The sequence below is a fragment of the Lycorma delicatula genome, chromosome 11, assembly GCF_047948215.1.
Source record: "Lycorma delicatula isolate Av1 chromosome 11, ASM4794821v1, whole genome shotgun sequence".
Taxonomy (NCBI): Eukaryota; Metazoa; Arthropoda; class Insecta; order Hemiptera; family Fulgoridae; genus Lycorma; species Lycorma delicatula.
This window is the reverse complement of record NC_134465.1, coordinates 3,777,392-4,930,824: the sequence shown is the minus strand read 5'-3', so window position 1 is coordinate 4,930,824 and position 1,153,433 is coordinate 3,777,392. Positions and strand designations below refer to the sequence as shown.

General features: G+C 30.9%; 5 protein-coding genes, 3 long non-coding RNA genes and 1 pseudogene across 11 annotated transcripts; 2 read left to right on the top strand and 7 right to left on the bottom strand.

The window, feature by feature from the left end:
• Positions 1–1,712: 1,712 nt before the first annotated feature.
• LOC142332089 (uncharacterized) lies at positions 1,713–5,758 on the bottom strand. The gene is made up of 3 exons (XM_075378297.1): positions 5,755–5,758; positions 3,767–3,910; positions 1,713–3,646 (listed from the first exon to the last, which is right to left on the bottom strand). The coding sequence occupies exons 1-3, from the start codon at positions 5,756–5,758 to the stop codon at positions 3,417–3,419; spliced, it is 378 nt and encodes a 125-aa protein (XP_075234412.1). The 3' UTR covers positions 1,713–3,416.
• A 17,325-nt stretch (positions 5,759–23,083) lies between these two features.
• Positions 23,084–34,864, bottom strand: LOC142332525 (uncharacterized). The gene is made up of 3 exons (XR_012758315.1): positions 34,725–34,864; positions 32,478–32,717; positions 23,084–23,497 (listed from the first exon to the last, which is right to left on the bottom strand). It is a non-coding gene; the product is annotated as an uncharacterized LOC142332525 (long non-coding RNA).
• Positions 34,865–284,017: 249,153 nt separating this feature from the next.
• On the top strand, positions 284,018–314,800 carry LOC142332185 (uncharacterized). Of its 2 annotated transcripts, XR_012758207.1 has the most exons (4): positions 284,018–284,274; positions 286,816–287,102; positions 311,006–311,217; positions 314,320–314,800. It is a non-coding gene; the product is annotated as an uncharacterized LOC142332185 (long non-coding RNA). The 2 variants fall into 2 exon arrangements; XR_012758208.1 differs by lacking the exons at positions 284,018–284,274; positions 286,816–287,102 and adding an exon at positions 300,811–300,890.
• A 14,779-nt stretch (positions 314,801–329,579) lies between these two features.
• LOC142332445 (uncharacterized) lies at positions 329,580–335,004 on the bottom strand (annotated as a pseudogene).
• Positions 335,005–389,575: 54,571 nt separating this feature from the next.
• Positions 389,576–432,505, bottom strand: LOC142332086 (uncharacterized). Its single transcript, XM_075378291.1, has 6 exons — positions 432,433–432,505; positions 426,397–426,627; positions 423,814–423,933; positions 422,183–422,300; positions 418,540–418,716; positions 389,576–392,252 (listed from the first exon to the last, which is right to left on the bottom strand). The coding sequence occupies exons 2-6, from the start codon at positions 426,457–426,459 to the stop codon at positions 391,279–391,281; spliced, it is 1,452 nt and encodes a 483-aa protein (XP_075234406.1). The 5' UTR covers positions 426,460–426,627; positions 432,433–432,505; the 3' UTR covers positions 389,576–391,278.
• A 9,644-nt stretch (positions 432,506–442,149) lies between these two features.
• On the top strand, positions 442,150–500,807 carry LOC142332035 (putative cytochrome P450 49a1). 3 transcript variants are annotated; one of them, XR_012758125.1, is made up of 12 exons: positions 466,445–466,834; positions 470,661–470,908; positions 474,497–474,743; positions 478,716–478,832; positions 480,555–480,631; positions 483,248–483,452; positions 489,053–489,221; positions 491,690–491,856; positions 493,875–493,953; positions 496,222–496,428; positions 497,872–498,690; positions 498,730–500,807. XR_012758125.1 is itself a non-coding variant. In XM_075378129.1 (11 exons), the coding sequence occupies exons 2-11, from the start codon at positions 470,668–470,670 to the stop codon at positions 497,977–497,979; spliced, it is 1,617 nt and encodes a 538-aa protein (XP_075234244.1). In that variant the 5' UTR covers positions 442,150–442,280; positions 470,661–470,667; the 3' UTR covers positions 497,980–500,807. The 3 variants fall into 3 exon arrangements, 2 of the variants coding, with proteins under 2 accessions (XP_075234244.1, XP_075234243.1); XM_075378129.1 differs by lacking the exon at positions 466,445–466,834 and adding an exon at positions 442,150–442,280 and having other exon boundaries at positions 497,872–500,807; XM_075378128.1 differs by having other exon boundaries at positions 497,872–500,807.
• LOC142332036 (uncharacterized) lies at positions 463,572–502,222 on the bottom strand. Its single transcript, XR_012758126.1, has 3 exons — positions 502,098–502,222; positions 478,185–478,406; positions 463,572–466,346 (listed from the first exon to the last, which is right to left on the bottom strand). It is a non-coding gene; the product is annotated as an uncharacterized LOC142332036 (long non-coding RNA).
• Positions 502,223–544,240: 42,018 nt separating this feature from the next.
• sd (TEA domain transcription factor 1 homolog scalloped) lies at positions 544,241–1,077,798 on the bottom strand. Its single transcript, XM_075378254.1, has 10 exons — positions 1,077,116–1,077,798; positions 632,633–632,899; positions 577,259–577,389; positions 569,611–569,769; positions 557,436–557,473; positions 552,963–553,170; positions 551,973–552,035; positions 551,247–551,413; positions 548,450–548,684; positions 544,241–544,743 (listed from the first exon to the last, which is right to left on the bottom strand). The coding sequence occupies exons 1-10, from the start codon at positions 1,077,120–1,077,122 to the stop codon at positions 544,630–544,632; spliced, it is 1,389 nt and encodes a 462-aa protein (XP_075234369.1). The 5' UTR covers positions 1,077,123–1,077,798; the 3' UTR covers positions 544,241–544,629.
• A 39,437-nt stretch (positions 1,077,799–1,117,235) lies between these two features.
• Positions 1,117,236–1,138,568, bottom strand: LOC142332169 (post-GPI attachment to proteins factor 2-like). The gene is made up of 4 exons (XM_075378441.1): positions 1,138,275–1,138,568; positions 1,131,716–1,131,980; positions 1,127,212–1,127,424; positions 1,117,236–1,119,869 (listed from the first exon to the last, which is right to left on the bottom strand). Exons 1-4 carry the CDS (start codon positions 1,138,476–1,138,478, stop codon positions 1,119,673–1,119,675), a joined length of 879 nt encoding a protein of 292 aa, XP_075234556.1. The 5' UTR covers positions 1,138,479–1,138,568; the 3' UTR covers positions 1,117,236–1,119,672.
• Positions 1,138,569–1,153,433: the final 14,865 nt, after the last annotated feature.

Here is a 1,153,433-nt window from a genome sequence, read left to right as displayed (position 1 = left end):
AAATGTTCAGACCCCTGAAATTTTCCCCAAACACAATTTTTTTGGTCAGAAATTTCTCCAAAACTTTGTTACATTTTACCGACCAATTTATTGTATGTGATCAGTTATAAAAAGAGAAGTAATAGAAATACATGGGTTGCAGACATTCAATTTATTCAAATAATATAGAAATACTAGCTTGATCTTTAGTTCTTGATTTTTCATTTGGGTGTTATTTACTAAATGATTTCCAAGTTTATCGCATCTACTGTGTCAGTCACAAAGTGCACAATTTACATCTTTCTTACTTTTAAATGTCAATATAGTTAATTAATGTACAATTATGATATTTTATACTTACTATACTGTATATTGTGTATATCAATTAACACTATTAAAAGTTACGTAACTACTTTACTATTAAAAGAAAACAATACGCTTGCAGGTGGCCAACTAATGAAAACAAAGAAGCACTATTGCTTACCCAAAAGCAACTAAATGAATAGTGCAGTAGAGAGGAGACGAGACACTCACGCTTGCAAACACTGGTGACCACAATGCATCTTTTCAGAAATGTATCATCCCTTGCCTGTCGCGATTTGAGTTTATGAGTCAGTGCTCACCAGGAATGACATTGCTACCTTTGTTCTCATTATGCCTAATAGTCAGTAGGATGACTGTTTCTTCTCAAAACTTGTTAAAAGATCAATTATTCTAGTTAATAATTGTAAAATTGATGTGAATACATCAGTTGATATTTACATTGTGGTTTCTATTTTTAATGACTGGTAAAAATTTCCGTGAAATTTCCCCTGAACCACGTTCACGTGTTCGGACATATTCTGCTCCTCTGCTGTTAGGTAGTTGTAAATTTCAGATTGCAAACAATTGTCGACCTCCAACAGCCACTAATGTTAATAGTGCAGGGAAAAATATACTGTTTGATTATTAATAATAAAGTTTCACTTCTGCAAGTTGAAACAAAGAAACAGTTTTTATTGCGACATACATTATCTCCAAAGATCCAGCCACAATCACTGAATATTCCTTTAAAACAACATGCACACAAACTTGTGTTGGTGTCAACACATGTATTTGTTTCAACATTAAAAAAAAATTATTTTTGTGTAACATGTTCATAAGCAAAAATTATATTTATCTTTGTTATTACATATTTAATTACCTGAAACCAGAAATATTTCAATCAAAACATTGGCATCACTCAATATTGGTCATGTAATAAGTGATTAGATTCAGTTTTTTTTATTTCTCATTTTTCTCTGTTATGTCGTTATAATTGGGAATCAAGTCTGAAAAAGATGTAATGGAAAATTTATATATATAGTAGATACTTTTTTTACAATAGTAAAACTTTGTAATTAACTCTTTCACTACCAAATTTTTGTCGCTCATCAGAATTATTTTTTACTCTGCAGCCATGATTATTTAAGTAATTTTTATTACTTCAAATACATTTAGACCAAACATTTTTTCTTGCCAAAAAAATATGAACATGTCCACTGGAATGGACATCTGTAGTGAACGGTAGTTCACTACCGTTATTTCTATGAAATAACAAATGAACATCTTTATTTATGAAAAATGTAATTTTTACAAAATAGTTATTTATAAAATTATTATTAAAACACAACTTTTTTTCTGTCTTATGTCTATAAATACTTTAAAAGAATCTATTATCAAAAAATTATAAACAATAAACACAGTAACGCTGAGCAAATCTTACCATAATAAATGACTTACAAGTCATAATAAATGCTTAGAAATTATTATTATACTAAAAAATAAACAAACAATTACAAATTAAAAGGAATTTTTAACATAATATCAGTACATCATTATATCTATTACTTTAAATGTTCATCAAACAATTTCTGCTATTCACAAAACAAAGGTGGACTTTACATTTTGTACAGTACACATGAGTTTTCTTGGTGCACTTAATATTTTTGCATCAAGTTGCATCTTTTTTGGAATCATATTCTGGTAGGTGGTCTACTAAATCTTTCTGAACTTCAACTATTGGCCTTACTTCTACATTATGTCTTTTCAATGGGCGGAAAATTTGTTCTCTAGGAGAACTTGGTCAACCTCTTTTCCTGCAAGACCCTACTGGATTATCCATTTTTACAAGAGCTTCGCCCAAATCTAATTTAAAATCCAACAGATCAACAAATGATTTTTTTTAAGTTGTTTAGCCTGCCTATACTCTAACCAACAATTTACACAGGCTATATCAATGATATGAAAAATCATCCTTAAAGTCCCCTTATGACTCTTTTAAAATATTCTATAGATCGCAGTAAGTAGATTCAGAGTATCTACTCCTCCTCCCATTCCATAGTTATATTTTTTAACTATTTCTGGTCTAGTTACTACTAGACCAGAATATGTTAGATAAGAATATGTTAGAACATATTCTTACTCTTCTTATCCCACCTGTTTTCATCTGGTGTACCTACACCTACAAAATTGGAACCAAGAACAATTGATCGATTATCAGTCCATTTGCAAAGAACAACTTCCCATCTCTACTGGTCACTTCTTAGTGAAAACCTTTTGACTTTTTTGAGCATTCTTTATCAGACATAAACGGAGGCTTACAAAAACGATCAACTCTAACTGTACCGGCTGCAAATATTTTATTATTTTTTAAAATCTTGAATAAATTTAAAGTACTAAAGAAGTTATCAAAATAAACACAATAGTTCTCTTTTTTAAGCTGTTTTGTCAGTTCTAAAACTACAGAGGCTCCTAAACCAAATGATTTTATGTTGGTTTGATCAAATTCTGTTGTTTTGCCCTGGAATAGTATGAAGTCATGTACAATACCACTCTTCCCACACAAAACATTTTTTATCCCCCACTTCTTAGGTTTTTTCATATACTGTTTAGTAGAATGATGCCCTTTAAATGGGATTATCTGCTCATCAACACTGAGATCTAGTTCCATTTTTAATTCCTTGCATCTTTTTCTGACAAACTCAAAAATTGGCCTTACTTTAAAAAATTTGTCATCTGAGTCTTTCATTTCTAAATTGTTAACTATGTGTAGGTTTGATCTCAGTTGATAAAAGCGATTATGAGTCATTGTTTCAGAAAATATCATGACTTTTAGAGATTTTCTACAGTACATCTCTATTCTGGGAAATTTTAAACCTGACATATAAATGTGTAACCCAATCAGTGCACGAATTTCTTGAGCATTTGTGGGCTGAAATGTTATACCTTTCTAGAGGGCATACATGTTAGTTTTTTCAACCATGGATGAAATACATTCCTCAGTTATATATTTGCAAAAATAATCTACAGGAGAATCCAAATCAAAATAATTCTCCGTGTTTACAGAAAAATCACCAGTTGCAGGTGGATTGGAAGGCCTTCTTCTCCATCGGATATCTTTTTTATCCGTGGCAGAATTAATAAAAGTGGTGGATCTGACCCAGCTGATGTTGATGGCCTATCACGTAATTTTGATTTACTTGTTCCCCTGCTTGATTTTTTTCATTTAAAATAGGTGCTGATTGTACTGGAGCTACTTGCAATGATGGGAGTTCAGGCAGCACAGGTGCTGTTTGCAACAACAGCTCTTGTATTTCTGCATCATCTTGAATAGCTAATTCCTCATTTCGTGGGACAACATCAGCACCTGCAGCATAAAAAAATGTAGCTTTAGCAGGTATTCACTGAATCCATCAGTTTTAATACTGGTAGGATATTTGTTTCATGAGCCAAAACTAGGCTCAATATAAATACAAATGAAACTTACCAATTCTTGTAGGTCCCTTTGATGGCGCTTCATCTTCTATCTCATCACCATTCTCCAAACCTTCCAAATCTGAACAATTTCCATCTAATAGATTCAGAACAGATCCAACATCATCTTCGTCATATAAATCATAAAATCCATTGTCTGAAAAATAAAATAAAATACCATGTAGTTTGATTCGTACACCTAACTAAAATGTAAAATAAGAAAAGAATAGAGATAGAAAATAGTCTAAAGAAAAAGAAAGTAGTCTACTTACTGGTTACTGTATGATACTAGAAATTTATTTTTAGCTCATTATAATAAGAAGACAATAAACCTAATGCTTATTTTAGAAATTCAGCAATTCACATCTTGCTTTTACAGCCTTATAATAAAATTTCTACATATAGCACAAATTTCAGGGTTATTGTAATTTTTCAATTTATGAAAATGCTAAAAACAACTAAACTGAAGCATAAACTATCTTATGCTCAGATAAAATAACTTAATGAAAAGATGTTTACAGATTATATTATGTGAGGTTAGGAATATTTTTCCTACTATGTAGGGCTACTTGGTTATTTTATCAATGTATAAATTACCTTACATAACTTATAATAAATAATATAAATTAGAAATATTACTCACCTCTAATTAAGTAAATTTCCAAGTAAAAAATGAGATATCAGCACTTATGGTCACTGCACAAATAAGCAAAAGAACTGTAATAATAATAACCATAACCTCAAAATTACATTGCAGTAGCAATACCCTTTAACTACACTTAGGCATTTGAATGTACACCGAGTTTTTGTGTAATTTATAAATTTCAGCATGCATCCCTTCAAAAAGTAATCCATTTATAAATTAGAAAATATTATTTTAAAACTAAAAAAAATGATATTATGTTGTGAATGTGTCAGTTACTTTGGAAAATTAGAAAATTCTATGTACCTCTCAATACGTTCAGAAGAAGAAATGCACTACTTGGATTAAAAGTATAAAAAAGCCATTGATACATAAAAATCAACTGGTAAAATATCTGGGCACCGAAATGGACAAGAGGAGTGAAAGGGTTAAATTACTAATCATCTTTAAACACCAAAAATAATAAAATAACCTGTAATTACCAACCTCTTTTATATATAGAATATGTATTAAATAAAACTTTATATGATAAATATTATATTTTGGCATAATCATCACACAGCTATATAAATAAAATTTGAATTCTGTTTCATAATTTACAATGAATTGAAATTCAGAATAATAACTGTGAATGAATTAAAACTGCATAACGCCAGATTACTGTAAAATGATATCGACAGTTTGTCACATTTATGTGGTTAATTTACTATAAAATAACATTTAAAACAAACCCACGAGAGACTATGCCAGTACAATGTAAATGTTTCATCAAAAAATTATTTTGATAAGATTACTTACTATGTTTGGAGATTTTTTAATATTCTTACCTCTCAGAAAAAAATTTGCTTATAATCCCCAGAATTGAAAAAAAATTGTATGAATTATGTTTTACACAATTTTTGTAAAAATTATAGGGCTTTGAAACTGCAAGTCCAAAGAAAGGGAGAAGTAACTCGTTTTCTGGTGGCTTCCTGTAATTTACTCAATAATGCATTACTCAAATGTAAAATAATATATTCATAATAAACTAATGTAAAAAAAACTTTTGCATACATTATATTATATTTATTACATTACATTATAATTTTCCTAACTGATGATGATTAAAAGTTACAACTCAAACTTAAGTTCAGTTATTTGTCAGCCAGACTTAACATTTTATTTTGATTTGTGATCTTTTAACTAAATTCATTAAAGATCAAATTGGATAAAATTTGGAAAAAAATTGTTATCCACAAAAGTATAGTTATTTGAGATATTTAAACATACAGTGGCAAATAAACTGTTTGAGATGTTTTTTATTCTTTGAAATAAGTGAATAATTTTTTTTCTCCAGAGGAAATGATCTTGGCACTTACCCATATGAAACGCGTTCAAGTGACGAACCAGTTTGCGAAGGCCAATTGGTAGAGAGTGAAATTAAGGGTCTCTGTGGTAAGTAAAAATATTGTTTATGAAATACAATTGCAAAAAAATTTATTTTATTTTTTTCTTTATTTTTATAAAAAAAAATTGATTCCAATTCGCATTTTTCAGAAAAACCTGTAAGAAAACTAGTTTTCCTAAACTACAAGAAATTCTTTTTTAATATTTATCTGATTATAGAATAGTGACGTTAACCTTTACAATAGATTGTCTCCAATGAGATTTTCAAGGGCATTATGTTATCTATAAAAAAAATGTGACAGTAATAGTTTTCGTAATTACACCAGAGTTTGCCTATTTATTAACATTATGACACGTATATCATCTGATTCATACAAACAAGGCCACTTTAACAAAAAGCCAGTTTGTCACTTGTAAGTAAAATGTTATTAAACGTATTAATTGGTTAATTTAATCTATTAATTGATCTTATTATATTTTTTGCAAAACCAAACTTACCAATCTTTTAAATAATATAAAGTTTGTTTGATTTTATAAGCATTCAAAGTAAAAATAAATCAAATGGACAACCAACTTAGTATAGTGTCAACAAATAATGTCCAAACAAGTAGATTACTAATTCTTTCTTTTGATTAAGAATATTTATTTTAATTTTTTTATATGGGATCTTTACTGTGTTCATTATTGGCACAGCCAATGTAATGTAATGAACACCATTATTGTTAGAGAAAGCATCTATTAGTGACATTTATTCCTTTGATGATTTATGTATGTATCACAAGAAGAATTGTAATGTAAAACAAAAAAATTATATATTTTTTTTACTGATGTATTTTCACAAAAACTAGTAATTTACAGTTTAACAATAGATTTAAATATTACTGAGAAATTATTTTCCAATCACAATATCATTAATAATAAAGGCAAACAAATTTCAAACCTTATTATTCAATATAACCTTTCTTTAAATAATGTTTTCAAACACTATCCAAGAACTTCCCTCCTGGTTATAAGCCCGTATTTGAAACCAAATATTAACACATAGCAGTTAACAAGCCCTAACTTTGTTTTAAAATCTTTGCTGCCGAAAGTAATCATTCAAGAGTAACTGCCAAACTCTTACAGAATGCATTTCAAGCATTAAATGGGGATTGGTTTGCACAGAATAACTCTGGCAAATATGGAAAAATTTAGAGAGCTAGGTTGGAGACTTTCCTCCGACTAAGTCTGAGAATTTTTTATTTGTGTAGACATATAGCAATACAATGCTGATTTGTATCTCTAGAGAAAAGCTTGATACCTGAGGTCAACCTTCAATCTCTTTGAAAGTAGACTAAAGTGAAAGTTGAAAAAGAGGTAGTTAGTCAACCTTTCAACACAATTTCCTCCAGCAACAAATACAGTATATTGAAGTATTGATAATCAATCACTTACAGCTTAATAGCCTTACCAAGTTGTTTATGTCAGTTCTTCCACTGACAGTTCTTTCTTACAAGGTCTTTCTTGACTTCGTGGAGTTAAAAGTTCATTAACTCCTTCAAAAATTTGGAATTATTCAAAATATGTGAGAATGTTGATATTTCTTCTCAAGAACTAAGAGAAAACTCACTATCTTCATTTCTTTTTTTTAACACGCTGCTGTTGTGGTATCTTGGTGTATCAAATTATCAGGTACTACACAGTCAGTACACCTACTTACTGCACTTAAGATTATTGTAGGACATCCTGGCACACAGGTGCCGAGAATGACAAAGCTAGTCCAATACAGTTTCCTTCAGCTATAATCAGTTTAAAATGATATGTGCTGAGTATATTCAGCTAATTGAGATATCTGTACATCTGTAAGCCATAACAGCGTTTGTTTGGACTTTTCATTCAGAAGGCACTTTCTTATTACAAAATACAATAATAACAAGACAAATAGCTCAAACTACCTCTATTTACTTCTAATCTATTATAATTAATTTTCTTCTTTAACTTCTATATATTATAATAAATAAATACACTTAAGTGTGTTTTACATAGTGGAAAAAAATTGTAATATTTTTATTAAAATAATACAACAATGAAAATTTGGAAGCAAACTAGTAAATATTAAAGTTGTAAACGCATAAAAATTGTAAAATTATAACATATCATCATAACTTTTATTTGTCCCTTTTATTACATTCATTCCATATTTGCAGACACAGTTAACTCCTCCTTTTTTCTGCATTTTTTAATAAAATCTAAAAGTAGGCCTTTTGTGTTTGCCAGAAGAGTTCCATAATAAAATGCTTTTTTTCCAATAATTCTTTAAGAATTGGTAAATTAGTATAGAAATTCTCTCCATTCAGCAATCTTCCTTCGTCCATTAAATTAATTATGATTTTGTATACATCTTTGCTTGAATATGCAAATTTATCATAATAAATAAGAAATACTGTATAACCTGATGTTAAACATAATTTATAGCATTTTAACCCATATTTATGCAACCTAAGAGGAATATATTGAGAGAAAATAGGCCACCCCTCCAAGAGATCTTTTATCAACCTCTAGCTTCATACCAGGTTTTATTGCCTTTCCTGTCAACCAGTGCAGACCACTGATGAAACGCAGTACTAAGAGAACTATCATGGAGTGATACACTGGTGAGCTGATGATAATATCAAATGGTGTGCTGCTACCTAGCAGCGGTACACACAGTAGCATTGGTAATATTGATCAGAGCAGTACAACCACGTCCTGAAAACTACCAGCAACTTTTGTTTTGTTTTTAAAATTATATTCCATAAAATCATTATAATCTTCTGCAATCATTTTCACGGATAATCTTTGATCAGATCGTACGATTTCACGCACCCTGGTCAAGTTGACATCTGTCCGTGAGGTTGATGGTCGTCCACTGCGATCTTCATCTTCAACATTCGTTCTGCCTTCACTAAAAATTTGATGCCACCGAAAAACTTGAGCTCTTGACATAACCTCCTCTCCAAAAGCCTTCTGAAGCTTACCATAAGTTGTCGTCGCGTTTTCACCCAATTTAACGCTAAACGAAATGGCATACTGTTGCCCAATATTTTTCAGTTTCATTTCTGTAACGAGAGACAGTAACACGTGTTCACTTATTACAGCACAACTCACGACTGAGCAGTTGCATCAATGTGCCGCTTGGACTGGAAGTAGCTTATAGACCAAGGTCAAAGATGGTGTGTCTACGCAAGCTGCAGGGTTGCCACATCTTGCAAAGAAAAATCAGTCTCATTACTTTATTGTCGCACCTCGTGTATATATATATATATATATTACTGATTTTATAGTGTGTTATAGTGTTAAATACAATCAGGATTTGTTTGAGGACAAACTGCATTATGATATTATCCTTCAAACGGATTTCTAAACGGTTACAATCAAGAAAACATTCAGAATCAGGACTGTGAAACAACAGATGAACTCACACCTAAGAAAGAATCACCTTCAAGCATTTTACTTGACTTCCAGTAAGTGCGATCAGTAAAATAAACAATAAATCAATCAGGAAAGTATTCCAAATTTATAGATGAGTCATTTAGCACTGATACAAAACAACATAAAAAAAATTAATCAGATTTAATGTAAAGGCAGTAAGTTCTGAAAAATTATGCTATTTAGTTACCTAACAAAGAAAATAATCACTTTTTTCTAACTGGTATTTCTATTACTTTTTAAATGATTGTTTTATATTGGTTACTTTATATAATCTTTCTAAATAAAAAGTAGTTTACAAAATATGCAGTTTGGAAATGTAATTATTGTATTTAAAAATGTGATTGTGTTGTATTGTAAAGTCTTTATTTGTAAGAGACATCTAAAAGTAGCATAAACACCAGTTTATCAGAAACTCCAATACAACAATTTTATGGAGGAGAAACAATACTAGTTACTGGGGGTACAGGATTTTTGGGCAAAGTTGTAATAGAAAATCTTATGAGATCATGTCCAAATTTTTGTAAGATATACTTAACAGTGATACCAAAAAATGATAACGATCAAAGAGAATAACTTAATGAGCAATTTTATTATTTTGTAAGTTATTTTTTAAAATGTGTTTTAGTTATATAATTTACCTGAAAATTTACTAATTTATTGTTAATTAAGTTCTGTGAAGTGAATTTGAGTATATATGAATTATTATGTACAGGAATAATAATTTTGTATGAAGATATGCTAATTGTTTACATGAAGAATAATAGTACATATTTAGAATTAAGAATTATTAGATATGATAAAGAACTATTTTCAAATTGGGTGGAAGTTGTTATTCCATAGGACTCTGTTATATAAAACTTGATTCCAATACTGTAATATTTTATTGGTAATGTACAAGAGCTGGATCAAAAAATAAGTTATACCCTTGCCATGCTGTTGGACTGAAAGGGATATATTAATATCTTGCGGTGGAGCACTGGTTGTGTTGTTGTCTTCATGGTCCCCCAGCAGCAATTCTGTACAACACTCAGTATGTGGGTAGTGTCGTTGTCAATATGGCATGTCCTCTAGAGGTTTCATCCAGCATAGAAGTGCGTTCATTAGTTCGATTTTTTTGGGCAAAAAATTACAACTGTTGTGAAATTCATCACTAAACTGTTGAGATATACGCTGAGAATGCAATGTCATGTCCCATGGTCACAAAATGTTGCCAATGTTCAGAAACGGAAGAACAAATGTGAATGACGAACTGCATGCTGGGTGTCTTTCAACTGCAAACACGTCAGGAAACATGGAATGTGTGAATGAAATGATCTTCAGTAAACGGAACATTAAAATTAAAGAGATTGTAAGTGAACTTAACATCAGTTATGGTAGTGTGTTTGTGATTATTCACAATCAGCTAGGTTACCATAAGATGTGTGCACGATGGTGCCACATCTGTTGACCGGTAACCACAAATATCAATGTTTTATAAAGCAAATTAAAAAAACAAAAAATGCTGAACTCACATAAGGGCATTGCTTTACCAACCCACCTATAAATCGAATATCTTGACTTGAATTTTGTCATTAAATTTTTATTTCAGTTTACCTTAAGCTCTGTTTGTTTTCATTTTTTATTATTGTTGATGTGTGAACATTTGCAAAATTTGAGTGTGTTATTTTGTCAACTTCTCAGACAGTGATTTGGACCGTGAAAATTGTTGCACGATCACATTTTTTTTTGGTTATGTTCCAGCTACTTAAAAATATTTTCTTATAATTATTAAAAGTATTTTTAGATTTTGTATATTAAGATTTGTTATAGTTATTTTTATTAATAATGTTATTATTTTTCTTTGTGCAGCATTTTAAGTTTTAAATTCTCCTGTTGCATGTTCTCCCATTTGGGGCAGTCCAGCTTCCAAGAATTTAATCTTCAGCAAAAGAATGTGGATGGCTAAAAGGGGAGATGTAGAGGTCATCAGAATTATTATTTTGTTACTATTAATCTGTAGTTGCTTTGATATTCATTTGGTTTGTGTGCATGATTAAGGTTATCTCGATGTACATGGATTTGTGATTTGTATGTATGATAGATTCGCAAGTGTTCCTCTGGAGAACTTTCCAGTGTTCATTGTATGTTTGAAACTGCATCCTTTTTACAGACATAGAACATTATGTGGTTAAAGAAGTTCAGTTTATATTCCAGAGGTTTGTGTGTTCTGTTTGGCAATTGTATTTTTTATATATAACCTGATTTAAATAACCTAATTATAATATTTAAAAAAAATAGGGATTAATAAAATAGAATGTGGGGAGTAAAATTGTAAAAAAACCTATAAAAAGTTTCTAAAAGATGTTAAAAAGGTTTCACAAATATTTAAAAGTATTTAATATAATCACTCATCCTGATCATATTAGAGGTAATAAACACATAATTTCAAATATAAATAACACAAAAGTAATGATAGATTTAAATCTCTTACTCTAAAGAAAATAACGTAATACAGTCAAAAATACAATCAATGAATAAAGTTTGAATTCACAATGATTTTATTATTGAAATAGTATATATAATGACAACTCTTCAAATTCAAATTTAAATATTTATTCAAATTAAAATACCAATAACAACAGTTCCATTCTCTGTGTCAGATTATAATAGCAGCAGTATGAACTCATTTATATAAGGTACTGAGAGGATGAACAGAACTGTGTATATTTTAATTATTTAAGATATGTTTTTTAATAATAAAGTAATAGCAAGAGAGTTGCACCTTATTTGGTATCTCACCAAATATTGTTAAAATATTAAAAGTATATGGATAAAAAAATTAAACTGATTGTAAGAAAACAATCCATCACAGATCAAGCTATGGAATAGGATTCTGTAAGACTACTACATACACACCATTACTGGGTTGAAATGAATTAAAACTGTATTTTTCAAGCCTTTTTCCTTGTAAAGATCCTGGAAATTGTTCTGGTATTACAAGGGATGATAAAGAAGTAAGTTACACCCCTCTATAAAACAAATACATATTTATGAGACAATCTTGTTTTTTATTGAATAAAAAATCTACATATTTCTATCTATTTTTCGATATAATCACCAAGCTTTTTCTAAACACGTTTCATACTTTGTGACAAGTTTTTCAATTCTACTCTCATAAAAATTTCATCCAATTTCCTTCAACCATTTAAGGACTTCTTTCAGTTCATTATCATTAGATAATTGCTTCCCTCCCCAATCTCACTAGAGAGAACCAAACAGGTGGTAGTTGCAGGTTGCTAGGTCAGGGCTGTAAGGCAGATGAGGCCGCACTTCCCACTTGAATTTTTGCAGTAACTCTTGTGTTACATGAGCTGAATGAGGAGTAGCGTTGTCGTGAGGAAAACCGACTCCATCAGTCAATTTTCCGTGTCTTTAATGGCTTTACGCAATCTTTTTAAAGACTCACAGTAAGATTTGGCATTGATTGTTGTTCCTTGGGGCATAAATTTACTTTAAATAACTCCCTCAAAATCGAAAAAGACTATCGGCATAAACTTTCGAACATGTGGGGATGTTTTCATTTTTTTTGGCTGGGGTGAATTTTTGTGTCTCCATTCATGTGATGCTCAGGAGTGTAATGAAGCATCCAGCTCTCATCCCCTGTGATGATTTGTTTCAAAAATTGTGTACCAGTCCTGGAATAATGTTGAAGAAGAAGAAAGAGCAGATTCAAAACATTGATATTTGTGGTTACCGGTCAACAGATGTGGCACCATCGTGCACACATCTTATGGTAACCTAGCTGATTGTGAATAATCACAAACACACTACCATAACTGATGTTAAGTTCACTTACAATCTCTTTAATTTTAATGTTCCGTTTACTGAAGATCATTTCATTCACACATTCCATGTTTCCTGACGTGTTTGCAGTTGAAAGACACCCAGCATGCAGTTCGTCATTCACATTTGTTCTTCCGTTTCTGAACATTGGCAACATTTTGTGACCATGGGACATGACATTGCATTCTCAGCGTATATCTCAACAGTTTAGTGATGAATTTCACAACAGTTGTAATTTTTTGCCCAAAAAAATCGAACTAATGAACGCACTTCTATGCTGGATGAAACCTCTAGAGGACATGCCATATTGACGACACTACCCACATACTGAGTGTTGTACAGAATTGCTGCTGGGGGACCATGAAGACAACAACACAACCAGTGCTCCACCGCAAGATATTAATATATCCCTTTCAGTCCAACAGCATGGCAAGGGTATAACTTATTTTTTGATCCAGCTCTTGTACATTACCAATAAAATATTACAGTATTGGAATCAAGTTTTATATAACAGAGTCCTATGGAATAACAACTTCCACCCAATTTGAAAATAGTTCTTTATCATATCTAATAATTCTTAATTCTAAATATGTACTATTATTCTTCATGTAAACAATTAGCATATCTTCATACAAAATTATTATTCCTGTACATAATAATTCATATATACTCAAATTCACTTCACAGAACTTAATTAACAATAAATTAGTAAATTTTCAGGTAAATTATATAACTAAAACACATTTTAAAAAATAACTTACAAAATAATAAAATTGCTCATTAAGTTATTCTCTTTGATCGTTATCATTTTTTGGTATCACTGTTAAGTATATCTTACAAAAATTTGGACATGATCTCATAAGATTTTCTATTACAACTTTGCCCAAAAATCCTGTACCCCCAGTAACTAGTATTGTTTCTCCTCCATAAAATTGTTGTATTGGAGTTTCTGATAAACTGGTGTTTATGCTACTTTTAGATGTCTCTTACAAATAAAGACTTTACAATACAACACAATCACATTTTTAAATACAATAATTACATTTCCAAACTGCATATTTTGTAAACTACTTTTTATTTAGAAAGATTATATAAAGTAACCAATATAAAACAATCATTTAAAAAGTAATAGAAATACCAGTTAGAAAAAAGTGATTATTTTCTTTGTTAGGTAACTAAATAGCATAATTTTTCAGAACTTACTGCCTTTACATTAAATCTGATTAATTTTTTTTATGTTGTTTTGTATCAGTGCTAAATGACTCATCTATAAATTTGGAATACTTTCCTGATTGATTTATTGTTTATTTTACTGATCGCACTTACTGGAAGTCAAGTAAAATGCTTGAAGGTGATTCTTTCTTAGGTGTGAGTTCATCTGTTGTTTCACAGTCCTGATTCTGAATGTTTTCTTGATTGTAACCGTTTAGAAATCCGTTTGAAGGATAATATCATAATGCAGTTTGTCCTCAAACAAATCCTGATTGTATTTAACACTATAACACACTATAAAATCAGTAATATATATATATATATATATATATACACGAGGTGCGACAATAAAGTAATGAGACTGATTTTTCTTTGCAAGATGTGGCAACCCTGCAGCTTGCGTAGACACACCATCTTTGACCTTGGTCTATAAGCTACTTCCAGTCCAAGCGGCACATTGATGCAACTGCTCAGTCGTGAGTTGTGCTGTAATAAGTGAACACGTGTTACTGTCTCTCGTTACAGAAATGAAACTGAAAAATATTGGGCAACAGTATGCCATTTCGTTTAGCGTTAGTCGATCTAACAACGAAATGATGTAATTCTTAAAAAATATAAAAACATTACTACAACGCAAGACACAATTTAAGTTTACGTACCCAATAAAACTCTCTAATGATAAATTATCGAATAATTTATAAAAAAAAAATAATAAAATAAAATTGTAAGCAATTTTTTAAAGTATATTAGGTAAAGTAATTTTAACCTTAAAATTGTTAACAAAATATCTTTACAACTAACCTTTTAAAACCTTACATTCTCAGACAGATGCAATAGTTTTCAATACGCATAAATACTGTGCTAAAATCAAAACAAGCCAATGCTCACACGATCTCATGAAATTTTGTGGATGAAAAAGTCCCTTAAAACCCTAGCTATAAGGATATATAGCTAACGATATATAGGATATATATATATATAGATCTATCATCCCAAAATAACTGGGATGTATTTTGATAGATTACTACATAAAAATAAAATAACTGTTAAGAAAGGACTTAACAACTTCTATAAATGTTTAAAATCTCAAAATCGGTAATTTTAAACATTTATAGACTTTGTTAAGTAAAGGTGTAAAATCGTATGTGTTCTCTTTATTAACGTAATTACCTAATAATTAAATGTTGTAATTAGTTAAGCAAACTTACTTTTATTGCACCCTCCAGCCATAAATAAAGTTTATTTATTAATTTTTTTTGTATTTTGTCAAATTGAATTTCTCATTTTTAATATTAAATTTCTTTGTACCCTTGCTTACTATGTACAACGATTTAGAATTCTAAGCTTGCAAAAGTTTTGTAATTCAATCATATCTTCATAAACTGTTAATTAAATAGAGTATATTAACAAATGCTTTTGAATAGAACTTCAATTGGACTTCAGTCCAATAATAACTTCAGTTATTATTGCTGGTTTCATATTTCTTGTAATTCCGAATCATAGATACAGAGATAAATTCAAGTACTAGATAAACAATGTTTAGGGGTAGCTCCAAGATGATATTTTCTGACTAGAAGTGGTGACTAAACCAAAACACTAGCCTGGGTTTGATAGAAATCTTATTAACACAATTTGTAAAGAATTGCACATAGTTTACACCTAAGTCAAATACTACCTCCTCACAACATATAATTTCATGAGAGATATACTGACACATAATTACCACAATTTTTTAAGAAAAGATTATAACTTTACTCTTGTCTAGACTTAATGGCTTATGATTTGTAATAAACCATCTATGTATCTTACCAGTATCGTTCTGCAGCACAACAAAATAATGGTCACAGTTTACTTTTATAAGAAGTTTCAGACCATTAGCAAACAGTAAGATATTAGACTGACTATCTTTTCCAATGATATTAAATAAAAGTGCAAGAACTTGAACCTTGTGAAACCCCAGAAGTAGCCAAATAACATTTAGAAACTTCCCCAACCACCTTGCCATAGATTAGTTAGGTCAGTCTATGGAACCATATTAACATACAATCAGTGATTCTGTTCATGACCAACTGACTCAACAGTATGCTGTGCTGCAGTATGTCAAACACTTTCCTAAAATCAAAATATATAACATCAACCTAACCTCTATTCTCAATTTTGGAGGCCACAAATGAGATCATTTCATTCAGGTCTGTAACTGTAGCTCTTCAGACCATGAAACTACAGCACGAATCAATAAAATTGCATAAAATCTCATAAAAGTTTATGTAAACAACTTTTTCAAAGACTCAATTGAGCTCTGACATAGGTTTATAATTTCTTATATCATGTAAATCATCATTTTTGAAAACTAATGATACCAGTGCACTCTTCCAGATCTTTGAAAAGAACTTCAGCATCCATAAAAATAGTATTTCCTGTAAAAGGACAAACAACTTGAACTGTTCATGAATGATTTAATATATTTAAAATGTTGGCCGGCTCATCCTTTTTCATTGTTAATTGCTCTCCTTAACTTATCTTTATAGAGAAACAATTTTACTTTTCTTCTAAGACCCAAAAATTCAACAACTTCGCAAGTTGTGTAGACAACCTCAATTTCTTAATTCTCAATGGGCCACATGTTTGCTTAAATCATCTAATAATTAGATGAAAAGAAAAACATTATGGATATTTATTATTTGCTATATATTTTTACAGGTATGCAACAGGCAATTGTGGGGAAGAAAATTTCACTTACCATGCAAGCTGTCTCATTTGCACTAGAAGATGTGCACCTTCTAGAGCAAATATATATATGTTCTGATTTGGGTAATCATCTGCCACAAAATTTATTTATTATCATAAAAAGAAAATAAAAGAAATTAGGGTTGCTGAATTGGACATTGGCATTTACTTACCAGAAGGAGAAAAAAATTTAAGTACATTATAGTTTTAAAAAGTATATCTTTAAAATATAATAACCACTATATATGTGACTGATTATCATTAATATTAATAAATTAACTACAAAGTAGTTTTTTTTTTATTATGACTTACAAGCTGGATTACTCAGTGTTGAACTTCTTGAACTCTTAAAACTTAAAAAACTTTAATAAAATTTTTTTTTTTATTTTGTTTTTTAATATGTAAATATTTATATCTACATGTTCTCGGCGAACAATGAAGAAAATGATAAATCATTAAATAGCAGAATATTCTCAAAATTACTTTCAAAAAACTCTAACTTTTGGTAAATTAAAATAAATATTTTTCATAGACATCAAATAAGATTAATAACTGAATACAAAATAACAACATATATATATATATATATATATATATATATATATATATATATATATATATTTATTTAAATTACAACATTAACATAAGAAATATTCATAACATACTTATAATTCTATGTCTTTAATAACAGATGTATCAAGTAAGATAAAAAATATATCTTTAAAATTTTAATCTTTAACAATCATAGGTAACTTATACTAATTTAATAATATTAATAAATAAATTTATCAACTTACATTTGATGAACCATATAAATGAACTAATAAAATTAACATAGTATTCTTCTATGTTTACAGTAACAATATTCAACATTTAAGTCAGACTGACTTTCATTATCGGAGAGTCAATCTAACTACATACATAACTTAATTTTTTCAAAGGTCAAAATAAATAACATTACCTGTTATTTATTTTGATCCCTAGTTAATCTGATCACCTAGTGTCTTTGTTTTATATAATAGCAGATTCATCCCAACATTTTAAACGTATCTGCAAGTGATTCACATAGTGTCACAAAATTAAATTCTCTAGATATTTTATAATAAATTTTATGCATTTATAAGTCATTTAACAAAGTTTTTGTATTGCAACATAAAAAAATGTGTTTTTTGACAATATTACAGGCAATTTGTCATCAAAATAGGCTGTATTTGAAAATCCTTACCTACCAATTGATCTTTTGTCTATGCGTTAGGGGTGATGGAAGCTTAACTCCAGATTTTTAACAACCCCTCTCCCATACATTTTTGAAAAACTCAAAAAGTTTTTGAATGCGTTTTTCTCTGAATCTATGCATTTTAGAGAAAATTTTTTCAAACAAAAAATGTAGAGGACATTCTCCTCTACAATTATGTCTTTGAAGTTATGCTGTATAATTTGAAATTGAAATACTAGGTGGCGCTGAAGTTGTAAAAAACCTTGTAAACGACTAGACCAGTTACAAATTCACAACATTTGGACGTGCCCAATTCACAACATTTTCACACTTTCACAAGCTATAGCTCCAAAACGGTAAGTCATACAAGAAAATTGTTTAAATAAAAGTTGTCTGTTTTTTTGAGATTAACAACTTTTCCAAATGCAATACAGACAAAAACAATTTTTTTAAACGTAAAAACCACATTTTTTACAACTTCAGCGCCACCTAGTATTTCAATTTCAAATCATACGGCATAACTTCAAAGACATTATTTTAGGAAAGTTATAAAATGGAAACATGTATGTCAGAAATACGTAGATGTAATAATTCTGTCACACATTTATACATTTTCTTGCCTGACAATTCTTAGGTAGCCTGCAGCCTACCTTCAAACACTGCATTGCACCATTATGGTAGTATGCTGTAGCAACGAAACCTCTCTTTTCACCAGTCCAACGCTGCATGATTACTAACTTCCAAATGTGTAGAACTTCTTGGTCACCGCCTACTTCCCCCACCACAGATGCCCCCACTGTAAAGCTTTGTTCAAAGTTGTGGTTTGACTGCCCCACTGTACATATATATATATTTGAATCAACGTCATCCCAGATATCCCAAACCTCATTTTGCAGCAATTCTAATTATTGAAATTGCATTATTTTAGTTTTTTTTTGCTCTTATATGTTTAATTTATTTTTTCAACCAAAGGCTGAATGGTCAACATGCCTGCGATATTTATATTTGCAGTTTGCTTCGCACAGTTTTAATGCATTTAAGATTATTTTTTCATGTTACATATACTGGTTTCATTAAGACCAGCACACTAAGAGCGTATTGTTTCATTTTCACATTTCTTTGCAATGTGACCAAGACCACAGCAGTTATAATGCTTTTGAAAATCTAAAATCTTTATATAATTTACTCATTTTCCAGTAACATGTAACTTTATGCTATTCAGTGTTTAGTGGAATAGCAATGGATCAAGATCATTATGCATTAGTTGTTAAATTTTTATTTTTCTGACTGTTTAGCTATGGATTTTTGAATGTATGTTATGACACTTTTTGATTGGAAACTTGAGAAAATTTGTTCTTTTATTAAGATTTCTTGCATTCCTGTGTGATGCCAACTATTTTTATTTTTGGATTATTCAATTTTTCAATATGATCTTCATATTTATCTTGATATTGCCTTTCTATTTTCATTCATCATTCACTACCTGCAGATGATTTACATATAATTTGAATTTTCCATCTTTTTTCATCTTAGTAATTTTTTTTTTTTTTTTTTTTTTCTTAAACACCCCCAACATCCCCGGCCTCCGCCGTTAGGCTATGCGCAGGAATGTTGGAGTGTCGTGGCAGTCGACTGCCCCCCTGTCTTGCCTTTTCTTTGGCGTCCCATCGGGGTCCTCTCAGTTTCATCAAGATGCAGCAGCCATCCCTTCTGGACGACCACTACATCCCTCCACTTAGAGGCTACCCTTCCCGTCCCTACACTAGGTTGCCGGCTACGCATTGCGCGAAGCCGGCAAACCGCCGCGTCCCCCTCTCAGGTCCGCTTTGGGACCTGAGGGTCCCAAATGCATCATCAGAGCACCCCAACTGACCTTCATTCTTGCATATGAAGGAGCCAAAGCATCCTCTGCATCCAGGCTGCCTCCCTGGCCCTGCACGGCGACCACGATTCGCCCCCTGTATTTTATTTATTTATTTATTTTTCCTCCCTTCAGTTGCAGCCCATCACGTTGGCGTCTGAACTTATTCCTCCTTCCGCAATCCGCGGGCACGTTCGCTGTGAGTGCCCTCGTAACCGTTAGAAGGAACACAATCAATAAAATAAAATAATACCACAATCATACAATACAAGGAAAATACATAATAAATGAAAACCACTTCATGTTGTCTCTTCGGCGATGTCACCTCTAGCCGTGGCCCTCCTGCACACGGTCGAAGCGATCGTGCTTGTCATCTCGAGCCGGCCGTAGAGTACCAACCACAGTGACAATGGAGACAATGAATTCACAATACAATACAACACAAAAATAATATATATGTAGTAGAAGAAACACACAGTATACTTGCTAGGGACATTGCTGCTTACCCGCGCCTAGAAGTCTTCTCAAAGTTCTCAATATCTAATCATTGAAGAATCAAGACTAGGCTATATTCTTGCTGGATTTCTGTGTATACATAATCAATCTAATAAACCAATTTTAATATTCTTTCAAAGAAAGAATATTAAAGAACAACTTTTATGTTGATCTTATAACAGGATGTGACAATCTAGTCGTATTAAAGAAATTAAAGACAGATGGAAGCTATTTGTTACAACAGCAAGAAATTCTTTAATTTCTCTCAAATTTAATTTTGTAAAAGATCTATCAATTACAACAAATCAGCTGCCACCAGATAGATGTAAATAGGCCCAGTAGGTCTTCGAAAAAGAAACTGAATTTAGATTGTTACAGAAGTTCTAAAGGATCAGGGGATGGATATTGCATATTTGATGTTAATTTATTGAGTAAGTTTTTAAACAAATTTGTTAGTTATACATATTGTGAAAATGGCTGTGTAAACTTGATTTATTCTGATTAGAAAGGAGTCAAAGGTATTTTATTATTTTGTGATTCAGAAAAGAGTTACAACTCTCATTATCGAGAGCTTTACCTACTACCATTAAGAAAAAAAAAGAAGTGCAACACTAGTCTGCAAGTAAAGAATTATGTAAAATATTATTTTACTCAGAGTAAAATTTGAAGATACTAAACCCATGTTGATAATATTGTCACACACCCTTGATCATTTCTAACAAACGAAAATGAGGAACTCCTGAATGAAATTACTCAAACACATAGTCAAAGTGAATTGCTAATGTAATGGAACCATCTAATTAGTATAAAAATGTGACTGTGACCAGAAAAAACAAAAAAGAAAAAGATTTTTTATGCCTCCTATTTATGGAGGGGTTTGAATTATTATCAGAAAATATTGTAAAGAGACATGAAAGCGTTTATCTATTCTGAGTAAAATTTTGAGATACACGATTCATAAGGTCCATATCTCCCTGTTTAAACAATTGCGTCCAAAATAAATTGGTATCAGTGTCTCATATAAAGAAAAAATAATTTAAATTTTTATCTAAATCAGTTAATCCAGTCTGGAGATAAGGAAAAAACAGATTATGTACACAAGTACCTTAATGATTTTGGAATGCTTTAGTACTAAAACTGTATATTTAAGTTAGAGAAGGTCCATGAAATCTTTGTAGCTGTAAAAACCCTGACATGCAAAATTAGACCTGCTTAACATAGTTTTTTTAATATATATTGTGTAGCTGTACAGTATAACTACATCCTGTAAATAAGTACATATATATATATATATATATATATATAATTATTTATTTTAGGTATATAGTTATATTATACAGTTGTATATATATTTACTGATAGATAAGTTAAACTTACCATATTAACTTATCTATTTACTGTGTTTTGTTGGTTTAAATTTTTTCATATTAAATTTAATTAGCACAGTTAGTCAGTATGTTAATGAATTATTTGAACTTTCAAAAAATTATGAGTATATATATATATATATATATATAAAATTATTTAATTGAAAAACAATTACAGTTTTTTGGCAAGGCTTACAAGTAATTATCTCCTAAAACTGCCATCAACATTGCAGGAGAGTCAAATGATGAAATTATCACATTTGAACCTCCGAGACTCTATTTAATATTTATTTATATTGATGGCATAATTAGATGGGAAATTGACCCTAGTATTAAAATGACCAGTTGACATCCTATGAACACTTTTCTTTAATTGCACCATAGAACTAGAATATATATATATATATATATATATATATATATATATATATACAGCATCATGAAGATGAAACAAATATAATAGGCATAATTTAGTAAATTAATTTCAGTTTTGTTTTTGTAATTAAGTTAAAATGCAGTTGGCTTTTATCATAAAACATTTGGATCGTTTCACGTTTTAGAAAACATAAGCTTTTGTTAGAAAAGTTACTAATTGATTATCTCCTTCGTACTGCTTATGAAATGTGTGTTCAGGTTAACCCAATATTAAAAAATCTGATAAATACAGAAAAAATTATTTCTTTTTTCACACCACACCTTAGTCTACTTTTTTTTGAAAAGTTGGAAATGATTGCCTGTCAAATATGGTAATAACAGTATTATGTAGTCAATGTTGGCAATATTGAAATGAAAAATTATTCAAATCTTTCATTTTAGTAAATTTCACTTATTCAAAAAAATTCAAGTTAATTCATAAAAAAACATGCAAATGAGCTATCAGAAGAATCTCTTCTACAAAGTAAAATAAAATGTTATAAGTAGTATATTTGGTAAAATAAGCAAATAAAAGATTAATAAGTCTTTATTACAATTAGAGTATAAAAAAACACTATAGATCATGTCACTATAAGATAAATTATAAATATAAACAAATTATGAAATAAAAAATAGATATATATTAAGTTCATTTTAATTATTTAAATATAATTACATAAAATAATGTTAAGATAAATATATTAAGTATTAAAAAACATTACTACAAAATCATTCAGAAGCCGCTATTGAAAATTATTTTGATCATATATTAATTACATATGTACATGTTGGACGAGCTACAAATAAATCTTTTTTTTTTCTTTTTTTTCAATTAGTATTATTTAAATAAACTCTGTGTAAAAATATTCAGGAATTGTGTGAGATAATGATTAAGGAGGAACTGAGATTGCTTGCTATGTACTTTGATAATTAGTGTCTGAAACCTAACACAACAGAGAAAAGCTGCTTCCATTTAAGTTACAAAAATGCCAGAGTTGCTAAAGGTCTTATTTGTGGAGAAAGAACTGCGACACAAAACAAACCGAAAGTACCTCAGCATGATGCATGACAAAATCCTGACCTACAAGCAGCATACTTCCTTGCCGCGCTGTCTGGCTTTGGGTCCCAGTCAGGGTCAATATTTTTACACCCTAAAAATTAATTTCATAATTAGAGAAAAAATAACTAGATATTAATATGTTCAATTCAAATTAATACATTATTTAAGATAAGTAGATATGAATATTTGTTTTAGTAATGCGTGATGATAAAAGTTCCTTGCCGCGCTGTCTGGCCGGCGCCTGGTAACTTGCTAACGAAACGTTTTTGGACCTATGTTTGTTTATATGAACTTTTATTTTTAGCCTCTAGAATGAGTTGTCATAGTATTGCCCTATCCTCCTGAATCACTCTGTATATTGAGTTTGATTACGAATATAAACTGATTATTAGATGATATAAATAAATAAGTGACAATCTCGTTATAAGCTCCTTTGTGTATGGTTGGCTGTTATAGTAATACGTACATTCATAGTTTAAGTGAAAAGTTATTCTCTTTTATATTTTATGTAATTATAAGTTTGTCAAAACTGATAATAAATTATAATAATAAAAAAAATAAAATAGTTTAATATTAGACAACATATAACGGATGGTCTGTTGTTAAAAAAAAAAAAAAAAAAAAAAAACTGATCGTGAAAGAAACAGTTTGCGGACCAAATTTTACATGGAGTAATTTTTGATGACGCTTTGTTGTTTATAAGTAGAGGTTGTTGATGATGTATGTCGATGACGTCAGAAAAACATGATGACTGTATAAAAAAACGTTAGGAAATCTAACCAGTCTTGCACTTATTGGCGGGGAATTGTCGTAGAGTATTACTCAATACTACAGTGCCTCCACTTGTTAATGTATCCAGTTTACTTTTTAATGAGATATTATGATTAAAGAAAGTTTTATTTTTTCGTTAATATTATTACAATTTCTGAAATAAAAATTTGTAATTGCTTTATTCTTTGTTTGTACTATTCAAATTATTTATCAGGTTAAAAATGTTAGACTCGAAATTAAATTCATTTATTTTTACAAAATAAATTAATAAATTTAATAATAATAAATTAATTAATTTACAGTATTTATCTCTTAATAATGTATCAAAATAGTTCTAAATAGTAGCAAAACAATATAAAAAAAAGCAAATAAAACGAAACAAGTTAAATATTTGGTTATACTTTGGGTTATTTGACCATTAATTAACCAGAGAAGTAAAATACGTCCATCGTATATCAAATTTAACAGTACGTGATATAAGCAAAGTGGATTTCTGTGTAAAGAGAAAGTTTTTAAACATGTAATTTTACATGTTTTAAGTCTGGTAACGAGAGTGAAGCATACTAGCAAGAAAAAAATTCGTATCTGTATCGTTATTAAAAATATACTGATTCTGAGGCTCCTGGGTTCAACTCCCAAATAATTTACCATTTGTTCACCGATATCAGTTCGTGTCGTTAATTATTTATAAATCAATATAGACTTAGGAATAACACAAAAAAGCAACTAATTTTTGCTTGGAAAGGAAGCAAGATATAACATTTTAATAAATTTGTATAAATATATTTTTCAAATTTATCGGGTTTGGTAGTAGTTTTTATTTAAATTATATATATATATATATATATATATATATATATATATATATATATATATATATATATAAGGAGCGGAGCTACCAATAAAATTTTAACGAAGTTTATACAAAAAAAATTTAGAACATTCTATCAGTTTTTATTTTTGTAATTGCAAAGGTTTTGCTATAACAAATTTGAATGAGAAAAAAATAAATTTATACAGAGTAATACATTTCAATATATATAATTAACATTGTGCGCGGGTGTGTGATTATACAAATAAATAAAAAATTTAATTAATATATTATTTATAAAGAGATAATAAGGTTTACTTAAACTGAAAATTACTTCAAAATTATGTAAGACAACCGTTCGTTTCGGTTAACGTACAGACATTAATATTCTTAATAGGGAGTTGTATTCATAAAACACAGTTCTAACATTTACTGATGCTATGACAGACGCTATGTTGCCATTTAAACTGATTTTTTTCCCGCCTTGCCAGTGTACTCGCCACAGTTGGGTATCAGATAAATCGCTGCGTTGCATTTGTCTTATATCTTATTCAATTCATTTTCATAGAATAAATCTTCCAACAAGTTAACCCAGTAAGGAAATGAATAAAACAATTTTTTTATTACTTATGGTAAAATTTTTATAATTTTTTTTCTTAATTTAATAACGAATCATTATATTATCATTTTACTATTTTTTATAAAAAAATAAATATAAAAAAAATAAATAACGTATAAATTATTGCTTGTTTTAAGTACTCGAGTTACCAGAGATTTTCTTATAACAAAAAACAGAAATTAATTCTGAATCAAATTAAAAAATATAATCTGAGATTAATGTTCATTAAAACGTCGATTATTCGGACCTCCATATCTAAAACATTTTTCGACTTAAAAGCGGTGACAAATCTAAGAGATAAATAAAAATAAATATTAAAATATTGTTTGTTGAACCAAGACTCGGATTTAAGCAAGAGTGTATTTGTAACGAAGTTATTAGTTACGTAATTTCACAGCCGATGGTAAATAATGACGTAATGCGCTAGCATTTCACTTAATCAATTTTACCTTCTCAATTCATAGATTTAAAGCGTATGAAAAATACCAAATCTTGCCGGGATTAAACCCAGAACTCTCCACTGATTCTACCGCTCTTTCCGTCGTGTGTGTTTCCTCAGTTCATTCAGGAAATGTTATTCTGTTTTATATTTGCGCTAGATATAGGCCGACATTTTTTCATTATATTTTATTCATTTACTAATTATTAACTCGTAACAAAAAATAAAGCTAATTAGCCAACCCGTTAATTTAAATAGTTATCGATTCTTCGACTGTTTTGTTCACAAAAACGTTTTTCTGCAATTACACTCTCAAACTGTTCCTTCATAAAAATAAAGATTATATGAAAGTAATTTGGAAATCGTAAAAGTTTTATAGTCATTTTACTAAAAATTAATTAAACTTACAAAATTAATGATCTTCTCCACCAATAGTATTTTATGGGGACTGGTGCATATAATTTTTTAGCGTCTTAAAAAATTATTATTTATTATTTTCATTTCATTAAAATTAAAAAATAATAAACTGTACTTAAATTGTAATATTTTTTTATTGTTATAATTATCCGAGATATGATTATGCATAAATGTGCCGCAGGGTTGAACATAGAGCAACGCCCGTGCGAAGTTACGTTGGGTAACTAATTGTAGTACTAGACTGCATCTTAAGCGAAAAATAATATTACTGTCTTTTTACCTCATACCGGGCGTGGGAACACATGCACAGGTAAGGAGTATTTCAGACCTTTTTTACTTCCTTGTACGAAGTAAAGGAAGTATTGTGATCGCGAAAAATTTCGCTTTTCAGATTTCAACCAAAATATTCATTTTGACCATCCCTGAATCCATTTGACAGTTTCGGCGTGACCTCTGTACTTATGTATGTATCTCGCATTACTTAAAAACTATTAACCGTAGTATGTTGAAATTTTGGATTTAGGACTGTTGTAACATCTAGTTGTGCACTCCTCCTTTTTATTGCAATCGACTGAACCAAAAGTGTCCAAAAAAAGCCCACTATTTCTTAACTGCAGTAATAAGCCCTGATTGAGAGCTTTTCAACGATATATCATACTTATTTTCATTGGTTCCTGAGTTATAGCCAAGTAAAAGTTTAATGAAATATTTGGATTTTACAAGGAGAAGGCACATCGGTTTGAATCAGACTTCATCTCCTTTTTTTAACTTCTTTTATTTAAATATGTTGATTTATTAATTTATTAAACTCTCATTGTAAAAAAAACTTTTACTATGAATAATAATTCAGTAATAACCAAAAAGAAAAAAATATCATTAATTTTTATGAAATAAAATTACATACTTTTTCATTTAAAAAAAAAACGTGTAAATATAATTTAATTTATTAACCTGTGATTGTAAAAAAATTACAATAAATAATAATTCAATAATATGAAGAAAAAAAATCAAAAAATTCTTTATTAAAGAATTAGAGGATCGTATTTCACTTTCAAGTGAAATAAGTTTATACCAAATGAAGCAAAAAATGTGTATATGTAATTTAATAGGCATACAAGGAAGTCATGTGGTGTCCCACATCAATTTTTTTTTTTTAATTATGACAGTGAGGTAGATAAATATTTTCGTACGTAAAAAATTAACGGGATTCGGATCCAGAACCTTTTGGATATAAATCAATTTTGTGATACATTTAATCTGATAAAGTAAAATGAAGTGTACATTGTTTTGTCAACCAGAACGGTAGTAATAAAAAAAAACAAAAAAAAAACAAGAAAATTGTATCCTGTTACCATTTTAATACGTATTATGTGTTGACAGTTAGTGAAGCGTGTCAATTGATTTAATTTCTAATGCAGTAAATTTTTTGTAAAAAAATACTCTTCCCGTACATTTTTTGGATCAATGAAATCAAAAGAATGAATTCGTGATGTACAAAAAATTTCAAGTTTTAACTCTGTTGCGTAATTAAAGAATAATGGAGGGCGCGCGCGCTCACACACACACGCACACAATGTTTTATTAACTTACTCGTATGTATTGTTAAACCAGTCAGAGTGACGTTGCATCTGAATTAACGTTCTTTTTGTATAGTAAAGAATTCTGGGTTCGATTTCCGGTTAAGTTATCTTACATTATTATCAAAATTCATAACATGAAAAATTAAAAATCATAACCTAAATAAAATTGGGTGAATAGTAACTGACGTTTGTCGGCCTCCGTGGCGCGAGTGATAGTGTCTTAGCCTTTTGTCCGGAGGTCCCGGGTTCGAATCCCGGTTAGGCATGGCATTTTTACACGCTACAAAATTATCATTTCATCTCATCTTGTGAAGCAAATACATAACGGATGGCCCGAGGAAAGGAACAAATATATATATACTTTGTATGTTGTCAATACGATTAAAATAAATTTAAAAAAAATAAAGAAATGGTTATAAATATTCGTTTTATTTATTGAGAGATAATTTTACAAATTATACTGCGCGATCGTAGACAAAACTGCTCGCCGACGCGCTGTCTACTACTCCAGTTGCTATGAGACGTACAACTGTTTCAAGGTTAAACTACACAATTGCCGTCTCGAACGCGCGGCTGCATAAAGCACGTTTAACAATAATAATAATAATAATAATAATAATAATAATTTACAAATGTTTAATACTGTCTAAAGTAAAGCCATTCGGTTTATTTCTTTTTCACACCCTCCGAGATTTTTATTCTACTTTTTATTTTTTTATCATTTTTATTTTAAATACACGTATAAGCAGCATAAATTGGTATCGAAGCCGATAATATCAAACCTCATCTCTCCAGTATATAAGTTTTTTTTTGTTTTTTTAATGGTTTTATAAATAAATTTAAATGTATGGAGACCAAATTGATTCTAAACTAAGTATTTTATAAATATTAAAAATGCGATTGTGTTTTGAAATGTGATTAAAAAGAATAGTGATTAAAGTGATTAAAGAATAAGTCTTTCTTTAATAGGTAATATCAAAATAAGTATTTTTAAAACCAAGAATCGAACCCACTTACTTCCAATTACACCAATCTTTTTTCTTTCCTTTTTTAGGTTTTTTAATTAACTTAGTTATAGACAAAACCTACATTAGAAAAATTGAACTCTGTGAGAATCAAATTGAGTCTAAATTTACGTACTTATTTTTTTTTATAAGGATTATGCGTGCAATTTATAATAGAATCTTCAATTTATGGTTATTTTTTTAATGCGTAAAACTCATACAGATATTACACATATGGAGTGTTGTCCAAGCTGTAACCGAAGCCTAAAGATTAAATATAAAATTAATACAAAAAATTTAATCTTTTTTAAAAATAATTCCTAAATTCTTTTTTGAACAGAGGAAGGTTAAGAAGTGTAACGATAATAACTGAAAAATATATAACACTTCAACTCGACGAGTACAAAACCTGGCTTACTCGCAGAAATGAATTTACTATTTTAATTCAATATTTATTATATTAGGTTGGAGGTTGTGTGTGGAAGTATGGTATTGACATTTTGAAGTGAATTAAAATTTCAAGCCTGACCGGTATACGAAACCGGGATTCTTTCGGATGAAAGGGAAGATATTACTACTCTATCTCGGCGATTGGCGAGGTGATTAGTTGATACGTGCTGAAGTATTAATTACATTAACTTATAAAGTTAAAAGAATTGTAATAAAAAGAACAAAGATAGAAGATAAAAAGTATAAACTTCTATAGGATGTGATTTTTAGTGAAGATCTAACAAAATAATTAAATAATTTTTTTTTTTAATTAACAGTAACAGTACAAGTAAGTAAGTAACGGAGTAACAATACAAGGTGAAAAGATAAAGATGCTACGATTTGCTGACGATATAGTAATTCTAGCAGAGAGTAAAAAGGATTTAGAAGAAACAATGAACGGCATAGATGAAGTCCTACGCAAGAACTATCGCATGAAAATAAACAAGAACAAAACAAAAGTAATGAAATGTAGTAGAAATAACAAAGATGGACCGCTGAATGTGAAAATAGGAGGAGAAAAGATTACGGAGGTAGAAGAATTTTGTTATTTGGGAAGTAGTATTACTAAAGATGGACGAAGCAAGAGCGACATAAAATGCCGAATAGCACAAGCTAAACGAGCCTTCAGTAAGAAATATAATTTGCTTACATCAAAAATTAATTGAAATGTCAGGAAAAGATTTTTGAAAGTGTATGTTTGGAGTGTCGCTTTATATGGAAGTGAAACTTGGACGATCGGAGTATCTGAGAAGAAAAGATTAGAAGCTTTTGAAATGCGGTGCTATAGGAGATTGTTAAAAATCAGACGGGTGGATAAAGTGACAAATGAAGAGGTATTGCGGCAAATAGATGAAGAAAGAAGCGTTTGGAAAAATATAGTTAAAAGAAGAGACAGACTTATAGGCCACATACTAAGGCATCCTGGAATAGTCGCTTTAATATTGGAAGGACAGGTAGAAGGAAAAAATTGTGTAGGCAGGCAACGTTTGGAATATGTAAAACAAATTGTTAGGGATGTAGGATGTAGAGGGTATGCTGAAATGAAACGACTAGCACTAGATAGGGAATCTTGAAGAGCTGCATTAAACCAGTCAAATGACTGAAGACAAAAAAAAAGAAAGGGATTTACGACAAACATTTGGTTTATAAGTCATTACTTACGTCTTAAATACGGTAACAATATATTTCAAATTTTATAAAAATCAGATGCCATTCCATAACAACTGTATTATCATGCAATTCTAAACAGATATGAAAATAATCCCGTTATTTAAAGGCTATTCTGTGAAACGAGAATACAGATCTATGATAATTATCTTAATACATTAAAATAAGTTTAGTATTACACAAAGTGAAATGTAGAAAATTATTATTTTAACCAGCATTAATGAAAAAAAATTCTAAAATACGTTTCGCAAGCATTTATAGTGTTTCGTTTACTTTCCTTTTCTATCTTCAACGGTGTTCATTTTCCTTCGGCTGATCATATTACCGTACGGAGTAAATTAAAGTTTGGAAACGGGTTGAAACCGTAGATGGTACTTACGTATTAACGCCACAGCAGCTACAGCTTTATTTAAAAACAAAGTATTGTTTTTAAATTTTTCACCGAAATCCGGTGTAAAATGGGCCGATAAAGAGTTTAACATAGATTCAAAACAGTCTCTTTATTAATTTTAATAAATGGTTATTTATATTTATTTATTTTATAAATATAATTTAACCTACGCTCGCTTCGCTCGCTAACCTTGATTAATTTACAGGAGTGTTTTGATTATTTAAATAATAAATAATTGCAATAATTACTGAATTTATTAAATAAATACGGTGTTAATTAATCAAGGTTAGCGAGCGTAGGTTAAGTTTGGTTAAAATATAATTATAAAATAAATAACCATTTATTAAAATTAATAAAGAGACTATTCATTTTCCACCGAAATCCGATTGACTACTTTGTTTTTAAATAAAGCTGTAGCTGCGGTGGCGTTAATACGTAAGTACCCCGTGGAATACTAGGAAGTAGAAATAAATATGGATCTACGTAGTTAAAAATTTTCTACTTTATGAAACGTTTGAAATCTTTTGTCAGCCATCTTGAATCCGCCATATTGAATATATATATATATATATATATATATATATATATTTTAAACAGGAAACGATACGTGATTGTAATGTAATGTATTACGGGAAAAACAATGGCGAAAACCATTTGTCGATCAACGCTCTCGCCTTTTAATTATGAGCAATGAAATTTTGAAAAACGGAAAAATCGCGATAGAAATAAAACGAGTTAAAATTCCCCCGTAGTAACTTTTTTATTACGTTTTACCTTCAGAATTACATCCAATGACAAACATTATTCACTAACTAATTAATTAGATTCGCCTAATTAGGGTCATATTTTATTTAGGCACATTTGTTAACGATTAAAAAATAACATTAAAATCTGGAGTTAATCCTCATCACCCCTAACATATGGAAAAAACATCAATCGGTAGGTAAGGATTTTCAAATAAAAATACAAATTGACTGTACTAACTATCAGAAGAATAAAATACATATACATACACAAACATGCACGGGCGCACGCAAACTCACACAAAAATACAAACAATCAAACAAAAATCAACAATAATTTGATGTTTATAAAGGATTAGGACACACACAGAGAGAGAGAAAGAAAGAAAGAAAGAAAGAATGAAAAAGAGAGAGTGACCGAGCGAGAGAGGGGTTTTAAACAAATTATTCAATACTACTTTTTAAAATATAATACAAAAACGTAATACTTTACATTCTATATTAACTATATAATTAAAAAACGAAACATATGTGACCACTTAAAAATTAAATATATACGTATTTTAATTAAAATCCTTATGTTTTAATAATTATGTATTAGATAGAACAAATAAAATATGTAAAAAAAAATACATACCAAGATGTTAAAATAAAGAGTTAATTTTCTCTACCCAAAGACACACACATTGATGATACGTAAATTTAAACCTCGACTGGACTGTATACTGTATGTTCGTTCATCTCCGCGTACAATCGGTGATCTTCGGTTATACACGTCTTAACTTGAACAATATAGATTAATGTTACTGTTCTTGTGGTAAAGTTTATATGAATTACGTAACACACGTGCGCGCACCCTCACATATACACTCGAGATCTATTTAAAACAAAATAAATGATTAAAATAAATCTTACAATAAATTGTTAAACATAATTTAAAATTCATTTTATGCGTAAATATTTTTATTTATTAATAACAGTTAAATAGCTAAATAAAGGTTTATTAAAAACAAAAAAAAATAGATTAATATCAAAAATTAAATTAAAAAAACCATTTAGAAATCGAACCCAGGTTTTAGAAAATATACTGATATAAATTAAGCATACCACTCTTCTGATCACCGTAGCGGAGTGGTAGCCTCTCGGCATTTCATCTGGAGGTCCAAGATTCGAATTGTAATCAAAATATATTTGATTACATATAAAAAATTATTTAAAAAAAAACTTAACTAATATTTATATTAACATTAATAAAAAATAGGAGACATTATAAAACCCCTGCAAAAAGTAAAAAGTAAGAATTAAAACAAATTGAAAATTTTAAACAAAAAAATATAAAATATTAACAAATATAAAAAATAAAAGAATACCTTGTGATCTGGGGGTGTCCAAGTTAAAAATCGATCCAGAGACCTTCAGTACATTAGTCATTTGCTGTACTATCTCTACTAACTGTGTTACGATAACAGTATATTATCAAAATGAAAATGAGACACAGTTAAATATTTTGTTCAATGTTAACAGCTAATTACTATATAAGAACGAAGTAAGACAAAATCTGAACAAACATAGATTAAATTTCAAACATTACTTTTTGTTAGATTAATAAAAAATAAATCTCTCTTTGTGTGTGTGTGTGTGTGTGCGCGCTCGCGCGCGTAAAGTAGTAATCGGCTACGATAGATAAATTTAGAAATAATGAAATCATATCATTACATCCTTATGTACCACTCGTTAATCTTTTCTATAATCTATAATAATTTGTAGTTCAGCTGTTTTTCTTTAAAATAATTAGTTATTGAAGAAGTTACAATCTAATTGTGGAAAATTCTTCACATACTAATCTGGAATCCAACCCAATACCTTTGGTATATTATGTAGCAAGGAAGTACGCTTTCTGTGACACGGTCGCGGCGACATTACATTTTTATTGTTAATTATAATATTCGATTTTCTAAATTTCTGCTTTAAATTAAAATAAATGTTTAGTAAAAAAGAAAAATTATAAAAGCACGCACGCGAATGTACTTTTATATATATGTGCAATAATCACGTTTACGTGCGTGGTTATAATTAATTGAATATTAGGTAAAATTAAATAATTGACAGCCTCCTCATCATTACTCGTTTATGTACCGTTAGCCATGTTCTTTAGCTAACAGATACAAGTGAATTTAAAAAATTGCTTTCATTTATTCATTAGTCTAGTCTTTTTTTAATAAAAAAAGTAAAAAAAAATGATAAAGAAATTAGAACAAACATTTTGGCTAAATTTTTGTCGAAAAAAAATTAATAATAAATCTGACCATGTAACATAAAAACCGACCGTTTTGATCTACAGAACATATCAATGTAAATTTCAAGAAAAGTGAGAAAATATTTGTAAAGTATTTCATATGAATAACAAAGGCAATTTATCTTTCTAAAATAGATAGCTAATTTTATAATTACCAAATGCAGACACAGGCAAACGGTTTTGTTGTTAAACAGAAATCTAAATTTTTAAAACAAAAAACAGAACTTCAATAGAATATTGAAACCCGAAATAATTAATAAGTAGTGCACATTTAAATTGAAATATTACGTAAATAAAACGTTTAGTCTACAAAAGATTCAGCAAAACCCCTCTTATAGTGTATCGGTACTTACTTGAAAGCAAATTATATTAGTTACATATTTTTATAAAGTAATCTGTACTTAATTTTAATTAAAATAACAAGAATAAAAATATATTTGGCTAACCTAAAAATAATCATTTTTGCCAAAATAAAATGTCTAGTTCATTAAACTCCCAAATTCCTCCAATATGTTAACCAATATAATCACATTATTTAATTGTGTACTAATTTCTTATTACAAAATATTATAATTTGAAAGAACTTACCTCATTTACACGTAGAATTATTTTCTATACGGTTGTCAGATTCACGTAAAATATATTTAAATATACTGAATTCTCTAAATACAAATAATCAAATAAACAAAATTTGATAACGGTTTTAAAAACACAACTACGAATCGTGAAGAAAGTTATTTACTGTATCCACAACGTTAATCTTTAATAACACTTTTAATATATTAATCACTTTTAATAGATTAATATCAGAAAGAAAATGTTAGATAATATTATTATGTAAGATTTTTTTATTTTTTTACATCGCTGAATATAATGGAAACAGCTAATAATATTATAATCAATTATAATTTTTCATCAACGTAACACACATTTTGATCTACGTAGTTGTTTTGATGAATTTCGAAGCGAACCAAGGAGAGAACTCTCCCCCCTCTCTGCTCCCTCCCTCCTCTCGCAGTCACCATACGTACAAAGTAGCCGCAGTACTAATATTTTTCCTCCCTTCTATTGTTCAGAAGCCATCTTTTTTTATATTGTTAGGTTATTTTTACTTTTAATAAATTGAATCTCGTGTATTAAAAGTGATTGAATACGATGTGACTGAGGTTTCGAATTTTTTTTTAAAATATTTTTTGTCCAGATAAATTTTTTTCTTGTATGTAGTGACAGAGCTTGGGTTATTAATCCTAGGATATCATATTCGAATCCTAATCAGACTCATTAAAATTGTAAAACCACTGTTTTACAGTGTAAAATTTATTATGAAGTTTGGTCATCATTACTTTCAACGACAGTGTAATATATGTCTATAATGTGAGTTTAAACTTCAAAATCATCAGTTAAAAGTTCTGATCACTTTTAAATTGATAACGATGTTTTGAAAAAAAAAATCGGGCATCATTACTTTCAGCGAAATTGGTATGATAGGTGATAAAGGTTGTAAATTGATTTTTTTTTATGATAGCTAATGACGTTATCTTATATATATTATACATAAGAAAGGGTATATCTTATATTAAATAATGATTTCTAAAAAAAGGGCGTATCTCAAAAATGATTCACACAGACGATTTTTAACGAAATTTTGAAAGGCTTACTCGAAAGTGTGTTTTCCAACTTCCTGGAACGATAGCCGGCAGTTTCATGTGTCTAGGTCCAACCGTTCTCGACATACTAGCGCGAGTGAAATTCGCATATGTCAGTTCACCTTATGTAAATGAATGAAAGGTGGTTTTCATGCGATTTTTTAAATTTATAATTTTTTTACGACCATAACGACGCCCGATCCATAACGTCGGGCGTCGTTATGGATTATAATTTTTCATTAATATATATATTTTTTTAATTGTGGAGAATTATAATTTTTCAGTAGGGAAGAAGCGGAGCTACAATAGAATTTAAGGAAGTTTATAAAAACAAAAAAAAAAAATAGTGAATTTTATCAATTTTTTGTAGATGATTCAGAGATTAATTATGATTTAAATTAAATATAATCTGAGATAACTGTTTATTAAAACGTCGATTATTCGGACCTCCATATCTCAAATATTTTGCGACTTAAAAGCGATGACAAATCTACGAGAACTTTAACAAATCTTAAATAACTTTTTTGTTTATTTTAATTTTTAAAGTTTTATAATATAGTTTGTAAAATAATCACTGATCTTATCCATCGGCTCTCCCAGTTAACCGGACTTAATGTTTCATTTATCCGTAAAATTTACGTATAAATTATTACTTGTTTTAAGTACTCGAATTACCAGAGATTTTCTTGTAACAAAATTCAGAATTAATTCAGATTCAAATTAAATATAATCTGAGATTAATGTTTATTAAATTGTCGATTATTCGGATCTCCATATTTCAAACATTATGTGACTTAAAAGCGGTGACAAATCTGAGAGAAAAATAATTATTAAAATGCTGAAAAAAATCGCTTGTTGAACCAAGACTCAGATTTAAGCAAGTTTGTAACTATCACGCGTCTTATAAAATTGTCTTTTATAATTTTTTTTAATTTCAGAAATTAAAAAATAATAAATTGTATATTTTTTATTGTTATATTTGTCCGAGAAATGATTAGGCATAAATGAACATTGAGCAGAGCCCGTGCGAAGTTAGGTACGGTAACTAACTGTACTATACTGCATCTTAAGTGAAAAATAATAATATTTTTTCTTTTACCTCATACAGAGCGGGGGAACGCATGCGCATGCGCAAGTAAGGAGTATTTCAGACTTTTATTGAAGATAAATGAAGTTGTGTAAGTCTCGACATTTGTTATATTACACGGTTCTGGAAGCAGGTCGTGTTAAATGTAATTAAAATATTTAATATTTCCTTTTTTAAATATGAATGGAGATTCAGGCAATTCCGATTGTCATTTAGTATTTTTGTTTTATTTCACCAATACGTAACGTTAAATTTTTTTTGTTAATCGATGCGTTCCCGTAAGCTGCGAGGTAACATTTTTGAAAAAAGAATGCAACATAGTAAAATTTCTTATGTGAATGTGTTTACTTTCAATAACAAAGTTTAATATTAAACTGTCTGTGTCGGTCGGTCGATCGTTATTATGAGAAATGAAACTACAGTGTAGGACATTTTAGATAGTGTGGGTACTTTCATAATTATTTAGCTGTGGCAGTTGAGAAATTAGTTGTTGAGCGACGGAAATTGCAGTGGTGGGGAGCGACAAAGATATTACATATGTGCAGTATGGAATCCAGCGGCCATCACGGGTTGATTACACAGTTCATTGACTGCGGTAACTAATTTTATATTATTTTAATATAGCATAAAATAAGTATCATTATTTTTGTAACTATAGTTTACCTATTGTACCCATACTTATCACGTAATACATTTTATAATACAATTTGCACTCTTATTTTTACAAAATAAATTAACTAATTCGTATAGCCAAACATTTCTAACATTGTTTTCTAATTCTAATACCGGCAAAATAATACCCCAAAAATAAACCAACAGAAATGAAATGACTTATAAATTTTTCGTTATCCTGGTTATAAGTTTTACGTTAATCGACCAATAAAATAATCGAGGAAATAAAATTATTGAACAGTCTAAACGAACTGGTTAAGCAAAGTTTGTTTTATGTGTTAAAAATAATTATTTTAATGCTCTCATGTAACCCGACACAATACTTCAAAGTTAGAGAGGCTGTGGTACATTTTTCCTAATCTATTACTGTTTGTTATTAGGATTATTAGACATCTTCTCTTTGCACCATTAACCAAACATTTAAAGAAATCCTAGTTGCTATAGTTTATAGGTGTTCAGACTCAAGTATCAATTCTTCTTTATTAGTTAGTTATTTCTTCTACTTGATAAAGTATTAAATTGTTACAAATTTCAAATCAACAGCTGACATTTACTTAATATTTCTTATAAATCTATAAATAAATAAACTGTTTCATTCTTCTTACTCTTTTATAAAAGTAAATATTCAGCTAGCCTATCATATCAACTGATAATATTAGTAATTCATTTTTATTAAGGTACTGTTCAGCCTAAATTTAGAGCTCTTACTGACAACATACACACACATTAACATGTATCTTTTTTATCAATAATGTAAAATTATTTAAATGTTAACATTAAAATAACTTATCATCAACTGGACAATGTCTTTTATTGACAACAAAAAATGAACCGGAAAAGTTAATATGTAGGTTAATTACACCTAACTGAGATATTACACCGAAGCGGTTAGTTATTCAAACATATTTTGCTCCTCAAACACGGTTATTGAAGGTTCTACAATTCAATACTTAAATTCATAATTAATACCAGAGAAATGATATTGGAGTTTCAGATATATTAATCATTGGAATTGGGTTTGCAACAATTCATATTTAAATTTATCTTTATTATTATCCAAAACAATTTGTATACAAGAGGTACTTTCATTAACTTTAATTTAATTGTGGAATAAGTGAAGGTTGATACTGTAAAATTTAATATTTTTTCAGCTATTTTATCAAAGTTTTTTTTCTTATAAAGTAGAAATACTAATAAACTAGCTTAAATATAGGATCAATGCCACTTTTTTTTTGTCTTCAGTCATTTGACTGGTTTGATGCAGCTCTCCAAGATTCCCTATCTAGTGCTAGTCGTTTCATTTTGGTATACCCCCTACTATATTTTAAATTAACTCTTCTTTCTACAGTAGTAATCTATGCCTTTGTAATTGTCATTTCAGACATTGTAAAAAGACAGGAGGAAATGTTATAAGTACAGCGACTTAAAACAAACTAATAGTAACTTACTGAGACAGGCTTTCTTGCGTGACCCCACATCAAAATGAAATAAAGTGTATTGAGAATGGACCTGATACAAGGTCCTCAGATATTATTTGCAAACAAGTTTTCTTCAAATTTATTCCCGTCAAATATTCCATATATTCCTACATCTACTTCAGAATTAAAAAACACGATTCAAACAAAGTTTAAGTAGAGAATAGTTTAGAATTTAAACATTTTGTTCAAGGTAGAAAAAATTATTTATAGAGAAGATATCTAAAAATATTAAGAGATAAATTATTATGGAGATTTTAAATGTCTTATATTCATTAAGAATAAATAAAAATTAGATTTTGCTATTGAGAACCAAATTTACAAATACCTTTTTATGATGAAATATTATTTTTGAGTCCTTATATATTTACAATGTAAGGTTTTTATTGAATTTACCATTTTATTTCAATTCACATAATTTTCAATTGATTATGAAGAGCGATAGAAACATTAAAGAAATTTTTCATCTGCTTTAAAAGTTATATAAAGCACAAGTTTTGATTAACAAATATTTATGAATGTGTGACAAGTATCAATATAGGTCTGCATATTTTAGATAACAATACAGAAAAAACATTCTTTGGAAATTAACAATTTATTATAAGTTCAACAATTAATTATACAGACCGTTAAGGTTAGGAATGGATCTAAACAAGTGTAATCCTGATCTAGTAATAAAATTTATTTGATTTGAATGATAGCAAATGATTTGCTATCATTTATATACTACTATGCTAAATAATTTATTAAAATTTAAATTATCATTCATTTTATGGGTTACAGAGCAATGACCAATGAAAAGGTAAAGTAAAAGAGATGTTTACATCAATCTAAGATTTAAAATATGAAATAACTGCTGTGTTGAAGACATTGTTGCAACACAGCTTGAATTGCAATTCAATTTCAAATAATATCTGTTAGAAGTTAACGCAAACAAAGCAGTTGTTAATAATACCAACAAAACATACAAGATCTCTCAAAACAATTAGATCTCTCTTAATCACACAGAATAATTAGTGCATACTGTATGAGGACCCCGCATCTTACCCTGATCACCAATTTTACACTGAAAGTACAAACGATATGCTTTTTTAATTAAAGATGTAATATTTTTTATATTTGATTTTACGGTAAACTCACTACATACATAACAAAAGGCATTCACATAATTTAGACAATTTTGAGGCATGACAGTGCACTGTTAACAAAGTTAAGACAGCAATAAGACTGAACCAGATTAATTCATTCCTAAATCCAGAGCTTAATACAAACAACACATTCAGCTACATGATTAATTTTGTCCATGAAGGCTTACTCTTCAGTATTAGATGTGTCATAATATGTGACTGATATGATTTAATTCTTTGTCTATATTGTTTATTTATAGCTTACTAATTAAAGTTAAACAATAATAAATTAGCTAGTAAAATACAATATAGGAACTTAAAATGCTAAGTATACATTGAAAAATGAAAAAAATACTATAATTAAAATTAAATAATTTTTCAAAAATGGTGGGCGATAGAAAGATTCTGAGTTCATATTTGTTTTCAGCATTAAAATCATGTATTGCATGTTAGGAAACAAAAATTATGTTTATCAGTGTAATTTAATAAGTTGAAAAAAGTAAGAACGAAAGATGTCTACTATAATCATAACAACAACTTCCTAATTATGTAAGTAGAAAAAAGATTTAACAAAAAAATTATGTTTAAAAGGAAGTTCCATAATTCTGGAATTTTTTTTAATTAGTGAATTGATAAAATTGAAAATTAAGAGATTTTAAAGCAATTTTAAGAAACAAAATAATATATATTTGTGTAAACAGTAAATCATAATTCCTGTTTAAATCAAATTCTAACCTCACTCATGGAATTACAATATATCTTGTATTTTCATTATTCACTTTTATTTTAATGTAAAGTTATTACAGAATATTCTTTTGTTCTAAGTAAAAAACTGAAGATAAAATTTAAGAAGAAAATTTAACTCATAGTAATGTTGAAAAAGGGGTACAAATATTTATTAGAATAACTTTTGTTAGAGTACTTCATATCTCTTATTGAAGAGGAAACACATTCAAATTTAAAAATGGTTTGAAGAATGAAAACAAGAAGTTAGAATGAGAAAATATTGGGAAAAAGAAGAATAAATTGTAACTGCATGCATATCTATGCGACTAGAATGAATTTAAAAACTTTTCATTGCAATTAAAGGATAAAGGTTACAAAAAATGCTTTATTTTATCACAAAAAGTAGATGAAATGTGGAGCTTCAAAAGTTGATCATCCTCTAAAATTTTCAAATAACCTAAGCTGAGAAAATTATTCCTGACTGTTTCAAAATAAATATATTTATTATAATAATGAAGAATTATGATATATCTAGGCACAATGAATATTGTTTTCATTGTTATACGACATACACATTTATTTGTAAAATAAAGAGAGTAACATTCATTATTAAATATTAAAATAAGATATATTTAAGATAAAATATAATATCTTATATTATAAGATATATTTTGTACTTTAGTACAAAAGGGTTCAGGTTTACCAGACATATACCTCAGACTCGTTTTGTTTGCAACCTTCTAGAAAAGAAACAATTCCTAACACTATCACAGGGAACTTAAAAATAATTTAGGAAAGAGGGAATGGTAAATCAAGACAACAAATTCTTACAAGAATACAAATACAACAAATACCAGTTGACTCGGACTAGAACACGTTATGTTTGGTTATTTAGTGCACATTTATGTTGCAATAATGTAAACTTAATGTTATTAAATAAATATTTTACTCTACTTATTTCAGGAATCTGTGAATGACCTACCTAAATATATATATATATATATATAACTTATTTAACTGTACTAACTAATTTGATGGAAATAAATATCATTGTGTTTTTCTGTAATATATTAAATAATAAAATTCAAACCGACAATACAGACCAAGAGAAATAATTTGATAGGTCTACTGATTGGTTTAGTGAATAATGAAATGATGGTATTTTGTACCATGGTCCTCTACTAAAAAGTAAATAATGACAAATAGTTAATTTTCTGAATTGAACATAATATTAATGTGAGTTTTTGAACCCGTTTTACATTATTTACAGTCTTACTGTATGTAAATGATCAAAGAATATTACTAGGTAATAATAATAATAAACTATAATTGCGAATAAAAAGAGATTAAAATGTTTGTGTATAAAAAAAAGATAATGAATTCCTGTGAATCTATAGAATTTCAATTTTATCTATCTTTATTAGGTTTTGATAAGTTCCAGAATAACATCGTTTTTAGTATATTTATAACACTCATTTGACTTGTTTCCCGCGTAGATTTTTCGTAAGCAACTAGAGAATGCGTTAAATACATCAACGCACATAGTTTTATACTGTTGGCGTCCTTTCTAACGGTACCGTTTACAGCTATTCGATTTAACTATGTAGATTAATTTGGTAGTCCAAATAATCTTAGTTGACTGCTTACTAATAGAAATAATTATATAGATCTACTGATTGGTTTCTGCGAATAATGAAATACTATTTTGCGTCATGATCTACTAAAAGAAAGTAATGACTTGTTGAAATGTACGTAATGTGAATGTGTTTATGAAGTGGTTTTACATTAATTATTTACAGTTGTACTTCATTCTAATTGTGTTATCTAGGTAATATAAAACTATAAGAACTTTTAGGACGTTATGTTTATAGTTAATTTAGACCTAACTTTTTGGTGTTTATTTTATCTGAAACTTTTTTATTGTTTAATACTATATTTTGTGTTCGTGAAGAAAGTTACTTTTTATTACTAATGCTTGTTAGTTTTAATTTCCATGTTAATAATTATTTTTAATATTATTACGAGTTACTGGTTATTCCTGATGAAAAGAAGTACCAGTAATGATTTACCCATCCTAGCTATATCTATTTTATGATTTGTTTAAAATGTTAATACTTGTGCTTAAAGATGTACTTCCTCACACAAATGATTTAAATGTAAGCCTCAAAAACTTTTGTTTAGAAACCCAAATTTGTAATAATGCTATGAAATGCATAGTTCATTTATTTATTGAACAGGATGACAAAAAAACCATAAAACATTAAAATAACATAAAGTTATTAATAACTGAATTTCAGATTAATGTTATTTTTCTTCCAAGCCATTTGTCGCTAATTGGCACCTTCCTGGAATAAATAGTAATGAGGCAGTAATTAGCTACATAAGGCATTTTGGAAGAAAGAGTTTCATTAATTTGAAACTGGTAGTCAAACTTTAAACCTAATATACACTCATTAATTAAAATTAAATGTAAAAAAAGGTATTTAGAGAATTAAAACTAGAATTAAAATTTTTAAAGGAAGATAAACGTGGAAGAGGTTAGTGAATCAGTTTTTCTCCAAGGGAAGTAATTTTATTTTAATACTTTTAAAACTAATTTTAACTTTACCCTTTTACAAAACAATTCAAAATCTATTTTTTATTTGTCACTTAACATTTTGTCACTTATAAAAAATAAATTTTAATGGGGGGTATTTTACGTTAAAAATAATTTTTTTTTTCATTGCTAGAATTATTATTGCAGCGTCAAGTAAGCACTGGGTATGAATGTCTGTAAATAGTTGAGTTGATCGTTCATTGTTTTGTTTTTGTTGTTTACAAAAAATGCCTCAAGAAACCAAATAAATAGTTTAAAAACTCGTCTAGGAAGTGAAGAAAAAAGCACGTGTTAATGTAGATAAAAGTGGTTGTTTAGATTAAAGTTCAGGTGACATTTGTAGGTTACGTCAAATTTCAAGTAATGTAGTACTAATGTAGCACATTGATGTTTAATCATATTAATATGCCTACTGTTTTGGATGTTACTGCAGTTGCATATGGAAATATTTTATCTACAAAGCAAAAGCATGTCCAGGTAGGAGTAGTACCAAATCAGCAAGTGTAGTTAGATAAAACATTAAATAAAATTAAAAAAACGTTTTCTTATACACCCCAGTTATCTTTCTCACACATACACGCCCATCTGCAAAAGATATATACCTTTTTCTTACCGTAAAATTTACATGAAATAATTACAATTGATCCCACACTTCTTCCGTGACCAATAGGTAGTCTGAGTAATATGGGACAAAAAAGCAACTCTTAAAACTAAAACTAAAACTAATTCATCAGCATATGCAACACGATGACAAAGCAAAAAAAGAAAGAAACAGAGAAACAAACTAACAAGCAACTCCCTAAGACTGGTTGCCCTTATGCCCTGGAGGGACCCAGGTATCTAAGCACAGTGTAATAACATTAGGTTCGAAGTTCTTCTGAAGCACCAAGTGTTGATGCACTCTCTCACTGTGCAATAACTTCATGGTATAGGCCATGGGTAACATGTGTTACCCATGCGAGCAGCAAAAACAGAAAGACATTTACATTTACATAATTCAGGTGAAACATGATGACCATCAAGTATAACTGATTCAGATATACTTAGCATACAACAAAGATAGAAACAACGATATCCTAAAAATTAACACAGATCCTATCGTCAAACCAAGGGACATTGCGTATACCCGGCTCCTAGGTTACATCCCATTCTCTTCCTTGGTCTTCAGGAGAATGCTCCTGATGCATGGGATTACTTCTTCCCATTCTCTCTCCCCCTGGAGCATATGGGCCACCGTCGTTTCAGGCGTCAGGCCTTCCGTTCTACACCTGCGACGCACCTCAGCGCATGGTGGCTGTACTAGCTGGAATCCTTTTCTAAACTGATTTATTTTGTCTGTGTCATATTAACAAAATTATGAGGTGGTTGTGTACATATCTAATGAGCAAAGTCGAGATCCTAAATTTTCTTGAATGAATCCCACCATTGTTTTTATCTTCAGTCGCCTATCTCAGCAATTCATCAATTACCATCAAAAATATTTAAAATGAAAGTACTTGGTGCAATTTGACACCTTTATTTACTCTAAACCTTAGTGCGCTTTCCTGGGTGAATAACTACATTCACCCAGGATGAATGTCTTACATTCTGTACATCTCTAGCAAGGTTTATTATTTTCTTTGGTTTTTTATTATCTTTCATGGTTTTCCAGATATTAACATTTTCTTAAATATTTAACCAAGATTTTCCTTCCATCTTTACATTCATTAAGCCTGTGTCACATCTCCCATCAGCCAGTTCTGCCTTTCTCATCTTTTCTATAATACTTCTTAACACTTCTTTTATCTTTAAGTGTGTACCTTTTCTGATAAACTGTGTGCCACTTTTTCACTAATCTACAATCAGTATTATCTTTTTTTAAATTTATTATCTTAACTGCCATGAATTTCTGTGGCATAGTGGTAGTGTCTGCCTTTTGGCCACAGTTTTCACATGCTACAAAATTCATTACTGTTCATCATAGTAATCATCTTGTATTATTAGGCCTGGACCTGGTGGCTGTTTTTTACTGATCGAATAAAAAATTATTGTTATATCACGCTGTTTTTTTTCTAAACAAACAAAATATTTTATTGAAAACAGGATTCAGTTACAATAATCATAGTCTACAGACTTACAACTTACTTTTGTAAATTAACAGAAAAAAATGCTGAACTAATATTGTGATTTTTTTTGTTTATTAAAAACACATCTGTTGTGAAATGACTCATTCCAGTTAACAGAATACATTTATCTTGTGAACTGCTTGATTTCATGGCCAGATTTGTTTATAATATATTTAAAATTATCCTGTTTTAAAGATTAATGATTCACTGACTGACTTTTTATATTGGGGTCCTTTTTACATAGACAGCAAGGATAAGATGTAGAAAAAAGAAAGCTTTTAAAAGTGCTACCAAAGAGAGATGAGCTTGTGTATATCCCCAAAATTTGCTCAATAGCTCAAAATGGTTAAATATATTATTTTTCCCTGTCACCAGACTTTGAAGGGCATTGATTTTTTTTTATTGGAAATAAATATTTTTATATCTATTTAAATTTTGTATTTTTTGATCACTGTATGAATGATCTAAATCTAAAATAGACAACATTTTCAAAAAATTGTTGGTTTATCGTTACACTTTTATCTGCAAATGTGAATGAATATTGTCTTTTTTGGTCAAAACTTAAAAAATTTGCTTCGCTGGTGAATGAACAAAATCGTACAGTATGAAATATAGATAGTATAATTAGTGTAATCTACATATTACTCAGTTTAGTTAATTCAAACTTCTTTTCTCCTCTACCACAATCAAAATGTTTACCTGCTGAACTAAAGTTAGTGCTGATTTGCTAGTCTTCAAGAGAAAGGCATATTTTCAACTAACGAAATCAGATTTTTTTTAAACATCAGTTCATAGATTTCTGCCTTCCAATAGTAATGCCTATTAGTATTGTAATACTAATATTGTATTAGTATGCTACTGGTGTTGTAATGCCAATAATAATCAGTATTACTACTGGAAGGCAGAAGAAATCTGCTGATAATTTGTTCCTGTAGCTTACAACTAACTCCGAAGTTCCGTAAGTTTTACATTTATTTACAATTTGTTTAATTACTGTTTTAATTACTGTAATTAACCTGTTTACTGGTATCAATTCACAGTATCCCATAGAACTTGCAAATTATACATATGTAGTGTATTATACTGCAATCAAGTTTTTTATGTGCTGTATACATTTTATATGCAAATTTAAATAGAGCTGAGATAAAAAATGGTTTGTGAACAATGACTGATGGTGGTCAACTGAACCAGCAATCTTCCAATTACTAAATTAAATGTTGACCTTTACACTGATATTCCATTCTGCTTTTTTTTTGTTTGTGAAATTCTACCATACATAAATAAGTATGCCAGTCACATTTATACAGTTTCTCTTTGTGCAGATCACTCTCAAGATAGTCACTAATTGAACACCAAATTAAACTGGGCCATTGTCTGATTTCAAATCCTGTCAGAATTTATTCTACCTTTAATCATATATGTACCACGATTTTTCATGATTACAGCTTTAGTAACAGCCTTTTATATTTTAGCCTGCTTTTTAGCATTTACTTATCCTAAAAGTAGATTTTGTAACTGAAATCTATATTTTAGCTACTTAATAAAGATATGTTCAGTACATCCTCCGTTTATTACATATTTTATTTCCTGTAACTACCTAAATATATCGTTTTTGATGGTAATTTACATGGTATAAATAATTTGTAGTAATTACTAAGGACTGGTTTTATTTCTAGCATATATGTGTCCGTTCGCCTTGTACATGTACTGTATTTATTATCACAGAATAACTTTGAAAAGTATGAACAAAATAATTTTGTAATGAACAGCTATCAGTAATTCAGCAGAGTTAATTTCAAACCCAATTTGCCATTGCAATGTTAAGTATTTAGTAAACGCTTTGTCAGTAGTAAAATGTTATGATGCAGAATAATTTTTTTGTATAGTTACAAAACAAGTTTTGTTTATAGTCTTTGGTGATAAATTCAGAAATGAGTGGCTTAAAATTAATTTACAATTTTTATATTACACAGGTTTTTTTAAAATTTATTTCCACATTTGAGTAAATAAAATGAATTTAAAAAAAATTTCTTTTAAATTATCAAATGAAAGTTGTTCGTATGTTCCTGAATAGTGTAGATTAAATGATGTTCATACTTAAAATTAGGATGTGATATTATTATAGGTGAAAATGCAAAAATTGTTAAATTAGAAAAAAAATAAAAATTTTGTTTAATTTATTATTTAAATTGTTACATTTTGTTAGATTAATATCTGAAATCAAACAACTTTTCTTTTTTTTTTTAAGATTGTTTTGATTTCTGTTTAAGATTCCTTTTAACTTCCACATGGGTTTCGTTGTTTTTATGTATTTGAATGTTCTGATTTAAGGGGATTGGTTTTGTCTTATTTTTTTGTAATACTTTAAAGTATGCAATTTCAAGTGATAACTAAAAAAAAATTATTTTGCTTCAATTTTTTTCTTTAAATTTACTTTGTATGGTAAAAAGGTATTGTTACACTTATTTTTGAAAAAAGTATTTATGTCTGATAGGGAGTCCGACAAGGATGTTCCCTATCTCCGTTACTTTTTAATCTTTACATGGAACTAGCAGTTAATGATGTTAAAGAACAATTTAGATTCGGAGTAACAGTACAAGGTGAAAAGATAAAGATGCTACGATTTGCTAATGATATAGTAATTCTAGCAGAGAGTAAAAAGGATTTAGAAGAAACAATCAACAGCTTACATGAAGTCCTACGCAAGAACTATCGCATGAAAATAAACAAGAACAAAACGAAAGTAATGAAATGTAGTAGAAATAACAAAGATGGACCGCTGAATGTGAAAATAGGAGGAGAAAAGATTACGGAGGTAGAAGAATTTTGTTATTTGAGAAGTAGAATTACTAAAGATGGACAAAGCAGGAGCGATATAAAATGCCGAATAGCACAAGCGAAACGAGCCTTCAGTAAGAAATATAATTTTTTTACATCAAAAATTAATTTAAATGTCAGGAAAAGATTTTTGAAAGTATATGTTTGGAGCGTCGCTTTATATGGAAGTGAAACTTGGACGATCGGAGTATCTGAGAAGAAAAGATTAGAAGCTTTTGAAATGCGGTGCTATAGGAGAATGTTAAAAATCAGACGGGTGGGTAAAGTGACAAATGAATAGGTGTTGCGGCAAATAGATGAAGAAAGAAGCATTTGGAAAAATATAGTTAAAAGAAGAGACAGACTTATAGGCCACATACTAAGGCATCCTGGAATAGTCGCTTTAATATTGGAAGGACAGGTAGAAGGAAAAAATTGTGTAGGCAGGCCACGTTTGGAATATGTAAAACAAATTGTTAGGGATGTAGGATGTAGAGGGTATACTGAAATGAAACGACTAGCACTAGAAAGGGAATCTTGGAGAGCTGCATCAAACCAGTCAAATGACTAAAGACAAAAAAAAAACTGATAATATTGTTGAAAACATAACAAGGGTTTACGATAAAAATCTGGTTAAACCTGCATACCAGACAAATAACCATTTAATAAAACATCTAAAAAATAATACACATATTGCTTCATATGATTTACATTTGTGTGGTATTTATAAAATAAAATGCAATGATTATGACCGTATTTATATAGGTAAACACTAGATCCTTTAAAACTAGATTTGATGAACACTTTAGATATTATAAAAGTAGAAAATTGGGTTTCTCTAACATTTCTGATCATCATTAATAATACACATTCAATGTCGGATATACATACAAATTTTAGAAATACTGGAAATTAAAACATACAATATTAATATAAATAAGGTTTTTGACATTTTAAAAAAGATTATACATTTATAAATAAAAAAAATAATTTAATTTGATCAACTTACTTATAGAATATGAGGATTACACAATCATAGAATAGCTGTTGTAGATAGCAGCACTTCTATAGATATTGGTAATTCATAATATTTCAGCTGTGTACAGTTATATAACTTTGGCTAACTAGTCTACATGGATTTCTATTTATTTTATTTTATTTTTGTTATTAATTTTTACTTTTAATTTGATATTTTATTAATGATTTCATATTTTGTATATACGATTTAAAATTTTGAATATAAAAAAAAATTTAGTTTTATTTCTGTTTTGATTTAATTGGAAAAGGATCTTAGGGAACAATTTTAAATCTCACTTTTAATTTTAATGTGCAATTTGCAACGAAAGATTTGAACAATTATACAGCAACTGATGATGCAAGGTACTCGTGAAAGTGCTCTTGCTTGGATTATGGAATAAGGTAGGTGTGTTATCCTATTTTTTTATTTTATTAATTCTGTACTTGGGTTGATCGTATTAATATAAAGGATGAAAAATGTGTATTTTAGGAGTAGTATTGATGAAGGTGGGATCACAAGCTGGAAATTAAGTGTGCAGACTTGTGAAGGACTAAATCAGCCTTCTTCTGACTTAAGAACGTGCTTGCGTCACCAGACCTTTCATTGGCTTGCGTACAAGAATGCTCAGATGTTATATGTTCTCTGTTCTCTTGTATCGGGTAGAATCTTGGACACTCAATGAGGCATCTATTAAAAAGCTTGAAACCTTTGAGATGTTCGTCTTACAGGTTTCTTCTAAAAATACGTTGGTCAGACAAGGTAACAAATGTAACGATTCTAAGCGGATGAAAAACAAACAAGAGTTTGTGTGAACAATCAAATTCAAATATTGCCACACTATACAAATATTTTCAGGTATACTCCAGGTGCAATAGCTTGGAAATGCTTTAAAATCAAATAATACTTCATATGTTGTTTAAAATCTGACAAAGTTATATATGCTCAGTTCATAAACCGGGCATTTATAAACCTATGTATTATGAACACTTAATTTAACTGGTAACTCAGAGCACCAAATAACCAGTAACACTAAAATGAAGTAACTAAATATATAAAACTGCTAAGTTCTAATTACAATATTTTATTTTAAATGATTTATAATCTAATTTAGGTTTTAGTAACATTTTTAACTTTAGTTTGACTTAATCTAACATACCTAGTTTCAGAAAATAACTCAAAGACTAATTCATAAATACTTCCTAAAAATGGAAAAAAAAATTGTCTAAGGGCAAATGATACTAAATAAACAGGCAAATTTTTTCATAAATAGGCACAGCAACGCATTGCTACTTTTGGGTGGCAGTATCTGAGGGATTAACTTCACATTCATGTGAATGATGGATGCTCAAGTCTATGGTTAAGATCTTTTCTGGTAAACCCCAAACCAGATTACAAAATTAATAGGTATTCATAGATGAGTTCCAAAATCTTGTCCATATTTTCCACTATTTTACTGGTAGTTTGCTACCCTGAGTGATCACTGTCTTTAACTGATAACCTGCCAGTCTTCAAACAATAATGCCACTCAAAATACTTCATTCAACCCAAAGAATAGTTTCTAAAATTCTGAAGAAGCCTTTTTAAGTGTTGGTAATCAAATTCACTACTCACAAAAAATTTTATGCAGTATGTCATTCAAATTTATAATCCCCTCATGACTGGAACCAATACTAACACAAGGTTAAAAATCATTTGGTACTGACTGGACATGGTATTCAACATAACATTTGGCCGACTGACCGAACAGGCTTGGGAATAATAACCTTCAATATTCTGCATGACATTCAATATTCTTCATCACAAAATGCAATCGAAGCAAGTATAGTCGGAAATTTTCAAATAAAAACACATACTATTACATTATACATAACTGAGTCACTCTATATGAAGTGATCCAACCAAAATATTTTTGGCTGCTTCACAATATTTTATTTCCACATACAATAGTCCTAACCTTTGTATAGTTTCACATACAAAAAGGTTAAAAGTTCAAAACAGGTTAAAAATGAAAACTTGTTGGAGGGTAATGTACTCGTATTGTAATTAGCATCAAACCTTAGGCCACAGTACATCCATTTCTCATATATTTAAAAAAAGAAGGAAAATTACAAAGCCAAAGCTACCGTGTGATTAGCAAGTACTAGAAGCGCAATACTACATTGATCTGCTTCCAAAAGCAAGATATAAATAAAGTAAAACACTGTTACCACAAGTTAAACAATTTTTTTTCTGATGGCTCCTCAACCTAGTATAAAAACAAAAAAATTTAAAATTTGTGCTACAATTGATAGGATTTTGATATCACAGCTGGATGACATTTTTTGACTCATACCATGGAAAAGGATCATGTGATGGTATTGGAGGAACTGTAAAAAGGACTGTGACTAAAGCACGCCTTCAAAAGACTGTCAACAATCAAATTGTTACACCTTCTGAAATGTACAATTATTGCAAAGATAATATTAAAAATGTAAATTTATTTTCTGCTCTAATAAAGATGTATCAGAGACTGAAGAATACCTCAGTTCTCGTTATCAGGTTATCACAACAGTCCCAGAAACAAGAGCCTTTCACAGTTATGTTCCAACAAGTCAGAAATGTATTCTGAAAGTCCGGGCAGCCTCTGAATCAGAAACATTTACATTAGTATCAGTACACAAGGACATAGTGTTTCTGATTGCTTTATAGGTTTACCAAAGCCAAAATGTAAAAATTATGTCGCTGTGTATACGATGGCAAGTGGTGGTTAGGTGAAGTCATTGAAGTCAAAATACATGAAAATGAAGAGCAATATCAAATATACTTTCTCCATCCTCAGAATCCTGATACTTCAATAAAGAAATCATTGAGGGATAATCAAACATGGGTTCAACTGTAAAATATTTTAAAGATTCTCACACCTTCAGAGCTTTTTCTATTGACTTACTGGAAGAGGACACATTTCACCAAACATGAATGAAGACTTCATCAGTTCTAATCAATAAAAAAAAATGGCAGGATTACTAAGTTATGTTAGTTAAGTTTGTTATCAAAAAGTACAAGATTTATTCATAACTTCCATTAGCAGGAGTAAAATAATGTAAAAGTGAATTGAACTAGTTAGTGTATTTGAGATTTTTATCATTTTGTAATTATTATTTATCATTCTGTAATTGACAATTAATTATCAATTTATTCATTCTAATGGTTTAGTTGTAAAGTACATAAAAAGTACCTACTGTAAGTAAACGTTTCAGTTTTTGCCACCTATCCCACATGTGGTTTTTGAGCCCCAAAAATGAGACATTTTATAAATCTTACAATTTGGCGGCCACTTTTTTTTTAATAAAGGTAGCAGTCCATTTTTTTTATCTACTACTAGTACCAAAGAGTTAAATGATAAAAAACAGTCCTATTTCCCTATGCCCATCATTATTTATTCTGGGCTCAAAATTTGAAAAAGCAACAATTCGTAAACATAACTTCAGTAAACATTACAAGATTTAGTTATGTAACAAAATTAATTTTGGGCTAACTAAGATGAAGTTCCATATTTACTCTTTCCAAAAAGCCCTTTTTGACCTCTAAGATGTAAAATAAGAATGCTACAGCTTATGGAAAGACAAAATAGGTGTTTTTACCGGTTGCAAGTTAGAAAATAGCCCATTACTCAAGAAATTTTTTTTTAAATATTAAAAAATATTCTTTGCCACTGCTAGGTGGGTAGTTATCAAACACCAAATATCATCAAAATCAAAGATACTGATGCACTAAAATTTGTTGAATTAATTTGGAATACCCCTCCCGCGTTGGGAAGAGGAAGCCGTTAGATTTTTGCAGAAAATGGGTATTCTTCCGAAGGGACGAAAATGTGCCAAAAAACATATTATCTCTGTACTTTACTGAAGAACACATAAATTGTGTATTATAGTAATAAGCACATAAATAACGTACAACGATGGTGGAATCATTATAGGTTAGGTTCAACCATAGTGGCGCCGTTACAACACAAGTACCTTAATTACTAATACATAACGTAAAAAAAATATATTGTGGGGAAAACAGACCTTCACCATTCCCGCGTTTACATCAGTGAAAGTCAACACCTAATTATACTGTGTTTCGTCCAACAAATATTGATTCTGGCACCTTCCACCACACAACAGAATTTAAACACTCGTTAGAGTTTTGCGTTTTCCCATGCAGTCACTAAGATGTTCATAAGACAACGGTCTTATAATTGGCTTATTTGTATTTTATATCTAAAATAGTATTACCTTCTTTTAGTTGTTAATTTTCTTTTTTGTCTTCTCTGTAAACTGAAAAATGGGGTGATAGTTTGATTTTAGATCCACTGAATTTGGAAGATGAACAAGAATTATCTAAACTGGATTCAAGATTTACATCGCCACATTCACTTGCAATATCAACACTTTCACTTGTAATGTTCATCATTTTTGGCCTATCACCTTTCTTCTTTATTTAAACATATTTCATTGTCTAGATATTTTTAAAAACAACGAAATCGTAACAATAAAACACAATATCAACCTAATATAAAAAAAAACATCATTTGTTAATATTCTTGATCAAGCAAAAATACGCAAAGATGCACAGAAGAAAGAACAGAAATTTACCTATATAGAAAATTTGTCGGACTCCCTATATATATTTTAAATATACATTGTCATTTTCTGTGTGTTATTTATCGGTATTAAATATGTATAATAGTTAATTTTTGACATTTGTTTTTTGTATATATATGTACTAAACATTCATTATAAACATTATATTTGGTAATTTGTTTTATAATACCTATTTATTTATTTTATTTATTATATCCATTATACTTTGTGTAATTGATGTTCGTATAAGTATTAATTTTGTGTGACCACAGATGATTTGAATATTTATGTTTGGTGGTTTGGTACTTACGTATTACCGCCACCGCAGCTACAGCTTTATTTAAAAACAAAGTAGTCAATCAGATTTCGGTGGAAAATTGGCCGAAACAGATTCAAAACAGAATATAAATGGTTATTTATTTTATAAATATAATAACCAAACTTAACCTACGCTCGCTTCGCTCGCTAACCTTGACTAATTAACACCGTAATTTTTCGAGTATTTATTTAATAAATTCAGTAATTATTGCAATTTGATTATTTAAATAATTGTAATTACTGAATGTATTAAATAAATACTCAAAAAATTACGGTGTTAATTAGGTTAATTTTGGTTATATTTTATTTATAAAATAAATATTTATTAATTTATGTTAAACTTTATGTCGGCCCATTTTCCACCAAAATCCGATTGACTACTTTGTTTTTAAATAAAGCTGTAGCTGCGGTGGTGTTAATACGTAAGTACCGGTGGTTTTGTTGGTTGTGAGTTTCCTATGTACTGAAGTTATGAATTGATTATTTTTATTCCTATTATCTATTTCGATACAGTCATCTACGTGATTTATTCTCTTATTTTTATCAATTTCAAAAGTAAATTTCAATTCATTATGGTAAGAATTTAACTTGTTCAAAATTATTAAATGTTCATTTTATATAATGGTCTTTAGACCACACAAATATCATCAACTTACCTAGTTCAAAGTGAAATATCATGAACATAAGTAATGCTATAAACAATTTTACTTTTTGTAAAACAAATCTCAGATATGATGGCTGACAATGGAGAGCCCATTAGTAAGGTATTTTCTTGAGTATAAAATTTATCATCAAACAAAATAATTCTGTTGGCAAATATTTCTAATAACGATAATATTATCAATAAATAAAGGGTCTTCATGATTTTGTATTAATTTATTTTTTATTATGTTGATTGTTTCATTTATGGGTACGCTAGGAGTACATGTTACTTTTGTCATAACTAACGATCCTGGTGTTATCCCCAATTTTTAAATCTTTTAATTTATTTACAAGTTTGTATTCATTCTTTATGTTATATTTATAATCCAAATTCATTTTGATTCTAAGTATTTTATTTATTATTTGAGAGATGATGTAAGAAGGGGCAGTTGTGAAATTAATTAAAGGTCGCATAGGTATATCAGGTTATGTATTTTTGGTATTCCAGGTAATACTTTATATCTTTCATCAGAACTTTCATCCTTTACAGCTTCACACTTGGCTTTTTGAAATGATTCCGCTCACCTGATCTTTACTGACGTCCATGTATTTACTCTTTTTGGTGTTTAGACTTGAGCCATATTTCTCACATGTCATGAAAACTTGATATAAGAATATTTACAAATATGCTGCTCATAGTATTTATTTGTTCCTTTTTTTTAATTTTACCATTTTTTTAACAGTTCCATAAATGATTATTTTGTATTATCTCAATCATGCATCTGTTTCATCTCTCTTACTTATCTTTTCATTTAGGTGAGGTTCCTTTTATAACTCAACTTTTGTTACTTTCTATTCTTGTATCCAAGATACTGAATAAAATTTTCTGTGTACTTTTACTCTTATTTCTGAATTTCTTCAAAATTCATTTTTTTTTAAATTTTAAAATAAGTAAAGAATATCTTTAATCAGTAAGATTTTGAAAGTTGTCTGTTGTCTTAAAAATAAACATAAAAATGTAATATTCCATTTAACCAACCATAAATGTATAATATTTTATAAAAAATATTATTATTGAATGTTTTTAAAAAATAAAATTTTTAAATGTAATATTTTTTAGATAATTTTCAATATCCTTTTTGTAATCTGTGAAAATTATTTACAGGTGCTAAGCAGATGTCCTGAAACTTTTATATATCATAATACTGACGGCACATATTTTCCAAAAATACTTTCTTATTCCGTTTAGTCTCATTTCATTATTCTAGATAAAATCCCTTCTGTACTGTGAAAAGACAGGATTCTGTATATTTCATTCTAAAAATTAAATGTGAATGCTAGTTTACATGTGCTGTAGCCAACCATTTCTCCACTGATTTTAAATGGTGTACAAAATTGATTGTTTTACAACAAAACATACTGTATTAATCTGTTATATCATTTTTGTTTTGTTTTATCAGGCTATCTGTTTCAGCTCTCTATTCTGGCTCTGTTGAACTGTTAAGCACCGGATTTATCAGAGGTAACATACAGAGTTGCTTTCTTTGAAAATAGTGGAGTTCACTACTTCACTACACTGTCAGTTCCTGTAATTATGGATTTGGAAGAAAAGGTTTAACCGATAATGAGGGAAAACTCTGAAAGTGCTATTAGAAAAAAAATAATAAGCATAAGGTAAGAAGCATTATCAAATTCGGTACTCTTGTTGGTAAACGGTTTTCATACTTTTCATATTAAGATTCATATTATTTTTCTGTACTGTTAAATTTTATTTTAAATTCTAATAACATAAAACGCATGTAGTACAGAATATTGAGGTAAGACATACCTTAATCTTATCATGAAAGTAACTTTTTAGGATTCTCTATACTCAGTCAGTTGAATTCATTTAATTCAACTGCATATTAAATAAAGATATTAAAAATTAGAAGTACTAAAATAAACCATATAATAACAAAGAAATGTTAAGTAACAAAAAAAACATAAAACATATAGCGATTGAAAATGAATATGTTACTACTTTAATTAATAATATTATATTATTATAACTACCTTATAAACAATACATAACAAGACACAAAAAAGTGAAATCATATACATAAAGTGTTTATATATTAATTATATCATTGAAAACATTACTAAAACTTACAGTAAAGAAGTATTTAAACCAGCACGCAAACCTAATAACCATATAATTAGACATTTAAAAAACCCAAAATAATAATAATAAAATCAACAACTTGTGTGTAATTAATAAAATTAAATGTAAATGATTGTGATATTCATAAAGGAAAAACAAAAGATCCTTTAAAACTAATAAATTAGTTTTTTCTAATATGGCAAACCATCTGATAACAATAAACATAATATTTCCGATGTAAATACAAATTTTGAAATATTAGAAATTAATAAAAATGACATAAAATTAATTATATTAGAAAAATATTACTTATATAAATAACAAACAAAATTTCAATTTGATAAACCATCTGACAGTATTTAAAGAATACGGTCTTATAAAAACAATGAAGCAGCACTCATGTAATACATTAATATGCAATTTTCATTATAACATTATAGTACTGTAACAGACATTTCACCATTTTTAATATCTTTATTTAATATGCAGTTCAATTAAATGGATTCATCATGACTGAGGATATGGAATCCTGTAATAGTACTTTGATAATAAAATTATGGTAAAATGTTTACGTGATTTTTATATTAATAGAATTTAATTTATATTTAATTTAATATACAGAGTTTGTAAAACAAAATTCTGTATAATGTTAGTAAGAAGATAATTAACTTTCTTTGAAATTTTTCACATTTGATTAACAAATGAGAAAAATTTATCGGTTAAAAAAAAGTTTTAGAAAATTCATTATCTAGGAATTTCCACAACGGTTTTATGTTATCTTTTACATCTCCATCTGGTATCAAGTTACTTTATTCTGGATACCTTAATTATATTCAATTGGCTGCACCTTTACATAATATTCTACCAAGTAAAAACAAAATAAAAATTAGTAATAGGGGCTGAGGAGACACCGATTGGGATCGGCAAAGAGTCATAGGGGAAGACACCTGTCTTGTGATGATCCTGATTGCCATACCAACCCTCTGTTCATAGCCATGATGGGCTTTACTGGAGATTGTCTTTTAGATCCTCTTAGCTTGATAACAAAACACAGTCATCAATTCAGTCTCTGCCAGTATGCCATCGCTGGAAATACCTCAGCAGATATTTTCAACAGCTACAAGATTAGGAGAATAATTAATAGATTCGCAGAAGCACAATCCCCGCACCTTCTTCTAACACTGAAGGTTTTTGTCTACAGTTTGCCGGAGTTGAAAAATGATAGCTGGGGGTCAGCTTGGAGTTTAACATCAAAGGGGGCATTAAAAAGCTGTTTTGGTTTGCTAGCAGATGATAAAAATCCCTCCAGTGATTGGTCACAAACATATTGAACAGAAACATTATGACTTCATTGAAACTATTTTGGAGGATGAAGAGCATCCTGGCAATCATATTTTACAGTGGTCTCCATTAACTATATTTTTGTCTCTCTCTCTCTCTCTCTCTCTCTCGTACACACACGCGCGCGCACACACACACACACACACACACACACACACACACATATATTATAAAATCTTTTTAATGATATTTGGTGTGATATCAGGTTCTGACTTTTACCTGTTTGTAACAGAACGCAAGGTTAGCGAGAGTTTATTATTTCCCTACTAATTGCAGAACCTGGACAAGTATCCCTTGCTGGTGTGTCATTCTTTTATCGGGTGGGTCATTATTTATTTAGTGTGCGGTTATAGATTTTATGTATTTTATTTATGGACGGATTTTGTATTTGCGTTCTGGTCCTTTAAACCGATGAGAAATAATTGACTGGGGCTAGGTATAATTAATCGTGGGAGACTAGGTGTATATGAGCTTCGTACTCCCTGCATAATTACCTTTCATTCTGTCCTCTGGAGTCCTTTCGGTGCTAGCGCCTTTCAGCCTAACAGGAATTTGCCTTCTGGAGACCCTAGTGTTTGGAGGAAGCAATGTGTGCTCCCCTTTATTACCAGTTTGTATATAAAGTCCTAAAACTAAATACAAGTAAGATCTCATTTACAGAAATACTTTGGTCTGATTCTGCAGTTTATTAATGGTTAAACAGTTTTAGAAAATATAAAATACACAATCTTTTCGGTGTATCCCTTTGTCGGATTGAAACAAAATTTAACCCTGTGTACAAGTAAAACATATTGGGGGAATAGTATATGTTAAAACTTATTTTTTTTAAATATAAGACTAACAGTTACAACTTGTCATGAGTTTACAACATATGAGTAATGCTTAGCATAATTTTTTAACCCCGATAGTTATTTACAACCCCTGACATAGGAGTTGAAATGGTAAAAATGTGATTTGCTTGAGAATTCATAACGTCATTGGTATTGAACCTATAACAGCAAAAATAGTGTCATTAAAAGAAAAAAAAAAAAAAAAAACTTAGAATTCCTAACTTAGTTTTATGAATTCTAACAATAGATTAAAATTATACAGTTTACAGGGAACTATTTAATTTTTTTTTGTTTATAATGAAGAGGCAAGTTCATTGTTATAATTAATTTTAAAAAAAATACCTTATACCAAAAACGTTATTTGGTTCTATCATATCGTTGATGAATAAATTTTCAACATTTGGAAAAAATTATTATGTTTGTACATAGTCTAGAACAACAGATATAATTGATCTAGTTCATGAAAGCATGGAAAAAATAAATATGTGGAAAACAACAAAATAAAATTAACTGAACAGTATTTAAACACTAAAGTTCTCTCTGGATCAGAACTGCCCTACTCCATTTGTTACATCTTCCTGCTCTCGTTATGATGTTTCACATCAAAACTTTTTTTTTTTAATGTGTTCCACTTTATGTTTCAGAGGTATATATACTTACACCAGAAAACATAAAATGTGTTTACATAAAACCATAATTATGTATAACAGCCGTACATAACAAATGCGTACGAATAAATAAAAAATAAGATGCTAACAGTATTACTATTTTCCAGTGATTCCTGTACTTCTGTGCTGTGAGTCTAACTTCTGCTCAGCACCATTACTGGTAATGGCTGTCCAGGGACAGCAGCAGGTCGGTTGAGGGTCAGCCATTGTAGGGATCCTAAGTAATATCCTGATTGCAGTAGCTTAGCTTTCTATCTTGTCAACAGGGCATCTGGGGATTTTGATCCAGGTTAGGAGGTTGGATGGCTGTGTAAATTGCCAGCCCACACTGCTTTAATGGTACTGGCCCCAAGAATTATGGAATTAAAAATTAATTAATTAATTAATTTTATTTAATTATTTAATTAAAAATCGTAGGCAGTTATGATATTTTAATATAATACACATATTACTATTTTTATTCACTTAATTTATTGTATAATATTTAGAAAATTGTTTTTAAAATTCTCATTTTGCAAGGTTTACATTAATACAAAACATGAGAATTTTTATTAACGAATTTCAATAAATATTAGTTGCACATACAAGTTGGAAATTGAAGATGATAGGCCTACTGTCTCATTAGTTCAAAGTTACATTTTTAGGAATGTTCTTTATATTTCTTATTTACTGGTGTTACAGCGAAAAGATAATGTAGTTAAATTTTCATAATCGGTTATCTGGTGAGTGTCTAGATAACTTACTGTTTCCTTCCAGCCTGTCAAAGCAAATACATTGAAAGTGATACAATATAGTACATTTGTTTAAAATTCTTTTTTTATATATTAGATATTACAATAGCCCGATGCAATACCCAAACATCTGGGCTACAGCCAAAATTTTTTAAGTCTATGGCCAAAAATACAACAGAAATCACCTATTACTTTACAAAAAAAATAAAAAAAAAACATATTTCTAGTATTTTATTTGTGTTTTACATAATTTATCTGTATTGAAAATAATTTACCCTCCCACCACTCATAGGCGATTATATAAAAGCCAAATGGCACAGCAACTGATTATGCAGGGCTCTGGGGACCATCACCACAGATTCCCTGACTACCTCCTGCCAGGCAGAGCCGACTTCATCGAAGACCTGCTTACAGACCTGACAGCCCTTTTCAGGGCTACCCCACCAAACATACACTAACGGTCCTTTTTAGGGCCACCACTCCAAAAATCTGAAGAGCTCTTTTCAGGGCGACCATGACATTCTAAGGTGCCATGTGCCTTCAAAATCATTCAGCGATAATATGAAAGGTATTCTGGATGAAGGTTATTCTGGATGAATATAGCAAGATTCTTAAATTTAAACCACAACCAGTCCTACTTAAGTGTTAATTGACATAACTAGCTTTACAGTAACTCTATACTAAATGTAGGAAATTTATTAGAAACCATAATATCAGTGGAATTTAAGTAAAAGCTCTGAAAACATTTATAAATGATATATACTGGCTTCAAAAAGATTGGTTTGTCATAGTCATCAGGGTTTACCATAGTAATGTTAACCATTAACATAATGTTAACCATAAGGTAAGGTAACCTTACCTTATGTGAAGTGGTAAAAGAATGTTAAAGTAAATAAAGGTGGGTGATGACCTATTATAAACAATGCATTTTGTTAAGTATGAGGACAAAGTAAATTATAATCTAAGAAAGTTATGATCAGCACAAAAAAGAATGGAATATTTCGTCATCAATGGAACAGGGATTTGTTGATTAAGGAGGATGGATCTTAGGTTAACATATTGGATGCAGAACCGGTTAATTATGACCTTTACATGTATTTATATTTCTATAAATGACAGATATCGTTAGAAGAGGCAAAACTTTACAAGATAATCGTTTCTGTAACACATCAGTGGAAACATGAACACTGGATAATGGGAACTTGTAACGCATGAAAATTACATGCGTTAAAAAATACCGCTATAATGTGTTAATCGATGTCAGAATTATACAATTTTTAACACAGGAAAGAGTAAAGAAGAATTAAAATACTGAATTTAAAATGTCAAGAGCGCTACTCGTTAGCTACAAATACACTTAACCAAAATACATCTATAACAAAATGAAAACATATACTTAAAGGAGTTGTAGGAATCAGTATAATAGGTAGAGGGTAAAGGAAATGGATGTTTGACATATTTATAACCTAATTAATAAGTTTGAAATTGATATGGAGAAAATGAAATCCAAAAACATTCACATCGTAGAATGTGCCGGTATATTAAAGTAGGAGAAAAGGTGTTAAACTAGAGACCATACAGATGATGTCCAAGACTTCCGAAATGAGAGAGAAAATGATTGAGAGATGTAATACACAGTCGCTCATAAATCGCAAATAAATCAAATATGGCATAATAGTACATTTTATTTTGCTTCAAAAAATTAGATTTTTTTTCCATGAAGTCACAATTTACAGAAACACATTTCATCTGACCGGTGAACCAGTTTTTTCATTCTGTTAATGAAGGATTCTGGTAGGCTTTCCTTGATCCACAACCTCATTGCATTCTTCAGTTCATCACCTGAGATGAAATGAATAACCTTAATTACCCTCCTCTTTAATTACAATGAGCGAAACATGATAAGTAGGAGGTCTAAATCTAAGGTCTGTATGTGTTGTTTAAACCTGGCTTCCAAGTCCTATACTAAGCATTATGTATAAATTCTGATAAAATATAATTAATTTCAATGTGTACTTAGTATTTAACAAAGGATAGGCAGCATTTCATTGTTCTAAATGGCTACTGGCATTTTCTATGGTTGTGTCTTGCTACAAGAATAAGTTTTTCAATAGGTATATTATTATCAGTTTTTGTGGGTTTTAATTTGTTTTATTTTGAAGTTATAGTTCAAGATATTTTTATTTTGCCTATTGGTAGTAAATCCATTTTTTGGAATTCATTTTCAAGTAAATTGAAAATTTGTGTGATCCACAATCCATTGTTTTTTTATTACTTCCTTGTACAAGGTAAAGTATTATGATCGTGAAAAATTTCGGTTTCCAGATTTTAACAGAAATATTCATTTTGACCATCCCTAAATCCACTTTGACTAGTTTTGGTATGGCATCTGTACATACTTACGTATACATCTCGCATAACTCAAAAATGATTAGCCGTAGGATGGTGAAATGTTTGATTTGGGACTGCTGTAACATCTAGTTGTGCACACCTCCCCTTTTGATTGCAATCGACAGAACCAAAAGTGTCAAAAAAAGCCTTTTTCAGAAAAAGTTCTCAAAAAAGCCTTTTTGAGAAAAAGTCTTTTTCTCAACTGCAGTAATAAGCCCTCATTCAGAGCTTTTCAACAATATGTTATAAGTGGTACTTTTCACTGGTCCTATAGTTATAGCCAAATAAAATTTTAATTAATGAAATATTGGATCTTAGGGAAGGCACATCGGTTTGAATCAGACTTCATCTCCTTTTATTTTTAACTTCTTTTTTTTAATTTACATATATTTATTTATTAACCACTAAAAAAAATCTTTACGATGAATAATGATTCAATAACAACAAAAAAAAGAAAAAATATAAGTTTTTAATGAATTAAAATTTTATGTACTTTTCATTAAGTGTAATTTAATAGGCGTACAAGGAAGTGATCAGATTTTTCATTGTTATTTCTCTTCCTGTCATTTCAATCGCTTGAATTATATGATTTCTGTAATTTTTGCCTCCAGTGTTTTTAATTTCTTTGGCTCTTTGGTTTATTGCTGCTTCTAATAGTTTAATTCCTAAATCTTTAAGGTACTTCGAACGATGTTAATCACTTCCGAATTGCTACTTTGTTAAAGTATACTTTGTATTGTAAATTACTTCGTATTGTAGTTATTACTTTGTCTTGTATATTTCAAAATATTTTGAATTCACTCATTTTAGATTAGGTACTGTTGACACTACAAATGCTCACTAGTAACTGTTAACCGATAACCTAAAAACAAACTAAGTTAGGTAACTTCATAACCTAAACTCAAATTTATTTGCTTATTATCCTGGAAGAACCTAGATTTCTATAGGTTAACTAACCCCCCTGGTTGATCTAGTAGTGAAAACGTGTTTCCCAAATCAGCTGATATGAAAGTTGAGAGTTCTAGCGTTCAAGTCCTAGTAAAGGCAGTTACTTTTATACGGATTTGAATACTAGATCGTGGATAACGGTTTTCTTCAATGGTTGGGTTTCAATTAACCACACATCTCAGGAATGGTCGTCGAACTGAGACTGTACAAGACTACACTTGATTTACACACTCATACATATCATCCTCTGAAGTAATACCTGAATGATAATTCCCGGAGGCTAAACAGGTAAAAGAAAGAAACTTTACTGACCTGGATCCTTCGTGACTCAGGTAAGAAATCTTTCTCTTCAAACTGTTTATTACAAAAAATATGACATACTTTTCATCAACATATTCTTTTTATTCATTAGCTAAAAAAGAGAGGCTTTTCAAAGATGACTCTTTCACCTCATCTTTGAATTGAATCGATGACCGGCATTCAAATTTTTCAGGTTTGAGAAATGGTAGTAATTTATGGGCGTCAAATATAGCACATGTAAAAGCGCTCTGGGGTAAAAGACAAAAGATTGGGTTATAGTTTCTGTGGACTTCATTCATATAATTTACTCAAAATCAAATTCTCTACAAGTCTTGTTTTAAAGCTGAATGTGTGTTTATCACCCATTTGAAAGGGTTATTTTACACTAAACATAAGTGTTTTTTGACTCCAATCTTTTATATTTAACCTGAAATTTTATGAAAATTACTAAAAATACAACTTTGGAGCTTATTTTTTTTTCAATTTTTCAGATTGGAATTTATTTAAATCCACCAAATTGATTCCATAATTAGGGTACCAAGAATTGCAGACAGATTTAATTTTACTGAAGAAGCCAAATCAGGGGGAAATTATTCGCAAGCCGATACTCAACTATAAAGCATTTCTGATCCTCTGTTTGTATGAGCTTTCTTCTTTATTTTTACTAGTAGAAATTGTTGCAACATGTCCTGTAAGTTTGTTTACATTCTTCATAACTCCTACTTCGGACATATATATATCCTGTATTTGTGTGTGTGGCACACACACAAATACAGATTACACAAGTACTGAAGGATTTACAAAGAATGAAACAAACTTTCAGCTAAATATGAAGAAAAAAGTAAATGGTGAAAGTAAAGAAGAAAGTTCATATAAACAGAAGGTCAGAAATGCTATGTGTAGTTGATTCAGCTAGTATTGCTGATCTACTTTTCTTATGGGCAACAAGTACATGGAATCATATAATTTATACTTGCTGGATTTCAGCAGATTTTGATAAAATATTAAATTTTATAACCGAATTAAATTCAAGTTTGATAGAAGTCAACAGCATTATTATACTTTTACAACTAGAAGAATTAATTTTTTTAATTAAATTTAATTTTTTTGACAAGATTATTTTACAGAAGTATATTTTACTTTTCCAGCTATTAGCCAGAGAAACCTTATCAAAACCTCTTTCTGTAGCAAATTCTGTATTTCAGGTGCAGCAGAATACGATAAAAATGCAACAATCACAACAGAATTCATGTCATTCTTCGTTAATGGTGTCTCAACAGCAACCATCATCACAACCTTGCTCATGTCTTCCAAATCCATCAGTAACGGAGTGCATGGACTGCAGTTATGCTGCAGTGAGTTTTTGTTGTCTATTTCTGATTGTTTTTGATGATTGTTGATATATGAGTATATAAATACATGCACACAAACAATCCCTATTCTCCTGTAACTGGACAGCTCTGTGCAACTACGTCTTTACAATAAGATAACTTTGACAAAGTGCACAACACAAGAAAATATTAAATAAATAAATTTTTTCTCTTTAGGAAGATACTGATGTGACCTAATGACAAGTAGCTTTTGAATGTGATGTATTGGCTTTGATAATATTGCTATTTGTTTCTTTCCACTTCAAAAAAGAAATGAATGCGGTTGGAAAAATTAATCTATTGCAGGAATCATTAGTAAGAAAAAGTAAAATTTGCTGTTAACACGCTCAAGAAAGATTGCTATTTTCTAATATTGTCATTTTTAATATATTTAGTCCTCCAACTTAAAGTAAATTTATTCTACATACATTGTGTAGTATTCTCTAACAATTTCATTTTAAGTTAATGGATTATTTTACAACAAAAATACTTTATAACCTGTTAATGTTAATTATATGAATTGTTATAATATTACTATTAAGAATTATAGTTATTTAATTATATTTATCTGTTAATGAAGTATAAAATTTATTAATGTGATATATAGTGGATGTAATGGCATTCATTTTATTTTTCTAATTTAACATTTATTCCAAGTAGTTAGTATTAATACCGATTACTGAATGGCCAAATAGAATTTCATATTATAGTATCAGTATAATAACTGGGTTACAAATATGTGAATATTAATTTAACCACTTTATTTTAGTCTAATAATTAATTTTAAATACATTTTTTATACAATACAAATTTTTTGTTCTGTTTCATTTTCAGAATGGAAATGACTGTTTGTCCGCAAAAAAATATTGTTTAGTTTGTGGAGTTGAAGTGAAAACTGGAAATAAATTTGGAAGTTCATTTGCAAATGTAAGACTTAAAAAAATTTATCTAAGTTATATTCAAAATATCACTACCAATTTCTTTTGTCTCCACTAAATTTATTAAAATGAAGAAGAGGAATATTTTAGTACAGTAATTTCAAACAATACATTTTGAGTAAAAGGATATCAGGACTGGCAATATAACATAAGCAAGTTTAAAGAGTCAGTACAGATTAGAAAATGTATAAGAGCCTACTTACTTACACTGAAATTTTAGGATGCTGGCTGTAATACAGAGTGGAAAAAAGATTAACAGGGTTTTAAAGCTACTTAATATATCTAATCTTAACTTACAATAATAAATCACAGGTAAAATGAAAGAGTAACTCTTTAAGTTTTTTGTAAGTATTCAATGTGAGCACGTTTTATCATGCAGCCCACATATTACTACTGATAGGAGAGTTTGTTCCATACTTTAATCAGCGTGTCTGAAGTGATAAGGATCTTGTATATGTGCCTCTGCTACCTAATAAACCCATTTTTTAACCGCAGTTAACCGCATTTAAACAAACAACATACGATTAGAAAACCTTGTTCAAAAGCTAATGCACGACACAGACTGGCAATACTCAAATGTGCAGTCAATAAAAGACCTCCCCACTCTAGCTCCATTCGTACAAACATTTATCACATTATTTTACCCATCTCAACCAGTGGATGCATTTTAACAAAAATCTTCATTTAGTATAAACTACTCAGTGATGATGTTAAGTTGAATATTTGTTCAAGTTATCTTGAACTATTAAACCCGTGAATTTGATGGTGAGAATTTGTTGTGAATGTGTGATTGATATATATATATATATATATATATATATATTAAATCAAACACTTCCTATTCTCCTTATGCTAAGATGTTTTTCTTTTGGAGTTTATTGATATGACTTCAGTAGTAGCTTTAGATTGTGATATACTGACTTTGGTAATATGAATGGTGTTTGTTTCTTTTCACCCCAAAAACGATATGAATGTAGTTGAAAAAAAAATTATCGCAGTGTTTTTTATTAACAAAAAAAATGTAAAATTCACCATCACTCGCCCGAGAAAGATTTCTATAATGCTTTTGTCATTTTCAGTATTTTTATTTTTTATTCCTTAGCTTCAAATAGATTTACTGCGTATACATTGTGTAGTGTTTCGTTTTAAAACAGTAAAATGTTGTAACCTGTTATTAAATTTTGTTTTGTTAATTGGGTCCATGCTGACCGATCCAGTAGTTGGGGAAGTGTCATTCAATTGATCCCAGGCAGAGTTATGCTAATGAGGAGCATTGTACATGTCATAGAAGTAATATTATAATAAATTAAAACCCCAATATTTTTTTTTTGTTCACCAGGTATAATACAAATTATAAAATTATTTAATAACATGAACTCGTGGCCCGTGTGCACATATGTTGGTATAAGAAGAAACTTTTGTGAGAGTAATTAAAAAACCCATTCTTAATATAAAATTAATCTTAGAATTTAATGATGACATAATTCTGTGCAAATTGGCTTCTGTAAATACTTTTTTTTTGAAATTCATGGCCCAGACTTTCTGTTCATAATGCCTTCTTCTTTAGCTGTCACTTTAATTTTTAACCAGACTTTGCTCTTTGTCCTATTGCAATATTTTTTCAAAAGTATGCTAAACTAAACCTTACCAAAATAATTTTGATATTCAAATACATTGTAAAACAAAACTTACTAGAACTTTCAAATTGTTTCAAAAATAAAAACTATATTCTCTAATATTTTACTTGATAGCTAACTTTATTTAATATAACATTACCAATCATAGAGCTTAAATGTTACAATATATTATATGTTCTTGCTCTCACATACACACACACACACACACACACACACACACTCTGTGTGTGCATGTGTGTCTTACGTGTGCGTGTGTGTCTTGTGTATGTATATATATTATATATAGTTTTTATTATTCTTTTTTCAGAATTTGATCAGATTCAACTGCATCACTACCTTACAGCAAAATATGGTGGAGTCGAAATCAAGCGGGATGGCGAGGTTAGATCAGGGGGATGGCGAGGTTAAAATAAGGGGGTCAAAATAAGTGGGGTGGAAGAGGTTAAGATTAGGTCAGGGTCAAGATCAGACAGGATGGCGAGATTAGATCAGGCGGGGTGTATAGGATAAGATTAGGTGCGGGGTCAATCAGGGTCAAGGTCAGTCACTTTAATTTTTAACCAGATTTTGCTCTTTTTCCTATTGCAGTATTTTTTTCAAAAGTATGCTAAACTAAACCTTACCAAAATAATATTGATATTCAAATACATTGTAAAACAAAACTTACTAGAACTTTCTAATCGTTCCAAAAATAAAAACTATCTTCTCTAATGTCTTATTTGATAGCTAACTTTATTTAATATAACATTGCCAATCATAGAGCTTAAATGTTACAATATATTATATGTATGTGTGTCTCGTGTATATATATATATATAGTTTTTATTATTCTTTTTTCAGAATTCGATCATCAGATTCAACTGCATCACTACCTTACAGCAAAATATGGTGGAGTCAAGATCAAGCGGGATGGCGAGGCTAGATAGGCAGGTTAGATCAGTGGGATGGTGAGGTTAAAAGAAGGGGGGGGGTTCAAAATGAGCGGGGTGGAAGAAGTTAAGATTAGGTCGGGGTCAAGATCAGCCAGGGTCAGACAGGGTGGCGAGATTTGATCAGGCGGGGTTGTATAGGTTAAGATTAGGCGCGGGGTCAAGATCAGGAAGGGTCAGTCAGGGTCAAGGTCAGTCTGGGGTCAAAATAAGCAGGTTGACGAGGTTAAAGATCAGGCAGGGTCAAGATCTAGTGGGGCGGTAAGTTTAAAATCATGTGGGGTCAAAATAAGCAGGGTGGTGGGGTCAAGATCAGGCAGGATCAAAATCAGACAAAGATGACCTCTCTGGTAAAGCCAATCAGGGCTTGGAATGGAGGGGGTGGTGTGGCGATCTGGATCGTCACAAACTGGTTGTCTTCCCCTATGGGGTGAGGTTGTAAACTGATTGAACTAATAAAAGCAAAGCACACATGCCGATTTAATTTCTTTAAAGCATTTAACTTAGATGTTTATTAAGTTCAATCGAATGATTAATTATATTTATAAATCCTTTCAACAAAACTTTGTAGTTTCAAAAATTCAATCGAATTAAGTAAGAGATGTTTAGGTAACCTGAGACGTTGTATCTCCCTCTATGAATCATGAGACCTTGTCGTTGGTGAGGGGGCTTGAGTGCTCAGTGATACAGAGTAGCTGGACCGAAGGTGCAACCGTATCGGAGAGGTATCTATTGAGAGCCAGACTAAGGAATGATTCCTGAAAGAGCTCTTTAAGTAGTTTTTAGGGTGTAGGTCAGGATGACTTTGGTCATTTCAACTACATTCAATCCTCTTCAGTACTGCGCAGCTGAAAGCAATGGAAAACTACAGCTGCTTCTTTTTCCAAGAAAATGTAGCTCTCTGCATTTTTGTATAACAATGATGGAGGCGGCTTTCTCAGTAAAATATTCTGGAGGTAAACTAGTCCCCTATTCAGATCTCTGGGTGGAGATAGGCCAGATAGGCCTTGGATAAAGAGTAGTATTTAAAAAGTTCCTTAAACTTCATACGTGGATAATTTTTTCTGTTCAATTCTATTATTTAAAAAATTAGAATCTACATATATTTGCTTGCGGGGCAATAAATCCTACCAAAAAGGGTAGGCCTTTTCTTCCAAATGACAAGACCATGAGCCGGGCTGAATTTTCATGTAGTGATGTTCCAGTGGCATCGCAGTATACAGGTGTAAAGATAGAAAAGGTAGAAAAGGTGTCGATGTAATGAGTGCTGTTCATGATCCTTCAAATAAAACAACTGTGTATCAAAAACTAAAAGTTTGATTTAAGGGAAATTTTTCTGCTCTACAAGCTGTAGGCGATTACAATATTATCTTTTGTAGACAGATTTTATAGACTGAAAAACGATTACAAAGTCAGTATGAAATGTAAAAAAATGTATCCGACTATTTTTTCATTTGATTGCTGCGTCGTGAAGAACTTTATTTATAGTCATTTATTGCCCACATTCTCAATGTGGGCGCGGGCGAAAAACATTTATGAAACTGTTAATAATTATTAAATGTAATAAAAAAAATACAAAAAAAACGAAAAAAAATTACAAAAATATATTTGATTACATATAAAAAATTATTTTTTAAAAAAACTTTTATTTAACTAATATTAATATTAACGTTAATAAAAAAAGGAAACAAATTAGAACACAGCCGCCTTGAACTTTCGTTTTTGTAACTACCCCTTTGCAATGGTTGCGTGTGAAAAAAGTTTCACACATCTAGCGTACGACAAGCCCCATCTTCTTATAATTCAAGTCCGCTTTGTTCAACCTTCTTGGTTTGAAGCGGAAATAAATTTGCGACATAAGTTTTCATTTTTTGAGCTAACAATAAACAGACTTGAATTATAAGAAGATGGGGCTTGTCGTACGCTAGATGTGTGAAACTTTTTTCACACGCAACCATTGTCGCATCGACTGAATTTGAAATTTTAATTTTTAAAATTTTTTTATCCGTGTTAAGTTTTGTCTGTTAAATTTTATCTTTTGAAGTTTTGTCTCCTAAATTCGTTGTCTACCGTTTGTCATTTATTTACATTCTCTTCTGCGCCACTTATAAATTAAATTACATTAAACCTAAGTACTCTAGTTATGCTATTTATTCCTATTGCTGGACACGGAACAGCTTCTTGACTTAAATATTCATCTTCCCATTCTCTGCCTGCCACCTCTTTGATCGTCAGAATGCCGGCCGCTAGTCGATGTACTGCCCCCCACTCTCTGGGTCCCTGAAGCATAAAATCGATCGTTGTGTCTGGCGTTAATTCTTCCGTTCCACACCTCCTATTCATGTCAGTCCACCTGACGCACGCATAGAAGGTGTATTCAGTCGTGTCTTGTTCACAGTACAGACATCGAAACGACTGAGGTAAAACGCAAATTCCCCATACCCGAGAGGAACCGGGTCAGAAAGTAGTCTGCTTCTCCATGTTTTCTCCCTATCCACGCTCCTGCGGTTGCTTCGTCCCACGATACCTGTCATCGATCCAACGATCGACGTTTTGATTCTTCTTTCGGCATACCCTCGTATACTCTAGTTAATTGTCGGGCCCTTAACTCGATCAAGCCGGGGCACTTCACCGCTATCCAGATATAGATATCACTTCCACCGCTTTTCCAGATATTGTACGGTAAACCGAGATGATCCTGATGGCTGCCCTTCGCTGAAGAAAAGCCAGCATCCCCTACTTAGCACCGGTGAAATCTATTTTCGCCTTCCGGCGTACCGAAAGGGATTTTTTTTTTATCTAATCCTCTTAACTTTGAGAGTGTAACAGCAGCGGGTGCCTTTGTGTAATATGTAAAAACTGTTATTTCACGTTAAGCAGCATTTTGAAAGATATATAGATACATAATTTTTCGGACAGGATTTTAATTGTAATCTTTTAAGTAGTATTTTATAATTAAATTAGATTTTCTATCGTACCTTTAAGCGAATGAATATAGTTTTTCTAAATTTTTATTACGATCGATATAAATATTTGACGGTGGGTTTTTATAATTTCATTTAATTTTTTTCTTTTAATTTCATTCTGGCTTTTCAGAAATTATTTTTAGAAAATGGATAGGAAAAGATGCGGTGTGTTTAAAAAAAGAGATAATAGTAATTACTGTAATTTTATTAATTTCCCTTCATAACAGTTTTGATTAAATTAACAACAAAATAAATAGTTATTTTTTTTTAATTCTTCATTTCAAGATTGGCTTCAAAAAATTTTAAAAAATCAACATTTCCCTTAACGTTCAAAACCTTTTTTACATGTCTTACGGTTTTACGGTCTTACGGTACTACTACTGTCCAGTATTCTGGAAGTACTACTATCAAAATCGGTTGATCTAGAAATTTCTCTATTTTGACGATATATTGTGGCATAAATATACATTGTGCCAGTCATACTTGTCGACAGAAAACTATCATAATATGCTGTAAATTATAACAAAAGTTGATAAGTAAATTTTAATGTAAAATATAAATACATATAAGCATAATGATTTTTAAAATATATATATATATATATATATATATATATATACATATTACCTGGAAATAACATAGGACTAGAATGTTTCACCGTTACAACATACTGGCCGTTTTAATTGGTTGCGGTAACAACCAGATTGTTACTTTCTGATGTGTTTTATAATGATTTGTATGTGATATGTGTTTTATGTACTGGTCATTTTAAACATTCTCCATATTAACATATTAAAAATATAAGCATAATAAATATAATCAACCAAACTTAACCTACGCTCGCTTGACTCGCTAAACTCTACTAATTAACAATAATGTTTTGTTTATTTGAATAATAAATAATTGCAATAATTACTAAATTTATTATTTAAATATTTCAATAATATATATTATTGAATAAGATGTAAGTATATTCAATAAACTTGCGTATAAGTTTATTTTTTTTGATTATATTGTCGTAGGAGAATCCTTTTTTCAGTAGATGGATCTGAAAAAAAATATTTATAACCAGTAAAAATAATATGAAACGTGAAAATGTATGTATTTTAATCGACAAAGTTACAGTAACGATAATTGTGACCGCTATAATTTTTCGATTACATAAACTACAAGGAACTAAAATACAAAAAAACGGTGTCTATATCTTGATCATCAAATTACAAAATGTGAACCACAAAGACTAGGTTATTACACCATTTTCCAGCTAGCGTCTTTCTCCACAAAATTGGCGTTTACGTATGCGATAACTCCTCATCAGATGAAAATCTCGTTCTTCCAAGCGAAACTGTAAGGTTAGGAACAGATCTAGTGAATACGGGTAGTAGTCGACCGATTCAAAATCCAATTTGTGAATTTTAGCCACGGCGAATGTCGAAGTGTGAGCTGATGAAAAATCACTTATTTCTTCAAATGCGGTCTTTTTTTAGCAATTTCTGCCTTCAGCTTGTCAATATGCGTAATACTGTCCCGTTATTGGTTTACCTTTCTGAAGATAATCGATAAACAAAATTTTGTTACTATCCCCAAAAAAAACAGTCGCCATCACCTTCCCGGCCGACGGAACGGTCTTCGCCTTTTTCGGAGCGAATTCACCCTTTGGAGTCCACCGTTTTTACTGTCGTTTCGTCTCAGGAGTGTAGCTGTGGAACCACGTTTCATCTACAGTTCTGAGTTGAAGGAAAAAATCCGACAAAGTTTTGCCGAAACCGTTCCGGCAGAGCCTTAGAAATGTTCATTCGTTTGCGTTTTTGGCCCAAAGCGAGCAAACGCGCACATAGTTTCGCATATTCAATTCTTCAGTTAATATATGACAAAATTCGTCCTTTAGATATGCCCATACCCTCTGCTACCTCTCTAACCCCGGTCGTCCAGTACGATTTGGTGAACGTTTTAGATTGTATCAATGGTGGCTGCAGTTTTTGGGCAGAGGAAGTCATCTCCATACGCCCTTTTCAATTTTGGAAACGTTTCAACACAACGTAGCAACACAAAACTTGATTGCACAACGTTGTTCGTAATTAGCATCGCTCATTTTTTGTAACGCACAATAAAAACTCGTTTCACGAAAAGTTTGTTTTCCTCTCGCGTGGCAACAATAGACTAAAATTATTAATATATAATATAAATCGAGCGATAAAACTTTAAACAACATTTCATAGAAATGTACTGGATTCTATATTTACTTATTTAATCTAGTTTTACGCGTAATTTAATAATTCGAATATAAATCTAAATTAACGCTGTGATTGTAGAAAGATTTTATTATAAAAGTACAGAACGACATTACATACTTGCGTTTAAATTCACTAAAGAACAAACTTTGTAACATATTCTATTTAGGGCCTTGATCCATAAATTTAACATGAATAAATTAGTTTTTCGTTTCTGAAAGCGGAAGCGAACAAAAGATTTTATGAAACGATTCCATTTCAGTAAAAATCATATCGTAAATTATACAGTTTAGATTCAAAATTGAATGTCAATACATCAGAGGCTCGTTTGAAATATAACAAAATAAAAAAAATGTGATTGAGAGCACCACATCTTCCTTGTACGCCTATTAAATTACATATACATATTTTTTTTAAATGAAAAGTATATAAAATTTTATTTAATTAATAACTAATTATATTTTTTCATATTTTTTTTATTATTTATCGTACAGGTTTTTTACAATCGCAGGTTAATAATTATTAATATATCAATATATTTAATAATTATAATTAAAACAAAGTCGGATTCGAACCGATTACCTCCCTTGTAAGAGTAAATATTTCATTAATTAAAATTTTATATGCCTATAACTCTGGAACCGATGAAAGTAAGTACCACTTATGATATATCGTTGAAAAACTCTCAATGAGGGCTTATTACTGAAATTAAGAAGTCCAAAATTCACATATTTTTTTTTATTTTGGGAATTTTTTGTTACGTTTGAGATGTTACACCAGTCCTAAATCCAAAATTTCAAGATCCTACGGCTAATCGTTTTTGAGCTATGCTAGATACGTACGTTCGTACGCCAAAATTAGTCAAAATAGATTCAGGGTCGTCATAATGGATATTTCCGTTGAAATCTGAAAACCTAAATTTTTCGCGATCACAATATATCTTTTAATTTATACAAGGAAGTAAAAATCAAGGAAGTATCAGAATGGAAATTCTTGAGGCCAAATATCAGTAGAAAATTTGCTTATATATTTTTTGACAAGATTTTTAAAAAATATAGAAAAAATCTTATGATTTAGCCCGTCCAGTTATATATTTATTTCAAATTAATTCCTGCAACGCACTTGAAAAATTATGCTAATGCTCAGTTTCTCGGCAACGCCTGGCAGTCATACAACCACGTACACAGTTTTTATGACGTTATATTATGTATTATCTAAATATAAATTAATCTATATATAAAACTATTCAAGATTAACAAAAAAACCTTCAAAAATTGTTCTGCATGTTATACGTATATATTGTAATAGATTTGAGCGTTGTATTCTGCGCGTCCTAGCATTATTCTAACACTGGTAGTCGACACGATTCCGAGTATCTCCATTCTCAAAACTACTATGATAATCGGAGAAGAAATATAAAAAATCTGATGTGGGCACAACATGACTTCCTTGTACGCCTATTAAATTACATATACACATTTTTTGCTGCACTTGATTTAAACTTATTCTGAAATAAAAGTGGACAGTTACACGATTGCTGAAATTATTAATTTAACAATTTTAAATGAAATTTTAGTTTAGAGTAAAAATCCCATGGTTTCTCTTTAAATAAATTGTTTTTTCCAAATAATCCGTTAATAAAAATTGGTTATTCTACACCATAAGGTCAACAATTAATATTTGTAACCGTATAGAGTATAAGAGTTCACTAAACAGAATAGTCCAATTATTTATTTTTTTTTTTGTCTTCAGTCATTTGACTGGTTTGATGCAGCTCTCCAAGATTCCCTATATAGTGCTAGTCGTTTCTTTTCAGTATACCCTCTACATCCTACATCCCTAACAATTTGTTTTACATACTCCAAACGTGGCCTGCCTACACAAATTTTTCCTTCTACCTGTCTTTCCAATATTAAAGCGACTATTCCAGGATGCCTTATTAGTATGTGGCCTATAAGTCTGTCTCTTCTTTTAACTGTATTTTTCCAAATGCTTCTTTCTTCATCTATTTGCCGCAATACCTCTTCATTTGTCGCTTTATCCACCCATCTGATTTTTAACATTCTCCTATAGCACCGCATCTCAAAAGCTTCTAATCTTTTTTTCTCAGATACTCCGATCGTCCAAGTTTCACTTCCATATAAAGCGACGCTCCAAACATATGCTTTCAAAAATCTTCTCCTGACGTTTAAATTAATTTATGATGTAAACAAATTATATTTCTTACGGAAGGCTCGTTTAGCTTGTGCTATTCGGCATTTTATATCGCTCCTACTTCGTCCATCTTTAGTAATTCTACTTCTAGAATTTGTTATTTAGTAAATAACAAAATTCTTCTACCTCCATAATCTTTTCTCCTATTTTCACATTCAGCGGTCCATCTTTGTTATTTCTACTACATTTCATTACTTTTTTTTTCTTCTAGTTTATTTTCATGCTATATTTCTTGCGTAGGACTTCATCTATGCCATTCATTGTTTCTTCTAAATCCTTTTTAGTATCGGCTAGAATTACTATATCATCAGCAAATCGTAGCATCTTTATCTTTTCACCTTGTACTGTTACTCCGAATCTAAATTGTTCTTTAACATCATTAACCGCTAATTCCATTTAAAGATTAAAAAGTAACGGAGATAGGGAACATCCTTGTCGGACTCCCTTTCTTATTACGGCTTAGTCAATTAATATTAACTTTTATTTATACGGAAATCTTGGAAAAAGACCGGAAATCTCGTGCATATTAAAAATGTTCAACAATAACTTTAAATTGAATAAAATTCAAAAATTTTATAAGAATTTGCTAAGAAAAAAAATACAAAAACAATACAATTCTTAATTATAATTTTCATTTAATATTAAATAATCAAATGTTTCACCAAATTGATGACATATACACGCATGCAATGCCTATTAAATATTTTTTTAGTAAATCAATATTTTTAAATAAATAAAAAAAATAAAAACAACAAACCCTTTAAGATCCAAATATTTCATTAATTAAATTTTAATTTTAATTTCGATTGCAATCTAAAAGGGAGGTGCGCAACTAGATGTTACAAAAGTGTTATAAATCCATAATTTTAACATCCTACTGCTAACCGTTTTTGAGTTCAAAATGGATATCTCCGTTGAAATCTGAAGACCAAAATTTTTCGCGATTACATTACTTACCTGTACGAAGTAAAAATCGTGACAATATGTCACGCTTATATATATATATTGTATGTAAGAAATTGGCTTTAATAAAGTTTTTTTAAAATGCATCAAAGATGATCGAAATTCGTTTTTTGCAGTATCCCCCATCCACTTCCAAATTTAAAAAAAAAAATTATAGGATGAATGACCCATATATAGAAATATTTGAGCCAAATTTGAAGAAAATCTGTTTTATCAATGCTGAGATATAAGGTCAAAAGCAGTGCGACACACATAGGTACGTCGTACATATTTTGTTGAACTAGATGAACTATGAGAGGTTATAAAAATTAATTCTGAAAACTTTATAAATATTTTTTATTTATCTTAGCGATACACCGGCTTCAATGTACTCTCGTTGTATTCTTCTGCCGCCAGTCCATTTAGCCACTGATTTACAGCATATAAATAGCTGAATATTTTTTTTAAAATATATATTTATTTAAAATATTTTAACTGAAATATATTAATAGATTTTTCTTTTAATTATCTTCTAAACGTATTTATTTTTTAATTTAATAAAAATAATAATTTCGATAAATTTTGCTAAAAAAAATATATATATATATATATCTACCTTATAAGCAGCGTCTATATCAGGACTAATGAATTCAAAATACGTGAGGGGTTTTTCTGGTGCATAAGCAGGCATTATTTGACCTTCGCCGTATTTAAAGTCCTCGTAAATTTTGTTAAAACCACTGATACTGAATGTTAAAGTTATTTCATTATTTACTCTTACACAATTTAACAGATATTTAATGAATTTATTTTCACAAAAGTAAAACAAATGACAATAATTATTTGTAGTTTTAAAATAATCTCTTTTCTTGCCTCACGAGTTTACGTAAACAACATAGAATATCGAAAAATAATTAACTGTATAATTACGCGAAAATTTTCTTAAATAGAATATTATTTTTTCAAAAATCCGCAATCGCAATTTGTAGAAGGAGTATATATATGTATCGTAAGCTTATTTTTGCTGGAAACAGCAAAATTCGTTACTGTAGTAACGAATCGGCACTTTTCAGAAGTTTTGACGTCATAGTTGATTTAATATGCAAAATTTGTTTTCTTGGTAACTTAAGTTGCATTTTTTTTAATTAACCTGCTACGCTCGCATAGCAGATTAATTAATTCAATGACACAACATCCAGTACACACATCGAGTGGTTACAATTTTATTTTCTCGGCGAATAAAGATATATTAAAGAGGAAACACGGTGGATCATGTGATGAGTATCAGATATTTTTTTAAATCTTTACGTTTTAGGTCAAACTAGTTCATTTAGACAAAAAAAAAAAAATACTTTTACGCAATTTTTTTCGGTCTTATTTTTCGATATTCACCGAACTGATTTTCTTCAAATTTGACTAACATATTTCTATCTTTGGGACATTCATCCGATTATTGTTTTTTACTTACTTGTACGAAGTAAAGGAAATAATGTGATCGCCAAAAACTTCGGTTTTCAGATTTCAACGGAAATATCCATTTTTGATAATCTCTGAATCCATTTTGACTAGCTTCGGCGTGAGGTCTGTACGTACGAATATATCTCGCGTAAATCAAAAACTATTAGCAGTAGGATGTTGAAATTCTGGATTTAGGGCTGTTGTAAAATCTAGGTTGTGCACCTCCCCTTTTGATTGCAATCGACTTGGCCAAAAATGTTCAAAAAAGCCCAAATCCAAAAAAATTGGATTTTTGACTTTTTCTTAACTGCAGTAATAAGCCCTCATCGAGAGCTTTTCAACAATATTTCATTGTACAATTTTTCATTGGTTCCAGTTATGACCAAATAAAATTTTAATTAATCAAATATTTGAATCTTACAAGGGGAAGGCACATCGGTTCAAATCCGACTTCATCTTCTTTTTTTTAACTTTTTTTTAATTTAAATTACTGATTTAGTTATAATTGTTAACCTGTGATTACAAAAATATATTTGATTACATATAAAAAATTATTTTTTAATATTAATATTAACGTTAATAAAAAAAGGAAACAAATTAGAAAAACCCTCTAAAAAGTAAAAAATTATAATTAAATATAATATAAATACAAAATAAATAAATGTAATAATTTAAAAATTAAAAGTAATGAAAATATTTAGCATTTTTTATAATTTATTTAAAACAACACAACATTTATTTTTACAATTAAACTTCATTTTCATTTTCAATAACGATGCGAGGAGGCGGAAAGGTCTGCTGGAACCTCTCCAGTTAAGACTGTCTAGCTACAACTAACAATCTGGGAAAATGCATCCACTCGCTTTCTTTGTACGTGTTCTCAGATAGTTGAAGTTCATCTTCGAATTCTGCTTTGCAATCCGAGTCAAATTGAACGCATCTCGGTGTAAATTGAACCATCGAAGAATTAAAACTTGAGTTATTTTATTACAGATAAATAAAGTATATACATATACTAAACCTCATTAAACAAAAAATATATTTTAAAATACAGCAAATGTCTATAAATACTTATTCGAAAAGATTGTTATAAAAACAGCGCCACGCTTTTATTTAAATATTTTCATTACTTTTAATTTTAATATTTAATAATTATTACATTTATTTATTTTTTATTTATATAATTTATCATAAACTAGCTCTACCCGCCAGGTTTCGCTGTGGATCATTGTGGTTGCATGGATGAAAAATGAGAAACAAAACAAAGCATACGTTTCATAGAAGTTTAATTTTGCAATACTTGTGGATATACAATATTTTTTGTTTTTCCACTATGCATAGATATAAAGGCTATCTGGTTTGCCGACTCGGGAACACGCAAAATACAGTTGCCCGTGTGAGAAGCAATCCGCATCTAAATCTAAACCGCACAATTCTAAAGATTGACCTTGAGAAATGCCAATCGAATTGGGAATTGCAATCTTTTAAATTAAAATGGTGTATCGGTCGGGATTATGGATATTCGAGGAATGAGGACAACTTCACCTTTGAAAGGCCCCATTAAAATCGTTGCTTCCACTACGTTATTCATCAATTTCTTAACTGCAAGTCGCGTGTCGTTGCAGAGTTTTGGCCGATTTATATCGCTCCTACTTCGTCCATCTTTAGTAATTCTACTTCCCAAATAACAAAATTCTTCTACCTCCATAATCTTTTCTCCTCCTATTTTCACATTCAGCGGTCCATCAATGTTATTTGTACTACATTTCATTACTTTTGTTTTGTTCTTGTTTATTTTCACGCGATAGTTCTTGCGTAGGACTTCATCTATGCCGTTCGTTGTTTCTTCTAAATCCTTTTTACTCTCGGCTAAAATTACTATATCATCAGCAAATCGTAGCATCTTTATCTTTTCACCTTGTACTGTTACTCCGAATCTAAATTGTTCTTTAACATCATTAACCGCTAGTTCTATGTAAAGATTAAAAAGTAACGGAGATAGGGAACATCCTTGTCGGATTCCCTTTCTTATTACGGCTTCTTTCTTATGTTCTTCAATTGTTACTGTTGCCGTTTGGTTCCTGTACATGTTAGCAATTGTTCTTCTATCTCTGTATTTCAACCCTAATTTTTTTAAAATGCTGAACATTTTATTCCAGTCTACGTTATCGAATGCCTTTTCTAGGTCTATAAACGCCAAGTATGTCGCTTTGTTTTTCTTTAATCTTCCTTCTACTATTAATCTGAGGCCTAAAATTGTTTCCCTTGTCCCTATACTTTTCCTGAAACCAAATCGGTCTTCTCCTAACACTTCCTCCACTCTCCTCTCAATTCTTCACACAGTATATACAAACTATAATTCACCGGGTTGGTGTAGTGGTGAACGCGTCTTCCTAAATCATCTGATTTGGAAGTCGAGAGTTCCAGCGTTCAAGTCCTAGTAGTCTGTTATTTTTACACGAATTTGAATATTAGATCGTGGATACCGGTGTTCTTGGTGGTTGGGCTTCAATTAACCACACACCTCAGGAGTAGTCGAACTGTACAAGGCTACACTTCATTTACACTCGTACATATCATCCTCTGAAGCATTATCTGAAAGATAATTACCAGAGGCTAAACAGGAAAAAGAAATAAGTATACAAACTGTAATTAAACAATTCCCGGTGATAAAAGGTATAGGATAAGGCTAAGTACACTTTTGAATATAATATTCACACACCATCTTCATAGTTACCATAATACTGAAAAATAAACATACAATAAAGACTAACAATATAAGATAAAGAATTATTTTACACGTTTGTTAATTAAAATCTTCATAATTGAAATTATTTGTACATGTTAAATGACTGCAGAATATTCTTAATTTATATAATTCAGAAATTTAACACTATAAAAAGAATGTTGTTTAATTCTATTTTAATAGTCAGTAATAGTAAAAGTGGGATGGAAGCATCATAATTAGGGTGTTTCGCTGGTACAAACTCATATGGAATGCTAATAAATCCGTCCATAAAATATAATAAAACATTAAAACTTAGACCCGTCATTAAAAATAAACTCTTAAACACGCCCGATTACAGAATCATACAGCAGCAAGGGACACTCTCCGGGCTCTGCGATTCGAAGGGAGAATTGTGAACTTCCCGCTACCTTTACGTTCCATTCCATAGGGTCTAAGTATTTATTATAACTTACATAAAACTTAATTCTGCTTTCTGGTATGATAGAAGATTTGTCGTAGATTATTACAAAGAAATTGTCTGATATGATCTCTTTTCACTGTAATGACCATTGTTAAACATTAATTTCCTACTGTTAAAATACGATCTAAACTTGTTATTAGCTGTAATATCTATTTTCACAATTTTTTTTTTGGAGAATGTCACGGAAATTTATTGTTTCGAAGCAGCGATCAAAATTAAATAATAAAATTGGATTGTTAAAAGATTTCTTTTCTAGTCATTTATGTATTAATGTTGTATACAGCAGGCTTCTAGTGACATAAAATATCTCCATACATAGATACATAAACATCTTTTTAATACATTAATTTTAATTATTATAACTTGTAAAATAATTCTTCCATTTGGGTTTCGTTTTAATGCAATCATTATCCTCATTCAATTTTTTTAATATTATGGATTAAAACACATTAAGAGCTTTTAAAGGTTTAACTACTATATGAACCTGTTTACTCCTTCCTATGTATTAAACAATAATTATTGATAATAGCAATAATTTATTGATTGTTTTTGGCAGAATATTAAAAGTGCTCCTTAAATAGAAGATTCTTATCGAGGATAACACCTAGATAGAGTTCGTCTGTTCGTTAGTAGGTATTTAATTTTAGTTTGAAATATCAGGAAAATATAATTTTGACCTATTTTTAATCAGCCATCGCCTTCCTAGACCGCTTGAACGCCCCCAATTTCGAATTGCATAAACTGTATCGACACAGTATACAAACTGTAACCCACCGGGTTGGTCTAGTGGTGAATACGTCTTCCCAAATAAGCTGATTTGGAAGTCGAGAGTTCCAGCGTTCAAGTCCTAGTAAAAACAGTTACTTTTATACGGATTTGAATACTAGATCGTGGATACCTGTGTTCTTTGGAGGTTGGGTTTCAATTAACCGCACATCTCAGGAACGGTCGAAATGAGATTGTATAAGACTTCACTTCATTTACATGCATACATATCATCTTTATCCTCTGAAGTAAAACCTGAACGGTAATTTCCGGAGGCTAAACAGAAAAAAGAAAGAAAGAAAGAAAAGTAATAAAAGCGCGTACGCATTTTATTTCGTAACTGGGTTTGCGCTATCAACGTCAGCACAAGAAGTCAGACGCAAATTACCTTGTAATTATGTTTATATTGTGTATTTTATAACATGTATTATCTTTATATAAAATTGAAAATATGCCCCCTAAAATTCGTGCAACCGGAGAAGCACTTTTCAATAATTATGACCATGACTGTATCGTCTCTGCAGCTGACTGAATTTTGTCCTTGGTGAATACGCATGCGTACTCCTAGTTTTGGAGGGGGTAATTTTACGATTTACACAGCAATTTGTACTTTGATTTACAATTCTATTTCTGTAGCAGGACATATCAATATGCAGAACTTGAAAGATTTCTTGGAACGTTAAACGTTTTTATTTACCAGACTTTTATCCCCGTATTTGTATTGTTCATGCGATTTTATTTCAATTATGCGATTTTTGTTGTTTGTTATTTATACTAGAAAAAAGGGAGCCTGTACCCTGCCGTGAAAATATTACACGGTTTGTTTCATTACGCAAGATTTTGTTAAGTGTTTTTGCCAACTGTAACTACGAGTAAGTAACGTTCATGAATTTAGCCTACTAACAACAAACAGCTTGAAAATCCTAAATATTTTTAGCTGTTTCTTGAGTTCACTTTTTAACACGGCTCTTACCCCAATGTTTTCCTTTTTCATCCTCGAACACAAATATAATTTTAGATAAACTGTTCGAACGAATAAGCCGTTCGTGAAATATGAATCGTTCGTTTTATCCAGTAACATCTAAATTTCTAACGAACTTTGAACTATAGTTATATCCACGTATGAAATTTAGATAAAATTTTCATATTTTAAAACTGTTTTCATTCACCAAAATCAAATCGTTTATTCTTCAGTACAGAGTAGTTCTTAATAGTGTAAAAAACAAATATACAATTCCCAGTCTAATAGAGCATAGGGAAAAATTTCAGGTTCTCCCAGTCGTTAAAATATTCAAATTGCAATTGAAAATTCATTTACTTTGTGTTATCGTACAGCGACATGTTCTGTTTTAATTTTTTTATAATAAAAGCTGAGAAAATTTAACTGGAAGATCATATTTCATTTTATTTCAGATAGAGTATGTAGTAAATTCCTGATGTAAACTTACTGGGAGAGTATAGTAAATTCCTGATGTAATCTTACTCGGAAAGAAATAGGTTTTTTATTCAGTTAAATTTGAGGTAATAAAGAAACTAAAAATAATTATGTTAACAAAAAAGTTGTTTCTGTTTCATTTTAAGATGTATTTACAAAATTTCTTATACAACAGATCATATCTATTTCTTTTTAAGCTACACTAAAAATTGTATTTTTTTTCAAGTTAATATGTTCTCAGTATGTGTTTTTAATTGTGGTTAGTGAATGATACTAACTAACATTGGCGTAGCCAGAATGTTCTCCAAGCAGCGATGGGGGGGGGGGATAAAAGTAAGAAACGAAACAATTAATTGCAATACTGTTCAAACCTGTCTAAATCTTATTTCAGCAATAGCCTTTCAGGTTTCTGGCTATATCTTGACAAAATTTCTTTCTCAAATTTATTTTTTGGTTTTTTTACGGACATATCATTCAAATATGGAAAAGCCGATATTCCGTTATCGATTGTAACCAAGTTTTTACCCCGCGTAAGGTGCTGACGGATCTTTCGATATTGCACGTTATGTAGGACTACGCAAGAGAGATAAGTAGAGAACGTTATATGATTGGGTAGAACAAGAGATAAGTAGAGAACGTTATATGATCGGGTAGAACAATTGGGTTTATTTAACTAGCGAGCTAGTTCTATCTCCTTCAGTTCGGTATTTGGTACATATTTTCCTTTCTATTGGTTGTACTAAACATATCAAGCGTTACCGATGAGAATGCGGGCAAGTTCATCTCAGAAAAACGCTGTTCGAGAGATTTTATTAATGAATGTATGTATGCATGTACGGAATAGTTAGAAATTTTCTGCAAAACTCGCTAGCAGTCTGGGTTGGGAGATTCGCACGATGTTTCTGCTGATTTTTTACCCGCCGCATAATGAAATCTGTTCAAAGATGCTTGGCGATCGTTGCAGTCTTTGCTTTAACACATCCACTTTCAACATCTAAGGTGTTTTCTCATGATGTCTGTGATTTTTTTATGTGATTTGCACATCGAAATAAGTTCACACTTTTTAACTGAAAAGTGTTTGCCACCGGTTTAAGAGTGTCGAATATTCTGCTATGAGACAAACACTTGCAATGAATTCTGATTTTTTAGCAGCATAATACTTTGAAAAGCAGCTTTTCTCGTAGCATTGTTACCGTCTGTTGATAGTTTTTCAAGCGCTATAACGATTAGCACATAATTTTTATTGAATATGGCGAAATTTTTATTTTTTTGATACTAACGGGTTTCACAGAGCATATTCGGTGTATGTTTTCGAAGAAGAGCCGATTCTCGGAAGAATCTTTTTATTTCTTTTATTGTGGAAACCGTATTTCGTATCGCTGCTATCTATTTCATTTAAGCCGTTTACAACTAAGCACAGTTAAAGTTTAACTAGCACAGTTAAAGTATAACGCTCTCGTATACTTTTCTCGAATAATTATCTGGACACCACCATCCTTTCCTGCCATACTGGAACACCCATCGTATCCTTGTCCGACGCACGTTTTGTCCTACCTTTTTCTACAAAGTTGATAATTACAGATGCTGCCGATTTTGCATCTATGTCGGTCGACTGTACAAAACCTAGAAATTCCTCACGATCATCTTTTCTTCGTCAAAAAATCTAATCCCGATGGAAAGTTTTTCTTTCCGTGATATTTCACTGTTCTCGTCCGTCAGGATACTGTAAGCACATGCTTTCTTTACGTCAGTAGTGATTTCGTCTCTAACGAGGTCGCCACACAGGCAGATTATTTCATTTTGAATCCGTGTTGACAAGGGGGGTTTTTCTATGTGCTATTTATATAATGCGGCCACCAGCGTCAATTTTGAATTTGATTAAGTCTTCAAAAACACCTTCATGATTTTCTTTGCCCCGTAAAGGTAGGTCACGTGTACAAAAAAACATCACAGTCGAAATGATTGATGCAACAATTTTCTTGTTTGCTTCTATTTCATGCTGGTGGACAGAAATCAGATGTACATCGACGGCTATATTTTCAATAAAATAATTTTGTGCTGTGGCCGCCGATTTCTATCACTGAGATGTATGAAATTCCACGAATTCGTGCATGTCTTTATAGCGAATAATGGGCCTCGCTATGAAATGACTCAAAACATCAATCGCATTAGTCGGTGGAAACAACACACAGTAAATGCAAAAGATGCCCTTTAATTTTTTGGAGTTCGCCAGCTGAGGAGCATAATCCTCCGACCAGCTGTATTTGAATTTTATTTTTAATCGCCCAGCATCCGTAGCAAAGTTATAACTTTGATAACATGGATATCAAAATACGTTTGATTCTGTACAACATAACCAGATGGTAGCGAAGTTCCACATGATTTTTCACCAAAATTCTGTTTCGATTTTTCTTCTCCGCCGCTATCGTTGTTTCCTCTTCTGTCTCCGTAAAAGGAAATAACTACTACTACTATGCTTCCCCAAAAAATTAAAGCGATTAAGAATTTAAGATTCTGAACGGAATCTCTACTAGAAACTTCAACCTTAAAAATGTTTTTTTTTTTTTATCGTCTCCATATAATAACTTTTCACAAAATTACAGCGTTTTGAAAATCAGTAAAAATTCGTTTTTTGGTCGTGAAAAATATTCTTAACCTAAATACCGGTTTATTGGGTTTCAAAACCATCTAACATGCCATTTTTTTTTCAATTTGTACAAAAGTGTACAAGTGAATATGTAGAAAAAACACAAACAAAATGGTAGAATGGTCAAATCTAGCAGAATGTTAGCCGTGCACAGAATGAAATTAATCTGAACCGATTTGGTTTTGATTTAAAGTTAAAAATTTCTATATCAAGATTGCGTTTTGAAAACCTTAGTTTTTGTAGTAATTGAAGTTGATAACAACAAAAATTTGGATTATTATGAATTTTGAACCGTTCATTATTAGTTATCGAACTTTAATGTTTTTTATTATTTTGGATTTTTTTTCTTCAATAACAATTATAATTAAAATCAGCTCTCCTCCGGAGACATAAGTAAGTCTCCTGACAAAAGCATGTGAAAGAGGGTCATTAAAGGAACCCCCAAAATAAGAAATACACGATAAATTGTTGCAAGTAAACTTAGTCCGATATGAAATTTCAAACTCAGTCGTAAATCACAAAACAATAATTTCAGCATCACATCGTCCACAAAAACAAACATTAATAACAAAGGGTAAAAAGAAAAAAAAGAACAAAAGAAACCGCAAAAACAAAGAAATTAAATACCGTACTACTAAACCTGTCAGACTCCAGACTGTTACGCAGATCCTAATTCGAGTGCATGGACACATCCCAACCGTTGGACGTCCTTGCTGTTATCGAGTAGATTAATTGCAAAGTGGTTTGCATGATTTTCAAGTCTCTGCAGGTATTTGGCACTGCGTTGCCGCAGGGCTGTTACTGAACGATGGTATTTTTTTAATAAAACTAAACGGTACGGTAACTGTAAAATGGTATTTCATTATTTGCATTTAGCAGATGTAGCTATTTGTAAAATCAAACGTTTCAAAATTCGAAATCATCTAATTAGGAGAACTGAAAAAATAGCTGATTACAATTTTCAATCGTTACTAAAAATTATTAGAGCGGGCATATTGTTATTATTTCCTTATTTAGTATCGTATGATTTTTCTTAAAATTTCAATAATAAAGACGACATCTAAATCACTATTATTACAAACCAAAAAACAGACTTGGCGTTTCCTGAACATTTTAGGTCGCTACAAATTTCCCGCTAAATCCATCCTCGAACATTCTCTATATCTTCAAGACCTTGAACCGCCAATTCCCCACTCGTTCAGTAGAGACCGCTCCCGCCACGATTTAAACATGCTTTCTTACCGCGTTAATACTATTATAACTTATCGATATTAATGTATAATTTTTTGTTTGCCCCACCGTGGTTATTCCTGTGCTAACCACCACGGTTGTTTCTCCAAAATTAAATAATAAAATACTTATGTAATGCGATATGGTTTTTTTGCTAGTAAAGTTTTACAGACTACTCTGAGCAATAGTAATTTAAATAGCACAACGTGAACTCCTTAAAATTTACTTTTGGTTTAATCCGGTCAAGTTACATAATTTAAATTTAATCAAAGTAAATAAAGTAATCGATTTTTTAATTTATCGAATTTAATTTTAATCGAGTATAATTTAAAATTTTAAAACAAAGTTTGAACTTAATTGTTAATTTTTCTCTGAAGATCAATATATATTTGTTTTTCAAATATCATGACTTCATAATTATTTTCCCTTTATACATTTATATATACTCGTTCATATTTCACTGCCATGTATTATCCCTCTAATCTCTGTATCAATAGATGTGCTCTTCCTTTCTCCAAAAATTTAGTCCAAGACATGATAATAAACTACCTTGAGGGGTAGATTACCCGTTTTTATTAAATATTCCTTTTCTTTAACGTTAAACACTTCTACCTCGTAATCAGTTCTATTAATACAGATCTGATCTTACTCGATTATCCATCGTGAATATGCTAACGCCTGAAGACCCAGTATATTATTTGTATTGTTGCAAACCACCTGAAATTATATTTTTGACTGTTTCTTGCTGATAATTGAACAACTAGCTTAATATTTAAGGTGTACGTTGAGCGAGTCTGAACCTAATAAACCCTTTATTTTTGACTATTAATAAAAGTATTATGAAACATTCATACCGCTCTTCAATGACACACATATACTATAAATCGGTGATTATCAAACTTATTTCTTTTACCGCCCCCTTTGAAAATCAATTATTTTTCAGCGCCCCCCATTTTTTATACACCCCTAAAACTTAAAAACCACAATTTCATTACTTTAATTAATTTAGTTATATTAGTCGGTTCTGATGTTTAAACTTACATTCTAAACTAAAAATTTTTACCAGTGAGAACAAATAAAACCCAATATTTTAATCAAATTAAAAGAAACAATATAAATATGTAATCGGTTTTCGTTTATATACTAATCTAATGAGACGGGTGAATTTGATGATATTTAATAAGTTTGTTGATATCAGGTTCGATTTTACTCAAAAACAGTCGTAAGTCGCCGCGTTTGGTAACCTGCAAATGATTTCTTTTTAGTAAGCAGCGTTGTCACAGCGCTAAATCCACGTTCACACAAATATGACGATGGGAATGCTATCAAAAATCGTTCAACGATAGACCGCAATCCGGGGTACAACTGCGGAATTGACTTTTGTAGCCAAAATTGTCGGTAGCCATTTTTGTATTTGATTTTTATTTCCTCGTTCGTTGTCGGTTCTATAAGTTCTTCTTCCAACCGGGATGATATTGCTATGTTGACATTTGAAAAAGGATCTAACACCCGGTCGGTATTTCCAATTTCAAAATGTCCTGGAATCTTTCGATGAAATCACTGTGAAAATTTCCAAATGTTGGCAGTAGACGAGCAAGTCGTCGTTGTTGCAGGATACTGATAAATTGGCAAAATTATGGAACTCACGTCTGCCGATATTCTTCTTGTGTAAGAGCAGCTCGGCTACGAAAGCAGCGACGACATTTTTTGTTTTTATTAAGTTCAAGTCATCGCCTTGAAGTTGGAGATTCATATCATTAAGCGACGTATAAACGTCTGTCAGGTATGCGATATCATTCTTTGATGCGATGAGGTTTTCGCGCGATTCTGTGTCTTTGTTTTCCAAGAACTCTATGACAGAGTCAACCAGATTGTAAAAACGAGTCGGACAATTTCCTTTTGATAGCCGACGCACTTCTGTGTGAAAGATCAATCTGTTGAAATCTTCATTATTATCGACACAAAGCTGATTAAATAATCTGTCATTTAAAGAGTTGTTTCGGATTTTATTGGCCGCTCTGATGACATGTTGCAATGATTGAAATAGTCGTTCGCTTAAATTTCTAGCGACTAAATGCTGTCGATGTATAACGCAATGTACAGCAATCGCATCAGGAATTTTGTTTTTTAAGTACGATATAAATCCTTTTTGACACCCCGTCATAGCTACGAAATCTATGTTAAGTATTTTAAGTTTTTATAACATCATACAGGGTAGAAATATAAACTAATTATTCGTTATTGTGTAGCAGGTGGGTTTTAATTTTAGTGAAATTTAAAATACTACAAATTATACATCGCCCCCCTAACCCACATCAACGCCCCCCATTTTTTCTGGGCCCCTTAACGCCCCCCTCTAGGTTTCAAACGCCCCCAAGGGGGTGTTATCGCCCACTTTGAGAAAGACTGTTATAAATAAATAAAATAAACGCAGTGTATTCAGTGTTTACGTGAAGCAAATGTATTCAAAAACTGTAAGCATAATTTCGTACATTTTTTATGGAAATTATTAATTTTTTTTTATTACTATGTTAATTAAACAGGATAACCGGGTTAGGATAAATTGTTAATATAACAATGAAGTATCGAGGAGCTGCACATTAAAGTATAAGTAGGTTGTCTATCTGGAAAAAATTAACCTCTTTCACGGGAAAACTAGGATTTTTATCGGTCAACACTTTTTTGTTTTAAAAACAAAACTAAATAGTTTAAAAAGTAATTTATTAAAAGCGGTCTTCTAAAGAAGAATACTGAAAAATATTTTGTATTTATAAATAGGTATACATTTTATGCTGATTGTCACAAAATGATGTATAAATATGCTAAGTTTTATAATAGTGTAAAAACTTAATATCTCACCCAAAACATTAATGCAAATGAAGCCGATAGTCTTTCTAAACAATTTTAGATTTTGAAAGTTTCTCGCCTATAGAATTTTTACAAATTTTTTTCTCAAGGACAGACATTTCTTGTAGATCCACCTTTATAACACAAGTAACGATAAAATATAATTTTCTTTCGATACAGACGTTGAATTATGTCTTCGATACAAACGTTTAGAAGTCGTTGGTTTTTCGTCCAATTTATATTCCTTTCAAAATAGACTTTATGTATTTTTTACTTAATATTTTTAAGTATTCCTATAAATATTGGTCCCTTATCTTTTTTACCTTAAAAAATACAATAATTTAAATACCTTATATTAGCTTTTTTCGAATTGTTTATTTCTGAACCGCGTGAAAAATTAAATTTTATTTTCGAGGCTTTAATATTTTTCACTTGTTCGGTCATCATTTTCCTTAGTATTTTCTGTGTTGTTTTGTGATTCTATTGTTATTTTCTCTTCCGTTTTGAGCCATTTTTTAAATCCACGTACATATTCTTGATAATTTCCCCGTTTAATATGTCTTCTTCTCTTATCCCGATCTCTAAAAGTCTTTACTTTTAAAATTATCGAAGAAGTTGAAAATATTTCTTATCGATCTTTCTTCGTTCCTATTTTCTTTTTAATCGTGTCGATTATGTTTTCAAATTTTCTACAAATTTCCTCGTTAATTCATAAACTATTTTTAATATTTTTTTCATCGTAATCTTTCATTATTTTATAAAAATATTCTCTAGACTTCTGCGGTTATATTATATTTTTGCCGCGGAAAGAATTCGCCGTTTTATATCCGTGTTGCATTGTCTAAATTCTAAGAAATTGATTGTTCCTATAACTTCTGTTAGTTTTAAAATTATTTCCATTTTATTTGCCCGATTTTTTAAAGACATTAAATTTAGTTCTTTTTTCTGTCTTCGCTTAGATATTTAAATTATTCCACCGCTTTAAGTTTTACAAATTTGTTTCTGTTTCTCTGGGGTATTCATTTATATTTTCCGTTTTTTTCAAATGAAATCTTACGTTAAGTTATTCCAGCGATTTTCTTCAAAACTTAGTTTTGTTTTCGGGCTGTGTTTACATTACCGGCGAAGATCGCTAAATCATCTGCCAAAGAAATACGTCCGTCGACATTGCTTTGTATTTTTTTACGATTCCTGCGATTAGAAGTTTTAGGTTTTCGATTCCTTTTCGCCATTCACAAATTACTTTATCTAAAAATACAACTAAATAGAAACAGCGAGAGCTTGTCCCGTTTCGATTTTGATAGATTTTGAAATACCTCCCGTGAAATTTTCTTTTTAAATATTTTTGTTACGGCCTTTTAATTTGATTTAAAATCTTAGAATTTAGTCTTATATCTTTTAAAGTTACGGAGTTTCTGTCTATCGAGACTTAAAAGTTAAGACATCGTACTATCGACATTAAAATAAAGATTTGTTCTGAGCGACAAAAATCTGCTCTTTTCAAACCCCCTTCATATTCACAGAGTTGTAAGTCCGCAAAAGTTTTAATTCTCCTTTGAATAATTTTTCAATGATTCTTGTAATTTACTGGAAGTTGTGAAATGCTATTGTAATTATTTACCCTATTTGTCACATAACTATTAAATTTTTATTTTTTTGTAATACGTGACATTTTTTTCACTTAATTTTATTTTCTTTCTCCTCGCAGTTTGTATTTTATATTATATAGATCGTTATTGAATGACAATATTTTATTGTTACAGGTTAAAAAAAAAATGAAAAAAAATTTAAAGGAACATTTTCCCCGATCAACTTAGAAGTGGCATTATCATTAAGAATATTCACAGTACTATCTGATATTCCAAATTCAACAATTTTATTGAATTATAGTTTCTGTATTTCCTTTTTTCTTAATATATATGACGGACTAAATTACAGTTTTACATTTATTTATAATAATTTTTTTTTGAGAAAATTTATGAATCGCGAAAAAGAAATAATATATCTTATGTATTGTCGCAGAATGGCTTCGATGGCACCTCGCACTTACTAACCTTATGGTAGCCTTTAAAGGGTCGTTTTTTGCGTTGGCTCTGAGAAGAGCTGTCGGGTCCGGAAGCTGGTCTCCGGCAAAGTCGGAGAGTAGCGGCTCGCCCGTTGAAGTCAGACCGGGCTTTCCCTCGGCGGCAGTCGGGTTCCCGCTACAGCGTGACACTGATGGCTGCCAGAGCCCCGCAATGTCGGGTCGGCGTCGGTTGTCCTTCGCCGGCGCGCTACTCCCCATGCGATCCCACGCTAGACCGGCTACTGTCGCCGAGTCAGCCGGCCAGGGCGATTGAAACCCGGCGAGCTAGAGCCGGAAGGTAGCGTCCGCGCCCAGCGGCTACCTCGGCGGGCCGGCCAGGCCTACTGCTCCGGCGGGGATCTTGGCATCCCCGGGAGGTGCCACGTTGTGCGGCCAGGGAACTTCTTCTGTCTTCCTTCACCTTCTTCTACTTCTTCTTCTTGGTCTTCGACGATGAATTGAAAATTCACTGTCGTGCACGCTCTTTTATCGGAGCCTGAGAGTGGTGCGGCCGCAGCGTCGCTATTGTGGGAGAACTACGCGGTCATCCGCGCGGCGGGAGTGATGCTTGTACCAGCGCGTACATATACCGTGCTCAAGTTAACATCAGAGTTGCTACCGTTGTCGTCTGCAGATATTAAATTAGGCATATATGTGGTAACAAATAAATAAAATAATATATTTAATAACCGTTATAAAAGTGAAAATTTAACAATAAAAGTACACACACACACATACACACATGCATGTATATACATGGGTTTTTATCAACAATTTTTAATATAAACATTATTCAATTAAAGAACAGGTAAATTAATCAATAAAAATTTTACGTACTTAATACGAATTTGTAGACGTTATTGAAATTAATAGATATACAAATTTAGTAGTGCTAATAAAAAAAAGGAATGTTTAATAAATAATATTTCTAATAAATTAATAAGTAAAAAAGACTTTTCTTTTCCATTTACCGAGATGTTATGCAAGATGACCATAAAAAAGAAATTTATATTAAAATGAATGTGTGTGCGCGTGCGTGCGTATTTGCGCGTGAGTGTGCGCGCGTAATGCCAATACGAAATCGAGTACAAACTACCGTTTTTTTTTTAAATTAATAGAAAATAATATTTAATGAACTATTTAAAACTTAATATCCAAAATATTTATAAAGTACGTTTAAAATATTTATACTATTTAAGTTTTAATAAAATCTACGGAATTAATTAATTATCAAAAATATTATTAAGATTTCAAAAAGATCGCGATGTTACGTTTATAAATTTTATAAAATAATAGACTCCATTATTTTAGTCTTTAAAATTATCGAAAAGAAAAAAAATTCTGGTTTTTAATCAGAAACAGCACGTTATTAATTTTTTCTTAAATTATCGGGCGTCGATTATCAAGGTCATTAGGCGTTGTCGATTCTTAAAATAAAACTATAACTAAAAGATAATAAATTTACTGATAAAGGTGTAAAGAGCCCCTATCGGCTTGAAAGGACAACGCAAGAAGAAAATATAAAATCACAAAGATCGCACGCGTAGAAACCGATACTTAGTCCTTGATAAAAGCTCCTCGACCGCACGGGGTGTTAAAAGTCCCGTTCGGTTCAAAACAGACGTAAAAACAAAATAACTAAATAAATTTTCTCTCCGGATACAGAAACTTATATCCGGAAGAAATGCCGTCTAAAATTAAATTTAAGTACTGTAAAAGAGATCCGTTTCATAAAGAAAACACAGCAGGGCTTAATAGCACATTCTTCGTTTCTCAAAATTTTACTATCGAGGAGAGTCCTTCACGGCGTTGAATTTCGTTGTTAACTCTCTCCGAACTTTATGCCATTCACGTCTGACACAAGCAGACACGTGTTATCACAGCCGATATCACATGCAGATGAAGGAAAATATGTTATTGTATTTTTTAAGAGGTAAAAATAATTTGCTACCGCCATTGTGGAATAATGTTTTTCATTATTGCTGTAAGGCTCCGAGTTTGAATTTGGGTCAATTTTAACGGTTATCATACGCTATAAAGATATTAAATATGCATCTATGCAAGTTAATCGATAGTTTTTTTTTTTTTAATAAAATCGTAATCGTTGATCGTGATTTCGTTTTGTTTTTTGTTACCGATCATTTAATCGCTCTTCGGTTTGATATAATTCTTCTGATCTTAATTTGCGTACTCGTTCTCTAGTTTTAAAATTTTCTCTCTCTTTATATTCATCATCCTCTCTTAATCTTTTTATTCTTTCTTTGGTTTTAACATTTTCTTCCCGTTCATACTCGTCTTCTTGTCGTTTTTTGAGATATATATCTTTATGTTATCTTTCTTTTTCCTGTACGATTGTTTCTTTTTAATTTTTGATTATTCGCCAAATAATCCAATAATAAAGCTGAATATTTTAGGTCGAAATTAACATTTTTAACCGGTATACAAGAGTTCACTAAACGGAATAGTTTAATTATTATTAACTTTTATTTATACGACACACTAGAAATCTAAAGTTCTCTAGATGCTTTGCTGTTTTGCTTCAGAAGTAAAATAAAAATTTTAAAAAAAGAAACGGTTAAAGGATAGTTAATAAAGCACTTTCTGTTATTTTTGTTTTTATTGTAACAATAAAATTTTAATTCGCTATATAATTACACTTTTAATTAATTTTTTAAAATATTTTTTATAGGATGCTGGATTTAATTTTGTAACAGCTGTAGGATGCTTCTACTATTAAACAGAATCACTCATCAGCAGCATTTTCAATGCTTCCCCCGTTAGTCACTTCTGTTTTTAAAAAAAACCGATGTATAAAGTATTCTTCTAAATTTCTTTCCTAAAACACATTTAAAACGAAGTAATATACAATTTAATGAATTATATTGTTCACAATTAAGAGTTATATTTCTAGGAGAATTTTATGGGAAAATAGGTAAAATAGTCATTTGTGAAGGAACGATTCAGTAATTAACTTTTTTGATACTGACAGAACCGATACTTATAAGAAGCATCAAATACAAGTAGCAGAAAATTGAGTATTTTGCAAAATTTTCATAATTGATAACGGTAAGGTAACAAATTAGTGCACCTTATGTGAAGTAGTATCATTTATAATCCGTTTGCATTGCCTTTAATGTTATAGCTTTTTAGGAATTTTCAATCGGGTGGTTTTTTCTGATCGCTTGGAGTAAGCTTAATATTTATTTATTAATATTTATTTCTGTTTAGCCTCTGGAACCACTATAAAGTATTATTTCAGAGAATCGATGGAGATAATATGATTGAATGTAAATGAAGTATATTCTTGTATAGTCTCAGGTCGACCGGTAATAATAATAATAATAATTTTTTTTTTTTTTTTTTGAGGAGTGAGGTGGAATGCATTTACGCACTGAGTGTCGGGCTCCCGCTGATGGTATTATTCAATCACTATCAGCAGACTACCGACTAAAACCACCCCCTTTCTACCAGGACTCGACCCGGAACCGTTTAACACATTACTTCCGGTCGAGTCCTCCTATACTAGCCTGATTAGGTGCTACCTAATTTTCAGGACTATCCAGGTCGACCTTTTTGGCCCTGAGAATGTTGCCGACGAATCGGGCTACACTTTCCCAGCTACTCAGGTCACGGAGCATCATCGCAACCGCGTTGTGGGGACTCGGTGCTCCGGTATCCGCCTCTAGTGTCCCTCGATCTGCCGCCCACCGAGCACATTTGAAAAAGGTGTGCTCAGCGTCGTCCCGTACACCGGGGCGATACAGGCAGTCGGGGGACGGCGCTGCTTTCCCTATGACATGGAGGTAAGCGCGGAAATACCCGTGACCCGTTAAAAATTGGGTCGTGTAGTACTCCACTTCTCCATGCCGTCGCTCCGTCCACGGTCTGACCAGAAGGATAAGCCTTGCGGTCCATCATCCTCCGGTCTCGTGGTCCCAGGTCTCTTGCCGTGCGAGGAACGTGCGAGTGCGTTCCTCGTTGGCAACCGTCACCCGGTCTTCGCCTGCCCGTCGCCTCCTGTAGATCACCTGGCGCTCCCTTGCTAAAGTAGCAACGGGTATGACGCCGGCGACCACAAGTACTGCAGGCTCGGAGACCGTCCGATACGCGGAAGCGACTAGCAAGGCTGCGGTGCGTTGCACCTGCGCGAGCCGCTTCCGGTTTCTCGCAACTCTTAATGCCTTGGCTCACACTTCCCACCCGTATAACAGGATGGAATGCACCGTGGACACCAGCAATCGCCGTCTGCTGGCCTTCGGTCCGCCGACATTCGCCATAAGCCGGCTGAGAGCAGTTACGGCTCTCGCAGCTTTGTCGGCGGCTGTACGAAGCTGCTCGGCAAAGCTGAGTTTCTAGTCGATCATCATATCGAGGTACTTTGTGGCCGGCTTAGTTTCGACAACTTCTACCCCGACCCGCAGAGAGAGAAGGCTGTCGATACGCTTCTTTGTGAGAACCACGATCTCCGTTTTGCTGAGGGCTAGAGACAATCCATGATCGTCCAACCAGGCACCCACTCTGTGCATGGCTCGACTGAGCCTCGGTTGGGCGCGCTCCACGTCCCGGTCTGCGACAAGTAGCGCAACGTCGTCAGCGTACCCGACCGAAGCAGATTCTTTAGGCATCTCCAGCCTCAGCAAGCCATCGGAGACGGCGTTCCAAAGGTCGGGGCCGAGAATCGACCCCTGCGCCGCCCCTGACGTTATCGTAGTCCTACGCCAGCCTGCTGCGGTCTCGTAAATGAGACCGCGGTTCCTCAGGTATGCGTCTACCGTTCTGAGAAGGTATTGAGGCACATGGAATGAATGCTCCAGGACCCGAATCATTACGCTCCACCGTGCGGAGTTGAACGCGTTTTTTACGTCCGACGTAACGTTACGTCCAACACGTCGCAAAAAATTATTGCGGTCCTCTGCTCGCCGCACTGCCTCAACAACCTTCTGAATTGCGTCTAGGGTCGACCGACCCTGCCGGAAACCGTACTGGTTAGGTGACAGGCCACCTGCCTGATTCATCGCCGTAACCGGTCTTTTAACAGCTTCTCCAATACCTTCCCAGCTGTGTCAAGCATACACAACGGGCGGTAGGAGGAGGTAGGAGGACGGCGACTCTGGGTTTTGTTTTCCCTTGGGAATTAGCACAAGACGCGCGGTCTTCCACCTGGCGCTAAAAGACTCAGCCTTCAGACATGCATTATAGATATCTAGTAGAAGACGGTGGCTGCAGCGCCCCACTAGTTTGAGTACCTCGGCCGGTATACCGTCGGGACCAGAGGCTTTTTTGCTTTTCAGCGATCGTAGGACTCCTTCCAGTTCCTCCATCGAGAAGAGCGGGAAGTGGCCCATGTCGCTGAAGTCCCGCTCGGCACGGACCGAGTGGGCCGGGAACAACATCTTAACGACGTGTTCCGTTTTAGCCTCGTCTAGTGGAGCTGGTGACCGCGAAATCCCCAATCGCCGAGTTACTATCTTGTAACCTAGCCCCCAAGGGTCTGCATCCACGGTCTCCGTCAGTTCGCTCCAGCAGCGTGCCTTGCTCACGTTGATGGCTCGACGGAGCCGAACCTTTGCCGTCTTATACTCGGCTGACCTGGCGTTCGCGTCTATGCGATTCCTCGCACGTTGCGCAACTCGTCTTAGTCGAAGACACTCTCGGCGGAACCCCGCAATCTCCGGTGTCCACCAGTACACGGGTCGCTTCTGGTGCTTCGGCCCCCCCCCGTCCCCCCGTTGGTGAAGTTTTCAGGCGCTACCACCCCTGAGGAGATCTTTCTGTTGAATTTATTCTCGTCGATTTTGTTGACGTTATATCTTTTCACCAGCCGTGGGGGCCCCGGGCGCTCTCGTGTACCATCTAGGGCTCTAAATGAGATATATTGGTGGTTGCTACCGCTATAATCCTCGAGAACTCTCCAGTCCTGAACGAGCGTGACCAGCTCTTCGGAGGCGAGGGAAATATCAGGAATGGTTTCCAAATATCCTGGGCAGCGAAACGTCGTCGTGTTCCCTGTACTGAGAATCACGAGTCCAGTACGTGCCACCATGTCCAGAATGTATTTCCCTCTGGAGTTGGTATGCGCCATATCCCAGTCTACCGCCCTGGAGTTGAATTTCTCAGCTACCACCAACTCACCAGCGGCAGCGAGGATAACATCCCTTTTTTTTGCAGAGTAATAATAATAATAACTCCTGAGTTAGGTAATCCCCACGTCCGGAACACAACATCTACGTTCCACGTCCAGGGCGGCAACAGCTGTACTTATGTACAATACGCATAGCTGGCTAACTGGGTTCCGAGTAAATTCCTCGGTTTTGCTTTTTTACTTTTGACCTGTTTCTAACTTCAGGTCACCAGACGGACTGGATTTTTCGGCCACCTGTAGGACATGGACAAATAAACGATTTGGAAATGGACTCACACCATATTTAGAGCTGGTGATGTGGCGGCCAGGGTCAATGTTATTGCAGGTTTAACGGAGACCCTTCCGTTGTCCACATGCCCCCTGCGATGGCAAGCATGTAGCAATGGTGGCCATGTATGTCGGTGCATGGGAGCTCTGAAAGCTTCGTTGAGTAGGAGCCTGGAGTCAGTGCAGAGATTGCGTATTCGCTCTCTGCCAGGACATATGCCGGTTCCACCGGAGTACCGGATCGGACCTCCAAGGTTAGTAGCCCTGGAGTGGGTGTGTACCCCAGCGGCTAGCCTTGCTACAGAAGGGATAATTTCAAATGAATACACTTGAACACCAATCGTGGCAGAGGGTGCACGTAAATACCCTCGTTTAGAAACCGCCGATTCGCCACAAGCAAAGAGGAAAAAGAGTAAGGAGTCAGATAAAATCAAGAAAGATGCTGACAGAATCAGTAGAGAATTGAGAAACTTGTTGTTTGGAAACAATGTTCCCAAACCAAGATTTTTAATTAAAGGAGAATGGAAACTTCCAAAAGGTCAGTCCATTCTTAATCGCTAGAGAGATTGCTAATTGTGCTGATGGTCCCGTTAAAGAAATCCAGAAGACTTTTAATGGATTGCACGTCGAAACTATTAACGACAGTCAACGCCAGAAAGTCCAGGCATTGAAGAAAATCGGTGAATTTGCAATATCTATGTAACCGCATAGCACCCTTAACACATGCAGAGGAGTTGTTGTTTGCCGCGATCTTCTAAACTGTACAGAAGAAGAAATAGTACAGGAAATGTCGAGTCAAGGAGTGATTCAGTGTCACTAATGACCAAAGTAGTCGATGCCCCTAAAAACCTTAAAAAAAAAATAAATAATGTAATTAATAACTCTTAAATCGATTACACGTTGAGGAGTTAAATGTAATCGTATTGTATTTCTGTTTATCGCTGCCACTCTCTATGAATGCTGAATCAGTTTCCATGAAATATTTATTAAATTATTCTTACTGTGTTTATGTCACCAATGGGGATCATGATTTGAAACAAAACAAAGTAGCAGTCATTTGGTTGCAAGTTTTCCCTGTTACACGCATCAAAAACTTTATTTTGACATTTGTAGCTTACTTCTATCTTTACTACTTATTTGAACCTATGTTCCTAAATTTTATGTCAAGATCAGTGACTAGTATGATTTACAGGCAGTTAGAAATCTAAAGGCACGTATCTGTGCTTCAACAACTCTTATAAAGAATGTTTGAAATGGCTCATCTTTTGTATTCTTGCCCCTTAAACCTTCTACTTTCTGTAATGACTGTATCCAAATATATGCATTTCTTTTACATTGAACCAATTTGTATACACTATTACCTTGAATATCTTTGTACTAATTTCTATATTCCAGATGTCCAGTACCCCTTGATTTTCACAGTGTCCATATTATGAAGCCAGTAGCAAGTAATGTTCAAGATGGTATTTCTTCCTTATCTTTTTGCTTCAATCTTTTTCTTATATCATCCATAACTGTTAAAATAGCAACAAAGTTTACTATTTATAAGGTGTGGAATATTACTCTCCTGGACTAAAGTTTGTGAAATCCAAAACTATTCAGTTTGAAAAAAATATTTTCCTGTCTTTATTTTTATATCCATTTAATTATAATTTTTTTCCTAATTTTCTTTTTTTGGTCTTTTAAGAATAACATTTACTTGGGCTACAATTATAAACAGCTCCCTCACAAAAGTTAAATTATATTTTTCACAAAACTACAGATGAAATAAAAATTTTTAAATGTTGTAAATTTTGAAAATTTCATCATTTAAGTAACTGAAAATTTTGTCTGATATTAGAAGTCAGAAATTTAAATCTGCAAGTACATTGTCAGTATACAAAAGGAAAAAGGTTAGCTAAAGAACTGTTATACAGGTGTTATTTAAAGGGGCTACTACAGGACAAATTCCTTGGATGTTATAGATGTAAAGTGGATGTTATAGAACTTATTTACTTTCATTCATTTTAATGTAGCATTTTAAAACCGTTATTGTAATATATCTAAAAATACTTTGTGCAAATAAAAGCCATTAAATTATTTGTCTGTTGTTAAAACTGCTGTTTAATCTAAAAGTGCCCAATTGTTTATTTTTTAATAAATTCCGTTAGAAATACGATTTATTTGTACTGATTCATCTTTGTAAACACAACTGTTATATTTACGTTTGTATGCATAGAAGTGCACAGTGAATTTGATAAACGTTGCATTGGCACTATTTCTTTTTCAGCTTTTCAAATGAAAGGAACGTTACAACATAAAAGAGCATAGCGTTCATTATTCTATTGCTGAATAATTATATGTAAATTTATATTATAATAATAAAAGACATACATTATTTTCTTTTATTTTAATTAATTCAATGAATCAATGAAGAAAGTATTGTAATGTTCCTTAGACAGATCAGATATACATGTGAGTTAATATGATGAAGAGTAGTTAATTGAATGTAGCCCACCAGGCTGGTCTAGTAACCCACCGGGTTGGTCTAGTGGTGAACGCGTCTTCCCAAATCAGCTGATTTGGAAGCCGAGAGTTCCAGCATTCAAGTCCTAGTAAAGCCAGTTATTTTTACACGGATTTGAATACTAGATCGCGGATACCGGTGTTCTTTGGTGGTTGGGTTTCAATTAACCGCACACCTCAGGAATGGTCGAACTGAGAATGTACAAGACTACACTTCATTTACACTCGTACATATCATCCTCTGAAGTATTATCTAAACAGTAGTTACCGGAGGCTAAACAGGAAAAAAGAGAGAGGCTGGTCTAGTGGTTAACTTGTCACAAATCAGCTGATTTCAAAGTTAAGAGTGTTAAATTTAAATCCTAGTAAACTCAGTTACTTTTGTATGGATTTGAATACTAGATTGTGGATACAAGTGTTCTTTGGTGGTTGGGTTTTAATTAACCACATCTCAGGAAGGGTCGACCTAAGACTGCAAACTACACTTCATTTACATTCATATATATCATCCTGATATAAATGAATCAGGATGATATTTCCTGACTCAGGATATATATAGGTGGTTCCACTGTAATAAGGTGGAACCACCTTGCAATGGTTCCAGAGGCTAAACAGAAGAGAAAGAGAGAGTTAATTGAATCTGTGATATAAGTTGTAATCATCTACCTGTAAGGTATAAATGTAGTATGTAAAAAACACAAATGATTCTTTGATTTGAAAAATGACTTGAACTTTTCACCAAGTTAAATGATTATGTCAAGGATGTTGGAAGTTTGTCAATTATGACAAATGAACAAAATATAGCAGAATAAAGTGAATTCTTAAACATAAAAGGGATTAATTTAGTGGTTGTTTTAACCTGTTACAGCCACCACCTGGTATATGGGTATATGGTTTGATTGTGTGTCTATTAGACACAACTGTAATACAGTTACAATCAAACCAAAAAAATGGAAGTGATAGCAGATGACCTTACGCGGCCATCTGCTATCACCCATCCTCTTGGCCATCGTCCAACAGTGTCACGACCGGACTACTGACAACAAGCAACATCTTATAGGATTATCACGTGTTAATAATGTGCGGCACGTGTAACCTTATAAGATATTATTGTCGGATGACGGGGATAGGAAAATAACAGACTAAATTGCTTGGATGTATCATACATATATTTTATTGTAATCTAGTATACAATATTGTCTTATTACCCGGATCCACATAGTCCGGTTACATTAATCACTTAAAACTAATTTATATCTATTTCGTATGGACTACATACTAAACTAAAAGTGTCCTTTTCAGATCCTATCGGTGTAATTGTTGGTAGAGGTAATGTTTGTCTGTATAACGCTTCTTTAACTTTGTCGTTGTTATAGTCTGGTTTCATGTGATGTATTAGATGTAATTCTGTTGATATTCTTATGAAATATTTGAATTTCATTACTCCCGTTTCGTCTTCTACATACGGTTGTCCTAGTGTCATGCCTGGATATGTAACTCTGTTTTGGAACACACTTCCTGATCCTAGGTATTGTGTTCCTGTTATAGTATGACTTAATAATTCTGTTCCTGGTTTTATTATTTGTGTTTTTATTGTTGTTCCTGTTACTCCAGGTATTAATGTGTCCCATTTTTCTATTTTATTTGGTTTGTAACAGTAGTTATGTGTTAAAGTTGGGAAGTGTATTGTTTTTTTATACTCCTTTCTTTGTTCTATTTCTTCTTTTGTTATTATGTCTAGTGTTTCTGAATATAGTTTGTTGTCTTCTGATTTTAAATGATATGTTGGACCGACGTCTTCTTTTTTCGTTGCTTTTAGTTCTAGTGGACATCTGTCGTATGTTCCTATGACTAGGTTTTGTGATCCTTCAAATTCGTATGTTGTGTAGTTTGTAGACCCTCCTTGTAGTAGTCTTTGTCTAAGTACATTGTAGATTTCTATTTTAATTTCCCCTTTTACCCATGTAACACCCCACGCTAATTTGTTTAGTTCATTGTAAAGATTAATTGTTTGATTGTTTGCAATTTCTTTATCACACCACATAGATGTCCAGAATCCTGCGTATTGATATGGAACTGGTATTGGTCCTTGGTCTGATGTGAAGTCTAGTGTCATGCAGCGGCTGTTTTTTACGATGTTGTAGTAACTGTTTCCTCCTTTGTTCCATATATTTAGGACCTGAGCATACGAAAGAATATAATTAGTGTTTTGTTTAGTATGTCTTGTTTTGTATAGATTATATTATAATGTATGCTTACCCTTAGTGGTAGTCTGTGTCCATATCCTTCCCCTCCCGCTCCATCTCCTCCTGGTGGAATTATTAGGCTGTTGTCTGACTTAAGGTTGATTTTTAGCTCTAGAAGCTAGTTGGGACACTGGCTGCTAAATGTTTTGAGGCTCAGTAGCTGTTTGTGGCACAGGGAATGGAATGGAATGCAAAGTTGGCAGGAGTCTATTACTCCCTACTTTATCGCAGAACCTGGACAGAGTCCCTTGCTGCTGGATCATTCTAATCGGGCTTGTTTTTTTAAAAAGGTTATTTTTAATCTCGGATCTAATTTTTCAAGTTTTGTCTATTATTATTTTAGTGAATTTAATACGGATTTAATTGCATTCCAATCCGTTGTTAAACCAGCGTTATCAAACCCATTTCATGGGCCGACCGCGGAAGGCTAGGCTTATAAAGCCTGTCCTCCCGACGTAATTCCCCTTCAGACCGTCCACTGAAGTCCTTTCGGTGCTAACTCTTTAATAGGCTAGCAGGAATACGCCACAACGGGGCACTACCTGTAAGGAGGGAGCAATGCGTCTCCTTTTCCGGAGGAGTCGCAATTGCTAGGTTATTTTATCTTACTGTAAGTTGCTTACAATGGTGACACCTATTCGCGATCGCGGTTTTGGGGCGGCGATTTTCTGGAAGAAGTAAACAGTAATTATTCACTCCACGTAATCATTAACCTTCAGACACACGTGTGTCTGAGAAGGGGTTGGGGGGACCGCGTGGCCGCAGTGAAGAAACCATTTGTTTTTGTGGTGGCTGTTGGTATCTGCAACAAAAGAAGCAGAACACACACACGAAAAAAAAAAAAAAAAAAAAAAAAAAAGAATTTAATTTTTACTTTTCTTTCGACTGGCAGGATGAGACGGCACGTCGAGTCGTTCCACATCCACGTTTCTCCCGTTTCTGAAACAAGAGAAACAGAACAAAACACACGCGGAAAAAAAAACAACAAAAAAACAAAAAAAAAAAAAACCGCGTTTTTGTTTTATGCGCGACTTACCGTGTTTGACGTCTTCAAACTATATAACTCGCGAAAACTATTCACTCGCGACCCCGGAAACGCGTCTGACGCACTATTCCGTTTATGGCTCATGCGATATGGAGGCCCCTAAGCCTGGTTTGTCGATTTTCGGCTACCGCACCGCACCATCACGGTGGTTCGTCCAGTACGGCGTGAGGCCGCTTCCTTACAACTGTCGGAGTTGGGTCCTCTCGGCAGATGTCCCGAAGATGACTGTGTTCGGACACAGCCGCTCTCCCGAACAGTCTGCGCGCCTGCGCCACCCCCACCTCGGACACGGATTGAAATCTCGCATCAGATCGGAGAGTGGCGTTCCTGACGAACCACGGAGCTCCAAAGATCGTCCGCAACGCGATGTTTTGGACGGCCTCGATCTTCTTTTGAAGCGAGGAGCTCAACACTGCCCCCCATGCCGGGTAAGCATATGTTAGAATCGGCAGTACGTACAGCCGAAAAATGAGGAGCTTAGTTGCCAGTGGGTACGGGCTGGCACTGTTCAGCACTGGGTATAACGAGGCTCTGGCGGCCTTAGCCCTCCGGGTCGCATAATTTACATGTTCGCCGAAGGTAAGCCGCCTGTCCAACACCACCCCCAGGTACTTAACTGTTTTCTCAAAAGGGATTTTCTCCCCTGAGATTTCCAGCTCTCTGGTCGGTTTTCGTGTCTTGCATGTGAACATCACGGCCACCGATTTTTCACCGTTGACCCTGATCCTCCACATGTCGAGCCACGGTTCCACTAAGTCCAGCTGCCTTTGGAGCCTCCGGACCGCGTAATCCACATTTGCGGATTCGTAGAAATATGCCGTGTCGTCTGCGTAAAGGGCCGTTTTGACCCCTTCCGACAACGGCATATCGTTCACGTACAAAGTGTACAAGAACGGGGAAAGTACTGCTCCTTGGGGAACCCCAGCGGCTATTTCTCTGGTAGAGGAAATCGTTTCCCCTACGCGCACGACAAAATGTCGGTCTAGCAGATATGACCGCATCAGTCTGACATAGCGGTACGGGATCGCCGATCGCGCTAGCTTATAAAGCAGCCCGCTATGCCAAACTTTGTCAAAGGCCTTGGCCACATCCAGAAAAACGGCTGCAGTCACCCGTTTCCTGTTCAGGCCTCCGACAAGGTCGTCTATTATTTTTACCAGTTGGAGGGTGGTTGAGTGACCCTCCCTGAACCCAAATTGCTCGGGCCGCACTTCTCCCTCCATGTATCGCCTCAGTTTTTCGAGAAAAATCCTCTCGAACAACTTAGACAATACCGGTAACAGGGAGATTGGCCTATAATTCCGTGGGAAAAGTAAACTTTTCGCCTACGACGACCAAGCGGCGGGCTCTCGCCCTTTCGTACAGCAATCTGCCATTCGGATTTGTCAGAATGCTGTTCCATGACACGTGTTTGGCATTGAGGTCGCCCATGAGTATCATGGGCCCATCCCAATTTTCCAGCACGGCATCCAGATCTGCGCCGGTTACCGCGTCGTTCGGCTTGCTATAAGCCGAAACCAGTCGATACACCGTGCCCAGATGCTCCACATGCACACACGTTTGCTCCATCACGTTTGTATGAAGAACAACGCGCGTATGCATGTGGCGTCTGTGGACTAAAACCGCAGTTCCACCAGAGGTGCGAGATCCGGGTCGAACTGGCCTATCCGTCCTATATGTAAAATAGTTCCGAAGGGTCAGTTGCTTGTTTGGGTTCAAGCACGTCTCAGACAACAGTATCACGTCTATCAGTAGATCCTCGGCCAGACGGCATAGTTCCTCCGTCCGGCCTACTACTGAGTTGGCGTTCCACTGCAAGAGTCTGAGGGTGGGCCTAACCATACCTGGACAGTACAGACATGAGGCACTCTATTAAGGACTGAATACAGTCCTTGAGAGATTTTGCCTGAAGCAGGCGTGGCAAAACCATCATGATATCTGGCAGGATATCCTTCACTGTCATCTGCGACAGGAAGTCCATGCCAGTGGTCTCCAACGGGGTAGCCGGTTTCGGATTGCCGCTGGAGGTGCCTTTTGGCGCGGCCGCCCTTTTGTTGGGGCGCGGGGCCACAGGGGCCGTGGTGTTTTTAACAGCCTGCTTGGCTTTCCCAGCCGGAGCAGGCTTTGCCTTTCCCGTCGAGGAAGGCTTGGCCTTCTTCGCCGGGGCCGGCTTTGTCGCCGCCTTTTGTTTCACCACCTTCTTGGTGGTCGCCGCCGGTTTTGGCTTGGCGGGTGTTGGGGAGGGTACCTCCCCTTTTTTCACGACCGCCTTGGCCACAGGTGCCGGCACCGCCGGTTTGGGGGCTGATATTCCCCCACCGGCAACACGGGCCCAGCTGCGGCCGTCAACAGTCGCGGGCTTTTTAATACCCTTGACCCTGTTGACTTGCTTATAATAGGGGCAGCCCCGTAATTGGCCGGATGAGGCCCCTTGCAATTTACGCATGAGGCTGGTTCCTCACGCGGCTTAACGCATGTGGCTGTGTCGTGGTCCCCACCACACTTGACACATTGCTGGGCCCTCTGGCAGTAATTGGACGAGTGTCCAAATTTTTGGCATCTGTGGCACTGGGGCGGCCCCCCTCGTGACACAAATGCAGTCACTGAGACCTTGCAATAGAAAATATTGCTGAGGTCATAAATTTTCCTCGCGCTTTGGGTCCTTTTCAGGGCCACTAGGCAGGTCAGGGTTTCCCGACCGTCCCTCGTGAGGAGCTTCTTGACCGAAGTCACCTCAAAACCAAGGGAGGTCAGTTCCTCCCTTACTTCTTCCGGGGCAGCCCCATACGGGAATCCCCCGTATAACTACCTTCAGCTCCCTGTCCTTCGGGAGCTGAAAGGAGTGAAAGGCGATTCCCTTTGAGTGCAGGAAACTCTGCACCGGCCGGTAATCCGCCTCGCTGCCCAGCTGCAGCCTGATCGACAGCCCGGTGCTTTTTGCCACCAGGCGTCCCCCGATCCGCGACTTAATGTCGCGCGCTAATGCTGGCCACTCCTTCGGGCAGTCCAGCATTATTGGCGGGATTTTCTCCCGCCTGACGGTAGCAGGCTGTGATGGGGCCCCATCATCAGCCTGCGGGTTGGCGGCTGCTGCAGCCCGCTACGGGCTCCGTCTCCATAGGAGGCGTGGAGTCCCGGTTGTGGCACAGACATTCAGTCTTAAGCTTTAAGGCGACCAAATGGGGTGGTGGGGATGGTGGGGGGGGAAATGCCAATCAAACCAAATTCTCTCTTATCCAATTGGTGCAATTTGTTCCACCCTCCATTTAGTTAATTTCTCAGCTCTTTTAACTAACTCCCTTTAATATTACTTTTATTACTACTACCATAATTACAGTGCATTTGGAAAGTTGCTGTGCACTGGAATTATGGGAGTGTAATAAACAAACTTTCTTAATTATTACTTTGCATGTTTATTTCATTATTTTAAAGTAATGGATATTACAATAACTGAAATAGTTTATAAAAGGTGTTGCAAATGACCTCTTCAAACATTAATACAACGTTGCACATGCTTCAGTTTGTTTTCCTACACATTAACTAACTGATGTACTGGAATGTCTCGTATGCTGTTATTGTAGTTTTTAGTTTGTCAATTGTGTGTGTTCTGTTGCGATACACTGCTATTTTTACTGCCTCCATAGAAAGTAATATGGGGGAGTCTGACTAGGCAATTGTGCAGGCCAAAAACCCCTCAAAATGGTTTGTTTACCAATGATATTTCATAAAAAATCATTGACCTCTTAGCTGTGGCACTATCTTGTTGGGATGATTGATTTCCACTTCTGTTAACTGATTAATGAAAGTTATTAAAACAGTTCAATAATGACCACTATCAACTGTATTTTCAAAAACAATTGAACTCGCAATGCGCATTCTGTTCACATCACACCAGTCTGCAATTTTTGCGTCATATAAAGATTGTTCATGCAATTCATAAGAGGTTAGTAGTCAACCACAGTTGTATATTTTGTAATTTAATATATCCTCCCAGTTGAAACCACTCTTTCTGTAAAAAACCTAACCTTCAGTATACCTATGCAATTTTGGTCAATAAAACGTTTAAACTATTTACAATAATTTAGTCTTTTGGCATGATCTGTTGGTTTCAGTTCTTGAATACACATTACTTTGTAGGAAAAGAGTTTCACATCTTTTCTTATACCTTTATGTGTGTTAGCATGTCTGATATCTTGCTGCTTCGCTAACTTACGCATTAGCTTTGATGGACTTCCTGCCATAGCATCTGAAATATCTGTTTGTTAATTTAGGTGGTCTTCCACTTTGATCAGCATCTTCAGCAGAGCCTGTTGTTCGAAATTTTTCGATAAGAGTTTGAAATGCATTGCATTTAGAAACAGCAAGTATCTGAAAACTTTTCAGAAAAATTGCGCTTCACTAATTCAGTATACTTGTCACCTTCTTGAAAGGCATGTTCAGTGTCTTTCGTGAAAAGCGTATTCCTCTATTAAAAGAATCATTTCTTTTCTCACAACTGTTGATTCTGATAAACGAAACAACACAAAATGAAAAAAAGAATATTCAATAAATCACATCTAATGTCTTAGTTTATCACTGAGCAATACCCAATGAACCACGGGCAACCAACCTAACATAAAAAGACCAGAATGCACCACATGATTCTAAAATATAGAGTGACTTTTTGAACGCACTGTTATGATCACTATCAATAAAAGCACCTGGCAGTTCTACATATCTGATTCATTGCATTTCTCAATTTCTCTTCTGAAAATAAATAGTCAGTTTTTTATCTGTTTTCATCTCCAGCAGATTTCTAAAAAACTACCAAAGAAGTTGGAGATTTTGAAATCTCCAGCCTTCTTTTGTAGGTTTTTTACTAGCCTTATATTATTACCATTATTATTAGTATATTTTGTAGTATTTATTATCCTTCCTCCACTTTCATTACATGTTCTCAGTTGTTTCCTTTCGCTTTTTCATCCCTCCAAAGTACGTTTGGGTGCCTTACAGCACCAGTTTCTATATTATTATTCTATAACAATATTTATATTACTCTTCCATAATTTTCTCTTTCTCTTAATACAGTACTTCAATTGTACCATCTTCATATTGATTAGTTGCCATACAAACTTTTATTGAAAGCAGGTTCCTGGGTTTATTCTCATTCTGACGGCACTTTTCCTATCATTAGTAAAAACTATCCTAGTAAACTAAATTTCTTTTTTTTAGAATTATTCCTACATCACTTCTACTTTTTTACTTCCTGAATTGTAACATCATCTTCTAATAACTTCATCCTTTCTCATTTCACTTTATTTACTCCAGTTCCATTACTTCTATGTTTACGTTCATCGCTCTTTTAAAATTTTCTAACTTCTTTGTTTGCAAAAATGTTTCTACATTTAATGTACCTGTACGTATTTCCTTTCCATCTTTTTCTGACTCCCAGTTGCTGATTACGTAAACCAGGTTGATAAAACATAATATTTATAGTTATTAATTTTAATTCATTAAAATTCATTATCGCATTTAAAAGTTACACAAAAAAACATCAGGAAAAACATATCCTTATTTATAATTTGTTAAAAATTCCTTTTTGCGCTCTATAGTATATGTGATTTCTAATATTCTGGCTCTCACAAAGTGTTATTTTCTTGAAAACACTGCATAAACCACTCTAAATTCTGTTTCACATGTATTAGTGAGTATAAAAATCTTCAATAATTTAAAAAGGGAATATAATCTTTAACTTTCAGGCAAGTAATACAAAAAGTACATCGTAATATTAAATGCTATCATTGAATATTTATACTTCCTTCCTCTTCATCCACCAGTTGACCTTCATTAAATAGTTAATTCCTTTTTCCACGACCACTTTCAGTTCTCTTCAGTATCCTCTTTAAAACCTCCCTTATTTTATACCCTAGCATCCTTTATGACTTATCAGCACTGTCCTTGCCACTTAACTGCAGTTTTAATTTATTGATCAGGCAAACACTGTTCTATTCACTGATAAACAATCACTGACAAAAAACATACTAAACGATCCGTTATCAATACTTTCTTTTGGAGCTATAATTTCTTAATCTCTTCCTACATGTTCTACAAGAAAGACCTTCTTGCCATGTATCTGGATAAAAGTCATTATGGGTTATTTAATTGTTACTTGAATAATTCAAACCACCATCTGAATTGCATATGAGAGATATACTAAATCTGTTACTTTAGCAGCTCCCAAACCATGCACATGGATATCAAGAGCCTCTTAAATTTTTTGACAGGAATTGTGCACAATAGATGTATAAGTAGCATCATTCATGTTATAGTAAACCTTTTAAATATTAAGTTGCTTACGTGTACTTTTATTTTCGAATTCATTAATGCGATCTTCTTTGAATTGAATTCATTAATGCACTACGCTATTCTGTTATTATCCTGTTCCAGCATATTTACTAATACAACTGGTTTTGTTATTTTTTGTTTCCCATAACAGTTCTGAAGGACTGCGGGAGTTGTTTCTTTTCCCAGAATTTATTTATAATTCATACCGCATAGATAAATCGGTACCTATGTTGTGAGTAAATTGCAATTTACTCACAACATATATTTTATTACAATTCTTAATAGTCACAAATAAAATCAATAATTTTATTGTAATACCACATAAATGGAGGAATGAAAAAGTACTAAACTTTACCGACCAAATTCTAATTAATACGCTACTATATCTACATCAATGTTTATCGAGTGACAATGGATTAAAGAAAATTTGAAAATGTATCGACTGGTTTTTTGAAACAATAGGACACTGTGGTTCAATGTAACTACAAAACGTGATTTAAAGATCACCACAATTACGGCCTGTGAATAGCATTGGAAACTGTCGAACATATGAAAGGTTTGAAGGGAAAAAAGTTGAATTAGCATAAGTACTTATTATTTCATTATTATTTAAGGACTTATACAGTCGGCACAAGTCAACACAACAAGCAGCACCTGAATTAAACATTCCTCGTTCAATTACTCATAATGTGTTAAGGAACCTTTTAAAATTTGTTCTTTTGAAATAGTGCCACCAATCGCACAACAAGATAGGATTAATTGTAAGAATTCTGCTTGATTGTTTGATGATGACAATTATCTTAATTGAAATAACTCGATCTTATGAGGCTACTTTTCATTTACTTTTAAAGGTAAATAAAACATCAGATTCTGGGGTTCAGAAAACCCCCATTACAATGCTGAGCGCATCAGGACAGTTTGAAAATTAATGTGTGACAAGTGACATTGGTGAGAATTACTTCATTTTTCTTTTATGAACATTTACCTCGATATATCGGAAAGTTTTTCTTTTCCTCATCTACAACATTTACAACTTATATTCCAGCAATTTGGACCCTGCTACTGCCACGAGTATAACCGTTCAGTAATTAATAAGTGGTTAAACGGTCTGGTCAATTTGAAATATTATTTATTTGAATATAGCTTCAAATTTAATAATCTTAAAAATTAATAATGGTTTTTTCCAAAGTAAATAATTTTTATAAAATAAAATAAAAAATTAAAACAGCTGCAGGCTTTAGCTAAAATATTACAACAGCTTTTGAACTTTATTCGACAAATAAATTTTTGGACTGAACAAATATACATCAGGATAGACAAATGTTAAAGTTATGGGGAAAATAAAAAGGTTTTGTGTTTTTTTTTTTGAATTTTGACCATTTTCATATATAGGTGACTATATAAATAAAATAGTTTAATAAACGGTAAACTCTTTACACACAATATATTTAAATACTTTTACACAAAATATACACCGTAAATCATTACAAGCAAAACTTTTTTTGTAATGCTATTAACCATAAAGAGAAGGCTAATTAGATATTTCAGAACTTACATATGTGTGAATATTTTGATGTTGCAAACAGTACCTAAGACCAATACATTCAGGGTTTGAAGATGTAGGTTCTTTAAACTGATAACCACTGACGGTGAAGTTTAATATTTTGTATTGTAAAATATTTTTGTTTAAAAATACCTACAACTGAATAGTTTTATATATTAGAAATAAATAATTAAAGGATATTTACATAAACGTAAATTAAGTTATTAAATAAGGCACCTAAAAAAAATAATGGTCATGAGAATTAATAAAATAAATAAATACATTCTTTAAACAATCGGTGCATTTGATGTAATAATTTATGACTGCATACAACAAAGTTGTGTTTATAAAATACACACACACACTATATATATATATGTAACTAATGTGTGTTTAATTAAGGACCCTACAGTCCTAGTTTGAGATACTACAACTACAAAGTATGTTAAAGAGTCACGGGTAGATCCATAGTCAAAGATGTACTGATCAAATCCCAAAAACCAGGATACATCAACACAAGCTGATCCTCATAGTGTCCTTGGTTTGGATCTAACAGGCATCTGGCTGAACACTAGATTGAGAAGTTCTCACGTTGACCACAATACAAGCTCATTCAAAAATCTTATGCATTATTTATTTAATGTTTTGACCGCCTCAAATATATGCTTTTTTTCTAGATACTAAGGAATCGGCTGAGGACTGGTTTGGGCTTCATGAAGAATTTTCGAACTACATAAACTGAATATAAACTACTTAACCAAACGCTAAATGTAGCAGTATGTTTATTAAATACGGTTGCGAGATAAAGTTATCAAAGAAAATAGAGAGAGAAAATGAAATCAAACTAGAATTAGTACTATTAAACATTAGTCGGAAATTAAAACAGAATAAAATTTGTTCTTAATAAATAAGGGTTTAAAATATTACTTTAATACTACCATAAAATTAGATTTATGTAGTAACTTGTTATATTATTTTCTATCTCATTTAATACACGAATCTTTTCAAGACATCCTCATTCACTGTTTACAAAACATCTGATACTATTACTTTATTTATAAAAAATAAACCTCTGCGAACAGGATGGCAAGTGCAGTTGAATAATAACATAAGCAGTAGCCAGGATTTTCTCCAGGGGGAAAATATGAAAATGTTTTTTGTTAAAAAATGGTTTTATTTGAACATTTTAAAACGCCAAAAGTAATAATTGGAATGCTATTCGAAACTATCTGAATCATAACTCAGCACTACCCTATGAGAGTTCTGTGTTAATCCTGACAAAATTTCTTTCTCAAATTTATTTTTAGCTTCCAGAACACTCTTTTTATGCACACTTATCATGCAAAGACCGACAAGCCGATTTTCTGTCATTGCTGACTGTAACCAAGTTTTTGTCCTGCATAAGGTGCTGAAGGATCATTCGATAGTAAACGTTGTGCAAGTGAGATAAGTAGGGTCCATTGTACGGATGGGTAGAACAATCGGGTTTCTTTAACTACTGCAACTAATACTACCTCCTTCAGTTCGGCATTTGGCACATTTTTTCCTTTCTATTGGTTTATTCCTTTCTAAAGTAAAACTCCACCGAGGAAATCATTAGTAACAAAATAAGATCGGTCAGAATGCTGACTTTTCCGTGTCAAGTCAAGTAAATTAACGAATTTCATTCCAAAACTGTCTTCCTTACTAAACTACGTATCATAGATAAAAAAAATATATTTCGTATGTTGTTCCCGAGTGACCCACTGTCATAATAAAATCACGGTAAACAAATTGAACAGTCGCCGAGCATTACTGATACATTCAACAAAGTGTTATTTTCTATTCAAACAGTTAACATCACATTAATATAGTTATATAAAATGCGTGATTATACTGAAATGATGTGGAGTTTGTTTTTAATAAAATGATATCGCTTTTCTTTTCCTGTTTAGCCTCCGGTAACTACCGTTTAGATAATTCTTCAGATGATGATATGTGTGAGTGTAAATGAAGTGTAAGTCTTGTACATTCTCAGTTCGACAACTCCTGAGATGTGTGGTTAATTGAAACCCGACCGCCAAAGAACACCGGTATCCACGACCTAGTATTCAAATCCGTGTAAAAATAGCTGGCTTTACTAGGACTTGAACGCTGTAACTCTCGACTTCCAAATCAGCTGATTTGGGAAGACGCGTTAACCACTAGACCAACCCGGTGGGTTACTAGACCAGCTAGTAGTATAGTATATCTATATTTTTTAATATTTTTCATTTCCTGGCTATATACTTGAACTGTTTAGCTATAATAGCATACGAGTCATAACATTATTACAACTAATAATAACAGCATTTGGTGTTGCATTATACAATGCATGTGAATGTTTGATAATCTGGTTAAATGTTACTTCTCGGAGTTTTGGCAGATCACGACATTTCAAAAACAAAAAAAAAAAATCTATAATTTTAGCATTCAAAATTCTCAGAAAGATTTACATACACATGTATAAATGTTTTTTTTTTATTTTATTTGTTTTACTTTTTTTTGTTGATATCTTTAAATCGGAGGGAGGGATTTGGATGAAATTTGTGAGAATGGTTTTGTATATGGAGCATTGATGCCAATTCATTTTAGCACAGTAACTCAGGGTCGTGGAGAGATACGATCACCTTAAGTTCCGTTTCTCTAAATTTTACTCAGAGTAGAATCATTTTTATACATAAATATTCTTTACATGCATCTTCACATATTTCAATGTTCTACTTCAATTTCCTCCTACGTATTATGTATTATGCACAAAAGTGATAATTATATTTTTGTATGTTTTCTAAATTATTAAAAATATGAAAATCCACCTTACCGGCAAATTAATTGTGTCTCTCTTGATCTTTCAGTGCTTAGACCATCGTCAGGAAAATAAAATAATGTTATAAAATAAAGTCAAAAAATTAAAATGATTAAGCAGTCATGACGGTTAACTAGTATGGCAGTTGATGGCCATGGACTGCTTAATCATTTTAATTTTTTGACTTTATTTTATAACATTATTTTATTTTTCTGACGATGCTCTTAGAACTGGAAAATCTAGAAAGACACATTTAATTTGCTGGTAAGGTGGATTTTTACTTTTATAATAATTTATTAATTATATCAGCGGTAACCAAGATTCAGAAATTGTTTTTTTTTTAAATATATTGTTTAAATTATTTAACGTACTGAGAATTTCATTCAAGTAAATATGCAAATAGCATAAACAATTAAATTAAATGACTAATATTAAAAAAAAAAATTAAGAGTGCCCAGGAAAAGTAATCGATCGTTACTTTTAATTGAGAGTTAAACTAGAAAAGAGTGCTTAGTCCAAAACAGCTAAAAACTTAATTAATTGGATAATCAGTAGTATAATATGTCCAGATTCAATCGTCATGTTGACCTTTGCCCCTTTAGTCTAAGTTGAGGCAGAACCTCAACGTATGTTTTCCAAGATTATCCCCTGTTTGTAGTTAAATTTACTCGCTGAAAGAGTGGTTTTACTGCAAAATATATAGCAAAACACGGCTTTGAGATGCGTCCAAAATTACAGCAAAGAACCAACTAAGAAATTAACGATTGAATCTGGACGTGTTTTTTCACGGGTTTATTCGAATATATTAAAGAACGGTTGCTTTCAATAATGAATGTGTGTTCACGTTAAATTTACATGTTGAAACAGTTGATTTAGCGACAAACATTCGTCGTAAAACATATGCTTGAGATGCTCCATGAGGTTTTAGCTATTGTATTTTATTATATATACCGCTGATGACGTCATGGGGAATCCCGTTTCTTATAACATGACGTCAGCTGTCAATCGTTCTTTATATTGTTGATCTTTGACTCTAGAATAAAATATCGTATCGATTTATAGACTCGTATCGATTTCTATCTTACAGCCTTAATGATGGAATGGAACGGAATGAAATCGCACTTGTCCTAAATGTGACATAAGCTCATCAATGTTTATCCAGTAAACCGAATTATTTTCATCGATAAACTATTGAAAAAATTCTTTTTGTCAGTTTCGAAAACCCTAAATATAAGTATTTTTTTGAAGTAGATTCCAACCTTGCGGTTTTGATCCTAACAATTCAGCTTGATTTTTTGATAAGTGTAAGTCCCTAACCGAGTCGTTTAATTTACCTTGTGATATGAGATGCGGTATCGGAAGGTAATTCAAAATCAAAATCATTGTTATCTTCTTCAGTACTGCCTGATTCTTCATCGCCGCTTTCAAAATATACATTCACAGGTGGCTCAGGAAATTGAATAATTTCACAGCGAGGCACAGACCTAATTGCAGATTGCAATGAACGATATTTTACAGTACGTTTAGATTTTAGAAAGTAATGTTACGTAAAAAGTAGTGTTTTTTTACTTGATTTTTTTTTGTTTAAATGATTTTTTTAAATAATGAATTTTATAAATTGAAAATTTCTCAAATAAAAGAATCGGTCAAAGATGATGTATTTAACTCGATGTTAAATAATGTAGAATGTGCTGGTTGGGCTTCATTTAAAGACGTTTGCAAAACTCTTCTCGGCAAATAAAAATTCGACAATAACCACAATATTGTTAATCAACTTGTTGCTTCGTACAGAGCTGTGGGATGTAATATGTCTTTGAAAATACATTTCCTCCACTCGCATCTGGATTTTTCCCCGGTCAACCTCGGAGACGTAAGTGACGAACACAGTGAACGTTTCCACCGAGACAATTTGGTGATGAAAAGCTGCTATAAATGGAAACGGAATGCTAACATTCTAGCCGATTACTGCTGGACGTTAAACATCACAAAAAAATCCGAATGGAATCTCTGCTTTGGAATTTAAGATGCACTACGCAGAAAAAGGCGACGAGTTTCTTAATTCGATTGTTACCGGCATTGAAACGTGGATTTCATATTACGTGCCAAGGAGAAAACGACAGTCAAGCGAATGACGTCATCCTTAATCACCAACCAGACCGACAAAGGTCTGGTTCCAAATCAGCTGATTTGGAAGTCGAGAGTTCCAGCGTTCAAGTCCTAGTAAAGCCAGATATTTTTACACGGATTTGAATACTAGATCGTGGATACCAGTGTTCTTTGACGGTCGGGTTTCAATTAACCACACATCTCAGGAACGGTCGAACTGAGACTGTACAAGACTACACTTCATTTACACTCATACATATCATCCTCGTTCATCCTCTGAAGAATTATCTAAACGGTAGTTACCAGAGGCTAAACAGGAAAAGAGAGAGAGACCGACAAAGGTCAAGCCACAGACATTTGTACTAAAATGATGGCCACAGTCTTTTGGGATCGGTTTGGCATAAAAGTGATCGATTTCATGCCGCGTGGAACGCGGCATGAAATCCCAGAAGCCTACTGCGAAACTCTACATAAGTTATGGCACGCCGTTCAAAATCGGCGATGTGGGCGGCTGACCGACGGCGTCTTCCTGCTGCACGATAATGCATGTCCACATCTTGCGGGTCTGACACGTAATTTACTGAGAACATTTGGACGGGAAATTTACGATCCCACCGTAGAGTCCGGACTTACCTCCTTCTGATTACCATTCGTTTGGGAAATTGTAAGAATGTTTGAGCGGTAAGCGATTCGCGCGGGTGACGATGAACTTAAAAATGCAGTTAATCAGTGGCTAAATGGACCGGCGGCGGAAGAATACGACGACGGTATAATGAAGTTGGTGTATCGCTACGATAAATGTCTTAATGCATGCGGCGATCGTATAGAGAAGTAGTATAAGGTATTTAGTTTAAGAGAAATAATAGATATTTATAATGTTTTCAGAATACATTTTTTTGCGATGAAACGACCTTTAGAGAAAACCTCTCTTATTGTATTTGTACGTACGGGTACCCCAACCGTATCTGTATATAAAATATGAAAAATATCTACGACAACCATTTTTAATAAAAGGAAAAACATTGAACTAAATCCGATCCAATTTCTGAACTCGTTCAAAAATCATCCAATTTTTGCGAAGAAATAAGTCTAATACAACTTTTTTATTTATTTATTAATCAGTTACATAAAAATGCACACACACACACACACAACACACACACACACACACAGAGAGAGAGAGAGAGAGAGAGAGAGAGAGAATGCTATGCACAGACACATATAAACTAAAAAAAAAATTTAAGAGAAAGTATTTAGAAGTATTTGAGACATAACTCGATAGGCAAATGTTAAAAATCTTATGGACAAACAGAATCAATAATGAATGAGAATAGAACCCTCTGGAAGATTATTACAAAAATAAGAGACATACTAACTGGAAATACACTGTGACGTAGACGACCGCTGTGACGAATTAGACGTTTATAGCCGCTTACAATCGCAAATGAGAGCTTCAATAGCGGCCGGACAGGACAGAAACGAAGCAACTGACGATCTCTGCACGGCTTGGCGTGACGGGTGGCGGGATTTGTGGACGCCTTCCGGTCATCCGTATTCCGATAGTAGAGCGCCTGGGTGATCATGCACGGTCTGTACATACGGTACGGCTTAGATCCGGCCCCTGCTTGATAAGAGGGGAGGTTTGTTAGCGGGTGAGAGCCCTGCACTGCCGTTAGCCGGCCTGACGGCGGCTGGCAGACCTTTTTCCTCCCCCTACGGAAATATTACGAATAAATAAACATAAATAAGACAAAACAATAAAAATCACCGATTAAAATAAAAAATAATTATAGATCAAATTACAAAACCGAGAAGATTACACAAAAATGGAAAACCGAGCGTGCGTAATAATAAAACAAAAACCGTGTAACCGTAAGAAAAGATTCGAATTCAGTTTACATCTGCTAAAATAAAGGGTCCACCGATAGATCGACACCCGAACGATAATAATAATTAAAAGTTTTTTAAAAACCCGGAATTAACTGTTTTCCGTTGAACGCGTACATTAATATTTGTTTAATAATTTTTATTAATGCCTTCTGAATTGTGAATCGTTTTATAAATATTTGTTTTATTCGGTATCTTCATATCGTGTTTATATTTTAAATAATAAATACGGGCGTTAATGACAGCTATTATTTATTTTGTAATTTAAATTTTGATTTTTATAATTCACGTTATAATGACGCGATCGGTATGTACCGATTAAAATAAAAGATTTGATTACTTATTTTTACGTGTACTTTTATCGTACGGTGTCGACGATTATAGAGATTTAAATAGCAGTTAAAAAAAAATATAACCTCACCGCTAAAAATTATGTTGTTTAATAAATTAGGATCTGCAGAAATATTGTTCATCGTAATTTTGTACGACTCAAATCTACGATGACAGTCATCTTCATTAAGTTCTTGCACCGGACGAATTTTAAAGCGTTTAAAATTTTCACTTTTTGATGTTCGAATCGCTGAATTTAGCTAATGTTATGTTCTCGTGCTTCTATTCCAGTGGACGAATGAGGATTCTCAATAAATTCTTGCATAATTTCTAACGATTTGTTATTATTTGTTGCAGATTTAGGCCTCCCTGGTTTTCCCCTATTATTATTCTCCCTGATTCTTCGAATCTTTTGATGATTTTTAACACCGGACCTTTTGAAATAGGGTTACGACTATTAAATGTCGGATTGAACGATTCGTAAACTTCATTATACGGCCTGACTATCACCAAAACCAGTTGTGATTCTTCACCAGTTGCCAGTTGTGGTTTTCATGCGGTTGACGTGACATATCTATATATATAAAAATGAATGTATGTCTCTGTATGTCTGTCGATGAAACTTTAGAGAACGGTTGGACGCATGCCAGGGAAGGTTTCTGAGTTACTAAAATACGGGGTTTTCCGAAATTTCCCGAACTGTTCCGAATAACTCCTAAAATTACTACGGTTAGATTACGATAAAATGAGATATTTATAAAAATAAATTATAAATTATAATAAATTTTTACATTAAATTTATTAGTAAATAAATAATATTTTAAATCTGGGAATAATCGGATAATATAATTAGGTTTTGCAATAAATTCTTTATGATTATAATGAACAACGGTCGGGAAATTAAACTTGCATAAAGAATGGGATATCTAATTTTTAAATAAAATTGAGATGTTTATGAATATCTGTGACTAATGCAGTGTGGATAAAATAATATAACATGACGATGTTTTCCACCACTTCTTATTCCGTTTATTCAATTTAATATTAGTTTAAATATACTGGTACAGATGTGCATTCCCTTGTGAGATCCAAATATTTCAATAATAATATTTCAATAACCAGTCATTTGACTGGTTTGATGCAGCTCTCCAAGATTCCCTATCTAGTGCCAGTCGTTTCATTTCAGTATACCCTCTACATCCTACATCCCTAACAATTTGTTTTTTTTTTTTGTCTTCAGTCATTTGACTGGTTTGATGCAGCTCTCCAAGATTCCCTATCTAGTGCTAGTCGTTTCATTTCAGTATACCCTCTACATCCTACATCACTAACAATTTGTTTTACATATTCCAAACGTGGCCTGCCTACACAATTTTTCCCTTCTACTTGTCCTTCCAAAATTAAAGCGACTATTCCAGGATGCCTTAGTATGTGGCCTATAAGTCTGTCTCTTCTTTTAACTACATTTTTCCAAACGCTTCTTTCTTCATCTATTTGCCGCAATACCTCCTCATTTGTCACTTTATCCACCCATCTGATTTTTAACATTCTCCTATAGCACCGCATTTCAAAAGCTTCTAATCTTTTCTTCTCAGATACTCCGATCGTCCAAGTTTCACTTCCATATAAAGCGACACTCCAAACATACACTTTCAAAAATCTTTTCCTGACATTTAAATTAATTTTTGATGTAAACAAATTATATTTCTTACTGAAGGCTCGTTTCGCTTGTGCTATTCGGCATTTTATATCGCTCCCGCTTCATCCATCTTTAGTAATTCTACTTCCCAAATAACAAAATTCTTCTACCTCCGTAATCATTTCTCCTCCTATTTTCCCATTCAGCGGTCCATCTTTGTTATTTCTACTACATTTCATTATTTTTGTTTCTTCTAGTTTATTTTCATGCTATATTTCTTGCGTAGGACTTCATCTATGCCGTTCATTGTTTCTTCTAAATCCTTTTTACTCTCGGCTAGAATTACTATATCATCAGTAAATCGTAGCATCTTTATCTTTTCACCTTGTACTGTTACTCCGAATCTAAATTGTTCTTTAACATCATTAACTGCTAGTTCCATGTAAAGATTAAAAAGTAACGGAGATAGGGAACACCCTTTTCGAACTCCCTTTCTTATTACGATAAATCTATAACCGAATAAAATAAGTACCGCTTATGGTATATCGTTGAAAAGATCTCGGAGAGAGCTTATTACTGCGGTAAGAAAAAGTCCAAATTCTAATATTTTTTGGGACTTGAGCTTTTTTGGACGCTTTTGGTCCGATCAATTGCAATCAAACGGGGAGATGTACCGCTAGATGTTACAACAGTCCTAAATAAAAAATTTGAACTGCCTACGGCTAATCGTTTTTTAGTTACAAGATAAATACATAGGTTCCTACAGACGTCGCGCCGAAGCCCTCCGGGTTGGTCTACTGGTGAACGCGTCTTCCCAAATCAGCTAATTTGAGTTCCAGCGTTCAAGTCCTAGTAAAGTCAGATATTTTAACGGCGATTTGAATATTAGAGCGTGGATACCGGTGTTCTTTGGCGGTCGGGTATCAATTAACAACACATTTCGGGAACGGTCGACCTGAGACTGTATAAGACTACACTTCATTTAGACTCGTACGTATCATCCTCATTCATCCTCTGAAATATTATCTGAACGGTAATTACCGAAGGCTAAACAGGAAAAAGAAAACAAGATGTCACGCCGAAACTTGTCAAAATGGATTCGGCGATGGTGACGATGAATATTTCCGTTGAAATCTGAAAACCGAAATTTTTCGTAATCACAATACTTCCCTATTTCGTACAAGAAAATAAAAACGATGTACTTCTTTTTATCGCATCAATATTAACTTAAATTAAGCAAATAATTTATTTTTTATGTTCCGATTTTTTTTTAAATAATCATCGGTTTCCCACGGGTTATCCTGTATTTGTTACTACTTTTTTCTGGAAAAAAATTATTCGACTCTTATGAGTAGATAACACTAGTAATAATAATTACAGAATGAATAATTTTATTGGATTTTTAGGTTTAATTATGTTATCGATCTTACTTACAGTAATTGTTATTAAAATAACCGTATAAAACAAAGTCGTCAAAGAATTGCAATTTTCTCGATACTATTACTTACGTTCAATAAAATTTTAAAACCGAAATTATAAAATAAAATAGAGGAAAAAGAGCAAGGAATCAGATAAAATTAAGAGAGATGCTGACAAAATCAGTAAGGAATTGAGAAAGTCTTTGTTTGGAAACATTGCTCCCAAACCGAGATTTTTAATTATTACCAAGGAGAATGGAAACTTTCAAAACGTTAGTCCATTCTTGATCGCAAGAGAGATAACTAATTGTGCTGGTGGTCCTGTTAAGGAAATTCGTAAAGCCTTTAACGGATTACACGTTGAAACTATTAACGACAGTCAAAGTCAAAAAGTCCAGGGATTGAAGAAGATCGGTGGATTTGCGGTATCAGTGCAACCGCATAGCACCCTTAATACATCGAGAGGAGTTGTTGTTTGCCGTGATCTTCTAAACTGTACAGAAGAGGAAATGTCGATGTGATTACAGGAAATGTCGAGTCAAGGAGCGATTCAGTGTCGCAGACTAACAACGAGAAGAAACGGTGAAGTTCTTCCTTCGGCCTCTCATGTATTGACATTTAACAGGCCTACCCTTCCTGAAAAGGTGCGTGCTGGTATACATCGGCTTGATGTACGTGCGTTTATTCCGCAGCCTATGCGATGTTTCAAGTGTCAACGTTTCGGGCACACTGCAGCTAGAGATGTGAAGCGCAGGAAATCTGCATATGTGGAATGAAGATACATGAGGGTGAACCGTGTAAAGATCCTCCGCTCTGTATTAATTGTAAAGGGCACCGTAACTGCCGATCCAGGAATCGCCCGGTTTATAAATCTGAAACGGCCATTCAGGAAGTTAAAACGCTTCAGAAGGTTAGTTATCCTGAAGCGAAGAAAATTGTTAGTCAACGAACATCTCGACAATCGACCACTTATGCTGAAGCAGCTGCTGCCCCTTCTTCAACCAAAATTAACGCGGAGCACTTGCTTAATACAATGGCACCAAGCCTTGCAACAACGATAGAAAAAATCATCGATGCTAAGATCGACTCATCGCACAGAACCGTCTAAACATGAGAAGGCTCAATCCCGCATCGACATCGTCGATAAAAGAAACGTACCGGCGCAGCATAAAAAATTAGCTAAACCTGCGATCATAACACCGTCACCTGAAGTACTAAATAAAAATCTTGATTTGTCTAGAAAAGAGGAAAAGATCGCTCCGTCGTGTAGTTACAAGCCTAAGGAAATAGCGACAAGAAAATCCGAGTCTACCGAAATGGAGGTGTAAGTCGTTATCGAGAAAGCACCAGAGGTAGACGATATACAAACCGTAACAACGGGGCCTCCAAAAGCTCAAAGAACAGCTTCAGCGAGAGCATCTATTTCAGCTGGACCCAGCACCGCTGTAGAGATAGAATCCAGCTCATCAGCCGCGGAAAGCGCATCGCTTGCCAGTCTAGATTCAATAGCAACGATGTTAACAGCCCCGATGAAGCTTTCATCACCTGATGTAAGCCGGCGAACGTCATCGGCATCAGAAAGAGAAGACGATGCCATGTCCGAGACTTCAGACACACTGTCATCGGAAGTTGAGGCCGTTCGCAGAATGGAAAAACGGTGCAAGCAAGGATGGCCGAAAGGAAAGCCTAGGAAGTAATTTGTTGGATCAGAAGTTATAGGAAAATGTAAAATTTTGGACATTTTTGATACATAAAAATGTGAATTATTGAACCTTTTTTTTTTTTTTTGATGAGGGTTGGGGCTAATGACCAAAGTAGTCGATGCCCCTAAAAACTTCCAAAGAAAAAAATAAATAAATAAAATAAAATTAAGTTTTTTATTAAAATGTGTTTAATTTTAAATAAAAATTGTAAATATTATAATTATTAATAGGCGAGATTCAATCGATATATAACGTCATGAAATTAATTATTTTATTAAATAAAGTTAATGATAATAAGATTTTTAAATTCATTTCTATTATTCGGTTATTACCAGTGCATAAATAAAATAATATATATATTTTTTTTTTTTGTCTTCAGTCATTTGACTGGTTTGATGCAGCTCTCCAAGATTCCCTATCTAGTGCTAGTCGTTTCATTTCAGTATACCCTCTACATCCTACATCCCTAACAATTTGTTTTACATATTCCAAACGTGTATATATATATATATATATATATATATATATATATATATATATATATATACACCAGCCGGCCAGTCTAGCTAGAACCTGGACCTTTGGAGTTCAGGTTAGTTCAGGCGAATCTCGGAGCCAATTTACGGGCTCCTGGTGCCTTCCGGAATCTTGGACCCCCGCACAGCTTGCTTCGGTCGCCATTCCCATCTACGTAGAAGATTCCACCCTGAACTCCCGCACAAAACGTTATTCTCATCGTTATGAGAATAATACAAATAAATATAGTATTCAGGATTTTTAGGACCCTGAAAAAGAAACTAAATTACAAAGTACAGAATAATGGTAACTACGGTAACTAAAATACACACACAACTGACGATGCAAAATGCATAACCTATTTATTTTCCACGGCGGCAGAAATACAACAACGAAGTAAAAAGATTAATCTATATTTTCCTCATTAATATCTTTTTCACAACTTCACCCTCCTTGCGGATGAAAAAATAATGAATTTTTTTTTATTTCTTAACCTACAAGGGAGCCAGGGCGTCGGTCGATGGCTTAAAACTTTCCGTGGGAAAACACGAATGTATCCTTCAAATGATAAAGTAATCGGTCGGTTGATTTTCGCGTGATGCGATAACAAACGAAGAGACGTGTATATATATATATATATATATATATGTTTGTGTGTGTTAGTTCTAGAATGAACCTGATGCGTGTAAAAATTAGCTTTCAACCTACTAACATATACCCCCCTTTTGAATTTTGGAAATCGGACGATTGTTTGCAGAGGTATTATAAGAACACCCCATTGCACCTCCCAAAACAGCACCCTAGGGGCACCCCGTTTGTTACCGGTTGATGGTGATGATCGGTCTAGCCTCTCACGAGGTGCTCGTATACCTCACCACTCCAGCCTCACGGGAAAACCGTAATTGTTAAACAGAAATTTTTCAATTTATTTAATATTATTTTATTTTACGCAACATAAATTTAAGGGTATTATTTTAGTAATACGCCTCGCAGTTCACGGTCCATTAATTTAATTCTTTAAAGTTTGCGCTTCAACCCGTAAATCTCCATTTAGAGATTTTTTCGAAACGAACCAAATCTAAAAACTACTCGCTTACGTCAAGAAACGGAGGTAAAAATTCGGTTGCGATTCGTCGAGTAGTTTTTTACTTCCTTGTACGCAGTAAAGGAAGTATTGTAATCGCGAAAAATTTCGGTTTTCAGATTTCAACGGAATTATCTATTTGACCATCTCTTAATCCATTCTGACTAGTTTCGGCGTGACGTCTGTACGTACGTATGTATCTCGCATAATTCAAAAACTATTACCGGTACGATGTTGAAATTTTGGATTTAGGACTATTGTAACATCTGTTTGTGCACCTCCCCTTTTAATTGCAAACGACTAACTCAAAAGAGTCTAAAAAAACCCCAAAATGCAAAAATCCGGATTTAGGACTTTTCCTTAACCGCAGTAATAAGCCCTCATCGAGAGCTTTTCAACGATATTTCATAAACGGTATTTATTTTTATCGGTTCCAGAGTTATAGCCAAATAAAGGTTTAACGAATGAAATATTTGGATCTTACAAGGGAAGGCTCATCTGTTCGAATCAGAATTCATTTTCTTTTTTTTTAATATTAATATATTGATTTATTAATAATTATTAATCTCTGCTTGTTAAAAAATATTTACGATAAATAATAATTAAACGTTAACAATAAAAAAAAAGAAAAAAAAAGAAGTTATTACCGGAATAAAATTCTATAATGTACTTTTGAAAATCTGTATATGGAATTTAATAGGCGTTATCACATATGTGTATATGTAATAAATTCGGTGAAACATCTGATTATTTAATATTAATTAAAAATTATAATTTAGATTATTTTTGCATTTTCTAGTTTAATTTCTGTTTTATTTTATAACATTTAAGTTAACCACACGGCGACTTAAAAGTAGATCCTCACAAGAACAACATATATACTGAGGCATACGTGCCCGATCTTTCATAAACGGCAAAAAATTCTGATCGTTTAATTCATTACTCCTCTGATATCCTCGGACAATATTCTCCCTAGGTCGGAGTCGATCATCGTGTCGTTTATTTGTTTTTTGTTGCCGATCGTTTAATCGCTGTTTGGTTCGGTATAATTCTTCTGATCTTAATTTGCGTACGCGTTCTCTAGTTTCAAAAATCGTGTAACCGTCCGCTTTATTAAAGAATTGGAGTATTTTATCTCGCATTCAAATGAAATAAGTTTAAATGAAGCGCAACAAAAAATGCTTATTTGTAATTTAATCGGCGTACAAAGAAGTCAAGCGGTGTCAACATCAGAATTTTTGTTTATCTCGAACAAAGAAAAACGCGGTTCTACTTTATATAATTGTGTAGATATGTATACGAGTGTTTAAAAATAGAACTGATATTTTGTTTTGATTTTTCCTCAAAAAAAATGCCCAAATATTTTATAAAAATAATTAAAAAATTATCGATTTTTGAAACGGTATTAAGATACAGTATTTACGCGCATAAGAATAACTTTAAAGGCTTATTATCGCCTAACGTCACTGTGTTAAAATTATTATTTTTTAAATGTTTAATAAACTTTTGCGACCGATAATTTTTGAATTATTTTTATAGAAAAATTTCATAATTTTCTCTTTCTTTGGAAAAAACCAAAACAAGAAAAAGTATTTTTAATTTACTCGATTTACCCACCGGTAAAACGGAATAGCAAAAATAAATAACCAAACTGATATATATTAATTTAAAAGTTGAAATCGTTTATTTAATACAAGTATGGGAAACTTTGCGTCTTGAAATTACAAAAAATAGTAATGAGTTTTTTGTTTGCGGGGGTTGGAATGAGATCAGAAAATATTTTTTACTTACCTATGAAGTCGTAAAAACTACGTAAAAAGGGTTTGTGTCTGTCCTTCTGATAGATTGCAGCCAAAATTAAATGACTTCAATGCCCCTATACAGAAGCGGTGCAAAATTTCCCGCTAATCGATTCATCCGGTCTGGAGATATCAATAAAATTTTTAAAAAATAAACAGCCCGCCGTAAAAAATTCCAGACGGATGATGTATACTCTGTTGGAATTTTTCTATCTTAAAATTGTAATTTTTTTTTTTTGTTTTTTTTTAATCGCAAAGATCTATACAATGCCTTACGTGTAAAAATTTGACCCGATTAAGTTTATTATATAATATACAATATACTACAAATACGCGTAAGTCACGTACAAAGTAAAAAAGTAACGCTTTAATTTTATTTAGAATGTTATTTTAAAAACGGGAATATTTAAAGTTTAAAAACCATTTAAAGATTAAAAAACATAACGATAATTTATAAAAGAAATTGAAACAGCTTACACTAATAAAGAAAGAAATATTATTTTTTTAATTATTATTGACTTTTAAAAGGATCAGTATTAAAAATTTAAATAAATATTTATCTATTTAAAATTTATATTAATTTAAACAAAAATAATTGTTACTTTTTTTTTATAAAAAAATTAATATTTGTAAAATGTTACTTTAATAAGCAACTTATACGTATTACTTACCCGACGTACGATGCGTATATTTACAAATAAAAAAATGTTTTGATACGGGTTTTATCTACTATCAAACATATCGATTTTATTTTTTTACTCGTTTCTTTATTCGCACTTCAAAAAATAAACCTTTTCAGATGAAAATACCGTTCATATTTAAGGAAATATTTGAATACTTTATTTGACGTCACATATTTTCGTAAAAATATAAAAAATTTTATTAACGCTTCAAATAGATATTGAAAGATGTATTTAAACTCTTAAGTATAAATTCTAACTTAAAAAAATTTCTATTTAAATTTTTATATCCGACAAATATTTTTGTCCCGTAAACGCTACGCGATGATATCCACCGATGGCATCAAGTTTTTAGAATATTTTTTTATTGGAAAATAGTTTTACGCACTAAAAAAAAGATTTGAAGAAATATACTATATGTAATATTGTGAACCGCACGCCCTTTAATTCTCCTATATTAAATAGCGAGTTTGTCAGCAGTTTTTTTAAGGCGGTAGTGTATTTTTAATTTTTTATATTTATTTCCTTTTTTAAGAACAAGTTTTTAGATTTGACGTTAAATTGACATTTAGAAATAAAATTTGTGTAAAATATAATTCTGAGAAATCCGTGTACGCATAAACAACTTCGAATAAAGAAGTTTTGAAAAATTTGACTTTTATTCATTTAAACAAAAAACGGCAGAAAAATAGCGTATTAAAATTTTTTTTATTGTAAATTTGTCGGTATTAAAGATGTATTACAATATCGTAAACAAATAATATTAATTTGAAAAGTTAATTAATTTTTTCTTTCGGTTTATGAATTTTTAATAAAAAATGACTTTGTTTCTTAATATTTTGCAATATTGATAATAATTCTTGTTTCAAAATAATTTCGTTATATAACACAGAGTTTTTCTGTCATGTTTCGATCTGTTTTGTTTAAATAAATCAAAATAAAATTTCCTAAATTCTTTTTTATATTCAGTTGATGTTACTGCGTACATTTTCTCAGAATTTAATTCTTTACACATTTTTTTAATGGAAATTTAAAAAATACGTCAAACTAAAATAACATTTTACGCCAATTTTTTCTTGTTTGTTTTTTTTTTTTTACAGCTATTTTCTAAAATATTATTATAGATGCAGTTGTAGGAGCGAATTTATTCAATTATTTAGGAAAACATTAATTATTTATCAATTAACATAAGATCTGTTGGCTCCATTTTACCTAGATTTCGTAAGGTGTGCTCGAAAACTTAAAGTTTCCAGATTTAAGTTATATGAATTTTTTTGTTTATTTTTCGCTTTTAGAACGCGTTCTGAAATTCTTTGCGTTCCTTTGCGAGTCGAGTTCTGTATACGATCCATTAAAAGGCGAAGATTTTTGTAAATAAAATGTTTTTTTGTAAAGTTTATCCGGACCGATTTTAATATTTTCTTTTGTTTGAAACCTTTCCTCGAGTGTAATTTTTCTGGTAAATCGGAAAAGAATTTACCTAAATCCTTAACTTTTGAAATTATAAATTTTTTACCTCCTGTTATTCGATTTCCCGAAAAATTTTATCTGTTATGTAATATTAGAATCTTTTTTTTTTTTGTAAATTACAAAACGGATAAACATCGTAATATTTTTAAAAAAAATTATAAAAATTAAGGGAGACTATTTATTATTTTAAATAAAATATAATAAATATAAAATAATCGACAAATCTTGATTTAATTTAATTATATGGAACGTCTATATAAGAAATAGAGATATTAACATTTCTACAGCAATACCCACACTTACGCACACATGTACACAAGTTTACATCGCGTGATCATTACTGTCCGACGGTAGCCAATCACAGCGAAGGAAGCCACCTGTGTTTTGTTCATCGCCCGTCACTCCCTCTCCACCCCTCGGCACATTAGTCATTTTGCGTCATCCCAAAAAAATTAAATAAAAAAAGAATTACCTCTAAAATTCCTCTTAACAAAAGTCGTCTGTCAACGTATGAGCTATACAATTTTATAAATAATCGTTTTATTTTATTATTGGCTATGGAACTACCGTTTTTTTATTAAAACATTTATTACTATAAAGAAATTATTTATTAAATTTATTTTATTTATATTTACATTTTCATTTAATTTTTTTTTTATTAAACACTTCGCTTTTATCATAATCTGAATTTTTCAAAAATCGGCCTTAAAGGATTTCTAAATGTCAATTTAACGTCAAACCTAAATTGTGCATAAATCTGCAATAGTTTTATAAAAGTATATTGCGAGAACTTTTTGTGCCTGTACATTTTTGCGAGAGATTCTTATTTCGCTTAAGTACCTGTCGAACTCAAAATTATCGGTTCTTTAAATCGCATCGCTTTACGTTCAATAGAATCGTACTCGATAAGGGGACTGGACGCGGGTTTAACTTTCACCCGAGGCCTAAAGGTGTTTTAATTTTTTTTATCTAGACTAGCTTACACGGAAGTCAACTCTGAAAGAAGCGTATCCCGGTTCAATTTATACGGTCTTTCAATTTGACCACTGCCACAGTCTGTTAAGGAGATACATTTTTAATATTTCTTGTATAACGGTACGATTTCAAAATTTATTGTGTGAAATAATTTAGGACCGAAAACATTTTACTATGTTTAAAATTTGATAATTTGATAATGAAAACAAATATCGGTACACCCAGCGTTCTGAAAAAGTTTGATTTAGAATGTCAGATCCAAGGCGGACAAAATTTCAGAAAAAAACAAATAATAGTAAATTTCACACGTAACGTAGTAATTTCGTAATTACGTAGATTCACAGTTGTTTATACCTCCTAGTATTCGTGGTAATTCACGACCGCAGCTAGTGAATAGGGGGCAGGCGGCTTTGTCAACCGCCAAGGGCTGGATGGACATGCACAATTTAAAGATTTCTGTGCCCAAGACGAAGTTTATGCTTCTGATGCGTACGGACAAATTATCAAGCAGTCGTAACCCCCGCATTAAGTATAAAGGCTGTGTAATCAGCCGAGTAAGAGTTCATAAGTACCTAGGTGTTTTGTTTGATGACAAGTTGCTTTTTAGTATCCGATTAAGAAAGTTGTGGCGGACGCCGTCTCTGTGATGCACAAACTTAGAAGGATCGCTCGGAAGGATTACGGGCTGTCGGGCCGTCAAATGTACTTGGTGTACCGAGGTGTCTTTGAGAGCATGATCGCATACGCGGCGCCAATTTGGGCGCATAGGTTGGATAGAAATAGAGCACCGCTTCAAAATTTAAGGAGTGCCCGGCGCAGAGCTTTGATAGTATGCACCGGTGTTTTTAAAACAACCTCCTACAAGGCTACCACCGTATCGGGAAAAACTCTCCCGATCGATTTAGCGGTGAAAGTTCGGGCAGCAATGTGGAAGTTGCGAAGAGGTCGGGAGGCCGAGGCATTTGGGATGCGGTTTCGATCCGGGCTAGAACCGGAGCGGAACGGCGATCATAATGCACCGGATCTAAATTTCGTTCGGTTGCCCGTTTCCCGACTGCGGAAGAAGCTATGGAGCCTCGCGATGGAGGCGTGGCAGCTTGAACGGCACACCACGACTAAGGGAAGATCCTTGTATAAATTTATACAGGATCTGGGGGGATGGTACGCCTCGAATTCATTTTTAAGGGCGGCGGGTGCCCAAGTGCTCACCAACCATATGGATTTGAAGCGATATCTGTTTCGGTTTCGCCTAGCGGCTGATGAGTTGTGTGTCTGCGGGGAGGTACAGTCGAACGAGCATATGATGTTCGACTGCCCTGCTCTTAGGGGGGGGCCAGAAACCGGGCCACCCTGGAATTTAGAGGTCAGGGGGAAAACTGGCCGCTCATAAACGGGGAGTCAGTGTGGCGAGAGCCGCATTGTCGGACGTGTGGGAGTTCCTCGATGAGGTTGCGAAGTTCAACCGTCATCGCTAGAGTTTTTAATTAATCTGGGTTATACTGATTCCTATAGCGCCGCTGTGGGAAGTTTTTCCTGAGATAATGGCCGGCCACCGGCCAGATACAAGCTCCAAGCGCTTTAAATGGTGGACAGGTACTAGCCGGCATGGCGTGACAGCCTAAATTGCTGTCTTTTATTTTATTAACTTTAACGACTTTTAGTAATTAGTAAAAAGGGGTGCGCCTCCCCGATCTAGATTTAGTTTGACAAGTGAGCGGTTGGGACGCATAAGCGGGTGGTGAATAGCACCCTACTTAATCCGCTCACGTTGATAGGTAGCTCACTAGGAGCTTTTAGGTAACGAGATCGCTAAACTGTTTTAGAGGTACAGCAGCCGTATCTTGGCACTGACATTTGGTCTATGCTCTAGGGCGACCGAGTGGGGCGATGGCGGGAGAAATGCCAGTTAACCAATACCTTCTAGTATACCTAAGTTTTGAGTAACCGACTCAGTATTACAGAATAAGGTAATATTTCTGTTAGAGAAAATATTATAATTTAATAATCGTAAGTATTATTATTTAATATCGTGTTACATCCGTTGAAATTAATGTTATCGGTAAGTTACCCGTTATTTTATATTTCTAATACATCGATTTGTCACCGATTACATTTACGCTAATTTGTAATTATATTATGTTACGATAATGAGACGTGACATGTATCGGTAGCAGTACTCACAACACATCCCGTGCGATCTTTATTAAACGACTTTGCCCGGCGACAAATATACTTTTAAAGCTATAAAATGATCTTTCAATATAACTGAACAACCGTTAGTAAGACAAAAATAAATTTCAGTTCTAATCGAAATGTGTCAGTACTTCATTTAATATTATATGGCTCAGGGGGTGGAAAAAATGAGGTTTTGAAGACAAAAAATCATACCTCCCTTAATAGGCACTTTAATTCGGGCGAAAGGGATTTCTAACGAAAAATTTGTTTTGTAACTCGTAACTTACGTCTTAAATAAGGTTACAATATTTCAAATTTTATAAAAATCAGAGGCGAGTCCATAACAACTGTAACTACCGTTACGTTTATCGTGCGATTCTAACCCGGTATTAAAATAACCTCGTTATTTAAAGGCCTTTCTGTCAAACGGGAATATAGATCTATGAGAATTATGTTAATACGTTAAAATGTGTTTAGTATTACTTAAAGTGAAGCGTAGAAAAATATTATTTTAAACAGCATTAATGAAAGAAGATTGTAAAACATGCCTCATTTAAAACGATGTACATTCGCCACATTTAATCATTTTTTTTTTAAATAGTTAACGATACACGATTGCAATGCAATGTTTTACGGAAAAAAACAATGGCGGAAACGATTTCTCATAACGCCTTGTTTTTTATTTATGAGCAATGAAAGTTGGAAAAACGGAAAAATCACGATAGAAGTAAAACGAGTTAAAACCCCCGCAGTAACTTTTTTGTTACGTATACCCTTCAGAATTACATTTGATAACAAACTTTACACAGTTAGTGTTGGAATTATGGCCCCAAACTCTAATAAAAACAGCCTTCTCAATAGTTATAATACAAAATAACATAATTTCCAATACTACTACAAATTAAACGGGTAGCACAACCGAGGTATTATTATGTTTTATAAAGATTGTTAGAGTACTCGAAAATATTAATAAAATTGTTCGGGTTATAATTACGATTCTGTTCCAAAATATGTGTGGGAAAATTAGATCGTTCTTTGTGTCCTTTATACAGTCGATGTGTTCTTTAATCCTAGTCGAAAAGGATAAATCGAAAACGATTCCCCTGTAGGATGTTGACATTTTGGATTCAGGACTTTTGTAATATCTAGTTTTGCACCTCTCCTTGAAGGCTTTTCAACGATATATCATAACTAGGGTACTTGTTTTCATCGGTTCCAAAGTTACAGCCAAATAATTTTTTTTTTAATTTAAATTTATTGATTTATTACTAATTATTAACCTTCGATTCTAAAAAAAAATGCATTAAATAATAGCAATAAAAAAAACAATAAATAAATTTGTTAATGAAATATAATTTTATGTACTTTTCATTTAAAAAAAAATGTGTATATGTAATTAAATAGGCGTAAAAGGAAGTTATCTGGTGTCCACATCAGATTTTTTATACGGTAAAATATTTACAAAATTCCTCATCTTTTCAAAATTTAAAAATTTCATATTTAAACGTGAACGCATGATATTTTTGATAGCGATTAAAATGCTCTAACTCGATTCACAGTTATAAATTTAAATAATATTTTAATTAAAAGGTTCGTTTCTTTTGCGTATACAACACGGGAAAAAACTTTTTCGACATAAAACACGTCTTAAAAACTATTAAATGATTTTATTTAAATATGTTATTTTGCTTATCTAAGTTAACGTAGACGCTACCGTTTTATACATTTTTTATTATTGTTTGAAGATAAAGTTTTTTAAATTTCAAGGAATTTTTTTGTGTTGCCATAGCAACAGCTATTACTATTGTCTTCCACCTGCGGTTATTTAAAGTAATTTGTACGGTTAAACTGCTCAGTATTTCGTATAGTTTATTGTTTAATTATATATATATATATATATATATATACTGTATATTTACTTCTTTTTTTTTCTGGGGCAATAAGGATTCTAGCTTTGACAAGTGTAATTTTTCTCTTATATTTATGCTTTTTTATATACTATTCGTTTAATTGTTATTCTGCATAATAATGGCGTTTATTTGTTTCTGCTAAAATTTGTAATAACGAAAATATTATATTTCATATTTTACTTTCTGTTTTATACGGAAGACTTAAAATAATTGGACCGATATCGTTTTAAATTGCATATTATACATCCGTATGAAAGTAAAACTATAGATTTTGTGGTTTTAACCAGAAATATTTTGTCATAATTAAGAATAATAGTTTTCTAGAAGCCTCCTCTTTGTGGATGCAATTATTATTATCAGTTTTTTTTTTGTCTTCAGTCATTTGACTGGTTTGATGCAGCTCTCCAAGATTCCCTATCTAGTGCTAGTCGTTTCATTTCAGTATACCCTCTACATCCTACATCCCTAACAATTTGTTTTACATATTCCAAACGTGGCCTGCCTACACAATTTTTCCCTTCTACCTGTCCTTCCAAAATTAAAGCGACTATTCCAGGATGCCTTAGTATGTGGCCTATAAGTCTGTCTCTTCTTTTAACTATATTTTTCCAAATGCTTCTTTCTTCATCTATTTGCCGCAATACCTCCTCATTTGTCACTTTATCCACCCATCTGATTTTTAACATTCTCCTATAGCACCGCATTTCAAAAGCTTCTAACCTTTTCTTCTCAGATACTCCGATCGTCCAAGTTTCACTTCCATATAAAGCGACACTCCAAACATACACTTTCAAAAATCTTTTCCTGACATTTAAATTAATTTTTGATGTAAACAACTTATATTTCTTACTGAAGGCTCGTTTAGCTTGTGCTATTCGGCATTTTATATCGCTCCTGCTTCGTCCATCTTTAGTAATTCTACTTCCCAAATAACAAAATTCTTCTACCTCCATAATCTTTTCTCCTCCTATTTTCACATTCAGTGGTCCATCTTTGTTATTTCTACTACATTTCATTACTTTTGTTTTGTTCTTGTTTATTTTCATGCGATAGTTCTTGCGTAGGACTTCATCTATGCCGTTCATTGTTTCTTCTAAATCCTTTTTATTCTCGGCTAGAATGACTATATCATCAGCAAATCGTAGCATCTTTATCTTATCACCTTGTACTGTTACTCCGAATCTAAATTGTTCTTTAACATCATTAACTGCTAGTTCCATGTAAAGATTAAAAAGTAACGGAGATAGAGAACATCCTTGTCGGACTCCCTTTCTTATTATGGCTTCTTTCTTATGTTCTTCAATTGCTACTGTTGCTGTTTGGTTCCTGTACATGTTAGCAATTGTTCTTCTATCTCTGTATTTGAACCCTAATTTTTTTAAAATGCTGAACATTTTATTCCAGTCTACGTTATCGAATGCCTTTTCTAGGTCTATAAACGCCAAGTATGTTGGTTTTTGTGTTGCCATAGCAACAGCTATTATTATTGTCTATTATCAGTAGAATTGTTATTAGTTACAATTCTGGAGGATAGGTCGGGTTTGATAGAATAGACCTTAGTTTTTTACTGTTGATAGATTTTACACCCTTTGTAACTCGCCGAAGCTGACGCAAGAAGCTGGAACCTGTGGTGCCTTATAACAGACTGTTATGGCACGATCTGTACCACATTTTACACAACGGTGCGGGTGATTGCGTAGATTTTTGGTATAGCCAAAGCGTTGGCAACGTTTACATTAGACCGCTTCTTTTTTAAAATACGTAACTTCAAAGCTTACAATTGTAAACTTGAGAGGTTTCACGTCAAAAATTTCTTTATTATTAGATTTGGGCACCAAATCTATGAAATAAAATGGCAGGGTTCCTTCGTTTGACGATGGAGAACGTTAATAACGTCTCTAACCTCGTGGCCTAACTTGGTCAATTCAATGATTACCGATTTATCTTCCGAGTGATGCATGCCTCGCATGACCACTCTATATGCTCTTTCATGTTTCAAGTTTATATGTATTTATATTTATATGTACATTGATATTGTTTACAAGCATTTTTGACGTTATAATATTAGATATGTCAATATCAACCGGCAGAACATTTACCGTGTGGCCCGATTTCATTGTTGTCAGTGTATATTTTAATAACATTACAATTAGAAAATAATTGTTGACAGAAATTTTTTTCAATTCGGTTGTTGCATTAACGCCTGTTGCAAAAATAGCCTCAGGTTTTAATAATTCTGCACGACTACCTTCGTTGTCAGCAGTGTTTTCAAGAAGACTAAATTTATTTGATGTAGAACAGCAAAAGTAGGTACGCATTAGTCTACTAACATTTTCGTTTTGTATGCGCAATATTAGTATTGCTTGTCGGGAAGGGTTTGCACTAAAATCCGTAATATCACTTTCACTCTCTGTTCCTGAAGAGACACTCGTGTTATCGATAATGTCGTTTCTAATAAAATTACGCCGCGGTTATTGAGGGGTCCCTATCGGAACACTTCAGAAGCCCGCGTATTCTATTACCTTGTAGGTTAGGGTTTACACGAGATAGTAGGTTATTGTTTACATGCGATGATTCGTTGTCGCTAGAAATAACAGCTTGTAGTTGGTCCGTAGCAACGCTCAATAGATGGTTATGTCGCTTATTTAAAAACGACACCGAATAAATATATTCCTTCTTGAGACAGTACTAAGATAATAATAAACAATATAGTATATAGATAATATAGTCTACAATATAATACCTGGTGATATTCGGTATAAGATAAATTTTCACTAGAAATCACTATACTCGTGTGTCTTGCACAAAAACAGCTATTCCACTAAAACTGAACAACTGATTGAATATACTTTTAAAAATTGTGTATTGTTTTTCTCGCGTAGATAAATCTCGCATTAAAATAAGCTTATCCAAATTTTATCTTAATTCCTAGTAATTTTTACGTAATATCTACGACGACGATGTCATCCTTTCGAAAGTTCGAAGAAAAAGAGGAGACGTTTATACGTCGTGTGAAAAATCAAGTAAATTTTCATCGTCAGCCATTATGTTTTTCATACTTGAATTCATATTTTAATTTGTGTTTTAACCTTAAGTAAACATCATATTTTAAAATTATACTAAATAAATTTCTTTAATTAGTCATAATTTTAATCGGCTAACAATTTTTTTTATTTATTCATATTTATGTCTGGGGACTATTTAATTAACTCGTAAAATTTACGTCGGCAACAAAAAAAAAAATAAAAAACCGTATTGTTTATTAATTTAATTGTTAAAATTGTTTGTAATTTTTTGTTTGGCGTTTGTAATTCAGAAAATTCTACTCTTGTTAGTTTATTTAAAGAAAAAAAAATTGCAGTTAAAATTTTATTAACTTTAGTGGAAAAACCATTAAAAAGAAATGAAATAGAATCCTTAAATAAAATTTAGTTAAAACAGCGTATTAATAAAATTTTAGCGATATACAATAACGAAAATTCGAGAAATTAACTCTGCTATGAAGTTAAAATGATCGTACGTTTCGCACTAATTTTCCAATTTGTCTTAATTAGAAGACAGCGAAAAGGTTATTTGTATAATAAAATTGATAATTGCAGTACTACAGTTAGACTGAATTTTATTAGTACCAAATTATCAGACTATGTATGATTTTAATAAACTAATGAAATATCGAAGTGAAAAATCTCTCTAAATATTGTCATCTTTATTAGTTGTATTAAATTGTTTTAACAATAAGTAGAAACTAGCGCCCGGCTCTCAACATATGCTATTTGTTTATTTTCTTAAATAAAAGATAATAATATAAATAATATTCAAGGTTTAGTGAGTCAAAATTTACAAAATTTGAGTAGTTTCAACCCTGACTTAAGGTAACATAAGATGTAGTTGAAATGAGTTTAAATTACAATATTTTTGTCTATGTAAAACAAACTTTATTATTAATTATTCACTATTATATTTGTAACCAAAAACTCGACTGAGGACAAGGTTTTAATACTGTCTAAGCTTTGTGTAGCAGTTATTAATATCCTGTTGATGTTATAAAAATGTATACGTTACTGTTTTCTTTCATTGTCAGTCGTTAGAAAGTACACATTAGATGAACGGTTTAGTTTTAAACATTTTTACTAAAAGTCCTGGGTTAGATTCAGGACACCAAAAGGTGCAAAAAAGTTCAAACCGACTTAAGTCCTGCTTTGCTTTGTTTTCCTTCTGGACGCAATTTTGTGATTTTCAACAAAAAAAAATCACTTCTCAGGAACGGGTTAACCTACAATAATTAAATTTGAAAAATTAAATTTTTTATTCTACATAATAAAAAAATTTGAAAACATCAACTTCAAAGATTTCAAAATGGGGCCATCTTAATTTTTTATTCTTCCATATCTTTGTAATTAATTGTTTGATAAAATTTTTACTTATTACAATATTTATTAAGCATTTTATGCTGAACAAAATGACACTAAACTCGTTAAACTCCGTTGACACAAACAATCGAGTTATTGCGGACAATTAACCCGGCAGTACGTTTTTGACCCATAATGCAAGCTGATTTGTCTGTTTGTTTCCTCCAATAAATGTAATGAAAATTATTAATAATAGTAAATTAATAAAAATTATCAGCTTTGCTCTCGTGTCTAAACATTTCGTGCAGTCTAAACATTTTATTTGTTTTGCCTATGCGTTTGCGTGTGTATGTATTGAGATCGCATAAACAAAAAAACCAAACGAATAAAAGACGACAGATTTGTTAGTTGTTCATAATAATTACTTTATATTGCACGCTGCGCACTTACTAGCCCACTCACTGTCATTCTCTCTCTTTCTACACGCACTCGTGTGTCATACAACATTAGATAGAAACTTTTAACCTTGACTTTTTTTTAATATTACACTGGACAGCTGTCCACTGTAAAAGATGATACATTGTTTTTATGTTAAATAATGTATGTCTTTGATCAGTTCTCTTGCGTTTTACTTATATTTAACGGTAATGTTTGAAATTATACTAGTTTATCCTTTCCTCAGTTTTTTCTCTACAATACATATATATTTCTTAACTAATTTCAGGGGATATTTTTTTAAAATAAAAGATTAACGAGTACGTATTTCCGTTTCTTACCCTGAATCAGAAAATATAGTGTCCCTAAAGTCGCTTGACCGAGAAATACAGTATTTCAAAAACCGAAAACAATACTTGTGCTTTTAAATCGACAATAAATTATTTATAGATAGTAAAATTTATTATACATTTTTTAAAAACCGAACAAGAATTGCTCAAAATGCTCCCTTCAACGTATTTGTACAGCGGTTTTTCACGCTTGTATCAATTTTTTATACAAATGTTTGTTTCCGTTTGACGGTTTATATTCATATTCGATTATTTGTCTCGACTGTTGCAAATCTGTAGGCTTATGAGAGAAAATACTATTCTTTAAAATTACCCAAAGTTTAACGATGTAACGTCGCATGATCAGTTATACCACGTCTTCCGACCCGCACGTCAGAGTTGCTGTCAATACATTCTCTTACCGACAGATTGTAATAATAATTACAATTAATATACAATATAATATTACTATATTGAAAATTAAAAAAATATATTAAAAAATTGCCATTTGTACATAAATAATAAGAAAGTTTATATTAAATAAATATGATTGTGAATGTAAAATGTTACTATAATATCACAATTATTTAACGCGGTAAACAATTAAGTTATGTAATACTCTGTATTTATTATTTAGCATTATGGAAAAGTTAAAATAATATTTTGATACGTGTTCTCTTTTGTGTGAACGATTAGATATTCTTCGTTATTTCCGTTTTAATAAATGATATCTTTAGGCCTTCTTTTTGGCGTCCTGTAACATTTACTGGTTGCGCTACTGTGTCTTCCTTCAATTCAGCTTAAAGAGAGGTGGTCAGCAAAAAACGGGCATCTTATTTTGACGTTTCGGTTTTTGTATCTGATCTTTGCACCCAAATCATTCATCTCACAAAAGATTTTCTTTATTTTGTTCAAAATCAATTTAAATAGGATCGGTGATAGTTCATCATCGCGTCTCAACCCTTTTTTGACTAGGAAAGTTTTTCCGTAAATTTAAATTTACAGAATGCGTTTGCGGGAGCGAGTTTAATGAGTTTCAAATTTTTCTGGTCAGCTTGTATTCTCTCAAAATTTTAAAAACGTCTCTCTGTCTACAAAATCATACGCTTTTTGAAATTTTGTGAAAGATATTAAGATAGGTTTGTTTCTGGATACGTAATATTTTAGAATCGATTTCAGACTTTGTTCTGAATATGATCGTCCTTTTTTAAATCCTCCTTGACACCCTTTTATATGTGACCTATTTGGAGTTCTGATCTATTCGATAACATTTTCACAGTATTTTATGTCACCGGCAACAATGAAATACTTCTATAGTTGTTGACAGCCGTCTTACCGTCAGGTATAAATTATAAATTAATACAGCTTATTATTATTTATAATGAAACGCTTGAACAAATTGAAGTCACGGTTATAAGTTATTACTGACTATAATTTTATGTAATTTTAATTCATAATAATATCACTTTTAAAGTGATTAACACGTAATATCTGTAAAAAATTCTATTGTGTAAAAAAAAAAAAAAAAAAAGTTAAAATTTTCACAGCTTTTGTTTAATTAAATATTGCGATTGTATTGTGATATTAAATTGTATTTTAAGCTAGACAGAACAATTTTAATTACTAGTTTTTATACAAAAAAAATATTTTTTCAATATTTTATTCGTTATAGATTCTGTTACTCGCTTAATTGACATCTTTAATTATTTTTAAATTTGCCGTTACATTCGTTATTCTTTTTTAAATGTATCGTGCAGTTTGAACCTTATTATTTTAATTATGAAATTATACTCGTTTTATGTTTATTATTAAATTGTAAAATAATATTAATATAACCTTTTGTCAAGGTTATTATTATTATTATTTGTTACGCGGGCATCGACTTCTACGGTGACAAGGACTAATGAGCCCTCGTCACATTCTTTAAAATAGGAATTAAATTACCACCAGGTTCGTCATATGTAAGGGTGTAAAGGGCCCTTACATTTTATTTGAAAACACTAAAATAAATAAGACAGAATATTTAAACACAAACATTGAAAATACTTATAGGGTGTAAAGGGCCCCGATATTAAAATTTAGAAAGTAAATAAAACATAAATATAAATGGAAAAGACCGGCTTCACAATATCAAAATTTCCTTTTTTCTCCCTTATTCTATTTAAGCGTCCCCTGGGCAAGCAGAACCGCCGTTAAGCAGCACATCCAGAATGCCGTGGCAGTTGACTGCCCCTCTATAAATTGTCCTGTAGGATTTAACCCGTCGGGGTCTCCTCGCGACATAGGAAAACTTGGAATAAAAAAATTATTAAAAATTTTAATTAATTTAATTTATTGTTGTTTAAAATTATTCGTAGAATTTCTGCCGCGAAATGAATTTTATTTTGTACTCGGGAGTGATGTTAAGACATTCTATTGGACTTTCGATCGTAAACCGGCGCACAACATATACATATTGTATGTAAAACGGTAGGCTGGTATACGTTACGGATTCTACGTGTAAAAGAGAACAAAAAGTGTGCTGTGGAAAAATTTCGATCTCCTCTTTGTTTTTCCTTCTCTTCGACATTTTGTATTTATTAATGACAAATTTATGTACGAAAATCGGATTGTGAAGTCAAGAATGATATTTTTTATAAAACTTTTTAACAACATTGTATAATAAATAAAATATTTCATCGTATTAATTATTTATTTAACGGCGGATTATTTCATTTATTTTAGTATTTCACTGTATTAATGTTAATGACGACCTGTCAATTTTTATCATATTTCGTGTTTTTTCACAAAACGTTAAGCATTTTATTAGAACAAAATGAATAGTTATTATTTAAAAGTAAATATTTCATTGTATTAATATATTAATAAAAATTATGTTTTTATTTTAGTTTAAAAAGATATAAAATCAAATATAGATACTTTAAAAAAATGTTTTTTTTTTATTATTTATTTGTTTTAGATTTTTTATAAAATTTAATATTTTTAATTATATTTAAGTTATTTTTATAAGGGTACATTAATTTTTATTTGTTTATCGATGGTATTAAGTTAATCATTTTTAACTTTTTAATTAAGGGGGGCAGTTCATCTTGGCCCTTGTCCTTATCTGGCAAACTACTATTTTTTATAAGAATTTAATTTATATTAATATCGTATTCTTTTGTATATTTTCTGCATCATCAAAGGACAATTAATCTATGTTAATTCTAAACACCCGTGCAATTACAGAATATTGATAATTATCTGAAACTTATCCCGCACAACCGGATGATTCCATAACGCGTGGAATGTTTCGGGGAACATTTCATTTCTATGATTTTAAGAAATTAAATCTCTAATGATAAAGTTAGAAATGTTGGATGTAATTCGCTTCATGCTGTAAACATTTTATAGTAGCCGTGTCCGTAACATTACTTTGGTCATAATTTTTTTTATCTACTCTCCCACTCTTCTCTCTCTTTTATCCATTTGTCAAACTGGCAGTTTACCGTTAAATTCTACAATCTTGATTTTCTACTATATTTATAATCCACTAGTAACTTTGTTAAGATATTATCTTTGATTTTTCAGTAGTGTTTCTTAGAACAGTATCTCCCTCTATCAAACTAGGCAATAGAACTGTTCTCACACGACTCGATAGAATACAATAAAACAAGAATATTTAGTAGTATTTTATCTTAAATATTATATCACGTGTATGTATATTTAATAATCGAGATGAATTGTAATCAAATCTGTTTTTGATTTAATAATTATGTATTTTATGACCGCTTTGATCAAGGTTTTACCTTGACTCATCCAGAAAATTGCTCGAACAGTTCCTGTAAGTTCCTCGCCCGTTAAGTATCATATTTATTCATTCCTGACGTACTCTATATAATGTTTTATGTATTAATCAGAAATAAAATATTTATTTATTTACTTAATGTCCTGAACACAATCGGGAAAATTTCAGTGATGTACAGCGTATTTATATTTTTAAATCTTGATATTTCAGTTGCTTTTACACAATTTTACTTACGACAAGTAATCAAACATGACACGGCGATATAAAAGTGGTACCTTTAAACAAAATTGTGTTAGCTTACTAGAACAGCTGAATTGTTTCGCCTTAGAAATAATCTTGCTTCCCCTACTCCCAGGTGTATGTCCGTGCAACTGACAGGAAGGATACAAAGCCTCTTGTCGGCAGTCCTTTTGAAGATGACCGGGCTCGCAGGTGAAACAGTGGCAATTATGATCCGGCCCGGTACAATGAATTGGCCCTGTGGCCTGGCTTCCAGCAGTAAAAACAAAGGTCGTCAGATGAAGTCTCATAACCCTAAAAGCCACCCTTCAGATACAGATATGTCTATCAGCCGATAATTTATCCGCAAGAACGGGTGGTACAGCCACAGTGACCACCTGCTTTGGCACCGTAGGCCGGTCGCATGGACATAACTTTGACTCCTCTGTAATGAACTCATCCTAAGCGGTGAGTGCATCCACATCCTTAATGAGGATGTGGACCCTCCTACCGCCCTTCCCTGTCAGATGGCCTTTACACGCATGTAAATTCATCTGATGCGAGAAGTATGCAGATAATTGAGACGCGGTGCTTTTTGAGATAGGTTAGCCGGATTTGGTTTGCTTAATTAAGGCCTTGTCCAGAGCTTTAGGGCCACTGAAGATGTGCGTCACGTCTTATATTTCTGCCCCAGGTACGAATTACTTCAAAACATTTTCAATTGCCTTTGCAACTTTTCATCTCCGGTGTCAGCTAGCGTTATTGTAAACGGTTTGTTTTTTTTAATTAGGCAGAAAAATGTAGAATGCTGTTGAAAAGTATGTCGCATTTGAATTATGTCTGTAAATTTTTTCATAGTTTTTCTGCGTTTTAATATATCACAGTGTTCCAGTCGTTAAGATATGGTCCTTTTTCATGTACATTAAAAATGTTAAACTTGTTATTAATCTGCATATGTATGTTTCTATAAGACGGTTGACAAATATTAACTTTATCTTATTAGGAGAACTTTTATGTTTATTGAATTTCTTTCAAATCGTTCAAACTTCTAAAGCTGATAGTTCATGTTTTGGCTGTTTGGTTTGAATAGTTGTTAATAACAGTACCTACCATCATTTCTCATATTTTGAAAGTGTCTTTTTCAAGTTACTTTTTGAGACGGTGAGATCGACAAAACTTATTCTTTTTATTTTGTTCTACGCAGTAAAGTTTAACTTGTGCCGATCTTTTGCGCATGACTTTTCAGACTATAAGATTCGATCTGTGTAGATAGAAGAACTTTGCATCTGTTCTTAGTATAATTGAGGAATTAAAAATTTTTGAACATCGTGAATCCCACCGATCTACCTATATTAATATCTGAAAAGGAGATGTTTGTTTATGTCGTTTCATTTTTTTCAAAGTGAGGGGCACAGGGCTAAATCGGGTTCCTATTTACATCTAAATCTAACTATATAGTCATCAAACCGACTAGCTTATCTAACAGACTAGTTTTTAGTAATAACCTTTAAGCTGTTAACCCTGTTCTATGATGCTGCAGGACTCAGGTTCAACGACTACTTTTAATCGGTTCTGAATATCAAAAGAGTTAGCGGTTGGTTTCCAGCACTGAAAATATTAAAAAACTATCAGCCCAAGACCGAGTAAGAGCAGCTGTCAAGCTACAGTATCAAGTCTATAGATCGTTGAGAGATAGTGAGACTTCACAAAAACAAAATTTGGCTTAGCTTGGCTTTCTGAAATAAAGGATTCCATGTATTTTGTGAATTCTATACGTTCGAGGCCCTAAGCAAAAATCATTCTTCATTAATAGTTTAGAAAGACCCAAATGCCACTAAATCTGAAAATTTTATCAAATAAGGAACTAAACTGTAAGAAAACCAAGAAATGAAAGCGAGTCAATTTTTCGTCATCCTTACAGATAATAAAATAAATAAAAAAATGTAATAATAGTAGGCACATTTTAACGAATAACAGTAAAAAATTGAACAGCAATGTTCATAAAAATATTCAAATCCCACGTAACTTGGACGGGTCTGGCCATTTAAACCTTTGTTTACTTAAAGGTGTCCTAATTCATAGGCGATATGAAAAACTACCCGCCGGGTTGGTCTAGTGGTTAACGCGTCTTCCCAAATCAGCTGATTTGGAAGTCGAGAGTTACAGCGTTCAAGTCCTAGTAAAGCCAGTTATTTTTACACGGATTTGAATACTAGATCGTGGATACCGGTGTTCTTTGGTGGTTGGGTTTCAATTAACCACACATCTCAGGAACGGTCGAACTGAGAATGTACAAGACAACACTTCATTTGCACTCATACATATCATCCTCATTCATCCTCTGAAGTATTATCTGAACGGTAGTTACTGGAGGCTAAACAGGAAAAAGAAAGATATGAAAAATTACTTTAATCAAAAGAATTTTTAGAAATATAAAAAGTTCATCTAATTTTATCGTAATATCACCTTTTAAAAATTATTTCACCGTTTCTGTTTTAAAATAAATCTGTAGTACAGCGCTGCACAATGCAAACCTCCGCGGCTTAGCGGTATCATCGATAATTTTTATTAAAATTGTTCTAGGTTTGAATCCTGGTTCAACCAGACCGTTCCAGAGTTTTTAGATGTCCAGCGGTGCTTCAAGTGCTGCAAGTGAGGTCAGAGGGCTAAGTTCTGTAGTTATCCTGCTGTATGTGCTCATTGTGGTGACGAGGGTCACAAGCGTGACGAGTGTCAGCAAAGGTCAGAGGGTCTGACTTGTGCTAATTGCAAGCGTGTTCGGAAGGAGTTCAAGCTTTTTGAATCGGAACAGAAAAAAGAATCCTTGCGCGAGAACATCGACTTCTCTTTATTTTATTTTGTATCTTATTAAAAATAACAATTCATTCTAATCGATCGTCTAACTTGCTTGCCCCGCTCAAATTTGTTCGACCTTAAATTGAATGTAACTCAAGAACGACTCGACCTATTTTCATCAAATTTTCACACGCATAACTTCAGATACGCTACTAGAGCGTATCTAAATTTCAATAAAATTTATGGAGTCGTTTTGGAGATTTTCGAGCCACAAAATGTTATACGTAGGCCTATAAATATGTATAAATAAAATAAATAAATATATAAGGAAGCCGCAATTTAAACGAATGGTATTTTCGTACTCGTACATCAAAACGTAAAGAAAATTCACTTTCACCCCCCGCTCCCACCGAGCGACCGAACATAATACCTTATTTTTCTTCAAAAAGTCGGTAAAAGTTTAAACTTTGATTTCGAACCTTGCATAGTTTACTTGACGTATTCGCGTTGTTGTTATTATAGTTAAACTCTTACGATTAATTATTTCACACTCTCAGTTTTTTTCGTATTAGATCGTAAAGAGAAACCGATTCCGAACGAAAGCCGCCGAGTGAGGGGGGCTGATGCTCTCGACCGGTAACAGCGATCCACTTGATTATCGTCATAGACTTTATCGAGTGTAATAAGCGTTCTAAAAAAAATGTAATAGAGTTTACAAGTCAAGATTCAACGCTCTGACTGTTTAAATAAGTCATCATTCGTGTCGTTTTGCCGTTTTTCAAAAGCGATTAACGTAAGCGACCTATTGGTGTGACGTTTTGAAGAAAATTGGGAGAAACGATTACAGAAATAATAAACCGTAAATTCTCATTTACAACTATAATTTTTTACGCCGTGCAGAGCGTTTGAATGGTTAAGACGATTTTAAAAATGGATACGAACGGTTCGATAATGGTCCGCTCGCCGAGCTGCAAAAGTGAAAGAACTTGCGCGCAATAATCGCTGTTTAGACGGGCGGGAAATAACGAACGAGTATATAATTTTAATCGGATCAAGCGCTGAAATTCTCACTGAAAGATTAGGGGGAGATGATTACGCATAGAATTGCTACATAGTGCACGCCGCAGTCGATAACAAACTATAAAAAATCATCGTCTTTCGGTCAGAAGTGTTAAAAACGTGTCGACGAAGACGAAATATTTAAAAATAATATTGTAGTAGACGACAAAACCGGTTTCAACGTTACGATATCGAAAATATAGTCGTATTTGTAACGGGTAGGAAAAAGTTAGTCGACACACAAAAAAAGACGACTCGAATTCGATCGAACACCGAGGTCACGCTTAAGGATTTTTTACAATAACGATATCATTCGCTATACATTTTTTAATGCCGGTTTGCGGGCCGCCTGAAGTATAAACTGTAAGTCGACATTATACCTTGAAGTTTTAAAATACTGTGAAAACAATGTCGGCAGGAAAAGCTCCGAACTTTAGCGTTACGAGTCGCGGCGACTCGAAGCTTCCAAAATTTCCAAAATACGAACCTTCTGTTCGAATACTAATTCGACAAATTACCGTTTCGTAAAACAGCAGCGTTCCTGACTTCACAATGCGGCCGGCGTACCGTTATTTCCTCTTCGACGACAGCAACCGTATATTTACACGACGGGCTTGTGATATCACCGCGATCCAAAAATAAAATAATCTAAAGAGGTAAAAATCAACAAATCTTGCATTTTGCTTTAAAAATTCATCTCCAGAAATATAAACATCGGGTGAAAAAGTATACGGGTAAAGGGCATCGAGGTCACGAGTTCACGAGGGGTACAAGCGTTTCCGCGATACTGACATTCGGCAATTCCAAAAGGAAATCGTTTTGACAAATATTAACGCTTACGTTGAGATTTCAAGATCGAAGATTCACTCGCATTCCCCGGATTTTTTTCTAAAAAAAAGTCGCTTAATGATTTCACGATTTAAACAATTTAATGAATTCTAAAAGTTCGTCGGCGAATACTAGCGGTCAAAGGGGGTCGTTTTGGTTAGAATTATCTAGCGATGATTTCTTTATACCGATATGTTTGACTCGTTAAGGCGATTTAAATGTATATCTCGCGCACAGTTTCCGTTTGAATACGAGTTATCCTTTGTTTCCTATTAACCGGGTTCGGGTAAATTCACTATCTCCTCGCTAACAACGTAAATTATCTACCCCGAGACGTAATAATAACAACGCTATGTTGAAATTTAAAAAATCGGCGAACGTAAAATTTTATTCGGTGTTAGGTAGCAATTACACGGGATATATTTTACGTATATACGGAAAAGTCTTCATCGACACTGATTCTCTCGTAAGAAAGCCGAAACTCTTTTTACATTTTTAACAAAAACGTAATACGAAGGACAAAATTTTAACATCGGATTGCCGGTCGCTTCTTCCACTTCTAGATCGTATTTGAAATTTATTCGGCTATAAGATCGCATTTGTTTTACAAGAAAAACTCGTTTTTTAGCTCAAAAAGACGTAAAAAATAAAATGAAAATCTCTTTTTTTGTCTCTTTAATCGGTTCAGTGTTTGTAAGATAAACAATCGGTTCTGTAGAAAGTATCGAATAAAATTAGAATCTTTAATCGGTTATAAAAGTTTTTTAATTAAATTAAAAAGTTCGATAAAAAAAATTCATCGTTTATAATCTGCTAATAGAATATATAGGCCCGTTACTGATGTAGTCGTCTTTATTATTTAAGTACGGTCATCGAAACGTTGTAAATGTAAAACGAGAACGGATTGTTCCAACGATGTAGTTTCTAGTTATGACTTGTTGTCGATCTATCATCCTCTGGTTTGAACGACCGATCTAATTAAGGGACCTGGAATTTGTTACGTTAAGATCGTGCCGAAAGTACTGTAAACTATATTTTTAATCTACAGAATTTTTTGATTTACAATTTTAAAATTTAATTAGGAATTTTTGTTTCGTCTTCGAAAATAATGCGGCACAGCTACTCAAAATTACTTTAAAAAAGTGAAAATATTTTCTAAAAGAAAATAAATTTATTTTTTCGGTTACTGTGTTTATTATAAAAGATTCGTTCGCTTTCAATACAAATAGAATAATAAATATATTATACGCCCGGTTTACGATAGATTATTTTAAGTGTGAAAGTAATAAATAAAAGAATTTTAGGCGGTTCATAATACTACTGTTTTTTTTTAATTTTTTAAACCGAATTTTTTTTTTTAACGACGATTAAAATTATAGTAAAGTCTTAAGCTACAATATTTTCATGTAGCCCACTCTTACGATAAAAAAGTTTTCGGTATTTTTGATACGGTTAAGCAGGATAAAAGATAAATTATACCGTAAAATTTGGTAAGTTTTAGTAAAAAATTTTAGAATTTTCAAGGGGGCTCCACCGCAGCAAAAGATTGCTCGAGACAGTTTTTTGTAACGTATGACATCAAAACTTTTTTTTGGGAAAGAATCCTTAACGGTGAAATTAAGATAGATTTTTAACGACTTTACTGGAAAAAATGTGTCAAAATTTCAAATCGAGCTTTCTTTCCCGTATTGGCGAAACCTTTTTGAGGTTTATTCACTCGGGGTGCGCTTACAAAATAATTTCAACGGAAATTTCAAGCGAACGTAACTGGAGAGTACATTCGAAGGAATTATTTTTTCGTAATTTTAAGCCGGATTCTACTTTTAATCGCCGATACAAGAGCGTTGTATTGTTTTAGCTTTTTTCTTTCCTTTTTCCTGTTTAGCCTCCGGTAACTACCGTTTAGATAATACTTCAGAGGACGAATGAGGATGATATGTACGAGTGTAAATGAAGTGTAGTCTTGTACATTCTCAGTTCGACTGTTCCTGAGATGTGTGGTTAATTGAAACCCGACCGCCAAAGAACACCGGTATCCACGATCCGGTATTCAAATCCGTGTAAAAATAACTGGCTTTACTAGGATTTGAACGCTGGAACTCTCGGCTTTCCAAATCAGCTGATTTGGAAGACGCGTTCACCACTAGACCAACCCTGCGGGTAGGCGGGGAGGCCTGTTTGAGTATATGGACACTGCCCTGGGCTGTGTTATACTTAATTGTGGGTGCGGCCCAGGGGAAAGAAGGAAAAAAAACATTGATGCTAGTGGAAATAAATTTGTCTAGATTTTTCAAATTTCCATAGGATTTTATGGATCTTCCAAACAGTTTCAAGAATATTATACGTAAAAATATTTTGAAATCGCTTTTTAAAAACTATATTATTATTAATACCACTAATATTAGCTTCGATGTCGGAACGATTCTAATCTTACGCTTTTACCCAAAGTTATTGTTGACAGTTACGCAAGATTTTAGGTGTTATCTTTCACTTATAAGGAAGTTAAATGAGCTGTTTTAGTTTTAATTGAAAAGAGATCTGTGGGAATTAATTTAATGAAAGTTTCTGACCTTAAATTGATTGTCGATAAGACTTATAAGTCATTTTAAGACCTAAAAACAAGTACAGTTTCCCGAAGTACTACTCCCTGGCGTGATTCTCGAGGTATTGTCTGATTTATCACCGGGCGGATTCATAAAAAAAAGATACAGAAGCGAGGCCGACATCTAGTGATATCGCTTGAATCCACGATATACTTTATTTCGAAATAAAATTAGATTTTTATTTTAATTATCGGAATGTATGTAAGGAATATTTATTATTTTTTATCGTAATTTAAATTATTTAATATGCAACAGTTATTTCTTATTAATTATGAAAGTTTTGAGATGCGGCTACGGTTTAACGACATAATATAGAAAGAATTTTGTATTTTATTATTTTGCTCGATACGATTTATCTTCGAAGAGATATGTCAAATCTAAAACACGAACTATTCTAAAGAATAGACCGACAGTGTTCTTAAATCATTCGGATGAAAAAATAATTAAGAACGATAAAAATTAAGCTGTCTATCACTCGCTATTTTTTTTTTTTTTTTTTTTTTGCAGTATATGCAGTATATCATCCATTTGAGACTTATGTAAATCGTTAGTGCGGATAAAATATTCTACTATTGCGGTCAATATCACCGATTAGAACGTGTAAAGTTAAAGATGCGTATATATTTTTAATTTTATGAATCGACTTTACTAATTTAATAACTTCATTGATAGCTGAAAAAATATGATGTATTGGTAAAAACATACAGATTAAAATTTACTTACCGAAACGTTCCGTGCATCGTAAAAACAGTACATTTAAAACGCAAAGAAGAAAAACAACAAAATTCTTTTATAGGTTACATTTTGAATCGAACTAGCCCGCGGAACCCTTTATTGTTTACGTATTGCGGTCAAATACATAGTACAGAATTTACATCGACTGCACGAGATTACTTATGTAAATTTAGTTTGCATCGGCAGTATTTGAATATATAACTTGGCGATTGTATAATTCTATAAAATTACTACTTCTGTAATTAGCAAATTACATAGATAAAGGTGTACATCGCCTATTTTTGAGGGAAAAGGAACGATTTCCATTATAAGACACCAGCCTTTGTACGAAACGGTTTCAAAATACTAGTTGAATTTCTACTGAAATCGGTACAGTAGATCAATTTATTCTTCGATACAACCTTTGCCCGATCTGAATTATTAACGCGATAGTTAAACTTTTCTGTATCACTTCTGTCCGGGTTAATGAATAATTCACTTGTATGGAGAACGATTTACCCGATCCGAGACCGTAAATTCGTAGCCTAAAACTATAAATAAGCGTCGCCTAAATTTAATATTAACGCTATGAAACATTCAGCTACACGGCCGATTACTTAAACGATTAAATTAATATCCGTGTTGTAAAGTATATTTCTATCCGCTACACTGGACTACCACAGGCCAGACAATTTCATTCTGTTTGACCCGTTTTCTTTTGAAATCTCTTAAAGAAGACTTTTTTTTTTGCATTTGACTTTTTTTTGCAGTGTTTATAAAAGCGTATTTGGCTAGATTTAATTTCTGATTTTACAATTCAATTTTTTTGCACACTTTTCCCCAGGATAGTGCATTAATCATTTATTGCACTACTTCAAACAGTTTTATGGCCCGGTACAACAAATCAGTGCCGCATAGGCTTTTCTTTTAAACTATGAAACGTTCAAATTATCTGTCAGATTTAACCGGTTAAAATAGCGATAAATTTTATGCTATTTTATAATCTTGCATTTTGTCACCGGTCTATCGCAAATTTCATAGTAATCGCTTCAATTTGCAATCTACAAGTTATTCGTCAGAATTTTATGAAAAATAAAAGAAAAAATATACAATATCTAGTTACGTCGAATAAGATCGATGAATTAGTATATTGAACATGTATACGTTAAATGACGCGTTACAAAAATTTAATTAAAACAAAAATGTCGCTTCATCCAAAAATACATTTTTTTGTAAAATGTCGGAAATAGAGTTAAATCCCCAAAAAAATTACATCATTATAATAAATAACAAAGCCTAATTACATTAAGGAATTCATTTTTAAATAAGTTTCAGAATTAGTGCGGTATTTTTAATTTCGCATAATCATTGCAAACTGCGGACAACCACGTGCTGGTGCTTTTTAAATTAATTAAAAATACTTTTAAAAACTACGTATTAATGTTTTTTCTCGCATAAACAAACGTCGCATCAAATAAGCTTATCCTAATTTTATCTTAATTCCTAGTAATTTTTAAGTAATATCTACAACGACGATGTCATCCCTTCGAAAGTTTTATGATCGCGTTACCAATTTGAATATCTTTCAATTTCAGCTTAATAATAAAAAAAAAACCTGTTTGAAACTTAAACGTATTTTGAAAGTCAAATTTATGCCGATTACGAGTGTGGCTTACCCTGATGTAAATTCTTAGTTCAAGAAATGAAAATATAGAGTACTACTCTGTAAACAGTGTTAAATTTGTGTCGTCATTTCCTATAATTCTATTATCAAATTAATTTATTTTTACGTATATTATGTTACTGATACAAATTGATATTTATAGACAACGAATTAAATTTAGCAAATCACATAATTACTTTCTGAAGAAGTCGATATTAACATAGACAACAATATTAAATCTCGGTAAAGAAAGTTATAGATTTTTATTTATAAACTTTTTTTTATGACTTGCATAATAGTGAGATTGATGAGATTTGAACTGCGGTTAAGTTTCCAGGTGTCATAGTCATAAGAAAGCTACAGGTAAAATTTCGTAATGACTGGTTCAGTAGTTTTTGCAGTAATCGGGAACTAACGAAAAAAATGCCGTCAATATAATAGAACTGTGGTTAATTTTTTTTTTTATGTGTATTCTTCAACAGTAAGATAAGATGCCATTTATTTAAAATATTTTCTTGATATTTTACAACAAAGTATGTAATTATTTTTTCATAATGTGTCCGAAAAAAAAATCTGTTTATATATTATTTTACATTTACAACATTTTTGTAAATGCTTCTGGAAGCTGTATTTTTTTATAATTTTTATCTTCAAATTATATTTTATAAACATTACATTTATTACAAATATATTAGAATTAAGATTCGTTATTGATTGTTTTATCCGATCATTTTATTTATAATTTTAAGATAAATTGTATTATTAGTTAAATGTATTTTATTTGAAAAATGTATTCACGTCGGTATAAATTGAAAGTAAAATATTCAGTGGAATATAAAAATTCATATTTTAATGATGAGTACAGATTAGTTCATTTTTTATCAGCGACTGAAATAGCAAACATACAGCTCTATAATTTTAATATTATATTTATAATTAGATCATACGTACAGTGTTGCTAGATGTATTCGCCGAACTCCAGAAACCGATTCAGGACACCAAAATGTGAAAAAAAGTTTATATCGACATAAGTCCTACTTTGCTTTGTTTTCCTTGTGGACGCTATTTTGTGATTTTCAACAAAAAATTATTTCTCAGGAGCCGGTAAACCTACAGTAATTAAAATTTTATAAACGTCACCTTAAAAATTGGCGGCCATCTTAATTTTTTTATTTTTCAATATCTTTATGATTGTTTATTTGATATAATTTTTACTAACACAAAATTTATTAAGCATTTTATTTTGAAGAAAATGACACCTCGTAAAACTACGTTGACAAACAATCGAGTTTTGTTTGTCAACGTAGTTCTATTTCTTCCATTAAATATAATAAATAACAATAAATTAAGAAAAATTATTAGCTTTTAATATTTTATCCCTTCTACGTTGTGTGCTTGGAAATGTAAAAAATTTTAATAATATTTAATGAAAGACACATAAAATTATTATACTAATTCTTTACTTTAATTCTGCGCAGTCTAAACATTTTATTTGCTTTGCTATGCGTGCGCGCGCGCGTGTGTGTGTGTGTATTGAAACATATTTGACGTACACTTAGATCGCATAGACAAAAAACCAAAGTGAGATAAAAGATGAAGAGATTTGTTCGTTATTTATAATAAATCATTTATATTACAGAGCTTGCTTACTCACTTAATCCCTTTCTTTCTCTCTACACAAATATATATATATATATATATATATATATATATATATATATATGTACATGAGATATAACATCACCCTTGGCTTGATTTTTTACTGGACAGCTGTCAATTTCTCTAATATAAGAGATGATTTATGTCTTTAGTTGTCTTGCCGTGTCAGTTTGTTTTTTAACGGTAATGTTTCACCTCTAGTCTGCAGTTGCTTTAAATGTTTCTTTTCTATCTTAAATCAGTTATATTCTTTCTAATAAATAGAATAACATTTCTTTAAAGATATATTCACTTCCATTTGAATTATTAAAAAAATGAATATTATTATTTGTTTAATCTTTTCTCAATTTTTCCTTTAAAATATTTTTTTTCGGTTGCAGACCATTTCTTAATTAATAACTGGAGATGATTTCTAAAAATAAAAGATTAAAACATCATTTACGGGAAGATATTTTCTTAAATAAAAGTTTATAAATTCAATGCGTCGATGAACTTGAACGTTTAAAAATATATAGATGGGATTGCTCTCCTGTCACAGTGAGTAATATAATTTTTTTTATTTTACGAATTAATTTCAAACAATCGGTACACGGTACATAAAAAATACGTCAGATTAAAATTAAGTTTGATTCGGCTATATTTATTCCTTATAATATTTAACAGAACTATGATGAGGCATAATTATACTGGAGGTCCGACAACGATATTATTGCTGCAGTGCATTTTTGGTAAGGAATTAAATGAACTGTCGACCCTCACAATTTGCGCGCGCCCACACATTAGATCCTTAGATCCTACCTACGAGGTCGGTCGGCAAACTGTTTAGTTGATGTATTAAATAACATTATGTTTTCTGTACTTATAAACATAAAAGGATTACATAAATGTAGGTATGTAGGTTGTTTTTAGAGTCTAACGCAACGTTGTTGTATGTATCTGGCCGACAGTTTTATTTATTAGAACCTTAAATTTAATCGAGTTAATTACAAGTTTTACCGATTACTTTGTTTTATTCTTTAATGTTTTATTTCGTTTTATAAATTAAACATTCTATCGTATTAAAAACCGGCCGATCAGTCGATATAGTTCTTACCTTCTAAATCTGCTGGTCCCGTGTTTGATTCTGGGCAAAAATTTGGTTTTTTTTAAATCGTTAATTTCATTTACCTAACATTCCTTAAAATATACGTGTAGGATAGTACGAGGTCGTATTGTAAATAAAATCGGAAAAATTTGATCTGTTATTATTTAATATTAAAATTTTACCTTACAAAATTGATAAACTATCGTAATATTTTAATATATTTATTAAAATTAAAGGAGATTAATTATTATTTTTATAAAATGTAATCGATATAAAATAATCGACTAATCTTAAATTAATTTAATTATACCGGATGTGTATATAAGAAATAGGATTACTAACATTGTAACTCGTATAGCAATATTGACCGTTACAAGTGTACGGTTGTATTTGAATCGAACCATCACGTGATATAGTACTGTCCTACGGTAGCCAATCAGAGCGAAGGAAGCCATCTGGGTTTTTTCCTACCCCCTCACACCTTCACACAATCTTTTACGATGCGTCCAGCTACTAAAAAAAAAAAATTAAACGAAAAAATAATTATCTCTAAAATTACTCTTTGCAAAGTAGTCCTCTGTCAGCGTTTGACCGATACATTTTTATTATTTATCATATTTATAATTGTCGATTGAACCATTTTTTTATTTATTAAAACATTTTTTACTATAAAAAAATATTTTATTACGTTTATCCATCATTAAACATATCGTTTTAAACGTAATTCTAAATGGAGTGCATTTATACACATTATTTCTTTTAAATTACTTTTTTGTTATGATAATTAAAAATCATACAATGGCTGTCATCGATACCGCCTCTAGAATAAAACCTCTAAACAAGACGAAAATTTTCTCGAATTTTTAAGTCAGAAAAATTATTCATCAAGACCATATTTTTCAAAGATTTTGTCGTGTAATATGAGATGTAAAATTTTGCAAAATTCATATCATAACCGTTTGCCGACCTACATTTAAAATTGTTCAATATTTAAGCGTTTTGACCGTCCGTATCTCTGTGACATAACAGCACTGTAAACCAAGAAGACGAACCGTTCGCATTCGACGGTAACGGTTCAAGATAATGACCGCATAAGTGTTTTCATCCTTAGGAAATTCGGTTCAAATCTTAATTTCAGCCGAAAATTCCCGGTTTATTAAAACATATGTTGTTGCACTTAAGATATACAAATTTAGCAAATTTTTCCACGAGTATGTATCTTTATCATTCTATCGCCCCGAATATCACTTCGCTTACTGACCGTTTAATTAAGTTTGAATCCTTTCTTTTTCCTGTTTAGCCTCTGGTAATTACCGTTTAGATAATACTTCAGAGGATGAATGAGGATGATATGTATGAGTGTAAATGATGTGTAGTCTTGTACATTCTCATACCTGAGATGTGTGGTTAATTGAAACCCAACCACCACCAAAGAACACCGGTATCCACGATCTAGTATTCAAATCCGTGTAAAAATAACTGAACGCTGGAACTCTCGACTTCCAAATCAGCTGATTTGGGAAGACGCGTTCACCACTAGACCAACCCGGTGGGTCAATTAAGTTTGAAATTTGTAACACGTAACGGTATTATAATTAGTATCGACGAATCTTTACCGGAGTTACCGTTAATTATATCATCAGCAAAGATTATAAAAGATTGTAAAAAAGAAAAAGAAGAGATTATATTATACGTAGTCTATTATAATCGTTAAATATTTTTCCTTCAGCGGCCTCAATCAGCCCCTTAATAAATATCTCATGAGAATAGTCTGACTTAACTTCATTCTATTATGACAGATTTTTCGTTTGCTGCTACTTTACGTCGTATCAATTTAATAATAACCCTTGTGAAAATGAAAACGAGCTTGCTATTTATTCTGCTTTAAAAAAGCTATAAGTTAAATAAATAAAAGATAACGGTTAAAAGAGATATTTAAACTGATTTTTTGGATTGTTCTACGTACAGCTTTGGAAAATAAAAATTATTAGTTTCGATTTACATTACAATATATTTAGTAAAAGATTAAGATTTTTTTTTTTGTGTATTAAAAAGCTTACATCCTGAGAGAAAAAATTTCAACAAATTTATTTTTCTTGCTTAAGGACAGATGGAAATACGTTTAAGATTACAACTTGTTTTTATGTGTTTATATATCTATTTATCGGATATATTATCGTAACTTGATCCGAAAATAAAGTATTATTTTTAATGAAGTACTAATATTAAGAAAAAAAGGCTTTATAGTTTAAAATGGAAACAAAAGGTAGTTTAAACGGTTTTGTCATCGACGTACTAAATTAAAAAATATATATATTTTTTTCAGTTTATATATTCAGAAGCCGATTTTTTCTAAATGATTTATCGGTATTCTATTTTTTTAAATCGTACATAAGTAGATATAATATAAGTATTTTTATAAAAGAATAATTTGTTTTTAAAGTTATAAATGTTAGCTGCAGAAAAAGAAGTCGCATCTGAACTTGCATTTCTGAAGCAAGCCCTGGAAAAGCCTTGTGTAATCTTTGCCGTAATCTATATTAAAGTTAAACGCCCGGGAATTGATATTTCAAGACAAAAAAATCCTTGTCCTTCTGATTATCGTATTTCAGAAACGCATTACGATTTAAATCTTACGTCTATTACGATTTATTTTTTAAGAAAATATTCATAAATAATGAATATAATTTCCTTGACTTTTTTTTAATATAAAAACTTAATAATACGGCTCATATTTTGCGTGTCTGGATTTTTGAAAATCTTTGTGTTTTATGACCAGCAGCGGCTCGCGTATAGGCACCGTGGACTCCAGCACCACCTGTTTTCGCTTAATATTATCGATAAAATTTAGATATAACGAGTCCTTTTTTCTTAAATTCTTTCTTTATACTTGTACAATATATAATAATCCTTAAGCTTAATGTCAGTAGCCATCCCCCAGTTTATGAAAAAGATACGAAAATCTTTGTACGGAATTGTGCGCTTCACAGTTCCAGCGGCGTGGTGTTTAGCTGTTGTGCGCATGCGCACATAGGAAACTGCCAGGAAGAGAAAGCACTGTCGTTCCCGCAGAGCCCACCCTGGCGTGTCGGCGGAAGATAGTTTTTTTTACGCCACGTGTTTACGGAAACTTCCTTTTTCGTTCGCTTCTCTAATTCGATCATCCGCGGAAGGAATTCTAAAGTGTTTATTTGTCTTTTCAGTAGCGATCAGAAGACGGCGGAAAGCAAGGGCTCTTTGATCGCCAAATCAGAAGGGCTAAAGAGAAGATAATTAGTAAAAACTAATCACGTATTTGTTTCTGCGTACATAGAAATTGAAATAAACCGCCGTTGGAGTATAATGTTTTTAAGCGGACATTTTATCGCCTAATATTACTAAAAAATATTATCTGTTGACATTTTATTATTTATTCGATTAAACCGAATACGCCTTTAAGCGTAATGTGCTTAGAAACGGTGTGCCGTATTCTTGAATATAATAAAATGTAGAATTAGATTATTATCCTGCTTTCTGCTATAGATTCATTCTTATTTTCGGTTCTTTTATTTTACAGAAAACTTTAACCGCGGCCTTGAAAAGGCTAAGAAAATCAACCTCGTTAATGCTAGCTACGAACCGCTACCGTTCGTGTCTGTTTCTAACCAAACGATACGATTTCAGCGATGAAGAATTCCAGAAACCGGGTATCTCTCGATCGGATGGACCGATTTGGATGAAATCGGCACGATGATTTTTTGTACGTGACGGCGATTAATTTGTCACGATAGGTGTAGGAGGCAAGGAGATGTGGACCTTAAGGATCCCGTATCTCAAAATTTTATTCAAAGGGCAGAAATGTTTCCTAGCGAACATATTTTCCGGTATTATTCAATCCCTTATAAAGGGATAAAAATATCCTTTTTTCGGTTTCTCGCGCGGTTGGCGAAAGGACCTGTTGGTCTGCCTAAATTATATTTGAACTTTATTTCGACGAAATAGACTTTTGCGTTATCGGTCGAGAAATGTTAATCGCTGAAATTACTAATTTTTCATATTTACTTATAATTCTAACGTTACATATTTGTTAAACTGTTTACGCCGTATCTAAACAGTACATACAATGAATATTATTAAGCGACGTCATGAACTGGGTGGAGCGAAAGCACGGTAACACAGGCTACGAATTTACCCGGCTCCTGTCTGGACATAGATGTTTTCGAGAGTTGTCGCTCCTCGATCGCCCCCAGGGGACGCCTTCCGATCATACGGATTCGGATAGTAGAGTGCCTGCCTGATCACGCAGGGACTGTACATACTATATGGCTTAGATCCGGCCCCTGCATGATAGGGGGGGCAGTTTTTTAGAGGGGGAGAACCCCGCACTACCGTCAGTGCTGGCCTGACGGCGGCTGGCAGAGATTATTCCTCCCCCTACGGAAAGAGAAAAAAAATGAATATTTTAAAAATACTGGTATCAACATTTTATTTTTATTAAATTTCAACTCGACCCGTATTCTATTTTCCCATTTTTGACAGCTGTTTTTAAACGCTGTACAGAGAAGTGACAACAGTATAATAAATTAATGAAACTTATAGTAAAATCCAATATAAGTTACGTAAATTAGCGAGCGATTTAATAAATAAACCTCGAAAATGAGAAAACTATTTCACAAGAACGCAATATTTTTTTTACATTTGGTTAATATAAAAAGCATACAAATGCTGCATAATAAATATGTACAACTTTATCCTGGTTTCAAAATTGCCACAATAAACACTTAAATTACTTATATACGCTATTACTATCTCGTATCAGACATATATATATATAGGTTATCCACGTTAAAAATGTACATTTATTCCTACTGTGGAATTTTTAATCCCCATGATACTTCAAAAGGAAGTAATCGCGAATAATTTCGGTTTTCAGATTTCAACGGAAATATCCATTTTCACTTGTTTTTGCGTGACGTCTGTACATATGTATGTGCGTACGTAATTACCTCGCGTAGCTCAAATACGATTGGCCGTAAAATGTTGGAATTTTGGATTTAAAACTGTTGTAACACATCTACTTGTGCACCTCCCCTTTTGATTACAATCGGATGAACCAAAAGCGTCCAAATAAAGCCAAAATTTAAAAAAATTAGATTTTGGACTTTTTCTTAACCGAAGTAATAAGCTCTGATCGAGAGGTTTTCTACGATATATCGTAAGCGGTACTTGTTTTCATCGGTGCCAGAGTTATAGCCCCCAATAAAATTTTAATTAATGACACGCACTCGTGGGTGAGACTACACTTTGCGGGGCCCAGTTAAGGCTGAAATTAAAAATTCGATTATATATTTAATAATCTGTACATCACACGAATTTATTTTATTTGTTTTTCCGATTAACATTAACATTTAAATTACGGGTTCGTTTATTAACTTCATGTAGTTTTTAACTCTTAAGTAATTAACCGTTTAAAACAATATCTTTTTCACGTGTAAAGAAGGATATATTTTAGGTAAGAGGCCCGTATTAAAACCACGTGTTTTCGCGTCCCGCAGTTTTATGTTTTTTATTAAATATTTACTCGATTAGTATTAGGGCATAGAGTATATTTTTGTGAACATTTTCAAGTGATTTGATCACGATTCTGTGATTTATTGTAGAATTTTACGGTTTTTAATTTTAATATTTATTTTGCTCGTAGAAATTTATGTTTGGATGGTTCTTCGCCGTTGAGTGTGCGTGTGTGTGTGTGTGTGTGTGCTGCCAGGCCAGCTGCGCTTCCCTTCTCTGTTGCTATTGGTGCAGAGGGGACAGGTGATGCGCCATGCTGCTCTGCGCATCTCAGCCAATGCTATGTAGCAAGTACAAGACTAAAGAAAGATAAATTACATAAAAATAAAAAACATAGACTTTAACGTAATATCTTTTAGAATTACTACTATTCCAGGAATACGCTTGCATATGCTAAATACTAACTCCTCCTTCCCCCAAAAATACCCGGGAGCTGCTGATTACAATACAATACATAAATATGAGCCTTATAAAAATTTGATTCACTAACGTCTAAAAATCTGGATTCCTGCAACTCTTTCTTGCGTAAAGTAGTGGGTTATTTCTATATAAGATACAAGAAAAAATAATAAGTCGCATAAACGCTATTTAAAGTTTGTTAAATTTATAATTATACACCAGAATCGCAAGAAGAGTTTACGCGTCAACTATAATAAAGGAAAACAATACGGTAAATAACATTTACGCTACAAGAACGGAAGACTAAACTGAAAATATTACACTCTGCATCGAACACACATTACATTCGCAAATACAAAAATAATAAAATATAATTTTACCTTTTTTTATTATATTCCGACAATTCAGAAACAGCCGCGAACAGTAAGTTAGAATTAAATAAAGTATTTATATAACTTGAATCTTGTAAAGAGCTTAGCCCGATGATTTATCAATAACAAAAAAATTACACTGCTAACGGACGCCAGCACGAACAGAACTGGTCGGTAGACTGGTAACATCGTCCACACAGAATTATAATAATAATCTTGCGTGTGTAATCGTTGGTATGTTGTTTATTACAACGTTCATTCATTTGTTGACAAATTCTAGCCCGGTATTGCGAAATTGACAAAACTGCTGGCGACGTTGCTGTCTGCGACCTTGACCACAAACCTAATAATTTTTATTTTTTTCTTTTGCGGCACACTTGACAAAAAATACTCCATCTCCGTTTAATTAAATTTTCATTAAACATCTAAACATATTTGCAATTCTTACTTGTGTATCGCTAGATTAAATAATAAAATCTTCACAATTTATTTCTCGATCGATATTATTTCAAATGAACATAAATATTTCCATTACTTTTTGTTAGCACTAGATAGGGAATCCTGGAGAGCTGCGTCAAACCAGTCAAATGACTGAAGACAAAAAAAAAACTCGATTTTCCTTATTCTAATTTTTGTTGATACTATTCCAGTCGCATAAAATATCAGTTACATATTATTCATACAGTCGATTATCCTACTCTCTTAGCCCTACTTTTTCTAAATAAGATACATCCCATATATCGTTTATTTTTTGGATTTTTAGAACTCAAAATCGTATTTTGAAATTTTAAAAACTAACTGAGATTACTAATTTTCCCTACTCCATACCCTGATGTTAGAATATTCCTGATCTGTGCTTTTCCCCTTATCGACTTAGTATCTATTAACTCTTTCTCCTGATCGAGCGATTTTTCATCCGCGTGTTTGTTACCGATGTACTGAAGCTTCATTTCTTCAAAATTTTCTGTTACTTTTCGTTGCGGTACATCATTATGGCCGATAATGATATTTTTCTATCGATTATCGTTTCACCTTGGACGATCTGAACTTTGCCGTTCATTTTTCTATTAATTTTAATTCAAAATATCTATATACAGTACATCGCCCGTAAATTTTTAAGTATAATATAACGAATTATATGAAATCAAAGAGCGATTAAACGATCGCCAACAAAAAAACAAAGAAACGAAATGACGATCAGCTCCGACTTGGCAAGAATATTGTGCGACAATATCAGAAGAGTAATGAACTAAAAGATACAAATTTTTTGCACCTTATTAAAGATCGGGCATGCACGTCTGAGTGTATATGTTGTTCTTATGAGAGTCTATTTTTCAGTCACTCTGTAATTAACTTTAATGTAGCTAAAATTAAACAGAAATTAAAGTAGAAAATCCAAAAATAATTCGATTATAAATTATAACTTTCAATTAATATTAAATAATCAGATACTTCACCAAATCTATTAGATATACACGTTTTTAAAATTCCATAAAATTTTATTTCACTAATAACTTTTGATTTTTTTTCATATATATATATATATATATATATATATATATATATATATATATATATTATTGAATTGTAATTTACTGTATTTATTATTGTAATTTTTTTTAAATAATGGGTTAATAATTATTAAAACAATATATTTAAACTAAAAAAATGAAAGTTAAAAGAAATAAATAAAAAATTAAAATAAAAAAAACGTTATGAAGTGTGATTGGAATCGATGAGCCTTCCCTTTAAGATCCAAACATTTCATAAATTAAAATTTTATTTTAATTTCGATCGCAATCGAAAATTGTGGTCCACAATTGATGTTACAACAGCCCTAATCTAAAATTTCAACATCCTACGGCTAATCGTAGGATTCGTTATAAATAACGAACATTTTCGGGTAACCCATCTTTTTCTTTCTTTTTCCTGTTTAGCCTCCGATAACTACCGTTTAGATAATTCTTCAGAGGATGAATGAGGATGATATGTATGAGTGTAAATGAAGTGTAGTCTTGTACAGTCTCAGTTCGACCGTTCCTGAGATGCGTGGTTAATTGAAATTCAACCGCCAAAGAACACCGGTATCCACGATCTAGTATTCAAATCCGTATAAAAGTAACTGCTTTTACTAGGACTTGAACGCTGGAACTCTCGACTTCCAAATCGGCTGATTTAGGAAGACGCGTTCACCACTAGACCGATTCGGTGGGTTAGTAAACATCACTGCGTTGTGATGTTAGTGTCCAAGTCTGGTTCTTCGAACGTAAAAATTATAATTAATCTTAACGTCAAGCCTATCTAGGAAATATATTTAATGTAAATCTAGTATTATGAAAGCAAACAATACGAGGTGTATTTTCTCTTCCTTTTAGGTAATTAGTTACAAAGGAGGTAAACTCCTAACTCAAATTTTGTGTTAAGATTAACCTTCTCAGCTGTCCCTCTACCGAACCCACCGGGTTGGTCTAGTGGTGAACGCGTCTTCCCAAATCAGCTGATTTGGAAGCCGAGAGTTCCAGCGTTCAAGTCCTAGTAAAGCCTGTTATTTTTACACGGATTTGAATGCTAGATCGTGGATACCGGTGTTCTTTGGTGGTTGGGTTTCAATTAACCACACATCTCAGGAACGGTCGAACTGAGAATGTACAAGACAACACTTCATTTGCAACTCATACATATCATCCTCATTCATCCTCTGAAGAATTATCTAAACGGTAGTTACCGGAGGCTAAACAGGAAAAAGAAAGAAGAAAGCTACCCCTCTACCGAAGATTTATGACTTATTGTTAAGTCGTCATAGCTTTTGCTTTTCTTAACCGCCTATTAATAATAATCTGCCTCAAAATGTTATCGTTAATTTTTACCCTCTTCGCAGAATTTGCTGTAAAAAAAAATAATCTGACGAGTAAGGAAAATCACCTAAATGTATCGATTAAAATTTATTTCATTCCTTTTTCATCAAAATGAAAGGTTAAGACGGCTTTCGAGAAACAAATGTATGCCGTGTGCTCTTTCTTTTTCGCTCGTAAGTAACAAACATCTTGACCGTTGTACGATAAATTCTAATTTATCCTTGTATTTTTATTTAATAATATTTGTTCGACGTAAAATAACGTAGTTAAATATATGAAAGAAGCGTTCGTTTTTAGAATTTTCACTCGCTAACTAAGCGGTTCGAAACTTACGTTTATATGAACTTGTTTCTCTCATTTTTACACGGAGAACGTGTCCTAAACGCCTGTTACATTCTTTGTGAATCGTGTCATCCGCAAACTATGAACTGCGGTTACGTAAACGGCTGACTGCGGATGCCGACTCTATCGTAACTTCCGCTAAACTAAAAAACGATCGGATCTAATCGACGAGCGGCTACCTAGATGGAAGATGAAGGTTAATTCGGTTAATTCTACACGCGTTACGTTTACGATGAGGAGAGGTGACTGCCCACGAGTTCAACTTAATGGCGTTTTCGTCCGCGTGCTGACTTGTGCGTTATCTAGGACCGCATCTGGATCGCCGTCTAACGCGGAAGAGTCATGTCGGGGAGTAAACGACGAAGCGTAAGGTAAAGTTCACTAAGATGTATCCGTCGCTCGGCAGGGAATCGCGACTATCATTATATAACAAACGATCGCTGTACTCAGAGATCCTGAAACCGATTTGTATATAAGGAATCCAGCCAGAGTAACAACATCGAAGTCGAACAGCGATTTAAAACAAATTATTGAGAAATATAACAGAAGCGCCGTGGTTTGTCAAAAACAAAGAAATACACGATTATCTGGGATCGCCAGCCGTTCGAGAGGAGATTCGGCGATTTAGTACAAGATATAAATCGGGACCGAACAAACATGTGAACTGCCTCGCGGTTAACTTGCTGGATAACAGCGAGAACTTTAGGCACGTAAAGCTTTAGATCCGTAAGTTATCCGAGATTTGAGGCGAGTCAGGGACCCCAGGGTGTTGTGCGTCGCTGTTCTTCGTTCCGTTTTGCCGCTTAATTTTGTTGATTTTTTTTATTTGTTTCAATGTATCTTTGATTAGTTATTTGCGTTCGATCGATAAGATTATCGCTTGAAAATTTCTTTGATTTTACGCTCTGAACTTTGGACTTTGATCAACGCTCTTTGCGCTCATCTTCGGATGTACTTATTACTATATATTTACGCGTACTGTATAACACGCGTCTACCTACATACGTATACATGTACGGTCCTTTGAGAGAATTAAACAGAAACCCCTCTTTACATGTCTTATTTTATCTTTTTTTTAGTCCTTAGATTTACTCGTAATTACTAAACCGGATCCCGATTGTAAATTAAACACCGAGGCAAAAAAATCTTCGTGAATCATTCTGCGTATTAATGAAAACAAATATCTCTTCGGTCTCCGTAAATCGACTTAGATTTTATTATCTTTTACCGTCTGGCAGTATTACTTTGAAAATATTTCCGACTAATTTAAACGTCTGCCGATGACATTTTACGTACGTAATTACAAAATAAATAAATTTTGTTCCGAATTTAATTACCTGCGATCGTCTTAAGTCTTAATAAGAAAACTCATTAAAGATGTGGACAAACGGACCGTGTTTTCAAAAAGTTTAATAATTACATTTGTATTTGATATGTAATTCTTTAAACTCGACTAAAACTAATTAATATCTGACTTTATATTGTCGCTAAGTTAAAATTTATTCCCAAGTAAGAAATGTAATTCGATCAAATATTGTCGGTTTTCTAAATTAATATTTTGATCGCCTAACGTTTTTCATTAAAGTTCAAATAAATATAGATCAGAACCGATCGAATGTAATTTTTTTACGTTTAAATCTTTATTCGAGGAAAGTTAATTCTTTCTTAACTAATATAAGGGCTTTTTTATTTTATAGCGATTATGAGAGATTTTACTTTCTTTATTTTTTTTATGTTTTTTTAAATACGTGACTCATACCTGCGCACAGGAAACCCCTTTGCAGCCATTGTTTCTGTATTTTATGTTACAATTACGTGAATTTAAAAAAATATATATATTTTTTAATTTATTCGATTTTACTTAAAGGGATGTTTTTAATGTAAATTTACATCATCCCTATAACAATATACATTGTTTTAATTTATTTTTTTGATATCGTTCTTTAATATTTAACCGTTATACCGTAATTACGTATAACCTAATACTTGTCGTTTTATATTTAAGTAAAATTTAAAGAAAATTGTTCGGATCGTTTGATGTTGAAAAAATAAATAAATGTTAAATATAGTTTGAAATTCTGAAAGAAACTTTCTGGACTAAATATTTATAAAAAAATTCCTTCGGTGAAATAACTATTCGAAACGGCGACGTTCAACGTTTTCAATGCGCGCTTCAATAAAGAATTTTGTATCTATTCGAACAAATTCTCCAGTAGCTTAAATATTTTTTTTAATTTCTGTCGTATTCGACGTAACAGTTCGCTTATATCTATCTATTACTTCTAACTGTAACACAGGTATATAAAAAGAACGATAAACTATTTTTCCGTTCACGGAATAGCTTATTTTTTATGTATTTAAGCCTTCGATGAACAAATACTTTTTTAAAAAAAGCAGTAAGTCTTTGTATCTTGTCTGAGATCAAATAAATTTCTATATTTCTTAATATATGAATCTATAACCGATTAAAAACGTAATAAAATATGTTTTTGCTTAATTTGAAACTTAAACGATTATTACTATAATTAATTCTGCCGTATTTTATTTATTTCAAATCGTATTCAAATATTATACGTTTAATATTATGAAAAGAGACCGTTTCAGACGACTTCATAAAATATAATTTAAATGGATTATTACTTTCTAAAGTATAAGAGATTAAAGGAATATAATTTTTGCGAGTTTTAGTTATTTTTCGTGGAAAAATGTCGGATTAAAGGTGTAAACAAATTTTTACAGAATATTACAGTCGGTTCTTGAGATAAGAACCTGCAGAAAAAAAAACAAATGAATCTGTCAAATTTTAATACAAATTTCTCGGTCGTTTTAATGCTCGAAAGTATGTATATTATATTATAGGGCAGCTAAAATGTAATACACCTGGAACGTAACGGGAAAAAAATCGGATGAGGCTGTGTCGGGGTTCACGGCCGTTGGTTTAACCTAAAACGTTACAGACGTTTGATGAAGTTCCTCCGAGCTACAGACCGACCGATGGGAGAGCCACCGTCGTATTTTTTTTTAACAAAACTGAATTCTCCGATGGAAAATTTTAGTTCCTTCCTTTGACCAACTCTACAGTAAACCGGTCGGTATGTATGTCAACGAGTCGCTTTTAGTGTTTAAGATTGAAATAAAAACGAGACGTTGACTGCCTACTAAATTTAATTTTAACTTAAAACAGACACTGAGTGGTACATGATATTTATTTCGACTAACATTCGACAATTTTTTTGAACATAGGCCTGTGATATGAGAAGTAACAGCGATAAGGCATATAAAGCAGCGGTAGAGGTGCCCGCGCCGTCGGCGTCGTTCTCTGAGCGCGCCGTACCGGCTTTGCGACAATCCCGAAAAAGTCTCGCTCGCTCGGAATCGGACATTGTGGTACCTGCGCGTGTCCCATAACCTCCTCTTTCCAGCGACACGCGTAATTGATATTTCCGGCTGGCTTTTGAGCGGACTGAGGCCGACCGATTGAATTTTTATACTCTTTTACACGTTTACTTTAATCTTTTACTCGTAAATATTCTACAAAATACATTTATCGTTACTTAAATCGATCTATCTTGACAAAATCTAAACGAAAACGCCGCGCTATCACGTCTAAGTCGTGCGCTATACCGAATGGAAATGAGCAAGAGGGTCAGTTTTGGCGCATCTGCGCTGTGTCCCCTTCCCGCCCATCCGTTTCCAAGCGACGCAACTTCAAAGTTTTATCGGCGAGTTGACCGTGTAAGTTATAGAATTACACCCCGTTTACGTCTCTAAGACTAATAGTACGCCTGCCGTCTAAAACAACGTGCAGCAATTAATTCTTTAATTACGGCAAAAATGGACGCTAGTGAACGAAACTGTAGATCAAAGTACTAAAGTAAACGGGCGATAAAATTTCACGCATCAGAACCCGGATAAGCGAATGCCGAGGATGAACCTGCATCGTCGAACGATTTGTACGAGAGATAAGAAGCGCCAAAAGGATACGGATGAATCGATTCGTCGAGTCGTTAAAAAATTTTTTTAAATCCTGAATGTCGTATTCGACAACCCACGAAGCCGATAATTCTGCAGCTCAACCGCAAAACGGCCGAACCTTTATAAGATGAAATTTGAAATTATTACATACCCTGCTACTCACCGAGTTTGGACCCGTGGGATTTTCACTTCTTTCCTAATTAAAGATAGATATCAAGGTTATTCGTTTTACAACGAACGATGTACTGAAGGATCTACAGAGGTCATCGATCGATGAAACACAGCCAGGATCGATTCTTAATCGACGAAATTAACGTATTCACCGTGGAACTTACTCGACCGTTGAATTTATTCTTCGTTATGCGAGATGTATAACTGTAAGCGACGACTGCTTAAAAAAATAAATGTAAGATTTTATTGAAAAACGTAAAATGTAAGCTAGTTGCCATATTTGTTTCATTTGACTATTTGTGCAAGGCGTTTCAGACCCCCTAGTATTTTACACTACATTCTTTATTAAATATATGTCGTAAATAATTATCGTTATTGTCGGGTACTTTTGTGTAGAGAATGAAAACAAACTGTTTTATGCAAATAAATTAATTTGTTTAAATCGATGCTGAACTGATTATTATTGCATCCTAAGATGTGATTACGCGCGCTTGTTGTTTTACTAAGGTGTACAAGTACGGTCTGATTATATGGATAAAAGACGCCGATTTAATTAACTTAAATTCAGTAGCTTCATTAAAAAAAAAAACAAGCAAAAAACGAAAAACAGACTCGTTCGGTTTTTAGATTAAAAAGTATCATTTTCTGTTATTAAAAAAAAAAAAAATACGTTTTCTGTTTTATATATGAATAGATATAATATTATTATCGTTATTATTTTGATTCGTGTTGTCGGTTATATATAATATTTTACGCTAACCAAAACTAAAGATGTATTATATAATTTCTATCTCGGTTTTACGTAAATTAACAGTAGAAAATTCTAATGGCTTTTGATGAATTAATAAAAATTCTTTGAAAAATATGGAATGTTTTGATTTGTGTTAGAATAACTATTATTTACCGTTATTGTTTTTACTTCCTTGTACGAAGTAAAGGAAGTATTGCGATCGCGAAAAATTTCGGTTTTCAGATTCCAACGGAAATATCCATTTTGAGCATCCCTGAATCCATTTTGACTAGTTTTGGCGTGACGTCGTATCTACTTACGTATATATCTCGCATAATTCAAAAACGATTAGCCGTTGGATGTTGAAATTTTGGATTTAGGACCATTGCAACATCTAATTGTGTACTTCCTCTTTCGATTGCAATCGAATGAACCAAAAGCGCCCAAAAAACCCAAAATCCAAAACGATTTGGTTTTTAGACTTTTATTTTCAGGACACTAATAAGTCCTGATCGAGACCTTTTCAACGATATATTATAAGAGGTACTTTGTTTCAGCGGTTCCAGAGTTATAGCCAAATAAAATGTTAATTAATGAAATATTTGGATTAGGAGAAGGCATATCGGTTCGAATCAGACTTCATCTTTTTTTTAATTTAAATATGTCGATTTATTAATAATTATTAACCTCTCATTGTAAAACATTGATACCATAAATAATAATAATAATAATAATAATTTTTAAAAAATCAGAAGTTATTAGTGAAATAATATTTTATGTACTTTTCATTTTAATAAAATGTGTATATGTAATTTAATAGGCGTACAAGTAAGTCGTGTGGTGTCCGCATCAGATTATAATATAATATAATAATGAATATATTAATAATTTTTCATTCTTATACATTACATAGGGAAAGGATAGATGTGGTACTTACGGATAAACAAACCAAACTGTTGTAGCGTTTTAATGGCATCAGTGCCATTAAATATTATATTCTTTATATAGAAGTAATCTGACAAAGTTTGCTCAAAATCGGTCCAATAGCTCTGGAGATATAAGGTGATTTGGAGGGCGATAGCGAACACCCACAAATATCCTGAAAATTTCCATCCGGTTTTTTGGGATCGTTAGGAGTCAAAACGTCAAGATCCGGTGAAAACCGCATATACCCAATTTGGATCGTTTACAATACTTTCAGAACAATTTAGATTCGGAGTAACAGTACAAGGTGAAAAGATAAAGATGCTACGATTTGCTGATGATATAGTAATTCTAGCCGAAAGTAAAAAGGATTTAGAAGAAACAATGAACTGCGTAGATGAAGTCCTACGCAAGAACTATCGCGTGAAAATAAACAAGAACAAAACAAAAGTAATGAAATGTAGTAGAAATAACAAAGATGGAACACTGAATGTGAAAATAGGAGGAGAAAAGATTATGGAGGTAGAAGAATTTTGTTATTTGGGAAGTACAATTACTAAAGTTGGACGAAGCAGGAGCGATATAAAATGCCGAATAGCACAACCTAAACGAGCCTTCAGTAAGAAATATAATTTTTTACATCAAAAATTAATTTAAATGTCAGGAAAAGATTTTTGAAAGTGTATGTTTGGAGCGTCGCTTTATATGGAACTGAAACTTGGACGATCGGAGTATCTGAGAAGAAAAGATTAGATGCTTTTGAAATGCGGTGCTATAGGAGAATGTTAAAAATCAGATGGGCGAATAAAGTGACAAATGAAGAGGTATTGCGGCAAATAGATGAAGAAAGAAGCATTTGGAAAAATATAGTTAAAAGAAGAGACAGACTTAATAGGCCACATACTAAGGCATCCTGGAATAGTCGCTTTAATATTGGAAGGACAGGTAGAAGGAAAAAATTGTGTAGGCAGGCCACGTTTGGAATACGTAAAACAAATTGTTAGGGCTGTAGGATGTAGAGGGTATACTGAAATGAAACGACTAGCACTAGATAGGGAATCTTGGAGAGCTGCATCAAACCAGTCAAATGACTGAAGACAAAAAAAAAAACAACAATACTTTCCCTTCTACAGATACAGCGCTAGATGTGAAAATAAATAAACAAATATTTAAAGAAGATCGGGTTTAATTTTTTTTTTCAATTCAAGAATTAATTTTTTTTTAGTATCGTACAATATATTTTGTAAAAACGATAAAATATATTAATAAAAAATACGTAATTAATAATAAAAGAACAATAAATCTAAAAAGAAAAATAAATTATCTTTAAAAAGAAAATCCTTTTTTTACCTTAAAAATATACGAATCGCCAGAAAAACATAATTTAAAGGGCTAGTAACAAGTAACAGATAAGAAAATAGAAGTGAAGGTAGGAGGTGATTTTTTGTCCTTAAAATTTTTAATGATTTACGTCGAGATTAAAAATTTAAATCGAAAAAATATATGAATAAATATATTCCATTAATGGATTAAAGAAAAAATATTCCCGGACATAATATTTGTTTGCGGTGATTAATTAATTATTTATCTTATGAACTCGAAGCTTGAAGACGGGAATTCGAAACAAAAAGTTTATAGCGTGTGAAAAATTCCACGCTTGACCAAGATTCAAACCCGGGACCGTCAGATGAAAGACCGAAACGCTACCGCTTTACCGTAGAGATCGGTGAATTCATTTATCTATTTGCGTAATCACCGATATAGTGATAAATGATAGTTGTGAAATCTCAATTCTTTTACTTTTTGTCCGGTTAAAATAGGTTTGTTCATATTAAATCCGATATAAACAGTAGAATAGATAACGATCTGGACGATAGGTTTAAACTAAATCACCGGTAAATAAAGGCGCTGAAGCAAAATCGCTTTAGCTTTAATTCTGTAAGAAAGATAAAGATAAAATTAATTCTAGCGATTATTTAAGACTTAACGTTAATTAAATGTATTTTTGTTAAAAACAAAAAAAAATCCCTCGATCCTTGTTTAAGAAAATCACGTATAATAACATTTTATATTTTACAGCCGATATCGTGAAAAAAGTAAAATAAAAGTAGACATTTTTTTCTAAATTTTATTTTCATTACCGTATACGCGTATTTTATTTCTCGTATATTAAGTCGTTAAATCAGGTAACCGACAAAAAACACGTTCTCTTTTTAACTTTATAGTTCGTTCTGAAACTTAGCGATTTCGATAAATTTACTAATAACAGATTTCTCAAATTTCATTGAAATAATCGATAAAAATATCATTCAGATGCGGTCCAGAAGTTCCAACAAAACATTAGTACCTTCTTACATAGGCATACAGAGCGAGCAACTTAAACCGAACCGCTCTAAAATAAACGGTTGCGATATGTAAATTATATAAATTAAAAAATAAATTTTGTTATGAAAGAGCGGTCATCAACAGCTACAGACGTTAGCCCGGAGGATATTAGTAGTGTACGAAAAGATGCCGTGCCTGACCGGGATTTGAACCCGGGACCGCGCACCGCAAATTTCGTATTTATATCGGTCAAAATTTATATATTCATCGTATTTTTACAAAAGATGTTGTAACTGATCCGCACAGCGACGCGCTTTTGCGCTCGAATCTATTTCTTGTCGAAGTTCGTCATCGCTTCATCGATACTATGGAAATTTAATTCGTAAACTTTTACTCTTCAAATATCCTTCCCGATAAAACGCAACTAGACAAATTTGAGAACAGCGGAGACCACACCCTCTGCTAATAGTTAAGATTTGTCTATTCGAACGGTCGTTAACGCGATACCATTTCTAATTTAAATCTTACGGTAAGATCTGTATTTTATATCGCTGTTTACGAATGAATTGACACCGCATACGCGACACTAAAACTACTTTATTTAGCCGTAAACAGATACACGTACAACACGGTCGAATGTCTAGAATGCACCGACCGATTAGTGCGAGTCTCCACCACACACATACTCCCACCACTGTCACTCTAACAAACGCACGCACATGCACCTCACACAAATCACACAGCCTAACGACCGCTTTTTTATACACAAAAAGCGGTTTTTATACTCCAGTTATTAACTGGAGTATAGATTTTTAACCGGAGTATAGATTTTTTCAACCCGGCGGAAATTCTTCTCCGAATGTCGGCCACGGTTCCTCTGGAGCCTTAACGAAAGGTCATATATAGTTTTACGAGTTAAACCCGTTCCCTTTTTACGATATTTTTAACCGAATCGTGTTTACTCTTCGCCGGGATGCTGGCGATAGGAAAATTTTCCGCGAATATTTGACAAATTTCTCGAAAGGATCAAGAACGTAAATAAGTTTCCGCTACGACGATCCTTTTCTTGATGGGATAAGAGATTTTAAGGGGGAAGTTACCTTGACACGTAACAAAAATTTAAAAAAATTTTTTTTAGTGATTTTTATTCTACGGAATGCGCTCTTTTTAACCGTAATTTTTTTTTTTCCGCCGATCACAAAAAATTAAATAAAATAATTGATAAACCTGTTTCTACGGCGATTTTTGTATTTTCTCCGTGCAAAATACGAAATTCAGTAGCTTGTATCTCACGAATGAAAAACGATAGAAATATGATTATTTCCCCGTTTCATACCTCGTTTTTTATTCAATTTAGTTCGTATTTCGTTTTATAGGTTACACCGCTTTCAAGTTGATAGAACATTGCTAAAATCATGCGATATAATCTGCAGGTGCTATAGTATAATGCGATCTTTAATCTCTGTTTTCCGAAAACTAATTTCTGTTTCGTTAAAACTAAAAAAATCATAACTTTAATTGTAAATGAGATAATTGCATTTTTTTTTACAACGTACAGAAAATATTAGTGTAGATGTATGTGTATGCGTGCGATAACCCTCTTGTATATATATAATTATGAGAGGGGTTTAAAATTTTTGTTTAAAAAATTCTACGAGATGTATATTTTTGCGTATACACAAGGCACTAGACGCTTATTTTCTTTTTATTTTGATGTTTTTTCTAAGTTTTTATCTTTAGTAACAAATGAATATTGAATACGGATGAATACTACGTAAAAATAGTACAGATGAATAATTAAATACAGATAAAGCTTTCAGACTTTATATAAGAGCAGTAATAATCTTTTCTTAAGGTAAATGATTGTATTCGATTAAAAAAAATATTATCGATTACCTTGAAAAGTACGAATTTATAATTTGCCTATCTTTTCAGGTAGTCGCTGAGTTATACGCTCTAGTTCACTCGCATCTGTTGCTGTTCTAGACAGAGTAACTGAAATCTCTTATCCGTAAACTTAACGGTGTTCTGTAGGCCTTCATGAGCCTAGTCGATCTACCTTTAGCGATAAAGTCTACCAACTAGTGTACGAACTAAGATTTTTGTTGTCCGGTACAGGTTGAGAACTACAATTTTCGCATTGCAACTTGTCTTGCGGTAAATCCGCAGATATAACGTAGGATGTTATCTTGATAGTAAGAATGTTCGTAATTGTCTTTCAAGAAACAGCCTCAAAATCATCTTCATCTTTATTATCAAAGTAAAATGTAACGCATGCAATCGTGAAATAACACTGACAATGTGTTTGTTGTGTGCTTACAGATGAAATTATATTCCGTTGCCGTTCTATTTTTCTGTACATTTTTATAGTATAGATAAGAACCAAGATAAGAAGTTATCAGCGAGTGTTGTCTTATCATCGTCGATAAATTCATCGGTGAGAAGTGCAAGAGTAATTCCGTAAATGCATTCGGTAAAATTGTTGTTTGGACAGTCGTAAAATTGTTGTAAAATTGTACATTTCTCAGATGTACAAATATTCGGACAGATGTTCAAATTATTTATTATTACATAGTTTTTTTTTTCTTTTTTGTGTGCCTCCGGAAATTACCGTTCAGGTATTACTTCAGAGGATGATATGAATCCTCTGAAGTCCAGAGGATGAATGAAGTGAAGCATTGTACAGTCTCACTTCGACCGTTCCTGAAATGTGTGGTTAATCGAATCCAACCACCAAAGAACAGTCGAGTGTGGATACTCAGCCCGAGTGGACGTGTATTTCTAGCTCTGCGATTTATGCGTTTTTGGTTAGGTTTTTTGCGGCTTTTTTATCGGACAAGTAGTGAATCATTTCGAGGTAAGGATAACGGACAATCGTGTTAAATTTTGTGAATTTTGGTGACCGGACTGTGCTGTAATTACGTTTTTTTCTGTTGTAACTTTTTTCTCCATAAGAGCCAATGTTAAATTGGCCGTTGAGGTTAATGAAAATAAGTTAAGTCAATAGACAAGTAACCACTAGTTTGTGACGTCACGGCTTGTAGTAAACAACAACTTAATTATCAAGATTAATTATCGTAAGCAGGAATAATTATCGACAAAATAAGTTATACTAGTAGAATTTTTTTTTCTACTAAGTGTTTGAGTCTCTTATAAAGGGGATGTTCCTTGCCTAATAACTCCTTCCCTGACCAATATTTCCAAACTCCTCTCGGATCTATCCGACCCGAGACCAATACCTTCCATAGACCCCCTCCATCCCCCCCCCCAATTTTTTGGGAGCACTTTTGGTCGGATACATATTCGACCCCCCGTATTTTTCTAAGGACAGATTCGGGATCTTACATTTTCCGACCCCCCTCAACACCCCCCCTCGCCCCCCCGAGTGGGGTATCTACAGACTTGGAATTGAGCCGAGAGTTCAATAAAAATACTGGTGATTTTTTAATTCCTTCCCTATGGAATAGGGGATGGAATTAAGTGGTTCCGGGCCTTCTGGCCCCCCAGAGAAGAAAGGATGGAAGGCAGCAGATCTCAGAGGGACTAAACGAGTTAGAGCCGGTTCTTCCGAGGAAGAAGAGACTACCCCTACATTGTGGGATCTCACTTATAGGCCGGGCCATGCCCTTTTAACATTTAGACAAAATCTGGGCAAGTCTATGGTGACTCATCAAAAGGTCCACGAGAGGGAGCTGACGGAGATATATAAGTCTTTTCAGCATCTTAATGACGTAATGGCTAACGCGGATACTAAATCACAGGGGATACAGACCGAACACTCCAGGGCAGAAGAACTGACGAACATTCTTGAAGCCGAACTGACCGACGAACAATTAATCGATAAATTGCCTGGTCGCTGGTCCACATGGGCCATGAATAGAGTGACTTCCGTTGACCCTCAATCTGATAGCTCTGACAGATGTAATTTTGTAGACTTGAACAAGAAAATGAGACCTAGTGCTGCTAGCGGCAAATATGCTAACGCAAAACCGGGGGCAATCAGCATAGACAATACCACCATTCTAGACGAAGATAATGTTTCTACTAATTGGACTAGATACACTAGGAGACCGCGCTACCGCCGCCACTCTCCTTAGGGCGTTGAAACGAGTCGTGGTGAAAACTAGGGCTCCGGTCTTCGTGCTTCCACCGGGACCCGCGGGTACAACGATAAGGAAATTGATCATATATCTGACCAGAAAAGAGAAGGAGCTCCCGAAGATGGTCCTGCCCAGATTGGGGACTCGGTTCGGGCTCGCTCAAGATCGGCTTCAACCAGAAGGGGCACACCACCGGTAACTGATAGCAAGACTATCGTTATTAAGGCTGAGGAAAAGACTTATGCCGACCTGTTGAGAACAATGAAAAACAAAGTCGCCCAGGAAGAGGCAGGCGAGGTCCTTTCCCTCCGAAAAGGCCGAAATGAAGAATTAGAGGTGAGGATAAAAGGGGCGCAGAAGACAGGAGAACTCACCACTCTTCTGAGAGATCGGGCAGCAGAACTTCAGGTGGACCTACGTTCTAGGGGTGACAGAAGGACTGTGGTCCATATTAAGGACCTCGACGTAGACACAACCGAAAAGGAGGTGAGAGAAGCGGTTTCCAGAGTTGTCGGCGCGGGGGAGACATTCCAGGTCACCTCCCTCAGGAAAGCATATGGTGACACTAAAAACGACACCGTCATCATTGAGCTATCAATAATTGGTCCATTGTAGGACCTGTATTCGTGTAGAAGGAGAGCGCTGCTACCGTTTTTGGGGCACCGGACATGGTAGCAGAGACTGTAAGGGCCCGGACAGAACCGATCTCTGTTATAACTGCGGTGGCGCTGGACACCGTATCCGGGAATGCAGAGAGGCATCCAAATGCCTTGATTGCCGTAGCCTAAACCACCGCACCGGGGGCACTGAATGCTGAATGAAGCGCGATGCCTAAAGTCTTACTAATCGATAACCATCGAAGCCTCCTATCCCATGACTTGGTGGAGGAGACAGCTAATACTGGAGAGTACAACTTTGTTGTTGCCACCGAGCCTAGCGTATACTCTGCGGCTGGGTCTCGATGGGTGCCAGATACCGCTGGGGATGTGGCTATCAAGAAAAATATTGGAAACTGGGACTATAGCTTATATTTGAGGACTGAAGAAATCGTTGCGATAGAACTCTGTAACTATATATTGTTTGGGGTCTATATAAGCCCGAATGTGACGCTCGCGGAGTACGAAGCCAGACTACTCGGACTGCAGAGGGTGGTCATGAACGCCCCAAAGAGGACAATTGTTGTGGGTGATTTCAATTGCCGTACCGTAGCGGCTGGGGCTGGTTCCTCGAACAACAGGGGACTAGCGCTAGAAGAACTACTAGGAACTACTGGGCTTGTGTGCATCAATGATGGGTCGCCCACTTTCTACGCTCGCGGGCATTCCTCTATCCTGGATCTGGTATTGATCGACGGTAGATTTCCACCAGACATGGTGAGCATGCAGGTTTTGCAAGTCGAGACTGCAAGTGATCGTTTGGCTGTTTCTGTTGAAATCCTTGATACTGAGACTCATATTAGAAATCGGCATCTATGCTTTAGACTTTCGGAACGTCAGGTAGAGACTATTGTTCGCAAAGTTGCTACAAAATAACGGATGGCAGACCGGTCACGCCAGATACATTACAACAGATCATGATTACTGAGCTGGCCAGGCTCCCCGAAAGAGCTACCAGACATCACCCTGTCTATTGGTGGTCTTCCGATATTGCGGATCAACGCAGGGTTCTGCAATCCATGAAGAGGCGCGTACAGAGACTTCGAACGAGAACATACGGAGCTGATCGAGACCTGAACATGGCGATTACACGATACCGAGCAGCAAGAAAACAGTTAAACTTCATGATTAAGCATGCAAAAAGCCAGAAGTGGAGGGAGCTATGCACTGAACTAGATGCTGAGCCCTGGGGACGGGCGTACCAGGTAGTCATGAAGAGACTGAGAAGACGGTTGCCCGTTCTTAATAAGATAGAAGCTACACGACACATGGAAGCGCTTTTCCCGCGGGTTGATACGGGTGTCACGGAGCTAATACCTGGTGAAGGCGGCAGGTTCACCCAGGATGAAGCGGCGACTGCGGTTAAAAGACTAAAAAATAAGAAGAGTCCAGGACCCGATGGTGTGCCAGCTGGAGTCATAAAGGGTCTGATGTCCGTCATCCCGTGGGAGATGACAGATATTGCGAGTTATGGGTTCCAGCATTGCTTTTTTCCTGCTTGCTGGAAAGCGTCAAGAACTGTTTTCTTGCCCAAACAACAGTCAGTTCCAGGGGCTCTCGAATATCGGCCTTAAGTCTCATTAATAATATGGGAAAAGTCGTGGAGAGGCTCATCGCTAATAGACTAATTGAGGAGCTGGAAAAAAACAACCCCCTCCGTCAGAATCAGTTTGGCTTTAGGCGGGGTCGGTCAACTATTAACGCCATCAACAAAGTAGTTTCACGGGCTGCTGCGGTTGGAGAACCAGGCGAATCCCGCTAATGATACTCCTGGATATAAGGAACGCTTTCGGTTCAGTACCTTGGCCGGCTATATTGAGGGCACTTCAAAGAAAAAATATAAGCGAGTACATAGTGACGCAAGTAGCCGGCTATCTATCCGAGAGACGAACTGAAATCAAACGGTGGATGGTGTAGTAAGTCATCAGATCTTCGGCGGAGTCCTGCAGGGGTCTGTAGTCGGACCCCTACTTTGGAACATCTTCTATGACGAAATTTTCCGACTTCAATTCCCGCCGGGGGTGAATGTCGTAGGATACGCGGACGACATCTCGCTACTAGTGGAGGCCAGTACCTTAGATGAAGTGGAGGACAAGGGGAATATTACCTTAGAAATAGTGAATGAATGGCTCGTCAACAACAGTTTGGAGGTCTTCCAAAATGTAAGGGTATCCTCTTCACCGGTAGGAGGATACTCAGAAGATTAAATCTGCGCCTGAGAGGAGAGGCAATTGTCGAGGTGGAAAGGGCTAAATATCTAGGGATGTTACTGTATAAACACCTTAAATTCTCCAGCCATGCGGCCATGATCTGCGATAGAGTGGAAACAACAATCCGTGCCATGCGAGGTCTCTTTGCGGGACAAGGAATTCCACGTGCGTCGAAGAGGCGACTTATCACCTCGGTGATAACGTCGTCTCTGTTGTACGCCGCCCCGGTATGGGCCGATGCGGTTAATGTCCAGCGCAACAGAAGAAAACTGACTAGCAGTCATAGGCAGTCGCTTCTGGGGGTAGTTTCGGGGTACCGAACGTTATCGTATGATGCACTGTGCGTGCTTTCTTCGGTGCCCCCGATAGAATTGCAGATTAAAGGACGAAGATTAAGGGCGTCCGGTGTAGCCAAAGATGAGGCCAGTTCTATTATACGAGAACAATGGAAGGTGGCACGGGCGGATTCAGCAGTGGCCGCATGGACAAGAAGAATTATTCCGGACCTGGATGCTCGGCTAGATCGCTCTCATGGTGAATTAGATTACCACACAACGCAACTCATGTCGGGACATGGTGCGTTTGAACAATACCTGCATAGGTTTGGCAGGAGAGAGTCACCGATCTGTTGTTACTGCGATGCGGTTGACGATGCCGAACGCACTATTTTTGAGTGCAGACGATGGGAGGAACAACGTATAAATGCAGGACTGATGCATACCCGACCGGAGCAGCTCTCGGAGTGGCTCTTGGCTATGTCCGGAAACCGGAATAATTTTGCAATATTTGCAAGAACAGTTATCAGAATAAAAGAAGATGAGGCAAGACGACTGGGATACTGAGGAGTGTAGCTTATAGTAGGGCTGGGCGTACAGCCCCGTTCCTGAGGGCTCACATGCTCTGGCGTGTGCGTTCCCGTGATGGAGCGGGGATTCCTGGGGTCCGTTAGGTGTGAATGAATGAAAAGACCGAGACCCGGCCGGCGGTGTGGGTTCCCTGATACGCTTTGGCGGCTTCGGCTCCTGCGCCATCGGTTTGAGACTGGCAAAAGGAAAGACAGAGACCCGGTCTCCGGCTGGTGGGCTGGGAACGGCATGGCCGGGCCTGGTTCTTACGTCGGAGATTAGAGGCAGGCGATTAAAAGATCCGGAAAGGACACATCCCCGAGTCGAGTATACTTAATCGGATGTCCGGCAAGAACACCGGTATCCACGATCTAGTATTTAAATCCGTATAAAAGTAACTAATTGCCATTACTAGTATTTGAACGCTGGAATTCCCGACTTCCAAGTCGGCTTACTTGGGAAGACGCGTTCTTCACTAGACCGACCCGGTGAGTTTATTACTCGGTTTGATCAAATTATTTATTACGTATTCAATATTATTATTACACTATTACGCATGTAAGATTCGTTGCAAGATTACACTCGGTCGTGATTGTCTGATCTGTCTGTGATCGCAGGTTCTTGTGTAAAATTTCTAAGTAGAATATCTGCAAATAGTCGAAATGTTCAGCGTCAGTATAAAAAAAGTAATTCATTTGCGTAGACCTATTTAAAGGAATTAGTTCCTCGTACGTCTAAATTATTCTCAAAGAAAGAAACGCTTGCGATACAAGCGACGGGAAATGTATATCGTGAAAGTAATCTGTAATTTATTGTAAATTGTACGTACAGTATTTTTTAACATTTATTTTCTTAACATCTATGTTATTTTTGGAGAATTTAATAATTTAACGACTAGGAGTAGGTTTGTCGCTTAGAAGAGGTGTTTCATCGTAAAAAATAAATATCATTCTATAACAGCATACGGAATAAAAGTAAGAAATAACCGTGTTTTTTCCGTATGGAATTTGTCTTTTACGGATTAATATGTATGTCGTAATAAACAAATTTTGAAAGTATTTTATTTTTGACGTTACTAAGCCCTTTAAAACAACTAGTTTATGTTTTATTTTACTTACGACAAAATTTATCGGATTTTTCATTATACGTAAATACGAGTAGACATACAGGAATAAAATTGTACGGTAACCGATTTACATAATTTTTATGATGCTATCGTACTAAATTTGACGTTTATATTTCTGTTATTTTTTTGGCTCTTAATTATTATTCGGTTTGTTTCTTTCAATTTGAACAAAGATACTATTGTTTTTTATAAAAGCGCAACAAAATTAATTTCTAATAAAAAACAAACAAAAGGTCGATAGAAGTGGACGAAAAGGCTTTAAGTAAGTAGTTGCCGGATCGAGTGATTAGATTTAAAACCTTGTAAAAATTTAAGAAAAAATACAAATTAAGAAATTAGATTTAAAAAAGATGTTTAGAAACGTACTTTGTTTATAGGGAGAATTTATATACTGGCGGCCGAAGGAAACGGATAAACTTTAAGCTGAAAATGAAAACATTTAATTTCATTTACGTGAAATTTGGAACAAAAATACCATTTATAAATACCTTATAACCGTTACGCCTTAAAAATTATATTCTTCAAACGCCCACTTCTTTCGAGTATGCGTTCTTGAAGTCTCTGCTGAAATTTCACAGCCTTTTCTGCAAACTTTCAGTCGTAAAGTTTGCGATCTCTTCTTTAATTTACTTTAAAGTTTGTCGGTGCTTTGAGATTTGGTGTTATTAATCCTTTTCTTCAAAACTATCCGCATTAATCGGGAGTCCGTGCGGCTGTGAACGTGTTCATTTCTCAGACGAATGAGAATAATAATACTATCGATTACGTTGTATTTCTAAGGGCGATAGATGTATGCGGCAAATGTAAATCGTTAGTGACAATTTAGATAATCATTACAACCCACTGTTTTGTTACGAAAAATAAAAACTTTTTCGATCTGTCGAAGCCTTTTGATCCGCAATCCGATGTCGGAGAGCAGGTACCTAATTAATTTGTAGTTAACCGGACTATAAAACCGCGGACCGATTCGACATAAATGAAACGTTTATGAAACGTTCTGTCCATCTGCAAACGTTTCCTCGGTCCGTTGTACTGTATATTGCACTTCTGTAAAAACTTTAACGAACTAAATATTAAATCGCAGAGAAATCTAAAGCTCAGATATTTTACAAAATAAAATAATCGAGATAAAAAAACGAGTTAATTTCTGGGTTATCGGCTGAAAAAATACGTAATTACACCGGTGCTACTGTTAAACAAAATGTAACTTATGTCGATTCCATCCTGTAATTAATACGATTATTTTTCCATCGATAATTAATACGATTACAAATACGACTTTAAGCAAAGCTTAGTAATTGCGAAGTCTGAAATTTTTAAAAATATAACATTTTCGTTTATCGCGTTAGTATTGCTTGCAGTTTTCTCCATAAATATGATTACGGCACTTTAATCGTACGTTCTAAAAAATAAGCATTAAATGACCGAAAGAAGCTTTTTTAGCCGCATTATTTCTTTTATTGGATTTCCTTTGCGTTATTCTTGTTTCTTATTAATTTCTTTAAAGAATTTTACGTCGGTTGTGAAATTCAGCATGTTTCTGGAAAAACTATTTTAGTTTGATTTTTGATTTTTTAATCGGAATGTTTTTTTACAGTCGGTTGTAGTTAAGTTCGTATTTTAACTGTAATTTTTTTATCTCTAGCGTTTTATTCGCGACCGTTTATGGATTGATTATCTGGTAGTAGGACGTATGTCTCCCGGCATTCTCTGGTAACGCAAGGTCGAGTTGATTTTTTTTGAGATTACGTGCAAAGATTTCTCCGAATCGTTTAACAGCAGCTTCAGACGCGTGGGCGTCCTAGCCCACGCGATTTAGTATGTCTAACAGAACGACTTACTTCAATGAAGATTTGGTGCCAAGAGTAAATTTTACGCCTACTAAGACGCTCCCTTTACTTTCTACGAAAACTACCTTGAACTGCAGTCGATGACTTCAAACCGTGAAACCAAAACGCACAGCGAACACGTTCCATACCGGTAAGTATCTATTTTAACAACGCTGGAGACCGAATCTGGTGAGCCAAAACTTGATATGTTTTGCTATGAAATGAGGCCTCAACCGAATTTCTAAGTTATCTAAATAAACTTTTATACGCTTTTACATTTGTGAAGTTCTTTTTTAATCACCCGATAGTACTAATCGCACTCGTTAGGGGCGCTAAAATGGATTAAAAGATTTGCTATTTACCGATTTGCAAGCGTTTACAGGGTCCTAGATTACGGACTTAATATTGTACCACTCTGGTTTGAAAAATGTATTTTTTAAAGTCCATATACTAGATTGCTTTTTCAAATTTTGATATTTTTTTTATCTAACGAGAATTATTCGCAAACTTTGTTAACTTTGACAGTAAATGAATAATTTCAAGATAAATTTAGTACGATTTCAGAAAGTAAATCTAATAAGCCGATAATTTCATTACAAACAGTTTTCATTTCACGCAAATCGGTTAAAATATTTTGGAAATATTTTAATATGTCAACAATATGTTTTAAATTTAAAATACTCCGTTTACCTGCTACGTCACTTCTCTCAGAAAGAGTGTTATCAAGGCCGGGCGGCAAACCGATTTGCGTAGAAATAGACTAATTATAAAACATCCTGGACGAAATAAATTTCTCAATTTTAAATTTTATCGCGGAATTTTAAACCGATTTATCTTTTATTACTTGTTTTTTCCTGTTATTAAGTTTAATAACTTTTAATTTAGGAACAAAAATTAAAACCGTAATCTAATGTGTTTTTGTGAAAAAAATTAATTAAAATATTAAATAGATTGTAAACTAATTTAAATATATATATATATATATATATATATATATATATATAAATGACATTTGAAATTGATAGAGGACATTCCTATTTTGTTTATAGCGTGCACGGTTCGGTTAAAAAATACTGTATAAGGGAATAGGTTACAAACGCAAAAGGAAAGGATCGAGCGATTAGATCTTCAGTTTAACTGATTTATAGATATTTTTAACGTACGTGAGAAGTCGGTTGAAAATAAAAACAAGTGAATGACGGTTTTATTTTTTATATAAGCAAAATAAGAACCTTTTACATAGGCGGCCGTAAAATGTCAAAATATTTTTTATTATCGTTATGAACGATTGTATAAAAAAAATCGATATATAATATATATATATATATATTTAATAATGTCACTAATAATTTATACCGCTATTTAGAGATAGCAATTATTTTCTGGGAACCGTTTTAACACGTATGTCAAAGTACAAAATTTTCAAGAAATTAAGAAAAGAAGATAATTTTAATGTTTTTCCGTAAAGGCTCGAATACGACACGCATTTGTTTTAAAGCTACGATCGGTTTGATAAGGATGATGTCTTTTAATACTATTTTATGACTTACTAAAATCCATCGTACGTACGATGTTTGTTAACAGGTGATCGGTATTACTTAAAACGTACCGTTTCGCTTAAATTTTTAATCTGCTATTCTAGTACAAGCTGATTTTTACTTTAATCTTTTACGTTTCTGTGCGTTAACCTACCTTGTAAATTTTTTAAAACCGCAAGATTTTTTCGTTATTTCATCATCGCCTATGCTCTTTCTACGATTACCTTTTGTTATAGCTTTATTTTTTTTTTAATCGGCGAGTGTTTTTTCGTTCTTACCGAATGCTGTTCCCGGTTATCGCTCGATCGAATTTGATCTTAAAATAGTAACTTGATGCGACAAATAATTAAGTAAAATAAAAAATAAAAACCCTCGGGTCTTTCTCAAGTTTTCGAAAATAAACTCTTTACTAGTATAAATAACCGCTAATACTGTTTGGTGTACCGTTATTTATTTCACACGTAAAGTTTTTTTATTTGTAAATTTTACTCCGCCTATCGTTTAGTTTCTATTTTTATCTTGTTATGTACGTACTCCGTTTGAAGGGCACGATCGTCTTTGTAGTTTATTCGCTATTGTTGTTACGTAACTTCCTGTTGTATTTTATTGCATATCTCTGACATAATTTCATAAAAATAAAAATATCGACGGTCGTTAAAAATCATACTCGTGAAATTCTTTTCTTTCGGCTAGTTTATTTGCTCTCGTTAATCGTTATTTTCTTTGAATCGGTTTCCTTTTTTCTTAATAATCGATCCGCTGCTCGTATTTTATGATTTACATAGTAGTGAGATCGATGAGATTTAAACTGCGGTTAAGTTTCCACTTTTTTAATGACGTTCAGTAGTTTTTGCGGTTATCGGGAACAAACGAAAAAAACGTCAATATATGTAGAACCGAGGTTAATTATATTTTTTTGCAGTTATGTATATTCTTCAACAAGACAGGATTTAAATTTCTTGACGTTTATTTAAAATATTTTCACGTTATTTTACTACAAGTATGTAATTAGTTTTCCCTAATATGTCAGCATAAAAAGCGGTTTATTTGTTATATAATTTTTATCTTCAAATTATATTTTATAAGCATTACTTTTAATTTAAATATATTAGAATTAAGATTCGTTATTAATTATTTTATCCGATCATTTTATTTATAATTTTAATATAAGATTGTATAATTAGTTAATGTATTTTATTTGAAAAATATATTCACGACGGTATAAATTGAATGTAAAATATTCAGCGGAATATAAAAATTCATATTCTACTGATGAGCACAGATTAGTTCGTATTTTATCAGCGACTGAAATACAAAAAATACAGCTCTGTATAATTTTAATATTATATTTATAATTAGACCGTACGTACAGAATGTTGCGAAACGTATTCGCCAAACTCCAGAATCTGATTCAGGACACCAAAATGTGAAAAAACGTTCTGATCGACTTAAGTCCTACTTTACTTTGTTTTCCTTCTGGACGCCATTTTGTGATTTTCAAAAAAAATTATTTCTCAGGAGCCGGTAAACCTACAGTAATTAAAATTTTATAAACGTCACCTTAAAAATTGGCGGCCATCTTAATTTTTTTATTCTTCAATATTTTTGCGATTGTTTATTTGATATAATTATTACTAACACAAAATTTATTAAGCATTTTATTTTGAAGAAAATGACACCTCATTTGTAAAATTCCGTTGACAAACAATCGAGTTATAGCAGACAATTAACCCGGCAGTACGCTTTTGCTAGCTGATAATTTTTTGTCTGTTTCTATTTTCTCCATTAATTGTAATAAAAATTATTAATAACAAATAATAATATAAAAAATTAATAATAATATAAAAATTATTAGCTTTTAATATTTTATTCCTTCTACGTTGTATGCTTGGAAATGCAAAAATTTTAATAATATTTAATCAAGACTCATTTATAAAATTATTGTAATAGTTCTTTCCTTTAATTCTGCAGTCGAAACATTTTGTTTTGACTATGCGCGCGCGCGCGCGCGCGTGTGTGTGTATATGAATTGAAACATAATGGACTCACACTTATATCACAGTCACAAAAACCAAAAGAGAGAATATGAAGAGATTTGTTAGTTATTTATAATAAATCGTTTATATTACAGAGCATGCTTACTCACTTATTATCTCACTCTCTCTTTCTCTCTCTCTTTCTCTCTCTCTCTCTCTCTCTCTCTCTCTCTCTCTCTGCACGAACATATATATTTACTGGACAGCTGTCATTTGTTTTGTCTACTATAAGTGATGTTACATGCATGTTGAATGATTTATGGCTTTTAGTTCTTTTGCGGTGTCACTTTGTTTTTTAACGGTAATAGTAGTTGCTTCATTTGTTTCTTTTCTAATGTAACTTACTTAAATCAGTTATATTCTTTCTAATAAATAGAATAACATTTCTTTAAAGATATATTCACTTCCATTTGAATTATGAAAAAAATCAATATTATTATTTCTTGAATCTTTTCTTTAATTTTTTTTTCGGTTGCGGACCATTTTCTTAACTAATAACTGGAGATGATTTCTAAAAATATAAGATAAATTATCATTTTCAGTTATTACTAAATTATCAGATGTTTCACCATATCTATTACATATACACATTTTTAAAAGTACATAGAATTTTATTTCATTAATAACTTCTGATTTTTTTTTTCATATTTTTTTTTTATTGAATAATTATTTATGGTAAAATTCCTTTTACAATCACGGGTTAATAATTATTAATAAATTAATATATTTAATTAAATTTAAAAAAAACTTGTTAAAAAATGGAAAAGGAGATGATGTCTGATTCAAACCGATATGCCTTTTCCTTATAGATCCAGATACGAAACGACTAGGACTAGATAAGGGAATCTTGGAGAGCCACATAAAAGCAGTCAAATGACTTAAGGCATAAAAAAAGATACAGATAGAAAACGTTTCAAAAATATTAAACGGTTTTGATTTAACTTTTTAAAAAGCATTAACCAAATTATTATAGATTATTTATTTGAAGAAGTTTAGGAATTTGAATATAGATCAAAGAAATGAAACAATCGATTTAATACGCGCTATCAGTTAAAAAATATTTGAAATACTTTTTTATAATTTGATATAATACAAAAATCTACTTATTCATCGGCAAAACCTCACAAGATGATGCGGTATGAAAAATTTATCGTTGCAAATTTGGACGATTTTTTAAGTAATTTATTAAAAATCCTGTATTTTAATTTTCGTTTCCTTTTACAGCGAAAAAAAATATATTGCGACGTTTATGCAAAGTTTATTTTACGCTCGCTTACATAAGATCACTCGTACTTTCATGCAAAATATTTGGAAAAAGTTCCGTTCCGTGTTACTGTATAGATAATAGTTTAAATGAAAGTGAAAACCTGCAAAATCGGTGTCTTAATAAAAACTGTACCTAACGTGTAGATTCTATTACACGTATTATATAGATTAATGTATCGATTACCACACGATATATCCAGGGATAAAAGTTGAAATTCCAGGAAGCCTCCTACTTATACGCCCATTTCTCTGCAAATCAATCGTCCCTATAGAAACATCTTCCACACACACACAAACGCGCGCGCGAGTATATAAGAATCATTCAAAAACAACCAGGAGAAACCCTCTATTGAGACTTCATTTATACTTTGATTTATCCTCTACTTTATATATATAATAGCTTCCTGTTGCAGCTTCGCCCGCGCTGTATGGTTACTTACTTAAATCAGTTTCCCATGGCGTTCAATCTTTTTTATTTTGTGTTTATCAGTCAAGTAACCGGAGGAAGTGCAGTCAGTCACACGTACAGTAACGGTGGCACTGGCTGTGGTGGTTGAGCCACAGCGCCGAATACCTTCGCACTCTTCAAAAAATCGGAATTAAAAAAAAAAAACGAAAATGTTTTTTAAACATTTACCTGAAGAGTATTTGCAAGCCCAAATCTACAAAATGTCTCGTTTATTACAGTCGGGAATCGGAAAATTTACAATAATTGTTTAAAAATTTTTTACCTTTTTTCATTTCCTTTCAAGGTCGAATTTAAAAAATCTAGAAATCGGTTTATCGACGTAAAGATTACACTCGCCGAAAATCAAATTGATTTTTTCATTTGTTACCGAGAAAATAAAAAAGTTAACAGGGTTTCAAAAAAATTCAAAAATCGTTTTTAAGTCTTGAAACTCGGAATTAAATTCAAAAAATCTAGAAATTGATTTTTAGATGTTTCTAATCAATCGGTTAAAACCTAGCTTACACAGTGATAGACACTCACAGTTCACAATTAATTAGAGTATGCTTCAATCGGAAAATCTCCACTCCTAAATTTTAAATATATATAAATATATTAGCCATTTTTCGAGATGAGATATATCGAAAAACCTTTTAAGTTACACCAAGAAACATGAGTAAAAATTTAGTAGCAATAGATCGGGTAGTTCATTTGTTTATCCCGAACTAAAAACCTTGTTTCTCACTCTCTCAATCTCTCTTTCTCTCTCTCTCTCTCTCTCTCTATATATATATATATATATATATATATATATATATATAGTAAATTTTGTATGTATATATATATATATATATAGTAAATTTTGTATATATATATATATATATATATATATATATATATATATATATATATATATACATACAAAATTTACTCACAATGATGACATTTTTTTTCCTAACCAAAAAATATTCTTAAAATCATTAATTTTTTTAAAAATTATTTTACGATAAAACTGTAGATAGGAACTTGGAAATTTAAAATCCTTTTTTACCGAATGTGTTATAAGGGGACGATTTTTAATTCGACGTTTTTTTTTTATTTTGGCCACTACGGAATGCATTACAACTTTTGTTTTGCCTTATACGTAATTTTCTTTCTTTCCAGTATGTCTTTATCGTTTCTTCTTTCTTCCGACGGTTGAATTTTAATTCGAAGTTTTCTGATCTCGGATCGGAGACCTTCCCGTTTGATTTTTTCCCTAAAGATTTCCCTACACGGATATCATCTTCAGAGATCTGTTTTTCTCGCTCGGTTCGTTTTTTAATTCTTAGAACCGAGTTGATTTAACGTTTCTGTTTTTAAAAGAATTAGAATAATTTTTTTTTATCGGTCTATTTTTGCCCGTTCCTGAAAGATGCGCGTAGAACATTTTCATCTTCTGTTCTTTGTAATCGAATCTGAAAATTTTTTCGCGTATTTTATCCGTAATTTGTATTTGTATTTTTTATTACGTAATATAAAAACATTCCGGCAGAAGCTGAATTTACTCTCTCGACACAATAATGTTACCGTAAGGCGGGTAATCTGTACCGTTATAGAGAACAAAAGAACAACGTAAAAAAAAAAAATTATTACCAAAGAAAATAACGGGATAACTAAAACAGAATAGACTTAATTACATCGTCAAAATAAAAAATGCCGGTTATGTATACTAGTTTCCACCTGTGATGGAAGATCGCATAAGAAACGAATAAATAAAAAAGTATTTACCGATTGTGGTTGTTTCTCTAATTTGTTTCTTCGATTTGTTAAATCTTGCGATCGTTTTATTAATTCTTTTAGTTTATTTTTTAATTCTTGTCGATTTTTTCTGTGCATGTAATGCGAATAATACGGTATTTTATTCGGATTCAAAATAGTAATAGCTGGAAAAAAATAAAAGATATTTATTTTTAAAAAAAATTCAAAACAGGAAAACATAATTTACAAAAGAAAATTACATTTATTAACATATAACACGAGCGGTTATAAAGATTAGCTAGGAAAATTATTTACCAAAAATAAAAAAATAAATCATTATTTTTTTCATACGAGTAGATTAATACTTCGGTTATCTACATATTTTTTAGAATTATTATATGTAAGTTAAGTTAAAAACTCGACGAGTTCCGTTTTTAAAAAACCAACTTTATTTATTACAATTAGTATACATGTAATCGTAAATAATTAACTGTTTACTTCATTATGCGTACATGCTAACGCGTTAAAAAATAGTGCGATATAATATCGAACGAGTTTACGACTTTAATAAATAGAACGATGTGCGTTGTACAGATCCAGACTTAAGACTTCGATAGGACGATATGAATCGAATAGTTCAGGACAAATACTAAATTATTATTCTTACAATTAAAATAAAGAAGACAAAGGTTGCAGCTGCATTATATTCTTTCTCGCGATAGCTTTTCCTGGAAACTTGGGGTAGGCTACGCACGTGGCTTATGGAATGTAATGCATCATCTACTCTCAGGCTATTCTCAGCAATGTAGCTTATATATGTATATATATATAAAATTTTTTTTAACTAATAAAATGCACACCAGATGATTCAAAATAGTAACATTACAGTAGCATTTACCCGATCTTCATTTGCATTATCAACCGCGTAATTAAAATAATTACGGATTGAAAAATAATAAAGTTGAGTGGATAACACTCCCGTTCTAATCTTGAAAGCAGAACCTGCTGTTGCATAAATAGAAAATGACTTCTCCTATAACAAAACTGTTCCTAGAAACTTGAATAAAATACTTAACCGTTTGATAATATGATTTCGGTAGAAAAATCATATTATCAGACCGTTTTCTGTTTGTCCCTTTTCTTTTTTTCTGCTGGTATCGCTGAAAAATAAAAATAAATATCAAAAAATAACAGTAGAAAAAAATTAAAAAATACTAATGATAAATACGGGAACGGAAACAAAGAAAATGTTACGTAAAGGAGAAATAGTATTACTGTATGTACGATCTGTATTCGTTCGATACCGTTTAACATTGTATTCGCGTTATTCCGGCATGATAATATAACCTAATAAAATGCATCTTAGTAAATTTGCTTTCGGCTGTAAAACCTGTAACCGACTGAAATTCATCGGCGACTTTGTGAGGTGTACGGAGATGGAATAACGAGTGAAGGTGGAGCGAAGCAGTGGTGCATTCCGTTTAAAGATGGCCGCACCAGTGTTCACGATGAGGACCGCAGTAGTCGCCTAACCTTATGACTGATGAACTGACGATGAAAATCGGCGTCAAAATTCGTGAAAATCGCCGCATTACGATTACAAAACCCTCAGTTTCATTTCACGAAGTTTACTGCGTGAAATCGTATCGGGGAAACTTGTACGATAAGCGCCTCGATTTAAACGGCGACTATGTAGAAAAATAATGTAAGATTGTCCCTTTTCGTTTTTTTATTCGATTACGTTTTTTATTTGAAAACGTAAGTTACTTTCTGGATAGCCCTCGTATTTACGATCGCCATCGGTGGTTTTTCGGTGCTCAGTGATAAATAATACGGATAAATAATTTAAACTATCATCCGCCCTGAAAAACGGTGACCCGGTACGTACAAAATTCTAGTATCTGTTCCTACAGTCCGGTTCAATTTCTACAAATAATTAAAGAGGCGTATTAAAAATACTCGTTCCATCACGAGCGACGAACTGAAAGCTGCAGCGAGATTGTGGATCAGGAAAGATTGCCAGAATTCTTCGCTGCAGAATGAGAAAACCGGTTCACCGTTGCGTGAAATATTTTCTGTAACGGGCGAATACACAGAGAGGTAAATGTAAGGTTTTGTAGCAAATAAAATGTACTTTTATATATTATTCGTTTCACAATTTTCATCGATTTACGATCGACTATATGTTACATCCCTCGTATTAGCTAATTTAAATTTTATATATACCGCATCCGTAACTCTACCAAATCATTGTTACGCGATGCAATATCTATTTCAAAATTATCGATTTAGGAATAAAATAAAATAGGAAAAAAAATATACCTTAGAAAATAGGAACAAATCTTCATATTTTCTCGACGTTATAATATTATACAAATGCGTTATGTAGTTAATGGATTCTTTAAACGCGATTCAAATGTAGATATTCTTGGAAATACACTAAATTTACTATATACAGGGTCATTCACGGGAACCGGATGTTTTTGAAGTGGGTTGTACTCGGGCGTTTGTGGTGGGAGGGCACGTGGCTGGTGTCTGAAGTTTCCTTTGTTCATAGCATTTACATTTTAGTCGTTGAGATGGAGCCGTGGACGCTAGACCAACGCCTGTACGCGTATGACACGAAATGACGAATCCGTAACTGCTGTTCAGGGAGATTTCCGCCGTCAGTTTAATATCCATCGTAATGCAAGCGTCCCTTCTCGTAACACAATATTGCGACGGGTAAACAACCTTCGAACAAGCGGTTCAATATTGAAGAAAAAACCACCGGGTCCCCGACGAACTGCTAGCACTCCGGAGAACATCGAACGAGTAAGGGAAGCCGCTGTCAGAAGCCCACGCCGCTCTATTCAGAGGCATTCAGCAGCGCTTCAAATGAGCACAAGTACGGTAAGACGAGCGGATAGACTTATACCTGGGCGGCCTCCGTGGCGCGAGTGGTAGCGTCTCGGCCTTCCATCCGGTGGTACCGGGTTTGAATCCCGGTCAGGCATGGCAACCGATGCCTGCAGACACGCAACCGATCATTCATCTCTGCAGCAAAATCTAATGGTGGTCCCGGAGGTTAAACCAAAAAAAACAGCTACTTCTGTACGGATTCGAATGGTAGATCGTGGATACCGGTGTTCTTTGGTGATGTTTCAAATAGCGGTCGACCTGAGACTGTACAAGACTACACTTCATACATACATACATATATTCATACATATCATCCTCTGAAGTAATACTTTACGGAGGTTCCGGAGGCTAAACAAAAAAAAAAAATAATCACAATAAATTGCGATTAAGCTATCTTCTTAATAGTTAAGAAACAAAAAAAATATATATTCCAAGTTCTTGATATCGATAAAGTTGCGGTATATCTAAAAAGGTACGCGGTAAGGACATAATAATTATTTTTTATCGTAATTTTTTTCATTGTATTTTTAATCGAGACAAGTAGGTTCAAACTGTAGATTTCAGAGGTTCCCAAACTTATTTTTCTCATAGACCACTTTCAAAATTTTGCTGGTTCCGGTGGACCCACTGCAGCTACATTTCTACCATATTTCCAGTCGACGGAAAATGTGAAGATTAGATCTAACTATGAAAATTTTGTTACGTCTGAGTTCCACGAACTAACAGCTTCCGAAAAAAAAGTGAGAATCGATCGGTTAATTTTTGATCGACTGTGCTGTGAGCGGATGTCAAAAAAGTAAAGTTGGCCGATCAAAAAAAAATGCTTCCATCCAACTTTACATTTTTGACATCTACTCACAGCACAAGAAAGCAATCGATTCTCACTTATTTTATTTAGAAAACTTCCCGTTCAGAGTGGTAAAAAGCAAAAGAAAAATAGTATATTTTTTTGTGTTGCATTTATTCAAATATGTAATCATTACGCTACTAATTATTATCGTTATCATATTGCAATGTAATATAATAAAATTGTCGTAATATAATTAAAATTAAACATTAATAACGTAATGTAACTTCTACAATGACAATCACAAAATAGTTACAATTTTAATGGGAGGGATGTACTAGATTGATCGCAAAGTCAAGCCAACATTTTAGTTCTTCACTATCGAAACCAGATGAATTTTCGTGGACCCCTGCTTACGAATTGTGAACCCCCATTTTTTTGACACACATTCGTCATTGAAAGTAGCCGTTATTTAATGTATTCGAATAAAGAATATTGATTTACATACGCGACCGGTCCAAGTGTTGAAGGTGTCGCTTGTAAAGGTGAAAGATTTCCTGTGTTTTAGTGGGCTTGGCCTACTTTGGGTAGAAGACAACGGGTAATCGCTTCAGCCCTCGCTTTCCTTATTACGTCCGGCGTGAAATGCTTTTTTCTTGAGATTGGTAATGCCGTTTTGTGGGACTTGTATCTCGTATCTTGTCGCATTCGATCCTTTGTTTACGGCAAATGATGTCTATAATTATTTTATTGACTTTTTTTCAAACTACAATTTCTTCCTAAGCAAGTAGAGATAAAAAAAATTATCGTATCGGCTCCGGTTCCTCTATCGTGTTTTAAAATAAATATCTAAACTTCAATCGGGTTTAATGTAATTCTTAATTACAAAAAATTGTTCGGCTCTTCTTACGCGATGTTAGGACAAACGGATAAGAACCGGCAAGTATTACTTTAGTAAAAATCTAAAGCTATCGTGAAAAGTCCTTTCTCCTCAATGTATAAACAAATATAGCATGTTCATGATTTCTGGTAATAAAAAAAAATAAACTGTGTCTAAATATTTTGTTATTTGGATCGCTATATCTTACAAACATATCTGCTCTAGACTTTCGTCTAGTCGCTTTCCACTCTAGGGTACTTGTTGCACCGCAACACCCACTTTTGTAGAAATTATTTTTGAAATCCACCACCCGTCCATTTCTGAGCCCCTTGTTAGTTCATTATACATATAGTCTTTAAGTGGACTACAGGGTAAGATTATGCATTTTCATTCAGACGAATAACAGCCATCGAGAGCAGCCTGCACCGTTTGATTTGTTTAACATCCTTCAATTCATAATAAGATTCTGATATCGCTGCGGTCCCAAGCTCCATCAATTCTGTTTTTAGATTCTTTTGTTCCCAAAATGTTGCGACAATCGTTTTTCAGTTCAATAATATCATCTGAATCTGTACGGCTCACTTCTCTCTGATTTTCTGGCGTCATGTTGCTCATAATATTAGTATGAACATGAGATTATCATCTACCGATTTTAGTTTCATTGTACGCTTGCTCACAAAAAAATTAATTACAAAACACAGAATTACAAGTTGGAAACGACGATATCATCGTGTATTTCATCGATTGCTCCTTTACCAGCGCTAAACAGAATGAAGAAGCGTTTGAACAAGTGATTACATTATTAATTCCTGATCTGTGACTTCTGTGTTATACAAGTCGTGCAAGATGTATAAGTGATAACATATAAAGTTGATTTCTTTACGTTTATTATGACACGATATAACCGTTCGATGCGATGAACAGAGTAAAAAGACTAATTTCAGGGCTGAATATCAGATATAGTTTAGTCGGCTTCGTGCTGGTATGCAATAATTTTTGAGGGAAAGGCATCAGAAAAAAAAATATATATAAAATTAAATAATATCAAAAAGCTTTTCTTAGATAAGTTTTAAACCCTTATCCAAAGAATAGTAAAAACTTTTCGATATTTTACTTAATAAGAGAGTTATAGCGATATTTTGTTTTTTTCGAAAGGCCCTTCCCCATTTCCTGTCCCATAATCCGATTTTGGCCGTTAACGAACTAGACCGAGATTTTCTGACAAGTTATTTTTAAGAAACAATTTGAAAAATTACGGCAGTTATCGCGTTCACAAGAAATTGAAATATATATAAACTTTTGAGCTGACGGTGGTTTTGGGGTCTGAGGCTGTGAAACGCCAAGATATGTCGAAATTTTCCTGAAATCAAATCATTGTATCCATTACAATACGTAATCTTTTGAAATCTACTTAAAACATTAGATTGCTGAAAAATATACTGAAATAAACTGTTTTGTAATTCAAGGTGTTGATAATTCATTCTCTTCGAAAAATAGATATTTTTCGTTTAAAACATCGTTTTAAACTATGTGTTTCGCGACACATCGTTTAATTTCGCTCTGCTATTCAGTAACGGTGTGAGGACGAGTTTTGTAAGCGGCATTCTTAAGGTATCCCCCACAACAAAAAGTCAGGAAAGGATAAATCAGGAGACCGTGGGGGCCACAATCCCTTCGAAATCAATTGTCCACGAAAACACTGATACAAGAAAGTCGGCCATATGAGCCGTAGCTCTGTCCTGTTAAAACTACGTGTAATCTATCCGGTCTGCAGGTATAGTGCTTACAAATTGTTGCACCGTCTGTATGTAACGATCATAGTTCACGGTGCCGGAAAGAATGTCATGAAGTTTCGACTACTGATATTGTACGCGAAACTCCCATTTTTTGTCCGTGGAGGGAGACTAGTGCACTGATGTGGATTTCCGTACGCGAGATGCGTAAATTCTGTGCGTTTATAGTAGTTCCATATTGGTGGAACCGTGCCTCGTCGGATCGAAACGGATCGTCGAATTCATCCCCGTCCGAGTTATGACGTGAACCGCTGACAGAAAGCTACACCTTTACCAGTGTCTTCAGGTAACAACTCGTGAACGACAGGAATTCTGTGTGAACGCATCTTTAAACGCTTGCTCGATGCCGTGCGGGCGTTACCAAAAACGATCGGACCGGTTAGATAGACGTCGCACAGATTTCTTGGGACTAACAGAATATAAAGCTTGCACGTCGATCGACTTTTCTGATGCTACCGTTTTCGGTCGAGCGCTTTTGGCTGCGTCTATCGCATTCCCTGTCTCTTGATTCTGCCGCTTGATGGAGGAGAATGACCCTCCACTTTTCTGTGAAGGCGTTCTGGGTCTGGGCGTAACTGGCACATCTAATGTATCGGGAGGCGACGAATATATTCTGCTCCATTTTGTAACCCGTTTTACCTCGATTAAACTTGCAACAAAAGAAGAAAACATTCTTCCGTGAGATTGTGTCGCTCTTTTTGAACCGTCTGTATTTTAAATAAATCGGCGCTAAGATTTTTTAAATCGTTTGATAATTTATTAAAAACGCAAAGTAAACGTAAGGCCCTTTCTTGTAAATCAAAGTTTTGTGTCGAGCGTTAAAAAACAGTTTTATTTTCTGTTTTGGTAGAGGTGGATATCGTTATTTTTCTTTAAGAATAAGCGATCGTTCTCTTCAGCAAAGATTGCAGATTCATAAACGTAAATGCAGAGTTAAATTACCTTATTTAATCGCACGACAAATAATTTGCAGAACGTAACGAGGGCAACCCCGCTTTAAATTATAACAGATATACACATGAACTTTTTAAAAATACTTGATTCAAGTATTTTACCTGACGATTTGTAAAAGATCATCATTAACAGTAAGCCTGACATATTCGCAAGTAATTTTACCGGTTTTCTTAGTTAAATAACAATTACAACGTTAACTGTTGTGTAAATTATTACCGAAATATATCGGCTAATGAAACATTTTTGAAATCATTAATCTTAATACACGCTGCTTCTTGTTCCTCAGGTTCTTACGTATGTGTATCGATGAGAAAAATCGTATAAATAATGTAACGCTTTAATGTACCCCTTTCTGTCATTAAAAATAAAAATACGACATTATGATTTAGCGGATAGAATTCCCGTTAATGATAACAATTGTTGCCCGTAAAGAAAAACTCGTGTTTCAGTATGTGAAAAGTTCTCGTAGAAGTATCAAATTTATTTCGTTTGCATCAAAACCAAACCGTTTGTTCATGTATGAAGTATCTTATAAAACTTTACGCTTGACGATTAATAAATGTGTACTTTACTTATGTATATTGCCATTTAAAGTATATTAAACCTCTTGCGGCTTCCCCAAAAAGTTAAAACAAATTTTCAAAATGCGTAAATAGGCTGTTAGATAATTGTTTGGCGGTAATAAATATGAATCCTGTAGATTGATATTTAGAAAATTAAATATTTTTAGTTATCCTTGAGTTTATATTTATGAATGTGCATTCTTTTCCAAAAATAGTCCCTTTTTAAAAAGTAACAATATCCGTGCTATCAAATCTGATAAAGAATCCTCTTTTTCCGTTTAGTTTCTGGAACTACTGTAAGCTATTACTTCAGAGGATGATATGTATGAATGTAAATGAAGTGTAGCCTTGTACAGTTTCACATCAACTATTCCTTAGATATGCGGTTAATTGAAACCCGACCGCCAAAGAACACCGGTATCCGCAATCTATTATTCAAATCCGTATAAAAGTAACTGCCTTTACTAGGATTTGAACCTTAGAACTCTTGACTTCGAAATCAGATGATTTACTATGATAAGTTCACCGCTAGACCGACCGGTTAATGCCGATAAAGAACTTCCTTCTTTTTCTGTTTAGCCTCCAGAACCACCGTAAAATATTACTTCAGAGGATGAATGAGGATGACGTGTATAAATGTAAATGAACTAAAGTCTTTAAAGTCTCCGGTCAGTCGCTCCTGAGATCGGTGTTAATTGAAACCCGACCACCAAAGAACAACGGTATCCATGATCTCGTAATCAGATCTATAGCCGATATTAGAACCGGTTTCATTTAACTCGGCGCAATACTTTGGCTTACGGCAAAGGGCGTTATGTTTCTGTTGCGATTTTAAATAGATTACCAAATCGTTTAAAACTTCTCCCGACAATTTATTTTAAATAGAATTAAAAGATTTTGTTTTACTAAAACGTAATATTAATTCTGAAAATGAAATTCTAAATAATAATTGAAAATGTTTAAAAAACTCTGAATTTTTTGCACCTTATTCAGCTTATTATATTAATATGTACGTAAATATGCAGTAAAATAATTTTTATTATGCCTTCTAAATTTTTAGTTATTTTTTATACTTTGTATCTCCATTAAAATATCATAACATTATTTCACGTTTTTATTTTTTGCATTTAGGCCGACTACAAACCACACAAATGTCATTTCTTCCGCTTTCTTTTTCATTTCTCCCGACATTCTTTTGTTCTTTCTATATGTTTGGCATTTTTTTTTTTTGACCGTTTCACTTTGGATGTCTTTTCCTTCATCGCCATTTTAACTCAGTTTTACGTATTTTTTGTCAGATAAGCTTTCTATCTTTAGTCTCCTGTTCACGGATCCCTAAGTTCTGTAATTCTTTTTTCATCGTTGTAGGTCTCAAAGTCGCTCTTTTGTTCACAGATTTTAATGAAAATCTGTTTATTTAGTCGCTGTTCGTCCATTCTGTACACACGACCCAGGAATTTCAATCTCCGCTTTCTTATTTATAAACTTAAAATATAAATACATGTAAGCGGTTATTTTGTGACGCTAATCTGATGGTTTTACCTTGGCTTTCTACGATTCATCCGGCAAAGGCTGACACAGTTCCTTTTCTTTATACACGGAATAGTATACGAGTACCGTTTATGAAATCATCTATATAATGTGTTGTTATGAATCGATCAGGATAAAAATGTTATTTATTTATGCTTCGATTCAACAGAGGCTTATACTGTCTTTTTAACAAGATTTCTACAAAAAAAAACCCCCTTAATATTGCATAATTTCAATGCGCGTATTAAATCTTATAATTCACAATATATTACAAACAAACTGAATTATAATCTTTTTTTTTCAGATATGTTTTTTAAATAATGTAATTTAACTCATCTTAACGATTGCTTTATTACAATGTAATAATTCAAATGAGGATATTGCAGTCTGGTATGGAATTGACATATTTACACACTGGGGGAGACCTCGAAATGTTATGATGCCTGTATATCAACATCCACTATGAGGTCAGTAATATATTTGTTTTTATATTATTTACTACCGTTTTTCTTAATTTTTACATAAATATTAAAATTTCTGGTTTAATTATATTATATTTTCTGTAAAAGACCCTGAAAAAGATATTTTAATTTTTTTATACTGTTTAACATCCTATGATTATCTTTGTCATTCTTTTGTACTTCTCTTCGTTATTCTGTTTTCTATATCATTTTTCTAAAATTGTTCCCATATATATATATATATATATAATTTTGTATCCTTACAAACATGTGTTACTATCATATTGATGTACGAATTAATTTTATTCTTGACGACCGACTATTATAAATATAATAATTTTAAAAATGATTATGGATTATTTGAATTTAAATTAACATCCCTGAAAATCCCTGAAGATGGACTAACAGCTTCGAAAGTACTAAGATTTACACTTTTTAAATTGTTGGTAAGTAGAAATTTAATTTATACAAAAATAATGTTGATTAAAAAAATACTGTAGCCAACGTGATATAATGTGTTGATTTCCAGGGCCGTTCGACTGCAGTGAAGTCCTGGATTTTATAAATTTGATTTGTTTATAAAGTTAAAGCCAAATTTTCTCTTGTTAATTATAAAAATAGTGAAATTAGAAGGTCAGATCAGAATATCAAAGTAACGTATTATTTACTGTTAATAGATCGGTCGAGTGGCTGAAAACAAAATAAAACAAACTTAAGAAAAATAATAATGAAACCGATTTCAAAAGAACCAACTGATGAAAAATTGCGCTTTCTTAAATCTTTCACTTTTAACGTATAAGAAAAGTTTTAATTATTTTATTGTAACGTTTTTATAATTTTATTTTTATTTAAATTAAAAATATATCTACAAAAATTTGTTAGAAACAATCAAAAGAAGCACGAAATTGTACTTTCTGAGTTTGACATATGGTTCTGGTGTGTAAAAATCTATATTATTTTTCTATTGTATTAATTTTCTTGAATTTTGTTTGAAAATATATCCGGCAGAAAATGACAACAAAATGTACGTTAGCATGTTATTATATTATAACATTCCAGTATTAAGTAATGTTAACGATAAATCGTACAAAGCCAAAATTTTGTCTGTTATAAGAAAAAGAAATTCATTCATTATTATACGAGGGTTTTTTTTTCAAGGTCCGATCGGTCACGAAATTAAAACCACAGTGAAAAAAAAAAAAAAATTGTTTGTAACAAGTACTTACATAGTTACGCTATTTCTCTTCATAGTCACCACTCCGATTTAGACATTTGTCGTAGCGTGGTTCCAACTTTCCAATACCCTCGTCATAGAACGGAGTCGCCTGTGTTTTCAGCCGTGTTTATACGCCGGTCTGCAGCTCGATGTCTGTGCCAAAATGTTGTCCTCCTAGCCGGCGTTTCGTGTGAATTTTGCTGGATTTCAATTGAGCAGTACACTACATCTATTTAGTGTTTACTGAAGTTTGTCTTGTCTAGATGAAAGTAAATCTGCCCTGTACAATTCTGTTATAATTGAAACCGATTTAAAAACATGTTGTCTAGTAATATTTCACAAAACTATAATAAGTTTTCAATAATTTAGTATTCAAAAATGAAATATAGCTAATTTTTCTACCTCAAAATGATCTATTTTTTTTGTATGAGACTTCAAAAGGACACTAAACAGAAAATATTTTGACGTACAAAATTTAAAGTTACAACAGTCTTAACCGTAATAACGGCCATTTAATGTCTTTCACAGCTAGTTTCAAAAACTGTGTATAGTACCTCTTATGTAACTTCTCAACAGTGAAACATAGAAGAAAATTTAACAAATATTTTACTTTAAAATGATTTAATTTGAGTTATGAGACTACTATATCCTGAAGCACCCGGAGGACAACTAAAACATTTTTAGTAGAAAGGATATGGGTGGGTGATCATTTTAAAAGGTATTGAAAGACAAAAATTTGATATAAAAACTTTTGACTATAGCAAAACTAACTAACATCACTCTCATTTATTTATTTCTTTTCACAGCTAGTTTCAAAAGTAGTGTTCAGTACACAAGTAGTGAGTGGTCTTGCACCCCAAAATAGATTGTTTTGAGGTAGGAGCATTTTATAAATTTAATTTTGCTATATTTAACTATAGAAAAGCGGTTTTGTTATTTTCTTTAATACATATTTTTTTTTTTGTCTTCAGTCATTTGACTGGTTTGATGCAGCTCTCCAAGATTCCCTACCTAGTGCTAGTCGTTTCATTTCAGTATACCCCCTACATTCTACATCCCTAACAATTTGTTTTACATATTCCAAACGTGGCCTGCCTACACAATTGTTTCCTTCTACCTGTCCTTCCAATATTAAAGCGACTATTCCAGGATGCCTTAGTATGTGGCCTATAAGTCTGTCTCTTCTTTTAACTATATTTTTCCAAATGCTTCTTTCTTCATCTATTTGCCGCAACACCTCTTCATTTGTCACTTTATCCACCCGTCTGATTTTTAACATTCTCCTATAGCACCACATTTTAAAAGCTTCTAATCTTTTCTTCTCTACTCCGATTGTCCAAGTTTCACTTCCATATAAAGTGACACTCCAAACATACACTTTCAAAAATCTTTTCCTGATATTTAGATTAATTTTTGATGTAAACAAATTATATTTCTTACTGAAGGCTCGTTTCGCTTGTGCTATTCGACATTTGATATCGCTCCTGCTTTGTCCATCTTTAGTAATTCTACTTCCCAAATAACAAAATTCTTCTACCTCCATAATCTTTTCTCCTCCTATTTTCACATTCAGTGGTCCATCTTTGTTATTTCTACTACATTTCATTACTTTTGTTTTGTTCTTGTTTATTTTCATGCGATAGTTTTTGCGTAGGACTTCATCTATGCCGTTCATTGTTTCTTCTAAATCCTTTTTACTCTCGGCTAGAATTACTATATCATCAGCAAATTACTATATCAATCATCTTTATCTTTTCACCTTGTACTGTTACTCCAAATCTAAATTGTTCTTTAACATCATTAACTGCTAGTTCCATGTAAAGATTAAAAAGTAACAGAGATAGAGAACATCCTTGTCGGACTCCCTTTCTTATTACGGCTTCTTTCTTATGTTCTTCGATTATTACTGTTGCTGGTTGGTTCCTGTACATGTTAGCAATTGTTCTTCTATCTCTGTATTTGAACCCTAATTTTTTTAAAATGCTGAACATTATATTCCAGTCTACGTTATAGAATGCCTTTTCTAGGTCTATAAACGCCAAGTATGTCGGTTTGTTTTTCTTTAATCTTCCTTCTACTATTAATCTGAGGCCTAAAATTGCTCTCTTTGTCCCTATACTTTTCCTGAAACCAAATCGGTCTTCTCCTAAAACTTCTTCCACTCTCGTCTCAATTCTTCTGTATAGAATTCTAGTTAAGATTTTTGATGCATGACTAGTTAAACTAATTGTTCTGTATTCTTCACATTTATCTGCCCCTGCTTTCTTTGGTATCATGACTATAACACTTTTTTTGAAGTCTGACAGAAATTCCCATTTTTCATAAATATTACACACCAGTTCTTATAATCTATCAATCGCTTCCTCACCTGCACTGCGCAGTCATTCTACAGGTATTCTGTCTATTCCAGGAGCTTTTCTGCCATTTAAATCTTTTAATGCTCTCTTAAATTCAGATCTAAGTATTGTTTCTCCCATTTCATCCTCCTCAACTTCCTCTTCTTCCTCTATAACACCATTTTCTAATTCATTTCCTCTGTATAACTCTTCAATATATTCCACCCATCTATCGACTTTACCTTTCGTATTATATATTGGTGTACCATCTTTGTTTAACACATTATTAGATTTTAATTTATGTACCCCAAAATTTTCCTTAACTTTCCTGTATGCTCCGTCTATTTTACCAATGTTCATTTCTCTTTCCACTTCTGAACACTTTTCTTTAATCCACTCTTCTTTTGCCAGTTTGCACTTCCTGTTTATAGTATTTCTTAATTTTCGATAGTTCCTTTTACTTTCTTCATCACATCTGAAACCCAAGGTTTTCTATCAGTTCTCTTTATTCCGCCCAAGTTTGCTTCTGCTGATTTAAGAATTTCCTTTTTAACATTCTCCCATTCTTCTTCTACATTTTCTACCTTATCTTTTTTACTCAGACCTCTTGCGATGTCCTCCTCAAAAATCTTCTTTACCTCCTCTTCATCAAGCTTCTCTAAATTCTACCGATTCATCTGACACCTTTTCTTCAGGTTTTTAAACCCCAATGTACATTTCATTAACACCAAATTATGGTCGCTATCAATGTCTGCTCCAGGGTAAGTATTGCAGTCAACGAGTTGATTTCTAAATCTTTGCTTAACCATGATATAATCTATCTGATACCTTCCAGTATCGCCTGGCTTTTTCCAAGTGTATATTCTTCTATTGTGATTTTTAAATTGGGTGTTGGCAATTACTGAATTATACTTCGTGCAAAACTCTATAAGTCGGTCCCCTCTTTCATTCCTTTTGCCCAGCCCGTATTCACCCACTATATTTCCTTCCTTGCCTTTTCCAATGCTTGCATTCCAATCTCCAACTATTATTAAATTTTCATCTCCTTTTACGTGCTTAATTGCTTCAACAATCTCTTCGTATACACACTCTACCTCATTATCATCATGGGCGCTTGTAGGCATATAGACATTAACAATTGTTGTCGGTTTAGGTTTTGATTTTATCCTTATTACAATGATTCTATCGCTATGCTTTTGAAATACTCTACTCTCTTCCCTATCTTCTTGTTCATTATGAAACCTACTCCTGCCTGCCCATTATTTGAAGCTGAGTTAATTATTCTATAATCATCTGACCAAAAGTCGCCTTCCTCTTCCCACCGAACCTCACTAATTCCTACTACATCCACATTTATCCTATCCATTTCCCTTTTTAAATTTTCTAGCCTACCAACCTTTTTTAAACTTCTAACATTGCAGATAAATCAATTTCTTTTTAATTTTCTTTTAATTAATATTATTTAAAAATGAATCGACAGAATAATATTTATTTATACAAAAGAAAATCCTTCAGGCATCTTAAATAAATTGGTGGAAAGATTTTTCAAATTTTGTAAAACTTACAAGAAAGTTGTATTTCTTGTAAGCTGAAGCGTGTAGTTATAAGAAAACAGTTTTGTTGTATAGTTTGAAAGTAGAATTTTAACTGATAAATCTGTATTAAAGAAAAATATGTATTTTATTAAGCCCCTACTTATAGAAGAAGTGGGGGGGGGGGGAATTGAAAGCCACGCAGCATTCGGATAAATGAACATTAGAAGTCCGGTTAATTGCGAACCATCTAATTAAATACTTTATTATAATTAAGGGAACGCGCATTAAAAGTAATTCAATCGATATTTGAAGTTTGAAATTAAAAAAAAAATTCTTTATTCTGATAAATTTTCGCGTCTATAGTGGCAGAGTTTAGAGTTTTTAATTCAAGGATATCAGGTTCGAATCGTAATCAGACTCATTAAAAGTGGTTGTACTGATGTACAGTTCCCGTTCAACCAAATTGTAACGGACACGTTATCTACTGCGATTAAGAAAACCATTCGAGGGTCGGAGTGGATTCATCACCTTCTTTATGCGTGCGCCTTTGGCTGCGAATTGTAATAGCTCTATGTACGTTGCCCCTTTTCTTCTCCTTAGGAAAAATCGTTAGATCAGAGATTAAATTTTATTTATACTTTTAATTTAACGTTAACAAGTTTTTGTTGTAATTATAATGAAAAATCGTCCTATACTTTTTCACTTACGAAAAAACATTAAAAAATTTAATCGATATTTTAGAAAAAATCATCAAAAATTTTATCTGTAATTCTTGTAATTACAAAGTTTTAACAAAAATATACTTCGGGCGAAAGAATTAAAAAAAACCACAATAAATGTGTTTGTTCAAACAGCCTACGGTATTATGCGCGCGCGCGCGCACACACACACAAAATAAATAAAATTTATTTAACTGAAAATTATCGCTAAAATAAGTAAATAATTTTTCTTAATAGAAAGCTTAGAACTACTGAAGACGAATAAATTTCAGTATAATAAATTAAAAGTGCCACGATTTTATTGGATACTAAAAATTAATTATTTCTTAAACTTGTAAAATAAATATATTCCTATACTTACATAATTTCTTTAAAGTAAATCGTGTATTAAGGGTCGGATAATCGACTATTACACAGATATTAATTTCAAAGATACGCTGCCCATTTCGATGTAAATATTTAACTGTTATTTTGATTAAAATAGGTAAAGTATATTCTTTAACCGATTTTTATTTATTTATAGAACGCCTAGAATCACTGATGAAGAAACTTTTTACTACGTAATAGATTATAAGATACCACGACTCTATCGAATAACAGTATACTAACAATGAAATATGTAAAATAATATTATTAACATATGTACCTAATTCCATAAAAAAATAAACTAGGTATGAAGAACCCGATAATCAACTGTTCCGTAGATATTAATTTCAAGGTATATTTGTTTTGATGGAAATATTTATTTATTATTTTCATTCGATTAAATTAAATATTTTTTTATAACATAATTTTTTTTTATTGAAAGCTTGGAATCACTGAAGAGGAACATTTTTCAGTATAATATACTTGAAGCTATCGACTATATCGTAGAATCATACGGTGAAAATTAACTATTTTTGTAAAATATTATTATATATACTTAATTTTCTTAAAATTAAATTGTGTATGAAGCACCGAACAGTAAGTAGACTGTAACATTGATATTAATTTAAAAATATATTTATTTTTATATAATTATTTAATCATTATTTTGGTCGTAATAAAATTCTTAGATGTTGGCAATAACTTCAAAATTGAAAACGACACACACTTTTGGATAAGTGATTATTAGAGCAACCGGTTAATCGATAATCGTATAATTAACATTACTAATGTAATTAATTGAACCTCATATATGTAAATGAATGAAAGAAAGGTATTTTCATACGATTTTTAAAATTTGAAATTCTTTAAATATTTATAATTTTTCTCACGATCGGCTGAAGCGTACAAGCTTTTGTGTACAAGTGCAGCGCTTTGGGTTCTTAATTCAAGGATCGGGTTCAAATCCGCTAACAGTCTTGACCTAATGGATATTCCTGTAGTCGACTCATTTAATACGGATACCTACCCTTTATAATGTATCAAGGAAAATAAGGCTATTTTCCTAGATTATGATAAAGGCCGTCGGGCGTCGTTATGCATTCATTACAATCTTGCGTACCCCTTGGCTTCGAAATTTGTAGCTCTAGCTATTCACTTTTTTCTTCTTCGTAGTGGTTCAGGGAATAACTTTAATTTTAACTTATAATTTTCAATAATATATATTATTATTTTTTAATTCTAGAGAATTATATCATTTTTCATAAGAAAAGGAGATCGATCTACCAATCAAATTTTAAGGGAGAAAAAATAAATTTATACTTATATAGGAATAGTATATTTAAATTATATATATAATTTAAATTATGGGCGTGTGTGTCCGCGCACGCGAATAACACACACACACACACACACACACACACACACACACACACGAATAAACAAATTAATATATTATTTATTAATTTTAAATTAATTAACATTAAATTAATAATGAAACAAAATTATTTAAGACTACCCTTCCCGTTGGTTGATTAACAGCGTGTACTATTCTTAATAGGTAGGCTGTATTTGAAAACTCATTCATTTTACAAATGAATGTAATTGACAGGTGGCAGGTGCTATTTTGCCATTTAAACTGATCATTTCTTCCCTCCTGGGACCACTACCTTCTTAATTCGGTATCAAGGTAAATCGCTACTACGCTGCGTTTGTCTTTTTAACAGATTTGTATGGAATAGATCTTACTAAGCTAAGGACAATGTAAAAAAAAAAAATTGTAATATTTGAGGTAAAGTGTTGGTATTATTTACTTTTTTTTTTAATTTAACAACGATTCGGTTTGTAATTTTATTATTCTGTAATTTTTGTAAGTTCTGTATTTATTTCATCTTTTAACGCCCAAATTTATAATTATTATTTTTTTCTTATGTGACAGTACGGTAGATAAATATTTTGCTACGTAAAAAAATTAGCGGAATTCGAATTCAAAATTTTCCGGATATAAGTCGGGGACGTGATAGACCTAATCTGATAAAACGTAAAATGAAATTCTAATACGATAAACGTTCTTTAAACTACCCTTTTCGTACGCATTTTGGGCCGATGAAATCAAAAGGTGGATCGTTAAGTTTTGAGTGTTGTGTAATTAAAGAATAATGGAGGGTGCTCGCACACGGGAGATATACATAGTTTTTTATTTATTTAACTGTACTGTAATTTTTTATTTATGTTAACAGCGTGAGGGCGACGTTGCATGTGAAGAATCTTTATTCCGCTCTAATTCACATGTTTTTCTACTAAATCGGCACAGTATTATATATTTAGCTTCAATTATTGTAATATATATATATATATTTTTTTTAACCTCCGGATCCACCGTTAGGCATTCTTCATGTGTGAAGATGCCATGCCTGACCGGGATCCGGAGGTCCCGGGTTCGTATCCCGGTCAGGCACGGCATCTTCACACACGCTTCAAATCGTTCATTATATATTATAATAAAGATATATAATGAAACAGGCAGATAAATTATAAGGTAATATTAATTTTATTATAGTAAACGATATGAAAATAATCGCGAGAGGACGTTACTGTCGGATAAAACGTTCTGGGTTCTACTTCCGGTTTTGTATAGTTTTTATGGTACGGTGTAAAATTAATTACATTAAAAAATAAAAAACACATAATGCAAAAAAATGTGGTCTTTGTCGTCGGTACGAATAATTTAATAAAAAGATATACCGGTTGTAAATATTCGTTTAATAATGAAGCACTGTCAATAACTCTCCCCTCCACCAAAACAATCGGTGCCCTTTCAAGGTTAAACAATTTCACTGCCGCGTTCCGTTGACGCAGTAACGTAAAGCACGCTTCAACAAATAATTAAATAATAGTTTATAATACCGGGCGACATTTGAAAAGTTACCGCATTTATTATTCAACAGATATCAGTCCGATTGTATTTCTGTTTGCAGGCATGTATACCATTCTCAGGGGGAACCTTTCTAAAATGATTTTCAAAGGGGTGGAACATATTCTCTCCGCTACACTTATCCCGACTCAAAAATCTTATATGGCAATAGCAAAATTTAATTCTATTAATTTACAATAATCGACAACCCGAAAAAATAATGAATTTTGGTGAAAAGAGAATTAAAATCCGCCCGCTCCTTCATTACATTACATTATTTTTTCGGGTTGTTAATTAACGGAATTAAATGTTACCGTTGCCAAATAAGATTCTTGAGTTTGGGGTAGGTGTAGCAGAGAGGGTAGGTTTCATTCCCTTTGAAGATAACTGTAGAAAGGTTCCCCCGACAACGGTATACTTGCCGGCAAATCGAAATACGAAGAGACTGAAAGCTGTTGAATAACAAAGGTCTATTTACACGCATCGGTATCAGTTCAGTATCAGTGTTCTCCGTGGTCGATCAGTGATGCCAATTCACACACATCCGACATCATTCTTTCTTTTTTTTTCCTGTTTAGCCTCCGGTAAGATTACCGTTTAGATAATTCTTCAGAGGATGAACGGGGATGGATGTGTGAGTGTATAAATGAAGTGTAGTCTTGTACATTCTCAGTTCGACCGTTCCTGAGATGTGCGGTTAATTGAAACCCGACTGCCAAAGAACACCGGTATCCACGATCTAGTATTCAAGTCCGTGTAAAAATAACCGGCTTTACTAGGACTTGAACGCTGGAACTCTCGACTTCCAAATCAGCTGATTTGGGAAGACGCGAAACATCCGACATCTATCCGTAGTACATATTACACAGTAAGTACTGCAGTCCTAATTGGCGTCGCTGATCGATCAGGATAACATCGATACTGATGTGCGTAAATAGACCTTAAATGTAGTAACTTTTCAGATGATCATCCGGTACGTAGAGGTTTAAATGTAAAGGGAAAGATTTCTGTATGAATCAGAACATTATAATCGGTCATTAATCGCAATTAAATGTCGAAATCTGTCAACCGATTTATAAACATATACTGTTAAAAGTAATGACGTAATATGTTGATAAAAATAAATACGCATGGAAATGTTAAACGATATGCGATATCGATTGTAAATATTTCATTTCCTTTTCCCACGGCCGACCGTGAAATTGCGATTTTTACTTCCTTATACGAAGTAAAAGAAGTATTGTGATCGCCAAAATTTTTGGTTTTCAAATTTTAACAGAAATATTCATTTTGACCATCCTCGAATCCATTTTGACTAGTTCGGCGTGACGTCTGTACCGACGTAAAATATCTATCTCGCATAACTCAAAAACTATTAGCCGCAGGATCTTGAAACATCGGTTTAGGACTCTTGTAACATCTAATTTTGCACCTCCCTTTTTGATTACAATCGACTGGACCAAAAGTGTCCAAAAAAGCCCAAAATCCCCAAAAAATTAGATTTTGAGCTTTTTCTTAACTGCAGTAATCAGCCGTAATTAAGAGCTTTTCAATGATATATCTTAAACGGTACTTATTTTCACCGGTTCTAGAATTATAGCCAAATAAAATTTTAATTAATGAAATTTTTGGGTCGTTCAAGGGGAAGAGACACATCGGTTCGAATCCGACTTCATTACCTTTTTTTTAACTTAAATATATTGATATATTAATAATTATTAACCTCTGATTGTCTTTTCTAACTTTTCTAACTATTTTTAAAATTTAAATATATTGATTTATTAATAACTAGCAGATCCGGCAATGCTTCGCTATTGCTAGATTTGAGTATATATATATATATATATATATATATATATATATATATATATATATATACACACACATAGATTTAATGAACACAATTGAAAGTTTGATAAAACATTAACTAAATGAACATTACGGACTTCGCAAAAGTTAATTTTTCCCTGTTACCCTTTCTCCCTTTCCTCCTTGTCACAATTTTTCTTTCCCCATTGGGGAAAGGTAATATGCTTTCCCCATTTCCCCTTTTCATTCCCCTTTCAATTACTTTCCTTTCTCTCTTTCCCATATTTCCCCTTCCTCTTTCCTTTTTTCTCCTTTCCCGTTTCCTTTTCTCCGTTTTCTTTTTCTCCATTTCCCTTTTTAGATTTTTCCCTTTCTTCCTCTTTCTCCGCGCGTGAATCGGTCCAGTAGTTTTTTTAGTCTACAGCGGACACACATATCAGAAACATTGAAATGGAATCGTAAAATATTTAGTACAGCGCGTGTTGCTTTTACGTCCAACAGATAGCGCTGTTTTTTAAAAAAAAAACATGTTTTTACCTAAAACAAGTGTGAAATTTTAGGTATATAAAAACACGCGCGTATTCGAATGCAACGTCGTGTCAAAATTTCAAAGCGATCGGTGAAGAACTTTCGGAGTTTTAAGATTTTGAACAAACTAACATTTACATTTTTATTTATATATATTATTAATCTCCGATCGTATAAAATGCGTATATGTAATTTAGTAGGCGTACAAGGAAGTTATGCGGTGTCCGCATCAAATTTTTTTTTAAAAAGAATAATACGTACTTCAAGTCATTTCCTTTTCTTAGCCGGCCTCCTTGGCGCGAGCGGTAGCGTCTCGGCCTTTCATCCGGAGGTCCCGAGTTCGAATCCCGGTCAGACATGGCATTTTATAAATCATTCATCTCAACCTTTGAAGCGATACCTAAGGGTGGTCCCGGAGGTTAAACAAAACGAAACGAAAAAGTAATTTCCTTTTAAACATCTGTCTTACCTAAATGTAAATGTTTTTATCTTGTACACATTAAACTTTTTAAGTACGTTTGTTTTTTATTTTATTTTATACTCCCTTTAACGTATTTTTTGCTGTAAATAATAAAATAAAGAACTACGATTTGTCTATGTAAGAAAGTATTTTCGTTATTTTGAAAAACTTTGTTAACTAGGAAATTTAGTTGTTTTTTTATGTATTCTACCATTTTGGAACTTTAAAAGTTAAATTATTAATTTAACGCGTGTTTTATTATGTACATGGAACAATATTTTTTAGGTAAATGTTTATTTTTGTTTCTTCTCTTACAAATATTCATATAAAAAAGTTTAAAACCACACGCACTACGCGCATGTATATGTATATAAAATTAAATTTTATTGTTTTTTTTTTTACTTCGTAAAAACGGTATAATTAAGAAAATATCAGTTATTGACGTAACTAACTTTATCGATAAAATGGTACGCCTAAATATTAATTTATCTATCTTTACCTGGCCCCCTTGTACAACGTTTCTCGCTGTTCTTAAAATATCGCAAAACTGGGACAAAGCACAACATAACGCGACTAACAAAGACGCTTTTACAACATAACCAAACGTAAACGGAAAACAACTAACCGACTAATCTATATTTCGATTGCGGTATAGCCCAAATGCACAGCATTTTATTATTAACAGAAAGAACGGGTTTTTTCTGAGAAAAAAATTACAAACAGTGTGGAAAAAAACATTCGTTTACGGTTTCGTATAATTTTTACTAGAGTCCTGATAAACGGACGTTGGCACTAAAAGTGTTAATAAATATATTTGGCTGCCCGAGATTAAAATATAGGCTAAGAAATAAATAAATATATTTTATTACTTTATTAGTAAAATTGAGTTTTTTAATCTGTTATCGTTAATGAAATAAGTGGCAGCTTAGTCGTGCGTGATACTCGATTTGTATGCACCAGCTTAGCCTATTTGTACTACGACCTCGTAAATAAAAAATAAAAAAATACATTATAAATTCTATTTTAGTATATAAGGAAAAAACACGAATAATCAGTAAGCGAATAACATTTTAAAAACAAAAGATCCTTTTGCAAAGTGCGTTTTTAATGAAGAGAAACGTTTTCCCACGCGAGGGATTTACGTTTGTTTATATGTGACTTTTAATTTATCGGGTCGTTCGCTAACCTCATGGACTCTTCGAAACAGCTGATCATAGTACTTGGCAACTGGCTATTGTGTCACTACCTGGATTGACTGACTGACTACGTATCTGAGCTCCCGTTAAAGCCCAACAGGGCAAGGGCTGGGGGGGGGGGGGGTGGCGACGGAAAGTCACTAGGCGGGTGTTTTCCCTACGGGGTTGGGATGTACGAAGGCACAGCTTGTCTTTATACCTGTTCTGTTCGTCCCTAAATACTTACGAGCGGGTCACCGAAATCGTTGTTCGGCTTGTGTATATTACACAACGGTTAATAATTTTTTTTTGACTTCAGTCATTTGACTGGTTTGATGCAGCTCTCCAAGATTCCCTATCTAGTGCTGGTCGTTTCATTCGGTATACCCCCTACATCCTACTTCCCTAACAATTTGTTTTACATATTCCAAACGTGGCCTGCCTACAAAATTGTTTCCTTCTACCTGTCCTTCCAATATTAAAGCGACTATTCCAGGATGCCTTAGTATGTGGCCTATAAGTCTGTCTCTTCTTTTAACTATATTTTTCAAAATGCTTCTTTCTTCATCTATTTGCCACAACACCTCTTCATTTGTCACTTTATCCACCCGTCTGATTATTAACGTTCTCCTATAGCACCGCATTTCAAAAGCTTCTAATCTTTTCTTCTCAGATACTCCGATCGTCCAAGTTTCACTTCCATATAAAGCGACACTCCAAACATACACTTTCAAAAATCTTTTCCTGACATTTAAATTAATTTTTGATGTAAACAAATTATATTTCTGACTGAAGGCTCGTTTCGCTTGTGCTATTCGGCATTTTATATCGCTTCTGCTTCGTCCATCTTTAGTAATTCTACTTCCCAAATAACAAAATTCTTCTACCTCCATAATCATATTTAAACGATTCCTCATAGGTGAAATTATAAATAATGTGACGAGAGAGTAACGTTACACAAAAATCAGATTTCAAGAACATACGTCTGTACGCATCCGTTGTAAGATTTTCCAACGTCTCTAATAATCAAAATTCTAAGTATTCTCAAGGAACAGCAGCTTATATAAACTTTCCGTTGTTGACCTTTCCTCAGTTTTTTCTCGAAAAATATTGTATTTGATGTACGTCTTCTATTCCTAGTTAATTGTTGCTTGAATTGAAAAAAAAATTCCTTTTCAGATAATTTACTGTAACTAACATGTATTTTTTTAAACGACCTTGCTATTTATAAAGTATTACTAATTCCGTAATCAAACATGCCACTCACCTGTTCGTTAGGAGGGATATATGCCACTATCGCGTTGTATTTGTTCGTACAGATTCACACTTTTGTACTCCATGTAAGTTCGTATAAATTGGAATCTATCATCGCCTTGTTTGTTTCGCACTCTCGATTGTTTTTCAGAGGCCGAAAGCGATAAAATCCTTTTTGGTATTTGGGGCCTTAATACTACCGACGAATTCTCAGAACGATTGACATGGCAGTTATTAAAATAATAATTCCTATTATATTTTCTGCTAAGTTCACTATAGTTTCTGTGTTGAATACCGCTTACCTTTTCTTAGCTTTATTCTTTTATCGTTTGTCGACGCGTTTCCGAAATACTTCATTGTCAAAACTTAATTTTAAATTTCTGTTAATCTTTATATAACGTTTGAGGGGCGTCAGCGCCCCTCCTTATATTTGACGTCATGCCTTATCTTTTTCTGTTTAGCTTCCGGAACCACCGTAAGGTATTACTTCAGATGATGATATGCGTGAATGTAAATGAAGTGTAATGTTGTACAGTCTCAGGTCGACCGTTACTGAGATGTGTGGTTAATTGAAACCCAGCCACCTAAGACACCTGTATCCGCGATATAATATTGAAATCCGTATAAAAGTTACCGTCTACTAGGACTTGAACCTAAAAACTCTCGACTTCGAAATCGGCGATTTGCGATGACGAATTCACCATTAGACCAACCTGTTGCCTTATCTGGCCTTCTTCTTGTTTATTTGTAATTAATTTTTATACTTATCTTTTAATTTTATTTATCTATTTTCTGCTTTTAATAAATTGAGGTTGAAAAGGACACACGCTTGTCTGTTGATCTGTTCATTTATGATCGTTTTGTTGTTACTCTTTAATTTAAAGGTTTTTAGATATTGTAATATGTTCATTCTTCTTCCTTTAACACATTTGTGAATGTATTTTTTAAAAATCTCATGTGTTAGTTACATCTTAATTTTAATTTTCTTTCCGTTTGTCAATATATGTTACACTGCATTTAACATTTTATTTTGGATATACACCATTACTTTCTATATATCTTTTTCTTCTATTTTACTTCTAAAAATCAAAAACAAGATTTTAATTATGTAGCGCATTTAATAAAAGAAGGACATTCCCCGATGAAAATGGAAGCATCAATGAAATTAATTCACGAATTTGTGAATTCTCATTTTTTTCGTGGGAGAAAAATATAAATCTATATAGAAAAATATTAGTGCCATATTTCAACCTTTTTGGTCAACTCGTTTTAGATACAATATTGAATATCCCCCCCCCCCCCCAATATATTGATTGACTTAAAACTTTGGAATTTTTAATTCAGAATGGCAACAACTACCCTCCCTTTTTTAATTTTCTCCAAAATTTAATGGCATCTAGCCCCTTATGTAGAAACTTTTTGGGCCATTTTCGAAGAAAATGTTCGTTCAGCCGCTAAAATTACACTTAGATATTAATCAAAATACAGGCCAACAAATGTACATACATCTTTCCGAAATTTCCACGGATTTTTAAAAAACCGTTTTTTGGACTCGGGGGGTTATGAAACGTCGACATTTGCAAAAAAACCCGATATCGAAATTTTGGACCGATGAATATGTTATATACAAACTCTTTGTAGTTGTAGCCTTTACATAGAAGCAATAGAGCTGCAGTCGATAAAGTAAAGATACCGGTATTTCTAAAAATATGTTATAAAACATGGCCTAATAAAATAATAATTGAAAAAAAAAACAAGATAGTGTTTAGTGCAGAAGTATGTACACAATTTAAGTATGCAAGTGAGCATACTTCCCATGATTTACTGTAGAAACGGTATAGGCTGTTTACATTACTTTAAACAAATTGTGGTCTATATCTTATAATATTGCGTCTATAAAAACATCGGTGAGCTTGATAAACTCGCATAAGATTATTTTTTTTTTGTTTAACTTCCGGGACCACTGTTAGGTATTGCTTCACAGTATGTTATGAATGATTTGTAGCATGTGTGAAAATGCCATGCCTGACTGGGATTCGAACCCGGGACCGCCGGGTGTGTACTATTCATTAGAAACCGATTACAAAAATGGTGGCTGGGTATAGTATTCAGCCTTGAATTATCAATCTCCCACATGCAGTTAGGGTTAACAATCTCTGCCAATCTAACACCTAAAATGCATCGGATAAACAATATAAAACATTTTCTGAAATGATACAAAGATAGTGATCACAAATGACCCAGGCTAAATTAAAGTTTGATATGACGGTGTTGAAAATATGGCAAAATATAATTTTCTTGGTAAATAAGTAAATTTTGTATATTTATTCTCTTCAATTGATTAATTACTTTCATCGTGAATATTAAATGTATTTTATTTCATGAATATTATATACATTATTTGGGTAGTTAATTAGAAGTGGCTACTTAATAGTGAAGTGGCTTTCTCTTTTTGGGTTGTTAAAAGTAAATAGTTTCATAAGGTAAATAAGTTGTAGTGTTTTGAATTATTGATGTAAAGGCAGCCTTTTGATTATTGTTTATCCATTGATTATTTTGTCTGATTTTCATGCGATTATCATTCAAATGTATCAAATTCATTTTTACATCTCTTGTCATGTATGATTTCAATTTTTGCTTTTTGTTGAACCGGTTTGAAATTGTTGAATTTGATTGAGTAGCTTTACCTACAATAATGTGCTTTTTCATTCACACTTACTGGCTTTTCACTGCGACTATCAACATCATGTTTTATTATGGAATTTTCAGAATATTGATGTTTGACACCGATGAATTAATGTTCACTGAAATAATAAATTTGGGTTTTTTTCATTTTCAATATTGTATAATTTTGTTTTTTCACATTTTTAAAATTTTTTTAGGGGATGATGCCTTTTGGTTGAGCATATTCATTGGTTTCGGATTATCTTAATACATTATGATGTAAGGTAAAAGTAATACTTCATTTCTTTTGTGAATAGCAACATCTAATCTGATAAAATTCACATTCAAGTCTTTAGGAAAATTAACAATGTGTTTTGTTTTTACCATTTCCAGCAAATCCTTTTGCATTTTGCTAACAGTGAATGTGACTTTTTCATGTTTTATTCCAAATACTAGTGATATGCCACAGTCAATGTACAAGTTTATTGTTGAAATGTTGGAAACTGAACTGATCATAGAGTAAAGTTGTGGAAAATAAGTTGTGTAAAGTTGTGGCCAATAACAGTTTCTTGATCATGATCCAATCATTTTCTATTTAAAGAATCATCAGTGAAAACATTGCATTTTCCATCAAAATAACACAACATACCCGATGATGTTAGAATGTAACATTTTTAAGTAATTTCTTAGAACGGAAATTACAAGTACAACCTATCAACATGGTCATGTAATGCTAGTCTTTGAAATCTGTATGGTGTATTCATATTTGTTTCTTTTGGAACTTTGATTTGCAATATTTTACATATTGCTGGTACATTTAAAAGACTGCAATTCTTTTGTTCTTATGACTTTGAAGAGTAGCTATAAGGCATTTTGGCAGGCAGGCTCTAACAAGTTCAATGTGGAACTTGAAGAAATAATATGGCACTATATATAACATATTGATAATTATCAAAATTACCAAGCAGCACCTAAAACTAAACAATTTAAATTAGTTTTAACAAATAAAAAGATTTAAAACAAATATGCAGTGTTAATTGTAGTATAATAATAAAAAATTATGTTTGTAGGTATGTCAGTTTGACTCAAGAGTGTGGTAGATTTTTGAGCCCTATGTATTTTAAAAACATATTTATCGGTGATTCATGCAAACATGATAAACCTTCCAAGATAAAAAACTTATAACAAACAATTAGTTTAGGAAAAGTATGAAAAAAAGCACGCTATTCAATTGTTAAGAACATTTATTTAAAGTAACATTATTTTGGTATTTATTATTTTGTAATTGAATCCAAATGTAAAAAAACAAATGGTTTAGAAGAAACACGAAAATGTAAGCTACTCAATCATTAAGAGCAAAATCTATTATTTTGCTATTTTATTATTTAGTATTTAAAACAGTCTTCTTAACTTTAATCCCCTTTATTCATATTGGCCATTCACTCCAAAAGTGGAATGAATCAGGAATCATAAGAGGTGTTTAATATTTTTACTCGGTTGTTTAAACGATTATTTTGTTTACTCTTTAATTTATTTATTGTATATACAGTGAAAACAAATACAAAATGTAATAAAATGAGTAGACCTGGAAATGTAACCATTCTTTATAATGATCCTGATCTGACTTCCACTTTCAGATCACTACATTGATTGGGCACTATGGTCATGGCTTATCGCAGATTATGTATAATAGAAAATGATTTTGGAATCGAACTTACACCACCATTATAACTGGTAGTGTGGCAGCCAGGGTTGATGTGATAGCAGGTGTAAAGAGACCCTTCTCTACTCACTATACACTTTACTATGTAATGTTGAGAGTAACAAATAGTATTCAGTCTCTTTGTATATCATTTTTTTTTGGATTCAGAACAAACAATTGTTTTTTTGGGTCTTTTTTCAACTAAAAATGTTTTTTTTTTGGAAGAGGATAAAGTATTATTTTTTCTGGTAGTAAATTGGAATTGATGTGATCTATTCATATTGAGTTAAGGTTATCTAGACAAATTCTTCTGATTTTGGTTTGGTTATCATGCTTAGTAGTAATCCATAATGCAGATAGTGTGTTCAGATATTTTTTTGCTAGAATTAATGATTCATCTATTGTATTTATATTAAAATCACTGCTAATTTTTCCCCTGATTTATTTCAATTTTCAGATATTCTTCTAGTTCTTCAATAAATTCAATTATGCTTCCTGATAGTGGTCTATGTATTACTATTAAGTGATGTTTTTTTTTAACTCTTGATAATTTCAATTTCTATAGATTTTGCTTTTTATAGTTTTGGCTTTTGGATTGTATACCTTACATTCTCTTTTATAAATATTATAATTCCATTTTCTTTTTAATGTTCTCTGTTTTGATATTTTATTATATCCATTTACATTATAAACATTACTTTTACATAAATTGACTTCTGATAGACAAATTATGTATTTTTCAATTCTCATTCTTTTTAATTGCATATTTAGTGTACACCAGTTTATATTAAGCGGTTTCTGTTTAATGAGGATTATATTTAGATTAGGCTTGTATTTATTATTTGTACTGTTGTATTTTCCAATTTGTATTATACATTTTTTCATTATTATTTATTAATATTTCATGATCTTGGATTTTCAGATTCATTTTTGTTTGAGTATGTAAATAAATTTTTATAGTGATATATATACTTTTTGTCCAATGAAGAAACATCAAAACCAGTATATATAAAATTGTGACTAAGCTTGGTCCTTTCCCGGTGAGTGGGTACCACTTTTTTCAAAAAGTAACAAAGTACCCATATTTTTTTTGTTTTTTAATAACCAAATTAACCTCCAAAACATAATTTTTATTAAAATAACCCAATAGCCGTTTAGGGTCACATTCCTTCTTATTGTGATTTTTAGCTCACCACCATAAACTTTCATTACTTTGGGTATATGCATCTGTTTTTGGATCAACAAAGTTTTCACTATGATTTTCTGTATCACGTTTGTAATTAGTCAAGGTTAGCGAGCAAAAAGAGTGTAGGATAAGTTTGGTTAGATTATATTTATAATTTCTCTACAAATGCCCACTGATTTGAAAGAATTCTGCCCGTATTGCACTTTCTTTTTGAAAATGAGGACTTGCCTATATCTACTGTCATTTGTGTAAGTATATAATTCATACCTTCTAAATCTTCTATACCATCAAATGCTTTTCATAAATCTGATATGATTTTAGTACCTGGTTCAATACATGCTACAACTGTATACATTAATGTCTCCTTTGTTCTATCAGGAACAGCACACATGAAACATTTTTTTGTTTCATGATAAATTTCTCCAAAAACCCGCTATTGTGGTAACATTCAATGTCTATTGTATTTTCTTTTAGAAAACAGAGACTCATCAATACTACAATTGTTCCAGGTCCACCTAGTTTTGTAATAATTTATAGCCACATATTTCAGTAATAAATATATTAATAATTATTTAAAAAAATGTTATTTGGTTATTGTTATATAAATGTAAAAATGTTTTTATTATTTTTAAAAACAAAAAGAAAAAGGTTGTACCCACTTACTGAAAAAGGTCCTTGAGCTTTTATTTGCTTTATATAAAAATTATATTTGGATTTAGTTGGATTTGGAGTTGGTTTTACTATATGTTCTTATCAGATGTATAGTTTTGATTTCCAGAAAAATCTTTTTTGTTGATTTGTAAAGTTTTTGATGTAAGTAAATCTTTGGTTTATAGATACATATGTTTTTTGTCGATTCATTTCCATTCCTCTTTTTTGACTGAGATATGATCTATTGTTTCTCATAGTCCTGACCATTAAAAAAGGACTTTTCCTTGAAGAACTAAATGGATTCCTTCCCAAAAGAATTTTTTTTATTGATTTGTGAAGCTTTCATGCATAACAAATATTCTGTTCATCCAGTTTGTTCTCTACATCTGAATTTGTTATAATTGTTTTTCTTTAGTTATAAATTTTAATCCTTGTTTGAGTTATATATGAATTTTACTATGATATTTCCTTCTCTTTATCTTTAATTTATTTTATTGGGCATGTGTCTGTAGATTTCCTCTATGTCTTTTCCCCCAACTTGTTCATCATGTTTCTTTTCTATTTTATAAATAATTTGTTGTAGGTTTTTGTTGTTTTGCTTCTTTATATGAGGATTAGTTTTTTGTTGGTTATATTGGAATATTTTGATTCTATTTGACGTTTCTTGCATTTTTATTTCTTTCTCTTTATTTTCTTCTTCTAGTTTGGTGAATTGTTTTTTAAATTCATAGATTTCTTTTTTATTAATATTTTCGGGAAAGTTGTTCTTGTATATTAAAATTTTGTCGATAGATTTTTGTTTTGTTATTCTATTTTCCTTTTTAATTCTTTAAAGGACTGTTTGGAGTTTGTGTCATGACATTCAGTTTCTTGTTTATTAATTTTTCATTGCTGAACAATCTATTGTAACTTAGGATACACGTAAACCCTCTCGTTATGAACCAGCCGTGTTGTCAGAGGTGAAAAGAAAAAAGAGGTTTAAATTAGCACGTGTTCATAATGAGGCAAGGAGTTTGCAGAGAGCTGTTAACTAGAAGAGTTCACTCAGACCTTAGTACCTGGTGATTATGAGGGAAGGTGGTAATTTAGCGAAGATAAGCCTTTTATTATTTTTCATGAAATAAGTAGTTATGTGTTAGCTCAATAAAAAAAATCATAACTACCAAAAAAACATTAAAAAAGTAACCATTATATAAAGAAAATTACATAACGAAGCTGTTTTACTGGTTATCATGTTAGTTATGTTTTTTTGGTGAACGAAATGCTGTGACTTTTCATAAGAAGCTTAATAACCATTACTGTAAATAATTCCATTTATCATTTTCTTGCGTGTTTTCTTCACTCTTGTGTTTGAGGTTTTAGTGGAAATTCACTTGACTCTCAAATGGGAAGTTTTGCTGAGTATTTACTTACATGAGAAACTTTACAAATACATTCAATGGTTGTTTGAGTAAATTTAAAATTCTTTTGAAAGAAAATAAAAATGCATCAGACAGACTAAAAAACCATATAAAATTGAGGCTAAGGTTCAGGTACATAATCCACCAGATGAACCAGTTATGAAAGTAAATTTTCAGAACCTCCTCTAAAGAGCCTTTGATGCCATTTTCTTCTCAGGTGATCTTACTTACCAAACCAGAGAGACCATTTAAAACAACATAAGGGGTGACTGTTTCTCCTTTTTCACTTAATTTTAGACAATGAAGCAATTTTTAGGATGGAGAAGAAGATAAAGGGTTGGCCAAAAGGCAAAGTCGGAAATTAATCTCTTACATAAATAAATTGATTTGCAGTGAAGCATCAAGGATATTTGAGTCCTTGAGTTTCTATGATTGTTAAATGATCTGAACCCTATTTGTATATATCTGTAAGAAACCCATTTTCCCCAAGATGATATTTTAAATTAAGAAAGTGTAATATTCATCTGTGAGATCAACCTTCAAGTGTAAGGTTCAGAGGTCACAATCAGAATGAAGTACCCATTAGATTACTCTCTGCAACATACACTTACCAAACTTTCACTGGAAAGAGGATGACATAATGCAATTAATTGCCCAGCTTCCTCCACCCACTACCCTATTACTAATGGGTAACTAATGCACATAATGCTCTTTGGGATTAGACTGAATAAATCCCCGAGGAAGAGAGTTGGAAAGGCTCCTTATAAATACTGAAATAGTTATATTAAATAATGGCTCAGGAACTTGTTTTAATGCCAGAAATCCTGCATAGATTTATAGTTGCATCTATTGCATCAAAGTTCTCTTTCAAGGTTTTGAAAAAACCTTCACAAAAGTGACCACTTTTGGTGCAAATTCAACTGGTGCTCTAATGAAAATGAATCCCGTCTGTAAAAGATGGTTATTCAACAAGGCAGCTTGAACAAGCTTCATTGCTAACACAAACCTCCCAGAAAAAACTAGAGTTATTGAAATTGATGTCATCACAATAACTGATTTTATATTTGACTCGGCTTTAAGACTTATTTACAGAACATCTGGGAGACCCAGGAAACCACCGTGAATGGTGGAATAATGAGATTTGTGAAGTGATCAAAAAAAGAAAAAAACATACAATGCTTTCAAGAAATGTCCAACATTAAAAACTTTAGTTGCCTTTAAAAAATACAGTATTTGCAAAAAGGTGTAAGAGATTAAAAAAAATTATTGCAACAACGTGTGATCCATTAGCAGAAATATGACTGCAGCAGACATTTGAAAGAAAGTGAAGGCTTTCTGTGAGAATACATACTTTCACCCAGGCATGGCCAACATATGGCCCGTGTAATGAATTTATGCAGCCTGTGAAAAATTCTTCAATATTAGCTTTTTTTTATAAGCAATTAAATAGTGGAAAATACAGAAATTTAAAAAACTTGCCAAGAAATATTTAGTAATATTCAGCTCAAAATATATTTGTGAACAAACCTATTTTTTAATGAATCTAAATAAAAGTACAACAAATTCCATAATAAAATTTTGTTTACTCGAATCGTTTTTGTATTTAATATTTTTTAATTTTAATATTCCGTTTGGTCCATAGTAAACAGTTTTTTTTCTAATTCAGTTTGGAGGCAAAAACTGTTAGCTACACCTGCTTTAACCAAATACATTGCCTTCAATCTAAAGACATATAGCAGATTCATCAAATGAAATTGCTGAACCATTAGCCACTCAATTTGAAGAATTTAGTAAAATGGTCAATTTTGACCTATGATGATCAATTCCAGATCAGCTGGAATACGGTATTGTGAGTAAGCAATTAAACACTAAGTTGCTTTGCCTGATACTTTAGCAAAAGACTTATAATTGAAACTTCAGTGTAAATCTATGATGAAAATTTCAAAACTATGTCCCACTCTATATTTGGTTGCTTACCTTTTCTTACTTAAACATCTATCGTATTTGCATATAATTCCAAGTTAATTATGTTAATATTACAGTTTTTGCTGTCACTGCAAAACAAATAGCCTTCAATAATGTTATTAAATGTTATCTTTCTGGTAGGATTGTTTTCAAGTAATAGCCTTCTGTCAAATGCTAAAAAAAATGCAGTGCATTTTATTACAAGCTAATCATGGAAATGTTTCAAAATATTAATATCGCCTCTTGTTACAAAATCTAGGTATCTCGCATTTTCAGATTTGAATATTTACAAAACCTAACTTGAAAAAACATTTCTGAACCTTAAGATTTTACTGAATAAATATTGTTTTTGTTGCTGGACTAACAATTCACGAGAGAATTGTTATGAGCCGTACTTCTGATGATTTATCATGCAAATTTATTTTGATTGATTGTATGATGTTATATTTATTAACTCGACCAAGAATGAAAGCGAAAATTTTTATAACGATTATTAATATCAATAATGGAACTTTTGATATATGACATTTTAGATAACTAAAAATACTTTTTCTTAAATGTAATTTTAAAATGATAAAAAAATTATTTATTAATATCAAGAATGACAGATGTAATAATAATATTGGTGAACTTTCATGCGACTACAATAATAAAAATATAACTCTCATTAATAGAAGAGTATTAGTTGAAAAATAACATGTTATAATGAACTTCTTATTTAAGTTAGCTGAAAGCATACAGAAAATTCAAGGTAATCAACAAATTTTTGTGATGAAATTTTTTACGTGAGCTTTCAAACATGAAAAACTTTGAAAAATAAAATATAATAATATTATGAATAAAAAATTAGAGGTGTATCTTATGAAAATTATGTTTAATTTTGTAAATAGTACTTTGTAAATCTGAGGAAGATGTAACTGTAAAAATGTAAAATAATCTCAAATTTTAGAGAAGTGTTAAATTATATTTTAGTCATCATCGCAGATGACTGTGTACTGTCTTATCATATAATTTGCTTCAATAATTTATGAACGCTTCATTTAGTTTTGTAAAATTATAACACAAATAAAGCAATTATGATTAACTAAGACTGTGAATGGATATCCTTTCCAGATTTATTTCACCCGTCGTTCTATTTGTTTGAGAAAATTGTATTAATTTCAAGAGTTTGCAGGAAAGCAATGTTAGGCCTTTCAACTACAAATCAAAAAGTGTTTTAAGGACATCTAACAATAACAGTTCATTGTGCTGCAACTGTCAGAATAGAAAAAAATTTCTAAAAATTATACAGCTGAGCAAGCAATTTCAGTTAATGTTACTGCTATTCATGTTTATTTGCTATTCTTGAAATTTGTTATTCTTGTATTTTTACTAATGACCTCATCTGTTTGTATATATGCATTCTGCATATCTCCCAAGCATGTCTGATTTGAAGTGTTAGATATCAGCTTTTGTAATTTAAGGTGTCCCAGAGATTCGGGTACTATTTTATCTGCAGAATAATTTGGGTAAGATGATGTGATAATTTTTAATTAAAACTAAGTTTGAACACAATGAAAGTACATCCACAGATATTCTGCTTGTATTTCTCTTTTTCTTTAGTCATACAGTACTCAAAACCAAATGAAAATTCAAAGGAAATAAAAATCCAAACTCAAAGAAAATGTTGTAAACATATTGTAAACTTTACATTTATATTATTTCACTTCCCAGATTATTGTAAATATTATTATTTATCAGATTAGAAATAAGTTAAAGTCAATATAAATGTTAACTTCTGCATTACTACAAAAAAAAAAACTTGCTAATAAAAATAAGATTTAGTTAATAAACATCTGCAGCATATATTAACAGAAAGTTATTGTTGATTGATATTTTGCTTTAGATACTATTTTGGTTGTGATGGACCATAGTTTATTTACGTAGTACATAGACTCTAGCCAACTAGTTCAAACTGAGTTGTTAATTGAAACCCAACCTTCAAAATACATTTACAGTATTTGAAGATGAAATTAATGTTGAATTTGAACTTAACACACCAAAATCAATCCATTTCTTATCCTTTCCTGTTGTTTCTTGAAGCTGTTAATTTTTTAGGACCGAGGTAGAAGAATATTCATCCACAAAAATTTCATTCATGGACCACAAAAAAGTGACCTCAAAAAAACAAATTGACCTCATTTGCTGCAGGAATGGTAATATTCTGATTGTACCTCTATAGCTAGTATGAATAGCATTATCTGCTATAAAAACCAATTCCATTATCATTTTCTTGTAGATAGTAGGCGTTTGATGTGAAATGACCCTGTGAAACTAATAAATAAGTATTCTTTAAAACATTAGTTTCTTTTACACCATATGTTACAACTAGTAAAAATTTATGAATAAATCACACAAAGAACCATAAGAAGGTAAAAAGTAGTTTTTGTTTTGCATTGGTAATTAATTTTTTTGATCGGTTTGTTTAAGCAACATTATTTTGCTTGTTATATATAATAAATGCTCTATAAAAGTTTTAAATTAAGCATCATATAATTCTTTCTTCATAATGCCACAAATCAGTAATAAATTGTAAACTTTTCCATATGAGATAAAAACGTTTGTAAATTTTTGAGCTGAATATTTTTCAAGTCTGTTTAATTTTTTAAGAATGCAGCAGTAATCTACTTCATCATGATGAATGAAGTTTAACTTCGCCATCTTTCTTGACGAAATATATTTTGTTATACAATAGCATGCCTGCCAACTGAAGGAGGTATTCATCATCACAAATTTAAATATATAAATTTTTATTTTATTTTAATTAAACATTTATATATTGTAATTTTAAAAGATTTGATAATTAACAAAATACCTTTAACACTAATTATCCTAGATGGTTCATACAATACTAGTAGAGAATTTTATAATCTACATTGCAAAAAAAAAAAATGTATAAAATGGTGTTTTTAGTCATGTACGTATTCATCATTTAGATCATTATTGTTATCAAATATAAACATTCCACCTCTTAAAGAAATATATTGAACTGGTATATCATCCTCATATTTATCTAAATATTATTTAATAATGTATGCGATTAAAACTGTTAATGAAGCTTGCATTATTTTCTTCATTTTTATAACATGTAAATGTGTTGAGCTGTATGTAAAATAATCATAAATTAAGGGTACAATTATTGAACCAAAGCTTGTAATTAAACCAAAAGCAATCCATGTTATGCACCCAAATACAAAAATGAAGAATATTAATAATATGTAATTTGACTAATATATCCTGAAAAAAAACACAAAAAAAAGTTATTGAGAATCATACAATTATGTATTATTATTATTACTAATATTTTTATTATTGTTTTTTTACAAACAAATTGTCTCAACATTCACGCCCATAGGTATGCTTTAAAATACCTGTGACTGTTAAGGAGCAGCTGGTTCAACCCATATCCAATTCCCCATGTCCAGCCATCTCTGATCTCTGGGATCAGTCTGTAGGTCTATCTGCCATTTGTCGATCGATCCCATCTTTTGCCACCTTTAGAGACTTGTTAAATACTTTAATTCATATTTTTAATTTTTATCATTGCAAGAACTCTTAAAATGAGAACCAGTGATGACAAGTTACTTTTACAAAAGCGTTTATATTTCACTGAATACTACTCTACAGTGCACAGAATGTAGATTAACTGGAACTTAATCTCATAATAGTAGTATTGTATTAGTAAAAAAGTACTTTCATTTTTTTTAATAATGACTTTATCTTACAAAAAAGCTATTCAATTTTATTAAAAAAGCATAGTGATTCTTTAATCATCTGTATAAAAATCCACGTGTTATTTGTTATACATCAACCGAGGCACACTAAAGACAAATAAATCTGCCTAAATATACTACTCACTTTATTTGTAGATATTAATAACCCTTTTGATGATGTCAAATGGAATGAGATATTTAAAAATTGTGTCGGGGTATAGCTAATGAATAATATATACAATTTGTAGAAGGATAGTTGCTGTTATAATAACAAGAGAAAATTTACAAGATTTAATTTTGAAAGGAATTGGACATGAATACCTCAGCCTATGATTTTTCTTAACTTGTACATATAATTAATGAAAAAGCAAGTTTAATAAATATAGGTTAAAAATAAGGATTTAGTTAATGATATAGTTGTTCTAGTGGAAATAAAAAATTAATTAAAATAAATTCTGGTCGTATTTTAATACAAAATATAAGTAATGAAATATGACTGACATAAAGGTAGATGTTCAAAAATGTTGAAAAGAGGTGACATATCAGAATTATGAGAATTTTGTTATTTAAATGATAAAACCACAAAGGAATGGGAAAGTAAAGATGATATTAAAAACAGATTAGCACCAACTAAGAGAACCATTTATGCGGCAAATAAATCTGCTTGTACCAAATATAAATGTAGGGATCGGTCAGAAAGGAAAGAAAACTTTAAAATCATTTGTATAACAAGAAAATGATGCAGGTTCATAAAATACATGAACAAATTTAAAGAAGTTGAACTTTACCCCCTTGTAAAATGTAGTATAAGATCGATAGGTTTAACGGTAATCTTTCCAAATTTGGTTATTGAGGTTGTGTAGAGTATAATAACGGTACGGGAAAATAGACATTAGTATAAATTCACTGACTAACTACCGACTAACCTCCACCCCTGGTGATTCCACTGCCTGGGAAACCGCTAATAAAGCATTACTTCAGGAGGGGGGTAAACGCCCACACACACATTCGGTTTCCACTTGTAAACATCATCCGTACCAAACCTCTACAAGAATACCTAAAGAGAAAAACATTCAGCAAAATAGAACACCTAACAGGTACTAAGACGTACCACACCCATTTATACATTCATACAATCAAGCCGACACAAGACAAGTGCACCACAATCAAGAAGACATGGCCGCAAGATATAACTTATTCGCAAAGTACACTCAAATGTTAATTAAATTTCCATAATCTCACCCAGAGTATATAACACACACACACACACACACACACACACATACACACACACACACACACACACAAAACTCAAGTACTTACCACTTACCCACGCGACTGTCAACTATAATCATTAAAAACGTGAGCAACGCCCTCAGTTTGGGAAAATTGATAACAGTATAAAATAAAACATTAATAACTCATTCTCAGAGCAGTAGGTTTTTAGAAGTAGTATTATTTGAAAGTATAAAATTTGTTAAATGATATCACATGATGAAGAATGTTATATAAATATTTTTGAGATTAGCAGAGAAGAATAAAAACACAGAATACCATCTAGTGTAATGCCTAATAAAAAAAGATTCAGAAAAACTAACCGCTTTGCCCTTTTCTTTGCGGCTGGAATAGTTGACAAATTGTCTTTTAATAAGTATTGTCTTATTCCTCTCTTATAAAAATATTCTTTTTATAAGAATATTCTAATTATAAAAATATTCTTCCCGATTAATATCTTCAATATTAAATGGAAATATTTCTTTATCTTTTTGATCTAATGATTTCCACAAATCTTGAGTATTCTTGTTAGAAAAATCCCATTGTCTTGTAGAGAAATGCGATACTAACTGCGAAAATTTGTCAACATTCTCTGATATTTTTAGCTGCCTGAAAGTATACCAACAAAAATAAAATGAATAACATGTTTAACACAGTTTTTTTTCACTAAAAATATTCACCAAGACTGCTATAAATAAATACATGCATAAACATTTAATAAACAATAAACATTGTATTTCTGATATTAACACAAATTTAGAAGTATTAGAAATTAATAAAGATTACATAAAATGAAATATATTAGAAAAATATTACACGTATAAATACAAACAAAATTTCAATTTGATAGCCATCGACAGTATTAAATACTGCAACATATAGCAGCACGCATGAAAATTAATACGCAATTATTATTTTAGTATTTTTATTTTTATATTTTTATTACAGAATAACTTCAATCATGACTGAGGATGCAGGATCCATGAAGTACTTTAATGAAAAATTAAGGTAAGGTATGTCTTATCTCAATATACTGTACTAGGTGTTTTATTTTTAAAAAAATTAAATATAATTTTAACAATACAGCGGAATAATATGAATGTTAAAAAGAATAATTTCAGTAAAGTAAATATAGATATCGGTATTTAATTAATTTTTATTTTAGAATTGTTTCTAACTTAATGTTATAATTTAGCATTAGGAAAGTGTATGAAGATAAAAAAAATTCTAGGTACAAATTTTCTGGATTAAACACTTTGTCTACTCTGCAACTTTTTCAACTAATATCCTCATTTTCTGATTCTTTTATAAAACATTTATCGATAGAGTGTGATTAATTGAAATGTGCTAAAAGTGAAGTACATTTGTACATTTGAAAGTGAAAGTAAATGAGTGAAAGTACATTTCTACAGCACTAACAGCAGGACTTACAGCAGTAAGTGAGTAGAGTGATGTAATTACTGAAGGTCAAATATTTAGAAAGAAGTAATCTTTAAAATGTTATAGAAACTATTCAGGATAGTTGAGCAATTCTTATACTTATCCTCTCTCCTTTTCTGTTTAGCTTCTGGAACAACCGTAAGATATTACTTAAGAGGATGAATGAGGACGATGTGTATGAATGTGAATGAAGTGTAGTCTTTTGCAGTCTCAGGTAGACCGCTCCTAAGAAGTGTGGTTAATTGAAACTCAACTGCTAAAGAACACCGGTATCCATGATCTATATTCAAATCTGTATAAAAGTAACTAGGATTTGAACCTTAGAACTCTCAACTTCAAAATTAACAGATTTGCGATGATGAGTTAACCACTAGACCAGCCCGGTGGGCACTTACCCTGGGAAAATAAACGTATCTTTACCTTGATATAAATAGTCTGTATCTATTTTTAAAAGTATAGGCTTTAATTAAACTTTTAAATTATAATTTCAACTCATTTCAACCATTTTGTCCACCTCTATGATAGAGTGGTAACATTTGGCATGATTCCTTTTCTTAAGTGGATAATAGTAATACTTACAAAAGTGTAATCAAGGAATAAACTCTCGCCAGTCTTGGCTCTAGTTTCCTGTTATAAATTGTCATTAAAAACAAAAGCTTACCTTTTTTCTTTACCAAAGATTTGCGCAATTATATCTATCAGTAATTCTGGTAGATAATGAAGAAAGAACTTAAAAATGCTGAATTTAAATTTGTCCTTTACCAGAATGAGAATGGGAATTGTATAGGCAAAGATGGAAATTGACCGCAATCTTTTGCCAAGTTTACAGAAATTATTCCATGTCATTGGATTTTGTGTGCCTTAATTCGTTGGTGGATCTTTAATACTGTCCTTTTTTTGTTCTGTAACAAATTTTTTAAAAGTTTTATGGTAGCAATACAGGAAAAATAGTATAAGATTAGCTTATTTCAGTTTGAAAAATATCTCATTAGTATTACAGTAATTATATTTCCTCAGTTACAGGAAGTAGTAAACCTGCAGATTCAAACTACAGCTACAGCTACACAAATTCAACTAAGAAATATACTACAAATGGATTCTTATGCACTTTATAATGTAAACATAAACAGACTGCAGTAAACAACTGAACACCTTTTTTTCTCATATTAAATTACACTGAAGCTTAAAATTTAGTCATCTTACTTGAAAATTATTCTGAATATCCTATTTAGATTGTACAGGCAATGAAAGTGTACCTAATAGTAGATGAAGGATTAGGTAATTAAATAGTGTCTTAATTTGTTAATGGTACATATGTAAAAAATCTTAATGTAAAATATTAAAGTTTCTGTTTTTCACAAGATTTTGTCATACTGTTCTGAATTCAGTAAGAAATTCATAAGTGTATTTTTATAGCAATGTTAATGGGCTTAATGATAATATTACTCCAAGTAAAAATATTTTACTGCAAACCTTGAAGAAAATCCTTAAAAATACAGCAACATTCTAAAGTAACTTTACTCTTATCTGAGAGCATTTTTTAGGTGATTTTTTTAAAAATAAATATTTAAAGGTTTTTTTTTAATAAATATTTTTCAGTTTTTTAACATCCTATTGTGTTTTCTTTACTAAAGAGTTTCTAACCTAATATAATATGTTTAACAATCATACATTCACTCTTTCTCAGATTATATTGTCTTATATAGATTATATGAGAAGACCCAACAACAATCAATCAACAATTTTTATGTGTATACAACGATCAATTGTAATTGATAAGCACTTACTTTTGAAATGTGAGCTGCTACAAAACTGAAGGAACAGAACTTCTGGAGCATTTCTCTACGTGTAATTATTCTGATTTGGTAGGCCAGGTTGTAAGTCTTGCTAGGAACCTAGAATTGTCCTAAAGATTCAGAAGAATAGTAGTACAAAAAAGCTTTTAGGCTGAATTCTGGTTCTCTCAAATTTAATGCGAAAAACAATCGATGACTAAAACTATTTTTGTATATTGAGACTCCTTTAGAGAAGTGGTAGTTAAATTTAAAGTACATTTAACTTTATTTGTACCTTCGTTACCCATAAATTATGAACAGTGGATTTTCATTAACACAAATTGCAAAAAGAATTTCAGAAAAAGTGCACATTAGATTTGAAAATATGTACTACCTGTTTATTATAACTAATAATTAAAGGTGAAATTAACCAAAAAACAAATATAAATGTAAAAAGTACCCTATTATATATAATAACACCAACATTTCTGGGTAAAACATAAAGTTTAACTTAAAATGGTTGAACCCAAGAAAAGACTGAACGCAATTAAAACAAAGTAAATCAAGAGTATCGTGCAGAAAAAAGACTGAAAATTAGATTTCCAAACTATAGTTAAAGTAAATAAAGTTAGAGAAAATGTTAGACTTGAATAGACACAATTCAAATCTGATCTTTTGGCAAATTTTTTCCTGAGTGTACAATGAGATATTGTTATCAGCCCAAAATTACTATAGTAAATGATTACAAATTAACAATCAAAATTTACGTTATTCAGATATAAAATACCTATGCGATATTATAAATGCAAAATGAAACAAAAATAAAAACAATATAAAGATTAACATGAAATAACGAATTGCTCTACGTTAAAAGTCATAAATAGAGTTAAAAGCCTCACATTACAGTTAAAATCAAATATTTGAATCCAGATATACAGCCTTAAGAAATTGTAAGACATTAATATTTTGGATATTAACTCCTAGTTTAAACTTGGGACACAATACAGCATAACAGACATAGTCCAGAAGGATGTGAAATATTGTTAGTTGGCAGTCGCAACAAACATAGAATGGTGCATCGGTCTGATTCATGAGGTGTCCATGAGTAAATTTAGTGTGCCCTATTCACATACCTCCTCTCAACGGTTAATCCTGCATGAGGAATTCTACGATGACATAGTGTTCTTAACTGGACGAAGTTTATTGTTGATGGTAGCTTTCCATTCATTTTATCTCAAGAGAACAGGCAAGGTCATCAGAAACAATGCGATTAGTTGAAGTAGGCTACAAACTAGCCAATATTGCTGCACTATCAGCTTGCTCATTTCTTGAAATTCCAACATGTCTGGTGCTCCAGCAGAAGCTCACACTTGTGTTACGCTGTTTTATCTCAGATATGATAGAGTGAATCTCACAGACGCCAACGTGTCTGGTAGCACTAATCGCCTGCAAGCCACTCATGGAATCTGAACAGATGACTACGTGTCATATGTTTGGTTAATTATACTTAAGGCTTTATTAATAGCATACAACTCTGCGACAAAAATGCTGACTATGCTGGGAAGGCCAAACACATGAGTATGTTCTATTGCCAACCACAGAAGCACAACCAACAGAATTATCGTGTTTAGATCCATCTGTATGAACTATAGCATCAGAATTCATGCTGTTTATAATATTATAAAACTTTCTGTAAGGTAACCGGTTGCGTGTAGTTTTTATATACAAAAACTAAAACAATAATTTACAGGAGAAGGCCGCTAAAGGAGTTAATAACATTGAATAACAGTAGTACTGGAGGTATCTGAAAATCTAGAGCTAAAAAAAGTGCTGAGCTCTGTTGCCTAGCAGAGCAGCATATCTTGGCTGTTTCTGAAGAAACAGAAAGAAGTTTCTGGACATGCGCCAAGTATGATATAGAAGTAGGGATGCTGAACTCAAGAATAGATTGATGCATGAGAATCTATCAGACGAAGATGACCAAACTGTATGACTCATCATTCAATAAGCAGAGATTCAAGTTCTGTCACAGTCAATCAATTATAGTTGCATTGCTTCTTCGAGCACATCATCCACCACCCGTCATAGATATCTCAAGATGGTGGAAGGAACTTGGAAGCCTGGGAGGACAGAAATTGTGTATCAGTTAAAAAAAATGTTAATACTGGTGATGAATCTTGGATATTTGACTATGACCCTGAAACAAAATGCCACAGGAAGGAGTGGCACACTTCAAACTCACCACGTCCCAAAAAAGCAAAAATGAACAGATTAAAAATCAAAATCATGATAATTTGTTTCTTCGATAGTAATGGCATTGTCCATAAGGAGTTTTTGCCTACAGGACAGACTGTAAATCAATATGTTTACCAAGAAATTCTTGAAAGACTGCAGAAAAGAGTTGCTTGCACAAGACCAGTTGTAATTTCTTAAAAATTAAAATTGGTTCAATTTATGATTAAAAATATTTTTTTGTATTATAACTTTTATTAAAATTTAAAACTCGCCTACAATTTAAATTCCATACTGAAGCAATTATTATGTTAGCTACCACATCAACAGGAATTATATCAGCTGTAACATTAGGATCACATTCAATTATTCTTATTAATCCAGTTGAATATCCAACACAAACTCCAGAAGTACCATACAAATTATCAATCAAGCCTGGGACAGGTTCTTTACTTGAACCTGTGACTGAAAAATATAAAACAAAAACTAGTTACTAAAGTAAATTTTTTATTCAATAAACAGGTTTTATTTGTCTCTTTATTCAATTTTTTTCAATAGTTGTTCGTAGACTAATTTAAATTAAACCCAGTTCCAGAGATAAAATATTTAAGTTATGGGCCATAAAGATTATAGTTTTAATTTAAACATAAAACTCTGTTAAGCATGTCAAATGACTTCAAAAGGACTATTTATCCACTATTTAAAGGCATAATAACCCACAATTTTTTTTTTTTGTCTTCAGTCATTTGACTGGTTTGATGCAGCTCTCCAAGATTCCCTATCTAGTGCTAGTCGTTTCATTTCAGTATACCCCCTACATCCTACATCCCTAACAATTTGTTTTACATATTCCAAACGTGGCCTGCCTACACAATTGTTTCCTTCTACCTGTCCTTCCAATATTAAAGCGGCTATTCCAGGGTGCCTTAGTATGTGGCCTATAAGTCTGTCTCTTCTTTTAACTATATTTTTCCAAATGCTTCTTTCTTCATCTATTTGCGCAATACCTCTTCATTTGTCACTTTATCCACCCATCTGATTTTTAACATTCTCCTATAGCACCACATTTCAAAAGCTTCTAATCTTTTCTTCTCAGATACTCCGATCGCCCAAGTTTCACTTCCATATAAAGCGACACTTCAAACATACACTTTCAAAAATCTTTTCCTGACATTTAAATTAATTTTTGATGTAAACAAATTATATTTCTTACTGAAGGCTCATTTAGCTTGTGCTATTCGGTATTTTATATCGCTCCTGCTTCGTCCATCTTTAGTAATTCTACTTCCCAAATAACAAAATTCTTCTACCTCCATAATCTTTTCTCTTCCTATTTTCACATTCAGAACCCACAATAAAGTTATGAATTTATCTATCTCTAAATATTTTGTATATATATATATAAAACATATGGTGGCTGAAAAGCAACTTACATCCCCCTCTAATTCTTTTTATGATTGAGATAATTGGTTTCAGTTTGTATTGTTCTTACTACTTGCACCAAAGGCTTACTTCGATGAAGTTATATATCATTCTTTTTAATTTTTGGGTGGTGGGGTTAAGGAGAAACTCAAAAATTTCAAACGGGACAACGGTCATTTGATATATCATTTTAAAGAGTTTGATAATATGAGATAAATTATGTAATTAAAACTAAATTTGATTGCCCAAAATTCAGTTCCAGTTATCTGTATTATAAAAAAAACATTAGAGGGGATCTGTGTAAAGTTACTTTTCAGCCACCAGTATATATGTTTTGTTTTATCCACATTTAAAGACAAATGATAATATTCAGCCCTTGCAGCTAATGAGACAATATCAATGCTTTATTTGCAGCATCAGAAATATTATTTAAGTAAAAATTATTACTTAATATAATTTATGAGTATAAACGTATACATTACATTTATTACATATATACTTTTAACTTATTTAAATGAATATTATGAAGAACATAGCAAAGGCTTTAAAATAGTATTATTAGGAGAAAGTCATATGTCATTGATTCATAGCTAGATGGATATTATTAGGTATTTTTAATAATGCTGTTGCAATACTATGGTCCAGCCGGAATCCACATTGATATTCATGAAAGAAATTAAACGCAGATTTATACCTGTAATGGTCTAATTACACCTGCATATACTAGTTTGTCAATGGTTCATGTTCATTCTGTTATGGGTGACAGTATTCATAGCATCAGCAGGAATATTAAGAAATGTTATACTTAATGTTGTCATCATTTTTGTGATGGTTCCAAGTAGTATTGTACCCGATATAATGAACGCCACCCAGTTTTATAGATTAGTTTGTCAATTGTACTTAATTTGAACATATGATGTACGCCTATGGCAATAGTACTCGATAAAAATGTCTTACTAAAGATAAAAGTTTGTTTTAAAAAATTACTGCATTGTTATAAGATTTACAATAATTATTATTACACGGGTGTAAGTTGACCCAACTGCTGATCATCACGGCATTCTGTTATAATGATTAATTGTTTATCATCAATGGGTGGTTCATAAACTTTTTCTTCAATTTTACTTTTTTAAGTAAAATTGAAGAAAAAGTTGAGTAAGCTGTAGATATATGTACAAATGCCTGGAACAGCAAAATTAAGTATATTTATTAAATCCTTATTTATATGCACATAACACGTATAGTTTGAAATAAAATTAGATCATTGCCCATGAAAAAAACACTACTCATGATTATGAAAATTGTAATATGAAATGAATGGTAAATAAATCTTTTTTAATGTTCTCTAAATATGAGTCCTTTTTCACGTTGTTTTTTTTTTTTTTTAATAATAATTGAATAATAGAATACATTAATGTATTTATTTATACTAATTGAACTTATTCAGCCATTATAATCATCTTCTGCTTCTCAAATTCCATGCCTGACTACTCCCTGTAAGTGCTTCACTTGTTATTTATTTTTTCAGTCTCAGCTACTTTTCATTCTCTCTAAATTTCTCTTTTCTTTCTCAATGCAGTAATGACCATTTCCAAACCCTTATTAGTCTCCTATTCTTCAGCATGGTTTTATGAATCCACACTTACAAACTACATCTTCTTCAAGCTCAATTAAAATTTTACTAGTACAAATTAATTTTAATTTTAATTTCAAATCATTTAATTTTTATCTTGGATTCTCCATATTCAATTTCATAAAATTATTTCCTCATTCCTAACCTTCTCCTTTAGAGAATTAGTTTACCAGAACTCATGTCTATTGCACATTTGTTCTTTGTACTCTAAGAAACAGATTAAGTAACATATATATTTAACATTTCTACATACTTGTACTTCTTGTACATCTTCTTAGATGTCTACTTCATTCCACAAATCTGAGTAAATACATGACAAACTATTTTCACTATATTGGTAAAGCAGTTTCACGTCTAAAATTTGAAATTAAGAGATGCAAAGATGAATTTGAGTTTTTTTGTTTTACCTGTTGATATTTGTAAATCTCTTTTATGCCATTCAAATTTAAACAAATCTGAAAGTCTGATTGATGGCTTCCCTAATTAACATAAAAGTAACATTTTACAAAATTATTTGAAATTATACATACAAAGTTAAACCGGTTATGTATTTATTTCCTTTGTAGTGTGTAATGACTTATTAAAAAATGCATATATATGTCTATAATAAACACTTTTTTAACAACCATTTTTTCAAAAAAACTATTCTGTTCTTGGTCTGTGAAACAGAGTAGTGCCATAGAGTTCAGTGGAACTCTACCTCTCTCTTTACCATTAAATACATTATATCCCTTGCATCATTTTAAATTATCAAAAATTGAAAAAAAAATTATGTGATATTCAAAACACATTGTACCTTTAAGAAAGCACAGGAAACTTTATTAATGGTGTTCAAGAGGTGCAAGTCTTGATTTACTTGGCCACTGTGTGCCACTGTAGCAGTCATTTAACAGAAATTAAAATATTCCAATACTCAAACCATTCTTGTCAAAAAAAAGATTCTATATATGGGAACTAAGATAAACTCAACATTGTGATAATTTGAGTGTTATTCCTTCTCTAGGCACTTTAAATTCCAAGGTTTTTTGTAATTAACAAATTAATTAGTATTGTGGTATAGAAACTTTTCTTTTTTACTACATTTCCTTTGGCACAAGTAAATAAAAGAATTTCATCAGAGATCAGTTCTACTACTTCATGGGATCCTCTATTCACTTCAGTTTGAAAAAATATATATAAATATTGCATTATTAATGTTGCTGTAGGATCTGGTAAAAATAAGTATCAGGATTCCCCTTTATTTAAAGTATTTAATAGACGCATTCGACTATCTATTTTAATTTTTTCAGTTTAACATAATCACACAGGACTCTTGTAAAAAAAAAAAAAAAATTACTTAAATTTGCAGGTTTTTATGGTAGGAACATTATTTTTTAATTTTAATTTCTGGCTTTATATAATAATTAATATATTTACTGTTACATAATAATTATATTAACCACATAAAAAAAATAAGTAGTTAACAACATTAATAATTAATTAGAAATAATACTAATAATATGTCTATTGGTGTATATAGCATTAATATTCCGACAGAAACTATAAATTATATTGCAATCACATAGTACTTTATAGAAAGGCAAAAAATATTCATATAATTGTTGTATTGCCTTTTTTTGTAATGGAATTTTGCATAAGTAGGATTGATATTTACTGATTTTCTCATATTATTTATACTTCACATTACAGATTAACTACTATTGATGATGTTCACATAGTTTGACCTTGTAGTTCCTGGATTAGTTTTAAAATACACCTTAAATATTTAATTTTTAACTGACTTCATAAATCAAGCAGGTTCTCGGCCAAGCTCATGAGTTCTGATATTATTGGAGAAGTATTCCACAGATCACGATAAAGCTTTAGCAAATGAATGTACATTGTCAACATGCTGTATGGCAAGTAACAATTCATCTTTTTGAATCTTAGTCTCAGGCTGATCAATTCTAAAACTTACAAAAAAAAAAAAAATATTCCAAACACTTTGTTATTATATTCAATTTGTTTTATTACTTGTATTTACCACTGCATTGTGGCAGTAATATAACTATTCAAACATCTGGAAAAGGGTTGCATAACTTTTCCAGCTATACCTTTGACAGATTTTTATTTCAAATATCCTGTATGGTTTTTAAATGTTATTTACTTAATTATGAATTATTTAGATTACAATTGTAAAAAAATGAAAATGTTCATTAAAAAGTTTTGAGTCCAATTTGTCCCTTTTGATCAAAGGACTTTTTTAACCATAAGAATTATGTAACATTCAAAGTATAATTGAGAAAAAAAATAAAAAAATTAGTAAAAAATGTTTGATCTAATTGATCTCCTTGACCAAATTTTTTTTGTCATCAAAGTTACAATGTATTTAGAGTACAAGTACTTAAACAAAAAGGTTCCATTTGAATCCTTGCTGTCAGCTATCACATATGGAATCCATAACTTGAAATCCATAACTTGAAAAATGTATAAAGCATGAGAAATTACAACAAAAAAAAAATTACTCCATATTTTGGGTCCCATGGAACTTCTTTTTCAGAAAAGTTTCCATTTTGTCTACTAGATACTATATACGGTCGGATTTTCAACCCTGAAAATTAAAGTTTAAAAAGTTATTTTAAGTACAGGTCTCATTTATCCTCCTTTTTGGGGGGCTTAAAAGTTTATTTGTTAGTCCTGATTTTTTGCTAATTTTAAAACTTTTTTACAAAGAGGCTTATCAAATATTAATGTGATTTTTATATAAATTTTTAATATATAATTTTAATTTAAAATTTTATATAAAAATAAAAAAATGTTAGGAGGAGAATGAAGGAGAAACTGCGATTTTTCCTAAGGATATTTTTGTTTTAGTTTTACAAGTAGATTCCAAAAAAGTATAGCCAGTCCACAATTTTAGACACTCTGTATATATATATATATATATACAAAATATGTTAATATGTATACATAATCTTCCAAAAATTTCTATAACTTTTTTAATATTTTTTGGACTAAGGGAGTCTTAAAATGTTCACATTTGCACACACACTGACCCACAAAATTTTGGCCAATTGCTGTATTTTCTTGTTATAATCGTTTTTGTTATATAGCAAAAGCCGAAAAAGTAAAACTAAAAGAATCTAATTTTAATTTTTATTTACAATATTACCTTTAAATATTTCATTTAAATTTTTAATATTCGTGTAACCCATTTGTAGAAACGTGTTCTTCATTAATTTACCATTCTTGAATCAGCTCTAAAAGGAAAGAATTTCCCTTGAAATTCTTTATCTTTATGAGTTATCTTTTTGAGTTGAGCAAATTAGTAAATTAGTTAACAAATTCAAGCAAATTAGTAAAAATTAGCTGCTGATCAGGTTTAAGACTTGCAGATAAGGTGGGAGTATGGTGTAGACTCTTCAGAGTTGTTACATATATCATGCAATATACTTGTTAATTGTCATGAATGAATCTAACGTGAATTCTCTTATAAGAGAATTCCCACCTTTTTTATCATATTTATTTAAAACCATTTATTCTGATTAGTTTCTATAAATAATAAGATATGTAGATAAGAAAAGTAATCAAATTTATATTACAAAATGTACAGTATGTTAGTCAAATTTGCATTATATAAACACGTAAGCGTTATTATTTTACAAGGAATGGAAATGCAACACCAACTATAGTTTAACATCATAAATACTTTTAATCTATAAAAGAAAAATTTCCCTCTTGATAATTATTTCTAACATTAATTAGTTATTGCAGGAACTTGTAAAGTAAATGTGTGTGAATATACCTATAGTAACATCTAAATAATATATCTATAATACGAGGTCTGTTCAGAAAATAACTAAATATTTTTGTTTACGCACCAGTAGAGATATTTAGTGACATGTGACTGGCATCATTGTGTTCCGCATAACCTCTTCTTTAATCATATGTTCGTGGATTGTTGATATTTCATTTAATTTTCATGTTATTGTTATTTGAGTGCGTCGTAGTTCTCTCGGAGCCGTGATATAGGTATATGGTGTTTATTTTTTTTATTGTGCCATAAATTGTGAGATTCTATGATAGCAAGTGCTTGGCAAGGGGCAAAGTTGTGAAAAAATTGTCCATGTAGATGTTTTTCCCACTTCCTCTATACACAGATGCAAGTTCATTTACCACTTTCTCTCCCTGATATTTTTTTTTGTTATTTGCTTTGCCAGTGTAAATTATGCCATGCAAAGGATACTCATTTTTCAGCATCGCAAATCCATCTAATTTTGATTCCATACACAGCTAGCTTCAAAGGCATATATTGGGTAAATCCTGTGCAACCTCAAAAAGTTTAATGCTGCTCATCAATCATTAAATTCTCCATAGGCTTATACATCTGAGATTCATTTGCATTGAGCATTGTTCACAGATCACGAATTGGAGCTGCCTTAACTTGTTTTTTGCGTTGACTGCAAGTATTACTGTCATCAAATGTTATTAATTAATCTTAACTGGTCTTTGTGTTTCTACAGCAATTTTATTTTCCTAGAATTAAACAGATACTCAATAACGATGTTGACATATAAAAATAAACAAAAAGGAAACACTTTCTATTATTGAAATATAAAAAATTGGAATATAACAGTAAGAAGGTACCCGGGTGCGAAACAACATTGGTAAAGTTGGGTATGAACATAAGGGTTAAGGGTGTAAGTAGGAGGTTACAGAATTAATGGAGCAAGAAGGGATTTGAATCTCCTTCTACTAGATGATATTTTTATTTTTCTGAAAGTAAAAATTCATTTTGAGAAAGAAAATTGAATATTGTGTACATATCTGTATGTATTTTTACGCTGTCCAAAAAAGAGTGTAATGTAAACATCTGTTCCACCGTAGCAACTCGGCAGTCGAACCGATTTAGATGTCCTACTTGGAATCCTTATTTTACCGGGAGTGCATAGGTTATATATATATAATGTTTAAAAAAATTTGAAAAAAAGAGGCATTTATTTATAACAGTTATTTTATTTAATATTTTAGATATTGCAAATAATTGAAAGCAAATTTATCTTTGCAATAGATTTAAGACATAAGTATACCGCTTAGAATTCAAGCTGTTTTACAACTAATGTATCCTTTCAAATTTATCTTGTTCTTCAATGAAATTGATCGTGGTTTAAGGGACGATAGTACACAAAATTTAGTAATAATATAATAATAATTTTGTCCCCCAAAAGATTATCTTTCACGTATTTTAGTATTATCTCTGAGCAATTTAAATACTTATATCATTTTTAATACTAGCTCTTAGAGGGGTATTTTTTTTTTCATTTTTCGGCTTCTTTGCTAGAATTATTATTGCAGCTTCAAGTAAGCACTGGGTATGAATGTCTGTAAATAGTTTGAGTTGGTCGTTCGTTTGTTGTTTGGTTAATTACAATGTCTGACTAGACATTTCCTGCACTATTTCTTCTTCAGTACAGTTAAGAAGATCACGGCAAACAACAACTCCTCTAGATGAATTAAGTGTACTATGCGGTTGGACAGTAACCGCAAATTCACCGATCTTCTTCAACGCCTGGACTTTCTGGCTTTGCATGTCGTTTATAGTTTCGACATGTAATCCGTTAAACGTCTTACGGATTTCCTTGACAGGACCACCAGCACAATTTATAATCTCTCTAGCAATTAAGAATGGACTTACCTTTTGGAAGTTACCATTCTCTTTTGTAATGACCAAAAATCTTGGTTTGGGAACATTAATTTCCAAACAAAGCTTTTCTTAAATCTTTACTGATTTTATCAGCATCTTTTCTAATCTTATCACTCTCCTTACTTTTTTCCTCTTCGCTTGTGGCGAATCTGCGGTTTCTAAACGAGGGTGTTTACGTGCACCCTCTGCCACGTTAGTTGGTTCAGGAAAATTCATGAACATTGATCCCTTCTGTAGCAAGGCTAGCCGCCGGGGTACACCCCCACTCCAGGGCTACTAACCTTGGAGGTCCGATCCGGTACTCCAGTGGAACCGGCATATGTCCTGGCAGAGAGTGGATGCGCAGTCTCTGCACTGACTCCAGGCTCCTACTCACCGAAGCTTTCAGAGCTCCCATGCACCGACATACATGGGCACCATTGCTACATGCTTGCCATCGCAGGGGGCATGTGGACAACGGAAGGGTCTCCGTTACACCTGCAATAACATTGACCCTGGCCGCCACATCGCCAGCTCTAAGAGTGGTATAAATCCATTTCCAAAATCGTTTGTTATTCCATTTCCTGCAGGTAGCCAAAAATCCAGTCCGTTTAGTGACCTGAAGTTGGAACCAGGTCAAACTTAACAAAGCATAACCGAGGAATTTACTCGGAACCCCGTTAGCCAGCTATATGTGATGTACAAAGGTACAGCTGTTGCCGCCCTGGACGTGGAACATAGATGTTGTGTTCCGGACGTGGGGATTATCTACCTCAGGGCCATTTACTTCTTTTTTTGCATATAATACACAAACCATTTCAAAGCTAGACTTCTAATTTCAGTACTGTACATTTTAAATAAAGGCGAATTTGATGACTTTCAAATGTTATAAATAACAAAAAATAATACAGAAACAAGCATTGCAAATTCATTACTAACCCTCCTGAGTCCCAAATTACACGAGTAAATTTTTGGATAAAACCTAACCAACTTTTTTTAATTACTTTCTCTAGAAATTAAAAAAAAAAAACAAAGTAAAGTTGGCCGATAGTTGCCAACCACATCTAAAGAGCCTGATTTATCAACTGGAACAATTTCTGCAGATTTCAGGGTGTAAGTAAAGTTACGCATTACAAGACTACTATTGTTTATAGATAAGATAGGAATACTTGAACAGAGATTTCCTTAACACAAGCAGAACAGATCTTACGGTACCTGGTTTTTAGAGACTATATATATATATATATATATATATGTAAAGCTCATAATAACTAATAGCATTTAAAGAATGGGAGAATTAGTGATCATGATAATTCTGCATCATTCTATCATTCACAGTACCAGTGCTGCTGATAACTTTATTAGATACTACAACAAAGTATTCATTAAAAAAATATTACCATTTATACATATTTTTGATAGTTTATTTGTAATAGATATACCAATATACTGGTTTATAATTCTCCACTATCTTTTGGTAGGTAATTCCCTCATTTTTATAATATTGTTTTTTAGCTGCCATAATCCACACATCTATTTTTTTCTAATGTTGATCCCTGGCAATGCAATCTATAATTGAATTTCAAATTAACTAGAACAAAGTAGATTTGGTAAAGAACATCTAGTGGAAAAAACTTTCCTTATATGAAACTATATGCAAATCCCATGAATTTAAAAAACCATCAACCCATGAAGTTAAGTTGCAATATTTTTTTCAATATGAGATTAACTTGATTGGAATCAGGAAGAAGATCTTTCAAAATCAGACATTTTGCTTATTCCAGCTACAGACATCGAGAATGTAGAATGCTGTTTTAACCAAACCTTCTCCTTTCAGAATATGTTCCAGCCAGTTAGTTAGCTCTCTTATTTTGAATATTTTTCTGATTAAGCTTCTATTCTTGTAAGCAACTGGCTTGTTAAATCTTCATTTTCCAGTCCATCTGTTCATTTCCTCCATTCTCATCCATCTCCATTCTCCTTCTTACAGATACTCTAGCCCCTTTTTTCCCATTCCTGTAGTGTCCACGTTTCATATGCTTATGGTAGCACATACAAACATACCTAATTAAGCATCAATATTTTTTTACTTGTTCACCTGTGTTTTTTGTAGATACTCATGGCTTATTTTTTCCTAAATTCATTAGTTTTGTTTTTTTAACACTGTCACTATTCTGCAATAACGTATTCTAATTTTGCATATCATATGCTTCATATCAAAAAAAAATTGTACAATCACTGTAAACATTTTACAGTTTTCCTTTCTCCTAGATTTATTCTTTCATCTTATATAGCATTTTTGGTCATATCTTCCAACTACATAAAAAAAGGAAACGTCCTTGCTTATTTCTCTTACTAGGTTAAACTTAATTTGAGCATCCTTGATTTTAATAACCAACTCCCGATTCAGCTGCAATTCTCTAATGTTATTTATACTAGTTTTTCTATTTAACACAGTATGCTTAGTCCTTTACCTCTTACTATATACCTATTACCAATAGTTTTGATTATCCTAATCACATCTGCAGTACCTCTATTCCTTGTAAATCTATTTTGTTTTTTATAGTCGTGTGCTTCATTTTTTTTTACTCTGTGTTTCTGTTCAAGAGAAGATTAAAACTTAATCTTCTTTTACGCTTCTTGGAAATTGAATCGTGATTGTTTTAAGAAAATCTGATTACATCTCACAGTTATAAATTGCATCATGTAATTTTTTTATCTCCTGAAATCCTTTAAAACTTATTTATTTAACTTTACTTCAGCATCACTTATTTTGATGCTGATAAAACTTCCAATTTTGGTTTTGCTGCTTCTATAGAAGACCATTTGGCTTCATTCTGACTTCTTTCTGATTATCTTGACGCTCCTTTTTTGGGGTTTTGTTACAGAAAAACACTGGCGTTATTGCCCGGGATTATCTTGACAAGGGACATACAATATTCATGGACCAGTTTTACAGCTCTACAGCTGTTTTGATTTGTTATGGCAGCGACAGAGTAAAGCTGGATGTCCTATTGGAAAGAGCTGCAAAAAATAAATTTAGTAAAAAGAAACTAGTCTGTTTACACGATAAAAAAATCATCTCCTGTGTGTCAAATGGAAAAACACTAGAAATATATTAGCCTTATTTTCAGTTAACAAAGTGAAGTACATGTGCATTCTAAGGGGACACATTTTAGTTTTTGATTTCAAAAACAAAAAAACTGGATTTTTCCATTATTTATGTCAATTGCCAATGCCTTTATTTTATACTGGATGACAATCACCCTTGAGGCATAAATGTCACTTTAGAAAAAAGAACTATTTTAACTGAAATATATGTTTTTGCAACTTTATATAATGTTACTTTCAGTACATCTTCCCGTTATTACATACTTTATCTCCTGTAGTTGTTAACTAAATACATACTTTCTGATCTTATTTTACATTGTTGTAAATCATTTGCAGTAACTACTTAGGGCATTGTCATTTCTATAAGTATGTGTCCATGAGTCTTTTATATTCATACTACATTTATTATCACAAAATAATTTTGAAAAGTATGAATGAAATAATTTTGTAATAAATAAGTATCAGTCGTTCAACAGAGTTAATTTCAGACCCAATTTGTCATTGGAATGCCAAATATTTAGTAAATTCTCTGTCCGGAGTAAAATGTTATGATACAGAATAATTTTTTATATCACTACCAAACAGTTTTTTTTTTTATAACACAAATGTTTGGTGATCAATCCAAAAATGAGTGGCTTAAAATTAATGTAAAAATTTTTGTATTGTAAAAATATATTGAAAAACCTATGCAGTACAAAAATTATACATTAATTTTAAGCCACTCATTTTTGGATTGATCACCAAACACTTGTGTTATAAACAAAAAAAACTGTTTGGTAGTGATATAAAAAATTATTCTGTATCATAACATTTTACTCCGGACAGAGAATTTACTAAATATTTGACATTGCAATGACAAATTGAGTCTGAAATTAACTCTGTTGAATGACTGATATTTATTACAAAATTATTTCATTCATACTTTTAAATAAAATGAATTTAAAAAAAATTGTTTTTAAATGAATTACAAAATGATTAAAGTTGTTCAAATGTTCCCGAATTGTGTAGATGTTCATACTTAAACTAGTATATGGTATTACAGGTAATAATGTAGTTGATGTAAATTATTAAATTTTGTTAGGCCAATATCTGAAACCTAAAAATTTTCTTTTTTGCAAAATTGTTTTTATTTTCTGTTTAAGATTCCCTTCAACTCTTATTTTTATTTGGTACTTAAATTATACAAAATATTTCATTTCTGACTTGGGTGGTAATTTTTAGTTGTCTTTTGTGGAGTCCCTCTTATAATATTATGAACCGTGAAAACTTTTGTTTGCAAAACATATTTAAAATAAGTTTAAGCTGCTTAATGCAGGCTTTCGGATGGGGGAGTCAACTGAGAAAAAAAACGAGTATCTGTTAAATATTATCAAAAATATATTAAGTCGCTATAAAAAGATTGTTATATCAATATCATTTTTTCTTTCAGAAAGCCTGTAGTTTTATTATTATTGACTTTGCAGATAATTATTTTTCAGGATATTGTAACTATAAAAATGAGTTGTATTAGTTTCCCATTATCATCGTTGAACCACGAAGATCCGGTTGATGCGGAAGTAGTATTTTGAGTCAAAAATACTGTTAAGAGAAATTAGAATGAATGAATCAATACATATGAAGTAATTCAACCAAAATATTTTTGTGGCTTCATTATTTATTTTTTATTTTATTTATTTTATAAGTTATTCCCTAACATATTGCAGTCCAAAACATGTATTTTTCTATTCTTATCCCAGCCTGCTTGTGACTGGTGGCCATGCTTGTTTAGCAGCACGTACTCATTTTTGGCTGTGCAGACATTAGCATAATTTAATGTTTTTGGACTGGATTATGCCTAAACATTTCTTTTTCATTAAATTTTTCTCTTTAATTTTTGGGGTCCTTTATATTAAAACCCTTTAATTAAATCTAATAAGTAAAAATGACCAAAATTTGATATCAAATAATAATAAATTCCTTTTTTACAGTTTAAATTTGCAATGAAGGTTGTGACATATCGAATTGATTTTTTTTATTATTACATAAGCCACCATACTCATCATAGCTAGAGTAAGAACATTGATAAGTGTTCTATTTTTATTATTTTTTTAAATTCAAACTTTTAAATCTATTGAAAGTTTGAGGCTTTTTTTCTCTGGTGGGAGGCTTGGGACAAAAATCTAATTCTACCACAATAGCAAACTACAGTAAAAATTTCAATATTTGATTCTGAACAAAGTTAATGAATTTTCAAAATATGCACAAATCACATGTGCATCTATGCTATTATTAACCACTCTGAAGTTTAAATAATATTTATTTTACAAACTTAAATCGTAGAACACTTTGTAAATGTGATATTTTGTTTTTAGTACTGAGTAAGCTTTGGAATTAGTCCACAACATATCTAACTTAACTAATAAAAATGAAAAGTTAATTAATCAAATAAAAAGTACAGTTTGAAAAAATTAAACTATTTTTTAAAATTTTGAAAGGAATTAAGAATAAGTATAGCAGCTAAAGACAATGAACACTCAGCGTAGCGAACTACCAGTAAAATACTGGCAAATGTGTACAAGATTTTGGAACTCATCTGTGAATTATCTATTAATTTTGTAATTTGGTTTGGAGTTTATCAAGAAAAAATCTTAACCAAAAACTTGCATGCATCATTCACATCACTGTGAAGTTAGTCCTCAGATACTGCTACCCAAAAGCAGCAATGTGTTTATTTAAAATAAAATAATGTAATTAAAAAGTAGCGGTTTTGTTGTTTTTAGTTACTTCACCTTTGTGTTACTGGTTGTTTGGAGTTACAAGTTACCAGTTAATTTAAGTGTTTGTGACTACAAAATACCCGGTTTATGGACCGGGCTTATTCCTTTTAGTCAAGTTTTAAACAACATGTAAAGCATTATTTGATTCTAAAACATTTCCAAGCTATTCTACAGTTAGTGTTATATAATTTCAGTCGCTGTAAATTTAGATGAAATTAGGTCAAATGACCTAATTTCATCTAAACCCACCGGGTTGGTCTAGTGGTTAACGCGTCTTCCCAAATCAGCTGATTTGGAAGTCGAGAGTTACAGCGTTCAAGTCCTAGTAAAGCCAGTTATTTTTACATGGATTTGAATACTAGATCGTGGATACCGGTGTTCTTTGGTGGTCGGGTTTCAATTAACCACACATCTCAGGAACGGTCGAACTGAGAATGTACAAGACTACACTTCATTTACACTCATACATATCATCCTCATTCATCCTCTGAAGAATTATCTAAACGGTAGTTACCGGAGGCTAAACAGGAAAAAGAAAGAAAGGTCAAATGACTATTACATATCTCTTTATATGATTTTGAGAGCCTTGCAAGAAATTTTAGCTTGATGTCTAGTAAGAGTAAAGAATTTTTAAATTGTTACAAACAAATTATTAGCACATCAGATTGAGAATTTTTTGTTCTTTGAAGTCTTTAGCACTTGTAATTCATAGGCTATATGATTTTGGGGTGATGAAAACTTTCATTGCCAATAGTGAGAATTGATTCTGATAGTTTGTGATGAAGTTCTGATAAGTGAACACATTCTTAATAATAATGTAATTAAATGGATAAATCTCAGAGAGCTGCCAGCTTTTGTAAATTGCAGTCGGGCCCATATCCTTACATTCCCTTATTTGCCAATTTTGTCCGTTCTTTTGATATTGACCTCAATACCTGTCGCATTCTTCAACATATTTCCTCTTCTTACCTTGTGATTGTTTGTCGCTCTCTCATCTTGTCCAAAATACTTCCAATATTCTTTTCAGGTTAGTTCAATAAAACATACAGTAATACCCCCAAAGACCACATTAACATTACATGTAAATCTCCATTACATATGCCATCCTTTCCTCACACTTTCCCTCTGGTGCACACAATTTATATTCTGCTTTTGAATTCTTTACAACTTTTGTCCTTCAAAGAAACTGTTATGCTTTACTAGTCATCTGGTGTTTATTCAACATCCTGGTGTTTATTCGATATCCTCTGCAAATTTCTTGTCAATAAGAAAGCAGTGTTGTTTACACAAAGTAAAAATCCTAGTTTTGGACACCATTCTTATTGTTTAACAATCCTGTTTAATTTGTCTGTATTCTATCTTCTGTATTTTTCAAGCTCTAAAATTATGCCAAATGAAGCGATAAGATCCTTGTGGTTTTCCTTCAATGATCTCATCATAAACATCATTTTTTTTTGCTTTTCATGAACAGTTAAGCATTAAGACATTATCAAGACAGATAAGCATTTTGTATGTTATATATCAGTTTTATATATTATATGTTAGCTATTGTGGTAGAGATAATAATTTTAGTAGCTTACGTTCTTTTTTTTATAAAATTAATATAATTACTACTGTGTATCGGTTGCTATTTTAGACACTTATTGATGGGCTGAAAAATTTAAAAAGGATAAAAAGCTTTTCTTGAGATTATTTCTTTGTTATATATTACTAGTGTTGGTGTAAAAATATGCAAGTTTATTGAAGATGGCAAGAAATGTGCTTCGCTTTTATTCACTTGTGTAGTAAGTACTTGAGGGTACATTTCAGAGCTTTATAAACTTTACATATTATGTTTATAAAATATTAATTTCAAGTTGTTCCTTTGGCCTTATAAAAACATAAAGTAATAGCTGTGTATTTATTGTGTCAAAACTTTTCTCTTACTTTTTGGAATTTTACTTCTCTTATTAGTATGTGCAATTTCTGAGCTGTATAACTTCCGTTAAAGTATTCTACAAAATCATTAGTTAATTTACATTAAAATCTGGAATTCTATTTGTTTATATCCTAACAATTATTTGTTTGAGGAAACTGGTGTTTTGTCATTGAATTAATTATATTTTATAACTCATCTGTTTACAGCAAATTAAGCAGTTATCATTTAGTAGCATTAACAAAAATTAAATTTTCTAATGACAGTTTAGTTTCTTACATGGCTATTTTCTTTTAAGCGCAACAATAAATGTATTTGTATATAATTAAATTTCCTTCTCAATATTAATTTTCCATAATGAAGGTAATATTGCAATTAATAATATTGTTGAACGATGCATTTGGAGAAAATAATTACCTTGAATTACTAGTAAGGCCTCATTCATTTTGAGAAAATCATTGGAAAATTGTAAACTATCATTGTACTACCAACTGTGAGATATGTGATGCGATTACTTTTGCAAGTAGGACACAGAAATCCATCGATGATTATGTTGTTTTTAGGGTAATTATGTTATGAATAACATCACTGAAAGATCAGTGTCAAAAATTCCAAGAGGGTGGATATGTAAATTATTACAGGGAAACAAAACATAGAGATTGATAAATTCTTTCAAAATGTTGAACATGATGCAAAATGAACTATTTATACAAATTTTGAAAATGATTGTATTTTTTTAGGAAACGAGTGAATGTTGAAGAGTTCAAGCATCATCTTGAAAGTTGTGCACATTCATTGCAAGACCAGGTAAATGCAGTGATGGCATAAAAAAAAAAATGTATAGTTACAGTGATTTGGGGTACCTAGGGAATTTACAGACAGAATTTGTAGAACTTAGAACCATAATAGTATCAGAAGTTTGTTTTATAATGCTGAAGAAGATATGGAGTAATATTTAAAATAAAAAATGCAGGAGTCTCATTAAGGGTGTTCTTATCTATGCAAAAGCATGGATGCAAGTCATTCTAAAAATTGAACAGTTCAAATGAGATTATTTTCACCTGTTCCCTGCAGCTCAGATGTGATGTCACGGGGGACTATCATCTCTTTAGATGTGGTTGGCTAAGTATGTATGGGTAAAATTGTTTGATATATTAAATATTTCTATGTAATACAAAAAAATATTATCTGAAAAAACAACTTAAAATATCTGAAGAAAAATTTGTAAATTAAAATAAAGGATTTTTAAACTTACCTTATTTTAGATTCAGTGTCTGTAATTTAAAATGTTGGAAAATATAATCTAATTATATGCTTCTATCAAGAATTTATTTTCCATATTAGAATTATATTAGATATTACAATTTATCTTCCATATTTCTTCATATTATGTACTCATGATTTCTATTTTCAAAATTTTTAAACGTTTTTAAAACTTTTGAATGGTTGCTATTAATATTATTTTTATTATTACTTACAGTGTACAGTTTTTACTTATATTCACATAAGATACTTGAATAAAAAGTGGCTGAAGTACCTGAGTCTCCTAATCAGCAGCTCTTTGATGCATTACTTGGGGTTAGGAGGTTAGAGTATAGTATTTTCCATATGTAAACATTATTACAGGTGTGAATTCCTCGGAATTCATACAGATATTATGTTGAAGACTTTGTTTTTTATGTAATTTTTCTTTAGTCTTGCACTCACTTCATCAGAATGAACATGTGACAAAGTTTCGTTCTCAAACTCACACTGTTAATATGTACCCATAACAATGTTTATAAATCTTGTATTTGGAAGATATATTCAATATAGAACGACTTTCTATATGTATAAATTTTGTTTTTTAAAAAAAATGTTACTCGTTAAATGAAATAACTTACATAAATAAACTTTTTAAATCTTCCTATGTAATAATACAAAAAAATATTAACTTGAAATATCCGAAGAAAAATTTGTAAATCAAAATAAAGTATTATTTTAGATTCAGTGTCCAAAATGTAAAATGTTACAGAATATAATGTAATTATACACTGCTACCATCAACTGTCAGTTGCTGTGTCTTTGAATTTATTTTCTATATTTCTCCGATTGCGTACTCATGTCTTCTATTTTCAAAACTTTTGAATGGTTGTTATCAAACAAATTTTATAATGATTTTATTGTTACTTTAATTTTGAATACTTTGAATTATTATTATTATTACAGTATACAGTTTCTAATTGTATTTAAAATAAAGCATTTAAATACTTGCCCTTGATAATTTCAGCTTTGGTGTTTGATCTAGTCCAGATACTGAAAACTTTCTACTAGATCATTAAGCAAAAAATATTTTAATAACCATTTTAAATTGGTTATTTTTAATATAAAAAATGTTGACTCTGTTACATTATTGTGGATGTAGATGTAAACAATTAATCCCAAATTAACAAATTTAATTATTAAAGCTTAAAACAGAATTATTGATTTTAACTAAAAGTGTGAAATTTAGCCGATTCCAAACATATTCTTAAAAATTACCAAAATTTCAGAGAACACTGCATCAGTGACCATTGACTATCAGACATGTTCATTATACATTTTTGTTGGAAATTTAATTCTGTATTTTACAAATGAACATATTGACTCTAGATTCAATTAAATTTCTCTTGCAAGTTAACAGAAAACTTCCTTTTTCATAAACTTCATTATATATTTCTGTTTTCTTATTTATTAGCTGCTAATGATACTTTTCAAGCATAATTCCTAATATTTTTCATTTGCAAATATCCTACTACTCAATTTTTTTTTGTAACCATGCATGTTGGTCATTCTGACATCTGTCTCATGAAGGTAAGAAATTATTTTTTTTGTTTGGTCCAATAGAGATCTTGTAGAATTTATACCACCTCTGCATGTGATCATAATATTGGAATTACACTAAAGTAAACAATTTGCTCTACAGCTGAAGGAATGTAAAAGATAAGGATAACAACCCAATCATTATTTTTGTCTTGTTTCTAACATTAGAACATATCTGAATATAAAGTTAAATACCTCAATCCTTACATCACATTAAACATAGCGTATTGAAATAGAACTCATTACAAGGGACTTGCAATGTAATGAAGTCATTCCGAATAAAATATTTGATCAGTTACTGGGTACGTTCCCAGGACTTGTTTTTCAAAACACACACACATTCTTGTATAGGATGTCATTCATTACATTCATTGTTTCTTCTAAATCATTTTTACACTTGGCAAGAATTACTAAATCATCGGCAAATTGGAACATCTTTATCTTTCCACCTTGCACTGTTACTCCGGATCTAAATTGTTTCTTATGTTCTTCGATTTGTACTGTTGTAGTTTTGTTCCTGTAAATGTAGCAATTGATCTTCTATCTCTGTACTTGAACTATAAATTTTTTTAAATGTTGAACATTTTATTCCAGTCGATGTTATCAAATGCCTTTTCCAAGTCTATATGTATGTTGTTTTTTTTTTTTAATCTTCCTTCTACTATTAATCTGAGTAGTAAAATTGCTTCCCTTGTCCCTATACTGTAAATGAAACCAAATCAGTCTTCTCCTAAGACCATTTTCCTCTCAGTTTTTCTGTACAGAATTCTAGTTAAAATTTTTGATGCACGAGTAGTTAAGCTAATGGTTCTGTATTCTTCACATTTATCTGTTTCTGCTTTCTTTGATATGATGACACTAACACTCCTTTTGAAGCCTGAAACACACTTAAAATTGAAATAAAAAGACTTGTACAAAAAAGCAACATCAAGCCTAATAATGCCTACCATAACCTCAAACCTGGCATGGACTTTAATTTTCCATTATGATGTAATTAACTGATTGAACATCGATTTTTTTGCTTGTAAATTGTGAGATAGATTGATACTTCCCAGAATGCATAATATTCAGACCTGAATATCATGGACATGCACTGTTTTTTTCCCCCAAAATTACTAATTTAACTTGTAAAACCATTAAAATTTAATAGATGACAGCACTAATCCAATTTTTAAAAAATGTACTTAATTGCTCTTTGTCATTTGTCTTCTTATTTTTACTTAGAACAAATGTGAATATCTTTTTTTTTCAGGTGATAAAGGTTTTGTAAGGAAATTTTACGATTATAAGTTAGAATTTTTTTTAAACCAGTCTAAATTGCCCATACTACCATGTGCTGAGAAGCCTACGTTTCAAAGTGTTAAGAAAGTTGTTGCACTTAATTTACAAAATTACGGGACTTTATTGTTTTTAATAATTCTTGAAAAGCGTGGCATAGAGAAAAAACTTTCAGTATGATTTTAAGAAAAGAATTTCTTTCATTTCTTAGAAAATATTTATAATGTGTTAATAATAAAAAGATTCAGTTTCTGATTTTTGCAGTATCATTGATGGGTTCTAACTCTTTGTACTCAACTTTGTAAGGCACGATCCACCATGCCCCGTGTTTCTGGTACTTTTTATTGATGCAGGTTCTTTCGATTTTCTGGATTCTGTCTATCTTTGATTGTTCATTCAAGTGAAAGAGTGTTTCTGCCGCATAAGTGGCATCAGGTTTTACAACTATGTTGTAGTGTCATATTTTTGAGCTTTAGCTAGTGTGTTTCTTCTTACTTGGGTAGAGTATTCTTCATTTAGGTTGTTTGTTGTTATTTCCCCAAGGTTATTTAATTTGGGTTATTATTTTGATTTTGTTACCATTTATTTTTACATCCTTTAATCGTGTTGGTTTATGGGGCATAATTTCTGTCTTTTCGAATGATATTTTGAGGCCAGTTTTGTTTTGTTTTTTGGCCTAGTTTTACTTCTTTGTACGAAGTAAAGGAAGTATTATGATCGTGAAAAATTTTGATTTTCAGATTTCAATGGAAATATCCATTTTGATCATCTATGAATCCATTTTTACTAATTTCAACTTGACGTCTGTATGTACATATCTTGCATATCTCAAGAACGATTAGCCATAGGATGATGAAATTTTGGACTATTGTAACATGTAGTTGTGCATCTCTCCTTTTGATTGTAATAGACTGGTTCAAAAGTGTCCGATCCAAAAAAAATATGGATTTTGGATTTTTTCTTAACCGCAGCAGTAAACCCTCATTGAGAGCTTTTCAATGATATATCATAAATGGTATTATCTTCATTGGATCCAGAGTTGTAGCCAAATAAAATTTTAATTAATGAAATTTTTGGATCTTACAAGGGGAAGGCACATGGTTCGAAACTGATTTCATCTCCTTTTTTTAAATTTAAATATATTGATTTATTAATTAACCGTGATTGTAAAAAAAATAAATAAAATAAATAATTAATCAGTAATAATAAAAAAAATATGAAGAAAATCAGAAGTTATTAGTAAAATAAGAGTTTATATACTTTTAAAAATGTGTAATAGTAATTTAATAGCCATTATTACATATATGTATACATAATAGATTTGGTGTAACATCTAATTATTAATATTAATTGAAAATTATAATTTAGATTCGTATTATTTTTGGATTTTCTATTTAATTATTCTGGGATTTCTGTTTAATTTTATCTACATTAAAGTTGACTGAAAAACAGACCCTGTCAAGAAAAACATATACGCTGAGCCATACATGCCTGATCTTTAATAAATTGCAAAAAATTCGTATCTTTTAGTTCATTACTCCTCTGATATTGTCGGACAATATTCTGCCTGTCGGAGTTGATCATCATTTCATTTATTTGTTTTTTTTTTCAATCATTTAATTGCTTTTTGGTTTGATATAATGCTTATGATCTTAGTTTGTGTACATGTTCTCTAGTTTTCAAATTTTCTCTCTGTTTATATTCATCATCTTCTCTTAATGTTTTAATTCTTTCTTTGTTTGCAATATTTTCTTCTGTTTATTTTTTGGTTTTAACATTTTCTTCCTTTTTATTCTTTCTTTGGTTTTTAAATTTTCTTCCTTTTTATTTTCTTTGGTTTTTAAATTTTCTTCCTCTATATTTATCATCTCTTAATTTTTTTATTCTTCCTTTGATCTTAACATTTTCTTTCTCTTCATATTCATCTTCTTGTCATTTTTCTGAGATATATTTCTTCATGTTATCTTTTTTGTTCCTGTACGATTGTTACTTTTTCATTTTTGATTATTCACAGACTAATCCAATAATAAAAACTGAATATTTTACACTGTAAGGTCTAAATTAACATTTATAACCAGTATACAGGAGTTCACTAAACGGAATACTTTAATTATTATTAATTTTTATTTATACGACATACCAGAAATCTGAAACTTCATGAAGATGCGAATAGTACTGATCTAGTAATACAAGTAATAAAGGGACTTTAACTCTGCCCTAATATTTTACAAATTTTGTATAAATATTTGACGTTAACTAATATTTTAGCAACTGTGTAACTGTCCACTTTTATTAAGGAATAGGAGGATCGTATATCACTTTCAAATGAAATAAGTTTAAATGAAGTGCAGTAAAAATGTGTATATGTAATTAGGTATACAAGGAAGTCGTGTGGTGACCGCATCAGATTTTTACTTTTGGGGGCATTTTTTGAGCCATTCCCTCATTACTTCTTCTAGAGCACAGTTGAATTATAGTAATGAGAACTCATTGCCTTGGTGCAGTCCTGAATGTTTTGATCTGAAATGGTTCCGAGAGCTCAGCTCTGCATTTTACTTTCAACTTAGTATTTGTGATGATCAATTTTATCATGTTTATTAATTTGGTATGTAGTCCAAGGTGTCTTAGAATTTTTAGTAGGAATTCTCTGCGGACAGACATAAGCTTTCTTGAAATCTACAAACATTATCACATGTCTGTTTCTTTTCTTGTAATCCATTATTAGCTTGAGATTCATGATCTGATCTGGAAAGCTCCTCCAGGGTCTGAAATCTCCCTGGTATTCACTTAGTTCATTTTCAAGTTGAGGACCGACTGTTTCCTGCTGAGTATGATTTTTGAAACAATTTTGTATGTTGTTTCGAGGAATGAGATTCCCCTGTAATTTTTGGTGGTCGTTTTTCCCCCTTTTTTGTGTAGTGGATGGATTAGGGCTGTTGTCCAGTGTTGTGGTAGTTCTTTGATCCAAATGTTGACAAGCTGTTGATGAAGGGCAAATTTTGCTGATCTTCCTGCATGTTTCCAGATATCTACAAAAGTCTGATCTTCTCCCGCTGCTTTCTAATTCTTCATCTTACCCAATGCTTGGTAAACTTCTTTTATTGTGGTAGGGTTGATGTTTTCTGTTCACTGTTATTGTTTTCATAGATGATATTTGTATCTATATCTGAAAATAATCATATAGACTTGAAAATTCTACATTAGCCTATTAAATATTGCTACTTATAAATAAATATATTATGAATTGTGTAGAATTATATTATTTGCAATTAAGAGTGTTCCCATTGTTAATTATGAGATCTGTAAATAAAGTAATGAGACTGGTTCAGAAAAACTTTATTCACAATCCAATTATACGTTCATGGACTCTTTCACTTTCAAAATCGTTTCCGTAATAAACCATGCAACACATCAAACAGTTTTCCCACTCTTCATAGCAGTGTTGGAACTCAGAACTGGAATATCCTTCAGATATATATTTTTTAAAAATATTTTCTACCGTTCCATAATGGTGTCCTTTGAGGTGTTTTTTAAAGTCGGGAACAGGAAAAAGTCGCAGGGATTCAAGTCAGGTGAATAAGGTGATTGAGGAACTACAGGAATGTTTTTCTTTACCAAAAACTCATTAATTGAGAGTGCATTGTCATGATGCAGCATCCACTTGTCTTCAATGGCTGGTCTGACACCAGCAACTGTTTTACGGAGTCTTTCAGAATTTTCTAGGTAAACATATTGATTTACAGTCTATCCTGTAGGCAACAATCTTTATGGAAAATTTCATTACTATCGAAGAAACAAATTTGCATTGTTTTAATTTGCTCATAATTGCTTTTTTGGGACGCAGTGAATTTGAAGTATGTTACTCCTTCGTCGGTGTTTTGTTTCTAGGTCGTACTCAAATATCCAAGATACATTACCAGTAATAATATTTTTTAGAAAATCAGAATTAGTTTCAATTAGCCTTAGAAAATTGCTGTTATTTTTCTGTTCAACAGTGACGTTTTTTGGGACCAATTTTGCACAAACATTTTTCATATCCGATTCGTTTGTCAAAATTTGATAAATTGTGGTACGGTTCAAATTCAATTGTTCTGCAATCATTCTGACAGTTAATCGCCGGTCGTACCGTATCAAGTCTCTGATTCGCTTAACATTGTCGTCACTTTTTGACGTTAACGGTCTTCCAGAGCGTGGATCGACCGCAGCTGATTCCTGGCCATCTGAAAATGCTTTAAACCACCTAAAAACTGGAGCTTGTGACAAGAGCGCCATCTCCATATGCCTTTTTCAATTTTGAAAAAGTTTCAATAGCATTCTAACCGAGTTTAACACAAAACGTTGCTCATAATAAGTATCACTCATTTTTGTAACGGACAATAAAAAGTCGTTTCACGAAAAGTTTGTTTACGTCTCACGTGGCATCAATATTCTAAAAATATTAATACCTAATATAAATCAGCTGGTCATGTAATAACCATATGTTTACTAGTAACTTTAAAGTGGTTGTCAAAAAAAATTGTCTCGTTATTTTAGATCTCTTATATCTATTACATAAAGATGAAAAGGGGTTTTGTTTGTTCAGGATAGACAAAAAGCCACTTGATCAAACGCAACCAGATTTTTACCCATGTTTCTTGGCATAACTGAGAAGGTTTTTTGATGTATTTCATTTAAAAAATCTCAGAAAAACCAACTGATTGATTGCTTTCAAATTTTCAGGATACATTCGTATTACACCAGGGAAGGTTTTAAGCCACAGACCGAGGCTCTTGCTCCCTTGAACATTAATATATGTATTATTTCTTCACCCCCAAGGAGCGTGAAGTTGTAAAGTAAAGATATTCATTACGGAAAAAAAAAGATAAATTCTTTTACTTCATTGTTATGGCAAAGAAATAAGTTATGAATTTTTCGTCGTCAAAAGTGTGTGTACTTTAGTTACCTTAGCTATTGTTATTCTAACCACCGGGTCGGTCTAGTGGTTAACTCTTCATCGCAAATCAGCTGATTTGGAAGTCGACCGTTCTAACGTTCAAATTCTAGTAAAGGCAGTTACTGTTATACGGATTTGAATACTAGACCGTGGATACCGGTGTTCTTGTGTTTCAATTAACCACAATTCTCAGGAATGGTCGACCTTAGACTGTACAAGACTACACTTCAAACCCATCATCCTGTGAAGTCTTACGGTGATTCCGAAGGCTAAACAGAAAAAGAAAGGTTAAAAGCTACTGTTATTCTGTCTTTCTAGTTTCTTTTTCAGGTTTCTATATTTTTTTGTTATTTATCAGTATATAGGTCTGAATATTTGTTATTTATCAGTATTATTCTCGGATAATGAACAGTGTGCAGGTCCAGGGGAGCTTAGCCTTCTAGGTAGACGGGATTGGCGACTGAAGTTAACTCTTTGGGTGAATGGCGAGCGCTGCGGCCTTGGGAGGCCCTGACTTGAGTCGAAGTTTTGCCTTGGGGGTCCAGGTTCCCACTAGTCTTTAATAAATTACTGAATTATTTGAAAGATCTTCTCATAAATTTGTATGAATTAAATTAACCGTTTTTTATCCACAAATATTGCTGTTGTACAAACAGCAATTGTTAAAATCTAATTGAAGTATAATCAACAAAAAAAATAAAGAACCTTAATTTTCTTCATCTTAAAATAAAATAACTTTACATTAAATGCAATAATAGTTTTTCTTGAATTATTTTTATCAATATATCATAAATTGCAATATTTTATATTTATATATATTTTCATTCTTCAATTATTTTTTTAACTGTTTGCCAGTGGATTAAAGATATAACAATTTTTCCATATAAAAAGCTTAATTTGTGACTGTAGGCTTATCCTCAAAGATTCAAATATTGTATCATTTTTATTTTTGCAAGTCGCTTAATAAAATATTAATGAACAAGTTTGTTGTTAAATAAAGAATTTTTGCTCAGGAAATAGAAACTGAGAGTTTTGTACTTCAGGATTCATAATGGCATGACAAAGAAATACACCAACAATCTATAAAGAACCTCAAATGCCTTTATCAGGCATGATGGGTAAAATTGCATTTACTTGTGTAATATAAATGTTGTTATAATGATACTGCAAATTAATAATCACGGTCTGCAATTCAATGGATATAACAGAGGTAGCCAAACGTCTGAATTTATGTAGTTGTAAATTCCATTAAATTAAATAAATTATTACATGAATTTTATGCAAATCTATCATTTATTCCATTGAATGAATTATTCAATTTTTATTATTATTATTTACTGTGAAGTAAATTCATTTGATAAATTTAACTTACTTTTGCCTTGTCAATAAAGCACTTTTTTTTTTTCAATAGTAGTGGTCTATATAAGTTATTTGTAAATCTATGCCTATTGTGTATCACCTTACACTAAAAATAGTTAAATGAAAGAAAAAATTTATCGGCTGAGTTATCTGAAAAATCCAAACTGATCAAATTACTGTATTACAAAAATAAAAATCTCTTAATACAACTTTAGATAATGAAGTAAATTTCATATTGTGTGTATTTAAAATAAAATAAACATGCTAAATGGGTGACGATTGAATGGAGGAGAGTTTTAAACAATAGTGAAACTCCATACGCAACAGACTCAGAATTTAAGAACACACAGGAGGCTTCGTAAATCCTACAGAGTTGGCAGCCAATATGTAAAGTGATTAAGCTGTTTACTGTTGCAGTAAACATCAAAAAGAACTACAGATTTTTACAAGATGCAGTTTTTTTAAGGTATAAATAACTATTACTAATTATATTTATTTTTTTCATTTGTAGATGGCTTGGTTAAAAGAAGAAGGATTTTGGAGGTATCATGGTTTGGTCTGTAGTTATGGAAGACTTCAGAGGGTCTTGTGGAACAGGAAAATTCCCATTAATGAATGCAATGGGACAAGAATTAGATGGTAACACAGTAAAATTGGAATATGATGGTCCTTAGGAAACTTCTAATCCTGTTAGTGGTGGTGGTGGTGGTTATACAACTAAAGATCGTAAGTTCTTTACCAAAAATAAAATAATAAATTATACTGTATACATTCTGTATAACGATAACCAATTTTTAATTTGCTAGTTTAATTTACTTACTTAATGTAAGAATTATCTTATTGTTCCAAGCTGTATGAAATTAGTTTAACTGTGGAGTAGAATATAAATTGTTTTTTGTGAATTTTGAGTATCCAAATAACCTTTACTTTTTGCAACACGGTTAAATAATTATTAAAGAAACCATATCCTCCTCATTCTGTATGTTTAGAATTGACACATTTTTAATAACAATCTCATTATCTAATATATAAAAATAATATAATCTCTATAATCATTATGTAGAGTTATTAATGTCAGTTTATAAATATCAACTGAATTTTTTTCCACTAAATTTCTGCTCGCACATCTGTAGTTAAATAAATGATTCTTTACTGAGGATGTCCATTAGCTGCCATAACTTAATATCTGTTAGTTTGCCAGAGTGGCTGTCACAAAATTTAAATTTGAATAAGGCTTGGCATTTTTTATTCACTATAAAATTCAGATATCACTAAGAGACTGTAAGTGAGTATAAAACTGCTGTTGCGTAGAAGATGAATAAATAATCTCATCGGTTGTAAGCGACCTTACATTAAATCCAAATCGTTCATGAAAATTAGTAACGTACAAACATCTCCAAGAATGAGCATCCAACACCAGGCAGGCATACTAGGAAAAGAAAGAAATGTTTTTCCATTGTATTTTTCACTTTATCAAAAATATTGTTATAAATCAAAATGGGATTTTGATATGTAACAGACTTCAGTTGTTGAGGAATATAAAAAAAATATAAGTGATGTTTTTCATTGTCCATTAATTACAATAAATTTCCCTCATATTTTATTATTTATATGTGAAAACTTATTCACAGTAATTTTATTTATGTAGTTCAATCTCACAATATCTTTAAATTTATGTAATTATAAAGCTCCATTTGTTTTATTTCTTATAGACTTTTTTATTCCTAATCTTTTATTACTTTTCCTTCATCTTCTGGAATACAATAAATCTTCTTCATTCCCTTAACATCTCCACTTTTACAAATTATTTGAAATTGGGTGTTATTTTAAATACTGTTACTCTGTTAAAAGAAATCAACATTATTAACAGCTTCAGTTTTCCTAGTACTTGTTTCTCAATGCATTCTTTTTCCCTTGTTTGTATTTTTGAGAATATACCACTTACATTTATCTAAAGTGTCCATATCCACAGCACAGACCCAGTTAGAAATCAGATAAAGATAAAACCCATTAGACACCCCAAGGGAAGAATGGATCCAGGATCGATGAAGAGACTGAATAATTAAAAATCCAGTCCATCTATCTGTAGTGGACCACATAATAAGAAAAACAGCCCCATCAGTAGGAGTAAGCTTCTCTGTGGACACTGAGTTTCCACTTTCATTTCCTGAGAAATTATGGTACCTAGGATGGGTTCTGCGTATTAGTGATCAGCAACCTCAGCTCAAATGTGTATGCCTCAACTAATCTCTATTCTTTACGTATTAAACAGCTACCTGAAAACAAATTTAACCTTTCTTTATTAAGCAAACCAGTCTTCCATTCCTAAAATTGTACGCCCTGTGGAATTATCTGACTGCATTATAAACCATTCACCCAGACCCCCCACTGGAGGGTTAAGTGGTGGTAATCCTTTACTTGAGTGAGTAGATAATATTCCTGATATTGATTTGCGATGCTACTACCTCAGGTTCAAGTAGCTAGCTAAAAGTAGAACTCTTAATCGATTTGAACCCCTTACATGTTACTGTTTTTTTACTTTTTGAACTGATGTAAGTGCCTAATTTTAATTGTGCCTGTATCCCTAACGTAATGTAATTTTTAAGTAAATTGTATTTGTTTTGTATTTGTAATCAGTATTTATTTAAAACAAATGAAAGTGAATTTTCTATTATTTGTGATAAAAAGGTACAATAAATTTGAAATTTAAGATAATTACTTTCTATATTAGCTTTTTATATTCTTTACTGGCAGTAATGAATTACAGTTCTTTGAGCCATACTCAAACACTAATTGTATTTAAGTGTGATTATTTACTTGTTTCTTTTAATTATAATTGTAGATATTATCTTAAAAGCAACTGGATGCAACACAATCTTCTCTATGAATCTTCTAAATGTAGACATACCAAAATAACACGACAGACATTCTGCTCATGACGGCATTCTACATACCTATATAAAACACAAAAATATTCATCCTTCCAAACCGATTATTGAGATTTTCAAGACCTGTCAACACCTTCATCAACAAATACTACAAGGCCACACAGGGGGCCACATACCTTTTAGATAATTGCTGAGAGATGGATGGAGCAATGCAGTTCACAAACCTATCAGAGTATATCAATTTCCTTCAACGTTTCTATTCCCTGTTCTATAGTTGTTTAGCAACTATTATATTGTCTACCGGCCTGCTTCTTTCTCTTCATATACTTACAGAGAAAGCAAATTTCAGATCAGTTGAGTTGGACTCAACCGATCTGAACAAGAGTTGGACTGTAGTTTAAATTTTAAAAAACGTTTAGATAAAATAATTATATTTCTGCTAAATCCAAAAGCATTTTATGATCTAGGAGTAACTATTTAATTTATGTGTGAGTATTGTTATTGTAATAGGCAACTTAATGTGTGTCACAAGTCACTCACAAAATGACATATACCCGTACTCAAAAATACACCTAGTATTTCACGATGGGCTTATTAGGGATTTTCCTGTGCCTTCTTTACTTAAATGAATATACTTTTGCATTTGTCTAAAAAAAAATACCGGTGATGTTCAGTACTACACATTACATTTTCACTCTGTTTACTGTGGGGACTGGCCATTGTGTATAGTGAACATCATTATTATCAGAGAAAGTTAGTCTGACAGTGTCTTCTTTATCTCAGTTGTTGCTGTATGTGTATCATAATCATAAAAAAGAATGGAAAAGCTAGTATACATCAGGAAAAATATGATATAATTTCCTTTTTTAAGTTGTGAAACCAGCAAAATCTCTAAAAATTTTAATATTTTTCTTCAGAGAACTAAGATTATAATGAATATATTTTTTCCACAGGAAATGCAGTGTCATGTGAAGTGGAAGACGATTATCATACCACCCAGATAAAGCAGATTGCAGTTTGTACTATATGTGTGAAGGTGAAAGAAAACATCATATGCTATTCCCATAAAATCTTTTGTTCACCCTGAAAATGTCTGTGATTGGGCAGAAAATGTAGAAGGCTGCATGCATCATACTCAAGCAACACTACCTGCTAAGAGGAGATAAAATAATTATTATAATAACATTAAGTTTTCCTATTTTTTTTACAATGAGCTCATTTTCTATTTACTTTACACTGGTACAATTGTTCGTTCGGTCTACCTTTTTTGAATTTTATTTATGATTGGCCATTATTTTATACTGTACCTAATAATTATTATCTTTAATTTATAAATACTATTAATACTTCTGTTTTAATTATGCAATTTTTTTTTAATGTTTTGTATTTTATGTCAAGTAATGTTATTTGGTTTAAAAAGTTATTATGATTACTTTACTGCTTTTTTTACTGTAATTACTGTAATTACTTTACTTATTTCTTTTTATAATAACAAATAATTGTTTCTTTATTTTTTGTTTATAAAATAATTTGTTGATTTAAAAGTGTTGATTCCTTTATTGTAATTCTTTCCCGTGTTTGTTTTTATTTGCTTAATAATTTAAAAATTATTCTTAAATGTTTTTCCTTTTTTTTTCTAGATATTTGGTTCTGGTTTAATAATGACAATCTGTTGCTGATTACTTTACTTGTATTCCCTATTTATATAAAAATGTTTATTTTAATTACAAAGTTTTTCTGTAAATTGACAATTGATATTTTTAGTAGATCATCTGCAAAGATTCATTGCCAACATACTTAATATTCTTGTATCGCTTTGGTATATTTAATAAATCTTTTAAATAAATTGATGGTAAATTTACTGGTCATTTTTTGTTAATTTCTTTTACATATAACATTTTTATGATCATAAACTTTAAATGTGATTTATATCTTCACAATTTATTCTGATATATTTGTATATTATTTTGTATGTTATTACTAATTTTAATAATTATGGTGTCATACAGATTTTTTTTGTTGAAACTATTAATATTCCATTTCAGATAAAAAAATATATTTATATATATATATATATATATATATATGTATGTATGTATGTATGTATGTATACATACATGTAATAGTGTTTTTATATTGACATGGTTTTAACCGCTTACAATTACTTTGACATCTTTTGGTAATATTGAACAGTTATACTTGGATAATTTTTTTAAAAGTTATTATAATAAGCAGGCCGTAATGACATACAACAGCGAATATGATAAAAGTTTCTTATAATTTTCTATTGTAATATACAAAATATATATATATATATATATATATATATATATATATATATATAATTGTAATTGTTATGTAATTGTTAAGTAATTGTTATGTTTATTTTAACTACAGATTGATATGGTGCAGGCCCCTCGGGGTGGTTGGATAGATTGATAAAACAGAACTAATTGATATGTATTAATATTTATTGATTTGTGTTACAAAATGAAATGCATTATGACAAAAGCTGTTTGTTGTGCATGGGGATTGAAAGGTATAGTTTTAACCAAAATATAAAAAAATGATTGTTTTAGCTTATATTTTTGTATGGCATTGCAATATGTTAAAAACGTTAACAAAAATTAAAAAAATATATTAAAAAATTGCCATTTATACATAAATAATAAAAATGTTTGTATTAAATAAATATCATTGTATAAAATATTATTGTGAATGTAAAATATTACTTTAATTATTTATATAGGTTTTCAACAAAAAATAGGCATCCTGTTTTTTGATGTTTCGGTTTTTGTATCTGATCTTTGCACTCAAATCATCAATCTCACAAAAGATTTTCTTTATTTTGTTCAAAACCAGTTTAAATAGGTTCGGTGATAGTTCATCACCTCGTCTCAGCCCTTTTTTGACTAGGAAAGGTTTGCCTATATTTGCTGTAATTTTAAATTTAGAGAATGTGTTTGTAAGAGTGAGTTTAATGAGGTTCAAATTTTTCTGGTCAACTCATATTCTCTCAAAATTTGAAAAAAGTCTCTGTCCACAAAATCATACGCTTTCTGAAATTTTGTAAAAGATATAAGAAAGGTTTGTTTCTGGATACGTAATATTTTAGAATCGATCACACTTTGTATTTATTCTGAATATGATCGTCCTTTTTTAAATCCTTCTTCACACCCTTCTATATGTGATCTATTTGGGGTTCTAATCTATTCAATAACATTTTCACAGTATTTTATAAGTCACTGGCAACAATGAAATACTTCTATAGTTGTTGACATCCGTCTTGGAGGTATAAATTATAAATAATAATTAATATAGCTTATTTATTTTTATTTATAATAAAATACTTATACAAATTGAATTGAAATCACAGGTATAAGTTACTATTTATTCTATAATTTTATGCAATTTTAATTCACAATAATATCAGTTTTAAAGTGATTAACATATAATATCTGTACAAAAAAAAAATCTATTATTTAAAAAAAAGATGTTAAAATTTTCATAGCTTTTGTTTAATTAAATATTGTGATTTTTCCTGAATAATAAATTAAAATATAAAAAATTTTGTACTTCTGATTATTTTAATACGAATTATACCCATTTTATGTTTATTATTAAATTTAAAAATAATATTAATAAAATCTTTTCTCTAGGATATTATTATTATTTTTTTGGTTATATGAGCATCAACTGCTACAGTCATTAGCCCTCATCACACTCTTTAAAATGGGGATTAAATCACAATCAGGTTTGTCATATGTAAGGGTGGACAGGGCCCTTACATTTTATTTAAAAACACCAAACTAAACAAGACAGAAAATTTAGACACAAAAACTGAACATACTTACAGGATGCAAAGGACCCCGATATTAAAATTTAAAAAGTAAATAAAACATAAATATATGTGAAAAGCAACGGCTTCACAATACCAACATTCCCTTTTTTCTCCCTTAATTTTATTTAAGCACCCCTGGACCAACCGAAACTGCCATTAAGCAGCACATCAATTGACCCAAGATCCATTAGAGTTGACTGACTACCTCTCTGTAAATTATCCTGTAGGACTTAACCCATCGGGTTCCCCCTGTGTCAGCAGAAATTAAAATAAAAAAATTATTAAAAATATTGATTAATTTAACTTATTTCTAATACTGTTAAAAGGTATTCATAGAATTTCTGTTGTGAAATGAATTTTATTTTGCACTTGGGAGTGATGTTAAGACATTCTGAAGAATTGCCAATTGTAAACAGGTGTGTATCTAAAACGGTAGGCTTATACATTACAGATTCTAGGTGTAAAAGTGAAAGGAAAAATGTTACATTTCCCTTCGATTTTCCTTCTCTCCGGCATTTTGTATTTATTAATAAATTTATATATGAAAATCGGATTGAGAAGTGAACAATAACTTCAGAGGATGAATGAGGATGATACACACACATTTTTAACAACATTGTCTAATAAATAAAATATTTCATTTTATTAATTATTTATTTATATTATTTTAGTATTTCACTATATTAATGTTAACGGTGACCGTGTAAATTTTTATCATATTATGTGTTCTTAAGAAAATGCTAAGCATTTTTTTTAGAACAAAATGACACCTTAGTTTTGAAAATCGATTGACAAACAACCAACTTATGACAGAAAATGTATCACTATTTTCTGCCAGATTTCATCTCCTTCTCTATTAAGTCTGGTTCTTTATTTATTATGTGTGCTATTTATTAATTTAATTATTTTAATTTATATTAGTAGCTTCTCCCGCCTATGGCATGCCCTCTGAAACTAGGGTGGGTTCCCTTGGCAGGCGATGTCTTGGAATGAGACTATTAGGTGTTCAAAACTGTACATCTTGTGTGAAAAATATTTTTTGAATGATGAAAATTGAAAGCAAAAATATATCAGGAAATCTTCCCGATTAAATCTGGTTTAGATTGGTCCTTAGTGAAGGCAGTTACTTTTATTTTGATTTGAATACTAGACGGTGCTGGTATTCTATGGCGGTTCAGTTTCAATTAACCATACATCTCGGGAACGGTCGACCTGAGACTGTACAAGAATATACATCATTCATACATATCATCCTCATTCATCCTCTGAAGTTATTACTTAAGGTGGTTCCAGAGACTAAACAGAAAAAGTGAGGGATAGATTTTTTCTTAACCGCAGCAGTAAACCCTCATTGAGAGCTTTTCAATGATATATCATAAATGGTATTATCTTCATTGGATCCAGAGTTGTAGCCAAATAAAATTTTAATTAATGAAATTTTTGGATCTTACAAGGGGAAGGCACATGGTTCGAAACTGATTTCATCTCCTTTTTTTAAATTTAAATATATTGATTTATTAATTAACCGTGATTGTAAAAAAAATAAATAAAATAAATAATTAATCAGTAATAATAAAAAAAATATGAAGAAAATCAGAAGTTATTAGTAAAATAAGAGTTTATATACTTTTAAAAATGTGTAATAGTAATTTAATAGCCATTATTACATATATGTATACATAATAGATTTGGTGTAACATCTAATTATTAATATTAATTGAAAATTATAATTTAGATTCGTATTATTTTTGGATTTTCTATTTAATTATTCTGGGATTTCTGTTTAATTTTATCTACATTAAAGTTGACTGAAAAACAGACCCTGTCAAGAAAAACATATACGCTGAGCCATACATGCCTGATCTTTAATAAATTGCAAAAAATTCGTATCTTTTAGTTCATTACTCCTCTGATATTGTCGGACAATATTCTGCCTGTCGGAGTTGATCATCATTTCATTTATTTGTTTTTTTTTTCAATCATTTAATTGCTTTTTGGTTTGATATAATGCTTATGATCTTAGTTTGTGTACATGTTCTCTAGTTTTCAAATTTTCTCTCTGTTTATATTCATCATCTTCTCTTAATGTTTTAATTCTTTCTTTGTTTGCAATATTTTCTTCTGTTTATTTTTTGGTTTTAACATTTTCTTCCTTTTTATTCTTTCTTTGGTTTTTAAATTTTCTTCCTTTTTATTTTCTTTGGTTTTTAAATTTTCTTCCTCTATATTTATCATCTCTTAATTTTTTTATTCTTCCTTTGATCTTAACATTTTCTTTCTCTTCATATTCATCTTCTTGTCATTTTTCTGAGATATATTTCTTCATGTTATCTTTTTTGTTCCTGTACGATTGTTACTTTTTCATTTTTGATTATTCACAGACTAATCCAATAATAAAAACTGAATATTTTACACTGTAAGGTCTAAATTAACATTTATAACCAGTATACAGGAGTTCACTAAACGGAATACTTTAATTATTATTAATTTTTATTTATACGACATACCAGAAATCTGAAACTTCATGAAGATGCGAATAGTACTGATCTAGTAATACAAGTAATAAAGGGACTTTAACTCTGCCCTAATATTTTACAAATTTTGTATAAATATTTGACGTTAACTAATATTTTAGCAACTGTGTAACTGTCCACTTTTATTAAGGAATAGGAGGATCGTATATCACTTTCAAATGAAATAAGTTTAAATGAAGTGCAGTAAAAATGTGTATATGTAATTAGGTATACAAGGAAGTCGTGTGGTGACCGCATCAGATTTTTACTTTTGGGGGCATTTTTTGAGCCATTCCCTCATTACTTCTTCTAGAGCACAGTTGAATTATAGTAATGAGAACTCATTGCCTTGGTGCAGTCCTGAATGTTTTGATCTGAAATGGTTCCGAGAGCTCAGCTCTGCATTTTACTTTCAACTTAGTATTTGTGATGATCAATTTTATCATGTTTATTAATTTGGTATGTAGTCCAAGGTGTCTTAGAATTTTTAGTAGGAATTCTCTGCGGACAGACATAAGCTTTCTTGAAATCTACAAACATTATCACATGTCTGTTTCTTTTCTTGTAATCCATTATTAGCTTGAGATTCATGATCTGATCTGGAAAGCTCCTCCAGGGTCTGAAATCTCCCTGGTATTCACTTAGTTCATTTTCAAGTTGAGGACCGACTGTTTCCTGCTGAGTATGATTTTTGAAACAATTTTGTATGTTGTTTCGAGGAATGAGATTCCCCTGTAATTTTTGGTGGTCGTTTTTCCCCCTTTTTTGTGTAGTGGATGGATTAGGGCTGTTGTCCAGTGTTGTGGTAGTTCTTTGATCCAAATGTTGACAAGCTGTTGATGAAGGGCAAATTTTGCTGATCTTCCTGCATGTTTCCAGATATCTACAAAAGTCTGATCTTCTCCCGCTGCTTTCTAATTCTTCATCTTACCCAATGCTTGGTAAACTTCTTTTATTGTGGTAGGGTTGATGTTTTCTGTTCACTGTTATTGTTTTCATAGATGATATTTGTATCTATATCTGAAAATAATCATATAGACTTGAAAATTCTACATTAGCCTATTAAATATTGCTACTTATAAATAAATATATTATGAATTGTGTAGAATTATATTATTTGCAATTAAGAGTGTTCCCATTGTTAATTATGAGATCTGTAAATAAAGTAATGAGACTGGTTCAGAAAAACTTTATTCACAATCCAATTATACGTTCATGGACTCTTTCACTTTCAAAATCGTTTCCGTAATAAACCATGCAACACATCAAACAGTTTTCCCACTCTTCATAGCAGTGTTGGAACTCAGAACTGGAATATCCTTCAGATATATATTTTTTAAAAATATTTTCTACCGTTCCATAATGGTGTCCTTTGAGGTGTTTTTTAAAGTCGGGAACAGGAAAAAGTCGCAGGGATTCAAGTCAGGTGAATAAGGTGATTGAGGAACTACAGGAATGTTTTTCTTTACCAAAAACTCATTAATTGAGAGTGCATTGTCATGATGCAGCATCCACTTGTCTTCAATGGCTGGTCTGACACCAGCAACTGTTTTACGGAGTCTTTCAGAATTTTCTAGGTAAACATATTGATTTACAGTCTATCCTGTAGGCAACAATCTTTATGGAAAATTTCATTACTATCGAAGAAACAAATTTGCATTGTTTTAATTTGCTCATAATTGCTTTTTTGGGACGCAGTGAATTTGAAGTATGTTACTCCTTCGTCGGTGTTTTGTTTCTAGGTCGTACTCAAATATCCAAGATACATTACCAGTAATAATATTTTTTAGAAAATCAGAATTAGTTTCAATTAGCCTTAGAAAATTGCTGTTATTTTTCTGTTCAACAGTGACGTTTTTTGGGACCAATTTTGCACAAACATTTTTCATATCCGATTCGTTTGTCAAAATTTGATAAATTGTGGTACGGTTCAAATTCAATTGTTCTGCAATCATTCTGACAGTTAATCGCCGGTCGTACCGTATCAAGTCTCTGATTCGCTTAACATTGTCGTCACTTTTTGATGTTAACGGTCTTCCAGAGCGTGGATCGACCACAACTGATTCCTGGCCATCTGAAAATGCTTTAAACCACCTAAAAACTGGAGCTTGTGACAAGAGCGCCATCTCCATATGCCTTTTTCAATTTTGAAAAAGTTTCAATAGCATTCTAACCGAGTTTAACACAAAACGTTGCTCATAATAAGTATCACTCATTTTTGTAACGCACAATAAAAAGTCGTTTCACAAAAAGTTTGTTTACGTCTCACGTGGCATCAATATTCTAAAAATATTAATACCTAATATAAATCAGCTGGTCATGTAATAACCATATGTTTACTAGTAACTTTAAAGTGGTTGTCAAAAAAAATTGTCTCGTTATTTTAGATCTCTTATATCTATTACATAAAGATGAAAAGGGGTTTTGTTTGTTCAGGATAGACAAAAAGCCACTTGATCAAACGCAACCAGATTTTTACCCATGTTTCTTGGCATAACTGAGAAGGTTTTTTGATGTATTTCATTTAAATAATCTCAGAAAAACCAACTGATTGATTGCTTTCAAATTTTCAGGATACATTCGTATTACACCAGGGAAGGTTTTAAGCCACAGACCGAGGCTCTTGCTCCCTTGAACATTAATATATGTATTATTTCTTCACCCCCAAGGAGCGTGAAGTTGTAAAGTAAAGATATTCATTACGGAAAAAAAAAGATAAATTCTTTTACTTCATTATTATGGCAAAGAAATAAGTTATGAATTTTTCGTCGTCAAAAGTGTGTGTACTTTAGTTACCTTAGCTATTGTTATTCTAACCACCGGGTCGGTCTAGTGGTTAACTCTTCATCGCAAATCAGCTGATTTGGAAGTCGACCGTTCTAACGTTCAAATTCTAGTAAAGGCAGTTACTGTTATACGGATTTGAATACTAGACCATGGATACCGGTGTTCTTGTGTTTCAATTAACCACAATTCTCAGGAATGGTTGACCTTAGACTGTACAAGACTACACTTCAAACCCATCATCCTGTGAAGTCTTACGGTGATTCCGAAGGCTAAACAGAAAAAGAAAGGTTAAAAGCTACTGTTATTCTGTCTTTCTAGTTTCTTTTTCAGGTTTCTATATTTTTTTGTTATTTATCAGTATATAGGTCTGAATATTTGTTATTTATCAGTATTATTCTCGGATAATGAACAGTGTGCAGGTCCAGGGGAGCTTAGCCTTCTAGGTAGACGGGATTGGCGACTGAAGTTAACTCTTTGGGTGAATGGCGAGCGCTGCGGCCTTGGGAGGCCCTGACTTGAGTCGAAGTTTTGCCTTGGGGGTCCAGGTTCCGACTAGTCTTTAATAAATTACTGAATTATTTGAAAGATCTTCTCATAAATTTGTATGAATTAAATTAACCGTTTTTTATCCACAAATATTGCTGTTGTACAAACAGCAATTGTTAAAATCTAATTGAAGTATAATCAACAAAAAAAATAAAGAACCTTAATTTTCTTCATCTTAAAATAAAATAACTTTACATTAAATGCAATAATAGTTTTTCTTGAATTATTTTTATCAATATATCATAAATTGCAATATTTTATATTTATATATATTTTCATTCTTCAATTATTTTTTTAACTGTTTGCCAGTGGATTAAAGATATAACAATTTTTCCATATAAAAAGCTTAATTTGTGACTGTAGGCTTATCCTCAAAGATTCAAATATTGTATCATTTTTATTTTTGCAAGTCGCTTAATAAAATATTAATGAACAAGTTTGTTGTTAAATAAAGAATTTTTGCTCAGGAAATAGAAACTGAGAGTTTTGTACTTCAAGATTCATAATGGCATGACAAAGAAATACACCAACAATCTATAAAGTACCTCAAATGCCTTTATCAGGCATGATGGGTAAAATTGCATTTACTTGTGTAATATAAATGTTGTTATAATGATACTGCAAATTAATAATCACGGTCTGCAATTCAATGGATATAACAGAGGTAGCCAAACGTCTGAATTTATGTAGTTGTAAATTCCATTAAATTAAATAAATTATTACATGAATTTTATGCAAATCTATCATTTATTCCATTGAATGAATTATTCAATTTTTATTATTATTATTTACTGTGAAGTAAATTCATTTGATAAATTTAACTTACTTTTGCCTTGTCAATAAAGCACTTTTTTTTTTCAATAGTAGTGATCTATATAAGTTATTTGTAAATCTATGCCTATTGTGTATCACCTTACACTAAAAATAGTTAAATGAAAGAAAAAATTTATCGGCTGAGTTATCTGAAAAATCCAAACTGATCAAATTACTGTATTACAAAAATAAAAATCTCTTAATACAACTTTAGATAATGAAGTAAATTTCATATTGTGTTTAAAATCTCCATTACATTTGCCATCCTTTCTCACACTTGCACTCTGGTGTATACAGTTTATATTCTGCTTTTGAATTCTTTACGTCTTTTGTTCTTCAAAGAAACCGATATGCTTTACTAGTCATCTGGTGTTTATTCAACATCTGATATCCTCTGTAAATTTCTTGTCATGGTCTCTCTAATAAAGTGTTATTTACAGAAAGTAAAAATGCTAGTTTTGAACACCATTCTTCAAAATCTCATCATAAATATCATTGTTTTTCTGCTTTTCTTGAACTGTAATGGATTTAATGTGTAGTCCCTTTATGGATAGTCCTTAATCATCGATTCCACCATTTTTTAAATCGTTTAAACTTGCAGTCTTCACCATTCTGAACTAACTTTTTTTTATTTGCCGGAGGGGGACAGATAAGCATTTTGTAGCTACGTCTTTTTTTAAATAAAATTAATGTAATTACTACTGCGTATCGGTTGCTATTTTAGACGCTTATTATTGAACGGGCTGAAAAATTTAGAAAGGATGAAAAAAACGAATTTCTTGAGATTATTTCTTTGTTATATATTACTGCTGGTGTAAAACTACACAAGTTTATTAAAGATGACAAGAAATTTGCTTCGCTTTTATTCACTCGTATAGTAAGTACTTGAGGGTACATACCCTCAAAGGTATTATCTTACTAATTTTCATTTTTAGTTATTTAAAAACATTTAACATAATTTTTATTCCACCTGCGGATAGACCTGTAAAAATAAAAACAAGTTTTTAAGAAATGCAAAAATGAGAAAAATTGCAGAGAAATAATGTAATGAAATCGCTATCAAATGTAATGTGTCTGAAATGAAAAAATATATTATTTTTCACGCGATTATCAGAATGGAATCAGGATATTTGTCATTATAATAATTCAGTATTAAGCAATGACAGGGACAATGTAATGATGACCTATTTCTTCAGATTGTCATTTAGATAGTTTAAATGTATTACTTCATCTGAAGTAATACCTAACTTCAGATGAATGACAGTTTTTGTAGCATTTGAAAATGTCATGCCCGACCAGGATTCGAACTCGGATCTCAGGATGAAGGGTCGAGGCGCTACCACTTGTGCCACAGAAGCTGGCACTTGTTAATTTATCTGAACATAACTGACAAGACCATTAGAGGAAGTTCTTTAAAATAGAATTTAGATCTGATCGATGAGGAGTATGATGTGAACATACATACGTACATACATATTCGTATATAAATTTCATAAAAAAGTTTTTTGTTGATTTCAGACCTTTTTCTTTGTATTTGTTAAAACGGAAGATAAACCTTTAATTTGGTACAAGTAGGTTCAAAGTTTCAAAGTAGGTACAAATATTTTACTATTTGTAGATTTAATAAATCGATATGAGTATGTCACTATAGTTTAGCCGATGAAAGAAGAAATTAGAGTTTGAGCTGTTATAATTTTGATGCTAAGCGCTAAAAAAAAATAATATCCATGAAATGAACCTATCACATTTTATACAATTTTAATGAGACATGTAAAACTTGTTGAAAAATAATACATTCATAGAAAAACATTGGAATACTTGATTCTCATCCCTTTTAAATTTTTATATATTTCCTATATGAATTTCAGAGCTTTATAACTTTTACATATTATGTTTATAAAATATTAATTTCAAGTTGTTTCAGTGATTATTTTGAAGATAAATTGGCCTTATAAAAACATAAAGTAATAGCTGTGTCTTTATCGTATCAAAATCTTTCTCTTTTACTTTTTGAAATTTTACGTTTCTTGGTATATGCAATTTCTGAGCCGTATAACTTACGCTAAAGTATTCTACAGAATACCTAGTTAATTTACATTAAAATCTGGAATTCTATTCGTTTATATCCTAACAATTATTTGTTTGAGGAAACGGGCGTTTTGTCATTGAATTAATTACATTTTATGAAACTCAACTGTTTACAGCAAATTAAGCGGTTATCATTTAGTAGTATTAACAAAAATTAAATTTTCTAATGACAGTGTAGTTTATTAGACTTGCTATTCTCTTTTGTAAATTAATGTTGATGTTAGAAATTCTCACGAGTCATCTAAAATAAAATATTGAATGTTTTTACATTTAGTTATTGTTTTACAGGGATATTTTGGGTCTATTATATGATTCTTTCAGAAAATAAACATTTTGTATACGGCAAAAATTATCGGATCAAAAGTATTTTCTTTGCTGTTTTGAACCAAACTTAAAGCACACAACTAATCTATTTGTTTATGATTAAATTTCCTATTTAATATTAAATTTCCATAATGAAGGTAATATTGCTATTAATAATGTTGTTCAACGATGCACTTAAGAAAATAATTACCTTTAATTACTACTAAGGTCCCATTCATTTTGAGAAAATAATTGCTATTTGTTAAATATTATCATTGTATCGGTTACTTTTAGAACACAGTTTTTAGAATTATTAGCTAACTCGTATAGAAAAATTGGAGAAACTAATACTACGGCTATTCAAAAATTTGCTGCTCCAACATTTTTAATAGGATGGATAAATATAAACCGGTTGTCATAATTACATGTTGCACATGTAGATTGGTCTTTAAGCATCCTTGATTACTCAAACCTAGTGGAAGATGCAAATTCAGAAGGCCAAGAGACTGACAGCTGACAGGCAGAACAGGTATAAAAGCGTTTTGATGATATTGCCTCATATATTAAAAAAAAAAAAAAATGTTAAACTATGTTTGTATTTTCTATAGACTAATCCTAAGACTTTGTAGAAAAAAATGTTTATCGGTCTATTATGTTTTTATTATCCAATGTAGATATAATTTATTAATGTAAAATGCTTCAATACTTAAAATTGAATATATTTCTGAAAATTCTAAAATTACTTGTGCAATTTTTTTATCACCGATCATTTAATCCAATTTGTTACTTTTTATATGTTTTGGATATCGATATTAAAATGTAACTCCTTAACCAAGTACTTCATTTCTAATTTATCTGTTGTTTAATGATATTGCTTAAAATTCGTTTTACTTTTGGGTTAAACAGAAATAAACACGGCACCTGACAATAACGACCTAAAAATTTCCTTTTTGTTTTGAAAATAGTTTCTAATTGATTCTTCATTATCTACATTATTTGATTTAATTGTAGTAGTTTTATATTAAATCTTTATTTCGTTAGTTGCAACACAATAAAAAAATGTTTCACTTCTTGCTTATATCAGTTGACAAATGTTGAGGCTATTTTCATTTACCTTACTTATCTTGCTTTCTTCAGACGGTAGTAGAAAAACATATTTGGCACAAACCTTTTATCCAAATTATCCTTTTATCGCTCAAATTATTTGTTGAAAATTTCATAAATTCTTTGAAAACTGCTGAAATGAACTACATTATTCATATATAGAGAATCATTTTATTCCTATGAATTTCATTGACATATTTTTTTCTCTCCGATGACAAGAAGGGGTTGTTGGACATTTTTCTTTTCTGAACATTTGATTTCCCATCATCAAAGGATGAAGGAAAAATTCTTGAATCTGATTTATTCGTAACCTCACTGCCGTATATTTTCATTATCTGCTTTTAAATTATTACTGGCCAAAAGGTTTCCTGAATTTAAAAACCGTATTGCATTTGCAATTATAAAACTTAGCGTGGGTCAGACTAATACTACAGAGAATTAACTTAGTGCTACTTGCACATATTCTTTATTTTTCTTGTGAATATATTATGTTTTAATTAATATATTATACCGTTGAAAAATTTGATCAAAGATTTTTAAATTTTTAGCATTTCGAATCAAACTGTAAAATAAAAACAAGCATCAGCATACAGTACCTTATTGGTAAAAGCTTTTACTTGTTTCATCAGTCGTATGCATTATCAATAATGGATTTATTTTTGTTTTACTCTGTTAAGTTTTTACCTTCTCAATATTATTTTACCTTTTACTACTCCTTATCAAATAAATAATTATTTAAGTAATAAGATAGTTATTAAAATCTATTTAAAATAGTTATTTAAGAAGGTCTCTTTACTTTCCTTATTTTTCTCCTTTATTTATTTATAAATTCTAGGTGCTTTAGCTAAAATGAGTCATTCTTTCCCTGTAATTTTTAATATTTTTAAATATATCAGTCCGTTTTGGCCTTTCATCTGAAGGTCCCGGGTTCAAATCCTGGGCAGGCATGGCATTTTCACACACTACTTCATCATTCAATGGTAGTCTCGGAGATTAAAAAAAATAATAAATCAGTCAATTCCTGAGCTGGTTAAACGATTTAAAAAAATTTGAAAAAATCTTGTTAAATTTGAAGCAGTTCAATAATAATATAATGATATAGTAATAATAGAGTTTTCCTTTTCAATTTCTAATTTTATTATAACGTTATAACATCTTAAGAGAAATATTAATCAGTTGATTTTTATTGTAAATGGCACAACTTTTTTAAATATAACCCTGTAAGATATATGGTTTAACACATTTTTTATTTGACATCAACTTAGTGTACAGGTATCCTAAGAAGTGTTGGCAAAATTTTCAGGATATCGAAGTAAACAAAAAAGTTAAAAGTAGAGAAATGCCGTATCTTGATTATTTTCCCTCTCCATGCCATTTTGTTTGTTCACTAAAAAATGTGAACAAAGTTTCAATCTCAGAACAGATTGAAGTATTTTAATGAAATTTGGTGCCCATGTACCGTTCAAAAATTTGGATTTAAATTTTTTAATCAAATTATGTATTAATTAAAATGTTAAGTCTTTTATTATGAACAAAATCGCATTTCATTTGTACAAATCGGTTTATAAATGACTGATGTATGGGTAAAATTGTTTAATGTATTAATTATTTGTTAAATACAAAAAATTAAAAAACAAACCAAAATATCTGAAGAAAAATAATAAAATTAATAGTGATAATAAGCTTTGCGCTTTATTAAAATACTTACAAGCAAGCAATAATGCGGGTTAATTTTGTTGCAAACTAATCAATTATATTGTACCACAAGGATTTGTTATCAAATAAATATGATTATATAAAGTATATATATATATATATATATATATATATATATATATATATATATATATTTTTTTTCCTTTGATATTATTATTTTACATAAGCTTTTTCTTAAAATTTTTTGTTAGGAAGTTAACAGATTGAAGGTTAGGGGGCATACCTATATCTAATTACAGTTTTGACATTTTTTTATTTTGAAATATTTTAAATTTTGAATACCCATTTGCTTTCCCCAGTCAGTGTTCGGCCATCTGCTTCAAAGAAGATGTGCATGCTTGCATGTTAGTTTAATTTTTTCAAACCAGGGTCAGCTGATTTTGGAGGTGCCATAATAAATTATCTCATTTTATTCACTAATTTTTTTATTAAAAAAATTAACTTATAATTAATGAAGAATTGAGATATGACATGTGAAATGACAATGAAAAAAAGTAATAAAAATGATACTATTTTCATTGCTATAAGAGATACACAGTTATTTGTAAAATAAAGAGAGTAACATTATTAAATATTAAAATAAGTTCATATATCAAAAGTAGGAGAAGGGTTGATGTTTCCCTGTCGACACTACGACAGGGAACTTAAAAGCAATTTAGGGAAGAGGGAATGGTACACTAGACAACAAATACTTTATTATAAGTTGATTGGGACTAGATACGTTATTGTTTGGTGATTTAGTTCATATTTATGCTACAATAATGTTTAAGTAATGTTATTAAATAAATATTTTACTCTACTTATTATAAAAATATATTCAGGAATCTGTGAATAACCTATATATATATATATATATATATATAGGTAAACAAAAATAATAAATTAACAGAGGTAAATATTACAGTAAATTTTTATTGAAAAACAATTGGTGAAAAAATAACTATTTAATCTGTACTAAATAATTTGATGGAAATAAATATCATTGTGTTTTTTCTGCGATATATTAAATAATAAATTTCAAACCGACAGACAGACCAAGAGAAATAATTTGATAGATCTACTGATTGGTTTCGGCAAATAATGAAATGATGGTATTTTGTACCATGGTCCTCTACTAAAAAGTAAAGAGTTTTTGAACCCGTTTTACATTATTTTTCATTCGTACTGTATGTAAATCATCAAAGAATATTACAAGGTAATAATAATAATAATAATCATCTAAACTATGATTGTGAATAAAAAAAATTAAAATGTTTGTGTATTAAAAAAAAGATAATGAATTCGTGTGAATAAATAATCGAAGTATAGAATTTTAATTTAAGCTATCGTCTTTATTAGGCTTTGATAAGTTCCATAATAACATTGTTTTTAGTACATTTAAAACACTAACTTTACTTTTTTCCCGCGTAGATATTAAAAATTGCATAAAATATGGCGGCAGATTAAAATTATTTCTCGTAAGACACGAAAGAATGCGTTAAATACATCAACACACACGGTTGTAAACTGTTAGCGTCTTTTCTAACGGTAACGTAAACGGCTATTCAATTTATCGATGTAGATTAATTTGTTAGTCCAAATAATCTTAGTTCGAGTGCTTACTAATAGAAATAATTAGATAAGTCTACTGATTGGTTTCTGAGAATAATGAAATACTATTTTGCGCCATGGTGTTCTACTAAAAGAAAGTAATGACTTGTAGTTAATTTTCTTAATTGTACGTTGTGAATTTGTTTTTGAACCGGTTTTAAATTAACTATTTACAGTTGTACTTCATACTAATTGTGTTATCTAGGTAATATAAAACTAAGTAACTTTTAAGACGTTATGTTTATAGTTAATTTATACCTAACTTTTTGGTGTTTATTTTATCTGAAGCTTTTTTACTATGTTAATATTTTGCGGTCGTGAACAAAATTAGGTTTTATTATTGATGCTTGTAAATAATTTCCATGTTAATTATTTTTAATATTATTAAGGGAGACTGGTTATTCCTGCTGAATAACTTACCATCTTAGCTATCTGTTTTATGATTTGTTTAAAATGTTTAATACTTGTGCTTTACTTCCTCACACAAATGATTTAAATGTAAGCCTCAAAAAGTTTTGTTTAGAAACTCAAATTTGTAATAATACTATTATGAAATGCATAGTGCATTTATTCATTGTACAGGATGTAGCTAATTGGCACCTTCCTGGAGTAAATAGTAATGAGGTGGTAATTAGCTGCATAAGGCATTATGGAAGAAAGAGTTTCATTAATTAAATAAATATTGACTCATTAATTAAAATTAAATGTAAAAAATATGGTATTTAGAGAATAAAAACTAGAATTCTGATTTTTAAAGGAAGAAAAACATTGAAGAGGTTTCTGGATGTTTTATCTTCTTTTACTGCTAAAAAGTGTTATTTGGTCTATATATATATTTGTATAAAACTAAAACACTTTAGTTTTTTATTTGTTTTATTTGTATAAAACACTAAAACTACTGTTTTTTGGTGTATTAATTTTAATTTTTTAAGTGAATATAATATGATTTTTACTTCATGATTTTTTTTCATAAACTATCATAGAATTATATATAATCCAACAGAAGAAAATGGAACATAAATGGGTGAGATCGTAGGGGTTATGTTACTTAATTGGCTTAAGTTAATGTGTAGCATTAAGTATCTTCAAAATAATTGTTTTAAACTAAATTAAAAATGACTAGTCATTATTAAAAAAAAATATATATATTCTTTTCAAAGTTTATTCATTGCAATGAAACGTTTTTAAATGAAATTCCTTTTATGACACTTTTACAGATAAAACATTGTCCAGTAGTATATAATTCTGAATGAGTTTGTAAATGTACTATATTGTTTGTTTTGAAGAAGCCACTGTAAGTTATTAAAAAAAGTTATAGTTTAAAAAAGGAAATAAGTCTTAAGAATTCTTGAGAAAATTGTTTTTTTGATCAAGTTATTTTAATTTGGCATCCTAATCCGAATGAAATTATAAAGTGAATTCATCTAAAATCTTTTATTTTGATCTTCCTGATAAATTTGGTAATTACAGTCATTCAGTTAGGGTGGTTCAATTATAAATGTGTTAATCCTATTGTCAATGTAAAAAAGATGTGAACTATAATAAAATAATGTGCAGAATCAATAGCCAAGAGTGTTGTAAAAGATTGATTCAGTTTTGTTTCTGATAGCTATGGTACATTTCAAAAGTTAACATATCTTATTGTTATTTATTATTATTTTCCTATCATATCTTCATATCACCCATGTATAGTCACAAATTCTTTGTTTTCCAAATTCTTTCATTTCTCCCATAAAAATTTCTTTCTTTGGTCGATTCACAGTGTTTCTTTTTCTGTTTCTCTGGAGATGTAGATTCTTCCCGCTAGTTTTCTGAAAGATTTCATTAAAAACTATTTCTTTGGAAATATTTAATAATTTGAGATCTTTATTTTGGAAATTACACGTAAATTGAACTTTTGAGTATGTTTGTTTTATAATGTTGTAGTGTTATTGACATAAATACTTTCAATATTCTAACCAGAAATTCTCTATTGAATCATATGCCTCTAGGAATTTTAGAAAAATAAATATTCCAGATGTAATTTTTTGATAAGATTATGATCTTATTTTTTTTTTTTGTAAATATAAAAAGATCAGCTGTATTCAAACCAACTAATATTTTTAATTTAACAGTAATTTTCAATTTTTTATCTTTACTAGTAATAACTGTTTTTAATTGGCTTTTAAACTGAAACTGAATAACAATTGGTAATACTACTTTTTTTATCTAAAGAAAAAAAAATTTTCTAATTTTTTTCAACTGGAAATAAAGTACCAATCACTTCTGAACGGTGTAATCATTCCCAAAAATACTTATTTTTTTTTTCAAGTAAAAATATTTTCCTTAAGTATATTGCAACTACTATTTCAGTTACAATAGACTTAAATTAAGTATTACTTAGAGTAATTTAAGAAAAACTTATGGAAAGCCCACTTTACTTTTGTTATCCTTTTGAAAAACAACATTTTTTTAAAATTTTTGTAATCAGCAAGGTCAGGGGGAAATGAAAACATAACTTTGTACCATATTTGGATGCCTATAAAGAAAGAATGGAGTAATACACTAATAGGCAAAATTATACTTGCATATAAGATATATTTTTTCATTAATTTTTATTATATTGAAAAAATTGTTAAGATTAAATTATAATTACACACCATAATTTTCTGTCAGGTTTTAACTTATTTAATTTTTGAGGTTAATTATATTTAGTTGAAATTATTGATTATTTAATTATTAAGTTTTTATTTTTTATATTTTCCAGACAGAAATGTTGGACTGGTATGTAAACGATTGGGTCCAGATCATAGTTCATTGTTCAGCCATCATCATCATCAACAATAAAACCATTATCAAAATGGAAAATAACCATTACCATTTACAGTAAGCTACATGAATATAAAAAAAATACAATTTTAGAAGGGATTCTAGAGAATGTCCTACAAAAAGCAGAACATTATTCTTACGATTCTTACATTTGGCCTACATCGGATACAGGTTCTGACCTCCAACATGACAACTCTGCAGCCCTGAAATTATGGATCCTTACAGGTGGTTTAAAGTTATTTTGTACTAATTATAAATTGAAGGGGGATTCAAGTTATTGATGAAGCCATTATCAAAGTGGCATTCATGATGTAAAAGTATTTAAAAAAATTCAAATCTAATGATGTTTTGATCTCATTGAATCAACTCTTCTCATACACTCGTATCTTTTTACTCCAATTATTATTTTCCTGTTGAATCGACAAAGATGTTGAATATCATTACATATGAAGTTTTATTGAAAGTAGCTAGAATATGTGTATTCTTCAGATTTACGATTAATTGTAAGTATCAGATTAGAAAGCATCATAGATATAAAATATTAATTAGAAGTAGATTTGTATCTATTGTTACAAATCTTAGAATTCCTGTTTATGCTCTCTTTAGAGTACAAGATTCACTAGAGTCAATATATGAACTTCCCTTGCATAATACATAAGTTTTTTTTGAAGGCAGATTGTATTTATGTTCATAGTGGAGTACACACTGCGGTGCATTCATGTCATTAAAATGAAAAAAAAAAATTCTTTTGAACTTCTGGCTTGTCGTTATTTAGTTGAAAAGCAAGTAAATTATAAATTAGATTTATTTATTTTTTTTAATAAAAAAAATTGAACTAAACGGAAGCCGCCATCGCTCTGGTACCCACTACATATATACTTTGTACATTAAAAATTATTTTTTGTGACGCATGGAGGTAAATTGTTATTCCAAACAAAAAAAAAAATTGTTTAAAAAATATTATTTATGACAATCATTACATTTTAGAATACTTACAAAGTGTTAATCACAAACAGGCAGTTGACACTCGGTGCAGTTTTTGCACTTCTTTGTTTTTTATAGTTAATTTATAACATGTGGCAAGCAAGAATCTGTGAACTTTTTCCTCCCTATTGTGTCTTGCTCAACAGATGAACCAGCAACTTCTGTAGATATTACTTGATGACCTGTGGTGGTCTCAATTGCAATTTTTGTAGTGGAAATGTGCATCAGTTGGGCATTTGACTTGCGAGCTTCAATCATTGATTTGACTAGTTTTAATGACATTCGGTTATTTTTGGTGATAACATTTTATTATTTTCACAATAATTTCTGTGCCATGAGTGAACTTATGTATCGCATGTTGAAGAACTTAGCCATCGGCCATCTTCAACATTGGTGTTTAATGGTGTATACCTTCTTAGCATTTGGTCCATAGTGTCAACGCCAGTTTTATATTTATTGTAGTAACTGATGGTATCAGGTTTCTTTTTCAAATTGTTACTCACAGCCATATTCGAATACATGGTTGATATAAAAATTACGGCTTTATTTTTCTTTGGGACAAAGAGGACATAGTCAGTATGTTGTGAAAACCAAAAACAGTCGTAGTTCTCTCGGAGCCATGATATAGGTATATGGTGTTTATTTTTTTTTATTGTGCCATAAATTGTGAGATTCTACGATAGCAAGTGCTTGGCAAGGGGCAAAGTTGTGAAAAAATTGTCCATGTAGATGTTTTTCCCACTTCCTCTATACACAGATGCAAGTTCATTTACCACTTTCTCTCCCTGATATTTTTTTTTGTTATTTGCTTTGCCAGTGTAAATTATGCCATGCAAAGGATACTCATTTTTCAGCATCGCAAATCCATCTAATTTTGATTCCATACACAGCTAGCTTCAAAGGCATATATTGGGTAAATCCTGTGCAACCTCAAAAAGTTTAATGCTGCTCATCAATCATTAAATTCTCCATAGGCTTAAACATCTGAGATACATTTGCATTGAGCATTGTTCACAGATCACGAATTGGAGCTGCCTTAACTTCTTTTTTGCGTTGACTGCAAGTATTACTGTCATCAAATGTTATTAATTAATCTTAACTGGTCTTGGTGTTTCTACAGCAATTTTATTTTCCTAGAATTACACAGATACTCAATAACGATGTTGACATATAAAAATAAACAAAAAGGAAACACTTTCTATTATTGAAATATAAAAAATTGGAATATAACAGTAAGAAGGTACCCGGGTGCGAAACAACATTGGTAAAGTTGGGTATGAACATAAGGGTTAAGGGTGTAAGTAGGAGGTTACAGAATTAATGGAGCAAGAAGGGATTTGAATCTCCCTCTACTAGATGATATTTTTATTTTTCTGAAAGTAAAAATTCATTTTGAGAAAGAAAATTGAATATTGTGTACATATCTGTATGTATTTTTACGCTGTCCAAAAAAGAGTGTAATGTAAACATCTGTTCCACCGTAGCAACTCGGCAGTCGAACCGATTTAGATGTCCTACTTGGAATCCTTATTTTACCGGGAGTGCATAGGTTATATATATGTTTAAAAAAATTTGAAAAAAGAGGCATTTTATTTATAACAGTTATTTTATTTAATATTTTAGATATTGCAAATAATTGAAAGCAAATTTATCTTTGCAATAGATTTAAGACATAAGTATACTGCTTAGAAGTCAAGCTGTTTCCTTTCAAATTTATCTTGTTCTTCAATGAAATTGATCGTAGTTTAAGGGACGATAGTACACAAAATTTAGTAATAATATAATAATAATTTTGTCCCCCGAAAGATTATCTTTCACGTATTTTAGTATTATCTCTGAGCAATTTAAATACTTATATCATTTTTAATACTAGCTCTTAGAGGGGTATTTTTTTTTTCATTTTTCGGCTTCTTTGCTAGAATTATTATTGCAGCTTCAAGTAAGCACTGGGTATGAATGTCTGTAAATAGTTTGAGTTGGTCGTTCGTTTGTTGTTTGGTTAATTACAATGTCTGACTAGACATTTCCTGCACTATTTCTTCTTCAGTACAGTTAAGAAGATCACGGCAAACAACAACTCCTCTAGATGAATTAAGTGTACTATGCGGTTGGACAGTAACCGCAAATTCACCGATCTTCTTCAACGCCTGGACTTTCTGGCTTTGCATGTCGTTTATAGTTTCGACATGTAATCCGTTAAACGTCTTACGGATTTCCTTGACAGGACCACCAGCACAATTTGTAATCTCTAGCAATTAAGAATGGACTTACCTTTTGGAAGTTACCATTCTCTTTTGTAATGACCAAAAATCTTGGTTTGGGAACATTATTTCCAAACAAAGCTTTTTTTCTTACTTTTTTCCTCTTCGCTTGTGGCGAATCGGTGGTTTCTAAACGAGGGTGTTTACGTGCACCCTCTGCCACGTTAGTTGGTTCAGGAAAATTCATGAACATTGATCCCTTCTGTAGCAAGGCTAGCCGCCAGGGTACACCCCCACTCCAGGGCTACTAACCTTGGAGGTCCGATCCGGTACTCCAGTGGAACCGGCATATGTCCTGGCAGAGAGTGGATGCGCAGTCTCTGCACTGACTCCAGGCTCCTACTCACCGAAGCTTTCAGAGCTCCCATGCACCGACATACATGGGCACCATTGCTACATGCTTGCCATCGCAGGGGGCATGTGGACAACGGAAGGGTCTCTGTTACACCTGCAATAACATTGACCCTGGCCGCCACATCGCCAGCTCTAAGAGTGATATAAATCCATTTCCAAAATCGTTTGTTATTCCATTTCCTGCAGGTAGCCAAAAATCCAGTCCGTTTAGTGACCTGAAGTTGGAACCAGGTCAAACTTAACAAAGCATAACCGAGGAATTTACTCGGAACCCCGTTAGCCAGCTATATGTGATGTACAAAGGTACAGCTGTTGCCGCCCTGGACGTGGAACATAGATGTTGTGTTCCGGACGTTTGGATTATCTACCTCAGGGCCATTTACTTCTTTTTTTGCATATAATACACAAACCATTTCAAAGCTAGACTTCTAATTTCAGTACTGTACATTTTAAATAAAGGCGAATTTGATGACTTTCAAATGTTATAAATAACAAAAAATAATACAGAAACAAGCATTGCAAATTCATTACTAACCCTCCTGAGTCCCAAATTACACGAGTAAATTTTTGGATAAAACCTAACCAACTTTTTTTAATTACTTTCTCTAGAAATTAAAAAAAAAAAACAAAGTAAAGTTGGCCGATAGTTGCCAACCACATCTAAAGAGCCTGATTTATCAACTGGAACAATTTCTGCAGATTTCAGGGTGTAAGTAAAGTTACGCATTACAAGACTACTATTGTTTATAGATAAGATAGGAATACTTGAACAGAGATTTCCTTAACACAAGCAGAACAGATCTTACGGTACCTGGTTTTTAGAGACTATATATATATATATATATGTAAAGCTCATAATAACTAATAGCATTTAAAGAATGGGAGAATTAGTGATCATGATAATTCTGCATCATTCTATCATTCACAGTACCAGTGCTGCTGATAACTTTATTAGATACTACAACAAAGTATTCATTAAAAAAATATTACCATTTATACATATTTTTGATAGTTTATTTGTAATAGATATACCAATATACTGGTTTATAATTCTCCACTATCTTTTGGTAGGTAATTCCCTCATTTTTATAATATTGTTTTTTAGCTGCCATAATCCACACATCTATTTTTTTCTAATGTTGATCCCTGGCAATGCAATCTATAATTGAATTTCAAATTAACTAGAACAAAGTAGATTTGGTAAAGAACATCTAGTGGGAAAAACTTTCCTTATATGAAACTATATGCAAATCCCATGAATTTAAAAAACCATCAACCCATGAAGTTAAGTTAAGTTGCAATATTTTTTTCAATATGAGATTAACTTGATTGGAATCAGGAAGAAGATCTTTCAAAATCAGACATTTTGCTTATTCCAGCTACAGACATCGAGAATGTAGAATGCTGTTTTAACCAAATCTTCTCCTTTCAGAATATGTTCCAGCCAGTTAGTTAGCTCTCTTATTTTGAATATTTTTCTGATTAAGCTTCTATTCTTGTAAGCAACTGGCTTGTTAAATCTTCATTTTCCAGTCCATCTGTTCATTTCCTCCATTCTCATCCATCTCCATTCTCCTTCTTACAGATACTCTAGCCCCTTTTTTCCCATTCCTGTAGTGTCCACGTTTCATATGCTTATGGTAGCACATACAAACATACCTAATTAAGCATCAATATTTTTTTACTTGTTCACCTGTGTTTTTGTAGATACTCATGGCTTATTTTTTCCTAAATTCATTAGTTTTGTTTTTTTAACACTGTCACTATTCTGCAATAACGTATTCTAATTTTGCATATCATATGCTTCATATCAAAAAAAAATTGTACAATCACTGTAAACATTTTACAGTTTTCCTTTCTCCTAGATTTATTCTTTCATCTTATATAGCATTTTTGGTCATATCTTCCAACTACATAAAAAAAGGAAACGTCCTTGCTTATTTCTCTTACTAGGTTAAACTTAATTTGAGCATCCTTGATTTTAATAACCAACTCCCGATTCAGCTGCAATTCTCTAATGTTATTTATACTAGTTTTTCTATTTAACACAGTATGCTTAGTCCTTTACCTCTTACTATATACCTATTACTAATAGTTTTGATTATCCTAATCACATCTGCAGTATCTCTATTCCTTGTAAATCTATTTTGTTTTTTATAGTCATGTGCTTCATTTTTTTTTACTCTGTGTTTCTGTTCAAGAGAAGATTAAAACTTAATCTTCTTTTACGCTTCTTGGAAATTGAATCGTGATTGTTTTAAGAAAATCTGATTACATCCCACAGTTATAAATTTCATTATGTAATTTTTTTATCTCCTGAAATCCTTTAAAACTTATTTATTTAACTTTACTTCAGCATCACTTATTTTGATGCTGATAAAACTTCCAATTTTGGTTTTGCCGCTTCTATAGAAGACCATTTGGCTTCATTTTGAGCAGTGTCGTACTTATTCCACCTTTCAAATACCTTTTCCTATTCCTATAACACTATTATCTTTACTGGCAATTTCTTTAGTGCCTGTACCTCTACTTATTTCATGTTGCTGCTTTTACTTTTTTGCACATAAGTTTATACCATCCTGTTTTTTCTGAATTTCCTACATATGAGCGGTCTCACAAAGCCATTTCTTCTTTACTTTTTGTGTTGCTCTTCTTAATTTCTTATTCAGTTTTCTACATGACCTCTTGTCATATTTCTTGTAAGAAGAAGAATACCCCATGGCCACAGAGATCATTTCACTTGCCATTTGCAATTTGCCAAGGGGACTGGCACCTTGCATACCCACAGAGCTTGCTTTGGTCGCCATTCCCATTTAACCAGAGGGCTCAACCCCCTCGATCAACTCTCTGTACATTATCCTCATGGTTGTGAAAATAATACTGAAAAATAATATTTTTAGTATTCAAACTTTATAGAAACCCGAAAAAGAAATTAAAGATAGAATAATAGTAACTGTGGTAACTAAAGTACACACAACTTTAATAATGAAAAATTCATAACTTATTTCTGTTGCCATGGTAACAGAAATATGAAAGAAAATGATTAATCTACATTTTCTTCACATGGGAAGCATTATTATTCCTGTTAAAAAGAAATTTATTTCAAGTAAATTTAATTCTATTATTTTTATATTATTCATTCGAATGATTCAGTTCATTAAATGCCTTCTAAAAGTAATCTGTATTACCATTGGAAGGCAGAAATCTGTTAATCATTTATTTTTGTAGCTTACAATTAACTCTGAAGTATTGTAAGTTCTATGTTTATTTATAGTTTCTTTAATTATTGTTTGAGCAACTTATTATATTGGTTATACAGTAATTATCCTGTTTAGTTGGTACCATTGTATCCCATAGAACTAGTAAATTATAATAGAGTAGTGTATGATAATGTAATCAATTTTTGTTTTATGTACTGGATACGTTTTATATGCAAATTTAACTACAGTTCACATAAAAAATATTAAAAAGAAAAATAAAGCCGACCTGAGTGGTAGCGTCTCGGTCTTTATCCGGAGGTCGTCCCGAGTTCGAATCCTCGTCAGGCATGGCATTTTCACACGCTACAAAAATTGTCATTCACCTCATCCTCTGAAACAATACCTAATGGTGGTCTCGGAGATTAAAAAAAAAGTTGAAAAGTAAATGGTAGAAAAAAGTGAATCCACATCGGGTTGGTCTAGTGGTGAACTCGTGATCTCAAATCAACTGATTTCGAAGTCGAGAGTTCTAGGTTCAAATCCTAGTAAATGCAGTTAATTTTTTTTCGGACACTGCCCACCGGATTGGTCTAGTGATGAACGCGTCTTTCCAAATCTACTTATTTGGAAGTCGAGAGTTCAAGTTCTAGTAAAGTAGTTATTTTTATACGGATTTGATTACTAGATCGTGGATACCGGTGTTCTTTGGTGGTTTGACTTCAATTAATCACACATCTCAGAGATGATCGACCTGCGACCGCACAAGGCTACAACTTCATTTACGTTCATACATATCCTCATTCAACCACCTAGCCATTGGGCATCACCTTCAGGTGATATCCACGGGCATTCGTAGTTCATACATATAGCATTCGTTGTTATGCTTCATCAGTTCATTCTTTAATTTATTTTGAATGATTCGTTTGTTTTATTCTGCAATCTGCTGGATATTTTTGAAAATATTGAGTATAAACTATAGGTGTTTCGTGCTTGAGATGCTGTTTGTGCCGTATTGAATTTTTTGTAAACAAAGTATTTATGTTTTATTTGCGTAAAAGTTTATTTTTATTCGTAGGTAAAAATAATAATTATTTGCGTATATTTTAGTGCCAAGTTATATCGTTTTCTGTCCAAATATGGATATTCACAAACGTAAAACATTGTCTAATTCGTGAAATGTTATCTGGATCCCATTCTTATGAATATTTGGAATATGAACCAAGTAATTATCTCTGAATTAAGGTCTCTTTTGAACCATTTGATCAAAGAGTATCCGGCATGCTTTTCTCTCAAACGGAAGATTTGACAGTTGATGAAGGGGTATATGGATTTAGAGGCAGGGTACTATTTCGTGTTTACGGCATAAAACTGTATATTGTTGGTGATTCGTCAACCGCATTATGTACACTTCAATATGAAATTTACACGTAAAAATAACAAAAATTCCATAATTTTTTTTCCAAAGACTTCTTTCTGATTATCTTGACGCTCCTTTTTTGGGGTTTTGTTACAGAAAAACACTGGCGTTATTGCCCGGGATTATCTTGACAAGGGACATACAATATTCATGGACCAGTTTTACAGCTCTACAGCTGTTTTGATTTGTTATGGCAGCGACAGAGTAAAGCTGGATGTCCTATTGGAAAGAGCTGCAAAAAATAAATTTAGTAAAAAGAAACTAGTCTGTTTACACGATAAAAAAATCATCTCCTGTGTGTCAAATGGAAAAACACTAGAAATATATTAGCCTTATTTTCAGTTAACAAAGTGAAGTACATGTGCATTCTAAGGGGACACATTTTAGTTTTTGATTTCAAAAACAAAAAAACTGGATTTTTCCATTATTTATGTCAATTGCCAATGCCTTTATTTTATACTGGATGACAATCACCCTTGAGGCATAAATGTCACTTTAGAAAAAAGAACTATTTTAACTGAAATATATGTTTTTGCAACTTTATATAATGTTACTTTCAGTACATCTTCCCGTTATTACATACTTTATCTCCTGTAGTTGTTAACTAAATACATACTTTCTGATCTTATTTTACATTGTTGTAAATCATTTGCAGTAACTACTTAGGGCATTGTCATTTCTATAAGTATGTGTCCATGAGTCTTTTATATTCATATTACATTTATTATCACAAAATAATTTTGAAAAGTATGAATGAAATAATTTTGTAATAAATAAGTATCAGTCGTTCAACAGAGTTAATTTCAGACCCAATTTGTCATTGGAATGCCAAATATTTAGTAAATTCTCTGTCCGGAGTAAAATGTTATGATACAGAATAATTTTTTATATCACTACCAAACAGTTTTTTTTTTTATAACACAAATGTTTGGTGATCAATCCAAAAATGAGTGGCTTAAAATTAATGTAAAAATTTTTGTATTGTAAAAATATATTGAAAAACCTATGCAGTACAAAAATTATACATTAATTTTAAGCCACTCATTTTTGGATTGATCACCAAACACTTGTGTTATAAACAAAAAAAACTGTTTGGTAGTGATATAAAAAATTATTCTGTATCATAACATTTTACTCCGGACAGAGAATTTACTAAATATTTGACATTGCAATGACAAATTGAGTCTGAAATTAACTCTGTTGAATGACTGATATTTATTACAAAATTATTTCATTCATACTTTTAAATAAAATGAATTTAAAAAAAATTGTTTTTAAATGAATTACAAAATGATTAAAGTTGTTCAAATGTTCCCGAATTGTGTAGATGTTCATACTTAAACTAGTATATGGTATTACAGGTAATAATGTAGTTGATGTAAATTATTAAATTTTGTTAGGCCAATATCTGAAACCTAAAAATTTTCTTTTTTGCAAAATTGTTTTTATTTTCTGTTTAAGATTCCCTTCAACTCTTATTTTTATTTGGTACTTAAATTATACAAAATATTTCATTTCTGACTTGGGTGGTAATTTTTAGTTGTCTTTTGTGGAGTCCCTCTTATAATATTATGAACCGTGAAAACTTTTGTTTGCAAAACATATTTAAAATAAGTTTAAGCTGCTTAATGCAGGCTTTCGGATGGGGGAGTCAACTGAGAAAAAAAACGAGTATCTGTTAAATATTATCAAAAATATATTAAGTCGCTATAAAAAGATTGTTATATCAATATCATTTTTTCTTTCAGAAAGCCTGTAGTTTTATTATTATTGACTTTGCAGATAATTATTTTTCAGGATATTGTAACTATAAAAATGAGTTGTATTAGTTTCCCATTATCATCGTTGAACCACGAAGATCCGGTTGATGCGGAAGTAGTATTTTGAGTCAAAAATACTGTTAAGAGAAATTAGAATGAATGAATCAATACATATGAAGTAATTCAACCAAAATATTTTTGTGGCTTCATTATTTATTTTTTATTTTATTTATTTTATAAGTTATTCCCTAACATATTGCAGTCCAAAACATGTATTTTTCTATTCTTATCCCAGCCTGCTTGTGACTGGTGGCCATGCTTGTTTAGCAGCACGTACTCATTTTTGGCTGTGCAGACATTAGCATAATTTAATGTTTTTGGACTGGATTATGCCTAAACATTTCTTTTTCATTAAATTTTTCTCTTTAATTTTTGGGGTCCTTTATATTAAAACCCTTTAATTAAATCTAATAAGTAAAAATGACCAAAATTTGATATCAAATAATAATAAATTCCTTTTTTACAGTTTAAATTTGCAATGAAGGTTGTGACATATCGAATTGATTTTTTTTATTATTACATAAGCCACCATACTCATCATAGCTAGAGTAAGAACATTGATAAGTGTTCTATTTTTATTATTTTTTTAAATTCAAACTTTTAAATCTATTGAAAGTTTGAGGCTTTTTTTCTCTGGTGGGAGGCTTGGGACAAAAATCTAATTCTACCACAATAGCAAACTACAGTAAAAATTTCAATATTTGATTCTGAACAAAGTTAATGAATTTTCAAAATATGCACAAATCACATGTGCATCTATGCTATTATTAACCACTCTGAAGTTTAAATAATATTTATTTTACAAACTTAAATCGTAGAACACTTTGTAAATGTGATATTTTGTTTTTAGTACTGAGTAAGCTTTGGAATTAGTCCACAACATATCTAACTTAACTAATAAAAATGAAAAGTTAATTAATCAAATAAAAAGTACAGTTTGAAAAAATTAAACTATTTTTTAAAATTTTGAAAGGAATTAAGAATAAGTATAGCAGCTAAAGACAATGAACACTCAGCGTAGCGAACTACCAGTAAAATACTGGCAAATGTGTACAAGATTTTGGAACTCATCTGTGAATTATCTATTAATTTTGTAATTTGGTTTGGAGTTTATCAAGAAAAAATCTTAACCAAAAACTTGCATGCATCATTCACATCACTGTGAAGTTAGTCCTCAGATACTGCTACCCAAAAGCAGCAATGTGTTTATTTAAAATAAAATAATGTAATTAAAAAGTAGCGGTTTTGTTGTTTTTAGTTACTTCACCTTTGTGTTACTGGTTGTTTGGAGTTACAAGTTACCAGTTAATTTAAGTGTTTGTGACTACAAAATACCCGGTTTATGGACCGGGCTTATTCCTTTTAGTCAAGTTTTAAACAACATGTAAAGCATTATTTGATTCTAAAACATTTCCAAGCTATTCTACAGTTAGTGTTATATAATTTCAGTCGCTGTAAATTTAGATGAAATTAGGTCAAATGACCTAATTTCATCTAAACCCACCGGGTTGGTCTAGTGGTTAACGCGTCTTCCCAAATCAGCTGATTTGGAAGTCGAGAGTTACAGCGTTCAAGTCCTAGTAAAGCCAGTTATTTTTACATGGATTTGAATACTAGATCGTGGATACCGGTGTTCTTTGGTGGTCGGGTTTCAATTAACCACACATCTCAGGAACGGTCGAACTGAGAATGTACAAGACTACACTTCATTTACACTCATACATATCATCCTCATTCATCCTCTGAAGAATTATCTAAACGGTAGTTACCGGAGGCTAAACAGGAAAAAGAAAGAAAGGTCAAATGACTATTACATATCTCTTTATATGATTTTGAGAGCCTTGCAAGAAATTTTAGCTTGATGTCTAGTAAGAGTAAAGAATTTTTAAATTGTTACAAACAAATTATTAGCACATCAGATTGAGAATTTTTTGTTCTTTGAAGTCTTTAGCACTTGTAATTCATAGGCTATATGATTTTGGGGTGATGAAAACTTTCATTGCCAATAGTGAGAATTGATTCTGATAGTTTGTGATGAAGTTCTGATAAGTGAACACATTCTTAATAATAATGTAATTAAATGGATAAATCTCAGAGAGCTGCCAGCTTTTGTAAATTGCAGTCGGGCCCATATCCTTACATTCCCTTATTTGCCAATTTTGTCCGTTCTTTTGATATTGACCTCAATACCTGTCGCATTCTTCAACATATTTCCTCTTCTTACCTTGTGATTGTTTGTCGCTCTCTCATCTTGTCCAAAATACTTCCAATATTCTTTTCAGGTTAGTTCAATAAAACATACAGTAATACCCCCAAAGACCACATTAACATTACATGTAAATCTCCATTACATATGCCATCCTTTCCTCACACTTTCCCTCTGGTGCACACAATTTATATTCTGCTTTTGAATTCTTTACAACTTTTGTCCTTCAAAGAAACTGTTATGATTTACTAGTCATCTGGTGTTTATTCAACATCCTGGTGTTTATTCGATATCCTCTGCAAATTTCTTGTCAATAAGAAAGCAGTGTTGTTTACACAAAGTAAAAATCCTAGTTTTGGACACCATTCTTATTGTTTAACAATCCTGTTTAATTTGTCTGTATTCTATCTTCTGTATTTTTCAAGCTCTAAAATTATGCCAAATGAAGCGATAAGATCCTTGTGGTTTTCCTTCAATGATCTCATCATAAACATCATTTTTTTTTGCTTTTCATGAACAGTTAAGCATTAAGACATTATCAAGACAGATAAGCATTTTGTATGTTATATATCAGTTTTATATATTATATGTTAGCTATTGTGGTAGAGATAATAATTTTAGTAGCTTACGTTCTTTTTTTTATAAAATTAATATAATTACTACTGTGTATCGGTTGCTATTTTAGACACTTATTGATGGGCTGAAAAATTTAAAAAGGATAAAAAGCTTTTCTTGAGATTATTTCTTTGTTATATATTACTAGTGTTGGTGTAAAAATATGCAAGTTTATTGAAGATGGCAAGAAATGTGCTTCGCTTTTATTCACTTGTGTAGTAAGTACTTGAGGGTACATTTCAGAGCTTTATAAACTTTACATATTATGTTTATAAAATATTAATTTCAAGTTGTTCCTTTGGCCTTATAAAAACATAAAGTAATAGCTGTGTATTTATTGTGTCAAAACTTTTCTCTTACTTTTTGGAATTTTACTTCTCTTATTAGTATGTGCAATTTCTGAGCTGTATAACTTCCGTTAAAGTATTCTACAAAATCATTAGTTAATTTACATTAAAATCTGGAATTCTATTTGTTTATATCCTAACAATTATTTGTTTGAGGAAACTGGTGTTTTGTCATTGAATTAATTATATTTTATAACTCATCTGTTTACAGCAAATTAAGCAGTTATCATTTAGTAGCATTAACAAAAATTAAATTTTCTAATGACAGTTTAGTTTCTTACATGGCTATTTTCTTTTAAGCGCAACAATAAATGTATTTGTATATAATTAAATTTCCTTCTCAATATTAATTTTCCATAATGAAGGTAATATTGCAATTAATAATATTGTTGAACGATGCATTTGGAGAAAATAATTACCTTGAATTACTAGTAAGGCCTCATTCATTTTGAGAAAATCATTGGAAAATTGTAAACTATCATTGTACTACCAACTGTGAGATATGTGATGCGATTACTTTTGCAAGTAGGACACAGAAATCCATCGATGATTATGTTGTTTTTAGGGTAATTATGTTATGAATAACATCACTGAAAGATCAGTGTCAAAAATTCCAAGAGGGTGGATATGTAAATTATTACAGGGAAACAAAACATAGAGATTGATAAATTCTTTCAAAATGTTGAACATGATGCAAAATGAACTATTTATACAAATTTTGAAAATGATTGTATTTTTTTAGGAAACGAGTGAATGTTGAAGAGTTCAAGCATCATCTTGAAAGTTGTGCACATTCATTGCAAGACCAGGTAAATGCAGTGATGGCATAAAAAAAAAAATGTATAGTTACAGTGATTTGGGGTACCTAGGGAATTTACAGACAGAATTTGTAGAACTTAGAACCATAATAGTATCAGAAGTTTGTTTTATAATGCTGAAGAAGATATGGAGTAATATTTAAAATAAAAAATGCAGGAGTCTCATTAAGGGTGTTCTTATCTATGCAAAAGCATGGATGCAAGTCATTCTAAAAATTGAACAGTTCAAATGAGATTATTTTCACCTGTTCCCTGCAGCTCAGATGTGATGTCACGGGGGACTATCATCTCTTTAGATGTGGTTGGCTAAGTATGTATGGGTAAAATTGTTTGATATATTAAATATTTCTATGTAATACAAAAAAATATTATCTGAAAAAACAACTTAAAATATCTGAAGAAAAATTTGTAAATTAAAATAAAGGATTTTTAAACTTACCTTATTTTAGATTCAGTGTCTGTAATTTAAAATGTTGGAAAATATAATCTAATTATATGCTTCTATCAAGAATTTATTTTCCATATTAGAATTATATTAGATATTACAATTTATCTTCCATATTTCTTCATATTATGTACTCATGATTTCTATTTTCAAAATTTTTAAACGTTTTTAAAACTTTTGAATGGTTGCTATTAATATTATTTTTATTATTACTTACAGTGTACAGTTTTTACTTATATTCACATAAGATACTTGAATAAAAAGTGGCTGAAGTACCTGAGTCTCCTAATCAGCAGCTCTTTGATGCATTACTTGGGGTTAGGAGGTTAGAGTATAGTATTTTCCATATGTAAACATTATTACAGGTGTGAATTCCTCGGAATTCATACAGATATTATGTTGAAGACTTTGTTTTTTATGTAATTTTTCTTTAGTCTTGCACTCACTTCATCAGAATGAACATGTGACAAAGTTTCGTTCTCAAACTCACACTGTTAATATGTACCCATAACAATGTTTATAAATCTTGTATTTGGAAGATATATTCAATATAGAACGACTTTCTATATGTATAAATTTTGTTTTTTAAAAAAAATGTTACTCGTTAAATGAAATAACTTACATAAATAAACTTTTTAAATCTTCCTATGTAATAATACAAAAAAATATTAACTTGAAATATCCGAAGAAAAATTTGTAAATCAAAATAAAGTATTATTTTAGATTCAGTGTCCAAAATGTAAAATGTTACAGAATATAATGTAATTATACACTGCTACCATCAACTGTCAGTTGCTGTGTCTTTGAATTTATTTTCTATATTTCTCCGATTGCGTACTCATGTCTTCTATTTTCAAAACTTTTGAATGGTTGTTATCAAACAAATTTTATAATGATTTTATTGTTACTTTAATTTTGAATACTTTGAATTATTATTATTATTACAGTATACAGTTTCTAATTGTATTTAAAATAAAGCATTTAAATACTTGCCCTTGATAATTTCAGCTTTGGTGTTTGATCTAGTCCAGATACTGAAAACTTTCTACTAGATCATTAAGCAAAAAATATTTTAATAACCATTTTAAATTGGTTATTTTTAATATAAAAAATGTTGACTCTGTTACATTATTGTGGATGTAGATGTAAACAATTAATCCCAAATTAACAAATTTAATTATTAAAGCTTAAAACAGAATTATTGATTTTAACTAAAAGTGTGAAATTTAGCCGATTCCAAACATATTCTTAAAAATTACCAAAATTTCAGAGAACACTGCATCAGTGACCATTGACTATCAGACATGTTCATTATACATTTTTGTTGGAAATTTAATTCTGTATTTTACAAATGAACATATTGACTCTAGATTCAATTAAATTTCTCTTGCAAGTTAACAGAAAACTTCCTTTTTCATAAACTTCATTATATATTTCTGTTTTCTTATTTATTAGCTGCTAATGATACTTTTCAAGCATAATTCCTAATATTTTTCATTTGCAAATATCCTACTACTCAATTTTTTTTTGTAACCATGCATGTTGGTCATTCTGACATCTGTCTCATGAAGGTAAGAAATTATTTTTTTTGTTTGGTCCAATAGAGATCTTGTAGAATTTATACCACCTCTGCATGTGATCATAATATTGGAATTACACTAAAGTAAACAATTTGCTCTACAGCTGAAGGAATGTAAAAGATAAGGATAACAACCCAATCATTATTTTTGTCTTGTTTCTAACATTAGAACATATCTGAATATAAAGTTAAATACCTCAATCCTTACATCACATTAAACATAGCGTATTGAAATAGAACTCATTACAAGGGACTTGCAATGTAATGAAGTCATTCCGAATAAAATATTTGATCAGTTACTGGGTACGTTCCCAGGACTTGTTTTTCAAAACACACACACATTCTTGTATAGGATGTCATTCATTACATTCATTGTTTCTTCTAAATCATTTTTACACTTGGCAAGAATTACTAAATCATCGGCAAATTGGAACATCTTTATCTTTCCACCTTGCACTGTTACTCCGGATCTAAATTGTTTCTTATGTTCTTCGATTTGTACTGTTGTAGTTTTGTTCCTGTAAATGTAGCAATTGATCTTCTATCTCTGTACTTGAACTATAAATTTTTTTAAATGTTGAACATTTTATTCCAGTCGATGTTATCAAATGCCTTTTCCAAGTCTATATGTATGTTGTTTTTTTTTTTTAATCTTCCTTCTACTATTAATCTGAGTAGTAAAATTGCTTCCCTTGTCCCTATACTGTAAATGAAACCAAATCAGTCTTCTCCTAAGACCATTTTCCTCTCAGTTTTTCTGTACAGAATTCTAGTTAAAATTTTTGATGCACGAGTAGTTAAGCTAATGGTTCTGTATTCTTCACATTTATCTGTTTCTGCTTTCTTTGATATGATGACACTAACACTCCTTTTGAAGCCTGAAACACACTTAAAATTGAAATAAAAAGACTTGTACAAAAAAGCAACATCAAGCCTAATAATGCCTACCATAACCTCAAACCTGGCATGGACTTTAATTTTCCATTATGATGTAATTAACTGATTGAACATCGATTTTTTTGCTTGTAAATTGTGAGATAGATTGATACTTCCCAGAATGCATAATATTCAGACCTGAATATCATGGACATGCACTGTTTTTTTCCCCCAAAATTACTAATTTAACTTGTAAAACCATTAAAATTTAATAGATGACAGCACTAATCCAATTTTTAAAAAATGTACTTAATTGCTCTTTGTCATTTGTCTTCTTATTTTTACTTAGAACAAATGTGAATATCTTTTTTTTTCAGGTGATAAAGGTTTTGTAAGGAAATTTTACGATTATAAGTTAGAATTTTTTTTAAACCAGTCTAAATTGCCCATACTACCATGTGCTGAGAAGCCTACGTTTCAAAGTGTTAAGAAAGTTGTTGCACTTAATTTACAAAATTACGGGACTTTATTGTTTTTAATAATTCTTGAAAAGCGTGGCATAGAGAAAAAACTTTCAGTATGATTTTAAGAAAAGAATTTCTTTCATTTCTTAGAAAATATTTATAATGTGTTAATAATAAAAAGATTCAGTTTCTGATTTTTGCAGTATCATTGATGGGTTCTAACTCTTTGTACTCAACTTTGTAAGGCACGATCCACCATGCCCCGTGTTTCTGGTACTTTTTATTGATGCAGGTTCTTTCGATTTTCTGGATTCTGTCTATCTTTGATTGTTCATTCAAGTGAAAGAGTGTTTCTGCCGCATAAGTGGCATCAGGTTTTACAACTATGTTGTAGTGTCATATTTTTGAGCTTTAGCTAGTGTGTTTCTTCTTACTTGGGTAGAGTATTCTTCATTTAGGTTGTTTGTTGTTATTTCCCCAAGGTTATTTAATTTGGGTTATTATTTTGATTTTGTTACCATTTATTTTTACATCCTTTAATCGTGTTGGTTTATGGGGCATAATTTCTGTCTTTTCGAATGATATTTTGAGGCCAGTTTTGTTTTGTTTTTTGGCCTAGTTTTACTTCTTTGTACGAAGTAAAGGAAGTATTATGATCGTGAAAAATTTTGATTTTCAGATTTCAATGGAAATATCCATTTTGATCATCTATGAATCCATTTTTACTAATTTCAACTTGACGTCTGTATGTACATATCTTGCATATCTCAAGAACGATTAGCCATAGGATGATGAAATTTTGGACTATTGTAACATGTAGTTGTGCATCTCTCCTTTTGATTGTAATAGACTGGTTCAAAAGTGTCCGATCCAAAAAAAATATGGATTTTGGATTTTTTCTTAACCGCAGCAGTAAACCCTCATTGAGAGCTTTTCAATGATATATCATAAATGGTATTATCTTCATTGGATCCAGAGTTGTAGCCAAATAAAATTTTAATTAATGAAATTTTTGGATCTTACAAGGGGAAGGCACATGGTTCGAAACTGATTTCATCTCCTTTTTTTAAATTTAAATATATTGATTTATTAATTAACCGTGATTGTAAAAAAAATAAATAAAATAAATAATTAATCAGTAATAATAAAAAAAATATGAAGAAAATCAGAAGTTATTAGTAAAATAAGAGTTTATATACTTTTAAAAATGTGTAATAGTAATTTAATAGCCATTATTACATATATGTATACATAATAGATTTGGTGTAACATCTAATTATTAATATTAATTGAAAATTATAATTTAGATTCGTATTATTTTTGGATTTTCTATTTAATTATTCTGGGATTTCTGTTTAATTTTATCTACATTAAAGTTGACTGAAAAACAGACCCTGTCAAGAAAAACATATACGCTGAGCCATACATGCCTGATCTTTAATAAATTGCAAAAAATTCGTATCTTTTAGTTCATTACTCCTCTGATATTGTCGGACAATATTCTGCCTGTCGGAGTTGATCATCATTTCATTTATTTGTTTTTTTTTTCAATCATTTAATTGCTTTTTGGTTTGATATAATGCTTATGATCTTAGTTTGTGTACATGTTCTCTAGTTTTCAAATTTTCTCTCTGTTTATATTCATCATCTTCTCTTAATGTTTTAATTCTTTCTTTGTTTGCAATATTTTCTTCTGTTTATTTTTTGGTTTTAACATTTTCTTCCTTTTTATTCTTTCTTTGGTTTTTAAATTTTCTTCCTTTTTATTTTCTTTGGTTTTTAAATTTTCTTCCTCTATATTTATCATCTCTTAATTTTTTTATTCTTCCTTTGATCTTAACATTTTCTTTCTCTTCATATTCATCTTCTTGTCATTTTTCTGAGATATATTTCTTCATGTTATCTTTTTTGTTCCTGTACGATTGTTACTTTTTCATTTTTGATTATTCACAGACTAATCCAATAATAAAAACTGAATATTTTACACTGTAAGGTCTAAATTAACATTTATAACCAGTATACAGGAGTTCACTAAACGGAATACTTTAATTATTATTAATTTTTATTTATACGACATACCAGAAATCTGAAACTTCATGAAGATGCGAATAGTACTGATCTAGTAATACAAGTAATAAAGGGACTTTAACTCTGCCCTAATATTTTACAAATTTTGTATAAATATTTGACGTTAACTAATGTTTTAGCAACTGTGTAACTGTCCACTTTTATTAAGGAATAGGAGGATCGTATATCACTTTCAAATGAAATAAGTTTAAATGAAGTGCAGTAAAAATGTGTATATGTAATTAGGTATACAAGGAAGTCGTGTGGTGACCGCATCAGATTTTTACTTTTGGGGGCATTTTTTGAGCCATTCCCTCATTACTTCTTCTAGAGCACAGTTGAATTATAGTAATGAGAACTCATTGCCTTGGTGCAGTCCTGAATGTTTTGATCTGAAATGGTTCCGAGAGCTCAGCTCTGCATTTTACTTTCAACTTAGTATTTGTGATGATCAATTTTATCATGTTTATTAATTTGGTATGTAGTCCAAGGTGTCTTAGAATTTTTAGTAGGAATTCTCTGCGGACAGACATAAGCTTTCTTGAAATCTACAAACATTATCACATGTCTGTTTCTTTTCTTGTAATCCATTATTAGCTTGAGATTCATGATCTGATCTGGAAAGCTCCTCCAGGGTCTGAAATCTCCCTGGTATTCACTTAGTTCATTTTCAAGTTGAGGACCGACTGTTTCCTGCTGAGTATGATTTTTGAAACAATTTTGTATGTTGTTTCGAGGAATGAGATTCCCCTGTAATTTTTGGTGGTCGTTTTTCCCCCTTTTTTGTGTAGTGGATGGATTAGGGCTGTTGTCCAGTGTTGTGGTAGTTCTTTGATCCAAATGTTGACAAGCTGTTGATGAAGGGCAAATTTTGCTGATCTTCCTGCATGTTTCCAGATATCTACAAAAGTCTGATCTTCTCCCGCTGCTTTCTAATTCTTCATCTTACCCAATGCTTGGTAAACTTCTTTTATTGTGGTAGGGTTGATGTTTTCTGTTCACTGTTATTGTTTTCATAGATGATATTTGTATCTATATCTGAAAATAATCATATAGACTTGAAAATTCTACATTAGCCTATTAAATATTGCTACTTATAAATAAATATATTATGAATTGTGTAGAATTATATTATTTGCAATTAAGAGTGTTCCCATTGTTAATTATGAGATCTGTAAATAAAGTAATGAGACTGGTTCAGAAAAACTTTATTCACAATCCAATTATACGTTCATGGACTCTTTCACTTTCAAAATCGTTTCCGTAATAAACCATGCAACACATCAAACAGTTTTCCCACTCTTCATAGCAGTGTTGGAACTCAGAACTGGAATATCCTTCAGATATATATTTTTTAAAAATATTTTCTACCGTTCCATAATGGTGTCCTTTGAGGTGTTTTTTAAAGTCGGGAACAGGAAAAAGTCGCAGGGATTCAAGTCAGGTGAATAAGGTGATTGAGGAACTACAGGAATGTTTTTCTTTACCAAAAACTCATTAATTGAGAGTGCATTGTCATGATGCAGCATCCACTTGTCTTCAATGGCTGGTCTGACACCAGCAACTGTTTTACGGAGTCTTTCAGAATTTTCTAGGTAAACATATTGATTTACAGTCTATCCTGTAGGCAACAATCTTTATGGAAAATTTCATTACTATCGAAGAAACAAATTTGCATTGTTTTAATTTGCTCATAATTGCTTTTTTGGGACGCAGTGAATTTGAAGTATGTTACTCCTTCGTCGGTGTTTTGTTTCTAGGTCGTACTCAAATATCCAAGATACATTACCAGTAATAATATTTTTTAGAAAATCAGAATTAGTTTCAATTAGCCTTAGAAAATTGCTGTTATTTTTCTGTTCAACAGTGACGTTTTTTGGGACCAATTTTGCACAAACATTTTTCATATCCGATTCGTTTGTCAAAATTTGATAAATTGTGGTACGGTTCAAATTCAATTGTTCTGCAATCATTCTGACAGTTAATCGCCGGTCGTACCGTATCAAGTCTCTGATTCGCTTAACATTGTCGTCACTTTTTGACGTTAACGGTCTTCCAGAGCGTGGATCGACCGCAGCTGATTCCTGGCCATCTGAAAATGCTTTAAACCACCTAAAAACTGGAGCTTGTGACAAGAGCGCCATCTCCATATGCCTTTTTCAATTTTGAAAAAGTTTCAATAGCATTCTAACCGAGTTTAACACAAAACGTTGCTCATAATAAGTATCACTCATTTTTGTAACGGACAATAAAAAGTCGTTTCACGAAAAGTTTGTTTACGTCTCACGTGGCATCAATATTCTAAAAATATTAATACCTAATATAAATCAGCTGGTCATGTAATAACCATATGTTTACTAGTAACTTTAAAGTGGTTGTCAAAAAAAATTGTCTCGTTATTTTAGATCTCTTATATCTATTACATAAAGATGAAAAGGGGTTTTGTTTGTTCAGGATAGACAAAAAGCCACTTGATCAAACGCAACCAGATTTTTACCCATGTTTCTTGGCATAACTGAGAAGGTTTTTTGATGTATTTCATTTAAAAAATCTCAGAAAAACCAACTGATTGATTGCTTTCAAATTTTCAGGATACATTCGTATTACACCAGGGAAGGTTTTAAGCCACAGACCGAGGCTCTTGCTCCCTTGAACATTAATATATGTATTATTTCTTCACCCCCAAGGAGCGTGAAGTTGTAAAGTAAAGATATTCATTACGGAAAAAAAAAGATAAATTCTTTTACTTCATTATTATGGCAAAGAAATAAGTTATGAATTTTTCGTCGTCAAAAGTGTGTGTACTTTAGTTACCTTAGCTATTGTTATTCTAACCACCGGGTCGGTCTAGTGGTTAACTCTTCATCGCAAATCAGCTGATTTGGAAGTCGACCGTTCTAACGTTCAAATTCTAGTAAAGGCAGTTACTGTTATACGGATTTGAATACTAGACCGTGGATACCGGTGTTCTTGTGTTTCAATTAACCACAATTCTCAGGAATGGTCGACCTTAGACTGTACAAGACTACACTTCAAACCCATCATCCTGTGAAGTCTTACGGTGATTCCGAAGGCTAAACAGAAAAAGAAAGGTTAAAAGCTACTGTTATTCTGTCTTTCTAGTTTCTTTTTCAGGTTTCTATATTTTTTTGTTATTTATCAGTATATAGGTCTGAATATTTGTTATTTATCAGTATTATTCTCGGATAATGAACAGTGTGCAGGTCCAGGGGAGCTTAGCCTTCTAGGTAGACGGGATTGGCGACTGAAGTTAACTCTTTGGGTGAATGGCGAGCGCTGCGGCCTTGGGAGGCCCTGACTTGAGTCGAAGTTTTGCCTTGGGGGTCCAGGTTCCGACTAGTCTTTAATAAATTACTGAATTATTTGAAAGATCTTCTCATAAATTTGTATGAATTAAATTAACCGTTTTTTATCCACAAATATTGCTGTTGTACAAACAGCAATTGTTAAAATCTAATTGAAGTATAATCAACAAAAAAAATAAAGAACCTTAATTTTCTTCATCTTAAAATAAAATAACTTTACATTAAATGCAATAATAGTTTTTCTTGAATTATTTTTATCAATATATCATAAATTGCAATATTTTATATTTATATATATTTTCATTCTTCAATTATTTTTTTAACTGTTTGCCAGTGGATTAAAGATATAACAATTTTTCCATATAAAAAGCTTAATTTGTGACTGTAGGCTTATCCTCAAAGATTCAAATATTGTATCATTTTTATTTTTGCAAGTCGCTTAATAAAATATTAATGAACAAGTTTGTTGTTAAATAAAGAATTTTTGCTCAGGAAATAGAAACTGAGAGTTTTGTACTTCAGGATTCATAATGGCATGACAAAGAAATACACCAACAATCTATAAAGAACCTCAAATGCCTTTATCAGGCATGATGGGTAAAATTGCATTTACTTGTGTAATATAAATGTTGTTATAATGATACTGCAAATTAATAATCACGGTCTGCAATTCAATGGATATAACAGAGGTAGCCAAACGTCTGAATTTATGTAGTTGTAAATTCCATTAAATTAAATAAATTATTACATGAATTTTATGCAAATCTATCATTTATTCCATTGAATGAATTATTCAATTTTTATTATTATTATTTACTGTGAAGTAAATTCATTTGATAAATTTAACTTACTTTTGCCTTGTCAATAAAGCACTTTTTTTTTTTCAATAGTAGTGGTCTATATAAGTTATTTGTAAATCTATGCCTATTGTGTATCACCTTACACTAAAAATAGTTAAATGAAAGAAAAAATTTATCGGCTGAGTTATCTGAAAAATCCAAACTGATCAAATTACTGTATTACAAAAATAAAAATCTCTTAATACAACTTTAGATAATGAAGTAAATTTCATATTGTGTGTATTTAAAATAAAATAAACATGCTAAATGGGTGACGATTGAATGGAGGAGAGTTTTAAACAATAGTGAAACTCCATACGCAACAGACTCAGAATTTAAGAACACACAGGAGGCTTCGTAAATCCTACAGAGTTGGCAGCCAATATGTAAAGTGATTAAGCTGTTTACTGTTGCAGTAAACATCAAAAAGAACTACAGATTTTTACAAGATGCAGTTTTTTTAAGGTATAAATAACTATTACTAATTATATTTATTTTTTTCATTTGTAGATGGCTTGGTTAAAAGAAGAAGGATTTTGGAGGTATCATGGTTTGGTCTGTAGTTATGGAAGACTTCAGAGGGTCTTGTGGAACAGGAAAATTCCCATTAATGAATGCAATGGGACAAGAATTAGATGGTAACACAGTAAAATTGGAATATGATGGTCCTTAGGAAACTTCTAATCCTGTTAGTGGTGGTGGTGGTTATACAACTAAAGATCGTAAGTTCTTTACCAAAAATAAAATAATAAATTATACTGTATACATTCTGTATAACGATAACCAATTTTTAATTTGCTAGTTTAATTTACTTACTTAATGTAAGAATTATCTTATTGTTCCAAGCTGTATGAAATTAGTTTAACTGTGGAGTAGAATATAAATTGTTTTTGTGAATTTTGAGTATCCAAATAACCTTTACTTTTTGCAACACGGTTAAATAATTATTAAAGAAACCATATCCTCCTCATTCTGTATGTTTAGAATTGACACATTTTTAATAACAATCTCATTATCTAATATATAAAAATAATATAATCTCTATAATCATTATGTAGAGTTATTAATGTCAGTTTATAAATATCAACTGAATTTTTTTCCACTAAATTTCTGCTCGCACATCTGTAGTTAAATAAATGATTCTTTACTGAGGATGTCCATTAGCTGCCATAACTTAATATCTGTTAGTTTGCCAGAGTGGCTGTCACAAAATTTAAATTTGAATAAGGCTTGGCATTTTTTATTCACTATAAAATTCAGATATCACTAAGAGACTGTAAGTGAGTATAAAACTGCTGTTGCTTAGAAGATGAATAAATAATCTCATCGGTTGTAAGCGAACTTACATTAAATCCAAATCGTTCATGAAAATTAGTAACGTACAAACATCTCCAAGAATGAGCATCCAACACCAGGCAGGCATACTAGGAAAAGAAAGAAATGTTTTTCCATTGTATTTTTCACTTTATCAAAAATATTGTTATAAATCAAAATGGGATTTTGATATGTAACAGACTTCAGCTGTTGAGGAATATAAAAAAATATAAGTGATGTCTTTCATTGTCCATTAATTACAATAAATTTCCCTCATATTTTATTATTTATATGTGAAAACTTATTCACAGTAATTTTATTTATGTAGTTCAATCTCACAATAACTTTAAATTTATGTAATTATAAAGCTCCATTTGTTTTATTTCTTATAGACTTTTTTATTCCTAATCTTTTATTACTTTTCCTTCATCTTCTGGAATACAATAAATCTTCTTCATTCCCTTAACATCTCCACTTTTACAAATTATTTGAAATTGGGTGTTATTTTAAATACTGTTACTCTGTTAAAAGAAATCAACATTATTAACAGTTTCAGTTTTCCTAGTACTTGTTTCTCAATGCATTCTTTTTCCCTTGTTTGTATTTTTGAGAATATACCACTTACATTTATCTAAAGTGTCCATATCCACAGCACAGACCCAGTTAGAAATCAGATAAAGATAAAACCCATTAGACACCCCAAGGGAAGAATGGATCCAGGATCGATGAAGAGACTGAATAATTAAAAATACAGTCCATCTATCTGTAGTGGACCACATAATAAGAAAAACACCCCCATCAGTAGGAGTAAGCTTCTCTGTGGACACTGAGTTTCCACTTTCATTTCCTGAGAAATTATGGTACCTAGGATGGGTTCTGCGTATTAGTGATCAGCAACCTCAGCTCAAATGTGTATGCCTCAACTAATCTCTATTCTTTACGTATTAAACAGCTACCTGAAAACAAATTTAACCTTTCTTTATTAAGCAAACCAGTCTTCCATTCCTAAAATTGTACGCCCTGTGGAATTATCTGACTGCATTATAAACCATTCACCCAGACCCCCCACTGGAGGGTTAAGTGGTGGTAATCCTTTACTTGAGTGAGTAGATAATATTCCTGATATTGATTTGCGATGCTACTACCTCAGGTTCAAGTAGCTAGCTAAAAGTAGAACTCTTAATCGATTTGAACCCCTTACATGTTACTGTTTTTTTACTTTTTGAACTGATGTAAGTGCCTAATTTTAATTGTGCCTGTATCCCTAACGTAATGTAATTTTTAAGTAAATTGTATTTGTAATCAGTATTTATTTAAAACAAATGAAAGTGAATTTTCTATTATTTGTGATAAAAAGGTACAATAAATTTGAAATTTAAGATAATTACTTTCTATATTAGCTTTTTATATTCTTTACTGGCAGTAATGAATTACAGTTCTTTGAGCCATACTCAAACACTAATTGTATTTAAGTGTGATTATTTACTTGTTTCTTTTAATTATAATTGTAGATATTATCTTAAAAGCAACTGGATGCAACACAATCTTCTCTATGAATCTTCTAAATGTAGACATACCAAAATAACACGACAGACATTCTGCTCATGACGGCATTCTACATACCTATATAAAACACAAAAATATTCATCCTTCCAAACCGATTATTGAGATTTTCAAGACCTGTCAACACCTTCATCAACAAATACTACAAGGCCACACAGGGGGCCACATACCTTTTAGATAATTGCTGAGAGATGGATGGAGCAATGCAGTTCACAAACCTATCAGAGTATATCAATTTCCTTCAACGTTTCTATTCCCTGTTCTATAGTTGTTTAGCAACTATTATATTGTGTACCGGCCTGCTTCTTTCTCTTCATATACTTACAGAGAAAGCAAATTTCAGATCAGTTGAGTTGGACTCAACCGATCTGAACAAGAGTTGGACTGTAGTTTAAATTTTAAAAAACGTTTAGATAAAATAATTATATTTCTGCTAAATCCAAAAGCATTTTATGATCTAGGAGTAACTATTTAATTTATGTGTGAGTATTGTTATTGTAATAGGCAACTTAATGTGTGTCACAAGTCACTCACAAAATGACATATACCCGTACTCAAAAATACACCTAGTATTTCACGATGGGCTTATTAGGGATTTTCCTGTGCCTTCTTTACTTAAATGAATATACTTTTGCATTTGTCTAAAAAAAAATACCGGTGATGTTCAGTACTACACATTACATTTTCACTCTGTTTACTGTGGGGACTGGCCATTGTGTATAGTGAACATCATTATTATCAGAGAAAGTTAGTCTGACAGTGTCTTCTTTATCTCAGTTGTTGCTGTATGTGTATCATAATCATAAAAAAGAATGGAAAAGCTAGTATACATCAGGAAAAATATGATATAATTTCCTTTTTTAAGTTGTGAAACCAGCAAAATCTCTAAAAATTTTAATATTTTTCTTCAGAGAACTAAGATTATAATGAATATATTTTTTCCACAGGAAATGCAGTGTCATGTGAAGTGGAAGACGATTATCATACCACCCAGATAAAGCAGATTGCAGTTTGTACTATATGTGTGAAGGTGAAAGAAAACATCATATGCTATTCCCATAAAATCTTTTGTTCACCCTGAAAATGTCTGTGATTGGGCAGAAAATGTAGAAGGCTGCATGCATCATACTCAAGCAACACTACCTGCTAAGAGGAGATAAAATAATTATTATAATAACATTAAGTTTTCCTATTTTTTTTACAATGAGCTCATTTTCTATTTACTTTACACTGGTACAATTGTTCGTTCGGTCTACCTTTTTTGAATTTTATTTATGATTGGCCATTATTTTATACTGTACCTAATAATTATTATCTTTAATTTATAAATACTATTAATACTTCTGTTTTAATTATGCAATTTTTTTTTAATGTTTTGTATTTTATGTCAAGTAATGTTATTTGGTTTAAAAAGTTATTATGATTACTTTACTGCTTTTTTTACTGTAATTACTGTAATTACTTTACTTATTTCTTTTTATAATAACAAATAATTGTTTCTTTATTTTTTGTTTATAAAATAATTTGTTGATTTAAAAGTGTTGATTCCTTTATTGTAATTCTTTCCCGTGTTTGTTTTTATTTGCTTAATAATTTAAAAATTATTCTTAAATGTTTTTCCTTTTTTTTTCTAGATATTTGGTTCTGGTTTAATAATGACAATCTGTTGCTGATTACTTTACTTGTATTCCCTATTTATATAAAAATGTTTATTTTAATTACAAAGTTTTTCTGTAAATTGACAATTGATATTTTTAGTAGATCATCTGCAAAGATTCATTGCCAACATACTTAATATTCTTGTATCGCTTTGGTATATTTAATAAATCTTTTAAATAAATTGATGGTAAATTTACTGGTCATTTTTTGTTAATTTCTTTTACATATAACATTTTTATGATCATAAACTTTAAATGTGATTTATATCTTCACAATTTATTCTGATATATTTGTATATTATTTTGTATGTTATTACTAATTTTAATAATTATGGTGTCATACAGATTTTTTTTGTTGAAACTATTAATATTCCATTTCAGATAAAAAAATATATTTATATATATATATATATATATATATATGTATGTATGTATGTATGTATGTATACATACATGTAATAGTGTTTTTATATTGACATGGTTTTAACCGCTTACAATTACTTTGACATCTTTTGGTAATATTGAACAGTTATACTTGGATAATTTTTTTAAAAGTTATTATAATAAGCAGGCCGTAATGACATACAACAGCGAATATGATAAAAGTTTCTTATAATTTTCTATTGTAATATACAAAATATATATATATATATATATATATATATATATATATATATATAATTGTAATTGTTATGTAATTGTTAAGTAATTGTTATGTTTATTTTAACTACAGATTGATATGGTGCAGGCCCCTCGGGGTGGTTGGATAGATTGATAAAACAGAACTAATTGATATGTATTAATATTTATTGATTTGTGTTACAAAATGAAATGCATTATGACAAAAGCTGTTTGTTGTGCATGGGGATTGAAAGGTATAGTTTTAACCAAAATATAAAAAAATGATTGTTTTAGCTTATATTTTTGTATGGCATTGCAATATGTTAAAAACGTTAACAAAAATTAAAAAAATATATTAAAAAATTGCCATTTATACATAAATAATAAAAATGTTTGTATTAAATAAATATCATTGTATAAAATATTATTGTGAATGTAAAATATTACTTTAATTATTTATATAGGTTTTCAACAAAAAATAGGCATCCTGTTTTTTGATGTTTCGGTTTTTGTATCTGATCTTTGCACTCAAATCATCAATCTCACAAAAGATTTTCTTTATTTTGTTCAAAACCAGTTTAAATAGGTTCGGTGATAGTTCATCACCTCGTCTCAGCCCTTTTTTGACTAGGAAAGGTTTGCCTATATTTGCTGTAATTTTAAATTTAGAGAATGTGTTTGTAAGAGTGAGTTTAATGAGGTTCAAATTTTTCTGGTCAACTCATATTCTCTCAAAATTTGAAAAAAGTCTCTGTCCACAAAATCATACGCTTTCTGAAATTTTGTAAAAGATATAAGAAAGGTTTGTTTCTGGATACGTAATATTTTAGAATCGATCACACTTTGTATTTATTCTGAATATGATCGTCCTTTTTTAAATCCTTCTTCACACCCTTCTATATGTGATCTATTTGGGGTTCTAATCTATTCAATAACATTTTCACAGTATTTTATAAGTCACTGGCAACAATGAAATACTTCTATAGTTGTTGACATCCGTCTTGGAGGTATAAATTATAAATAATAATTAATATAGCTTATTTATTTTTATTTATAATAAAATACTTATACAAATTGAATTGAAATCACAGGTATAAGTTACTATTTATTCTATAATTTTATGCAATTTTAATTCACAATAATATCAGTTTTAAAGTGATTAACATATAATATCTGTACAAAAAAAAAATCTATTATTTAAAAAAAAGATGTTAAAATTTTCATAGCTTTTGTTTAATTAAATATTGTGATTTTTCCTGAATAATAAATTAAAATATAAAAAATTTTGTACTTCTGATTATTTTAATACGAATTATACCCATTTTATGTTTATTATTAAATTTAAAAATAATATTAATAAAATCTTTTCTCTAGGATATTATTATTATTTTTTTGGTTATATGAGCATCAACTGCTACAGTCATTAGCCCTCATCACACTCTTTAAAATGGGGATTAAATCACAATCAGGTTTGTCATATGTAAGGGTGGACAGGGCCCTTACATTTTATTTAAAAACACCAAACTAAACAAGACAGAAAATTTAGACACAAAAACTGAACATACTTACAGGATGCAAAGGACCCCGATATTAAAATTTAAAAAGTAAATAAAACATAAATATATGTGAAAAGCAACGGCTTCACAATACCAACATTCCCTTTTTTCTCCCTTAATTTTATTTAAGCACCCCTGGACCAACCGAAACTGCCATTAAGCAGCACATCAATTGACCCAAGATCCATTAGAGTTGACTGACTACCTCTCTGTAAATTATCCTGTAGGACTTAACCCATCGGGTTCCCCCTGTGTCAGCAGAAATTAAAATAAAAAAATTATTAAAAATATTGATTAATTTAACTTATTTCTAATACTGTTAAAAGGTATTCATAGAATTTCTGTTGTGAAATGAATTTTATTTTGCACTTGGGAGTGATGTTAAGACATTCTGAAGAATTGCCAATTGTAAACAGGTGTGTATCTAAAACGGTAGGCTTATACATTACAGATTCTAGGTGTAAAAGTGAAAGGAAAAATGTTACATTTCCCTTCGATTTTCCTTCTCTCCGGCATTTTGTATTTATTAATAAATTTATATATGAAAATCGGATTGAGAAGTGAACAATAACTTCAGAGGATGAATGAGGATGATACACACACATTTTTAACAACATTGTCTAATAAATAAAATATTTCATTTTATTAATTATTTATTTATATTATTTTAGTATTTCACTATATTAATGTTAACGGTGACCGTGTAAATTTTTATCATATTATGTGTTCTTAAGAAAATGCTAAGCATTTTTTTTAGAACAAAATGACACCTTAGTTTTGAAAATCGATTGACAAACAACCAACTTATGACAGAAAATGTATCACTATTTTCTGCCAGATTTCATCTCCTTCTCTATTAAGTCTGGTTCTTTATTTATTATGTGTGCTATTTATTAATTTAATTATTTTAATTTATATTAGTAGCTTCTCCCGCCTATGGCATGCCCTCTGAAACTAGGGTGGGTTCCCTTGGCAGGCGATGTCTTGGAATGAGACTATTAGGTGTTCAAAACTGTACATCTTGTGTGAAAAATATTTTTTGAATGATGAAAATTGAAAGCAAAAATATATCAGGAAATCTTCCCGATTAAATCTGGTTTAGATTGGTCCTTAGTGAAGGCAGTTACTTTTATTTTGATTTGAATACTAGACGGTGCTGGTATTCTATGGCGGTTCAGTTTCAATTAACCACACATCCCGGGAACGGTCGAGACTGTACAAGAATATACATCATTCATACATATCATCCTCATTCATCCTCTGAAGTTATTACTTAAGGTGGTTCCAGAGACTAAACAGAAAAAGTGAGGGATAGGCGTCGGAATTTGAATTTTTTTTTGAAGGGGGCTCAGAGAAAAAAAATCATAAAGGATAAGTTACGAAATGATATTATATAGTATAATTTAAATTTATTAATGAACATACAAACAAAAAACCTTGAAATTCTTTTATCGTATTTAATAAACTCTTCTTTTCAATAAAAAATTCACTGTTCCACTTATCGGTCTAGACCATCCAAAATTTCTTTAAAAACAACATTTTCACTCGTTTATTTCTACGCTCAGAAGACAATTTCACTTTCATTCCACTCCATGCTTTTTACTCTTGATAACGCAACAAACAACTGTCCATGCCCAAAAATTTCTCCTCTCAAATCAATACCGACCAATTCAAAACTTTTTTCATACAAAAAGCTAATCGCAGAGGAAACTGAAGTCTCTTCAATGAAAACCCTTTTGTACTCTCATCGATCAAAGTTATTCTTGGAATATACATTGTTTCTCCTTGCTTACCTCTAGTCGAAATTTTGCACTTTAAAACATTATTCTCCATTCTTCTAACAGTAAATCTCATTCCATCGCATAAACCATCTTTATGCTCAAATTTCTTAAACACATGACCGTCGAATTCTTCTTTAACTGCAAAACATAATTTAAAAAATATATTAATAACATATGTATTGCGTATATTTTGGTTAAAGAAATAAATATATATTACAAGTATAAATAATAACAAGTGCAAGTAATAAATATATAATAATATAACAAGTATACACTTGACCACCACGGGACATCTACTAACGAATCGGGATTTTCCGCTAGCGATCTATACATTCCAGTGCCTGTTATCTGAGCACATTATTACTTTTTGTATGGAATGACATCACTCGCACTACTGGTGTTTTATGTGCTAACCTAAGCGGGACGGACACACTACAGACAGACAGACACACACAAATGTCAGTAGGGTAGAATTAACATTGTTAATATTATAAAAGTATGCAATTTTTTCAAAATAAAATAATAAAAAAATAATTGTCTAAGATAATCCAATAATTTTATTTTCAAAATAAAACTGGAACTGACAGTTGTATTACATAAGAAAGAGCTGCTGCGTGAGTACCATCGCCTCATCTCCTTTATTCACACCTCTTCTACAAGTAGTGTACCATTTTAACCCGCCTACATTCATTACTCTTCTTGTTTGTTTGATTACAGATATTGTTAATATGTATCCTCTAAAACAACTCTAATTTTCCATGAACTCATCTCTTTCTCTTTAATTTTTAATTTCATTTATTTTCTCATACAACAGCACATTTCAAATCGTGTTAAAACATTGGTATTTAATTATTAAAATGACATGCTACCGGTATTAAAAAAATAATAATAACTGCTGTTTAAGAGTTACTTTTGTACATAACTAAAAAAACATTAAATGACCACCATTTTAGTTAAGAGTTACGTATTAGAATAACGTATCACAACTCTAACCTTTCCTTTAAACATTTTTGAATTGGCCCTGAAGAGGAGGGGACCTTGGGATGCGGTAGGTTTTTTAACCAAAAAATTTATTTTTTTTAGGTAAAACCATTTGCTGAATCTCATTTTAAGAGTTGAAATTTATTTCAGTGTTACTATACTTCATGAATACTGTGTATATAAATTCTCCTTAATTCAGTACCATGAAAAACACGGTTTGCTTAGCGTAATTTTTTATCTTATAATCAAATCAGAATAATATATATTTATACTAAAATATAGAGACAAAATATTACAGTTTAGAATATTAAACTGAAGATGATGCATACAGGAGAAAATAGGATTGAAATGTCTTTTTATTTTTTATCGAATCAAATGTAGATTTAAAATAATTTATGTTTTGAATGTTATAATTATAAATAAAGATTAGGTTATGTACTTGAAATAATCGGCTGAATTTTCTATCTTGTTTAATTGTAACTGTGTTATTTGAGGATAATAAAGATTTATTTTACTTTTTGACTGGCTTACTCTTCTAACTTTAATTATATTCTGTGGTTAACATGTTTGATACGATATACATATATTAATTTTTCAAATATTTTGCTTGCAACAGGTAATAAATTTATTAAGAAAACGAGAATTCTTAATAAATCCACATCCTGTGTCTTCCACATCCTTATACGTCTCATCACCCCACATCCTCTGCTAATGATTATTTTAATTATAATTATTATAAATAATTTATTGTATAATTACATGCAATCAGAGTAGCATCACAAAATGCACGATTAGAAAATAAAAATTAGAAGCGATTAAAGTCCATATTATTTATTTACGTACAATATAAAATCATGAAATTATGTTTTGTAAAATGTATGAAGATATTAAATACAAAAGATAACAGCCAAATAATTCAAAAATCAAAAGGCATTAATGAAGATTATTGTAGCACATGTTTATGTGCAGGTTTAACAGTTACAGAAGATTCAGGGTTTTTTCAATTTTTAAATTAGTATTATTTAAAAATTCATCAACAGAGTAATATTGTTTCTGTAAGATAAGATTTTTTACTTGTATTTTAAATAAATTAGTCAGAAGATTTTTTTAATAGATAGATAATTTATTAGATATGGAATAAGAAGCATAATAAGGCCCTTTCTTGTAAGCCCAAGTATTGAGTTAAATACGTAAAGAGGAAAAAGGTTTTGCGGTCGTTTTTTGATAGAAACAATAAGGTAAACGATAAGTTACTATTCTTTTTAACAAGACTACACATTCATAAATATAAATTAAGGGTAAGTTAACATTTAAAAATTTATGTATATATTCACAGTTATATACTGGTATATAATTGTGAATATAAGGACTGCCTAAAAGCACATACCGTAAAACAAACAGAAGATGGTTTCCAAAAGAGTCGATAGACCACCATAAGGAGACAACACTTTGCATATGCCCAGAACTGAAACAATGGTTTCGCCCAGGAGGTGATGCTTTTTGACAGTATTCTAACCTATGATGAGATGTGGATTCACCATTATTAAGTGGAATAAAAAAAAATAGAGCGTGGATTGGAAGAACAAGAGTTCAGCTGTTAAGAACATCATGACAGTATTTTTGATTAACATTGCTGATTGCATAATTTTTCCATCACCTAATAACAGGATTTTTGAGTCTCGTACAGTAACAGCATCTCCTTTCTGGCTATTTTATTAGATGAATAATTTGCTTGGAATGAACAAATTGATTTTGTTAGTTAAAAAAATGAAACTGTATTGTTATACTTGAAGTACCTTAGTAGAATACTGAGTTTATCATCATTATTAAACATGTATAAATATTTATGTATATTCCTCTCTGAAGTGTAATGTCATTTCTTAGGGCTCCCTCAAAAACTTGAGTATTCAAAATAAAAAATGGCTATAAATATGGATTGTGTATTTAGAAAATTAAAAATGTTAACTAATACTTGTGTTTATAATTATGAAATCAGTCACTAACAGAAAAAAAAAATCGCTTATTAATAAAAAATAACAATTTCCAAACCAGACAAATGAACATTTTACAGGTAAATTTTCACAATACCTCAGCTTATAAGAACGAGTCTTACGTCTCTGTTGCCATTTTTAATGAATTGCTGAACCATTTAAACTATCTTCCCACCAATTTATTTATAAAACATAACGAAAGGTTTTTATTTTACAGAAACAATATTACACAGTTAATGAATTTTTAAAGTCTTAAAGAATTTAAATTTTTTGTAAGCGTTTAAAACAATTTTTAAATGTTCATTTCTTGCATTTGTTCAAGGTTAGAATTATTTTTTCTAATCTTCTACTCAAGTAACCCACCGGGTCGGTCTAGTGGTGAACATGTCTTCCCAAATCAGCTGATTTGGAAGTTGAGAGTTCCAGCATTCAAGTCCTAGTAAAAGCGGTTATTTTTATATAGATTTGAATACTGGATTGTGGATACTGGTATTCTTTGGCGGTTGGGTTTCAATTAACCACACAACTCAGGAGCGGTCAAACTGAGACTGTACAGGACTACACTCATACATATCATCCTCTGAAGTAATACCTGAATGGTAACTCCCAGAGGCTAAACAGGAAACACAAAGTCTTCTACTCAAGTAGTATTCATTAACACCTGAATTGTAAATTATTTTATAATCGTTTCTTATATTTAGTATTTTCACATTTTTTCTTATCATTCCTCGAGTTTATACATTAAATAATTAATATGGAGTCTAATGACTTCTATTTTTTTATCTTACAATTAATTCTGGCTGGATTGTCCCATTCTATTTAGATCAAGGTTTTATCTCGATTCATCGGGTCTAATGCTCGGGAATTTTTTTTTATCAGCAGAGTAATAAACCTAATCGTTCTTGATGTTAATCAAAATAATCTATTACTGTACACCGATCAGAATAAGAGATTAATTTTTTTATTTGATCGATTAATAATGAAAATCTCATGTGGGTGTTTGTTTTCAATTTCAGCAAGACTTATATTCATTTCAGTATATACTACTGTTTCGACAACATTGCAAATTATAAATTTATTACTGTTTTTAGCTACGGTAAAAAAATTTTATGAAAATAATAAATTAACTAAAAATGTATTAACCGATGAATGCATGAGAAATTATAATAAAAAAGAAAAAGAAAGGTATGTAAATTTCATCGGCTAAATTTTAAGCGAGACCTTAAAATAAAATAAAAATAATCAGAATACTTTAATAACTGCTAAAAAGGTATTTGTGTTCAAATATACAAGAGATGGAGCAAGTGTGTCAATGTTTTGTTGGTAGAGATTGAAGAATACATCAACAAATTTATGATAGCAACATCTAAGGAGTAAATCTGTTTTATACTTAAAATAAAAATGTGTGTTTTCTGATGAAATGACGTAAATTACATTTAAGAGGTATTTAAATATTTTTTCTTGTATCATTATGAAAGTGATCTCTGCTTAACATCTGTACACAATCTCAGTGTAATGTTCTTTTCTCTACACGATCAGTTTCTTTACTCAGTGTGATGCAAGAGTAGATTTTGGTGAAATTTTTTTTATGAGAAATTGTCTTGTTTTACATTATAATCTTGTACAAAACTGATCGTGTAGTTAGGTACACTTATTTTGTTTTAACTTTAAACAAAATTAGATTTGAAACATATTAAATACAAAAAAGTTTAGTTAAATTGGTGGAAACGAATAAATTGGGGTTAAAAGATCCTGTTTTTTATGTTTGACATATAATAACTTTGTAATGGGTTATAAACACGTAAAACGTGTACGTGTTACTTTTAATTTTGAAAAATTTGTAAAATCAAAATTTACTATTAAAAAAAACTGGAAATTATACAATTCTTCGTTTATTATTTAATAAAATAAATAAAAATTCATTAGATAATAATTTTTTTATTAATGACAGAAATACAATAAATTATTTGAAAAATTATTATTTCAAAGCTGGCAATAAAATAACAACAGCCGATCAACAATGCGCAATACTATGTCGGTGTTTAAATCATTACATGACAAGAAGTAAATCCTCATGTAACGGTGGAAGGAAATTTTCAACACTTATTTAGTATGAATGTATTTTCTCCTACAATCAGCGGTTTGGACCGTTCATATTATCTAGCCGCATAAATCCTAAGGTCTACTTGTACTTTCTTCAAGAAGAATTGCCACATTTGCTTGAAGATGTTCCTCTAGCATTGAGACACAAAGTATACTTCCAGCACAGTGGTACGCCTCTCCGCTTCTCTTGTGCCGATTCCACACACTAAAATAATTCTCTGAGAAATGGATCGGTCGAGCAAGTCAACATTCCTTGCCGCAAAGATCGCCTGATCTAACACCTTTAAGTTTTGGCATCAAATTGTGGGGCCGTCATATTTAAAAAAAAAAATTAAAATATTATATTTTAAATTTAAAATATAATTATTTTTTTTTATGGTCCGATTTGGTTCATATTCAGAATATATATTAGTTACATGAAACGAGATATTTTTGCAAAACATGGACCTCCTAGGTGTTGGTGTGGCCGTGATATTAAAAAAAAAAAAACATATTTATGGTCTGATTTCGTTCATATTCAGAATATAGTTCCGTGAAACGCGATAATCTGGAAACGCATCTGGGGATGGATGAAAAATACTGTATACAAAACAAAAATGCATTCTCTTGAGGAATTAATTGTTCGCATTATGGATGCGGCTGACCAACAAAGGGCAGCCCTGAGAACTAAAAAGCGCAACAAAAGCAGTACAGAGGTGTGCCAAGAATGTGTTGAAAATGCCGGGCTCGTTTTTGAACATCTATTATAAACCTCTACACTTTGGTCTAGTGTTAAAGATTCTAATTTTTCTAAATTCTGCTTATTTTATTCAACTTATGTTAAACTAATTTGTTCATAATTAATTAAGTTGTCAACAAGTTCTGCTTAAAATTTTTATGTGTTCATAACCCACTTAACAAAATTATTGTACATCAAACGTAAAAAATAGTTTTTTCCTCCAATTTATTGGTTTTCACCGCAGATTTCTCAAAACCTACTGTAGTTACGGTTCTGAGACCTGTTTTATTCGATTTTTTTAGGTCAACAACCATAACCCACCGGATTGGTCTAGTGGTGAATGCGTCTTCACAAATCAGCTGATTTGTAAGTCGAGAGTTCCAGCATTCAAGTCCTAGTAAGTCAGTTATTTTTACTCGGATTTGAATACTAGATTGTGGATACCGGTGTTCTTTGGTGTTTGGGTTTCAATTAACCACACATCTCAGGAACGGTCGAACTGAGACTGTACAAGACTTGTGATTTCATATACACTCATACGTATCATCCTCATTCATCCTATGAAGTATTATCTGAAAGGTAATTACCGGAGGCTAAACAGGAAAAAAGAAAGCTCTACAACCATAACAAATCACTAATTCTGCCGCTTAATTAACATCCTATAAATTTCAGTTCGACCTCATTTCACAGAGGTAGCTGAAATCTGAGCCACATCTTCCATTAGCCATAACTCGCAAACGAGGCAATTTTGGATGTATTCCCTCCTCACTCTATCTCTGTCTGTGTCTGTCTATCTGTCTCTGTCTGACTGGCTGTCTGTCTGTCAATGCGACTGTCTGTCTGTCAATGCGACTGTCTGTCTGTGTCTTTGTGTCTCTCTCACTCTCTGTCTCTGTGTGTGTGTGTGTGCGTGTCTCTCTCTCTCTCTCTGTCTTTCTCTCCTTCTGTGAATCTGTCGCTTTCTCTTTCCTTCTCTCTCTCTCTTGCTGTCTCTCTGTCTTTCCCTCTCACGCTCTCTCTCACTATCCCTCTCTTTCTCACTCTCCCTCTCTCTCTTTTTCACTGTCACTCTGTCTTTCTCTCTCACTGTCTCTATCCCTCTTTGTCACTCTCTCTCACTGTCTCTTTCTCTCGTTGTCTCATGCTCTCCCCCTCTCGGTCTGTCTCACTCTTTGTCTCTTACTCACTCTCTCTCTCTTTCACTCTGTCTCTCTCTCTCTCTCTCTCTCTCTCTCTCTCTGTCTTTCTCTCTGTCTCTCTCTCTCTTTCTCTGTAGGTCTCTCTCTGTCTCTGCGTCTCTGTCTCTATCTTTCTCTTTCACTTTCTATCTGTCTCTCTTCTCTCTCTCTCTGTTTTTATCTGTCTCTCTCTCTCTGTCCCTCTCTTTCTCTCTGTTTCTCACTCTCTCTCTTTCTCTTTCTCTCTCTGTGTTTTTCTCTATCTCGTTCTCTCTCTCTCTCTCTGTCTTTTCGCCTCTCTCTGTTTCTCTCTCTGTCTTACACTCCCCTCTCTCTCTCTATCACACTGTCTCTCTCTCTGTCACGCTCTCTTTCTGTCTCACTCCCTCTCACTATCTCTCTGTTTCTTTGCCCCCCTCTGTCTCTATGTCGCTGTCTCTGTCTCTCTTTGTGTGTGTGTCTGTCTCTTTCTATCTGTCTCTCTCTCTCTTTCTCTTTCTCTCTCCCTCTGTCGCTCTTTCTCCGTCAGTATCTCTCTCTCTATCACTGTCTCTCTCTGTCACTGTTGTTGTCTCTTTCTCTCTCCCTCTTTCTCTATCTCTCTCTCTCACTCTGTTTCTATCCCTCTTTGTCTCTATCTCTCTCTGCCGCTCTCTCTCATTATCACTCTCTCTTTCTCACTCATTGTCTCTCTCTCTGTCTCTCTCTTTCTCACTGTCTCTCTCTCTCTCTCTCTCTCTCTCTATTTCTCTCTCTCACTGTATCACTCTCTCTCTTTCTCTGTGTTTTTCTCCCTCTCTGTCACTGTCTCTCTCTCTGTGTCGGTGTCGCTGTCTCTGTCTCACGCTCTCTCTGTCGCTTTCTCTCTCTCTCTTTCTCTCTCTCTCTCTATCTTTGTCGCACTCTCTCTCTCTGCCTCTGACTCTTTCTCTCTCTCTGTCTCTCTCTCTATCTTTGTCGCACTCTCTCTCTCTGCCTCTGACTCTATCTGCCTCTCTCTCTTTCTCACTCTCTGTCTCTCTCTCTCTTTCTGTCTCTTTCTCTCTTTGTAACTCACACTCTCTTTGTCTCTCTCTCTCCTTATCGCTGTATTTTCGCCTCTCTCTGTCTCTGTCTCTCACTGTATCTCTCTCCCCCACTCTCCCTAATTCACTCTCGCTCTTTCACTGTCTCTCCCTCTCTCTATGTCAATCCGTAACTCTGTCTATCTCTCTCTCTGTGTCGCTGTCTCTGCCTCGGTCGGACTCTCTCCCATTCGCTCTTTCTTTGTGAGTCTCTCTTACACTCTCACTCTCACTCTCTCTTTTCTCTCTCTATCTCTCTCTCTTTCTCACCCGTCTCTCTCTCTCTCTGTCTCTCTCTCTCAGTTTTTCTCTCTCGTTCTCTCTCTCACTCTCTGTCTCTCTCACTGTATTACTCTCTCTTTTTGTCTCTCTCTCTTTCTCTCAATCACTCTCTCTCTCTCTCTCTCTTTGCCTCTCTGTGTCGCTGTCTCTGTCTCTTTCTGTCTTTCTCTGACTCTCTCTCTCTCTCTCTCTATGTGCCTTTCACTCTCTCTCTGTCTGTCTCACACTCTTTCTCTCTCTCTCTCTTGCACTTTCTATCTGTCTATCTTCTCTCTCTCTGTCTCTCACGCGCTCTCTCTCTCTCTCTCTCTTTGTCTCTCTCTCTCTGTTTTTATCTGTCTCTGTCGCTGTCTCTCTCTCTCTCAATCTCTCTCTCCCTGTCAATCGCTCTCTGTCTCTGTCTTTCTGTCTGTCTCTCTCTTTCTCCCTCTCTGTGTTTCTCTCTCTCACTGTGTTTTTCTTTCTCTCGTTCTCTCTCTGTCTTTTCGCCTCCCTCTATTTCTCTCTCTGTCTGTCTCTCTCTATCTCTGTCTCACTCTCTCCCTCTCTCTCTCTTTGTGTGTGTGTCTCTCTTTCACTTTCTCTCTGACTTTCACTCTCTCTCTGTGTGTCTCTTTCTCTCTCACACTCTTAATCTGTCTGTCTCTCTCTCTCCCTCTGTCGCTCTTTCTCTGTCTCACTATCACTGTCTGTCACTGTTGTTGTCTCTTTCTCTCTCTCTGTCGCTCTCTCTCTCCCTATCTCTGTCTCCCACTCTCTCTCTATCCCTATCTCTGTCTCTCATTCTCTCTCTCTCTCTCTCTTCTCTTTGTGTGTGTGTTTCTCTCTCTCGCTCTATCTCTCTCTCTGTCTCTATCACTCTCTCTCTCTCTTTCATTTTCTATCTGTCTATCTTCTCTCTCTCTCTCTCTGTCTGCCTCTCACGCTCTCTCTGTCTCTCTCTCATTGTCTCTCTATCTCTCTTTGTCTCTCTCTCTGTCTTTGTCACTCTCTGCCTTTCTCTCTGTTTTTATCTGTGGCTCTGTCGCTGTCTCTCTCTCTCTCTCTCTCTCTTACTCGCTCTCTCTTACTCGCTCTCTGTCTCTGTCTTTCGGTCTGTCCCTCTCTTTCTCTTTCTCTCTCTGTGTTTTTCTCTCTCTGTAAATCTCTCTCTCTCTCTCTCTCTCTGCCTTTTCGCCTCTCTCTATTTCTCTCTCTGTCTCTCTCTCTCACTCTGTCTCTATCTCTCTTTGTCTCTTTCTCTCTCTCTGTCTCTTTCTCTTTGACTGACACTTTATATCTGTCTCTCTCTCTCTTTCTCTCTGTCTGTCACTTTCTCTCTCTCTCTCTCTCTCTCTCTCTGCCTTTTCGCCTGTCTCTATTTCTCTCTCTGTCTCTCTCTCTCTCACTCTGTCTCTGTGCCACTTTGTCACTCTCTCTCTCTCTGCCACTTTCTATCTGTCTCTCTGTGTCTCTCAGCTCTCTCTGTCTCTGCCTCACTCTATCTTTCTCTCTCTCTATCTCTGTCTCACTCTCTCTTTCTCTCTATCTCATTGTGTGTGTGTCTCTCTCTCTCTCTCACTCTTTGTCTCTGTGTTTTTCTCTCTCTCGTTCTCTCACTCTCTCTCTCTCCCTGTCTCTGTGTTGGTGTCACTGTTGCTGTCTCTCTCTCTCTCTCACTCTGTTTCTATCCCTCTTTATCTCTATCTCTCTCTGCCGCTCTCTCTCTTTCTCACTCATTGTCTCTCTCTCTCTGTCTCTCTCTTTCTCACTGTCTCTATCTCTCTCTCTCTGTTTCTCTCTCTCGTTCTCTCTCTCACTCTATCACTCTCTCTTTCTCACTCATTGTCTCTCTCTCTCTCTCTCTCTCTGTCTCTCACGCTCTCTCTGTCTCTCTCTTTCTCACTGTCTCTCTCTCTCTCTCTCTCTCTCTCTGTTTTTCTCTCTCGTTGTCTCTCTCACTCTCTCTCTCTCTCTGTATCACTCTCTCTCTTTGCCTCTCTCTTTCTCTGTGTTTTTCTCTCTCTCTGTCGCTGTCTCTCTCTGTGTCGGTGTCGCTGTCTCTGTCTCACGTTCTCTCTGTGTCGGTGTCGCTGTCTCTGTCTCACGCGCTCTCTGTCTCTCTCTCTCTGTCTCTCTCTCTTTCTCACTGTCTCTATCTCTCTCTCTCTGTTTCTCTCTCTCGTTCTCTCTCTCACTCTATCACTCTCTCTTTCTCACTCATTGTCTCTCTCTTTCTCTCTGTCTATCACTTTCTATCTGTCTCTCTTTCTCTCTCTCTGTCTCTCTCTCTCTCTATCTTTGTCCCACTCTCTCTCTCTCTGCCTCTGACTCTTTCTCTCTATCTGCCTCTCTCTCTTTCTCACTCTCTGTCTCTCTCTCTTTCTGTCTCTTTCTCTCTTTGTAACTCGCACTCTCTTTGTCTCTCTCTCTTTATCGCTGTATTTTCGCCTCTCTCTGTTTCTCTCTCTCTGTTATTGTCCCTCTCCGTGTCTCTCTCCCTCACTCACCCTATTTCTCTCTCGCTCTTTCACTGTCTCTCTCTCTCTCTCTCTCACTGTTTGTCTTTATCTGTGTTTTTCTCTCTCTCGTTCTCTCACTCTCTCTCTCCCTGTCTCTGTGTTGGTGTCACTGTCGCTGTCTCTCTCTCTCTCTCACTCTGTTTCTATCCCTCTTTGTCTCTTATCTCTCCCTGCCGCTCTCCCTCTTTCTCTCTCACTATCACTCTCTCTTTCTCACTCATTGTCTCTCTCTCTTTCTCACTCATTGTCCTTCTCTCTCTGTCTCTCAAGCTCCCTCTGTCTCTCTCTTTCACACTGTCTCTCTCTCTCTCTGTTTTTCTCTCTCGTTCGCTCTCTCACTCTGTCTCTCTCTCTCTGTATCACTCTCTCTCTTTGCCTCTCTCTTTCTCTGTGTTTTTCTCTCTCTCTGTCGCTTTCTCTCTCTCTCTGTCTCTTTCTCTCTCTGTCTCTTTCTCTCTCTCTCTCTTTCTCACTCTCTGTCTCTCTCTCTTTCTCACTCTCTATCTGTCTCTTTCTCTCTTTGTAACTCGCACTCTCTTTGTCTCTCTCTCTCTTTATCGCTGTATTTTCGCCTCTCTCTCTTTCTCTCTCTCTGTCTCTGTCTCTCTCTGTATCTCTCTCCCCCACTCACCCTATCTCTCTCTCGCTCTTTCACTCTCCCCCTCTCTCTATGTCAATCCGTAACTCTGTCTATCTCTGTCTCTGTCTCGGTCGGACTCTCTCCCATTCGCTCTCTCTTTGTGAGTCTCTCTCATACTCTCTCTCTCTGTGTGCCTCACTCTCACTTTTCTCTCTCTATCTCTCTCTCTTTCTCACCCGTTGTCTCTCTCTCTCTCTCAGGTTTTCTCTCTCTTTCTCTCAATCACTCTCTCTCTCTCTCTTTGCCTCTCTGTGTCGCTGTCTCTGTCTGTCTTTCTCTGACTCTCTCTATGTGCCTTTCACTCTCTCTCTCTGTCTCTATGTGCCTTTCACTCTCTCTCTCTGTCTGTCTCACATTCTTTCTCTCTCTCTCTCTCTCTCGCACTTTCTATCTGTCTATCTTCTCTCTCTCTCTGTCTCTCACGCTCTCTCTGTCTCTCTCTCTCTCTCTCTCATTGTCTCTCTCTCTCTCTCATTGTCTCTCTCTCTCTCTCTCTTTGTCTCTCTCCCTGTCTTTCTCTCTCCGGTTTTATCTGTCTCTCTGTCTCTGTCTCTCTCTTACTCGCTCTCTGTCTTTCTGTCTGTCTCTCTCTCTGTTTTTTCTTTCTCTCGTTCTCTCTCTCTTCTCTTTGTCTTTATGTTTTTCTCTGACTCGCTCTGTCAATCTCTCTCGCTCACTCTGTATCTCTGTCTCTCTCTCCGTCTGTGACTCTGTCGCTGTCTCTGTCTTTCTCTTTCCTTCTCTCTCTCTCTCTGTCTTTCTTTCTCGCTGACTCTCTCTCTCGCTCTTTCACACCCTCTCTCTCTCTTCCTCTCTTTGACTCAATCTCTTACTCTGACTCTCTCTCTCTCTCTGCCTATATGTCTGTCTTTATCTGTCTCTGTCTCTCTAACTCTCTGTCACTGTGTCTCTCTCTCTCTCTCTCTGCCTATATCTCTGTCTTTATCTGTCTCTGTCTCTCTAACTCTCCGTCACTGTGTCTCTCTCTATCTCTCTCTCTCTCTCTCTGCCTATATCTCTGTCTTTATCTGTCTCTGTCTCTCTAACTCTCTGTCACTGTGTGTGTGTGTCTCTCTCTATCTCTCTCTCTCTTTGTCACTGTCTGTGACGCTGTCTCTGTCTTTCTCTTTCCTTCTCTCTGTCTCTCTCTCTCTCTCTTTCACTTTCTATCTGTCTATCTTCTCTCTCTCTCTCTCTGTCTGCCTCTCTGTCTCTCAATCTCTCTCTCTGTCTTTCTCACTCTCTGCCTTTCTCTATCTGCCTCTCTCTCTGTTTTTATCTGTCTCTCTGTCTCTGTCTCTCTCTCTTACTCGCTCTCTGTGTTTTTCTCTCTCTCTGTCAATCTCTCTCTCTCTCTCTCTCTGTCTCTATCCCTCTTTGTCACTCTCTCTCTCTGTCACTTTCTATCTGCCTCCCACGCTCTCTCTGTCTCTGCCTCTCTCTCTCTTTCTCTCTCTGTCCGTCTCTCTCTATCTCTGTCTCACTCTCTCTTTCTCTCTCTCTCTATGTGACTCACTCTCTCTCTTTGTATCTCTCTTTCTCTCTCACTCTTTGTCTTTATCTGTGTTTTTCTCTCTCTCGTTCTCTCACTCTCTCTCTCTCCCTGTCTCTGTGTCGGTGTCACTGTCGCTGTCTCTGTCTGTCTGTATCCCTCTTTGTCTCTCTCTCTCTCTCTCTCTCTCTCTCTCTGTCTGTCTGTCACTCTCTATCTCTCTCTCTCTCTGTCACTGTCTACCTCTCTCTCTCTCTCTCTGTTTTTCGCCTCTCTTTGTCTCCGCCACTGTCTCTCACACTCTCTCTCTGCCTTTCTCTCTCTCTATGTGCCTCTCTCTTTCTCTCTGTCTGTCTCACACTCTTACTCTGTCTCTGTCGCTCTCTCTATATGTGCTTCTCACATTCTCTCTGTCTGTCTTACACTCTTACTCTGTCTCTCTCTTTCTCTCTATTTGTTTCTCTCTCTTTCGCACTCTCTGTCTCTCTCTCTCTCTCGTTCTCCCTCTTTCTGTCTCTCTCACTGTATCACTCTATCTTTGTCTCTCTCTCTGTCTTTCTCTGTGTTTTTCTCACTCTCTGTTTGTCTCTCTCTCTCTCTCTCTCTGTCTGTCTCTCTCCCTGTCTACCTCTCTGTGTGTCTGTCGCTGTCGTCTCTGTCTTTGTCTGTCTCTTTCCCTCTCGCTCTCTCTCTCTCCCTCTGTCACTCTTTCTCTCTCTCTCTCTCTGTCTGTATCTGTGTCTCTCTCTCTCTGTTTGTCTCTTTCTCTGTGTCTCTCTCTCACTCTCTTTCTCTCTGTTTCTCTCTGTCGCTGTCTCTCTCTCTCTCTCCCCATCTCTGTCACTGTCTCTCTCTCACTCTCTGGCTCTCTTTGTCTCTCTCTCTCTCTCTGTGTCTGTCTGTCTCTGTGTCTCTCTCTCTGTGTCTCTGTCTTATTCTGCAGTATTGAAAGTTTATTTTCATAAAAATTTTGCCTCATTTAATGTGTTGTAAAACTGTAAAGATGAAAAATCTTACAGTTTTTAAAGTTAACCAAATTAATGAAATATTAAAATACAGCTCAAGGAAACATAACAAAGATCAAAATTATAACTCAGTGACTTACGTTACTTAGGTTCAACTTATAGGGTTCATGTTGTCAATAGGTACAGCTGGTGATTAGGTAACAATTAGGAGGATCACTGCATTAAAGAGAAAATATTTGAGAATAAAAATCATATAAAAAGTCACTAATTTATGCCAGTGATTTAAGAGATGGATTAACCACCCCAAGCTTTCATGTTACTTTTTTACGGATTTCAATACTAGATTGTGGATACCAGTGTTTTCAATTAATCACACATCTTAGGAATGGTTGATCTGACACTTCATTTACATTCATACATATTATCCTCATTCATCCTCTGATGAGGATGGTGGTGGTTCCAGAGGCTAAACAGAAAAGAAAGCTTCCATGTAGAGCAGCTCAAAAATGTTTAATGAAAACTTTAGATTACAACAACCTTAATCAAAATAGCAGCCATCTGATATTTTTCAGCTAGTTTCAAAGGTAGCCCCCACAGTAGATTCAAATAATAACTCGAATTGAAAGCTAGATCGCTTTGAGGTGAAGCATTTGCTGAATTTTATTTTTTTATTATTTCACTGTTACTGTTTAAGAGTTACTTTTGTACATAACTGAAAAAACATTAAATGACCACCATTTTAGTTAGAGTTACCTACTAGAATAACGTATCACAACTCTAGCCTTTCCTTTAAACTTTTTTGAGTTGGCCTTGAAGAGGGGACCTTGGGATGCGGTAGGTTTTTAACCAAAAAATAGATTTTTTGAGGTAAACCATTTGCTGAATCTCATTTTAAGAGTTGAAATTTATTTCAGTGTTACTATACTTCATGAATACTGTGTATATAAATTCTCCTTAATTCAGTAGCATGAAAAACATGGTTTGCTTAGCGTAATTTTTTATCTTATAATCAAATCAGAATAATATATATTTACACTAAAATATAGACAAAATATTACAGTTTAATAAAATATTAAACTGAAGATGATGCATACAGAAGAAAATAGGATTGAAATGTCTTTTTATTTTTTATTGAATCAACTGTTGATTTAAAATAACTAATGTTTTGAATGTTATAATTATAAATAAAGATGTAGATTATGTACTTGAAATAATCGGCTGAGTTTTCTGTCTTGTTTAATTGTAACTGTGTTATTTGAGAATAATAAAGATTTATTTTACTTTTTGACTGGCTTACTCTTCTAACTTTAATTATATTCTGTGATTAACATGTTTTATATGATATACATATTAAATAAATTATTAAATATATTCAGGAAATACATTCAACTAAATCAGACATAAAGAAATTTTTTTGAAATATCACGACTCCACCACCACCTAGGAGGTCCATGTTTTGCAAAAATATGTCGTTTCACGTAGCAAAGATATATTCTGAATATGAGCCAAATTTGACCATAAATAAATTTTTTTTTTAATACCACGATCCCACGACATCGCAAAAATATCTCGTTTCATGTAAGAAATATATATTCTAAATATGATCCAAATCGGACCATAAATAATTTTTTTTGAAATATCACGACTCAACCACAACCTAGGAGGTCCATTTTAGGAAAAATATATCGTTTCATGTAACTAATATATATTCTGAATATGAACCAAAGAGGACCAAAAATAAATTTTTTTTAGGATATCATGTACCACCATCTAGGAAATCCACGTTTTGCAAAAATATCTGATTTCACATAAATTATATCTGTTGGGACTGACATAGGCGCCACCTATGTCAGTCCCAACTGTGAATTTCATGAGTTTGAGGCATTTGTGAGTAGACTCAACGATGTCATTGCCAAAACGCCCAGGAAGATCATCCTGATGGGTTACTTGAATTGTAAGGCTGTTGTCGCCAGTAGTCCTTACAAAAACTGCACGGCAAGGTTCTTTCAGACCCCATGACAGTGAATTGTCTTTACTGCTTAAATGACCACACACCTACCTGTGTGGCGAGGGGACATATCTCAATTCTGGATTTAACCATAATGGACAGATGATGGGAGCGCTCCAAGTGTAACTGGACAGTCCTGCAGGACAAAACGGCGAGTAATCACTTGGCCACACTGTTAGAATACGAAGACCCATTGTTTTGTGTGATAGCCATTCAGAAACCTTTAAGACTGACATGAAGGCGAGTTGCAACTGTCGTTGAAAATGTTGCCAGACAGAGCAGAGATGGTAGAAATTTGATGCTTTTACTCAGTATATTTGTGGACCGTGCAAATAGTGCATATGCAAAGTGATCTTCGGAGTTTATGATGCCAAAAATAGCGGTTGCAGGAGGAGATGCATATGAAGAGGCTGCGCAAAAAGATATGTAGCTTCATGACACTTACTAAATTATGAAATCAAGCAGTCTAAAAAAATAAATGGAGAAAATTCTGCAGAGAGCTCAATTCAGATCCATGAGGGCGAGCCTATCAAATCGCTATGAAGCGATTTAGTAGGCGGCTCCCCATCCTCATGGAGGAGATAGCGAGACTCCCACTGATTAGATTGTTTACTTGCAAAGATAACGGTGCTACTGAATACATCAAGTGTGACAGAAAGCACTTAACACAAGATGAGGTGACGGCAGCCATCTTCAAACTGAAGGACAAAAAAAGTCCCAGGAGTGACATAGTTGGGCCTTGTTACTCCCTCCTGGAGATTAGAGGCAGGCAAAATAAAGATCAAAGATCTGAACAGGGGGGCCGAACTGCCGTGCCAGATTTACTGCCAGTTGGCAGGTTGGCTGCCTTAGAGTAAAAGGACAAAATAAAAAAGAACAAATATATATACCCTGGGCTCAGCTTTACTTAATTGTATGTGTGGCCCAGGGGAGTAGGGTGAAAAAAAAAATGTAAATAAGTGAAGTTTGTATATATTAGAAGAGTTGCATACAGTGTACAGTAGCATGTGAATGAGATGTATTTTGTATGAATGTAAGGTGTGTGGATGCACATGATATTGAGGTAATGTTTTAATGGCAATTCCAACACCACATCACATGAGGGAGTGGTTTTTAGTGGGTACCACTGCAGTAGGCGGTGAACCCCACACACCCAGTATATATGGGCTGCTGAGCATTTGGGTTAGGCAAATTTCCCAATTCCAACGGGAATAAAGTGTGGGATGAATTCAACTAGTGTGGATGTATTCCGAGTATGTTGAGCACCCATGACTTTCTATGTAGAAAAACTTTAATACAAAATTAATGTTATGTTTTTATATTAAATAGTTTTCAAAATATAAATAATCCAAATCAGATGATTTTTTTGGGACACGCTTATATTATATTAATATACTTACTTGTATAATTATAAGAATGTATTCTTTTAAGAATTAAAGGTATTTCAAAGATTAAATCATTCCAGTACTGGACAGCAAAGTTTACAGGTACATTTTTTAATGTAATTCAAAATTTCAAAACAGAAAACAATCTGGAATAACAAATTATTAAAAGAATATATTTTAATGTAGTTATACAATTCTATACCAACCAAAGATGCAGGATAATCTATAATTGGAAATTATTATGATAAGTTTAATCTATCGGATTTTCAAACATTAAAATATATGAGTAATTATTTATTATTATAAATTAATGGTAATTCATTAAAAATAAACTGTTCTCCTTTAGCAAAGGATGAACTAATGGACAAAACAAGTGAAGAAAGCCATATTCCATTGCAAGTGATAAATTCGTTGAAAAATTAAATACGCCATTTGTGATAAACCCATTTCATGATTACTGAACTAAGTGAAAAAACCATTATTCTCAAAATACACAAAAATACATGTTTATTATTTATGTTACTGAAAAGAAATTATATTTATAAATAAGATATTAATTTAAAAAAATGAAGAATATAATTCTGTAATATATATTCAATGCTTTATACAGACTAAGATGTAGATCAGATAATCAGGATTGTACAACAATAAAAAAAGTCAGTTAAATCATTATCATTTATTGACACTAAAATTATATATACAAAACATTAAATTCATGACTAGCTCCATTACTTATATAATAAAATATAATAAATAATTTGTTAAATTAAAATAATTAATTATGGTAATTAATAATTAATTCAATGAACCATAATTAATTTTAAATAATATAATCACTGAAGGAACAATTAACTTCATTAATTATGAATTGCACACTATTTAAATTTTAGGGCACAAATAATTTGTGAACAGTACAGTACATAAGCGTGCATTAAAATATACAATTCATTTTATATTATATAATATCACCACTAATTAACAATAACAATTAAACAATAACAATGTATGTTATTTAACAATAACATTAACAATAACAATTAAAAAATAGTTTATTACTTTAATTTTTTCTGATAAACTTTAAAAAAGCATCTGCTACTAAAATGCAATAATTTCTGCTCTTCTTATTTCATCTGCATGTACTTCTTTTATAATTTATTTAAAACAAAATTTTTGTATATTATCAATACAATTAAATATCTTTATGATTAAAATATATTATTTATTTATAGATAATAATATTTATTTATATATATATATATATATATATATATATATATAATTTATTCTACGCATTATGTAACGAATAGACATTAAATAGGGATATTTAAAGTTTTCTGACATACATTTTTTACTACCTTATTAACATAATATAAAAGAAAAATTACAACTTTTAAAATTAAGATTATTTACTTCTTAACAACCGACAAATGACAGTTAATCTACATTAATCACATTAATAGACACATTTCATTACCAACATGTTATTCTCTCAATTAAATTAAAAAAATCAAAATAAATTATTTTTTTATAAAATACATCTAAAATACCATCAACTTTTTTAAAACAATAGTAAGATCTCTCTCAACTATTCATCTGGAAGTTTGTGGGTTTGAATCCTAGTTAGACTTAGCATATTTGCAAAACAGAATATTTCACCCTCATATTGTAACTATAGGATATAAGTTCTTTTTTTTTTATACATAAATATAAAAGTGGTTTCTTTGTAACACATTAATTTAACTGTATTCCAGTAATAAATTGTCAACCAATTGTTAATAAACATACCTACTTTTTGAAACAAGATTCAACAACTGGCAAGAATCTAGAATTATTTAATCAATCCCTTACCTTTATAATTTAATTTATATATGTCATCATAAAATATATATATATATATATATATATAAAAAAAACTAGCCAATCCTTCCCTCCTAATGTTAAAGAAACTTAAACAAAACATGTCAAACAAGAAACGAAAAAAATGTATCAATTTTAAATACTGACTGAAAATAAATCCTCTATGAATCATGAGACCTTGCTGTTGGTGAGGGGGCTTGAGTGCTCAGGGATACAGAGTAGCTGGACCGAAGGTGCAACCATATCGGAGAGGTATCTGTTGAGAGCCAGACTAAGGAATGATTCCTGAAAGAGGGCAGCAGCTCTTTCAGTAGTTGTTAGGGGCGTGAGTCAGAATGACTTAAACGGCCATATCAACATCACTCAGTCCTCTGAGTACTGCGCAGCTGAAAGCAATGGAAAACCACAGCCGCTTTTTTTTCCAAGAAAATGTGGCTCTCTGCATTTTCATATAGCAATGATGGAGGCGCCTTCCTTGGTAAAATATTCCGGAGGTAAACTAGTCCCCCGTTCGGATCTCCGGGTGGGGACTACTAAGGAAGGGGTCACCAGAAAATTAAAAAATAACATTCTACGAGTCGGAGCGTGAAATGTTAGAAGTTTAAAAAAGGTTGGTAGGCTAGAAAATTTAAAAAGGGAAATGGATAGGATAAATGTGGATGTAGTAGGAATTAGTGAGGTTCGGTGGGAAGAGGAAGGCGACTTTTGGTCAGGTGATATTAGAATAATTAACTCAGCTTTAAATAATGGGCAGGCAGGAGTAGGTTTCATAATGAACGAGAAGATAGGGAAGAGAGTAGAGGATTTCAAAACGCATAGCGATAATATCATTGTAATAAGGATAAAATCAAAACCTAAACCGACAACGATTGTTAACGTCTATATGCCTACAAGCACCCATGATGATGATGAAGTAGAGTGTGTATACGAAGAGATTGATGAAGCAATTAAACACGTAAAAGGAGATGAAAATTTAATAGTAGTTGGAGATTGGAAAAGGCAAGGAAGGAAATATAGTGGGTGAATACGGGCTGGGCAAAAGGAATGAAAGAGGGGACAGACTTATAGAGCTTTGCACGAAGTATAATTTAGTAATTGCCAACACCCAATTTAAAAATCACAATAGAAGAATATACACTTGGAAAAAGCCAGGCAATACTGCAAGGAATCAGATAGATTAAATCATGGTTAAGCAAAGATTAAGAAATCAACTTGTTGACTGCAAAACTTACCCTGGAGCAGACATTGATAGCGACCATAATTTGGTGATAATGACACCTTTGAAGAAAAGGTGTCAGATGAATCGGTGGAATTTAGAGAAGCTTGAGGAAGAGGAGGTAAAGAAGATTTTTGAGGAGGACATCGCAAGAGGTCTGAGTAAAAAAGATAAGGTAAAAAAAGTAGAAGAAGAATGGGAGAATGTTAAAAAGGAAATTCTTAAATCAGCAGAAGCAAACTTAGGCGGAATAAAGAGAACTGGTAGAAAACCTTGGGTTTCAGACGATATATTGCAGCTTATGGATGAACGTAGAAAATATAAGAATGCTAGTGATGAAGAAAGTAAAAGGAACTATCGGCAATTAAGAAATGCTATAAACAGGAAGTGCAAACTGGCGAAAGAAGAGTGGATTAAAGAAAAGTGTTCAGAAGTGGAAAGAGAAATGAACATTGGTAAAATAGACGGAGTATACAGGAAAGTTAAGGAAAATTTTGGGGTACATAAATTAAAATCTAATAATGTGTTAAACAAAGATGGTACACCAATATGTAATACGAAAGGTAAAGTCGATAGATGGGTGGAATATATTGAAGAGTTATATGGAGGAAATGAATTAGAAAATAGTGTTATAGAGGAAGAAGAGGAAGTTGACGAGGATGAAATGGGAGAAACAATACTGAGATCTGAATTTAAGAGAGCATTAAAAGATTTAAATGGCAGAAAGGCTCCTGGAATAGACGGAATACCTGTAGAATTACTGCGCAGTGCAGGTGAGGAAGCGATTGATGGATTATACAAACTGGAGTGTAATATTTATGAAAAAGAGGAATTTCCGTCAGACTTCAAAGAAAGTGTTATAGTCATGATACCAAAGAAAGCAGGGGTAGATAAATGTGAAGAATACAGAACAATTAGTTTAACTAGTCATGCATCAAAAATCTTAACTAGAATTCTATACAAAAGAATTGAGAGGAGAGTGGAAGAAGTGTTAGGAGAAGACCGATTTGGTTTCAGGAAAAGTATAGGGACAAGGGAAGCAATTTTAGGCCTCAGATTAATAGTAGAAGGAAGATTAAAGAAAACAAACCAACATACTTGGCGTTTATAGACCTAGAAAAGGCATTCGATAATGTCGACTGGAATAAAATGTTCAGCATTTTAAAAAAATTAGGGTTCAAATACAGAGATAGAAGAACAATTGCTAACATGTACAGGAACCAAACAGCAACAGTAATAATTGAAGAACATAAGAAAGAAGCCGTAATAAGAAAGGGAGTCAGACAAGGATGTTCCCTATCTCCGTTACTTTTTAATCTTTACATGGAATTAGCAGTTAATGATGTTAAAGAACAATTTAGATTCGGAGTAACAGTGCAAGGTGAAAAGATAAAGATGCTACGACTTGCTGATGATATAGTAATTCTAGCCGAGAGTAAAAAGGATTTAGAAGAAACAATGAACGGCATAGATGAAGTCCTACGCAAGAACTATCGCGTGAAAATAAACAAGAACAAAACAAAAGTAATGAAATGTAGTAGAAATAACAAAGATGGACCACTGAATGTGAAAATAGGAGGAGAAAAGATTATGGAGGTAGAAGAATTTTGTTATTTGGGAAGTAGAATTACTAAAGATGGACGAAGCAGGAGCGATATAAAATGCCGAATAGCACAAGCGAAACGAGCCTTCAGTAAGAAATATAATTTGTTTACATCAAAAATTAATTTAAATGTCAGGAAAAGATTTTTGAAAGATTGGAGTGTCACTTTATATGGAAGTGAAACTTGGACGATCGGAGTATCTGAGAAGAAAAGATTAGAAGCTTTTGAAATGCGGTGCTATAGGAGAATGTTAAAAATCAGATGGGTGGATAAAGTGACAAATGAAGAGGTATTGCGGCAAATAGATGAAGAAAGAAGCGTTTGGAAAAATATAGTCAAAAGAAGAGACAGACTTATAGGCCACAAACTAAGGCATCCTGGTATAGTCGCTTTGATATTGGAAGGACAGGTAGAAGGAAAAAATTGTGTAGGCAGGCCACATTTGGAATACGTAAAACAAATTGTTAGGGATGTAGAGGGTATACTGAAATGAAACTACTAGCACTAGATAGGGAATCTTGGAGAGCTGCATCAAACCAGTCAAATGACTGAAGAAAAAAAAAAAATGTAAATGTTTAGTAATTGGTTTGATTGATTAGTCATAATTTATATTTGTTGTCTAGATGATATATTAAAAATCAGAATAAAACATATTTTATAAATTTGTTTACCTAATTTTAATTTGCATTTACTAAAAATGATTAATTCCTAATAATTTTTATTTAGTATTCTAATATAATAATATTGCATTAAAAAATGAAGAAAAAATAATTGATTACATTACATTACAATAATAATTACTAATTTATGGAGGGATATTGAATATAATAATAATTTGGAATATTATATAATCACTGTTATTAAGGGTGTTATATTTTACAATATTATGAGTCACATTACATAAACTAGGACATACGTCATAATAAATATTTTTTATAAAACTTACAAGACTAGGTAATATAATAATTATTGCAAATATCATAATTTAAAACTAATTATCATTAATTGATTACTCTCAATTACACCTTGTATCAAAATGGAAAATTCTATGTTTAAATATTCATTCATGTTTTCAAACTGTACTTGAATGAGAAAATGGTTTTTACTGCTCTATTTTCTATGTAACTGTTACCAGTAAGAATTAATAAATGAATTTTTTTTTTTTTATTTAGTTGTTTTTTTTTTTTTTCTGTTAAGTATAATTTTAATGCTTCATAATATCATTAAAAAATTAATATGTAAGATTAAAGAATAATTTTTTGCTCTAAACCACGTGTATTTAACTATAGTAACGTTATTCAATAATAATAATAATAATAATAATAATAATAATAATAATAATAATAATAATAATAATAATAATAATAATAATAATAATAATAATAATAATAATAATAATAATAATAATAATAATAATAATAATAATAATAATAATAATAATAATAATAATAATAATAATAATAATAATAATAATAATAATAATAATAATAATAATAATAATAATAATAATAATAATAATAATAATAATAATAATAATAATAATAATAATAATAATAATAATAATAATAATAATAATAATAATAATAATAATAATAATAATAATAATAATAATAATAATAATAATAATAATAATAATAATAATAATAATAATAATAATAATAATAATAATAATAATAATAATAATAATAATAATAATAATAATAATAATAATAATAATAATAATAATAATAATAATAATAATAATAATAATAATAATAATAATAATAATAATAATAATAATAATAATAATAATAATAATAATAATAATAATAATAATAATAATAATAATAATAATAATAATAATAATAATAATAATAATAATAATAATAATAATAATAATAATAATAATAATAATAATAATAATAATAATAATAATAATAATAATAATAATAATAATAATAATAATAATAATAATAATAATAATAATAATAATAATAATAATAATAATAATAATAATAATAATAATAATAATAATAATAATAATAATAATAATAATAATAATAATAATAATAATAATAATAATAATAATAATAATAATAATAATAATAATAATAATAATAATAATAATAATAATAATAATAATAATAATAATAATAATAATAATAATAATAATAATAATAATAATAATAATAATAATAATAATAATAATAATAATAATAATAATAATAATAATAATAATAATAATAATAATAATAATAATAATAATAATAATAATAATAATAATAATAATAATAATAATAATAATAATAATAATAATAATAATAATAATAATAATAATAATAATAATAATAATAATAATAATAATAATAATAATAATAATAATAATAATAATAATAATAATAATAATAATAATAATAATAATAATAATAATAATAATAATAATAATAATAATAATAATAATAATAATAATAATAATAATAATAATAATAATAATAATAATAATAATAATAATAATAATAATAATAATAATAATAATAATAATAATAATAATAATAATAATAATAATAATAATAATAATAATAATAATAATAATAATAATAATAATAATAATAATAATAATAATAATAATAATAATAATAATAATAATAATAATAATAATAATAATAATAATAATAATAATAATAATAATAATAATAATAATAATAATAATAATAATAATAATAATAATAATAATAATAATAATAATAATAATAATAATAATAATAATAATAATAATAATAATAATAATAATAATAATAATAATAATAATAATAATAATAATAATAATAATAATAATAATAATAATAATAATAATAATAATAATAATAATAATAATAATAATAATAATAATAATAATAATAATAATAATAATAATAATAATAATAATAATAATAATAATAATAATAATAATAATAATAATAATAATAATAATAATAATAATAATAATAATAATAATAATAATAATAATAATAATAATAATAATAATAATAATAATAATAATAATAATAATAATAATAATAATAATAATAATAATAATAATAATAATAATAATAATAATAATAATAATAATAATAATAATAATAATAATAATAATAATAATAATAATAATAATAATAATAATAATAATAATAATAATAATAATAATAATAATAATAATAATAATAATAATAATAATAATAATAATAATAATAATAATAATAATAATAATAATAATAATAATAATAATAATAATAATAATAATAATAATAATAATAATAATAATAATAATAATAATAATAATAATAATAATAATAATAATAATAATAATAATAATAATAATAATAATAATAATAATAATAATAATAATAATAATAATAATAATAATAATAATAATAATAATAATAATAATAATAATAATAATAATAATAATAATAATAATAATAATAATAATAATAATAATAATAATAATAATAATAATAATAATAATAATAATAATAATAATAATAATAATAATAATAATAATAATAATAATAATAATAATAATAATAATAATAATAATAATAATAATAATAATAATAATAATAATAATAATAATAATAATAATAATAATAATAATAATAATAATAATAATAATAATAATAATAATAATAATAATAATAATAATAATAATAATAATAATAATAATAATAATAATAATAATAATAATAATAATAATAATAATAATAATAATAATAATAATAATAATAATAATAATAATAATAATAATAATAATAATAATAATAATAATAATAATAATAATAATAATAATAATAATAATAATAATAATAATAATAATAATAATAATAATAATAATAATAATAATAATAATAATAATAATAATAATAATAATAATAATAATAATAATAATAATAATAATAATAATAATAATAATAATAATAATAATAATAATAATAATAATAATAATAATAATAATAATAATAATAATAATAATAATAATAATAATAATAATAATAATAATAATAATAATAATAATAATAATAATAATAATAATAATAATAATAATAATAATAATAATAATAATAATAATAATAATAATAATAATAATAATAATAATAATAATAATAATAATAATAATAATAATAATAATAATAATAATAATAATAATAATAATAATAATAATAATAATAATAATGCCCTGAGGTAGATAATCCCCACGTCCGGAACACAACATCTATGTTCCACGTCCAGGGCGGCAACAGCTGTACCTTTGTACATCGCATATAGCTGGCTAACGGGGTTCCGAGTAAATTCCTCGGTTATGCATTGTTGAGTTTGACCTGGTTCCAACTTCAGGTCACTAAACGGACTGGATTATTGGCTACCTGCAGGAAATGGAGTAACATATGATTTTGGAAATGGATTCATACCATTCTTAGAGCTGGCGATGTGGCGGCCAGGGTCAATGTTATTGCAGGTGTAACGGAGACCCTTCCGTTGTCCACATGCCCCCTGCGATGGCAAGCATGTAGCAATGGTGCCCATGTATGTCGGTGCATGGGAGCTCTGAAAGCTTCGGTGAGTAGGAGCCTGGAGTCAGTGCAGAGACTGCGCATCCGCTCTCTGCCAGGACATATGCCGGTTCCATCGGAGTACCGGATCGGACCTCCAAGGTTAGTAGCCCTGGAGTGGGGGTGTACCCCGGCGGCTAGCCTTGCTACAGAAGGGATCAATGTTCATGAATTTTCCTGAACAATCTAACGTGGCAGAGGGTGCACGTAAACACCCTCGTTTAGAAACCGCCGATTCGCCATAAGCGAAGCGGAAAAAAAGCAAGGAGAGTGATAAGTTAAGAAAAGATGCTGATAAAATCAGTAAAGATTTGAGAAAAGCTTTGTTTGGTAATAATGTTCCCAAACCAAGATTTTTGGTCATTACAAAAGAGAATGGTAACTTTCAAAAGGTAAGCCCATTCTTAATTGCTAGAGAGATTACAAATTGTGCTGGTGGTCCTGTCAAGGATATCCGTAAGACGTTTAACGGATTACATGTCGAAACTATAAATGACATGCAAAGTCAGAAAGTCCAGGCGTTGAAGAAGATCGGCGAATTTGCGGTTACTGTCCAACCGCATAGTACCCTTAATTCATCTAGAGGAGTTGTTGTTTGCCGTGATCTTCTTAACTGTACTGAAGAAGAAATAGTGCAGGAAATGTCTAGTCAGGGAGTGACACATTGTCGCAGACTTTCTATGAGACGAAATGGTGAGATTCTTCCTTCGGCCTCTCATGTATTGACATTCAATAGGCCAAGTCTTCCTGAAAAGGTACGAGCTGGCATCCATCGGCTTGATGTACGGGCATTTATTCCGCAGCCGATGAGATGTTTTAGATGTCAACGTTTCGGACACACTGCCGCTAGATGTGAAGCGCAGGAAATTTGTATATGCGGATCGAAGATACATGAGGGTGATCCATGTAAAGACCCTCCAGTCTGCATTAATTGTAAAGGGCACCATAACTGTCGATCCAGGAACTGCCCAGTATACAAATCAGAAACAGCCATTCAGGAGGTTAAAACGCTTCAAAAAGTCAGCTACCCTGAAGCGAAGAAGATTGTTAACCTACGTACACCTAGACCATCGACTTCATACGCAGAAGCAGCTGCTGCTCCCCCCACACCTAAAATCAACGTGGAGCAGTTGCTTAATACGATGGCGCCAAGTCTCGCGACAATAATAGAAAGAATCATTGATTCCAAGATCGAGTCTACTCAACAGATACAACAAAGTAAACATGAGAAGGCTCAATCCCGGACTGACGTCGCCGACAGAAGACCCGCACCAGCGCAGTTTAAAAAACCGGCAAAATCCTCGATTATAACTCCAGCAAAAGACGTAATGAAGAAAAATCTTGATTTATTCGACAAAGATCTAAAGATCACCCCGACGACGAGTCATATAGCTAAGGATACTGTGACAAGAGTACAGGAAAAATCTGCGTCAACCAAAATGGAGGTGCAAGTAACTATCGAAAAAGCACCAGACACAGACGATATTAAAACCGTACCTACAGAGGCCCCAAAAGCTCAGAGAACAACTGTGGCAAGAGCATCTGTATCAGCCGGCCCAAGCACAGCCTTAGATATCGAATCGAGTTCATCAGCCGCCGAAAGTGCATCGGTTGCAAGTTTAGACTCAATTGCAACGATGCTCACAGCACCATTGAAGCTTTCATCACCTGATGTAAGCCGGCGAACGTCATTGGCGTCAGAAAGAGAAGACGAAGCCATGTCCGAAGCCTCAGACACTCTGTCGTCGGAAGTTGAGGCCGTTCGCAGGATGGAAAAGCGGTGTAAAAAAAGGTTGGCCGAAAGGAAAGCCTAGGCGGTAATTTGTGGATTCGAAGTTAGGAGAACATAAATTTTTGAACATTTTTGATGCATAGAAATGTGAATAATTGAACCTTTTTTTTTTTTATTTTTTTTTTTTTTTTTGAAGTGGGATGGGGCTAATGACCAAAGTAGTCGATGCCCCTAAAAACCTCAAAAAAAAAAAAAAAAAAAAAAAAAAAAAAATAATAATAATAATAATAATAATAATAATAATAATAATAATAATAATAATAATAATAATAATAATAATAATAATAATAATAATAATAATAATAATAATAATAATAATAATAATAATAATAATAATAATAATAATAATAATAATAATAATAATAATAATAATAATAATAATAATAATAATAATAATAATAATAATAATAATAATAATAATAATAATAATAATAATAATAATAATAATAATAATAATAATAATAATAATAATAATAATAATAATAATAATAATAATAATAATAATAATAATAATAATAATAATAATAATAATAATAATAATAATAATAATAATAATAATAATAATAATAATAATAATAATAATAATAATAATAATAATAATAATAATAATAATAATAATAATAATAATAATAATAATAATAATAATAATAATAATAATAATAATAATAATAATAATAATAATAATAATAATAATAATAATAATAATAATAATAATAATAATAATAATAATAATAATAATAATAATAATGCCCTGAGGTAGATAATCCCCACGTCCGGAACACAACATCTATGTTCCACGTCCAGGGCGGCAACAGCTGTACCTTTGTACATCGCATATAGCTGGCTAACGGGGTTCCGAGTAAATTCCTCGGTTATGCATTGTTGAGTTTGACCTGGTTCCAACTTCAGGTCACTAAACGGACTGGATTATTGGCTACCTGCAGGAAATGGAGTAACATATGATTTTGGAAATGGATTCATACCATTCTTAGAGCTGGCGATGTGGCGGCCAGGGTCAATGTTATTGCAGGTGTAACGGAGACCCTTCCGTTGTCCACATGCCCCCTGCGATGGCAAGCATGTAGCAATGGTGCCCATGTATGTCGGTGCATGGGAGCTCTGAAAGCTTCGGTGAGTAGGAGCCTGGAGTCAGTGCAGAGACTGCGCATCCGCTCTCTGCCAGGACATATGCCGGTTCCATCGGAGTACCGGATCGGACCTCCAAGGTTAGTAGCCCTGGAGTGGGGGTGTACCCCGGCGGCTAGCCTTGCTACAGAAGGGATCAATGTTCATGAATTTTCCTGAACAATCTAACGTGGCAGAGGGTGCACGTAAACACCCTCGTTTAGAAACCGCCGATTCGCCATAAGCGAAGCGGAAAAAAAGCAAGGAGAGTGATAAGTTAAGAAAAGATGCTGATAAAATCAGTAAAGATTTGAGAAAAGCTTTGTTTGGTAATAATGTTCCCAAACCAAGATTTTTGGTCATTACAAAAGAGAATGGTAACTTTCAAAAGGTAAGCCCATTCTTAATTGCTAGAGAGATTACAAATTGTGCTGGTGGTCCTGTCAAGGATATCCGTAAGACGTTTAACGGATTACATGTCGAAACTATAAATGACATGCAAATTGTTTGCCGTGATCTTCTTAACTGTACTGAAGAAGAAATAGTGCAGGAAATGTCTAGTCAGGGAGTGACACATTGTCGCAGACTTTCTATGAGACGAAATGGTGAGATTCTTCCTTCGGCCTCTCATGTATTGACATTCAATAGGCCAAGTCTTCCTGAAAAGGTACGAGCTGGCATCCATCGGCTTGATGTACGGGCATTTATTCCGCAGCCGATGAGATGTTTTAGATGTCAACGTTTCGGACACACTGCCGCTAGATGTGAAGCGCAGGAAATTTGTATATGCGGATCGAAGATACATGAGGGTGATCCATGTAAAGACCCTCCAGTCTGCATTAATTGTAAAGGGCACCATAACTGTCGATCCAGGAACTGCCCAGTATACAAATCAGAAACAGCCATTCAGGAGGTTAAAACGCTTCAAAAAGTCAGCTACCCTGAAGCGAAGAAGATTGTTAACCTACGTACACCTAGACCATCGACTTCATACGCAGAAGCAGCTGCTGCTCCCCCCACACCTAAAATCAACGTGGAGCAGTTGCTTAATACGATGGCGCCAAGTCTCGCGACAATAATAGAAAGAATCATTGATTCCAAGATCGAGTCTACTCAACAGATACAACAAAGTAAACATGAGAAGGCTCAATCCCGGACTGACGTCGCCGACAGAAGACCCGCACCAGCGCAGTTTAAAAAACCGGCAAAATCCTCGATTATAACTCCAGCAAAAGACGTAATGAAGAAAAATCTTGATTTATTCGACAAAGATCTAAAGATCACCCCGACGACGAGTCATATAGCTAAGGATACTGTGACAAGAGTACAGGAAAAATCTGCGTCAACCAAAATGGAGGTGCAAGTAACTATCGAAAAAGCACCAGACACAGACGATATTAAAACCGTACCTACAGAGGCCCCAAAAGCTCAGAGAACAACTGTGGCAAGAGCATCTGTATCAGCCGGCCCAAGCACAGCCTTAGATATCGAATCGAGTTCATCAGCCGCCGAAAGTGCATCGGTTGCAAGTTTAGACTCAATTGCAACGATGCTCACAGCACCATTGAAGCTTTCATCACCTGATGTAAGCCGGCGAACGTCATTGGCGTCAGAAAGAGAAGACGAAGCCATGTCCGAAGCCTCAGACACTCTGTCGTCGGAAGTTGAGGCCGTTCGCAGGATGGAAAAGCGGTGTAAAAAAAGGTTGGCCGAAAGGAAAGCCTAGGCGGTAATTTGTGGATTCGAAGTTAGGAGAACATAAATTTTTGAACATTTTTGATGCATAGAAATGTGAATAATTGAACCTTTTTTTTTTTTATTTTTTTTTTTTTTTTTGAAGTGGGATGGGGCTAATGACCAAAGTAGTCGATGCCCCTAAAAACCTCAAAAAAAAAAAAAAAAAAAAAAAAAAAAAAAATAATAATAATAATAATAATAATAATAATAATAATAATAATAATAATAATAATAATAATAATAATAATAATAATAATAATAATAATAATAATAATAATAATAATAATAATAATAATAATAATAATAATAATAATAATAATAATAATAATAATAATAATAATAATAATAATAATAATAATAATAATAATAATAATAATAATAATAATAATAATAATAATAATAATAATAATAATAATAATAATAATAATAATAATAATAATAATAATAATAATAATAATAATAATAATAATAATAATAATAATAATAATAATAATAATAATAATAATAATAATAATAATAATAATAATAATAATAATAATAATAATAATAATAATAATAATAATAATAATAATAATAATAATAATAATAATAATAATAATAATAATAATAATAATAATAATAATAATAATAATAATAATAATAATAATAATAATAATAATAATAATAATAATAATAATAATAATAATAATAATAATAATAATAATAATAATAATAATAATAATAATAATAATAATAATAATAATAATAATAATAATAATAATAATAATAATAATAATAATAATAATAATAATAATAATAATAATAATAATAATAATAATAATAATAATAATAATAATAATAATAATAATAATAATAATAATAATAATAATAATAATAATAATAATAATAATAATAATAATAATAATAATAATAATAATAATAATAATAATAATAATAATAATAATAATAATAATAATAATAATAATAATAATAATAATAATAATAATAATAATAATAATAATAATAATAATAATAATAATAATAATAATAATAATAATAATAATAATAATAATAATAATAATAATAATAATAATAATAATAATAATAATAATAATAATAATAATAATAATAATAATAATAATAATAATAATAATAATAATAATAATAATAATAATAATAATAATAATAATAATAATAATAATAATAATAATAATAATAATGCCCTGAGGTAGATAATCCCCACGTCCGGAACACAACATCTATGTTCCACGTCCAGGGCGGCAACAGCTGTACCTTTGTACATCACATATAGCTGGCTAACGGGGTTCCGAGTAAATTCCTCGGTTATGCGGAACACAACATCTATGTTCCACGTCCAGGGCGGCAACAGCTGTACCTTTGTACATCACATATAGCTGGCTAACGGGGTTCCGAGTAAATTCCTCGGTTATGCATTGTTGAGTTTGACCTGGTTCCAACTTCAGGTCACTAAACGGACTGGATTATTGGCTACCTGCAGGAAATGGAGTAACATATGATTTTGGATATGGATTCATACCATTCTTAGAGCTGGCGATGTGGCGGCCAGGGTCAATGTTATTGCAGGTGTAACGGAGACCCTTCCGTTGTCCACATGCCCCCTGCGATGGCAAGCATGTAGTTAAGGTGCCCATGTTCGGAGCATGGGAGCCCTGAAAGCCTCGGTGTGTAGGGGCCTGGAGTCAGTGCAGAGACTGCGCATCCGCTCTCTGCCAGGACATATGCCGGTTCCACCGGAGTACCGGATAGGACCTCCAAGGTTAGTAGCCCTGGAGTGGGGGTGTACCCCGGCGGCTAGCCTTGCTACAGAAGGGATCCATTGTTCATGAACATTGAACATTCAAACGTGGCAGAGGGTGCACGTAAACACCCTCGTTTAGAAACCGCCGATTCGCCACAAGCGAAGCGGAAAAAAAGTAAAGAGAGTGATAGAATTAGAAAAGATGCTGATACAATCAGTAAAGATTTGAGAAAAGCTTTGTTTGGTAATAATGTTCCCAAACCAAGATTTTTGGTCATTACAAAAGAGAATGGTAACTTCCAAAAGGTAAGTCCATTCTTAATTGCTAGAGAGATTACAAATTGTGCTGGTGGTCCTGTCAAGGATATCCGTAAGACGTTTAACGGATTACATGTCGAAACTATAAACGACATGCAAAGTCAGAAAGTCCAGGCGTTGAAGAAGATCGGTGAATTTGCGGTTACTGTCCAACCGCATAGTACACTCAATTCATCTAGAGGAGTTGTTGTTTGCCGTGATCTTCTTAACTGTACTGAAGAAGAAATAGTGCAGGAAATGTCTAGTCAGGGAGTGACACATTGTCGCAGACTTTCTATGAGACGAAACGGTGAGATTCTTCCTTCGGCCTCTCATGTATTGACATTCAATAGGCCAAGTCTTCCTGAAAAGGTACGAGCTGGCATCCATCGGCTTGATGTACGGGCATTTATTCCGCAGCCGATGAGATGTTTTAGGTGTCAACGTTTCGGACACACTGCCTCTAGATGTGAAGCGCAGGAAATTTGTATATGCGGATTGAAGATACATGAGGGTGATCCATGTAAAGACCCTCCAGTCTGCATTAATTGTAAAGGGCACCATAACTGTCGATCCAGGAACTGCCCAGTATACAAATCAGAAACAGCCATTCAGGAGGTTAAAACGCTTCAAAAAGTCAGCTACCCTGAAGCGAAGAAGATTGTTAACCTACGTACACCCAGACCATCGACTTCATACGCAGAAGCAGCTGCTGCTCCCCCCACACCTAAAATCAACGTGGAGCAGTTGCTTAATACGATGGCGCCAAGTCTCGCGACAATAATAGAAAGAATCATTGATTCCAAGATCGAGTCTACTCAACAGATACAACAAAGTAAACATGAGAAGGCTCAATCCCGGACTGACGTCGCCGACAGAAGACCCGCACCAGCGCAGTTTAAAAAACCGGCAAAATCCTCGATTATAACTCCAGCAATAGACGTAATGAAGAAAAATCTTGATCTATCCAACAAAGATCTAAAGATCATCCCGACGACGAGTCATATAGCTAAGGATACTGTGACAAGAGTACAGGAAAAATCTGCGTCAACCAAAATGGAGGTGCAAGTAACTATCCAAAAAGCACCGGACACAGACGATATTAAAACTGTACCTACAGAGGCCCCAAAAGCTCAGAGAACAACTGTGGCGAGAGCATCTGTATCAGCCGGCCCAAGCACAGCCTTAGATATCGAATCGAGTTCATCAGCCGCCGAAAGTGCATCGGTTGCAAGTTTAGACTCAATTGCAACGATGCTCACAGCACCATTGAAGCTTTCATCGCCTGATGTAAGCCGGCGAACGTCACTGGCGTCAGAAAGAGAAGACGAAGCCATGTCCGAAGCCTCAGACACTCTGTCGTCGGAAGTTGAGGCCGTTCGCAGGATGGAAAAGCGGTGTAAAAAAGGTTGGCCGAAAGGAAAGCCTAGGCGGTAATTTGTGGATTCGAAGTTAGGAGAACATAAATTTTTGAACATTTTTTGATTCAAAGAAATGTGAATAATTGAACCTTTTTTTTTATTTTTTTTTGAAGTGGGATGGGGCTAATGACCAAAGTAGTCGATGCCCCTAAAAACCTCAAAAAAAAAAAAAAAAAAAAAAAAAAAAAAAAAAAAAAAATAATAATAATAATAATAATAATAATAATAATAATAATAATAATAATAATAATAATAATAATAATAATAATAATAATAATAATAATAATAATAATAATAATAATAATAATAATAATAATAATAATAATAATAATAATAATAATAATAATAATAATAATAATAATAATAATAATAATAATAATAATAATAATAATAATAATAATAATAATAATAATAATAATAATAATAATAATAATAATAATAATAATAATAATAATAATAATAATAATAATAATAATAATAATAATAATAATAATAATAATAATAATAATAATAATAATAATAATAATAATAATAATAATAATAATAATAATAATAATAATAATAATAATAATAATAATAATAATAATAATAATAATAATAATAATAATAATAATAATAATAATAATAATAATAATAATAATAATAATAATAATAATAATAATAATAATAATAATAATAATAATAATAATAATAATAATAATAATAATAATAATAATAATAATAATAATAATAATAATAATAATAATAATAATAATAATAATAATAATAATAATAATAATAATAATAATAATAATAATAATAATAATAATAATAATAATAATAATAATAATAATAATAATAATAATAATAATAATAATAATAATAATAATAATAATAATAATAATAATAATAATAATAATAATAATAATAATAATAATAATAATAATAATAATAATAATAATAATAATAATAATAATAATAATAATAATAATAATAATAATAATAATAATAATAATAATAATAATAATAATAATAATAATAATAATAATAATGCCCTGAGGTAGATAATCCCCACGTCCGGAACACAACATCTATGTTCCACGTCCAGGGCGGCAACAGCTGTACCTTTGTACATCACATATAGCTGGCTAACGGGGTTCCGAGTAAATTCCTCGGTTATGTTCCAACTTCAGGTCACTAAACGGACTGGATTATTGGCTACCTGCAGGAAATGGAGTAACATATGATTTTGGATATGGATTCATACCATTCTTAGAGCTGGCGATGTGGCGGCCAGGGTCAATGTTATTGCAGGTGTTGTAACGGAGACCCTTCCGTTGTCCACATGCCCCCTGCGATGGCAAGCATGTAGTTAAGGTGCCCATGTTCGGAGCATGGGAGCCCTGAAAGCCTCGGTGTGTAGGGGCCTGGAGTCAGTGCAGAGACTGCGCATCCGCTCTCTGCCAGGACATATGCCGGTTCCACCGGAGTACCGGATAGGACCTCCAAGGTTAGTAGCCCTGGAGTGGGGGTGTACCCCGGCGGCTAGCCTTGCTACAGAAGGGATCCATTGTTCATGAACATTGAACATTCAAACGTGGCAGAGGGTGCACGTAAACACCCTCGTTTAGAAACCGCCGATTCGCCACAAGCGAAGCGGAAAAAAAGTAAAGAGAGTGATAGAATTAGAAAAGATGCTGATACAATCAGTAAAGATTTGAGAAAAGCTTTGTTTGGTAATAATGTTCCCAAACCAAGATTTTTGGTCATTACAAAAGAGAATGGTAACTTCCAAAAGGTAAGTCCATTCTTAATTGCTAGAGAGATTACAAATTGTGCTGGTGGTCCTGTCAAGGATATCCGTAAGACGTTTAACGGATTACATGTCGAAACTATAAACGACATGCAAAGTCAGAAAGTCCAGGCGTTGAAGAAGATCGGTGAATTTGCGGTTACTGTCCAACCGCATAGTACACTCAATTCATCTAGAGGAGTTGTTGTTTGCCGTGATCTTCTTAACTGTACTGAAGAAGAAATAGTGCAGGAAATGTCTAGTCAGGGAGTGACACATTGTCGCAGACTTTCTATGAGACGAAACGGTGAGATTCTTCCTTCGGCCTCTCATGTATTGACATTCAATAGGCCAAGTCTTCCTGAAAAGGTACGAGCTGGCATCCATCGGCTTGATGTACGGGCATTTATTCCGCAGCCGATGAGATGTTTTAGGTGTCAACGTTTCGGACACACTGCCTCTAGATGTGAAGCGCAGGAAATTTGTATATGCGGATTGAAGATACATGAGGGTGATCCATGTAAAGACCCTCCAGTCTGCATTAATTGTAAAGGGCACCATAACTGTCGATCCAGGAACTGCCCAGTATACAAATCAGAAACAGCCATTCAGGAGGTTAAAACGCTTCAAAAAGTCAGCTACCCTGAAGCGAAGAAGATTGTTAACCTACGTACACCCAGACCATCGACTTCATACGCAGAAGCAGCTGCTGCTCCCCCCACACCTAAAATCAACGTGGAGCAGTTGCTTAATACGATGGCGCCAAGTCTCGCGACAATAATAGAAAGAATCATTGATTCCAAGATCGAGTCTACTCAACAGATACAACAAAGTAAACATGAGAAGGCTCAATCCCGGACTGACGTCGCCGACAGAAGACCCGCACCAGCGCAGTTTAAAAAACCGGCAAAATCCTCGATTATAACTCCAGCAATAGACGTAATGAAGAAAAATCTTGATCTATCCAACAAAGATCTAAAGATCATCCCGACGACGAGTCATATAGCTAAGGATACTGTGACAAGAGTACAGGAAAAATCTGCGTCAACCAAAATGGAGGTGCAAGTAACTATCCAAAAAGCACCGGACACAGACGATATTAAAACTGTACCTACAGAGGCCCCAAAAGCTCAGAGAACAACTGTGGCGAGAGCATCTGTATCAGCCGGCCCAAGCACAGCCTTAGATATCGAATCGAGTTCATCAGCCGCCGAAAGTGCATCGGTTGCAAGTTTAGACTCAATTGCAACGATGCTCACAGCACCATTGAAGCTTTCATCGCCTGATGTAAGCCGGCGAACGTCACTGGCGTCAGAAAGAGAAGACGAAGCCATGTCCGAAGCCTCAGACACTCTGTCGTCGGAAGTTGAGGCCGTTCGCAGGATGGAAAAGCGGTGTAAAAAAGGTTGGCCGAAAGGAAAGCCTAGGCGGTAATTTGTGGATTCGAAGTTAGGAGAACATAAATTTTTGAACATTTTTTGATTCAAAGAAATGTGAATAATTGAACCTTTTTTTTTTATTTTTTTTTGAAGTGGGATGGGGCTAATGACCAAAGTAGTCGATGCCCCTAAAAACCTCAAAAAAAAAAAAAAAAAAAAAAAAAAAAAAAATAATAATAATAATAATTTTTTTTTTTTTTTTTTTTTTTTTTTTTTTTTGAGTAGGGAGGTGGAAATGCATTTACGCACGGAGTGTCGGGCTCCCGCTGGTGGTATTATCCAATCACCATCAGCGGACTACCGACTAAAACCACCCCCCTTTCTACCAGGGCTCGACCCGGAACCGTTTATCACATTACTTCCGGTCGAGTCCTCCTAACTAGCCTGTTTGGTGCTACCTAATTTTCAGGACTGTCCAGGTCAGCCTTTTTGGCCCTGAGTATGTTGCCGACGAATCGGGCTACGCTTTCCCAGCTGCCCAGGTCACGGAGCATCATCGCAACCACGTTGTGGGGACTCAGTGCTCCGTGATCCGCCTCTAATGTCCCTCGATCTGCCGCCCACCGAGCACATTTGAAAAAGGTGTGCTCGGCGTCGTCCCGTACACCGGGACAATACAGGCAGTCGGGGGACGGCGCTTTCCCTATGACATGGAGGTAAGCGCGGAAGTACCCGTGACCCGTTAAAAATTGGGTCATGTAGTACTCCACTTCTCCATGCCGTCGCTCCGTCCACGGTCTGACCAGAGGAATAAGCCTTGCGGTCCATCGTCCTCTGGTCTCGTGGTCCCAGGTCTCTTGCCATGCGAGGAATGTGCGAGTGCGTTCCTCGTTGGCAATGGTCACCCGGTCTCCGCCTGCCCGCCGCCTCCCGTAGATCGCCTGGCGCTCCCTTGCTAAAGTAGCAATGGGTATGACGCCGGCGACCACAAGTACTGCAGGCTCGGAGACCGTCCGATACGCGGAAGCGACTCGCAAGGCTGCGGTGCGTTGCACCTGCGCGAGCCGCTTCCGGTTTCTCGCAACTCTTAATGCCTGGGCCCACACTTCCGACCCGTATAGCAGGATGGAATGTACCGTGGACATCAGCAATCGCCGTCTGCTGGCCTTCGGTCCGCCGACATTCGCCATCAGCCGGCTGAGAGCAGTTACGGCTCTCGCAGCTTTGTCGGCGGCTGTACGAAGCTGCTCAGCAAAGCTGAGTTTCCGGTCAATCATCATACCGAGGTACTTTGCGGCTGGCTTGGTCTCGACAACCTCTACCCCGACCCGCAGGGAAAGAAGGGTGTCGATACGTTTCTTCGTGAGAACTACGATCTCCGTTTTGCTGAGAGCTAGAGACAATCCATGATCGTCCAGCCAGGCACCGACTCTGTGCATGGCCCGACTGAGCCTCAGTTGGGCGCGCTCCACGTCGCGATCTGCGACAAGTAGCGCAACGTCGTCAGCGTACCCAACCAAGGCAGATTCTTCAGGCATCTCCAGCCTCAGCAAGCCATCGTAGACGGCGTTCCAAAGGTCGGGGCCGAGAATCGACCCCTGCGCCGCCCCTGACGTGATCGTAGTCCTACGCCAGCCTGCTGCGGTCTCGTAAATGAGACCGCGGTTCCTCAGGTATGCGTCTACCATTCTCAGAAGGTATTGAGGCACATGGAACGAATGCTCCAGGGCCCGAATCATATCGCTCCATCGTGCGGAGTTGAACGCGTTTTTTACGTCCAACGTAACGAGAAGGACCACACGTCGCGAAAAATGATTGTGGTCCTCTGCTCGCCGCACCGCCTCAACAACCTCCTGAATTGCGTCTAGGGTCGATCGACCCTGCCGGAAACCGTACTGGTTAGGTGACAGGCCACCTGCCTGATTCATCGCCGTAACCAGTCTTTTCTTTAACAGCTTCTCCAATACCTTCCCAGCTGTGTCAAGCATACACAATGGGCGGTAGGAGGACGGCGACTCTGGGTTTTCTTTTCCTTTGGGAATTAGCACAAGACGCGCGGTCTTCCACCTGGCGCTAAAAGACCCAGCCTTCAGACATGCATTATACATGTCTAGTAGAAGACGGGGCCTGCAGCGCCCCACTAGTTTGAGCACCTCGGCCGGTATACCGTCGGGACCAGGGGCTTTTCTACATTTCAGCGACCGTAGGACTCCTTCCAATTCCTCCATCGAGAAGAGCGAAAAGTCGCCCACGTCGCTGAAGTCCCGCTCGGCACGGACCGAGTGCGCCGGGAACAACGTCTTAACGACGTGTTCCGCTTTAGCTTCGTCTAGTGGAGCTGGTGACCGCGAGACCCCCAATCGCCGAGTTACTATCTTGTAACCTAGCCCCCAAGGGTCTGCATCCACGGTCTCCGTCAGTTCTCTCCAGCAGCGTGCCTTGCTCACGTTGATGGCTCGACGGAGCCGCTTCTTTGCCGTCTTGTACTCGGCTGACCTGGCGTTCGCGTCTATGCGATTCCTCGCACGTTGCGCCACTCGTCTTAGTCGAAGACACTCCCGGCGAAACCCCGCAATCTCCGGTGTCCACCAGTACACGGGTCGCTTCTGGTGCCTCGGCCCCCCGTGGGGCATGGAGGCGTCGCATGCAGAAGCGATCAGCCGCATAGTCGCAGCAACTACGGCTTCAGCGCCAGCGTCCCCCCCGTTGGCGAAGTTTTCAGGGGCTACCACCCCTGACGAGATCTTTGAGGAGAATTTATTCTCGTCAATTTTGTTGATGTTATATCTTTTCGCCTGCTGTGGGGGCCCCGGGCGCTCTCGTGTACCATCTAGGACTCTAAAGGAGATGTATTGGTGGTCGCTACCGGTATAATCCTCGAGGACTCTCCAGTCCTGGACGAGCGTGACCAACTCTTCGGAGGCGAGGGAAATATCAGGAATGGTTTCCAAATATCCTGGGCGGCGGAACGTCGTCGTGTTCCCTGTATTGAGAATCACGAGTCCAGTACGTGCCGCCATGTCCAGAATGTATTTCCCTCTGGAGTTGGTATGCGCCATACCCCAGTCTACCGCCCTGGAGTTGAAGTCCCCAGCTACCACCATCTCACCAGTGGCAGCGAGGATGACATCCTCCAGCGCGTCAACTTTCCGGCGAAAGTCCGCTATCGAATCATTTGGGGTGAGGTAACAGCTAAAAATCGTCACCTCACCGCAGCAGATCCAAACGAAACCCTCGCCTGCGCCGTGCCTCCGAACTTGGGCTCTGCTGCGATACGGAATCCATATCGCGGCAGTCCCGAGCGAGTCTCGGAACCATTGGGAGTCGTCACGGTCCCGGTACTGCTCGCTGATCAGCACCAAATCGGCCTCCCTGTCTCTGGCTAGCTGCAGCAGCAAGTCATCAGCTAGCCGGCTCCTGTTAAGGTTGGCCTGTATTATGTTCAGCATTTTAACGGAGCCTTCTCTTCGCCTGCTCCAGGGCTGCCCGGAAGACCTGACACTCCCTTGTTCCAGGTACGTGAGCCAGCTGCGAAGCGTTCACCCCTTTTTCTTGGCAGAGCATGCACCGAAGGGGGGCCGAACACTCCTTAGCCTTGTGCTCCCCTAACCCGCACTTATGGCAGAGCCGGCTTCTGTCAGGCCCCTTGCATCCACGAGCCAGATGTCCATACCCATGGCACCTGAAACACCGTGGGACCTGTGCCCTGGATCTGATTTGGCAGTACAACCAGCCAATCCTTATCTTTGATTGGCTGAGTAGTCTGGAAGCAGCCTTCTCTCCAATATAATAATAATAATAATAATAATAATAATAATAATAATAATAATAATAATAATAATAATAATAATAATAATAATAATAATAATAATAATAATAATAATAATAATAATAATAATAATAATAATAATAATAATAATAATAATAATAATAATAATAATAATAATAATAATAATAATAATAATAATAATAATAATAATAATAATAATAATAATAATAATAATAATAATAATAATAATAATAATAATAATAATAATAATAATAATAATAATAATAATAATAATAATAATAATAATAATAATAATAATAATAATAATAATAATAATAATAATAATAATAATAATAATAATAATAATAATAATAATAATAATAATAATAATAATAATAATAATAATAATAATAATAATAATAATAATAATAATAATAATAATAATAATAATAATAATAATAATAATAATAATAATAATAATAATAATAATAATAATAATAATAATAATAATAATAATAATAATAATAATAATAATAATAATAATAATAATAATAATAATAATAATAATAATAATAATAATAATAATAATAATAATAATAATAATAATAATAATAATAATAATAATAATAATAATAATAATAATAATAATAATAATAATAATAATAATAATAATAATAATAATAATAATAATAATAATAATAATAATAATAATAATAATAATAATAATAATAATAATAATAATAATAATAATAATAATAATAATAATAATAATAATAATAATAATAATAATAATAATAATAATAATAATAATAATAATAATAATAATAATAATAATAATAATAATAATAATAATAATAATAATAATAATAATAATAATAATAATAATAATAATAATAATAATAATAATAATAATAATAATAATAATAATAATAATAATAATAATAATAATAATAATAATAATAATAATAATAATAATAATAATAATAATAATAATAATAATAATAATAATAATAATAATAATAATAATAATAATAATAATAATAATAATAATAATAATAATAATAATAATAATAATAATAATAATAATAATAATAATAATAATAATAATAATAATAATAATAATAATAATAATAATAATAATAATAATAATAATAATAATAATAATAATAATAATAATAATAATAATAATAATAATAATAATAATAATAATAATAATAATAATAATAATAATAATAATAATAATAATAATAATAATAATAATAATAATAATAATAATAATAATAATAATAATAATAATAATAATAATAATAATAATAATAATAATAATAATAATAATAATAATAATAATAATAATAATAATAATAATAATAATAATAATAATAATAATAATAATAATAATAATAATAATAATAATAATAATAATAATAATAATAATAATAATAATAATAATAATAATAATAATAATAATAATAATAATAATAATAATAATAATAATAATAATAATAATAATAATAATAATAATAATAATAATAATAATAATAATAATAATAATAATAATAATAATAATAATAATAATAATAATAATAATAATAATAATAATAATAATAATAATAATAATAATAATAATAATAATAATAATAATAATAATAATAATAATAATAATAATAATAATAATAATAATAATAATAATAATAATAATAATAATAATAATAATAATAATAATAATAATAATAATAATAATAATAATAATAATAATAATAATAATAATAATAATAATAATAATAATAATAATAATAATAATAATAATAATAATAATAATAATAATAATAATAATAATAATAATAATAATAATAATAATAATAATAATAATAATAATAATAATAATAATAATAATAATAATAATAATAATAATAATAATAATAATAATAATAATAATAATAATAATAATAATAATAATAATAATAATAATAATAATAATAATAATAATAATAATAATAATAATAATAATAATAATAATAATAATAATAATAATAATAATAATAATAATAATAATAATAATAATAATAATAATAATAATAATAATAATAATAATAATAATAATAATAATAATAATAATAATAATAATAATAATAATAATAATAATAATAATAATAATAATAATAATAATAATAATAATAATAATAATAATAATAATAATAATAATAATAATAATAATAATAATAATAATAATAATAATAATAATAATAATAATAATAATAATAATAATAATAATAATGCCCTGAGGTAGATAATCCCCACGTCCGGAACACAACATCTATGTTCCACGTCCAGGGCGGCAACAGCTGTACCTTTGTACATCACATATAGCTGGCTAACGGGGTTCCGAGTAAATTCCTCGGTTACGCATTGTTGAGTTTGACCTGGTTCCAACTTCAGGTCAATAAACGGACTGGATTTTTGGCTACCTGCAGGAAATGGAGTAACATATGATTTTGGATATGGATTCATACCATTCTTAGAGCTGGCGATGTGGCGGCCAGGGTCAATGTTATTGCAGGTGTAACGGAGACCCTTCCGTTGTCCACGTGCCCCCTGCGATGGCAAGCATGTAGCAATGGTGCCCATGTATGTCGGTGCATGGGAGCTCTGAAAGCTTCGGTGAGTAGGAGCCTGGAGTCAGTGCAGAGACTGCGCATCCGCTCTCTGCCAGGACATATGCCGGTTCCACCGGAGTACCGGATAGGACCTCCAAGGTTAGTAGCCCTGGAGTGGGGGTGTACCCCGGCGGCTAGCCTTGCTACAGAAGGGATCAATGTTCATGAATTTTCCTGAACAATCTAACGTGGCAGAGGGTGCACGTAAACACCCTCGTTTAGAAACCGCCGATTCGCCACAAGCGAAGCGGAAAAAAGCAAGGAGAGTGATAAGTTAAGAAAAGATGCTGATAAAATCAGTAAAGATTTGAGAAAAGCTTTGTTTGGTAATAATGTTCCCAAACCAAGATTTTTGGTCATTACAAAAGAGAATGGTAACTTCCAAAAGGTAAGTCCATTCTTAATTGCTAGAGAGATTACAAATTGTGCTGGTGGTCCTGTCAAGGATATCCGTAAGACGTTTAACGGATTACATGTCGAAACTATAAACGACATGCAAAGTCAGAAAGTCCAGGCGTTGAAGAGGATCGGCGAATTTGCGGTTACTGTCCAACCGCATAGTACCCTTAATTCATCTAGAGGAGTTGTTGTTTGCCGTGATCTTCTTAACTGTACTGAAGAAGAAATAGTGCAGGAAATGTCTAGTCAGGGAGTGACACATTGTCGCAGACTTTCTATGAGACGAAATGGTGAGATTCTTCCTTCGGCCTCTCATGTATTGACATTCAATAGGCCAAGTCTTCCTGAAAAGGTACGAGCTGGCATCCATCGGCTTGATGTACGGGCATTTATTCCGCAGCCGATGAGATGTTTTAGATGTCAACGTTTCGGACACACTGCCGCTAGATGTGAAGCGCAGGAAATTTGTATATGCGGATCGAAGATACATGAGGGTGATCCATGTAAAGACCCTCCAGTCTGCATTAATTGTAAAGGGCACCATAACTGTCGATCCAGGAACTGCCCAGTATACAAATCAGAAACAGCCATTCAGGAGGTTAAAACGCTTCAAAAAGTCAGCTACCCTGAAGCGAAGAAGATTGTTAACCTACGTACACCTAGACCATCGACTTCATACGCAGAAGCAGCTGCTGCTCCCCCCACACCTAAAATCAACGTGGAGCAGTTGCTTAATACGATGGCGCCAAGTCTCGCGACAATAATAGAAAGAATCATTGATTCCAAGATCGAGTCTACTCAACAGATACAACAAAGTAAACATGAGAAGGCTCAATCCCGGACTGACGTCGCCGACAGAAGACCCGCACCAGCGCAGTTTAAAAAACCGGCAAAATCCTCGATTATAACTCCAGCAATAGACGTAATGAAGAAAAATCTTGATCTATCCAACAAAGATCTAAAGATCACCCCGACGACGAGTCATACAGCTAAGGATACTGTGACAAGAGTACAGGAAAAATCTGCGTCAACCAAAATGGAGGTGCAAGTAACTATCGAAAAAGCACCAGACACAGATGATATTAAAACCGTACCTACAGAGGCCCCAAAAGCTCAGAGAACAACTGTGGCGAGAGCATCTGTATCAGCCGGTCCAAGCACAGCCTTAGATATCGAATCGAGTTCATCAGCCGCCGAAAGTGCATCGGTTGCAAGTTTAGACTCAATTGCAACGATGCTCACAGCACCATTGAAGCTTTCATCACCTGATGTAAGCCGGCGAACGTCATTGGCGTCAGAAAGAGAAGACGAAGCCATGTCCGAAGCCTCAGACACTCTGTCGTCGGAAGTTGAGGCCGTTCGCAGGATGGAAAAGCGGTGTAAAAAAGGTTGGCCGAAAGGAAAGCCTAGGCGGTAATTTGTGGATTCGAAGTTAGGAGAACATAAATTTTTGAACATTTTTTGATTCATAGAAATGTGAATAATTGAACCTTTTTTTTTGTTTTTTTTTTGAAGTGGGATGGGGCTAATGACCAAAGTAGTCGATGCCCCTAAAAACCTCAAAAAAAAAAAAAAAAAAAAAAAATAATAATAATAATAATAATAATAATAATAATAATAATAATAATAATAATAATAATAATAATAATAATAATAATAATAATAATAATAATAATAATAATAATAATAATAATAATAATAATAATAATAATAATAATAATAATAATAATAATAATAATAATAATAATAATAATAATAATAATAATAATAATAATAATAATAATAATAATAATAATAATAATAATAATAATAATAATAATAATAATAATAATAATAATAATAATAATAATAATAATAATAATAATAATAATAATAATAATAATAATAATAATAATAATAATAATAATAATAATAATAATAATAATAATAATAATAATAATAATAATAATAATAATAATAATAATAATAATAATAATAATAATAATAATAATAATAATAATAATAATAATAATAATAATAATAATAATAATAATAATAATAATAATAATAATAATAATAATAATAATAATAATAATAATAATAATAATAATAATAATAATAATAATAATAATAATAATAATAATAATAATAATAATAATAATAATAATAATAATAATAATAATAATAATAATAATAATAATAATAATAATAATAATAATAATAATAATAATAATAATAATAATAATAATAATAATAATAATAATAATAATAATAATAATAATAATAATAATAATAATAATAATAATAATAATAATAATAATAATAATAATAATAATAATAATAATAATAATAATAATAATAATAATAATAATAATAATAATAATAATAATAATAATAATAATAATAATAATAATAATAATAATAATAATAATAATAATAATAATAATAATAATAATAATAATAATAATAATAATAATAATAATAATAATAATAATAATAATAATAATAATAATAATAATAATAATAATAATAATAATAATAATAATAATAATAATAATAATAATAATAATAATAATAATAATAATAATAATAATAATAATAATAATAATAATAATAATAATAATAATAATAATAATAATAATAATAATAATAATAATAATAATAATAATAATAATAATAATAATAATAATAATAATAATAATAATAATAATGTTATGGAAAGAGGTTTAAAAAATAAAAAAAGGAACTTTCATTAAAAACTTACAGGTAATCTCATCAATCATGATATAAAACCATGGAAAAAGTTATATCTTTACCAGATTTTCTTTTTTAAAGTTGTTTGCTGAATTAAAACCAACAATGGAACAATTTAACAAAAAAACCTATATCTGAGATAATACATAAATCTAGTGGCGTCTGTGAATCTGGAAATTTAAAAAGAACCTATTGCTATTATGAAATGTTTCAAAGTTTCAAGATGGCTGACATTGTTAATGGCTTGCAGTAACAATCGGATTATTATGTTCTTTGCCAATATTCAACCTTACTATGACCAAACCGTTGGTCAAAGTCAAATTTGGAAACCGCTTGTTATATTTGAAATTAAATTTTCTATAAAAAAAAAGGTCTGTTTGTCTCTTTCTGTTATCAAAAAAAGTAGCTTTAAAGATATGATGGTGTATGGTACGGCAGCTCAACTAACATAGCCATTGCCACTGTTATTGTATGTATGATGCAACTGGTTGCACTTGTCCTCAGTTACTTGACTAAAAATAAAATGAAAATTGATAAATGAAGTACGGTCATCTCCTTATGGTGTTTTTAGAGTAACGCTAAGAACCATACAAAATACTTTTTTACGGTACAAAGGACGGGTGCACGAGCTATAACAACTATTATTTTTAAGATGGGACTGACTATTCTGAAACCCATATACTTGACATCACTCAAAGTTTCAAGTCCTGTTTTACAAAACTGATGCTCTGAAGAAATTACAATATGCTGATGATTTTTATAAATTGTTATTTAGCAGTATTATTTTCACAAGCACAAGGATAATGAATAAAATGCGGATCTAGACGGTGGCTAGATAGGAATGTCTCTATTTAAATAAACATACATGCTACCTTCCACCTCGCAGTAGTTGATCAATGTGTCTCTTCAGAGAATATTATCTTTCACCATCAACCTTAACCATGTAGTGAAGTTTTCCAAGGTTCTGGACTACAGTTCTGAGTCTCTACATTGGTTTACCAGGGGTGGGGTACCATCTTGCATGTACTTGATCTCCATGCTGAGTTGATGTACATTGGGAGTGATGTTGGAAGGTGACGGTGTACGTGATGGTATTGGTTTCAGGTCTAATTTAATATGTAATCTTTGTTTTAGGTATAATTCTGAAGGAGGTTTACCAGATGAGAGGGGTGTACATCTATAATGAATTAAGATTTCTTGAATATTCCTTTGAATAGGTAGTTTAGACAAAGTCTAAACTACTTCTTTGCTTGAAAGTCAGTACATTGCATTCAGCGAGCCCATTGTAGCAGGATGATCCATCCGGTGCTATAAACATTTGGTGTATATTGATATAAACCAATGATGTATCAAGAATGGGAGTGATGATGTGGACAGTTTTTTATCAATATGCATTTCAATAGTCATTCATAATTCTTCATTATATTATAATAAATAAATATTGTTTATAATTTGAAAACATATATGTTTATTTAAGTAGAGACGTAACAATTGGCAATGAGGATGAGATTCTACAGGAAGCATGAGTGAAGCAAGCTCTGATTAGGTAGTTTAAAACTGTTCTTAAATAATTTTTTTTTTTATGTATTATTATTTAGATTACAGGTAAAGAATCTTATAAGTCCATCTTTTGTTTCTTTCATTTTATTTATGGAATTCATTGCCATGTAATGGTAAAACAATAGACGTATAAAACTTTGTGCGTTAGAATATAATTATTTCAACAAACAGTACGAGTGTTATAAATTATCATACTGTTCGAGGCCTATTAGGGAGTTAAAAGTAACTGAAGACCACCCAGAACTGATATACAGAAATTCATACAGTAGACCTTGGTTTACAGCTCCAGTACTTCCATCACCCCACAGATGTGAACTATTAGCAAAACGAGGTAGGCAAAAAAAATGAATTTTCAGCGGAAGAAATTCAAAAACCAAAAGAAGAAAACGAAAAAATTCTGGTAGAAACTGCTAAGTTCCAGAAATTTACCTAGAGAAACATATGAAGGAGAACAATTGCAACCTGGCTGCCTTATGTAAGCTAGACTATGAAATGAAGGTAAAATTATTGTACTATTTGTAACATAAGTAACAATGTAAACCGTTTCTTTTAAAATAAATTTCCTTACAGCTGATAAATAGTGGCAGCAATCTTTCAATCTTTGGTTTCTCCATTAGGTGACATACCTATTTCAAAACCAAAGTATGATGACCGCCAAGTCATGAAGATGTTCTGTGGACTGAAAGCTCAAGAATTTTTCAATATTCTGCTTCATGTTTAAAGTTATTTTATTTTTATTTTACTTTTTTGATAATATTTAATTGAATATGATAGTAAAGCTCATCAATTTTTTCTATAAAACTGCATTTATATTATTTTTCCTGGTGTTTTCCAGCATAATGCACGAAAAGAACCTTAAAAGTTTACAACTTATGTTGTTCCTCAGTAAAGTTTGAGGTTAGGCCATAATTTTTTTTTTTAAGTATCATACTGAAACAGTGTGTATTTCTGCATTAAGAGATATTAAAAAAAACAATTAAAACTTAATTAATATTAAATAATTTTAATTCACACTATTCATGCAAGTAATAATCGGCAATTTTTTTATTAAGCGGTTCATAATATATATATATGACTTGATTTTTATACGATAAAAACTATAATTTAATAACAAAAATTAGATTATCCAAAAACTCTAAATTAAAGAAATGCAATAAAAAAAATTTAACTACAATATAAAAGATTAAATGGTACAGATCTAAAAAAAAAAAATTATTTATTTTTCATAAAGAATCTCAATAAAAAACGAAAACTAATAAGCTGAGGTTTTTCAGAAGGTAAAGATTATGTTTGTTATAATGTGGGATGGTAATCAAACATGCAATATTTGGTCTTTCAGGACAATATCAAATTTTTCACGTGGTTTGTATTTCATTAAGGTGTTCAGAAATGACTGAAACAGGTACTTATATTTTTTTATTTTTAAAATTGATAAAACATCTTTACCAACCAGTCACTAAAAAAATTAAAAAGTAATTTATTCATTACTATAAAAGTTATTAATTATGAAAATGTATATGTATTCAACAAAGAGATGGCCGATTTGTCTACAAAGAAAAAAACAAAGGTTGTACAGCCTTTCTTATAAAAACCATTATCATTTTTACATCAACTACTCTAAACGTATCAGATGCAGGTGAACCATTTAATTTTTTCTCTTTTCCCATTTATTTTCCCTTTCCCAGTCTCACAGTGATTGAATATGAAAACGGTTTTTACACTGGAGTCTAAAACATTTTCAGTAAAAAATCACAGAAATGATATTGTCTCGTTTGTCTCCTTTTTTGCTTTAGATTCATTGTACATATAGATCGCTAAATCTTCTCTTTTTGCCAAATAAAAAACTGATTAAATACCCACAATTGTCGGCTATAAAATATTTCTACAATCGGTAGAACGGGCAAACGAAGATTCTGTATATGGAAAGTTTTAGTGTGAAACCTTTGATATTAGAGGATGGTGCGGGGGTCGCACTTTCACAAATCGGTTAATTTAATATTTACGGGTCATAAGTTACAGTAGCTGGTTGTGGTTGGAAAAGAACATATTAAGGCGATAGTATATTGTGTAAATATACTGATGGAAATGTCTGCCAAGGTATCTGCCAAACTGATCACTGTTGTGTTATCAAGTTTAGAGGGTCTAAAAGATGACCTCCAGTAAATCAACCTATGGCTAGGAATGAAGAGGGTGGTGTGGTGACAGGGATTGTCGGGTGTCTTCTCCTTCAAGGGTCAGAATGTTGAAAGTACATAACATTGGCAATGTTGCATATCAACAATTGTACTATTAATTACGTAAGATGTCTTCTAAGTAAAATAAAGTATACTGCGCACTACGGTTTATTAATAGTTTTTCATTAAGAGGTTGACAACATCAATTACCAATCTGCTTTTTCATTGTTAAATCTATTAGAAATGATTTTATATGAAATAAATTATGATTATATGCATACTCTAGGCTAAAAATGTTTGTCGAATAACAAAACTGCCCTGGTTCTATTACACTAATATTAATTCGTTGGTTCAAACACTAATAAATAAAAACATTGTTAAATTTATCTGATGTCCTATTAATATAGTCGATGAATCTTTAACACGTTTACCATCATTCTTGTTTTTATATTAACTGATGTAGTTGTATAATTTTTAGAAGGCGCAAGAAAATTGATAATCAGGAAGTTGATCAAAATTAGGGAAGCTATTAAACAAATTCCAACTCTTTAGGGAAATCTTGAGTGAACTGAACAGAACTATAATCTGGTGATATTTGAAAAGATGATTCTTCTTTGGTTATTTATAGATGTTACTAATATTTTATTAATGTCATCGAAGAATTGGTGTAAGCTTTCTTCCAATATTTCTGATATGCCTCAATTATTACAAAACAATTTTGTTTTGTAATAAATGTTACAAATGGAAATTATATTAAGAAATCTTTCGATAGATTTTTTTTTACAATAGCATAGCTTTCAATTGTATCATAGTTTCCAATAACAGCAAATGTTGTAGCATTAAGAAACTGTTTAATTCATTCAAACTGCAACCGGACATATTCAGTAATTAATTCTAATACAACTACTCCAAATAGTTTAAGTTGATTGACGTATTCACTCAACCTTAGGTTTTTAAACCGATCAAAATATTGAGCTAATAGTTTTATTAATAATTCCAGTTTGTTTATTGTTAATGGTTTGTTTATTTATCCTGTTGACGAATCCATTTGAGTATTAACATTAAAAAACGTAGTACCAATGATTAATATATAAATCCAACCTAATGTTTCTACTATATTATTGTTGTAATTCAACATATCCTTTTCATAGCAATGAAAAGCTACTATTATCAGGAGTACTATTATAATTTTCCCATTAAAATTCTGTATAATTAATTTAATGAGATTTTTATATCATAAATAACTGAAATTTTCTTTTGTTTTTTTTTTAAATTAAATATGATTTAATCAAATTAGGTGAAGTAAAGTTAGGTAGGTGAAGAAAGTATTATTTCAATATGTTTTACATGTGTTTTAAAATAATTTATCATTTCTTTTTTTTTAAATTAGTCTAAAACTATTAGGAAATGACTCAAGACTCAAATTGTAACAAAACATGACTAAATTTCAATTACCACTTACAATAGCATTTTAAAAGTTATTAGTTAAAAAGAAAACTGTTCTAGTGATTTCTTGACACAATGTCAAAAAGCCATTCATACAAAAAGAAACTATGTAAACTTTTTTAACTTAAGAAGCAATAAAAGCCATAACAAAAAATGCAAGCGGCTTATCATTTTAAAGAAACAGTTACAATAAAACATCCTTATCCAAAAAATAAAAATTAAGATGCTAAAAAGCAAATAGCTTTACCTGAATTCTTATGCAGTTCGGAAGACCTACAGAATTTCTTAGGAAAAATCTAGTAAAAGTACAAAATAAGCTAGTTGAAAGAAATTGGAAAAGATGTAAAATTATTAAATATTTCCGATGAAATAATTTTTGACAAATAAAATTAGTAGATGAATCTAGATTTTCAAAGAAACAGAAAAGGAAACAGTGGATGAACCTAACAAGGAAAAAATGAAAGAATTTTAGAAAAGAAAGAAGTCAGGATAAGATGCGTGATCTTTAGGAGATCCAATCACAAGAAAAAAATAAGAATAGAAAAAGATTTTCATGAAGAAAACTATTTAATAATAGAAGATAATTATACTGATAGAAATGTTTAAATAGACATTCTGATTTTAAAATAGCTAGCAACTATATCAATGTGCAGTTTCAATTATGATGTGTTATTTGGGAGAGGGAGGGGAGAATACTTGCTTTTATTACATTTAAATATGTATGTGATATAAGCATTACATATTTATATGAATGTATAGGCTGGTTTTAATTACATACACACATTCACAAAAATTTATTGTGTTCAAAATGTGCATGCATGGGCACACACACACACACACAAACACAATAAATATATTACATATGTTCATAAATTATAATAAACTTTAAATAACTCATAAACCACATCTCTACCCACAATGGGGATAATTGAAAAAAGTTTAATGTAAAGAAAAAAGGGTAATGACACACCATTTTAAAGAGCACCGAAAAACAAAAGTTTTGATATAAAAAATGATCCTACAACTCTGACCAAAATCGAGGCCAATTAAATACCTTTTACAGCTAGTTTCAATAGTAGCTTATAAACATAAAAAGCGGTGGTTTCATACCACAGAAATAGGTTATACTGTAGGCCACTTTTGAAAAATATTAAACGGCTACAATTTTGATTAGAATTGCTGTAGCCTTATGATTTTATGGCAACTTTTTTATTATTTGTTAATGCTCTAAAATGAGGCATGCATTATAACCCTACCCTTCCCATTAAAGTTTTTTGATTAAATTTGGGTGCCCTTGGGTTCTTCAAAGTGTGGTGTTCTTATTCTGAATTGGTTTGAGGAAAAGCAATAACTAAATCTTATTTTTCTCTGTTTAAGGAGTAAAAATTTAATTAAGAATTGTCATACTTGTGAACACTAAATAAATGTGTATATAGTTAGTTCTATACAATCATTTGTCATTTTAGATAATAATACAAAATTCAGTATTCTAGGTTGCATAGTTTTTCAAGTTAACGATGCAAATTTTATTCATAAGAAGTTTTCATTGTTTTTAATATCTTAATGTTATAAAAGAAAAGAAAATGAATTAAATAGTTACAATAACAAGTGTAATTTTCTTAAATTAAGTGATTTCAGTCTTTAAATGCAAGGAGGATTAGAAGACAATAAGAACAATTTTATCCAGTATCCAATTAAAAGAACTTCTGTAATAACAAAGAATTATTAAAAAAACACCAAGAAAACCAAAGAAAAGAATAGGCAGAAGAAAGATAGATGAGTAAAGGAAATTGAAATACATACTATTCTTACTTGAGTGAGGATTGTAAGAGAAGTTAAGTGAATATTTATAGAATATATTCTGTCATGTGATAAATTTAAAATAAACTGCATTTAGATGAATATGAAGAAGAGGATGACATGAAAAAATCGCTGTATATATATATATATATATATATATATATACATCTATATATATATATATATATATATATATATAGATGCAAAAATGAAAATGTTCAGTTTAAATTTAAAAAAAAAAATTAACTGACATGTAATGAAAAAACACATCAAACATTATTATACATAATAATATTTGCAAAAGAGGGAATTTATATTCAGGTTATGGATAGAAGACATATTTGAAAACTTATTCTTACCTAAGAAGGTCTTTTCAAGCTCACTTACTATAAAATATTAACTTAATACTGTAAAGAATATTACTATAAAATATTCAGTAATTCAAATCTACAAATGAATCACCCATCTCTAGTGTTTCGGTACTTGAAAGAAAATTATTTTGCTTTATTGTATATGTTTATAAAGTAATCTATATAAATTTTATTTTATTTAATTAAAATATATTTGGCTAAATTAAAAATAATAATATTTTAAAGCCTACAAAGAGTGCAAATGATAGTTCATTAAATCCTTTAATTATTGATAACCTATTCCTAACCTTGTAATTAATATTAACCTAAAGGCAAATCACATTATTTAATTGTGTACTACTTCTTAATATAAAATATTATTACTGAAAGAACTTATCTAGTTTACATGCCGAAATTCTTTTCTAATATATACTGAATACGCTGATTACAAATAATCATATAAACGAAATTTGATACTGTTTTAAAAACGCCACTACAGATCGCAAAGAAAGGAATATTATTTACTTTTTTTTTTTTTTTTTTGTCTTCAGTCATTTGACTGGTTTGATGCAGCTCTCCAAGATTCCCTATCTAGTGCTAGTCGTTTCATTTCAGTATACCCTCTACATCCTACATCCCTAACAATTTGTTTTACATATTCCAAACGTGGCCTGCCTACACAATTTTTTCCTTCTACCTGTCCTTCCAATATTAAAGCGACTATTCCAGGATGCCTTAGTATGTGGCCTATAAGTCTGTCTCTTCTTTTAAGTATATTTTTCCAAATGCTTCTTTCTTCATCTATTTGCCGCAATACCTCCTCATTTGTCACTTTATCCACCCATCTGATTTTTAACATTCTCCTATAGCACCACATTTCAAAAGCTTCTAACCTTTTCTTCTCAGATACTCCGATCGTCCAAGTTTCACTTCCATATAAAGCGACACTCCAAACATACACTTTCAAAAATCTTTTCCTGACATTTAAATTAATTTTTGATGTAAACAACTTATATTTCTTACTGAAGGCTCGTTTAGCTTGTGCTATTCGGCATTTTATATCGCTCCTGCTTCGTCCATCTTTAGTAATTCTACTTCCCAAATAACAAAATTCTTCTACCTCCATAATCTTTTCTCCTCCTATTTTCACATTCAGTGGTCCATCTTTGTTATTTCTACTACATTTCATTACTTTTGTTTTGTTCTTGTTTATTTTCATGCGATAGTTCTTGCGTAGGACTTCATCTATGCCGTTCATTGTTTCTTCTAAATCCTTTTTATTCTCGGCTAGAATTACTATATCATCAGCAAATCGTAGCATCTTTATCTTTTCACCTTGTACTGTTACTCCGAATCTAAATTGTTCTTTAACATCATTAACTGCTAGTTCCATGTAAAGATTAAAAAGTAACGGAGATAGGGAACATCCTTGTCGGACTCCCTTTCTTATTATGGCTTCTTTCTTATGTTCTTCAATTGCTACTGTTGCTGTTTGGTTCCTGTACATGTTAGCAATTGTTCTTCTATCTCTGTATTTGAACCCTAATTTTTTTAAAATGCTGAACATTTTATTCCAGTCTACGTTATCGAATGCCTTTTCTAGGTCTATAAACGCCAAGTATGTTGGTTTGTTTTTCTTTAATCTTCCTTCTACTATTAATCTGAGGCCTAAAATTGCTTCCCTTGTCCCTATACTTTTCCTGAAACCAAATTGGTCTTCTCCTAACACTTCCTCCACTCTCCTCTCAATTCTTCTGTATAGAATTCTAGTTAAGATTTTTGATGCATGACTAGTTAAACTAATTGTTCTGTATTCTTCACATTTATCTGCCCCTGATTTCTTTGGTATCATTACTATAACACTTTTTTTGAAGTCTGACGGAAATTCCCCCTTTTCATAAATATTACACACCAGTTTGTATAATCTATCAATCGCCTCCTCCCCTGCACTGCGCAGTAATTCTACAGGTATTCCGTCTATTCCAGGAGCCTTTCTGCCATTTAAATCTTTTAATGCTCTCTTAAATTCAGATCTCAGTATTGTTTCTCCCATTTCATCCTCCTCAACTTCCTCTTCTTCCTCTATAAAACCATTTTCTAATTCATTTCCTCCGTATAACTCTTCAATATATTCCACCCATCTATCGACTTTACCTTTCGTATTATATATAGGTGTACCATCTTTGTTTAACACATTATTAGATTTTAATTTATGTACCCCAAAATTTTCCTTAACTTTCCTGTATGCTCCGTCTATTTTACCAATGTTCATTTCTCTTTCCACTTCTGAACACTTTTCTTTAATCCACTCTTCTTTCGCCAGTTTGCACTTCCTGTTTATAGCATTTCTTAATTGCCGATAGTTCCTTTTACTTTCTTCATCACTAGCATTCTTATATTTTCTACGTTCATCCATCAGCTGCAATATATCGTCTGAAACCCAAGGTTTTCTACCAGTTCTCTTTATTCCGCCTAAGTTTGCTTCTGCTGATTTAAGAATTTCCTTTTTAACATTCTCCCATTCTTCTTCTACATTTTCTACCTTATCTTTTTTACTCAGACCTCTTGCGATGTCCTCCTCAAAAATCTTCTTTACCTCCTCTTCCTCAAGCTTCTCTAAATTCCACCGATTCATCTGACACCTTTTCTTCAGGTTTTTAAACCCCAATCTACATTTCATTATCACCAAATTATGGTCGCTATCAATGTCTGCTCCAGGGTAAGTTTTGCAGTCCACGAGTTGATTTCTAAATCTTTGCTTAACCATGACATAATCTATCTGATACCTTGCAGTATCGCCTGGCTTTTTCCAAGTGTATATTCTTCTATTATGATTTTTAAATTGGGTGTTGGCAATTACTAAATTATACTTCGTGCAAAACTCTATAAGTCGGTCCCCTCTTTCATTCCTTTTGCCCAGCCCGTATTCACCCACTATATTTCCTTCCTTGCCTTTTCCAATGCTTGCATTCCAATCTCCAACTATTATTAAATTTTCATCTCCTTTTACGTGTTTAATTGCTTCATCAATCTCTTCGTATACACATTCTATCTCATCATCATCATGGGCGCTTGTAGGCATATAGACGTTAACAATCGTTGTCGGTTTAGGTTTTGAATTTATCCTTATTACAATGACTCTATCGCTATGCGTCTTGAAATACTCCACTCTCCTCCCTATTTTCTTGTTCATCACGAAACCTACTCCTGCCTGCCCATTATTTGACGCTGAGTTAATTACTCTAAAGTCACCCGACCAAAAGTCGCCTTCCTCATCCCACCGAACCTCACTAATTCCTACTATATCCACGTTTACTCTATCCATTTCCCTTTTTAAATTCTCTAGCCTACCAACCTTTTTTAAGCTTCTAACATTCCACGCTCCGACTCGTAGAATGTTATTTTTTACTTTTCTGGTGACCCCTTCCTTAGTAGTCCCCACCCGGAGATCCGAACGGGGGACTATTTTACCTCCGGAATATTTTACCAAGGAAGGCGCCTCCATTATTGCTTTTTAAAATGCAGAGAGCCACATTTTCTTGGAAAAAAAAAACAGCTGTAGTTTTCCATTGCTTTCAGCTGCGCAGTACTCAGAGGACTGAGTGATGTTGATATGGCCGTTTAAGTCATTGTGACTCACGCCCCTAACAACTACTGAAAGAGCTGCTGCCCTCTTTCAGGAATCATTCCTTAGTCTGGCTCTCAACAGATACCTCTCCGATATGGTTGCACCTTCGGTCCAGCTACTCTGTATCCCTGAGCACTCAAGCCCCCTCACCAACGGCAAGGTCTCATGATTCATAGAGGAGGATTATTTACTTAATATTAAAAATAACGGTAAATAAATATTATTTACTGTAAGATTTGACAACGTTAATTATATTAATGTTGTCAAATTATATTAGATTAATAAGTTATCAGAAAGAAAATATTACTGTCAGTTTTGTTAATTTCACTACAAAGCTTTATACATTGGAAGCAGCTAATAATATTATAAAGTGGTATAATTTTTCATCGATGTAACACATATTTTGACACTGTTGCCAAGTTGTTTTGACGATTGGGGCGGGAACGAGTTATTTTAATGTTCCAGTTAATAGTTTTTATATTAAAATACTTTTAAACTATTATCAATATAATATATTTAAAAATGTATTTTTTAAATGTATAATTAATAATTTTTTCACAAAAAAAAAAAAACAAAAGGATTTGTAACTGACAGTTCGATTTGGTTCACTTTAATTTAAAAAAATCTTAACTAGAATTCTACACAGAAGAATTGAGAGGAGAGTGGAAAGAAGTGTTAGGAGAAGACCAATTTGGTTTCAAGAAAAGTATAGGGACAAGGGAAGCAGTTTTAGGGCTCAGATTAATAGTAGAAGGAAGATTTAAAAAAAAAACAAATCAACATACTTGGCATTTATAGACAGAAAAAGCATTCGATAACGTAGACTGTAATAAAATGTTCAGCATTTAAAAAAAAATTAGGGTTCAAATACAGAGATAGAAGAACAATTGCTAACATTTACAGGAACCAAACAGCAACAGTATTTTTGTCGGAGTCCGACAAAAATCTTCCCTATCCCCGTTACTTTTTAATCATTACATAGAACTAGCGGTTAACGATGTTAAAGAACAATTTAGATTCGGAGTTAACAGAACAAGGTGAAAAGAAAAAGATTATACGATACAGGGAAAAATCGGAAAAGTAAAAAAATCAAAAAAGGGAAGAAGGAGAAAACGGGAAAGGGGAAAAAGGAACAGGGAGGGAGATAATGGAAACAAAAACAGGGAAAAGGAAAGTGGAACGTGGTATAATTAAAATTGGGAAGGGAAAAGTTAAAGTGAAAAAGGAAATCATTTTGTTAATCCTTTATCTGAATTTGATTAGTTTTTAATTAAGCCTCTGTATTTATAATATAATTTATTGAATATGACAACGTTAATCAATAATAATACTGATACTAGATTAATAACTTATCAAAAACTTGCATGTATTAGATAAGTTACAAGTTTTATTTTTGGTTATTACGCCGATAATGGAAGCAATTAATAAACTTATATAATTTTTCTTCAATGTAACACCACATATTTTGACACATGCAGTTGCTTTGATAGATTGCAGCGAGAACCAGTGTGGAACGAAAGCACAGTCGGTCACACATCAGTTTCCAAATAACAATAATAATCAGCAATTACGCAATACACGCTTTTTCTGTAAACATTACTTCATAGTCGCCACACCAACAAACTTACCGCACTACTTACATTTTTTCTTCAACTATATCATTGTTTAAAGATATGTTTTTAATTATTAATGTTAGGTTTTTTTACTATTACTTCCTTATTAATGTTGAATCATTTAATTTCAATTTTTGAGTTAATAATTTTTTATATTGTTTAATGTTAACTATTCGATATATTATTTAAAATTTTTTTTTTAAATTTAATTAATAATCTTTTACAAAAAACAAGAATTCCTAATTGATAATTCGATTTGGTTTGCTTTAATCTTTATTTTTAATCAAAATTGCACTATTTTAGATGAATTTCAAAGATTTTCTGAAAAAAGAAATTATGACTACAAAAAAGTAATCAGGAATACTTAACTTTGTTACTTTCTAAGCTGTTGATTGCTACCTGAATGATATTAACTAACGTTTAATGATTTTTACAGTCCAGGTATTCTTTATAAAAATGTATAAAGTTTCAAATCGTAATTAAATATGTTCCTAAGCATACCTTCGCGGCTGCATCGGGGCCAGGACCGGTTTCTGAACTACAGTTACTTCCTTAGGCTTTGAGGCAATATTTTCGAAACCCTTCACGAGAACTGTGAAAGCTGTTCGGAAGAATTCTAGACGAGGCAATAGGTTGCCCTTGGTAGCTGTACTGGTACTCTTGTGGTGTGCTAAATAGGAAAAAAACCATCTATTCCGTCAAAACATCATGGGCCAACGGGGCAGAGCTGACAGGCCTGCCCCCAGCTTGTGAAAACTCTCCAACGATTGGGTTCATACCCTTCCGCGTGGTCACCCCTACATCTATTTCCGAACCAACATTATTGACGAAGGAAAAAGTTCCAGCCCCCTCCTCCGGCTAGGCTTTTTACCTACCTCTCTAAAATCCGCTACTAGATCAAATTAACCACACATCTCAGGTACGGTCGAACTGAGAATGTACAAGACTACACTTCATTTACACTCATACATATCATCCTCATTCATCCTCTGAAGTATTATCTAAACGGTAGTTACCGGAGGCTAAACAGGAAAAAGAAAGATCAAATGTGTGAAATCAAAGATCAACACACTGTTACAGATTACGGCCCCCACTCTAAAGAGCGCGAGCAGGACTAAGGATAAAGGCCTCTTTGCTCATAACAGGGATTTACAACCAGATGTCGTTGCCACTCCTTTTGCCGCGATGAGGCGGGTGCTCGAACAAATCGTGCGCCAAACCACTCTGAATCCCCGTGAAATGGAGATGAATCATCTAAATAATAAAGGCGCAAAACTGTTGTAGCAGTTCTCATACACTAAAACTGGGGAACATACACACTCGACTACCAGCTCAAAAAAAGCACTGAAAAAGACTTAATACAACGCAAATGCTCTGTTCGTGAAAAGTGACCATAATATTAGGAACGGTGATCCGTTTGTGGCACAGACATTCGGTCTTATGCGTTAGGGCGACCGATTGGGTTGGTGGCGGGAGAAATGCCAAGCAAACCAATATATATAGTACTTTATTTATACATTGATATATTTTCTATATACTCGTGTGTGTGTGTGTGTGTGTGTGTGTATTAGAAAGCTAAAGAATGTACAACAGTATGGTTATATTAGAACGTGTCACGTTCTATAGCGTAATCAGATTTAAAGAAAAAATATTTTTGAAAAATACGTGAGATAAAAATATTAACATATGCACATAAATGCATTAAAAAATAAACTAAGTATGAAGAACCCATATAATCGATTGCTTACGCAAATATTACTTTTAAAGTAATACGGTACTTGTTTTCATGGAAATATTTATTATTTTCGTTAAAATAGGACAATATTAAAAAAAATTTTGAAATTCTTTCATAGAAATCTCACTGAAGGTGAATTTCAAGCTACACAAACGAACGCGCGCGCGTGCGCACACACACACACAAAGATTTTATTAACCCTCCCTTTGAAACTGTTGAGTGCGATATTACACCCGAAAACCAACTTTATTCCGTTTGTTATTTACACACAATATATAAACTACCTCACATAGTAGTTATGAAATCTGTCCAAATATTTCATTTTAACTATTACAATGTCAAATTTTAAAATACGTAAATTAATAAATCACAGTGTTGATTCTGTGTTTACAAAAATAAACAGTTTGAAAATAAAAACATGACTCGTATTTTTACATCCTAAAACTTCATTTCATAATTAAAGAGAAAAAAATAATTAGATATTAATATGATGTCAATCAAATTAATTAATTATTTAAGATGGATAGATTATTAATATTTGTTTTAGTAATGCGTGAAGACGATAACCGTTACTTGCCGCGCTGTCTGGCCTGCGTCTCCAATCAATAGTAAATTAGTAACACTTATCAAATTACAAAAACCGATAATATTTAAACCACTGACAACACAAATTCACCTATCAGTGTCTCACGTCACACTGAACATTCATCGCCATCCAATAGTAACTTATTAACAGTGTTAACACAATATGAAAGCCGATAATATTTGAACAATTTTGAACAAAATATGAAAGTACAGGGATTCACCTTTCAGTATTTCGTCTTACATTGAACATTCATAGCCAACCAATAGTAACAGAGTTACAGTATTATTAGAATACGAAACCCGATAGTGTTTGAACTATTGACAACACAATTACATCTTTCAGTCTCCCGCTTTACATTGATCATTCATTGCCATCGAATAGTAATTTGTAACAGTGTTACCAGAATAGGAAGAGTGATACTATTTGACCACACGACAACACACTTTCAGATTTCAGTAGCTCGCTTTACTTTTAACACTCAATGCCATCCTCGATTAATTTAGTAACAACAGTGTTATAAGAATTATAACAGTTTCCTATATATATATAGGAAACTACTATATATATACTATACTATATATATATATTATATATATTTATATTTAGTTTCCTATTCTTATAGTCAGAAGACGAAAGTTATTATTTAATCAAATGACCAAAGACGTTCACCCTTCAGTATCCAGCTTTATATTTAACTTCATCGCCATCCGAGAGTAACTTAGTAACAGTGTTATCAGGATACGAAAGGCGGTAATATTTAAACAAACGACCAAGACGCATTCACCCTTCAGTATCTTTATTTACATTTAACATTCATCGCCGTAGGCAATGTAATAAGGATAATAATTCATACAAATATCCGAAAACGTTTTATAAAGTTACGACTAATGGAAAATTTCGCCAGGATCTCTGTTCACCCGGTGAAATGAGGTCATAATGAAATGTTTAATGGTGTAAACTTGTTTCTTAACCTAAAAAAGCGAATAACATAGGTACCAGAACTGTATGCCCCATATTTTTCATTATAACTAAAACAGAAAAATTCGCTGATGAAAAACAATTTGTTTTTTAAGTTTTAATTACAATAACTTTGTTGTAGACTAATAAAAGCGTTAATTTTATTATTAAATCTTTTAGAGAATTTAATTTTGAGAAAATTGATGAAAGAAAGTTTATCAAGAATAAAAATGATTTTTTATTATAAAAAAAACCTAAAAAATTTTTATGGATTTATAAAAATTAAAAGCAGCCGTTTTCAATACACTAAATTAAAAAAAAACCTTTTATTTACTTTTTAAAAAGATCCTCGTTGTGATTTATAGTTTTTTTTAATTTAAAATAAATGTTCGAAAATTCCACCATTGACATCGATGCGCTTTTCAACTCGTTTCTTTACATTTTCTGTCGCCAATCTAACGATATCTTCGCGGTCGTTGATGGGGGTAGCAGCCAGTTCATCTCACATGTCTACTTTTTGCTTGTTTACTTCGCATTTCATCGATCGCTATAAACAATAATCTGAGGGAGTAATGTACATAATCTAGGTGGCCGATTTACTGGTCTTCTACTTCCAATAAATTTTTAATGTGTCTTATTTCATTCGTTAAATGTGTTGGTGCTCCATCAAGTTGGGTTGTAAATTTTAATTCGTTTCACATATGAGAAATTTTCAAGCACTGTAAGAAATTCATTTTTTAAAAAATTATATATAATTTCTCGCCGTTACATGTTGTTCTAGTATGAAAGAGCTTGTTAATTGCCACACCAAACTTTCAGTGAAAATTGTTGGAAATTTAATATGAGAGTTATCTTCAGACCACCGATGTTAATTCCATGTGTTTGTTTATAACGCTACAGATTAAAATAGCTTTGTCCAAAAATAGTGAAATTAAGTGGTAATTATTGTTAACTCATTGACAAACTGAATTCGTCACAAAGCTGGAGCTATTGAATTTCCTGGACGTGTTAAGTGTGCTGCCCCTGAGCACATAATATCCTCTATATTGTATTTTGTGGAATGCCGAGTAGTGTAGAAATTCTTCGTGTGCCGTTGTAGAACTTAGCTCTATTATCTAAAGAATGTTTTTCTCCCATCCCAATGTATTGGTTTAACAAACGCTGGGAAGGTATTCTCAAGAATATTATTACAAATAAATATATTTGTACTTTAAGAACTCTCGACTTCAAAAATTTGCGATGACCATCAAACTATATCCAACCCAGTTGGATGGATTCCAAGTAAAGGTAGATGAAAAATCACTTTCATGAGATTATCTACCTCAAATTGTTTGAATATACATGCTAATTTTCATTATAATATCAATTTGGTGAGATTCAAACAGAGCATTTAGTTTTAGCTTTTTTCCTTGGACTCAAGCATATTTTTACGAAATTATTTTTTCAGATTTTAGACAGCCTCATCAACAGAGCAGTTTTGCAAACTCATTTCATCTTTACCAAATATAAACTCACATTCACCATCACTTATATAATTCACGTTTGGAACCATGATCAATCCACTCAAATCGTTGTCACTATCAAATTTGCAACGTTCCAGGTCCAGAATTATCTTCATCTGTTGATTCCTGCAGTACATGGTACATACATATCTTTTACGATAGATTTGTAATAATTCAGTGAAAAAATAACAAGCATGAATGTTCATAAAAATATTAGAGACAGTAAATAACATGTTTTGTGAATAGAGTAAAGAAATATTCTCTATACCTTACCTTAAAGTTTTTAAATGTTCATTGTATATTTGAAGCAGTGTCCCACTTGTCCATGAATACATTGTACAATTCAGTTTTACAAAGTTTTTCATTATAAACCTTTCCTTGTACATAAAATAAATTCTTCTGGAATATATGAACTTAAATAATAATATCTGAGCAAATACTTTAATCAAGAATACAAGGCAGGTTGGATATGATATAATTATTTTACATGAAATTTTCTATAAAACAATTATCTCATTATCTTTGGGAGATGATTACTGAAAAATATATCTTTAAGAGTAACTGAATGGCACAAAAATAATTTATGCTAGGGGACAGACAGATATCTCCACTATAATAGGAATTAGTTGATCTTTTTTGTACACAAAATTTAATTAAAAACAGAATGAATTTTTTTTTTGTAATTATCTTAATTTATTAACCACTTTCCTACAATTCTCTTCTGTTGTTAGTATACACAATATAATAAAAATAATTTACATCAATATTTCCTGGAGGTAACACTTTTTCTTTATAACTTTGCACATGAATTTAAAATTATTACAATAAATTCTTAGTAAAATTTTCTTTTGCTTCCAAAGAGAGATAATTTATACATTGGTGGAACGAATGTTTACTGGAGTGTGTAATACAATCACTTTTGAACAAGGTGTTAAAATTGTTTATACAGTACACAGTTGTTCATTAATATCCTTTTATAATTTTTTAAAAGTAATTCACCAATTTATACATATTTATTTATAATTGGTATCTTTATGTTCTCAAAATTCTAGAGTAAATTGTAGTTAATGAATTTACACCATTATCTTACCATATATATATATATATATATATATATATATATATATATATATATGGTAAGATAATGGTGTATCATACATATATATATATATATATATATATGATTCTATACAGAAAATGATTCTTCAAAATCACTCAATTGAATGATAAAAGATGTATCTCATTTAACCTTGTATTTGGTGTTACTGATGACAAAAAAAAATATTTGCACAAATGTAATTACATGCAATTTAATAAAAATGAATTGAAGGTTAAGGTTGGCTTTTTTCATATATTTTATGATAACTAAGGTGATCATGCAGTGGCTAATAAACACAAACATGATACAGGGAAACTGCACTCAACACTTAACTTAGATAATCATTATATGTGTCATTATATATCACTTATGTAATATCAAATAAATTGTTATTTGCAAACATATCTTATTAAAAATAAGTATATAACTCATTAAAAATGTTTTCATAAAGAAAATGTAATTTCTGAAATAAAAAAATTAAATAACATTGTTTGTGACTTGCCAAACATTAATTAATCAAAAGCCTTAATTACAAAGTAAAAGCAAACAAGTTTCTAATTGATGGAAACGTGTTTAAAAGATGTTTTAAATTTTATACCTAGTTACTTAACAAAAGAGATTAAAGTAGTATTAAGGAGAATTTTCAGATGAAGTAAACTATAAATGCATGAAAGATGAGCAACAAGTTGAGCTTGTCTGAATCACTTTTTATAAAAATCCTTCTTTTAATTTTCAGTGTTATGTATCAAATTCAGAATTTATATTGAATTTTCAGTTCTCTTAAAGGAAATAATAATTCACACAACTGGGTAAATTCCATGCTAAATCAGTCTATTTGAAAATTTTCTTTATAACAAATAATAATTTATTTGTTGGAAATCATTCTTTTACATTTTTATGATGATCAAAAATAATTCACTTATCTAATGTCGTGAATAATAAGCTTTGAGGTGAATTATTTTACTTTGTTTTCAATTTTCATTTTCAGAAAATTAACTGGAAAATGAAGAGGCCCACGGTCATGAAAATAACAACCATCCTGCAGGAAAAGCAAGTGACAAACCAAAGTGATCTTGAAAAAGATCAATTTTTGTCTTCAATCATTTGACTGGTTTAATGCAGCTCTCCAAGATTTCCTATCTAGTGCTAGTCGTTTCATTTCGGTATACGCCCTACATCATACATCCCTAACAATTTGTTTTACATATTCCAATTGTGGCCTGCCTACACAATTTTTTCCTTCTACCTGTTCCTTCCAAGATGTCTTAGTATGTAACCTATAAGTCTTTTCTTTTAACTATATTTTTCCAAATGCTTCTTTCTTCATCTATTATCCGCTACACCTCTTCATTTGTCACTTTATCCACCCATCTGATTTTTAACATTCTCCTATAGCACCGCATTTCAAAAGCTTCTAATCTTTTCTTCTCAGATTGTCCAAGTTTCACTTCCATATAAAGCGACACTCCAAACATATACTTTCAAAAACATTTTCCTGACATTTAAATTAATTTTTGATGTAAACAAATTATATTTCTGACTGGCTTGTTTCGCCTGTGCTATTTGGCATTTTATATCGCTCCTGCTTCATCCATCTTTAGTAATTCTGCTTCCAAAATAACACAATTCTTCTACCTCCATAATCTTTTCTCCTCCTATTTTCACATTCAGTGGTCCATCTTTTTATTTCTACTACATTTCATTACTTTTGTTTTGTTCTTGTTTATTTTCATGCGATAGTTCTTGCGTAGGACTTCATCCATGCCATTCATTGTTTCTTCTAAATCCTTTTTACTCTTGGCTAGAATTACTATATCATCAACAAATCGTAGCAAGCATCTTTATTTTTTCACCTTGTACTGTTACTCAGAATCTAAATTGTTCTTTAACATCATTAACTGTTAGTTCCATGTAAAGATTAAAAAGTAACAGGATGGATAAGGGAACATCCTTGTCTGACTCCCTTTCTTATGTTTTTTAATTATTACTGTTGCTCTTTGGTTCCTATAAATGTTAGCAATTGTTCTTCTATCTCTGTATTTGAACCCTAAATTTGTTTAAAACGCTGAACATTTTATTCCAGTCTACATTATCAAATATCTTTTCTAGGTTTATAAATGCCAAGTATGTTTGTTTGTTTTTCTTTAAAAACATTTATTCCTTCTACTATTAATATGAGACCTAAAATTGCTTCCCTTGTCGCTATACTTTTCCTGAAACCAAACTGGTCTTCTCCTAACACTTCTTCCATTCTCCTTTCAATTCTTCTGTATAGAATTCTAGTTAAGATTTTTGATGCACGACTAGTGAAACTAATTGTTCTGTAATCTTTTTTTGAAGTCTGATGGAACTTCCCCTTTTTCATAAATATTACACACTAGTTTGTACAATCTATCAATTGGTAGCACAGTAATCCTACAGGTATTCCATCTATTCCAGGAGCCTTTCTGCCATTCAAATCTTTAATGCTCTCTTAAATTCAGATCTCATTTTCTTCTAATGCTCTCTTAAATTCAGTATTGTTTCTCACATTTCATCCTCTTTAACTTACTCTTCTTCCTCTATAACACCATTTTCTAATTCATTTCCTTCATATAACTCTTCAATATATTCCACCCACCTGTTGACTTTACCTTTCGTGTTATAAATCTGTGTACCATTTTGAAAAAGACAAAAACATAATTAAAGAAAAAAGGAAACACCTTATAAACTCAGGTTATGAGTACACAACTAATAAGGGGAAAAGAGTTTTAGGCTAGAGATCTGTTAATAATAACTGTTCATGTAAAAAAAATGTTTTCAAGAGGTAACCGAGTAAGGATGAAAGTGTGCTTTTGATCCTTTTTGGAAGTTATGTTCTTCACTGTGCTCATTTTTGCATGATCTAGTGAAACAGAGTGAACAACAAAGGTCACAGGGCCTCAAAAGTCAGTAGCTACCTAATTTTTTACTCATGCTCAATGAAAAGATCAATGTTTGTACAAAGTTCTTACTTGCATTCCAAATATCATCAGATCAAAGCGCTGCTTTGATCTGATAACTGAGGGTGTAATGTTCCATCTAATAAAACTTCTGATTAGCGCATTTAGTTTGTTCAACAACACATCAAAGAATTCTCCTATGAGTCACATTACACTGAAGTTTAAAAGCCTAACTATAAATATTTATCTTCAGATCTTAATTAATGTCTCTATGTTCAAATTATACACAGGCCACTGTGAAGAAAAAGATTCAATCGATATTTATCATAGGACCTTCAATAATGAATTAATCTGTACTTTCATGCACCTCAGTTGAGCATGAACTGCATTCACAAAAGCAGAGCTTGCCTGAACTTAAATGAATGATACAGAAAAGCAAGAATGATTACATTTTATCCATTGACTTTTGATCTAAAAAAGGCTCTTTCTTTTCCCAAGCTTAACACATCACTAGCTTATTACGCAAAATATCTTCATTTATAATTAAGGATGTTAACAAGCTTTTAGGTGTTTAGGATTTATGTACGGGTGGGATGAGACCACTACTACTACTAGTACTACTACAAGGGGTTCTGAAAAGATAATGCTGCAGATTTTAGTTCAATAGAACCTTTCAGTAGAGACAAACCAATTTATGGTACTCAGCTACAGTAAACACAAGAAAGAGAAACAATTTTACCTTACACAAAATGGAAAAATTAAATTTTTAAGTGTGATCAACCTCCTTCAAGCTATTACAAAACAAGGTAAGCTGAAGGTTTGTTTTTAACAAAGAATCAATTTTTTATATATTAATTTGGATTATTCAGACATTTTTTATAGAATCTGGGTTGAATCAGACTCTATTCTAATTATACTAGACTGAAAAATCAAGAATTAAACTTAAAAATGAACATATTTACTCTACACACAGTAAGTATGAAAATATTCTCCTTTCTTAGCTATCAACATTTTGCTGAGCAAAAAGAAAGGAAGACCAAGGTTGTTAAGGAGTATTGAACAAGATTGCCTGCTCAACAGACCTAGACCAGTGGCAGCAGTGAAAAAGCGAGATGTGTGACCTGCAACCTGACATTCCAAATTTATTTAAAAATTCATACATAACATTCTAGATTTATTACTAATTCTGGTCCTCTGACTGACAATGAGAACAACATGAAGACTTGATCATTTTCTTTATAAACCATATTTCAATACTTTAGTGATAAATAAAAACATTAAAAACTGTAAGCATTGTTTTCCATATCAATCTGAATTTATATAACTCAGAGAGAAAAGAGCTGCAAGTCAATTTAACTACTAAAAAGCAACCCTTGTTTAATCACATAAATCTAACAGGAGTTAAATGTACTTATAAAACGGAGCACTTCTGATAAAAAAAAATATAGTGATCCTTTTGTTATAGATTCAAATAGTTTTCATTTTGTTTCTCAGAATGACTAAATTGACTTACACCATTTTTCCTTTTACCATCTCACATGTATGTAGGAGGGCAAGGCATAAAAACACTACATGTTTTCAATTTTAGCTATCAAAAGTACTAAAAACACCATCCAGAAATATCTGCATAAAAGTAATATTTTTTTTCATTACTTGGTTTTATCAGTGAATTAAAAATAAAAAAAAAAGAATTGAAAAAAGAATATTTTGCAGAAATTATAGAAATCAGTAAAATCTGATTATGTTAAATTAATTTCTTTTAATTTTGTTCAGAGATTATGGAAGTGTAAATTAACACAACATACCAGTAAAATGCTGTTCACTGTTTTATAAATTATATAAAAATTGTGATTTAAAATAAAATAAGTGTATAAAGAAAAAAATTTATTATACTATTATTTTACAAAATCGCTGTCAAAGTTTAAGTATGGATACTGAAATTAAAAAAGATTATAGTTTAATTGTTGATGCAGGTCATTAGCAAATTAGTGTAATGTAACTGAACCAGTAAAATTTGTAGACTTGAACAATCTCAGGTTGACTACTCCTGAGACATGTGGTTTCAACCACCAAAGAACATTCCAACCCCATAGGGGAAGACACCCGCCTAGTGACAAGTCACCCCCCCCCTTTCCTCACAGTGTTGGGCATTAACAGAGTCATCTATCGCCCTCTGACTTTACATTTCATAGTAATAAGCCTGGCCTCATTGGGATGCCACCGATGTAAATGCTTCTATAGACATTAACTCAGCTTTTGCCTTAGCATGTCCTACAGAAGCATGAACCCCGCACCTAGTTCTACTTTTATTGAGCCAATCTCTGTGAATGTCTTGAAATTTGAGGCAAATTAAACACAATATACCACCAATAATGTTGCTCGCAACAACAAAATTTAGTCCTAATACCCTAACTCAACTACCACCAAAGAACACCGGGTATCCACGATCACAAATCTGAATAAATGTAACTACCCTTTATTAGATTTGAATCTCAGCTCAAAATTGACTTCAAAATCAGCTGATTTACAATGAGTTTACCACTAGACAAATCCAGTGGGTAAAGTTTTTAATTTTTCTTAATTAAAAAATGATACAAAATGATTTAATGATTAAGTAACTTTATTGATTATTAACTATTGCTTGACTAATGTTTTTAACAAACATTCATTTTTTTTTATAGACTGGTTCGGATTATCAGAAATTTTGATAGAATCTGGATTGAATTAGACTATTCTAATTGAACTATACTGAAATATCAAGAATTAAACTTTAAAACTGCCTTATTATAAACATATTTATTTATTTATTATTTTTTGTTAATGATAAATATATTGCTTAATATTAAACTTACTCGTCATTAAAGTATTACAACAAACCAGACACATAAATTATAACAATAAATGTTGAAAGACATATTAAAACCAGATGTGACATATAAGAATGAACAATCAGGTTGGGCAAATTTCATCAATTTAAATGGTAAAAATATGTACTTGATAAATCAAATATTAATTTTTTGGGAAAATATAAAACCGCTTTACTTATATTGTCTTCCTCACTGTCAAGAGTTATAAATCCCCAATCTAAATCATCTGAGGCCGGGTTGATTTCACACAAATATGAATTTCAAATTTTATAAAATCAGTACATATATATATATATATATATATGGATGGATTGTCAATTGGTAAACATAATTGAATTTAATAAGTAGTTTGGATCTATTATTGGGAAATATTTATTATAATCTTTTTCCTAATTAAAACTAATTTTATCTTGGATGCTTGATAAATAAATTTCTTTTTGCAAAATGTTTTAAAATTATAAATGTGCTTTTTTAACATTGTTCATATTTTACAATCACTATTTTTAACTAAAAATAATTTATCAGAAAAATCAAACAAATTAAGAGATATAAATAAGCACATATCACATATAAGCACATTTTCTTTATAAAAAAAAAAAACAGTACTAATAGTAAATATGTATAAATGGTTACATTAAAAATTGATTAAAATTAAAAAAAAAAAAATTAATTATTCAAAAGATCATCAATATCTTTTAAAATATCAATAGTTTCTACATCATTTTCATTAACATTCAAAATTTGGTCACATAAATTTGATGAAGAAAATGTTGATAAATTATCAGTGTAACTGAATGTATCATTCCCATTGTTAATAGAAACAGGTCTACCGCTTGCACTGGCATTACTACTAACACTACTATTACTACTGTAGCACATGTCTTTATCATCGGTAACTGTGTTAACACGTTGTAACTTTTTATTACTACACTGATCTTGAATCACACAATTCTTATCGATATCTTCAAGTTTCCTTTTACTAATAAACCTTCGTAATTTGATTGGTTTTTGTTTAAAATCATCATTATTATTATTATTATTTTTATAATTACTTTTACATAAAATTTCAGTGGATTTAATTTCTTTACTGTGATCCGATGTTTCTACAAAATCACTCATATCATTATTAAAGTTAATTTTATTAGCTGAACAGATTACCTGATTATCATCATCATTAATCTGAGTTTCTGATGTTGAATCTGGTAAACACTGTGTTGTTACTGAAGTCTTGCACCTTTTTACATTTTCAGTATTATCAGTCATATTATTAGTTAATGAAGAGAGACGTTTTTTCCGATTTTTCCTGATTTCATCTAATGTAAGTACTTTAAAATCCTGATATATTCCACGTCCTTTATCATTGTTATTAACACTCACATCTTCTCTATCAATATTATCTTTATTATTATTATTCAATAAAACTGTAATCCTCCTGTTATTATTAGGCTGTTCTTTATCATTAAAATCATCATCGAAGTTGTAATATGCAGCAGACTGTTTCTGTATCCGTTCCAATCTTATCTCTTCTAATGTTTTCACTCTTAATGGTGATGATCTTGATGAAAACATTTGTTGTCGTTGTGAAGGTGATAAAGATGATTTATACGGAGTCGATGAAGGAACACTTTCATTATCTGATTCTGTAAGAACATTTTAAATTATCGTGTTAGATCCTTCACAAAACAAAAACAAAACAATTTTTTTATACACACTCGCACTTAAACAAAATAAATCAACCATAAACAAAAATTTAAAATTATGTTATACTTCACAAAACAATTTCTTTTTATACACACACGCACTTTAACAAAATAAATCAACCATAAATAAAAATGTTAAATTATCTAATACTATTATAACAATAACAATTAAAAACCTTATGAAACAACGCACTTATTTTCACAGAAAATCACTACTAAATTTTAATTCAACAAAACAATTACACATATTTTACAGTCACTTTCAATTCACAATAAAAATACAGAAAAAAATAATTGTCAACTTAAATACATTGCACAAAAAAATAATATAAAGAAATCTATAAACAGTTAAATTAAAATTATCTACAAGTATTTTTTTTAATTCATGTAACGAAAGTTATGGTTTGCTACTTTATCAAAAAATTTTTTTTTTGTATTTTACTTAACTAGGGTTTAACAAAAATACAGCGGACATTACGGAGACAAGTTCCACTAACATACTTTTAAAACTGATTTAAAAACATCAATAGAACAAAAATTTTAATTCAAATTAAAAAAAAATATATAGTTGCAATATATGTGACTTGTGCATAAACATTACATTTTTATTTTTACAAACACAGAATTGGTTTTTGAAAATTAAATATCAGAATTTACATGCTATACTAGGGAACAAACAAACATTAAGCAAATTACTTTTTAGATCAATATTTTAATCTAAAATGAAAATTGTAATAAATTAATCAATATAATTAATACGATTGAAAAATAAAGTAATAAAAATTTAATTTACAACAGCGAGCAATGCGTCAAAACATTTTTATAAAAAATAATAAAAATCATGTTTCGTATTTATATTATTCTATTTAAAAGAAAAAAAAAAAAATGTTAAGATGGTGTCAGGAAACACAAATAATCTTTCAGGACCATAATTATTGTAATATATATTAAAAATTTATTAACACTATATGTAGTACACGATAACACAATTTTGGTTTTTCAGCTGTGAGATTAATTTATGTCCGTATGCTTTTGTCTTCAATTACCACATATGCAGAGCCAATCACATCAAAGGGAAAAATGCACCTATTTTAAATAAATCATACCCGCAACACTAATAAAAATTTACCAGTATTAAATTTAATTTTCATTAACTTTAAGCTTAAAACTTCTTAAAAATGAAGCTCGTATAAACAAAAAGAGTTATACTAAAGGATATTTTACATCCCTGCGCCAGACGTAAATAATGTTTTATATACTGTTAATTACAATCTACCACAAAGTAATAAGATATTGGCACGGCCAACACATGTTAAAATAGTAACTACAAAGCTTAGCCTCAAATGCCAACTAACCAAATGATAAGCTAAATAACTATCTGCGCCAGCCCACCTATTGTTTAAAAAAAAAAAAAATGGAATAGTTTAATTTGAAAATATTAATTTTGATACATGATCCAATGCTCAAAAACATATCAGAATAATAAAACAACTTCAAAGAATTAAAAATCTTTGTTTTCTGTAATTTATATTTTTAAAACAAACTCTTATCTTAAGAGTGAATTTTGTATACATATTTAATCCTACATTTTCAACATCATATTTATTTTGAAATCTTCAAAATTGTAACCACTTTAGTTAAATCAAATTATGTTTCATTTCATAAAATTGTTACCATTTTATTTTGAAATTATGTCTCACTTTCTCAAAACTGAGCTACAATGAATATAATCTCAAAACTCTCAATTCCAAAGATGGATAAAAGTCAAAGACCAAAAAAAAAAATGTTAGGGACACCTACAGGAAATTATTAATGATATGCTGTTGCTAAATAAACATACTCCAGTATGAAGGGTCCCTTGGTCCCTTGGACAATAGATTTAAATTAATAAATCTTTATTATTAGACATAATAATTTTATTATGTATATAAAAATATAATATTTTACTGGCCAATTTTTTTAAGACAAATACAAAGTTGATCAATTTTATAACAGAGGTAAGTATGCAATTTTATGTTTTTGATGTATTCTTTGTCAATGAACCAATTTTGATTTCTTTTTTATTCCTCTCGTGTTTTCCAATTTTTTAACTTTTTCAGATAACTTATGCGGTAGAATTTCTTAAATTAAATTAAATTGTGTATTAACTTATTTTTCACTTATGGTTTACGGTCAATTTATGGTTTAATGCCATAATAATGTCATGATGTTTCTATAATAATCATCATTCTAATGAAAACTTTAAAAATGATAAGACTAGAAAAAAATTATTTCTTACATTCCAAAGATTCTTAGTTACTCTCCTTAAATTATCGATACAGATTTCTCACCTTACTTTTCTTGCAAGTTGATATCTTCATTGATTACAGAGAATTCAAAAAATCTAGAAATTACGTTTTTATAGATATTCACATGAAGAATATACAACAACAAAAATCAAGCGTATCTTAATTTGTTACCGAAAAATTAAAATAGTAAATTTCATTATAACTCCATTTTAATTCCTTTAAACTCTGAATCTTCAGTAGTTTTTGCTGGACATCAGTCAACAGTCAAATGAGCACAAGTTGATATTCTTATGTTTTAATATTAATATTTAAACTACATGTATATATAATTTTTAAAGTTATAATACACAGCCTATTTACACTTGGATTAAGGAGAGATAAGTTCAATGTAAAGACAATTATGTGTAAAATGTTTATTTTGAGTATTTTGTCACATAATCTGGTCAGATAACACAAAACGTTTTTTACTGGGTATATACATATGTTAAATTGTAATTCTCAGAAAAAAATTTCATTACAATATAAAACAAAACACTTATGAAAAAAGCTTGTTTCTTGACATCCTCATTGCAGAGATAATAACTTTTCCATTAAGTTACACATAAACAATATTTGTAAAAAATGTATCATTGTTGTAGATTGTAGTTTTAAAATATTGCCGAGAATGCAATTGAACAATAAAATTAAAAATTCAGTTATAAGAAATAATTTAAAAATATGAACAAGCAAGAACTGAAAATAAATTATTTCAAAATAAATAATCCTCTCTCTCTCTCTCTCTCTCTCTCTCTGCAAAAAGGAATCCTAAAGAAAAAAAATTCATTTATGTTTAAAATTTCAAATATATAATCAAATTTTATCAAATACGAAACGATTTCTACTAAAAAATTTCATAACTGAAGTTTCCGATTATTAAAAGCAATAAAAGTAGGCAAGTTCAATAGTCAATTTATGATTATATACAATATATTTCAATTAATTATTAATATTTTGTGCACATTCCATTTACATATTTTTATTAATTTAATTTAGCAATAATTGAAAAAACAAGTTAAAGTAATAAAAAATTAACACACCCACATACATACACACACATTTTTTTCATAGAGTAAATAAATAAAATAAAATTGTACATAACAATTTATTATAAAAAAAAAAAAAACAAATTCACTAATTACTAACGTAAGGAAAAGTCTAACAAATATTATAAAATTCATAAACAATATCCATTATTAATTATTATATACAGGCTTTATATAAAAAGAAAAATTTAACCTATTTTACTCAATTCAAATTAAAATTTTAAAATGAAAAAAAATGTTTATTCTATATTTATAGAATCTAAATTATATCTTATTTTAAAAATAAAATGAATAATAAGTGATCAAAATTCAACAAATCTCTTTTCCACTCGTCAACTTGTACTTTCCACTTATCAAGTTGTAATTCCTTTCAATTTAACAATTGATGTTTACTCATGTTAACAATTACTGCAGCCACTGCAGAAAAATACACCAGATAATTGAATAGTCCCTACTATGACAATGACAAACTAATTACAGTACTACTGAAAAACTATTACACTGATATAGCAACCAGACCACCCCTTTTCACTTACAATTCACAGCATCCAACAAAAAAAGTTGTACTGTTTTATAAACATATTTTCAATAAACATTAATCCAACAAAAGAAGTTGAAATAATGGAATAAAACTCATCTTCCCTTTTTTTCTATAATCATCAATAATTATAATGTAATATTACTCAACAGATTTCTTTTAATAGCTAAGCTGCGATTTTATTTAAAAAGTATATTTTTTATAAAATATGTTTATATAAATTGTATATATTGCAGCAACATTTAATTTGTACTTAATAAAAATAACATCAGAGCTGCCAAGATTAACTGCAATACCAGGTCATCAGTGTAAAGCAACAAATTCAGAGCCTCATTATTTTCAGGGATTGAGTCACATCAGCCGATCAACACTGATTATACTGACCATCATGACATAACACACCAACTAATTCGACCAAAAATCTCCTACTGCTGCAAATTGGGCAGCTGTAATGCTTTTACAGCTATTGCCAGTGTACCTAATGTTCACAAGATATTCCAGAAAGAATTTGACACAAAGCAGAGGAGCTCACACGTTTATCACAGACAGTCCCAATCAGGGTCCTGGAATGGATGGTGATCAGCCGATCCTGTTCTTTAAGAACCACCATGCAGTTATAACAACTGGGCTGGCATGGCCATTCGCTATCAACATTAACAAGCTTGCCGACCAAACAGCTCTTTTCAAATCCAACCCGACCACTAACTGAAGAGGCAGACAAACTAACAAAATGACCCTTTTTTACAGTCAACAAAATTCAAGGTAAAAAAATTTAAATAATGAAAACATTTACTCTACTATAGTGTAAATAATTTATTAAAACATATAAACTTTGCTCCAGTATTAGAATATTCTCAAAATATAAGCAAAATAATCAGTTCTGTCAACATTATTGAACGACAAGAAAAACATAAGATTTAATTTATGCTAAAGTATTTTTTTATATTCCATAGGATATATTTATTAAATAATGATCAGTTTTACAGATTTATTATTGAATAATTAACTTTACAGAAACCTAGAGTTTCTAATGTACGTAAAATGCCAGGACCCAGAATTTTCCAAATAAGAGCCACAGTAGATGATTATTACTGTTCCACTTAAGTCAGCATACAAAAATCGGTGCACTTTGATATTAGACAAACTTTTCATTATCTTTTGAATATATCTATTTATAAAGCTGGTGCTCAATAACAGAGCAGTAACGTTCATCAGTAACTGATGAACGATAATGAAGTTTGTAGGATTGAAAAATGCCATCCCTGAACTTGAACCCAGAACCTTCAGATAAAGGTTCTTTATAATCACAGAGATCAGCCAATATATTGTTTTGGGATCTAGAAATTGTTAATCACTATCTGCGAATTGAGTTCTATTACTGTATATAACGCTAATAAACTGTAACTGTATTTTTGTTCACTCATTTGCTACCGTCTCAAGTATAATAATCTTCTTGATATATTAGATTTTGCAAGGCCATCACTCGCTTCTCCATAAAATGAGACATAAAAATTACAGTGTTTTATTCCACTAAAAAATACGAACACAAATAAGCTTTAAAGTAAAAAACTACTTTGTACATTTATCAATAAGATCAATCATTTATTACATTATAATTGTACGCAATCATTCAAGAAAGTACACATCTAAAAGTTGAGCTTTCCTTAAGAACATAACTTCTGAAGGGACATTTATTAAGGGGATTTCCAATCTGTTTCGGACAAAATATTTATACTGAACAATAATATTATAAACAAATACACAAACACTTATGATACAATAATAAAATGTTTTTTTTTTTTTTACTCTTTGATAGCAGAATACCCAAATTTATTAATTTTCATCATTTATGCACTTCTAGTTAATACAATCCCAGAGTTTTTTTTTTTTTAACTATTTATTTTTTTAACTATCCGGAAGCTAAATGAAAGTGCTAATTTCAATGAAATAGCACCTTCTAGAGCATTAGTAAATAATCAGGGAAATACATACAACAGTAAATAAATACAGCCTAAAATTAAACATAAATGTACAAGTAAAAAATAATAATGGGCGTTCATTTATGAAATATCCCTTTATTTCTATTGTAATAGCAAGAAATTTATTTTTACTAAAATAACAGTAAATTTAGTTATTTTACCAAGACCATGTTGTTTAGTATTTTAAACTTTATTTTGCTATTACTTTCATATATAAAGTAATAAATATTTAAGTTGTTAGAAAAATATTATGTTCATCACAATTAATTTCATTAATGTGATGTGTGATTGTTTCATCAAACAATCAATATTTGTTTGATAAGCAATATAAAAAATAGATTTACTACTGCAATGCAAAAGATTTTAATTAAAGCAGAATACGCATTCAACCAAATTATACTTTTTGAAATGAAATTGAGATGTACTAACTACTACATACAGTGGAAAAAGAAATAGAAATTAATGATAGAAGACTTCAGCACTAATAGAAATGATCTGTTTGACTGGCACGAAAATGTAAAAATCTTTACTGCGATATTAAAATTATGCAAACAAGAGATGAATCTGGTATGATTTCAATGAGTTTGGATTAGTTATAACAAATATCCACATTTGATAGCATCAGAGAGATAACATAAAACCCAAAATAGGTAAACTGGATAGTTTTTATTGAAATTACAAAAACGTTATATTGTATTTGTGAATTCCTAATAATAAAGCATAAAAAATTAATGCAGATAAAACTGAAATCATTCTAACATAACACATTATTATTAATTATATATTTCTGCAATTTAAAAATACTAATAAAAATTATAACACAAAATAAATTTAGAGAAAAAATGGGTACACACTATCTCTTATGTACGTGCCAGCAAAAAATTAAAACTAAAGCACACACATGAATGAAACTTTTTTTTTTGGTTGTTTGTGAGCGAATAACGCTTGGGCGTTATTATCGCCCGGTAGTTATTATTAAAAGGTTAATATAACTCATTTTTTGAGTAATATGAAACATTTTTTTAATCAAAGGAAAAACAATGCATCTATTTTAGGATTTTGATGCATTCAAATACATAATCATAACTGGTTTTAGGCAACCTAAACAATGGAGTGGCTGTAATCAATAACATAACCATTCTCTATGATAAACATTCCATATATAGCATTCTAAGGAAAGTAAAGAATGAAATGGTTTCCCAATTACTTCTTCACAGAGTCTAAACATTTTCATATTGTCTAAAGTTGTATGTATTTTAGATGTATTTATGTGTCACAGCTATATGAAAAACCAGGGCAAAATGGTTTAAAGAAAATTAATATACATGTTTCGGCAGGAAAAATTCATATATACCACAAACAGAAAAAGGATAAACCTAGAAATTAAAAATATTATGTATCATTTACATTAGTTGTATAAGATATTACAGAATAAAATCAACAATTTAATTTCCAATGAATAAATAAAGATTACAAATCTCAGGTTTTAATTTCACTTTTTTTTAAAAGAAAAATACATTTAAATGTGTTTTCAAGTATGTTATATGGTTGTGAAAAGAAACGTAAAATTTCATAGCAGTAATAAATTAAAGGTATATCCTAATTCTTCATAAAAAAATTCAAGAAATAGAATGAATACTTATTTGCACATGTACATACATGTATAATTAAAAAAACATTTTATTTTTATCTGCATTACGGTTTTAGAATGTACATATTAAAAATAATATTTTCATAATAAGTGCGATTTGTTTTTAAACACATTATTTCAGGAACAACTAATATATATTAGTAATTACACTCAATATTTTGAACTAGTTATTAAAATAGATGAAATTAACATTAATATTTTTTAATTATTTTATTTTGTTATACTTATAACGCTATTAAAATTATATTCATTAATTCACAAATAATAAAACTACTAAACTACACACATTTTATATAGTGTTATTAAGCAATATCACTAATATGTAACGTGAAAAAGAAATTCTAATAGGAGCACCATGATGAAAAATTTGTTTTATAGAAAAAAAATTATTTATAAAAATTATTATCCATAAATGTAAATTTATTAATAATATTTATGAATATTTTCTAAAATAATATAACAAACCCATAAGGCCTTACTTAAAGAATTAAAATTTCTATGTTTCAAGTAACCACAAGAAATACATCTAAAAAAATTCCACATATTATTCACCAACATAAAATTCTGTTAAATAGGCAAAGGAGAATACCTCGCAGTGATAAAAATGCCAAGAAAAACAATAATTTTGCACAATTATTTTTGTGAAAAAATTGATGTTTATGATGTTTGAAGACAAACATCATGAAGTTTCATTTTTTCAAAGATGCATGTATTATACATAACTAACAATGGTAAAACATAGATAAGTATTCCTTAGAAGAAATATAAAACAAAAAAGTTAAACTTTTAATTAACTACTTCGACATATATTAATAAACAATAGGGCACATGTATGTATGTTAATATCACACAGTAAATGTAACCTTTTGGAAAAGATGTGTACCATGGGAAACTGAAGGAATAATAAACATCATTACTTTAAGAGAAAATAATAATTCGTGCTGCTTATTTTATTTGATAATGCATCAAAGTCAATCATAAATAGATCTCTACTATGATATAAAAATAAATTAATGTAAATCTTTCTTCAGAGGAAAAGCATTACATATACAGTTTCCATTCAGAAATATTGAAAGATTAAAAAAAAACTAACAAACTAAAATTTGTTTTCTATATCAGTTATTAAGAGTATAATACTCAGTATCATATATAAAAATACTATTTTAAATTTTGGGTGTAATTCGTAATTCTGAAGAAGATTCTGAAGACCCAATCCGAATGAATATTTTAATTTTTCAGGTATTTTCATAGAAAATACTGTCATGAAGCGAACTGTTTAGTAATGGGTTGATTAATTGTTATACATTCAACTGGAAATATGCAAAAAGTATTAATGTTCCATAAACTCAAGCAAAACTTAAGTTAAGCAATTTTTGACTGTATACATAAATGAAACAAATTATTGTGAAAAAGAACTGTTCCATTTAAACTACTTTTTATATATTTATTAAATTTATATAATATAATCTAGGGAAAAGTATAACTGCAATATAAAAACTTTGTGATTGGTGATTTAATTATGCAGAGATACACACAGCTTAATGAATCACAATTAGTTATTAATAATAAACAAGCAGTTTTAAAATATTACAATCTGGGATTGAATCTCTTGTAAGTTTGGCGCATACCTCTGTAAGCGCCAAACTTTTGATCGATCGAAACACCAAAAAACCCAGTGACACCAACCAGAAGACAAAGGTTCTGTTTAATTTCATTTCTTGAATCGCATATTTAAAAATAAAAGGAGGATATCCCTTTTATATTTCATCTCCATATTAAAAAATTTATTTGGAGCAAAAAATTAATGTTGATGTTTACAAACTTTAAATTATGAGAAGTGGGGTAAATAATAAAATTATTTTGCCAAATCTTATATGACCGCTAACAAAAATGTGAAGAAAAAACTAACAAAATTTATATAAGAAAATTTGATTTTAGAACATTTACAAAATTTATTTTCTAATAGCAAATAGGCTACATAATCTGACGTCCTGTTTTTCTCCCCAGAATAACTTTAAGCAAGGACTTGTTGGGTTTATGAAAAAAAAAGACTATTATTCAAGATCCAAACAAACAAAATACTGTAAATATATACCATACTGTAAATATATACCATACAGTTAATATTAGTAATAAAATACACTTTATTAATGACAAATACTAATAAAACCAATTTTTAAACAAAAAACTAACTAAAAAATATAATTTTATATACACATAGTGATTAACAACATAACAAATTAATATTATTTAGATATAAATAAATATATATATTTCTAAATATAACCCCATTACACAATATGCGTAAATTAAACACCCCTATAAATATCTTATATTATAATATATATAATCAAACCTACAATTAATTCCTATTTTTTTTTAAAATTATTATTATAATTTTAAATAAATTAAACAACATTTATAATAGCACATACTATTATTTTAATTATTTACAGATTTTAAAGTGTTAATATACTTACTGAAACAAAATTAATAAAAATAAGAAAAACAAACACACATTATTTTATAATTATTATTTACCCACAAACACACACACACACACACACACACACACACATTTTACATACTATAAATAATCTGGACGCTTATAATGATTATTAATAATGTTTACATAAAATGGTTAGAAAATGTATTATAATTTTTTTTTAAATTTTTTTATGTAAACCAATTAAGCCTTACACAAACAATAAAATTATTGAAATTTGTTTATGGCAATTTTTTGTTAATATTTAATTTTATGAAATATTATTATTATTATCATTGTTACTTGTCTAATAATAAAACATATAATATACATACACGGATACCAGATAAAAACAAGCTTTAAGCGATTATCATAGCGAGTGCAGAATGACAATACAAGTAATATTTAGCCAAACTATTTTGATAAGGAAAACTTTTTACAGTAAAACCTCACTAATTTAGAATGTACAGTGAAGAAAGAGGAACAACGAGTATATAATTTTATAGTATTTACAGTAAAAAGTAAAGAAGAGTATTTAACAAAGTAATCGAGAATTAAATATATAATATAAATAAGACGAAGACAGTAAAAAATAAATTTAAACATAATTATATATTTTTAGTAATTAGAAAGATGAGTTTGAAAGAGATCCCAAGTGATTTGGTTACCATGCAGCTAAGATTAAATTGTTAAATAGTTCAGGAAAGAAGATTAGCTTCCTATCTATGTTGAGACCATAGGTTTATCATGGCCAGATAAGGCTGATGGTTATTCGACTGTACTATCAAAGGCTAAGGCTTAAGGCTCTTGATAAATTCCTGTGAGGGTATTAAAATAATTCAATTGTCACTTCCTACGCGCCTGAGACTGATCATAGTCCAAATTCATGCTTAGAAGGAGCTTCTCATCCCAGTTCTGGTCAAAATATGTATACACAAATATTCGGCAAGACATTTGTGGCTTCTTTGTTAGAATTGAATTCATTAAATTCAAAAATCTGCTCGACAACCTCTTCAGAAAGTCACCATTGCAGACTTTCCCATAAGTTTCTTATTCATATGTTTCTTCATAGGGAACTTTCTCATTATTATTCAAAACATGTACATCAGCATTTTGAAAAATTAATTCTTGTGATTACAAGAATTCACATTAGGTATTGTTGAAGAATTAGATACTATTGCTGAAATATTTTTAAAAATGTTTGGAGAAATCAATCTAAATTATATGACAAATCTAAATTAATTAAGTTTTACTGTAAAGAATTGATCAGTTTAGGCAACAATGCGAATAAATATAGTTCTGAAAGTAGCCAACAAAATATAGGTGGTACCAACAGACATTTTTGAGCATATACATTGTTATTTTATGTACAAAGAAAAAATTATATGATAAAAATACATGAATTAATTATAGCACAAACTGGTCACATAAAGAAAAAAATTTATGACAAAAACAATACAAATTTAGTAAAAAGAAATAATCTTAATGCTATTTATAGTACTAATAAACATAATATGTACTGAGGTTATTTGAGTAAATTCCTCAAGTAATAAAACCCTACAATTTATTATTAAATAATCATTAGAATCACACAGGATTTTTAAGTTTTAATATTAGTTCTTTTCCAGAATGGACATCCTATATATTCACATATCTAATAACAGTAGAACCCTTTTATCCATAAACAAGGATACATTCTCATCTATGTCTACAAAGTAAGAATTTTCCTAAAAAACAAATCCACAATAATCAGTTCCTAAGTTACACAATTTGTATAAGTTTCTACGTATAATGCTGTACATAATATTAATGATCCAGGAATAAATTCAATTAAGAGTAAAAATTCATGTTAATAATATGAAATGCTATTTACATATATGTGCGTAATTATGTTTAAAATGAACGCCATGTGGTTTCTTTTCTAATAATTTTTCTTCTTAAATTGTATGTGGGTAAAGTTACAGTTAATTTCTTACAATCAAATTTATTTTATCATCCCTATTTTGGTGCACAAATCAAAAAGCTCATATGTTGATATGCAGGAACTGGAGCTGAAGCTAGTAAAACAGATTGCAAATTGTTATTGGTCAAGCCAGAACTGTTTTCATTGTTCTCTACATTTAAATTTCTTTATAAAATCCTCAAATTGTTTGTTGTAAATTTAAACTACGCATTAAACTTTATTAAAAGTCATCTTTAGTAATTCAAAATATAATAACTAGTTTAAATTAATCTCTAAATTAAATATATCAATATTAAACTAAAATGTAAAGCATGTTTTATTTTATATTTTTTCAACAAATTTAAAACTAACTACAAACTACAAAAAATAAAAACTTGTGTTTTTTACAATTAACCCTTCACAGGCAGCCATGTTTATGGCTGTAGGCGAAAGACATTTTTAAAAAAACCGTTATGCAAAAACTATTTAACACTTAGAGTGCTGTTCCCGTCATTTGACGGAATGACGTAACTACCGAGAAATGCGAATCACGTCATTTGACGTAGTTCATATTTATGTGTTATTAAGTGTAATATCCCGTCAAAATTCAACTCCACTATTTTTCGTATACATTATAGTACCTAAATAAGGCATAGAGGAGTGTGCTTTTGGTAATATCGATTATTATAAAATCGATTTGGTATCGTAAAGTTACAATCGCTGAAATTACATGTTTGTAATTGAAAACACGTAATTTCAACGATTTCACGTAACGTGAAAACACTTTCTACAGAAAATTCCGGTGCCACCAGGAAAAAAAGGTGTCAGAGAATGTGCAAGGTTCCGTCAAATGACGGAATGACGTAACTACCGAGAAATGCGAATCACGTCATTTGACGTAGTTCATATTTATGTGTTATTAAGTGTAATATCCCGTCAAAATTCAACTCCACTGTTTTTCGTATACATTATAGTACCTAAATAAGGCATAGAGGAGTGTGCTTTTGGTAATATCGATTATTATAAAATCGATTTGGTATCGTAAAGTTACAATCGCTGAAATTACATGTTTGTAATTGAAAACACGTAATTTCAACGATTTCACGTAACGTGAAAACACTTTCTACAGAAAATTCCGGTGCCACCAGGAAAAAAAGGTGTCAGAGAATGTGCAAGGTTTGCTCTGAAAAAGGGAAGAAATAAAATGGGAAAGTGACAAGAAAGGATACATCATTTCACTGTTGTGAATGCAAAATCGGTTTATGTAAAGATCCTTGTTTTAAAAGTTTTCATTCAAAAAAATTACCTGTAAATTAAATTTTTAAAAAAGTAAAACTATTTTGGTGTAGGCCTACTGTAATTTTAATAAATATTAGTGTTAGTGTTCAAGTGTGAACCAAATGTAAAAAAAATTTTTTTTTTACTTAAAAAACAGGCTTTCAAAAATCTGCTATATTTTTATTCATAAATGGTAGAAGTATATATTATATATCATTTGAAACTAGAAGATTTGAGGGTTTCAGTCATGGAAGTAACAATTTTATATTATTTTTAGTTCTAAATTTACAACATTACAAATAAGAAAAAATGGCTAGCATTCAACAAACAGTCACGTTTTGATACCCCCAGCACTCTAAGTGTTAAAGTAACTTAAAACATGCACTCAAGCATAAGAAAAACAAATATACATTGTGTTTTTGGTGATTCTGCCACCAATCTGGTTAAGGAACAGTGTTTAATTATCTCATGAGAAAAAGCTTACGTGAAAACGCAACAAGACTCTCTGAGCGCATGAGAATTTGCAAACTATAGGTGATGATTTTGGCTATGTTTTACATTGAGTTCTTTTAATGTAAAAGACACAGAATAATAGTAGTAACATTGATAGTAATATTAAAAAAAAACAATGTAGTAACATTGATAGTAATATTAAAAAAAAACAATTTTGAAGTAATGCACCTAGGCAGGGAATAGTATAATATGGTTTTATTATAATAATATAAACACTTTTATTCATTTCCTTCCCAAAAATGATGTTTTGGAAGGAACAGTTTGTAAAACAAATTACTAAAAAATGAGCAAAAAAAAATGCAAGCGTCTTGTTACATATGCACAGTCATTGGACTCATCTGATAACTGAATTCATCTGAATCAGGAATTCCTGTCTTTTGCCATCTCTTGTAATTTATATGTAACTACATATAACAACTACATATAAGACAAATAACCGGTCACATTCAGAGACCCATATATAGGTTTCCACCCGCCAAGGATTAAAAGTGCAAATAAGTAAAATATCTGAAGAAAAAAATAACATTTACTATTACTAAAATTATTGTATTCGATGAAACATATTTGTGAATTTACACATTAGTTTAACCATTCTGAATCCACAATACAACCAGAATGTGCAATAATTCCTTCTCCAGCCATACATGATCTCATTATATTAAACAGGTTATATTTGATAACCCTACAACCAGAGAATTAAAAACTGTTTTAGTTACCGATGTGAATTTATTTTAACTGCAAATTTATTTCATTATAAATAATTTAAAAATTTCACATTATCAAATAGAAAGCATTGCACATCATTATCTATTTCCCATAGAAATTTGTCATTGCAGTCAATACACAATTCTATTCCTATAACCTCAACATATATACAACAAATTAATTCCACACAAAATTTACACACATTTTATATAAATCAATTCATATTATTTTCCCATATTTCATAAATATAAAATCTAAATGAGGCAAACAGGCTACCTAAAAACCCTAAAACACATAATAACCTATATATATATATATATTACTTCCAGGGACTAGTTTTGCAGAATTGTAATCATTACCAGTACACTAGTCAAAGGGTTAATTTGATACCCAAGTAAATGCATATCTCGTGGAGAGAAAGTATACATATATTATTAAAATTATAAATTTGTATGATACAGGTAAATGATTTAATATTTTTCTAAGTCAGAAATAATAATTGTCATTAGTCAGTAATTTTTTCCCCTCCCTTCTTTTTTGTAATGGCTTCTTATTAATAAAAATATACTTATTTAAGCTCTTATTGCAATCTACAAGGTAATTAGAAAAATGAGAATTATTTCCATCAACCAATAAATTAATTTTGAAAAGGAAGCGAATATGTAAGAATATATTATTATTTTTATTGTTTTAAGAAAAATTATGGCGACTAACATTTTCCAAACAATAAAATACAAGAGCAAAACCTATAAATCTTAGGATAACATACTTTGGAAACCTAGAAAATAGAAAGTTTGATACAAAATTATTAGAAAAACAAACATTTCATCCATATATCTCAATTTTATAGAGGAAAAAAGTATTAATTGAAATGCATTAAACACTTTTTTAAATTATCAATTTCAACTAGATCTTTATTTTAATACATTCATAAACTAAATTACATTACCTCCTAAATTAACTAAAATATTCCAAGTACTTTTCTTCAAGCTTCAAAATGAATAAAGCTTTCTAGACTACAAATTTGCTGCTATGCTTGTATCTGTAGGATGAAGATGACTTACCCCTCTACACTTATGACAATTCCACAGTCTCTCTATGCTATGCCAACAATTTTACAGTCAATAGTATTTCTATTAACCACAGTAGGGATTCAGCAAATTCTAATTTGCAGTTACTAACCATTCCTACTAAAACACTATGGTACTGTTTATTTCTAGTCTGTGCATATTTTTGCATAGAATTTGTATTTTTAGTCGTCAAAAATTTGGGTAGTATTTGTAGATTTATTCTTGATAGATGACTGGCCAAATAAGTTCAAGAGCTTAGCTTAAGCCTCTTTCAAGGATAGCAGTAACAATTTTGTTGTAACACTGGTACAGATAGTGTACAGTGTATTATAATTTCTAGGCAAGTTATTTCTTGTACTTTTTAAGATACGTTATTGTTGTAATCTTTTCTAAAATATTCAAAAACATAAAATTTTATATAAAATTACAGTATCCAAAATGTGTATCAATTATTTCTCTACAGATTTTTTTGGGCACTAAATAAAATCCACCTACCATTACAATTATAAATAATATAATAATCAGAAAAATAACCAACATTTAATCTATTTTAAGAATACAAAATTTTATATTTTTCTGTTACAAAAATTTTCAAGTACAGAGGTCTTATAATAATTACGAAAATACATAAGCTAAAACAAAATACAAATCTGTAATTTAGCTTCTTTTTATTTCACTTGTGAAAGAAAATGAGTTTTCTAACAAGATTATCAGAAAAAGAGGTTTTGGAGATCAGGAAAAAAGCTTTTGAAAATACTGTCTCAGCCCATTCCATCTGATCTGTGTACCAATTTTTCTGTAACTAAAGATTCTGAATGAAATGATGAATCACAAGAAATTATTAGTCTATTATTGAAGATGAACAACAGTCCAATAATGATACCATTATCAGATTCTCTTCAGTTTACAGCATTTATCGATTTTCCTGCCGTTCAGAGGGGAAAAACAGATTGTCCAGCTACACATAGACCATTTACCTGATAAAAGTGGTACGTTATCACTTGTAAAAGATTAATTACCTTCTGTAAAGCTCAGGAGGTTTTTATTTATGATATAATACACAGTTATCAGAAAAATCTATATGCTCAACAAAATGCATTGACTACTGGGAAAAACCTACAAATCTACCAATAAAGAGGAAATTGTACTGTTTACTGATATAAATATTTTGATTGGAATAAAGCACTTTCTCAGCTATAGAGTAATTGAATATATCAAAATATTAACTATGTCAATAAATTTGATCGGTTAATGGGAAATTCAAAATAGATTGGAAGAGTAAAAAGTAATGGCATTGTGATTATCACAAGACTCAACTTTTTTGTAAAACCTACAAACCAATTAAAACATCATTTCAGATTAACTTAAAAAGTTAATTACAAAGAATTAAGGTAAAATTAGGGTAAGCTTATTGAATAGCAGCATATTTATTTGAAGAATAATATTTTTTAAGTATTTATAGTAATTAGAAAATAAATGATTATTTTCATGGCATCTAATAGATGTTAGTGTTAAATGCAGCCATTTTGCACAAACAGATGAATCAAGAAGTTTGTTAACTGCTGTTGTAGGTAGGAAAACTCAACATCAATAGGGAAAATAGCTCTAGTTTGTCAGTACAAATAAAAAATAAAAGCCATACGTTCCAGAAAATATAGGTAACGAAAAGTTCTGCACATGCAGTAAGATATACTAGATGTGCAAACCGCAGTACAAAAGATAATCCAGTAGTAATGTTTGGATGTAATGTAATATTACAATTTACATCCTATATATTATATGTAACCATTTTGCTTAGAGAAGAATAAAATGTGCTTTCAATATTATCGTAGTATTTGATAGCACTTTAAGTACAGTAGTACAAAAAGTGTACCAGCTCTAAATATTAGTTTTTACTACAATGTTTTTATATACCCCCTAGACATAATTATATATACCAAACAATTTTATTATATTTATTTCAGTACCACCAAAATAAAAATATTTTTAGAGCTCTGTACCTGAAAAAGTTTATCTAATGAAAAATGATTAAAAACAATTGAAAGTTACATAATTAAACAATTAAGTAAACCTAAGCAATAAAAACAGATTTATGGCAACCATGACATTACTTAGACTGAACATATAATTTGTTACACAAACATATTGCAAGTATTTTCTCAGACTTTATAAAATTTTATTCATAAAAAAATAATAAATGCCGGTATTTTACATTTAACTAGAGAAAAAGTTATCGGCACTAAATGTAAACTAATAAGTGCATAGCAGCAAACAAACTAAATAACATGAAGAAATGAGATTTTCATATGTAAATAATTGAAATTTCTAACAATTTATCATTCTTAAATTATTTTCTTCAATACACCATCCTATATTAAAAAGATATAATTTTATTTCTTCTGTATAAATAGATTATGTTAAAAAACCACACTGAACAAATGAACAATGGAAATTTTATACAGAAAATAAACAGCGTAGGTAATCTTCATTAAAATGTAAAAACTCAATTTTTTTCAATGTGCGTTTCAAACTAAGATTTAACTTTTAACTATAAATTAAAGTACAATAATTGAATAAATATTTTAATTTATCTATTACAATAAATCATAAATGTTTATTTTTATTATTATTATCATTATTAGAAAAAATATCTACAATGAATTACGTACATTTTTACTGTACAATTAAATATTATAAATTTCATCAAAAATAATTAGGCTAAATAAAGAAATTTTTGAAAAATAAATTATAAACACATACTGAAGAACAGATTATTTTAATAATTATAACTTAATTTATCACCAATTTTTACTTGTGATAAATTAATTTTTACTGATAAGGATAAAACTAGATTGCAATAATTGCACCGTAATTTAAACTTAATCGACTGTAATATTGCAATTGAAAAAAGTTGAACAGATTTACGGAGAAATAAAATCATAAATTTTTTAGACATTTAAATAGGTTAAAAATGCCTACTATTTTTTTCCTGGTAAAAAATTATTTACATTAAACTTATATCACACTTGTTATCAAACTTGTCATCAGCAATTCAATCTTAACATAAAGATTAGAAATTATCCTTAAACCCCCATCGGATAACTAACCCTGTAAGGACTTATGATAAATTCAAAATTTATTAAGGCTGACGCTTCTTGAACCTTAGAACATGTCATAACCATTAATGAGACTATGACTGTATACAACAAAACAATATGATTTGTAATTTGCTACATGTAAGAAGTTTTACTCAATTACCCACTGTTATCGTGACAGATTAAGTGTGATTTCAGGTCTTTATTGAATGACCGATTAAGCTTTTTTGCTGTACTTTGTACATAGCTAGCAAATAAAATCAACTCATTATAAAGTAAAAATAAATGCGTTCTCACGCATTTAATTTTTTTTTTTTAACAAAAAAAAAAATTAAGAATTGTATAAACATTTAAGAGTTCCTCTTTACAGGTATTTCAATAATCAGCCAGCGCTTTGGTTCCAAGCACAGCATAACACATTAACAGCGGCTTATTTTTCATTTTACAAAAAGACCAACAGTATTATTTAATTTTATCAAGAAAACTTCTTACATTTTCATCTGTTTTTTTTTATCTTAACACAATTGAAAGTTCATGATAAATCTATATTTCTTAAGATATATAAAAATCATTTTCATCGCTTGAATAAAATTCTATTTCATTTTAAAAGATAATATATATTTTTAAAAAAGTTCTTAAAATATTTATATAAAAAAACCTTTGTATATCTTTATATCTACTAATAAAAATTGTTTTTAACAGTTTTAAACTCATTTACTTTTTTTCCTATTAAGACACACCAGTAGTACTTAACAACATAAAATTAGTATTTAAGAATAATAAATTAATTGGAAACTTAAGAAAAAACATTTACAGTAACAATCACTGGTGGATCCAGAGTGGAAGGGTGAATAAAGGATTATCTTTTTAATAATAAAATTAGATGATTATCTAAATCAGATTGCTTTACTCATCATAGTTTATTGCTTCTTTTTTAGGATTGCTTTTATTATGCGTCTATTTACTTAAAATTTTTTCAATGTGTTTTTGAAGATAGAAAAGATATTGAATCCACCCATGGTAATGTACATATTATAAATATAATTATAAAAAAAGTAAATTTTTTATAGTGTGATTTATTCTAAGAAATTTAAATTGTAATTAATATCAGTTGCTAAAAGTTATTATATTTAATTCTAATCATAATATTATTATGTAGGCCATTTAATCAGTAACTAAAACACTCACATTAGGTGGTAAGGCAGAAAAAAAAATATACATGCAGGGAATGTCCCTCACAGCAAGCAAGACCGGTCCAATAACATGATTCATTACAAAGTTGTCCTGCCAAAATAGATTCAATTATATGGAGATATCTATGTAATTTGTATGCCGTATTTTGATTTGAATATGTATGCAATGGAAGAGAATTTGAAAATAAATTAATAAAACATAATATGTACAACTGATGGCTCAAACTGAACGGATATTGTGGTTGTATAGTTATTATATTTTTTCCATCTGTTTTGTTTAATATCTGGTGTTTTGTTTAAAACTAGATATTTTGATTTGTAGGCTGCAATCAGATTTTATTGAGTATAATTTATAATGCCATAAGTCTACTGAAGCCATTTTTTTTATAACGAGTCTTCATTCATTTTTATCATGTTCTTATATTTTGCACTAGCGTTTGGAATGTTAATCCAGTTGGACATCTTATTATTTGTTAAATTTTTACTTTTAAACAGTTTACTTTTAAAACCAGTTTATTGATCCCCAACTTTGAAGTTTAGAAATTGGAGATGCTAGTTAACACAAATATATCAACTGAACATCAAAATTTTCAATATTTCTATTACTGAACCAATTTTCTAAATATCTCATCATCATCCAAGAATAACTACTACATGTAAAAAAAAATTACTAACTAGAAAAAGAAAAATTTAGACTAAGATATAATTTTTTTTTAAAAGTGCGCAAAAATCTGTTACATATGTTATTTAGTGCCGTAAAGTACAATATTATTTTTTTGAAATAATATTATAAAATATAATCATTTAATGCAATTAGTTATTACAGTTGTAAACAATCTAATGTGAAATACAGAAAATATATTTTTTCTAAATCTATTTTAATAAACCAATCTGTAGATTATAAACCTAGACCTAAAAATAATCAGTTTATATTTCAAAACTGGGTTTCTACAGAAAAAAACCAGTTTAATCTATTTATTATATATGCAAACATTATGTATAAAATACATTTTTCCCACATGATAAACATCATTTTCTTTATTTATTTGTTTATCTTGATGGGTTCTAATTCCTTTTATGATCATTCAATTGTAAATAATTACTTTATACATAACTATTCCATAAGTAATTCATAAGTTTCAAAAGTTTTTATATAAATATGAATAAAAGAGAATCCAAAAAAATAATCTACATACATTCACAAGATATCTATATAAAAACATGTCCAAATGAAATCAAACCAAAATTTTATTTTCATACGTAGCCTGTAAACTTATATAAACACAGCGACATGCATCAAATCATTTTCAACCAAGCAAACATATTTCAGCACTTGGGTTACTAAATAAAAGTTTTTAGCACAGAATTTCATTTTTAAAAATGATAAATATATAATTTTAAACTATAAGAAATTGTTAACAATACTGATATGAAAAACTACATTATAATAAATTAGAAAAATATTGGTAATAAAATAAACTAAAATATAAAAAGAATCTGATTACCATTTTATCAACAGGACAATTTAATTTTAGTTAGTACAATGTATTAAAGACATTTTAAACTGTTATATCGCTTATTTTATTTCACATTCACACAAGATTAGAGAGAAGTGATGACATCTTTTATTCTTATGCTTTAATGTCAACATATTACGTTAAAAAAATTTATACATGTTCCAACTACAAGAAATTATTGGCTAATAAATTTCAATAATTTTATGATCTTTCCTAAGACCATAAAAATTTGAGTATCATAAAACATTTTTCTTTTACATACATGAGTTATAATCAGAATAATATATTATTAATTAAAGAGAATTATAGAATTATAGAGATTATTATTAGTTGATTAAAAATCTGTTAAAGAGCCAATCCTATTTTAATAGACTAACAATATTCAGAAAAAAGAAAAATATCAGTTGTCAACTCTTTTAAAATAGTGTACCAGGAATACATTAAATGTAATTAAAATAAATGTTCATGAAAGTCAATAAATACACATAACGTTATTGAATAAAATTTAGTCTGACAGTATTAAATAAAAATAACATGAAAATTGTTGTTTAAATTAAGACAATGAACTTCATGACGTTTTAAAATAATAGAAGACAGGACAGACACAACTTAACTATTTATGGGATACACCTAAGTGAATCGTGAAAATTAGTTTTGTGAAAAATATTGTTAAATTTAGCGCTACATACTCAATTACTTTTACAGTTTTGAATGCATTTAACTTTTTTATACATTTAATGTTTCATCAATCTCAATCTGAAGAACACATTCATTCATTCATTACGGACTGTATGTATTCTGTTTAGTATCATATTTCTTCTGATATTTTAAGAAATATAGATAAACATGAGGATAAAATAATACAAATAATAAATGTAAAGAATTTTTTTTGAAATTACCAGACAGTAGGTTTGAAAATTACAGTCTAATAGAAAACTAAAATTAAAAAAAATTAAATAAATACATCCAGCCCCAGTAAATGGCATTCAAATATATTTTAGAAATACCTAATACCTAAGATATAATTCTGATTAACGTTTTAGACAATAGTCAAATCAATTTTAAAAAAGAAGAATGAGATCATATTAAATGTATTTTACAAAACATATATACATATTAGCAGTATTTAATGGATCTATTTTTATGCTAAGAATTATTTTTTGTTCCAATAGTAATATATTACATTTTTTGGTTTTTTTGTTTTTTTTTTTTAATATAAATTCTTCGGTATAAATATACCATTGGTATACAAATTTCATTAAATGTTAAATGAAATAAACCATATTTTAAACCTGATTAATATAAGCAGCTGAATCATTACATATTTATATTTACATTTTCATTCATATATGCTTAAAAAAAAAAAAGAAAAAAGTTATTTCCTCACTAAAGATATTAAATTATTTAATCTTACTCTCATTAGCATGTTTCAATAACACCTATAAAAAATAAAATAAAATGTACTATTTAATTAAATATGTATAGAAAAAATGAACCAAAACTACAAATATATAATACTACTATTCTAAAAATACCTTAAAAAATACATAACATAAACATTGGATCAAAGAAAGATATCAATAAAAAAACATCAACAAACTAATAAAAGTAAAAACAAAACACTGAAATCTCCACAAACTTACTATTACTATTTGATTATATTATAAAAAAAATTCCTACTAATTCAAATTTTATACCTAAAAACAAATTGCATACATGATACATAAATTGATTTATAATGGTTTCATAATTGGGAAAATTGTTGTAGAATAAAACTTTCATAATTGGGAGTTACAACTCCAACATTATAAACAGCAATCTGACTGTACCGTTGAAGTTCTAGAGTGTGAAAAACCTCTATCTTACAGGACTGGAAATTCCCACAGAAATGTTTTTGTAAAACTACTTCAAATACAAATGTTAATATTACCAGTTTACAATCTCTCCCCCTTAAATTCAGAGCAGGACACCTTATGGAAACAAAATTGATTTATAGTACAAGATCTGGCAGCTGATTTCTGCAGGTATATGTTTTTTAAATGAAACGCGATTTAAATGAATGATTAATGATAATTTAATACATTACTGCCGGGTTGCCTGCCAAAAATTAATCGCAATTACCTTTAATTAAATATATTGTAACTAATTTAACGAACAACTATATTTTTTTAAGCATTTTCTTTCAAATGATTATTAATTATGTGAAGAATGTAAAAAAAAAAAAAAAAAATGGTTTCCAGCTCTCAAGTCAGCCACAACCTCTAAGTTTCCAGGTGTAAACATATACGTTATTGTTAATTATTTATGCTCATAGTTTTTCAAAAAATTATATACAAACTGAAGTTTAATTTTTTCTGTAACAATAAACCACTGTTGCCTATAAAAGAAAAAATGGCCGCAAGTAGTGGTTGCCATTATTTGAACTAATTACTTTCAGTCTGGATGAGGGTAAATGAGAGAGAAGGAATGTGCATGCTACTTCATGTTGTAAACAAGAACGCAACACGACTATTATACGTATAGTATGTTTATTTTATTTTTTTAATAAAGATATTGACAATTTTAGACTTATCTTTTTTGTTGATTTTATTATTTATTTTTGAAAATGAAGAAAAGTGTTTTTTGGGACACACTAGTGAAAAATTAATTGTATTTAACGATGAATCTTTTCAAAAGTGTAAACTTAATATTATGTTTCATCAAAAACGTGATTTTAAATACAATGTTTACAACATGAAGCAGCAGTGTGTGCATTCCTTCACAATGATCCAAAAAAAGTAATTAGTTCATATAATGGCAACCTCTGTTTGCAGCCATTTGTTTACATGCAACCATGTGTTATCATGTACAGAAAAAATTAACTTCAATTTAGTATATAACATGTTAGAATAACATAATGAGGGTAAATAATTAACAATAACATACCTGTTTACAACTGGTAACTTGGAGATTGCAGTTGACAGAGCTGGTAACGATTTTTTTTTTTACATTCTTCACATCATTTTCTTTCAAATGATTCATTAAATGAATTCATTAAAGAAAAATATAGTTGCAATTTGTTAAAATAGATTAATTACAATATATTTAAAGGTAATTGCGGCTCATTTTTGCTATGCAACTCGACAATAATATATAAATTATCATTAATCATTAATTTAAATAGTTTCATTAAAAAAACAAATACCTGCAGAAATCACCTGCCGGATCTTAGACTACAATTAGTGATTGTGCAGAAGCAAATTCTTCAATCCTTTTCTCATATGCTGTGCATTTGCAGTTTTAATGAAAATAAATGCACTTTATTTAACAGTTATTTCTCTCCAACTATCATGTAAAAACAAATGAATAATATATGGTAGACCCAATATAAAGAAAAATTAATGACAAATTACATAAATTCTCTAAAATTAAATTCAAATATATTTTCCCTGTACATGTACAAAAAAAATAGTACTTGCATGGAAAATTTGTAATAGTCATTTGATTAATATTCTGAAAAAATGAGATTCACAAATACAATGCTAAAGATAACAAAATTAAACTCCTTTTCTTTTTTTTTAGACAAAATCATAAAAATGTTATAAGAACACTTTTAAGAAATCTTGAGCAAACACAAAAACTAAATGTTGTAAACGTAATCAGATATAATTTACAACATATTTCCTGCCACACTGGAACTACACTAGACACGGATTGTAATATTTTATTGGTAAAATATATGAGATAAAATAACATTTTTATGTTAAGTCAATTTCAAAGTGTCCTCAAACTGAGGACTAATCAATTACAAACAATAATCATGTCCAGAAAAAATAAAATTTCAATGAAATTATTTAATAAAAATAAAAAAATATATATATAATAAAAATATAATATATATAATAAAATAAAACAAATAAAAACTCTTCATTCATTTAATAATAAATTAATGATTATATCAAATTTGATTAATAAATATAATAAACTGAATATAATAATTACATTTTACATAAATAAATAAATCTTAATTGACATCACCTTATAATTATAAATATAAATACATACTTAAACATAAAACTCTATAATCTTTTTATGATACATATTATATTTTTTATCATTTTTTCTTAAATTATTCACAAAGCCTCACATGAGAATACACACATATATATATATAAATATATATACGCAAAACAAATCAAATCAAAATAAAAAGGAAAAAATTATAAACATTAATCTTCATTATTTCACTAAATATTATAGGTATTTATAATATTAATAATGTTCATCATACAGAAACCAACTAACTTTTACACCATCTTGTTACATCTTGATAATAATAATAGTTTACATGGAGGAAAGAAAATATAATGTTTATAGAATTAATAATAAATATATATATATATATATATATTTATTTATTTATTTAACATTTACGTCATAATAACCGATGTTGCACAATTCTATGCACATTTTATAGTCTTTCTATACGGTACATATAAATATATATTTTTTTTATTATTATGTTTAATGCATCAAAATTATATATATATATTATTTATAATAGCTTTATGCTTTAATTACACGCTACAATAAATTATTAATGTTCACACACTGTTGGAAGAGTAACTGTTATTTATAATTAACAGAGATAAGTAAAAATAATATTAAATAAATCAACAACCGAGAATGTTTTTTTTCTTTTTTTTTATAAATTAATTCAATTAATAGTAATCGGATAAGAAATAATTGTAAACAAATTTCAATATATATGTAAATATATATATTGCTAGAAAATTAAATTACAAATACTATGGATATGGAAAAGGATAATGAGGAGGACGAGGAAATTGTGGATGTGATAAGAAGAACAAGAAGCTGTAATTGTAGTTCAATCATCAAAAAAGTCGCATACCTTCTTCGAATTTCACTACGATCGGGTCGACTGATGGATTAGCGTAATTTAAATCTGTGCGTACAACTGTCGGTCCTGGTATTACATCCGAATTTGGGCTTCTACCACCTCCTGGGTTACCAGCTATATTTAACACACCACCTGGCATCACCATGTTTCCACCACTTACGGCATTACCTGTAGTTAAAAAAAAAAAAAGAATCACAAAATCCAATATTATTTTATAAAAGATAGTATTTTAAATTAATTCTTTTAATGTGGTAGAACAACAGATTTTAATAGACAACAGCTGCACAGCACATGTAATCCCAATTTTTTGTTTCAAAATTACTTTGTTGTAAAAATCTGTAGTTTGTCATCCATCCAAGAACTATAAAACAAATCTTACTACTTGAACAGTTTTTATATAATTTCAAAGACAATTTCTATAGATTCAACAGATGACCTGCATTTAGGATGACCTCAAAATTCACATCAGATATGTTAGAAATCATGTGTTTCACTTATCTCAGAAAAAAGCCGAATAGTGTTAGTTAATATTCTTATGAAAAAAGTAGAAATGGATTGCTTCAAAGCTTGACCCATAAAATTTGTTTCAGCTCACACATTGTTACTTCATGACTTTTTGACTAAAATCACTACAACTATGCTTTCCTTAGCTACCCTGTTCATCTTACTGTTTCAGGCTTTTATTTCTTTCCTAAATTAAAACCCTCTATCAAAGAATTATGATTGGTATTAAAGACACACACAGATGTTGTCAAAAATGATGTATCACACTTTTACCAGGAATGATTATCTTTTAGGGGTCAGTACATTACCTCAGCAAAATGTCAAAGTCAGTTTAGATGACAAAAAAATATATAAAATTAAAAAAAATTGGCAACTGTTTGACAAATCTCATATGTTGGATGAAAAAGTAAAGCAAACAACCTATTCCAGAGAAAAATTATATATTCATAAAAAATTTTGCAACCGATTAACAATCCAATGTTAACTTTGAAACCTCTGATATATGGAGCGTATGCAGCTCTCGGCTACTCTGTGCAAGGCTGAATGTGGAAGATCCGAACAAGTGACCAGTTGGCAAGAATTTAGTACGAACGAGGTGATGGTGGTTACAAGAATACTGAAGTACCCTTATATCTAATTTATTTTACTTGACTGCTGATAACACTCTCTTTGTTGACCTCTCGCATTGTCTCTTGTCAAAATAATTGTATATAAAGCTGAAGTGAAAGCTGAGCTTGTACCGTGAGGCTGGTATGCGTGCTAGATTAATGAAACAGTTTTACTTACGTGTACACAGTACAGATCATAAAATTATATTAAATAATACCATATTTAAAATGCATAATGTGCAGGAACTTTTAAAACATTGTGAGGAAAACAGAAAAAAATTAAATAAAAAAAAATAGTTATATTTTTAACAGAGATATACTGAAACCATCCACGATACAGCAAATTGTTTAGCCAATTCAGAAGAACGTAATAATCAGAAGTGATGACGATACAATGTACACAAAAAAAAAAAAACCACCACCCCAAATCATAAAAAAAGCCACCACCCTATATTAAATTCTCACCAACTGGTCACATATTCAGATCTTCCCCAAAAGGGGAAATTATCCAGCCTCACACGGAGTAGCCAAGCCACATATGTTCAATGTATCAGAGGTTCCAGAGCACATGCTGAATTCTTCCCAATCACCTTCCTGATCCTGTGAAAGCATTTTTGAGAAAAAATGAACCATGAAGTGATCATTTAAGCTACATGGAGCTGCTTTTGAGAAGTAATCTTAAGACTTCTTTGTTAGTGCATCTTATATCACATTCTCCATTAACTTGGGAGATTCACTACGACAGGTTTCTTAAAGTATTCCAATTTCATTATTCTAAATCACACATTGATTAAAGCCAAAGAATTTATCATATAAAAAAGGTAAATGTAATGACAGCACAATATGTTTGGAAAGAAATTATATATTTATTACATAATTTGGAAAAACAATTATATTTTTTTAATATGTAATTTAAGAAAAACCTTTAGTAATGCTTTAAAGTGGCAGACATATTTTTACAACTTTTGCCAAAAACAGACAGTGTACAACTGCCATTTACAAGAAAAAAGAAAAAAAAAAAGCAAGTCTACCAAAAAATACTAGTTTTTACAAGGCTATGCAAAAAAAATATCTATTTTTTTTTTTTTTTTATAGCAAACTTAAAATTCTATCAAATTTTTTGATCACATATTTTTTTTCCATTAACACTACTTTTAACTTTCTTTTGAATCAACACTTTTTACTTGTACTTGAAAAATCATACACAAAGTTAAATTCTGATTATATAAAAATTTGAATTATTATAATAAACCAAACTTTCAAGTCCATAGTGAAATACATGTTTTGCTCCAATAACGCAATTTTGGCAATTTCTATTGTTTATACATGTTATCCTATAATAACATTATTGTCAAAATTAAAAATAATAATTTAAATAAAATTTTTCTGTGGTATTAATCTACTCTGAAGTTTTTTTTTTTGAATTAGCATATATATTCAGGATAGCTTTTATGGTGCACAAGGAAAATCCCATATTTCTTTACCCTCCTGCTTTTTGTTCTTCAATGTCCTAATATTCCCAAGCTTTAATACTGAAAAAACAATTTCTATATTTTCAACATTTGGAAACGTAAGTTTCTTGTTTCCAAAGACTTTCTTTTTGTCGCACAAAAAAAAAGACACTAATGTCTACTATGATTTAATAAAAAAACACAGCTGGGCATACTGCAATTACTGAAAAAATTAACATGGATTCAAAAAACAAATATTTGCAACTTTTTCTTTCTTAATTGTTCAATATAAAATAATACAGATTTTATTATTTCTTGACATCCATTTATAAGGACATTGTTACTTTTGAACGTACTATCAATGCACACATATGAGGACATGGTTATATTTAGAACAGAATTCTGATAAATCCAGTATAGCACTAAAGCACTAAAAAGAATTAAAATTATGAACAATGTAACAAGAGAGGGTAAAAACTGCAATGACAAAAAAGTAAAAGTTGATGTTTTATTAAAGAAAAAATGGTTTTGAACTCTTGAATTATGAGACCTCTGTTCAGGCACAATCAAATATTAAATTATATATTTTCAGAACAAATCTTATACAAAGATTTAAAACCAGATAAATCATGATTAAATAGTATAATAGCATTAAAAGAAATCTAACATACAATACAAAACATCTTAACAAATAAAAATGAAATTAGATACTTATCTTCAGCCTATACGTATGACTTTTACAAATTATTCTGCAGCCTTTAAAGGATTTTAAAACTGCTTTGTACTAAAAATACCTTAATCAACTTTCAAGCAAACAGAATTATGTGCATATAATCATGAAGTTTGGCTCACATTACGCTAACTCAACAGCAAACAAACTGATATTGAAATGGAGGTCAACTATATCAGGCACAATGAGCATTCTTTACTTTTGCAGGTGGGCATAACAAAAATCTCATACTGAAAGACTTTTTCTAGTTTATACATACATACTTGTATAAATTAGAAAAATAAATGCAACCTGATCTCTAAAACAAAACAAACTATAATTTAACATTATTTCTAAATTACCATCTTTTGATTTATCTGGAGGTTTCTCCTTCTGATTCATATGTCTGAATGGACAATGAGGTTTTCGACAGCCACCGGGTTGTGTCTCCCAATAACAAGGTATAACTTTTCTGTTTTTCTGGAAAAACAAAAAATAATTCATGAATAATTTCAAATCCTGTATGCCAAAAATACACTTCATCTTTAAGTATTACATGAAATTCATCAACATTCAGAAAAGTGCATATTATAAAGCAGTTTAACGACTAGTAAAAACAGAATAAACACAAATAGATTCTTAAATAAACAATTATATACAACAAACACAAATTTTAATTACACTCTAGTATCTTGAATTAATGAATTTATATATAAATTTCTGCTATTCATTTTTTTAAATACTTGCAAAATTATGTTAAAGGGATATTTCAAGAAAAATCACTTTGGTACATGTATAAAAGTGCATCCCGGCAATATAAACATATTTGTTCTTCAATCAATTCAGAACTGTAAAGCAGCAGTCAGTGAAACAGAATCAACAGTTGTTCACACCACGAATAATTTGAATGAAAGTTCACGAATGATTTGGTTATTTGTTACATGAAAAATCACAGCACTGTAATCTTTTGTTTTAATAACTGTGTTGTATTTACAACAAATATATTCATCAGATTGGTTACGGTGATGATGGTGATGATGATGATGATGGAACCTACCAAAGCCGAATTAAAAATTGATAGGTCTGTTATAAGGAATCAATACGGTTAATATAGGGACATGGATTGTAAGCAGTTAAATTTAAACTGGCCCTGCGCAGTAAGTAAACTCGAGAGGCATAATGTTCAATAAATGAAGCCAGATCTGATATATCTACAATTACTTTATAATAACAAAGATAAAAGTTATTGCAATTGATAAGACATTATTGTAACATAAGAAAGATCAACATTCAAGCTCTGGAAAAAAATGGTCTTAAAGTAAATGAAAAGACAATGTGATTGTGTCAGTATCAGAGGAGAGAAGAAGATTTTACAGTTTAGTCTTTTAATGGGATAATTAACTACTTGAACAGCAAAGAACATTTAACTTACGTGAAATAGTACAGCAAAAGAAAAGAATAAATGCTGGAAATAATCTTATTTTGCTAATAAACAAACAATTTACAGATTAATAAAACAATCAGACAATTTGACTGCTAACTAATTAGAGGACCAGGAGACTATCAAAACATTAAACATAATATTAAGAAAAGAAGACTTGTCAGGAACATCACGTGCAAAATAAATGATTCTGTGCCAGAGAAGAGGATGTCAAGAATGATAGTGAGGAGACAGATGGGATATTCATGATGAGATCATTAAGATATGGAAAGATTTTATAAGATTGGGAGACAGGAAAAGCAATAACAAAAATACATCACAAGCACAACATGAAGACAAAAACTGGAATGGATGAGTTGTGTATTGTTGGAACTCAAAGATGATTGATTAAAGAGGAGAACATGTGATTACAGCATATAAAAAGGAGGCTCACAGTTGAGGCAACAAAAACTTTAGAACTGAAACACAGAAAAAGAAAAGAACACTGCGATTTTAGGAAATGCTAATATATATAGATATTACAAAATTACAATCCATAAAAATTCAACTTACTTTTAATTCCATATGTCTAAAATTGCACCTTTCATTCAAACACTTTCCTTCCTTCCAGTATTGGCATACCACTTCACATCCTAAAGCATTCTCTTCATGACGAAATAAGCAATTATCTCCCTGAAATAATAACATTAACTTTTAGATTTTCTATTTTAGTTACATCACACTACATAAAGCAAATTATCTTACACTGAAAAAAAGTTCCATTGGAACACAATAAAAGTATTGTAACAACTGCCAAATTCTTCTTGACAGTTAATCCTTTCTGATCTACTGTAAGACCGAAGATTACTGCGTAATTTCCCCTCCATTCAACTTTTAGGTACTGACACACAGATTTATTGTTTGTTCAATTGTCTGGCATAGTTTTCATATTATAGCTCTAAAGACATTAACAGAATTAGTATTAGAATTAACAGAAATCTGAAAGTAATGAAATGAAATAGTGGCACAACAAAGTTATTCTGGCTAAATTATCTTAACACAGATCACTAGTATAAAACAGATTTTTAATATAACAGTACTGGAGATCTATTTAAACAAAGTTTTAAAGATATAAGAAATTGTATCTTTTCAGTTTACGTTGAATTCCTGATTATAAACCACTTTTTCAGAATCGACCTTTTTCTATGGTTTAAAAAAAATCTTAACAGACAAACTTATTAGTTAGTAGGTATAGCAAATAATATGAATAGACATGAATATAAAAATTCAAAAAGATGTGTCTGGCAAGCTTGAAAGAATACTTTTCCAGAACTGAACCTGAAATTCTAAAACTGATTTGAAACTTTTGTTCTGAATACTTGCTTCACCAATATACATCAGAGTACAGAAAGAAGCTTACAGTGAATGTGGTTGTTTCGTATCAAAGACTAAGGCTCTGTATAATACTAATTCTTTCTTCTTAAAATTAACTAGTATCATTTATTCCTCTTTTTCTTATATAAACACTGCAATATGAATTAAAACTTATGGAAAATAGGTTAAAAAGGTTTTCCTACCAAACAAATGTTTGGTTTCTTACTACATTGGGTTCGATTACCAGAGTTATTCCTAGACAAAGTTATTCCTAAAAATTGCAGTGGTTTTCTGCTGGGTAAGTTACTGAGCCAAATACACTGTTGCACAGAACATAAACAGGCTCCAGTGAAATGCAGATAATATTCAGCATCACAAGCGACACTTTTACTCTGTTCACCACTGTATAACAAACATTTGCTGTATTAAAACCATCATTACTATCAGAAAAAGCAAAGCTGATTGGTGCCACTTGTACCTAAGATGGTTTATAATTGCTTCAGTTACAAGAAAGACTATCATGAGATGTTGTAAAATATCTACATAAAGGATATCCAGAGTTTAAAATCTAATTCACACCAGGAATTAAAAGTTGAAAATTGTTTTTAACCTTAGTATTTTATTTCCATACCTAAAGAAAATATGTAAATTGATTTATTAAACCTGTAAATATATCTTTCCAATTGCCTAGCCCAGATATAAAAAAGTATGAATATTTCAACTAAAATTTACTTTTTGAAAAAATAAATTATCCCTGAGATCAAGTCTATCTTCATCCTGAAGAAAAGCTATTTCTACATCAATAATACTTGCATAAATGATAGTTTTTAAAGCCAATTGGCTGAAATAATAGTTATAAAAACTTTAAATTATTTTTAAAGGTAGTAGTAACCTTTAAAACTATGTCAATTGTGAAAAGGACTGAACACTATTTCAATAGCGATATTTCACCTACAGAAAAATAAAATTAATCAAAAGTTAAGACTGTAAAAATAAACCTGAAAAATTAAATGAGAAATATTTTTTTAAATCTTGTCAAGCCTTTAATTTTTTCCAAGGTATTATTTTTAACAAACAAAATTCAAAATAAAAGCGATTAAAATTTATTTTCAAACTTATCTTAAAAAGTTCTTCATTTAATTCTCCACCAATCCAGCAGGATTTTTTAATATTCTCCTACAATACAAAAGTTTTTTTATACAGAATTTTTTTTAAATCTCTCAATTCCAAAAACAATTTTGAGCTAGCAGATGTCATCTTTAACTGCACAAAAGCTCACCTGTCTTGACTGGTTTTTTTTTACACCTTTCTTACTCCATTTTTTTTTTATTTTTACCAAACAAATAATAAACTTCGGTACATCATGTATACAGTGTTCTATCTTAAAATTTAACTCCTCATTAACCTTTTTTTCTGAAATTCCATTACTACAGTTAAATTCCGTTTACTCTTAATATTGAATTTCTCTTCCAGCAGATTTTAATCTTATTAAAAAATTTCTTAAATATGAAACAAAATAGATTTTACATGATTCAAGTTTATAATTTACACCATACACTTTCATAATTTTGAACTTGAGATACCTCATAATGTCTAGGAATAAAAGTTGAAGGATTTTTTCCTTTTAACCAATTTTAATTGATAATTTTTTTACAAATTGCTTTAATAGACAGAAAAATAAACTAATTTTAATACCTTGAAAAAATGTAACATTTTCTCATCAAATAAATATCAAAACATGTCAGTTCAGGCTAAAAAGATGAATTATTAAAAAAATTATACCTTCAAACAAGTGGAATAATAATAAAAGTAGCAATCGTCATTTTTCCTTGAATTTGGTTCCATTCTAGTCACGTGCACAGATTAATTCGTTACTTAAATATACGATTATTGTAATTATTTATTATAGCAATATTATTTTATTATTTATTATTGTTATTACTTGAATAATTTCAATAAATATTATCAAGGCAACCTTTTAAATACAGTATCACACCGTTTTATACTGCACATCTGAAACAAAGCAAAAAATCCATTAAAATATAAAACACAGCGTTACTTATATTTAAAAATAAATTTACAACATGTAAGAACACATGCACAAACTAATTAGGCAAACACAACCAAAAAATACAGTGAAACAATACCTCTAGGATACAATATTTTTATAAAAAAAAAAATTCTGTTTCTATACATTTTGTAAATTTTTTTTATAAAAATGTGAATGATTATCTTTAAAGAAAAATGAACTATATATGATCCTCTACAGATAATATTTAAAATAATAAATAAACATCTAAGAGATCCTGACAGAAAACAAATATTTAAAGAGATTTTTAAATAGCTGTCAATTTCAATGACATTCACTTAAAATACTACTTAATTCTGAATGCTAGTTTATATCTAATGAAATAGTTCATAAAGCAAACAAACAAGTAAAGTATGATGCCATTTTAATGAGGCAAGAAGCATGTTAGAAACTAAAAATTAATTAACAAGACATAGATGAACCATTGCATCGACCTTGTTGTAAGGCTTGTGATAAAGAAACAAGACAAATATCTTCATGTTAACTTTCATACTGAAGATGACCAAAAGAATTAACATTCTACCATTAATAAAATGCAGCCTTCTTATCAATAATTTTTGTAAAAGTGGCTAGAAATAACACAACCTTAAAACCACATACATATGTGGGAGAAAATTGCTTCTTATCAATAGCATTTTTTATTTAAGAACATTTACAGAATCTTCATTAAATACATAAAATGTTAATTATCTTCAATTATTTAGTCTCATGTTCAAACAGATACTGTCAATCAAGCTGAAGTTAAATGCAAACAAATTTAGAATTAGGATTACAAACATTCTTCATTTATTTCTTAAATAAGTGATTTAATTACGATTAATTTTCTTTCACTTACAACTATTTTTGATAGCTTCATTACATACAATCACAATTTTTTTGCTTTTAGAAGAGATTTAAAAAATAAAATAAAAATGAATTGGCATCATAGTTTATATTTTAACGGCTAACAGGGGTTCTCACTTGAGCTGCAACCATATTGCAATACTGTTTTTTGAAAGAAAAACTGTCCTTTCACATAAAATTTATTTTAACAAGTTTGGCCTAAATGTTTTTCAACATAAGTATACATTGTTATAGTTCTTGATAAAACTGTAGGCTTTGGCAAACCTGAGATAATGAGAAGTTGTCAAGAGGGTATTATAAAGTATACTTAAAAATCTGCTACAGGCATTTTGTCAAAAACCACCCTTCTGCAGTTCAGCAGACCTACCCGAACAAATCTGGGTCCAGAACCACGGTAAAAATATGACTCCATACGTAAAATGGAAAGGGCTCAAATGCAAACATTGGAGTGCAATCATACCAAATGAGACAAGCAACATCAAACACTTCGGAGGATTCCAATCCGTTTGGTGATTGTACTCTGATGTTTCAATGTTTAAGTTGTTCAAACGTTTGTGTATAAATGATTTTGAGGATATTAAAATTTGGACTACATGAAAATAATCCCTGCTTTTTGATATCCTTAAGAAAACAGCAATGCAATAAGAAAATAAGGTGCTAAAAATCTAATTCATGAAAAAAGTTAAAACATTTAATATGTAAAAAAAAGTTTTGCTCCTTAAAAATGAAAATATCAAAATGAATGTGTATTTTTCATAATATTCAGTAAGCCGCCTGTGGCTGTAGACCATATTCTTGCGGTCTGCTACAATACAAAATCAAACATTTCAGTATTGGAAAATTTACAAGTATACCTCTGATGGCTAAGATGGTAAAAATTATCTAATTTTAATGGTTTAGCTTATATTTTTAAAAAATCTCTTTTGAAAAGACTGAAATCTCTGAGAAAGTACTATTAGAATTAATGAAAAAAAGTTAAATAAAACAATTTTCACTGAAAATAAATTTCTACAAAAGTATTTAGAGTGGAAGAAAAACATAAGTAATAAGTTTAATATACTTAGCTGCAACCCTTAACTATTCATTATTGTACACACACATGCAAGTGCATATGATGCTGACACAAAGTTTTCCAGAGCTCCTCTAGGTACCATATTTAATTGATACCTAAAGGGGAACTCCTCAATCAAAAAAAAATATTTTTGCATTAATTTTGACCTCCAGAAATGTTAATTTACAATCACAAAACCAGCCCCATTTGTAATTTCACAGTTTGTTGTATTATATGCAGTTGCTATAATACACAATTTCTTTTTTTTTTCATCTCTTGAATTTTTTTGGTTGAAATACACTAAATAAATACATAAAACAAAAATTAAAAAAAATTATTTTTTTAAATTGCATTCTAAGTAAATGCAAAATTTGTCACTAGGAGGGACAGCCCACTACTGTAAAACACTACAAGGTAAGAAAAAGCAGACATTAAGTTTCAATCATGTAATAGGCAAGCTAATTTTTGTTGTGTGCGCGCAAACCATTTATAAAAATTAGTTACAGTAAAATCTTCTAATAAGTAATCAAAATCTGAAAAACATTTCAATCGATATTGTAAAGGGAATGCTAAAATAAAATTTAGTATTTTTTTCTTTAATTACACAAGCAGGAATCCATAGGGGTATCTTACAGAACCTGATTTAATCAGATTTAAAATATATGAAAAAAGATGCTGTAAAATTCTGATTCTCTCTGTTTAAGCTTTGTCCAATAATGGAGTTATCTGGATAAAATTATGTATAAAATCATCTTCAAATTTTAATAGAAAAAGTTGGCAAATCACTACAGTGTCATCAAAATAAATTTACTTGTACATACCAGAAACATTTATACATTCTGATTCCTATACAAAGTGTTTTTACAAGTATGACAATGGCAATAAAATATATTTATGATGCACAAAAACCTGATAATTGACATAACTGCTATTATACTGTTACTTTATTCATTTATGTTTACAAAATGCAATCATAATAAAAAGATAAGTGAAAACATAACTGATGAGATGGAGCGCAATGTAACTGAAGTAATTAAAACCGATGAAAAAGTAAATAGCTAAGCTATGCCAGAGAACAAAAAAATTATGAAAATATTAAGTTGCCTAAAATTAAACTACTGAGGGTCAAGAATAAATACCGAATGGAACTTTTTATTTCATTATAACCTTAGAAGAAATTCCGTACAAAACAAGTAGACAATATAAATTTTTTTCTCATCGGCAATTTCAATATACAGTAATAATATAACCTGCAGCTGAGCTGAAGTTCTATAGCTTTAAATGAATATTATTATACAGTATTGTATTAGGTTATTTATTTGATATTCATCCCAAGATCACACAGTTTTTTCTTCCAGCTGTACTGTGCAGTCTTATTTGTTTTGACAAATAAACAATTTTCTAACATACTGTACTTTATGACTAATTTCAATCTGTACTTAAAGTAACTAAAAGACAAAAATATTATGATCTCTACTGTTCATTAATTAATAATAATAAGTCCCACAATAGCCTGTGTCAACATTGTTTTAATATTAGTACAAATTTAAATATAATTGATTTGAGTGTTATTTTCTGTATTTCCTAGCGTTATCACTAACATTTGTAGCTGATGCATTTCAGAGTACCTCCATTCTCAAAACTATCTTTAGCACTTATTCTTCCTGAGTTGGGATTGTCCAATAAATAAAGCTGTTAAGATCCTCCCACTCTCAATCGCTACTATCATGCCCTCTTCTGCTTTGTCCTTCCTATTCTAAATGTTCAAAATTAAGTGCTTTAATGGATAAACAAAAATGGACAAAATTTACATTCATGGGAAAAGAAACACAAACTAAAGGAATTTTTTATTTACCAAAAATAATTTAAAAGAAAAAGACAATTAGAACAAAACTGGAGTATATCTAATAAAATGTGATTGTAAAACGATGTATATAGGGACAAACTGGGTAAACATTTAAAACAAGATTTAATGAACATATAAATATGAGAGGAAAAAAAAGATTCAAATTTGCAATATATTTGATAAAAAAAGGATATATTTCCAATGAAATGATAAAATCTAAGAAAATATTCAAGCTAAAATTAAACAAACAGGACATAATGAACAAAAATAATGATGTAATGTTTAAAAACCTAAAAGTGTTGAAAAAAAAAATCACAATAGGGATGACTAATGTGATGGGGAGTAGGAACATTGCTTCCAAACTCAAAGATTCAGTGCTAAAGTTGTTTTGAGAATGGAGGTACTCTAAAAATGCGTCAACTACAAATGTTCAATGCCAGGTACAGCAGAAAATAACTCAATTTTGATAATCATAGCAGAAATATAAAATATTGTAGAAAAAAGTATAAATATATTAATACATTTCTTAGATCTTGTTATTAAAAATTGAAGAAAATTTAGAGGCTGCTACCTAAAATTACATGTTCTAAACTCTAAACCTATTATTAATATTAACTGGCACATTTTATTTTACAACAATGAAAACAAATAAAGGCTAATCTAGCAAATTGAAATTAACGAGAAATAGCAAGCCTTGTAAACTTAACTGAAAATGCATTAGTAAAATAAAAATGGGTATAAACTTTTTAAAAGAATGTTGTCCAAGGAACTACCAATAAGAACAAGCAACTGAGTTTTCCTATTAATCAAGAATCTAATATTAACACAATTTCTTTCAGTATATAAAAATTAATCAGTAGAATTAGATAGCCAATCACAATTATTCTAACAGTACACTCTTAACTATAGTAATAATTACAGGTAACCCAAAATCAATACTAAAATGCAATTAATTTGCTTTAAAAGCATTTAAATTAATATTTACCTAATACAAATAACTTTGTAAAATACATCATTTAAATACCATACCATGAGAAAAAACTGTTGCAGTTAATTCAGTAAAAACTAGTTTGTATAAGTACAGGGAGGTAATGTTGGGCCAAGGAATTCTGAAGATGATTCGATAACACCCATGAAGTTGTTTTGGGGACAAAGTTGTTTAAAGCCAGTTTTAATTCCCATAACGGTAAACCTCTGAGAAAGGTTAGCACACATTTTCAAATATACTTCAACAAACAGACTAATAATTAACAAGGAGTAACTATCACTGGAAGTAACAAATATAATTGTGATCTGATTAGATGCGATACAAAATTATCCTTCACCACAGCTACAAATTTCCCCAGATTGTAAACAAATAAATATAAATGTTTTATTACATTACTATCAAACCATAATCAAACGAGATTATTACAGATTAATGAATTTCTAAATAATGTGGGAAAAATATATTACTTCATAAATTGTTTTTTTAATATTAGCCTGTATACAAAAATATGTCTAGCTAGAAAATTCCATAACCAAATATCAATGGTTAAACTCCAATTAGAATTATCAATATAGTATTGATATTAAATTTAAATGCCGAATCATAAAATCAAATAAAACTACAATATTATCGTAATTACGATAAAGAATCATACTGCAATATCCTGTTTATCAACATAAATATTGATAAACCATATGTAGTACAACATAAATTTACAAAATATAATTTACTACAGTAATAATGAAATAAAAAATTATAGGTACCTTTAAAATGTAGGAAATATACAGTATAAGTTATCTTAATTCCAATTAATCTTTGGAATTACAAAATAAATGGAATTAAGATGTACTATCCCAACCCTAGCCTAAAACCGATATATAGATTAATAAAATGAATAACATATGCAAACACTTATTTTCAGACCATACACATTAACAAGTTCATTGCAAATTTTACTTATAATAGTAAATAATGTAGCTTTTTACTTTTAAAATACTTACATTCAACAAAATTACACAACCATCACGGCCGACTTCAGTTTCACTGATTGTTACATCAGGGTTGCCACATATTTCATTAACGTCTCAGATTACTAGATATAAAAATATCAATAACAATGTTCATTTGAGCAACAATTTTCGTTAAAAATTAAATAAAAGAGCTATTTTATCAGCTGAAATAGTAACACTCGTAAATAATCTATATCAGTAATACATTATTAAACTTGTTTCTAAATCCTAATTTAATTTAATTTATATTTTAAATGGCTAAGTACAATTTTCAACAACTTATTACTTGGTAAAAATTATTTATAAACAATGACAGTTTATAAAAAATTCACCCATCGTTAAAAAATGGAAGAAAGCCTTTAGTACGTCTCCATGACACTATCAATGAAGAAATTATGTAGCTTGTATTGTAAACAAAATCATTTAGGCGGTGGCTAACTAGTTAGTTTCGTTCAAAGTCGTTGGGTACATAGCATTTGATCCACTTAATCTTTTAAAAATTAGGTAACAAAATAGGAAATTGGATTTCAGTTTTTACATTAAAAATTAATTCGTTTTAACATTGAAATTGAGAGAAATTTCTTAGTAAAATCTAGAAAAAAGTTTCCTTCAAAAATAGTTTGAAATTTAAAATCCTTAATGTTTTTAAAGTTTTTTCTGGAATGAATCCTGAGTTAAGAGAATAGATTTAGTTACTTATCTGAACACGAAAAAAGAGTATACTTTGAAAAAAGGAAAGTTTAATATTGTAATATATAGTATTCCATTAAATGAGGAGAAAGAATGATATGTCTTATCAATATAGAGGATCAAATATTACAATAACTCATTTTTTATCTGTATAATTACTTCAATTTTTGCCAATTAAAGGGGTGCTGGATGTCTCTCCTCAGTAAACAGAAAATGAGTTATTACAATTTTTGATCCTGTTTGTAAGCATTTGTTTTCATTTTTACCTTAGTAAAAAATTTGCAATTTAGGGAACCAAAATAGTGGATGATGCCACTAATTTTCAGGCGCCCTGTCCACTTCTCATCTTCTCAAATAAAAATATTACAATATTCTAAACATTTGTTAAAAAGATGAGTTCTGCTATCAGTAGCCAGTAAAAAGGAGGGATGAGTTGAGTCCTTCTTGCATCCTAAATACCTTAACTGCCTTATTTCTAGCTTATTTCTTTTCAAAACATGTTATACCTTCTGAGAACATAAGATCTCATTGCCTAATATGTTGCAGCTACAACATTATTTTTCTGTCTTACATATTACTCTGTAATTCCACTATTCTGTTTATAATGTAACTGTATTCTAATGTAATGCAACTGAAATGTGGTGGAAGAAGAAAATGTCACACAAAGCAACAGCTACATCTTGTAGTTTCATTTCTTAATACTAATATTCCAAAATTCACTGATCCGTGCCCTCTCATTTTTTGTCAGTTGCATTGTTATGGAGTTGAGTACACCTGCTATGTCAATGCATCTAAAATAATGTAAAGTAATTGGATTTTTAACAACGGAAAAAATTAATGTTAGTGACATTTATTGCCATCTAAAAGTCATTTATGTGATGGAACTGTTGATTGTACTGTAAGTAGGTGGCAATAAAATTTTGACTATCAGAAACTGGTACAGCAAATATTGAGAATAAACCTTGGAATAATCAACCAATTTCTGTAACTGATGAGGAGCACCAAAAGGAGGTAGATGAAATGATTTAAAATGACCACTGCATCACACTACAATGCATTGGCACCTAAATAGGCTCACAGAAAGAATGAGTACGACACATTATTGCACAACTGGGCTCCATAAAATCTGTTTGCTGTGGATGCCATGCAAACAGACAGAAAAGAACAAACAAAAAATGGAAGAAATATTATGAACGTAATTGTGACAAGGAAGATTCTATCCACAATTAAAGAGGGATATTAAGGGTATCCATTTCACCACAATTTATGAACTGATGATGTAGCGAGATCATAGATCAAGGAAAGACCACCAGTATTCTTCATAGATGGAATGAAAGAATTGGTCTGCTGCTGGGAGAAATGGTTACTCTTGTAAATGGTGACTACTTGGAAAAATAAATGTAGGTATATGTAACAAATAAGATGTACTACTACGTTACATTTGTATATTCATATGAATCTTTATTTGCCCATTATGAGCGACAGTGCATTACATTTCAGCCACTAATTGTAAAATTAATAAATAACATGTGCACTGCATTGTTCTGAAAAAACAATGTAATTTCCCTTAAGGAAAGGAATTTTGAATCAGAATTTTATGTATTTCTCTTTATGTAGTAGTCTCTTATCAACTAATCTTGTAGTTGGCATAAAAATAAAACAGATCAGCTAATACAACATATTCCTGAAAATAACCTATTAAGAGACATGACCACAATAAATGACCATAATAAATGTCAACAGCATGCAGTGAACTGTAATCAGCATTATTAACCTCAGTGATCTATGAGGAACTATTCATTGAATGTAGCATTGGCCATTAGTATTTTATTTTACTTATATCTTTCAATTTCCAACATGATGCTACTTAAAATATTTAGATATTGCAGAACATTTAAGTTGTAAATCCTTCTTAATGTAAAATTTTAAGGAGTCAAGTTATTAATAGTCAGTTTGCGATTCAACTGTTCAACTAGACATTCCACTGTAATGCATGTATTTGTCTGCATATTTATTTATATGCCATCCTACTTTTCAACACAACCCTCAAGTACTGCACAAAGTCTTATACATCACTAGAAATACATCAATGTCCAAGAGTTATAGGAGAGAAGCTAGATTCTTTTCATACTCCTAAGAAGTCAAATTCATATAAACTTATAAATATACTTTCATACAAACTTATAAATATACTTTATTCAATAAAATGCAAGGATTGGCATCAATTTCAAAGACAGCCTCCAGAGTCAGTATAGTACTTTGTTAACAAAAGTACAGCTTACACATTAATAGGTTAATTGCGTTCACAGATATAACATTTAACATGACCACTATGCTTTCTGTTTGCACCAAAGAGCAATAATATTCAATGATTCCTTTTCTATGGTTAGAAGATATGTCAGATACCAAAAACATAGAAGTTAACATAGCATATTTAGTTCAGTACTTTACAAGAACAATTATTTTGGCAAAAGAGAATGGGATTGTACAGTTTTAAAAAACGGTCACATTAGAATTAAATACAAAGAAGCTGGATTAACAGCCATAAGTATTGAAAATTCCCCTTTGAATGTTTATGTAACATGTTTTTATTAGTTGGATGAATAACAATAAATGAAACTGGAGATTGTATGCAAATTAATTAAAATTCTACATAAGAAGTCATTTACAATAAACTTGTCTTTCATAAAGTTAGAATAATTTTGACTCCAAAGAATCTAACATTGTTACATAACCAAATGTGCTTGATGTTTGAAAAAAAACATTTGGATTGCTATGGTAACAAAAGTGATGTTCATCTCGGACAAAATACTGATGATTAATCATAGTTCCATTATTACAAGCCAGACAGTAAATGGCAGAATATTAAATGAAAACACCAAAAATCATTCAAAACCCAGACATCAGCAGGAAAAGTGATCCTTACAATACTGGAGCTTTATTACGAAGACTTCTAATAATAAACAGTACATTACAGTGTAATGCTTAATAATGCACTGTAATGGTAAAACCTACAATTTGAAGCAAACATAGAGGACTTCTGTCAAAAGGACTTGTGTTGCTGTGTTGTAATATCTGTCCACATATTGCTGTTGTTGCCCATCCTGTTGAAATGCTCAAGAAAATGAGATTTGATAAATTTGCTCATTCTGCCAATAGTATTGATCCTTCACACTATTACTTATTTAATTTATTCAGAGATCTTACAAGATCAATTGATTCACCTCAGATTAAGACCTGAAGGTTGTGGTTTGCTGTTCAGCTGAAAGCATTGATTTGAGAGTTATAAAGAAGCTTATGAAACAAATGTACTGAAAAATTGGATGGATTAAGGTTATGCTGAAAAAGATTAATGTACTTAAGTAGTATGATTTTATTTATGTAAAATTCATAGCTATATATTGTTTATCATTTACTTATCCTCAGGTTTAAAATTCTAAGAAACTTGTATCTCAACAAACTCACTCTTTAATTTAGCATTAACATATCTGTAAAAATAAAAAATTGTTTTTGTCCATCATCAGTCTGACTGGATAGTCTAACCAGATGTACTTCTTTGTTCCTTTCTATTCTGTGCCAATTTCTTGATATCAATTTACTTCTTACAATATATATCCTGAATTATCTGTTTCATACAGTTTAATTTTTGTTTTTCTTACTGTTTTTATGATCTACACTTCTTTTTGAAATTTACTAACCTTGGGTGGCTTAATGTAAGAGTCATAAATTCTCACTTCTGTTTATCCAAATTCTGTTCTTTAATTCAAAACTCCTGTATTCTTTATTTTGTTGTCTTTCACATTATTCATATCTTACTATTATAAGATTCAACATTCCAAACAAACTTTTTAAAATATATATTTTTTTAAATTCTTAAATCTATGTTTGATACAGCACACTTCTTTACTGCAAATAAATTTTCTGGTTTGTTATAGTTTACTTTAATGCAATCTTTACTTTGTCAACTCTTTGTGTTTTTTTCAGCTAAGTGGCATTGTATTGTGTTCTTAATTCTTCATTATTCTCCTTTCTGTCTTTTGTCACATTTAATTTTTGTTTTACCCTTGACTGAATTTTTTACCATAGATTGAATTTTTCCTGCGGCATTGAATCCATACATACTGTCATTGGCTTCGGCGGCACAATTCAATGGCTTCGACGGCACATGGAACTTAATAACCTTGTAGTAATCCTGAGAAGGGCTGTTGTCATCAATTGGCTTCAACAATTCGTTGTAACTAATAACCTTGTGGTAGCCCTGAAAAGGGCCGTTTTTTTGTGTTAGCTCTCAGAAGAGTTATTGGGTCTGGAAGCTGGTCTTTGGTGAAGTCAGGGAGTTGCGGCTCACCCATTGAAATCAGACCGGGCTTCCCCTCAGCGGCAGTTGGGTCTCCACTACAGCGTGGCATCCCCGTAGGGAAAAGACACCCACCTTCTGACGTTACTGGTCGCCACACCACCCCCTTCGTTCCAAGCCATGAGGGTCTTTACTGGAGGTCGTCTTTAGACCCTCTAACTGATTACATCTCACAGTCATCAGCCAGGCCTCGGTCGGGATGCCACCGATGTAAATGCCTCGGCAGACATTTGCGTCAGTAAAATACAAATCAAATTTCGCCTTCACGTAGGCCTCAAACGGACATCTTCACATCCAACCTAACATGATTCCCTCAAACTAATTAACCGAAACCACGGAAGCGCGAACCCCCCCGCCTAGTAAAGATTTGACAACAGCGTTCGTGACTGCGAATGTCTCAGAAAACGAACGAGTTTAAAGTTAAATCAGTTCTACACTCATACCAATCAAAATTATGTTTTACGCAACATAGAAATTCAGACCTGCACCCAATTAAGTCGACCAATTTTGATCACCTAACGAGGGGATCGCAACCTCATTCCGGTCCGCGCAGGAGCCGAGAAAAAACCCCGCACCCCCACCCGGTCCAATCGTTGTGTCTCGCGTGGCATTACCAAGTCACGACCGCCACCGGCGGAGGGAAGCCATGCCCCCCGTCGCACGGTTTAACATATCCCGGCGGCGCGGCCACACCCACCAGCGGAAGCTCAAAAGCGAATCACAAACAATACCAATGTAACCGTGGCACGATGCCAATGCGCCCCTAAGCTGGAACCCTAGCCACCCGGGATCCTACCACGATCGAGTATCTCGATTAAATTCCGTCTGCAGACCTACACACCCCAAGGGTGCAAAGAAAACCATCCACTATAGACCACTCCTCCCGGATCATCCAGTTAATACGGAGATCCAGAAACGAATGTATTCTCTGAAGTTCCCTAACAGTTCGTGAACGTTCGACCTCGTATCGGGGACGGACATAGAGGACGTAGTCCACTGTATCATCAGTCCCACAATCCGGGCATTGACTCGAATCCACAAAACGAAACCTATCCAAACTCGCCCGAAAGGTATCATGCCCGGAGAGAAACTGTGTGATATACCGATCAGGGGAGACTCATCCAATCACACCTAAATCAGACGCAATAGGAAATATACCATGCGTGTAGCGCCCAGTGGGACGAATCTCTCACAGGGATCCTGCCAAGACGCAAGGCCCTCGTCTTTAATCTCCTGCTTTCGTTCTGACGTCAATAGGTTATTTACCTTGGAAATGTAGCGTTCCTTTTGCTCATTAGCCAAGATATCTATCGGTTTGACTCCAGCTATAGTACAAACTGCCTCCCGCGAGACTGTTCTATAACCGCCAGCAAGACGTGTCGCTGGGTTCAGCAAAATGTCCGTGCAATACCTAAAATCATACGGTGAGCTCAGACAGCATAATAGCTTCGCTGACACCTTTGTAAAGGATACGCATGGTACGGTAATTCAACCCCTAACCGGGATGAATGACTCTACGGATTCCATAAAAAGCATCAGCGGCCTTTTTTGCTAATACTATAGATGTTCCTTGAACCGAAAATTATTATCAAAGATAACACTGGATGCGACACGCACGGCCGCGGTGCGTTGTACCTGCCCGAGCCGCTTCCGGTTTCTTTCGACTCTTAATGCCTGAGCCCAAACTTCCGCCCCATCGTGGACATCAGCAGTCGTCTTCTGCTGGCCTTCGGTCCACCAACATTCGCCATGAGCCGGCTGAGAGCAGTTATGGCTTTCGCAGCTTTGTCGGCGGTTTCCGAAGAGGCTCAGCAAAGCTAAGTTTCCGGTCAATCATCATACCGAGGTACTTTGAGGCCGGCTTGGTCTCGACAACCTCTACCTCTATCCGCAGGGAGAGGGAGGTGTCGATACGCTTCCTCGTTAGAACCGCGATCTCCGTTTTGCTGAGAGCTAGAGACAACCCACGGTTCTCAGCCCTCTGCATGGCTCGGCTGAACCTCAGTTGCGTTCCATGTCGCGGTCGCGCGACCGTGAGTGGAGCGCAACGTAATAATAATAATTCAGCTACAGATAATTAACATCTAAATTTAGATACTACGCGTATATACAACTCGCTGACCTTCACAGCATTTCTGTATTTCATCAGGAAAATTTTATGTTCAAACCCTAGTCAGACATGACATTTTTTTTACGCGTTACAAAATTTCATATTTTATTCACACGCACAAGTATTCAGCTTATATAATGAATTAGTAATCTATTAAAATAAAAATAGTCAAAATTAATTTTAGGTTATTATTGTAATCGATACAAAACTGTAAATAAATTAATCAAATAAACGACAAATAGTAATACCATTAAACCAAAGATTTAAATGAAATAAAACATTAATTGCCGCTTTACATTCAGTACCTCTTTTCTTATAGCTGTCAGCTAGTTTTTGTTAAAAGTGACAGCACACAGACAAGTTAATATCCAGTTATTATTAAATAAGATGTATCGTTTGCATTTACAGTAACCTTTTCATCTGATCGTATAATACTGTAACAAAATATTAATTAAACCATTTTGTTATAACCATATAAGGAAACTTACGTTTTATTTTTTGTCGTTAAGTTTAGTCTTTCACGTATCACGACTACACAGTAGAAACATATGGACAGATGAATAACTGAATAAAAATAAAGAAAGAAATGCATCAGTATTACGTGTCAAAATATTGATGTCAAGAAAACTATATTTTTTTCAATTTGCACCAAGACTCATGACAACGTTTTCACTACTCACCCGCAATAATATGTTATAACTACTGTCAAAAAAGGAAATCGGCACGGTTTTCATCTTTGATTTGCTCATTCGACATTTTTTCGGTCGAGGAGATGACGGAGTGTGCCAATCTTCGCTTTCCCGCTTTGTTTCAGGATCGTACTCAAATATCCAGGATTCATCACCTGTGATCAAACGATTGAAGAATTCTTGGTCGTTGTCAATCCTCTCAAGAAGATCAACGCGCAAGTTTCTTCGATTGTCCTTCTGTTCCGTCGTGAGGTTTTTCGGCACCGATTTCGCACAAACCTTTCGCGTGTCCAAATCGTCTGTCAAAATTTGACGTACGGTGAAAGCGTTTAAATTTAACTGTTGGATCATCATCCTTATTGATAAACGACGGTCTGATCTCACAAGAACCCTCACACGCTCAACGTTTTGTCAGATTCTCGGCCTTCCAAAAATGATTTGTGCCGGCGGAAAACTTGTGCTCTTGATAAGCGATGTTCCCCGTAGGCCTGTTTCAACTTTTCAAAGGTCACACTCGCGGATTCCCCAAGTTTAACGCTAAAATTGATCGCACAACGTCGCTCTAAATTCCGATGCTCCATTTTCGTAACGCACAACAAAAACACAACTTTACTGATGGCGCTGTCAAAAATAATGTGTTGGCTGAACAGAGTTGAAACTCGTACTGAGCATGTGGAAGGGATGAACAAACCGGTCTTGCACAGACCGGCAGACACAGCGTTGCCAGATCGCTCGTAGTGTTACCAATCTCATTACTTTTCTCACACACCTCGTATGTACGTAGATTGTTTTTCTTTACAAAATAATGAACTATAACCAAAATGTTGGCACCGGAATGTATCGATCGCTAGCGGAAAATCCCGATTCGTTAGTATCAATTTCTAGAGCTAAATTTCTAATTTAATTTTTTTTATATCAATTTTCACGAGTCAAAAAAAAACATTTTTACATAAGAGGTAATCAGTTTTGGACACCTAACAATTCCATTCCAAGACGCCGCCCGCCCGGAGGGCGTGTCGTAGGCACGCTTCCGGAGCTAAATAATTTTACAATAAAATTTCATCATAAATTATTCCCAACCCCAAAAAAGAAGTCTTAGGTAATTTTTTTCATGTATTACTATTTTTCAACTATATAAGAATAAATAACCGATGCTAGGAAAGTATTACAACTTCGTGGTCAGCTTTTTTCATTTTAGTTTTGTAAGTTTAGCACTAATCCTGATGAGCACATACTTAGGGGATATCCGAAATTTTAGAATCAACCCTCTTCAAGGTGTAATCTAGAGTGAATTCTAATCTCAAAATGGGGTTCTCCTTGAAGCTTTTACTTGAAAAGTAATTTTTATTGTGACATATATTTATGATGGTAATTTTCTTCTTTTTTTTTCTTGAGAAGATATTTGTTGTAGAATGTATTTAAATCAATACTGAATTCTTCTGTCTATCAAACGTCAAATTTATCAAATGTTAAACATATCTTTCTCTTTTTCGAGGGAATGGAGAAGTTAGTAATAATATAGGTTATAAGATATAATCAAAAAAAATGTTGAACGTAATTATATACTATCTACCGGCAAAGAGAAAGAAAAAACATAGAGAGAGTGTGATTGAGAGAGAGAGAGCGAGAGAGATAGAGTGAGTGAATGAGAAAGGCCGAGAGAGTGTAGGTGAAGTGTTCAAAGAATAGAAAGCGGCTCTCATGATCATCCTGTTCTTGTTATTATAGCCTATTAGGTCGCTCTCCCCCCACCAAACTAGATGAAACAAAATTTCCCCTCTTTTTTTTTTATAACAATTCACTATTTTGCTACGATCATTCTTTGTTGTTAAACTTATAGTATACGGGATATCATTGTTGTACTCTGTTTTTATTTTCATAATCGTCATGCCACAATTACCTTCTTAGTTACTTATATTCTATGACTTTGTATTTTTCAATTGTGTTTTCAGTGTATTTGTTAACAATATAAAAATTAACATTATTTTATTTGGTAAGTGAGAAAATTATTGTTTTTTTTTTAATTATACTATCAGTTTTTAATTATTGTGTACGCATTTACGTAAAATATCAAGCGATATTTAACAACCACCAACGTAATAATTACACAAAAAATTTATGCTGTTAATGTTTTAAAACAATTAATTTTTGGTAACAATAATTCGCATCTACTATTTTATTATAAAAAAATACAAATACTAAATTAAATATTAATATGTAATCAGATCCATATTACGAAGTCCATTTCGGGAAAGTTATCAAAAGAAAATTATATATTATTAAGAAACGTCATTGCATGACATTCTTACATAAACATGTATATATTTTTTCTTAATTAGATTTTTCCTTCTACAATTTTTTGATTGATTTTCTAATTATCACCATATCTTGCTATTCTTTAACATTTTTTTTTTTTTTTAATTTTAATACGATATATTTATCACATTCTAAATATTTTTTTACATTATACAAATTCTTTTATAATCCAACAAAATAATTCCAACTACCTCTTAATATATATTTGAGACCTACGAATCTAATTCTTTTTTGAACAAAGGATTTTATACAGGGTTTTTTTATACACGGATTTTTTTTAACGTATTTCTTTCTGAGCTTATACAACCCGACAATCTTTTGTAATACCACACATCAAAAACCTTTACTTTTGTAAGCTGCTTATATGAATTTCCTTACTGTACTTCAATTGCTGCTATAAAATAATATAATCCATAAAAATAGACTTTTTAATTTTTTTAAAAATATGTTTGATACTAGTAAATTTATTTTGTAAACAAAGGATATCTTTTCTTGTTAAAAATTCTGATGTGAACACCACATAAGTTCCTTGTACGACTATTAAATTACACATACACATTTTTTTTAAATGAAAAGTACATAAAATTTTATTTCATTAATAACTTCTGATATTTTTTCGTTTTTTTATTGTTATTATTGAATTATTATTTATTGTATTTTTTTTATAATCAGAGGTTAATAATTATTAATAAATCAATATATTTAAATTAAAAAAAAAGTTAAAAAAGAGATGAAATCGAATTTGAACCGATGTTCCTTCCCCTTGCAAGATGCAAATATTTTTAAAATTTTATTTGGCTATTACTCTGCAACGAATGAAAATAAGTACCATTTATGAATATCATTGAAATGTTTTCAACGAGGGATTATTACTGCAGTTAAGAAAAACTCCAAAATCCATTTTTGTTTTTGGATTTTGGGCTTTTTTGGTCCAGCGGATTGGAATCAAAAAGAGAGGTGCACAACTAGATGTTAAAACAGTTCTGAATCCAATATTTTAACATCCTACGGTGAATCGTTTTTGAGTTATGCGAGATACATACGTACATACAGACGTCACGCCGAAACTAATCAGAATGAATTCAGAGATGATCAAAATGGATATTTTCATTGAAATCTGAAAACCGAAATTTTTCGCGATCACAATATTTCCTTTACTTCGTACAATGAAGTAAAAAGGAAACAAAACATATCCTTTTAACTTTTATTTCTTTACATACTTAGCATAGATTTATTTCAAAATACGTTTTTTTTTTTAATGAAGATGAAATATTAATTTTATTGACCCGGCGAATATAGCTAGAAAAACTATTTTAAAAGGGAAAGTTTGGTAATAATGTCAAAAATAGATTATCAGGTTTTTTGCGAATTTTTATATTTTTGGGTCCAGTCAGTTAATGTAAACCTTTTCTTTTTCCTGTTTAACCTCTGGGAATTACCGTTCAGGTATTACTTCAAAGGATGATAAGTATGAGTGTAGTCTTTTACAGTCTCAGTTCAACTATTCCTGAGATGTTTGGTTAATTGAAACCCAACCACCAAAGAACACCGGTAGTATCCACGATCTAGTATTCAAATCCGTGTAAAAATAACCGGTTTTATTAGGACTTAAACGCTGGAACTCTCGACTTCCAAATCAACTGATTTGGGAAGACGCGTTCACCACTAGACCAACCCGGTGAGTACATGAATAATATTTAATATGTAAAAAAGAAATTCGGTCTGGCCGGGTCTCCAACTCGATCGCCCCTTGGCTCGGTATGGGGTGAGTTAAGCCTTGCGGTTACACCAGTTTGCCGACCGTACAAGCAAAATTTGTTCTATGTAAATTGTGAAATTACATTAGTTTAGTTAGTGACAACCGTCCCCGATAATACTAGCACATCCACGCGAATTAAATACGGTGTGCGCACGCTTTAGTTACAATCATTGAATTAAATAAACGAAATTTTTTTTTTACTTTTGAGGCTACATTGGACCACTTTAGTCATCGATATTTCAGTTCCTCTTAAATTTCTGTATTAATCTGGTCTTTCAATTTTCCCAGTATTTCTTCATTCTATCGAATCTTTGCTTTCCGATTTCGTCTGTGACCTCCACTTTATTATGCATTTCTAATTTTTTAACGTTGAATCTATTGTTTTGAAGCGCGTAGTTAATTTTAATTTTAACTTTATCACAGGCGTCCTCAACCCTAAAGCCAATTTTTGGAAGATCTCTTTGGATTCTCCACAGGTTTTTTTTTGTTAACATTTTTTGTGACCAGTTGTTTTAGAATTCGGTTCTCAGGCGTTCTTAATACGTGGAAAAATGGGAAATCCTTCGTTTTTTCATTGTACTGAGAATCTGGTCGACTTGTTTGTAGACTGTTTCATTTGTGGCAATTCGCCAGATTCCATCCTTTTGATAATTTTTATTTAAACAAGTTTGGATAATTCGCCTTTCTGTTTTAAGTAATTGGAGACTATCTTTCATCTGAAAGATAGTCTCACAAACATAAAGCGCCACCGAAAGAACTACTATGTTATAACGGTGAATTTTTGATTTTATTGAGAGACATTTTTTACTGTACGTTTGCCAAGTTAGACTTTGTGCGCTTTATTCTGTTTTGCCATGTTTGTTTTTCCTTCAATTTGCAGAGAATTATTTTACCTACTGAAATTGTTAAACTATCTTTATTTTTTTGTTCGACTATTTTATGCGCACTGAATTAAATAGACGAAGAAATATTATATTTAACTAAAATAATAAATATTTTAAAATAAGTTGTGTATAAGCCGTGTATCAGGAAAACCTAAAATTATTTAAAAATAACTTTTTTTAAAGCGTTTCTTAAAATCTACACGATGAGGATGCATTTTAATAAAAACAAAAATTCAACGAAAAAATAGTATTTAAAAACTTTATTTGAAAGTTTTATTTTTCATTTTGAATACTGAAAGGGATCTTCTAACTTCTGCTAAAAAAAAAAAATAATATTTTATTAATTAAAGCACGAAGCACTAATTAAAATGTTTAAACAATGAAAACTTACAGCAAATCAAATTGTATATTACCGTAAAAATTGATTTAAATTATTTGTGATTTACTTTCGAAGAATTTATTTTAAAGATGCGGATAGAATTTAAAAAAATATATTTCGTTTTTAAATAATTTTAACTGAAATCGCTTCTGGGTAATATGTATATAAGTTTAGTAATTCAGTTTGTTTACTAGTATTTAATCATTCATCAAATACACCATATCACACACATGTAAATTACTGTATTACAATAGTTGAAATCATGTCAAGATATTTACACAGTTCTGAATAAAACATAAGATTATTTCATCATTACAATATGCGATTATAATTATAGTTGTAAACTGAAATAAGCACAATAAAACCGTTAGTAGCTTTGTTTTTTATCTTTGCTGATTCATTCGAACTTTAATAATTCGTATTTTAAAACTTAAAAAACAAGGAAAGTCTTCGAATTATTAATTCAAAAAATCTTTTTATTAAACTATCTAATTTCATTTTGTTAAGTTTTTCAAAAATTTTACAATGCCAAAATTTAAAGAAAAATTAAAAAATTATTGCTAATATTTAATTTTTACTTTTTACTGAAATCTTTTGAAATGTATTTTTATACTTACAAATCTGAAAAAAGACTTTAAGCCATAATAATAAGGATTTGTAAATATTTCGCGTTCCAAATTACGGATTTCTAAGTATTTTATTAAATTTTATTTATTAACATATACACTTGGTGGGTGTGAAATTTAATGCACAATAGAACTTAATGGGAGAACAAAATGTTGCATAAAGCGTCATGCGGTACCATCTTGTAGTTTAATTTCCCTATTAACATTTCAAAACTCGTTGACCCACGCCCTCACATTTTCTGTCAGTCGCTTTTGTTATTGAATCGAGTACGCCTCGATTTTTCTGAAAAAAAGACCCAACATGGAATACGGGGCGCTATGATTCGACACTTAAAAAATTTCAAAACACAACCCACTGGAAAAAAATTCTTTTGACAGTGTTCTTGGATTCCAAATACGAATATATGATCGATTACGTGGAAGCCGGGTTGATTTTAAATTCTGTGCGATATATAGAGTGTCCCAAGGAGAAACTTTCAGGACATATTCTACTAGTGAAAATAATGAAAAACGTTCATATAAACATAGATCAGGGAACGCTTTGTTTTCTAGTCACGGCTAGCGAAAGATTTCGCCCGGATTTCAGCTCTTCTAGTAAAAAGAAGTCCTATTGTAATTTTTGGGACCCAAATTAAGGAAGAAAGTTGGTGGTTTCTTATGTAATTTGAGCTGGAAATAGGATAAAAGAGGTGCCAGAACTGTAGTAACTCGAATGGTTTTTAAAATATCCGACGTAAAACATGAAATTCGGTGTCAAAAAACATTTTTTTTTAGACTTCTAGTACAATAGTTATATGACTAATAAATGCGGAAGATTTAACAAACAAAACTTGTAGGAAATTTAATTCTGATAAAATTAATGTAAATACAGCCAATAAACAATTTTAAAAATCGGTTTTTTATTGAAGCAAAACAAACAAAAATAGACAGAAAATCGTATTATTCTTTCTGTACCTAATAAACATTATTCTTAATTTACCAAAACAAAAAAATAAATACATAAAATAATAAATATTAACAGAATAACAAACCTCGGTTACAGTAATGTTTCGAAATTCCCTCATTCATAATATACTCAACAGTAAAATATTTCCGGTGGATTTCCATATCATCTCAGGATCGTTTCGTATAAATTCAATAATACGAGGGTAAGTCGATTATTATCCACAATGTAGTTATAAATTTATTGCAATACAAATAGGAAACTTACATGTTTTCAACTTATCCAAACCTGCATGTAACTTTATTTCACATATCTCCACAAGAAAGCATCACAAGGTGTAAGTCTGGAGATCTCAGGAGGCCAAAAATATAGCCCATCGAAAATTACACGAAGAGCTTGAAGCGGTTGTAATTGATACGGTCTGAAACGCAAGCTTCGTCTTAACACACGCCAAACAATCATGTGACGGATCACAAGTTTTCGGCTGGTATGACGAGTGGACTTTTTGGGCTGCGTTAAAAAGCTTCTTGAATTCGTTGTACATTTTTCTCTGAAGTATGTTGATTGCCACGGACTCTTCCCCTTTTACCCACCGGGTTGGTCTAGTGGTGAACGCGTCTTCACAAATTACACAAATCAGCTGATTTGGAAGTCGAGAGTTACAGCGTTCAAGTCCTAGTAAAGTTAGTTATTTTTGCACGGATTTGAATACTATATCGTGAATATCGGTGTTCTTTGGTGGTTGTGTTTCAATTAACCACACATCTAAGGGATGGTCGTACTAAAACTGTACAAGACTAATTTCATTTACACTCGTACATATCATCCTCTGAAGTATTATCTGAAAGGTAATTACTGAAGGCTAAACAAGAAAAAAGAAAGTTCTCTTCCCCTTACATACACATCCCGATTCTTCAAATTATTTATACTAACGACGAATATTCTAAGCCGTTAGGGAATCAATCCTGAAACGCTGTCGAAATACACGTCGGACCGTTTTAGAATAGAAACGTCTTGCTAAATTTTAGAACATACAACGTCTTCTGTTGCTTAGTTGTTTGTGGGTATGTCGTTTACGCCTGAAGATACCGTACAATATAGTTACAAACAATACGGTTTGATTTTACGGAAAAAATAAAAAAATATCTTCAATCATTTTATACTTTCTTTTTTTAACCTTCGGCACCACCGTTAGGTATAGCTTCAGAGGATGATGAGATGAAATGGCAATTTGTAGCGTGTGAAAATTCCACGCTTGACCGGGATTCGAACTTGTGACCTCCGGATGAAAGACCTAGACGCCACCACTCGCGTCACCGGAGGCCGGTATACTTTGGGTAATAGAAATACTGTTACTATAAGTGGTAATAGCAGAATACTTATATTATCCACGCGATTATCAATTAACTGCCTCAGAAGTTGAAAAACAACAGTTTCATTTTATGAAATTTACAAACGATCCGATGAATGATACTGTAATAAGACCGATATAACGGACCTGAGTAACGGATTTCTACAAATTAAGAAGAAAGAAGTAAAAAATATAAAAATGGGAGGAATCCAGAAAGGGGCTAAAAAGAACCCCTTTTAGTAAAAGTAACAGGTCCGTTTAACAATCGTCTTTTGTAATACTGCACACTGACACACTAAACATATGCCGTTCCGTGACAAGAGTTACCGGGGGAGAATGTTAGGGCGGTCGATCTTTCTCACGCTTCGAGTTGAGTCCAATCTGGCAGGTAAAGAGGATAGGAGAATAAATACTCCGGAGAAGACATGTTAAAAATGAGTTTCGCGAGGAGCATCTGCGATTCAAGAGAATAAGACGTCTGTCGGCAAGAATATTCTACGAGGAGAACAGTGAAGAAGCGAATTTCTAGTGAACTAAGTTCGGCGCGATTAAGGTGACATCACAAAAAATTCCAGTGTGGATAGTACATGAAAACAAGAAATGGTTCGGTGAGTTACTGTAAGACTATAGTAATAGACATAATGGAAATCTTATTCATAAACTGTTAGAGTAGTTTTATTTGTGAATATCAAAGGTATTTGTGGTAAAAGAACTTTATATTTGTCTTATCTATTCTAACATTGTTGTTAGTTGTTAAAAGCGTTAAGACTAGCGGTCATATAATGTCTTTTGTTTTTTGTTTTTTTTGTCTTCACTTATTTGACCGGTTGATGCAGCTCTCCAAGATTCCCTATCTAGTGCTAGTCGTTTCATTTCAGTATACCCTCTACATTCTACATCCCTAACAATTTGTTTTACATATTCCAAACGTTGCCTTCATACTCAATTTTTTCCTTCTACCTGTCCTTCCAATATTAAAGCGACTATTCCAGGATGCCTTAGTATGTGGCCTATAAGTCTGTCTCTTCTTTTAACTATATTTTTCCAAATGCTTCTTTCTTCATCTATTTGCCGCAATACCTCTTCATTTGTCACTTTATCCACCCGTCTGATTTTTAACATTCTCCTATAGCACCGCATTTCAAAAGCTTCTAATCTTTTCTTCTCAGATACTCCGATCGTCCAAGTTTCACTTCCATATAAAGCGACATTCCAAACATATACTTTCAAAAATCTTTTCCTGACATTTAAATTAATTTTTGATGTAAACAAATTATATTTCTTACTGAAGGCTCGTTTAGCTTGTGCTATTCGGCATTTTATATCGCTCCTGCTTCGTCCATCTTTAATAATTCTACTTCCCAAATAACAAAATTCTTCTACCTCCATAATCTTTTCTCCTCCTATTTTCACATTCAGTGGTCCATCTTTGTTATTTCTACTTTTATTCTCTTTTGTTACTGGTACTGAATTCTGGTTTTCATTATTTATCTATCTGTGAATGAACCCTGACGTTTACTTTAAATTCTGTTTTGTATGTAACCACTGTTTATTATTATTATTATTATTGACATTTTTATTGATTTATCTTGTTTTAGTTATGTTTTTAAATCAATAAATTGTAATTAAATAAACATTTCCAATTGTCAATCTTTCAATATCCTGATCGAGCCGCAAACACGCGACAATATTTTAAACTGATAATGCTGGATTTTTTTAATCCTGTCGTACTCGTCATAAACACTCAATTGTAAACAGCATAACAATTAATGATCTAATAATCAGAGAAAGATCACTTATAAAATATTAAGAAAAGAAATGGACCAATACTTCTTCTTGAGGCACTCCATGAAAATGTCGTACATATTTTATGAGTTTTATCTCGTTAACGATAGATAAGACTTTAACCAATTATATGCAGCCCCACTGATTCCATAAAGTATAAATATTCTCATTAATTAAGTTACTGTTAAGATTAAAGGATTTCACGGTGAAATAAAACTAATCTTAAGACAGGTCTAAGAAATATTAGATATTTCAAATTTATGTGTGTTAGTGGTAGGGGGTTAATCATATTTTATGATAATATTAACATCCCCATCGCGTCTTCGCTCGCGGTATATAGTTATTTGCGTTTCCCGTCGCGTCAATTATTTTTTAATTTTACTTTTCGTAGTCAAATAACCGGAGGCCGATGCAGCCAATCGCATGACACAGTAACAGTGGCAACGGCTTTTTAATTGAGCCTCTACGCCGTACACCGCTCAACCACCGAAATTTCAAAAAACCCGAAAATGGTTTTTAGATATTTATTTGAAGAGTATTTGCAAGTCCAAATCTACTGAATATCTCATTTAATATAATTGAAAACGGGGAGGAAAACTAACAATTATTGTTCATCATTTTTCTACTTTTTTTCACTCCTTTCTAGGTCGAATTTCAAATAATCTAGAAATTGGTTTTTAGATATTCACATTAAGATTACACACACCAAAAATGAAATTGATTTATTTATTTGTTACCGACAAATTTTAAAAAATAATAAATTTCATTGATACTCAATTTTAATCAAAAAGTCCTTAGTAATTTTTACCGGGCTCGACACATGTTGTTTTATATGTGCATAGAGAAGTAAAAATTATACGATTACTTAATGTAGAAGAGAAGAACATAAAGCTCTTTTACACAACAATGAATGACCGATCGGTAAAAGGAATAAAATTAAAAAATATGTAGATGAATAAAATTATATCACAATATTAACAACACAATAATAATAATAATAATTATTATTTAATAAACGATAAACATAAAAACAATAAAACATAAAAAAGTATTATAGCTATGTTATGACTAAATAAAGTAACAATGACATTGAAGTACAGAATCTATTAAATATTAACATTCATTTGGTTTGTTAATATCTTAGATTACATCATTTATTTACAAATAACTCTTTTATCCGTACAATGAGTTCTATATATAAAAAAAATATCACGAAAAAGGTAATTATAAAAAATCACAAAAGGAATATTATTATTACGTTACATTTTATATTTAATTAAAAATATTAAATTTCATATTACAATCTAACGTAATATTATTTACTTTTAATACGTGCAAGCAAATTCACAGATATTGTCTAATTATCTGTTTTCTATGTGTGCGGCGTGCGTGTGTGTTTGTGAATGAATTAACTGAATAAAGAACAACAATAGTTGTGTTATAATAAATATACTACCGTAACTAACGAGTTCAAAATTCAATAACTCGCGTCACATCGTAACGGGAATCGAACCCACACAATTATAATTTGAATTATTATTTTTAGTGCTTTTATAAATATTATAATTTTATTTATAAATTTATTCTATTATTTATTTATTTTCAAAACAAGAAACTGAACTGAACATAAAAAGAAATCGAAAACAATAAAACCTTTCTCTATAAAGTTTTATTATACATATTATTATTATAATTTAATACTTTCTTTTATTGTTAGTAATTAATTATTTAAAAATAATTAATTTAAAAAAAAATATTTACGCTTTACATATAATGTTAAAATTATTATAAATATTACAATAAAAAATGAATGAAGAAGAATTATTGTATGCAGGAATGCGTAACAGCTTTCTAAATATTGTACCATAAAAGGATACCAGTGAAGTTAACAAATAATTCACTATATATATATATATATATATATATATATATATATATATATATAATAATAATAATGACATTTTATTCACAGAAATAAGCGAAGGGAAATAAATGACCTACACAAAAATTGTGATTCTTTTTTACGTACGAATTCATTAAAATCTGTTCATATTTTAATAATTTATCAGGAAACTAGTTTAAAAAAAAAAAAAAAAAAAAAAACAATAAATATTTAACGTAAATTAATGAAGTTAAAATTTGGTTAAACTGATTAGGTTGGTCTAGTGGTAAACCAGATGATTTTGAAGTCGAAAATTCTCAGGTTCAAATCCTACCACACGTCTCAGGAATGGTCGGTCTGAGTCAGTACAAGACTACACGTTTACCGGTACAGTTACATTACACTGATAAGTTGAAAATTGAAAATTACTTTAATTGTTAATACCACTATAAATAAAAATATTATTAAAAAAATCTGGTTAAAAATTTAAATAATTTTACAGGATTACTTTACGAAATTACAAATACAAAAATATAAATAGGTAGTCTGAAAAGTATTGAGCCCTTTGATCACGAAATAGCGTTAGCGTATTCTGGCAAAAGTGTTGGAAGAACAGCATATAAGCAGTCATGACATCGTCAATGATCTAAGCATCCATCATCATTGTTAAACCGTTCTGAAAAGCTGTATACAAAAAGAAGCTCAACGTTTGGATGCCGCACGATCGCCGACTCAGAAAAATTTACTAGATAGAATTTCTATATGCGAATATCTGTTAACCCACCGGGTTGGTCTAGTGGTGAACTCGTCATTGCAAATCAGTTGATTTCAAAGTCGAGAGTTCTAAGGTTCAAATTCTAGCAAAGCTAGGCCTTTTATAAGGATTTGAATACTAGATCGTGGATACCGTTGTTCTTTGGTGGTTGAGTTTCAATTAACCACACATCTCAGGAATGGTCGAACTGAGACTGTACAAGACTACACTTCATTTACATTCATACATATCATCCTCTGAAGTAATACCACGGTGGTTCCGGAGGCTAATCGGAAAAAATAAAAATATGCAAATCTCTACTGAAACTTAATTGAAATCGACTTTTTCTGAAGCGGTTGATCAAAAGTGATAAAACGTGGATAACCTACGGCAATATATGTGCGAAAAGATCGTGCCCGAAGCGAGGAGAAGGTCTTTGGCAAAGTCCATACTGACGCCCAGGAAAGTTATGCTGTACGTTTGGTCGGAAGGACATCGTGCATCACGAGCTACTGCCGCCAGGCAGAACGATAGACTCGGATCTTTACGGTCTTTACTTCCCAGATCAACTGATCTTGAAGTCGAAAGTTCCAGCTTTCAAGTCCTAGTAAAGTCAGTTATTTTTACGCGGATTTGAATACTAGATCGTGGATACCGGCGTTCTTTGGTGGTTGGGTTTCAATTAACCATACATCTAGGAATGCTCCAAGTGAGACTGTACAAGACTACACTTTATTTACACTCGTACATATTATCCTTATTCATCCTCTGAAGTATTATCTGAAAGGTAATTACCGAAGGCTAAACAGGAAAAATAAAAATCTTTACTGTAAATGATTAGCGGGATTGCACATTGCAATTTAAAAAAAACGGCCTGACAACTTCAGACCGCATTCCCCTTTAACCACACATCAGAGACTGAGAAATTTGAGTGGATGGTTTTAATGTATCCTCTGTATAGTCCGGGCATGGCACCACCATCAGACTAGTATTGTTTCGGTCTCTGCATAAACACCCTGAATCGTGTTAAGTTAGTTTCTAAAGAGACCTTGAAAATCATGTGTCATAATTTTTTGATCAGAAACCACAAAAATTCTATAGCGACGGGAGGTGTTGCCGAAAAATGTCAGAACGTCATCGAAAAAATGGTGCGTATGTGGACTCATAATGCTATTTTCCAATAATAACTGTGTTATCAATTTTGACCTTCAAAGGCTCTGTACTTTTTAGACAACCTGAAATATAATATATTAAAATTAAAAAAATAATAAATAAATAAAAATATATTAATAAATAAAAAATGAAAATATCTCTATTAGCAAATCATTCTAGAAACGTTTTTTTTATAAATCTGATATTTTTCTGGCTATTTTTCTATTTATATAACATTGAATTTACGAAAAATGTAACAGCCTTTCAGGATATGATCTACTAATGAAAATAAAAAAAAAAAGAAAGTACATATAATAATAGGTTCGAAAACGCTTAGTTAGTGATTTATCGAGTAACCCACCGGGTTGGTCTAGTGGTTAACGCGTCTTCCCAAATCAGCTGATTTGGAAGTCGAGAGTTACAGCGTTCAAGTCCTAGTAAAGCCAGTTATTTTTACACGGATTTGAATACTAAATCGTGGATACCGGTGTTCTTTGGTGGTTGGGTTTCAATTAACCACACATCTCAGGAACGGTCGAACTGAGAATGAACAAGACTACACTTCATTCACACTCATACATATCATCCTCTGAAGTATTATCTGAACGGTAGTTACCGGAGGCTAAACAGGAAAAAGAAAGAAAGAAAGTGATTTATCGACTGGTGAAAGAGTTTTCTCTCTTGATTTTTACACCTTTGGTAAAGTTAAGGGAGACTATAATTTTTGGGACCCAAATTAAAGGATAAATTTAGTGATTTTATTTGAAATCTGAGCTTAAAAATTAGAAGAAAAATATAGGCCCAGAACTGTATTTTTAGTAGTTTTTTGAAGAAATCTGGAGTAAAAGACAAAAACATTGGGGTCGAAAAAGACTACTACTGTACGTTTGGCGTAAATTAACTACGTTAAGTAAATAATCCTTCCCTACTAAAGGGCATTTGTATGTATGTCTATCTGTGTGTGCGTTCCCTTTAACTGAGATCATGCTTACATGTCGAAATACTGCCAGTCAAAAAATTATGATTTTTTTTTACATAAATTATTTATGTCAATTATTTTTTTTTATTTTGATTAAAAAAATTATATGATTTTTTTTCTTAAATGTAAAAACAATAAGTAAGAAGAAGCAACGCCAATAAATAAGAGCAAAAAGAAAGAACATATTTATACGATTGAACATACTGCCCGTCAAAATATAATAAATTTTTTCTTAAATGTTTATAAACAATAAATAACAACAGTAATAATAATTATAGATTAAATTAATAAACTTTACTACCGTAATTCATCGATTCAATATCGTACCAGATCTTAAAACGCAACTATTTTCGATATAAATAAATCGATACTGAAAATACTACCGATTATCCATTTAGATTATATTTTCTGTTTAGCCGCCGAAACCACCGTAAGATATTACTTCAGAGGATATGTATGAATGTAAATTAAGTGTAGTCTTGTACAGTCGCAGGACGACCCGTTACTTTGTCGGCCTCCGTGGCGCGAGTGGTAGCGTCTCGGCCTTTCATCCGAAGATCCCGGAGTTCAAATCTTGGTCAGGCATGGCATTTTCACACCCTACAAAAGTTGTCATTCATCTCATACTCTGAAGTAATACCTAACAGTGGTCCCGGAAGGTTCCTGAGACGTGTCGTTAATTGAAACTCAACCGCCGCCAAAGAACACCATTATCCACGATCTAGTATTCAAATCCGTATAAAAGTAATTACCTTTACTTGATTAACTTATTTCCTAAAGAGAAAGGGTGCTTAACAGAACGATAACGAATCCTTTTTTCTCTTTGCCTTGATCAATTTTCATTATTAAAAAAAAAATAAAAACATTTTTACACAAGAGGTAATCGATTTTGGACACCTAATAATCCCATTCCGAGACCCCACCCGCCAGGGCAACCCGTCCGGAGGACCTAGCTGCGGAGGCGTGCCATAGGCACGCCCTACAGCTAGTAAATTAATAAAAATTTTAAACGTAACTTATAGAGAATTTGATTTTGAGTAAAATGGCATGAATAAATTCCTCAGAAGTTAATCGATTCATCAAGAAAGAGTCAGCAGATTTCAATCAGGTTACGTTCGGTCTCATTACAATAATTCTTGAACGTCAATGTTGACTATATAAAAAAATAAATATGTAAAAATAGCACAGTTTCATTGTAAAACCAAAAATTTTGAGATTTTATTTATTTAGTCCATTATAAAATAAAAATCAGAGGTTAAAAAACAAATCACCTACAAAAAATTTCCCAAAAAGATTGACCTGAAATTTTCTTATGAAAAGACAGAAATAATGGCCATGGATACTCTCTGTATAAGCAAAATCAAAGTTAACGATGAAGGAATAAAAATAGTTGAATAATTTAGATACTTACGTGAAATCATTCGCTGCAGATTGAACGAAAAATAAACATGGAAAAACAGAATAACTAAAATTAAAAGAGCACAAAATCTAACTTGGCAAACATACAATAAAAAATGTCTCTCCAAAATCAATAAAATCCAAAATTACCGTTATAACACAGTAGTTCTTCCGGTGGCGATTTATGCTTGTAAGACTAAGAATGAAAGTAAAACGGACCGATTACTTAAAACAGAAAGGCGAATTACCAGAACTTGTTTAAATAAAAGTTATCAAAAGGATGGAATTTGAAGAATTGCCACTAATCCACTACAAACAAGTCGACCCGATTTTCAGTACAATGAAAAAACGAAGTTTTTCCCATCTTTTCCACGTATTAAGAATGCCTGAGAACCGAATTCTAAAACAACTGGTCACAAAGAATGTTAACAAAAAAACCTGTGGAAAATCCAAAGAGATCTTCCAAAAATTGGCTTTAGGGTTGAGGACGCCTGTGATAAAATTAAAATTAACTACGCGCTTAAAAACAATAGATTCAACGTTAAAAAATTAGAAAGACATAACAAAGTGGAAGTCATAGACGAGATCAGGAAGCAACGATCCGATAGAATGAAGAAATACTAGGAAAATCGAAAGGCCATACTAATCCAGAAATTCAAGAAGAACTTCAATCCCTCTTGAATTTCTGTAAGGATGAATAAAGTGGTCCAATGTGGCCTCAAAAATAAAAAAATTAAAATTTGTTAAATTACGAAATTTCGAAGTCGAGAGTTCTAAAGTTCAAATCGTAGTAAAGGCTTTCCTAAACCTTACTATCCTAGTAAAGGCTAGTAAAGACTTATACGGATTTGAATACTAGATCGTGGATATCAGTGTTCTTTGGTGGTTGGGTTTCAATTAATAACACATCTTACGAACGGTCGTTCTGAGACTGTACAAGACTATACTTTATTTACATTCATTTATATCATCCTTTGAAGTAATATCTTACGGTGGTTGAAGGCTAAACAGAAAAAGTGAGGTTAAATATGAAAATAAAATTACGGGTTGAATATACAATATAAAAAAATTGCACACGGATCGAATAAGAATTTCTCCCTTTTTTTAAGTCTGTTAAAAAAAAAATTAATGTATTAATTAAATATATAATGAGACTTTTTTTTAAAAGAAATAAAAAACGTATCCTGTATATAGGAAAATAAATAACAACAAAAACAAACATCTGTAAGATATTCTATTGTTTACATTTTTGTAGTGTAAATAAGAATTGATATATACATAGCACGATAGTAATTTTTTTGTAATAACATTGAAGATTACGCTATTAACTTTTCAAGGTGTAATTTAATTACAGTAATTTGTAATATTATAAAATTATTTTGATAATAAATATAGAGTTACAACATTAAATTTATTTCAGCAAAAAGAAATAAATCTGGTCACATCACTTTCTCTATAAGTAGGTAAACACCGGTTTTTATGTACTTTTTTATTTTTTATTTTTTTACCACGTTATCCTTGACTAAAACAGGTTTCTATAACAGCTCACCTAACCAAGATCTTACTCTTATATTAGCTAGAAAAGTTAAAGCCTACAGCCAGTGCCAATGTTTAATTTAGTGAAAATATATTGTGACTTATGTTTTGTTTAACATTTTTTTATTATGAAAAGTTTTCAAAATTAAAATAGACGTGAATTGTGATTAATAATAAGTTTATTTATTTTTCTTTTTATAAATAACATACTCTTATTTTAGATGTTACTTTTGTTTAATTTTTTTTTTCAATTTTCATTATTTTTATTGAATGAATTATATTAATGAATAAATTAAACATTTTAATATACGTAAGTTAAAATAGTTGATACATAAGGCAATTACAAATTAAATATTATTTAATAATCAACACACTTCGAAAAATATTAGGTATTAAAACTATCACTTCTAACAAGTGATACTCCCAGAAACAGTCCGAACAAATTTTAAAAATATAAAATTAAATTGTCATGATGAAACCACACAAATACAATTTGGTTTTTCGTCGGAAAATCATCATAGTAGTTCGGTTTATGAGAAAAACCTTTCTTTACCATTTTTTAATAAATTATTGACCCGTTTAAAAAACTTCAATCAATTTATTTAAAATAAAATATTTTTCTAAAAACAATCACCGTATACTGTACCGATGACATTTTAAATAATATAAATTACATAATAAAAAAAAAATCGTGAATTTTTTTGCAACTTTGTATTAACTTTTACATAAATACAAACTCAAATAATTTTCATTAACGTCTGGTAAACTGTAATTGTTTTCAAATAACGATGTTCCGATCAGCTTTAATACAAATTTTTCTGCGATCCATACAAGTAAATGCTTTGATAGTTCCTTTCTTACTGTCTTGTACGAAGTAAAGAAAGTATTCTGATCGAGAAAAATTTCCATTTTCAAATTTCAACGGAAATATCCATTTTGACCATGTCTGAATCCATTTTGACTAGATTTGGTATGACGTCTGTACGTACGTATGTATCTCGCATAACTTAAAAACGATTAGCCGTAGGATGTTGAAATTTTGGATTTCGGACTGTTGTAACATCTAGTTGTGCACCTTTTGATTGCAATCGACTGGACCAAAGGTGTCCAAAAAAGCCCCAAAAATTTGGATTTTGGACTTTTCTTAAGTGTAGTAATAAACCCTCATCGAGAGCTTTTCAATGATACATCGTAACTGGTACTTACTTTCATTGTTTCCAGAGTTATATAACCAAATAAAATTTTAATTATTGAAATATTTGGATCTTAGGGGAAGGCACATCGGTCTGAATCAAACCTAATGTCCTTTTTTTTAATTTAAATATATTGACTTATTAAAATATGTATATGTAATTTAATAGGCGTACAAGGAAGTCATATGGTGTTCACATCAGATTTTTTATCAATGCAATGATTTTTTATCTACTTACAATTGACAAGATATATATATATACAAAAAAACCATATTATTTATTTATTGGCGATCGTGTTAAGATTAAAAAAATGTTAAAAACAAAAATTCTTGAACAGAGCTAAATTACTACAATATAATTTTTTTTTTAAATTAGTCCACATTGAAACTAAATAATAATGAATCATGTATTATGTACAGAAAATAAATAAATGAAATTTGTAAAATATAAAATTATACGACTGTTATATATGTACATATTCGATTAATAAAGTAGATACTGAAAATGTTAACCGATTAATGTTTTAAATTCGAATTCGAAAACGAGTTAATCAAGAATACAAATTAATCGGTTTTATCTAATTAAAATGATTTAAAACCTTAACTGAGAGTTTCTTTTAAAAATAAAATATTTTAATAACTAAATAAATACTCTTAGGAAAGTTTTTAAATTCTATTTTAAACAAAACGTACTTAATTTTTAAATCTATTTTACTTTAGATTTTTTTTATAAGCATCAATATTCCCAAATTTCGAATGAAAATATTTTTTTTATTTTAGAAGTTCCCTAATCCATGGGGAAAATTTAGAAAAAAATTATTTATACAGAAATGATCCCTAACAAAAAAACAAGAAATTTTAAGAAGTATTATTTAAAAATAGTGAATAACTAAAGCAAAACGTTTATGCAAGGAACACTAGAAAAACGGCAGGCCTATGGCCCGCCGCGAAAATACTACATGGTTTATGTTTGATTACACATGATTTTGTTAAATATTTTTCCCAACTGGAACTAAATAATGTTCATGAATTTAGTGTACTAATAACAACAAAAACTTTTACAACGAAAAGCTTCAAAATCCTGAACATTTTTAGCAGTTTCTTAGCTGCTAAAAATAGCAAATAGTTTCTTAGCTGCCCCAATGTTTACCTTTATTAACCCCAAAATACAAATATAATTTTACGAAATTTGATGTGGACAACACATAACTTCCTTACAAGCCTATTAAATTGCATTTACACATTTTTTTTTAAATGAAAAGTTCATAAAATTTTATTTCATTAAAAACGATTGATAATTTTTCATTTTTTTATTATTGAATTATTATAAAACTTTTTTTACAATGAGAGGTTAATAATTATTAATAAATCAATATATTTAAATTAAACAAAAACAAAAAAAAAAAAACAGAAGATTCGAACCGTCGTGCCTTCTACTTATAAGATCCCTATATTTCATTAATTAAAATTTTATTTGGCTATAACTCTGGAACCAATGAAAATAAGTACCGCTTATGATATAGCGTTCAAAAGCTCTCAATGAGGGCTTATTCATGCAATTAAGAAAAAGTGAAAAATCCATTTTTCTTTTGATTTTGGGCTTTTTTGACACTTTTGGTTCAGTTGATTGCAATCAAAACGGGAGGTGCAAAACTAGATATTACAATCCTAAATCCAAAATTTCAACATCCTACGGCCAATCGTTTTTGAATTATGCTATGTACATATACGTACGTACGTACCGACGTCACGTCGAAACTAGTCAAAATGGATTCAGGGGGATGGTCAAAATGGATATTTACATTGAAATCTGAAAACCGAAATTTTTCGCGATCACACTTTATTTCGTACAAGGAAGCAAAAATGTTTAAGCCAAATTTGAAGAAAATCGGTCGGGTCAATCCTGAGATTTCCAAAAACAGTACCACACACATACGTACGCACTTATACGTCATACACAGGTTTTTTTGGTTTATATAAAGTATTTCAATCGTAAAGATTTGAAAAAACCTCGATATCCCATCTAGCTGTATTCGTTGATAAAATCAAATAATAGATAATAAAATAGCGGCAAACATATATATGATGAATAAAATAAGCTATATCCGTTTTAGGCCGGATGATGGTCTATGTAATAATAGATTTCACAAATGTCTTATCACATTTGTAAATATGTTTATTTTATTTTTTCAATTCAGTGTTAATCATTGGACAAAAATCATGTAAAAATTTGAAACTTTTTAATTTCAAATATTCTTTCAATTTTTAATCGACTTAAAGATATGTTCTCAATTCGAGCTGTTTATGTTGTTTATTAAAGTTAACGAATCAATTTATAAATTTCTATGATTATTTAATTAATTGAGCAAGTCGCTCTAGCAGTTCCGTAGTAAGTATATTCCAAATAACGTAAAACTTATAAATAAAAATTTACAAAATCATTTAACTTGTAGGATTGGCTTATTTTAAAATGTGTATATTTATTTGGCATCAGTTTAATCATTAGATTATTATAGCATAATAATATATAACAAAATTATTTTTATATTTAATTTATTTTACGCAATATTACGAAAAATATTAACAGAAAAACGTTAAATAAAAGCGTAAATATTCCAGATATCCTCTAAGTTCACGAGTATACAGAGCTATATTAGCTTCAAACTCCAGAGAACTGAACCTACAGGAATATTTTTTTTTATTAGTACTTGAAATTTTAGTATGCGTATAGGCCTATACTTACCCAAAACATCCCCTGAATAAATGAGCAGTAAAAGATTAAATTGAAGGCATGTCGTATTTTACAGCTTCATTTTTCGTGTCAATATTTTTATCGACCGATTAAATTACGTTCCATTAATAATAGAAATTTACGTTTAACATCGTTCACCCTTATGAAATTAAAATAAAAAAAAACTAAATATTATGTTATTTCTTCAACTCTTAAAACGAAGTAATCGGGTAAAAATGAGATATTAGTTTATTTAATAAAAATTTTACTGTGCTACAAGTTTCGTATGCAGGCACATGACGTAGCGAGCGCTATCTGTGTATTCATTATACAATTAAAAGTACGTCAGTCTAAAATGAATGAACGTCATATTTTATGTTATTTCGTCTCGCACATAAATCCGAGCCAACAAATAAAAGGATTTGCTTCAACGACCTTTTTATTTTTGCCCATCCCATCTTATATTTCTGATTTATTTTATTTTATAATTTATATTAGGTACCTGTTTAAAAACTTTAAAAAATGAACTTATTTACCTACCTGGAACACGTTTTTCGGTAACTCAGCCGATCACAGATAACTGAATACAGTCAGATTCTTGCACAACAAATTTCAGCACTGTTCCACTTTTTTAGCACCTGTTCATGCGAATAAGATCATTAAAACGATTTTGCAAAGCGTCAGTCGAAACTTCTACTGGTCTTCGGCCAGCAATAAAAATCGGTTACACTTGTTCTGGCCGATTTTATCCAATCCAATTATAAAAATTTACATGGTAATACACCATACCGTTTTAACAACCGAGTGAATTTCGGCCCGTTTTACAGCTTCAGAAAATAAAAAATTTATCGCAGCACGCTGTTCTTCTACGGTACACGTTTACCATGTAATTATGTGTGAAGCCCACATTTTGAAACAAATAAGTGGAAAAAATTGGGAATATTAGAATTTTCAACAAAATATCTACTACCAATAGCAAACAGGTATATAATGATGAATCCTTTACCACATAAAGTGAAGCATTGATTAGTTGCTTTACACATTCTGTTCAAATCTTTCTTATATGTAGTTGTGACACATAATACAAAAAATATACTATTTTCAGTTATTTTTTTTTAGAGCATGATGTTCACTAAAAGTCCAGATCCTGCGATGAACAAAAATACATCACTAGCAGAAATGAATATTATTTATATTTTATTGGGCTGATGTAAAACAGTTATATATCTAGCTTGCTGAAGAAAGCAATGTGATACAATTCACTTTTCTAATAAGCCTGGAATGGAGAAAGATTTATTGGGAATGACTATGCCGCTTTCAGGATTGACTAATAATGTTGTGAACAGATATAGAAAAAAGCCATAAAAATTTGAAACCTCTTCTTTTTTAAAAATCGATTAAAAATTACCAAATTTGTTAAATCTCCTTTAAGAGTTACAACAAAAATCATAAACATAGTCCACAAAATAGTGAAGTAATTTCTTATAGAGAACGTCTAATAATTTTTGCATTAAGACAATAAAAATAATAAGTTGCTCATAACAATTTAATTATTTTAAAAAAAAGAAAGAAATTGTAAAATAAATACAAAACAATTTTTTAAAGAAATTTGTTTTACTAGAAGATAAAGAAATCTATAATTTAAACACTATTTTAACAAAGATATTACAATTTGTTAAGTTGCTATTAAAAAATTATTTATTTTTACAAAAAGTTTTATCAGTTGAACTGATCACACAGAATTTTTTTTAAAAATTAAATACCCATAGTTCTATTAAAAGTAGAGTTCACTCATTTTGCACGAGTGAATTTAACAAATTGAGCTCTACAAATAAATTCAATATCGTGAAAATGACCTAATTATTAATTAGAGTATATCAAATAACAAAAGCAGTTAAGTGTCTACGTTGCTGATTGTAGAAGATTAAAGCAGAACAAAAATAATCTTACTGCAATAGTAATACATACATATTACTTTCAAGGACAACCACTGGACATCACCAACTACACGGATTGATGACTGATGAGTCATCAATTCTTATAGTCCTTTTTTCAAATTTTTTGCTAAATAAGATGTTCGAGGGGCAAAAGATAAAATATTCAATGAAAACCAATATAAATATCTAATAAAGTTCTGAGAAACACTTCCATACTGTTCAGTAATAGGAGAACAGTCTCAGAGATTAGGCTTTAACACAGAATAAAATATAAAGGATCAATTATCTAACATGTGGCCACTGAGAGAAAGACAAAATGTTGATTAAGATAAAAGACCTCAATTTGTTCAGTCAATTATATTTATGTTAATTCAGAGGTTATGCAATTATTTAAGGTACATAAATTTCCTGTCTTAACCACTGTAATAAAAAATTTACTTATTATTAATTCAAAGGATTTTGTTTTTCAGGATTTTATTATATTTTAATTGCCACATCTTTTATTATGAAATTCAAAATATGCAAATAACATATTCTAAGAAAAATAACAACACAACTGTAACTTGATATTTACATTTTTTAAGTTAAATTATTATCTTGCAACAGACTGCAAGCGAGACTACAGTTCTTAACAGCTCTTTTACTGTCTCAGACTATCAAATTAATTTAGAACTGTTCAAACCTAACAACTAAACTACAGCAACATACAAATAATAGAATTCAAATCTAATAAAAATTAACAAAACTGATTTTGAATCAAGGCCCTGCAATATCCTAGAACTCCAGTAACTCCTCATCAGTGACAGTAAAAATCAGTTTCCTAACTAATAAGTTAATTGAAGTTAATATTATAAATAATTTAAAATACAAATGGATTAAAACCAAAAAAAAACTTTTTTCTCTGATACAGTAAGCCTACAAAAAATTCTATTATATCCAAATATGTCATTATTACTGGCTAACTAATGACCAACATGGCGGAGTGGTAGCATCTTAATCATTCATCCAGAAGACCTGGGTTCAAAAACTAATCAGACATGATGGGATTCTTTTACACAAAATTTCATATTCCACAGTCTTATGCATACGTTTTTGTAGTAAAATTATTCATATTAAAAAAATTATAAATCATTTGTTCAGATGTGATGGAGGAAATTAATTTTGAAATATTCTTTTTTACCTGACTAATAAAGCAGTTGTTAGTAAGATCTATTTCTGTGAGATAAAGGAAATGACTACGTAATCCAAAGACAAAGACAACTCAATATTCAGTGCCACCCCTAGGCTTTCTGTAGCACCTGACTGATTGCAGTACTGATAAATAAAACCAGTCTTTGGGATGATTAATTTGCATACAAATGAACTACAGCGATAAAAGGAATTATCAAATTATACTTCGGTATACATATCTGATGCTAAACTACATTCTTTTTTGTTCCACAGACAGTTTTGATCCAGAAGTCTGGATATTACATCTTAACCTAGCTTAATCAAAATTTTATATGAGAATTGTTTAAAACATCAGTTTAGAATTGTAGTTTAAAAAAAATTGTTTTAAATATATCAGTTTAAATTTTTTGGTAACAACTAACTAAATTAGACTCAATTTTAAAAGCAACCATAAAAAGCAGTTTTGTTTAAATAAAGGACAAAGGAAACTCTATTCCCCATGTAAAATTAAAAAAAAAAAAACTACTAAGTAAAGTTGTTTCAAATTTTGTTTTCAGTAAATGTTTATTCTAAAACACATTCTGAGCATGTTATTAAAATATTTCAGTAAAACAGCTTAATTTTTTATGTTTTGATACCTTTTTCTTTTGGTGAAGTACATTCTGAGTAAGTAAATTAAAAAAAAATATTTTTTATCAAGAGAGGTTAATATACTGGCATATACTTCAATAAAAAAACCCACCAGGCAAAACATTTATCAAATAAACATAGCGTATAATTTAAATTATATCACCCACCCACCAATGTTAAAAGAAAAATAATAACATTATCTATTAAATCTGTTATCAGGGAACAAATTACCCAATTTTGTAAATGAAAAACCACTAAAAAATCACGCTACCTTCTTAATAAAATTACAGGAAACCACAGTTTTCTCCAACAGAACATGACTTCTATTTATAATGCCACAGAAAATCATGTTTTTGTTATAGATGAATCTAAGAAATGCCATTTTTACACTCCCGTGTCAGACTCGCACGGGTTCGGCTAGATGTTATTAAGAGCCTTGTATCCCGCACCCTACCGACTAAAACTCATATTTCACTGTTTCGCCTCCTCCGGGTCCGGCAGTTTAAGCATTGCGCAGGCCCAGGAGGTGCCTTTAGGGTCCAGGGGTCTAGAGTCCCCATGCTTCATCACCATTGCCCATCCAGACAAGTGCAGACGCACGACGGCTCCACAGAGGGCTGTCCTTCGCCCCTTCATCTTCAAGTCACTTGCTTCACTTAACAAAAAAAAAAAAAAAAAAAATCAATCAACCTAGAAAATGCTCACTTTTAAGCAAATACTTCAACAAACAAAGATCGTAAATAGCAATTACAAAATGATCAATGCAATATTTTTTTTTAATTTTAGATGTACGAGAATTTCATTAACATACAAATTATAAATATTAACCAGGTAAATAAGGATTAAAAACATTTATTAAAAACTGACAATGTAGAACACAAAAATAATAGTAAAAAATGTACAATTTTAATTAAAACGAAAAAGAATGGACAAAATTATATATTATATTTTATATTTATTATTTATATCATCATTAATGATCTGTTGCTGTTGTAAACAAGGATCAGCTCTTTATGCAGCATTTGCGCCAATTATATTAATATTTTTAATTTTATATTTTTATTTTATGAAACATTAATGTGTAATAAAATTACAGTGTTTGAACCATAATTAAAAAAAGGAAACATCAGCAGTGAAAATCAGGTAATTCTACATAAAAGAATTTTTAATTTTTTAATCAAATTTAGTTAGGAGCTAATAAACATACGAGGACTATTTTTTCAAAGTCCGATTGGTCGCGAAATTAAAATCCGCTCAAAAATTGGATGAACCTTTGCGCATATGTGTTGCATAGCGTCTCTAGTATGGTCTTCAATCACGCCGCATCACTTCGTTTAGTTCTGAACGCGCAGCTAGCACGTAAACATGTCTACAACAATAGCATCTCCCGCCAAGTGTGAACTGCGTGCGCTAATTCGATTTCTTCAGGCTGAGGGATGTAATGCAGCTGAAATTCATCGACGAATAAGTATGTATACGGTGAAACTTCAATGAGTGACACCAAAGTGCGACAATGGTCAGGAACTTTAAAGCAGGACGTACAGATGTTCATGATGCAGGCGGTCAGTGAAGGAAGCGAGTGTCAACCGATGATCTCGTTGAGCGAGTGGATGAGACAATTCGAGAAAATCGTCAGTTCACAATTTCTGTATTGAGTGATTAGTTTCCTGAAATTTCAAGGTCAGCAGAGAGCTGACCTTGAAATTTCAGCCAACATTGTGAGTGAGAGACTTCAGTACTGCAAACTGTGTGCGAGATGGGTTCCCAAGATGCTGTCTGACCATCACAAAACAATGAGAATGGACGCCTCCCTAACTTTTCTCCAGCACTACCACAATGAAGAAGATTTTTTGAACAAAACTGTCACAGGGGACGAGATATGGGTCCATTTCAAAACTGAAGAAACAAAAGAACAATCCAAACAGCGGATGCATTCTCATTCTCCCAGTAAACCAAAGACCTTCAAGCAAACCTTCTCCAACAGAAAGTGTATGGCTACTGTGTTCAGGGACCGGAGTGGAGTTCTCTTGGTTGGAATTCATGGAACGTGGCACGACCATCACTGCAGCCTCATACTGCGTGACTCTTCGTCTACGAAGGGCAATTCAGAATAAGCGGAGAGGAATATTGTCATCAGGCATTGTCTTTCTCCATGACAATATTCGGCCGCACACTGCAGCTGCAACAAAGAAGCTCTTGCAGCATTTTCATTGGAAAGTGTTTGATCACCCATCATACAGCCCGGACTTGCCTCCAACCAATTTTCACCTCTTTGCTCACATGAAATGCTGGCTAGGAGGACAACATTTTGGCACAGACATCGAGCTGCAGACCGGCGTAGAAACATGGCTGAAAACACAGGCGGCTCTGTTCTATGAGGGTATTGGAAAGTTGGTAACACGCTACGACAAATGTCTAAAATGGAGTGGCGACTATGTAGAGAAATAGCGTAACTATGTAAGTACTTGTTACAAATAAAAAAATTTTTATTTTCACTGTGGTTTTAATTTCGTGACCGATCGGACCTTGAAAAAAATAACCCTCGTATAAAGGATACAATCCCTCTTCAAAAAAATTAATTAATTTTAATAAGAAATTAAATTTTTTTATACAGAATGAACTTAATCATATGTATGCATAACAACTGATTTCGGTATAACAAAAATCAGAATTTATATATATTTGAATAGTTCAACATGTTATATTATACAGGTTACTGTTAAAATTTAGTTTCTCAGTTTTAGATTCTAACCCACCGGGTTGGTCATCAATAGTGAACACGTCTTTGCAAATCAGCTGATTTTGAAATCAAGAGTTCCAATGTTCAAATCCTAGTAAAGGCAGTTACTTTTATATGGATTTGAATACTAGATCATTTATACCAGTGTTCTTTTTTGTGGTTGGGTTTCAATTGACCACACATCTAAAAAATGATCGACCTCAGACTGTACAAGACTACACTTCACTTACACTCATACATATAATTTTTATTCATTCTTTGAAGTAATACCTGATGATGATTCCTGGAGGCTAAACAAGAAAAAAAAGTTTTAGATTCTAAATCAAGTATTTCTAAAAGTAAAATTTTATAAAAGATTTAAGATATTTTATTAGAATAAGGGCAGACCAGGTTCTGCTAGCCTGGTTTGTATCCTTCTTTGTTATGAAAATGCTGGATCAATCCTTAAAAAATAAGAATATTACTGTGTATATTAGATATTGTCGTATGTTCCCAATTCAAAATGATATCGAAAGACTAACAAATATAAAAATATCTTATAAAAACAATTTATTTCTCTACAAATATATAAAAAATAAAATAAAATTTACTGAAAATTCAAATAAGTCAACATACTGACCACTGTGCCAATTAAACTCAAAAAACAAGAACTTAAACATTAAACACAGCAAGAGAAAAACCTAAAAAAAATATTTACCTTTGTACTGATTGATGAGGCAGGATCCTGCAAAAGTCGACTACTGGAATTTAGTTTTTGTAGGTTTTTCTTTTACTGTGTTTGGTGGTTAAGTTGTTTTTTAAAATAAAATAGATAATAATAATTATATATAACATACAAAATAGTAATTCAAATTAAAAAAAAAACAAAATTAATTTAATAATTAAATTATAAATATCAAAATACACTCTAATTTACTAAAATCCTTATGACTAATATTGCATTAATAATTAGATAACAATAGAAAAATCCAAAGTTCATACAATTCACTTTCTGCAAGTATTATTTACTTTTATTGTTTTCAAAAGAACTACCCTACACTTTATGAATGAATGGAATACTATCATCACTTTCATTCCTACTTACAAATTACTCTCCAAACAGCTTATTTTTTTCAATTACTGTCCAAAATGGAATACTTGTGATGCAATCTTCAGTAGTTGTTACCAAACATTTACTTTATCCAATTATCATATGCTGCATTGAACTCAAACTAGCAAAACTAGTGACTGTCTGCTAGTCCAATTTATAACTTCTGGGTGCAGAACAAATAGCCGACTGCCCTTTTAATTGTTCAATTGTTCAAGAGTAGTAATTTTTATTGCCTGACAATTTTCCATAAATCCTTTTCTAGAAAGAATCCCATTTGGTTCCTTCTAGATTCTTCTTTCTTTACTCTCTCTTTCTTCTTTCTGGAAGAAACCCGTTACAATACCACAACCGACCAGTTGTACACAGCATGAAATAAAGACACAGATTACTCCTGCAAACAGCAAAGCTTATTCCCGATCTATCCTCACAAGTAAAGATGAGTAAAGTGATTCCCATTTGCCTTTTAACTAAGCTGAATATTTTACTGCATATCAATATGGTAAGGTGACAAAATTCAAGTGATATTCACCTGATAATTAACACCTTCACCCTGTTCACTAACTGGACTAGTTTCACAATGAAAGTAATTCAATGTAGCGCCCCTTTATTTCTGACGTTTTATATGTGTCATAGCCATAAAAAATACCATACACTGAAGGAAATGTATCTAGATCCTGGCATCCTTAACTTGGAAAAACTGGCAAGATCAGTTCTGCACCTGCAGAATCAATATTGAGAAGAAATGATTAAGGATAACAATTGACAAAAAGGGAAATCAAACTATCAAGAAAAATTCCGTAGTTTATCATCTTACCCGAGACATAAAGAATATCATACAAGTAAGAATGTTAAACTAATTTATAAATCACATTAATAATAATTTACAACTAACCAATACGATCCTTTCATTCTTGGAAATATAAAATGCAAAAAAAATAATACTTTTTTTCTGTTATAAGACCAAGACCAATAATTTTTATAATATGCAAATCAAATATAGAAATAGACTGCATCATCTAAACAAAAGTGCACAGAATTAAGAGACTTTTTTTGCAACATTCTATGTTAAAATAATTACTATTTCTTCTAATATTCCAACATATTTTTTAATTACAACAAATTTTTATTTTCTGTTTTAGTGAAATAATGAAGACTAAACTACTGAAATATATTATTAATAATAAAAACTATTGGGAAAAATGTAATAAAAAATTTAAATCGTCATTACCACCAATTGGAGAAGTATTACATGATAACAACAATAACACAACTGAGGAATATAAAACACAAGAATATATAAAAGAAAAAATAAAACCCTATTCTGAAGTACCTGGACCGAAACCATTACCATTTTTTGGAAATACTTGGAGATTTATACCATATATAGGTAAGTATCATTTATCATGTTATTAACTACATCTTTGGCGACGATACAACTAAAAGTGATAAACTATTTAATTTTTTTTAAATTTGTTAAGGTGCTCTCAATTATAGGTTAAGCTTTATCAACTTTCAGTCAACCTATTGTCAAATTATATACTCACTATTGTCAATAATATACTCACTATTTTACTTTCCCAGTGGCCATTGCTATTACAGCTATATTAATTAAAGGGAAAAGTATGGTGATCAAGTTAAAAATGGGAGATTTGGGTTTTTTGCACATCTTTTCCTTTTACGGTACAACTAATTCATCTAGATTAAATAAAAAACATATGTATAGAAATGTCACACTACTTCTGGCCTTGTATCTCAGAACTGACTAATTGATTTTCTTCAAATCTGGCTCAAATATTTCTATACACTATATGGGGCATTAATCATATTAATTTTTTTCAAAATTCAAGGGAATGGGAGATACCACGAAAAAACCAATTTTGATTTTCTTCAGAGGTAGTTTAGAAAAAATTTCATAAAAGCAAGTTTGTTATTTACAATGCGTATATAAATAATAAAAATTTATGAATGCTTTATGTTCTATTACTCCTTTAGTTTAAATATTTTTCAAAAATTTTTTGAAAGTTACACAGAGCTATTAAGAAATGTCTATAATTTTTAAAAATTATAAACCCCAGATCCAAAATGCAGAAAATTAAAAAAAAACTTTTCTAATTATTTTAGCATTTATTGATAGGGGTGTTAGATTGTGAGAAAACTTTACTTAAGCAAATTTTTTAAGCATAACCTACAATATATTTTGAATTTTTTTTTTTAATTTTTTTACCCCCTAAAAATTATGTGTTTGTTTTTTGCTTCCTGCCTCTTAACTCTTTTTATTATTAAATTTTTTTTTTTTATATATATCACTTAGAGGGCTGTTAAAATTAAACTAGCTTTGGCACCAATATTACATACTGAACTCAAAATGAAAAGTGATTTTTTTCATTACTTTCATAAAATGTATACTTTATTTTTTCAATATTTTTAAACAATTCTCTTTCAAATTATTATTTTTTAATTAAAAATCAAACCTTTAATGTTTGAATTGTAAAACCTTTCCAGTGAAGCTCGAATAATTTTGCAATGAACAAAGCTGTGCAAGATACGAGGTGTGATCAAAAAATACGGTGAATAATTTTTTATTGAAAAAAGTAATAAGGTTACATAGAATTCGATTTAATCTCCTTCAAAGTACTGTCCTTGGCTAGCAATGCACTTATCCCAACGTTGACTCCATGACTGGAGGCATTTCTGGAAGGCGTCTTTCAGAAGGGCTTAGCTGCTCGGTCGAGGCCCTCTCAATGTCAGCAATGGTGTCAAAACGTTTTCCTTTAAGCACAGTTTTAATTTTTGGAAAGAGCCAAAAGTCGCATGGTGCTAAATCCGGTGAATATGGCGGATGTGGACAGACAGGAACACTTTTTTCGGCCAAAAACTCGCGAATGAGAAGCGAGGTGTGACACTGCGCGTTGTCGTGGTGAAGAAGGAAGCCATCGGTCCATTTTTCTGGTCGCTTTCTTCGTACGTCGTTTCACAAACGTTGCAGTACACCCTTATAAAATTCAGAGTTTACAGTTGTTCCCCTTGGAACGAACTCTGATCGCACTATGCCCTCACTATCGAAAAAAAACAATGAGCATGACCTTGATGTTGGATTTTGACTGACGTGCCTTTTTAGGGTGAGGAGATGAACTGGTTTTCCATTGGGAACTCTGCATTTTGGTCTCAGGGTCATAGCCATAGACCCAAATTTCATCTCCAGTTACAATTTTGGCCATGAAGTCCGGATCTTCATGAAGATGACCCTTCAACTCTGTGCAAATTGACACACAATTTTCCTTATGTTCATCACTCAAAAGTCTGGGAACAAATTTTGCACTCACTCGTCTCATTTGCAACTCATTAGTTAAAATGCTTTGAACGGATCCATACGAGATGTTAAGGTCTTTCGGTAGCTCTCGAATAGTCATTTGCCTTTTGAATGAACCATTGTTTCCACTTTTTGCACATTTTCAACTGTTTTTGAGGTTACTGGACGTCCCGCACACTGCTTGTCTTCAACAAACTCATTTCTGTTTTTAAATCGGTCATATCACTTGTACACAGTCTTCAAAGTTATCACATTATCGCCGTACACCGATTCTAACATTTTGTGAGCTTCTTTGGCACTCTTTTGCAACTTAAAACAAAACTTAATGTTAATGCGTTGTTCAAAATCCATGTTGCGCGACAGACACGATAAACACAACCTCACTCTAGCGGCTCTGGCAGCTGACTGGCAAGCTCGAATGTGTTACAACTTGTAACACATTAACAAATTATCACATAATATGCATTAACAAATTACAGCATATGGATGTAGCGTCGGCAGTTGCCGCTATAAAAATTCATTCACTGTATTTTTTGATCACACCTCGTATAGTTTGACTTGATCGGCATAGTCTAGGAAAGTCAAACTTTTTATTTTTGTGCACAAAATAAAATTGAACACTCATTTTTATTACATTTTTTCTTTGTAGTGCAGTAATTGCTTATGTTTAAATTATCATATGTTATTTCTTATAAAATGTTTTTCTACATCTTTGTGCTATTTTTTTTTAAATCAAACAATTATTTAATTAAAATTAAATGTGATTTTTTTTACATTTGGACATAATCCTAGAATTATTTGCCTATCAAAAATCTTAATAAAAAAAAAAACCAAGTGAAAAAAGACTAAAGAGGCAAGGGTGCATAAAGCTTTTTTCAGATGATTTCAACAATTCAATTTTTTCTCAAATTAATCAAGAAATCTTAGGGGAAGGGTTTATAACAATCAATACTCTAATCAAACCTACTGATAATTCCCTTTCTAGACCCCAAAAAAATCAGATAGTAAAGATTTAATAAATTATTCATTTTCATTCATAATCAAGCATATATATATTAATTACATATTACTAATTATATTATCAAGAAGCAGAACCAAATAGGATGAAATTAAGGAGGTGACATATAATTCCTACTTAGTGTATCACTTTGGAAGAAATGAAAATTTAAACAGAATCTTTCAGATCCATTCAGTACTTCATACTGTTCCTTGGAGAAACAGATAGATACTATAATTTAATAATATTTAATTAAATTTTTTTAATATTATTAATACTAACAGAAATTATTTATCAAGATAATCATTTTGTGTTTTTTACCTTTAATTTATCTATTTTCACAGGTAATACAGGTTTATACCAATTAAAGCTATCCTTTACAGCTATTTTTTTTTAATAATAGAAAGTGAATCTTATATGAAAAATGGCGAGCCTGACCTACCAGAATTCAAACACAAAATCTTGCAAATGAAAGCCAAAGATATAATCACCCTGCCATGGAGGTCAGCAAGAAAACTAAAAAAAAAAATGGTTTAGAGTTCAACAAGAAAACAAAAAAGAATATATTTTAATCTTTTAATTAGAGATTTAATCAATTAAACAGAACAAAATTAAAATATTTTATTTTTCTCTTCAAATGACATAAGTATTTATTTATCTGTTAACAGGAGATTACAAGATAGAAGAAGTAGATAAGGTATCATTACGATTAAATAAACAATATGGTGATATTGTTAAAATAGCAGGATTAATGGGCAGACCAGATATGGTATTTTTATTTAATGCTGATGATATTGAAAAAGTGTTCAGATCAGAAGAATTGATGCCTCATCGCCCATCAATGCCTTCATTAAATTATTACAAACATGTATTGAGGAAAGATTTTTTTGGTAATAATGCTGGCGTAATTGCAGTGTAAGTAATCACTCATGGGCATGGTTTTTTATTAGAGTACAAGGCAAAAATAAAATTTTTGTTAAATTTAATTTCTAAAAACGTTATTTTCAGTTGACTTACTAATGTCACAAATGTTTTGAGAATTAAATTCTCAATAAATTTTTATCTGTTTATTAAAAATTAATCGAAGTAAATTTAGACCAAACTAAAACGTGTTTTCCTACGGAAATTTTTTGGGTTTTACAACAATTTTCTCAAAATTACAGCTACTGAAATGCAGTCTTCGACTCCAATTTAATTTTCAGATCATAAAACCTATAAAATTATCAATCTCCCACCATAATTTGTAAACCAAGAATTTCAGTATAATCTCATTTTACCATTTCAGTAAAAATCAAGGTGAAAATTGTTTTTTTTTATAACTCAATACCAAAGTGTTTCTACACAACTTATGTTTTTACAATTTTTTTCTTTATTTTTACAAAGAAATTCTATAATTAATTTCCACTTCTTCTTAGGACACTTTTTTATCAATTTTAATAATATTAAGAACAATGTATGCTGGTATACATTTTGAAGTTGATTCTTTTTAGGGATGAACTTATAATGTGGCAACATTAAAATATTTGAAGGACAGACCCGTGGGAAACTCCACAAATGATATTTGCACACAGAACTCTTTCAGTTAAGTAACTTTTAAATCATTCCAAAGTTATTCCTTTAAAGCTGCTTCTGCAGCATTAAATGCTTTCATGACGTCTATGATTATACAATCAGAATGTTTCTCATTTAGACCTTTATGTATGCTGGATAAAAATTTAAATAATGGATCATCTGTTGATTTGCCTTTTATAAAACCAAATTGATTTAGTTAAAAAAAAAGTCTGAAAAAGAATCTGATTTAATTGAAATAAATTTAAACATTTTTTTTCATTATTTTTTCTACTATCTTTAAGAAAACTGAAAGCAAGAATACCAGTCTCTAATTGTTTAAATCTAAAGAATTCCCCTTTTTAAACAAAGAATGATTACTCCAGATTTTAAGACCGATGGAAATTTTCCTCTTTCAAAACTGGTTGAAAAAAAAGGTCAAAACTGGACTTAAATATTCTTAACTTCGTTTATAGAAAATGTAAAAATTCCAATGATCCGTGGGGCTTTATTTAATTTCATCCCTTTTATAACCAAACCTATTTCTCATGCGCATATAGGAGAAAAATAGGCAGTTGCATTAATGAGTTTTTGGGAAGTATTTTATATATCTATTTTCATCTGGTACTAAAGAAGAGTTTAATTTTTTCTTTAAATCATTTCTGATATTTACTGAATTCTTCTTCAATCATCTTTGGTTACTCTATAATAGTTGAGGAATCATTAAATCACTAAATTTATTTGCCCTCTTCCATAATACACTTTAATTATTGTCTGCCATTGTTGTTTTTAATAATTTTTATTTTTTTAAAAATTATTTTGAGTAATAACTTTTTCTACTTTGAATAATCCTTTTTAGAGATCCATTATAAATGTTAAAATAACTCTGTAACCTTATATCATCTTTTTTTTTAACTGTCTTGTACAATTTATTTCTGCATTGTTGCCTGCTACAAAAGTTGTTTGTCATATTTTATATTTTAACAAATTGATTAATTTTTGTACCCCCTTCTAGTAATCTTTTAAGAATATTAACAAACAACTGAAAAGCAATATCTACATCGTCTAGACTATAAATGCAATTCCAGTCAAATACGCTTAAATTCATCTTCAACTCATAATCGATTCTCTTTAGTACATTTCCAATATTATTTAACTTAGAGGAAATGAATGTCATATTTTTAAAAGTACAATAATTGTGTCAGAATCACTACATCCTGAAGAAATAATATAAAATTTGTAACTAAAGCTATTCCTTTCATCCTTAAATGCATGTGATCTAAACAGCTTGAACTATTTCCAGATACTCAGGTTGAAGTACTTAATATTTTGTTCAACCTAAACCTAGCCATAATAGTTTGATATTCTAAAGCCCGAAGTAAATCTTTTTAGATACTTTTAAATCACTTACAACTAGTAAATTATTCTTATATGAGCATAATAGTATAGCAGAGCCGTTCTACCAAGGTGCTTTTTCCTCTACTTACAGCCGTACATCTACTGCCCTTCGCAAGAGCCTTGCTATAACTTCTCGGCTATACATTATTTAATTCTGGAAGGCAACTAGTCAGTGCAAAGGTATGTAATCTATAAATAACAATAAGAGAAAAAGAGAGAGTTTGAGATAAGTAGACATTAGCCTTGATTGTGTTTCCTGTATTCATAGCTCTGCCATGGCTGAGTACAGTTTAGACACAAAAACTAATATTCCACTGGATCGATAGTTTTCACTGGTTTTAGCAAACTGAAGGTAACCATTTATAATAAATCTATCAGGTTCGCAATCTTTTACTTATATTTCAGACAATATTACAGCATCAGGCAACTTATTTAATGAATTAATAAAAATCAAAAATGAAAAAAGTTTTCTCTTTAAATATTTATATTCTGGAATGTATTACAAATTCAATGTCAACACAAAAATCATTAGGAAATGAAAATGAACTATTTAAATTTACTGCCATTCAGATTGTAGAAAAGAAATATCTTCTAATAAAAATAAATTAAATTATGGTCTATTTATTATCAGTTTCCAAGTTAAAATAACAAGAAGCTTTAAAAGCTAGATAAATCATCCATTGTAGTTATCATCTTCACAGGAGCTGAGTGTTCCTTCAGCATTAGAATTTTTACATTTTGAATCCACATAGGTATACTTCTTCTCAGTCTTAGCCTGCTGAGCTGCCATTACAACTTCCTTCTTCCTGGTCAGCAAATCTTGTTCACATAAATTGGAACTGCTGCCTTTGTCACCCCCAAGTCACTCATGTTAAAAGTTACATTTCTTCACTTATCGAAAATGCATTGTTTGCCCTCGCATCTCATAAGTTTTGCAATGATCTAAAGTGGAGAATTGAAATTGACCCTCTTCCCCAAACATCGATTGAATTTCTCATGATTTCCACGCCCAAAGCAGCAGCGATGTATGTTACCACTTACTACATATCTTCTTTGGCTGCTTTAGGCATCCAGTGAATCTCAATGATGTTGGATCTTGAGTATTAATCATTTTCATCGAATCTAGCCTCTAATACTTTGATTTTATTGCTTAAGATTTTCAATCGGCATTGTGAAATATTTTATCTGCTGAGCTTGTTTGTCAAAAAGTTTCTTTTGATCATTAATCACGCTTTTCTAGTATTCAAAGGATGATCTGAATATCGAGCACAATGATATCCGACTCAAAATTATTGACAGCTATCATTAAATATTACTTATTGGTTACCTAAAACCATTAAAGTTATAGCACTTAATATGCTTAGATAATTTTATTTTAAGATAAAGAAATTTAAAAAATACAGAACTTACTGATGAGTAGACATATATTTGTAGAATACAAGTGTATATTTTGAATGATCTAATTTTGATTTCCAGTTATAACAGCCTTTAAATATTGAATGATGTAGCATTTATGAAATTTTTTAAATAATACATCTTAATATTTTTTTCTGATGTTATTGTCTCTAATAGATAATCTTTGTATTTATGAACCAATTTTTTTTTTCAAGTCATTACTTGACTGGTTTGATTCTGAAACAAAAAAATAGTAAAAATTATAATAATTATTCAAAAGTGTGTAAGAAGATTAAATATTAATTAAAAATCATATTTAATTTTACTGAACGACAAGAGTAAATTTATAAATTATCTAACTACACAATTCTTACAATAAAAATCATTTAAATTGAACTACTATCGGCAAACTAAATTCTATTTAATGAGCAACTTCATACTTTTTTCATCTGCCTAATTGTTTTCACTTATCTACATACACAACATAAGATTAAATTTAATCTTATTTAATTTTATTTTTTTATATTAAATTTTTTTTATGTATAGACATGGTGAAAATTGGTACAACTTTAGAACTAAGGTACAACAACCTATGTTACAACCAAGAACTGCAAAACTTTACATCAGTGCAATTGAAGAAACTGCATTATCATTCATTGAGAGGTACTTATAGAAGTTTTTTTATAGTAATTAAGTTTTTTATTTTTAAAATGTTTAATGAAATATGATAAAACAACAAAATGCATATTGAATATCTTTCCACAACTACATATATATTCATGTTTGAAACTTAATAACTTATGATTGGCTAAACGGATTTTGATTAAATTTAACACTCAGTCTCGTGTATAAAGTATATTTTTTGGGAAAATCTTGGGGGTCAATATTTCCAGGGGGATAGACAGTTTTTTGGGATAAATTTTCTCAAAATTTTGTAAACATAACCCCACTTCATATTGACCTCAGTACAAGTGTGCATGCTTACCTTCCTTACCACCTTAAAACAAATTTTCCCCAAAATTCCCCCTTTCCTAAAAATTAAAAAAAACTATCTTTTTATTCATTGAATATTTTTTAACATATTTTTTATTAATTCCTAGACATAAAAACATTATATAAAATGTTCTACACATTTTAAATTTGTACTTAATTACATAGATATGAGTGTAAAATAAAAATGTATGGACAAATAAAAAATTTCTGTTATTTTTTAAAGCTTCATAATTAAAATAGAAAAACATTTTTCAAAGTAAAGAAATAATTCAAAACAAAATTTTATTGTTATTCTAATAGTTTATTTTCTAATAATTTTCTTCATATTAAACAAATTTTTTATCTTTTTTTAAAGCATTTTCTTCACACTTCAACAAAGGCTTTTTTTACTTTCCTGACATCATAGCTCTAGAGCTATGCTGCAAGAAGTTAATTATGGAACTCAGTCAAAAAATGGGATATGGGTTTTTTGCATTTCTTGAAGTTTTATGACCTGGGACCCCAAAAAACAAAAAAAAGTAAAAGGTAATGTATATACATGTGTTGGCGTATTTGAAGCTTTAATAACTTTTGACTGGATAAACCAGTATTAATTAAATTTAACACAGTCTGGTGTATCAGTATACTTGGGAAAATTTTGGGATCAATATCTCCAGGGGGAGTGATAGTTTTTGGGATCAATTTTCTCAAAATTTTGTAAACATAACCCCAATTTATACTGAGCTCAGTACATGTGTGCATGCTTGATTACCTGACCATTTTTTTAAAAAGTTTGCACCAAAATTTGAAAAAAGTTGTTTATTTAAATAGCATATTTTTTAACCAATTTTTTTTTTTGCCTTCCTACACATAGTAGTAGTGCAAGTAACAGAAAATACTTTGGGGGCAATTTTGTGTGGAATACAAAATGTGCAATAGTGTAGGAGCCAATCAAAGTTTAAAAATATAGATTTTTAAAATGTTTTAAAATTCTTTTGGTTTGTTTTCATGTATTGTTTGTACATTTTTCCACTATATAAGAATAAATAACAAATGCCAGAAAAGTATTTCTATTCTATAGAAAGATTAAAAAAAATTACAATTGTAATTTTAAATTTTTATAGTCAATATATTTAAAAAATTCTATCAGGTAAATTGTCAAATAAACTTGTGATATAATCTTGAATAAAACAATAATTAATCTGAATAAAACATTAACTATATCTTGTAGTAATCATAAATTAAATTTAAAAAATAATTATCCATTAAATCTTTAATTTCAATACATTATCTTATTATAATGACAATAAAAAAAATGTATTTGCAAATCTTTTTCAGTTACAATTATTTTTATACTAAGCAATTCACTGCATGTACAACAAAACATAAAAATTGTTGGTTTTTATTTTTCAGAATAAGAAAAATAAGAGATAATAAAAATGAGGTACCAAATGACTTTTTAAATGAAATACATAAATGGTCATTAGAATGTAAGTACTATAAAATTAATAACTTAACAAAAATTAAGGCAGGGCAGGTTAAGTTACAAATAAAAAAAATCTTTACTCTGAACAGAAAATAAAAATACATTATATAGATAATAAGATAAATTATAAATATAAAAACAAATTATAAGATAAAAACTCTTGGGCAGTCCTGTGCAAGATAAAGTTGAATTTTTCAAGTTTGTGTTTAATTTTAATAATGTTATTTATTTCAATTCTTTCAAAATTAAATTCTCAAAAAAATTAATTAGAAATTTTTATTAATTTATTGGTAAATAAAACAAACTTATTATACTCCAAACATAAAAAAATTTTATTTTCTGACAAAACATGTTTTCATGTTTTACCCTGTTTTTCTTAAAACATATGAAAAACCTCTATTTATGTGAGATAGAGGTCTGGGACAGTTTTATTCAATTTATTAAATCAAAAATCATATGGAAACACCAAATTTATCTCTCAATTTGTACCCCAAGAATTTTAGTATAGCTTAATTTCACAGAGGGAAGAGAAAACAGGGATAAATGTTTCACGAGCCAAAACTCGCTAACAAACTGTTTCCCTGACCTATGTTTATATGAACTTCTTTCTTATTTTTGGCTGTATAATCATCTCCTGAGAGATTACCATGCAATTTGGAATCACCTGTATATAGAGAGTATCAAAAATTTCTCCCAAGATTTTCATAATCTATTCTACTCATGAAAATAATGTAAAAAGTTCATAATAAAACATATGTCCAAAATGCCTTGTTTACACGTTACAGCTAGTGAAAGATTTTGCTCGGATTTCAGCTACCCTGGTGAAATGAGGTCATACTGAAATTTTTAGTACATTAATTAATGGGCAGAATTTGTGATGTCTTATGGTTTTTACCTGAAAAATTGAATAAAATAAGACCCAGAACTGTATCTGCAGTAGTTTTTGAGAAATTTGGGGTGAAAACCAATAAATAGGAGTAAAAAACCCCTGTATTTTATGTTTGACGTACAATAACTTTGTTAAATGAGTAATATAAACATATAAAACGTTTAAACAAAACTTGTAGAAGATTTAATTCTGGACAAAATGGTACCCTTTTTACCCCAATTTTTTTACACCAAAATTTTTACTCCAGCTTTCTCAAAAACTACTGCAGATACGGTTCTGGGACCTTATTTGATGTTTCAGGTCAAATATCATAAGAAATCACTAATTCTGTGCAATAAGTAATGTCCTAAAAATCCAATACCCCAGATTTCAGCTAACCCGGTAGCTGAAATCCGAGCAAAATCTTTCATAGTCGTAACTCACACACAAAACGTTTTAGGAAATATGTTTATATGAACTTTTTCCATTATTTTTACGAGTAAAATAAATTATATAATTATAAATATATAATAAAATTTAATTTCACCCTGTCTCCCACAAAGCAGCCAAAAATAATATGTACTTTTCTTTGAAAAGTCTGTACAAATAGATGTGTTTTAAAGTTCACATTAATTATTTAAATATAAATACATGAAATAATATCTAAGGTAAATAAATTAAATATAAAAAATACTATAAAATACAGTAATCCACAATTCAGAACCGAGTGTTGAAAATTATTTTGAGCACCTGTTTTTTGTCTTTTTTTAATTAGTATTACTGAAATTTATAAAGAGTAATATTGTTTCTGATAAAGAGAATCTTTTAATTGTATTTTAAATAAATTGGTGGAAAGATTCGTCAAATTGGTTCAAAAATTTATTAAATGTGGAAGTGGAAGCATAATATGGCTCTTTATTGTAAGCCTAAATATTATTATATTGTCATAAGAAAAAAGTTCTATTGTCTGGTTTGGTCGAGATGAAAATTATTTTTTCAGTTAAAAATGTGACGAATCTTTTTAACAAAAATTTCACATTCATAAATATAAACACAAGGATTAGTTAACATATTTAATGCTCTAAACATTGGTCTACATGATTCATACTTATGAGCACCAGATAATGATCTGATAGCCCATTATTATCTCTTAAAAAAGCTACTTAAAAGTTATTCTTAGTCACAATTAACTTTTTTTATTATGAAAATCTGTTGTACTTTTAAGTCCAACATTTATTTTTTCAAGAAAACAAGTTTGTTTAATTACAGAACTTTTTTTATTGGAACACTGTTCATTATGTCTGCATGTTTTAGAGCTGAGAGCCTGCGACATTGTGGAAAATGGATTCTAATCAACACAAATTGATACTTTTAAAACAAAGGCCAGTTCAAAAGTGTAGTGGTAGCATCTCAGCCTTTTAATCTAGAAGAATCCAGTCAAGCACTGCATTTAAAAAAAATACAGCTACAGGTATGTGCGCATGCACAAGCACGCGCATGTATGTGAGTGAGTGAGTGTCTGGTTGCTTCATAAACAAGGAACAAAAATATCTATGACTGCTAATACAATAATGCTATACCCAAGAGACTTCTGATTTATGAAACCACTCATTCAGCAAATTAATATCAGTGTAAAACCAAACATTTTTATCTTTCACATAAGATAACTTTCTTAATCTCTTAATAGACTAGTTTAACATATTCTTATTTACACATAACAACTAATAAAATGTATATAAATAACTTTTTCAGCGATAGCACGAGTAGCATTAAACACAAGATTGGGATGTTTTGATGATAACATCAATAGTAAAAATTTAGAAACGCAAATATTAATTGATGCTGTTAATACATTTTTTATGAATGTTGGTGTTTTAGAATTAAAAATACCATTTTGGAAATTATTCAGAACACCTACTTGGAATAAATATGTCAGAGCACTCGATACAATAACAAGGTAATTAACGGTAAATTATAAATAGATTTACTTATTTAATGTTAATTGTTTATTACTTAATCATAAAATTATACACTGCATTCATTACAATCGAATGGTTCCATATCAACTGAAATATTTCCCAGGCAGTAGTATCTTAAAAACAGAAGGATATGAAGTAAAGATTCAGGCTGATAATGGAAGAGACAACCACCAAATTCTAAATTTGGATAACTGTTACAAGACAAAATAATTACAGTACATGTCATTTTTTATATAACATGATGCTTTTAACTTAAAGTTTTTTGTGTAATACTCTTCTCCAATAATTACTATATTGTAGCTTAAACTTCATACATACATTCAAATTCATACATACACAATTAGTAAAGTTTAAACTTTTATACTGGCTTAATACATTTCTACTACATTTTGTGCTGTTAATTGTTTGATAGGTATTATGCACTTTTCCATTAATTTGTATTTTGTGTTAGTCATGTTGGTTTTAGTACATTGTCACGTGTTCATGGCTTGATCAGGATATTTAGAGAATGACAATTTAAAATTTTTATATAATTACAATTTATTGGTTTAAAAACATAAGTAAAACAAGACAAATCAATAATAATGACAATAGTAATAATAAAACAAATAATTAAAAATAATAATCACAACCACAATAACAATAACAGACAATAAAAAAGCATCTACAATAATAGTTACAATAATCACAATAACAGTAACAATAAACAATAATATTAAATGTCAATAACAAACAAATAGTCATAGTAATCACAACCACGATAATAAAGTGGGGTGATGCCTATCGTATCGTCACAAAAAAGTTTGGAAGACGGCTGCCACTCCTCACCGATGATGAGCTGAGGAAAGGCGTTGATGAACTGTTTCCGAAAGGAGTGGACTTTCAAAGGGAGGAAATTGTGGTGGAATCAATGGTTCCATTCTCGCTGCAAGACCTGAGTTAGGCGACTAAGTTGATTAAAGGTGGCAAGAGTCCTGGGCCGGATGGAATCCCCCCGGAGGTCATAAAAATTGTGGCTGAGACGGTGCCGGGTGTGGTATTGCGTGCAATGAATATGGTATTGGAGATGGAATGGATACCTGAACGGTGGAGAGGTGCAATGTTAGTGATGCTAAGGAAGACTGCTGGTCCTACGGGGGCACAGGTTTCGTTTCGACCACTTTGTTTATTGAATTGCTTTGCGAAGTTGTTTGAAAGACTTGTTCTTCGAAGACTAAACGATGGCGTAGAGATGGCAGGGGGACTTCATGAGGACCAATTTGGTTTTCGGTCTGGACGCTCGGCGATTGATGCGATCGGTCGAGTGATGAATATTATTCGATTAGCTACGGAAGGCACACGGAGGTCGAGAGAGATAAGAGCGGTCATTAAACGCAATGCGTTTAATGAGCTGCCATGGGAAGTTATATTTCGTGAACTAGAAGCAAGACGAATTCCGGCATACCTGCGAAGGGTGTTGCACGAATATTTTAATGACAGATTCGTGGTGGGCAGGTCGGAAGGTGGTGAAACGAAATTTCCGGTGGAGAGTGGTGTCCCTCAGGATTCGTTTGGCCTTGTGGAGCATTGCTTTCGATAATGTTCTAAGGCAGCGCTATCCGGCGGGCGTCATCCCGGTGGCGTTTGCTGATGATTTGGCACTTGTGATTGTGCGCAAAACGGAAGAACTGATGGTGGCCGGTGAAGAAGCGGCTGACGTGGTTAAGAGGTGGCTAATAGCTCATGGTCTACGGCTCGCTGAAGACAAAGTGAAAGTGGTTGTTATGGCTGGAAGACGCAGACTGCATCCATTGCGTTTTAGAGTAGAACACACGATAGTCCATCCTAGTCCAGCCGCGAAGTATTTAGGCGTGTGGCTGGACAAGAACCGATCCTTTACTATACATGTTGAGGAGGCGGCGAGAAAGGCGAAAATGTGGTGAAGGCGGTGAGCACCATGATGAGAAATAAGGGCGGTCCTCAGACGGGTAAGAGGAAACTGTTGGCCAGTGTGTACTCTTCTGTGGTGTTATATGGAGTTCCTGTATGGCTGGGAGCGTTGTCGAGGGCAAGGAACGTGAAGCGTTTGGTTATGCAGCAACGTAGACTGAACATACGTGTCATCGCAAGGTATCGTACGATCAGCGCCGAGGCGGCTTCGGTTATAGCTGGAGTACCGCCCATAGACTTACAAGCGCAAATGAGAGCTGCAATAGTGAATGGAGAGGACAGAAAGGTGGCAATTAGTAGGACCTATGGGCTCATACGAGACGTCAGGAACTGGGTGGAGCGAAAGCACGGTAATACAGGCTACGAATTCACCCAGTTCCTGTCAGGACATAGATGTTTTAGAGACTACCTGTACAGGATGGGCAGATGCCATACAAGTCGCTGTCACGATTGCGGCGGACTGGATACAGCAGAGCATGTAGTATTTTTTTTTTGCCCTAGATGGCGCAACTTCCGCGTAGTGATCGAGGGTCAGGGTGTGGACGGTGCCAACAATATAATCGAGGTAATGCTTAGCAATAGCAGCAAGTGGGAGTGTGTCTCGACTACGATCGCATCAATGATACGAGAGAAGGCTAATGAAGAGAGGCGACGGCAGGCTGAGTTGATGCGAATCTATGGAGGCTTGGAGTTCGATGACGGGTGATCAAGGGAGGCCAGCTTCTGGGGATGGGCGGCGGGGGCTCCTCGGAGTCGTCGCTCATCGATCGCCCTCTGGGGACGCCTTCCGGTCACACGGATTCGGATAGTGGAGTGCTTGGGTGATCATGCAGGGGCTGTACATACCATATGGCTTAGATCCGGCCCCTGCGTGGTAGAAGGGGAGGTTTTTTAGCGGGTGAGAGCCCCCCACTGCCGTCAGTGCGGGCCTGACGGCGGCTGGCAGAGCTTTTTCCTTCGCTACGGAAAGAAAAAAAAAACACGATAATAATAATCATAAATGTCAATAATAATAATAATAATAATAATAAACAAAGATTACATACAAAACAGAATTTTAAAAAATCATCAGAATTTATTCACAGGTATATAAATGGAATGGAAAAGCAGAATTCAGTCCCACTGACAAAAGACATTAGCAAAACCATTAGTCTTAATACACTACCATATTGTATTAACAACAATAGTAAAATAGATAAGACAAGTATAAAGTTCTTCCACAGCAAATACCTTTGCTGTTCACAAATAAAACTTCCCTTAACAGTTTATGAATGAAATTTAGAACATTATCACTTTCACTTTTAGTTTTACAGTAACTCACTGAACCATTTCTTGTTTTTGTGTACTGGAATTACTTGTGACATTACCTTAATCACATCGAGAACTTAATTCACTAGAAATTCGGTTCTTAACTGTCCTCGTAGAATACTCTGATGTCTTGCGAACTCACATCTTGCAGACTGACATCATGCCCACATCTCGCAGACTTTCCTCACAGAACTGATTTCAACTAGTCTTTTCCAGAGTATTTATACCCCTTCTTCTTTACCAGCTATAGCAGACCCCAGTTGAGTGTGAGAACAATCGACCAAGCCTTTTCATTCCCATGCATTCCTAGCCTGGGTCTGGTAACTCTTTTCACAGAGCAACATTTGTTTAGGTGTGACTCAGTGGGCAATATTACAAAAGACAATTGTTAAACAGACCTGTTACCTTTACTAATTCTTTTTGGATTCCTCTCATTATTATATTTTCTACTACTTTCTTCTTAATTGGTAGGAATCTGTTATACTGGTCTTGTTACAGAATCTAACATCTTTTCCCCTTAATAATTTATTTCATTTGATAATATCAACATTACTAATTTCTCAAACATGATTACTGCTGTTATATTTAATAAATTACTCAAAAACTAGTTATGAGTATACTGACACCTAACAAACAGTCACGATCGGTTAATCATTTTAATTTTTTCATTTAATTTTATACTATTATTTTATTCTCCTGACGATGGTCTTCGAACTGAAATATCTAGAGAGACACATTTAATTTGCTAGTAAGGTGGATTTTCACTTTTGTTTTAGTAATTTCTTACTAGCTAAACTGCAGAAAAGGCAGTTATTGTATCTTATATCTATCGACTAAATCTTTCAGTTGACAATTAATATTAGTTTCATTATCCATAGATATGTATGCAGAGTACTTTAACCGTAATTGTTGTAGGTGATCCGATATAAATCAAAAGTCACTCCTGAAAATGATGTAAACATTTTTTTTAAATAACTAGCCAAGCAAATTACATTTAAAAAAAAAAATGAGTGAAGTGTATCCTGGTATCTTCTTAACAGAGCCAGATATATTTTTACATATTTGCATGCAAACCCATTGACATACAAAAGATATTAAGTGACATCTCCAGTATGTTCATCGATGAGATTAACATCACTGTACAGTGAATAATATCGCACTTCAGATAAAATAACTCGGACTGGTGTTTATTGTACCTCAGGCACTTTTACACGCATCGCAACCGTAAGAAAGACCGGGACAGACGATGTAAAATGACAGATTAATATTATGCATTTGTTATGAAACAGTGCATTGTATACATTACTTGACCTTTGTTAGAAATCCTGTTTCTTAAACCAAACGCTACTGTATTTATGGTTTTACCCATACGAGCAGCTAACATAATAAGAACATCATATGTGCTATACGGTTACAATAGATTTTAAATCAGTAAACCATAACTCACATAGTGCTTCCTGTTGCAATGTCATAGTTTTACTGACTTAGATGGCAAGTAAGTAGGATGGCTGATGGGCCATTTACGATGTATTCAAGGCCATTGCAGTCATTAAAATCTACTTAATTCAATGCAATACATAGATTAATAGTCGATTATGTCATAAAACTATTTACAATGTAATTACAAAATTATCAAATAATTCTGTATTTATTCACAATTTGTCATTATTACTCAATTTTTCAGATCTAATAACAGTTCTAAATCTCATCAACAGTATTGCTCCTTCATCTATATTAAACCACATCTCTGTAAGAACTATCAGATCAGATGTATACATATTAATTATTTAAATAATACTGAGAATTTGTTATAATTTCTCATGTAGAGTGAAAAACTCTCAGATTTTTATAATTATTATTATCCAACAAAAGTCTGTGGATCTACCATATTCATTCCACTCTACTTTTGTCAGCCCCTTCACATACATTAAAAAATCCATATGAATAATAGATAACAAGTAAGTAAATGAGCGCTGCTCTTCATTAAAAAAGTCATACTTGATGTTCTATAAAGGATTTTAACTACTGTTGCACTGGTAGACACTTTACAATATTTGTTTTTTTTAAATATTGATATAGTGATTCTTGTAATACACACGACTGTATAAAGAAAAAATGGCTTCTTTGAATTTATCTCTTTGATAAAACGATTTTCATAATTACAGATCCATCAAATATATATTTCTCTTGGACACAGCCCTTTACTGTTGCTGTTTAACATTTTTAGGCTATGCATGGTTTAACAATATTTGAACTAGAAGATAGTTTAATATAACAGTTCAGAATAAATGGTATGAATAATTAAAAATTGTATAAAAGTAAATAAACTATATTGTTACAGAGTTACACATAAATATATAACAGATGCAATGTATCAATTAAAACTAAAAGGAACGCTGGAATGTTCTGCCGATTCTTCATTATTAGAAAGAATACTTTCAATGGATCCTAGCAACCCAAAAACAGCTAGCATACTAGCATTAGATATGTTTTTGGTAGGAATTGACACAGTAAGTATTTAAAATAAAAAATATATATTTATCAGAAAATAAATCGTTCAATAAAACCACACATGTAACATGTAGATTCTTTAAGATGGAAAACCAGTGGTGGCTTGTAACTAAAATTAGTGAGGGTGCTGCTCCAAAATTTTTTTTTCTGGACCTTTTCAAGCCATGGTTAAAGTTTTCTGTAAAATAAAAGAACTGAAAAAAACGAATCAAATGAAATAACTGAAGGCAGGTTAATAATCTAATTCTACACTTTATCATATTCAAGAATATGGAACACAATTTAATCAAATAAATAATAAAATGTCAATACAGATATTTTTTAGTATTATTAGGTAATAACTTAATAAAATGTCCACAAAAGTCATCTGTGCTTAATTTAAATTTCTGTGTGCATAGGAACAAATACATAATTAATTAGTTTTTGCTAATTACCTTTTCTTTCACCCTTCCAGCTTGTTTTTGGACAGATTTGGTAATCAAAAAGCCCTTGCTTTCTGCCATCTTCTGATCACTACTGAAAAAACTACTAAATCACTTTCATATTCCTTCCAACAACTAAACTAGAAAAGGGAACGAACAAAGAACATTCTATTCACATGCGAAGTATCAAAAATAAACTACCTTCCAGCAGCACGCCAGGGTCAGCACTGCGGGAGAGATAGTGCTCTCTCTCCTTTGCAGCCTCGTGTGCAGCTTCCTATGTGCGCATGCACACAACAGCCAAACACCATGTCATTGGAACTGTGAAGCGCATAGTTCCATACAAAGATATTTGTATATTTTTCATAAACAGGGGCATGGCTACTGACATTAAGCTTAAGGTTTATATATTGTAAAAGTATAAAGAAAGAATTAAAGAAAAAAGGACTCATTATATTAAATGTTATTGATAACATCAAATGGAGATATGGAGTGCTGCAATTCCACAGTGCTTATACATGAGCCACCACTCTGTAAAACACAGAAAAAGTTATTCGGTTCCTTGCTGTTATTATTATCTATTATGATGTCGCTCAAAAAAATTTAAACCATTACTATAATTCTCTTAAATTATGACAAGTGTATATATTAGAAAATAAATATTTTAAAAGGTCTAAAAAATTCTACAGTAGCATTAAAAAATGATTCACTGGAGGATTTTAACTATTTAATGTTAAGAAAATATTGTGTGTTGTATTCTGGATAAATATAACATTGCTTAACACAACATGTGTATAATTTTCATTAATGATAGTATTTTTGTTGCCTGTAATGTAAACTTTTTGTGCGTTTGTTTGATGATAAGTTCTCATGAGATGGTCAAACTGATTTTGTTTAACATCTTAAATTAAGAAAAAATTTTCATCATATAAAAAAGTAGGGGGTCAGCTCTTTTTGTTTGATGTCCATAATGGGAATTGTAAATCAATATTTCGTAAATTAAAACTCTTTAACTTTCCTCTGTGTTGATGAATATTTTTCACATATTTATGAATGTGTAACCTTTGCTACAAGCAATTGTTGCTCATTCTTAAAAACTAATACTATGAAAAATTACAAAACTGTTTGTAAAATTTAGCATAATACTTTACTCAAGGAAAAGGAGCTTATCGTCCTATTAACATTTTTAATAAATTACCAACCAACTAAAAAGAATTTCCAATCAATTTATTTAAAATAAAACCAAAAGATATTATTTTATAAAAACAATATTATTCAGTTGATGAGCTTTTAAATAATACAAATTAAAAATTAAAATGAATTCTTCTACATCTAAATTTAATAAATACATAAATATATGAGCAAATGATTATCATTAATATCTTCTTAATACTTAAAGTATTTTATTTACTTTCTTCAAAAATGTAATTCACTATTATTTTGTGAATTTATATTTTAACACTAAACTTTAACAAGAGCTAGTATTTACTTTATATATAATTAACCTTTTTGACCTATTTAGTGATGATGCTCTGTCAAGATTTAATCACAGATTCCCTTGATCTATCCAGGCAAATGCTGATGGGTACTCCTATTTTTTAATTGAAGAGTAACACATATTCTGATGTGTGTTTGAATTCTAGACCATGGATACTGGTATACTTTAGTGGTTGGATTCAATTAACCACACATCTCAGGAGTGGTTGACCTGAGTATGTTCAAGACAACATGCTTACTGGTACATTTACACTTATACTACACTACATCTGCAGCTACAGCAGGCCTAGCAAGCCAGTAGTTGTAATTGCATTTGCCTATACCTACACACCCAGACCTGGCAATAGCTGGAAAACTGATTAGAGAAATATATATATATATATGTATGTATAATTTATTAAATATTGATGGAAGAAAATATTTGCCTACTAACTTATAAAAATATTATTCCTATTATAAAGAATTATTGATGACAATAATTTTGATATATATGATATTGATTTATTAAAAAAAAACAAAAAATAATTGAAGCACTGTTTGTTTAATAGACATCAGCAGCAATTGCATCGATATTGTATCAGCTGAGCCAAAATCCAGAAAAACAGGAAATACTGTACAATGAAGTGACAAATGTTTTAAAAAAAGATGAGAATTTAACAGCAAAAAAATTAGATCAACTGCCGTACTTAAGAGCTTGCATAAAGGAGACATTAAGGTAAAGTCATTACTAAATTACATTATTACAATGTTCATTGATTGTTTTGTATTAAGCTCCTGTATAATAAATAATATGATAAGTTCTTAGGTGATAAGAAATGATGGTGAACAGCTGATAGCTGGAACTTTTTTAGCCATGTTAAGAATGGCAACAGTCTTAGAAAAACAGATTTTGAAGATCTAGAAATGGTTTTGTTCTAGGCCCTCAGTTCTAGGATGTGTTTTGTATTTACTGGTAACTGATGAAAAACCCAACAGAGGGTATTATCCTTTAGTAAATTGTGAAATAAAGCTACAGTTCCAAAACTAGAATAGTCTATGTTCAACAATGAAACCTTTTCAAGGATCCTCTGCCTATCCTGATCAGGAAATCTGAAAGAGATCTACTCAATTTGTAAATCAGTATTTCTGCATATTCAGTCCAAAGAAAATGATCATTAATTATTTATTCCAAATTCTAATCTGCTTATACACAGATTTAAACTGAGATTCTGCCTCCAGCTAAACTAATGCTACAAACAAACTCCATATTAATACAAAAAACTTACATACCTTTTTTAGGTAGTATATCAACTCTCTTATTGCCCTCTGCCTTGAGCAGACCTTAAGCAGACCACAGCAGAGAGAGTTAGGGTATTCTTCATAAGAGGCTTATTAAATTCGTAAATCTGTTTCTTGATTTTTAAGTAAATCACAAGGACTTTGAGTAAATTGAATTGCAAGACAAAATTATTGTTGCAATCAACTTGTTTTGTTGGTATAAGGATAGTATTTTTCGTGTTTAAAGACTCAATTAAGTAATTATCTGCGTGCATAGTCTAACTGAAGTTAGATATAGGAAGAGTTTTTGTGTGAAAACTTCGATGTTAGAGGAAGGCATGGGGATTGCACTTCTTCGAATTGATTAATTTGATAATTGAGTGTTGTAAGTTATGATAGGTGGTTGTGGTTGGAAGAGGCCATATGAAGACAATAGTAGGTTGCATAAATACATTGATGCAAATGTCTGCCAAGGCATTTGCATCGGCAGCATCCTAACAGAGGTCAAACTGATGACCGAGTTGTGTTATCAGGTTTAGAGGATCTAAAAGACGACCTTCAGGAAAGTCCTTCATGGCTAGGAATAAAGGGGGTGGTGTGGCGACTGGGATCGTCACAAGGCAGCTGTCATCACCAGGATGAGTTTTTCAAACTTTTATAACATTAGATAAAACAAGGATTTACTGTAATATTCCATAGAGCAAATAGTAGGTGGAAGGAAGTAGGTGAAATTGTGCCAAAAAAAGCGAAAATGGTTCAATGTGGAGGAAAAGTCACAGTTAAAGCTTTAAGGAATTCTCATGGTGTGTAATCATAAGACTACTTTGCAAAAGGGAGGACCATCACCGAGGAGTATTACACTTCACTGGAATGATTGAAGTCTACTCCTCAGGCAAAACTTCCACATCTGACCGTAAGTAAGGTAAGTGCTCTTTCAGTACAATAATGTGTCTTCACACACATCTCGGGTTGTTGATGAAAAACTTCTTAGTTTTTTCCCACATGCACAATGTTCGGCTACCAGAAATAATTCCTATTCCCAAACCTGAAGAAATAGCTCACTGGAAGAAAACTTACTTCAAAGAATACTGAGTCATCTGCTTACTTTGCAGAGCCGACAAATCACATTATACTGAGAGTATTAAAAAGTTGGAAAGTCATTGTCTAATGTATTGAATTACAAGATGATTAAGCTGAAAAAATAAAAACAGAATTTTGGAAAAATCTTGTTTTCTTTGTTAGAAAGAACTTAACGAATGACTCTTGCATTGTTTACAGTATTTTTATTTTAGGCAGATGAACATATTTAACTGATATGATATACTTATTTAAACATTTTAATTTTCCTTCAAATGTAATACAATCTCTTTCTTTAAATATAGACACACACACACACACAAGCATGAAAGATTATAAACACACTATCTATTCTATACTGAAATTTTAAATTATTGAACTGAGTAATTTTGATTGCAGAATGTACCCAGTAGTTATAGGCAATGGAAGGTGTATGACAAAAGATACAGTCATTAGAGGTTATTTAATTCCAAAAGGGGTAAGTAAACTTATTAATAATTCATAATTTTTTGTTAATATAAATTTAAAGCAAGACCACTTTACAGTAACTTGTAATAATAAGCGTCTGAAACTAGAACCTACACCTTATTAAGGTGTAGGTTCACCTATTATACACCTATTATACTGCAACACCTATTATACTGCAATAATTTGATAAAGAATTCATAAAAATTAAATCTTACTCTAGAATTAAAAAAAAATAAATAAATAAATAAAATTTGGCTCGTGTATCAAACGTTCTGAATTACACTGATTAAGACCTCCATTTTTCTGATAATAACAAACTTCATTTTGAGGGTTCCTGGCTATTAACACAAATAATTAACATCAACCAGGAGATGGTCAGGCAGCATTCAAACCAGGCTATTGAATATTCCCAGTTCTCAAGAAAAACTCTAAGTAACCAAAACCCTTTAGTAAAAGCTTGATCCAATACTTCCACTTACTGCTGTACAAAAGTGTTCTCAGCAAAGCCAAAGATCATTATTTTTCTTTCAGTCTTTTATTTCTGGAGGAAACACAGAATATTGGCTGCAATACCAATAATGTAAAACTGGGTTTCCTACTATGTTTAAAAACGTATACAATTACTTTTATAAGCAAGATGTTTATGGTATTAATTTTATTTGTTAGTAATGACAGCAGTTTGATGTCATTATTTATTTGCAATTATATAAAATGACAGCAAATCATCATTCATACTCTATATTTATTTTTTATCTAATTAGATTCTGGATAACCAGATTCTGCAGATCTGGTTGAAAATAAATAGTTTTAGTTTTATATTTGTCTTTTTTACAGAATATATGATTATTTTTATTTATTTTCTATCATTCTAAATTTAGGTTTGTTGATATATTTGTTGGATATTGATTTTTGATTAATTTTTGTTTTTTTAAGTGACATTTACTGTTTGCTATATAGTGTAAAATTTGATAATAAAAATTAACTGAATGATGCTGAATCATTAAAAATGTTGAAAGACAGTGGTTCTTAATATAAAGGTAGTGGTCATCAGGATTTTCTGATGATGAAAATGTTAGTAATTTAGCTGACAACTGGTAAGTTGTCAGCTTACCAGCTTGGGAGGATAACACTACTTTGCACATGTCTAGTATCAGTAATAATAAAACCTATTAACAGTCTGGGAACACTCCATTTACCAGAATGCTTCAAATTTTATCATGTGGTGTTCAAATCATGCGTGAAATTTTTAATATATTTAATTCTTTTATTTTAACATCAATTACTTTTTATCGTGAATATTTTAACAATAACATTACTTCAAACTGTTATAAATAAAAAAGAATTTCAAATTTTATTTAAAATTTTAAATAAATCTATAACAAAGACTTAGTTTTACCTATCATTTGTTTGTCAGTCTCTGTTGACAATTAACATAAATTTACAAGTTAAAAACACTTCACAAATATAAAATTGAACTAAAGCAAAGAAATAAAGTTATAAGATGCAATCACTTACTCATTTCCATCGTGTCATACTTATCAAAGTGCTTTGCACTGAAACATTAGTCTATCTTCAGTAGACTACAATAAATTCACACCATATTTTTATTGACAAATTTAAAGCTGTAATAGCTCATTTCACAATTACAGAAAAAGATCGACGATCACTATTACTTTATTCCTTAATCACTTTTCTTTAAATGTACAAAATTTCATCTCAATATTGAAATTTTTCTTACAAAAAAAAAAATACTTTTTTTTTATTATTCTAAAGCTAGAAAGCCTCAATTTCAATCAATTCAATTCAAATTTTGCACCAAATAGATTTTAACAACATTTTTATAACTAAACTTTACACCAAAGTGAAATGCGTTAAAACAATTTCATGAAATAATTTAAAACAATGTGACCTATACTCCTTAACAACTAATAATTATTCAATTCACCTTCCCTACTCAGCCATTTTTTTAAATTATCCAAATTGGGTATTTTGAAAATTAAAAGAGAATTTAAAAATAAATGGAAACGTTCTTACTAGTTAAATTCACTTTTGCACCTCAACTATTATTTAATTGTTTTTAAATTTAGTGTTATTGTTAAACCAAATGTTTAGTATTAAATTAGTATTATATTGAACAATACTGTATTATTTTGGTGCAGTTTTGTTTTTTTTAAAAACATAAATGAAATTGAAAATAAAAATTGTTATCAGTTAGACATATTTAACATAATTTTAATACTAAATTTATTTATTTTGTTGTTTCAATAAACATTTTCAGACACAAGTAATTTTCCAACATTATGTAATCAGTAATTCAGAAAAATATTTTAATTCACCGGCAAAATTTTACCCAGAAAGATGGTTAAAAACTAGTCCAGAACATAAAGAGCATCATCCATTTGCATCTTTACCATTTGGATATGGACGAAGGATGTGTTTAGGTAGAAGATTTGCTGATCTAGAGATACAAACAGTAATTGCAAAGGTAACAATAACAAGTTAATAAAGTTTGTTCTTTCCTTTTAAAATATAAGCATTTTTATACATTTTATGGGTATATTCATGCATGTGTGTGAAACATACAAATATATTAAACTTATAATTATAAAATATAATTGTTTCTTCTTACTGACTAAGAAAGATTTAACATTTTTACAGAAGAAAAAATACTGTTTAGAATAACTATACCATTTCTATGAATGACTTATGCTCTATAAACAGTTATCTATAAAAATCACAGTTTTACATTTAACAGCAAGACAACAGTTTTATTACTAGGCTAGAATTTCTGTGAATGGTAATTTTTTTATTTTATACTGAATTTAAAAATATGAGTTCTACAACAAAGCTGAATTAATACTGTAAAAATAAAAAAATAAAAACAAAACTGATTAATTCATTTGTCTAAGGAAGGTTTAGCCAGTACTAAAAATAATTTTTAATGCACCACCAATATCATAAGCATTTTACCGTAGTGTCAGATGTAGGCCACATCAAGAGCGGAGGGGAGACCATGTGTTCAATCTGATCACAGTGGTAGCTTGGCAATGAAAACTTTCTGAAAGAGTGGTGCAGTTAAGGGGAAGTTTTCATTGCCAAGCTACCACTGTGATCAGACTGAACGCATGGTCTCCCCACCAATCCTGATGTGGCCTACTTCTGACACTACCCACAGTTTCTCAGCGTCTGTACAAAAGAATTTGTATTTTCAGTTATTCCATCTTTAACCGTAACAATTGTCTCTCAGACCTGCTCTATGTTATATAGCATTTTGTCTTTCTACTTTCTCAACAGTTAAACTTCTTTTTTTTTTAATTTAATTTCTATTAAAAACAAAGGTGGGGATGCAGAAGTACCTATAAATGCATCAACTCCACCACTCTTTAACCCTGTATAAGACAAATAACAGGAAATTTGAAATAAAAAGTTTTATGAAAAATTATTACACATTAATATCAGTAAACTAATAACAAGGAATATTACTGAAAAATCTCTTAAAAATTAGAAAACCCATTTGTTTGTAACTGATTATGAACAAAAACAAAATGCCAAAGAAAAAAACAATGCACTTAGCTTGGTAAAAATATATTACTGTCAATAATTAAGAGTATAAATTATAGCATCCTAAGAAAAAAGATAAATTAATTGGTGGACATGAATTTTTCTAAATTTTCATATTAGAAAATATAAAAAATATTCAAAGTTCAATATACATCTTTCAATAAGGTTGAGCGTTAGAGCGATTATCTTTAAGTAATCGGGCATTATCAGCTAGTGACACTTAAAAAAAATGTCACATTTACATCATAGCTTTACTCAACATTTATTAGACCAAATTAAATGCATTTAACTAAAATTTAAAATTAAGTGGAAATAAAGTCATAAATAATACATTTATAATAATCTATATTTTAAAATTCTGTTCCAGATAATTCAGTCGTATAAAATAAAATATAACTACGAAAAACTGCATTACAGTATTCATCCGATGTATATGCCAGATGGACCTTTAAGATTTACTTTCATCGACCGATAAGTATCAAGATTAAAATAAAATGTATGATAAATTTTCATGATGCTAAGATACATATGTCTGGTCAGCAGTAAAATGTATTAAAAAAGAAAAACCACCAAAGAAACACATGACATAGATAACTTGTTAAAGAAATAATGAAATATATAATAATAATAATTTTACTTAATGATAAACTTATCAATCAACTGCTTTAATGCAATTTTAACACTCTACTGTTCTGCACTAAATCGACTCTCTAAAGTGCAGCTCTATCTTAAACCAACATAATTGAAATAAATAACAATATGAAGATTAGAAAATAAACATTTATTCAAAATTTAATTTAAAGAAAGTTTTTAAAAATAAAATTTTATATTTTGCTGGAGGTATTTTTATGTACAGTACATTACATTATGAGTTATAAATAAAACCAATCAATTTTTTAACTTAGAAACTGTTCTATTAAATAAAAGGAGTTATATTACTACAATCTTTCTTGACAAAATGTTGTAAATTAATCTGGTGAGTTTCTGCTCCAGTCATTATTATTGGCTGTGATGGACATAAAACATTTGAGGTACAAGAAGGAGCAATGGGAGTTTCTTTCTCTAAGAATAATCACGGTCATTCTACACAGTCCATGATAGCAGATGATGTCTTAGATTTGTCTTAAAGCCATTCCATTATGGAATCACAAAACTAAAATTCATAATAAAACATTGTGATGTCAGAGTTTCCTGTCCACTGGAAGCAAATACTTACACGCCACAGTGGATAGCAGACATCACTTACATGCTGCTCTCTAAACAAATGAAAAACTGAATTTGATGTAAACGTAAATCATAATAGTTCATTTTTACAATATGACAGAGAAAGTGCAGATATGCATACAAGCCTTTTCAGAATATCAGCCATGGCCTCAATTGTACTCACAAAGTTTAATAATAATTTACTAAGTTTAGGGAATGTTACAATAATAATAATAGATAGCTGTGATAATATTTCCTCTAATAGTAAAAAGAGGAAAATAATTTCACTTATTATTATTGTCATTGTTTAGACTATTATAATTACTAATAAGTTACAACTAATGACAAGAAACTTTGTAGAATATTTCAAGATAATATAAGCTAATAGAATCATTAAAACAAAGATGCTGAAAGTAGAAAAAACACCATACTTGGTTTCACTCAAAGCAACCCTTGTCTATGACAGATCAGATAAGATATACAAAAAAATCAACCTATATACAGAGCACCTACCCATGACACAATAAACAAAACTGCTTTCAGGAGTGCTTCAACACCCCACCCCCCACCCCCCGCGGCAGTATTCAGTCAAAGAGGATCTATTTCACTTAATAGGAGCTTATGTGAAAAACAAATAGTAAAACACATATCTTTATTCAGAGTTACCCAAAATCAAAATATGTTTTCTTAAAAGACACCCATACCTAAATTATATAGCACATTAACAATACATATCCAACTGTGTAATATGTCAGTGCTATTCCATTACATCCCCTGTTGATGGAAACCTGCTATCAAAATGAGGCATATGCCTCATTGTTATTTGAGACAAAATGAGGCATATACTTTGATATAATAGCAAATTTTGATTATCTATTCAAAACATCCTTAAGAGTTTCTTAACATCTATCATTAAAAAAACTAATATTACAAGCATTATTTATTAAGCAGGCAGGAATTATAGCAAAGTGCAAGCAAAATCAAAAAACACAGTTCGAAAAAATTTAAAAATGTATTATGATTTAAAAAAATAAAAGAAAATGATAAAAAATGTAAACATAGAAAAGAAAATGCTAAAATCTCATTTAGAAAATACAAAATGACAACAGTTATTAAAAAATTCTTAAATGTTTTAATACTACTAACTACCCTGCTGATCTCATAGGCGAGTACAGAAAAATAAAAAGCTAAGTCTCACAAAAAGCGTTTGAAAAAATATTCATGGAATTTATTAGAAATCAAAAATATATTATAGATTTTAAAAGAAATATTGCAACTGCAATTAAAGAGTGTAATATTTCCTCATGTTTTTATACTAGTATGTATTGCATTACTCTGTACCTCTTGACTAATTCATGTTGATACATGTGGTCATTAGAGTTAACTGGTCCTTCAGTTAGTATGAAAAGCTTAGACAATACTTGAGAGGCAAACGTATGAAAAATTATGGATCTGGTTTCTTTTCTCCCTTAGAAGCACGTATCTTAGAAGCATCAATGCATTAGCCTGACAAATATGAGAAGCTAATAACAGCCAAGATGTTTAAGATTACACACAACTCTTTCAGCACAAACTTATTTATAACTCTTGAAATATGAATAAATAAACATTAATGTTACTATCAACTTTATAGAGGATTGTCATTCTACATATTCTTTATAGAGCAGAACGTGCAGAAATTCTAAAAAATAGAATCTAAAAAGTATAGGAATAGCTATAATTAAAATTTACCTCTGAAATCCCAATTTTGTCATGAGTATCATCACTTTTTAACTCTGTTTAATCTACTTTTTGGTATTATAAATCTAATCTAGGCCAAAGGCATTTTTTCATGTAACAGTAATAAACTAACTTTCATGCCAACTTTTATCAAATTTTCCAAAACAAATGAAAATCTTTTAATTTCTGTAGGAAACATTTTTATATTAAAGAGTATAAAATAGCTTCTCTCAATGACTAACAATTAATTTAATGAACTTGAACACTTTAAAAATCAAATTTCAGTTCAATATGTGTTAAACCCCTTTTTCAGACATAATTCAAGAATTTTTGTACACATTTAAGAAACAAATTATTTTAACTTTCATGTGTAATTTTCTGACAAATATTTAACCACAATTTCATTTTGCTGATCAATGAATTATATTGTATACAATTTCTTAGTTATAAAGATGTATGAAAAAATTACTTCACAAAGGAATATTTGTAGTTACAAAAAATAATCGCATATTTAAATCAGCTAATAACTAATTTTTGTTAAATAAATAGATATAACTATTCTAAATGAAACATTTCACATTTAGATATATTGACAAATAGTATATTTACAATAACTAAAAAATAAACCATTGCAAATTTATTCACAAAACAATCTATAAAATATCTTGGACTTAATGCAATGAGATGTTATGTCCAAATTTTTTTACAATTTTCAAACATAAAATATTTTTCTAGTTTAAGAATAATATTTTTATCAATAGTTCAGAGCTGTATTAAAATTCAATCTCCATTATGTATTTTTCCCACAGAACTGATGTCTGTGGTTTAGATATGTGCGCAAGTGATAATTTCTAGTACTATCTGTAGATTAACTGACCATATTATTTGGACCACGGTAAGATTAATTTTTATTAGGCACGTGTTCAGACTGTAAGATAAAGATGTATGCTTCTAACGGAAAAATGAAATCAGCTATAAGCTGTACTTTTGGCCAAAACACATTTATGCAGCAGCTATCAAATAATATTGGATAAGTATTCTAATAAATGACAAACCATACATAGATAAGTAACTTACCATGACACTTGGGATAAATCATTTATTTGTATTTTATATATACCTGTAGTCATTCTATTTGTATTATCTTTTAATAAGTTATATTATTGTTTAATAAATAAATATTTTATGTTATTTATATTAATAAACGTCTTTTCATTTATGTGACTGTAATAAATAAAGTATTTCGTCTGAATTTCCAATCCTTACACACCTACTGTGTAGAAACTGATTTAACTAATATATAAAAAATTAAGTAAACATAAAAACAGATTTCTTTACTGCAACCAAAATAATAGATAAGATCAGACGAAAAGTAACTATAAATAAAGCGGCTGATAATCGGTTTCCTAACCCAGGAAATCGTTTTACAAATATCTCCTGTTCATACTGTCAGGAATTCACAAAATTAAGATAACTGGTTTCACACGAGATAATATCACGTCAAAATAATATTGAATAGTTTCTGTAACGTGACAAATAAATCAAATCGGAAACAATTATGTTGTATTAAGTTCGAAGAAATTAATATCTTAACCACAAACGTTTGATACTTAAAAGTTAGGTTAAAAACATTTATAAGATTACAAAATAAAATTAGAAAGATAATGTTACCATCAACAGTGATTTACCATCCTTTTCAAACCAAACTGAAACTGAACGCAAGCGGTGAAAACTTGTCTAATATTACAACGTAAACGCAATCCCTAATACCTGTTACCATCTGACGACTACGCATGACGCCACCTGTTCAAAAACAGATACTCGTACTAAGAATATTATACATGTAAAAATGTAATTATAGCTGTACAGACACATTAGTTTATTTGTAACAATAGGTATTATTGTTGTATAATCTTTTAATTTAAACATCACATAATATGAATAATATTAATCAAATTAATGTAATGCAAGTTAGGATCTGATTTGCTGATTGATACTTTACGACTAAAACAATCCTCAAAATAATTCAGTATTACAAAATAAATAAACTTAATCACCTGAGTAATTTAAAGGTACAAAATTTAAAGGCACGAATGTATTCGAATGTCTTGGTGACAGGCATCTTCACAAAAGTGGAATTTGTAACATAAGAGCTCATCGCCTTAAATTTGGCTAATTAGATACAGAAAATGAATTTATTTATTGTGTACTAAGATCTATTATTCTGACTCATTCGTTTTTATTTTATTCATTTATAAACAAGATGAAATGATAATGTGACAGTTGTTAAAACTCTAAACTCTTCATCTAGCCCTTCGAACTGAAATGAACTACCAATCTGTTTTTTATCATAAGCCAGAAAGCTGACCTGCTGATCTAGTTGCACAGCCAGCAAACTTTACTTTTCAAAGGTTAAGAACTTTTTTTAATTCGTGCATAACGTTGCAAAATTAAGCATTAATTATTTATTCGTGTATTTAACAAACAATGAATCAATCTCCAGCCAAGACATTAAACATAGAAACAACTAAATTAAATGTTATCATTATTCTAACGCTTTATTCGTTTAATGATCATTATTCTAATACTTTATTTGCTTAATGTTCATATTTAACTGCCTTATAACTTCACTACAAAAATAAAAAACAGGATCTTAAGTCTTCCATAGAACAGAAGTGAAAAGTGTTCCGTAGAAATCGGCCGAACCATCAAGAAAAAAGAAATACTACGACGATGTTGCTGTCTGATTGTTTGTGATACAGATTTTTTTTTTTTTTTTTTTGTCTTCAGTCATTTGACTGGTTTGATGCAGCTCTCCAAGATTCCCTATCTAGTGCTAGTCGTTTCATTTCGGTTTACCCCCTACATCCTACATCACTATCAATTTGTTTTACATATTCCAAACGTTGCCTGCCTACACAATTTTTTCCTTCTACCTGTACTTCCAATATTAAAGCGACTATTCCAAGATATCTTAGTATATGGCCCATAAGTCTGTCTCTTCTTTTAACTATATTTTTCCAAATGCTTCTTTCTTCATCTATTTGCCGCAATACATCTTCATTTGTCACTTTATCCACCCATCTGATTTTTAACATTCTCCTGTAGCCCCACATTTCAAAAGCTTCTAATCTTTTCTTCTCAGATACTCCGATCGTCCAAGTTTCACTTCCATATAAAGCGACACTGCAAACATATACTTTCAAAAATCTTTTCCTGACATTTAAATTAATTTTTGATGTAAACAAATTATATTTCTGACTGAAAGCTCGTTTCGCTTGTGCTATTCGGCATTTTATATCGCTCCTGCTTCGTCCATCTTTAGTAAATCTACTTCCCAAATAACAAAATTCTTCTACCTCCATAATTTTTTCTCCTCCTATTTTCACATTCAGTGGTCCATCTTTGTTATTTGTACTACATTTCATTACTTTCGTTTTGCTCTTGTTTATTTTCATGCGATAGTTCTTGCGTAGGACTTCATCTATGCCGTTCATTGTTTCTTCTAAATCCTTTTTACTCTCGGCTAGAATTACTATATCATCAGCAAATCGTAGCATCTTTATCTTTTCACCTTGTACTGTTACTCCGAATCTAAATTGTTCTTAACATCATTAACTGCTAGTTCCATGTAAAGATTAAAAAGTAACGGGAATGGGGAACATCCTTGTCGGACTCCCTTTCTTATTACGGCTTCTTTCTTATGTTCTTTGATTGTTACTGTTGCAGTTTGGTTCCTGTAAATGTTTGCAATTGTCCTTCTCTATACTTGAACCCTAAATTTCTTAAAATGCTGATCATTTTATTCCAGTCTACGTTATCGAATGCCTTTTCTAGGTCTATAAATGCCAAGTAGTATGTTGGTTTTGTTTTTCTTTAATCTTCCTTCTAATATTAATCTGAAGCCTAAAATTGCTTCCCTTGTCCCTATACTTTTCCTGAAACCAAATTGGTCTTCTCCTAACACTTCTTCCACTCTCCTCTCAATTCTTCTGTAAAGAATTCTAGTTAAGATTTTTGATGCATGACTAGTTAAACTAATTGTTCTGTATTCTTCACATTTATCTGCCCCTGCTTTCTTTGGTATCATGACTATAATACTTTTTTTGAAGTCTGACGGAAATTCCCCTTTTTCATAAATATTACACGCCAGTTTGTATAATCTATCAATCGCTTCCTCACCTGCACTGCGCAGTAATTCTACAGGTATTCCGTCTATTCCAGGAGCCTTTCTGCCATTTAAATCTTTTTGTGCTCTCTTAAATTCAGATCTCAGTATTGTTTCTCCCATTTCACCCTCTTCAACTTCCTATACAACACCATTTTCTTTCATTTCCTCCGTATAACTCTTCAATATATTCAAAATTATATATTATATTCAAAATTTTCCTTAACTTTCCTGTATGTTCCGTCTATTTTACCAATGTTCATTTCTCTTTCCACTTCTGAACGCTTTTCTTTAATCCACTCTTCTGTCGCTAGTTTGCACTTCCTGTTTATAGTATATCTTAATTGTCGGTAGTTCCTTTTACTTTCTTCATCACTAGAATTCTTATATTTTGTACATTCATACATCAGATGCAATATATCGTCTGAAACCCAAGGTTTTCTATCAGTTTTCTTTGTTCCGCCTAAGTTCGCTTCTGCTGATTTAAGAATTTCCTTTTTAACATTCTCCTATTCTTCTTCTACATTTTTTACCTTATCTTTTTTACTCAGACCTCTTGCGATGTCCTTCTTAAAAAACTTATTAACCTCCTCTTCCTCAAGCTTCTCTAAATTCCACAGATTCATCTGACACATTTTCTTCAGGTTTTTAAACCCCCAATCTACATTTCATTATCACTAAATTATGGTCGCTATCAATGTCTGCTCCAGGGTAAGTTTTGCAGTCAACGAGTTGATTTCTAAATCTTTGCTTAACCATGATATAATCTATCTAATACCTTGCTGTATCGCTTGGCTTTTTCCAAATGTATATTCTTCTATTACGATTTTTAAATTGGGTGTTGGCAATTACTAAATTGTACTTCGTGCAAAACTTTATAAGTCTGTCCTCTCTTTCATTCCTTTTGCCCAGCCCGTATTCACCCACTATATTTCCTTCCTTGCCTTTTCCAATGCTTGCATTCCAATCTCCAACTATTCTTAAATTTTCATCTCCTTTTACGTGTTTAATTGCCTCATCAATCTCTTCGTATACACACTCTACCTCATCATCATCATGGGCGCTTGTAAGCATATAGAAGTTAACAATCGTTGTCGGTTTTAGGTTTTGATTTTATCCTTATTACAATGATTCTATCACTATGCATTTTGAAATACTCTACTCTCTTTCCTATCTTCTTGTTCATTACGAAATCTACTCCTGCCTGCCCATTATTTGAAGCCGAGTTAATTATTCTAAAATCACCTGACCAAAACTCGCCTTCCTCTTCCCACCGAACCTCACTAATTACTACTACATCCACCTTTATCCTATCCATTTCCCTTTTTAAATTTTCTAGCCTACCAACCTTTTGTAAACTTCTAACATTCCACGCTCCGACTCGTAGAATGCTATTTTTTAATTTTCTGGTGACCCTTCTTTAGTAGTCCCCACCCGGAGATCCGAACGGGGGACTAATTTACCTCCGGAATATTTTACCAAGGAAGGCGCCTCCATCATTGTTATATGAAAATGCAGAGAGTTACATTTTCTTGGAAATAAAGCAGCTGTAGTTTTCCATTTCTTTCAGCTGCGTAGTACTCAGAGGACTGAGTGATGTTGATATGGCCGTTTAAGTCGTCCTGACTCACGCCCTTAACAACTACTGAAAGAGCTGCTAGCCTCTTTCAGGAATCATTCCTTAGTCTGACTATTACTAGATACCTCTCCGATATGGTTGCACCTTCGGTCCAGCTACTCTGTATTACTGAGCACTCAAGCCTCCTCACCAACGGCAAGGTCTCATGATTCATAGAGGAGGATAAGATTTACAAACTAATAAACTTTCTTCAGTGACAGTAGAATTTACCGCCGATTAGTCATTTTCGAATGGTGATACCAATTACTAATAATGACAAAGTAGCAGGACCGAAACACCATTATGAAAGAAATGATAAATAAGTCTTGTTTTCCTTTCAAAAGATGTGAAATGGTTTTGGAAACTAATATTTTTACACAGTTATGTTCAATTACATCTTTAGCATACAAATCCATTTATTTAGAAATTAATTTATTTAGCTTAATATAAGAAAACAACGTAGAAATATTTGTTCTAGAAAATGTTTTCACAGCTTTGTCAGTGGAGTTAACTGGACCAACTTTTTATAACAAATAAAAAGTGTTGTAAAGGAAACAACTTTGTTTTACTTCAAAGGAAACCGTTTAAGATCTTCATGTCTAAGTCATGAGATCAAGAACGACTTATCAATAATCTTGGTAGTTTGTTTTGTGAATTATAGTTTATTTTGAACTAATCAATAAAAATTTAATTGAAATACATAAGGTTGTGAGTGTTATAAATGATACAGAATTTAATTTAACATGTTAGCACAAGAATTTGAGGATGAAATGGGTGACAAGTGGGTAGACTGCACTGAGACATCTCCAAGACACTCCTGTAAATGTAAAACTGATCGAGGTGGGTGGAAAAAATATTCTTAAGGAAAAAAAGTGAAAAGCTGAAGATAAAGGTCATGTGTAGTTGCAATCACACTTCATCTAGCTTTTGTAAACTCAGTACTTTGTTAGAAGTATAAATGAAAATGTTTCATGACAAGTACTGGATTCATCTAATGCTCCTGATCAGACCAATTTTTTTACAAAAAACATAACTGCTAGTAGTGTAACTAGGCAGAGAATTGATAAAAGTACTGCTAAAAGGGTTCAAAATTTATCAGCTAATATTTGCATCTAAGGGTTCAAGCATTGGTTCAAGTTTGTAAATCTTCCTTTATGGGTATACTATCTGTAAATTGTAAGAAAATTGAAATTGCATCCCCTAATTACTGAAAAAAGGGGAGGGACTAGAATTATACCAGAAAATTAGAAAAGACAAATAAAATAATTCAACACATAAAAGAATTTAAATGTTCAGAAAAGCATTACGGAAGGAATAACACACCATTGCATTGTTACTTATCACCTTTTTTTTTTTTCTCTCAGCTCCCCTGGGCCGGACCGACTTGTTGGTATTACGCCGCCCAGGGGAGTGTCTTTAAACTCAAATAGGCTCCCCACCTACCGGCTATATACTGGCATAGTAGGTCGGCTTGCCGGTTAGCTCTTTTTGAGAGTTCTTTATTAATATTGCCCTTTTGGACACCACGCCAGACCCAGCACGCCGCGACGCAGCGCCGGGTCCCTTCGGTATTCAGTGTGCTGTTACTTGACTGTTACCCATGGAGTCCTTGGTGGCTCATCAGTGCTAACACACCGCAGCATGCTGGACCTCACCTGCAAGGCTGTCCACCCAGTCCTATTCTAGCCAACACCTTGTCTTCTCTCATCGGAGTATTTCTGTAGAATGACTTGTCTAACAAAACTAGCAAAATTATACCAGTTTGACTCGCTTCTTAGCATGTACTCTATTGTTGTCTCTGGAGTTATACCTGTGAGTGCCTTACTATGTCTAAGTGTGTCCCACCTATTGCACTCAAAAAAGGTGTGCTCAGCATCATCTATCTCGTTGCAGTAGTTGCAAATTGGCTCTTCTCTCTTGCCTATTTTTTCCAGGTAGTTATTGAAGGAACCATGTCCTGTAAAAAACTGCGATAGGTGATGATCAACCTCACCAAATCTTCTCGACAACCATGGCTTGATGTTGGAGATGAGGGTTCTCGTCCATCGACCCACAGCTTCCTGCAACCATCTTTCCTGCCAGATATTATAAACAGCATCCCTGACCTCTTGTTCTGGCTTGCCTTGTGCCCTCTCCACCCTCTTTTTGCGATTAGGTCAATAGGAGATGTACCTGATAACACGCACAGGGCGGCATAGGACACAACACCTAGGAGCACACACCTGTGCGTCTTTGCTTGTCTCTCCTTGTTGCGCCTGATGGCGAAAGGGCACCACCAGGCCGGAACGGCATACATAAGCGAAGACACGACGGTGGTCGCCAGTAAACGGCGCTTTGAGGCCCGAGGGGCATTCTGCGATGACATAATGATGTTTAGACTTTTTATCATCCTTTCTGCCTTGTTGCATACACTGACTATGAGCTCGGTGTATCTACCGTTTTTCTGGAGGATAACTCCTAAGTACTTGATGTTATTCGCTTCTTCTATAGCATGGCCGTTGATGAAAATATTGAACGGTCTAGCACTCTTCTACCCGTAAAAGGCAATACACCGGCATTTTTCCGTAGACAGTTGCAGACCCCTGGACCTCAACTACTCCTGTATAGTGTCGATGGCCGCATACACCCTCTCTCGCACCTCCAAGACCGTCCTTCCCTCTACGAGGACTGCAAGGTCATCTGCATAAGCCAGGACTTGGACGCCGACAGGAAACTCCTTCTGAAGGAGTTTATCTATAATCACCAGCCACAACAAAGGCCCCAGAACAGAGCCCTGCGGAACTCCACCGTGCGTTTGAAAATGTACTGTTTCCTCCTGTGCTTCTACCAGACATCCTCTGTTGGACAAGTAACATTCAATTTGTCTACGCAGGTACGGGCTGAGGCCCCTAGCCGCAATTGTTGGGGTCATTAATGTGACCCCAACCAATAGCTCCGAACGCGTTTTTTATGTCTAGTGACAGCATCAGTGGAATTCTCCTGGTTCGCCAAGTGCTTCTCTTCACCTCGTCACCCATCCCAAAATTCGGCAGATGGCCTGCACGGTGGATCGCCCCCGCATAAACCCGTACTGGTTAGGACTGATTCCGGCTTCCTCTTCTAGTTCTTTGATGATGCGGCTAGCCAGCATCTTTTCAACTAGCTTCCCCATCATGTTAAGGAGGCTCAGGGGTCTATAGGTTATATCTTCCTCCGAAGAGGTGCTTTTAGGTAGGAATACCACTCTGGTCTCCTTCCAGCAGTCGGGGAAGTCTCCGTTCTCTATGCCGTGGCTGGCAATCTTGAGCATCTCCCAGGGAGCCTTCTGAACCAGCCCCTTGATTACTGCCGCGGGAATCTTGTCCGGGCCAGGGCTCTTTTTGGTTACCAAACTCCTCGCCGCAAGTTGTAGCTCTTCCATGGTGAATCTTCTATTGTCGCTTGCGACAATAGAAGATTCGTGAGATCCACATTATCGTGAGATCCACACCTTGGTGTGGATCTCACGATATCAGGCACTGTATGCGGGAACAACCTGGCTACCTCCCTTGCAACACTGGTCTTATTGAGAATAGGCATACGACTCCCGAACCTTTTGGTCACAATACGATATGCCTGGCTCCAGGGATTGCTGTCAAGCTCTTTGCACAGCCTGATCCAGCAATCCTTTTTACATCTCTTAATACCTTATTGAGCGTTCTTCTTGCCTCGAGGTATCTATTGGCTATTTCCTGGTACCCTTCTCTGTTATTTTTAAGAATACGTTGTTTCTTTCTCCTAAGGGACTGGAGCTCTTGTCTCATTGCTTCAATTTCAGCAGTCCACCAATATACGGAGCGCCTCCTTGTATTGTTAGCTGCCATTCTGTCCATTTCCTGCTTTATTATATTAAATAAAGCCTCAGGTGATTGTTGATGTCTATCAAACAGTCTACTTGCAGTCCTGTTGACGATTTGCACTATTTGTTCTGATGAGAATCTCGGTGGGGGGGAGTACACTTCTCGCGTGAAATCCACGTCTTTCAGATCCAAGATGGAGGCGCGGTGGTCGCTCGCTATATCTTCTGAGAGAACCATCCACTGGTACTGATTCCTCCTTCACCTACAGTCCAGGGTGGTGAGGTCAAGCACCGACCGATGACCTCTCGCTACGTACGTGGGCGTGTCGTCATTAATGCAGATGCAGCCGGCAGTTTCCAGGAGATCGGAAACTCCGATCTCCTGGATTGCGATCTGTCCCCTCCTGTTGGTGTGTCGACTGCCAGCCGCCACCATTTTGCTGTTAAAATTACCCAACATTACGATCCTCTTGGTTGAATTGGTAATCACACCTTGTAAAGTGTCGATGAAGTTAGTAAAGTTCGCGATCGCAATGTTGGGCGAAATGTACACACCCACGAATAGAGTTGTTTCGGTCTCAACAGACACCACGCCACTACCTCTAAACTTGAAACTCCATTGTATACTATGACTTACGTCCATAATGGCAACATCTCCCGACATATCAACAGTCCATCCAAGTTTGGCAGCTTCATATTTATTGGGTTCGGTGACCACAAGGAGGTCTACGTTCTTGTCTGTAACAACACGACTGATTAAGTCGTGAGCGAGAATACTCCTATTGGCATTCGCTAACATGGTCCTAATCATGCAATTTTTTCTTGCATTGCCATGCTCCAGTCCTGTGTTCGCCGCTCTTACAATCGAGGCATTGCTTAGGTTCCAGGCAATCCGCTATCTTCTGACCTCTGCTACCGCAGTTGAACCACAAATCGAGCCTATCTGGGCCTTTACATTCGTGCCTTCTATGGCCCGTGCCCCAACAACGGTAGCACCTGTCTTCATCTTTCCGGATGTACGCCCGGCAACTAATCCATCCGATTCTTATTCTCTCCTCGACAAGTTTGCATGCCGCTCTGTAAGAGGTCATGACCGTAATATTTTGTGTCTTGCCAAAACCTTTCCTCATGGATGTTATCTTGACTTCCTCGCTAGAACCCACGCGATTTATAATGGCGGCCATAACCTCTTGCTCTGTTGTGTCATGCTCGACATCTCGGATGTGCACCACAGTTCTCCTTCCAGCTCTGCTTTTTATATCAACGTGAAGGTCGGCAGCCTTGTCCCTCAGGATAGATGTAAATTGTTCCGCTTTCTGTGCACCCTGTATCCTAACATGGAGCTCCTCGTTACGGCCCTTTCGCAATGAGATGACGATATTTGCCTCCTCGCTGGTGACAGCACCCTTCATGGACCGGAGGAGCTCCGCGTACGTTTTTTCTTCTGCCTTAACAATCACTGTTCGGCTTTGCTCCGCCGGTGGAGTAGCCTTCTTTATCGGGATTTGATTATTACCGATGTGCCTGGTCCCACCATCCCCTTGGAGAGTTAACACATATACAGATGTTTCCCTTGTTCTGAAGATATAGGATATGATCTTCTTGGCAAAATTTCCCATATTGCCCGAAGACAGTATGTACGCTGCATTTGGTGACTGTATAGCTATCCTTTTGAACGCCTTCAATAAACAAGAAAGGGTTTCCTTTTCCTGGGCTCCCGAGTCATAATGTATCTTAAATTTCTTCTTCTTTTCTTCAACGGTTTGGTCTCTAATTAAGAGATATTTCATCTTTTATGATGTCATCAGCTGCGAGTTTGTTACCCATATCCTGCTCACCTACTCTCCTTAAATCTATAAGAGTGCAAGCGTCTTTGACTTCAGGTGGAAGGTCAGTAACCAACTTTAGCTTGCCCCTAAGTGAGTTAGGCCACCTTTTTGGGAGGAGCTCAATGAGTTCTTTCACTCAAATCGCTGGTCAAAATATACTCCATGTAATCGTCACCCGCAATAGGGTCCGTTTGGGTAGCTTGGGAAGTATTTGTGTCTGGAGAGGACATCTCGGAAACCGCATTCAGTCCCTCGTATACACGCCTTAGATCCTGTTCATGGGTCGCAATGTACTTATTCTTACCTGGGCCTAAATGCTGTTTCAACGATATCAGTATCAGACCCAATTGGTATGCTAGACTGCTCACTGTATCGGGTGCCTCTTCTTCCTCCTCGGAAGATCCTTGACGGAGCCTCTTCTTCCCTTTTAGATCGGATTTCTTGACCGTGGCCGATTTTGTCATGCTGCTGCTACTTTGGGTAGATTTCCCATCCATAGGGAGTGATCCACGTCTTCGCATGATATAGTACTGTACTCAGGGGGCCGTCCCAAGTTCTACGAATACCCACTCGGGGGTGGGGCCCAAAAACAAATTTGGGGGGGTTGTGGGGGTTTAAGGAAAATGTATGTGACCGAAAATGTGGTCAAAAAAATTTGGTTGGAAGGGTGGGGGTCGGGGGTGAGGGTAAGTTTTGGAACGAATTTATCTCCAGGTAAGAAGGAAATCGAGTGGGTAGTTCTCGAGATATTAGTAGAAATGTAATTCCCCTAATAAAACAGCTCTGAGGACTTAGTAAAAATCTCTACTCGTACAACGGTAATACGAGAGAATAATTACAAGTCTTTGTTTACTACAATAAACACGCCTGTATGAGCCTGTGAATTAACTTAGAAAAATGCCGCTAAGAATTGAATAATTCTAACCTCAAATTCACTATATAACCTATTAAAAAAGTAGTTTTAACTCACTTGATCGTACTTAAAGTAACGTCCAATAAAACTACGATACACTAGAAACGTAAAAACGCATTCACCTGTTATAAATCTTCAGTTTTAGAAGGTAAAAAACACAATATCCACAGCTCACTAATAAAGCTGAAAAAACTCTAATAACTTTTTTAGTCCGTGACCGAATTAAAAAAAAATTCATTATACTTGTCCGTTATCCTTACCACTTTAGTTCCTTAATGCCGTATCCGAAATATAAACCAAAAAACCAATCTAGAACACTAAAAAGCGCGGAGCGGTACACAACACGTCTGTTCACAGCGATGTCCACAACTCGACTCTCTTAAGAGTTACTGTTACTTACCACCTGGTTATGCATAAAAACACTTGGGAGTGTTTTTATGCATAATTTTAATTTACCTTTCAGCTCCAAAAAACTGATTCTGTTCTGAATGTGTTCAGCTGAAATTAAGTAGGAAACTAGAAAAAAGTTTAGAAATCAAAAACATATTGATTACTGAATATCTAGTCCATAAGCAAAGAAGTAGTCATTTTTAAGTAGCTCAACCAATGAACATATGAATGTGGTATTTGACTTAATGCAGAATCAACATCTTCCAAGAACAGAAATTACTATAGCTTACTATTCTCATCAGCTGTGGTACTAGACATTTGGCATAGTTATCCACAACTCTGAGGCATCACTGAATAAAGAGAATGCCCATTTCTACAGCTGGTTGGAGTCTGAATATGGAAGAGGTTGTAACCAAACAATTTCCTTTAGCATTTTCTCAATACAGTATTACACATGCGTTTTCAAACACCACTAAATAAAACCATTTAAACATTGCGAGTGTTTTGTGATTTGTACACTGGCCAGAAAAAAAATTATGCAATGCTTTTTATAGTTTTCAGATTCTGTTCAAAGAAACAAATTAATTTACAGTGGACATTCTCAATGCGTGGCCATTCTTATTTACCTACTTACCTGCAGACAGAGATTTTGTTATTGTAGAAAAGCAATTTTGAAAGAATCAGCAAACAGTTGAACCAAAGGAATATAACCACATATTGTCATCAATTAGAACATTTCATTCAGCCCATGAAGTCGTTATCCAAAATTGGAAAGTATCAGTTAAGCTGTATTTAAAAATTCAAAAGGGATTTAATATAACAGATGCCAAAGTTATCCAGTGATTACAAAAAACCTTCAGCTACAACAGTGCAGCAGTTCTACACTGAAGATTAGGGACCAGACATAGTTTTTTGAAAGCAAAAAATAGAAATATTTCTAAAATTATATTACAATTGCACCAAGTAAAAAATTCAATCACACGTCAGCAGCAAATGTAAATGTTAAGAATCTATTGAAAAAGATTGAAATTAACTGAGAAAGTCACTCTTTCTACAAAAATTGCCTTCAAGCATATAATCCAAATAATGCAGATGTTGAAAATAATGATTACTACAATGAAGATAATTTTTGATTTTTGTCTATATGGACCAAATTGCACCTTAATATATAAACTTCTCTTTTTCAATGATCTTTAAAAAATATATATTAAATTTAAAATTTTCTAAAAATAAGTTACCTTCTTCATTTTTTGAAAAATAGTAATTGTATGAAAACATACATACAATTTCAGCACTCAGATTAATAGTAGAAGGAAGAAAAAAGAAAAACAAACCGAAATGCATGGCATTTATAGACTTAGAAAAGGCATTCGATAACATAGACTGGAATAAAATGTTCAGCATTTTAAGAAATTTAGGGTTCAAGTATAGAGAAGGACAATTGCAAACATTTACAGGAACCAAACTGCAACAGTAACAATCAAAGAACATAAAAGCCATAATAAAAAAGGAGACTGACAAGGATTTTCCCCATCTTCCTTACTTTTTAATCTTTACATAGAACTAGCAGTTAATGATGGTAAAGAACAATTTAGATCTGGAGTAATAGTACAAGTTGAAAAGATAAAGACGCTACGATTTGCTGATGATATAGTAATTCTAGCCGAGTGTAAAAAATATTTAGAAGAAATAATGAGTGATGAAGTCTTACGCAAGAACTACCATTTGAAAAACAAGAACAAAAGAAAAGTAATGAAATGTAGTAGAAATAAAGTAGATGGACCAATGAATATAAAAATAGGAAGGGAAAAAATTATGGAGGTAGAAGAATTTTGTTACTTGGGAAGTAGAATTACTACAGATGGCTGAAGCAGGAGTGATATAAAATGCCGAATAGCACACGTGAAATGAACTTTCAGTCAGAAATATAATTTGCTTATACCAAAAATTAATTTAAACATCAGGAAATTGTCTACCCAATAAATAAATAAACATATATATGTTATTACATATATACATGTTTAACTCACTGGGTTAGTATAGTGGTTAAACTCGTCATCGCAAAATCAGCTGATTTTCAAAATCAAGAGTTATAAGGTTCAAGCCCTTGTAAAGGCAGTTTGTATAGATTTGAATGCTAGACTATGAATACTGATGTTCTTTAACGGTCAGGTTTCAATTAATCATACGACTCAGGAGTAGTCAGCCTGAGTCTGTTGAAGACTACACATTTACAATTACACACCAGACTGCTTACAGATGCCTTGGCATCTCTGAAAAGTACTGTTGACATCATGTTATTGTGCTGTTAGTCTATAACCTGGTGTACATAAATAAATGTAAATACATATATATATATATATATAGAGAGAGAGAGAGAGCGCAAGTCTGGATGCTTCATAATATTTGAGATCTTACATTGATATTAATCTAAAGGGGAATTTCCACTAGCAGAATGAGGATGCAATACATACACCTTGACTAGATAATATACAAATTAAAAATAGAATTTAATTCAAAAAATTCATCATCATTTATTTAAACTGTACAAAATTTTTATTTATATTAACTTATTTATAATTATATCTTGTAATAATAATAATAATTATTATTATTATCATCATCTTCTTGCGTTAACTACACACAAGTTGCCGCAGGAAGTTAATAATAATATGATCATCAAGCTATACAAAAGTAAGAACAAAGTTAATCATTATACATAATTAAAACTATAACAAAAGAAAAAAAACACATAAAATATACATAAATGTATGCTATGCATACTTAAAGTACATTTACTTAAGGTATGTACTATTTTTTTTTTTTTTTTTTTGTTAAATTTAATACAATAAATTAATTTACAATAAATATTGTATTATTAAAAATAAAATAAAACAATATTTTTTAACATTTTTTTTTTTTTACATAAAATTTATTAGTTTCACATTGACAAATGACAAAAAAATTAAAAGAAAATAGCAATAAGAAGGCGCAGCATATAAATGTGGCAAGAATACTGTGACATATATATATATATATATTTTTCTAAATGTAAGTTATTTCATTTGATTTTAATTTAATTAACTTTATATTAGTTACCAGATTTAAAAAATATATTCAATTACAGACTACATTAGATTTAAAGATTTCTTTGAACCAGTTACAAAAATAAAATTTGATTTTTTTATTGTATTTATATATAACATATTAGATTAAAAACAGAACATGGCAATTGTATGCATAATATATACAGTGATGCATCAAAAGTTACTTACAATTTGATTCTTTAAGTTTTAATCTGTGCAATAATAAGTATGAGTGAAATAAATTAACAAACCATAAGAATCATTATTAAAGTTCACATTTGATAAACATACATTTGTTATACTTTTTCCAATAAAAGATGAAGTCTAGTTATAGAATAATAAATTAATCTGTGTGAAACAGATTCACAGTGTTTTATGCAAGTAGCTTATTTCAAAGTTTGTTCTTTTCTAAATTTAATTACATGAAATGCTTTATGAAAGTTATTTTTCATAACTGCTCTTAAGAAGTTAAACTACATTATTTTTGTATATTTTTTTCAAGTAGGCTATATTTAAGATGATATAACAAACGCAATTTCCAATAGAAAATTTATTTTTACTGTAGAAGCAGTCCCATTTTTTAGAGTCAGCAGAGGTTTTAGTTTTTTAATGGATACATCACTGAAAAATTATGCATATGAATTAAATAATCATTAAAACATAAATTTGTTTTTGTACAAAAGTAAATGGCACAATAAATCTGTTTTCATTAACTTTTTCTCATACTCAATTTAATATACGTTTATAAAGAAAAGACAAATAAATAAAAATAAAATATGATGATATGAATATTAATATACAGATGGCAAAAAGAATAACAAAAAATATATCAGAAATTATATTATTACTCTGAAAGAAACTTTAAGTATGAATAAAAATAAGTTTAAAAAAAAGCCTTGATAGATATACCATGGACTTGCGAAACTTCTACGTAAGGAAATTTAGATAGCTTACTACCCACATAAAATCAGTCAGTAAGCAGGGCAAGAGTACTGGTAATGGTGAAATATTAATAACTTTCAATAGCATTTAAAATTGAACATGCAGCTTAAGTAAACTAAACACTTAAAAAAAATTATATATTTTTATTAGACTTAATCATTTACATATTATTAATGTACTAATTAAAATGTGATTTGATTTTACAATAGATATAATCCATTTTCTGAAATTCCCTGTATCAAATATCCATAATATATGCTAAAATGAGATTCAATAAACCATTTCTTGTATTGTCTTGTACGAATTACAAAACTGGACAAAAATAAAAAGCATAAAATAAGAAAGAGAAAAAAATAACTACCAAGAAGTCTTTCCATTATTACCAGCCACCAGATAAGAAATACTCTACCCTAGTAGGGTCTTTTGTAAGAGTATCCTCTTACAAAACAAATCAAGAATTACAGATAAAGGCAATTTTAGCATGGAAATAAGAGAGTTTAAGTTAAGCACTCACCAAAATTTGACATTAAAAACGATAAAATGCATTAGAGCATCAATAATTTGAACCATAAAAACTCTTAATGCTCAATTTGGTCCATGCACTGCATAGTCAACAAAACTATTCAGTTATTTGTGAATTTCATACAAAAAAAGAAAAAAAAATCTGAACTTTTATAAAGAAAACACAAAAAAATATAATCACAAACTGAAAGTGATGTAAATAACTGATGGAATGGTAAATTCTTTTCTGTTAATTCTTTGGTTTTGAAACTGTAATGAGTAAGATGCAAATAGAGAATTATACTGAGAGTTTCTATTTTTCAAGTTGTGAAATTTATAAAATAAACTTATATTTTAGAAAACGATTATAATGAAGCAGATGACATTATCATTTTGTCTACCCATGCTGTTGTCTTCACTGAATCTGGAATTTCAAAATGTTAGTGACCTAATAAAAATGTCAACCTGAGTTTTTTTTTAAGATAATTATTTTTATAAAAAGTGAAAGATCTTCCAGTAGTGAATGTTAAAATAAATGTTTCAGTAAAAATATAACAATAATTTTAAAGTAGTTCTCATTTTAAAAAAAATCACTTTTTCGAAGCATAATATAATATAGTAGACCTAAGTTTTTTGAAAAAAGTTATAGAATTTAATTTGATTGTTTCTCGTATATAACAATAAAAATACATAAATATAACTTGTGCATTTATTACTTCACCACAATTAATTTTAATGTCATACAGTTATTTAAATTTCACCAAAAAATTTATAAAAAACTGACCAAGTCAGTTAAAATTGTCCTTCACTGGGTCTATCCATTGTCTATTCCAGAAGAGTAGAAATTCATGAAGCAATAAGTCCTGTTGATAGGGCTTATTGCTTCCTGAATTTTCACTGTATCAGTTGAGTGAAGATGCATTCCAGGAAGTCCTTATTGCTCAATGTAGAAGGTTGCAATTTTAAACTAAGGGCAGGATTTGTGCTCCTGTGTTTTGATTTTGTGGATAATGAACGTTATCTTGGGACCTGCAGTAAGCTGCTCATAAGAAGAATAGTTGTGTCTTGCAAACCGAGTCAACTGAAATCAGGAGATGCAAATATTGATAGAGTTTAACTTTGTTTAAAACCACTGATAAGCTTGAACCAGGTTTACTTCCCAGACAAAAATTCAATGCCTTGAGCATCAGCTCCAATCTGGAGCCTATTTTTTCATGTATTTCTTGGGTAGGCGTGCTGGATTTGATTGGCAATTGATAATGCTGATGGATGAACAACACTAAATTTTATTCCATGACTCAGTAAAATGTGATTAGCAGAATAGTAGCTGTCTGTCAAAGATTTGTTGTATTTATCACCAGTTACCCCGAGAGCAAGAATTACATGAGAGTTCCTTGGCTAATACATATTTCCTGTCATTTATCAACCACACTATCATTACAGTATGGGTAATCTACAAGGATTCACATTCCTGACCTAGAAACAATTAGTATAGATTATTGGTGTCATTATACTATACAACAGAATAATATTTAACTATTTTCCAACATAAAATCAATTAGATTCAACAGGAAAACAAAACAATATTTGGCCAAATGTGTATTGAAAAATTAAAACATTTTTTTTTTGGGAGCTTCTACAGACAGCAAACACTAAAATCTGTACACGATTTAAAAAAACAAAAAAAAAAAATAACAGTAATCATAATATTAAAATTTCAAAAAAAATTTGCTTATTTGAAAATAAAATTCTTTTACTCAACTTTCCTTCCATAATAAATATTAAAAAAAAAAAAAAATACTACAAGAATACAGTTATTTTGTTTTAAATAAAAAAATAAATACACAACTATATTTATTACAATAGATATGATTAAGTAATAATAATATTATATATTATTATTATAATAGTACATTATGATAAAATCTATTTATTATTTTTATTTATACAAATTATTTATTGTCATTTAAAAATCCAAATTATTTTTTTATTTATTTGTTGTATATTATGTGATAAAATATGAAAGCCCGCAGTGTTATTTATAATATTAATTTATTGTATATGCATCTACTTATAATATGTATACATTCCTTAATGAAATAAATAAAACACAATCAATAAATTAAAAAAATAAATAAAAAAGTAAAAACAGCATATCGAAGGCTGCATTAACAAAGTATGAATGATTTTTATTTTTCATAAAATAATAAAGTAATAAGTAAATGTATTAGAAATTACAGTATGTAAGTTATGGCATAAAACTTAATACTTAAGCTGTAAAATTTAGTAATTTGATATTTCGCATAAAATAGTATCATTTTTCTTAATCCTGAAGCTGATTATAGTCAACATGTCTGTATTTTTTGGACAGTATTATTCAGGTGATTAACAAGTTTATATTTTTAATTAGTATAAGTCTACAAACTACTTTTTTTTTATTATCAGTACCACTTGTTCATGATAGTTTTAAGGAAAATGTTTTTAATAGAATTTTTTTCTCTCTCTCTGAAAAGATATCAATGTATCAGATAATATATAAACTTCCTTGTGTTTTTCTTAAGGATGAATGTCATTGAATTAGAGATGATAGTAATATTAAAATATTGGTTAACTCTAATAATATAGTAAATCTTCAGTTGCTGTTTAACAAGTAATCTTAAATCTTAAACCTTAAACCTTAATCCACAATCCACAGGTCAGATTTGATTTCTATGATTATGGCTTTCGAAAACCGATAAAAAACTAATCGGTTGTTGATCTGGAATCAACCGCCAATCTCATTGAAGATGTCAAAAATTGTTAAGAAAATGATCAAGTTCTACATACAGAATTTTAAATAATTTAATAAATTTAAAAAATAACTGATGGGCATGGTTGATGATTTTACTGTTGCTGAATTGATTCTACAAAAATATAAGTCTTAGTCCAAAAAATAGTAAATCACAGAAATTGTACATAAAATCTGGATTCCATATAATTAAGGTTTTTGTTATATAATTATTTTAAATAAAGTTATGAAAATAATATACAAAAATTAAAGTAATATACTAAATTAACATTATGTTATTTTCTGTTGCATCAATCAAAACAAAATGTCTCTTATATTTCTGAAGAAAAAAAATATTTTAAAAATTACAGAAACACAATATAATTAAATATATTTTTTTTTAAAATTCATTTTGATACAAAATAAAGATTTCTAACTACATTGGCAGCTGACAATTTGATTGTTTGTAATCAATGTATTATTGTTATTCAGTTTGTCATTACAATAAAATCACATTCATCAGATGTTTTTGTAACTGTTTGAAAAGCCAAGAAAAAATATAAAATTTGTATTACAAAAACTATTGTTCAAAAAGTTCACCACTGATATTGAATAATCAATTGTTTTTTACCTAGTTGTCAATGTAATAATGACTATATTAAATTTTATGCAATATGATACATACTATATTTAATAATTTAGCAGAGAAAAAATACATGTTAGAAAATTAATGATTCATTTTTACTTTTCCTGAAAAAAATTAAAAAAAAAAGAATAATATTCAAATTATATGTGATTTGACAAAAAAAGGTTTAATTATGTTCCAAAGTTCCTGCATAAAATAATTAATACTTTGGTAAAGAGATGGATTACTTCTGTAGCACTGTAATGACTGTGTTACATCAATCCAAGAAGAACTGCAAGAAATTTAAATCAGTTACTGCCTTCCTACATTGTAATAACAAAATACTCAATAAATAATGTAAATAAAACACAACTAATTCGTAATCAAGTTGTAAACTGCTGAAAATGATAATAGCACAGTCATGAGTAAGTATAGGTTAACTTCTCCTCATCGCTTTTGAATCAGTAGCAAAAATAAGAATTATACGTTAATAAATAAAAAGAAGAAAGTTATTCAGTTTGTCATTACAATGGAATCACATTCATCAGATATTTTTGTAACTGAAAAGCCAAGAAAAAACTATAAAAATGTGTATTATCATTAATGAAGTGACCCTTTGTTGTATTTTTTATTATTTAGACTAAATGATAGTTTAACATCTTTTTTTTTCAGGTTACATCAGCTGCTAAAATCATTAGCAACTGACTACCGCAGGGTTGATTCAATTACTTTCCACACACATGGCAGAACTTAAACTCCAGATCTTTGGAGTAATAAGCAAGCATCCTATCACCAATGTTATAAAAGTGATCACTTTTCAATTAAATTACAAATCTTTACTTTGAGCAGAAGAAATTACTTTAGAAAGTAAATAAAGAAATTACTCGTAGTCTCTAACAGAATTTAATTTAGTAATAGGTAATTTTTTTATGAAAAAAAAAAGCTTAAAATTTCTATTTTGAAAATAAATCAGTTTTCAGAATTCTAATATGCAACCTACACAACAATTTCAACAAAACTTTTAATATTTTAAGTAAAACAAACGAAGCACCGTATTAAATGAAAAATTATATATATATATATATATATTGCATCAAAAATCATAACTAGAATTCTATACAATTGCTAACATTTACAGGAACCAAACAGCAACAGTAATAATTGAAGAACATATGAAAGAAGCCGTAATAAGAAAGGGAGTCCGACAAGGATGTTCCCCATCCCTGTTATTTTTTAATCTTTACATGGAACTAGCAGTTAATGATGTTAAAGAACAATTTTGATCCGGAGTAACAGTACAAGGTGAAAAGATAAAGATGCTACGATTTGCTGATGATATAGTAATTCTAGCCAAGAGTAAAAGGGATTTAGAAGAAACAATGAATGGCATGGATGAAGTCCTATGCAAGAACTATGACATGAAAATAAACAAGAACAAAATGATAGTAATGAAATGTAGTAGAAATAACAAAGATGGACCACTGAATGTGAAAATAGGAGGAGAAAAGATTATGGAGGTAGAGTAATTTTGTTATTTGGGAAGTAGAATTACTAAAGATGGACGAAGCAGGAGCGATATAAAATTCCGAATAGCACAAGCGAAACTAGCCTTCAGTCAGAAATATAATTTGTTTACATCAAAAATTAATTTAAATGTCAGGAAAAGATTTTTGAAAGTATATGTTTGCAGTGTCGCTTTATATGGAAGTGAAACTTGGACGATCGGAGTATCTGAGAAAAGATTAGAAGCTTTTGAAATGTGGGTCTACAGGAGAATGTTAAAAATCAGATGGGTGGATAAAGTGACAAATGAAGAGGTATTGCGGCAAATAGATGAAGAAAGAAGCATTTGGAAAAATATAGCTAAACGAAGGGACAGACTTATAAGCCACATATTTATAGTCACTTTAATATTGGAGGGACAGGTAGAAGGAAAAAATTGTGTAGGCAGGCAACTTTTGGAATATGTAAAACAAATTGATAGGGATGTAGGATGTAGGGAGTATACCAAAATTGAAACGACTAGCACTAGATAGGGAATCTTGGAAAGCAGCATCAAACCAGTCAAATTACTGAAGACAAAAAAAATATATGTATATAGTAAATATTATGAGCAAATGGCTTATGTAAGATTCATGCAAATTCAAGTTTACAAAACAGATAAACTTAATGATATTGCAAAGCTCAAAAATAAGTAATATTTTATTGCAAAAATTTCTGAATCTTGCTTTATTTCTAAATAATTTGCTTTACCAATTATTTAGTTTCAAATTACGAGTAAATTGATTGAAAAATAAGTTTATACATTTTAATGAAATAAAGGGAATTTTTATATACATCCGCTTAGCTAAACATCAAGAAATTAATAATTCATGAAAAAAAAAACTGTTTGGCCTTTTTTTTTCGACATTAAGACAAGTAGAATTTGGTATAAGTCAATTGATCTACACCATATATTCCTTATCATTTAATACCGTATCTAGTATGAATTACATCAGGTTCTGTAACCACTATTTCTGTTGTTCATGAATGTAACTATTACAGATGAACAATCTTATATGTTGTTCATGAATGTAGAGATTACATTGGGATGTGAAATTAATTTAATTTAAGATTATGTTAAAGCTGGTTAAAGATAAGTTAAATAATAGCTTGAAGGTATAGAAAATATAATTACATAGAAATAATATTACTGTAACATTAGAAACTTAATAATTTGATTGATAATAATATAAATTTGCATTATCTCCAAGTTACTCAAACCAATTCAATTTTTTTGAAAAAATTATTTAGCATAACTGAATTAATCCCTTCTATGATATTTTGTTCTTGAAAATGCTAATTTTAATTTTGTTTCCACTCAAAATACTGCATTACGGTAAACATACATAGATTGTTTGGTAAAAAAAATGCTGGAATAACATTAATTCAACTATTGATGATGTCATAATTTTTTAATTTATTTATTGTAAGTTATAAAAAGATTACTTTAGCGTAAACCTATATTTTCTTGCACTCTATGCAGGATTTAATTTTGATTCTTTTTCTCTCTATAGACAGTAATTTTTTTTTGTATAAAGATAATATAGAAATTTAAGGAAATATTTTTTAAAATCTTATTCAAAATAATAAAATTTTGATGAAAACAGGGATTAGGAAAGGAATAAATTTATTTATCTGTCTTCGAGTGAATCCATTGTAAAATAATTTTGGTTCAAAGTATTACATTTTATATATATTTTTTTAAAAAGTCATACATTTATATTTCACTTAACCTAAAAAATAAATACTTAAAAATAATATAAAACATAACAAAAAAAGAATGTAATATCAATAAAATAAATGTCAAAAGGCAATTTTTTATATGAATTATTTTATTTATTTCACAGAACTTATGAAAATTAATTATGGCAAGTTTACATAATTACTTTTTTATATTAAGATACCACATATAAACATACACAGATATTCATAATATGTGAAGATATGCTACAAGATGTGTAATTGTTGTAATAATATTTATTCAGGCATATAAAATATATTTTTTAAGTTGAAAAGGTACAAATAAAATTCATGCATGAAAAACTACAGTTCACATCATATATTTACTGTTTCAGTACATAGTGAGGTAGTGAATACCTGTCAAGAATAAGTTCTTGAAAAGCATTATCTATTTCAGAATTTATCGATTTATACAACAGTATATTCATATTTACTAAAAATAATAAAAAATAACATTAAATATAAAAAATTCACTTTGTTTTTAACAAGCATAATCAATTCTATCTACCAATTAATTTGATAAAGCAAGATTACTTCATGTTTTATTAAAATATGAAAACATAATCAGGGTGACCAGAGTTCAAATTTAAGCAAGATAGGTAATTTTTTCAAACTTTAGAAAAATAACAAATGTTTTTTGTTTTTTCTTGTCTGTTGGCTCTCAGTTGCAACAATCAATCAGATTATCCAATAATTAATTAATTACAACATAACTTTAATTTCTTATATAGCAATATTATATTCTAAAGGAGATTTGAACAGGTGTCAAATACATCGATGGAATAGACTATCAATTTACTTGTATGGCATTTGTATTTAATGTCTTCCCAGTTTCTGACATTATTTTATCACTAATATGTTGACAAAAGGTCATGTAGAAGTTGTTATCCCGATCAGAGGGCAGTCCCTCTAGTCAACAACCCATTCCTCTTTCCTTCTTTTCTTTTATATCATCCTGTCTTTGTTGATCGAGTGTCACAGTAATTGAGTCAAAGATACCACTATATGTGGCATTATATTGACAACATGACATTCTCCCTCTGAATAAAACATTCAATCATAGAGAATAATGATTTTTCCACAGGAAAAAAATAATGAATCTCTCAAAATAAATAATCTTTTAAATTTATTACACAAGAAAAAACAGTTAAAAATAATAAAAAAACATGTTTTTTACAATAAAATATGATATTTTATTAACAAAGAAACATAACCTTAATCAGTGCTCTGTAAAACAACATGAATTATTTAAAAAAAACATACTCCAAAGAGGATAAAGCTTTTGGAATCAATGTTAAGATACAGCCCTGGCCAAATTATTAGACTAAAACCATTTTTTGCGTTTTTCTACAAAATTATTGCAAATATTGCTTTGTATTTGTCTTTAATGTATTAAATTGCATCAGATTATCATTATAACATGTAACAAGCATGAAAAGTATGTTTCTGATGTTGCAAGTTGGCATTACTGTCCTATCTGCCTGGTTTTTTTCAGCATTCAGTGATTACCTAGCTACCAGCTGTTCAGTCAAACATAACCTCTTTCTATGTAAACATGTGATTGATATGGTATAAGTGTTTTAAGTTGGAAAGGTTCTTAGATCTGTATTTATTATTTAAAATACTAAACATTTCGATGTCTACTGGGAGGTTGCTCTGAGAGAGGCTGCGGTTGTGGTTCTAGTTGCGAAGCCTAATGTGGTGATGGTGACTGGGCTGGTGGACAGGGCAACTGATGCTGCTGTTTCTTTTCCAGCAGTTGGGGTTCCCACAGAACAGGAGATGGATTCGTATGGGCTGAGCTGATAGGCATGGTACTATTCTCTTGTTACCACTGGCCCAACGTTGGGATTGATAGTTTTACATTCTTCCTTGTCTACGGAGATAACTAAACACGAAGGAAAGAACATACTATTGGTGAGGTTCTTCAACGCCAAATCACTGGAATTTGCTTGAACTGTGTGCAGCATCAGAAGACAGCACCTTAGCGACTGTGTTAAAGTGTTAGGACTGATTTGTCTAAATGAGAACGAGCCTACCTTCAGTCGCAATGGAGCTGAGTCGGACATTAAACATGTACACTGATGCGGGAATTGGAAAGTCTTAAGAGAGGAAAGCCTGCCTGATCATATATTTGTAATGTATGAAACAGGAACACAACCGGTTTTGTCACCCCAGTGAGGTATGTAACATCAAAAGTAGGATGCGCCCACTTCGACAGAGCGATCGGCAGAAGACTGGCTCGAGTTACAGATCTGGAAGAATTAGTAGACATACTCAAGACATACTTGATGATGATGAGGCACAGGGATTCTGTCACTGTCCTGCTGTACTGGTATGACAGACCCAGTTGGGTCCCTCTCGGGGGGGCCTGATTAGAGGTGGGCAGATAAGACTGAGTCCCGGCTTCTGGGTTGGGGGGGACCAGGGACGGCATAGCTGAGCCTGGTGACCCCGCTGTGGATGTGAGGCAGGGTACAAAAGCAAGATCCAACTGGAGAGTTGGATCAACTGGCGAGCTGTCGCATCTCCCGGGGCTGAGTTATGCTTAATTGCGGGTCTGGGCCAGAGAGAGGAGTTGGTGAGGTGGAGGTTTGGTTGGTAGGGTGCAGGTATACATATGCACATTAACAAGACCTTGCGGAGCTTGTTAGCGAGTCCAACACTCTGTCCAAAAATGGGATTCCCAAATGGGAAAAAAAATAAGAGAATGTGGCATAAACATTTCAGCTAGGACTGTCAAAAGAACTTTAAAGAAAGAAGGACTACGAGCATACAGGCCTAAGAAAAAACAAAAAGTAACATCAGCAATGGTTGAAAAAATTTGAGTCAGGGTCAGTATTTGAATGTTATGAAAACTAGGCTACTATCATAGGCTCAAGATTGGTATCCTAGCAGAGAATTAATTTTTATGCATGACGGAGCCTTGTACCATCAAGTTAAGAGTATTAAAGGTTTTTAAAAAAAGAAGAGATTTACCAGGCTTTCCTGGCCTGGTAACAGTTCTGATATGAGCGCAATAGAAAACCTACAGGCTAGTCAAATGAAAACTACAGAAAACAAACATTAAAATAAAGAGGCAGTTAATTGAAACACTCATTGAGGAGTTTGGCATCGTGATGAACAAATCAAGACCACATGTGAAAATCTTGTGCAAAGTATGCCTAACAGACTTACAATGCTCATCAAGAACGAGGGAATGCATATTAAATATTAAAAAGCTCATATATTATGTAGTACTATTTTTTTCTGTATTCAGTAAATAAAGTATTTGCAATTTACAAGCTCTTTGTCTAACAATTTGGTCTTTGACTTAATCTGACCACAATTTTATAGAAAAACGCTAAAAAAAATTGTTTGAGTCTAATAATTTGGCCACCTGTAGTTCCAAAGGGGATAAAGCTTTTGAAATTAATGTCAATATAGGGAAAATGCATAAAGAATATCATGTATTTTATTGCTTAAAAAAAACTTACATTGTGACCTATAAAAATAATAATAACATTTTTAAATGAAAAAGAATTTATGTCTTCCTATCTTTTTGCCCAAAATCATTATGATCTCAGGAGTCCATCAATCAAAATGAGCAAATTTGTAAATAAAAATTAAATCAGAAAAAACGTTTTCTTTACTTCTGATCACCCTAAAATATCAGTAAAAAGTAAAAATAAATACAAATTTGATTTAAATATTTTTTTTTTTAATTTTCTAAACTTTAATTACAAAAGCTTATATTTAGTCATTGATTCAGTATTAAAAAGAAATCTATAAACAATTTTAATTTGATTTTTAAAACACTTCTTTATTTTTATCTTTAAATTTGATTGAAATTAGACAAAGCCTTTTTTAGTTATAATTACAACTATTCTATAGTGTTTTGAAATTACAAATGCCATAAAAGAGAAAAAAATAACAGATTAAACAAACTGTATCCTCTTTTAGAATGTCTGATAAAAAAAAATGTTTGCATCATTTCTATTCCCACTTGATATGTTTACTATTTAGTTAAGGTATAAGTAATAAAATAATTATACATATATATATTTTTAATAAATCAATATTTAACATATGTCACAGTAAAAAAAAGGAATATATTTGAAAGATTTTTATGTTAAAAGTAAATAAAATGAAAAAAATAAAAAAATATTTCTTAAAATTATAAAAATATTTTTTTAAATTAGTAATTAAAATTAACAAACAAATTCCTTATTTTTCTTTCAATATTAATCTAATAATAATAATAATAATTATAATAATAATAAAAAAAATAAGTTGATATGGCAGCAAGATATGGCCTAAAAAAATGTATATAAATATTATTAATTTACTGTTGAAAAGTTGGCAACATTGAAATTATAATAGAAATTTATAAATAAAATACCACACAAATATTGACCACCAACCACTGCGACATCTGTAAAAATTATTTTATAATTTTTTAATGCTTTTATTTAGCAATAATTAATTAATAATTATTCATACATATAATGTATATTGCATCTTCACAGAAGATATTTCATTAATATATAATTATATATATGGTACTATATTATTTTTCATATAATACATTTTTTTTTTTATATATATTTTGTTATGATTAATTTATTATTTTTCTTACATTATATATATCTACAATGAATGAGTTAAAAATATTTTTCTTTAAAAAAAAATTATCACTTGTTAATATATAAAATAATATAATTTTTTTAAAATACCTTACAACCCATAATTTTTGTTAAATATATAAAAATTAAGCAGGAATCTTTCTGAGTTATAGAGTAAAATATTCTTAAAGTATTAATTAATTATTGCACCCAGATAAAAATTGAAGTCTTATATGGTAGTGAAACTAAATTATAACGAATTTACATTATTCTTTGTATAAGATATCATTAAAACTACACTTTTAGTAATAATTTAGGTACAGTATTAAAAAAACCTGATATGAGGTGAATTATGATTCACTAAGAAAAAATGTGAAGAAGAGTATAAAGTAGAGTTATCTAAAAGAAAAAGTTTATAATTTTGTCAAGAATTATGAATTTCAATAATATTGTTATGCTGATTGAAATCTGTTGAATATATATACACACAGTGAAGCCTCTAAATAATTTACATTATTGGAACCAGAAGATAAATCTGCTACATCCAAATAAAATGAGTAGTAATTACAAAATATTTTACAGAAAGTTACTGTAATTTTAATCTGTTTTCTAGTAAGAACAATTTTATGCTTATAAGTTTACTATGAAATTATATTAAAAAAATTAGTGCTTAAGCGTATTTAACAACAATTTTATTTATTTGAATGTTCTTAAAAGATTTTCCTGTTGGCTGGTTCCAATAAGAAAGCCTTAAAAAACTGCCTATTTTAGTTCTCAGTGAAGAGGAAAATTTATTTCCTCTTCATTATTTGTATTGTTAAAACGCATTGCGTTTTAACAATACAAATAAGGTATGTATATAGTTTCATGATTTTAATTAACAGTGAAATCACAAAAGGGTGAAAGAAAAAAGAATTTACTCAGAATCTAATCGTCAGTTAAAAAAGGAGACACAATATCATTGTACTATACAAGCAAATGATTTTTAGGTTTATTATCTGCTAATTAATAAGTTTCTGCTAATCATAAAAGACTTGAGTAGGAGATCAAACTTGACAATACAGAATTTGTCAATATTGCATAAACCAATCAACAGAATGGATGTCCAGGAAATAGCTGGGTGCAACCTTTATTTGAAGAATGTTGAAAAAAGGGAATATTTTTTTTTACAAGAAAGACAATATGAAGAAAATTTTTTAATTTTGTTAAGAATATTTACAAAATCATTTGATGATTTGTTAAATACACTGAGATCATCAGTAAATGGCAGAGATATGAATTTTACATCTTGCATTTCCCTTGAAGAAAAAATAGCAACCCAACCATTGATCACTCTTACATTGTCTAACTACTCTATGCTTATCACATGAACTAGTTCTTTTCATGAAATGATTCCTAAGACACATATAACACTTATAAAAACAAGCTTTATTTTTGGTGATAAAACATTATAAGTTATTTATTTGGAATAAAAAGTATTTTTAGAAATATAAAAAATATATAGTTGTTTAACAAGTGATAATCTTTTTAGTTTTTAAAATTTTATTTATTTTAAATGATTAAAAAAAATGAAAACTGAAATTCTGAAAAATGAAATCTTATATAAAACCATTAACAATATGAACTCATTTTTTACGATTATTTTTTCTAAAGATGATAATGAAAATGTTTTTAAATTAATAATATAAAATAAGTTTTAATTTTCTTTTAGAGTTTACAATAATTTTTAATTATTATTTTCAGTACAAAAAATAATTTTAAATAAAAAAAATCATAAAACAATAAAAAAGATTAATCTAACACAAATCATATTAATAATAATAACTGTACGTAATAATTATTAACATACTAATAAAATACAATAAAACCTTACTAATTTTATTTCATATCAATTAAATTGTTTAAAAACAATAGCACATAAGAAAAATATACAATATATGTATTAATTATTTAATATATAGTAATCGATCCTTCATGAGTAATCCTGAAATAAATCTAAGATTAAGAGGAATAATTTTTGCAATAATTAAATCAATAAATTTAAAAAACTAAATATATTCTATATTTGGACCTATATAATCAAATATGCTTTTAAAGAATTAAAAATGGAATTAAAATGAATTAAAAATGGAATTACATAAATATTATGCATCATAGGGAAATGAAAAAATTTTCATAAAAACAAGTAATTTAAGTTCAAATTAATCACAAAATGATAAATAATACATTAATTGCCCTTGAAGAGTTTTTTATTTGTTTAATAAAACAATCAATTATTAGTAAATACTGTTAGAAACTTGCATCTAATGTTTATTTTTCCCTAATGCACCTCTCAAATATATCTTAAAAGAAGATGGTAGCAGTGAACAGGTCAAAATACAGTAGAATCAGTACATACATTTTTGGCAAAATTTAGATTTAAGTTCATGAATTTATTAACTTTTTTTTTATTAATCCAATTTTATAATAATTTTCCCTTTTTCATACAATTACACCAATAAATGGTTCACTGTAACATTTTAATGAAAAAAGTAAACAATCATAATCAGGTTGATTAAAACACTAAGAGAGATAAGCATCAAGAAGAACATGTAAAACAGGGGTTCTCAACCTTGTGCCCACAGAAACACTTGCATCCTCGAAGCTATTTACATGCGTTTGCGACAGTGTTGAAATAATTAAAAAAATTAAATTTTAAAATTAAAGAAAATAAATAAAAAGTTTGTTTAAGTTTTTAAAATCTTGCTAGTGAGAAATTCACTAAACTGGCTACACTGACGCCTATTATAATCATGCCTTCATTGATGTCTTTGTTGTATTAATAGTATGGTATTAGTTGTAACTGTGTGCTGTTATAATCTCATAGTACTGTTGTCATGACATGCTATCGATGTGTTGTGTTTTTTTTTTAAGTTATACTGCTTTTACGCGATTAGGGGTAAAAGATAAAAGTGAAATTTTATCATGTGCGCGCACACCGTCATAAGAAAAACATAAACATAATGAAGTAAGCGTTAAACAAAATTCAGTTTGTATATACTTTAGCTAAGTTATCTCGTAAGAGGCCAAAGAGATTGATATTTTATAGTGAATTGTTGTTCATATAATCTTTTTATTTACTCTTAATAATTATTTTGTACATAAATATCAATAAGTGTTTCAAGATTTGAGGTTAACTCTCTGTATTATTTGTTGTTAGTAAAATAACAGTTATTAATTTAATAATAATAATAGTAATAAATTTTATACTGCTATATAATTTTTGTTTGTTAAGATCTTTTCTTTTATCATCTTTTTACATATTAAAACATTAATTTTTTAAGTCTTTAGTACAGTTTATTTATGTACTGTCTTAACTGAGTGAGGTATTCTTCACAATTTGTGTAAAATATATAATTTTTTTAAATTATAGGACCAACCTACATACGGATATTTATGCCCCTTATAGGTCCTTTTTGTATATGTAAATGCTTAAAGGGATTTGGTAATAAATATATTCTGAAAATAGCAGACATCCATTTTTTTTATAGTTAGTTATAGTTTAAAAGTTTGTTTTTAACAAAACTTAAATTATTAATATAAAAAAGTTAAAAATTTGCACATAAGATCTCTAAAATATCTACAACTAATATTTTTTAAATTAATTTAATATTCATCCTTTGTTTTATTTATTTAAAAATTTAATATATTATTGTACATTTGCTACTTGCACGGTCGTTTATTATTTTTTTTATTTATTGTTTCTTAATTTAAAAGTTTTTAATATATAATTTTGTAATTATTTTAGTCTTTGAGATTGCTAAAACTAATGCTGAAACATTTTAGTCACGCCAATGAAGTATAACCTCATACATGTGTATGTAAGTACACGCACCCATTTTTTTTTATATCAACATTTCACTCCAAAATGAGGAATCTAACAAAAAACAATGAACCTATCATATTAACAAAAACTGGGAAGAAGACTACTTTGTTATTGAAAATAAGGAGAAATGTATTTGCTTAATATGCAACAGTATTGTATCATTAGCAAAAAAACATAGCATTGAACGTCATTACAAAACTAACCACAGTTCTTTTGAGGTTAATTATCCACTTAAATCTAAACTAAAGAAAATTAAATTTAATCAACTAAAATCGGGGTTTTCTACCCAGCAAGCATTTTTACCAGTCATATAAATAAAAATAAAAATGCCACTATCGATCACTTCCTTCAAATTTTTTTATTTGTTGGCAAAACTAAAAAACAATTTTTAGAAAGTGAACTAATTAAGGAACCATTTCTCATTAGAGCCGATTTGTTATTTGAAGGATTTTCTGATAAGTGAAAAATCCAAACGATATCAACAGAAAAATGTGAATATTTCTCATTACAATTAAACATATCAGATACATATATTAATATATACCAAAAATACTGGCTGAAATTCATCAAAGACTTTTGGTACAGTATGGGAACAGTGCTTTGTCGCAACGGAGTATCTACAAATGGATTGAAAAATTAAAAAATGATCGCACAAGTGCTACACACAATGAAGGAGTCAGATGACTGTTTACTGCCACAAATGAGGAAAACAATGAGCGTGCACGTGAAATGGTTTTCTTAGACAGACAAATAACTATTGATGAAGTGGCACATCATCTGCAAATTAATCACAGTTCTGCCTATGAAATCATCCACAACAGACTTGGGTTTCATAAAGTCTGTGCAAGATGGGTCCCAAAACAACTCACACAGTTGCATAAACAAATGCGCTTGGACATCTCCCAAAAACATTTGGATCACTATGGTAATGGGACATCTTAGACAGAATCATAACTGGTGATGAAACATGGATCCATTATTACGAGCCAGAGAGTAAATGGCAGAGTATGGAATGGAAACATCCACTCACTGAGGTATTAAGGGACCGTCAATTTATCTCGGATGAAACGGTGAAAGAAGCGGTGCATTCCTGGCTCACAGCTCAACCAAAAATCTTCTTTTATGAGGGTATCAGAAAGCTTGTGCAACAATGGACCACATGCTTTGAAATGTAAGGGGACTATGTTGAAAAATGATGTACATGCAAGTTTCCTATTTGTATTGCAATAAAATTTATAACTACATTGCAGATAATAATTGGCTTACCCTTGTATATCAGATATATATATATATATATATCAGATAGATATATCAGATGCAGCACAATCGGCAGTAATGATAAGAACAATATTCAGTGGTTTTAGTGTGAAAGAACTATTAAAGTTACTATTGATGCAAAAGCGAACAAGGTGTAAAAGATATTTATAAAATCTTAAAAAATTACTGAACAAAAATTAATACACCTTTGCACAAGTTAACAGCAATTATTACTGATGATGCGCCAGCAATGGTGGGCTGCAATAATGGATTTATTTTCCATTGCAAGAAAGATGATGAATCCTTTCCTAACAATGTTTTATTACTGCATCATACATCAAGAATCATTATGTGCCACAATATTACCCTTCGAACATGTTATGGTTAAAATAATTAACAAAATTCCAACAAATCCTTAATCACAGAGATTGTTTAAAGCCCTTATCGAAAAGGACAAATTTTCCCACGCTATCATCCATACAGATATACAGATGGTTACGTGAAGGCAAAGGCACTTGCCTCATTTTATGATCTTTTGGAAGGGATAAAGAAATTCCTTATTTAAAAAAAATCAAACGTTTCCACAATTAGATAATTTATAACGATTGATGGATTTGGTTTTTTTAACTGACATGTGAAAAATTGAACAGTTTAAATCTGGATCTTCAGGGGAAAAATAAACATTTAGCTGAAATGATTACCTCTAGAAAAGCATTCAAAGCCAAAACTGTATTTTGGATAAATCTAAAATTTATCCAAAATACAGTTTTGGATAAATAATTTGTCAAAAAATTCTCTTGTAGTTTCCAAGGATAAAAAAAATGATTGGTGAAAATAATTTTGACCTAACATTACTTATCACTCATCTTAAAAAACTTTTAGAACAGTTTGAAATTAAAATTTCATTAATTTACCATTATCGAACTTGTGGCTACATTTTTTGTAAATCCTTTTACTGCACAAGTAGACATTACTGAAAGTGCTAAATCTATAGCAAAACAAAATGTCATTTTGAAAATCTAAAATCTTCTTCAATTTTTTATGTTTCTTCTTGAAGAAGATTTTAGATTTTCAAAATGACATTAAAATACCACGATACGGATCAAACTTTTTGGAATTTAGTTGATCATAAAAATATAATCTTTTAGAAAAAGGAGCCTACAAAATCAAATCCTGTTTTGGTTGCAGGTTGTATATATTTGTGTGAATCTTTATTTTCCACCATGAATATTATAAAATCAAAAATCAGATCTCAACTTACTAATGCTAACCTTGATGGTTGTTTACAATTACAATTATCATCTTAAACTCCCAACTTTTAGAAATTAGCAAATGAAATGGAGCGTCAAAGATCACACTAATTCGACTTTTATAAAAAATAAATATTTCAAAAGAAAATTGATGAATTTGTTTAAAGAAATAAACTTAATATTTAATGTAAGTGTGAGTATATCGAGATAATTAACCTATCATTTAATTTAAAAATGTACCCATTTTTTACTTGCTTAAATTTGAAAGTTTTTCTTATATTTTTTATGTAATCACAATGAGTTTTTATAGTTTCCACATTATCAAAAATTTTATATAATCATATTAATCCAGATGTTATCCATATAATAAGTTCTTTATACATACAAGAGAATGAAAGTATACAAAGCTTAGACAGTACAAGAAGTATTATGACTTGCGTTATGAAGCAGGTATCCCTAAAAAATATACATTACCAGAGAATGACTGAAGAATAAGCTGTAAAAATATCTGCTTGTTAAGTGCCATAAACATAAGAAAAAAGTCACTTATGAAAATTAAATAGTCTATCTAAAAATAACAAACATACCATGCAATGCATACTATGAAAAATGAGGAATGGTTTTTCATCGCATTCTTTTATTTAATAAAGCAACTACACTATCGCTTATCACTATGGCAAGGTCATTAAAATATTTAATTTTACAGTGACACCTTTACTTTGTTCTGGTCTGGCTACATACCGGACATCATTACTAAGAGAGAAAAGAACTCTTGTTTCTTATAGTATTATATGTATTGCAGCCACAATAATAATGTCTAGGACAAATAATGTAAAGCAAACAATTAAAACATCCCTTTCTATAGAAAACAATATATAATATATATGATGGAAGAAATAAGTGTAATTTTTATTTTTTTCATAATATTTATGTTACTCTACAGGGAAAAATGAAAAATAACAATATGACAAAATCAATACATCCCAGAAACAGCAAATTTATTTCTAATCTATTAACAGAAATTAAATCACAGTACAATTCTATTAACAGAACATTTTGAACAGAAAGCTCCGAAGGACACACAATTCGGCCTGAAATGTCACTTCTGAGTTATATGATAATGAAACATGAATACTACAAGAAATATGAAAATGAAATGAATTGAAGCTGCAGAAATGAGGTTTTTACAGTCTGTAAAAGGAAATTTAAGAGACTGATTTCCTTTGTAGTGAAATACTACAATCGAAGAACCGGGTTGAGAGTAGATAGTTACTAACAATTGCTGAGGTATCAGACACCAGACCAGGTACCATATAAGATGTAAACAACATGTCAAACGAATGGTATAAAATATAATACCATTCAAGCATTGATTAATGAATTATTTGGAAGAGTTGGCCAGACCAAAACAAAGGTACAATAGAACAGGAACAAGCATTTTGCCAAATCCGTACAGGAAAAAGATAAGAAACAGAATAATATATGATAGAAGTAAATAATACTGAGTAAGCTACAATTGAAAGGATGATGTGCAAAAATTACTCCAATTTCTACATGTAGCACAAATCTGTAAATCCAAAGCTTTGATAGTCTAAATTTTCAGTTATCCTGAAACTGATGTATGAAATTTTTAACTAAAATTTAGAAGAAAAATCTACAAATAAAAAATATTGTACAGATAGCTTGTTTATGTTCACTTTAATTATTAAAAACTAGTATTCTGAAAACACCATTATATCGTGGAGAGTGTGGATAGTACATTTTTTTTTAACACCACCATAAATAATTCATTGGTATACCTATAATCAGATTATATAGAGTGAAAATAAATTACAAATTTTACTTTAATGTTTGAATAATAATCTAACAAAAAAACCCACTTTGGAGATATCAAAAGCTTCTGGTTACTCAGCAATTATGCTGATCTTCACTAAGTTTAACCCAATTTAATCTGGACTCTCAGAATTCTGGTTTAAATTTAAACTATATGCTCAAAAAAAACTCTATTTGATGCTTTTCAAGGACATACTATCCCATTCATAAAGCTAAATAAAATATAATTTTTATTTCCTACCTGAGCTCTCAGAATCTTAACAAATATTATCCTAAAACATGTTCACAAATTATTATTACAACCACAAAATTAGACGATCATTAGGATATATCTACAAAAAACATTGGTTGATATTTGGGAGAGAGTAAATACAATTAAATTCGTAAACTTGTATTACTAAATTTACAACAGTTGTAAAATTTCTTTAAGCTAATTTGTAACATGGATTATTTGGTAAGAATACTGCACGGACATGATTAAGTAAACCACAAGTAGAGTTAAAATGATAAAATTTATCGGTATAATTTATATATGATTATATAGATTGGCTTAAATTTATAAATCTGTTTAAAAAAAATGCAATTCTTACTAATCAAAGAAAATATTATCTTATTATTGTGGTCCACAAAGATTAAAAAAAGTATATAAATCACATTTATAAAGTCAATTAGTAAGGTTTTACTGAAAACTTAAAAATAATAAATCTACAAATATAAATCACTAAAATACAAAGAATTAAATTATAATTAATTTCATTTGTTCATATTAATTTTAATTTTTTTCTCTCCATTTTTAAAAAATTAAAATTAAAAACATTACTTCATTCAGTCCACTGACTATTAGATACAAGAGATCAAAATAATAAAAATAATTATAATTATAACAATAATATAATACAATAATAATAATGTAGTAATAATAATAATAATAATAAAAAGTCCACTAAGCACACGCCTCTAACAGCACTCGCTTCACATTAACATAACATACATTTTATTATTTTTTTAAATATATATATTTTTTTTTAAATTTAATATTTTTTTATATCTATAATTTATATAATTTAAATATAATATATATCATCACTTATTTATTTATATATATCTTATTTTTAATTTATAATCTATATATACATACTTTTTTATTATTATTATTATTATAAATATAAAAAAGCAGGTTATTAGTGTATCAATTTTATAAACATATGTATATGCACTCTTCTTTATTTTTTAAAATACTAGTTTAACTTTTCTTGTACAATGAAAAAAAAAATACCTATAATAATATTTGAGATCAAAGTAACCATACTCCATGTTATAAAAAAAAAAAAAACAAAAAAAAGAAAAAAGAAAATGGAGAATGATAAATCTTATAAATAAGAATTAAAATAATAAAAAGAAGAAAGTATAATTGGACGGAAAATTATAAATACTTTTTAATTCCTAAAATTAAACAAATAAAAATTTTGCTTATTTTTAAATTTATAAAAATAAACATTATATAATAAAAACCCACCAAATCAAACGAATCAAATTTTATTTGAGAAAAACGAATGATTTAATTTAATTGATAATAGTCCAAATTTTTTATGTAATTAAAACTTATTTCTCTATTGCATGTTGTAATTTTCAACTTGGCTAAATTGAAAATAAATATAATGTTGAAAGCACAATATCTATATATCAGTTCTATAGTTCTATAATTTATTTTAAATATGAAAATATATTACAATATCAGATAACTAAATACAGACATCATTTAGAGGGTTGCCAAATCTTGAAATAATTTTATTTGAGATATAATAAAAGAATCATGGAAAATTTATGAATGGCAATTATAATTGAAGATTCACACAAAAATTCTGATGAAAATATAACTAATGAAATGAATCTCAGAGAATAACTGTGAAAATGTTTGATATGAAAGTGATAATAGATTCATGACAAACAACACGACTGCAATCCTAAAAATGATTAAACAGTAAAATTGTAATCCACAGTTCACACCAGCAGAACCAGAAGTACATAACTGATGCTGATGAACTGAAATCACCAGCACTGGTGATTTGGCATATGAAGGAAGCAAAATCAGGGAGGAGGTAACTCTGAGTCATTGAATAACATAAAAAAAGTCAAATAACTTAATGTTTATGAAGCACTAGAGAGAAATTGATGCTACCTTTTATGTATTCACTCTTTAACAGAAGAAATTAACTAATTTTTTTTTAAAATAAGGACTGATTTTTTGATGTCAGATAGGTACGAACTAAAATTAAAAAATTTCTTTATACATTTATTCTTTTATCTGTAATCCAGTTTTAATTAATATCGTCAAATACAAAAATAAGTAAAACTAATGTTCTTAAGTAAACACCAGTAGAATAAAACGGAAAATTTTGTAAATACCACATTTTAATGAGTTACATTAATTGATTGCACAGAAGGTTCATGTGTTATAGTCAGTAAATAGTACTAGAGTATGCACGAAATAGTCAAAAAATAATTTAAGCAACAGGTATTGAAACAAATTACAATATGAATAATTTTTTCCTGTCTCATCAGATAATCTAAAATTTTCAGATTGCAGATTTTCAATGGTTAATAATGTTTTGTTAATGAACTCATCAATTCGCATGTCATGTAGAAGGTAATAAAAACAATATTCTTGTAAAGTGGAAACACTGATTTTAAGGAAGATGTATTAAATAAATTTATATTTATTAGTGATGAGAAAAATTGGATATGTATATCTGGAAGAAAAATGAAAATTACAAAAATTGATAGAAAATAAAGGTAAATTAATGAAATTATTAGAAAAATAAAATAATTATTAAATTAAAATAATATGAGTAAAATTCATTTTTTAATTTTTTTACAAGAACGAATTCACGAGCAAATAAAACTGATCTGCTGAGTTTAGATTAGAATTTCTAACCTAAAAAATAATACCAATACAAACTTTCATGTTTACTCATATTTATAAAACGAGATTTACTCTAATTCTCTGTGATCTTATATTCGCCATCGGTTAGATTACATTCTGCAATGCTACGTCATACAGTTTTATTCTGTCTTGAATTTATAATTAGCTGTAGATCACAGAATTTAATATGTACTGAAAGAAGCATTTCAATTTACAGAAATGTTGAAAGATATAACAGTGGGTGACAATGAAGACATATTTAATTTTTTTAAATGCAAGTAAAAATTAACAAATACTGCACAATTTTTAAATTTTAACCTGTTTTCAGTCAGTGTACAATAAGTGAAAATATAATTTTGAATTATGAGAGGGATATCAAACATTTAAAACTATTTTAGAATTATATTGGAAGTGACAATTTATTATTAACTAATTATTTAGATTTTCCACTTGCTAACTAGAGATGCCTTCAGTGAGGAGTTAATAGGTACTCAATTATATCTTTAATAAAATAAGATGTGCAAATTTTCTGGTATATGAGTTAACAAAATATTTTCAAAATTATGAAAATATTATTTTTTATTAATTAGAACTGAACGTAAGGATACAGTAAATAATTTTGCTAATTTATTAATTATTGTATAAGCTTAAAGTTTACTCACTGAAATATGGCATGGAAATTTTATAGTATATGAAAAATGCCATACCCATGCAGAATTAGAATGTAGGTTCTAATACCAGATGAAATTGCTACCTTTTCATCACAGATATGTAATTATTTTTTATTATTGGATTTACACAGAGGAATTTCAGATTTAAAATGACAACACATTATACATGTTAAACCTTTAACTAATTGTTATTGTTGTACTTATAAATAAATAAAACATTTTAAAATTGTTTACTGTTCATTATGATTTTTAAACAGCCTTTCTTTTAATCTATGTTTTATTAACAGTTTTTACTATATATATATATAGTATATGTATATTACACATAGAGTTAATATGATTATATATATTAATATATGCTTGATATATTATATATATATATATTGAAGAAAATTTTTTTTCGGCCAATCCTTAATGTATATAATGATAAAGAGTGATAAACCTTCTTATAAACCTGATAACTATGTAATAAAATATTTAAAATATTATAATAAAAAAATAAATATGATTTTTCTGGTATTTATAAAATAAAATGCAGTAATTGTGAAAAAATACATATTGAATAAACAAATAGATCTTTTAAGGATAGATTTAATGAACATTTTAGATTGTTTAAAAATAAAAAAAAAATAGGTTTTTCAGTTGTAGCTTTTCATTTAATAATCAATAAACATAATATAACTAGTTAGAAAATAATTTAGACGTAATTGAAAAAGTAAATATTGAACACGAGAATAATAATAAAAAATTAGAAAGTTCAGAAAAATTTTTATATATACAAATATAAACATGAATTTAGCCTGATGAATCTGCAGACAGAATTCATAGGGGTCATTCTTATAAAAATTATTTAAGTTATTAATATATTTGATAAGATTTTAAATAAAATAAAATAATTGTTTACAGTACTATATTATTATAAAACAACATACTGAAAGAAATTTTAAACAAATTTTAGTAAAAATCTTTTAAAATTTATGAATGAACAAATGTATGTTCTGTAAATATTTAAAATTTCTTATAATTTACTCAATAACCAAAGTTATAAAAAGTAACCAATGCGTAAAGGTGTTGAATAGTAGTTATGTGTGTAAATGTAAATGAAAATAAATCAGAAAAATTACTGAAGAAGGGCTTATGTCCAAAAGTGCTCTAATGTAAAGGAAATAAAGTAAAAAAAAGGTAAGAACGTTTCTCTAATTATGTACTTTGCAGATTGGCTGAAAATAAAATTTTTATATATATACATGGCTGAAAACAGAAGTTCTTTTTAAAAAAATATATATATTGAATTTACTTTTATAAAAATAAATAGTTTAATTAAAATTTTAATTTTGTCAGAGATAAAAGTAAAATATATGTGTATACATGATTAGAAATGAATCTGACTGTTTTTAATTTATAATGTAATATTTTTATTCAGTGAAAAACAACAATCCTGCATTAAATTTGTTAATAAACCCATAACCTGTTAATAATAAGATTAATGATTATGATTAAACTTAAATATTACAAATTTCAATGATTAAAATCTATATACATACATACATATAAAGTAGCAAAAATACTTGTAAAAAAATTATTTAACGTAAAACATGTTTAATGTAACACACGTATAAATTAAATTTTTTCTGATAAATTATTTAACGTAATTACATACAATTATGTAAAAATTATACTAAAAATATGTAATCATTAAAATTTGTCAAATCTTCAGTCAGTTAAATGTCAGCACATTGTAAGTGTTAACTAAAATATACCCCAGAAATGTGTTTCAATGAACAAGAATATTACATGTCAAAAAACTGTCAGATAAAAAAAAAATAAATTAAATTAAATTTTCTGTGTCATACTGTCATTTTAAAGTTAAAAATGAATGCTGTACTAGGTCTGGCTCAGAGAAAATTTACTTTCTAAGGTAAAGCACTACCAAATATTGATAAAATTGATATGTAGACTAGTACAAGCTAGACTTTAATTTACAATGTTAGTGTGTAAATGAACATAAGCTTGTTTTTCAACTCATGATGATGTGCATGCAACAGCAGAAAAACCTTGACTGTGACGGCAACTGATGCTATATATGAAGTATGACACTACTATGGGGTACAGGAGATTGTACTCAATGTTAGGATGCAACTAATAACTTAATCCACGTTCAAGCAAAATAAACATACGGCAACATAGTGGAACAGTAACCTGCATGAATCCTATTTCAGACTAAAAAATTAAAAGATAATAAGTAACACAATGAAATATTTTTAAAGGGAAGCATCTTAATGAAGGCTTCAGATGAAAAGTCGACCGAGAAAAAACAAGGGTCATGAAAAAGCATTATGCGCTAGCTGATAACACAGTTCATTCAAGAATCGTATTCAAAGAATGAGAATGTTACTCTTTTGTGAACGGTTTTTGATTATGTTCATATTTAAATATTTCAATCACAAATTGGATTTAATCACTGACCGATTTAACAATTTGTTATTTCGTTATCTTGCACCATTAATAATAATTCATATAATATTGTGTAAGAAGCTTCAGTTCCATAGTGTGTCCATGCACCAACGCACTTGTTTTAATTTTTTTTTTACTATGTAACTGATTGTTCCAAGTTTTGTTGTTTTTTGTTCCGAGTATGCTGTTAAGTCTGACAAGATGTAATTACAGCAGTTTGTGAAATTTATAGAACTGATGGAGTTAAATTGGAGTCCAGAAAATTGTATTCATTTCTCTGATAATCATAAATAAAACCCAGGATTTTGTAATCCTAAAGAAATGAGATATAACTGGAGATAAACAAAAAACGATGCCTGGAATGCATTCAATGTTTAATTACTCTCCAAAATCAGGACAAAACAAAAAAAAAATATGAAACTTGATACCTAGTTTTACATCATGAAAGAAATACTATAACATAAAAAATCAGGATGAGGCAGCAAGCTTTAAAGCGATTTGTGTACAATTCTCAGTAACTGTCCTGTATGTGGACAGAATGTTGCATAAAAATAAAACAATTAGTAATGTCCTGCAATATTTTTATTTGATTAAAGTGAATGATTTTAACAGGAATAAAAAAATTAAAACTTCATACAGAATAAAAGTTGCTGAAAGTTAGCACATATCTAATTGATATAGATGAGTGTTGGTTACTATATCATATGCTATTATTGTTGTTACAAAGGAATGCCCATAAGGGTGTATGTTGAATTATATAATCACATACAAAAAAAGATTATAAACTTTTTTACTTTCTAATGTACTAGAAAATTCTAAAAAAAAAAATTATAAAAAGACTTACAAAGAATCATTGCTCAAACAATAATTATTAAGGGAGTAAAACCATTATTCGTCGGCTTGATAACTGATATAAAAATACTGACTTCATGAAATAAAATATTGCATAAAATGTTTTAATACTTTGTTTTACAATTACACTGATTATAAATAACAGTTAATTCAATGGCGATAAAAGATTGACTTGATTAGGCACAGATAATTACAATTATGCAAAAACACATAAAATACACTGATATTATACGCTAATTAAAATAATTAATTAAAAATTAAAATATTTTGATTAATAATATTAATATCAATATGGTAAAATTAACAAAAACTTTATTGCAGTTGAATTAAATAAATAAGTTTAATAAGCAGTGCATATCATACTGTACATAAAAAAGTTTGAACAATAATATACCTGCCTTTTTTTTGTTTTGTTTTTATTTTTTATTTTTTTTAGGCACTGAGGAAGATCTAGTAAAGGTTTTTAAGACACTGTAGGGTTGTTTATTATTTTATAATTATTATTATTTTATTATTATTATTACTATAAAATGTAATAATAATAAAAGTAGCAACCCTATTCCTTTACTAGTCGGTAAATATGATGCTGGGCCCCATGTTCTGATGATGATACTTCGAAAACATATGCTGTGCAAAGTAATGTCTCTTGTGTTTCTCTGTTTGTAACCACCTAATAAAAAATACAAAAAAAAATAACATAATATATAAATCAAAATAATTTGCTATAAAAAATAACAATTCATATTTTTAAACTAGACGTATGTAATGTTTGCCCAGGAAATTCCTTGTCTCTCAAAAAAGGGGTGAATTTTCATTAGATATTTACAATGAAATCTGGTCAAAGTCACCTTATTCAGAAATTTATATAAAAATGGGTATGCAAAATTTATTAAATGAATATGAGGGACAGAAACTGACAGATAATTTTTACAATACAAACGTGATTAAGTATTTAACACTATATATTAGAAATCCCTACAGATGACTCAGATTTATCTTTAATTTTATTATCTACATTGAGATCAGTATAGTGCAGCATCTTTCTACAATCTTTAGTTTTAAAATTTTTTTTTAAATAAGATAAAAATAACATTATATAAAAGAGTTTGATAATCGTACACAAAAAGTATTTTTTTTGACAAAAATCATTACAAGAAATATCTTTAGGCAATACTATTTTGATGAAGTATTTACATTTTCTATATATTTAAAGTATATGTTTTAATAAAAAAAAGAAGCATTAAAGGCCTAATTCAAAATACTTGGAGAAATTTTTTCCTGTACATCTTTTCAAAACTAAATCAACACAATGTAGTTTTCTTTTCTTACATGCGAAAGAATTATGCAATGAGCATATAATAATAGCCATTAATGCACAAAGGTAAAGTAAGTTATGACACGAACCTTGACAAACGTTGTATAAACTTTTCAAGAGCACATTAATGGCCATTATAGAGATTTACATACAATAATTTTTCTACGGCTGAGAAAATATTGAATTATTGATTTAAATCAATGACCAGAATATATTGTTTATGGAATATATATTTTTTTAATTTTTAAAAAATGCATTAAATAATCCATTTTCGTGGCAGGCTATTAGTCATAAGTTTTGCCTTTTATTTAATATCGATTGGAGTAAAAGGCATTTCTTCCTCAGAGTTTGGCATAAGTAACAAAAGGATAAACAGCGTAATATAGAAACTTAATTACCTATTAGTGTACTTTCAAATCATCCACTGCTTGCAAACTACAAAATGGATTAAAATCAAAGTAAAAAACAGCTGATGCACTAAACATATATGCTTCTGATTGGTAAGAGGTTGAAAAGAGTAGGCCTTTTGATTGGTTGAACACCTGTATCATAATGAAAATCTGTTTCATGATGATCCTCACTATGATACAGGTTGCAGCCATGTAATTCAAACATCATAATACAACCGTAAAAAATAAATCTTTTAGAAGCATATTTCCAAGTATTTAGGGTCATAATTAAACTTATTTTTGCATATAAATCACAATATGTGTGGGTAATTGTAATAATATTTGCTTAAAATTCAAGAACTGCCGGGCCAATTTGAATTACTCTTTTACCAATGGGTTTTTTATTGAAAGTTAATCATGGTTTGAGAAGTAAACGTTTACAGATAATTTAATTATTGGGTAAGTAATAAAGTCCAAACATACAGTTTGAAGACTGTTGTATTAACATAAGACTGTTGTATTTTACAGTGTCGTTTTTGATGTAGTAATACTGAATCACTGACTATATCATATCATATTCTTTAAAAGGTACACCAAATGATCTCATAAGTAAAATCTAGAAAAAATACTTTATTTTGGCAATTCATTTACCACAATCATTAGTATCAGCTTTGTTCATCTGACATAGTTTGGTTCTTAAGTTCAGCTATTTAAAAATTTTACTTATTACAATTTTCATTAACAGCTGACCACGTAATAATATTTTATGTATACACTGAAGTAATGTCTGTAAATATTGCTAAGATATTTTATATTTGTATTTCACACAGAATTATTGCAAAAGGGCTTTTTAATTCAACATATACCTCAATTTGTATATTCTCTGTGTACAGAATTGTGCATGATATCTTTCAATGAAACTTGAAGAATGAACCTACATTTTTATAGCAATTTTCAAGAAGTATTAGAAAGGTCGGATATTTCTTAATTTTAAATAATTACCAGTGAAAAACAGATTTTTAGCTTTTACTCATCAGGATGTATTTTAGCAAAAAATTTCATGTCATGAAATTAAATCTAACAAAATTTTAATCAATTTCAATTTTTTTTTGAAAATAGAATTTTGAACTTAAAAGAATACTGAGTAATTCAATTTAGTATTTTATAAAAATAAAAATTTAAAGGGAAATGTAGAGATATCACTAAAAATTGCACAACCAAAACCAAACTGCAGTTTATTAATAGATTTGTCTTCTTTTTTTTGGGCAAAAAAAATTAAAACATTCATTGCTATGATAAGTGTGTACATTTCTGTGCTAACACAGCTGATGCAAACTAATTTATTTCTATCTCTCTACAGATCCTAGAAAGGGCCAGCAAATTAGGCAGGCTTTATTATTAACAATAAAACACTTGAATCACTTCTGTTCTTTTATAAAACAGTTTTTTCTTACATTTTTTCAATTTTAATACATACTTCTTTCATCGTGCAAGTTATTTTGTCTTAATAACAGATTTAACCATAATAATGGAAAATATCAAACTATGACTTTACATGTGATCATAGCAGTAATATCACCTTTGCAATATTAGTTTCAAGGCTTGATTTAATTTAAAAAAATTTTAATTATACTTAGTGTATGAGAAAATAAGTACATTTGTGGTGTGAAAATACCTCAAAGCATAATTTTAATATTATTTTTGGTACTTACATATTAACGCCACCACAGCTTTATTTAAAAACAAAGTAGTCAGTCGGATTTTGGTGGAAAATGGGCCGATATAGTTTAACATAGATTCAAAACAGTCTCTTTATTAATTTTAATAAATGATAACCCATAAATAACCATATTTATATTTATTTATTTTATAAATATAATTTAACCAAACTTAACCTACGCTTGCTAACCTTGACTAATTAACAGGAGTGTTTTGATTATTTAAATAATAAATAATTGCAATAATTACTGAATTTATTAAATAAATACTCAAAAAATTACAGTGTTAATTAGTCAAGGTTAGCGAGCGAAGCGAGCGTAGGTTAAGTTTGGTTAAATTATATTTATAAAATAAATAAATATAAATAACCATTTATTAAAATTAATAAAGAGACTGTTCATTTTCCACCAAAATTCAATTGACTACTTTGTTTTTAAATAAAGCTGTAGCTGCGGTGGCGTTAATACGTAAGTACATTAATTTTTTTTTAGTAGAGTAGACACATTTTTTGAATTCATAGCTTTTTTAAAGATTAAGAAGGCCTAAAAAGGTAAAAGAATACCGTTTTATATTTAATAAAAGGTTTAAAATGAGATAAAAAGGTTTTATCAGAATTTTTTTCTAATTTTTTATTTCAACGAAATAGAATTTTTTATTTTATAGAATTACGTATTATTATGGAATATCAATACTTGATATTTTTTTAGTAATCTCAGTCAATTAAAATATAACAATACGATGGTCAATCATTACGATGGTCCTATCTAATTTAACTTACATATTACTTTTATATAATAGAAATTATTCTATACAGTTTTTTAATAGAAAATTAAATGAAACATTGATAAATAAAAGTTAGTTTAATTCAAAACGATAAATTATTCTTTACAAATTAAAAAAATAAGTATGTTTTATAATAATAATAATAATAAAAATAAAAAAACTGTACATACCTGAAGTATGGTAAAATTTTCAAGTACACTGTTCATCATATATTTTTCTGGTAAATGTTTTAATTTATGTATGAAATTTATCATATATTCACACATAGGTGAACGGTGGATTCTGTAAACAAATCTACCGTTCTCAAAACGTGCGTATTCAGTTTCAACTTTTTCAACAACTTGTTTACCAAATGAACACACTTTAGTCGAACATGTAATTGTCATATTTTCATTACTTTCATACCTATAAAAATAAATTAATGATAATAGAAAACACTGTGTTTATTGATTTATATTTTATTAAGCATTTTCACTTATTAAGCATTTTAGTAATATAGTTCACAATATAAAATAACAATCAAAATAAAATACTATTAAAAAATTCTTAAACACTATTTTGAATTCATCTGATGTTTTAGAGAAATAAAAAATCTACGTACTTCATTCACAATAATATACTAATTTTACTTTATTTATGTCAAGGGACTTATTCTGACAATATTCCATGTAAAATTCTTGCAGCTCCCCATCAGAGCCTACAAATTTTTTGTAACATCTTCTGATACTTTGCAGTATTAATAGTTATCTCAAGACTATTCAATGATAAAAGTAACAACATAAATATATTTCATACATGCTTATTAGATTTTAAAAGGATTATATTCTGTCTCCTTTTTATCTTATTGGTATGTAATTTATTTATTTAATGAAATATGATTATATATGTTTCTTCTGTGTAATTTTTACAAATGTATAAATTATATATTAATATGTAAAGTGATAACTTTTAATTTATATTCAATAAGAATTTACAACAGTAAAAATATTTTATAATTAATTGTTAGCATTTAATAATTATTAAAATTAAGTTAATTTAGTAATTATATTGTTTAGCATTATTGTCTGTTCTCAACACTACAAGCATATTTTTTGCATGTGGTGAAGCAAAATGATTGATTCTGTTAAACAGATGAAAACATTTAAAAATTTTTTGTAATGAAACATCCATATCAAATGAATTTTAGTTCACCAGTTTAATAAAATTTACCATTGTAAATTCTGAAAATCAGTTCTGTCAGCTGCTGTACACTTACTTATTTATTTCTATTCTGTTGTTGTATAACACCTTACATCCCAAAGGAGAGTAGGCAATATGCCACAAGTAGATACAAAACTTGAAAACAATACATTGAGTAAAATAAAATAAACAATATAATACTAAAAATATTCAAAATCACAATCATTTTACATAAATAAAAATGATGAAACACCACAAAATCACCAGTTGCAGCACAGGACATCAAATCAGGTCAAAAATTAATTTACTGAATTATTATTCAGTAAATTAATTTTTACTAATTTTTTAAATTAATTTTAATTAATTTTTTTAGGAGAAACCTTATTAGGATTCTCCTGAAAAGTTGCTGAAAAGGAGGAAATAGTTCTTACTCTCTTTGGTAAAACAGCTTTTATGATATATTAACTGCAGATACATTTTAGTAACAGATTTTAAGCAAAAAAAAATTAAAGCAGAAAGACTTTTACTCAATTTTCATAAACACATTTTTGGAATGTCAATCAGGGGTTTTCTTCCTACAGCTTGATGATACAGTTTTGTATCATATATTTTAATAAAAGACACATTTTAGTAAAGATAATTACAATTTATTATAAAGAAAGTAAGGGAAGCATTAATTTATTAATAAATTAATAATTAATTATACATTGAAAAAGTGTAAATAAAAGACTTAACTACTGGATTACTGTATTAATAAAGATCAGAGAATCGACAGTTTTGGAGTTTATACTTTCATGTTAGTTTTTAATCAATTTTTTTTCAATCTCCAGGACCATCATTAGGTATAGCTTCAGAAGATGAAATGAATGATTTGTAGTGTGCGTGAAAATGCAATGCCTGACTGAATGCAATGAAATGAATGCAATGCCGGGACTCAAACCTGGGACTTCTGGATGAAAGTCGAGATGCTACCACTCACGCCAGGGAGGCCAGCCAAATTAATTAATCTTATAAATCCAAAATATTTTTTTAAATTTATTTATTCAAATTTAAATTTGTTTAATTGTTAAATGCATTTAGTAAAGACTTTTTATTTAAGTTACATTTTTTAAAATTAAATATAAATTAGAAAACATCAGAGTTTAAAGAATTAAAGCAAACAAAATAGTAACAATTTTTATATAAAACATAAATTGCTGACTAGGCGACTGAAGTGAAATACCAATAATTCACCTCATTAAGATGCAATTCTAAAATACAAATTTTTGTTGATTAAGCTATAAAAATAGATTTTAGTGCATGATTTTAACACTTTTTTTAATCCAATTTTTTTTCCTGAAACTGTTTACTATAGATTTTTTTCATAATTTTTACCATTAATTATAATTCACAATGAAGTTTTAAACATTTTTATTTCAGCTGTACATTTGATAATTTCTAGCTAAGAAAAATACAAATAGACAACAGTTAATAAACAAAAAGTTACTGATTTACTCTATAGCTTGGTTAAATGAAATGTTTTTTACTTGCGTAAAAGAGTATTTTGTGTGGGTCATTACTTGCTCCAAAAAACAGCCCTCTTGAATCTCCCGCTTGTATACATTTTGAAAGGAAACACGTCAACTGAATTCTATAGAAGTTGATGGTACTAAATTATAATGTTATGATAACATACTCTTATAAGACGTATGTTTGTAAAAAATAACAGACATTGACATCATAAAAGATAAATAGTAAACACTTAATCTTATAATCAAAATAAACCACAAAATTATATAAAATACACACTGGCTAGTAACTCCATAGAAGGCTCCAGCTTCATCCTGAATATTTGTATTGAGATCAGCCCAAAATTTAACAAGGAAGAAGGCGCTCTGTGGTCCCTTATCATATAATTCCTTTAGCCCTCCCTTCTTCTCAGGAAATTTATCATAAATTTGGCGTACATCCACTGCCTGTAAAAGTAATAAAATAACACTTAAATTTAAGATTTTAAGATTAAAAAAATTCATAGAATTCACATTCTAATAATTTTGTTGATTTATTAAACAAATATTTTCATTTAATTTTGGTATAGTAAAATTATAAAAAGAATTTCTAATTACAACATTTTATTTATTTTACAAACAATTCTATATAATACTTTACTCCACATAGAGCATCATAAATATTAGTATAATAGTATAATATTAGTATTAGAAAACTTATCTAATTTATAATATGTGTAGATAATTGTTGCTAAAAACAATCTACTTAATAAGAAGTCATGAATTGCTCAGACAAAAGGTAGTAAATATCAACTAAACTAAAAGGATGATATGAGGATTTAGTTTAAGAAATAAGAAACTATAAAAATTAATCAGGATTAAGGTTCAAACCTGTTTCTAAATCTATTTTTAATAAATTTATTTTTGTAAACCACAACAAAAATTTATGATTTAAAAATATTTCATTTTTTAGGTTAATAATTAAATAAATATTAATAAAATAATTACGCAAAATTGGATTACTTACTTCTAGTAATGGATCAGTGTATGTAGCAGACCCTCCTATGTGAACAAACAAGTGTTTGTGGTACTGTAAAAAAAAATTAAAAAATAAATACAAATAAAAAAATAACTTAAAATATTGTTTAACCTTAACATAGCAACATTTTTCTAAACAGCTTCAATTATCAATGAGGTGTTTAAGGTAACAGATGACCCGTTTTTTTTTTTTTATTACTTTGTGATAAAATATTAACATCATGACCTTGACACCAAATTCAAAATGTACAACAGAAAGGAATCCTTTCAAGATATGGTAAAATATGTGAAAATTACTTGTCATAAGGTCTCAATTTATTTCAACTGAATAAACTGTTGGTAACTGTACAGGAATATGTGTGGTCAAGTATCGCTTGAGACAATACAATTCCATGAATATGTATTGCACACCTTTTTTTAAACTCAACAAAAATTTCAAGCTCTCACAGCAAGAGTGAGTGAGCTGTATTACAAGAATTTTATAAGTAAAATCCCTTATTCCAAAAAATAGCGCAAATGAAGTTGCAGGTTGTTACATGGCTCAGATGATAAATTTTGCATACTAGCGTGCTACATGGAGACATAAGGTACTATTGAGTTTGGTGTAGCAGCAAATGATAGCTAAAATCCCTCTCTACAAACCTGCGATAATGCGTTGAAATCCGTTTACCGGTATGTTAATTAAATTTAAAAAATTAAATTTACATGGCAGTCAAGGCTATTTCTTGTTAAATTGTTTTACCCTGAATTATGTGAGTCTAATTATGTCTTCCTTTAGGAGAAGCAGTATATCAGGGGAAATTATATCGCCAAAAATGATATTTATTCAAAATTATGCACCTTTTATTATTATTAACAAAAAAGCTATTGTTTATAATAATCATGAATATAAGAATACAGAAACGAAGATTGATCTAACTAAAAAATAATTATTACTAGCTTAATAATATTTAAAATAAAAATAAATGAAAAATCTTACAGTATCTGGTTCTCTTTGATGTTCCATAAAGGCGCTGAACTCAACAAGGCGTAGTTTATGTGTAGCTATAGCCCGTCCTTCCCAAGGAGGTGGTGGAGGTGCTTGAAGGTCAGCCGCTGTACCAGCACCAGCACCAGATACGGCTGTAGATGGTTTACCACCCGGATAACTGCCTGTGACTGTACCACTACCAGAAAATGGCTTAACACTATAAACAAAACAAGAAAGAATGTACTGCTATTCTTTTTTCTACAGATAATAATATAGTATTATAGTCAGATATATAGTATAATATAGCCAGTATATTATACATACAAATGGATATATATATATTACAGTAATTTTTCTAAAGTCAATCTTTTCAAGACCCATATTTCTCTGTACTAATATACAAACATAAACCAAATTGATCCACCCAAATACAGAAATACACATTAAATAAGATGACACTTCTTTATACATATCCAGCATATTATATATTTATAACATAGTCAGTATTATAGACTATAATCAGACAATAATCTCACACTCAATATACAGAGAACACTGCCATTAAAGTAACACAGTTATTATTATATATTCCTCTAATGGTGGTTTCTGAGTAATCAATTTTTTATAACTATTATTTTTTGGGTTTTCATAACATAATCAAACATTAATAAGAATTTCCCTAATTAAATCATATTAATTGAATGAAATGTCATTAAAATATATAAATACAGAAGATTGTATTATGTAGCAACATTCAATTCTGATTCATATTTCACAGAGTTCACATATGTTCATTCACTTTAATATCAACCCACTCAATGCTGTTAAATTTCTATGGACTACAAGGCTTTAGAATTGTATCACACACTGTGAACCAAATTGATGAAATAATATTGTCACCTTCTGAAAAAGTTGATACATGACAATGACAACAAAAAAATGATTATCATGTGAAAATTAAATTGTGAAAGAATATACAGCTGGTGAAATCAAGATTACAATTTGTTAAAATTATTTACTTAATTTACATTTATAGAAAAAAATAGTGAACAAAAAAATTTTGTATGGATGAATTTGGTAGGGTTGCCAATACTATAATAATTATATAAAACTATGCGCACAGTTTGCACTAATTCTTCACTTCATAACAAAAAGTAATAGCAGACCTGATAATATACAAAATGGACATAATTTATTTTTTTATATTAAATCTGAATTAATACCCACACACATGCATATGTATATACATACAATAATGAGCATATATATATATATATATATATACACACACACCTGATGTTGGTGTATAGCATGTAGAAAAAAATGCTTTCGTTTACAATATACAAATCAATTCAAAATCTTACCTAATAAAAGGAGTTTTATTCTACAGATCACAAAGGCTTGCCCTTATTTAAAATTTTTTGAAAGCTTATAATAAGATTCTTAATTTACCTGGGATGAACGTAAGAAAATTCACTGTCAATCAGAGTGAGAACTTAATCGATCAAACAAGTAACAAATGTACTCATGTTACATTGGTAAATGGAATCTACTTTAACTTTGTCATGAGTTTCTGTGGAGATACAATAAAAATAACGATTTATTAAGAAAAATAATTAAATGGAAAGATATACACAAATTCTATCCTGATAAGTAGCCATTCTCTAATGCCAAAGATTAGTTTAGATTAGATCTTCCCAAATAATATCACTGGCAGCAGATTTCTTTTACATTGGATAAGTAATTTACTTCTTATTTAAAATTACTTTCCAACATCTAAAAATGTATTCATTAACAGTAAAAGACTTCAAACATAAAGCAATTTTAATGCGAAAAATTCAGTTATAGAGCAGTATATATTTAATTAGTTAGCTTATAGAGTGAAGAATAAACAAACATTGTGTTTGCGTGAGTTCATCAAGACTCTGCTGAGTCACATCTGTCACTGCCGATTCACAATGCAGTCTATCTACCACATACACCATTGTAATCATTACCTACATATTAGTCACAGAGCAGATATATAATCAAAAATTTATATAATGTTATATCTGATACAGATTCAGTTGATAACAGTGCATGATTACTGATATCCCCTCTGAAAAAAAGGCTGCAAAAAAAGCCCTTAAGTCATGTGGAAAAACACATCATTTTAAATGCTTACAAATGTGAATTATATAGTAATCCAATGGTACTGATTTCAGATGTTACTAAAACTGCTAACGTAGGTGGAAGTTGTGCTGCTTCAGTGTACAATGTGATTCGTGAGTATAAATATATTAACAAAACCCTAAGAAAACAAAACCCTGCAGGTCAATTGAAGAAAAAGATGATTTCAATAAAAACATGAATTGTAAAAAAGTACATAAATTTTATTTTCAAAACAAACTGCCTACAATAGAAAAAGTGTTATGAGTAGTAAATGGCGATAACTATCTACCAGATTTCCAAAGAACAACTTTTTATAAATTGTTAAAAAGAATGAATTTTAAATATTAAAAATGGGGCCGGTAAGATGCTTTAATTGATAGGGATGGTTTCTTTATATGGCAATATGATTTCTTTATATTACCTCACTGAAATAAAGAAAAATGAGGCAAGATGGCTGTAGAATATATTATTTGGATGAAACTTGGGTCAACAAAGGCCATACAAAATGTTTTATTGGAAATTTAAAGCTATGAATTTGTCAAAAGAAGCCTTTCTGTGCGGCTTACCAACCAATAATAAGGGTCTACTGGATAAAGTAGGCATAATTACGCATATCAGTAATGATACTGGGTTTGTTAATGGTGGTTTCTAGATTTTTAAATCTAAATCTACAGGAGACTATCATAATGACATGAACGGCACTTTTGAGAAACGGTTTTGCAATGTGTTACCTATTCTGGAAGATAATTTGATTATTTTCTTAGATAACACACCTTATCATTCATGTAAAAAGGAAAAAACTCCAGCCATATCTTGGAAAAAGAATGATATCAAAATGTGGGTTAGATCAAAAGGAGTGATTTTGAAGAAAACTTAAGGACCAATTATTTCAAAATCGTTTCGTGTATTAAAAGTAATTTTAATGTGTATAAAATTGATGAGTTAGTAAGATCCATTAATAAAACTGTGCTTCGATTACTTCCCTATCATTGTGAACTCAATCCAACTGAGTTAATTTGGGGACAAATCAAAAGTTAAATATCATCAGAAAATATTATTTTCAAAATATCTGATTTGCAAAATATCTGATTTTGCTTAATAAAGCAATCAATAAAACAGGCCAGAAGAAATGGAAAAAAACTGAATAAAACATATAACGGATACTGTTAAACCAAGTTATTGGAAATTAGATAATACAACAGAAAACAAAATTGAGCCTCTCACTGTATTCTTAATAGTGACAGCACTACAGATTTCTTACAATCAGGTGACGAAAACTGAATTGAATTTATTATTTGTTTATTATCATAGAAATTGACAATTTCATAACTTTAAAAAACTCAAGGAAACAATGTAACAATGAATAATTTTAATGAGTTATCAAATGTGCCAAACAAAGTAACAAATATTTATTGATTGTTTAACATGTCTTAATTTATTTAAATTTAAAATATATGCATAATTTTTGTAAAATATAACAGTGCATAGTTACTGAATATTAATGTCACATAGTCTTTTTTTATGTGCACAGTTTGTTTATTTGAACTCTATAAGCTAACTGAATTAGGTATAAATAAATAATTGACATACTGAACATAGAAAGGATAATTTTTAGTTTGTATCTTCACAACTAGGTAGAACTACTGATCAAACATCAGTACAATCTTTTGCCTGAATTTGGCCAAATTTTATTTTATTAAAAACTTAATTTTAAACTTCAAATTAAAATTAATTTTTTAAATTTATTTGATTAAAAACTGATGAAAAATATATATTCTGTGGATAAAAGAGACAACATGAAATTTATCATAAACTTGAAGCTATTTATGACCCAAATATGAACATTATGAAAATGGTGAATTTATTGATAAGTAAATTATTACAACAGATAATTGCAAATGGAAAGGAGTTGTGTGTTAACTGCAACAATCAGAAAAGGTTTTGATGAAAATGCTAATTAGCTACATGCCACAATCAAGGACATTGTTCAAGATCATATAGGTTTCTCTGTAACTAACAGGAGACAAAAAAATGTCTCTCTTCCCCTCTCTTACCCATTACCTTTCATTTAAAATGAACAAATGATTTTAAGAAGAAAATAATTGCTGAGAATGGAACATAGATATTCTAGAACTATCCTAAGAAAAAAAAAACTCAATTTTTGGTGCAGAAACAACCTGAGTCACCCATTATCAAAAATGTATACATTAATTTATACATATTATCTAATTATGTACACATACAATAATTAATAATATACATAATATTATAAGTGATTATACACATACGTAATAATTAAGTAATATACAGTAATTAAATAATTGTACTTACTCTTGAGATGTACCAGGTTGAAGCCCGGGTTGCCAAAACTGGAAAAAATGAAATGTAATATTTAATTATGATATACATAAATATATAAAAAATACAAACAACAATTAACGAATAGTTAACAAATGAAAAATAAAATTATCATTTTTTGTGATCAGCCATTTCACTAATTTTATGTAATTTTCTATCACATTCAATTTAACACCAATCATAAAAATTTCAACATGTTTATAATATCAAAAATTTATCTATACTTGTTTACTTTATGCTAATAGGTATTATCAGTGTTGTCTTAATCTTACACTACATTTTTTTATAATTCAAAATTCTAACTATTATTAAATTAATCCTGTTACCTTAAGATGTGGTCTAATTAGCTAATTTCAGTTTCTTGGTATGTTTATAAACAAATTTATTTTTACTTAAATTCATTTTAAAACTTACAGACAGTTTTAAACATCATCACAGCTGTAAGATGACTAGTGCAGATACCATAAAGCAACAAATTACTGTACTTTCTCTAGTGAAACATTGCATTGTATAAATTGCTTCAATTAAACAAAGGGAAACATCGAAATGGTTACTTATAATAATTATTTTTAACTTATCTTTTCAATTTTATTGATGAATTAACAATTTTACAATAAACCATAATCTTTTTTGTAATCAGCTGCAAATAAATAAGTAAATGAAAACAATTTTGTAATATTTTATACTTTTTAAAAGAAATATAATTTTGAATCTTTACTAACTTGTTATTTATAAGAATGAACTTATTTTCATTTTTAATTCAAGAAACATACATTCAAGAAACATAATTATGATTAATCTGTTCCTGTTATAGTAGAGAATAATTCATAAATTACGAGGGTGGTTAGGAAAGTAACCTCTGGCTACAATTAAAACATTAAATAGATAAAAACATTTTATTATATACAACTTAAAATTACAGCTTTTAACTATTTTTAAACATTATCACCATTTAAATTCAAGCATTTGTCATAACGTTTCACTAATTTACAAATACCTTCTTCATACAATTCAGCCGCCTGGGTACCTAATCAACCTTTCAAGGCATTTCAAATCTCGTCATCATCATTGAAGTTCTACTGTGAAACTTTGAAGAAACTTAGGCAAGCCATCCAGAACAAATGACATGGTATGCTGTGATCCGGCGTTGTTGCATAACAACATTCATCCTCACAGTGCTCAAAGAACTCAAGAACTTCTGAATTAATTCCAATGGGACATTTTTGATCATCCTCCTTACAGCCCAGTCTTGGCGCTGAGTGATTTTCATCTTTTTACTCACGTGAAGAAATGGCTAGCATCGCTGCACTTCGATGACGAAGACAAACTTTAAAATGCCACGAAAGGTTAGGTAGGAATCCAGGCGGCTTAAATTTATGAAGAAGGTATTTGTAAATTAGAGAAACGCTATGACAAATGCTTGAATTTAAATTGTGGCTACGTTTAAAAATACTTAAAAGTTGTAGTTTTAAGTTGTATATAATATAATGCTTTTATCTATGCAAGCTTTTTAACAGCCCTCGTACAATGCATTTTTTAGAGGGAGAAGGTGTCTTTTGAAAATATAAAAACAAAAAAAGATAAATAAAAAAACAGCTGTAATAGTTGTAATCCCTTTGTATTCATTGAGTAATAATTAACAAATCGAATCAGATTTGTAAATCTATAATGAATGATGTCACTATTTGTACAGTAGATAGTGAAAAAAATTTTTATTATATATTTCTTTAAAAATCATTAAAAAATAAAAAAATATTTAAGAAAATAAACATTTTTATAAGGTTGTGTGATAATCTACTTTTAAATTAACCAACACATTCCAGTCGAGATTGTATTTCAATGGAAAACCAACTAAACTTTTAAAAAATTAATTATTTCTTTCAATACTATAATAAGATAGTAAAACTTTAATTTATTTTTAAAATATTGAAAATAAAATAATATTATTCTAAGGATGAGCCAATAAGATTGAACCTTCGCCAGGATGTGAAGGGTAATTTGATAAAACAATTAAATTATTTACAAATCGTTATCTTCACTTGTTAGTTTTTTTGTAGATGTTTAAATTTGAAAATTTCAAAAAGTCTTTAAAAATATATATATAAACACAATTTCTTTCCTTATTTCACCAATAACAATTAAACTGAGGATGAAAAATGAGGACCTGGTATGTAACTAGTACAGTAATAAGAGATTTAAATGAAAAAAGAATAAATAAATCATAAGAATTACAAACTGAATAATAATTTTTAAGTATAAATAATTCTTTTTAATGTCAGAAACTAAAACAGTGTTGAACTGTTGGTAATAAGGAGTTCCAAAGAATTAAATAAAACTAACCCTTACAGAGCAAAGTCAAGGTCTTCAATTAAGTAGTTAGGCACATCTTTAAAAGCTTCTTCTAATGTTTAATAAAGTAGAATTAAGATTCTAAATAAAGATTACAAGAAAAATTACTAATATATGTTTCATTATTTAATCATATTTTATTATTCTAATTTGACAAGTAATACATTGGGATAGTTTGTTTATTAAAACTATATAGTAACTGAGCAACAAAGTTTTTTGCCGGCCTCCGTGGCACGAGTGGTAGCATCTCGGCCTTTTATCCAGAGGTCCCAGGTTTGAATCCCAGTCACGCACACATACTAAAAATCATCATGTCATCCTTTGAAGCAATACATAACAGTGGTTTCAGAGGTTAAAAAAGCAACAAATTTTAATGAAATACAAAAAACCAAAGTAGCCCTGAGTTCACAATTTTTACTATATCAAAAATTTTCTGGAATTCTTTTAGTGAATTATGAAATCAAAGGACCTTGAAAAGAGAGTATTAAATGTGTTTAATAATTCAATTTTATTAATAACAAAAAAATCATACTCTGAATGAAAAAGACAAAAAAATTAAAAAAGTAGGACACCAGAGTGTAGATAAAAATATGAAAAAGCATAATACAAAAAAAAAATACAGTTGTAAAGTGACTACTGTTGAGTATGAACTAAAGCTATCAGGATTACTGGAGTACTATTTTTTATCTGAAAAATTTCAATCGGTGAAGGTTCTGAAATAAAAACATGATGTATTAAAGAATGTAAATACAGTCATTACAAGCAATGTTTTTTTCTTAAATTACTTTGTTTATAGTCTTCAGGATTTATATTATATTTAATTATGTATTACCGAATGAATGATTACTTATAATGAATTACGATTTACTACTTAGTAAACCATATTTCATTAAACTGTAATTAATTTTACATTACCTTAACATTTATTATTTAGTTCCCTTGCTGATTAAAGACAAAATACACAATACACTGTTTGTCAACAGCAAGGGTACACTATATTACTTGTACTTGGTTTACATTATCTGATGTGATATTTCTTATTTTTGTGGTGTGTACAAAGCACCTGAGGTAGAAGAAACACCAGTCAAAGTTGTTTTCTGAGAGAAATAATTTTCACAATACAGCCAGACCCTGTAAACAGAGTGGCAGAGTAAAGGTGTCACTAGCACAACTAAACATCTGCATTACAGTGAGCTCAGATTGATGATAAGCAACGATGTAACTGGCTTAGTGAAAAACGCAACAAGCAACCTCACTTCTCACTTTCCTTCGGAAAATCTTACAAGGAATTCTGGGATGAGAATGGCTATATCAATTCTGGAAATTGTTTTTATTTCATCTCAGGTTAATTTCAACCTTTTTTCATTTTGTCACTTTTATTTATTATTTATCCTAGCATGACTATAGTTTCTATTGAGTAAGCAATACAATCTTGTTTATAACAAAAAGTTTATTTCATCCTATGAAATTCTAGTAACTCTCGTTTTAATTAAATTAAAAAAATGTTTGATTATTAATTATCAATGAATTAATTTTACAAAAATTTAACCACAAATTAAAAAAAAATGAAAACACCCATTTTATTTTCAATTACATAATCACATTTTTTGCATCTATTGTTCAGAATTGCATGGAAAAATATTTTTAACTAATAAAAAATAAATGATCAAGACTTGAATATATTACATAAATGAAATGCGATAATACAACATAAAACAATGAGACTAACATATTTAATATTTACTAATGCAAGATAAAAAATGAATATAAACAAATGATGTCATCTTCAGATTAGTTTTTTACTACAACAATGAATAAAACAGAAAGATAATGAAAGTTATAAATATCCATTATATAAATTATTAACAATTTATATTACAGCAAAAGTCACTTATTCAAAAAACAAAAGTTTTTCATTTAGACATTGATAAAGAAAACAAAAAGGGCTCTGTCCTGTTTTCATTTTCAAATAACATTAAATATTAAAAAAAATTTCATATTGTACAATGATTTTTATTTATTGAAAATTACCTTAATACATAAGTATTGGAATAACCTTAATTACATTCTTCATAAAAAAAACCTTGTCTTTAAACAATTACAATTACCTATTGACAAAAAAAAAATTAATTTTATATCTTATTAAAAATTGTTATTTTTTGTTTTATTATCAAGAGATGCAGTTCACTTGGAGAAAATTTGCAGTAGTCATAAAAAACAAAATATAAAATTGTCTGATTTATGTATTTTATTTTGTATTAATTGTTGTTACTTATCTACGCTTATTCTTTATTGTTCCTGTTTCTTTATTATTTTATATAATACTACATAATAGTGTTACTAGTCGCTAATGACTGTAATTGTTGATGCAACTGTAAATAAAAGCATTAAAATATATATATATAAAGTTTATTTTTGCATGTTTTAATAATAGTAAAATTTCAATGTTCAATAATTTAAAAAAGAACAGTTTTATAAATAGGAAATTATTGTTTAAAATTTTTCCAGCTGTCAATTACAATGTGTTTTTTTTAACTGATATATATTAAAAAAACTCATGTTTGGTTCTATGTAAAGGTAGTACAATGAAATACATACCATACAACTTTTCACAGCATATGTAGCTTTAAAATTTCAATTATGCTTTGACTGCCCGTCAGGTTTCCTGTCTCCTTTTTAATCTTAATGTATACATTACGTTTAAATATACAAAGCTTTAATGATTATAATAAATTTAATTTATTTTTTGATTAGTTTCATATTTCAGAATTAATTGTGTTTGGTCTTTTAGTTTGTGCTGTTTGATTTATTTCCCTAATCCCTTTACTTTCCTGAAGGGAAAAGTATGGTGATCATGTCAAAAATGGGGTATCAGGTTTTTTTCTAATCATTACATTTTAGGATCCAACTAGTTTACCTAGACAAAAACACATATATATGTATGTATGTATGTAAGTATGTTGCACTTTTTTTCGCCTTATACCTCAGAACTGACTAAATTGATTTTTTTCAAATTTGGCTCGAATATTTCAATATATAAGGCATTGATCATATTAATTTTTTTCAAATTTCATTGAGGTGGGGATATTGTGAAAAAACCAATCTTGATTTTCTTCACAGGTATTTTAGAGAAAATTTATTAAAGCTAATTGCTACCTAAAATACATACATATAAATAATTCAATTTTTTTTAAAATAATCATTCCCCCCCTTATTAAAATTTAAATATTTTTACTTTATCTCCTTCGGTTAAAATATTTTTCAAAAATTTTTTGAAAGTTTATATTCTTCGTAAATAGAGCTATCAAGAAATGTCAACAATTTTTTTTCTTTTTTTAACTTATGGCCCACTTATCTAAAATGGAGAAAAGTTTTTGAAAATTCTCTTTTTCTTATTTTAGTCTTTATTGAAGGACTGCTATATTTAGGGAAAAACTTTACTTAAGCCAATTTATTAAGCTTAACCTATGTATGAATATTTATAGAAGAATTTTTCTTAAAATGTATTCTCCATCTTTAAAAAATATATATGTTTTTTGGCTCTAACCCTCTTTAATTTTATTAAAAATACTTTTAATTTAATTAAACAATTTTTTTTAATTTCTTTTTTTTTGTATTTTCTTCATCACTTAAAAGGGCTATTAAAATTAAAGTAGCTTTGGGACCTATATTATATTCCAGACCCAAATGAGAACAATTTTTTTTTTTATTTCATAAAAATTATACTTTATTTTATCAATATTTTAAACAATTTTCTTTTAAATAAATTTTTTTGTTAGGGATTACTTCTTTATAATTACATTTTTCCCAAATTTTAACCACACACATTTTGTTATTCATGATTTGACCGGCATAGTTGAGAAAGTTATGCAATACTTTCCCAGATTTTTTTGTTGCTTTACCAGTGACTATTGAAAATTCCATTCATTTTCCGAATCACTAGTACCACCACCAAAAGCTGGTGGAAATACATTTCCTAAAATTCTCAATCTATATAAAAACAACTTAATATTCAAACTTACAATATCAAGTGATAGATGAACAGATCCTAAGAACTCACCTGATTTATAGATTTAAAAATAACATCAGTTTAAAAAAAAAAAGTTTAAACTCTTGAAGTTGAGTATTCAGATTGGCACTAAATATATATATATATATATATATATATATATATATATATATATATATATATATATATATATATACATAATGTGCACAAACTTTGACCCAACATGATGAAAAAATTAAATCAAGTTAACCCAGATTTGCCTTTACTGTTGTTAATTAAAAACAAGTATACTCAGGTTCAGCAGTTAGAGTTATTAACATGGCGGGAAAATGATTATGAAGAAAAAATAATTTCCAATAAAAAACTGGGTGGAATCTGGGTCTATAGTAGAAAAATTACTTTTGATGTAAAATAGAACACAAGTGCAAATCTTATGCTGTGAAGCATACTGCAATGATTATTTTCTTTATTAACTAAATGCTAAGACATCAAAAAGTTTTATTGGGATATCTTTTGCAATCTTTTCTCCATCTTGTTTTTAATTGAAAATAGAAACAACATACTTATAAGTATTGTTACATTAAAAGTTAATATTCTTTACTGAGCCTTAAAGTATCAATTTTTTTTTAAATGGCCACTGTAGTTTAACCAATCAGAAATGATTTTAAAAATTACTTAAATGCCAGATAAGATTGGGCTCCTAAATACAATTAAAGAATATTTCTTTTTTAAATCTCTAAGCAAAGTATAGAACATTCATATTGTTACAGAAATAAAAAGACAGAGGAGTGGTAATGTTTTTAACTGTAATATATATTTGTTTGTTCCTTTCTATAGCATCACAGATCCAACCAATTACAACCAACTTTTGGGTAGTAACAGGTCTTTGGTCTGGAAGTAATATAGGCTATCATAAATTGTCTTATCTAGAAGGAGTTGCAATACAATGGGGGACAAAATTTAAAAGTTACGCTATTTTAAAATTTTAATAATGATATTCCATAAAACAATAAAAAAAGAAACATCTTTTATCTCTTGTAATTTTTTATGAAAAATTCATTGTTCGCAAGATAAAAGTGAAAAATGTCTAAGTAAAAAGAAGCAGGAATGTATCATGGCTATTGCATACATGTGTTACATACACATATGTACATTATTATTCATTAACATTCAAATTTATATTTAAATAGCACAACATTTCTAAAAAATAAAAAACTTACACCAGTATTGCATCTAGATGACTAATATACTGAATTGTAAAACAGCACTAAATAAAATACTTATTAAAAACAAAAAACTGACAAGTAATGTACACATTTATTATAATAATTATGAAAAATGAACAAAAATAATTAAACAATATTTTCTTTCTTTTCTTACAGACACTTTTTCAGGATAGAATAAGTTAGTAAGGAATGTGAAATTTAATATTACTTTTAAATTTTACGTTGTAGTTGGGATGTTATCATTAAAGGCTCGCACTTTGTTAAAACTAATATGTACTCGACTACAACATAAAATGTAGAAATAATATTAAATTTCACATCGCTGTATAACTTACTGTATCCTGAAAAGGAAATATATGTACACTTAGTAAAGGAAAGGATTGCTGAGGGAATCTAGAGCTCAGGTTGGATTTCTCTTGTATTCTGTTTTGTTTTATAAATTATGTTTATGTTATTGTTCTTGTCCGTTGTTTTACTTTGTTTCAATGTTACTGTGTTGTTATTGTTCTGTGTAATATTTTTATGTTTCATGTTGTGTGTTGAACTCACTTTTACCTTCTACAGGTAAATAGTTCATTTCCTTTGTTTAGTTAGGTTCTTTCAGTCTTGCTTAAGACTCGATGAGATGTACTTTGTTTTGAGTTCATTAAACAGTAGTACACCGATGGGAATGTCACTCGTGACATTCGCCTGTAAGAAAAAAAAATTTTGTTGTTTAACTATGCAGAACACATAATACAGATACTGTAATAGAATTTTTGTATTCATATTTTTAATGTTATACTTGAATAAGGCATATAATACGAGGTCTATTCAAAAAAAAACTGAAAATTTTTAATTACGCATCAACGGAGATATTTAGTGATGTGCAGTTGACAGCATTATGTTCCATATAACCTCCTCTGTAACCACATGTTCTTGGATTGCTGATATCTATTTTAGTTTATGTGTGATTTTCAGAAACAATGATACAAAATAAAATTTTGCATGAAAGTGGGGAATATTTCATTGAAATGTTTCAACTTTTGAAACAAGCTTAAAGAGATCACAGCCTGGGTTGTACACAATGTTATGAATGGTTTTCATGATTTAAAAGTGATTGTCAGTCAACTGAAGATGACCCTCAACCAGGAAGGCTGGATCTGGTGCATGCAAATCGCTGATTGACTGTCAGAGAACTTGCAGTAGAGGTTAGCATCTCGATTCGATTGCACCATGACATTTTGACTGAAAAATTGAACATGCACCTAGCTGCATCAGTTTGTTCCTCATCTGATGATTGAACAGCAGAAAGAACTTTCAGTGGATGTTTGTCAGGAATTTCTTGAACAAGCCGATGATAATGAAACATTCATGCAAAGGATCATAATGGGAGACGAAAGCTGGGTTTACAGTTACGAAATCAAGACAAAAGTTCAATCATCACAATGGATCAGCATAGGATCTCCACACCCTAGAAAATCAAGTCAGTTTCAATCCAGTGTCAAAGTGATGCTTTCTGTTTTTTTTTACATTTTAATGGAAATGTGCATTTTGAATTTTTGCTTCAAGGTGAAAGAGTGTACCATGCATACTATCAACATGCGTACTATGAAAGTGTTTTACAACGGTTGTATGAAAAATTTCACAAAAAGAGACCAGAATTATGGCGAGACATCTCATGGTTCCTTCACCAATACAATGCACATGCACACTTGAGCTTTATCAATTTGACAGTTTAGTGCCAAAAATCAGATAACTATCCTCCCTCAGTCTCCCTATTTACCAGACCCGGCTCCTGGCAATTTTTTCTCATTTCCGAAATTAAAATCAGTGATATTGAAAGAAGCTGTTTTGAGACTATTGATAAAGTAAATTCATCATCATCATGGACCTTAAAGGCCATTTCAAATGAAGCTATCCAGGACTCCTGGAAACATTACTGGGAAATGCATGTGAATAAGGGAGGGAGTACTTTGAAGGGAACAAGAACCAATAATCTGTAAAATTAATAATTAATAATAAAGATTAAAAAAATAAAGTTCAGTTATTTTTTAAGCAGACCTCATAATTTACGTGACTTCATGGTAGCTTAATGTTTTTTAATCTTCTGTTCTATTTTTTTGTGAATTTTTCTGAAAGAATTTTGTTTAAACAAATGACAAAGAAAAGACAAACAATATTAATAACAGCAAAAGAGTGAGATGATAAGAAAGCCAAACATAAACTATCTAATAAGTACATTTGTAAATGTTGCATGAGTATATACATACATATGCCATACGTAAACATAAACACGAGTATATTCATTTACATAAAAAGCTTTTGTTATAATTAAAAAAATAAACAAAAAATTGTTACTTAAGCAATAGAGACGCATGATAAGGTATATTTAAAATTTCAAACAAACAAATATTAAATGATAAGTAGGAATAAAATAATAATACAAATGGCAGTTATTTACATTTTATTCCATTTTAAAAGCAACAAGAAAACCAAACTACTTACAATTTTTATCTAGTTTTAGTAAAGTAATGATAATCTGAAATATTAAAATGCAACATTTTTTTTAAAGATGTTAATAGGTACCCTACAGATAGATTTTAATCACTTTTCTAGTAACAAGGTAAACCTTTTCAAGTTTTCAAGTCCAAATTCCACCAACAAAAATTATCAGAATTATAATTTTTTAATAAATTTTAGTTTAATTCTGACAAGAAAAATTTCACCTACTCAACAACAAAATAGACAGTGCTGAATACATATGTCTGTCAGAGCTGTTAATATGTTAGGTTTCATAGACTTCATTTGTTATTATGTTTATTCAACTACAGTGTGTCAGTCTGGCTTAAAAACGCGATTGCATAATGTGGAAAAACTATCCTGGTAGCTCAATCCTGGTTTGACTAATCCTACCCCTTCTTTTCCTTAAATCATCCTTTATTCCTTCTTCCTTGTACAAATGCCAAAGAAACTGGATCAGCTACCCTTCTCATTTCATTTACAGCATGGAACTGGTACTAAAAGCCTTCAGGGAAGCTGCTTCTTAAAAAGTAGCTTTAGCAAGGTAGTAATTCTAAACAATTGACCTCAAATCTGTTTCCTATCCAGGGATTGTAAAAAAAGCTAAACTGGTAACTGAATGTACTGGCTCCTCCTAATCCTAATCTATTCCCTTGCTTCCCTCAGAGATCCTTTCCTGTTTCTCTGTCCTTTAATTCCTTCAGTCTTAAAAGTATATTGAGGATTCAATCAGCCTCCACCAAAGGTTCCATCTACAAATGTTAGAAACAGTAACCAATAAAGCAGCTACGTGTCCTTGATGGAATTTTATGAATTAAAAATTCTTCCTTATAGGTTTGTTCAGAAATGTTGTTTTTCATCTTAAGGGTTTTAGTTAGTTATTAATTTATTGTTGTAACAACTAAATATAAAATAACAGCATAAACTGTTAAACCATTTAATAATTCCTATACAAAATAATAACTGCCTAAAAAAAAAGTGAATTGCTTTAAGAATTTTTGCAAATTTTTTGATGTTTGATTCCATTTTCATATTTTTGAAAATTGTTTCAAGAAATGAACACAAGTATAAAAGAAGATTTTCCTAAAGAGGTAAACATTTATTTAAATAAAATTCTCCATTTTATATATATTGGAAAACAGTAAATTGATCTTATGTGTCCCGTAATAGTGCCAATTGTTTAATAAATTTTTATGAATAAATAAAACCAATACCGATTTAATAAAATCCAAAGGGAAAAGTATAAGGTATTTTTTTTAACATTGCATGTTAAGAAATATATATATAGGGATATATCTTTCGACAAACCTGCATTAGGGACATTTAACATATCTCTAACGTTAACAAAATATCTGATGATATTTTAATTACAGAAATTTTATATTAACCGAGTTGATTTATTTACTTATTCTATGAATAATGAAAGACTAAACAGTCTTTATATATTTTTTTTTTTGTGGAAGAAGAATTATACAACATAAGAATAATTCAAAGCTTGACTGGGATTCAAACCCAGAACATTGCAGATGAAAATCAGAGACTTTTACCATTCTGCTACAGAAATTCTCCAGAATATATCTCTCTTATATCAGAAATTGCTTAATGAAGCATTAAATGGATAAAACTAAACCCCTTCTCCATCTACAATCTAAATCTACTGAAATAAAATTAATATTTAAAATAAAATCAGGTTTAAGCCACAGATTTATTTATTTTTTTTAATTTGTTTACTATTTTCAGATAAACTATGAAAAAAAGAGAGAAACACCCAATACTATATAGTAAATGATAGAAATGGTGCTTGCTTGTTTGTCTAAAACTGGTGATGGTGGAAAAAAGTCCTTATTGTACAACTTTTAAACTCTTAAGAAGAACATGGGCTCAATTTCACAAAAAAAATTTGAGAAAATATTTTAAAATTATCAGTAATAAAAAACAGTAGTAAGAGTGATTATTTAAAAAAAGCATTTATGTAATTGACTATAATTCTTTATGAGTTTTAATTATTAGTTATTTCCCACTTCACCATTCAGAACACATTATTTTAATAAGTATTACTCACCGCTCCAGGATATGAAGCAGGAGATGCAAGACCAAGGCTTGCCAATCCGGCAGCAGCCGCTTTGTTGTGTATCGCAGTAGCAGAGACTATCTGTGCGGATGACATACTTGACATTGTTTGTAGGGCTTTCTCCTTTGCGGCATGGTCCTGTGGCACCACCTATAATATACATTAATAAAAAAAAAGCGAGAGTTGACCCTACAAATTTATTTACGAAAACCCAATTATTTTAAAAATAAACTTTTTTAACTAAAATATTAATTTTATTATTTATTTTTAATATTACTTTATTCAGCTGAAAATTTGTTAATATTTTAAATATAGACACAGGACCTATGTTTTTGTTTATATTGATTTGGATGAAAAGATAAGAAACAAATAGAATATTTAATATTTTACTTGTAACTAATTTTCTCTGCAAGATAAAACAAATTATTTTTAAAAAAATTATGTTTTTATATAACAAAGTAAAATTTTCATTTCCGAGTCAAATGGTAATTTAGAATGGTTGATTATAGAAAAACACATTGATCTATTAATGCATCTGACTTTCCAGGAGTCATTACTAAGTCTGATAGGTTTTTTCTGGATTAAAAATGAATGTTTCAGCAACTATTAAATTAAGGAATACAAACAATATCAATGTTCTGATCTGTACAAGACAGCTGTAGTAAATTTTATTAAAAATACAGTTTACTGGTGATAATAGTGAGTGTATATCCTTGCTATTCAATTCTCTAACTTTTTTTAATTACAAAATAGTACGTTTTATTTGTTATTTAAATTTTGATACAGGATTTAAAAAAAAAATTATACTAATTTCATCACCTTGAGTTATAAATCCAATTCTAGCATAAATACAGGACAATATTATGATTAACAAAAATGCTTTTTTTGTTAGGCCAATTAGAAAGGCGTTTAAGTTTGATAAATTTGAAGAATTTCATGGCGTTCCAAAACTTTTTTTGATGAAAATAATTAACCTCTGTTCATTCCTTTTAAATAAAAACTGCTTCTTTTTCACTTTTATGAAAATTGACAGATAGATAATTCAAAATACATCTACAGACAGCATTAGCAAATACATGCAAGTAAAACAACTTTAATTAACAAAAATGTAGAAATACTTGTCTGAATTCAGTAACTGCTACATATCTCTCAACTTTCTATCTTGAATTAACATGACATTTAATCAAGTGAACCAATTTAAGATGACATTAAATTCTGTGTTAAGAAGAATGAATGAATCAATTAGAAAAGACTCTTCACTGGAATTTACCATAGGCAGTCTGACACTGTAATCACTAAACGAAACTTATTTTTTATTTATAACAGTATATAATACATGTTTTAGATGTACAGTTAATCGTCAAAAGTATTTATTATATTCAAAAACTAACTTTACACAGGGAATGGCATAAAATCTTAATTCATTTTATAAAAATTATTTAACATAGGACGAATACAAAAGTAAATTATAATATAAATTGTAAAAATAATATTCTCAGCAAAAATCATGAATACATGAAAATTTCATACTAATTAATATCTGCATAGATATATTAATTAATAGCACCACAATATTTATTAAGTGTCTATAAATTATTTGACTGTTAAAGACTATTTTAATCATGTTACAATATTCTGCTCCCTGTAGAAGCATGTGTTGTAGAATACATAAGTGGAAATTTTCCATCTATGATAAGAGGCAACTAAAGGAAGAGCAGATCCTCCATTAAGTCTAGTGGAATGGTGTAGTTGTGTAATTAATTCAAATAATTCTTAATGCAAAATTACATTTAGAAAGGATAATTGTATGTATTTTTCAATAAAAATATCTATTTAACTGAAGCAAAAGTAATTTTTTAATAATTCTGGATATCAAATATTACCAATCTGAGAGGTTGTAAGCAAGAGTGAAGACTGAACATGGGGATTTTTGTGAGCGGCAATATTTTTTCCATATCAGATTCTTAAATGGGTTGAATATTCTCTAAATTGAAAACGCTGAAGAATATTTGAAAAGATAAGAACAGAAAGGACTTAAAATGAAAAGGGGAATAAATGTTTTGGGAAAAGTTGAGGGTACAAAATTTTTCCCAAGATGGAACTCCCAAGAGGTAAAAGAAAACTGATGTGAAAAGGATGATGGATTCACTATGGAACAAGTATTAGACCAATTCAAGATCCTTGAGTCATTCTCAAAAGAAATGGTTTAAAAGGTAGAAAAAGACAAAGCAATAATTTTATTGGAAAGCTGGATTAATGTCTTATTGCAAATGAAACGGTTTGATTTATAACAAGACTCTTTCTATTACAATAAGAGAATCAAATTATAAAAAAGAAAATCAAACAGAGATTTTCATTGATGTAAGAACACTTTTTTTTTTGTTAAAAACCAAAGTACTTGAGAAATCTTTTATATTGTTCACTGCTATTTTCAATTAATTATAACTACCACTGCTTATCTAGGGATCATAGACTCAAGTTACAAACAAACTCTGTAAATGAGTATAAGCATATTCTTTAAAAACAATAACATTCAGAACCAGTACTTCACATTACATTTAACTTGAATTGTTATTAATAGGTAAGCAATGAATAAAGAAAATAAAAATTAAAAGAAAAAATCTTTCTTCATAAAAAAAATTAATACTTGCAAGCTTAAATAATAAAAATTACATTTTAAAATTAAAATGTGACAATGTGGCTTAAACCTGAGCATTTCAATAAAAATGTTTTTTCTGCAAGCTATTTGATACATCATTTATAATACCAATGGCAATACTTACAATAATTTAAAAATTTACGAAAGAATGCACTGATACCCTTAAACAAAAAAAGTGATATCGTTAATTTTAAATAGCATGAAAGGATTTCTAACTCTCCTTTCAGGATGTGAAAAAAGAACGGCAACGTGGAAATCTTAAAAGCAGTACTGCCGCTATGTTTGTTTAACATTTATTCTTCTAATGCAGATATTTACCATTTTACAATAGTATAAAAAAATTCTTATGAATAAAGAATAAAAGGAGTGGGGAAATGTTGACATCTATTTGGATATTACTATACTCTTTTAATAAACATTAGAAATTAACATGCCTCTGATGATATAGAATTTGCATTTAATTATGCAACAACATTACTAGATTATCAAAAAATAACTTCATTAGCAATTTGTACATCTTATTTTTATTATATTTTTATTTATTAGAATGTAAAAATATTTGTTCATGTAAAACGTGTTTGATATACAAAAAATATTTAAAAAAAAAATACTGTTCCTTTCCCTCTAAAATTCAGATATAGTTTTAATTTTAAAATTAAAGCTTTCTACGATCTCACAACTTTTGCTTTTATAAATTATATTAAAAATAATAATAACAATAAAATAATATTTCTTCTTAATTTCAAAATCAATCAGTAAATTTTTTGAATACGGATTTTTAAAAATTTTAATAATGCAGAAAAATTTGATGTAATATATAAAAAGTAAATAAATAAAATTAATAGCTAAATTAAAAACTTTAGGAATAAAATAAACCATAAAATAAATAACAATACTCATAAAAAAAATTAATGAAACTTTAAATAAAAATAAATAACGATTAACATTTTAAAAAAAATAAATTGAAGTCGTTAACCTTGAAAAAGATAAATAAAATAAACTGTAACACACATATAAACCTATTACATAAAAACTAGAAATGATATTAAATTACATTTAGCAAAACCTTATCATTATTTAAAACTTTATAATAAAATAAAATATTAAAAAGAAATATTAACATAAAAAAATGAATAAATAATAATTTTTTTCCTATTAAATAATTTCAGCTAAAGAAATAGGTAATAAAATTAAAATTTCCTTAATTTTAATGTAAAGAAACAATAAATTAATTTTTTTGTTTTTAAACGTTTATTTTTTTTACAGATAATAATAACACTTTCTACCATAAATCTAACTACATTTCCTTTTCCAGTTTCAAGAAATTTTCCATTTCCACTTCAGTTGGTTGGAGAAAAAAAAAATTCATACACATAATAATGCTCTCATCATTCATCAAGAGTTTTATGAGATTTATTACAATCAACTTTTTACAAGTTTGTGAAGAATTAAATTCTAAAAATTACAAAATATTTACTCGCTAATGAAATTATAGACATTCCAAATAATTCTAACAATTAAAATAAATTTCAAAGTGTCAAATTTTGTTTTACTGTCAGTTAGTTGTAAAGTACAATTTAAAAAAGAAAAAAAAAAAAAAATTTTTTTTAAACTATACTATATACTATATACTATACCAAACCAAACATCATTGTGTTTCACTGTATAATTCATAAACTAATTAATTACCATTTAGATCCAATAAAATTAAAAAAAATGGAACACCAATAGAAAAAATAACATATCCTTAATAGAAAATTTCTTTAAAAAAAATAAAAAGTAAAAATGATTTAAAAAAGTGACTATGCAAATAAAAAATGCCAATTTCATACATAATAACATTTACAGGAGGTGATAATATGATAAAAATAGGGAATATTTAAAAAAAAACAACTACACACTGGTTTAATAAAAAATTAAATTAAATAAATATCTAAAGAACAAAATAAAGATTTTACATGATTACATGCAATGTAGACAAAGAACAGTAAGATAAGACAGTCAATGGTATACCGATCACGCATTTAAAAAACATAGTAAAGTAACCGATTGATTCTATGCTAATTGTCACCTTCAAACAACAGGTTGTATCACAAAATTAATTTTAGCACATTTTAGGATATTTTAAAGAACTGTCCCAATAAAGAAACTAATTTATGAAAGGAAAATAATTATTTATGAAAATTATTTGATTTAAATAAAAATATAATGACAATAATCTAAATAATAATTAAGTTAAAATTTACATCACTTGATATCTTTTGAAATTTTAATAATATTGATAATATGGTCCATGTCAAGAATTACCAGTGGGTAAACAAATTTATAATTTTATTGTATTAATACATATGCTGGCCAGAATTTGTGGTAACGCACTATTTTTTTTTAATATTCAGAACTCTTTTTTATTTTGTTTTTTAAAATGCAGCACTATTCTTAAACGACAAATATTTTTATCGATAAACCTTCATTTAAGTTTACAAATAACTGACAATGAAGAACATGGTTCAAAATGAATTTTATGTTTAAAAATATTTTGAACGTCTACAGGCATATTAAGCAAGCATTTTATAATTTAAAAAGCAGATTAACTGGTTTTACGTGTAAAGCTCCAGAACAATAACTGGTTCCATGATCTTCTTGAAAGAATTTGGATAACCTCTGAGAATCACAGAAATTGTTATCATTTCTCTTCAAACCTAGTATATTTCACCCAGCTATCATCGTAGAAAATCTCATTTCTATATCTTTTATTCGCATTCTTTATCTGTGTACTGACATCAATGTTTATATTTTACTTTCATTTAAAGATACAATAATAAATATAACCCTGTACAGTTTGATTAGACTACCCCAAAGAACGTTAGTCTTTGATGTTCTCTTAACTACACCATTAGTGTAATTAAATAGCTTAATCCTCTTATAAATATCTATTTCTCACTGGTAAGAAATATCGTGAGCCAGCTACCTTAATCCACTCACTTGATTAATATAAATAATACCTGACCGAACATGATCTTCTACAAAGAACTCCATAACTTTGATTTATTCATTCACCTTTAGATTAAACAAATTAGCAATTTAAATAATGTATCGTCTGTAATTTAAATAATGGATTACTTTTGCGACAGTCTGATCTTTTGAAAGCTTAACTATGAATACAGTCTGCTGTCTCCCAGTGTCTCAACTGCAAAACAGAAAATAATTTATTCACTCAAGTCAAGCTTTGATCAATGTATCATTAAGGATACAGCAAAGACAACAGCCTTGTCGCAATTCTAAATTTACGTTTACTTTCTTCTATTTCCTTTCAAGCGATTATATTTCTGTATTCTTGCCACCATAGATAGGGTAGATTACTCTAACAAACTATACTTGCATTCCAGAATATTCATCAGTATGACTTTCATCCAAAAAGAATGTCTTTTTCAGAATTATTTTATTTACTTATTATATACTACTTAATTAGATTTATTGCTTTCAAGTTAATGTCTTCTACTATTAATACAATTCTTCCACTGTTTTTTCAACAGTTGGAATATGTACTGGTGTGTGTTTTATAGAATATTTTGCAAATGTTCTTTAATCTCTTATATTGTCTAGAATCTTCTAGCCTCTATGATTCTAGAAAATTAGCTACGACAATTGTATTAATGTTTGCAAAAAATATCAAATCAGGAGTACAAAATACACAGAAGCATTGTCGTATTTCAGCATTCATATTCTGATTGTCCACGCTTCATGTATCCTCTTCCTTTTTTACTAACACTAGATTACTTAATCAAGTAATCAAACACCAGATTACTTTCAAATAAAATTTTTTATTGCTCCTATATGGAACAGTCATAATGAACAGTACCATTAAAATAAAACAAATTCAAAATCTCCTTCACCTTTGAGCAACTTTGCCTGCTTGATATGAGATTAAAAAAAAAAACAAAATAAAAACAATAAACAAGTTTCATGACATTACACGCAGTTCAAACATTCTTCAATTTTTAATTTCTGTAAAACTCTTGCCTGATTTGAAACAATTTCATTCAAAAAACGTAGGTATTCAATACACTTAATTTCTTTTACTTCAAAAAAATCACTGTAAGCACAAAACTAGGGTTCATTTTTAAGCCCATAGAATGGAAATGAAACAAAAGTATTATAGTAAAAATGGAATATTTAACTATGTATTATATAACTATTAATTAACTATGTACTGATATACACTATGTATTGGTACATAGTGTATTGATATAATCACTAATGTCACTATGTATTGATATAATGTCATGTTATTACAAACGTTTGGTTTCATTTTAGGCAAACCTTGAATTTCTCCCTCAATACATTATCAAATACCTCAATGGGCTGTGAGAAAGACAGTAAACTACATTACTCAATCTGATGATTTAACAACATCTAAATTGTCTCAGCGAATAAAGTCTAGAACATAGAATAAAACTGCAGTGGCCAAAGCTACGTACAGTGAACTAATAATTCCCATACGTCAACTAAGTTGGAAATTCTAGTCGCAGTTCTTTGTAATACTGGCGTTTCTTTTAGAGACAAACAGCAATCTATCTCAAACTAACCAAAAAAGAAACACACACACACATACACGTATAAATGTAATCTGTATACGGGGTGACTTTTTTCTTTCTTATTTTATTTTAACATTTACATCACTTACTTTATATACAGTTCTCTTTAAAAATTAAAGAAAAAAAATAGAGAAAAATATGAAATATACAGACTTAGCATTTTACTGTATATCTCTTATTAAACATTATGGACTTAAGGAATACATCACATGACCCTAACTGGAGAGGTCATCACTCTCCATTTTTAAAGCCCACTAACAACTAAAAATAGTTTTAATTTTTACAATTAATTTAAGCATCAAAACTAACAATAAATTTAATTACTTATTCAGTATTTTTATCATGCAAATTAAAAAAATATATATATTAATTTTTTTTTACTAACCACTTTTAATTTCGCTTGAATTTCTCTTAGTTTTCTTCTAGCTAGTACTTGTATATGTGAACTGACTTGTTTTCTCGTTCTAGTTTTACCAGTACGTAGTTTAATATATCTTGCTATCAGCTCATTCCTTCCTGTACATTAAAAAATAAAAAAAGTTAATTAAATAATTATTCTATGCAATTTTAAATAAGTTTGAAAATTTTATAAGTTTTAATTAAGAAAAGCTTTTATTTTGTTTATTTTAATTCATACCCTTGTATCAAGAAAATAAGATGAACTTTTTTTGTTCATTTTTAAACAGAGATGGATTGAACCAACAATAAACATTTTAAAAAAATACCAAACTTAATCTGCTTTGAAAGGACAAGAGAAAATATAGTTACTTGAAATAAAACTTCACCATTAATATTAAATATTACGCATGTCAGGTTATGTTATTAACCTAACACCTGGTATGTAATAAGAATCATCTTTGAGTTGCTACAAGACTTCGGCTCAAATCTAGTAAAAGGTACACAATACAATTCTACCAAGTAAAATCCAAATTATCAGATACAGTGATAGAAGAATTATCTGCACTACCTAAATTAATCTTGTCTTCTGAATTAAAGCAGTTTATATAATGCACTGTTGCATAATAAAAAGACATTACATTAATCTGTTCTTTTACATTACCAGTCTTGATCTTTTTTATGGCTATGACACACATTAAATATCTAAGATAAATAGAGTACTGGTCAATCCACTTTCCCTGAGAGTAATCATTTATAATAAACAACCAATCCCGATGATAAACAAAATGAAGGTATCACACTTACAATTGAAATCAAATGCATTTTAATAAGCTTGGTTTATTGATATGCAATCATATCAGTATACTTCAGTGAAGAAGGCAACAGGAAAGTACCTCTTTGCTTTCCCTAGTACGTATAGCATGGGGTGGCAAGAAATTCATGAAAATGTTTATGTCAGGTTAGGGAGTATCTTGTAATTCATGTCATATCACACAACTGGTATGGTTAAAGCATTTTAAATACTACCTACATTAAAGAACCAACTGCTGTTTCATAGAAGTGTACAATTGTAGAAACATTTCACAAGTACTTAAATTTTCTCTCATGATAATACCTCTTCTAAAATGATGACTGATAATTATGACTGAATATGTGGAATTGAAAGTATGCCAGTTGCTGTTGTAGATGTAAAGGTCATTTGTATGGTGAACTCCAAAGTTACTTATTTCCACAGAACTGCATGATAATATAAAACAAAGTGTTCAGACATCTAATTCAGCTTTCCTTACTCAGGGTATGGAGACAGCTGTAACCTTTGCACATGAAATTAATGTACCTGCAGTTGTTACAAATTATAACCATAGACTTCAGAGCCAGAATATGCTATTAATTAGAATTCTAACGGAATGTTAGCCAGGGGTAATATCAAAGGGCCAGATGAAGTGTTAACTGGTTTGGCCAGATCTTGAACTGTCAACATCCCAGACTAGAAGGACTAGTTCTAGCAATCTGACAAAGAATTAAGACAAGACAACAATATTTTATTTTATTTTTGCTGGTAACCTAATACACAGTTTCTTTGTTTATATCCGTTTTATAGGTAATCATTTTCTGTAGAATAATAAACTTAAAAATGTTACACTGATAGCTTTCTACTTAAAGCTTTCCAATATCCAGTTTTAATTTTATTTATTAACATATTTATTCAACTAACACAATTCTACTCAATCCGACAATCTTAGAAAGTTGATGCATGGATTACATGAATTTTAATGAGATTACATTTCATTTTGTTTAAATTCCTACAACAGAATATGAATAAAAAGATATTTAGTTAACGAATGTATACGTAATGGGGAAATAGATTCTACAGGTATGTATTTATTTATGAAGAAAGAAATGCAATACATGAATGTAAAGTTTTGCAAAAGGCATTAAACAGCGATTCATATAAAACCGAAAATTTTCTTTATTAATTCACTGCAACTGTTCATTCACAAGCTATTTTATTTATGTGTTATGAGATAGTGCACATATCAGTTATCTGCTCTTTATTGCTTATAACTGTGTTGTTGATGATATTGTTCCAGAATAGTATCATTATTTTGCTTTGAGGTGCAATACACATAACAGCAATGTATATTCGATGTGAAACATTACTGAATAACAAATTCAATTTTAGCATCATAAATGGGTACTAGATACTATTTCTTGATATGGTAATCAGGAACACAATACTGTCGCTGTTTTGCAAATTGGAAACAACTGGCATTCTTCTGAATGAAACTGTAAAATATTGTTCACCTAAACTGCCAGAGATTATAGTAGATGTTCAGGTGAGACTTATGCAGTCAGCTGGTAAGTCTTTAAGGTGTCAGTCTCAGGAGAGTGGACTCTCATCCTCAATAGGTAAAAGAATTGTGAATTAAGTTAAAGTTGAGAAGGATGACAGCTGTTGAATGAATTGTTGGAATCCATTACGGCCAAAGGATGCAAAGTTGTTAATGATTCCAGGGAGCCATTGTTACAAATCTGACGGTTGTAAACCATCAGTTACAGATCCATAGATGAAACCTGGTTCCATTTGTCTGGCTATGTCAACTTGTAGAACATGCAGATTTGAGCTAACAACATCCGCACCCAAGCATAAAGATCCTATGCACCTGTTGGAATCTAGTTTGCTGTATCAGCAGAGAGAATAGCGGGTCCAATATTTTTTGATGGAACTGTAAATACTGCAGACCATAGCCACATTTTCACAGAATTATTCATTGAACAACTAGATGAAACTGACGTACACCAAGAATATTTAACAGAATGGAATGATATATCAAAATTCATGGTAATCCATGGCTTTGATCAAAAATTTTTTTGATGACCGCATCATCAACAGAAATTTGTGACCACTGAGACCACCAATTTAGCTGCACCGGATTTTTTTCGTTTAGAACTATCTGAAGGCAAGAGTGTATGCTATACAACGTTGGTGATTTTAAACAGAACATTACAGGAGAGGAGAAATCAATGATTTTAACAAAGTAATGCTCCATTGTACAGCTAGGAACATGGAATGACATGTCCTGCTGTGTCTTGAGATTGACGGAAAACATTTCCAACATTTCATATAAAAATAAAGTAATTTGTCAAAGATACTGCACATTTCAAAACAAATTAAAATTATACAGCTAAAATAGTTAAATAAATTTTCAGCTGAATCAGAATTTTATATATCATATAAGGGAACAAACATCTGAAGCAAAGCTGCTAAAATTAAATATGGTAGATATGGCAATTTTTGAGAAGGGGTCATTTAACCAAATATGTAAATAAAAAAGATTGACTGTTGGAAAGAATAATAAGTAAAGCTGTCATTCTTAAGAAATAAATTCTGTTACTTAACATGCATAAACAGTATTTAACAGTAAAAAGACTGGATGGCAGAAAAAGGAAGAAATTCAATAACTAGTGTTGATGTTTATTTTTAAAAGCATTCATTACTTGTCTATTAGCTAGAACCTCCTAATTGTCAATGTACAAGCTTGTTTCATTTAATTAAATTTCTGACAGGTAGTAACTAATAATTACTGTAATACAATTAATTATAAAAATAATTACTACATAAGTATTAAAATGTTATTTTGTCATAATTTAAATCATTTGGGGCACTTGATTAGAAGTATTCTCTGCGGCAGTCATTGTAGATTTTGAGTTTTAATATCATACAAGTTAGTTTATCCTTGTTATATTGTCAATAAAATAAACTGAATTTTTGTGGCCATTATAGAATTAATAAATGAGATTGAATAGCTCACAATTTGTCAGGCTCAAGCATCTGACCATGAACAATAAGTACAATTTCACTGACATCTCATCTGGAACTTATACATAACATACTGAATACACAAGAGGTGGGTCAAAAAGTAAGTTACACCCTTGCCGTGTTCTTGAACTGAAAGGGATATATTAATGTCATGTAGTGGCAGCACTGATTGTGTTGTTATCTTCACACTCCCTCAGCAGTAATTCTGTACTACATTCAGTACATGTGTAGTATTGTTGTCAATATGGCGTGTCTTCTAGAGGTTTTATCCAGCATAGAAGTGTGTTCAGTAGGCTGATTTTTGTGAGCAAAAAATTACAATTGTTGTGAAATTCATCAACAAATTGTTGAGGTATATGGTTAGAATGCAATGTCGTGCCTGATGATCACAAAATGGTGCCAAACATTCAGAAACAGAAGAACAAATGTGAGTGATGAACTGCGTACTGGGTGCCCTTCAACTGTAAACTCGGGGTAATGCAGAACATGTGAATGAAATTTTGAGTAACCAGCTCATTAAAATTAGAGAGATTGCAAGTGACCTTAACAACAGGTATGGTAGTGTGTTTGCAATTATTTACAATCAGCTAGATTACTGTAAATGTGTGCACGATGAGTGCCACATCTGTTGACCAACAACCACAAAAATCAATGTTTTGTGTCTGCTCTTTCTTTTCTTCAACATTATTCCAGGATTGGTCCACAGTTTTTGAAGCAAATCATCACAGGGAGATGAGAGCTGGGTGCTTCATTATACTCCTGAGATTAAACAAGGATCACATAAATGGAAACAAAAATTTTCCGCAGCCAAAAAAAAGTGAAAACATCCCCACATGTTCAAAAGGTTATGCTGGCAGTCTTTTTCGATTCTGAAGGAGTTGTTTACAATGAATCTAGGCCCTGAAGAGCATCAATCAATGCCGAATCTTATTGTGAGACTTTAAAAAAATTGTGTAAAGCCATTATAAATCGCAGACCCAGAAGATTGAACGATGGAGTCGTGACAACAGACAACACTACTTCTCATTCAGCTCATGTGACAAACGAATTACTGCAAAAATTCAAGTGGTAAATATGGTCTCGTCTAACTTACAGCCCTGACCTGTTTGATCCTCTAAAGTGAGACCTGGGGAAAATTTTGCTAGTGATGATGAACTTAAGGAAGCAGTCCTTACAGGTTGAAGGAAATTAGACAAAATTTTTATGAGAGTGAAACTGAAAAACTTGTCACAGGTTATGAAAAATGTTTAGAAAAACTTGATTATGTCGAAAAACAGATAAAAATATCTAGTTTTTGTTCAATAAAAAAAAAATTACCTTATAAATATGTGTTTGTTTCATAGAGGGTTGTAACTTACCTTCTGATCATCCGTTGTATATGAGGGTCCATCAAATGGCATAAAAAACAGCACCAAGAGACAGCACAATACCATTTAGAAAACTATACGCAGCTATTTAGAATTAAGATTCAATGAAAAAACGTTTCAGCAGGATGCTGTTTTATAATATTGAACAAATAAGAATTTTGGCCTTTTGAGATTCAGTAAAATTGTGAGTATGGAATTTCTTTGTTGTAAAATAATAAATAATTATTATAGTATAGCATGTAGTGAATTAGAAAATGGTGTTATAGAGGAAGAAGAGGAAGTTGAGGAGGATGAAATGGGAGAAACAATACTGAGATCTGAATTTAAGAGAGCATTAAATGATTTAAATGGCAGAAAGGCTCCTGGAATAGACGGAATACCTGTAGAATTACTGCGCAGTGCAGGTGAGGAAGCGATTGATAGATTATACAAACTGGTGTGCAATATTTATGAAAAAGGGGAATTTCCATCAGACTTCAAAAAAAGTGTTATAGTTATGATACCAAAGAAAGCAGGGGCAGATAAATGTGAAGAATATAGAACAATTAGTTTAACTAGTCATGCATCAAAAATCTTAACTAGAATTTTATACAGAAGAATTGAGAGGAGAGTGGAAGAAGTGTTAGGAGAAGACCAATTTGGTTTCAGAAAAAGTATAGGGACAAGGGAAGCAATTTTAGGCCTCAGATTAATAGTAGAAGGAAGATTAAAGAAAAACAAACCAACATACTTGGCGTTTATAGACCTAGAAAAGGCTTTCGATAACGTAGATTGGAATATAATGTTCAGCGTTTTAAAAAAATTAGGGTTCAAATACAGAGATAGAAGAACAATTGCTAATATGTACAGGAACCAAACAGCAACAATAACAATTGAAGAACATAAGAAAGAAGCCCTAATAAGAAAGGGAGTCCGACAAGGATGTTCCCTATCTCCGTTACTTTTTAATCTTTACATGGAACTAGCAGTTAATGATGTGAAAGAACAATTTAGATTCGGAGTAACAGTACAAGGTGAAAAGATAAAAATGGTACGATTTGCTGATGATATAGTAATTCTAGCCGAGAGTAAAAAGGATTTAGAAGAAACAATGAACGGCATAGATGAAGTCCTACACAAGAACTATCGCATGAAAATAAACAAGAACAAAACAAAAGTAATGAAATGTAGTAGAAATAACAAAGATGGACCACTGAATGTGAAAATAGGAGGAGAAAAGATTATGGAGGTAGAAGAATTTTGTTATTTGGGAAGTAAAATTACTAAAGATGGACGAAGCAGGAGCGATATAAAATGCCGAATAGCACAAGCTAAACGAGCCTTCAGTAAGAAATATAATTTGTTTACATCAAAAATTAATTTAAATGTCAGGAAAAGATTTTTGAAAGTGTATGTTTGGAGTGTCGCTTTATATGGAAGTGAAACTTGGACAATCGGAATATCTGAGAAGAAAAGAATAGAAGCTTTTGAAATGTGGTGCTATAGGAGAATGTTAAAAATCAGATGGGTGGATAAAGTGACAAATGAAGAGGTATTGCGGCAAATAGATGAAGAAAGAAGCATTTGGAAAAATATAGTTAAAAGAAGAGACAGACTTATAGGCCACATACTAAGGCATCCTGGAATAGTCGCTTTAATATTGGAAGGACAGGTAGAAGGGAAAAATTGTGTAGGCAGGCCACGTTTGGAGTATGTAAAACAAATTGTTGGGGATGTAGGATGTAGAGGGTATACTGAAATGAAACGACTAGCACTAGATAGGGAATCTTGGAGAGCTGCATCAAACCAGTCAAATGACTGAAGACAAAAAAAAAAAAAAAGCATGTAGTATAGAAAAACAACATTACAAACAATGAATGGGGATGGTTTCGATATATATAAATACAGTGAATAGATATGTATCAAAAAATCCCCTGGTGACACATTAGCAAGTACAGCTGAACAAAAAGTTTCACTTAAATCTAATCCTATACCTAAAACTACCAAAATTTGTTACTGAAGAGAGAAAGAAATTAATTTTTTGAGGTAACTTAATTTGTTTTCCATAAAATTTGGCTCTAATAAGATGACTTACATATTAGTAGTATAAGTATACTACAGTATATAAGCAAGTACTACAGTAATAAGTCATAGTACTAAGTACTACAGAATATAAGTCATAGTACTAAGTACTACAGAATATAAGTCATATTAGTAGTTCTAAGTATTTTCACAAACATACAGGTTTAATTTTTAATGAAGAGGGATCAATGATGAGATCATCTGTAAGAGAAGAGTTTTTCTATTTTCATCCAGAAGTTCTGGATTCAAATCATCCTAGTCAGGATTTTGTCACAAAGATTTGTTTGCTACCATAAAAACTAACAAAAGTCTGTACTGTAATTGGGCGTAGGCCTGCAATAACCAGAGAGAATAAATAAATAAACGATATGTGATGCTCCACTATAAAATAAACACACATTCTGACCCCCATAGGGAGAGAAACTGACCTTGTGACAATCTCAGTCACCAAACCAACCCCTCCGTTCCTAACCATTTTGGGTTTTACCAGAGGACAACTTTTAGACACTCTAACCTTGATAACACAACACAGTTATCAGTTTGGCCTCTGTCAGGATGCCACCGATCAAATACCTCGGCAGACATTTCCATAAGTGCATTTACACAACCTACTATCACCTTTGTATGACCTCTTCCAAATACCATAACTTACAATCCTCAACTATCAAATTAACCGATTCACGGAAGCGCGATTACAGTAAGGTATGGTCCTATGTTGAATGGTGCCTAAAATAAAAGATTACTAAAATTTCAATAAAACTGGTTCTGTGTTTTGTGTGTGCATGAATTTATTTTAGACACATCATACAGTAAAAACAAAAAATGTGTGTATCACTTAACACATGCGCATACCCTCCCTACTAACAACCTTTCTTTGTTTCATTTTGTGAATTGATACTTCATCTTAAGTGAAAATGTTGTTAATTGAACATTTATTTGAGACACAGGATTGTCTTGTCATTTTATCTTACTTATTCAAGTAAGCATACTGTACTCATGTACAGTAACTACCGATGCGTAAGTCAGTAAAAGTCACAGCGCTTTAAAGCAATGAAATTACATTAGTACTGCTCCACCATCCTTCCATATTTTACTTCAAGTATACTGTTGCTGTTAATTCTAATCTAAGATACAGCTGTACTGCCTTTGTGTAATATACAATTCCTCTGTTTAGCAATTAACAATTTCTATCATATCTCTATCTCTCTCACTCTTCTCATTCTTACTGTCTGACACTTTATTTTCTCAAATTTACCAGTTTCTTTGAACAAGATCAAATTTATTTATTACACTATAAATAAAACATACAATTCATTATTTTTAAGCAAATTTAAGTAATTGTATCTATATCGATTTAGATTCGTTTATTATTGTTTTATACTTTATTTATTAAGAAAAGGAGATTATGGTCGATCATGGTTTTTTTTTCAGGTGAGCCAACAGTATAATTTTTATACATAATTTACATTTATCATCTACATGAATAATTTAAGGATAATTTTCGTCTTTATGTTTATCAACAAAATCTGACATCCGATGATGTTTATCAACATCATCTGACTTGCAATTTTTCTTAGTATTCCATGCATCACATTGATATATCCCAAACATAACACTCACAAGATGCTTTCCAAGTTTAAACTCATCCTTCTACATAACAAGTTTCTTTTTATTAAATACTTTGTTAAGCAATGATATTTTACTTCATTTTTTACTTTTGCAGTCTTCTGTTAACATAATATCGATACAGATAAGTGATATTGGTGGAATCCTACTGTCCAATATCTTTCTTTGCAAATAAAAGTAAGTGATGTATGATTTTCCTCTCTTATATTATTGTAAGTAATGTACAACAAACAGACTTTAACGCTTTCTAATTTAATTAATATCATTGCCCTGCCCTGAGAAAGATTCATTGCACACTGTTTACCTCCCTTCTCTTTTACTTCAAGCTACACTTTTCAGTTTTCAATAACTTGCACCCACTCTCTTTAAATCATCTAATTTCTTATCTTTTCTTGACTTTCTTAGTCATCTTCTACTACTGTTTATATCAATCTTTCTCCCCTCCACAATGATATATCCTAGCCAATAAGTTTTTTTCACTTGAACTGTTCTTATTCAGCTTCTGTTCTTGCTCATTCTCTACATAATTTTTTCACTTTTCATCTAGTCTGGCTTTTAATCTTCTCCAATTCTCCTGCATAACATTTCAATTGCCTCCAGACTTTATTTCCCCCTTTTTTTTTACTGTCCTTGCTCTACATTAATAAAGAAGTATGCTCCAGATTTAACATTTCACAAGACACTAAGTCTAACCCCATCTTACTATATAATAGTAGTTTGTTTCAAGTAAAATGCTTTTCAGCCAATATAATTCTTGTTTTTATTGTGTTTTCACTTTTTAATTTTCTGATAACATCACGCATTAGTATATGTATTGTTTTACTAGTTTTCTTCTTTTTTTTTGAGCAGACAATTGTTTATTTATTGTCTTCTATCTTCGTTAGATTAATTTTCCAAACATTCATTTTCATGTCATATTCTGCCATAGCCTTTTAATTTTAAAATCATCTGTTGAATATCTGTGTTTCAACTTTTAAAAACACATAACATCATTAACTTTTTACGATCTTCTTTCCTTTTACACTGATCCTTTAAATTCTTTCTAGAGCACATCTTTAACTTAAATAAGAAGGTCGGGCAGGGATAAGCAACACCCTTGCCTAACCTCTTCTACTCATTGTTCAAACTACACAAGTTTGTGCAATTTTTTTTTTTCACAAATTCTTCACACTTTAAAAACAATGCTTTAATTATCTCATATCATTCCGTTAATTTATTATTTGACATAGTCGAATGCTTTTTCCATAACTAGAGAATGTGAACTTTTACCGCTTTCTATATATACATTCGCACAAAAGGATTCCTTGATTCCTCCTCTTCATAGATCTAAAGTGTTCTTTTGTATATTAAAAATTTGTATAATATGACGTAAATTATTGTGACATTAAATTTACTGCAACAAAATGAATAAAAATCTCATTTAGCTTTCAAGATCAAACTTATTTGTTGTAATAATAACATAATTTTTGAAAGAAAGAAAAAATTAAGCAGTTTTATTTTAATCAAAATACATAGACATGAACATTAAAATTTATTCAATAAAGAAATAACGTTTAAAAAACCCATTTTTTTCTCTTTAAAATTAGTAATAAATTTTGTAACTTTTAAATTATAGACTACTATCAACATTATTACTCTAAGAATAAAAATATAATAAATATTTTATGACATAAAAGAATTGATTAACGATAATGATACTAATTAAAAGTTATTTACTACAAAAAAAAGGCAAAGAATACATAAAATCATTATAAAAATTAATGTTATTATTATCTGAAACTCATAAAGAGAGCCTTAAAACTAATAAATATTTTAAGATCACTAACCTCTTACCATTAAATATAAGACTTCAAAAAAAAATTCAGATAGTTGGATCCTGAATTTCCAAATAAAGGATAATTACATCATAGATGAGTTATATAGAATATTAAAACCTATTCTTTTTTAAGCTATTTTGTGATATGCAATTTATTTAAAGAAAAAACAATAGGAGTAATAACAAATATTACGCATTTCTACCCTCTGTTTGAAATAACATAACTTCAATATATCATTTCGCTCTTAAAAAAATTCTTATTTCAGTTCTGACCAAAAATAGAAAATATTTTCTATACTGAACCATTTCTTTATGGTACATCGTATATACAGTCCATACGAGTTTAATTTTCAGTGACATTTTAGACAAATTCCTGTTCATGTGCATTCTCTTTTAACAGGAAAAACATCAAAAAGTTATATCATACTTATTAAAAATATTATAGTTTTTATAGCATCAAAACTAATATAGGTTTTTTTTTTTATACAACTATTCCTGTCTAAACAAACTGAAGTACAATTAAAAAGGACAAACTGAATTTATATAAAACCGGAACTGAATACAGATGAAACGGGAGTTAGTTATACAAAGTAAAACTGTAAAAACCAATAGCTGTCAACATACTGTATACTAAAATATGATGTCACTTAAAATTTGAACTGTTATAAATTATAATTTTGATGTAATATCAATTAACAATGAGATTGGAAAAATAGTTAAAAAGGAGAAAAATTTCAATAAATTTTGGCTGTCCATCATAAAAAAAAAAAGAGTACAATTGTTTTATGTAATCATAGAACATACTGCAGATTTTGTATATCGACCAACAGATGGGTAGCACTGAGAAATAACTGTACCCATCTTTAAAAATTGATGACTGAGATTGCTGGCAGATTTTTTATTAAATAAATCTTTATTCTTATTGGAAGATAATAACAGATTACATAGAGATCAGGAAGTAAGATAACATATTAATATAAAAATAAATTATAAGATAAAAAATAAATGTATTTAAAGTCCATAATAATTACTGAAAATTAATCTGAGTACATCATATTTACATTGAATGCGGTGTAGGTAAATTGTTTTTTTTTTGTTCAATTAATATTATTTAAAAATTCATCAATACAGTAATATAGTTTCAATAAAAAAATATTTTAATTGTATTTTAAATGAATTAGTGGGAAGATTTTTCAAATCGTTCAGAAATTTATGAAAAAATGGTAAACAAAAGAATAATACAGGCTTTTCTCATAAGCTGAAGTTTTTTGTTAAGTTATACGAAAATAACTCCTCCATTGTCTGATTTGACAGAAGTGGATATTTTTACTTGTTCATCGTAAGTGAATATTCTTTTTAGCAAAAGATTGCATGTTCATAAATATAAAAAAAAGGATAAGTTAGCAAATTTCATTTTCTAAATATAGGAAAACGGATTCTATTTTATTTTAAAGGATTCATACTTATGAACACTAGCTAATGACCTGAGAAAAAGTCATTCTGACTTTTGAGGAAGTTTCAAGAGATGATATCGTATTTTAATGAGAAAATATACAGGCATAATAAATATTTAATAATGATGACGCACTTAAGTGTTTTATTAAGGAACTTCACAGTAAAATAATACAGCTTTATTTTGTTATAAACAAAATCAATTTGATCATCCCACAAGAGCTTATAATAAATATCCAGAAATTTCACTGTTACGAAAAGAAGAATTCTTGTTACCAATAATTAAAATTTTATCCATGTTAATAAACAATGTTACATCTGAGAGGAGTGGTCCTCTGCCAATTGCAATTAGAACATACTATAGCTACTTACAGATACCTAACACCAGCAGAAAACGTTCCTCTGTGCATAAGATGCGACTGCCGCTTGACTGTGCGCCACAGCCTTGTGAACTGTATGTTATGCGACCTTGTCATAAATTTAAATTAGCAAGGGACATTTGTTGCATACTAGGAAATAATTGTTACTTCTAAAAAATATCACTAATACTTCATATGATCTAATGTAAACCAACCGTAAATTTTGTATTTTATTTTGTTATTCATGTTATATTATTTATCCTAATGGTTACATTTCTTTTATTATTTTTGTTTTCATTTTAGTTTTAATGTTATTTTATTAATATTTTTAATATCCGAGAAGGGGCTTTTTTGCTAATTTTTTGCAATGATAACAAACTTTTTTCACCAAAAACAAAAAAATGTTACATTGATCTGAGAAGCGCAACTATATAATTTTAACCATATTTAGATTCATACGGTTACAATTCATCAAATAAATAGTTTTTTTCCTAATCATATTGAAATTATTATCTTTTAAGTACTGTTTCCATTAAACTTGTATGAACTTTATTGTTCCATTTTTTAGGTAGGAAACGTCTTTACAAAAAAATATGTTTTAGACGAAAGCGGTTTGGTTTCAAGTGGAAAAGAAAATGGAAATATTAATAATAATCAATTTAGATGAGATTTCAACTTGATTTATCTTTTTAAAGTAGATTTATTTACATAAAAATGCAAAAAAGTATTAATTTTTTTTAATCGCCCAATAATTTTAAAGATACTTAAGATAGATTATTTTTAAATAGTACAGACAGCATAGCATATAAAAATCCATAGTTTCAATAGAAATTTCTTACTTTGGTGAAAAAATATTAAGATGTTACATATTTAAATACCACTATCATTTCAGGGGATTAGTCATTTACAATCTATACGATTATGGCTGATATAAATTATGATTTAAAAGGATTTCAAGGTAGTATTTCAGAAATCAAAAGCTACGTAAAAATAAATCGAAATTAAATGGTGATGATGGAAAATTCAAATACAGCGTCAAGCATAGCGCGCTGTCTTCAGAGCGGCGAATATTACAATTAACAGAAAAGAAAAAGCCGTGCTCTACCACATAATCTACATACATTTTTTAAACTATATATGGCGCGAAACAAGAAGATAGCAAAACCGTGTGTGATTTCGTTAGTTCTATCCCTGCCATCAATGACAGCCGCCTGCAAGTTACGATAAATCGCGAAGTACTTACAAAAACATGTACTATTTTTAAAAAAAAATTCTAATAAGTTTTCGTACATTCATTTATCCTTATATATTACACAATATTTTCTCAGTTTTTATTTTAATTTTCATCAGTTTATCACGAAGTTCGTTAAAACTTCGTCGGTAAGAGGCGACGAAGTCAACGAACTAGTTTACAGTACTACACATGATCTAACCTAACAGTGAAATGAAAATGGGGAAAATAAGCGTGAAAACTTTATATTTCAGTTCAATTAGATTAGTAATAAAGAATATTTTCAAGAAATATCTCGAATTTTGTTAGACACAGTTTTTTTCCATTTGATAAATCGCGGGACTCGAATATATCATATTATTCAATTTTTAATGTACCTTTACGAATCGCGCCGCTAGATAGCAGTACTTGATGGTACTACGTAGCGTACAAAAACTTGATAATATACTTGAAATAAAAAAATTTAAAAGAAAATATACTGCAGCTTATTTTAACAGTAAATGCGATTATGTAAATGAAAGTATTGAAGATGAAAATAATTTTTTAATTCCCATGATTTCTTTAAAAAAAAATAAAAGTATTAGTTTACAAGAGATTATACTAGTTTTATTAAGAAAGGAAAAATATGGTATGAAGTGAATGATATGACTATCAACAAAAAAATTGACCGTGAAATTCAATTTGTTTGTTGTAAAGCAATAAATTTTAATAATAAATCCATAAGATAACAATCAGTAATTCGTAACAAGAAATAAAAGAATAATCTAACAAAACGCAGTAATATCCAAAAAAAATTACAATGAAATTGTAAAACGTACGGCAAGAGTCTCGCAGATACAATTTCTTCCGCTCAAAAAACAAAAGTTTCTGTAATATAAATAAAACTGTTTTTAACAAAACTATATCAAAAAAGATAAAACACTACATTTCTATTATCAAAATCTGTTATTAATTTAGAATTTTCTTTTAAAAAAATGCACGTTACATATATGTAATAGAAAATAGATATAGGTACAATAATAGATAATAAACAATGTTTAAGCGTTCCATATAATAAGCAAAAAAAAAGAAAAAACCAAACAAATATTACAAAACTCTTACCGGCCCGATTTCAATTATTAAACAACGAATAATCATAAGAATTGTATTATTTCTGTAAATTTGATATGTATTACATATAATTGTAATACATTGTATGTAATGTATATGTATTACATATAAGTTGTCAACGAGGACGGCTTTTACTTCAATTAAAAAAAAGTCCAACATCCAAATTATTTTGGATTTTGAGCTTTTTTCGGACACTTTTGATTCAGTCGAATACAATCAAAATGGGAAGTGCATAACTAGATGTTTCAACTGTCCTTAATCGAAAATTTCAACATTCTACGGCTAATTGTTTTTGAGTTATGCGAGATACATACGCACATACGTACGTACAGACGTCACGCCGAAACTAGTCAAAATAGATTTAAAGATGGTCAAAATATTTCCTTTGAAATCTGGAAACTGAAATTTTTCGCGATCACAATATGTTCAAGGAAGTAAAAATCAATCAATTTCTTTCTTTCTTTTTTTAATCATTAATAAATATATATATATATGTATAAAATACCAATAATATACATTATATTTATATATATAAATTACCAAATACATCAGTAAAATACTAAAGAAGAAATGAAATAATATTAAAAAAAATATTAATACATAAATTATTAAAAAAAAAAAAATCTGTTTAAAGTTGCAAGAATGAAATGGAAGGATGAAAATCGGAAAAAGAAAGATGGAACAGTAAAGGAAGACGGTAAAGGCGAAGATGAGTAAAAGACAAAGACGGGATGTAACGGGAAAAGGAAAGAGGTGGGGTACAGTTAGGGTAAAGCGCGAAAATAAGTCCCTCGGGTAGCCGAGTGAGAGAGAGATCTGAAAGAGGAACAGAGGTTTAAGAGAGGGTATAGGGTGGTTGAGTAGACAGAAACTATGCCAAGAATGTGCAATTAGTGTACAGATGAGACGAGAGTAGAAGCCGTGTAGGGCAAGAGGGAAGAAAATGGAAAGAAAGATGTGAACCAGAGCAAGTAAGAGAAAGATAGATAGAGCGGCAAAAGGGAGAAGAGTGCGGGACATCGAGCAAGAGGGACTTAAGAGAGAGTGTAGGGGATTCGAGGGATGGGACTATGAGTGAAGCTTTTAGAGATAAGCACCAAGGCTCTCTGTTTTACTGCGAGTCAAAATCCCCCGTTTAAATACGTAACCCACTAGCTAGCTCTATCACTACAACTTAATAATGAAATTAAAAAAAAAAAAAAAAATATATATATATATATACATATAAATTTTTACCCGTTAATTTGAAGAAAACAAAAACAAACAAGATAAAATATATGAAAAATTAATTTCCTAGAAATGGACAATTAAATAACAAAAAATTCCTAAAATTAAATTAAAAATTGTTAATTTCTCCAACACGTAACAATACTCCGGGATGCATTTTTTTTTCATATTGTGATAGTTCTTAAATATTTGTTTTTTAGGAGGAACTAAAAATAATTTAGAAGAAATAATAAATGATAAATATCTGTTGATATTGGAAAAATATTACATGCAGACACTACCGTATTTATTCGTGTAATTACGCAACCTGATTTTATTACTAGGAAATCACATAAAAAAAAAGACTAAATGGCAAAATATTGCATGATTTTCCCGACTATTAAAAAAATAAAAGAATTAGAGGTAAAAAACAAAAAAAAAACATATATATATTTTAGAGGAGGGAAAATTTTTCTCTTAAATTAATACCCCCTTCAATAAAAGCTGAAATAAGAAAAAGAAAATTTTCAAAAAATCTTTTCTGTATTTTAGATATGTAATTTTAAAAAAAATGTAAACATTTCTTATTCTTAATAGTTCCAAATGACTTTCAAAAAATATTTAAACTGGAGGGGGATACAGTAAAACACCAAAAAAAAACAACAGTTGTTGTGAAAGTGTTTCAAAAATGATGGGCTGAGTATACTTTTACGGATTCTACTTGAAAAACTAAACAAAAAATATCCTCAGGAAAAATGGCAATTTCTCTTTCGTTCTTCCCCTGTCCGCCATTTTATGTTTATATAAAAATTTATACCTCAAGTTCGGATAAACGAATTACATTAATATTTTTTACGCGTCTTGGTAATAAAGTTTTAAAATTAACAAAAAATCAGGACTTAAATATCTTCGAAAATTACAAAATGGCGGCTACGTTTAGTTTTTAATTCTTTATATCTCCATAAAAATTAGTTTTATCAAAATTTATGTTATTTACTAAAATATAAAGCCTTTTATTTTGAACTAAATGACATTTCATATTTGAAAATCGGTTAACAAATAGTCGATTTATGGCAGAAAATTGATGTTGTAATTATTGGTTTGTTTTCATATCCTCTTTGCGTTCAATTCGATGAAATATTATTTTTTTTATTTTTATTTATTGTTAATTTTAGTATTGTAAATTAGTATCAAATTAAGTAATAATTTTCCCACAAAAATAGACCTAACAATTATGATACAAAATTACAACATCAATTTTCTCCCATATCTCGACTATTTGTTACCCGATTTAAAAAAATAAAATGTCATTTTGTTTAAAATAGAATTTTTAATATTTTAGCAAACCATAAATTTTGATAAAACTAATATTTATAGAGATATAACAGACCGAAAAAAAAATATGGCAGTCATTTTGTAATTTGGGAAGGTAATTTAAGTCCTGATTTTTTTCTAATTTTAAAACTTTATTACAAAGACGCTTACCAAATATTAATGTGATTCGTCTATCCGAACTTGAGATATAATACTTTATATAAAAATAACAAACTGGCGTACACGGGAGAACGAAGGAGAAATCGCCATTTTTCTTAAGGATATTTTTTGTTTAGTTTTACAAGTAGAATCCGAAAAAGTGTAGCAAACCCACCATTTTAGAAACACTCTGTATATGTTAAGACTGATGTTTCATCTCCTCCTTATTATTTATAAGTAAATAAATATATAAACTGAATAGTTATTCTTATTCATGGTAAAATAAATAAATTTGATTATATTCAGCTGGTTTATGTTACCAGCTGATATTTTATATCGATGTATTTTATTTATTGTATTGTTCAGTCTTTATACGTACTTCATAAAGTAATCATGCTCACTCTCATCGATATATATACCATAACATTTTTCAACAACGTAATATTTATTCAGTATAAAAATTAAAGATTATATTAAATTATTTTGGAATATGAACTGAACAAAGATTTATTTATTTATTTAATATGAATGAACAAGCGAATTTATAAATAAAATTCTATATATATATATATATATATATATATATATATATATATATATATAGAATAATTACTTCTAACCAAGGTATTATACCACGGCGAAAGAGTTATTCGAACATATATCAAATTTAAATTGCCGGCCTCCGGGGCACGAATGGTAGCGTCCCGGCCTTTCATCCGTAGATCCCGGGTTCGAATGCCGGTCAGGCATGGCATTTTCAACACGCTACAAATCGTTCATCTTATCCTCTGAAGCAATACCTAACGGTGGTCTCGGAGGTTAAACAAAAAAAAAAAAAATCAATTTTGAAAGATGGGAGTTGATTTTTTGAAAAGAAAGCTTTATTTGTTTATTATATATATGCATTACTGGTAACAAAAATACTTTCATAAAACTTACTCTAAAATACCTTTGAAGATAATCGAAATTGTTTTTCCCCCGATTATCCCACCACCCTTTTAACAATTGAAAAAAAATCAATATGATCAATACGACATATATAAATATTTGAGCAAAATTTGAAGAAAATCGTTTCTGCCAATCCTGAGATATAAGGTCAAAAGCAGTACGACACTCGTACGTAAATACATGCGTTTTTTCCACATGAACTATCGGATCCTACAACGTAAAGATTTGCAAAAAAAAACCCGATACCCCAATTTTGACACGATCACCGTATCTCCTTTAATATAGATAGCTATTCTCTGTATTCGCCGGTAAATTAAATAAGTGAATATATGTATATTTGAATGCAAATTTGCATATTTAAAAAAAGCCTGCAAATTATTAAATATTATAAAACTGAAATAAATTGTTTAAAAATATATATTACGAAGCAAAACAACCAGTTGTTTGTGCAGATATCAGATTTTATAAGAGGAAAGGAACATTTAAATTAAAAAAAATCCCTTTCTGCACGCCGGAAGGCGGAGGTAGATTTTACCGGTGCTAAGTAGAGGATAAAAAAGATTTCCACCTTAAAGTTAAGAAAAACTTAAAATTTACTCAATACGAGAATGGTTGCATGTGAAAAATGTTTCACATGTTTAACATACGACAAGCCCCATCTTCTTACAATTCCAGCAACATTTTGGTCATCCCTTGCCGTAAGGGTTGGTCATATCAAAAATTTTTTTCAAATAAAACGTTTTAGGTAAAGTTTAGAGAACTAACGACCATTTTAAACCGATTCGATTCTGTGCCTATTAAGGAAGGTATGATTGTTTTTGTCTACAAAACCCCACTTTTTCACTCTCTGGGCCAACGGTTGGTAAAATCAAAAGAATTTACTTAGATAAGTTTTAGGCCCTTATCCAAAGAATAGGAACTTTAAACGAATTCGATATTTTACTTAATAAGAGATCATTATAGCGGTATTTTGTTTTTTTGATTTGGTCATCCCTTGCCGTAAGGGTTGGTCATATCAAAAATTGCTTCAGACAAACGTTTTAGGTAATGTTTAGAGGACTAACGACCACTTTAAACCGATTCGATGCTGTGCCTTATTAAGGGAGGTATGATTTTTTTGTCTTAAAAACCATATCTTTTTCACCCCCTGGGCGAATGGTTGGTGATATCAAAAGACTTTAATTAGATACGTTTTATGCCCTTATCCAAAGAATAGTAGAAACTTTAAACTAGTTCGATATTTTACTTAATAAAAAGGTTATAGCGATATTTTGTTTTTTCTAAAAAGCCCCCCATTACCATCTGCATGGTCCGATTTTGCCCGTTAACAAACTCGAGCGAAATTTTGGGTCGTTATATTTTATGTATCAATTTGAAAGTGATTGGCGCAAAATTACGGCAGTTATCGTGAAATATATATACATATAAACTTTTAAACTGACGGTGGTTTGGGGGATATGAAACGCAAATATATATTGAAATTTTCCAAGTCGAATCATGGTGCCCGTTACAATAAGTAAGTTTCTTATGAAATCTACCTAAAAATCTTACTGACATTGTTGAAATTCTTCACTAAAATTAATCCTTGTGTGATAGATATCTTGTGTGATAGAAGTGAGGGAAAACTTCTCCGTTTGAAATTACAAAAAGATTTCTGTGATTGCTGTTTACAATTAATTCTGAGAAAAGAAATGTAAAAAAATTTTTAAAACACCACTCTTAAATTAAGCGCAATAAAAGGTAAAAATAATTTTATGACGTATCTCAGAATGGATTCGATAACAAGATTATGTGTTCTTTATCACATCATAATGATTATGCTGTGATTAGAGATCATTATGTGATTATGTGATGTCTGATCACAGCTTTTTTTTCCGCCGGTGACTGTAATCAAAATATAAGGCTAAACGATTTAAATTCTGGATAACCAAGATCCAGTCGATCAAGAGTGTACACGATGCGTTAAACAGTTAGCGTTAGACCTGCTGATACATACGCCGTCCCCATCACACCCCTTTCCAAATTTCCGAACGGCACCCCCAGGGCACGTGAAAATATTATCATCCGACGGGTACAACTGGGAGCCGTTGGGGTATCGTCGAGGGGATCAAAAAAAATTTTCATAACGCTAGGATCGCCTTTTTATTGGAGATATTTGCAATTTTCTTCGGAAAATTCCGGTTAAAAAGTACTAAATTTTCCTAAAGCTTCGATATATATTTCGCATATATATCGATATACAGTATCGATATATATTTAAATAACAAGTATATACCTGACCACCACGGGACATGTACTAACGAATCGGGATATTCCGCTAGTGATCGGTACATTCCAATGCTAAGCTAAAGCTGTGTACGCGCACACAGACACGCACATACAAATGCCGTTTTGTAGGGTAGGATAAAGTTAATACTACAGAATACAGAAAAATATTTTACAGATTTGTAGTGGAAAACTATAAAATTAACAAAAATTAAAATCTTCAACAACCATAATTATAAATAGAAAACGAAACTAAAGAAAAAAAAGATTTCTCTGTAAACCTGCTGATTTCTAAGAATTTTTATTTTTTGAAAGAAAAAATAATAAATAATTTTTAAAAAATCTAGGAAAAATATTTTCTTTCTTTTTCGGTAAAATACCGAAAAACAAACGTTTGTTTTTATTTTTTATATAAACGATATAGGTACCACGATAAATACCTTACATATTTCCAAACAGTAAAAGAGAGAAAAAAAGAAAGATAAAAAATGAGTTCGAGGGGGGCGAAACAAAATACAAACGCAAAAACTGTAACAGTGATAGTAACAGAAGTCAAGCCGGTTCAGTTCGCCGGTCGTATGCATTTCTGTTCTGGATCAATGATTTGGTAAAATGACATCAAATGATATAGTATTTTATATAAATAATAGAAGAGGAATGTCGAGGATTCATTTTTATTATAAAGAATAGCAAAAAAATGAAGAACAATAAAATAAAAAAAATATATACATATAGAATAAAACAATAGTAACAATAAAAACAATTCAGCGGCGTCTTCTGTTAAAAATATATCTATACGAGGAATCGCAATTTCTTACACGGTATTAATTAAATTCTTTCAGTAAATATTAATAGTGTACGGTTAAGACAATAATACCATTCTTTCTTTTTATAAATTGTCTAGCTTCAGTACAGTCAAAGATCAAATATAACAAAAACCGTATAAAGTATTTTATTATATTTCAAGTTGAAAAATGTATTATACGTACACAATAATTTCAGATACGTTAAACAATTTTGTGATTACTATACCTGTAAAAAAATTCCAAAAATAAAAATATGTGATGTGGACACTACATGACTTCCTAGTACGCCTAAAAAAATTACACATACACATTTTTTGCTGCACTTCATTTAAAGTTATTCCATTTCAGGGTGAGATACGTTCCTCCAATTCTTTAATAAAATGGACAGTTACACAATCGCTAAAATATTAGTTTTTATTAACATCAAATATTTATACAATTATTAATTTAACAATCTTACATGACATTACGATAACGTAAAAGTCCCTTTATTACTCGTATTATTAAATCAGTATTATTCGTATCTTCATAAGTTGCTGATTAACAAAAGTTTCAAATTCTCTGGCGTGTCGTATAAATAAAAGTTAATAATAATTAAACTATTCCGTTTAATCAACTCCTGTATACCGGTTACAAATTCTAATTTCGACCTCACGGTTTAAAATATTCAGTTTTTATTATTGAATTATTTGGTGAATAATAAAAAATCAGAAAGAAAAAAATCATACACGAAAATTAGAGATAACATGAAGAAATATATCTCAAAAAAATCGACAAGAAGATAATATGAAGAAGAAAAAAATGTTAAGAACAAGGGAAAGATAAAAAAATTAAGAGAAGATGATAAATACAAAGAGGAAGAAAATTATAAAACCAAGGAAAGAATAAAAAAATAAAGAGAGAATGATGAATATAAAGAGAGAGAAAATTAGAGAACGTGTACACAAATTAAGAGCGGAAGAATTATATCAAGGGATTATATCAAAGATTAGAAGCTTTTGAAATGCGGTGCTATAGGAGAATGTTAAAAATCAGACGGGTGGATAAAGCGACAAATGAAGAGGTATTGCGGCAAATAGATGAAGAAAGAAGCATTTGGAAAAATACAGTTAAAAGAAGAGACAGACTTATAGGCCATATACTAAGATATCTTGGAATAGTCGCTTTAATATTGGAGGGACAGGTAGAAGTAAAAAATTGTGTAGGCAGGCCACGTTTGGAATATGTAAAACAAATTGTTAGGGATGTAGGATGTAGAGGGTATATTGAAATGAAACGACTAGCACTAGATAGGGAATCTTGGAGAGCTGCATCAAACCAGTCAAATGACTGAAGACAAAAAAAATATATATATATCAAGCAAGGGCGATTAAATGATTCTCAACAAAAAATAACTAAACGAAATGATCAATTCCGACTTACGAAGAATACTGTCCGACAATATCAGAGAAGTATATATATATATATATATATATATATATATATCATTTTTTACTTCCTTATACGAAGTTTAGAAAGTATTGAGATCATGAAACATCTCGGTTTTCAGACTTCAACGGAAATATCCATTTTAGCCATCCCTGAATGCATTTTGAATAGTTTCGGTATGAAGTACGTATGTATCTCGCATAACTCAAAAACGATTAGACGTAAATGTTGAAATTTTGGATTTAGAATTGTTGTAATTTCTAGATGTGCACCTCCCCTTTTGATTGCAATTGACTGTACCATAAGTGTCCAAAAAAGCCCAAAATCCTAAAAAACTTCGATTTTGGACTTTTTCTTAACTGCAGTTAAGAAAGCCTTCATTGAGAGGTTTTCAACGATATATCATAAGTGGTACTTATTGTTCATCGCATCCAGAGTTATAGCCAAATAAAATTTTAATTAATGAAATATTTGGATCTTACAAGGGGACCACATCGGTTCGAATCCGACTTCATATACATATATATTTTTTTAGATTTTTTTTCAATTTAAATATATTGATTTATTAATAATTATTAACCTCTGACTGTAAAAAAAATTACGATAAATAATAATTCAATTATAACAATAAGATATATATATATATATATATATATACATGAAAATATATCAGAAGTTATTAATGAAATAAAATTTTATGTACTTTTCATTTTAATTAAAAATTTTTTACAGAAGTTAATAATTATTAATAAAAATCAATATATTTAAATTAAAAAATATATTTATGTATATGAAGTCGGATTTGTATATGGTTACGGATCCGACACGTTCTCACTTAACCACAAACTACTTGAGTGCCGTAAAACAAAATTAATATATATATAATAATATAAAATGCTGATACGGACACCACAAAAAAAAATGTAATGAAATGTGGTATCCACCACAATGCAATTGTATAACCGTCCACTTTATTAAAGAATTGGAGGATCGTATCTCACTTTCAAATGAAATAACTACAAATGAAATGCTGCAAAAAATGTTTATATGTAATTTAATAGGCGTATAAAGAAGTCATGTAGTGTCCACATTAGATTTTCTAAACAGGTAATTACCTATTCTCTTAATTAAGAGAGGATGACGTCACTTAATCTAATGCATATTCATAACGACATGCAAATTCATGTAGATCGCGTTACTGATCCGTATGCTGAGACGCGTAATCATCGAGATGAATTTATTTTGTAAGTAAATTACTATATGAAATAATGTGTAAAATTTTGGATTGTAATGGGTTAATTAAAAATACTGAAACGAATGAACGAATAAAAATCAACTTAATTTAAATCTTCATCTTATTATATTTTGTCTCAGCTTATATTATTATATAATTTTTATAGTTTGCACGGTAATTTTTAGGACTTTACAGTCCGAGCTTAAAGGTAATTTAGCTTCTGCAGTCCCCAAGATGGTAATTTTGAATAACTTACAGTTTAGTTTTTTATAAATCGAAATAAAATCGAACGATAAGACTTTTTTGGTTTTGCCGAAACCGTTCCTTTTTACCTCTTTTACAGCAATACTAATGATTAGTTAGACGATTTTTCCTGTTTAAAAATAGTTAAGAATATAGTACGTATCCGATAAGAGTGTATGAAATATTATATACCCGACCCGATTAGAAGGGAGTAGGAAAATATTACCCCTTGCTCCCCCAAATTCAGTTGCCGGATACGCCCCCGATCACACTAGGTAATGGATGAACGAAAATCCTCATCGGATGTTTGAGGTCGATTCTACAGCTATCGGGACATATTACTGAGGGTTCAATTTCTTATACTTTTAACAGTAACGGGTGGCTACCGTACGATTTCACTGGAGGGGATCTCGGTGACTGCGGGCGTGAAACCCGACAGACTTGACCGCATCAGAGCGGTAACAGCGTTATGTCGCCAAGAATTTAGCTTCTGATAAAGTTCGAGAAATTGAACAACAAGGTAATACTTTATGGCAGGCCAGATGTGATGAGAAAGAGAGGGACGTTACATGTATGATCTCTTTCCTGATGTTATTAGTTTGCTGGGCGTCTCTTGGGTACACCCGAATAAATATCAAAACGGCCAAACAGAAAAAAAACAAAAGAAGAAGGTTATGTTGATATTGCTCACGGGCTGCTCTAGAGGTTAAATCTAAATCGACATCGTAAATTAACTGATTTCGAAGTCGAGAGTTCTAAATCGACATCGTAAATTAACTGATTTCGAAGTCGAGAGTTCTAAGGTACAAATCCTACGTGGCGCAATATCTTTCTGGAGATGCCGCTTTCCGGGAGAGGACGTAAGAGGTTCGGCCTGGTGGACTCAGGAATGTGTCCGCAATACGGATAATTGGACAATGTACATCATGTTTTGTACGTTTGTTCAAAGTATAAGTTGACACGCACGGAAACTATCTGTCGGCTCTGGATCTCCGTGTCAATTGGCAAAACCAGGCCATATGGATAATAATTGAGAAATTTATTTATTATTTGGCAAAAGAAAGGATTGCCGAGGGAATTTAGGGAATTCCCGCGTTCTTCTTTTGTTTGTATTGTAGTTGCTAAGTTTCTGTTGTTTGTTTTATTGTAATTGCGTGTTGAAACTCACTTCTTTTACCCTCGGGTAGATAGTGGAATTCAGTTCCTTTCCTTACTGTGTTTACTCAATCTTGTTTGAGACTAACGTAAGAGAAGTTTTGTTGTTTTTTTACGATAGCAGTACACGGATGTGTACCGACCCAACCCCATATGTGTATCATCCCAACCCCGTAGGTGAAGACGTTTCCGGTCGCCACCACGCCCCCGTTACTAGCCCTGATGGGCTTTAACGGGATGTCACATGTGGCAACCTGACTAAAGCAAGAACAAGGCTGAGAGATGCCTTTCGCCGAGGTTTTGAAGATGACCTCCGGTAAACCTCATAAGGGCTAGATACCGAGAGGGGATGTCCACCGGGTTGGTCTAGTGGTGAACGCGCCTTCCCAAATCAGCTGATTTGGAAGTCGAGAGTTCCAGCGTTCAAGTCCTAGAGTAAAGTCAGTTATTTTTACACAGATTTGAATACTAGATCGTGGATATCGGTGTTCTTTGGCGGTTGGGTTTCAATTAACCACACATCTCAGGAACGGTCGAACTGAGAATGTACAAGACTACACTTCATTTACACTCATACATATCATCCTCATTCATCCTCTGAAGAATTATCTAAACGGTAGTTTTACCGGAGGCTAAACAGGGAAAAGAAAAAAGATACCGAGAGGGGGTCACGATGTACAGTTAGAAAATCGGCGGTGTATAATGAGCTGTTTCTGTTAATTATGAAGCAGGTCAATACTTTTCGACTATCAATCTAGAAGTATACTGTACAATTTTACAGCTCAATTAACGGTAACCCACCGCGGTTATCTAGTGGTGAACGCGTGTTCCCAAATCAGCTGGTTTGGAAGTCGAGAGATCCAGCGTTCAAGTCCTATTAAAAGCAGTTACTTTTATAAAGATTTGAATACTAGATGGTGGATACCTGTGTTCTTTGGTGGTTGGGTTTCAATTAACCACACATCTCAGGAATAGTCGAACTGGGACTGTACAAGACTACACTTCATTTATACTCATACACATCATCCTCTGAAGTAATACCAGAAGGGTAATTCCCGGAGGCTAAACAGGGAAAAAATAAAAAAGCTCAATTAACGGTACGGAAAAGAATTCTATTTGTACGGTAAATAAAATGTACCGTACACAATTTTCAAAGAATTCTACGCTCAGTTAAGAATTTTTTCGGTACGGAAAAGAATTCTATGCTAGCAAAGAATTGTTCTGATTTTCAATTTTGATAAAAAGAATGATTTTATAAATGATGTGTGGTTTTACAACCTTAACTGTTTTCCAAGTATGTTATTAAATGCTTTCTGAAAGTGAAAGACAAAAAAACTTTCTTCCCCACATTTTTGTCTGTTTATTATTTTTTTTATACAATATTGGATAATGATATTTAAAAAAAACAAGAGTAGCTATTGAAAAGTAAGTTTCAACGTAGTTTATCCCGTCAAATTTTATAAGAAAATCATTTATCTTAAACTCCATCACCGTCTTACAGATTTCATTTTGTTTGAAGAAGACAGATAGGAATGAAAAAATTTCAAGTAGAAAACAACATTTTTATACCTGTGAATACAAGTAAATCTTTTTTTATCACATATTTATATTTAGTTTTGTAATATGAAGCTGTTACCAAATTTTTCTGATACATTCTGTTTAAAAAATACTGTGAAACCGTAAAACACAACAATTTTTTTTATAAAATAAAAACAACTTCCAACGGCAATGGATCTTACATAACACATGCAACAATTACAAGGACACACACACACACACACACACACACAAATATATATATGTATATATCTTTTAAATGCATAATAAGATGGTCATTAAACGTTATCATAGCATTCCTACATGCAAGTTAGTTAATCGTTAACCGATTACAGTTTATGAAACCTTGTCTTGCACCAGCATTTAAGTACAGTATATAATAAATAATTACAACAGAAGGTAATGCTATTATAAATGCACTTATTCGTTAAATAAAAATACAGAACGGCATTTTATTAATAATACCGTACCACAAGGTGTAATAAACTGGCAATAATAAATTAAGCTGTAATTTTTTTTACTGCAAACTTTACTTGATTTTCTTTTTAATTTATTAAATGAATAGTGAAATAACTTTACAATTTGAAATATACTTTTTCTCTTCGCTTAGTCATGAAATAACCTAAGTATATTATATGCAATATATATATATATATATATATATATATATATATATATATATATACTGGATGTCTTACGAAACGAAAATAATTTTAGAATATTTTCTTCAAAGAAGAATAAAGCAAAGATTTACGTAAAGAATTGTTCGAAATCGGTTAGTTTTTTCTTCTAAATTTATATACAGCTTGTGAAAAGTATAGACCTGATATTGGTACTCTTTCAGAATTTCCCTCCCTAAATTTTTCAATATTTTTTTAACGATGTATACTTGTAATATTATGCAAATATCATTTTGCAAAAGTACCTTAACTTATTGTCGTATATAATTTGTATATTTAACGTTAATTAGACGAGGTTACCGAGCGAAGCGAGGGTAGATTATATTTAGTTAGGCGATGTTGATATCTTTATACGGTTTTGAATAATAAATCGTGGATACCGGTGTTCTTTGGTGGTCGGGTTTCAAATAACTACACATCTAAGGAATGGTCGAACTGAGACTGTAACAAGACTTCACTTTCATTTATACTCATACATATCATCCTGCGAAGTAATACCTGAACGGTAATTCCCGGAGGTAAACAGGAAAAAGAAAAGAAAAAGGTTATGTTGATATTCCTCACCGGGCTGCTCTGAGGTTAAATCGTCATCGCAAATCAGCAGATTTCGAATTCGAGAGTTTTAAGGTTCAAATCCTAGTAAAGGCAGATACTTTTATAAGATTTGAATACTAGATTGTGGATACCGGTGTTCTTTGATGATTGGGTTTCAATTAACTACACATCTCAGGTATTGTCGATCTGAGACTGTACAAGACTACTTTATTGACATTCATACATATCATTCACTGAAGTAATTCCTTACGGTGGTTCCGGAGGCTAAACATAAAAAGAAATGTTATGTCGATATACATACGATTTGTCAGAACACGGAATCAACATAATGTAATCAAACATACCCTACGTTTTATATAAAAATAAATTATCCACTTACCAACAATTGTGAATATTGACTACCCAAGCGCTTTCGGATTATTTCTCCATCATCTGGGATTACTGATTAATTATGAAATTTATAGTTGTGCATACAAATTTTTATAAATGTAAAAATAAAAATAAATAATTATGTTCGTAACAGTTGAACGTCAATAGTTAAAATTAGTCAACGTTAAAAAAAAACGACTTGTCAGTAAGATATTTACAACTGTTATCTAAAGCGTTAAGAAAATTTAACCATAACCTACGCTCTCTAACCTCCTCTAATTAACGGTAAATATATAATTTATAGGTAATTTTTGATATTGCACAATATTACAAGTATATATCATTAAAAAAAGACAAATTTAGGAGGAAATTCCGCAAGAGACCTTGTTTTTTACCCAAAGATAAAATGAAGCGGAACTGAAATTCTACGAACTTAAAGATACATTTAATGGATTTTCATCACTCAAACTGAATAAAAAAATTCCAGAATTGTATTTTAGTAATATTTGAGAGAATTATTGTAAAACATTAAAATTTGTTTCGCAAAATAAAATTTTATATTCCGTTTAGTTCGATAATATATCCCCCCTACTCTCAAATTAATTAAATTTAGATGTCATAACAAACGTTTTAACAACCTAGCACTACCTTGTTTATCTATTTATAAAATTCGCAACAAATTTCCTCGTTATCTATTCATTTATAATTTTATTAATTTATCCACTATCAATATTTTCTTTTAATTCCACATTTCGAATATGTTTTACAAGTCTGTATGGTTTTCCTATGGATCACATTTCGCTATTACAAACTGTTTCACTGGACACAAAATAATTAATTTTTTTTTTGTTTAATCATTTCTATTATTTGATGGCATCGCATCGTTTCCCGTGATTTTTACGCCTACCTCTTCCACAAATCCTACCCTACAAACGGCGTTTGTATGTATATGTCTGTGTGCCTCCCCCGTAGCTTAGCACCGGAATGTACCGATCACTAGCGGAAAATCCCGATTCGTTAGTACATGTCTCGTGGTGGTCAGGTGTATACTTGTTACATTATTATATATCGATATATATGCGAAATACATATCGAAGTTTTGGGAAAATCAAGTACTTTTTAACCGGATCCGAAATTTTGGACGAAAATCGCAAATATCTCGAAAACAATCGGTCCCAGCGCTCTGAAAAATTTTTCAAACACACATCCACTGCCAGTGGTCCCGTCGGATGGCAATATTTTGAAGTGCCCCCAGGGCGCCGTTCGGAAATTGGGGAGGGGGTGCGATTGGGTGTCACCGTAATATCTCGGCAACCGCTGGTCCGATTTTCACGTTTCAAACGGCATATGTATCAGCAGGCGAAGCGGTAACTGTTTAACGCATCAAATACACCCGAAATAGACCGGATCTTGGTTATCCGAAAATTAAATCGTTTAGCCCTATTTTGATTCCCATCAACCACCGTAAAACATTGATCCGATCTTTCGTTAAATACGCTCAAACCTGTGCGCCAGCGCAGCTCTAAAGTATAAACTTATGAAGGATAATAAGTAGAAAATATATTTAAAAAAATCATTTTATAAATCACTCTTATATTAAATGCACTAAAGGAGTAGAAAAGGGTATTAAAACACCACTTTTAATTAAACGCAGTAAAAAGGTAAAAAATAATTTGAGGACAAGCTTTGATTTTGATATGTAAAATTATGTGAATATCATAGATTCAAATTAAAATTTGATGTTGCTATTTTTTTTTTTATGCGTGATAAATGGCCTAAATATACAAGAACAAACCGAAAGTAATGAAATGTAGAAGAAATAACAAAGATAGACCACTGAATGTGAAAATAGGAGGAGAAAAGATTATGGAGGTAGAAGAAGAATTTTATTACTTGGGAAGTAGAATTACAAAGACGGACGAAGCAGGAGCGAATTCCGAATAGCACAGGCGAAACGACCCTTCAGATAGAAATATAATTTGTTTACATCAAAAATTAATTTAAAGTATATGTTTGGAGTGTCGCTTCATACGGAAGTGAAACATGGACGATCGGAGTATCTGAAAGAAAAGATTAGAAGCTTGAAATGTGGTGCTATAGGAGAATGTTAAAAGTCAGGTGGATGGATAAACTGACAAATGAAAAGGTGTTGCGACAAATCGATGAAGAAGCATTTGGAAAAATATAGCTAAAAGAAGAGACAGACTTATAGGCCACATATTAAGGCATCCTGGAATAGTCGCTTTAATATTGGAAGGACAGGTAGAAGGAAAAAATTGTGTATGCAGGCAACGTTTGGAATATGTAAAACAAATTGTTAGGGGTGTAGTGGATATACCGAAATGAAACGACTAGCACTAGATAGGGAATCTTGGAGAGCTGCATCAAACCAGTCAAATGACTGAAGACGACAAAAAAAATGGCCTAAATAGTGGGATGGAAACACGCATAAGAAAAAACCGGCAAAAACATCAAATTTTTAATTTGAAGTTATACTTTCACATAATCTTATATATAACCATCAAAGCTTGCTATCAAATCCATTCTTAGATACCGTCGTAAAATAATTTGTTTCCTTTTAGAGCGTTTAATTTAAAAGTGGTATTTTAAAAAGTTTTTTACTTATTCTTTATTTATTTATGCGATTGTTTTTCTTCATAAAATAATATAACTATAATCAAAAAGTAGGCACCGGAATATACCGATCACTAGCGGAAAATCCCGATTCGTTCGTATCAATTAAAATTGATATAACTTTCGTTATATCAATTTTCATTATTAAAAAAAAGTAATTTTTAATCAAGAGGTAAGAATCAATTTTGGGCACCTAATAATCCCATTCCGAGACGCCGCCCGCCCGGAGGGCCTAGCTGCGGAGGCATGCCATAGGTACGCCCTGCAGCTAGTAATAAAAAAAAAAGCTATCCTATTTCTAAACTACACGTAATTTCGTATTTTTGCATTCCGTGAACATAAATTGCACACTAAAAAATGAATAAAAAAACAGCTATAGACACGAAAAGACTAATGGATTAAATATTTTTATATAAATAATAATAAACAACTGAAATCTATCTAAAAAATATATATATTTACCACAAACATCGATTAAAAATGTAATTTCATTTGAAACAAGAATTTATATCCATTTCAAAGTCGATCAGTGTTAAACATTTTTAAATAATACCTGTATCATAAAATAAAACCAATTAATAGTAATATAATTTGTAATTTTAAAAAAAGGAAAGGAAAAAGTTGTCACAGACTGTCAACATGAAGTAGACCAGATTAAATAAAAATTGCATAAAAAACAAAATATTTAGACATTACAGACAAGATGTCCTCAATTAAATAAACATACGTTGTTTTTTTGTTACGTTGTTTATATAGGTGCATGTATATATATACATTTATGTGCTTACAAGGAAATTCTACCTTGTTCCAAAAAATAAACAAATTTATAAAGAAATATATTTAAATGACCCAGAAATAATAAGATATTACAAAACGAATTTATACAAAGATAAAATTAATTTTTAATCTTTAAATAAGAAAAATATAATTCATAATGCTTATTTTACACAATTCCTTCATTTATGATAACAGAAATTAAAAAAATAAAAATAAATATATATATATTAATACACAGCAAAAAATGGTCATAATATTTTTGATTCATTTAAGTGCTGTAGTCGAGAACGTAAAAATCTGTTGTAAGAACCACATGATTACCATGTACGCCTATTAAATTACATATACAATTTTTATTTTTTAAATGACAAGTACATGAAGTTTTATTTCATTAATAACTTCTGATATTTTTTTTTTCATTATTTTTTTTTATGGTTATTGAATTATTTATCATAATTTTTTTTTACAATCAGAGGTTAATAATTATTAATAAATCAATATATTTAAATTAAAAAAAAAAGTTAAATAAAAAGAGATGAAGTCGGATTCGAACCGATGTGCCTTCCTCTTGTAAGATCCAAATATTTCATTAATAAAATTTTTTTTTGTCTATAACTCTGGAACCAATAAAAATAAGTACCACTTATGATGCATCATTGAAAAACTCTCAATTATGGCTTATTACTGCAGTTAAGAAAAAGTCCAAAATCCAAATTTTTTTTGGATTTTGGGCTTTTTTGGACACCTTTGGTTCAATCGATTGCAATCAAAAGGGGAGGTGCACAATTAGATGTTACAACAATCCTAAATTCAAAATTTCAACATCCTACGGCTAATCGTTTTTGAGTTACGCGAGTTACGTAAGTATGTACAGACGTCACGCCGAAACTAGTCAAAGTGGATTCAGGGATGGTCAAAATGGATATTTCCGTTGAAATCTGAAAACCTAAATTTTTTTCGATCACAATACTGGACTTCCTTTACTTCGTACAAGGAAGTAAAAATGAATACAGTAATACTGGAAGGGGGGGGGGAAGTATTCATAAATATCATTAATCAATAGGTTGTGCAGTGTGGTTCAGTAGTAAACATATTCTAAAAGTTGTTATAATTGATATTTTTAGACTATGATTGCTGTTCGATATTAGAAATTACATCGATAAATTCCGGAAAACTAATGTTTTGTTAATTAGATTATTGAGTGCTAACGCCGAAAAAAATAAAAAGATTATAAGAATAAACTATATACGTTTTTAATGATTTATTAGCCGAGTCGTGCGCAATAAGAAAAACAAAAAAGAAAAGCGATTTTCCAGGAAAATTTGAAAATAAGAAGCGTCGATAAAATATGAAAAAAAAAGAATGTCTTATGATAAATATGTGAAAAGAGAATCTTGTATTGGTGAACGGTATAATTAATATTCAGTTGTTTCAAACGTATATACGTTGTTGAAGGTAAAAAGTGTACAGAAAAACAAAGATTGAATTAAATAAAACGGATAACTAGAGGACGTAGTAAATATGTTGAAAGTTACAAGATTAACACAAAACAAAAAAGTTTTTATATATAGATTAGAAAAAAAAAATCTGCTTAGAACAAAATTAAAAATCTGTCGTTTGTAAGGACGGAATACTTAATAGTAATAATAATTCAAAGCCCGGACGATAATAACGCCGCCAAGCGGTAATAATCTTATAAAAGGAAATCTCCGATAAAAAGCATAAATTTCTTCTTCATTTATTCAATGACGTTAATAATACACACATAGGGAATTATATATACACTTATACATTCTCAGTCATATTGATGTAAAACAAGAGATAAATATTAAAAATTAAAAAATTTGATGTGGAGATCTCATGACTTCCTTGCACGCCTATTAACTTACATATATACATTTTTAAAAATAGATAAAATTTTATTTCGTTAACAACTTCAAATATTTTTTTATTTTTTTTATTGTTATTGTTGAATTATTCTTTATTGTAATTTTTTTACAAACGGGTTAATTATTAATAAATCACTATATTTACATTAAAAAAAAAGGTGATGAAGTCGGATTTGAACCGATGTGTCTTCCCCTTGTAAGATCCAAATGTAATTTTATTTGGCTATAACTGTGGAAACAATGAAAATAAGTACCGCTTACGATATATCGTTGAAAAGCTCTCAATGAGGGATTATTATTGCAGTTAAGAAATAGTCCCAAATACAATTTTTTATTTTGGATTTTGGGATTTTTTGGAAACTTTTGGTCCAGTCGATTGCAATCAAAAGGCGAGGTGAACAACTAGATGTTACAACAGACCTAAATCCAAAATTTCAATAACCTACGGCTAATCGTTTTTGAGTTATGCGAGATACATACGCACATACGTACGTACGTACGTACGTACACACATCGCGCCGAAACTAGTCAAAATGGATTCTTCCGTTGAAATCTGAAAACCGTAATTTTTCGCGATCACAATACTTTCTTTACTTCGTACAAGGAAGTAAAAGCACGACTGCCAAAAAAAACATTGCTGACAAACATTTCTCCAGAGTAATTAAAGAGCGCGCGGGTGATAATTTTGTTTATAATATTTTATATAGTATAATTTAAAAAAATTTTTTAAACGTGTATGTATGTATGTATGTATATATATATATATATAGCTTACGACACTCCCGGTAACGTAAGGATTCCAACGCGCGGATCATAATCTAAATCGGTTCAGCCGTTAAACTGCTACAATGGAACAAACATCCATACATTACATTTTTTTTGGGCAGTCGCGTAAAAATGTAAATTTTCTATTTTGCTTGATGATATTACCACATAAACTTGAAGCTTGTACGTGGGATATGGAAATGGAATTTTAAGCTTATGCAGAACGCCATACCTGGTTGGGATTCGAACCCGGGACCTACGGATGGAAAACCCAGACGTTACCATTCCGCCACGGATATTGATCGATGCAAAAATAAAATTACAAACGTTAATGACAGAGGAAAAAGAGGCTTTTTCACCTTTGTTTCCTTTTTAAAAATAACAATTAATAAAATTATAAAAACAATTAACCGGAAAAAATGTAAAATTAATGTAATGTAATGTAATTATTAAAATTATGAAAAAAATGCGTAAAAAGCAATAATTAATGGAAAAATAATCCTGAAATACATTTTGTTACGTTAAAATAATTTCTGTCTTAATGTAAAATAATTTTAAAAACAGGTACGAATGCTATTGTTTGTTTTTTAGAACACGTTTAAAAAAATTAAATTAAAAAAAAATAATCACGCAAAAATAAACACATAATTATATAGATAGGCGAATTAATTTTAACATCAGATAATAAACAAAAAAACAAACCATAACATTTAAATCCAGATAAAATATTCTCCAACTTCCGGCACGCAAAATCGGACAGTTAAAAATTCCAAGAAAAAATAAACAATTTAATGAGCCTAAAGCCAAACGAAAATATTACTAGCTTAAGTAAAAAAAATAAAAGATATATATAATAATAGATATACAGAGAATTACCAGGAACTGTAAAATTATAATAATTACCAAAAAGAAAGAAAAAAAAATAATGATAGCTGTAAGAATTTAGTTGGCAGAATCCAATGTAAGTTATTAAAAGATAGATGCACTTTACATATAAATACATTATTCTAGATCGGTATATTGTTCGAAGAAACAAAATTCTTTTGTTTAATCATACTTTGTTATGGATTTTACAAGTAAATTAAACACAATATTAAAAAATATTTTTCTAAAAAGCTTCTTTTAATTAAATCAAACGAACTAGAAGCAAAATTATACATACATCTGTAAGAAATAAAATTAAATGAATTCAACAGTATTACAACCTCGCTAGTAACCACAAAAATCCGTTAATTTTTAAATCGCCAAAATGTTCTCTTTTTATCATACCTTCCTAATAATTATCACATTCTTTATTCCCAATTTTAACTTCCCAAATTACTTCTTTGGTCTTCCTCTGTAGTTTTTATCTTCCAGTCTTACATTTATTATTATTGTGAAATAATGTACAAATTATTAATCTTACTGTTATTTTTAATAATACAATGAATTACCGTAAATCTTCTGAATCCAGAAAAGTTATGATTAGACGAAATAAGTTTATTAATAAAATTAAATTAAAAAATTAATTCAAGTTTTTAACTTGCAATCTATAATGAATGTAGTTGTTGACATAGGTCCTAAAAGATATTTTTACTTGCTTGAATGAAGTAAAGGAAGTATTGTGATCGAAAAAAATTTCGGTTTTCAGATTTAAACGGAAATATCAATTTTGACCATTCCTGAATTCATTTTGGCTAATTTCGGCGTGATGTCTGTACGTATATATGTATCTCATATAACCCAAAAAACGATTAGCTGTAGGAAGTTGAAATTTTGGATTTAGGACTGTTGTAAAATCTAGTTGTGCACCTCCCCTTTTTATTGCCATATTTGGATTTTGGACTTTTTCTTAACTGCAGTAATAAGCCATAATCGAGAGTTTTTCAGATACATCATAAGCGATACTTATTTTCATCGGTTCCAGAGTTATAGCCAAATAAACGTTTAATTAATGAAATATTTGCATTAACCATCATTCAAGGGGAATCAGATTTCATCTCCTTTTTTTTTAACTTTTTTTTTAATTTAAATATATTGATTTATTAATAATTATTAACCTCCGATTGTAAAAAAATGTTTACGATAAAATAATATTCAATAATAAAATATGACAAAATATCAGAAGTTATTAATGAAATAAAATTATATGTACTTTTCAATTAAAAAAAAATTTATATGTAATTTAACAGGCATACAAGGAAGTCATGTGGTGTCCACATACAATTTTTCTTACCACTGAATGACACAAAATAATAAAAAATGAAATTGTTTTAGTATAGACTATAGATAAAGTTCCAAAATATATATATATGTTTTCGGATAAACAATTAAAAAAACAAGGTAAATGAATAAAAAAAAAATGTATGACAGAAATGAGTTAGGAATTATAAAACAAATAAAGTAAGATAAATCTAAATATAATAAGAAAAAGCTTACTACTTAATTTACTAAGTAATATTTTCGTTATAATAAAAATATTATTAATATATTATGTTACCTAACGACCACAATTTTACAACAACGCTGTCACGATAGTCACTCAAGCAAGAAAGTACTGAAAATAAATACAAAAAAACTACATAATCCGTGTACAAAGACATTCAGATTCTACTACCACGATTTAGTTACAAAATAGACCTATTTAATAAAAAAAAGACAGCTTAAATATTTAAAAAATATTATTGTGTTTCTGGAAATTAAAGAAAGTTTCGTATGTATATTTTATTACTTTTTTTTATAATTCCTATGTTCAGAACAAATTGAAATATTTAGTAAGCATGTTTAAAAAACATTATTGATTCTTCTTTTTTTTTAAATTACTAAAATATTAATATCACGAATCATAACTCGGCTGGAGCTGAACTAAATGAAAATTTTACTCGGACCAGTTTGAACTCATTCAAAAAGATACCGATCTTGTTTTATAAAATTTTCGCAAAACAGAATATAGATAATAATTGTTGGGTTCGTAGAGATAAACCACATAGTAGCGGGGATAAATCAGTGGACATAATGTCCTAATAATCTCCTGGCCGTATAAAACCGTTGTGAAAAGTAAATTAAAATTTTAAGCTAAACTTTACCTCTGTATTGTTTGGTCAATGAAGTTATTTTGCAAAACCCACGGGTTGATCTAACGGTGAACGTATCTTCCCAAATCAGCTGATTTGGAAGTCGAAAGTTGCAGCGTTCAAGTCATAGAGTAAAAACAGCTATTTTTATACGGATTTGAATACGAGATCGTGGATACCGGTGTTCTTTGGTGGTTGGATTTCAATTAACCAAACATCTCAGAAATGGTCGACCTGAGATTTACAGGACTACACTTCATTTACACTCATACATATCATCCTCTGAAGTAATACCTGAACGGTAATTCCCGGAGGATAAACAGGAAAAAGAAGAAGTTATTCTTGAGAATGAAAAATAATTTAGTAATATTATCTATTTTAATTGCATTATACCCGGCCGATAAATACTCGCTTTATAAAGGAAATTTATGCGAGTTACAATAGTTTTTCTGTTAACCTGAAAAATCAAATTTTATGACGGAAATATGAACATCTAACGTAAACATTGTAACACTTTTTGAAACCATTTTCTGAGAACACTTCATTCGTACTCAGAAATTCTCGTTAAGGAAAGAAATTATGCGCGTAATATTTTTTTTTGTTTAATTTCCCTATAACTCCAAGTAATATTTTCCCATTAATATAATTTATAAAATGGAGGTTGAAAATGTCTTGCTTCACATAACGCCTTTTAACATCTGGGTAATTAAATCAGCTGTAGATCTTTGCTATTTATTATTATTTTTTAATTTATTGTAAATCATAATAGGTAACACAGAATTTTTGTCTTTTCTAGTGATAATGTTAGTGGAAATTTTCAACTAAAGATCAACTAGCCTTTCGTCTAGTTGATCTTTAGTTTGCGTAATATGTGCTGATAAGGCGGCTGGGCGTACATATGTTATATAACTTCGAACTGTGAAAGACTCGGTTACGGTTGAGGAGGTGGGCGATTTATTATAGCTACGGAAAGGAGCAGTGGTGAACTGCAGATCAGGGTGAAGGGACCCGACAAAGCAGCCCAACTCAGGACTACAACGAACAAATTTATAACGACGATGAGTACCTGCAGCGTGTGTTTTTCAGACGAGGCTACTTTCTTGGCAGAAAGGCTCCTGGAATAGACGGAATACCTGTAGAATTACTGCGCAGTGCAGGTGAGGAAGCGATTGATAGATTATACAAACTGGTGTGTAATATTTATGAAAAAGGGGAATTTCCGTCAGACTTCAAAAAAAGTGTTATAGTAATGATACCAAAGAAATCAGGGGCAGATAAATGTGAAGAATACAGAACAATTAGTTTAACTAGTCACGCATCAAAAATCTTAACTAGAATTCTACACAGAAGAATTGAGAGGAGAGTGGAAGAAGTGTTAGGAGAAGACCAATTTGGTTTCAGGAAAAGTATAGGGACAAGGGAAGCAATTTTAGGCCTCAGATTAATAGTAGAAGGAAGATTAAAGAAAAACAAACCGACATACTTGGCGTTTATAGACCTAGAAAAGGCATTCGATAACGTAGACTGGAATAAAATGTTCAGCATTTTAAAAAAGTTAGGGTTCAAATACAGAGATAGAAGAACAATTGCTAACATGTACAGGAACCAAACAGCAACAGTAACAATTGAAGAACATACGAAAGAAGCCGTAATAAGAAAGGGAGTCCGACAAGGATGTTCCCTGTCTCCGTTACTTTTTAATCTTTACATGGAACTAGCAGTTAATGATGTTAAAGAACAATTTAGATTCGGAGTAACAGTACAAGGTGAAAAGATAAAGATGCTACGATTTGCTGATGATATAGTAATTCTAGCCGAGAATAAAAAGGATTTAGAAGAAACAATGAACGGCATAGATGAAGTCCTGCGCAAGAACTATCGCGTGAAAATAAACAAGAACAAAACAAAAGTAATGAAATGTAGTAGAAATAACAAAGATGGACCACTGAATGTGAAAATAGGAGGAGAAAAGATTATGGAGGCGGAAGAAGAATTTTGTTACTTGGGAAGTAGAATTACAAAGACGGACGAAGCAGGACCGAATTCCGAATAGGACAGGCGAAACGAGCCTTCAGATAGAAATACAATTTGTTTACATCAAAAATTAATTTCAATGTCAGGAAAAGATTTTTGAAAGTATATGTTTGGAGTGTCGCTTTATATGGAAGTGAAACTTGGACGATCGGAGTATCTGAGAAAAAAAAAATTAGAAGCTTTTGAAATGCGGTGCTATAGGAGAATGTTAAAAATCAGACGGGTGGATAAAGTGACAAATGAAGAGGTATTGCGGCAAATAGATGAAGAAAGAAGCATTTGGAAAAATATAGTTAAAAGAAGAGACAGACTTATAGGCCACATACTAAGGCATCCTGGAATAGTCGCTTTAATATTGGAAGGACAGGTAGAAGGAAAAAATTGTGTAGGCAGGCCACGTTTGGAATATGTAAAACAAATTGTTAGGGATGTAGGATGTAGAGGGTATACTGAAATGAAACGACCAGTACTAGATAGGAAATCTTGGAGAGCTGCATCAAACCAGTCAAATGACTGAAGACAAAAAAAAAGCTACTTTCTTAACCTCAGGGAAAGTAAACAGACATAATGTGAGAATATGTGACTCAAAAAATACGTACTTTATCAGGGAAAAATTAGACATTCCCCTAAAGTGAATGATTGGGGCGGTTTGATGCACAACAGAATCATTGGTCCCTTCTTTTTCATTGACCGATCAATAACAGCTAACATTTACCTGGATACACTGCAACCCTTTGCTATACCTCAACTAAATGACTTGCAACCTAGAATGGTTTCCGGCAGGATGGCGCAGCATTATATTGGGGATTACTAATTCGGGATTTTCTGAATGAATTATTTCATGGCAGATGGATCGGGCGCGGCGGTTCCACTCTCTGGTCACCACGTTCATCAGACATAATTTCCTCAGATTTTTTCCTCTGGGATTATGTTAACGACAGAGTCTATGCAACACCCGTACCTGATCTGGACACACTGAGACTGAGAATAACTGAAGCTGTTGCTAGTGTTACCGAAGAAATGTCGACCGACACATGGGGTGAAATTTATTATCCGTTGGACATTCTATTAGCGACAAAAGAAGCAAATGTTGAAATTTATTGACGTGGTAAAAAAAAACCTGATAATTTTTTCTTTCTTTGGTACAAACTGCACAACTGTAATAGTTTTTTTGTAATAAATTTTTGTAATCGTGGAAAAACTTTATAGACACCCTTACTTTATATAAACTCCAATCCCCAGACGGATATCGTCTACGTGTATTTGGATAGTAGAATTTTCTCCCTTGAATTTTTTTTATCATTTAATTAAGGAGTTTTATTAATATATCTAAAAAAACCACGAACTAATAAGTTTTACTATAAGCAACGTTGATCGCATATAAAAATTAATTATATAGTAAAAACGTTAATTAATTAAAAATCCACACGAATCTGGTACAAATGAAATTAATTAATGTTTCAAAGAACAAAACGAGTTGATGTTGAAATTATGATGGTAGAACTGTAATAATAAAAAAAAATAAAACAAGGAATTGCTCGGTAATGATAAAAATACTTAGTTTTTACTGCAATATTTACTTTCATTACGGAAATTACAAGAGGCGGACACGTGCAAGAGTAAACATACAAACAAATCGCCGGTAATATATTTGCTAATATACATTACAATTAATGGAACCTCTCATAACTACACCTACATAACACTATATGCATATTATATGAACGGCTATTACAATCGATTTCACCCGGGAAAATACGGAACAAAAAATAATAAATAAATAAAAAAGCCGATCGATAATTTCTATTCGCCTACACAGCAGAGACGAAATGCACGTCAAAAATTTTTTTAAAAACTTGAGGAAAACTTTAGATTTCATTTTTTCTACAAATAAAAAGAAAAAATCCACACCTGAAACAGATAATATAAATACATTCCTTATGTTTACGTTGTAATTGTTCAACCGGTGAACCATAAGCAATCCCCCCTACCTTCGATCCCGATGAGAAAGAGAAGTAGTCTTGTAACGACTCAGGTGGTCAATTCCTGAGAGGTGTGGTTAATTGAACCCCGATAATCAAAGTACATCGGTATCCATTGCCTGGTATTCAAATCCGTATAAAAGTAATTAACTTTTATTAGATTTGAATCTGAGAACATTCGACTTCGAAAAACAGCTTTTAAGCAACTGATTTTGCGAATGTCCAAGAAATTGATTTTGGAAATCTAAATAATAATTTTTTAATACAAGTTTAAATTTCATCGTTTAACATAACTTCTTAGGAATTTCCCAGAATAATATACGAATTTTTTCATCTAAAAAAAAAATTTAATGTCTATACGCATGACTTCCTTGTACGCTTATTAAATTACATATACATATTTTTTGCTGTACTTCATTTAAACTTATTTCATTTGAAAGTGAGATACGATCTTCCAATTCTTTAATAAAGTGGACAGTTACACGATTGCATTGTGATGGACACTACATTGCATAACATTTTTTGGTGGTGTCCGTATCAGCATTTTAAATTAGTTAATATATTAATTTTATTTCACGTAGTTGAAGTATTTATGTGGTGTTAAGTGAGCAAATGTCGGATCCGTAACCATCAACATATCGATTCGAATCCGACTTCATATACATATATTTTTTTTAACTTTTTTAAAATTTAAATATATTGATTTATTAACATTAATTAACTTCTGTAAAAGTTTGGAATTAAAATGAGAAGTACATAAATTTTTTTTTCACTAACTTCTGATTTTTTTCCGTCAGAGGTAAATAATTTTTAATAAATCAATATATTTACATTATAAAAAAAAGGTAGAAAAAAAGGAAATGAAGTTTAAGGAAAGTTAAGGTTTTAAAATGAAAAAAGGAAATGAGTTTTTAGTTTAGATTTTTTTTCATTTTTAAGAATTGATTTTTTAATAATTCAATTTAAATTTAAAAAATTTAAACAAAAGAAGATGAAGTTTGATTCGAACCGATGTGCCTTCCCTTCTAAGACCCAAATATTAAATTAATTAAAGTTTTATTTGGTTATAACTCTGTAACCAATGAAAATAAGTACCACTTCTGATATATCGTAGAAAAGCTCTTAATCAAGGCTTATTACTGCAGTTAAGAAAAATTCTAAAATCAAATTTATTTTTGGATTTTGGGCTTTTTTGGACACTTTTGGTCCAGTCGATTGCAATAAAAAGGGGAAGTGTATAGATATTACAACAATCGTAAACCAGAAATATCAATATTCTACGACTAATCGTTTTCGAGTTATACGAGATAAATACGTACGTACGTAGAGACGTCACGCCGAAACTAGTTAAAATGGATTCAGGGATGGTCAAAATGGATATTTCCGTTGGAATCTGAAAACCGACATTTTTCGCGATCATAGTATTTCCTTTACTTCGTACAAGGAAGAAATAGTTAACAAAGCTGAACCAAAAAAAACCATAAAAAACACAGTATATATTTTTTAAAGGTGGTGAATAAAATTTAAGAAAATTTGTTCATAAAATATTCATATATAATAGGGTTATTAGTTTAACAAATTTGATTAAGTAAAGTTTTTTTCTAAATCTAACACCCGCTTATAAATAAAGTCTAGAATAAAAAAAATAATAAAAAAACCTTTCGGTATTTTAGGTCCCGGATATAAAAATGTAAAAAGAAATCGTAGACATTTCGTAATATGAAGTATAAACACAAAAAAAAAATGTTTACACCGAAGGTAGATAGAGCAAATCACAAAACACATGAATTTCAATTTTAACAGGTGAGGGTTGATTTTTAGAGAAAAAAATGTACTTTTTATATATATATATATATATATATATATATATATATATATATATTAAAGCATTTTAGGTAACAAATTTGATTTAATATAAACTTTTTTCTAAAATGCCTATAAAGAAAAAAGAAATTGAGTGTACACAATATCCCACAGCCCTCTAACGAATCTTGAAAAAATAAATACGATCAACGTACCACAATACGAGGGTAAGTCAATTATTATCTGCAATTTAGTTATATTTTTGTTTATGTAGGGGTAGTACTGTCGTGTTGCGTAGATGACGCATGCGCGGTTTAATTGTTGTTATGTATGTGCAGGTTTGATACTGCTAGATTAGTTCCATTATCGCTAGCCTGCCGATAATCGTAGCTGCTCCGCTTTCTCTTTACCCCAAATAAGAGCAACGTTCACCGATCCATTTTTTGTGGTCGGAAGGCGTACCAGGAGCCGAAATTCATCGAAGACTTTCGGTACAGTACGGGAACAGTGTGTCGCTGCACCGAAGTGTCTATGAACGGAATGGAAAATTCAAAAACGATCGTTTTTGAATTTGAGACGATCGTTTTGGACGATCATTTACCGACACAAATGAGGAAAATATTGAGCGTGCACGTGACGTGGTTTTCTTAAACAGACGAGTAACTATCGATGAAGTGGCACATCGTATGCAAATTAGTCACGGTTCTGCCTACGAAATCATCCACAACAGAGTTGGGTTTCATAAAGTCTGTGCAAGTTGGGTCCCAAAACAACTCACACAATCGCATAAACAAACGCGCTTGGTCGTCTGCCAAAAACATTTGGATCGCTGTGGTATCGAACGGGACATCTTCTTAGACAGAATTATCACTGCTGACGAAACACGGATCTATAGATCCGTGTTTCGTCACCTCTGTCGTTTACTCTATAGAGTAAACGACAGAGTATGGAATGGAAACATCCAAATCCGCCCTGCAAAAAAACGTTCAAGACCCAACCGTCCAAAGGAAAACGGATACTTACGGTTTTTTGGGACTCACAAGGTCCAGTACTGGAAAGGGGCACGACAATAAACAGTGCACGTTACAGTGAGATGCTTACTGCCAAGCTGAAGCCTGCAATTCGAAGCAAACGCCGAGGACTGCTGTCGAAAGGGTTGTGTTGTTGCACGACAATGCCCGTCCACATACTGCTGCCCACACAGCTGAAACGCTCCAGAAACTCGACTCTGAAGTACCGGTTCGTCCTCTGTATAGTCCTGATCTTGCCCCTTCTGACCACCGCTTGTTTGGTCCACCCAAAGAGACATTAAGGGGCCGTCGATTTACCTCAGGTGAAACAGTGAAGGAAGCGGTGTATTCCTGGCTCGCAGCTCAACCAAAAACCTTCTTTTATGAGGGCATCAAGAAGCTTGTGCAACGATGGACCAAGCGCGTTGAAATGAATGCAAGGGGACTATATTGAAAAATGATGTACATGTAAGTTTCCTATTTGCATTGCAATAAAATTTATAACTACATTGCGGATAATAATCGAGTTACCCTCCTATATTGAAATATTTGAGCCAAATTTGAAAAAAATCGGTTCGCTCTAAACAGTAATAAGTACATCGTATAAACTATGGATACATATGGTTTTTTTTCGGTTTATATAAACTAATTCGCCCAAAAAACGTAAAGATTTGGCAAAAAATCGACACTCCAATTTGATACGAATACCAAACTTTCCCTCTAATATAGCTATGAAGGTTGTATTATATCGGTTCTTATAAAAAAAAGCTGACAACACAACACAGTTGTCGGACTTTCCCGTCACGCGGTTTTTTTTTCTGATACACGGCTTACGAATACAATTTAATTTCAAATATTTATCATTTTATTTAAATACAATATATATATTTTTAATTTAATTCAATGATTCTAACTAACGCGCACGTGCATACTGTATTTCATTCGCGCCAGTGCGGCGGTACTAACGGCCACTTTAAATAACTTTTTACTCTTTTATATATTATTCATTTATTTAAATCTACCGCTCAGCTGTGACGTCACAAGATAGCAGACGACAACAGTAGTAGTTCGGCCGGTAAGGGGGATGTGAGTTTTGTAAGGAGAGGGTTGGCTGCTGTTGAGATTCATGTGTTTTCTTCATACTCTTGATAAATGTAAACGTATCCTGTCATTTTCTTATTTTTTTTAATAATGAACCAGCCGAGCTTAAGTATTATTAAGCGATTAATAACTTATGACGGCAGTTTCCTTTAAAATGTCAACTAAACAACATTATTAATTTTATATCTGTTCTAGTTAGACAGTATGTTTAACATATATTTACAAACGTGTATTTAAATAAAGTATGAAATTATTGTGATTTAATGTAATGATTAATTCAATGTAAATTTAAAGGTAAATAAAGGAAGTGTAAATTATTCATAGTTTATTTATCCGGCAATTACTTAGTACGGCTATTACACAACCAACGTATTACACCGCGGCTGGAATGGCTGGACAGCTGGGTTAAGACCCCACTTTGATGGGGAACAAATTTGTGGATCCAACGAGATGCTAATAGAAAAAAAAAACTCCAACGAAAAAGACCCGCTGTATTGTCTTCTACAACGTTTCAAAGTTATTACTATTTTTTGGAATGGGGGTACAATTTAGCAAAAAAACGTTTTTTCACAAAAGATGTTTCTTTTTATAATTATTCACAAAATTAAAAAAAAAAAATGCAACGAAAATCACCCCCTGTGCCTTCTATAAGTCTTTAAAATTAAAACCAATTTTTAGGGGTCGGGGTTAACTTTATCAAAACTTTTTTTTTCAAAAGTTCTTTATTTTATTAAAACTCACGTAATTATAAAAAAAATTAATTATGCAAAATCTGGAGATGATTTCATTTTTCCTCCTTGTAACCACCAACCCCAGACCTTTTGAATTGAAACTTTAATAGTATCAATGCCCTTACTATAGAAATATTATAGTCAAGTTTGATGAAAATCGGTCAAGTAGTTCTGGAGATATAAGACGATTTACACGCCAACATACATAAGCACATATTTTCGCCGAAATTCCGATGCCATTTTTCAGTTTTCCGGAGTCCCTAGGGATCAATTTGTTAAGAGTCGGTGAAAACCGGATATACCCGGTCACCATACTTTTCCTTTTACATAGCTATAGCTGCTGTATAGACAGGAAAATAAAAATAACTAAATAAAACAAATAAATTGATATATTTTATTTATTAGCTAATTACGTGTAATATATTATTTTAAATTACGAATATACTTCACGAAAATAATGGATCAGATAAAATAATAAGTTCCACTTTTTAAATTAAATGTGTATATTCATCGTAACTATTTTTTTAAATATAAAAATTTAAAAAAAAATCCTATTACTGGTTAACATGATTTATTATTATTATCTTTTATTAATTTTCCATACGGATGAGCAAGAATTAAAATAAACAATTATTACATACTACATAATAATAAAATAATAATTTTCCTAAAATTATATTTCGTAATAAACTAAAAGAAAAAAATAAATTATAAATATATTTTATTTAAAAATATAAAAGTATATTAAAATAAAAGAACATAACATAATTAAACAGATTCGTAATATTGTTTATCAATAAAAATTAACATAATTAAATAATGTACCTATATATTATATAGAATATGTACATAGCTATACATTATTCATAAACAAGCTATATTATGTAAATTTAGACGTATTTATTCGGTAGTTAGTTATTTTGATATTGTATTTGTAAGATCTCTATCAACCATTCCACATAATATCTGCTCGCACGTGAATTTATGCATATTTGTGAGTATAATTGTACTATAATATAACAACACTAACTTACGTACAATACATACATATATATATATATATGCAAATACATGTTTTAACGATAAAATTATGTAAGTAGCATATATATATATATATATATATATATATATATATACACGTTTCATTCCAAGAATGTAAAACAAAAAAATAATAATTTTTTTATTCGCAAAATGTAACCCATACATGTAACACGACATACTTATCTGCTTCCCATTATGTGCAATTATTCACAAAAGAAAAAAACACACTCCTACGTATGCATGCATAAGTGTAGAATACATGCACTGGTTATATACATATAAACTTACATATATAAACAATGTAATAACAGTTTACGTAAGAAACAGGAAAATAACAAATAAAAATATTTTATTCTTTTTAAATAATTACAATAAATATTGAAAATTTTCAGGGTATATTGAAGATAATAATTTGAAAAAAGGAAAACAGGTATAAAACACATAAATTAATATTACGGAGGAATACCACCAGTTATCTCCAATTCTAATATTAACTATTAACTCGAATATTGCGGGCGGTGCAACATTATTCGCAACCCCTTAGCTAATTCTGTTGTGCGGAGGCCATCACAACTGTTGACGTCAGTTGGAATTACGTCATTTAGTGGTTTTCTTCCGCATGTGGAGGCTTTCCGAGATTCATCAAATGCAGTAATGATATAAATTCGACGTGTAGTATACAAGATTTCCGTAATTTTTAAGACTTAGGAAGAGCTTGTCAATTCGACTCGTGTGTGTGTGTGTGTGTGTGTGTGTGTGTGTGTGGATTACCCAAATCATCATTTATATATATATATATATATATATATACACACTATTATATAAAGAGAAAGAGGTTGTATTTTGTCCGGAATAAACAAAAAACTACCTGTCTATTGCTACTAAATTTTTACCCACGTTTCTTGACATAAATGAGAAAGTATTTAGATATATTTCATCTTGAAAAATTTCAAAAAAAAAAAAATATATATAGATATATACTGTATTTATGTAATAGTGGAGATTTACCGGTTGAATCACAAACTCTAATGAATTGTGAACTGCGAGTGTCTATCACTATGTAAGCTGAGTTTGAACTGATCGGTTCTGAACATCTAAAACCAATTTCTAGATTTTTTGGGTTTCATTCCGAATTTCAAGGGTTAAAACTGATTTTGAATTTTTTTTTGAAATCCTGATATTATTTTTTTTAATTTCTCAACATTATGAGGAAAGGGGCACGACAATATACAGTGAGATGCTTACTGCCATGCTGAAGCCTGCAATTCGAAGCAAACGCCGAGGACTGCTATCGAAAGGTGTTGTGTTGTTGCACGACAATGCCCGTCCACATACTGCTGCCCACACTGTTGAAACGCTCCAGAAACTCGACTTTGAAGAACTGGCTCGTCCTCTGTGTAGTCCTGATCTTGCCCCTTCTGACTACCGTTTGTTTGGTCCACTCAAAGAGACATTAAGGGGCCGTCGATTTACCTCGGATGAAAGAGTGAAGGAAGCGGCGCATTCCTGGCTCGCAGCTCAACTGAAAACCTTCTTTTAGGGGGGCATCAGGAAGAAAGGAAATTTTCTAACCTTGTGTTAGAATAATTTATCTAAAAAATATATCGGTAAATGTTTTAGCGAAATCCTTTTATCTAGAGGAAGTAGATATAAGTAAAAAAACGAAATTAGCCGTCTCCTTTCTTCAATTTTAATTTAAAAAAAAAATCAATGCTCCATCAAATACGTGAGTAACGAATATATATAAGATTCATCAGTCCGTTCTACCAGACGCAAATCTTAACCGATTTTGACAAAACTTGGTAGGGTGGTGTAAACGTACTGGGAATAGAGAGCTATTGATTTTCAAGATAATCGGTTCACAAGAACCAGAATTAGAGCCAAACAAGGGGGTTTTTGGTACATTTTCAGCTTTTTTCGTTTTTCTGCTCTGGACGCAATTTTTTAATTGATTTTGAGGAAAATCGGTAGGATGATGTAAACCTAGTAGAAATAGAGCTCTATTGCTTTTCAAGTGAATCGATTCGCAGGAAACGAAGTTAGAAGTAAAAAAAAAACAGTAATTTTGGGTAAGTTTTCAAGGTCAATTAAAATCAGAAATTCGCTTTTCTGACGCAATTATTGCACAGTTTTTTTTTAATTGTATTGTTTTCAATTGTTTTTTTTTTTAATTTAAAATAAATTTTTACGGTCGTTTTTAATTAAAAATATAGGTAACGCTAAAAAACAAAAAAATCCGTCATCTGCATTTAAAAAAATAAAACTACAAGAAATATCAAAAGCAAGTAAATTAAATTTCAATTTGTTGCAGAATTCTGAAATTAAAATTAAATACAGTTTTTAAATGCGAATCCCTAGGAATAATAAATAAAAATAAAAATTGTGAAAATGGACCCGTTTCGTCCCAACGAAAATAAATTATTGCGACAGGAAAAGGAAGAATTTTTAGAAGATAATTAACACAGTCCTCTTTACGAAGGACTTGGAACCACGTGACATGAAAAACAAGAGAATGCTACAAGTCTTACTACTCGTGTGTCAATTACTAATTTAAGAGGGCTGTTTCCAAATCATATCGCATCCAAAGATGAAGACACTGGCCACCTAGATCTCCTGACTATGCGACTTTTTCTATCGGGGCTTTGATCAAGAGCAACATGAATGTCGAGGGCCTACAAATGTTAGCGGAATTAAAATTAAAAAAGAAGTTGCACGCATAACTGGGCAAGTTAAGGCGAATAATGGAAAATTTTCGATTAAGACTACAAGAATGCGTAGATCGTAATGGTGCCTACTGCCCAGTAATTTTTAAAAAATAAAATGGCATATCTCATTTAACGGAAAACTGCAAAAACATTCGTGTTAAAATAAAAACTTATTTAAAATACAAGAGTTTAACATTTTACCGATTCACTGACGATCAGAAAGAAAAAATTGAAACCTAAGTAAAACTCCAAAGAAAAGAAACAATAAGATATTAAAATTCGCCGATATCATTGCAAAATAAATAAGTGAATTAGAAACATAAAAAAGAATTTTAATATAATTATGAGCAAAATAAAGGTTACAAAGAAAAAATCAATTTTTGATTCGGATTAAAGAGAGAGAAAAGGATGCTTTTCAAACACAGAAAAGTACGGAAATTTAGAAATTCAAAGAGAAAAAATACTTGTAATATGGATATTCTGTTAAAAAACGAAAAATGGAACAAATATTCAATGGTATAAATTTACTGCGAGGAATTTACTATGAAAATAAACAAGTATAAAACAAAGGTAACGAATTATAATAAGGAATAATTAAATATTAAGATAGAACATAACATAACAGATATAAAACTGTATTATTAAAATGTAACGTTACAAAGAATAAACGAAATAATACAGATATAAACAAAGAAACGAGAGCTTTTACGTAAAAAAAAAACAAAAAAAAAAACAATAATAATAAATCTGTTACAATTAATTACAGATCAAAGAATTAGAAATTGTTTGAAATATTTTTTAAAAGTGTAGCGCTTTATGGTAGTGAAGAAACGATAAAAGGAATAAATTCTTTTAAATTTGGTGTTATAGAAAGATGTTAAAAATTAAGTGGAAGATAAAATTCGAAATGAAGAAGAGGTCTTAAAACGAATAAAAGAGGAGAGAAATTTAAGCGTATCTAATAAAGACATATTGGTTTAGGCCCTAAATTAAGAAAACTCCAGATTTAATTAATTTTGTGATACAAGGACGTGTGATAATTGAAAAAAATGTAGAATACAAATGTTGGATTATACAAAATTGATAATTGAGGATGTAGAATGTAATAAATACAAAGAGGTTGAAAAGTTACTACAGAACCAAAAAAAATTATTTTGTTTCGATCGAAGAGAAAATAAACAAGTATAAAACAAAAGTAAATAAATGCGGTAGAAAAAAAAATTAATGAGGAATAAAATTTTAAAATAAAATACAAGATACGTAGGAAATTTTGTTTTGACAGTAAATTATTCATCAAGGACGAGCTAAATAAAATATTAATAAGTAAATTAAACAAGGAAGACGCATCTTATGATTATAAAAAAATATATAAAAACATATATTTTAACTTTTCGACGGCAATGAAAATAGATAAAAAAATGCTATCAAAATTAAAAAGAAAAGCATTGAAGGAATTTACGAATTTACAAAAGCCGAAAATAAATCTGAGAAAACAAACTCTGTCAAATTATTACTAGAAAAACTGGGTAATTTCAAAAAGTAAACGTTTGTTAAAAAATAAAAGAAGAGGTAAAAAACTTAGACCACGTAGCAAATAATTGAAGATGTAGTAACATATAAGAAACGCTGAAATTAAACGATAACCGCAAAGAAAAAGGGATAGAGGAAAATCAAATCAAGTTTTATGATTACCACAAAAAAAATCGGCCGAAATTTATTTATTAATCCATATTCATTTACGTATTTAGCTATACGGTAATGAACTACAAAGATTTTCAGAAATCGGATTAAAAGGGCTATTTATTAAAAGCTTTCATTTAACTCGCTTTAGGAATAATCAAATCTTGCAACTGCTATATTTTTTTATCTATCGTATGAATATCAATGAAATTTGATAAACATATGTTACTTGGATGACAATACAGCACTTGATATGACCCACCCCCACGCCATCACGCTCTACCCCTACGCTAATGAAAATTATCATTTCTCATGAACCATCGTATGAAAATTATTGAAATTTGGTATACGTATGTAACTTCGATGTGTAAAAATAAATATTTTTACTTTTTTTTTAGTCTTAAAAAAATACAAAAAAAATTACAAAAATATATTTGATTACATATAAAAAACTATTTTTTAAAAAAGCTTTTTATTTAATTAATATTAATAAAAAAAAAAAACAAATTAGAAAAACCCTCTAAAAGGTAAAAAATAAGAATTAAATCAAATTGAGAATTTTAAACAAAAAAATACAATATATTAACAAATATAAAAATGAACTGAAAAGTAAAAAATAAATTATATAAATATCTAATAAATAAATGTAATAATTATTAAATTTTAAAATTAAAAGTAATGAAAATATTTAGTTAAATAAAAGCGTGGCGTAGTTTTCATTATAAGAATGTTTTCGAATAAGTATTTATAGACATTTGCTGTATTTTAAAATATATTTTTTGTTAAATGAGGTTGTTTAGTATATGTATATACTTTATTTATCTGTAATAAAATAACTCAAGTTTTAATTCTTTGATGGTTCAAATTTGCACCGAGATGACCTTTAAAGGTTAATAAGATTAAAAATAAAAATTAAATTTAGAAATCTTGCACAAAGTTATTACATTTTGACGATAATCTGAAAAATTATTAATTATTATCATTATTATAATTGTAATCGTAATTACAAAATTCGTTAAATAAAAATTCATAATTAATTAAAATGAAACTTTTAGCGGAAAGAGTTCGTTCAATTTGGCTTAGATTACAAGTAGAATTCGAAGATGAACTTCAACTATGTGAGAACACGTACAAAGAAAGCGAGCGGGTGCATTTTCCCAGATTGTTACTTGTAGCTAGTCAATCTCAACTGGAGAGGTTCCAGCAGACCTTTCCGCCTCTTCCCGTCGTTATTGAAAATGAAAATGAAGATTAACTGTTGTAAAAATAAATGTTGTGTTGTTTTAAATAAATTATAAAACTAAATATTTTCATTACTTTTAATTTTAAAATTTAATAATTATTACATATTAGATAGTTATATAATTTATTTTTTACTTTTCAGGGCATTTTTATATTTGTTAATATATTTTTTTTGTTTAAAATTCTCAATTTGAATTAATTCTTATTTTTTACTTTTTAGAGGGGTTTTCTAATTTGTTTCCTTTTTTTATTAATATTAATATTAATATCAGTTAAATAAAAGCTTTTTTAAAAAATAATTTTTTATATGTAATCAAATATATTTTTGTAATTTTTTTTTGTATTTTTTCTTGTGTAGTAAGAAAAATAATGATGATGAAAAAAGTTACCTAAGATTTCTTTTTTGAATGGCTGGTAATTTACGATGAAGATACTGTAATATTATTAAATGTTTATTATTTAAACTTTTAATAATACTAAAAGTTAAAAAAAAAAAAACCAATATTGCCCCAAAGTATTTTTTTGGGAGGTTCATTTGTACTACTAATATGCATAGGAAAACATAAAAAAAAGATCGGTTAAAAAATATGCAATTCGATTTTTTTGGAAACGGGAAATTTTTGGGAAACGTTTTTTTTTTTTAAATGTAAGATAAGCGCGCACGTATATACTGAACTTTAATAAAGTGGGTTATGTTTAGAAACTTTTTAGAAAATTAAACCCCAAAAACGATCTACCTCACCCCCTGGAAATACTGAGTCCAAAATTTTATCGACTGATTGCTTCATATACAAGAGTTACTGTACAAAATTTCATCAAAATCGGTTTTGTCCAGTAAAACGTTATTAAGCTTCAAACACGCCAACACTTGTACAACACGTATATACGTACGAACATTACCCGACAATTTTTTGTTTTGTTTTTGGGATCCTTGGGTCATGAACGTCGAAAATTACAACCAAACAAACCCGTACCTCATTTTTTTTTTTTTGATTATCGATTACTTCTTGCAGCTCTAAAGCTATGATGCTAGGAAAGTATAAGTTTACTGAACAATCTATAGGAATAGACAAAAAAATTCCTTTTTATATAAATTTATTGTACAGAAAAAATAATTTATAATAATTTTTTTAAGCGTGGCCCGTTGGTGTAAGTATATAATAATTATAGTTAATATATAATAAAAAACCGCTTATTAACAAATGAATTTGACGCGTTCAAGCGCGCTTTCGGAATTAAATTCCATCTTCAGGAACTATCATTTTTCGTCATATTTGTAACAATAATTAAAACTTCAGATGTGAATTGTATGAAAGTTGTGATATTTGCGTAATTATAACAGTTGGTAATGGTATATTTTAAAATTACGTCAACGTAAACGTCCTGTCAATGTGGTATTCTCAACTGTTCTGAACAGTTGAGAAGACCACGTGAAGTTTTAATTATTGTTACAAATATGACGAATAATAATAATTTCTGAAGATGTAATTTAATTCCGAAAGCGCTTGAACGCGTCTAATTCATTTGTTAATAAGCGGTCTTGTGTTTTATATATATATATTAATTATAAAGAATAATACGATATTCTGTCTATTTTTCGTCTGTTTTGCTTCAGTAAAAAACCGGTTTTTATTTACTTTTTACTGGTTGTATTTATATTAATTTTTTGAGAATTAAATTCTCAACAAGTTTGTAACTAAAGCTTCCCCATTTATTAGTAATTTAACAAAGCTATTGTACTATAAACCTAAAAAAAGTTTGTTTTTCGATACCGAAATTTGTGTTTTACGTCGGATATCTTAAAAGATGTTGGAGTTACGGTTCCGGGACCTGTTTTATCGTATTTCTTAGCTCAAATTACATAAGAAACCACAAACTTTACTCCTTAATTTGGGTTTCAAAAATTACAGTAGGGCTTCTTATTAGAACAGCTGAAATCCAGTTGAAATCTTTCGCTAGCCGTAAGTCGAAAAAAAAACGTTTCCAGACCTATGTTTATGTAAAGGTTTTTCGTTATTTTCACCGGTAGAATATTTCCTAAACTTCCTGGGACATTCTGTATGTAGGATAATAATTCAGGATTTAAAAAAAAAATAAATAAATCCTCTTTTAGAGAAAATAAAGCGTAATAAAAAAAAAAAAATTAACTCACCGTACATCTTTCCTTCATCAGAAAGAATAATTTTCCGTCGTCCACACGGTGGATAAATGGCCAATGCCTCTTGAAAACTTTGTTCAATGTCGGGGCTCCAGACGCCTTCGGCGTCTGCGGCCGCCAACTCCTTATCATCGTCGCAATCGCCCACGTCCAGGTTGTTTTTCGAGTCGGAACCCGCGGAGCCGTTAGTGTCAGCGCCCGGCGGGCCCGCGCTCGCTGGGGTCCACGGCGAGGAAATGGTGCCGGATGCCACCGAAAAACCTAAATAAAACAAAAAGAATTAATCGATTAATTTCATTAATAAATACAACTAAATACCGATATTATATTTTAATAAACAAACTGAAGCGTAACAAAGTAAAACAAAATAAAGGGAAAAATCATTTACTTATTAAAAAAATAGATCATACTAAAGAGTTAATAATGTTTTTTGTATAGGGTTTGTTAATTTATTTTATAAAATTATATGAAGAAATCTAATACCCCCATTCAAAATCTAAATAATTAAAAATAGAAAATAGATAAATTTGAAGGCATTTTTAGTTTTCTTTTAAGAAAATTAGAGATACCCGATATGTACTACAGCCATTAGCACAAATAACTGCCGATTCAATATTCAAGTATCACTCACTCTCTCTTTTTCCTGTTTAGCCTCCGGTAACTACCGTTTAGATAATTCTTCAGAGGATGATATGTATGAGTGAAAATGAAGTGTAGTCTTGTACAGTCTCAGTTCGACCGTTTCTGAGATGTGTGGTTCATCAAAGAACACCGGTATCCACAATCTAGTATTCAAATCCGTATAAAAGTCTTTACTAGGACTTGAACGCTGGAACTCTCGACTTCCAAATCAGCTGATTTGGGAAGACGCGTTAACCACTAGACCACCCGGTGGGTTAAGTATCATTCACTAAATAGATTGAAGAAAAAGTCATTAAAAAAATCAAAATCAAAATATGAATGAAGGTAATCTCAAAATTATATAAGTTGACATCCCTTTAACCAATTTGATTTACAAATATTTAACATTTTGAAAATCAACCGTAAAAAAAAATTTCTGGTTTCAGACAATGTACGAATATCTTAAATTTACTCTCGAATTCTCAAGGAATAATAAATGTTAAGTAAACATGAAGATTTTTACAAGAGAGCTGAAAGGTTCAAGAATACCACAGTTTTCTGGTAACTAAAGTCGACCAGTGTGTCAACAAATTATAGTAATTTAACGTTGAAGTTTGACGCTTATAATTTCTTCTAGCTCTTGAACGAATGAGATTTTATTTTTCAATATTACTTCATCAATCAATACAATACACATAAACTGATACAACACAAATTTCTAATAATAATAATAATTAATTACTCGTATATAATGTAAAACTGATTGGCAGAAAGATTGTTCACATTTTCGTACATAATTCATCGATATAGTTAATAATATAATAAGATATTTCAAACGTTAGAATATTATTAAAGTACATTAAACGCAGAAGAAACAGTTTTAATTGAGAAAAAAAAAATCATAGTTCATAGAGTACTTAAATAAATTTTAAGAGCGATTAACGAAACAACATTACTACATAATTAAATCATAAATACGAGGTCTGTTCAAAAAATAAATATATAATATTTATTTTTTTAATTTTTATTATATTAATTTTACAGATTATTGATCCTTGTCTCCTTCAAAATATTCCCCTCCCCTATTCACACAACTTTTCCCGGAAGTGTTTCCACTTCGCGAAACAGTCCTAGATAGCTTTATTTGAAATGGCCTTTATGGTCCGTAAAGAATTCGCTTTAATGTCATCAATAGTTTCAAAACGGCGTCCTTTCATCACTTGATTTTAATTTCTGAAATAATAAAAAACAATCGCAAAAAGCTAGGTCTGGCAATTAGGGAGGCTAAAGAAGGACAGTCATCTGATTTTTGGCATAAAACTGACGAATTGACAAACCCGAGTGTGCGGGCGCATTGTCGTGATGAAGGAAACACGAGTTGTCTCGCTACAACTCCGGTCTATTTTTGCGCATTTCTTCACGTAACCATTGTAACCGACAAACGTCCAGTCGATGTTCTTTCTGCTGTTCCGTTATCAAACGAGGAACAAACTTTGCTGCGACTCGATGCATCTTCAGTGTTTTAGCCAAAATGTCACTGCATGATCCGATCGAGATGCTAACCTCTTTTGCAAGTTCCTTGACAGTCGATCGGCGATTGAAACGCACCAGATAGTTGATTTTCTAAAAGAAGTTTGGATTTTTCTTAACTGCCATTATAAACCCTCACTGAGAGAATCAACGATATATATCATAAGTGGCACTTATTTTCATTGGTTCCAGAGTTATAGCCAATCAAATTTTAAATAATGAAATATTTGGATCTTATAGGGGAAAGCACATCCGTTCAAATCCGACTTAATCTCCTTATTTTTAACTTTTTTTTTTTTTAATTTAAAGATATTGATTTCTTAATAATTTATTAACCTCTGATCGTAAAAAAAAAATTAGAATAAATAATAATTCAAAAATAACAATAAAAAAAAAATAAAAAAATATCAGAAGTTAATGAAATAAAATTTTGTGTACTTTTAAAAATGTGTATACATAATTTAATAGGCGTACAAGGAAGTCATGTAGTGCCAACATCAGATTTTTTTTAATCAGGATGCAAAACCAAGAAACAAAAAATTAAGCCTACCTTTATTTAGCAAAAATTTACATGCGAAGAAAAATACTTTAAAAAAATGGAAAAAAAATATAAATATTGGAAAAATATTAGATAATTACTGTAAAAAACATTCACACATTTTTTGTTTTGTTGTAAGTTCAAAAAACTTGTTCAAAATTTGTTTGTTATGGTTGTGTAAGTATTGCCTTTCCTAATTTTACGCGAAGAAATTTTTTATGATTTAATCCACGCGGATGAATTTTAATTAAAAAATTTAAGGATAAATATTAATTTACATTTAAGGAATAAAATTGAAATTGAAAGTTTCGTACCAAATATTTTTATAGAATTTTGACTGAAGTTCCCTAAATCCCATATATATATATATATATATATATATATATATATATATATATATGTGTGTGTGTATCTCTCTCACTCTCTCTCTCTCTCTCTCTCTATATATATATATATATATATATATATATATATATATATATATATATATATGTATAAAGAGAGGTAGTGATGAGTGACGGGGACTCTCGCACCCCCGGGCGAAAAAGACCGAGTCCCGGCGGGGATGCCCCATGCGAGATGTCCCCGTTAGAGGCATTGACATAAAGACCGATTCCCGGCTCCCAAAGTGGGGATCCAGGGACGGCACAGCCGGGCCTGGTGAATCCTAGTCTGGGGGTTTGAGGCGGCGCAAAGTGAGATCCGACCGGCGGGCCGAGGCGTGGAGGCCCGTTAGAATAAAGGAAACTCCCCTGTGCTGTTTAATGCATAACTGCAGGATCCAGCCCAGGGGGAGAAGAAAAAAAAAATATATCTCATATACACACACACACACAAATATATATATATATATATATACAAGGTGTCCCATATAAAACGCAACCCATCAATCACTCACCTATGAAATTTCAAAAGTCAAGCGTACTCCCCTACTCGTTACTGAAATGGACTCGTCCAACATCTGAACATCGCGGTGACGCAGTAGAACACTACCGATAGTAACAACAATGCGATCATAACGTTCAGTGTATTGCTAGAGACAAGATGGAGTTTTCGCTAGATGAACGTGTTTTCATTGTCGAGTCGTACTTCAGTACGAAATCAGCGGTTGCAGTGCAAGATTTGTTTCGCCATAAGTACACAGATAAACCAGCTCCTAACAAAACATCAATATTAAGGTTAGTAGTAAAATTTAGAGACCGGTTCTGTTAATAACAAGGAACACAAAAGATCTGCGTCAGTGTTGAATACAGATACAGTCACTGAAATCAAAGACCGATTACTCGCCTCGCCAAATAAATCGATCAGACGTTTGTCTGCTGAAATTAATTTGTCTAAATCGACTGTTCATCGGGCGACCAAACGATTACGATTACGACCTTATCGCATTCAAACGGTTCATCGACTTCTTGAGCCCGACAAAGAAAACGGCTACAATATTGTCAACGATTCCGTCGATTTCTGCGTGAGGGAATTAATGTTATGGATTCGTTATTTTTCACACATGAAGCACGGTTTCATTAGGAAGGCTACGTAAACAACCAAAACAGTAGAATTTGGAGCGCTGAAAATCCCAACGTTTATCACGAAAAACAATTACACCTGTAGAAGTCGGGCGTGTGGTGCGCGATATCGCGGAAGAAAATAATCGATACTATTTTTTTCGAGTACACCATTAATGCAGAACGATATCAGGATATTTTATTTCGGTTCATCGCACTCTTGGAAGAGGAAGACAGACACTGCCGGCTACAACATGACGGTGCGACATCGCACTACGCAGGTTCAACTTCTGATTTCGTCGAGGAATTCTTCGGTAATCGTGTTATCGGTCGAGGCTTGTGGCCACCAAGATCTCCAGATTTGACTGCGGCCGATTTTTTTCTACGGGGTTACCTCAAAGAAAAAGCCTACAACAACAAACCACGAACACTTGAACGATTGAAAGTCAATATTGAACAAGCTGTATTAAATATCGAGCCACAAACTTTCAAAAAAGTTGCAAGAAACGCTGTAAAAAGAATTAAAGCTTGTACTCAAGAAGGTGGCGGCTACTTCCCATATTTACTGTAAATGTAAGGTAATGGATGGTAATAATAAAAATTACATTAACATTTACACATGCCTTTTTATTATTTCAATACCTACCAATATAAGGTTGGGTTGCGTTTTATATGGGACACCCTGTATATATATATATATACATATATTTGTGGGTTAGAAAGCTGTTATTAGAGAGGAGTTGTATAAAATCCATATTTGTACGAAAAAAGGTACATTAATCTGAAGCTTTATTTTATCTGACCGATTTTTTCTTATCACCGTGACACACATATAAAGTAAATTAATAACAAACGGCATTAGAATTGCTTTCACTGTTATTAATTAATTACGTTCGTGGTAATACAACGTAATATTTATAGAATTAAAAAATATTACCTACATTTCGAAGGTCTTAGCATGGTAATATATAAAAGAAAGTTCAATGAGAAAAGTAAGGAAAATACCAGTTTACTCTTAATTTTCACAAATGAAAAGCGGGTAATTGGACACAGTGAATATTTTCTTTATAAGACAGGTAAATTTGTGTTTTATATCAGATCGCCTACAATTGTAATAGTATGTCACTCGACAAAAATAATGAATACAGTAAAAATAACCATAGTTATGTACAATTTAAAAAAATATATATATACATGGAAGGATTAACAGCGGTTAGGTAATAAAGAAGATGAAGGAGAATAGAGACAGAAAGCAGAAAACAAAATAGTAAAATATAGATAGGATATTCATTAAGTCAATGTTAATATATAAAATACATATCAGAAACAAGAGACATGAAAATAAATTAAATTAGTCTATTAGTACAGGCAAAGATCAGAAATAAAATAAATTAAATAGATAAATATAATAAACAATAAATGAATGGCTAATAATGAACGTATAATAATAAGCAAAACAGGTAGCAAAGCCAGTAGTCAGTTAACAGAGCGATGGGCTTCAGATTTTCAGCGCATGCGTGGATGACGATGATTGTGATGTATTTTTATTATCCCATGGGTCACTGACATCCGTACTCTACGCGCTCGCTACTTACAATCAGAAAGAAAGAAAGAACACTTGTAACGAACGAGCTCTCTACGAATACTGTACAATATTATCCGTGTCATTAATAACAATGATTATTTTAAAATCAATTTATTTATTTCAATTGAAAAATTCTGTTCAAAACAACAACAGACAATGAACAGATATCAGTAAATCGTTTATTGTAATGATAAAAAAAAACAATATGTCAATTACTAAGTCAATGGACAGACCAAAAATAACCAAAGTGTCTCTGAACTGTTATATCTTGTTTAGACTTTGTAAATTCAGGACTTAATTTTAAAATGTATTATCAGGTTCTGAATTTATGTTAAGGAGAAAACTAATTTCTGTTCGAAACGGGTACGACAACTCAAGTTCATAGTAAAAACCTTAAGTTAATCGTTCCCACAGATCTATATACTATGAAAACGAATGTTGAGTAGCATAAAATTCAGGTCAAAATCATGAAGCAATACAACAATTTTTTTGCGAATCGTCAGTCGGTTAACAGGTTTAATGCAAATTCCTCTTCCTTAGAATTCTATGCTAATATTTTATCTTTAACAATATTTATTATATATTTAAATATCTGTCATTTAATCCAATCACTATCATCATCTGCAGTTTTTACCTTCTACAAGAGCCTTCCAACACCAACATTAAATTTGGATGTCTTAACACGAGGCTGTTTTTTTAAGTAAGTAACGTTTTGATATAAAAAATAAGTAAATTTTCTCTGAAATTTATATTGAAGTAAAAGCCTGAATCTTAATCTACAATTCTACATGATTTCAGCATATATTAAGGCGTTTGTATCGTGCGATCAGCTTCTGAATTTAAGCTTCATAGAAATCTGCCGCCTGAGAAGACATCATTGCTGAACGGTTGTTTTGACGTCATCGTGGAATGGTCAGAACTATACAGTAAATGTGATCCATTTGTTCCCAGTCAAATGAATCGATTAAATCTTGGGTGAAATGAGCCGCATATGGCCGAGGATTGTCGTGAAGCAGCACAATTTTATTTCCGTTTGAGCGTGCCGTCTATTTTGATTATAATTTCTGAGTTTCCGGTTCACAAATCACAGCCGGTCTGTGTTTAGTGTTTACTCTGTTGACGTGTGTATGTGCTGATATGCTCGTCCACTGTAGATGTTTCTCAGTTAGGACGTAAACTAAATTTACATTCCATCTTTGGAATTCAAGACGTGTAGTGAATACTTTTTCTTGTGTTTGTATATCGTGTAATTTTGAAAAATTCCTAGACATTCTGTAAACCCCCGGACAACTTTTGCTACATTCGTGGTGAAATAACATATAAATTTCAGAAACGTTAGTTTTACTCCTATCATCAAAAAATGTTATGAGCTTTATTTTGGCTGCAAAGCTGGCGATTAAGACAAACAGTGGACCCCTCACAATTGTTGTGCTACTTCTGTCAGACCTCTTACAAGCTGGTTAAAGGGTTCTCGGTATATAAATTTTGCTGTTCCAGTGATTTGGCGGGAACCAAAAGATCATGCCACCGATTGTTACTTTTGTCTGGCTAATATTCCGGACATTATTTCAAAGTCAAAGCACACTATTTCACACCATAATTTACCATCTGCCATGAGGCCTGTATCTCGTGCTTAAGAACTGCCTGTGTCTTAACCACGAGAAAATATCAAACTTAGCGATGATCAACAACACAAAGATTTGGCAGACGATAATGATGATAAAAGGGTTGATCCAAACTACGGAGCTTCGTGTTCATCTGGTGAACCATATTTAATAACACAGGGGCATCTTAATGACCTGTTTTTTTTTTTTTAGAAATAAGCAAAATGACTTCAAGGATTTCTTTGTATTTAATGAATACAAAACAGAGGACTGGCGTTTGTTTATCGATTCGTCCACAGCTAGTCTGAAAACTTACTACTGCACATTGGAAATGAGTTTCCAATGCTTCTGCTAGATAAAATAAAGCATGATGAATTTGAGGGAAATATCTGTGGTGACTTGAAAGTAAGAAATTGTTCTGTTGCTAGGTCTTCAATTTGGTTTTACCAGATACTGTTGTTTTATTTGCTAATGGGACAGCAAAGACCTTAAGAAATCATAACGTACAGAAAGGGTGGCCAAACCAAACTGCATTAATTCTAGGAAAGAATAATGTTGTAAATCAACCGCTTTATTCAAAAAAATTTATTTGCCTCCACTCCATATGGCTTATGAAAAAATTCGTGAAAGCAATAGATCAAAGTGGGTTTAGATTCGTTTACTTAAAAAATAAGTTTCCAAAGATCAGTGAAACAAATCTCAATGAAGGAATCCTTGTAGAACCTCAAATTAAAAATTTATTTAAAGATGACAACTTCGGTAGTACGTTTCTCCAGCTCATTTAATTTGCTTCCATGCGAAAGTCTTTTAAGAGCATTTGCCAGAACTTACGAAACCATATATCCGAAAATTATAAAAAAAACATGGATGATCTTTTAAAATCTTGGAACGCAAGATGTCACTTAAGATTCACTTCCTGGACTGCCGCTTGGATTTCTTCCCACCAAATCCAGGAGCAGTCAGCGAAGAAAACGGTGAACGGTTCCATCAAGATATTTCGGATATGGAAAAGCAGTACCTGGGCAAGTGGGGTCCGAGCATGCTAGCTGACTATTTTTAGACCCTAAAGAGAGATTCATGATGTAAAATATCATAGAAAATCAAACCTTACTACCTTCTAGATAATATTATATTATACTAAGAATGAATTTCAAATACGTAATGTTGAAAATTAAAATACTTGTCTGTAAAAGCATGTATTTCACAATCGGCGGCATTGTCAATAGACACAGCCATTTTAAGTACGAACAGAAACTGTAAAAAAAAAAGAGAAAGAATAACAATCATGTAATGGCATTCGTAACAAACCAATAGTTACTCGGTGCATATGCGCGAAACGGCGAAAACCGCGAAATACATCAAAATGGTACTCATTCGAAAAACAATACCTCGTACTCTGCCCATGAACCTAAATATTTCTTTACAAGATTGTCACAAATTTCTCATCTTCGTCTTAAGACTTCTTGATTTCAAATTTAATATCGACCCGATTAATTTTCAACATCCTCACACACATTTCAAAATTCTTTATTTTTTTTTTTTTTTTTAGTTTTTACTGATGTCTCTGTTTCACAAATTTCTTTTTAATTCTTAGATATACTCTAAACATATTTCTATTTTGGACAAAGAGATTCGTCCAAAATAGTTTATATCTCTTCGTCCCTTTTAGTTTATACCAATATGTTATTAATATCGGCATTGAGATTTTAATAATTAAAAAAGAAATAAAATTAATTATTTCAGTCTTTTTAAGGTACATACTTTTTTAAAAAAACATACAGAATATAATAAATAGAAAAAATGAAATAAGATTTTAAAAAAAATAAGATGACAAATTTTAAAAGTTATACATTTAGTATAATAAACAGCTGCAGAAAAACTATAAAAGTTAACTAAAATAGATTCAACGTAATAGAAAACATTCTAGTATGTGCCACGAGAAAAAGTCTTGCTTTAGAAGTGTCATATATCATATGAACAATCCGATAAAAAAAGAAATTGAATTTCACGCTATGTTAAAACTTCTTTGCTAGCTGTGAGTACCAGTTTATATTTATTTGAAGAGAACTTTTAAGAATTATGGAAAATTCTCGGAGAAAATTTACTTTATTTTCACCTATTTTCTAGACGGTGGAAATTTTCATTATTCCACAACTTGTATAAAAAGTTATACCGGATGATCATTTGAAAAGTTATCGCATTTATTAATCAACAGCTATCAGTCCTATCGTATTTCTGGATCTTTTTTCGAATTTCCCCCCCGCCAAAAAAAAAGCATTTAATTTTTTTATCGATCGGTCAATAATCGATGTATTTTTAATATCTAATAAGAATTAAGTGTGATGCAAGTTTCAAAATAAAAAATCAAAACTGGTAGTTTTTCGTTTCTCCCCGCCCAAAAGTTTGCAAGTTTTTCACCTGAAGATAACTGAAAATAGCAAGAAATAGTGACATTAACAATAACCAGGTTGGAAAAATAACCCGATAACCAGATATACAATTTATATTTTAAATATAATCTAACCAGATTTAATCTACGCTCGCTAACCTTACTAATTGACAGCAATGTTTTGAATATTTAAATAATAAATTCAGTAATTATTGCTGCAATTTTTTTTTTTAATTCCATGCCTGACCGGGATTCGAATCCGGAATGTCCCGATTAAAGGCCGAGACGCTACCACTTGCACCACGGAGGCCAGCAATTATTTATTTTTATTTTTTTTCCTGTTTAGCCTCCGGGAATCACCGCCAGGTCTTACTTTAGAGGATGAATGAGGATATGTATTAGTGTAAATGAAGTGTAGTCTTGTACAGTCTCAGTTCGACCGTTCCTGAGATGTGTGGTTAATTGAAACCCGACCCACCAAAGAACACCGGTATCCACGATCTAGTATCTACTATAAAAGTAACTGCCTTTACTAAGATTTGAACGTTAAAACTCTTATTATTTAAATAATTGGAATTATTTAGTATTTAAATAATCAAAAATTTACTGTTAATTAGTCGAGGTTAGCGAGCTTAGGTTAAGTTTGGATGATTATATTTATAATTTATATCTATAATTATAAACAATAACCTTTATATTTTTAATATGTTAATATGGAGAATGTTTAAAATGACCGATATAAAAGAGCATGTTAATGTCTTATCGGGTTATTGGTTTATTTCTCCAACCTGGTTATTGTTAATATCAATATTTCCTGCTATTTTGAAACATGCATATTCCCACCAATTTCTTATTGGATATAAAAAATACATCGATTTTTGGCCCATTGGTTAAAAATATTACGTTTTTTTTTGGGGGGGAGGGGAATTTCGTATTTCTGTTTGCAGGCATGTATACCATTCTCGGGGGAACCTTTCTAAATATATTTCCAAGGAGTGAAACCCATCCTCTACGCTATATTTACACTACTCAAAAATCTTGAATGACAATGGTAACGTTTAATTACATTGACAACCCGAAAAAAATAATGAATTTTGGTGAAAATAAAATTAAAATCCGCCCACCCCATCGCTCGGTAGACGAAAAATCATTTGGAGTAGTCCTTTTTTTAAATTTCAGTCCGATTAAAATAACTATAAAATTACGAGATATTTCTTCTTAAACCGTTTGAAATAATCATAATCTGTAGCCTAAAACTGTGAAAATTATTTTTTAAATTGCAAACACAAAACTTCGCCCTTAAATGTTTGCTACATTTTCAAGGGTTGAAAACTTATTTTTTTTTAAATGAGATGATATAGCTCGTGACACCTCATTGGAAGGCCTTTTGATTGACAAGTAATTTAGTACAAATAAAATAAAAATTGGTTAACTGGTATTTAAGTTTTGATTAAAAATGTGATTTTTTTACGTTATATTGGGATACAGTGTTACTGACTGTAAGCATTAAGTGTTCTGAAATCGTCCGTTCTTGTTAAAAATATGGGTTTTACGTTTCTCCAGCATTGAAAAAAATACTAGTAAACAGAGCATTATAACATCATAATTTATGAATTAATTTTTATTTAATTATTTAATCATTAAGTACCAGTAATTATTTCGTATGTACCAGTAAAAACGTACCGGTAAACACAGCATTATAACATCAGTTAAACATACCAATAATAAGGTGCCACCTACTTTTTTGCTGGTAAAATTTTGAAAAATTGATTACCAGATAAACTTAATGATTAAATAAAAACTAATTCATAAATTATGATGTTTATAATGCTCTGTTTACTAGTATTTTTTTCAATGCTGGAGAAACGTAAAACCCATATTTTTAACAAGAACGGACGATTTCAGACCTTAATGCTTTCAGTCAGTAACACTGTATCCCAATATAACGTAAAAAAAAAAATCACATTTTTAATCAAAACTAAAATACCAGTGAACCAATTTTTATTTTATTTTTACCAAATTACTTGCCATTCAAAGGACCTTCCATTGTTACAAGCTACATCGTTTCATTTAAAAAAAATAAGTTTTCAACCCTTGAAAGTTTAGAAAACATTTAAGGGCGAAATTTTGTGTTGTAATTTAAAAAATAATTTTCACAGTTTTAAAAGACAGATTATGATCGTTTCAAACGGTTTAAGAACTAATATCACGTAATTTTATAGTTATTTTTATTGGAATGAAATTTAAAAAAAGTACTACGCCAAACGGTTTTTCGCACCTACCGAGCGAAAGGGTGGGGCGATTTTAATTTTCTTTTCACCAAAATTCATTATTTTTTTCGGGTTGTCAATTAATGTAATTAAATGTTACCATTGCCATTTAAGGTTTTTGAGTTGGGGCAGTAGTAGCGGAGAGGGTGGGTTTCACCCCTTTTGAAGATAATTTTAAAAAGGTTCCCCCGAGAATGGTACACGTGCCTGCAAATAGAAATATGATGAAACTGATAGCTGTTGAATAATAAATATGGCAAATTTTCAAATGATTATGCGGTATGTAAAATATTAACATTTAAGTATTTTAATTCTTTATTTCTATTTGCTGGTCAAATACTAAATTTATTTTCCGTAGCTCGGTTTCTCTGTAGCGACCATTTAATTTTTCTAAATTGTTATTTTAGCTTATGCAGTCATAGTTACGTTTAAATAGAACTGTTATGGTACTTCATAATTTCAATTAACAACCGATAAAATAAAGTTTAGAAGGAAAGAATTTCCATTAAAACAGAAAGGAATTTCAGACGTCTCTCAGAAAAGAGTTCTCGCAAAGAGATGTTACAGTTAAGAGGGCAAGAACATTATCCCACCATTCCGATCCCGTAGATTCGTCAACGCCAATTTTATCCTTCCTGCTCCTAAAAAATAACGGGGGGAAGAACGATGAGATTGTGTTACTATCGATAAAATAATTCCACAGTTTTCGATGATTTTAATATATTTCAATAGAAAACAGTACAAAATTAATCTGTCGCTTTAAATTATAGATCCCATTTTAATAGTAATGTAAAAAAAAGTCGACATAAAAGACAACAGTCATTGCTCCTTTTTTAAAAGTAATGATGTTCCCTATAGGGAAAAAGAATGAAAATTCCGCCGCTTGTACCCTTAAATATTAATTGCATTTTGGTAGGCTTAACTGCAATATTAAATTCAGTTTAATAATGACATTACTGTAAATTGCTTTTGTTATACTTCATCCCCTAACTTTGATTTCTGACATAAAATCTTATTCCTGAGCATCACTGTACAATTTCGAATAGAATTTATATTTTTTATTAGATCACATACAATGAGATTTACGATAAAGAAAATAATTTTCTATTATATGGGAAGGGAGAAAGAGAGGAATTAAAAGGAGGGAGATATCCGTAATAATATAAAATCATCCTACAAAGAACCGCTTAGTATCCAAATAACACAACATCGAGTTTTCTTTGTGTACAACACTGTAGAATGATGTTTTCAACAAAGTTGTAAAATCCCGAATTTAAAACTTATGTGCGAAGAAATCAAATTATATACAACTTTAGTTGTATATTAAGACAACTGAAGTGGGACAACAGGAACGACATAGTGGTAACTCCGCTCCAGAAGTGAGCAAATAAGTAAAAGACAAAATCCTACCGGCAAGCCAACCTATCCTGCCGGAGACGTACAGCCGGTAGACGACTAGGCTCGTTAAGAGTATTGGACACTCCTCCAGGCTGTGTCATACTTAATTGTGGGTCCGGCCCGAGGGAGAACGGAAAAAATATACAACTTTAGTAGGCCGATATTATTCTTTAGGAGTAACATCCATCCCGTAGATGAATATTATTACACGGCACGAGATGGATATTAGTCCTAACCGATTTTATTTGAAAGAATAATTCAATTTTTCTTATCGAATTGCTTAAAATACGGCTTCTTTCTTATGTTCTTCAATTATTACTATTGCTGTTTGGTTCCCGTAAATGTTAGCAATTGTTCTTCTATCTCTGTATTTGAACTCAATTTTGTTAAAACGCTGAACATTTTATTCCAGTCTACGTTATCGAATGCCTTTTCTAGGTCTATAAATGCCAAGTATGTTGGTCTGTTTTTCTTTAATCTTCCTTCTACTTTAAAACTGAGCGCTAAAATTGCTTCCCTTGTCCTTATACTTTTCGTGAAACAAAATTGGTCTTCTCTAACACTTCTTCCACTCTCCTGTCAATTTTTCTGTACGGAATTCTAGTTAAGATTTTTTTTAATAAATAAAGAGTGTAAATAAATAACAGATTCTGTAAGAGAAAATGTTAATAATCAATTCCTAAATTGTCTTTCTAAACAAAAATGTTCCCTAAATTACGAAATATTACGCAAAGTTTTATCAAAATGGTTTTCACTCGGTTCGTTTAATGAGCAAATACGTTTCCTCATTTTTCTTACAATTATAATAAAAGAACTTCATAGAATATAAACCGTAATAATACTAATAAAATTAACGTGATTAAATTTCTATCTACAAAGCAAGAATGCATTTTTATGTTTGCATGTCAAAAGGTAAACATATTACATAAAGCAGGTAAGTTGAATAGGGTGACATAGAACTAGGGAATGAAAGAGGAGGGAGAACAAAATTATGTTAAAAGGAAAGAGGGGAAATTTCGAGTTGAAAGAGTGACGGTGAAGAAGAGGAATGTATACATGCACAAGTATATTTAAAACGACATGCACATTCATATAAAATTAAAATAAAAAAAAAAAAAAAACAATTTCAACGTAAACGAACAGTATTTATCTTATCATATCGTTCTTAAAACATAAATAAAGAGAATCAGGAATTACAACACTTGAAATAAATACTTATGTTGTAAACTAAACTAACAAAATTATAATTCTTGTAATAAATATACAAGCCAAAAATTGGATAAGTAATTGTCCCTCCAAAACCAAAAAGAAGTATTCAATAATGTAATTACAAACTTGATTGAAGCAGAACTTTAAATTACAATTACTGAGTCGTAATATTTGAGTACTTTTTTAACTGAATTGTTGGGGTTAAAAACTAAAAGAATTTTCGTTTTGACCAAAATGGGTGGGAAAAATTATAAGGATTTGATGAATTACAATCGAAATGGCTAAAACTGCATAAAATGAATGATGTTACTAAATTAACTAAATCTTACAGATATTTCTCGAAAGAATCCAGTAATATCTATTGTAAAAAGACAAGTATAAAGGACCTTTTTTTTTCTTTTTCCTGTTTAGCCTACGGTAATTACCTTTCAGATAATACTTCAGAGGATGATATGTATGAGTGTAAATGAAGTGATAATTGTACAATCTCAGTTCGACCATTCCTGAGATGTGTGGTTAATTGAAATCCAACCACCAAAGAATACCGGTATCCTCGATCTAGTATTCAAATCCGTGTAAAAATAACACTGGCTTTACTACGACTTGAACGCTGGAACTCTCGACTTCCAAATCAGCTGATTTGGGAAGACGCGATCAGCACTAGACCAACCCGGTGGGTATATAAAGGATCCCTTCTAATTAAGAAATAATAGAAAATAACAATAAAAGGATTTTTTTTCCTAAGAGTAACAGGTCCGTTTAACAATCTTTCTTTGTAATACTGCCACTGGCACACCTGCAACAGATGTTATTGAATGAGAAGGGTTACCGGATCAGAGTAGGAATGCATAGGAAAATGTAAGAACACGGATAATAATTTTCACGATCAACAGCTACGGGATTTGGGTCTGGTTCTGCAGGTTAAATGATACGAGTATAAATACTCTACGACCGACGAAGTAAGAAGTGTGTATAAAGAGAATATAAGCGTAGTGTTTGACGCGATTGTGAGCAACACAACGTGTGAAGTGACTTCACAAGCATTCCAGGGTGGGCAGTGGGTGAATTCATGAAGTCTTTCGGTGAGTTACTGATTGATAATTATGAAAGGGATTAGTATTAAATTCATTCAAAAATTGTTACAGTAGTTCTATGTTAAATAGGAAAGGTATTTGCAGGGAACGAACTTTAGTCTTATCTGGTAATTAACACAATACTAGTTGTTAAAGGCGTAGTTTAAGCGGTTATTATAATGTCTTCAGTTAATTGAACTGAATTCTGGGTTTTTATGAGTTAACTACGTGCAAATAAATCTTGTCTTTATTTTAAATTATATTTTGTATATAATCTATGGATTATTATGTTTGTCGTTATTAATATATTGTTATTTATTTCCGATTATTATACGATATTTACTATTGTCATTATATTATTGATTCTAAAACTAATAAATTGTATTTATATAAACATTTTTAATTATGAGTCTCTCTTAGTAACCTGATCGAGCCTCGAACACGCGACACTATTAAATCTGATTTAAAAATGTAAAAGGAAAACTTTTAAAAGAAAGGTGATATGCTTGTTAACGGGAACACGATATATTCAGGAATAAATATATATGTAGATCCTAATTTTTCAAATAAAGAACAAATTAGTCAATCGTCCAATAATTCGCCACCAGAATGAATAAATACGAAATGCGAATCATAAATCTAGAAGAATAGGAGATTACAAATAGAGAAACTCTGTAGATAAATGAAAAAAAAGTATCGTTCAATTTAAATAACTTTATTCATGAACATTATCACAGAGAAGGGATCTGAAACGGAAACATCCTTATTTAAGTCTCCAAATGAATTATCTGCTCAAGGTCTTGATCCTCTAAACCTCGATAAAAGTTTAATGAATTCTTGGATATTTTTTATGATTATATTCTTAGACATTTATGAATCCTTAGATGACTGTTTTGTTTTCTTCAAACAGATTATCCAGTTATCGCCGGGTCTGGGTGTATATGTATAGGCAAATGCAATTACTGCCACCGGCTTGCCAGGCCTGCCGTAATGCAATGTAAGCGTACATGTACCGGTTAACATTTAGTCTTGAACAGATTCAAGGTCGACCGCTCCTGAGTCGTGTAGTTAATTAAAACCCAACCACCAAAGAACACCGGTATCCACATTCTAGCATTCAAATCCATACAAAAGGACTCGCCTATACAAGGAGTCGATCCTTAGAGCTCTCGACTTCAAAAATCAGTTGATTTTGCGATGAGTTTAACCACTAGATTTATTTAGATAAATAAAATTATAAATACAAAAGGAAATTATAAGATAAAAAAATATAGCTGTGTTTAAACCATTTTATTTATTTAAATACAAACATTAGAAATAATGTTAAGGTAAATACATTCAATTTAAAAAATTATTACACTATAATTTGCAATTCAAAAGAACCTGCGAAAATTATTTTAAGCACACATCTCTCTGTTGAACGGAATGCAGATAAATCGAATTTTTCTTTTTAATTGGTATTATTTAAAAATTTGATATGGACACCACATGACTTCCTTGTACGCCTATTAAATTACGTATATACATTTTTTCTAAATGAAAAGTACATAAAATTTTATTTGATTAATAACTCTTGATATTTTTTCATATTTTTTATTTTTATTGTTTTTATTGAATTATTATTTATCGTAAAGATTTTTTACAATCAGAGGTTAATAATTATTAATAAATTAATATATTTAAATTTTAAAAAATATTAAAAAAAACTAAATGAAGTCTGATTCGAAAGCACGTCGGTTGCTTTCCTCTTGTAAGACCCAAATATTTTGTTAATTAAACTTTTATTTGGCTATAACTCTGGAACCAGTAAAAAATAAGGACCACTTATGATACGTCGTTGAAAACTCTCAATGAGAACTTATTACTGCAGTTAACAAAAAGTCCAAAATCCAATTTTTTTTTTATTTTGGGTTTTTGGATACTTTTGGTTCAGTCGATTGCAATCAAAAGGGGAGGTGCACAACTAGATGTTATAACAATCCTAAATCCAAAATTTTAACAGCCTACGGCTAATCGTTTTTGAATTATACGAGATACATACGTACGTACAGACGTCACATTCATTAATGCCATTCCTGACCGGAATTCGAACCCGGGACCTCCGGATGAAAGTTCGAGACGCTACCGCTCGCGCCACGAAGTCCGGCCCAGCTACATTTCAAAATTAAATAACGTGATAAAATAAATAATAACAGTCGAACTAGCAATATAATTTGTAGTAATATTGCTAATTATAATTGGTGTATTACATATTATTAGTGTTATTTATTACTGTGTTATTATCAGTAATTCGGCCATTAATTCATTTAACTGTTTAAAGTTGTTGCTGAATTAATTCTGAAGTTAATACGAAATAAAAAAATTATTACGGGGCGTTTGATCGCGACTTTTTCGTTTATACAACTTTGATTCATAACTCGAAAACAAAGGCATTTATTGAGAAACGGTTTTCGTCACGTTCTTCTAATAAAATCTTACAATGAAATCATCAATTACAAGTCCACCTTCCTATTAAAAAAAAAAAAAAAATAGCCGCATTCAATGTGGTGTATCTAAGATAGCAGGCAAAAACTTCAAACTAACCATTAAGTAGAAATTTTGTAACTATGTAGATCCGCACTTGTTTCTACCTCTAGTATCCCTCAGTTTTGAAATATGAAGCCGTTTCCGTACTTTTAATATCTTCCTGTAAGTAGGAATAATAAATAATAATAATGACACGCTTTAGAGCAAAATAATACAGCTTGATTTGTTGCAAACGAAATCAATTTGATCATCCTGCGACAACTTGTCAGCAAAATCATGTAATTTGCCCACCGGACTGGTCTAGTGGTTATCTTGTCATCGCAAATCAGCTGATTTTGAACTCAGTTCTAAGATTCAAACCCTAATAAAGGCAGTTACTTTTATAAGGGTTTGAATACTAGATGATGGATACCGGTGTTCTTTGGTGGTTGGGTTTCAATTAAGCACACATCTCAGGAATGGTCGACCGGAGACTGAACATTACTTTTATACGGATTTGAATACTAGATCGTGGATACCGGTGTTCTTTAATGGTCGGGTTTCAAATAACCACACATCTCAGAAATAGTCGACCGGAGACTGAACATTACTTTTATACGGATTTGAATACTAGATCGTGGATACCGGTGTTCTTTGATGGTTAGGTTTCAATTAACCACACATTTCAGGAAAGATCGACCGGAGATTGTATAAGACTACACTTCATTTACACTCATACATATCATCCTCATTTATCCTCTGAAATAATACCTTACGGTGATTCCGGAGGCTAAACAGAAAAAAGAAAGAAACACATAATTCATGCCATTAGAAATTAATTTGGATCCTATCCAGAGTTGAAATTCCCTTTAATGAACAAAGTATTAACCGGAATTCTACGTCCATTATGGACAACGGATTTGTCACATATCAATGCGGGGAGGGGTGAGTAGATTTTTTGTTAACTTTAATTATTTGTATGTACCTTACATTTAATATATTAAATTTGAAAAATATTGACATAATATTTGAATGATAGATCAAACTTCTACTATAACTCACAGTAAACTTGATGCGTGCTGAATTGTCACAAATATTATTATGCGCGGAGGTGTCGCTATAAGGAATTGCCATATTACCGTTTCATTGTATTGTTATATGAGCGGAAGCATATTGTAACCACCGTATTCTGAGAGCGAAATATTTCGTCTCTATTAACACCTAAAGGAACAATCCTCTAGGGAAATTTTGTTCAAGCTAATTATGCTCTTAAATTATAAAACCGGGAGATTATTCTCGGGATAAAACACTGTTATTACTCTAAAAATCCAAATTCACAACGTTAAAGTTTCTTACTATCTCTGTTTTATTTATTTACTACTGTTTCATTTTTTCTTATACATAATAAACACGTATTTATTTTGTAACTCCCAAACAAACATAGAAATTCTGCAATACCGGAAAAACTATTAAAACTAATTTACTTAACTAGTCGTTGTAAAGAATTATTTCAATCCAGAATTTTTAATTGTTTTTGCAAGATTGTCGATTAACTTTAACGTTAAATATTATGTTTTCACGCTGTAGAATTTAAGGTGCGATCGACTCTTTTTAAATAAAACACAAAATTCATTTTAAAATTAAAAATGAAATACAAATTCCAAATCTTAGATTCTGCGACGATTTTTATTTTTATTATTTTTGTTTAATTATTAAATCATCAACCTACTTTTCAACTTGTTGACGCTAATCGAGAATTACTACCGGCGATCCTAGTTTTCACTTTTTTCGTTGCAAAATATTTCATTTAATTTTATTTTCAGAAATTTCTTTTATTCATAATATTAAAGTTATAAACCAGAAACCAAAAACCAATTAATTTCTCCGTATATTTTTTTTAATATAAAAAAAATGTATCGTTTCGGAAATTTCATATTTGGAGGCAAATTAAATGATCACAGGAAATCGTTGCAAAAGTAAACTGTATGCTATCAAATATAGCATCTCATTTAAAACGCAACCCGCCGATCGGCTTTCTATAATATCTGAATTGAGTATGCAATTACTGGAATGGACTCGTTCAACAAATGAATATCGCGTCGACGCAGTAGACCGCTAATGATAGCTATAACAAAGAGATCATAACGTTCAATGTATTGAACATGGCTCCCTCCAAACAACTAGGGCCCCGTTTTGGCGTACTCCTGCTAGCCCATAAGGTGTTAGTACCGAAAGGATTTCAGCGGACGGTCTGAAGGGGAATCACGCCGGGAGCACCAGGCTCAAAAAGCTTAATCTCCTACGGTCAGACGCAGTAATCAATTGAAAACGCCGGTCCAAACAGATGAAAACGCAAATCACCAAATCCGTCCGTAAATAAAACTTAAAAAACCTGTAACCGACATTAAAAGAAAACCCTTGAAACACGGCCGATTACAGAATCATACAGCAGAAAGGGACGTTGTCCAGGCTCGGCGATTCGAAGGGTTGAATTTATGAAACTCCCGCCACCCTTTGGTTCCGTTCCGTTTCAATGTATTGTTATAGAAGATGGTGTTTTCACAAGACGAACGTGTTTTTATAGTCGTACTTTAGCATAAGATCGATGGTTGCAGAGCAAGAATCATTTTGCCGTAAATACCGTGATAAACCAGCACCTAAAAAGACATCAGTTTTGAAAGTAGCGGCTACATTTAGAGAGACGTGTTCTGTTAATAAAAAGGAACATAAAAGATCGACTACATTGTTGAAAGCAGACACAGTCGCCGAAATCAAAGACCGATTAATTGCCTCGCGAAAAAAATCAATTAGACGATCGTCGGCTGAAATTAATTTACCGAAATCAACCGTTCATCGGGCGACAAAAAAGTTGAACTTACGATTACATCGAATTAAAACAGTTCATCGACTTGTTGATCCTGATGAAGAAAACGGCTAGAATATTGTCATCGGTTTCGATTCGTGCGTGAGGGTATTCGTGTTATCGGAATCGATTTTTTTCACAGAGGAGACATAGTTTCATCTAGACGGCTACGTAAACAACCGTAACAGTAGTATTTGGAGGGTAGAAAATCCCCACGCGTATCGTGAAAAACACTTTCACCCGCAGAAGATAGGCGTACGGTGTACGATATCACGAAAAAAGTTCTTGTTCCTCTTTTTCTTCGAATAAACTATATTACAAAACGATATCAGAATATTTCATTATAATTCATCGCACTCTTGGAAGAGGTAGAGCGATACTGCCGGTTCCAACATGACGGTCCAAAATCAAATTACGCATATTCAACTTCATAGTCGTGAAGTTAATAGTTTAGGACTTCATAATCGTGAAAATCAGGTACAACAGTGCAGTGCAAGAATGCTTATAGATTATAGTCGGATGCTACAGAGGGATGTTCTAAATGCCAAAAACAACTATCAGATTTTAGGTAAGGTAAATTGTGGCCTGTATGCGTGTAAATACCTACGTATTTGTTACATCTACGTATCACAAAAAAAATGTGGTTAATGGAGAAAATTGATTTACATATTAGAATTTAGAATGAAAAGTTCTATTAGGATAACATATTTTGTTTCTTGCGCTAAAAAAAAAGTAATTTTGTTCCTCAGTATTATCAGTACCTTCCTCGAGAAATTTCAAGTGGAGATTCTAACAAGAGATCATCTTAAGACTCTGGTAATGGCTGTTGTTAGAAAATTCACTGACGAAGATGCTGACGATTAGCTCCAAATGTTCTTTGGAAGAATATTTCTATTAATATGAAAGGAAGTAATTTATAACTTTTAATAATTTTTAAACTACACTTTATCTTTTTTTTCCTTTCGCATTATCCTTACTGGTGTAGAGCGATTGTGAACTGATCATTTTAGATCTCTTCCTGATTAGAGGGTTAGGTTTGAAGTGAGAGCAATGTGAAGTTGCTCCGATGAGGTGGTTGAGCTACTTTTAACTTAATCAGCTACTTCATAGATAGTTTGGGACCCCGTTGCTGTACGCGATCGGTCCTTGACCCAGGGTTGTAAGTATTTCTGGCCTTGATAAAATATGTGGAGAATATTAGATTAGGAGTACCTAGACAGATGTTTTTCACCTCTACTACTGTGACCCGGGAGCAAAACAATATGTGAAGAGACATTTCTGCGAGTTCCTCATACTAACTGTTTCGCATTTGATTTTCCTGCAGAGGAGAACTGAATGAACTGTGATAAATGTTTGCTTCTTGGAAAGGGAGGACATAATTTGGGTTGTAATGCTAGAGTTTACCCTAAACTGTAGGATCAAGAAATGACCCTATGAGGTGTCATTCTTTGATTTAGTTACAAATAACCTACGGATAATAAATACGAGAAACGACCTGCTTTGTAAGATAGAAAGAAAGTGAGATCCTTTAAGTCACTTAAATAACACATCTGATAAAGCTTAAGGGAGATGTCTGTATCTGATAACAGGTACATGATTTCGTTAAAAATGTTTTTAGTGATCGTCGTTTACAGCCACCAAGATCCACAGATTTGAATGCGCCGGTTTTTTTTCTTTGGGATTACCTCAAAGAAAAAGCCTACACAACAAACCACCGAGACTTGAACATGTCTAAGTTAATATCAAAAAAACTGTTTTAAATATCGACCCGCAAACTCTGAAAACAGTCGCAAGAAACGCAGTGAAAAGAGTAAACGCAGTGAAGCGTATATTAATGAAGATGGCGGCCATTTCCAACATTTAGTCTAGAATTTAGGGTATTGGAAAGTTTAAAAATAAAATAATTTAATAACTTACAAATTACTTTTTTATTTAAATATATCTACTGAAATAAATGGGTTGCGTTTTATATGGGACACCCTGTAGTACGGGTGTATAAACAGTAGACAATGACTAGGTATGCCAACCTCAACATTAGAAATTCTCGTATAAATGAAAAAAGTTACCAAATAAAACAAATATAATAAGAACAAATAAAATCAGTTAATATAGGATAACACCAAGAATCAAGAGAAATGGAAAGGATAAAGAAAAAAAATGAGAGAATGAGAGGAAGTAAAAGGATAAATCCGCCACCAGTCGTAAAATACAAAGGCATATCGATTAATTATTAAATGCATCAATGATTACACGTTACTACAATAGCCTGGATACAAGTAGACTGCTGATCGAGTCGGTTCGGTTAGGATTTTAACGCAAGAGTTATACTACATTCAATTACACAATAGCGGGATAGGTGAAACAAACAATCAGCCGATAGTTACCGGCTGCAACCATAAACACTAAAGCAGAAGATAACGCAGCAATAAATGAGACAAAAGAGACAACGATGGTATAATTTATAAGTACATCAACGATGCGCGCGCGTGCAGGAAGACATCAAACATTCACATGTTGAATTAACTCATCTTTACCTTTCTATTTCAACTTTAATTTTTCCTACAGTCCAAGAATTTTATAATATTTATAACAATATAAACCCGATACAAATTTTTCACTTCATTCCAGTCAAGTTCGGTTAGATTTTAATTTGTAAAAAAAAATTCCTAGCTTGATAGAAAATTTCGTATTGTAAAAAAAAAATGCCAAAAATATCCTGGACTTAAATACAAAATCTTCCCGATGAGAGACGTCTGCGTTTTATTACGGAAATCAATCTTGATACATCTTCCCTAAAAATTAACTTCACCAAAACAAATAAGATTTCTAAATTATCAAAATACAAAAAACCGTACAATGTAATTAATCTTCAAAATATTTCGATCACATTCAATTGATATTATACTACCCTACAAATATACATAATCTAATTCAATGAGGGTCTAAATGAAAAGTGTACAGATTAGTTGGGATAACCGATTGGAATGGGTAAGGAATTTATTAAGAAAATCTCAATTTCTGACGCCAAGGCGATTCATTAATAACTGCAGGAAAAGCAATTTATTCTCGCATATACCTAAGTTTTATTGCGCAAAATCGTATATACTCTTTCGAACTTGGATGAAGAACTGATGGATGCTTCCAGGTGGATCTTCTAGAGAGTATCACAATACAAAGTTCTCAGTCTGAGGCGGAAGAACATGACCGGAAGGTCGAAGAGTGAAAGACAGCTCTCTGCGAAACCGTCGTTCGTCCGCGTTTGCGTAGATTGGCGCGGGTGATGAAGCACGGAGACTCTAGATCCCTCTGGCCCAAAGGCACTTCCCGGGGACGTGCAATGCTTAATTGTGAACCCGACCCTGGTAGGGGAGGATCGGTAAGATATGAAGTTTGGTCGGTAGGACGCAGACACACATATACGCTCTCTTAATAACATATAGCCGAACCTGTTAGCGAGTCCAACACTACACACTCCGCCCGTAAATTGGGTTCCTCAAACTCATCGGAAAAAAAAACTTAAATGAAGATATTCCGATTCCCCGAAGGGAACTGCGAGAAGAGTGGGTGTCCACCATCTGGAGAGGCCCTGAAATGTTCCTTTGGGTAGGGTTTACATATATTTTTTTTCCTCTTTAGTCTCCGGTAATTACCGTTCAGATAATACTTCAGAGGATGATATGTATAAGTGTAATCTTGAACAGTCTCAGTTCGACCATTCCTGCCGCATTCCGCCCGTAAATGGGGTTCCTCAAGCTGATCGGAAAAAAAATCGGATGAAGATACTACGATTCCCAGAAAGGAATTGCGAGAAGAGTGGGTGTTCACCATCTGGACAGGCTTTGAAATACTCCTTTGGGTAGGGTTTAGATATATTTTTTTTCCTGTTTAGCCTCCGGTAATTACCGTTCAGATAATACTTCAGAGGATTTATGAGGATGATATGTATGAGTGTAAATGAGGTGTAGTCCTGAACAGTCTCAGTTCGACCGTTCCTGAGATGTGTGGTTAATTGAAACCCAATCAATAAAGAACACCGGTATCCACGATCTAGAATCCGTGTAAAAATAAGTGAATTTACTAGGACTTGAACGCTGGAACTCTCGACTTCCAAATCAGTTGATTTGGGAAGACGCATTCACCGTTAGACCAACCCAGTATGTTAGGGTTCACATATCTAGTTTCTAGTAACGGTAATGGTTAAAGTTATTACCTTTTGCCTTTTTAACATACTTTCTTAGGCTTCAAATTTCTTTGAGTTATTTGGTAGACGCCTAATCTTATCTGTGTAGGTGACTTCTTTGGTTTATTGTTGTCCTTGATAATAGTATGTTTTGACGTAGGCGACTCCATCCGGGATTATGTTTTCTATCCGGTGGCCGGACATTAAGTCCACCGAACCTGAAGACTAGTCTCAACCGATTATTTTTACAGTTGAGATATTTAAATATTTAGCGGCTCTTGCGTATTTTAAATAAATAATTTCATAGGTACTTAATGAAAACCGTTACGGTTGTTCTATCTTATCAAAAAATGATCCATCGATATATTATTGTTTTCTAACAAACTGGATCGCAGAAGATCGAAATCCTGGAAGAATCGCTTACAAAAAAGTACGTGTTTGCATTAATTTTGCTTAGTAACTAAGGAAGGAATTCAAGTAAATATTTAAAATTTAAAAAAAATTTAACGCGACTTTAAAAAAAAATTTATCGATGGAATCGGAAGATGTCATATATGGATAATAATATCTGAAGGATTAATTTGTTGCCCTTACTACACAACTAATACAAATGAAATAAGTTGTCAACCTTTTTCCAAATACAAAAATGTCAATGATTTTTTTTTTTAGAAATGTTAAAATATTTTGATAAATATTGCATTTCCGGAGAAGATTCGTTGCCACTTTTTCCTTAAAGTTTTTTTAATAAATAAAACTTAAAAAATTATTAGTAAGGTATAGGATAATCAAAATTAAAAAAAAAACCCGTTTAATTAAAACTTTTCTGAATAAAAAAAAAAAAAACAACCGTTGCTTTTTATCCACTGTAATAAACTGATATCTGACGATTTATCGAAACTTTAAGCTTTAACAACTAAAATATTTATAATAAAAAAAAACTACCACTTTAATTAAACTTTGAATTGTAAAGCTGCATCATAATTCTTTACGATCTATAAATTTAAATTAAGTTTTCTACCTAGTAATAACTATTTTGCTTAATTAAGAATAATAAAGTAATTTTATAATTTTCAATTAAAATCTTTGAAAAAAAAACAATTAAATAATTAATCTAACGATTTATAAAACAAAGGAAATAATAAATATTAACGTTACAATAAATTATATAATAGATAATTTTTTATAATAGTACTAAAAAGTTGGCAACACTGATTTGCGGATAAAACGTATACAATGATAATACGTATTTGAGTAGAAGTAACGAAAAACATACGAACGACCGACTGACATAGGTCTGGGTGGGTGGCAGTGAAATAAGGTGGAGTTAGTTTAGTGGGTGACTGCGCGGAGCATTTTAACTTTTAACCTGTTGCACTCGCACTACACGTGTGTGAGTGCGCGCACACAAATAATACAATATTATGTTTTATTCCATTACATGTTCTACTCGTGGCTAAACGAACTACATGCAGATGAAATAGTGGAAGGGGATGTAAAAAGAGATGCGATATAAGGAGAGAAAGAGAGATAGATTAATCGCGGGAAGGGAAGAAGTTTGCTCCGGTTAGTTAGGTTATACACCATTCGTTCGGTCTTCAATGGTTCAGTCACCAGTATTTATACCGTACACTGTGTAGCAGTAGTAGTAATAGTAATACGAGTTAATACACAGAATCGGCGTGACTCATCAAACTAAAGAACCAGCCCAGTCTATTTAAATACAAAGAACATCACACACACACACACACAAAAAAAAAAAAAAAAAAAAAAAAACAGTACTACCACTACACACGATAAACAACTGACTGAAAATACCAGTGACTACAGCACATAAAATTATAGTAATATTAACATTTAAATTATATTAAAGGTTAGATAACTAATAAGTTCATTTTATTTAAAATTATTATCAAATGAAAACGACTTAATTTGCATAAAATCTTTCTCAATATTAATTTATCGGTCGACAAATTCATTCTAATTGTTAAGTATTAATTTTTATAGTCGTGAATCACCAGAAGGTTCGACATATTTAACCGTTACTTTATATTCAAGATTAATTTAATTAGAGGAAAAAAAACAAAGTTTACTTCCTACACGGGTTTACAAGTAAGCTGAATATTATCCGTGCCACAAAATTCAGGGTCGTTCATTTAAGATGCCTAACCTGTTTTCGGATAGTTCATTAGTTTCTGAAGGAAAAGGGATAATTGTTTATTAATATATTTACGCTGATCAGTGCAAAACTGTTGGTAATATCAATGCGCCTATCTTGGATAAAAGTGTCCAATTCTTGTGATGGGCTTATTTATTTCATACAGCAATTCTTTAATTATTATTATTAAACATTTTATAATTATATTATATAATTATTATCCTTATTCTGATTCTTTCTTTCCCAATATTCGTTTTTAAAGTTGTAGATCCGCTAATATAATTTAGTTTAGAATGCTGTCTATGGATCGAACCGGAGATTTCATTCGATAACCGATAAAAGAAAGAAAAAACCAACAAACAAATAAAACCAGGACTCCTTCTTTAGTGAATGTCTTCGAACTGTTTTAAAATAAATCTTTCTTAATTCTTATAGGTTAAGTATCTTCCATCATTTCTCATACATTTTTTTGTGTTTATAAGCAACCTATTTTTTCCCCCCTCTTCCTCAACTTTCTTCTATATTTTCCTTTATTATTTCCTTCAAGACAGTTTTATATAGGCAAGAGAATTTATAAATTTGACATTTTCAAGCAATTTTTTATAAAGAGTTCAATATATATATATATATATATGTCGGAGAATAAAGTACAGTGGAGTATCTTCCGACAAAACGATGAGAATATTCTTTAGAATATCGGTATTTTTAGTAGTTTTAAGAAATGTACTATTACTTGTAATATTTTGTAAAATAAGGTTTAAATTGTTTTATTGCGGTAGGCTTAGGCCTAGGTAGGCACATGGTTGTCAACGTAGTCGGGATCCCAGGACGATAGGGGTATCATAAAATTAATAAGGAAAAGGAAATATGCAGTAGGTATATTATTTGAGAATATGGAGAAAGGGTAGTTGCTTTGGAACCCAGATCGAACAGACGTCCTGGTGATCGCGAATTCGTTATTTCCCTGAGCCTCGGTCTATCGCAAGTTGTTTTAATATTATTTGAATTCTAAATTAAATTAATCTTATATTATAATTCGTGTACTACTGAGTTATTGATAAGTGATAATTATCATTTGTAATTATTTCATTGTACGAGTTATCTACTCATTTTATTAATTGAACTTTATTATAATCTTATATATTCTCCACTTGTAATAATAAAAATGAGTGAAACACAAAACGTTGAATCCCTGACAAATCTCCTCGCCTCTCCGACATATATATATATATATATATATATATTTTTTTTTATGAGATTATCTACAGTAAATTAACCATAAAGCTTAATTCGAATTTATTATTATTATTATAAAAGCCAACGTGTAATACATAGTTGTATTCAATAAGTTAATTGTTAAATCCCTTTCTTTAAATTCATGTATTATTGATAAAAAAAAATTATTATCTTTCCCTAACTGTAAACCATTGGAAGGTGAGATGGCAGCAAACACATGAGAAAAAAATGAGAATCCCGTACTAAAATAGATAAAAGAGATTTTCAATGATAATAATAATTATAAAAAATACATATATTGATAATTAGCAAAAAACTTCTCAACAATTGTTTTGTGTTATTGTTATAAAAACTAATAAGCTTTCTTACTCGTCCTTGGCTTTTACAATCAGTCACAAATAAGAGTACAGTGTGTGTGTGTGTGTGTGTGTGTGTGTGTATAAATATATATATATATATATAAACAAATTCTTATTTACTATTAAGACACCTCAATAGTTCAATATAACGATTAAATACAGAAATATCCAAGTTTGACTCCCCATCTTATAAACAAGAAGGCCAACCATGCCACAACAGCGAAGACAGCTCAGTCTAGACCGCCAGAAGAAGAATCTTCACAACCCTTCTGGGTTGTGAAGATTCCGTAGATTGTGAAGGATAGGGAATCTTCCCTATGAATCCCTATGCAGGAGTGCATTGGATCCTCCAAAAAAGCTAGGGACCACATCAAACTTATTTCTGTTAGACCGAAAGGTCTTCAGTGGAAGGATTAAGGGGGAATCGCGACGGAAGAAAGACGCAATTTTTTTTCTAATCTTCTTAAGAATAACCCTAACCAAATATTATTAAAAACACGATCTACAAAGGATATCGGAACGCAATTCCAAACTCAATCTTAAAAACAAATTAAAATAAAAATATAACCCGATTTTAATTTTAATTAAAAATTTAATACCCGCCAGATAAATATAAAGATAAAACAGCCATAAAGATCCAACAGCACTGATGTCTTTGCTATGTAATAAATAGAGAGGGATAAAACATCCCCGACGTCCTTACGTTCCGTTCCGTTAAACTCCTAGCTTACCATTTTTAAATAATTAAAATCTTCACAATACAACAATTCCCATCAATATTTTTTCTACGGAAAACAATTAAAATATCATTAACAAATTGAAAAAAAAACAAAGAGAACGTTAATAAATCGTTAAACAATACGATACTATAAAATCCTATCATACGATAGGTAAAAATCAAAAGATTATCGGAAAATCATTATAAAAAAATCTCTTTCGGCACGCCGGAAGGCAGAGGTAGATTTCACCGGTGCTAAGTAGGGGGATAAAAAAAATTTCCACTTTAAAGTTAAGAAAAACTTCAGATTTAATCGATACGACAATGGTTGCATGTGAAAAAAGTTTCACGGTTTAGCATACGACAAGCCCCATTTTCTTACAATTCCACCAACATTTTAGTCATACCTTGCCGTAAGGTAAGGTATGACCTTATCTTACCTATCGTATCAAATGTTGTTACAAACAAACATTTTAGGTAAGGTTTAGAGGACAAACGACCACTTTAAACCGATTCGATACTGTGATTAAAGGAGGTATAATTTTTTTGTCTTCGAAATTCCATTTCTTCTACTTCCTGGGCTAATAGTTGGTGATAACAAAAAAACTTTACTTAGATAAGTTTTAGGCCCTTATCCAAAGAATAGTATGAACTTTAAACGAATTTGATATTTTACTCGATAAGAAAGTTAAAGCGATATTTTGTTTTTTCGAAAAAGTCATCCCATTTCCAACCCCACGGTCCGATTTTACCGTTAATGAACTAGACCGAGATTTTGGGTCGAGTTATTTTTATCGGACAATATGAAAATTATTGGCCCAAAATTACGGCAATTATCGTGTCCACAAGAAAGTGAAATATATATTTCGGTGGTTTTGGAGTCTGGGGGATGTGAAACGCGAAGATATTTCGAAATTTCCCGGAAGTCGAATCAAGGTACTCGTAACAATAAATAGCTTTCTTATGAAATGTACCTAAACGGTAATAACCAGAACTAATTATAAGTTTATCGGTTATACACTACCTTTAACGCCGATTATGAACCACCAAAATCATAAAAAAGTATTAAAAATGTAATAGGTAAAACACGATTACACGTTTTAAATGCTGATATAACGAACAAAAATTAATTTAAATAAACAAGAATCAGGATTAAATATACAATCGTGCATAAATTTATTAGTAACTTAAAAGTTAGTCTTATAACAAACAATAGAGGAATGAAACCGAAAAGGGACGAAGGCTAAGTACAGACGGGAATAAAGGATGAAGATGAAGAGAGAGCAGGAGGTACTACTTCGTGCGTCCGTCTATTGTGAAACTTTAAAACTTTGTGTAAGATTAACGCCTCGCTTTCCAGTCTAACCGAACGTTGTTTCCCTCCTCCCAGCAACTCTCTAAAATCCCCCCCGTTCTCTTTGCACAACTTCAACTTAGCTCCCTTTGTTCACAATGTAATATATTGGATCCTACACTGGTACGACGACTATAGCTTTCAAATACTTTTTTCCATCCCTAAACCCTCGTTTTCATCTCCCTACTAAATGTTAACAAAAGCCAAATTACCGCCTCCCTATCTTTCCTCACCCGCACCGCTCGACTTCTGTTTTTACCCTTTAGCCCCCGTCACAACGAGATTTGTGTGTATACACTGCAATATATACATATTGTTTTTTCTTTTTTTAAATCCTTTTTATTATCAAATTATGCTTTATTCTTTAAACTAATTAAATTAGTTTTATAACGTTATTACAATTCGCAATAACAGTAATATTAAATTTATTTAAAAGAATAATAATAAGAAGTAAAGAATAAAGAATTTAAACATTATAATACAATTATAAAAGAATTCTACTCGATATAATAAATTTAAATTAAATTTAATCAAAAGTACGAAATATTGTTAAAAAAGTTTTTAAAAGGTAAAAAATTTATCAAAAATTAAATACACAATATAAAACCGAACTTTTTCTTTAATAATTTATTTAAAAATGTAACAAAACATAAAACTAAATCCAATTTCAACCCGCCGGATAAACTCATCGTCGTAAATCGACGACTGAATTCGAAGTCTTCGACTGACATCGTCTTCCCTGATTTCGAAGTCGAAATTCTCAGGTTCAATCCTAATACAGGTAGTCACTTTTATTCGGATTTGAATACTAAATCATGGATACCGGTGTTTTTTGGTGGTTTTTCTTCCATCCTACTCCCCCGGGCCGGATTCATAACAAAGCAAATCACAGCCCAGAGGGTTGTCTACTCAAACGGGCCTCCCCGTCCGCCGGCCATAAGTCTAGTCAGACAGGTCAGCCCGCCGGTTAATCTTTTCATTACCGGCCTTTAACCCCTACGGTAGGGGCAAGCCCGACTGCGTCGTTCCTGTACTCCACCCCAGAAGCCGGGATTTGGTCTTGACGTCAACGCCTCTAGCGAGAGCACCCTGTGCACGACACTCTCACCGGGTCTCGTTCTTTTTCGCAAAGGGATGAGGGAGTCCCAGCGACTCGTCACTGTCGCGCATCCGTGCAAGCACAGACGAACGGCAGCTTTGCAGGGGGCTGTCCCACAACCCTTCGCCGGCCAAACCTCTCTGGATTTGTACTGAAGTATCCGTGTCACAAAATCAGTTACCGTACGAAACCTCTCTCGACATACAGTCTATGATTGTGTCAGCTGTAAGGAACCCGGTCACCGACTCTCAGCAACGACGTTCAGCAGCCCACGTCCGGCAGTCGAACACGACGTGTTCCGGTTTATTGAGCTCTCCGTAAGAAAGACAGGGTCGTCAGCTCCCCTCCTGGCATGTAACTACACCGAAAACACGCCGTGGACAGATAAAAATTGGGTCAACCGGTAGATGACTTCATCAAAGCTGCGGTGCCAATTTTTTCATATGCGTGAAGAACGGTCTACTGGTAAAAACAATAAATTTTTAATTCGAAGCTACGACTTTAACATAATCCTACATATCACCGTAAAAGCTTGTCAAATCCATTCTGAGAATCCTAAAATTATTTTTACTTATTAGTGCGTATAATTTAAGAGTGGTGTTTTAAAAAAATTTTTTACATATTTTTTATTTTCTACTCTTTAGTCTTTCTCGAGTTTATACTTTACAGCTGCGCTAGCGTACAGGTTTAAGCGATCTTTCGAAGCTTTCATTCCTCCAATTTTCAATACCGCAAGCAAGAGTATAAGCAGCTTTAAAAGTCCATATATATTAAAATATTAATGTATGTACTCATATACACTTGACTGAAGCAAGATGAAGAAATCTTTTTTTTTGCATTTGATTTTTGCCATAATGTAGATGTGAACGCAGCAATCTGTTTTTGGATTCGATACATCCTGCTTGCTCGCACACGGCACTTTCATATTTTGAATTCATACATTTTCATACAAATTTGTTCTAACCGGCTGGAGTGTCTTGGGGGTAATTTTTTTTCACGGTGTTTGCGGTCGGGTTTTCAAGTTCTGTCGGCAGTAAAATTAATTTTGAGTTTTTTTTTGTACTTTTTTGAACCTTTTTGATGTTATTTTTTTGCAATTATAAGGTGATTTTGATCTTAGTTTGTAATCTACGCGGAGAAAATGCGCGCTTCTCACTTATGATAAAAAAGGAGTAATGACTTTTATTTACTAGCTAGTAAGTATCATAAAATAACATCGTTGAATCATTCGTAAAAACACACAGCAAAATCTACTAAAGATACATTTATGAACATTTTTATATCCATTCTTTTAATTGTGTAAGGGCGCACTGAGAAAGGATTTTTTAAATTCCAAGTTTGAAGGGTTAAAATGGAGTAATAATGAAATTTATAATTTTTTTTATTTCTCAGAAATAAATAAAGATATCAACTTGATTTTTGGTTTCTGAAATCTTCATGTGAATATGTAAAATCCAGTTTCTAAATTTTTTGAAATTCCGAGTTTAAAGGATTAAAATAATTTTTTGAATTTTGTTTGAAACGCGGTTATTTTTTAATTTCTCGGTAAAAAAATGAAGATATTAATTTGATTTTTTGTGTTTGTAAGCTTCATACGAATATTTAAAAACCAATATCTAGATTTTTCGAAATTCGTCCTCGAAAGGGTTGAAGGAAGGTAAAATTTTTGAAAAATGAATGTAAATTTTTCCCATTTCTGACTATAATAAACGAGATATTCAGTAGATTTGTAAATACTCTTCAGATAAATATCTAAAAACCATTTACTCACAGAAACCAGCGGAGAGCGTCACTAGTTCGGCGAGGCTGTATTCGGCGAAGTCGTGATAACAAGAGATAACAGGGTAGTTTTGTCAGGCGTATCGATGCGGTTGCGGTGACAGCTATAACAGTAAGCGTTAGGTAATAACGAGAGAAGAGTACGTCACAAGCATTCCATTGTAGATAGTGGTTGACTGCACGAAGTTGTTCCGTGAATTATTGGTAAACAGTTATTGAAAACGATATTTTACTCATAAAGTGTAGGGTAGTTCTATTCTAGACAGTAAAAGCAAACCCACCGGCTTGGTCTACTGGTAAACGCGTCTTCCCAAATCAACTGATTTGAAAGTCGAGAGTTCTAGGTTCAAGTCTTAGTAAAGTCAGTTATTTTTACACGGATTTGAGAACTAGATCGTGGATACCGGTGTTCTTTGGTGGTTGGATTTCAATTAACCACACATCTCAGGAACGGTCGAACTGAGACTATATAAGACTACACTTAATTTACACTCGTACATATCATCCTCATTCATCCTCTGAAGTATTATCTGAAAGGTAATTACCGGAGGCTAAATAAGAAAAAAGACAGTAAAAGCAATAATATTTACATACAATTGAATTGTATGAACTTTAGACTTTTCTGTTCTTATCTTGTTAATATTACCTATTGCAGGTCATTATAACATTTTTAGTAAATTAGACGGTATTCTAGTTTTATAACTTAACTATCTTTAAAGAAATCTTGTCCTAGTTAAATTACCATTTTGTATGTCATATATTATTATTACTACTATTATTATTGTTCTTGTTTATTATTACTATTTATTTTATTTTCTATGTTTTTTAGAGTAATAAATCGTATTAATAAGAAATTTTTAGTTTGTTCGTCTCTCAATATTCTGGTCGAGCCGCAAATACGTGACAATACATTTTTGAAATACATAAGAAAGATAACAAAATTCACTGTAATATTACAGTAAATCCAAATAAAATAAAATATTACACTGAAATACAAAAACACCCACTCTAATGGATGCGTGTAAAAGTACTCGTTGAGAGAGTAGTAATAATATGAAATCACAAGCGCCTCAAAACTGTTAAATTATCCAAGTAATTTATTGTTTACAGATGCATGAAATGGATAGGGGAAACCGCATATTAGCAGAGCGCTTTGAATTTTACTTTCCGTTTAATAATTTTGTTTTGTTAAATATACAAGTATAACGTATCTCTTATTAAAATCAAGACAACGTATATAATGCATCGATTGACAAATAATTAATAGGTAAATTTATACTAACTAACAAGCCTTTGATACAACGGTGACGTTGTTAAGCGTATGTGATACCAAATGGAAGTAGAGTTAATTTCTCTGATCATAATTAATATTCGTTATAAAATTAGCACCTACAATTAAATTATCGTTTGAACGGGTGAATATCTGGAAGAACATTCTTATATTCGGCTCTATGAAGATAGAAAAACGAAACAATTTATAAAATCTTTTTTTTTCGTAAATTTTGCAGTAATATTAGTAATCCTTATAAATGGTTAATTTTTTTGACGAATAATTTATATAATATGATATAATATAACCATAACATTTACAATATTTCGTTTATTGTACCTAATATAAACTATTAATTATTTACATACTAACATGCGCTAACATGACATGAATATCAAGAATTACCTAGAAAAAACAAAGCATTTTTATTTATACAAAAGAAATTTTAAAAAGTCATCATAAAAGCCATAACGAAAGAGAGAAAGAACCGAGCGGCAAGTGGAAAGCAATGAAAGATGAGGGAAAGAGGTTGAATTTATACGAAGAGAAACCGGCGGGAGGTTTGGGAGAGAGAAACGAAACCGTGTTCTTTAGCGCTAATTTTAATATCATACCCGATGTAAAGGATAAAGAATAAGAGCACGATGAAGGGTAGTAAAGATTCGTTTGATGTAACGGGAACGGGGTGGATGAGTTAAAATAAAATAGAGGACGGACTGAAAAAAAAAAAAGAAGACTGGTAGGGAGGTAAAGTGTAGATCAGTGGGTGTTCTGTGCGATGGAGATACAACGAAAGAGTCTGAGAGAGAAAGAATGACTGGCGTTAAAGAAAATCGGTCCTATAATCTGCGCAACTTTGTGTTCCACCCTTATTTTGTATATAAAATAACCCCTCAAAACCTTCTCATCCCTTCTCCTTTCTTATACTCACTCACTCACTACCTAGCTCTACTCATCCCTACTTTAGTGAATCGAGTCACTCTTTTGTAATAGTGGTAGTAGTTCCGAGAATTCCCTGAGGGGCATATAGCAGAAGCCACTGAATTGAAAAGGAAGCGCCTCCTATAAGCTCTTCTTCCTCTATATATATATATATATATATATACACACACAACCTTAGTTTTCTATATACATCCCTCCTTGTTTAACCCCCCTCGGATAAAAATCAATAGCCACTTGTTGCTTTACCATGATGCGTTCCAAACAAAAAAGGGTGGAAAGCTCGTTATATATTTTACTGCTCTACGTTAAGTTTTCTTCTTCTTCTTTATCATTCTATCCTTTTTTTTTACAATTTTATTATTTTTTTTCTTTATTTTATCTACTAAACTCTCTATGGATAACTTTCTATCAACAGCGACTACATCTTTTATAATAACCAAACTAAACCATCCACCACAAACTAATACTTCATAAACAATCGGGAAGATTTCTTTCTTTTTTTTTTTCACTTTCTTAAACAAAATCCTGTCGTAAATCACGGTTGCAATGTACCATCATCCAATTTATGTTTCCTAATAAATTATATTTCGACTATTAAAATAGTATACGTTAAAAAATGTTTCTCTACACACACACACACACACACACACATACACATACACACACACACACACACACACACACACACACACACACACACATACAAAAGAAGTTACCTACGAATGAAATTGATTAAAAAAAAGAGAAGTGTCAATTTTAGTTTTATACCCAATTATACTTTACTTTTATCTTAATTTAATTCTAACTTCACGAAAACAAACCGTCATATTGAAGTATTGAGTCATATTGAAAACGACTCGTACCCTCTAACACACAATAAACGATTATATGAACGTTAAATATTATAGCCGAATTAATAATAATGGGTTTGACAATACTACAACCCTCCCAACACCATTTGTATCGGAACGCGAGTATACTGGACGCATTGCGCAGCTCTTATTCATTCGTTACTGTTTGACAAACCGATTAGAAAACGTTTCATGACGTTACTATTTTTCCTGTTTAGCCTCCGGTAACTACCGTTCAGATATTACTTCAGAGGATGAATGAGGATGATATGTATAAGCGTAAATGAAGTGTAGTCTTGTACATTCTCAGTTCGACCGTTCCTGAGATTTCTCAGGAATTGTAAGGACCAACAATAAAACTACCCCTAACTTGAGATGTGCGGTTAATTGAAACCCAACCCCACCAAAGAACATCGGTATCTACGATCTAGTATTCAAATCCGTGTAAAAATAACTGACTTTACTAGGACTCGAACCCTGGAACTCTCAACTTCCAAATCAGCGGATTTGGGAAGAAACATTCACCATTAGATCAACCCGGGGGTTTTCATGATGTTACTCTAAACAAGATATAAACTAACATAAGTAAGAGATTACGCAAGTACGCCCGAGTGTCAGCCTATGTGGCACTCATTTTTTTTTAGGCGATTATAGCGTCTCGGCCTTGCATCCCCGGAGGTCCCGGATTTCAAAAGCTTTTAGTCTTTTCTTCTCAGGTACTCCAATCCTCCAAATTTCACTTCCATACAAAGCTACGCTACAAGCATATACTTTTAAAACGAGACAATAAATAGATTTAAATCCCTGATTATTTTTTCTACATCCTTTAACATTTACAAACTTGAAGAAGTGTGACCTTTGTTCCAAAACATTTCGATCATAATTTTAACTTCATATATTTGAAATTTTTTTTTGATACGGTTGGCAGATAAAAATAGATAAGAAAAAGGCTACAAATAAAGATATACATGAAAATAATGTTATTATTTGTTTTATAGAATATATTAATTTAACCAAAACTCATGTTAGCTATTTAATTACTATAGTAAATGACTTTTGGTATTTGGAATATAATATGCTATTCTAGATAATAAACTTTACGTGTGATTTTATGAATCATAAAACTTCATAATCCGGTAAATTAGAAGCTATAGTTCCACTAATCAGGACTCTTTTAATCTGTTCATGTTTCACTGTTTAATTGTATTAATCTAAATGTTACCTATTAAATAGTCTATTTTAATTTATCTAACATTGACAAAAAAAAAAAACAACATATATTAATTTATATAGAAGAAAATAAACTGTAAAACAGAATCGGATTTATATCTGACGATAAAAATCATCTTGAAATATACTTTGTTACGTAAAATACAACACTTACTGAAAACGATTCGTAGTACACTGACGACATCAGAACAGAGTATTCACTTACCTAGAAAAGAAAAAAATTAAAATTTAGGAAATATGAAAAATAAATTTAAAAAATGAAAAATTCTTTAAAATGTCTTTATGATGGTTTAATTGACTGTCGATCGACACTTTTATCCGATAATTAATTGTTAATAAGCTCTAAAGGTTTACCGAGTTGCAAAGAAACCTCTGGATGAACAGTTCTTAGTACAATAGAAACTTTCTTGTGCCAAATAATTCCGTAACATTGTTCCTTTAGAAACAATAAATCCATCCATTAACGGATGATTCTTTTTATTTCCTGAGAAAATTCAATAATTATTAGGAATGTATCACATGCATTTAAGCTTGTAGTCCAAAAGTAAAATAAAAAATTAGTTTAATTTCAATTTTATTTAGAAAAAAAAATATATATATTTTAGAAAGGATTAAAAAACATTTATTTTCTCTAATAGGTTTACAACTAACACTTCTACTACAACAAAAAAGTTGACAAAAATTTAAAAGAGTTTAGGCAATTCCAATCGCAAGCGTAAAGTTATCTTAAAAACAGTCCAAACAAACTCAGACTGCCCACCACGATGACTACGCGCTTCTTATAAAGGGATTGGTATAAAAAAAATATTTTTCGAGAAAATAAATTACTAATCGTAATCCAATCAAAAATATTTAGTAATTGAAAATTTTAATAAAGGATTAGACAGACATTCGATGTGCTAAAATGATACTTATTTTTTATTCACATTTTTTTTCAATTATTATTTATATTTTTACTATTATTAACTGGTAGAAAATTTTTTTTGTAGTAATTCATAAGTATTATCGTAAAAAACAAACTTGTTCAAAAATTAAAAATATAATCTAGAGTTAAAAGTAATTAAAATACGTTATTTTGTAACCAAAATCTAAATAATTAATTATAAATTAACTAAGATAAAATTTTGTAACGATAGCATAATTTCCATTCTATTTTATAGGACAGCATGCTGCTGTATACGAGTATTTGTACTCGTATACTTATTTTGTCCTCAAAATAGTTAATTTATTAAAAAAAAAAATAAATAATAATAATACATTGGAAAAAATTTGAAAAAAAATTGGAAAATTCTGAAAAAAAAAATTCTGAAAATAGAGAGGAGAATTGTCAGAACGTGTATCAATAAAAAACACCAAAAAGAAGGCCAACGGTGGATTGTGCCAAATGAGGTGGTGTATCGAGAAATAGAGCCTGTTACTGATACTATGCGGAAAAAAAGAATCTCTTTCTTCGGTCATCTCATAAGGACACCGCAAACAAGACCGTCAAGAAATATCATTGAAAAGCTCTGGTTCCAAAAGCTAGAAGTAGGATGGATCAAAGAAATTAGAGAAGATATGAAAGAATTGGGAATTTCCCTAACCGACCTACAGAATAAAACTGGAAAAATTACAAAGCTAAAAGATAAAAGCATTAGATTTAAACAAAAGACAGACAAACGACAAAATACAACGAAGAGGGTGTTTACGGATGAAGAAAAGAAAGCAAGATCTGAACGGATGAAGAAATACTGGGCAGCTCGAAAGAGTAAAATAACACGCTTTTCTCAGAAAAGATCCAACTAAAATTGACTTAAGTGGTCCCATGTTGGCCGTAAAAGCATAATAATAATAATAATACATTGGAAATAGGGCTACAGTAGAAGAATAACATGTTTTTTTTTAAAATAACATAGGAACACACGCCGCTTGAAATAAATATATGTATATTATCTGATACTACTATGAATTCCGAATTTGAATTTTTAAAAGTATTACCGTATGAAAAAAGTTAAGACATCTGTGTATAATCATTTTTTTTTTTCTAGGCTAATACATTTTCATTAAAATTCCATCTCTAAAACGGTGGTTTCAATTAATTAGAAAAGCTCTCATTTTTTTCTATAAATCTTTCCTTCTTTATAAGTAACACAAATTCACAAAATACATTACGACGAAGTTGATCTATAATCATACAACAAATTGTAATATCATTTCTGAAATTAGAACGTAAATAAAGTGAATTTTTTGAGGTCCGACTGATTTTTATAAGTATTTTTCATGAGATAAATAAATCACAGAAGCTAACTCAAAAATATAAGATCTGATCAAAGTTACCGGAAAATATTTGTTGTAATAAAAAATAAATTGTTATTTTGTATAAAAAAAAGCTGACACCACAGTTGTTAAGACTTTCCCGCCGCACCGCTTTTCTCTGATGCACAACATACACACAAAACTTAATTTAAAATATTTATCATTTCAAATTTTTTGTTTATTTAATTCAATGATTCTAACTAAAGCGCGCGCGCAAATGAAATACGCTGTTCATCAGCGCGAGTGTGGTGGTACTAGCGGCGACTTAAATACTTTTTTACACTTTAAATATTATTCATCTATTTAATTCTACCGCTCACCTGTGACGTTAACAGCATAACATACAACTACAGCAACTCTACATCAGTGCTATACTAGCGCTCCTTGCGGTTAAAGGGGGTACTAATGACGAACTATACCCACTTACGCCGTTAGTTTATTTAGAGAATTTTTTGAAGGGGGGTTGCAATTCTGCATTAAAAGTTTTTTAGAAATATTATTTTTTAATTAACAAATGCGCCTAAGAAAAATAAGACCTTAATTAGGCGAAATCTTGAGATACTGAGGGTGACCTTGCTCTACAGCCCCTTGACCTTTTAAGTTGAAAATTTAATGGAATCAACCCCCCATATATAGAAGTATTCTGACCAAGTTTGGTTAAAATCGGTCAAGTAATTCTGGAGATATAAGGTGAGGCCAACAACGAACACACACACGTACATAGAGCATCCACATCCGGAAAATTTCCAACTGGTTTTCTGGGATCCTTAGGTGTCAAAACGTAAACATCCGGTGTAAACCGCTTATGCCCAAATTGGACCGATTACGAAAACTTTCCCTTCTAGAGCTACAGCACTACCTATACGTGAAAGTAAAAATTCGTTTAAAAATATGCAATAAATAAGAACATTTTTCCGATTTTGGGTAACGGGGAATTTTGGGGCATTTCTTTAAACGGAAAGGACAAACCGAGTTTAATATAAATTATTTTATCCCAAAAAAATTATCTACCATCACCCCCAGGAGATATTGACCCCTAGAATCTTAACCAAGAAATTCTCGCAAATATACGAATCTACACACAAAATTTCATCGAAATCGGTTAATCCAGTAAAAGGTTATTAAGCTTAAAACAAGCCAACACACGTATGAAAATTATCCCCACATTTTTTTTTAGGGGGAGGTCCCTGGGACACAATGGAAAAATCTTTTACCTCATTTTTTTGTCTGATTGTTATATGCTTTCCTTCATGCATCATAGCTCTTAGATCGATTAAGCCAGGAAAGTAAAATTCAAAGGATTTTTTTTTTAATCATTCACCTTATTTATTGACCAATATATATATATATATATATAAACAATAAAACAGGGAATAATCAGAACTAGTTTCATTAATAGTATTGATGCTTATACGATCGAATGTTGCCAGAATTTCTGCGTGATCCTAGCCTACTAAAGGGCATTTGTAAGTGTGTCTGTGTCTATTCTTCTTAGCATAGCACCGGAATGTACCGATCACTAGCGGAAAATCCCGATTCGTTAGTACATGTCTCGTGGTAGGTGTATAATACTTGTTCAAATCCTAAAAAAAATAGTTATTTTTATTCGGATTTGGATACTAGATCGTGGATACCGGCGTTCTTTGGTGGTTGGGTTTAAATTTACCACACATCTCAGGAATGGTTGACCTGAGACTATACAAGACTACACTTTATTCACATTCATGCATATCATTCTCACTCACGAATCGTTAGTATCAATTTCTAGAGTTAAATTTCTAATTTAACTCTCATTATATCAATTTTCATCATTTAAAAAAAAATTTTTTAAACAAGAGGTAATCAATTTTGGACACCTAATAATCCCATTCCGCCGCCAAGGCAACCCACCCACAGGACCTAGCTGCGCAGGGCGTTGCCTATGGCACGCCTCTGCAGCTAGTACTATACTAATTTGGTATTGTATATTCTAACGGATGTCAACTACTTTATTTGAACTTTCCATAATATGCTTAGCATGACATGCTTATTTTTAATAAGCAAGACAAGGGCAATTACTAGCAAAACAACTTAAAAGATTTTCAATACAAGGTACCATCGACTTTTAACTATTAACATATCTTATTAATATATTACTCGGTCGGTAATACAGACTATCTATACTTTTAATTAAGAAAGGAACGGGTCAATTTCATACAACTCTTAACACAGTATATAATCTTTTCCAGACATTTTAGGTTTTACCATCGGAGAGATTAAAACCGGTCTTCATTCTAAAGACCGGTTCAAACCGATTCATTCTGGTCTTCGTTTGCACAACTAATGATTAATAATAATAACGATAAAAAAAATAATAAATATAGACAATTATAGAGAACAACATGGTATAATTATTTAATAAATAAAAAAAAACAAACGCATATAGGAAATTCGAAAAAAGAAAGAGAGATGAATGGAGTGAATGATAAGGGGGATAAAGTAGTACGGGGATATTGAAGGGGGAAAACTATAAAGGGAAGGGTGGGGTAAATAGGGAACGAGTGTTGAATGCGACAAGTAAATTTATTTCCCTCCTACACCCCCGACCTTCTCTATCACGACACACGGACTATCATCACTGCAAACCCGTCGACGTCGTCATAGTCTCCTATCCACCTCCACCCTGGTACACCGACTCATACCATTCGACTATTGCTTTGGCCATTATCACCAGGCGTAACGTTTTATAAGCTGTAAATTTGGTGCATAATGGGAAGAAGAAGGAGAAATATAGCGTATGAGTAAGCGAGAAAGAGAAATGAAACGAGTAGGGGGGTAGAAATAAGAGGGGGAGTTGGCCTGGTATGCGAGTTTTAATATTGCTTATAGAGAGTGAACGAGGGGACACGCACAACATAGCCGTTGCCCCCCTCAGCACCGCTTTCGTCCGATCTACAACGAAACGACCCTCCTTCCCACATAAAAACTACTATTACTATTACTACTGACACCCTATTTATCATATACCCCCTACCACTCAAAACTTTTACCCCCTCCACAAAAATGTTGTCCATCCTAGATCGGTCCTACTATAGCATAGACTGTAATGTAATCGTTTATTTATTATATAAGCCGTACAGCCGCCCTTAACTCACACTTTCCTACTCTGTACACAAGCACGCGTATATATATATATATATATATATAACGAACAAACGAACGACACCCTAATAAAATATAGTCACACTTTATTCATCATGACAATAGAATATCCACACGTTAACTATAAATACATTTAAACGCATTAAAAGATTATACAAAACAATAGCTTTAAACGAGCAATTATTTTGTTTATATAACTGGGTTATTTTAGTGTCCAATATTCTGCGATATATATCTATAAATGAAAATAATGTACATACAAAATATACATCACCTACTTGATTTATGTTAACTATTATAACTAATACCGTGTTGATACATGCATAATTACGATTTTACACAGATAAAGCCGATATACAGAGTGAGCAACATAAAACTGAACCCATAATCGAAACCACTACTCAACACTATTTATGAAAGATTCTCACACGACTAACGCGACTAGTGGATGCATATTTTACTACTGATTGTTGTTGTCAGGTGGTTACGTGTCAGTGCCGTATGTGAGCAGAAGTATCTGACGAAGAAGATACCCCTACCGACACATTTTTTGAGTGCATTAAATGGGATAAGACGAGACTGAGACACGAAGCAAATAGAATAACACCTGAGACTACCGTGAATTATATGCTGACTAACAGAAGAAATTAGGATGAAGTAGCGAAGAACCTTGAAAAAATTCTGATAAAAAAATAGAGAATAGGGAGCACATAAGGGCGATCCTGAAGACAAATCATGACGAAAGAGCTTATGGGCGAAGAGGTGACGGACAGTCCCCTGCTGAGCTGCCGCTCGTCCGCGATTGGGTGGATGAACGTTGGTGATGAGATACGGGGACTCCTGATACCCCGAACCCGAGGTACCCTCCGGGTCGCACAATGCTTAATTGCCGAGCCGGTCCGGGGGAAGCGGAACGATGAGACAAGAGTTTTAGTCGGTAGAGTGCGGGTATAGATAATTACATCTAACCAAACCCGTGTGAGTTTGACACTCCCCCGTTTATTGGGGGCACGTAAATGGTACTTCTTTTGAGAACAAAAAAAAAAAAAAATAGCTGTGTTCGTGTAAAATGGCTTATTCAATCCAGGAGAGGATATCTATAGTTGATGCCTATATTCGTTCTGGATTGTTTGAAGAATCACGTCAAGCATTCGTAGAAAAATTTCTTAATGCCTGTATCCCAGAGCAGAGTAGCATACACTTATTAGTTAAAAAAAGGAGTAAAAAAGGAGTTAAAAAAAGAGGAGTTGTTGTAAAACTCTTCATTAATTAAAATTGAAACCGTACCGCGTTACAACTGTGTAAAAACTGAAGGAGACAGACAACCGAAACGACCTGATTAATGCTACTAGCTTCTTGAAAACACTGTTGGTGAAAGGATAAACCCGATGTCATAATTCACGTCTGACAAGTCACGGTTTCATTTATTCGGCCATGTTAATTTGCAGAACACTAGGTATCGGACGGAGAGAATTCCTCACCAGTTATACGAGCGTCCACTTCACGATAAAAAAATTGGTATTTGGTGTGCCGTTTCCGATAATCGTGTAGTGGGACGAATATTTTTTGACCGGAATGTCAATACTGTATTGTTTACTTCACAATTTTCGAAGAATTCTATGCGAAATTAACTGGTAATGAAAAAGAATACAGCTTTTTCCAAAAAGATGGAGTAACGTTTCAGTGAATCGCGTTGATTCAGCTTTCACAAAAGAACGAGCTGTCGGCAGCGGACGGTGTCCTCCACGTTCCCCAGAGTTGTCTACTTGCGATATTTTCCTTTGGGGGTACTTAGAGGAGAGAGTTTATACATCTAATCCCCACAATATTGATGAACTAAAGGTGAAAATTCAACCAGAAATCAACGCAATTGACAACAACGTATTGCGTCAGACGATTTTGAATATGATTAGTGGAACACAAAAAGAGCACCGACGCCCAATATAGCCATTTTGAACATCTTTTGTAACAATAAGGTAAATAAATTCAACATTTAAATTACGTTCTATGTTTTTTTTATTTCATTTCAACATAACCTACCGATTCTGTAGCGGTTTCATTACGGGTTCGGTTTTATGATGCTCCTCTGTGTAAGCATGTATGTAAAACACAAGATATTAATCTCTAATTAAATGTAAAAGGATCGGGAAAACACTATTAAAGATTTAAATTTCTTTACCATAAATAACGACAAAAAATCGGTGCTATTTTAAATGCAAAAAATATTTTTAACTTTTCGTAAATAAAAAAAAAAAGATCCTTTTTACGTCCTTGTACAAATAGAAGTAAAGGAAGTATTGTGATCGCGATAAATTTTGGTTTCCACATTTCAACAGAAATATCCAATTTGACCATCCCTGAAACTATTTTTACCAGTTTCGGCGTGACGTCTGTACGTATGTATCTCGCATAACTCAAAAACGATTAGCCGTACGTAGGATGCTGAAATTTTGGATTTAGGATTGCTATGATATCTAGTTATGCATCTCCCATTTTGACTGCAATCGAATGAACCAAAAGTGTCCCAAAAAATTCCAAAATCCAAGAAAAATTGGATTTTGGACTTTTTCTTAACTGCAGTAAAATAAGACCTCATTGAGAGTTTTTCAATGATATAATACGTGGTACTTATTTTCAATGGTTCCAGAGTTATAGCCAAATAAAATTTTAATTAATGAAATACGTGGATCTTAGAAAGGGAAGACACATCGGTTCCAATGAGACTTCATCTCGTTTGTTTTTCAATTTTTTTTTTTTTTAATTTAAATATATTGATTTATTAATAATAATTATTAACCTCTCATTGTAAACAAATTTTTACAATAAATAATAATTCAATAATAAAGTAAAGAAGAAAAATATATGAAAAAATTAGAAATTATTAGTGAAACAAAATTTTATGTACTTTTAAAAATGTATACATGTAATTTAACAGGTGTACAAGGAAGTCATATGTTGTCCACATCAGATCTTTTAAATTTGGAACCCAAGTGTGAAGAGGACTTTTATTATTATGAAGATCACCAAACAACAAAGTGTTACGAATCAAATTTCCTAACTTTCAAAGTATTTTTTTTTTTTTTTTTTTTTACTTCAGAGACTTCTTAATTAATGTAGAAATTTTATTAAAAAAAAATTAATAAATAAATGACCTCTAAAAAAAGAAAGAAATAACAGATTAATTCTTTAATCTGTTATTTTTACATTACATATATACATTTACTATAATTCTCTTACATTGTATGTAAGAGAATTATTAAAAATTTTGTAACCGGAAGTTGAAAATATGACCACAAGGTACAACGTCCCCGACGTGGTGATCAAATTGTTTTGGATTTTCTAGAAATTTCCTTCCTCCAATTTTATAATGGGTGGACGGGTGATCTAGGATACCGGTACACACACACACACACACACACACCTACACGTTTGTTTGTGTGTGGGCGTGCGCTTATATATTTAAATACATAGATAGATATAGCCATCATAAATCCGGATGAAATAAATGAAATCAACTTCTAAAGTTAACTAAATTTTTTAATTAAAAATTCCTTTTTTTTAACAAAATAAAAAATCTTTTTCCATAATCTTTTTTCACTTCATTCATTTTAATTAATACCATAATCGTACATTACAAAACGTTTTAAATTCTTTACGATTCCGCAAAAAAAAAATCCCTGAAAAAGCGGTCACTTTTTTTTCAATTTTGTAGATTAGATTTCATAGATTTCATACAAAGCCAATGAATTTACATCCTAAGTTGGATTTCAAGAATTGCAATCTGATCTTAAATTTTCCGAAGATGAAGAAATTCGTACAGCACATCATTCATACTGTAATGTCCTGTATATATAAATATAAGAATTTTTTAAGAAATATATTAAAAATTTGCAAATTTCAAGTAAAAAGGACCAACATTTAGAGTTTATTCAATTAAATTTTAATTTGTTTAATGTTATTTATAATTATTTTTTGTTAATAACATGCATTTGCTCCTAAACCTGGTTATATAAACATTGTATTACGAAAAGCATTGGACTCAAAGGGCAAAGTGTTAATAGAAAAATGATAGCAGAATAAAATAAGAGCAATGTCAATTTCTTATAGTCATAACGAAGCGAGATATTAAACATCAAATTTATCAATAATTATTTAAAAGCGACTTTTATAATCGCAGTTAATTATAGCGGTACTTTATACTCAGGCCGACAGTTTTTTTCCTCCGGGCCGAATCGGAAAGAACACTTTATTTACGGGCCAAACGAAATATTAAAATTAAAAAAATATTAAACGCAAAAACGATTTATTTAAGTAAACAAAATTTGATTATGGAATTTGTACTTTCATTAAATAAAAAGTTTGTTCACAAATATAAGTTGAGCTAAAGATTACTAAATATTTCTCGGCAAGTTTTTTGTTTTTAATTTCCGTATTTTCCACTATTCAACTGCTTATAAAAAAAACTAATATTGAAAAATTTTTCACGGGCCTCATAAATTCATTACGCGGGTCAGATTCAGCCCGCGGGCCGTATGTTGTTGGCCGTGCTTGTATGCCGATTACCTCAATCCGTTTTAGTTACGTTTGTAAACAGCGTTAACGAACCGTTCCGGTGGATGGTTGAGCGGGTTACTGTAAAACTAACTCTAGACAAGTCTTCGATATATATTTCTTACCTCCCGAAACAACTTATTTTACACAAATAATTACACGATATAAATTTTACATTATATAAGTAAATATAAAAAATATAGCGGTGGACAACGTAATGCATTTTTACTAAACTCAAGTAGACAGACCGTCAATAATAGAGTAAAATGTTTATTTATACTAGTTAAACATGTTTGTCCGGACATCGAATCAATCTACTAAAAAGTAAATAATATTAAAAAATATATATATTTATCCCCCTCCTCAATTCTACATTTAATATATCAAATAGATATGTAGACTTCGAACAACAATTTTACTACTGCTTTTAGGGGCGGGGTCAAGTCAGTTTCCGGGTACCTATAACGGTTAATAATTTATCAGGATGATTCTTAAAGCGCACATGCACAACAAGAATGAATACTCTCATTTCAAATCTTTCTCTGTAATTCATAAGTAATATACAATAAATCGTTTAGAAAATATTTTAGTTTAAAAAATCCCTTTCGGCACGCCGGAAGGCGGAGGTAGATTTCACCGGTGTAAAGTAGGGGATAAAAAATACTTTCACCTTAAAATTAAAAAAAAATTCAAATTTACCAATACAACAACGATCGCATATAAAAAAAAGTTTCATATGTTTAGCATACAACAAGCCCCATCTTTTTACAATTTCACCAACATTTTAGTCACCCTTTGCCGTAAGGGTTGATCATATAAAAAATTGTTACAGACAAACGTTTTAGGTAATGTTTAGAGGACTAACAAAGACTTTAAACCGATTCGATACTGTGCCTATTAAGGGAGGTATGATTTTTTTTGTCTTTGAAACCCCATTTTTTCCACCACCTGGGCCAACGGTTGGTGATATCAGAAAACTTTACTTTTTTTTAAGTTTTAGGACCTTATTCAAAAAATAGTAGGAACTTTAAATAAATTCGATATTTTACTTAATAGGAAAGTTATAGGGATATTTTGTTTTTTTTTTAAAAATCCCCCTATTTCCACCCACATGGTCCGAATTTGCCCGCTAACGAACTCGACCGAGATTTTGAATCTTTATATTTTACGTATCAATTTAAAAGTGATTGGCGAAAAATTACGGTAGTTATCGTGCCCTCAAGAAAGTGAAATAAATATATATACGTGTATATATATATATAAAAACTTTTTAACTGATGGTGGTTTTGTGGTCTGGAGGATGTGAAACGCGAAAATATGTCGAAATTTTCCGGAAGTCGAATCATGGTACCCATTACATAGTGAGCAGTCGTCCACTACCCATTACAATAGGTACCTTTCTTATGAAATCTACCTAAAAGTGTAAAAAATTCATAATCCGTAAAACATAAGAGTATTCAAATTAAAAATTACAAAACATTTACTAATACTCGATTGAAAATTTTTACAAAGCTCAGGAAATACAGCTTTAAATATATAGCTATTGCATGTATAACAACAGAAAAAATTATTAAATCACATTAATTAAAAAATCCTTAAAGAAAGATGAAATTACAAAATACTGTATAAGAATAGATAAAGCCGGTCAAGCTACAATCGTTTATTGTCTATTTCCATCTGATTAGGAAGCAAGGTCTTACGTATCTATTGTCTGCCCTCCGCAGCCAACGTATTACGAGATGAAGTCAGTTATCATTGTTATCTATCATTGTATCCGCTTCTACACGTATTTTGAAGTTCACAGCCTGAATCTGAACCCATAACGAAAAGTTATGTTATATTAACTTTTCTAAAGATCTTGCCGAAAGGTTTTAAACCAGTTGGATATTCTACATAAAAAACTATGAACTAGTGAAATCCAAGAACTTTCCTTAAGAAATCTTCAGCTAGTAACCAATAGGTTATAATATATATATATATATATATATATTATTGGTTATAATATATAAAAACTGAGAAAGTACCAGTTTTTGAAGCATATAAAGTGTTCAAAATTTGACGCAACCTTTTGGGAAAATGAGTAAGTTACAATTGTTGTTGAAAGTGGCCTCCATTATGCGATTCACATAATTAAATACGACGTTGCATACTCTTAAATACATTTTGTAACGTTTTTTGAAGAATTGCAATGACACATCTTTCAATTTCAGTCTGCAATTCGGAAATGGTGTAAGGATGAGTTTTGTAAGCTGCATTCTCAAGGTATCCCCACAAGAAAAGGTCAGGAGGGGATAAATCAAGAGACCGAGGGGGCCACAATCACTTCGAAATCACTTGTCCATGAAAACACTGATCCAAGAAAGTCATAAAGTTGTTGGCTGTATGAGTCGTATGAGACGTCGTGTTGGCTGCTTAAACCACGTGTATTTTAGCCGGTCATTCTTTCTTTTTCTGTTTAGTCTTCGGAATTACCGGAAGGTATTACTTCAGAGGATGAATGAGGATATGTATGAATGTAAATGTAGTATTGTACAGTCTCACGTCGACCATTAATGAGATGTATGATTAATTCAAATCCAACTACCAAAGAACAATCGTACCGATGATCTAGTATTTAAATCCGTATAAAAGTAACTGCCTTTACTAGGATTTCAACTTTAGAACTTTCGACTTCGAAATCAGCTGATTTGAGAAGACGAGTTCACCACTAGACCGACCCGGTGGGTTACTCCAGCCGTTCTGTAGGTATACCGTTTACAAATTGTTGCATCATCTGTATGTAGTGCTCACTGTTCACTGTGCCGTGAAAGAATATCATGATTTGCACACCAAACCCTAATATTTGTCCGTACACCAAACGCGGGAATTCTGTGTATTCACGTATCCAGCAAGGTGAAACCGTGTATCGTCAGACCTACACCGATCGTAGAGTTCTTACCCGTCTGGCGTTACAAATGACATGAAACATGTCGTGAAAGACCGGCAGGAAGCTACACGTTTTCCAGTGTCCGCAGGTAACAACTCGTGAACAACACGAATTCTGTACGGATGCATCGTTAAACAGTTGCGCGATGCCGTGTGGGGACTACCAACGGAGAGAATAGACTGGCTAGGTAAGCGACGAATAGACTTCTTGGAACATGCAGCTTGCACGTCGATCAAACTTTACGGTATTAGGACTTTTGATCGACCATTTTTGGCTGTACTGCCACATTACCTGTCTCTTGGAACTTGTCCTACATTCGCTTGATGGAGGACATGTTTGGCGCATCCCCACCGTACTTTTCTACGAAGGCATTCTGAGCGTAACCTGTACATGTAATGTAACGGAAGACAATGAATATTCTATGCTGAATTATTTAACCCGCTTTTTTCAGTTAAACATGCAACAAAAGCAGGAGATATTCTTCCATAAAGTCGCGTCACTTTTTGAACACTCTATATTATAGTGCTAATTCAACCTAAAATCAACAATCGGTAAATGTTTGATCCTATCAAGGGTTAAAATACCCTTATCTCCAAAATAATTCTACACGCGATAAGTTTTTCAGGTAATACCTAAACGACGGTTAAACAAATTTTTAACGAATTATCTTTTTATTCTCTTTCGTTAATCCTCAAAGGATACATCAAGCTTCTCTCATTATTCCCGTCCTTTATTTGTCAGAATTTCTGAGAATTTTGGCTATATACTCGACGGATCCTTATCCAGGCTGTGAAAATTTGTAAAAATACTTTATTCTTTTTACTACGAATAAATCTGGAAACGCTGGTTTGTTATCCGATGGCAATGTATAACTTCCAAAGAGAACCTGAAGTCTCAATCGGGTAAGATAAAGAATTTTCTAAAACATCCATAATCTAAAATAGAGTAAAGCGGTTAAGGAACAGATGGATGTAACCGTAAAGATAAGTGTCGTTTCGGTAAAAATAAAAAAAAGACGGAAAAACATTTACATCGGAGTAAGAAGTTTAAAATCTTAGAATTTCAATACGGTATACTCTAGGATATACCTAGGACAAAGATTAATGCACACACTAAAATCTTCCAGACCGCTATTAAGTGATATCAGTAAGATATAAATCCAATATACACGGTCATTGTTACAAATAAACAAACATTTTCCTAAAATGTAATGTACAAGAAGATAACAAACGTTTATCGATAGGTAATTTTAAATTTATAAAGACAAAAGTTTAACACAATCGTAAAATAATCTACGTAATATTTTTGTTTCTCAGTAAAACAATAATAATTAATATGTTAAAAGCATAATCTAACATAATACATTTAAAAATATAAACGCTCCATGAATATTAATGAAAAAAAAAAAACGACCACGGTTCGTTCAGAAGAACAATATCGGACGTAACTATGACAAACATATTCTTAGAACTTTAAAATAACACACAAAGAAAAAAGGGCAACGTCCTCAGTTATAAACAAAACAAAGAACATAAAAAAATCAAGATATTTACCTTAATGCCTACTTGTTTTTCAAATATATACATCGACTCTTTATTACACCCTTTGTTATTAAAAAATTTACATAGAATACAAGCGTGAATTGAAAAAAACTTAAAAAGAAAAAAATATTAACGATAAGGAGTTAATATATTTCTCTGGATTTTTATTTATACAACGGACGTAAACAGGGGATCAAATAATATGGCCGATGTTTGATCCAACGTTCGTCTCAAATATCGGTTCCAATATATTTGTAATAAAGACCGGTTAGACAAAATTGTATATAAACTAACCAAGAACAGCGGAGAGATATCTTCAAAGATTAAGAAGATTCGACCCAAGGAAACCGATTAACTATCCAAAACTTTCGAGAATTGATGTTAGAAGATATTCATTGTAAATCTATTAATTTTACAAACCCACATTTGTCCAAAGTTTGAAAGCAATAGACAAATAATACGAGGCTCAGGGGTTTATTATAAGAATACTCCCAAACTAAATGCTTTTTTACTATTCTTGTATTAACTCGCTCTTGGACTATGTGTTAAAATTCATGATACCGAACCTTTCATTCGAATTTTGAAGCAGTTGCGCTTATCCATTCGTTCTGAAATTTTGCATACAGGTTTGCTCCTGATGACAACACATTTTTAAAACGCAATGATACCCCTAAGTTAATAAGTGAAAAAATGCCCCGTAAAATTATGCAACCTCATTTACATGCATATTTTTTTAGCGAAAGATAGCTTGTTTCGGTAAGTTTTTCCTGTTTATCTGCTCCTGTTTTTTCCTGCCTCCGGGAATAACCGTCAGACATTACCTCAGAGGATGATATTTATGAGTGTAAGTGAAGTGTAGTCTTGTACAATCTCAGGTAGACCGTTTCTGAGATGTGTTAATTGAAACCCGACCGTCAAAGAACACCGGTATCCACAGCGTAGAATTCAAATCCGTATAAAAGTAACTGCTTTTACTAGGATTTCAACGTTGGAACACTCGACTTTGAAATCAGCTGATTTGCGAAGACGCGTTCACCATTAGACCAACCAGGTGGGTATTTCGTATTTTTTCGTATTTAAGTTTGGATCTAAAATTCGCACAGGTTAAAATACATAATTTTACCAAAACGTACGGGGTGTACCTGTTATAACAACTGACTGGAGCTAAATGATAACACGTTATTAAGTTTTGTAAAAAAGTGAGATATATGTTAGGGTATACAATCGCTACTAGAAATTCTGTACAGTAGCGACCGAAGTATTCGGAAAATTTACAACTTTTTAACAAGATGCGAATTTTCAGACGAAAAACGCAAATATTTCGAAAACGGTCGGTCGTAGCGCTCTGAAAAATGTTTTCGATCTCCCAACCGATACCCCATCCGCTCCCAGTGGTATCTGTCAGATATTTTCAAGTGCCCCCGGGGCGCCGTTTGGAAATTGGGGAGGAGGTGCGATGGGGTGCTACCGTAATATCTCGGCAACCGCTCGTCCGTTTTTTACGTTTCACATGGCGTATCAGAAGGTCTAGCGCTAACTGTTTAACGCATCGTGCACACTTTTGATCGACTGGTTCTTGATTATCCGGAAATTAAATAGTTTAGCCCTATGTTTTGATTGCATTCACCCATCGTAAAACGTACCGATCCTATCTTTCGTTAAATACACTCAAACCTGTGCGCTTGTACAGCTGTAAAGTATACTCATGAAAACTAAACAGTAGAAAACAAAAAATATATTAAAAAAATTGTCAAAATAACACTCTTAAATTAAATGCACTAAAAGTTAACAAATAATTTTACGGCGGTATCTCAGAATGGATTTGACAACAAGCTTTGATGGTGGTATGTAAGATTATGTGAAAGTCATAGCTTAAAATTAAGAATTTGATGTTTTTGCCAATTTTTTCAAACGAGTGATGAATGACCTAAAGAGAGGGGCACTGGCCCAGTACCCCACCATCATAGCTTGTTGTCAAATCCCATTCTGAGATATCGTTCTAAAATTATTTTTTAACTTTTGGTGCGTTTAATTTAATAGTGCTGTTTTAACAACTTTTTTTACATTTTTTTTTTATTGTTGTTTCGAATAGATGAGTCCAATTGGAATTTCACGATTTCAAGTCAAACCATATTTTGAGTTACTTGACCAATTAATCTAAATACATTCTAACGAAACCGATCTTTTATTATACAACAATTCTTTGTAAATTAAGCAAGTAGTAAAATTTTAAATTTAGGATAATTCTCTTAAAAACCTGTTAGTTTTTAATCCAACTTTATATTTATATTCTATTTTATTTTAATTCAACTTTATTTACATATTTGTTTTCTTTATTGATTCCAGTAATTTGAGAAATGAGAGAATTAGATTAAATTAATTACCAGAATTAGAATTAAATGAAAAATGGAATGAAAGATTCAGTGAAGGCTTTGTCAGAGTCAATGCCTCAGAAATGCACATAGTCGATTTAAATGTTTTACAGCGAGTATAAAATTATATAAAAGCTTCACACCGTTTCACCCTATTACATAGTTTAAAAAATTAAGAAAATTACCTCAAATACGTCTTTCTTTTTACTTTTATACATAAACACTATGCCCAAAATTTTATTTAATATTTAGAGAATCGAAAATATCGGTAATTATCACAGGAAATCATGCTTATATCGTTTCAATCTTTTTCAGTAATAGTTAAAAAAGTCCCAATGTTTATTTAAGATGTAGTTAGACGATTTTTTTCAAGAAAATTCTAGTTTCAATCAAAAACGGATCGCAATGTATGTGGAAACAAAAAAAAAATCCAACCGTTTATTCAACTTTATTTCATTAGAGGTGGTTTTATTATTATAAATGAATTTTTCAAATGCAAGAGATTCATCTAAAGTAAAGATCGTTTCATTGTAAAAAAATTTATTCTGAAAACTTTATAAATATTCTTTATTTCTCTTAAACTACATACCTTATACTACTCTATATAATCACCACATAAATTAAGACATTTATTGTAGCGATACACCAGCTTCAATATATCTTCGTCGTATTTGTCTCCCGCCAGTCCATTTAGCCAGTGATTAACAGCATTTAAAAAAATAAAAAACCCGCGAATTGCTTACCGCTCAAAAATTCTTTCAATTTCCCCAAAAAATGGTAATCAGAAGGAACTAACTTCAGACTATATGGTTGGTGATTCTAAATTTCCCATTCAAATGTTCTCAGTAAATCACGTGTCGGATCCGCAACATGTGGACGTGCATTATCGTGCAACAGGACGAGCCGTCGGTCAGCCGTCCACGTCGCCGATTTTGAATGGCGCGCCGTAACTTACGTAGAGTTTCGCAGTAGGCTGCCTACTACGCAATACACGCTTAAAAAGTATTTTTACCGAAAAAAGTGTGTGTAATAGAGATAAAAAATAATAAAGAATTTGCTACATCTAGAAACTCGCATTAGAATTTCTGGCAACATACATACACTGGCTTGGATCATAACTATGCTAAGAACATAAACTCATTTTTTCAGAAGAATTCAATTACTCTACTTCTGCACGAAGGAAATTTTTTTTATGGAATACTTTTTTTTTTAGAAAGATTGCCTCTTTATTGAATATTGAATTTAGAATAGTTTTGCACTCAAAAGATACGCACCATCCAAAGAAATTTACACGAAATATCTCAAAATTAAAAATTTTAGCCTTAGCATAGTTCTGATTCAAGCCAACGAATATTATATTATAAAAAATATAAAATTCTCGATTTTTCAGTATCAATAAATTGAAAATCAGCACTCGACAGTGATTACCTTCGAGAATTAATCCCGATTCTCTTCTTAGAAGTATTTTAAAATAAATGATCTTTAAGAAAGTATAACAAAGAAAAATTTCAATGCTATATCTAAACTGCATTGTTCCAACCCGAGTAAAAATCCACTAATATTCCAGAAGAGTACTGAATTTTTTTCTTTATGATCGTATTTACGTTATTTTGATATTAAATCAAGCCATCTTACCGCCCATCTCTTTCTTTTATCGTTGATTCTATCACTATAATTTTCTACACATGAAGATTTAATCCTGTCCATCCTGAGACTATCGAGACCTGCAATGATCAGTACATCTAGGATGATGAACAATGGATATGAACTGAGAAGGAGAACGTTTCCTAAATAAGCATAATTTTTTAAGTACCTTTCACGTAAATCTTAAAAATAAATAATAATACCGACGACATTAAATAATCCACGAACAATTAATAATTAATAATTCACGAAAATAATTAATAATAAATTGCAAAATTAATTTTCTAAAACATATAATCAAATATGAGTAATAATAATAATAAACAATAAAATGAAACTGTTCAGCATATAACATTATTAGTAAATATATAATACACAATATTAACTAATCCAAACGTGGAATTGACGGTGTGAACAGAAAGGGATGATGGAAGGCAGAAGAGAAAGAGATAGTGAGAGAGAGAAAGAGATATGTAAAGATGAATAAAGGACGGAAATAGAGTGTTTTATTGCATAATAATGGTTTGATAGCGATATGAAATTAGAGAGGTTGTTTATGATGTAATGGCGAAGAGAGGTAATTGGATGGCAGATGAGTGAAAAGGAAAATAATGTACACCCTACGAACGTATGGGTATGCGTATGAGAGAGATGGTAAATGTTTAGCAGAAGGATAACGAATAGTGTGTGGGGGGTAGTTATGAATTAATAATGAACGCTGAACAACATTTACGCTATACATATATATATATTACTCGGGTAAGTTATCAATTGGTTTTATAAAGGATAACTTATACAGGTCGGTTAGGGTTTAAACAGATAATAAAAGAGGTATATTGCATACGAGTTTGATATAATAAACTTTTTAAACTTTAAAGCTTACATTACGACTATTATTATACAAAATACATCGGTAAATGTATTTAGAGAATTGACCGGAAGAGGAGAAATAATATGTTGAAAATTATTTATCCCCACCACTCATTAGTCATCCACCTGTTATCTCCCACTACGCAAATATATTAGGAAATCAGGGTGCAAATGTCTAACATAAACAGAGATAAAAAAACAACATTATAGACTCAAGAGAAAATAAAAACCAGATAGAATAACAATAAAATGAAGAGAAACGAGAATGAGTTGACGTTGAATATTTATGATATAAAACAATAAGAATTTTATCAAATAAATATAAATAAAAATGTAAATGTTCGTTTGTTCAAAATCTTAAATCTCTGAAAGTTCTTCACAGATTGCTTTGAAATTCTGACACAACGTTGCATTCGAATACGCGCCGTGTTTTTATATACCTACTATTTATATATCTAAAATGTCACATTTGTGACAGGTAAAAATATGTTTGTTTTTTTTAAAAACAGCGCTATCTATTGGAAGTAAAAGCAACACACGCTATACTAAATATTTTACGATTCCATTTCAATGTTTCCGATATGTGTGTCCGCTATAGACTAAAAAACTACTGAACCGATTTACGCGCAGGGGGGGGAAAGGGAGAAAGGGAAAATGTAAAAGGGAAGAAGGCAAAAAGTGAGCAAGAGAAAATGGAAAAAAGGGGAAAACGGAAATAGAATGGGGAAATGACAAAAAACGAAATAAAGAAAATAGAAATTGGGGAAGAAAAGGAGCAATGGAATATGGTAAAAAGGAAAATGGGAAAGGAGGAAAAGGAAAAGGGGAAAATGGTAAAAATGAAAATTGTGAGAAAGGAAAGAGGAAAGGGTAAAAGGGCAAGGTTAAATTTTGTGAAGTTGCGTAATGTTCATTTTGTTAATGTTTTATTAAACTTTCAATTGTGTTCATTTAATCTATATATATATATATATTAATATATATATAAAAATACTCAAATCTAGCAATAGCGAAGCATTGCCCGGTCTGCTAATAATAATTTTTTTTTTTGTCTTCAATCATTTGACTGGTTTGATGCAGCTCTCCAAGATTCCCTATCTAGTGCTAGTCGTTTCATTTCAGTATACCCTCTACATCCTACATCCCTAACAATTTGTTTTACATACTCCAAACGTGGCCTGCCTACACAATTTTTCCCTTCTACCTGTCCTTCCAATATTAAAGCGACTATTCCAGGATGCCTTAGTATGTGGCCTATAAGTCTGTCTCTTCTTTTAACTAAATTTTCCAAATGCTTCTTTCTTCATCTATTTGCCGCAATACCTCTTCATTTGTCACTTTATCCACCCGTCTGATTTTTAACATTCTCCTATAGCACCGCATTTCAAAAGCTTCTAATCTTTTCTTCTCAGATACTCCGATCGTCCAAGTTTCACTTCCGTATAAAGCGACACTCCAAACATACACTTTCAAAAATCTTTTCCTGACATTTAAATTAATTTTTGATGTAAACAAATTATATTTCTTACTGAAGGCTCGTTTAGCTTGTGCTATTCGGCATTTTATATCGCTCCTGCTTCGTCCATCTTTAGTAATTTTACTTCCCAAATAACAAAATTCTTCTACCTCCATAATCTTTTCTCCTCCTATTTTCACATTCAGCGGTCCATCTTTGTTATTTCTACTACATTAATAATTAATAATAAATATCTAATATACAAATGCGAAAGCTTGTGGCTGGCTCTGTCTGTCCGTTTGCATCACGTGAGAACGAACAGACCGATGGCCCTCAAATTTTCAAGATATATTTGTGTGTGTTACCCCAGGGAATATTTTAAACCATAGATCGAGGCCCTAACCCCCTTGAGGGGTAAAGAAGTAAATTTTTCCTCGTCAAAATTCTATGTACTTTAGTTATTATAATTACTATTATTTTGTCTGTTGTAATTTAGTTTTTTCTTCAGATATTGGTACAGCTTACATATTTTAATTGTTATTTATTTATCAGTATTATTCTCACAATAATAAGGGTAACGATCAAAGCGGGGGTCCAAACGGGAAGGGCAAGCGAAGCGAGCTCTGACCGGGTACAAAAAAAATATATATATATATGTATATATAAAATTGTACTATTTGAAACACTGCAAGGAATTCTATGATATATTTATATTCTAAATTCTTTTTTAAATTACTGAAAGTAATATTAAGTTTAATAAGGGTATAGCCCAATTAAATTAAAACTAAATAACATTTTACGTTACACCAAAAAAAAAAAAAAAAAAAACATTGAATTACATCAGAAGTGTTTTCATTCCATTTTCATTTTACGAATTAATTAAACCACAGTGTTTTACATATTACTCCGCTAAATAAAAAATGTGTGAAAACAATTTTTAAAACACCACCCTTAAATTAAAAGCACTAAAAGGTAAAAACTAATTTTAGGACGGTATCTAAGAATAGATTTCATAGCAAGCTTTGATGTGTTGTCAAATTATGTGAAAGTCACAGTTTCAAATTAAAAATTTAATGATTTTGCCAATTTTTTCATATGCGTGATGAATGGCCTAAAGAGTGGGGGTGCTCGAGCACCCCACTCCAGTAATTATTTTTTACCTTTTAGCCCATTTAATTTAATAGCGGTGTTTTAAAAGGTATTTATACATAAATTTTATTTTCTACTTTTTAGTCTTCATAAGTTTACACATTACAGCTGCGTTAGCACACAGGTTTGAGCGATCTTTCGAAGTTTTCATTCCTCCAACTTCCAATACCGCAGACAAAAGTATAAGCGACTTTAAAAGTTCATATATCTTAACATATTACTGTATATAGTCATATACACTTCAACATCACAAAAGCACTAATCATAGGTCTCTAGTCTCACATATTAGAATACTAGATCGTGGATATCGGTGTTCTTTGGTGGTTGGGTTTCAATTAATCACACGTTTCAGGAACGGTCGAACTCAGACTGTAAAAAACTACACTTCATTTACACTCAAACATACCATCCCATTCATCGTCTGAAGTAATACCTGAACGGTAATTCCCGGAGGCTAAACAGGAAAAAGGAAGAAAATCTAACAAATTAGTTTCTCATGCATTCAAACATTGAACCAGTCAGTAATGTCACACAATGCACTAAAAGAAATTCCGGATTTTCAAACGCCAACCATAATTAAAATTTTTTTTTTCACCGTGTGTGCGGTCGCTTGTTCAATTTCTGTCGGCAGTAAAATTACTTTCTTGATTTTTTTGTTGTTTTTTTTGTTTCACTTTTTTTTCAATTTTAAGTTGATTTTGATCATAGTTTGTAATCTAGGAGGGAAAATGCGTACTTCTCACTTATGTTCGAAGAGTAATGACTTTTATTTACTAACTCATAAGTATCATGAATCATCAGACATAAATATTGAATGTAACGGTTATACGCAATTTGAATTTTTGCCTCAACCGTAGAAAAAATACTTTAATTTCAATTTAATCGATTGAAACAATATCACAAATATGAATAATTCTTTCACTTAGAAAATATGTATGTAAACTGCATAAGTTCAAAGGGCATTTTTTTCACTTAGTGACTTAGGAGCATCTTAGCGACTTAATGTTGTTAAAATGTGCCGTCATCAGAAGCAAACCTGTATGCAAAATTTCAAAGCGAATGGATAAGCGGAAGTGCTTCAAAATTCGACTGAAAGGTTCCGTATCATAAATCTCACATTCATAGTCTAAGAGCGAGTAAATATAAAAGTGGTAATAAAAAAGGAATATATCATTAATTTCCCCCTGTTTAGTTGAATCTACATACTGTTTCACAACAGGAATGATAAATAGATTAGTTCCTTTAAGCTCTTTGTTCTAGTCTTTCTAACCGTCTATATACATAAAAAAGGAGTTGATTTTTTTTTAAATGCAAGATTAAGGACCCCATAGGTATAAAACAAAATCTAATTCGGCAAAATGTTTCTATTTATTCCAAGGATGGATTTTATATTTTTCTTTATTCGATGCGATTCCTCATACGGCAGCAGTAAATCGCACATTTCTATGCAAAAATCTGGCTACACAACTTTTTTTCTAAAATAGTCAAAAAAGATTCATTTCCAATTATTTATCGATATGCCAAATAAAGAAAATATGTTATCGATCGTTATTTAAAGTTATCGATTATCAAAGATTTTCAAGTTACTGTTTTTTTTTTTCTAATGAAACAACATAAAAATTAAATTCAGGAGTATGATAAATCTCAATTTTTCCACACACAATATGAAGGCCGTAAACCGCAAAAATTTACTGCGCAAGCACTAATAAGTGCAAATTAAAAAAAAAAAAAAGAAGTATAATTCCATAAAAATGTCTATTGTGATGGACTTTTTGTTCCGTAAGTTGCAGCTAAAGAATCACTAGAATAAGTTCATCGCGGGGAAATGTTAATAAAACATTTATGGAAGAATATTTTGTGATCATTTACAATCAAAAACATAATATCAGTAAAATGTGTTAATAACAACACTTTTTTCTTGAAATACGTCAAAATGGAAAATAACTAAATACATAACCTAAAAACAAACAAATGCGGAGATGAAGTTGCGGATCGATAAATACAGATGTAACTAAAAAATCACTACAATAAATCCATAACGGTGGAATGCTATATTAATTTATTTATTTCCTTAAAATATTTCAGTAAAATACTTAATATTCTCACAAACACGAGGATGGGAACGTGTTTCCCACGAGGCAGAGCCCTGACCGGTAAGTTAAGTAAAATTGTAAGTAAAAGAGATCTGACGCAACGGGTTGGTCTAGTGGTGAACGCGTCTTCCCGAATCAGCTGATTTGAAAGTCGAGAGTTCTAATGTAGTAAAGTCAGTTATTTTTACACGGATTTGAATACTAGATCGTGGATACCGGTGTTCTTTGGTGGTTGGGTTTCAATTAACCACACATCTCAGGAACGGTCGAACTGAGACTGTACAAGACTGCACTTCATTGACACTCATACATATCATCCTCATTCATCCTATTTAGTATTAAGTGAACGGTAATTTCCGGAGGCTAAACAGGAAAAAGAAAAGTAAAAAGACATCCAGTATGAACTACTTTCTCTGATAGTAATGAAGCTTGCTAAACGACCTATTCTTATGGTGAATTGAATGATGATTACGTCACTTGCACAGAATTTAATGTAATTTGCTTTTCGATAGGCTTGACATGCTGATAAGTAACCGTCTATTTTGTTAAGTAAACAATTAAGAAATTACGACTGTTCGTGTTCCTTAGGAAACCAGGTATAGGGGGTTATTTATTCCTTAACAAAGGATATCCTTCAACTTTTACAGTTATGAACTTAACATACATATAAAATGTTCACTTTTATGTTAGACTGTCAGAAAAGTAATTTTACTAAATAATTAAATACTGTGTATTAATTTCGGAATATTTAAAATATTACAATTTTATAAATAAAATGGAAGACATATATTTTTTTTAACCTCCGGGTTCACTGTTATAGGTGTTGCTTCAGAGTTTGAGATGGATGATTTGTAATGCGTGTGAAAATGCCATGTCTGACCGGGATTCGAACCTTGAACCTCCGGTTGAAAGGCCGAGACTAAAGGCCGGCGAATGGAAGATTATATTATTTTAATAAACTCGTACATAAAAGTTTACCCACAAAAAAGTTTAAATTTCATCAAAAGGCAATTAAAAAAATATCTTTAAAACATTACGAACAACTAACTAAGAAAAAACAAAATATACAACATAAAATTTCCTTAAGTCGTTTTTTAATGAAACATCATAAAAAATGAAATTCAGGGGTATGATAAATCTCAATTTTTAGAAACTTTTGAAATTTGTACAACCTTTAAAATTAATGTCACTGAATATCTATAAACTAAATCATATTTATTTTTTAATATACTGTTAAACCCTAATATCTAACCTTAATTAGTTTAGATGACGGTCCCTCCACTAACAAAACTTAAAAATTTAACATAATTTACAACAAAGTAATCGGGAATATTCTAGCATGTATAAAATCATAGTCTTTTGTTTTTCATTGATTTATTGATTATTCATACGTTATAGATTTAAACATGACAAATGAAATAACATGTATCAAATTACTAGGTCAATCCTTTACGTGGAATTAAAAACAAACAAATATATTTATATAAACAAATGAAAAAAAAAAACGTTTCAAGGTAGAATAATCACAAAATCTAGAGAGAAAGATGTTGTAGCACATACTTTTTTCATGTCTCTCTGCTTTTTTGTTAATATTACATTTAAAACATTTTACTTACAATAATAATTTGGAATAACTTATTCACTCAGAAAAAGATTTGTATCGTTTATTTGGCACTTGATATGACATATTTAGCAGAATCTTTAGACATTTTTTTTATTATACATTAAAACATAACAAAATTTGTTAAAAAAAAAGTGTTCTACACAAACACGTCATCATAAGTCAAAGTAATAATAAATAAATTAGATGTTAACTTCTAACAAAAAAAACAAAAACAATATATGTATGTATGTATAAAAGAAAATGTCGTGACTGATACATAAACAAAAAAATGTTCACCAAAAAAATTTATCAACACATTTTATTTACGACGTAAGAGCTAACTAATTAACTTTTTTTTTAAATTCCGAATTAAAATGGGCAACATTAAATTTTACTATTTTTAAAATTTCTCTGTGATAATTTGATTTTTGGTGTATATAATCTTCGTATGAAAATTTAAAAATCGATATCTAAATTTTTTTTAAAATCCAATCTTGAAAGAGAGTGAAGAAAAATAAAAAAAACTTTGAACAATTATTGTAAATTTTCCCGATTCCAAATATACTAAAGTAGATATTCACTAGAGTTGAGCTTACAAATACTTTTCAGATAAATATCTAAAAACCATTATCGGATATTTTAAATTTTAATATTAAAAGGGGGTAAAAAAAAAATTGCTTTTTACATTTTTGCCGTTTTATGCTACCGCTATCGAATCAATCTTTATGAAATTTGGTAACACTGCGACGGTAATTCATGTTTATAATTCTGATTATATATTTCGCGAGCGAAGTGGCGACAGTAAATCTAAAAACCAATTAGCGGGTCCTGTAGAGCCATCTAACCGAATAATCTTTTTATCCACTGACCACGACGGGAAACCCAAGTAACCATACAGCGCGGGCGACCAAATGCAAATAACCATATAGCGACGGGGTGATAGTATTTATATATATATATATATATTTCTTGTGTGCGTGTGTATGAAAGTGAACTCCTCCTAAACGGCTGGACTGATTTTGATGAAATTTTGTGTGTGTGTTCAAGGGGATTCGAGAAATTTAGATTCACAATTTGGTCCACTGGAGAATGGTTTTTTAATTATTTTTTTTATTTATAAGTAGTTGTTAATTTTGGAATGTTTTACACTGGATCCGGCAGACTGCACTAACATCGCAGTATCGAATATTCAATAATATTCTATTTTAATTTTAGTTTGCCCCGACAGTTGGTGCTGCGATCAAATTGAGAAAAATATTTCGTAATTTTGTGTTATTATTGTGTTACAAAAAATCGAGAGAAACCAGTTTTTTAATAAATAAGAGGCTAATAAATCAGATGGAAATGTAAACAAAGGAAAACCAATCAGATCAATGCAAGATGGTCAAACACAACGACCAATCACAACTGATTAAGTAACAAGTAGGCAGCACTGCGATCGCGTTTAGAATTGTGCGCGTATTGAGAAATATTATATTATATTATTATTTATTGAAATAACGTTTTAAAGTGTAATTAAAAAATATACATTGTGCAAATTTGTAAGGTACAGTATTGAAGTAAAAATGTTTTTTTAATAAATTAACAATTTTTTTTTAAATTACATAATAGATTCAAATAAATTAATCGATTAAATTAAACTACAGAGTAGTCAAAAAAAAAATGTACTCACTGTTTGTAATTAAATAATATCTAAACAAAAAGACTTACACTCAGTAATCTAACGTGTAGTGTAGTGAAAGGTATTAAATTTGTCGTGGTAGGCGGAGCTGGCAATTTATGCCGCGCATGCGCGGGTGATTGGTGGTGAAAGGAACCAGTCATATTAGCCGGTGCAGCAGAAGACAGTCGAGTAGCAACAACGGCTGAGGTTCGCTTATCCTTTGTTGAAAGCAAGGCTGTAATGAAGTGATACTGGAAACACCGCGCCACCAACATTCGAACAATTACTCGCATTCGCGATAAATTCGAAGCCGACAAAACTGTTAACGATGTGAACAAGAAAAGATCCGGTCGACCACGAACAGCTACAAGTCTGGCGTCCAGTGCTGCGGTGTTGCAACATTTCACCCGATCACCGCAAAAATAAGTGAACCAAGGAGCCCGCGAAAGCGGGGTGAACCGGTTAAGTGTAAGACGCATTCTGAAGAGTGTAAAGTGTAAAGTGTATATTGCAAGACTGCTGCACGCGATGAATGAGGACGACCCAGATCGAAGGATGGAGTCTGTGAATGGTTTCAGCACACGGTCGGCGAAGATGAGGAATTTGCAGGGAAGTTTATGTGGACTGACGAGGCGCAATTCAAACTTAACGGTACTATGAACCGCCACAATTGTGTCTACTGGGCTCCTGAAAATCCTCACGCTCATGCGGACAGGACAGTGAATCTACCGGGAGTTACTGTACGGTGTGGTCTATTAGTGCGTAGTTTGATCGGACATTCTTCTTCGAAGGTACTGTAACTGGTGAGGTGTATCTTGATATCTTCAGACAAGAATGTCGCCTACCATCCAAAACTTGTAGGGCGATGGACTTTTTTACGTGCAACAAGACAAAGCCCCGCCTCACTACCATCGAGATGTCAGGTTGTACCTCGATAAAACTCTACCCGGACGATGGGTGAAACGAAGAAGTGCTGTTGAGTACCCACCTCGGTCTCTTGATTTGATATCTCTAGACTTCTACTTCTGTAGGACCGTCAAGAATGACGTGTATCAACAGAAAACTAGCGACAATCGACTAGCTACGTGAAAAAAAAAAAAACGAGTAATGTTCTGCCATTACGCCATCTGCACTAACAGCGGTGTGCAGTTCGGCGCCATAGGCGTTGTATAAAAGCTGCCGGTGGTCATTTAGAACAATCCTCTCTCTGAGCCAAAAACTCTCACGTCATATCAAATTTTTTACGAGATATGAACTAGAAAACAGGGAGTACATTTTTTTGAAACCCTCTTATTATGTAAATAATAGAAATTTAAAAAAAAAGTAATAAAACATAATTGAATTAATCCTTAATTTATCCATAAAAATCGTATACAAATAAAATTTATAAAAAGAAAAAAAATAAATGAACATACGTAAGAAACAAAAAAATCGACGTTAAAATAAAAAAGAAAGAAAAAAATTATATAAAGGATAAATTGAATTAATAATAAAACAGAATAAAGAAAATAGAGAAGGAACTTAAAGCTAAAAAAAAGTGGTAGAAGCAAAGCAGCGTTTGACTGTTAAGTAAAAAAAACCAGAGTATAAATTAAAAAAAAAAAGCAATAGCCCAAAGAATTTAAAGAATTCCAACTAAGGAACGTATATAATAAAAATAATAATTCATAGAGATTAAGAAGAACGATTGTAAAAAAATATATATACTCGTATAAATAAAAATAAAGAAATTAGAACAGTTACTCTCTTTATTAATAAAACAAAGATTAAGCTATACAAAAATAAACGGTTATAATCTTTTAAATAATTCAACAACTTATATTTTAAACCATGATATAATGCTAATATTTACAACAGAGAGAGCGACAGATATTAAGAGAGGGAAGAACAAGGGGATTTTATTAATTTTAATTCAACCCTCAACCCTCAATAAAGCTCTCACGATTTCATTTACGTATTTTACCCCTCGAATTCAATTTTTCTCAACTCTCCTGAATCCACACATAAATGTAGTCCATACCTCCCCCTTTTTTCTATTAATCCAATCATCATTTGTTTCATTTTAATTAATACAATAATGTATCGTACATTACAAAACGTTTTAAATTCTTTACGATTCCGCCAAAAAAAATCCCTGAAAAATCCAAATAAAAATCCAAAAAATAGAAAAAAAAAATAAGTGACTTCGACTTATTTTTTTTTTTCTATTTTTTGGATCAAATTTCATATAAAGCCAATGAATTTCTATCTTAAGTTGGATTTCAAGAATTACAATCCGGTCTTAAATTTTCCGAAGATGAAAAAATTGGGGTGAAATCTTTTGCAATCCGACAATCGCTAACGAAGCGTTTCCGAACATATATTTGTATGAATTTTCTTCTTTATTTTAACTAGTAGAACACGTCCTGAAAGTATGTTATATTCTTTATGAATAAATCTGTATATATATTTATATACATAAAAGAATATGTTCCCAACTGACTGATTCATCAATGCCCAGCAAAAAATACTGAAAAAAAAATTCATGAACTTTTGTATTCATGTTCTTCTTACGATGTAAACGCACACTAAGAAACGATTTTTTTTAAATTCCAAGGTTTAAAATGGAGTAACATGAAATTTGCATTTTTTTTTAATACTCCGTAAAAAATAAAGACATCAAGTTGATTTATGGTGTGTGTAATCCTCAGGTGAATATTTAAAAATTAAATTTCATGAAATTCCGATTTTAAAAGGTTAAAATGACCTGGAAATTTTTTAAACCCGGCTGGTTTTTTTTAATTTCTCGGTAACATGTGAAGATATAAAATTGATTTTCATGTAGAAATCTAAAAACCAATTTCTAGATTTTTCGAAATTCGATCTTGAAACGGGTGAAGAACGGAAAAAAAAATTTTAACAATGATTCTAAGGTTTCCCCATTTTTGACTATATTAAACGAAATATTCACTAGACTGAGGTTTGCAAATGTTCGTACTCGTCAGATGTATATTTAAAAATCATTTTCAAGGTTTTCTGAATTTCGGTATTTTAAGGAATGCGAGTGTACGGCGTGGCGGCTCAACCAACGTAGCCATTTCCAATGTTACTCTATGTGCGACGCGACTGGCTGCCCGCAATCTGCCTCCAGGTACTTGACTAAAAAACATTAAAAAAAAAATTTACCGCGACGGAAAACCCAAGTAAGCATATACCGTAGTCGCAACGGAGATGCTAGTCTATAAATATATTTTGTAACAGGATCAATATAACAGATCAGGGTAACGGATACCTTTCAATTAAGAAGTACGAGAATATAATAATAAAGAAAGAAAAACAGAATGAACTAAAAGAGATCCTTTTCTCAGGCTAACAGGTCCGTTTAACAATCTATTCTTTGTAATACAGACTATGACACCTCCATGTGCTGTTGTCTGAAGACAAGGGTTACCGGATTATTATCTAAACGGTAGTTACCGGAGGCTAAACAGGAAAAAGAAAGAAAGGGTTACCGGATCGGAATAGGAATGTATGGGAAAACGCAAGGGCGTGGATGATGAAAATTATTACTCTTCAACAGTTAAGGAATGAGGCGAATACTGGTTCTGCAGACCAGGATATATATATATATATATATATATATATATATACTGTCAGGATTAATGGGAAAAATTATTAGTTAAGCGAGTAGTTGTGCTAGGCCTAGGTCGACGAGATTATGTGACGGCGTTATTAGTAAGCGTTTTGTAACAACGAGTGAAAAGTAAATCGCAAGCATTCCAGTGTTGACAGTAGTTGAATGCAGGAAGTTGTTCGGCGAGTTACTAGTGAACAGCAGTGAAAGTGACAGTACTATATTTATTCATAAAGTATAGAGTACTTCTATTGTAGACAGTAAAAGTAATAACATTTGCAGAGAATTGAATTTGTAAAATTTAGACTTTATACGTTATTAATGCAATATTAGGTATTAACAATAGCGGTCGTTATTAACATTTATAGTAAATTAGACTGTATTCTGGTTTATGTCTTTAAACAATCTTGTCCTTATTTGAATAAGATTTTGTATGTCATATACAAATTATATATTATTTATTTTATTTTCTATGTTTTTAGAATAATAAATTGTATTTAAAAAAAAAATGTAATTTGTTAGTCTGAATATCCTGATTGAACCGCGAACATGCGACAATCTTACCCTACTAAAGGAAATTTGTATGATCGAACATACTGCCCGTCAAAAAATCATAAGATTTTTCTTAAATGTATATAAACATTAAATAATAAAGTAATAATAATTATAAAATAAATTAATAAATTTTGCTACCCTAATTCATTCATTTCATATCGAAGCAGATCTTAAAACATAAGTATTTTCGATCGGTCAGGTCTATATGGAAAGGACCGGGTTGGCCTAGTGGTAAACTCGTCGGAAATCAGCTGATTTCAAAATCGAAGTTCACAGGTTCAAATCTTAATAAAGGTAGTTGCTTTTATTCGGATTTGAATAATAGATTGTGAATACCGGTTTCATTGGTGGTTGGGTTTTAATTAACTACATGTTTCACGAACGATCGGCCTGAGTTTTTTCAAGACTACACATATTCCGGTACAGTTACATTACACTGATAAGTTGCTAATGACTTTAATTGTTGATGCGACTGTAAATGAAAGCATTAACTATTTCGATACAAATAAATCGATACTGAAAATACTATTGGTTTTTCTTTTAGAATCGTGCGTGATTTTTTTTTTTTTTACCCTTGTAGTTACAATTAAACATACATATAGTCAAAACACGTGGGTAAAATCAAATGGTAAACAATAATGGTGAAAATTAGAAGAATTTTGAATCCTATATATCCTTCTTAGTGATTTATTGATTTTGAAGCCAATCTCACTTTTGCTATTGTGTCAAGGAAGGTTAGTTTCGTATTACGGTAATTTGCTTCGTAAAGTGTATATAACATATATATACATAAATAAAAATATAAATGTTCGTTTGTTCAAAATCTTAAATCTCCGTAAGTTCTGCACCGCTGGCATTGAAATTTTGACAAAACGTTGCATTCGAATACGCGCGTGTTTTTATATACCTAAGATGGTCACACCTTTGACAGGTAAAAACATGTTTTTTTTAAAAACAGCGCTATACTAAATATTTTACGATTCCATCTCAATGTTTCCGATGTGTGTGTCCGTTATAGACTAAAAAAATACTGGATCGATTTACGCAGGGGAGAAAAAGGGAGAAAGGGAAAAATCGGAAAAGGGAAACGTCGAAAAAAGTAAAAGGAAAGAAGGGGAAAATGGAAAATAGGAAATGGAAAGGAGAAAAAAATGAAAAGAGGAAGTGGGAAGAAAAGCAAGGGAGAGAGAATGGGGAAGGAAAGGGAAAGAGGGATATAAGGGGAAAGGGAAGGGATTCTGGTAAAAATGAAAATGAGGAAAAGGAAAGGGAGAAAGGAAAAAGGGAAAGGTTAAATTTTGCTAGTTCCGTAATGTTCATTTTGTTAATGATTTATCAAACTTTCAATTGTGTTCATTTAATCTACATATACCAGTACTATACTCAATACTAGCAAACAGCAAAGTATTGCCGGGTCTGCTACTAAATAATAAATAAATTAATTTGATTAATATTTAAGTTTTCAGCTTTCGTACAGAGTGAATTTGCATATGGATATTATGAATCTTGATGAAAATGTTGAGAGTGTGTAATCTGTAAAAGACGCCTAAACCGATCTAAACCAGATTTAATTGGGAAGATTTGCTGATTTTTTTTCGCTTTTCCTTGATCAATTTTCATCATTCAAAAAAAAACATTTTTACACAAGAGATAATCAATTTTGGCCACATAATAATCCCATTCCAAGACGCCGCCCGCCAGTAGGGCCTAGATGCAGAGGCGTGCCTGTGGCACGCGTTGCAAATATATATATACGAGGTGCGACAATAAAGTAATGAGACTGATGTGAAAAAAAATGTTGCTTACCTTTTTAGTCATTTTTAGTGTTGTCTCCTTCAAAGTCGTTCCCCTCTGATTGAACACACTTATTCCAGCGCTTCTGTCATTGATGGTAACATTTCTGGAACTCATCTTCTGTAATATCTTCCAAGACCCTCGTCACAGCTTTTTGGACATCTTGTGTTGTTTGAAAATGGTGTCCCTTGACCGCCATTTTGACTCTTGGAAATAGAAAAGTCGCACGGAGCGATATCTGGTGAATAAGGTGGCTGTGGTAATACTGAAATTTGTTTTGAGGTTAAAAATTGCTGTACTGACAGAGCAGTATGGGATGGCGCATTATCGTGATGCAGAATCCAATTATCAGCAGTGTTGGCACGGACACGAAGAACTCGTTTACGAAGTCTTCGTGGTTAACTGTTTGTCCAGGAGGCACCCACTCTTTACGAACAATTCCCTTGGAATCGAAGAAGCACACAAGCATGCATTTCACTTTTGACTTTGACATGCGGCCTTTTTTTGGTCTGGGCGATCCCTTTGAGCACCATTACGAACTTTGGCGTTTTGTCACTGGATCGTATTGAAAAAACCAACCTTCATCACAGGGATAACACGGCCCAACAAATCTGGATCGATTTCCGTTTGCTCTAAGAGATCGGCTGCCACATTTTTCCGTGTTTCTCGCTGTTGTTGTGTGAGATTTTTGGGAACCGTTTTTGCACAAATCTTTCTTACCAAGATCTTCAGTTAATATTAGACGAACCGTTTCTCGATCGATGTTGAGCTCTTCTGCAATCATTTTCACGGATAATCTTCGATCAGATCTTACGATTTCACGCACCCTGGTCAAGTTGACATCTGTCCGTGAGGTTGATGGTCGTCCACTGCGGTCTTTTTTTTTTCTGAAGGCAGAAATTCGTTCTGCCTTCGCTAAAAATTTTATGCCACCGAAAAACTTGAGCTCTTGACATAACCTCCTCTTCAAAAGCCTTCTGAAGCTTACCGTAAGTTGTCGTCGCGTTTTCACCCGATTTAACGCAAAAAGAAACGGCATACCGTCGCGCAATATTTTGCGGTTTCATTTTTGTGACGAGAGACACAAACACGTGTTCACTTATTACAGCACAACTCACGACCGAGCAGTTGCATCAATGTGCCGCTTGGACTAGAAGTAGCTTATAGACCAAGGCCAAAGATGGTGTGCCTACGCAAGCTGCAGGGTTGCCACATCTTGCAAAGAAAAATCAGTCTCATTACTTTATTGTCGCACCTGGTATATATATGAAACTCTACAAAATTGAATTTTTTTTAAATTGTTTAAATTTTTTTTTTAATTTGAAATATACCTATAATTTATACTATTAACAAAGCTATGTTAAATTTGTTCAATTTTTTTTACATGTTAAAAGCCAACTTTTAATAATATAAATCGGGGGTTAAATTGAATAATTTTCAAAAAACGTTTATCCATTTTTTTTAAGTTAAGCGGCATGGACTTAAATATTATTTTTATTAATTTTTTTTTTTGTTTTAGAGGAAAACTAATTCTGTTGTTTACCGGATAATATTCTATTCTCAGAATTTCTTCTCGATGCGTGAACATATTTACTGCAGTTTATTCGTAGAGAAAAAAAATAGAAACAGAATACATACGGCACAAATATGCAAAACGTAACAGAATAATATAAAAATATATTATAAAAACAAAAAAAAAACCACATAAGCGCGCTTGAGTAGGGTAAAGATACGTTCTGATTCCGTAATATAAAAATGCACCGTTCCATTTTTTCTTTTTTTCTACTATATTCCCATGTATTATAAACTTCCTATTCACATACACGTGTAATATTATAATATGATTTTTGCTGTAACGCGTTAGACTTGCTGTTAAGCTCTTGGAGGTTCCATACCCCCTTTAAACAGACAACGTTTGCCTGTATCCCTGTACCCGTAATATAAGTCTTGACTCTACCTTGTTCACCTTTAGCTGCATTCCAACCATGATTCACTCAGTCGCTGACTTTCATACCTACCTACAAACCGACCATCCAACCCCCCGTCGACACACAACAGTTTTTCTACCCCTAGATTTTCTACTACAACTCTCCCGCTTTAACATTCAACCCTTATTCACCTACCTACACATAATATTTCAACCCTCTTGGAATTTAATTTTATTAGTATTACAAGCACACGCACTCAATGTTATATTTACATCTCTCGTGTATATTTAATAACATTGCATAATAACAAAATAAATATACATCGTAATAAAAATAAACATTTTTTTTTTACGAGGGCTTATTGGAACCTTAATATCTAAATTTAAAATATTTAAATTAAAAAAAAAATCAATAAATAAAAATATTTTTTAATTTATGAAAATAAGTTCTTATATACTAACCGCTTAACTTCCCAATCTTTTCCTCTAAATTAACCGTTTTCACAGATCTCTGCTTCGTTGAAATGTACGACAATATAAACATCGGATTAAAAACATAATTAAAAAATATAAATGTAGAAAAATTTGTTGTGAATCCAGTATTTATCAACGTGGAGAAAAAGAAAACTGTAAATGAATTAGAATTTATTTTTATAAATAATAATATTCTACTGCTACGATAGAATTTTCTATACGATTTATTAACATTTCTTGGAAGTAGAATCGAGAGTGAAAACATTTTCAAATAATTCGAATCCAACCGTGATAAATTATTAAAAAAAAGGGTGTAAAGTATTGCATGAATTTCCCAAGTTAATAATAAAAATTAAAAGAGTTAAGAGTCAAGAATAGAATATACATTTTTTAGAGGTAGATAATAAATTCTAAGAAAGATCTTACTAAAATTATTTATAAACAGGTTAAGCTTAAGAAATTTTCACAAAATCTAACATCCCCTATATTAAAGGCAAAGTAAGAAAAATATTTTTTTCAAAAAATGTTTGTATAAGACGATCTTTTAATTTTTATCCGAAATTTACTGTTCTTTCCTATTATCGCGCCTTTGCACCATCACCATATACTGCAATACATTTTATTTAATCTACGCTATAGTTTTAGCAGCTTTTCATAAAAGATCATCAAAAAGACATTGTCATGTTGCATGACCAAGAATTGAATGCAAAACATTTTCTTTGATTGATCCCTCCTTATCTTAATGATACGAGCTAAGATGCCTCAAGTGTATATTTATTATAATCCTTAATTAGTATCCCTTTACAAATAGAAGCTTGTTGATTTCTCAACCTATATAATTATCTTTTGGAAAATTCTAATCGTTAGAGCCGTGGCTCGATATGTGGAGAATCAAGGTCAACGGTGAAAAATCGGTGGCAGTGATGTTCACATACAAGACACGTGCTCCAGCCAGGCAGCTGGAAATCTCAGGAGAGAAAATCCCCTTTGACCTTGAAAAAGACCTGGGAGTAGTCCTGGACAAACGGCTTACCTTAGGAGAACATGTTAAATATGTGACCCAAAGGGCAAAGGCCGTGAGGCCCTAACTATACCCAGTACTGAACAGTGCCAGCCCATACGTCCTGCCGATTCTAACATATGCTTACCAGGCATGGGGAGCTTTGTTGAACTCCACGCTTCAAAAGAAATTAGAAGCCGTCCAAAACATAGCGTTCCGGACGCTATTTGGACCACCGTGGTTCGTCAGAAACGTCACTCTTCGCTACGATGCGGAAGTACACACCGCATCCGAGGTGGGAGTGGCGCACGCACGCAGACTGTTCGGAAGAGCGACCGTGTCTGAATACGGCCATCTCTGGGACATCTCCCGAGAGGACCGTACACCACAGGGTATAAGAAAACGGCCTCATGGCGTATTAAACGAACCACCGTGAAGAGGCGGTACGAGAGTAAAAAAATGACAAACCAGGCTTAGGAACCTCTACATTGCGTAACCTATAAATGGAAACCGCACAAAAATTCCGGCCGCGAAAGTGGCCGTTTTCGCAATTAAATTTTGATAAAACTATAAAAAGCTAGACAACACCGCACACCGTCCCACGAAGAGACCACAATTTCATTTAGTCAGCATATCCGACTCCCTCCGGAGAACGGGGCGCATTTCTCCCTCCAAATAACTAGAGCTCCGGTAGGCGCACTCCTGCTAGCCCATATAGGTGCTAGTACCGAAAGTACTTCAGCGAATGGACTGAAGGTGAATCACGCCGGGAATACTAGGCTCAAAAGATTAGTCTATCACGGTCAGAACCGGTAAATAAATTACACCACGGTCCATACGGATAGGAACGCAAATTACCAAATCCGTCCATAAATAAGACTTAAAATTTATAACCGCCACTAAATAACCGATGAAATCCGCCCGATAATAGAAAGATACAGCAGCAAGGGACATTGTCCAGGCTCTGCGATCTGTAGGGAGAAATATTGAAACTCCCGCCAATCTTGCGTTCCGTTCCGTTTGGAAAATTCCAAGGGTTTGCTTTTATTTCCAAGGATTTGGTTTAGTTCTTAAGTTTCAAATTATTTTCTTGGCTTTATGGTTTCATCTTTCAACGTACTTTGGCTTTCCTTCCGATGAGGTTAACTTATCATTTAAGTAACTGTCATTGTACAATCTTGTCTTTTTACCTATCTCATTTCTCTGGTTGTAGATGGATTTCTCTTGTCATTTCTTTGGTTGTAGATGGCCCATTTCGTTTTTTTTTACAAATTTATCCATTTTGCAAAAGAATTTAATTTTAAAAAAAAGTTACATCGTTTGACCGAAAACTAAAAAACCTAAACCTCAGTTATTATTATTCTCAATGAAACTATATTTTTGAAAAACTTAAAAGCACTAGACGCACGCTTCGCATTCAAAACTAAACTGACGTTCTACAATACCCTTACGTCTCCTTTATACTGCTGAAAGCACGACCTGTTCAAACGTATCATATGAATGTTCGAACATGACGCTCTCACACAGAGTATTATGTAACCAAGCCAAATTACAAGGCGCACGTATACATCAAACTGGAATGTGTAAATTGCTCACATCTATACACTTCATACAAGCATGTTCATACCCGTCCCTATCAGTACAGTTAAATAGTTTTAACTAGGTTTCACCGGGTTGGGGTTGAAAGGTCGCGAAGTATTCATTATATATATATTTTTATTTTTTTTTTATTTTTGGAGGTCGTGCGGCTGTAAGGAAACATAGACGATAAAACTAAAGCAGTTTTTTTTTTACTTTCAGGGACCACCGTTTGGATATTGCTTCAGAGGATGAGATGAAATAGTAATTGTGTAATGAAATAGTGAAAATACCATGCATGACCGGAATTCGAACTCGGGACCTCCAGATGAAAGGCCGAGACGCTACCACTTGCGCCACTGAGACCGGCAACCAAACCGGTTTAGTGTGACGTAGGCGTCCGTGAACGACTTATACCGACTTTCAACCGATCACACATTATACTTCCTTTGTAATTTATACGTACGCGCGTCTTTTCTTTTTCATTATTTGGATAAGGAAAGAATAACGACAAACTTTCAAAGAAAAAAAAATTGAAAGATATATATGTAAACTTATTGTAAAACTGCTGTGGGTAACGGTAGAGTACCAATGAACTGAAAATAGAAAGTCTGTTTCCCCAAAATCAGAAATGTTCAAATGATATTGTTCTGCGTCTCTATATTAATAAGTGTATATTTTGTTAGTATACTGAAAGAATTTGAATATTTTATTTGTTGTATTGAAAACGATCTTTTTTCCTGAAAGATTTATATTAGATATTTGAAAGTATCTTTTTCGATATTATATCGTGAACATTTTAACTTAGCAATAATCTTTCGTTATTATACTTTGAAATATTCTTCAAAGAGTTCCATTTAGGTTCTTTTTATATATTTATTTTTACATATTTTTGAAAAATGATGTGTAAAAAGACTCTGACACTTCCCTCAGACGAATGAAAAATCCGTCCTTTATTGCGTGAAACAATGTACTCGTATTTATAAATACGTAATTCTCATAAAAAAGGGAGGTTGACAAATTTATTAATTTACATGTTTCACCCTTCAAATGAATGTATATAAGATTATGATATTAGAGATACAATTAGAACTGAATTTTTTTATAGTACGTAACATTTATTACAATATAGCATCTACGATGAGGACTTGAAAGGACTGAATAATAATAATAACTGCATGCTGGTAGACTTAATATGCTGATATACAACAATAAACTCGACTAAGGTACTGGAAACAATTTTACATCTCACTATCAATAATAAACCTGGTATAGAACATTTGTTACTTTTGTAAAAGTTAGGTTAAATTAATTCCTTAAAAATAAATCGTTATTTTAACAAATAAAATTGTCCTATCTCGCGTTAAATTTTTTAATTCTTTTGCAAAAAATATATCAAAACTGTTACGATAAATGAAATACATTCACAGATATTTGACTTTCCAGTAGAATTGAAAACCGATAAATCATATCTTTTAAAGATGAAAGAAAATGAAAAGACGTTCTACTATAACTCTGACTTAGCGTGTTTCCTGGAAGGGGAAAAATGCATATAAAAAAGTAAGATCTGACTAAAAATAGAACAAATACCGAATTTTAAAAATGTGACTGGAAACAATAAGTCCATCTTATGTTATCTGATAGTCAATTTTATCTGTTATTTTATCATGAATGGTAAGTAGAATATTTTTTTCATTAGTATGAAAAAACTAGTGGTTAGACTAGAAAATAATTGGGCAGCGATGCGTTACCAAAAAAGCTATGTAATTATAATAAAATATAATTCAGTCATAACAGATAATAACAACGGAATATCTTTACCGATGAATTTAATGTTAAATAATTCGCTTAATAGTATAACCGGAAAAATATAAACATGATTTAATTTTATACTATGGCCTTTGTTCTATAAACTTTTTATTTATTTATTTATTTTTTTACTTAATATCTTCAGAAAATTGCGTGAAAATCTTTTTGATTAAATATGACCTAATTCGTTACTAGGATTGTACGAAATGGTAAAAAAGATATTACAACTAAACAATTACTAATGTTTAATAGCTAAATTTAGTTGTTTTTAGATCAAAACTTAAAAAAATTTATTTATTTTTTAAACTATTTTTATTCAAAATTTAAATAGACCTACAAAAATCTGTTCCTATTAAAAAAGAAAAATCATAATACTTTGTTTTATAAAGTACTAACGGACCCGGCAATGCTTCGCCATTGCAAGATTTGTGTTAGATATATATATATATATATATATATTATGTGTGTATATATATATATATATATATATATATATATATATATAGAGAGAGAGAGAGAGAAAGAGTTTAAAGGAACACAATTGTAAATTTTATAAAAAAATTAAAAAACTGAACATTACGGAACTTCACAAAATTTTACGTTTTACTTATTCTCCTTCCCCTTTTCACTTTCCAACTTCTCCGTTTCCCCCTTCTCGCTTACCCCTCTGTAGTTTCCTTTTTACTCTTTCCCGTTTTCCCCTTTTCTCTTTCCACCTTTTCCCTTTTTCCCCGTTTTCCATTTTTCCCTTTTGCCCGCGCGTAAATCGGTCCATTAGTTTTTTGGTCTGTAGCGAACACGCATACAAACATTGCCTTTTATATATATATATAAAAGGTCTGTTTGTATATTTGTTTGTTTCGTAAATATCTCGACAACAGTGCCCCCTAGCGGGTATAGTTTTTGCAAAAATATTTCTTTTCGCGTAACTAATATTCATATTCTGAAAATGAACCAAATCGGTCCATAAATACAATTTTTCGAAATATCTCGACGCCAGCGCCACCTAGCGGGTCCAAACTAATTCAGAAACCTTCCCTGGCATGCGTCCAACCATTCCCAAAAATTTCATCGCAATCGGATGAACGGTTTAGGAAGGCATAAGACAGTCAGACAAACATTCATTTTTATATATATAGATTCAATTTCTATATTTTTAAATCGACGTTAAAGAACCCAACACTAATCAATCCTTCATGTCAGCTTCAAAAAAAAAAAAAAACATTTCTTGGAAGTAAAAGAAATATTTACTTTTATATTTAAAATATTTATAAGCATAATAAAAATCAAGCCATATTAAAAAAAAATAATTGTTTCGAAAGGAATATATAAAGCAAGAAACATGCATGAAGAAGATGAAAAGAAAAAATCTTGTGCAGTTCTACTTTTAGTTAATTTAATTTTAATATTTTTTTTTTTAAATTTGGTTTAATATTGCTAACAACTGAAAATGAAACATTAACGTTCCAATTTTTTTTTTTTTGTCGATGAGTCGGATAAATGCCATTTACGCACACCCCATAAATGGGGGAGTATCGGACTCGCACGGGTTCGGCTAGATGTTATCCACCCCTACCGACTAAAACTTCTATCTCACCACGCTTTTAACTTTTTATTATTATTTTTTTAACCTACGGGACCACCGTTATGTATTACTTCAAAGGATGAGATGAATGACAATTTTGGGAGCGTGTGTAAATGCCTTATCTGACCGAGATTCGAACCCGGGACCTCCGGATGAAAGGCCGAGACGCTACCACTCGCGCCACGGAGGCCGTCCAATTTCTCTCCCCCCCCCCCAAATATCTTCGAGATTAAATTTAGCGTAGCTCAAGAACGATTCAACCAATCTTCTTCAAATTTTGCACAACTTCAAATATACTACATCGTATTTAAATTTAAATGAAATTGAACCAGTAATTCTCAAGCAACAAAATTTTATACATACGCCTATATATAAGGAAACCCCAATTTAAATGAGCGGTATTTTTGTGGTCCACATACTTGAAAACGTAAAGAAAATTCATTTTCATCCACAAATCCCACCACGCGACGGAAAGTAATACCATTTTTTCCGAAAAGTCGGTAAAAATACATTTTTGTAGATTCTTTTCTTGTACATCATACAAGGACCTAAAAAATCAATTAAACATAAAAAAAAAAATTTCTTATAAGAAAAATTTCATCAGAGATAAATTTTATAAGAAATAAAAACAATTTATCGTTATAAAATAATTTAAACTTTAAATTCATCGGCAAAAATACAATACAAATATATAATAAAGTATCAAACAAAACACTTTAAGGTCGGAAAATAATAAAATCAAAACAACAGATAACAGATGCAAGGTTAACATGGCTGTAATTAAATTATACTGTAAAAAAAAACTATGATACGTTAATTGTAAACAAAATTAAATATTGCAATAATAAACAATTTAATAAAAAAGTAAATTTTATCAACTTACTCTTATAAAAAAAAAAAAAATTATAAAAATAATACTGAAACAGTTTTAACATAACTAGATAGATACAAGTTAAGTAATAAACATTTATTACCTGGTCTCTGTAATATATATTTTTTTAATACAGACATAACATTCTGTTAAATTCCAAGGTGAAACAATAATAATTATTACAGTTAACATATAACCACATATATATATATATACACACATACACACACACAATCCGTTTTTATTACGGATGTGTGTGTGTGTGTGTGTGTGTGTCACATACACACATCCGTAATAAAAAGAGATGAAATGTAAAAAAAAATTACAGTATTAGATCTGATTAATTTTCATAATTGGGATATATAACAAAAATTACGGAATGTTCCTCCAAGAACTAATTCTTGCAAGGAAGAAAAAGGAAACCACAAAATACTCAAGGTAATGATTTCTTCTACCTTCCTGGCATCATAGCTTTATGCTATACCAGAGGTTCCCAAACTTTACCGAGTCGCGGCGTCCTTTTTCAATTAAGATTTTTCCACGGTGCCCTATCCTAAGTAAAAGTATGACTACTCGTAAGTAAGAAATAAAAATAAATAAATGTCTTGGTTGAATTAATTATGAAGCTTTTAGAATATTTCGCGGGGCCCCTATTAAGAAGCCGCGGCGCGCATTTTGGGAATCACTGGTATATACTGTTATCAGTTAAGCAGTCAAAAAGAATTAGGACGTTAATAAGAATTTTAATTCTGTTTAATCAGGTAATCACTCAAAGAACGGGATTTTTTTATTTTTCGACGTTTCATGAACTACAGATTCCAAAAGACAAAAAAAAAAATGAGGGGAAATGTTCGGACTGAACCAAAAGTGTCCAAAAAAGCCCAAAATCTAAACAAAATTTGGATTTTGGACTTTTTCTTAACTGCAGTAGTAAGCCTTCATTGAGAGATTTTGATCGATATATCATAAGTGTAATTTATTTTCATTTGATTCAGAGTTATAGCCAAATAAAATTTTAATTAATGAAGTACTTGGATCTTAGAAAGGGAAGAAGACACATCAATACGAATCAGACTTCATCTCCATTTTTTTTTTACTTTTTTTTTAATTAAAAATATATTAATGAACTAATAACTATTGACCTCTCATTGTAAAAAAAATTACGATAAATAATAATTCAATAATAATAAAAAAAAAAGAAAAAATACCAAAAGTTAATAATGAAATAAAATGTTATATACTTTAAAAATGTGTATATGTAATACTATAGGCGTATAAGAAAGTCATGTGGTGGCCACATCAGATTCTTTACATTTTTATTATATAAATATATTTATTTCTAATTTTAATGATTATCGAAATAAAAAAAAATTACGATTTTTTTTTTTTTTTTTTTTTTTTTTTTTTTTAATTTGGGTGGTCCGTCATCAGGGGAGGAATAGAATTCTTTCAGTGACTTTATTGTTTAAAAAAATACGTTTCGAGGATTAAAAATATTAAATTGCGAAAAAGATATTTTTTCATTATGAACTCCCTTACTCGAGGGGAAGCAATCGAGTAAAATTAATTTTTAAGAAAATAATCAAAAAAATCAATAAATTAATGCTATGAAATATTTCTCAGTTTTCACATACATTTAATAATTATATATATACATTATTAAATAATAATGAAATGAAAGAGAAATTCGAAAAGTTTCAGCAATGCACAAGCTGATTTCAAGTGTTTCCTGTACCTTACGCTTGAAAGCGAAAGTAACAAAGATGGCGACACCCAACAGAAAGCGTACTGTGTTTTGCGGTTTGCCACGTGTGAATCTGCAATTACCGTTCAACGTGCGTTCCGTTGTGATCCCCGAGTGACAATTACATTCGTAGATGGTATAAACGATTTGAAACCAGTAGCCGTATTTATAAAGGGAAGAGTACAGGATGACCGCGTGTGTCCAAAAACAATGTTGAATGTTCTTTTGTGCGTGGTCCTAGGAAATCCGTTAGGAAGGCAAACCGCAAATTAACAATTCCAGTGATGTCTTGTTTAGACGGTTTTAAGAAAACGCTTACAACGGCGTCCATATCGTTTACAAGTTACAAGCTCTAAAGCCTGCAGATTACGGTTTCCGTGCGACGTTCGTGAATGAAACGATGCACCTTGCCGATAAAGACTTTCTATATCGTGTCGTATTCGGTGAGAATCAATATTTCATATTAATGGAAAAGTAAACACTCATAATGTGCGTATCTGGAAATCAGAAAATCCTCACGAAATATTGCAGTGTGAACGAAATTCCCAAAACTGAATGATTTGTGCCGTATCTCGAGGGCAAGTTTACTGGCCGTTTTTTTTTCGCGGAAGCATTTGTGTCTGGAATGAACTATCTTGATACGCTACAAATATGGCTTTTTCCTCAACTGCAATACGAACCACAGAACTTTATGATAAAGGGCGAGTCCCGGCTGCCGGAGTGGGAACCCAGGGACGGCATAGCCGGGCCTGGTGGATCCTACTCTGGGGGTTTGAGGCGGGTGCAAAGTGAGATCCGACCGGCGGGTCGAGACGAGGAGGCCCGTTAGAGTAAAGGACACTCCCCTGGGCTGTGTAACTACAGGATCTGGCCCGGGGAGAAGAAGGAAAAAATATAAACTTCCACCTAACATGTAATCCCCAAGGTATAGGGGATATTCTGAAAAAAAAAAGATGGTCATTTCGACTATTACACAATCACCATCAGTAAATAAGGACGAAATAATATATATTGAAAGTAATGATTATTATCAAATAAGCAATATTTCCGAAATAAAGAAACGAATATTTCTCTTTTTAAAAAATAATATGATTTTTAAAAGAAAAAAGAAGAAAACTATTGATGTTTTAGGCAATCCCAATCAAAAACGTAAAGATAGCTTTTAAAAACATCTAAACCGCTGAAACTTCCAACTTAAGACTGTTCACTTGGTCTAATGAGTGCTTACATATATAGTAGAGTTGTAAAAGACAAAAATTACTCGGTTAATAAATATTTTAAAAAATAGCTAATTTAATATTTATTTTAAAACTTAATTACGATCAACACATAATTGCATAAATACTATACATAAATTAATTATTCCTATCGTTAATGTGAACTTTAATTAGTCTTTTATTTTATTTATCATTTTTTACTACGTAATACCGTTCCTGTGGATAATGCTTTTCCACGATTTTTTTCTTGATATTTAATTATGTTACAGTCTGAATTTATTATTATAACGGGGTTTTCCTTCAATTTTATGTGAAACTTATTCATCTAATTTATTGATAACATTTTTATTATATAAGCAGTATAATATCTTACGCTTGCTACGTAAAATTACGTCACTCACTATCTAAAAAAATAATGTAACAATAAGATTGTCTGCTAAGTCTTAATCTACACAACAGATTTTCCGATTCTCATAAACACAAAATAAAAAATATTTATTGCATCTTCTAAAATTTCGCTCGCAGGAACTACGCAACTATATTTACTAGTAATAGAAAGCGGATTAATTATAATTCTACAATCTGATTATTAAATAATTCAAATAGAAGAAACCAATCTAAATTGGCCTCTTTTATTACAGGCCAATTCTAATTTAATTTGGCCATCCAATAAAAGGAAAAATTAAAGTTTGTCTTTTAATTTTTGAATTTAAAAGGACAAATTTTAGAAATAAACTGAAATTATATAAATTGAAATTCATTGAACATTATTAAGAAACATTAAAAAGGAAAACAATTATAAAAATGTAAACGAATCGCAAATAAATCGAACTTCGTTTTTCTCAAAAATCTTTCTCAGCTCTTAATTCATCTAATTTCCATTACTGAAAACAATGGTGCCGATTAACTCCTCGAGACATTTCGCATAGTAGTTAGTAGATTTTGAAACACAGAAAAATAAAATATGACCACCCTCGACATAAAAATTATCGAAAAACAAAAAGTATAATGTACGTAACTTACCTCAACAAATAAATAGAGTGCATTATATCTAAGTAGATAATCTAATTAATTCATTTTTTAAATTAAAATAATAATAAATAAGATAATATCGTAATAAAACAATAATAATAAAAAATTAAATATTAATCTGCAATGATAATGCAAACCAGCATACACATGTAAGGAAATACACGGATTATTGTAATAACGTTATATAACTGTAAATAATAATAATATAATAGGATAATAATAATAGCAATAATAATAATAATCTTAATTCGTTGTAATACTGTACATAAAAATGTTAAGAAACAATAAATACGTAATTATAATTCTTTAATTAGTAAATATTACAGTTGTACAATCAAATATTACGTAATAATTATAATAGTAATAATAAAAAACTAATTACTTTTCTTTTCATATAATTAACTTAAAACTGCATTAAATTTGTTATATATCTAATTAATAATGTAACATTAAACATAAAATTACTAGAATAACGTGAGGTAATATATCTATACTTTTCTCAATATAAAAAAAACCAGCCGACGAATTTAAATTTAGCTCTATCTGGTTACATGCATTTCCCGATGCAGTCAATTTTTTTTATTATATCTTTTTTATACGTCAAGTAACTGGAAACATGTACAGCCAGTCACATCGCACCTACACTAACAGTGGCAGTGGATGTGCTGGTTCAACCGCCGCGCTGTACACCGTCGCATACCTTAAAAAATCAAAATTGAAAAACCCGAATTGGTTTTTCGATATTTATCTGAAGAGTACTTACGAACTCAAATCTACTAAATATCTCATTTAATATAATCGGAAATGGGTAATATTTGCAATCAGTGTTCAAAATGTTATCTTTTTTCACCCCTTTCAATGTCGAATTTTTAAAAAAAACTAGAAATTTGTTTTCAGATATTCACACGAAACCCACCGGGTTGATCTAGTGGTGAACGTGTCTTCCCAAATCAGCTGATTTGGAAGTCGAGAGTTCCAGCGTTGAAGTCCTAGTAAAGGCAGTTATTTTTACACGGATTTGAATACTAGATCGTAGATACCTGTGTTCTTTGGTGGTTGGGTTTCATTTAACCACACACATCTCAGGAACGGTCGAACTGAGAATGTACAAGAAAACACTTCATTTACACTCATACATATCATCCTCATTCATCCTCTGAAGTATTATCTAAACGGTAGTTACCGGAGGCAAAACAGGAAAAAGAAAGGTATTCACATGAAGATTATACGCAAGAAAAATCAACTTGATATCTTCAATTATACCAAGAAATTAAAAAAAAAAGAAAAAAATAGTTATTTTCATTGTAACTTCATTTTAACTTTTTAAATTCGGAATTTCAAAAACAAAAATCTTCCTTAGTGTACAATTACACTAAGAAGATCTTGTATAAAAAATTTTCATCAATTTATAATCAGTAGTTTTTGCTGAGCGTTAATTATTAATGACTCACAACCTCTTATTATAATCTGGATTTCGGCATTTTACAAACGAAAAATTTGCGTTGGGGAAATCAAATAAGTAGATATTTGATCAATTAAAAAGCCGAACAAATTGCTAATACCTTCAACATAAGCTGAACTACAAAGTTTTGTCCCGATGGATAAACAAAAATCGAGTGAAATCAGAGTAGAAGAATATTTTGGAAAAAACGATGAATATTTTTCACAATCAGATATGCTGACGAAAATAACTGGTTGATATCTAATGACTTTTGGTGTCAATTTAACTGCGGAAGCGGTTGGCCATAAGAAAGTATAATAAGAATTTAGCAGCCCAAATGAGAAGAGCAGCAATGTAATGGATTATTTATTATTTACACGTTTTAATAAATAAATTTTCATTTTAATGTAGCCTAAGACATTCGACATTATATAATGAAGCTACTTTTAAAATTTGGTAGCGATTACTTCAGCTGTTCCTAAGATTTTTGCTCACCTACTGGTGAATGGACACGTAATTCCGAGAATAGATATATGGGTGCAGAGAGGACTGGGTGAGGTAGGTTTCTATATCACGCAGCTTTCTGGACATGGCGAGTTTGAAGCCTACCCGCATCGATTTGACAGGAGAGCGTCTCCTCTATACAGGTACTGCGATCTTGAAGATACCGTTGAGCACACCGTCTACCAATGCCAGCGGTGGGATGTGGTCGACAAGAAGTCGGGTTAAGCTGGCTATCTCCGGAAGAAACAGGTCCATACATGTTGATAGGAAGAGGGGAATGGGACAAGGTAAAACACCTAGCAACAAGTATCCTGAAAACTAAAGCGATAGATGGTAAAGAATAGGATAGAGCCTGATTTAGCACCCAGATCAGCAAGAGGAGTGAAGATCACCCAGCAAGGAATCAGAATTGCATATAAAAGACCTGTAACTCAGACGAAGAAAGTGACCTGAGGGTGAAGGGGCGAAGGACAGTCCCCTGTAGAGCCGTCGTGCGTCTGCATTTGTGCGGTTGGGCGACAGTGATGAAGTACGGGGACTCTGGACCCCCTGGACCCTAAAGGCACCTCCTGAAGGAGGAGGAGAAACGGTAAGATAGGAGCTTTAGTCGGTAGGGTGCGGGTACACATAGATTCTTAATAACATCTAGCCGAACCCGTGCGTGTCCGACACTCCCCCGATTTATGGAGGGTGCGTAAATGGCATTCCACAGACTCATTTATAACAAAAAAAAAGAAGATTTTTGCTAACGTTTCCTCTTTATAGATTAGCAAGAAAAAATCAATATTTTAAATATTTGAAAAAAAAATTCGTGAACAAAGAATTTGAAAAAATTCAAATTATTTTTTTCTTTACGGACCGTTAGTAAAAAAATTAAAGATGAAAAATGTTCTCAAAAAAATTACATTATTTAAATCGTCAAGAACTCTTTTACTAAACCCCTTTTTCGGTCCTTGACGTAATATTACGTTTATGCAGTTTTTTATAGTAAAATTGTACTCCTGACGTAATATGACGTTGTTAACTTTTGTCTATTTTTTTTTCTATCGAAATATTAAAATAGTTATAACGTTGTAGAAACAATATAAAAAATTCGACTTTCGGTAGAATTGATGTCTGTACTCAATACTTCCATTTGTATATTGATAGGCTACGTAAACGTTTTTTATCTTTTTCAATATTATTACTATATTATATAATTATTATTCAATATTAATTTGGTAAATGTTATTTATGTCATCTGCTAGAATATGGTTATTTATCCTAAAAAAAAGTTGGGGGAGATGAGGAAGTAATTGGCTACTAGCTGTATACAATATTTACAAAAATGCAATTTTTGCCTAACGAATAAATACATAAAGAATAGAGAAGAGGGTTAATAATTAAACCCAACCAAATCAGGCACTATCACAGGTTCAAAATCATTCAGAAATTTATTAGTGCATAGAATTGAAATGTTTTTCAAACATTTCAAATGAACTACCTAATTAAAATTTTAATCATTAAGAAATTTAGAATTACAAACTAGTAAAATAATTGATTTTTTTTTTAAATATGCATTTCATTTCCATACGGTAACGATTTTTAAAATGAAAAAAAATCAAGAAACATTGAAAAAAGGGCTAATATAAGACTGTTTGGTTGGTGTTTTGAAAAAATAAACAATTTCTATTAGCGCAACCGATTTAGAAATCCAAAGGATTACCGGGAGTATCAAGGACAAAGAGATTCAAATGAATTACAGGCTTCCCAATGGTTTTGTGTACTGTGACGTAATGCAAATTTGTAAATATAAATATTGAAAAAGAAGAAACAAAAATCCATAGATTATTTGTAATTATTACGGAGAAAAATGGAAAATAAGTAGTAGATAAATGAGAAATGAAAACTATTGAAAAGGTTAACGAAGAGAATTTAATAAAGATTATATGGAAAAGAAAAACATCTTGATTAGGGATATTATTATATTCTACAAAAAGAAAATTGTCTTTAGTGAAGGAAAATGGAGGAAATTCAGTTAAAAACTGCCAATAAAAAGATTCGCTAAGAAAAAAGAAATTAATTTTTAGATTTTCATTAATTTTTTTCAGATTATTTAAAATATATGCTTTATACAGAACTATCTTCTTTCAAACAGACTTTAAAAAACGAAATTGATATAAAATTAACAATTTTCATTTTTTATAAATGTTACACAAGAATTTTCTCTGGTTGTCCGTACTAAATTCCTTTCAAATACTATATAATTGAAGAACATAAGAAAGAAGCCGTAAAAAGAAAGAAGAAAGGGAGTCCGACAAGGATGTTCCCTATCTCCGTTACTTTTTAATCTTTACATGGAACTAGCAGTTAATGATGTTAAAGAACAATTTAGATTCGGAGTAACAGTACAAGGTGAAAAGATAAAGATGCTACGATTTGCTGATGATATAGTAATTCTAGCCGAGAATAAAAAGGATTTAGAAGAAACAATGAACGGCACAGATGAAGTCCTACGCAAGAACTATCGCATGACAATAAACAAGAACAAAACAAAAGTAATCAAATGTAGTAGAAATAACAAAGATGGACCACTGAATGTGAAAATAGGAGGAGAAAAGATTATGGAGGTAGAAGAATTTTGTTATTTGGGAAGTAGAATTACCAAAGATGGACGAAGCAGGAGCGATATAAAATGCCGAATAGCACAAGCGAAACGAGCCTTCAGTAAGAAATATAATTTGTTTACATCAAAAATTAATTTAAATGTCAGGAAAAGATATTTGAAAGTGTATGTTTGGAGTGTCGCTTTATATGGAAGTGAAACTTGGACGATCGGAGTATCTGAGAAGAAAAGATTAGAAGCTTTTGAAATGCGGTGCTATAGGAGAATGTTAAAAATCAGACGGGTGGATAAAGTGACAAATGAAGAGGTATTGCGACAAATAGATGAAGAAAGAAGCATTTGGAAAAATATAGTTAGAAGAAGAGACAGACTTATAGGCCACATACTAAGGCATCCTGGAATAGTCGCTTTAATATTAGAAGGACAGGTAGAAGGGAAAAATTGTGTAGGCAGGCGACGTTCGGAATATGTAAAACAAATTGTTAGGGATGTAGGATGTAGAGGGTATACTGAAATGAAACGACTAGCACTAGATAGGGAATCTTGGAGAACTGCATCAAACCAGTCAAATGACTGAAGACAAAAAAAAAAAAAAAACTTAAGTTGATAATACATTGACGAAACACTATACTAGCAGCAATATCTACGATTTAAGACAAAATTTTCCAATCATTTTATTTGTATTTAATCTCGGTAAGAATTAAATTTAATAATATTTTACCTACAATTATTTTTACTAAGATAGGATTTTTTCGTTATTTTTTAACTTCTATGATTAAAAAATAAATAAAACAACGTAAATAATAAATATATAAAACAGAAAAACAAAAATAGCATAAAATAACAACTTATTCCTTTTTTCTACGACAGTATTATAACGTTTGAATTACGAGGCTAAAATGAGTGTCATTATGAAACATGTTTTCAATATGATAGAGGTATTTAAGCAATTAAAAGCCTACTCTTTTCAACTGACCAATCTTTCCGCTGACCAATCAGAAGCGGGTGTCGTTTAATGTATCAGCTGTGTTTTTTTTTTTTGTTGTATTTTTATTTGTTTTTAATCCGATTTAATAGTTAAGTAACCAGAGGTAAATCTGAAAGTACACCAGTAGGTCACTAATTTTCTATATTACACTGTATATCCGTTTGTTAATTATGTCGGATTCTGAGAAAAAACTGTCTTTAACACCAATCGATATTAAACAAAAGGCATAACTTATGATTAAAATGTTTTGTTAAATTTTTGATAAAATATTCCTTAAAAATTATATATCATCAATAATCTCGGTATTTTCTAAGCCGTAGAAAAAATATGGTATGCAACACTATAATGATTAACTTCTAACTAAGTTTTAATAAGTGACAATTCTAAACATAAACTTCAGTGAAATGAAAAAGGGAAAAAATAAGCGTAAAAACGTTATATTTCAATTCAATTATGTTAGTAATACAGAATACTTTCAAAAAATACCTCGAATTTAGTTAGAAAACCTTTTTTTTTCCATTCGATGAACCGCGGGACTCGAATATGTCATTTTATTCATTTTTTAATGTACCTTTACGAATCGCGCCGCTAGATAGCATTACTTTATAGCGCTAGATAGCGTACAAAAATTAAATAACGTACTTAAAATAATAAAATTTAAAAGAAAATAAACTACAGCTTGTTTTAATAGTAAATGAAAGTACTGATGATGAAATAATTTGTTTAATTCCGGTCACTTCTTTAAAAAAAAAAATAAATAATAGTATTAGTTTACAAGAGATTACACTAGTTTTATTAAAAAAAATTGGATTGGTAAAATCGAATTTTACGCTAAGAATCGAGGGTTACACTTACAAAGTAATAAGTGTAATATTACATTACGGATTTTCGAATCGTAAATGTCATTATACTAATTTTATTAAAAATATTGTATGAAGTGAATGATATGACTATCAACAACAAAACAATTGGCGTGAAATTCAATTTGTTTGTTGTAAAGCAATAAATTTTAATAATAAATCCAAAATATAACAATCAGTAATTCATAAAAAAAAGTAATAAAAGAATAATCTAACAAAACGCAGTGATATCCAAAAAAATTACACTGAAATTGTAAACCGTACAGTAAGAGTCTCCCAGATAACATTTCTTCCGCTCAAAACACAAAAATTTCTGTAATATAATATAAATAAAACTGTTTTCAACTAAACGATACTGATATCAAAAAAGGTAAGACATTTGCATTAACAAAATTTGTTATTAATTTAGAATTATCTTTAAAAAAAAAAAAATACATGTTAAATATATGTAATAGGCAATAGATAATAAATAATATTTAAGCGTTCCATATAATAAGAAAATAAAAATTTGTTATAAAACCCGATTTCAGTTATATGTAATAAACATATTTCTGTTACAGAAATAATACAAGTCTTATGATTATTCGTCGTCGTTTAATATATAAAATCGGGCCGGTAAGAAATTCTGTACAAATTTTTTCTTTTTTTTCTTATTATATTGAACGCTTAAACATTGTTTATTAAACATTGTCACATATATTTTTTTTAAACAAAATTCTAAATTAATAAAAGATTTTGATGATAAAAATGTAGTGTCTTACCTTTTTTGATATCAGTATTGTTTTATTTATATTACAGAAATTTTTGTTTTTTGAGCGGAAGAAATGATATCTGTAAGACTTACCATACGGTTTACAATTAATTTCACTGTATTTTTTAAGCCGTAGAAAAAATATGGTATGCAACACTATAATGCCCGTTAATAAATACACTCTTGCAAAGAGTGCATAGTTACTTCCTGTTGGTGCATTAATGGCAGTTGTTATAAGCTTGTTTCATAATGTACTATTAGATTATAAATTGTTTAAGTCTGACCGATTTAAGAAATTGTTAACGTACCTCCAAATTTACAAAGTAAAATTTTAGAGAAACATTAAGTTACATTATTATGTTCTTTAACTAAGTGTTTCAAATTCGTTTTTACTTCCTTGTACGAAGTAAAGGAAGTATTCTATCGCGAAAAATTTCGGTTTTCAGATTTCAACGGAAATATCCACTTTGACCTTCCATGAATCCATTTTGACTAGTCTTGGCGTAACGTCTGAACGTACGAATCTCGCATAACTCAAAAACGAATAGCCGGGGGACGTTGAAATTTAGAATTTAGGACTGTTGTAACATCTAGTTGTGCACCTCTCCGTTTGATTGCAATCGACTGAACCAAAAATGTCCAAAAAAGGCCAAACAAATTGAATTTTGGATTTTTTAACTGCAGTGATAAGTTCTCATCGAGAGCTTTTCAAAGATATACGTATCGTAAGTGGAACTTATTTTCATTGGTTCCAGTTACAAATAAAATTTTAATTAATGAAATATTTAGATCTTGGAAGGGGAGGGTACATCGGTTCGAATCACTTCATCTCATTTTTTTAACTATTTTTTTTAATTTAAATATATTGATTTATTAATAACTATTAACCTCTCATTGTAAAATAAATTTAAATCAGAAGTTATTAAAATAAAATTTTATGTACGTCTAAAAATGTGTATATGTAATCTAATAAGCGTACAAAGAAGTAATGTGGTGTCCAAATCAAATTTTTTTTGTAATCGGTGACTGTTGAAACAAGCTATTATAAACATATTTTTTCTCAGCAGTCATAGACGTTTCTTGTAAAATATGTGACATTTAGTTACATGAAAGATTGGTAATATAAACAGCATACGTTTGTAATTAAGACATATAAAAAAAGCTGATAAATTTTTTTTAGCTGTATAAAAAAACTATTCCGACGCCAACTCACTATCCATCGGAATGATGCGGGTCGTTAACGTACTACATTAAAGTCTAAGTGCAGAATTTTGAGGAAGATGGTTCAATTTTGATTAAAAAAACTCCTGGTATGTGAAAGAAATGTATAAAACATAGACAAAGGACTAATTAAAAGCCTTAAACGGCTACCCGTCATCATTCGGTTGACGAACACCAATATTTCAAGGATTCTAGTTAAGGATTTATACAAACGTCTGTGAAAATTCAGGAAAAGGTGTTAAATGACTCTATTCAATTAAATCCCGTAACGTTTGGCCAAAAACGTTTAAATTAAACAAAATTTTATCTACATTTTGTTAATGAATGATTAAAAAATTTTCCGCTTAAATTGATGTGTGAACAAAGAAAACTACTTGTATCGAACAAAACAATCCTAATAAGATGCAACACTGCATAATACTAGTTATAGTATTACAATATAGGAATATTTTTACTGCCACGTGCATGGATAGATCTGACTCATTAAACAACTTTTGTCTACTTAGGGGAGATATTCAAAATCAGTCCAACCTTGAACAGGATAAGGCGAGCGGTCGCAGAGATAGATTAAACGATGATCACCAAACACAATGATATTTCTTGTCCCGCGAGAAAGCCGCTACATCATGCAATTTCTTCTCGTAGAATTTCTTGAAGAATAAAAAATATTCAGAGGTCTACCTTCCCGAAACTTTGAAGAAATCAAAGGGAAAAAACCATTATAAAGTTACCAAAATTCCTATGACGAGTGGAAATATAATTACTCAACTATAATAGAAGAATGTGAGAATCGAGATGGAAGTGACCTTCAGATTCAGTGTTCAAAACAGAAAATCCTATAAAATAAACCGCCGATTTGTAATAAAATTCTTTTTTAAAAGCATACGTAAATAGATTACTAAATTTTTAAATTTTACAGTTATATTGATTTTCCCATTTTATATACTCGTATATATTTCTTAAATTTATTAAATTACTGAATTCCATACGTAAAACTAGCAACATTCCTTTCTCTTTATTGGAGAGAGGATTTACTTCATCAAAAATAAGACTAATTATACGATCTGATAATGTGAAATTTCCTGCTTCATCGATTCAATAAAAAAATATAAAATACTCGTAAACCTTTTTTAATACTGCAATAAAATAATAAATTACAATTAAACAAATAATAGTGTATTAATACTGCTGAGATGTTTAATCTTTTATATATATATATATATAAATAAATGCTTGTTTGTCCCGTTTGCGTTCTTATATCACTCATCCGACTGCGATGAAAACTTGGTGTGTTATTGTGCGCACGCCCGCGAAGGTTTCTGAATTAGTTTGGATCCACTAGGTGGCGCTGGGGTCGAGATAATTAGAAAAATTGTATTTATCGTCCGGCTGGGCTCATAATCAGAATATATATTAGTTATGTGAAAATAAATATTTTTGCGAAAATGGAGCCGTTAGGTGGTGCCACTGGGGGGTCAAGATATTTCGAAAAAATGTATTTACGAACCGATTTGGTTCATATTCAGAATATATATTAATTACGTGAAAAAAAAAAATTTGCAAAAACTATACCCGCTAGGAGGCGACGGTGTAGAGATATTTACAAGAAAAAAAATTCTTACAAAAATGACTTTCTTCTATATAAATAAAGGCAATTTTCGTATATGTGTCCGGTGTAGACTAAAACTACTGAACCGATTTACGCCCAGGAAAAAGGGAGAAAGCGAAAAAATAAAAACATAAACAAAGAAAAAGGGAGAAAAATAAAAAACGGAAATAGCGGAAAAGGGAAAAAAGAAAAAAGGAAATAAGGGAAAATTGGAAAAGAGAATAGAGAGACAAGAAATAGGGAAAGTAGAAATCGGGAAAAAGTGGAAAGGATAAATGGTGGTAAAGGGAAATACGGAAATGAAGAAAAGGGATAAATTTTGTGAATTCCGTAATGTTCAGTTCTTTAACGTTTTATCAAACTTTCAATTGCGTTCATTTAATCTATATATATATATTCAAATCTTTTTTCTTTTTTAACCTCCGGGCCTACCGTTAGGAATTGTTTCAGAGGACGATGAAAAGAATGAAATTTTTGTAGCGTTTGAAAATAACATGTCTGACCGGAATTCGAACCCGGGATCTACGGACTAAAGGCCGAAACGCTACTACTCGCGCCACGGAGGCCGGCCAAATATATTGAAATCTAGCCATAGCGAAGCATTTCCAAGTCTTCAAGTATATGTGTAAAAATGAATGTTTGTTTGTTTGTCCCATAGCGTTCCTATACCAGTCATCCGATTGCGATGAAACTTTGGTGAGTTGTGCGCACCCCCGCGAAGGTTTCAAAATTAGTTTGGACCCGCTAGGTGGCGATGGAGATCGAGATAGATCGGTAAATTGTATTTACGGTCCGATTTGACTCATATTCAGAATATATATTATAGTGAAAAGAAATATTTTTGCGAAAAAGGAAAATAGGGAGAAAGGGTAGAAGGGAAAAGTGAAAAAGGAAAAAAATAAAAAAAGGGAAGATTCGAAAAAGGAAAAGGTTAAATTTTGTGAAGTTCCGTAATGTTCAGTTTTTTAATGTTTTATCAAACTTTCATTTGAGTTCAGTTAACTATATATATATATATATATATATATATATATATATATATATATAGTTAAAAATCTAGCAATGGCGAAGGATTGCCGGGTCAGCTAGTAAATTAATAAAAGGGAATTAATTTAACCAAACCCTAATTATTAATTTTTAACAAACAAGAATAGGGGGATACAACTGCTAGTAAATTTGAATGTAATGCACAATTAAACATCATGTAAATTATACGAATACATACGCTTAAATATATATATTTAAAGTATAACACTTAGTTAATTAAACAGATAGTATAACTAATTTAAACAACCTGTTGTCTTTCATATTAAATTATCTCCCACCCGATACACAAACACACACACGTACTACAACTGCTATATTCTCTACAAGAACACCTGCATACATCGGTTAGTTTTTCCTTTCTCTTTTTAATAAGCTAAAGGATACCGGTGTATGTTTATCAGTGTGTTACAGTTTCTAATTTTTATATTTCCTCATAATAAATGTAAACATCGACTTCTACTATCTTTTTAAATGCGCTTATACGAGATTTAATAAAAACTAATAATTTAATCGTAAATTAAACGTATTAATTTATGTAACAAGAACTTAAAATGAATGTAGTAGACGTAACAATCAACAGACAAACAAATTATACAAGCGTAGGAAAAATGTGTATAATTGCCACATGTTTTCAAAAGTGTATTTAATTATTTTAAAAATTCTATGTACCATATTTCAGCTGATAAAAATTATCGATCGGTTCTAATTTTCTTCCAAAATCCGAAACTCTCCCAAGAATTGTGGATGATTTTAGTGACCGATGATTTCGGGAAATATAAAGCTTTCTTTTCTAATCGGGATACTTTTCTTATTACTACGGTTCCTTGACAAGAATCCTTTTTCTTTTCTACGGGTACAAGTCGAAACCGTTTAAATCACAGTAAGGGATACGCCAGATATTTATAGCCAATATATCATTAACGAGGAGGTATCAAAAATGGTTGATGCTGACAAACCTTGCCTCTTAAGTTAAAAACAAAGAAGGGCCGATTGGGTTGGCCGCTTGATAAGTCACGATGGGTTAAGTAAAACGATATTAGATGTAGTAAAAGGACCCACCGGGTTGCTCTAGCGGTGAACGCATATTCGCAAATCAGCTGATTTGGAAGCCGAAAGTTCCAGCGTTAAAGTCCTAGTAAAGTCAATTATTTTTATACGGATTTGAATACTAAATCGTGGATACTAGTGTACTTTGGTGGCTGGGTTTCAATTAACTACATATCTCAGGAATGGTCGATCTGAGACTGTGCAATACTACTCTTCATACGTATTATCCTCATTCATCCCCTGTAATACCTTATGGTGGTTCGGAGACTAAACAGAAAAAGAGAGATCTATAGTTCATACTAGAATTTTTTCTTTTTTGCATGAAATCTATTCTTGCTTAGACTAAATTTCTTAAACGTATTAATACGTCAATTCATCATTACTATTATATACTGCTATGTTTTACATCTTTTTACTAAATTATTCATACCGTTTTATTCCGTTGTTTCATTCTTATTTATTTTAATACTGAATTTTTTTATCTTAAAAATAAATTCAAAATGTTCAGATTTTCATTCAATATTTTACCTAAATGAAAATATTATCAAATTTTTATCATGTTGACTTTTCTTCTTGGATAATTAAAGAAAAGGAAGAGCTAACACATACTTTCCCTTCAAATCTACTGTACTGTAAAAGTTGCAAAACAAGGAGAACATAATACATCCTTGTCTCACTTCTTTCTGAGTTCGTCTTTCTTTATTCCCTATTTGTCAACGGCTGCGTACAGATTTTTACTGAAATTCCTAATTAATTAAATTGGAACAAAACTAAAGAAAAGCTGCTTTTTTAGCTAAGTTTTAATATAATTCGACTTTAGGCCCGTGTGAAAACGGTACGAGAAATTCATAAAAAATACGAGTTCTGTTCAGAAAATAACCGAACATTTTTAATTACGCGCAAACGGAGATATTTAGTGACTTGGCGGTTGGCAGTAATATGTTCAGCATAATCTCCTCTGTAACGACATGTTGTTGGATCGTTAATATTTCATGTAGTTCTTGTGTTATTGTTATTTGAGTGTAACTTGTTTAAGTGTTAGTAAGGATTTTTGTAACGTGCGAATTTCGGGAGGAAAAATACAACGTATATTGTGCGTGAAACTGGAGAAAACTTCCATAGAAACATTTCAACTTTTGAAACAAGCTTACGGAGATGATACTCTGGTTGGTACGCAATTTACGAATGGTTTTGAAGATTTAAAAGCGGTCGTCAGTCGATTGAAGATGACCTTCAACCAGGAAGGCCTTCGCCATCAACTGATGACACCCGCGTTCAGAAAATCAACGATCTGGTGCGTGCAAATCGCCGATCGACGGTCAGAGAATTTGCAGAAGAGATTAGCATCTCGACTGGAACATGCCGTTACATTTTGACTGAAAAATTAAGCCTCCATCGAGTTGCAGCGCAGTTTGTTCTTCGTTTGATGTTCGAAGAGAAAGAACATCGAGTATTTGTTGGCAACTGCTAGAACAAGCCGATGACGATGAAATATTCATGCAAGGATCATAACGTTGACGTAGCCGGGTTTTCGGTTACGAAATCGAGACAAAAGTTCAATCATTATAATGGATCGGCAAAGAATCTCCACGCCCCAAAAAAGCACGTTAGTGTCGCTCCAAGGTCAAAGTGATGCTCTCTGTCGATTTTAACGGAATTGTGCATTTTGAATTCTTGTCTCGATAGTAAAACTTGCGTACTATCAAGGCGTTTTACAAAGATTACTTGAAAAAATCCGCAAAAGAGACCAGAGTTGTGGCGAGACAATACATGGTTCTTTCACCACGACGATGCGTCCCCACACTCAGCTTTGTCAATTTGTAAGTTTCGTGCCAAAAATCAGATGACTGTCCTCCCTCAGCTTCCCTACTCCCCAGACCTGGCTCTTTGCGATTTCCGAAATTAAAATCAGTAATGAAAGGACACCGTTTTCAAACTGTTGATGATATTCCGACCTTAAAAGTCATTTCAAATGAAGCTATCCAGGATTGCTTCCCGAAGTGAAAACACTGCTGGGAAAATAGTGGGCGTAGGGTAAGGGAGTACTTTGAAGAGGGCAAGGTCCAATAATCTGTAAAATTAATAATAAAAATTGAGCAGCAAACAAAGTTCGGTTATTTTCTGAATGGAACTCGTACCTTATAAATTCTTTGATAACTAACCTTTTTTTCATGTCCCTAGCCAAATTTTGGCAATTTTTTTATTAACTGTGTTCCAGTAGCCAATCATTTTTTTTAAATTAATTAAAATATCAATCAGAATTACATTAAAGTAATTTTCATAAAATGAACAAAAAACTACTGGTCAAACTTTAAATAAATCCAACAATTTGATGTAATCATATTATCCAATAGATTGTGATTAACTATTATAAAGTAGTCGTGACCTGAGAAGAACCTTGGAGGGAGGGTGGATAATTGAGAATAGAGTAGAATAGATCAGTACGCTATACTAAACGACGGAGAAGTATAACATAACATATTATTATCTTGAAACGTAAACATTCATTTGTGTACGATTCATTTATACAATAACTGAAAATTATGATGCGAATAAAACTGACAATTAATCTAATTAGTTTTCATTTTATCTACGATAAAAACTGAAAGTGTGAATAGTCGGAATAAAAAATCCCTTTCACCACGCCGGAAGGAGGAGGTAGACTTCATCAGTGCTAAGTAGGGGATAAAAAAATTCCCACCTTAAAGTGAAGAAAAATTTCAAATTTACTCAATACGACAATGGTTGCATTGGAAAAAAAGTTTCACATGTTTAGCATATGACAAGCCCCGTCTTACAATTCCAGCAATATTTTGGTCATCCCTTGCCGTAAGGGTTGGTCATGAAATTGTGACAGACCAAAGTTTTAGGTAATGTTTAGAGGACTAACGACCACTTTAAATAGATCCGATACTTTGCCTATTAAGGGAGGTATGATTCTTTTTGTCTTAGAAACCCCATTTTTTCGACCCCCTGGGCCAATGGTGTGTTATATCAAAAAACTATACTTAGATAAGTTTTAGGCCCTTATTAAAAGAATAGTAGGAACTTTAAACGAATTCGATATTTTACTTAATAAGAAAGTTATAGCAATATTTTGTTTTTTCGAAAAAGCAACCTCATTTTCACCCCTATTGGTTTGATTTTGCCCGTTAACAAACTCGACCAAGATTTTGGGTCGAGTTATTTTTTGGAAACAATTTGAAAGTGATTGGCACAAAATTAAGGCAGTTATTGTGTCCAGAATAAAGTGAAATATATATATCGACTTTTGAGCTGACGGTGGTTTTGGGGTCTGAGGGATGTGAAACGCGAAGGTATATCTAAATTTACCGGAAGTCGAATCATTGTAGCCATTACAATAGGTAGCTTTCTTATGATATGTATTTAAAACTGTTTTCTCTCCAATACGGAATCGACCCATTACTCAGGCAAACGAAGCAATCATCGTCACTCTTGCTTTAGTCGTTCACTGTTAATAAGTCTAGATTAAATAACAAATGTAATCCGTTATATTACTATTAATTTAAATTAATTAGTTAACGGGTAAGAGATCAATTTAAAATTAACTGATAATTAAAGATTAATTGTTGTCATAATTATAACACAATAAATCACAATAGGTGTTATAAAATGCGTACAACTTACCAAATACAGCAAATAATTCTTTTTTTCTTCAGAAAACAAACACAGTTACTCACCTGTAAAAGAAAATAAATTTTTAATTTTTATAAGTAAACTAAAAGCAAATATCATGTAGTTCATTAGAACTTCGTCGTACAAAGTCAACGAACTACGTTAACAATTTTAAACATAAACTTCAGTGAAATGAAAATGGGAAAAAATAAGCGTAAAAACGTTATATTTCAATTCAATTATGTTAGTAATACAGAATACTTTCAAAAAATATCTAGAATTTTGTTAGAAAACGTTTTTTTTCCCATTCGATGAACCGCGGGACTCGAATATGTCATTTTACTCCTTTACGAATCGCGCCGCTAGATAGCTGTACTTGATAGTACTAGTTAGAGTACAAAAACTTGATAATGTATTTGAAATAATAAAATTTAAAAGAAAATATACTACAGCTTGTTTTAATAGTAAATGAAAGTACTGAAGATGAAATATTTTTTTTAATTCCCGTCACTTTAAAAAAGAAATAATATTAGTTTACAAGAGATTATACTAGTTTTATTTAAAAATGAATAAATAAAACAAAAATAAATTCGATTGGTAAAATCGAATTTTACGATAAGAATCGAGGGTTACACTTACAAAGTAATAAGTGTAATAGTACATTACGGATTTTCGAATCGTAAATGTCATTATACTAGTTTTATTAAAAATATTGTATGAAGTGAATGATATGACTATCAACAACAAAACAATTGGCGTGAAATTCAATTTGTAAAGCAATAAATTTTAATAATAAATCCATAAGATAACAATCAGTAATTCATAAAAAAAATAATAAAAGAATAATCTAACAAAACGCAGTGATATCCAAAAAAATTACAATGAAATTTTAAACCGTACGGTAAGAGTCTCGCAGATATCATTTCTTCCGCTCAAAACATAAAAATTTCTGTAATACAAATAAAACTGTTTTTCAACTAAACGATACTGATATCAGAAAAGGTTAGACACTACATTTCTATTAACAAAATTTTATTAATTTAAAATTTTCTTTAAAAAAAATACATGTTAAATATATGTAATAGGCAATAGATAATAAATAATATTTAAGCGTTCCATATAATAAGAAAATAAAAATTTGTTATAAAACTCCTACCGACCCGATTTCAGTTATATGTAATATATATCATATTTACAGGAATAATACAATTCTTATAATTATTCGTTGTTTAATAAATGAAATCGGGCCTATAAGAAATTCTGTAGAAACTTTTCTTTTTTTTCTTATTGAACGCTTAAACATTGTTTATTACCTATTGTCATGTATTTTTTTTTTAAACAAAATTCTAAATTAATAACAGATTTTGATAATAGAAATGTAGTGTCTTACCTTTTTTGATATCAGTAACATTTCGTTAAAAACTGTTTTATTTTCATTACAGAAATTTTAGTTTTTTGAGCGGAAGAAATGATATCTGCGAGACTCTTACCGTACGGTTTACAATTTCATTGTAAGTTTTTTGACTATTAATTACAATAAATAATGTTGAAGTAAACTACAGATTTAAACAAAATTTCAACTCATTAAAAGAAAAATCGCTGTTAAAAGTTGTAGTAGCATGTATTATTAGTAGAGCTGTCGAAAGTAAAACTCGCTTTTAATTGACTGTGAAGGTCTAACCAGTGCACACAAATAATCTTACTGTACGAGAAATTACAAAAATTTCTCGTCAGAGATACGGAAGATTTATATTCCAGACCATTTATCTCGTAAATTATTGGAAAGAGCGTAAAAATAAATTACTTTACTCTATCGTATAAAACTATCTCTTATGGTTGCCGAATGACCTTCAAAAAAGATCCAAGGTTATATGTGTGAATACATATTACAATGTAAAATTTTCATCTCTTTTAATTGGTTGGGTCAAAAATAGGTCATCCATTTGAAAAAAAAACGTGTTAACCTTGAAATACAAAAACCAAGTTCAAGGTGAAATTCAAGGTCAACATGAGGCGTCCCCCTCCAATCTGAGTAACTTTTTTTTTAGGTAATATTTTGTATTATGTGTATTTTACGAGAAAATCAGGGCGATTAAAATGAAACACCCTATATACGGTATTATCTAGAAATTGTCTACTTTATTTACTCGTAAATGTATTTAACGTTTCATTTAATTTTGTATTAATATAAATTTCTGGGCTCTGCTCAGACTCTGCTGACCCTCTGTGTGTGAGTGTGTGTGTTTTATTTAAATACTTTTAACGTTATATTTACTTGTTTTATTTAAATGTAAGAGCTCTTATATGTACAAGCTTACATCTTTCGAACCTGTTGTTAATTAGTGGTGAACTCTAGTTCGATTTGCAATTAATGAAAATTATATTTCCATTGCCATTTTTAAAAAAAACTTCCCACGTATTTATTTTAAAATTTCTTTTACACAATTACCATTACAATTACAATTACTTTTTTTAGTTTTTTTTTACAATTACATTACTCTGCCGAAGAATTTTTAACTAATACTTATTCAAAATAATTTAAAAAAAAAACCTTTAACAAGTATAGTTAGGAGTATTTTTATTATTTTTTTCTGCCTTCAGTCATTTTACTGGTTTGATGCAGCTCTCCAAGATTCTCTATAAAGTGCCAGTCGTTTCATGTCACTCCCTACATCCTAAATTCCTAACTATTTGTTTTATATATTCCAAATATTGTCTGCCTGACAATTTTCCCATCTACTTGTCCTTCCAATATCAAAGCGGCTATTCCAGGATACCTTAAGATGTAGCCTATAATTTTGTCTCTTCTTTTAATTATATTTTTTCTAAATGCTTCTTTCTTCATCAATTTGCCGCAACACCTTTTCATTTGTCACTTTATCCACGCATCTGATTTTTAATATTCTCCTATAATATCACATTTCAAAAGCTTCTAAACTTTTCTTCTAAGGTACTCCGATCGTCCAAGTTTAACTTTCATATAAAACTACGCTACAAATATATAGTTTCAAAAATGTTTTTCTGACGTTGAGATTAACTTTTGATGTAAGCAAATTATATTTCTGACTGAAAGCTCGTTTCGCCTGTGATATTCGCCATTTTACATCGCTCCTGCTTCGTCCATCTTTAGTAATTCTACTTCCCAAATAAAATTGTTTTACCTCCATAATATTTTCTCTTCGTATTTTTATAATCAGTGATCCATCTAAATTATTTCTACTACATTTCATTACTAAATGAAATATATATAAATATACCTTCAAATAGTATTCTACAATATTAACAAAACACTTAATTTTTAACAAAATTGTTAATTTCGCATACTTAATTTATTATTAAGTGAACTTAAACTACATCTAACTTTTTATTTTATACTTTTATATATTTTGTGACACTGTTTTTATTAGAATACTATAATTTTTCTCGATTCATCCAACAGATATATCTGTGGTGTTTTTTTTTCCTTTTTTACGTAAAATAATAGTACATATACCGAACCTGATGTTATCTATATAATATACAATAGAGAATAAAAGATTTATTTATATTTCTATACTTGTATTGTTAAGAGCAAAACTTAAAATAGGAATAGGTTGATGTCAAATACTAAAATATACTACTTGATATATAAGTAATTAAACATGGCATATATTAATTAGATAAATAACAAATTCTATTTTAAGTATTAATACAGTACATACATACGCCATGATTCTGTTGAATATAACACAAATTGACATTAAAATACCTACTATGAGAGAAACAACTTTAACGTCGTATTTAACAGTATGTTTTATTAAATGTAGATGACTGTTATGTCTAGACACTAAGTAGACATATACATCTGGTTAGTTGAACGCTGTTAATGAAGTGTGACAAACCGTTCTATTACACACATGATAGCCTATATAATAAGTATAGATATTAAATATTACTAAATTCTGATTTCATGAAAACAATAACGTGTAAAAACAAATACATTATTTTGTGCGCGAGCGCGCGCGCACATATACAGTGAGTTCCGGTTAACAGGACAACCGATTATTCGGGGTAGCCGTTTTGTAAAAACAGAAACATATTGGTATAATTTATGTAAAATTACGCCGTTTTAACGGTAAAAAATACCGCTTAATCGTAAAATAACACAATTTTAATTAGTAAATCATTTAACCGTTGTTTAAATGATACAGGGAGAGTGGTAACTTCTCATTAACCACTAAGAGAAAAGTTTTGTACGCACTGGACTGAACGGCGTGTAAAATCTTTTCAAACTGATTGATACTGACGCCGAAATAATGAAAATGATTATTCTAAAACTGGACGAAGTTGAAGATGAAGATGAACACGAAGTTAAACGCTACGTCTACACAAGATTCAACCGTATTTTTACTCCCTTGTTCGAAGTAAAGGAAGTATTGTGGATCGCGAAATTTTCGGTTTCAGATTTCAACGGAAATTCCCATTTTGACTAGTTTCGGTTTTGACGTCTGTATGAACGTATGTATCTCGTATTAACTCAAAAAACGATTATCCGTAGGATGTTCAAATTTTGGAATTACAACTTTTGTAACATCTAATTGAGCACCTCCCATTTTGATTACAATCGAGTACACCAAAACTGTCCAAAAAGCCCAGAATCAAAATAAAATTTGATTTTGAATTTTTCCTTAACAGCAATAAGTCCTCAGTGAGAACTTATCTTTTCTTGATATGATCTTTCTAATCGAGAACTTATCTAGCTTAGCGGAGCAGTACCTCCCGGTTGTTCTTGATATCGAATAATAATGATGTAGGTATTAGAAATTTTAATGAAAATCGTTTCAGTTGTTTTGATATTACAGAAAACTAATACCAGAATACATCAATTATTGAAATATAATCATTTTACTTCCTTTTACGAAGTAAAGGAAATATAGTGATCGCGAAAAATTTCGGTATTCAGATTTCAACGGAAGTATCATTTTGGCCATCCTTGAATCCATTTTGAGTAGTATCGGCGTGACGTCTATACATATTTATCTCGAATAATTTAGTTGTGCACTTCCTCTTTTGATTGCAATCGACTGAACCAAAAAAGCCTAAAATCAAAAAAAGATTTGGATTTTGGACTTTTTTCTTAACTGCAGTAATAAGCCCTCATTAAGAGCTTTTCAACGATATATCATAAGCGGTACTTATTTTCATCGGTTCCAGAAATATAACCAAATAAAAATCTAATTAATTAAATATTTGGATCTTAAAAAGGGAAGGCACATCGGTTCAATTCCGACTGCACCTTCTATTTTTTAACTCTTTTTAATTTTAATATATTAATTTATTAATAATTATTAATCTCTGATGGTAAAAAAAAATACAATAAATAATAATTCAATAATAACAATTAAAAAAGAAATCAAAAGTTATTAGTGAAATAAAATTTGATGTACTTTTCATTTTAAGTAATGTGTATATGTAATTTGATAGGCGTACAAGGAATTCATGTGGTGTCCACATCAAATCTTTTACAATAAAATTGTAGATGAGAACTAATGCCAAATTTGAATAATGCCATGTAATGAAAGGGAGATGACAGAGTAAAGCAAAAGAATTTTTTCAAGAGGTTTAACCAAGTAGAATATTTTTGTACTTTGCGGAGTATAAAAGATACTCATTATTTTGACTTGTATCTCTACTTTGTTCATCAAGCTTTGTTTTTTATTAATGATGCGAGACTATAAAAACAATTTATTTACTTTGTAGGTAATTTAATAAAGTTGTTTATGCAACTTTAACAACATCGGATTTCTCCTAGGGCTTAGGGTCCACTGACTCTTATGCAACGGCTGTTCACAAGAAACCCTTCTCCACATCGGCCCTCCAGGCACACTTATTAGAAATATAATTCTGAATAATACGAAGTTAAATCGTATTTAATAATAATTAGTAACGTACTTGTGTATATATCCTCATTTTTTCGTTAATATCCCTTAATACGATCATACGGTGTCGGTCTCGAATCGATCGATTATCCGGAATCTTCCGTACAGTAAATTCCCTCAACGATCAACGTTGAGGGACAAACCGTGACAACGGTTAATAATTTGAAAGTAGTATTCCAAACGTGGCCTGCCTACACAATTTTCCAATCTACCTGTCCTTCCAATATTAAAGCGACTATTCCAGGATGCCTTAATAATGCCGCGGTACTTCAAATTGCAATTTTTTTACAATTTGACTATTATTCATCGCTCATTAGCATAATTGTGAATATAACGTCATCTTTACTCACAGTAGTAAAATTTGAACGTTAGTGGCAACCCTTCATACGAGTAATTCAATCGGCCTGCAATACTCGAATTTTATACGGTTGTATGTGGAAACTTTTTATCAAGAATCCTTCGTATATTAATAGTGGAAATGCTGAATGAAACTAATGACAATGCGCAGATGTTTTTCTACTTTATATCTATGTAGTTCTTACATCTATGTTACAGGTGTACATACATTCCTAAATTTACGGGGTGGGATTTTCGTTCAAACTTGAAAAATTTCTTCAATATTCTACAAGTGGATTTTAATGCAATCGATCGAGAGTATCATCACATTATTATAACAGATATAAAAAGAAGTGACGTAGAAACAACGATTTTACACCCGTAAAACTATCGTCTTCGTTTAAGTGTTTTAATCGCAAACGGACGCTGTTCACCCGTTCAACACTCCATTATAACTGAATGCAACAAAAAAGAAAAGCACCTACTGTTCTTGAATTTAACCGAATGTTAGCGGGAAAAAATTTATAATCGCCCTCCCTATTTAAAAAAAAAAAAAATACCAAAAATAACTGTTAATAAAATACTTTGTAAATAATAGGTAGTCTAAAAAGTACTGAGCCTTTCGCGCACGAAATAACGTTGGTGTATTCTGACAAAACCCGAGGAAGACCAGCTTGTAAGCAATCATAACATCGCCAATAACCTAAACATACATGCCCAAACAGTTTAAGCCATTTGAAGAAATCAGGCTACTACAAAAAGAATCTCGACGATTGGGTGCCGCATAATCTGATTCAAAAATATTTACTCGATCGAAATTCTATCGGCGAATCTCTATTGAATCGTAACGAAATCGAGTCATTTTTGAAGCGGCCGATCACAAATAATGAAAAGTAGACAACTTCCGACAAAAATACGCGAAAAATATCACGGTCGAAACGAGAAGCTCCACAGTCTGTGATAAAGCCCACAGTAAGGTAATTACGTGCATTTGGCGGGACTGGAAGAGTATCGTGCGTCACAAGCTGCTATCGCCAGGCAGAAGCTCGTGATCCTTCTGCTTGGAAGAAAAAAGTAGGTCACGAACCTGCCTTTTCCGATTTTACAGTTCAAATTACTTTTTTCTTACCTTTGAGAACCAGACCCCCGATTAAGCATGAACACGGTTCCGGAAGGTGCCTTTGCCTCTAGTCGCCAGACGAGGGAAATGCCAGGCCCGGCTATGCCGTTCCCGGCCTCCATCACCCGGCAACCGGAACTCTGTCCTTTGTGCTTCGCCTCTAACGGGGACACCCCCGGAGGAACGGTCCCGCCGGGACTCTGTCTTTTAGCTCAGGGGCTCGAGAGTCCCCGCTCTTCATCAGCACCGTCCACCCGTGCAAGCACGGGCGAACACACACCGTCCTCACGTGGAAGGACAGGGTGAGGGGCAGCTCCGTGCGTGTCCCTCAACCTCTCGCTTCCCGATATTTCAGTTGCAGTATTCCCGACACAAATCCCGTCACAGTGTCGAAGTCCACCGAATTTCGTAACATCGTTCCAATGATGGTCTGCACCTCGAGATGCCCAGTTTCTGCAGTACAGTGGAGGCGTTCCTCGTCCCACCGCGGGCACTGGAATATCACGTGTTCCAGCGTTTCTAACTCTCGACAGTAGGGGCAAAAGGGGTCTTCAGCTCTTCTTCGTCCACACAGGTATGAATGAAATTCTGGTCTGGAATTGTGTCAGCCGGAATTCCAGTTCGCCAAACTTTCTCTCGATCCACGGCTCAATGTGCGCGATCAAACTATGCGTCCGAATGAGATCCGGTTTGGATTTTTGATGCGCTACACAGAAAACGATGATCGAGTTCCTTAATTCAATGGTTACCGGCAATTAAACGTGGATTTCGTATTACAGATCAGAAAGAAAACGGCAGTCAAGTGAATGGCGTCATCCTCAATCACCAACCAGACCGAAAAAAGTCAAGCCACAGCCATTTAGACGTAAACTGATGGCCACAGTCTTTTGGAATCGGTTTGGCATACTGCTGATTGATTTCATGCCGCGTGGTACGACTATTAATGCAGAAGTTGACTGCGAAACTCTACATAAGTTACGGCGCGCCATTCAAAATCGGCGATGTGGGCGGCTGACCAACGCCGTCGTCCTGCTGCACAACAATGTTCGTCCACATGTTGCGGGTCGGACACGTAATTTACTGAGAACATTTGGACGGGAAATTTACCATCACCCACCATATAGTCTGGGTTTAGGTCCTTTTGATTACCGTTTGTTTGGGAAATTGAAAGAAATTTTGAGTCGTAAGCAATTCGCGGGTGATGATGGACTAAAAAAATATTGTTAATCAGTGGTTAAATGGACTGGCGGCAGAAGAATAAGATGAGGATATATTGAAACTGGTGTATCGCTACGATAAATATCTTCAGAATTCATGTGGCGATTGTATAGAGAATAGTATAAGGTATGTGGTTTAAGAGAAATAAAAAAGTTTATAAAATTTTCAGAATAAATTTTTTTACTACGAAACGGTCTTTACTTATAGAGATAACCTTAGGTAAAAATAAACTATTTTAATTTTATCAAACCAAATGTCTCGAAGTAGAATTATTCGTTGGTAAAAAATATTCTATTAACTCAAGACAGTAGTTTAATGTTATAAAATTGTAAAATGACACCTTCAAAATTAAATCACACATAAATTATAACAAAAAAGATAATAAATTTAGAAATTTTGTATTCTACACTTTAACTAGAACAAACAAATACGGTTGATAATAAACGTTCACATGAAATGGAACTATTCAAATCTACAGCATTTAAAAATTAAAAAATTATTAAAATTCATCAGAGGAGACAAAAAGGCATGTTATTTAAAACGCTTAAATTAAAAACATTAACATTAGTGTTCGATAAAAAGAAAGAAAGAATTGGATATTTTTATAAACCTAGATTTCGTAAAATATCACTTAATCTATTGCGGTAAGAAATAAAAAGGAAATAACGCATTAATAATTGGGAGTTTTAAAATTTTAATAAACTTTTTCAGGATTACTGTAAGAACACAGACAAAATCGTTTTTTATTTCCAGGGGTTAAACAACATATTACGTACGTAACAAATGTCTCGTTCCTGGATGTTGTGTGGTTACAACGTGTAACCACGTGAATTTCTCTAAATGTTACTTTACATGCCATTCGTTATGGAGAAAAATAAAGAGTATTAATATTTCATGAATATGCCATTTACAACGTTAGTTTTAATAATCGAATACAATATTATCAGCGGTTAAAAAAAGGTCATTTTTTGTTTGTTTAACTAACCAAAATATGTTTTATTTCATTATTACTGATAGTTTTTTTTTATTACTATTGGTCTTCAGTTAAAAAAAAACCTGTTCTATTAAATATTTATGCCGTTAACTACCCATTAATTTACACCATTTAAAATCTTATAAAAAAATCTGATGTGGACACCACATAACTTCCTTGTACGCCTATTAAATTACACATTTTTTTTTAATGAAATGTACATAAAATTTGATTTCATTAATAATAACTTCTGATATTTTTTTTTATTGTTATTATTGAATTATTATTTATTTAAATTTTTTTTTACAATGATAAATAAATCAATATATTTAAATTAAAAAAAGGGAGATGAAGTCGGATTCGCTTTCCTTCCCTTGTAAGATCCAAATATTTCATTAATTAAAATTTTATTTGGTTGTAACTATGGAACTAATGAAAATAAGTACCACTTATGATATATCGTTGAAAAACTGTCAATGAGGGCTTATTACTGCAGTTAATAAAAAGTCTAAAATCCAATTCTTTTAGATTTTAGGCTTTTTTAGACACTTTTGGTCAATTTGAATGCAATCAAAAGGGGAAGTGTACAGCTAGATGTTACAACAGTTCTAAATTCAAAATTTCAACATCCTACGGCTAATCGATTTCGGGTTATGCGTGATATATACGCACAAACTTCACACAATACTTCTTTTATTCGAACAAGGAAAAAAATACTGTCCTATTTTTTTAACCTTTTTTTTTTGTTGAGATAATACAGAGTAAAAACTATTCTTAAGAAATATTTTTTTTTTACATAATTTAAATTTACGTTAAGTAAAAAAAAAAAAAAATTGCAAAACATATTGAAAAACAGGAAATTCCAAAATGCTTGATCAATTGTAAAGCAGCTTACAATCTCCATATTAAAGGTTATTAAGAAAAAAAATCTCATTAATAATATCAAGTCAACACTAGCTTACATTGTAGATGACATTGATTGAGCCTTCAGACTTACCTAATAACCATATGAAGAAGTAATACTAAAGAGCCCAGAACGAATATATAGAAAGTGTAATGTTTACGAAATCGGATCATGTTTTAGGTTACGACAAACATGTTTTAATGATTTTTCAATAAAGAAAAAAATTAACACTAAGATGTAATATTATTTATTTTATATATATATATATATATATACACACACACACACACACACACACACACACACACATACATATACCGGTTGGGTAAAAAATAACTTACACCCCCATCTAATTTTTTTGTAATTGAGATAACTGGATGCGGTTTGCAGCATTCTTCCTTGTACGCAAGGACTTCAAAGAACGTATATTTCACTTTTCTTTATTTTTGAACGACGAGGTGTGGGGGGCAACTCAAAAATTTCAAATGAGACCTACGGTCATTTGATATATTATTTTAAAGAGCTCGATGAGACGAGATACAATCAAAACTATAAATTCTGATCGTCCGTTCCAAAATGAAGACCAACAATGCGTTTGTTTCAGATAGCTAGAAGAACGGTTGTATACTCCCTTTAATTTTTTTGTTACTTGAGGTATTTCTCTTTAGAAATCTTCTCCGATAAGAGAGGTTAACTCAGTAAGCTCCAATTTAGAGTATTCTATCTTCAGGGGGAAGCGCAAGGGTGGCTCAAAAATGTAGACAAGCAAAACGTTATCAAAAAAATTAAATGTGGACATTTAAACCAAAAAACGACCACAAATGTTATGACGTTAATTAAAAAATTGAAAAAGTATTAAAATTTTTCAAATATTTTTTTAAATGAAGTTACAGTCTTGAATTAAAAATAATTAATTTATTTACACATTTTTTACCATTAATATTCTATTAATAAGAAACTTTTAAGGAAATAATTTTGTATTCATAAGTAGACAATGCCAAAAAGATGTCAGCATAGTCAAAAGATTCACCGACTGGTTTTTGATAAATCTCGTGTATATCATCCTTTTTCCTGTTTAGCCTCCGGAAATTACCGTTCAGATATTACATCAGAGAATGATATGTATGAGTGTAAATAAAGTGTAGTCTTGTACAGTCTCAGTTCGACCACTCCTGAGATGTGTGGCTAATTGAAACCCAACGACCAAAGAACACCGGTATCCACGATCTAGTATTCAAATCCGTGTAAAAATAACTGACTTTACTAGGACTTTAACGCTGGAACTCTCGACTAACAAATCAGCTGATTTGGGAAGACGCGTTCATCACTAGAGCAACCCAGTGGGTTCGAGTTTTTCATCCTAAGGAATCCATTAATACTCTAAAAAGGCAAACATTTTCCGGATGGAAAAAATGTATTATCATATATAAAATATATATATATATATATATATATCACATTATATATTGCATGAACAGATTTTGTTAAAAACTTGACGAGGACATTGTTTCTATTGTGATACTGCGAGACATTTACGTAAGGATTGCCCAGCGGAGACCAAATGTACTCTTTGTAATTCTCGGGGGACGCGACTGCAGGGCCAAGACCAAATAATGAGATACTTTTCCTGTGTTGGGACAGTCCTGCCCAGGAGCGTTAGGCCGCTTAGGTGTCCCGCTACCAGCGATTGGACAGGGACTCCCTTAGTGTTCCGATTGGACTTCGATAAGGGGGGGCAAAGTAACCATTATCCCGGTGGGGATTCCTTTGGGGTTCCCCAAAGGGACCCCTCACCCGAACAATGTGAGGCGTGGGGTCAAAACCGGAGCGAGGCAAGATGGGGGGATCTCGTAAAGATCCCCTCATTAGAGATATGGCGACTAATTACAGACCGAGTCCTGGCTGTCTGGGGGAACTTCAGTTCTTGACTAGGCAGTTTGAGCCGATGACACCGCCTGGAGCTGTGTTGATGCTAGGTTCGAGTCCGACTCCAGGAAGGAGGATAAAAACTGATGAACTTGCAAAAAAAAAAAAAAAATTTATATAGAATTTAGCAAATTAAAAATTTTCCCCATCACTAGTAATTTATGGCGATTTTTTTCCGCTTTTTAGAAAACTTCGGTCTAAAAAAAACTTTAGAGTTGATATAATACATAAAAAAATCTGAAAAAAATCTGCAAAACATTTTTTTACAAAAAAAAGTTGTAAATTCACCTCAAATAATTTTAAGTAATTTTTTTTTTTTTAATCTCACCAAGAAATAATATACGTTTACAATAACCACACAATAACACCCTAGTTCAATTGTTTATAATAATGTTTGCAAATATTTTTAATCCTCCAGTACTTGAACAATAATTCGCAAATATTTTCTGATGAATTTAAACAGTATTAAAATCACTTTAAACAAATTTTTACTATAATTATAGTAACAATATGATTCAGAATCAACATTGTAAAGATCAACGTTTAAAAAAAATCATTCCCCAGAAATTTGTAATTCAATATACTTTATTTTTATCGACTTCCAGATCAGCTGATTTGGGAAGACGCGTTCACAACTAGACCAACCGGTGGGTTGCACATAGGAAGCTGCACGCGAGTCTTTTTACTCCGTGTGTGTATGGAACTTCCTTGTTCGTTCCCTTTTCTAGTTTAGTCGGCGGAAGGAATATAAAAGCGGTTTAGTTGTTTTTTCAGTAGCGATCAGAAGATGGCAGAAAGCAAGCGCTCTTTGTTCGCCAAATCTGTCCAAAAACATGCTGGAAAGGCGAAAGAGAAGGTAATTAGTAAAAACTAGTTACGTATTTGTTTTTGTGTACATAGAAATTTAAATTAAACACTATTCGAGTATAGTGTTTTTAAGCGAATATTTTATTAACTTATTATCTAATAATACTAAAATATATTATCTGAATTGATATTTTATTATTTGCACCCCTACTAATTTTATCTATGAGCCGCCAGTGCCTAACATGAAAGTGAAGCCAGCAGTGTTGTGATAAAATGGGCCTATATCTCAGCGTAAAAGGGATCATTCTGCTTCACGATAACTCCCGCGCATATACAAGTCAAATAGCTCGAGAAACCATGTAAAAATTGCATCAAGAATTATTTTTCATTCCTTCGCTTCGGATTTCCATTTGTTTGGGCCACTCAAGGTGGCGCTACGTGGTAAGAAGTTTAATAGCAATGACGACGTCAAAGAAAATGTGGTAAATTGGATCCGACATAAAAAAAATTTCTTTTTAACAGGCGATTCAAATATGGGGCAAGTGTATTAATGAAGCTGTTGGAAAAGTGAAAAAAATTGTCACAATGATTAAATAAACCGTTTTAGCTTCAGAGCAATTTATGTCTTTAATTATTGAATAACACTGGTACCGATAGATCAATAGATACTATTATCGATAGATCTACACTTGAACAATGATCTTTAAATACGTTGATACAATAATGAATAAAATGCTTCTATATTCTCCACATAATTAATATAAATTAATTACTTATTTATCAATAATAATTATGAAATAAAATTTATGCTAAACACGTATTACGTCGTAAAAAATTATGATGAAATTGTATAAAAAAATATGTGACCTTCTATTGATTTTTTTCATTTTATAAAATTACTTCTTATAAATACAGTTACTTAATACGCACGCGCGCACACACACATACAAGGTGATTCACGAAGAATGAAACATACTTTCAGGATATGTTCTATTGGTGAAAATAGAGAAGAAAGTTCAATAAAGATTGGTTTGGAAAAGAGTGTCGGTTGGCGATAGATTTCGCCCTGATTTTTGCGAATTCTTGAGATCCAAATTAAGGGATAAATTTAGTGATTTTAATGTGAAACCTGATTTGAAGATTTTTTTTAAAAATTGGTCCCACATATATTCGTATTTTTATACTTTTCAAAAAATCAGAGATAAAAACAAAAGATTGAGTGTCGAAATAACACACTAATTTTAGTTTCTGTGAAGTTTATTACACCATTTTACTCAGAATCAAACTCTAAACAAGTTTTGTTTAAAATATTTATGTATTTATTACCTATTTAAAAAATTTATGTGGTTTTTGGACCCTTATCTTATGTCTTTTTTCCCAAGATTTCTCAAAAACTACTAAAAATATAGTTTTCAATTCTTCAGGTCAGATTTCATATAAAACCACTTTTTGAATCATATAACCACATCTTTTTTACATCATAACAATGATTCACGGATATTAATTAAGAACGCAATTAGTCGTATTTTGAGTATTTCTTTGTTTACGATTTACATGTTTTAAGTGTAATATTTGTAGTTGTTACACTTCGTGTCTGTATAGTTCCATACCGGTAACATAATACCAAACTTGTTTATACTTATGAAAAGAATAATAAACATCTTAATAGTAAAAAGTCAATAGGAAAGGTGAACATACAGGACTGACCACCGGTGAATTTATCCTTCATTTGTTTCCCAGGAATTATAGTCCGGCTAAATTTTACCGAAGGCGCAGAAATCAGAACGAATCTTTTGCCAGCCGCCCCTTTAACAGACAGTTTTCAGATCTATGTTTATATGAACTTTTTTCTTTATTTTTACCAGTAGAATATATCCTGAAAGTTTATTTCATTCTTCCTGACTAACCCTTATAATATATATTATTATAAGGGTGATTCAGGAAGACTGAAACATGAAACAAACTTTCAGGATATATTCTACTGGTAAAAATAAAGAAAAAAGTTCATATAAACATAGATCTGAAAACTGTCTGTTAAAGGGGCGGCTATATATATACTTATAAATAATTTTGAAAAATAAAAATAAATAAAAATGCAATAAGAAAAAGAGAAGCCTATATTAAAATTAAAAAATATAGCAAAACCAAAATTGATAGAACCCTTTACATACTTATAAGCAGAAATAATATCTATATGTACAAATGTTTCCAAATATAATCTAGAAAACATCAAATCGGTTTTTAACAAAACAGGAAAAAATATGACATGCAAATGGATATAAGAGAAACTCGAAATAAAGAACGTTAGAAATAAATAAAAAAATTACAAAGTTTCGAAAAAAACTACTGTTCACAGGAATGATTAATAAAGAAATTGTTCAATGGATAGAAATTCGTAATTAAGAGCATGAAATATAAAAGATGAGTATGGAAAGAAGAGTGACGCCAAGGTTTTTACACGTCATCTAAGTATTTAACCAAATATACTTCTTCTTCTCTTTACTGTTTAGTCTCTGGTAATTACCTTTCAGATTTCAGAGGATGATATGTATGAGTGTAAACAAAGTGCAGTCTTGTACAGCCTCAGTTCGACCACTCCCGAGATGTGTGGTTAATTGAAAACCCAACCACCAAAGAACACCAATATCCACGATCTAGTATTCACATCCGTGTAAAAATAACTGACTTTACTAGGACTTGAATGCTGGAACTCTCGACTACCAAATCAGCTGATTTGGGAAGACGCGTTCACCACTAGCCCAAGCCGGTTGGTTTAACAAAATATACTGAATAACAAAAAAGGCATTAGCAAAAGCAAGATATTACAACAATAAAAGAAAAAAGAATAAAGAGAATAAAATAGGCAGATAACCAAGAGATGTTTGTAAAACAGAGAATTAAATGCAGCTCATGATAAGAGATGATTGAAAGAATGAAAAGAAAGAAAGAAAAAGGTGTAGTAAAATCGTTTAAGCATTTGGAAAGTCTGTATGGCTCGGAAAATCAGCTGTTAATTGATTTTCGACGACGAGTTAACTATTATTAGACCACCCCGGTGGGCTATAATGTTCGATATCTGAAAGAAACTTATTAAAATACGACTAAAGGAACTTTTCCATCAGATTAAAAACGATATAAGAAAAATAAAATTTATTACTTTTAATTATATAAATATTTAGTCGAAAATGAATAACATTTAAGCTCAAAAAAATAATCTGAAAATTTTCTGAAGGGAAAACAAATTTGGCGGGTTGACTAATATCGATACAGTAGTTACACGTATCGATCTTTTTTTTTTTTTTTGAATGAATAATTTAACCTCGCATATTGTGCACGGGAATATGAAATGGAAATTTTGTAGTGTACGAAAAATGCCATGCCTAACCGGGATTCGAACCCGGGATCTTCGGATAAAAGGCGCTACCACTCCACCATGGAGATCGACAGAATGATTATTAGTATTATTTACAGATCGATTGTGCTTTCAAATTTATTATCAATTAAAAAACAAAATTAAACGTTACAAAGAAATAGAGAAATAAGGAAGCATTAAATACAGTACATTAAATTAAAAAAAAATTCAAAGAAAAAGGAAAGGAAGTCGTTAATTATTACTACATTTATTTATCATTTCCATCGTTACATAGCTTTTACTTCCTTCAACTTATTTTTTTCTTTTTAATATTTACTTATTGATTATTAAAGGCAATAAAGAAAGAGGGAAAAAATAAAACGACGATATATATGTAATAATGATGATGATGATGATCGTGGTACCATCTTAACAAGGTAAGTAAAGATACTAACTAATAAGCAATCAGCTTCAGTTCGGGCGCCACTGTTTGGCTGCCAGCCGCCGTCGATTCGTTCACAATGTTCAAGTCATCAGTAAATGGTTAGTCGTCGGGTCAAGTGAAAGGAACAGGTATTGGATTATATATAATGTTCATAAGGAAGTTAAGAGGGACAAGAGCGCGCGCGCGCACGCGCACACACACAACCAAATACAAAGCAAAGGTATAAAATCTAATATATATATATATATATATATATTTGATGATACAAAGATTGCGATGTTGCCAGATTGAAAAGGCTCTTTCTTACTCATGTTGTCCATTCTATCATTACCAATAATATACCACAGCTACACAATAAACATCACTTACACTAAATCACTCACTCAAACTCTCTCTCACTTCCTCTCCTTCACCCCCTCGTCTTCTCTTCGCAAATCACTGATTCACCATTAGCAGTAATACACTAATACAAAGAAGCAACAGAATTAAGCAGCTATTATATGTTACCTTCCTTGTATATTTTATATGTAATATAAAAAAAAGTAACGGAAAATTTAAAATCCTGATAAAGCTGTAAAAGCGTTTTATTCAGTATTTTTATCACTTTTAAAATCCTTTTGAAATTAATGTATCAAATAAGTTTTTTATCAGTCTGGAATATATTTTAAACGGTATTGTTCTGGAAAAGGTATAAAAAACAGGAGGGTGAGCTAAGATATTCCCCATTAGTCTCGAACAGGAATCTGGCTGGAGGGTTAATATAAAACAATTTAGAACTTGTAAACAATTCGATTCGGGATGACTGAAATTTATTTAAAAAAATATTGAGCCACTCTCATGTAAGTTTTTAGCATTTAGAAGAAATACTATTTTTTCTGTAATCCGTTTAAAATAATCAATATTACATTCGGTGGTGGATCATAGCAAGACTTAAAGGGGGTGCTGCTCCAGAAAATTCTTTCCTACGCCTTTTCAAGGCCATGATTAAAGATTTCTGTAAAATAAAAGACCTGAAAAAAAAATTAATCAAATAGAACAGCTGGAAGCAGGATAATAATCTAATTCTACACTTTATCACGTTCAAGAATATGGTACCCGGTTTAACCGAATAAATAATAAAATGTCAATACAGATAATATTTTTTAGTATTAGATAATAACTTAATAAAATGTCCGCTTAAAAACACTATAGATCAACGGTGCTTAATTTAAATTTCTATGTACAAAGAAACAAATACATAATTAGTTTTGCCACACCTCATGGATGCCATCGGTAGCGCAGTCTCCCCTCGCCGAAGCCGGCTCCGCCACTCGACTTCAACAATCAATGCTTCTGAATTAACCAAGGCTCGTTGCCAAAATGCCTACTCCCGGCCGATCAAATGTCTAGGCCGAAACCCTAATCACCCGGAATCCTACTCCGTTTAAACACCTTCAGCCGATTTATGTAACGGAAGGAAACGGAGGAACTACTCTGGTAAGTTCAGCCTCGAACCGGGGACAGACATGGAGGAGATGGTTCCCCGTGTCATAAATCATGCAATACGGGCATAGACCTGAATCTGCTAAACGAAACCAAGCCATTCTCTCCCGAAAAGCACCGTGCCCGGAAGGAATTGCGTAATATACCGATTGGGGGAAATCCACCTAACCGCGCGCAAATCAGACACGATTGGAAATATACCACGTGTAAAGACCAACAGGGGAGTCACCCCACCTGACCTGCCAAGATGTAAAACTCTGGTCTTCAGTTTCCTGCATACGTTCCGAACTAAGAAGACCATCCTGTTTCGAAATATAACGTTACTTATTTTCTGTGGCAAGAATATCTATCGGCTTAATGCCAGCAACAACGCAGACTGCCTCCCGTGACACAGTTCTGTAACCCCCGACAACAGCCAACAGGAGACGCTGGGCTCTCAAAATAATGTCCCTATAACACCTAAAGATCATGCGACGAGCCAAGATGGCGCAGCGTAACCCACCGGGTTGGTCTAGTGATGAACGCCTCTTCACAAATCAACTGATTTGGAAGTCGAGAGTTCCAGCGTTCAAGACCTAGTAAAGGGAGTTACTTTTATACGGATTTGAATACTAGATCGTGGATACCGGTGTTCTTTGGTGGTTACGTTTCAGTTAACTACACATCTAAGAAATCGTCGAACTGGGACTGTACAAGACTACACTTCATTTACCCTCATACATATCATCCTCATTCATCCCCTGAAGTAATATATGAACGGTAATTCCCAGAGGCTAAACAAAAAAAAAAAAAAACAGGCGCAGCGTATAACATAATAGCCTCACTTACACCCTTGCACATGATACGCATGGTACGAAAATTCAACCCCCAATCGGGATGGATCACTCTGCGAATTCCAAAAAAGGCAGAAACAGCCTTTGGCAACATATTGAAGAAGTTCCTTGAATCGAAGATTCTCCTCAAGGATTACACCCAAGTATTTCTCAGCAGAAACATACCTAACGGGAAGGCCGGCCATTGAAACCCGTGCTCATCGTGAATTGGCCAGCCGACCTTTCAATCGTGGTTTTTTTGGACTAAAAATCATATTATGCTGGAGACTCCACAGCCTGATAATCTCACATGCGCGAGCAGCTTGGAGTACTATCTCGTTCCGCGAGTCCCCCTCAACCAGCAATAGACCGTTATCCGCATAATTCGGCAACCACTAGGCAATCTCAACCGTAACATAGAATCGCACTCAATTATCCAAAGAAAGGGACTCGATACCCTGCCCTGAGGTACCCTTTGGATAGGGTTTTCCCTACTTCCGAGCTGCCAACACGGAGGGAAACGGTTCGATGGCTGAAGTAACAGAGAAAATCTTTATTTCATTCCACATACAACCACGTTTCTGCATTTGAAACAAGGCAGAAGACCGCCATAAGTTATTAAAAGCCCCGGATATATCCAGAAAAACACCTAAAACATACGTACATACACTGGAGAAAGCAAAATTCAACACCTTCAATATGGCGTCTTCCGCGTTCTTGCCGGGCCGGAAGCCACGTTGGCGGTCCATCAATAAGCGCTCAATCGTTAATCTCCTAGTAATACAGAGATACAAAACTTTCTAAAAAACCTATCCAATCACAGGCAAAAGCGTCAAAGGCCGATAAGAAGAACTAACAATGTTATCGATTATATCAAACGGAAATAGATTGTGCTGCAGTTCCATAGTACATATACGCGAGCCGTCACTGCTAAACACAAAAGGAAAACAACTATCACATTTTAGGTAAGTTGAACAGTGCTCTGCATGCATGAAAATCCCTAAATTTCTTTCATAATTTACCTATGAAAAACGAAAAAAATAATTTACATATTTGAATTCAGCACGTAAATTTAAGTTCTATTAGGATAACATATTTTGTTACTTGTGTCAATAAAAAGTTTAATTTTATTTCTCGGTTTAATCAATACATCGATTATAAATTAAAATTCAATTTTTGGGGAAAGGTAATTAACAGTTAGTTTCTGTATCCTTCAAATCCACCCGATAATAATAATAAAGTACACAAACAAAAGAGCACTCCCCAGTCCTTGCAACATATTCTCTTACAATAGTTTACCGGTATGGAATTTAATGTTAAGTCCTTACGATTATGTACTCCATTATACTTGAACATCTATTGGATAACAAGAGAGTAACGTGTAACTAGTATTAGAAGCAGTAATGTACAAGAGTAGCCGGTAATAACAGGTAGAGTACAGAGTGGAAGCAGAGCAAGATGAGTAAGTACTGTGTAGTTGAAATAGTTAAAAGCCAGTTGACCTGCCTGCCACCTCTAACCGCCACTGTATATTATAAACTGTGCAGATACTGACATAACCTCTTCACTTTAACCATAATAATAATAACAACTCGTCTTAATATAAGCTAAAACAATAATGATCAATATTATAAAGCTAACTGGCTAACAACGTTTTTTTTTAATATTCTACCATTTCTATGCAGTAAAACAAATTACTTAAGAGTAAATTTAATACAAAAATTTAACAAGTTTCATTACGGTTAGTTCATAATTATATATAATATATTAACGTTAATTGAACCCTATCAAATACAAGTAAAACAGATAGGATAAATAAATTGATAGATAACAAGATCAAGTTTTTTATTAAATTCATATAAATATAAAAAAATTAAATAAACGGTAAATGAAATAAATTGGAAAAACAAAAAAAACAATCTTTATTCAAAAGTACATTATAGCACCAAATAAAAAAAAAAAAAACGTAATAAACATCGGTGAAAATATAAATATAAAATATATATTATTCTCTGTAAAGCCAGTCAAAATGTTTATTCAAGTTATCCAATTTAACCAAGTCATCCTAACTCGGCTGAGAATTGGACACACAAGGCTTACCCTTAAAACTTACAGTAAGATAAAATAACCCAGCAATTGCGACTCCTCCGGAAAAGGGGACGCATTGCTCCCTCCTTACAGGTAGTGCCCCGTTGTGGCGTATTCCTGCTAGCCTATTAAAGAGTTAGCACCGAAAGGACTTCAGTGGACGGTCTGAAGTGGAATTACGTCGGGAGGACAGGCTTTATAAGCCTAGCCTTCCGCGGTCGGCCCGTAAAATGGGTTCGATAACGCTGGTTTAACAACGGATTGGAATGCAATTAAATCCGTCCTTAAAACACTAAATAATAATAAACAAAACTTGAAAAAATTAGACCCGCTATTTAAAATTAACCCTTTTAAAAAAAACAAGCCCGATTAGAATGATCCAGCAGCAAGGGACTCTGTCCAGGTTCTGCGATTAAGTAGGGAGTAATAAACTCCTGCCAACTTTGCATTCCATTCCATTCCATTCCGGCTTACCCACGCCCATCTGTTTGGCTCTCCTTAGCACAACTGTTAGGCGTACAATATAAAATGGTCCGTAAACCATTTGCTCATAGATTGCCCACTGTTCGGATCTATTCGAAAAAAATTAGACCTGGGTACAAATGTGAAATGTTTAGTAAACCGGAAGGTTTATAAAAAAGTCTATAAAAAGACTTTTGGGTTTCCCTCTGATGGGATGAAGAACATAATTTAGCGGTTTTGTTTACGTGAGATCCCTTACGGAATACTACGAGGCTCAGCTGATAAATTTAGCACACTAGCGTGCAACACGGAGACAAAAGGTACTATTGAATTGGGCGTGGCAGCATATGATAGCTAAAATCCCCCTCTACAAACCTGCGATAATGCGTTGAAATCCGTTTGTTTTTAGTAGCAGTTAAAATGGAGTCGAGTACGGCCAGTATGTCAACACTGTTAAACAGCGCGCAGTGAGAATTTTTTAACAACAGAAAATGTAAATCCTACGAATATTTTTCATCGTTTAAAAGCGGTTTCCGATCCACCTATTTGGTTATTTGGGATATTTGGTTTGCTTGGCATTTCTCACGCCACCATCCCATTAGGTCGCCCTAAAGCAGATGACTGAATGTCTGTGCCACGAAACAGTTTAGCGACCGGTGTCCTAACGAGCTCCTAGAGGTAACTTAAAAGCGTGGTGCCATACACCACTCGCTTGCGTGTCCCACCGCTCACTTGTCATATATCACTAAAATGGGTAAGCGCACCCCGTTAACTACTAAAACATATATGGCTATCAACAATTAAATTTATCTCGTCAAAAACAGCAATTCACGGTTAGCTTCCTACAGCAGTGCGGTAGGAGCGGTAGTAAAACTGTGGGCAAGAGTACTGTGAATAGGTGGGCGTTGAAATTTCGCGAAAGTGAAGCTGGTAAAGTGACAATAGAGGACGCACCTGGCAACGGACGACCAGTTTCTGTGACTAACGAGAAACATCGAAAGAAGGTGGATTTGCTTCAAAGTGACCGGCGAATCACCCAGCAACGCATCGCTATTCAGTTAGGTACCTTAAGAACGAGTAGGCTACATTATCGAGCAATTGGGTTACCGTAAAATCTGTGCACGATGGGTACCGCGGAAACTCTCTGATGGCTTTCTGCAAGCTGAAGTTTGAGCCTATTCCGCATCCGCCATACTCGCCGGATTTGGCTCCGTGCGAATTCCACATTTTCCCTCATCTCAACAGGGATCTGAAAGGTAATCATTACACCACCGACCATGAGATGAAGGAAGCTGTAGTCATTTAGATCCGAGATAAACCGCCAGGTACTGGCGGTTTAGTGATGCGTCGAGATGCGTCGCATTCGTCGAATCCGGCCCTAGTACTAGGATCCTAGCTGTTGGACTCTCTTGCACGACAATGCTTCGGTACGCATGGCACCAGTTTTACACGTTATTACGCCGCAAATCAAATCACCCTTTTATCCCACCCACCCTATTCACCCGACTTGACTCTAGTACACTATTTTTTGTTCCCGAAAATCAAGCTGAAGATGAAAAGCCGCTTTTTGACGATATTCCGGCCATCCAAAGGGCTTGGACCGCGGAGTTAAAGGCGATCCTACAAAGTGATTTCTCCAGAGCGTTTTACGGGGTCTACTGTCACTGCAACCACTGTATAAAAAGATAAGGGTTCTATGTACAGGGTTGATGTGAATAAATTCGTTTATCTTTAAATCTGTATTTTTATTTAATTTAGTTTGGGAACTTTGCACATATACTGTGTACCAGTTTGAATGGTTTAAAGTTCATGTTGTCTTCTCTCTATCTTTCCTTAGATGTATTTTTTATCCAATTCTAGGCAAGAGATTATTTATGTTTTTCTAGAAGATTTACGATATGGATTGGGGCTGCTTAAAATACAACAATCGTTGGTTTGTTTAGTTTTATATAATAAAAAACACTGTAAAAAATATTTGAATTATATTATTTTAGAATAATTGTTTATTTGTCAATTAATATTATTATTCTTTATTACATTTTTAAAAATTAATTTTTAAACATACTATATCGTCATTATATACTGATGACTGTTTAATAATCAATAACGGGTTAGTTGCGGATTTTTTTAATGATTAATTCTCCACATCGAAGCTTATGCCGTGGAAATATGAAATGTAAATTTTTATAACGAAAGAAAAATGTCATTCCTGACCGGGATACGAACCCGATACCTCCAGATGAAAGAGCTAGATGCTAAAACTTCACCGCAGAGAGAGGCGATAAGTATATAGTAAAAACGTTTTGTTATCGATATTTGAGCGTTTTCTCTTCTTTTAATGAATAAAAAAAACATATTCATATATTTCGTAATTTTCTAAGGCAGTGAACGGTACGACAAAATATCACGCTGTAAAGAGACGGAAAGCAGTATCACGTGACGGCTGATAAAAACTTTTCTAGGTAATATTATTATTATTACAGGTTTTGTGCATGTAATAATTTTTACAAGAATATTTTTTTCAGCGAAATAATGGGAAATATTTATCAAAATATATTTTGCAACATAATTTCTGTTATTATAAAATAATGGTTACAAATACGTGATATTAATTACAATATCTTTAGTTTATATAAGAATGTAATCACTTATATATTAATATAATCGTTAATCATTATTATTTTTCTCGTATGAATACCTGGAAGTTTCCTGATATCCCACGCATCTTTCTGGATTCGGTGCCCGTAGGCAGCCGCATCCCTCGATCGTGACGTGTGAGTAAGTTGTACTCTTGTACAGAGTTAGCCTATCATAAAAACGTGTGGTTAATTGAAACTAACAAAGAATACCGGTATCCATGAACTAGTATTGAAATCCGAATAAAAGAAACTACGTTTATTAAGATTATACAGGTGTCCTATAAGTTTCCACACACGAAAAATTAACATTTTTTATGAAAAAAATTTGTATTTATTTATAATTAATTGTTACGTATGGAAACTTAGGGACACTCTTCGCATTTTAATTTATTAATACTTATGAATAACATTAATGAATTTTAAAAGTTTTTGTATATAATGTCTGTTTTGATTTCAAAACAGTAAATAAATTACAGTAATAAATCATAGAACAAATATATTTATTTTTGAAAAATTTACAAAAAGAATTAAAGGATGAAATACAGCGTACACAAAAAATATGTTATGATGATTATAAAACCCGACTCTTGTGACATTTCTGTAATAGTTTTATACGTAAATAATTCAATACAACTTAATATATCTATATTACTTTCCCGTCTAGATAGCTCTGTAGCTCTAGAAGGAATTTAGCTCTACGAAGGAATCCATAGCTCTATAAAGTATTGTAATCGGTCCAATTCGGGCATATGCGGTTTTGATCCGATCTAGACGTTTTGACACCCAAGGAACCCCCACCCCACCAAAAAAAAGCACAGGATAAAAATTTTCGTTTGTATGTACGTGTTTTCCGGATGTTAATGTTCGGATGTACGTGTGTTCAGTGTAGGCCTCAACATCACGTAGTATCTCCACAACTGCTTAACCGATTTTGACCAAACTTATATTAGTCTATAAATGGCGGGCGCATTGATGCCTTTAAATTTTCAACTTAAAAAATCAAAGGGGTGAAACTGTAGAGCAAACTCATCCTCGTATCTCGAGATTTCGCCTAATTAACGCTATATTTTTTTAGGCGCATTTGTTAACGATTAAAAAAATAACAATATTTGTAAAAATAAAAAATTTTTAAATCGTATCCCCACACCAGAAAATACTCTAAACTACTGTTATGTTGAGAAATCACAAGTGAACGGTAGAAGCCGGCCCGTGGCGCGAGGGTAGCGTCTCGGTCTTTCATCCGGGTTACAATCCAGGTAAGGCATGGCATTCTCACACGCACATTCATCTCATCTTCTGAAGCATACATAAAAAAAGGGAGCGGTAGAATTAAATAAATGAATAATATTTAAGTGTAAGAAAGTAACTCGGTCTAACTGGATCTTGAACTCGATCGCCCGATTAACTCGGCACCTGGTGCGTTAAGCCACGCGGCTACACCGGTATGCCGACCGTACAAGCGAAATTTGTTCTATGTAAGTCGTGAAATTACATTAGTTTAGTTAGTGCCGATTGTCGCCGCTATTACCGTCCGCGCGAATTAAATACGGTATGCGCGCGCGTTTTAGTTAGAATCATTGAATTATATAAACGAAAAAAATATTATATTAAAATAATAAATATTTCAAATTAAGTTTGTGTATAAGCCATGCATTAGAAACAACCCACAGTTGTGGAAAGTGCTACAACTTTGTTGTCAACTTTATATATATATACTTGAATTTACTCAAAGTTTAATTTTAAAAAAATAAAAAAGAAATTAATTTTTTTTTTTTTTTTTTAAGAAATACATTACAAAAATTAATTCCCATAAAGTAGTCAACAAATCCTTCTTAATTTTTAAAAAAGGTCTCCGATTATTTCCTTCGGAAACAAATTTTTTTATAACTTAAATGTTCAGGATGTACTGACTAGAAAAGAAAGATTGATAAAATGTTAGAGAAATTTTGAACTAAAAAAAACTATGAAATTTCGGAATACAAGTAATAAAAATATTATCTCATTAACGGTATAGTTTTAACGCTTTTATCAATATTAAATCTACCTGAAAACCATAAGGCAACAATTTAATCTATAAATTTTAAACTAAAATTACAAAAATAATTATAAATGAGTTAAGATAAGTTATAAAGAAATAAAAGATATTTAATGCTAATATACTAGTTTCAACTTTTACAGTTTTCTTTTTTATATCGTCAGACATGTTATTGCATACATATTTGTGAGAAAATTAGCTGCTATTTGTGGATACGAGACAAACAACTTAACGTTTAGTTAAAAGAAGAAAAACAAAAATGAATATAAATATACTAAATACATAAACACGTGCAACTATTCCAGTCGTTAAAATTTCAACGAATGAAAACGGTCGGTAAATTTAGGTAGAAACTTAAATAACCAAAACGCAATTATTTGAAACCTTATGACGTAAATTGTTTTTATTACTCATAAAAATACGAAATACAAAAAAAATAAAACGTAAGATTTTTAAAAAAGTATACCGATGTATAAATATATTACTTTAAATACTAAGTATAATACAACCATTATCATCGGGCTAGACGGGAACGGCATGGACTAAAGAAATGAAAATTTGACGAATAATCTAGAAATAACTTATAACCTGAGAACACAAGAGTAAGTGTCAAATACAAATATATATTTAAATTTTGCTTACAAAAAGGTAAATCTTGTAATAAAGTACAATTTGTAATCAAGTTAGAAGTTCTGTAAGCGTCTGAGTATTTAAATCTGAACAAAACAGAGGAATAAGAAGAAATGGAAAATGTTAAACAAAACATTGGACCTTACTAAGGGAGAAAATGAATATAAAAAAGACAAGACGAAACCTTTTTAACTTTTACCCCGTGTCGGGGTAAAAAAAAACAGGGTCTTTTACCCCGTTTTTCTTAAAACCTAACTGAGATAGATATCCGAGACCACTTTTATCCATATTCTTATACAACAAAAAGGAAAAGAAGCACCGAATTTACCCCTTGATTTGTACTCGAAGCATTTTAATACGATTTAATTTCATAGAGGAATCAGCAAGCAGGGTTAAATGTTTCGCGAGCAGAACTCGATAACGAATCGTTTTCCATTATTATTATTATTACAATATGAACTTTATTTCTTATTTTTGGCTATAGAATCATGTTCCGAGAGTTTGGCGTACAATTTGGAATCTCTTTATATAACTAATGAGATTTCGTAAAATTTGACTACGAAAAATGAACTTATTACACGCTTTCGCTGCAAATTTTAATAAAAATACTTAAAATATCTTCCCACAAATTCATTTAAAATGAAATAAAAAAATTTAAAAAAAACCCTTGAATTTTCTTAATATCCTTTTAACATGTATAAAAAGCTTAAATAATTTTCATTATTTGTTTTTATTAATATGAATTTTAATTACACATAATTTTTGTTTTATATTTGTGCATTTTATTCTGCTCCTCTGAATAACAAGATTTTCAGTGCAAATGTTGGGGCAGTTCCTTTTTACTTCCTTGTACAAAATAAAGTATTGTGATCGCGAAAAATGTCGGTTTTCAAATTTCAACGGAAATATCCATTTTGACTAATTTCGGCGTTACGCATGTATCTCGCATAATTAAAAAACGATTAGCTGTAGAATGTTGACATTTTGGTTTTAGTACTGTTATAAACATCTAGTTATGCACCTCCCCTTTTGATTGTAATCGACTGAACCAAAAGTGTCCAAAAAATCCAAAATAATTTGGATTTTGGTCTTTTTCTTAACTGCAGTAATAAGCCCTCATTGAGAGCTTTTCAACGAAATACCATAAGTAGAACTTATTTTCATTGGTTCTAATGTTGTAGCCAAATAAAATTTTAATTAATGAAATATTTGGAACTTACAAGGGGAAGTCACATCGCTTCGAATCAGCTTCATCTCCTTTTTTTAATTTAAACATATTGATTTATTAATAATTATCAACCTCTGATTGTATAAAGATTTTACGATAAATAATAATTCAATAGTAAAAATAAAAAATATATATATACGAAAAGATATCAGAAGTTATTAATGAAATAGAATTTTATGTACTTTTTAATTTAAATAAAAAAGTGTGTATGAAATTTAATAGGCGTACAAGGAAGTCACATGGAGCCCACATCAGATATTTTTTGTTTTATAACTGTGCATTTCACGGTAAATGTTGTCGCAGTTCCTTTTTTCTCATTTTCTGACATACCTATTCATTCCTAATGTGATCTGGGTAATAGGCTAAATTATTACGTACAAAACAGAATAAATAATTCATATAATTTTTTTTTTTTGTAAATTTAGTTATGTATGAGAGTATTAAAATAGTCTCAACTTGTAAATGTCAAAAAAAGTCTTGATTGTTGTTTTATATATATAAATGTATCATTCTTGATTTGCGATTTACATCTATGAGAAGGTTGGCAAATGTTGACTGTACATTGCAATTGAGGGCTGCTTTCAAAGTGTTCATTGTCCCTTTGTTGAAGCTATAACTCGGTTGACTAATAATAATAATAATGTAAGGCTTTGTGTAGTTGAAGCAGTTCAATTTATATATTTCGGTCACATTGTATGTAGTTTTCAAATTAAAAAAAAAAAAAAAAAAATATATATATATATATATATATATAGATACATTGCCTACAAAAAAACCAAAAAAAACCATTGTCAATCATACATACAAAAAACTATCGTCAATCAAGAACTCCATTGGAATATAAACTGAATTGCTATCCGAATGGATAATATACTTACATCGTCATCGACATATTGCTTTTTTTTTAAAAAAAAAAGGTACATAACTGTTAAAAATTAACACAAACTAATTTAATAATTGTCCATAATCTCATAGAAGTATATTTGAAATCAACCAAAGTAACAAAAAAAAAGTATCACAAAAGTAATAATAACATTACGTACACAACAATGAAAAAAAAAAATTTAGATCAAACATCAGGTTTCGATCACAATCGAAACACATGAACTCGAACAAATCTACTAGCAGACGCCATATTGAGACAACAGCACCAATCACTTGAAGATGAACGTTAACAACGGTTAAAACGTTTACATTCGGTACGGTTTTTCGTTTAAAAATTATACAGTTTTCACTAATCTTCATTAAGATAAATGTAAAGCGTCTTATTAATTAGTTATACAAGAATTACTTCTAACTTCCGCATTTGTCGACCAACCGACTTTATTTAACATTGTACCATTCGCATTTTTCAGGAACCAAACTGCAACAGTAATAATTGAAGAACATAAGAAAGAAGCCCTAATAAGAAAGGGAGTCCGACAAGGATGTTCCCCATTCCCGTTACTTTTTAATCTTTACATGGAACTAGCAGTTAATGATGTTAAAGAACAATTTAGATTCGGAATAACAGTACAAGGTGAAAAGATAAAGATGCTACGATTTGCTGATGATATAGTAATTCTAGCCGAGAGTAAAAAGGATTTAGAAGAAACAATGAACGGCACGGATGAAGTCCTACGCAAGAACTACCGCATGAAAATAAACAAGAAGAAAACAAAAGTAATGAAATGTAGTAGAGATAACAAAGATGGACCACTGAATGTGAAAATAGGAGGAGAAAAGATTATGGAGGTAGAAGAATTTTGTTATTTGGGAAGTAGAATTACTAAAGATGGACGAAGCAGGAGCGATATAAAATATCGAATAGCAAAGGCGAAACGAGAATTAAATCAGAAATATAATTTGTTTACATCAAAAATTAATTTAAATGTCAGGAAAAGATTTTTGAAAGTACATGTTTGGAGCGTCGCTTTATATGGAAGTGAAACTTGGACGATCGGAGTACCTGAATAGAAAAGATTAGAAGCTTTTCAAATGCGGTGCTATAGGAGAATGTTAAGAATCAGATAGGTGGATATATAGATGAAGAAAGGAGCATTTGGAAAAATATATAGCTAAAAGAAGAGACAGACTTATAGGCTACATATTAAGGCATCCTGGAATAGTCGCTTTAATATTGGACGGACAGGTTGAAGGAAAAAATTGTGTAGGCAGGCAACGTTTGGAATATGTAAAACAAATTGTTTGGAATGTAGGATGTAGCGGGTATACCGAAATGAAACGACTAGCACTAGATACGGAATCTTGGAGAGCTGCATCAAACCAGTCAAATGACTGAAGACAAAAAAAAGTACCATTCGCCTTCGCCCCGCTACAAGCGTATAATAATGAAAAGTTTTTTTAGTAATTATGTGTGGGTTTTTGCGTTTAACCTCTAGTCACAACTTACAAGAAAAAATACATTATTTTCAGTTGTTAAATCTGTAAAATGGTGGTCATTCCCTTTAATTTTATTTTCAAACTAATTTGTTTTTATGTATATTAAAATAATAAAAATTGATCTTTTAGAAATATTTTTTTTTTTAACTCAGAAACCATCGTTAGGTTTTATTTCAGAGGATGAGATGAATGACAATTTTTATAGCGTGTGAAAATGCCATGCCTGACCGTGATTCGAACCCGGGATCTCCTGTTGAAACGTTCCTTCGAGCCACGGAAGCCGGCGATATTAAATTCTTTTACTTTTTTTTGTTTAACCTCCGGGTCCACTGTTAGGTATTGCTTCAGAGAATGAGATGAATAATTTGTAGCGTGTGTGAAGAAAATGCCATACCTGATCGGGATTTGAATATGGGACCTCCGGATGAAAGGACGAGACGTTACCTTGCACCACGGAGTCTGACGACATTAAATTAAGTAATTCATATAATAACTGTCCGAAGAAGTCGATATTAAGACGATAATCGATATAAATTAAATAATCGATATAAACAATAATATTAAATTTATGAAAAGAAGTTCTAGGTTATTTATTTATAAGTTTTTTTTATCTATGATATCGGTGAGATTTGAACTGTGTTAAACACTACAGGGCTCACGAGAAAGCTTTAGTTTAAATTTCGTAGTTTAGTAATTTCCGCGGTTATCGGGGACAAATGAAAAGACACAGTCTTTATATAGTCGGATTTGAATACTAGATCGTGGATACCGGTGTTCTTTGGTGGTTGGGTTTCAATTAACCACACATCTCTGGAACGGTCGAACTGAGAATGTACAAGAATACACTTCATTTACACTCATACATATCATCCTCATTCATCCTTTGAAGAATTATCTAAACGGTAGTTACCGGAGGCTAAACAGGAAAAAGAAAGAAAAAGTCTTTATATAGTAGTAATAATTCCATATTTATATCTATTCTATGAAATACTGTATACCTTTAATTTTGAAGCGAAAAAAAAAATAGTCAAGATTTATTTTAGCAAATTCGACAGAAAATTACATTTTTTTGACAAGCAAAATAATTGATATAATTTCTAGCTAAATTGTTTTTCTTATATTTAATAAATTAATGTATTTTTTATTTTTTAAAATACGTAAACTAATCTTACATATGCATAATGTAAATAATTTTCACTGTGAACATTTAAGCCTCGGTAAAACTGGTGACTGTATAACAAATAAGATCAATCTGCCGACCTCCACGGGGGAACAGTTCGTCTCAGCCTTTCATCCGAAGGTCCCAGGGTTCGAATCCCGGTCAGGCATGAAATTTTTCATACGCTACAAATTTCCATCGTAACAGTTAATCAATAAATAACGAAAAATCTTTGCTAAGAGATATAGCTGAGTAATTTATAAACTAGTTAGATACTATCGATAGTTTTCATACTGAGAAAAAAATACCCGGAATAGAAGAGGAAGATAAAATCGCCGGGATCGGGAGGGACATATCAAAGGGGGATAATTCGAGTGGTACCCCGACCAGCCCTACCGCATCTAGGGATTGTAACGGTAGTTTCTAAAAATATCTTTCCTTGTAAGGTAAAACATGCAAACTATAAATAAACAGTAAATAATGTCAACATTAATCCTGAGATATTTTTACTACTTTGAACCGATAAAGGTAACGCCATCTATAAGGTAAACTGTTTTATTTTCTGCTGTAAACGGTCACAATGGATAAAGTTATTATAATTCTTTTTTTTTTAATAGTGAAAAACTAATGCAGGAAACATATTAATTAAAATTTAAAAGGGAGGAAAAAATTAAAATTAAACCTCAAATGATATATTAAAAAATAAATAAATTAAACAATAGATATACCGGTAAAAAAAGGTATATATATTTACTGCAGTATATCGATATTACGGTAAAACAAAGATCATGATTTCATACGATATCAATTAAAGTTCAAATCGCTACCGATTTCAATATACATATACAAGTATAGTATAAAATAACTGGCTGCTGCTGTATAATGGATAAGACCCACAACTAAACAGTTGAATAAAGCAGTGTCACGACTACTCGGGCGACCAAAGAACCTTAACAACAACCAAACTAGTCGGGCGGTTTACTAAACAGAACAACACCCGAGAGAAAAACAGAGACGGTAAGAACGGAGGGGTGAGAGGCTAGAAAGCCGGTTTTTATACATGTGTGTTTGTAGTGACTAAGTGGTGCTCCAGTACGCTAAAGGTAGTAGAGTAATAAATACAAGTAAAAAGAAAGAAACGAAACAAGAAAAGACTTGGCAACATCGCGATATCGTCATCGACAGACTAGCCGAGTATCGAGTCACACATAAAATAACGTACACACTCTCACATATACATAATACAGCGTAGAGAGACAGTCTGCGTCTTACTTTGGCTCTTGTTCGTTGGCAATGTCCGAGACAATCAGAATGAACAGATGAAAATTATCAACCGATGCCCCGGTCTTACTCCTGCTATCTTCTGTCCAGTTCGGCAATCACGTTGCTTTAGTCATAAGATAATATACCGTACAAGAGAGAACTCATCTCAAACTTTTCCTTTGTACATCGTCCACTCTTTCATTTTTTTTTTTTTTTTTTTTTTTTTAGTTTTTAATTTAAGATCTTATTCTTTCTTCGTGAAATTTTACTTTTGCTCTATTCGTTACTGTTTACGTTATTATTACATATTATCATTTAGGCAGGTTATTTCTTTTTTTATCCAATCGGATAACTAGAATTTCTTTCCCCACCCCCACCACTTTTTATTTATAACAACAACTGCATCATTAATATCACTTCTATCTTTATTATTATTTTCTTTCTCGTCTTTATAGTACCTCGCAGCAACCAGACTCCCATTGACTCATGTTTATAACCTTCTTCTTCTTTTTTTTACTTCTTATTCTTCTTCACGCCCGCACACCTTTCCTTTCTTTATCTCTGCTGATGTTGAACTCATACATGACCGAGTGAACTATTGCATATATTTTATAACACAACATCTATTTTACGGTGAACTATTTTATATATGTAGTGAGCTATTGAATATATTTTATAATACATAATATCTATTTTTTACGGATAAAAATATCATCGGAATATTTTTATTTTTAAAAACACTCTACTCCAATTACATGTAATAGTTCTATTTACTGTAGTTTTACCTAACGCTAGCCGAATAAACAGTTATACGTTTAGATAACATTTCAAATTTACTTATTTCGCAAAAATGAACCGTAGATTGAAAAAAGAAACAGTAGCTTTATTATAAATACATGTTATCTTCAATTCGTTGACCCGTTTAAATTTCTTATTAAGATGCACACACTATAATAATTAAAAGAAAACTATTATAAAATAATTATAAAAATAAAGAAATTCCCACGAGATAATAGATGGTAAATGATTTTTAAAAAATAACAAAGAAAAACTTTCAATTATTCTTTTAAAAAAATTCTACACTTAGCTACGCGTTTCGTTTTTAAAATTATCATCAATATATATGAAGAAATGTGTAAACATAAATAGAAAAAAATAAACAAATATATATTTATAAATAATAACATTAAAAAAAATCGCATTCGGTACGCCGGAAAGTGGATGTAGATTTCACCGGTGCTCAGTAAGGGATAAAAAAGATTTCCACCTTAAAGTTAAGAAAAACTTCAAATTTACTCAATTCGACAACGGTTGCATGTGAAAAAAGTTACACATGTTTAGCATAAGACAAGACCCATCTCTTACAATTCCAGCAATATTTTGGCATCCCTTGCCGTAAGGGTTGATCATATCAAAAATTGTTACAAACAAAAGTTTTAGGTAATGTTTAGAGGACTAACGAACACTTTAAACCAATTTGATACTGTGCCTATTAAGGCAGGTATGATTTTTTTTGGTCTTCGAAACCCCATTTTTTCCACCCCCTGGGTCGATGGTTGGTGATGTCAAAAAAACTTTACTTAGGTAAGGTTTAGGTCCTTATCCAAAGAATAGTAGGAACTTTAAACGATATTTTACTTAATAAAAAAGTTATAGCGATATTTTGTTTTTTTTTTCGAAAAAGTCCCCCATTACCACTCCCATGGTCCAATTTTTGCCTTTAACGAACTCGACCAAGATTTTGGGACAAGTTATTTTTAGGAACAATTTGAAAGTGATTGGAACAAAATTACGGCAATTATCGTGTCCACAAGAAAGTGAAATATATATATACAAACTTTTGAGATGATGGTGGTTTTGGGGTCTGGGGTACGTGAAACGCGAATATGTTGAAATTTTCCAGAAGTTGATTGAATCATGGTACCCATTACAATAGGTTGCTTTCTCATGAAATCTAACAGTAATTTTTTATATATTACAAAACAATTAAAAACCAAAATATAACAATTTAGTTATGGACAGTTTAAATTCATAGTAATTTAACTAACGACAATCAATTTATTTATTTTTTTTCATTTTCATTACGATTGTAAAGATGAAATGTTTATGCAATATAATCTAAATAAATGCTGGAGAAAAAGATTTTCAGATTATCTCTCGCTTACGAAACATGAATTATGTTCTTACAGCTTTATCTTATAGAATACAATTTAATGATTCTATATTTTAAGAAATATTAAAATAGAATATTCATTACATCTTGAACATAACTAATTGAAAAAAATCTTTTGTTTTATGACTTGTGAAACAAAAACTACAGAAACAAGGAAAATCTCCGTGTAGGTGAGAGGGTCGCTCAACAGTTGATATTGGAAATTTTTATATTTGTTAAAATAACTCTATATAATTGCTGATTGTTGTTGAAAATCGAAGTCGCACACAAAAAAAAAAATCAATTTACATGGAATTTATCGCTAAATTATATTTTAATAAAATAAATAAAAACAAAATAATTAAAAATATGATACAACCATAACACATAACTTACGTACAATTTCCACATCGGTTTAATACGGAATTCGCAACATGTACTATTGTATCTTTACTCTTCTATAAAATACAATCCTAACTTAATTCTGATGAAACAATTTAGAATATTTTCTTTTAATAGAAGTATGTATGTATACAGAGTGTTACGGAACGTATTAGCCGAACTTCAAGAACTGATTCAGGATAGCAAAATGAGTAAAAACTTTCATATCGACGTAAATCCTACTTTGCTTTGTTTGTTTCTGGACGCCGTTACGTATTTTTAACAAAAAAAAAAAATTTCTCCGGAACGGGTAAACCTACTTTAATTAAATTTGACAAATCTAAGACTAGTGTCTAGTTCTATAAAATAAGAAAATTCAAAACGTAACCTTAAAAAATTTCAAAAAGGCAGAAAAAAATTTTCAAAAATCCGTTGACAAACAAAGTTATTGCAGACAATTAACTCGGCAGTACCCTAGCGCACTGTAATGCAAGCTTATAATTTTTTGCCTATTTTTATGTTTTCTGCACTAAATGTAATAAAAATGATTAATCATAAACAATAGCAATAATAAATTAATAAAAATTATCAAATTATTACCTTGCATTACGGTGCTCCAGGGTACTGCCGGGTTAACTGTCTTCATTAACTCGATTGTTTTACAACGGATTTTTACAAAAGAGGTGTCATTTTGTTCAAAATAAAATGCATAATAAATTTTGAAACGAGTAAAATTTTGATCAAACAAATAATTATAAAGATATGGCAGATCAAAAATAAAAAAGGCCTCCATTTTGTGGAAAATTTATTTTTCACAACCTCTCAAATTTTTTTTCAGTAATAGTTCAAATTACTGAATTTAAAATTAAATTATATGAAAATTCTGTAATATTTTCCGGCACCCCTATGAGGAAATCGCTGCTCCTCAGGACGCCGAGGGGTCCAATTTGGGAACCATTGCTTTACATAGTAATGGTGATACATCAAGTAAAATAAAACATATTTTACTGACTTTCGATTATAATTAACTCGTATAATTATATGCCCTGTGACACGTAACTTTACCTTTTATGGTTTCATTGAAATCGTGTTTTGTTTCTCTTATATGTAATATAAATGAACGTATATTAAATGCTGAATTGATGATGAAAAAATAAAGAGAGAATTACGAAGATAATTCATTTAGAATGGGAGTAAACGGGGGGGAGAAATTTATTTTAAGAGAAGGCTAAGTATTTAGATTTTAAATCACGCTAATAAATTTTAGGTAATTAAATATTTCTGTATAGCCATCACCTCATTTTGTAAAATAGTACAAGATATAAAACAGCCGGCCTCCGTGGTCCGAGTGGTAGCGTCTCGGCCTTTCATCCAGAGGTCCAGGATTCGAATCCCGGTCAGGCACGGAATTTTCCACACGCTACAAATCATTCATCTCATCCTCTGAAGTAATACCTAACAGTGGACCCGGAGGTTAAAAAAATAAAAATAAATAAATAATATATAAAAGAAGATTGATTTTAAAATTATGAAATTATTTTTAGTTTTAAGCCACTCAAAAAGTTAGGAAAGTCCACATGTAAAAACAGTTAACAGTAGTAGAATAATAACGAAAATATACGCGTGTGCGCGAATGCTCGGAGACCTTCTACAAGAAGTGAATGGCCTAACGTAATTTAAATGACCGTTACAGTCGACTGTAGCGTACCGCAATTAAATTACTTTCTATTTATTAATTTATTACATAGTATTTATTTATAACAATACATTCAGTATATAATAAGAAAGGTCAAATTACAGGTTTAAATGAAATCATAACCTTAATAATAATAATTTTTTTGTTTAAATCTCAATCTCGTGGCTGTTGCGGGATCAGGTATCGGGTGACGCATCTGAAAGAAGAAGAAGACCTAACCTAAATTTATCATTCTACTGAATACGAGTTCGATTAAATCATTTTTAGAACGCCCATAATGTCCTTTTTAATCATTTATTTCTTTTTTTTTATATAGAAGAAAAAAAGTGTGGGATCAGAAACAATTTGAAATCGAAATAAAGTAGAAATTAAAAGCAAATTACATCAAATAAGGAGCGCTTTAAAGTAAAATAATTTATTATCAATGATAGATCGAAAAATTAATAACAGATTATTGAAAATATTAATCAGTGTACAGCATAACGTTTTTATGGTAATGAAACACGGGTAAAAAAAAATGATATGGAAAAGAACATTCTATCTAGCACACAACTACACGTTGAAAATTACATAGGTTTAAGAATACGTTGCTTTTTTTTATAGAATTACAAGAAGAAATCAGTATGTGCAGTACAGTATGTGCCTGAACGGTAAAAGAAAAACTTCTACCCATAACGCATTACAGAAAAAATGTTGGAAAATTGTTACATGACCTTCACGGATACGCTGGCCAAACCATGATTAACAAAATTAAAATTTAAATATCAAATCTCCCAAATTTCGATTTTTTTTTTAATTTTAGTGGTCTCCTTACTCTGTGGGGAAAATTTATTAGTAAAGAAATGATCCTAATAAAAAAAAAATTAATTAATTAAAAAAAGTTTTGTTTAAAAATGTTGAAAAAAATACGTATAACTTTTATAAAAGTAATGAAACAGATCTGCTAGTTATTTTGAATCCGGAATATAATGTAAGTACCAAAGGGATTTAATTTTAATACGAGATGAAAAACAAAGAAAAAAAAACTTTTTAATAATAAAAATTAAAAGATTAAGATAAATTAAAAGATAATAAAAAATTTTCAAGAAATTAATTTTGGAAATCTAAATAAACAGTTTTTAATACAAGTTTAAATTTCATCGTTTAAATTAACTTTTTAGTAATTTTGTTCAACTAATAAAAAAATAATCTGATACGGACACCACATAACTTCGTTGTACGTCTATGAAATTACATATATACATTTTTGGCTGCACTTCATTTAAACTTATTTAATTTGAAAAGTGTGATACAATCAACGAATTCTTTAATAAAGAGGAAAGTTATACAATTGCATTCTGGTGAACACCACATTGCATCACATTTTTTTTGTAGTGTCCGTAACAGCATTTAATATCAGTTTATATATTAATTTTGTTTAACGACGCTCAAGTAATTATGTGGTGCAGGTGAGAACGTATCAGATCCGTAACTATAGAAACATCGGTTCGAATCCGACTTCATAAACGTATATTTTTTCAAATATTTTTTTTAATTTAAATTTATTGCTGTATATATATATATATGGAGTGGGAGAGAGAGAGTTTAAATGAACACAACTGAAAATTTGATAAAAAAATTAAAAACCTGAACTTCACAAATTTTACCTTATTCTCCTTCCCCTTTTCCCTTTACAACTTCTCCCTTTCACTCTTCTCTCTCAACCCTCTCCGAGTTTGCTTTTTACCCTTTCCCGTTTTCCCCTTTTCTCTTTCCACCTTTTCCCTTTTGCCCGCGCGTAAATCGGTCCATTAGTGTTTTGGTCTTTAGCGGACACAAATACGAAAATGATGCCTTTTATATATATAGAATAAAAAAGTCTGTATATTTGTTTGTTTCGTAAATATCTCGACACCGGCCGCACCTATCGGATATAGTTTTTGCAAAAATATTTCTTTTCGCGTAACTAATATTCATATTCTGAATATGAACCAAATCGGTCCATAAATATAATTTTTCTAAATATCTCAACCCCAGCGCCATCTAGCGGGTTCATTGTTTGCAGAGATAATTTTTTCCATGTAACACGTATTCTGAATACGATGCAAATCGGACCAAAAATACAATTTTTCGAAATATCTCGACGCTAGCGCCACCTAGCGGGTCGAAACTAATTCAGAAACCTTCCCTGGCATGCGTCCAACCATTCCCCAAAGTTTCGTCGCTATCGGATGAACGGTTTAGGAAGGCATAAGGGACATACAGACAGACAAACATTCATTTTTATATACGTCTTTAAATTTTTTGAATTAATATGGAAAGTACCTAAAATTCTATTTCACTAATAACTTCTAATTATTTTTTCTTCAGTCAGAAGTTAATAATTATTAATAAATCAGCATATTTAAATTTGAAAAAAATTAAAAAAAAGAAAAAGGAAATGAAGTCTGATTCCAACCGATTGGATTGTAAGATCCAAATATTTCATTAATTAAATTTTTTTGGCTATAACCCTGGATAAAAATGATAATAAGTACTACTTATAATATATCGTTGTAAAGATCTTAATGAGGGCTTATTACTGAAATTAAGAGAAAGTCTAAAATTCAATTTTTTTGGATTTTAGGCTTTCTTGAACACTTTTTGTCCAGTCGATTACAGTCGATAGGGGAGGTGCACAAGTAGATGTTACAACATCCTACATCCAAAATTTCAACACTAATTAAAATTTCTACGGCTAATCGTTTTTGAGTTATGTGAGATACAAACGTACGAGAAGACTAGTCACGCCGAAACTAGTCAAAATGAATTCAGGGATGGCCAAAATGGATATTTTCGTTAAAATCTCAAACCCGAAATTTTTCACGATCATAATTCTTCCTTTACCTCGTACAAGGAGTAAAAATCAAAATATTTATGTATTTTTTATGAGGGGAATAAATTTTAACAAACATTTTGTAAAAATATTCAAATACAAAAAACTTAATAATTTTTTTTTGTCATCAGTCATTTGACTGGTTTGATGCGGCTCTCCAAGATTCCCTATCTAGTGCTAGTCGTTTCATTTCAGTATACCCTCTACATCCTGCATCCCTAACAATTTGTTTTACATATTCCAAACGTGGCCTGCCTACACAATTTTTTCCTTCTACCTATCCTTCCAATATTAAAGCGAATATTCCAGGATGCCTTAGTATGTGGCCTATAAGTCTGTCTCTTCTTTTAACTATATTTTTCCAAACGCTTCTTTCTTCATCTATTTGCCGCAATACCTCTTCATTTGACACTTTATCCACCCATCTGATATTAAACATTCTCGCCTTTTCTAGGACTATAAATGCCAAGTAGTATGTTGGTTTGTTTTTCTTTAATCTTCCTTCTAATATTAATCTGAAGCCTAAAATTGCTTCCCTAGTCCCTATACTTTTCCTGAAACCAAATTGGTCTTCTCCTAACACTTCTTCCACTCTCCTCTGAATTCTTCTGTATAGAATTCTAGTTAAGATTTTTGATGCGTGACTAGTTAAACTAATTGTTCTGTATTCCTCACATTTATCTGCCCCTGCTTTCTTTGGTATCATTACTATAACACTTTCTTTGAAGTCTGACGGAAATTCCCCTTTTTCATAAATATTGCACACCAGTTTGTATAATCTCTCAATCGCTTCCTCACCTGCACTGCGCAGTAATTCTACAGGTATTCCGACGAATAAATTTTCTTAGGTAACTTTTATTTTATATAAATCTCCTTCAATAAAGGCAAATATTAGGAAAAGAAAATCTTCGAAAAACCTTTCTGCATTTTAGGTTTGGGTTTTTAAAAAAAATTTTAAACATTTCTTGAACGTGGGATTAACTTTTTTCGTTAAAAATTACGAAAACCTTTTTCACATATCACAAGATGTATCAGAACCTTCAAAATTGTACCAAATTACCCTTATCTTGGATAAAATTGTGTTACGATGAGTTTAATAATAATAGTAATAATAAATATATATATATATATATATATATATATATATATATATAATTTTTTTGGATTTACTAAAAAGTACGCTCGCTGTAAGTTGATGATTTAAAAAAAAACATTTATTTCATAATTTTTTTTAAATTCCTGATGCTTTAAAATTTATTAACTTTGGAATAAAAAATAAAATGGAGGTATAAAAACTGGAATACGTACAAAATAAAAATTGAGGACAGAACAGAAGTGAATGGAACAGCATCAAACAAATATACTTAATGACTTAATAAAAAAAAAAAATCTGACAACAAAGTTATAATGCTTTCGTGGCATTGGTTATTTATTCTTATATCTAGAAAGAATAATGATGCATGAAAAATTAAAATAATCGATATTTTTAAACTTTAATCGGGTCTCTTCCCCAAACACTGCGTCAAAGTATTTTTTTTTTTTTTTTTTTTTTGTATTTTTTTGGTCACTTTCACTATTGCTATGCTAGTAAGACATAAAATAAAATTCGATATAGATAACACGTGATTTCCTTGTACGCCAGTTAAATTACATCTACATATTTCTTTAAAATGAAAAGTATATAAAATGTTATTTCATTAATAACTTCTGATATTAATTCACTTTTTTTTATGTTATTATTGAATTTATTGTAAATTTATTTACAATCAGAGGTTAATTCAGTATATTTAAATTTAAAAAAGAAGGTTAAAAAAAAAGATGAAGTCGGATTTGAACCGATGTGCCTTAAACCCATGTAAGACACAAATATTTCATTGATTAAAATTTTATTTGGCTATAACTCTGGAACCAATAAAAATAAATAATACTTATGATATATCGTTGAAAAGCGCTCAGTGAAGGCTTATTACTGCAATTAAGAAAAAGTCCAAAATACAATTTTGTTTTTATTTTGGGCTTTTTTGGTCACTTTGGTTCAGTCGATTACAATCAAAAGGGGATGTACAGAAGTAGACGTTACAACAGTTCTAAATCCAAAATTTCAAGATCCTACGCCTAATCGTTTTTGAGTTGAATGGATTCAAAATTGATTCAAGGATGGTCGAAAAAGATTTTTCCGTTGAAATCAGAAAACCGCGATCACAATACTTACAGAAAAAAGACTGGGTTAAAATAATGCAATTAATAAAAAAAAAGCTTTCTTTGATTATTAGGAAAAGAGGAAATTTCGGGAAAATTAAAAAAAAAATGGTATGATAAACACATAATCATGTAACTGAGCTTAATATAAAGTGGGATTATGTTTGCAAAATTTTAAGAAAATTGACCCCAAAGAACTATATAACCCCTGGACATGTTAATAAATCTCAAATTTTACCAACATATTACCCCAAATATATGAGTGTCTGTACAAAATTTCATCAAAATCGGTTTAAGAACTCCAAAGTTATTAAGCTTCAAACACGCCAACACACTCTACATACGTATTAAGAACCGCCAACTTATTTTTATTTTTTTGGGATTACTGGGCCATGAAACGTGTAGAAATGTAAAAATGACCGTACGACATTTTTTGACAAATTACCATACTTTCTGTCTTCTGGCATCATAGCTCTGGAGCTATGATGCCAGGAAAGTAAAAGAGTAGGAAGAAAATATATATATTTTTTAAAATTACTTTTATGTTAATACTTAATGTAGAATGTATTTAATTCTTGTTTCCTTCTACAAAATCAACAAAAAAAAAACCGACGAAATGATAAATTTTATTGCGATAAAAAAATAATAAATACCAAATTACTGTGGTATTTATTATTTACTGAATTTAAGACATTGATATTAAATAAATAATAAACAAAAATTATTGTCAGATGACTTCAATGATGACACGTGACTCGAAAGGAAACCAGCCACCCCTTTGTCAAACACATCCCCTGAAATTTTATCTCTCCTCGTCAATCAAAAAGAACCCTTGGGTAAAATACCGCTTTTGAAATATGATATTAATTAAAGACACTAAAAATGACGAGGGTTGATAAACTTAGCGATGGAAGAGAATGAAGATAGAAGGATCGTACGCATAAATAAACCCAGAGGATAAATAAGTTAAATTAATAAACACCGATAAGAAAGTTTATTAGTTAAAAATAACTGAGAAAACTAAGGTTATATAATATAAAAATAGCAATTCATAAACTAACATTTAATAAAGATAAAAAGATTAACGTAGATGAAAGTAGACATAAAGGAACATTGACATAACGATATATGACATGCCGTATACTGCTGTACGGATGTTGCAATAAGAAAAAAAAGATTTCAAAAATATGGACATTAATGTAACCGAAGAAGATTAGATAGAACAGATGAAATACAAACAAATAATAAGGACGACAGTGGTGGCTCATAGCTAAAATTAGTTGGGATGCTGTTCCAGAAAATCTTTCCTGGACATTTTCAAGGCCAAAGTTAAAGTTTTCTGTAAAATAAAAGAACCGAAAAAATGAATCAAATAGAATAGCTGGAAGAAGGATAATAATCTAATTCTACACTTTATCACATTTAAAAATATGGTACACGGTTTTTAAGCACATTATGTTTAAAAATAATAATATAGTATTTTTTCGTATTATTAGAAAATAACTTAATAAAATGTCCGCTTAAAAAAGCTATAGTTCAATGATGCTTAATTTAAAAGTCTATGTACACAGAAACAAATATATAATTAGTTTTTACTAATTACCTTCTCCTTCTCCCTTCCAGCGTGTTTCTAGACAGATTTGATAATCAAAGAGCCCTTGCTTTCCGCCATTTTCTGATCCGTACTAAAAAAACAACTAACAGCTTTTATATTCCTTCCACCGACGAAACTAGAAAAAGGAACGTTCCATACACACCCGGAGTAAAAAAGAACTACCTAGCTACCTATATGCGCATGCGCACAACAACCAACCGCACACCACACCGCTAGAACTGTGAAACGCACAGTTCCGTACAAAGATTTTTCTATCTTTTTCATAAACTGTGGGACGGCTACTGACATTAAGCTTAAAAATTATATACTGTAATAAAATATAGAAAGAATTAAAGAAAAAAGGAATCATTATATTAAATGTTATCGATAAAATCAAGTGGAAATAAGAGGAGCTGCAGTTCCACAGTGCCTACACGGAAGCTGCCACTGAAGAACGGTGGACAAGAATCATATTTAGAATAGGTAAACTAAAAGTGGTTCGGATACGAATAAATAAACCCACCGGGTTGGTCTAATGGTGAACGCGTCATACCAAATCAGCCGATTTAGATATCGAGAGTTCCAGCGTTCAAGTCCTCGTAAAGGCAGTTACATTTATACGGATCTGAATACTAGATCGAGGATACCGGTGTTCTTTGATGATTTGGTTTCAATTAATCATACATCTCAGGAACGGTCGAACTGAGACTGTACAAGACTACACTTCATCTACACTCATACATATCATTCTCTGAAGTAATACCTGAAGGATAATTCCCGAAGGCTGAACAGGAAAAAAGAAGATGCTAACAGATGAGGATTAATTAAAATATTACTAAAAGGATGGATAGAAAGTGAAAAACGATAGAAAATGGTTTAAAAAGAAATAAATGCTATCAAGAATTCAGAAGTTTACCCCGAAAAAAGAATATAATGGAAAGAGTCATTGTAGATATGATGCGATGGACCTGCCTAAAAATAGATAATCTTACGAAAATGTTGTTTAAATTACGAAAATTATCATAAAAAGTAATAATTAAATACGTAAGATTGTTGTAATACGGTGTGGTTGAAGACTAGTAAAGGATAAGCAAGTATTAAAGAACCTTTCAAACAACCCTACTGACATATGCCAAAAAATATATTTATAGAAATAAACATTATTAATAATAGCTATTAAAAACTATTTTTTGACTGTTTAATGCATTTATTAATAACCTAGATGTAACAATCTGCCGTTCGAGTATATACATAAAGAACATTTATTATAGAGAAAATAATTATCTGTGATGAAAAATAATGTGTTACAATTACTGAAAAATGGTGTATAATATTTAGTATATAAAACTAGTAGCCGATATACGGTAAAGCATACAAAATAAAATAAAGAAAGAAAGAAAACACAGGGTTAAGTTTATAAAGGATATATAAGTTAAAAGAAGTTAACTTTAGAGGTTGTTTTTGGCTAATTTCCAAACAAACAACAGGCAAAACTATACGAGCGAACATAGTATCTGTAAACAGATACAGAAGAAAGGATTTCTTTTTTAAAAACTATTTTAGCTAAGGTTATTTTTATTTGATTTTAAATTTACATAATAAATATAATTTAATAATACGGTTAATAATAATGAAATAATAACCTTTACAATTTATTCATAAATAATACTTGCTGCTTTTTAACATTAATAATAAACAAGTTATTAAATAAAAATTAATAATACACTACGAATACGAAAACAAGATCGATTTTATAGGTCGTTTAATATTATTGTAAGCTTGACCTTGATAATTTCTATTATATAATTACTATCCAGAAAAATAAAACTGTACCTGAGATGCTTAGAACAATTGAGCCAAGAAAATTTATTAAAAAATAAAAAAAAAACAACTTATAATTAAGAATTTTGACTTATGTCTATTTTTGAAATTAAAACGAAATAAACATAATTATGTTTGTAGTTGAAAAATTAGTGCGGTAAAATTGCAGTATTCGATTATTTAACTAGCAGTATATTGTAGCTTACAGAGCTAGATTAGCAAATCAATTACTCTTAATAACCCTATTATTTACCCGCAATTCGTTCTTGCCAGACTATACTCTTCAATGAAGTAAGCTTTGTAGGTAATGATGTAAATACATAGAGAGACTAAAGATAGATAAAATTGAAACACTACATTTTAGTTTGAAGGAGGGAGAGAAAATCTGGATAAAATAAAAACTGGAGGAAGAAGAATTTCCATTTCTATATAAAAAAAAGGGGCAACCTCAAAAGACGTAGTAGTAATGGTTAAGCACAGAACGTATATTGTAATAATAACTTTAGAAATATAAAATAATTTTGTGAGGTGTAAACGGTGAAACTAAATTATTCGTACACATTACTATCTGCTAAGAAAGAAATTATACTTGGATTAAAACTAAACAACACAAAAAATATATTCTTGAAATATTCTATAAATTTTCTTCCACGACTACACTGCCGCAGCTCAGGGGCACATTCGTTTCAGTCGGACTGTAAATCCACTTTGTTTTCTATAAGTGATCTTAAACAGTCTCTACCATTTATCATTACATTTTCATTTGCTATGGTCATTCTTCTTAGTGGGCGGTTATCAGATAAGTGTAAACTAAATAGCTTTATATTATAACAATATTAAATTCGGTTACTTCCTGCTTGAATGTTTGGGTGATGGTATTATAAACATTATAAATTCTAAAAAAATAAATCTAATCAATAAATGAGGCTGCGATATAACAACCATCTTTTCACCACACACACACACACACACACAGAGAGAGAGAGAGAGAGAGAGAGAGATTAGGGTAATAGCAAACTAACCCACTAGCTCGACCTATTTGTTCTAGTCTCTATTTCCCTAAATGTCCAACCTGTTTCCTGAAGCACCTACCAAAGGACAAATATCCTTGTTCTTGTTTTTGTTATTCTAATTCTTGTTATTCTTTTTGTTTTTATTGTTATTGTTTTTCTTGTCTTTGTTCTACTTCTTGTTATTGCTTTTGTTGTTATTGTTGTTCTTTTTATGGTTGTTGGTGCTGTTGTTTTTGTTTGTGTCCTTGTTCTTGTTTTCTTCTAGTTGTTGCTGTTGAATGAGGAATGGTTCAAATCTCGGTGAATGATCTCACGAAAAGAAATTTTTCCTATATGGCACTAATGAAAACTACTGAAAACTATTTTTCTGACAACGTAACATTAAAATATTATATTTAATATAACTTAAATAAATCATTGCAGCATAATCTCTGCTTCTTATCCCTTAGGAAACCTTTTCCAAATAGTTCCTGCACAGGTTAAATTTATGCAATTTGTAACTAGAATATTTATTTTACATTATTATGTTCTAGTTTTCTTCGACAGACCGACTTATGACATAATCATAACGATTTCCTTTGGCTTCGTTTAATGAACTGTTTTCTATTACGTTCTAAGTAATTTGTAAAATAATACGCAACTTTCTTTTCAACAAAATATTATTAATAAATGTAATTAAGCAAACAACTAATAAAATATACCTTAATCTAATATACATTGAAAAGTATGCAAAAAAAAAAAAAAATACATGACGTGGCAAATAAAAAAGATTATTTTTGAGAAAAAAACAATAAAAATAAGAGAGGGTTTGAACGCCTGATGTATCAACACGACAAGATAGTATAGGTTTCTCTGATTTCAGAAATAAATATGACACAAGTATTACAAAAATATTAGAAAGTACTAAGTTTTTCTAAGAATCGGTTGCTTTAAAAATGACAACTCATTACTCAATCACGTCACACAATATAAACTTACCAACACTTCAACTTAGATTATACAATACTAGATTAAACCTAACTTAAACGGGAATCACACGTTTTTTTACAACCTTTTATTAATTTCTTATAAGATATTGTCAATACTACCTTAACCTTCCAACAAACTATAAAAAAACAGAGAAAAATATAAAAAATTAAAAAATCCCTTTCGCCACCGCGGGAGCCGGAGGAAGATTTCACCGGTGCTAAGTGGGAGATAAAAAAGATTTCCACCTTAAAATTCAGAAAAACTTCAAATTTACTCAACAAGAGAATGGTTGGTTGCACGTGAAAAAAGTTTCACATGTTTAACATACGACATCTTATAATTCCAGCAACATTTTGGTCACCCCTTGCCGTAAGGGTTGCTCATATCAAAAATTGTTTCAGACAAACATTTTAGGTAATGGTTAGAGGTCTAAAAACCACTTTAAACCGATTCGATACTGTCTCCATTAAGAGAAGTACGATTTTATTTTGTCTTCGATACCCCATTTTTCCACCCCTGGCCCAACGGTTGGTTATATCAAAAAACTTTAGTTAGATAAGCTTTAGGCCCTTATCCAAAAAAATAGCAGGAACTTTATACGAATTCGATATTTTACATAATATGAAAGTCATTTGGTTTTTAAAAAAAGCTCTCCCATTTCCACCCCAAAGGTCCGATTTTCCCCATTAACAAACTCGACCGAGATTTTGGGTCGTTACATTTTATGTAGCAATTTGAAAATGATTGATAAAAAATTTTGGCAGTTATCGTCTCCACAAGAAAGTGAAATATATATATATACAGGCGAGAATGAGATAACTCATTCTAGAGGGTAAAACTAAGAAAAATGTTCATATAAACATAGGTCCGAAAACGCTTCGTTAGCGAGTTATATAGGGTGAAAGATTTCGCCCGAGTTTCAGTTCCTCCGGGTAAATTAAGGCTTTCTGAAATTCTAGGAAGGTCAATTAAGGGGTAAATTGAATTCTTTCTTCTGGTTTTTGAGCTGGGAAATCGAAAAAAATAGATTCCAGAACTGTATCTCTCTTAGTTTCTAAGATATCCCATGTAAAACGCAAAAAATAGGGTCAAAAAACACATTTTTTTACGTTTGACGTACAATAACATTGTTAAGTTGCCAATAAATCATACATTTTTTTAACATAAATTGTAGAGAATTTAATTATAAGAAGATTGATGTAAATAATATCAACAGAAAACGAACAAAATTTTAAACATGTCGACTTTTATAAACAACAAAACAGATTAATTTTTAACAGATTGAAAAAAGTTTCGTTATGTACAGTAGAAAATAACTGGAGGAAGAAAGAATACTTACTGTTTTTTTATTATAATGATAAAATGCTGCTTACAAGTAGTATTTCATGTGGTTTAATCACTTTCAAAAATGCCACCGTTGTGTTCAATGCACTTTTTAACGCGTTGTACAAGTGTTTGTATACCCTGTATATAAATGTATATATATAAACTTTTGAACTGACGTTGGCTTTGGGGTCTGGGGGACGTGAAACGCAAAGATATATCGAAATTTTCCAGAAGTCGAATCATGGTACCCATTACAAAAGGTATTTTTATTATGAAATCTACCTAAAAACATTACTGCCAAAAAAAAAAATATTGCTCTTTAATATAGAATAATTAAAGAGCGTGCGGGTAAAAATTTTATATACAGAATTTTTTATTCGATTTTTTTAAAATTTATATGATATATATATATATATATATATATACACATTCACATAGCCTATGGCATTCCCGATAACGTAAGGATTCCGATGCGCGATCATACATCAAAATTGGTTCGGCCGTTGAGCTGCTACGATGAAACATATATACATACACTTCTTTTTGAGAAAAAAAATATATTTCAAGAACACATGCAATTTTATTAATGTCATTAAAATAATAGAAAATATACGGATCACATTAACAAACAACTTTTCAAAAGTAAAAGATGCCTACCACGGAGGTGCACGCATCACCTCACCATTTTAACCTCACACGCAATCCCCACAGGGAAACCCATTATTATTAAACAAAAATTGTTTAAATTTATTTAATATAATTTACTTTATTTAACGTAAATTTAATTCTATTATTTTCGTAATATCATTCATCGGATTGATTCGAATCATTCAGTTCAAACCCAACTAACAGTGATAAGACTCACAGTTCATTAATTCAATTCATTAAAGTTCGTACTTCAACCGACAAACTACTACATACATATTTATATAGTCTATCTTTCTTGAAACCGATGTAGACGTACGGGATTGAACTGTGAGGAACGGCCAATAACAGCAACGTGGAGGTAATTCAAAGGTTTCAGAACAAACTTCTACGGAACGTAACCCACGCGCCGTGGTTCGCGAGGAATCCTGAAATCCAAGATTACGTAGGCATTCCATACGTTCGAGAGGAAGTTGGACGTCTAGTTTCAAGGTATGCGACCAGGTAGGATAAGCATATTAATCATCTCGCTTTGAATCTGCTAGGCAACAACGAAGACGTTAGGAGACTAAAAAGGGTCCATGTACTTGATCTTGATGGCTCGTTATGATGATACGATTTGGCGGCTTGACGCTGACGTTTATTTCTTAGCTGTTTCAAAGTTAATGTTTTGTTTACTGTTCTATTTAAAGTTATTTATTTTGTTGTTTTAACGTTAATATAGACTGGACGTTCAAAGACACTATCAAATTTTTATACTATTGTTGTTGTATTACTTGAGGATTATCAATGCGCGGTCCTCTTTCAGGTGATGATCGGTCATACGACTTACTTATAGCTTCGTTAAAGAAGCTGACTGTAAGTAAATAAAGGAATTCAGCAAAAAATATTTATATAGTCTATGACACTCCCGGCGACGTAAGAATTCCAACGCGGAGTCATAGATCTAAATCAGTTCAGCCGTTCAGCAGCTACAGTAGAATAAACATCATACATACAGTCTAAATACATAACACTCCTTTTTGGGCAGTAATGTAATTAATAATATAATACCAAACATACATTCTAGAAAGAATTTTTTAGGTAAATAATAATCAGATATCAGGTGTATTCCTATATACCATTGCTGCATATATTGAATTACATAAATTTATTTTTTTACTTACTTATTCGAGTAAAAAAAGTACTGTGATCGCGAAAAATTTGAGATTTCAACGGAAATATCCATTTTGACCATTCCTGAATCCATTTTGACTAGTTTCGGCGTGATGTCTGCACGTACGTATGTATCTCGCATAAACAAGATGGGATGTTGAAATTTTGGATTTGGAACTAACATCTAGTCGTGCGTTTCCCCTTTTGATTGCAATTTACTGCAGCAAAAGTGTCCAAAAAAGCCCAAAACCCCCAAAAAAATTGTAATTAGGACTTTTTCTTAACTGCAGTAATAAGCTCTCATTGAGAGCTTTTCAACGATATATCAAAGGGACAGGCCACGTTTGGAATATGTAAAACAAATTGTTAGGGATGTAGGATGTAGAGGGTATACTGAAATGAAACGACTAGCACTAGATAGGGAATCTTGGAGAGCTGCATCAAACCAGTCAAATGACTGAAGACAAAAAAAAAAAACAAAGTGGTACTTATTTTCATTGGTTTCAGAGTTATAGCCAAATAAAATTTTAATTAATGAAATATTTGGAACTTAGGGGAAGGCACATCGGTTCGAATCAGACTTCATTTAATTTTTTTAAATTTTAAATATATTGATTATTAATAATTATTAACTTCTCATTGCCAAAAAATTTTACGATGAAAAAAAATTTCAGAAGTTTTTAATGAAATAAAATTTTATGTACTTTTCATTAAAAAAAAAATGTGTAAATGTAATTTAATAGGCGTACAAGTGGAAGTCTTGTGTGATTCTTTCTATTCCGATTTATATAAACAATTACATCTGACATTGAAAAAAGTTTACATTAACGGTTTATTCAGTTTATTTTAACTTAAAAAGATTATGGATTAAATGGCGGAATAATTTTTTTAACATTTATCAAGTACATTTTAATTACTCCAAGAGTGTACCCATCCCCACTAAATAACCCGTATCATTCTACTTTTCCAGTCTGACTACTGTGGTAATCCGTTGTATCATTTTATCATACTTCTATTTTTAAATGTAACATGACTAATTAAGTAGAGAGAAAACATAAAATTAACGATTTTAGTCGTACTATATAAAAAAAAAAAATTGTTATAAATGTTAAACTAAAATAAACGAAAATCTGTTCAATTGATGACATGATACTGTCTTAGGGTTTATTTAATCGATTTTAAATTCAGTTAAAACTTTTCTTTCAATTTAATCGAACTTTAATTTAGTATTTACATTAATTCAATTGTTAATTATATTATTCAAGTTTTCAAAGCCGGATTTAATTGTGGAACAGACACCATTACTATTGATAGGATGAAGGATAAATAAAAGAAGTAAACGGTTAAAACGGATAATTCATCCACGGATAAAATGTAGTTGAAAACAATCTAGCTCCAAAAAAGCCCAACGACCCTCCAATACAATATTTCACAAAAAAAGTAGTTTAAAAAGAAACCAACATTTAACTCATTCTAATATAAGGTATAAAAGTTGTAAACGGGTAACCTCGCATATGCCCGGTAACGTATAGCATTCACAGACTCAAGCTTCTTGCTAAATCGTACGACTTTTACCGGCATAAAAATCTACCTGTACAATTACGGCCGATCACGTTGTTAGCTTTACTGACTGTTACCATTTACAACACATTTCCATAATACTGTATGTGTACATATATATAAAAAAAACCTTGAACTTAAAACCGTTAATCAGCAAATGTTACCGTCGTCAATATGCATATAACGTAATTTTATATATTTATATACAGCAACATAACCTTTCATATAAGAATAAAAGAACACGTTTTTCATTTAAATAACAAACAAATAAATTCCATCATTGCAATAATTAAGACAAGGTGTGTTGTAACTATTTATAAGACAACAAGTAAGATGTTAAAGATAAAAATAAATATATAAAAACGTTACAATCGATTTTTTAAAAAATTATCTCATTAAGTAAATAAATTGTTTTATAACAGTTACAAGAGATACAATTCTAAATTATAATTTAGTTTTTTAAATTTTATTTACGTTTACAGTTTACAAAAAAATTATTTTTATAAAACGTTTAACCGACTTTTAGTACAATATTATTTTCGGTCAACCTGTGGGATCGGAGGAGCGAAAAAAAGGTTTCCTTTATATTTTGAGGTATGAGAAGTACGAAAATATCATTCGTGTATAAATTTTGTGGTTAGAAAATCTCCAAAACTATCCGATCAATATCAATGAAATTTACAAATGTTATAGTAGTTTATCTGAAGTTGTGTTTGTGAAAATATCATGAAAATTGATCGAATTGTTCCTGAGTTACGCTAAGTTAAAGGTCAAAAAAAGGCAACACAACCTTTCTTTTTCCTGTTTAGCCTCCGGTAATTACCTTTCAGATAATATTTCAGAGGATGAATGAGGATGATGTGTATGAGTGTAAATAAAGTCTAGAGTCTCTTGTACAGTCTCAGTTCGACCGTTCCTGAGATGTGTGGTTAATTGAAACCCAACCGCCAAAGAACACCGGTATTCACGATCTAGTATTCAAATCCGTGTAAAAATAACTGACTTTACTAGGATTTGAACGATGGAACTCTCGACTTGACGTGTTCACCACTAGATCAACCCGGTTAGTTTAAGGCAACATAACCTAAATTTCAGGTATTTGTTTTCGGTCATATGGTTAAACAGGGGATAAAAATGAATTTTCATTACAATTTGAGGTAGACGAAGTACGAAAATACCATTCATGTATAAATTTTCGGGCTGGAAAATCTCCAAAACGACTGGACTAATTTTATTGAAAACGTTAACGTTACAACTTTTCTTTTTCCGTTTAGCCTCCGGAACCACAGTAAGTTATTACTTCAGAGGATGATATGTATGAATGTAAATGAAGTGTAGTCTTGTAAATTCTCAGGTCGACCGTTTCTGAGATGTGTGGCTAATTGAAACCCAACCGCCAAAGAACACGGTATCCACGATGTAGCATTCAAATATCCACAATCTAGTATTTCCAACTTGTAGTATCACAACGAACTACGCTTCTAAAGGCCCCGCTCAATGTTTTTTCGATCTTAAATTGAATAACTAAAGTACGACTAAGCCAATGCACAATTTAGATATTCTACTACAACAAATCTTAACTTCAATGAAATTGATCACAAAATTTGGGGATTTTCGAGCAAAATGTTTTTTTTTTTATATAGGCCTACATTATAAGTATCGTTTATAGTGACAACGGATATAATAACATATCGGATATAGTGACGAAAGACTTGTCTCTCGTTGATTTGGTAAGCTGTTAATACATAAATACAATATATACGTTGTTTATAATGACTTCGTTTATAGTGACATATCGGTTATTATGACTTATTTTACCTATTAAAATGCAACATTTTATCGCTTATAATGATGGACGGAAGTAACTAGTCAGTAACATAGCACATCTAAATTGTAGCTACAGAAATATTTTGACGGTTAAAATGAGTCACCTTTTCCTTTCTACCTGCATCGTCGGATGCGAAGAAGAATTTTTAACGGTATGGGACAATAGTCTGCAAAACCAATCGTTGTCAAATTTGTTGAATTGTTTGAAGATTATCAACAGTTTGACAAAGATTTAGAAACGTATGAAAATGTAACAGATGATGATGTAATGAATTCAGTACTAGCAGAAATAAACTGGGACGTAGGTAATGAGAATGAAGGTAACGGTGAAGACATCAACTCGACAATTCTCCACAAGTTTTATCGGCAATGAAAACCGTTTGCCGGTTTCTCAATTTTACAGAAACTGCTAATGAAGAAACAAAGAGTGTTTTTTTGCTTTAGAAAAGAACCTTCAAAAACAGTATTAAAACACAAAATATTCGAAACAAATAATAATAACGGATATTTTGCAGAAAAAATAATTTTTACAATTTTTGAAAAAATGTTATTTCGAAAACAAAAAAGAATCATACTTCCCTTAATAGGCACAATATCAAATCGGTTGAAAGTGATAGTTAGTCTTCTAAATATTACCTAAAACTTTTGTATGAAATGATTTTTGATATAAGCAACCCTTACAGCAAGGGACGACAAAAATATTGATGAAATTGTAAGAAGATGGGGCTAGTCATATGCAAAACACGTGAAACCTTTTTTTCACATGCAGCCATTATCGTATTGTGTACATTTGAAGTTTTTCTTCATTTTAAGGTGGAAATCTTTTTTTATCCCCTACTTAGCACCGGTGAAATCTAACTCCGCCTAAAACCGTGCCGAAAGGGATTTTTCTTTATTTATTATTACATATTTTTGTTTTTTTATATAATTTTATTACGGAAATAAATTATTATTTTTAATGATTATACCCGTATAGATGGCATATCAAAGTACGAGGATTATTTATTTTTCAAGGTCCGATCGGTCACGAAATTAAAAGCACATTGAAAATAAAAACTTTTTACTTGTAACAAGTACTTACATAATAGTTACGCTATTTCTCTACATAGTCGCCACTCCGATTTAGACATTTGTCGTAGCGTGATACAAACTTTCCAATACCCTCGTCATAGAACGGAGCCACCTGTGTTTTCAGTCATGTTTCTTATCATTATCAGACACGAAATTCCAACCAATCGAATTCTTTGTTTTTTAACCAATCATAAGGTGAGAGTAATTCTTATCATTATCAGACACGAAATTCCAACCAATCGAATTTTTTGTTTTTAACCAATCATAAGGTGAGAGTAATTCTTATCATTATCAGACACAAAATTCCAACCACTCGTATTCGTTGTTTTTTAACCAATCATAAGGTGAGAGTAATTCTTGTCATCATCATGAACGAAATTCGCACACTGCCGCTGTAACAAAGAAGCTCCTGCAGCGTTTTCGTTGGGAAGTGTTTGATCATCCATTATCCAGGTTGGACTTGGGTGCATCCGATTTTCACCTCTGCTCACATGTATCGCTGGCTAGGAGGACAACATTTTGGCACCGACATCGAGCCGCAGACCAGCGTAGAAAAATAGCTGAAAACACAGGCGGCTCTGTTATATGACGAGGGATTGGAAAGTTGCTACCACGCTACGACAAATGTCTAAATCGGAGTGGCGGCTATGTAGAAAATAGCGTAACTATGTAAGTACTTGTCACAAATAAAATTTTTTTTTATTTTCACTGTGGTTTTAATATCGGGTCCGATCGGACCTTGAAAAAAAAATAACGCTCGTACTACAACTAAGCTATCTAAACATCAGTTATTATAACTATATGTTATAATGGCCTAGAATCGTCGGTTCCTTGGAGGTCAATATAAACGAAAAGAAATCCCGATTTAAGTGAATGATATGTTCATACTCCTCATATCTCTGAACGTAAGGAAAAGTCATTTTTCGCACCCCAATAAACGCCATGCGATCAAAGCTAATACCGTAGTTTTCTTCGAAAAGATTGTAAAAACCCAAGCCTCGTTTTTATTTTATTGCCGAATACTTTTCTATTACCGTACAGAATTTTATTTCATTATAAAATTTGTTTAAAAAGGTGAAGAATAAAAACATTGAAATCATATAATAACTTAACGCTATATATTACTGTGGAAAAAAAATCCTAAATAAATCCACTAACGATTAATCATTTTTTATTTTTTTTAAAATTAAAAATACATTTTTTAAATATGTATTCGTTTACATATTTTAACTAAGAAATTAACTAAGAAAATTAATATAATTAAAAATAATCATTTTTCAGTTCACGGATGAAGTGGTACTAAAAAAAAGTATATAATAACTCCTACATTAATTGAGGAGACGAAGTACTGAAACAATCCCGTAATAAATTAGATTAAGTAACATAAGACGTTGGATAATCACTTTTAAGTGAAATTTACAGTATTTTCATCGCACTGGTATGAAATACATTTTTTTTTTTTGTTAATATCATTTTAACCGTGACGTAACACAGATTGTTTTCCACAGCAATAAAAATGTTTTTATCCACAGTAATGTTATTAATGCATCTTTTTTTTTTTCAAATGTAATACCTCGTGAATGAAATCGTTATTACTTGGAAAACGTCCAAATAAAAGATTTATTTTATACTTATCGGTATATAATAATACATTACACATATCACAACAGGAATAGGTAGGACTGCCCCAACGTTTCCTTGGATGAATCTCAAGGAAAATCATGGTATTGATTACATCAGCGTTACAAAACATACAATTATAAATAAAATAAACGAGATAAAAGTCGATATTAAAATTATATATATATATATATATATATATATATATATATATAACTCGTGAAATAATAGTAAATTAAACATGTAAAGGAAGCCGGCCTCCGTGGGACGAGTGGAAGCGTCTCGGCATTTCATCCGGAGGTCCCGGGTTCAAAACACAGTCAGGCATGGCATTTTCATACACACGACAAATCATTCATTTCATCCTCTGAAGCGATGTCTAACGGTGGTTCCGGAGGTTAAACAAAAACAAATGAAAGGAATTAAATACAAAATAAATAAAAATTCAGAATGCACGCACGTAGCTAGTGGCGGTGGTAAGGGGGCTATAGCCCCCGCCGAAATTGTCGGACAATTATTAAACTTTATCATTTAGGGTTTAAATCTAGTAAGTTGGATCCAAAAAAATACATTTTTAGCATTTTATATTTTCGTAATGTATGACACCTCAAAAGTATTTTCACAAAATTCCAGACAAATTGGTACATAATGATCTCCCTAGTCATTAATCCTCTCTTATACACCTTAACACGTATATACCTTAATCCGCCGTTACTCGACGTGTGAGCATCGCGCTCACTCTGACGCAATACTAATAAAAATAATTGATTACTGGGGATTTCACGCAAACCAGAAATGCAACCCTTGTTTGTCGCATTCCAAACACATGCGTGGGAAGCTAGACGGCGTTCCAAGAACCTTGAAAAAGTTTTCAAGTTCTTTTGCCGGGTTTAACTAATCCTGGAAAAATGGATGAACTAAAAATCTTAGCGATGTATTACGATACTAAATGTTCTGAATGTATCCTCCAAACGGAGTATCTCATTTGGTGCGAAATCATTAAATTTAAAATGCGATCTAGAAGTGACTGAAGTATCGGATCGCTGCAATAAAAAATATTTACCGAATATCCATTACCTCTTGCGAGTTTTAGCGACTCTTCCGGTAATAACATGTACTAATGAACGGTCGTTTTCTATATTGAAGAGTCAAAACGATTACGCGTAACAAGTCGGAGGAAGGAAGATTAAGTTCGTTAGTTTCTTTATCAGTGCATAGAAATATTACTGTTAATCCTGATGACGTTTTAGATATTATGGTGAGAAAGAAAAATCGACGACCAGCTTTCTAATAATTCATAACTTTTATTGGAGTGTAAATGTGTGATAGTGAAGTATAAATGTGGATTATGAAAACAATTATATACTAACACTATGATTCCTATGTGCGTAGTAAATCATGTATCAATTCTAAGCCATACGTTTTGTATTTTTCAAATGCAATAAAGTATAAACAACCGTTTCAATATAAAAATTATTTCCAATATTATTTTATCATTATCATCATCAGCCCCCTTGTTCCCCCCTCAACAAAACAAAATCTCAGCTACTTGCCTGGAATGCTATTGATGAAAATTATTTAAGCACAATCTTACAGGTATAACAACTGTGAACGCGACGCATAAAAAGCATATTTTTCTACATAATATTATGTAAAAACTTATCGACAGTAATATTCATTATATAAACGAAAATCGTTTAATTTCATGAAGATAAATTGATGAGAAACCCCAAAATTACTAGATTAATTTCATTGAAATTTGGATATGCTGTATTAGATTACCTGATATTTTGCACGTGAAAAATTTTATGAAGATTGGTTGAGTCGTTCTTGAGTTACGCACAATTAAATATCGACTATAGACAAAATAACCTCTATTTGACTGTACAGTGTATTTTTCACACGCGCTTTTGCAGCGAACACAGTAGTGAACGAATGAAACTTGATGCTTGTGTGTAGGGTCTATTTGTTAATCAAACGTATTTAATGTATTATATTCTGAAAATCAGTTGGTTTCTTCATACGAAATAGTGACGACATCCGAAAGGGAAAATAGGTCTTCATGCGCGGAACTACGCATGAACTACTTTTTTTTCCTATCCTTAACGTATATGTTACAATATGTTCAATTTTGTGAATAATACGCAAACCTGTGGTCCAACGCAATGGGTTGACATGTAAATAAGGTGTAGTCTTGCACAAACTCAGGCCGACCTTTCCTGACATGTATGGTTAATTGAATCCAAACCACCAAAGCAGACTGGTATTCATTCTCTATTATTCAAATCCATATAAAAGTAAATAACGTTTACTAAGATTTTAACCAAACATTCGACTTCCAATTTGCTGTTAAATAGCCGATTTGTGACCACTAAATCAACCCGGTGGTTATATATATTTATCAAGATAAATAATACTTTATATATGACATGTATTTAGTTAATTCTTGACCAAATTGAACTGGACAAAACTCAAATGAAAACTTTTCTAATTTTGCATCATATTTTTTTTACTTTTTCCTTAATTTTTTTTTCTAGATAGTAGAAAACCCCGTTTTAAGGTTAAGTTAGTACAGGGTGTCCCATATAAAACGCAACCCATCAATCACTCATCCATGAAATTTCAAAAGTCAAGCTTACTCCCCTACTCGTTACTGAAATGGACTCGTCCATCTGAACATCGCGGTGACGCAGTAGAACACTACCGATAGTAACAACAATGGAATCATAACGTTCAGTGTATTGCTAGAGACAAGATGGTGTTTTCGCTAGACGAACGTGTTTTCATTGTTGAGTCGTACTTCAGTACGAAATCAGCGGTTGCAGTGCAAGATTTGTTTCGCCATAAGTACCCAGATAAACCAGCTCCTAACAAAACATCAGTATTAAGGTTAGTATAAAAGAGACCGGTTCTGTTTGTAACAAGGAACACAAAAGATCTGCGTCAGTGTTGAATACAGATAGTCACTGAAATCAAAGACCGATTACTCGCCTCGCCAAATAAATCGATCAGACGTTTTTCTGCTGAAATTAATTTGCCTAAGTCAACTGTTCATCGGGCGCCACCAAACGATTACAATTACGCCTTATCGCATTCAAACGGTTCATCGACTTCTTGAGCCCGACAAAGAAAAGCGGCTACAATATTGTCAACGATTCCGTCGATTTCTGCGTGAGGGAATTAATGTTATGGATTCGTTATTTTTCACACATGAAGCACTGTTTCATTCAGATGGCTACGTAAACAGCCAAAACAGTAGAATTTGGAGCGCTGAAAATCCCCACGTTTATCACGAAAAACAATACACCCGCAGAAGTCGGGCGTGTGGTGCGCGATATCGCGGAAGAAAATAATCGGTCCTATTTTTTTCGAGTACACCATTAATGCAGAACGATATCAGGATATTTTATTTCAGTTCATCGCACTCTTGGAAGAGGAAGATAGACACTGCCGGCTACAACACGACGGTGCGACATCGCACTACGCAGGTTCAACTTCTGATTTCGTCGAGGAATTCTTTGGTAATCGTGTTATCGGTCGAGGCTTGCGGCCACCAAGATCTCCAGATTTGATTGCGGCGGATTTTTTTCTACGGGGTTACCTCAAAGAAAAAGCCTACAGCGACAAACCACGAACACTTGAACGATTGAAAGTCAGTATTGAACAAGCTGTATTAAATATCCAGCCACCAACTTTGAAAAAAGTTGCAAGAAACGCTGTAAAGGAATTGAAGCTTGTATTCAAGAAGATGGCGGCCACTTCCAACATTTACTCTAAATGTAAGGTAATGGATGGTAATAATAAAAATTACATTTGCATTTAAACATGCCTTTTTATTATTTCAATACCTACCAATATAAGGTTGGGTTGCGTTTTATATGGGACAGCCTGTACTTGAGAAATGTCATTAAAGTAATTTATACGGCGTTTGTGATAAATTTAAAAAGAAGAAAACCAACTCTGATTTATTAAATTTACATTTATTTTTTAGTTTCTTGAACGAAGTAAATTAAGTATTGTGATGGCTAAAAATGTCGGTTTTCAGATATCAACGGAAATATCCATTTTGTACATCCCTGAATCCAATTTGACTAGTTTCGACGTTACGTCTGTACGTATCTCGCACACCTCAAAAACGATTATTGTAGGATGTTGAAATTTTCGGTTTAGACTGTTGTAACATCTAATTGTACACTTCCCCTTTTGATTGCAATCGACCGGACCAAAAGTCTCCAAAAAAAAGCACCAAAACCCCCAAAAATAGGATTTTAGACTTTTTATTAACTGCAATAATAAGAGCTTTTCATAAATGGTATTATTTTCATTGGTTGCAGAGTTATAGCCAAATAAAATAACAATTAATGAAATATTTGGATCTTACAAGGGAAAGGCACCTCTGATTGTAAAAAAATTTTACGATAAATAATAATCCAATAATAACATCAAAAAGAAAAAAAATATTAGAAGTTATTAAAGAAATAAAATTTTATCATATTTTTTTAATATTAATAAATTCCGTTAGTTTTATTACTTCATTTTAATTTGCCGACCTCCGTAGAAGAATGACAGCGTCTCTCTGCCTTTCATCCGGAAATGTTGAGTATGAGACCTAGTAAGGAAGGCATTTTTTTACAACCTGAACTAAAAACTAATATTACAACCTACATAATCGTCGCTGTTACAGGGTGTCACTCGGAAGAAAAAGGAATATACAGAAGTTAATTGCTGACGGACTTTCTCTTCTTTAAGCCGATTATAGGCATTCAACATATCGATTAATTGTCCCGTGGGAACACATAGCAGATTTTTAATTTTGAAAAAAATTGAATTTAAAATAAATAATTTTATTAATTCATTTAACGAATTAAAAAAAACGACCACCCTTGATTTACGCTATGTATTATGAAGAGTTTTTTAATCGATTTATTATTATATTAAAAACTATTTGAAAAGAAAAAAAAAGCGAACGAGAAAATATTAAATGAATTATACTAAATGTAAGAAGGTTCTATGAATAACATTTTTTTATTTTCATTTTTTTTTTTTTTTTAATTAAATAATTTATTCATGATAGAAATAGCATTGTAATTATCGATTTCTATATTTGTTATATAACAGCTATATAATAAGTATTAGGTGTTAAGGATCATTCACACCGCAACTTAGAAAGAAAAAAACACACATTAACGTTTAGTCGCACTTAGTTACATTCTGAATGTTATTTATTTTTAGTGTTGAAACCTAGACAGTGTCAAGACAAGCCTGGAAAAGCAGACAAGACGAGCTGTAGAAGTTGGCGCAAATTCATGTTCCAACACACAAAACAGTTATTAAAAGAAATAACCAACATATATAAGGAGGAACTAGATACGTTCTAGTTTCCAAGGAAAATTACAACGCGATAAGTGAAATATTATTTAATTAAAAACCAAATGAATTAATTTAAATAAAACTAATTAATTATGAAATGAATCTACTTTTTTAAAGTACCATATCTATTCCTGAGCCTGGATGATCTTTGCCACCATCACATCCCACATATGTTCGGTAAATGGTTTTCTTTTAAAATAATTTAATTTAAAAATTATGAATTGTATAACAAATTATCAATAAATCTTTGCAGTCCGGCAGCATTGAAATTAACCACGAGAATAAAAAAATAATTTATTTTAAATTTACAACTATTTCAATAAACTAATTTAAAATGATACTCATAAGGAAAAGTAAAAAAAAAAGGACTAAACGAATATGTATTCTTTTATAATTCTGTTTGTAAAATTCTTGGAGCAAGAACAATAGATCGATTATCTAATTTATATGTTTATGTATTTATCTACTCGGTAAACGATTAATCGAAAAAAAAATTTAATTTTATTTAAACCGAACAGCGAAGGTACCTTACACAAAAAATTTCCTTTGAACCGCATTTTATGTAGTAAGACGAAGAAAAAAAGCGTCTTGTAAAATATTAAATTTGGCGTGTACTTCATTACGGACGTGAAAAATCGAAAGTAACAAAACCAAAAGACCCCGAAAGTAACAAAACCAAAAGACTAGAGACATTAAAAATGTGAGGTTCGAAGAGAATGGAAAGTGATGAATAAAAAAAAAAGATTAACTACGAAAGAAAATTTACGAGAATAGAATTTTGAATAGAATAAAAAAATTAACTGGCTGAGAGGTATAACGGGACTAAAAAAGGATTAAAACAGCGCTACAAGGAACAGTGCAAAAAAAGCGATTTTAAGCAAATAATAACTCTGAAAGTTTAGTTGTGAATAGAAAAGAATGAAGACGGTGATGGTGCAAAGGACCTGCCGTAAAGCTAACTGCCGCACCATAAAGATATTGAAATGTATTTTCTCAAATTATGAATGAAATTGTATCGAACTTCGATGAAAAATGGGTTAAAAGTCTGAAAAAGTTACTGCTAAAAAAACAAAAAAATATGCGAATGTAATCTCTCTCTTTTTCCTGTTAAGCCTCCGGTAACTACCGTTTAGATAATAATACTTCAGAGGATGAATGAGGATGATATGTAGGAGTGTAAATGAAGTGTAGTCTTGTACATTCTCAGTTCGAAATTGAAACCCAACCACCAAAGAACACCGTTATCCACGATCTAGTATTCAAATCCGTGTAAAAATAACTAGCTTTACTAGGACTTGAACGCTGAAACTCTCGGCTTCCAAATCAGCTGATTTGGGAAGAATGCGAACGTAATCTAGAATAACTTTAATTTTTTAACAGCATCGTAAATAATATATGTAGTATTGATTTTTCAGTTATTTCAACCGACATTATTTTAGTATTAAAATCCAGAAAAAAATAGACTACATTTAAACTTTTAAATTTTCTTACCATAGTAACACAGGTATTTTATATAAAAAGTTAAGGTTTAACTTACCAATAACAGTGAATGTTAAATAATTCAAGCGCTTTCAGATCTTATTCGTCCATCATCAGGAATAATCGATTAATTATAAAATTTACAGTTGTGCATTTAAATAATATAATAGAAATTAAAATAAAATAAACGATTAAAATTTGTATATTCATAATAGTTGATCGTTGAGATATATTCATAACTGTTGAAGAGTTGAGAGTCTTTTACGGACAACACGTTGTTTTTTAACGTACGACTTTATTTACTTTTAATACTTCCTAAATATTAACCGTTACGAATAAACAAATTTTATTTAATTTTAATTTCTATTCTACTATTTAAATGAAACTGTAAATTTTATAATTAATCTATTATTCCTGATGATGGAAGAATAAAATTTGAAATCGCTTGAATAGTTTAACGTTCACTACTGCTGGCAAGTTGAACGTTTATTGTTTATATAATTTAAAGTTTTACTGTAAATTTTAAATAAGTTACAAAACATACTGCACATAAATAATGATGTAGTAATATATATTTTAGGTAGATTTCATAAGAAAGCTACCTCTTATAATGGGTACCGTGATTCGACTTTCGGAAAATTTCCACATAAGTATTTCACATCCCCCAAACCCAAAAACTACCGACAGTTCAAAACTTTTATATATTCACTTTTTTCTTTTTGTTTTTTTTACAGTCGCATCAACAATTATAGTCATTAGCGACTAAAGTAACACTATCATGTAGTATTATATAAAACAACAAAAATAAACACGAACAATAAGGAATAAACATACACAGGTAATAACAATAAATACAAAATAAAATACATAAATCACTAAATCGTATTCTTCATTCCAGTGTAGGAGAGGAACCGCAACAGACGTTTTACACCTTCGTTCTGGATTTAATAGAAATTTCATATCGGAACCCAGGTCTAAGTTTTGTCGGACGGTTCCAAAGATTGGGCAATCAAAAGAGCATATGGTGCACGGACCATTTGACCTTGAAAGACTCACAGATCTTCTGACGAGAGCGAAATAGATGACAGTGGGTGAGCCTAGTGTGTCCAATCCTCAGCCGAGTTAATGTGACTTGGTCTTCTGTTGCTCGGGGTCTCTTCTGCTCATTTCACTTTCTTGTGGACAAGATATCTGCCGTAATTTTGTAACAATCACTTTCAAATTGTTACATAAAATAAACGACTCAAAATCGAGTTCGTTAATGGGCAAAATCGGACCATTGGGGTGGAAATGGGGGGGCTTTTTCGAAAAAAAAATTATCGCTATAATGTTCGTTTTAAGTAAAATATCGGATTCGTTTAAAATACCTACTATTCTTTGGATAAGGGCCTAAAACTTATCTAAGTAAAGTCTTTTGATATCACCAGTCATTGGCCCAGGGGGTGAAAAAATGGGGTTTCGAAGACAAAAAAAAAATCATAGCTCCTTTAATAGGCACAGTATCGAATCAGTTTAAAGTGATCGTTAGCCCTCTAAACCCTTATCTGAAACAACTTTTGATACGACCAACCGTTACGGCAAAGTATGACGACCAAAATGTTGCTCAAATTGTAAGAAGATGGGGCTCGTCGTATGCTAAACATGTGAAACTTTTTTCACATGCAACCGTTGTCGTATCGAGTAAATTTGAAGTTTTTCTTAACTTTAAGGTGGAAATATTTTTTATCTCCTGCTTAGCACCGGTTAAATCTACCTCCGCCTTCCAATGTGCCGAAAGGGATTTTTTTTTCAAATTAAAAATGTATATATATGTATATATATATATGTACATACAGAGTGATTCCCGAAGAAAATAAGAAACATTCAGGGTATAATCTACTGGTGAAAATAAAGCAAAAACTTCCCATAAATATAGGTTAAGAAACGCTTCTTTAGCGAGTGTCAGTTGGCGAAAGATTTCACTTTGATTTCTGTGGCCTAAAATTAAGCCACACTAAAGTTCTTGAGACTAAAATAAAGCGGTAAATTTAGTAATTTTATATGAAATTTATTCTTTAAAAAAATAATAATCTATAACTGTACTTTTTTATAGTTTCCGAGAATTAGGTTAAAAGTCAAAAGTGAGGTCGAAAAATACAGATTATTTTATGTTTGGTGTAAAATAATTTGTTAAATAAATTTCCAATAAACTCATATAAACCTTTTATATATAATTGACAGAAAATTTGAGTAAAATTTTACGAATAAGTTTCACAGAAACTAAATACAAATGTAAGCGTTTTACAGTTTATTAAAAACAAATCATATCAAAATATAGCGGCAGTTTTTAAATTTGTATTAAACGAAATAAAATTTCCATTACTACAATTCAAAATAATATTTAATACGCATTTTAGAAAAAAAATACAAACATAAACAATAAAATCAATTTACGAAACGTTAAACAAACTGGTGAAAGTGTCCTCCGCCACAGTGGATTCAGCACTCTGCCCGACGAACAATGGTTTTGGTGGCTTTCCATATGTCAACAGGATTGTTTTGTATTAGTTGTATCGCACTGAGAATTCGAATAACTTACTCTTCTCTTGTATTACATTGTTGTTCATATATTAATGATTTCAACCGGTTCAACCCCAAAATTGAAAATTTTGTATCTTTAAATCTGCCACATTTTGAAAGTTTTGATTTTAATAAACTACGAATTTCTAACATTATATTTAGTTTCTTTGAACTTTATTCATACCGTTTATTCAGAATTAAATTTTTTATAAGTCTGATTCAACTTTCCCCTCTTGTTTCTCTAAATCACATAAAAAAGAAACAATTGAAAAGATCTGGGTTTGAGATTTTCGTCATGTTAAAGAAGTAATACATAAGAAAAGAGGTTTAGGAGCAGGGTCAGAGCACAACCCCCATCACGTTGATGGGAGATTTAAAAAGTGCTTTCATAATGTTTTTTTTCCTTTATTCGTTTTGAAATTACAATTAATTTTTTATTCAATAATTATATTTTTCAAAATGAAAAAAAAAACACAAATTTAATCATGTAAAGAGCGTTCTTTACATGATCAGCGTTCAATAATCAGTACAGATTATTGCCTAATAAATTTCTGTGTAGGAAAACTTGGAATCCTTAATTGATACTATGAAAAGGAAGCGAATCTTTTTCTGTGCACACTTATTAAGATTCTTCTTCTTTCTTTACTGTTTAGCCTCCTGTAACTACCGTTTAGATAATTCTTCAGAGGATGAATGAGGATGATATGTATGAGTGTAAATGAAGTGTAGTCTTGTACATTCTCAGTTCGACCATTAAGATTACCGCAGGATAGGATTACTAAGAGAATTATCGATCAATTTTGGTCTTTAAAAAATCCGCCATTATGGATCAAAGAAATTAAAGAAGACATACAAGAATTAAATTTGACTTACGAAGATTTACTTAATAAATCCGAAAAATTAAAATTTGTTATTAAAGATCCGAATACCGACTTTAAAGTAAGAACTTTTAATTATATATAAAGGGTTTATTCAGAAGAGGATCGTAAAGCAAGATATATTTGGGAGAAAGTAAAAGCTAACAACTTAAAGGCCAAAAGATCGGCAAAAAAGACTTGAATTATTCTGACTAAAGTGGTCTTTTGCGGCCTTAAAAGTAAAACAAAACAGAGCGTTCTTAAAATTCACTCTAGTACTTAAAAAACTTTTTTTAATTTTCAAAAATAAAACATGACTTTCTAAAAGCACCAATAAAAATCTAAAAAATATAATCTTGAAATTATAAATAAAAATTCATTACCGACTTAAACAATTATGAAAATTTATTAACTTAAAGGAAACAAAATAAAAACATAATACAAGATTTTTAACAATTTATAAATAACAATAAAGTTAACAAAAAAGGGTACATCCAGAATATCTGCAGGTTGTCCATTTACAAATGTTTGATATAAAAATTGAATAAACCGAATTCCATAATAAAACAAATATTTTAATCATTTCAAGAAATAAATATTTCAAAGCAAAAAGTATTGAAAATAAAAATGTAACCTTAAAATTATTTAAATACGTACATTTCAAATAAAATATATAGTAGAACATTTACGTAAAATATTTTAGAAATAAAATATATTTGAATAAAAAATTTCAGAAATGTAAAATGCTATCTGCTATTACTACAAGTAAAAAAAAACAAAAAAATTAAAAAATAAATTTTTGAATCATAAAAATAATTGAAATATAATTCAAGTGAAAAAGGTATATAAAAGGTATATATATATACTGTTAAAATTCTTACAATATATATATATATATAAATATATATATCAAATTCTTAAAATTTAAAAAATGCTAATATATAACTGACTACTCTTAAAGTAAAAAATTAAATAAAAGAAATAAAAAACATATTTTGATAAGACAACAGAAAAAATGTATGATTTCTTTTCATAAATAGAAATGAATATTAACAATAAAACTGTACGTACAATCATTATCATTATCATTTATTTATATGATTGAGGGCATAGTACAATAAAAAAAAAGAGTAAATAAACAGAAAACTTAGCCACGTCATGACTAAACGTTACTGGGAAATGAACCGCGATATGATCCCTGACTTCTCTTTTATTTATAAATACTCATCCCTTTGATATGCCGATTCCAAATTTTGATATTCATCAATAAACCGTAGAGGCAGTAGCGAATATAATTAATCTGAACAGATATTCGTATATATATTTTTTGTTGTTGGTAACACTGACTTTAGATATGAGTTTACAGTCTGTTGTAACTAATTTGTTTATTGTATTTGTAGTTTGGTTTTCTGTTATTGAAGTTAAACATTACTGATAAATAATTTTCCCCACTTGTTTATACAGATTGGACTTTTTTATTAATTGCAGTTTTTATAATGAAAATGGATTAAACTCAAAGATGACTCTATCCCGGTACATAAAAGTCACGATACAAACAGCACAAAAACACGTATAAGAAAATTTTGTATTATTACAAATTACGGTTCAGGTATTCCTTTAGAGGATATGCATGAGTGTAAATGAAGTGTAATCTTGTACAGTCTCAGTTCGAACATACCTGAGATGTGTGGTTAATTTAAACCCGACCACCAACGGAAACCGGTATCCACGATCTAGTATTCAAACCCGTATAAAAGTCTTTTCTAGGACTTGAACGCTGGATCTCTCGACTTCCAATCAGCTGATTTAGGAAGACGCGTTCACCACTACACGAACTCGGTGGGTTACGCATTAGATACCTACTGCTAACGCATTCGATATTAGTTTAAATCGATAGTATCATTTTCAGTTTTTATCGGTTTACCATTTAGTAGATACAGAAATGATATTTGACCCGTTAAAAGAATACCAAATTGATCAAAAAACCATAAATTTAATTAATTAAACTCACTTTAACCAATACCGTATCTAAACTCAAATTCCTAGGAGAAGTCGGCGAACCATTCCAAATAAAAATAGGACTGAGACAAAGAGATAGTCTTTCACCGTTGATATTCAATTTGTTCTAGATAGTCAAGAAAACGTTCTAGGGGAATTAATGACTTGAATGCAAAAATAGGAACAAAGAACACAAACGTAGAGATTAAATGTCTAGCTTTTGCCGATGACGTAGCATCTTTGTAGAATCAGAACAAAATTAACCGATTGAAAGAGGAAATTGAAAAAACACATTTGCAGATTTCCTTTTAAAAAACAAAAATTATGACGAGTGCCAGTAAGTATCCCAAAAAGACAACAGAATATGACAAAATTAAGAATACGGACCATATCTTGGTAAAATATTTAGTAGAAACGGAAGAGATAAACTAATGATTGCGACCAAATAACACAAATTAGAACAATTATAACAAATATAAAATCAAGAAATAATCGGGTGACGAAAATTAGTGAAAAATATTTATTTACAAATCTTTTTCAAAAATTAGTGAATCGACAGACGTCACCTTGAAAGGCACCAATAATGACAATACTTCAAGGGAAGTAGAAAAAATCTCTTCTTTGTTTTTCCTAGTATATTCAAAATATAAAATGGCTATATTTAATAATATAAAGGAGGAAATGCTTTTTGAAAACTTATAAATTTTATTTTTATTTTTTTGTTTTGTTTATCGTAGAATAAAAATAGATTGAGTACAGTGTAGTGAAATAATACTCTTTTTTGTAAAAAAGAAATATTATTTTAACAGTTTAGAAAACAAAATAGAATAGTTTAATTAATTCATAGTTTTTCTTAACTAAGGAATGTTCAATAATTAACATTAATTTATATATAAAGCCAATCATCGGGCCTTCTATATAAGTGCCATTAATTGAACCCAAGTATAAATAAATAGATTAATTATCATAATAATTATTTTACAGCAAAATCCACTAAATATCACGAGTTTTAAAAAAATTACGAAAAAAATTCTTTTAGTACAAAATCTATATTGTACGTATATAAAGGAAAAAAACTATAAAACGAGACTGCGAATGAATGAAACTGTATAAAAGTAAAATCGTAAGAATAAGTCAAAAATAATAATAATCTGAGTAAAGGAAAAGGAGGTGATAAAACTACAGAATATTCAATTATCAAAATTGCATCGGGTTAAAAAGAAAGATCAAAAAAAAAAGAATGAAAGAAAAACGAGTTGCGGTGAGAGGATGACCGAGATAGAAAAAATGAATCGAGGAAGTGAACGTAAGGGAAATTTAAAAAGGAGAGAAAGCTATATATAAGAGTAAGACAGAAAGAATGAAAGGGAGAAAAAGGTGTTTTGGCTAGCGAGATGATGATGCTTTGTACAAAAGGGTTTTCCTTCAACGAACCGCCACTACCGACATCTAAACGTCGTCTTACTATCTCACTTAGTTTCGGTTTGCGTTCTCTGTCAACCCAGGGGTAACATTATTTCAAGAGAAGGTGTTATAGGGTAGGAGGGGGAAGGATTCGGTAGAGGTGAATAGGGAAGAGAAAGCGGGGTTGAAAGAGGAAAAGGACGGTTTAGTGTACCGCCCGAGGAGGAAGAAGGTTTCAGGAGATACTCCGCATAGTTTCCAGATTTGCGCGTGCGGGATTATGAAGCTTTTGTGGATGAAGTTGCCCGACCGTCTCTTTCTATACCGCTCGGTCGCTCCCCCGTCATCACTCTTTCTATCACGAGGAGTCGTAGAATACGTAGAACTCGTTCCACACGCTTCTCTATACTCTTTACACGGTCAGGGGTAAAAACAAGAGCGAGATGGCGCGATAAGGTCAGTAGAAAATGACTGAAGCGAGCGGACCGAAAGCGAGAGCCTCGGGTCCGAGCGAGGAAGCGATGCCGTTATTGATCTGTATTCTCCACACTTATTCACTCGCTTGCCCGGTCGCTCACTCACAACAACGCGACGTCAGAACGAACGTTGACGATACGATGGAAGAAGAGGTGGCGTGGTCAAGACCGCAGTCTTTGGAAGCACTCGTAACAGCTACCCACCGCTATCTAACTCATCATCCGGCTACAAAACGACCGAACCCCGCTCTCACTAGTGATATTTCCACCCTAACGTACTCCTTCATCATCATCATCAACATCCTAGTCAGAACCGCTAAGGGGCGGTCGGTTTGTCGGGTCGGACATACATATACATACGCAATTCGATTCACCGAACTCGTATGTGAGACCGCGTCAACAGATAGTAAATATATATATTTGTTTAAACGTGTGCCCGTTTGTACACGCAAGCGTACCTCATATCGCATATATGTTACGTTATCTATCGCAACGTAAAAGTTTAACTTTACGTACAGTACATATCGCTAAAGATTACTCTTTAACTTTAAATGTTACCATTTAATTTCCTTTAACTCGGGTTTTCTTCACACCGGCCTTTTTATGAACAAAACTAATTCGTAAAATAAATACGATAACAGAATTTATTTATTTTTGTATAATAATACAGCTTAGATGGATGATATATAATTTAGATGGATACGTATAGTCATGTAATTTCCAAAATCGTTTATTATACTAACTGTTATTTAGAAAATCCAAACATATTTTCCGATTACAACATTTTTGTTTTCATTTATAAAAACAAAAAAAAACGAATAAAAATAGAAACCGTTACAGAAATACATTCAAAATTAAAACGGATTCGTTTTAGTGTTAACAGTACGAAAGGGTGTGTTGTTAAAGATAAAGAAAAGAAAGACAACGTTATAATAAATCACGGGCGATCTTATGTTTCTTTTCACATAAATTATTGCTTTTTTGTATATATATATATATATATATTTTCCTTTGTAGCACTTAGTGACACTTTAATTTCAGCAGACCCTTCTCTTTTGCTTTATACTTCTTATACTAAATCTTTCCGCTATTAACGCACGCTTTCGTTCGCACTGAGCTAGTTTATTTATTGTTTGTAACAAGCAAGAAGCAACTAATCCAGAAGCAATAAAAACAGTAGATAGAACCGATGGATATTTCCTACATTTCCTTCTTTTGTCTGTCGCGCGGACGGTAGTTATCAACTCCCCTTAATAAATATAATGTTACTTCGGTCAATCAAATCGAAAAAGAAAATACATTCAAATGAGTATCCAAAAAATTACGGATAACAATACAAATAAAATAAAAGTATTTATTAATATCCGTAATTTTCGTTTGACTTCTTTAACGACCTATTTTTATTTTCTCTGATGATATAAAGATTGTTTACATAAAATCTTTTTTTTTCTTTTTTTGTTTTTCCTCCGGAACCACTGTAAGAATTACATCAGAGGACGAATGAGGATATGTATGATTGTAAATGAAGTGTAGTCTTGCACGGTCTCAGTTCGACCGTTCCTAAGATGTGTGGTTAATTGAAACCCGACCACCAAAGAAAACCGGTATCCACGATCTAGTATTCAAATCCATATAACAGTAACTTTACTAGGTTATGAAACTTAGAACTCTCGACTTCGAAATCAGCTGATTTGCGAAGACGCGTTCACCACTAGACCAACCCGGTGGGTACGTAAAATAGATCTATTAAAGTTTACGTTAACGCGATGAAAATACAATCTATACTTTCCTTACAGGAAACGAACAGTTTTAATAGTAAATACGATGCGGCAAATAGTTTTTTTTTTTCATAATTGCAACATAGAAAAACATCTAGTATAAATGTAACACAGTACGTCAAGGTTCAATCGTAAAAACAAACCACACTAATCTTTTATTTTCCTTAGTAATCCAGGCATGACATGATAGTTCTTTAAAACGGTTAACATTTACGGGAATGACTTGTAACTAATGTCATCAGGTCGTGTAACACTGACCACCATAGGGGAAGACACCCTCGATGTGACGATTTTGGTCACCACGCCACCGTACCATTATGGGTTTTACCGGAGATTATCTTCAATACCTCGGCAATGACATCTTGCAGTCAAGCCTCAGCCAGGATACCACCGATGCGAATCCTATAAGCGACAATCCATCAATTTACCACATCTAGCCAAGTCTCAAACAAGACCGAATGACTTTCTAAGAACGAAGGAACTCAACTATACCTACCAGAAAGGTGAAAATGACTTCGTCGACACACAACGAATCGTAGAACGCAACAGAAAAACACTAACAAAACATAACAATATCAATGAATAATGTAACGAAAAACAAAATCTATAACCAAACAGAAACAAAAGCAACTACAAAATAATAATAAAACCAAACGTAAATACAAAGAAGAAAAGTCCAAACGACATCACACCCCTTCAAGGATCGTTTCTTTCGCCAAATATGCAATAAAACTTTATTCCATCACCCATTCGGCCGGCTTTTCCAATTAACACGGAGATCGAGTGTCGACCCGATAATATGAAGCCGACAAATAATCTCCGTACACATTAAGTCATACCTTTGGTTTTTTTTTTGTTTACTTCCAGAACCACCGTTAGGTATTGCTTCTTAAAATGAGATGAATGAATTAAAGCGTGTGTAAAAATGCCATACCTGACCGGGATTCGAACCCGAGACCTGCAGATCAAAGGCCGAGACGCTACCACTCGCGCCACGAAGGCCGGCATTAAATCATACGTAGCATTTTCATACATCACAAGATAAGCATCGTCCAACAATCCGCATTGCGGATACATAACAGAGTCCGTCAGACCGAATTTCTGTAGTCTGTCCCGAAAATCGCCATGTCTCGAAAGAAATTGTATATACCAAACAAAAAGAAAAGCCACCCAGAAGGGTGACCTAAATAAATTAAACCATCCAACAATTTTATAGCCCGGATAGCCTAAAGACTATATAAACAACAAAATTTGAAACGAAATAACTTACTAACAAACAAAGAATAAAATTCACAGGTAATACTAAAATCGTGCAAATAAATATACTCGTTCGATATCGACCAAAAACATGACCTACCAAATATGGCGTTATGTGTCGAATTCCTGTAACACTATTACGGTTCGTTACAACTACGTTGAAAACTAGTTTACTATATTTATTATTTTTGAAATAATATAAATCTTTCTTAGAAAATGTAACCGTTAAAATTTAATTAAAAAAAAAAAATCTAAACGCACCCAGTACGAAGTAAGATTATTACACTTATTCTACAATTTGATTCACAGTGAAATAATGGGAAAACGATGTGAATGAAATACGCCTCTAATCGTACTTTGGTTTGAAGTTTTACGATATATAAAAATTATGATAATAAAATATAATATGCGAGTGTGTGTGTGTTTGTGTTTGAACGCTACGTAATTGGAGAAAGATTAAATTAATGATAATATTTCAAAGAACAGTTTAAGTGTTAACAGCAATTATTATTAATCAAAAAAAATTATTAAGTATTATTACGAAAGGTTATCTCTAAAATTAAGACCGTTTCATTGTAAAAAAAAATTATTCTGACAACTTTGTAAATATTCATTTTATTTCTCTTAAACTACATACCTTATACTATTTCTTTACATAATCGCCACATGAAAGATATTTATTGCAGCGATACACCATCTTCAATATACCCTCATCATATTCTTCTGCCGCCAGTCCATTTAGCCTCTGATTAACACCATTTTTAAGTTCATCGTCACCCGCAAATTGCATACGACTCAAAAATTCTTTCATTTCCCAAACACATAGTAATCATAAGCAGCTAAGTCTGGACTGTACGGTGGGTGATTGTAAATTTCCCATCTAAATGTTCTCAGTAAATCACCTGACGTACCTACAACATGTGGACGTACACTATCGTTTAGCAGGACGACGCCGTCGACCACGTCACCCATTTTGAATGTCGCGCCGTAACTTACGTAGAGTTTCGCAGTAGGCTTCTGCATTTATAGTCGTTCCACGTGGCATGAAATCGATCACTTTTATGCCAAACCGATCCTAAAAGACTGTAACCGTCAGTTTGCGTCCAAATGGCTGTGGCTTTACCTTTGTTGGTCTCGTTGGTGATTGAGGATGATAATGTTTTAGGACGTTTCTTTCGTTCATTACATTATCACCGTACTCGGCAACCAACTGCCTATGAATTTCAGCCGGCTTAATGTTTTGATGGTTTAAAAACGTATGACTTCACGTATTTCACAGTCGGCAGCAAGAACGATTTTCCTATTTATTTTATAACGTAATAACTCACACGCAATCAAAGATACTACAACGCGACAACTTACAGACAACAATGCACTGTGTAGATTACTAGCGTGGCCATGAACGACACAGGTTCACCAATCTTTAGGAGAGAAATTTCCCAGCGGTCTTTACTTTAGAGATATCCCTCGTATTATTATTATTATTATATAAGTTAACTTTTTACTTTCGGATAATGTGGTACGTACGTATTTTGCCGTATTTAAAGCTTAATACCCTTTGTCTGGGTAAATCGATGAAATCTTGATAAAGAAACGTGTGCATGGGACAATTTGTAGGTAAAGATTTGGGGAATTAATATCTCCAGAGGTCGGGGTACATAGATTCTTTGGGGTCAATTTTCTCAAAATTTTGCAAACATAACCCCACTTTGTATTAAATTCAGTACATGTGAGCACGCTTATCTTAGCATTTTTTTAAAAACGTTTGCCCCAAAATATCGAAAAAGCATATTCTTTTATGCCATCCTAAGCATAGTAATAGGGCAAGTGACCCAAAAAAAAAACGTTTGGACAAATTGTGGGTGGAAGGAGCGGATCAAAGTTTAAAAATCGATTTTTTGAATTTGTAAACCTTTCTTTAATTTATTTAAACTTTAAATAATATTACAATAAAATTTCATCATTCACCCAAAAGAAATCTTATTTAACTTTTTATTGGTTGCACTTTTTCCGGTGGAATTTTTTTTAGTTTCTTCCACTAGTAAATACATAAAGATCAAACAAATTTTCTTAGGAAGTGATTTTGGGGGTAGAGAAACAGAAAAAAATGGATTTTTTGAATTTAACATTTTTTTTTAAGTATAATTATTTTTCCACTACATAACAATAAATAACCAATTGCAGAAAAGTATTACAACTGTGTTTCCAACTTCTTTTATTATAAAAAAAAATAAACGAAATAATGGTGACCTATATAATAATAATAAAAATTACGGGGAGGGAAGTGTGATCCTTTTTTTAGTGTAAAGCAGAATATAGTTAGAAATATACAGTTATATGGGAGGAAGGCGAAGGAAAAGATAAAACATGGAGAAGGGTTATTAAATTGAAGGAGTTTTTTAAGAAACAGAAGGAATGAATTCCCCCAGTTTAACTACCGCTTCTTTATTCTAGTCTCAAACTCACACACACACACACACACAAATCGCGGCAAAACTATTCTATTGTTCTATCCTAAGTAATAGCACTTTAAAACCATTAGTATTTTGAGTATGTAAGAAAAATATTCTATTATATGTGAAATAATTTTTTCTAAAAAATGTAATATTTTAATATCAATTAATCATTCATGACTATTTTAAAGGTCGATATAAAATATTTTGATGAAATCTACACAGCTGTATTTATTCCAAAGTAGAATTAGCTAAAATTGAGAACAAACTATACTAATTATGAGAAAAAATTTAAAATTATTAACATTAAAAAATCGAAACCGATTCTAATTTAATCAATAATTACTATTTTTTGAAAAAAAATTTTAAACCCAAACAAGTGAGAGCAAAAGAAGAAAACAAATTTCATTTTTTTTGTTGGAAATTTATATATGCATTGTAGGTAACAAATTTGCTTTAATAAATTGTTTTCTAGAATGCCTCTGAAGAAAATAAAAAACTATTTTTTGGAGATATATCCTTAACCCCATTAACCAATTTTGAAAAAGAAAAAAAAAAACAATATGATCAATGTCTTATATATAGAAATAGTTGAACTAAATTTGAAAAAAATCGATTTGGTCAGTCTTGAAATAAGGCCAAAAGCAGTGCGACACATATACGTACGCGCAAACACTATTCTTCATAAGGTGAATAGAAAAACATTGTAGAGTGTAATTAAAAGTTACAATTATTACTTACGGGTTTTAATGATTTTTAACAAATGAAATATTACGTGTGAGGAGAATGAATGTTAACTTTGGTAAGAAATTGATTATTACGTTGTATTGCCGTGGCGGCTCGCGTATAGGCACTGTGGTACTACAGCGCCCCCTATTTTGACTTAATAACTTGAATAAAATTTAATATAATGAGCCCTTTTTCCTTTAATTATTTTTTTATACTTGTAAAATATATAATCCTTAAGCTGCTATTATTATTAATACTACTATTGTGAGTTATTATGATCATTATTTGTTTATTTATTATTATCATTACTATTGTCAATTATTATTATTATTGATTTGTCTTGTTATACTTACGTTCTAAAAATAAAAAATTGTAATTTTATAAACATTTCCCGTTGTCAACCTCTCAATATCCTGATTGAGCCGCGAACACGCGTCAATATAGTATATATATATATATTTTTTTTTTTTTTTTTATGGGCATCGACTGCTAAGGTCATTAGCCCTCGTCACATTCTTTAAAATAAATTATTATCTCCATCAGGATCGTCATATGTAAGGGTGTAAAGGGCCCTTACATTTTATTTAAAAACACACTTTTTTAATACTTAAATTCTCAAAAAATTCTGTTGCAAAATCCTATTTATTTATCGGGACTTTAATGAAGTTGTGTGTTAAACCTAAAAACATTTTTTCCCAAGAGAGGGCGACACCTTTTGTATATTGTTTTTTTTTTTTTTAATAATAATTAAAAATCACCAAAGATACAGTGAATTGATACATGTTTTATTTAATTTATCAGTTCAAATACCATCTTATACGTTAATTTAATTTCCAAAAATTTCAGTACGGATTCATCTTAACCTTAGAAAAGAACTAAGAACATTTTCACAATGTATAATTCAAAAATAAAACCATATTTATACAAATGTTTATTATTTATTTTCATTTGTTGAACATATCCGGAGATTCTTTGCGTTTCTTAGTGAAATGCAAACTTTATTTATAAATTCAGAGTGATATTAAAGTATGGAAACGGCTTAATATTACAAAACTGAGGGATACTGGAGGTAGAAATAAGTGTGGATCTACAGGATGATTCAGGAGGATAGAGCAATACTTTGACAACTCATTCTAGAGGCTAAACATAAGAAAAAAGTTCATATAAACATAGGTCCGAAAACGCTTCGTTACCGAGATACAGGGTGAAAGATTTCGCCCGAGTTTAATAAAAGTCGACATATTTAACATTTTATTTTTTTTTTGTTGACATTATTTACATCAATCTTCTTATAATTAAATTCTTTACAATTTACGTTTAAAAAATGTATGATTTATTGCCAATTTAACAACGTTATTGTACGTCAAACGTAAAAAAATGTTTTTTATCCTATTTTTGGCGTTTTACATGGGATATCTAAGAAACTAAGAGAGATACAGGTCTGGGAGCTATTTTTTTCGATTTCCCAGCTCAAAACCCGTAAGAAACAATTGAATTTGCCCCTTAATTGACCTTCCCAGAATTTCAGAAAGCCTTAATTTACCCGGAGGAACTGAAAATCGGGCGAAATCTTTCACCCTGTATAACTCGCTAAAGAAGCGTTTTCGGACCTATGTTTATATAAACCTTTTTCTTATTTTTAGCCTCTAGAATGAGTCGTCAAAGTATTACCCTATTCTCCTGAATCACTCTGTATATAGTTACCACAGGGTGTTTGAAATTCTTGTCCGCCGTACTGAATCAAACTTTTTTTCTTTTTTTTTTAAATAGTAAGATGGATTTGTGATACATGATTTTAATGTAACGATTTACGAAAAAAACGATGGTGAAAACTGTTTCTCGTTAAATGGAATCGTTTTCGAGTTTAAGGAATTAAAATTGCAAAAAACGAAAAAAATCGCGGCATTAATAAAAGGAGGTAAAACGCCCTGCAGTAATTTTTTTACCGTATTACCTTCAAAATTACATGGAATACCAAACTTTAAACTGTTAATGTTGGAATTAATGGCCCAAACACTTATAATAACTGCCTTTACAATAACAAATAACACTAATAATAACACACAATAGCAACATTACTACAAATTAAATGTCAACTGATATTATTTACTTTAATTATCACAATATTTATTATAAAAATTTTAATTAAATATTTTCGGTCCTACATAATTTAGTACTATAAATTTTGAAAATATTTAAACAAAACATTTTATGAAATTTAAAAAATGTATTACAAATTTAGAATAGTAAATCAATCAACTGTTACTTAAAAATGTAATTTGTATTACGTTACAACAATGCATGTTATTAACTTCTCATTTTAGCTTCTTACTTTAACATACAAGTACGGTATTTGATCGTCTCTCTAAATTAATTACGTATTGGAGAATTAAGTTGTAATAATTCAAATCTTTGTTCTCTAGCGCAAATTTTATTATCGTCTTCGTTTATTCATTCGGTTATATCAAATAATAATAATCTTTTAAGTGATATCAATAAAATAACTTTGCCGATGATGTACAGGATACGGTGGAAGAATACAACACGTACGCAATTTATTTATTAACATATTTCAAAACAGAGAACGATAAATAAATCAACCGTGTCCAAAACAATACAACGATTTGAGAAACCGTACTCTAAGAAATCTTCTTCGTACTGGGAAACCAAAGACTACCACTAATGACGCAGTCATTAGATGTATTGCAGATATTTATCGAGGACCCTCATTCGACGATTCGAGAAACTATTATTTTTTTTAAACACGAGTTATTTTTTCATTCATCAATTTCACCATAGTTTTTATCGTAAAATTTTACATTAAAATTACGTCAACTTTCTTATTTTTAAAAAAAAGTTTGATTTAATGTGACGTACAAAAATTTCAAACGCACCCGTAAAGTAGTAATTTTATAATTATGTAGATCGGACCTTGTTTCTACCTCCTAGTATCCCATAATTTTTGAAATATGAACCAGTTTCCGTACTTTAATAACACCGAGTATACATTTACACTGGCGATCGGTACGTCACAAGGTATCTTCCCTGTACGGGGTTGGGATGCGAACAAACTAATCCGACAACAGGAATTTTCATTCTGTGGCAGCCTGCTTGCTGTTTGGTATTTCAGGTTATGTTGTCGGTTCATATAAAAACAGAATTAGTGAATTCTATGCTTTTATAATTTCATTGCCGATTAGTTTTTGGTGATCTTATAAGCTTTTTTATTCGTTTCTAGTTAATACGATGGATATAACTTCACGAAAGCCGTCAAAAATTGTTGTTCTGTCGCAACACACAGAAATGACTCGAAGATAGAGATTGCCGGTGAGTGTTGTGTGAGGTTAGGTGCTGTAAATGAAATCGTGAAAAGGTTTAGGAAAACAGGATCCGTCTCTCCAAAGAGAAAAAGAAAATGCGGCCGGAAAAATAAAACCACGCCTACACAGGATCAATCGCTACTAAGAGAAAGCAGAATCAATCCGCGATTGTTAACAGTTGACCTAACTTGTCGGCTGTTAACTTGAGACCCGACGGGACTAATGCTTCTGACATGACAGTTCGTATAACACTGTTGGCAGTGGGAAGGATTGCTCGGAAACCTAAAAAGAAGCAATTACTGACACGATGAAAACAAAAAGACTTCAATGGACAAAGGAACATAAAAGATGGACTCTTGGGATTTGGAAAAAGATATTTTTTCAGACGAGACTCATTTTTTTGTCCAAAGGAAGAGAATAGCCTACAATCGTAAGTCAGCAGATGAGAAGACTATTACGCCAGCACATCTGCAACAAGCTCCCAAATACCCGGCCAAAAAGACGTTTTGGGGATTTTTTACATACGAAAGGCCAGGAGCACTTATGCCTGTGGATAATATGATGAAATCAGACCGATACATTAGCATATGCCAAAGAAAAATAGTCCCGCTTATCCCCGAAAACCCAGAAATCATTTTCCAACAGGATCTTAAACCGTGTCACACGTCTAACAAAGCAAAAGAGTTCTTCAAAAACCAAAAAATTCGTTCGAGTGCTCTCGTAGCCAGGGAACTCTCCCGACCTGAATCCCATTGAACATTTATGAGCCGTACTAAAAAGAAGGCTTGGGGAAATGAATTGTAGCACAAAAACTTCTTAGTTCAGTGATACAGGTTTGGTTTCGAGATAAAGAGATTAAACATCATTGTTCTACCTTACTGGAATCAATGCCAAAGAAAATTAATGAGATAATCAGAAACAAAAACTAAAGATGGACGAAGCAGGAGCGATATAAAATGCCGAATAGCACAAGCTAAACGAGCCTTCAGTAAGAAATATAATTTGTTTACATCAAAAATTAATTTAAATGTCAGGAAAAGATTTTTGAAAGTATATGTTTGGAGCGTCGCTTTATATGGAAGTGAAACTTGGACGATCGGAGTATCTGAGAAGAAAAGATTAGAAGCTTTTGAAATGCGGTGCTATAAGAGAATGTTAAAAATCAGACGGGTGGATAAAGTGACAAATGAAGAGGTATTGCGGCAAATAGATGAAGAAAGAAGCGTTTGGAAAAATATAGTTAAAAGAAGAGACAGACTTATAGGCCACATACTAAGGCATCCTGGAATATTCGCTTTAATATTGGAAGGACAGGTAGAAGGGAAAAATTGTATAGGCAGGCCACGTTTGGAATATGTAAAACAAATTCTTAGGGATGTAGGATGTAGATGGTATACTGAAATGAAACGACTAGCACTAGATAGGGAATCTTGGAGAGCTGCATCAAACCAGTCAAATGACTAAAGACAAAAAAAAAATCAGAAACAGAGGACGGACACAAAACTACTAAATCTGAGTAAGTTTGACTATTAAACATTTTTCTTTTAAAAATAAAATCTTCTGTTAAATACTGCGTTCGAATTAATTTGCTCGTCGCTGTATGTAATAAAAAAAGCAGTGTGGCGAAAAAAACTATTATTTGGAAAAAATTCCAAAATTTGATGAATATAATAAAATTTGATAAATTTATAATAATAATATATATATATATATATATAAACTATACATGTTATAGGGTTTTTTTTTCTTTCAATTAATCTTCAAAAATAAATAGAAATTTTTTTAAGAATAAATTATTGTAAAATCGTAAAACGAGCTTCAACTTATCGTATAAACATTACGCAACAATTTACTAGTGATTGATTTTATAATAATACAATTTGCATTCAACATAAATTAAAATCAAACATACATGTAAAAAGATAGGTCTACCGAAACAAGAAAACAATAACATGCAAGTAATTACTGATATTGTATGTTAACACACTACTATGTTAATCATTAAATGATTAAATTACAGACTGACGCACACCTTACCTCATCTATTTTTTTTTTCAAATATTAATATATATAGCCAATATCACATATGCAGTACGTACCTGTAACAAAAACAAAAAATAAATACAATAAATTTTTTAGTTTTTAAATAAAAACTAAATAATAAACAAATGTAATAAATGAATATATATATATATATATATAAACGTGACAAATTATTTCATTTAACAATGGAATAACCACAGAGAATATGTTAGACAGATTACTATGGGTAAAGAATGAATATCAAGCCTAATGCAATATCTTTCTATACCTATAAAATTATCAGACATTTAATTTTTAAAGATACTTACATCCGGTACGTCAGATCAAAATACAATTTAACGAATCTCAGCTAAACAGAAATGCTTTTTATCAAATTTATATGATTATAAAATAATGCCAAAAATTGATTTTCTATCTCGAACATATCGGCGTCATTTTGGTAAGAAAAAAAAGAACTCTTATCAAGAGATTCAACTGATAACTGACTTTTAACTGATACAATTTGGTTCGTAATTTTAGAAATTATAAAAACTATTGTTTGAATAAGGAAAGACGCATGTAGGAAATTTTGGTTAACAGATAAACGAGAAAGGATAAGATAATTCAGGATGTAACAAACTAACCCACCGGGTTGGTCTAGTGATGAACGCGTCTTCCCAAATCACAAATCAGCTGATTTGAAAGTCGAGAGTTCCAGCGTTCAAGTCCTAGTAATGGCAGTTTTTTTATACGGATTTGAATACTAGATCGTAGATACCGGCGTTCTTTGGTGGTTGGGTTCCAATTAACCACATATCTCAGGAATGGTTGAACTGAGACTCTACAAGACTGCACTCATACATATCATCCTCATTCATCCTCTGAAGTATTATTTGAACGGTAATTCCCGGAGGCTAAACAGGAAAAAAAGAAGAAGGATGTATGTACAAACTATATCTGTTTATTCCTTTTTTCTTTCCTTGGAAGCTGAGCGAGGCAGGGATGCTGCATGTCACCAACACTGTTCAGTATATATCTGGTAGGCACAATTAAATGCTGTTTAAAGGGGAAAAGAGGATAAAGATCGGGGTAAGAAGAATAGAATGTATAGGCTTTGCTGATGACGACGGTACTGGCGGAGAGTCCAAGTAAACTAATTGAAATGTTTGATGACCTAAATGAAGTCTGCGAAACTCAGGGTATGATAAAAAAAAAGACAAAATTTATGGTATACTTCATTTCATTCATAAAATGTCATAACTGTTTTATTCTGTAGCGTTTTTTTTAACTTCCGGAACCAAAAATAGGTATTGCTTCAGAGGATGAGATGAATGAAAATTTTTGTAGCGTGTGAAAATGACATTGTTGACCGGGATTCGAACTCGGGACCTCCGGATGAAAGGCGGAGACGCTACCACTCGCGCCACGGAGGCCGGTAGTCTGTAGCATTTGATTTTAAACTGCTCATCAGGTAAAATATTTGAATCATTTGAAAAAAAAATCAAAATGGCGGCGAGACTTGATTTTTTTTTAATTTCTTGTTTATTATTATGATTTCAAAACGGTAATAATTAAAAAAGATTTCAAAAATCTATGAAAGGGATTTTGCATCAGGGTCAAGGTCAAAAAAATAGTTTCATTGGTGGTAACTCTCATCTATCCTATTTAAAAATAGGTCTAATATAGAGTACTATGTAAAGAATTAAAAAAAATTGCCTTTCCCTTCTTCCGAAACAGAAGAGTGAGGGCTGCATCCCTTTCCAAAACACTTAATGTTTATATTTATTGTACTTTAATCTAACAAAAAAGTTTTAAAAAAATCCTAATCATTTGAATTCCTTTTTTCTTTTTCCTGTTTATCCTCCGGGAATTACCATGCAGGTATTACATCTGAGGATGATATGTATGAGTGTAAATAAAGTATAGTCTTGTACAGTCTCAGTTCGACCGTTCCTTAGATGTGTGGTTAATTGAAACCCGACCACCAAAGAACACCGGTATCCACGATCTAGTATTCAAATCTATATAATCATTTTTATTCTATTTTGGTCTATTTCCACGGTGAAAGGATGCAAAAAAAAAATAAATAAGAAAAAACATAGGGAAATGTTAAAAGGTTTTTAATATAACATGTACGTTGATCCAAAAGGTAAAAGGGAAAATATATTTACACACAAATGCATGCACAAACGTAGAATTCAAGGAAAAAACTAATAAACGAAAACAGGATGGAAAGATTTTTTTATGGACTGAAATATAATAAAAAAAGGCTCATTAAACAGAAGTAATTAAAATAATCATACAGCATTACAATAACGGTGAACAGTTTTCAATTACTTTTTATAATTAGTTTTCTCTGAAAATATTATTATTAGCTTAACTTGAAAAATAAAAATAGCTATATTAATAAGCTATAAAACTAGTAAATAAATGATGTGTATATTAATAACAAAAAAAATAAATAAATAATGAATAATGTATTGAATTTACTATTACTATCTGATGCAGCAATACTTTATTACATGCAAAACTTTTACCGGTAAAAAAAATTTTAAACAACGAAAAGTCGGCACAAAGATAATAAATCTTCTATAAATATCAGATTCAATTAAGTATCAAGCAAATTAAAACAACTGACGACTTTAGTCTTAGAATATTTATATTAAAAGTCAACACTTTCAATCAGAATGTAACCGTCCTATATGTTATGTAAAATTTAATACATTTTACAAGTAAAATTATTGTTAAAACAAAAAGTGAATAGTATTTACACAAAGATAGAAATTTAATCAGGAAGAGAGTGCAGCACGTTTTCTGATAATTTCAGAAAGAATAGATATTCTAATAAAGAGTGGTACAGTCGATTTATTTGTTAGTACACGTTCCGTTTTATCTTAATCTTCATTTTAAACCAAAACTACCTAAAATAAAATCTTCATTTATTTTAATTCATTAATAATGGACAGGTCATTGCACGGAATCATTAAAGATAAAAAAAATACTCATATTAGTAGGATTATGAACAATAGATCAATGTGTACAAAATTTATTAAAATGAACTGTATAAATCAAGAAATTATCAAAATAATATCAATAATCGATTAACCAATCGATTGTAAAACATTTAACTAATGGAAAAAGAATATTACTGTTAATAGAAAAATTGTAAGCGCTGAGTTTAGAGGCAGCGGAGATCATTAATTAATTACTATCTAGAAGATACAATAAGTTTTGTAAGCGTACTTGGTTGATGGACAGTAGTTCATTTTGTTTGTCTCAGAATTCGTACTGGTATTGCTGAGCGGATGAAGTAAGTGCATAAGATGTGGGAGGGGAATTACGCTTCTGCTGCCAAAAGAAATATACATTCACGTACACACTCAGGCGACAGCATATGTAAATTTCATCCCATTCTAGCGCTACAATAGTACATATTTCCTTTCAGCTGTTTCTTACGCGTAAATACTCTTACACACTGTAAGAAAACTACGATTAAATGACTTTTTAACTCTTTCTTTTGATAAATAAGGTGTCCACGAGCTAAATAAGTGATAAAACATAAATTATTTAGAAAGGAATCCACGTGCTGGGGTTTGGCAATGAAAAATTTTCTGCTCTGGAGAGAGAGTTGTTTCATTTCCATCGCTAAAGCATAACAGTAGCCGCTAATTTGAAACAGAAAATTTAATGGAAAATACGTAACTCTAATAGACATCAAGAAACCTTAACGCAAATGTTCATAAAACATTGGAAAAAATCTGATGTGTACGTCACATAACTTCCTTACGTCTATTAAATTACATATACACATTTTTAAAGTACATACAATTTTATTTCATTAATAGCCACTGCTATTTTTTCATATTTTTTTTTTATTATTGCTGATTTATTATTTATCATGAAAAATTTACAATCAGAGGTTAATAATTATTAATAAATCAATATATTTAAATTACAAAACAAGTTAAAAAAGGAGATGAAGTCTGATTCGAACCGATGTGCCTTCCCCTCTTCTCTAGATCCAAATATTTTATTAATTAAAATTTCATTTGTCTATAACTCTGGAACCAATAAAAAAAAATATAACTTACGAATATATCTTTGAAAAACTCTCATTGAGGGCTTATTACTGCAATTAAGTCAAAAAGACAATTTTTTTTAGATTTTGGGCTTTTTTTAACACTTTTCGATCAGTAGATTGTAATCAAAAAGGGAGGTGCACAACTAGATGTTACAACAGTCCTAAATCCAAAATTTCAACATCCTACGGCTGATTGTGTTTGAGTTATATGAGATATATACGTACGTACGTAAAGACGTCACTAGTCAAAACCGCCGAAACTAGTCAAAATGGATATTTACGTTGAAATCTGAAAACCAACACTTTTCGCGATCACAATACTTCCTTTACTTCGTACAAGGAAGTAAAAAGCGTTTGATCGTAACTGCACCACGAACATAAAAAAAACAAATCCCAAAAGATCGAGTTAAAAAAGGATATCGACCGTTTAAAATTGAATAAAAACAAGTTTTTTCTTTAAATTTGAGTTTAATTATAATGAACAAATTAAACATATAGATCAACAAGACAATATTAAAAAAAAAAAACGTGGCACGAGTGGTAGCGTCTCGGCCTTTCACCGAGTTCGAATCCCGATAAGGCATTTTTCACACGCTACAAATATTGTCATCCATAAAAAAAAGTAAGTTATCACCTACTATTTACTAACAAAAATGCTGTTTTTGTCGTGATCAGCTTTAAACCGTACTTCTGTTATAGTATAATTAACTGAACATTAGCAATAAAATAACACCAGTAAAATGCGAGCGATATAAAAAGCCAAAAACATAATGCTACTATTTTATTTATTTAAAATTCGAATCTGGAACTCTATATTACGACAAATAATCGGATTCAATGCAATCATCCATAACCAATGGATTTTTATTACAATAAAAAAAAAATATATTATTCTGAATACATCTAAAAACAGTAATTAAGAAGTAGAAAAATCATGTTAAATAAAGACTATCCTCCGATATCTTTTCCTCAATTATTTTGAGTTAAGAATTTTTTTTGAGTAATTTTCCAGATTAGAGAATTCTCAAAAATATTGGTGAAGTAGTATTGGAACACTATGTATACTTGCGAGTGAAACAAACATAGCAATCTTTCACTAACTTGTCCAGTAAAGTGAAGTAACGAATTCACATGATTTAGAAACGTATATCAACTTTGATAAAATCATACGTCTTCACTCATCGAACCATTGGCAACCGGTTTTAAGTGAAGTAGTTTCGCGTAACACTCATAATAATACTGTAGTATCTTTATCGTAAACAACGACAAAATATTTCAATTATGCGATTACATATAATTATAATCGATTATTATTTACTGAATTAATTTGAAATTCTGAAAAAAATATTTGACGTTACAAAAAAAAGTACAGACTTTGCACACAATAAAATAAATAAATGACTACATATATTAAAACATTATATATATATATATATATATATTACGTCAGAGATGTGAAGATGTGTTACTCCACGAACATAATAAAAAGGAAGTGTCTCAACAATTGGATGGATCAAGGGAAACCATGATAAAATCTTTATCATAGCATCACGAAATACAAATCAATTATAAAACAAAAATTTAATTTAATTAAGCTCATAATTACCATTTAAAATATAAACGTATGAAATAGTTTTATATTAAATTCTTGAAAATAGTAAATATAAAAAATGACTACGAAACAAATCACCTTTTTAGTACGTGAACAATACATTCGTGTTTTGAAAAATCGTAATATTGACGTGAAGTAATGGTTTGCAGAGATGAATGCCCAGGCAGTTTAAGGCTTTGTAATTACGCGGTAATTTTTATCTTTGTCTCGGATTATACTAATAGATTTCTTATCACCAATGATTTAATTGATGTCATTCCATTTTTTGTTTTATAAAAAACGTCGCGGTCTAAATGTAGGCCTTCATGTTTAGTCGTATCTTATTGTGAATTATTATAAATAGATGAAGAAAGAAGCATTTGGAAAAATATAGTTAAAAGAAGAGACAGACTTATAGGCCACATACTAAGGCATCCTGGAATAGTCGCTTTAATATTGGAAGGACAGGTAGAAGGAAAAAATTGTGTAGGCAGGCCACGTTTGGAATATGTAAAACAAATTGTTAGGGATGTAGGATGTAGAGGGTATACTGAAATGAAACGACTAGCACTAGATAGGGAATCTTGGAGAGCTGCATCAAACCAGTCAAATAACTGAAGACAAAAAAAAAAATAAATAAATACTGGATAGCATATTTAAAATTTAAAGATCTCATATACGTTCTTCTATTTGATTTCATTCCCCATGATCCCCACCGAATAAAATTATTGTTAGTGATATGATGCTACCACATTATTAAAAAAAAATCCATTTCGGCATGCCAGAAGGCTGAGGTAGATTTCACCGATACTAATGAACGGGATAAAAAAAAAATTCCACCTTATAGTTAAGAAAAACTTCAACTTAACATGACGACAATGGTTGCAAGTGAAAAAATTTTTTACATGTTTAGCATACGACAAGCCCCATTTTACAATACCAGCAACGTTTTGGTAATACCAAAAATTGTTTCAGACAAATATTTTAGGTAATTTAAAGGACAAACGACCACATTTAACCATTAGGTACTGTACCTATTAAGGGCGGTATGATTTTTTTTATCTTCGAAACCCTTTTTTTTCTATCCCACTGGGTCAATGGTTGGCGATATCAAAAATATTTACTTAGATATGTTTTCGGCCCGTATGCAAAGAATAGTAACAACTTAAAACGAGTTCGATATAATAAGAAAGTTATTCGATTGATGAAGAATAAAAATAAAGATTAAGAAAGAATTCGATTAATAAGAAAGTTATAGCGATATTTAGTTTTTTTGTTTTGATCAACCCTTGTCGTTAGGGTTGGTCATATCATAAATTGTTTCACATAAACTTTTTAGGTAATGTTTAAAGAACTAACGACCACTTTAAACCGATTCGATACTGTGCCTATGAAGAAAGGTATTTTTCTTTGTCTTCGAAACCCCATTTTTTCCATCCCCTGAGCCAGTGGTTGATTGTATCAAAAAACTTTACTTATATAAGTTTTAGGCCCTTATCCAAAAATAGAATAGAATAGTAGGAACTTTAAACGAATTCGATAATTTATACTTATTAAGAAAATTACAGAAATATTTTGTTTTTTTTTTTCAAAAACCTCATTTCCACCTCCATGGTCTGATTTTGACCGTTAACGAACTCGACCGAGATTTTGGGTCGAGTTATTTTTAAGGAACAATTTGAAAATAATTGGTGCAAAATTACGGCAGTTATCATGTCCGCAAGAAAGTGAAATATATATATAAATGTATATATAAACTTTTGAGCTGCGGTGGTTTTGGGTGTGGGGAATGTGAAACGCGAAGATATGTCGAAATTTTCCGGAAGTCGAATCATGGTACCCATTACAACAGGTAGCATTCTTATGAAATCTACCTTTTCTTTCCTGTTTAGCCTCCGGTAACTACCGTTTAGATAATACTTCAGAGGATGATATGTATGAGTGTAAATGAAGTGTAGTCTTGTACATTCTCAGTTCGACCAATCCTGAGATGTGTGGTTAAATTGAAACCCAACCACCAAAGAACTTTATTAGGACTTGAACGCAGGAACTCACGACTTCCAAATCAGCTGATTTTGAAAGGCGCGTTCACCACTAGACCAATCCGGTGGGTTATGAAATCTACCTAATTTCAACGCACATTACGTAGTGGAAAAGAAAGTATAAAAAATATCAGTATGATATTTCATAAATTTTATTACACCTATTTTCAACTTACCCTCCATTTATTTATGCTTTATATCATATAGGCATGGTAAACGGCGAAGAAAAAATGATTTGTAGTATGTAACAACTCTTACTAGTTAAAAAGCGGAGATGATAAAAATTTAGTCGAATAAAAACAATAAAGAAGTTGTGTTTGTAACTTAACGACGTTATTGCGAAGGGAGAGAAAAATTTACCGGTAATTTACGTCACTTGTATACAAAGCGTGCTTATTTGAATTTCATCTCATTTCGCTCAGCCACATTATACGTATTAATTAATTATTTAAAATATAAACAGACGTTAACTTAAGCTCATTATATGTTTATTCATAATCCAAGTTTTTAGTAAAAACTATTTGAACGCACATATTGATGTACACGTTGAAGAAACACATGAAGAAAACTAAGAATTTAAAAAAAAATCTTATTAGTAAATCTAATTAGTATTATTTACAAATTTAACACAAGAGTAATATTAATGCTGTAAAAGAGAACCTTTTAATTATATATATTTAGCGGCTTTCGTTTACAGCAAAGCCATTTACCGCAACCCCAAAATGCCATTTTCCTCTGTTAAAACACACCACTAGGCCTCTCCTACCCACGGCCTCCATAATCCATTCATCCATTCTCGCTTGGACGTCCATTTTCTTCCTTCGTCTCGTATGATCGTACCAAGTGAGTTGTCGTTCTTCGATTTTGTCAGTTAATAAATATCTCCTATCCATTCACCTCAATATATCATTTCAAACTAGATCCTGAACAACGGTCAACCAACATCTCCTCCAAAAACTCACGTTCATTTCCGTCACTTTACTTTTCAGTGTAAACTGGAGTCCACTAATTCAACAAAAGTGGATTACTTTCAATAAAAAATATTATGTTCTTGATGTTCCATCATGCCACAAAACTGGGTACAAATTTAAGTAATCGTTCTACTTTTAGCAACATATCATTATCTGATCTTCCATCAGATGTGAAAATTGTACCTAGATATATATTCTTAGACCATCTTTATTATCTCTTTCTCTGTACTAATTCCTTTCCCGTCACCAACAATGACTATATATTAAAAGATTGCAGCAATAAAAAAAAAACAAACATATCTCCCAGTGTAATTGAGGTAAATTATTGACTGGAACTGCAAAATAATGGGAATATTAAACGTTTTTTAGATGTGACTCGCCGTGACCTTGAGCCGTTGGGTCACTGTCAGTCGGTGCAATGGCGATAGTTGAGCAGAAAGTACAACGCGTTTTGTGGTTAGCGGAATCAGTTATAACTATTCAACGGACTTTCCAGCTTATTTATGGCAGTGATCCTCTTCATGGAAACAGCATTAGACTTGGTACAAGCAATATAAGGAATTTAGCAACATGGAAATGAAAAATTCCTTAGATAGCCCGAAACGAATAACGAAGCAGTCGAACGTATATGCCAAAATTGTTTAAGAAGCATTAAAATATCAATTTCTAGGCGAAGTTTACAGTTAGGAATTCCAAAGACAACTATTTAAAATGTGTTGCATAAGCGTTTATGCCTTTACGCTTGCAAAATTCAGCTTAAAAATGAAATGAAACTTACGGATCGTCCTAAACGGTTTCGCAAGTAAAGTGCTTAATAAAATTGACGATGACGTAACATTTTTAAAACGTGTTATGTTCAGGATGAAGTGACTTTCCATATCAGTGATTGTGTCAACCGGCATAATTGTAGGATATGGAGATCTCATCAATCCGATGAAATTATTCAGTATATCAGAGATTCCTCAAAAATAAACGAGTGGTGCGGTTTGATTTCGATCGTGTTTCTTTTGAAAAGATCATGTGATCTTTATTCATGAGCCTACTATCACACAAAATGTTTATTTAGACACGCTACAACTGTACGTTTTCCCGCAAGTTGACCAAATTGAAGAAGAAAGTAACGTTGCTGTAATATTTCAACAAGATGGTGCGCCTTCATATTTTAGCCTAGGCAAACGACGCTTTCTCAATGAAAGATTCCCTAATCGTTGGATCGGTTGGGGCGGTCCTGTGCTTTGGTCTCCGAGAAGCCCAGATTTGTTACCCCTAGACTATTTCCTATAGGGATATGTTATAAACATTATCTACAGTGAAAAAATCAGGGATGTACAACATTTAAGACAACGGATCACCACTGCTATAGTTAGCCTGCGATGATCCAGCGGACCGAGACAGAAGTCGATCATCGACTCGATGTTTGCAGAGCGACCAACGGAGCTCATATTAAAACATTCTAAGGTATGTAAAAAACTTTTTGAGTTGGTGACTTTTTAAAACTAAATACTAGTTTGATTATCTCTAGTAGTTTCTGAGATACAATTTTTTTTAAATTGCTGCAACTTTTTTCGAATTCCCCGCTTGTTGTACTCCTCAATCAACTTCTGAGTCTAAATTCTGCAAAATCTTGCAGATCTTGCGAGTCTCCTAAGTAAGACTTGCAAGTCTCCTAAGTAACACTTGCACGTCTCCTTGCAAGTACTGAGATCATGAAGCTACCGTTGAACACACCATCTACCAATGCCAGCGGTGGAATGTGATCAAACAAGATTTCGGGTTTAGCTGGCTTTGTCCGGAAGAAACAGTTCCATACATGTTCATAGGAAGAGCGGAATAGGACAAGGTAGTACACCTAGCAAGAAGTATCCTGAAAACTAAAGCGAGAGAAACTAGAAAATGGGATGGAGACTGATTTAGGACCCAGATAAGAGGATTGCGGATCACCCAGCAAGGAATCAGAGTTCCATACAAAAGACCTGAGACTCAGGCGAAGAAAGTGACTTAAAGGTGAAGGGGCGAAGGACAGCCACCTGTGGAGCCATCGTGCGTCTGCACTTGTGCGGATGGACGACGGTGATGAAGCACTGGGACTCGGGACCCTAAAGGTACCTCCTGGGCCCGCGCAATGCTTAAACTTTAGGACAGACCACGGTGGAGGAGAAACAGTGAGATAGGAGTTTTAGTCGGTAAGGTGCGGTTACACATAGGCTCTTAATAACATCTAGCCGAACCCGTGCGAGTCCGATCAATAATTGGGGGGTCCGATCAATAATTGGGGGGGGGGGGGTCGTAAATGGCATTTCTCAGACTCATTTATACAACAACAAAAAAATTCTAAGTATCGTCCAAACAATGGCTGACACGAATTTTTGTAACTTAAAAATAAATTATGATTTCTTAGGGAACCCAAAAAGTAATGGAAGTTTTGTAATAGTGTGTAGTTCATAATTTTTTAATTAAACTTATATCAAATTTGAAGTATGAAATTATTATAATGAAAATTCAGATGTACAACTTGTTCTGTACAGTTTTATTGGACATCGCTTGTACTTTTCTTCCACCAACCAAACGCCATTACATAGGACATCACCTTAACCTCTTTTCCTGTTTAAGCATCTGGGAATTTCCGTTAAACATTACTTCAAAGAATGAATGAGAATGATATGTGCGATTGTAAATAAAGGGTATTGTACAGTCTCAGTTCGATCATTACTGAGATGTGTGGTTAATTGAAACCCAACCACCAAAGAACACCGGTATCAACGATCTAGTATTCAAATCCGTATAAAAGTAACTGCCTTTACTAAGACTTGAACTCTGGAACACTCGACTTCCAAATGAGCTGATTTGGGAAGACACGTTTCACAACTAGACCAACCCGGTGCGTTACAAAGAACATCACCTATATTTATCAAATTATCTTAAACCGACATTTCTTTTTATTATAAGTTTGAGACAAAATAATTAAAATACTTTAATAAACAACTTTAAATTATTTAAATTTTATTTTATTCTAAATTTATAAATAAATGTTCTTTTGTTTGTGTTTTTTTTTTTTTAGTGATACAAGTTTAATCTTTTTAAATAAAGCATTCGCTGAGCCGTGTAAGCGCGAACGTATTACAAAGGAAGAGAGGTGACGAAAAGTAAATAGATAAAAGCTAAATGAATAATAAAAAAAGAAACGTAAATCAAAACGTTATAAGATTCATGATAGTCTGCCAAAATAGATTTAATTGTTTTCATTTTATTTATTTTGAAATAATTCCAAAATCGATTAAGAAAGAGGGAGATAATCTATAGGACAGCATAAATATGATTACAGTGCATGTTCTCATAATATATTAAAAAGTTATTTTTGGTTTCAAACAATTTTAAGCATAAAATATGACATTGCATTACATTAGTAATGTCTGTTCTAGCAATATTTCTCCCGTGTATTCATACATAGGATTGTTGGCGCGTAATAAATGCATTAATAATAAAATTGGAGAAAATATTTCTTAATTATTTCTTAATAATTTCAACTAAAAATAACAGAAATATTTAATAATTTTCTTCTTATATGAAGAATGTGCATTTTAATCGTAATAACGTTTGAGTACTTTGAGATTAAACTACCACTTCTCTATTTAATGCTACTTAAAAATAATTAGTAATGTATTTTCTTAATTTTACACGTTAATGTTATTTTACAATATTATTTCAAGTGTAGAGCCGTTAAAAATATTGAGTTTTTCAGTCATACGATTAGCAATTAACCCACATTTTTTATACTGAATGCAACAGATAACGTAGATAGATTAAAACAAAGTTGTAGAAGTAGTAAAAAATGTTTACGTAAGGGACCAGTGTCTTTAATAATATCATTTAACTTTTTTCCCAGAGAAGTTGGACTTCGCATTTCGTTTTCTTTACAAACATTTGCACCAGTAAGAATCTAGATAATTCCTACATGTTCCGGATGTAAATTTATTTATTTGTTTACAAGTTCTACACGTACTTTCAATCCATTGAATGTGAAATCCAATGACTGGATCCACAAAATCGTAGGTGTAACTGGCAATCAAAATTCAATAAAAATTGGGACACCAAATGGCACAAAATTGTAATTTATATCTTTAGTATAAACCTCACAAAACTCAAACAACAAGTTTCACATCTAACTATTTTCTCGCAACATTTTATTTGTGAATATTAACTATTTAATCGCGTATAAATAACCTTATATAACATTAAGGAAATATAATTTTGATAAATATAAATTTCCTAATATAAAATTCCAAGGAAATTATATTTCGATTGAACTGCATGTAAAACCAAGAAAATATACCGGAAATATTTCGAGTTCATTTTCAAATGTTTGTGGCACAATTCCATCTATTATAAGGAATTTATATTTAGAGAACCATATTGTGACCAAGCGGTCACAATATGGTTCCCTTATCTCCATTTTCCCCTCCTTTTTTCTCATTTCCCCTTTCCATTACCCTTTCCCGTTTTTCCTTTTTTCAATTTTCCCTTCTTCTCTGATTCCCTTTTCAGATTTTTCCCTTACTCCCTTTGCCTCGCGCGTAAATCGATCCAGTAGTAATCTACAGCGGACACACATATCGGAAACATTGAAATAGTTTCATTAGATCTTACACGGATTTGAATATTGGACCGTAGATACCGGTGTTCTTTGGTGGTTGGGTTTCAATTAACCACACATCTCAGGAATGGTCGAACTGAAACTGTACAAGACTATACTTCACTTCCATTCATACATATCATCCTCTGAAGTATTATCTGAACGGTAATTACATGAAGTTAAACAGGAAAAAGAAAAGGTTTCATTAGATGGGGTCTCGAAATATTCATTATATATTCCGTTTTTCTTTTTTGGGGTCATGAATTTCAAAAGCTTGAAAATCAATGATCTAGAGCAATAAAATATATATATATGTATGTAAGTGCCTACGTATGTGTGTCGCCCTACTTTTGGACTTACATGAAACGGATTTTCTTCAAATTTGGCTTAAATATTTCTTTATATATAATTCGGTAATGGGGTGGGTATATCACGAAAAAATCATTTCCTATTTTCTTCAGAGGAATTGTAGAAAAAAAATTTATTAAAGCAAATTTGTTACCAAGAATGCATATATTATAAATAATCCAATAAATTGTTTTTTTCAAAAAATCAACCCTTACTTCTAAAAATTGAAAATATTTTTGTTCTTTTGCGTTTTCTTCCTTCGATTAAAATTTTTTCCAAAAATTCACGCAAATTTTCCAAATTTTACACACGCTACAAAACATTCATCTCATCCTCTGCGGAAAAAAATGTTAAACTGCGGACCCGGAGGTTAAAAAAAATTTTTTTGAAAGTTAATACTTCATATATAGAGCTATGAAGAAATGTTTAAAAAACTTTAAAACTACACATCTAAAATGTAAAAAGGTTGTTAAAAAATTTAATTTACTAAGGTATAATTATAACCCCAACGAATATATTAAAATATTAGAATAAAATACTTATTATAAAACCAGTATCTTAGAAAAATTTCATATATATTTAAATAATAATAAATTGATGAATGAACAGGTCAGATTCGATAATGATATCCTTTATAAACAAATTATATAATAATTAATTATTAAAAGGTTGGTAACATGTCATTTAATATTAAATCTCTTTCATAACAGTCACAAACACCTTACAAACATGATTTACGTCTTATTGACGTACGAATTAATTTTATTCTTGACGATCGACTATTATAAACATAACAGTTCAATTTAAAAACGATTATCGATTTCAGTTTTAATTAACATTTTTTAGATAATCCCTGAGCATGAAGTAACAGCTCCGAAAGTACTAGGATTTACACTTTTTAAATTATTGGTAAGTGGAAATTTAATTTATAAAAGTTTTGGAAATTGCTATTACTCTTATTTCAGCCACTTTTGATGGGGGTGTAAAATTAGAGAAAACTTTACCTAAATGTTTTAAGCTTAAAAGAGAGAATTAAATTAAGTTATATTAATTTAATACCATTAAATTGTAGATAATTAAATTCTCCATAAATCTTGTCGCTAAATCTTCCGGATTTATTAGTCATTTAACAAAGCTATTGTATTACAAATCTAAAAACAAAAAAAAACTTCGTTTTTTCAACACCAAATTTTTTGTTTTACTTCGGATATCTGAAAATCTATTGTAGTTACAATTGCGGGACCTGTTTTACCCTAATTCCCAGCCCGAAACTACCAAATTTACTCCTTTAATTGAGTCCCAAAAATTATAATAGGGCTTCATTTTATTAGAAGAGCTGAAATCCGGGCAAAATCATTCGCTAGCCGTAACTCAAAAATAAAGCGTTTCCAGACGAATGTTTATATCGACCTTTTTCATTATATTCACCATAGAACATGTCCTGAAAGTTTCTTCGTGGGACACTCTGTATAAAAAATTCATCGGCAAAGTAATATTGTTTCTGTTAAAGAAAATCCTTTAATTGTACTTAAATAATTTAAAAAACCAATGGAAACATAATAACGTCCTATCTCTTAAGCCAATCTATTTTGTGGAGATAGTCTAAAACAATGTCGTTGTCTACGGTTTGTACCGTACGTTTACAATAAAGTCTGATAGAGATGGATATTGTTTTATAATAAGTGAATATTCTTTTTAACAAAAATTAATACCTAAAAAATAATGTTTTAACTAATCCTACCTTACTAAACGGAAATTATATGCGTGTGTCTGGCTGTATGTGCGTCCCCCTTAGCTTAGCACCGGAATGTACCGATCACTAGCGAAAAATCCCGATTCGTTAGAACATGTCTCGTGGTGGTCAGGTGTATACTTGTTATATTAATATATATCGATATACCGCATATATGTCGAAATATATGCGAAATATACATTAATAATATATTTTTTATTTATTTATATGATTGTTTTTCTTCATAAAATCGATTATTTATGTTAAGACTCACGTTTCATTTCCTTCTTTTCTATTTGTAAAAATTAAAAATTCTCACTTTCTTTGTTATTCTTATTAAATTAATTTGTCTAATGTGTCTATTGTGAATCGGTCTTACAATTATAAAATAAATTAAAAAATTTTACTACCGTAATTCATTCACTCAATATCGTAGCAGATCTTAACACAACTATTCTCGATACAGAAAATGCTATTTTTTTTGTTGAGCTCATCAGTTTTTATCGCCCCCACAGGAGCCAGACACGAACTAAGCATGAACACAACTGCAGGGGGTGCCATCGCCTCAAACTGCCTAGACACGAACTGACGTTCCTCCCAGACACCTGGGACTCGGTCTTTAATTAATCCTTGCCTCTAATGAAGGGACCTCGTAGAGATCGGGACTGCTGTCTTGATGTCACGCCTCAAATGAGGAACCCCAAAGGTATCCCCACTGAGACAACGGTCTTTCATTGTTCCCTCATCGAAATTCGATCGGAACACTAAGGGAGTCCCTGTCCAATCATCGGCAGCGGGACACGTAAACGGCCCACCCGTCCTGGACACGGCTGTCTCGAACCAGGTCTTCCCCAAAACACGCACCTCATTATTTGGTCTTTGTCATACAGCCGCGTCCCCCGAGGATTACAAAGGGTACATTTGACCTCCGTTGGGCAATCCTTACGTAGATGCCCCGAAATCCCACAGTTGAAGCAATAACCTCGCCTACCGGCACCACCGCAGGACCCAGCTCGGTGCCCGATCCCCCATAATCTATAGTAACGCTCCTCAGCTGACCTTCTTGAAACCCGTCACGACACCCACCCGATGCGGATGCGGCCATCCTTCAGCAATTTATCCGCGAGCAGAGACGGAACCGCCACCGTCCACACTTTTGTATCCCCAAATGAGGGCCGCAGGGAGAGGACATCTATCGTTACTGAGTCTCAGGCCGTCTTGCGGATATCACGCACTAAATCCACCTCAGAGGTAAGGGCGTCTACGTCCTTTATAACCAAGAGAACACGTCGAACACCCTTACCGGCCGTAACTGTCGTGCCCTTTACCTTGTCCAAAATTTGCCGGTGTAGCTGCTCAACAACACCTCCAGTGTCCGTAACTTTAATGTTAAGGTCCTGTTTCTGACCTGAGATTATCCATTCCATTCAGAATCGTATATATGTTACTTTTTTGACCTTGTAGTAACCATTAATCATACTTTCAGGCAAAACACGTGGGTCAAATCAAATGGTAAAGAATAAAAGTCAAAATTAGAAGAAATGATAACGGTTAAAATTAGAAGAATTTTGAATCCTATATATCCTCCTTAGCATTTTATTGATTTTATGGCCAACTTCTCTTTTGTTATTGTGACAAGGAAGGTTAGTTTCGTATTACTATAATCTGTTTCTTCCAGCTCTCGTATTGAGTGAATTTGCATATGGATATTATGGATTTTGATGAAAATGTTGAGAGTGCGCAGTCTTTAAAAGATGACTAAACCGATCTAAACCAAATTTAATTGAGAAGATTTGCTGATATTTTTCCTTAATCAATTTTCATTATTAAAAAAAAACCAACATTTTTACACAAGAGGTAATGTTTTTGGACACTTAATAATTGCATTTCGAGACGCCGCCCGTCTGGAGGGCCTAGCTGCGGAGGCATGACATAGGCACGCCCTGTAGCTAGTCTGTAACCAAACATTACGCCTCTAACTGCCAGTTTTTAGTTGAAAATTGAGAGTATAAAAAACATCTCCACATATGTAATCTTTTGCATAAAAATCATGTAAATAACCGGATAACTACTACTGACACATTGTAGATGTTAAAAGAATCATATAGTATGTATGAATGACCTGCAAATTAATGCCTATGAGCGGCATAATTAATTCGAATTTGAAGAAAGTGATGTGAACAATATTTATATAAATGGATACCTAAAAAAGAACTTGCGTGATATCCCAGTCACACCTGTGACAGTAACGTAAAGGCGAATCTTCCTTTTTAATCGCAATGGAGTGTTACCTGTACTGTGAGTTTCAATCCGAAAAAAATCTATTCCCTAATTAGGATTAGTAAATCACCCTGCTTAATCGACCGACTGACGCATTCTACATTTATTCAAAAAATTAAAGGCTACGATAAAATTATTAAGATTTTTCGATGTTGATAATATCCAGCAAAAACTTATTGACGGGACTAAAGAGAACTCCGGAAAAAAAGAGTTTAGATCAGTTTCCAGAAATGAGAACACCGTTTTACAGTTCCATCCGAAGATTAAAATGATCATACTACGTTCACCGACCGGCTCCTCTTTACGATAATTAAATCTATTTACGATAATTTAATTTTTTTCATAATATATAAAGAAATAAAAGAAGAATAAGTAAATTGCAGTAAAATTAACTGTAATCAGTTTAAAATAATTTTCATAAATTATTCTTTTTAAAATGTTTAAAATATTTTGTAAAAGAAAGAATTCTTTTTTATAATTATTTTTGATAAAAGCGTGAAAAAAATTAAACAATAAAATATGCAAAGTAAATTATAAAACTTTATCTAACAATTTATTTCAATTATTCAACGTAATTTACATATAATCACTTTTTAATAACATTTTCTTACCTTAATACATTTTTTAAATAGATTAATAATTTAATATCATCTAATTCAGTTCGGTATAAACTTTCCTTAAATGATTAAAATTTAATAAAAAAAGGAAAAATATATAAAATTTTATACTGATAAAAGAAAATTATTAGTAGTTACTAACTGTTTTATAAATAATCCTATATATATATATATATATATATATTCCCGGCAATGCTTCGCTGTTGCTCCGTATTAAGTATATATATATATATATATATATACTTATACTTCATTTAATCTATAAATATTTAGAATTAATGAATACAACTGAAAGTTCGATAAAACATTAACAAAATGAACATTACGGATCTTCACAAAATTTAATCTTTTCCTTTTTCCCATATTCCCTTCCCTCATTACCTTTTTTCATCCTTTCCCCTTTCCATTTCCTTTTCCCGTTTGTTTTTTCCATTTTGCCTTTTACGATTTTTTTTCCCTCTTTCCCTTTTACGATTTTTCCCTTTCTTCCTTTTTCCCTGCGCGTAAATCGGTCCAGTAGTTTTTTAATCTACAGATATCAGAACCACTGAAATGAAATCGTAAAATTTAGTAAGCGTGTGTTGCTTTTACGTCCAACAGATAGCGTTGTTTTTCAAAAAAAGAATGTTTTTGCCTGTCACAGATATGACATCTTAGCTATATAAAAACACGCGCGTATTTGAATGAAACGTTGTGTCAAAATTTCAAAGCAATGGAAAGTACTTTCGGAGATTTAACATTTTTAACATTTACATTTACATATATATATATATATATATATATATATATATATATATATACAGTTAACTCCTCCCCATTATCCGCATGCGGTTAACCGCGATGTCTCTCGGAAAAAAGTATTAAACACTTATAATGAAGATGAAAATTTAACGTTTTTTTCATCTTCTGAGATAGGTTTTACTCGTTCATTCATTTGCTTCTTGAATGTGTGGTTGTTCTGAATACGATAATGCTGTACATATAGTTTATCGAGCGATATTATTATGCTATGCAAACTACGAAGTTCAATTAACCGAAAGTGTTTTAGTCACTAAAACAATCAATTACGTCTTATTAAAAGTATCTGAAAGAGTAAAATGCACTATTTATTAATTTTCTTTTTAACGTCTATGTATTTTTTTTTTTACTCGTTAGCTACCTGTTGTTTTAACAAGTTTTTGTCAATGCATTACGTAGTACATACACTGCTGCATGTACAATATATTTACAGACATTATTAGTGATAGTGAACATTTGTAATACGTACTTTGAATAAACTTCTGGTTATTACTTTTACTTTTACTTTTAGTGTAGTGGATGCATGTAATACTGTACTGCAGTACAGGATAAGATCATTTTAACACACGTTACTTTATTAAATAATATTTTTGGATCAATCCCGATATTGCTATGATTTTGGATTATCCGCGATCCTTTTCCCGGTTATTATCGCCGGCAATCTGAATTTAACTACACACACACACACACACACACACACACACACACACACACACACACACACACACACACACACACACACACACACACACACACATACAGAGAGAGAGAGAGAGAGAGAGTGTGTGAGAGATTCATGGTAGAATAAAAAAAACTTTCAAGATATATTCTGCTGGCAAAAATTAAGAAATTTCATAAAAACATAGGGTAGGAAAGATTTCATTTAGGTATTAAACGAAAGAAAATGTTCAATACTAAAAAAATAAATTAATTATATATTTAAGAAAAATAACAAATACAAATAATAATGTAAAGTGCTGAACATATCTTCAGCCAGTGGATACAGCACTACCTGACGAATAATGTTTTTTGTGGCCTTCAGTTTTTCGACAAGGGATTTTTTTATTAGTTGTACTGGACTGAAACTTTTAATAAGTAATTATTCTTTTATGTTACACATCTGTTAATATATTAATGATTTTAAGTGGTCTAGAGGCATTAAGTCAGGCGACCTTGAAAGCTAGTTGACAGTTCCAGTACGCCCAATAAATTTGATTTAAAAAAGTCACATTTAACTGGTTTTTAACTGCTAGAGAAAATAGTGAAATTTTACCAAATTTTTTCGTACCGGAAAATGTTTCGGAAGAACATCTTCCAATAGATTTGGTAAACTATTCTACAAAATGTTTCAGTATGAAATATTCTCATTAAAAACAAACGATCTCAGTATTTTGTTGTTTATAATACCACACCAAACGTTAATGTGAAATCTACGCGTAATTTTCCGAAAATGAAAAACTATTTTATGATTTATTTATTTCCTCCTAGACTGAACTCTACATTCTCTTTTAAAGGATTTCTTAATTATATTTTCAACATAATTATAATAAACAAGATGTTTGGCGTTAAACAATCCCCCTTGTATGCATAGATTCACAAACAATTTTCCATAATTACAACGAAATTATTTTTTTTTTTATAATCCACCGAGACTGTAAAGATTATTTCTTGTGAAAAATTAAATTAAAACATAATTCCAATAACAGGTTCTGTATGAAAAAAAAATCATATTATGTACTAATAAACATCTGTTCAGCCGTTCTTGTCAAATACTCGACATATACAATTTTATTCCTCTTACAAAAATCATGAAGAGAAGATATATTAGTAAAAAAAAATCATTTATCAGTACAAGGTTTTTAACTCATATTTTTTTTCTTGAAAAAATGAGACATTATGTCATGCAAGTTAAAAGAAAGAAAAAAAAAATCTAAATTTTTTTACTAAAGATTTCACAAAATTCAAAACAAAAATTAATTTTTACAATTAACCTTACTAATGTACGTGTCTGTAATATATTTCGTATGTTAAGTAACATAATTGTGACAATCATATACAACCTGACTTGAGTAACAAAGTTCATTTACTTCGTTTCATACATTACCAAAAAAAAAAATAACTACTCTATGTAATGTACAGAAAAAATGTAAAACAATATATATATATATATATATATATATAAACACAACTTCAACAGCTAAAGTATATTTACAGTTTTGTTATTGTAATTTGCCTTCGTTCCCGCAACTAAATTTAAATATAGCTGTTCATCTAAATTGAACAGAAACTTTTATCAAGTGCGAACGAAACAAATACTGGGTACTATGCCAAAAACCGACTTTATTCAGTTAAACCACTAATGTAATACATTCATCTTATTAAACAAACCAACCGTAGCAAAAATAGAAAAAAAAAACATCGAAAAAAGAATTGTTTTTTTTTTTTTAACATAATTAAATTTTAATTGTTTATTTATTAATAAAGGATATAATTAATATAATATTTTACAACAGATTTTATAACTATAAGTTATTATTTTTACAAGATCCAATTTATTAGAATATAAATAAATAAATTATAAAGGAAATACTGAATTTATTACTTGCAAATCATTTCCGGGATTTTTTTTATGTACTAAATATACGAGTATATATATATATATATATATATATATATATATATATATATATATACATCATAATTAATTACCTTTCTTTTTTATTAACTTTTCATAGCTATCCGCTTTTTCATTCCCTTTTATATGAATATGAATGAAGTATTAAAAAAATATTCCGCTTGTGAGCGCACGCGTACACACTCAAATAGAATAATAATAAAGATAATTACATTAATCCATTAAATAATAAAAACGGTAAAATAATCCCAGTGTGATCCTACATCAATTATTATTATTCTTCACTTTTCATTCATTCCATTTTAAAATTGTCTTAAAAAATCTAAAACTGAAGAGAAATTTAAAAAAAAAATACTCTTGGAGAGAACTGCTCAAGTTTCTGAGGCCCCTATTTCCAAGTCAAAAACGCACCGATTTTCACTGGTTTTTCAACCAGTCACAACGCAGTACATACGTTCGATTTACGAAATTTTTTTTTTTTTTAGGGAGATAGAGAAACCCCATTTACAGGCGTCTAGGCAGTGTCGGGGTCGCTAATAGGTTCCGCAAGATATTATTAAGTGCGTATGTGTTCCTGGGCACTACTGACTAAACCTCCATCCATCCCTGGCTAACCGCCCCTTCTGGAAACTGCTTATGTGCCATTATTTTAAAAAGAGGGAAACGCCGACACACACAATCGGTCACCGAGTATACACTACGTACGCCAAAACAAAGTCAACATTCTATAAAATTGAGGTTATGTTTGTTATCAGCCTTAAATTGAGCGTAACGATTAGACTAATTTTCATCAAATTTCCATACGTGTAACTTCAGGCTCCGGGAATTACCGTTCAGGTATTACTTCAGAGGATGATATGTATGAGTGTAAATGAAGTGTAGTCTTGTATAGTCTCAGGTCGACCGTTCCTGAGATGTGTGGTTAATTGAAACCCAACCACCAAAGAACACCGTTACCCACGATCTAGTATTCAAATCCGTGTAAAAATAACTGACTTAACTAGGACTTGAACGCTGGAACTCTCCACTTCCAAATCAGCTGATCTGGGAAGCTGCGTTCACCATATATATATATATATATATATATATATAAAGGGAACCCGAATTTAAGTGAATGGTATTTTCTTAATCCTCATACCTCAAAACGCAAAGAAAATTCAATTTCACCCCCCCCCCCCCACACACCAATCAAACCGTGTGACCGAAAGTAATTCCGTATTTTTTCCGAAAAGTCGGTAAAAAAAAATATTTGCCTTGATTACATTTTAAACAAGTATGAATTAACATCAATGTAGAACTTAAACTATTATAGTAAAATAAGTTATAAAAAAAAATCCAGTTTTTATAAATTTCGGTTTTTATTTGTTGACGATAAAATTAAGAAAGAATGAAATAATAATATTCAACTTACTAAACCCCTAAAAATGTTGGATTCAATCTGAACTTCAACAGCTACCACATATAAACATTTTTAGTAACAGCCTTGACTTAAAACAAGAGAAATTAAAATATTCAAAAAAATTTTAATTCTTAAATCGGATCTACTTCAAAAATTTGGTCCTGGATTTCTGCTAAAAATAGAAAAAAGAGGTCGGACAAAGAGGCGCTGGATTAATCATGTGGCCGCAGGAAAGCGAGAACTGCCAGATGGAAGACATTTAAGAGACTTATGACATTTTGGGTTGCGAAAACCCAAAACCTGTACTACTAACTGCCATAAAGAAAAGTCGGGTCCTATGGGGCCCCTTTTTTTAAAGAAAAAAAAAGGTTCCCATGCAGTCTTTCTTTTTTCTGTTTTAGCCTCCGGGAATTACCGTTTAGACATCCTCCTTCAGAGGATGATATGTATGACTGTAAATGAACTGTAGTCTTGTACAGTTTCAGATCGACCGTTCCTAAGATGTGCGGTTAATTGAAACCCAACTACCAAAGAACCCCAGTATCCACGATGTAGTATTCAAATCCGTATAAAATAACTGCCTTTGCTACGATGTGAACCTTAGAATTCTCGACTTCGAAATCAGTTGATTTGCGAAGAGGAGTTTACCACCATACCAATACGATGGGGTTTAATTAACAAGTCCTACGGACAGTCAATCAAATGGTGCGGTGTTATCCTAGAATCCCCGAGTATTTCTCACCGACAGTTTTATGTAGCATGTTCCAGGGTTGGCTCGCCAAAACAAATATTATCTGTGCTGCTGTAGGAGAAATAAAAAAAAATGTTTACCGGAAAACATCGATTAGTGTGTCATTGCAGTCTTGAACTCTGTTGTGTAGCGATTTGAAAGCTGTGTTTATTTGAAGGTATACTGTACATTTTTACAGATGTTATTTGTATATAATAGTATATTTATATGTGTATGTATGCAACTTAAGTCGTTTAAAGCACATATTTCTGGATGCTCACGCACGATTAATTAATTTAATTAAATTGTACAAATTTGTTTAGTTACATAAGTTATTTTATCGTATATTGTTTAAATTTTTTTTTCTTTAGACACCTTGCGTTTTTCATTCAAACCGTACTATTATAGAGTAATAAACAAACTAGATTTGAAAGGTTAAATTCAACAAGAAGGAAATCAAAGGAAATTTATATTTGTTGTATATAGTGATAAATTTTATAAAAAAAAAAAAAATGGATGAGCTTATAAAAAAATTATGACCCTGAGCAACGCCGAATATATAATCCACAACGTATATGTATGTAGAAATTTACAATTAATTTATACGGTAAAAATTATATTAAACTACAAGAAAAACTAACTATCTCCAAAATTAGAAGGAATCATCTAAATCGACCCGTTTAATTACGATTAAAACTTGATTATTTTTATACTGAAACCTGAAGAAAAAAAAATTCACAGTATTCGAACGGAGATCGTTCTCACACACTGTTTATAATTAATTACTTCTTTTATTGTCCTCGTCCCATTTCGGAGATGTTGGACGAACAGGTTCCCGATTATTAGCTATTTTTCAAGTAATAATTATTAATTTTTTTTAATTGTTAAACTTCTAGGTTACAATATTTTTCTTTTTTTAAATAGTATTAATTTCAAAGTATATTTTAAAAATATTTTCGATAAGTTTACGTATTTTAAATTAACTACCTATAATAATTTTCAAATGTAATATATATCAAGTGAAAAATTCCGTAATTAAAGTTTCGTATCATTCACATATTTATAGTGTATATTATTTCAAATGTTGTAGCGATCACTCAAGCTGAGGTAATTTATGTTAATTTTAAAAAATATAATAATAAATTAGAAACAAAACAAAAATCTTGCAAATTAAATGAAATAAATAAAATAAATAATTATGGGTTTGTGTGTATATATCTATAAAAATAAAAATGTAAATGTTTATTCATTCAAAATCTTAAATCTCCGAAAGTTCTTCACCAATTGCTTTGAAATTTTGACAAAACGATGCGTTCGAATACGCGCGTGTTTTTATATATCTAAGATGTCACACCTGTTACAGGTAAAAACAAGCTTTTTTTATAAGCAGCGCTATCTGTTGGACGTAAAAGCAACATTCGCTATACTAAATATTTTACGATTCCATTTCATTTTTCCTATATGTATGTCTGCTATAGACTAAAAAACTACAGGACCGATTTACGCGCGGGGAAAAAGAGTGAAGAAGAGGAAAATGGAAAAAGGGGAAAACGAGGAAAAGGAAATAGAAAGGGGAAAGGAGAAAAAAGTGGAACGGGGAAGGGAAAGCGAAATGGAAAAGGTTAAATTTTGTGAAATTCCTTAATGTTCACTTTTTTAATGTTTTATCATAAACTTTTGATTGTGTTCATTTAATCTATATATATATATATATATACTAGCTCCCAGTCGCAGCTTCGCTCGCGCTATATGGTTACTTGCGTTTCCCATTGTGGTCAATCTTTTTATTTATATTTATTAGTCAAGTAAACGGAAGCAGGTGCAGTCAGTCACACATACAGTAACGGTGGCAAATCGCATTTCCCGTTGCTCAGTTGTTTCAGTCGAACGGGATTGTGCTGTGTGTATTCGGTCGCTTTCCAATCGTGACTGTCTTTCGTCTTCAGTCTCTGCCGCACGAACAGTTTTCATCATACGTGCTTTTTTTGTATTTCTCCCGATTGAAGAATGTCTTTTAGGCACGGTATGATGTTTTGAAAAAAGATCGCAGAACTTAAAAGATTGCAGTTAAATACTTTACACACTTTAAAGTAGTAACACACACATGATAAACAAAATCAGCTATTTATTTATATTTTTAAACAGCTGTAAAAAATTGTAAATGAATGAATCGTAAAAATTACATATGCATGTGCGCTAAATCAATTGAAACTTAGGAATAACTGTACGTTAAAACCTCAGCCCTTTTCAAAATTAATCGATTCAATGTTGAAAAAAGTTAGCTAAAAATTAAATTTTTCTTGAAAATCAGTCATTTTGAAAATTAAATAAGCTTTAAGGAAGTAATAAAGTGCTTTAAATTTCGTTGTCGGAGGTCCAAAAAAAATTAACCTACGTTCATCGCAGGGCTTCAAAGTGTAGGTGTGCAAAATTTTAGACAAATCTGTTCGGTAGATCTCGAGTTAAGTTGAAACAGACAGACAAATAAACATTGATTTTTATATATATATACTCAAATCTAGCTATAGCGAAGCATTGCCGGGTCTGCTAGTGTGTACATATATATATATAATTTTTTTTACCTTTTTATTCGTTATAATTGAAGTTCTTCAAACTTTTTTCGTGTCTTATTATTGTTTTCTTAGTATTTCGATCAAAATGTAAGAAAAATAACTTAGTTTAGAAGTTATAGAACGATAAACAGTTGTGAAAAGTGGCCGTACTTACACTTTAATTATTTATACATTTTTATTAATATAACATTCCAGGAATTATATAAAACATATTAACAAAATATAAAACAGATTAATAAAATCAATATTCATAACATTCAAAATCATAAAAAAAGCGAGGAAAGAATTGCATGATCTTCACGGGTAAGTGTCATTCAATACCCTGCACTTCTTTTTCATTGCAACTTCACAGGAAAGTCTTTACAACTCAATTATTAATTTTTCTTTTTTATTTCATAAAAAACATTTAAATATATAAACAATAAAAATTTGGTGATTTTTTTTTTTAATTGTGGTTTTGGTTTTCTATCAATTTTTACTTTTTATTTTATTTTAAGTAAAAAAAAACAACAATAATTTATTTTTAATTATTAAATTTCTATCTCTTAATGATTTTAAATAAAAGTCCATTTAAATCCCTCACCTCGTTTATATTAGAATAAACATCGGGTATTTAATTTTTAAATACCACGTCACTATTTTCATCTTCTTTCAATAGAGAGAGATGGATCTCTGTATTGAAAGAAGATCTCTCTATTATTACCACCTCCTTATTTTACAAGACATTTAAATATTAATTTTTTTTTCTTTTATTAAATGAAATGTTTTATCTCTGTAATTTTTAAATAGCCACCGTATTTTTACTAATTTAGACCGAAACACTCGTTTATAATTCTATTCTGCAATATGTCGATATTAGAATAGAAACACAACAAATTTATATATATATATACCGAAACAGCTGTCATTCTTTAAAAATAAGAAAAATTATTTTCATTTTATTTTGTTAGATTTCAATTTTTTCACATTTTTAAAAGTTTATTTTTTCCTTTCAGCCGACTATGGATCACTTTTCTTAGTATCCCTGCTACCTTTTCTGTTTGTTTTTTTTTTTAAAGAACACCCCTCACAATTTCCTGAATTCTTCTGGGAGAAATCTTTTGATTTGCAGCTACTTCATAGGAAACACTTTTTTCGAAACGATTTCTTTTCATTTTTACTTGATTAGTTACCAGTTTCGTAAGTTGGAAAATTCCAGCATTGTTAAAAATATTTATATTAATTTTCTCAGAATTAAAATTCTCTACAAATTTTTCTTAAAATAAATCTTCTAATTTTTTAAAAATCTGATATGGACACCACATGACTTCCTTTATGCCTATTAAATTACATATATATATATTTTTTTTAAATGAAAAGTACATAATTTTTACTTTATTAATAATAACTTCTGATATTTTTTTTATTGTTATTATTGAATTATTATTTATTGTAATTTTTTTTTACAATGAAAGGTTAAAAATTATTAATAAATCAATATATTTAAATAAAAAAAAGTTAAAAAAAAAGGAGATGAAGTCTGATTCGAACCGATGTGCCTTCCCTTGTAAGAACCTATATCATTAATTTAACTTTTATTTCCCTATAATTCTTAAACCAATGAAAATAAGTACCACTTATGATATATTGTTAAAAAGGTTTTAATGAGAGATTATTACTGCAGATAGAAAAATTCCAAAATCCAAACTTTTTGGATTTTGGACTTTTTTAAACATTTTTGGTTCGGTCGATTGCAATCAAAAGGGGACGTGCAAAACTAGATATTACAACAATCCTAAATTCAAAATTTCAACATCCTACGGCTAATCGTTTTCGAGTTATGCGAGATAAATACGCACGTACGTACAGACGTCACGCCGAAATTGTAAAAATGGATTCAGAGATGGTCAAAATTAATATTTCCGTTGAAATCTGAAAACCGAAATTTTTCGCGATCATAATATTTAGTTTACTTGGTACAAGAAAGTAAACAGTTTATTTTTATAAATTATAAATTAAAATAGTTTTTAACATTTATACTTAAATCTGTTTTTCTAGATAAGATTAATAAAATGAAATTTAAATTAATAATTTAAGAGAAAAAAAGAGTGACAGAACTGATCCTTATGTACGCGTATTATATCAACTTATTAACGCTCAATTTTTTTCTTATTTTAATACGTAATAATGTAAAATTAAGATGAATGACTGTTTCAGTGAAATACTTCAATTATTTTACGTTAGTAAAATTTTACTGGAATAATTATTTTTCAGACCTTAATTCTATGCTGTACTACTTTGTCTATAAAAAACAAACAATAAAAAAAAACTTTTCCAAACTAGAAAATAATATTTATGATAACAGTAGATGAATAGCTAAAAATAGAAATCAATTATTTAAATCGCATTACCAATAATAGGGAGAAAATACGACTGGGTTTTCCCGGAAACTTAATAGACAAAAATAAAAAAAAAATAAAAAAATGACCGAGTTATTTTAGTTATACAGCGGTTTTACAACATAAAAACAGGATGTAAAATTGCTACCGAAAATAATATTTGACGTAGTTTCCAAAAGTAAAAATCTATTTCTATAATATTACACCATTATTAGGTTAGACGTTAAATAAAGCAATTTTTTTTTTTTTTAAATTAACAAATTAAAATTATAATTCGAACAAATATAAATTACCAAACACAATTAACAAAAAAAAAAAACTTTAATTGTTGTTTTATCGTGTATGTTAAGATATTTTAGAATGAAATTTAACTGCAAAAACTGAAAAATCAACAGGGGTATTTACAACAAAAATATAAACTCCAATGTTGACTCTACCTGAACGGTTTGTGGCACGGTCGGGCAATTTCACATGCAGCAATGCTTCGGCAGATGACCGAAGCTGTTCCTTTAGGAATTCTAGTGGCTTTTGAATCTCTGGAAGAAAAGATATTTTTATTATAGCACATAATTCCATGGGATCAACGTAAAATCATTCATCAGCAATGTGCTATTCCGAATAAAAGATCAATATATTAAAACAACCAACAAAGTTATTCCCGCATCCAAAATCAGGCCCGGGATTGAACGATAAGAAATTAAGCCATTAGATTTACGTATGTAGCCATCCAGCAGGAATATTGAGTATCAAGATCAGTCTGCAAGAAGTCTCCACGTAGTTTCACATCGTACCGAAAAAGTACTGCTTGCAAAAATGAGTCATCAATGGTCCCTTCATCTCAAAAATACTTACCAAGCAACTCCTAACGTTTACATCATCAAACTCTCTCACTCTCTCTCTCTCTATGAACGGTATACTAAAAGAAACTTACCGAAAGTACTTCAGCGGACGGACTGAAGAGGAATCACGCCGGGATTACTAGGCTCAAAAGCTTAGTCTATCACGGTCAGACCCAGAAATAAATTACACCATGATAGGATAGGAACGCAAATTACCAAATCCGTCCTTAAATAAAACTTAAAATTTATAACCGATGAAATCCGCCCGATAATAGAAAGATTCAACAGCAAGGGACATTGTCCAGGCTCAGCGATCTGTAGGGAGAAATATTGAAAGTCCCGCCGTTCTTGCGTTCCGTTTCAAATGAAACTTTATGGTTCTTTAAAATTTTACCTTTCAAAATAAACATTACGTTATAAAAAATCTCTTTCGACACGCGGAAAAACGGAGGTAAATTTCACCGGTGCTAAGTAGAGGATAAAAAAAGATTTTCACCCTTAAGTTAAGAAAACTTCTTAACGACAATGGTTGCACATGAAAAAAGTTTCACATGTTTTGCATAGAATTCCATCAAAATTTTCGTCAGCCGTTGCCGTACAGGTTGGTCGTATCAAAAATTGTTTCAGGAGAAAGTTTTAGATAATGTTTAAAGCAATAATGACCACCTTAAACTCGATACTGTGCCAATTTTGGTAAGTATGGTTTTTTTGTCTTCGAAACCCCATTTTTTCCATCCCCTGGGCCAATGGTTGGTTATATCAAAAAACTTTACTTAGATATAAGTTTTAGGCACTATCCAAAGAATAGCGGAAATTTAAACGAATTCGATATTTTACTTAATAAAGAGGTTATAGCGATATTTTGTTTTTTTCGAAAAAGCCACTCCATTTCCACCTCTATATGTAGTTTATATATATATATATATATATATATATATATATATATATATAAAATTTGAGATAACTGTGGTTTTGGAGTATTGGAGGATATGAAACGCGAAGATATGTCGAAATTTTCCGGAAGTCGAATTATGGTACCCATTACAATAGGTAGGTTTCTTATGCAATCTACCTGAAACTCTACGTCATCCCCGACGATGCGTAATTACATTCAACGAATGTTCGGAACAGGTCCACAAATTGACAATGTCGAAATGTTGAAATTTCTCATTATATGTTTGTTTTAAAATTGCACTGGTAGTCATTTTGTGAATTTAAGAACCCTGATAAACGAAACATTTTTCATCTGCTAATACAACTAAAAATGAATTATTAATCGGTATCCATTAACCAGCCGTTTAAAAATAATGGTCATTTTCTTTCTGAAGAAACCTTCTAATACGTAAACAGCATTCATGCGAAAAAGCTTCAATTTTAATTCATTAAAATCGCTTTTAATAGCATCTTATTTCATTATAGAAAGATTAGAAGGCCTGATTTTATTTGATAGAAAATTCAGCACATGGTTTTTTTCTGAAACGTCCACCATTTTAATACCAGATCATCGATTATCTCTGTAATTCTACCATCTTCAGAATAGATCAAATAGTGTACAATTTAAAATAAAAACCCAAAGTAAGGAATAACGGCTGATCGGCTACCATCAGGAAAATCAAACTAAGCGACGAATGAGTACTCCCAAAAAAACCAATGAGCGCCTACCCTACACGATTACACGAGTGATTGATCGGGGAATTCTTGCTTAAATGTAAAATTCAAATATACGAGATGGGTGAGAAAAGTAATGAGATTGCTAACACTGCGAGCGATCTGGCAACGCTGTGTCTACCGGTCTGTGCTAGACCGGTTTGTTTATCCCTTCCACATGCTCGGTACGAGTTTCAACTCCGTTTAGCCATCACATTATTTTTGACAGCCCCATCAGTGAAATTGTGTTTTTGTTGTGCGTTATGAAAATGGAGCATCAGAATTTAGAGTAATGTTGTGCAATCAAGTTTTGTGTTAAACTTGGGGAATCCGCGAGTGTGACCTTTGAAAAGTTGAAACAAACCTATGGGGAACATTGATTATCAAGAGCACAAGTCTTCCGCTGGCAAAATCATTTTTGGAAGGCCGAGAACAAGTTGAAGATCAACCTCGCTCAGGGAGACCTTTAACTTCAAAATTTGACGAAAACGTTGAGCGTGTGAGAATTTTTGTGAAATCAGAACGTCGTTTAACCATAAGGATGATGACTGAACACTTAAATTTAAACAATTTCAGCGTACATAAAATTTTGACACACGATTTGGACAGGCGAAAGGTTTGTGCGAAATTGGTGCCGAAAAACCTCACAACGGAACAGAAGGACAATCGAAGAAACGTGTACGTTGATCTTCTTGAGAGGATTGACAATGACCAAGAATTCTTCAATCGTGTTATCACAGGTGATGAATCCTGGATATTTGTACGATCCTGAAACAAAGCGAACAGTGGCACACTCCGTCATCTCCTCGACCGAAAAAATGTCGAATGAACAAATCAAAGATCAAAACCACGCTGATTTGTTTTTTTGGCAGTAGGGGTATCGTATATATAAATAATTCGTTCCTTCAGGACAAACTGTCAACCAAGGACAAAGGTGTCCTTGAAAGGCTCAGGAAAAGAGTAATTCGCGTGAAACCTGCATTGCAGACAAGTGGATGCTTCATCATGACAATGCTCTGTGTCACACGGCCATTTTCATCACGGAATGTTTTACCTCAAACGCATTCATACGGTTCCTCAATACCCCTATTCACCTGATTGAGTCCTTGTGACTTTTTCCTTTTCCCGAAATTGAAACATATCTTAAAAGGACGTCATTTTGGAACACTGAAGAACATTCAAAAGACTGTGATCGACCAGTTAAAAGCCCTACCAGTTGAAGCCTTCCAGGGCTGCTATCAGGAGTGGGAACAACTCCTCCGGTGTATAGCTGCCCAAGGGAACTACTTTGAAAAGGATAATATTGTTGTTTGAAAAAAATAAAAACTTTGGTAAGTAAAAAGTCAGTCTCATTACTTTTCTCACACATCTCGTACAGCACCAAAATTGTTTTGCTAACAAAAATTAAAATTAAAAATGCCCCGAAATAGGTATAGAAATCCTAAATAATGCTTTTCCATATATCTGGGCATTATTTGACGTGTAGAAATATCATAAAAGAATTATAATCGATTAAAGTAGAATCCCTGAATTGGAGGTAATGCATATAATTATGAGAAATGATGATTTTATCCGATACAACTGAATACAATTTTTATAAATAGATCAAATAAATAAAAAGTAATAGCAAAAACATATTACACAACTTGTTCCAATTATAAAACTACTTTACTTTCTTTGCAAAGAAACTTATAAATACGTATGAAATGTCATTAGATGCCGAATAATAATGGTACTATAAAAAATATATACATATATAGATACACAGACACAAAAAGTAATAAACGAATAGAATAAAGTATCATTACAAGAAAGAAGTCAAAACGAGTACAAGTTAGACAACAAACAATAAAATTGTATAAAATGTAACTTGCTGAGTGCAATGTTTCCAACGTTATATTTCCATCATAACCGTTATATGCTATGAAAAAAGAAAAAAAAAGAAATGATCACGTTGATGGAAAAGGGGTCGGTAGAAGATAGTCAAAAAAAAGGAAGACGGGAAGAGTATTAAGAGAGGATTATCTGCTGATAGAACACAACAACGAATATGAGTAATAGAAGGAGGTAAAGTAAAGAAACTGAAGAAGAATGAGGTAAAAAAAAAGGGACAAGGGGTAGTACTACTGAAGGAAAAAAAGGATGTACAAGCGCGTGTAAGTACGAGTGAAAAAGGGCGGAAGAGGAAAGAAGAAAAAGACGAATGAGAAAAAGAAAAGGAAAGAGAGAGTTATATAGTATATAAGGGCAGGAAAGATGATCATTGACCGTCTAAACGGAGCAGCGTCTTGGGTGGCTTCGTTTCTATGGTAACGTCTCGCGCGGAAACGCAATAAAGTGACCAGGGGACGACGACGCGTGACAACTCAAAGGGATATCCTCAGCTCCTACTATTTCTACCCCTCCCCACGACGTACCACTCCTTACCCTATTCTATACCGACCCGCAATATTGATTAAACAGTCCTTTCCCAGCATGCGTTGACACTCTGGCAGTCACTAGCAACTAGCTAAACCATTTAACTTTACGTTTCGTCTGTCTATGGTTGTTGTTCGTCAACCATTTTTAATTTAGAATTTTTTTTCCATTATTCGTTGAAGAGATGGAGCGGGGAAAAATCAGAGGGGAATTAAACAAAAATAACGATTGAGGAAAGTCCACGGAAAAATAGAGAACTGAACGGAAAAAACCATTCGGATTTCAATGATAGAAGTAAAAAATGTTAATAATCCTAACAGGTATTCAGTTTAAAAAACGTTCAGAATTTTTTTTTTTATTCTACTCCAGTGTTCTGAAGCAATTGGATGATATGGACATTCTGTATAAATAATCATAGACACAAACAATCTGTCCCTATATTTAGTTGCGTTCAGACAAGTTAGAATCGAAAGGATATACATATATTCTTCGATATTTATTTCCTAGAGAAGGATCTCTCTCTCTCTCTCTCTCTCTCTCTCTCTCTGTATCTATCTATATATATATATAAAAGAACTTCTCGTGAGCGATTCATAATCAACGCCCAGAAAAAATTACAGAAGACAAATTGATGAAAATTTGTATACACGTTCGTTTTACAATGTAAGTGGACACTAAGAATTTCTTGAAATTCTAAATTTAAAATGGAGTAATAATGAAATTTACTATTTTTAAAATTTTTCATTAACAAATGAAGGATACTAACTTGATTTTTCTGTAACAAAATGAAGAAATAAATTTGATTTTTGGTGAGTGTAATCTTGATGTGAATATCTAAGAACCAATTTTTTGAAATTCGAAATTAAAAAAGGTGATAAAGGTAAAAAAAAGTTTCGAAAATAATTGCAAATTTTCCCCATTTCCGACTATAGTAAACGAAATATTCACTCGATTTGGGCTTACAAATACGCTCCACATAAATATATAAAAACCATTTTTGGGTTTTTTGAATTTTTATATTATTAGAAGTAAAAAACATAATAATTGTTTTTTTACATTTTTGCTGTTTTATGCTACCAAACAATATTTATGAGATTTGGTGAAACTATGTTTGTAATTCTGACGATTGATTCGCGAGTGAAGCCGCGACGAGAAATCTAAAAACCAAGCAGTGGGGCCTTTACTGAACAAACTGTTGTTTAAAGAAATTTTACAAACTGATAGTTTATATGAAATGAACAGGCTTAACTTTTTTTTGTCATTATTATTCTTAAAAATAAGAATTTTATGAACACAGCGGTCCAGGAACAAAGTCCTCTAATTAGACTAATGTTTCCTAGTTAACATCTGGGCATGGAAATTTCCAGGCTTATCTTCATCGTGTGGGCAGACGTAACACACCGAGATGTATGTTTTGCTATGCAGACGATACGGGTGAGCAAACGCTATTTATCTACCCGAGGTGGCGCATACAATGCGCTCTCGAGCGGGCACTGTGGGTTTAAGCCCTGAAAACCTTGTCACCTATATGCTAGCTCCGGAGAATAATTGGCGAGCAGTGAATAAGTTTTCAAGAGAGGTCTTACGGACCAAAGACGTCGAGGGAAGGAACCGTGGTTTTTTATCGAGGATGGGTGGATAGCCCCAGTCGTGAGGACCGGCATGCGAGGTGTGACGATTTGAATGATCGGCTCAGGACTCCAGGGGCGTTTTAGGAATGAGATAAGATAAAGACCGAGTCCCGGCCACCGTGTGGGACCCGGGAACGTCACAGTCGGTGCCGGTTGCCCCGCGCGGTGGTTAGAGGTGGGAATTAGAATGACCGACTCCAGGTACTCGGGCAGGGACAATCCTTCCCGAGAATTAGAGGCAGGCAAAAGAATATAAAAGGAAAGAAATCCAACCGGCGACCTGCCGTGTCGGACTTATTGTCGGTGGGCGGGGAGGACCGTTAGAGTTTGACGGGCACTCTGCTAGGTCTAGTTTTACTTAACTGTATGTCCAGCCCGTAAGAGTAGGGGAAAAAAATTAACTTCTCTGAGCCGACCGGGCTAGTCTAGCGGTTAACTCGTCGCCGCAAATCAAATCAGCTGATTCCGAAGGCCAGAACTCTAAGGTTCAAATACTAGTAAAGGCAGTTAATTTTATACAGATTTCAATAATACATCCGGGATACCGGTGTTCTTTGGTGGTTGGGTTTCAATTAACCACACATCTTAGGAATGGTCGACCTGAGACTGTACAAGACCACCTTCATTTACTTCATACATATTAACCTCATTCATCTCTGAAGTAGTACCTGATGGTGGCTCCGAAGGTTAAACATAAAAGAAAGAGTAAACATCCGCTGACCGCGACAAGAAACGCAATTAACCATATAGGACAGGCGAAGCCACGACGGGGCTACTAGTGAATATATATAACCAGATGAGGGATGGTACATTTAAAAATAATAAACATAAAAACTGTGGATTTATGTGTTTTTCACTGCCTCTAAACTTTTTTCAAACATGATTTCAGATGATTTTATGCGATTCCGAAAAAAGAAAGCTTGTTTTTTTTATAGCTTTGTTTTCAACGATTTTACATAATCTAGGCAATTTTAAAATCATGAAATATATAACCGGATTAGACAAATTTGATAAACAAGCAACAAGGGACAACTTTTCAAAATATTTATTAATCACATTGTTTTAAATTAATTTTTGCTGAATCTTAAATGTTTATTCTATTAAGAATTCCTACAAATGTATGTAAAAAAGATTAAAAAAATGTTTCATTTTTATTTTGCAAACTCTTTACCAACTTTTGGGATAAAATTATGTTATTTCTTTTAGTCGCGTGGTGGGATTGGGGAGTGAAAATTAAGTTTTATTACGTTTTGAGGTATGAGGATTACGGAAATAGCATCCACGTATGAAGATTTTGGCTCAAAATCTAAAAAATATCTTTCATGTATAAAACTTGGTGGCTCAAAAATCTCCAAAATTACAAGATCAATTTCAATGAAATTTATATATTTTGTAGTAATCTATCTGAAATTGTGCATGTGAAAATATCATAAAGATTGACCGAGTCATTCTTGTTTTATGCAAAATTTAACATCGAAAAAAATTGAGGTTATGTTGACTACGTAGTGGTGTATTTTAAATACACGCTTATGCACAAGTTTACTGATGACAGAGTTGAAACTTGATACTTGTGCGTATGGTCTATTAGTTAATCTAACGTTACGTAATGCGTTGTACTCTAAAAATCAGCGAGTTTCTGACTGCCGAATAGTTAGAGTATAGAAAACGAGAAATCGGTCTTCTAATGCAGAATTCCGTAAGTTTTTTTAGGTTCTTTTCATGTAAATTAGTTTTATTTATCTTCAACGTACTACAGAGTTTATTCATATTTTATGAAAATGGGTTGGAATACTTCCAAGACGTTAGCTGCCAAATTCAATCACATAATTTTATCAGATGGTGGTTGTCAATCTGTAACCGTGAAAAGCCTTTTGAATGGAGCCAAAATATTGAAGACTACAGATTTGGTTTAAAAAAAAATTCGAGATGAGAATCTTTACGATAATCTACTAGTTTAAAAATTATTTTTATAATGATAAACAATTTATACACAAAAATGATTTAACGAGACATAAATATGTTTTAGGATTACTAATGTCTGACTCTATATTAATATCTTAATCTGTGACTATTTTTTTCCTGTTTAGTCTCCGGGAATCACCGTCAAGTATTACTTCAGAGGATGATATGTATGAATGTAAATGAAGTGTAGTCTTGTACAGTCTCAGGTCAACCATTCCTGAGACGTGTGGTTAATTAAAACCCGACCACCAAAGAACACCGGTATCCACTATCTAGTATTCAAATCCGTATAAAAGTTAGTGCCTTTACTAGGACTTCAACGTTGGAACTCTCGACTTTGAAATCAGCTGATTTGCGAAGGGGCGTTCACCGCTAAATTAATCTTGTGATTCTATTAATTTGACTCTAGATCAAACTTTTATCCGACAATCAAAATGTTTATCGCGATCTTCCCAACAGTTTTTCATCGTGAAGACAACAAGCACTTCTATTTTTTGGAACCAGATTGTCTAAGTAGGTTTCACTAATATTACAAAGTTCTTTTTAGAAGATTTTAATATAAAAATCCTAAAACTAATAACATTTTTACAATTAGGAATAACTAAAATTCTAATTCGTTTGCACATTTTCCCGGTTAAATTATAGAAGTAGAAACAGTCAACGGACATTTCCTTAAAATTGCCCAAACATCAAACCAGATATCAATCGCACATAACCTGTACATATTCCTATAATCTCATCGAACATTTTATACCCTCTAGACGAAATCTAAAGAATATTCCTGAGAATGTATCAAAGATAAGAAAAGGAGATTGATAAATTATAAAAGGATCATCTTATTAAAAAAGGGGGAATGAAGAACGATACAAACTCTTTCAAAAAAATGATACAAAACTTTAAATACAAGTACACTGCTCATTTCAATCTAAACTCCCAGAAGACCGGCGTAACTTTATCCATAATGATTTACATTACTGATTAATAATTTTACGTTTTTTTTTTGGTTTTTTTAAATATATATTACACATTTTTTTAATTAGAAACAAACACCAAACGAAAAATATAATTAAATTTCCTTAAAAAAACTTTTGTGGAACATCAGAATTCTGATTTAAATGGATGTACTAATTTTATTACCAAGCGTTTGGCCATTCTCACTTTAGCAATATAAATTAAGTTTGATGAATGCTAAAATTTTTGTAAATTTTACAGAAAAAAATAACCAAAGTCAAGAACACTTTTAGTATCGTGAACCAGTTGAATTAAAATTTTTTTTAGAAAAGTTGTTAACAAATCTACGTAACTTATTATCAATGTAAAAAAATAATTTATAATATTATATTTTTAACAGGAACAAAAATTGTATCTATGAATTTTATAATACAGCTAAAAATATAATACGTTAAAAACTATTAAAATAAATGTAAACATGTTCTTCAGTCCATTTAAATCCTTACAATTCCTGATCATTTTCATTAATAAGACCAAACGAACAATCTTCTGAACACTGGATGACTGTTTATTTATAACCAATTTTACTGGATGTTCCAGAAAGCTGAACGAATAAAAACCGTTTTATAATGTTTCAAGGTTTTTAGACACCCTTTTCTTATCTAATAAGTTTGTTTATTTATTCTTTTAAATTGTTTAATATAAATAAACTAAATAACAATAAAAATCTGCATCGACGCGCGGGTAATATGCTACACACACATATATATATATATAGTTCTGAAATATATGCCTGCAACAGAACTGTGTATTTGTAAACTTGCCAACTCGCAGTCTACTCTTTTCAACTCGGCACAGGCACGGTTATTCGGTCTAAATTGCGTTGGCTTACTAAATCTTCCATCAACCGTAATTCAACTACTAGTATTAGACCAAACTACATTTACTAGTATTATTATTTTTATAACTATCATTGCCAGTAGCATCTTTACTTCTATACTACTAAACTACACACCTGCATTCAACATAAACCGTGTAACAGTGTGTTATAGTGTCGTAAACGACTCATTTAAATCTGGATCGGTGGAGCTATAGATATACGTACAGAGAGAGACGCATCTCTTTAACTCCGCTTACCCCACCGTCCCTACAATCATCAATCACTTCCCTCTTTTTAAACTACCTCCTCCCGTCGTTCTCTCACTTATAATCTATCTGCCTAGCACTAGTACCACATTATGACTACGACCTGAAGGTTTGACCTCGAAAGTCTATCCCAGTGAACAACAATTTTAAATATATACACGCACACACCAACATTACTAATCGGCGGGCATCGTTTACTTTTTAATTCTAAAAACGAATTTATACAGTAGTATTAATACTTAAAAGTTTTAAAATACGAACTAAGAATACCGGTAACATTAGTTTAACGTCTACTAACATTGATTGATATATCTATATATATATTAATTAAAAGACTTCTTTAAAAAAAAAAGTAAAACATTAAAATAAATCTTAAACAGATGTTAAACAGTAGGATTGTAAAAAACCTTCTCTCAATTCGTTAAATTTCAATATTCTGAATTCGCCAAGTTAAGAAAAAAAACGAGTTTTTACTCAAATTTATTGAAGATTTTTTTTTTTTGAAAACTATTTGTTAAGTTACCGACTTTTTTAAAGTCGGTTTATTTTTATTTAGCATATGGACGGGGTACAAAATATTCTGTAATATAAATTTAAAAAAAAATCCCTTTCGGCACGCCGGAACGGGGAAGTAGGGGATAAAAAATATTTCCACCTTAAAGTTAAGAACAACTTTAAATTTACTCGATACAACAACGGTTGCATGTGAAAAAAAGTTTCACGTGTTCAGCATACGACAAGCCCTATCTTCTTACAATTGCAGCTACATTTTGGTCATCACTTGCCGTAAGGGTTGGTCATATTAATAATAGATTCAGACAAAATTTTTATGGAATGTTTAGAAGATCACTTAAACCGATTCGATACTGGACCTCTTAAGGGATCTATGGGTTTTTTGTCTTCTAAACCCCATTTTTTCCACCTCCTAGGCCGATGGTTGGTTATATTAAAAATCTTTACTTAGATAAGTTTTAGGCTCTTATGCAAAGAATAGTAGGAACTTTCAACGAATTCTATATGTTACTTAAAAAGAAAGTTATAGCGATTTTTTTCTCTCGAAAAAGCCACCTCCCCATTTCCACTCAAATAGTCCCATTTTTCTCACTAATGAAATCAACGAGATTTTGGGTCGTTATATTTTACACATCAATTTGAAAGTAATTGACGCAAAATTACGGTAGTTATCGTGCCTACAAGAAAGTGAAATATATATATATAAATTATATATTATATAAAAATTCGTTATATTTTTACGAATCATAAATCTAATTTCAGTTTTTTTGGGGAAAAAAAATTTTTTAATGTATCCAAGTTCTGTGCAAGACAGGCTATTCCTTAATTTAATTTGGTGAATATTTTAATTTGATTTAATATTGCTAACAACAGATACCGGAGATAAAGAAACGTAAAATTGCATTCCAACTTACAGCACCATAAAAAACCACACTTATAATTTGTCCAGCTCAAAACCTTTCGACCTTAAATTGAAAAACGACTCGCTCAATCTTCGTCAAGTTTTCATACGCACAACTTCGGACAAACTACTACAGCATATGTAATTCCAATAAAATTAATCTATTAGTTTTGGAAATATTCAAGCCGCAAAATTTTATACATAGTCCTATAAATATATAAGGAAACCACAATTTAAGTGAATGGTATTTTGGTTAACTCAAAAAAAACGTAAAGAAAATTCATTTTCAAATCCCACCACCAACATGCGACCGAACGTAAACCATACTTTTCTTAGAAAAGTCTGTCAAAATTTTGTGAAGTATTTACTGACTTTTTTTTAATTTACGATGTATAATTTTTTAATTTAAATATAAGGTTAAATGACTAAGTTGTATAAATCAACAATATATTATAAAAAGGAAACTTGTCTAAATAAAAGTATCGTTAAGTAACATTACAAAAAATGTAATTTTCAAAAATAAAAAGTAATTTGTTCAAATGTGAAAATAATATTACAAATCATTATGATAAGTTGATTAACAAATTGAATAATACACGTTATTACTCTCAGAGGAAGTAAGGAAATTATACAAACCGTTGTTATAACTCGTGTACTTTTGGATGAATCATTTGGTAAATAAAAACTTGGGAATAGAATATGTAAGAAAAAGAATAATAAGAAAAACAATAAATAAAAATAAAAGTAAAATCGATTTCATATAATCTAAAATTATCATTTTCTATTTAATTATTTTTACTTGTTTGGCCGACCGAGGACCACGTGAATCAACAGTTCAAATTCACTTCTTCGTTTTTTTTTCTGGTCTTCATTCAATACTTTTTTTTTCATTTTGTTTTTGCTTTTTGTCTTCTGATCAAAAGTTATTAGTTTCCTTTTTTGTCCGCTAGAAAACCTTTGAAATCTTGTACCAATTTTCTGAAAGATGTACTATTTTTTCAGATATTACTTCTATTAAATATTTTTGAATCAAGAAGACCATTGATTTCCGTTCTTTTTGATTAAAATTTGGATGAGAATTTTTTTTTTTTTGAGCCTGATTTATCAATCATTCTCATAATGCGGCCGTAGAATTTAGCTTTTCTTTTTTAGATGGAATCTGATATTTACTGTTTCATCATATTTGTAAAGATCCTTTTTAGTTCTCGATTTGTATTCTTTTTCACCTTGTTTTTGTTTTTTGTTTTTTTTTAACCTCCGGGACTACCGTTATGTATTACTTCAGAGGACGAGATGGATGGTTTGTAGCGTGTGTGAAAATTCCTTGCCTGACCGGGATTCGAACCCGGGACCTCCGGATGAAAGGCCGAGACGGTACCACTCGCTCTACGGAGGCCTGCCATTTTTTTCACCTAATTTAAGTTGGATGAAGTCTGCCTGTTTTCATGTCCATCCCTTTACGTTCAATTCGATTAAATATTGTTTTTATTTATTGTTAATTCTAGTGATGTAAATTAGTATCAAATCCCGGTCAGGCATGGCATTTTTCACACACGCTACAAATCATTCATCTCATCCTCTGCAGTAACGCTTAACTGTGGACTCGGAGGTTAAACAAAAAAAAAAAAAAAAATAAGTATCATATTAAGTAATCATTTTCTCATAATAATAAACCTTTTTTTTTAAACCTCCGGGACCACCGTTAGGTTTTGCTTCAGAGGATGATATAGATTACAATAAACGTGTGAAAATGCTATGGCTGCCGGGAATGGAACCCGGGACCTCTGGATAAAAGCCCGAGACCTAATAATTATGACATAAAAATTACAACATCAATTTTCTGCCATAACTCGACTATTTGTTAACCGATTTTAAAAAACAAAATGTCATTTTGTTAAAAATAAAATGCTTAATATTTTAGGACATAATATAAATTTTGATAAACAGGGACATAATGGATTGGAAAATAAACATGGCCGCCATTTTGTAATTTACGAAGATATGTAATTCCTGATTTTTTGCTAATTTTACAACTTTATTACCAAGAAGCTTACCGAATATTAATGTGATTCGTCAATCCGAACTTGAGATATAATACTTTATACAAAAATAACAAAATGGCGGACACGGGGAGAACGAAGGAGAATATTCCTAAGGATATTTTTTGTTTAGTTTTACAACTAAAATCCGAAAAAGTATAACCACTTGCCCACCATTTTTAGAAACATTCTGTATATATAAATTTTAACCTAAAAATATCTACATTTTTAAATCGGTAAACGGATTATTTTATATGTAGGCATCGAAGAGAAGGTTAAAAAGGAATCCAAGACATCAGAATGAAAGAGTGAAAAGAAAGAGAAACAGAAATAACACAACCAAGTCACAGACTTCTCGAGATGTTCTCGATTTAGATAACCTTAAAAAAATTTCGTAAAAATTCAACATGTCTCGACCGATTCTTTTACTAGCAACTTTTACAGTAGTTTAACGATAAATCATTTCTTGAAATTTAATAAGTGACATGCATCTTTTAAACTTGAACGTCCATTTATTTTTAAAACTACTTAAAGTTAAATTACTGAAATAAAATGAAAATAAATACGTTTTTATAATATTATGTCAGAATGAATGATCTTGTAGCGTTGTAACAAATACTAGAGATGATTGGAATGACCGATGATAAATGTAATGGCACATAAAAAATTTCAAAAAGGATTTACCACACACAACAACCAATCCCCTTCAAATATGATTTTTTTTTATAATTATTGATTATTCTGGGAATGATGTAGTTAAAATTTCCTGGCATTTGCGCAGAACTTAAAGACTTAATAAAAAAATTTTTTTAATGATTTCTGGCCGAAAGTAACGTAAAATATCTAAAATTAAAATATTTTAGGCTTTATTTTGTTTTTTTTTAAATAGGAAAACTTACTATTACTAACCTACTTTTATAAAGTTGGTGATAAAACTTTTCCCACCACTTTTATAACATCTTATTTAAAAAAAATAAATAAATAAATGTTTAAGTAAACAGACTGAAATTGTTTTATAATTGTAAATAAAAAATTACATATTTTTTATTACAAAACTGTAATTTTTATATGGTCTCTGCAACTCAATAGATTTGGGTTGAAAAATATTCCCAGAAGGTATACTCCAATGCCAAGGTTAAAATTCTTCACACCTCACACCTTACACCTTACGTGGATATTCCTTTTATTGTTATAAGAACCCAAGCAAATACTCACTCTTCTATAACCTTAGAGATTTATATATAAATATATTTCGATCCATTGTTTTATATATATAATTCAGTTACGGTAGTTTTATAATTTTAATCATAATTACATTCCTCTTGAATATGGCAGAATAGCCGAAAGCGAGGAAATTAAACTAGAATTTGGTAAGCTGTTTTTTTAAATTGTATATAACAGTTATTATACTAAACGATGCCACATTCGGAAAACTAAAAAATTAATTGCTAACATTTTCAGAAGAATCAGAAACATAGATACACACACACACACATTTATACATAAATATATTTCATATGTGTAACAGCTAGAAAAATTAAATAATCAAATACATCGACCTCAAAACAATTTATTCATCGATATGAGGCCTCCATACATAAACGCTCATAGAAAGGGAGGGAAACTTTAAAATTTAAAGGGAAAGAATAGAGAATTGTGAAGCATAACTTTAAACGGAATTAAAAATAAAAATGTTTACGAACAAAACAAGGGAATACGACAATTTTAACCAAAATTGGGAAAATTTAATATTTTTTATAGCCGATTTCAAAAGTGGTCAACACTTTCTTAAATAAAAGTTCAAAGATAAAACACTAAAAAAGAAAACAAAAATATATATTAACAAATGATCTAACCTTGAAACGATTTATTTTTCAGTAAAAGTTCAAACAACTAGTTGGGATATATAGCAGGCCACTTTTGAAACTAGCTGCGAGAAATATTTAATGATCTCAACTTCTCCCCCATGGTAATGATCACTCTTTTTCTTCTCCCCCAGGCCGGATCCTGCAGTTAAGTATTACACAGCCCAGGGGAGTGTTCTTTATATTAACGGGCCTCCACGTCTCGGCCCACCGGACGGATCTCACTTTGCGCCCGCCTCAAACCCCCAGAGTAGGATCCACCAGGCCCGGCTATGCCGTCCCTGGGTCCCCACTCCGGGAGCCGGGACTCGTTCTTTATCCCAATGCCTCTAACGGGGGGGACACCCCGAGTGGGGCATCCCGGCCGGGACTCGGTCTTTTGATTGATGATCTCGTTTTGATTAGAGTTATGGTTACACGAGGAATTTCACGTCAAATTTTTTTTAATTGTCTTTAAAAATCATGTTACAACATGACCGAATTAAAAATAAAAAATTTAATTAAAAACATTTTAGTTATGCCCTCATGGATGCTTGGGATGTAATTTTCTCATATCGTAAAACACATCATTCTAACGTAGATTCATTTATTACGTTTCATTTTTCTACGGACAAGTGTTGAAAATTATTTAAGGGTTGACATAAATTTAAATATTCTATACATATATATCTATACTATTATATAAAGAGGTAGAGGGTTTTTCTTCGTTTAGGATAAAAAAAACTACTTCAACAAACTAATCTATTTGTACAAGTAGTGTTAATCCGTAATAAGCTTCAAATACAATGAGCACGCTTTCTACAACGAAATTTTACACATATAACTATTAGCATCAGAAAAAGAAGAAGGAAAAATCGTAATGCAATGAACTTCTTCAGTTTCAGAGTGCTCGTAGTAGCAGGAATAAAAAAAACGTCACGTATGTCCTCTGCGTTCAAAAGAACGGGTTCAATTTTAATGACAATGTAACAAAAAGATGTTAACATCCAACTTTAAAGAGAGTAACATAAGTTACCGCACTACAATGTAAAAAAACACGGTGGTAAATATTTTAAGTGTGACATAAAGAAACCAGAAATATAATTCAGGGTTGTAAAAGGACACCATAAGGACAAACATAAAGAAATAAAATAAAATGGATGCAAACGAAAAATTAGAAAAAATAAAATACTACTAGAAATTCAAATATAAATTTAAAAACAAGAAAAAACCGATAAAACAAATGAATATACACACACCTACGTAAATGCAAATATACAAGAATATTATTATTTATGTAAATTATACAGATGTTTCACCAAAATCAATCGTTGTCTAAAAATATATTAAAATTCAAATAAAATTGAACACATTTAGGAATTCAAAAAGCTGGTTATTTTAGATTCACATTATCATTTAAACTATCAAATCTGCGTACTGGTTTAACTTTACCGTGTAAATATATAATTACCAGTGGCGGCTCGCGTATAGGAACTGCGGAACAGCAGCACCCCCTATTTCCACTTGCTATTATCGATAACATTTAATATAACGAGTCCTTTTTTCTTTATACTTGTACAATATGTAATCCTTAAGCTTAATGTCATAGCTATCCCCCAGATTATGAAAAAGATACAAAAATCTTTATATGCAACTGTGCGCTTCACAGTTTCAGTGGCGTGGTGTTTGGCTGTTGTGTACATGCGCACATAGGAAGCTGCACGCGAGGGAGAGAGAGCACTGTCGCTCCCTCAGTGCCGTGCTGGTAGAAGATAGTTTTTTTTTTTTTACTTCGCGTGTGTATGGAACATTTCTTGTTGGTTCCGATTTCTAGTTTAGTCGGTAGAAGGAGTATGAAAGCGATTTAATTGTATTTTTAGTAGTGATCAGAAGATAAGCGGAAAGCAAGGGCTCTTTGATTGCCAAATCTATCCAAAAATACACTGGAAGGACGATAGAGAAGGTAATTAGTAAAAACTAATTATGTATTTGTTTCTGTGTATATTGAAATTTAAATTAAGCACCGTTGGACTATAATGTTTTTAAGCAGTCATTTTATTAAGTTATTATTTTTTTTTGTCTTCAATCATTTAACTGGTTTGATGCAGCTCTCCAAGATTCCCTATCTAGTGCTAGTCGTTTCATTTCGGTATTCCCCCTACATCCTACATCCCTAACAATTTGTTTTACATATTCCAAACGTCGCCTGCCTACACAATTTTTTCCTTCTACCTGTCCCTCCAATATTAAAAGTCGTTTTCCTCTTCCCACCGAACCTCGCTAATTCCTACTACATCTAATTTATCCTATCCATTTCCCTCTTTAAATTTTCTAACCTACCAACCTTTTTTTAAACTTCTAACGTTCCACGCTCCGACTCGTAGAATGTTATTTTTTAATTTTCCGGTGACCCCTTCCTTAGTAGTTCCCACCCGGAGATCCGAACGGGGGACTAGTTTACCTTTGGAATATTTTACCAAGGAAGGCGCCTCCATCATTGCTATATGAAAATGCAGAGAGCTACATTTTCTTTGAAGAAAAAAAAACAGCTGTAGTTTTCCATTACTTTCAGCTGCGCAGTACTCAGAGGACGGAGTGATGTTGATATGACCGTTTAAGTCGTCCTGACCTACGCCCTTAACAACTACTAAAAGAGCTGCTGCCCTCTTTCAGGAATCATTCCTTAGTCTGGCTCTCAACAGATACCTGTCCGATATGGTTACACTTCGGTCCAGCTACTCTGTATCACCGAGCACTGAAAGCTCCTCACCAACGGCAAGGTCTCATGATTCATAGAGGGAGATTATTATCCAATAATACTAAAAAATATTACGCGTATTGACATTTTATTATTTATTCGGCTAAACCGTGTACCGTATTCTTGAATTTGATAAAGTGTAGAAGTAGATTATTATCCTGCTTCCAGCTATTTGATTCTTTTTTTCGGTTCTTTTATTTTACAGAAAAGCAGCACCGCCACTAATTTTAGCTACGAGCCACCACTGATAATTACATATTCGATCAAGGAGAATACAACGAACCGTAACGCAGCAATTATCTAAAGTCACATCAGAAGGAATTAAGAGTTTATGCTTAATTAGTATTTGAAAATACAATGATAAAAAATAAGTTTCAGGCTGAACAATACCTTTAGAGAAGGAACAAGTTTGAATAAAGGATATCTCTAAAAAAAAACAGAAACAATTTCAGGTCCTTTTCCAAATAGTGAAAATGAAAAAAGTTCAAACCAATATTGGGTAAGAATACCTTAAATTTTCTAGTTATAGCTTACCATAAATCGCCATGGTAACAGAACTTAATTTTTAATAATTAATTTTATCTTCTTTAATTGACAATTATCAGACTATGGTTTAAAATCTTTCCTAGAATAAAGAGAATTTTGAAATTTAAAAGCAATCGGTCGATCGGTACTCGCGTGTTTCGAAAACACACAGACAGACAGACAGACAAACATTCGGCTTTATATATAAGATTATTATTCTTTAACTTTCTTTTTCTTAATTAATAATTTAAAATGACACGTATGAGTAAAAACACCTTTATGAAATACAACCACTATCTAATTAGATCACTCAGTCATTCAAATCGCTTAACAGACAAAAAGCTGGAAAAGTATTGCATAGCTTTTCCTGCTATTAATAATTTAAACTAGTTAATGTTTTAGTTTGTAGAAAAAATCAAAATTTAATCTAGTTTATTTCTATAAGAGATCAATCCTTTGTCTTTAGTCGGTAGAAAAAATAAAAAATTTTGTTTAGTAAACATGTTTTTTAATTATTCTTATAAGTTGATTCGATATTTTAATCCATTGCTTTTCTTTATTTATTAAATTTATTCATTTAATAGCACCAATTGTTATTCAATTTTTTCGTTCATACTCCGAATAATAATTATTTTATTTCAGTACCTAGAATTTTTTTAAAATTAAAAACAGTTTACTTAATATTTTATTGTATTATTTTCATTTTAAAAATTTGTTGATTGTATGGTGCAACACCGGAAAAGTTTCGGAATTCTTTACCGACATTTTTAAAGTCAATTATTGTCTATTTTAATTTATTTATTAATATTTTATCAGGATTACGCCCCTAACAAAAATATTGTATGCAATTTATTATAATAATATATATATATTTTAATCTAATATTGTAATCTGTTTAAAGATTATCTAAAACAAACAAAACTACTATTCCTCTTTCAAAAAAATTAGAACGTAAACGGTCAGATTAAAAAAAACACCCCGAACAGAAAATGCTACATAATAAATATCATAAAAATAAGTATTAATTATTCAAATGAATTCTACTGATTACCGTTATATATTTCAAAAGAAATTAAAAAAATTAAAAAATACTAACGTAAAATTATACCAGTTAATCATTGTTATTTTATTAAAGAGATTTGTCGGATACATCCAGTAATTTATATACATATAAAATAATTACTATTTCAATTAAAGATCAAACATGATCGACTTAATTTATTCATTAAACAGTTGTTAGTAACAACCACTATCATTAACTATTTATAAATTTCTCTAACGTAAGCGTTGAACAAAACACTAATTATAAAATTTTTAATTATTTTATAAGCATTAGTGTTCTTCTTTGTAAAACTATTAAGAACTTTAATCATAAAAAAGAAATATCAAGGAAAGTTTATTACAATTTTTAATTTTAAGTAATAAAAGGACTTAAACAAAATCCAGTAACAAAAAAAATATATTTTAAATTTCATTAATGTCGATGAAATTCGTGTGGAAATGATAAGGTTTAGTTGTGGCTGTTTTTAAATTAGAATAAATTTTGATTTCTGAAAGTTAAAATTAAAAAAATAATTTTTTAAAATCAATTATATATTATTATAATATTTAAGTTCAATTATTAAGCGCAAATGTTGTATCTGGTTATTAGTTTAACCCGTAGCTGTAAAATATATTATTTTAGCTTTCAATTTCCCGGTGGATGTAAACTTTGGCGACCGTGTCAAAAATGGAATATCGGTTATTTTGGAAATTTTTACTTTTCAAGGTCCAACTAGTTCTGCAAGTAGATAAAAAAACTACAAATGTATGTACTTACTACGTACATGTATCGCGCTGCTTTTGGTCTGATATTTCAGGGCTGATGGAACCTATTTTCTTCATATTTGGCTCAAATATTTCTATGTATGTAGCATTGATAATATTATATCGGGTATATCGCGAAAAAATTTCAATTTTATTCAAAGGAATTTCTAGAGAAAACTTTATTAAAGCAAATTTTTTATCTACAACGAAAAAAAAAGTTGTTTTTACTTCATTGTACGAAGTAAAGGAAGTATTGTAATCGCAAAAACTTTGGGTTTTCAAATTTTAACGGAATATCTCTTTTGACCATTCCTGAAACAATTTTGATTAGTTTCGATGTGACGTCCGTATGTATCTCGTATAACTCTTCTTCTTTTTCCTGTTTAGCCTCAGGGAATACCGTTTAGGTATTACTTCAGAGGATAATATGTATGAGTGTAAATGAAGTGTAGTCTTGTGCAGTCTCAGTTCGACCATTCCTGAGATGTGTGGTTAATTGAAATCCAACCACCAAAGAACATCGATATCCACGATATAGTATTCATATCCGTATAAAAGTCTTCCTTTACTAGGAATTGAACGCTGGAACTCTCCACTTCCAAATCAGCTGATTTGGGAGGACGCGTTCACCACTAGACCAACCCGGTGAATTATCTCGCATAACTCAAAAACCATTAGCTGTAGGATGTTGAGATTTTGGATTTAGGACTGTTGTTACAACAGTCCTAAATCCAATACCTTGTGTATCTCCCCTTTTGAATGCAATCGACTGGACCGAAAGTGTTCAAAAAAGTCAAAAATGTAAAAAAAAAAAATTGATTTTGGGTTTTTCTTAAATGTAGTAATAAGCCCTCATTGAGAGCTTTTCAACGATATAACAAGTGGTATTTATTTTCATTAGTTCCAGAATTATACCAAAATAAAATTTTAATTAATGAAGTATTTGCATCTTACAAGAGGAAGGCACATCAAATTCAATTTCATCTCTTTTATTTTTTTTATTTTTTTTAATTTAAATAAATTGATTTATTAATAATTATTAACCTGTGATTGAAAAAATACTTTTACAGTATATAGTAATTCAATAATGACAATAAAAAATATCAATCAGAATTTATTAATAAAAAAAAGTTTTATGTACTTTCCACTTACAAAAAAAAATGTCTATATTAAAGAATGTCTAAGAAAGAATGTAAAAAGAATGTCTATATTCTTTGTACGCCTATTAAGTACAAAGAAGTCATGCGGTGTCCACATCAGATTTATTTTTTCAAAACATCAGCCCCCACTCTAGATAACAATTATGGAAATTATAGAAATTCAATTACGGTAGTTTTATAATTTTAATCATAATTACATTCCTCTTGAAGATGGCAGAATAGCCGAAAGCGCTAGAGAAAATTAAAATGGAATTTAGTAAGCTGTTTTTTAAATGATATATAACAGTTATTATACCAACAAACTGTGTCATGTTCGAAAAACTAAAAAAATAATTGCTAACGTTTTCAGAAGGATCAGAAAAAAATACACACATACACACACAGAGAGAGAGAGAGAGAGAGAGTGAGAGAGAAACAAAGAAGAAAAATTACTTACATAGTACATTAAAAACGGAAAGTAAATAAATATAAAGATTCCGTAACATTTAGGTATAGCTACATTTCTGATTAATTTCCCCGTAATATAGCCAACGCTATCTGATGAGGAAAGTATGCAGTAATAGCGCAGCAGTTCCGTGAAGATGAAAAAAAAAAGGCGAGTAGAATTACAGTCTGACGGACAAATTAATTATTCTGGAGAGGACCGGAAAAAGAGTGTAAGTAAAACGAGGAAGGGTGGAAGGGGATCAGAATGTAGTGGAGGCGAGGAAAACAAAAGGGAAACGGGATGAGTTAAGGTAAGGTGATAAAGCGTGCACAGAAAGCGAGTGCGTTCGTACGCGCGTGGCTGTTTCAAGATCTAAACGCACAAGGCGTCTGGAAGAGAGAATTAGATGCTGCAGGGGAGGTTCAGAGAAAGAGAAAGCGAATGAGAGAGAAGTGAAATACCTTAGGTTAAGCAAGGTTCAGTAGCAAGCAGATGATGATGTTATGCGTCGCTTTGACATGTCAATCATTTTCGAATTAAAGAAGATACCTGGCACTCCAAGTATGATGGTGCACCCTGTACGTAACAATATATAGTAATACTATATAATAATAATAATAACAGTAATAGTAGACGGTTAAGATACCGTCCAAGGGGGGAGGCGGTTTAGTTAGGGTAAGCTTAAACCAATTATTACATCAACCTACGTTCTTTTTATTATCACTCTGCTATTGGAAGGGGTGAATTTTAAGGGTATACAATTTCTGACTCATCTACCATACAATTAAGTAGAAGAAAGGAAACAAATAAGAAAAACCATTTAAAAAGTAAAAAATAAGAATTAAATCAAATTGAGAATTAAAAAAAAATATATATATAATATATTAACAAATATAAAAATGCACTGAAAAGTAAAAAATAAATTATATAACTATCTGATAAATAAATGTAATAATTATTAAATTTTAAAATTAAAAGTAATGAAAATACTCGGATTCGAGTATTTGGTAAGAACCAAACATTTCATTAATTAAAATTTGGCTATAACTCTGGAACTAATGATACCACTTATGATATATCGTTGAAAAGCCCTCAATAAGAGCTTATTACTGTACTTAAGTCAAAAATCTAAAAAAAATTTGGATTTTGGGCTTTTTTGATTCAGTCGATTGAAATCAAAAGGGTGGTGCACAACTAGATGTTACAACAGTCCTAAATCCAAAATTTCAACATCCTACGGCTAATCTAGTTTGAGTTATGCGAGATATACATACGTACGTATAGACGTCACGCCGAAATTAGTCAAAATTGATTCACGGATGGTCAAAATGCATATTTCCGTTGAAATTTGATAACCGAATTTTTTCGCGATCATAATACTTCCTTTACTTCGTACAAGGAAGTAAAAATGGGTGGGGGTCGACCTATATTCGGGCAAATAAGGTATTTACTGTAAAATAAAAAGCGTACAGATCTGCAGTATTTCGTATCCCGGACTAATAAATCGGTAATTGGGTGTACGAACTGCACTAAAAGTTTGAAAGTTTATCAAGTTAATATTTTTACGATCGTTTCTATTAAATAAAACACGTATTTATTATATACTATATAATACTATATCACAGTCCCACTAATAAACTGAAATCAAAACAGGGATCCGATTGTTATAATTTTCCCAAAATCCCTCCTACTTAACCTAAAAAAAAACCCAAGAAAATGGGTGTAAAAAAACCAGAAAAACATATATTTTCTGATTTTGCACGTATTACTTTTTTGACCCTTATTCAAACACAATTTCAATTTTTATCCCGTTACATAAATTTCAAAAAATAAATTTTAATTTACTTTTGCCATTCTTTAAACCGATAAATTTTGATTTTAATAAATTCGAAAAATATTCACCTTTCTAAAACCGAGAAAAGACGAGTTATGACTTAAGTTAATTAATTAAATGCGTTTAACTTCGTGTAAATTTAAAACAATTATTTTGGTAAAAAGAAAAAACCTTACTTTAATTTTATTACGAAAAAAGAAAGAATTTTAATAAGGTGTTAAATGAATAACACGTTTAATAAATATATTTTTAGTTAGCAGAGAACGGTTCTTTTAAATATTATTTGAAGAAAGATAAAAATTATTCAGTCGCATGTTTGTAGAGCGCACGACAAACAGCGAAGTATATAATGTCGACAGTGAAATGAGAGAGAGGGTGATAGAGGCAGGAGGTAAAAAAAAAGAGGAAATATGTATCAAGGGGCAGGGGTACGCGGAAGAATAAATAATATGAAGATCCGTGGAATGTGCATGATACTACTACTACTACAACATTCAACTCGACACTGACACACACGTACAATGTTCCAAAACCAAAATACAAGGCGCGCATTAAAATCCCTGTTTTATATGCTTGTTTATAATTCGCTGGTTAAAATAGGGAATCGGGTGGGTTACAGTAGGTTAAAATATACAATAAAAAAAAGGGGAGGGTACGGTCAATGCTATGGGAATAGGGGAATAAAAACTCGGTGGGTGAGAAGAGGGAAATGAAATGAAATTCGACTAAGCAAGCTTTACAAAGTACTACTGACGTAAATTAGCAGTAAATTTTCTATATTTCCTCCCCCTTCGAAATAACCCCGCAAGTTACAAACGTAACAATTTTACTGTTTCTATTCGACCCAATTTTTATCATAGCCGCTTTTTTAACCGGTAAAAATTGTTACATATTACAAATCGCTTTCCTCGTCGTACACGTGATATAAAACGTAAATAAATATTGAAAGATGTACGGTACGTCGAAAATAAACGTAAAAATATTTATGCCGCATTCAGAACACAATCGTAATGCTATTTTTTAATTCGTAATACGCGTTGAAATTTTTTACCGTTGTAACATGATACCGATGACAATAAATTTATTCGGTAAGAGACATAGGAAATGAAATCAAATGAAACAACAGCGTATATGAGACCTTTAAATTTTAAATGTGCTTTCCAGTATTTTTAATAATTCACAATAACCCATCGGGTTGGTCTAGTGGTTAACGAGTCTTCCCAAATCAGCTGATTTGGAACTCGAGAGTTACAGCGTCCAAGTCCTAGTAAAGCCAGTTATTTTTACACGGATTTGAATACTAGATCGTGGATACCGGTGTTCTTTGGTGGTTGGGTTTCAATTAACCACACATCTCAGAAATATTCGAACTGAGAATGTACAAGACTACACTTCATTCACATCATCCTCTGAAGAATTATCTAAACGGTAGTTACCGGAGGCTTAACAGGTAAAAAAAATAATAAAAAATAATAATACACAATAATACGAATAAATATCTAGGCCTACGTTTAAATCACAGCTTTTCTATAAAACACACAGATGGAACAAAGGAAATCAAATAAACTATTATCAACAACTTGATTGGAATAAGTAATAAGGGGGCTCCGTCCCCTAAATCCCCCGACCGTTCGTTATCCTCATTATTGTGAGAATATTAAACATTTTACAAATATTTATTAAAGAGAAAAAATTAGTCGTATTTCTTAATTATATTTTTGTTGCAATGGTAACAGAAATATAAAAATGAAGTAAAAGAATTAATTTTTATTTCTTTAATACCTTAACCCCCGAGCGGGCTAGGGTCTCAATCTACGACTTAAAACCTTCCCTGTGATACAACGAATGTACGGAGAAAATTTGAAAACAATCAGTCGGTTGGTTCTCGGGTAATGCTGTTGCAAACAAAACAGAAAAAATAACAAACTTTCGCATTTATATATAAGATTAAAACACAGAAAAATAATTGAAAATTATCACTTAATAACAAAACCTTAAAATAAAAAAAAACCGTCTGGACAAATGGATTTCATAACTGGAATAAATTATTATAAGACAATATTTGTGATACTACATACGAGTAACTAATTCATATAGTAAGAAGGAATCGCTGCCCTCATATTACCGCATACACCCGTGTACCAGACGCACCATTTTGTCCGGAATGACGGTTGCAAAGATAGCCTGCACGTCGTACATGAATTTCACGGTTTCACATTGACGATATAATATATTAATGAATCCATTAGAATTGTAATACAAATTGCTTTATTTTCATTACAAATCTACTTCGAGGAAAATAATTAATTGATTATTTTGTTTTTTGCTATAAATAATAAAGATTTTACCACGGTTTCCCTTAATCGATCAAAGCAAATGGTGTGGAAGTTCCTTTTATTTAACCGTGAAATAGTATATCTATCCATTTCTTAAGGTAATCCAAACAATGAATTATTGTATACCGATCAGAATTTAAAAGATTTATCTTTTTGTTTATTACAAATAAATATATAATTTTATTTATTTTAAAAAAGAAAAACATCTTATCATAATTTTAATAATTAATTAATAATGTTAAATTTGTAACGAACTGAAAGGGCGTGCACCGTATATTTACGTGTCGTGGAGCTATATTTTTAAAATTTTAAAAGATATTAAATAGAAAGATATAAAGAAAAATTTAAAAGTTTAAGATTTACTAATCAATTACGAAAAAATTCTTATTCCAAATTTAAAAAGAGATCCGGTTATGCATCGCGTGGAAAAAATTAGTTCAGTTCAATATTCGAAATCAGAGCACTAAAACCAGTTTTTTGTGGATTTACTTAAATTAGAATAAATAAAAAAATTAGAAAATTATTTAAACGCTATTGATAAAGTAAAATAGAACAGGCAAAATGTTCATGTTACCTTTATTAAAATATTAGTATCCGAAATTAAGATATTTATTCTTCTTACATTAGGTCAATACGTACTGACTTATGTTCTGTCAAGAGAGAAGAAAAATTTGTACCAGAATCTTAGAGACGAACTAAATAGGTTAGATTTACGCACCGGATTGGTGAACTGATAAACACGTTTTTCCAAAACAGTTGATTTGGAAGGCCAGAGTTGCAGCGTTCAAGTTCTAGTAAAACTTTTATACAGAATTGAATACTAGATCGTGGATACTGTTGTTTTTGGCGGTTGAATTTCAATTAACCACACATCTCAGAAATGATCGAACTGAGACTGTACAAGACTACACTTCATTTACACTCATACATATCATCTTCAGAAGTAATACTTGAACGGTAATTCCCGGAGGCTAAACAGGAAAAAGGAAGAAAAATATGGGTTGGACTTGTATTATAAGATATCCACGTTTAGTTAATTTTAATTGTAGAAGGTAAAAACCATCGAAACATACATTGGAATATCGAAAAACCCTTGCCCAGTTCTGCGTAAGAAGACCATATTTTCGTTAATTTAATTTGGTTTTAATATTTTTTTTTTTTTTATGTTTAATCTTGCTAACAATAGATACTGCAGATAACGTTTCAGCATCATAAAGAATCACCCTTCTTTTATTTTCAACCATAGAACCACCGCTCAAATTTGTTCGACTTTAAATTGAGCTTAACTCAAGAATGACTCGACCAATATTCATCAAATTTCCAAATGCACAACTTCAGATACACTACTAGAGCATAACTAAATTTCAATGAAAATGATCAAATAGTTTTGTAAATTTTCGAACCACAAAATGTTATAAATAGGGATTCAAATATATAAGGAAACTCCATTTTAATTGAATGGTATTTTCGTACTCCTTATACCTCAAAACTTAAAACGAATTCACTTTCACCTTACACTCGTACCTCGGAACCGAAAATAATACCATAACTGTCTTCAAACAGTCGATAAAAAAAATAAAATCTGAGATTTTGTAAATCAATTAAGCAAATTATGATTGTAGATTTTTTAAAAAAATCCGGTTACGTATCTCGTGGAAAAAATAAAAAATCACGCAACTACAGCGTTCGAAATCAGAGCACTAAATCCGGTCTCTTTTTTTTGGATTTACCTTTTACTTTACTTAAGCGGGTTTGCTAAAGATTACTTCGCATCCCACACTCTACCACTCTTCCTTCTTTCAACAGCACAATGAAAAAGCACCTCTTTTGTTCATCTCTCTTCACTCATCCGTTGAACAAGTTCATACCAAACTAAATGGTTTTTCTTCGAATTTTTTAATTACAGAAACTGTCTTTTTTGCCTTATCTCTAATTACCTTTTTCCTTATTCGGTCCAGTTCTGAAAATCGGCACCTTCTACGGAAAAAAATCAATTTCCAAAGCCTCCAACAAACGCTCCCTATTCCGTTTTTTCATCTGTCAGCACTCTTGAGTCATAAGTCACAATAGTTTCAACTACCATATTATGCAACATATGTTTGGTTTGAAATAGTTTGAAAACCTTTTAAAGGTAATTTTTTTTTTAATCTTATTTCCCTACCCCCCGGGGTGAATTCACCGTGAAACATAAGCACAACCCAGGGGACTGTCCACCAACTGTGGACAATCGGGGACTGTCTAACTGATCGTTTCAGTGACTGCCTCTAACCCCTAGGGCAAGGTATCCAGGCCCGACTATGCAGTTCCTGAATTCCACTCTAGGGACCAGGACGACTCGGTCTTGATTCCCTGCCTCCAATGTTAGTATCCCGCAAAGGGAACCCACACCGAGTCTCGAGGGCGACGGAGTCCTCATGTCTCATCGTGGCCGCCCATCCCGGCAAACCCGGATGAACGACGACTCCACAGGAGGCTTGTCCATCACAGCCTCGCTACTCGTTATCCCTGCCTTTGTGCTGTAGTGTCGTTGTTATATATTCTGACACGCCCCTGAATTTATCGACTCCAGATAGCATTGCCGGTACAATCGTGTCTATATCGAGGGGTTCAGTTAGTTCGTAGATTCCTCTTTCGACCATCCACCGTCGATACCTGAACACAACATGTTAAGAGAAGTCTCCGCAATATAGGCACTCAAAAGTGATAGCCCTCTTCCTCCCGAAAAGATATGACCTGAAGACCCCGTGCAACGTTAAGAACTTGGTTAGCCCGAAATTGAATCGGCCAAATTTGCGGTCAATCCATGTTAAAGGTAATTAAAAAACTAAAACACAACGGGATACATTTCATGTAAACATTTTCACCTGGCCAGTTATACTTATCATGTTTGATCAAGAGAGGAGAAAAATTTATGCCAGTATCTTATAGACCACAAATTAGACCGGATGGCTTTGTATGAAGACATCTCATTTTAGTAAATCTGTTAATAAAAGTATGTAAAGGTAAAAATCTGTCAAGGTCATATATCGGGATTTTCAAAAACCCCCATACCCAAAATCTTGTCCGGTCAACCGTTATACTTTTCGTTTAAAACAATGTTGCTATAGCAGCAATACAGCTGTAAAATTAAGACAACGTAATAATAACAACGTTTAAATTACAAGGGTAGCAGAAAATTCAAAGGAAGGAAAATACTATCATACTATTTGTATAAAAATAATTGTGTAACCTTTATAAACTTCGCATATAATAAAAGCTAAGTCTTCAATGGAACGGAAGGATGTCGGACGATATTTTATTCCCTACCCGTTGCAGAGTCGGACATCAATACCTTGCTGCTGGGTTTTTCAATTTAACTGCTGGAATTGAATTTTTTAATGGTGGTTATATATATTTTTTGGTTTGTGAAGGAGGAAGTTTGGGATTGCAAGATTTACAAATAAACCAGATGGGAAATATATATACACTGAAAATTGGTAGCATAGAAAACGACCGGCAAAGGATACAACGGTGAAAGATAAAAGATGATAAAAAAGGAAAGGAAGAGGAATGAGAACAACGGTCATAATTCTTAACGATACCTGTCTTGAACACTATAAGCTTTGTGAATGGATGTTATCAAAAAGTGTAGGTCATTCTAAAATCTACCTGAAAACTACGCAGGGTACAAACAATAAACTACCACTATGGGGTGAGCAAAATTATTATTATTATTATACAACACAATGAAGAACCCAATTATTGTTGAAATGGTTAGTTTTGTACAAAGTTGGTAACATTGTAAATATAACAAAAAATACACCTGTTTTCCATTGAAAATAAAACTGTGGGCTCAATTCATATTTGCTTCTATTCATTGATAAACTTCCTATCCTAGTGTGATAAAACCGCTTTGGCCCGGATTGGTAGCAACTAAACTTTTTTATTTTCAATAACAATAAAACGAAGAAGAAAAAAATTTTCTACCGTTTTTTCCACGATGAAAATATTTTACAACAGAAAATAATGATGAGAAATGAAGAGGACCTCCAATATGATCGGAATATCCAAGGATAACAAAATTAACGAATTTCCAAATAATAACCGTTAAAGAGAATACTGTGAAAAAGGTTGGTACAAAAACGATCACGACATACATGAAATACGTATATATGTATATATACAGAGTGATTCTAAGTAGCACGGTAATCTCTCGGGAGATAATTTTACAACAAAAAATAAGAAAAACATTCATATAAACATATGTAAGAAAACGATATCTCACATATAGGAAAAGATATCTCAGTAAATCGCCTAGACTTTGCGGACGATTTAGTCCTACTAGCTCAAAATATAGAAGAGGCCAGATACCAACTGTCAACACTGAAAGAGATTGCAGGAAAAATTGGTCTAAAAATTTCATACGAAAAAACTAAAATTATGGTGAGAGACCCGCTATGCATAAGCAAAGTAAAAATAAACAATAACGACATAGAACTAGTAGAAAAATTTTAATATTTGGGAGAAAACATCACACGCAACCTCCAAGAAAGTCCAAACTGGAATGAAAGAATAAATAAACTCATTAAAGCCACAATAAAAACACAAAACATCTATAACAAAAAATGCATGTCCATAAACATAAAAATAAGACATTATAACTCGGTTATCCGACCAGAAATACTTTACGGATGCGAAACCGTATTTGGACCGTACCAGACAAGGTTTACCGACAAACTGGAAAAGATTGAAAGACAGATTCTACGACGATACATCGGGAAAAACGTTAAAAAATACGGGATTTGGAGAATTATTCAAAACGAAGAGATTTAAAAAACTATAATCCCGATAACTAATAAATTTATAAAGAAAATTTCCTTTCTAGGACGTATTTTCAGAACGGAAGAGACCAGACTTATCAGACGGATAATCGAAAGCAGACCGAACTGGTTATACGAAGTACAGAAAGACATGGAGGAATTAGACATAACCCGTGAAAACCTAAACACGAAAACCGGAAACTATGAAAAATAAAAAAATAAAGAAATAAGATTCCTTATCAAAACCCAAAAAAAACAATAAGCCGGGTGTACTCTGAACAAGAAAGGGCAAGAAGATCTGAAACCCTTAGAAATTACTGGCAAAAAATAAAAGCTGAAAAACAACAAATCAGCAAGAAAAGAAAGAACTTGCCAAAAAAAAAAAAAATATAAGAAACCGGTTAGTTAACCAATTTCGGCATGCGAAACATTTAGCCCTGCTTTCTGCCCCCTCTGCGAAATTAAATCGTACTAAAATTTTTGGGGTACAATTCAAGAGGTAAATTTGGTGTTTTGTTTTGGTTTATAATCTAAGTAAACACCAAAAAGTTTTGCCGAAAAATACACTATTTTAGATTTGGAATAAAATAATTTTGTTAATTTCCCAGTAAATAAATAAAAATGTCTAATTAATTTTGTAGCGAACTTATTTCTAAGAAAATTGATGTTAATAACGTCTATTAAAATTAAACACAAAATTGAGAAGTTAAACTTTAAATAGAAACAAAACCGACAAATTTTTCGATGCAAAAGTGATATAATTTTTAATAAAAAAATTTTTTTTATAAATATTACTTTTTAATTGTTAACAAATGCGCCTAAAAAATACGACCTTAATAAGGCGAAATCTCGAGATACTGAGGGTGACCTTGCTCTACAGCCTTTTAATTTGAAAATGTAACAGCATCAATACCCCATATAGATCGGCCCAGTAGTTCTGGAGACATGCATAATTTAGCGGGCGACACCGAACATACCGACGTACTTACGAATATCCGGAAAATTTCCATCCGATTTTTGCGTTTCTTAGGTGTCAAAACATAAAGATGAAAACCGCATATGCCCAAACCGGACTGATTACAATACTTTTTCTTCTAAAGCTGCGGTGTCAGCCGTAATTAGAAACAAGGTAGCGGAAGAGAAGGGCAGGGAGACTGGAAGACTGCAGTTGATCTGAGGCGGAGAGGCCGATGCCGGACGGCCGATCTTGGGGGTGAGCGGCGGGGACTCCCCGGAGTCATCGTTTGCCTGTACGTCCCGCGGGGACGTCGCTCTGGCTATTCTAATTCGTTGACAAGAACGCCCGGGTGGTTGCGCAGGGGCTGTGTACATACCATGTGGATTAGGTCTGTCCCCTGCGTGACTAGAGGGTGGAGGTTTTTTAGCGGGTGAGAGCCCTGCACTTGCCGTCAAAGCGGACCTTGCAGAGCTTTTTCCTCCTCCTACGGATAAAAAAAGCAAAAAAAGCTACAGCGATATCTCGAATTGAAAATAAAAAATATTTTAAACAATGTTTAGACAAAGCTTTAGTTTTGTTAATAGAGTTGACTTTTCTGGATATTTTTACACGTATGTTATTTCGTTTGATGTGGCAATATTCGGTTTTTTTTTAATTAATATACTCGTGATATATATATTTGATAAAAATCCCGTGAGTTTCATAAAAAAATATATATTTCGTATTGCCGTTTTAAGTAGCACAATTGAAAAATTATTTATTAATATTCAGTGACATTAAAGTTAACAATTGTTTAGTGCACATCATTATGCATTAAGTAAAGTATTCTCTTAAAAAATTGTCAAGTCACGTTAATTAGTTATTCTTTTTATACCTTACTGATACAAGTAAGTATTTGTAAATACGTTTATGTTTTTATAGCTAGTATTTTTCTACTGATGTTGAAAATGTTAAAATAATAAAAATTATTATCAAAAACATTATAAAAATGAGCATTCCTAACAGCGTAACAAAAAATCTTATGCGGACGGACATCATATGGCATTCTTGTAAGCCTATTAAATTACACGCACACAATTTTTAAAATGAAAAACACATAAAAATTTATTTCACTAATAACTTTTGATTTTTTTTTTTTATTGTTATTATTGAATTATTATTTATTGTAAAAAATTGTTTATAATCAGAAGTTTGTATTTATTAATAAATCAATATATTTACATTAAAAATAAGTTTAAAAAAAGGAGATAAATTGTCTTTCGAACCGATGTGCCTTCCCCTTGTAAGATTCAAATATATCATTAATTAAAATTTTATTTGGCTATAACTCTGGAACCGATGAAAATAAGTACCACTTACGATATATCGTTGAAAAGCTCTCAACGAGGGCTTATTACTGCAGTTAAGAAAAAGTCCAAATTCAAATTTTGTTTAGATTTTGGGCTTTTTTGGACACTTTTGGTACAGTCGATTGCAATCAAAAGGGGAGGTGTACAACAAGATGTTATAATTGATGTTATATTAGATGTCCTAATTATAAAATTTCAACATCTTATCGCTAATCGTTTTTGAGTTGTGCTAGATGCATACGTATACACGTCACCCCGAAACTAGTGAAAATGGATTTAGGGATTGTCAAAATTGATATTTCCGTTTAAATCTAAAAACCGAAATTTTTCGCGATCACAATATTTCCTTTACTTCGTAAAAGGAAGTAATAATAAAATTTGTTTCTAACAGCATAACAAAAAATTAAAAGTATAGTATATATAAACTGTTGTCATTTTAAGTAATCCCAAGCGAAAGCTAACAATTACTTGAAAACTATGCAAACAATGAAACTCTCTAACTCAGAATATTCAAACTTTTTAAAAAAAATCTGATGTAGACACCACATGACTTCCTTGTACGCCTATTAAATCTTAATACACATCTTTTTTTTAAATGATAGTACATAAAATTTTATTTCATTAATAACTTCTGATACTTTTTCATGTTTTTTTTTTATTGTTACTATTGAATTATTTATTGTAAAAATATTTTTACAATCGGAGGTAAATAATTATTAATAAAACAATATATTTAACTGAAAAAATAAAAAGGAGATGAAGTCCGATTTGAACCGATGTGCCTTGGCTCTAACCGTGGAACCAATGAAAATAACTACCACTTATGATATATCGTTGAAAAACTCTCAATGCATGGCTTATTACTGCAGTTAAGAAAAAGTCTGAAATCCAACGTTTTTGAATCTTGGGCTTTTTTGGACACTTTTGGTCCAGTCTATTGAAATCAAAGGAGGAGGTGCACAACTAGATATTACAATAGACCTAAATCCAAAATTTCAACACCTTATGGCTAATCAATTTTGAATTATGCGAGATATATACGTACATATATCACGCCGAAACTAGTCAAAGTGGATTCAGGGATGATAAAAATGGATATTTCCGTTGAAATCAGAAATTTTTCGCGAACACAATACTTCCTTTACTTCGTACAAGGAAGTAAAAAGACTGAAACAAGAGTAAAGGAAAATTTGTTTCTTTATAAATATACAAGATCCCAGAAAAACAAATATTTTCCAACAGTGCGTACTTACAAGTAAACACAGATTTAGTAAACTAAAACCGAAAATTAAACATTTCTATAATAAACAAGAATTAGTTAGAAAATAATAGCGATACGGGAATTTTACTGTTGAATAACAACATTTAAGTTTTTCAGAATTTTAATTTATGTGAAAAAAAAATCAATTGTTTTGTCAAAGAATAATCTCTGACATAAGTACATTAAATGGTTTATGCCCTCCCTTGTATTTTATTCATTGGAAGGGATATCTGTTGGATTGGTAAGCAGGATACTATATCCTTTCTTGCAATATATTTTTATCTCGTTCAATCCTAGATAAGGGTCTTCTTTAGGTCTTGGTAGGTAATCGTAGTTGACGCTTCAGTGGTTTGGATCGTTTTTAAAGCTACCTTCAACCTTTCGATTGGCGTTGATGGTAGAAAACGATAATTGTTCCTACCGCTTACTTTTATTCAAAAAACGTTGTTAGAAATACTTGCTTCATAATTTTTTTGAAATTAATGTTTATTTCTTATTAATTTTTTTCTTTTGTTTATTTAATTTTTTTTATGCATTTCCTCATTATCTACAGATGATGTCTGTACCAAATGAAAACATTTTTTAAACTATTTTTATGTTCTTATTACGAAATTTATTTCAACATCCCGTTTAGTATTAAAATGTTCTTTGTGTAGACGTTTTTAAAACTAAGGCGTTTTAATCATTTTTAATACAGTAAAATCTCCCTAAATCAAACCTCCTTAATTCGAATAACTCACTAAATCGAATATTTACTTTGACCCCTTGAAAAATCCAATTTAAATCGAATTAAATCTTATTCTTTATTCGAAAATTTCAAGGACTTAATATATATATTATTTCTTTGATGAAAACCTTTTTTAAACGTTTTCAATAACGAATTTACACACTGTAAACGATTTTCAAAGAAGCCGTAAATTCAGTTTAATAGTGTATAAAATCAAGATAAATTTGTTGACCCTTTCTCAATTTCAGAAGAAGAATAGAGTGTAATTTGTAAAAATATTAGTACGGACAAAATGTCATTTGACTTGTTAGCACAATTTGATGATACTGCAGTTGTACCACTACAACCGTTGATGATATCGCCTCTGTATCACATTCAACCATCGGTAAGGATTCCGATGCAGAAGACGAAACGGAACGAATAGAAATTACAATTACAGCAAAAGATGTGACATCGGCAATATATTTATTGCAAACATACGAACACTCTTCAAAAGTTCAAGCGAAGTTGAAGATGGTGTACTTAGTGCATTAATAAAGATCGAAAACGCCCTTGATTTTCAAATCTGCCAGAAGAAAACTCAAAACATAAAAATTACAGACGTTATACTGTATTTCATTTTTTTTTTTTTTTAACTTATACTTGTTTTGGCGCATTAGGAGAAACTGATCGGGAGTGTATTTTCAGCAAGTTACGGAAGTTGCGCGCGCCGATGTAACATACAATCAAGATTTGCGCAGGCCCAAGTGGATCAGTTTGCACGCATATGCGTGTAGCGTCTAATTTAATCGGTCGTTCAATACAATTAAATGATTAGCATTAGTGTTGTAAACATAATAGATATTGGGCCGCAATAAATATATATTTATATACGTGGATTTCTGAAGACGTATATTTTAAACTGTGAATATTGTTGTTCATATTCATAAAACTTTATTATATTGCAGCGTATATTTATTAATTTTTTATGAAAATTGTGTATCAAGATTTGAGGTTATGTAAGTATTATTTTTTATGAGTAAAATTATATATTTTAATGACACAGAAAATAGATGATTATAAGCCGTTGATAACCGTCGTGCCTATTCAATCGTCATCCGAGTAACTAATGGAACTAAACTAATCGAAATATATTCGATGAACTTTGTTTTATATGACAACGAATACTTCAATACTTTTTCAACTGTATTAAATTTAAGTGTTATTTATTCAAACTTTTATTCGTATATAATAATCTATATCAAGATTATAAACTAGGAAGCAGTTAATAATCTGAGAAGAAAACAATTAAATCATCATATTAGAGAGAAAAAAACAGTACTGCCAAATAAATAAACAGTATTTTACTATTTATTAAAGTACCAATATAGACGACTATAAAACACATAATTGATGGTATCAATATATCTTCATAAAAGAAATTCCATGACAGATTGATTATTTTAAACGATATAACTCCTCATATAAAACCATAGTTCACAGACAGTGCTGCTACTACTCCGCGAATCCAACTGTTAAACTTCATGACTAGAGAACTACGTTAAATTATTTAAATTTGACGTTACTAGTATAATAATTTTACTTAAAAATAGACTGTAATAATTTAGGTTTTTTTATATGGGGTAGAGAGCTGGCCACAAAATATCACCAAACGGGAGAAAATATGACCTGAAAATAGATTACACAAAATAAATAAGCTTTGTCGAGCAGTATTTTGAGCAACTTGTTGGAACCGTAGCTGTTTAGTAATCGTCCATTTCTTCAAAATCGTATAATCTTTATCTTTTCACCTTGTACTGTTACTCCGGATCTAAGTTGTTCTTTAACATCATTAACTGCTAGTTCTACGTAAAGATTAAAAAGTAACGGGGATAGGAAACATCCTTGACGGACACCCTTTCTTGTTACGGCTTCTTTCTTATGTTCTTCGATTATTATTGTTGATAGTAATAATCGAAGAACAAAAGAAAAAAGCCGCATTTAACTAGTATCGATAGTTTAAGTATGAAATTCACTACTTTTTTTTTTTAGAAATAACAGCAATTTCATCTTTCAATTCAAAAAACATTCTACAGAACTGTAGGCGGTTATTTTTATCATGGTCACTCAATTTTTACGCGGCTGCTATTTTTCTGGGTGCACTTTCAAAACACGTAACATACGTAGAACAGTAGGGTCCGAAAACGTAAGAACCTGAGTTCATTCTTTAATTGGGATTAAGGGTTCTGAATCCGGTTCAAAAACGGTGATTTAACGATTTCTCACACACCGTAGTGTTTCAAGGAATTATTGTCATCCAGAATTGTAACAGAACGAAAGATTAAGTCTGTACGCTATAGCTTATAAAATATAATCGCTTTGTGTTGTAATTGGTTTACTTTTTACGAAAAACTTGACCCATATATTTCGGGCAGTATCTGTTGGGTTGAAAAAATTCTTGGAAAGTTTTTAAACATACTTACAATTTTTTTTTGCTTTTAAATAAATTGAATAACTTCACGAATTTTTAACCAAATTAATTTTAAAAATCACAGCTTAAAAGTACTCGGAAAAAGCTTCTTTTTTTTTAAAAAAAAAGTTCCGATTCGTTTATTATCTTCTTTTTTTTTCTTTTTCTTGTTTAGCCTCCAGGAATTACCCTTCAGATATTACTTCAGAGGATGAACGAGGATGATATGTATGAGTGTAAATGAAGTGTAGTCTTGTACATTCTCAGTTCGACCGTTCCTGAGATGTGTGGTTAATTGAAACCCAACCACCAAAGAACACCGGTATCGACGATCTAGTATTCAAATCCGTACAAAAGTAACTGCCTTTACTAGGCTTGAACGCTGTAACTCTCAACTTCCAAATCAGCTGATTTGGGAAAACGCGTTCACCGCTAGACCAACCCGGTGGGTTTCGTTTATTATCTGCGGAGATATAACCGATCAAAGTTGACCATTCTATAACTTTTCGAATATATTATTTTAGATAAATTAATTAAGCAATAATTCGCATTAACAAGTATGATATTTGAACTTTTTAGCTTACAAGACATCGATTTAAAAAAAAAAAACTAATAAACTTGTTTGTTAAAATTGCAAGTATGTTTGAAAAATTTCCTAGGCTATCCTGAAATTAACCGATTTAAATTTTTCCAAATACATTAGAAAGTTTAAGTGCTCTTTTATGCGATTAAATTTTCAAGTATCTAGGTATTATTTCAGGAACTAAAGAATTTGGAAAAATAGTTTTTTTTTTTAATCTATATTACAACGTTATTGGGCAAAAACTATCAGAATGATTTTATTGAAATTTGGCGTGTTGCTTTATCATATCTAAAGGTTCTTTCAGGCAAAATCTGAACGTTCTATAATAGTTGTATAATAGAAGTACTTGAAAAAAATTCCCAAATCTTGTTTTTTTTTATTTTCATTTTTTTGACAATTATTGCTATTTTTTCATCAATAATAACGTATTTTTCAATTTGCAACCGATATTATTGTGTGTAAAGTTTAATAACAAAACTTTTTTCTCAGTCGATCTTTTCTCTAAAATGAAAAGTTATCGAATTATCTAGGGAAATAGGAGAAAAAAATTGGAATCGATTTTTTTACATTTTGTTTCATAAAAACATTTTCAACTGGCGCATAACGAAATAATAATTTCTGATGATATTCCAGAGGCATTAAAGCATAAATTAGCGATCATATTGAAAAAGTCCAAATATATACATTTTAAAACGGATACCACCTGGTCTAATATTCCAAAAGATACTTCTCGGTGATTAATGAATACGGCTAAAAAAAAACAAATTTTTTCTTTTATCCCCACCATTTTATAAATTAGTCGTACCAACCTTATTAAAATTCAGCCAGAAAGAAACGTGTCAGTCCCTTTTTACTTTGTGCATAATTAACGTGCAAGAAATAGTATACATGGAGAAAAAGCGATTGTACCATTCTATCTATATAAATCTATACTAGTACAATGGAAGCAGAATCAAAGATTTTGCTTCCTGTTGCGGTTAAACAATATCAAGTAATAGACGAAAACTATAATTTTTTTGCTTCATGTTAGTTTACGAATTACAGCTGATATCATTTCAATTATTACGAACAGTTGATAATGACATACAGTGAGTGACATTGAGAATGTTATATATATTTTTATTAAAAAAAGACCGTATTATATAATCGAACTTTCTTCTTTCTTCATAAAGCGTTAAAAATAAAATTAATTAATTAATTCAAGGTGCATTGTCATTATGCAGCATCACGAATCAAATCAAATGCATGCTAATTTGTCTCTTTGATAGTAATAGTATTATCAATTAGGAGTTTTTGCCTATAGGACAGACTTAAAATCAATATGTTTGCCAAGAAATTGAAAGAATACGGAAAATAATTGCCCACGTGAGACCAGCCATCAAAGACAACTGGATGCTGCATTATGACAATGCACCTTATTACACTGCACTCTCAATTAATGAGTTTTTGGCAAAGAAAAACATTCCTGTAGTTCCTCAACCACCTGATTCACCTGACTTGAGTCCCTACGACTTTTTCCTGTTCCCGACTTTAAAAAAACATCTCCAAGGACACCATTTTGGAACAGTAGAAAACATATAAAAAAATGTAACCTACCATCTGAAGGATATTCCGGTTTCTTAGTTCCAACATTGCTATGAAAAGTGGGAAAACCGTTTCAAGCGTTGCGTGGCTTCCCAAGGGAACTATTTCGAAGGTGATAGAGTCCATGTATAATTGGATCGTAAATAAAAAGTTTATCTGAACCAGTCTAATTTATTGACAGACCTTGTGTGTATATATATATATATACATATATGTTAACCTAAACGTAAATTATTTTAAGTTTAGTTTCCTCTTGAATGGATAATAACAAGACATATTTTACTTAAAAATAATATATTTATTAATCTCTTGGGTTAACCAATCAACTACACAAACTTATAAATTAAATTCACTACGTTTCACTAAGAATTCTCTAAGCTTTCTCAGGTGACAATACACATTCATACTTCTCTTACATACTCAGTATCTGAATAAGTTTAAGTAATTTATAAGTTTATATAGTTGATTGGTTAACCCAAGAGATTAATAAAGATAATATTTTTAAGTATGTCAGGTTATTATATATATACGAAGTGTGATCAAAAAATAAAGTGAATGAATTTTTATAGCGGCAACTGCCGACGCTACATCCATATGCTGTAATTTGTCCAATAGCGTTGATCAACTGAGACAGGCAGGGACAAGTTGTAACACGTCCGAGCTTGCCAGTCAGCCGCTAGAGTGAGGTTGTGTTTATCGTGTCTGTCGCGCAACATGGATTTTGAAAATCGTGTCAATTTGCACGGAGTTGAAGGGTCGTCTTCGTGCAGATCTGGACTTCATGGCCAAAATTGTAACTGGAGATGAAAGTTGGAACTATGGCTATGACCCTGAGACCAAAATGCAGAGTTCCCGATGGAAAACCGGTTCATCTCCTCGCCCTAAAAAGGCACGTCAGTCAAAACAAAATCCAACATCAAGGTCATGCTCGTTGTTTTTTCGATAGCGAGAGCATAGTGCGATCATAGTTCGTTCCAAGGGGAACAACTGTAAACTCTGAATTTTATACGGGTGTACTGCAACGTGTGCGAAACGACGTACGAAGAAAGCGACCAGAAAAATGGACCGATGGCTTCCTTCTTCACCACGACAACGCGCCGTGTCACACCTCGCTTCTCATTCGCGAGTTTTTGGCTGAAAAAAGTGTTCCTGTCTATCCACATCCGCCATACTCACCGGATTTAGCACCATGCGACTTTTGGCTCTTCCTAAAAATTAAAACTGTACTTAAAGGAAAACGTTTTGACACCGTTGCTGACACTGAAAAGGCCACGACCGAGCAGCTGAACGCCCTTCCGAAAGACGCCTTCCAGAAATGCCTCCAGTCATGGAGTCAACGTTGGGATAAGTGCATTGCTAGCCAAGGACAGTACTTTGAAGGAGATTAAATCGATTTCTATGTAACCTTATTACTTTTTTTAATAAAAAATTATTCACCGAATTTTTTTATTACACCTCATATATATACACACACGAGTAGGGCCTTTAAACTGGTTGCAATTTTGCATGATTAACAAAAATAATTATTTTAACGAAGAAAAAATTATACATGTTGCTACCATAAAGAATATAAGTAATAAATAAAGGCGGTTAATTGTACGTATAAAAACAATTCCGACAATTTTAATATTATTACTTGTAGCCTTAAAAACATCAAATCAGATTGGATTTTTTGTATGTTATAGGAAAATGATTAATTAGAAATAAGCTTCCATCGTAGGTAAAGAAAGAAACCAAGTATTGATATTCCCAGAAACATTATCAGGACGGAATACCCACTGCCTGCAGATGCATAATTGACGTCAAAATTACCAGATTAAAAACTCCCTTGTACTGTTACTGCATCACATCCATAAACATCGTAAATGATTTTAGTAGCTCGACACGTATGCCTTCCTTTTTTGTAAAAAAAGCTTAAATATGTCGATTTTCTTTTTTATTTTCAGTCCTCATTTTTAAGACGTATTAATTTTAAAATAAAATAAAATAATTAAAAAAAAAATGCTGGATGAAATAAGTTACCTTTCAAAAGCACTCAAAAAATACCAGATTTCATTAATATTAACAGAGACGTGATCCTACAGCCATTTAATTGTGGAAACTTTTAAAAATGTTATATGTGAAAGCTATAGAGCAAGAAGTCGTCAACTGGCACCCAAATTATTTGAATAAGATTTTAATTTTTTTTTTTTCAATTACATTTTAAATGTTACATAATTTTTTTGTTAAAATTTAATTTTATGAATCGACCTCAATCTTTACACCGAAAACTTTGATATTTTTCATAATTTTACTCCAAATAATGCATAATTAATTTTTTTTTCTTTTCACCTTACCCCCTGGGCCGGATCCACAACAAAGCAAAGTACAGCTCAGGGGGTTGTCTACTCAAACGGGCCTTCCCGTCCTACGGTTAATCCTTTCATTACCTGCCTCTAACTCCTACGGCCGGGTAACCAAGCCCAACTATGTCGTTCCTGGATCCCACCCCAGGACTCGGTCTTGATGTAAATGCCTGAAAGTGAGAGTACCTGTGCAGGGCACTAACACCCGGTTTCGCTCTTTTTCGCGACGGGATGAGAGAGAGTCCCAGTGCCTCATCACTGCCTCATAATTAATATTTAAAAACACTACGGTGTATTTGGAATTAAAATCTTAATAGCAAAGACGGAAATGTTAGCAATAGTTTTCCGGTTTTTTAAATTTTAAAATACAAAGCATAGGAATTAATAAAAAAAACATTTATTATGAACTTGAAAAATATCTGTTTTACCTAATTTTGTACAATTAATAAAAAAAAAAGACAATAAAATATACTACATTAATATATATCGCGCTGACCTCCGTAGCGCCTCGGCCTTTCATCCGGGAGATCCTGGGTTCGAATCCCGGTTAGGCACATTTTTCATACGCTACACTTCCGCCTCCCACGCACAAGCTTCAAGCTTGTGGCGATAGAGCAGAAAAAAATTACAAGAACTCTATATAAAAAAAAAAACAATCCATTGATTTTTCAAGCATAATCAAGTACCAGGAACTATGACAGTAAATAAAGTTAATCATTAAAACAAGCATTTTAAATATCTTATTATGTAATGTGGTGCAATATTAAGCATAATACATTTACAGGTAACTGTTTATCAGTAAACAAGAGATATACTTTAATTATCCCGTTTCTCAGACAAGATAAATTGAAAACTATATATTTCCAACTAACATGGATACATAGTCATAATCAACTGATATAATTATTATAAAAATATTAAATGTTTTACTATTAAAATAAGTAAAGATGTTAGGTGAAGAAACCACGACCGATCTCGTGGCGGAGTGGTAGCGTCTCGGCATTCATCCGGGGGTCCAGGTTTCCTATCCCGGTCAGGCGTGATATTTTTCATAATACAAAATTCCATTTCCATATTCCCAAGCCTTAAAGCTTCTGCGGTGAATTAATGGATTAAATATTCAAACGGTTAAAATTTCAGTCCAATAAATTTGATAATTACTTAAAAAGGTTTGTTGTACGAATTTTATTAAAACAGCATTTGCATCCGTACGTAATCCCATACGAAGAAAAAAATTCATATAATAACCGATTGATTTATAATGTGCAGAAATTGAAAGAACCTTATTTATACTAATTTATAAAAAAAAAATTTAATTAAATGAACACCCATTCTATCCTCATTTACGGGCGCCAAAGAAGTTTCGGGCTCGCTAACAGGTCCGCAATTTGTTATTAAGTCCGTGTGTGATGATCCTGCGCACTACCGACTAAACCTCGACCCCCTGGCTAACCATCCCTCCTGAAACCGCTTGTATGGCATTACTTCAGGAAGGGGGAAACGCCCACACACGATCGGTCACCGAGTAGACCCTACGCACACCATACAAAGTCAACATTCTCTAAAATAGAGGTTATGTTGTCTGTTATCAGCCTTAAATTCAGCATACACCGACTAGATCAATTTTCATCAAATTTCCATACGTATAACTTCGGATATACTAATACAGCATATCTTCTTCTTTTTCCTGTTTAGCCTCCGGGAATTACCGTTCAGGTATTAATTCAGAAGATGAAATGTTTGAGTGTACTCTTGTACAGTCTCAGTTCGACCATTCCCTTGATATGTGTGGTTAATTGAAATCCAACCACCAAAGAATACCGGTATCCACGATCTCGTATTCAAATCCGTATAAAAGTAACTGCCTTTACTAGGATTTGAACCTTAGAACTCTCGATTTGATGTGCGAAGACGCGTTCACCACTATAGACCAACCCGGTGGGTGGATATAATCCTACTAGATCAACTAAACGGTCCTAGCACCGAAATAACTTACAGAGATTAAATAAAAAGGAACTAAATCGGGAGAAGGAATCAAACACTACTCCAAAAGAACACCACCCACCTCTCATTTCAAAATCTTCAATTAGAAAACAATCCTATTTCCTTATTATTAAAAAAATAAATATCAAAATAAAATGTAAAACGGCCGTCTTATAAGAAGGATCCATAAGTAAGGGATAAAACTGAAGCTCTGCAATATATTCGGGGACTTTTTAAGTCCCCGTACCGTACCGTTTCAGTCAGGTCTCACTACGAAATATAATGTTACACTTCTACCTACGAAAAACGTAAAACAATAAACTTATTTGGTAAAATTTCTTAACATTTCAAGAGAATAATTTACCGAATTTCAAGAATTAAATAGTAACATATAACACAAATCACTTTTATTAATTATATCCAGGGTACAGCTAACAGTAATAAAATATAATTTAAGTCAGAAACTCAAAATATAACTAGACGAAATTAAACGTATTTGTTTCAGCTACACTAATCATATCAAACATTGGAGTTACCCTAATAAATCTATAGCTTCCTCAGTTATAATTGACAATTAGTACAAACACATGAATGAACATTATGATAAATGATAAGTAATCTAAAAAGTATTGAGTATTTTGTTCACGAGATTTCATTAGCGTATTCTGGTTGAGGAAAACCGGCATGTAACCGCCGATGACCTAACCATCCAACACCAAATAACGTTAAACCGTTTTCAGAAAGGTACATACGAAAAGAAGCTCGACGTTTGGTTGCCGCATGATCTGACTCAGAAAAATTTGCTCGATCGAACTTCTACTTGCGAATTTCTATTGAAACGTAACCACTTCTGAAGCGGTTGATCGTTAGTGATGAAAAGTGGATGACCTACGACAACTTATGTGCGAAAAAGATTATGGTCGAAGCGAGGAGAAGCTCTACATTCTGTGGCAAAGCCCACATTGACACCCAGAAAGGTTATGCTATGCGTTTGGTGGGACTGGAAGAAAATCGTGCATCACGAGCTGCTACCGCCAGGCAGAACGATAGAGTAAAACCTGTATTGTCGACAATTAACGCCATTGATCCTAGAAATTCAAACCTGAAATGCTGCTAACGCCAGACTGCAGATATCTTTAACGACCCGTCAGAGATTGGATAACTTTACTGGGAGCTTTTAATGCATCCTTCGTACAACCCGGACCTGGCACCGTCAGACTATCATTTGTTTCGGCCTACGCATAACTCTCTGAATTATGTTAAGCTAGTTTCAAAAGAGGCTGGGAAAACTAAATGTCACAATTTTTTGACGAGAAACCGCAGAAGTTCTATAGCAACGGGATTACGGTGTTGCCGAGAAATGGCAGAAAAAATGGTACATGTGTGGTCTCATAATGTTATTTTCCAATAATAAATAATCTCAGATTTGGCCTCCAAAGGCTCAATACGTTTTAGACAACCTATATATATATATACATATACTACCTCTTTATTTTAAGATGACGGACATCGACTGCTTTGGTCATTTTGCTCTATGAGAAGGAAACTTTTTTAGCGTATGAAAAATGCCATGGTCGAAAAGAATTCGAACCCAGGAATATAAATATTAATGTTGTTTTATATTTGACTAGGTTTGATCGTTTATCAATATTTTATTTTAAAAAAAATTGTTATCAAATAAGTTAACGTTACTGAACCAAACAGTTCGCTCAGCGAGAAAAAAACTTATTGTTTAAATTTTTACCATCAAAATATTTAGAAAAAAGTAGTTATATATTTCTATAATCTTACCGATGTAATTTTAATAGTAGATTACATATTTGCAGGAAACAATGACTGGATAAACTCACCTAAAACAGAATTAAAAAAAATCAATTAACAAACACACTTAATGCATTTTTTAAAATTATATTTCTGGAGTAAAATATTACCAGTAATTAAAATTATAACATGCTTAGTCGTTACTTAAAGGAATAAATTAACTTACGTAGAAAACTCTAAATTATTTTAAATCCAACCAGTATAAAAAAAAAATGCCATTCGGTACACCGGAAGGCGGATGTACATTTCACCGGTGCTAAGTAGGGGATAAAAAAGATTTCCACCTTAAAGTTAAGAAAAACTTCAAATTTACTCAATACGGCAGTAGTTACATGTGAAAAAGTTTCATAAGTTTATCAGACGATAATCTTCTTAAAATTTCAGTAACATTTTGGTCATCCCTTTCCGTAAAGGTTGGTCATATCAAAATTTATTTCAGAAAAAAGTGGTAAGTAATGTTTATAGGACTAACGACCACTTTAAATCAATTCGATACTTGCCTATTAAGGAAGGTATGATTCTTTTTCATCTTCGAAACCCCATTTTTTCAATCTCCTGAGCCAACGGTTGGTGATATAAAAATAACTTTAATCAGATCATTTTTTCTTATCCAAAGAATAGTAGTAGGAACTTTAAATGAATTCGATATTTTACTTAATAAGAAAGTTATAGCGAAATTTTGTTTTTTCGAAAAAGCACCCCCATTTCCACCCGCATGGTTTGATTTTGGCTGTTAACGAACTCGATCGAAATACTGGGACGAATTATTTTTAAGGAACAATTTGAAAGCGATTGGCAGTTATCGTGTCCACAAGAAAGTATATACCGCCACGTTAGTTTGAAACTTGTGCGTAGGATATGGAAATAGAATTTTGTAGCATATCAAAAATGCAATGTCTGATCGGGATTCAAACCCAAGACCTCCGAATGAATGAAAGGCTGAGTCGCTACCACTCCTTATTAGCTTAAACATAAGGAATTTTGGATATCTTTGCATTGTCGATCCCAATTTGTTGTAGATATTAGCAATATCTATGATATAATAATGTTCTTATTTTATGGAGAAAAAATTCACGATACTATAATTTTACGGGCAAGTATACAAAAAAAGTTACGCTTTAAAATGACATTTACAACTACGAACTCGTATCTAATTTTAAATAAATATATAGATTACATTACAAAGAGTAAGAGGAAAATGAATAAAATGTATCGGCATTTAGGGAAGAACACAAGATTCAATTGGCACAGTTATTTAGTTTGACGTTTTATTACATCATTTAAGGGTGGGGAAGAAAATAAATAAAATAACAGCAGTAAGTTAGTAATGTAATCATAAATCTTCTGCCAATTAATTTACTTAAATAGAATCACCGATCAATCAGGAACCTCTGTTCACATAAATAAACTAGCCGGACATACATTTGCCATTGGTTTAAGCTTAATAACGCCTTTTATAAAACTGAAAAAACCTAGAACGCGACCTTTTACTTTCTGCTAAACGCCTATATTTAACTTTAAGCAATTTAATTTTAGGTAGATTTCATAAGAAAGCTACCATCGGTATGGTTTCCATGATTCGACTTCCGGAAATTTCGACACATCTTCGCGTTTCACATCCCCAGAGTAAAAAACAACCGTCAGCTTAAAAGTTTATATAATATATATATTTCAGTTTCTTGTGGGCACGATAAGTACCGTAATCTTCCACCAATCACTTTTTTGAAAATTGTTCCTTAAAAATAACTCGTCCCAAAATCTCGGTCGAGTTTGTTAACGGCCAAAATCGGACCGTGGGAATTGAAATGGAGGGGCTTTTTCGAAAAAATAAAATATCGCTATAACTTTCTTATTAAGTAAAATATCTAATTCGTTTAAAATCCTACAATTCTTAGGATAAGAACCTAAAACTTATCTAGGTAAAGTTTTCTGATATCACTAACCATTGGTCCAGGGGGTGGAAAAAATGGGGTTTCGAAGACAAAAAATAATCATACTTCCCTTAATAGGCACAGTATCGAATCGGTTTAAAGTAGACATTAGTCCTCTAAACATTATCTAAAACTTTTGTCTGAAACAATTTTTGATATGACCAACCCCTTATGGCAAGGGATGACCAAAATTTTACTGGAATTGTAAGAAGATGGGGCTTGTCGTATGCTAAACACGTGAAACTTTTTTTCACATGCAACCGTTGTCGTATTGAGTTAATTTGAAGTTTTTCTTAAGCACCGATGAAATCTACCTCCGCCTTCCGGCGTGCCGAAAGGGATTTTTTTTAACTTAAATCTAATAAGAAATACACTTGCAAAACCCCATACAAGTATGTTTTATTAACTTTTACTTTACCGGTGTCATAGCTCAAAATCTATCCTACAAAAAGGAAAGTACAGTAATCAGTAAAAAATAGGATATGCTGTTTTTTTTACATTTCTCGATAAAGGACGCCTAAAATCAAAAAAGTGAACGGGATAACATTCGTATATGTATGTCCGTACGTGTGTTGATGTGTTTGATGCTTAATAACTTTTAACTGGATACACCGATTTTGATGAAAATCTAGCACAGTCTCGATTATGTAGGGCAATTTATTGGTAAAATTTTTGAGCCAATATCTCCTAACGGTAGACAGTTTATTTGCGAGTCAATTTTTTTCAAAATTTTGCAAACACAACCCCACTTGAAATTAATCATAGTATATTCGTATATTCTTATCATACCATTAAAAAAAACACTTTACCCCTACCGCTACATAGTCGTATAAGCTATCTTTTTATTTATTGGAAATTTTTAACCGAATTTTTTTTTACGTCTTCCTAGACATAGTAGTAAGTGATCCCCAAAAAAAATGCTTTGGAGAAACCGCTTCGGAGTATTTTCCGCTTCAAAATGCTTTGGAGTGGACGAACCGATTAAGTTCAAAAATATAGATTTTTCGAATTTTTAAAACACGTTTTTACTTCCTTGTACGAAATAAAAAAGTATTGTAATCGCAAAATATTTCGGTTTATAAATTTCAACGGAAATATCCATTTTGACCATCCCTGAATCAATTTTGACTACTTTCGGCGTGACATCTGTACGTATGTATCTCGAATAACTGAAAAACGATTAGCTTTAGAACGTTTAAATTTTGTATTTACGACTGTTGTAACATTTAGTAGTAGTTATCAAAAGGGGTGGTCCTTTTGATTGCAATCTACTAGACCAAAAACGCCCAAAATTCAAAAAATTTGGTCGTTGGACTTTTTCATAACTGCAATAATAAGCCTTCATTGAGAGCCTTTCAACTATATATCATAAATGGTACTTTTTTTCATTGATTTCAGAGTTATAGTAAAATGAAATTTTAATTAATGAAATATTTCGATCTTACAGGGGAAGCATATCGGTTCGAATCAGACTTCATCTCCTTTTTTTTTAGCTTTTTTTAATTTAAATATATTGATTTATTAATAATTAACCTGTGATTATAAAAAAATTACAATAAATAATAATAAAAAAATATGAAAAAATATCACAAGTTATTAATGAAATAAAATTTTGTGTACTTTTCATTTTAAAAAAATGTGTAAAAGTAATTTAATAGGCGTACAAGGAAGTCATGTGGTGCCCACATAAGATTTTTTTTGTTTATTTTTATATTTCATTACTTTTCATTATATAAGAATAAATAATAATTGCCACGAAAGTACTAAAACTTTGCTTTTTCTCTAATAACTAAATTTTCTCATTATTTTGACAAATTTGACTGTTACTGAACAAAGATTTCGTACTTATCCAGTATACAAGTAAGATTATTTTAATCAGGACAAAAAACTAATACCATAAAATCCGATTAAGTAAATATTTAGCGAGAGAGTTGGTAACGTAACGTAATACCGCTTTTAAGATAACTATTAAAAAGTAACATATTTTATAATTAATTTCATTTATGAGGTCCTATATATATATATATATATATATATATATATATAATATTATAATTTTTCTTCAATTAATCACATATAATAAAATAATTTTTCTTTTCAAATATCACTTTATTTTCATTGTAATGAACAGGAAATTTTTAATTATCTCTTCACATTCGCTTACTTAGCTCAAAACGAACATTCTATTGCACATTATTAAAATGCATATATATTTTATTGAAAAATATAAAAAATGATAATTTCTATATAAAAAAGAAAATATTTGAAAAAAGTAAATTAATAATTGAAAAACCGATTATCCCAAAACATCCAAATCGAATGAGGACAATGAAAAAATAAATTGCGCATTTAATAAAGAATATTATAATTTTTTTACGCGTATGAAACTTGCGTTAATTATCATCAGGTCATAAAAAAGAACTTTTGTCTAGTTTTTTAATCGGTTTTTTCTACGTACAAATTTCAGTATTAAAAAAAAAATCACACAATATTTTAAATCGTTCTAATTAAATATTAAATCATCGACAAGATTTACCGCAGCGAATACATTTTAATATATTTCTAATAGATGTATAACCACAATAAGTATTTATTTTTTCGCTAATCTTAAAACCCGTTTGAACGATAACAATATTGAACAGTTACAAAGAAATTTAACTGATTTATATAGCATAATGGTTTGATATAGAAATCACAGATGTTGATGTGCAACTGGTTGCGGTTTACATATGGGATTACACAAGTCATTCACCTCTATACAAAAACTTAAAAAAAAAAAAAAAAAAGAAAGCAAACCTGTAGGTCTAGAACTACAAAGTCTTTTAAGCGATCGATCGAATGCCTAACCTTCAGATTAGTTCATTTTCATACTTAACCGTACATAATCGTGACTAGTATCGCTAAAATGGAAACGAATTTGCTAGAATAAATATCTCGTAAATGTACAGTAGGATTTTCATACAATAAACGGTTCGGTTTTGATTAATTAATTTTTTAATATTTCAAGAACATTTTTCCGAATTATTTTGGCTAATAATTCGAAATATACCTAAACATATTATTTAAAACTTAGAACATTTTAAATAGTTCATCTCTCAAAATCCTGATCGAGCCGCGAACACGCGACAATATATAAAACGGGATGTTTTTTTACTGTATAGAAAAAAAATGTCCCTTCCAAACAGAACTTACATCATAATATGCAACCCTTTTCTTTTTTTTTCCCCCGAGCCGGACATCCAATTAAGTATGCTCGACTCGGGGACATGTCCTTTCCGGATCTTTTAATTGCCTGCCACTAATCTCCAAAGGAAGAACCAGGCCCGGCTATGTCGTTCTCATCCCGCACCGTCGGAGACCGGGTCTCGGTCTTTCCTTTTGCCAGCCTCAAACCGACGGGGCAGGAGTCGAAGCCGCCAAAGCGTATCCGGGAACGCACACCGCCGGCCGGGTCTCGGTCTTTTCATTCATTCACACCTAACGGACCCCAGTAGTCCCCGCTCCATCACGGGAATCCATACGCCAGGGCATGCGAGCCTTCAGGAACGGGGCTGTCCGCCCAGCCCTGCTATAAGCTACAACCCTCAGTATCCCAGTCGTCTTGCCTCATCTTCTTTTATTCTGAGGACTGCTCTTGCAAATATTGTAAAATTATGCCGGTTTCCGGATATAGCCAACAGCCACTCCGAGAGCTGCTCCGGTCGGGTATGCATCAGTCCTGCATTTATACGATGTTCCTCCCATCGTCTGCACACAAAAATAGTGTGTTCGGCATCGTCAACCGCATCGCAGTAAAAACAGACGGGTGACTCTCTCCTTCCACACCTATGCAGGTATTGTTCAAACGCATCGTGTCCCGACATGAGTTGCGTTGTGTGGTAATCTAATTCGCCATGAGACCGATCTAGCCAAGCATCCAGGTCCGCAATAATTCTTCTGGTACATGCGGCAACTGCTGAACCTACCCGTGCCACCTTCCATTGTTCCCGTCTAATAGAATTGGCCTCATCTCTGGCAACACCGGACGCCCTTAGTTTTCGTCCTTTAATCTGCAATTCTATCGGGGGCACCGAAGAAAGCACGCACAGTAATATGCAAACCTTTAAAATATATAGAAGTAACAACTTAGTAGCGGATAAAAAAAACGATGTGCATAAACCAGTTGTCGGAAAAGGTATTTGACGCCTCTGCGCTAATCAAGGAACCTTATAGGCAACTGGGCGGAGCCATCTATTAGCGATAAAATTTCCATTTATGAAACGGTATTCTTTTGGGAGAGGCGGAGATAGTACGCGCCAAAATAAACAGTACTGGAGCTGTTATTATGTATTATTTTTATCGTCCAACCTAAATTCGGTACGGAAATCCATGTGTAAACAATCGCCGAAGCGACGTATTGCCGATGTTCATTTTCAAGGACGTTCGTCGAAGACTTCGATTAGGTGACTCAAAAGCTGATCGAGGGCACGCCCATAACTATCATCGGTGGACACAGTTACCAGACCTTCCCTTTCGCCGACACAATAAACTACAGGTACAAAAAATTTCGTAATGATAAGACAGCATAACTGTGGTGCTCTGTGACGCCGTATTAAATTGTTCCGCCAGTAACTTCAAACTCGGCCTGCCCTAATTGCCATTTCCTTACGAGCGAAAATAATACTCCGCAATGAACATTTTTTCCTGCATCGTGAGACCAATTTTCAAGCCCAACCTTACAGTACAACGTTCTTTGCACTACTAACAATGCAATATGCTGATGCAACAATAAGCCGATGAATGAATGATACGCGCATGAGCACTGCGCGAAATCCATACTATATATTTTGGCGCGTACCGTACATTCCAAAAATCCATAATAATAATAATTAAAATTCGACTTATTCCTAGGTAACCGCAATCTATATTCCGTACAATTTTTTATTTTACGTTAAGCAGTTTCCTATTATAAGCAATTAATAACAAAAACGTCATAAATGGAGTAAATGACTTTCTCGATTGCTTACGATTTTTTTATAAATAATTGCATTTATAAACAAACGGGTAAAATAAAATGAGAAAGTTATATATAAAGTACTTGTAGCAAAAATGTTTTCATAAATTGATCCTATATTTCATTTTGTGTGAAAGACTGTGCTTAATTTTTAAACAACCACTTTAATTTCAGGATAAATTTGTAAATAATTATAAATACTGGGATCTTTTTACTTAATATTGTGTAAAATTATGATTTTGTATTACACCAGTATTATATGATAAAATTAACATATAGTAATAATATAATTTGTAGATATGATTTTCTACTTTGTAAACGCTGTAGTATATTTTGCTATGTAATATTTTATATATATATTCCCACGGTAAATTTACGTCAACTGTTAACAATAGGCATAAGATTAGTGCCAAGAAATACTCTGCATGTACGAGAGAGACATGACTGCCAATATTGCTTGCTTATTGCACAACTTTATTTACAATCCTCCTCAACAAAATGTTATTTTTTATGAAAATCAAACGCTTCGCTTACCGATTATATAGAAATACACAGTATTTAATTAGTATAGTTTTATTCATTCGGAACCCATTACATTTCTTGTTCGTAACATACACACGATATTACTAAGATCAGAATGTTCAAGCTTTAATACCCTTCATACAAGGCTGGAGTGAAAGTAGAATCAAATAACCGATAACGTAAATTACACATTTAATTAATATAGTCTTTCTTTTTTCCTGTTTAGCCTCCGGTAATTACCGTTCAGATAATATTTCAGAGGATGAATGAGGATGATATATACGAATGTAAATGAAGTGTACTATTATACAGTCTCAGTTCGACTATTTCTGAGATGTGTGATTAAGTGAAACCCAACCACCAAAGAATATCGGTATCCACGATCTAGTATTCAAATCCGTGTGAAAATATCTGACTTTACTAGGACTTGAACGCTAGAACTCTCGACTCCAAATCAGCTGATTTGGGAAGACGCGTTCACCACTAGACCAACCCGGTAGTTTAATTAATATAGTCTAGAAAACAATCTGTTCACAGTTCCCGTTAATACAAAATGAGTAAATTAAAATGAACTGCTATACACCGACCGCAGTTATGACATATACCCATTTATAAATAAATTAAACTAAATTCTGTATTTACATTAGCAAAAGTTTCGATATTTAGTATATTTTTTTTTACAAAAGATGATGAAAATGAGCGCTCATACATATCATCCTCTGAAATAATAGCTGAACGGTAATTCCCGGAGGCTAAACAGAAAATATGAAAAAGGACAGCGTTGAAACTAATTTTAAAATCTTACTATTGAAAATATTGATGGAAACACCTAAATTGGTTTAGCGTGAACTATCACGTATTGATTTGTAGAGTTGTTTCACGAAAAAGCGCATGAATGTTTATCTATCGCTACGAACTGATTGGAGTGACAAAAATAATTCGAATCTATAAAAATTCTTTGTTTAAAACGATTACCGTAACCATGCAGCTCAAAAACTATGATCAAAATTAAAGTAAGTACAGATTACAGATTTTTTTATAAAAAAAATTTTTTTTGTAAGTTTTTCTAATATGGTTTGGGTGAAATTTTTTGTAAAAAAAAAGTGGGGTAGTAAATTGTAATTTCCTTCAGTTAATTTTTTAAAATTCTAATACATTTATTGAACAATTTTTATTCCCCGGATATTTTCTATTCCCTATACTTTAAATTAGGTAAGAAAAATGCTGAGAACAAGAAAATTGCAATAACTTAAGACCTAATTGATCTACTGGGACGAGCAATGGCTTAAAACAATCAGGAAAATAATAAAATATTAAGAATTAGCAGAAATAAAGAAAGGAGACGACGAAGTCCTATAGTTTTTTTTAAATATAAAACAGTAAATTTTAATTTCCATTACTTAATTTTTATATATTCTGATATACTTTTATCAGTAAATTTTTACTCGCTGAATATTTTGTAAAGTATTACAAAATCTGTTGTTTATTACGTTACAAATATGTTTCGAATATATTTTTTTTTTATTTTACCGAAATAACTTCTTTTTTTTGTGTTTTGTTTAAAATATATTTATTTTCTTCTTTATATTCTGTGTAGCCCATCGGGCTATTCTTTTTTTGTAGCCTGTGAAAATACCATGCCTAACCGGGATTCGAACCCGGGATCTCCGGATGAAAAGCCGAGATGTTACCACTCACACCACGGAGGCCGGCCATCGGGCAGGTCTAGTGGTTAAACCCACCGGCTTGGCTAGTGGTGAATGTGTCTTCCTAGATCAGCAGATTTGGAAGTCGAGAGTTCCAGCTCTCGACTAAAGTCAGTTATTTTTACACGGATTTGAATAACAGATCGTGGATACCGGTGTTCTTTGGTGATTTGGAGACTAACGTCTCAGGAATGATCGGCCTGAATCTGTACAAGACTACACCTCATTTATACGTCATACATATTCATCCTCATGTCATTGGGCCGTAGGGGGCGGTTACTAATTGTTCACTAGTTGAACAGATTGCAAAATACACATTAGGAGAATAAAAAAAAATTCAATGTGATACCGATCAAACAGTAGAATATGTTCAGTACGTATGATAAACCTTTTTTGATTTTTAAATTATCCGGACACGGCCTTGTAAAGGTCATTCCGGATAATCGGTGTTCCATTGTAATATAGTTTTCTATACACTGTTAAATATTTATTTTCACTTTAGCGATTGACACAAATCTTTCGATATCTATTTCATGAAAATCGGTGCAGTCGTTCTAAAATTAGAAAAGAAACAAAAATATATACTGCTTAAATAATTTAAACTTCTTCCCCAGAAGTCTTTTTTTTTTTAATAAGAGAAAAAGTAAAATTAAATTATATAGAAAACAAACTTCGATTATTGGTTTTTTCTTGTTTACTTTGAATCTGACTTAAGACGAATAATATTTAGATGAGAAAGCAAACACACACACATATATATTACGTCAACTGATCGTAGCAAGTCACATAAACCTTTCGTTAAAATGTAACTATAAAATAATTTAACAAAATAACCGCGTTATTAAGCTGTCAACATACAGTAACAAATATTCGTTATATATAAAGCAACACGACGACATCTAAACTAAAAATTAATTTTAATACGTTCTACTTTAATTTTATTTATTTATTCTTTTTTTTTTTTTTTTGAGAAAAAGTCAATTCAATTCAACTATAAACTAACTTAAAAAGTATATTTACACCAACAAACTAAAATCTGGTAAATTTAATTCCAGTCAAAGAGATCAAATTTCTCTCACCGAGTACGCTATCCATTTTTAATTTCCTGGCATTCTCTAGAGCTATGCTGAAAAAGTATGGTAATCAATCAAAAAATGAGATATGGGTTTTTTTTGCATTTCTCAACGTGTATGCGTTATGAAAACCCACAAGCGAATTGCGAAAATTTCACGAACGTTTTATTACAAGTTCGGCTCGCAAATCCATAGACGCTTTTATATTGTTTACAAAATAAAAGTAAAAAACACTAATAACTATTTGTTAGTTTTAGGCAAACCCAATCGAAAGCGTAAAGTTAAACTAATAACACCCTTTTTATTTTTTACAATTTTTTTTTGTAAACAATATCAGAAAAACGTATTTTGGATAGTTCCAAAATATTTTTATTTGTTAATTAGTATTTACTATCGATTTCATATTTATTTATTTAAATAATATTCTCTCAATATAAACTGATGATGATTGTTTAACGATCGAAAATCTGTCAAGGATATTATAAAAAATCTTTAGATTTTTTCCAGCATTTTTCATTTTATTTTATTTTTTTTTAATAACCGTTTAACATAGTTTATTCTTCAAAATAAAAGAAAAATATAATTAAGTAAAACAATTTTAGACGGGATTATAGAAACAATAATGTAAACAAGAGATAAATATTAAAAATATATACATATATATGTATATCGTGATAAACACGACTGCGAAAAAAAATTGCTTTTTAATATAGGATAATTTAAGACGGTTTTGTATATAATGTAACTTTTTTCAAATTTATTTAAACACATATATATGTATAGCTTAACACTCCCGGTAACATAAGGATTCTAACGCCTGATGATACATTTAAATCAGTTCAGCCGTTGAGCTGCTACGGTAGAACAAACAGTATGTCCTAAATATTAGGAGATATTTAGTGACATGCGGTTGGTAGTAGTGTGTTCCGCATAGCCTCTTCTGTAACCACATATTCTTGGATTGTTGATATCTCGATTAGTTTTCGTGTTATTGTTGAGTGCATCATGTTTGTAGCGATTTTCGTAAGTGTGTTTTTCGGGAGATAAGATACAACGTAAAATTTTGCGTGAAACTGGGGAAAACTTTCACTGAAACGTTTCAAGTTTTGAAAAACGTTTACGGAGATGATGCTCTGGGTCGTACGCAATGCTACGAATGGTTTTTACGATTTAAAACTGGTCGTAAGTCGATTGAAGATGACTTTCGATCAAGAAGACCTTCGACCAACTCCTGACGCGCACGTTTAGAAAATCAATGAGCTGGTGCGTGTAAATCGCCGATTGACTCTCAGAGAACTTGCAAAAGAGGTTAGCATCTTGATCGGATCATGCAGTGACATTTTGACTGAAAAATTGAACGCGCATAGAGTTGCAGCAAAGTTTCTTTTCCTCGTTTGATGACCGAATAGCAGAAAGAACATCGAGTGGAGATTTGTCGGAGACTTCTTGAACAACCCGATGACGACGAGACATGCTAAGGTTCGTAACGGGAGACGAAAGCTGGGTTTACGGCTACGAGATCGAGACAAAAGTTCAATCAAAAAATCTCACATTACAAAAATCGCTACTAACACTTAAACATGTTTTACTCAAACAACAATAACACAAAAAATAAACGAGATATCAACAATACAAGAAACTGTGGTTATAGAGGAGGTTATGCGGAAGACAATGATGCCAACCGCGGGTCATTAAATATCTCAGTTACCGCGTAATTAAAAAAATTCGGTTATTTTTTGAACCGATCTCGTACATACACACATACATACACCATAAATATATTTCACTCCTTTTTGAATAGTTGTGTAATAATAGATGGTTATTCCTTAGTACTATTATTGTAAAAAAGTTCGCAAAATATTGTATAACTTCCTCGGCTACACCGGTCAAACACGATTACCAGAATAAGATTTCTGCATAAAAATTCCCAAATTTCAAATAAAATTCTTTACAAACTATGATTTTTTATTATTTTGGGGGAAATTTAGGAAAAAAGTATTAATAAATTTGCTTAAGCAAAATTTTCTTTAAATCTAAGATCCCTTTCAATAAAGGCTAAAGTAAAAAACAAAAAATTTTCAAAACAATCTTCCTGTATTTAGGTCTCCGAGTTTTATTTTTATTTTTTTTTTTGGGGTGGGTTTATGATTTAAAAATACTGTAGACATATCTTAATAGCTCTGAATATGAAGTATAAACTTACAAAAGATTTTTTTTTAATATTTAAACTGAAGGGAGACAGAGCAAAAGAAAAGAAAAAAAATTTCAGTATTAAGAGAAGGAGTTGATTTTTTGAAAATTTTTTTTGTCGATTATTTACAAATGCGTTATAAGAAAAAAGATTTGATTCAATCGTTTTTCCTAAATACCTCAGATAAAAATCGAAATTAGTTTTCGCGATATCCCTCATCCACTAAATGAATTAAAAAAATAAATAAAAAGAATAATGCCCCTTATATGGCAATATTTTAGCAAAATTTTGAAAAAAAAAATTGGTTTTAAAATGACTTGATTTTTTGTCAACGGATTTTTACAAATGAGGTGTCATTTTGATCAAAAGAAAATGCTTAATAAATTCTGTAATAGGTAGAGATTTGATCAAACAAATAATTACAAAAATACTGAAGATTAAACAATTAAGATGACCGCTATTTTGAAATTTTTGAAGGTGACGTTTTCAAAATTTTTTATTTTGTAGAATAAGACACTCCTAGATTCGTCAAATTTAATTAAAATAGGTTCACATATTTCTGAGAAATAGTTTTTTTTGTTGAAAATCACAAAACTGTGTACGGAAGGAAAACAAAACAAAATAGGATATACGTCGATAATCAACTTTTTTGGTTATTTTGATGTCACAAATCAGTATCTGATATTCAGTATCGAATACGTCTCGGAACACCACGATATATGATCTATCTTGCTCTGTCTTTTAGGTAGATTTCATAAGAAAGCTACCTATTGTAATTGGTACCATGATTCGACTTAGGAAAATTTCGACATAGCTTCGCGTTTCACATCCCCCAGATCCACAAACCACTGTCAGCTGAAAAGTTTAAATATACAATTATATATATATATATATATATATTTCACTTTCTTGTGGACACGATAATTGCCGTAATTTTGCGCCAATCACTATCAAATTGTTCCTTAAAAGTAACTAGTCCCAAAATCTCGGTCGAGTTCATCAACGGTCAAAATCGGAACCAGGAGGGTGTTTTTTTCGAAAAAAAAAACAAAATATCGCTATAACTTTCTTATTTAGTAAAATATCGAATTGTTTTAAAGTTCCTACAATTTTTTAGATAATGGTCTAAAACTTATCAAAGTGAAGTTTTTTGATGTCACCGACCATTGGCCCAGGAGATAGAAAAAATGAGGTTTTGAAGACAAAAAAGAATCATACCTCCCTTAATAGGCACGGTATGGAATCGGTTTAAAGTGACCGTTAGTGCTCTAAACATTACCTAAAACTTTTGTCTGAAACAATTTTTGATATGAACAACCCTTACGGGAAGAGATCACCAAAAAATGTTGATGGAAATATAAGATGGGACTTGCCGTATGCTAAACACGTGAAACATTTTTCGCACGCAACCGTTGTCGCATCGAGTAAATTTAAGGTTTATTTATTTTCAACTTTAAGGTGAAAATCATTTTTATCCTCCACTTAGCATCGGTGAAATCTACCTACGCCTTCCGGTGTGCCAAAAGGTTTTTCTTTTTCTTCAAGAGATACAGATATCGCTAAGAGAATTTTTATTTGGTATTGTATATTTTCTTTATTTTCATGAATATTTCCCTTTGCATTAATGCTTTAGGATTATGCTACTAATAATTCATTAACCGCTCGGGTACCTTTTGTTTCTAGTACTATATAAATAAAATTAAAGATATTTAACGAAAATGTCATTTCTTACAACACAAACAACACATATACAAAAAAAAAAAGAAAAAAACAAACATACGATGTATGAATACATATTTTAAACGAATAACTCATATTTATTTTGTATTGTTGATTGAACATGCGACAACAATCGCTGGATATAATTTCATCAATCTATATACGGAATCGACCTTAATAATTTGTATCAAATTTCGATGACCTGTTTTAAAAACAATTTTTAATATAAATAAAGACAAAAAAGAAAAAAAAACAACACAACAAAGTATTATTATAACAAAATATTAAATAAGCGTTATACCCATTTATGGCTTCATGAATGAACAAAAACCTCTATTATAACAAAAACAATATATATATATAAAACAGAATATAAAAGGTAAAAGAAAAAAAAACAATAACAAAAAGTAATTAATATGTAAAAATAATAATAATAATATACGTGCGAAGAATAATACAGTAAGCCTTTATTGAAACTTATAAGCGGATGATAATTTTAAAAAGTGATGCAATAAATAGTAATGCAATAAAGTGCAAATAGCAACTGCAAATACTGATGTAATAAATAATAATGAACTGCATTATACACACATGGCGTGCTACGTCTTTGCCGATGAGGTTGAAGCTTTAATAAATCGCTTCAAAATAACGGAAAAAAATTGAAGGTGGTTATTTTACTCCGGAATTACTTTTCGCTTAAAATAACCTTCATCTCATTTGTGATGAAATTTAAAATAAAAAATCTGATGTGGACACCACATAACTTCCTTGTACACCTGTTAAATTACATATACACATTTTTGGTGCATTTCATTTAAAATTATTTCGTTTGAAAGTGAGAAACGATCCACCAATTCTTTAATAAAACTGGACAGTTTCAGAATTGCTAAAATATTATTTTTATTAACATCAAATATTTATACAATTATTTTTTTATACAACAATTTTACCTCAAATATTAAGTTAGAGTAAAGGTCCCTTGATTGCTCTTTAAATAAATTGTTTATCAAATAATCCAATAATAAAAGTGACTGTTCTAGACCGTAAAGTCAAAATTAATATTTGTAACCAGTAAACAGGAGTTCACTATACGGAATACTTTAATTATTATTAACTTTTATTTATAAGGCACGTCAGAAATCTGAAATACACAAGTGATTTTCAATAATCACTTTAAATTGAATACAGATCAAAAATGTATTTTATTTTTCTGTCAAATAATTAAATAAAATGATTTTTTTTTTATTATACAATTTTTAAAAGCTTTTATTCAACTCGCTTTAGGAATATCAAATCTTGTAACTGACATATCTTTTGATCTATCCTAAGAAAATCAATGAAATTTGGTACACGTATGTAACTTCGAGACAATACAGTACTACGGTGTCGGAATTTCATATGACCTACCGCCACTCCCCCACGCGCTACCCTTAGGCTAAATTCATGCATTTAGTTGAAAATTTTCATTTCTTATGAACTATCGTATGAAAATGGTTGAAATTTGGTACACGTATGTAACTTCGATGTGTAGATAAATATTTTTACTTTTTAAAAGCTTTTATTTTTAGTCTTAAAAAAAATACAAAAAAAAATTACAAAAATATATTTGATTACATATAAAAAAATATTTTTTAAAAAAGCTTTTATTCAACTAATATTAATATTAACATCAATAAAAAAAGAAAACAAATTAGGAAAATACACTAAAAAGTAAAAAATAAGAATTAATCGATTGAGAATTTTAAACAAAATAATATAATATATTAACAAATATAAAAATGCACTGAAAAGCAAAAAAATAAATTTTGGGACCTGTTTTATTCGATTTTTCAGTTCTAAAAACATAAAAACTTTTACCTTTCACCTTACACAACATCTTAAAAATTTTAGTATGATCTCAATCCACCGGTGAAACTAAAATCCAGGCGAAATTTTTCGCCAGCCGTAATTTGATAACACAACGTTTTCGAACATGTTCGTAAGAATTTCTTTCCTCATTTCAAACATTTTCTAGAATCGGTTCTCATATTATTTCCCGTTCCTCCTGAATCATTCTGTATATAATACTCGGTATTAATTTACACACTATTATATAGGTTATCTTATATAATTTTATAAAAAAATTCGATAATTTACAAGTTTGTAGTCCCAAATACACAAAGAAAAAAAATAGTGGGATAGAAAAGAGATTAAGAAAAAAAATTCCAACTTAATAAACTTTGTTGGTCAGAAATTTAATCATAAACTTTTTTTTTGTTAATAAATTTATCATAGAATAGAAAATAAAACGGGGTAGAAAAAAAATACAGTCATACAGCAGAGTGAACGAGTGAACGAAAGAGAGATAATGAAAATATTAGATATAAAAGAAAGAAATAATAGCTGTGAGAGAGAGAGAGATAGAGAGAGAGAGAGAGAGAGAGAGAGAGAGAGAGAGAGAGAGAGAGAGAGAGAGAGAGAGAGAGAGAGAGAGAGAGAGAGAGAGAGGAGAGAGGAGAGTGAGATAGAGCAAAAGAGATTGGATTAACAATAGTCCACAATACAAGACGAAGTTAAGAACTACTAAAGGCTGTAGCTATCACTGAAACTAAAGTTTAAAAAGATCTATACTAAATTAAACTACTTTGTAAAAAAATAATAATAAAAACCATTTAAACACTTACTGCTAAATTTAATAACATAATAAAATATAATAACATTTAAATCGCATTAAAAGGAAAAAAAAAATTTAATTATATTATAGTAAAAAAAAAAAAAATATCAGGACATGTTCTAATGGTGAAAATAAAGAAGAAACTTCATAAAAACATAAGTTCGAAAGGGCTTCGTTATAACGTCAGCTGGCGAAAGATTTCGCACTGATTTCTTCGCTTTCAGTAAAATTAGGCCAAACTCTAATTCTTGGGACCCAAATTAAGCGGGGGAAATTTAGTGGTTTTCTATGAAATCTGATCTAAAAACCGAAGGAAAAAAGGACATTCCAGAACAGTATTTTTCAGGAATACTGGAGTAAAAGACAAAAGATTAGGGGTCGAAAAACACGCTATTTTGTTTGGAGTAAAATAATTTTGTTAAATGGGTAAAAAACACATAAAAATTTTAAACAAAACTTGTAGAGAATTTGGATCTAAGTAAAATGGAATGACTAAGTCCACAGAAACTGAATAAAAATGTAAAAATTAGGAGTTAAAAAAAAATAATAATATAACAAAATATGGTTTTTAATAAGATTTAAACATATCTAATATACCTATATACATATCAATTTGTAATCTAATTGTTTTATTGATATGTTGTTTTATTTTGTTTGTGATCACGAAAAATTTTGGTTTTCAGATTTCAACGGAAATATCCAATTTGACTACCCCTGAATCCATTTTGACTAGTTTCGACGTGACGTCTGTACGTACGTATGAATCTCGCATAACTCAAAATCGATTAGTAGTAGGATGTTGAAATTTTTTATTTAGGACTGTTGTAACATCTAGCTATGCACTTCCCTTTTGATTACAATCGACTGAACCAGAAGTGTCCAAAAAAGCAAAAAAAAAAAAATTGAATTTATTACTTTTTCTTAAATGTAGTAATAAGCCCTCACTAGGATCTTTTCAACGATATATCATAAGTGGTACTTATTTTAATTGGTTCCAGAGTTATAGCAAAATAAAATTTTAATTCATGAAATATTTGGATCTTACAAGGGAAAGGCACATCGGTTCGAATAGGACTTCATCTCCTTTTTTATAAACCTTTTTTTTAAATATATTGATTTCTGATTGTAAAAACATTTTTACAATAAATTCAATAGTAACAATAAAAAAAAAAACAAAATATGAAAAAATATCAGAAGTTATTAGTGAAATAAAATTTTATGTACTATTCATTTAAAAAAAAATTGTATATTTAATTTAATAGGCGTATAAGGATGTCGTGTGGTGTCCACATCAGATTTTTTTTGATCTTGATTTTTTATTATTCTAAAATATTTAAATTATTTTTTTTGTTATAATTTTGAATTTTCTTTTCGTTTAATAATTTGAAATCTACCACATTTTGATATGTTTGTTTTTTAATAAACTTCGAAATTCATACGTTTGTGGTATCTGTGGACTTCAACCGCTTTACTCACAATCAAATTTTCTAAAGTTATGTTTAAAGCTTTTGTTTCTTTATTACCCATTTAATAAAACTATTTTACACTAAACATAAAATAATGTTTTTCAAACTCAAATCTTTTGGCTTTTAATCGAGATTTTTTAAAAACTACAAAAAAAATACTGTTAAGTTTTCAGATCAGATTTTATATAAAAATACTAAAATTACGCCTTAATTTAGGTCACCGGAATTAGAATCTGGCCTAATTTTACCGAAGGCGCAGATATCAGGGTGAAATCTTTCGCCAGCCAAAACTCATTAACCTATGTTTGTATGAAGTTTCTTCTTTATTTTCACCATTAGAACATGTTCTTCATGAATCACCTTAGACGTGAGTGCGCGCACACACATTTATATATCAACATTGCAAATAAAGGAAAATAATAATAATCAATTTGTGTGACATATATTAATTCAACTTCCATCATTTACCGTTTTTATCATTATTTTTACTATCACAATAATGCATTCTCTAATAATCATTCTTGAAAAATAAAGTAATAAAAGAATTTAAAAAAAATAATAAATAACTGAAGAATGTTGAGAAAAAAAGAAAATTTATTAAATACATCAGAATTCTACTGATAAACAAGAAAATGTTATATTAGAAGAATGTAGATCTATAAAAATAAAAGTATCCATTTCCACGCAAAATTAACAGTTATTAATAAATGAGAAAAATGAACAAAAATTCCTTTGTAATTTTTCTCTTATTTATTATCTGAAAGAAACCTTCCGTAAAATGTTTTAAGGAAAAAAAGAATATAACTTAAAATCAAACGTACCCGGATATCAAAGTTAAAAGTTATAAGTAACCCGATAATGAACACATTTACCCGCCAAAATATATAACAATAATAAACGATTTCTCCGAAAACAAACATTAAGCAGTTAATTTTAAAAAATTCAATCATTTCGTTAAAAATTGATCACATAAGGAAAAATGAACAAATTGTAATTCTAACGTTATAAGTAAAAATAAATACACAGAAATTTAAGGAAACAAACTAAAGCTGGTCAACAGATTTCTATACAATCGTACAATAATTTATAATTATTAATTATAATTGTGAGCATACGCACGTAGGAAGCTGCACGCGAGGGACAGAGCACTGTCGCTCCCGCAGTGCCGGCCCTGGCGTGCTGGTGGAAGTATTTTTTTTTAGTTACTCCGCGTATGTATTGAACGTTCAATGTTCGTTCCCTTTTCTAACATCTATCCCATTCTGGTTGAATGGATATGAAATCGGTTTAGTTGTTTTTTCAATAGCGATATCAGACGTTGGCGGAAAGTAAGGGCTTTTTGATTGCAAAATTTGTCCAAAAACACGTTGAAAGGGCGAAAGAGAAAATAATAAGGTAATTAGTAAAAATTAATTCTGAATTTGTTACTGTGTACATAGAAATATAAATTAAGCGCCATTGGATTATAGTCCTTTTCAGCGGACATTTTATTAAGTTATTATCTAATAATACTAAAAAAGATTATCCGTGTTGACATTTTATTATTTATTCAGTTAAACCGAATACGGTTTTTAAACACAATATGCTTAAAGACTGTGTACCATATTTTTGAGCGAAAGAAAACGTAAAATTATAATGCCGCTTTCAAATATTCTATTTGATTCATTCTTTTTGGTTCTTTTATGTTACAGAAAACTTTAATCATGGCCTTGAAAAGGCCCAGAAAAAACTTTGTGGAGCATCACCCGCACTAATTTTAGCTACGACGTCACTGGGATCAAATTTCCATCTGCGAATCTTTGGTAAAACGGAAAGAAATTGGTCCAAAAGTTTATTACAGGCTATGAAAAATCCATCACGTACCACAATAATTTACGAAAAAGATCGAGGTCGAAACGAGGTGAAGCACCGCAAAGGTGTTAAAACCAGGATGGACTAAAGCTAAAAAAAGGGATGTTAGTTGTATGTGTGGGGTGGAACTGGAAAGGAATCGTTCATTATGAGCTGCATCCATCCAGTCAAAAATTTGATTCTAACCTCTACTCTCAACAACAGAAAAGATCACGCCAAGCAATCGAGATAGAGCGATTAAAATTGATCCAAAGGAAAAGAGTCGACTTCCATCACGACAATGCCCGACCACATATATACGAGGGATATCTTAAAAGCAACGAACGCTGGGGAATTTCTCTTCTTAAGGTTGGTGAACCTGTATCGTTCATGGGAACGCTAGTAGTAACAGCATTGTTATCTGTAAGTTGTCGCGTTGTAGTATCTTTGATTATGTGTTAGTTATTACGTTATAAAATGAATAGGAAATTATCGATGCTGCAGCAAAAACAGGGAAATACGTGGATTTATAAGTTTTTTAAACCATCAAAACGTTAAGCCGGCTGAAATTATTATTGTTTGCTGTGTACGGTGATAATGTAATGAATGAAAGAAACGTCCGAAATAGTGTGAAAGATTTTGAAATAAAAAAAATTAATGCTCATGATGAAGAACGTTCGAGGAGGCCTCGATAATCACCGAGGACTTGTTGAAACGCGTCGATGATGAAAACAGAAAAGATCGTCGCTTAACGATTTCCGACCTGGCCCTTCTTTTTCCTGATGTTTCAAGAGCTGTTATCGGTCGCATTGTCTGTGACCATTTAGGTTTCAGATGAGTATGTGCACGTTGGGTGCCGCACGTCTTAAAACAACTGTCACAAAAAAATCCGAATGGTATATGCTTTTGAATTTTTAATGAGCTATACAGAAAAAAGTGACGAGTTCCATAATTCGTTTATTACCGGCGATTAAAAGTGGATTTCTTATTACACGCAAGAGAGAAAACGGGAGTCAAATGAATGGCGTCATCCTCAATCACCAACCAGACCGACAAAGGTCAAACCACAGCCATTTGGACGCAAACCGATGACCACAGTCTTTTGGGATCGGCCGCTGATTGATATCATGCCACGTGGAACGATTATAAATGCAGAATCCTACTGCGAAACTCTACGTATGTTACGGTACGCCATTTAAAATCGGCGACGTGGGCGGCTGACCGAAGGCGTCGTCCTGCTGCACGATAATGCACGTCCACATGTTACGGGTCCGACACGTCATTTACCGAGAACATTTGGACGGGAAATTTACGATCACCCATCACAAAGTCCGGACTTAGCTCATTCTGATTACCATTTATTTGGAAAACCGAGAGACTTTTTTAAGCGGTAAGCGATTCGCGGGTGACCGTGAACTTAAAAATTCTGTTAATCAGTGACTACACCGATTGACGGCAGAAAAATACGACGAGGGTATATTGAAGTCGGTGAATTTTTACGATAAATGTTTTAATTCGTGTGATAATTACATAGAGAAGTAGTATAAGTTATATGTAGTTTAAGAGAAATAAAAAATGTTTATAAAGTTCTCAGAATAAATCTTTTTACAATGAAACGGTCTTTGCTTCAGAGATAACCTCTCGTACTTTGATAACCCATAGATAATCGATATGGCTTGACCGGGAACTTTTGATGCTTAGTGATTTTCACAGGCCAAAGAGCCACTGAAAATTACTTATCATAATTTTTCATCGAGAAATGACCTAAAAATGGTCTATCAAAACGATAAATATTTAGTTTAACAAAATTAATTTTAAATAAAATAGAAAACTTGATTTACTTTTGTAATTAAATACGAAGAAACTTTCTCTAAACCGTCAATAATAAAAATTAAATTACTGTAGAGAGATTAAGTGAAAAGAGGGTTCAGTATAAAATGAAATGAGGAATATTCTATAAACAAGAGAGGTTTTAGGGCTACGTTACAAGCAACCGATATTCAACTCATGATATAACAGATTGGAGGGGAGACAGTTACGGAATCAAGGGAACAAATATCCACATAACAATCATCTCTCCTACCGAGTATATTTGGCATTGCGTGTATATATATATATATATATATTTATATACATACTCCATTCGCAACAGAACAACAGATCGGCTCGCACATTTACTAATGCACAGTATGTAGTCAGAAATTACAGGAACTAGTTAAGTTATTGGAACAGATTGTGATGATCAAGTTAGGAATGGGTGAGAAACAAAGGAGATGAAGAACTGATGGCTGAAGGGGGGGGGGAGAATTTAACACAGTATAGTTGGGAGTATGTTGGTCAGTTAAATCAGCAGCATTCAGTGGGTAGCAATGTGGTAACAGTAATAATACTACTAACAGTAGGGATAATATGGAAAGGGCTGCGATTTAGAGGCTATGGATTTTGGCTACCCCCAAAACAAAACCACTTCTACTCATACCACTAACATTACAAACCCCCACTTTCTCCCACCATGTGGCAGGGGTTGGTGTACATATATATATATATATAAATAAGGGGATGAGGTAGTATTAAAAGAGGGAGAGTTTAGGGGGTGGTGGTGAAGAAAGGGAAATACGTACAGGGGTTGGTAAATATTTGTGGAATTCAGGAAACATGCCGGTATGCCCGCTAGAGTTTGAAAAACCGTACTGTTGTTGACTAGAGGCAGTGGGCAATCCGGCCTGGTCTTGCTATCTACAACAACCGGTAATACTAGTTATAGGCTAAACACCCCCATCCTTCGGGATGAGAATCGGGATTGTCCGAGTATTTACTGACAATTACACGTGTCTACCAAGTACTACGACTGTATATATTATACATACACACACTCGCACGGATCGGTAGAATCTATATATATATATAAATTCCCTTATATCCCCCGTTACTACGTTTCAGTTAGCTAGCAACCTAACTCTACCGAACAACAGACATATATGAATGTTATGCCAGCAGCCACATTTCTGAGTGCCATTTCACGGCTAGGTTATACCCTGGCAGGCCGTACCGCAACGTCCCGTGTTCCAAGGGGGCAGGGGTTATTTCATAATCTCATAGCATTGCTTGCTCCATCCGGTATTATACAGGCAGTCATATAGAACAGACTATGTACTTCGCATATTTAGTATTAATCCTACATTCTGTAACTGATAGAAGCTACAATATATATATATATATATATATATATATATATATATATAAAACAGTAATAATGTCTTTATTTACAAAAAATAAATAAATAAAATTAATCGCCACTTTTCCACGATTGAGTTAATCAATAGTAATTAAAATTTATAAAGTTTATATAAAAGAATTTGTAAAATGAAAGAAAAACCAAACAAAATTAGAAAATGTCTAATATGACTAACGAAAAATAATAATATTTAAATTCCTATAGCTGGGAAAGAACTGGTCAAACCAAGTACACCGGTAAACAGTTATCACAAAGCATCATAAGAAGTCTAAAGGGAGTTGTAAAGTTATAAATAATTCTACAAGATTTTAATTCTTGTTTTGTCATAGTTTAAATCATAATTATAACATTTCTTTGTAATATTTAAAAAAAAGCTTTAATATTTTCGTAACTAAGCAACCGATTATCATTACTTCCTACCCACGCGTACCGCAAAAATATACACTAAAAATTATTCTTCAAATGACAACTCATTAGAGATAAATTTGAACATCGTAACATGATTTAGTGCTCAAAAAAAAAACCCTTTAAATTAATAATGCTATTTATAATGCATTAAAAAAATATATTTATAAACTAGAATATAAATATAAAATAGATGAATTTAATTTATTCCACGATCGTGTAAATCTATATAATTTCATCAAAATTATCTTAAAAATAAAAGTGAAGGCTTTTATTTTCTATAATTACATCTCAAAGGTATGTTGTTAGAAATTTTTGGGGATCCAAGGACCCCCCTCCCCAAAAAAAAAAACATAAAAAAGAATAGGGGTAATGTTGTTTGTTCGTATGTTGCCGTGTAACATTTGTTTGGATAAACCGATTTTGATGAAATTCGACACAAAGACTTATATGGGACAATTTCTTAGTAAAACTTCGGGTCAGTATTTTCAAAACGTGACAAATAGTGTCTTTGGAATAAATTTTCTCAAAATTTTGTAAATATAAACCCGCTTCATCATTAATTAAATTATCATCGCTTAAATTTGTTTTATTAAAATGCATCCAAAACAGGAATAATGCCATAAAAATCTATTATTATTTTTTTAATCTACGAGAGTGATCCGATAGTAAATATTTGGATATAAGAAACGGTAAATATCGTTAATTTTCTCAATCAAATAAATGATTAACTTTATATGAAATAAGTTCATTTTTTAAGTGTTTTAAAACATGTTATCGTTCATGGGTAATCGCGTAAAAAATTAAAATAAAAATTAATAGAGAAACAAAGAAAATCATTCAAGTAAAAACTTCTTTAATTTAGATTTACTCGTATATGGAATCAAATTATAAAACGCATCTTTGCAATTATTATTTACAGCAATAAATTTAATTGTACATAATTGTAATATAAAGATAAACAATAATTTCACTCATCAACGAACGATTGTAGTGGTTCAATAAAATTTTTCATTAAAAAAAGAATTTATCGATCTATATATGAATAGCCAAAATAAAATTCCAATCATTATGTAAATTTTATTGTAGAAAATACAGAATATGTTTTAGCAACCGTATAAGAATATTGAATAATTATTGAGATCGGCCCATCGGTTTTTCAGTTTTTACATTCACCTGTAAAAAAAAATACGAGGTGTGTGAGAAAAGTAATGAGACTGACTTTTTACTTATCAAAATTATTATTTTTTTCAAACAACAATATTATATCCTTCAAAGTAGTTCCCTTGGGCAGCTATACACCGGCGGAGTCGTTGTTCCCACTCCTGGTAGCAGCACTGAAAGGCTTCAACGATAGGGCTTTTAACTGGTCGGTCACAGTCTTTTGATTGTTCTCCAGAGTTCCAAATGACGTTCTTTTAAGACACGTTTCAATTTCGAGAAAAGGAAAAAGTCAGGACTGAAATCAGGTGAATAGGGGGGATTGAGGAACCGTAGGAATGCGTTTTGAGCTCAAAAATATCATGATGGAAATGGCCGTGTGACTCGGGGCATTTCTGGTCTCACGCGAATCAATTTTCTCCTGAGCCTTTCAATGAAACCTTTGTAAAACCCTTGGTTGACAGTTTGTCCTGGAGGAACAAATTCTTTATGCACGATACCCTACTGTCAAATAGCAAATCAGCACGGTTTTGATCATAAATTTACTCATCCGACATTTTTTCGGTCGAGGAGATGACGGAGTGTTCCACTATTCGCTTTGCCGCTTTGTTTCAGAATCGTACTCAAATATCCAGGATTCATCACCCGTGAACACACGATTGAAGAATTCTTGATCGTTGTCAATCCTCTCAGAGAAGATCAACGCACACGTTTCCTCGATTATCCTTCTGTTCCGTTGTGAGGTTTTTCGGCACCGATTTCACACAAACCTTTCGCACGTCCAAATCGTCTGTCAAAATATGATATACGGTGAAAGCGTTTAAATTTAACTGCTCCTTCATCATCCTTATTCTTAAACGACGGTCTGATCTCACAAGAACCATCACACGCTCAACATTTTCGCCAGATTTAAAAGTTGAAGGTCTCTCTGAGCTAGGTGTTCTCGGCCTTCCAAAAATGATTTGCGCCAACGGAAAATGTGTGCTATTGATAAGCAATGATGTTCCCCATAGGCTTGTTTCAACTTTTCTAAGGTCACACTCGCGGATTCCCCAAGTTTAACACAAAACTTGATCGCACAACGTCGCTCTAAATTCCGATGCACCATTTTCGTAAGACACAACAATAACACAACTTCACGGATGGCACTGTCAAAAATAACATGTTGGCTGAACGGAGTCGAAACTCGTACTGGGCATGTAGATGGGATGAACAAACCGGTTTAGCACAGACCGGTAGACACAAGTTTTAACTTTTTCCAATGCATCACGTTCCAATCCTGTAAGGATCTCGCGAAACATTAAGTACAGAATGAAAAATTTTTACACCATAAATCACTATTAAGAAAAAGAAACGACGTTGTTTAATGGTGAGCCTTGCCTAAGGCAACAGCCACCTTAAACAGGAATATTCGTTCTTAAACGAATTCGATGTTTTACTTAATAAGAAAGTTAGAGCGATATTTTATTTTTTAGTAAAAGCCCACCGCCCATTTCCAACCCCAATGGTCCGATTTTGCCCATTAAGGAAATCGATCGATTTTGGGTCGTTATATTTTACGCATCAATTTGAAAGTGATTAGCGCAAATTGTGTCCACAAGAAAGTTAAATATATGTAACGTTTGAACTGACAGCGAATTTGGGGTCTGGGGGATGTAAAACGCGAAGATAAGTCGAAATTTTCCGGAAGTCGAAACTCGGTACGCATTACAATAGGTAGCTTTTTTATGAAATCTACCTAAAACTGATAAAATTAATGTTAAATTAAAAACGAAATAAAATTTTTTTTGAGTTTATTTTAATAAATTTGGTAGCTTTCCCATTAAAAATTATTAAGTTATTTTAGCGACTTCATTGTTTAAAAATTACATTTTGGGCGTTAAAAATTTGAAATTGAGGAATTTTTTTTTTAATTGTAGAGATTCCCATACTCAAGGCGAAGCATTCGGGTAAAATTAATTTTTAAGAAAATAATCACTAAGCGGTGATAATTATATAACATATTAAATATATATATTTCTCCAACCACTTTCCAGCTACTGCCGGATCTAGGTGTGTGTTTATGGGCAACTGCAATTATTGTACCAGCTATCCAGGCCTGATTTAATTGCAGATATAGTACGAAATAAGTGTTAATGTACTGGTAAACATGTAGTCTCGAACACGCTTAGGTCGTCCATTCCAGAGACGTGTACTTAATTGAAACCCAACCATCAAAGAACACCGGTAACAATAGTGTAGCATTTAAGTTCATATAAAAGCAATTGCCTTTACAAGAAGTCGAAACTTAGAACTTTGTAAGATTGTTCAAAAAATTCAAAACACACAGGCATAATTCTAAATGAAAAAGTTGTAATTTTGTAGGAAGGGTATGGACATTTTTGGATAATTTTTTCCCAATCAAAAAATTAAGATTTTTACATTTTAAATTTAAAATTACAAAAAAAAAAATTATAGTATTTTTGAGGGCCTATTAATGTAGAAAATAGACGCCGAAAAACCCCATTGTATTCTTTTTTGAAGCAAGAAACAACTACAAATAGAAAAATATAGTAATTTTTTGGGGACGGGGTGAATGTTAAATAATTTTTTTGGTTATCAGTGATCTTGATAAAACAACTTCAACTTTGTGATGTTTCAGCCGAAACATCACCAACGTTGTTTCAAAAATGTAATGGACTTTTTCCCCTCGAAAGTAATACTCGACTACCATGTTTGAAGAAAATCGGTCAACGGGGTCCAGCGTTATAAGAACAAATACAAGGAAACATATATGAGTGTATATATATATATATATACATATGCACTACATATATATATATACATATGCACTACTGTCCGTCTGACGAAAGAAAAATTTTCGCAGATTATTTACAATTAAAATTTTTTTTTAACTTTTTTTAAATTTCTTCAAGACATACAATTTAAAAAAAACCATTTTTTTGCTACTTATTTTTTTTACTGATCTACATAGTTCCCCGTTACAGTTATAGCAACTATAGCAGCATATATCGCTGTAGCTGAGAAAGTAAATATCTTAGCTTGGTTAAGATTCTTGTCAGACCCCTCCTAAATCCTTTCTAATAGAATACAAATGTAAACGAAACTTGTGCGATCTAGAGCTTCGGAAACTTGGGTATCGAGTAATAATATGTACTATGTTATTGAGTATAATAACCTTCAGCGAGCAGTAGTACTTTTACGATAACATGTTAGTTATCTGCAGTCGTATTTTATAGTACTGTTAGCTAATACGTAACAGATGCTTTTAACTAGGACAGTAGATGATAGTATTTGCCATTCTCACCCTTGATCGCATACTCGATCAACGCTGTTTATCAGATTCGTGAAGCTGGTCGTCAGATATTATTGTGTACTGTATAATTCAACAAAGGAATGATTGTTTAAAAAAACAGAATTAATGATAAATTTAATACGATTTGGTGTTCTGCTAATCTAATCGACAGAAATTACGGTTTAATAAACTTTGTTTCTCTCTCATTCTCTCTCTCTTTACGTAAACAAAAAAAATCACAATCGATTTTATTTTTAAAAGAAACTATAAAAATATATAGGATTAAAAATTTTAAGGATTTTAGTTTAGTTTAGATAAAATACTTTTTGGTAATGGTGAAATCATGGTTTTTCCCGACCAGATTACACAAAGGTTAATTTTAAACGTAAAAAACAGTTTTAATTTATATATACATTAAATAACAAAATTTACATTCTAAGAAAACGAAAAAATCTAAAAATAAATAAATATTACTGGCAACAAGTTACTTTTAAGATAATATTAACGTAAGATTTAAAAAAAATCTTATATTTATTTATTCAATAAGTTTCTTTTTCATTGCCAGTAAATTAAAGAAAAAAATATATATACATATAAAAATGCATCGAGTTGGTAATAACTATTTATTATTTTTTATTATTATTATATTTTACATCCGACGTAAAAAAATATAATAATAATAAACAAAATCAAAGGATACGATTTTGTACCCAAACAAAATCACTAAGAAATATACAATTTACATAAATAGAATTAAAAATAAATAAATTCAAAAAAAAACCAGCATGAGATAAAAGTTTCAGTTAGCGACACTAAAGACCTTTCTTTAATGTTTCTTTTATCTAATTTTAGAATTAGAAAAGGGATGTAATAATAATAACGCAGACTCAAAAAAGTTAGGCTAACTTTTTTTTTTTTTAAATTCCAAGCAGAAAAAATCTAAACAGAATAAGAGGTTTGGTTTTTAATATAATCAGCATTTTTTTTTTTTTTTAAGTAATTTATCTTATTAAAATGATTTTTTTTCTTTTTTTTTTAACCTCCAGGACCACCGTTAGGTATTGCTTCAGAGGATGAGTTGAACGATAATTTTTTTAGCGTGTGAAAACGCCATGACTAACCGGGGGATTCGAAGCCGGAACCTCCCGATAATCTTATTAAAATCTAGAAAAAAAAATAATGGAAATAAGAATACTCGGAGAAAAAATGGAAAGCAGAAAAATTCATAATTTTAAACAATTTTTTTTTTTTGTTTCCAAAACATAAATATACATATACAGAGTAGCTATAAATCTGATACCTTAAATTGCTAAAAAAGTTTCTGTGTATCGAGGTCAATGAATCAAAATTACCTTGTCCCTTAAATGATTAGGGTTGAATAACAACCTTAAAAAAAAAACCCAGAAAATGAGCCCAAAACTAGTTGAAATTGCAAAGTTGAGCTGACTTTCCGTACCGTAGATAAAACTGAGCAAAATTGATAATGCAGGTAAAACATTTATGAACATACTAAACACCAGGATCATTAAGAATTCCCAACCCTTAACGTCGGAAGGAAATCCAAATTGTGCAGCAGAACTCCTCAAAAGTCAGTAGCTACTTAAGATAGGCGAAAACAAACATAAAACCGATGTCCTTAGTATAGATTCAGCCTTATTTAATCATTAATAATTATTTGATTAAGCGCATGTTCCCGACAAAAACTGCACCGGATATAGTATGGAGTCATTATCCACGATTAGTTCACAGACTGTCTTCAATCGTTTCGTTATAAACCGCTAAAATTAACTTAAGTTAGAAAAGAAGCTTCATAACTTACTGCTGTCAATTTTACCAAACGTCGTGGTAGAGCGCAGAAATTTACATTTTATGTAAATAATAAGATCATAGTCGGGCGAAATCTCGAGATACTAAAGGTGACCTTGCTCTACAGCCCTTGTCCTTTTAACTTGAAAATTTAATGGCATCAATGCCCCCATATAAAAAAGTAATCTGATCAAGTTCGGTCCAAATCGGCGGACTAGTTCTGGAGATATAAGGTGATTTAGGGTGTGACACAGAACATGCAAACATACATAACAACATCCGAAAAATTTTCATCCCGTTTTTTAGTATGATCAAAACGTGAAGATCCAATGTAAACCGCATATGCCCGAATTGGACCGATTTCAATAGTTTCCCTTCTTCAATTATAGCTTTGCTATAGCGCTAGACGGAATTGTAAAATTAAGTTAAACAAAATTAAAAAAATAGTATAACAAACGCTTTCACATTTCATAATAAAAAAAAATCATTTTTTTTTATTTCTATTAAAAAACCCTCGATTACAAAATAAAAATACTATAAAGGATGAAAATTTAACTAATTAAACATTATAATGATAAAAAACAACTTCAACTAATTATTTATAAAATAAAATTAACAATACAATATATAGTAAATGTAAATTAACTTGCAATAATCACACACAAACGCAACAAGTAACGGTAACTAACTTGTTTTGAATCATTATTCCACGAATTGTTATAAAAGTAATGTTAAAACAGCCAAGAGAATAAATACACAGTAATTCATACCTATAATTACTTACATACCGTACATTAACGTAAAATAAACACGGTATTACACATTATCGCATACAAGATTTTATTACGTTGTATTATTACAAAGAGTAATAAAAACAATTGAAGTAAATTAAATTTACTGGTACTGACTTTATGTTTCTTTGTTTTAATTTAAAATGACAATACAAGAAAAAAAATAATAAAATGAACTTGAAAAAAAAAACGCTGTAAAAAGAAAATAACAATAACAGTTTTACAAACTGTTCATTAAACTTCAACTTAGGCGCTAAATTAAAAAATTAAAAAACCCTTAATTTGACATCAACCGTCGAAATTTTTTAAATTCTTTTAATACGTTCAGTAGAAATGATAAACGGAAATAATAGTTGGAGAACCGTTAAGATCACAAAAAAAACTATTCTAAAGAATAACAAACATTCCATGCACAGCTGACTATGGGGTATGCGAAATAAAATAAATTTTTGTTGTTTTCTTTATTGAGCCGATATAGCTCTATATCAGTATGCACAATCTATCTAAATACAAATAATCTAAAAATGGCACTTTCATTCTAACTTTCTTTTTCCCTGTTTAGCCTCCGGTAATTACGTTTCAGATAATACTTCAGAGGATAATATGTGAGAGTGTAGTTTTGTATAGTCTCAGTTCGACCATTCCTGAGATGTGTGGTTAATTGAAACCCGACCACCAAAGAACAACGGTATCCACGATCTGGTATTTAAATCCGTGTAAAATTAACTGACTTTACTAGGACTTCAACGCTGGAACTCTCGACTCTGAAATCAGCTGATTTGTGAAGACGCGTTCACCACTAGTCCAGTACTAGCTGTATAATAAGTAACCCACCGGGTTGGTCTAGTGGTTAAAATCATCATCGCAAATCAGTTGATATCGAAGTCGAAAGTTCTAAGGTTCAAATCCTAGTAAAGGTAGTTATTTTTACACGGATCTGAATACTAGATCGTAGATACCGGTGTTCTTTGATGGTTTAAAAAAAAAAAAATTTTTATTCGGTGTTACGGAGAAATACGATTTTCGTACCCCCCCCCCCCCTAACGGGGGAGTGTCGACCCGCACGGGTTCGGCTAGATATTAACAGCTTATGTGTGCTCGCGCCCGTCCTTTGGTGGTTGGGTTTAAATTAACCACACACACCTCAGAAATGTCAACCTGAGACTGTAAAAAAGGAAATTTAGTTTACATTCATACATATCATCCTCTGAAGTAATACCTTACGGTGGTTCCGGAGGTTAAACAGGAAAAGAGACAGCTGTATAATAAAGACCATGATTTTCACACGAAGCGACTTTGATAAACGCAAATTCCAACGTATATGGTTACTGTAAGGGAATCATAAGAAATATGAAGTATTTGTGGTATCACAAGAAATTAATGTCGCCAGTTTATCTAATAAATAATATATTACATACACGCGCGTACACGTGCAGTCACACGCATGCACGCATACAAAGTTTCTACTCGGTAGGAAAATTTAAAAAAAATATTCTAAAACAAAATGCTGTTAGCTACAAAAATACGTAACCAATAATAGTCCTTTGAAAAAAAAACTTGTGCAATTATGCACAGAAGACCGACTTTTCATTATTTTATTTTGTTTCGTTTTGCCCCGCTCAAACACATACCCAGACATCATGAACCTCATTTTCTCCTGTTTAGCCTCCGGGAATTACCACCAGATATTACCTCAGAGGATGAATGAGGATTATAATATGTACGAGTGTAGGTGAAGTGTAGTCTTGTATAGTCTCAGGTCAACCATTTCTGAGATGTGTGATTAATTGAAACCCAACCACCAAAGAACACCGGTATCCACGATCTAGTATTCAAATCCGTATAAAAGTAGTACTAAGATTTGAAAGTCGGAACTCTCGACTTCGAAATCAGCTGATTTGCCAAGACGCGTTCACCACTATACCAACCCGGTCGGTTAGATATGATGAACCTTTCTTTCTTTTTCCTGTTTAGCCTCCGGTAATTAACTTTCAGATAATATTTCAGAGGATGAATGAGGATGATATTTATGAATGTAAATGAAGTGTAGTCTTGTATAGTCTCAGGTCGAGTGAAGGGCAGCCACCGAAGAAGTAGATGAAGATTTTCTCCTTTATCCATACCTTACAAATTTTTTAAGGAGGGCGCATTGCTCCCTCCAAACAACTCGGGCCGCGTTGTGGCGTGTTCCTGCTAGCCTATGAAGCGCTAGCACCGAAAGGACTTCAGCGGACGGTCTGAAGGGGAATCACGTCGGGAGCACAGGTTTAAAAGTTTAGTCTCCCGCGGTCGGACCCAGAAATGGGTTTGAGAACGCTGGTCCAAACGAATATGGAACGCTATTCACAAATCCGTCCATAAAACATAACAAAACTTGAAACTTAGACCCGACAATAAAATAAACCCTTGAAATACGCCCGATTACAGAATCATACAGCAGCAAGGGACACTGTCCAGACTCTGCGATTCGAAGGCAGAATTTGTGATAATCCCGCCATTTTTGCGTTCCGTTCGTCAGGTCGATCGTTCCTGAAATGTACGGTTAACTGAAACCCAACCGTCAAACAACACCGGTAACCACGATCTAGTATTCAAATCCGTGTAAAAAATAACTGGCTTTACTAGGAATTAAACGCTGGAACTCTCGACTTCCAGACTTTAAGCTGATTTGGAAAGACGCGTTCACCGCTATACCAACCCGGTAAGTTTAGATATCATGAACCTAAAAGTAGGGAACGCCACCTGAATACGCTAACAATAGATATCGGAGATAAAGAAAGTCAACTTCCGACTTGCAGCATCATAAAAAACCGCGGTTCTAACTTGACCCGTTCAAATGTTTTCTATTTAAATCGATCGTATCTCAAAAACGATTCGAGCAAATCTTCACGTACAACTTCAGATACGGCTAAACTTCAATAAAGCATAAAATGTTATACATAGTCCTATAAACTCATCTATTTAAAAGATCTATTATTAGCAAATTTCGTTATTTACTTACTCGTATTTTCATTATTTCATACTTTATCGATCGACCTAATTTTCAAAATCATTATACTTTGAAGTCTTTTATTATTATTATTTTCAATTTTAATATTTCCCATTGTTTTCATTTAATATTATTAAAGCACCACACTTCACTGCGTATACGTAAAACTGGTTTTCCTACAAAAATTAAAGAACCTAGTAAAACACAGGTTTCATGGAAGAATTACACGTCATGTTATATCGGAAATCAACTTAAAAAAAAAAATTGTTTCCAAGTCGACTCCTATTTACCGAACTAACTACTTCACAAAATTTATCATACAGAAAATATGATAACGTTAACAACGCACTGACAAAACTTTAAATTGCAAGTAAGTTATAATAATGATTCTAGGAACACCGCGCATAAAACGGGAAAAATACATAAATAAATATTATTATTAATTTTTTTTTAAATAACCATAAAAAGTAACAATAATATATGACAAAGAAAAAACTTGTAAATAGTTAATGTTAAAATTTATAAACAAGATAATTAAGTATGTAAAACAATTTACACGTCTCTCGTCAAGCCATTTTTCATACAAACGAAACATCTTGTACGTGTTAATACATATAACATGCATTACGGATATGCGTGTGTGAATGCGCATCGGAGTTTGTTATTAATACTTATGCGTTGTGCATTACCTAGCCGGTATTATTATTATATACATGATATAACAATGAATGGGGTTTGGGGTCTTTGTCCTTTATGAACAGAGTAAAAAAATAGTCAATTTTCTTTTATGTATTTATACAATGGCGCCTTACACAACCGAAGTACGACATTGAAATAATATTCTTAACATTCCGTACGTCTTGCTTGATACCTATATTGAAAATAATATAATTTAAAATTTTATGTCGGTAATTATTTAATTTTCCAAAGATTTTCGAAATTTTAGGAAGATATCAGTGTTATAAAACGATTTCAATATAATATATATATATATATATATATATATATATATATATGAATATTTCATATTTTAACGTGTTCAGTTTCCAAAGATACCTTTCTTTGTTATCTATTTTTACACGCTTACCACTACAGATTTATATAACCCCAAAAAAAAATGTTATTTTGGTTTTATTTGTGTGTATATATATATACAAATAAAACCGAAATAAATATGGAATATTTAAAAATTTTCTCTTATTTTATTTTTTACAATATATAATATTTATATTTTTTACAATATAATATTATATTGTATATATATATATATATATATATATATATATATATATATATATATATAGTCAGAAATATGGAAATCCCTCAACTTTATAACCGTTCCACATAGAATACTGTAACTTTCAGGATAAGGTATCGGTCAACTACTTTGTTTTTTGACGAGAAATAGAATTTCAACCCGTTCCTGGACGTGGCCCAGGGGTTGCAAGTAAAATATTTTAAACGTTAACACTGTTTGAGTGATAAATCATTTTAAAGGTATTCTTAAGACAAGAAAATGGTATAAATAAAAATTTGGTAATACGTCTGTAACCAAAATAGCGGTGGGATAAATTTGGATTTTGAAAATTACTGAATATATTAAGTTCAAATAATAAAATGAAATAAAATTTAATTTAATTAAAATCTATTTTGAAAGTTAAATTTAAAATTTTTTAAATATATTTATATATTTTTTTTTAAAACAAAAAAATATGTTTCTGTACTGTTTCTTCCAGTTTAACGAGTAAATAAATAAAATTATTGTCACCAAATCATTCGGTAATTATGAGCCTGAACATCCTCGACCTTAATCTTTTTCAAATTGAAATATATAATTAATAAAAATAAAAGTTTCAAAAGTCGGAAGAATGAAATTACCCCATTATTCTTCCTCAGAATCTGTAATGGTAGTACCGTATATACGAGGGTAAGTCAATTATTATCCGCGATTTAGTTATATTTTTGTTTATGTCGGTAGTACTGTCGTGTTGCGTAGAAGACGCATGCGTGGTTTAATTGTCGTTATGTTTGTGCAGGTTTGATACTGCTAGGTTAATTCCATTATCGCTGCCCTGCCGTTAACCACGGCTGCTCCGCTTTCTGTTTGCACCAAAGAAGAGCAACGTTCAGCGAATCGTTTTTTGTGGTCTGAAGGTGTATCAGGGGCCGAAATTCATCGAATACTTTCGGTACAGTACGAGAATAGTGTGTTGCCGCAACGGAGTGTCTACAAATGGATTAAAAAATTCAGAAATGGTCGCACAGGTGTTACGCACGACGAAGGAGCCGGACGACCGTTTACCGCCACAAATGAGGAAAACACTGAGCGTGCAAGTGGCCGGGTTTTCTTAGACAGACGAGTAACTATCGATGAAGTGGCACATCGTCTGCAAATTAGTCACGGTTCTGTCTACGAAATCATCTACAACACAACGTGCATGATGTCTGTGCAAGATGGGCCCCAAAACAACTCACACAGAAGCATAAACAAACGCGCTTGGACATCTGCCAATAACATTTGGATCGCTATGGTAACGAACGGGACATCTTAGACAGAAGCAGCACCGGTGTTGAAACACGGATCGATCATTACGAGCCGGTAAGCAAAAGGCAGAGTATGGAATGGAAACATCCAAATTCGCCCTGCAAAAAAATCTCAAGACCCAACCGTCCGCAGGAAAACTGATGCTTACGGTTTTTGGGACTCATAAGGCCCAGTACTGGAACATTATGAGGAAGGTGCACGACAATAAACAGTGAGATGCCTACTGCCAAGCTGAAGCCTGCAATTCGAAGCAAACGCCGAGGACTACTATCGAAAGGTGTTGTGTTGTTGCACGACAATGCCCGTCCACATACTGCTGCCCACACTGCTGAAACGCTCCAGAAACTCGACTTTGAACTACTGGCTCATCCTCCGTATAGTCCTGATCTTGCCCCTTCTGACTACCGCTTGTTTGGTCCAGTCAAAGGGGCATTAAGGGGCCGTCGATTTAACTCGGACGAAAAAGTGAAAGAAGCACAACAACCGGCTCGCAGCTCAACCGAAAACCTTCTTTTATGAGGGCATCACGAATCCTGTGCAACGATGGACCAAGTGCGTTGAAATGCAAGGGAATTATGTTGAAAAATGATGTACATGTAAGTTTCCTATTTGTATTGCAATAAAATTTATAACTACATTGCGGATAATAATCGACTTACCCTCGTAAAAATAAAACCACCTATACGTATAACTTATTGTATATAATTTTTATTTTTAACGTTAATCAGACGATAATAATAATCAGGTTAGCGAGCGTAGATTATGTTTGATTAGATTATGTTGATTCCGTCTAATGATGTATCGCGCACTATATCAATATAACTAACCAATCATAACCTACGCTCGCTAACTTCGTGTAATTAACGTTAAATATACAAATTATATATATATATATATATATATATATATATATATATATATATATATATATATATATATATATTTAACTATTTAGGTGTCCAGCAGACACCTTCATATCCTGACTATATGATGGAGTTGCCCAAAACAGCTGATAACAACGCTACTGCCATTACAGATTCCGAGGAAGAATAATGAGGTAATTTCATTCTTCCTACTTTTGAAATTATTATTTTTATTAATTATATAACATATCTCAATTTGAAAAAGATTAAGGTTGAGGACGTTTAACCTCACAATTACAAATCATTCTGATCAGCTGATCACGATGGTCTCTTACCATTGTTGCAAAAATGAAGCTTCCTTCAATCTTATGTAATATTCCATTTAGAACGTTTCGTTACTACACTGTTTGTTTCTTATGAGAATTTATTGTGATCGGTTACCTAATTAATCTTGTCGTCCTTTACCACATTTCTTTGCCATTATTGTTATTTACATCTTTTTTTTTACCTTTTTTGTAATTTTATTTTACCGAATTAATTTTTTCTGTGCTACCACCTAACATCGCTATAAACATATCACTTGGTGAACAGAAGAGGGTCAGACTTTTAACGATGAGGGACTTTGGTGATAGTGTTACGTCGTAAATTGTTTAATGCAACATTTAAAAATCGTAAACCTATTTCAAAAGATGCAGTATCAAAAACCATTAAATGATTTGAAGAAAGAAACAGCATTAATAATAGAGGAAAAATAGGAAGCCCTAAACCTCAGTAAATTCTTGCAGATTTTTCAAAATCGAAACTTTATCCTTCCGCAATTTTGGATACAGGCAAGGCACCAACTTTTTCTTTATATAATTTATCTTGTCTTAAAGAGATCCTTTAAAATGATTATCAAACAAAGGGTGCTGACATTTAAATGAGTTACAACCCCTGAGCCATTCCCAAAAAAGGGGTTGAAATTCTATTTCCCGACAAACGGTAACGTAGTTGACCGATACTTTACCCTGAAAGTAACAATATTCTATTTTTTTCCTGTTTAGCCCCCGGGAATTACCGTTCAGGTATTTACTTCAGGGAATGAAATGTAGTCTTGTACAGTCTCAATTCGACCGTTCCTGAGATGTGTGGTTAATTGAAACCCGACCACCAAAGAACACCGGTATCCACGATCTAGTATTCAAATCCGTATAAAAGTAACTAACTGGCTTTACTAGGACTCGAACGCTGGAACCTTCGACTTCGAAATCAGCTGATTTGGGAAAGCGCGTTCATTACTACACCAACCCGGTAAGTTAATAGTATTCTATCTGGAAATTCAGTATTTCATCTGGACAGTATTTTATCTGGAACGATTTTAAAGTTGTTGAGGGGTTTCCATACTTTTTATTCGCTCTGTATATATTTTACTGAATTGGAAATCCTCCCTTTTTGACAATGATTAAAATTAATATTTAACATAAAGATACGTCACAAAAATAATCATTCATCCATTGCTTAAATAAACACGCACCGATATATAAATAAAAGAAAATCTTACTTTTCTATAAAAAGAATTAAAAAAACTACAAATGAAAAGGTTTTACACAACAGAAAGAAGCGAAATATATTAACCTTTCTATACAATATTTTTAATGTCAGGATGAACGATCTAATGGCGGGGAAGGGGAGAAACAAGCTCAGTAAAGAATAAAAAAAAAAATTGTAATTATTAGGATCATAGGATCACGTACTTTATAATTATCAGTTGAATAAAAATTTTAAATAAATCAAAGATAATTAAATGGAACACAAACAACGAAAATGAAACGAAATTATATGTAAGGATTAAATATCAACGTAGGCAAACATGATATGCCAAAGTTAATAGACTTTTTATTGACACAGTAAATTTATGAACGGATAAGTAAGGTACAGCTAAAAAAACAAAAACAAACAGATCAGCACGATTATGAAAACTTCCGTATAAAAAAAGTAAGACTTGCTAGTAATCAAATATAGTTGAACAAACTACAAGGAAATTTTTAAAAATAATCACAAGGAAGTTGAAAATTAGGCGTATTGTTCGCGTAAGAAATGAACTGATCTCAAAACGAATAGGATAGAAAAAACCTTTGGTAAAAAAGAAAAAGAAAACCAAAAATCAGACTGGTGAGCCCCTTATTCCAGACATTCAAGATCAGTTGTAATATAAATATCAGGATAAAGTAAATATTTGAATATTATAAGATCAGGATGCATAGAAATAAACGGTGAATAGTTCAAAAATCAAATCGATCAACGAAAAACGTCGCATACCACAAATAAAAGAATTTCATAATTTAGGTAAGGTGTAATGTAAGACGACTTTATTAAATTCAGGGAAAAAATATTTCGTTGATAAAATTCGTAATGAAAAGCTCTAGGACAAAAAGGAAACGGGAAAATTGTGGCAGAATCTTGTGAAGAGACGAGCTTGGTTGGGAGTTGTAATTAAATCCATCAAGTTTAAAATCCATTAAATCCATTTGGGTAATAAAAGGGGTCATTTTAAAATTAAAATTAATTAAAGAGGTCATTTTTAAAAGATGAAAACTGTACAATAAGACAAAACCTAGAATACAAAAAACAGAAAATTGAGGAAGTAAGATGTAACAAATAAATATGCAGAGGTTAAAAAAATTATCATTCAACAGAAAGAACATAGCTGATAACGAATACCTATTTGATTATTTTTCTGACATCATAGTTCTAGAACTATCCTGCAAGAAGGAAATTTTAGTAATCAGTCAAAAAATGGGGCATAGGTTTTTGCATTACTCGACGTTTCATGAACCAGGGATTCCAAAAAAAAATAAAAAAAATAAAAATCGGGGGTAATATTAGTACGTACGTATGAAGCTAGTAACGTTTGACTGGATATACAGATTTTGATGAAATCTGTGACTGAGACCCTCGTATACAGGGCAATTTGTTGGTAAAAGTTTGAGGTCAATATCTCCAGTGGAGAGTAGATAGTGTCCTCGGGATCAATTTTCTCAAAATTTTTGCGAATATAACCCCCCCACTTTATATTAAGCTCAGTAGATGCTTTAATGTTTAATTTACCAATTTGTTTTCTTCTTTTTTTTTTTTTGTTTACTTGATGATATCGCCATATAAGTATGAAGCCTGGGCGTGGGATATGGAAATGTGATTTTGTAGCGTGTGAAAAATGCCACCATGCCTGACCGGATTCGAATGCGAGACTTCCGGATGAAAGGCTGAGACGCTACCACTCCGCCGCGGAGATCGGGCTTAAAAAATAATTTGTTCCCTAATTCTCCCCTTCTCCAAAAATCGATTTTTTGAATTAAATAATCGATACCAGGAAATTATAACAACTTGGCTGTCATCTTTTTTTTTAGCAAAACCAATTTTGCTGCGGTATTTAATTACGCCGGTCAACCCAAAATCATTTATCAATAATATGCTGTACAAATCGGAGTTGAAATGACCTGTTTTCTGAAAGATTGAAGAAAGGACGAACGTTTGGTGTGATACCTACGAAAACCTATAGCATTCTCGAGGATTTGTTCCGTATTGTGGTTCCTTTAAGACTGTAGATCGATCTTTTATAAAACTGATCGTTTTTACTTTACCAGAAATAACTATTTCCCAATTTTTAAATCGGTGGATGTAGTTTAGATAGAAATCTTCAGGTTACCAAGAAAACTGAACATAGTCTCATCTTCAGTGCTATGATTCTGCAGAGATAACTGTCTATGGATCCATCCCAGAAACTGTTTGTTTCTTTTCCCGTGATCTACAATAATCCTTAATACCCGAAACATCTGGTAAATCCTCCCGAGCATATAATCTTTCCAAAAAGTACAAATAAAAACACAGGATGTAGAACGTGTGTTGAAATTAAAAATTAAAATCAATAGCAAAATGGACCTCAAAAAATCAAACGGCCGATGTTCTTCTGATCATTTATAGTTACTATTTACAAAACCAATTATAAATGATGATTTGTGGCCCGACACAAAAACAAAGTCGGGTACGACTAATTTTTGATATTAAAAAAATAAAAAAAATAAACACAAGCTATAAATTTTATTAAATAAATTGATTAAAAGTCGTATATAAAATAACAAAAAAAAAAAAAGGAATGATATACAACACGACCGATGACACAAATAATTAAAGGTTATAGACAACCACCAATAACAGATATAGAGACAAGTGGCAGCAGTAGTTGCAGCCAATGTGTTACAAAGAGGGGAGTGAGAAAGCGATGTCAAGTGGGGAAAAGTCAGGGGGTATAAGTGAAAGCACATGAAATACGATGGCTATTAATGTCGTTTAGAATGATACTGTACTGAACTGAACTCCGATATAGCATAGGAGGGGCTGTGAAATGAATGGTGTCCAACCAAATCCAAACCAACAAATTTATATATATATATATATATATATATATATATATATACATATACAGAGTGAGAGAGAGAGAAAGAGAGAGAGACATAGAACTGAAACATTATACGTACTGTTAACATAACAAGCTTACTACTTGCTACCAGCAACTAACCGACCAACCAAAACAGTCAGAACATGTGCGAGTAAATGATTTGTACTCTTTACTATATACCATACCTAATGGCACCAAAATATAACACACCAAATATATGTAGAAGATATTTGTAAATCATACACAAATAATTTATGGCCACTATAAAAAAGGATTTCATAATTAATATTAATTCGAGTATTTCAATAATTATATAGTCACGATAAAGTAATAAAACAAATCCCAAATTATACTACGTAAATTGATTTTTTGTTTTCATATGAACGGAAAAACCTCGAAGTTTTCACGATATACAAAAACGAATTATTAAATTTTTCTGTTTTTATACTGTAACTCTGTCAGCTTTGGAACATAAAACTGATTTATCATTACCATGAAAACATGTCTTTAAAATATTTTACCTCTAAATGATCTCTCCCCACGATTCATATACGTATAACCAAAACTAATCTTATTTTCGATAAAGCGACCACCATACCTCCTATCACTTTCTACAGTACCATTATTTTTGTTATAATTAAGTTGAACTATCGATTAAGGAGTTTTATAACCGATAATCTGACTTGCATATTAGAAATTATTACAAGAATATCAAGAAGTAAACAGGCTTTTAATAACGAAGGAAGACTGTTGTATGGAAAGTTAAACGTAGCGTTAAGGAAGAGATTAATGAAAAGGTTTTACATGGAGTGTGATGCTTTATGGAGCTGAAACTTGGACGATTCCACGATTTGGAAGAAAGACAGACAGAAAACGAATTGAGGGTTTTAAGATGTTGATATGACGCAAAACGATAAATATCAGATGGCAAGACCATATAACAAACGAAGTATTATGGAGAATCGGAGAAAACAGGAAAATACTTAATAAGAGAAAATACTTAAAACTAAATACTTAAAAAGAGAAAATATGAAAAGCAAAGAGGTTAACAAAAGATTGAACAAGGTGGAGAGCAGCAATCGTGACACGACCTGCCCTAATGGCAGAACACTATGAATGAAAAACTAATTTTAAAAATACGATGTGGACACCACATGACTTCCTTTTACACCTATTAAATTGCATATACATATTCTTTTATAGGAAAAGGAACCGGCTAGGATATTGTATGAGAAGATGTTGTTTATTAGTGGATGCGGTAGGAGGCTTAGTGAACTAAAGGAAAGGAAGAGAAAGGAATTGGTTTCAAATGAAGGATAGGATTATGGAAAAGAGAAAATTAGAAAAACAAAGAGGTTAACAAAAGATAGAAAAAAGGTGGAGAGCAGCAATCGTGACACGACCTGCCCTAATGGCAGATCACTATGAATGAAATAATAATTAAAAGAAATGATGTGGACACCACATGACTTCCTTGTACACTTATTAAATTACATATACACATTTTTTTAAAATTAAAAGTAAATAAAATTTTATTTCGTTAATAACTTCTGATACTTTTTCATATTTATTTCTTTTTATTGTTATTATTGAATTATTATTTATCGTAAAAATATTTTTATAATCGATGGTTAATAATTATGAATAAATCAATATATAAAATTAAAAAAAAGGAGATTAAGTATTATTCGAAACGATCTGCCTTTCCCTTCTTTTTTTTTTTTTTGTCTTCAGTCATTTGACTGGTTTGATGCAGCTCTCCAAGATTCCCTATCTAGTGCTAGTCGTTTCATTTCAGTATACCCTCTACATCCTACATAACCAACAATTTGTTTTACATACTCGTAACGTGGCCTGCCTACACAATTTTTCCCTTTTACCTGTCCTTCCAATATTAAAGCGATTATTCCAGGATGCCTTAGTATGTGGCCTATAAGTCTGTCTCTTCTTTTAACTATATTTTTCCAAATGCTTCTTTCTTCATCTACTTGCCGCAATACTTCTTCATTTGTCACTTTATCCACCCATCTGATTTTTAACATTCTCCTATAGCACCGCATTTCAAAAGCTTCTAATCTTTTCTTGTCAGATACTCCGATCGTCCAAGTTTCACTTCCATATAAAGCGACACTCCAAACATACACTTTCAAAAATCTTTTCCTGACATTTAAATTAATTTTTGATGTAAACAAATTATATTTCTGATTGAATTCTCGTTTCGCCTTTGCTATTCGATATTTTATATCGCTCCTGCTTCGTCCATCTTTAGTAATTCTACTTCCCAAATAACAAAATTCTTCTACCTCCATAATCTTTTCTCCTCCTATTTTCACATTCAGCGGTCCATCTTTGTTATTTCTACTACATTTCATTACTTTTGTTTTGTTCTTGTTTATTTTCATGCGATAGTTCTTGCGTAGGACTTCATCTATGCCGTTCATTGTTTCTTCTAAATCCTTTTTCCTCTCGGCTAGAATTACTAAATCATCAGCAAATCGTAGCATCTTTATCTTTTCACCTTGTACTGCTACTCCGAATCTAAATTGTTCTTTAACATCATTAACTGCTAGTTCCATGTAAAGATTAAAAAGTAACGGAGATAGGGAACATCCTTGTCGGACTCCCTTTCTTATTAGGGCTTCTTTCTTATGTTCTTCAATTGTTATTGTTGCTGTTTGGTTCCTGTACATGTTAACAATTGTTCTTCTATCTCTGTATTTGAACCCTAATTTTTTTAAAATGCTTTCCCTTTTAAGATCAAAATATTTCATTAATTAAAATTTTATTTGCCTATAATCTATAACCGATGAAAATAAGTACAACTTACAATATATCGTTGAAAAGCTCTCAACGAAGGCATATTACTGCAGTTAAGAAAAAATTCAAAATCCAATTTTTTTTTTATTTTGAGCTTTTTTTGGACACTTTTGGTGCAGTCGATTGCAATCAAAAGAGGAGGTGCACAACTAGATGTTAAAACAATCCTAAATCAAAATTTTAACATCCTACGACTAATCGTTTTTGAGTTATACGAGAAAACCGAATTTTTTCGCGATCACAATACTTCCTTTACTTCGTACAAGGAATACAATTACTGGAATGAATTTAAAAAATATCGTTTAAAAATTATCGTTACTATAAATGTATTTTACAAAGGAGCTACGGAGTTACGCGTACTTTAACCGTAAGATCTATTGTAAAACCAATCGGAATCGATATAAAGAATAAGTGTAAACCTACCGAACATCAGACTCCAGAAGGTACATAAGGAAACAACTTCACCTATCTCGGTAAATGTTTGGTATATGGAAATAAAAGCGAAAAGAAGTAAACAGTGTAAAAGATCAGTAGAAAAAGTAGAGAGTATTTCGGATAAATGAAACCAAAATTATTAAAAATACAGAGTGAATTATAATCCTGTTACCCAATTTTGTAATGTCTGGTAATTTTTTTTCTAACAAAGGGAAATTTTGTTTTGTGATACGAAGTTGGTAGCGCTACTCAACCGGTATACATACGGCAGTGTGAGTTGATTCTCCTTGAGCTGTGTAAACTTTTGTGCCGTTTCCGGTTGTATTACGAACAGAATGTCTTTTACCGTAGAACGAGTTTTCATTCTTGAACATTTTGCTACGAAATCGTACGCGAGTGTAAAAGAATCATTTCAAATTAAATTTGTTAGTGTTCCTCCGCCAGAAAAAATGTCAATTTCTAGGCTAGCAAACCGATTTCGAGAGACGTAGTGTTTGCGACAGAAAACCTAGTGGTCGAGCAACTCGCTTGACAGAATGTGAAAACAAGATTGCTCAATTCCCCACGGAAAAGTTTACGAAAACTTTCCACACAACTCGGTTTGTCAGATTCCAGTGTTCAAAAAGCTGCCAAAAAATTGAACTTGTTTTCGTATCGCATACGATTAGTCCAAGAGCTTCAACCTCCATATTTAAACAAGCGATTGCAATATTGCCGTTGGTTTAGGTCTCTCGTAAATGATAACGTAATCGAATTTTTAAACACAGTGTTTCTTTAGTGATGAAGCTTCGATCCATCTTGATGACTATGTGAACAGTCGAAACTATCGAATTTGGGCGGTTGAAAATCCTAACGCTTTACAAGACAAATCTTTGCATCCTGAAAAAAATGGTGTGTGGTCTGCGATCTCGTCATTGTATAGTCATCCCCAGACCCGTATTCTTCGAACAGACAGTAAATGGTGATGTATACAGGAATATTGTGCGCCAATTTGTGTCCCTCCTGGAACATCAAGAACGGTATACCTGGTTTCAGCAAGACGGCGCTACATGCCGCACGTCTCGAGAAACCGTGGATTTTCTGCAAGAGTTCTTTGATGATCGAATAATAAGCAAGGGCATATGGCCTCCAAGGTCCCCAGACCTCACATCTCCTGACTACTTTTTGTGAGGCTATATTAAGTCCGAAGCCTTCAAAAACAATCCTCTTATTATTGATGAACTTAAAGTCAATATTACAGACTTAATCGCGTATATTTCCGATGCAACTCTTAAAAAGATTTCTACTAATGTGCTGAAAAGTGTCCGTGCGTATATAACCGTAAGGTTTAAATACGCATATTTTGAGCATATTCTTTATCAAGTATGTAAGTAATAGCTTTTTATTAAATCTCTTTTGTAAGTAACAAATACATTTATTTTATTCCACCTAAATTTCCCTTTCTTAAATTACATTTAAAACTGGGTAACAGGACTAAAAAATCACTCTGTAAAAATATAATATTATAATATATACAATAATTATTACTGAAATGCAAAAGGAAGATCAACGTCAGGAAGCATCATTTAGTAATAATATAAAACTTCAAGAAAACCAACATGAATTAAGAAGAAGAAAAAGAGATGCTATACTAAAATTTGAAATTTATAAACCTCTGAAAGATTTAAACAAGAATACGATATTAAAGGGTTAAATTGAATACTAATTATTACTACGATATTTGAAATAAGACTGTAGATTATTTATGAAACAGGAAAATGGGTTCCGAATAAAATTATTCCTATTCCTTGGAAATCAGAAACAAATAAGATCGAGACACCGAAATTACAAAAAAAAAAAAAAAAAAAAAAAATGATAGAACGATACCAGAATAGAAAAGAAAACGTACAAGATATAGACCAATTTTGGATTCGGTGGATATAATGGAGGAAATCTCAAATCTTACATTACTTTAGGAAGGCAATCTGAAGAAAAAATATGCCTGTACGACGTTAAAACCTAGAAAAGAGATCTGAATGTAAAACGTTAAATTTTAAAGAAAATTCGAACTTAAATATAAGGAGAGAAGGTTTTTACAAGTATATTGAAAAGCAAGTAAGTACAATGTCTGTGTATGTGCGTGTTTGAGGAGATCTCATGTGCCTGTAGGAGTGTTTGTGCTTGGTTTGAACTATGTTTGATATCCTTTTGTGATTATATGGCTTTGATGTTTTCTTGTAGTGACCAATTGTGTGTGTGATGACCCTGAAGTAATGTTCTACTAGCTATTCCAGGCGGGGTGGATTGCCTGGGATGGAGGTTTAGTCGGTAGTGCGCAGGTATACATACGGACTTAATAACATCCTGCGGAACTTGTTAGCGAGCCCGACACTGCTTACGCACCCGTAAATGGAGTTCCAACAACTCAACAAAAAAAGAAGAAACAAAACAAGAAGTTTTAGAAATTGTCAAACTACACCGCCCATCAGAACCGCAATATGAATTAGAATAAATACTAAATAACAAAAGAATTGTAAAGTTTAGATTGCTCGCCTTACCGTGCAGATTTTAACTCAATTTGAATTTATCGGGAATCTAGGTAAAAAAATTTGAGACCGCAATATGATCCAGATGTCATTAACAGAACTGAAAGCCGTTTCATTAGATGCAATTTCGTCAATTACCGTAGAAAACTGGAAAAGATAACTGTCGAAAGTTGAGGAAATAATGTTTTCCTACTGGAAAACAGATGGATTAATGAAAGATGCCATTGAAAGCATAATTATAAATATAGGGATGGACTATGATGAGACATCAGGTAGTGAAACACGAATTGCAAATTAATTCTGATGGATGAGAAACCGAGTCAAGCTAAGAAATCGAGGGATGTCGGCCAACCACAAAAAATAGTTCTAAGGAAACTAAAGACAAAACTGGTTAACGAGTGTATTAAGATAGTATTGATCGTTTAATTATTTAGTAAATTAATATAAAAATATTATTTTATTTTTTATTCCGCAGCTATACCCAACTTGTTGCGATTCCGTAGATCTTTCTTTTTGTTTAGTCTCCGGTATTACCGTTCAGATAATACTTCTGAGGATGATATGTACGAGTGTAAATGAAATGTAGTCTCGTATAGTTTCAGTTCGACCATGCTTGAGATGTGTGGTTAATTGAAACCCAACCACCAATGAACACCGGTACCCACGATCTAGTACTCAAATCCGTGTAAAATTAATTAATTTTACTAGGACTTGAACGCTGGAACTCTCGACTTCCAAATCAGCTGAATTGGTAAGACGCGTTCACCACTAGACCAATAGTCCAACTCAGTGAATTTGCCCGGTAGAATCAGCTTTGAATATAATGCTGTGAACTACAATATCGTTTAAGTAAAAACGTATATTTAATTAAATTTTTGTAATTGATTGCCGGTTAAATTAATTTTATTTATAAATACGGTAATGTAAATGAATATTTTTAATTCTGTTATTACTGTAATCAGAAAGAAATTACAGGTTTCAAATAATACAGTAACCTAATTTAAACGGACAACATTTCTTGTTTAGAACGGATTGACAAGCACGTTACTTTGTTCAATACGACTAAGCCCAGACTGTACTGTTGAGTTATATCTCCATCTCTGTCTATAGCCAAACAAAACAACAGTGTTGCGTCCTCAACGAATACGAACTTCGACTTGTACTTTTTCTTATCTATTAACATTTAAAAAAATAACAAATAAACTAGATCTTAAAAATAAATTTTCCTTTTCCTTTGTTTTTATATTTGAAAAACGTAATGAGACAACATCTAAGTTTTCGTTTATGAATGAATGATCGACGAATTAACATCGGCATTCGCTTAGTAATATAATATATTCTTAACCTGGTCCATGAATAAATGGTTTCGTACCTAGGCATCGGAATTCTTAGATGTATATTGGTTCGCATACAATAGTTGTAAGCGAAACATTATCTCAGGTAATTTTGTTGTTTGTTTATAACGCCAGCTTGTTTTATCTCAGAAGACCCAAATTTTATATTCAGCTTTCAAATTAAATATCCATGGCATCCGGTTAGGGCAAATATCAATTTTTTTTTAAAAAGCCTGTTAAAAATGATGAATATTTTTCATTAGTTCTACATAATGTATTGAGAATCCAACCGTACATTCTCTTTAGAGTATACGAATGAATAATAGCTGCCATCTATTCACATTTAAGTAAATAAAAATTACTCGTTTCGTTAAGTTTAGTTTCGTACTATTATTTTGAACGTTCCATTTATAAATTACTTTAAACATTATTTCAGAACGATTTATAATCAAAGATAAACGGAAATACATATGCATTGGAAAAACTGAACCGTATTAAACATGACTGCATCTTAGACTTTTATTTAGCGAAAATACTGTTTTTAGGTATAAATCAAGTTTTGGTATTATAGGATATCAAGAATAAGAAAGATGCCGTAATAAAAAAAATTAGTCCGACAAGGACGTTCCCTATCCCCATTACTTTTTAATCTTTACATAGAACCAGCAGTTAATGATGTTAACGAAGAATTTAGATCCGAAGTAACAGTGCAAGGTGAGAAGATAAACATGCTACGATTTGCTGATGATACAGTAATTCTAGCCGAGTAAAAAAGATTTAGAAGAAACAATGAACGGCACGGATGAAGTCCTACGCAAGAACTACCGGATGAAAATAAACGCGAACAAAACGAAAGTAATTAAATGTAGTAGAAAGGAAGCACATCGATCACTGAATATAAAAATAGGAAGAGAAAAGATTATGAAGATAGAAGAATTCTGTTGTTTTGGAAGCAGAATTACTAAAGATGGACGAAGAAGGAGCGATATAAAATGCCGAATAGCACAGGAGAAAAGATTCTTCAGTCAAAAGTATAATTTGCTTAGATCAAAAATTAATTTAAACGGCATGAAAACATTTTTGAAAGTATATGTTTGGAGCGTAGCTTTATATAGAAGTGAAACTTGAACGATCGGAGTACCCGAGAAGAAAAGATTAGAAGCTTTTGAAATGCGGTGCTATAGGAGAATATTAAAAATCAGATGGATGGATAAAATGACAAATGAAAAGGTGTTGCGGATGAAGAAACAATCATATGGAAAAATATAGTTAAAAGAAGAGACAGACTTATAGGCCACATCTTAAAGCATTCTGGAATAGTCGCTTTGATATCGGAGGGACCGGTAGATGGGAAATTTCTGCAAGCAGGCAACGTTTGGAATATGTAAAACAAATTTTTAAGGATTACGATGTCGGGGGCGGGAGTATAACGAAACGAAACGACTGGCACTAAATAGGGAATCTTGGAGAGCTACATCAAACCAGTCAAATGACTGAAGACAAAAAAAAAATATATCAAGAAATTATCTTGATCTATTAACGAAATAAACTCTCCTTAATGAGTACGTAAGTTAGAATTTTATCTAATGTATCATACTAGAAAGGAATACATTAATTTATTAACCTCATTTTTTTACGGCTCAAAAGCAAGTAAAGAAACTTAATTACAAATGATATAGATCACTTTTCTTTGTAAGTAATGATGTTCATTAAACAATAAATAAATCCTCGTAACGTACAGAAAAAAAAAATAATAGTACTGAATATTATCAAACAATTCGATAGGCTTAGCATGTTAAATTTAATAGTATTATTTTCAGCTAGGTAATTTTACGGTAATGAAAAACTAACTGACCACTTTAATTTCCCGAATAATATCTACAAAAAATTGTCTATTATTAGTAACATTATTTTCGGGAAGGATATTTATTTTATGTCTCCATAAGGAGACAAGGCGATCCATAAGGATTCCATTTCATTTGATGAATCACGTTTTTATTTAAATTGTAGGCTCTTTTTACGACGTGCGCATTGTGGGATTTAAATTAGCATAGAGTATTATTGGTGTTGTTTAGCATGGACGAAATTAGTTCCAAATTCTTGAACTAGCATCGAATTTTATCCAGAGTTTTAATTCGGGGAGCTCTTTACACATCATTTATTTATTTCATATGACGAATTTATTTTTAAGTGGTAGATTTCTCATCTACCATCATAGTAAATTTATCATAGTCACTTTCAAAAATCTTCGTATTATGTAACGGGCCCATTACACTGTATAAAGAAATTAGAATATATATACAGGCTGTCCCATATAAAACGCAACCCAACCTTATATTGGTAGGTATTGAAATAATAAAAAGGCATGTGTAAATGTAAATGTAATTTTTATTATTACCATCCATTATCTTACATTTAGAGTAAATGTTGGAAGTGGCCGCCATCTTCTTGAATACAAGCTTCAATTCTTTTTACAGCGTTTCTTGCAACTTTTTTCAAAGTTTGTGGCTGGATATTTAATATAGCTTGTTCAATATCGCCTTTCAAGTGTTCGTGGTTTGTTGCTGTAGGCTTTTTCTTTGAGGTAACCCCGTAGAAAAGAATCCGCCGCAATCAAATCTGGACATCTTGGTGGCCACAAGCCTCGACCGATAACACGATTACCAAAGAATTCCTCGACGAAATCAGAAGCTGAACCTGCGTAGTGCGATGTCGCACCGTCATGTTGTAGCCGGCAGTGTCTGTCTTCCTCTTCCAAGAAAGCGATGAACCGAAATAAAATATCCTGATATCGTTCTGCATTAATGGTGTACTCGAAAAAATAGGACCGATTATTTTCTTCCGCGATATCGTGCACCAGACTCCCAACTTCTGCGGATGTAATTGTTTTTCGTGATAAACGTGGGCATTTTCAGCACTCCAAATTCTAGTGTTTTGGCTGTTTACATAGCCATCCAAATGTGTTTCATCTGTGAAAAATAACGAATCCATAACATTAATTCCCTCGCGCAGAAATCGACGGAACCGTTGACAATATTGTAGCCGCTTTTCTTTGTCGGGCTCAAGATGTCTATGAACCGTTTGAATGCGATAAGGTCGTAATTGTAATTGTTTGTTCGCCCGATGAACGGTTGATTTAGACAAATTAATTTCAGCTGACAAACGTCTGATCGATTTATTTGGCGAGGCGAGTAATCGGTCTTTGATTTCAGCGACTGTATCTGTATTCAACACTGACGCAGATCTTTTGTGTTCCTTGTAAATAACAGAACCGGTCTCTCTAAATTTTGCGACTAACCTTAATACTGATGTTTTGTTAGAAGCTGGTTTATCTGGGTATTTATGGCGAAACAAATCTTGCACTGCAACCACTGACTCAACAATGAAAACACGTTCATCTAGCGAAAATAACATCTTGTCTCTAGCAATACACTGAACGTTATGATCGCACTGTTTTTACTATCGGTAGTGTTCTACTGTGTCGCCGCGATGTTCAGATGTTGGACGAGTTCATTACAGTAAGGAGTAGGGGAGCAAGCTTGATTTTTGAAATTTCATGGATGAGTGATTGATGGGTTGCGTTTTATATGGGACACCCTGTATATATACTGTTCTTATGTATTTTAAAAGTTGTGTTATTTGTGCACAACATAAAGAAATTTTGTTTTATTTAAGCCCTTTAAAACCGTTTCCTAAAAATTCGAATATAGTTTTGCACAGCATGAAGCAATACGGCGGTCTATTGCTAGTTTCTGAGGTGGTTTGGTTATTTGCTTATAAAAAATTTTTTAGTTATTATAACAAATAAACATATACTGAATTAAATCAAATATACATAAAATTTTAAATCAAAATTAAATTAAATTAATTGAACAATTTTTTAATTGTACAATATATACGGAAGTACAAAAAATAATTTGTAAACACCACATTTTTTATGAAATAAAAGCCCACAGTAAATATAAACTGTTTTAAAAAAATATTAGAAATGAATAACCGACATTAAAAAGAATTTAATAATGTTTATTAAATAATAATTAATAAGTAAAATAATGATTTTAATAAATAATAAATCAGCATAACAAAACAAATCCGTCCAATTAATAATATATTATTGTTTATTAATTTACTGGGAGAAGATAGAATAATAAAACGATAATACATGCCATGTAATATTAATAATACAGACCGAGAGGGTATAAAAAAATAAATAAATACAGTATGATGGACGAAAATAACAATTTAGTTTTGATGAGTTCCAAAAGGGTGAATGGGAAGAGAGAGAGAGAGAGAGAGAGTGAGAGAGAGAGAGAACGATTGAGTGAGAAAGTGAGAAGAACGAGAGCGGTGGACATTATATGAAAAGAGCAACAAGTAGTGCACAAAATACAATATTCGAGTCGCGAGTAAATGCGAGTAGAGGGGTAGTTATAGACAAAGTAAAAGCTATAACGAAAGAGAGATGGTGTGAGAAAAGGGCTGAAGGAGAAGAGCAAAATATGGTACAGTACGAAAGTAGGGGCGAGAGAAGTGTTCGGCGAGGGGGACTGATAGGTATGGAGGGGAGTACACTGCCTCATTTGTGTGTAAATTGAGAATGAAATTTGTCCGCTAATCCTGCGGCGGACGGCAAATTCGAGGCGCACGACGAGTACCACCGTATCTCCGTCCCCCCACTCGATATACATTTGCATACAACCCCTATCTATTTCCCACCCTTTTTTTTAACAACCCCTCCGACCCGATACGTCATCCAAAATGTACCCTTCCTCTTATCATAGTACGGTAAGACGAGGACGCACGGCGCCATACGACCGTCCGATGCCGCTTTGTCAAGCTGTTATATTACGTTTACCCCCGCTTTATCAACGGCTACCTCATCCCCCTTTTCGACAAAATCACCCATTTACCCCTCCTGCGATCGTTCTACTTCCTTTCCTTTTCTAACCGAGACTCTTACTCCCTTTTATTCCAAATCCTCACACCACTTCCCATTTTCAAGACAAAACTACGCGCTATTGTTCCCCCCCTTTCGTTCCTATTTCTTCTTTATTCAATTTTCACTCTCTCAAATTCCCCCGACCCTTTTTATTTAAAACACATACTCTCCCGCTCTACACTTAAACCTCAATTACTATTTCTATTTACTATTGTTATTATTACTATTAGATAATAAAAGTAATATAATATTTATTTACATTTTAATAACAGCTATATCTTATAATGTAATATATTCTAATGAATTCATAAATAAACAAATACGTATTTTCATGTCACATAGTATTAAGAAAAAGTTAATAAAAAAATAAACCTTTTCAAATTAAACTGTTTTTTTAATTTATAAGCAATTATAACACAATAATTAATACTTCCTGTAATATTTTTTTTTTTAGTACCGACCGACCGATGAAATTATTTTTTTTTATATATACATAAATAATATTACGAGTTTTGGATTCGATACAGAATCAAAAATAAAAATTTCAATAATTTATCACGGAGTATTAGCGTGAAGATTTTAATTATAAAAGCCCTAGGTTCGTATCCTTGTCACATATTTTTTTACGTTCAAAAAATGTTGATACCATAAAAATTTACTACACTTCATTTATTCAAAAAGTCGGCGTTTAATTTTTACAATATATATTTAAGCTCTATCTGTACTTATAAGATAAAATAATTCCTTTTTATTGAAAAACAACAATCAAAATTATAAATATTTTTTTCAGATTTTTATATAAAAATATTTATTTCTAATTTTATGATGCTTAATTAAATAAATGAATACAGGAAAAAACCGGTTGTTTCTACATTTGTGAAGGATTTACTAAAAAAAAAAAAAATTGAACGGCAAGACTACTGCTTTGTAATCTAGAGAAAAATTTGATGTAAACACCACGTGACTTCCTTTAACGCCTATTAAATTACATACACAAATTTTTAAAAGTATAAAAAATTTTATTTCATTAATAACTTCTGATATTTTTTTATTTTTTTTATTGTTATTATTAAATTATTATTTATCGTAAACGTTTTTTTACAATCACAGGTTAATAATTATTAATGAATCAATATATTTAAATTAAAAAAAGGAGATGAAGTCGGATTCGAACGATGTGCCTCCCTCTTGTATATCCAAATATTTAATTAATTAAAATTTTATTTAGCTATAACACTATAATAATCAATGCAAATAAGTACCACTTATGATATACCGTTGAAAAGTTCTCAGTGAGGGCTTATTACTGTAGTTAAGAAAGCCCAAAATCCAATTTTTATTTTGGACTTTTTTAGACACTTTTGATCTAGTCGATTGCAATCAAAAAAGGAGGTGTACAACGGGTTGTTACAGCAGTCATAAATCGAAAATTTCAACATCCTAAGACTAATCGTTTTTGAGTTATACAAGATAAATACGTACGTACAGATGTCATGTCGAAACTAGTCAAAATGGATTCAGGAATGGTCAAAATAGATATTTTCGTAAAAATATGAAAATTTTCGCGATTCTAATACTTCCTTTACTTCTCACAAGGAAGTAAAAATGATTTTTTTTTTCATTTAGAGGCCTCCGTATACAACGGGAAAACTTCAGGTAAAAATAATCCGTAAAAGGTGATAATAAATGACTAGAACGGTGTGTGAACATTTTTGAAATTTTTTTAAAGAAATCCTACTTTAAGGCAATCAAAAAATTAAGATTTTTACATTTTAATTCATTGGGTAACTTGGGAAGTGGATTTCATTTTAAAATATTATTATTATTTTTTTAATTAAAATATATCTTTTGTTACCACAGATCGTTGGAGTGGATTAACAAAAATTCTTATAATTGTTTAAATCCCTATATAGATGCCAAAACTTTCATTTACTCCTTTCTAAAGCAAGGTATAGCTAAAAAAAAAGAAAACTTTTTAGTCATTTTTTGAGGTGGGTGAATGAATATTAAATATAAATTTTTGGTAATTTGTGATTTTGAGAAAATAACTACAGCTATTGTAAGAATTTTTTTTGTTAAAACGCCTCAGTAAATATTGAACCTTTATTTCGACCAAAAGAATTTATTTCATTCTCTCCGATGGTAATTCCAGTTCTAGTTGCAGTCTACCAAGTTTGAAGAAAATCAGCCTAACGTACACAGTTATAAGACCAAATACAGGTCAACACACATGCTACAAACATCTGTCTTTTTTTATACGTCTATAATAATTTATAAAAAAACGTTTTATAAATTATTTTAAATAACTTAAGAACGTATAGTATTTAACAGTACAATTTTTAGAGGTAATAATTTTAGTCTTTAAATTAATTCGTCGCATCATAGAACAAATAAATTTATATTTCCCGCAAATGAAATTTAAACGATTGAATGAAATTATTTGCGGTTTTGGTTGATTTTTGTAAACCAAACTGAATAAACCGTAGAAAACTTACCGTTTCACATTTTTCACAGGTAAACAATTTAACTTTCCCCAAATACTACAAAGAAATCACTGTAAAATGACAAAACTATATGTCTTTACTGACTTTGTAATTCATAAAGAACAGTACCGGCTTTTTTATAAGTCAAATATTATTTAAATTTCCATTAATACTTACGTAGATTAACTTTTACTTTTTGATTTTAAATTAAAAATGAAAAAAATTGAGAATAAGGAAGAGTACAATCATTTCAATATAAATTTATATACCCGTGTTAAAAGTACAAAAATAATTTTTTTCATTACTTTTAAATAATTTAAAAATATCTTTTAAAACCTCTTCAGATTAAAATTTCATATTCTTTTTTAACCGCACGTGATTCTATAATCCGACTTTCTATGCGTATGTTAACGTGAAAGACCGGTATCTGGCAAATGATATTCTGAGGTAAAAGTCGACACATACCAAATACGTCGGGGAAAGACCGAAATATTTGATTATTCGGACCTTCGCGGATATACATGTTGACAAAAACAAATAACCTCTGGTGGGGGGTCGAAAAGATAACTAGAAATTAAAAAAATATCCAATACCAATCTCCAAGGTAAGTAGATTACGAGAAACCCTCCTAATAAATCAGTTGTGGACACTACATGACTTCCTTGTATGCCTATTAAATTATATATATACATTTTCTTTAAAATTAAAAGTACTAAAATTTTATTTCATTTCATTTTTTTTTCTTGTTATTATTGAATTATTATTCATCGTAATTTTTTTTTACAATCGCAGGTTAATAATTTTTAATAAATCACTATATTGAAATTAAAATAAAAGTTAAAAAAAAAAGGAGGTGAAGTCTGATTCGAACCGATGTGCTTTCCCCTTGTAAGATTCAAATATTTCATTAAAAATAAAATTTTATTTGGCTGTAACTCTGGAACCGATGAAAATAAGTACTACTTATGACATATCGTTACAAATATCTCAATGAGAGCTCATTACTGCAGTTAAGAAAAAGTCCAAAATCCAAATTATTTTGGATTTTGGTCTTTTTTAGTTCAGTCGATTGCAATGAAAATGGGAGATGCACAACTAGATATTACAACAGTCTAAAATCCAAAATTTCAACATCCTACGGCTAATCGTTTTTTGAGTTATGCACGATATATACGTACAGACATCACATGGAAACTAGTGAAATGGATTCAGGGTTGGTCAAATTGGATATTTCCGTTGAAATCTGAAAACCGAAATTTTTCGCTATACAATACTTCCTTTACTTCGTACAAGGAAGAAAAAAAAATTTAAATCAAACATAACTTACGATCGCCAACGTCGTTCAACTAAAATATAATATAAATTATATATGTTATTTTCCAACAATGAAGGCGATTAATTAATATAAACGCATTACGCATGCATGTTGAAAAAAAATTAAATATGGGCAAACCATCTGACCAATTAACACATCCTGCTTCTCCTGACTGGCCTTTTCAATTTATAAAATGCTGAAAATTGTATGAATTTTTTTTTATAAATGTGGTGTATTTGGTTAATCGCCTCCAATGTTGGAGAATAATATATATAATTTGTAAATTTAATTAATTAAACGAGGTTAGCGAGCGTAAATTATGTTTGGCTTAAATTTAGATTTCCTTTTTTTAATTTCTAGTTATTGTTTCAAGCCCTACCAGAGCTTATCTATGTTTGTCAACAAATTCGGGAAGATCCGAATAAGCAAATATTTCAGTCTTTCACAAAAGTATTTGGTATTTGTGGACATTCATCGGAGAATAATAATGTTTGCCAGATATTGGTCTTTTACGGTAACATATATATTTCCAAATTACCAAAACGTTTTACTATAAATATATAATTTTATAAAATGTGAAAAATTCCAAATCGGAGTGGAGGATTCGAACCAAGAAAAATGAATAATAAAGCAAGAAACTCCACTAACTCTCTACAACAGAAGTCGGAAATTAATATGTTTCCTCACAGATTGAAAAATTATACAGCTGAAAATGAAAATAAATGATCTGTTAAAATAAAAAAAACCTTAAGACAAATTACGATGAATAATTGGGGAACATGATTTCCAGGAATAATGGTATAAATAAAATGGCTAAAACCATAAGTAAAACTCAACAGGAATTACGATGAATCATTTGTATAATTAAACGCTGTAAAAATCAATAAATATACAACTATCCGGTTGCAGCATGTTAAACTTCCACCCAGGTTAAATGAAACATAATGCGTAAAATTTAATCTTGCTGTTATATTTTCCACATCACTGACATGAAAGATAATGGAAAATTACAGAATTTTCTCTTAATATAAATAACAATAATAAAAGAAAAACCTTTTACATCGAAATTAACGGGTTTTCTTCTTAAAAAAAAAAAGTTTACAAGTTAATTTTAATAATCTACTAAATTTTACTTATTATAGAACATAATCGGAAATATAACTTACGTCATGTATCAGAATATTAATGATTCATCAGACTTCACTTACCTGAAAACAAACAAAAACACACATGATTAAACTTTTCAATTAAATAACTTTACAAAAATTTATAATAGGCTTAAATTAGAGCGTTCATCAATTTTTTACATTAGTAATCGATCAATCTAAGAATTGATATAACAAATAAAAAACTTAATAAAAAGGAAGGCCGATATATACAAATATATATATATATTTTTTTTTTTTATAATTTTCTTACGATCTGACTTCTACGGATCACGTTTGCATAGTTCAGACTTATTTCTTTTCCAAAAAAAATCTTTATCCTTTCATTCATATTTTTTTTCATTTCATCACGATTTTTGCTTTTTCTACTATTTATTATTCTTGAAATTTGGAATCATTTATCCTTTTTCTGAAAGTTTGTCTGTTCGGAATTCTGCTTTTTGATCCACTGAGTACTTTTAAATCATTTTTGCTTCTCTACACCATATTATTTTTGGAAAAAAATATATATATATAATTTATGCAAAATAATAATAAAAACCGACTTAAAAAAATAATAGTACTAAAACGTTACAAATAATTATATTTTTATTTATTAACTAAATTATTTACAACAAATAATAATTTTTGAAGTCGATGCCAACGAGCACAAGTTCGTGGTGAAAAAAAAAAATAAAAAAACCCTTTCATCTATGTAATACAAATCCTACTTCAAACAATGTAGAACAGGTAGTAAAATTTTTACTACAATAAAATGAAAAAATATAATACAACAATAAAATGCGACATACCAAAGTATGATATAAGAATATTTTATAGGTGCTTTTATTTCCCGCCCGACGAAACTAAACATAAACTCGGCTACGAGGGGTGCCATGGCCTGTAACTACTTCTTCGGGGACAAACTTCCCGTCAGATAACCGGGACTTGATCGTTTAGGCGCCATGCATCTAATGAAGGAACCCCCAGTCGCATCCATGACATCGCTGACCCCCAGCCGTAAAACCATGTGAACTACAGGAAAGCACATAGGGGCCTGCTGGCGGTCCTTGCGTAAATGGCCAGCCTTACCACATGTAAAACAACGGCCGCTTCTGTCTGCGCCAGAACAAAACTTGGTACTCTGGCCTGGATCTAAAGCAAAGGTGGTCGGATGTACGCCGCATCACTCGACAGGTCACCCGCCCGATCCGAAATCGCCCATCAGACAGTAGTTTGTCCGCCACGATTGGCGGCACTGTCGATGCAACCACCTGGCATTTTTTTGTAGATGCTTAGGTACATGTATTATCACCACCTATATATGCCTTGGCGAACTCAAGGTAAGGTATGATCTTGAGACTCTCTCTCTTAAATGCTCTTGATACAATTTTACATGTCGGAATCCCGTTTAGCCGCCTACCGGTCGGTTGAGATATTAACTTCAAGTAACTACGTTTAATTTATGATGGCTAGCACCGACTTCAAAAATAGTTATTTTTGTAAATACTTTTACTTTAGTTAATAAATAAAAATATAATTATTTATAACTTTTTAGCGCTATTATTTTGTTTGAAGTCGGTTTTTATTTTTTATAAATATTAAATGTAGGTTTAATATTTATATGGAGTTTAGAGGAAAAGAGCCGAGAAAGAAAAAGGAATGATTGTTTAAAGACGGAAAATAGAGAAATAAATGCCATGAACATTTCCGCGGAGACTAAACAACGATAATATAGAATGTTATCAATATCTTAGCCAAACAGGAAACAGAGAGGAACACTGTACTGGTGCGAGCGGTCAGCGGCTAAGGGTGTTGAGTCGTTCATTTTTTTAAACATTTTCCTAAGATTATCAACGGATTTAATTAAAATTTATATGGTACCATTCCGAAAGTGTACTCTTTCGATCAAAAAAAAAAATTATCAAAATCGGTTTACATCGAAGATTATTGCGTAACATACAGTCGAATTGATAACCTAGTTTTTTAAAGGTTAAAAATTAAAAAAATTTGTTTAGATAATCTGCTCTCATTCGTTCTAAAGAGGTCTGTAAAGTTTTAATCTTCTTTTTCTAATTGCATGTTCTATTTTTTATCGTAATTTTTATAAATTTTCAATTTTTTGTAACTGATAAACATTTTTTTCATATTTTGAACCATGCATTTATCATTTTATTCCTCTTTAAAAAAAAAATCAAATAAATGTATATGTAGAACCTTTATTTTTTTTTTGACATAGATTAATACGATTATACAATTTTTTGACGTAGATTAATCTGATGATAAGATATTTAAAATACATTTTGAACATACATAACGTTTTTAGATCAATTTATCAAACATGGTACCGCTGATACGTTAAATAAATAAATAAATTAACAATTAATATAATCCACCTTACCAGCACGTTGATAAGTTTTCTCTAGATTTTTCTGCTTTACTTCGAAGCCATCATCAGGAGTTAAAATTAATGTATTAAAGTCAAAGTTTAAAATCATAGTTAAAATTTAAAAACCGTTAAAGTATACTAGTAGGACCGGGACAGTCATGAGTGTTTTTAAATTTTAAGGTGTTTTTAAATTTTTTTAAGGTTGATTATATTAATTGTTAATTTATTTGTTTTTAGATCAGTTATTAGCCAAATTTCCCTTAATAAATAACGGTAGCAGTGTATGTATATGTATTTATTCCATAAAAATGACTAATCAATTTGATCATTTAACACAACAAACCCCTAGTCTTTTTACCGGCTGAACGCATTTTTTAAATCACTTAAAGTTCAAATAAAATTAAATAAAACTACTTTCTTACAGACGATAACAAAGTAAAGAAATCATAATTTATAGGACGATTTATTATCTTCGTTTCGGTGGGCTTAGAATGCTTGATAATCAAGCAGCAATATAGAAAATGATTCAAAAAGGACTTCACAACATTAAAAGGATATAAAAATCTATTCAGATAACTTACAGATCGGTTGAGGTCTAATTTCATAGCAAATGAAATCAAGTTATGATTAACGTAGTTCATTAGTACCGTATTCGGCCACCGACGTTGTTAAAAATTGATATATTTACTGGTGCGGAACGTGCTTGTTATGCGTTTTTGTTTCACGCTGTTTGGATTAAAGTGCAGTTCAACGTAATTTTGGTAGAGAGTACGGTAAGGAGCCTCCTAGTAACCATACAGTTATCTCTTAGCATCAAATCTTCGCTAAGACAGATCGTTTTTCCACTTCTTTTTTTCCGTTTAGCCTCCGGAACTGCTGTACGGTATTACTTCAAAGGATGATATTTATGAATGAAAAAATTTCTTCTTCCAGGAAGTAACCGTAATTGGTATTGTTTATCTTGACATCTCCAAAAGTTGTCTAACTCCTTAGTAAGGCGATGTGACGAAGATGGACTCCATTTAGCAAGACCTTGCTCCATCCTACAGGTCCCCGAGATCTTCTTAATAGTCAATACCAGATCGGAGGGTCGGTCGTGAAAGTCCAAATTCTGGCCACCTCGGTACCCAGAATTGACCCCGCTAGATATTTTCTTGTGAGGTTTCATTGAAGATCGCGTTTATGTACCGCCTCTACCTGCTGATCTTACGAGCAAAGATTTCGAAATAACGCCTCAATAGCTGAGGTAACGCTCGAGTTGTTGGATACAATCTGGACTGAAATTGAATTCAGGTGGGCTATATGTCGCATTACATCCATATCGAACCTAAGTGAAACTTTGGTTTAGATAAACTTTATGTGTGTTTCTATGAAATGAGATCTCAACCGAATCTGTAAATTAGCTCGACAGATTTTTATATACTTTTAAAGTTAATAAGTTTTTTTTTTTTAATCACCGTATATCAAGTAGAAATTATAAGATTGTGTGTAAATAAAGAAAGGAATATACAATTCAGAAAGGAGTGCTACAAGGATGCATTCTAACCCCGTTGTTTTTTTAATTTCTATTAAGATGTAATACATTAATTGAACGAACATTTTTGAGCGCATTTAATTATCCAAGAAGAAAAAATAAAAATATAAAAAATTCACCAATGTACTTTGTTTAAATTATTTCAATAACAAACAAAAAATGAATTATGGATGAAATTTTGAATAACATGAATTTATTGCTAATAGAAATATAATTTAAAAATTAAGAAAAGAAAAATTAAGAAATTATAAAGGATCGTAATTAAATATAAAGAAAACTGTTCTTAATATATCAAAAGTTACACAATTTTGTTACTTCTCAAATAAAATTATAATGGATAAAAGAATAAAGGTTGAGATCAAAATATGATTGGAAAAAACAAGGAGGAAAAATCGAAGGTGGTAGTGAAACATGGCTAGTAGGAATTAGAGGAGGTAGAAAAAGAATAGAATCCTATACAATATGAATCTAAAAATGAAAATAAGAAAATAAAAGCCCGAGACAAAATATTGTAAATAATGAAGAATTAAGATAGTAAGACGCACGCGCGGGTATATATATATATATATATATATATATATATATATATCAACCGGCTGGGGCTCCGCCCTCTATACCCCCGCTGTGTTGGTTATCCTTAAAGTTGAGAGAATAATATTAATAAATAATAATTAAAGCCTGAAAACTTCTCTTCCTCCAACTTTCCCTACTGCTTGACATAAAAGCTTCCGCTGTAGTCGAACATATCCCTTTTGATAAACCTTTCCATTACTCTATCTCAGAAAAGCGGCAAGGTAGAGAACTGAAAATTGGTTATGTTATAACCGCATAGCCTCTTATTTTTAAGTAAAAAAAAAAAAAATCAAAATAAAAAACAGTATTAGATCTTCGTCCAAGAGGAAAAATTAACAACTTCACCCTCAAGGAAACTAAAGGCCTCAAACTATGGCTTGAAACGATACCTGGGATAACACGAATGTATTCTGAAAATTTGAAAGCAATTGGCCGGGTAGTTCTCGCATGATGTTGGAAACGGACAGAACCACTACAAACTTTCGTATTTATATTTTAGATATAACATATAGACATCAATTGAAAGAAAAAAATTAAACAAAATTTGTATATATATATATGTATATATATATATATATATAGAGAGAGAGAGAGAGAGAGAGAGAGAGACGTTGAGGATTAGTAATCGGAAAAAATGTAGAAGAAAAAACTATAGATGAAAACAAAAAAAAAATATAAACTCATATATACTTAGTGTTTCTAAAATGGTGGGCTGGTTATACTTTTTCGGCTTCTACTAGTAAAACTGAACCAAAAATATCATTACGAAAAATGACAATTTCTCCTTCGTTCTCCCCCGTCCACCGTTTTGTTATTTCTATATAATAATCTATACCTCAACCCACCGGGTTGGTCTAGTGGTTAACGCGTCTTCCCAAATCAGCTGATTTGGAAATCGAGAGTTCTAGCGTTCGAGTCCTACTAAAGGCAATTACGGATTTGAATATTAGATCGTAGATACCGGTGTTCTTTGGTGGGTTGGGTTTCAATTAACCACACATCTCAGGTATGGTCGAACTGAGAATGTACAAGACTACACTTCATTCACACTCATCCTCATTCATCCTCTGAAGTATTATCTAAACGGTAGTTACCGGAGGCTAAACAGGAAAAAGAAAGAAGATAATCTATACCTCAAGTACAGATAGACGAATCACATTAATATTTGATAAAGGTTTTGGTAATAAAGTTTTAAAATTAGCAAAAAATCCGGACTTAAATACCTTCGCAAATTACAAAATGGTGGCCATGTAATTTTTCAATCTGTTATATCTCAATAAATAACAATTTTTTTCAAAATTTATGTTATTTACTAAAATAAAATATTAAGCCTTTTACTTTGAACAAACTGACATTTTATTTTTTAAAATATATTAACAAATAGCCGAGTTATGGCGGAAAATTGTTGTAATTACGTGTCTGTTTTCATGTCCTCCACCTTTACGTTCAATTCGATTAAATATTAATTGTTTTTATTTATTGTTAATTCTACTATCATTATAAATTAATATCAAATCAAGTAATAATTATCTTACAATGATAGACCTAATAATTATAACAAAATTACAACATCAATTTTCTCTCATAACTTGACTATTTGTTAACAAATTAAAAAAAATAAAATGTGATTTTATTCAAAATAAAAGGCTTAATATTTTAGCAAATCACATAGATTATTATGAAAATAATATTTATGGAAATATAACGGATTAAAAAATAAAAATGGCTGCCATTTTGTAATTTGCGAAAGTATTTAAGTTTTGATTTTTTGTTAAATTTACAACTTTATTACAGAGACGCTTACCAAATATTAATGTGATTCCTCTATCCGAAACTGAGATATAAATTATTATATTAAAATAACAAAACGGCGAACACAGGGTGAACAAAGAAAAATTGCCATTTTTCCTAAGGATATTTTATGTTCAGTTTTTCAAGTAAAATTCGAAAAAGTATAGCCAGTCCACCATTTTAGAAACATCCTGTATGTATGTGTATGTGTGTATATGTGTGTATATATATATATAATATACTATATATATTATTAGTCATAATTATAATCATGTGGTATTGTGCCTGTAGGCAGGTCCCTGGCACCACTGTTGTCTGTGTCTGTTTCCGTAGCATGCTTTTCTTCTAGTCTCATCATAACCTTTACTACCCTAAAAGATTAGTACAGGGAGTGAATAGCATGAAACCAATGAAATAGATGGCGTTAAAAAACAATTATTACCAAACGTGGTTTTCAATCGAGTTTTCTTTTACGTGAATTAGTATATAACAGCAACAATGAATGTAAAATGATTACTGAATAACCTGTGGATATATTTTCTCTAAATTAGTTTTTGTTTTATTGAAAACCTTAAAATAAAAAAATTATTTACATATATAATGGATGAGAGACTATATAATGGATAAAAGAAAATGAGTATTGATCAAGATAATAATTTTCAATCGAAAAAATATCACACCGACTTACAGAAACCGTCTATAGATACAATGACAATAAGATAAACCCTTGTACTGACATGTTTGTAAAAGAAACCTACAATAAATAATCAATTAAGAGAATACGAAAACGACAATAAAGATGAGTTATTATACATAAATAAATCAATAAAAAGAAAAATAGAAAAAAAAAAGACTAATACTCTAGACTCTCTAACAAGAAAAGAAAACGGTCAGAAACCAGCTGACCATTTGTTTCCGGTAGCAGAAGAAAAAGAAGAAGAAAAAGAATACTTTAAAGAATGTATTCAGAAGAGTTGGAAGTAAATCGTAAGATCTCGATTTAATTGTCAAAGTAAGAAAACAAATAACATAATACAAAACTCAACACAACAAACAACCGACTGTTCGAGAGGTTTACATTCTCGGTAATCAACAATTTTTATTCTGCATTCTGCCGCATCAACAAGAAGAACAGAACAAGTTAAAGAATGCAGAGTGGAATTCATGATAAAAGGTTAATCATGTGAAGTGGGAACGTCCCGATGCCAAGCCGCCGGTTTTTAATCGTTTGAAGGTGCCGCCATTAAATCAAACAATCTTTATCTCTCTCATACATATACATATCCATCCGTGTGTGTTTTGTCTCTCTCTCTCTTTATATATATATATATATATATACGACCCTATTGCTACTCTTAACTGCTGACCACAGTGTCGTGCTGAACTTAAAACGCGACACTGGCGGTTTAATTCCCAGATAGTAACAAGTGCAGTGACTTCGTTTCTTTTTTTTAAATTATAAATTTTTTCCTTATCTTTTAAAAATAACTGGTTTCATTTTATTGTAATACATAAGACTATCACTTGTTACTTTTTTTTAACTAAAAAAGCACCCGTATATTTTTAGCTAAATACACACACATATATATATACATATATATATATATATATACAATAATACGATTTAGTAGTTAAAAATTTAATATAAGAAAATAATTTTAAATTTCAATGTATTAAAATTTTATTCAATATGCATGGTACACGTCATAATTAAATAGTCGTAGATGAACCTGACAAAAAAAAATCTAAATAATAATAAACATCCCATGCCAGGCTGGTTTCTGATTTATTCTACGCTTACTGCCTTCTTCAATGGCCCGAATTTATTACACTATTACACTAAAATGGTACAATTTTGTTTATTAGACGTTTAATATATAATAAACATCATTACTTTAAGAGAAATCAAAACAGAATATTTAAATTAACAAAATTACTGTACCTATTTTGAAAAAAAAATGTATTATAATAAAATGTTATGATTAGTAATAGTAATTGTTCAAATTCATTTATCTAAACAAAATCAAACTGTTAGATTTAATCCTATTTTAACTATAATTTCGTAGATGAAGAAACTCCACGCATTATAAAAATTAGTTTTAGAATTACTGAAAGAAAAAAGACGTAATTACTGTTTTAATAGGGGGAAAATACAATTTCTGGTAGTCATTACAAGAGAAAAGGTTTGTGTTTGGTAAGCGTTATAACAACTTGATGGGGAAAAAACTGATGTGGACACCACACTTCTTCCTTGTACGCCTGTTAAATTACATATACACATTTTTAAAAGTACATAACATTTTATTTCATTAATAACTTCTGATAATTTTTTTTAATTGTAATTATTAACTTATTATTTATTGTAAAAATGTTTTTAAATCGGAGGTTAATAATTATTAATAAATCTATATTAAAAAAAAAGGAGATGAAGTTTGATTCGAACTATGTGCCTTCCTCTTATATATAACATCTAACTATTTCATAATTTTAAATTTTATTTCGCTTAAGTTTTGAACCGATGAAAATAAGTAAAAAAAGTTAAAAAGCCCTCAATGAGGGCTTATTACTGAAAAAGTTAAAATTTATTTTGTGTTATGGACTCTTTTGGACATAAGTGGTTCACTCGATTGCAACCAAAAGGGGAGGTTCAGAATTACATGTTACAACCCAAAATGTTAACATTTTACGGCTAATCGTTTTTCAATTATGCGAGATACGGAGGTATGTACAGACGTCACAACTAAAATAGTCAAAATAGATTCAGGGATGGTCAAAATGGATATGTCCGTTAAAATATGAAAACCAAAATTTTCGCGATTACAATACTTCCTTGTATTTCAGGAAGTTACAAAGGTGTTTTTTGTCACCGAAGTTTTTTGTTTTACGTTGGATATCAAAAAAATTACAGGTGATACAATTCTGTGATCTATTTTACTCGATTTTTCAGTTCAAAAAATATAAGAAACCCATCAATTTTACTCCGCATATAACGCCTTAAAAATTTCAGTATTACGTCATTTCACCGGGGGAACTGAAACCGGGCGAAAATTTTAACTAGCCGTAACTCGTTAACAAAATGGGCATATATTTACATCAACTTTTTTCCTTATTTCAACTTCTAGAATAAATTTCCAAATTTTTTACACACACACGCATGCGCGCACACTTTAACCGTAAGTTTTCTAATTAATTTTCTTTTAAAATTTGTGTGAAAATATTTTATTTAAATATTTAAAAAAATCATTAACTATAAGGCTAATGGCGGAGTGTACACGACAAACATAGTTACAGAAACTAGCGCGGTTTTTTTTGCTATTTTTACTGGAGCGAGAATCGCAGCTTTAGTTGATGTTGCAAAGTCGGCGACCATTCTAGTACCAAAATGTTTTATATTGTAGTTTGAGGAAATAATTTTTGTAGTTGAATTAAAATATGACTACTATAACTGTCAAATACATCAGGCCGTTCCGTTAAAATTTCGTACAACACAGCAACAAACTCCAAATTTCTTTTACTATTGAATTCGGAAATTAAGAAATTTCTTTACACGAAATTAAGAAATGAGTTTGCTTTTAAATTAAATAATAATTACTCGCTATATTTCTTTCCCGTAAAAATCACAATTTGTTCCTTCTTTGAAAATAATATAAGCTTTTGACATCTCAGTACGCAATTTTTACTGTAAACTGAAAACGGAGGTCGTGTGAACGCTCATATAACATGATACGCTCCAGCAACCCCTCCCCTTCAGTCATCGTAGCTTAAAGATTTAATATAAGTAATCATTAGGATAAAATTATTTTTGTAAAATGTCTACACAGACCGTGTAATTTTCGGTTTCAAAAATCTTCCATTATACTGATCGATATTGGTATATTTAATAAATATGAAGGTTTACAAGAATGAAATCGAGAAACTCATTTCTTTTTTACAATTATAATCGGTTAAAAATGAATAGTAGGAGATGTGTAGTAAACCATTTATTTTAGCACGAAGGCATCTCTATTAACTGATTCTGGATTCGATTCTTAGATGGCGTTTTTATTTAGGTAGATTTCATTAGAAAGCTACTTATTGTAATGGGTACCATAATTCAACTTCCGGAAAATGTCGACATATCTTCGTGTTTCATATCCCCCAGACCCCAAAACCAACGTCAGCGTAAATGTTTTTATATTTATATATATATTTCAGTTTCTTGTGGACACGATTTCTGCCACAATTTTTCGCCAATAATTTTCAAATTGTTCCTTAAAAATAACTCTTCTCGAAATCTCGGTCAAGTTCGTTAACGGCCAAAATCGGACCTTCGGGGTGGAAATGCGGTGGACATTTAAAAAAAAAAACAACAAAAAAATCGCTATACCTTTCTTATTAAGTAAAATATCGAATTCGTTTAAAGTTCCTACTATTTTTTGGATAACGACTACAAACTTATATAGGTAATGTTTTTATATATCGCCAACCATTGGCAAAAAAAGTAGTCAGAAAAAGGGACTAATAATTTCTTTCTATTTTTTCATTTTTCTAACAAAAGTTTTACAATTAAAATATAGAGTTATTCACAAAGAATGTAACAAATTTCAGGATATAATCTACTAGTGAAAATAAAAAAGAATGTTCTTATAAACGCTTTGCGGGTGTCGGCTGAATAAAAATCTCGCTCCGATTTCTACGCCTTTGAAAAAATTAAACAACAATGTAATTTTTGGGACCCAAATTAAAGGGTTAATTTTTGATATGACCAACCCTTACCGCAAGGGATGACCAAAATATTGCTGGAATTGTAAGAAGATTGGGCTTGTCGAATGCTAAACATGTGATACTTTTTTCACATGCAACGATTGTTATATTGAGTAAATTTAAAGTTTTTCTTAACTCTAAGATGGAAATCTTTTTTTATCCCCTACTTGGCATCGGTGATATCTACCTCCGCCTTCCGGCGTGCCAAAAGGGATTTTTTCATTTCATATCTTCGCTTTATTAAAATATTAATAATGTACTCTTCATAACTGGATTAATGCCTGTTTTATGAATAAATAATTTTTAAAAAATTACCAGTGTAACAAATATATATATATGAAGTTTTTACATAAATCCAGAAAAAACAAATGCATTTCTTAGAAATTAATATAAATGAAAAAAAGACAAACAGTTACGTGCCTGACGTATAATATGTATGACGTATATAGAATACTAATTTGCAATGCCTAAGACGTTTAAAAACATTATTGTTGCACACATTAACATTTTGTCCATTATAATTTTATGTATATGATCATATAGCAACAATGTACACGATGAAAAAGTTATATGTATTTAACTTACTTTGTGATAATTCATTCCGTACAAAAGAATTTTTAAAAATAGTTTTAGAAAATCTTTTTTGTTATGCGAAAATAACATTTTTCTTTAAACATATTACTTAAGACTCGTAAAATTCATTACGGCAACTGACCTCACTATATAATTAAAATATGTAAACGGTTTAAATGTTACATCCCTGGTGAAATAATAACATTTACTCCTTTTATCTACAAGGTTCCGGGTTCGAACAAGTTTAGGGATTTTTATAAACACCAAAGAATATTTCCACGGTAAAGCTTTAAAATTAAATGATGAATTAAACATCTAAAAAGAGAAATTTCACTGGTCTTAAATACAATCACTATTAAAATGGAAAATGAAAAGTGTTCTGGTCGAAATAAAATTTCAAATCTTTTCCGGAACACTTTAATTAAAACGTTTTCTTACCCGGGCAGAAGTTCTTTTATCAAGATCAAATTACCAAAATTATTTATTTAATATTCAACCCCTCCGTGTCGCGCCGGTATTTTGGCCTCCGTGGCGCCAGTGGTAGCGTCCTGGCCTTTCATCCGGAGGTCCCGGGTTCGAATCCTGGTCAGGCATGGCATTTTTCACACGCGCTACAAATCATTCATCTCATTCTCTGAAACAATGCCTAACGGTGGTCCCGGAGGTTAGAAAAAGTATTCAACCCCTCACCAAAAAACGACTATATATGAGATCTGTAAATAAAGTAATGTAATAGATCTAAACCGAAATGGCAGCCATATTGTTTTTTTATATTATTGTGATTTATTATGGTGGTTTTAGTCATTTTAATCAGAAAATTTGATTTAGTTATCAAGTGAGACACGAAAAAAAAAATCAAGATGGCCGCCACATCAGTTTAGGCTTACGTTTTGCAATAACTGTTGTTTATCGTCGGATCTTTACGGCTAAGGTGTCATTTTGTTCACAAAAAATTCTTCACAATCTTTATAATAAAACACAATTTGATAAATCTAATAATTCCTAAGATATTTAAGATTGAAAAATCGAAACGAGCGCCATTTTGAAACTTATCAACGAAAAGTATTGTTATTTTTTTCCTGTTAATAAATGTTAGTTTAAAATTAAGTACTAAATTTTATTGCGTTATCTCCAATCGTTCTCGAAAAATAATATTAAATAAAAAACAAAATGACGGACAGACCGAAAAATATCTGTTTTGGTTTTATGTTCACTGTACATTTTTTCTTCAGTATGTTAAGTAGAAACACTTTCTAGAGATTGGCCTCACCTTTAAAGGACACCTGTATATATTACATATACAGGGTGTCCCATATAAAACGCAACCCATCAATCACTCATCCATGAAATATCAAAAGTCAAGCTTACTTCCCTACTCGTTACTGAAATGGACTCGTCAAACATCTGAACATCGCGGCGACGCAGTAGAACACTACCGATAGTAACAACAATGCAATCATAACGTTCAGTGTATTGCTAGAGACAAGATGTTATTTTCGCTAGATGAACGTGTTTTCATTGTTGAGTCGGTGGTTGCAGTGCAAGATGTGTTTCGTCATAAGTACCCAGATAAACAAGCTCCTAACAAAACATCAGTATTAAGGTTAGTCGTAAAATTTAGAGACCGGTTCTGTTAATAACAAGGAACACAAAAGATCTGCGTCGGTGTTGAATACAGATACAGTCGCTGAAATCAAAGACCGATTACTCGCCTCGCCAAATAAATCGATCAGACGTTTGTCTGCTGAAATTAATTTGTCCAAATCTACTGTTCATCGGGCGACCAAACGATTACAATTACGACCTTATCGCATTATTGTCAACGGTTCCGTCGATTTCTGCGCGAGGGAATTAATGTTACGGGTTCGTTATTTTTTACAGATGAAGCACGGTTTCATTTGGACCGCTACGTAAACAGTAGAATTTGGAGTGCTGAAAATCCCCATGTTTATCACGAAAAACAATTACACCCGCACAAGTTGGGCGTGTGGTGCGCGATATCGCGGAAGAAAATAATCGGACACTGCCGGCTACAACATGACGGTGCGACATCGCACTATGCAGGTTCAACTTCTGATTTCGTCGAGGAATTCTTTGGTAATCGTGTTATCGGTCGAGGCTTGTGGCCACCAAGATCTCCAGACTTGACTGCGGCGGATTTTTTTCAATGGAGTTACCTCAAAGAAAAAGCCTACAGCGACAAACCACGAACAATTGAACGATTGAAAGTCGATATTGAACAAGCTATATTAAATATCCAGCCACAAACTTTGAAAAAAGCTGCAAGAAACGCTGTAAAAAGAATTGACGCTTGTATTCAAGAAGATGACGGCCACTTCCAACATTTACTCTAATGTAAAGTAATGATGGTAATAATAGAAATTACATTTACATTTACACATGCCTTTTTATTATTTCAATACCTACCAATATAAGGTTGGGTTGCGTTTTATATGGGACACTCTGTATATTTTAGCTATATCTTGCTTCAGAAAATAGTTAATGGGGGTTTTTTGCGTCTGTTATTTTGTAATCCATAAGCTATTAATAACTATAATTCTTTTTGCACGTCCCACTCAAATGATCTATACTAAAAAAAAAAAACAATTTTTTAATTAGTTTATTTATTTTTAATTATTTTACATTTAAATCTATCTCGTAAGTTAATGTTTTTGAAATGTAAAATCATAATTTTTTGATAATCCTTACTCTTTAGTATACTTGAAAAATTAAAAAAATAGCAAAATATTTTGCCCCCCCCCCTAGAAAATCAAAATTTGATTATTTAGAATTATAATATTTTTTTTTTTAATTTAAAAAAAATTAATTTATAATCAGCACTTATGGATTATTTTCTTGAAATTTAATTTTACCCAAAGGCTTCTTCTCCATGAGATTATGAGCCCCCAAAATAAAAAAATCCTTTTTCGCAATTTCAAATTTTTAATACTTAAAAGGTTAAAATGTGATTTCATTGTAGAACAATAAAATTACTAAAATAACTTAATATACCTCCCCCGATGTGGAGCTCCCAAACCTTTTAAAAATCGAATTTTTTTTTTAATTTTTATCAATTTAAAACCAATGCAGCTTAAAATAGTAGACTTTTTCCAAAAAAAAGAATTGCAAACTTCACTGGCGGGCGGGAAAGTTATCCAGTTAATTACCGACTTTTTTATTAAATTATATGAAAATGGGAAAAGTATATATTCTAATAGTTAAAAATTAAATTAATTACTGCCACCATGGCAACAGAAATGAAGTTTTCCTCGTCAAACGCTGTTTATTTTGGTAACCATAGTTACTACTATTTTGTCTTTTGTAATTTAGTTTATTATTCAAATTTCTCTAGAGCCTGAATGCTTAACTGTTATTTATCAGTATTATTGTCAGCCAGGAGATAAAAGAACACTGCGGGGGTCCTGGCCAGACGGTCCGGCGAGCGAAGCAGCTCAAACAGCTAATATTTTTATAAATAAATTAGCGGTACTCTCCGTTATCATAATGATTTTACCGGTGTACGACTATTTTATAAAAAAATTTTTTTTTTGTACCTCATAACAAATACAATGTATTCGTTATCTGACACTAACTTAACTAATTATTCTAAACAGCAGCGTTACCTCTAAACTGATTATTTTTACAATTCTCTTCATAGTAATAATAAAAAATGAGATATATTTTTTTATTTAAATTTATACCAAAAAAACCTAAATAACAAATACCTTTCCTGGTTGTTGCTTATATTACTCTAATTTATAATGGACGAGAAATGTTAAAAAAAAAAATTCAAAAACTCTTTCAGTTTTCTAACAAATGTTTTACAAATAAAATATACAGAGCGATTCACAAAGAATGTAACAAATTTCAGGATATAATCTACTAGTGAAAATAAAAAAGAATGTTCTTATAAACGCTTTGCGAGTGTCGGCTGGATAAAAATCACGCTCTGATTTCTGCGTCTTTGAAAAAATTAAACAACAATGTAATTTTTGGGACCCAAATTAAGGGATAAATTTAGTGATATTCTATGAAATCTGACCGAAAAACTTGGAAAAAAGAGGTTCGAAAACTATATTTTTATTATTTTTTTGAGAACTCTGAAGTAAAAGACAAAAGATTAGGGGTCACAAACATACTATTTTATGTTTGGCGTAAAATAACTTTTTAAATGGATAATAAACACGTAAAAGTTTTAAACAAAACTCGTAGAGACTTTAGTTCTGAAAAAAATGGTATAAATAAATTTCACAGAAACTACATACAAATCTAAGAATTTCGAAGTTTATTAAAATCAAATAAAATTCAAATGCACCGGATTTTAATTTGGTATTAAACGAAACAAAATGTTCAATATTACAAAACAAAATATAAACTGCTGAAAATGTCCTGCCTCACAATAGATCAGCATTGTACCCGTTAAACAATGATTTGATGGCTTTACTTAATTCAACAGGATTTCGTTAAAAGTTCCTACTATTCTTTGGATAACCACTTAAAACCTATATACGTAAGGTTTTTTGATATCACCAGCCATTGGTCCACGGGGTAGAAAAAATGGAGTTTCGAATACAAAAAAAATCATACCTTCCTTAATAGGCACAGTATCGAATCGGTTTAAAGCGGTTGTTAGTTCTCTAAACATTACCTAAAACCTTTTTCTGAAACAATATTTAATATCGTAAACCCTTACGGCAAGGATTGAAAAAAATATTGCTGGAATTGTAAGAAGCTTGTCGAATGCTAAACATATGATAGTTTTTTCACATGCAACCATTGTCGTATTGAGTAAATTTAAAGTTTTTCTTAACTTTAAGATGGAAATCTTTTTTATCCCCTACTTAGTACCGGTGAATTGTACCTTCGCCTTCCGGAGTGCCAAAAGGGATTTTTTCATTTCATATCTTCGCTTTATTAAAATATTAATAACGTACTCTTCATAACTGTATTAATGCCTGTTTTATGAATAAATAATTTTAAAAAATTACCAGTGGACCAAACATATATATATAAAAGTTTTAACATAAATCCTTCCTTCTGTTTTGTTTTATAGCTATTTAAAATCTACTACATTTTGATGTATTATTTTCTAAAAAACTACAAAATTCTTACTTTTGCGTTTAGTTTCTGTGGACTTTATTCAAGCCACTTTACTTAACATCAAATACTCGAAAAAATTACACGAAACGTTCATTTGTTTATTAGAGATTTAACAAAGTTATTTTACGCCAAACATAAACCAGTAACCTACCGGGTTGATCTAGTGGAAAACTCGTCATCATCGCAAATAAGTTGATTTCGAAGTCGAGAGTTCTAAGGTTCAAATCTTAGTAAAAGCAGTTACTTATAGACGGTTTTGAATACTAGATCGTGGACACCGGTATTCTTTAGCGGTTGGAATTCAATTAACTACACATCTCAGGAATGGTCGACCTGAGACTATGCAAGACCACTTCATTTACATTCCATAGATATCATCCACCTTACGGTGGTTCCGCAGGTTAAACGGAAAAAGAAAAAAATATAAACCAGAATTTTTCGACCCCAATCTTTGTCTTTTACCCCATATTTCTCAAAAACTACTAAAAATACAGTTCTGGAACCTATTGTTTCACCTAAGATTTCATATAGACCCTAAACTTACACCTTAATTTGGATCCCAAAAATTAAAATCTGACTCAATTTTACTGAAAGCGCAAAAATCAGAATGAAATCTTTTGCTAATCGACACTCGCTAACGAAGCGTTTCCGAAACTACGTCTTATGAACTTTCTTCTTTATTTTCACCTGTAGAACATGTTCTGAAAGATTTTACATACTTCGTGAACCATCTTAACTACATAGATAAAAGAAAACAGTATCGGAAATGCTAAACTCAATTTTTTTTTTTTTTTAATAAATTATTATGGTTCGATTAAGATGGTTCAATTAACATCATCGTTAACTTAAAACAAAAAAAGAAATAAGACAACAAATATATACAGCTTTAGTCGATCAAATACGAATAACCTGCCTTAAACTATTTTTAAAAAAATAAACCAATAAATTTTTTACTTTATAAAACATAATCAGTGGATTTAACAAAAAACCATATATATATATATATAATTAATTGGAGAGAGGAATAAAAAAATAAAATGAAATGTATATTAAAAGGTAAAATATCGAATTTAAAAAAAATATATATAGGAATAGAATAAGAGTCATTGTTAATAAATACCAAGACAAAACTAGTTTATAATTTTAAAAATACTGATTCCACATAACAGTAGAATTCCTCTGGTTAGTTACAAGCAAAAGATGAATGTGCAAGATAAATAAATAAATATATATATATATATATATCGTATATAATAGTCCGCTTAAAAAGAGGAAAAAAAAACACTAAAAGCTAATAAAAAAAAACATCCACTCTTAGTTATAGAAATTCCCATGGGACGCAGGCGCGCACAACACACACACACACACATCAGACAATTCATCCTAAACATATAACACAAAGAACGCCATTCCAATAATCAAACATCAATAACAAAATATCAAAGAAAATCATTACAAAATATTTTTTTTCAAAAAAATAAAATAACAATAAATTATAAAAAAGAAGGACAGAATTGGGGTAAAAATGTAAAGAGAATAAGGAACGAGTCTATGTGTTTCTGAGTAAATATTACATAGTAAAATACAGTAAATGTTTAATTATGTACAGTAGGAGAGACGGAGTAAACCGTTTTGCGGCTGAAGACGACGAGCATAAAAAAAATATTACTTTAATATCTTATTTATAGAAATTAATAAAAAAGAAATTTAAATAATAATAAAAAAAAAATTCAAAGAAATATAAAATCCCCTTAATCTGGTACAGACTTCAGAAAGCCGAAGCCTTAAAAATTTAAAAAAAATTATTAAAAATAAAACCAGTTATCCTGAATAACGGGTTGTGAAATAAATTGGAAAACAATATTACTTTAACAAACCGTTTATTTAAAATATAATTAATACTCATTTCGATTGTTAAACAATCATCATCATTAAACAGCGAGCATAAACGTACATGTGGAAGTATTATTTGAAAAAAAAAAAGAATAAGGAAATGTTAAATAAATACTCATTACGTGTAAATTATAATTTATTGTTATTTTACTATACAATTTTCATTCATTTATTTATTTTCTTATATATAATTTCACCTCAGTCTACTGATGATAACTGCTTAACAATCGGAATAAATTTTAAGCTAAAAATTTGTAAATGTTTTTTAGTTTAATCTTGTTTTCCAATTAAACGAAACTGTACTTTTATGAGATTAATTTATTTTTTATTTAAATCGTTTTTAATAATCGATAGCCAAAATAAAAATTCTCCTGTATGACAAAAAGCCATTCCCAGAAATTTGCATGTAAAAATTTGTATTGGGTATGTAAAAAAATATTTTTTAAACAACGCTGTTAAATTAAATGCACTAAAAGGTATAAATTAATTTTAGCGCATTTTTAATTTAAGTCGTGTTTTAAAAAGTTTTTTTACTTATTTTTTATTTCCTACTTTTTATTCCTTTTTACTTTTAAGACCATAATGAATCACTTTAGTTTATTTTTTTTGGCAAGTACTTTCTTTTCTTGCTGATTTGTTGTTTTTCAACTTGTCTTTTTTGCCAGTAATTTCGAAGGGTTTCAGATCTTGCCCTTTCTTGTTCAGAGTACACCCCCGGCTTATTGTCTTCTTGGGTTTTGATAGGAATCTTGTTTCTTTATTTTTTTATTTTTCATAGCTTCCGGTTTTCGTTTTTAGGTTTACACGGGTTATGTCAAATTCCTCCACGTCTTTCTGTACTTCGTATAACCAGTTCGGTCTGCTTTCGATTATCCGTCTGATAAGTCTGGTCTCTTCCGTTCTGAAAATATGTCCTAGAAAGGAAAGTTTCTTTATAAATTTATTAGTTATCGGGATTATAGTTTTTTAAATCTCTTCGTTTGGAATAATTCTCCAAATTCCGTCTTTTTTAATGTTTTTCCCGATGCATCGTCTTTGAATCATTTCCAGTTTGTCGGTAAACCTTGTGTGGTACGGTCCAAATACTGTTTCGCATCCGTAAAGTATTTCTGGTCGGATAACCGAGTTATAATGTCTTATTTTTGTGTTTATGGACATGCATTTTTTGTTATAGATGTTTTGTGCTTTTATTGTGGCCTTGATGAGTTTATTTATTCTTTCGTTCCAGTTTAGTGCGTTTATTATACGAATGGTTTTTAAAAAGTATTTTTAATATATTATTTTCTACATTTTAGTCGTCATAAGTTTATACTTTATAGCTGCGCTAGTGCACAAGTTTAAGCGTATTTAGCGAAAGATTGAATCGGTACGTTTTACGGTGGGTGAATGCAATCACAACGTAGGGCTAAACGATGTAATTTCCGGATAACTAAGATCCGGTCGATCAAGAGTATATCCGATGCGTTAAACAGTTACCGTTCCAATTACTGATATATACGCCGTTTGAATGTTGAAAATCGGACGACCGGTTGCCGAAATATTACGGTGGTACCCCGTCGCACTCCCACAACAATTTCCGAACAAATTCCTCGGGGGCACTTGAAAATATTATCAACCGACAGGTACCACTGGGAGCGAATAAATTTTCTACGAGGGGTCAAAAAATTTTTCAGAGCGCTAGAACCGACCGTTTTCGAGATATTTGCGATTTTCGTCCGAAAATTCGTATCCGGTTAAAAAGTACTAATTTTTCCCAAAACTTCGAATACATATCGATATATATTTCGCATACGTATCGATATATATATATATATACCTTATATCGATATATAATAATATAACAATTATACACGAGACACGTACTAATGAATCGAAATTTTCCGCTAGTGATCAGTATATTACGTGCTAAGCTGAGTGGGACGCACACACAGACACACATCCAAATGCCGTTTCTGTAGAAAAAACGACTATTTCTACAGAGTGTTTCTAAAGGTTTGGAAAAATATTTCCCAAGGTAATAAAGGACGCCGAATTTAACAAAGTAGCATGTAAGTTTTGTTTAGGGGTCTATAACTTAATATAATTAAGATCTCATATATACTAATATTTTGGTCTAATTTTGTGCATAACGGTTTAACTATTTTGGAAATACCAAATAAAATTATTCTGGGTAAGACTGTACTCACCTTGTCAGACCGGGGCTAAAATTTAACAGAATTAGAACTTACGTAAACGAATATTTTTTCTAAGTTTCTTAATTTTTTTGGTTATGCATATTTAAAATATTATAAAAAGCTCCAAAACAAATGAAATACATTATATACGAACCCTAAGTCCGATTAAATTAAAAGTAAACCAAACCACTGTACCGTAATTCAAATTCCTAAATTAACCCTGCAAAAATTAAAATTTTAAAATAGCGGTAAATACCCTAGCTTATCCTCTTCTATGATAAAGTTTAAACATTAATATAATCAGTGACATACATATATAGAAATATTCAACCTAATTTGAAGCAATCCAGAGATATTTATCGAAATACCAGGCCTAAGAAGCATACTTTTCGGAATTTTCCATGATTTTTTTCGGTTAGAAGGACTCATGAAAGGACGCAATTTCCAAACATCCCCAAAGACTCAAGATTTTATTGATCCCACGCTTTCCTTTATAATATAGCCGTAAAAAAACGTATAATATAGCAGCAGCAAAGTTTAACAGGTTTCCTTAAGGGTAAAACTTTTTTTTTATTTAAATAATCGATGTGAATGAGAAGCGTTTACTTGATGAAAATCCATATTTAGAAAAAAAAAATCTGATTTGGACATCACATAACTTCCTTGTACGCCTTTAATTAAGTTACAAATACACATATTTTTAAAATGAAAAGTACATCAAATTTTATTTCATTAAAAATTTCTTATATTTTTTAATTTTTTATTTATTGTTATTATGGAATTATTATTTACGAAAAAAATGTTTGTACAATCAGAGGTTAATTATTTTGGATAAATCAATATATTTAGATTAAAAAAAAAGTTAAAAAAAGAGATAAAGTCTGATTCGAACTGATGTGCCTTCCCCTTGTAAGATCCAAATATTTCATTAATAAAAATTTTATTTGGCTATAACTCTGGAACCCGTGAAAATAAGTACCTCTTATGTATACTAAATCGTAGAAAAGCTCATTACTCATTACTGCAGTAAAGAAAAAAGTACAAAATCGAAATAGTTTTGGATTTTAGGTTTCTTTGGACGCTTTCGGTCCAGTTGATTGCAATCAAAAGGGAAGGTGCACTACTAGATGTTACAACAATCCTCAATAAAAACTGTCAACATCCTACGGCTAATCGTTTTTGAGTTATGCGTGACATATGCACATAAGAACAGACGTCACACCGAAACTAGACAAAATGGATATTTCCGTTGAAATCTGAAAACCGAAAATTTACGCGATAATAATACTAACCTTTAGTTCGTACAAGGAAGTAAAAAATAAACAAATATGTATTTTAATTTTCACAAATTTTTTTTACAAAAAATCCCTTTCGGCACGCCGGAAGGCGGAGGCAGATTTCACTGGAGATAAGTAGGGGATAAAAAAGATTTCCACCTTAAAGTTAAAAAAAACTTCGAATTTACTAAATACGACAATGGATGCATGTGAAAAAAGTGTTACATGTTTAATACATGTCGGTAAAGTTTTACATATTGGTCATATTAAAAATAGTTTTAGACAAAAGTTTTAGGAAATGTTTAGAGGAATGACCACTTTAAACCGATTCGATATTGTGCCTATTAAGGAATGTATGATTTTTTCCACACTTTTTCCACAATGGTTGGTGATATCAGAAAACATTATTTAGATAAGTTTTAGGCCTTCATCCAAAAAACAGTAGAAATTTAAAACGAATTCTATATTTTACTTAATATGAAAGTTATCGCGATATTTTATTTTTCGAAAATAATATTAAAAAAATATTAATTAATATATAAAATATTAAATTATTAATATTATATTTATAAAATTAATATTTTAAGGGGTAAAAAAACAATAATTTGTAGTTATAATTGTAGTTAACATTTTTGCTGTTTTATGCTACCGCTATTAAATCAATTTTAATGAGAATTCGTAAGATTACGGTGGTAATTTACGTTTGTAATCCTGATTAAGTATTCTGCGGGTAAATCCGTGACAGATAATCTACGAACCAATTAGTGGCTCCAGTACCGAGCAAACAATTGCTTTTAAGAAATTACAATACACCACCGATAGGTTTTATAAATTGAACAAACTTTTATTTTTTTTTATCATTATTATTCCCGCAGGCGTGAGTTTAAGGAACACAGGATGTCCTGAGGGCAGAGCCCCCTGGGTATACGGGAAGGGCTACGACAGCCTTGACCGGGCAACCATCCCCTGACCGTAACGGGAAACGCAAGTAACCACATAGAGCGCGGGCGAAGCCGCAATATTACATATATATGCGCACATTATAAATATAATTTTTAAATTGGAAGTTATCTCCATTACCGGTCTCGTGAGTTTACTACGATTAAACGCTACGAATGAATTTCCTTAAAAGTTTTCAACAATAAAATTTTGAACAGTTTTCACATGAAATATATTTTTGAATTTTTAGTGTGCTTCTTTTTAAATAATAAATAAACTTTGATAATATATGGGGAAAAAAGATAATTTGGCTTGTACACATTGCTAATATGATGGTAATAAATAAAAGCGCCTTTAATTTATAAATAAATATAATAAATGTATAAATTTAGCATTTTATAATTACATATATATATTTTTTTATAACACATACATCATTTAAACGATAACATTAGATTTATTGTATACAATTTATTATCAACATATTAACACTGATAAGGAAAAGAGTTAATTTACTGATTGACAAGTGTGCATTATCCAACTGATAACTTATTAATATTATTACATCACATTAATGTGAAATAACTTGTTATTTATATAAAAGGCAACATATTATGATTCATACTTTAAAATAGTAATATCAAATAAAATTTATACTGTATATCTCGAATAATTTTAAAAATCACTCGATTTAACTCGAAGTTAAATAATAAGTTTTATTTATTTACGTTTACGTTACATAGGAGCAGATGATATCCATCACTTGAAAACACGCATCGATTTTATCTTACGGTGACAATCGAAACATCGGGAATCGATTATAAAATCTACTATTCCTAAATAGGTTGTTTTACACATAATCTATCGGTTATAAATTTATATTAATGCGTGACGAATCAGAAGAAAATTTGGTATATCAAAGGGAAACATCTAGTCTAACATGAAAAACAGTTGTTCACAATAATTTTGATTGTAGAACACGATATATAATCGAATTAATAAATCTGATTTATTATTGATAAAAATAAACGCGTGATAAAACTCATACGATTATAAATAAAACATAATCTGTAAGGATATAGATGATAGTTTTATTTACGCGAGATACATAAATAGATGTGAAGCTAACCGAAGTAAAATAGGAGTTTGATTAAAAAAAAAAAAACTTTGAAAGAGAATGCAAACTGAACGCAACGCAAAGATTTCGGCGGAGAATACGGGTTATAATTAACTATTAGGACCAAAGGAAATCGTAGATCTTGATTTTATATTAAGTCAAACCCGTAAATCTATGAGGCAAAAGCGCATAAATTAAAAATAGTAAATCGTTAGCAGCAAGCAAGGATCTCTGTGAAATTTTTTTTGAAGGGATTTTTAAAGTAAACATTTTTTTAAGGTATTCTTTTCTTCAGATGACTTCTACGATTAAAGGGAATGTTTAAATTTTTCCTACTTTTGGAAGAGATTCATGTCCGTTGTCAAATTATACGTCAAGTTAATTCACCGGTAGGAATATATATATAGACGAGTACTCGAAGCAAAATACAAAAATTTAAGATGATATCTTTCAGGACCAATAATAATTATATTAGTACTTAATTAACAGAAATGGGAGGCTCTTTAAAGTTAATAAAGAAAACTGCAGTGCGTGCTGATAATTTGCTTAGTAAAAAAATCAGGTGGGGCTGTGTCGAGGCGCACGGCCATTGGTTAACGTGAAACCGTTAAAGAGCTTGGATGAAGTTCCTCTGAACTACAGACCGACCAAATTATCTGTAAAATTGAATGGGACAGCCACCATCATATTTTTTTTAACAAAACTAAAAATCTCCGATGGAAAATTTTAGTTCCTTCATTGGGCCAACTCTACAGATAAATTGGTCGGTTTTTATGTCAACGAATCACGTTTAGTGTATCGTATTGAAATCAAAACGAGACATTGACTGCGTATTAAATTTAATTTTAATATAAAATACACTAAATAATAAATGATATTTATTTCGACTAATATTCGACGACAATTTTGTTCAACATGGTCTGTCATATAAGAAATAAAGCATAATAAGCAGCGGTAGAGGTATTCGCGGCGTCCACGTCGTTCACCGAGCTCGCCGTGTCAGCTTTGCGACGCTCCCTAAACGGTTTCGCTCTCAAGGTACCGGACATTGGGGTACCTGTGCGGAGCTTATAACCTCCCCTTTCCAACGATATGCGTAATTTATATTTCCGGCTGGCTTTTGCACGGGCTGAGGCTGACAAAATGGAATTTTTATACTTTTTTACACTTTACTTTAATTTTTTACACGTAAATATTGTCCGAAATACATTTATTATTACTTAAATCGATGTATCTCGACAAACTCTAAACACAAACACAATAATCACCGCGATATCACGTCTAAGTCGAGAGCTAAATGGAAATGAGCGAGAGCGTCAGTTTTCGCCGATATGCGCTGTGGCACCTCCTAGTCAAACCGCTCACCAGTGATGCCAACTCGTATCGGCGAGCTGACCGTGTAAGTTATAAAATTACACCGCATTTACGTTCTGAGACTAATAGTTAGGGAGTTATTACAGCAAGAAAATATAGACCTTTTCGTTACGCTATATTTGATCTGTTACCCGTAACCCACCGGGTCGGTCTAGTGGTGAACGCGTCCTCCCAAATCAGCTGATTTGGAAGTCGAAAGTTCCAGCGTTCAAGTAAAGTCAGTTATTTTTACACGGATTTGAACACTACATCGTGGATACCAGTGTATTTTTGGTGGTCAATTAACCACACATCTCACGAACGGTCGAATGAGACTGTACAAGATTACACTTCATTTACACTGATACATATCATCCTCTGAAGTATTATCTGAACGGTAATTCCCGGAGGCTAAACAGGAAAAAAGAAAGATCTGTTACCCGTAAGTTTCGGTGTGATTTTATAGATCTTTCACGTCAAAATCAGAAAAGGTCTCGTGGTTTGAATCTTGGGGAATTCGTTATCTGGATGTTAAAAAAAAATATTGTGAAAACAAATACGAGATGCAACATCCAGACATCTTTACTTATTTAAATATGAAATTATTGGTTAAAAAGCTTAAATACGAGTCGATTAAAACTGAAAATATTTTAATTATGTTATCTATTTTGTTTAAATCTAAATTTGCTCTTATGTATTTTACAGCTATGTGCTGCAGAGTTTAAAGTATGGATCTTCACCGCTTAAATCATTCGTCATTAAAAACTATCGAATGAAAAGAAAGATTTGCTCTGATTTTTAATTTTTTTAAAAACAAAATGGTTTTCACGAGAATTAATGTCAAATCACCGTAACTTTTTTAGCGCTGTTGATTTTCAGTCCATTTTATAAAAGCAATTTCGGTACTAGGATTTCATCTAATGAGATTTCTTGGTTCGATTTACGTTCGACGACAGGTGTATATGGTATGCTAATCAGTTAGTTCAAAATAAGATGAGTTGATGAGGAAGAAAATGGATGTATTTTTATAAATTTTTCATTACAAGTCAATTTTTACATAAAGTTACATAAGTTATCTAATTTATAACGAAAAATATAAAATTTTATATTTAAATTGTAATCCTCGTATACTTTTCTTTTAGAAAATTTTAGCCCTTTTTAATGCAATTTAAGACTTTAAAAAAAAACATTTTCTTATCCCAGGCAGTTAGCAAAACGCTTCAAAGCAAAATTTGTTATATATATTTATATTAAAAAAAAAGAAGAAAAACTAGGTGAAATCTACGTTCATTTTGAGGTTAATTCTGTAATTCTTTACATTATTACTATTATTATTGTAACGAAACGATTCAATAAGCTTCAAAAACTCGTCGGAAAAAATACTACTCAACTAATTAATTAATGCAACGTCAATTTATATCCATTTTATGGTATAGGGTGTTGTAGAAATACCATCCTATTGATAAAGCAACAATACTTAATAAATATTGGCTCCGGTAAAATAACGCGACACAAGGGGCTTGCGAATGATCTGAACACGAAATTAGACCTTATGGTTATGCTTAACTATAAAATATGCAAACATTTTTACATTAATGCTAACTTTTTCATTACTATCGTAATTATCTTCCCATAAAATATGTTACAGATTTTTAAAAAAATTTTCATTATAAATTTTATTTATTTTTCGTCTGTATTGCTTTAATAAAAAACGATTCTTAAAAGTTTTAATTTACTTTTTCTACTTTCCAAATAATAAAATTCTTCTACTTCCATATTTTGAGAAGTAAAATTACTAAAGATGGACGCAGCAGAAGCAGTATGAATTGCCGAATAGCACAGGTGAAACGAGCTTTCAGTCAAAAATATAATTTGCTTACATCAAAAATTAATTTAAACGTCAGGAAAACATTTTTGAAAGTAGATGTTTGGAGTGTCGCTTTATATGGAAGTGAAACTTGGACGATCGGAGTATCTGAGAAGAAAAAATTAGAAGCTTTTGAAATGTGTGCTAACAGGTATTGCGGCAAACAGATGAAGAAAGAAGCATTTGGAAAAATATAGCTAACAGAAGAGACAGACTTATGGGCCATATCTTAAAGCATTCTGAAATAGTCGCTTTGATATTGGAAAGACAGGTAGATGGGAAATAAACTCACCGGGTTGGTCTAGTGGTGAATGCGTCTTACCAAATCAGCTGATTTGGAAGTCGAGAGTTCCAGCGTTTATGTCCTAGAAAAGCCAACTATTTTTACACGGATTTGAATACTAGATCGTGGATACCGGTGTTCTTTGGTGGTCGGGTTTCAATTAACCACACATCTCAGGTATGGTCGAACTCAGACTGTACAAGACTACACTTCATTCGCATTCATACAAATCATCCTCATTCATCCTCTGAAGTATTATTTGAAAGGTAGTTACCGGAGGCTAAACACGAAAAGATAGGTAGATGGGAAAAGTTGTGCAGACAGACAACGTTTGGATATAAAACAAATTGTTAGGGATATAGCATGTAATGAGTATACCGAAATGAAACGACTAGCAGTAGATAGGGAATCTTGGGAGAGCTCCATCAAACCAATCAAATGAGTGAAGACAAAAAAAAAATTGTTTTTTATTGGCTATATTTACATTAATTTTCTCAGAATAAAAATTCTCTACAAGTTTTATTACTAAATCATCCGCATTTATTACTCATTTCACAAAGCTACTGTACTACAGATGTAAAAAAAAAAAAAAATTGTTTTTCGACACCGAATTTTGTATAAAACAAAAAATTCGGAAAAATAAATGGGCGGAGGTATAGGCGGATGAGAAAAGAAGAGGGAGAAAGAAAGAGTAGATAATTTGTGTAATTAATTAATAAACCTCGAAGTAATTTAAATCAAATTACTCATTAACGGAGGTGAATTTAAAAGAAAAAATAATAGTAATAACAGAATCAACCTGGAAAAAACGCAGTAAAAAGTTGGGAGAAAAAAATATATATATATTATATTCAACTCTTTTTTATTTTCTACATCTTAAAAAATTGACGCCAAATTAAAGGAAAGTAAGTTATGAGTAGTTTATTTTTATTCTAAAAAATGTAATTTTTTTAAATAAGTGATAAAATTATTTTATTGTTTTAAAAAAAAAACGGTTTACTATATATGAAATCTTTTGATAAATATTTTAAAAAACTACTGGAATTACAGTTCTCGGACCTATTTTATCCTATTTTTCAGCTCAAATTACGCAAGAAACCACATAGTTTACTCCTTAATTTGGATCCCAAAAATTGTAGTAGGACTTCTTATTAATAGAAGAACTGAAAACCGGTCGAAATTTTTTTTCTAGTCGTAACACAAAAACAAAGTTTCCAAATCTATGTTTATACGAAAGTTTTTCATTATTTTAACCAGTAGAACAGGTCTTGAAAGTTTTCTCATTTCTTTCTGTATGCTTATAATTTTTTTTGTCTTCAGTCAGCTGACTGGTTTGATGCAGCTCTCCAAATTTCCCTATCTAGTTCTAGTCGTTTCATTTCGGTATACCCCTTACATCCTACATCCCTAACAATTTGTTTTCATACTCCAAACGTTGCCTGCTTGCACAATTTTTTCCTTCTACCTTTCCCTCCAATATTTAAACGACTATTCTAGGATGCCTTAATATGTGGCCTATAAGTCTTTCTCTTTTTTTAACTATATTTTTCTAAATGCTTCTCTGTTCATCGATTTGTCACTTTATCCACCCATCTGATTTTTAACATTCTCTTATAGCACCGCATTTCAAAAGCTTCTAATCTTTTCTTCTCAGATACTCATATCGTCCAAGTTACACTTCCAGCTAAAGCTACGCTTCAAACATATACTTTCAAAAATCTTTTCCTGCCGTTTAAATTAATTTTTGATGTAAAAAATCATACTTCTGACTGAAGAATTGTTTTTCCTGTGCTACTCGGCATTTTATATCGCTCCTGCTTCGTCTACCTTTAGTAATTATACTTCCCAAATAACAAAATTCTACTACCTCCATAATCTTTTCTCCTCCTATTTTCACATTCAGTGGTCCATCTTTGTTATTTCTACTAATTTCATTACTTTTGTTTTGTTCTTGGTTATTTTCACGCGATAGTTCTTGCGTAGGACTTCATCTATGCCGTTCGTTGTTTCTTCTAAATCCTTTTTACTCTCGGCTAGAATTACTATATCATCAGCAAATCGTAGCATCTTTATCTTTTCACCTTGTACTGTTACTCCGAATATAAATTATTTTTATATCATCATTAACTGCTAATTCTTTGTAAAGAATAAAAAGTAACGGTGATAGTGAACATCCTTGTCGCACTCTCTTTCTTATTACGGCTGCTTTCTTATGTTCTTCAATTATTACTGTTGCTGTTTGGTTCCTGTAAATGTTAGCAATTGTTCTTCTACCTCTGTATTTGAACCCTAATTTTTTTAAAATGCTGAACATTTTATTCCAGTCTACGTTATCGAATGCCTTTTCTAGGTCTATAAATGCCAAGTATGTCGGTTTGTTTTTCTTTAATCTTCCTTCTACTATTAATCTGAGCCCTAAAATTGCTTCCCTTGTCCCTATATTTTTCCTGAAACTAAATTGGTCTTCTCCTAACACTTCTTATATATGTATATATATTTTTTGTCACGCCTATATATATATATATATATATATATATATATATATATGTACACACACATACGCATATAAAAATATTGTAAATTTATTTTTTATATCTCTAAATTAATTAAAAAACAAAAATTATGCAGGCTTTGCAATAAATCTGTTGTAAGACGATAAGAAAGATAACAAGTGTAATCGGAACATAATATTACTAAAGAATTATTAGGAATATGAAGTATCACTGGATGATGTGATATGACATAAGTAGTTTCCCATATTTTTATCAGTTGTAGTACGGTCTAAAGTGTATTACTGATACGTATTATTATAATTACGAAACACGAGAATAATAAAAGGAAAGATAATAAAATAAATTTACTGTTAAAAAAAAATACGTGAATATTTTTTATACATAGAAAACGACAAAATATTCATAAATGGTCTTAATATATAATTAGAAAACTTTAAAGTAATAACCAGTGGCGGCTCGTAGCTAAAATTAGTGAACCAAATATCGGTTTAAATTTACACGATTGGAGAGCACTCAAGCTCCCGTTATCCTACAAGGACCTTCCCTAGTTGTGGCGTGCCATTTTTCCTGTCATGCTTCCTTCGCGAAGCTGTAAAGCCTCCTCCGAAGGTGAGAGATGGGAAACTGTTCGAAATTTAGAACCGGTACATTGAGATCACCGTTCCGCTCCGGTACTGGCCCGGCTCGAAACCGCATCCCAGATATCTCGGCCTCCCTGACTCTTCGCAATTTCCACATGATCACCCGAACTCTCACCACTAAACCGATTGGGAGAGCCCTTCCCGATAGAAGTAGTAGTGTAGCTAAGCAATACTTAATTTTGTTGTTTTTTTTTTGCAAATGGTACAACATAGACAAAAAAACATAATTAGATTACGAAGGAATGCCAAAGTGTGAAGCACTTACGCCCTGACAAAGAAAAATGTTGTTTATCCCCCACTATTTAATTTGAAAAGTATTTTTCACTCGCCACTACAAATAAAATTAGGGTTATAAAAAATCTACGTTAAACTATAATGAATTAAAACGGTACAGGATTTCATTAGTCGAAAGAAAACATTCCTTGCGTTTGTGACGTTAAAATCAAGGAAAGATTTTTGGATTCCCAAATAAGAACTTTGATTAGAGATGGACAATTCAAAGAACTGTCAGCTTGGAGGTCATTTAAAGCACTTCCCCAAACCTTTTACAAAATCATAAATTGCTCGACTACCGTGACATTGTGTGTGAATTATTAGTCGTATACAAAAAGGATGTAATATTCCCTAAAAATTAATTTCTTGGTTTCATACCTAGATTTCGTGCTGGAAAACTCCTACGCTGACAGTGACGGGTACAGGGAACGCTTTCACCAGGAAATCTCAATAATGGAATTCATTTTATATATATATCATTCGTTTTGACGAACCGTAAATCTCAGCATACGCGTCAAACATGAAGGACAGAGAGAATAATATAGAGCAGTAAACAGATGCTAATTAGCGTTTGTAAATTATTATTATTATATAAGTATAAGAATGAAACCCCGTATCTCGTGAATGAAAAACAAAACATGAAAAAAATTAAATATAGATAAAAATTAAAATTAAAAGGTTTATTTAAAAAATAAAGTAACAAGAAAGGCGAAAAAAAATATATATTTGAGGATAATAATAATAATAATAATAAAACGAACAGTAGCAATTTGAACTGGATGATATAGAGGAAGAGGAATAGAAAAAAACAGGAGCAAGATAAAAAGTATATCATGAAAAACGTGATAAATATACGTGATTTCTATCCCCACTTTTAACAATATAAACTATTTCTAAATTACTCAGAGAAAACGAAATGGGCAGAGATATGGACGGAAGAGGGAAGGAGAGGAAGAAAGAAAGAAAGAGTAGATAATTTGTGTAATTAATTAATAAACCTCGAAGTAATTTAAGTCCAATTACTCATTACTTAGTTGAATTTAAGAGAAAAAATAATAGTAAATAACAGTATCAACCTGGAAAAAACACAGTAAAAAGTTGGGGGGATATAATATATATCTTAAATTATTTTTTATTTTCGACATATTAAAAAGATTGAAACCAAATTAACGGACAGTAAGTTAGGAGTAGTTTATTTTTATTCTAAACAGTAATAAGCGATAAGTTTTTTTTTTATTATTTAAAAAAAAAAACAGTTTACTATATATGAAATCTGATGATTTTTATTTAAAATATGGTCAGATAAAAAAAAGAAAACCGCTGCTCATACGAAAGAAATACAAATTCAAATATATATATATATATATATATATTACAAGCCTGTTTATAAAAAACAAAGATTTTATCTTTCTCACCATTATCCATAACCCTTTTCCCTTTCTTCAATTCTATGATCGTAATCTATTACATCTTGAAGATATCAGATCCCAGCTCCATTAGAAAACCAATATATACATCCTTATTTTATTCTCTTATGGATAGGCTGCGTATGGATAGAGACCGAGGTAGTTTGATTTCTGTGTAATTAACTTAACGTGCGAAGTACTTATCTGGTAGAGCTTAGTTTCAGAGACCCACCGAGTCGGTCTAATGGTGAACGCGTCTTCCCAAATCAGCTGATATGGAAGTCGAGAGTTCCAGCGTTCAAGTCCTATAAATTTACTTATTTTTACACGGATTTAAATACTAAATCGAGGATACCGGTGTTCTTTGGTGGTTGGATTTCAATTAAGCACACATCTCAGGAACGGTCGAACCGAGACACTGTACAAGACTAGACATCATTTACACTCATACATATCATCCTGTGAAGTATTATCTAAAAAGTTAATTGCCGGAGGCTAAACAGGAAAAAGATGAAGAAGAAGAAGAACCTAGTTTCCGAAAAAAATTAATTCCTTCAAAAATAAAAAAAACACTTACGTTAATCATTTTTTTCAAATACATTTTTATAATATAACAGATTATTAAGTACAATAATTTATCTTTAAAGAATCTTTTTAATAAATGTTATCTTCAAATTAAATAATTTATACGCTGAAAGAAATAATTATTGAAATGTTGTAAGAATCCTGTTTTTAAATCCGCGTGTTAATATGCCAAAATATTTTATCAGATAGTTATATAATTAGTCCGTGTAATTAATAAAAAAAAATTATTGAAGATAATAACATCCGAATTACCAAAAAAATGGCCAATGTCCAATGCCGTTTGCAGCACCCGCGAGGCTAGTTCAGGATCTTCCTTAACGGCATTGTCATCGGTAAATGTGGCGACGATGCAACATTCCAGGGTTGGAAGGTCCGCAGTGAATATTGAATACAGCAAAGGACCTAGTACAGAGCCCTGAGGAATACCCGACCTAATGAATCTTAATAACTCATCATTACATACTACCTGAGAGAAACATCCCTCAAGAAATTTCCGTAACACAAGGTAATAGAGTTGAGGAAGTTTTAATTTTAATTTATAGAGCGAGCCAGGCAATCGTTCCTTGTCAAAAGTTTGTTGGATATCTAAGAATTCTATAGGGGATTGGACTATTTCGCACAGCAGAAAAAATGGAGGGTTAAAGTTAATCAGTATAAATCGAAGCACGTCATATTCGCCATGAGAAGGGGTGACCGTCCCAGTGCGAACATGAACGGTGTCTTGATTCCACATAGTAAGCGGTATCTATGACTGCATCTAGATCGGCGTTTGACCTATAAGTGTCACATGAGGATGAAGAGAAAACAATCGAACGCGAAGTATAGGGAACTGCATCGGCTGCTGCGGAGAAACACACCTCACTTTGTCAAGTAAAGTTCTCATTTATAAAGTTATCCTAAGACCAATCTGTTCTTATGGTGTGGAGTTGTAGGGAAAAGCGAGTAATAGTAACGTAGACATCATACGCTTCCAAAACAATATAACTAGAACGATTGCACAGGCGCCATAGTTCACACGGAACGATGAGATTCACGGACGGTTCGTGAGGTTGTAAGATAGCACAGCGTTAAATACCAACAACGTTTAGAAAATCACGTCAACCACTTAGCCATCAATCTGCTTGATAACAATAGGGACGTCCAAAGGTTGAAACGTCTGATTTAAGGACTACTGAATGACAATCTGCAGTTATTATCGCCAAATCTACTGATGTTATTTTTGTTTATAGCTACAAGCTGTTTTGTTCTTTGAATAGCTTTCGGTTTATTGTTTTTTTATTGACTATTTGTTTATTGAATACTTTTGTTATGGATTAATTTATTATGGGAGTTCCTTAAAAACCAGCTACCATGGTGAGCCTATTATCAAATGACTTAATTATGATTCCACTTAAGGAGTCGATTGTAAACATACTACATGTGGAACCCCGCACCCACAAAAAAAAAAAATTGTATAACTTCGGATGATTATTAAAGACGAAAGCGCTCGATGTACAATTTCTATTTGTTTATTTTATAAGAAGTGAAAGATTTTTATTATTAATACTCGTATTTTTATATTTAAAATCTATATTTCATGGTTTTTTTTTCTTATATTAGATGTTACCGCAAAATTATATTACAGTAAAAAACCAAACAAGTTACATTTCTTTTCTAATAAAAAATCAATTAGCTAAAAATAAAAAGTTTAAAATAAAAAATGATTTTCCCTCAAACCATTTCGTAACCCTAAAATATATATATTATCTTCATCGAAATAAAGAAAATTATTTTTTTAAATATTACCGTTAAAGAATAAATTAAAAATCTGATGTGGACATCACATGACTTCCTGAACGCCCATTAAATTACATACAAATTTTTTTAAAAGAACATAAAATTTTATTTAATTAGTAACTTCTGATATTTTTTCCTTTTTTTTGTTATTATTGAATTATTATTTATTGTAAAATATTTTTTACAACAAGAAGTTAATTATTAAAAAATGAATATATTTAAATTACAAAAAAAGGAGATGAAGTCCGATTCAAACCGATCTGCCTTCCCATAGCAAGACCAAAATATTTCATTAATTAAAATTTAATTTGACTGTAACTCTGGAACCGATGAAAATAAGTACCACTTATTATGATATATCGTCGAAAAGATCTCAATGAGGGCTGCAGTTAAGTAAAAGTCCAAAATCCATTTTTTTGGATTCTGGGCTTTTTTTTGGACACTATTGGTCCAGTCGACTGCAATCAAAAGGGGAAGTACACAATTACATGTTATAACAGTCCTAAATCCAAAATTTCAACATCCAACGGCTAATCGTTTTTGAGTTATGCGAGATACATACGTACTTACAAGCGCCGAAACTAGTCAAAATGGATTCAAGGAAGGTCAAAATGGATATTTTCGTTGAAATCTGAAACCGAAATTTTGCGGAATGACAATACTTCCTTTACTTCGTAAAAGGAATTAAAAATGGAAAAAAATTACAATCGAATGAACTAATACATATACAGCAGTATGTAGGATTTATTAAAATTATAATACGTTAGTTATCAACCTTCAATGAACAAGTTATAGAACCGATTAAAAAATAAAATAAATAATAAAAGAGGAAGTAGGAGGAGACGTGATAAAAGATTAAAAGAAGATAAAAAAAAAGAAGTAACAAAATACTGCGAAGAACAAAAACAAAACAAAAAATAAATGATGCACGAGATGAAACAGAAAAAAAAATAGAAAGAAAGATAGGACAAGAAAACAGATGATTTCCTGTTGCAATGAATCAAGTGCTGTAATAATAATTAGTATAATAACCATTTTACAGTCTTACATTTATTAATGTATAATACATTCTAAAAATATCGGTGTAATATTAGTTTAGTATACCATAAATGGTGGTTACTTAGTATTAAGGAAGAAGGAAAGAGGTATAATAAAGGTAGAAAAAGATAAGTGAGAGAAAGAGAGAGAGAATAGGGAATAAATATAAGTAAAATACAAGTTACGGACGAATAAGTTAGTAAAATGTGTGTAGGTGAAAGAAAAAATGAACAGTTCCCTCGCGTAGGTGATCATCACTGTGTGGAGATAATGTACACAGCTAGTGAAATGATGTGTTAAAACACATACACACACACACACACGCACGCACGCACCGCTATAAGCACGAGTGAACAGTTTCTCCCTTTCATTTCATTTTAGTGTTACGTATCATATATCATAACAGTTGCTTACACTGTATTCCTTGATAAATGATTAGGCAGAATTTGTCTACTTGTCTAGACTGAAAACACACACACACACACACACACACGCACACACACACAGAGTGTGTGTGTGTGTGTGTGTGTGTGTGTACGTGCATCCTATCTACCACATAAAGATAAGATTTGAAAACAAAGCTAAAATTTTGTTTTTTTAGTACTACTATACTTAACTAAAGATAATTTCAACAGACCTCCTTTTACTAAATTACTATATTGTTATAGTATGTGTTATTCAACCGTACTTCCCGTATGTTTATCATGTTAAATTACAAATGATTGCTTATAACAAATAAAATAGATTATTCTGTATTCACCCTGTATTTATACAAATAAAAGCTAACAATAACAAACAGTAAGTTTTACACTTAAATCTACATATCACTTATTCTTTGTGTTTTTTAATATTAATCTCAGATGAATCCTCTAGCAACCAATCCTAATTACTTGTTTTTTTTTCCTGTTTAACCTCCGGTAATTACAGTTCAAATAATACTTCAGAGGATGATATGTATGAGTAAAAATGAATTATAATCTTGTACAGTCTCAGGTCGATCATTCCTGCGATGTGTGATTAATTGTAACCCAACCACCAAAGAACACCGGTATCCACGATCTGTAAAAATAAAACTGACTTTACTAGTACTTGACCGCTGGAACTCTCGACTTCCAAATCAGCTGATTATGGAAGACGCGTTCACTACTAGACCAACCCGGTGGGGAATCCTACTTGCTTTTCTTTAACTCACAATGTTTTTAGGTAATTTCATAAGGAAGCTACCTATTGTAATGGGTGCCATGATTCGACTTCCGGAAATGATTTCGACATATCTTCGGGTTTCACATCCCCCAGACCCCAAAACAACCGTCAGCTCAAAAGTATATATATATATATATATATATCACTTTCTTGTGGACACAATATCGGCCGTAATTTTGCGCCAATCACTTTCAAATTGATAAATAAAATATAACGCCCCAAAATCTCGGTCGAGTTCGTTAATTAGCAAAATCGGAGCATTGGCGCGGAAATGAGGGAGGGGGGATTTTCGAAAAAACAAAATATCGAATTCGTTTAAAGTTATCAAAAGTTTAAAATTATCGATAAGAAGTATCCAAAAAAGCTTAAAATTTAAAAAATTTGGATTTTGGACTTTTTCTTAACTGCAGTAATAAGCCCTCATTGAGAGCTGCTTTTCAACGATATATCATAAGTGGTACTCATTTTCATTTTTTTTTTTTTTTTGTGTGTGTTGGGGGCGAAAAACGCGTCAGCGTTATCATCGCCCGGAATTTTATTAATAAAAGGGTAAAATAACTCCAAAATAATAAAACTTATAAGGTGTAAAATACTTATTTTCATTGGTTCCAGAGTTGTAGCCAACTGAAATTTTAATTAATGAAATATTTGGGTCTTACAGAAGGCACATCGGTTCAAATCCAACCATCTCCTTTATTTTTGTAACTTCTGTTTTTAATTGAAATATATTGATTTATTAATAATTATTAACCTCTGATTATAAAAAAAAATTTACGATAAATAATAATTCAATAATAACAATAAAAAAATAAAATATGAAAAAAATATCAGAAGTTATTAAAGAAATAAAATTTTATTAACTTTTCGTTTTTTTTAAAATGTGTATATGTAATTTAATTTACGTACAAGGAAGTCATGTGGTGTCCACATCCGATTTTTTTCAAAATCATCTAATGAAAAGGAATGGTCTATTTCAGTATAATTTTTGTGTATAAAAAACCTTTGATTAAAATTTCACAATAGATGTGTTTCTCACAAATAACATTTTATTTAACTTTTAATTACAAGAAATAACATTCTTTTCCTTCTATTAATTGTTAATAATTAGTTTATACATACTGATGATCATTTTAAAATGAAAATTCGCATAAAGTTTAATTTTTTACGAATTTTAGATCTCGAGAGTTTTTCTCTATATTACTTCGTAATACCAAAAATTTAAGATCTATCCGTAAAACATTATTAAAAACCTTTTTCAGAAGTAACCAAATGATTGAAGTACAAAAATACGTTATACGAACAAAATACTCTTCGTACTTAATTACAAAACAACTTTTTATTTTTAATAAAACTTTAGATCTGAACAGAAATCATTAAAAAAAAATTCTTATACCGTAATAAAGTTAAAAAAATTTTTTATCAAGACTATTTGCATATTTACAGTCCGCGTCATAATTACTTCTAAGATTTTTTTCACATAACTAACGTCGTATCTACATACAATTTTATCAGCTTAATAATGCAATAAAGGTAAGAATTAATTAATTTGATTTTATTACACTTTACTGCGCAGTTATTTGAAATGTTTTTACTACATTACAATCACATAAAACTTGATTATTACTCCAAGAAGTTTGATTTAAATAGTTAAGTGACGTAATTACTCTATTAGAAGTATAGTACGACTATTATAACTTACTGTGTGAATTTATAAAATAAATAAACTTATTCCAAGTTTATATTACAAAAGTACTTTATTTCATAGTAACATTTTCTCTCCTTGTCTGGTTCATTCACGCTAACAAGACAAATCATATAACTCGAGCTTCTTCCTAAAATAAACGACCTCTATTACTAATTGCCGATCAGCAAGTAAGATAAAGGAATAATACATTAGTTATAAACAGTTATTATATAAATAACTGTAACTGAATTTCGTTGAAAATTTATTTAAAGAACCGAATCAATTATATAAGAAAATGAATCGGAATTAGATATTCAGAAAACTAAGCATTTATTAAGAAATTCAGTCGATATTTCATAATTTTTTCAAAAGAAAATACTTAAATCAATGAATCTCTCGATTTTCTGCTCCCACCTACTCACTTTAACTCTTACTACACATATTTTCTTCCCTGAAATTTGATTAAAGCCCAACAAAAAGAAAGAGAGAGAAATTAACACACGCACGCGCAGAGACAGAGAGAGAGAGAGAGAATGACTGAGTCTCCTATAAAACAAAACAAAAAATTCGGTATTGCTAAATTTATTCTTTGAACTTAAAGTGTTTCAGCTTCTAATCAAAAACAATTTTGACGCCGTTTTTACATTTTGAAAATTTTTTGGGTTCAAAACATCCTTATTTAGTATCGGATATAATTAATTATAGACGCCAAATATACCTTACATATGTAAGCAAGTATGCCAATTTAGAACGAAAAACAACAATTCGGTAGAAAGTTATAAAAAAAAACCAATTGAAAGTGAATTTTTTAATTTTATTAATTTAGTAATCTCATGTATATGAAACAATTTGTTGATAAAATTTTGGGGTCAATATCTTCAGGAGGTGGGGTAGGTAGTCTTTGGGAGTAACTTTTTTTTCTCAATAATCCCACATTGTATTAAATTCAGTACATACGTGCATGTCTCATCATTTAAAAAAAATTCTCCAATATTTTATCTACCCAAAAATAAAGATAAAATAAATTTTTTAACCGAACTTTTTGTTTCCTGGGCATACTAGTAGTGCAAGTGACATATAAAATATTTTGGGGGCAATATTGTGGGTGAGGGGACCCATCAAATTTAAAATATATCAATTTTTGGAATTTTCTAAAACTTTTTTCGTTTATTTAAAGTTTTAATATTAATATTACATTAAAATTTCATCATAATCAAAAAAATTATCATAATTCATCAAAAAAAAAGAAGAAATATTCATAGCGTTTTATCAGTTGTACATTTTTCATTGGAATTTTTTAAAATTTTTTCTGCTTAACATTGGAAACTACGAAAAATCTAAACGCTTTCTTGAAAAGCGATTTTAAAGTTGGGTGAACAAAAAATACAGATTTTTGGAATTGAAATTTTTTGTTTGTTTATTTAAACATAAACAAATTTTATAATAAAACTTCATCATAAATTACTCCCATCCCAAAAAAGAGATCTTTGGTATCTTTTTTCATTTATTATTATTTTTCAACTACATAAGAATAAATAACTAATGCCAGGAATAGATTAAAAATTTGTTCAGTTTTTTTTAAGCTGTGTCCAAATTTTAACGCCATTAATGCCCGATAAATATTTTATTTTTTTTGAATCGGTACGTACATATATCTTCTCGAAATTGTTATAAAATTTTTTGCGCTTTAATGTTTCAGGTTATCTTAAAACATCGACGTTTGCAAAAAAATTCCGATACTCACAATTCTTTGCCGATCGCTATATTTCCTTTTATAGCTATGCTATTGGAACAGCAATAAAGGTAAGCTCAGGAAAGTAAGGATTAAATTAATATTAATATTGATATTTTTATCAAATTCAATTGAAATATGCGTAAACAACACATAATACGCTAAAACATATCACGGTTTTTACAACTCCCTTACAAAAATAAAATTTTGTACCGTTTCCCATAGCCCATTTAGGTTCACTAATTAAAATTAGGAGCGAAGTGGTTTCCTCGTGACTTTTTCATTGAGAATATAAAGTTTAAAATTACCACGTCAGATCCACCAAAATATAAATTACTAGCATCCCGTCGCAGCTTCGCCTGCGCTATATGGTTTCTTGCGTTTCCCGTACCGTTCAATCTTTTTATTTTATGTTTTTTAGTCAAGTAATGGAGGGAGGTGCAACCAGTCACAAATACAGTAACGGTGGCAGTGGCTGTGTTGGTTGATCTACAGCGCCGAATATCGCCATTAAAAACATCGGAATTAAAAAAAAAAAAAATTTTTAATATTTATCTGAACAGTGTTTGAAAGCCCAAATCTACTAAATATCTCGTTTAGTGAAGTCGGGATTGGAAAAATTTACAATCATTGCTCAAAATGTTTTTTACCTTTCTTCAACCTCTTTCAAGATCGAATTTCAAAAGTTTAGAAATTGGTTCGAATCAGCTCCATCTCCCTTTTTTTTTAATTTAAATATATTGATTTATTACTAATTATTAACCTCTGATTGTAAAAAAAAAAATACAATAAATAATAATTCAATAACAATAAAAAAAAAATATGAAAAAATAAGAAGTTATTAGCGAAATAAAATGTTATGTATGTATATGTAAATTAATAGTCCTACAAGGAAGTCATGTGGTGCCCATATCAGATTCGTTTTTTAAATTATAAACCACGGACCTAAAATGCAACAAAAATTAAAAAAAAAAAAAAAATTATTTTTTCCTTATTTTAGCCTCTATTGAAGGAGGTGTTACATTTAGAGAAAACTTTACTAATTTTGTTAAATTTAACCTACGTATGAACAGTTTTAGAAAGATTTTTCTTCAAATCTAAGCCCCGCCTGTAAAAAATATATATTCTTGTTTTTTTGGCTAAAAATCAGGAAAAAACAAACAAACAATATATATTTACAAAACCCAAGAATACATTAAGAGTACAGAAATAAATTAATTAATGATGAAATAAAAGCACTTTTGCATGTTAAGTGAAATAAAGTATAATTTTATTTGTAATAATAAATAAAATACGTTAATTTTAAAAGTTCTACTAACAGTGAACTCATAGATATTCAGAACGGGTGGGGCTGTTTTAATACAGTATATATATATATATATACATTAGGGAGTAATGAAGCGGGTAGACACTATATCTGTAGAGAAGAAAGTACAGCAGAAGTAGATTCAAGGTCACCAGGCCCGTCTTTATTTCTGTTAGTTAAGTTTAAACAATAATGACGTATTATATATATATATATATATATATATATACACATAAATACACAATAACACTCTACATAAACCATTAACAATCATGTTCTAATGTGTAATATAATAATGTAAATAACATAATATTCATTTTAAAATAACTGAAAAAAATAATTGCTCCGTAAATTAACACGTAGAAATAATTAAATAAATAAAGATAATTTACTGTTTATTTTATATATATATATATATATATATAAAATAGGATAAAACATTTAATATTTACTTCCTTGTACGAAATAAAGGAAGTATTGTGATTACGAAAAATTTCGGTTTTCTAATTTCAACAGAAATATTCTTTTTGTCTAGTTCCGGCGTGACGTCTGTACGTATATGTCTCGCATATATAAAAAACGATTAGTCATAGGATGTTGAAATTTTGGATTTACGACTGCTGTAACATCTACTTGTGCTGTGCGCATCCCCTTTTGACTATACTGGACTAAAAATGTCCAAAAAAGCCAAAAAACCAAAACAATTTGGATTTTGGCCTTTTTCTTAACTGCAGTAATAAGCCCTCATTTAGAGCTTTTTAACGATGTATCATACATAAGTGGTACTTATTTTTATTGGTTCTAGAGTTACAGCTTAATAAAATTTATTTTAATGAAATATTTGGATTTTACAAGAAGGTATATCAGTTCGCATCTGACATCATTTCCTTTTTTTAACTTTTTTTTTAATTTAGATACATTGATTTACGAATAATTATTAACCTCCGATTGTAAAAAAAATTACAATAATAATTCAATAAAAGTAATAAAAAAATATAAAAAGTTATTAGTGAAATAAAATTTTATGTAATTGTAAAAATGAGTAAATGTAAATTTGATAGGCATACAAGGAAGTCATGTGGCGTCCATATCACAGATCTAGTGAAACATCTGATTAATATTAATTGAAAATTATAATTTATAATCCTATTATTTTTATTTATGCATTTGTTTCAGTCTAGTTGATAATAAATATAGCTATAAAATTTAGTACCCTTCTCCTGTTTCGTTTTTGTTTTTATTTTGTTGATGGTTAAATCATAATTTAAAAAACATACTATTAAATAGATATAAGACTTTTACACGGATCTGAATAATAGATCGTGGATACAGTTGTTGTTTGGTGGTTGGGTTTCAATTAACCACACAACTCAGGAATGGTCGAAATGATACTGTACAAGACAATTCATTTACACTCATACATATCATCCTCATTCACCTTCTGAAGCATTATCCGAACGGTAATTACCGGAGGCTAAAGAGGAAAAAGAAAGATATAAGACTTACATTTATTTAAAGAGTAATAAAGGGACTTTTACTCTAACCTAATATTTCAGATAATATTTTATTTTATAGTAAGTGTTAATATTTTGATTAAGTTTGTGGTTTTATGTAAACCTAATTCTGATAATAATAAAAAATTCCGATACATTTTTATTATTTAAAAAAAAAAATAGTTATTTAACACCACATTTTTTTTAAATTTCGAATTATTTAATATAGAAATTTAAGTCTAGAAATTGATACTAACGAATCGGGATTTTCCGCTAGTGATCGGTAAATTCCAGTGCCTACTTTTTGGTTATAGTTAATTTTTTTTATGAAGAAAAATAATCACATAAATAAAAAATAAAAAAATATTCATATATATATCTCACACATATATATATATATATATATCGATATATAAAAAAATTACAAGTATACACCTGATCACCAGGAGACATGTACTAACGAATCGGGATTTTCCGCTAGTGATCGGTACATTCCGGTGCTAAGCTAACGAGGACGGACAAACACACACACATATCCCCTTTAGTAGGGTAGGATTTGTTACTAGCACTTCTTTCTTTCTGAAAGTTATTCTTGTTTGTGTCATCAACTTCTGACAACTCGTCCAACCTTTATAATTATAGTACATAAAAAAATTCTCCTTTCCCAAATATTTATTATCCTGTTTTAATTTATCTGATTGCATGTCTTTCTGTTACGTTTCATAACGTTTGCTTTTATTATAAACGTAAATTTCTTTCCCACCAGTAAATCTAAGCAATTTAATATGTCTATTTTTTGGTTTCTGCTCCCACCAAAAAAAAAATTAGAGAAATTTAATATGTTTATTTTTCATTCGATAAATATTTTAATTTTCAAATTTATCTTTCATCAATACCTGTACTGTTTTTTACTTCATTCAAGCTAAAAAGAAACAGGCATAACCTAGATCCGTTTCTCTTAATTTTTTCCAATTTTTTTCCTTTATCATTCGTTAGTTTTTCTCTTATTTTCTACTAAATAATTTTTGTAAAGATTTTATACAAATTTTTTACATTTCAATTCAATTTTTGTTTAAACGTTGTTTCATTTTACATTTATCTAAACGTCTTCACCAGATCAACAAATTATTGTCAGATTACCAGATCTAGTCGATTTTCTTTTTTGTCGAGACAAAAAAAAAGCTAAATTCAATTCAGTAGATTACGAATAATCTGAGCACTTAGGGACCGGAACCGTGTGGCTCTATTAAGGGATATTTTCGAAAAATTAGGAGATATAGCTAATACAATGCAGTACACGCCAATTATTAAATACGGTTAACTCTTATTATTATAAATTCTATAATGTTAAACAACAATATTAAATTACCAAATGAATTTTTTGTAACCTAACATCATTAATAAAAAACAAAGCTTGATAAACAAAACAGAGGTAAATAAAAATGGTGCCTTTTATGATAAGTAAAATACTTTTTACCCCTTTCTGCGGCGACCCGGATATCCCGGAACACGTGGTGTTCTTGTGCCCGAAGTGGATTGATTACCGCCTATCTTGCTCGGCGATTACCGGACCGCTCAGCGGGGAAAACATCATCGCCATGTTTCAAAGCTCCAAGAGCTTTGACACAAGCGCAGGGTTCATGGTGAGGGTTCTTCAGAAGGATCGGTGGCTCGGGGATGAGGGACAGCCCTCTGCGGAGCTGCCGTTCGCACGTGCCAGAGCGAAAAAGACCGAGTCCCGGCGGGGATGCCCCACTCAGGATGTCCCCGTTGGCATAAAGACCGAGTCCCGGCTCCCAAAGTGGGGGCCCAGAGAGGGCATAGCCGGGCCTGGTAGTTCTTACTCTGGGGGTTTGAGGCAGGCACAAAGTGAGATCCGACCGGCGAGCCGAGACGTGGAGGCCCGTTAGAATACAAGACACTCCCTTGGGCTGTGTAATATTTAACTGCAGGATCCGGCCCGGGGAGAAGAAAAAAAATACTTTTTGAAAAATTCTTAATTTTACTCTAACCCCTCCTTCTCTTTTCATTACCTGACGTTCAAAAATTTGGCCCAAACTCGCAGTTCTGCTAGTGGATTTTTTAACTACTTTATTGAATAAAATACTGTAAAGGTCGGTCAATTAATTTTTTTGCATCTTCTGTAGATACGTTTCACATAGGGTTGGTCTTCATCATCTTCAACTTCGTCCAAGTTTTGAGTAATCTTTTTGATTATTTCGTCATCACTCCCAGACAGCTTGAAATAATTACGACGTACTGTGCAGACAGATCTTTTTTTTTCCAGTTTAACCTCCGGCAATTGCCGTTCAGGTATTATCTCAGAGGATGATATGCATGAGTGTAAATGAAGTGTAAGTCTTGTACAGTCTCAGTTCGACCGTTCCTGAGATATGTGGTAATTGAAACCCAACCACCAAAAAACAACGGTATGTACGATCTAATATTCAAATCCGTATAAAAGTAATCGCCTTTAGTAGGACTCGAACGCTGGAACTCTCGACTTCCAAATCAGCTGATTTGGGAAGACGCGTTTACCACTAGACCAACCAGGTGGGTCTGTGCAGACAGACTTGTAAGTACAACAGTTTATTTCATAGCGGTTAAAAATTTCTCTCCCAGTACCGTTTAAAAAACCACACATCTCAGGAACGGTCGAAATGAGACTGTACAAGACTACACTCATACATATCATCCTCATTCATCCTCTGAAATATTATATGAACGGTAATTACGGGAGGCTAAACAAGAAAAAGAAAGTAGCGTTCAAATAAAGGTTAAATTACATACAAAAATTATAAAATTGTGTTGTTATTTTAGAGTAAAATAAAGAAATAAACGAACTAGTGAGCCTTATGAGCGGCATGTTGAGCCCTTACACCGACGTAATTTTACAAAAATTATACCAATATCTTTCTGTTTTGTTATAAAACTGCCCCGAATAACCGGTGGTTTTATCAACCGGAATTCACCGTAGTCCAAATTTTTAAAGCGATTTTAAAGCGGTAGATAATTTAAATTATAATAAAAAAAAAATTGTTGGTAATGACCTGATTTTGCATAACTTCTAGTTTCTTTAGACATTCAGTCGTAAGATAACATTTAGTCAGAGCAAAACGTCTAAATTATGCAGATATATTCAGTCGTAAGCGATATTACTTTAAACCAAGACTGAATTATAGTAACAAAAAAAAAAAATTATAATAATTTTAATTGTAACACATAACTTGACCCTTGAACTTGGAAATCCTTGGTTTGATTATCAAGCATTAAAAACGTGAATAAAATTTTTCAAAACATCACAATGAAATATCAAATTAAAAAAAAACCATACAGGTAGATGTTAAAAAAACTAATTTTTTTTTAAAACTACACTACTTTTTCTTAACTTTATTCATATTAACTATCAAATTAAATTATAAAAAATAATGATGTGTAATAATAATAAAACAGATCTAATATTAAATAATTTAAAAACCGCACCAAATTTTATAATATACCAAAAATATGATAGAAATTATATTTATGGTAATCCAAATAAATTACATAAACGTTGAGTTTATATATAAATGCCGCCTAATAAAATAACAAAATCATTTGTATAGAAATTCAAACAGTAATAAAATGTGCAAATAATTTTAACATTTTATCCGTGATATTACGAATTGCCGAAATATAACATTCCTAACAAAAGGTTTTAATATATATATATATAAGTTAAAACCACAAAACCAGTAAATTTGTAAAACCCCATGAAGAATGTTTGTAATTATGAGAGGTTAAACATAACAGAATATTTTTATAATAAGCAATTCGTGTATTATTCAGAAGCAATGTACGTTATAATATTAATATATATGTGTTGACCATAACCAAACAATTTTAAGCGATCAGAGACGAGACACCGATCACTTAAAAAAACTGGATGTTCGGGAGCGATTGGTTCAATAACCCTAACAGTTAACGGTAACATTACATTACTAATTAAAAAAAAAAAAATGTTATGTGGACACCACATGACGTCCTTGTACGCCTATTATAATACATATACACATTTTTTTGATGAAAATGATATAAACTTATTTCATTTCAAAGTGAGATACGATCCTCCAATTCTTTAATAAAGTGGACAGTTACACAGTTGCATTGTGCTGGACACCACATTGCATCACTTTTTTTTTGTGGTGTCCGTATCAGCATTTTGTATTAGTGAGAACGTGTCGGATCCGTAACCATACACACATCGGTTTAATCCGACTTTTTTAACTTAATTATAATGATTTACTAATAATAATTAACCTCCAATTGTAAATATTTTTGAATTAAAATTTTTTGAATTTTTGAAAATGTACATAAAATTTTATTCCACTAATAACTTCTGATTTTTTTCTTTTTAATTATTATTATTGAATTGTTATTAATTGTTAATTTTTTTACAATCAGAGGATAATTATTAATACATTAATACAAGATTAGGTTGAAAAAAAAAAGTTAAAAAAGAATATATATATTTGAAGTTTTGATTCGAATCGATGTGCCTTCCCTTTGTAAGATCCAAAAATTTCATTAATTAATATTTAATTAGGCTATAAATCTGGAACCGATGAAAATAAGTATCGCTTATGATATATCGTTGAAAAGCTCTCGATGAGAGATTATTACTGCAGTTAAAAAATAGTCCAAGCAAAATCCAATTTTTTTTGTATTTTGGGCTGTTTTGGTCCAGTCGATTGCAATCAAAAAGGGAGGTGCACTACTAGATTTTACAACAGTCCTAAATAAAAAATTTCAACATTCTACGGCTAATTTTTTTTTTCAGTTATGCGAGATCCATACGTACAGACCTCACGCCGAAACTAATCAAAATGGATTCAGGGATGGTCAAAATGGATATTTCCTTTGAAATCTGAAAACCGAAATTTTTTGCGAACGCAATACTTCCTTTACTTGGTACAAGGAAGTAAAAACCTATTTTTGAAAGTCTTTATTTACTGTTTATTGGCTGTATTTAAATTAATTTTTTCAGAATTAAATTCTCTAAAGGTCTTTTCACTAAATTTTCAGCATTTATTAGTCATTTAAAATAGCTACTGTATTACAAACCTAAAAATAATTAGTTTTTGTCACCGATTTTCTGTTTTACGTTGAATATCTTGAAAACTACTGGAATTACAGTTCTGGAATTTTTTTAATCCTATTTACCAGCTAAAATTATACGCGAAACAAGTAACCTTATTCCTTAATTTGGGTCCCAAACATTACAGTAGGGCTTCTAAGAGTTGAAATCCCGAGAGAAATCTTTCGCTGGCCGTAATTCAAAAACGAAGAGTTTCGAGAACTAAGTTTATATGAACGTTTATAATTATTTTTACCGGTAGAACATACCCTGAAAGTTACTTCATTTCTTCATAGGACACCTGTATAAATAAGTAAACCGTAATTTAAGTAAATGGTATTTTCGTACTCCTGTATTTTACAATGGCATAGATGAAGTCCTACGCAAGAACTATCGCGTGAAAATAAACAAGAACAAAACGAAAGTAATGAAATGTAGTGGAAATAACAAAGATGGACCGCTGAATGTGAAAATAAGAGGAGAAAAGATTATGGAGGTAGAAGAATTTTGTTATTTGGGAAGTAGAATTACTAAAGATGGACGAAGCAGGATCGATATAAAATGCCGAATAGCACAAGTGAAACGAGCCTTCAGTCAGAAATATAATTTGTTTGCATCAAAAATTAATTTAAAGGAAGTGGAAACTTGGACAATCGGAATATCTGAGAAGAAAAGATTAGAAGCTTTTGAAATGCGGTGCTACAGGAGAATGTTAAAAATCAGATGGGTGGATAAAGTGACAAATGAAGAGGTGTTGCGGCAAATAGATAAAGAAAGAAGCATTTGGAAAAATATAGCTAAAAGAAGAGACAGACTTATGGGCCACATACTAAGGCATCCTGGAATAGACACTTTAATATTGGAAGGACAGGTAGAAGGAAATAATTGTGTAGGCAGGCCACGTTTGGAATATGTAAAACAAATTGTTAGGGATCTAGGATGTAGAGGGTATACCGAAATGAAACGACTAGCACTAGATAGGTAATCTTGGAGAACTGCGTCAAACCAGTCAAATGACTGAAGACAAAAAAAAGAAAAAAAAGTATTTTACAACGTCAAAAAGAATCCATTTTCACCCCCTACTCACACCGTGCAACCAAAATACCGTATTTTTTTTCGAAATATTGGTAAAAAAATTAATTAATTAAATAACGAAAACGGAAGTAAAATAAGCTTACATTTTGTTAGTTGAAGTACTATACAGGGGAAAACAGTTTTCATCAGACTTTCAATTTTTGTAATATAAAAAAAAAAGTCAAATCTCTTACAAACATTTATATCCACATTTTCCTAAATCACCGGTATCTATTAAAGGATATTAAACAAGTTTTATCCGTATTAAATGTAAAACAATTACATCAATTTATTGACACTTGTAACAATTAATGAATTAAGATTGAACATTTACACTAACCCTGTTTGTAGTGTTCTCTTCATAATTCTGTAAAAATGAATACATAACAGTGTTCAAAAGGTAAAAGTACATCGTTTGGAAATGTGATGAATACGTAAACGAGCAATAAATCAAATTACGCAGAAAAATATCATTTATTTAATAATTAATTCGTAATATATTAATAATAGTAATAAAAAAAGAAATATTCTTTTGAACTATTTTAACATCGTAAAGAATACGTCGTAATACATAAAAAATAAATTTAATTATAACAGCGTAGCGAAATCTACACGTCTTCGATCGATTTAACTTTTATTAGTTAACTGCGCAGTTTAACTGAATCTGTGTACTTTTATTACCTTTTTTTTCTGTTATTACAAAAATCTACTACCGATTCATTTTTTTCATTCTTAAAAAAGAAGATTAAAGTTATTTATTGAAAGTTAGAACCGACCTCAATCAAATTAAAGATCCGAGTCGATTTTAAAAGCCAAAAATATAAATACCTAAACTGACTGAACAAGAAAAATCATATGATTTTATTGTGCAACACGAGCAGCTGTAGACGTAATACAACTCCCCCGCTAGATTTATTTATTTAGCGAATGGCACCAAAACACAAAACCAATTACAGTCAAAAATTACAAACAAAGATTTAACAAATTAATACAAGCTACTGATTCTGTAGTCGCCATCAGGAAATCTTCAGGATTCACTTCATAAGTTGTCCTAGGGCGAAGTTCTGTGTTTAACAGTTTGATTTTCACCATACTCACAAAGGGGCGTCGGTGTTTTACCCCATTTATACAGGAAACAGGCGCACCTACCATGCTGAGTTCGTATTCTGTTTAGCGTTGACCATGTCTTACGTGGCAAGTCAAAACCCGGCGGCCTTTGAGTAATAACATGGGATTTGTTTATTCTGCTTTGCGGTCCATTCTTGACGCCAGGCGTCAGCAGACCTGGCCGGCCCGCCGAGGGAGCGCTACCTTCCCGCTCCAGCTCGTCGGGCTTCAATCGCCCTGGCCGGCGGACTCGGCAGCAGTAGCCGGCCCAGGGTGGGATCGCTCGGGGAGAACCGCCTCGGCCGCACCGGCGAAGGACGACCGACGCCGACCCGACATTGTGGGGCTCTGGGGGCCACCACTGCCACGCTGTAGTGGGGACCCAACTGCCACTGAGGGAAAGCCCGGTATGACTTCGATGGACGAGCCGCAACTCCCCCACTTCGCCGGAGACTAGCTTCCGGACCCAACAGCTCTTCTCATAGCTAACGCAAAATCGGCCTTTTTCAAGGTTATAAATTACGAGCCGTCGAAGCCATTTGGCGACAATATATTTATTTATTTTACTAAGATTTGACACCGTTGGTATTAATACAACTGTATAAAACAAATTTCCACATACAAAAAATTTTAAAAGTATATATCCGAGTACTTTCGGAGCCGTTATTCCATAAGATGTTAATTTAAATTAAAACGTATAATTGTATTTAAATTAAAATTGTTACATTCATAATAGTCTGACGTCAAGAAATAAAATTAAACTGTACGTCAATAAGACCGTAAGTCATGTCCGTAAGATTTTTGCGACTATTATCTATTACATATTATATAATATCTATTACATAATAGTCGTAAACATCTTTCGAACATGACATTACGGTCTTATTGATTTCTTATTTTATTTCTTGACGACCGACTTTTATGAACGTAACAATTTTAATTTAAATACAATTACAAATTTGAATTTAAATTAATATCTTTTGGGAATCCCTGATGATGAAGTAATGGCTTCAAAAATTGTTGGTAAGTGGAGATTTATTTTATACAAATATAAATATATATATATATATATATATATATATATGTTGAACAACTGATATTTGGATAATGTCGATACATACAAAAAATGTCGGTGAATCACCGAAATATTTAGTTATTCGGACCTTTGCCGGTATAAGTCGACAACAAAGATAAGCTCTGGTGGGGGTCGAAATGATAACTAGAAAAAAAAAACCCAGTACCAATCACTAAGGTAAATAGATTATGAGAGATCCTTGTAAAACACAAAATTTAAATTTAAGTCAAACACAACCCACGCTCGCTAACCTTGTCTAATTAACGTTAAATATTCAAATTATAATTATGTTATTTTCCAACACTGCAGACAAATAATCAAATCCACCAAATTTATAAAAAAAATAAGCAAATTTCAGCATTTTATAAACTGAAAGGGCCGGTCAGAATATACAGAATATTTTCACTGCATGGATAAACGATAACCACACAAATAAATGGTCAGTTAGTTTGCCCTTTGGTCAATTTTTTATACAAATATTTTCATTCAAATTCACCATCGGTGCATGCGAAATGTCGTAAATTTGATTAATCGCCTCCAAAGTTGGAGAATAACATATATCATTTGTATATTTAAAGTTAATTCAACGAAATTAGCGAGCAGTGGCGGCTCGCGTATAGGCACTGTGGAACTGCAGCACCCTATATTTCCACTTTATATTATCGATAACATTTTTTCTGTAATTCTTTCTTTATATTTGTTCAACGTATAATCCTTAAACTTAATGTCAGTAGCCATCCTCCAGTTTATGAAAAATAAAAAAAAATCTTTGTATGGAACTGAGCGCTTCACAGTTCGAGCGGCGTGGTATTTGGCTGTTGTGCGCATGCGCATATAGAAAGGTGCACGGGAGGTTCCGAGGGGGGAGGGCACTGTCGCTCCCGCAGTGCCGACCCTGGTGTGCTGATGGAAGGTAGTTTTTTATTTTAACTCCTTGTTCGTTCCGTTTTCTAGTTCAGTCGGTGGAAGAAATGTGAAAGAGGTTTAGTCGTTTTTTTCAGTAGCGATCAGAAGATGGCGGAAAGCAAGGGCTCTTTGACTGCCAAATCTGTCCAAAAATACGCTGGGAGGGCGAAAGAGAAGGTAATTAGTAAAAACTAATTAGGTATGTTTCTGTGTACATAGAAATTTAAATTAAGCACCGTTGGATTGCAGTGTTCTAGGCGGACATTTTGTTATGTTATTATGTAATAATATTAAAAAATATTATCTGTATTGACATTTTATTATTTATTCGGTTAAACCGTGTACCATATTCTTAAATGTGATAAAGTGTAGAATTAGATTATTATCCTCGATCCATTTTTTTCGGTTCTTAATTTTACAGAAAACTTTAATCATGGCCTCGAAAAGGCCCATAAAAAAATTTCTGCAGAAACACCCCGCTGATTTTAGCTACGAGCCATCACTGTTAGCGAGCGTAGGTTATGTTTGGCTTAAATTTAAATTTCATTTTTTTTACGAGGGTTTCTCGTAATCTATTTACCGTAGAGATCGGTATAGGGTAATTTTCTTTTTAATTTCTAGTTATCTTTTCGAACCCAACAAAAAGAGCTGATCTGTTTTTATCGACATATACCGGTGAAGGTCCGAATATTTAATAATATAAGCAAATATTTTCGTCTCGCCGACATATTTGGTACGTGTCGAAATTAACCGGAGAATACTGGCATTCTTTAATTTTGGTCTTTCACAATAATATACATATATACCGGACGGTTAGGGGCTCTGCTTCCCTTGACCCCTCTGTTTTTTCTAAACTCATGCTTGTGAGAATAATGATACATAAACATTAAAGCATGTTTAATTTATAAAAAATATCAGTGTATTGTAACTTCTTCAGAGCAACAATTTGGTCAGTACAGGACCCGAAACTTTGAATAATCAGAAGAATGCGAAATTCAAAACAAACGGACTCCATCTTAAAAATAGTAGTTATAGCTGGTTACTCGTGCTACGCAAGTAAAATGTATTTTGTCCGTTTCTTAGCGTTACCCAACAAACACCATTAGGAAGTGAGTGTAGCTGGTTTCTCATTTTTTTAACGTTTTTAGTTATTTTAAAATTATGTCTTTCAGTCAAGTAACCGGAGGCAGGTGCAGCTAAGTCGCATCGTACTTACAATAACAGTGGTAGTGATTGTGTTGGTTGAGCCGCCATGCTATGCATCGCCGCACCCCATAAAAAAATCGAAATTAAAAAACAACAACCCGAAAATGGTTTTTAAATATCTGATGTAGACACCGTATGACTTCCTTCTACGCCTATTAAATTACAAATACACATATTTTTTTAATTAAAAGTACATAAAAAATTATTTCATTAATAACTTCAGATTTTTTTTGTTATTATTGAATTATTATTCATCGAAATTTTTTTTTACAATCAGAATAATTACTAATAAAACAATAATTTAAATAAAAAAAAAAAAAAAAAATATGAAGTCTGATTCGAATCGATGTGCCTTCCCCTAAAATCCTTTTAATCTAATAAATCTTTTATCCGGAAGTCCCAAGTTCGAACCCCGGTCAGGAATGGCATTTAAAAAAAAATTGCAGTAATAATTACTGAATTTTTAATTTAAATATTCAAAAGATTACTGTTAATTAATAAGGTTAGCGAGCGTAGGTAAAGTTTGGTTAGATTATATTTATAAAATATACATAAATGGCGATAAGAATGGTAAAATAAGTGGTTATTTCTTGTTATTTAATTATTTCTCTGACTTGGTTATTGTTAATATCCTATTAGATATTAAAATTATATCGATTATTGATTATTGTTATTAATTAAAAAATTAAGTGTATTTTTTTTGTGGGGGGAATCCCGAAAAAGATACAACTTATTAAATTAAACATTAAATAAATAAATAAAAATGTTGGCCTTCATTCAGAACTGTTTATCTAGTATCCAGAATTAAAATTGCGTATGTTGTAGTTTACTAACGAAACGATCAATTAATATTATTTAAAACGCTAGCAAAAATGTGAAAATAATCAAATACGTCACAGCTTCAATCTAAAAATCACTTCTTTTTTTTTGTAATTCATAATGGGCTAATGATAACAAAAAACGTGGGCAGAGACCACACGTTATTTTTATGTATTTAAAACGTCATAAATAACACGACTGACATAAGATAAAAAAATATATGTATATAATACACCTTTTATTCATAACATAAGAAAGCGATTAAAAAATTTGGCAAAATATCAAATATAATCTATTTTATTCGCAAAACAAATCTTTTTATAACCCATATGTAAACGCATAAGAAAATTACTCATACTGAATGGTAAACTCGTTTGAGATATCATTTCATTTCACAATTTGAAAAAAAAATAATAATTTGGAACAAAACCTTTCTTTATGTGAAGCGATTCACGAAGAAAGGGAAATAATTGGGAACTGATTCTAAAGTATGAAAAAAAAGAAAGAAAAACGTTCACACAAACATATATCCGAAAAAGTTTGGTTATAGAGTTACGGCTAGCGAAACATTTCGCCCAGGTGAAATTAGATTATATTAAAATTTGTAACGCGTTATATAAACTTGATGATTATATATGTTTTTTTACCTGAAAAATCTAATAAAAGATGTCCCAGAACTGTATTACCCGTAGTTTTCATGATATCCAATGTGAACCAGAAAAATTATAAAAAAATTTTTTTTTTTAAATCTTTTTTAAATTTAAAAAAAAATTGAAATCAAATGTTTTTAATAAAATAAATTTAGACCTTCGCAAAATTAAAATACTGTTAATTTAGTTAAAAAAAAAATGCTCACTGCGATTTATACTGTATTAATTCTTCAGTTAGTTCAGCTTAATCCTACAACAGCACGCGAAGAATTTCTACACGACTCAACATATTACGAGTACAGTATGGAGGAAACTTTGGTAGGCGGATGATTCCAGACTGCCAATATTTTAAGGAAACTGATTCGGTAGAGCACTCGATATACAGATATAATAGATGGAATGAGATTAGGCACTTATTTGGGATACGTAAATTACATCCGGAAAACACGAATGGAATAACAGACCTTTACGGTAACCAGAATAATACAAATCAAGGAGAGAGACGATAGAGAGCGGGATGGGAACTGATACTGGAGGTAGGGAAATACAAGGGCAGCCCTGCTCATGAGAGGGCGGTTCGCGAGGTGGGCCGCTCTCGTTGAGTGACCGGGGACCCCTTGAGTTTGGGGGGAATATGAAAATACCGGAGACCCTGCTAAATCCCCTCCTTGGAGGAGAACTGGTTTGAGGCACGGCACAAAGAAAAGACCGAGTCCCGGCCTACTAGGAGCGACCCCCGCAGGGGACGGCATCGCCGGTTCCTGTGGGGTCCCGGGAGGTTAGAGGCCAGGCAATAACGGCCTCAACTATACTCAGTGGTGTCGGGTAAAAAAAAAACATTTTTCGACACAGAATTTTTCTGTTTCACGTTGAATGTCATGAAAACTACGGGAAATACAGTTCTGAAACTTGTGTTATTCGATTTTTCACGTCATTAACATAAGAAAAAATCAAGTTCACTCCCTTTTAAACGCCTTAAAATGTCTCAGTATGACCTCATTTCACCGTAGGGATTGAAATCCGGGCGTAAGTTTTCCCTAGCCGTAACTCAATAACAAAACTTATTCGAACATATTTTCGTATGAAACTTTTTCCTTAATTCAAGGTATTTCTTCCCAAATTATTTATTTCCGTTTCCTCCTGAATAACTCTGTATAATATTCAACTAAAAAATTGATTTCACGATTCATCAACATTAACCTCCCGGACCACCGTTAGATATCGCTTTAAAGCTGAGATGACAAGACAAGTAAAGTGTGAAAATGCCATGCCTGACCGGGATTCGAACCCGGTCGATTCATTATCTAAACATCCACAACATTACCATTAGAATCATTTATATAATTGTTATTTTTGTGCTTTATTAAAAAAATATATAATGAAAATTACACAACTGATTTTAAGTAATGACTTATTTTTATCTTGTTCCGTTTGGTTTAAATGTAGATATTAAATGTTTCGATATCAGGCAAATGCCATGCTTTTTATAGAATAAATATAATATATATACATATATATAAATTAATGTGTGTGTGTGTATATTAGACAATTTATAAACGAAGTCCTTCTAATAATAATAATAATAATAATAATAATAATAATAATAATAATAATAACATACACAAATTATGATAATTTATGAACAAATAATTTAAAATAAAACTTAAAATAATTTTTTAATAAAATACTCCAAAAATCTACACAAAAAAACCAAAGAAATAACACCACATGTTAAATCTAATAAATAATCTGAATAATGTTGACCGAGTAAAACGATTTTCGCTTAAATAAAAACAAAAAAAACCGCTGAACCGACGAATGAACTTTTATTGCAATTTGAGGATAGTTACAGAAGTAAATTTATCGGAATAAATATATTATTAGGTAAGCAATGAAGCTTATATAAAGAAGAACAACATATCGTGTAAACGTTAACTAAAATCTCATTTTATAATTAATAACTCAAAAATTCCCAAGGATGAAATAAAAAAAAAAAATTTAATTTTATTTTGGTATTTAATTTATTAGAATGAAATGTATTCAGAGCAAGCGCTATCTGCGTACCATATTTATAATTAATGTTACATCTGTAAATAACTGAAAAGATATTTTCTAACCTCATTTCATCACGGCCTTTCATCCTACCCTACTAAAAGACATTTGTATGTGGATCTGTGTGTTTGTCCGTTCCCTTTTAGCTTAGCACCGGAATGTACCGATCACTAGCGGAAAATTCCGATTCGTTAGTACCAATTTGTAGAGTTAAATTTCTAATTTAACTTTCGTTATATCAATTTTTATCATTCAAGAAAAAATATTTTACACAAGAGGTAATAAATTTTGGACACCTAATAATCCCATTCCGAGACGCCGCCCGTCAAAGCAACCCGCCCGGAGGACCTATCTACGAAGGGCGTGCCTATGGCACGCCTCTGCAGCTAGTAAAATACCAAAGCGATTGGGATTTTGCTTTAATGGCTTTTTTGCAGAAATTTAAATTTATTTCTGTTTTATTTGTATCTTTACGGTATTACATAAGAACAATAAATCTTAAAGAAATTTGAACATTTTTTAATAACTAATATACATAACAAAATCTGCATGACTGAAATTTAATTTAATTTAAAATATTTAGGTCGTCCGCCTTCTCTTGACGAAAAGTAGATTTTTGAGCATATACAAAAACAACATAATCGAGTTTAAAGAAATTTTTAAACAACAAATTTATTTGATTTAGAAATACCAAATGAATTAAAATTGTATCAAGACTGCCCGTTTGGGTGTCCAGTGAGAATCTCCGCTAAAAACTCAAACACAAAAGATAAAAAAAAAAATCCAAGAAAACGACGAACGGGGAATATTTACCGAAATTTTTATAAAATAAAAATTTTTATAGTCCGGTCAATAAGGATTTTTTTTACTAGAAAATTAGCAGAGTTTAGGGAATAACACGTGATTGTAGATTACGGTAAATATAATTTGTTTATATGCGACTGGACTAAATGGCGGCCGTTCAAAGGTGATGAAAATAGATTTTTCAATTTTGTAGGCCAAGGTAAACTTCTTAGGCCAAAATGTTTTTAATAAAAATTGTGAACATTTGCAGTACCTATAATTTAAGTCCTTAAAAGTTGAATTTCGTTAATTAGTTACTGCAAAAAAAGCTGAAAAACCGTTAAAATTGGTAGTTTTTTGATATCCAATATTTATTTAAAAAAATAACATTTTTATTGTTTTAAAAGTTCGCTCTTGGAATTCTGAATTCAATGAGTGGTTACACAAGAAAATGGTTTATTCGTTGCTGAGATATTATAATTTGTTTATAAAAAGACTTTTCAGACAACTGTAATTATTTTAGCTTCTAAGAACTTTTTTCTTGTCCATTTTAACTACAATCTATTTTGTAAGACTTGAACTTTCAAATATTGAAAAGTTTTAGACCAAAAAGTAATGTAAAACTTGTTTAAATTTCTTCGAAAAATGATCAAAAAATAGAGAATGCTCGCGCGGCAGTCGTAGAACAGGAAACGGTATGTGAATACAGTTGAATGTGAAACTTCAAATCGGCGGAGGGCGAAAAAAATCGTTCTATCTCACGAATTTTGGACGCTTCGAGATTTTTTTTTTTTTTAAACCGAGGTAACTCGAAACAATAACTATTACGCTACAGCTTTTTCATATTTCAGATATAGTCTGGTACCGTATTCATCTAACATTAAAAAAAAATAAAAATAGTAAAAAATATGTTTTTGTAAAAAGTATTGGCTTTGCAAAAAAACGGTCATTCTTAACGGTCGGTTTTTTGGAGTAACTAAGTAACGAAATTCAACGTTTAAATTCTTAAATTATAGGTACTGCAAATGCCCACAACATTTATTTAGAACCTTTTCGCATAGGAAATTTACTTTGGCCTAAAAAATTGAAAAACCGATTTTCACCACCTTTGAACGGCCGCCATTTTGTCCAGTCGCATATAAATTAGTTATATTTACCCTTATCTTAAACCTATTGCACTTCCCTATATTAAATAAATTTTCTAAAAAAATCGACCTTTTCTCCCCTCATTGACTTGATTATTATGAAAGGTCGCACTTTTTGTTCACCAAAAAAACAAATACTAACAAGAAACCATCAGTAATACCGCTTTGTTATGTACTTTCTTTATATGAAAGCTATTTTCACCGTTAAATATTCATTAATTAAGAGAAATAACTTATCTCCCAACCACAAAAAAAAACAAATTTAATTGTAAAAGTATTAATGAATCTCCTGTCTTCCCTCCCAAAAAATAACATTTTTACTTGAAAAGCGGCCCAAAAAACTATTGTTCGTCCTGAATACCAACAAAATCAGAATGATATTAAAAAAATGAACAAATCTCCCAAAAATACTTACAGTGTGAAGTATTTCAAAAAACAATTGTCTGCCTCGAACTCTTCCAAAAAAAAAAATGATATACAAAGAAACTGAATACTATTTGCTATCTCAAACTTTTCTAAAACACAGTTCTTTACATCAAACGCAGAGAAATAATATTAAATAAACTAGTCGTGCAAAAACTTGAAAAAATTCACTTTCCATTTGGTTATTTTTTCTTTGTTCATCCGTTAAAGACTGTCTATATTCAATGGTTAAGAGCATCCATTTTTAAAAAAAATTATTTTGTTTTTTATTATTTTGTAAGTGTAACAGTCATGGTGAGTGAATTTTTGTAATTTTTTCAAGGTTACGCACGATTTAAATTAAATATTTTTTCTCTACGTTTGACTCAAAGAAATGTGATCTAGAAAAGTTTGAGAATAGGAAAGAATATTTAGTTTCTTTGTATATAATTTTTTTTGCGGATTCGGGGTAAACAGATGTTTTTTGAGGGATACCATCACAGCTATCGGAGGTTTGTATTATTCAACGTTTTTTAGGTAGATCTTATAAGGTACCTAATGTATAATGGGATTCGACTTCCGGAAAATTTCGACATATCTTCGCGTTTCACATCCCCCAGACCCCATAACCACCGTCAGTTCAAAAGTTTATAAATATATTTCACTTTTTTGTGGACAACATAACTGCCGTAATTTTGCGCCGATTACTTTCAAATTGATACATAAAATATAACGACTCAATATTTCGGTCGAGTTCATTAATGGGCAAAACCGGACCATCGGGGTGGAAATGGGGGTGGACTTTTCGAAAAAAAAATATCGCTATAACTTATTTATTAAGTAAAATATCGAACTCGTTTAAAGTTCTTATTATTCATTGGATAAGGGCCTAAAACTTATCTAAGTAAAGTCTTTTGATATCACCAAACATCGGCCCAGGGGGATGTAAAAAATGAGGCTGTGAAAACAAAACAAAAAATCATACCCCTCTCAATAGGCACAATATTGAATCGGTTTAAAGTGGTCGTTAGTCCTCCGAACAATACCTTAAAGTTTTATTTGAAACAATTTTTGATATAACCAACTCTTACGGCAAGGGATGACGTAAAATGTTGGTAGAATTGTAAGAAGATGGGGCTTGTCGAATGCTAAACATGTGATATTTTTTTCACATGCAACCAATGTCGTATTGAGTAAATTTGAAGTTTTTCTTAACTTTAAGGTGGAAATCTTTTTTATCCCCTACTTAGCACCTGTAAAATATACCTCCATCTTCCGGTGTGCCGAAAGGGATTTTTTTAAATATAATTCTGTTTTTGTGATAAGATTATTCTCTAAAACTTTTACAATGAAATTGTTTTTCTTTTTGTTAATTGTGATCAATTTTTCTCCAGAAATATTTATCATTGTGATTTTGAACAGAATTTATTTTTATATATATGCACTTTACGAAAAAAACAGCTCTTTTTTTTGATAAACTGATTTTAATTCACGACGCACAGTAAACATTTCATTAAAAAATTTCAAGCGATGAGAATAAAATAAATGTAGGAATGAATAGATATAAATTTCACAGATATATTATTAAAATTTCAAACGGAGATACCTTTTATCAATTAATTTGTGGGGATGTTTTTTTTTTTTATTCTCAACTTGTTTATAAATAATAAAACATTTCATTCATGGGCAAAATTTAAAAAAAAAATCTGATCTATTTACGTACAAAAAAAATGTTTTAGTAATATTTTTTGACTGAAGGTTTCTTTCTGAATAATAAATATAATCCAGTAAAACTAAATACGGTTCACCTTTTCAAATTACTGAATGATCTAAACATTATCAAACAGTTTTGTCATCCGGTCGGTAATAATAAATGTGCGTGCATGTACGCGTGTGTTAATCTGCTCACGCGTGAATAAACTCAAACCAAACCGGTTTTCAACGTAGAGTAACTCGTTCGGTTTCACTCTGACTGTAATAGAAAGTAATACTACCGTATTGTAGATACATAAATAGAATTACAAGCTTATAAAAGGCTATATTTAACTATTTATTTGTTGAATTTCGAGGAATGATAAATATAAATAACACAGCAAGCAATTAGGATTAAAATACACATATATTTTCTAAACCTGTATGATAATTTTTATTTATTACATTTAACCAAATTTAGTATTATTATTATTTTCCGCCATCGACTGTACCAATCGGGGTAATATATACTGAAATGTAAAACAGTTCATCATAATAGATGTATTATTTAGACGAAAATATAAATTACCCGGTTAACATATTTTTTAAAAGCCCTTAAACTAAAATATAAATTTTAATTCAAAATATTATTTTTTCTTCGACCAAACAGAAGAATTTACTTCCCGAAATAAATGCAAAGACGATGTTATAAAAATTAATTGAAAAGGGCTGATGGTAAAAATAGAAGAGTTTCCTTATTTTAATATACAAAGAAGCGCTTACCAACTAATGAATTTGACACGTTCAAGCGCTTTCGAAATTAATTTCCGTCCTCAGAAACTCGCATTATTCGTTATATTTGTAACAATAATTAAAACTTCACATATTAATTGTATGATATTTGTGATATTACCCTAATTATAACAGTTGGTAGACGTATATTTTAAAATTGTCAATGTAAACGTCCTGTCAATTAGGTGGTCTCAACTGTTGAACTATTCTGGTGGACAGTTGAGAACACCAAATTGACAGGACGTTTACGTCGACATAATTTTAAAATATACTACGATCAACTGTTACAACTACATAAATATCACAACTATCATACAATTTACATGTGAAGTTTTACTTATTGTTACAAAATATGACGAATAATGTGAGTTCCTGAGGATGGAAATTCCGAAAGCGCTTGAACGCGTCAAATTCATTTATTGGTAAGCTTTTTTTTTTTTAACTGTAGGCCATGCTAAAAAAAAAATCCTTATTTTTCACAGCAAAATCCATCCCGGATTTTTCTGATATTGCAAAAAAAAAACACCGTATATTACTTGTACAGATTTCTGATAATCGGCGGATTAAATAAAGATAAATTATTACGAAAGTTATCTAAAATCTTTTACTGCAATTACAAACAAATAAACACTTTTTAATCGAGACATAATTTCACATTGAACACCCAAAATGTCAATATGCCAAAGTACAATTTCATAGCGTGTTTATTTTTAAATTTGCGAGTTTTTAGTAAAACATCTTGTTCATAATGGAAAGAAATTAATCCTCTGTTTAGGAAGGACCTACAGAGTGGCAAATGATAAATTGATACATTTTTTAAAGTCGAATCTAAATAATTTTTTTTCCTGGCGTTTCATATTACTTGCGAAATCCCTATATCTTGGAAATACCAGAAGATGACGCCTAGTCTTTGTATTCGTTTCTGATTCCGCAACGCATCATTTATTGTAGAGCTATGGCCGATCGCGGATGTTTATCGAATTTACAACGCGCTAAAATTCTGCTTCTTTATGCTGAATCAAAATGCGTTACAGTGACTCAGCGAGAAATTTTGAGTTCATTTAACAACCGATGGGCTCCAACAAGAAACACAGTTCTCCGTAGCCAAGCAACGAAGGTCTACTCGACGAGCTTCACGACCAGTGGCGGCTCGTAGCTAAAATTAGTGGGGATGTTGCTCCAGAAAATTTTTTCTGGGCTTTTTCAAGTCTGTGGTTAAAGTTTTCTGTAAAATAAAAGAACCGGAAAAATGAACCAAAGAGAATAGCTGGAAAAAGGATAAAAATATAATTCTACACTTTACCACATTCGAGAATATGATACACCGTATATTCGGTTTAACCGCATAAATTAAATGTCAATACAGATAATATTTTTTAGTATTATTAGATAATAACTTAATAAAATATCCGCTTAAAAACACTATACTTCAACGGTGTTTAATTTAAATCTCTATGTACACAGAAACAAATACATAATTAGTTTTTACTAATTACATTTTTTTTCGCTCTTCCAATATGTTTTTGGACAGATTTGGGAATCAAAGCGACCTTGCTTTCCACCATCTTCTAATCGCTACTGAAAAAAACCAACAAAACCCTTTCATATCCCTTCCACCGACTAAACTAGAAAACAGAACGAACAAGGAACGTTCCATACCGACGCGGATTAAAAAAAAACTACCTTCCACCAGCACGCCAGGGTCGGCACTGCGTGAGCAACAGTGCTCTCCCCTCGCAACCTCACGTGCACCTTTCTATGTGCGCATGCGCACAACAGCCGAACACTACGCCGCTTGAACTGTGAAGCGCATAGTTCCATACAAAGATTTTTAATATTTTTCATAAACTGGAAGATGACTACGGATATTAAGTTACGGATTATATATATTGTAAAAGTATAAAGAAAGAATTAAAGAATAAAGGACTCATTGTATTAAATGTTATCGATAATATGAAGTGGAAATACGGGATGCTGCAGTTCCACAACGCCTATACGCGAGCCACCATTATTTATGAGAAATGGGATTATTTCATCGTACAGTACAAAGAATATTAAACAGTGATTTCAAGCTGTTTCCTTATCAATTGACTGTCTTGCGTAAGTTAACACAAATTAACAAGCAAAAAAAACTGAGGATTGCACAGCGGTCGGAAGTGTAAGATGATGTTCTGTTCAACACTTGGTTTTCATACGAGGTTTATTTTCATATTGATGGGACTGTTAACAAACAAAATGACTGCAATCGGGCGACAGCAGCACCACAAATCGTGCATAAAAAAACAATATAAGCCTAAAATAAGTTTGGGTAGATTTACCCAGTCATTTATGGATAGGGCCGCTGTTTTTCGTCGATATAGTTAATTCTCAACTCTATTTTGATATGTTAAGGAATAATTTTCTGCCCAAACCGCTTGGGACTGAGTCGTCTACAGATACTCAACCTCTTACACCGGTAATGTTGCATTGGATTTTTTAAATTCGGTTTTTAATGATCGCGTAATTTCAAATCGCTATCCGGGCCGCCACAATGGAGGTTTCTTCTGGCCACCGTTGAGCTTGAATTTAAATCTTTGTAACTATTTTTTATGGGGATATTTAAAAGAGATATTTTTCCCATTAAGATCTGTAAATCTTATAGAAATGCGTGGACGGATAATTCAGTTGTATGAAGAGATTGAAAAGGACTTGTGTCACACAATCATCAAAAACGTACACACTCGCCTTGGAGAAACTATTAGGCGTAATTGCGGCTATATTGAACATGTCATGCAATAAAAGAACTTTCCACAAATTCGGTATTTGGTATGTAAACAAGTTAAATTTAAAAATAAATATGCAATACAAAATTTAAATGTGTCAACTTATTGTGCGCCAACCTGTACAATCCCACAATTAATTGTTAATTAAAATTTGTAAAATCTACGAAAACTTCACAAGCGTACGCCATTAAAAAATGCAACTTATGAATATTAACGCAAACCAACAAGTAAACTCAACTGTATCATAAAATATTTTCGGTTATTACTAATCATATGGAAATGAAATAAAACAGACTCGTACATCCAGTAACAGTAGGAAGCGAGGTCAAGATAACATACGAATACTATTTTGTTTCTCTTTATCGAATTATTCCAATAATACATCATTCAAACAAATTATCATCTACTATTTTCGATTCGGCGGGTGTTTTTTTATCAGCCTCTTACCGATTTTTACTCACATTTTTGTACCCTATTCTTCGAAAATTTTATTTTCATTGGATGTTCTTTTTTCCTATTTTTTTTTTTTTTTTTTTTTTGGTTCTGTTAATCCGTACTGAAGCAATTTAATATATTTGTTATTCAAATTAAAAATAAGAATTTACAACATATATTCTAATTGGAAAAAAATACCCAATCTCTTAATATTAGATATTTCTAGAGTTGATTCAGTTAACCCACCGGGTTGGTCTAGTGGTAAACTCGTCATCGCAAATCAGGTGATTTCGAAGTCGAGAATTTTAAGGTTCAAATCCTAATAAAGGCAGTTAATATTATTCGGATTTGAATACCAGATCACGGATACCTGTGTTTTTTGATGGTTGGGTTTCAATTAACCACACATTCACACATCTCAGGAACGGATGCCCTAAGACTGTGTAAAACTACACTTCATTTACAATCACACACATCATCCTCTTTAGTAATACCTTATGGTGATTCCGGAGGCTAAACTGAAAAAGGGAGAGTTGATTTGGTTAAATATATATCTGATGGATACATCAAAATTTGGAAGATTTTTTACGTATCCAAGCTTTTTTCTTAAAGAAATCGGTACGTGTTCTAGGATGACTCTTTTACTTTTAATACCTAAGGGAAACATTTTCTGTTTCAGCATGTATTTAAATTAATCACCCCAAAATTATTAATGAATCATGTGCCGCGTCGATACTAAATAAAAATACCCGATAGATTATAGATGGAATGAACATCAGTTTCCTGGATAGGAGAGCCTTCGAGCTTTCCTTTGTGTGAGATCTTTTATTAAAATTCTTCCAAGTGTAGATCACACTTTTCCATCTCAATTCTTAATCCCATCATAGATTCAGAGATAACGGCGGATCGTAGTCGGTCAGATCCTACCAGAACCAGGATAAAGATACGTAGCTGTATAGATCCATTTCATCCACGGTGTAATCTAACGGGAAATAAGGAAAATGAGGCTTCATGTACTTCGACCCAATGATTGTTTTTTGTCCGGGTAGCAATATAATAACACATAACGACTGAGATGCCTATCCGGATGAACCGTGCCATCTACTATCTCCTAAAATTCAAACACGCACAAACGTTTGAGAACTTAAGTGCGATGTCATCCCGATTTATAAATATAAATTAAAACCATTGTAAGCATGAGCAAACTGAACTTAATCGATCAGATAATAGCGGTAGATTTAAGGATTTATATAGAGATGAAACATATATACGTATACAGTCGGACCTTTGTCCGGACTGTAGAGTTGAGAACACCGTTGACAATATCCTTTGTTTGTTCTAGGTACGAAGCTGAACGTACCCGAAATGTTACAGCGCTTGTTAGAATTAATTCCTTTCTGGATTTGCGAATCGATGAGAGACTGTCAGAAAACAGCTTATAATTGCTACCTTTCTCAAGTTCCTGGCCTGCGAAGGGCTGCTTAAGGGATCGAATGTTCTTTTAAATATAGCAGCCCGGATACTTAGGGATGGGCGCTTATTGGCCGAAGTAGGCGTAACTGGCATCGAGCCCCGATTAGATTAGATATTATCGATTCAATTTTACACCCGCGGTAGAGCTATTAGTGGAAGGGTGAAAATATTCATCTCGGTCCCGCATACGGACAAGATCGGAGATTCAATTGAATAATTAAAGTCAGCGGGGAATCTCGTTGGAACGAATGTATATATGTGGGAAGACGTTCCCACATATGGAGTGAACCTCAGGAAAGTTATAGGTAAAAATTCGTCGTTCCGTTTAAGAGTATTTACGTGGCATCAGATTAAGGACATTTGGTGTTTTAGTAATTGAGATTCAATAATGAATAATTTATTATAGCGATCTAGTTAATATAAGTTTGTATTTAAACTTTAAAGTAATTCTTCTTCGGTAAAATTAGGAGCCGGTTAAATAGTTCACGCTTCCACGGACACAGTTAAATAGTTGTGAGGGCTACGAAGCAGGACAGAATGAAGATGACCGAAGAAGCCTAAAAGCGAAGATAAAAGCCGACTGTAAAGTCTTCCGAAGCATCTGCATCGATGGCATCCGATACAGAAGCGCGGCTGATGACCGCAGTAAGTAATTAGCGTCTGAGAGTTAATCAGACAATCCCTGGTGAGGTCCATCCGGGCTAGGAACGGAGGAAATGGTGCGGCGACCGGGATCGTCACAACGCGGATGTCTTCCCCATAGGAAGTAAGATATATTTAATATATAGAATTATTAAACAGAAAACGAAAAAAAAATCTAAAACTAAAAGGACACTTCATTAAAAAAGAAAATAAAATTACAAAAGAGTGAAGAGCATTTATTATGGTAATTAACAAAGAATGATATGAATAGCGAGGGAAAATATAAAAAAAGGGTTGTGTGGAGGGGAGGGGAAGATAGATAGAGAAAGAGACAAAATGCAAGTGCATTACAGAAATGTTGAACTGTTTTGGATATAGTCAGTCACTTTATTAAGTTAGTTAGATAGCAACCGTGTCAAAGGCATTCCGGAGTCCATTCTGCTCGCCAACTGATGTACGCTTACAAATTACTTGTGATTGAATTACCATTGTGCTATATTACATAACATGGTAGCGAATATATAAAACAAATTGATAACAAAACACACACAGAGGCCGCACACCGTACGAATTTTCAAATGAAATATTTTGTTTCAAATATTATGATAAAAAAAGGAAATTTTTTTATCGAAACAGAATTTTTGACTAATTGAACACTCGATATTTTCATAAAGTTTATTTACCCAAGAATAACCTGCAAATGTTAGTCGCTCAGTATATATACAGAGAGGTACTAGAATTGAGGTTTTATAATTCGCTTAGATACTTCTAAATGTCGCACGTTTCCAGGGATTTGTGTAGGGTTCCTAAAGGAAAAAGAGTTTTCTTTTCGATATCCTACACCTGTTTTTAAGATGCTCCTCGGTCTATTTCTGGAAGAAAATAATTTCAGCGTACGAATTTTTTAAGCTCGTTAATTCAAAGTCGTTAAACAATAAAGTGCTATAACCATATAAATAAAAATACCCAGATTTCCGGGGGATTGTAAGCGGAATGGTTGCGTGATATATAGAAGTCACCAGCTTTTTTCGTTGAATAGATGTTTTGCATCTGCACCGGTTCCTAGAAGGATAAAATCTACCTTTTGTAATTCCCCGTTCACCTGCATTTCTATGATCAGTCTTTTTCCCTGCTCCGGGTTCTGTGAATGTACATTGGATTCTGCGATTTATACTGAGGACGTCAGTACCTGAATAAGTACTACGTTTACATATAAACAATAAAGAGTATAAGTGAAATGCATACACCGATGAATCTACGCGAAACAATGGTTTACTCAGAACCAAGCTTTTCAGAATTCTAAAAGAAACGTTTTTATAATGTTAAATTATTTCATCGGTCGATTTTGATATACTACATACGTGTGCTGATGATATAGTAATTCTAGCCGAGAGTAAAAAGGATTTAGAAGAAACAATGAACGGCATAGATGAAGTCCTACGCAAGAACTATCGCGTGAAAATAAACAAGAACCAAACAAAAGTAATGAAATGTAGTAGAAATAACAAAGATGGACCGCTGAACGTGAAAATAGGAGGAGAAAAGATTATGGAGGTAGAAGAATTTTGTTATTTGGGAAGTAGAATTACTAAAGATGGACGAAGCAGGAGCGATATAAAATGCCGAATAGCACAAGCTAAACGAGCCTTCAGTAAGAAATATAATTTGTTTACATCAAAAATTAATTTAAATGTCAGGAAAAGATTTTTGAAAGTGTATGTTTGGAGTGTCGCTTTATATGGAAGTGAAACTTGGACGATCGGAGTATCCGAGAAGAAAAGATTAGAAGCTTTTGAAATGCGGTGCTATAGGAGAATGTTAAAAATCAGACGGGTGGATAAAGTGACAAATGAAGAGGTATTGCGACAAATAGATGAAGAAAGAAGCATTTGGAAAAATATAGTTAGAAGAAGAGACAGACTTACAGGCCACATACTAAGGCATCCTGGAATAGTCGCTTTAATATTGGAAGGACAGGTAGAAGGAAAAAATTGTGTAGGCAGGCCACGTTTGGAATACGTAAAACTAATTGTTAGGGATGTAGGATGTAGAGGGTATACTGAAATGAAACGACTTGCACTACATAGGGAATCTTGGAGAGCTGCATCAAACCAGTCAAATGACTGAAGACAAAAAAACATACGTGTATTTGACTGTATAGTACTCTAAATAGGATATAAGTCGCTTTGCATGATCGCATAAAGTGAAACAAGATTAAACAATATATAAACATATATTATATATATATATATATATATGGGTTGTCTGAAAGGTTTCGAGCCTCAACATGAAAGTGGCAGCACTCGTCAAGTTAACGGTGTATTCGCGCATGCGCTGAAAGACACTCACTAAACTTTCAGTCATTCTGAACGCTCAGTTATTGTTTGATAATCGTTTGAATAAGTCATTGACAGTGTTTTTGTGCAACTGGAAAAAAATCGAATATCGTGCCGCGATTAAATACTTGCATTTGAAAGGCAACACGCCCACGCAAATAAAAACCGAGTTGGATGCTGTTTACGGGGACTCTGTCCCATCATTTGCCACCGTGAAAAGATAGACAGCTGAATTTAAACACAGTCGTACAAGCTTGGTTGATGATGACGTACGGGACGGCCAAAAACTGCAACCATCAGAAACATCATCGAAAAAGTTCACCAAATGGTACTGGACGACCGATGAATTAAGGTTAGAGATAGCAGAGGCTATGAGCATATCGAACAAACGTGTTTGTCATATATTAACTGAAGAATTGGATATGCGTAAACAATCCGCGCGTTGGGTACCGCGTTTGCTCACTTTGGACGAAAAACTCATTCGAATGAACATTTCCAAGGTCCTGCTGGAGCAGTTTAGACAAAACAAGTCAGATTTTTTGCGTCGATTCATAACTGTAGATGAAACGTGGATCCACCACTATACTCCTCAGACAGGTGTAAAACAGTGAACTGCAAAGGGTGAACCTGCTCCGAAAAAGGCGAAGACAGTTTCACCGGCCGGGAAGATGATGGCGACTGTTTTTGTGATAACAACTGAATTTTGTTTATCAATTTTGTTGAAAAAGATAAAACAATAACGAGATAGCATTATGCCATCATTACTTGACAAGCTGAAGGAAGAAATTGCAAAAAAAAAACCACCATATTTGAAGAAGAAGAAAGTGATTTTCAATCAGGACAATCCGCCTACAGTGAAAGAAGCTGTGCATTTCTAGCTCGCAGCTCAACCGAAAACCTTCTTTTATGAAGGCATCAGGAAGCGTGTGCAACGATGAACCACGTGCGTTGAAATGCAGGGGGACTATGTTGAAAAATGATGTACGTTTCCTATTTGTATTGCAATAAAAGTTATAACTACATTGCGGATAATAATTGACTTACCCTCGTATATTTATATATATAACAAAACGCCCAGAAGCGAGTTGTTTAATGTTTTGTATTTTAATGTTAAGACAATCGAAAAATTCAGAAATTGTAAAAATACGGTGTTGTCTATTTTTCAAATTTATGAAACATGATATCAGTTAAGATTTATCGGCATCTTAGGGAAGAAAAGTAAAAATGTAATAAATTATATGTATAATACTGAGAAAAGAAATTACACAATTAAACGAAGGACGAGGAAAGTACGTAACGATATCCGGAGCATGCAGCCAACTATCGTTACTGAAGAATTTAGTGCACTTATAAAAAAAAAATTGGTGAGAACAGATGCTTTTCGATTTTGTTAATTTGTTTTAATTTATCATAAATTTCAAGAACTTGTTCTTGTAACAACTAACACATTGATGACGACAATGAAAAAGAGTTACCTTCTCGGCTATCTTCCCAAGCGGCACCATTGAACGAAAGGTTTTCAGAGATCGGTTCCAGGACTACGTCAAATAAATCTTAATACTGAAGGAAACTACGCTGAAATCCAGCTAAGGTCTCGCCTTTCTTCTAATAGAAATTGTAAAAAAAAAAAAAAAAATTCATTTTTTTTAAAAAGTGTGAGAGTACTTATTTTCCGAACTTTCTTTGTAGAAAAAAGGAAATTCGTTAATCATATAAATCAAATAATAATACAGAATAAGCCCTCTAAAAAAAAATACCAATAAATGTTAAATATCAAGAATATATCGCGTTTAGAACCAGGTATGTAAAAAATAAAGCCGTTTAAATAACTCCAAATTAATCTACATGGAACGGCCAAAAAAAATTATGGTCCTATTAAATCAGATAAACAAAATGGAGTTGTACATCATTTAACAAAAAACATGTAATAACAAGAAATCTACCAATAAATACAAAATTAGAGCATATAAATACAATGGTGGTGATTCGTCCAGAAGCTTTGCATTCTGCACAATATTAGACAATAAATCAACGCAAGCCTCTTAAAAGAAAAAGAAAAAAAATTCAGAAAAATTAAGAGAAAAATTCAGGAGAAAGAAAAAGGATTTTTTAGGAAAATATCCTATAAAAGAGACGATACGCTTAAAAAGAAAATATATGCATATATAAACTTCGCCGCACATAAAATGGTACATTAAGAAATTTAAAGAAATACCAGATGAGAGAAAATTGGTTCATAGACCACACTGTAAGGATAAATGATTCTCAAAAATGAAATCCACATATTTTATTTAAAGCAGAAAACTAAAAGTGTATAATGTAATAATATTGAAAAATCTAATTTGGACACCACATGAAATCCATTGTACTCTATTACATTACATATATATATATTTTCAAATAAGAAGTACATAACGCACCGGATTGGTCTAGTGGTGAACGCATCTTCCCATATCAGCTGATTTGAAAGTCCAGCGTTTAAGTCCTAATAAAATCAATTATTTTTACACGGATTTGAATAAACTAGATCGTGGATACCGGTGTTGTTCTTTGGTGGATTTTTTAATATTTTTTTTTCAGCAGAGGATGAGATAAATATTTTGTAGCGTGTGTGAAAAATGCCATTCCTGACCGGGATTCGAACCCAGGACCTCCGAGTGAAAGGCCGAGACGCTATCACTCGCGTCACGGAGGCCAGCTCTTTGGTGGTCGGGTTTCGATTAATCACATATCTCAAGAATGGTCGACCTGAGACCGTACAAGACTACACTCATACATCATATCATCCTCTGAAGTATTATCTAAACGGTAATTACCGGAAGCTAAACAGGAAAAAGAAAAAGAAAATGAAAATTAGATAAAATTTTATTTCATTAATCACTTCTGATACGGTTTTTTATTATTATTGTAAAGATGTTTTTTTACAATGGGAGGCTAATTACTTATAATTTTTAAATCAATAAATTTGAGGTTAAATTATTAATAAATCAATATATTTAAATTAAAAAAAAAAGGAAATGAAGTCGGATTTGAACCGATGTGTCTTCCCCTTGTAAAATCCAAATATTTCATTAATTAAAATATTATTTGGCTATAACTCTGAAACCAATGAAAATAAGTACAACTTATGATATATCGTAAAAAAGGTTTTACGGTAAATAATAATTCAATAATAACAATTAAAAAAAAATATATAAGAAGTTAATGAAATAAAATTTTATGTACTTTTTATTTTAAAAAGATGTGTATTTGTAACATAACAGGCGAACAAGGAAGTTATGTGGTGTCTACATCATATTTTTTATTTATTTCATTTTTGTGACCTTCACGCTACATCCAAAAAATAATAAACTGAATAGTAATAATAAAAATAATACAAAATCAAAAGCAGAACTTGATAAAACAAAAATGAATAACACGACACCGTTCCTGCCACCACCGACAAAAAATGTCATATATAAACAACACAATAAAACGTGTTTAAATAAACACAATAAAAGCAAGCGCTGTTGAGCAACAACAGAAGTAACTGAAACGGAGATACCAATATTAAGTAATTTATTCAGCGTGTTAATAAGTGGCAACCAAAAAGGAGAGAGTAGGACGGATACCGAAGTCTGAGGTACTAACTTATAAGGTTAAGTATGTAATAAAGACAACCTTGTTGCGTTTCTTAGTGTATATTAACATGCGATGGCGCATGCTTCAATCCGATGAATGAAATATACGGTAGGTTAAACGGGGCAACAGCGAGAGAATAATGAGAATGATTATAATGATAACAACGAAGAAGGGGGGTAGCAATCATCATCATTAAAATGAGGATGGATGATAAGGGAACTAAACTACCTACATACAATTTCAAATGGTTGCCATAGCTACCAAATCAATTAAATTATATCAGACAATTCAGTCTTTTGCTACAGAGAAGAGTTAAGAGCGAATTAATACGACATGATATTCACTAAAGACCGTTGTTATTATTACTATTACTATAACGTACATACGCTTGTTTTCTTAACAATACAAATTACTAACCGGGAATATAAATTTCTCGTTTACACTTTTTAATAAAATTAACATTTTATTAATAAAAATAAAAGTGTATAAATAAATCAAACGATTTAATATTTAATATTAAATCTTATTAGAATTTCATAAAATTAAAATATGTAAAGTATTTTAAATCAAAAATATAAATTCTATTAAAGTAAAAGTTTTTTATTGTTTAACTAGCAGATCCGGCAATGCTTCGCTATTGCTAGATTTGAGTATATATATATATATATAGATTAAATGAACACAATTGAAAGTTTGATAAAATATTAAAAAACTGAACATAATGGCACTTCACAAATTTAACCATTTACTTTTCCCTTTAGTCTATAGCGGAAAAATAGTCTACAGCGGTCTGTTTGTTTTTTTTTCGTAAATATTTCGACACCGGCGCTACCTAGCGGGGATAGTTTTTGAAAAAAATGTTCTTTTCACGTAACTAATATTCATATTCTGAATACGAGTCAAATCGGACCGTAAATGCAATTTTTCCAAATAACTCAACCCCAGCATCATCTGGCGGGTCCACTTTTTGCAGAGAAATTTCTTTCCGTACAACATATTCTGAAGATCAGCCAAATTAGACCATAACTACAATTTTTCGAAATATATCTACCTCAGCGCCACCTAGCGGGTCCATTTTTTACAAAAATATTTCTTTTCACGTTAACTAATATCTATGCTGAATACGAGCCAAATCGGACCATAGATAAAATTTTTTTAACTATTTCGACTCCAGCGACACCTAGCGGGTCCAAACTACTCCAGAAACCTTCGCGGGCGTGCGCACAACTCACCAAAGTTTCATCGAAATCGGATGAATGGTATATGAACACATACGGGACAAACAAACATTCATTTTTATTTATATATAAGACGAGCAGACCCGGTAATGCTTCGCTACTACTATATATATATATATATATATATTAAAATTTCGGTTTCAGATTTCAACGGAAATATTCATTTTCACTAGTTTCGGCGTGACAACTGTACGTACATACGTATGTATCTCGCATAACTAAAAAACTATTAACTGTAGGATGTTGAAATATTGGGTTTAGGACTCTTATAACATCTAGTTGTGCACTTCCCCTTTTGATTGCAATCGACTGAACCAAAAGTTCAAGCCCAAAGTCCAAAAAATCTGGATTTTGGACTTTTTTCTTAACTGTAGTAATAAGCCCTCATTGAGAGATTTTTAACGATATAACAAGCGGTACTTATTTTTATTGGTTCTAGATTTATAGCCAAATAAAATTTTAATTAATGAAATATTTGGATGTTCCAGAAGCACATCAGGTTCGAATCAGAGTTCATCTCCTTTTTTTTAATTCAAATATACTGATTTATTAATAATTTTTACCTCTAAGAGTAAAAAGAAAAATTACGATAAATAATAATTCAATAATAACAATAAAAAAAAGAGATATGAAAAATAATCAGAAGTTATTACTGAAATAAAATGTTATACTTTTCAATTAAAAAAAAAGGAAAGGTTTATATGTAATTTAATAGGCGTACAAGATGTGGTGTCAGATCAAATTTTTAGGTCTTTTTATATTTAGTAAGCCATTTATTATTCATTTGAACAATAAAGCCTTAATTAGAAATATATTTTCATTCTCAATCTTGGATACCAAAATATAAATGTAAATTTTTAGCCGATTTATTTTTAAATGTATAACATTACTTTACAATAATACTTCAGATGTTAAGTACAGAATATTGAAGTACACTTGCAGAGAAGATACTGTGTACCGAAACAGGTGTCATATTTTAAATAACTTCTGTGATAAAATAAAACAAAAAAATTAATTTTCCAATTTCTCATATACGGATTTTCACCAAGTTAAGGCATCATTGTAAATGCCTTTCATGATTAATTATCGACTATTTACAATAGTTCGTACCAGAATAGGTGACAACAATCGCACGGAATTGACTAACCGGTATATGGTTTTACGGACGACGATCCACTATATGTAATATGTTTACCTGTTTAAAGTAAATTTCTCTCCACATTAGGTAACAGAAATGATTTATATAAAAAAAAAACTTTTTTTAAATATTTTATCCTTTTAGTAACAAAGGATATTTTTAAATATGATACATAATTCAGGGAACAACTGTTTCAGCAAATAAAATATGAAGAATTATATAAAATATTTTTTTTGAAATTCTGATCGAGGGTTCATTTCATGAAATAACTAGAACATTCCATAATTCATCTTGTAAATTAAAAAATAAATCTTAAAATTAATTAATTTTTCACGGCACCTAATTATTAAATTACACATTTAATTCATTGATAAAACGCACATTATTGTTCTATAGATAATAATAATAGTTGTATTAAATAAATAAGCCTATAAAAGTTACTACAATAAATGTAACAAACTTAGTATACCGTTAACCGTTACGTAAAACTAACCCGCCAGACTTAAGAATTATCCTACCCTATTAAACGGCATTTGTAGCGTGTCCCCCTTAGCTTTGGACCGGAATGTATCGATCACTAGCGGAAAACCCCGATTCGTTAGTACATGACTCGTGTATACTTGTTACATTATTATATATCGATATATATAGATGCGAAATATACATGGAAGTTTCGGGAAAATTTAGTACTTTTTAACAAGATCCAAATTTTCGGACAAAAATCGCAAATATCTCGAAAACGGTCGGTCCTAGCGGATGATAATATTTTCAAGTGCCCCCGGGTCACCGTTCGGAAACTGGAGAAGGGGTGCGATTGGGTGCCACCGTAATATCACAGCAACCACTCGTCCGATTTTCACTATTCAAACGGCGTATGCATCAGCAGATCGAGCGCTAATTGTTTAACGCATCGGGTAAACTCTGGATCAACCGGTACTTGGTGGTTATCCAACCCACCGGGTTGGTCTAGTGGTTAACGCGTCTTCCCAAATCAGCTGATTTGGAAGTCGAGAGTTCCAGCGTTCAAGTCCTAGTAAAGCCAGTTATTTTTACACGGATTTGAATACTAGATCGTGGATACCGGTGTTCTTTGGTGGTTGGGTTTCAATTAACCACACATCTCAGGAACGGTCGAACTGAGAATGTACAAGACTACACTTCATTTACACTCATACATATCATCCTCATTCATCCTCTGAAGAATTATCTAAACTGTAGTTACCGGAGGCTAAACAGGAAAAAGAAAGGTACTTGGTTATCCGGAATTTAAATGGTTTAGTCCTATATTTTGATTGCATTCACCCACCGTAAAACGTACCAACTGGATCTTTCGCTAAATACGCTCAAACCAGTGCGCTAGCGCAACTGTAAAGTTTAAACTTATGAAGACTAAAAAGTCCAAAAGAAAAAACCTTTTAAAAACCACTCTTATATTAAACGCACTAAAAAGTAGAAATAAAAAATTTGTAAAAAATTGTTTTAAAACACCATTATTAAATTAAACGCACTAATATGTAAAAAGTTATTTTAGTACGGTATTTCAGAATGGATTAACTACAGCATTGATGGTGACGTAAGATTATGTGAAAGTCATAGTTTTGAATTAAAAACATCAAATTTTTAATTCGAAGCTATGAATTTCACATAATCTTACATGTCATCATCAAAGCTTGTCAAATCCATTCCAACATACCGCCCTAAAATTATTTTTTACATTTTAGTGCGTTTAATTTAAGAGAGGTGTCTTAAAACACGGCAAATACCACTAGAAAATGACCATACTTCGTTTTTAATTTTTTTTTTTTTTAATTACTTTTATATTTTTTAATCAAGTAATCGGAAGCAGGTGCAGCCAGACGCGTCGCACATATAGTAATAATGGCAGTGGATATGTTGTTTGAGCCACTGCGCCGTAGACTGTAGCACTTAAAAAAAAAAATAATTAAAAATATAACCGAAAACGGTTTTTAGATATTTATCTGAAGCATATATACTAGCCCGAATCTAATGAATATCTCGTTTAATGTAATCAGGAAAATTTATAAGCATTGTTCTAATCATTTTACCTTTCTTCATATTTTTCAAGGTTGAATTACGAAAAAACCTACAAGTTTGTATTTAGATATTTACATGAAAATCACACACCAAAAATCAGGTTGATATCTTCATTTGTTACCGAGAAGTAAAAAAAAAAAATCTGATTTGGATACTACATGACTTCCTTGGACGGCTATTAAATTACATATACATTCTCTTTTTAAATGAAAGTACATACAATTTTATTTCATTAATAACTTCTGATATATTTTTTTAATGGATTATTGAATTATTATTTATCGTAATTTTTTTTACAACCACAGGTTAATAATTATTAATGAACAAATATATTCAAATTAAAAAAAAAGTTAAAAAAAAAAAGATGAAGTCTGACTCGAACCGAGCCTTCCCCTTCAAAGATCCAAAATTTTCATTAATTAAAATTTCATTTGGTTATAACTATGGAACCGTGAAAATTAGTACCACTTATGATACCGTTGAAAAGCTCTCAACGAGAGCTTATTACTGCAGTTAAGAAAAAGTCCAAAATCCAAATATTTTTTTGGATTTTAGGCTTTTTTGGACACTTTTGGTTCAGTCGATTGCAATAAAAAAAGCAGGTGCACACCTAGATGTTACAAGAGTCCTAAATCCAAAGTTTCAACAGCCTGAAAACTGAAATCTGTCGCGATTACAATACTTTCGTACTTCGTACAAAGAAGTAAAAAGGTGCTGAAAATGAACTCCTCCAACATCAATACAATAATTGCACACGTTCCGATCTGTTTTTAAACACTTTAACCGGCTGATCTACTGAAATGTTTCATACGTATACCGTTATTGCGGTTTTTATTTCGTCAATCGTGCGTGGTCTGTTGCGATACATTGCCTGTTCGGAACCCCCCCCCCCCTCGCAACGAGGCTAGGCTTATTACTAGAAGAAGTAAAAAGTCAGAGGGCGATAGACGAATCCCGTTAAAGCCCCACAGGGTAAGGACCGTGGGGTGGGGGGGGGGGGGGTGGCGACCGGAACGTTACTAGGCGGGTGTCTTCCCCTACGGGGTTGGGATGTTCGGAACCCCACATTGAAAGGAATTTGGGAAATCAGATCGGGCGATCGTGCAGGCCACAAACTCCTCGAAATGATTCGTTTAATCACATGTCGTAAAAAGTCATTGACCTGTTAGCTGTGGAGTCATCTTGTTGGAACCAACCGTGATTGATCTCCTTATACATACATGTATAAGTATACATTATGTATGTATGTATATGCATACATACATAAGTATGTACGTATAGACGTCACGCCGAAACTAAAGGATTCAAGAATGGTCAAAATGGATATTTTCGTTGAAATCTGAAAACCGAACTTTTTCGCGATCATAATACTTCCTTTACTTGGTATAAGGAAGTAAAAAACCCCTCTTTACAAATGGAGTTTTCCAAAATTGTTTCTTATTTGTCTCTATTTTATAAGAAACATTGTATTCTCCAAATATTCATCTACCTAAGTTAAACGGTCTGAGCTGTAGATTGATGAGTCAGTCAATCACGACACTTTGTTAATAAATAAAATTAATTCGAAATAAACCAATAGATAAACAGTAAATTTATATTTTAAGTTTTCAATCAACAATACTGAATCCGGTTCAAATCGATCTAGTTCGGCAGATGAATGAGGTTAAAACTATATAACCTTGGAATATAAACCGATAACAAAAAACGAATTATAATATACAAGATATAATTTTGAGTATTTTACATAAAATAAAATTCAGATGTAAAGAATTGAATTTAAATTAACTAATTTGAATGATCTGACGCAGTATAAACTCTATGAAGAAATTCCGTAAAACTTTCTAAACAGTTCGTTTAAAAATATAAACAGTATACATACAGAGTGATTCAGGAGGTACGGGAAATAATTTAGAAACTGATTCTAGAGCTTGAAATAAGTAAAAACGTTCATAAAAACATATGTCCGAAAAGGCTTTGTTATAGAGTTACGGCAAGAGAAAAATTCGCCTGGATTTCAGTCCCCCCCCTCGGTTAAATGTCATATTGAAATGTTTAAGACGTTATATAAGGTAAAAATTTGATGATTTCTTGTTTTTTTGGCCTGAAAAATCGAATAAAAGAGATCTCTTTTATTGAGATAGAACTCTATCTCAAGAATTTTTCATGATATCCAAAATAAAACAGAAAAATTTGGTGACGAAAAACAGGGTTTTTTTTAGGTTTAAATCACAATAACATTATTAAATTACAAACAAGTATGTAAATTTTATTATTAAAAGTTGTAGAAAATTTAATTTTGAGAAAATTCTTTCATCAAGAAAAGAAAAACGAAGCTATCATTAAGTTGGCGATAGAAAATTTACGGAAACAAGTTGAAAAGTGCATCGATGTCGTTGGCGGAATTTTCGAACATTTATTGTAAATTAAAACATAAATCAAAGTGAGTATTTTTTTGCAAATTAAATTAGAACTACTTTAATTTTTCAAAGGTCTAATTTAATGAGATACATACGTACGTATTGAAGTCACACCGAAACTAGTCAAAATGGATTTAGGGATGGTCAAAATGGATATTTCCGTTGAAATCTGAAAACCGAAATTTTTCGCGATCACAATACTTACTTCGTACAAGGAAGTAAAAAGAAGTTTGATTCAATATGGCGGATGGTAGAAAAAACACACTAATATACTAATTTTGAAACTATGTTTCTATCTCCTTGCACCCCACAGTTGTGAAATATGAACCTGTTTCCATACTTTAATATCATGTGTGCATGTATATATATATATATATAAAGATTGTTTCTAAAATGGTGGGCTATACATTTTCGAATTCTACATGTAAAACTAAGCAAAAAATATCCTTAGAAAAAATGGCAATCTCTCCTGCATTCTCCTCCTGTCCGCCATTTTCATATTTTATATAAAACTATATATCTCAAGTTCGGATAGAGGAATCACATAAATATTTTGTAACAGTCTTAGTAGTAAGGTTTTAAAATTAGCAAAAAATCAGGGCTTAAATACAACAAAAATTACAAAATGGCGGCCATTTTTATTTTAAAATTGGTTATTTCTCCATAAATATAATTTTTATCAAAATGTATATTATTGCTAAAATACTGGCCTTTTATTTTGAACAAAATGACTTTTTATTTTTTTAAATCGGGTAACAAATAGCCGAATTATGACAGAAAATTGATGCTGTAATTTTGTGTCCGTTTTCATCTCCTCCACTTTACGTTCAATTCGATTAAATATTACTTGTTTTTAATTATTGTTAATTCTAATATTGTAAATTAATATCAAATTAAGTAATAATTTACTCCCAATAAAATTTAATATTGCATAATAACAAAACAATTGATATTAATTGTTTTTGAATAATTTTATACTTTTGAATAATTTTACACAGCCACTGTTACTGCTGATCATGTTAAAAATGTAAAAATAAAGCTTCTTTCAACAGGAATGGTGTTCAGAAGTATCAAAACCAGCGTATCTGGAACGACGAGAATCATCATGGTACCTTCCAACGTAGCCATCAACAAAGAGTTTTCCTGAACATACGAGAAGGTATTTTTAATGACTATCTTTTGGGTTTTGTCATTCTACCAAATCATTTAAATGGTAAAAATTATCTTGCTCATTTGCCGAAAATCTTCCACATTTTTTAGATTCTCTAAAATTAAGAAAAAATATATGGTTTCACCAAAATGGAACTCCAGCACATTTCAGTCAGTCGGTATCAGATTTCCTGCATGAAATTTTCCATGAAAAAAATGGATAGACCGAAGAGGGCCAGTGCCCTGACCTGCCCGATCACCTGACTTAAAACCTCTTGACTTCTACCTGTGGGGCCGTTTGAAGCATATTGTTTATTCAACTCCAATACTCAACATTGAGGATCTTCAACAAAGGATCCAAACTGGGTTTCAAGATATTAGGAATACTAACGGAATTTTACGAACGGTTAAGACAATCTCTCATAAAAGTCTGGAGACTTGTGTAATCTCTAAAGGTGAACACTCTGAACATCTCTTATAACTTTTAATAATTGGTATACCTAATGTTCTACAAATATTAACATATCACAGGTAGTTATTTTATTATTTTAATTATTAGGTCTATTATTGTGAGAAAATGATTACTTAATTTGATAGTAATTTACAATACTAGAATTAACAATAAATAAAAACAATTAATATTTAATCGAATTGAACGTAAAGTGGAGGAGATGAAAACAGACACAAAATTACAACACCAATTTGCTGCCATAACTCGGTTATTTGTAAACCGATTTTCAAAAATAAAATCTCATTTTGTTCAAAATAAAAGGCTTAATATTTTAGCATATAACATACATTTTGATAAAATTTATTATGGAGATATAACGGATTGAAAAATAAACATGGCCATCATTTTGTAATTTGCAAAGGTATTTAAGTCCTGATTTTTTGCTAATTTTAAAACCTTATTACAAAGACGCCTACCAAAAATATTAATGCGATTCCTCAACCCGAACTTGAGATATAAAGTTTTATATAAAAATAATAAAATGGCGGACAGGGGGAGAACAAAGGAGAAATTGCCATTTTTTTCTAAGGATATTTTTTGTTTAGTTTTACAAGTAGAATTCGAAAAAGCCAACCCACCATTTTATAAACACTTGTATACAAACAAGCAAGATTTTTACTTAACTGGCAAATTTATTAATCTACGTAGAGAGTGAAGAACATTAAAATTTAAAAGAAAAATTTAAGTATTAAAATAAATTTTAGGAAGAAAAAAGAATATAAATATATAAAAATAATAAAACGAACTGGAAAAGTTAATAATACAAAAATTCCTTTTTTTTTTTAATAATATTAATAAAGAATAGGCATTAGCTTGAAAAAACGTTTAATCTGATATAGCAGTATATATAATAGAATTATATAATAAATAAAACATTATTTGTTAAAATATTTTTCAATATGGAAATAACAGAGTAATAAATAAATTATTTATTAATTCAAATAGTTTTCTTAAATAAATAAGAAATCCGGTCGGAAAAAAGTCAAGTTAAATACATTGATTTATTCACTCATTACACTTTCATTTATTACAATAAATTCGTATTTTCTTCTTCTGTTATACAAAAATATAACCGTACAGTATAATTTACATTACTAATATTAAAAGTACTCATATATTTCAATTTTTCGATATCAACAAAAAAAAACTTTTATTTAAATGAATTTAACATAAATAATTTGTTTTCACACCACAACCAGGTAACGTATCCTTATTTATCTAATCTTAAACCTTTTTATCAATAAAGAGTTTAGTCACATTTTCCCGACCGAATGTTATTATTATTATTACGACTTCCACAATTTTTAGATCTGTTTATATTTCTCAGAAGGATGTAGAACGTATAATATTGGGTAAAAGTAGACGACATGATTCCTTCCCGTTATTTAGAGGCCTTAAGATCTTGCCACTGCTTTATATGTATTTCTATAGAATACTAATGACTTATTATGAAAGCTGTAAACAGGATAGGATCCTTGGAACTTTGGCTACGAGGCCTTTGCGGCAAACGGGAAGAGTAGTTCCTCCTAGGCCAAAAATTGAATTATTTAAACGTTTTTATTCGTATTTAGGTTCAAAAATATTTAATCGCTTACCAAGGGAATTTAAATCTATAGAACACTCTAAAAGCTTTTTACTATTAATTTATGATTGGTTGTTATCAACTGAAGATGTAGAGAGTTTTATTTTTTTAAATTGATTGCCCTGTAATTGTGGGTGGAATCGATGAGTCTAAAATTTTTATATTTTTATTAATTTTTATTATTTTTCTTCAATTTTTTTTATCTAGGATTAATTTCATTTTCAATTTTATCACTGTATTCTTGTATTGTATTTATTTAATCTGTACGTATGTATATATAATCCTGTCACTAGCTGAAATTTTAATACTGCAAGACTTGCATCGTGTAATTATTTTTTATATCCATTTAGAAATCCACACAACCAATATTCAATAAACGGTTAGTTTATTACTTTACTCGCTGAAAAATAATGTATGGAAACCTCCAATACAGTTATTACTGTAGGCGGTACCTAGTTCCACAAGATTATGTAACAATTGTGTACTTTTATTATTTTATATTGTATGATTGTATGTCTACTATGTATTAAGAATTTATAACTGTAAATAATTTTATTTTCATTTGTAATCTGTTTATTTTGTGGAATAAAGATAATTATTATTAATCCATTTCTAATAAAGTTATTATGTCTAACTTTTAATTACACTCATACTATTACATGTTTGTATATAATATAAATATATTTTTGTTTATTATTATATGATTTAACGTATTATATTAATCGTAATTTATAGTCTTACATGACGTTGATTCCTTTTCAGCATCTGTTACTATTAAAAAGTTAACATTTTTCTAATTATTATTTTAATTTTTTTTTTATCTGCAGTTGGCACAAACGAGTTAAATATGATCTTAAAAAATTTCTATTGCGGTCGTACATATTATGCTAAGTTTAATATAATTTATTTATATCGTGTTTTGATGGTTTTACGGTATATTTAATTTTACTTTCTTATACAAAGTAAAGGAAAGTTATATGCGTAAATTTTCGGTTTTCAGATTTCAACGGAAATATCAATTTTGACCATCCCTAAATCCATTTTGACTAGTTTCGACGTGACGTCTGTACGTACGTTTGTATCTCGCATAACTCAAAAGCAATTAGCCGTAGGTTGTTCAAATTTTGGATTTAGGACTGCTCTAACTTCTAGTTATGCATCTACTGAACCGAAAGTGTCCAAAAAAAGCCCTAAATCCAAAAAAAATTGTATTTTGGAATTTTTTTTAACTACAGTAATAAGCTCTCGTCGAGAGCTTTTCAACGATATATCATAAATTATACTAATTTTCATCGGTTCCAGATAGCCAAATTAAATTTTAATTAATGAAATATTTGGTTATTTGAAGGGGAAGGCACATCAGTTCGAATCGGACTTCACCTCCTTTTTTTTTTTAATTTTTTGTCTTTTAACTTAAATATATTGATTTATTAATAATTATTAACATCTGATTGTAAAAAATCGTTTTAAAGTAAATAATAATTCAAAAACAGTAAAAAATAAAAAAAATAACTTCATTAATGAAATAAAATTTTATATACTTTTAAAAGATGTTTATATGAAATTAAATAGGCGTACAAGGAAGTCATGTGGTGTCCACATCGTAATTTTTTCAATTATTAAAAAGTTTTTACTCCCATTTTGGGGCCTTACAATTGTTTTAAAAAATGTATATTTTTTATTCATTTAAGTAAATTTTACACTAGTTAACCAACAAGAAATGTTACACCGTTATTGCGGAATAACAAAATTTTAATTTTAGCAGCCAATTTGTGGGTGAACCCGACAGCCGATTGCGGCCACTCGTGTATTTTTGTAATCCTCTAACGATGCTTAATCCGAATAAAAAATAAAAATCAAAGACAAAAAGTGTTCACACACGCGCGCACACACATACATAAATACTGAATTCTATAAAGAACTGTTCGTTCGTTGAAAAAAAGATACACGTAAATAACATCATCTGAACGTTAAAAAGAGTTAAGTAAATAACAATTTATAAAAAAACAGCTCATTAAAATACATTAATTGTTTATTTTATTAATAATAAGAAACAGAAGACCGTTTTCCGGTTGAACTACATCATCAGGTACATTACATTATTATCTTCTTTCTTTTTCCTGTTTAGCCTCCGGTAACTACCTTTCAGATAATACTTCAGAGGATGATATATATGAGTGTAAATGAAGTGTAGTCTTGTACAGTCTCAGTTCGACCGTTGCTGAGATGTGAGGTTAATTGAAACCCAACCACTAAAGAACACCGGTGTCCACGATCTAGTATTCAAAACTGTGTAAAAGTAACTGACTTTACTATGACTTTAACGTTGGAACTGTCGATTTCCAAATCTGCTGATTTGGGAAGGCGCGTTAACCACTAGACCACCCGGTGGGTTATTGCATTATTATCTAACTACTAAATAACTAACGCTATAAAAAATAATCTTATAATATTTTTTTATTTTTATTTTATTAATAATTTAACAACATATTTTACCTTTTAGAATAAACGTATACAAATTTTACAATCTTATTAAAATTATCTTAACAATGCGCGTAACGAACGATCGGCTAAGTAAAAAAAAAAAAGTTAAATAATTTTAATTACATATAATTCACGCTACATGAAAAATATTGACGTTTAAAAAAAACTTAATACCCACAGATATAAAGAATGAATTGAACATTAGAAAAAACACTAAGAGCTTAAAAAATTATTCTCATACTCAACCGCATTGAGTATAGTTGAATATATTTTGACTATTACTGTGTTTTTTTTTGTAAAACAAAAAACAGACTATGCACAATTATTTTAAAATAAAAGTTAAAAAAAAACTAACAGATTAATATTTCATAGTCTCAAAAAGAAATTTAGCGTAATTTCATAAATAAAGTGTTAAAACGCGCAAGGTATATTCAATAAAAATTAATTTTAAGAAAAATTACGGAATTTTTTCGAAAATATTTCATATTTAAGCACTAGGATTATCATAATTGATTTGAATGTTATTTTCTGCCCCTTCCTAACATCGTCTACTAATAACATTCATAGTTAGCGCGTGTCAGAGTACCTACATTCTGTGGAGTGCTAAAAATTCTGAGAATGAAGGTACTTCGAAACGCGAATGACAATGCTTGAAATGGCAAAAAATAACTCAAATCAATGTTAGGGAAACACCGTAGAGGAATTAATTGACGTTTATTGTTTTCATTCTACTGTTATAGTTACAGGTTTGGAAATTCAATTGATTTCGTCTATCGGATCTATTTTTGTTCTTTTTGTGTTATAACAATGACATTCACGTGTGTATTCGGTTACTACCTGAACGGTGTATTTATAACCGGCCTATAACTGTTATAATCAACGGGCAGGTAACAGTACGGGCAGTCCGGAGATATTTGAAATTGTCATCGTAATTATGCGATAGGCGTCACCTCGGATTTTGGGTTATAGATCTACTAGCCGGGGCCCTTCTAGCCACAAGCTGGGTCCTTGGGGCTCAACAGCCCAGACGAATTACGGATCCGACTCACGAGCTCCTCGGGGTCTATCCCACGGCCTCAGAGCTCGCCACCAGGGAAACCGGCATCATGGACACCGTAGAACTTTCTTCGGTCGCCATTCCCATATACTAAGAGGGCTCCACCCGCTGAACCCCGCAATGTACGTTATCCTCATGGTTGTGAGAATAATACTGATAAATAATTATAGCTTTATAGAAAACTGAAAAAGAAACTAAATTACAATGGTAAATAAAGTACAAACATCTTTGACGACGAAAAATTCATAACTTATTTCTTTGTCATAGTGGCAGAAATATAATAATGAAGTAAAAGGATTAATCTATTTTTCCGTTAATAAATATCTTTAATTTACCAACCTTGAGGGAATATCTTAACCTTCAAGGGAGGTTATCGTCTCAGTCGATAGCCTAAAACCTTCCCTGGGGAAAACGAATGTATCCTACAATTTTGAAAGTAATCGGTAGGTCGGTTCTCGCCTGATACCATAAGGAAACAAACTTTATTCATACATATATATACACACACGCAAACACAATTTCCGAACAGTGATGAGAAAACCTCAGAGAGTGTACCTGATGCATGAAAAAGTTAGCCTTCAACCTACTAACAAATATCCCGTCTCAATTTTGAAAATCGGACGATTGTTTGCAGAGATATTATAAGAGTACCCCACTGAAATTCCAAAAACTGCGCCCAGGGGGACTCCGTTTATTACCAGTTGATGGTGACGACTGGTGTAGCCTCCCACGAGGTGCTCACATACCTCACCCAATCTAGCCTCAAACGCAGTCCCGACGGGAATCTCATTAATGTTAATGTTTTTAACGTAAATTTAATTTTACTATTTTTGTAATATTATTCATTCGATTGATTCGAATCATTCGATTCAAACCCAGCTCATGCGCTGATAAAGAGGCTCACAGTTCAATAATTTATTTCATTAAAGTTTGTGCTTCAACCGGCAAATCTACACCACTACAAATAATTTTTTATCGAAATTTTTTGAGATGAAATATATCTAAAAAACCTTCTCATTTATGGCAAGAAACATGGATAAAAATTTGGTTGGGATTGAGTAGTTAGATGTTGCTAGAAATCGATGTTGGTTGGCTATAAGATACTTGCCCTCTTAACAATTTTTAGTATTCGAATATATATCGGTGCAAAAATTTCCCGATGCATTTAAATAAAAACTGCTGATACATATTATGAAAAGGAAAATAAAAACAAATTATTTACACGTTTTAAAAGTCTGACAATTCCCTCTTTGATTTTATATTCCTTATTTAATAATTAATATAAAAAAAAGAAATAGAGAAATCAGTACTAATTAAAGGATGAAGAGCAAATGAAAAATTAAAATTATTATTCTCTATTTACAGGTTACGTATTTTTACAACGATTACAATCAAAAAGGCAAAAGAACGGGATTGGAATCAAATTACTGAGAACTGTCTAAAAGGTGTATATGGCAGTATGACCGAATAGAACTTAAAAGTAAAAAAGTTTGTGATTTTCAAATCCCAAGGGATATACAAGAAGACAAAAAATAGTACTTGAAAAAGGTTCGTACCCTAACCTTATTATACTATATATTTTAAAAACTCTAACTAAAGTATATAATCGTTGGATTTTGTAAAGGTCGACTTACCAAATAATTTAGATGGCACTGAAACTGACAATAGTAATAATAAGGTAAATTCAGATGAAAAATAAAATGATGATTAATATATCAAATAAGTAAAAAGTAAACGCAACCTCCAGTAAAATCGTGTGATTCAAAAAGGACTTAACAACTTTTAAAATTAACTATAAAAATTTATTGAGATAACTTATACATTCGGTTGAGGTCTCATTTCATAGAAAAACACATCAAGTTTTGATTCACGCAGTTCATTAGTACCGAATTTGGCCACCAGCGCTAAATCTTAAGTTTTACCGGTAAATTCAAACATTTACCAAGTCGCTTGGTAAAAGTCCGAAAAAATCTTGAAAACACATTTAATTCGGACTTTTACCAAATCGTTTTGGTCATTGTTGACAATTACCATATTCGGTTGGTATAAGTTGACAATTCTGTAACGAAATCACTTCTAAATAGGAAAGAGCATGAATTTAAAAATGCTCTTCTCAATTTCGGGATTTCAGTTCAAAAATTGCATTAAAATTAATCATTTTCAAACGTGAGAATAATCAATTAATAGTTAACTCTTAAATACACAGTCTGGGTCTAACACCCGAATTGTTTTTTAACCCAATTTATTTTCAATTTTTGCTGCGGGAAAAAAGTTTTGAATCCAAACTGAACGTTTTTAATTAAATACAGTCATTTTGTTCGTTCAAACCCTTCTAAAACTTAAAGAAAGATATAAAAACCTAAAAAATATAAATAAAAATTCTGTTTTTTAAAATATAGCCTTCCAGTTTTCTGTTAATCGTAAAATTCGTCTTTCCTTTTTTAAAACACCATGACTAAAAAAACATGCTGCTAAGAAAATGTGACTAAATTTTATTTAATATTATTAAGAATAATTTTTACACAAAAAAGTTAATCGATTATTCTTAATGGTAATAATTTTATTCTACAGGCTTTACCCTCTGAAAAGGATTTACTCTTTCAAAATCATTATTTCATATTTATTCTTCACTTTATACGTTGATTTTATAATCTTTTGAATATTTTGTTGTAATCTTTTGATTACAACTAATGTTTTGAATCTTTTAAAATAACCTGGTTCATTTTTCACCCGCAGTGCACTGAAATTCCGAAATTGGGAACAGCATTTTTAAATTCATACTTTTGAGTGATTCCATTACAGAATTGTCAACTTTTACCAACAGTCTATGGTAAATGTCAATAATGACCAAAAGTATTTAGTAAAGTCCGAAATAAACGTTTTTTCAAGATTTTTTCGGACTTTTATCAAGTGACTTGGTAAATGTTAGAATTTACCGGTAAAACTTAGCATTTACCGGTATTCGGGGTTTACCGTAACAGATAGATTTACCGGTGCGGAACGTGCTCGATGTCTGTTTTGGTCTCATGATTTAGTCAGCAACTGCAGTCAACGTAATTTTCGTAGAGTGCGGTAGGGAGCCTCCTCCTTTTTTCCCTGTTTAGCCTCCTTGAATCACCGTCAGGTATTACTTCAGAGGATGGTATGTATGAATGGAAATGAAGTGCAGTCTTGAAATACTTTGTATCGGTGTATTTTTCATAAAGCGAATCAGTGTAAAGGGAGTTTAAACTCGATGATTTTATGTACGGTCTACTCGTTACTTTTAATTATTTCATCAAATTACGGTTATAATCATTTAATTGTCTTGTAAACAGAAAATATATTTTACTATTAAATAAGAAAAAAAATTATACCTCTTTTGGTTATCTCTTTAATTTATATTTTATATATTTCTTGATCAAAATATTATACGAAATAAGATAACGAAAAGTCGATCTTCATGCGGAGAACTGCGCAAGAATTTTTCAAATATCTTTGCTATTAATCAAATTAGGTAAATTCAGAGATTTCAAATCCAATTTTCCAGATTGTTTACAGATTAACCTATTTAATCTGAAAAATTATTTATTTTAATATAAAATAAGACAAAATAAGTCTTTTTATATATTTTTACTGCTGAGAATGCAATAATGAAAAGAGATATCAAAATAATTAATTCATTACATTTTAATTCCGACGTAAAGAAATTTTAATGAAGTTATACGTACAAATAAAAAAATTATGACGTAACCAGTAATCTTTGAATTTTCGATTATAATCGAATATTAATCGATAGCGTTGATACGACGGAGATTTACCACGTATCTTGTTCTATAAAAAGACTATTACTAATAACAGATGAAAAAATATCCACCTAAACATGTGTTACAATTTCATTTAATGTATTTCTTATTCGTCCGACGTTAACAACACATTAAAATACAAATAGAGTTAAAAAAAAAAATCAAATCAAATTTAATTATAAATTTAAGTAACTAAAAATTTAAAATTACTTATTAAAGTTACTTTGAGCCTTTGAGGTGTAAGATACTGTTTTCAAGGTCAACACAATACACATTATTTTATGATCGAGCAAAAACTAACTGCACCTACTAATCTACAGATTACCGTTTTATGCGTCATCATTTTGTTATAAGTTAATTAAAAAAAAAATATATATATATATATAATTATCTAATTATTAAGTATAACGGAACAAAATAATAATTCTATTAATAACGTAAAATAAATAATAAAAAAAATATATTTTTAAAGTTTTTGATATTATTACTTCTTAACATACATATATATATATTATATACTTATATATTTTATCTTACTTAAAGGATTTCAATTAATTTAATAAGCATATATTTTAAAATGTATTATTAAACGAGTAACAAGCCCGTAAAATTTGCAAAACTTCGTACAGAAAACAAGTTTTTTTAAAAATTTACGATGTTTTCAATCCGGCAATATCAAAGTTTTTTCTGAACTCTTATCAAAAATAAGTATTTATTTTTAGACAATTCAAGACACGAAAATAAAATTTAAAAAATAATTATTTAAATTGTGTTTTTTCCAGTTTTTAGTATATAAAAACTATCTCTGGTGTAAAATAACCTCCCATATTTCAGTGTTATGAAAAGCTACGGTAAATACTATAAAGATTTTTTTTAAAGATAATGTATAAAACAAAACTTTTTTTCAAGCGGTTTTAAAAACTACAACGACCGATGAGGACCATTTTTTTCCGATACTCAATTAGAATTGAGTTCTGGGGTTTGCATCACTGGAGTATTCATTTGTTACGAGGCGATATCTTTTAAATCTCTTGGCGTATAGCAACTGTCAATTCATCAGTAGTTCTTAGTCGATGTTTCAAAACTTTCAGAGAAAGTCGAAAGAAAAAATTCACATTGTGCGAGATCTGGCGATCGTACATCTGTCGTCTCCGCGTAACGAGATTAAGTACCCTTGAAATATTTCTCTTAACATTCGTTGCTGTTTTCATAGTACGAGCCGTGGCCTCATCCTTTTGAAACACATTCGGATTTTCAAATTCTCTGAGTTTTGGACCCAGTGATTGGGGGGGGGGCATATCAATACATCGATCGGCAGTTACTGTAACCAAACGCTTCTCTTCTCAAAAAGTACACACAAACTACAAACGATCCAAGAGCATACCCAATAGTAAGACGATGACTGACTGACAGCTTTTATAAAGTTATCGAGGATTTTCTTATATTCGATAACGAAAATTCTGTTTGTTATACCTTAGTCGGACAATCATAAATAAGTTTCGTCATTTGTTATCAAAATGGCGTTTACCGGAAATTTTAAAGAATATGCTCTCAGGTTTTCCCAGTCGCGTTCACTAATTTCTTGGATAATACTTTAAGAATGCACGAAAAATTCTCGTCATCGTTAGTCTTTATAAACGTAAAATAAACGTTTAAAATATTTTTTAAGGTCTGAAATTTAGACCAAGCGCTAAATGGTAACGGAAAGTTCTTTGTGTCGCGATAACAGAATCATTACTTTTTATCAATGTTTTAACAACAAATGCAAGATGATCACCCGTCCAATTCATTAACGCAACTAAAAACCGCAAAATACACATTCCTCATAATGCACACTGTGGTCCTCTGCATTACAATGACGCCAGCCAGTGCAGTCGCCAAGCAAAATCTGAGAGATTATTTAGCTGCATCCTACATATATATAATTTTCAAAATCATTAATTAAAAAAAGTATAAAAGATAAATTTTCATAACCCAGCTGATTTGTACATCCTTGAACAAAGTAAATAAAGTATTGTGACCGCTAAAAATTTCGGTTTTCAGATTACAACGGAAATATCCATTTTGACTAGTTTCGACGTGACGTCTGTATGTACATATGCATGCATCACGCATAACTCAAAAACGATTAGCCGTAAGATGTCGAAATTTTGGATTTAGGACTGTTGTAACATCTAGTTGTGCACCTGCCCTTTTGAGTGCAATCGATTCAAAAAGTATAAAAAAAACTCAAAATCGAAAACAAAAATGGAATTTCGGACTTAATCTTAACTGCAGTAATAAGCCCTCATCGAGAGCTTTTCAACGATACATCATAAATGGTACTTATTTTCATCGGTTCCAGAATTATAGCCGAATAAAATTTTAATTAATGAAATATTTTTATTTTTTCTGTTTAGTCTCCGGAACCACGGTAAGGTATGACTTCAGAGGATGATATGTATGAATGTAAATGAAGGGTAGTCTTCTATAGTCTCAGGTCGACCTTTCCTGAGATGTGTAGTTAATGGAACCTAACCGCCAAAGAATACCGGTATCCACGATCTAGTATTCAAATCCGTATAAAAGTAACTAGGACTTGAAACAATGGAACTATCGAATTCCAAATCAGTTGATTTGGGAAGACGCGTTCACCAGTAACCAACCCGACGGGTCAATTAATCAAATATTCGGATGAAGGGGAAGGAAATCGGTTCGAATCAGACTTCAACTCATTTTTTTTTCATTTAATATACTGATTTATTAATGATTATTAACCTCTAATAGTAAAAAAAAACTTTATGTTAAATAATAATTAAAAAAAGAACAAATATCAGAAGTTATTAATGAAATAATAGTTTATGTACTTTTATAACGTGTGTATGTAATTTTATAGGCGTACAAAGAAGTCATGTGGTGTACATATCACATTTTTTAAATTAAAAATGATTCCCATCCTCCAGAAAACTCAATTTAAATATCCCGGCAGTTTTTTTAAACTGAGAAAGATATGATATTCATATTAAAAAAAAACGTTACTTTTCTTTTTTTTTAATGTTTGGACTCAGAAACGCAATGAAACGTGGAAAATATACAAAAAAAATAATTCTATTCTTTCATATGAATGTGTGTTATTAATTAAATTAATTTAATTCAATTAAAAACTCGGGATTGCTTGGACCAAAATATCGGCAAGGTGGCTTCGATATATGAGGCATCAAAGTCTACTCGGGAGGGGGGCCCAAAAGAATAGAAAATAAAGGGGAGTGTAGGAGGAGCTGTATGTTGGATTATTTACTGATTTTTAAAATTAAATATAGATTCGATTTTAGAAAATGAAAATTTACACGTAATTAGAATTTAAAAACACATAATGAATTCTGGATAAGGTCACAATCCCTTTTTAACTTTTGTTCTCCCATCTTTGTAGGGGTGCAATAGCGTGTCTGCCTTTTATTCGAAGATTCTCGGTTCGTCTCTCTGTCAGGCGTGGAAACTTTTTAACACGCTACAAAAAGAATAAAATTACATCGTTATCACCCATCTGTAACAATTACAGGGTGCCAACTAGAATTAACGGATGCTAATTAATCGGCTTTCTCTCCTTTAAGTCGATTAAAAATCACTTACCACATCTATTCAGTGTTCTCAAGAAAGATTGTAGATATTTCTGTTCGTTATTATTGTATTCTGGTACAGTTTAATGACCACGTTTAATTAATATGCATTTAATGTTGTAATCTTTTACCGATATTGTGATCGGTCTCGCTTCCTCAGGCTTACGCCTAAAGATATATTTTCTTTCTTTAAGTAAGATAACTTGTTATTTTGATGCAAGAACCACAAACCACCAATTATATTATACGTTTTTACTGTCTTAATATGTTTTTGCTCGTTTAAAAAAGAATAGTGAAAAACATTTTCCAATTAAAAATTTTAATCGATGATAAAAAACCATATTACTAATTTTTTTTTTGGATGATTATCCCCCAAAAACAAAACTGCTACAAATAAATAATTCTTATCAAGCGATCAATATCACGAAATCTTAAAGTGAAACATCTTGAACTTTTATTCTACAGATATAATTAAAAGTCGTTTTAAGAAAAATTATAATCAATAATTACAACCAAGAAAAATCATAAATATAAGCAATGACTTTTCTACAATATTTATTCAATACTAGCAGAATCGGCAATGCTTCTATATTGCTACATTTGAGTATATATATATATATACTCAAATGAAATGAACACAATTGAAAGTTTGATAAAACATTAAAACACTGAACAATACGGAACTTCATAAAATTTAACCTTTCACTTTATCCCTTTTTCCCCGCGCGTAAATCGGTCCAATAGTTTTTTTAATATATAACGAACACACATACGAATTGCCTTTTATATATATATATATATATATATAAAGAAGAAAGTCTATTTGTATATTTGTTTGTTTCTTTCATAAATATCTCGACATCGACACCGGCGCCACCTAGCGGGTATAGCTTTTGGAAAGATTTTTTCTTTTCATTTAACTAATATACATTTTGAATATGAGCCAAATCAGTCGGTAAGTACAACTTTTCTAAATATCTCATACCAAGCGCCACCTAGCGGGTCCATTATCGCAAAATTATTTCTTTTCGCGTAACTTATATTCTGAATACGAGTCAAATCGAACGATAAATGTAATTTATCCAAATATCTCAACCCCAACGCCACCTAGCGGGTCTAAATTAATTCAAAAACATTCCCGGGCGTGCGCACAACAACTCACCAAAGTTTCATCGCAATCGGATGAATAGCATAGGAACGCATACGGGACAAAAACATTAATTTTTATAAATATTTACGAAAGAGCCTATATCCGCGATTAAAAAACGAAGCTATTAGTTGAAGCGATAACGTGGCATTTTGTTGTGGCTTGGTACGCTGATACCGCAACCATATTTTTGGGGACGTTCTCTACCTGCGCATTAGCTTAATCCTTTTTTATTTCCAACCGGGTTCACTAAGAACAACCGGAATAGTGCTCTAAGCTAACCTATAACCGGTCAATAACCCATTATTACCTGAAAAATATTTACATATTTATATTGATGCTTATCAAATTGAAAAGTGTAAAGGAACCTGGTAAAATCCGATAACTGGACGTCGAAATGACTTTTTAAACACAAAAAAAAGTAAATATCATAATATGAGCAAATTATAAGATGTGAAACTAACGGGGTATTTTAATAAACAATATCTTTTAAAGGTGTGATTTAAATTTTAATCTTATTTAAAAATCATATGTATCCATATAATTCGGTACTAAATTTGCGTTCATTTTTACTTCCTTGTATGAAGTAAAGGAAGTATTGTGATCGCGAAAAATTTCGGTTTTCAGGTTTCGATGGAAATATCCATTTTGACTAGTTTCGGCGTGACGTCTGTACGTACGTATGTATCTCGCATAACTCAAAAACGATCAGCCGTAGGATGTTGAAATTTTGGATTTAGGACTGTTGTAAGAACTAGTTATGCCCCTCCCTTTTGATTGCAATCGACTGAACAAAGAGTGTTCAAAAAAAAGCCCGAAATCGAAAAAAATTGATTTTGGACCTTTTCTTAACTGCAGTAATAACGCCTCTTTGAGAGCTTTCAACGATATAATCATAAGTGTTACTTATTTTCATCTGTTCCAGGGTTATAGTTTGATTAATGAAATATTTGGATCTTACAAGATAAATATCAGTTCGATATCAGACTAAATATACATGTTTTTAACTTTTTTTTTTTTTTAATTTAAATATATTGATTTATTAATAATTATTAACCTCCGATTGTAAAAACACTTTAACGGTAAATCATAATTCAATAACAAAAAAAAATAATAATAATTATAAGAAAAACGATCAGAAGTTATTAATGAAATAAAATTTTATGTACTTTCATTTTAATTCAAAATTCTTTACAAAGGTTAATATTTATTAATAAATAAAAGTTAACAAAAATACATGTACTTGAAGTCGCATTCAAACCGATGCGTCCACGATTTCAGATCCGACACGTTCTCACTTACACCACGTAATTACTTGAACGACATGAAACAACATTAATAAATAAAATGCTGATACGGACACCACAAAAAAAATGTGATGCAATGTGGTGTGTGGACACCGTGTAATACAATTGTGTAACTGTCTATTTTATTAAAAAATTGGAGGATCGTATCTCACTTTCAAATCAAATAAGTTTAAATGAAGTGCAGCAAAAAGTGTGTATATATAATTTAATAGGCATACAAGGAAGTCATATGGTGTCCACATAAGATTTTTTAATTGATCTTTTCGAATTATTACAATATTATCTACATTATTACTACCGATTTATTTAACTCAAATCTATATGCAGTTCATCTGTTATAAAATGTCATAATTTAGTATGTAATGCGTTGTTAGTGTAATAATTTTTATAAACGGGTACAATTGGTGCGCAATTTGGGGCCGTTCATATTTTATTAAGGCAACGAGAAACCACTTCATTCCTCATTTTACCCAGTAAATCGAAGCGTGGAATACTTATTATTTTTGGAGATGGGTAAATAGTTTTTTTTTTGTTTTTTTTTAGGGATGATATACAGCACATCTCGTATCGCCTAGTTTTTTTTTTTCACCCTACCCCCCGGGCGGGATCCACAACACAACAAAGCAAAGCAGCACAGCTCAGGAGGTTGTTTACTCAAACGGACCTCCTCGTGCACCCGCCACGTCTAGTCCGACAGGTCAGCCCGCCGGATAGATCTTTTCATCGCCTGGAATCGCCTAATGTTACATAGATGGAACGTAAGTGCTTAAAAAACTTAACTTTTTCCATAAATTTTTTTTTCTTTTGTATTTTATAGGGGGTTAAATTCGTGCTACATTAAAGAGAAAAAATCGTGAAATGTATTTTTCTATAGTTTCTTTTAAAAGATAAATTTAAGTAAGAACTGAAATTATAAAAATTAACATTTAAAATAAATGGAAAATATAATAAATCTCCCCGCATTTTTTTACTGTAATTACGAAGCAAATTAATGAATTTAAACTTCGCCGGCAAAGATGTACTAAGATAAAATACCGGCAAAATTACTAATATAAGTTGTGCTTTTTTTTTAAAGCTGCAAAATTATTACAGAATATTAATACCGACGTATAAATTATTCTCGGGGCGAAAATAAAACTCTTTTAAATAAATATTAATTAAATCTAGTGCCTATATTAGACACAAAAGGTTTACACTAAAAGGTTTTATATTAACTAGATGAAAAGGCCTGGAAACGTTTTATAAATACACTCATTATTATTATTATTTAAATCCTTACTTAAAGTTCATTACTCCCGCCTTAATCCCTGTTCATTAGACGCTAATTAACAGTAGTTCCATGTAATTTTTTGTCCGACTGTCAAAAAGTACCTTTCTCTTTTTATATAGCTTTTATTATTAATGTACTCATGTGCATGTATTTATGAACCCTTTTTTTCTTGCATATATATATTTTTTTTAAATTTATTTTTGTTTCTTTTTAATACGCATCTTTTACGTTTAAGAATAAATAAGAACAGGTTATATATTTAAATACGATTTTCAATGCAATTTGTAAATCGTCTAAATGATATTTAATTATTATTAATCTTGTTTTTAATTTTTTTATATTAATTTTATTTTTTAATTGTGTATATATAAGAGCTAGATATTTGTATAAAATTAATTTATTACCTTTTTATGATAATTTAATTGTTTTTATTATTATTATTATTATTGTAATAAAAAAGAAGAAATGCACGTCAATTATTTTTCAATACTATTATTCCATTGATAAATATCATTTAATTTTGTTCATTAATTATATATTTATAATGAATATTGTGTAAATTCTCGTATAATTTTTTATAGTATAGATTTAACTTGGCGAATTTTAATATCGACAAAGGAATAAGTTCTTTTTAGGGATCTGTTTTTTGTCAGCAAAAAACCAACGCGATTCCCAAAGTGGTTACTTCAACCCGCTAAGGGACGTTAGAGGATTTTAGGAGACTGTTTGTACATTAAGGACAAGGGAACTCAATTTGTAGAAAACCCTTTGAAGAGATTAAAAAATTTAATATTTACATTAAAATATATATATATATTTTTATTGCCGGCCAGTTATCCTACCCTACTAAACGGCATTTGTATGTAAATCTGTGTGTGCGTCTCACTTAGCTTAGCTACGGAATGTACCGATCACTAGCGGAAAATCCCATTCGTTAGTATCAATTTCTACAGTTAAATTTCTAATTTAACTCTCATTACATCAATTTTCATCATTTAAAAAAATTTTTTTTAAACAAGAGGTAAATTTTGGACACATAATAATCCCATTCCGAGAAGCCGCCCGCCATGTCAACCCCGGAGGACCTAAATGCGGAGAACGTGCCTACGGCACGCCTCTGCAGCTAGTGGATCAGTAAAAGATAAATTTTTTGTGTTCTTTTATTTTTTCTTCAACGATCTTTCAAACGTTCGGCGGTCTTACTCTCTTCTCCTATCCATTTATTACCTTTAGATATTCTTAGAAATTGTTTTTCTTGGCTACCTTTAATTGTTTTTCATTTTCTTTCTAAAATTGTTTCTGTCAAATATTCGGTACTACTTAATGCCTATTTCTTCTACTTTATTTCCCCAACCTTTGATCGGTTTTCTTATTTCAAAAAAAAAAAATATTATGTATTTTTTTTTTTTGTTTTAATTAATCTTTCTTTGCCCATTTTCTGAAGGGGATCATAATTAAAAAATAACTCATCTTTTTCTAATTTCACCTGTTATTTTTAGACAAAAGTTGTATATAGGTTCGTAATATTTAATAAATATTACTTAAATTAATCCTCATTTTTGAAAACCCGCTATAAAGGACACCGGATGGAAAAGAATTCCGCGATAACGTTTTTTAAAAACCTAGCAATGAAAAACGATCGTGAACTCATCATATCATTTAGTAAAATTGTAACCCCCTTTGTATATATATTAAGGATCTATAGAAATTCTCCAAAAGTAGTGATAAAAATTTACCTACAATTTAACATCTAATGCGTTGGTAGTCCGCATAACTACCTGGGTAACATGCAACTTTTCTTAATTTACGAGCTATTCAAAAAACTACGTAAGCCTAAAATTATGATTTTTGCATTAGAATCCGTAAAAATTTTAGAAGATTCCTTTCTTTTTAACAATTTTGCAGAAAAAATTACAATTATTTTAATTTAACAATATATTTTTTACAGGAACTTACTCGTTTTAAGTGTTTTTATTTTGCAGTAAGTTATTTTTTATACGGATTTGAATACTAGATAGTGGATACAGGTGTTCTTTGGTGGTTGGGTTACAATTAACCACACATCTCAGGAACGGTCGAACTGAGAATGTACAAGACTACACTTCATTTACACTCATACATATCATCCTCTGAAGAATTATCTAAACGGTAGTTACCGGAGGCTAAACAGGAAAAAGAAAGAGGTTATACCTGTAAAAAGTTTCAGTAAATTAATTTTTCTCAACGTATATATATTTTAATATATACTTCTGACCCAAATACATATTAATTTTAAAACGTTAAAAAATAAGGAATCCTTAAATAACAAAATTCAACGAAGAGTTTTTTTATTGATTGAATTCAATATGTACATTTGAACTCTTTTTGTCTCGGATTTTGATTTCTATTCACATTAAGCATTGTTAGACGATTACAAAAATACGAGAATGACCGCGATCGGCCGTTCGGTTCATCAAATGGTCACCAAAATTAAAATATGGTATTAATCATAACGCAAATGCATAAAATATATAAATATCAATTTTGTAAATTAAGTGTAAGACCCCCCCCCCCCCCCAAATAGCGGAAAAAACTAATTTTTTAATAATTAAAAAAATAAATATGTCGTACAACCGCCAAAACAGAAATAAGTAAATTATATTAACTTAGCGTATGTAAAACCTTTTATTAAAACTGTAACAAACTAAATGCGCCACGAACAGCTTAAAAAAAAAATAATTTAATTAGAAAACTGTATAACTTTTTAATTGTAACAGATTCTGAAAAGGAACCGTCACATAAACTATAAATTACGATTAATATATGTTAAATCAAACAATAATACTACATATATATATTATACAAACATTTAATAAGCAATAATCTGAGTTAAGTAATCGTTAAGAGATAACAACATTGTTGTTACAAATGAATTAATAATTGAGAGAATATTAATAATAAAAAGAATGTTCGGGAAATCTTTAACTAAACTTTTCATTGATAACTGGTTTTTTTTGCTTTATTGAAATTTTGTTTTCCCCCCACCTCATATACAAGGTTACAATTTCTAACAACATATAAATCGATTACATTATCTACCTTTTAACAGATAAACATCGAAACAAAAGAAAACGATTATAAACGAATTTGTACATTTATTTTTTATAATATTTTAACTTCAAACAAAAAATAACTGATTTAAAACTGTTAAAAGTCGTTTTATTTCAATTAAAAAAAAAGACGTATAATCTACAAATTCTACCGCGAATCTTACATAAGAATATTTCAGATACCAATACCCTATCATGTAATTTAAGATTTTATATTTCTCCCTTTAATGTTTATTTGGCCACATACGTAAATGGTTTAAAAGTTTGTTAACGACTTTAATTAGTACTTCAAATTTGAAATATACTCGGTATAAAAAATAAAAACTATTATAAAATATATGAAGTACACGCTAAACGGTTATTTTAATAAAACTGAAAAAAAAGAAAGCTGTATTTCTTTTAAAAAATAATAAAGCTTTTTAACAGAATTTCTTTCCTTTTTTACTTCCTTGTACGAAATAAAGTATTGTGATCGCGAAAAAATTAGATTTTCAGATTTCAACAGAAATATCCATTTTGACCATCTCTGAATCCATTTTGACTGGTTTCGGCGTGACGTCTGTGTAACTCAAAACCTATCAGCCGTAGAAGTTAAAATTTTGGATTTAGAACTATTGTAACAAGCAGTTGTGCACCTCCCCTTTTGATTGTAATCGACTGAACCAAGTGTTCAAAAAAGGCCAAAATCCAAACAAAATTTTGATTTTTAACTTTTTCTTAATTGAAATAATAAGCGCTAATTTAGAACTTTACAACGAAATATCATAAGCGGTACTTATTTTAATCGGTTCCAGAGTTATAGCCAACAAAATATTTAATTAATGAAATTTTTGGATCTTACAAGGGAAACGCACATCAGTTCGAATCATACTTCATCTCCTTTTTTTAACTTAAATATATTGATTTATTAATAATTATTAACCTCTGATTGTAAAAAAAAAAAACTTTTAACAATAGATAATAATGCAATAATACCTACACAAAAAAATATGAAAAAAAAATCAGAAGTTATTATTGAAATAAAATTTTATATACGTTTCATTTTAATTGAAAATTTTTTACAATAAAAAGTTAATAATTATTAATAAATCAATATATTTAAATTAAAAAAAATATATGCGTATGAAAGTCGAATTCGAACCGAAGTGTGTACGGTTACGGATCCGACACGTTCTCGCTTACACTACATAACTACTTGAGCGACGTGTGGTAAAATTACTATATAAACTAATATAAAATGCTGATACGGACACCACAAAAAAATTAGATGCAATGTGGTATCCACCACAATGCAATTGTGTAACTGTCCACTTTATTAATAAAAAACTTGAGAATAATACCTCGCTTTCAAATCAAATAAATTTAAATGAAGTGCAGCAAAAAATGTGTATAAGTAATTTAATAGACGTACAAGGAAGTCATGTGATGTCCACATCAGATTTTTTGTTTTAAATTTCACATACATTCAACTGTTTCGTGGCTCAGTAGCCGTTTTGGGAGAGACATTCGGACTTATGTTTTAGGGCGACCGAATAGGGTGGTAGCGGGAGAAATGCCAAGCAAACCGTACATTCAAGATGGATGACAAATAAATAATTTGAAACAAAGTAAAATTGAAAATAAAAAAACGAAAAGAAAAGATTTACTGAAAAACATTTTAAATGCGCATTTCAACTGTTAAAAAAATTATCATTAATAAACATTGGGGGATTTAGAAAAAGAAATTTTAAGAATAGAAGTGAAAAATATTAAAAATAAAATAATCCTCAAGAAACGGAACAAAGATAGTTATTAACTGTTCCAACAGTTTCTCTAAATAGTTAACAGAACAAATGTTTAACAAAAGTTTTATTGGATTACTGTTCGGGCTATATATCTCTATCTTCCATTTCATGCAAATAACGTAACTTATATCAAGTGTTGATCAAATACGAGTACATTCCCAAAGTGTTAAAAATTACTTTAAAAATCTAATATTTTGTTTTCTGTTACTTTCACGTATATATAAATAATACAAAATTTCGATTTTATCATTTAATAGATATTTTTATATCTAACATTAAGAACTGAAATTCCAGCTCGCGTTTATCGACTGTAACTTATGATTAAAATGCGCGTACCCGCAGAGAGAGGGATACCACTGGGGGACATCCTATCATAACTTAAAAATAATAAAACAAGTACGACTGACACTTAATTTTTATTATCATCTAATAATAATAATAATAATAAAATACTAACACATAATCTGAGGACAACATTGTAACCCACATTTAAAACTATAAAAAAAACTTAATCAGCAGTAATTAATTAATATTTAAAATTAACATTATTTAAATTACATATAATTTTTAAAACTAAAAGTTCAGCATATTAAAATAACTGTCCTAACAAAATAAAAACAGTATATATGGCATATATAAATAAATATTACCGTTTTAGAAAACCAAATAATAATAAACTCTTTGTTTCAGTGTTTTTTGCTTTTTTTTTTAATCTTTTACGGTTATTTAATTTTATAAGATAATGAATCGATAAATCAATAGTAATATTATTTATAAACTAAAATAAAATATAATTATCTTCATAAAAACTAAATAAAAAAGCAACAAAAACTTAATACTTAGAAAAAAATTAAATCTCGATTGTTATCGCTAATGAATAAAATAATATAAGTATTAAAAAAAAAACCTTAAAATATAAAACATAATTTAGCAATATTTAAGAGAGAAAGGTGTAAAATCAGATTAGATTAATATATCCAAATAAAAATATATTTACCATAAACGGTAAATATGTACAAGATTTACCTTTTAATACAATCTAATAAAAAGTTTTTTTTTTCAAAAAAGAATTTCTAATTAGAATATTCTCATAATAATTTTTTTTTAAGTGTTATAAGACGACAAAATTCTCGTGGGACAATTCTGATTTCTTTTGTATGTAATAACAAAAACTAAACTATTTTTACTTTGCCTTTTTGAACAATATATTGATATATATATCCACCAAAAAGTAAAAGATTTCTCAATAACAACCGGCATTTTAAAATACGCGCCATTTACGAACTAAAAAATTCTAAGCCCCCATATTTGATATCTATTTTGATGAGACGAAAGGGTTATTGGAAATATCATGTAATACGTTAGATAAACGTTTATTTGTAGTAAAAACTCGTTACAAAAATCAAGAGTGTTTGGCGTTAACAATGAGAAAATTAAATACTTTTTTCGATAGACACATTTCGATTAACTGTTGAAAAGGCGATTAAAAATTTGAATATATGTATTCCCTGAAAGGTTATACACCACGTTTGCATCAAAGTCGGTCGATCAGCACAAAACATTACTGTAGCGAGTGATAAAATTTAACAATTAATCCTAAAACATCAATACGCCATCGACAACAATTAAACATTTCACGAGCTACAGTACAGTGTGAGCGAAAAGTCCCTTTATATGTTAATAGCAAAGTACATTTAAATATGTAAATAAACATTGTTATGATTACCAAAAAACAGCATATTTCAACATTTTTGTCTGGTTAACATTAACATATAATAACGTTGTTACAAAGGTTCATTTATCGGTTTGGAAACAGTTCATTCGGCCGTGTGGGGACACACAGCAAAATGTAATGGAGCGCCGTTTTATTGAACTGTAACTATGTCAGCTATTCTTCTAGCCGTTAATTCTGGAAGCAATCACGTGAAGATAGCTGTGCTGGTTCACAGAACCATCGAAGAAAAACGGTCCAAGCAGATGGTCTTCCGTTATCCCTGCCCAAATCATAACGTGCGGAGAATTGCACTCGATTTCCTTATAAAAGTGCGGATTGTCTTTTGCCCAAAAAAAGTCGTTACGATTTCGTTAACTACGATAAATCGCACACTCGTCAGAGAACATAACGTTTTTTTTATCATTTGCATGCGGGAAGCTTGCGAGCAGTATTTCACATGCACGCACACGTTGTTCCAAGTCACGTTCACTCAACTCATTCACTGAGGACGACCGAAAACATGAAACATTCAAGTCGTTCGCATATTGTCTCGCATAGTCGATCGCGAGATGCTTAATTCTTCAGACCGCTTACGGGTTGACTGCATCGGCGATCGTTCAATTGATTCTGCCAAAGCAACACAAATTTCGGTGCGAATCGTAGATCTTCCGTTACGTGGTAAATCGAGAACACTTCCCGCCGTATAGGTTTTCTTCTCCCGTGCGAATAACGTTGGTCGTGATGGCGGTGGTTTTCCCGACCGTACAGCGAAGTCCCTCCAAAATGTCTGTCATTGTCTTCTTTGTGTTCTGACGTTCGTGAACCCACACGTAAGCCGACAAACGTTTCTCAACAGTGAAAGCACTTGTATCCGCCGTGCTTTAACTCGAGTCTGTCACGTCCTTCCTATACTGACCGCAGTGACATGCGCAGGACTCGGCTTATGGCGGGTAAAAATAAAAAGTCAATTTGCTCGACAATAGTAAAACAATATACCGTTTTTTGTACTATCTTGTACTCATAACAATGTTTATCTACACGTCTAACTGTACCGTGCTATTACCATGTAAAGGGACTTTTCGCCCACACTGTACAACGAATTTTCATCAAAAGACCTCCTAGAATTTGGCATACAAAATTCAACTGACGCAAAATCTGCTTTCTAGATATCGTCAATCGGGCGTTCGAACATACGGAATTGGATGATGAATTTTAAAGCAAAATAATCTTTAGTGACGATGCTCATTTCCGCTTTAACGGCTTCTTGATTAAACAAAATTGTCGAATATAAAGCGGTGAAAGCCAAGGGTAGTTCACACTCATTCCACGCATCTTTAATAAGCGACATTATGATGTACAATTTGGAATGGTGAAGTCATTGAGCTCTATTTCAACGAGAAACTGGCGTTACGGAACGCAAGGATAACGGGGGATAAATAGAAACATACCTATTCCACACAGAAACTGGACAACAATCTCTTGCTGCTGGATACTTATTATCAGGCGGGTATTTGTTTATTTAGTGTCGATTATAAATTTGTTTTTTTTTTTATGGACGAACTGTGCTTGTGTTCCGTCCGATCCTTACAAATCTGAAACGTCATTATTCGGGCTATCCAGAGATTCGCAAAGTATATTTGTGTCTCTCAGTCCGTTCACTGAAGGCATATCAATGTTATTGCCTTTCGAGCTTACAAAAAATAATTTAAAACTCCATTGTATGCAGCCTATTAACATGAATCAAGATGTAACGAATCTAACCTTTTATTATATGTAACTTAAAATAATAGAAAAAAGGGTTCCTCGATGGGACCCTAGAAACTAGAGGATACAATGCACTCTCTTCGCCGCTTGTGCTAACGATAGGCCAAAATAGTAGGTTAGAGGAAAGAAGGAAGGTCGGTGAATTTAAGTTTTATAAACGTCGCGTTACTAGATTACGTTTAATGCTGTTCGTTATTGTGCGATTCTCGAGAATTGTTTTTTTGTCACAATTATAAAATATACGTACGATGTTAACAGAATGGAGCAACCTACTACACAGTAAATAAAACCATCGAATTATTGCAGACCAGATTTCTGGGTCACGTAAACTCTCGTTTTGGAGATCAGAACTGGCTAGAAAGTTCTCCCGAACTTTTGAGATCGATTTTTATGATATTTGAAGAGTAATGTGTATGCCTATAACCCAAAAAAAAATCCAATGTGGACACCACATGACTTCCTTGTACGCCTATTAAATTACATATACACATTTTTGCTGCACTTCAATTAAACTTATTTCATTTGAAAGCGAGATACGATCGTCCAATTCTTTAATAAAGTAGACAGTTACACAATTTCATTGTGGTGGACACAACATTGTTTCACGTGGCTCAAGTAGTTATATGATGTACGTGAGAACGTGTCGTTTCCGTAACCATGCGTACATCGGTTCGAATCCGACTTCATATACATTTTTTTAAATTTGTTTTATTTTTATTTAAATGCATTGATGAAGTAATAATTATTAACCTCTGTAAAAACTTTTGAATTAAAATGAAAAGTACACAAAATTTTATTTCACTAATAACTTCTGATTTTTTTAATTTTTTTGTTTTTATTGTTATTGAATTAACATTTATTGTAATTTTTTTTTACAATCAGAGGTTAATAAATCAATATATTTTAATTATAAAATATATATATATATGTATTTGAAGTCATATTCGAACCGATGTGCCTTCCCCTTGTAAGATCCAAATTTTTCATTAATTAAAATTTTATTTGGCTATAATTCTGGAACCAATAAAAATAAGTTCCACTTATGTTATATAATTGAAAAACGTTCAATTAGGGCTTATTACTGCAGTTTAGAAAAAGTCCAAAATCCTGATTTTTTTTCTATTTTTGGCTTTTTTGGACGCTTTATCCAGTCGATTGCGATCAAAAGGAGAGGTGCACAACTAGATATTACAATAGTTCTAAATCCAAAATGTTTCAAGGAAAGGTCAAAATACATATTTCCGTTGAAATCTGAAAACCTAATTTTTTCGCGATCACAATACTTCATACAAGGAAGTAAAAATGATAACTATATATAAAGTAAAAACTTTCAAAGACATTTTAACGGAACGGACATAGAGCAAAAGAACAAAAAATATATATATATTAATTTTAAAAGATGGCGTTGATGTTTGAAAGAAAGAAAAACTTCTGGATTATTTGTATACGTAGGTAAAAAATTTGCTTTAATAAACTTTTCTTTGAAGTTTATATCGATATTGCTTTTTTCGATACATTCAAACAAGATTGCTGTCTACAACACTAATTGAATTACGGTTTGTTATTTTACATTCTATATGCTGCGTTTGAATTATGGAAAAAAAATTCGGAAACAGTAAAATATGAAATAGAAATAAAATTTGAAATATTTATTTTTTTTCAATATTTTACAGACTTTTCTATCGGGTAATAAGCAAAAATCTAGAACCCGAATGAACATGTGATATAATTTGATTCTTCGCTACAATTTGAAAAGCAAAACCTTGAAGTAAACAAACAGACTATTACATTTAACTAGTGTAACACAGTTTTAGTACTGCGGTCATACGAGAAGGCCACAGAATTCCTGACTTTAGTTACACGGGCTTTATTATTAAAACTAATCCTCTCCCGTTTGTAATATTCCGCACTGATAATGCTTCTTTTATTAAAGGGATAAAAAAGTTATAAATCTCTACTTAAAATCTTATTTTTACAGGTGGGGATGCCTTTCATAAGTAATGTTTTATTTACATTAATTTTCCAAACAAATTTTCGATATTATTCTGTAATGAGCTAAAAAAAACTCTAAATAAAATATCTCATCAAAAAATCCTCATTTTTTCAAAAACAGGATTAGAAAATTTAATAGGTTTAACCATCATGATAAAAATGCTACTTCTCAAAATGTCATAATATTAGTATGAATTTGTTAAAAATAAAGATATCGATTTTATTTTAAAAAATAGCTGCAGAGGCGTGTAGTAGAAACACCTTCCGGGCAGGTTGCCCTGACGGACGGCGTCTGGGAATGGGAATATTAAGGGACCAAACTTGATAACCTATTGTGTAAAAATCGTTTTTTGAATGATGAAAATTGATATAACGAAAGTTAAATTAAAAATTTTAATTGATACTAACGATTCAGGATTTTCCGCTAGTGATTATTATATTCCGGTGCCTACTTTTTCGTTATAGTTTATTATTTTATGAAGAAAAACAATCACACAAATAAAAAATCTGTTGTGGACGACACATGACTTCCTTGTACGCCTATTAAATTACATACGCACATTTTTTTTTTTTAATGAAAAGTACGAAAATTTTATTTCATTAATAACTTCATTTTTTCATATTTTTTTATTGTTATTACTGATTTATTATTTATCGTATTGTTTTTTAAAATGAGAGGTTAATAATTATTAATAAATAATATATTTAAATTTAAAAAAATATATAAAGAAAAAGGAGATTAAGTCTGATTCGAACCAATGTGTCTACCCCATGTAAGATCCAAATATTTCATTAATTAAAATTTCTTTGCTATAACTCTGGAACCGATGAAAATAAATACCACTTATGATATATCGTTGAAAAGCCCTTAATGACAGCTTATTACTGAAGTTAAGAAAAAGTCGAAAATCCTAACTGTTTTGGATTTTGGGCTTTTTTGGACACTTTTGATCCAATCGATTGCAGTCAAAAGGGGAAGTGCACAATTAGATGTTACAACAGTCCTAAATCCAAAATTTGAATCCTATGGCTAATCGTTTTTTTAGTTATGCGAGATACATACGTACGTACAAACGTCACGCCGAAACTAGTATAATGGATTCAGGGATGGTCAAAATGGATATTTCCAATATCGATATATTTAGAAGATATATCGATATACAGGCGTTTTACGATATATATTATACAATTGACCACTACGAGATATGCACCAGCGAATCGGGATTTTCCGCTAGTGATCGGCACATTCCGGTGCTAAGCTAAGGGACACACACACAGACCCCCATACAAATGACCTTGAGCAGGGTAGGATAATAAATTTTTCCAATAGAATATATTTAGAAAAATTTAAAAAGAAATAACTGGGGAAAATCTTTTGAATCTAATCTTGGTAATTTATGATATTAAAAATTATAACAGAAATACAGGAAACGAAAACTGGCTTAAAACTGAACCGTATTTCAATAATGCGACATGGTTAAAGTTATTAAATTCTTTCTTTTTTTACTAATGAATTAAATAACCAAAGAACCTTTACAAAGAAGCTTGCACGTGGGAATATGAGTATCAAAATTTGTAACGTATGAAAAATGCCATGCCTGACCGGAGGATTCGAACCCGGTACGTCCAGATTTCTTCAAGATTACATACCTTAAAATTATTAACGGTTGAAAAAAAAAATGGTCGCAGTTAAAAAAAAAAAAAAAAAAATGCGAAATTTATTTATTTCGGGAAAATTTCATACCATTCTTAAAATATGAATTTCTTTATAACAAAATTATCGATGGTAGGAAAAACCAAACTGAAAAAAAAAAGTTGTTTTTTAAAACTTTTCCAATATTTTTATTCTTTTTTAAGTTAGCGCCAGTTTCAAAAAGTCGAAATTTTAAGAAAATTTGGATATTTTTTATTTTATTTTAAAAATTATACAATGTTTTTTTAAATTTATTTATTAAAAATTTTTCACTGTAATTTTTATTTAAAATACAAATGCGACCACAATACACAACGTCCCAATGATAAAAAGAGCCGTTCGCAAGATACGTACGTAATGATACGATGTAGACTGGTATGGAATGTGTATAAAATTACCTCAAGAAATTTCTTTAACAAAATCATGTGAAAACCCTGTTAGATTGACAACTGGCTATGAATAATTAAACTATAAAAAAACCAAACATTAATAACGATTTTTTTTTTTAATTCTTGCGCAGTTCTCTGCACAAAAAAGTCGATTTTTCGTTAATTTATTTTAAATGTATTCTTTTTGTATAATATATTGAACAAGGAATATACAAAACATAAATTAAATGAAAAAATTAAGAGGTATAATTTTTTTCTTAATTTAATATAAAAATATATCTTCTCTATACAGGAAAAATTAATTATTAGATCCGTAACTGAATGAAATAGTTAAAAATATCGAGAAGTCAAAAATTATACACTTAACCGAGATTTGCACCTAGACTTGATATATTAAAGATTACATGAAAATATGAAATATTAGCATCCAACTATTTCTTAAAAAAGTAATACATAAAAAAACGTTCGTTACTATTTTACATAAACAAAAATTATAATTTTAAACGGTAACATAAATGCGAAGAAAATTTGTATTAATAATAATAATAATAATAATATGAACAATCTTTATCAATGGCCCCCAAATCTGTTTACTCAATAAACTCTTAACTAGAAAGATAAATTCAACTAAAATAAATAAATATATATATATACATACACACATACAAATAAAAATACTTATTAATATAATACAAAATGTAACATATATGCATCGTATATAATAAACAGTAAATAGATAACGTCACGTATAGTTTAAGGAGTACAGTAAAAGGCGTTAAATAAACAGCAGATTAAGTGACAATAACAAATATAAATAACGCATTAAACTATTTAAATGTAAAATGAATACAATACAATTCTAGTAATCCGAAAACTTTTTAATATAAACTTCTCTGAAACCAGAATATAACAGATTATAGAGACGGTCCGTAATTAGAAATAATGTAATAAAAAAATAAAGTTTTTCCCAAAATAAATAATTGAAAACAAAAAAACACGATCGTGTTAGAAATAAATAAATTTCAGTAAAACCATAAAAAAATTTCTAAATAATAAAATTCATATATACAAGAATCGATGATAAACATAACATTTTTTTTTTCTTACAAAAATGTTCTTTGACAGTTTACTTTTTAATTTTTAAGCACAGGTGGTAAAGATCTCTATAAATGACCTTCATTTAATTTCGTGGACTTGGCATGTCGATATTTAGCAGAATACGTAGCTTAATGTCTAGGGTAACGAAACGCATAACTTCCAATTTACATTCCCAAATTAGCCTGGCGTGAAATATATGTCAATTTTGACACAAAACAGACGCCGACTTTGATTCAATTTGTATATGGTGTACAATTACAATGCAATATTATTCCAAATATATTGAAATTAAAAAAAAAAAAATTTATCAAAACATGAAAAAAACAGATCCATTTCCGAACACAGGACCATTCTTAAAATTATTTTTATGTACGAATCTCATTTCCCCCAAAAAGTTTGTTGATACACTTTTCAGATATAATAAAATTAATACTGTGCACCCACAATTCAAAGGTGAAGGAAGAAACGCCCATTTTAAGAGATAATTCCAGCCTTACATCCTGAATACGCCTGCCGTATCTAATAATCAATTACCGTTATCGATAGTGATCTTTCTTTCCAGCCAAATATTTTTCTCTTGTCACGTAGAACCAAAAGTATGGTTTTATAAACAAGATTTCTCGTACGGTCGGGTTGGTCTAGCGATGAACGCGTCTTCCCAAATCAGCTGATTTGGAAGGCGGGAATTATAGCGTTCAAGTCCTAGTAAAGCGTTATTTTTACACGGATTTGAATACCGTGGATACCGGTGTTCTTTGGTGGTTGGGTTTCAATTAACCACACATCTCAGGAACGGTCGAACTGAGACTGTACAAGACCACACTTCATTTCCACTCATACATATCATCCTCTGAAGTATTATCTGAAAGGTAGTTACCGGAGGCTAAACAGGAAAAAGAAAAAAAGTATCATCACTAGCGAAAAATTCCGATTCGTTAGTATTAATTTTCATCATTCAAAAATAAAATTTTTACACAAGAGGCAATCAATTCGGGACACCTAATAATCCCATTCCGAGACGCCGCCAGCCAGGGCAACCCGCTCAGGGGGCCTAGCTGCGGAAACGTGCCATAGGCACGCCCTGTAGCTAGTATTTACAATAAAAAGAACTTTTTTATACATGTAAAATTAAGGCACTACAGTACAACTGTAAAACCAGTATCTTGTACGGCATCGAAATTATAAAAAACAATTGAAAAAAATAATTTTAAGGATTTATTATCTAAGAAGCTCACAGATCGAGATCAAATAAAGAGAAGTACAATAAAATTGAAGACCTGGAAGTAATATTAAGAAAACGAAAACTAAAATTCTATAGACACACGGTCTGAAGAAACCGATCGCAAGACAAAACAAACAGATTTTCAACTAGAATTATAAAGGTCAAGGCGAGTTAAACAGATGAAAGAAGAGCTCAAAAAGTTCAACATTAAAGAAAATTACAATCTAGATCGAATAAAATAAATAAGAAAATTTTTAATCTAAAGGTTCCTGTACGTGAAAAGAAAAAAATTAACAGGGGAGAAGGGACTAAACAAAGAAGAACTAAGCGGTCCAAAAGAATGAAGAACTTCCGGAAGAAAGAGATAGAAACTACATGAAATGATATTTGTGTGGTCCTTGAAGGCTTACCCGCGTAGAAAAAAAAGGAACTTTATTTCAAATGTAAAAGATTTATTATTATAATATCATACAAATAATAAACTACGTCCCTTACAACCTGATGATTTAATTACATCCTGAAACATCAGACGGAATTAAAATTCTGGAAAATAGAATGGTATAGAGTAGTTGGCACTGCTTTTACTGCAAAAAAAAATTATGTTAGCACTCTTACTTAAATTATAGTGAACAATTTTTTGATCGTGTAGCTACGTTTTAAACTTAAAAATTAATAATTTCAAATTTATTCCAGTTAAAAAAAAAACGAAAATCAATAAATAATGGGTCAATAAAATCAAACTAAAGAGGAAAAACTCCTAAACTAAAGAGGAAAATTTTATATATTAAAAAAAAATTTTCTCTAACAATAAACTATATACCACGGTAAAGATACCATATAATTTTAAAAAATACTAAACTAATTTAAAATCTACAAACTGGTGCTTTTATGGAGAAAACAATTTTTTAATAATTTTTTTGTTTTTACTTAATGTTTGAACCAGTTCTATTCTGGTAAAAAAACTAACTATTTCCTGTTTTTTTACATGGAAAAGTAAAATAAAGTAATTGTTAAAGGAAGAAAAGACAAAAAAACAGAATTACTAATACCGGTAAAAGAAAAATATACAAAATTTATTATATATATATATATATATATATATATATATATATATATATGTGTGTGTGTGTGTGTGTGTATATATATATTTATATAAATCTTCCTTACAAAATATTAAAAAAAAAAAATTGATTCATGAAAAATAATCTGAAGGTTCCTAATTTAGCCATAAGATAATTATACAAAAGATATAATTTCGAATTTTTCATTTTCAACTTTTAAACAAATGTTATATGAAAAATTAAATAAAAACAATGTTGTTTTCTACAACCAGTTTTCCAACAACCATTATGTGTGTGTAGACAAATGCAATTAATGCTACCGGCTTACCAGGCCTGACGTAGCTGCGCAATGTTAGTGTAAATAAACACGTAATCTGGAACAGACTCAGGTTTACCGCTCCTTCCGGCCTCCGTGGCAGCGTCTCGGACTTTCACTACGAGGTCCCGGGTTCGAATCCCGGTCAGGAATATTTTCACACGCTACAAAAATGTCCATTTCATCCCATCCTATTTGAAGAAATACCTTAACGGTGATCCCAGAAGCTAAAAAAAAAACAAGGTTGACACCGCTCTTGAGACGTGTGGTTAATTGAAACCCAAGTACCAAAGAACATCGGTTTCCATTGCCTAGTATTTAAATCCATATAAAAGAAACTGCCTTTACCAGGACTCCAACCTTAGAACTCTCGACTTCGAACCATTAGGCTAACCCGGTTGGTTAATATAATACAAATAATATAACAATAAAATTACTGAAGTAAATGACCAAAACTTGTTCACAAAAAATAATACACAAATACGAATGCACATTTCGATTCTTAAACGATCAGCATCAGTATGTATAGAGGGAATGTAAACATAAATACAAAATAATAACTTAAATCAATACTGATAGGGGAAAAGACTGCACCCGTATTTGTAACGCGTAAAACAGAACAACTCTGGCATCTTTCTTAAAGACTAAGCTATAAATTAGTGATTAAGTTGGAATAGCTGTAAAGAAAATGCTGCCAACACAGTTGTAGGACTTTCCTGTCACGCGTCTTTTTTCTGATGCACGGCTTACTTACCAATCCACATACAACTTAATTTAAAATTTTATTTAAATATAATATTTTTTGTTTATTTAATTCGCGCGGGGAAGGCAGTACTAACGGCCATTTTAAATACTTTATTACACTTTAAATAGCATTCATTTATTTAATTCTACCGGTCACCTGTGACGTCACAACATAGTAGCCGACTACACTGTACGTCATTACTACACTAGCGCTCCTTGTGGCGAGGAAGGTACTAATGATACACTGTACCAGCTCAATCACTAGATTATTTAGAACATTTTTGATGTGGGAGTGCAATTATGCAAAACCTTTTTTTTGGAAATATTATTTTTTAATTAACAAATGTGGCTAAGAAAAATAAAATCTTAGGAGAAATTTCGAAATACTGGGGGGGTGGTGACCTTGCTGTACAGCCTCCTCCCCTTGACTTTTTAAATTGAAAATTTAATGGCATCACTGTCCCAAATATAGAAATAATCTGAGCAAGTTTTGTCAAAATCGGTTCAACAGTTTTGAAAATATAAAGTGAGACACCGAACATACACACATACATATGAATAACCGGAAAATTTCCATCTGGTTTTTTGTGTTCCTTAGGTGTTAAGACGTCAAGAAAACCGCATATGCCCAAATTGGACCGATTACAATACTTTCCCTTCTAAAGCAATAGCTCTGCTGTAACGTTAGACAGGAAAGTAATAATATTTTATTAATTTATTTTTAATATTAATTAAACTAATCCTCTACAACTGATCATAATTGTTTTTGAAATAGGCATCCATTTTTACGTTTTCTTTTTTTAGTAAATTAATCTTGAGAGTCGTTTCTTTTCGTGAATTACGGGAAATACACTGAAAGCAAAGACCCTTTGTTATAAAAATGTTAATATATATAATATATGTTTGATATATAATATATCAAATAATTTAGCAATCATAAGTAATAATCATACAAGAATTTTTTTTTTTAAATCTAGCAAAGTATTACATGACTTTCCCGGCTATAACTAATGAATATTAAAAGAACCAAAAAAACACTTTCAAAAAGTTTCTTTTGAAAAATGTTTAAACCGAAGAGAGATACAGAAAAAGAACAAAGTAATATACGTATTACTTCAATATAATATATTTCAATTTTATTGAGATAGGGGCTAATCTTTTGAAAAAAAATTTGGATTATTTATACGTGTATTGAAAGTAAAAAATTTGTTTTAATAAAGTTTTCTCTAAAATACGTTTGAAGAAAATCGAAATTAGTTTTTTCGCCACGAATCTTGAAAAAAATTAATACGATCAATGCCCAATATATATAGAAATATTTTATAAAGCCAAACCAATGCGATACACATACATACATACGTATGGTTTTTGACCAATATGAACTTTTGAATTCTATAATGTAAAGATTTGCAAAATAAACCCGAAACCACATTTCTGACATTATCATCACACTTTCCCTTTTAATACAGCTATTCTATCTGTATCGCCGGGAAAATAAAAGTATTTAATTAATTTCTAATAAAATATTGCCTGTTCAATTGTGCATGACAACTAAATTTTTCAGATAATTTTTAATATCTGAAAACAATCACTTCCCATTCCAAGAAAGAATCATAGTTTAAAGATTACTTTATAAATTTATATACCTCTTTTTCGAAGTTTATTTTAAAAATACTGAGTTTATATTAAAAAGAAAAAAAAAATCTGCACGATTAAAACGTACTACATTTGAAATTTCCACATTATCTAAAGCTATTTTTTCTAGTATGCCATTTTCAGCAAGTTACATTTCTTTATAATCCCAAGATTACGTTGTAGGTGATCGCACATGACTTACCAGTCACACTTAAAAATTACATCAATCTAAAGAATAACAAGCATACAACGTCTAAAAAAATCTACAGGCGAGGCTGATGGAAAAAAAAATTTATAATTTTTCATTTTTTTCCAAAAACCGCACGGCTGTAACTGTAATATATTTTTTTTTTTTAATCATGGAAAGACTTTATGGACACCCGGTATATATTTTTTTAAATCGGCTAAAACCCTATTCTATTTATAACAACGTCTCACCCCTGACCGTTTGTTTCTCTTTTTCTTTTTCTACCACAGATAAAATGCTTGCTCAAAACCTAATTTCCAGTACGTCCAGACGTTCAAATGGACTGATCGGGCTGATTTTTTTTTATACCGTTTTTTTTATCTGTCCGCAGATATATCAATAATCAATAGATCTTCAAAGTGATTTTCCTATGATAATTACCTCGAAAAGTCCCTCAATTATGTAATAAATAAGAAGTAATAAACTAGTCTTACAGGAAATTCAAGTTTGGGATTTGATGACATATCTGTGGAGCATTTCGAGCAGAATTAAAATCAGCCCGATCTGCCAGTACAACGCCCAGACGAACTTGGAAATAGGTTTGCAATACAATTTTTTTTAAACTATATAAGATAAGTCAAAACGGGAATGAGACGTATTAGATAAAATTAAAATATATCGCTTTATTTAACACGATAAAAATAAAATAAACAACGAAATTAACTTTTAGCATTTCCTTGAATTTTTTATTTCTTTCTTTTATAACAATGATTACAGCGAACGTATTTTTATAAAATCTTTTAAGAACATAACTAATAATTCTCTTAAATAAATATTTAAACGAACATACACTACAATTTCATTAAAAAAAAAAAAAAAAAAAAAACTTATCTGTATTTACTTAATATCAACCTTGGTCTGAAATATTAAAAGAAATTATATAAATCGTACATATAAAATAAGATTAAAGAGAGAGATAGAGAGTAAATAAAACTTATTAGAAATCATTTAATACATCGTAAAAAAAAACTCTCAACGAAGTCGTAGTACTTTTATTTCTTAAACAGTGGAAAAATAATTATACACGACAAAAGTTACGAAAGATCTCTTTAATGGGGAGAGGGGTAAGTTCAGATGAAGTTTTACTGTAAAATTATCATTTTATGTTAAAATAAACCAAAACGTTTCAAAAATTGTATTTTTCAAAACTTATTTTCTTCTCACCTATCTCCAAAATCACTTTTAAAGGAATTTTTTTTTATTTTTCTACGTTTACTGTGTTAAATGAAAGAAAGCAAAATAAAGAAAACAACTAAAAAAAATTAACAAACAATAAAAAGGTACCTAAGATTTTTTTTAGGGGAAGGGGGGGTGGTAGTGAATTATTATGAAATCTAATTTTAGTAAAATTTAAGAAAAATATTTTGAAAAATTCAAAAAATCGATATTTCAAACTTTGATCGACTTTTCCATCCGCAATGTAATTTTTTATGTCGCTTGTACTATTCAAATTTCTATAGTCAATTCATTTTTACTTCCTTGTACGAAGTAAAGTATTGTGATCGCGAAAAATTTCGTTTTTCAAATTTCAACGGAAATATCTATTTTGACCATCCCTGAATCCATTTTGACTATTTTCGGCGTGACGTCTCTACGTACGTACGTATGTATCTCACATAACTCAAAAACGAAAGGATGATGACATTTTGGATTTAGTACTGTTGTAAAATCTAGTTGTGCACCTCCCCGTTTGACTGTAATCAACTGGACAAAAAGTGTCTAAAAAAGCTCAAAATAAAAAAAATATATTTTTGACGTTTTCTTAACTGCAGTAATAAGCTCTCGTTAAGACCTTTTCCACGATGTATCATAAGTGGTACTTATTTTCATTGGTTCCAGATTTAAAGTCAAATAAAATTTTAATTAATAAAATATTTGGATCTTACAATAGGAAAGCACAGCGGTTCGAATCCACATTCGACTTCATATACATTTTTTTTTAACTTTTTTTTTTAAATTTAAATATATTATTTAATAATTATTAATCTCTGTAATAATTGTAAAAAAAAATTTACGATAAATAATATTTCAATAATAACAATAAAAAAAATTTATCAGAAGTTATTAATTAAATAAAATTTTATGTACTTTCCATTTAAAAAAAATGTGTATATGTAATTTAATAGGCGTACAAGAAAGTCATGTAGTGTCCGCAACAAAGCTTTTAGTTAAATAAATCGCCTAGCTAAATATTACAAATGTGTAAAAAAAACTCCATTTCCATCAAAGCAGAAAAAAAGAGCTACCTTTACGTTGAAATAATATTTCAGTCATTCAGAAAACACCTAATTATATGTTTCTGTAACTAATTTAATAAATTATATTACCTTCTGACCGATTAATTAAAAATTAATTGGGAATCTTATAAAGTTAATTAAAATCAGTCGTAACTCTTTTAATTACCAGTTTATTTTACAAAAATAATATTCCTCTGTTATATTTTTTTTAATAATACTAACTTGATAATGGCGAATTTTCCAAACGTTCATTTATTTAATATGAGATCGAAAATTTACAGAAATATTTATCCATTAAAGCTGTGAAATTGTAATTTATTCTTTATAAATTTTATTTATATCTACAGATATTTGTATCAATGTTATTTCATATAATTATTAGTTTTTTTTTTGGTGTTTCAAAAAAGGACCACTTTAGTTAGAATAATTAGTATTTTTTCCGATCTTTTGGCCTTTAAGTTATTAGCTTTTACTTTCTCCCAATATTTAGTCATTCTTAATGATCTTGCTTTACGATCCTCTTCTGAATAAACCTCTTTTGTACAATTAAAAGTTGTTAGTTTAAAATTGCTATTCGGATCTTTAATAACAAATTTTAATTTTTCGGATTTATTAAGTAAATCTTCGTAAGTCAAATTTAATTGTTGCTTGTCTTCTTTAATTTCTTTGAACCATAATGGCGGATTTTTTAAAGACCAAAATCGATCGATAATTCTCTTAGTAATCCTATCCTGCGGTAATCTTAATAAGTGTGCGCTGAAAGAAATTCGCTTCTTTTTCATAGTATCAATTAAGGATTCAAAGTTTTCGTACAGAAATTTATTAGGCGATAATTTGTACTGATTTTCGCGTTTATATTTTTTGTTTACGCAGGTTCTAAGAATCCTGCGTTCGACTTTAAGCAAAGGTTCAGTCCTATTTTTCTGATTTAATCTAAATAAAGTCTCGCTCGCGTAAGTAATTACCGGTTTAACCGCAGTTTTGTAACGTCTAATTTTAGTGTTAATCGAGAGCGATTTTTTGTTGTAAGTATTTTTGTTTACTTGTAGCACTAAATAATTTATTAAGTCTTTCAGTCCAATTTTGTTTTTCGTTGCAATTACAAGTAATGATCTCTCAAAGATATTTAAATTTATCTACAAGTTCTACTTTGTTTCCATTAATATTCACAGAATTAATAACTAAAGGATCTATAGCCATCATTTTAATCTTTTCATAAGAAATTATTAGTTATTAATATGAATTCTATTTTTTTATTAATCAATCTTTTACTCTGAAATGTTACACAGATAAAGGTGTTTTCATAATATTATTTGATCGAGCTAGGTAGTTTTAAATGCTAAACAACAAATAAATTTATTAAATAATTTTTTTAAAAACAAATATAAATCACTAATAACGAAAAAATTAAAAATGCTGTCCCTAATTCATATGTGTGTTTGTATATATATATATATATATATATATATATACACACACAAAGAAAATCATCCCTATCTGTGTGTATGCATGTGTGTTTATATATATATATATATATACACACACACAAAGAAAATTCCCTTATTTATCAAAATTTCTTCCATTAATTTTTAATTAATTTCATCATATTTTCCCCTGACTATCTTAACAATTAGTTTTCATTAGTTAAAATAGAGCTGATAATTTGCTTAAGTGATTTCCTTTTAACGAGATTATTCGTTAAACAATTACAATTTCTAGTATTTTGATTTAAAAAATTTCACAAACCACGTACAACTACATTGCTAAAATCACAACTAACACAACTAAGTTACAACATTAAACTGTAATAGTTTCACTAATGAATAAATCAATGTGATTCTAAATCACATGAAACCATATTGTGTTACATAAAATTATGTAATTTAATTTTAAGTAATATTTTTATTGCAATGAAAATATAACTTTAATCGATTTAAAAAATTATTTTGTTAAATTACAATATTTTAAAAGTGCTCTAAAAACTATTAACGGTCAGGCCGGATGAATTTAGAAAATTTTATTAATGAAGATAAAAATAAAGCAATCTTTCTTTATGTTGGATCAAACATTAGCGGATATAAAATTAATTTATACAGCATGTAGATCAACTTTAATTAAAGATACATCCATCCACTAAATAGACATGCAAATTTGACATTCATCTACACACTTAAAACGAACATTTTTTTCTTTAATGTATTTCTTTTCTTTTTCCTGTTTAGCCTCCGGTAACTACCTTTCAGATAATACTTCAGAGGGTGATATGCACGAGTGTAAATGAAGTGTGTGTAGTCTTGTTCCTGAGATGTGTGGTTAATTGAAACCCAATCATCAAAGAACACCGGTATCCACAATCTAGTATTCAAATCCGTGTAACAATAACCGACTTTACTAGGACTTGAACGCTAGAACTCTCGACTTCCAAATCAACTGATTTGGGAAAACGCGTTCACCACTAGACCAACCCGGCGGGTTAATTTTCGTTAATTACTAATACTGATTTATCATCTCAGTTGTATTGAAAACATGAAGAATTTTATTTATATTTATGATTAATTCATCGTATAAACTTGTGCGTAAGAAAGAATTTTGTTACGTATGAAAGATTCCACGCCTGATAAGGTTACGAACCCACGATCATGTGGATAAAAGTTTGAAACATTACCACTTTGCCATGTAGGTAAGCAAGTGTATTATTTTTTTATTTATATTATATTTCATACCAGATGCACTTTTTGTGATTTCTATAACATACATATTTACATAGTAATTTTATTATTACTGTAAATAAACATAACCTTTACAAAGACAGTATATTTTACAATTTTTTTTTTTTAATTTCAGCAAAGTAGATAAATGAATTAACATATTTTTCTTTTATTATATATACATTTTTAATAAATTTATGGAGATTTTAAATAATATTTAACCCTTAACCATTAAAAAAGTATATTTTTTAAAGAGATTTCTGTATTTTAATAAATCTCTGCTTTATATGCATGTTATAGATAGTTTATACAGGGTATGGGGGTTACATATAACTAAATTTGGTACTTACGTATTAGCGCCACCGCAGCTACAGCTTTATTTAAAAACTAAGTAGTCAATCGGATTCGGTGGGCCAAAACAGAATATAAATGGTTATTTATATTTATAACTATAATTAAAATAAACTTAACCTACGCTCGCTTCGGTCGCTAACCTCGACTAATTAACACCGTAATTTTTTGAGTATTTATTTATTTGGTAAATTCAGTATTTATTCAATTTTAAAATATTGCAATAATTACTTAATTTATTAAATAAATACTCAAAAAATTACGGTGTTAATCAGTCAAGGTTAGCGACCGAAGCGAGCGTAGGTTAAGTTTGGTTAAATTATGTTTATAAAATAAATATTTATTTATTTATGTTACTGTATATCGGCCCATTTTCCACCGAAATCCGATTGACTACTTTGTTTTTAAATAAAGCTGTAGCTGCGGTGGCGTTAATACGTAAGTACCCTAAATTTAATTACTACCGTAAAGTATATTTCATAAAAAATTAATAACTAATAAAAATTTCAATTTATCAAATTTCATTAAGTCAATAAAAATCACAAAACTATGATACGGTGAAGAACTATCCAATAAAAAACAAACATCTTCCTGAGTTATTTTCCCTCCTAATTTTCAATTCAAATTGTAACTGATTCTGCTAAATCTTTCTTCTTAAAGTCTCAAGAAATTTAAGATACTTTGTAATATGATGTTCCTTACATAAGGTGACTAACATTCAAATAATATTATTTTATAGAACTTCATAAACCTACATGTTTCATTTATTCGTTATGAGTCAAATCTCCTTTAAATTAATGATGAATTGTCTGTCATTATAAATCCTTAAAAAAGTTTCCAAACAATTCAATTCTTATTCAAGAAATCTTTAACACTGTTTATTCTCTTATATTTCTACCACATATAAATTATAAAATTAAAAATCAAAAGAAAATAACAGTTTTTTTATGGCAGGTAAAACCTTTTTTAATTTTATTTATATAATAATCATAGAAAAAAAATATATAAAATAAATTTTATATTTCTTTATTCACATTTTAAAAAAGAAAAGAAAATATGAAATCATTAAAAATATTTCTAAAGATCAGAAAAAAAAATCACTTCATTAATCAGTAAAACGGTAGGGTTTTAAATATTCAAAATTAAATAACCAATCTTTAAATTTATGTCAAATCTTTTTCCTCCAAAATAGTTCTTCATTAGAGAATATATCGGATGTTATTTTTATCTGTCCTTACACGATATGAAAATCTCTATAAAATCTCCCTGAATAATGTATTGAATGAACCGGCTTATTTATATATTGCTTTGACAAAAAATTAAACAAATGATACAATTTAATAACTTATTATTTGACAGCAAAGGGATTTTCTTATCGATTTAACTTGGGTACCATTACTAGTAAATCCACTGATGAAGGACCTATAAAATTAGCTTTTTTTAAAAAAAAAAATTCTTTGGAAGCACATTTTCTATGCAGTTTAAAAATATATTAATATATAAAATAAATATTTCCTCAATTTATGATATTTCTTTTTGTGCAATAATATATATGTTAATATTTTCAAAGATTACTCCTTTATCATCAGTAACACACAATAAAAATTATAATTCAAATAATTATATAAGACTGCAATAACAATGATCGTACTTTTAATCTTTTTGTTTAATTGCAACTTTTATTACCGCTGATAATAAAACTTTCCTTCTTTTAAAACATTAAGGCATTTGTAACTTTAAAGCTAAACACTAAAAACAATAGATGCAAATATAAAATAACAGTAGGAAAGGTATTTTTTTTTTAATATATACAAATTAAATTTAAAGCTAAGGATGAAATTTTATACCTCGCATAAATAATAAGCTTTATAATGTAAAAACATATACATATATATAAAACAACAAAATGAAGTTTGATTTATATATAAAATGACTAAAATATATTCAAGTGCAGACGATATATGTTTACAATTTATTACACAGTTCTAATTTTCTATGGAAAATCTTATTTTTTTTTTGTTTTAAGAAAGGTTTCTTAAAATTATAAAAAAAACCTCAATAGAAAATTAATGGGATAAAAAAAAGCTAATATTTTACTGATCGTATAATAAAAATTTGTTAAATGATAAATAATATTTTATTTACATTCAAAAATTTCTTAACTACTTTTCAAAAAACTTTAATTAGTTACAAAATAAAAGATTTCTGTTAATCTTAACATTTGATTCAATTTGTCATTAAAATTAAAAGTTTTACACATCTTTCATAAATGCAACCCCCGTTGCATTTGCATGCCCCCCCATCAACAAACTCATAATTTTGCAACTAAAAATTTATACAATTATAAAACATGTTTATAAACAATAAAATAGTCTGTAATAAATAAAATATTATAAATATTTTTATAAATAAAAATTTTTTTTATAGATTTATATAATTTAAGTTGCTAGTTATCTAATTCAGGAGTTCTAATCTTGGATCGATAGACAGATGTATTTATACTGTTAATACAGATTGCTTGTAATATCCATGAATTCTCAGAATATATGTTGTTAATTAGAACAACAGAATGGTAACCAAGTTGGTATGATATTAATATTTAACATATTCAGATGGATTTCAAATTATTCGAAGGTAAGAACTAATTATCTGTGTTTATTCTGATACATATTAAAAAAATATATAAACCCACCAACAAAAAGATTATTTTTGAATATTTAAATCAAAATAATAACAGTAATAGTTAATCAAGATAATAATAGAATAATAGTAATAGCAGATAGAATAGTAGTAATAATAGAATAGTTAATCAAAATATAAGCCTATTTGTTAAAAAAAAAGAAAAAAGTTATTAAAATATTTATTTTTAAACCCATTTTAATTTATGTAGAGTTTTATAATTCATACATATTGTGGTAATTAAAATTTATAAAAACCTATAAATAAATTACATAAAAATTTGTAATAACTAGTACACAGTATTAAATTAATATTTCTCTTAACTTGCACATTAAATTTATGTTTAAAAAAATTAATGATTGTTATAATATTATAATTTAATACGCAGAATTCTTATCTATTTATCATAAATTTATAATTAGAAATTGAATTTAAAATCAACTACTCATAACATAAGTAATTAAAAAATCAAATACAACAAAATTAAATAAATGTAACAGTTAATAAAAAAATAATGAAAATTAATCAAACTAATTTAATCGCTTATTAATTAAAAAGAAATATGACAAATCTTTCTTTCATTATAATGAAAAATCAGATAATACTTTCTATAATTAAGGACATAACACCAATAATAAAAACAAACCTATGAAACAGTCTACTCATATAAAAAATAAACACTAATATACTGAATAAATGAAACGAAAAAAAAATTAAATCATCATTTAATTCATAACCTAACTAATAATATAGAAACTAAAAATAAATTTGATCAGCATAAAAAATTGTAAAGCTTGTTCCTATGAAAAAAAGTGTATTAATTTTAAATTATTTAATTTACCCTTAGGAAAGAATGTTTTTTTTTGTAACATTTCTGAATGTATAAAAAAATACTTTCTGTTAATGAATTAACAAAATAATCTAATATATATATTACCTAAAACTATTTATTCGCATTATTAAATGAAGAATACATTTTATTTATCTACTATGTGTACCTTGAAATATATCTAAAACTGCAATGATGAAAGAGCTCTGTAATATCTCAGAGATTACATTCTTGATATATAATACACATTTGTATTGGAAGCAAATTATTTCATTTTACTTTTTTGAAATTAATTCATAACCTATAATAATAAGGTAAAATGAAATAATTTGCTTTCAATACAAATGAGGCATTATATATCCAGAATATATTTTCTGAAGTATTACTAAGCTCCTTCATCATGGCAGTTGTAAGTATTATACATCAAGGCATTATATAAAAAAACCCATATTCTTCAATTAATAAAATACTTATATATATTTTACAATATTTACACACAAAAATTACAAAAAACAATCTTTTCAAATAGCATCTTCAAATAATTTAAAATTAATATATCTTTTTTTAAAGGACATGCTAAGATCAGAATTAATTTAATCACAGGAATCTGTATACAATCTAATGATTTTAAAAAGTTAAATGCAGGAACCTACATTAAAGACAACGATTGAAAACAACTTCAATAATATCCACACCTAACATTTGTAAGAAAAAAGAGAAAAAAATCCAATATTATGGGGGGAAATAATACACATTTATTTGATCAAAAATATTATAGTCAAAATTTAATCAAAAGATATAAAATTTATTTTTAATAATAGTACACGAATCAATTATATATATATATATATATATATATATATATATATATATATATATATATATATATACACAAATAGTAACTGCGAGCCTATTCCTCATTTCATATTGTAATACAAACAAATATACAAACGTAGTATTCATATGTTATTACAATATAAACTGTATTAAACGGATCATAAAATTTTCTATATATATATATTTCAATAAAAGTTAAGCAATAAAACAATTTAATTAAACATAACCTATACAATAATATTTGGATAAACTGTCATGAATGTATACATACACCACAGTTCATTAAATTTTGTAAGGCTTTACAATACTATTTACCAGTTAAATAAATTATTGCAAACAATTTTTAAATCAAACAAATAAGCATTTTATTATGCAATTTTTTTTTTTTTATTGTTAACATCACTATTTAAATAATATTTGATGAATATTTTTAATTTATAAATAATCTTTTTTTTAAAAAAAAATCAGAAACATGTACGATTAATAGAAACAGTAATTAAAATTATAATGTGGCCCCACAAAATGTTACATAAGCTAATAGATATAAATAGCTTGTAAAAGGTTATATGAACATTTCTATTTTACTCAGAAAATTAACACATAATTAAATAGACGAATATTTTTGTTATCTATACTTTACGTTTGTTCAAAAAAAAGTTATGATTACAAGCATGAATAATAATGAAATTCAAAACTAGAATTCATAACCAAGTATTAACCGACAACGTAATTATGTATCATTTAATATTACAACCAAAACAACACTTACTTTGCATGTGGAAACCGTTTTAATTAAAGATAACCCGGATGATGGACCATACACACAATCACAATACATCACAAACACCAAATAAATTTAAACCTGCCACATAAATAACATCAAAAAATATAACCTTTTGAAATTATCACTTAACCGATTCATAACATTGTGTATTCGACGTAATTTAATAATATATTATCGTAACACGACGTATCTTTCAGAAGAAAATTGATATAAACAAAGACAAACATAAGCTAACCAATTATACTTTGCAACTGCCAACGGCTGAATGTAAACTGTTAAACGCTACGGCTTAACTGAAGGGCAGTTTGATCTACTATTAATACTGAGTACACATATAAAAATAAATATTAAAATCACAAACACCATACTTTAAATTAACTTAACACACGTCTCAATAACGAAGCCAGCATGAAGACCAAACGAAGTTCCCACCGCCCCTTCGCCGGAAGTTCATAGTGGCAAACATGACAAGTATGTAAAGTATTGGAGGATTGCGATCACATTGCTGGCATTCTAGCGCCTTATTCCTCTAAAACACTAGATAATACTCAACGTAAATGGTAATCAACATGTTTTGTACTCACCAAAGAGAAATTTGAGCGCCTTCTCGGCGAGTTTGATGAAATTTAGGACGGTATTTGGTCCGTAAATATAAGGACTAAGTCTGATTTTGGTATGCCAAGAATGGCACAAAGAATCCAGACAACGCACAGATCTACTGCGCACTCGCTATGCGCAGGCGGTGACACAAGCTTTTGTAGGAGAATATGTTGTGATCACTTGCATTCTCCCTCCCATTAACGTTACGTCACAAACAAGTTTTATCCGCCAAACGTTACGATATTTAAAATTTAATTTCTTTTGTTTAATCTACCAACAAGTTATTACAATATTATTTTTATAAATAATAGTGTTTATTGGATATAAATCTTTAAAAATACATTTCTAGTATAAGATGGCATTAATAGATATTAAAGAAGGTCAATAAATCGGCGATTACATTTTGAATTTGTTTAATATACTACATTAGTTTAACTTGATATACGCTTTTCTTCAGTGTTAAAAAACTGAAACATTATAAACAATACTATCATAAAATTGAGCCAAGTTAAATCAATTTACGAATAAAACTCTTTAAACTGTCTCGAATTAAACTCTTTTAAACTGTCTTATTGTTAAACCAGTTTATTTAATTATACAACGGAAGAATTTTATACGAAAAATACATAATAAAACAATAAAAATTCCTGAAATAACATTACTATTAATCGTCATTAATTGAGAAGCCACTTTATATACAAAATGAACGTTGAATGAATTGAGCGTTTTGGTGTACTTCACCTGACCAAAACCAACCTGGTTAGCAATTATTACCTGTAGGTAGCAGCACATAACTGTTAAAAACACCAAATAGTTCTATAAAGCGCCTTAGGTTGCAGCACCAAACAAATCAATGATAACATGGATTCAACAACTTTTTTAAAATGCGGTAATTTTAAAATTTTTCAGAAACGACTCCCTTCTGTTCATTAAATAAAGCTTATTAAATTACATGATGGTACTAAAAAAAAAATATTTTAAAAATAATAAGATTACCAGCCTTTCTTCAGGCAACTCTTTTTAATGTTTAAAAAATAACATTATCTACCAAGCTAATTTTGGTAACTTAACAATTTTACTTAAACTCCAAAATATTTTTGGCTGAAGCTAATAATTTATAAGATAATTTTAGTTTTAAACATTTTTTTAGGTCACTACATCAGAGTTTCTTTTATCCCCAGACTGTTATGTAAATATTGTCTTAATAAGATTCCAGTTTTGCTCAAGACACACACATACTTATAAATAACATTGTTGTGCAAAATATAAAATATTTAAATATAAGTGAGTAGGAAAATTCATCAGTGTAAGTAGGTTCAAAACTCTTGGTAGACAACACATCATTTGACTTTTACCTTCTCACAGTTAATCGTCTAGTTAGTAACCGAAACCAAATTAAGAAAGCTAGAATTCAATTTTTTTCTTTACAGTTTTAGACCGGTATTTAATTTTATTAACAACTAGATTCAAGTTTCTTAGTCGGCAATATACTTTTAACAAAATAATCTGCCATGTGCCATAAATTACTCCTAAAAATTGCACTCAAATTCTCAAGAATCTCATGATAGCTTTACCAAAGAAAGTAAGAAGTAGACTCATTTCCATTGCCTTCTTCAGAGAATTGAATTTACTGTTCCACATGAGATGCCAAGCCAATTGAAACATAGGTAATTTATAAAAACCTACAAGTGACAACTTCAATCTGCTTATCATAGGGTTAGGCTGCATAATAAACATTCTTACACTTCAAAAAACTCTGATTACAGCTCACTGTATATCAAATGTTTTACACAGATTCACAGCATAGATCATAGTTATAATAAAGAATTACATAGATAACCGAAACCAATAAACAAATAAAAACTTCTAACTTATTTTTATTTCAATGATTTCTGTAGGAAATAATATATTTACGAATCACACAATAAGGGAATGTAGCACTCATAAAAATAATTTTATAATTTCTAATATGCATAAACAGTTTTAGATAACTGATTTATTTACAAAATTCATTTCCATTTTTGTTTGAAACTTTTTTCATTGGTTAATAATTTTTTTTCTTGAAATATAAAAAAGTGTTTATATAGAAATCACCCATCGTAGAAAAAAACTCATTTTGACTGGGGAGTGTTATTTGTTACAATATTACTATAAAATTAAGTTGGTAACCTTATTGTTTTTAAAATATATGTAATTTTTTGTATCATCATGTAATTAAAAACAAGAATCAGTCTTTACTAATTTTAAAATTACGCATTTTAAAAAATTTATCGAATCCAGATTATCTTATCTATACGAACTCAAGGTACCTCTTATAATTTTTAATAACAGCCACAACTTGAAAAACACATAAAGCATCAGAAATTATAAAAACTTTTAAATTCTTTAATTGGGTTCATTAGTTCCCCCTTACTAGAAGTTCTCATGTATTCTAATGTAACACATGATAATATTTTTCATATTCTTGAAATTTAAAGTATAGAAAAAAATAATTTATATTTTTAGTACAGCTTTCACCAAGCACCCAAAAGAAGGTAAGTTTACTTAAAAAAAAAAAAAACTTCATATAACTCCCAGTGTTATTGGACGAGTTTTAAAGAAAAAAAAAAAAAATTGAACATCAACTGAAATAAATCAATGAAGAGCTCCCTCCTTATTAATATTTTAACATTATTTATAACCTTAGAAATAAGTCATTGTTGAAATGTTTCAATACTATCACAATATAAAATCTTTTATCCAGTTTCACCTCTTAAAATCAATATTTTTTTACCTCCTGATGTACATAACGAATTAATTTCTTTTTTTACTTTTAAATCTGACAAGTTTAATGAAACTTGACAAGAAATAATGGAGGTTGATGGCTGGTTTAGATTAACAGCCTAATTATATTAGAATATTATTATTTACAACTCTTTATTTGATAATTGTATTTAATCTTTTCTGTTAAAATATTATAACAAAATTTTGCATTGTACTAATACTTTCTGAATCACTTGAATCATCACAGTTTTTATGAAACTTGTATAACTGTCAAATTATCGTTCATTTAGTATTTATTTTGTTATTCTGAATCATATAATTATGTTCCATTTGAAAACCTCTCATTTATATTATTTTTTAAAAAATTTGAACGAACTATTGTAAAACAAATACTGTATACAGAAAAGAATATTAGCAGTTGCGCTGGATGGTGTAGATTGATTTCCTATGTTTCTGCTTGAGAGCACCACTAGTACAGATGGTGACTCCTGAACATAAAGCCTGCTACATTTTGCAGTTTGCTGTAAGTATAGCATAACAGTTACAGCTGTAACTGTTAATCTACACAATCTGTTACAGCTGTAACAGTTAACTCCGTTAATCTGTATCTATAGATTTACATTTAGTTACAGTAAAAAATCCCCTATGTGACAATAACATTCATAGATGGGATATTCAGTTGAAAACAACCACATATCTGTGTGAAAGAAAGAGTTTTTCAAACGATGTCTGGCAAAATGTTGAATGTATCAGGTCTTTCCTGCATAGTCCTAAAAAATCTGTTAGGAAGTCCAGCTGTGAACTAGCAATGCTGATGTTGAAAGTACAGAATGTTTAAGGAAATCCTTATATATGCATCTATATCTTGATTACAGTTGTTACAGGCTTTGATGTCTTCTGACTACGCTACATGCAGACTTTGTGATCAAAATTTTGCAGCATGAAGATGTTTTGTTGACAATATTGTGTTTTAGTGATGAGTCAACATTTCATCTTAATGGAAAATTTAATCATATAATGGAACCAGAAAATTAACTATTACAAATTGAAAGAGATTCCCAAAAATTAAATGTGTACAATATTGACAGCCAAGTTTCAGGCCCATTCTTTATTACTTTAAGTGCTTATTTGGATACGTTAGGTACACAGCTCTTTCCTCAACTACAAGATGAATCAAAGAACTTAATCTGGCAACAAGAGGGTGTGCTTCGTGATTGTCAAAATTCTGCATGGTATCAGCTGAATGGCATTTTCTCCAGTTGCTAATTTGGCGGCATGGACCTGATAAAAACTTGTTTGCAGTGACCTCCAAGGTCACCAAATTTTTTTTTTTTTGGAGTATTTATAAAGGATTTTGTACAAGTGTTTTGATTTGAGGCATAGGATTGAAGCAGCTATCACTTCCATTATTTCAGGCATACTGGTTAAAGAATGGCTTGAACTCTCCTAACAGTTGGATGTGTGCCATGTGATGAAAAGTGCTCTCATACTGAACACTTGTAGTATAAAACTCTAAGAGTCACTGTTTGTGTTTATTACTATCAAATTTAAGATATATTAAATAGCTTTAAGAGCCTTATTATTCTTTTTTGTACTCTCTGTATAATGCAAACAACAAATGGAATTAAGAGATGTATAACACCAATCCTACTTAGATATGTATAATAACTAGAATTTTTTACAGTAAAGAAATTGAAACTACATCTATCATACATGCATTGGGTGAAGACAAAGGGTTATGTTACATTTTCAAAAGTAATAGGTTTTTTCAAAAACATATTAACTTTATTAAATGAAGGAGAAGGATAGTAATCTCACATCTGTTCACAGAAGAGTATGAACAACATATATGATGATTTAACATCCGTTAATGCAAATGAGTTTTACATAAAAACAGATTCAAAGGAAAGTCTTAAAATACTTTCTTTTTTTTTAAATTAATCTATACCAAATTCTTTGTCTGTACTATTCATTTGTTAGAAATACCTGTTGGTATTAGGGAATCCATTCTTACATTGTTTCGTCCTTTTAGATATAGTTAAAAGAGATGGCCCAATATTCTTTTTTATGTTACATTTCAATCAGAATTGAATTCTATCTTCTATCACAAAATGAATTGCACATTATATGAAAATAATGGAATCTACATCTACTTTTCACTCTTTTAATTGTGGTTTAAAGAAAAAAACTAGGTTATTTTTTCTGAATTTCAAGGTTCTAACAACAGATTCAGAAGATAAGCTTAGATCTAGAAGTATAACTTTAATACTATTTATTCCTTTTTGAAAGAATTTATAAAATATTTCTGAACTTAAGAGTCATCACTATTACTCAGAGTATTATTGGGATAAATATTCCTGACAATTTCAGCTGTTACATCTCAAATGAAGTAAAATATCTGATTTTTAAACATTTATTTATAACCTTTTCTCTACCTTTAGAGGCAACTAAAAAAAATCCTTTTAAGCAAGGTAATTTACTTACCACGAGGAGCATACCCGTTCGATTTTAAGAGTTCAATGTTAATCCTTGGACCACCTCTCAATAACTATAAATTTAGTTGTAAAAGGGTTGTTAATCAAAACAACTTTTGCTCATCTTTCCTGTAGATTCATTTACGGATATCTATGCCAAATTTCACCTTGGTGAGGGCTTTTTCATTAACATTTATATACAGAGTGATTCACAAAGAATGTAACAAACTTTCATGACATGTTCTACTGGTGAAAAAAGAAGAAGAAAGTTCTTATAAAGAGGTTCGGAAATGCTTCTTTACTGGGTGTTGGCTAGTGAATGATTTCGTCCTGATTTCTGGTAAAATTAGGCCATACTGTAATAATTCTTGTGAGCCAAATTAAGAAGTCAATTTTGTGGTTTTTAAATAGTATTAAAAAAAATTTTTTTTTAAAGTCTGGGATAAAAGACAAAAGATTTGGATTGAAAAACATTTATTTTATGTTTGGCATAAAATAAATTTGTTAAATGAGTAATAAACACATGAAAGTTTTAAAAAATCTTGTAGAGACCTTGATTCTGAGTAAAATGGTATGAATAAAAACAGAAACAAACAATTTTTTAAATACTGAATTTTATTAAAAACAAAACAGTCAAAATGTAGCAGATTTTAACTAGGTATTAAATGAAACAAAATTTTCAATACTACAAAACAAAAAAAAATTAAATATTTTACAAAAATAACAAATATTAACAAAGACAATAAAACCAATTTACAATTAAATAACTGCTTAAAATTTTCTTTGCCACAGTAGATGCAGCACTCTGCCTGAAAAACAAAGTTTTTAGTGGCTTTCTTTTTTTTAACAGGTATGTTTTGTATTAGTTGTACGTTTCTGAGAATTCTAATAAATAACTCTTGTATTACACTTTTGTTCCAAAAGTTTTTATTCAACAAATTATATATATAATTTGTTGAATACACACATACATATATATATGTGACAAACCAATTTATTAAATAAACTGTTTTAATAACTGCCATTTAATCCTCATTTAACATCCTTTAATAATTAAAAATATTATTCTGAAATTTTGGAGGGTTATGGGAACTGTCTAACAAAGCAGGTGGAGTTTCCCAGGGGTGAAGTTCACAATGAAAATTACTTTTCCTCATTATTTAACTTTTATAAAGTTGATATAGACAATAAAAGTTAGAGGAAAATAAGTTTCTTTAGAAATGATTTAATCCGACATTAATAACTTTAAAATAATTAATAATTTATAATCTGAATTCGGTACCGTATTATTAAACACAAACGAGATTTAACGTATTATTAAATATACATATTTTATAATTCTCAAACATAATAAGAGATATTTTTATAAGATTTTCAATGACAAAATATTACTGAATTATTGAGATGAGACATATGAGGAACACAATACACCGTTTATACAGTGAATTCCAGAAAGAAGCTGGCATATGTAAATAAACATTTAATATTACATACATTGAGATTTAGTATAGCGAATGTATATACAAGGGGATAAGGGGGAAAAGAGAGAGAAGGAGAAAAATAGAGCTTACATAATAATGCACAAGATTTATAAGAAAAAAGGAGGAATATACGATGTGTGTGTGTGTGTGTATATATATATATTAAATACATAAAATTTGAAATATTCACGAATCTAGAATAAAGGTAAATTCCAAGACTTATTAAGAATTTAGCTTCTAAAATTTAATATGTTAGAAAGGAATAGATATTTTATTTTCCATCTTTTGCTAACTCCCTTTCCCTCTTTATTACTACCAGAATAAACATTCTCCCCCATATATACTTCTCTCACTCTTTCAAGCCGTTTCTCACATTCTAGACATGCAACCTTCTTTCCCTTAAACTACAATACACATCATTCCTTTAATAAATTAAATAATTAACAAGAAAGCAAAAACTGGTATTTATTAAAATTATCATATTTTAACCTGTTGTATATATGAATCAGAGATTTACTTTATCATATTAAAGACAGAAAAAGTGTATGAGGTCATTTCATCCAGATTAATTTTAACCTAAATAGAAGTAGTTAGGAAAATAACTGATAATTAGGGTAGGATATAGCTAACTGATTGATCTAATGATTAACATGCTAGCATCTAGCTCAGTTAGTCTTGAGTTTAATTGTTGACATTTTTTGAGTAATCATTTCATCCATCTCATTTTCATAGTTTAAATACATGTAGAATCATGTCAAAGGTCATAATATCAAAATAAAAATAAGACATAGATTGCTTTCGTTATAACTTGACGGTTTTACAAAAATTCTAATATCTCAAGAATTGTATCTTGTAAATTTACTATATCTATAAATTGAAAGATGTGATGCAAGACAAAATTTAAATGGCTGAAATCAAGATTGTTTTTATTATTGAAATTTCAGGAAGATTATTTTAAGGAATATATTTTTAATACATGAAAAACCTTTTTATTTTAATATGTGCTATAAATAAAATTTTATCATTTTTAGTAAATTTTAATCATTTTTCAATGAATTAGCATTAAATTATTTAAGAAATATTAAACATAACAAATGATTTAATTAATTAAAAGCGGTAATTATTTTAATAATGATAACATTTTGCTATATTATTACTGTAAAAAAAGGAATAAGTAAAGATGTTTCATTAACAAAAATAATTAGAATTAGCCAGGAAAAACATTTTTTAACAGAAATGATTGGAATAATTTACACTAAGATATAGTCAAACTGTAAAAATAATAATAATAAAACAAGTCTTCGTGTTCATCAAAGCAAAACTTCTCATATATAAAAAATGTAACTCCTGTTTTTATAGGGGATTCAAAAACTTTTTACTGCTAAAATGTTTTTAATTTTAAAAACTATTTTCTGGAACTTGCCTTAAGTGTATACTTTCAATATTAAAGTTTCTACAAAATACAATTTATTACAAAATTTTTTATTACATTGCACAATTTAAAAAAATAAACTTTTTTGTTAATTTTCAAACGTTTTTATGATTGGATAGAAGAGTTATTTAAATTGGTACCAATTATAAAAAAAATAAATTTTAATTAGCAAATTAAAATTTTAAGTGAAAAAATACAATTTTTAAAGTAGATGCTTATAAACAGACATTTTGAAAGCTGTCCTATCATTCAAAAATCTAATTTACAATGATCACAATTCAATATTTATAGGTATGATTTTCTATAGTGATATAATATTTACAACTGAACCCTATTTTAGAAACTAGCGTGAAATTATAATACTTTTAATACATGTGAATGTGTGGCAAAATAAAAATATTTGTGTTCTGTTAATCTCATTTGGGAAACCGGTAATCCAATTTGCAACTATCATGTCCAATTTTAGTAACCAGGTAACCGCATACAAATAAATTTTATTCAGTATAAAAGAAATTTATTTTTATACCTGGAAAGATTCTACTTTTATTTAACATCTCCAGTAGCTTTTTTAAAAAATTAAGTTTACACAAATTTCAAGGTGCACACTCAACACAGAGTAGTTCAGCGTTAGAAGCGTTATCTTTGAAACAACAGGAAGTTTGATTGACCTTCAAGTTAAAGTAGAGTGTTTGTAAACTACATTTTAAAAGGAAATCTATAATAATGAATTTCAATCAGTGACTATCGCTATGTCTGTTAACAATCGTGTGGTACATCAAGTAAGTTATGTGCTATTATTTAAGAATTCAGCATCTGCGTAGTCTGTAAATCTTCATTACATTTTTCATTCTCACCAATCTTCAACTGGTATGGTACTGAATAAATTTATATTATATTGTCACGTGTTCGTGGTTCAACAACAATATTGAGAGACTAACTGACGTAAAAATTTCTTATAAATACAATTTATTACTCTAAAGACATATAAACAAAATAAATAATAATGACAATTCATATACATAATATACAAAATAGTAGTCCAAATAACAAGGACAAGATTTGTTTAATGACAATTAAATGATAAAAATCAGAATACAGTCCAATTTATTAATAATGTTATAATGACCAATAGAACCTAACTGCATTAACAAGATAGCACTAAAAGTATAAAGCTTCATAAAATTCAATTATTAGAAGTATTACTTTTACTGTTTGTAAAAGAACTACCGTACACTTTATGATTGAATATAAACTGTCATTTTCACTACTGTTTATCAATAAATCACCAAACAAATTCTTGTATTCACCCATTGTCCACAATGATATACTCATGACATACTCTTCACTCATAGTTACTATATGCTTTCTGCTATTGCTGTTATCACAAATGCACTGAACTACTGTTATTGCTTGTTATCATGATTACGCTGAACTGCTGGTCCCTGGCCTGCAAAATTAATACCAGATTTCTCCCTTTAATTGCTGAAACATAATAATTTTCATTGTCCAGGCCTTTACATTTTTCAACAAATTCATTTCTGGTTTGGTAACCCTTATGGTCGAACACAAGCTTTTGGATGTGCGATTGTTTCCATTACAAAGAAAAAAATTGTTGAACAAACCCATTACTCTAAGAAAAGAATCCTTTTTCGTTCCTTTTTTCTCTTTCTTTTTGGATGAAATCATTACCTGGTCAAATATTGGTACTTACATATTAACGCCACCGCAGCTACAGCTTTATTTAAAAACAAAGTAGTCAATCGGATTTCGGTGGAAAATGGGCCGATATAGAGTTTAACATAGATTCAAAACAGTCTCTTTATTAATTTTAATAAATGGTTATTTATATTTATTTATTTTATAAATATAATTTAACCAAACTTAACCTACGCTCGCTAACCTTGACTAATTAACAGGAGTGTTTTGATTATTTAAATAATAAATAATTGCAATAATTACTGAATTTATTAAATAAATACTCAAAAAATTACGGTGTTAATTAGTCAAGGTTAGCGAGTGAAGCGAGTGTAGGTTAAGTTTGGTTAAATTATATTTATAAAACAAATAAATATAAATAACCATTTATTAAAATTAATAAAGAGACTGTCCATTTTCCATGGAAATATGATTGACTACTTTGTTTTTAAATAAAGCTGTAGCTATGGTGGTGTTAATACGTAAGTACCAATATATTTGTTTCACATTGTTAACAGATTAGTTAATATCTCAAAAAATGAGATATCATTTATTTGTTTCTTAATCTAATTTTATATTACCTAAACATTTTGTAGTAATAATTTTACATATATGGAAAAATATGTTAACATAGTATATGAATTATATATTGATTAATTTTTGAGCCCAGTTCCTCCCTCTTTCTCTGATGTCCAATTTCCTGCAGTCATTTTTTATACAGCTGCGGCAGCAGTTATTTTTTAATTTGACACAATCAGAGCAAGGTGGTTCCATGCACGATACGACTACTTATTTTATTATTAATGTGGCTTTTGGGTAGTTTTAATTTCTATAATTGAAGATAATACAGCTAAATTTTTAGTGCATGAAATAAATAGATTATATAATGTTAACTTTACGAAAAACTTTTTTTTATATTAAAAATAGATGAACATTTAACTAAATTAACAACAGAGGTGGAAAAAGATTTTAACAAGACGTTTGGTTGTTTCCATTCGGTGCATAAATTTGATAAGTTATGCTTTGCAACATAGCATACATTTTTAAAATCAAAGAATTGTTTTGTTAACAAATAAAATTTACAATACAGTTGAATTTTAATAAGCAACACAAATATTCTCATAATAACCAAGAAATTTAATTTAAAGAGGTAAAATAAGTTTTTCACTTACCAAGCTTTTCATAATTCAAATGACAAGCACCTGTACGTATCGAATATAAACCCGAAGATGTGATTTAGAATACATTAGTGTTGGGTAGTAACGCTATCTATAGGGGATTTCAGAAAATACCATTAATGTCTATTCAGAAAATAAATGAATTGTTCTGATTGTAGTACAAAACAATATTTTAAGACTAAGATACGTTATTATTAGTTAAAATTGCAGATAAAGAACTATATTTCTTATAACAATATGGAAATATTTTTCAAACGAGAGTATGATCCTTTGTTAAATAAAAAAATTAATCAGAAAATTTGTAAAACATTTAGAAGACACAATAAAACTTATCAAATTTTTTTAATTTTGGTATTATTTTTATTAATTATAAATATTAACAATGAGGGTGATTAACAAAATTGGTTATGAAAAAAGGCACTTTTACATTTTAAAATTGGTATGCATACTTTGTACAGTAATTTATTTATCTAAGTTAAGACTGCTTTCAGTATGTAAAAACAGATGTCAGTTTTAGAACCCACAAACATGAATCGCATTGACTGATATTTGATTTATTAGAAATTCTAATTTTCATATAGAGATAGTTCTTCTGCCTGGTTATATAAAATCAGACATAACTATTTTCGTGTTATATAATGTAACATTTTGGTATAGAATGAAGGTACCTATTTTTCTTCCTTTAACAAAATTTATTACTTAGTTTTGAATAATAGTGTTTTATATTAAACTGAACTTTTTTTTTTTGGCTCTGGGACTACTGATATTGCTTCAGAGGATGAGATGAAATGGCAATTTTGTAGAAACTGAACTTTCTACTTGTTAAACATTTACTCAAATTTTTATTAATACTTAATTATTGCCTTTAAAATTGTTACTTTTATTTTATGCTGATTTCATTTGATAATTAATATCAACTAAAAATATATTTTTTATTTATCAGTTTTATATTACTGTTTTAATCTAGGTTTTCTTTGATTCTTTCAGGCAAATGCTGGAGTAGTTTTTTTTACAGTCCATGGAATAGTAAACCTAACATTCATGATGATCTATATACCATATAATTATGTTATGATCTGGAATAAATATTTATTTATAAACATAACTACATTCAACCTATTTTTTAAAAATATTCAGTCAAGAAGAAACATTTTTACATATAATGAAGAAAAAAATAAAGGAGAAAAATGAATGGAGAGGAGAGAGATGAAAAAACACTACAGTATTATGAATAAACGTAATGAAAATATAATGCAGGAGATAAAAAAACACAAAAAAAATTTTGGAACATTATTTATTTCTCTAAAATTATTATTACAGTATGATCATTATTATTACAATTTGGTTCAACCAAATTAATGTTTAAAAATTAATTAACTTTTTTTATCTCCCCATTATAATAATAACAACAAAGTTACAATTTAAATAATTATACAAGAGAAATTTTTAAAAATATTAAATTACAGTTCTTTTTATTGTTATATATTAATTAGTATATATATATATATATATATATATACCTTTTTATTATCTATTTAAATATGCACATACTATTTACTTATTTTAATATAAATAAAACATAAATAAATAAATTTTGCACAACACAGAAGATATGTTTTATACAATAATAAATATACATTAAAAATACATGTCATAAATCCAAGTGTTTAAGTGGTTATGGTTTAGAGGTTGTATTGTATGACTCTGTTTTATGTATATAATAATTCTCTTAATTAACAGTTCAAAGTAGTTTTTAATAATATGAAACAATTTTTTAAGTTTTACTGAAAATTTAATATGTTGGAAGACAATATTTTTTTTTTGTTTATGAAGACAAATGTTCAATGGAAGTAAGTATAGAATGAAGACAAATTTACATTTTGAAATGATCCATTTATAATACATAACGTGAAATTATTAATCAAAACCACAAAAAGTAAATTTAAATTTTTTTGCTGACTTCTTTGGCAGAGTGATAGGATCTTTCCCTTTTAACTGGAGGTTCTAGGTTTAAGTCCTGGTCAAGCATGGAATTTTTCCATACAACAAAATTTAATTTCATTACTATCCCATTGACAGCTATTAACAGGGTGCCAGCCAGAAACAAATTTACTGCTGTACAGCTGTCTCTCCATTTCAAGTATAAACATCAATACTATTCATTGTTCTGAGAAAAGTTTGTAGATAAGTTGTTAAAAAAAAAAAAATCATTAAAAATGATAAAAACAGTTACATGTCCTGGGTAAGATCGTAAACTGCATTCTTTTATTAACTGATTGATCTCTAACATAGTGTTAAAGAAGAAAGATAAAATGCCAAACAGCAAAAACCACATATAATAAACCAGTCGTGAAAATTTGGCTAAATTAAATAATGTTGGGTGTAATTTACACAGTATGCTGTTGGATTTATTATTGGCTGCTAACAGTAATAGTTGACATCATTTAAAATAAAGGATTACTTTAAAAGAATAAATTTTAAAAGTATTGGAAATTACTCTTCCATTGGACCTTTTGAAGCTAATTAAAAACAAAATAAAAGCTGAACAAACTTACTCGCAGGAAAGCTCTGCTCTAGGCTCCTTCCAGGCAATGGGTGACTATTCTGCCCAAAATTCCTCAGGAATTGGAAAATTCTCAAGTAAATGAGCAACATACATACAGATTGATCAATATTTTTTCACTGACAGTTTAATTTACATTGCAACAAAAATTATTATTACTCAATGACCAGATGCAAGATTTTTATTTTGTTATTATAATCTTAGACCTTAACTATACATATTTTAATGAGAAAATTAAGTCAAATCATAATTGGAAATGTCTACGATTGTCTATCTTCTAACTAAATTACTCTTGAAGCAGACAATCAATTTTGGTGACTATTATATAAATTTACATATTACAAGTGTGAAAAAATATCTGGTTTTTTTTTTTAAATTACAGGCTTAACTGCTATAGTTAATCATTAGCCCAGATGAAATTTGTAGCATATGAAAAATGCCTTGCCTAATCAGGATTTGAATCCAGGACCTCAGGATGAAAGGCTGAGGTGCTATCACTCTGCCACAGAGATCGGCAAATTTATCTGGTGATCTGAAAACACTAAAAGTTTTATAAGCATAATTGAATTATTTTCTTTCACTAAAAGTTATGCTTGTTATAAACTACAAGCATAACTACGTAATAATATTCACTACATTAACAACAAATGTAGCTGTCTATAGGCTATAATTTAACTAAATGAGGATGGTTGAAAGTCTTGAAATCTCAAGAAACAAAAAAAAAAAATTTCAAAGAAAACTGAACGAAAATGAAAATCTATTTTTTAAAAGTAATTTCTAAATAAAAGTGGCCAGAATTTTTAAAAAATATTCATTATCTGGAATTTAAATTTATGAGCAACTAAGAAAAATACTGTTATTTTTAAAAATTTTAGCTTTCAAAAATGTATTTTAATACACTAAACTCATTATGCCTTTAGAATTTGACCTTACTTTTTTTACGTAAGTAAATAAATATAATTTATTTAGACTGATAATGTAGTTATTGTTGCAAATCAGTTGCTTAACAGCTGATTTTCAAAGTTGAAAGTTCTGGGATTCAAATTCTAGTAAAAGTTGATTGCTTTTACACAGATTTGAATTCTTGACAGTGAATATCAATGTACTTTGGTGAATGGGTTCAATTAAAACAAATCACGGGAATGGTTGTCTTGAGTCTGCATAAGACACCTCATTTACATGTAATATATATCTTTGGGGCATGGGAAGGGGGGGGGGGTTGCTTATTGTTTTCTAGTAGGAATAAATATTTTAAATAAAATGTTTCAGTATTTGATGATAAATACCATGAAAATGAATCTTAGTATAAAATATGGTTCTTTGACAAAAAAAAATTAACAATGTTTATTTAACAACAATGCTTTGGTTTCAATATCATACAAATATACTATCCGGTCTAGCCCTGGTCCCCTTCCTTGCTGTGTTCATTATCATGGTCACGAAAGTAATACTGATAAATAACAATTAAAGTCTGAAAAGCTCTCATTCCTTCAACACTTCCTTTGTTCACATAAAAGCTCTGATACGGTCATGCTGTAAACGAACATATCCCTTTTGGTTCCCCTTTCCATTAAACTAGAATACTCTATATATTGGTAAGGGACAAGGTAGAGCTGATAATCGGGTATATTATAAAACGCATAATCAATTTTTTTTTATGTCAAAAAACAAAATAAAAAATGGTATTAGGTAATCATCCATTAGGAAAATTTTCAACTTCACCCCAAAATGTCTTGACATATAGCTTAAAACCTTCCCTGAGATAACACAAATAAATCCTGATAATTTGAACCAATCAGTTGGTTCTCGTGAGTTGCTGTTGCAAACGGACAGAATTACCACAAAATTTCACATTAATATATTAGATATATAAGCCAAAATGAATGATTTCATTTTTTATTTATATTTCTGTTGTTACACCATACTGGGGAGAAAAATATTTCAATATATGTTACATGTAAATACTATTACATTGAAAAATTATACTTATGTTTTTTAAAACATAACAATAAAAATTGTAAAAATCTTTAAAATTACTTTAAATATAAATTTTATCAGATTAGAAAAATAAAGAAAGTAATTATTAATTTTTCAATAAAAAATAATTAAGTCTTATAATTTTTCAAAATTTGCATCTTAATTTATAAATGTATCTGGGATTATTACTATATAATCATATGCCTCAATAAAATTTTTTTTATGTTAATGTTCTATGAATTAAAAGAAATAATTTTTGTGAGATATTCCAAAAGTCAAAGTTCTGTAAGCATAGTTTTCATACATATTGGAAAAGATATTTTACACACAAGTGAGAAAATTACACTATTGCAATGTGTGTGGAATGAAACACACTCATGTGATTGACAAAGACAACAATGTCTTATTTTACATAAAATTTATTCCCCTCCTCATCCTTCATACCTGCCACTCGACAAGACAATAGGCAGGCAAAATGAACTACTGTGCATCAATCAAAATGCTTACAAACCTTACATTTACTGAACCCTTTGATATATTTCACAAACGTTATAAATATTAAAATCAGCCTAGTCGTACGAAACTTGAATTACAGATTTCCTCGGCTCTTAGTGTGTCGAAAATTCTGAGTATTTTTTATGTATTAGAAGTAACCTTCGACAATCAGAGATTCACCAAATTATTTGTTTTATAACTTTCATTACTTTTTAATTTCCACGGAACAAAAATTATGTATTACTTGTATCCTATTATCTTAATTACAAAACACTAAAGTTTTTATTGTTGTTATTATTATTTATTATACAATTATATTTTAGACATGTTCACTGTTGTTGGAAGATCGATTGTGCAGGTTTCCTCTATAATTATTTGAATTAATATGAGTTTAATACGTATCATATTTTTTTAACGGAGGAATTAAATGTTGTGGGTGGCTTTTATATGTCACATACACTAACATACTAGATGGTATTAGAAATTTTCTGGTTGATAAATTTTGTAAAATAAATTTAAAAAAAAACATTAAAAAAAATTGTGCCTTCCTCTTTATTTTCTTTTAGAAATTTCTTCTTTTTTTTAAATTACAATATTTTAATATTAGGGAAATTATTTTAGAATTTTATTTACATCTTCAAAACTTATACGTACAGTTAAGGACTACTATTACTATTTTAAATAAAATAGTTGTCTGTAAAAATTATACAAAAAAAAAATTGTTTATTCAAAATAATTATAGCATTATTGTGTTCTGGTTTATCAACTCATCTATGAAAGGTTTTGTGCATTAACAGAAAGCCACTTGCTTTTACTAAAGTATTTATTACAATTTCTTCTATAATTTATATATATAAAATGTAATTCTTTTCTGATTTCTATAAACAATACTGGTTGAATAATAGCAGCCAGAAGCTGATAAACTACATAATCAGAGATTAACAACCCTTTCAAAAAATTTGCAGTGAAGGTTTTACATAATGTGGAAGTCTACATAAGTCTGGTTGCAAAGAAAAGGTCCTTGCTAATTATTATGTATAATAAATGTAACAATTAAAATCAATTTCAGAGGTATATTACATATATTCAAATTAATGATGAGAATATACTGCAAAACTAGATAAATTATCTAGTTTTGCAAAGATAACATTGGTGTCTTTCTTCACCAGTAGGTAAGTAATTAAACAGCAACATTTAAGTATAACAAGTAACCATTTTGATTTGTATATAATGAAGCTTTAGCGTAAAAGTAAACTTTACTGTAAAGTTTCATACACATTCTCTGCGCTATTGGCCATCGTTGATTGACCAATAATGTTTTTATTAAATATCAGAAAATAATTCAATTATGCTTATAATTTTTATGAAATAATTCATACAATATATTTTAAGAAAAAAACAAAGTGATTTTTTGTTAATGCGCAAGTACGCTTATTATTTTTTTCCAACTTTCTCGAAATATATTTTTAATATATCTCCATTCAACACCAAGATTTATGACTATAAATATTATAACAATACATAATAAAAACTACAATAGAAGAAGCACATATAATTTAATCTATACATACATATTTATATATATATATATATATATATAAGAATACACTGGAAGGCTTTCATGAAAAAATATTTTAAGAATATAATTTTTACTAATGACTAATACTGTATTTATTTATATATACATATGTAACATCCTTCTAATTTTTAGTATTTTAAAGAAAAGATTTTGAAATTTAACCGTTATTAAGATGTTAAAAAAGAAAATTATAAAGAACTAGGAACAAATCTTAATATAAAATTTAAAAATTTCACTAAAATAATATTAATCTAAAGTTTTATATAAGGTGATTTCATTTTAATAATATTATTCATTTAGACATCTTGAATGGAAAACCACATACAGTGGAGAATAAAAAAAGGAGATAAAAATATGTGTAAAAAAGAATACATAAAGTTTTTCAATATGAACTAAGAACTCCAATAACCATTTCCATTTGGCTACTTTTCTAGTAAGAAGGTAATTTGCAATATTTTGAAATAAACCAGCTAAATCTAAAAAATAAATATATACGTGAACTGTTACAGAAGAAATGACAGTTGGAATTTTTTGGAAAAATGAATGAAAATTGGAATTTTTTTGTTTATTATATATACACTAATAAATCAGTTAAGCTTGCAAAATCTGAACAAAACTACTTCCCTTAAAAAAATGTATATAAAATAAAAATAATTTGTGCTTAAGTTGCTATTTCTTGACATTCCCTATCGAAAATCAGATAAAAATCTCTTAAACATTGTGTGTTCAGATAAGATATAATTAAAATTATAATTCTCATCAAACTTATTTAGTTTCAGGTTTTTCTTCAGAAGAAACTGATACGCTTGTGTAAAACCTTTATAATTTATCAATTTCTACCAAATATCTTGCCAGTAAAAATCACAGTTATGAGAAGTACAGAGCCATATTAAACTATAAAGTATATTCAAATAATTTTAATGCTTGATTACAAAGGTTGTCCATAAATGAGGCATAATGATGCCTAACTAATAATAATAATAATGCTTAATGATGAACTAATAAACTGTTTACTAATTTTTTATCTTTAAAACCTAATTTAAAAAATCAGTTATTTAAATTTTTTTTTTACAAAAGTTAATATTTTTCAAATTAACCTATAGGTTTATAAATTTATAAAAAAATTATTTTTTTATAAATGGCCACACATAATTGTCCATAACCAAATAATAATAACAATTAAGCCATTAATTAAGTAAAATAAGGTCCTATTTTAAATCAACATGCTGACTGCTTTATCAGTTTGTGTTATGATACAATTACAAACCGAACATATTTTCCAATTTTTAGACAAATTATAGTAAAGTTTACTTGCTATTAGACAGATCAACACATGTGGAATGATTTTTTATAACATTTTCAGCACTGACAATTAGCCTTCACTTACAAAGTCACTACTTGGCAGATGTTTGTTCATACGAATTTGTAAATATTAACTTGAAAACAAAGTTTATGATATTCCTAAGTACAGTAAAATTATTTTTTTAGCGTTGAGTAAACTTTCACAATCAATTTGTATGTCGTTTCAATTTCACTTAGTTCTATTTTACAGCAGAATGCAATTTATTAAATTCAATACAAAATATGTCTACTATTCACAGAATCTTAAATAACAGAAGTAAAATATGTTAAACTCAATATACTGGTAAATTATTAAACAAAGATATATGTACATGTAAAAACCAAAACCTTAATTTTATAATGTGTTGATTTTTACCTTCCTTAAAGAATAAATGTACAAAAATGAATATTTGTTAGTGTTAAATAAATAATTAAAACTGTACGAAAAACACATACATGTTCACAACATGAAAAAAAACTTTGTTTATAAAAGTACAATTGAAATGTTGTGCTATATATGTAAACTAAATATTATTTGATGACTTTAAGTAACATAAAAAACTACACCAGATCCAAGATGAGTAACAAAATAGGAGATGTGGTTGTCCACCGTCACTTGGCAAAGCCACTATGTAATCTTTGTATTTAATAATTAATAAATTAATTAAAATCATGACATAAAACTAAAATCCATTTCAATTATGCTTAGAATTGATGTGAATTAACAATTCTAGTGTCAGTTTTTATTGTAAAACCATCCTTACAGGGAACAGAAAATTTTTTTATAATTTGTTTCCCAAACAACCAGGCATAGCAGTGAAAAGAATAAAAATAATCAACTTGTAATTAAACAAAATCATATTATATATACAATTTATTAATATTGGGATGTCCTGAGCAAAACGTTTTTAGTTAGCTCAAAAATGCAGCCTGCCAATAAATGAATATTTGTTTATATCACTTACAAACAAATGGAATGAAGCTTAGTAACTGTAATAAGATCATCACAGCTGCTTAATTTTCTTAATTATTACGGTTTTGAATACGACTTAAATGATGGTAATCAGAATTTGCAGAAGCAGGGGGTACCATGTTTACTGTAATACTCTTGTACTCCTCAATCTTTTCACATAGAATTTTGAAAAATGAGGAGGATTTATATACAAGTAAATACAGTATATCTGATGAAACAAAAAATAATTAATAAATAAAATAAAAAATTAAGAGGCACTTTTATTTAAATTAAATAATTTCTAAATTATTTTTAAAAATATATTAAATCACTGCGTAATATAATAATATTTTTATTATAAATTAACATTATAATTTATATATATATATATATATATTTTTTTTTAGACTTAAGATCTTAACTTGACAGTATATAACACATTATATATAATGAGTAATGAGTATATTATTTTTTATTTACACATCAACCTCAAAAGTCCTTTTTTCATTTAATATACACATTATAGATACATATAAACACATCTTCAACATCTTAACACATTTGTTCTTTTTGTTAAGATTTTTCACAATGAATGAATGATCGATCAGTAACTTTAATTTTACAAATAAATTCAAAGATTTATTGTAGATAATGTACCTGGTTAATTTAAAAAAAAAAAATATATATATAGAGTAGATATATTTTTAAAAATAAATTATTATCATTATTATTATTACTATATTTGTTAACGACTAGAATTAATAACTAGAAGAATTATAATTCAAATTTAATTAAAAATCTTTCATTTATTTTTTTTAATTTTACTGTAGCTACGAAGTATAATAATTAACAATAAGTTATGTTTTTAGGCAACAAAGCAAATACATTTTTCCTGAGAATATTAACTGTTCTTTTTACTTATTACACTTTTTTTTTTAATATAATACAATAGTAATAAATATGTCTCATAAAAATCTTTATTGTATTAAAAAATAATAATTCCAACAGAAACTTGATTTATTATTAACACACTAGTTTATATTTCTAAACTTACCTTATTTTCTCATAAAAAATTTAAATAAAATACAAGAAATAATTTTAAAAATATAAGAACAAACAAAGAATATTTAAAAAAAATTTATTTATTATTCCCAAACCTACCTCTTCTTCATGTTAATTGACTAGATCGGGACTTCTGTATCAAGTAGTAATATAATAACCTAAAATTTCATTTTATGAAGACATATGCAATGAATTAAATTTAAATTACATACCATCTAAACAAATCTTTTGATGTTTCTTTTAAATTACAATCTAAATTGATGATTAAATTCAACTATGAAATATACAACATTAAATGGGTAAAAAAAAATATAAATAAAAACTAGCACGGAACGTTTAAACATTTTTAATGAATAATGTACGAACCATAAGATTTCAAGTATCTTCAGAAAGTATTATCATCAAAAGGGCAGCACATACTACAAAGAAATTATTGATTTCAAAATGGAGAGCTTCTTTTTACTAAACGATTCAAAATCTTTTACATTATAACCAGTTATACAAAAAAACAAAGATGGTTATTTATAAATATTTAGTAAAAATATCAAATTATAGCTTAAACATATTCAGCACTTCCAAAAAATAAAATAGAGAAGGTATAAAATACAAGAAAATATAGAATACAGAATGACCTCTTATTTGATTTTTTACTGCGACATTTTGAATCACCTGGTATTACCATTTACAATAATTAGAAAAGACTTTGTAAAATACCTCATCAAAATTATACCTCAAATCAGATTATTTTAAAATAATCTGTTTATCAAATAAATAAATAAATTATATATATATATATATATATATATATATATATATATATATATATATATATATATATATATACACACACACACACACACACACACATATTGCTAATTATAAAGTTTAAATTTTTACAAATTTTAATTGAATTTTGAATTAAAGGCAATTCCCAAAGGAAAACTACATATATGTATTACTTCATTGCATTTAATTACCGTATTAATTTACATAAAAGGTCAAACATTTAAAAAAAATGTAAAATACTCAAAACAAGCATTAAACAGTAAATAAAATAAATACTTCAGAATCAGTTCACATACCGACATATAAACGAGAAATATTAAAATGATACATTTAATCTAAAACTTATGTCTGAAGAATTTAAATAGGTGAAAGATAAAAAAAAATCCTCGGTTACGAAATCTTAAAATTAAAAAATCATAATTCTTAAGTTGCTGATCTATTCATATTTGTTGTACTTCTGTACAAGTTGGGTGGTAAATCTTTGCTAATAGAATATTTTTCAAATAAGTACACAAAGTAATTTTCATTAATCAATACAACTACACTCAGATTTATTTCGAAAAATACATTAATTTTATATTCACAGGTTTTTATTATTCACAACTGTACAACAGTAAGTTTGGCTCAGAGAAGAAAGTTTGATGAAATCACTTCACATCTTACTTTTCTCAGTAAAGCTTAGCGTAGGATGTTTGTTATCTTGACACTGGCTATGTTAATTTCAGTACTGTCTTATGTCAGGTTACCTAGAATGCTTTTTGGTAAGTAACTTAAAATATATACTTCAATTCAGTTCAATAAATACTTAAAAAAATGGTTGAAATAAGTACATACACCGTGAAAGTCTGTATAAAAAGTATATTAAAACTAAACTTTCACCAGTAGACAGCATATGTTTCAGCTTCGTTTGGGTTAGAATCCGTTTTAAATATCAGTATATTCAACATATATAATATCAAGCAACTGAATAATTCATACCGTCAATGAGACCGGAAAAGACATCGCTCTTTTAGCAACTACACAACTTTTTTACTTTTTTCTTACCTGATCCTAAATATCGTAAAAAATTTTACATCAATTCTAATTTTGTTTTATATATACAGCTGTGCTAACAAATTAAGTCACTGTAGAGAGCAATCATAAATGTAGGCTAAAGTAGCTAGAGAGAGTTCAAATGTCATTTAAACATTAAATGTCAGTATAAATGTTACGCATAGGTATTTTACAAAATTTTTATAAAAATAAAGCTATTTTTCTGGCAAAAAATTCAACAAATCATTTTTTTATCAAATTATTTCAACTCTACTATATACCTTTCAACTGCTTCTATTTTGAAAATTGGAAGAGAGGCATGCATGTTCAAATTAGATGGATTTTTGCCAATTTTTGTATCTAAGGGCTTGTGAGTAATTAATCTGACAGGTAACATACAATAACCTATAAACAATTACATAAAAAATTAATAATAAAAATAAAGTTATTCACACAAATTTAAATTTTCTTAAATGTAAACTGTACATTTTATTAATAAAAAAATAATGACAATACAGTAAAATAATTAGAAAATCATAGTAATGAATAGTAAACAAATACAACAGCTACATACATATTTATTCGAGCTGACATGCTACACATTTATGATACAATATTTGAGACCTAATAATAAAATTAAATTATTTAAGAATATAGATAAAAAACAGTATAATAGTATTTATGGAACACAATAAATATAATACAAACTTCAAAATAATACAATAAAATTTCTTGTAATGACTAGAAAGGAGATTTTAATTGAACAATTTTTGTCTAAAATTACATATAACAATCACATTTTTATTTTTCATTAGAAAAAGGAAGATAACATATAATAATACTTTTAATAAATAAATGCAATAATATAATAAAAACAATTAAGTACTTAAATAAATAAATAAATAGGCTTTTTCAAGATCTTTAGAGTACTTTGAAACAATTTCCAAACTTCATCTCTGTTTAATGCTGATTTTTATAAAGTTCAAAAGCATTATGTTATATACACGACTTCAAATTTTAACGATTAAATATAAATAGAAAATAACCTAACTACAGATTAAATTACTTCATGTATTTTGATACGTTTCTTTTTTATTTAATACATTTTAACGCTTTAATCGGCAAAAGTATAAGAGGATAATGTATACTTTCAATCTTGATTTATGGAACCAAAACATTGTCATCCTATTTTTCCATCAAACATTCACTAAGTAGTTATTTACTCAGTCCTTATATAAATATCATAGCTTATGCCGATGATGTTGCCATGATTGAAAAAAAAGAGTCTGGGGACGAGCTGTAGAAAGGAATGTTCAGACTGCAAAACATCTACAATGGATGCAGTTTGAAGATTTCTGCCGGGAAGAAAAAGGTAATGGCTTTTTATGGCAAATATCCAGTGAGGACAAAAATTCAGGAGAATAGGGACATCCTGGAACAAGTATTTTATTTTAACTACTTAGGATATCAAGTGGATAATACTGACGTAACGAATAAGCGGAATAGGTTTGGGAATATTTGTAGGATGATTCAGAAAGTGTATAAACATGGGAGAAGGAGAGATACTACATTAAAATTTTATAAAAAATAGCGGTACCTGTGGTGCTGTATAGAAGTGAGACATGAATCCTGAGACCGTAAATGCAGCTGAAATGAAGTTTCTAAAAGCAGTCATCAAGGGATGCACATTGAATGACAGAATAAGAAGTGAAGATATAAGAAATGAGCTTCATATAATTAGTTTGGAAGGAAAAATGAAGACATACAAAAGGAACTGATGCAGTCATCTAGAATGGAAGATGAACTTTGCCCTACTTAGCCCATGATTACAAATCCAAAGGCCAAAGGTATGTAATTTACCTGAGGAGATGGTTTTGGGACAGATCTGCTTAACCCATAAAGTGAAGAAGAAGAATATTCTGTCTTCATAACCTACAGTAATGGGCCAATATAACTGCACTTGATGAAACTTATTAAAAATATATGTTTAATGTCTTTAGACAAAGAAAAACACTAAAATATGAAAACTGAATCAAAAAAGAAACATGAGAATTAATTTTTTCAGAGAAATTGACTGTGTGGAAATACAGATATATATATATGAAAGTTGTTTTTAATTTGCCTAATATGAATATTGGCTTGATCCTAACGAGATTTTTTTTTTGACATACTTGGGTTCATCCTCTATCAAACGACATCAAAATCATTTAAATTGGTCAACCGGTAAAAATTTACATATAAGCATAAATTAACAAATAAAAAAATGGGTTGATCTGAAAACTACCTACTTTTTAGTCTGATAAAAATGAGTTTAAAAAAAATTATTCATAAAATTTGTTGAATTACTGTTTTTATTAAGTTTCAAATATTTGTATAAAATATACTAATAAAAAAAAAAAAAAAAACACTGTTAAAAAGTATATAAAAATTGTATTTTTTACTTAGCAAAATTTTTTTTATGATAAAAGTCGATTTGAAATTTTCTTCTTCAAGCGCTAATTTAATACAGAAAAAATGTTTGTTTCATTTTTCAAATATAATTTTATTAGCTTTAGAATACAGAAGCATTCTTAAAACCATAAATAGTAATTGGAGGTTTCTGCCTAGTCATCAGAATCATGTGGTTTTAAGAATGTACAAGTATCCTTAAAACCACAAATAATGATTAGAGATTTTTGGCTAGTCATCAGATGCATCATTTTGTTAGTCCTGATTTATGTGCTAATCAATTTGTATCTCATGTTACACAATCTTTAAATACAACTGCTTTATTTTCAGACATATGTTGTACATCTTAATTCTTTATAATATCTTTCTGAAATTCTACATCTATCTACTGTATATGGTAAGTGCAATGAAAGAAAGAAATAAATGGTTTATTTACGGCAAGGAGAACATCTGTTCATGACGAGCAATGCTCAGTATTCTCTACTCACATTACTGAACAACTAACAGAGCAGATTGACAGACATGTTAAAGAGAACAGAAGTTATTAGATGAACTTAGCGATAAATTTCCTATGTGTTCATGGTCTCTTTTACTTCTTTGTCAATGGTATGCAAAAATTAGTGCCGCAATGACAAATGCTTGAACTTAAGATGTGGAAAATTGGCTTAAAATATATACTATAAATTTTTTATAAAATAAAAATGATTTTTACTTACTGCTGATTCTCATAAATAATGCCATGCCTAACCGGGATTTGAAACCAGGAATTACGAATGAAAGGCTGAAATGCTACCGCTACAACATGGAGAAATACACTACAGCAATCATCATGAAATATTAAGTAATTCATTAATTTTATTGTATTTTTATACTTTTGAACTTCACACAAACATAATGTATATTTAATACCTTTAGAATATCCTAATATTTAGAAATATAAAGTATAAAATCAGTCAAATTATTATGTTGTTAAAAACATTTTAATTCTTTAATTGCAACCTCTAGGGTTAAGTGTATTCAAAATCGATAGAGATCATTAACAACATTAAATGAAAGAACAATTTTATGTAGACTAGCATTAAGTTTTCTTTTATTATTTTATTACATTATGTTCACAAATAATTCATAATTCAGAGTAATTTAATCATAAAAATTAAATTACCATATATAATTACATAAAATAAAATTGCATTGTTAGTAATAATAATATTCCATGAATATAAATAACATAGAAAAAAATATAATAATAAAATTGTCATTTGATTTAGGAAGAAATTTAGGTAGTGAAAGTTCAATCATAAAATGGGAGACAATTATGCAGAGGGATGACTTTAACAAAAGTAAATTCATACTGTAAGATGGAAAACTCTTGATAACTACAAATATAATAATTACATCATACAACCAGTCATGTTAAGCTTCTTTCTAATAAAAACCACTAATATTAATAGTTGAACAATAATATTTTTTTACCAATAGAACATTAATACACACTTGTATCTATCATGTGGCCGCACAAATGGTTCATAGTGCGGGCTAATTTATCAAACTATCTCATTTAAATATACTTTTAAAATACAAGATTATCATACATACCTCGATTACAATGCTGAACACAAAAATAAGGAAACTATTCATAACTGATGTACTAATTTTAAAATGAATTCATAACCACAGCGCAAACACTGTGTAGCACTAAAAAATCAACTGAAAAAAAAAATTCTGTTTTTTCCTTTAGTAACTAACAAAAGATTAATAACTTATGAAATATATGGGAGTAGATTATATATAACAATACATCAACTTCTGATTACCCATAATGGCTAAAAGAATGACTGCAGACAAACCAAAATTAGCAAAATTGTGGTTACTACCCAAATAACTTTTGATGACAAACTAAACTAATATATTATGATAAAACCTACAAATGGCAAAGTTATATAATAAAAATAAAATTTCTGATCCACGAGATGTTAAAATGCAACACAAATTTTATGTAAATAATATTGAATACCGTCTTAAAATTTTCAATGACATTCTTTTCAAGAAGTATTGTGGTCAAAAAATGGATAATCAGGAGTAGGCCACGCATGAAAAACTATTCAGCTGAGTCCAGACAACTTTCATGAGTTAATAAAAAGTATATGTCACTATAGCTTTCTATCATCTGAACATAACTGTGCTATATCTGGCTTAAACGATCAGCTTGCTATACAACAAACACAGTATATGAAATTAAATATCTATATCTTAAACCAATAAATAATATGCAAACTGCATGCACAAACACAAATTTAACCACTTTCAATAAAAAAAAACTTGCATACTTTGCTCAAAAAATTGTTTATCAAAACAAATTTGTTTAAATCCAATGTATAAATTATGGTAAAGCTTTTATAAAGTGAAAATTAATTGATATACTTTTAAAATTAACTGATAAAAACTAATGATTACAATAAATCTGAAATCTGATAACAGTTTTTCCACATTACATTTTTTTACAAAAAGAAAATCTACTAATTAAAAACTAAAAAATGATATCTACTCCTTAATTTAAACAAGTAAGTATTATTAATGTTTACATTAAACATTATTCGCTGTATTTTCCCCAGAATTTATCATGTAATTTTATAACAGTTGTTAGATTAGAAATATTACAATTGTGGAAACTATATAACAGAAAAAATTCAATTGTCTACATAAATCTGTTGTAAGTTATTAAAAAAATGAGTACAATTATAAATAACAAGATTACTATAAAAAAATTTAATGCAGGAAAAAAGAAGGCTTTATCATCCAATATCCACAGTTCACAGTGGAGTTTTTTGGATAAGCATAGAGAATAAAAAACCATACATACAGGGATGGATAGTAACAACAAAAAAAAAAAATTGATTATAAAGGATGAAAAAAAATCAAACCAATATTATATGTTATATATAAATCAAAATTAAAAAAAAAGCACAAGGATGGAGGAAAATTTTTAAATAAAAGAAACCTAACAAAAATTAAAGAACAAAACAAATAGCATAACATTAAAATATAATAAAATACCAAATTGAATAAAGATAATAATTTCTGTAGAACTATTGTTTTCTGGTACAAAAAATCTTATTAAAACTTCTACCTCACTATGTAAATAAACAGTTTTTCTCTAAATCCATGACCTGCACAACATTATACAGAAATTCATATATAAAAAAAACAAAACAAAAAACTGATTCTGACAGAGTTTAATAATAAAAGTCAATACGTATAGATAAAAATATACATGATAAATAAAAAGTGTAACTTACATGTACAAAATGTATATATTTAAAAATCTTGTATATATTTATCATCTGAAAGTACTATAAACTGAACTAATTAAGAATATACCAATACGCAAATTATGGCATACTAAAAAAACTGACTTTGAAACAAAACTAAAAATTAATTCTATTATTAAGGAATTTGGCTGAAAAAAAGGAGAATATTAAGATTTGGAAGAATTCACGATATAATTGAAGAATCGTAAAATACACTTTATTCTTTGCTACTGTGTACACTTTTTGATTTTAAAATCAATAAATCTATATAAAAATATAGCTGATGATTTCGAACATTAGTTTCTTAAAAAAAAAAAATGTAAAAAATTTCAAAATAGTAATCAGAAAATTTCTGTATTATTGATATTTGTAGTTAACGATAACATCCCAATTTGAAAAATAAATAAACACGATTCACATAATTCCAATATAAAAATAATACGTTTTTATTTAATTTCATCATGTTAACCCTTTCCAGTCAAAATACTACACCCAACAAATTAACTAGTTAAGGAATAACTTTTACTAGATGAGAAATGTTGTTATGCACTCCTAATACTTTTTTTAAGATTTAATGTTTTTCTTATTTTAATTAATAATGTATAGCAATTTTTCATTTTAAATACTGCATTTTATATGTTATATATTTTTTCTATATGTATTATGGTCAGACATAACTACTTCTCACAAAATAAATGTATGATTAAATACAGACTTGAAGAGTAAAAAAATTTATGAAGCCAATACTTAAAAAATAAAAAGTGAAACCAATTTTAAGATGCAGGTCTATAATTTATATATCTTTATATGTCTTCAGTTCTGACACAGTTACAATCGTCCAACAATACCAGAAAACCTTTGCTGAAGAGATGTTCTTAGGCAAACACGTTCAAGTCTTACATTATAGTACTACGTTTATCAATAAAAACAGAAGTTGGAAATTTTGGCAAAAAATTAATTTCATAACAGTAAAATTTAAACTTAAAAGAAAAAGTACAATTACCTCAAAATTTTCACAATATTTCTTATTTAAGCTAGGCTTATTGTAATTGATTTGGGTGTTATTTTCTACCCTTTCTAGCATTGTCACACTAACTTCACAGTAGATGGGTGATTTCAGAGTACCTCCATTCTAAGAACTATTTTTAGCACACATGCTAAAATAAAATACAGTGTGCTAAAACTATTAGTTTTGTGAATGGAAGTACTCCAAAACGCATCAACTACAAAGTTAGTTACGATATTAGGAAGGGAAGAAAATAACATTTAAATCAATTACAATTACATTTTTTCTGCAAAACTCCATTTTACACTGATTCCAAGTAAAATTAAACTATTTTAATAAAAAAATTATCTAAATGTAAGATTCAAAATCAGGTAACCTAAATAACCTGGTTGTGCTGTCATTTTAACATAATCAAAATAAACACTGCTTTATGTTGAAAACAGCCTCTATAATTGTAATGTTTCATAGTTGCTGTAAGTAGAAATACATTAACAAAATATAACCCATTACAAAGCACAAGAGTTTTGTTACAAAAGCTATGCCAAATTCAAAACGCAGAAAAAAAATGTCGATATGAAAAGCTACGTGAAAGGTGGAATTACATTGTTCACAATAAATCCAATAGTAGACTGGAAAGGGTTAAGAGATCTATAATTTTTTTTAAAACTTAAAAAATAAAATTCATGAATTGTGAAACAATTAATTAAAGCATATTATTAGAAGTACTTTACAATACTTACAAAGTAAAATTTACAAATGTATAATTATCTAAAATAAGTACTAAAATAATTAAAAAATATCACATAGTAAAAACTAGGAGAAAAATCAGAGCATTAAAATAAAAAAAATATTCCTGATTATTAATTTCTAATTAAAAAAATTATATATTTAACTAATCACTTGATATACTCCTGTGCTATATTTTGTAAAAGGAAATAAATACACAAGGAAACTTAACAAGAATAGTCTTAAATACTAAAAAAATCTATAGATCTACAAACAATAAAAGAATTATACAAAACCTTTTCTACATACATCTTTAAACAAATAAACAAACCTAAAATAAAATAATAATTTAGGGTAACGATACACCACAAAAACACAAATACATCTCAATATATAAATTATAAGCACATGAACACAAACTGACTAATAAAAAATGAAAAATTTTACGACAAACAAAAAATTTCTTTATCAGTTTTCTTTTAAAATGTAAACATTTAGAAAAAATGTATTGTGAGTGTATGTATGTGTGTAAATATATTTATTTTTAAATATGATTTTAACATAGTACCCGCACTATTTAATTGATAATCAATGTCAATTTTTAATAAATGAATCATACAATAGAATAATAGAACAACGTTTTGATGACAGATATGTATTTAAATACTTTAAAGACCAATTTCAGTACATGAGAAACAGAATAAGAAATATAGAGTACATGAGATTATTGAACAATAATAAAAATATTATCTTAAAACAATTTTCTTCATTATCTGTTTCTATACTCTAGGATATCCTGAATTAAGTCATTAAATGATACCTTCTTTGCCTCAAAAACAATAAGTCCTTCAAATAATTTCAAGTTCTTATTTCTACCATCTTAATAAGAAAATTAATTCAACTTAAAGTGATGTACTATTACATATTTATGAACAAAATTTATTTAAATTAATACAAACAGTAAGAAAATTTTCCAACTGGTATGTTAAATATACTTATTTTTAATTGTTAAACCTACTTCCTGAAAAAATAAATTTTAAACATATTTAATCTTTGTTAATTAGAAAGATTTTTATTTCCTTTTATTTTTTTTTAAATTGAATGTTATTATTTACCAAATTAATAATTAAAAATCAAATCAATTTTTTTGTTTAATCATAACCATCATTAAACAAGTATTAGGTAATATGACCTGGTCTGGTGACTGTTGAGGTCTACCAAAATCTCACTTTCCTTTTGGTTAATAAGCTAGCAGAAGTTTGGGGATCCATTTATTGTACACCTCTCTATATGTAGTTGCTTTTAATTCTTATAGATATCTATTCTTTCATATTCAATTCCTGCCTAATATTATTTTTAAGTTAGTCAGCATGTCTAAAATCATATTTCAGCTACCAATATCCTATTCTCTTTAACTAACGGAGGTATACATTACTAAAAAACAAACAAGAACTAACCATTAAGATATAGAGGTACAAAATACAATGTCAAGATAACAATGAATTTTGTTGTGTGGTGCAAGTTACAAATTAATGGTAGAAATTTTGGGAAAAATAACACTGAAAATGTTAAATATAAACTAAACTATCAATTGTTTGACAGTTTTAGTTTACACTTAACGATACAAGGAGGCAAATGCCAATACTATATTTCTATCAAGTGTTGCAAATAAATTATGTTCTTCAATAATCATAATAAAAAAATACAGTGTTCCAGAAGTCAGTTTACCAATGTAAAAAGTGCAGTAAATAATTGTAAAACATTATAAATATTAATAATTTCTAATAAGTACAATTATTTGTGTAATGGTTGATGACATTGGATGCTTGGTTTTTTGCCTCGATTAGTAACCTAGGTTGTCAATTCAACACGTGTTTCTTTTTCAGTGTTGGTGTAAAACAAATAAAAGTAGTGATGCAATTTATGAAATGTTTGCAACAAAATAACCTGAGACTCCAGTATTGTTCTGATGAGCAAGCTGCAAGATAAATAAATGATACAGACGGTGTTCATAATTTGCCAAAAACTGGAAGTCTCAATCATCATTACTAACAGAGAAAAATGCAATATCAGTGTTCAAATGCATCATACAAAGACCTGAAAGGTCTTTTAGAAAGGCATCTGAAGAATCTGATATGCTTTCATATCAGATTTGATAAACGTTGTTCTTGAAACCATATCATCCTCATCTTTTGCAAAGCCTTACAGATGAGAACTTTCATTGAAGAGTTGAATTTTCAAATTTTATTCAAACTTTTTATTCAAACTGTTTTTAATTAGCTGTGAGGTAAAATAAGACTGTATGTTGCATTTAGTTAATAGATGAAGTTTTATTAAATTTTATGATCAAGATGAAATGCACAACAATATTAAACAGGTTCTAATCTGAATTTAATAATACAAAAAAAAAAATTGTATGTTCTTGGATTAAATACATGCTTAGGAATTTGGAATGGTGGAATAATAAATCTTTATATGTTTTAAATTATTTTAACGATAACAAATATCTTTATATAATACATGAAGTCATTCTGCCTGAGTGGAATATTAATATTTGTATAAAATTTATAATTTGGTAGTACAAAACAAAATTAATCTCGCATAGTTACTGGATATACACTCGTTCGTCTGGTGAGAGAAGAGCAGAGTAATGGGAGTGTACTGTGTAGTGGGGAGACAATCACGTATAGTATAGCTGACTGCAGTTAGTGTTTAATACAGTTAGGTTGAAGAAGCAACTCTTTATATAAATTAATGGTATCATATTTCTTACATTAAACAGTACTTTTCAATACTATAGTTTTAATAGTATTTTTCAATACTACATTTTAAACAGTATTTTTTAATAGTGCGCTTTAACAGTATTTTTCAAAACTATTCAAAATAATTTTCAGTACTTTAGTTATGCCTCAACTATTTAGTTCAACTGATATGTTCGCCGACTAGAGCCAGGTATAGCTTTAAGAAGTTAGAATAAGTGCTTAATAATGAAGGTATTAAAAAAAAATATTTTATTAGAAAATTCAAATGTCATGTCCGGAAGTTCAGATTCATGTTGTCAATCTGTGCAGAATACTAGTTGGCTTGTTAAAAAAGGTTTTGACAGAATCAAATGAATTAAGAGAAAACATAACTTTCAGTAAACCCGATAAAAACTAGTACATGAATGCAAAAAACTGAACAACAGAACAAAATATGTTTCAAAAAACGCATTATGGAACATAATTTATAATTTTCATAAAAATTACAATACATTGCCAAAGTTAAAAAAAATTCTGAATATTTTGAAAAACAAAAAAAAATTAGTCTTTGATTCCTTGTAATGCGACTATGTTCAATTCTGAATTACATCACTTCGTAAAATTGAACTAGCCACGATAGAAAGAGTTTACTCTGGAAAATACAGACAGTGTGTTGAGATTGCCACCTAACATCCAGAGTTAAACCCAACTGAATTAATTTGGGTAAAAGTAAAGAATGATGTGGCTGCCACTATCTTATGCATCTGTAAAAGCTGTATCTTTTATATCTGTAATAAAATTGATGTTGTCAAAGAAATGGTTCAACAGAAATTTAATGAGCTGTTGGGAGTATATTGGAAGAAATGTTGTGATCATTCACTGCAATTTGAATACAATTAACTCAAGGCTGACAGAGTAGTGGACATGCATGTGGAGAAAATAATAACAATGGCTGATGACAGTGACAACTATGAAGAGGATGTACAGGTGTGCAATAAGAGCTGCTACACCACTGAAGATGCAGACATGAATGGAATTGAGTCGTTAAAATAATTATAACTTTAAAAAAAAAAAACAATTGTAAAAAAATGTTTTACAAGTATAATAACGTAAATTAGTTTAGTGGATGAACTCATGCTGTACAGACGTGCACTTCTTTTGCTCTACGTTTTTCGAGTTTTTGATACATTTTTGTGATACCTTTTTTGATTTTGGATAACAAAAGTTTGGTAGAATTATTATGGACAAGTTTTGCATATTTTTAGATTTACTGGAACATAGACTTTTTTTTATACTAAGTTTTATAACTTCAACCTTATTGCCATAGACGATAAGGCAATGTTGAAAAAAGTCACCAAAAGTAGTAAACAAGAACTTTAAGTCCTTTACTAGAATATAAGGGGGAATCTTCCAACATCAATATCTGTTTACCTGATCCTTTCCTACCCAAGTCCCTTTGGATCTCCATCGATCCCATCCCCCCATCTTTTTACCTCTTCCCTCTGCCACCAATTCTGACCACGGATTTGGAAGGATGGATTTTATCTCCCCACAAATCCCCCAAATACAGCAAGTGGAGTGATGTATAACATGTTTTTCGGCACACCTGTGCCAACCATTTTTCTGTAGACGGTTATAATGATGGATAATAATTGTCCAAAGACATTGGAATCACAAGACATGGATACGGAAGATATTTTCAAGTGTAGTAACAAAACTTTGAAGTCTCCACGAGCGACTCCCTCTACCAGCATGGTAGACATCTCAAAGGAGGAGAGAACAGCACCTCCGGCTACTGATAGTGTGAGAAAGAGGCCTAGAGAGGCAAGTACTGAGTCTGACACAACGGAGATTGATATACTACTGACATGAGGTAAAGGCACTTGTTGAACTATGCGAAACCTACAGCAACACTAAGAAGGAGATAAAAGACTATGTATGTCAACTTAATAATCAGGCCAAGGATGTGGTAGCTTGGATTAGAGACTTAACTTCTGATAAAGACAGCTGACAAATACACCCACACAGACTTTGTGCGCAGATCCTGCGATATTACAGGAAATCTTAAAGTCGGGAACAGGGCAAGAACTGTTTGAAGTTGTGGTGTGGAGATCGCCACACCATGCGTTTGAAAGGACTATGGAGGAGGAGGGCTACCCATGCGAAGAGGTAGAGAGTGCTACAATCTACATCCTAGATCTACTGAGCAATACAAGGGATCCTTTTTCAGAACTTGTCTGCAGGATGCGCCTTGTGTTAAACACAGGCTTGAGAAGTGTAAGCTCACACCTGGTTCTGTAATTTGGGAAGCATCACAAATAGGAATGTGATGCTTCACATTTCTATGTGATTTCACATTGAAATCACAAAGTGATTTCAATTACGGCCTACTCATAGAAGGGGAAGGCAAAGAAGCTATAGACCATATCCTACAAGGCCTGGAAAAAATAAGTAAGGTAGACCTTGGGCCACATGTTGTGGATATCATTAAGGGAAAATTAGGCACCACTACTAGGATGGTCATTGAATAATGGGCGAGACAAGAAAACGTAGATATCACCCTGCATCTTTCACAAGTAGGAAAGAAACCTAGCAAGCCAGCAACCCCCTTAACCAAAACAGTGGTTCTGCAAAAAGAGGGAATATCATATGCCGATTTATTGAAACAAGTCAAAGAAACTGTTGGATGTGACATGGCTAAGGACATATTATCCGTCAGAAGGGTAAGGAAGAGGAGGTTGAACTTAGACTTAAAGGAAATGTGGCCTCTGATAATCTAAAGCCAAAATGGTTGCAGCAGCATCTGGGGTATCTATGAAAGACAAAATCCTGTTTTCAAAGATGTTGTTAATTCACATAAAAGACCTGGATGTGGACACCACCAAAGAGGAAGTGATGGAGGCTGTTATAAAGACAATGAATAAGGCAGCAGAGGTCTAAGACCTGCATTTGGCAACTGCCAAAATGCCAATCTAACAATCCTGACGAAGGAGGTTAGTATGATGTTGGCTTCGGCAAGAATAATTGTTGGCTGGCACTCTTGCCAAGTGGAAGTTAGACGCCCTGGTAGAACATGTTATTGGTGCTGGGAGACAGGACATGTTGCCACCGTGTGCAAAGGTGTGGACACAGAAGGAATGATTGCTATAATTGTGGGGACACAGGACACAAAAGGGCGATTATGTAAAGAAAAACCTAGATGTATTTTTTGTAATAAAATGGGCCATTAGATGGGAAGTCAGAAGTTCAATAACCATAGAAAATGAGATGTTTACAATTAAATTACAAACCGATGTGTTGTGGCCCATGACCTTGTGTGGGCAACAGCACTAGATACAGAAGTGGACTTTTTGAATATAGTGGAACCTAATAACACAATTGTGTCATTGGAGGACTGGTTGATTGACTGTAAAGGTGATGCGGCGATTATAAATGTTTCAGGACATTTTGCCGTAACTGATGTCATTAAGGGAAATGGATATGTGGCAGTGGTGCTATAGAGTATATACTGTTGAATTGTTATATTTCACCGAACTGCACCACGGAATTGTTAGAAGAAACACTGAACCAGTTGAAATATTTCATCAGATGAGCTGTGCGTCCTGTTGTTCTCACTGGCGATTTAAACGCAGTCACTGGAACTTGCAAGGTTGCGATCAGTCAGCCGAGGTAACAAGCTAGCAGGTTGTATTGCTTCAGAGGAGGATGAGATGAATGATTTGTAGCATGTGTGAAAATGCCATGCCTGAGTGGGATTCGAACCCAGAACCTCCAGATGAAAGGCCGAGATGCTACCACTTGTGCCATGGAGGTCGGCATCCCCCCACCACCTGCTGTGCAGTAACTATGCGAGGAAAACTTTGAACTTTTATAACAAGGTGTTCTACCACATTATAGCCTAAATTTGTAGGAAAATCTCAACAGTTACTTGCCAGAATGGATTGGAAGATGAGGACTGTTTGTTGATCGACTATCACAGTCTTGTAATCTTTCATCATATGGGATATAATAAAAAATATAGTTTTTGCTGTAAATTCAAGAAATTTACAACATCTAAGAGGAAATATTGAAAAAGAAGTCTACAACTTAAACTGATAAAATAATTTTACCTAGGCATAGATGAGTGTAAATAGTTTGAACATCTTTCATAAGCAGATAACTGTTTAATGAAGATTTTTATGTATTATATCTTTTTAAGGTTCAAAACTACATTTCATTTACTATAAGTAAACTGATTTATGGAATACTTGTTTTAATTATCGATAAAAAGAATTAATGAATAACACTAACTAATTAATTCTTTTTATTGATAATAATAAATATTAGAAATAAATACTGACTTAACTAAACTTAACTAAATAATAACACAATTCCCTTTCAGAACATACTACCATCAATTTACAATTTAGCTGAATAAATTATCAGAAACAAATGTACAGTTACTTATTTTATCATTTGCCACTGCTGGAGACAGCTATAATAAGTTTAAATAATTAAACTTAAAATTATTTATCCTGCTATGATACTACTTTAAAAGTGTATATACATTTTATACAACATTTCTACATATAAGAGCAACAAAATCATTTCTTATTTACACATTATTAGGAAGCAAATTTTATTTCAATAAAGAATTCTTTGGAATGATAAACAAATTTACTTCAGGATGGTTTGTAATTAATTCAAATAATCTTTCATGCAAACTGAATGAAAAGTAATAAAATAATTACTATTTAACTACAATTTAATGCTAAATGAAGTACAAGAAATACAAAGTGAAGAAAAGTGAAGGGCAAAAAATAGTTTTGTATTTCCTTAAATTCCAACTTGCACATTTACTGATAAATGTACATTGTTGGTATTTTGGCTGCTGAAAATGCATTTATACATAATTTTTAGCATACATTTTATCGTTTAATATAGTTATATTAAAAACCAATTAGTCAATCACAGCGAACTATGGTCCAATTTTTCTTTTCTTATTTTCTTGTTTAAAATTTGTCAAACTCATGGATGCACAAACATGGATTCAGAGTCATGGATGCACAAACACACGTGTGATTAGAATTTATATTTTTTTTATTGTATTGTTCAAAATAAAATACTCAATTCCCCTCTTGATTTTAGTATGTACTATGAACAATAATGTTTCTATTTCATCTTATGCAAAATAAACAGAAAATACATGTATTCTGAGTTAAATACAAAGGTACTATGAAAGTTTTGCAATATCACGGAACAAATCATCACAGGTGGTTACAAACTAGAGCGTGTTTAGACAGATCCCAATCTGCGCTGTAGTCTCTCTAGTCATTGTCTCAGTGTCATGTGCCTTTTTTAGCAATATTAGTGAAAATTATTAATGATGTCATGGTTGAAAACTGTGTACCAGACAATTTTGCAGGTGGGTTAAGTGTTGCTCAGTGTTTAGAGGAAATGACTCCTGTGCTTGGAGTGGACTGTCCTCATCGTACAACAATATTTAGGTGGTACAAAGAGTTCGAAAGAGAAATTTCTGGCTTTGAAGATGCTCCATGGTCAGTCGACTGTCTTTGTTTAAGACTGCTGGAAAAAGAAAAATTCTTGAGACAGACAGACATGTGACCTAGCAGTCTGTGCTATTCTGTGAAATCACCTTTAAGTTAGAAAGCTTTGCACCCTTTAGATGCCGTGTAACTTGACCGATGATCAGATGGCATTCGTGTTTCATGGTGCCATGAAATGCTGAAAAGGTTTGAAAATGGGAAATCTCCCTATATGATCAATATTGTGGACAGGTGACGAAACTTGACTGTATTATTATGACGTCCTGACCAAGGCTCAGAACAGTGTGGGTGTTCAAAGATAAGGAGACACCCATGGCTGTTTGAAAATCCAGATCAATGAAGAAGAGCACAGTGGCTTTTTTTTAGTGAGAGAGGATTTTTAGAGCGTGTTGTGTAGGAAACTCAGAAGGAAGTTGTGTACCGAGGAATGCTTGGCTAAAGTTGTTGAAGCTCTTAAGAAGCTGCACCCAAACTCAAGGATGGACATGTGGTTTCTTCACGATGAAAACACTCTAAAGTTTGCTTATTAGACCACTATTGAAATAAAGCTGTAAGAGCACCCTTTCTGAAATCCTGACCTCATTCCACGTGACTGTGCTGCTCCCTCAACTGAATAACAGACAAAGGAGGGCGGCATTTCACAAGCAATGATGACCTTGGGAAGATGAGTGTGCTCAGATCTCTTGATTGAAACACGGCTGGGTTTCTTTGAAGACTGGTCGAAGGATGTGGAAGTGTATAATGTGTGCGGAAATTATTTTGAAAACTTATTAAAAAAAATAGTCATATTGCAAAATTTTCCTAGTGCTTCTATTCCATTCTAAATAAAATAAACATATTCTTATTTTATTTATACATGTGTAATAAAAAATATGACTAAACATTAAATGAAGAATTTAGACGGAAAATAAAAATATAAATTAATCCATAATTTTTTCTTTATTAATCATATTTAATAAATACAAAGTATTCTTGAATTAATACTTTTGCAAATATTTAAAACTTTTTTTGATAAAATACTGCCATAAAAAATATACTTCAGGAAAGTAATCTTGTATTTTTATATATGAAATCAGAATATCTGAACATAAAAATGTTTACTTAAAACATGTTTACTGTTATAGTTATGTTCAGATTGCTGAACATGTACCAAAAATTAGGTTTACAACTAAATTCTATTGACATGCGTGATCATTAATATGCAATTATAAGATGAGTTTTCTAATAGTTGTAATTGCATCTGAATTTAAAAACATTTTTATTCAAGAAATTTAATTTCATAAAAACTAGATAGAATTTTTAAATTTGGTATAATTTAATACTTTTAAAAAATTCTTAACTTTAACCACATTGCAAAAAAAAAGCAATAATAACAATAGTAGCACAAATTACTTTAATTCTATATACAAGCATTTCTTCTCTTTAATATTTTACACATTTCTCATAACAATTTTTTTGTTTTTGTGCTAATACTTGTCTGATATCGTAGGTTTGCCTAATTCTATCGTCTTCTTTACTGAAATTAGGAATTATGAAACAGGAAAAAAGTGAGTGAAAGAAATATGAATCATTGATAAGATTATGAAAGTGTAGTTATTTTCTTCCAATAAAATCTATTTCTGGAGCAAAGAAAGATAAAAATCCTGAAATAGAAATTGCTGCTCCTTATTTTAAAGAATTATACAATGATGGAGTGGTTATTAGAAGGGAAGCTACAATTCTTGAAGCTTGGACATTAGGAAAAAAAATGTTTTTGTGATAGTCACGCAGTCAAAAAACATGTTGACCAAATTTGTTGGTAAACTTTAAAGTTGGAAATGTTGATGGAATAACATTTGCATTCTACTGAAAAATAAATACTCAGTATAACAATTTTAACTCCTGATAACATAAGCTGAGAAATGAAGAGCACCAATAAAAGTTTCTTCTAGGAATGAAATACCTCATAAACAGTGAAACATAAACATAACTACCTTTACAAAGGTAGTAGTAATATTTCATTTACAATACCTTTTAAAAATTTAAGATTTCTTTAATTTATAATTGTTTGAAGCAGCTTGTTGCTCTGGTCATTACTAATTTTTGAATATCTTTACAAAGGTATTCTTCTTCTTTTTGAAAGGAGAATAATAAGAATATATATTTGTCTTGTAAAGTTTTACCAACAAAATTTACAAAATATGAGGAATATATATATTAATTATACGGAATTTTATGTTATTTAATTACACGCATTTAGTAATATATTAAAAATTTTACATTTTCATCCCTTATGTTATGTGGTTGACTGTAATATATATTACCTTGAGCAATATTTATACAAGTGACAATTGTTAAGTATATTTATATGTGTATTTAGTCATAATGGTTATAACCAATATCTGGCTATTTTTCCCCCCAGTAAAAATTTTTCCTGATTATTATTTGGGAATGAAAAAATGGATGGATGACTTCTTTCTGTAAATAATGATGAATAACTCTAGTATAATAGAAATAGATGAACTTTTATAATATGATAATACTGAAAGTTCACTATTTTCATAGAGATTAAATGGATATCTTGAATCTTAACAGTTAAACAAGTGAGTAAAAGAAAATCTAGCATGAATAACTAATGAAAATAAATTATACACAATTAAGAAATTATTTCTAAAATAGATGTCAATCAACCAGCAGGCAAGATATCATCCATCACTCTGTCATTACTTGCTAATGATACATCCCTGGATATGCATCCAAAATGAATCTAATTTTACTTCAGGTTTGGCTGAAGAAATTATTTAAACATGGTCTCCAATACTACATGCAGGTTTTCCCTAAGCATTCAATTACCAACTTAAAAATCCATAAAATATAAATATCATGTTTAATATACTTAATTTAAATACAGTATAAAATTAATAAAACAAGATTTGAAATTTATACAGTAAAAAAAAAAAAAAAAATAAATACAGTTATGACAAATATTTCAATAACACCACTAGAACAGTACAACCTCAAAATAAAATAAATAATTCATTTAGACATATTCATTACTGAAGATTCAATTTTTATTATGCATTTCTCTTTTTTTCACAGCGAGCGTGCACATATCTATTAAAAATATATGTGTCTTGTAAAGTTTAAAAATGTTAATGAAATACTGATCATAAAATAGGACTTAATTATAGGAAAACATTCTTAATATCTAAAAATAATACTTACAACCTTCGTATTATAATTACTTAAAAAATAAGAAAATAAATAAAATAAATTACTAATTAATATTAATCAATCAATAAAAATTAATTACTACTAATATAATAAATTAATTATACTGAATACTGATAGATCCAGGAAAGATTTAAAAATTTAAGATTACTTTAATTTATAATTGTTTGAAGCAGCTTGTTGCTGGTCATTACTAGTTTTCGTAGTACTCATTGCAATCACTGGTAACTGAATTCCTTTAGCAACAATTAACTGTTCCGTCGGAAAGTCCAGTACAACAGTCACATGAAATGCCATATTCGCTGATGCGATAATATATTCGCATAACGCGAACCAACTAAATGCTGAAACATTAAAAAAAATATATATATTGTAAAATAAAAATTGCACTGGTACATTCTTGGACTTTCTTGTAAATAAACAAATTATATTTTATTAGAAAATAAGTCTTAAAAATTGTAAAGAAAATTTATTTTTTTATTTCCTTTTAAACAATATTTTTTTCTTTAAGGAAAAAATGTCAAGCATGCTTTCATTTCTGTATAACTGAAAATAATAAATTTAGAGATATGATATACTTTAATTTTCACTGCTACTCAATAATAAAAAAGCTATATTAAATATTTTAAGCTTGATATTTTACTAACCGATTCACTGAACTCTCATTGTTAATTTTTTTTTTTTAAATGCAGGGGTAACTAAGTTCAAGCAGTTTTGTCATAAACATTTTTCTACATCTCAGAAATCTTTTGGGAACATTTTCAGAAATGTACAACTTAAATAAAAAATTAATGGGTTTACAAAATATATTGTTTTATTGCTTTTTTAATGATTTTTTTAATAATTAAAATATTCCCTAAAATTGATTTTAAATAAGTTAAAAAAAAAATTTGGAAGCTCCCATATCAGGTAAGGGTATTAAATTATTTTAATTACTTCATTATGTAAAAGAATAAGTTTTGAGGAAAAAAAAATTGTTTATTTTGGGGGCTCCCATACTCAAGCGGCATTTGGGCAATATTAATTTTTAGAAAACAATCCTTCAGTGTTAATAGATTTAAAAAAAAACTTTTCAAAATTGTTTAAAAATATATAAAGATACAGCCATAATTCTAAATAAAATTTGAATTTTGTAGGTCATCTCTTACTAAAAAAACTTTCGGCTAATTTTTTTTGCAAGAAATATTAAATAAAGAATAAACACATTTAAAAATTAGAAAAAGATTTTTTCATGGAAAACATAGATACAAAAAACTTCAACTTTTATACAAAAGTTTTATGTCTGTATGTTGGTTGGTCTGTGTTTGTTTGATCTTATAACTCTGGGTCTTGTTGACTGATTTTCTTCAAACTTGGTTGACAGGTACTATGTTTGGGGAGAAAGAATTTATTACAATTTTTTAAAAACTGTAAAAGGGGGTGGAGTGTTTTGGCTGAAATAATATTTCAAATCTTTACCAGGAACTTTGGTAAAAAACGTTTTCTTAACAAAAGTTGAAGTTTTTTATCACAAAATATGTAGTGGGGTTTCCATAAAGTTTGCATGATGTTAATGCCAAACAACTAATAAATATAGACTAAGTTCAAAGAATGACCATAGTTTAGAGAATCCTGTGCACTAAAATTAAAAATGTTGTTGATGAATATCTTGACAGAAATGAAACTGCAGACATGATATGTGGGTTAGTACATGAATATTAAGGACCAGTCTAAGCAGAAGCTATACATTTATTCACTTGCCAAGAAAAAAAACTTAACCAGACATTAACAAACAGACGAACTGATTACTACTGTTTTGGGATTGCAACTATATTTTACTAACAGCATTCACGGAACATGGCCCAATAAGAAGAAAAGTTATTTTGTGAAATGCTGAAAAATCATTGGAGGTTAATCCAAAAGGTTCAGGATGTTAATAAAGGGTGTTAATCAAAATGAAAATGTGTGACTCTAATCTGTAGATCCCACCCATAACAGCTTTAAATTAAAAGTTTTATCAAGAGAATTTTTTTAATGTTTGTAGAATCTCAGCAATTGGATTTATTGGTGAAACAGGCAAAAAATGGATATTTTTATAAATCATTTTCTACAATTCCTATAGGCATTCTAAAAATAAATGAAAAATAATGCAAAACAGAATAAGTTTTAAAATGATAAAAATTAAATTTTTTTCATAAAGTATGACATTGCAGCATTAAGTTCTTAAGTATAGTGTAATTTATTTTAAAATGTAATAGTTTCAGAAAATTTCAATATATAATGGAGAAATTAATCAACTGTATAAAACTATTGTTAATTTACAAAATACTGTTAGTAATAGCATTCTCTTAAAATAATTTATCTGAAAAGAATAGATAAACCAAAGGGTAAATAATCTACTGCGTACAGTTGATTATTTGAAAACAATGTAACTTATTCACGTATATATAAACTTGATTATATACTGTGGAATTGTATTCCAGGAGCTGCAAACAATGCTTTATGCAAAGGTTGGCAATCCTGCATTGTGTGCAATTTGCTTTCGTGAGCCAGTTATGGCGGTGACGTTTAGGTGTGTATGGTTCTTAGTTGTTCATTATACGAGGTGTGTGAGAAAAGTAATGAGACTGACTTTTTACATACCAAAGTTTTTATTTTTTTCAAACAACAATATTAACCCCTTCAAAGTAGTTCCTTTGAGCAGCTATACATCAGCGGAGTCGTTGTTCCCACTCCTGGTAGCAGCGCTGAAGGCTTCAACTAGTAGGACTTTTAACTGGTCGGTCACAGTCTTTTGAATGTTCTTCAGAATTTCAAAATTACGTCCTTTTAAGCCATGTTTCAATTTCGGGAAAAGGAAAAAGTCAAAAGGACTCAAATCAGGTGAATAGGGGGGTTGAGGAACCGCAGGAATGCGTTTTGAGGTCAGAAATTCCCTGATGGAAATGACCGTGTGACATGGGGCATTGTCATGATGAAGCATCCACTTGTCTGCAATGTCTGGTCTCACTCTTTTCCTGAGCCTTTCAAGGACACCTTTGTAAAACATTGGTTGACAGTTTGTCCTGGAGGAACAAATTCTTTATGCACGATACCCCTACTGTCAAAAAAACAAATCAGCGTGGCTTTGATCTTTGATTTGTTCATTCGACATTTTTTCGGTCGAGGAGATGTACCACTCTTCGCTTTGTTTCAGGATCGTACTCAAATATCCAGGATTCGTCACCTGTGATCACACGATTGAAGAATTCTTGGTCATTGTCAATCTTCTCAAGAAGATCAATGCACATGTTTCTTTGATTGTCCTTCTTTTCCGTTGCGAGATTTTTCGGCACCAATTTCGCACGTCCAAATCATCTGTTAAAATTTGATGTACGGTGAAAGTGTTTAAATTTAACTGTTCACTCATCTTCCTTATTATTAAACGACGGTCTGAACTCACAAGAACCCTTACATGCTCAACGTTTTTGTCAGATTTTGAAGTTGAAGGTTTCCCTGAGCGAGGTTGATCTTCAACATGTTCTTAGCCTTCCAAAAATGATTTGCGCCAGCGGAAAACTTGTGCTCTTGATAAGCAATGTTCCCCATAGGCCTGCCTCAACTTTTCAAAGGTTACAGACGTGGATTCCCCAAGTTTAACAAAAAACTTGATTGCACAACTTTGCTCTAAATTCCGATGCTCCATTTTCATAACATACAACTTCACTGTCGGCGCTGTCAAAATAATGTGTTGGCTGAACGGAGTTGAAACTCGTACTGAGCATGTAGAAGGGAAGAACAAACCGGTCTAGCAAAGACCGGTAGACACAACATTGCCAGATCGCTCGCAATGTTACCAATCTCATTACTTTTCTCACACACCTCATATGTTCATAGACTTCAAATGATTGTTGTCTTTCTTAACTTTCTTTCTGAATGGTGTTAACTTAAAACAGCAAACATTTCTCGTTGAATACATTTTCTGTGAGCATGGTGAGTACACACAGTCAATGAAAGATCAGTTTTCTATTATATTTCCAGTACACCTGTTCCTAATCATAGTGTAAGAGTGCTAATTGAAAAATTTAGGGAGATGGGATTGATAAAGAACTATGAACGAAGTCGTACATCATTGGTACTTCTCAATGAAGAAAAAATGTTAGATATACTAGCCACTATACTACATAAACCCAAAAAGTTCATACAAAGTTGGCCCGACAGATAAACATTAATATTGCAACTGCACACAATTTGTAAGAAGCTCATCATCCCATATAAAGTAAAACCGGTTCAAAAGTAATTGGCCACAGATTGTACATACAGAATTCAGTACTTCGAATGGTTTCTATAGTTTATAAACAACTCACATTTCTGGTCTGCAAAAACCCACATGCAGAACGTGACATTCCTCTACGTAACCGGAAGATAGGGGTGTGCTTTGGTATATACAGGAGAACAATAGTTGGCCCATTTTTTCAAAGAAATATAAATTTGTTTTGAAATTATTCACCAGTTCATAATAGAGGATGAAATTGGTAATACTTGGATTCAAAAGACTGAGTGACCAAACATAAAGCCAGGCAATCCATGAAGCTACTGCAAAGAGTTTTCATATTTTTACTTCTGGGGTTATGTGAAAAGTAATGTTTATCGAGAAAACCCCCACAGCAACTAGGAACTTCAAATTGCTATTTGTGATTTCATTGAGAACATTTCACATGAACAACTTGTAAGAGTGTTCAAGAACAAGAAGAAATGCACACAGTTATGATTGGCTGTTCATGAGGATTATTCCAACTACTCTAAGCTAACTCGATGTTATGTATAGTTGTATTAGTGCACAATAGAGGTATAGTTATTTTTCGAACACACTTTACTAAAATTGGTAAAAGTGTTTATTAAGAAATTTATATTAATGAGAGATGAACACAGGTAAAAATAGTATTCTTAATTAGTTTTGTTTTTAACAAGTAAATTGTACACCTTTAAAATACATTTACACTGTCCATACATATTGATTAGGAAAGTGTTGAAAGGTTTTAAATGTGGCAATTACATTAAAATAAACTTTTGTAAAAGACATGATACTGATTTTTATCAATAGACAGACTACTGCAATTATATTCTTTTAATATAAAAAAAATGTTTAGCTATTGAAAAGTTATTTCCAGCTGAGTGAAATCAATATGTATTAATATAATATTTAAATAATTTTAAAAACCAATACCATTTAATTCAGATGTGGGGATAGTTAAATATATAAATGTTAAATGTTATAAATGGATATAAATGTTTATTGGTTGAAAATACCTAATAAACTGTAATTGTTACTTCATTATATTTCAAATTAAGCCTGCAATATGTGCAAGATGTGAAAAAAAAATAATAAGAATTTTTTAAGTTTTGCCCTAACATACATATCAACAACTGATGAAAATATCAAAAAAATAAAGGACAATATGATCAATAATTGTTGAATCACTATTAGAGAAATTGCTGTAGAGGTGGGAATTTCTTGCAGCTCATATGAAAAAATTTTGACAAGAGGAAAAAATTTATTCCACAACTTGAATTTTTAACAAAAGCAATACTACAGAATTACACAAATATTTCATATCAAGGGACAAAATTTGGATGTACAGTCATAATATTGAAACGAAGGTCCAATCATTCTGATTAAAGCTTCCTGAAGAACCAAGACCAAAAAGCATGTAGAGTTCAATCGAATGGTAGGAGATAATCTTTAATATGCATGACTGTTTTATGCATCAACAAAAGGATAGTTTTTATAAATAGACATACCAAGGAATGTTTTGTTAGCACCTTACGTGGTAGCACACAGAATTGCAAACTGTAAGGAAATCCCATACAATTGGAGAATTTATTATTATTCTATTGCTTACTGTAGATATGGTGAAAATTATGAACAGTGAATCTGTTGGGAAGCTACTTTCAAAAGCGAGTTTGTCAAATAACATCATCAGCCACAGAGTACAACTCATAGCGAAGAACTTCAATGATCAATTGAAAAATTAAAACTGAAAGAATTTGGGTTGCAGTTAGACGAAGCCAGATATTATAATAATGATGCTCACATCATTTGTTATGCATGGTTTATAGATGGCAATAACATTGTATTAGACCTTCTATAAAAACATCACTGCTAATGCAAAGACTCATGCTTACTTTTATATTCAAAAACAGTGTAGAATGGACTAAATGTGTAGCGATGGTGTTCATTCTACATCCGGTGTTATGGAAAATTGAAGGCTTATATTTCAAGCAAAGCTTGTGAACCAGTGCACTATTATTCACAAGGAAGCAATTGCATCAAAATATCTGAGTCATACATTGAACTCGATCTTAGAATATGTAGTGAACGTAGTAAACTATAAAAACTTGTCTGTTGAAGGCAAGGTTGTTTTGAAAGATAGTTTCAAAACATTATGAGAATATGGGAACTGAACACATGTCTTTGTTGTAATACAGCACTTCACAAAGGTTTTCTTGTGATAATGTATTGTCTCCTATGTCTGTATTGCAATAAGAAATTTATTGCAATACAGGTACACCAAAAATTTTGTGAACCTAGAATTTTTGGTAAAACTAGCATTTTATAAAAAAAAAGTTTCTGAAAAAGTGAATGCTCTTAATCTCTTCCTGCAAGGAAGCAACATGCATCTTTCAAAGTCGATTGAGAAAATTCTAGCTTTTATAAAAAAAAAATAAAGGAATGTTTCTCCTCGTTACAATTTTTTCCTTCAATGGAGTTGATTTCTCTCAAGATATAAAATCCATTTTTTAAGAACTCTTATCACCTGCTTTGAGATATATTTTCAAAATGATAGTACAAATAAATCTGTATGGATCCAAAATCCATATACTCCTACAGAAGAAGAGTACGTAGCCTTTTTATCATAAGTTGAAAACAAAATTTAGCAGATTGTTAAAAACTGAATTTTAGATGTCAGTTTTTACAACAACTACATTTTTATTTTATTTGCGATTTTTTATTTGCTGGGCTTTTGGCAATTGCTGTGATAAAATCTAAGAATGTGGAAAAGGAAATGAGGGTGGCTGTGTCCATTTTAATTCGACGATTTGAGAAAATATGTGGTAATCAATCAACATGCAAATCCATCTCAGTTATTATTACAATTAGTTATATTTGTTCAATTACATTTTTTTGGTGATCTAAAATGTGTTTTATTTATTTTTAACTAATCTTTGCAAACATTATTGGTTATTTTGCAAAATGTATTTGTTGGAATTTGACATAGGGCGCCTTGGGGAAAAATAAATTCAGTAAGGACTCTGAGAATAAATGTTTCGGAACCACTGTATAGTAATATTGTATAAAATTACATAAACAAACACAAAATGAAAACTAACAACAGTCTAAATCTTATAATGATTGTACAAATGTGGATACAAGATGACATACAAAACAATAAAACTGATAACAAAAAGATATAGGTAGTAGCACAGAAAGAATTATAAGAATTCTTCATTCTGGGTGTGGATGTACATAAATGTTTAGACATTATGTATAACCACAATGACTGAAAATAAAATCGCTGTGAAAACGATGAACCATCTCTATGCTCATCATATATTTGAACTTAATATTGTATAAATAATATTTTTTGACACCCTGTTTAAGCCACAAACCTGTTAATCTGTCTTAAGAATAAAAATTAATTAAGAGTAAAAAAAAAAATAACTTACCCATATCATGACATAATAATCTATGCTTAGCGAAAAATACCATCAAGCCGACCGTACTGATGATAGAAGTCATAAAAAGAAACTTCTTTACTGTATACGAAATCTTTTCATCATCACTCATTACAGGATGAACTAATTTAAACAATTTTAATGTCACTAACATATGACTTAGCGAACATAACATGAAGATTATAAATATCTTCTCATGAATAGCTAAAAACCAAGAAACAAAATACATAAATATTTATATAACTGAAGATAAAAAAAATTACTTAAATATGTAAATAAATAATTCAAAACACGCATATAAATTTAATTCATTTTTGAAATTACAACTTTCAAGAGGCATCTACATCATAATAATGCAATAGAGCATTTTGACAGAGAGGATCTCGATCTAATCTACCCAGTTTTTTTAACTGAAGGCCTACAAACAAAAGAAATTTCATAACTTAAGAATGAAAAGTTTGCTCAAAAATGAATAAAGTACAGTTATTATAAATTACGTTTATTATTTAAAAAAAATAATTTTGACTGGTCAGATTAGTTTAAGAGTTTTCACAGAAACAAGTATTTTTATTTTGTTGAAGATAAAGTCTTGTTAGTTGGCACCATCTGTTTATAAAGGAAGTTAAGAATGTTATCGATTAGTGAATAAATCAATAATACCATTGTGATTCAGCTGTTATGGCATTACTAATATGGAGAACCTTACACTTTTCATTAAATGGATCTTGAAAGACATGTACAAAAGTAAAATATATTATTCTGGTAAATCATGGAAAGTATATTTATTAATTTTCCTTTTGAAATAACAGCATTGTAATTTGATACAGAAGTGTTTATTAATAGTTGCAAAGTTTACTGGTAAAAAAAAGAAAAGTATTTCGGATCAACAAAATGTTGAGTCCATAACTGCTGATTGGATTTTCTGGTGGTGATTATTGGTTTTGTGAACCTTTACTGCTGTATTTGATGAAACCATTTGAGCAAATAAGATAAATTTTACAAATAGATTTATTTTGTTTGTGAAATTAATGGTAATTTCAGTTTGTAAATCCTGTCATAGCATCGGTGATGAATTAAGTGTTTCGTTTCGATGTGCTCTAACTGAACTGAAGGCTCTCTAATGCAAGATTATTTACGATACAGTATAAAGTTCATCCAAAAAAGCCAGCACCATCCGCACCTGGCATTTCAATATCATACATGTTTAGTTAATTTTTTCTACTCAAGAATGAAACAAATCAGCATTTTGTTGTTCAAATGCAGTGTTGAGGATCACCACGTACTCATTATAACATGTTTAAATCAACTGATTGACCTCCAGTAGTGAAATAACCTATATTAATTAACCTGATTAAAAATAGATTATTGAATTAGAGAAATACCATATTCAAAAACCATTTAATGTCAATAAGTTTTTATTGACATGAAATTTACCATCTGTGATGTTTACACACTGAAGGCGAAAAGTAAAGCTGACTGTAAGAATGGGTCAGAATGTTTAATAAAAGAAGAGGATTATTCAATACTACTGATGAAGAGATTTATTTTGATACGTGATTCACAATTTCTAATTTGTTTCTGCAACTTCCATACTTTCAAGGTTTCTATTTAATGAAATTATAACTAAATACTATACTATAATAAAAGAACACAGACACATGAAAGCAGCCTTGGAATTCTTTTTTGACAAGATTATTACTAGTTGAACATGAATTTGACAAAGTGATATTAGAAAACGGCAAACATCACTGCAATGATTGCATACTGCTTTCCTGAAAGTTAAGACAACTCATTCTGTAAGCAAAATCATACACACAATTTCCTGGAACTATCAAGGAATTTTTGTTAGTAGAATAAATGGTCACAAGGCAAACACAACTGTACAATCAACAAACTGAAAAAATTACAGCAAGACAAGGCAAGTGAGTGGTGACTAGCGGTAAAGCGAGCTCGGACAGTGTTTACCATTAGACAATGAATGACTGTATGCTACACGTGTAACACAGAAGCTGCTTAACCTATTTTGTGAATTTACTCTGGACTTAATCCAAGGATGCAAGTCATCAAATTTCTTAGAGCAGCAATAATGAAACAAGAACATTCAGAAATGGGATAGGCAGTGGAATTCTTTGAAATGTATTCAAATTAGTGCAATGAATGTATCAATTCTCTTAGTGGCTGTGTTGTAATAAAGATTATGGGTATATAGAATTATATAGTATTAAAATAAGACCTCTTGCAAAGTTACTGTCAACTTATTTTTATTAGCCAAACAATATTTAATTCTGATTAAATCTTATAGTTACTAGTATTTATAGAAGGAGAATGATGGAAATAGTAGCAAAGAAACATGACATCACAGTAGCCCACAATCGCCTTTGGTACTTGATGGTAAATGCTTATTTATTCCATTCATTTCTTGAAATTTATCTAAAAAGTAGAGGCCATGGACTTTCTCACTGATACAGCTTCTGATAGGATAGAAAATTTAATTATTGGTTAGGAAGATGAGATTTGAAGATATTAAATGTAGATTGTTAGGATCATAAAAAGTGTCACTCCTGCCACACTATTTTGATTTATAAACGAGGTAATTTTCAGTAAGAAAACAATTAGATATAGGGGGTATAGTTTGAACTGAACAATATTTAACGGTAGGTAGACATTCAAAATCTAGTGCAACTTTATAGGGTTGAAAACTGAAAGCAAGCACGACTGATGTTCAATGCAAATTCTTCAGTTCTATAGTTGGGTAAAGTATCTAAGTATCGTGCAAATTAATCTGAACACAGGGAAGTTTTTGTTTATTTCTATGTTGTATCAACACTATTTGATCACACCCATTCTTTAAATTGCCTGTGAAATGTAAAATTATTTTCTTTGGTTATTTAGCAATTTTTATATTATAGAGTTCAATGAAAGTTTACTTAATTTTTTATTACAAAAATCATATTCTTGTATTTTTTGTTTTGTGCATCTTGAATATATAATAACGGACATAAATCTAAGAAAGCATTCGAAATTTGTTTCTCTTTCTGAGTATACCAGTATGATGACACAACAACAAACAGCTTTTGAATGTGGTATTGGACTAGAAACAATGAATGCTATTTAAAAACAATTTAAAGAAACCGATTCCTTTTCACCTCAAAGAAAAGGAAAGGCAATTGTAGCCATAAAAGAAAAACTACACCAACACACAATCATTTATTAGTGAAAAAGGTAAACTTGATCCAAAATTATCTGCTGTGGACTTAAATTGAGAATTAGCAGCCTGTGGATCAAATATACATGTGACAAATGTGACTTCTTGCTAGTTAAAATGCAGCTTTTAACCCTTCAGGCAGGGAGCACGTGAATGTCACGCACATGTTAAGTTGTATGTATCAGCGGGTGGACGTGACAGTCTCGCAGCGTGCAGTCCTTGCTTCAAAACTTCATAACATTGCCATCTCGTCATGTTTATTTGATCAACTGGCTCTGTGTTATCACAAGGCTTCGTTCTTCCCCTCCGTGTTTTTATAACTGCGTAGGATTGCATATTGGTGATGAAATACGATTTTGTTCTACGAAGCTGAATGCTCTTCTTTCAGTCAGTTGTGTCAGCTGTGAGTAAATGAAAATGGCCGGGTCAAGCACATCGTGTAATCTTACATCGGAACAAATTATTGAATGTTTAGATGAGACGTGTGACAGTAACATTAGAATATTTGATAGTGGTAGTGAATTTGATAGTGACGAAAGTGATTGTGCCAGAAAATCGTAATGAAAATGAAGAAGATTCTGAACAGAGTAGTGGCGATAGTGATGATAATATTGATATTACAAGTGAAGCGTACAAGAAAAGACATAGATTGGAGATGGGAAAAAGATTAACATGCCAAATCATGTATGTGAAGTGATTAAGAATAAAGAAGGACATATTAATTACTAGATATTCACAAATTGTACAGGTCTGATTTTTTTCTAAATAATGTTTCACTTCATTAAATAACATCTATGTTCGGGTTAATTTGAACGCTACTGTACTTAAATGGGAGGAGGGCTGTACATAATTATAATTGTGAGGAAGTAACAGATTTATTATGTTATTCTACTGGTGTCTTATTCTTGTAGCTGGTACACATAGAAAATCCTGGTAATGATCTACTCTTTCCAGCCTTATGACAATGAATTTCAGGCATATATCTGTTATGGGTGGAGAGATCTGTAATCAATCTGAATGGCTTAAATGTTAGAAAAAAAAGGTATTCTGAGAAAAAAATTACTACCATTATGGCAAGCAGGCTATATAAGGTAGTGTAAGGGTACAACTGAAGTTTACCTTTATAATAGGTGCTCACATATAGGTTATGTCTAATAATGAGTGTTCTCCAAATAAAAAAAAAGATTGAATGAAATCACTAATTAACACAAATAGGTTAATGCTAAACACACACACACAAAAACAAAACATATACATCCATAAACATATATAAAATAATAAACTACTTACGATAGTTTTCTTTATTAGATATATAAGTAACACCACACAGTGCTCCAATTTCAATTAAATTTAACCAGTAGCACAGTAATAATAATTTACTGGCATACTGCATTATTGAAGTAGGCAATAGTTCTAATAAACTAGAATAATACGACCTATAAATAGAAGCGATGAGGAAACGGGGACCAATATGAAATGCTACACATGTACGCCATAAATAACGCTGAGGACTAACGCCAGTTATTGCACTAATTGATGGAATTATATTATACACCTGAAAATTAAACAAAAATATACTCAATTTTCAATCCAAACATTGCAACTGAAATATGTCTACATATATAACATAATCTAAAAAGCTAATTTACAGTTATTACGTATGCACAATATAGATATTGAACTATTTATTTCTAAAAATAACAAGGTAATCATAAAATCTTTGCTGAATAAATTTATTAAAAGAGTAAGACATAAGGAATTGTTGACTAAGATCTCTCTCTCTCTTTCAATTTGACAAATAAAATGAATCCTGGTAAACAAGCACACATTCCAAATTTAATCACAAACGGTCAGTGTATTGAACCACTTTAAATATCTTTGGCTGTTGTTAATTTCCATTAATTAACAATAATAAAAGGAAAACACACACACACAGTGGTTGTGCTGCGCTGTACCTAATGCACTTTTAAAGCTATTTTTCTCAATAGCAGATGATATCGAAAAAACAAAGAGACCTTTTTTTATAGAAAATTTAATTTCAAATACTGCAAACAGTCGGAATGAACAACCAACTGCGACTGATCAACATGACCAATGGCTTGGCCATAACAAAGTTGAACACTGGCAAGCAACATAGTCTGGTTAACCGCAAGCCAATAAAATGGCCACCATCCTAAAATGGTAAAACATTTTGTAATGGCATTAGTCCTATGTTCTTTCCAAGTATAAAAACTACGTTCATGCAAAATTTCGGCTCAATCAGTGGAGTAGTGTTTGCATGAAAGTGTAACACTTATAGAAATCGGTAGTTTTATTTTTATATATATATATATATATATATAAATGTATGTTAGTCAATAGGCTTTAAGAAAGAAAACATTTTTTAATTTCTTCTTTGTTGAGATAATAAATATACCAAAGTATTAAAGCTTTATAAATAATGCTGATATGTAAATAAATGTAAACACCTGTTCAATTTAAAAATGATATGCCACTCTAACTGCAATCTGACGTTGATAATAATGAACTTAAATAAACAAATCATGAGCCAACAACTGAGTCCATATTGTTATACTGAAGTTACCTGCCTTTTTTTGAGCTCTTGAACCAATATAGTAACGATACCAAATCTGATGAAAAAGTAGCATCAGTTTTCACTTTGGTAAATAAAAGTCTGTCTAATGTAACTCAAATGTTATTATAAGCTAAGAATCAAAATTTAAATCTGTTTTTTTAACAATATCATTCCCAGCTGTAAATCACATTCCATGCATTCGAGTATGCTGTACGGCATACCTATCTGAGGAATGTGTAAATCCACTTCACTGATTGATAGATAGATGTACAATAAATTATTGTAGAAATTCTCTTTTTATATAAAAAGCAAATAACTGAAAATATGTCTATTACGATAGCAAAGTATTTATTTTTTAAACTATTATCCAATAAACAAAAAGCAAAATTTTTGAAAAGGCAAAAGCTTTTACAAAATTAGTTTTACATTAAGACTACTGTTATATAAGATTACCTATAACATAAAAATTATATTTTATAACAAAATTTATAATAATAAAGTATATATTAATTTTTCACTCCAATAATATTAAACTATTACTTCCAGTCACAAGAAGAAACTTTCACATAACATTTAAACGCAATATTTTATTTGTATTATTAATAAATGTATATTTATTTAAACATAAAATTTCTCTTTGCATGTTTTTAAACGATTTTGATTTATGAAATAACATGAATGCATGCCCTGAAATCAACCGACTACTAATTATGTATGCAACATGCACATTTATATTTAACAATAATAAATATTATTTATAAAATTGAATGAAAAATAAGTAAATAAGTATCAAGTGAAAAATAAATACCAATAAGTATACCGACACACAAATAGCTGCAATAAATTATGTAAAACCGTTAAGTTTTTATTTAAGTTAAATATAAATTGATGAACTTCTTTCTTGCAGTTTAATTTGCAACTGTACCATGAAGAAACTTCTCAAAGGAATTTACTACTAAAAATATTTATATTTTAATAACCGAAAAAATAAAGTACTCGAACAGAATAATTAATTATACATGTTTTTTACATGTTTTACATAATTATTACATGTTTTCCTGAAATACAGGTTTATATTTAGGTAAATGGTAATGGAACGTTTCTCCCCTTCCACTCTAAGAGGCTGGGTTTTTATCCAAGGCATCTCAACCATTAGTTCATCTTTTTGTGTAACATCTGGATAAAAGAAACAGAATGCTGTACGGTCCTACAGACAGATTTACTAGTCCACTGAGACCCGTTTAACAAGTGATTGGCCTGCGACTACTAAAAGATGCCATCATCGCTTTGATAATTTTAATATTAAATATCTACTCAAGAATGGAAAAACAATCAGCCCGCAGAGGAACACCCTACGATCAGGAAGTTCATGTCTTGCCAATACAAAGTACAGTGGAACCTGTGAATAACAAGCTAAATTCCAGGACTAGTTTGATTTTCTATCTCATTAATGATAAATTAACTTGCTTTTAGCGAGGTATCTAAGCATCACAAACTTGATTATTACGATCATTTTCATTTTTTGAAATACTGTAATTCAAAAAAGTTAAATAACCAAATAATCTCAACGGAAGGGAAATTTAATTTCTTCATTTATGCAATATACGATTATTATTTATATGTAAAGATTGTGGCGTTTTATCTTAGGCTTGTTCAGGTCAGGTGTGAAGGGTGAACAAAAGGTTTGTAACAGGACATTGTACAGTATGTACAATTCAAGTTTCATTGTAGTATTACATTGGCTGGTAGTTATTTTAATTACTTGAGTTTTTCTATTTGCAAAATTCCAGGAAGGCCTGGGACCAAACAATGATCCGTCAAAACTGCCCAAACAGGTTCATCGAACTGTATAGCACATGTTAAACGATGTAAGTGAAATTCTGAAGAGAGGAGTGGTTAAATTTTACCTGTCCAACCCCCATTAGTAAATTCAGTTGTCATAATTTTCAGTTTAAAAATACAGTACTGTACCAGAGAATCAGTTACACAAACAGTACTGTGTTAAAGTGATCAATTGGATACCCAGTAGCCAAATACTGTATAGTACAGTAATACTGTAGTTGCATCAGCGAATGGATTTTTCATTTTAGTTGCTAAAAAAACTGTACAGTATTTTTAAAAAGTGTACTCTATTAACTCTGGTCGATTGTAATGTCGGGCGTCAAAAGGAAACAACTGTCCGTGAGTGATAAAATCCAAATTATCTAAGAACTGGAATGAGGCCTATCAAATTCAGATGTTTACAAAAAACATGGACTTTCTTCATCCACAGTTACAACAGTATGTAAGAGTTGCAAGAAACTTATGAGTGCTTTTAAAAAAAAATCACCACAAGCAAAAAATCTCAGGCTATGTGACAAAGACGAGTTAGATAGTGCCCTATTATCATGGCTTAAAGTGAAAAGAAGTGAAAATGTATGTATCAGTGTCCAGTTTTAAAAATGCAGACAGAAAAATTTGCTACAAATCTTGGATACACAGATTTCGTGTAGCTAATGGATGGTTAGACCATTTTAAAAACAGACATCAGACTGTTTTTAATTAATGGGGAAGCTACAGCATAATACAATTCAATTGTGAGCAACTGGGAAAATGATAATTGGCTACTTATTAAATCAGGTTAAAAAAAAAAAAAAAAAAAAAAAATGATTTAAAAAAACTTCTCATTGAGTGGGCATTAATTATAACGTAATAGGTACTAACAGGATTCATGTTGGATTTATACTGGCAGTCCAGACAATTATAACATGATTATAGTTATTATTTTAATGTTGATAATTATTGTAAATCAATAAATAATGTATTGTTGAATGGTTAAAGCTTAGTTATTTATTTTCTTTATGTAATTGTTGCAACAAGATATTAATTGTGTAATTCGTTGTTGTAATTAAGTATAGTTTTGTTTCTTGAATATAATTTTAGTTACTAAATCTAATACATTACAATTATTAAAGAAATAATTTGTTCATTAGTTTTTAAATATTTAGTCTAATTTTGTAAAATTCATTTTTATAATTGTACTACTATTATAAGTATTATAAAACTAATAATATCTTTAGTTGTTACATAAAATTGGTTATTACATTAACCACTTAATAATGTAATAATACTCTTTAGTATATCTGTCGACAGACTTAGGTCTGACGGATGACCATGTAAGTTTTAAATTGTAAATAAATAAATAAAAATAAATGAAAACATTTTAATGCTGAAGAAACTGGCTTGTTTTATTTAACTCTGACAAAACTATTAAATTTAAAGGTGAGAAATATATTGGTGAAAAAGTCAGAAGTCAGGCTAACGATTTTGTTATGCTCAAATTCGACTGGGACACAAAAACAGAAACTTTTAGTAATAGTGAAATCAAGAAGTCAAAGATATTTTAAGAATGTAAAAAAACTTCCTGTCGATTATGTGTCTAATTCTAAAGCACAGATGACTTCAATGATTTTCCAACAAGAAATTCATAAATAGGATTTGGAATTGCAAAAAATAACAGAAAAATTTGATTAATGATCGATAATAATTGGCCTGCTCACCCATCACTGCACAACTTAAAAAATATAAATCTTGTGTTTTTACAGCCTAATACCACAGCAAAACTGCAGTGAATGGATCAGCAGTTTTAAAGTTCATTACAGGCGGTTAATGCTATTAAAATTTTATGAGAACATGGACAAAAAAAGAATTCCAAATGATGGTTTTAGACTCAATCAGATTTATGAAAAGAGGTTGGTGTAACATATCGCAAGCTGCAATTATAAAGTTTTAAAAAATCAGGTCTCAATCCATGCCATATTTTGAGAGAAGATGACCATGATGAATAGACATCGCTCTCTGAATAGACTCTTAACTTGATAAAAAAATCAGCCTTTCAAGAATACTCAATAGATAACTACGCAACAGCTGATGACAATGCCGACACTACAGAAATTCCGACTGATAGACATTATTACTGAGGTAACTCATAGGCAATAGCAAAGCTGAAAAACAGATGAAATCTACTACTCTCCCAGTCGTATCAATGATTGATGCTAAAGAATGTTTTAAAAGATTAAGGGAGTTTAGCAAGACTAATAATGTAAGTGATGAATTTGTTGAGTATTTGAAAATAAACTATAAAACTGATTTGATGATTACAGGTATAAAAGATTATTAAACAAACAAAAATAAATGATTATTTTAAGGCTAATTAGTTTGTATGCGCAATTAAGTTTTGATATATTCTGTTAGAATGAAGAGAAAATAGATTAGAATGATTTTTTAGATTTAATAAATATAGTTTATACGTAAAAATGTGACAGACTTTTCTGTATGGTGTTCATTTGTTACTTTCCTCAATTTTGTTAAGTTTTACTGCACACTTATTACTTAGGTTTTTTCCTTCTAATTCATTGAACGCTAACAGTTTTGGTTAAAATGCAAAACGGATTAGTGTCTAAAAATTGAATTACATCTAAATCTTAATTGTTAATCTATAATATAAAACACATCAATGTTTTATTTTAAAACAGCTTCTTCTTAGGTATACAATATATTTTTTGTATTATAATAGATAATGACGGCATAAAAATTTATGGTTACGAGGTGGCAACTCAGAAGTACTGAGCATATTTGATCAGTCTGTTGAATCTCATTATAACCAACTTTTATGGGATTATTTTAATACGGCCAACTACTTTTGATTGTTTTTTTTTTTAAGTTTTGAAAAAAGAATTTTCATAATGTTTATAATTTTAATTTTTCCAAGGATCCAACATAACCAGTTAAAAATTCCCAGACAATTTATTTAATAAGTTAATTTAAGCGGTGGGCATCATAACTTTGACTAATTGACACAGCACTTCTATATATTTAGGCTTTTTAATGCCTGAATTAAATCACTTGACCGATTTTATTGGCTCTGACAGTGACCTGATATACATACCGAGTGTTGTCAGATCATACATTTGAAACTGTAATCTAAGAAATACGTAAAAACTAAATTAAAATATTTTCTAATAACAAAGCGGTAATGTGTATTATCTTACAAAATAACGATTCCATTGAGGAACATTGTAAAAAACCCTAGAAGTTGAAATGTCTGAAGCAGATATAAGATGTCAATAGCTGAAACTAAATTTAATAAACCAGCTTTCCATTAATCATTAAGTAAAACAATATCAGCTTCATTGCTTATTGTTGTGTTATTTAGTGACAAAAAATGTAGAATTTAATGAGCGAACACACACATACACATTTTTTATAAAATGTATAATAATAAACTATACTTACTCTACAATGTGTCTCATGAATTTCATCCGGCTGGAAGATGTATGCTGTAATAAAGCAAACGACGAGACCGCAAAGAGGTAAACAAACAGTAACTAAACACATTTGACGGAAGCTTAACATTAAATGTACAACCATTTTATTTTGTGAATTAGAGGTTGTAACTGTATTTGTCGATGTATCCATCATTTGGGAAGGCATCTTCATGTTATAATTATTATTATTAAAATTATTATATTACAATATACAGTACCTAAAATAATACTGTAAAAGCAAATACAATAATTATGTTATATATATTGCGTTTAAATATATATAACAAGACTTACTTTTATTTTATAATTTAGGTTACGTTATAACCTAATTATGAATAAAATATTTAATTAAAAAAGAAATTATTTACATATTATGAAAAAATATAAACATTTAATTATACAATAACTTTCCTTTTATTCCAATTCAATTTATAAAATATAATTTAAAAAAATAACATAAATCACAAACATTATTTTGTACATTATTGTAAGTACATATCCTATGTACCGATATACACGTGTTTAAAATGACATTTTTATTTTTAAATAACTATAAATTTATTTACAACTAAATTATAAAATAAAATTAGTTAAGTCATCACGATATAGATAATTTATTTTCCTTTTTTTCTTAAATATATTTTTAATATAAAAACAAATATTACGGTTAAAAGACTACACTATATGGTAGCGTGAAAGGGAGGTGGTGGTGGTGGAAGTGAAATGAAGTAAACTAAATAACAGCAGTGGTAGTAATATAATAATGATAATAATAAATAATGTGCAGTTTTGTCTTTTCAATTACTGTCAAAGGAACTTCATTTTTAAATAATGCTTAGTATTAGCATTTATGATTCATCTGAAACAAAGGAAACATCAAATATATCATATATGTTATAAAATAATATAGAATATTTATAGAAAAAAAAATAATAAATTTACATTGACTGTAGATAATACACCAGGTTTGTACCATCAGTGTCCTGTCCTATTGTACAGTCAAATGCATATACATTTTTTAATCTGCCCGAGGTAGATTTTCATGAATTCAGATCCACATATTAATAAAATTAATAAAACAATTACACAGAATACCAGTACACATGATAATAATAAATCATTCACCTAAAAATATTATTGAACAGTTATAAAAATAGGGTCTATAAAATTCTTTCGATATTCTTTGAAATTCGAATGATGTATTACAAAGTTCAAGTCATCGATACTATATTTCAATCTACTCTTATCGATACAGAATAGGTGAGATGGAAACCTTATTACAGTGCTGAGCACATGTAGCATTTGTTCTTCCATAATATACAACTGAAATTTAAGAGCAAAGTACCACAAACCTTCAACTTTAACTAAAGTGATGATTGTCAAAGATATCATTAATTTATTAAGGTGACACAACGATAAATAGGTTGAGGAAATACTGTAGAAACTACACTGGAGAGTTTTACATGGAAAACTTGAATACCTACACAAACAACTTTGGAAATGAACTTCCAGCAGCTTACTGTATGAAGAATTTTATGATTGAAGTTTAAGCCAAATAAGTGCTCCAGATATTGAATTATGGTGACAAGGATAATGAATTCTGCATGAGCATGACTAACAGAATAGAAAGTGACGAGTTTCTAGGTATGATTACTTAAAAAAAAGAAGAAAAATCTGATGTGGACACCACACAATTTCCTTGTACGCCTATTAAATTACATGACAAAATTAAAAGTACATAGAATTTTATTTCATTGTTATTTAATTATTATTTATGGTAAACATTTTTTACAATCAGATGTTAATAATTATTAATAAATCAATATATTTAAATTAAAAAAAAATGAAGATGAAGTTGGATTTGATGTGCCTTTCCCTTGTAAGATCAAAATATTTCATTAAAATTTTATGTGGCTATAACTCTGGAATGAAAATAAGTACCACTTATGAAATAACGTTAAAAAGCTCTCAATGAGGGCTTATTACTGCAGTTTGGGCTTTTTTGGACACTTTTGGTTCTGTTGATTGCAATAAAAAGGGCTAGTGCACAACTAGATATTACAACAATCCTAAATCCAAAATTTCAACATCCTACGACTAATTGTTTTTGAAATATGCGAGATACATACGCACATACGTATGTACAGACGTCATGCCGAAACTAGTCAAAATGGATCCAGGGACGGTCATAATGGATATTTCTATTAAAATCTGAAATTTTTCACGATTACAATACTTCCATTTCTTCACACAAGGAAGTAAAGAGAGAAAGAAAATTAAAATTATTATCAAATAGGACCAAATACTCATGAAGATATAATAAATAAAATTAACCCAAGAAATGGTATGCATTTACTTTATATCATTCACATTAATTCAGATACTCACTAGATTGATATCAATCTCATCAGTTCTATTATGAGATACTTCTGAATAATCAGTACTAGTAATATTATAATAACCTTTAAAGAAAAAATTTTCTGTTGGAAATGTGCTTTCTGGCCATATCATTTTGTTTTCATTAAACAACATGAGTTTTTGCATAGCTTTAGTTCATGAAAACTTTTGAATTCATTTCATCATGTGTTATGTTAAAATAATTCCTGATTTTTTAAATTCATATTGTAGGGTTCTCAACAAAATCATTTTGTTTTCATTAAACAACATGAGTTTTTGCATAGCTTTAGTTCATGAAAACTTTTGAATTCATTTCATCATGTGTTATGTTAAAATAATTCCTGATTTTTTAAATTCATATTGTAGGGTTCTCAACAAATTTTAAGATTAATTTTTCCTGATTATTAATGATGTTTCCTGACCAATTCAGTAAAAATTTCCTGACACTCATAATATTATGCTATTACCATTTATACCATAAAATTATGGGTATTTTATTTTTTGCAACCTCCACCATCCCTATAGCTGCCCAACTCATGCCTGTTTTTATTATTACATTCATTTTTAACATTTATTTTTTAATGATTTTTTTACAATATACATTTAAAATTAGGCTATTTTTTTTTATAAATTGTTTTATTAAATTACACTGCAAAGTACAAAAAAATAACAAGTTTCTGGCATAAAAATGATCATGGTAACTAAAAATAAAACTAAATAAAAATAAAGAAACTAAAGCAATTTTTAGAAATAACCGGTTTGCACCTAAGATTGCTAAAAGTTTTTAACAAAAACTAGCCTACATTATTATGAAAAATAAACAAAAAACAATATTTAGTAACTTAGTTTGCATAAAAGTTCTAAGAAACACAGATTTCAACTTAACAAAACATATAGGTGGTAACATCAAACTTACAGGAAAAATAAAATCACTGAAAACTAGAACAGAACATCTTATTTTGTAAAGAAAACAAACATTATTAACATTTACTTGAAAAATATTTTGTCATTATTATTATTCTAGCATGTTTGCAGAATGCCATCAAAGTATGGTGTAAGGCCATGATTAATGACATAAGAGCATTTAGTGTAGCTCCAAGCTGAAATTTTGATGCTATAAAATTATCAGGAAACATAATTTTAAAAGTTGCACCAGTATCTTCACATGAACTTAAAGATAGCTTGTTTTATAAGAAAATGTATGTTATGTTTTTTTTATAATAAAAAGAACTAATTGTATTGTCATTTTGCATAAATTAAGTCGAGGATTCAAATCTATCATTTGCTGCTGAAATGCTATAACTCTGATCAGAAGATCTAGGCAAAGAACACAAAGATTGATTACATTACAGAATGAACTACCATTCTTACAACTGTTGATGAAAGTTTTAGTCTGCTGACTAAAAAGTACCACAGAAATAAAAAGGTTTTTAGTGAATGCTGAGAGTTCCTTATCTTAATTATTCCATCATGCTGCTTTCCTTTACTGCACAAAGTCACTGCCTGTCGGCCCATATTGCCCAGTCCAAAATATTTTTTACACACTTCACAAAAAGCATGATACACTCTCTACCTCTTCTCAACCAACTGAATTCTGGGTGTAAGTTTATATCTAACCACTGGTCATTAAACAGTCTTTTTAGATGCCATTTTGGGTAATGTAAATAAGAACAGGACATGCTATTAATGGTTGCTTGAAGCACATAGTTGCAATGTGCTGGGCAATGGGAGTCACCACTTCCCAATGCTGGGAAAGTGTATCAAATATATTTTGGCATTACTTAAAAAAATACTTTAGTTATTAAATAACTAACATAATATTAATTTGCTAACAAAAATGCAATTCTCTGAAATTTTTTCTGACTTTTCCTGTTTTTTCTAAAACTTCCTGACATTTCTTAACTTTTTCTGCCTGTGGGAACCATGTATTGTGCAAAAATAACATTTAATCTTTATTAAGAACTAAACTCATAAGAGGTTTTAAAACTATATAACAGTACATTATGCACAATAATTTGATAATACTCAAAAGTCTGTTCTCTATATGATCACTAAGAGGGCATATTACCAAATAAATAAACAATTCAAAGCTCCAATAGCAGTAGTGCTAAGCAACAAGATTCTATTTCACCACTTTTAAAAAGTAAAAAAAAAATATTTTTCTTATTTTTATTCTGTGGCTCTGTTGAATACATTTTGTAATGACATCATGCCATTTTATTAGCATAAAAACAACCCATACAAAAATATTTTATTAAGTTCAAGAAGAATTATGAATGAATGCAATAAAATGCATTAATCTATCTTTGTTAATGCTGAAAACGGAGTATAATTACCAAATGTCTGTAACCTATCCAAGTTTATAACCATATTGGCTTGACTCTTATGGAAAAATATTTATTTGCAAATTTGAACAGATTTGGAACTCCCATTTTTATTTTACTGTATAATTAATAATTTTCTAGGTTATAAAACTTAAGATTTAGAACTGCTAAAATTTTATTGGTTAGCAATATAAAAATTGAAACAATGTAAATATCTATAAATAAACTTTTATAAATATCTTATTTACAAAAAATTCTTGTAAAAATAAATAAAAAAGACTTAAATATTTAAAAAATAAAACTCCAACGAAATAAAAAGTTCTTGATACTTGCATTCTAACCTAAAACAGTACTTATATGTAATAATGAAAGGAGGCCTTTCAAAAACTAAAGCGGTGGACATAAATAAGCAATACTTAATAAAAATTTAAACTAGTATACAATTACAAATTGTTTAAATCCATTAGTAAACAGCGGCTTTTTTTAAAATATAAGTAAAAATACTAATGTATTTTTAACTTGAACTGAAAAGTGACCCTGCTCTCTTATAATCTTAACTGAATCTTTAATTGTTAAAAAAATAAAACTAACTGACTGTGATAATAAATGTACCTAGATATAGCAGGTTAAAAATTTTTACTCTCCTCTTAAAGTATTCGAATTTAAGCGCACTTTATGTAGTTTACCAACCAAATAAGATTTTGGTGAACTTAAAAATTTTTCATTTACATGCTTGATCTCTATTTTATGAAAAAACTGTTAACTTTTATCAAGCTGTGTATTAAATGAGACAATAATATAATAATCTGGAAATTTCAGATAACCAGTAAACCTTAACTCATCAAAACCTGTATTTATTTATTATTCTGTTGGAAATGTAAATGATTTATTCAGTTGCAAGTTCAGCTATTGATTTATGAATTATATATAACACATACATGCATACAAATATCACACAATTCTGTTAGTAATTAATTTATGTATTTTTAAGCTATATATACATGTTTTTGTCAGCATTTTGCGACTGAATGATAAGATTACAATTTTTTATTAGTGAAAGTGAGAGATTCCATATACATTTCATTGGTTTCAAGAATCAATTAATCTGTTATTAAGATACTACACTTCAGTTAACATTTCTGTGTAATTATGTATATTGAGTTTATAAAAAAAATAAAATTTATAAATGGTTTTAATAAATATATAGATTTATATAAATGCTGAACCTATACAAAAATATATTACTAAACCAACAGCACAGATTTAACTGTTGCACATTAAATTATTCATTCACCATAAATGTAAAAATTTATTGAACACGGTTTTGCTGGTATATTTTAATAAAACAATTAAAAGTAATTATTAAGTGATATATCCACCTTACCAGCAAATAAGTGTAAAGTCCTCAAGATAATATTATTTAAGTCAATATACATATAGTCATAACTGTTTACATGTTAACAGTCATGACTGTAAACGTATTTTAAATTTTAACTTAATTATAATATTTTTACTCCTGATGATGGTTCAAAAACCAAAAGATTTCACGGACTTCTTTAATGGTAAGGTGGATATATCACTTATTAATTACTTTTATAAATGTAAAATTTTATATATTTTTTAAAATACATCAAGCTTCTGTTATGTTAATAAACACGTTAGCAAACTCTTGAGAAAATAACTAATGTTAGAATTTAATTAAATTTCTATTAGAATTCACACACTTTTAACAATGTATAGCAGAAGTAATGCAGGTTGACCAGTTGCAACAATATAACCAATACAAAATCCCAGTACAACTCAGCATCACATTAAAAGAGATACAAATTAATATCAGACTGAATGAAATGACTTTTCTCATTTTACTAACTCATTTCATCAATATTATTCTCTAGCATGCTTAGTTAATGTTTTCAATGTATAATTTATACCATAATAAAAAGTCTTCCAAAACTTTTATGCATTACGATTATCCACTATTCTATCTGATGAATTTCAGACAATCGATTGTTAAGAAGGCTTATATCTAAATCCTTCCAAACTGTCTCTGCGGAGTACAAAATTTTGGCCTCAAGATGGTTATTAAAATTGTTTACTATTAAGCACTAAAAATAAACATAGAAAAAAGGAACAGAAATGTGAAAGCAATATGGATTTTCTTTGTCCTGATATTTTGAAGTAGTTAGGCAGCTCTTCACTGGATTAGAATACTTAAATTTTTGAAGACCCACGCAAATGTGAATTGTAAAATACTGCGATTTAATTTCAGTTTTCGTGATGTAATATATCCTTTGAAAAGGATTTTCCAACTCAGGAAATAACTAATATTTTAAGTTTTGGTGAGGAAAAACTAATATCTTAATATAGTTAAAAGATAAGTTAGCTTATTTGGCTGCAAGGCAAAGCAGATAATTATCAGTATATGCTTTGTATTCTTGTCAGAGATCCAATTAGATTTTAGTTTATCAAAGGTACATCTCTTAATAGGATCTTAATAGAAGCTGCTGCAGCTAAAGACAAACCCAACTGGACTAAATTCCTGGAATTTTTATTTTACAAAATGAGGTGAAATAAAGGCTATTTCAGCAAAGTGCTTTGTATATCAGATACAGCTAGCATATAAAAGGTTTACCCCTACTTCCTACAGGTCACTCTTCAATATTCACTTTGAAAAATCATCTACCAATCAGCATTATAATTCACATACTTTTGTTTGTGGTAATAAATTGCTGTGTCATGATAAATTGCAATAAGTTAAATTATTATGTTATAATACTAAAACAAAGAAAGAATAAACATCTGTAATTTATTTAATTTTTACACTTACATGTTCATGCAGTACTAAGATGATCTTAGTACATGCAGTACTTAAATGGGGAGGGAATGACAATGACATTCACAGAATGACAAATGCTAAATATAATCTTTCAAACAAGTTGTTTCTGAGTCAATCTGGATGTCTTGAAAATTCAAACATAACAAAAGAAAATTTTTTATAATATGAAATCAATACCTTATTTTCATCTAATTTTGGTTCTAATAAATTAACATACATGTTGAAATTCTAATGTTATTTTCTATCAGATTCAATCTTAACATAAATAAGCTAATAACTCAATTTTTATTACTAGGACTAAAGTAATTCTGTTATCTAACTAAACAAAATTACACATACTTCTACCATATGCATTAATATATTTTTTAGGGATCTATGTAAAATAATAATTAGTTTAAGCAATAAATATCAACTTCTTTTATTCTTTTAAGGGCTAAATAAATTGTTTTTTTATCAAACTGGTGTTTTTTAAATAACAGATCGGAAGTTACTTTCCAAATAGTCCTTGTACTAAGCAAATTGATAATATTCCATCTTATCAAAAGGATTCTTAATGAAATGTCAAAACCTTTTTATTTATTTTTTCAAGTACTAAAATAATTTCTAAACATAAAAACAAACTTAATGTAAGGTAATATTAGCAAAGGCTTGTAAAATTGTTAATTTAATGTTTAACTCAATAAAAATAATATGAAACATCTAGGATTGAAAAGAGAATTCTCAATAATCATATTAAAACAGTTCCACCAAAAAATAGAAATGAACACTAACTCACTATCACAACTGACACATAACTGGAAAAAAGTCAATAAAAAATGTATATTCTTTATACTGAATATTAACCAATATTTTAAATAAAGCAATTTCATTTTTATAATTTTGTTGATTCAATATATTTCCAGTTTATATCCAAAAAATTAAAACTTATACTAAACCAAAAAGGAATATTCTGTTGGTGATGATGAAATTACTTTCATGATTCCAGTTGAAACATTCTATTTCTCAGTTTAAAAAAGAATATCTACTTAACAGTAATACAAAAAATATCCTCTAATTTCTCAAGCCCTGAATCTAGTTTCGCATCATATTACTAATGAAGATGAAGGGAGCTAACTGAAACTTCATTTTTTGGTAATAGAATCACTAAAAAGTGTTAGTTTTCAAATAAAATGTAGGATGTCTGAAGGAAGTGCCCTTGGTCCATTGCTCTGGTAACATACTTAATCTCTTTCAATATCTCAGATAGACTTAAATAACAGTGGACAGTGTTGGCACTAGTGAAAATAATATTTCCATAACCTATGTTGTGAGATTTCTTGTCTCTCTGGTACATTTTTATGGGAAAATCAAATAGATATCATTTGAAATCGTATAAATCATATTTAACATATGATTAATTATTATATTTAAATAATATTTAATCATTTTAACCAAATGATAGGTCTGCCATCATTAATACTATACATCTACACATATACAATTTAATCTTAAATACATTGGGCACAGTCAGCATACAGAAAATAAGCAATTCATTGTTGAGACCATATACATATGAATCATTTAAATTGAAAAATGAGTTGCTGTAAATGATTTAATAAAATTAAAAATCTTAATTTCTCCATGTATCTATGATATTTACCAATATTGAAAAAAAATTTATAACAGAAAAATACCAATACAAGATAACAGAACTAACTCTCATATAACACAAACAATCCTATACTAATGTTGTCCTTTTAGAACTTAAGTCTTCCAATCTTAACTGTTATTAATTTTGTATGCTGCTCTGATCAAGGCTTTCCTTGAACCTTAAAGGCAAATGACGGAACTATGCCTCTTTTTTAAGTAGAGTAGTGCTTCTACCATATGTACAATGTATATTCTACCATATACATGATATGATTTAAACAACGCACAATTACACATAGATTGTTAGAAAATATAAATTTATTTATTTGGATGCATCAAACTTAACTCCTAAAACTATGAAACCGATTTTTATTCAAAACAAATTTTTAATATGTAAAGTCAGAATTTCATATAAATTAACAGTTTTATTAGAATCAAATGGGAGCCTTTTCAACCACTATCATTAAATGAAATTAAAGTCTCTGTAATGAAGCAAAATTGGCCTTAATGTTGTTTGGAAACATAACAATAAGTTACTACTGAAAAAAACTGATGAAGTTGTCAACATATTTATAATAAGTATGGAAATCGTTGAAAAAAGTACCCAATAATTGCTGTCATTCAATAAAAATAATAAAGAAAATTAAATCAAAAGTGAAACAGTGAGTGAAAAATGAGCAAATACGCAAGCAGAAACCCCGTAACAAATTAGTTAACCCAAACAAAAATGTCACATTTAACGGTAATGACAAGTTACTGAAGCGGCCAACGATAATTCCAGATTTTTATTACTGTAAGAAAGTAAGTAAATAAAATAATCTACAAAGGCATTAAAAACAAGTAAAACCATAAAATACTCACCATAATTTACAAAATAAATGCACAGTAACGATTTGAATTTGTCCAAATGCAGAGCGTAATGTTATGTAGATTTACAATAACATATCAATAATATTCCAGTTAATAATTCACTTTATAAATCTAAATAAAACAAGCAGAAATGGAGAACTATTAGCAGACTATTACAAGTAAAATGTTATCACAGTTACTATAAAATAACCGGTTGCAATTAGTACCCCCAAAATAGGCTTTTACGGCAAGAAAAGAGCAGACGGCGTTCAGTTCACAGCCTTTATGATAAATTCTCGTATTATGGTGTTAATATATATTTTTAATTTGTTACTTAAAAATTGATAGAAAATAAATTCTGTTTTCAAGTATGTTTTAAATATGGGCTCTTAAAATCATTTATTTTATGTCCATATCATGGGTTGATTTTCTATACATTTAAGTTCAAGTCCTGAACTGTGATTAATATATGTTTAAACAAATATGAATTCAAAAGTTTTCTAACTAGAAAATATAACAAATATAAAAATCGTGTAAAGAAGAAAATTGTTTTTAATTGAAAAAATTATTTATAATAAAAATTCTATTGCATGGACGAAATAGTACCTAAAGGTGTACTATTTAATAAACTCACTATCAACTCCGGGATAGATTGTACCGCTACCTATAAAAATAATATTGCACTAGCAGTTATAAAGAAATAAAAGTAGTACATTTTGCTGACGTAACTATATATGACATTTTTAAATAACGAATTCAGATAGACATTCTTAGCGAGATGCAAGAGAATAATTCCTTAGTGATTACATATTAAAATGAAAGCAGATATTGCTATGGATATCTTATCTATTTATGAAATAAAACTTTAATGTTGACCGGCCATTTGCAGATAGCACTGTATTGGGTTTCTAATTCATCTGAACCGGCAGGAACAGCTGGCCATAAATTATCAGGATGTAATATTTTCATTGTTTAATCCAACAACCAGTAAAGTTAGTCGCCAAAAAAATACTGTTTTAGAATACGCCGATAGCAGAAAATTTCTTTAAAAAGTTGATTACTCTTCAGATTGTTTATTCTGATTGGTTTTGGAATTTTAACTCGATAAACTTCATCTTGTGTCATCGTGAGGTAACTTTAACTGAGTGCATTTGCTGACTATTTTGTACAGTGCAAGTTTATTATCTGGTTAGTCATTCAAAACCGCATATCACTTAATTTATTTACTCATTCATTTAAATAATTACAGATACTATTGATTAAAAATTTGTCGTGTATATATGACAAGGCTGATTCGGATTTTTGATCCATACAACTTGGCAGACTAACAATAGAAATGCTACTACTACAAGGTCGACTGACAGACAGGTTTTAAAAAAAAATATTAGTTTTTTTATCTATAACTTGCTTGCAGATGAATTTTAACCCAATGCTTCGTGAACGGAGTTACTTGTGGCCCTGTTTTTATTGATACCACTCTTGAATCGATTAGAAAAATCTTTTACATGGCTGATAATAAAACTAATTTGTTTTATGTTTTTTGATTTAATATGTTTGTGGGTTAGTATTTTCCTACTATTAAGATGGTTCAGAATTAGTCAATAAGGATTTTGTTCATTGATGATACTTTTAGTTGTCACAAAAAAATAAGATAAGGAATTAAAATGGAAAATACAGATTGGGAAGGCAGGTATGGATATTAGTGAGAAAAAGTATTTTCTACAGTCACATGATGATAAGCGAGTTAGGTGTGCAATAATGGTAGCATATAAAAAAGAAAATCTAGGTGAAAAAATTAATTTCTGAAAACCATACTGAGAAAAAAAATTGAGAATTATAAATGAAAAGACAAAGTAAGTGTAGGATGAATAGAATTCCGGCCTCTGTGGTGTGAGTGGTAGCATCTCAGCCTTTCATCTGGAGGTCCCGGGTTCAAATTCTGGTCAGGTATGGCATTTTCACACAAATTATTCATCTCATCCTCTAAAGAATGCCTAACTGTGGATCCAGAGGTTAAAAAAAGGTATGAATAGAATGCTTGTTGGTTAATAGAGATTGTAATGGCTGAACATCTTGACAGTGCAGGGTGGGAAGCTAGGAAAGGTAGTTTTTTTAGCAAACCAATACTAGAGGAAAATCCAGGTAGAAATGGCTTGACATTCTGATGGAGAAACTGGAAAAAGCAATAAACAAGAGACAGTCGTGGAAAAAAAGTGCTTTTACTTCCTTGTACGAAATAAAGGAAGTATTGTAATCATGCAGAAGAAATTTTGGTTTTCAGATTTCAATGGAAATAGCCATTTTTGACTGTTCCTGAATACATTTGACTAGTTTCAGTGTGACGTCTGTACGTATATATCTTGCATAACTCAAAAATGGTTAGCCATAGGATGTAGACATCTTGGATTTAGGACTGTTGTAACATCTAGTAGTGCACTTCCTCTTTTAATTGCAATCGATTGCACCAAAAGTGTCCAAAAAAGCCTAAAATCCAAAAAAATTTGATTTTGGACTTTTTCTTAACTGCAATAATAGCCCCCATTGAGAGTTTTTCAACAATATATCATAAAAGGTACTTATTTTTATTGGTCCTAGGGTTATAGTCAAAGTTTAATTAATGAAATAGTATTGTACAAGGGGAAGGCAGATCAATCAGTTTGAATCTGACTTCATATACATATATTTTTTTAACTTTTTTTTTAATTTAAATATATTGATTTATTAATATGAAAATCTAATCTATTGATTTATTAATATGATTTATATCTGATTGAAAAAAAATTACCATAAATAATAATTCAATTATAACAGTTAAAAAAATATGAAAAAATATCAGAAGTTATTAATGAAATAAAATTTTATGTATTTTTCATTTTAAAAAAACTGCATATCTAATTTAATAGGTGTACAAGGAATTCAATTATAACAATTAAAAAAATATGAAATAATATCATAAGTTATTAATGAAATGAAATTTTATGTAGTTTTCATTTTAAAAAACTGCATATCTAATTTAATAGGTGTACAAGTAAGTTATGTGGTGTCCACATCAGATTTTTTTACTTTACTTCCCTCAGTGTTTCTTATGGTTGTGATGCATGTAAAGCATATAAGGTATAGCTAGTCAGAGGTGCTTCCTCTTAGTAATGTTTACTAAATTATGTTTTTAATAGAATGAAGGTCTTAGTTACAGGATAATACGTGTTTCCCTAATACGCCTGGATGGGATACTTGAACCTAGGATGGTTGTACCATCTTCAGGGTCTATCTGGTATCTTGCATCAGTTCACTGTCAATTTGTATGATAAAACTCGTCAATAAAATTTAATTTTTTGTTTGTAAAATGAGAGTGGTTCTTATAGTATTTTTTATGCTGATTTCATATATGTTTAATAGATTTTTCTGTCAGACTCAGTTTTTTTGTAATTGAAATTTCTTTGAAACATAAAATGTATGGTGAACATAATATGACAATACATGCATTTTGTACTTGCCTAAAATTTATTTATTTTGGATTTTTGCTATAGGTATCTGCCTAGAATACTATACCTACCTACACTAGATACCTAGATACTATAGTTATCTATCAAGAAGAGGGATCTCCCTCTTACCAACAGAAAGCTAACATTTTTGGGTTCCATTTTTCCTGGTATTATGTTTCCATTAGAGATATCTCCATGTGAAAGCCTTCTACACACTCATCACTAATAGCACTGAGATTTTTAGGGAAAAATTCAAATGTGAATCTGAGAAATGAATTTTGAGTGATATGTTACACCCAAGTTTTTTTTGTAGTTTTGAATGAGTTCATTCACATGTTCTCTGTAGTTACTGGCTTTATGGTTTCCAAGAAAGTTGTTTACACATTTTGAAATGATTTCCATGTAGCAACCTACAAGTCATTCAAACATTTTTCAAATGCCGGATTATTTGTGGTCCAACAAATATACCTTCCTTTATTTTAGCATCGCTTATATTACGGAATTTTAGAAACTGAAACCCTGCATAATTACAATCCATTGCTTTAACAATATTTTTGAATATCCATTGCTTTTAAAATTTTTGAAGAAACTTATACTGATTTTACTAAAGCCTGACAAAAAAAAATTCTCACCAACAGTCAGCACCTCTCTCTTTTGCCACTAATCTTTTGTGTAATGGATATCCTATCCCTGCAGTCTCACTTGCACAAAAAGCAACAGAACAGTTTATCCAAGTTGCTGTACAAGTAAAAGCGCTATTACTTTCAGATCTCCACAAATATGCTATAAATATTTCTCATACTAAATCCTGGTCAATACAAGTTTCATATATTCATAAAACTACTTCATGTGAACAGCATAAATGGTATTGATGGATATTTATTTCCAATGTGAAGTAGAACAGCTTTCAAACAAAACATTGACGAGTCAGTAAAAAGTCTTCGTGAGGATGGTGCATATGTTCCAAAGCTTTCAGTAAAGAGTCCACATCATTACAGTGTACTAAGTTTTCATACTGAGAGAAGAAATGTTCAAATTCTGACTGTCTCATGAAAAGCACTTATTTTAGTGTATGGTTATAAAAGATGCCATCCTTTCAGCCTTGATGGCAGTATTTCTGCTTGATTCTTTGATAAATTTAGATCACGAAACAGATCATTTATTTCTGACTGATTAATTAAATGAGGTTCAGTATATCTATTTTCTAAAAAGTTTGGATCTCTTTCTTTATTGCCTGATAAGTCAGTACAAGATTCAATGACATTTTCATCTTATCCAAGTTCCAAGTTTCTGGTGGTACTGGAATTGAAAGCTCTTGGCAATGTGGTACCGCATGGCAGAGGGAATATCAGGGTATTTATCAGTATGTCTAGTTTTAGCTGTTACCTTAGATATCTTTATTACACAAAAATAACAGTATGTGGTGTGATCCTTCGGTTCTCTCCAAACCATTGTAATTGCAAATAGCATGGGACAAGATCCATTTAGCCAACCAGTCAGTAATGTTACACAAGAAGCACAGCAAATATGAGGAGTCCAAGCTTTGTCCTGATCACATAATTTACATCCATAATACAGTTCATATGACTTTTTTATCAGTGGAGTTATGC

What these genes read in the sequence shown, in the direction of transcription:
- LOC142332086 (XM_075378291.1), bottom strand. Translation starts at nt 426,459, where the DNA reads ATGGAACCAAATTCAAGGAAAAATGACGATTGCTACTTTTATTATTAT. An exon ending in ATTATTCCACTTGTTTGAAG is followed by an intron (nt 423,934 to 426,396) that starts GTATAATTTTTT and finishes TTATTATTTCAG; the next exon opens with GGAGATAATTGCTTATTTCG. An exon ending in TCCAGATAAATCAAAAGATG is followed by an intron (nt 418,717 to 422,182) that starts GTAATTTAGAAA and finishes TTTTAACTACAG; the next exon opens with GTAATGCCGTAAGTGGTGGA.
- LOC142332169 (XM_075378441.1), bottom strand. Translation starts at nt 1,138,478, where the DNA reads ATGAAGATGCCTTCCCAAATGATGGATACATCGACAAATACAGTTACA. An exon ending in TTCATGAGACACATTGTAGA is followed by an intron (nt 1,131,981 to 1,138,274) that starts GTAAGTATAGTT and finishes TTTAATTTTCAG; the next exon opens with GTGTATAATATAATTCCATC. An exon ending in ATTATTATGTCATGATATGG is followed by an intron (nt 1,119,870 to 1,127,211) that starts GTAAGTTATTTT and finishes TTAATGTTTCAG; the next exon opens with CATTTAGTTGGTTCGCGTTA.
- LOC142332089 (XM_075378297.1), bottom strand. An exon ending in AAAGGGACCTACAAGAATTG is followed by an intron (nt 3,647 to 3,766) that starts GTAAGTTTCATT and finishes TTTATGCTGCAG; the next exon opens with GTGCTGATGTTGTCCCACGA.
- sd (XM_075378254.1), bottom strand. An exon ending in TTCAAGCGAAATTAAAAGTG is followed by an intron (nt 569,770 to 577,258) that starts GTTAGTAAAAAA and finishes TGTATATTATAG; the next exon opens with GTGGTGCCACAGGACCATGC. An exon ending in CAACCTGGTACATCTCAAGA is followed by an intron (nt 553,171 to 557,435) that starts GTAAGTACAATT and finishes TTTTGTTTATAG; the next exon opens with TGTTAAGCCATTTTCTGGTA.
- LOC142332035 (XM_075378129.1), top strand. Translation starts at nt 470,668, where the DNA reads ATGAAGACTAAACTACTGAAATATATTATTAATAATAAAAACTATTGG. An exon ending in TTTTGGTAGGAATTGACACA is followed by an intron (nt 489,222 to 491,689) that starts GTAAGTATTTAA and finishes TTTGTTTAATAG; the next exon opens with ACATCAGCAGCAATTGCATC. An exon ending in GTTATTTAATTCCAAAAGGG is followed by an intron (nt 493,954 to 496,221) that starts GTAAGTAAACTT and finishes AAACATTTTCAG; the next exon opens with ACACAAGTAATTTTCCAACA.